The 1139571-nt window shown below is 44.1% G+C and overlaps 39 protein-coding genes, 5 long non-coding RNA genes and 10 pseudogenes across 146 annotated transcripts; 28 read left to right on the forward strand and 26 right to left on the reverse strand.

Annotated features, from left to right (window-relative positions):
- Positions 1 to 227: 227 nt before the first annotated feature.
- On the reverse strand, positions 228 to 7995 carry ZBTB39 (zinc finger and BTB domain containing 39). Its single transcript, XM_077111101.1, has 2 exons — positions 7890 to 7995; positions 228 to 6422 (listed from the first exon to the last, which is right to left on the reverse strand). Exon 2 carries the CDS (start codon positions 6376 to 6378, stop codon positions 4243 to 4245), a length of 2136 nt encoding a protein of 711 aa, XP_076967216.1. The 5' UTR covers positions 6379 to 6422; positions 7890 to 7995; the 3' UTR covers positions 228 to 4242.
- Positions 7996 to 11194: 3199 nt separating this feature from the next.
- Positions 11195 to 23458, reverse strand: TAC3 (tachykinin precursor 3). Of its 4 annotated transcripts, none has more exons than XM_077111110.1 (8): positions 23367 to 23458; positions 18077 to 18140; positions 17370 to 17488; positions 14823 to 14931; positions 14602 to 14631; positions 14059 to 14112; positions 13595 to 13669; positions 11195 to 11486 (listed from the first exon to the last, which is right to left on the reverse strand). In XM_077111110.1, exons 1-7 carry the CDS (start codon positions 23367 to 23369, stop codon positions 13596 to 13598), a joined length of 453 nt encoding a protein of 150 aa, XP_076967225.1. In that variant the 5' UTR covers positions 23370 to 23458; the 3' UTR covers positions 11195 to 11486; position 13595. The 4 variants fall into 4 exon arrangements, with proteins under 4 accessions (XP_076967225.1, XP_076967226.1, XP_076967224.1 ...); XM_077111111.1 differs by having other exon boundaries at positions 18077 to 18137; positions 23367 to 23432; XM_077111109.1 differs by lacking the exon at positions 23367 to 23458 and adding an exon at positions 19135 to 20152.
- A 10-nt stretch (positions 23459 to 23468) lies between these two features.
- Positions 23469 to 45219, reverse strand: MYO1A (myosin IA). 2 transcript variants are annotated; one of them, XM_077111102.1, is made up of 28 exons: positions 44224 to 45219; positions 42735 to 42868; positions 42485 to 42600; positions 42149 to 42243; positions 41833 to 41937; positions 41578 to 41624; positions 41381 to 41444; positions 41076 to 41174; positions 38928 to 39031; positions 38654 to 38801; positions 38066 to 38184; positions 37898 to 37984; positions 36878 to 36943; positions 36632 to 36736; positions 34566 to 34628; positions 34153 to 34353; positions 33757 to 33983; positions 33212 to 33412; positions 32849 to 32942; positions 32190 to 32339; positions 31978 to 32046; positions 31447 to 31521; positions 25572 to 25706; positions 25085 to 25191; positions 24539 to 24671; positions 24196 to 24348; positions 23877 to 24004; positions 23469 to 23596 (listed from the first exon to the last, which is right to left on the reverse strand). In XM_077111102.1, the coding sequence occupies exons 2-28, from the start codon at positions 42846 to 42848 to the stop codon at positions 23470 to 23472; spliced, it is 3132 nt and encodes a 1043-aa protein (XP_076967217.1). In that variant the 5' UTR covers positions 42849 to 42868; positions 44224 to 45219; the 3' UTR covers position 23469. The 2 variants fall into 2 exon arrangements, with proteins under 2 accessions (XP_076967217.1, XP_076967218.1); XM_077111103.1 differs by lacking the exon at positions 23469 to 23596 and having other exon boundaries at positions 23895 to 24004; positions 24493 to 24671.
- Positions 45220 to 45328: 109 nt separating this feature from the next.
- NEMP1 (nuclear envelope integral membrane protein 1) lies at positions 45329 to 76117 on the reverse strand. Of its 5 annotated transcripts, XM_077111105.1 has the most exons (10): positions 67200 to 67351; positions 59968 to 60092; positions 58660 to 58879; positions 56869 to 56941; positions 55709 to 55802; positions 55146 to 55260; positions 54220 to 54445; positions 53295 to 53468; positions 52424 to 52604; positions 45329 to 49875 (listed from the first exon to the last, which is right to left on the reverse strand). In XM_077111105.1, the coding sequence occupies exons 1-9, from the start codon at positions 67324 to 67326 to the stop codon at positions 52424 to 52426; spliced, it is 1335 nt and encodes a 444-aa protein (XP_076967220.1). In that variant the 5' UTR covers positions 67327 to 67351; the 3' UTR covers positions 45329 to 49875. The 5 variants fall into 5 exon arrangements, with proteins under 5 accessions (XP_076967220.1, XP_076967222.1, XP_076967219.1 ...); XM_077111107.1 differs by lacking the exon at positions 67200 to 67351 and adding an exon at positions 76075 to 76117 and having other exon boundaries at positions 45329 to 52604; XM_077111104.1 differs by having other exon boundaries at positions 45329 to 52604.
- A 1407-nt stretch (positions 76118 to 77524) lies between these two features.
- NAB2 (NGFI-A binding protein 2) lies at positions 77525 to 83534 on the forward strand. Of its 2 annotated transcripts, XM_077111123.1 has the most exons (7): positions 77526 to 77802; positions 79202 to 80075; positions 80529 to 80662; positions 80982 to 81033; positions 81138 to 81270; positions 81466 to 81657; positions 82656 to 83534. In XM_077111123.1, the coding sequence occupies exons 1-7, from the start codon at positions 77720 to 77722 to the stop codon at positions 82763 to 82765; spliced, it is 1578 nt and encodes a 525-aa protein (XP_076967238.1). In that variant the 5' UTR covers positions 77526 to 77719; the 3' UTR covers positions 82766 to 83534. The 2 variants fall into 2 exon arrangements, with proteins under 2 accessions (XP_076967239.1, XP_076967238.1); XM_077111124.1 differs by lacking the exon at positions 81466 to 81657 and having other exon boundaries at positions 77525 to 77802.
- On the reverse strand, positions 83474 to 96780 carry STAT6 (signal transducer and activator of transcription 6). Of its 9 annotated transcripts, none has more exons than XM_077111115.1 (24): positions 96503 to 96760; positions 94394 to 94462; positions 94218 to 94312; positions 93772 to 93908; positions 93237 to 93375; positions 92864 to 92947; positions 92285 to 92423; positions 92105 to 92157; positions 91768 to 91916; positions 91037 to 91168; positions 90722 to 90910; positions 90252 to 90339; positions 89980 to 90102; positions 89340 to 89432; positions 88656 to 88862; positions 87407 to 87501; positions 87174 to 87310; positions 86701 to 86847; positions 86420 to 86483; positions 86197 to 86307; positions 85962 to 86054; positions 85187 to 85252; positions 84968 to 85096; positions 83474 to 84876 (listed from the first exon to the last, which is right to left on the reverse strand). In XM_077111115.1, the coding sequence occupies exons 4-24, from the start codon at positions 93885 to 93887 to the stop codon at positions 84687 to 84689; spliced, it is 2544 nt and encodes an 847-aa protein (XP_076967230.1). In that variant the 5' UTR covers positions 93888 to 93908; positions 94218 to 94312; positions 94394 to 94462; positions 96503 to 96760; the 3' UTR covers positions 83474 to 84686. The 9 variants fall into 9 exon arrangements, with proteins under 9 accessions (XP_076967230.1, XP_076967231.1, XP_076967233.1 ...); XM_077111116.1 differs by having other exon boundaries at positions 94394 to 94513; XM_077111118.1 differs by lacking the exon at positions 96503 to 96760 and adding an exon at positions 95282 to 95506.
- Positions 96781 to 99945: 3165 nt separating this feature from the next.
- Positions 99946 to 100795, forward strand: LOC143690127 (MICOS complex subunit MIC26 pseudogene; annotated as a pseudogene).
- Positions 100796 to 156077: 55282 nt separating this feature from the next.
- On the forward strand, positions 156078 to 237290 carry LRP1 (LDL receptor related protein 1). Its single transcript, XM_077111125.1, has 89 exons — positions 156078 to 156639; positions 164876 to 164998; positions 167432 to 167569; positions 169593 to 169712; positions 173664 to 173792; positions 173910 to 174173; positions 183180 to 183342; positions 183453 to 183675; positions 184714 to 184903; positions 185392 to 185535; positions 186827 to 187063; positions 188297 to 188477; positions 189426 to 189648; positions 190780 to 190981; positions 191351 to 191476; positions 194114 to 194254; positions 194357 to 194482; positions 194930 to 195046; positions 195862 to 195942; positions 197526 to 197693; positions 199852 to 200034; positions 200464 to 200664; positions 201832 to 202077; positions 202257 to 202454; positions 203588 to 203792; positions 203909 to 204073; positions 204629 to 204873; positions 205139 to 205270; positions 205551 to 205778; positions 205948 to 206122; positions 206220 to 206314; positions 206560 to 206709; positions 206833 to 206973; positions 207312 to 207446; positions 208872 to 209003; positions 209279 to 209413; positions 209578 to 209707; positions 209954 to 210080; positions 210484 to 210635; positions 210725 to 210849; positions 211156 to 211533; positions 212923 to 213112; positions 216247 to 216451; positions 216591 to 216783; positions 217433 to 217558; positions 217686 to 217814; positions 218063 to 218182; positions 218485 to 218598; positions 218880 to 219029; positions 219106 to 219228; positions 219435 to 219551; positions 219712 to 219840; positions 220084 to 220206; positions 220297 to 220437; positions 220530 to 220720; positions 221584 to 221767; positions 221875 to 221960; positions 222166 to 222285; positions 222763 to 222950; positions 223087 to 223292; positions 223814 to 224002; positions 224479 to 224627; positions 225071 to 225164; positions 225317 to 225433; positions 225677 to 225796; positions 226161 to 226283; positions 226390 to 226515; positions 227002 to 227118; positions 227751 to 227857; positions 227961 to 228093; positions 228851 to 228970; positions 229243 to 229365; positions 229711 to 229851; positions 229950 to 230084; positions 230164 to 230283; positions 231079 to 231347; positions 231891 to 232069; positions 232587 to 232693; positions 232964 to 233080; positions 233525 to 233701; positions 233834 to 233974; positions 234098 to 234271; positions 234525 to 234686; positions 235131 to 235305; positions 235420 to 235521; positions 235675 to 235742; positions 235859 to 235949; positions 236050 to 236194; positions 236331 to 237290. The coding sequence occupies exons 1-89, from the start codon at positions 156504 to 156506 to the stop codon at positions 236469 to 236471; spliced, it is 13707 nt and encodes a 4568-aa protein (XP_076967240.1). The 5' UTR covers positions 156078 to 156503; the 3' UTR covers positions 236472 to 237290.
- Positions 237291 to 248379: 11089 nt separating this feature from the next.
- Positions 248380 to 249458, forward strand: NXPH4 (neurexophilin 4). Its single transcript, XM_077168274.1, has 2 exons — positions 248380 to 248408; positions 248490 to 249458. Exons 1-2 carry the CDS (start codon positions 248380 to 248382, stop codon positions 249445 to 249447), a joined length of 987 nt encoding a protein of 328 aa, XP_077024389.1. The 3' UTR covers positions 249448 to 249458.
- A 1214-nt stretch (positions 249459 to 250672) lies between these two features.
- Positions 250673 to 257569, forward strand: SHMT2 (serine hydroxymethyltransferase 2). 3 transcript variants are annotated; one of them, XM_077111160.1, is made up of 14 exons: positions 250673 to 251095; positions 252449 to 252551; positions 252646 to 252718; positions 253700 to 253897; positions 254405 to 254484; positions 254659 to 254859; positions 255124 to 255205; positions 255348 to 255470; positions 255600 to 255739; positions 256073 to 256238; positions 256379 to 256478; positions 256582 to 256737; positions 256838 to 256945; positions 257068 to 257569. In XM_077111160.1, exons 3-14 carry the CDS (start codon positions 252686 to 252688, stop codon positions 257193 to 257195), a joined length of 1515 nt encoding a protein of 504 aa, XP_076967275.1. In that variant the 5' UTR covers positions 250673 to 251095; positions 252449 to 252551; positions 252646 to 252685; the 3' UTR covers positions 257196 to 257569. The 3 variants fall into 3 exon arrangements, with proteins under 3 accessions (XP_076967275.1, XP_076967274.1, XP_076967273.1); XM_077111159.1 differs by lacking the exon at positions 252449 to 252551; XM_077111158.1 differs by lacking the exons at positions 250673 to 251095; positions 252449 to 252551 and having other exon boundaries at positions 252576 to 252718.
- Positions 257570 to 257760: 191 nt separating this feature from the next.
- Positions 257761 to 259972, reverse strand: COXFA4L2 (cytochrome c oxidase hypoxia associated subunit FA4L2). Of its 2 annotated transcripts, XM_077111162.1 has the most exons (5): positions 259877 to 259972; positions 259474 to 259562; positions 258625 to 258685; positions 258423 to 258503; positions 257761 to 258110 (listed from the first exon to the last, which is right to left on the reverse strand). In XM_077111162.1, exons 1-4 carry the CDS (start codon positions 259931 to 259933, stop codon positions 258447 to 258449), a joined length of 264 nt encoding a protein of 87 aa, XP_076967277.1. In that variant the 5' UTR covers positions 259934 to 259972; the 3' UTR covers positions 257761 to 258110; positions 258423 to 258446. The 2 variants fall into 2 exon arrangements, with proteins under 2 accessions (XP_076967277.1, XP_076967278.1); XM_077111163.1 differs by having other exon boundaries at positions 257761 to 258503.
- A 1698-nt stretch (positions 259973 to 261670) lies between these two features.
- On the forward strand, positions 261671 to 267005 carry LOC143642585 (uncharacterized). The gene is made up of 3 exons (XR_013155744.1): positions 261671 to 262072; positions 264879 to 264976; positions 266029 to 267005. It is a non-coding gene; the product is annotated as an uncharacterized LOC143642585 (long non-coding RNA).
- STAC3 (SH3 and cysteine rich domain 3) lies at positions 266173 to 274447 on the reverse strand. The gene is made up of 12 exons (XM_077111161.1): positions 272481 to 274447; positions 271678 to 271744; positions 271154 to 271418; positions 270812 to 270909; positions 270553 to 270625; positions 269579 to 269676; positions 267874 to 267940; positions 267641 to 267690; positions 267239 to 267324; positions 267008 to 267059; positions 266774 to 266911; positions 266173 to 266602 (listed from the first exon to the last, which is right to left on the reverse strand). Exons 2-12 carry the CDS (start codon positions 271741 to 271743, stop codon positions 266504 to 266506), a joined length of 1092 nt encoding a protein of 363 aa, XP_076967276.1. The 5' UTR covers position 271744; positions 272481 to 274447; the 3' UTR covers positions 266173 to 266503.
- Positions 274448 to 274553: 106 nt separating this feature from the next.
- On the reverse strand, positions 274554 to 576251 carry R3HDM2 (R3H domain containing 2). 30 transcript variants are annotated; one of them, XM_077111141.1, is made up of 30 exons: positions 548461 to 548537; positions 525532 to 525648; positions 469771 to 469833; positions 468278 to 468394; positions 328431 to 328630; positions 321781 to 321804; positions 319054 to 319095; positions 317100 to 317186; positions 316472 to 316598; positions 315475 to 315553; positions 314778 to 314837; positions 314095 to 314235; positions 313553 to 313661; positions 310937 to 311032; positions 308084 to 308115; positions 307932 to 307985; positions 303477 to 303709; positions 301474 to 301676; positions 301254 to 301334; positions 294840 to 294941; positions 292813 to 293055; positions 292365 to 292491; positions 291955 to 292115; positions 291311 to 291465; positions 283958 to 284058; positions 278603 to 278772; positions 278039 to 278186; positions 277019 to 277116; positions 276486 to 276570; positions 274554 to 275577 (listed from the first exon to the last, which is right to left on the reverse strand). In XM_077111141.1, the coding sequence occupies exons 4-30, from the start codon at positions 468291 to 468293 to the stop codon at positions 275237 to 275239; spliced, it is 3315 nt and encodes a 1104-aa protein (XP_076967256.1). In that variant the 5' UTR covers positions 468294 to 468394; positions 469771 to 469833; positions 525532 to 525648; positions 548461 to 548537; the 3' UTR covers positions 274554 to 275236. The 30 variants fall into 30 exon arrangements, with proteins under 30 accessions (XP_076967256.1, XP_076967253.1, XP_076967244.1 ...); XM_077111138.1 differs by lacking the exons at positions 525532 to 525648; positions 548461 to 548537 and adding an exon at positions 575940 to 576251; XM_077111129.1 differs by lacking the exons at positions 468278 to 468394; positions 525532 to 525648 and adding an exon at positions 575940 to 576251 and having other exon boundaries at positions 548461 to 548555.
- Positions 431483 to 433308, reverse strand: LOC143690296 (ras GTPase-activating protein-binding protein 1 pseudogene; annotated as a pseudogene).
- LOC143642576 (cyclin-G1 pseudogene) lies at positions 508720 to 510470 on the forward strand (annotated as a pseudogene).
- On the forward strand, positions 511326 to 516128 carry LOC143642577 (adenosylhomocysteinase-like; annotated as a pseudogene).
- On the forward strand, positions 543731 to 545018 carry LOC143690297 (calcium-binding protein 39-like pseudogene; annotated as a pseudogene).
- A 10964-nt stretch (positions 576252 to 587215) lies between the features above and the next one.
- INHBC (inhibin subunit beta C) lies at positions 587216 to 598732 on the forward strand. The gene is made up of 2 exons (XM_077111164.1): positions 587216 to 587766; positions 597026 to 598732. Exons 1-2 carry the CDS (start codon positions 587454 to 587456, stop codon positions 597769 to 597771), a joined length of 1059 nt encoding a protein of 352 aa, XP_076967279.1. The 5' UTR covers positions 587216 to 587453; the 3' UTR covers positions 597772 to 598732.
- A 4139-nt stretch (positions 598733 to 602871) lies between these two features.
- On the forward strand, positions 602872 to 605213 carry INHBE (inhibin subunit beta E). Its single transcript, XM_077168108.1, has 2 exons — positions 602872 to 603273; positions 603529 to 605213. Exons 1-2 carry the CDS (start codon positions 602991 to 602993, stop codon positions 604284 to 604286), a joined length of 1041 nt encoding a protein of 346 aa, XP_077024223.1. The 5' UTR covers positions 602872 to 602990; the 3' UTR covers positions 604287 to 605213.
- A 1670-nt stretch (positions 605214 to 606883) lies between these two features.
- On the forward strand, positions 606884 to 617324 carry GLI1 (GLI family zinc finger 1). 2 transcript variants are annotated; one of them, XM_077111165.1, is made up of 12 exons: positions 606884 to 606993; positions 610149 to 610275; positions 610503 to 610595; positions 610855 to 611050; positions 611301 to 611445; positions 611779 to 611868; positions 611955 to 612092; positions 612426 to 612575; positions 613229 to 613393; positions 613905 to 614135; positions 614685 to 614952; positions 615380 to 617324. In XM_077111165.1, the coding sequence occupies exons 2-12, from the start codon at positions 610176 to 610178 to the stop codon at positions 617116 to 617118; spliced, it is 3315 nt and encodes a 1104-aa protein (XP_076967280.1). In that variant the 5' UTR covers positions 606884 to 606993; positions 610149 to 610175; the 3' UTR covers positions 617119 to 617324. The 2 variants fall into 2 exon arrangements, with proteins under 2 accessions (XP_076967280.1, XP_076967281.1); XM_077111166.1 differs by lacking the exon at positions 606884 to 606993 and adding an exon at positions 609378 to 609451.
- A 149-nt stretch (positions 617325 to 617473) lies between these two features.
- ARHGAP9 (Rho GTPase activating protein 9) lies at positions 617474 to 630782 on the reverse strand. Of its 14 annotated transcripts, none has more exons than XM_077111183.1 (20): positions 629238 to 629357; positions 628176 to 628245; positions 624778 to 624872; positions 624136 to 624471; positions 623615 to 623838; positions 622440 to 622664; positions 622148 to 622261; positions 621854 to 621958; positions 621553 to 621614; positions 621329 to 621419; positions 620963 to 621058; positions 620724 to 620822; positions 620291 to 620432; positions 620088 to 620195; positions 619651 to 619749; positions 619396 to 619473; positions 619208 to 619261; positions 618801 to 618935; positions 618358 to 618463; positions 617474 to 617772 (listed from the first exon to the last, which is right to left on the reverse strand). In XM_077111183.1, exons 4-20 carry the CDS (start codon positions 624452 to 624454, stop codon positions 617601 to 617603), a joined length of 2229 nt encoding a protein of 742 aa, XP_076967298.1. In that variant the 5' UTR covers positions 624455 to 624471; positions 624778 to 624872; positions 628176 to 628245; positions 629238 to 629357; the 3' UTR covers positions 617474 to 617600. The 14 variants fall into 14 exon arrangements, 13 of the variants coding, with proteins under 13 accessions (XP_076967298.1, XP_076967303.1, XP_076967297.1 ...); XM_077111188.1 differs by having other exon boundaries at positions 623615 to 623726; positions 624136 to 624216; positions 629238 to 629351; XM_077111182.1 differs by lacking the exons at positions 628176 to 628245; positions 629238 to 629357 and adding an exon at positions 630484 to 630782.
- On the forward strand, positions 629315 to 651921 carry MARS1 (methionyl-tRNA synthetase 1). 4 transcript variants are annotated; one of them, XM_077111176.1, is made up of 22 exons: positions 629316 to 629682; positions 630496 to 630586; positions 630775 to 630853; positions 630931 to 631065; positions 631393 to 631468; positions 631723 to 631895; positions 632064 to 632170; positions 639406 to 639522; positions 639663 to 639866; positions 640602 to 640803; positions 642721 to 642795; positions 647766 to 647936; positions 648095 to 648190; positions 648338 to 648455; positions 648827 to 649040; positions 649930 to 650061; positions 650169 to 650273; positions 650357 to 650543; positions 651188 to 651259; positions 651410 to 651433; positions 651524 to 651604; positions 651699 to 651921. In XM_077111176.1, the coding sequence occupies exons 1-22, from the start codon at positions 629574 to 629576 to the stop codon at positions 651843 to 651845; spliced, it is 2715 nt and encodes a 904-aa protein (XP_076967291.1). In that variant the 5' UTR covers positions 629316 to 629573; the 3' UTR covers positions 651846 to 651921. The 4 variants fall into 4 exon arrangements, with proteins under 4 accessions (XP_076967293.1, XP_076967291.1, XP_076967294.1 ...); XM_077111178.1 differs by lacking the exon at positions 639406 to 639522 and having other exon boundaries at positions 629315 to 629682; XM_077111177.1 differs by lacking the exon at positions 651410 to 651433 and having other exon boundaries at positions 629317 to 629682.
- On the reverse strand, positions 651859 to 652669 carry DDIT3 (DNA damage inducible transcript 3). Its single transcript, XM_077111196.1, has 2 exons — positions 652532 to 652669; positions 651859 to 652443 (listed from the first exon to the last, which is right to left on the reverse strand). Exons 1-2 carry the CDS (start codon positions 652667 to 652669, stop codon positions 652075 to 652077), a joined length of 507 nt encoding a protein of 168 aa, XP_076967311.1. The 3' UTR covers positions 651859 to 652074.
- A 26-nt stretch (positions 652670 to 652695) lies between these two features.
- On the reverse strand, positions 652696 to 658033 carry LOC143642595 (DDIT3 upstream open reading frame protein). Of its 2 annotated transcripts, none has more exons than XM_077111198.1 (3): positions 655584 to 655966; positions 653174 to 653221; positions 652696 to 652933 (listed from the first exon to the last, which is right to left on the reverse strand). In XM_077111198.1, exons 1-2 carry the CDS (start codon positions 655644 to 655646, stop codon positions 653180 to 653182), a joined length of 105 nt encoding a protein of 34 aa, XP_076967313.1. In that variant the 5' UTR covers positions 655647 to 655966; the 3' UTR covers positions 652696 to 652933; positions 653174 to 653179. The 2 variants fall into 2 exon arrangements, with proteins under 2 accessions (XP_076967313.1, XP_076967312.1); XM_077111197.1 differs by lacking the exon at positions 652696 to 652933 and adding an exon at positions 657998 to 658033 and having other exon boundaries at positions 653180 to 653221; positions 655584 to 655728.
- MBD6 (methyl-CpG binding domain protein 6) lies at positions 655865 to 664971 on the forward strand. 14 transcript variants are annotated; one of them, XR_013155748.1, is made up of 15 exons: positions 657625 to 657869; positions 658890 to 658954; positions 659143 to 659279; positions 659588 to 659690; positions 659822 to 659984; positions 660218 to 661258; positions 661431 to 662092; positions 662364 to 662517; positions 662691 to 662860; positions 662990 to 663403; positions 663490 to 663557; positions 663774 to 663837; positions 664001 to 664170; positions 664433 to 664496; positions 664759 to 664971. XR_013155748.1 is itself a non-coding variant. In XM_077111169.1 (13 exons), the coding sequence occupies exons 3-13, from the start codon at positions 659167 to 659169 to the stop codon at positions 664073 to 664075; spliced, it is 3027 nt and encodes a 1008-aa protein (XP_076967284.1). In that variant the 5' UTR covers positions 655865 to 655917; positions 658890 to 658954; positions 659143 to 659166; the 3' UTR covers positions 664076 to 664971. The 14 variants fall into 14 exon arrangements, 7 of the variants coding, with proteins under 7 accessions (XP_076967284.1, XP_076967285.1, XP_076967286.1 ...); XR_013155750.1 differs by having other exon boundaries at positions 664001 to 664166; XR_013155745.1 differs by having other exon boundaries at positions 664001 to 664496.
- A 165-nt stretch (positions 664972 to 665136) lies between these two features.
- Positions 665137 to 678887, reverse strand: DCTN2 (dynactin subunit 2). Of its 2 annotated transcripts, XM_077111195.1 has the most exons (15): positions 678709 to 678887; positions 677814 to 677882; positions 676260 to 676299; positions 669589 to 669685; positions 669344 to 669405; positions 668955 to 669053; positions 668417 to 668577; positions 668089 to 668239; positions 667750 to 667815; positions 667495 to 667533; positions 667232 to 667309; positions 667066 to 667137; positions 666777 to 666879; positions 666570 to 666661; positions 665137 to 665609 (listed from the first exon to the last, which is right to left on the reverse strand). In XM_077111195.1, the coding sequence occupies exons 2-15, from the start codon at positions 677864 to 677866 to the stop codon at positions 665523 to 665525; spliced, it is 1200 nt and encodes a 399-aa protein (XP_076967310.1). In that variant the 5' UTR covers positions 677867 to 677882; positions 678709 to 678887; the 3' UTR covers positions 665137 to 665522. The 2 variants fall into 2 exon arrangements, with proteins under 2 accessions (XP_076967310.1, XP_076967309.1); XM_077111194.1 differs by lacking the exon at positions 676260 to 676299 and having other exon boundaries at positions 678709 to 678886.
- Positions 678888 to 681427: 2540 nt separating this feature from the next.
- On the forward strand, positions 681428 to 715388 carry KIF5A (kinesin family member 5A). Of its 3 annotated transcripts, none has more exons than XM_077111201.1 (29): positions 681558 to 681791; positions 694443 to 694530; positions 694627 to 694700; positions 695100 to 695204; positions 695464 to 695512; positions 695923 to 695978; positions 696228 to 696315; positions 696590 to 696714; positions 697160 to 697264; positions 697442 to 697590; positions 697716 to 697864; positions 698185 to 698360; positions 699164 to 699232; positions 699560 to 699766; positions 700038 to 700184; positions 701078 to 701266; positions 701605 to 701722; positions 702130 to 702194; positions 702292 to 702401; positions 702772 to 702873; positions 703446 to 703506; positions 703759 to 703830; positions 703987 to 704091; positions 706267 to 706483; positions 706723 to 706876; positions 707183 to 707265; positions 707663 to 707690; positions 708175 to 708289; positions 715189 to 715388. In XM_077111201.1, exons 1-28 carry the CDS (start codon positions 681663 to 681665, stop codon positions 708251 to 708253), a joined length of 3099 nt encoding a protein of 1032 aa, XP_076967316.1. In that variant the 5' UTR covers positions 681558 to 681662; the 3' UTR covers positions 708254 to 708289; positions 715189 to 715388. The 3 variants fall into 3 exon arrangements, with proteins under 3 accessions (XP_076967317.1, XP_076967316.1, XP_076967315.1); XM_077111200.1 differs by lacking the exon at positions 715189 to 715388 and adding an exon at positions 709319 to 710914; XM_077111202.1 differs by lacking the exon at positions 715189 to 715388 and having other exon boundaries at positions 681428 to 681791; positions 708175 to 709137.
- Positions 711931 to 713141, forward strand: LOC143642597 (thioredoxin domain-containing protein 9 pseudogene; annotated as a pseudogene).
- A 120-nt stretch (positions 715389 to 715508) lies between the features above and the next one.
- Positions 715509 to 728454, forward strand: PIP4K2C (phosphatidylinositol-5-phosphate 4-kinase type 2 gamma). Of its 3 annotated transcripts, none has more exons than XM_077111203.1 (10): positions 715509 to 715771; positions 718407 to 718504; positions 719344 to 719440; positions 719800 to 719943; positions 724395 to 724541; positions 724732 to 724770; positions 725314 to 725427; positions 725793 to 726060; positions 726220 to 726323; positions 726551 to 728454. In XM_077111203.1, exons 1-10 carry the CDS (start codon positions 715598 to 715600, stop codon positions 726629 to 726631), a joined length of 1266 nt encoding a protein of 421 aa, XP_076967318.1. In that variant the 5' UTR covers positions 715509 to 715597; the 3' UTR covers positions 726632 to 728454. The 3 variants fall into 3 exon arrangements, with proteins under 3 accessions (XP_076967318.1, XP_076967320.1, XP_076967319.1); XM_077111205.1 differs by lacking the exon at positions 715509 to 715771 and adding an exon at positions 716334 to 716356; XM_077111204.1 differs by lacking the exon at positions 715509 to 715771 and adding an exon at positions 718286 to 718304.
- A 1068-nt stretch (positions 728455 to 729522) lies between these two features.
- DTX3 (deltex E3 ubiquitin ligase 3) lies at positions 729523 to 734830 on the forward strand. Of its 2 annotated transcripts, XM_077111212.1 has the most exons (7): positions 729523 to 729881; positions 730789 to 730842; positions 731230 to 731297; positions 731501 to 731576; positions 731919 to 732667; positions 733508 to 733725; positions 734094 to 734830. In XM_077111212.1, coding segments are annotated over exons 4-7 (1044 nt in total). In that variant the 5' UTR covers positions 729523 to 729881; positions 730789 to 730842; positions 731230 to 731297; positions 731501 to 731575; the 3' UTR covers positions 734170 to 734830. The 2 variants fall into 2 exon arrangements, with proteins under 2 accessions (XP_076967327.1, XP_076967326.1); XM_077111211.1 differs by lacking the exon at positions 730789 to 730842.
- LOC143642601 (uncharacterized) lies at positions 732338 to 738698 on the reverse strand. 2 transcript variants are annotated; one of them, XR_013155755.1, is made up of 4 exons: positions 738538 to 738698; positions 737832 to 737934; positions 733630 to 733677; positions 732338 to 733421 (listed from the first exon to the last, which is right to left on the reverse strand). It is a non-coding gene; the product is annotated as an uncharacterized LOC143642601 (long non-coding RNA). The 2 variants fall into 2 exon arrangements; XR_013155754.1 differs by lacking the exons at positions 737832 to 737934; positions 738538 to 738698 and adding an exon at positions 734119 to 735303.
- On the forward strand, positions 735167 to 742409 carry ARHGEF25 (Rho guanine nucleotide exchange factor 25). 4 transcript variants are annotated; one of them, XM_077111206.1, is made up of 16 exons: positions 735167 to 735339; positions 735624 to 735738; positions 738046 to 738251; positions 738384 to 738479; positions 738565 to 738641; positions 738859 to 738925; positions 739115 to 739218; positions 739436 to 739505; positions 739620 to 739709; positions 739800 to 739892; positions 740091 to 740141; positions 740322 to 740399; positions 740612 to 740812; positions 740953 to 741133; positions 741446 to 741657; positions 741953 to 742409. In XM_077111206.1, exons 1-16 carry the CDS (start codon positions 735241 to 735243, stop codon positions 742061 to 742063), a joined length of 1851 nt encoding a protein of 616 aa, XP_076967321.1. In that variant the 5' UTR covers positions 735167 to 735240; the 3' UTR covers positions 742064 to 742409. The 4 variants fall into 4 exon arrangements, with proteins under 4 accessions (XP_076967321.1, XP_076967325.1, XP_076967324.1 ...); XM_077111210.1 differs by lacking the exon at positions 735624 to 735738 and having other exon boundaries at positions 735188 to 735339; XM_077111209.1 differs by lacking the exons at positions 735167 to 735339; positions 735624 to 735738 and adding an exon at positions 736908 to 737047.
- Positions 742410 to 743938: 1529 nt separating this feature from the next.
- On the forward strand, positions 743939 to 751003 carry LOC143642602 (solute carrier family 26 member 10-like). Of its 2 annotated transcripts, none has more exons than XM_077111214.1 (18): positions 743939 to 744628; positions 745108 to 745218; positions 745728 to 745885; positions 746053 to 746217; positions 746472 to 746624; positions 747357 to 747439; positions 747609 to 747756; positions 747860 to 747973; positions 748700 to 748777; positions 748867 to 748962; positions 749352 to 749458; positions 749555 to 749624; positions 749690 to 749806; positions 749961 to 749994; positions 750072 to 750154; positions 750235 to 750289; positions 750393 to 750457; positions 750792 to 751003. In XM_077111214.1, the coding sequence occupies exons 1-18, from the start codon at positions 744286 to 744288 to the stop codon at positions 750822 to 750824; spliced, it is 2013 nt and encodes a 670-aa protein (XP_076967329.1). In that variant the 5' UTR covers positions 743939 to 744285; the 3' UTR covers positions 750825 to 751003. The 2 variants fall into 2 exon arrangements, with proteins under 2 accessions (XP_076967329.1, XP_076967328.1); XM_077111213.1 differs by having other exon boundaries at positions 743942 to 744628; positions 750393 to 750560; positions 750792 to 750999.
- B4GALNT1 (beta-1,4-N-acetyl-galactosaminyltransferase 1) lies at positions 749028 to 758317 on the reverse strand. 3 transcript variants are annotated; one of them, XM_077111216.1, is made up of 12 exons: positions 758137 to 758317; positions 757606 to 757826; positions 756810 to 757028; positions 756102 to 756266; positions 755868 to 755974; positions 755410 to 755450; positions 755100 to 755280; positions 753745 to 753843; positions 753451 to 753641; positions 752833 to 752973; positions 752335 to 752575; positions 749028 to 751750 (listed from the first exon to the last, which is right to left on the reverse strand). In XM_077111216.1, the coding sequence occupies exons 3-12, from the start codon at positions 757025 to 757027 to the stop codon at positions 751533 to 751535; spliced, it is 1602 nt and encodes a 533-aa protein (XP_076967331.1). In that variant the 5' UTR covers position 757028; positions 757606 to 757826; positions 758137 to 758317; the 3' UTR covers positions 749028 to 751532. The 3 variants fall into 3 exon arrangements, with proteins under 3 accessions (XP_076967331.1, XP_076967332.1, XP_076967333.1); XM_077111217.1 differs by lacking the exons at positions 755868 to 755974; positions 756102 to 756266; positions 756810 to 757028; positions 757606 to 757826; positions 758137 to 758317 and having other exon boundaries at positions 755100 to 755213; positions 755410 to 755447; XM_077111218.1 differs by lacking the exons at positions 755868 to 755974; positions 756102 to 756266; positions 756810 to 757028; positions 757606 to 757826; positions 758137 to 758317 and having other exon boundaries at positions 755100 to 755213; positions 755419 to 755439.
- On the reverse strand, positions 757431 to 776308 carry LOC143690656 (actin, cytoplasmic 2 pseudogene; annotated as a pseudogene).
- Positions 776309 to 820283: 43975 nt separating this feature from the next.
- On the reverse strand, positions 820284 to 822341 carry LOC143690657 (mitoferrin-2 pseudogene; annotated as a pseudogene).
- Positions 822342 to 823906: 1565 nt separating this feature from the next.
- LOC143690658 (zinc finger and BTB domain-containing protein 47 pseudogene) lies at positions 823907 to 825786 on the reverse strand (annotated as a pseudogene).
- A 4482-nt stretch (positions 825787 to 830268) lies between these two features.
- Positions 830269 to 832239, reverse strand: LOC143690659 (Krueppel-like factor 4 pseudogene; annotated as a pseudogene).
- A 10326-nt stretch (positions 832240 to 842565) lies between these two features.
- Positions 842566 to 873140, forward strand: OS9 (OS9 endoplasmic reticulum lectin). Of its 4 annotated transcripts, none has more exons than XM_077111221.1 (15): positions 842566 to 842782; positions 843204 to 843380; positions 844235 to 844298; positions 844407 to 844483; positions 844718 to 844816; positions 868043 to 868253; positions 868371 to 868487; positions 868685 to 868785; positions 868979 to 869030; positions 869741 to 869829; positions 870063 to 870332; positions 870593 to 870782; positions 871653 to 871817; positions 871993 to 872105; positions 872421 to 873140. In XM_077111221.1, exons 1-15 carry the CDS (start codon positions 842621 to 842623, stop codon positions 872544 to 872546), a joined length of 2013 nt encoding a protein of 670 aa, XP_076967336.1. In that variant the 5' UTR covers positions 842566 to 842620; the 3' UTR covers positions 872547 to 873140. The 4 variants fall into 4 exon arrangements, with proteins under 4 accessions (XP_076967336.1, XP_076967337.1, XP_076967338.1 ...); XM_077111222.1 differs by having other exon boundaries at positions 868374 to 868487; XM_077111223.1 differs by lacking the exon at positions 871653 to 871817.
- A 3138-nt stretch (positions 873141 to 876278) lies between these two features.
- Positions 876279 to 892716, reverse strand: AGAP2 (ArfGAP with GTPase domain, ankyrin repeat and PH domain 2). 2 transcript variants are annotated; one of them, XM_077111220.1, is made up of 18 exons: positions 892440 to 892716; positions 885884 to 885942; positions 885194 to 885281; positions 884933 to 885018; positions 884633 to 884780; positions 883528 to 883662; positions 883082 to 883191; positions 882510 to 882668; positions 882270 to 882356; positions 882080 to 882184; positions 881498 to 881660; positions 881183 to 881302; positions 880351 to 880479; positions 878959 to 879107; positions 878776 to 878866; positions 878429 to 878651; positions 878022 to 878277; positions 876279 to 877855 (listed from the first exon to the last, which is right to left on the reverse strand). In XM_077111220.1, exons 1-18 carry the CDS (start codon positions 892597 to 892599, stop codon positions 877613 to 877615), a joined length of 2511 nt encoding a protein of 836 aa, XP_076967335.1. In that variant the 5' UTR covers positions 892600 to 892716; the 3' UTR covers positions 876279 to 877612. The 2 variants fall into 2 exon arrangements, with proteins under 2 accessions (XP_076967335.1, XP_076967334.1); XM_077111219.1 differs by lacking the exon at positions 892440 to 892716 and adding an exon at positions 887611 to 888831.
- Positions 891837 to 898419, forward strand: TSPAN31 (tetraspanin 31). 3 transcript variants are annotated; one of them, XM_077111228.1, is made up of 6 exons: positions 891837 to 891939; positions 895685 to 895852; positions 896118 to 896198; positions 896544 to 896675; positions 896926 to 897039; positions 897133 to 898419. In XM_077111228.1, exons 1-6 carry the CDS (start codon positions 891874 to 891876, stop codon positions 897205 to 897207), a joined length of 636 nt encoding a protein of 211 aa, XP_076967343.1. In that variant the 5' UTR covers positions 891837 to 891873; the 3' UTR covers positions 897208 to 898419. The 3 variants fall into 3 exon arrangements, with proteins under 3 accessions (XP_076967343.1, XP_076967344.1, XP_076967345.1); XM_077111229.1 differs by lacking the exon at positions 891837 to 891939 and adding an exon at positions 894576 to 895135; XM_077111230.1 differs by lacking the exons at positions 891837 to 891939; positions 895685 to 895852 and adding an exon at positions 894576 to 895135 and having other exon boundaries at positions 896154 to 896198.
- CDK4 (cyclin dependent kinase 4) lies at positions 897814 to 901115 on the reverse strand. The gene is made up of 8 exons (XM_077111227.1): positions 900850 to 901115; positions 900140 to 900376; positions 899798 to 899933; positions 899513 to 899680; positions 899263 to 899372; positions 898783 to 898833; positions 898505 to 898640; positions 897814 to 898271 (listed from the first exon to the last, which is right to left on the reverse strand). The coding sequence occupies exons 2-8, from the start codon at positions 900355 to 900357 to the stop codon at positions 898179 to 898181; spliced, it is 912 nt and encodes a 303-aa protein (XP_076967342.1). The 5' UTR covers positions 900358 to 900376; positions 900850 to 901115; the 3' UTR covers positions 897814 to 898178.
- Positions 901116 to 904136: 3021 nt separating this feature from the next.
- MARCHF9 (membrane associated ring-CH-type finger 9) lies at positions 904137 to 908724 on the forward strand. Its single transcript, XM_077111226.1, has 4 exons — positions 904137 to 904493; positions 905516 to 905671; positions 906382 to 906574; positions 906833 to 908724. The coding sequence occupies exons 1-4, from the start codon at positions 904137 to 904139 to the stop codon at positions 907165 to 907167; spliced, it is 1041 nt and encodes a 346-aa protein (XP_076967341.1). The 3' UTR covers positions 907168 to 908724.
- Positions 908725 to 910525: 1801 nt separating this feature from the next.
- On the reverse strand, positions 910526 to 916135 carry CYP27B1 (cytochrome P450 family 27 subfamily B member 1). Its single transcript, XM_077111236.1, has 9 exons — positions 914956 to 916135; positions 914131 to 914321; positions 913419 to 913621; positions 913132 to 913332; positions 912875 to 913047; positions 912502 to 912668; positions 912235 to 912313; positions 911759 to 911956; positions 910526 to 911420 (listed from the first exon to the last, which is right to left on the reverse strand). The coding sequence occupies exons 1-9, from the start codon at positions 915148 to 915150 to the stop codon at positions 911268 to 911270; spliced, it is 1560 nt and encodes a 519-aa protein (XP_076967351.1). The 5' UTR covers positions 915151 to 916135; the 3' UTR covers positions 910526 to 911267.
- Positions 916136 to 916301: 166 nt separating this feature from the next.
- METTL1 (methyltransferase 1, tRNA methylguanosine) lies at positions 916302 to 920595 on the reverse strand. The gene is made up of 6 exons (XM_077111233.1): positions 919448 to 920595; positions 918519 to 918682; positions 917444 to 917628; positions 917232 to 917345; positions 916983 to 917084; positions 916302 to 916823 (listed from the first exon to the last, which is right to left on the reverse strand). The coding sequence occupies exons 1-6, from the start codon at positions 919558 to 919560 to the stop codon at positions 916668 to 916670; spliced, it is 834 nt and encodes a 277-aa protein (XP_076967348.1). The 5' UTR covers positions 919561 to 920595; the 3' UTR covers positions 916302 to 916667.
- Positions 919649 to 927019, forward strand: EEF1AKMT3 (EEF1A lysine methyltransferase 3). Of its 2 annotated transcripts, none has more exons than XM_077111234.1 (3): positions 919649 to 920374; positions 920467 to 920578; positions 925055 to 927019. In XM_077111234.1, exons 1-3 carry the CDS (start codon positions 920177 to 920179, stop codon positions 925444 to 925446), a joined length of 702 nt encoding a protein of 233 aa, XP_076967349.1. In that variant the 5' UTR covers positions 919649 to 920176; the 3' UTR covers positions 925447 to 927019. The 2 variants fall into 2 exon arrangements, with proteins under 2 accessions (XP_076967349.1, XP_076967350.1); XM_077111235.1 differs by having other exon boundaries at positions 919651 to 920353.
- Positions 927020 to 927191: 172 nt separating this feature from the next.
- TSFM (Ts translation elongation factor, mitochondrial) lies at positions 927192 to 936092 on the forward strand. 2 transcript variants are annotated; one of them, XM_077111231.1, is made up of 6 exons: positions 927192 to 927321; positions 927611 to 927763; positions 928395 to 928523; positions 929135 to 929257; positions 933757 to 933844; positions 935499 to 936092. In XM_077111231.1, exons 1-6 carry the CDS (start codon positions 927268 to 927270, stop codon positions 935903 to 935905), a joined length of 954 nt encoding a protein of 317 aa, XP_076967346.1. In that variant the 5' UTR covers positions 927192 to 927267; the 3' UTR covers positions 935906 to 936092. The 2 variants fall into 2 exon arrangements, with proteins under 2 accessions (XP_076967346.1, XP_076967347.1); XM_077111232.1 differs by having other exon boundaries at positions 927299 to 927406.
- Positions 936093 to 936739: 647 nt separating this feature from the next.
- AVIL (advillin) lies at positions 936740 to 956351 on the reverse strand. The gene is made up of 20 exons (XM_077111238.1): positions 955495 to 956351; positions 953225 to 953309; positions 951835 to 951909; positions 950541 to 950737; positions 948907 to 949015; positions 948705 to 948815; positions 948292 to 948494; positions 947751 to 947829; positions 947531 to 947629; positions 946679 to 946832; positions 946476 to 946576; positions 945848 to 945985; positions 945586 to 945744; positions 944640 to 944819; positions 943038 to 943183; positions 942764 to 942908; positions 940694 to 940882; positions 939984 to 940052; positions 938882 to 939007; positions 936740 to 937333 (listed from the first exon to the last, which is right to left on the reverse strand). The coding sequence occupies exons 2-20, from the start codon at positions 953288 to 953290 to the stop codon at positions 937220 to 937222; spliced, it is 2460 nt and encodes an 819-aa protein (XP_076967353.1). The 5' UTR covers positions 953291 to 953309; positions 955495 to 956351; the 3' UTR covers positions 936740 to 937219.
- A 125-nt stretch (positions 956352 to 956476) lies between these two features.
- On the reverse strand, positions 956477 to 979879 carry CTDSP2 (CTD small phosphatase 2). Its single transcript, XM_077111239.1, has 8 exons — positions 979283 to 979879; positions 966125 to 966273; positions 964359 to 964397; positions 963687 to 963788; positions 963027 to 963083; positions 960885 to 960977; positions 960562 to 960747; positions 956477 to 960362 (listed from the first exon to the last, which is right to left on the reverse strand). The coding sequence occupies exons 1-8, from the start codon at positions 979344 to 979346 to the stop codon at positions 960237 to 960239; spliced, it is 816 nt and encodes a 271-aa protein (XP_076967354.1). The 5' UTR covers positions 979347 to 979879; the 3' UTR covers positions 956477 to 960236.
- On the forward strand, positions 978544 to 984134 carry LOC143642616 (uncharacterized). Its single transcript, XR_013155756.1, has 4 exons — positions 978544 to 979290; positions 979727 to 979880; positions 982374 to 982565; positions 983726 to 984134. It is a non-coding gene; the product is annotated as an uncharacterized LOC143642616 (long non-coding RNA).
- Positions 984135 to 998067: 13933 nt separating this feature from the next.
- On the forward strand, positions 998068 to 1005889 carry LOC143642617 (uncharacterized). The gene is made up of 3 exons (XR_013155757.1): positions 998068 to 998196; positions 1002365 to 1002661; positions 1005371 to 1005889. It is a non-coding gene; the product is annotated as an uncharacterized LOC143642617 (long non-coding RNA).
- Positions 1005890 to 1072560: 66671 nt separating this feature from the next.
- Positions 1072561 to 1080036, reverse strand: LOC143642618 (uncharacterized). The gene is made up of 3 exons (XR_013155758.1): positions 1079799 to 1080036; positions 1078852 to 1078982; positions 1072561 to 1076196 (listed from the first exon to the last, which is right to left on the reverse strand). It is a non-coding gene; the product is annotated as an uncharacterized LOC143642618 (long non-coding RNA).
- A 1481-nt stretch (positions 1080037 to 1081517) lies between these two features.
- ATP23 (ATP23 metallopeptidase and ATP synthase assembly factor homolog) lies at positions 1081518 to 1110818 on the forward strand. Of its 2 annotated transcripts, XM_077111240.1 has the most exons (6): positions 1081518 to 1081881; positions 1094260 to 1094305; positions 1095009 to 1095090; positions 1101605 to 1101742; positions 1105043 to 1105126; positions 1110391 to 1110818. In XM_077111240.1, exons 1-6 carry the CDS (start codon positions 1081695 to 1081697, stop codon positions 1110592 to 1110594), a joined length of 741 nt encoding a protein of 246 aa, XP_076967355.1. In that variant the 5' UTR covers positions 1081518 to 1081694; the 3' UTR covers positions 1110595 to 1110818. The 2 variants fall into 2 exon arrangements, with proteins under 2 accessions (XP_076967355.1, XP_076967356.1); XM_077111241.1 differs by lacking the exon at positions 1095009 to 1095090 and having other exon boundaries at positions 1081814 to 1081881.
- Positions 1110819 to 1139571: the final 28753 nt, after the last annotated feature.

A 1139571-nucleotide genomic window follows, 5' to 3' on the forward strand; every position in this document is an offset into this window, starting at 1 on the left:
ATCGCTCTCCAGGCTTACAGATGCCCTCAAGGATGTACACCTGCAGAGGTTGGATCATGGACTTAATTTCCCACTAAAAACAGATCAGTGAGTTAGTCCAGGGAAATTCCAACTACAGGGGAAGAAAATAGGCTACCTGAAAGAACTATGGCATCTGCCGCTCCGAAGTGGGGGATGAGCCCAGATATTCAGAACTCAAGGTATGAGCATGTTCACAGCCAAGAGGAAAACAACTCACATTTCAAATTTCCTTTTTTTATTCTAAATAAAAACCACAGTTTGTGCTGAACAATGGAATATAAAAGAATCAGATGTACAACGATTTTAGACATCTACTATTTGGGGAAAAAAGTTTACAAAATATACAAAACTTTACAGCAATAGATAGTAAACACTTAAATATTAGGAGGTCAGTACTTATTAATTTAATGGAAGGAGTTAGATGTCAACAACCCTTGTCTGCTTCATAAAAGAGCCTTTAGCTATTAGAGGTTGAGGGGAGGGGAGAGGAGTGGAGGGGAGGGGTTGGACAGGATAGAGGAAAACATCAAAATCAACACCTTTCATTTTCACTCTGATGCTAAGTTTACGGTGCGTAATCACACTGAAACCAATGCTGTGTGCCCTGCTCCCCGACTCATTCGGTACCAGATTTAGGGAAAAGGCCGCATGGGAACAGACTCTTCACACACCCCGTGCCAATACTAACAAACTCAGCGTGTCCATCTATAAAAAGATTTAAATTCACCTCCAAAGTTGAGTAATCTAGGAAATAGGGCACAGCAGCAGGCCAGAAGGGATGACCAGGAAGGAAATTCATCAGTAGCAAAAACCTGCCAGGAGAAGATATTGTATTTATTTAAGCCCAAAGGTCTGTCTTGGAGCCAACAGGTGCTGGCAGATGAGAATAGAAGTCAGAAAGAGTTATTACCCATCTCCTTGTTCTGCGAGGTCCACTTGGCCCAGCCCCCATCCTCACCCCCACCCCTCCTTCCCCACTAGCCATTAACTGCAGAGACTCCACAGTCTTAAAATTTAGGACCAAATATTAGGACACAGCAGAGCTTCCCAGCTGGCACTTCGGCACCAGTGAACCATGAGTGGGTCACAGGTGTGCATGATGTTGACCCCTTCCTCTGGCCACAGCAGCCTCCCCATGTGCCATACAAATACTACCATTTTCCATTAGGAAACAAGTTGGGACAGGCCTGGGCTTGGTTTAATGCTCTACTGTCACATCTGAAATTCTTAATTTTTAACAAGGGGCTTTGTAAATTATGTAACTGGTCCTGAGTAGAGAATAAGAAAAAGGGGAAAGAGAGAAGTGAGGACATCCAAGGGTCAAACAGAACCTCAGCATAATACAGCAGGAGACGGCGCTAAACTGGGCTTCAGGGGAGAAGGGGGAACAAAATCAAATGAACACTAGGTTGAAAAACAAAAAAGCAAGACTCAAAATAAAACAAACACATTCTACCAGGTATACTAGAGTGCCCTCTGTCACAACCAATATAGTGTTTCAAGTAAAACAGCTCAGAAAAGGACGAGCTGGAGGCAGAAGCAAACGACTTCAAACAGGAGGGTTCAGGTGTGAATATGGGAGACACACAGAGGAATGGGGTTTGGTCAAGGAGTCTTGTGAGCTACTGATTCTGCTACATGTCTGACTGGGACCAACCAGACCACCCTGATCAACCACTTCAGCCACAGGGGGATCAAGGGGTACAGTTTTCAGTTTAGTATTTCAAGGGCAAAATTTCAAGGATTTGCTTTTTGGTTTACTGGCAAAAGGGAAAACTTCACAGTTTCAGGTTAAGTATACAGACCACCCAGCATCTAAGATGCTTCTGTTTAAGAAAAGCATTTCTCCAGGACATTTCTCCACTCTCAGCACCCTGACTGGGTTCTAATAAATACCACCTCTCTCAAATCCACTCAAAAACCAGTCCTCACCACTAATCTGGGAGGTTTGAAAAGCTCAGCAGATACTTAATTTTAGCCTTGAATGCACGTTCCTTCGTACATTTCTAATGGTCAGTTAGAAAAAGAAAGGGAGAAGGTAGTCAGTTACTAAAAGTCCCAACACTGCTTTCCTAACAAGAATGTCCTGAGGGGACATATAACAAGTTGGGTTCAGATGACAAAAGGTTGGCCTTTAAACTGGCCACTGTGCAAGTCCCTTCATCTGATGGTCACCCCACCAGAGAGACATGTGCTCCAACTCGAAAGCTTCACCATTTCTGGGCTTAGGAGACAGGCAGTAGGTCCAACAGAGAGGGAGCTTTGGTTTGCCTGCACATCTCATTATGGACAAGGACAGGAGGATTTCCAAGTTTTGGAAGGATAAAAAAATGTGCAAGGAGGTCTTCCATGAAACTTGAGCCCCTTAACCCCATCCCCAATCTACTCCATCACTGGATGGAAGGGGGATGAAAAGCCTGGGAATTTAACTGGCCTCCATTACTTTACTACTCTTTGTCCCAAATTTCTAGACCTAAAGTGTTCCCTGGGTTTATTCTGCTAGAAACTATCTGGAGAGGAAGAAAATAATTTGCTTGTTTAAAAGGCTTGATATGTTCTCCCCTAGTGATAACCCTGTTCTCCAAATCTCTGGCCAGGACTGTTCCTTGAAATATGGCTACTTGTTGGGGAGAAACTCACTTTCCTGAAATCTCTTTATCTAAAAGAGATGCTGGGTAATGTGTATACGAAAACAAAAAAATAAATAAATATTAATGCTTAAAGAGGCTTTGTGAATTAATTTAAACCACTTGCTTGTGAAACAGCCTGGGGTGCTGCTGAGTTCCACCAGGAGCAGTATGGGGCCAAGGCCAGGGACTCCCAGAGCTTGCTGGAGCAGGGTGAGGTAGTATGAATTACTGAGGCGCCACCTTGTGAGTATGCAAGGTCCAAGAGCCCTCTCCCTCAAATCTTCTTTGGGCAAGATCCCTTCAAAAACCCACTAAGACCGGTGTCAAGCTGCCCTGTGCACTGGGTAGACACATTCCCCAGCCACCTGGGTAGGGCCTGAACCAGCCCCCATCCAACAGCACCCCCTGAAGGTGATGCAATGACAGATCAGGATAAATTCCAGCAGGTCAAAGTGGAGCTGCCAAAGCTCTGGCCCTGTTAGCACAAATTAAACAAGTGTTACCCAACTGGACAGTTGAAATGCACACCCCACTACACACCATGGGTTACTAGCCCTTTAATCCTAAAGGGCTCACAAAGTCCACCACTCCACCACCTCATAGGGTCTTCTAATGTACACTATAGGCCAAACATACTTCTGTGTGGGAGGCTGGGTGTAAATTAAGGCAAGACTGCTGCTATCACTGACATCCACACCTCTCCACAAGGAAACTCAAGGGCAAGGAGGAGGCTAGTGTGACACATGACTATATCAAAGTGACTCCCTGTCTTCTGTCCACAGGGAGAGTTGACGTCCGGGACCATCACTCCATAAAATTGTTTTTCTTTGGAAATGAGGAGAAAAGAGAAACCTCCCTTCCTGTCCATCCGTGCTGCCACTTAAGGCAGCACTGCAGGACAACCCTTCTGGCTGGCAAGGATTCATCCCAAAGCTTTCTTACCCGTCCTTCCTCCTAAATAGAAAGCTTTGTCCCCAGTTTGGATCTAGGTGTCAAAAGATTTTCACCATCCAGTCAGACGATAAGGGCCTTGGAATGAGCAGGCATCTCCATCCCTGACACTTCTGACCTCCTGAGAGCTGGGACTGGAACCTAAGTTAAGCTGCCCTGCTAACTAGTCTTTTCTGAATGACATTTCTAAAATCTTCCTCATAACTGGTTGTCCCGTTGGAGGTCTGGCAGCAATACCTGCAGTGAAACCCTCTCTCCACCTCCTCTATACACTGAGGCTGTTGGTTGGATTCTTAGCAGCATAAAACCTATCAGTAAACTAAAAGTAGAAAGGCTGGGGAAGGGAAATCTAGTTGACACCAACTGCTTGACTAGATCCCAAAGCCAGCCTCAAAAGAATTAAAAAAACCCTTCATGGGTAAAAACAGATATGGAGGTAAACACGATAGGGCCATTGCTTCTTAAAAACAGTAATTCAGCTTATGTGCCATTTCTTTGTTTTTCTTCTTTAAACACAACACAGAACAGAATTCCTAACAAGGCAAAATTGTAACTTCAGCTGCGGAGGGACCAACAGCTGTTAGAGAACCGATGTCCTGGCTGTCCCCTGGGAGCTGACCCTGGCTCTGCCGGGCCCTAGTCAGCTGTCTGAGTTCTTCTCCGCCTCTTTGGAATGGATAATGTACATAAAGGTCTGCTCGATGGTGAAGTCAGGCGGGAGGCTGCCTTTGTGCACACCGACGTGCTTGCTCATGAGGTTAAGGGTGGAGCTGTAGTGGCCGCAGACCGTGCAGCGGTACATGAGAGCCCCTGAGTGTGTTTTCAGGTGGCACTTGATGGTTGAGCGGCCTCGAAAGAACTTGTGGCACACCTTACACTGGTACGGCTTTTCGCCTGTATGGATCCGCCGGTGGTAGTTGAACTCGCTTGTGTGGGCAAACCTTTTGCCACAGACCTTACAGCTATACTTGCTATTTCCTGGTTGGCCCTGCAGCACCAGCTCCTCACTCAGGAACTCCTCTGCCGGCAGCTTCCGCTTCTGGAGAGCTGAATGCTGGAGCCCAAAACCGGGCCGTACATCAAGGCCACTGTTGCATTTGTGCTGGCTAACATGGTAGCGATAGGCAGCCTCTGATTTGTAGCTCTGGCTGCACAAGTGGCAGTGGAAGAGTGCGTCTTCCAGGCTTTGGTGCACGGCCATGTGCTTCTCTAGGAGATGCCAGTCTACAAAGCTGTTGGCACAGACAGAGCAGGAGAAGACTGAAATGCCAAGATGGGAGAGTGTGTGCCACATGAGGCTGCAGAGGTTGAGGTGGCGCTGGTCACAAATGCTGCAGGCCTGGCCCTTCAAGTTTAGATGGTCAAGGATGTGGCCCCGGACCATGTGGAAATCTTTGGCCAATGCCTTCCCACAGGCTGCACATTTCAACTCTGGGGAGGCTGCCCCTGAAAAAAGACTCAGCTTCCCAGGCAGGGGATCATTGGGGCGGACAATGATGTTGTTCTCAGATATCCCATCCCGTCGGTGGAGGGTCAGCTGCCACTGGGTAAAGAACTTGGTTTCACACATGTCACAGGAGAAGAGGAAAATACCAATATGGGACAGGACATGGGTCACCCGGGAGTTTCGGTCCTGGAAGTGGGTCTCACAGACTTTGCAGTTGCCTGTCAGCAGGTCCACGTGGTCCCGAGCATGCTGTCGGATCAGTTGAATGTTGGGCTCCAGAACTTTCTTGCACACTTGGCAGGGCATGGCCTTATTCTCCCGGTTGTCATTCTCTCCAAAAGTCAGCTCATCCTCACTGTCATCACTCAGTTCAATCACCTCCTCAGCCGTGCCTATCTCCTCGGTGGGGTCTTCAAACTGCAAGTCGTCCTCCCCCAAGTCCTCCAGCTGGAGCTCATCCATTTGCCCAAAGCCTGTATCTTTGGAGTGGTCACTATTGCTCAGACAGGAGTTGCTCCCAGTGGTAATATCTATTGCATTGTCAGGAATGAAGAAGCTGTTTTTACCAAAATCTCCATTGCTTTGAACTTTATAAGGCTGGCAGGAGCTCATGGTGGCCTGGATGCCCATGCTGACAGTGCCTAGGCCTGGCTGCGTTGCCATACTAGGAACGGATGGGAAGGGAGCAGGGGCATCATGGTCTTCCGTCTTTGGCGGCAGTGGTGGCTGTGGCAAAGGCAGGCTTTGGTTAGTGTCACTGGGAACATTTTTCTCTTCCTCTTTATAGTTTCCTCCCGCCTCGCTGGACAGCAGATAGTTTCTATCAACACCAAAGTGCTCCCCACTACTCCGGAGCTCTCCCAGGGGATGGGCAGGTTCTGCTGAGGTACCACTCGGGGTACCAGAGTGGCTCTCGCTGGTACTGGTCAGGGGCTTGGCCACAGCTGTGCTCTCCAGGTCAGGGAAAGTGGAGTGACAGGCCCGGAGAAGATCCTCCATACCCAAGCGCTCGGCTACCTCATAGATGACCCCAACATTGATCAGGTCCGTGAAAAGCTCTGATGTATAGACAAAGCTCAGGATCTTCTCAAAGTTAGCGGGAGTGATGAAGTCCACCACATAGGTTCTGGCAGCATCAAGCCCAGTATTCAGGAAGAGATTCTGGAAGTAGCCGGCTGCACAAGCCAGCACGGCCTTGTGGGCCGGGAAGGAGCGGCTGCCCACCACGATGGTAACATCGCACATGGTCTCCGAGAGCCGGCACTTGTTGAGTTCCTTCAGCAGGTTGTTGGGGTGGTTGGTGCTTTGCAGTTTGATCCTCATGCCCATTTTAGCAGCTCCTAGGAAGTTGCCTCCTTATCAGCACGGTGAATCTGTGGATGCAAAAGGAAAAGACGGATGGTCAATCAAAAACCTGCACATGAGGGGCCCTGCAGGAGAAAATACAAGCAATCTGAGTGTTTCTAAGGCCCAGGCAGGGAGCAAAAGTGAACAGACAGACAAGAGCTGCTCCATTCTGCTGGGAGCAAGGACAGCAAACATGGTGGGACAATGATCTCTCCCCCTGCACACACTGAGTCATCATGATAAAATCTAAAATATTGAGAAAAGGTCTGATAGTTTGGTCTTTAAGAGTCAGAAAAAGAGGTAATGGGCCTTCTTGGACAGAGGCTAGTCCTCTGTGCCTGAGAGACAAGCCAGAGGCACACCCAAGAACACAATCTTGCACTGCATCACCAGAGCAACTGGCTCAAATTTATCTTCTATTAATTTCCTGCTAAATAACACAATTTCCTACCTCACTGAGCATAGTTTCTTCTCTCACAATGCCATACACACTTGAACACCATTATCAAAACTCCATTAGCTACTGGGGGAAAGATAAGGATACTCCATCTTTTCGTTTTCTGCCCTTATTGTTTCCTTTCAGCCCTTCAATAAATTTCTTTCTCTTTATTGAATTCCCATCTCTCTTTAACTAAGTTGCACGCCTACTCTCTGGTCTTTCTATTACCCCTCCCAGATACCGCTCCATCACATTCTCTGTATTCTGTGAATGAAGTTAAAACATTCAGAATCCCAAAACGCAAACCAAAATAGAACACAACTGTGGCATTTTAAATTAAGTGTTTTACTCCTGTTTACTAACAAACGCATTTCTTGCCCTAATAAAGACATCTAATAACATAGATAAGACTCCTAAAGGCTTGTTCAGTACCACCTATTTCCTTTACCAGTCCCCATGGCCTAAGGATGATAGACTAGTTGCATTCCTGTTCAATCTCAGGATTCGCCCTGAGCAATACAGCTCCTTTCTCCATCTACCAGATTCTACCAACAACTTCCAACTTTTTCTGGGGCCCAGGAACCTTCTGAGCCTTGCAAGGCACCAGTCAAGCATCTCCCAGGTCCTGATGGTCACACATCCACGGATCCACAGATCAGGGTTTTAGGAAGCCTGAGGGGGGGTGGGGGGACGAAGGGCGGCGGGGAGAGTCGGAACTTCGGAGAAGGACGTCCCAACAATCCGGTGGCGCCGCAGCTCCCCTCTGAAGATTCGAATCCGTGAGGGGATAGCGTATGACCCAGCTGGGGCGCTCCATCTGGGGGGCACCTAGCACCTCGGCCCCTCCACGAATCGGCGGGGGATTCAACCGGCAAGCCCGGGGGAATGAGGGGACGACGGGCTGTGGGACCGAACAGGGAGCGGAGGTCGACGCGGGGCGGGGAGGACGGGTCCGGTCCAGGGGAGCAGGCAGAAGGGGCCCAGCGGGAGGGAAGGGACGGCCGGGACCGGGTCGGGCCTCGGCCGGGGCAGCCCTCCGCCCTGCCGCGCTTACCCGGCTCCGCGGGGCCCCGAGCACCATCGCCGCCGCCGCCTCACACAAAGGCCCCGGCCCACCGTGCCCGGCCCGACGAGGAGGCGGCGCAGCCGGCCGCGGCCAGACTCTCCATCCGCCGCGCCGCTCGCCGCGCCGGCCCGGGCCGCCCCCGCCGCCCGGGCCGCAGCGCCCCCCGCCGTCCCGGAGGAGGCAGCGCCCCCCGCCGCATGGCCGCTGCGCCTCCAGCTGCCCGGGAAGAGGCAGCGCCCCCCCACGGCGGGGCGGGGCAAGGCACGAGGCCGGCCGCCGCTCCTCCCCCGGACCCCAGCAATGGTTTCCGCGCGGCCGGGGACCCCAGCTCTGGCCCAGCGCTGCGGCACGTTTCCAAGCCCCCAGCCCCTTTCCTTCCCAGGCCCAACTTTTTTCAAAGCGCTGATGGTGTCTGGAGAATCAGTCAATCCTATCCAAACTCTAAGCCCTCATTGCGTCTTCTGTTCTTGTGCCTCTTTGTTCCAGAAGCTTCTCTGCAGATCTTCAGAACATTTGTAGTTTTTGTAAAAGTTGTACGACTATTTGTTTAATTTATGTCTCCCCCGCGGGGCTATGAGCTTCCTGAAGGTGAGATTCTGTGTGGTATTGTGTGCTAGTATATACGGCTTTTACCATACTTTCTAGTACATAGGATGAGTGTTTAATAAAGCTTGTTTGAACAAATGAACAGGGAAGGAATGGGCACTTGCACACCGGGTCCCTAGTGGTCCCCTTTGGAAACCCACTGCTGCCCCTTCTTCCAGCTAGATGGTCAGCTGAAGACATTCACGGAATTCCACTGTGCCTTGCCAGGCCAGGCGGGTTTCCTGAAGCCTCCCTTCCCCAACTCTTTCTAGAGCTCCATCACTCTGCCTCCTCCAACCTTTCTTCTGCAAGGGTTGCCCCCAGATCCTCTCCTCAAATGTGCCTGCCCAAGAATTGTCATCAAGCCAAAATCACCTCACCTGCCTACTATCCCCACCACCATCATCGAAGACATTTAGGTATTGTGATCACCCAACTCCCCCTCCTCGATGCAGACGAAACCGGCAGGCTCCAGGACCCCCTCACCCCACCCCGTTCTGTTTTGCCTCTCTTTGGTCTCATTCACAACCTGCTGGCAGAGGGCAACTCAGCACAAGCTCCAGGGCAAGCCCATGGTAGAGTTCAGTGATTCCTTAATGGACAAATGGGGAGAGGGGAGCCGGCGTCACATCCCATTGCCAACTTCCCTGAGCCAGTTCGACCATTCAGCAATTGTCAGTTCTCTTGGTACCCTTTCCCACAACCTCATAAACTAGTGATCGATTAAACTGAAGGCAAGCATCATACCAAATGGTGCCTAATATTTAACATTTACTAGCAAGGAGACACAAAAATAGCCATACAAACTTTTTTGTATTTGAGGAGTGGGGAGTCCACTTTGCCCCCACATGAATGGGTCACTCAGATGCTACTGTAGTGTGTTCCAGTGACTTGTCAAAATGACCGAGACCCCCTGACAAGGAACATCAAGCCAGGTGCCAGCCCTCCAGCTTGGCTCGTTCGACTGCTGGCCTTGCAAGGGCTTTGGACCTGTTCAATCTTTCTAACCAACTGCCTCAACCACCTCTGGGGTGTTGACCCCAGATAAGCCTACTTCAGATGCTAGCTAACCACCCCGAGGTTGTAAATTAAAGTTGACTTACCCAAACACACATTACGCTGTTCACACTGAAGTGTTTCTCTGTCTATTTAAAGTAAATCACCACACAGCCACAACACACATACAAAGCGCAGGGAGACGAAAGCACCAGGAATTCAGTTAAGGTTTTACTGACCAGGTTTCCCTAGGCCTCAGCCTGTTTACAACAGGAAGGCGAGGGCCAGGATCCCTTCGCACACATTCTCCAAGTATAGAAACAGAAATCCGAGTCAAAATTTTTCTTTACTGCTCCTGGAATCCCCAGGACTGCAATTTTTGTCAGTCCCACCAGAGAGCAACCTTTCTACATTGATGCCTCTCCTTGGCAAAGCATTTGTCTCTTCATCTTAGCACACACACCCGACTCCCACCAAGCCTGGCCAGAACCAGCTCTTGAAGTTTTTGTGACCTTAAAAAAATTCCCCCAGATGCTGCAAAAGTTACCCCATTTTTAAACCTGTAGATAGTTAATTTTGAAAAGTCAGCAAGATGACTAGCTGAGGAGAAAGGCTCAGAGATCTAGGGTGTGGGCATTCTTTAACCTCTAGCAATAAACTTTACACCAGAGATGCTGAGATGAGCCTCTCCTTCTTTCCCCCACCCCCTACTAGCTGTCGGTCCAAAGTTACCCCTGTCAGGCTCTGGGAAGAGACTTTCCCTAGGGTGAAAGAACTATAGGAAGTAGCCTCTGGCTCGGCAGCCCTGCACTTTCACTGTCTTAGGAGAGCTGTGTGGAGACTTCCTATTGGGGTGATTTAGGGTCAGGACCAAGGCCCTGTACCAGACTAAGTTAGGGAACCTGAGAATTTCCCAGTCTGCTCCACTAAGGTACAGAGCCCCTCCTTAGGATCAGTGGGCTATGATAGCTAGGACATCAGATTAATAAAAGATTCCACACACACACACACACACACACACACATTTAAGTGCCTTACACATACTGGGGACTTCTAGACTAACGCTCCAGGGGCTGGTAAGAAGTACATTACCAAGAGTCTGAGATAAGTTTTCCCTTTATAATAATTGAGGCAGCCACTTAATGCCCTGTTTTGCCCTGAAGAGCTCTTCTTCCCTCTTTCTTCGCTCCTGAAGTAACTTCCAATCCACCCCCATCCTAGCTGAAACAAGTTCTGTGTGTCTATCTGCAGCCCTGCTACACGGTAAATTCCGTGTATGGACCACCACCTCATCCTGAGGACCTTGCACAGGATTTGTGTTCAATATCTGTGGACAGACCCTCTACCTAAGTAGGGCCAAATTCCAGATTGATATCTACCAAGCCAGTCCTAAATACAGGCAAGCCATTCAGATATATATTTTTCCTCTTCATTTATTTATTAATTTTTGTCTGAAGCTGGTCTGTGAAAGTCTACATACTAGAAACCAACTATCAAATTCATTCACTCTTTTAATCATTAAAGAAACCTTCTGCTATTTATTCTGTGAAGCAATGTGTAAGGCACTGTTGGGGAGATTGATATGTGTAGAAAATAAAGGTATTTAAATATTATGTATCATATGCATATGATATGTATGTGTGTATAATACATCTAGAAGAATCAAAGAAAGAAAAACCCACCAATCAACCAAATAAATACATCACTCTAGGTCATTTGTAAAAATCCTTTATTATTAAGGAGTCGAGAGGGACATTATATTTTCCATGTAGGGTAATACAGAAATTCCAGGGGACTCTGTGGTTGATGCTCGTCGAGACTGGGAATATTCACAGTGCAGTTCTACGTGGGGACGGGGGCAGGATAGAGGGATGAGAAAGAAGTCAAAGCACGAGGATGCTACAACAACGAGGAGAAAGAGCAGTAGGCGACACTGCACCTGGGCATCGGGAGCGATTGGCAGGCTGTCGTCGTAATGCAGCCCAGGCATCCAGAAGTGGAACGCTAAAACCAAAAAAAGGAAATCACACCTTATGTCCTGTAAAACTCCCGCCCACCACCCACTGAGGGAGCAGGGGGCATCTGTAAGGGAGAAAGCCAAAGAACAGAATTCTTACCCCTCAGTTCTCCCTCCAGCCTTTGGAATAGAGGACCCAACTCTACCAACAACAGATCCATATTTATCATGCTACTTAAAAACACTTGTGTGCATTGTGTGTGATGCGGGAGTCACACAGAAAGATGTGCTGACAAAATTCATACCATATGCCCATGAGCCAGGTATACACACAGCCCCACCCAAAGGACCCAGGTACTACAGCTCTCCCTACCCTCATACTCTTCCCAGAAACCTCCTTGAAGAAAGACAGGCCCAGGGATTACTTGTTTGGGTTTTTGTTCCCCCACAGCTTTTCATGAATGAAATAAGATGACAGCCTCCCCTGGACTGCTGCATAGAACACAACAGTCTGTGCTGATCCATCTCATCAAATTTCCTTTAAATGCCATCTCCAGAGACCTATGTCCTATCCTGCCTGTTACCTAACAGGTTGAGATCCTCCATTGGTGGTGATGGTGAGATTATGAAGCCTGCAATTATTGGCCTGGTCCCTCTGAAAGAGCTTAGATTCACCAGCAAGCATTAAAAGTAGATTTCTACAATGCACTTGTTTCTGCCATTTGTATAAAATACTATGGCAAAATTGCACTGTAATTATCTTTATGGCCAGTGCATAACGCTGGAGGAGAGTATGTCATCCAGATATAGCTGCCTATATAATTATCTGGCTGTCAGCAGGACTGAAATAACTATCTAATGAGAGCAAAATGATACGGTAAGTACCATGTAATCAGCGAGTTACGGTTATTATGGCTCTTTGTGCCCTCTCACCCAGCCCTGAATGGGGGACCAGACCCAGTCTGTGGTCCCGGAGAGTCAAGCAAGGGCAGGATCACGGACAGCCAGCTCCTTGCAAGGAGCTCCTTGCACGTTGAGACCAATGAGTGTGGGAAGGAGGAATAAGAAAGTGGGGCAGGGCTCTTCCCTTGATAACTGAGGCTGGCCAATCCCTCTCCTTTCTTGCCCCCCTCCTCCCCCCAACACATTCTTTTTGTGGGAAAAAAAGAAAAAAAGGCCATCAGTTGAACTGTTATTACTGTGTGTGGGAAGATGGAATCAAGGCGGAAGGTTCTGTGTTTCGACTAGACACTTCCCGGAGGGACTGTCACATTCGCATACCAAGTGAGAGGTCTGTCGGCCCACTCGGGCCTGGGGTCCAGCCCAGACGGCTCCAGGCAGGCAGGCCCGGGAAGCGCGAGGACATCCCCCACTCCTCCCAAATCCTAACAGTGCCAGAGCCAACACTGTGTGCCAAGTGCCGGTTCGGAGCACTTTACCTAGACTCAGTCTCCAGAACCCCAGCCCTGCAAACGACTGAGAGGTCGCTTCCTCTCATTTTAACCAAGACCCAGGGGAGTTATCCAACTTGGCCGTGTTCTCTCAGCGAGGAACTGGGCAGATCCAGGATTTGGACTCAGGCCACGCTCTTATCAATTATGCCACACAGAGGGACTTAGATACGGCTTCTAGCTACTTCCATTCGATTTTAGAGCTGATTCTATTTCTTCCTAAATCACCCTTATGCAGCACTACACAGAGACACTGGGCCAGCTAACCCAAGGTTCTGAATAACCTGAAAGGCTCAGCCTGCCTTTGAAGCAAAAAATGCTTTGCCTGTGAATTGGATGTGGTACCTATAATTATCAGATGCTGTTCTCCCCGTCTTTGGCACAAATCATAAGAGAAATGAGTCCAAACAACTGAAGTTGCGTATCAGAGGAGCCTTTTTCTCCCCATCACTCACCACTCACTACTGCTCAATAGTCTGGGGTCCATGATACAGAAGAAAGAGACAAATTAAAAGGTCTGTGTGTCCCCATGCTCTAAGTATTTGTGTGTTTGACCAACAACATGCTTGGGTCTTAGCAGGGTGTTTTAGGCAACTTTATGAGTGACAACTGCCTGTAGTATCAGAGGAAATGCACAACTGGCACATCCCCATCCCAACTCCCACACCCAGTTGCCTCTCCTCTCCCCAACCAACAACCCTTACCTCATTCCTCACTGGGGGGATTCTTCATTTTGCCAAAGCTGGGGCCATTCTCTTGGTTCACGTCAATAAGAGTGTCTGGGGTAAAGCAAGTGGTGCACTTAGGAGGGATTTTTCTGAATGTGACCTTCACCCTGGCCCAACAGTGAAGAACTGTCTGAGGGGCAGCATTAGTAGTCGGGGAGAAGAGACATGTTCAGTTTGGGAGAATGGAGAGGAAGCAGCGCCTCCCTGCCCTCCATCCCAGCTGCTGCAGGGCTGTCTGTCTCCCAAGTGCATCCCTGTTCTGCTTTCAGGGAGGGCTGGTATGAGGATTCAAGTTATCTAGACAGAAGGGACCCAGGAAACCTCACTGTTGCTAAGGAAAGTCCTGTCTTTCCCTCTGGTGACAGATATGAGGCACTGGGCTTCAGCCATATCCTCACCAGCGTCCCAAACCTTTCCACCAGACCCCCAGACACTCCTACCTGGCTGGGTGTTCCTCTTGCCCATAAGTCCCACAAAGAAGTCATGCATGTCACCTGCAGAAAGAAGGCCAACATTGTCAACAGTGATAAAGGTTGGGGGGGATGCACATCCCCAGATATGTGCCAAGATTTTCCGGGACACCAAAGGTTTCTGGTCTGTTTCTTTATCTTGGACAGGCAGGTGTCCTTTGCCACAGCTTGGCTCCCCCCAATCAGCAGACATATTCCCTGAACTTATCCTTCTACCCATCTCTCCCTCCTCTCCATTTCAAGAATTCTCTCCCCAGCAGGAACCTGGCCAGCCAAGAATCTTGGTTCCCAGTGACTAGCCAGTGGAGGGAGAGTCCACGAGGCCCCTTGCACCTGTTTCCTCCTAGTTCCCAGTGGCCTTTCATTCTCAGAAAAAGCTGGCTGAGTGGGAGCAGCTGGTACGTTGTTTGTGCCAGCTGAGATGAGTCCAGCCAAAATGGCCCCTGGGCCCCGAGCCCATGGAGCTCTAAGCAAGTGGTCAGCAGAGATGGGGAGGGAGAAGAGGCTACTCACGTTTCTGGGGAAATGACAGTTCCTTAGGATCTGTGAAGCCAAGAACAAATACGTAAATTGAGAGTGGAATCTGGAAAGTGACCACCAGAGGAGCATTCCAACCACAACCCTCAACAATTCAGTAAGCCATCTCATTTCCCTCCCACCTGGAGAGGTTCCCCAGATTATTTCATCTTCAGGATCCTGCCCCTCATACTCCTCTTCCCGGGGCTGCTTCTTACCCACGCTAGCCTTGCTCAGCATTTTGAGCAATCCATCCAGAGAGACCGAGCGGCTGTCGTAGAGTCTCCGGAGCAACAACGGGGGCAGCTGGTAGAGATCAGAGTTTTTCTGGGGGAGAGAAACCAAGAGTGTTGAGGCAGGAAGCTCACACCCCAATCCACTCATTCTCATTTCCCACAAGAAACGGTCTCTTCTTGAGCCTATCACAGCTGAACCTGACATCCTGTTTCTTTTAGAATCTCCTCTGATTTAGGTCAGAGAGAAGTGAGTCTCCCAGTATGGTCTGTGGACCATCAGCAACACCGAGGCTGGTTAGAAATGCATAATCTCGGTCACACCTACTAAAAGACAATCCACATTTTAACAAGATCCATTTGCACAATAAGGTTTGAAAAGCAAAGCACTGGTGAACTGGGGACACACAGACCCCTGGAATTCTACCATCTCCTCTGCCCAGGCCAGGACGTCAGTGTCTGGGGCAGGGAGGGAAGAAGTCTGATCTGACACACAGAAAACCCACCACACAGGCAGGTGGTGACATGCTCCCCAGTCTCTGATGTATGGCAGGGCAAGGGTAGGGTCGGTGGGGTGTCTTTGGCTTTGATTAGGCTCCATCACATCTGGCAGGGGTGGGGCCCCAGGGGCTCCCACAGTACGGCTGATCAACTGTCCCAAGGTGCCAAAGACTGGGGGACTTTTTGGGATGCAGGACTTTCATCACTAAAAGTGGAACGGTACCAGGCAATCCGAGACAGCCCTTTCCTGGCTCCTTGTCTTCCTGGCACATCAGGAACCTGTTTGCCCAAGGATGTGATTGCCCCACTTGGTAAGTGTACCCTGAATTCTCTCTCCCACTCCCAAGAAAGGCCCACCAGACAGAGCAGGTGTCCTCCGGTCTGTGTTCTCTTGACTGAGTCCCAGACAAGAGATAGACTCAGTCCTTGGGTGCGGGTGGGGGTAGGCAACTGGGGCACACCTGCAACCCCAAAAGTCTCCCACTTTGCACTATGTCCACAGATGTTTCTCTCCCTGTTTTTTCCCACTGACTCTCATATTCTCTTCCTTTGGTTCTGTCTCCTTTTGCCCTGGACCTAGAATCTCAGGAAAGGGCATGCTCAGAATGGCCCCTCCTCTTCTTCCCCCACCCTGCAACTGAACCCCAGATCCTGGAGATGCTGCTAAGCAGGGACTCTTAATTGTCCTCATGACTTCTTTTAGCAACCTGGGACACAGCAGGATGGTGGGCACACATCCCCACCCAGGTAATTGCAGCTGCAGAGAGGCAATAACAATGATCATATTTGGAAATTCTCACCTTGAATCTCAACAGTGTCTCTCACTGCAGAGCCCAGGCGTCTTTGGGCTGCTGTGCACACTCAGAAGTGCATTTACCCGAGGCACACACACGTACAACCCAGTCGTATAGACACACAGAGTGAACATCCTAGCCACCTCATACTCCACTTTCCCTCATCCTCAGAGACCCACGGAGGAGGGGCGAATGCAGGACCTCCCCCTCATTGACCAAGAGGGGAAGAGAAGACATCTCAGCACCCAAGGTCTCACACCAGGTACTTTGGTGACCCCAGGCTGGATCTGTGTCCACTGGCTCTGGTATTTTGGATCTGGAGCAACAGCCCCCACCTGCAAGGCTGGCAGCCTGCTGGACCCTGGGACACCTCTGCGGCTGCATAAAATTTGCTTATTTATCTCCCTTTGCCCTGCTCAGGGCTTCCCAGACAGCCACTTTTCTCAAATTGTTCAAATACTCTGCCCATCTCTTGAAATGAGATGCTAAACAGATTCGAGCTGGGGAGACAGACTTCACACACTGAATTTGTAATAAGTCTCACCTGTAATCATCCTAAAAGCATTTGTACCAATGTAATTGCTGTCATTTCAAAAACCTTGAAAAGACTTCCTCCCTGCTCTCCCGGGTACCCCTGCCCTGACAATTCCTTCCCTTTTTCTTTGAAGAGCTTTGAAAATTAGTGCCCAACTTGCTTTTTCTCCACCCCCTCCCCCCATCCTGACTAAGCAGAGGCTGAAAGGGAACGAGAGAGAAGGGACTGAGATTTTAGGAGCACCTTAGGCGGTTTCTGGGGGCAGGCAACCAGAGAAAATAAAGGAATCTATTTGCATTTTGAAAATAAAATAATATACATAACTGGTAGGTAAAATAGCATACAAATGACCACTTAGGAGAGAGTCTGAGAGTTTCATATCATCCAAGGGACAGAATTTGAGCTGGACTGCAGAGATGCTCAGACCACCCTGGCTCACCCCTCGCAGCAAATCACCAGTCAATCCTTTAGGTACCTTTTACATACAAAGCAGCCAAGACGCACGGAGATAAAGAGACACTCACGGAGAGAAATCCCAAAGGAGGCAAAATACTCTCTGATGCATAATGCAGATAACTGCGAACCCCCCTGCGTCCCACCCAGCCTCCCTTCGCACAGCTGTCCAGCCCAGCAGAGGCCCAGGCTCCCATGATGCTGCCCAGTACTCTGCCAGGGCACGACTGGCCGGAGGAGGTGCCTTACCTTGCTCTGGCCCCTGCCGGGCACCACCTGCTCCTGTGACTCCTCACAGACAGTCCCGCAGCTCCGAGCCAGGCTGAGGGCCAAGATGGCTGCAAACAGGAGGGTCCTCTGCATGGTGCCTGGAAGGGCAAAGGGCCGGGACCAGGGGGAGAGGGCAGCGGAGGAGAAGACAGGCAGCGCCCTCAGTACAGGTGCAAACGCAGCAGACTTTCATGACCAGAAGCTTGGTTTGGCCCTGTTTCCCCAGCCCCCACCTGTCCCATCCAAGCCCCTGGTCTGCGGAGAAGGTGGAGGTTACCTCGGGCAGGCTCAGTTTCCCTGCTCCCCATCAGACATCTCCCCAGGATGTGCACTGGGGGCGAGCAACGGTACAACAGTGCTGGGGACCCTAGGCTACCGAGGAAGAGAACAGATGTATAGGACACAGATAGGTCCCTTTGTGGAGGGATCCTGGATGCTATCTGCCAGCATGAAGTAACCCCAAGACTTAGGCAAAAACTTTCGGTGTGGAAGAATCAGTCTGTCACCACAGGCTCCAAATATTAACTAGCTCTCTGTCCCCACTGGCGCTTTCTGCTCACCTTCCCAGTACTCTGCTCCACCATCAAAATCTACCATCTCCTTTATTCCTTCCTGCTTCTGGTCACTGCCCCAGGGTGCTTCCCCACCCCACCCCCTCCAACATTCTTCCACTCCCCCGTGCCTACCTGTGGGGCAGCTTTGAGCCTGGGGCTGGATGGTTTGGCAGGAGCAGGTTGCTGGCTGGTGCTGCTGTAAAGAGAGGAAAGGAGTGGAGAGGATCTGGGAATATGTGAGGAACTCAGTCCCAGCTCCCTGATAAAGGCTCTGGGAGGGTCTGGGGGAGCCAAGGGGAGGGGCTAAGAGTCGCCAATCCCAGGGTGGCTAGAGGGGAAGAGGGAGGCTGGTGGGGAAAGGAGGATGTAGACTGCAGCTGCACACCCAGACACACACCCACATACACACACGCAGGAGAAAAGCACAGACCCAGCAGACAGCTGGAGTTGTCCAGCAACTCCAGGCAGCTGCCCATTTTCCAGCATGATATGTTGTGGTGCATGGCTTGTCATGAAATTTCCATGTGGGGTCTAACTCAATAGGTATGGACCCCTGGGACTCTTTCTCCTCCTTGTTAACCCACCAGCTTCTTGTCCTTTAAACCTTCAGTCTTAATTGCCAGGCCGGAACAATTTCAGAGAAGGCTCTGCAGTGACCAGCCATCAGACAGGAGCCTCTCTGCCCCTCCTACCAGCAGGACGACCCTCAGACTGCTGAGCCTTGGGAGGTGTCTGGCATCCCCTCCAGGCCTCATTTTCCCTCTGTGCTCCTCCCAGCTGGACACTGCCCCAGTTGGAAGGCTGGAGCTGCCCCGTCACGTTGGTCCGCATGCCAGTGGAGGGTCAGTTCTACCCTGCTATTGAATCCAGAAACCTCCAGTGGCTCCCAGCACCACTCTTCAGGGCTAACGTGTCTCCCTTCCACCTCCCCACCCTACTTCCTCCTTGACCCTGAATCAGCCTGGCTTAGTTAGGATCTTCCAGGGTTCTAGCTTCTGTTCCTCCTGCTGTAATCTCAGGGGAGAGGAATAGAAGATGCTGCTGAGCTGTTCCTCTGCCCCGCCCCAGCATTGGTCTCTTCATTGCTTCCCTTCCCTCCCAACAGTTAACATTTTTCCTGCTCTAATCTGTTTCCCTGCAGCTCAGGCATCTTCTCCCCTGACCCTTCAAGCCTCTTGTTCCTGCCTCACCCTGTTGAGGGCGCTTGTTCTGCTCCTCTCACACCTGAGGTAGCTCCAGGGGAGAGCCAGAGTCAGGATCTGGCCCAGAAAGGGCCGGAGGGAGATGCTGCTGCTGCAAGATATGAGGAGAGATGCAAAGGGAAAGACTGTATCAGAGTAATTAGCCATTCCCACTGTTTACAATGGGTGCAGGGTTTGAACACTTGCAAGGTGCTTTGGCATAGAGCAATCTATTTGATTTTCATCCCTACCCATCCCTATTTTTTTGGACCCCGTGTAGGTACAAAATACTCCTATTTTTCAAATGAGCAAACTGAGGCTCAGAAGGCTAAATCACTTGCTCTGGGTCTTATAGCTACTGATCAGTAGAGAACAAATTCAGATTTTTCTCACTCCATGTCTCCTATTCTTTTTACTGCACTAGAGTGAACTTTGACCTGTGGAGGGAACAGTTAACTCTGCCCTAGGGAGACTTGGGAGATTTGGGATCTTCCACTCTTACATTTTGGAATTGGGAAGAAATTTATCTCTGTCACATATTTACTTCAAAGACTCCTGCTCACCAAGGCCTTCTCCAATCACCCTATCTAAAATTACAACCACACCAATAGTCCATATCCCCTTCTGCTTTTTGCTTCATAGCACTTATCACATCCAAAATGCTAATTGTCCTACTGATTTATTATACCTTTCCCCCCACTAAAGTGTAAGCATCATGAGGGTAAGGATTTTTGCCTGTTTTGATTGCTGTTATACCCCCAGCCCTATAATGTTTGACATGTAATAGTTGTTGATCAATATTTACTTAAAACGAGAAAAAAAGACAAAGCCAAGCTTCTTGTATCATCTCCCAAAACGTGGACATCCATGAAGCACGGCCAGAGTCCTGAAACATTTGTCTCCCCACCTCACATTCCCAAACCCTGCCACACACACACACATACACACACCAGGAATGGGACATATTGAGAGAAGCACCCTGGCTGTACCAACTCTGCCTTCAGCTCAGAGTGAGGACAGCAGCTGGGTCTCCAGGCCTCTTTATTATTCGAGAAGCTAATGGAACCTCATTAAAAGCTTCCCATTACACAGCTAATTACAGGGCTATATGGGCAAAGAACATGGGCCAGACCCAGGGTTGGGAGCACATGGTGGATAGAGGGACAGAAGTAAGGTGGCTGTTTACATGCAAATGGCATAACTGAGTGGTTCCTTTGAGAATCTCGGGTGCTATTTCTAATTGGACCTCTCCATTCCTCTCTCCCTCCCACAGGGAGAAGGAGGCCCAAGCTAGGGCTGCTGAAGGCAAGGGTGGGTGCGGGAGAAGGAACATGCTAAACCCAGGGCTGACCACCAAAGCCTTCTGGGTACCATTTGTGTGTCAATCCCCAACCCCCAACCCACCCATGCCTGCCCCCAAAGCCCTGGCACCAGGGAAGCAGGGCTTCAGCAAAGGTCCACCATGAATAATGTCCTTTGATGATGCAGTATCTCACAGAGGATGGTGGGAGCCAAGGATGGGGAGGAGGAAGGGGATGGCTGGGAGAACTGATCACCCCTTGATCTTTAGGATTAGCAAAGACTTCAAAGAGCTAATGCTGAACTAAGTTAGAGAGGTGGTGAAGTAGGAAGGTACTGGAGGTCTGGAGCAGGCCCAGCTTCATATTGCCACAAAGAATATGCAAATAGCATAGGTGTTGACAGATATGAGCAACAGCTTTTTTTGTGTGTGTGTGTGGACACCAACATTTTATTTGAATCCTATCTCAGATGCTAACTGTTACTGCCCAGAGGAGCAGGGTACTAGGATTCCAAGGTCCCCAGCAGGCCATCTCCATTGCAGCTCCCTGTTTTCTTTGCTGGGATAGGGCAAGGATAAGGCCAGGAGGAAGTTGGGTATAGTTATACTGAGATGACATGGGTTAATTAGTCATTTCCAAAGAGGCAGAGGTGGAGGCAGACACAGCTTGTGCCTGTGCACACGAGCTGACCTGCACATGTCAATCTCAGGTGCACAACATGGGTGCACACATGTGGGCCCTCTCAACATCCTGGAGGGGTGCTAAAGGGGGAGAGGTAGAGAAGAGCCAGGGCCCTCTGTGGCTTTGGGTGGAGATACTAGTGAAGAAGGATAGGATGTTGGTTTCTGCATCTGACCTGCAGAGTCCTGCATCCAGGAACAGCTAGGAGACAAGGGACTAGACGAACCCCTCAGTGACTAGAGGAGAAATGGGCTGAGCCAGGAGGAATGAGCTAGAGCTGGTGTGAGCTGTGAGATGCTGGATCAGCCAAGGAGGGAGAGGGCTGGAGGGGTGACTGGCAACAGAACCCTGGCTTTTTCCACAGGTGGTGGAGACCAGTTCAAGGCCTGTAATAGAGATGAGGTAACTAAACCCAGGAAGATAGGGGATGGAAAAATATTCTTAGACCTTGAAGAAAAGAGAGGCAGAGACAGGAAAGAGGAGGAATAAGGGAGGGTAAAGGAGAAGAAGAGGAGGCTCTATGCTTTCTTGAACTGGCATCAACCAACATAACTGATGGGGAGAGGGCATGAGGCTGACCCATGACCCTGGCACTCCCTACCCCCACCCCCGGCTTTGAGCTGACAGTGCCTTCAGCTCTGGGAAAGGAGAAGCAGGATAGGGAGCAGCCGCTGCATATGCTCCTGAAATTGCTTCTGAAAATGACCAGATACTTCACTGGGAAAGTGACGACAATTTGGGCCCTGGAAGCAGGAGATGAGGCAGAGAGCGGAGGCGGTTGGCTCGGGTCACCCACACCCTTCTCTGCCAAACAGGATCTTCTCAGCCTGATTCTGAGAAGTCAAGGATGGGGGGAGCTCTCAGGGGTGGGGAAAGGCTGGCCAGAGCCTGAGCCACCCCACTTTGGACATTGCTCCCCACCCGTTCAAGCCAGGCTGGAGCAGGGCACCTGCCTGGGAGGAGCTGACTGCCTGGACCCATACCCAGCTCAGAGCAGGGCATGGCAGAGGCTCCTGGGGCTTGTGTTCGAGAGCAAGATTAATCTGCAGGCGGGAGAAGTTAATCAGGCCTCTCCCGCCAGTGTGATTACCTGGGGCCGTGAGCTGCCTGCTGATGGAAGGGAGGTGGAGGGGGAGACCCCAGCCTCAAGACACTGGGAGCTCAGTGGAGGAGTCAGGGAAGAGGCAGAGAAGGAAGAGATCATGGAAGGCGGAAGAGACCTCCAGAGACATAATCACAGGCAGCCATTTGTAAGCGCTCAGAGAGCACAGATCTAAACACTACAAATGTATGAGCTGCTTATTCCCCCAAGGTAAAGATTGGGCAGAGTCAATGAGGAAATCGATATGAAGGGGGGTAGAGAAATATTTAAAGCATTATACAAAATATTACATATTAATATTAGTCAGAGCCCATAGAAACAGGGACAGTGAGATGGTGTGAGACAGACGTAGACAGAAAAAAAAGGTAATGATGATGACACAGAGAAAATAACAAAGGAAAGAAGGAAGAGGTTGAGTCATAGGGATGGATAAGTCCGGGTGGGGAGGCCTCCCCCATCCAAGTGTCACCAGCTGCAGGACCCAGCTGTCAGACAGTGATTAGCAAAGACAGCTGGAAGCAGCTGGCACCCTGGGTGTATGGAAGGGAAGGGGCTGCCAGGGAAGCAGTGTGAGCAGCCCAGTGCTGAGCTTGAGGGTATGGGCAGTGGAGCTCCTGGGTGCAGGGAACCCTGCCTTCCCCAGCTCATCTCAGTTTACATGAGTCCTCCAGCCTTGAGCCTCTTTTCAGACTAAATCTCCAAAGGATCCCAGTTTCCGCCAAGGCAGGGATCCTCGTTTCTTCCCTCCAGGGACACACTTAATGAATCAGACCAACAGCCACCTGCGACCTGGGCCCATCCCTGAAGCTCCCCCTTTCCTATCCCAGCCTCTCTGACAGAGCTCAGCAGGTCAAGGAGCCCACAGATAATTTCCCTTATTTTCCATTCTTATTATCTACCTTAGCTGGCTCCAAGGAGCCTGAGAGAGGAGAAAGGGAATGGGGGAGGGGGTCAAAGTGTAACTAGGGGAGAAGATGGGGGGGGGACATAGGCACCACCCAAACTGAGCAAACTGTTCAGAAGTCACAAGTTTTATTAGTGGGCAAAGAGGCTGAGGGTGGGAGGGAGCCAAATTTGGAGGAAAGAACTGGAAAGCTTTGGGAGAAGAAAACTTCTCTTGAAAGGTTCTTCAATCTCTAAGCCCCACCCCACCTCACCATCAGAGGTGTCAGACCAGAGATCCTCCCAAAAAGGTGGGTGGTGGGATGGGTGGTGCCGGTCTGGGAGGAAGAAGCAGCATTAGGCTCCCATCTCTCTGTCTCACTGTACAGTCACCTCCAGGCGACGACTCCCCTTCTTCTTGCAGCTTAGCTTGCCATCCTCACCTCCCCCAGGGCCTTGGACGACCTTGACAGCCACACTGCTCTCCTTGAACCTCACTGAGAAGCTGAAGTGGGTACAGACAAGAAAAGCAAAGGCTGGTGCCCCCATCTTCCCACACCCTACCCCCACACTTTCATAAGAGCTCGGCCTCCCCTCCCTGAGGCATGTCCCTCCCCCAGATCACTTGCGGCCCCAGAGAAGGTGGGTGAGGGCACTAAGAAACACCTATCGAGCCCTGAGATAGTATGCCCCACTCTCCGACTGTGAGAGCTCTCGGGCTCACAAGGGCCAACAGCTTGGTCACCCGTTCCTGGCCCTCCCTCAGCCCCAGATCATGACCCTACTTCTCAGTCACAGTGATTGGCAGCTGCCTCTGTGTGGCATCCAGCACAGCCTGGTACATTTTGGTCAACAGTTCAATCACGTGCCCACTGATAAGCAGAAAGTCCCCCTTGGAGCCCAACGATGATATCTTAGGAAGAGAAAGAAAATATCAGGGAAGAGACTCATTTTCCCTCCTCAGGAGCACCTTGAGGGACATCAAAGGAGGAAGGAGCAGGCCCCGATGAGGGATGTGGTCCCCGTCACCTCCAGGCGGCCCCAGCCCCACGACGCCCACCACCATCTCCTGCCGGAGACCCTGTCTCCGCGGGGCTCTGACACCTCACTCAGATGCAGGCTAAATAGCCCATCCCTGAGGCTGGTGACTGACACCCCAGCCACGCTGTCCAGCCCAACAACTGTCTTGGCCTGGGACTTCTTGGTGTCTGTGAGAATCACATGCCCCTTGGTCAGGAGGAGAATCCGAGAGGAGGTCTAGGGACAGAACGTGAAAGTGTGAGTAAAGGCTGGGAGTAATTGCCACCCTACACCCTCCACCTGGCTCCACCAGAGGCTCCACAGAGGAGAACCCAGAGCACATGCAGCCCACCCGGCCTGCTTCTCAGCTGCCGGCCTCACCACTCGGGACGGGACTGTGGGAGGAGTTCAGGAGGCTGGCCTTCACCTTGCCGTTGCCACGATTGACCTTCTTCACAGTCTCTGCCACCAGAACAGGCCCTTCTTCCCCACCCTTCAGCTTCTGCAGCTTGGGGTTCCCTTGCAGCCCAATGTAATCACCACGGAATGGTATGGGGACACTGAGGACATGGGAGGGAGAGCAGAGAGACAAGGTCTTCACCACTGACTCCAAGGCCCTCTGTCCCACCCCCAGAGACCCATCTTAGTCCTCTTATAGCCTCCCCCCATACCCTCCACCACATCTTCTCAGTGGTTCTCAAAGGGTGGTTCCAGACCAGTGATATAGCATTCTTACTGAGAACTTTTTAGAAAGCAAATTCTTGGGCAGCACTCCAGACCTGCTGAATCAAATCAGAAACTCTGAGGATGGACCCAGCAATCTGCCCCTTGATGAGCCTGCCAGGTGATTCTGATGCACGTGGGCTAAAGCTTGAGAGCCACTGCTCTATCTAGGTCACAGGAGCCAACCCCACAGGGGAAATCTCCTCTTTGCACTTAAACAAAATAGCTGCGGGGTCTAGGAGGCCCTCACCTCTGGGCGTATGATGCCTTCTTGTCCTTGAACAGTTCACTGGCACAGAGTTTCTCCTTTAGGACTTCAACCTGCTTTGGAGACAGCTGGTCCCGGAACTTCTTGCACTGGTGATAGGGGAAAGCAGGGGCTTAGATATGGGAGGGAGAAGAGCAGAGCAGGGGGAGGGAGGACATTGTTGGGAAAGGAGCAGAAGCTGAGAATGTTGGGAATGGAAGAAGAAGGACAGGGAGAGAGAAAAGGACAGGTACTAGATGCTTCAGAGAGAGGGCATGGGCTGGAGAAGCACCAAGGACAAGGGCAGGAACCAAGGGAGGCAGGGAGAGGTGAGTGAAATAAACAAACACAAGCACCAAGAGGTCTGTGTGCCTGGTACACAGTGCAATGCCCAGTCCCAGACAGGTGCTCAATCGGTATTTCCAAGGAAAAGAACAATGAGAGGGGAAGTGCCTGGGCATCAGGAAATGCTGCCCTGAGCCCCACCCACCTTCCACTGGTAGAAGAGCTGCCGCAACTCCCTATTAGCTGTGTTAAAACACTTGTAAGGGGCGGGTGGCCATGTGTTGTCCAAGACTTTGGTGGATGGCATATTCTTCTTGAGCCCCAGTAGGAATTTCTGTACCTGCATTGGGAGCAGGGAGAGAGGGAGTGCAATGATGAGAAGAGATAACTTCTGACATGCAAACTCACAGCCAGACCCTGTCACTTAGAAAGAGGAATGCCACACATAATGGGAGGCAACACGTGGAGCTGAGGAGGAGCAGTACAGACAGACTTTATTCTTATGGAGCTTATATTCTACAGATGGATGGAAAGGGAGAAAGCACAAGCAAATGTATATAAGACATGATATAATGCAGTAATAAACACATAAAATGAAATGTAATGCTATCTGCTACGATGATGGTAGCATGTTCTAGGAACAGAAATAAAGGTAGTGTGGCTGGAGTAAATTGAGGAAGAGGAGAGAAGGTCAGAGAGTTGGTCAGGGACAGACCACAAAGGGCCTTGGAGGCTACAGAAAGGACTTAGGCTTTTATGCTGAGTGACATGGGACACCATTAGAGAGTTTTGAGCAGAAGAGTAACATAATCTGATTTAAGTTGTCTTTTTAATTTAATATATTCTTTTTTATTTTGAAAGTTTTTAAACTTCAGAAAAGTTAAACCACACAATGAACATCTGTACACCGTATATAAATTCAACTTACAGCATTAAAATCTTGCCCCATCTGCTCGCTTGCTGTCAATCACACACACACATATATGCTACTTATATAAATATATACTATACACCCCCTATACCATCCTAATGTAGATTACAGATATTATGACATCTTCCCCTAAAGTTTCAGCATGCATTTCCCAAGAATCAGGACATTCTCCTACACATCAATGCTCCATTACCACACCTAAGAAAATAAACAATTAGAAACCCTCATCCAATAGCAATTCATATTCAAATTTGTCCTTTAAAAACATGTCCTTTATGCCCAGAATAAGAATGAGGACCTTTAATCCTGTATAGCTTAATGTAACATCCTGATACATCCTAGATATATTAAGTAGATAATCAAAAAGTATTGGAAATGTCCCTTGAGGGATGGGAGGAAAAAATATGGAACTATTAAAATATTGACCCCTGATACTGTGTCAAAAATTAGGGATACGCAAATCAACAGGCCAAGTCCTTGATCTTGAGGCTTGCTCTTGTGAAGCTTATGTATGTAGTGGAGAAGCTTAGCCTACCTATAGGTATGCCTAAGAGTTATTCTGAAGGATCTCTTATATTGCTCAGATATGGCCTCACTCTCTCCAAGCCCAACTCTGAAAATGAAATCATTGCCCTCCCTGCTACATAGGACATAACATCCAGGGGTGAAGTCTATCTGGTGTTATGGGAGATGACTCCCAGGGATGAGCCTGGCCTAGCAGCATGGGATCAACAATGCCATCCTGCCCAAAAGGAGGAAAAGAAGTGTAACTAATGGAGTATCAGTGGCTGAGAAAGTTCAAATAGAGTTGAGAGGCTACTCTGGAGGTCACTCTTACACAAGCTTCAGTTAGACATTGCTACCTATCATAATTTGCCAAAACCTAACCAAAGCCATTCCAGCCAATCCTAAAGAACACCTAGGGAAATATGTAAGATTCTATAAAAGTTCCATGTACTAGGGTAACTTTCCAGAAACCTACATCATCCAGTTGGGTCCCTGGACCAGATAAGTCTTGAACTCTAGGGTGGCCAGCCTCTCCAGAACATCAGATAGTTCCATCTTCCTACCCCATATTATTGACAGCCCTTTCCAACATAAAAAAGAACCGGCACGATCCCGCCCGGCCGTGAGCGCGAGCCATGCTAGTTCTAATTTTTGCTCAGGCGCCCTCTCCAGGGTCCTGTGAAGTAAAGCCTGGCAGCGTGAAGGAGAAGGGTTTCTCTCCATAGACAGCTTATAAAACAATGTTCAGAAGCCTTCGACCTCATTAATCGAAGGGTATGAGAAATTAGAGAAGAGTACTATATATGATAAGCCATCTTCCATGGAGATGTGTCTCCATTCAAGATGGGGCTGCTTACTGGAGCCCTTTAAGAGGGAACCATTTTGGAAAAACCTTTAGAGCCACAAGAGTCACGAGAGTCACCAGAACCGACGGAGCCAATAGAACAGACAGAGTCCTGGGGAAGTCACTGAAGAAAAAGCTAGCAGACATCACCATGTGCCCTCCCAGCTGAGAAAGAAATCCCAAACACCACTGGCCTTCTTAACCAAGGTATCCTTTTCTGGATGCCTTAGATTGGACGTTTTTATAGGCTCACCTTAATTTGGACATTTTCACAGCCTTAGAACTATAAACTTGTAACCTAATAAATTCTCACTCTTTAAAAGCCAAAAAAAAAAGAACGGGCATAGCACAAATACCCCTAAAGAGTGGGAGAAAAATCAAAAGTGATGGTCGAGTTATACAGAGAAGGTAGGGTTTAACAAATGAGTATGATTACTGAATCATTATATTGATATTTCTTTTAGTCTCTAGTATCTTAGAGTAGCTAGAAGTAAAACCTAAAATTGTGGAATTATAACCCATACCAAACTCTGAAATCTGTTCTACAACTACTTATTGTGCTGTACTCTGAACTTTACTGCTTTTTTGTATGTATGCTATTTTTCACAAAAAAAGAAAAAAAAGTTGATTGTGATGATAAAAAAAATATTTATTCCTTCTAGCCTCCTATATTCTGGAGCAGCCAGAAGAAAAATCTAAAATGATGGTATGGTAGCCCAAACTCTGAAATTTCTACAATTTATTGTGCTATGCTTTGAAATTTATTGCTTTTTTGTATATATATTATTTTTCATACACACAAAAAAAGTCAATTGTGATGATAAAAAAAATATTTATTCCTTTTAGCCTCCAATGTTCTGGAGCAGCTAAAAGGAAAAATCTGAGATGATTGTATCATACCCCATGACAAACTCTGGGATCTGTCCTGTAACTACTTGTTGAAAAGTGCTTTGAAAACTATTGCGTTTTTCTTTCTTTGCTTTGTACACATGTTATATAATACAATTTTAAAAAGTTAAAAAAAATGTCCTTTATAACTTTTTTATTTTTTCTATTCCTGTTTCACCTGTTGTATCTGTTTAGTCTCCCCTACCTCATCTAGAACAAGGACTCTGAAATCTTTAAACCCCAGCGAGCACCTAGCACCCTGCTTATTTATGGAATATAATTATTGATGGTATTGAAAATGACTTCATCTTGGGCACTTCCAAGTGTTTAGACTTTTAATGAATATTTTAGGTTAAAAAACATTGAAATAGAAAAAGACCACACCATCTATCACTCTCTAATTCTCCAGCTCTTTGGAGCTTCCACTCGTGGAAGGTCCACTGGGCTCAGTTCACAGGGTCTGGCCCTAGGGAGGCCTCCAATCCTCCCGAGTCCCCAGATCTTGAACTGGTTTAATCATGAGTATCTCCCACAATCTCCTTTGTTCCAATCAGTGTGAATCCTCTGAGTATTTTTTACCTTATTGAGTTTTTTTTTTTCTGAATCCAAAAAAAATCTGCCCCTTTCTGTACAGCCCTTCTGTCCTCACGTCTTTCCAGGGCCATGGATGTCTGTGTTGCTCAAGTCTCAACTGGGGGGGCAGGTGGGGGCAGCATTAAACAGTGGTTAAAAGCTTTGGAGTCAAATCTGAAAGAATACTTAGCGAGTTATAAAGGATTCTACAAAGGTTCCATGCACTAGGGTAATCTTCCAGAAACCTACAACCTCTAGATGGGTACCTGGACCAGATTAAGTCCTGAAACGCCGAGCAGCCAGCCTCTCCAGAACATTAACTAACTCCATCCCCCATCCCATATTATCAACAGCCCTTTCCAGAAACCTACACCCTACAGTTGGGTACCTAGGGCCAGATAAGTCCTGAAATGCAGAGAGGCCAGCCTCTCCAGAACATCAATTAATTCTATCCCACTATTCTATATTGTGAACACCCCTCTCCAACATGAAAAAGTTAGAATGGGCATAGCCCATATACCCTTAAAGACTGAGAGAAAGATCAAAGGAGAAGGTAGAGTTATAACAGAGAAGATAAGACGTAACAAATTGGTATGACTGCTGAATCATTATATTGATATTCTTTTAATCTCCAGTATCTTGGAGTAGCTAGAAGTAAAACCCTAAAATTGTGGAATTGTAACCCAAACCAAATTCTGAAATCTGTTCTACAATTAATTGTTGTGATATGCTTTGAACTTTACTGCTTTTTTTGTATATATGTTATTTTTCACAATTCAAAAAAATGCTCTGTATATGATGATACTGTGAGCCATTGCCTGTATATTTTGGATAGAGTGTATGGGTGTAAAGATATCTCAATAAAATCGCATTAAAAGAAACAAAAAAAAGCTTTGGCATCAGTTTGAATTCCAGCTCTAGCACTTCCCAGCTGTGGGACCCTTGGCAAGTTATTTACTTCCCAAAGCCTTACCTTTCACCTATAAAATGAAAGAAAGAGCAGTGTTTATCTCACAGGGTTGTTAAAAGCACTACATGAGCTGAAGCATGTAAAGAGACCCGCACATAGCAAGAGCTCAAAAGAGAGTAGCTGCTATCCTAGTTATGGTTAAGGCAATGGCAAAGTATGGCATAGTCAGAAACACTGGAGGATCAATGCTAAGTGACCCCCCATAGGCTCCAATGGGGGAGCAATTTATTGAAATCTTGTCTGAAACCCAGCAGTTCTGTGGTTGCCATCCAGCAGCTGCTAATATAAAGGGGAAAGATGAAAGAGGGGGCATTTAGGAGATAAGCACAAAATCAGATTAAGGTCTCAGGTATGTAGCAAGAGAGCACATACTTCATGAAGGCAGACAGGAGACCAGACAGTGTTTTTGAAAAAAGGCCTGGGAAGATGGAACTTCCCTGAGGAGGGGGAGAAGGAGGAAGGCTCAGAGAGGCAATGAAGGCACCATGGTTCAAAACTCCCATTCTTCTTCTTAGCCCAGAGATCCAGCCTCCCCAACAACAGAGGGGCTCCAAATGATTGTGTCTCGTGTCTGAACAAGCATAAATAAGCGTTCTAACAACTATTAAATCAGGGCAGGTTGGTTATCATTTATACCAGTCCTCTGTGCAAGACCAGCTCTTCCTCCTTGCTGGCCTTCTAAGGTTTCACTGGAAATGATGCTCTCGCCATCTGGTTTCCCACCAACGCTTCTCAGAAGCACTGTTGCTATCTGATGGATGTCTTTGGGAGTCACTCATTTCTTTCCCTGTTTTCTGCCCTCTGGAAACTGCAAGTAGTTTGAATGCCTGGGCCTGGCCCTGGCTTCTTCCTGCCAACGCTGACCTGAGTCCTCCGGAATTAAGATAGGTCCTTCTTGAGCTCTAACTTCAACTCTCCTGGTATAGTTCAAGAGGCAACAGAGGGATGATACGATTTCTCTACCCTTACCTCTACCCCAGATGGATCTCTTAATGTCAGGCTAGTTAATCCTACATGTGTCCTCAATCTGCTCATCCATGAGACTCAGCCTCTTCAATATTGTTAAACATACAGCCCTGTATCCTATTCACCCAGGGACCAGATGGTAGATGTGCTGGGTCCCCTTCCTGCCAGGAGGTTGCCTGGAATGTCCACTCAAGCCAAAATGCTCTCTGATTCTGCCCCTAGTCTCTGTGATGCTGGGGCCTGCATCCCCTCTTCTCCTAGGACTTAGAACATACAGATCAAGGAGGAGCTTGGAAAAAACTTTGAATCACCTCTTCTCAAACCTCACATCTTCCTCTTCCAGACCTTTCCATCCCTCTCTCCACCCCACCCCCATTCCCACCTCAACCCCCACCACTTACCATGCTCTTATAGATGAAATCTGACAACAAGAGAGCAGCTACTGACCGGAAATACTTCCGATAATCCTTGCGGATCTGCAGGGACATACAAGAAAGGAGCCAAAGTGGAGATAGACAGAGTATCAAGGAAGAGGTCCTACTATTTTTCAACCACATAAAAAGCAGAGTAAGATAGAGAGCTGAGATGTAGCTGGAGGGGAGAGCATCAAGTTGATAACTCAGAGAGGAGGAAGATCCTTAATGCAGAAGGCAGAGCTCCCCCTGCGCCCCTAGTCCAAGGCACACCCAGACCTATATATCCAGATAACCCCCCAACACATACCACACTCTCAGACACATACACACTCACACTGAGCAGACTCAGATGCACACCCAGACACAAGCATGCCATTGCACAGGGGTATGTCCTGGATGCAGGATCAGCTTGCTTTCTGCTAGTTTTCCTCCTTAGCAGCTGGCACAATCCAGAAAGATCCATGTAGGGGAGTGAACCACGCATGGGGAGGAAGTCCCTGTCCCCTTTCCCATTACCTTCCACCCTCTCACAAATGCCTGGATCAACAATACTGATGCCTTTATCCTCCCGTAGCGTTTCTTTTGCTGCAGAAAACATGGGGCCTGTTGGTAAATGCTTTGACAGACCTGTCCCACCCCCCATCAAGCTCCACCTCCTGAACCACCTCTCCCACATCCCATTCTCCCCATCAGAGTGAGGGGGATGGGACTTTGGGGATGACTGATACCATGTTGCCCCGAAACCAGGAGGAGATGAGGATCTGACTTCTACGCATCTGCTGGTAGTACATGCGGCAGCGCCAGCCTCGGTACACCTTCTGTATGAGTGTGGCCAGCTGCTGAAGTCTCAGGCGCCGCTGCTCTTCCAGGTAGAAAAGCTGGAGAGAGGGGAAGAGGGGGAACAAAGAGGCTGGCCTAGGGTAACAGTGCTCTCCCGTACCCCCTGGCACCAGAAGCTTCCCAGGTAGACTTTTATGTTATCATTGTTTGTCTTGTTAGTTCATTCATTTGTTCATTCATTCACTTAACAAGTGTCTACTGAACTCTGATTCTGTAGCCAGCCCTGTGCTAAGTTTTAGGAAATCAAACATAAGCAGAAAATCGCCCCTACTCTCAAGGAGACCGTTTCAGCAGAGGCCAACTCAGAGGGCCCCTCAAATATACATGGCTCCCAGGGATCAGGGCACAGGGTGAGCAGTGGGGGGCAGTAATGGGAGGCCTTCAGATTCAGTTCCCAGGGATAAAGCCCCTGCAGTGAGGAGACTGCCTCATTCATTGTCCATAGCAGGTTATAGACCCTCCCTTTCCCTTCAGCCTCACTCAGGTGGGCTTTCCCACTTTTCCACCTTCCCTCCCCCACCAAAGGCAAGTGCCTTCTCTAACTCACAGTCTTGGGGCTTCTAATGAAGATCTTTGTCTTCCCAAAGGCCAGCTCCTCTGAGGCCACACTCAGCTCCCCCATGACCTTCTCAACTCCCTCCCTACAGAAGTAGATGGGGGAAAGCTTCTGAGGGCTAGCCCAGGAGAGGGCCCTCCTCCACACTTCCCCTAAGCCCTTTTACCCTGGGGGAAGGGCTCTGGGCTCAAACAGATTCAGAGCCTTTGAAAAGTAATAATTCAATTCATTTCCCCAAGTATCCACTCACCGGCTTTAGCAACTGTGCACAGCATCACCCACTCCTGGTCCTTTCCCTCGAGATATTCCCTGAACTGCTCCTCCCTGCTTCTGAGTCTCCCCACAGGGTCTTACCGATCTCCTCCATTCCAGCGAGGCCAGGTGCTCCGGCTCAGCAGTCGGTACCTTTCCAGAAAGGACCTATATCCCTGGCGGTAGGCGTAGCCTGCCCGTCGTACCCGCACATTCTCCAGCAGCCCCAAGTACCGGACCTGGACTTCCACCAGGTTGGAGGAGAACTGACCTTGCTGCTGGTGCTCATTGGGCTTAATGCACCTGGGGGAGGTGAGCAAGTGTGAGCTTCAGGACCTGACACCTTTGCCAGTGTAACCCGTCTGGGTTCTGTACGCATTCCCCTTGGTTAAAATATTTCGGAGGAGGAGGTCACACTGGCCTTCTCAGTTTCATTCATTACTGAGAGGCCCCTCCCAAAGTCTGATGCTCTCTCACCTCCTGCTCAGGTGAGTTTCAGCTCCTCACCTGGCTCTGTTTTGCATGAGGAAAAGGTCTCCGATCCACTTATTCCAGGGACTGTACCCCATGAATGTGATCTACAGGGCATGGACCCTTCCCATGCCAGCATGGATGGGGCATGTTCCCCTGTGTGCCCAGCATGTCACCTGATGTAGTTGGGGTTCTTGGAATACAGGTTCTTCATGAGAACGGCCACAGAATTCTTGAACTGGGCCCCAACAGTCATAGGGCGTTTGAGAGATGTCTGCCTGGGATCGCCCTCCGGAAACAACGAATGGAGGAGAGGGTGCCGGGCCCTCCACATGGTCTGGGACAGGTCCCGGAAGAGTAGGTCATTATTCTTGTCAATGAAGCTGGTCACGATGTACGTCACCTGCAGGGGGCAGTTACTGGTTTGGAGGCCCCAAGACTCTGTCCCAGTATTTGGTCCTCCCCAGTCTCATTGTAAAGTATTCCAAACTCTTGCCTCCACCAACTGCTCCCCCACTGTCTTCATCCTGTGCCCCAGCCCTAGACTTTGCCCTTCAGCCCCGCCATTTCACCTTGCCCGCATAGTGACAGATGCGGAAGCAGCTGAGGCCCATGGTGTGGTCATACTGGCGCTGGGCATTCTGGGTGACTTTGCTCTCATAGTAGCCATGCTTGGAGAAGACCTGGTTCAGCTTTGCTAGGAAGGTGGAGTCACTGACCACCCCAGGCCGCAGGCACTCCTCATCCAGCAGGGCCAGTATGCCTCGCTGATTCTGGGTGGGGGGAACAAGGGTAGCCCAACCTAGACCTGGTTCTCCAAGATGCCATGTTCTCACCACTGCCCCCTCTGCCCCCTTTTACCCCCTGCCCTCATTATCATCCTTTCCAAGTGGGGCAGGGTGGAGGGAGGCCGGGGCAGGAACAAGGACAGATGTTCCAGCAACCTGGAAAGGGAGGTCCTGGTGCTAAGAGAAGGATAACTTACATGCTCAATGAGGTTACAGATGACGTTATTATCAAAGTAGTCCACCTTTGTCCATGGTATGCCCTGGTGAGGAAAGGATGTGACAAATTACAGGAAGCAGATCTAAGACAAGTTCCCAAAGGCCTCTCCAGGCACAGCCTCCTCTTCCCACTCCTCGAGGCACCATCAGAAAGCCCCTTAGTCTAGAGGATTCCTTGGTGTGATTCCTGTTTACATTCCCATCCCTCCAAGGTGGATGGAGAATTGGGGGGGGGGGGGGGGGGTTAGACATATGGGAGGACCCAGAGCAGCTGTGAGGGAAGGTGAGACAAGGCAGAAAGCCCTGTGGGTAGTGTAAGATGGAGAGGGAGTGTAATGTGTTGGGATAGGGGTTACTCCATTGTGGGAGTAGAGAGGGATCCATGTGCATGTGGAAGAACAAATGGCAATGCTACTCTGGCAACGAACTGTAAAACCTGAACCCAGAGGTGAGAATTTATCATCAAACAACAAAGCTAATTTGACATATCTTCAAAGACCTCCATCAGTGAGCCTCAACCTTGAATGTGCATCACATTCACCTTGGAGGACTTGTTAAAATATAGTCTGCTGGTCCCACCCCAGGGTTTCTGATTCAGCAAGCCTGGGTGGGACCAGAAAATTTGCATTTCCAACACTTTCCCAGGTGATGCTGATGCTAGTGGTCAGGACCATACTTGCATAACCCTTGATCTACATGATACTTTGGGGACTATAATTTTAAAATAAAATAAAATAGAAAAACAGGGATGGTACAGAGCAGAAGACCCAAAGCAATCATTACTTACTTAAGTAACTTCCTGGCCATTAGCCCTGCAGGTGAGATGGCTCCTGACCCCAGCCCAGTCCCAGAGACCAGACCTCCCAGGCTGAGGCCATCCCAGGTGTGGCTGGAGAGTACAAGCCTTTCTTTCCCTCCTCCCTCACAGGTCTTTAGAGAAAATGAATGGGATTGAGTAAATTTGCCCTTCCACTTCATTCCAAAAATACTTCCCCCAACTGGTTAAATGAATTATGGTATCCTTACAATCCTATGAGGCTGTAAAAAAAAAAAAGACAGAGAGGGGGTCTTTACATACTGATATGGAAAGATCTCTTGTTAGCTGATGAAAGCAAGGTGTAGGATAGAGTGTGTTTACTACCATTTGTATAAAAGTGTGTGGAAAAATATATTTCAGATTGGCTCATAAAATAGCCCTGAAAGAAGGCCCACTTCGGTTGCCTATGTTTGAGGAAAGGAACTAGAAGGCTAGGACAGGGTCAGGAGGCAGACTTTTTACTATACACACTTTGAAACCTTTTGAATTTTGAAACATAGGAACATATTATCTACTCAATAATTAAATTTTAGACATAAAAACATGCAAAAGAACTAAAAATAAGTTTTCACACATTGCAACCACATTGCCTGAAATTCTGCATAACAGATTCCTGAGAGCTTAAAAGGGAACATCCCTGGGAGGGTTTTGACGAATGAGACTCTCGGCCATTCACACATTGGGCTGGATTAGCTCAAGCAGAGAATTTTTCTAACACCTAGACATAGAAAACAGGGGTTTTTACTGAATCAGGGAAGGAGTGTGGAAATTTTGAGCCATGGGGCACTTCTGAAGAGGAGGGACAGCAACAGCAGCCAGGGCTCCAAAGGATTCTGAGATGTTAGAAAAAGGCAAAGAAAGGGATGTGGTAGGGTGCCAAGCCCAGGAGAAATGTCCCTTCTAAATTTGGCTTACAGTCTGACATAGGCCAATCACAACTGTCACTTCACTCTTAACAGTACTCTCCTCCTGCATTCCCTTCCATCAACCTAACCGCTTCCTAACCTGACCTCAAGTGGGGAATGGGGAGCTGAGGTGGGGGCAGGAGATGGAGAGCAGAGAATTGTGGCTACTTGGTAATGCTAGAATGTTCAGCTGTGCAAGAGGAATATTTTGCCCTTTGTGATCCCATCTGGGGACAACACAGGGGAAACTGTGATCAAAGAGAGGATTTGGCCTATGCCTAGAAGTCATTTAAGAAAGGGGAAGTAGGGAAAAACTTCAGCTTACCTCTCTATTATATTCTTCTTGTTCCTCTTTCAGTGTCAGCTCTATGAACACCTGCTGTAGCTTCTCATTACAGTAGTTGATCATAAATTGCTCAAAGCTATTATTCTGAGGGAGGGTACACAGGTTAATGACAGAGAGTAGCTTACTCCAAGAGCCCTCCCCTCTGTCTCGGTCCCACCTCCTCTCACAACCCCCTTTGAGCCTATATCTAACTCTAGGGAAGGACAAGTTGAGTGAAACTCTCACCTCTAATATTTCAAAGCCATAGATATCCAAGACCCCCATGACCTTCTTCTTCTCGCCAGTGCCTACCTGAAGAGGAGGGAAGGACAAATCTGAGGACAGGGGCAGATGTGGCTGTTACAGAGGGCAAACGAAACGAGGATGAGTTGAAAAGGAACCATTGTGATTTTATTCTCCTTCCTCCTCCATATGTGGGAGAATAAGCTAAGGAGGAAGGAAAGGCGATCAAGGAAGATGCACATCAAGTCCAGAATGGTGTTTCTGTGGTATGAGGTAGAAAGACATGAAACTTAATTCCAGTGCATTTTCATCATCCCAGAAAGAAATCTTGTACCCATTCACAGTTGCTCTCCAACCCTCTCTCCCCTCAGTCACTGGTAACCACTAATCTAATGTCCCTTCTCTTGGATTTGCTATTTTGGGCATTTCATATAAATGAAATCATACCATTGGTGGCCTTTGTGTTTGACTTCTTTCACTTAGCCTAATGTGTTCAAGGTTCACCCATGTTGTCGTTTGCATTTATCAGTCCGATTTACTCCTTTTTATGACTGAATAATATTCTATTATATGATATTCCACATTTTGTTTATTCATTTATCAGTTGATAGGTATTAGATTGTTTCCACTTTTGGGCTATTATAAACAATGCTGCTAGGAACATTCCTATACAAGTTTTTGTGTGTTTCTGGGTCATATGACAATCATGTACAGGGTTTCATCTCCTCCTCACTAAACCCTGTGAACAGGTGTGCATTATTGCTCCATTTTCCAAACCTGTAAACCTAGGTTCAGAATCTCTGTGAAATTGAAAAGTCAACCGCTAGTAAATAAGGGAGCCGGATTGTCTCACTCAAAAACAAATGTTTCCAGAATATGTTATTGGAAGGAACTGTTCCTCATTCCTCATCATCCTTCTCCACACTGTTCATCTCAGAATACAAAGTAAGGGTATTCTAGGTAACTAGGACACAAAAGATGAGTTAAGCAGGAGAGTTTTGAGGGAGGAGGGCTCTCTCTCACCTTGATACTCTCATTGATTCGGTTCACTATCCAGTTGAAGAGGCGACTGTAGATGTTCTTGGCCAGAGCATCCCGAGCGTACTGTGCCTACAGGGCCAAGTCAAGCTGGTCAATGTGGGAAGCCCTAGAGCAAATTCAAAACTAGCCCCTTCCCATAGGGCTCCTTACCTGGATGACATTCAATGCAGTGACCACCTTTTCTTTGTTTGTTTCCATTGTTCTTGTACACAAAGCTCTCTCTAGTTCCTCTGCATTCAAACCTGCTATCTCCCCAATCTCTCGAATACCTAGAGTGATGAGGAAATGCAACTTGGCCTAAGAGAAGACTTTCTCCCAAGGGGATGGGGTGAGACTAGTACACGAAACTGCCTGGGAGACTGGGCCTGGGGAAGTCATTCAATCTGGAACATGGTCCTGGAAGAATCTCTGTGGAAGGAGAAAAGGGAGATAGGGCTCTTTGCATGCATTAGGTACTTTGAGAATCTCCTGAAATAGTTGGGATTATCTCCACCCATTTTGCAGAAAAACCAGCTGAGACCAAAAGGGGCCCCAGAACTGAGGTCTATCAAAATTCAGAACTTTGTTCCAATATGCCTCACTGGGAGTTCTCAATGGGTTTGTGTGGAGTAGAATTCAGGAGCAGGGTGAGTGGGACCAAATCAGGGTGAAGTGGAATAGGATAGAGATGGTAGAAGAGCAAGAATTGCAATAGGAGATTCAGAGGACTGAATGGGGCTCCAGCAAGATGGTGCAAACCTTGCCCATCGTGGATGCCACTTGCTGGTGTCCCATTGGCCTGGAACTCGTCTGCCAGCTTCACGTTTCCCAACTTCAGCACAAGGGCTATCACCTCCAGCACCTGTTGAATCTCCTCTTCCGAGAACCCAATCACAATCATTGCATTCTTAGGGGAAAAGCAGAAAACAAAAGCTGGGCTGGTGGTGTCAGTCCAATGTCTCCCTTCCCAAAGCCTTGGCACGGACTCAAGGGATGGCCTAAGGGCTTAAGCCTACCTGACCCTGGCACCCACCTGTACAGCCCTGAAGTTGGAAGCATCATCCATGCCATCCACCCTGGACACTTCCTGGTTCAGATAGGCATAGCCACTTATATCCTGCTCAAGCTTCAGTGCCTCTGAGAGGGCCAGGGTGAAGGAAAAAGGGTTAGTACATGGGCTCTCTGTAGCTCTTCAGCTTTGATACCTCATAACTCTTGCCCTATGTTGGTTCATTTATATAGTCAAAAGAGCCATTTTTGTTATAGTTTCTTCCCCCACCTCCTTTGTTTTGGAACCATTAATTCCTATGACAATAGACTATATTTTTAAGTGTTACATAGGGCTTGGGTATTCATAGCTGGGTTTTTGTCCACCCTCATGAAAGAAAAGCCTCATTCTCCTCTTGTCCTCACCCTTAGGATTCTAAACAATAAAAACAAAAAAGAAAACCCTCCATCCTATTCAGGTCTCAGGTGCCTGTGGGAGGACAAAGGTGGGGGGAGAAAGGTAAATATAATTTCCCACTCACTACCAGCCACAACACCTCACCCTTGGCCTGGATTGCTTTTACTCATTAATTGTCCACTGAGCACCAACAAAGTGGCAGGTACTATGCTCCCTGGCCCTGACAACCTCTTCTGGAAGGTCTTCTCTAATGCTACAGTATTGAACCAAAGAGCTCTGTTGTGTTCCCTATGGGGAATCCCTGTCCCAACCCATATCACATGGGTTAGGTTTATGTGTCTGTCTCATCCACAGATGAGTGACTGGTGTGTTGAGATTCTCTTTCATCTCCATATGCCTGCCAGGCACCCAGGAACTCTTTTTTTTTTTTTTTTTTTTTTTTTAATAAATGGATCAAGGGAATGGTCAAGCCATTCATCTGAAATGGGAAGGATTAAGTTAATCATGGAGTTTGAATGATATCAGTAATCTATTATGTGAATGATCTGAGAATCAGGGAATGTCACTCAAACTAGACCTCAGTGGGAATTTCCCTGTGGAATACAAATTTTGAAACAGGAGCCTTCTAAGGGAGAGACATCTGGCACCAAGCCCTAGATGAGACCCAGCTTAGACCCAGCTTAAACAAACAGATGAAGAGTCCTCCTCTGGCAGAACCAGATAAAACAAGACACAAGTACCCACGATTCAGAAAATTGAACATGATCAAGACTATTAAGCCAGGTAGGAACGGGAGACCTGGAGGGAATGTTCAACCACAGAGATTTCCAGGAGGGGAAAAGGAGATAGGCACAAGTCTGGCAGAGAATAACCAGAAACACAAGGGACAGATCCCTGGGGACAGATACCCATGATGCTCACAGATAGAGAGGGGATTGGGAGGCAAATTCTGGCAGGGCCTCAAGTCCAACCAAACTCTGCAGTGATGCCTACCCAGAGCTACCTTAGGCCGGTCCAGCATCCAGGCAAGGCTGGCTGGATTGGGGACTCACCAGATTCTCCATGCCTTCTGCTCCTATATTCACCTGCATGGGTCTATTTGCTCTGATCATACTGTAGTGTATTGCATCTGTTCACACACCTGCCATCCCTAGAAGACTGTTATTTCCTCAAGGACAGGGTCAGTGTCTTACTCACCTCTATATCCTTAGAGGCTAGCGCAATGATCATAGTAGGTGTTAAAGAGATATGTGATTGTGATGGATGAATGACTGGAACTTGCAAAGAACTATATAAGAAGAGGAAATCAGGAACAGTGTCCCAGGTGAGGCAGATGTAGACCTAAGTACAACTTCAGCTAGAGCTACTGAGAGTTCTTGAACACTTTAACATGCCTATTTTCCTGCTGATTAATAAAATCCTTAGAACCTAAGGTAGGAAAGGAAAGTATATGGGAATGAGTGTTCCATTTTTGAAGCCAGTTTGGGGAAAGAGGAACTGAGGCAGGACAGAGGACCACTGAAGAATCAACCAGGTTTATCCCTTACAATAAAACCCCAGGAAAGGGAGAGAAGACAACATGGGTCAGGGGATTTATTCCCAACAATGGGTGAGTAAGGTCCTGGGTGATCAATGCAGGCAAGGAGAGGTCTTGTAGGAGGAGGAGGGGGAAGGGGGATCCAAGGGATGAGGTCTGTGGGGGCCCAAAGGGAATAGAGGTTCTCGGGAGCTAATGGAATTGGCATGCTCTGCCGTGTGCCCAGGGCAGGCACCTACTTAGCAGCTGTGCATCTGCTCCAGCCAGTAGCTGATAGAAGATGTGGAAGTTCCTTTCTCCTTTGAGCTGCTTCACCACTCGGGATTTCTCCAGCAGATCTGGCAGAGAATCAGATAATAACGTCATGAAGGCCTGGAAGATCATACAGCTTCATTCTAATTCTGCCCTCAGCCGTGGTCTTCCTAGTGGTTAGGAAGTCTCCAGGTAGTCTAATTGTTCCCTGATGTACCATAGCAGGTTAGCAGAAATGACCATGAAGCAGGTGGAATAGAGAAGTGGAGAATGAAATGGGGGAGACACATACAGTTTGTGATGACACCACCGAGAGGAGCTCCTTTGAAGTCAAACTCAATATCCATGTATTTTCCCTTCAGAGAGAAACCAAAGAGAGATTTTGCTTTCTCCTCTTCTTGCCACCCTGTCCTGGAGGGGTCTGTGCTGAATTCCTTCCTCCCAAGCCCCTACACCCTCTCTACCCAGGCCAGGGAAATATTCACTCACAAATCGAGAGGAGTTGATGTTGCGAATGGTCTTGGCATTGCCAAAAGCTGCAGGGATGAGGAGAGAGGAAGTGAGATGGAGTTGAAGGGAGAGGTGGGACTCTAGAGAGGGGAAAGGAGGAAGGTCTTCCAGTCATCACACCAATCTTAGATTTTCCAAGAGAATAGTGGTTGCTGGAATATTGGGAAAGAGGGACTATGGCTGAGGAAGTCTGGAGGTCAAGGGGACAGAGAGGGCAGAGGCAGGAATTCTCACCCTCCAGAACTGGGTTTGACTGAAGCAGTTGTTCCTTCACAGAATTCACCTGCTCTTCTTTCCCACAGACAGCAGCCACATAAGACATCACCAACTTACTAGCCTCTGTCCAAGAGAAACCCCTACATGAATTCCCACCCAGAGCTGACCATCCCCCACCACCCTCCTGAAGGCCCTCGTTCAACATCTCAAACCCCTCAAAGTCAGAAAAACTGGGAAGGAATTTCTGTGAGGAGAAGGACCAGGCATGGCTTGGAAAGAGACAAAGGGAGCAGTTCAGAGGTGACTCCATGTCATCTCCAGTTGGGTGCCTCACCAGTCTTCCCAGCTCCACTCTCTCCCGTGATAAGGATACACTGGTCTTGGTCCCGGTTCTTCAGTGACTGGTATGCCAGATTTGCCAATGCATAGCTTATGGGGAGGAGATGGACAATGACGGACATTAAGACCAGTTCAAGACACTATCTTTCACTCAATCCCCAGATCCTGGTTGGACCAGAGTGAGGCAAGAAGTGACAGGCTTAGGATGGGGTCTCCCGAGGGCCAGGGGAGGAAGGTGCACTTGGAGAACCTCCCTCAGGGCAAGGATGTTTTGATGTCTCATTGTCAGGAAGCTGGGCCCTGCCAGCCCTCTGTCAGCCCCTCTACTCACATGTGGGGCTTCAACTCATAAAAGGTATAGTCCTGGTACTTGGCAATGAACTCTGGGCCATAGATGGGCAGCTGCTGGTAGGGATTCACTGAGATCACCACGTTCCCAATGTAGGTCTGGAGCCAAGGAAGAAGGTGACAGGGATGAGCTAGAGGGGCAGGTGAAGTGGGGAGAAGGCAGAGGGGGAAGTGGGAGTGCATGAGCTATCTGGCCACATACCCACAGCCAGCAGCACCCATATTGCACTCACATAAATCTCCTTGTTTTCATAGCGAAGCTGAAGGTTCTTGAGCAGGGACTCCTCCACCAGAGGTTCCAGAAGGACAAGGTCCTCCACCCCCACGGAAACTTCTAGGAGAGCCATGTCCAGAAGGCCTACGAGTCCTGGGAGTAAGTGGTGGGGGGAATAGTTTGATGATGACTGCTCTGCATTAGGGCTTTGGGTTGGTGGGGATGGAACACGAGTGGGAAAGGACCACCTGCCTTTGACCATCAGGGTAAGAAAGGCACCCAGTAAGCCGTAAATGAGGGTGCACAGTTGTACATGAAGGAGAGTGGCCAGGGAGGAAAGGGAAAGCAAAACTTTGGGCATCAGCCAGGACAGAAAGCTCTCTCCCTTCTGCACTGAGGCCCTGGCCAGGGTTCAGACTCCCTATTTGCCCCCAATTCTCATTCTCAACCTCCTTCCTTTCATAGCCCCTATTTCAGTCACCCAACCCACACATATCCAATTTTAAAAGTTCTTCCAAAGGTCTCTCCTCCTTCCTCATTGTTAGGGTGAGCATTTTTAAAACAGGAATTACACAAGAGCACAGAGTCAGGAGTTCCTCCATAAAATATTGGAATACCCCAGAGATTAACTAGGGTTTGTTCCCTCAATAAACAAGCGGCTGTCAGTACCTCTGGATGTGCCTACAAGTCTGTCCCTATTTTTCTATCTCCAGCTTTTAAATCCATTCCTGTAACCTTCCGGCATGGGCTTTGCCTCGGAGAGACACACCTAGCTTTTTAGTAGCTGGCAAAAATGGACACAGAGGAGCTGCAGGAAGAATTATGGAGCTCAGCCCCCACTCAGTAGGTACATGGAAGGTGTTCCCTAAGGAAGAAGCCCAGCCCTCTTCAGTTCTATGTGACGTAGTAGGCGGGGCGGCTGGGTGCAGGACAGAATTACTAGTACAATGGTCAATGCCACTCCCAAACAAGAATAAAAGAACCATATCCTCCTACTCTCCTGGTATCTCTGAACTGGGGAAGAGATGAATGGGGGCAGGGAGGGAAGCAGGAATGGTATGTGGGAGAAGAGGGCACAGGCTTCTTTTTCCCTTCACTCTGCTTTTCCCAAGCTCCAGAAAAGGAGAGCACTTGTCACTCTTCTTTTGCAACTGAGGAAGAAATAATAACACCAGTAACAGCAGTCTCTAGCAATGATGTGGCACCACAACCAGGCACTATTCTAAATACTATATACACAAACTCTTTTGATGCTACATTATCACCTTTAGGTAGATGGTATTATTATTCCCGATTTTTCAGATGAAATAAATGATAATTTAAAAAAGCAATTTAACAGAGGACGAGAAGCAAAAGGGAAGTTTGGAGAAGACATTTCCTTAGAATTCAGATTTGAAGGGAGTGAGAATGTGATGGGTTGGGGATGGGAAAGGGGAAAGGGAGTATCCTCAGATTAGATACCAAAACATGTTGCAAGAGGAGCTGTGATAGGTCAAAGCAGTACTCACCCAATACGGGAACTAGGGTGTAACTTCAGTGCCCCTTCTGAGAACGGCAGATGAAATCCCAAATTGACAGGAAGAGGGCATAGGAGTCCTGGGTCCCAAGGGTGGAGAGGTACCGTCGTTAGCAGGAGCTGTCCATGGTGTTAGAGAAGCCAGGAAAGAGACTGCCCTTGTTTGCCAGTGTCCACTCTTCCGACCTTTCTTTATGCTGCCTCCTCTAGCCTAGCTCCCAGTGCCAGTAATGGCAGGAGAGGACCAGAGACGGCAGCTCAGCACAAAGTCCGAGGCTATTCCTACTAAGGGTGTGGCTCGCTTAACCCTTCCGAGGCCTGATACCCCAGGGAAGAGGCTCAGTCACTTTGAAAAGCCCATCCTAGGTAGAGAGGAGGTGTCTGGCTGGCTTTAACTGTGGGGCTCAAGTTAAGCAGGGTTCTTGCTCCTTTGTCCCCCAAATTTGGATATGAGAGCAGAAGAAATGGAATTTATAACCAAGAGAAAAACTTCTGAAGTCAGGAATTTTCTCAAGAAGAAAGGTAGGCTAGGGAATCTTCCTGGCAAAGAAATAGAACCTTCCTCAAACCTTCTTATCTTACTGGGGATCAGTGAATGTTAATGAAATTCCTTGAGAATTACATGACAAAACTTCCAAATTCCTCCCCACTTCTCTTTCCCTATGAATCAGACCCAACATAAAGACACAAGGACTCAAGTTAGTAATAACACCTGGCAGTTGTCAGGCATGCACCAGTTTCATGCCACTCCCACCTGCATTATCTCACCCTGGGAGGTAGGCAGTGCAAGTCCTCCATTAAAAAAGGCAAACACCGAGGCTCAGAGAGGTTATGCGACATGGCCACAGTTCCAAATCTAATATGGGAAAGAACCAGGAACAATTTGCAAGCCTCCCGACCCTAAGTCTAACATGGCTCACAGCCCAAGGGTAGATATGTTAACTCTTCAGCCCTAGGACAGTAAGACCCTGAGATGTCATTTCCTGGGCACTGGCTCGGCTGAAAATAACTCTCAGATAAAAAGCTTTAAATTCTACTTTTCAGGGTACACCCCACACCCCACCCTAGAAAATTCCTAAAAGGCAGGCTCCCGCTGTCCACCACCTTCTTCCCCTGGCACGCATAGAGAAAATTAGGTTAATTGCAGGAACTTAGCTGAAGAAAAAGACTTGACTCTCCAACTCTCAGCCACAGCTGCATGGTTCAAGGTCCAAACTCCATTGCTTTCACAGGAGCACTTTGCATAAGCCTGAACCATCAGCAGTTCCACTATCAACCTGCCCTAACATAATTTATTGATCTACTATATATAGTTGGGGGGGGGGGGGAAGGGAGGCAAGGAAGAGAGAAAGCTGAGTGGAAGTGACCTAAGAACATAATCTCATATATAGGTGGAAAGGTATCACAATTTCAGAGGCATAAGTGACTACAGATTCCTTGTATTAGTGGAGGAAACAGACCTAAAGTGAGAAAATCATTTTCCCGCTTTTGACCTGACAGAGCTGGGACAAGAACCCAGGTCTGTTCCCCAGACCAGGGATCTGCAGTTGTCTTCCAGTTGGGGTTTATGTGTGTCCACCCACTTACTGAGTGCCTACTTCATGCATGAGAGAAGTGAGTCTAAATGGTAACCTTGGATTTCAAAAAAGTGGCATGAACATCACTAGTATAACCAGCTGCGTGGGTTTGCCTGGGACTGAAGTAGGTTTTGTGCACATAGGACTTTGGGTGCTAAAACTAGCACAAACTGAGGTGAGTTCGCCATTCTAAATTAACAAGGTACATAATACTCATTCAAGTCATCCAGGACTTCACAATCTCAAAATGTTCCTGGGACGGGGAGGAGGAATGGGGTTGGGGGGAGGTTGAGGGGTGGTGAAAAGCGAGATTGTGAGGCCCTGACTTCCTAGGCAAAACCAAAATGACCGGTTACTGGTCTTCCTACACTCCGTCTAATTCCTGAACACCCTTCCTTCTTCCTCTCATTAAAATTCCAAGTCCATGTAAGGGATATGAGAGAACTTTGCCAAGATGTAAATGTTTTATATGATCGTGGTAGTTATACACAACTATATCCACTTGCCAAAACACATTAAAAGCACTCACTTAAATTTGATGAATTTCATTGTATACAAATTATACTTTAATAAAGCTGACAGAAAAAAAAAGATTGGTTTCTAATAGGAGCTGGGAGGGCAGCAATCTGATTAAACTAATTCATATTCATTAACCCTTTCAGAGATACTCACTTTTTAAAAAGATGTCCCATAGTAAAAACATGTACATTTCAGATACAGTGGGGCAGTATTTGTGGTAGACCTCTTCTCGGTGTTCATAAATTATGTTAATAAGTAGCATTTCTCTAAGTACTTACTAACACGCCAGGCACCAAGCCAAATGCTATTCATCCTTGCTACTCGAAGTAAGATCCACAGATCAGCAGCATCCCAATCATCTGGGGGGAACTTATTCCAAATGCAGAATCTTGGGTCCCACCCCAGACTTAGTGAATTTTAATTTGCATTTTAACAAGATCCCCAAATGATTTCTAAGCACGTTGAAGTTTGAGAAGTGCTTTGCATGCCTTATGTGATTAAGTTCATGTGTCAACTTGGCTAGGTTACGGTATCCAGCAAACACTGGCCCAAATGTTACTATGAGAGTGTATGATGGACTTAAATCATTAGTCAGTTGATTACATCTATTATTGATTACATCTATAATCAACAAAGGAGATTGCCTTCAGCAAGAAGCGAAGTCTCATCCAATCAGTTGAAGACCTTAAAGGGAAAAGTGATGATTTCAGCAGTCAGAAAGAATTTCTCTACTTTGACCAGCCAGCTCCTCCTGGGAAATTCATCGAAACCTTCTTCAGCATCCCCCACTTGCAGCCTGCCCTACAGAATTCAGATTTACCAATCCTCACAGTCATGTGAGACAATTCCTATGATAAATCTCATAATATTTGTATGTGTGTGTGTATCCTGTCAGTTCTCTTTTTCTAGAGAACCTAATACACTTTATCTGTTTAAATTCTCACTAAAATTTTATGAGGTGGCTTTAAGTTTTTATTAATTCAACCAGTAATGATCATCTCTGCCTCTCTCATTTACCTAGTGATAGGTATAGAAGGGAGAAGAGAAAAGATGTCAGAGTACATTACTCTACATACATTTACACATGATCTTCCTGCTGTTTTCCTCCTTTCCCCCCCATCTTAAAAAAGTGGACAATGGATTTCTACGTAGCCAAAATATCTGAGATGAGAGGAAACAGGTACATAATGAACGTAAATACTATAAAGGATTCCAGGGTCTAAGGAAATAGCCAATACATAACAGTGAACGGCAAGTACCAGACTCTTACTGTAGAATGGCTGGGCCTAGACACAGCTGAGATTCTTGTTCCATGGCCCTAATCCTCACCTTCAGTTGTGCTCCCCCTTCCACTCCACACAGAGCTTTTGGCAGGCATCCCAGAGCTAGAACCACAGAACTCACCTAGAATGGTTTAAAGTCTATGGAAAAACTGCAGAGATACTTTAGGCCACTTAAAAATAATAATAAAACAACCACAGCACAATCAGAGTAACAGCCTGAACCAGGAAAAATCTATACTTTGTATGTTTTTGTGAGACAGCAGGGTAATATGACCGGCTACTCCTGGAAGAATACCCATTAGAGATCTGGCATCCTGGGAAATCATCAAATCCAAGGATGGAAATAGACCAATATAGGCCCAAGCCAGGGAGATGTGGTTAAGGAAAAAAAGGGAAATGAATGGCATGTGAAACCATCTCGTTAGAAAAAAGAAACTGAAGCACTAATACTGATTACCCTGAAAACAAGATCCAAACAAAGGTATGGACATGGTCATTCAAGAGAGATCACTACAGAGTATATAAAATTTTATTAAAATTGGGATTAATTACAAACTATACAATAAAAATGAAAATATATATATATGAGGCATTGTCTTTTTATCCTACAGAAAAGAGGATGTAAATGAGACCCATGGCAAAGAGCCATCCCTGATAATTTTGTTCCTTTCAAACATCCATGGACATTTATTTTAAATATAAATGACACAAATCTTTATTTTTAAAATAACATTAAGGCATTACCCATAGGCTAAACTGTACCCAGGAATTCCTTATCACTGCTATTTCACCACAATTTCAGAAACATGGAAAATGGAGCAATCCCAGGCTCTAATAGTTCTAATATTCACATTATGGGCTATCTATCAACATTAAGATGATAAGAAGGTTGCTCATGCTATAGGAAAGTTCAGGGAAGGTAATTTCACCACTTTGGGTTATCATCAAGGAAGATGAAACACACGGTTAGGATATATGGGAGTCTACATTTTGGGAGGTTGCAAAACTATCTCCATCCCCACTAAAGCAGGCTGTCAGGGGACATAAGTGTGAGTCTATTTTGTTTATTCCCAGAAGGCTCTGGTTGCCATCACCTAAGGCACCAAACACTTCTTTGCAAGGCAGTAACCATCTTGAATTCAACTTAACGATACTCTTAAATCCATAAGCTTCATCACCAAAGACATCATTGGCTCATCACAATTATACAGGCTCCCCTTAAAAAAATCAACTTCTGCTACATTGAAAAGAAACAAAAGATTTAGTGCATTTGCCTTGTGCAACGGGCATTTTATGTGCTTACTATTTGATTTCACTGCCTATAGAAAATGTAGGTACAATAAATCTGTCAAACTCTCCTCTCCTTGGTTCAGATAAAATTCTTGGCACTTCAACATAGGTTATTACTTCATATGTCAGGCCTGAGTCCAAGGAATACTAGAAGGACATTTAATTTTCTTTCCTCCTATTTCAACCCTCACTACTCAATTCAGAGATAAGTCATGATGACAGAGCTAGGGACCATTTTACACCAGCATCCATCCATCTGAGCCCATCTTTTTTCTGTAACAACAACAAAAAGATCAAGGACAACTGCATAATCCGTATCCATTCCCAAGCCTTTCATGGATATCAAGGCTGGGGGGCGGGGGTGGAGTTCTATTTGAGTCCTTTCTTCCATCAACCTCTAAAGTATATGCCAAATGGGGACTTGGGTAAAGAGAAAACAATCAATGCAGAGGGCTGGGCTCAAGAAGAAGCTGTATTAGGACAAAATGGAACATGAGGACCCAAAGAGTGATCATAAGCAAAATCCTCTTTGTAACACACATAAAAGTCATGAGTTTGAGGGGAAAAATAAACTAGTTTGGGTGGAATGCATTGGCTGATAGGAATATCTCATTACAAAATACCGACTTGTTAAATTTTCCTTGTTTATGGTTATTGTGATCCTCTGGTCTCCTGAAAGCATCTGAGAGGGAAAGTGAAGGGGAAACATTTCAGGCCAGCTGCCTCTTATACTCCCATTAATGGGAGTCATGCTCTACACAACCTAGTCAGATCAATTAGAGGCAATAGATTTCCAATGCTGATGTGACCCTGAGCCAGGGGGCCAATTTACAGCGTCATTATTTGCCGAGCAAGATGCTGATGTAGCAGCAGACATGGCTCCAATGTCCAATTCACTCCACAGTTATCCCTTCAATCCTTTTTGATGAGATTGGTCTGGGAGATGAGACTGTGCTGAAATTGCAGGAGCTGTAACTGCCAGAGGAAATAAAATGGGGGGGGTTAAGTAGTGACTGAGCCAGTAGACTAAGTGCTAAGAGGGAGAAAAGAGTAGCTCCTAAAGGTTTACAAAGTGGAGCAGTCTTGAGCACACAGAGACTTTTCTAAAGCATCTGGGGTGGAGCCTCACAGGCAGACAAGCAGGCAGGGCAAGGACATACAGCACACCAAAGAGATAATGTCCCTCACTGACTAAGAGCAACTTTCATTCTGCAGAACTGATTGTCATCTCCACTGCATTCAGCTCAGTGGTTCAACTACCAGACAAGGAATAACAATGTATTTGACTTTACTCAGCCCAGATTTAAACAGTGAAAACAATGGTCTTGAGATAGAAACTATACTTCACAAGGTATTTAATAAATGGAAAAGGAGAACCTTTCCCTAGGCCACAATCTTTTCTCACTGAAACAGACTGGAAGCAAGCTACAACTTCCCTAAGCAGCTATTCTGAGGAAGGCACCGAAGTCCCCAGGGAATCCTGAGACCACTTCTACAACTGAATTATTTTTTTCAGAGCAACTTATGCTCAAATACGCTAGTCTCGATTTCTGTAAATAAGGAAAAATTCAGTATAAATACAATTCAGAGGTTGCCACAGTTCTTTAGAGAGAGAAAAGTTTACCACAATTCACAAAGGCATTCAAGGTTTCCCAATATAAAGTTCTTTCTATCCTAAAACTTTAAGCCCTAGCACCTGCCCAAATACTGCTCATTTTTCAGTTATTACTATATGTCTATGTGCTGTCAACTGAGGTAGTTGTCACCTTATGACAGTTTAGAGTTGGGGAAACACTGGTGGAAATAACTAACTGGCTACTTGAAGGGGAATCTCAGTGCTGACATTTTGGAAGTCGGCAAAGGAGCCCAGAACCTTTACCTACTAAATGGCTGGCCTGAAGGAGTCATTACAGCTTTTAGAAAATCATCTGCCTTGCCCATGAGCATGAAAAACCAGCAAGCATGATGCTGTGCTCATCATGAGCTTTTATCTTCTTGGCTAAATTAATTATAAGCTTTTTTCAAGGTACCAGGCTGAAGATCATGAAGACAGAACCCAGCAAATGAGAGACACTTGGGAATTTGCTCCTTCATAAATGGCAATTGCTGGTTTATCAGGATACTTTCCAATGGCCAAGGAATCTGAAACTAATACCATTGTAATGAAAGGTAGCACGAATCTCTGGTAGGAAATGAAACTGCAAATAAGTATAAGATCCTGGAAAAATGTCTAGTCCTAGTGGCTGAATGAAAAGCCAGAGCAGGAAGACTACCTGGAGGTCTATTTCCTAGCAATGCAAAATGCAGCAGCTACAGAGCTACAACTTGTGCATCAAGAAACTTTGTAGATAGTTTCAGTGCCGATAAATTAGTCAGAATTGGGGGTGGGGAGTAAAGGGGGAGGTTGCTCAAGTGGTAAGGAAGGCTGAAAGGAATGTAGAATGAGTAGATAAAGGAAGGGAAAGGAAAAGGAGATAGTTGCTTGATTCCATAGCATCTCAAAGATATGTGATCCATTGCCAGAAAAAATGGAGAACCTATCAAAGGCATATAAATCCCCCCAATACTACCACTTCTCCTAGCAGGCAGGAATAATGCTATAAACCAAGGGGAAGAAGGTATAAGAAAAGAAGCAAACACTGAATACTGCATACTACACAGGTGAGTAACAGACCCTTCCTGAAAGGGTAAAGGGGACAGGTAGGAGAGGCAGCCAAGGAGGAATGGGAAGAGAAGAGTACAAATGTACTTTTAACAAGGAAAGGAAAGTTGAATAGAATAAAAAGCCACAATGGCCTTGTCTACAGAAGAGCCTAAAGGCTGGCAAGACTCAGTATGAGAATTAATGCAAAGCTCAACCAACCACAACAGCTCTTGGAGCTTTAATGAACAATCCTATGGGGTCTTGTCACTCTGGAGCACCGGCTTGTTCTGGAACATGAATTTGTTATATTTTTACAAATACACTTAGTTAAAAAAATAAGACAGTCAAATAAAAATCCATCTTTTCAAAACAGTTAAATCAAGAATGTTTCTCAAGTCACTAAAATAAAAGCTGAAGTGAAGGAGGCTCAGATTTGTGAATTTCTTATGGAAGATGCAGCTTTTAGTCTGAAAACCTTATAGCGCTTAAAACAGTCCTCACTCCTGAATGCCGGCCACAGTGGAAAGACACCACGGTAGGCAGAAATGCCACGACTGAATAAACTTTCAAAGAGCTAGAAGGCCATATAAGCTGTGGGCACCCAGTGTCTTTGGGAACACAGAGGTGGGCTGACAGTTTAACCAGTGGGAAGCAAACTGTCCACAGCATTCATTACTTTACCACCCTCCTTCTCCAGGAATTCCATAGAGACCACCGAGACCAGATCCAGAAGGAGGTCTTACTGAGGCCTCTAATTCCAGTGGGAGAATTTCTGTACTATCTCACCCTGTTTCAAAGGGTTCAGAAGCAATTACACAACATCTGCAACATGGACCATGGAGGTACCAAGCCAGTCGCATAAAAATAATTGAACACCACCTAAGGCAGGAAGTTGTTCTGTGTGACAGTGGGGCACCAAGAATCTGAGTCCTCCTCCTCAGAGGATGTGTCCTCAAAGACTTCAGCCTGGGCAATAATGCTCCCTAATCCATACTCTTGCTCATGGACAGAAACCTCATTAGGGGTCAGGTGGCAGGAACCTTCCACAAAGTCAGCAAATCTGGAAAAGAAAAGATAATACTTTAGGAACCTGCCCTCTGTTCTTTCTGGTTTTCCTTCAAATTAAGAACAAATTGATACTGTTCATATGCTCATAGCTCAAATTATATTAAGTCTAGTCAAAATCTCTGCTAAAGTAAGAAATGAGAAAAGGAAAACTGGGATCATAAGTCAAGATCCTCTGCAACTCCATCCTGCTTAACGCATGAGCCTATCCTTTTCAGTCATAAAGTGCTAAGGTCCCATTAGTCCCATTATCAAGAATCCTGATAAAAGAAGATTAAGGGACATTATACATTTATTAGTGTTTATGGCCCTATAAACTTTATACCATCAGGATTCCAAATTGAAGCTTCACATATTCATTGGTATTGTTGCTCCCAACTAAAAAGAGGGTGGAAGTGGGGCAAAGCAACCTACTCGGAGAACAATGCCAAGGGAAAACCTCACGATACTCGAGTCTTCCTATCTCAATGGTACAATCAAATTGGGGTAGATGGTTCCTTAAGACTTGAGGAAACAGGCTACAACTAAATATATGATGATATGCTTAGCTTTTTCTTAACTACTCCTAGGTTAACAGGAAAACAGAAGCCACACATACAACACAATTATCTCTATTAGAATACTGTTAGAACTCAATATTACAATAATCCTGACAGATGCTTGGTATATCTGGCTCAGAGTTTACCTTTTTGGAGACTGGATTCGAGAAACAGTTTTCCAAGCAGAGCAGTCTGGACTGCAACAAAATTCTCGAAGTTTGTCTAAAGCCTTTTGGGTCTCCACCTCTCCTTGTATCCGATACTCTTCTTCTGTCAGGAGACGAGGGGGGACAGGCTTTTCTGTTGTTTTACACATCTTTCTGTGCTCACCAAAATAACATCACGAATCATCAATCAATAATCCATACCCATCCTTACCTCTAGCTCTCTTCAGTGAGCCAACCAGAGAATATACAGCCTGCACCTTAAGTGTCACCCCACCCCCACCCTGCCACTTTCCTCCCAAAGATATTTGTAGTTTTAATGGACTCATAACACATTGGACTATGAGTGACATATCATAGCAGCCAATATTATTCACTAATGCAAAGTTACTTATTTCCAATAAATGGAAAAATAACAAAAAAGTGATAGTATAAGATTATGGCCCAGCAACTTGGTTCCCCAAACTGAAGGAATCACTTTGTATTCAATACAACAACCACTGATAACCTCAGAACATATGACCATTGCATTTTCACCATGCCTAGATGGTAACGAGCTATGAATTATATCCTAAAATGAGAAGAGTGCTCCCAGAGCAACCTGATAGTCTGAAAGTAGGTGACCTCGGACATGTGGTAGAAGGGATATAATGTGTACCACCTAGTGGTAACAAGGACACATGGCACTTTATTGGATGCTTTTATTTTATATAAAATGACTAGAATAAAAATACAAAAAGTTCTACAGGGAGAACTAAAACACTAGACTCAGGAACAACAGCAGAAACACAATACAATAACTTTTCATTAACAAAGGGGCTTCTGGGTCAACACCTCTGTATCCTTGAGATATAACTGCATCCCACATTGTATTTGTCAAAACAACGTTACAATGCCCTTCAGTCACCTGTAGGTGATGTACAGCCAATGAATAGGGTAGTCCAGGTTCTTAGTGCACAGTGCAATGACGATAATGGCAAGGGCTATGTGCGGTATCTGGATGCCAGAATACATGAAACATAAACCCATTAGCTGCAAGGTCCAGGTCAACAGGTTGATGCTTCGTTCATTCTCCAAAGGCCCATACTTGTAACACACTGCAAAACTCATGAATCCAACTGTGAGGATGTAGCCTATGAAAAGAGTTATCAGAAGATATTCCTCTTCATCTATATCTGTAGAGAACAGTAGTAAATTCACTACACAGCACCCACTGAACCAGGAAATGGGACAGGATCTTTACTCAACCAGTCACACCTTTTCTATGATTATGATATATTTATCTCTGAAAGTTTCTATCCTTTCTTTTATCTGATGTATCTGTCCCAAAGTTATCTGGAGCATTAAAGCTACATGTTGAACAACTCTAGAAAAATCTATATATGAAGATTTAAAAAAAGATTTTAAAAAATCAATACATGAAGATCCAGATTAATCAATTCTCAAAAGTGATAATCAAGGACTACCATCTACAGACCAAACGATTCTCATTTTATAGAAAAGATTCACTGCAGAGTCCTTTACTTAAGGTTCCCAAGTATAGTTTATATATTAATAAAGTCCATTTACAACTTTAAAGAAAGATGCCTATTGTGTAAAAAGATGTACATTTATAAATACCAACAATTTAGTCTTCTCCCAAGCAGCACCATTTAATATAAGAAAGGGGACAATGTAGAAGGGTTAGAAATGTATGAAAATCCTTTATTTTTAAAAGTTAGTAAAATGACATGACTATTAATTCCTGTAAGCAGACAGCAGTCTTTTTATGATCAAATTAACTAAACATCTTATAACCATATGAAAAGGAACAGCAAAATCAACAATACTTACTTAAAAGATACTGCCAGTAATACCTCCAGATCTCTTGTAAATTTTTAAAAACTAGTTGAATGAGGTACAAAGAAAAGGACCAGCCTCCCACCAGGATGACATAAATGGGACTTTTCTAGGACAGAGGGCAGAGGTGAAAGCAAAAAGTTACAACAGGCTTTCCACATATAAGAGAAACAAAATGGAACTAAGATATTAAAAAAATTCAACCCACTCAAAATGCAGAAAAACTCATCCCTTAAAAAGATGCCCTTTATATTTAAAACGGTATAATCTTCAAGGAACACCAGGAAGATGAGATGCTAAGTAATTTAAAAACCTGGCCATGTAATGAAAAACCAGGAAAGACTTTAATTCACTCCAATGATCACAGGATTTTATACAAAAAGTAAAGTTTGTACATAATCAGACCCCAAGTTACACTGTGGAAAGTATCTTTCTGAATCAAGGAAAGAGCAGGACACTGACCTATCAGCCATTTCAATGTTCTAACACTCTCCAGGAAAACAATCCTTTGGCTGTCTAAGCTCATCCTACCTGCATATGTGGATTCTGCTACTTACCTTGGGCATAAACTTGGACAGTATGAAAATGATGATTAGTAGAGAGGCCACAATTCCCACACTCATCCCAGTGGAATAGTAGAAAATTTGACTTCTGCAGAGATAAAATTTACTTAATTATAAGTATATACTTCATATATGGCATTGTTCAAACAAGGACAACTATCCCAGACGAAAGGCAGAAAAAGGTACAATATTGAGCATATATTGGACAAAAATGAGGTCAGAGAAGTGTAGAGATTGGTACAATATAGCTGCTGCAAGATTATGAGTATCAATTCCCATAAAATTCTCTCAAATAAATATTTTCCAATAATAAACCTCTACTTAGCCTCCCACCCCAACCCCTAGCATCTCTCCCAACCCAATTTTCAGTAATAATCCTTCTTCTGAGGAACTGAACAGCTTCTTTAGGGAGAAGAAAGGGGCAAGAATACTGCCCAGGTGGAGACTGGAACTGAACTTCTTACCCAGAAAGACAAATCAAACACATGGCCTAGCACAGACAGCTCCTATTCCCATCCAGGCTTTTCTACCAGATACTCCTTTCTCACTGTGAGTTTCTCTCAGGATCCCAAAATAAAGATTGACTTCCACCAAACCCTCCAGCCAAACCTCAATTCTAACTGCTATTCTCTCATGCACTACTCCACAAATACTCTTTTCATTTGTGTACAAAGTCAATGTTGATTCTACCTTTGTTCAATGTTTGTTAATACATTTTTTCTTTATATGTGTACATGTCAATTTCACCTATCTTAGCTAGTAGAGTCCTAAAGGCAGGAAATGAGTAAGTGGATGATGTTTGTCTCTTTGCCTCTGAACAGCATGAAACTAATCAACACATGGCCTTGTGTAGATGAAAGTTTAACAGTTTATATCTAGTGATGTAAATAGTGGTGATGTTCAACTTCATAGCATGCACTAAATCCCATCACATGATGGGACAACTTAAAGGGAGAACTTCATATTGTCAATCTTATTCAATAAGAGAAAAACAAAAATCATAATATGAATTATTAAAAAAAAAAAAACTCCAATAGGCAATGGCTTAGCCATAAAGGTTCTGGAACAGAGTATGGCAGAACTTGAAGTTTCTAAGACAGAAGTCAGGCAGGGTGGGTCTGAGCCTCACCATACTGTACACGCTGAGAACCTACCTGCTCAGCAAGTCTCCACAAAAAAATAACATAATTCCAAAGAGGAAAACGAAGAAGAGTTTGGGATCAAATTCTGAAATAAATAAAGACTTACGTTTAATAGCAGAAGGAAACAGTTTAAAGTACTATATAATAAAAGACAATTTTGGTATTATTGGTCAGCTACAGTAAAAGAAATGCAAAGAGCCCACCTAAACAGATATGCAAATTCCACACACAGCATGGGCACCCTTCCAATGAGAAAACATAATTATGTCTGTGTCTTACATGTATTCTCCCAAAAATCTTATTTTTCTTTTGGCTACTTACCCTAAGGGGAAAAGAAACTAAGCTTTGCTTTGGACGGAGCAAGGCATGGTGCCTTCGGCATTCACACAACTGTCCACAAGGAGTCTCCACTACTCTTTCAAACCTTAAGTCATTCACAGGCATGGAATTCAACAACTCTGCCTAGGGCTTTGGGTCAGGGCCTTCCTTCTGTTGCTCTCTAGCTGGCTGCTTTTCTTGTCCTTCAATACCTTCTACTTTCTTTTGCTACACACACTGTGCTGGAAAAGCCTACACTCAAGTCAGCTCACCAAGGACCAGGAGGCCCAAAAGGAAGCCTGTCAGTAGCATACCAGACACACACACACAGCTTTCACATTCAAGAGCTCTGCAGTCTAGGGGAGATCTAAAACAGAACAGGAGCAAGAGAGATTGGCATAGGAAGAAGAAGCAGCAAAAACAGGCCAATCTTAACCAACTAAAGAACCATGGAACCGTAGGACAATTGGAAGGTCACAACCTATTTTGTAGCAAAACCTAGGCACATTCCTACCACTTACAACATCCCAGGATGCTAGGTGTTAATGAGGGAGAAACCAAAAGTCAGAGAGAATTCAACAGGATAATGATCTACCTCCTCTGGGAAACTTTTTTTTTTCTTTTTTTTAACTTTTTTTATTAATTAAAAAAATTAACAAACAAAACATTAAGAGATCATTCCATTCTACATATACAATCGGTAATTCTTAATATCATCACATAGTTGCATATTCATCATTTCTTAGAACATTTGCATCAATTTAGAAAAAGAAATAAAAAGACAACAGAAAAACAAATAAAACGATAACAGAGAAAAAAAAGATTATACATACCATACCTCTGGGAAACTTTTTTTTTTTATTTATTTATTTTTTTTACATGGGCAGGCACCAGGAATCGAACCCGGGTCCTCGGGCATGGCAGGCAAGCACTCTTACCTGCTGAGCCACCGTGGCCCGCCCTGGGAAACTTTTTAAGACACCTGCAAGAGAAACAAAACTTCTCCCTGTTCCACTGAATAAGCCTTAAAAAACAGTGGACTTCCTCTTTATTCATGATTCCACAATTATCCTTTTTACAGTAATATTCAATTTTATCTTTCTGTTTTTATTGTTTAACCATTCATGTCTTCAAATGTAGGCATGTACATTTCAGGACATCTACCTATGTCTGGATATGCCCAGAAAGCAGTAACCAGTCTGTCTGATTTACGCTGAATAGCAACAGGCACATCAACTCAGGAATGCAAGTCTTCATAATTCTAAGTAAGGAGGTACTCAGAATGACCTGAGGTAGTGTCTTGATTCGCTCTGAAATGTCTGAAGAAGTGGTATATTCAGGGTTATAATGAGAATGAAAACTTGGGGTGACTTTTCTTTCTCGCCAAGCATACTTATTTAAAAATAATTTATTATACAAAAATTATACTTATCTTTAGTCCCTTCTCACTATAGAACCCATCAGAAAAACAGAGGTGAGACTTACTCCGGGTCACAAAGACAGTATATTTGGTGTCATCCTCTGTAATCTCAACTTTGAGGCAGGTTTTTGTGCTGTACAGACCCACATTAACATAGGTGTCATTCAATTTCTCCTTTAAAAAGGAGGAAAAAAAGTTCCAGATACTAAACTGCTCTAACTCCTTCAGTTTCTCTTCATTGTCTACCTGGGTGACTCGTACCAGTTTGGAACTATGTATCCGGATCTGCAAGACAAGTAAGATAAGGATGAGAGAGAAGAAAGAATTTTCAATTTTCACAAATATACATTTTTTAAAACCCTTAGAATAAATAGCTAAATCCAGGAATATAACCAGTTTTCCACAAGCCTTATCAGAAACACAGAGAAACAGCAGGTAAATTGGGCAAATAATATTGCACATGGTACAGAAAGACAGGTGTTAGAATACCTCATTGTTAAAATGATCTGAATCTAACTATCAGGCCAGAGCATAGGGGGAAAAAAGACTTCCTTATCAGTACAGCTATATATGAGAGATCATACAAAGCAGAGGCCTAGAGTATTAAGAAAATTGCAGGTATAAACAGCCCCAGAAAACTGAAACTCTTTCCCATAATGACAGGCTGAGTTCAACCCATTGTCACAAATCAATGATTATGGGTAAACGGTGGTTATAATATGCCCCAGATGGAGTACGATTTTTGTATCAGACAATAAAGAAAACACCACAATTCTACCTTTGTATTTTTGATGTGAACAACAAATGCCCTTATCAGTAGCTATGCTTGTAAAAGCAGCAACATTTCCAAAAGGACTTATTTTGTTCAATCACTATTAGAGCCAGACACTCCTGTTGGCCAGATGATTTAATAGTGTTATGAAATAAATGAGACCAAAGTCATTCTATTGAGAGGTGACTTCAGCTCAGGGGGGGTTCTGAAACATCTCATGTAGAATCAAAATAGAATAGGAGCAGCAAGTCAAAGGAGCTTGCATCAAGATAGGCATGCAACAATTTCCAGCCCAAAGAAGGCATAAGGTCTTTAAAGAGAGAGAGGGATGTGTGTTGGAAAAGAAAAGGAGGAAGTGTTTCCTAAGGAATTGTTACTTGGTTTGCTTAGGAATTCAGTGTTGTAAACTACTTAAGGGAGCAGAGAGAGAGGAACACAAAGTAGGCATAAATGATTATTGATAAAAAAAAATTCAGGATAATCTCAACCCTAACAAGGTTGCTAGCAATACATTTTGTGGGGGGGGGGGGAGTATCAAACTCATTAATCACAAACAGATACTCACAGAAGTTGGCTTTGCCAGGGACCTCTAAGTTCTTACCTGTATTCGTGTCCATAAATCATGCCACTTTGGGACAAGTACATTTTTATAACAAAGCTGTTGGCTGTTGACCCCATAATAACCTTGGGATTCCTGAAGCATGACTACGTGGACGTCAACTCCAGCTTTATGCAAAAAAAAAAGAAACAAGGATTAAATGTAATATAGCAGAGCAAGCCGATAATTTGTTTCAGAAAAAGAAAAATAAAATGGCTACTTTCTTAAAAGCCGTATTTCAGTTGGGGATTAAAATGTCAGCCAGACCAATATATAAGAAAAAACGGAGATCAGAGAAAGAATAAGGCAATCTCATTTCTGTGAAATTTAATTAACAAATACTACAAATAATTATTAACCCAGAACAAGTAATAATAAAAGCTACTAGTAAGTATTTGTAATGACGGACAGTATGCTAAGTAATTTGCATACTATCTCTCATATAACTCTCCCAAGAATCCTGGGAGATAGGTACTCCATAACCCTTACTTTAAAAATGAGGAAACAAATGCTTAAGGAAGATTAAGTAATTTGCCCAAAGTCACAAAACTAATAAATAGCCAGACTGAGACTCACACCCAGGTCTGACTGTGGCCTTAACACTAGTTATCCTCTTACCATTGTAAGGCACAGCTAGGGTAAACTAAAGTTAACCCCATCTGCTGACCTTTTCAGCCCTCTTCAGAATGGGATGAACAAAGTTGGCAATGTTTTTATATACATAGTACTTTCAGGGGATACTAAAAGATTGCAAAGTGGCTTTTTCCTAACTTTTGTTTTATCTCAAGTTTTAAGAGCAATCAATGATTATATACATCTCCCTTGTTCGATATAAAACAGAAGATTCTCTCCTTATTGTACTTACCAAGTTATCAAGTGCTACTGGAATGGGAAATTTAGTTATTACTTTGATTCTAAGTATAAAGGTGGGCAGAATTTAAATAAACTAAAAACCAAAAAGAATGCAATCAAACCTTAAGAAACTAAACCAAAATTACATAAAAGGCCATGATGCCAAGCCATTCAAAATGGTTTTAGACTGAAGCTAAGACTAATTCTGAAGTCAAATTCAGTCTCGAACCTATAAAGATGAGAGGAAAAACAATAAAACGCTTAGAAGAGAAAATAGGGGTAAATTTTCATGCCCTTGGATTAGGCAGTGGCTTCTTAGATATAACACCAAAAGTACAAGCAACCAGAGGAAAAATAGTAATTTGGACATCACCAAAATTAAAAACGTCTATGTTTAAAAAAGACACTATCAAGAAAGTGAAGACAACCCACAAAATGGAAGAAACCATTTGCAAATCAATGCAAGATTCACATTTATTAATACCTTTTCTCTCCCACAGTACCATGTAGCTCTACACCTTTTTGAGTTCCTTGTTATTGTCAAGATGGTAAGAAACCAGGTGTCAACAGCACAGACCATTCCAAAAATTTTATGACAAAAGAAAGCCTCATTGTTTTTAAAGTAACTTTAAAATGCCCCAAAGTTGGGTGGGCCACGGTGGCTCAGCAGGCAGAGTTGGAGACCTGGGTTCAATTCCTGGTGCCTGCCCACGCAGAAAAAAAAAAGTTCAAAGCCACTTTCCTAAGGAATAACACTTGTTTTATAAAGCAACGACAGAATTAACATCTTTATAAAATCAAACTCTTCTCAGAGTTCCACACCATTCAAGAGAAAGAATAAAAACGGGGGGAGGGGAATGAAAGAAAAAATTTTCTTAATTGCAACCTTCCATAGGCATCAGCACCTTGGCTAACCACATCTTTGGGAATTCACTGAGTGGGGGAAATAAATCAATTCAGCCTTTGGGGATGATCTGTGAGGACTGATCACTCCTTAAGCTATAACATAAATTTTTCGAAACACAGAACTGAAGGAAATAAGCTTCAACATATACAAGTTGTCAAAATGTTCATGTTGGTTTCTTGCGCTTCCCATGGCAAAATGACACACATTACCTCTATTTCTCTCCCCAAAGTGAGTTCACCTGCATGATAAAAAGGAGAGCAAACTAAACATTGAGGAAAACCTCTACTGAACCCAAAGATCTAGCTTTTCTAGGAAAATGCTTTCTTGGAATTCAGTGACTCACAAGCTATATTTACTTATAAAGCAATTATTCAACAGGTGATAACTTCATATTTACTTGTAATCATTACAAGCTTACTTTTCACCTACTTTTCAATCAATAAACACTGATCACTTACCATATATAGGCAGATGATAACAAAAATGATTGGACTGGAAAGAGTCCTAAAAAGTCATGAAAACAACCCGTTCAAATTCTTATGAAAAAGCCTCTACTACTTTCTGTCAAGCAGTAATCCAGTTCATCCTTAAACGCTTCCTAAAAACTAACATCTTAAATCAGTGGACCTAATAAAGAATTATTCAATAGGATACTGAGACAACTAACTTGTTATTTAGAAAATAAAATGTATCCAGATCCTCATCTCATACCAAATGGCCACATGAATTATAGATTAAAAAGTAAAATAAAGAAAAATTAAATCATACCATGAGAAGCTAGAATAAAATAACATTAATGCAATTCTGGAGTACTCTAAGCATAAATACAATGGAAAAATTCTAAAGATCAAAATCAAGTGATCACATAAAATATATATTTTATCTTAAAAATGAAAGGGGCAGCGGGCCGCGGTGGCTCAGCGGGCAGGGTGCTTGCCTGCCGTGCCGGAGGACCCCGGTTCGATTCCCGGCCCCAGCCCATGTAAAAACCAAACAAACAAACAAAATATAATAAAAACAAGAAAGTGTTGGGCGGGCCGCGGTGGCTCAGCGGGCAAAGTGCTTGCCTGCTATGCCGGAGGACCTCGGTTCGAGTCCCGGCCCCAGCCCATGTAACAAAAACGGAGAAACAGAATACAATAAAACAAGAAAATGTTTAAAAATGTTTCCCTTTCTTCCTTCCTTCCTTCCTTCTATCCTTCCTTCCTTCTCTCTGTCTTTCCTTTAAAAAAAAAAAAAAAAAAAAAAAAATGAAAGGGGCAAATTAAGGAAAAGTTCAAACACATTATTTAAAAAATATATTTCAAAAAGCTCATACGAATTGATTTTAAAAGTACACAAAAGGGGCAGGCCACGGTGGATCAGCAGGCAGAGTTCTTACCTGCCATGCCGGAGACCCAGGTTCGATTCTCGGTGCCTGCCCATGCAAAAAAAAAAAAAAAAAAAAAAGTATACAAAAGGCCAACTGATTTTCAACAAAGGTGCCAAGTTTATTCATGGAGTAGAAAGAATAGTCCCTTCCACAAATGGTGTTGGGAAAACTGAATTTCCACATGGAAAAGGATGAAGTTGGACCCCTACCTCAAACCATATACAAAAACTAACTTAAAATGCATCAGTGACTTAAATATAAGAGATAAACCATAAAACTCTTAGAAGAAAACATAGGGGTAAATATTCATGACCTTTGATGCAGCGGTGATTTCTCGGATATGACATCTAAAGCATAAGCAACCAAAGAAAAAAATAAAATTAGAATTTATCAAAATGAAAAGCTTTTGTGCATCAAAGGATATTATTAGAAAGTGAAAAAACCTACAGATGGGAGAAAATATTTGGAAACCATATAGTTGATAAGGGTTTACAATCCAAAAGCTATAAAAAGCTCCTACAACTTAACGATAAAAAGACAAGCAATCCAATTTAAAAACGGGCAAAGAACTTGAATAGATATTTCTCCAAAAAAGATATATGTGGTGGTTTGAAGTTTTATGTACACCAGAAAAACATTATTAAATCTAATCCATTCTTGTGAGTGTAAATCCACAGTAAGCAGGATCTTCTGATGAGGCTACTCCAGATAAAGTGTGACCTACGTCATTCAGGATGGGACTTAACCCTATAACTGGAGTCCTTTATAAAGACAATGAATACTGAAAGAAAGGGGGCGGGGAGAGAGAGAAAGAGGGAAGAGGGGGAGAGAGTGAGAGAGAGAGAGCATGTGTATGCCATATAAGCAAAAGCTGAAACTGATGAAACCGAGAAGAGAAGGGAGAAATCAGCAGGCGCTGCCATGTGCCTTGCCATGTGGCAAAGGACCCAAGGATCTCCAGCAGCCAGTCTTTGGGAAGAAAGCATAGCCTTGATTTAGACATTTTCCAAGACTCTAATTGTAAGCAAATAAATTTCCATTGTGTAAGCCCAAGCATTTCATAGTATTGCTCTGAGCAGCCTACAAAATTAAACAATATACACATGGCTAATAAGCACATGAAATGAAAAGAGGCTCAACAACAGTATCATTAGGAAAATGCAAATCAAAACCATGACTACGACTTCACACCCACTAGGATGACTATTATTGAAAAAAAGAAAGGAAAGAAAAAAAAAAAAGTGTTGGTAAGGATGTGGAGAAATGGGAACCTGTGTGCACTGCTGAAAGGAATATAAAATGGTATAGCCACTATAGAAAACAGTTTGTTGGTGCCTCAAAAAGTTAAACATAGATAGGGAGCTAGTACTTCCTACATTTCATTATTTTCAATTTCTTAAGAGCATGTATTAATTTTAAAATTATAAGTAGAAAGTAAAATGTCACTTCAATTTAAAAGCAAAAGTTAAACGTAGTTTTACTATACAACCCAACAATTCAAGCCCTAGGTATATCCCCAAAAGAATTGAAATCAGGGACTCAGATACTTGTATACCAATGCTCATAGCAGTGTTATTCATAGTAGCAGAAACACAGAAACATCCCAAGTGGCCATCAACAGATGAATAAACAAAATGTGGTATATCCATATAACGGAATACTATTCAGCCATAAAAAGAAGTTCTGATAATTGCTACAATATGGATGAACCTTGAAAACAGGCTACGTGAAATAAGTCAAACACAAAAGGACAAATATTAAATATTGTATGGGTCTACTTACATGAAATATCTAGAATAGGCAAATTCATAAAGTAGATTAGAGGTTGCCAGGGTTTGGGGGAAGGGAGATGGGAAGTCACTGCTTAATGGGTACAGACTTTCAGTTGGGGTTGATGAAGGAGTTTGGGAAAGTGGTGATGGTTCTGAATGGAATTAATACCACTGAATTATACGTTTAAAATAGTTTCAATGGCAAATACTATGTTATATATATTTTACAATAAAATTTTTTTATAAGTACACAATATCCCAATAAATAGCAATCACAAAGAACAAAGGACATAGATACCTCCAAAATTTTATAAAAGTTCATTAATATGGCTAATAAACAGTTAAAAATGCTCATTCTCACAAATATTGCAAGAAATGCAAAGTAAAGTAAGACAGCGCTTTCTATTTATCAAGTTAACAAAAATGTTACAGCTTAGGATATCTAATGCTGCCAAAGGGGTATGGGCCACAAGCAAACACTGCTTCAAGTGGTGTAGGTGGTACACTTTACAGGAAAGCATTTTAAATACATTTTATCTTTTGATTTAATAAACTCAGTCCTGAGAATCTATCCTAGAAAAATCCAAATACAATAAAACATTATACACAAAGACATTCACAGTGTTATCAACAACAGTGAAGCATCAAAAATATGGGGGGTATACTAAATAAATAATGGTCTTTGCATACAACATATAATAAGAGTAAAAATAATATTCAGGAAGACTTTTAAATGACTTAGTGAAATACTTGTACTAGAAGATCCATGTGCAAAAGGTAACAATTAGGGGGCCTCCAGGGAAGGGAAATGGATTACTGCCAGGAATATGACTTACCGATTCAAACGCTTTTGTTAATCTAAAACATGTGGAAAGATGAAAACAAAATATGCTAAAATGGATTATCTATGAATGGAATAAACAGGGTTTCTTTTTCCTTTATACTTAACTGTACTTTCCAAATAGCCTAAAATAATACATTATTTTTGTAATTTGATTTTTTTTTAACTTTCAGCAAAAAGGAACTTTTTGAGGTACTCTTTTCATTCTTTTAGAAAGTTCTTCCCTACTACATGTTTGTCTCTTTGTAGCTGACACCCATATGATCTATCGGGCCACCCAGGACAAATACCTTCCTCGGTTTACCTTTTTCCCAAGCCAAGAAATCCCAGTTCCTCTTCCAATTAAAGAGAAAAAAAAAAAGACTACAGATTGAGCACTAAGTACGTGATGGCATTTTTCTATGCATTTTCTCAATTCAACCTGGAAACCCACAACCCAATTTTAGAAATTAACCAACTGACCCAAGTTCATCTGATAACAGTCTTTCAAGTGTTACCATGGACCCTGCCTCTAGAAAAGTACCTGTCCGGATACCCCCTCTCCGCCTCCTATATTTTTTTTCCCAGAAGTAAGCTACGCTTGGAGCTAGAACTATTAATGTTGAGACCATCTTAAAGCTAAGGATAATCACAAGTGACAGCATGAGATAGGCAGCAGCTGAAGGGTGAAGTGAGCATGTCTTTACGAGATAGGATTATTTTTATTTCCGTGAGTTTCAACTCCCTCCAGCGGAAGCTTGGAAACCACCTTTTTTCTGTTGTAAAATTAACGACAGGAGAGTAGGAGATCTTTTACAAGTACACTCTAGGTTTTCTGGATTTTAAGAGCGGAAAGAAAACTAGTTTCCGTCCCAGTCCAAAGCCAATTCTCTAGTAGCAGTTACCAAATGACTTTGCCTGGAAGGAATGAATAAACTTCTAAAAGGACCCTACCTGGTGAAGAACAGCAATTGTATCTTTTTGGGAAAGAGGGAAATTGAATGATTTCAAGATTTGTTCTATAAAGCCGTAGTGGAAGATACTACACAGAAATTATGCATTTCTGTGAACAATGATTGTCTGTTCAACCACCGTGCCCCGCGTCCTGACAGACCCATACGCTCAGGAGGTGTCTGCTAAACTGTTGCACGAACGTGATGCTTCCTTTCCGTAGCATCACAGCCTGCGCAAAACTGTCCTCGGGTCTCCCGAGTGCAACGCATCCTCCAGGACCGCTTCTCGCCCAGTCCAAGCCTCTCCTTCGGTCTCAGCCAAAAGGCTGCAGGCTCCTCCCACGCCGGGAAGCTGCCCCAGAACCCTGACCCCTCATCCGTCCCGACGCCCGTTTTCGGACAACGACACATCTCCCTCCGCCCCACGCCGACGCGGCGGGCAGAGCCGCGCCCCTGGGCAGGGTAACGGCCCGAGACTTCCGGGCGATCCCCGCACTCACTTTTCTAAAAATAACCCCACTGGCACCCGCCCCCTTGGCAGCTACGGCCCGGGCGGTACCTGCGCCGCAGAACAAGCAGCCGGAGAAGACCAGGAGCAGCCACAATGCCCCGCCATCCCCAGCCCCACAGCCCCAAAGTCGGGAACCAACTGCCGGCGAGACCGCCACTTTGATTCCTCCCGCCATGGTCGCCGCACACCACCTCCCCCTCACGTGCCTCTCGGCGGTAACTAGCCCTAGACAAGCAGGGCTAGCAGCCCATCAGCTACAAGGCCCGCCCCCTAGCACCCAATCAGATGGGCGGAGCTTTGAAAAGTCACTCCTTTGACGACCCTATGAATCCCGCGCCTTAGCAACTGATGGAAGAGGGCGGGAGAAGCCTCTTTCAGCCTATTAGGAAACGGGTTTTCACCTTAGCAATGGAGACAGGAAGATCCCACCCCTTAACAACACGCTTCCGTCCCCAGTTTATTTACAACTGGTGAGATTGATGGTAAGTTTAACCAATACAAAATCAGGATGGGCAATGCCGCCTTGACTAGACTTGCCGCTTCCATCGAAACTGTCTCAAATTCTATTTCTATCCTTTTTCCACGATCTTTTGTTATAGCTAGCTTATACTGAGATATTTATATTAACAGGGTCGTCTTGACGGGACAGTTTTTTAAATTAACGTGACTGACAAAGTGTGGTTCTCCAAAGTCCTAATTGAATTAAAACAGAAGTCACAAAAATTGTGTCAAGTTTTACAGGTAAAATTTTAAAATGTAGTCCTAGGGATTATTTTGGAAGGAAGAGGAGCAAAATAAACGTGAAGATGAAAAGAAAGTGTTTTAAATGTTATTCCTCACAACATCTTGTGAAATAAATACAATTATCTTCATTTAAAAAGTAGTCAAGTGCTCATTTTATCTACCTTGTCAACAGACGAGTAGAACATATGGAATAAAAATAAATAATAGGGGAAACAAATGTTAAAATAAATTTAGTTTGAAATGCTAATGAAAGCGAGGGGTAAGGGGTATGGTATGTATAATCTTTTTTTTCTGTTTTCATTTTATTTCTTTTTCTAAATTGATGCAAATGTTCTAAGAAATGATGAATATGCAAGTAAGTATGATATTGTGAATTACTGATTATATATGTTAATGTTTTAGTTCGTTTGTTAAATTTTTTTTTAATTAATAAATTTTTTTAAAAAGCACTCAAGGCTAAGACAAGCAATGGGACTTGCCCCAGATCGTATAGTTAGTTTGCCTAGGTTGACCCCGAAAGCCTGAGCACATAATAGGTGTTCCGGAAATGCTAATAGAAATGAAAGTCCCTCTTTCTACAGGATCTGTTAGTGGTGGGTAAGTAGACCAGAAATAATGGGCCCTCCTGAATGAGGCAGGGAGGAGGGAAGTATGGGTGGATCAGGGAAGGGGTAGCTGCTGGGGAGGGTTAAAAATAAGGGATTTGAGTCATGGGCAAGAGAATAAATTCCATCCCCAGAGAGAAAAGTCTAAACCACCCCTGCTGCACTGGTTATCTTGTCTCTCACATATACACACTGTTCTGTCAATATCAACAGTTGTAAGTCACACTGGTACTATGTATCCTTCACAGAATGTATTGAAAATGGCACTTTACCCCTGTTGTTTTCCTCCTCAAAACCCATAGCACCAGTCTAATCATGACAAAAACATTAAACAAAATCCAATTGATGGGCATCCTATAAAACACTTGACAAGTGCTCCTCAAAACTGTAAAGAGTATCATAAACAAGAGTAGTCCAAGAAACTTCACAGGCAAGATACACCTAAGGAGACATGAGAACTAAATGTAACATAGTATCATGGATGGGATCCTGGAGCAGAAAAAGACATCAGTTGAAAACTAAGGAAATCTGAATAAACTACGGACTTTGGTTAATAGCAGTATATCAGTACTGGTTCATTAATTATGGCAAATGTACCATACTAATATAAGATATTATTAATAAGGCAAAGGGAACTCTGTACTATTGTCTCAATTTTTCTGTGGATCTAAAACTGTTCTAAAAAATAATTCATTGAAAAAACTAAAAAAAAGATGAGACAAAATATAAAGTTTCAGTGGCTAGAGATTTCAAACAGAGTCAAGAGGTTATCCTGGAGGTTATTCTTATGCATTATGTAGATATCTCTCTTTAGTTTATGGTGTATTGTAGCGGCTGGAGGAAACTACCTGAAACTGTTGAGCTGTATTCCAGTAACCTTGATTCTTGAAGATGATTGTATAACGATATAACTTTTACAATGTGACTGTGTGATTGTGACAACCTTGTGTCTGATGCTTCTTTTATCCAGTGTATGGACAGATGAGTAAAAAAATATGGAAATAAATATATAGTGGGGATAAGGAGTACAATAAATCAGGTAGATCAAAATACTAGTGGTCAATGAGAGGGAGGGGTAAGGAGTATGGGAGTATGTTTTTTTCTTTTTTAAATTTCTTCTTCTGGAGTGATGCAAATGTTCTAAAAATGATCATGGTGATGAGTATACAACTATATGATACTCTGAGCCACTGATTGTACATATGTATAGACTGTATATGTGTGAAGATTTGTCAATAGAAATATATTTTTTAAAAGGCTTCTACTTTCTAGCAGGCATCAAATTGTTACTATTCAGGACTTGCTCTTTGGTTTTGACTAAAGGCCAGAGGGTGTGGATGATTTTGAAACTAATTCCAGAAAATCACTGATTATTAAAATGTACAAACAAGGTGTACAGTAATGAAATTGTCCACAAGCAGGTCACAATTTATCATCCAAATGAGTGCTGTCACTTCAAGGTCACTTTAGTCTTGTTTTACTAATGCAGGTACTGCTTAAAGTAACTTGAAAATTACCTTCAGTGAATATAGCTCACATTGCAATGAATATCCATTATCTGTTAGTGAATCTGATTTACACAAACGTAACTCAAGCTAGGTCTGATAAATGTGGTGGTTAATCTGAACAGTAAATGCGTTTCAGAATTCAGACTTTTAAAAATTTAGAAAGGTAATATGGTCATATATACCACATAAGGCAACAATCCTAATGGGGTTGGGACAGCACCTAGTAATCAATCATATTAATATTTCTGCAATGACAATTCATTCTAAGTGTGATAAATGGAAACTACAAATAATGTCATGTAAGTGTAGGTCAGGCTTTGCCATAAAATAAATTCAGATCAGATTAGATTTTGTAGCCAGATGAGTTATGAAAAAACTTTCAATTTTCATTACTCTTTGAAATTAGGAATTATGGATATAAGACTGTGGACTGTCTTGATGAAGACAATATCAAAGTTTTCAGAGGAAGCATTCCATTCTATCTTCTTAGTAACTCAATCTAGGTACCTGGGAGTCATCCTAAACCCCTCTCACCTCCCACACTCCCTCCATCTTCAACCAAACATCAAGTCCTACTGATTTAACTTCCTTTCATTTGAATCTGTCCTCTCTTCTCCATCCCCCCCTCCATCTAATGAAGTCCAGATCTGACCATGTTACTGCCTTGTTATAAAGTGTGTATGATTCTATAGTAACACCACAGGATGAGGTCCAGAGCCTTTAGTATGATCTAAAACATAAACAAATAACTTCAACAATGTTATTCAAAGTCTGTTACCAATCTGCAACAAAATAACTTCAGAAATTTATATAGTAATTTGACTAATTTTATATTTGTTGAATCTAATAAAATGGAGCTTTTTGTTTCATTTTTTTAATAATTCACCTTTAGTGTATTTTATAAAAGTAGCTGACAACAATGGATTGGAAATTAAAAAAAAAAAAAGTGTCCTCTGCCAAACTTTGAGAAGCACTGGTCTACAATATCCTTAATTAAACCACCCTGACACTTCCCTAAGCTCATTGCCAACCTTTCTCCTCTAGCAATAACGGACAATTTCTAGTTTCTCAAACATATTCTGTTCCATATGTCTGTGCATTTATTACACATTTCTAGTCTCTCTAACTCGACTGTCCCTTGCTCCTGCAAAACTCCCATTATTCATATTTGAACATCCTGAGTGGCATCATTGCCTCCTTTGCATGCCTCTCTAACCTGGGTCTCCCTCAATCCCAGGCAGAATAGATCGCTTGACCCCTACTCTGTTATTGTTTGCACTCCCATTGTTTAAGTGTCCAACTCCTGACTAATCTATGACTTCCTTAAAGGTGGATGTTATTGAAAGAGGGATAAAGGAGGTTCATTATAGTTGTACTGAGGTAGTTCTAAGAGTGATTCCAATGTTACTGCTGTATTTCCTGCCTAGAATGACTTTATAAATTTGTGTATTTTCAAGAATGTGTGAAAACATGCTTTCTGAAAGACCATGTCTGCTGTACCTGCCTAGGCATGCCCAGGCCTGCCTACTTAGCAAGATGAAATGTCTGCTTTCCAGAGAAGAAATATCAGCTAAAAACTAGAGTTTGCAACTAGCCCCTGTCCATCCCTGTCTGTTTCCATGGTAACTCCCTCCCTGCAAGCCAGAGGAAGTGTCTGCTTACAACACCGTCCGGGTCCGCTCCCATGGTAACTCCCACTCTGCAAACTAGCCTATATAAATAACCTTAAAACAAAGGATATTCGGGGCTCAGACTTTAGAGTCTGCTGAGACTTCTGGGAATAAAAAGGTTATCCACTTCTCAAAGGCTCCAGTGCTTTCTTGGGTGGCATTCAGAGTTTTTCCCTACTACATTTCTGGTACATTGGCCAGGAAGCTCTGCACCCCAAGGAAGAGATATGCTTGTGTCCCCTTCCCACCTCTGGGAGGCCTGAGCCGCGGACCAATCTCGATCATCCCCAGGGCACCCCCGGAACCCCTTCTTCTGGTTCGGGATCATCTAGTTGGAACAGGACACCGGCTTCCCTGGACTCGGGAGGGGGGACCTCAGCGGCCCAGAGAACTGGACCGGAGCCCCGCCCTTCGGAGTGGTAAGAATAGCCCTTCTACCAGGTACAAGAACTGACAGGTCCTACCTTTCAGGCAGAAGAGGCGATTGATCACCTGCTAAACTGAGCTGAGTACCCTTTGGACAGAGGAGAGGCTGAAGGAGAAACCCCCCGTAGTTGATACACTCTGGTTTTGGGAGGCAACATAATTTGTGTTGTCGAGTAAGTGTGTGGAAGTGTGTGAATGAAATGTGGCTCTGTCCTGAGGCTTTGGCGCTGTGTCATCTGCAAAGTGAAATTATGTACTGAGCTCCACCACTGGTTAAAAAAAAAAAATTCAAGGAAATATTACACAATGTGGAGAATTAACCTTAAAAAAGCAACCCCAGGGCTTGAGCTCCACTCTGTCTCAGTTGCACAGTTTGGTAAATAAAAAATTTCCACTGCAATTAACACTCCCTGTGCACTTCTTTACCCCAAGATTGTTGGTCTGGGTAAAAGACTGAAAAAAAAATCAGGCATTAACACCCACCTGGATAGGGCCCTATACAGTCCTCCTTTCTACCCCTACAGCTGTCAAGGTTGTTGAGATCTTCCCCTGAATCCACTACTCCCGGTTAAAACCTGGAAACTGCTCAACCCTGACTTGGAAGTGCCTAACTGAACCAGAAAACCTGTTGCATCTAACCCTGAAGACCACCTGCCCTCGCCCAGCCACTCCGGAGCTGACTAGTCTACCCACAGCTAAAGCTTGAGGAAACTACTCACGCACTGCCTTGCTCCAGCCACTCCTGGGCTGGCTGGTCTATACACGGCTGAAGCTTGAGGAACTGCTATAGCAGTCGTGTGCTAACCTAGTTTTTCAATTTAGTTTTTTATGAAATGAGTGATGCAGCTTGCCATGTCTGCAGTTCAGCATCTTTTATCCTTGTGTTCGCATATGTCATGTATCTAGCAATGTTAGTACTTGCAGAAGTAATCTGTCTTCATTACTTCCCCAAAACTTTTACTTTAATTTACTGGCATTATCCATGTATCCAGGTGACGCCTCCTTTCCTATATAAGTTGCAAAACATTGAAATGTTAATCTTCCTTGCCCTTTCCCTTTGTCCCTGCAGGACCACCACCCCATACTCCTGTTGCCTGCAGTTAGAAAACCTAGGAAAAGTGATAAAGGAAATCACCAATCACATGAAAACCCTAGCCCATGTCCTGGTTCAGACCTGGAACAGCTCAAACCCAAAAACCTGTTCAGAGGGTGGTTCTCAACCTTTGGAGAATTCAAAACTCTAACTGGAAGTGTTTTAGTGCTGCTTAGTATGTGTCTTATGTTCCTCTGCCTCTTCCCCTGCTTATTAAAGTATAAGTAGAACTATAGAAGCCTTAGTAGACAGAAAAACTGCCTCCCACTTATTTAATCTCAGAGGCCTGCACCCCTCGAACCATCATAAAAATAAACCAGTCCCTACAAATGAAAACGGTGCTGCATCTGTAAAATAAAATGTGATGAATAATATCCTCAAAAGGGTGGAATGAGGTTGTTCATAAGAGTGACTCCAGTTATTGTTGCATTTACTGGCTGGAATGACTTTATAAATTTGTGTATTTTCAAGAATGTGTAAAAACATGCTATCTGAAAGAAAATGTCTACTGTACCTGCCTAGGCATGCCCAGTTCTGCCCACTTAGCCAGACGAAGTGTCTGTTTTCCAGATAAGAAATATCAGCTAAAAGAGCTTGCAACTAACCCCTATCCATCCCTATCCATTCCCACGGTAACTCCCGCCCCACAAGCTAGAGGAAGTGTTTGCTTACAACACCATCACTGTCCATTCCCATGGTGACTCCCGCTCTGGAAGCTGGCCTATATAATCTTAAAACAAAAGACATTCGGGAATCAGACTTTGGACTGGCGTCACCTGAGACTACCAGCAAAAAAAAAAGCTTATCCACTTCTCAAAGGCTCCAATGCTTGGGTGAAGTTCAGAGTTTTTCCCTACTACAGTACCTTTCTATTACCAGGAAGGATTTCAGCCTCTTCCTTTAGATCTGGGTGTAAATTCAATGACCAAAAAAGTAGACATTTTAGAAGGTCAAGGAGCCAAACTTGTGAGACTCCCTGGAAGCTGATTTTCGACAGATGTGGAAAACCAACTTCTCTACTTAACTGCCTTGTCTAGGTTTAGCCCCAATTGGAGTGATATCTACAGGGCTGCCCTTTTCAAAGCTCCTCAGGCCTCAAAGCACCATCATCAATTCATTCAATTCTGAGGGCCCAGCCTAGAGAGGTCTTGGGCTGAGGGTGAAACAAACTATAATTGAAAGAGTCCAGAGGCCGTGGAGGTGGGAGGAATAATCTCTGCGTGGAGGACTGGAGAGGATCTAGGAAGCAGGATCCCGGAAGGTGACATGTGAGCCAGACTTTGCTGAGTGGGAACTGGTTTGGTGAAAACGTGAGGGGAGGAATAAACACTGAAATCTGCACGATGAAAGTCTACGCGTGGCAATGAAAATCCTTCTGGTTTTCCTCTTCCTTTACACTTCCACCCCGTTTCTTCCCTACCTCTTCCTGTCTTCTTGGAAAACTGGGACTGAAGATACTGCTTTGCTGCAGAAACGCTTCCTGAAAGAGACCCGCCTGGACCATAAAATAAAGTACTAATCCTTGATTAAATGGGACATTTACTCTACTTGCCTCAGAAAACACTGAGGGAAAAGGCGGGGGTGGGGTGGGTAGGGGAACGGGGCCGGGTAGTTGAGTCAGGTAGGAAAGTGGTCGGAAAGAGAAAAGGAGCCACTGGAGAGAATGGGATGCACGGCGAAAAGACCAGGAAGATTTTTTTGTATGGATTCCACTCCCCTCTGTCATATCCCCTCCAATCTGTCTCTTATCTTTATGCTTTTCTATAGCTTCTCATAGTCTCATTCTCTCTTTGTCTCTTTCCCTTTTCCCAAAGCTGGAAATTCCTTGTTCTCAACGGAAGGGAGTGGGAGGGAGTTGGGGGTGATAGGAGTGGGAGGGAAGCGAAGAACAAACATCTCAGCAGCTCCGGCTGCGGGGGCGCTCTGGGCCTCGACGGGGCCCGACAAGTCAATGATTTTAACATTATATATCACTTTTTAAAAATCCACGCTTTGGGACTCATACAAACCTAGAGAGAGACAGACACACATATACAAAAGTAGATGTAAAGAAACAAAAATACATAATTTCAGGGTAGAGAGGCACAAACCAGTGACAGCGTCTCAGATTTACTTAGCATTTTACAATTTACAAGCAGTTTTCACATACATTGTCTCATTTCAATCTCAGGACAACCTTGAGAAACAGTTATAAACACTCGGGAGTTTAACTCCTTCACACACATACACGTTGGCACCCGGACACCCCACCCCCACCAGCTCCCGCAGATAAGTGGGCAAGCCCAGTCCGCGGGACTTTTCTTCCCACCTTCCTCTCTAGCCGAGTACCTGCTCCAGGACCGGGGAGAGGCCCCAGGCTCCTCCCTCGTCCTCTTTCCGAAGCTGGAACCCAGGCGCGCGGGCCTAGTAGGTTCCCACCCCCGGCTCCGCCCTCCTCCCTGGGCCAGAGTCTCCCTCCGGATCCCGGGGCTCAGCACCGCCCCAAGGGGGCCCGGGTGGGAGGGAGAGGGGCGCCTCTAACAGAGGCTGCGTGGGCGGAGGATGTGCGTCACGAGGAGCGTGGGCAGGTGGAGGGAGGGGGCACATGGAAACCCGGGGCCAGCGGCTGGCAGCCCAGGATCCAAAATAACCATAGCTGGAGTGGGGGAGGGGCCGTGCCCACTGACATCAGAGGAGGGTCGGGGAGCGTGCCCGGACTGAGCCTGTCTAGGCGCGCCTCTGGTTGCGGGATGGGGAGTCGGGAGGAGAGGGGGGCAGTGCTCGTTGCTACAAGCCCCCCACTGTGTTTGGTGCTTAATGAGATGGGAAGGAAAATATTAACTACCGAAATCCATCCCCCACCCCCCACCCCCCACCCACGGCCAACAACCTCCCTACCTCATCAGAGACCTAAAGGCCCGGCCGGAATGCAGAACCGGCCCCCGCCCACGCCACCCACGCTCCGCTAAGCTCTGGACCATTCAAAAGTGTGGAACGGCGGGGTGGGGCGGAGCTGAGGTTTCAGACTAGGGGGAACCTTGTCTCTGGCCTAACCATTCTCTTCCTACCACTCCCACCCCTGCCCCGCCCCACCCCTTTTTACCCCAGGGCCTTTGGCGGCTGGGCGGGGCCCTCAGAGCCCCCGCAAGCTTACCCCTCCGCCCCGGCCCTCCCAACCGTGGGAGGGAGTGAAATGGAAACCAGATGGGGAAAAACTAAGGGGTAGGAGACGGTGGGTTGAGGAGGGAGCCTGGCTCCTTCAAGGCGCTCCTCCCTCCAGTTCTTCCGTAGGAAGCCACGTCGAACGCTCCAGCCTCAGGCGGGAATTCCACTTGACTCTTCCCGGCAAGACCATTTAATAGACGTCTCCAGACGGGTATCTTCCCTAATACAGGTTTGCCACACAGAATTGCTAAGGGGCGGGTCCCCCTCAACAAATAGGTGGCGACAGGTAGGGGAGGGCGGAGTGTCTCCGCCCCCTGCCTGACCTACGCGCTAACAACTTCCGACCCGTTTAATCTACGCACGTCTAAGTGGTGAACTCCAGCATAACCACCCCAATTCCTGTTCCCCAAACTCCTGCAGCGACGCGAGGCAGGGACGGAGCTAGCCTCGTTCTCCGAAAGTGGCCTCCCCAAATTATTCCTTTGGGGCTGAATAAGGGCGCCGGAACATCTAAGGGAGTCTCACTCAGCCTCACGCTCGGAGACTTGCCCTAAGTGCAAACCGCACGGGAGTCAGCTGCGCGCAGAAAGAGCCGCGCGCCCAGGAGCCTCCGCCAACTTTCCTAGCTCCCTCCTAACATTCACACGCACAGCACCGCGAGACCTGAGTGTGGGCAGCGAACGTTCTTGAGTTGTTTCAGCGCGTGTGCACTTCTCTGTCTTTGTGTACCTGTGCGTGGTTGTGACACTCGGCTCTCAGCTCAGAGAAGTGGGGGGGGTAATGTGGCCGGCGGGGAGCTCACGTGGGTACGTGGGCGCGGAGAGGACCGGCTGTGCATCCGGCGTGGGCGGCTCGGGGCGACCTCTCCCCGCCCGCTGGGTCCCCAAGCCCGCCCTCCACAGTCCGTTCTCGGTCACCTCGGTCCCCAAGTCGGCGCCCCGGCTCCGAGTCCCCGCCCCCGCTTACTGCTCCGCAATCCCTCCCCCCCAGTCTCCGCCTCCCTCAGCCTCTCTGCCGCGGTATCTCCGCGGCCGAGAGGCCCGGGTGCCCGCCCCTCGCCCCCGGCCTCCGCCCCCCGCCACCGGCTCTGCCCACGCCCTCCGCCCGCCAGCCCGCCAGCCAGCGCAGCGCCGGGCCTCGCTCCCCGTGCGTCCTGCGGAGGCGGAGGCACGGAGAGGCGGCAAGCGCTGCTGGGGAGGGTGGGGGGGGCGCAGAGGCACAGGCAGAGGCGCGGAGGCTCGAAGAGAGGAGACGTGGAGGGAGGGACGGAGCCTGGACAGCGGCGGACACGGCTTCGCGCGCCGGGAAGAGCGCAGCGCGCACCGGGCGCCGAGTGCCAGGCACCGAGAGGGGCAGCCCCGGTAGTCTCCGACCGTCCATGCACAGAGCACCCTCCCCCACAGCCGAGCAGCCGCCGGGCGGAGGGGACAGCGCCCGCCAGATCCCGCAGCCCAGACTCAAGTTAGTGAGCAAAGGGAAGCGGTGGGAAGTGGAGTGGGTGGAGCCGGACTCAAATGGGGTCCAAAGGGCGGAGGTCGAGGGAGGAAGAGGGAAAGCGGGACGGGGGTGGGGGGTGGAGACTGATGGAAAAGGGGGTAAGTCTTGGAATTAGGGGGCCCTGGGAGGGGGCAGGGATTTGGGATAAGAAAGAGTTGTACCTAGTTCCCCCTCGCCTTTTACTCTGTGAGCATGACCTGGCAGGGAACCGGTCAAAGAATGCGGAAGCTCCCCCCCCCCCCCCGCCCAAGTGCCAGGGAACCCCGGGAGCTCTAGGTGGCAGAAGTGTCCGAGGAGGGCCTCTTCAGCTTGTTTAGTCTGACGTTGACTCCCACCTGAGAGAACCGGCGCGTTTGAGCCAAGGAAGCATCTGCGGGACACTGGGCAAGCAGAGGATGCGTTAAGCTCTCTCTTCCCATTTCTGTGCCTTTATTCACAGCGGGGTGGAGGTGGGGGCAACTGTTGGAGTGCTGCCTCTCCCGCCTTGAGCCACTCCCCCACTCTATTTGAAGATGTGGGTGGAAAATGAGGGAGAGGAGGGTAGGCGAGAGCCCCCAGGCATTTTTTCGCCCACAGACGCTACCGCTGTGGGAGGGTGTGGGGGCGGAACGGCCCCAGAGCAGAACAATTGAGTCGCCCCTCCCTTACCACCCCCCCATGCCTGAGCTGAAGGAACAGGCCTGTTAAGCAGATGAGAAGGTCACTGCCAGGAGAGGGGCCAAGTGTGGGGCATTGGGCAACCCAGAAAGGAGGGGAAGAACTGGGGGTAGTGAGCAAGGGTGCCTTGAGAACACCTAAAGGAAGAGGAGGGAGCTAAGGAGAGAGGCTCATATGGTTCACTGAGTGAGGCAGGGAAGGGGCCACACCTCCTTGTTAGCCATCGGGGCAAAATGCAAAATGCCATCAAGGATTCAGCCATCAGTGGGCTCAGTGTCCACAGTGGGAAGAGAGGTGGTCTTACAGTCACCTGAGCATGGGATGTCGCCCAGGTGGTGTTGAGAGCTGCTGGGTGTTTAGGATGAAGGTGAAGACTGTTCTGAGGGGCACAAAGGTTCAGCAATTCCAGGGATGTGCTGGCTAGCTTGGGAGCTGAAGGGTAAAAACTGAAGATAGGGACTTAGAGTCTTTGACTTCTGTAGGGACTGAGCACTGGTTTTAGGTGCACCCAAGCAGTCTGAGATGGCACTGGATGATCTAAGGTTTTGCAGAGTGTCTGATTCTCATAGTCTGTGCTTAGGCCTGGGCAGTGGGCAGAGAGAGCATTCAAAAGAAGGGAAGACATGAAAGGACAGTTGTGGGTATGGGATGGTCCCCAGCAGAGGGACTTATACCGATTGCCTCACTCTGTGTACCTCCTCCGCAGGCCCAGTGCCCAAGCTATGGCACTGCCTCGGACACTGGGGGAGCTGCAGCTGTACCGGGTCCTGCAGCGTGCCAACCTCCTTTCCTACTATGAGACCTTCATCCAGCAGGGAGGGGACGACGTGCAGCAGCTGTGCGAGGCGGGTGAGGAGGAGTTCCTGGAGATCATGGCCCTCGTGGGCATGGCCACCAAGCCTCTCCATGTCCGTCGCCTGCAGAAGGCACTGAGAGAGTGGGCCACCAATCCAGGGCTTTTCAGCCAGCCGGTGCCTGCCGTGCCCGTCTCTAGCATCCCACTCTTCAAGATCTCTGAGACGGCGGGTACCCGGAAAGGGAGCATGAGCAACGGGCATGGCAGCCCAGGGGAAAAGGCGGGCAGTGCCCGCAGTTTTAGCCCTAAGAGCCCCCTGGAACTTGGGGAGAAGCTGTCACCGCTGCCAGGGGGCCCTGGAGCAGGGGATCCCCGGATCTGGCCAGGACGGAGCACTCCAGAGTCAGACATTGGGGCGGGAGGAGAAGAGGAGGCTGGCTCGCCACCCTTCTCCCCACCTGCAGGGGGAGGAGTTCCTGAAGGGACTGGGGCTGGGGGTCTGGCAGCAGGTGGGACTGGGGGTGGTCCAGACCGACTGGAGCCAGAGATGGTACGCATGGTGGTGGAGAGTGTGGACAGGATCTTCCGGAGCTTCCCAAGGGGGGATGCTGGGGAAGTAACATCCCTGCTGAAGCTGAATAAGAAGCTGGCTCGGAGCGTGGGGCATATCTTTGAGATGGATGATAATGATAGCCAGAAGGAAGAGGAGATCCGCAAGTACAGCATCATCTATGGCCGTTTTGACTCCAAACGGCGGGAGGGCAAGCAGCTCAGCCTGCATGAGGTGAGGGCCTTGGGCTCCCAGGTTGGTTCTTGATTCCTAAGCCTCAACCCACTCACCTCCAAGAATCTTAGTGCTCCCCAAGCTTACCCATGCCCCCCAAGCTTACCCATGCCCCCCAAGCTTACCCATGCCCCCCTCCCCGACGTATCTCAACCCCAGCAGCTACAATGTTTCCATTCTTAACTGACGGGAAAGCAGAGACATGGGGGACCCAGCTTTCCAGCTCGGTGTCACTCAGGACCCAGTAGTAGTGGAGGCGGCCCTGGAGCGTTTCTCAGAATTGTAGGTGCTGGCCTCTGTCCTCCTCCCTCAGAAAACTCCTGTATAGCGTAAAAACCAACCAGACATCCTATGGATGGGCTCCTCCTCTGATGGTGGAAAGCTGTAAGAAGGCCCAGGAAAGGCAATGGGGGGAATTAGGGTTCTGACTGCCCTGGCTGCCCATGTCCACAGCTGACCATCAATGAGGCCGCTGCCCAGTTCTGCATGAGGGACAACACACTCTTACTGCGAAGGGTGGAGCTCTTCTCCCTGTCCCGCCAAGTGGCTCGTGAGAGCACCTACCTGTCCTCCTTGAAGGGCTCCAGGTAAGATTCTTTCCCCGGGTCCTTCCTAGGTTAGAATCCTGCCAAAGAACTAGGTCATGTTCCAGCCTCCAGCTCAGGCATCTCCTGCTTCCCACCCACCCGCACATCCTGCCTTTGGCCATGTCAGCTTATGTGGCCTCTCCTTCTATCCCTCTCAGCTCTCCCTTGAGCCCCCAGAACAGCAGTAGTGCTTGATCTGCCCAACCAGCTACTTTGCAGAGTCTTTAAGTATCCCATGCTCCTGGTCCGATTTTTGTACCCTGTTGATTATATGGCCTTTCCCCAGCTTTACTCTCCATATTCCTCTTCCTCTTTGCAGGCTCCACCCTGAAGAACTGGGAGGTCCCCCACTGAAGAAGCTGAAACAGGAGGTAGGTTTTTCACTGCACGTGAAGGGGGACAGACAGCCTTCCACAACCCCCACCCCCTCCCCACCGCCACCATGTCCTCATTTCCCCTTTTGGGGCATTTACAGGTCGGAGAACAGAGTCACCCTGAAATCCAGCAGCCTTCCCCAGGTCCTGAGTCCTATGTACCCCCATACCGTCCCAGCTTGGAGGAAGACAGTGCCAGCCTGTCTGGGGAGAGTCTGGATGGCCACTTGCAGGGTGAGTGGGCATCAAAACACTTCTCTCCTTGCTGGGGTGGGGGTGGGGAGGAGGGAGCCAAGAGGCAGCTCTCTGGAACAGGAGTGGGAGGCCTGGCTGGATGGGGGTAGAAGGGCCTCCGGGTCTGGCTGTGCCACTGAGGGTGGGGGTTGAGTTGGCTGCAGCCCCTTATCTGACCCATGCCCATGCCCACAGCTGTGGGGTCGTGCCCAAGGCTGACGCCGCCCCCTGCTGACCTGCCTCTGGCATTGCCAGCCCATGGGCTGTGGAGCCGCCACATCCTGCAGCAGACACTGATGGACGAGGGGCTGCGGCTCGCCCGCCTCGTCTCCCACGACCGAGTGGGCCGCCTCAGTCCCTGTGTGCCTGCGAAACCGCCTCTCGCAGGTGAGGCAGCTAGCAGTGCTGTCCCAAGCACCTCAGCCACCCTAGCCCCAGACAGCGATCTTGGGTGTCCTGGGACTAGGCAGGAAGGTAGAGGGATGTAGTAGCCATAGGGCAGGAGGAGGGTCTAGCCCTAGCCTAAACTGGCTTGGATTAAGGAATGAGGACCCTGTGGGGCTGTTCCCACTGGAGAAGGTCTGACCCTAAGACATCTGCCAAGGGAGAGTTGGGAGGAGTAAGGAGCAAACAATGGCGAATGAAGGGGAGCAGGAAGAAGGGTCACCAGTAAGGGAAGCTTGGACAGAACTTCTACCAGTGCTTGAGGGTGGAGCAGGCTAGGAGTTGTGGGGTGGGGTTGCCCAGCTTGGATATGGAGGAGCCCAAGGGGGATGGATGCATTGTGTGTGGTTGGGGGAAGGGGCCGGCAGAGGGCTGGGCAGCGCCTGGGCCGAGAGTGACGCAGCAGACAAAGCCACCAACCCTGGCTTGGTATTTTTAACTGTGTGTGGGTGGGAAGTGGGGGCGGGACTGGAAGGGGGGGTTACTCTTCTTGGAGGAAGAATTGGGAGGCTGACTTCCTGTGTTCCCTCTGATTTGCCTTCCTAGAAATTTGGGGGGCCATGGTAGGGTGGGTGGGGCCTGGGAGGGGGCAGGGATGAGTGGGGGCAGCAGAGCCTGGAGGGGGAAGGGGGAGAGGTCAGAGCCAAGCCACCCCCGCAGCTCCCGACAGAACCAGAAATTCCAGCAGAACGGAGGCGGGAGACACAGAAGGAGAGAGACACATACAGAGACAGCTACAAACAGGCAGAAAGGGGAGGGGGCGCTGCACGTGCAAGAGTATGGAACCCTCCATCCACCATACACATGTAGTGGACAGGAGGCAGTAACTCACTAAGTTGAGCTCATCCTTTGCAGCTCTGTCTGCCCCTGCTCCTGTACCCGACCACTTCTCTCTACAGTCTCTATCCCACAACCTCCTAACCTGCTCCTTCTCCCTGCAGAATTCGAGGAAGGCCTTCTGGACCGGTGCCCCGCCCCAGGACCCCATCCTGCTCTGGTCGAGGGTCGCCGGAGCAGCGTGAAAGTGGAGGCTGAGGCCAGCCGGCAGTGAGAGATGGACTGAGTCTTCAGATCCGGGATCCCAGATTTCTGGGTCACACAGATGCCCCCTACATTCTTGATCCCCAGAATCTAGTCCCAACCCTGGATCCTTCCGCTGCCCTTCTCCTGCCTCCCCACCTGCTCCATGGGCAAAGAACTATGGGGCTTCAAGCAATAACGAGCAGGGGCCCGGCGAGAGGACACAAGGATGGTGCGTGGTGCCCTCTCACCCCTGCCCAGAGCAAGGGGGCAAGGACAGCCTCCAGGGCATTCGGGGTTCTCCCCTCACTCACACAGCACACTCCCATTCTCTCCAGGTTTGAACCAGTGGCGTGAGCAGTTGGACTGAGTTCGGACATGGGGGAAAAGGGGGACTTCCCTGGAAGGTCCAGCATATAAAAATGCAAATGTTTTCCCTAGAACTGGGGGCTTGAGAACACTGGACCTGCTCCTTCTCCCCTCCCCTTCCCCATTTTTGTGCTTCTCGTTTGTTCTGTTAATTTAACAAGTGCTGCGGTTTGCCCACCCACCCCCATCTCTTCCCCACATCCTCAGCAGTTCTTTTCTTCTGCCCTCTCTTGGAGTGGTGGGGGTGGATGTGGGATCCCCTTGAAGCTTCGGCCCCCTTGGGAGGCCTGGGTTGGTCTCAGGGTCTCCCCAGCTGGGGGCTGGACTGCAGCACCCATCTGAGCAGTTATAGAGCATCTTTCTTTTCAGATTGTGTACAGTAGATTATTTATTTTGTTATTTTGGAATAAAATTTATTTTATGGCTTAGGATCTATGACTCCCAAGAGGGAGAAAGGGTGACATGGGATGGGGGTGTGGAGGAAAGCTGATGGTAGGTGGGAAAACGGGAAGAGAAGTAATGAGTAGGGACCCTAGTCCACTGGGAGGACCACACACAAGCCCAAGTCCCAGACTCTCACCCCCTGGTCTGGGAGGTGTTGAACAGCCGAAGCCAAAGCCGTATGCAAGTATCCTGACCACAGACCCACCTGGGCAGAGACAAACTCCAAACAGAATATCTGGATTAGAATGCAACAGATAACAGCACACTTGCTGATGTCTTGTGCAGTGTCTTACACTTCCAAATTTATATTGTCACACAGGCAAAATCAGACACATATTTCCCTATGCTGTACACCTAACATGTCATAACTATACATTAACGTGTCTTGGGTACACACGGTTAGATCTGTACATGAGGAAACTTGACCTTTGTACTTGCATACAGTCTCATACACATACCAAAAGCTTCCATCTGACTGGCAGGAATTTGGGGTGGCTTGAGATGTTTTCATTTTTTAATGTGGGCAGAACCCACATCATTAACCAAATGTACAGACCCCTCCTCTTATCTCACTCAGAGTCCCAAAAACTGCCTCCCATCACCCCCCTAACCTGCCCCAGGGCTGAACCCCAGCCCTTCCATTCCATGTCCAGTCCCTGGGACAAATGTGTGTAGGTTTCTGTGTGTTTCTACATGTGTGTCCTGGGCCCTGGCTCAGAGTGGGTGGGGAAGTACTCCATGCCCGAACCTGTGCTCTTGCCCAGCTCCCATCCTGCCAGCTCCATCTTCCATAGAGAGCTGTGTGTGTGTGTGTGTGTGTGTGTGTGTGTGTGTGTGTGTGTGTGTGTGTCTGTTTTCTGCATGCGCAGGCAGGTTGGAGCGTGTCTCACACTGGAGCCTGACCTTCCCTTCCAATGCTGGAAGGAGGTGGCTGGGGGTATGTCTGTTGTGGTGGAAGGGAAGGACAGGATCTGCTCTGCCCACAGTGCATTCTGGCAAAGTCTCTTCCTCCTGGCCAGGGAGGGGAGGGTAGGAGGACACCCTCCCCATCTACTGATTGGCAGAAGCATGGGCAAGGGTCCAGAGCAGGTCCATGAGGGTAGAAGAGCTGTTTCTCTGGGCTGCTCCTCCAGCTGGGATCACCAACTGGGGTTGGCCCTTAGATCCAGATGGGACATCGAGATCCCAGACTGCCCGTAGGTGGAGGGCTGCAGAATGGGCTGGACTCCCAAGGACACTCCACTTGATTCCCTCTGCCCCTCCAGGAGAAGCTTGGTGAAGTCTTGTTCAGTAGGGGGCAGCAGGGAAGGAAACATGTCTTCACCCACCCTGCATGGAGGAAAGGGGAGAAGCAGTGGAGTAAGGATGGCGGCTGCTCCTCTAGCAACCACCCAGAACCCACCTTCATGCCAATACTCACCAGGTACCCTGAGGGAACCCCTCCACCTGCTGGCTGAGGCAGCTTTCTTCCACCATGACCACATCTGGGCACAGCAGGGGCTCAGGGGTGGACCCAGCGTGATCCTGTGGCTGGCATGGCAGCAGGCCCCTGCCCAGGACCAGAAAAGGAGATAAGGTGAGGGTGGGTTTGCTGGCAAAGAATGAGAAGGTCAAGGGTAGGGGTGGGTTTGTCACTCACTGGGGGTGAGGTTGGTCAAAGGACGGGTTTATCTGACTCAGGCGGGGGGGCATCTGCAGGTGAGGTCTGGAAGCACAAAGGTGGGAACACTCAGAGGAAAGAAGGTTGGGTGAAGGCAGGGGGTGGCAAAGTCAAAACTATTAAGGAAGCAGAAGTCCCATTTCCTAGTCCTGATTTCACCATTCAGTATCTGTATGACGCTGGGCAAGCCATTTCCACGCTCAGCTAAGCTCCCCAGTCCTCACCCTCACCTCACCTCCGGGAGAGGAGAGGTTATGCCTTGACTAAGAGGTAAAAAACCTGGGTGTTGCCAGGGAACAAAAATGTCTCTGCTATGTCAAGGCCAAACAGATGAATAAGTAAAAACCAAGGCAGCAGATAAGTGGCATCAGATTTCAGGAGCAGGAGAGAGACTAATACTTAAATAGTAGCTCTTGCTGTGAGCCAAGTACTATGATAAACTTTATACATATTATTAAGTCTTTTAATTATCATACTAGCCCTACGAGGTAGGAATCATTATTATTATCCCCATTTTACAGATGATGGCACCAGAGGTTAAGTAGCTTTCCCAAAGTCAATCAGAGGCGGAGCTGGAATTCGAACCCAGGTAGTGTGGATTACCACATCCTCCTCGTGGAGTGTGCAGAAGAGACAAGGAAAAAGTGGTAGCATCTGCTGTCCCTTTCTCACAGAAAAGCCTCTCCTAAAAATGAAAATCCCACTTGTAGGTGGTATTTCCCCCATCCCCAAGAGTCCAGGGGTTCCAACTTACTCCTGGAAGGGTGGCAACACATTGACTGGTTCTTCTGGGGAGAGGGCTTGATATGAGGAGATGGAGTGAGGGTGTGGTGGGTACACCTGTGGCCTGGGGAAAGAAAGCAGATGCCAGCCCTTCTCCAAGAAAGGAAAATTCTCAGCTTCACCCCCAAGTGCCAGTTCTCTCAGCTGCCCATGGTGAATGCCCATGTGCCCACCCCAGCCCAACTCCTATGTCTCAAGCTTCTTACACCATTTCTGGGCTGAGCTGCATATTCATGGAGGAATCAGGGGCCATTCCAAGATCATAAGTGGGCACCATAGTAGGCATCTGAGTCTCTGGGGTGGGAAGTGGCTGGTCCCTGGGATGTGGGAGGGAGACACATGTTTGACCAAGGATTGATGCCATCCTGCCTTCTGCAGCTAAATCCCAGCCCCCAGGCCCCACTCCCCATTCACAGACTATGTTCTCACCTTTCCACAGTCATCTTGATGGTAGCTGGGACATAACCCCTGCCATCCTTACCCATCTGTTCAACTGTTGTGGGGAGGAAAGAAAAGCCATGGAGTGCTCCAGAGTTACAAAGGAAGGGAGATGGAAAAGATGGGCACGGCCGATGGAGATCCAGGAGAAGTGGGCTGAGAAGATGGGGAGGGAGGTCAGGGATGACCCACAGCAGGCAGGGAGGGGGGGCAGCTGGGAGCAAGGAGAAGGTGGGAGACAGGAAGAAATCAGCACTGCTGTCCCAGCTCACGCTTGTAGTGGCTCCGGAAAGCCTCATCCTTGGGTTTCTTGGGGTAGAGGTTTTTGAGCTGAGCCAGGTCTCGGATTCGGTCCCCCAGTGAGCGAATGGACAAGTCCTTGGCAGAGAATGGTTGGATGTTCTCTATCTGTGAGGAGCCTACAACAGGAATGACATCTTGCAGGAATGACATCTTGATCCCCTCTGGTCAGACTTTCTTCCCTTTCCCCGGCACCCACTTCAGGACTCACTCTCAATCTACCAAAGCAAGGGAGAGAAGTCCGCAGGGTGGGGTCCTGCATTTGACAGAGCTCCCAGTGAAATTATGGGAGTTGAGACCACAGAAGGAAGAAAAGAAGTTGGACCTAAGGGAGAACTTCCTGAAGGTCAGGGCTGGTATTGAAGAAGCCAGGGTATTTCCTTCCCAAAAGAACCCCCCACAGGCCACGAGTATAGAGACAGAGGACTGGCTGGGGTGACCTCACCATCCTGACCCCGGATGACATGGGCAATGGTGATGCCCCCAATCTCTGAGTCGCTGAAGCGGAGGAGGAAGGTCCCATCGGGCTCATTGAGAAGAAGGCTAGTGACGTACTGTTTGCTGATGAAGCCAATGATCAGCCTGGCCAGGATGAAGGAGAGGATGGGAGTGGGAGCATTGGGTATGGAGAGGGAGCGGGAAGTACAGCTGCCCCGGCCACCTGCGGTAGGGACTCACCGGTCTGACCAGTAGCTCCGGAGACAGCGTTTAGTGAGGTCCAGGACACCATCGAACCACTGCCAGAAGGTGAAGCCCCGACCCAGCAAGATCTCCTATTGGAGAACTGGTGTGAGCAAGGGAGGGCTGCAGCTGGAGCCCGGTTGGGGCAGTCACTGCACACCCAACAGTAGCCGGGGTCAGGGGCCAAACTGGACCTCCCTCATGCTTACTGTGTATGAGGCACCATTTCAAGCCCTTTCTATATTAATTTATCTGGTCTCTACAAGCCTATGGAAGAAGATACTATAACTAGGCCAACCAAGTATGGAGGCACAGAAAGCTCAAATGCCTTGCCCAGGACCACAGAGCAGGTGAGAGGCAGAGCTGGGATAGAACCCAGGTGGCCTGGCAGTGGAGCCCCTCTACCCACTAGGCCACTCCACCTCCCTAAGGAGGCTTGGCTGCGATGGAGTCCGGAGGAAGGCAACTTGCTGTGTGAGAGTCGTGCTCCTTTTACTGACACATCCTCCAGTCATGTGGGTGTTTCTTTCTTCCTTTTTTTTCTTCTAAGAGAACAGTACATGCCTGCTGTTTACTCAGCTGATCACCAACCAAGACACCTAGATCTCCTTTTTTCCCTTTGTAACCCACCCAATTGTGGGGCACCCTATATGGGAGACAGTGTAATATACCATAGTTAAGAGCAAGAGTCAGAAAAATGGGGGTCCATCGCCATGCCACTGACATGCTGTGAGACCTGGACACACTACTTAACCCCTCTAAGCATCACGTTCCTCCCCTGCAAATGGGGATCATAACAGCACCCACCTCAAAGGATGTCAAGAGAATTAAATGAGAGAACACTCATCGAGTGCTAAGCACGGTGCCTGGCATATAGTGAACTGGGAGCTATTTTTATCACACAAGTCCCTGTGGAATTCCATTCCGGTTTTTGCAACAGGAACTATTTTCCCAATGGGCCAAAGCTCTGTTGACAATTTGGGAGGATTCTGTAAGTCACCAGTAAAGACAGAGGACAGAGGGCCTCCCAGGCCAAAACCTGACGGATGCCCGAGGCTGCATTGTCTGAGCTGACCCCTGAAGCTGGAAGCTGAGGGGTTTTCCCACCTGGGACACAGCAGAGGCCTTTGTGATGGACCTGATGGGGCACTGTGAAGATCCCAGCAGTCAGGCCCCAGGCAGAGACCCCAGGGTTCTCTGAGGATGAGAAGCTTGGAGGTGGAGACCTGAAGGGCAGGGGAATGACCTTGTTGAATTGTGACCAGGACACGGAACGGTGCTGGAAGGCCTCCATGCTGAGGCTGTTGTCGTTAAAGATTTTCTGGGCCAAGAAGAGGAAATGCTCTGGTAGCAGCCCCCGGTTGGTCCCCACATCGGCCATGAACTTGAGGTTCAGAGTTTCACACATCTTCTCCCAGGGTACCCGCTCAGCCACCACAAAGGGCACACGCTCCTGCGGTGAAGGGGAAGGAAGATGCCTTAGGCTATTAACTCTGCTCTCCCTTTGGTGGATCCTCAACCCTCCCACCTCCCCTGAGCCCTGTCCCTCTGAGCTCTGTCCCAAGCTCTGTCCCCTGAGCTCTGTCCCTCTGAGCTCTGTCCCAAGCTCTGTCCCTCTGAGCTCTGTCCCTCTGAGCTCTATCCCAAGTTCTGTCCCCTGAGCTCTGTCCCTCTGAGCTCTGTCCCTCTGAGCTCCGTCCCTCTGTGCACTTTCACGAAGCTGGTGCTTTTTCAACAGCAGTTTCGTGGTGCTACAACGTGATAGTTGTAAAGGCTGGGATGAAAAGATGACAGGAGCACAAAAGAGGTCCATGAGCAGGAGTCAAGGTCATACTTTATTACATGCCTGACACCCTACCAGCCTGCAGCACGGGTGCTCTCCCATGTTAGAACCCACAGCCCCTGCCCCACCCACTCTAGCTGTCCTCACCATCTCAGAGAAGGCATTGTCCCACAGGATGGTGGCTTTGGCATTGTTGTCTTGGTTGCCGTGGACAATGACCACCAGGGGCAGAGACAAGACCTGAAAGGGGTGTGGACAGGGGGTTCTTCTTTATGGGGCAAGGGGTTTCCCAGGGCTGGCTCTGAGACTGTAGGGAAACTACTGGGCTCCCATGACATAGTTAAAAGCACACGGTAGGTTATTAAATGCTTTCTGAGCTCGATAGGGCCTTACCTTAGAGAAGTGGTTATACGGCAATGCTGTGGAGCCAGACTTCCAGATTTCAAATACCAGCTCCAGCACTCATAGCTGTGTGAGCACGGACACATCACTCTCTCTACATCTCACTGTCCTTATGCGCAAAATGAAGCCAGTAAGAGTACCTACCTCATACTGTGAAAACCAAATGTGTATGGATATATACCTCACTTAAAACAGTGCCCCAGTCTATAAAAGTGTTTATTAAGTGTTGGTTGCTAGCATGCTGTTATTCCCGGGGATGAGCCCTAGCATTCCTGCTCCGTCTCATTCATCCAGACACGTGGGATGGGGATTCAGGGCACCAGTGCATGGCAGGGAGGGGCATCTGGGGTCCCAGATTGGGGGCAGGGCTGGAGCCTCGGGTCACCTGGAGCTGGATGGGGAGTTTGTTGGGGCTGAGTGTGAAACTGGTGGAGAAGAGCACGGCACACTTCTCCTCGGTGACGGACTCGGTTCCTTTCCGCTCACACCGCTTGATCTTCTTCAGGAGCTGCAGGGTGGGGAGGTGGGGAGAGCATGAGGAAAACAGGGGGAAGGGCAGAGACAGCATCTCCTGGGCATCCCACACCTTCAGCCCCACAGTCCAAAGCCTCCTGGCTGCCCCTCCCTCCCTGCCCACAGCACCCCGAAGCCCCTCACCAGGTTCTTGAACAGGGCAGAGCAGCAGTTCCCGGGAATGCTGTTCTCCAGTGGCACCGTGTTGTTGATGATTTCCCCAGTGCTTTCTCTGCCAGGGGAGGGCCGAGAGTGAGCGAGCTCATCCCACTTGGGCCAGGTGCACCCGTGAGCGTGAGGAGCTTGAGTGCTCGGGGGAATGGTGTGGACCCACCTTCCCCAGTCCCATTGGCCCCAAGTCTCGAGCTCCCCACTTGAGTTTTGAAGGGGCAAGTCTCCATCTTAGCCTAATCCTGATGCCCCCACCCCATTCTAGCCCCTGAATGGGTCCTTCCCCTTCCTCTGCCTTGAACACTCAGGGTCCCCAATGCTGCACATTCCTTTTCCCATCACCCTAGCCTTCATGACGCCTCCTCTGGTCTCTATCACCCTGACAGGCCTCTCTGGCCCCAGCTCCAGCCCCAGCTCCAGCCCCAGCTCCAGCCCCAGCTTACCCTCCAGCACCGGGCCCCTGGGGTATGCTCAGCTCCCTCGCTTGCTTCTCAGTCACCATGTCGGCTCTGACCAGTGGGGGCTTGGCCGGGGTCCCCAGGAACCGCAGACCCAACAGGAACCGAACTCCAGCCTGGAACTTAGTCTGAGTCTTCAGAACCTGAGGGGGCTGCTTCTCTACTAAGAAAGAGCTGGGAGGAGTGATGAGGACATAAGGGGAGTCAGGCTGGATCTCTCTTCATACCCTCCCACCACTCTAACCCCCTTTCCTTCCTTGGGGTCTTCTCTAGGTCAGGCTGGGGGTTTGAGGGGCACACCTGGTGACGAGGGTTCGCAGGACTTCATCCAGCCGGCCCATCAGCGATGCCCGGGTCTTGGGCTCAAGCTCCCCACCAGCAGCCCCCACCTCCTGCTGCAGCTGGGAGTATATGTCCACCAGGCTCTCACACCTGGGGCCGAGACAGTGGTCAGGGGGCATGGACTTTAGGCTGCCTGCTCCAACCTAGACCCCCTTCCCCTAAACCCAGGAAGAGAGCAAAATAGGGTTTGCGGAGGGGTGGGGAGGGATATTGGGTGTGACTGCAAGGAACCTGAGCTGAAGGGCTCTGGGACCAGTCTTGGCTCTAGGTGGGAGGTTCATTCTCAATGTCTGGCCCCCAGTGGAGACCCAGTGCCTCTTCGCCAGTGCCCTGGTACCTGGGATAGCTGCCAGCACACATGGTGCTTTTGTAAAAATTAAAAGGTGCCCCCTCCCAGTAGACCTAAGAGGGAAAGTCTCCTCGTACCTCTGGGGCACAGGCTTGAAGAGAAGCATGTGGGCTGGATTAGCCCCTACTATGCCCTCCTGGCTGACACTTGCACAGGACATGGCCTGAAAACAGTGTGCATAGCCCTGCTGGGTCTGGCTACCTGGTTCACCCCGAGGCCCTCCTGCCTGGACTTTTCTCTGTCACCCCTGTGGGTCCTGCCCATCCCCCACTCTAGCAGGGACAGCAGGTGCTCACCCCCGCCCCCCGCTTGTCCCCCTCCCCCATCAGCTCTGCCCTACCTTTCCTGCAGCGGGCTCAGGCTTTCCTCAAAGGGTGCACCATTCCCTGCCAGCTGCTGCTGCCGTTTCCAAATCTGGATCCTCTTCAGCACCAGGGCCTGGGCGGCCTCCAGCTCCCCCACAGCCTCCTGCAGCAGTGCTGGCAGGGCCTGCGGACAGGGAGGGGCCTGAGCCAGGGCCACGCACTGCCTCCTCACCTAGCTCTTGGGGAGAGGGCTCTTGCTCTTGCCTCTCTGACATTCCCCTACCCACCTCAGTCCGCATCCCTCTGAGGTCTAACCTCCATGCCTCCAGCTGTACTTTGAGCTCAGCCTCCACCTCTCATCTCATTACTCACCTCACTTGGCCCAGTCCCACTGGCAGGAGTTTCTATCAAGCTGTGCAAAGATACTGAGGGTGGGGTCAGAAATCAGGGGTACAGATAGAGTGGAGATTCTGTCAGGATGAGCTCCAAGAGGGGATTACTCCCCCACACACTCCCCAGAACCCTCCTGGGGCTCGAGGCCCTGGCCCTTACCTTGGCCAGCCTCAGTCCCCTGCTGTAGGGCTTCTCGAAGAAGGCGGGTCTGCCCCATTCGGTGCTGCAGCCTCCGCAGCACTGTGTTAAACTTGAGTTCTTCCTGCTTCCAATGGAAGGGCATTGGCAAGTGGTGGAACTGTGCAGGAGGTACATACATCAAGAGGTGAGACACTCTGTCCATTCTTCAATATCCAGCCTCCACTCCCTGAACAGGTACCCACTGCCACACTGTGCAGAAAAGGAGATGACCACTTCCTTATCTGGCTCCCCTTTCCCCTTAGGCAGCTCATCCTGACCTTTTGGAATCCCCTGGGGATCAGATCTCTACCCCTCTGGTGGAACCAGTTTGTTACCCCTTAGCTCTGCTCTCCCCAAGCCTCTCTACCCTCAGTTCCTCATTGGAAGCATCTCTGAGCCTGGCTTGGGGTTCACTCTGACCCTGGGACCCTCCTTTGGTCATCCTAGGCCTAGAACACTGAAACTTTCCTGATGTTCACATTATTTCTGATTTCTATTCAGGGCTCAGACTAAAGCCCAAGGGAGTTGATTGAGATGGGGAGTGGGATATCACAATACCTGTTCCATAACAGCTTTTTTCTCTCCTTGAAGTATTTGTTTGAAAGTGGTCACCAGCTTCAGGGGGTCCCTCTGGTATATGCTCTGTAGAGAGGAAGTCAACAGGCAGGTTTAGGCCAGTTCCTACCCACATCCTTTCTCCCCTTCAAACCCACCCTCCCCAAATCACACATACACTGAAAGGTGGCACAATTTTAGACTCCAGAAGTTTTCATGCATTCCCATGTTTTAAAATCTCATTTGATATTAGCTAACATCTAACCACAGGAATACCAATTTTCTTCCAGCGTCCAATACTCACCCCAGCTCCGCCCCGTCCCCACCCCAGCTCTGTCCGCCACACCCCTACTCCCCCCCTCAGCCCCATCCCCACCTCCAGGGTGCTGATGTGTTGCAAGAGGGCGCTCCCTTCTCCCTGCTCTCCCGCAGAGGCCTGAAGGCGCTGGATGGTGGCTGAGAGGAGAGCGCTGGCCATGTTGCAGCAGAAGGCATCTGAGCCGACCAGGAACTCCCTTTGAGAAGATGAGAACGAGGCTGCTGCAGGTCTGGGCTACCTCAGCTCTCCTGACCTTCCACTCCACAGCAAACATCTCAGCATCTCCTTTCCCCCTCCTTGTTCTCCATCCAGACCTTCTGCAGCCCTTATCTGTATCCCTTGTTCCCCAATTTCCCAGCTGTTATGAGACACGCCCTTGCCCCAGCCCAGACCTCCTTCCTCTTTGGCTCAGCCTCCTAAGGAGGAAGACTCCACCTGTCAACCAACATGCATGGTCTGGTTTCGTTGGGGCAGAGTGTCTTCTAAATCTAAGCCAAGGAATAACAGGTCTCAAATCCAGAATTCCATGGATGGGGAAGAGCATCCAATGGGCGGAGGTGAAGAGGAGCAGAGTGGGGCAGCAAGCACTCACCAGGGCTGGTTTTCCAGCCAATCACCCAGGAGATGCCGCAGGTGTTGGGGAAAGTCAACATAGAGCCGCTGCAGCTTTTCTGGGGGCATCTTGGAGACCAGACCCCACAGAGACATGATCTGGGGTTGGGAAGGTACCTGGAGGAGAGGTACAAGGCCACTCTAGATGTCCAAAAACCTCGGACTACCTTTCGGTGCTGTCAGGGACCTCTTGTGAATTAACTCTCCCAGAGCCCATCCCCACTGCCACTCACAGCCAGACCCCCTCAAACCAAAGACATTCTTGGTCAATGCCTGAGACAGGATTACACCTTCAATGGTGGACACAGAACGATGTGATGGGAAGAGGGGCGGTCTAGCCAGAGGTGTGGGGAGACAAGGGGAGACAGTGTAGGGGGGAAGGAACTCCCTTAGAGAAGACAGAAGACATGGGTTCCAGCTCTCAACCTGGTTTAGTTCAGTGGGCAACGGACCTCCCTTCTGTGGGTCTTGTTCTCCTCATCTATAATATGATGGTTAGATGAGTACAGAGCTTCCCATACCTTTTTGAAAGTAATAGACAATTTTAGTGTTTAATCTGTAAAACCCCAATAATACAGAAGGTAAAAAATTGGAAATCTCACCCTGTTGAAAGCAAGTGTGGAAGGCCTGGAATTCTAGTGCTTCCCCATCTCCTGATCCCAAAGGTGTCCCTGGAGAAATGCCCCAAAATTCCAGAATGCCACAGGATAATTTGAAAACCACTAGGGTAGATGATGAAGATGATAAAGTAATAATAGCTACCATTTATTAAGCACTCACTATATATGAGGCATTATGCCACGTGCATTATCTCATTAGAAACTCACAACAATTTAAAATATATATAGTTAACCCCTTTTACAGATGAAGAAACTGAGACTGAAGTTGGTTCTCTAACTTTTTCAAAGCTACTCAGCTAATAATGAAATTGGGATTTGAATCCAAATCTGTGCAATTCCTGAACTTTAATCACCACGCTGTGCTGTTGGATTCCCTTCCAATGACAAATCTCATCATTGTAGGAAAGGGGGGAGGGTGGGAAGAAAATGACGGAGGAGAGACTGAGAAAAAGGGAAAGTAGAACTGAAGAAGAGGGGGAGAGAGATTAGAGGGACAAAATGGGGTTAATGAGCTTGGAGTGAAGAGCCTAAAAGAGGGAGAGGAAGTGAGAAAGCACTAGAAGGCCATGAGAGAGAAAAAAAGAGGGAGAGACTAGAGTAAGAGGTGAGAGATGTAGGGGAGAGGGCTGTACCTCCACTTGTATGTGTGCTGCAGGGTGGGGTAGACCAGTGGTTTCCCAAGGGTCTCTCAGTTCATGTTTCTCAACTCCCAGAGGAAAGGAAGAGGATGAGAATGGAAAACCCCTGGATCTTCCCCACCTAGTAACCCCAAGTCCTTCCATTGCACTTTCAGCCTCTTCCCTCCTCCAGGGTTCCCAAAGGGATGGAGAACTGGCTCCAAGACCTTCTTGCCCCTCCCTCATTCCCTACCTCAGGGGGCTCTTTTCTCCCAAAGACAGAAGCTTCTCTGCCCCTCTCCACTTCTGCTCAGAGTCCTCCATAGGCCTTGCTTCCCCCACGGGGTGGGGTCCCTTCGGGAGCCAGTATTAGGTCTGTGTTTCAGATTCAAAGGAGGATTCCATTCCTCTATTCTCTCTTTCCCTCTAGTGACTCTCCGGGTGTTCGGATTCCAGACCTTTGGTCCCCTCCCCCTCCCCTATAGGGGTTGATAGCACAATCCTTCGTAACCCCCCCCCACCCCCACCCCCGCCCACCTCCGTTCCTCTAGATTCTCCGGAGATGGCCCAGGCTGCAAATTCCCCACCTTACTCCCACACCCCATAACAAGGTGGGGTAGAGTGCCCCGGACAGGACAAGGCAACTTTTGCCTTGAGCCCCCGCAGGGGGACAGGGAGGGAGGGGCCACGTTGGGAGGGGGCGGGGCCAGTGCTCCCTCCCAAACCGGGAAGGGAAACCCGCTGTTCAGGATCCTCGGCGGCCCTCTGCGTGGCCTAAACGCCTTCACCCCAACCCCTACATTCTCGAGTCCTCTGGCCGCGGGACCACAGGATCAAAAGTCAAGAGTTTCTGAGAGTTGCCCAATGTGTGTCGGCGGCGGTGGGGGAGGGGGCGGGGAGGCGGAGCCAGCTCAGCACGAGGAGGGTTAACTCGGCGCCACCGGGAAATCTGCGTCTACAGCAGCCAAGCGTGGAGCAGCCTTAAGGGGGAAATTCCCCCTCCTCTGGGGCACCATGAGGTCTACATCTGGGGCTCGCTCACCGCCCAAACAGGCCACACCCTTGAACAGGGACCTTTATGGGGGGACAGAATAAGGGTTTGACAGGGACCAACTGCCCTCTGCCATCAACCTTCTAGGGAGGGGCGCCACTTCCCTCCACTCAGAGGGCAGAGGGCAGCTCTTTCCCCTCCTTTCTCTGCCTTTACATCACCCAGGAGGTGAGGGGCAGAGGGTGTGGAGAAAGTGACCCATCCCTCCCGGCCAGGGTAGGGGTGTTGGGGCCTGTAGCCACCCCAGATTTCTCTGAGAGTTTGAAAACTTGCCAAAACCCAGTACCCGGTACCAATAGTTGAAACAATTTCTTGGAGGCTCTCCACCCTGCCCAGGGGAGAATCCTGAGAGGCCCCCCTCTGGCCGACCCCCCACTCTGAGACTGGAGGCTCCCCCTCCCCTCCTCAGAGGCATCCCCTCACCTTGGCAACCCCTCTGCCGTCTTCTCCCTCTCTCAGCGGGCACTGCCAGTCCCCATGGGTCTGTAGCTCTGTCCAGTGAGTTGAGGGCCGGCCCTGCTAGCACCTCCCCCACTCCACTACCACCGCCAAAAAGAAAAAAAATAACATACACACACACACACACAATCCTCTCCCGTCCTTCCTCTCCAGTGTAAGCAGTGGCTGCCCTAGTCACTGTTTCCGGCTTCTCTGTCTACCCAGGTCCCTCCCTGGAGCGCTGACGACACAGAGAAGAGAAAGTGGGCTGGAAGAGGAAGAGGAAGAAAGTGGGGTGAACGTGCTTCTCCTCGGCCGGGTGGGAGAGAGCGGGGGGAGCCAGAGCCCGGGGACGGGGCCACCAGGCTGGAGGGGATGCTGCCCCCTACGCATTCTGCCCCCCTGGGAAGTCACCAGAGGGAAGTCACCTAATATTTAGCAGAGACATCGTTCTCCAAACTGCCTGTCTCCCATAGTCAAACTTTCACAGGGGTTGGGTTTGGACCCACGAGGGACTGGGCTCTCCGGGGCCACTGGGAAAGTAAATCCCTCTGGACTGTGCGCTCCCTCCGGCGGAGGACCCTGAAAAGCGGCTGAAGGGCCCAGCGCAGTCTGGAACTCTTCGCTCCCCCTCCCTTCCTGAGGGGAAACGCCTTAGAGGTCGCGTGACTACTGATGGGAGGGAAGGGGGGAGGGGACCCCTGCGCCTCAGAATTCTGGACTGGAAACGGAACCCTGAGCACGGAAGACCGTTTTCACCCCTTCCTCGCTGGGTACCACTCCTCAGACCCAAGTGGGAACCAGCATAAGCTGGGGCTGCTGCCTGCAGATTCCCAAGGGACAGGTTTGAATAAGAATTTACTGTGCAGCTTTGGCAAAGTTCCTATCCGTTTCTGGGGATAACACTGAGACACACCCAGAAACACACATGTATAGTGTCTGCAGCCACAAGACTACACACACACACACACACACACACACACACTTATGCACACGTGTGCAGGAAGGCTCACAGACTTGTCAGCACTCAGAGCCACGTGCAATCCCAAAGCTCCCCCACTCTGTCCCCCCCACATACTTCTGCACTCAAACTCACAAAACTTGCTCAGCAAATGCTTCTGAGTCATCACCATAAAAAATAAATGGTTTCTGCAGCTTTTGTTGTGGGAGGAGCTGGGGGAGACCAAGAGACCCAGAGAGGCCCTTATGCCCCCAAAGCAGAGAAGCAGGCTATTCAGAAAGGGTGGTGTCTGGGGTGGGGGAGCTTCCACTCCCCTTTCTCTGCTTGCAGGGCTAGGCTGAGGGGTCAAAGCTTAGCCTATGCTGCCCTCTGGTGTCTGAACTGAGCCCCACGCCCCAGCTCCCTCACCTCCGTCCGAGACTAATGGGCATGTCACATGCACACATGTTTGGGCCCATCCATGCAGCAGAGCAGGAACAAGCAGTAGAGTATCGCAACTAGGAGCTGGACCCTGGAGACAGGCTTTTTGGGTTTAGATGCTGTCAGTGCTGCTAAGTGGGCAACTCTGGGCAATTTATTTAACCCCTTTGTGCTTCCATTTTTGTCATCTGTAAAATGGGGCAGTCTTTACCCAACAAGATTGTCAGAATGAAATGTGACAACACATGTGAAGGATTAGAACAGGGCCTGGCACACAGAGTAAATGTTAGGCACTATTTGTATGATCCAGGATAAATCAAGGGTGAGGAAGGCAGACTTGGGGGTAATGCCACCATCGCAAAGACTCAGCTTGTTGGTGTGCATGTGGGTATTGGGCCTGGAAAGCAGTTAGACTGAAGGGGAGGGAGAGCAGGGATGGGTATGGCAGCCAGAGAAACTGTCCATGGGTTTGTACAGCAGGCAGTGCTAGGATGGCGCTTTGTTTGCACTCCCAGGTGCCCTCTCTGCCTGAAGACATCCACAGTCAATAGCTCAATTTAAACTCCATCATCTTGGGAGTCTCAGGACGGCCAAGGACCACCCCATCTTGGGTAGGTGGAAGGGAAGGAATGAACAGTCTCCAACTCTCACTTCTTTTGGGCATGAGTAAGAGAGTGAGGAATAAGTACTGGTAGGAAATTGATATTTAAATTGTTTTCCTCTCCAACTGATTGTACCAGTGAACAAATTGTGATGTCATGGAAAGAACCCAGAATTTAGAAGCAAATTCAGCTAGGATCTGACTCCATTTAAGTGGTTTGTGACCACAAATGTCAACTCTTGAAATGGGACAATAGTTATACACAGGGCTTGGACTAGGATGAGGCAAGTGAGGTACTTAGGGTGCAGAATTTAATGAGGCATCATCAGTGGCTGAGAAGTTCAAATAGAGTCAAGAGACTACTCTGGAGGTTGTTCTTATGCAAATTTCAATTAGACATTGCTACCTATCATAACTTGCCACATCCCAACCAAAACCATTCCAGCCAATCCTAAAGAACACTTAAGGTAATATATAAGATTCTACAAAGGTTCCAAGCACCAGGCTAACTTTCCAGAAATCTTCAACCTCCAAAATGGGTCCCTGGACTGGACCAGATAAGTCCTGAAACCTAGAGAGCCCAGCCTCTCCAGAACATCAGCTAGTTCCAGCTCCCTACCCCATATTATCGACAGTCGCTTCCAACATGAAAAAATTAGAATGGGCATAGCCCAAATACCCCTAAAGAGAGGGATAGAAAGATCAAAGGTGATGGTGGAGTTACACAGAGATGGTAGGGTTTAACAAACGAGTATGGTTGCTGAATCATTATATTGATATTTGTTTTAGTCTCCACTATCTTAGAGCTGCTGGAAGTAAAAACCTAAAATTGTGGAATTGTAACCCATACCAAACTCTGAAATCTACTGTTGTGCTGTGCTCTGAAATGTATTGCTTTTCTGTATATATGTTATTTTTCACAAAAAATAAAAAAAGTCAATGGTGATGATAAAAAAAAAAAAGTATTTATTCCTTCTAGCCTCCTATATTCTGGAGCAGCAAGAAGAAAAAATCTGAGAGGATGGTATGGTAGCCCATGACAAACTCTGGGATCTGTCCTGTAACTACTTGTTGATGAGTGCTTTGAAGAGTAATGCTTTTTTCTTTCTTTGTTTTCCTCCCAACCAAAAAAAAAAAAAAAAAAAAGGAGGCATTCATTCTCAGGTCATGAAATTGCAGGATTGGCCAGAAGAACTTCAGTAATGACACCTGTACTTGCACAGCCCTGAGAGTGAGCACCTTGCTTGTGGTACTTCCTCCTGACCTTGCCATCCCACTGCATGGTTCTAAGGATTGCCTGAGGAAAAACATACGAAAAAAAATTTGTGACCTGTGAACTGCAGACTGCAACCCAATAGCAGGCCACAAAATCAATTTGGAGGGCCTTACATCTTACTTTTTTAAAAAACTGAGTAAGAATAGAGTAAAAAAAAATATCAGGGGAGTGACCCCGCCGGAACCACCGCTGCCAGCGAAATGTTCAAGGTAATTCAGAGGTTGGTGGGACCGGCCAGCCTGAGTATGCTCACCTTCAAAGTTTATGCATCACCCAAAAAAGACTCAACTCACAAAAATTCCATGAAAGTTGATGAGCTTTCACTCTACTCAGTTCCAGAGGGTCAGTCTAAATATGTGGAGGAGCCAAGGACCCAGCTTGAAGAAAGCATTTCACAGCTCCGACAGTATTGCGAGCCATATACAAATTGGTGCCAGGAAATGTACTCCCAAACTAAGCCCAGGATGCAAAGTATTGTTCAGCAGGGCGTAGACAGCTATGAATATCTCCAAAATGCACCTCCTGGATTTTTTCCAAGACTCGGTGTAATTGGTTTTGCTGGACTTGTTGGACTCCTTTTGGCTAGAGGTTCAAAAATAAAGAAGCTGATCTATCCGCCTGGTTTCATGGGATTAGCTGCCTCAATCTATTATCCACAACAAGCAATTGTATTTGCCCAGGTCAGTGGGGAGAAATTATATGACTGGAGTCTACGAGGATATATAATCATGGAAGATTTATGGAAGGAGAACTTTCAAAATTCAGGAAATGTAAAGAATTCACCTGGAAATAAGTAGGATACTTCTTACTCTGCCGGTTTTAATCAGTTATAGGTAAACATTGGAAACGCCATACAGTAAATCAGTATTTCTACAGAAAAAATGGTGGAGAAGTCAGTACTGAATGTAATAATTTCTTCACAAAAAACTATACTAGCCCTCTCTGTTATCTTGGATGATGCCATGTTACAAGTGGACTAATCAAGAATCTTTTCACCTAGAGATAATGTACAAGCCTTAGAACTCCTTGTTCTTATGTTGCTATTTATGTACATAATTAAAATCTCAAGTAAAAAAAAAATATCAGGATGCATCACACAAAAGATAGGAGGCATTGTTTCGTGAAACTTTTCTTCCAGTTTTGTAGAAACACCGAACTCCAGGTCATAATATAAAACATATTTCTTAGTGCAAGTTGTGTTTGAAAAAGTTTGAAAGCACCGTTCTGATGTTGATGACCATCTTCTAACTTTGCATTGCTTTTTAATTGTTTTATGAGTACATCCTTCTTTCCCAACAATAACATAAGCTCCCAGAGGGCAGGAACTCATATCAACTTGTACACACCACCATAAGCTAAAGAAGACAACATGCATTCTGGCTAGAAAGTATAATGGCTACCATTTACTTAGTGCTTACTATTTACCTGCACTGGGCTAGATGTTTTACATACACTGTCTTATATATGGACCAGACTTATCTATCGATGGGTTGATTACAGGAGTTCAAAGCATTTTGCAGCCAAGATGAGTGGGTGCCATGTTCAGGGGGACTGGGTAGTGACCTGGGATTTGTGAAGGGTTGGAGGATAGAAGGCCCACACATGAAGGAACTGTGGGCTGTTACTGTGGACTCCTAGCCTGGTCTGTCTCCCAGGCCTTCACCATTCTACCCCAATCTCCATTGTGCTGGTTTGAAAGGATATATGCCTCCTAAGAAAAGCCATGTTTTAATATAAATCCCATTTCTTAAAGGTAGAATAATCTCTACTCAGTACTGTATATTTGAAACTGTAATGAGATCATCTCCCTAGTTGATGTGATTTAGTTAAGAATGGCTGTTAAACTGGATTAGGTGACGACATGTCTCCACCCATTTGAGTGGGTCTTGATTAGTTTCTGAAGTCCTATAAAAGAGGAAACATTTTGGAGAATGAGAGATTCAGAGAGAGTGACACTACGAAGCAGAGAGTCCTTCAGCCAGCGATCTTTGGAGACGAAGAAGGAAGATGCCTCCCGGGGAGCTTCATGAAACAGGAAGCCAGGAGAGAAATCTAGCAGATGATGCCGTGTTCGCCATGTGCCCTTCCAGCTGAGAGAGAAGCCCTGACTGTGTTCGCCACGTGCCTTCTCACTTGAGAGAGAAACCCTGAACTTCATCGGCCTTCTTGAACCAAGGTATCTTTCCCTAGATGCCTTTGATTGGACATTTCTTTAGACTTGTTTTAATCGGGACATTTTCTAGGCCTTAGAACTGTAAACTTGCAACTTATTAAATTCCCCTTGTTAAAAGCCATTCCGTTTCTGGTATATTGCATTCCAGCAGCTAGCAAACTAGAACATCCATCCACCGTGATTGCAACTCACCACTCAGAGGAAACAGGCCATCAATTGGGAACTCCTCCAATTTCTCGCCTGCTCCCTATCCTCAGACTATTCAGTGGCACTTGCACCCTCCCTGCAGGCTCAGGGAAGGTGTCTCTGCCCCTGGCCCTGCCCAAGGTATATTGGTCCACCTGTGCTCAGACCCCTCCCTTCTGCATCCTCAGGAACTTATTCTGTTAATTATCACCTCAACCCCCCAGATCTCCAGCCCCTTACTCTCAAATTATCATAGCTCTTTACCCTCAGCATATAAACATGTTCAAATCCCTCCCACCTTTAAAAAGTAAAATCAAACTGATATAAAACCGACAAAGTCAATCCTCTCAGAACTTATGTCCAATTCATTCAACAAATATTTATGTAGCTTCTCTCCTCAGATACTTGTAGCCGAGAGGACAAGTCAGACTAGGTAACAGTCAGTGATACTACAGGACTTTGGGGCTGCAATTCCAGTGAGCACAGGGTGCCATGAGAGCTCAAAGAAGGGGTACATAAGTTAGGTAAGCGTTGGGGCGATCCTGGAGAAGGTGATGCTTGAACTGTCTTGAATAAAAAATAATTATTTAGGCAAAGAACAAGAAGAGAGTTGAAACAGAAGAGGAACTACCATATGCAAAGGCATGGATACCTATGGGAACCTGGTACATTCTGGGAATGGCGGTAATTGGCAATACAGAGCCAATTGAGGATTTAGGCATGAGGAATGGGATGAGATTTAGTAGAGAGATCACCCTGGCAGCATTGTTGGGAATGGTTTGAAAAGGACCTGTTGGAAGCTGAAAGGCCAGTTGAGAAGGTAACTAACACTAGAGGAAAATGTATGGTGAAGTGAAAATGAAGTATTGTGGTATCCATCGAAAAGGAGGTGAGAGGCTGGTGGGTAAGGAAAGAAGGGAGGCAAGGAACTGGAAGTCTCAATCAACCTAAAGACCAGCCATCTGGAGAGCCAAGGAAAGAAAGACTGGAGGGTTGGGTTGGTGGCCTGAGATGAGGGTTGGGTGAGGGTGCGATTTCAAGCCAGCTCTTTTGGGAGGGTATGGTACTGGCTGTGGCTATGGGAATGAGGCTTTGCCAACACAGAATGTCATTGGCATTGAGGAGGCCAGAGAACCAAGAGGCCAGGATGCCAGCTGGGCTCCCTGCATGAAAATTGAAGCCATTTGGGTTTGTAAAAGACCCGAAATGGACAAGAAGACAGTGAGTTAGGTGCCATTGTCTTCAAGGAGTATAGACACGTGGCCAGGACATCTTTACCATATTACTTCAATCCTACTTAAAAATCTAAGCGTTGTACATTTTATGGTAGAACTATATTATGAAATAGAACTGTGCTGCCCAGTACAGTATCCACTAGCCACATAGGGCTATTTATCCATTTAAAAATTTTTATCAAGATGACATATACACAAACACAAAATTTCCCATTTTAACCACTTTTGTGCATACAATTCAGTGATCCTAATTACATTTACACTATTGTGTTACCATCACTACTATCCAGTTCTAAAACTTTTTCATCACCCCAAAAAGAAACTCTTATTAAGCAATAACTCCTCACCAACCCCCTACCCTGGTACCCTGTCACTATGAATCTGCCATATCAGTGGTATCATATAAAGTATATCATAGAAGTGTCTGTCTGATTTCACTCAACATGATGGCCTCAAGATTCATCCATGTCATAGCATGTGAACGTGTGGCTATTTAATTTTAAATCAAAATTCGGTTCCTCAGATGTACTAGCTGCATGTCAAATATTCAAAGCCACGTGTAACTGGCAGCTACCATATAAGCACATTTAACATTTCTAACATCACAGAAAGTTCTGCTGGATGGTGCTGACACGCTGCATTTTCCAGATGAGGAAACTGACATGGAAAGGTTAGGTAACTTGCCTAAGATTGCAGAGACGGGAAGTGAGAGAGCTGATATTTGAACCCAGTTGGGCTGGCTCCAGCACCGTTGCCCTTAAGCAGTGTGCTAAACATCTTCTCAACAGAAGGTGAAATAGCCCTAAAGAAAGAGGAATTTTATATGACTACTGGGGCAAACACCAATGATGCCTACTTAGCAGCCAGTCCCTTCTTCTTTACTGGCAGAGTCTGGATTTATTCAGGTGTTCCCCTGCCATGTGTTTGGGAGATGAATTTTAATTGGCCTAGCTAACCACCTTCGTTCCATTCCTCTGGTCAACCACTCAATCCTGGCCAACAGGACCTTAAGGAGCTCCTGGGAAAGGTTATGTTCAGTGCTCTTTCCACATGTGTGATCTGAAGCATGTCACAACCAAAAGAGGAGACACTACTGACCAGGGTCGGTAGAGGATAGAATGCAATGTGAAGACTGATGAATCAGCCAGCCCTGGCTCTTCTCTAGAACTCTTCACTGTTCAACTTACTTTAACTGGGTCTTCCATTACTTGTCCTATCTGAGACTTTGGTGGAGCCATTATAGTTAGAGGAAACGGAATGCTCAGAGCAGGCTAACTGGCCTTGTGGCCCCACATCTGTCTGGTGTAATATCTCATTACAGAAAGAGTGTTCTCAGGGAGAGCCAGATTTCAGGCAAGCAGAGGGTAATTTGAGCTGAGGATGGCCAAGGCCTTCATGCAAGGAGAACGGTGGGATGCAGTGCAAGGATGATCAGGAAGAGAAAGCACTGGACTGAGTGGAGAAGGGTGGACGCCCATTGAGGCCTGCCAAGGATGACAGGATATGAGCAATGGTGGGGTCAGCTGCTCTCAAGGTTCCAAATGAAGTCCTGGGGTTGTCAGAGACTTTCCAGGGCCAGCAGACCTTCACTTTCCAGACAAGTGAAGGACAAGCAGCAGCCCTGGTGGGTAGGCGGAGTCAAGCCTCTGAATGGAGCCAGCTGTGGTCAGGATTGAGCTTTGTGAGGAAATTCCAGCCCTCCAGCTAGATGTCTAATTACTGTCTCTCTCTCCCCATTCCCCTGTGCAGCCAAGCTCCTTGGGAAACTTATTCACATTCACTGCCTTCTCTTTCTCACCTCTTTAGCACACTGCCAGTTGGTGGTTGCCCCACCAGCCCAGTGAAACTTTTCAGGCTTATGTCTCACGTACCTTCCTAGGTGCTGAGAATGACCTTGCCCTTACCTTTCCGGACCTCTCCTCAATGTTCAACACTGTTAGCCATTTTGGGGTAAGCTCTCCCCTGACTGGTTTTCATGATTTCTCTCTTTCTCCCCTGGTTCTTCTCCCACTACTCTGGGTGTTCCTTCTCAGTCCCCTGTCTACATAGATTACTTTTCCTATGTAATCTCATCTGTAACCAAGGCTGCACTGCTCCTGGGGCAAGTTGGCATAGTGTGGTGGTTAAAACCATGGCCTCTGGAGCCAAACTGCCTGTGTTCAAATCCCTGCCATATCACTTGGTTGCTGTGTGAACTTAGGTAGGTTGTTGAATCTCTCCATGCTCTAGTTCCTCAATCTATAAATGGTGAAAATAATAATAATATTATTTACCATGTAAGGTTGCTGTTGTAGGAGTTGGGTAAATTAAATTTTTTTTTGGGGGGGTGCATTATCCAGGAAACGAACCTGGGAGAGTGAATTAATTTTATTTTATTTATTTATTTATTTATTTTTAATTTTTAATTTTTTTTCATAGGCAGGCACCGGGAATTCAACCCAGGTCTCTGGCATGGCAGGCGAGAACTATCCCCGCTGAGCCACCATGGCCAGCCCACGAATTAATTTTAAATAAATTTCTGCTAATGATGCCTTGCTCACTCTAGGTATCCAGTTGCCACTTGTTCATCACCACTTGCAAGTCTCATGGAACATTCAAAATCAGATAGTCCAAAACTGAAATTATCACATCTTCTGACCAAATCAACTCCTTCTCCTCTGTTCCCTGCTTCAGTAAATGAAACCATGGATGCACCTAATTGCGCTGGATAGAAACCTGGGAGCCATCCTTGACCACTGATTGTCAACTTAGACTGCATATTAGAAGCACTGGATATTCTGATTTAATTGATCTGGAGTGTGACCTGGACATTAAAATGTATTTATAATCATTAATTTGTTTTTGTAGCAAAGATTCTGAGTTAAAATTTGCAACCCATGAAACGAATGAATCTTAAGAATACATTCACTGAATTTCGACAAATACATACACTTGTGTAACTCAATCCCCATCAAGATATAGATCATTATCTTCACTCCACACTCCCAGGGGGAACCACTGGAAATTCTAGCCAGAGAGATTAGACAAGAAAAAGAAATAAAAGGTATCCAAATTGGGAAAGAGGAAGTAAAACTAACCCTATACACTGATGGCACGATCCTACATATATAGAGAGAAAATACAGAAGAATCTGCAGGAAAGTTACTCAGCAAAGTGGTGGGATACAAGATCAATACACAAAAAACAATAGTGCTTCCATACACCAGCAACGAATAATCAAAAAAGAATTCAAGAAAACAATTCCATTTACAATAGCAACCAAAAGAATAAAATATCTAGGAATAAATTTAACCACAGATGTAAAATATTTATACACAGAAAAATTACAATGCATTACTGGAAGAAATTAAAGAAGTCCTGACTAAATGGAAAAATAGTCCATGTTCATGGATTGGAAGACTTAATAGTGTTAAGATGTCAATACTACCTAAGGAGATTTGTAGATTTAACACAATCCCAGTCAAAATTCCAACACCCTAAACCTACTTAAAATTAGGCCTAAGAGTCACCCCAGAGAACCTCTCTGTGGCCTCTCTCTCTAAGCCACCTAGGCAGGTGAACTCACTGCCCTCCCCCCACATGGATATGACTCCCATATCCATGTAAATTTCCCTGGCAATGTGGGACAGAACTGCTGGGATGAACCAGGACCCAGCATCAAGGGATTGAGAAAGCCTTGACCAAAAGAGGGAAGAGAGAAATGGGATAAAGTTTCAGTGGCTGAGAGATTTCAAACAGACTTGAGAAGTTATCCTGGAGGTTTTCTTATCATTATATAGCGATCCCTTTTTAATTTATAGTGTATTAGAGTGAGTGGAAGGAAGTACCTGAAACTGTTGAGCTGTGTTCCAGTAGCTTTGTTTCTTGAAGACGAGTGTATAGAGATATAACTTTTAAAATATGACTGTGTGATTGCGAAAACTTTGTGTCTGATGCTCCTTGTATCCAGGATATGAATCGATGAGTAAAAAAATATGGATCAAAAAATAAACAGGTAATCGGGGGGTGTGCTGGTCTGAATCTGTGGTGGACCCCAGAAAAGTCATGCCCTTTAATCCTCATTCAATATTGCTGGTTGGGATCATTTTGATTGTTTCCATGAAGATGTGACCCACCCAATTGTGGGTGGTAACTTTTGATTAGACAGTTTCCATGGAGGTGTGTCTCCACCCACTGAAGGTGGAGTTGCTTACTGGAATCCTTTAAAAGAGGAAACATGTGGGAGAGAGTCCCTTTTTAGTAGAGCCATGAGAAAGCCAGCAGACACCGCCATGTTTGCCATGTGCCCTTTCAGCTGAGAGAGAAACGTTGAACGTCATCGGCCTTCTTGAACCAAGGTATCTTTCCCCAGATGCCTTAAATTGGACATTTTTATAGATTTGGTTTAATTGGGACATTTTCTTGGCTTTAGAACTGTAAACTAGCAATTTATTAAATTCCCCTTTTTAAATGCCATTCTGTTTCTGGTATTTTGCATTCCAGCAGCTAGCAAACTAGAACAGGGGGACAAAGGGTAAAATAAATTAGGTAGATGGAAATTCTAGTTGTCAATGAGAGGGAGGGGTAAGGGGTATGGTATATATGAGCTTTTTCTTTTTATTTCTTTTTCTGGAGTGATGCAAATGTTCTAGAAAATGATCATGGTGATGAATACACAACTATGTGATGATATTGTGAGCCATTGATTATCCCCCAGGTATGTTTGTTAAGATTTGTCAATAAAATATTTTTTTTTAATTCAACTGTCTTCTTTGCAGAAATGGGAAAGCTAATTATCAAATTCATATGGCAGCTGATGAATCCCAGAGTGATTCGATCAGTGAGTGGAGAAGTATTTGCAAGGCCCCCTTCAGGGAATGGTGAGAATGGGGAGAAATTCAACTTCCTCAACTTGAATTCTCGATATTCTCACAAGCAGTGTGGACAACGAAATCTATAGGCTGAGTCCCCAGTCTTGGGGTTTGTTCATATGAAACTTAACCCCACAAAGGATAGGTCAAGTCTACTTAAAATTTAGGCCTGACAGTCACCCCCAAGAGAGCCTCTTTTGTTGCTCAGATGTGGCCTCTCTCTCCAGCCAACACAACAAGCAATCTCACCACCCTCCCCCTGTCTACGTGGAACATGACTCCCAGGGGTGTGGACCTTTCTGGCATCGTGGGACAGAAATCCTAGAATGAGCTGAGACTCAGCATCAAGGGATTGAGAAAAACTCTAGAATGAGCTGAAATTGAACATCAAGGGATTGAGAAAACTTTCTCGACCAAAAGGGGGAAGAGTGAAATGAGACAAAGTGTCATTGGCTGAGCGATTCCAAACAGAGTCGAGAGGTTATCCTGGAGGTTATTCTTATGCATTGAGTAAATATCACCTTGTTATTCAAAATGTAATGGAGAGGCTGGTGGGAACTGCCTGAAAATGTAGAGCTGTGTTCCAGTAGCCATGTTTCTTGCAGATGATTGAATAATGATATAGCTTTCACAATGTGACTGTGTGATTGTGAAAACCTTGTGTCTGATGCTCCTTTTATCTACCTTGTCAACAGACAAGTAGAATATATGGAATAAAAATAAATAAAAGGGGGAAAAATGTTAAAATAAATTTAGTTTGAAATGCTGGTGATCAGTGAAAGCGAGGGGTAACGGGTATGGTAGGTATGTTTTTCTGTTTTCATTTTATTTATTTTTCTATTGTCTTTTTATTTCTTTTTCTGAATGGATGCAAATGTTCTAAGAAATGATGAATATGTAACTAAGTGATGATATTGTGAATTACTGATTATCTATGTTAATTTTTTAAATTAATAAATAAATTTAAAAAATTCATATGGCAGGGCAAGGGACCCTAAATATCCAAAACCACTTTGAAAAAAGAACAAAGTTTTAAGACTCACTCTTCCTGATTTCAAAATTTATTACAAAGCTGCAGTAATCAAACAATGTGTCACTGGCACAAGCACACACACACATACAGCAATGGAATGGAATTGAGAGTGCAGAAATAATCTATACATTCAAGGTCACTTGATTTTTGACAAGGGAGCCAAGTCCATTCACTGGGGAAAGAATAGTCTCTTCAACAAATGGTGCTGGGAAAACTGGATACCCACACACAAAAGAATTAAAGTTGACCCATACCTCACTCCATATACAAAAATTAACCAAAAATGGATCAAAATATCCAGGAATGAAAGTTGCCCTGGCTTTGTGGGGTATGACTCCCGAGGATGAGCTTGGCCCTGGCACCATGGGATCAACAAGGCCTTCCTGACCAAAAGGGGAAAAGAATTGTAACAAAAAAGGTATCAGGGGCTGATAGAGTTCAAATAGAGTTGAGAGGCTATTCTGGAGGCTACTCTTACACAAGCTTCAAGCTAGATATTGCTGTTTATCATGGTTTGCCAGACCCAACCAAACCATTCCTGCCAACCCTAAAGAAGACCTTGGGCTTTATCTAAGATTCTAGAAAGGTTGCATGCACTAGATTAACTTTCCAGAAACCTACAACCTCTAGATGGGGTACTAGGCCAGATCAGTCCTGAAACCCAGGTGCCCCAGCATCTCCAGAACATCAACTAGCTCCAACCTCCTTTCCTGTATTATTGACAGCCTTTACAATATGAAAAAGTTAGAATAGGCATAGCCCGGACACCCCTAAAGAGTGGGAGAAAAATCAAAGGTGATGGTGGAGTTATACAGAGAGGATAAGATTTAACAAATGAGTATGGCTACTAAATTATTATATTGATATTTCTTTTAGTCTCCAGTGTCTGGGAGGAGCTAGAAGGAAAAACCTAAAATTGTGGAACTGTAACCCATACCAAGCTCTGAAATCTGTTCTATAACTAATTGTTGTAGTGTGCTTTGAAATGCATTGCTTTTTTTTGTATATATGTTATTTTTCACAATTTAAAAAATGAGGAAAAAATGGATCAAAGACCTAAATATAAGAGCTAAAACTATAAAAATTTTAAAGGAATATATAGGGAAATATCTTACAAACTTTTACTAGACAATGGATTTTTAGACTTTACACCAAAGGCACAAGCAGCAACAATAAAATAGATAAATTGGACTTTGTCAAAATTAAAAAACTTTTATGCTTCAAAGGACATTATCAAGAAAGTAAAATGACAACCTATAAAATGGGGGGAATATTTGGAAATTATGTATCTGGTAAGGATTTAGTATCAAGAATACATAAAGAGGGACTTCCGGGCCAAGATGGCAGCTTAGCAATGTGTGCGTTTTAGTTCGTCCTCCAGAAAAACTAGTGAATAACCAGAAACAGTACAGAACAGCCCTTGGGGCCACGTGAGTGACTGGACACATAGAGTACCCCAGTCTGGACCAGCTGGACTGGCTGTGAGCTTCCCCAGAACCGTGAGTTCCCCAAGCCGCAGCGGCCGGTGCCACTCCTCCATGGGTGTTTCCCAGAGGGGAAAGGAAAAAGACTTTACCAGCAGCAGAGGCTGAGCCCAACCAAATGCTAATTGAGGAATTAATTAACAAATTCTGACTACTAAAAATAGGCCCCCAGTTCAGGTGAAACTGGTCAAAGCGGAGGGCACTCATTTTTGCCCCAACACCAAGGGGGCAGGGCTGACAGAAAAAGGTAAAAAGAAAAAAAAGAAGGAAACAGAGGTTTTTGTGGCTGTGTTTCTACAAAGGCTTGACTGCCTTTGGATACAGCGGCAGGGCTCCTCAGTCTGCAACTGCCCCAGGCATAGGCAGGAACAAACTCATTTTGAGGGCTTCTCTGGAAACTGTGCCTTCCCCAGGGGAGGGGTTAAGCCCAACTCAGGTGGAATTCCTCTCTCAAGGGATTCAGACACCAGGGATTGGTAATTTGAAGTCATTAAAACCAGCCTACAACCTCTCCTCTGTCTCCACCACGCCCCCAGCCAAACTTAAAAGTTCCGCATCATCTTATGCTGGTGGGACCTGCAGGCAAACAAGCACCACATACTGGACAGAATAAGAAAAACAGAGCCCAGAGACTTCACAGGAAAGTTTGTCAACGTGCTGGGTATCACCCTCAGGGAAAACCGATGCAGGTGACTCTTTCCTCCTGATAGGAGGCCAGTTTGGTCTGGGAAAATCCAGCTGGGGTCTATAATACCTACATAGACCCTCCTCAGGGTTGGGGGGGGGGGGGGAGGCACCATACAACCAGGGCAAGAAACAAGAAAACAAGAACTGAAAAATTCTCCTCTGTTAAACAAAACCTAAGCTAGAGGTCCAGAAAAAGCTGAACTGAATGTCAAAGAACAGGGTGACAGCAAATTCATCCAGCAAGAAAACCCTAGGTAAAAGAAGTGAAAGCAATCTCCAGAATATACTAATTAAGGTAATTAAATGCCTAGACACCAGCAAAAAATGACAAATCACACTAGGAAAATTGAAGATATGACCCGGTCAAAGGAACAAACCAACAATTCAAATGAGATACAGGAGCTGAAACAATTAATTCAGAATATACTAACAGACATGGAAAACCTCATCAAAAACCAAATCAATGAATTGAGGGAGGATATAAAGAAGGCAAGGAATGAACAAAAAGAAGAAATCAAAACTCTGAAAAAACAAATCACAGAACTTATGGGAATGAAAGGCAAGGTAGAAGAGATGAAAAAAACAATGGAAACCTACAGTGGTAGATTTATAGAGGCAGAACATAGGGTTAGTGAACTGGAGGATGGAACATCTGAAATCTGTCAGGCAAAAGAAAATATAGAGGAAAAAAATAGAAAGATATGAGCAGGGACTCAGGGAATTGAAGGACAATATGAAGCGCACAAATATACGTGTTGTGGGTGTCCCAGAAGGAGACGAGAAGGGAAAAGGAGGAGAAAAACTAATGGAGGAAATTATCACTGAAAGTTTCCCAACTCTTGTGAAGGACTTAAAATTACAGATCCAAGAAGTGCAGCGTACCCCAAAGAGAATAGATCCAAATAGACGTACTCCAAGACATTTACTAATCAGAATGTCAGAGGTCAAAGAGAAAGAGAGAATCTTGAAAGCAGCAAGAGAAAAGCAACCCATAACATACAAGGGAAGCCCAATAAGACTATGCATAGATTTCTCAAGAGAAACCGTGAAGGTGAGAAGACAGTGGGATGCTATATTTAAATTATTAAAAGAGAAAAACTGCCAACCAAGAATTCTATATCCAGCAAAACTGTCCTTCAAAAAATGAGGGAGAAATTAAAACATTTTCAGACAAAAAAATCATTGAGATAATTCGTGACTAAGAGACCAGCTCTGCAAGAAATACTAAAGGGAGCACTAGAGACAGATATGAAGGCAGAAGAGAGAGGTGGGGAGAAGAGTGTAGAAAGGAAGACCATGAGTAAAGGTAAAAAGAAGGAAAATTAGAAGGACATATAAAAGCCAAAAGGCAAAATTATAGAGGGGGGTACTGTCCAGGCAGTAATAACACTGATGTTGATGGATTAAACTTCCCAATTGGGGGACATGGAATGGCAGAATGTATTAGGGAATGGGACCCATCTATATGCTGTCTCTACTCAAAGGACATGAGGGCAAGGACACAAATGGACATTTGCACACCAAAGTTTATAGCAGCATTATTTACAATTTCCAAGAGATGGAAACAGCCAAAATGTCCGTCAACAGATGGGTGGCTAAACAAACTGTGGTATATACATACTATGGAATATTATGCAGCTGTAAGACAGAATAAAGTTATGAAGTACGTAACAACATGGATGGACCTTTAGGACATTATGCTGAGTGAGATCAGCCAGAAACAAAAGGACAAATGCTGTATGGTTTCACTGATATGAACTGACATTAGTGAATAAATTTGGAGAATTTCGTTGGTAACAGAGACCATCAGGAAATAGAAATAGGGTAAGATATTGGGTAATTGGAGCTGAAGGGATACAGATTGCACAACAGGACTGAATATAAAAACTCAGAAATGGACAGCACAATATTACCTAACTGTAATACAATTATGTTAAAACACTGAATGAAGCTGAATGTGAGAATGATAGAGGGAGGAGGGCTGGGGGCACAAATGAAATCAGAAAGAAAGATAGACAATAAAGATTGAGATGGTATAATCTAGGATTGCCTAGAGTGTATAATGACAGTGACTAATGTACAAATTTAAAAAATGTTTTTGCATGAGGAAGAACAAAGGAATGTCATTACTGCAGGGTGCTGAAAATAGATGGTAATTAATATTTTTAAATTTCAACTTATGTGTGAGACTGAAGCAAAAAATGTTTATTTGGTACAAAATTTATATTATGACTAGTGCATTTCCTAATATAACTTATGTAGATAGCTTGGTTGAACAACATAAGTACATGGAACCTTGGGTAGGACATGAGATTTTGTTGGTTTGTCCAGAGTGATGCCCTGATGAATCCCAGACTGATTTGATCAGTGAGCAGAAAAATATTTGCAAAGTCCCCTTTGGGGAATAGGGAGAACAGGGAAAAATTCAACCTCCCCAAGTTGAATTCTTGATATTCTCACAAGCAGTGTGGACAACCAAAGTTATAGGCTGAGCCCCCAGTCTTGGGGTTTGTTCATATGAAAATTAACCCCACAGGGGATAGATCAAGTCTACTTAAAATTAGGCCTAAGAGTCACCCCCAAGAGAACCTCTTTTGTTGCTCAGATGTGGCCTCTCTCTCCAGCCAACACAATAAGCTAACTCACCAACCTCCCCCTTTCTTTATGGGACATGACTCGCAGGGGTGTGGACCTTCCTGGCAACGTGGGACAGAAATCCTAGAATGAGCTGAGACCCAGAATCAAGGGATTGAGAAAATCCTCTTGACCAAAAGGGGGAAGAGTGAAATGAGACAAAGTATCAATGGCTGAGAGATTCCAAATAGAGTCGAGAGGTTATCCTGGAGGTTATTCTTACGCATTAAGTAGATATCACCTTGTTATCCAAGAGGAAATGGAGAGGCTGGAGGGAACTGCCTGAAAATGTAGAGCTGTGTTCCAGTAGCCGTGTTTCTTGATGATGATTGTATAATGGTGTAGCTTTCACAGTGTGACTGTGTGATTGTGAAAACCTTGTGTCTGATGCTCCTTTTATCTACCTTGTCAACAGATGAGTACAACATATGGAATAAAAATAAATAATAGGGGGAAGAAATGTTAAAATAAATTTAGTTTGAAATGCTAGTGATCAATGAAAGGGAGGAGTAAGGGGTATGGTGTGTATGGTTTTTTTTCTGTTTTCGTTTTATTTTTCTGTTTATTTCTTTTTCTGAATTAATGCAAATGTTCTAAGAAATGATCATGATGATGAATATGCAACTATGTGATGATATTGTGAATTACTGATTATTCCACCAGCAGTGCATAAGTGTCCCATTTTCTCCACATCCTCGCTAACATTTATAGATTCCTGTTTGTTTAATAGCAGCCATTCTTATAGGTGTGAGGTGGTTATCTCAACGTGGTCTTGATCCGCATTTCCCTTATAGACAATGAAAATGAGTATCTCTTCATGTGTTTTTGAGCGATCTGTATTTGTTCTTAGGAAAATGCCTATTCAAATCTTTAGCCCATTTTATAATTGGGTTGTTTGTTCTTTTGTTGTGGAGTTGTATGATTTCTTTGTATATACAGGATATCAAACGTTTGTCCAATATGTGATTTCCAAATATTTTCTCCCATTGAGTTGGCTGCCTCTTCACCTTTTTTTAATCTAATTTTTATTGTGAAATATATCTACAAAAAAGCAATACATTTTAAAGTACATTTTAAAAAGCAGTTATAGAACAGAATTCAAAGTTTGGTACAGTTTGGTTACGGTTCCACAATTATAGGTTTTTCCTTCTAGCTGCTCTAAGACACTGGAGAAAAAAATAAATATCAATATAATGATTCAGTAATGATACTCAATTTTTTTTTTTGGTGCAACTAATTAAAAAAAATTTTTTTATTAATTTTAATTAAAAAAAAATTTAAACAATATGACAGCAAAGAAACACAAGCATTCCTTTTTTTTAAGATTGTCTTTTTAAAAAAAATTTTTATTAATTAAAAACATTACAAGAAAGAAACACAAACGTTCCCAACACATACACTCAGCAATTCACAATATCATCACATAGTTGCATATTCATCATCATGATCATTTCCCAGAACATTTGCATCAATTCAGAAAAAGAAATAAAAAGACAATAGAAAAATAAAACAAAAACAGAAAAAAAATTTTACATACCATACCCCTTACTCCTCCCTTTCATTGATCACTAGCATTTCAAACTAAATTTATTTTAACATTTGTTCCCCCTATTATTTATTTTTATTCCATATGTTCTACTCATCTGTTGACAAGGTAGATAAAAGGAGCATCAGACACAAGGTTTTCACAATCACACAGTCACATTGTGAAAGCTATATCTTTATACAATCATCATCAAGAAACACGGTTACTGGAACACAGCTCTACATTTTCAGGCAGTTCCCTCCAGCCTCTCCATTTCCTCTTGGATAACAAGGTGATATCTACTTAATGAGTAAGAATAACCTCCAGGGTAACCTCTCGACTCTGTTTGGAATCTCTCAGCCATTGACACTTAGTCTCATTTCACTCTTCCCCCTTTTGGTTGAGAAGATTTTCTCAATCCCTTGATGCTGGGTCTCCACTCATTGTAGAGTTTTTCTCAATCCCTTGAAGCTGAATCTCAGCTCATTCTGGGATTTCTTTCCCACACTGCCAGGAAAATCCACACCCCTGGGAGTCATGTCCCACGTAGACAGGGGGAGGGTGGTGAGTTTGCTTGCTGTGTTGGCTGGAGAGAGAGGCCAGATCTGAGCAACAAAAGAGGTTCTCTTGGGGATGACTCTTAGGCCTAATTTTAAGTAGGCTTGACCTATCCTTTGTGGGGTTAATTTTCATATGAACAAACCCCAAGACTGGGGGCTCAGCCTATAGCTTTGGTTGCCCACACTGCTTGTGAGAATATCAAGAATTCAACTTGGGGAAGTTGAGTTTTCCCCCGTTCTCACCATTCCCCAAAGGGGACTTTGCAAATACTTTTCCACTCACTAATCAAATCACTATGGGATTCATCAGGGCATCACCTGGACAAACCAACAAAATCTCATGTCCTATACAAAGTTCCATGTACTAAAGGTGTTCAACCCACCATCTACATAAGTTATATTAGGAGATGCACTAGTCAAAGCATAAATTTGTACCACATAAACATTTTTTGCTTTAGTCCCACACATAAGGTGATGTTTTAAAATATTAATTACCATCTATTTTCAGCACACTGCAGTATGACATTCTTTTGTTCTTCCTCATGCAAAAACATTTTTTAAATTTGTACATTTAGTCACTATCATTATACACTCTAGGCATTCCTAGATTATACCATTTCAATCTTTATCGTCTATCTTTCTTGTGATATCATTTATGCCCCAGCCCTCCTCCCTCTATCATTCTCATATGCAGCTTCATTCAGTGTTTTAACATAATTGTATTACAGTTAGGTAATATTGTGCTGTCCATTTCTGAGCTTTTATATTCAGTCCTGTTGCACAATCTGTATCTTTTCAGCTCCAATTACCCAATATCTTGCCCTATTTCTATCTCCTGATGGTCTCTGTTACCAACAAAATATTCCAAGTTTATTCACTAATGTCAGTTCATATCAGTGAGACCATACAGTATTTGTCTTTTTGTTTCTGGCTAATCACACTCAGCATAATGTCCTTAAGGTCCATCCATTTTGTTACGTACTTCATAACTTTATTCTGTCTTACAGCTGCATAATATTCCATCTTATGTAAATGTCACAGATTGTTTAGTCAACTGTCTGTTGATGGACATTTGGGCTGTTTCCATCTCTTGGTAATTGTTAATAATGCTGCTATAAACATTGGTGTGTAAATGTCCATTTGTGTCCTTGGCCTCGTGTCCTTTGAGTAGAGACAGCGTATATATGGGTCCTGTTTTTTAATCCATTCTGCCAGACTATGTCTTTTGGTTGGAGAGTTTAATCCATTAACATTCAGTGTTATTACTGCATGGGTAGTATTTTCTTCTACTATTTTGCCTTCTGAATTTTATATGTCATATCTAATTTTCCTTCTTTTCACCTTTACTCATAGTCTTCCTTTCTGCACTCTTCTCCACACCTCTCTTTTCTGTCTCCGTATCTGTCTCTAGTGCTCCCTTTAGTATTTCTTGCAGAGCTGGTCTCTTGGTCACAAATTCTCTCAGTGATTTTTTGTCTGAAAATGTTTTAATTTCTCTCTCATTTTTGAAGGACAGTTTTGCTGAGTATAGAATTCTTCGTTGGCAGTTTTTCTCTTTTAACAATTTAAATATATCATCCCACTGTCTTCTTGCCTCCATGGTTTCTGCTGAGAGATCTAGACATAGTCTTATTGGGCTTCCCTTGTATGTTATGGGTTGCTTTTCTCTTGCTGCTTTCAAGAGTTTCTCTTTCTCTTTGACCTTTGATGTTCTGATTAGTAAATGTCTTGGAGTATGTCTATTTGGATCTATTCTCTTTGGGGTATGCTGCACTTCTTGGATCTGTAATTTTAAGTCTTTCATAAGAGTTGGGAAATTTTCAGTGATAATTTCCTCCATTAGTTTTTCTCCTCCTTTTCCCTTCTCTTCTTCTTCTGGGATACCCACAACATGTATATTCATGCGCTTCATATTGTCTTTCAATTCCCTGAGTCCCTGCTCATATTTTTCCATTTTTTCCCTATAGTTTCTTTTTCTTGCTGGATTTCAGATGTTCCATCCTCCAGTTCACTAATCCTATGTTCTGTCTCTCAAAATCCACCATTGTAGGTTTCCATTGTTTTTTTCATCTCTTCTACCTTGCCTTTCATTCCCATAAGTTCTGTGATTTGTTTTTTCAGACTTTCAATTTCTTCTTTTTGTTCATTCCTTGCCTTCTTTATATCCTCCCTCAATTCATTGATTTGGGTTTTGATGAGGTTTTCCATGTCTGTTCATATATTCTGAATTAATTGTTTCAGCTCCTGTATGTCATTTGAATTGTTGGTTTGTTCCTTTGACTAGGCCATACCTTCAATTTTCCTAGTGTGATTTTTCATTTTTTGCTGTTGTCTAGGCATTTAATTACTTTAATTAGTTTATTCTGGAGATTGTTTTCACTTCTTTTACCTAGGGTTTTTTTTGCTGGATGAATTTGTTGTCTATCTGTTCTTTGACATTCAGTTCAGCTTTATCTGGACCTCTAGTTTAAGTTTTGTTTAATAAGAGGAGAATTTTTCAGTTCTTGTTTTCTTCTTTCTTGTCCTGCTTGTATGGTGACTTCCCCCCCCACACACAACTACACCCTTAGAAGGGTCTACTTAGATATTATAGACTCCAGCCAGTTTTCCCAGACCAAACTGGCCTCCTATCAGGAGGAAAGAGTCACCTGCATTGGTCTTCCCTGAGGGTGAGACCCAGCAGGTTGAAAGACTTACCTGTTAAGTCTCTGGACTCTGTTTTTCTTATCCTGCCCAGTATGTGGCACTTGTCTGCCTGCAGGTCCCACCAGTGTAAGATGATGTGGTACCTTTAACTTAGGCGGACTCTCCCTGCTGGGGACGTGGTGGAGACAGAGGAGAGGTTGTAGGGTGGTTTTAATGGCTTCAAATTACCAAGCCCTGGTGTCTGAATTCCTTGAGGGAGGGATTTCACCTGAGTTGGGCTTCACCCTTCCCCTGGGAAAGGCACAGGCTCCAGACAAACCCCCAAAAGTGCTCACTTCTGCCTATGCCTGTGGCAGTTGCAGCCTGGGAAGTCCTGCCGCTATATCCAAAGGCAGTCAAGCCTTTGTAGAAACACAGCCACAAAAACCTCTGTTTCCTCCCCTCCCCTTTTTCCATCAGCTCTGCCCCCTTGGCACCGGGGCAAAAATGAGCAACCTCAGCTTTGACCAGGTTCATCTAAGCTGGGGCTTATTTTTAGTAGTCAGAATTTGTTAATTAATTCCACAATTAGCGTTTGATTGTGCTCAGTCCCTGCTGCTGGTAAAGTTCCTTTCCTTTCCCCTCTGGGAAGCAGCCTGTGGGGGAGGGGCACCAATCACCGCAGCTTTAGGAACTCATGGTTCTATGGGGGCTCACAGCTGGTCCAGCTGGTCCAGGCTGGGGTACGCTGTGTGTCTGGTCACTGATGTGGCCCCAGGAGCTGTTTGGACTGTTTCTGGTTATTTAGTAGTTGTTCTGGAGGACGAACTAAAATGTGCACATTGTTAAGCCGCCATCTTCACACAGAACTTATCAACACAAGCATTCTTAACATGTAATCATTCCATTCTACATACATAATCAGTAATTCACAATATCATCACATAGTTGCATATTCATCATCATGATAATTTCTTAGAATATTTGCATCAATTCAGGAAAAGAAATAAAAAGACAACAGAAAAAGAAATAAACAAAAACAGAGAAAAAAATTATACATACCATACCCCTTACCCCTCCCTTTCATTGATCACTAGCATTTCAAACTAAATTTATTTTAACATTTGTTCCCCCTATTACTTATTTTTATTCCATGTGTTCTACTCATCTGTTGACAAGGGAGATAAAAAGAGCATCAGACACAAGGTTTTCACAATCACACAGTCACATTGTGAAAGCTATATCTTTATACAATCATCATCAAGAAACGTGGTTACTGGAACACAGCTCTACATTTTCAGGCAGTTCCCTCCAGCTTCTCCATTTCCTCTTGGATAACAAGGTGATATCTACTTAATGCATAAGAATAACCTCCAGGATAACCTCTCGACTCTGGAATCTCTCAGCCATTGACACTTTGTCTCATTTCACTCTTCCCCCTTTTGGTCGAGAAGGTTTTCTCAATCCCTTGATTCTGGGTCTCAGCTCATTCTAGGATTTCTGTCCCACGTTGCCAGGAAGGTCCACGCTCCTGGGAGTCATGTCCCATGTAGACAGGGAGAGGGTGGTAAGTTTTCTTGTTGTGTTGGCTGGAGAGAGAGGCCTCCTCTGAAAAACAGAAGTGACTCTTCACATTTTTTTTTTTATTAACGGAAAGAAAGAAAAACAAAAGAAAGAAATTAACACAACATTTAGAAATCATACCGTTCTACATATGCACTCAGTAATTCTTAACATCATCACATAGATGCATGATCATCTTTTCTTAGTACATTTGCATCGGTTTAGAGGAACTAGCAACACAACAGAAAAAGATATAAAGTGTTAATATAGAGAAAAGAAATAAAAGTAGTAATAATAGTAAAAAATAACCCTATAATTCAGATGCAGCTTCATTCAGTGTTTTAACATGATTACTTTACAATTAGGTATTATTGTGCTGTCCATTTTTGAGTTTTTGTATCTAGTCCTGTTGCACAGTCTGTATCCCTTCAGCTCCAATTACCCATTATCTTACCCTGTTTCTAACTCCTGCTGGACTCTGTTACCAATGACATATTTCAAGTTTATTCTCGAATGTCTGTTCACATCAGTGGGACCATACAGTATTTGTCCTTTAGTTTTTGGCTGGACTCACTCAGCATAATATTCTCTAGGTCCATCCATGTTATTACATGCTTCATAAGTTTATCTTGTCTTAAAGCTGCATAATATTCCATCGTATGTATATACCACAGTTTATTTAGCCATTCTTCTGTTGATAGACATTTTGGCTGTTTCCATCTCTTTGCAATTGTAAATAACGCTGCTATAAACATTGGTGTGCAAATGTCCGTTTGTGTCTTTGCCCTTAAGTCCTTTGAGTAGATACCTAGCAATGGTATTGCTGAGTCGTATGGCAATTCTATATTCAGCTTTTTGAGGAACCACCAAACTGCCTTCCACAGTGGTTGCACCCTTTGACATTCCCACCAACAGTGGATAAGTGTGCCTCTTTCTCCGCATCCTCTCCAGCACTTGTCATTTTCTGTTTTGTTGATAATTGCCATTCTGGTGGGTGTGAGATGATATCTCATTGTGGTTTTGATTTGCATTTCTCTAATGGCCAGGGACATTGAGCATCTCTTCATGTGCCTCTTGGCCATCCATATTTCCTCTTCTGGTAGGTGTCTGTTCAAGTCTTTTTCCCATTTTGTAATTGGGTTGGCTGTCTTTTTGTTGTTGAGTTGAACAATCTCTTTATATATTCTGGATACTAGACCTTTATCTGATATGTCATTTCCAAATATTATCTCCCATTGTGTAGGCTGTCTTTCTACTTTCTTGATGAAGTTCTTTGATGCACAAAAGTGTTTAATTTTGAGGAGTTCCCATTTATTTATTTCCTTCTTCAGTGCTCTTGCTTTAGGTTTAAGGTCCATAAAACCACCTCCAGTTGTAAGATCCATAAGATATCTCCCTACATTTTCCTCTAACTGTTTTATGGTCTTAGACCTAATGTTTAGATCTTTGATCCATTTTGAGTTAACTTTTGTATAAGGTGTGAGATGCGGGTCTTCTTTCATTCTTTTACATATGAATATCCAGTTCTCTAGGCACCATTTATTGAAGAGACTGTTCTGTCCCAGGTGAATTGGCTTGACTGCCTTATCAAAGATCAAATGTCCATAGATGAGAGGGTCTATATCTGAACACTCTATTTGATTCCATTGGTCGATATATCTATCTTTATGCCAATACCATGCTGTTTTGACCACTGTGGCTTCATAATATGCCTTAAAGTCCGGCATCGCAAGACCTCCAGCTTCGTTTTTTTTCCTCAAGATGTTTTTAGCATTCGGGGCAACCTGCCCTTCCAGATAAATTTGCTTATTGGTTTTTCTAAGTCTGAAAAATAAGTTGTTGGGATTTTGATTGGTATTGCATTGAATCTGTAGATCAGTTTAGGTAGGATTGACATCTTAATTATATTTAGTCTTCCAATCCATGAACACGGTATGACCTTCCATCTATTTAGGTCTTCTGTGATTTCTTTTAGCAGTTTTTTGTAGTTTTCTTTATATAGGTTTTTTGTCTCTTTGGTTAAATTTATTCCTAGGTATTTTATTCTTTTAGTTGCGATTGTAAATGGGATTCGTTTCTTGATTTCCCCCTCAGCTTGTTCATTACTAGTGTATAGAAAAGCTACAGATTTTTGAATGTTGATCTTGTAACCTGCTACTTTGCTGTACTCATTTATTAGCTCTAGTAGTTTTGTTGTGGATTTTTCCGGGTTTTCGAACTATAGTATCATATCGTCTGCAAAGAGTGATAGTTTTACTTCTTCCTTTCCAATTTTGATGCCTTGTATTTCTTTTTCTTGTCTAATTGCTCTGGCTAGAACCTCCAACACAATGTTGAATAATAGTGGTGATAATGGACATCCTTGTCTTGTTCCTGATCTTAGGGGGAAAGTTTTCAATTTTTCCCCATTGAGGATGATATTAGCTGTGGGTTTTTCATATATTCCCTCTATCATTTTAAGGAAGTTCCCTTGTATTCCTATCTTTTGAAGTGTTTTCAACAGGAAAGGATGTTGAATCTTGTCAAATGCCTTCTCTGCATCAATTGAGATGATCATGTGATTTTTCTGCTATGATTTGTTGATATGGTGTATTACATTAATTGATTTTCTTATGTTGAACCATCCTTGCATACCTGGGATGAATCCTACTTGGTCATGATGTATAATTCTTTTAATGTGTTGTTGGATACGATTTGCTAGAATTTTATTGAGGATTTTTGCATCTATATTCATTAGAGAGATTGGTCTGTAGTTTTCTTTTTTAGTAATATCTTTGCCTGGTTTTGGTATGAGGGTGATGTTGGCTTCATAGAATGAATTAGGTAGTTTTCCCTCCACTTCGATTATTTTGAAAAGTTTGAGGAGAGTTGGTACTAATTCTTTCTGGAATGTTTGATAGAATTCACATGTGAAGCCGTCTGGTCCTGGACTTTTCTTTTTAGGAAGCTTTTGAATGACTAATTCAATCTCTTTACTTGTGATTGGTTTGTTGAGGTCATCTATTTCTTCTTGAGTCAAAGTTGGTTGTTCATGTCTTTCCAGGAACCCGTCCATTTCATCTAAATTGTTGTATTTATTAGCGTAATTTGTTCATAGTATCTTGTTATTACCTCCTTTATTTCTGTGAGGTCAGTAGTTATGTCTCCTCTTCCATTTCTGATCTTATTTATTTGCATCCTCTCTCTTCTTCTTTTTGTCAATCTTGCTAAGGGCCCATCAATCTTATTGATTTTCTCATAGAACCAACTTCTGGTCTTATTGATTTTCTCTATTGTTTTCATGTTTTCAATTTCATTTACTTCTGCTCTAATCTTTGTTATTTCTTTCCTTTTGCTTGCTTTGGGATTAGTTTGCTGTTCTTTCTCCAGTTCTTCCAAGTGGACAATTAATTCCCGAATTTTTGCCTTTTCTTCTTTTCTGATATAGGCATTTAAGGCAATAAATTTCCCTCTTAGCACTGCCTTTGCTGTGTCCCATAAGTTTTGATATGTTGTGTTTTCATTTTCATTCGCCTCTAGATATTTACTAATTTCTCTTGCAATTTCTTCTTTGACCCACTTGTTGTTTAAGAGTGTGTTGTTGAGCCTCCATGTATTTGTGAATTTTCTGGCACTCCGCCTATTATTGATTTCCAACTTCATTCCTTTATGATCCGAGAAAGAGTTGTGTATGATTTCAATCTTTTTAAATTTGATAAGAATTGCTTTGTGACCCAGCATATGGTCTATCTTTGAGAATGATCCATGAGCACTTGAAAAAAAGGTGTATCCTGCTGTTGTGGGATGTAATGTCCTATAAATGTCTGTTAAGTCTAGTTCATTTATAGTAATATTCAGATTCTCTATTTCTTTATTGATCCTCTGTATAGATGTTCTGTCCATTGATGAGAGTGGTGAATTGAAGTCTCCAACTATTATGGTATATGTGTCTATTTCCCTTTTCAGTGTTTGCAGTGTGTTCCTCACGTATTTTGGGGACATTCTGGTTCGGTGCGTAAATATTTATGATTGTTATGTCTTCTTGTTTAATTGTTCCTTTTATTAGTATATAGTGTCCTTCTTTGTCTCTTTTAACTGTTTTACATTTGAAGTCTAATGTGTTGGATATTAGTATAGCTACTCCTGCTCTTTACTGGTTGTTATTTGCATGAAATATCTTTTCCCAACCTTTCACTTTCAACCTATATTTATCTTTGGGTCTAAGATGTGTTTCCTGTAGACAGCATATTGAAGGATCCTGTTTTTTAATCCATTCTGCCAGTCTATGTCTTTTGATTGGGGAATTCAGTCCATTAACATTTAGAGTTATTACTGTTTGGATAATATTTTCCTCTACCATTTTGCCTTTTATATTATATATATTATATCTGACTTTCCTTCTTTCTACACTCTTTTCCATGTCTCTCTCTTCTGTCTTTTTGTATCTGACTCTAGTGCTCCCTTTAGTATTTCTTGCAGAGCTGGTCTCTTGGTCACAAATTCTCTCAGTGACTTTTTGTCTGAGAATGTTTTAATTTCTCCCTCATTTTTGAAGGACAATTTTGCTGGATATAGGAGTCTTGGTTGGCAGTTTTTCTCTTTTAGTAACTTAAATATATCATCCCCTTGTCTTCTAGCTTCCATGGTTTCTGCTGAGAAATCAACACATAGTCTAATTGGATTTCCCTTGTATGTGATGGATTGTTTTTCTCTTGCTACTTTCAAGATCCTCTCTTTCTCTTTGACCTCTGACATTCTAACTAATAAGTGTCTTGGGGAACACCTATTTGGGTCTAATCTCTTTGGGGTGCGCTGCACTTCTTGGATCTGTAATTTTAGGTCTTTCATAAGAGTTGGGAAATTTTCAGTGATAATTTCTTCCATTAGTTTTTCTCCTCCTTTTCCCTTCTCTTCTCCTTCTGGGACACCCACAACACGTATATTTGTGCGGTTCATATTGTCCTTGAGTTCCCTGATACCCTGTTCGAATTTTTCCATTCTTTTCCGGATAGTTTCTGTTTGTTTTTGGAATTCAGATGTTCCATCCTCCAAATCACTAATTCTATCTTCTGTCTCTTTAAATCTATCATTGTAGGTATCCATTGTTTTTTCCATCTTTTCTACTTTATCCTTCACTTCCATGAGCTCTGTGATTTGTTTTTTCAGTTTTTCTATTTCTTCTTTATATTCAGCCCATGTCTTCTTCATGTCCTCCCTCAATTTATCGATTTTGTTTTTGAAGAAGTTTTCCATTTCTGTTCATATATTCAGCATTAGTTGTTTCAGCTTCTGTATGTCATCTGAACTATTGGTTTGTTCCTTTGACTGGGCCATATTTTCAATTTTCTGAGCATGATCTATTATCTTCTGCTGGCGTCTGGGCATTTAGTCAGATTTCCCTGGGTGTTGGACCCCATAGGTTGAAAATTTTTTCTGTGAAATCTCTGGGTTCTGTTTTTCTTATCCTGCCCAGTAAGTGGCGCTCGTGGCACACGTTTGTCTACAGGCTCCACCAGTAAAAGTTGCTGTGGGTCCTTTAACTCTGGAAAACTCTCACCATAGGGGAGGTTTGGCAGCCAAAGCGTCTTGGAAGAGTGCCAGCTGGCCCGGGGGTTCGAACACGGGGAGGGTCGCCAGCCGCCGCAGCACAGGAGAGCGCCCGACCGAATTTCCTAGTCGGCCCAGGGCACCAAGCATGGCGGAAGGGTGCCAGCTGTGCAGCCCGGGAGAGTGCACTGTTCCCAGCTGGACCGGGGAGTCACGTGTTTGGAAGGGACCCCCTGGTCACCGTTCTCCGCAGTCTGGGGATTTTCGACCCAACTCTCTTAGTTGGTGCAGGGGGCCTTGCGTGGTGGGGGCGCCAGCCACCGTGGCCCAAGGGGACCGCCTGCCCAATTCTGCCAGCCGGCCTGGGAAGGAGGAAGGGAGGGACTCCTGCCACTTGCCGTCCCACCCAGGAAAACCCGTGCCCCTCAATGATCTCACCGGAGCTGGTTCTCCCAGACAGTCAGCCATTCCAGGATGGGGTACGCCGTCCCTTTGATCTCTGTCGTGGCTCCGGGAGCTGCTCTGTATTGTCTCCACTCCCCCAGTAGCTGTTCTGGAGGAGGAAAGGTGAGGGTGGCAAGGCTGTCGAGGCTGGTGGCGAAGGAGCTGGTGAAGGCAGAAGAGGGCACCGTGGTGGTTGGAGATCCGCCGGAGCAGGAGGGGGAAGAGGGGAGGGAGGGCGGGTCGGCTGCTGCGGGGCATGGGCACCCCTCTTCACATTTTTGACAAAGTTTTTTGAGATGCAGAAGCATTTGATTTTGAGGAGTTTGCATTTATGTATTGTTCTAGTTTGCTAGCTGCCAGAATGCAATATACCAGAACTGGAATGGTATATTTATGGAATTTAATAAGTTGCTAGTTTACAGTTCTAAGGCTGAGAAAATGTCCCAATTAAAACAAGTCTAGGGACCCTCCTCACACTCCGGCGGCTCCAACTCGTGGTGCTGAGGCCCGGTCCGGTGATGGACTTTGAGAATCTGTTCTCCAAACCCCCCAACCTGGCCCTCGGCAGGAGACCGGCCCCGGACACTGATGAAAGACCCAAGTGTACAGTTCAGTTGCAGTATTCCCTGTGACACTGTTGTGCTTTCATCACCGCCATCAGCACCCCAAACAGAGATCCTGAACCCATATGCATCGTTTCCATATTCCCTGAATCGATGATGAAATAGATGATACCAAAGTTGAAGAAACACAAGAAGAGAACCAAAAATGGGAAATAAATGTGGCGTGTGAGCAAATTCCCAAAAAGAGACTTCCGGAGAAGATGGCAGCTTAGTAAGATGTGTGGGTCTTAGTTCCTCCTCCAGAACAGCTACTAGAGAAGTAGAAACAATACAGAACAGTTCCCGGAACAACGACAGAGACCAAGAAGACAGCATACCCCATTCTGGACTGGCTGACTGGCTGGGAGAACCCGCTCCGGTGAGATCCCCGAGGGGCGTGGGCTTCCCCAGGCCAGGGCGGCAGGCGGCCGGAGTCCCTCCCTTCCTCCTTCCCGGGCCGGCTGGGAGAATTGGACAGGCAGTCCCCTCAAGCCGCGGCAGCTGGCGCCCCCCCATGCGCGGTCCCCCGGACCAGCTGGGAGAATTGGATTGGAGATCCCCAGGCCGGGGAGAACGGTGACCGGGGTCCCTTCCAAACATGTGGCTTGCCGGTTCGGCTGGGAACGGTGCACTCCCCCAGGCCGTGGCGGCTGGCGCCCTCCCACCACGCTTGGCACTCCGGGCCCAGCTGGGAGATTTGGACAGGCGCTCTCCTGGGCTGTGGCGGCCGGCGACCCTCCCCGTGTTCGGATCCCCAGGCTGGCTGGGAGATTCAGATTGGCACTCCTCCAAGCCACTTAGGCTGGCGAACCTCCCCCACGGCGAGAGTTTTCCAAAGTTAAAGGACCCAAAGCACCTTTTACTGGTGGGACCCACAGACAAACGAGTGCCACGACCGTCACCTACTGGGCAGGATAAGAAAAACAGAGCCCAGAGATTTCACAGAAAAATCTTTCAACCTGTTGGGTCCAACACCCAGGGAAATCTGATTAAATGCCCAGACGCCAGCAGAAGATAATGGATCATGCACAGAAAATTGAAAATATGGCCCAGTCAAAGGAACAAACCAATAGTTCAAATGAGATACAGGAGCTGAGACAACTAATGCTGAATATACGAACAGAAATGGAAAACTTCTTCAAAAACGAAATCAATAAATTGAGGGAGGACATGAAGAAGACATGGGCTGAACAAAAAGAAGAAATAGAAAAACTGAAAAAACAAATCACAGAACTTATGGAAGTGAAGGACAAAGTAGAAAAGATGGAAAAAACAATGGATACCTACAATGATAGATTTAAAGAGACAGAAGATAGAATTAGTGATTTGGAGGATGGAACATCTGAATTCCAAAAAGAAACAGAAACTATAGGGAAAAGAATGGAAAAATTTGAACAGGGGATCAGGTAACTAAAGGACAATATGAAGCGCACAAATATACGTGTTGTGAGTGTCCCAGAAGGAGAAGAGAAGGGAAAAGGAGGAGAAAAACTAATGGAAGAAATTATCACTGAAAATTTCCCAACTCTTATGAAAGACCTAAATTTACAGATCCAAGAAGTGCAGCGCACCCCAAAGAGAATAGACCCAAATAGGCGTTCTCCAAGACACTTACTAGTTAGAATGTCAGAGGTCAAAGAGAAAGAGAGGATCTTGAAAGCAGCAAGAGAAAAACAATCCATCACATACAAGGGAAACCCAATAAGACTATGTGTTGATTTCTCAGCAGAAACCATGGAAGCTAGAAGACAAGGGGATGATATATTTAAATTACTAAAAGAGGAAAACTGCCAACCAAGACTTCTATATCCAGCAAAATTGTCCTTCAAAAATGAGGGAGAAATTAAAACATTTTCAGACAAAAAGTCACTGAGAGAATTTGTGACCAAGAGACCAGCTCTGCAAGAAATACTAAAGGGAGCACTAGAGTCAGAAACGAAAAGACAGAACAGAGAGGTATGGAGAAGAGTGTAGAAAGAAGGAAAATCAGATATGATGTACATAATACAAAAGGCAAAATGGTAGAGGAAAATATTATCCAAACAGTAATAACACTAAATGTTAATGGACTGAATTCCCCAATCAAAAGACATAGACTGGCAGAATGGATTAAAAAAACAGGATCCTTCAATATGCTGTCTACAGGAAACACATCTTAGACCCAAAGATAAATATAGGTTGAAAGTGAAAGGTTGGGAAAAGATATTTCATGCAAATAACAACCAGTAAAGAGCAGGAGTAGCTATACTAATATCCAAACAAATTAGACTTCAAATGTAAAACAGTTAAAAGAGACAAAGAAGGACACTATCTACTAATAAAAGGAACAATTAAACAAGAAGATATAACAATCATAAATATTTATGCACCGAACCGGCATGCCCCTAAATACGTGAGGAATACACTGCAAACACTGAAAAGGGAAATAGACACATATACCATAATAGCTGGAGACTTCAATTCACCACTCTCATCAATGGACAGAACATCTATACAGAGGATCAATAAAGAAATAGAGAATCTGAATATTACTATAAATGAACTAGACTTAACAGACATTTATAGGACATTACATCCCACAACAGCAGGATACACCTTTTTTTCAAGTGCTCATGGATCATTCTCAAAGATAGACCATATGATGGGTCACAAAGCAAGTCTTAACAAATTTAAAAAGTTGAAATCATACACAACACTTTCTCGGATCATAAAGGAATGAAGTTGGAAATCAATAATAGGCAGAGTGCCAGAAAATTCACAAATACGAGGAGGCTCAACAACACACTCTTAAACAATGAGTGGGTTAAAGAAAAAATCGCAAAAAAAATTAGTAAATACCTAGAGGCGAATGAAAACGAAAACACAACATATCAAAACTTATGGGACACAGCAAAGGCAGTGCTAAGAGGGAAATTTATTGCCTTAAATGCCTATATCAGAAAAGAAGAAAAGGCAAAAGTTCGGGAATTAACTGTCCACTTGGAAGAACTGGAGAAAGAACAGCAAACTAATCGCAAAGCAAGCAAAAGTAAAGAAATAACAAAGATTAGAGCAGAAATAAATGAAATTGAAAACATGAAAACAATAGAGAAAATCAATAAGACCAGAAGTTGGTTCTATGAGAAAATCAATAAGATTGATGGGCCCTTAGCAAGATTGACAAAAAGAAGAAGAGAGAGGATGCAAATAAATAAGATCAGAAATGGAAGAGGAGACATAACTACTGACCTCACAGAAATAAAGGAGGTAATAACAGGATACTATGAACAACTTTACGCTAATAAATACAACAATTTAGATGAAATGGACGGGTTCCTGGAAAGACATGAACAACCAACTTTGACTCAAGAAGAAATAGATGACCTCAACAAACCAATCACAAGTAGAGAAATTGAATCAGTCATTCAAAAGCTTCCTAAAAAGAAAAGTCCAGGACCAGACGGCTTCACATGTGAATTCTATCAAACATTCCAGAAAGAATTAGTACCAACTCTCCTCAAACTTTTCAAAATAATCGAAGTGGAGGGAAAACTACCTAATTCATTCTATGAAGCCAACATCACCCTCATACCAAAACCAGGCAAAGATATTACTAAAAAAGAAAACTACAGACCAATCTCTCTAATGAATATAGATGCAAAAATCCTCAATAAAATTCTAGCAAATCGTATCCAACAACACATTAAAAGAATTATACATCATGACCAAGTAGGATTCATCTCAGGTGTGCAAGGATGGTTCAACATAAGAAAATCAATTAATGTAATACATCATATCAACAAATCATAGCAGAAAAATCACATGATCATCTCAATTGATGCAGAGAAGGCATTTGACAAGATTCAACATCCTTTCCTGTTGAAAACACTTCAAAAGATAGGAATACAAGGGAACTTCCTTAAAATGATAGAGGGAATATATGAAAAACCCACAGCTAATATCATCCTCAATGGGGAAAAATTGAAAACTTTCCCCCTAAGATCAGGAACAAGACAAGGATGTCCATTATCACCACTATTATTCAACATTGTGTTGGAGGTTCTAGCCAGAGCAATTAGACAAGAAAAAGAAATACAAGGCATCAAAATTGGAAAGGAAGAAGTAAAACTATCACTCTTTGCAGACGATATGATACTGTACATCAAAAACCCGAAAAAATCCACAACAAAACTACTAGAGCTAATAAATGAGTACAGCAAAGTAGCAGGTTACAAGATCAACATTCAAAAATCTGTAGTGTTTCTATACACTAGTAATGAACAAGCTGAGGGGAAATCAAGAAACGAATCCCATTTACAATTGCAACTAAAAGAATAAAATACCTAGGAATAAATTTAACTAAAGAGACAAAAGACTTATACAAAGAAAACTACAAAAAACCGTTAAAAGAAATCACAGAAGACCTAAATAGATGGAAGGGCATACCGTGTTCATGGATTGGAAGACTAAATACAGTTAAGATGTCAATCCTACCTAAATTGATTTACAGATTCAATGCAATACCAATCAAAATCTCAACAACTTACTTTTCAGAAATAGAAAAACCAATAATCAAATTTATCTGGAAGGGCAGGGTGTTCCGAATTGCTAAAAACATCTTGAGGAAAAAAAACGAAGCTGGAGGTCTCGCGCTGCCAGACTTTAAGGCATATTATGAAACCACAGTGGTCAAAACAGCATGATATTGGCATAAAGATAGATATATCGACCAATGGAATCGAATAGAGTGCTCAGATATAGACCCTCTCATCTATGGACATTTGATCTTTGATAAGGCAGTCAAGTCAACTCACCTGGGACAGAACAGTCTCTTCAATAAATGGTGCCTAGAGAACTGGATATCCATATGCAAAAGAATGAAAGAAGACCCGTATCTCACACCCTATACAAAAGTTAACTCAAAATGGATCAAAGATCTAAACATTAGGTCTAAGACCATAAAACAGTTAGAGGAAAATGTAGGGAGATATCTTATGAAACTTACAGTTGGAGGTGGTTTTATGGACCTTAAACCTAAAGCAAGAGCACTGAAGAAGGAAATAAATAAATGGGAGCTCCTCAAAATTAAACACTTTTGTGCATCAAAGAACTTCATCAAGAAAGTAGAAAGACAGCCTACACAATGGGAGATAATATTTGGAAACGACATATCAGATAAAGGTCTAGTATCCAGAATTTATAAAGAGATTGTCCAACTCAACAACAAAAAGACAGCCAACCCAATTACAAAATGGGAAAAAGACTTGAACAGACATCTCTCAGAAGAGGAAATACAAATGGCCAAAAGGCACATGAAGAGATGCTCAATGTCCCTGGCCATTAGAGAAATGCAAATCAAAACCACAATGAGATATCATCTCACACCCACCAGAATGGCCATTATCAACAAAACAGAAAATGACAAGTGCTGGAGAGGATGCGGAGACACAGGCACACTTATCCACTGTTGGTGGGAATGTCAAAGGGTGCAACCACTGTGGAAGGCAGTTTGGTGGTTCCTCAAAAAGTTGAATATAGAATTGCCATATGACCCAGCAATACCATTGCTAGGTATCTACTCAAAGGACTTAAGGGCAAAGACACAAACGGACATTTGCACACCAATGTTTATAGCAGCGTTATTTACAATTGCAAAGAGATGGAAACAGCCAAAATGTCCATCAACAGACGAGTGGCTAAACAAACTGTGGTATATACATACGATGGAATATTATGCAGCTTTAAGACAGAATAAACTTATGAAGCATGTAATAACATGGATGGACCTAGAGAACATTATGCTGAGTGAGTCTAGCCAAAAACTAAAGGACAAATACTGTATGGTCCCACTGATGTGAACCGACATTTGAGAATAAACTTGGAATATGTCATTGGTAACACAGTCCAGCAGGAGTTAGAAACAGGGTAAGATAATGGGTGATTGGAGCTGAAGGGATACAGACTGTGCGACAGGACTAGATACAAAAACTCAAAAATGGACAGCACAATAACACCTAATTGTAAAGTAATCATGTTAAAACACTGAATGAAGCTGCATCTGAGCTATAAGGGTTTTTTTGTCTGTCTGTTTGTTTATCTTTTTTCTTTTTCCTTTTCTTTTTTTTTTACTGTTATTATTTTTATTTTTTTCTCTATATTAACATTCTATATCTTTTTCTGTTGTTTTGCTAGTTCCTTTCCTAAATTGATGCAAATGTACTAAGAAATGATGATCATGCATCTATGTGATGATGTTAAGAATTACTGATTGCATATGTAGAATGGAATGATTTCTAAATGTTGTGTTAATTTCTTTTTATTCTTTAATTAATAATAATAATAAAAGTCTATGGAAATGTCCAATTTAAGGCATCCAGGGAAAGATACCTTGGTTCAAGAAGGTTGATGAAGTTCAGGGTCTCTCTCTCTCTCAAGTGAAAAGGCACATGGCAAACACAGTTTCTCTCTCATCTGGAAAGGCATGTGGCAAACACAGCATCATCTGCTACCTTTCTCTCCTGGCTTCCCTTCACAAAGCTCTCCAGGAGGCATTTTCCTTCTTCATTTCCAAAGGTCGCTGTCTTATGGACTCTCTGCTTCTTGTGGCTACGTCATTCTGTTCTCTCTGAATCTCCTTTCTCTCTTGTCATTCTCTTTTATAGGATTCCAGTAAACTAATCAAGACCCATCCAAATGGGTGGAGACACTTCTAATCCATCTTAACAACCACTGTTGATTAAATCACATCTCTAGGGAGATGACCTAAATACAGTTTCTAACATACAATGCTGAATAGGGATTAGAAGAAATGGCTGCCTTTACAAAATGGGATTAGGATTAAAACATGGCTTTTCTAGGGTACGTACATCATTTCAAACAAGAACATCTATTTTTTCTTTTGTGGCTTGTGCTTTAGGTGTAAAGTTTAGGAAGCCATCTCCTATTACTAGGTCTTGAAGATCTTTCCCTACATTTTCTTCTAGAAGCTTTATGGTGCTAGTTCTTACATTTAGGTGTTTGATCCACTTTGAGTTAATTTTTGTATAGGGTGTAAGATAGGGGTCCTCTTCCATTCTTTTGATGATTGATATCCAGTTCTTCCATGCCTAATTATTGAAAAGACTATTTTGTCCCAGTTCAGAGGATTTGGGGGCCTTGTCAAAAACCAGTTGACCCACAAAACAAATTTTGTGTGTTTGTTTACTAATATGATTTTTCCTTCAAAGTACAGTACAAGCTTACTAGGGAAGCTATCTTCATTTTAGGAAAAAATACTTCAAAATAAAGGGAGACCTCTTAGTAACTGAATCTAATAGAAGAATATAGATATCTTATTTCAGTGGTAAATCTTATGAGTAGTGGGGAATATCTTTCAGGAAGTTGGAGTTTTGCTATCTTTTGCAGTTGCAATAAAGTTCTGTCTTTATTCTAAAATTAAAAATTCTAGATGTTTTATTCTAAAATTAAAAATTCTGTTACTGAACTGGTACTCAGACAATATTTAAAGATATTTCAGAGAGAAATTGCATGTTTTTATCACATACCCTGAGCTCTCCATCATGGCTTACATTCTTTTTGTTCATTTCATCATATATCCTAATATTTTTCTAGTTAATATTAACAAAAATTTGCTCGAGGCCTATTAGACCTTAAGTATTTTTTCTTCCCCCACACAGTGCTTTCTGGTGTCTGTTCTAGAAATAACATTAAGAAGCCAAATGTCTGGAGGCTGAAAGAAGGGCAAGTTTCTTAGATTTTATTAGTAATTAAAATAATTAACTATTGTTTTAGATTAGAGGATTTTGTTTTGATAATGTATCTTGTGCTCTCTTTTGAGGGGCTTTTTAGTTTTAATTTTACAAAAAGTAATTTAAATATTTTCATCATTGTTTCTAATGATATGGAGATAGGACAGGGAAAATCACTCAGCTGTTCTTATTATGCAGAAATTATTCATATAGACCAATGTGAAATATTAGGGCTATCAATTAATTTGTGGCTTAAGTTTTTTTTTTTTTTCCTCCTGAGTGTGTCCAAGTCCAAGAGTGGGCAAAAATAGTTCTCTACTTTGGACCAATCTATAAAGGTTTTTGAGAGTCTGTATTACTAACTTCTTTGAATTCATGATATCCTCCTACCTTGTGGTTCCAATTGTAAACCTTTGTTTCTCTAAAATAAATTAATTGAAAATGTGTAAAACAAAACAAAACAAAACAAAAACAACTGACCATAGATTTGCTGATCTATTTCTGCGCTCTTGATTTGATTCCATTGGTCAATGCTTCTATCTTTTTGCCAGTACCATGCTGTTTTGACCACTGTGGTTTTATAATAGGTTTTAAAGTCAGGGAATGTTAATCCTCCCACTTTGTTCTTCTTTTTTTAGAGTGATTTTAGCTATTCAGGGTCTCCTTCCCTTCCAGGTGAATTTGGTAATTAGCTTTTCCAAATCTTCAAAGTAGGTTGTTGGTATTTTGATTGGTACTCTGTTGAATCTGTAGATCAGTTTGGGGAGAATTGACATCTTAACTATATTTAGCCTTCCTATCCATGATCATGGAATGTCTTTCCACCTATTTAGATCTTCTTTAATTTCTTTTAACAGTGTTATGTAGTTTTCTGTGTACAAGTCCTTTACCTCCCTAGTTAAATTCATTCTTAAGTACTTGATACTTTTAGTTGCTATTTTTTAAATTAATTTAAAAAAATTTTTTAAATACCAAGAAATACCAAACAAACGTGAACATTCATAACTTTTGATCATTCCTTTCTACATATATAATCAGTAATTCACAATATCATCACATAGTTGCATATTCATCATCATGATCATTTTTTGGAACATTTGCATCTATTCAGAAAAAGAAAGCAGAAAAAAATTCATGCATACCATACCTCCCACCCCTCCCCCTCACCAATCATCAGCATTTCACTCTAAATCTATTTTAACATTTGTTCCCCCATTATTCATCTTTATTCCATATGTTTTACTCGTCTGTTGATAAGGTAGATAAAAGGAGCATCAGACACAAGATTTTCACAATCACACAGTCACATTGTGAAAGCTATATCACTATACAATCATCTTCAAAAAACATGGCCACTGGAACACAGCTCTATATTTTCAGGCAGTTTCCTCCAGCCTCTCCATTTCCTCTTGGATAACAAGGTGATATCTATTTAATGTGTAAGAATAACCTCCAAGATAACCTCTCGACTCCGTTTGGAATCTCTCCGTCATTGACACTTTATTTGGTCTCATTTCCCTCTTCCCTCTTTTGGTCAAGAAGGTTTTCTCAATCCCCTGATGCTGAGTCTCAGCTCAATCTAGGGGTTTTCTCAATCCCTTGATGCTGAGTCTCAGCCCATTCCAGGATTTCTGTCCCACATAGCCAGGAAGGTCCACACCCCGGGGAGTCATGTCCTACGTAGAAAGGGGGAGGTTTTAATTGCTATTTTGAATGGAATTTTTTCCTTAACTGACTCCTCAGCTAGTTCACTGCTTGTGTATAGAAATGTTACTGATCACATTAATTTTATATCCCACCACCTTGCTGAATTTGTTTATTAGCTCAAGTAACTTTGCTGTAGTTTTCTCAGGATCTTCCAAGTATAATATCATATCATCTGCAAATAATGAGAGTTTTACTTCTTCCTTTCCAGCTTGGATGCTTTTTATTTCTTTGTCCTGCCTGATTGCTCTAGCTAGAACTTCTAGCACAATGTTGAATAATAGTGGTGACAGTGGGCATCCTTGTCTTGTTCCTGATCTTAGGGGGAAAGCTTTAAGTCTCTCTCCATTGAGTATGATGCTGGCTATCAGTTTTTCATATATTCCCTTTATCATATTGAGGTAGTTACCTTTGATTCCTATCTTTTGGAGTGTTTTTATCAGAAAAGGATGCTGAATTTTTGTTGAATGCTTTTTCAGCATCAATTGAGATGATCATGTGATTTTTCCCTTTTGATTTGTTAATGTATTCTATTACATTAATTGATTTTCTTGTGTTGAACCATCCTTGCATTCTTGGTATAAACCCCACTTGGTAATGGTGTATAATTCTTTTAATGTGCTGCTGGATTAAATTTGCTAATATTTTATTGAGAATTTTTGCATCTAAGTTCATTAGGGAGATCAGACTGTAGTTTTCCTTTCTTATACCATCTTTACCTGGTTTTGGTATTAAAATGATATTAGCATCATAAAATGAGTTAGGTAGAGTTCCTTTTTCTTCAATTTTTTGGAAAAGTTCGCGCAGGATTGGTGTTAGTTCTTTATGGAATGTTTGATAAAATTCCCCTGTGAAGCCATCTGGTCTTGGGCTTTTCTTTGTAGGAAGATTTTTGATGACTGATTGAATCTCTTTACTTGTGATTGGTTTGTTGAGAGCTTCTATTTCTTCCTGATTCAGTGTTGCTTGTTTGTGTGTCTCCAGGAATTTGTACATTTCATCTAAGTTGTCTAGTTTGTTAGTTTATAATTGTTCATAGTATCCTCTTATGATTTCTTTTAATTCTTCAGGGTCTCTGGTAATGCATCCCTTCTCATTTCTGATTTTGTTTGTTTGCATCCTCTCTCTTTTCTTTGTCAGTCTTGCTAATGGCCCATCAGTTTTATTGATTTTCTCAAAGAACCAATTGTTGATTGATTCTTTCTACTGTTCTTTTGTTCACTCATTACTTGAGCTCTGCTGTAATCTTTGTTATTTCTCTTCTTCTATTTGCTTTGGGGTAAATTTGCTGTTCTTTCTCAAGTTCTTTCAGGTATGCTGTTAAGCCTCAATTTTTGCTCTTGTTTTTTAATATAGGCATTTAGGGCAATAAATTCCCCTCTCAGCACAGGCTTGCCACATCCCATAAGTTCTGATAAGTTGTATTCTCATTTTCATTCATCTCCAGATAGCTACTGATTTCTCTAGCTATTTCTTCTTTGACCCACTGGTTGTTTAAGAGTGTGTTATTTAATCTCTATATATTTGTGAATGTTCTCATTCTTTGGTGGTTATTGAGATCCACCTTCATCCCATTGTGATCAGAGAAATTGCTTTGAATAATTTCAATGTTTTTAAATTTATAAAGAACTGTTTTGTGCCCCAGCATATAATCTATCCTGGAAAATGTTCCATGAACACTAGAGAAGAATGTATATCCTTGTGCTTTGGGGTGCAATGATCTACATATGTCTGTTAGGTTTAATTGATTTATTAGGTTATTAAACTTCTCTATTTCCTTGTTGATCTTCTGTCAGGTGTTCTATCGATAGAGGAGAGTGATGTATTGAAGTTTCCTACTATTATTGTTGAAACATCTATTGCTCTCTTCAGTTTTGCCAATGTCTGTCTCATGTACTTTGGCACGCCTTGATTGGGAGCATAAACATTTATGATTGTTATATCTTCTTGGTGAATTGACCTTTTAATTAGTATATAGTGTCCTTTTTTGTCTCTTATGATGTCTTTACATTTAAAGTCTATTTTGTCTGACATTAGCATAGCCACTCCTGATTTCTTTTGGTTACAACTTGTGTAGAAAATCTTTTTTCTATCCTTTCACTTTCAATCTATTTGTATCCTTGTGTCTAAGATGAGTCTCTTGTAAGCATCATATAGCTGGATTATGTTTCTTAGTCCATTCTGCCAATCTGTATCTTTTAATTGCTAAATTTAGTCCATTAACATTCAAAGTTATTACCTGAAAAGGCATTTCTTGATTCCATCATCTGATTTTTAAAATTGTATTTGTCAGATCTATGTATCCTTTTCCTTCTTTCTCTTTGTATTCTTTAAATTACCCTTAGTGGTACTTCTCAATTCTAGGCCCTCCTGCAGACCTCCCTCTTCTGTCTTTTTTTTTTTCATTGGAGAAGACATTCCCCTTTGCTGTTTACAAATACAGTTAGCTTGGATGCAGACAACATAATCATGACTTAAGTCCATGAAATGTTCTCATAGCAACAGACAGGCCAGCACTTGCCCAACCTGACAAATGGACACCACCAATTTGTATGACACATGAACCTGACCACAACAGGTCCTCATGTGAGGATTTAACCAAACATAAAACCCGTCAGCCATTTCACAAAAAAACAGGATTGGAAATGAAGTTATCCAGACAGGATTTGTGGAAGCTCCTATTGTCTAATGGTTATTATCCCTGCATACTACATAGGAAACCAACAAGAGTGTTGTGGGATCTGTATAAAGGGAACCATTGCCAGTCTGGACTAAAAGGGAGAGAAAAGAGACTGATTGAAGGAAAAATAACTTCAGAGGCAGAACCATGGAAGCTAAGATTTGGAGCCAGAAAATCTCAAGCCAGGAGAGCAGACCCATCTGTACACATGGAGAGGGTGAGTTTGCCCTGTAGACATAGGGCAGGCTTTCTGCCTAGATGTTCTAGAAGAGTTATGGTGCCTCAGTCTTCCTAGAGGATGAAGCACATATACTGGGGATTGGAGAGAACCTGGCTGCCACCCCATTGTTCTGGAGGGGTTGAGTTTGTGCCCCAGAAATGGCACAGATCCTAGGTGCTACCTCGAAGCTTGGAGAGGGTGAAGCTGAAAGAAAAGGGTCCCACAATGAACTCCAGTGTTGCAATTCACCCCAGCATTTGGAGAGAGAGCAAGGTTGCTGTGTAGGCTCTTGGAAAAGGTGGGACTGCCGCTTTTTAAAGCTGCAAGGATAAATGACTCTCAGGCTTTGAAATCCAATGGAGTTTGCCTTGCAGATTTTTGGAACTGTTTGGGTCTGGTGACCCCTGCTTACCTTTTGATTTCTCCCTATGGCAATGAAAACATGTATCCCACACAGTCCCTCCTCTTTGTATTGACAGCAGATAACTTATACTGAGCTTTTCAGGTCTACAGCTAGAATAGAATTTTTTTGCCTTAGAAGTGACCATGTCTATAACTGACTTTGATGAGATTTTGTACTGGTTTTAGCTTTATATTTTATTTATATTGCTACTGAACTGGTTTAAGGCTTTTTTGATATTGTGATGGAGCAAATGTATTGTGTATATAAAAAAACATGTCTTTTGAAGGGTCTAGACAGTGGAATGTGCTAGTTTGAAAGTATTATATACTGCAGAAAAAGCCATGTTTTAATCTGGATTCAATCTTCTGGGGGTAGCCCCCAGTGCACTTTTAATCCTGATTCAGTATTGTAGGGTAGAACTTTTGATTAGGTTAAGAAACTTTTGATTAGGTTATCTCCACGGGGATGTGATGCTCCCAATTGTGGGTGTGATCTTTTGATTAGATGGAGATGTGTCTCCACTTACTCCAGGTGGGTCTTGATTAGTTTACCGAAGTCTTTTAAAAGAAGAAACAGACTTCTGGGAAGATGGCCAACTAGAGTAGCTTGAGATTAGCCCTGCTCCAGGGAAAAGTTAGAGAAAGGACAGGAGGGTGACTGAGGTGGCAATTCCGCAGTGTGGCTGACCTGGGAGAGCCTTCAACACCACATGGGGCAAGCTCTGGTTGCAGAGGCCGAGGAACTGAGAGGCAGAAAGCTGGAGCCTGGCACAGAGACATGGAGCTGCAGAGCTCATGGGAGTGCACAGATGGGTGCACAGGACTATTAAGTTATCCAGGCCACACTCCTTGGGTACACTATGCCCACCAGTTCAGCTCTGTTACCAGCGACTCACCCCACCCCCCATGCACCTGAACCCCATCACCCACTCCCATTCCCTGCATTCCAGGCACCCCCACCCCACCAGCCCCCAGTGCACATACCTGCCTCACCCCCACCCCAAGTGCAGCCCAACCCACCTCTCCTGCACCCCTCCTGAGCACTATCTGCCCCTCCCTGTTCCCTCCAGGCTGTTGCCAGCATGCAAAGCCTGCAGGCAATAATAACCTTCATATGAAGGGTACCCTTGCCCCCCTGCCCATAATGTGCGCAGTCTCACTCTGCCCCCTCTGAGCTCTGTGCATCCACATCTGTTTATGGCACTCCCAAGCCCACACATGCACATGAACCCCCAATCATATCATTCAACTCTGGGAACTGCATTTTACAGCAGTCCTAGAACCACGTGTGCACACAGCCCTCAGCCTCACTTCCCAGCTCTGAGAAAGTGCCGGCCTGTGCAGCTGGGTCACATCTGCCCCCAGTCCATGAAGGCATAATGCAGACCTCCTGCCACAGCTCTGTGCATGTGCAAAAATGGCCCCATGCCTTAGACCGCTGCACACCAGGGTTATGCCCCCCAGACCGGGGCACCTGCATGGCTGCATCCTCCTTGGCCACTGGGCGCCCATGTTCACAAGCATCAGCATAACATCCCTAACCTGCACCTATACCTGCCCTGAATCAAATCACCATACTGAGTGCCCACCCTGCGCCCTGCTCCCAGCTGTACAACCATCCCGCAAACACAAGGTCTTAGACTACTGAAAGAAATCAACTCCCAAAATAAATCAATCAAGAAATTACATGCCATAAGACAGTAGAAGATTACTAAGCATATCACAATGCAGACAGATATAGCCGTGCCTAATGATCAAATTAAAACACCAGAGGAGACACAGATGTTGGAACAATTAATCAAAGATGTTCATACAACTCTACTTAATGAAATAAGTGGGATAGCAAATGACTAAAGGAGATCAAAAAGACAGTAGAAGAGCATAAAGAGGAACTTGACAGAAGAAATAGAAAAATAGCAGATATCACAGAGATTAAAGATTCTGTTGACCAAATGAAAAAACATACTAGAGGTACACAATACCAGATCTGAAGAGACAGAAGAAAGATTGAGTGACATAGAGGATAGGATAATTGACTTTAAAGACTCAAACAGCAAATGGTGAAAAAGATGGAAAAATTTGAATGGGAACTCAAGGAAATGATAAACAAAAAAAAGTGCACAAATATAAGAATCATTGGTGTCTCAGACGGAGAAGGATAGTGCTAGGAAGAGTAGCTGAGATATGGTGGGGGAAAACTTCCCAACCCTCATAAATGACGTAAATATACAAGTCAAAGAAACCCAACGTTTCTTTGTTTATTCCAAACAGAATATCTAAATAGGCCTTCCCCAAGGCACATACTAATTAGTCTGTCAAATGTTGAAGAGAAGTAGAAAATCCTGAAAGTGGCAAGAGAAAAACAATCTACTACATTCAATGAAAACCAAGTAAGACTGAGTTCAGACTACTCAACTAGCACCCTGGAGGCAAGAAGGCAGTGGTATGATACATTCAAGATCCTGAAAGAGAAAGACTTCAACCAAAAATTCTGTACCCAGCCAAATTGTCCATCAAAATTGAGGGAGAGATTAAAGTTTTTCACAGGCAAGAAAGTCTTCTAAGAATTTGTCTTCATTGGACAATAGATGCTTAATCTAATCACTGGAAGTTTTTTTGTTTGTTTGTTTTTTAATTTATTTATTAATTAAAAAATAAGAAACAAAATAAAACATACATAATCAGTAATTCACAATATCATCACCTAGTTGCATATTCATCACTTCTTAGAATATTTGCATTAATTCAGAAAAAGAAACAAAAAGACAATTGAAAAAGAAATGAAACGAACACAGGAAAGAAAAAAAAAGATTATACCTATCATACCTCTTACCCCTTGCCTTCATTGATCACTAGCATTTCAAACTAAATTTATTTTAACATTTCTTCCCCCTATTATTTATTCTTATTCCATATGTTCTACTTGTCTGTTGACAAGGTAGATAAAAGGACATCAGACGCAAGGTTTTCACAATCACACAGTCACATTGTTACAGCTGTATCATTATTCAATCATCCTCAAGAAACATGGCTACTGGAACACAGCTCTACATTTTCAGGCAGTTCCTCCTAGCCTCTCCATTACATCTTGAATAACAAGATGCTATCTACTTGATGCATAAGAATAACCTCCAGGATAACCTCTCAACTCTGTTTGGAATCTCTCAGCCATTGACATTTTGTCTCATTTCCCTCTTCCCTCTTTTGGTCAAGAAGCTTTTCTCAATCCCTTGATGCTAAGTCTCAGCTCATTCTAGGGTTTTTCTCAATCCCTGGATGCTGAGTCTCTGCTCATTCCAAGATCTCTGTCCCACGTTGCCAGGAAGGTCCACACCCCTGGGAGTCATGTCCCATGTAGAGAGGGGGAGGGTGGTGAGACTGCTCCTTGTGTTGGCTGGAGAGAGGCCACATCTGAGCAACAAAAGAGGCTCTCTTGGGGGTCGCTCTTAGGCCTAATTTTAAGTAGGCTTGACCTATACTTTGTGGGGTTAAGTTTCATGTGAACAAACCCCAAGACTGGGGGGCTCTGCCTATAGCTTTGGTTGTCCACACTGTTTGTGAGAATATCAAGAATTCAACTTAGGGAAGTTGAATTTCTCCCCATTCTCACCACTCCCCAAAGGGGGCTTTGCAGATACTTTTCCACTCACTGATCGAATCACTCCGGACAAACCAACAAAATCTCATGTCCTACCTGAGATTCCAAGTACTTATGGCATGCAATCAAACTATCTACATAAGTTATATTAGGAAATGCACTAGTCAAAATATTAATTTTCTACCAAATAAACATTTTTTTGCTTTAGTCTCACACAGAAGGTGACATTTAAAAATATTAATTACCATCTATTTTCAGTACCCTGCAATAATGACATCCCTTTGTTCTCCTCATGCAAAAACATTTTTTAAATTGTACCTTGTACATTTCACTATTAGTATACACTCTAGGCATTCCTAGATTATACCATCTCAATCTTTAACATCTATCTTTCTTTCTGATTTCAATATGTCCCCAGCCCCCCTCCCTCTATCATTCTCACATGCAGCTTCATTCAGTGTTTTAACATAATTATATTACAGTTAGGTAGTATTGTGCTGTCCATTTCTGAGTTTTTGTATCCAGTCCTGTTGCACAGTCTGTATCCCTTCAGCTCCAATTACCCAGTATCTTACCCTATTTCTATCTCCTGATGGTCTCTGTTACGAACAAAATATTCCAAGTTTATTCACTAATGTCAGTTCATAACAATGAGACCATACAGTATTTGTTCTTTAGTTTTTGGCTAGTCTCACTCAGCATAATGTTCTCGAGGTCCATCCATGTTGTTATATACTTCATAAGTTTATTCTGTCTTAAAGCTGCATAATATTCCATCGTATGTATATACCATAGTTTGTTTAGCCACTTGTCAGTTGATGGACATTTTGGCTGTTTCCATCTCCTTGTAATTGTAAATAATGCTGCTATAAACATTGGTGTGCAAATGTCCGTTTTTGTCTTTGCCCTTATGTCCTCAGAGTAGATACCTAGCAATGGTATTGCTGGGTTGTATGGCAATTCTATATTCAGCTTTTTGAGGAACTGCCAAAACTTCATTCCACAGTGGTTGCACCATTTGACATTCCCACCAACAGTGAATAAGTGTGCCTCTTTCTCCACATTCTCTCCAGCACTTGTCATTTTCTGTTTTGTTGATAATGGCCATTCTGGTGAGTGTGAGATGATATCTCATTGTGGTTTTGATTTGCATTTCCCTAATGGCTAGGGACATTGAGCATCTCTTTATGTGTCTTTTGGCCATGAGTATTTCCTCTTCTGAGAAGTGTCTGTTCAAGTCCTTTTCACATTAAAATTGGATTGGCTATCTTTTTGTTGTTGAGTTGAACAATCTCTTTATAAATTCTGGATACTAGATCTTTATCTGATATTTCATTTCCAAATATTGTCTCCCATTGTGTAGGCTGTCTTTTTACTTTCTTGATGAAGTTCTTTGATGCACAAAAGTGTTTAATTTTGAGGAGTTCCTGTTTATTTCTTTCTTCAGTGCTCTTGCTTTAGGTGTAAGGTCTATAAAACTGCCTCAAATTATAAGATTTATAATATATTTCCCTACATTTTCCTCTAACTGTTTTATGGTCTTAGACCTAATGCTTAGATCTTTGATCCATTTTGAGTTAACTTTTGTATAGGGTGTGAGATACGTGTGCTCTTTCATTCTTTTGCATATGGATATCCCGTTCCCTAGCACCATTTATTGAAGAGACTGTTCTGTCCCAGGTGAGTTGGCTTGACTGCCTTATCAAAGATCAAATGTCCATAGATGAGAGGGTCTATATCTGAACACTCTATTCAATTCCATTGGTCAGTATATCTATCTTTATGTCAGTACCATGCTGTTTTGATCACTGTGGCTTCATAATATGCCTTAAAGTCAGGCAGCGTGAGACCTCCACCTTCGTTTTTTTTTTCCTCAGATACTTTTAGCAATTCGGGGCACCCTGCCCTTCCAGATAAATTTGCTTATTGGTTTTTCTATTTCTGAAAAGTAAGTTGTTGAGATTTTGATTGGTATTGCATTGAATCTGTAAATCAATTTAGGTAGGATTGACATCTTAACTGTATTTAGTCTTCCAATCCATGAACACGGTATGCCCTTCCATCTACTTAGGTCTTCTGTGATTTCTTTTAACAGTTTCTTGTAGTTTTCTTTGTATAGGTCTTTTGTCTCTTTAGTTACATTTATTCCTAAGTATTTTATTCTTTTAGTTGCAATTGTAAATGGAATTCGTTTCTTGATTTACCCCTCAGATTGTTCATTACTAGTGTATAGAAACACTACAGATTTTTGAATGTTGATCTTGTACCCTGCCACTTAGCTGTACTCGTTTATTAGCTCTAGTAGTTTTGCTGTGGATTTTTCCGGGTTTTCGACATATAGTATCATATCATCTGCAAACAGTGATAGTTTTACTTCTTCCTTCCCAATTTTGATGCCTTGTATTTCTTTTTCTTGTCTAATTGCTCTGGCTAGAACTTCCAACACAAATGTTGAATAACAGTGGTGATAGTGGACATCCTTGTCTTCTTCCTGATCTTAGGGGGAAAGTTTTCAGTTTTTCCCCATTGAGGATATTAGCTGTGTGTTCTTCATATATTCCCTTTATCATTTTAAGGAAATTCCCTTGTATTCCTATCCTTTGAAGTGTTTTCAACAGGAAAGGATGTTGAATTTTGTCAAATGCCTTCTCTGCATCAATTGAGATGATCATGTGATTTTTCTGCTTTGATTTGTTGATATGGTGTTTTACATTAATTAATTTTCTTATGTTGAACCATCCTTGCATACCTGGGATGAATCCTACTTGGTCATGATGTATAATTCTTTTAATGTGTTGCTGGATTCGATTTGCTAGAATTTTAGTGAGGATTTTTGCATCTATATTCATTAGAGAGATTGGTCTGTAGTTTTCTTTTTTAGTAATATCTTTGCCTGGTTTTGGTATGAGGGTGATATTGGCTTCATAAAATGAATTAGGTAGCTTTCCCTCCACTTCAGTTTTTTTGAAGAGTTTGAGCAGGGTTGGTACTAATTCTTTCTGGAATGTTTGATAGAATTCACATGTGAAGCCGTCTGGTGCTGGACTTTTCTTTTTGGGAAGCTTTTGAATGACTGATTCAATTTCTCTACTTGTGATTGGTTTGTTGAGGTCATCTATTTCTTCTTGAGTCAAAGTTGGTTGTTCATGCCTTTCTAGGAAGTTGTCCATTACATCTACATTGTTGTATTTATTTGCATAAAGTTGTTCATAGTATCCTGTTATTAACTCCTTTATTTCTGTAGGGTCAGTGGTTATGGTCCTCTTCCATTTCTGATCTTATTTATTTGCATCCTCTCTCTTCTTCCTTTTGTCAATCTTGCTAAGGGCCCATCAATCTTATTGATTTTCTCATAGAACCAGCTTTGGGTTTTATTGATTTTCTCAATTGTTTTCATGTTCTCAATTTCATTTATTTCTGCTCTAATCTTTGTTATTTCTTTACTTTTGCTTGCTTTGCGATTAGTTTGCTGTTCTTTCTCCAGTTCTTCCAAGTGGACAGTTAATTCCTGTATTTTTGCCCTTTCTTCTTTTCTGATATAGGCATTTAGGGCAACAAATTTCCCTCTTAGCACTGCCTTTGCTGCGTCCCATAAGTTTTGATATGTTGTGTTTTCGTTTTCATTTGCCTCGAGATATTTACTGATTTATCTTGTAATTTCTTCCTTGACCCACTGGTTGTTTAAGAGCGTGTTGTTGAGCCTCCATATATTTGTGAATTTTCTGGCACTTTGCCTATTATTGATTTCCAACTTCATTCCCTTATGATCTGAGAAAGTGTTTTGTATGATTTCAGTCTTTTTAAATTTGTTGAGACTTGCTTTGTGACCCAGCATACGGTCTATCTTTGAGAATGATCCATGAGCACTTGAGAAAAAGGTGTATCCTGCTGTTGTGGGGTGTGATGTCCTATAAATGTCTGTTAAGTCTAGCTCATTTATTGTAATATTCAAATTCTCTGTTTCTTTATTGATCCTCTTTCTAGATGTTCTGTCCATTGATAAGAGTGGGGAATTGAAGTCTCCAACTATTATGGTGGATGTGTCTATTTCCCTTTTCAGTGTTTGCAGTGTTTGCCTCATGTATTTTGGGGCATTCTGGTTCAATGCATAAATATTTATGATTGTTATGTCTTCTTGTTTAATTGTTCCTTTTATTAGTACATAGTATCCTTCTTTGTCTCTTTTAACTGTTTTACATTTGAAGTCTAATTTGTTGGATATTAGTATAGCCACTCCTGCTCTTTTCTGGTTGTTATTTGCATGAAATATCTTTTCCCAACCTTTCACTTTCAACCTATATTTATCTTTGGGTCTAAGATGTGTTTCCTGTAGACAGCATATAGAAGGATCCTGTTTTTTAATCTATTCTGCCAGTCTATGTCTTTTGATTGGGGAGTTCAATCCATTAACATTTAGTGTTATTACTGTTTGGGTAGTACTTTCCTCTACCATTTTGCCTTTTGCATTTTGTATGTCATGTCTAATTTTCCTTCTTTCTACGCTCTTCTCCACACCTCTCTCTTCTGTCTTTTCGTATCTGTCTCTAGTGCTTCCTTTAGTATTTCTTGCAGAGCTGGTCTCTTGGTCACAAATTCTCTCAGTGACTTTTTGTCTGAAAATGTTTTAATTTCTCCCTCATTTTTGAAGGACAATTTTGCTGGGTATAGAATTCTTGGTTGGCAGTTTTTCTCTTTTAGTAATTTAAATATATCATCCCACTGTCTTCTCACCTCCATGGTTTCTGCTGAGAAATCTACACATAGTCTTATTGGGTTTCCCTTGTATGTGATGAATTGCTTTTCTCTTGCTGCTTTTAAGATCCTCTATTTCTCTTTGACCTCTGATATTCTGACTAGTAAGTGTCTTGGAGAATGTCTATTTGGATCTATTCTCCTTGGGATAGCTGCACTTCTTGGATCTGTAATTTTAGGTCTTTCATAAGAGTTGGGAAATTTTCAGTGATAATATCTTCCACTAGTTTTTCTCCTCTTTTTCCCTTCTCTTCTCCTTCAGGACCCCCACAACACGTATATTTGTGCGCTTCATATTATCATTCAATTCCCTGAGTCCCTGCTCATATTTTCCCATTTTTTCCTTATAGTTTCTGTATCTTATCGGATTTCAGATGTCCCGTCCTCCAGTTCACTAATCCTAACCTCTGTCTTCTGAAATCTACCATTGTAAGTTTCTATTGTTTTTTTCATCTCTTCTACTGTACCTTTCATCCCCATAAATTCTGTGATTTGTTTTTTCAGACTTTCCATTTCTTCTTTTTGTTCATTCTTTGCCTTCTTTGTATCCTCCCTCAATTCATTGATTTGGTTTTTGATGAGGTTTTCCATGTCTGTTCGTATATTCTGAATTCATTGTTTCAGCTCTTCTATCTCATTTGAACTATTGGTTTGTTCCTTTGACTAGGCCATATCTTCAATTTTTCTGGTGTGATTTGTTATTTTTTGCTGGCATCTAGACATTTAATTACCTTAATTGGTTTATTCTGGTGATTGCTTTCACTTCTCATCTAGGGTTTTCTTGCTAGATGAATTTGTTGTCTATCTGTTCTTTGACCTTCAGTTCAGCTTTTTCTGGACCTCTAGCTTAGGTTTTGTTTAACAGGGGATAATTTTTCAGTTCTTGTTTTCTTGTTTCTTGCCCTGCTTGTATGGCGCCTTTTCCCTCCCCATCCTTAGTAGGATCTACGTAGGTATTATAGACTCCAGCCAGGTTTTCCCGGACTAAACTGGCCTCCTATCAGGGGCAAGGAGTCACCTGCTTCAGTTTTCCCTGAGGGTGAGACCCAGCAGGTTAAAAGACTTTCCTGTGAAGTCTCTGGGCTCTGTTTTTCTTATCCTGCCCAGTATGTGGCGCGTCTGCCTGCGGGTCACACCAGCAAACGATGTTGCAGCACTTTTGACTTTGTAAGACTCTCCCTGCTGGGGGCGTGGTGGAGACGGAGGAGAGGTTGTAGGCTGGTTTTAATGGCTTCAAATTGCCAAGCCCTGAGGTCTGAATTCCTTGAGGGAGGGATTCCACCTGAGTTGGGCTTCACCTCTCTCCTGGGGAAGGCACAGGTGGAAAACAGCACTGAAAGCAACCCATTTCTGCCTATACCTGGGGCAGTTGCAGCCTGAGAAGTCCCACTGCTGAATCCAGAGGCTGCCAAGTCTCCGTAGAGACACAGCCACTAAAGCCTCCATTTCCTCCCCTTTCCTCTTTTTCCGTGAGCCCAATGAGCAACCTCTGCCTTGACCAGGTTTAGAGTCTCTTTCCTTTCCCTCTGGGAAGTTGCCTGTGGGGGAGGGGCGCCGGGCGCCAGCTGCTGTGGCTTGGGGATCTCACGGTTTTGGGGGGGCTTGCAGCCGGTTCAGCTGGTCCCGACTGGGGTACGCTGTCTGTCCTGTCACTGACGTGGCCCCAGGAGCTGTTCTGTACTGTTTCTGGTTATTTAGTGGTTGTTCTGGAGGACGAACTAAAACGCGCACATTGCTAAGCCGCCATCTTGGCCCACTGGAAGGTTTTTAAGAAGGATTCAGAAGAGACAGGTTCTCTTCCTGCTTCAGCCAGTGAGCCTCTCCTGTGGAGTTTGTTGCAACCTTCATTATAGTTACCAGCTTATGGCCTGTTCCACAGACCTTGGATTTTATGCTCCCACAGTTACATGAGACACTTTTATAAATTTTATATCTATGGATATTTCCTGTGGATTCTGTTTCTATAGAGAACCCTAGCTAATACGGATCCTATTCACTGGGGTCTCACTTTCTGGAAGCCTGGAATTTTCCAGACCATCAATTTCTCTTTTCTTTGTACCCAAAAGTTCAGTTCTCAACTTATTTCTTTCCTGTCACATTTTACTATAAGCTACAAGGAACAGCCAGACTGCATTTTCCACACTTAGTTTAGAAATTTCTCCTGCTAAATATCTAAGTTCATCACTCTCAAATTCTGTCTTCCATCCACAAAGAATGCCTTCCAGTTAGCAACAACACGTTCATCATTTCTGTCTAAAGCCTTATCAGAAGTATCCTTAGAGTCTACATTTCTACCAATAGTTTCCTCAAAGCCTTCTAGGCCTTCTCTATCAAGACCCTCACAACTCTTCTGGAATCTTCCCTTTATCCATTTTTTGGGGTGGGTGCATGGTCAGGGAATCAAACCCGAGTCTCCCGAATGGAAGGTGGGCATTCTAACCCCTGAACTACCCGTGCACACTCCCTTATCCTTTTTAAAAGCTGTTTCAACATGTTTGGTATTTGCAAACTGCAGCACCACACTTCTCTAGTACCCAAATCTGTATTCATTGTTAAGCTGAAATGGAATGGCTTTTATAAAGGGAATTTATCAAGCTACAAGTTTACAGTTCTAAGCCTATGAAAATATCCAAACTAAGGCATCCAGGAAAAGATACCTTAATTCAAAAATGGCCAATGGGTCTGGAACACCTCTGTCAGCTGGGGAGGCATGTGGCTAGCATCTGTTGGTCCCTTGCTCCTGGGCTCTGTGGCTTTCAACCTCTGTTTCCTGTGGGGGTTCCTCATTTGGCGTCCGTGGGCCTTCACTTGGCTCCTCTGGGAAACAAACTCTAGGTTCTGGCCTGCTCAGCATCTCATGGGAAGATACACAGCAACATCACTGGGCCCTGCATCTCCAAACGTCCAGGTCTCGTGTCAGCTCTGTCACCTCTCAAGTGACTGCCCTCCAAACATCCACTTCTGCTCTGCTTTGAGCGCGCTCCAAATTTTTTCCTCTTTTAAAGGATTCCGGTAAACTAATCAAGACCCACCTGGAATAGGTCTAGTCACATCTTTATCTAATCAAAAGTTTCCACCCTACAATATTGAACCAGGATTAAAAGAAATGGCTGCCCCCAAAAGATTGAATCAGGATTGAAACATAGCTTTTCTGGGGTATATAATACTTTCAAATTGGTGCAACTAGCATATTCACTTATGTAACCACATTAAATACAATTATCAAGTTTAAGAAATTTAACATTGATATAAAACACACAGTCTATATTCCAATTTTTTCAATTGTACCAAATAATGTCCTTTTGGGGATTTTCTCCTCCGTTATAAGATCCAATTCAGGACCATGTATTGCATTTAATTGTCAATGTCTCATTGGTCTCTCTCTGTTTTTTAGATTGTAATTTGCATTTTCTTGATGACTAAAGATGTTGAATACTTTTCTTGTGCTTATTCACCATTCGTATATGTTCTTTTGTAATGTATGTGTTCAAATCTTTTCTCCATTTTTTTTAGAAATTGGTAATTTGTCAGATCAATGGTTTACTTATCTATTTGGCTTACTTTTCCATTTTGTTAGTGGTGTCTTTTGATGAGCAAAAGTTTTCAATTTTCATGTTTATCTTTTTTTTCTTTCAAGGTTTTTTATTTTCTATGACTTAAACTTCTGCCTACCTCCAAGTCTTGAAGATGTTCTTCTGAATTTTAATCTAAAAGCCTTAAGATTTTCACTTTTATGATTTAGGTCTATGATCCATCTTGAATGAACTTCTGTGTATGGTATAAGGTAGGGATCAAGAGTCATTTATTTTCCCATAGAGATTTTCAGTTTTTTCAACATCGTTTGTTGAAAGACATCCCTTTCTCCACTGGATTACTTTGACGCCTTTGTCAAAATCAAATGACCTTTAAGTGCAAGTCTATTTCTGGTTCTCTAGTCTGTTCCATCTGTTTGTCAATTCTTAAGCTCTTACCACACTCTTTTGATTACTGTAGCTAACAAGTCTTGAAGTAAAGTGGTATAAATCCTTCAGTATTGGGAGTTTTAAAAGCTCCCCAGGTGATACTAATGTGCAGCTAAAATTTGAGAGCTTTGAGAACATTCTAATGTGTTCTCAAAGGCCCAGCTCTCTCTGTCACCATCCTTTAGACCTACATGAAAAACCAATTATTATACTTGATCCTACCTCCTTAATGCCTCTAGAATTCTTTTCTTCCTCTCCAATTCTATCACTAGTGCATTAGTTAAAAACATCATTTCTCACCTGGCTCCCTATCCCTTCTAAGAAAGAAAAAAATGCTAAGTCTTTAGTGTGACACACAAAAGCCTTTGTGACATACCCAGTACCCTCCCAAAAAGTACCTCAAACTTCATCCATACCACATTTTTCAGTTTCCCAAATGTTTTAAACTTACTCCTTTAGCCTCTCCTCCTTCCTACCTAAAATACCCTTTCCTACTTTCCTCACTTGTCATCTCCTTCGTCTCTTTCAACATTTATCCTGTCTTCACATGTCCTGCTCTGGCCTGATCCCTTCATCTATAATAAGTGTCCCTTCGGGGTTCTCAGGGCCCTCTGTGCATGTCTTTATCATAGGTTTCAGGTCCTGTGCTGTGACTGTCAATTACCTGTTGAGCAACCCCACTCATCTGTGAGCTTCTTGAAGCCTGAGAGGGTGTGTTTCAATCTCTTGTCCCTAGTGCCTTGTAATGTGCCTGGCAGGTGACATACCCAATGAATGTTTATTAAATGAGTGAAACATGGGCACAAATCTGCACTATGATTGGGGGCCGATTCTTTCATCTCTCTGAGGGTCTATTTCCTTATCTACCAACTGGAAATAACCCCTACGTCACAAGGTGGTTAAAAGGCTTAAGGAAGTGAATCCATATAAAATTCACTGCATGTGCCTGGCACTTGTAAAGTACTCAATAATTGTTGGCGCTCTTCCCTCTTTCCAGTTTCCACCAGACCCTTCAAAGATACCCCTTCCTGTGCACACTTCTAGTACTGACCACTAGGTGGTATCAGTTTGTGGTCTGAAATTCAGTCCCAGAGCTGCCCCATTATTGCCCTATCCCAGACCCTGTTGTACCCAGGCAGAAAAGGGAGGGGGAGGGAGGGTTTTTAACAATTTGCTGATGGGGGGGGGGATTGGGGGGAGAGTGGTCCAAACTTTTTTGCCCACTCTCAGCTTTCTAGGTCTCCCAGTAATGGATTGTAGAGAATTCCTCCTTGATTTCCCATGACTTTCACCAAATTCCATCTCCCAAATTTCAGGACAGAAAAACCTTCCTAAGAACAGCAGTGGGAAGAAAGAGGAGAAACTGAGGCAGAGAGGGACTGAATGATGAATACTATAAGAGAAAAGATAGGGAAGTGAGATTGCTCACAGTCATATCCCATCTGACATCAATTATTTATGACTGTCTCTTCCTCCAGGTCAGGTACCCCTAGTCCTAACATTCCTGCCAGCCTCCCTACAAACTAATCAAGAACTGCTAAGCCCAGGTAGATACAAAGAAGTAAAAGACATGGTCCCTGCCCTCAAGGAGTTTATAGTCTGGTGGTGGACCCTGGACCCATATGATCGAGCGCTAAACTCTGGGGCCGGAGGTTACCATGAGTGCAAGTTTAGAACAGATAGATAGGCAGAGATAGAGTAATAGGAAAGTTTTTCTGAAGAGGGCAGAAAGAAGCTGGGGAACAGTTTAACAAAGGCTCAGGTAGAAAGAGCATTTTCTTCTCCTAGAGACACCCTCAGCAGTCCACATACGGGAAACTACCCAGGTGCCCAACCATCCCAACAGATTATGGAGTGTCCAAGCAAGGAGATCCCAAGTGGCCAATATAAAGAATGAGCTTGACATGTAAGTATAATACAGAAAGGAATCAAGATGAGTTCATTGAACAAAGCAAGGTATAGGACAGTATAATATTGTAGGAGCTCATTTGTGTTATTTAAAGATATTCATTAATATTTGTCTAACGTTAAAAAAAAAGAAGACCAAAGAAACTATTAGCAGCGGTTACTCTGGGGACGTGGCTGAGGAATGGGAGTGTGGAAGAGTGGCAAGTTTGCTTTTCACCTGTACCTTTCTATCCTCTTTGAGTTTTTAAAACCACTAGGCATGCACTTCTTTTTTTTTTACAATATAAAGTTCTTAAAAAATAAATACACATTCACATTTAGGAAACAGCAGGAGCGAGGAGGTAGCCAGAGGTCAGTGTTGATATGCTGGCTGAGGCCAGATTTTGAAAGGCCGTGACTGTCTGGGAGAAGCTTTCACACTTGACTCAGTTGCCTATAAATACCCAGGAGAGGGTCACCAGCAAGGGAGAGACAGGGAGAAGGCCGAGTTTTAAGACGATTCACAGGTATAAGACAGATGGAAGGGAAAGGAATGAGGCTGCCCCCTCGGGCCACACAGTCACTCAGATACCTTTTTCCTTTCAAAGCTGCAAGAAGTCCGATTCCACCTGATTTCACTTGGATTGGAATGTTCCGAGGGGGCCCTGGGAGAGGGAGGAATCTAGTAGCGTTCATTAAAAAGCATTTAGTGAGTCCCTGCCAGGAGTTAGGCCATGAGGTCCGCATACAAGGATGAATAAGACCCCAGCCCCTCTGGAGAAACTTTCTCATGCAGTGGAAATGGAGGAAATCTGAGATATATTTCCAAGGAAAAAATGACAAGCCTTGAACACAGGCTTGCAAAGCAGCAAAGAGGGCTCGAAAGAATCCCTGGTTTTGGTAAAGGTCAAGTTCTTTCTGGAGTCCTCTCGTGCTCCCACTGCCACTAACAATTTTTTCATGCTGTCCCTGTAAGGGAAAGACTGGAGTGAGGACTTGGGACCTTTTTTGACTAGATTTTTAGGAAGGGAGAAGGGTGCAGCAACTGTTACTCATCTCTAAGGTTGATTTCCTGCTGCCAGTGTCTCCAGCCCCAGGTCTCTGAACTCTTGACTTCCACACATCCAGAAAGTCAGATACCAAGGATACTGCCTGAAGACACCACCCAGAAGGGGGCAGTAGCCAGAAGCACCTTCTCGGACTCGGGGAACCCCCAGCGCCTTCAGGACTCAAAGTAGCATTCCCGTACAGGCTCCGGGCTGGGGACAAAGGTCTCTCAGCAGACACCCCCTTAGAACCCCACGCTGGAAGCAGAGAGGTGCAGAGTCTCTCCTCTGACTCCAAATCCCTGGTGCTCAGGAATCTAAAACCCTGACTTGGTGGGAAGCCAGCCAGAAGATTAGAACAAAACAAAACAAAACCAAAAAAACAAAACAAAATGAGCCTCAACCTCTTGGGGGCGAAGGGGGGTGGCCCTTCCTCAACGCCACCCGCTAGTGACTCACCTCCCTCCAAACCAGAGCCTGCCCCTCCCGCGCCCGGTGCCAGGCGAGCAGGGCGGGGCGGGTGCTAAGGTGGGCTCCATCCCCGAGCCCTCGGCAGGCGGACAAGCTCTGGCGTGTCCCCGCGGGTGTCCCTGTTTACTCCGAACCCCGGAGCGACCAGGGGGCGGGCCCTCGCGGCCCCTCCTCCACCCGCCCCCCTCCGCCGCAGGCCCCAATCCCGGTCCCGGTATTACAAAGTCTCCAAATCAAAGCCCGGCCTCTCCCCACACCTTCCCGGCGGACTGGCGGCCCCGCCCCCACCCTAGGCGGGGGAGGCCTCGTCAGCAGACCTCGGAGTCTTGGACACCCCCAGCCCTGGGAAGTTGGGGGGGGGAATGAAATCCTAGGGTACGACTCTGAGTTTCTAAGAGGAGCGGCTCTCCTCGCCCACTGCCCATCTCCCCACTTCGCCCGTTCAGCTCTCTGGAGCGCAGAGCAAGGGGCCACTCAGGGGAGAGGGCGCTGCGGGTCCCAAATGGACTGGCGGATGCCCGGGACCCCCACACTCCGACCGCTTCAGAGCTCAAGTCTCGGTGCTCCTCCGACTCCCCCTCCCCAGGGCAGCGCGCCAAACCGGCGCATGCGCACTGCCAGGACTGCCGCGTAGCTCTTTCTACAACCCCCCCCCCTACACTTTTTCTTTCCCCGCCCCTTCCCTCCCTCCTTCGCTCCTCTCCCGGTCCCCTCCCTCTCCCCCCTCGGCCCCCCCGCAGCATCTCAGTCCAAGGAACAGCGGTGTGAGCTCCGGGCCCGTGCACTGAGGAGGCGGAAACGAGGGGAGCCCCCAGAGCTCCATCAGGCCCCTTTCAAGGGCTCCCCCACCCGGTCCACGCCCCCTACCTTCCCCCCTCCCCGCCTCCTCCCAATTGTGCATTTTTGCAGCCGGAGGCGGCTCCGAGATGGGGCTGTGAGCTTCGCCCCGGGAGGGGGAGAGAAGAGCGAGGAGAACAGCAGGGGGTGAGGGGTTTGGATTTGGGGGCAGAGGGCGCACCCCCGTCAGCAGGCCCTCCGCAAGGGACTCCCAACTCTGCCTCTTCACCTACACCCCTGGTGCGCTTTGCCAAAGGAAAGGATCAGAATAGCGGAGAAGAAGAGGGGAAGGAGGAAAAGGGGGGATCCCCCCAAATGGGGGGGCGAAGACAAGAAGTAGCAGGACCCGGGGGGAGGGAGCTGCTGCTTGCATCAGCCCACATCATGCTGACCCCGGCGTTGCTGCTGCTGCTGCCCCTGCTCTCAGCTCTGGTCGCGGCGGCTATCGACGGTGAGTGAGATTCCGCGGCCCCCTTGGACCCCCGGGGACACCCCCTCCCCAGCCCCCACTCCTGCGTAGAGCCGGGGAACAGAGACGTGGGAGGGGGTGTCTTTTGTTATCCCAGTCCAGCTGACACAGCAGCGGCCCCACTGGGGGCGGGGATGGGGGTATGATTTGGGGGGATGGGGGCCTGGGCAAATGATGCTTCAGGGACCCCCCAGCCCAGACAAAGACCAGAGGCCTGGGTAGGGAGATGAGGGCTCCCCCTTTCTGATCCTGAGATCCAAAGGCCTTCTATTCCTATCTCTGTCCGGGAGGGCCTCTGCCTCCCCTTCATCCTGCATCCCCCTCCCCAATCTGAATTGTGAAGGAATCTTGGTTTGCAATGTGCGGCTGCAAAAGGGGGCGGGGGTGGGGGGGGTGGGGTTCTGCCTTGGCCTCTGAAGCTGAAGAGGGTAGCAGGGCCAGGGATGCCCTGCTGGGCGGAGGGCAGGCAGGCCCAAGAAGGCTGTGGGTGGGGAGAGGGAGGGCCATGGGGAAGGCCCCCTGCTTGGGTGTGGAATCTGGGCCCGGGAGCCCAGGCCTGGAGGCCTGGATCCAGGATCCAGCAGGGCGCCTGCCTGCGTTCTGGAGTCGGCACTTCCTGGCCTCAGGACTTCTGTCAGTAGCCTGGGAAGAGCTGTACTGGGGGGCTAAAGGGGTGCAGGGGATGCTTTGTGACTTTGAATTTTCCTTCTTAATTCCTGGGAGGTTTGAGATGAAAAAACGTCATATGTCATCATTGGGGAAGGGTACTGAAGAATGGCCTGGAATGCTGGAGTGGGGGTGGGGGGACTGCTTTCTCCCTGGCTTCTGGCTTGATCACAGTTGGGTCTAGAAGGAGAGTTGGAGGGTGGGTTAGGTTTATAGCCATACCCCCATACCCCAATTCCCTGATCCTTTGGTAAATGTGTTTATTTATCCCACCTTACCTCAACCAGATATATACATACTTTGTATACTGCAGAGTTAGGTTTCTGCTAGAACGAACAGTGTCCCTTTGGGGAAACGGGATGCACCCTCTGGCCTTTTTCTGTCAGCTGTTTTTTTTTCCCTTTTACTTGTGACTCACTTGTTCAAGTCTTGCCCAAGATTTGTGCTGGGGTTATGGGTTTGGGCCCGGGGACTGGGCCGGATACCATCATGCAACAAGCAATTGTCCTCCTTTCCCTTACCTCCCCCTCCTCCTCCATCTTCTGAATTTTGCCAGGTTGTGATTGGGAAAGTTTTTCCCTGAAACCAGATTATCTCTCCCTCTCCTGCCCTCCCTGGAGCTTGCTTCACTTGGGGGAGGGGTTTATGGGGTCAGGAAGCAACGATGCCCAGAATACTGAGGATATGTGTAGTGGCCCTCAGTTATCCCATCCAGGGCTCTGTTTCTTTGCACCCCCTCCCACTCCCTCAATTATCAGTCCAAGAGAAAGAAAGGCACTCTGCCCTGAATATCCTCTAGACCAGCCTTCACAGCCAGCCTTTGCCCATGACTCCCTCAGTCATGCAAGTTCTTGCCTCTGTTTCTCAGCTCTGTAGGTTGGGAGGGGAAACTGAGGCAGAGAGATTTTAGTGCTGCAGTTCTGGGAATGGATAGGGAAAAAATATATATATATATATATATTTTTTAGTATGGAAAGAGAAAGAGAAAGACCCATCAGGAACCCCATGAAAGAGGGTGGACAGAGTTAGGCAAAAGCAAGGGGTCTCTGTGGAAAGCAGAAAAGGCCCCCAGCCTGACCAGGAATGGGCTCCAGGTAGCTTCACTCCCAGAGTTCTAAAGGGCTGTAATCACCACCTCAAGCTGGCTCCTCCTTCAAGAAGGAGGAAGATGGGATAAGTTTTCCTTAACTATCTCCCTATCCTTCCTTAAAATCCCCTGCTGCAGCCCCAGCTCACACCTCTTCCCAAAGTCCTAGAAAGAGGACCCCTCCCCCAAAGCACACCGTGACTCTCATCCTGGGAATGGGACTGGTGCGATGAGGTCCACCCCATGGACAGGGCTGGGGAGTGGACCGGTGACTGCCCAGAACTGTGCCACCATCTGTCTTTATCCTGGGGCAACCAAAGGGTCCTCTCATCCTTACCCCACCCTCATGCTTCAGGTGCACACCCTGAGCTTTCTCCTTTGCTTCCAGAGAAGGACGCCCCCTGGCTTGGTCCTAACCTCCCTTCCTCCTGCTCTCACAGGCCCTGCTGCTTTCCCTGCACAGGGGCCTCCCCCTCTCCTCTGTGCCTAAATCCACCCTACAGTCCTCTCTGGGGAGTCGTGTTAGTTCCCACTAGTACTCAGTGCTGGTGCTGCTGGGGAGGATGGAGAGCCAGATGGGATGGCGAATGGGAAGAGGGGTTTTCGAGGGTCTGGTTGAAATCAGGGAACGCTGTGTAATGGGAAGGACAGCCCCAGGCAGACGTGGGTTGCGGGGAAATGCTGACATCTTTCCTCTCTTCCTACTCCTCTCCACCCATCTCTGAACCCGTCGGGGTATTACCAGTTAGCAGGCAAGGTGGACCGTTGAAGTGAGTTATGAGGTTGGGGTGTTACCCTTCGATTCCTTAGAAGGTTGCAAACCCTTTCTCTTCGGGTCAGACCTAAATCCTAGATCGTCCCCCCTGACCCTCACTTTTCAAAGAGGGGTTTATGTAGAACGTTCATTTTGGGGTTGGAAGAATACTTTGATGTTGGGGCTATATCACATAACTACCTTTTTTTCCAATCCTGCTCACCTTCCCTCTCCTTCCATTTTCTCCTTATTTTTGCCCTCGAAAACTCTCCCATTACTGTATCGCCCAAAGATGTCAGCCAGAGCCTTGGCTAGAGCCAAATCCTGCCTAAATCCCCCTTTCCTTCCCTTTGGGAAGTCCTTCCTTATTCCATCTAACTCTCCTCTAGCTTTGGTTTGGGGGCTCTCTGTTCTTGGGAAATCTGGGTGCAGTTGAGTGGGATGCACGAAGGTCCTTGCCTTGGCACTCTGGGTGCCGGGTGTGAGCCTTTGGGGAACCCAGTCTCCCTACACACTCACACACACAGAGCCCACTTTGTGTTCTGTCCCAGATTTCACCCGGGTTAGCAGGATCCTGCATTGTTTGGAGAAGGAAGCAGTTGGCTCTGGAGTGCTTCCGGAGCAGTGGCCCCAGGCTCCCATGTAAAACCACCCTGGGAAAGACTTGGGAAGTGAGGGGGCATTGGGGAGAGGAGTAGGAGGGGAAGCTGTTGTCCCTCTTGCTCCCCCAGGGAAGGTGAGGGTCTCCCCGGGCCCTAGCTTCCCTGCTAGAGGAGCTCCAGTCTTCGTCTCCCCCTTCCTCCTGACTCCATGGGAGGCAGTGGTCCCCATTCTGGGTCTCCCTTGGGTCAGATGCAGCTACGGCAGGGGCATTATGTCCCCAGCCCAGGGTGTATGCTGCCTTCCACCCTACTCGGAGCTTCAGGGAGGTTGTCATTCTCTGGGTTCATCCCAGGGCAACTGTGTCATTGTCTTGGCAGCCTCTGGGCTAAGATCCTTCCTGCCTTTTTTTGCCTCTGTCTGTCGTTGGTTTGAGCTGCCTTGGCCACGCAGAACCCCTCTGTTTCTTCTCCTCTCGGCTCAACTCTCTTATTGCCCATCCTCCATGGTATTCTCTGTCCTGTCTCTTGGTCTCTGTCACTTGTCTTATATGTCTCTGCCTGTTGCCATTCACTTCCATCGGGCCTCTTGGTACCCTGAGAACTACCTGGGAGCAGGAGTGTCTCCTGGGCCTTCCCACATGCTCCCCAGCTCCCATCATCATTTTGGAGTTGTTCTTTCCCTCCCTGGCCAGACCCAAGAAGGTCTGGTTCAGTGGTGAAAGCTCCCCCTCCACTTTCCTCCAAGTTCCTCTCTCTCTTTTCCCCTCCACTAATTTTTGGGAATGGATTTCGGAGAGAATGTTTCTGGAAGAAGGGAACTTGATCTCCTTTGTGGGCTGAGTAAGAGGAAAGAGGGAGGTGTCTCAGAAGGAAGGAAGGAGGTTAGACTTCTGTAGGAACTTCCTCATGCGCCGGAGCCTGAGAACAGGAGAAAGATGGGGAGAATGAGTCAGGAACTTAGAGCTTTTACTTCTAGTAAGCATAGGCCCTGTGTGTGGGAGGTGGGGGGCGGGGGGGTGGGGAAGGCGGCTAATAAAGCCTGGCGAGAGATATGGTGACCTCTGGAGGCATTTGAAGGGTCTGGATTTTATTTGTGGGGAAAGGAAAAGATGGTGGAGAAGTCACGGTCCAGGCTAATGTCCTGCTGAGTCAATATTGACTCAGGATGAAGGGGGAGACCCTTCTCCCCTCCCTGCGGTTCAAGCCACCCTGTCTGTCCTTCTGTCCAGGCCACAAAGCAGAGGCCCAGACTCAGGAATGACAAAAATGTGTCTGAGCCTCACTGAGCTGCAGGAAGGAGCCAAGGGGTAACACCCAAAATACATAAAATGAAGTGAAAAGCCCTAGGTTTGGGTCTGCAAGGCCTTCGCCGCCCCACCCCCATGTGTTTATAAGTTCAGGTTCTGGCAGGCTCTGTCCCCCACCCCCACCCCCCCCAGCGACCCCCTGGCTCCTCTGTCCCCTCAGATATATCTCATGATCCCCCTTCAACAACCTCCCCCACCCCGTGCACGCGCACGCGCGCCCACACACACACACACACACACACACACACACACACACACACACAGTTTCTCCCTCTTCCCTGTCTGCTCTTGGAAAGGGTCTCGAGGGTCTCCTGCATGCTTTCCCTGTCTCCTTGTCCTTGTCCCTTGGGAAGGACCATCTGAGCCTTCACCTCTCTTCCTCCTCCTCACTGCTCCCACAGGCTTGGGGAATGATGGGCCCATCTCCTCTGGAGAAGACTCCTTGAGGGGTCTGTGCTTTCTGTGGCCCTCTCTTCTCTGACCAGGCACTTGCCAGCCCCCCTTCCCTACTCCCCAAGGTCCCAAAACAGGACAGAGGGTGGGAGCCAAGGTCCCAGTGAGGCAGTGGGGTCCGTGTTGTGTCTGGATGCACACCCAACCCTACACCTCCTCTCCTGGCTCCAGCTTGTGGTGGCCCTGGGGGCCATGGCTGGGCTGGGCGCCTGGGTCTGGGCGGGGGGTGGGGGCGGGCAGGGGTGTTGACCAGAGTTAGCATGGCGGTCACACTCATCTCCAGGCAAAGCTGAGAACAGACGGCCCTGTGTCCTGTGTTCTGCCTCAGCCTCGCTCGCTCTCCTCCTTTCTCCTCTCCTCCTTCCTCTCCCTCCTCTCGTCCCTCCTCGTCCAAGACCCATGCTTGTCCCCTGGGTCTCCTCCACGCACAGCACTAGACCACTACCACCTCCAAGGTCCCTCTCTGCATCCCCAGTGACAAGAGAGCCAAAACCTTCTCCCTACCGTTGCCTTCTAAATCTGACCCCTTCGCCATGGCGGATGAGTGCGCTTACTAATCCCCTGGCCCCTCAGTCTCCTCATCTGTGAAATGGGAATCACCATGGTGCCCACATCACGGGGTGGAGAGGATCTAAATATCTTTGGGAAGCCCCAGTGCTGGGGGCGGGTTTGGCCACTAGCTGCTGCCCACTTTCTTTCGGGCAGGGTTGTTGCCTCGTCTAAACTGCAGGCCACAAAGGTGGCTTTTCCGGGTGCTGGGCTCAACTGCAGAGGGCTCGGCGGAAGGCTGGGGTGTTGGCTGCTGACCCCCAGCAGCTCCCGGGTCCCCACCCCCAGCACAGCTCCCTCCCAGCCCAGAGCCAGGCTTCCCTTGGCTGTGTAGACTGCCCCAAAGTAAGGTATTTGTTTTGTTCCTCCCCTCTCCCCGTGAAGGAAATCAAAGACAGGCCTCAGCCTCCTAACTTAAGATTCCCGGGGCTTTCTCCTGTTAGGGAGGAAGGAAGTCCTTTTGCCTATCTCTCCTCCATCCTTGGGTGCTTGTGCTGCCCTGGCCCTTGGGAGATGTGCCCTCACCCCACCCCTGGGCCCGAGTTGATGCTGCTGTTGGGCCAGGGGCCCTGAGCCGTCCTCTTCCTTTCGCTCCCCACTCCCCTCCGTCAGAGAGAGAGAGAGAGAGAAAGAGAGAGAGAGAGAGAGAGAGAGAGAGAGAGCACATCTGGTTTGTGAATCTCTCTCATTCCAGCTTTCGGAGTTTGCCAGCTGCTGTTTCCTCTGTCGAGTTCAGGCCAAAAATGGGGGTGGGGGACAGTCAGGAGACTAAGTGAGGGCCAGAGCGGGGGTGGGGGGACCAAGGCTGGGACGTGGAGTGGAGGGGAGGTCCGAGTGACCAACCAGTGACCTCAGACCCTGTCTGCAGAACCTGACCCCGGGACAGGCATCCCGTGGAGGACTGAAGAAATGCGGTGAAGCTTAGGGTGGCGTAGGGGTCCGTTTCTGGGCTCCAAACATCCCATCTGCCTCCGAGTCCGTTCCAGCCCCCCCAGCCGCCCAGCCGGCTTCGGCTGGCCAGGGGAAGAGGACGGTTCTCCGGCATGCTAACTAGGCTGGCAGACTGTGTTTCCCGGGAAGACCTCACAGCTGGCCCAGTGGGGCAATGAACTCAGCATTATCCACCTCCTCAAGGGGCCTTTATTCCCGGCTCGCGGTGGGGGTGGGGGGGTGTAGGAGATGGAGACTCTGGGTGGGGGGGCCTGGCGGGGCCATCCTTGATGTGTTTCCTGAACTCGGCTCTCATCTTGGCCAGGGGCCTGAGTGCCACCCACTCTGCTAGAGATGTGGATTAGGGTGGGGGGGGCAGGCATCTGCCAGACCCTAACCCTCCCTGCTCAGAGCTCCTAGGCTTTATTTACACCTCTGTCTTGCATTCGGGTTAGTGCAGAGCTGTCTTCCCAGGGGACTGGGAGCCCCTGAGAGGCAGAGGGGAGTCTCACTCCGCTTTGACACCCCCAATGCCTCGTGCAGTGTCTGCACAGAGCTGGCCTTCAGTGCATGCCAGCTGAACGGAAATGAAATTGACCCAGGCCGAGGAAAAGGCCATGAGGGGCTGGGACGCTGGGACCCCGGCGCTGGGTGCGGGTGCAGGTGGAAGGGGCACCTCTTTCCAGGCAGGAGGGACAGTTCCCGGATCTCTCTGTGGGAATGGCGAGGCTGGTGAAGGGATGCTGCACTGGTCGGTGCAGAGCTTGAAGCTCTGAACTGGACTTGAGTCTCCGTTCCATCACTTGCCAGGCAACTCACCCACCCTCTCTGCAGCTCAGTTTCCTAGTCTGTGAGATGGTGGGGTTAGTAGTACTTCCTTTGTCATTTTGTGGAGAGGATTAAATAAGATAATACATGGAAAGAACTAATTTACCACAGTGCCTGGCACATACTAAGCCCACAGTAAAAGTCAGCTGTTGCTGTTCTTAGTTTTTCCTTAGAGAATGGAGTAAGAGAGTGGGTCAAAAGCAGGGGAAGGAGGAACAGGCGATGGAGGGGAGGGGAGGGGCAGGAGACGTCCTGGAAACCAGCTCTTAGAGGCCATCCCAGTTCTGCCCCTGTCTCTGCTCCTCTCCAGCTCTCTCATCCTAAGCACTCTTTTAGGTGCCTTTTACCTATAAGGACATTTACTGAAAGTCCTAACTCGGGTCTAACCAGCAAGGGAGACTGCTGTCCCCTCTGCCCTGCTGTCCTGCCCCAGCTTTGCCCTCCTGTGCCTCTACTGTGGCGCTCCCTCTCTCTCTCTCTCTCTCTCTCTCTTTCTCTCTCTCTCTCTCTCACACACACACACACACACACACACGCACGCACGCATACACAGTTCCTGCTGGGGGCCTGGTGATTTGGAGGTGGAGATGTGCAGAATGATGGGTTCAAGGGAGCAGGAATGTCTCAGATAGGATAGAGAAGACCTGCTCTGGGCGTCTGCTGGGAGGGTGGGGGTGGGGTGGGGGAGATAAGAAGAGAACGTATCAAAAGCCTAAATGTGTCCCCATTGCTGTATGTCTGGTCAGAGCGACGGAGAACAGCCAGGGCTCTGACTTGAGGCTGAAAGAAAGGCACACTGGACAGGCAGCCTGGGGTGGGGGTGGGGGCCAGTAAAATGTGTTCCCTGGAGCCTTTCCCCCCCCACCAGTGTTGTAGGCACCCCCACCCCACCCCACCCCACCCCGGGTCACATAGATTGTCCCAGAATCTGGACCAGATTGAGACTGACATTGGGGATGGAGGGGGAGCCCTGGGGAGCTTTGGAGTCCTGGAGTTGACCTCTACCCTTCATTTTACACCTCCTTTTCTTTCTGTGCTCCAGCCCCCAAGACTTGCAGCCCCAAGCAGTTTGCCTGCAGAGACCAGATCACCTGCATATCGAAGGGCTGGCGGTGTGATGGCGAAAGGGACTGCCCGGACGGATCGGACGAGGCCCCCGAGATTTGTAAGGACCTTTCCTAGAACCCACCCCCTTCCCAATCCCTGATTTATCCCTTTTCCTTTGGCCTTGGGCACATGTTTGGAACAGGGTCGGCTGGTTTCTAGCATGGTGTGGACCTTGCTCTGCAATTGTGTTTGTCCCTGACGAGATTGAAACTGTCCTCTCTCTCTCTCTCTCTCTCTCCCTCTTCAAATTACCCGCATGGGGCCTGGAGTGCTCAGAGACAGCCTGTCAGGTTTGTCCCTTGGCCACCGCCTTCCCAAGCCCGCCTGAGACGCTAGCCTCTGGGCTGACATCTTTACTGGAAGGAGATGGCCCAGTCTCCCTTCCTTTCCAGATCTCTTCCTCCCACATCTGAGCCTCCCTGACTGTTTATGAGTGTCCCAGGTTTTGCCAGGTCCAGTTCCCGTCCTCAGGCTCCCGGGCCAAAGGCCACAGGTTCTTGCTCAGCCTCTGTACCAGAAGCTCCACCCCTGTGCTCACAGTTTCCCGCCAACCCCGCCTTCCCCTACCCCCCAGTAAGTGGCGTAATCAGAGGCAGCTGTTTAAACTGGGAGAAAGGTCCCCACCCAGTTTACCCTGCCAGTGGGGGGTGGAGGACTTGCTGGCGGGACCCCAGAGTCCTGGGCAGCTGACAGAGTCCTGGGGTCTCGGCCTCCGTCTTTCAGCCTCTCCTGGGCTTGGCTAATCTGGCCAGGGTCCAGGCACCCTCCATTCCTAGGTGTGCCTCTGTTCTCCCTCCTGGGGCTTCATCCTGCTTTGCACACCCCTTGCCCTCTCCTCATACCCCCACCCATAATTACTAAGGGTAATTTTAGGGCTGGAAAGGGAGCCACCAGTTCTCTCCCTTTCCCACCCCCACAGTCTGCCCTGGACGGGTGGGGGCCGGGGATGTTCTGTGAGTGTGAATCAGTCTGGACTCCCTTCTCGTCTGACGCCACCTCCATCCCCTACTTTTCTGATTCTGATGCTTGGGCGCCAGGGGCTGCACCTGGCTCTTTTTGTCCATTCTTCCTTTAGCTTGATGCACACCCCACTTTACACACATGCCCACACTGTTCCCATTACACACACACACTCCTGGACCCATCACACCCACTCTCAGGCCCACCCAGCCGCTGACACTCCCACGTCCACACACACAAATGCTGACACAGGCACAGATGCATCCTCAGACCCCACAGAGGCAGCGCTCTCGATGGCGACCCAGATACCGCAGCCACACACGTGGCCTTAGAAACACACGCAAGCGCGGCTCACTCCCCCAAGGAGACTTGCACACTGACCCCCAGAGCACCTGCACACTTAGAAACGAGCGCCTGTACTGGGCATGGTTTACGCGCACCCCCCACATCCCCCGCTGGGGCGTGGGACTCCCGCCTGGGCACACCTAGAGATGTCCTTGTGCACACACCCTCTCTCGTACACGCCCTTTCTCGTTCACTTGTCCTGTCCGGGCTCGGGAACTGCCAGCCTGCCTCCCAACTTACAGGCTCAGCGAACACCCTGGCCCACATGGCTTCCTTGGGATTCCCCCGTGGAATCTACCCTGCCCCACCCCATCCTGAGCCCACCCTCCTGGGCAACAGACGAAGTACCGCAGACCCCATCGGTTTACCACAATTTGACGTTTCCCACATCTTTCCATCAGGCCAACACCTTTGGGGTTGGAGGTCTAGAAGAGTGCTGCCCAATTGAAATAAAATGCCACCACATAGGTAACTTAACATTTCTTCTAGCAGTCACATTTTAAAAAGGTAAAAGGAAATAGGTGAAATTAATTTTAATAATAAATTTTATTTAACCCACCCACTGTATCCAAAATATTACCATTTTGGTATATCATCCATACAAACATGATGACTGAGATCTTTTGCATTCTTATATTGTCCTAACTCTTCAAATCCTGGTGTGTATTCTGTACTTACACTTTGAACCAGCCACGTTTCGAGTGCTCAATAGTCCCATGTGGCTGGTGGCTACATAGCAGAAAGCACAGTTCAGGCAGACAGGGCCCAGCTCTCAGCCCCAGGCCCTAGGACCCAGGGAGATATGGGAAGGAGTTGTTTTTCATCATTTGAGCTTATCTGCTTCTCTTGGCTCAAAACTTTCACCTTGGACTTCAACCTGTCTCTTGAGCATAGAATGCTGAGGCATTGGGGCCCTGGGCATGAGGCATTTGGGGTAGCAACTCTTTGTTGAAGGCCTAGGGCCCCCCCTCCACCTTGCCACTCCCAGATGTGTGTTCCTCAGTGGGAGTGATTGAGAAGAGCTCTGGGTAGAAGGGTCTAACCAGCCTCTGAGGCCTCATGAGATCTGAAAAATACCTGTGTCTAAAACCCCAGCCTCAGTCCCCCACCCCCAGCTAAGCAGGCAGCTAGCCAGATGGCCACTAATAGCCAGTGGGCTCACGATGTCCCTTCCATCTGCCCCCAGGTCCACAGAGCAAGATCCAGCGATGTCAGCCCAACGAGTACAATTGCCTGGGCACTGAGCTGTGCATCCCCATGTCCCGCCTCTGCAATGGGGTCCACGACTGCATGGATGGCTCGGATGAGGGCCCCCACTGCCGAGGTAAGGGCTCACCCCACAATCCCCTGTCCCAGCCCGTCCTCACCAATGGGGTGGCTGTAGAGAGTTCTCAGCCAGACACCCGTTGGGTGTGGAGGCCTCACATCCGAGGATTAGCCTTTCACCTTCGCTTGGGATGAGGCCTTGTCTTGCTCCCTGCATGGATTTGCTACCAACAGCAGCCAAAATCGGTGGACTCCTTGGGCTTGGAGTTTGGTGGAGTAGCCCCGTGGACCTCCCACAGGCCCCAGTCTGGACACTCCCCTAAATGCTATGTCTGCCTGGACAAGTCACTACCCTCTCTACATTTTGCATATGTAAAATGGAGAGCTTTAAACGCCGTTAGTTTTCAGACATTTTTTTTTAATAGCAGGGTCCTTTCTTCCAGTGGTTATTTTACTTGAGAGGAGAGCAGAGCTCCTGGGATTGAAGCTGGGGTTGGGGGTCTGGAGTGTGCCCCCTGAGACATGCCCCCAAAACTGCAGATCTCTAGGCACTCTACAAGCTGCTTTGGTCCCTCTGTCTCTGACAATCTGGGATTCTGGCTGTGCTTTCTGATGCCTCGGAAAACTTAGAAAGGTCAGCCAGGCCGAGGAGGGGTCCCTAGGATGTTGTCAGACTTCCTTCCCATCTGCAGCTCAGGTCACCTGAGCAATTGGGGGCAATTAGGGGGCAGTCCCCCATGGGCGGGTGGCCGAGCCTCCGGCCACGTGGCAGCGGATGGAGCAGTGGCTGCTGACTGGGGCAGGAGGGCCCCTTCGTGAGGCCCTGGGCAAGCCCCTGGGGGTGGGGCAGTCTTCCCCAGCTGTGGGGGTGGCGTCTTGCCCCCGCGCGCATGTCAGAAAACATCTGCCTGTGGCAGGAGACACATCTGGATCCTGTTCGCTCAGGACAGGGGGTGTGGAGCAAGGAAGTTTGTGGAAGATCTGTCCTTTCCCTCTGGTCTGAGGCTCTTGAGATGGGAGGCGGAGTGTCAGCCCAGGGGCAGACTTCAATTACCACGCAATCCCATCCTGTTGGATGGCAATTGTTAAAATTAGTTTCCTTTTGAATACCTTTTCGGCCTCAAAAATAACAAAGAAGCTCAAAAACTTAAGGCTTGTCCTTCCTCCTCTGATGTTACAGATCTGGGCCTCCTTACCCACCCATCCCCATCCCCAAATCCAGAGGAGAAACTGTTTTCTAGGTTTTCCAAAATAAACATACCCCCTCCCTTTGTGGAAGAAGGCTGGACAGACAGCACATTTGGGCTCTTGGAGAGAGGTGGGGAGCAGAAAGAATAACTGGGGCCAGGCCCCCCATCCCCACGCCTCCTGGCAGGCTTAGTGCCTCCAAACGTCTTAGCATCTTGGGCAACTCTCTCTCCTAGGTGGGGAGGGTGGGAGCGGGGGCGTGAGGCAACTGGACAAAGGGGTCTTTGTGGCCAGGCCGCCTGGCCCCACGCAAGGGCTATTAATTGGGTCGCTGGTCTGGGGGGGGCAGCTGTTCTCCTACCTCTTCCCCCCTCCTGCTCATTCCCTTCTGTCTCCCTTGTGGAAGTGGGTCAGTGGCAGGAGAAAGATTAGAGAAGGATCCCGAGGGAAATGGTTCCGTTCCTCCTCCTCCCATCCTCCACCTGGGCCTCTCCCTGAGGGCCCTGGGGCTCTGCGGGGGGCGGGGGGGGGCCCTTCCAAACAGGGCTGGAATCCTGCAGCCGCCGTGCTGTACCTTCTGGATAAGACGCCCTGACTCACCTCCCTCTTGGCTAGAACCCCTCCCCGTGGGGACGGAGGGAGTGCAGAGTGCCTGGAGCGGGCAAATGTGGGTTCTCACGCAGCCCAGCTCCACCGTAATTGGCTTTGTGACCTTGGGCCTGTCTTATACCCACCTTCAGCCTCAGTTTCCTCACTTCCCAGTCCCTCTCCCGGCTCTAATTTTGCAGCCCTTGGAAGTGGTTTCTAAGGGGTTGATGGGAGCCAGGGGAAGAGAGCGGGCTGGGTGTGGCTGCCAGGTCTGGAAGCCTGAGTGTGTCCCCACCCCCACACAGAGCTCCGAGGCAACTGCTCTCGGCTGGGCTGCCAGCACCACTGTGTCCCCTCCCTCAGCGGGCCCACCTGCTACTGCAACCACAGCTTTCAGCTGCAGGCCGATGGCAAGAGCTGCAAAGGTATGCCAGTGCGTGTGTGTGCGCGCGCGCAGGTGTGTGCGGGTGTGTGTGGGGTTGGGTGGGCAGGGCCGGGGGTGAGATGGGGTGGGGGCGTAAGAGATGGCAGTGGGGTGCAAGAGATGGGGATGGGAGTGCCTCTGAACCCTCAGCACGGGCTTCCACTACATTTTTAAAAATTCATCTTAAAACTAAAGGTCAGATGTGAATTTTCTTGTCATAAAAAATTAAAACATTATAGTTAAAATCAAGATCCTCTTTGACAAATCCTCTTCAATTCTTGTCCCTTTCCCATCTCTCCAGAGGTGAACTCTGCTAATGGTTTGCTTTCTCTGTTTCTAGGCCTATTTTATGCGTTGGTATACATGTAGTCGTGGGAAATCTTTGTTAACATGTGTGTGCTCTTTTTTTATACAAATGGTATCATATTCTACATAGCTTTTTTCAGTGTTTTTTTTCACTCATCAGTGTGCTCTAGAGATCTTTCTATCTTACTATGTAGAGATCTACCTCATTCTTTTAAAAACTGCTGTGACGTGTGACAATTGCCACAGTTTACTTAGTCATCCCCCTTTGGATGAGTAAGATGTTCCCAATTGTTCTCTGTTGCAAGCAATGCAAACTTTTCTGTTTTAAATTTGCCTCACTCTGGTCCTTGCGCAAATGCTACCTAGTCAGGCCATCCTACCCCCACCACCTGCATGCTCTGTCTCTTTCTTCTGCTTACTTTTTTCCTATGATGCCAGTCACTTTCCGTGCACTGCACTTCTAATTTATAATTTACCTTTTTGGTTCATTTGTTATTGTAATAAAAATATTTCATTTAGTATCAGAATATAAGTTTCATGAGGGCAAGTTTGAGGGTCTGGTTTTTTTTTTTAATTTTTATTTGTTTTGAAATACTTTCAAACCTGCAGAATAGTTACAAAAATAATACAGATCCCATACAGAGCACTCCAACATACCCCCTTCCCGTAATACCCAGATACACCAATTTTAATATTTTGCCACATTTGCTACATCATTCCAGCCCTCTGCCCATCATCTACCCATCTATCTGTGTGTTTATTTATCAGTCCATTTTCTGAACACTGAATCTAGGTTGTATCCATCATGCTCTTTGCACCTTTAATACTGCCTTGTACATATCCCAAGAACAAGGATATTCACCTATGTATCCACCTTACATGCAGTTATCAAGTTCAAGAACTTTAACGCAATTATAAAGCTTAAGTCTGTATTCTATTTTGTTTTTCATATATTCTAGTAATGCCCTATGAGCCTTCTTTCCTCCCTTGTCCAGCATCATGCATTGCCTTTAATTGTCATTAATTCTTTAGTTGCTCTTTTCCTTTTTAAATTGTGGGAACATGTATAGAACATAAACTTCCCTAATTCAGCCACTCCCAAACAGATCCTTTGGTCAGATTAGTCACATTTACAATATTGCAGTACCCTCACCACCTTCCCTTACTAAAACTTTCCCGTCTCTCCAAACAGAAACCCTGTACCCATTATGCATTAACTCTCTGTCTCCCCACCCACCCTGCCATTGGCAACCTGTACTATAATTTTCTGTCTCTATGAGCTTGTGTATTTGCTGATCTTTTCTTTGTAGTTACCAGGGAGCTTGAATGTAACATCCTCAATCTGTAACAATCTCATGTTCGGTAGTATGCACAGACTGCGTTCCTATACTCCTCTGTCCCCCACCTTCATGTGGTTCTTGTCGCTAATTACGTGTTTATCCATATGAGTCCCAAACCACTGATTCATCATTACATTTTATACATTTGCCTTTTAGATTCTGTAGGAAGTAAAAAGTGGAGTTACAAACTGAAAATACAATTGTGCTGGCATTTATATTTACCCCGGTCATTCCCCTTTCTGGAGATCTTTATTTCTTCATGTGACTTCAATGCATTGTCTATTGTCCTCTCCTTTCACTGTGCAGAACTCTCTTTAGCATCTCTTGTAGTGCGGGTCAAGTGGTGATGAACTCCCTCAGCTTTTATTTGGGAATGTCGTAATCTTTCCCTCATTTTTCGAAGATGATTTTGCCAGATATAGAATTCTTGGTTGGCAGATTTTTGCTTTCAGCACTTTAAATAGGTCATTGCACTGCCTTCTTGCCTCCCTGGTTTCTGATGAGAAATCAGCATTAATCTTACTGAGATTCTCTTGGACGTGAAATTCTTCCCCTCTCTTCTAGCTTTCAGAATTCTCTATCTTTGGAATTCAACAATTGGATTACAGCATGCTGCAACTTGGGTCTATTTGGGTTCATCCTGTTTGGAGTCTATGGTGCATCTTGGATGTGAATATTTGTGTCTTTCATTAAATTTGGGAAGTTGACAGCCATTATTTCTTCAAATATATATATTTTTTACCCTCTCTCTCTTTCCTCTCCTTCTGGGATTCCTACAATGTGTATATTGGTATACTTGAAGTTTCTCAGACTGTTCACTTTTTTGCACTCTTTCTTCCTTCTGCTCCTCAGGCTGTTTGATTTCAATTGTCTTATCTTCAAGTTCACTAATTCTTTCTACTGCTCCAATCTGCTATTGAACCGCCCTAAGGAATTTTAAATTTCTCTTACTATGGTCTTCAGCACTATTTGGTTCCTTTTCATAATTTCCATCTCTCTATTGACATTCTCTTTATGTTCATCTATTGTTTTCTTGATTTGCTTTAGTTCTTTGTACATGTTTTCCTTTGAGCAAAATTAATACCTTTTTTTTTTTTTTCAATTTTTGCCTGATGTTTCCCAGGTCTGGTCCTCCTCATCGATGATTTCTAATGCTTTAATCTTCCTCTTTGCCTAAGCCATTACTTCCTATTTTTTTTTAATGTTTGAAATCTTTTGTTAAACCTGGACATTTTGATATTTTAAATTTGTGTTACTGAAATTCAGACTCTGAGGAGTCTGTTCCTTAAGTTTGTATCCACTAGTATATTGGCAGAGCTTTCTTTGAACACCAGTAGCTAACAGCAACATCAAAGTAGAAAACACCTTTCCCAGTCTTTGCATATCTACCAGAGCAAGTGCTCTCCTTTAGGGCTTATCTATACATTGAGTTTAGAGAATAGCTCCAGACCCTGGGGCCTCCCTGCTCCTTTCTGCACATGCCTGTGTGGCCCTAGGAATTCCCCCATTTACACAGATACAAATATCACCTCTTCCATGGAAAACAGTTTCCTTGTGGTCCTAGGCACTGTGCTGTATGCCCTACAAGCCAGCAATCCCTCGTCCCAGGCAGCATGACTTGCTGTTCTCCTACAATGTTCTGTCACAGAGAGTTCTGTGAGCTGCCTTCTACTTGCAGGGCAAGTTCTGGGGTGGTGAGTCCCTCAGGCCCTTGCAGACATACATGCATCCAGTATGTGCATGAAAATTCTCTACTCCCTCCAAAACTAGGCTAGTGATCTGCACTGGGAGTGCCGCCTGGCTCCGGCAGAGCTGGGGAGGGTTGGGGAGGGGCCAGCCAGGGCTGCAGGAGATCCTACCATTTTTAAGTAGCCTTTTTTTTAGTCCAGCCCTCACCCTGTTACTGCAGTTCTTTAACTGTTTTCTGGGGCTTTGAGAAAAAGTGTTTTTGCCAATTCTTTTTGGTAACTCAAAGCTTCTGTGGTGGCACAGAACCCTGGTTCTATTTTATTAATGGATGTATTCTGAGAGCCTAGAACATTATCTAGCACATAATAGGTACTCAAGAAATTTTTACCAAATGAATGAATGGATGTACACATGTACAGATGTTTCTCCAGAGTCAAGGTACCAGGAATGAACTTGCTGGGTCATAAGGTTTGTACGTTTCAAGTTTTCATAGATTCTGCTAATTGTCCTCCAAAGTAACTATAAGGATGGACACCTCCACCAATGGTGTGTGAGAGCACTCACTTCCTTTTGCCTCTTGCTTTGGAAATAACCACGCTCTTGCCCTTTTACTGTAGACTTTGATGAGTGCTCAGTGTACGGTACTTGCAGCCAGCTCTGTACCAACACAGATGGCTCCTTCACATGTGGCTGTGTTGAAGGATATCTGCTGCAGCCAGACAACCGCTCCTGCAAGGCCAAGAACGGTAAGTGGAGTCGCCTGTGGCCATGGCCCTGGCACCCTCCGTGCCACTTACTAATGGGCAGTGACTGAGAGGTCCTGGGGCCCCTGGCTGCACTGACCCTTGTCTCCCTGTCCCCAGAGCCCGTAGACCGACCTCCTGTGCTGCTGATCGCCAACTCCCAGAATATCCTGGCTACATACCTGAATGGGGCCCAGGTGTCCACCATCACGCCCACCAGCACGCGGCAGACTACAGCCATGGACTTCAGCTACGCCAATGAGACGGTGTGCTGGGTGCACGTTGGGGATAGTGCTGCCCAGACACAGCTCAAGTGTGCCCGCATGCCTGGCCTGAAGGGCTTCATGGATGAGCACACCATCAACATCTCTCTCAGCCTGCACCGTGAGTCACCTGCTTCCAGCTAGGGTGGGGAGGGAGGGGAAGTAGACAGGATGGGCCCTGCTGGAACAGAGGCAAGGGCCTTGTAGGGTGGCCCCACCTGAGTTGGGTAAGGGCAGGAGATTAGACAGGGTGGCTTCTGTCTGGGGCAGAGGCAAGGGCTTGATGGGATAATCCCTGTCTGGGGCAAGAGCCCAAGCTGACTAAGGCTGTGGCAGGGGGCTGGACACAATGATGCCTGTTTGGGGCTCCTTTCTTGGGGCTAAGTCTCTGGATGCCTCCTGCTTTTCTGATCCTGAGGAAGGACTTGGAAGAGAAATGAGGGCTGAGGAATAACAAAGGATAAGTCTCTAGAGACCAGGGATTCTCCCATTTCTTGGAGGCAGAGAGAGGAGGGATGATTCGAGTGCATAGGGGCTTTCCCATGCACTGGGAGCCAGGGCAAGAAAAAGAAGGGGCCTGGAACCTGGCGGGAGCCCCGTTTAGCTATTACTGAGGGCAAAAGAGCCAGGGCCTGGCTTGGTCCATTTTTTCCCTCAGGGGCACCTCCTGCTACAAGGGAGAGTGTGGAGCTTCTGCTTTGTGACAGTGAATGAGACTGGGGAAGAGCAGTGAAGGCTGGAGCCACGTGAACTTTGAACTGTCCTTTGCTATCTTAGGGGTGGAAGAGGGGATATCCCAGGGGATGGGACAGGAGCATTGCCAGGCATAGATCCACTGCCTGGAGTGGCCCTGCTCATCTCAGATGTTGGGATACAAACAAACAAGAACCCAACAGCTGTAAAGTCAACATCTAGTGTCATCACAGTTCCACCGAATTTGAAATGAGGGCAAGAATCTATGACCCGTGGTTGAACTGACCCCTGGAGGAGGGTAACTTGATCTGTGACCTTGAGCCAACCAGAGTTCCCTATCTCTGCCTTAGGTTTCCTAATCTGCATAATAGGTGTGACCTTGTCTGTCCAGATCAGATAAATTACAGTGGCAGCCAATGGTAAATAAAAGAAGGCACCCACAGAAAATTTAGGATGTGGGGTGGGAGAAGACCTTGGGCCTCTCTAAAAGATCATTCAAAGACCCAGGGGATGATCCCCACCAAAGACTAAGACCCCAACAAGGGAGGGACCTCCAGGGGTGCTGGGGGTGCAGAACAGGGGTGCTCTGAGAGCCCTCACACCCTGGGGCCTGGTCATATGATCCATGCTTGGCCTCTGGGTCTTCCAGAGCAAGGCTCACCTGTGGTCAGACATGCCCTCTTTGGGTGATAGGCTGGAGGCTGTCAAGCCCGGTTGGCTGAGCTCTTGAGGGGGTGGCAGGTAGGGTGGGATAAGCTGCCACCCCCTGCTCCCCATCCACTGCTCCACCCAATAGGCCTGTCTGGGCAGACAGTTCTGGCAGCTCCCTCCCTGGCCCGGCCTCAGGACCTAGTGGTGGGCTCATGAGGAGACGGCAAGGGGATATTATCTTCTCAGCTTCTGCTCTGGCCTGGGCCCCTCTTCTGCCTTCCCTCAGAGAAGAAGCAGGAAATAACCTCAGGCAGGCACCCCTCCCTTGGCAAATAGAGCCTGCCTCCCAGTGTGCTAGATTCTTGGGCCCCTCTGGGGCAGAGTCCAGGAGGCTGGAAGAGACCGAGGTTCTGGGAGGAAATGCTAGTAAGGTGGATGAGTGGGTTCCTCTTCTCCCAGTCTCTGTCCCTTCCTCCGCTCTCTTCCCCCACCCCACACCCCATGCCGCCTGTATGTCTGGCTGTCACCCTGAGAATGGTTATTTTGCTCTCATCCCACAAACTAATTATGGGCCCTGCGCTGAGGATGTCAGAAGTGTCTCTACCCCGGCATTCCCCCCTGCGCCCCCCAGCCCCAGGTCATTTCTCTTCCTTGGAGGGGCTGAATGGCCTGCACTGGTGTGTGCACCGGCCCGCCTGAGGCCCTCACCTGTGCAGTGGACTGCTGGCCTGTAATTAGCTCCCCAGGAGGAGTGAAGAAGAAAGACTATTGCTTTCTCTCTGCCCTCTGGGGCTCCCTCCCTGCAATCATCCCATTCTTTGCTGTGACTCTGACCCCCACCGGACCTCTAGGCTGAGCCCCAGGCAGGGCCGATAGGCATGGAGGGAGGAGTCTGACAGAGAGATACTGAAGGGAGTCTGGCCCCAGAGAAAACGCTGGAAACAGAAATAGAACAGAAGGAAGGAAGGAGGCCAGGAAGTAAGCCTGTTTCACGTGGGTCGTGGGGCATGCATGAGCCAGACCAGCCCCGGGCCCTCCAAGGCTCTGAGGTGGTTGGTGCAGCTTCAGGGAAAGGCTCCTGCAAGCCTGGCTCAGGATCAAAGGTCCAGCTTTTTCCCATCTCAAGCCCCATCCTTCCCTTCTGTTTCTATTCAAGAGTGGGAGGAGACCCACAGCCAGCATCCTTCTTTCTAAAAGGTGTGTTTGTGTGCACTCTCCTCCTCAGTGGAGGCCCCGGGCTGCTGACTTTTTCCCCAGTGTTGGTGTCTTTTATTGGCCTGGATTTGGAGTGAGGCACTGGGGGACTCGGTCCCCATTTCCTCCCCATCCTCACCTCTGCTCCTGTCCTGGCAGAATGGGGACTGGAGAGCATGTCAGCCGAGGGCCTGAAGACCCTGTAGAGAGCACCGAGACCAATCCCTTGCTTTTTAATATGTGATTCCCAAAGTGGGTTCACGTTGATTTTTGGTGACACATAGATAGTCTTTCTTTTTTTCTTTTAATGGTAATAGTTATTTTCATTTAATATTCATTAGGAAACTCCTACAACTGGCATGCCAAATCTATGATTTTATAGATTGCTTATGATGCAGTAAAATAAGAAAAGTGATTTAATTTAATGAAATACTAAGTAAATAATGGTGCAAGCTCGATGTAAACATGGCAACCATTTTGGAGATTGTACATAAAAGAATGGAGTTCTGGAAACAGGCCCAGTGGGGTCAACAGGTGTGGCAGTAAAAAAGCCAGGACCTGGCCTGCCCACCCTACGCCCCACTCCACTTTTCTGATCACCTCAAGCAATCTCACGCCCCTGTTCAGCCTCCTGCAGGGCTGGGGGTTGAGTCCCTGGCCTCAGCCCTGCATTTCCTGGGCTGAGCTCCTCTACCCTGTCCTCTCTTCAGCTGCAATACTCTCCCAGGCTGGAGGGTGTTTCCATTGTAGAGGCAAAGAGTGAGAATAGACTGCAGGAGTAGGGTGCTGGGAGGGGACAGGGTGTGGTGCAGAGGAGGTTCTGGGGCTGCGCAGAGGGTTTGCTGAAGTCACTCAGCAGGTTTGGACTGTGTGGGAGGGGTCCTCTGGAGGGGTCTCCAGGTGTCCTGGGGTTTCCCTTGCTGTGCCCGTGTTGCATAGGGAAGGGATGGGGTGGTCAGGGAGGCCCAGAAAAAGCCCCCGAGCCTGCAGTCGGCGAGGTTGCGAAATGGGTCCCCAAGTCCAGCTGGCCAACTTCACTTTTCCCTCCCTCTCTCTTTGTTTTTGTGTTTTTAAAATCACAGCAGGAAATGAGGTAGCAATTCGTCTAGGGGGGAGACTGTGAGAGGGCAGAGAGCAGCCCCTCTGTTTGTGCGCCCCAGCTGGAAGGGGCGCTTTCTCCTGCTGAACTGCCCCAGGCCCTCGTGGCCTCCCAGCTCTGGCCTAAGGAACACTTCCAGACCTTACCTAGGAAGGCAAGCGCCCACCGCTTTGGCTCTTCTGACCCCCGAGTGTCAGAATGTGTGGCGGAGGGGTGTGCTCCAACCACCTTGCTCTCTGGCCTTGAGCCCGTTGCGCTCTGGCTCTCTTGCTCCCCATTCGCGTTCAGAGTTTCCTAGTCCCGTCACAGCCCTTTCTCGCTGCACTCCTCTCTCGCAGGCAGGGCCAGCCCTGTGTCTCCGGCACGGAGCCAGCCCTGTCCTCTCCTCCTGCGCCATCTCCTTGAAGTTGCCTTTCCACCCAGCCAGCTCCCAACACGCCCCCTCCCTGTTTTCAAGCCAGAGGAAGCAGCTTCAGCAGGAGAGATCTGTTTCAGAGCCCAGAAAGGATTTCTCAATAGTGGGAAGACTCAGAATCGCAGAATCCAGGCGTCTCATCCCTGGGGACCCAGGATTCGATGCCTCTTGGGGGCCTGGGGCCGGCAGGGGCTAGGGGCAGGGCACAGACCCCAGGCTGGAAGAACCACAGGGCAAGAAGGGCGCCAAGGAGAAAGTGGTGACGCAATGTGGCTGAGCCCCGGACTTGCTAGTGGAGCAAGGAGGAGCAGAAGTCAGGGCCCTTCAGGGAACAGGAGCGTGAGGACATGGCGTTCAGCAAAGCTGCGGCCAGGTTCGCCCCAGCTGTCTCCTCTCCCACCTCCCAAGTCTCCAGCCCCTCTCCCTGCCAGGAGGGCTCCAGCAGCCATATAGGTTAGCAGACAGGCCGTCCCCTCCACCGTCCTGGGGCATTGGCCAGAGAAGGAGGACCCTGGAAGTAGAAAGGAAGGGAAAAAACGATGTACCAGCTGGGGACAACAGAGTGAGGACTCAGTATTCCATAAATATTTGTTGAATGAATTGATGCATATGTGTCAGGCGCTGAGGACAGAGATGAAAGCCAGTGCCCTGTCTCACACTCCTGGGGCTCGTGGGAGGCTGGAATAGGGAAATCTTCTGGGAGCCTGAGCTGAGTCCTGGGGGATGGGGGGTGTTAGCCCCAAACTGCCCACCTGGAGGGCCCCCCTTTCATCCAGAGGCCTTAAAGTTCCAGCTGGAGACCCAGATGGCAGCCCCAGTTTGCGGAGTGTTTATTGTGTGCCGGGCCCTGTGCTGAGCTCTGCTAGTGTACCATCCTGTTTTATATGAGAAAACTGAGACTCACAGTTAAGTTAACTAGTCCCTAGTCCCATAGTTGGAAGAGGATAGAAACAGGATTCAAACACAGGTTGTCTGTGTTGAGAGCCTAGCTGGGCGCATGGCAGAGCAGAGTGATGGGAAGGGATGTGGGGAGGTTCCTGGTGCTCGAAAACAGTCCATTGCTAGGAGCCTCCAGACCCCCGCCATGCTAGAATTAAGTGTGTTGGTTAGAGATGTAGCTAAAGTGGAAATGGGATTCCCTATCCCCATCCAGGAATCTCATACCTGTCCTACAATCTTTGGCTGCGTGGATATGTTGGGGGATATTTTCTAAGGGCGTAGAGGTTCCCTTTCTTTCCTGGAGTTTCTTTATTTTGGAGGGACTGCCTGGAATCCTATAGCTGAAGCTACACTCTTCTTGGGAATGGGGGGGTGCATTTTGGGAAAAACGCAGCCACTATTTAGGGAAGTGTCTGTTGAACAATACGAACGATGGAGAAGTTGAGAAAACTGGAGCTTGCGGGGAATGCAGAGTGCTAAGCCCTGGGGAGGGGGTGTGGGGAAGGCTTGGCAGTTACAGACACACACCCCAGGTCTATTCTGGAACCTGGAACTGAAAGTCCTTTGAGTCATCACAGCGGGCTGTGGTCTCCCCTCCGTCTTCCTCAGCCCCCTCCCAGCTTCCTAACCTCCCTTCTCTGTGCCTGAATACCCAGCACCTCGGCCTTTAGACATCCCCCTGCCCCAAACTCTGCCCTCATCACACTCCTCTTTGGCTTACCTGAGATTCTTCTGTCCTCAGGCCTTGGGGCCGTTGGCTGGGCTGGACCAGCCCTGAGAAGCCTGGGCCAGAAGGGGACAGCTGCCCTCTGGGTTTGTGGAATCAGAATGCTCACATCCCCTGGGTGGGATTCCACCTGCCCAGCTGGAGGGAAGGTCCCCCTCCCAGCTGGAGCCCATCTCTCTAAGATGATCTTTGAGTGATGGCTGAGCATATGCGTGTGCATGTGAGTGTGTGTACATGTGTGTCAGTGTGTGTGTGTGGTGGGGGCAGGCAGAGGAATCTGAACTTTAGGAGAGAGGAAAGTAATGCGGTGGAGGGGGGTTGGGTAACAAAGGATTTTGCTTGCAACTAATAGTCTCCAGCTGCAAAAATACCAAAGGGGAGGCCAGGCCGAGCTGGGGACGCCGGTTCTTGCCAACCCTCACGGGCCTGCTGAGTGGGGCCCTGCCTGGCCTTTAGGGAAGTGGAAGGGGGAGATTGCTTGAGCTCTCCCACCTCCTGGCCAAGGGTAAAGTATGTGAGAGCAGGATCGCTCCCACTGCCTTCCTTCCTAGAAGTGGAAGGGGAACCAGGCCAGGAGAGAGGCTGTAAGGATGGGCACATCCTGAGGTTGGGGGGATCACTGTGGAGCTGCACTGGGACGAGGAGCATCAGATCTCTGCAGGTTTCTTCCTCCTCCCCTCCTGCCTGGGGAAGGTTGGATGGGGGGAGCAGGGACAGGGTGTGCCAGGTCTGGAGCTGGGCAGTGACTCAGGGAAGCCTCAGGAAGTTGGAGAGAAGGACATAGCTGTGCCAGCTGGTGCTGGGAAAATAGTATACATGCCAGGAACCCCCAGACCCCCACCGTGCCCACCAAGTAAAGGGCACACAACTCTGTTTGCCTTTCAACCTTCCTGCTGGCAGCCTTGGGTCTCAGGCAAGTCCCTCCTTTGGGAGTTTGGTTTCCTTTGGAGGTGGCCCAGCGGCATTCATTTTAATCTGTTTTCTCTGTGGCAACAGTGTGTGGGGGGCAGAGAGTGTAATCGCCTTTTCCCTGAACTGGGCCCTTCTCCTGCATGGCTCGGGACCTACGCTTCTCAGGCTGCTCTGTCCTCTCCCTGGGGTCTCGTCAGGCTGGGACGGCACGGGGAGCCCAGAGGAGAGAGTGCTGGGTTTGGGGATGCATCAGCACTTCCAGGAATGACCTGCTCATCGCTGCAACCTCTTTATCCAGTCATCTCTGGGTGGGAAGGGGGCGGGGGGTGCAGTGAACAGAGGCGACCTGAGGAGGAAATTAGTTTGATGAGAGCCTCAGATTGGCTCTTCCCTTCCTCACCAAGTCCTGTGACTGTGAGTCAGTGTCAGGGACCAGCCAAATTCCTTGGGAGCCATGTTCCTGTTCCCTTTGCCCCCCCCTCCACCCACTGTTAGGAAACAGACCCCAATCCCTGTGGGGGGAAGATAGCAGAAAGCCAAGTCATTATACCTGTAGCAGTGGGGGGCAGAATAATCCCTACTGGGTTGAGTTTTGGGGGATATGTTTCAGCTGAGTGCTGGTAGTCTAAAGATGTCTCTACCTGTTGGGGAAATCGGTAGCAGTGGAGTGCAAGGTTGAGAAACTTTCCAAGGCATTTGAAATTTTCCAGTTTGCAAGAGGCGTCACTTCTGGTGGTGCGAGATGAGTTGGATGGAAGCCAGTGGGTCCTGGAGAGGAGGGATCTGGAGAAGGCCAGCAGGAGGTCCCTGCTCCTAAGAATTCTTCCTCCTAGACTTCCCGCTGCTCTCCTCTCTTCAGCCCTTCTCCTTGGCCCCTTCCACCTCCTCCAGAACTGTGGCTTAGGCTGAGGGTGGTCACTTGGTCTCCAGCTTCCACCACACATCTGAAGTTTGTTTTTCTGAGCCATGCCTCCGTTTACCTTCAGGTTCTTTGATGACCCTCTTCCTATGCCCCTTCTCTTACTTCCCCTTCCTTCTGACTTTTCCTAGGAAATGAGAAATTGAGTGATGGGAACATTGAGGAAACAGGGGAATGGAGGCAAGTAGAGGAAGTTTGGCCCACATCACTGATACCCAACCTTTTGCCACCAGGGACCTTCCCTTTTCAATTTCCATGAGCCCCATACTGTGAAAAACTTTTCTCTCAAGCAGGATGTATTGATGGGTATCTTGCCTTTCTGTTTTTAAAATCCATGCAACAAAAGCCATCAGTACTGATTTGGTATTATTAATCTGGTAGTCATTGCTATACCTTTCAGTACATTTGTTATTTTCACTAAATACTTATTAGAGGATTTTTAAACTTTTTTTTTCAAAATATTATGTGACATATGAAACATTGTTATCTTTTATATTAAAGTAATTAAAGAAAATTATTATATGAATGAAATTATTTTATCCCCCCCCCACCAAAAAATCCATGCAACATGTACATTTTCTAGTTGGTCTTTTGGTCAGTATGAGATAATTACAATTACCATATAAAGTTGATAAAAGTCCACCCAAAAGCCAAGAAGTATGGTTGGTTAACCTGGCCACTTTTATCTCAAGTAAAAGCAGATTTTTAAAATATCTATTGGACTCTGGAGCAACTAGAAGGAAAAATCTGAGATGATGGTATCTTAGCCCAGAACAAACTCTGAGATCTGCCCTATAACAGTTTGTTGAAGAATGCTTTGAAAACTATTACTTTTTTCTTTCTTTGCTTTGTATGTATGTTATAGTATACAATTTTTTAAAGTTCAAAAAAAAAAAACCCAAAAACTTTGGATTATTCTTCAACGAGAAAAGGAAAAAAGAATCAGTCTTTCTCTCCCCTTCCCTCCCCTGCTACTTCCCTCTCTCTGTCCCTTTCTCTCCTTTTCTCTCATTCTTCAAAGCCTTTTCCTGCTTGGTGGCTACTAAAGTCCATTTGTTCCACAACCAACCACTATAAAACCTTATAAATGGTTCAACTTCTATTTAGGAGTGTTGAGTGAATAGTGTTTACATGTAAAGTTTATTATATATAAAGCTTATTGGCTGGAGAATAAAACTAAATTATTTGTATTACATAAATATATATGTATATTGGAATGTGCTAGTGGACCTGTCGTCACTCACTTTTATTACCCTGTTTGAGAATGGACTGTCAGTGGGGAAACCGGTCACCCAGTCAGCCAGCATTGGCCGTGTGCCTCCTGGGTACGGCGCTGACCAGCCTGGGGCTTGGGTGCATGTATTAGGATACTCAGAGAGACCAGATTTGTGGAAAGATGGCAAAGGATTCAAGACAAAATGTGAGGCTGCAGGCAACTCCCATAGGAGCTCGGGGAAGGGAGATAGCTGTAGCCCGTGGCCCAGGTGAGGGCAGCGCCCCGAAAGCAGCAGGTTCTGCGGCAGTAAAGGGGTGGGCATATCTGTGGTCCCCAATGTCTGTTTTATTCACATGCTCCAGACGTGGAACAGATGGCCATCGACTGGCTGACCGGCAACTTCTACTTTGTGGATGACATCGACGACAGGATCTTTGTCTGCAACCGTAATGGGGACACATGTGTGACCTTGTTAGACCTGGAGCTGTACAACCCCAAGGGCATCGCGCTGGACCCCGCCATGGGGTGAGCGCGGTGGGCAGGCGCTCTGGCCCCGGAAGGGGGGAGGCGGAGGCAGCCACCGAAAGGAGGGGGCCTGACGCCCAGGCCCCGTTTAACGTGCCGCCCGCCCACAGGAAGGTGTTTTTCACCGACTACGGGCAGATCCCAAAGGTGGAGCGCTGCGACATGGACGGGCAGAACCGCACCAAGCTGGTAGACAGCAAGATTGTGTTTCCGCACGGCATCACGCTGGACCTGGTCAGCCGCCTCGTCTACTGGGCCGACGCGTACCTGGACTACATCGAGGTGGTGGACTACGAAGGCAAAGGCCGTCAGACCATCATCCAGGGCATCCTGGTGAGGGGGGCCTTGTGTGGGGTGTCTGTGGGGCCAGCCGGTATCTGGGGCCTTCTGGTCAGGGGAACCGTTCTCCAGAGCACCGTGGTGAGGGGGGAAGATAATGTGGGGAGCACCGTTGCCCCGAGCTCTCTGTAGGCAGAAGTTGGACATGAGCTCTTCAGGGAAAGATGGGATGTGATGTCCGCTCTGATGGGAACAGGAATTTTAGAGGGCTCTTTTACTTCCTCTTTTCTTATTCAATCTTTACCGTGACCCCTGGGGCAAGAGCAGGCTTAGTTCCCTTTTGACAGCTAAAAAAAAGCATGCGTTCTAAGAGGCGAAGTGATTTTCTTGAGGTTCCATGACTGGGAAATAGTCCTTGTACGTAGTCTAGAAGTTCTACCAGCTCAGAGAGGCATCTCCAGTCTGGGATAATTAAGGTGATCAAGTATCCTAGTTGGATGTTAACCCAAAAAGTCCCATGAAGTGTTGCACAAACTGGGTTGGTTGGTCACCCTAGATAAGCTCTGTGTGTGTGGTAGGGAGTGAGGGGCTATTTGAAGGCTTGAGCATATCTGTCCCCTCCAACCCTCAAGGGTAGGAACTGGATTTTGGGCTAATAATGTTCTCTGTAGATAGAGTTTAGAGCCCAAATCTAATGCAGTCTGAAATTATTAAAGCATCTACTGTGTGTCTAGTTCTTTGAGGGATGTGATCTCTGGCCTTAAGGTGTTTGAGTAGAGTTGGTGGGATAAATCCACAAATCACTTCTCCATGCACTGGATGGCACCTAGAGAGACAGAATATGGAAAGAGAGACATTCTTTGATCAGAAGTTTCCAGAGGTGCTTCAAAAAGCTGCTCTGGGAAGGATGAGTGGGATGTTGATGAGCAAAGATCTCAGAAACAGCATAGTCCAGCCAGAGGACATAGGATTAAAGCATGGAGTTAAAAACTATAGCGTGGATTTGAGAATGCACGTAATGAAGTTTGGATGGGCAGGGAAGGAGGGTCTCCTTCTCAACTCATGTTCCTCGTTTCCTCCCGCCTATCTCAGATTGAACATCTGTATGGCCTGACTGTGTTTGAGAATTATCTCTATGCCACCAACTCGGACAATGCCAATGCCCAGCAGAAGACAAGCGTGATCCGTGTGAATCGTTTCAACAGCACCGAGTACCAGGTTGTCACCCGTGTGGACAAGGGTGGAGCCCTCCATATCTACCACCAGCGACGTCAGCCCCGAGGTGAGCAGGACCCACTGCCCCTCCAAAGCTTGGTCTGTCCAGGTCTTAGGGGTCACTGCCCCTCCATAGACCCTCCTGTGGCAACCCCGATTCTTTCATGTCATGACTGCTTCTCTTAGCTGTCTACCCCAGGCCCTTGGCTGTCCCTGCCAGGCTCTTCCTGTCCCTCAACTTCCAGATCCTGCCCATAGGACACCTTCTCTCTTGCTGCTTCCCAGGGGGACATGGGTTGCCCTTCCCAGGCTAGAGCAGAAGCAGGTGGCCATGGATGGGCCATAGTGTGACTCTGTTGCCTGACCACTGTAGCTCCCACCCCAGAGAGTCTGAGGCTAAATTGTGGCTGAGGACAGGAATTCCAGTCCTGTGGCTTCTAAATCCTAAAATGGACAAACAGGAACAAAGACCATAGCAGGAGGGAGTGTGATCAGGCGTAAGGCAAGCTTTCTTGAGGCCCGGGGATCCTGACCCCCTCTCCCCTCTGCCCCCAGTGAGGAGCCACGCCTGTGAGAACGACCAGTATGGGAAGCCGGGTGGCTGCTCTGACATCTGCCTGCTGGCCAACAGCCACAAGGCTCGGACCTGCCGCTGCCGCTCTGGCTTCAGCCTGGGCAGTGACGGGAAATCGTGCAAAAGTGAGTGATGGGGGGAGGGTGCATGTGCCTGCTGGGATTGGGGCGGCAGGGTCCTTACCTGTCTCCCCACCACCCAGCTGAATCTGTCTGTGATGTAGAGATATTAAGAAATTTATCAAAGTTTCACTGCTAGTGAGGGCCAGGAGTGGGAATGAACCCACGTCCAAGAGCAGGGCTTTCCCCACTACCCACCCAGACACCAGAGAAGACTGTAAACTGGTTTGTTCATTCATTCAAGTATTATACAGCACCCACACGTGTCTGGCCCTGCTCAGCAGTGAGGATTCAGCAGTGAATAAGAGAGATGTCATCCCTGCCCTCATGGAGCTTATGCTCTGGTGGAAAAGACAGACAAACAAATATAATCTCAGGTGGTGATAGGTGTTACGAAGAAAATAAAGCAAAGAATAGAGTCGGTGGTGATGGTGAGGGTTCCATTTTAGAGAGAGTGCTCAGAAAACGCCTGTCTGAGGAGATGACATTTGAGCCGAGCACACATTGAAGTGAAGAAGCAAATTATGTGACTTAGGAAAGAGCGTTTCTGACCGAAAATGCAAATGCTCTGAGACCAGCGTGAGCTTGGAGTGTTGGAGGAAATCACAGTGGGCTGGAGTGGGATGAGTGAGGAGAGGGAGGAAGAAGAGGTCGGATTGTATTTGAATTATGTTGAGAAACTCTTAGTAACTTATTTTTTAAAAATTGTAGTAGTATATATAGCAAACGTTGCCAGTTTAACCATTTCCAAAGTGCACAATTCGGTGGCGTTAATTTCATTTACAGTGTTGTGCTACCATCACCACCTTCCATTACCAACATTTTTCATCTCCTGGTGACTTTCAAGCAGGACGTGATAGGACCTGATTCAAATCTGTAAAGAGATCACACTGGCTGCTGGGTAGAGGCTAGGCCTTGGGGGAGTGGCTAGGAGGCTCCTTCAGGGGTCCAGGCAAGAAGTGACGGTGGCAGAAGAGGTGGTGAAAAGTGATCAGATGCCACTATATTTTGAGAGTGCACCTATCAGGCCACCACCATCACTGCCAAGCAGTGGGCACGCTCTTCTTCCCCCATTCCCACCCCTAGAGTGCAGAGGTAAAATCCCAGGCCATGGTGGCCAGGGACCCAGAGTCGTGCATGCCTGGGTATGGGTCTTCCCACCCCACCCAGAGCCCCTGCCTCCGCCCTGCACCACCCCAGCGCCCCGGCCATCACGGCCCCTCTGGCCATGGCCCTCCCGGTGTGCAGGTGGCCCTGTGTGCGTCTGACTCCGTGTCTCTGCCCATGCCTGCCCTAGAGCCGGAGCACGAGCTGTTCCTAGTGTACGGCAAGGGCCGGCCGGGCATCATCCGGGGCATGGACATGGGGGCCAAGGTCCCCGACGAGCACATGATCCCCATCGAGAATCTCATGAACCCCCGGGCCCTGGACTTCCACGCTGAGACCGGCTTCATCTACTTTGCCGACACCACCAGCTACCTCATAGGCCGGCAGAAGATCGATGGCACTGAGCGGGAGACCATCCTGAAGGACGGTACGGACCCCCAGTGGGCGGGGTAACCATGGGACTCCCCAAGGGCCCGGCCCAGCGCGGGCAAAAAATGATCTGGTGCCTGGGCCTCTCCCTACCAGTGCCTTCTCAGCATGGACCGTCCCCTGCAAGCTGGCTAGCCGGGCTGGTTGGCATGGAGATGAGGGGATAGACAGATTGACCCCTATATGACCCCCTTCTTGGCTGAGCTGGGAAGAGTCGAGAGGATGGATGGTTTGGGCAGCGTGGGCCGTCCCTGCCAGCCCTTGGGAAAACTCAGGGTCTTTGCCATTGGCTCTGAGCCCTGGAGCTTCACACAGCGTGCAGTCAGGGAGAGGCCGAGGCCTTGAAACCGGAGTGGGGCCTGCCAGAGCAAGGGCGCACACACATACACACACACACACATATGCACACGCAGGGTCTTTGCAGGTAGACCCCACTGGGCTGCTGAAGGCTGAATGCTTACATGAACTGAGAAAATTATGTTTTCATGAACTGAATTCAATTTTTCCTTCTAGCTGCCCTGGCAGGTCAACAGTACATTGTCTTCTCATAGCCATCTGTGTGCACGCTCCTGAGCGTATGAATTCTGCCCTTCCCCTGTGGATGGTTAGGAATTCACAACCCTGCACTGCAGCCTCCCGAGACCAGGCTCCCTGGCCGGTCAATCAGGCCAATGTCCGTGACTACCCTTTGCCTCGGTCCCCACCCCCGCTCGGCTCAGAGAACCTCCGCAGTCAGCAATCATAAGACTTGGAGGAAATCAAAAGTAGCTCCTCATCAGGAAAAGATCGGGGTTCCCTATACTGGGGGAACTGCTATTTAAAGGACACTTGAGATGAAGCCTTTGGCTAAGTGAAAAATCACTTCCTAATTTATTCAGTTTGTTAGTTCAGGATTTTCTAGCCCAGGATGTGGCGTCACACTTGTGCCCAGAGCCATGGGCTTGTTCCTCCAGCTGCTCACCCATGCACAGGCCTAGACATTCCCCTTGTAGGTTTACTGGTTGCCATGTGTCATTTGGAAGGACTCTGTGACTCAACCCAGATGTGGCAACACAAACAGTCTTCCTCATTCCTTTCTCCAGCCTTCCAGCTCCCTCGACTGCCCAGGGCACAAGAGGCTACCTGCCCTTCCTGCCTAAGTTGCTCAAAGGAGAAAGTGTCCTGGGGGGTCAGAGGAATACTCCTTTGGAATTTTTTTGAGGCTCCATCTCTTCCTCCCTCACCCCCACAGGCATCCACAATGTGGAGGGCGTGGCCGTGGACTGGATGGGGGACAATCTGTACTGGACAGATGATGGACCCAAGAAGACCATCAGCGTGGCCAGATTGGAGAAGGCTGCCCAGACCCGCAAGACTTTAATAGAGGGCAAGATGACACACCCCAGGGCCATCGTGGTGGATCCGCTCAATGGGTGAGTCCTCCCAGGGCCTTGGGCTGGGAGGAGCCGAGGACTGTGTTTCAGGGAACTGGAGGATGGATGGGGCACAGAGTGAACCAGGCCATGGGAAGGGGAGGGCAGCCGAGGCAGGGAGACGTAGGCAGGGCTCCGAAGCTGAAAGGGGAGGAGCCCCTGTCTTCAGGGGAATGGAGTGGGGCTTTAAACACACTAATAGAAACCTGATCCTGTCAGCTCCAGCTCGGAGCCCCCCACTCGCTCCCCTCGCCCTCAGAATGAGACCCACACACCTTCTCAAGCATGCACAGCCCCACGGGGTCTGCCCCTGGCAACTTCTTTGGCCTCATCTGCACCTTACTTCCTGCACTTGGAGGTTCTGACTGCAATGACCAGCTCTCTGTTTCTCAAACACACAGCTCTTCCTGCCTGCTCTTGGAGTTCCTCTGCCCTGAACCTCCATATATTTACAGATCTGGCTCCACAGCAGTCAGAGTTCAGCTCAAACGCTGCCTCCTCAGGGAGGCCCTCCATGATCACGTTTTCTAACATTCACCCCACCTGCTGCCCCACCACTCTCCATTCCATCACCCTGTTTCATTACTTTCATTGTTCATGATGTGACCTTGTTGCTTGACTTATTTCATTGTTCATGATGTGACCTTGTTGATTGACTTGTTTCTTGTCTGTTGCCCCAGCGGGATGTGGGTTCCACAAGAGCCAGAGTCTTGGCTGACTTGGGCTCTGCTGGGTCCCTGAATGCCAGAATAGAGCCCAACTTATAGTAGGCACTCAATGAATATTTGTGACTGGAGGAATAAATAATAAAATGTGTGGTCCAGGGATGAGCAGGGCAGGAAATCCCCTGGGAGGGGCCCTAGGGATAACACGGATGGTCAGGATCAGAGGGGAGGATATTGATGGCAGGAATGGCCCACATGGTGCTGACTGTCCATCTGCCCACAGGTGGATGTACTGGACGGACTGGGAGGAGGACCCCAAGGACAGCCGGCGAGGGCGGCTGGAAAGGGCCTGGATGGACGGCTCACATCGAGACATCTTTGTCACCTCTAAGACAGTGCTGTGGCCCAATGGGCTGAGCCTGGACATCCCAGCTGGGCGCCTCTACTGGGTGGACGCCTTCTATGACCGCATTGAGACCATCCTGCTCAATGGCACAGACCGGAAGGTGGGCCAGTATGTACCTGTGTGCAGTGACTTGCATGCATTGGGCGTGGATGAAGATCTGTGTGTGAACGTGCGGGTATCCGTGTGTGTGTCCTGGCCTGTGTGCTTCGTGTGTACTTACCTGTGTCTCTATGGAGGTCTGCATCAGTGCGCTTTTGTACAAACAATGTGTCATGATGTTTGTGGGTTGCCTCTGTTAGTTTGTATCTATGTCCATGCATGTTGTCTGTGGGCTTGATCACACATACACACCTGTGTCCGAAGTATGCGCAATGTGCTTGGTGTGTGTTTTTGCCATTTGCCTCTGTACGGGCATGATATGTATGCCTAGGGATGGCTTCTCTGTCTGTCTGGTGGCTCTGTGCTTCGTGAGTCGTGTACCTGCCTGGGTGTGTGGGCCAAGCTCTTCATGATGCATGAGTCCCTTCATGATGTGGCCCCCAACTCCCTCTGTAGTCTCATTTCTGCCCCTGCTCCCCGCCTCCAACGCTAGGCAGATTGTCATTTCCCAAAGCACATCATGGTGCAGCTGCTCTCTGCCACTATGCATGCAGCTTTCTGCCTGGAAAACTCACTCCAGCTCCTCGGCCCACGGTGAACTTTTGCTTAGGGGTCACCTCCTCTCAGAGTTTGTCACCAAACCTCTCTTCCATACTGAATTCTTTGTGTGTGCCTTTCATGAGACAACAAGCAGTTTGAGGGCAGAAGCTGTGTCTTTCTCATCCTTTGGATGAAGGAATGGATGGATGAATCCTAGCTATCTGGCTGTATATTCAGTACCGTGCGTGTGTGTGTGTGCGCGCGCGTGTGTGAGGGTGTCTGAGTGTATGTGTGCGTGTGTGTATTGGAGAGATAGGAATAACTGTGAATGAGCCCAAGAGCAGAGAGTGTGGACAACATCGCCATCAGCAGTCTTTCTGGCTCATCTGCTGGGTTCGGGGTCTGACATCTAGGAAGCGTTATACTGTATGCAAAGTTGTCACCCTCAGGGGCCTCCCAGGCCAAGGTGGGGAAAATGAGACTCATGACCAGGATCCAGGCCGACATATGTACCAAACAGTGATCCCCGGTCCTTCTTTCGGCTCCCCCGCTTGTCTCCCAGCTCCCTAGTAGCACCTCTCCTCCATTTTAGATTGTGTATGAGGGTCCTGAGCTGAACCATGCCTTTGGCCTGTGTCACCATGGCAACTACCTCTTCTGGACCGAGTACCGGAGTGGCAGTGTCTACCGCTTGGAACGGGGCACAGGAGGCGCCACGCCGACCGTGACCCTCCTGCGCAGCGAGCGGCCCCCCATCTTTGAGATCCGCATGTATGACGCCCAGCAGCAGCAAGGTACACCCCCAACCCCGCAACTGAGGCTGGGGACAAAGGGTGCCTGGATGGTGGGTGGGGCCTAGGCCAGGGCTTGAGGCTCCTCTGCAGGGGAGGGCACTCTCCAGGGATCCTGACTTTTGTGGGTCTTGAGAACAGAGGCCATCCAACCCACCATGGCTCTCTGTGTTCCACATCTCCCTTCCCGCCCCGCGTCCGCATCGCCTCTCTTCCTCTCTCTCTCTCTCTATCTCCTCCCCTTCTATCTCCTCATATGAATGTGTCTCTTCTCCTCTCCCCTCCCCGTCCCTCTCTGACCCCTTCCGACCTGGCCACCACCTGTTCCCCACCCTCTTCCCCTTCCCCCTGCCTGTGGCCCCTCCCCCGCAGTGGGTACCAACAAATGCCGGGTGAACAACGGCGGCTGCAGCAGCCTGTGCTTGGCCACGCCTGGGAGCCGCCAGTGCGCCTGCGCCGAGGACCAGGTGCTGGACACAGACGGCGTCACTTGCTTGGGTACGAGGGCCCGGCCGGGGTGGGAGGGATGGGAGCCAACCCCAGGGGGAGAAGGTCACAGGGAGGGCAGGGGAGGGTCCCAGAAGAATTGAGGAGGTGAAGAGGGGCTCTTTGTGGGGGCTGGGGGGTGATAGGAACCAAGGGACCAGGGGTGAGAGAAGGCGCCGGGAGGTAGGAGGGGGTTGAGGAAACCTGGGCATTGGAGAGGCTTGAGAGGGCATGAAGATGAGGAGAAACAGTGAGAAACAGAAAAAGTGTTCTTCCACTTTTTTCTCGTTCTTAAAGTAATGTAACAGTAGTTCAAAATATTAGAAATTAGGCTATTATTTTAACATGGAAAATAACAAGTATTGGAGAGGATGTGGAAAAATTGGAGCTGTAGGGCATGGTTGCTGGGATTGTAAATTGGTGCAGCCACTGTGAAGGGAATATGATGGTTCCTTAAAAGTTAAACAGAGAAGGACCATATGACCTGGCAATTCCACTTGGAGGTATCAAACCGATACTTGTCCACCAATGTTCATGGCAGCATTATTCACGATAGCCAAAAGGGGGAAGCAACCCAAGTGTCCATCCACTGATGAATGGATAAACAATAGGCGGTAGTACACAGAATGGAATACTTTTCAGCCATTAGAAAGAATGAAGTTATTATAGTCATGTGGCAACACGGAAGAACCTTGAAAACATACTCAGTGAAACATTCAAGGCACCCAAGGAGAGAGACTGGTGATGAGTGAATATGATGTCATTTATAAAAGATGTCTGGAAATAATGATTTCGCAGAGACACAAAGTAGATTAGAGGTTACGAAGGGATGGGAGCAGGGGGGAGGGTAGAGAGTATGTGTATGGTGGGTATAGAGTATTTGTAAATAAAAGTAATTTTTAAAAAATTGGAAACTAGAGAGGAGAAACTTAAGAAGTCCAAATCCCACCAACAGACACCACTAATTACTAGCATTGTGGTTATTTGAGCTCCTTTCTTCTTTAAGTGGTCATGTTACTATTTTGCATATAGCTGTGACCATACTGTATATAAAACATGTTCTACCTTTTTCAGATCATATTTTTCATAAGCATTTTGCATGTTATTATAGCATTATTTTAAATAGTCTTTTTTTTAAAATAAAAGTGGGGCATGCTCCCTGTAAAAATAAATTTAAAATATAAAGCAGAAAGTACAATTCACCCCAAATCCCACCACCCATAGATAACCACTATTAGCTTTTTGGGAAGCATCCCCCCAAACATTTTTCCATGCATTTAATTTTACATAAATGGGCTTGTGCTGCACACACCTTTCTGTTTCCTGCTTTTTTCATTTGACAATATATAAGCATCATTTAAAAAAAAACTTTATTTTAAAATAATTTCAAATTTACGGGACAGTTCAAAAATAATATAAAACCCATACAGAGAACTCCTCCAACATACCCCCCAATCCAGATGCCCAGATCCGCCAACTTTTAACATTTTGCCACCCACATTAAAGTACCATTTTAAATGGCTGCAATATGTTTCATTCAGTAAGCATTCCATAATTTACTCAACCGCTTCTCTACTGTCGCACATTTAGGTCGTTTCCAGTGTGTTGTTATAATCACAGCCAGCATCTGTTGAGTGCTATGTATTGGACACGGTTGTAAGCATTTCCTGTGCAGTGACTTATGTACTCCTGACAACAGGAATTTTTATTTCCCCCATTTTACAGATAAAGAAATTGAGGTCCAAAGTTAGAGCAGGGATTCGAATCCCAGGAAGTCAGACTTGGGGCCCATGTCTGAATCAGCCGCTCTGCTGTTTCTCACATCTTCTTCGTGCCTTCCTGTTTTCTGTATGGTTTTCTTAGGGTAGAATCTCCAAGATGAAAATGGGTCAGTGGGGCCTTAGCATATGGCTGTGGGGATGAGTGACCAAGGTCACGTGGGGAACAAGGACACATCGAGGGGGGAACGTGCTGCTCCAGGAACTGAGAAGCCAGGGTAACGGAAGGACCATCTGTGTGGACATTGAAGTCACCAAGAAATAATTTAGGAGAAAAGGACACTGACCCAGGAAATAAGAACCCAAGGAATGATGAGGAGTGATGCGGGGGACCAGGGGTGGATATAGCCTGATAACGTGAAAGTCAACGCTGGTTTTTTAGAAGGAGGGAGACAGAATAGTCAGAGAGCAGTAGCGAGGACAAGGAGAGCCCATGGGCTATGGGAGAGAACAGTCACCCCGAAAACCTACAGGAAACCTCAGGGAGTGGAGGGGGTGCAGGGCTGTAGGCTCTGGGGATAGGAGCCGACACAGTCCTGGGCGTCCTGAAGCCGCCAACGTGGACACAGACAAGGGACAAGGGACGTGGTGGTTTTACCGCTAATGGTCTAAGGCAGATAGAGGTGGTGAGGCCTGAGGGTAGGGACACAGGAAGGGTGGAGCCTGCTGAGCTGTGGGGTCTGTCTTTGCTACTGCTGGTGGAGTCAGAGCCAGGACCTGGGCAGGGCCTCGGGAGCCCCACAGCTATCCGGAGGAGATGCAGGGAGGGCGTGGGGAGAGGTCTGCTTGGTGGTGACAAAGTGTGGGGGCTCAGCACCTTCCCACGATCTGGGCCTGACTCTCCCCCTCACACCCCCCATGGTGCCCACAGCGAACCCATCCTACGTGCCCCCACCCCAGTGCCAGCCGGGCGAGTTTGCCTGTGCCAATAGCCGCTGCGTCCAGGAGCGATGGAAGTGCGACGGAGACAACGACTGCCTGGACAACAGTGACGAGGCCCCGGCCCTCTGCCGTGAGTGCCCTGCCCCTCTCCATGGGGCAGCGGGCCTGCGGGGCCTGGGTGGGGCGCTGGGGGCCCCACGCACGTGCTGACCGCTGACCTGTCCCGCCCCAGATCAGCACACCTGCCCCTCGGACCGCTTCAAGTGTGAGAACAACCGATGCATCCCCAACCGCTGGCTCTGTGACGGGGACAATGACTGTGGGAACAGTGAGGATGAGTCCAATGCCACGTGTTCAGGTGCGGGAAGGGGGGTGGATGCTGATGGGGAAAACCAGGCCTAGGAGGACAGAGACATGAGAAGAGGACGGAGGAGCTCAAGGCTAAGGGGAAGGAGCCCTGAGTAAGAGGGGACATTCTGCTGGGCCCCTGCCAAGGAGGACAGGGCAGGCTGAGGAAGAGGGGAAGCTGAGATTGCACGTGGCCACAGGGTCACAGTTCAAGACAGGAGATGAGGGGGAAGGATGGAACTTCTCCTTGGAGGCTACCAGAGACAGAGAGAGAGACAGAGAGAAACGTGGGGTAAAGTCTCTGGTGTGAGGTCACAGATGATTTTGGACTTCTCTAAGAGAAGTGGTTTTGCGATGCTTGGGGAGACCTCCTGATGGGCAGAGAATACAAGGAAGGAAAAGGGAGTGAGGAAAGGGAAATAGACCACGAGAACTTACTCCCATCCCTGCCCGCCAGCCCGCACCTGCCCACCCAACCAGTTCTCCTGTGCCAGCGGCCGCTGCATCCCCATCTCCTGGACGTGTGATCTGGATGATGACTGTGGGGACCGCTCAGATGAGTCGGCCTTGTGTGGTAAAGAGGGAACGGCAGGCCTGGATAGGTCAGGGGGAAGAGAAACTTGTGAAAACCAGCCTGGGAGGGGGGGAGAAGCTCACGAGAACTAGCCTGGGAGGGGGGGAGAAGCTCATGAGAACTAGCCTGGGATGGGGGGAGAAGTTCACGAGAACTAGCCTGGGATGGGGGGAGAAGTTCACGAGAACTAGCCTGGGAGGGGGGAGAAGCTCACGAGAACTAGCCTGGGATGGGGGGAGAAGTTCACGAGAACTAGCCTGGGAGGGGGGAGAAGCTCACGAAAACTAGCCAGGGATGGGGGAGAAGCTCACGAGAACTAGCCAGGGATGGGGGAGCTCAGGAGAACTAGTCCTGGGACGGCAGCGGGGGGCAGGGAGAGGGAGGCCTGGAGCCTTGAGCGAGTGACTCAAACTCCAAGAGCCTCTGTGAGTTCCACTGCATGGTGGGGGGCAGTGATGCACCTACATCACATTACTTGAGGGTCCAAGGCACCCATGCTTGAATAGCACGTGCACGGTTTGGGGGGCACGGGTGGTTCAGTAGTAGAATGCATGCCAACCATGCACTCCCACCCACCCTTTCCCCCGCCAAAAAAAGAAAGGCCTGTGTTTGGGACCCAGTAGCTTGAAAAAAGGATGCTAGCAGGGGCGGGTGTGAGCGAGCAGAGTTTCAGGCTGAAGCGCCACTGCTTGGCCTCCCCTTCCCTGTCTGACAGGGCAGCAGGCTGGGACAGTCTCGTGGGCCCACGCTACCCAGTGCCTGAAGCTGTGTAACCTTGAGGATGGCCCTACTCAGCTACTCTTTCTCCCTGACAGCCTATCCCACCTGCTTCCCCCTGACTCAGTTTACCTGCAACAATGGCAGATGTATCAACATCAACTGGCGATGTGACAATGGTGAGCGCTTGCCTCCCTCCTGCCCTGATCCCTAGGACAGCTGGAAGCCACAGCCAGGCCCCGGACAGGAGGACGGGTTTTGAGATTCAAATCAAGGCCTCTCTCCTGTAGAGTGAAGCCCCACTGGGTTGTCTGGGACAAAAGTGGAAGAGCCAGAAATACCGTGGGGGTGCCGAGATGGGCTTAGGGGATGCCCTGCCCATCCTCCGGCAGAGGGGAGGTTGGCGACCCAGGGGACAGATGAGCGAAAAGGGCCAGAGGGGCAGAGCCCGGAGAGCCCAGTGCCCAGCTCCCTTCCCCCTGCAACCTCCCCATCTCCTGGAGCCCTGGTGTACCCTCCCGGCTTCAAGCTCGGGAGCCCACCTGGTGATCAGCCACGGACCCGGCGATGTCAGCCCTGAGCTAAGGGGCCGGCTGTGCGTGTAACGTGTGGGCAGCAGGAGGAGGTGGGGGGAGCGGGCGTGCGCTGTCTCGGGGCTCTGGGTGTGTCTGGTGTTGTGTTGTGACGTGTTGTGCCAGGGGCTCCTGTCCTGGCTAAAGTGTGAGAGGATGTGCTGGTCGGTGCCACGTTGCCTCTCACCTTTGCCGTGTCTCGTGTGCCAATGGTTGCCCTGGCGATTTCTGTGTTTCAGAGAAGGATTGTGGGGACGGCTCTGACGAAAAGACCTGTCCTGAGCCTGCCGGTCAGTGCATAGAAGCACATGCACCATCACCCCAGAGCCCCAGCCTGGCCTCGGGCTGCCTCCAGGCCCCCCAGGCAGCTCCCCTCCCCGAGATCTCCCAGGATGGCGAGAAAAAAACAGGGAGAGAGGAGAAAGCACAGGGAGAGAGACCGTAGAAAAGAAAGGAGGAGAGAGGGCAGAGGAAAGGCGGTAACTGAGAGGTGGGCAAGAACAGCACAATAAAGAGGAGGAGGAGAGAGGGAGAAGCAAATCTTGGGAAAAAGGCAGAACACATCCCCAGGCGGGTAGCCAGGCCCCACTGTTCCCAGGTTTCCTGTAAATCTGGAGGGGATTCTGTAGCCCCAAGCCACGAGGCCTAGACCCGGATGCTCATTCAGTCAGTCTCAGACACGTTCTTGCCAGAAGTGGCCCCGACCCTTCCCTGCTGCCAGCCCCGGAGACGGCAGCCCAGCATTGCCTGAGTTCAGGGTGGGGGCTAGATTGCACCCTTCCCGTCCCAGCCGAGAGGAGTCGCCCACATTCCTCCCACTTCTCTCCCTCCACAACCAGAAATTCCTGCCTCACCCCAGAAGTGAGTGGATCCTGTTCCCACACATTGCCAAAGACAGGAAAGACCGTTTCCTGTCCCCCAGGCCCAGCCTTTGCAGAATTTGGGGAAAGGGCCCTTCTGGAGCCCCCCCCCCCCGCCACTCCCTGCCCCAGCTGCGTGGGCCATGGTGCATGCTGCAATCTATGCAGTTTCTGTGTCTTTTCTGTTTGTTATTTTCTCAGTGGGGGGTTTGGGGTGGGCAGAGGGTGGGAACGGGGAGTTGGGAGTGGGGACCCCAAGCTGGGGTCACAGAGAAGGTTGCTCTGCTGATTCTCTCCCCCCGCCTTGTCCCCCACCCCCCGCCTCCCCAGACAATGACTGTGGGGACAACAGTGATGAGGCCGGCTGCAGCCACTCCTGCTCTAGCACCCAATTCAAGTGCAACAGCGGCCGCTGCATCCCCGAGCACTGGACCTGCGATGGTGACAACGACTGCGGGGACTACAGTGACGAAACGCACGCCAACTGCACCAATCAGGGTGGGCACCTCAGGGCCAGCAGGCAGGGACAGGTGGTGCCCACTGCACCAACCCTAGGCACATCTCTCCACCCATCTGCCCCATAGGGTGCCAGCTACCTTCTGGGAACCAGAGATAGAGTAGAGACAACTCTTATCTTCTGAACCTCCTGTCCTGTGGGAGAGGGAGATTCCCGGCACGTCCTTACCGCACACTGTGAAGATCTTACTTAGTCTTTGCTGTCGGGTGGCCTTGGGTTTTAGCTCCTGCTCTGCAACTTATTATCTGGGTGGCCTTGAGCAAGTTACTTGATCTCTGGGAAGAGCGTCTGTGAGTGTCATCTGCACCATGGGGGCAATAATGATGCCTACATCTCAGCATTATGTGAGGATTCAGTGCACCCAGGCTCGAAAAGCACTGCACACGAGCCTGTGTTTGGAACCAGTACTTTGGAAAAAGGATGGTCGCAGGGGCGGGGATGAGTGAGCACAATTGGCTCTGTGAGGCTCCCCCATGCCCAGGCCTCCAGGGTGCAGCCAGAGGGCTGGTGGGCACCAAGTTTGCTGGAGGGCCTGGTTCCTGTCAAGGGGAACTGGCTCTGGCCAGCTGCTGTCATGTGGAATGCAAGCCTGACTTGCCCTGGCTTCAAGAGAAGTGAGAAATACAGAATCATTGGTGAAATCTACGGTTTTTCACACTGGCCATTGACTTAAAAAGCGATAAAAATAGAGGCCTTGTCTGGTCCCTGACCAACAGCTTCCATCCCCTGCCTCATAGAGTTCAGGTGCGGGAATAGGACTAAATGGTAGTGAGCACAGCTGTGAGCCCAGCCCAGGGCAGGGAGCACAGGGAAGGTCACAGAGGCGCGGGAGACAGGAACGAGTCCCCAGAGCCATCTCCAGGAAGGGCCTCAAGAGTGGGACAGGTAATGGTGCGCTGGGGCTCCCAGAAGGGAGGCCGTGTGATGTGGTGGGAAGAGTTCCCTGCTCTACCCTGACGAGCTGGGCAGACTTGGACAAGTCACTTCATTTTAGCCTTGGCGTCCTCCTTTCTGAAATGGGATGAGATATGCGAGGGGCCTGGCACGTGGGAGCGGGGTATTGTGGCTGGAAGCAGCTGTTAACTATGATTGTGAGCTGGGGTAGAGGTGCAACTTGAGTTGGGTTCTCATGAAGGACTGTGGATAAGTGGACAAGAGGGAGGACCTTCGGGGGCAGATGGGAGAAGCCTGGAGAACCCACCAGTGAAGAGTCAGGGGCCCCTCACCCAGCCTCCTGAGCCAGTTGTCCATGGAACTGCAACGGGGAGCCTAAGCTTGCTCAGAGAACATGAGTCAGTCCACGCCCCACCCCGGCCCACAACCCGGCAGTGGTTCCCTGCACACCTAGAATAAATGCTGACCCCTCTCTGACCTGCAGGACGCTTACCTCTCTGATCTGCGTTCCTGCCATTCATCTTGTTCATTCCACTTAGCTACCTAAGCCTCCTGGGCATGTTCTGAATATGCCCAGATTCTATCTCAGAGACTTTGTACTGGCTGTTCCCTCTGCGTGGAACGCTGTTCCAGGCACCCTCACAGCTCATTGTCTCACTTCATTCAGGTCTCTGCTTAAATGTCTCTTGCTCAACAGCCTTCCCTGACTGTCGTACCTGAAGTATCATCCCCGGCATTCTTTAGCCTTCACCTGGCTTTGTCTCCATGGCATTTATCACTGTCTGTAATTACATTTTGCATGTACTTTTGTCTTTATTTGTCTCTCTTCCCTGGTAGAACCTAAGCTTCATGAGGGTAAGGACTTTGTCTTGTTGTTTGCTGGTACCTTGAACAGTGCCTGATACACAGTAGGCGCTCAACCAATGTTTGTGGAGTGAATGAGTGAAACAGGTTAGGCTAAGGGGGTGGAAAAGTTTTTGAGTTCTGGCCTAGCAAATTACTTATCCGATCAAGATCTCATCAGTAAAACAGGGCGATAAGATGAGAGTGTGTTACACCTCCTGACTCTTATACCAGTCAGTGCTTCCAAGAAGTGTCAGCAGGGCTAAGAGAACCTTCCATCCAGGCCTCAGCTCATGGCTCTGGGCTGGGCACTGCAGGAGGGTGTTGGGGAGGCAGAGATGGGAGTGGCTGACTGGGGAGCCTCTCCCACCCTGTTGATGTCCTCCACCTGTCCCCCTGCAGCCACAAGGCCCCCTGGTGGCTGCCACAGTGATGAATTCCAGTGCCGGCTCGATGGCCTTTGCATCCCCCTGCGGTGGCGCTGTGATGGGGACACTGACTGCATGGACTCCAGTGACGAGAAGAGCTGTGAGGGGGTGACCCACGTCTGTGACCCTAATGTCAAGTTTGGCTGCAAGGACTCAGGTGAAAAAGAGAATTTGAGGGAGCTTGGGTTGGGGCAATGTGGGCAGGATGAGACCATGTTGAAAGCAGAGAACAGTGGCAAGAGGGCACTGTGTGGGGTAGGGGTGGAGATATTGTGAGGCAACAGGTGGTACAGAGATAGCATGTATCCATGATATGTGGGGGAAGCCATGAATGGGCTGGGCCCCACCCAAAAGTCCTTAGGAAACAAAACCCCACCAGAGCTGAACTCTGCACCTCCTATGAATTTCTGCCTTCTGTGTGGCCTGTGAGAATTTGACCGAAAAAGCCTCAGAGTTCCTAGTGGACCCCAAGGCATTGTAGTCATGACCCTACTAGAGGAATCCTGCTGTGTCTGGAAAGAAGGGGAAAGGGCAGGGAGAGCCCCACTATCCAGACGTGGCCCCTCATACTATACCCATCCCTCAGCTCGGTGTATCAGCAAAGCATGGGTGTGTGATGGTGACAGTGACTGTGAAGATAACTCAGATGAGGAGAACTGTGAGTCCCTGGCCTGCAGGCCACCCTCACACCCGTGCGCCAACAACACCTCAGTCTGCCTGCCCCCCGACAAGCTGTGCGATGGCAACGATGACTGTGGAGACGGCTCAGATGAGGGCGAGCTCTGTGGTGAGGCCCAAGCCTGGGCAGTGGCCCCAGGCAGAGAAGTGGGGAGGGTGACTGGGTAAAGAGCCCACCAAGGCCAGGGCAGGTGAAACAGAGCAGGCTCTGGAGGGAGAGATCTGAGACTAGGAGAGGACAGCTGGTTGCTGGGTACCCAGAGCAGTTACCAACAGCCAGCATTGATTTAGGGCCCCCTGTGCTACATGCTGCACACTGTTAGGGCATTTCATCCACTCAGCAGTCCTAGAGGATAGGTGCTATTATATCCCCATTTTACAGATGAGACAACTGAGGCCCAGGGAGGTTAAATAACTTGTCCAAGGTCACACAGCTCCTAAAGCACTGTGGAGACCAAGTGTGCAACCCATCCCTGCAGGAGCAGAACCTCCCCCACACTCACACCACGCTGCTGCAGAGCAGTGGAGAGCAGGCACCTTGGAGATGGACAGTGCCCGGGTTGAGTGTTGATGTGGTCAGGGCAGTCTTCTCAGAGGACATAGGGCTTTAACTGGGTTCCCAAGGACGGGTAGAACGTAGAGTGAGTGAAGTCAGGGGAGGAGGGTGTGCTTTCAAGATCAAAGGAAACGAGGCAGATGGGGCTGGGGGTCAGGGAGGTCCACATGCTGTGTCTCGGGGATGATGAGCAGAGCAGCCTTATCTCTTGTCACCCCTCCTCCAAGCATCGCGGAGCAGTGGGTTCCTTCAAAGGAGAGGAATGGGAGATAAGGCAGGCTGGGGCTGGCCCAGGAGAACTGCTGACAGGTCATCAGTCAGGGCAGCCAACTCCTGAGGCTTGGCAGATTCCAAGGTGTGTCAGAGGACATGGGGGCGGGATATTCCCTACCGCACCCCTACGCCAAATCACACCCAAATCAGGAAGAGATGAAGGACAGGGGACTGAACATACGCAACCTCCCAGAGAGGAGGCAAAGAATGGGGTGCTCCCTGTGGGCCCGGGAAGGGGCAGGGAGAGACCAGAGAGACGCACCTTATATGTGGGTGCTCCTTAAGGTCAGGCCGGGCGGGTGCTGGGAGCCCCACCCTCCGGAAAGTTTGGGGCAGAGACTTGGCAAGGAATGCGAAAGTGGGGCGTGGTTCTATCTCAGCTGCCCCTGCCCTGCCTCCTGCTGGGGGTCCTGACTCTGAGCCTGTGCCCCCCCTCCCGCCCCCCAGATCAGTGCTCTCTGAATAACGGCGGCTGCAGCCACAACTGCTCAGTGGCGCCCGGCGAGGGCCTTGTGTGCTCGTGCCCTCTGGGCATGGAGCTGGGGCCCGACAACCACACCTGCCGGATCCAGAGCTACTGTGCCAAGCACCTCAAGTGCAGCCAGAAGTGCGACCAGAACAAGTTCAGCGTGAAATGCTCCTGCTACGAGGGCTGGGTCTTGGAGCCTGATGGCGAGAGCTGCCGCAGCCTGGGTGAGACGGCGAGGGGCGGCCGGGCAGGCCGGGGCAGGCCCCTGGGCAGCCGTGGGCTGGGCACAGGCGGCTCGATGCCAAAGCTCCAGGGTTCCCTTCGGGCCCCGATGCCAGGACCCACCGAGGCCCTACCTGCACCAAGCCCCTCGCTGACCCCTATCTTCCGCGTCCCCACCCAGACCCCTTCAAGCCCTTCATCATCTTCTCCAACCGCCACGAGATCCGGCGCATCGACCTTCACAAAGGGGACTACAGCGTCCTGGTGCCCGGCCTGCGCAACACCATCGCCCTGGACTTCCACCTCAGCCAGAGCGCCCTCTACTGGACCGACGTGGTGGAGGACAAGATCTACCGCGGGAAGCTGCTGGACAACGGAGGTGACCGCCAGGCCTGGGCTGATGCCTGGGGGGCGGGGGAGCACATGGGCACTCAGGCCCGGATCCAGGCCCCCCCGAAGCCCTTAGCACCCCCATCCCACCCCCACCCTCCTGTTAATTGGGTTAGATTTTGCTGTGGGTCTCAGTGCCTGACGCCCCGTAATTATCATCAGCAGAGCTGCCAGCCTGATAATTAACAAAATGATCAGCCTTTCCTCAGAACGGCCTGGAGCTCGGCTCCCCAAATCCCAAAATTATAGACTCGAAAGGAAAAGAGCCATTTGGGGGATGGGCTACCTGAACCCCATCATCTGTTCCAAGGCAACCTGACCTGTCAGACTTCATTCATTCTGCCAAGGAATGAGCATCTGCTGTATACACTGGGCGCTGGGGGTCCAGCCATGGTCAAAACGGGCCAAAATATCTGCCCTGATGCAGCTTCCAATCTAGAGGGGACATCAGACAATAGAACAAATAAGTGAACTATGGAATATGGTAGATGGTAATAAGTACTCTGGATTAAAAGAAAGGAGATAAAAAAGGGTAGGGGTAATGGGAGTTGCCATTTCAAATTGAGTGGTCAAGGAAGGCCCCCTGAGAAGGTGACTTCTGATTTGAGGGAGATTTGAGGGAGGCACATTTCACCAGAGGAGTTTGTATTATTTGTAATAGAGAAAACTTGGGACCATCCCAAATGTCCATCAACAAGGGAATTGGCGAAGGCAATTGTGATAATGCTCATACTGTGTGACAGTTTTTTTAAAATAATGAGATAAATGTATATGTGTCAACATGGGAAAATGTTTGAGACATTCTGTGGAGTGACTTCTAGAAAATTCTGTCCTCCACATCGAGTTCAGATCTGCCCAAAGCCTCCACCCTCTGTGCTGACCTCCTCCCTCAGGTGAGCTGTAAGCAGAAGGTAGCTGCCCCACCCAGCCCCTTCTGCAGGCTGCTAGCCAGTTTTCTCCCCTGGTGGGGCAGGGGTCTGGTGAGGAGAGTGGGAGGTTGGGGAACCCACTTTGGAATCTGGGGGCATCAGAGGTATTGGCGGGGTGTCCAGATTGAGGGTGGGTCTTCGAGGGACCCTAGGATCCATGGGGACTCTCACCTCCCACAACCCTCTTCTCCAGCCCTGACCAGTTTCGAGGTGGTGATTCAGTACGGCCTGGCCACGCCTGAGGGTCTGGCTGTAGACTGGATCGCAGGCAACATCTACTGGGTGGAGAGTAACCTGGACCAGATCGAGGTGGCCAAGCTGGATGGGACCCTTAGGACCACCCTGCTGGCTGGCGACATTGAGCACCCGAGGGCGATCGCACTGGACCCCCGGGATGGGTGAGGACCCGCCCGGGACACGGTCGTTCCCCATCCCGCCTTCTCCTAGAACCCTGCCCCAGTCCCTCCCCAGCTCCTCGGACTTTGGCTGCCCTGACCCCTCGCACCCTCCCCAGGATCCTGTTTTGGACTGACTGGGATGCTAGCCTGCCGCGCATCGAGGCAGCCTCCATGAGTGGGGCTGGGCGCCGCACCATCCACCGCGAGACCGGCTCGGGGGGCTGGCCCAACGGGCTCACCGTAGACTACCTGGAGAAGCGCATCCTCTGGATCGACGCCAGGTCGGCACCCGCCCTGTGCCACCCCCCACCACCACCGCCAGGGACTGGGGATGGGCAGAAGGCTCAGGGGACCTAGCGCCAGAAGCGGGCACACTGGGAGGAGGACCCCTGCACCGGGGGCTGCGGGAAGAGGTGCAGGCGGAAAGCATGCACGGGTGGGGGAACCCGTGGCTGTCCAAGTTGCACCCTATACAGGAGCGCCCAGCCAAGGACTGGGCCAGGGCAGAAATCCTCTCCACTCGCAAGGATGTGCGCTCTCCTGAGGTCGTGTCTGCCCAGAGGAAGGGCTGCCTCTTTCTCCTTTCACCAGGGCCTTTTATGTGCTTGCTAACAGCGGCCCCGGGGAGAAGCGAGCCCAGAGACCCAGGGCGGGGGAATCGGGGTCCCAGAGCTGGGGCCCTAGGACCGTAGGGTTCTCGCACCGCAGCCATTCTGTCGGCCTTGTCTGACCGTCAGGTTTTGGGGGAGAGTGCTTGAGCATGCTGAGGTGCGGGGGGGGCCGGGGGCCTGAGATCCCAAATGGCGTCCTCACTCTGCCCCGGTCACTCTTCCCAGGTCAGATGCCATTTACTCAGCCCGTTACGACGGCTCCGGACACATGGAGGTCCTCCGGGGACATGAGTTCCTGTCACACCCGTTCGCCGTGACACTGTATGGGGGGGAGGTGTACTGGACGGACTGGCGGACAAACACGCTGGCCAAGGCCAACAAGTGGACCGGCCACAACGTCACTGTGGTACAGAGGACCAACACCCAGCCCTTCGACCTGCAGGTGTACCACCCCTCCCGGCAGCCCATGGGTAAGGGACCCCGCGCCGCGGGGCAGTGGGGAGGAGCCGGCAGCCTCCCAGAACCCTGCGGAGAGCAGAAGGGGCCTGTGCTGGGCGGTGGGGGGGCCGGGCCAGCCTGTTGACAGAGCAGGGTCTGGCAGCGGGAGATGCCGGGACAGGGAGTGTGAGGGAGGGTGGAAGAGTGTGGGGAGGGGAGGGGCGCGGTGGGAAAGGCCGGGGAGGGCCAAGAAGTCACAGAATGGTCTTGCTTCTCTCCCCTCCCTGCTGCCCCCAGCTCCCAATCCGTGCGAGGCCAATGGGGGCCGGGGCCCCTGCTCCCACTTGTGTCTCATCAACTACAACCGGACCGTCTCCTGCGCCTGCCCCCACCTCATGAAGCTCCACAAGGACAACACCACCTGCTATGGTAGGCCCCCCCACCCCAGGAGCCAGCGGTAAACTGAGGCTTAAGGGGAAGGTCTCAGGTGCCCAGGCTGAAGGTGCAGAGTCCCAGCTTTGGAAGCTCCTGATCAGAGAGGTTTCCAAGACAGCCACTGTAAGCCAGAAGAGGCTGGAGCCCTGGCAGGGAGGTTATGTCCAACGTCAGGGGCCAACAGCAAACAACAAACCAAAGGAACTACCTGTCTGGGTGGGTGGGAAGCACGGAGGCAGGGGGCTGCCCTGGATGACCTGCCCTTGCCCCACAGAGTTCAAGAAGTTCCTGCTGTACGCACGCCAGATGGAGATCCGGGGCGTGGACCTGGACGCCCCCTACTACAATTACATCATCTCCTTCACGGTGCCCGACATCGACAACGTCACCGTGCTGGACTACGACGCCCGTGAGCAGCGCGTCTACTGGTCCGACGTGCGGACGCAGGCCATCAAGCGGGCCTTCATCAATGGCACGGGCGTGGAGACCGTCGTCTCGGCAGGTTCTGTCCTGGCCGCGGCCCCCCTCCGTCCAGACCCTCCCGTCCCACCTCCTCTACCCTCTCGATGCTCCCACCCTGGCTTCCCCCACCCCGGCCTGACTCCTGATCCCAGAGACCTGGCTTCCCGCCTGCAAGTGCCCGACCTCCTGACGCCCTGCTTTGCCCCCAGACTTGCCAAATGCCCACGGGCTGGCCGTGGACTGGGTATCCCGAAACCTGTTCTGGACGAGCTATGACACCAACAAGAAGCAGATCAACGTGGCCCGGCTGGATGGCTCCTTCAAGAATGCTGTGGTCCAGGGCCTGGAGCAGCCCCACGGCCTGGTCGTGCATCCCTTGCGAGGGTCAGTCCTGGTCCCAGGGCTGGGAGCCTGGGGTGCGGAGCTGGGGACGAAGGGGACCCTGACTCTCCCTCTTGGCTGCCCCCCCACTGCCCTGCAGGAAGCTCTACTGGACTGACGGGGACAACATTAGCATGGCCAACATGGACGGCAGCAACCGCACCCTACTCTTCAGTGGCCAGAAGGGCCCCGTGGGTACGCTCTGGCCCTACCTGCCCCACAGCCCTTCCTTGATTCCCAGCCTCTGATATTCTCGCAGGGACCCCCTGCTGTCCCTCAGCCTCTTCAAGCTCCCAGCTCAGTGTTTGTCCTCCTCACCGCCACCACCCCAAATCTATACCCTTTCCTCTCACCCATCTGGGTCCCTATTCCCTGATCCCAGCCCTGGGGCCAGGGCACCTGGAGGTGACAACCCCAGCCCCCCACCCTCCACCTTCCAGGCCTGGCTATCGACTTTCCTGAAAGCAAACTCTACTGGATCAGCTCCGGGAATCATACCATCAACCGCTGCAACCTGGACGGGAGCGAGCTGGAGATCATCAGCGCCATGCAGAGCCAGCTGGGCAAGGCCACGGCCCTGGCCATCATGGGTGAGAGCCGCGGTGGGGCCGGGGGGGAGCTGGGATAGGGGTGGAAGGGCCCTGGGATGACTCAGCGTCTACAGAAGGGTGGAGGACCCTTCCCAAGAGCGTCACCCCCTCCTGCCGCCCCAGGGGATAAGCTGTGGTGGGCAGATCAGGTGTCGGAGAAGATGGGCACCTGCAACAAGGCCGACGGCTCGGAGTCGGTGGTCCTGCGGAACAGCACCACCCTGGTGATGCACATGAAGGTCTACGATGAGAGCGTCCAGCTGGGTGAGGCAGGGCACAGAGCCAGGGGTGGGCGAGGGCGGGGATGAGGGGTGAAGTTCAGGCGCCATGCCCCTCCTCCCAACCCATCCTTTCCCCCATTCTCACAAAGGCACTGCGTCTGCTCACTGCAGCGCTGGTCTCAAGGGGCCAGGGGACAGGAGGTCAGAAGATCTGGGAGTCGGGTTGGGTGGTGACCCCCACTAGGTCCAGGGCACATGGGTGGCATCCTCTACCCAAGCAGCGCCATGCCCAAAGCCAGCTTGCTGCTCTCAGGCTGATGCCGAGAGCCTGAAGAGGACCACCTGACTAACCCTTTCTCTTGGCTTCCCACCCACCCCCAGACCACGAGGGCACCAACCCCTGCAGCGTCAACAATGGTGACTGCTCCCAGCTCTGCCTGCCCACATCGGAGACCACCCGCTCCTGCATGTGCACAGCCGGCTACAGCCTCCGGAGTGGCCAGCAGGCCTGCGAGGGTCAGTGCCCGGCCTCTGCTCCCCGCTTTAGCCCAGGACCCCAACCCCAGCCCTTCCTAACCTCACAGCCTCACCTGGGGATAGGACCGCCTTCACCACACACAGTTTGGGTTGTAAACGCCCGCTGTGCTGGGAGCTGGGGGTGGAAGTCCCTGTCCCTGACCTCATGAGCTCTGCAGCCTAAACCAGGAGAGGAGCCCAACACATAGGGAAAGCTGGCCCGTGCAGTGGCTCAGCCCGGCCAGCTCCTGCAGTAGGGTTTTGGAGTAGACAGCAGCAAAGTCAGGGCTAGCTTTGTGGCAGAGGCGTGCTATGAGTTAGGTTTTCTGGGACAAGTGTGGTTTGGAGGAGATGGGACGATATGCAGGAGGTAGGGGATATAGCCTAAAGCCAAGGTCCAAAGGAATCAGGAAGGTGTGTGCAGGGCCCCTAGGACCCTGGCGGTGGGCAGGATAGGGGGTGGGTGGTGGGCAGTTCGGCTGTGAGGTAGGGTGGGCTCCTGTGCGTCTCAGCAAAGAATGACTGGAAAGTGAGATTTCGGGGAGATTGACCAGGCAACAGAGAGAAGGCTGAGGTGGGGAGGGACAGGTGAGACGGTGAGAACAGGTAGCAGGCTTCCAAGTAGCCCAAGTGTGAGGAGATGGGGTCTTGGCTCCAGATTAGTGGCTGAGTTGAAGAGAAGGCCTGAAACTCAGAGACGTTTCACAAGAACTTGCTGACTGATTTACAAGCTTGCCTGGGACAGCATTTCCCAAAGTGCATTCCTGGGAAGCGCCTTCCTTTGATGTGGGTAGATGTTACTGAAAGAAACACTGGGTTGAACAAGGTTTAAAAGTTTTTTTTTCACTATGGAACTGTTCATTTTTTTCTTTCATGGAGCCTGAACAGCCAGGGCGCATTTAGGGATTCATTTAGGGACACACTGTTTCAAAGGGATAAAGGCCAGGGAAGATTCTGGGATGCAAGGGAAGTGGCACCTCTAAGGAATGGAAAAGCTGGGAATGAAACTGGTTCAGAGGCGAATGTCAGGTTCCAGACAGGTGAACGTCAAAGAGGAAACTAAGGCCAGACAGGGTGCTGTGCTGGAGATCTAGATTTGGAGCCATCAGCCCTTATTGCTTTGTTTGAACCTCCCAGGACTCTCCCTAAAGGACCTTGCAGGTGTGAGGGTTGTATTGGGTCAAGTGCAACTGGAGGGCCAGGTGCGGGGAGAGAAATCCGAGTCTCTGCTGCCCTCTGGTGATAGCTAGAGGTCTTGCAGGTGGAGCTCCACCACCCCTGTTTTTCCTCTCTAAGCTACTGCAGGGGGGTGATGGCTGAAGGAAGAAATCAAAGGAAAGCAAAGAAGGGTGATTGAAAGGTGACAGAAGCTGGGCTTAAAAGAGTGCCAGCAAGGCCCGTGGCTGAAGCAATCTTGTGTTTCAGGCGTGGGTTCCTTTCTCCTGTATTCCGTGCACGAGGGAATACGAGGGATCCCCCTGGATCCCAACGACAAGTCAGATGCCCTGGTCCCAGTGTCGGGGACCTCACTGGCTGTCGGCATTGACTTCCATGCTGGTGAGCCCTTTGCCTGTGGGGGAATAGGTCATGACTTGGGAGCTTTGGTGGGCATGTGTGCCGGGGGTCCAGTGAGTGGCTGCCTGGACAGGTCCTGAGTGGGCATGTCCCCCAGCCTCCCTGCCCCACCCCCTGACTCTCTCTCCCCTTCCCAGCACTCTGGCACCCGCCCCCCAGCATTCACATCCCTCCATCCCTACCCTGGGCATGATTTTGACCCCCTGCCTTACCTCTTCCCTGACGCCTTCCCTGCATCCGCTCCCCTCCACTTCCAGAAAACGACACCATCTACTGGGTGGACATGGGCCTGAGCACCATCAGCCGGGCCAAACGGGACCAGACGTGGCGTGAGGATGTCGTGACCAATGGCATTGGCCGCGTAGAAGGCATTGCGGTGGACTGGATTGCAGGTGAGCCGGGGGGTGGGGCTGGAGGTGAGGCAGAGGGCTCTGTGGGAGCTGGGGTCTCAGAGGAGGGTCTGAGAAGGGGTGGTCAGAGCAGATGGTGGAGCAGTTTTGGGGTGTCTGGGGGCTCGGAAAGGGCCAAGCACCTACCTCCCCACCAACTTCTACAGGCAACATCTACTGGACAGACCAGGGCTTCGATGTCATTGAGGTTGCCCGGCTCAATGGCTCTTTCCGCTACGTGGTCATCTCCCAAGGCCTCGACAAGCCCCGGGCCATCACTGTCCACCCGGAGAAGGGGTAAGGAGCTGGGCAGGCCAGCCACGACCCCAGCCCTGTCTCAAGTCTGGGCCCATCACTCTGGCCACAGCCCGCCCCGGCAAGGACCCTGGCTCTTGTCTGGAAGAGGCCACTGAGAGGTGGAAAGGGCTAGCCCTGGTCCCATCCCCATCCTGGCCACTGCCCAGTGGGGATGGTAAAGGACAGGACTTCCAGAGGGCTCGCTCATGGTGTGGGTACTGACTTCCACTTCTATCCCCTCTCCAGGTACTTGTTCTGGACTGAGTGGGGTCAGTACCCGCGGATCGAGCGGTCTCGCCTGGACGGAACGGAGCGAGTGGTGCTGGTGAACGTCAGCATCAGCTGGCCCAACGGCATCTCAGTGGACTATGAGGTTTGGACGTGGACTTGACTCTGGGGCCAATGGGGTAGAGCCCAACACCCTGAGGGGAAGGCCCATCTCCCAGCCCCTGCCGACCTTGTTTTCCCATTGAAGTGTCCCTGGATGAGCCTCCGGACAGTGGAAAGACAGAGACCAGGGGCAGTCATGGGGTCTTCTGGCCCAGCCCCCAACCCTGCCGCCACTGAGTGGGGAGGGCAGGGACCCCTAGGGGTCGGTACTTCGGCAGGTCAGAGGGCAGGGAGGATGTGGAGGAAAGAGGAGGAAGCCGTGCGGGGCGGGGTGAGCAGGGGAAAGCTGAACAGAGGGCCTCCCTCACAGGCCCACACGTTGAGGGGCTCAGGGTCAGTGGGGAGAGCGTGGCCCCGGATGTGAGGTGGGTGCCTCCGGCCTGCAGGACGGAAAGCTGTACTGGTGTGACGCACGGACGGACAAGATCGAGCGGATCGACCTGGAGACGGGGGAGAACCGCGAGGTGGTTCTGTCCAGCAACAACATGGACATGTTTTCGGTGTCAGTGTTTGAGGACTTCATCTACTGGAGTGACAGGTGAGGGCTTGCGTCGGGCTGTGTCCCCGCCAGGCTCTCCCTGTCTGGCCCCAGTCGATGCCCTGCTCACGGCCCGTCCCCGCCCCCAGGACTCACGCCAACGGCTCCATCAAGCGCGGCAGCAAAGACAACGCCACCGACTCGGTGCCCCTGCGCACAGGCATCGGCGTCCAGCTCAAAGACATCAAAGTCTTCAACCGGGACCGGCAAAAAGGTGAGGCTGGGGGCTCTGGGCTGGGGGGAGGGCGGGCAGGGGCTGCTCCGGCCTGGGAGTGCTTCCTCCCCAGGGCAGCGAGGGTGCGAAGGACTGGGAGAGAAGTTAGTCCTAAAGGGGGCGATGGCCCGTTGGCTAGGGGAGACCAGGGAAGGTGAGGGGATTTTGAGGAGTCTAGGGCTGATCTGGATGTTGGGTGCAGAAGCCTTGAGGGGTGCCTGAACCGGGGAGACCGAGGCAGAGCAGGGTGCCAACTGTTTGCACCTCGGCTGTAACCTACCCCTCCCCCCGCCCCTCCCCTCCCAGGCACCAACGTGTGTGCGGTAGCCAACGGCGGGTGCCAGCAGCTGTGCCTGTACCGCGGGGGGAAGCAGCGGGCCTGCGCCTGCGCCCACGGGATGCTGGCCGAAGACGGGGCCTCGTGCCGCGAGTACGCCGGCTACCTGCTCTACTCCGAGCGCACCATCCTCAAGAGCATCCACCTCTCGGACGAGCGCAACCTCAATGCGCCCGTGCAGCCCTTCGAGGACCCCGAGCACATGAAGAATGTCATCGCACTGGCCTTTGACTACCAGGCCGGCACCTCCCCAGGCACCCCCAATCGCATCTTCTTCAGCGACATCCACTTCGGCAACATCCAGCAAATCTACGACGACGGCTCAGGGAGGTCCACCATCGTGGAGAGTGAGTCCAGACCCGGGTCTGACCAGGAAGTGGCTGCGGGTGGGGGGAAGGTGGTGCGGGGGGGTCCGCACAGAGCGGGGGTGGGAGGTGGAAGCGCCCTCGGATACCAGCTCCCCGGCCCTGGGTCTGAGTCCCTCTATCCACAGCAATCCTGACCAATAGCCGTTCACACCATTCCAGACCCATTCCAGTTATTTGCAAGTCCTCCCTTATTTAGGGTCAGAGTTGGCCTCTCTTAGTTCTCCCTGCTCTACCCCCAGCCCCCGTGATCCTAGTTCAGTCTCCGGGGCTTCACAGAGTAAGCCTAAAATCTCTTCCTTTAGTGTAGTGGTTATAAGCCCAGGTTGTGCAGACAGGCTTGGGTTCGACTCCAGACACTTAGGACTTGGGCAGCTTTGGTCCAGTTTCCTGTGCCCAGCATGGGGCAGGCAGCGCGGCTCCATGACAAGTAGTTACCGGCCTTAGGGTTACCACACGGAGGGCAGCCCTTCAGCTCTTTGAAAGCTGCTGTTTGGGTCTACTACTGTTTTCTCTTTCTCTGGTTGTGTACAGACTGTCCTTCAACTTATTCACTTGTTCTTTTATTCATTCATCCCGCCCATAAAGACCTGCCAGGCACTGAGTCAGGTGCTGGTTAAGCAGCAGTGAGAATACAGACCTGTCCTTCCAGCCTCCTCAGGGCATATCCTACTACACACAGTCTAGGCTGCTGTCTGAAAATGTGGTGATCAAAGCCGAGCCCAGTGCTCTGTAATTACAGCTTGATCGGGAGACACTGGCAGAACTGTCACCTCCCTTTTTCAGGCTACAATACTTCTATTAATGCAGGTTTTTGGCAACCACATTGTCATACAGCTTGACGCTGCGAAAACTCCTGAGTCGTTTTCTCGTGAACAACTATCTATCTGTCTCTCATTGTGCATGTAATTCTTGGACCTGAGTTGAAAATGTCTACTTTACAAAACAGTCTGGACCAGCATTTTTTAAATAAGAAACTTCCCAGTACAGTGCAAATAGGATTTGATTTACTGAAATCCAATTTACACCCAGCTTGGCAGACCTCTAGCTCCAGAAAAACGTGACCACAGTATAAAGCCAAATCTACCTGAGGGTGGGGAGATGTAGGAAGAAGGGGTAGGAAAATGAGGACAGTGAATCATTTTGGTCAGAAATAGGGTGGGACAGGAGGGGTCAGACCTCAATGCTCCCCAGGTCCTCCCTGCCTCCTCTCCACCATGCTGCCCAGCTCCCACACTTCCCCTTTCAGCCCCACACATGCCAGGGGAGGGGATGCCCCAGAGCAGGCCAAGCTGTCGCCTTAGCTCCTGCCTAGTCTGCCCCCTTCGGCTCTGCAGTCCTGCCCCCACAACCGCTCCTGTCCCCTCGCAGATGTGGGCTCCGTGGAAGGCCTGGCCTATCACCGTGGCTGGGACACTCTCTACTGGACAAGCTACACTACATCCACCATCACGCGCCACACCGTAGACCAGACCCGTCCAGGAGCCTTTGAGCGTGAGACAGTCATCACCATGTCCGGAGATGACCACCCACGGGCCTTCGTGCTGGACGAGTGCCAGAAGTGAGCTGCTGGGCCTGGGGGAGAGGGAGGTGGCCAAGGGCAGCAGAACTACCTCCGGGCAGATCGAGGCACAGGACAAAGGAGCAGGAGAGATAGGCTTTCATCTGAGTTTGGCCACTTCCTTGCTGTGTGACCTTGGACAAGCTGTATAACCTCTCTGAGCTTCAGTTTCCTCCTCTGTAATATGAGGATAATAAGAACCAAGGGGAAGATCAGTGGCAGTGGAGGGTGCTTCTGGCTTTGTCATTGACTCATTCGTTCATCAGCCAGCCATGCTCAAGGCATATAGTAGGTCTTCTGTATCTCTGAGACTCAAAACTTCAGGCAGAAAATAGTCATTGAGCACCTGCTGTGTGGAAGCCCCAGGCCAGGCCCATTCAAGCTCTCTAGGTGGGGAGATGCATCATATTCACAGAAGGCACTAATGAACAGCCCTGGGTTGTATGTGCTGATGGAGAAGTATCACGGAGGTGGCAGGTTGGCCCAGGGCCTGGAAGTAAGAAAGCCAAGAAACTGCAGTCCAGGCAGAGGAGGGGTTTTGAGCATTTTAAGCAAAAATCTGGAGGTGGAGCAAAGCTCAAGGTAGAGAAGGGCAGGCAGCAAGGGTCACCTCCAGACACCCTCCTCCAATGCAAAGTCTTCCCTTGGGGGTGCAGGCAGGTCTGAGAGGTGTGGGAGGTTGGGGTCAGTTGCAAAGGAGTCAAGACTCAAGCCAGGAAGAACTTGGAAGAAAATACCCCATTGGTGGGTGCTCCCTGCTCTCTCCCTGCAGGGGCCAGCCCTGTCTGCCTGCTCTGCTCTCCTGCACGAGCAGCCCCCGCCCCCTCCACAAACTAATTCCAAACAGCACTTGGGAGTTTTTTCAAAAAGCTTTACTAGGAAACTAAGGGACAAACAAATCCAAAAGCAACTACATAGAAATGGTGAGTGTATTGAACCTGGATTCCTTACCCTGATGTAACTCAAGTCCAGGTCCTGCCCTGCCCGCCTGGCACAGCTGACCCAGCACAAAAGCCCTCTGTTCCCTTTCCACCTCAGCCCCGTCTGCTGGGGTTTGTCTGACACGTACACAGCTGATGACAAAGATCCTGTCTTCCCTCCCGTGAGCCTTGACACCTCCACCTGTTTGGGACTGGCCCTGGGGCCTTTGCTCTCCCTCATGAGCCTGGCGCCTCCATGGAGGGGCCATCATGCTGGGCTCCCTGGAGGCCATGGGCAGCGTTGCAGCTTCAGAAGCCCCCTCCTGGCTGCCCACCTGTTTCCTTTCCTCTAAGCCTGGGGAATTCAGCCATTCATTCAGCAAATGGCTTTTGAGAACCTAAGGTGTACGAGACAGACATCAGTCCTGCCTCGTGAGGCTGAAGAGCTGGTTTGATTCAACTCACTATGAGGCTACAGGGAGCTTCGTGAGTGTGGAATGGGGACCTGTCCCAGGCTGGAAATCAAGGAATATGTCCTTGAGCAGGCAGCATGTAAGGAGAGTTAGTTGTTTCCCGAATCAGGGGTGGGAAGAAGGCCCTCCCTGGGTCCAAGGAGGAGTAAGGGGGCCGGTGTGGAACGAGACAGGGGCCCGGAGAGGGCGGAACACCAGAGGACACCCCCCCCACCAGCCTGCCCTGCGGTGGGCACCTAGGATGTGCGCTGGTGGCCACGTGGAGCCTGGAGTCAGACCGTCAGAAGGTCCCCTGCGTCCCTGGTGGCTACTCACCTGCTACTTGAGAAAGTCTCTCTTCCCTCCCTTTCCACTGCCTCTTCCCTGGGGAGTGGTTTTACCAAACTCAGAATCTACTGCCGTCCCATATATCATTCTTCATGCATAACAGTTTGTCAGTGATAAGAGGAAAGCCAGTTCTCATGAATCGTGAGCTGGACTTCACCCGAGGGTGTGGAAGGCTCAGGTGGGCGCTGACAAGCCCTGTCCTGACAAGTCCTGACGACTCAAGTGGTGGACACCATTTCCTCTTTTGGAGGCTAGAGGGAGATGTCACCTCCCTCCAAGCTCCTTCCGAACCCCCATCCTAAGTGCAGCGCCATCCGGAGCCTCTGCCCTTCCCCAGGACAAGGCCTTTAGGACCTGAGCCTCATCCTCTGGAGCAGCCAGTATCTCCCCCTGGGAGGGGAGACAGGCGTCATTCTCCCACCCAAGCATAGTGAAAGGAGGCATCAGCTCAAACGTGGTGGGGAGACAATGGGCAGGGGCTGCCGGGTGAGAGCCTCTGGGATGGACAGCCCGGGAATCGTGGTGCCAATGCGGCCCATCTGAGGACCACAACTTGTCACCCGAGGATTATTCTCAACTCCTGCATGCTTCCCCCTCCATCCGTCCAGCCTCCCCCCAGCCCATCTCCTCTAAGGAGAAGGAAGCAGAGACTCACTCAAAAGTCAGAGCTAACAAGTGCAGAGCTGGGACCCAAACCCCAAATATCAAAAGGCTGTCAATTTTGGAGAAAGTGATTGTCCCAGGACTTCTCAAGGGTAGGATCTTCTTGTCTCCGATATTTAGGACACTAGAAATTCAACAATGGTTTGCTTGTTGGTTTGGAAAGGAGCCTCTTCTCACTGCAGGGAGAAGAGGGCAGTTAAAAATAAAATAATAGAAAATACTCTCGTCAGTTCCCATCTGCCACTAGGATGGATATTAACTTATTTCATCTCATGGCCACTCTCTGCGGTAGGTAGGACCGTTCTCCCCACTTCTAGAGATGGACATGAGGCAAAGGGAGGTTAGGCGACTGCCTGCGGTTGCTCCTGCTGGGCGGTGGAGCCCAGGTTGGTCCCTGCGGGACCTGGCTCGATGTGCAATGCCGGCCCAGTAAACACAGATGACCATTTCATAGACACAGAGGTGGGCGCATGCACACATGCTCACATGTGTGTGCACATGCACAAAGCAGACTCCTGCCTCCCACAGAGCGCATGGACTGCCTGTGGCTGCCCGGTTCCTCCCGGGCGTCTGGGCCGTGCTGGGAGCGCCAGGCTTGGCACGTGCCGTGGTGCTGGGTGGCATCCAGGTCCTGGCAGCGCCCTGGCTGCCAGCTGTCTGCGCGCCCTGGCCTGTGCCCCCCAGGCCAGCTCCTGGTGCCTGGCTGGACTCTGACTTTGACTCCTGTTCCTGTGCCCCTTACTTCCCTCAGCCTGATGTTCTGGACCAACTGGAACGAGCAGCACCCCAGCATCATGCGGGCAGCCCTGTCTGGGGCCAACGTCCTGACCCTCATCGAGAAGGACATCCGCACCCCCAACGGACTGGCCATCGATCACCGAGCCGAAAAGCTCTACTTCTCTGACGCCACCCTGGACAAGATTGAGCGGTGCGAGTATGACGGCTCCCACCGCTATGTGAGTGCACAGCCAGTGGGGGGTGGGGCTGGGTCCAAGGGGAGGGGACGGACCAGGCACCCAGCGGGGCTGGGGCCCAGTGGCCAGGGGCGGGGTCAGGCCGGCTGTTCCTGTGACGGTGGTGGCGCTGTCCCCGCAGGTGATCCTCAAGTCAGAGCCCGTGCACCCCTTTGGGCTGGCCGTATACGGCGAGCACATCTTCTGGACGGACTGGGTGCGGCGGGCGGTGCAGCGGGCCAGCAAGCACGTGGGCAGCGACGTGAAGCTGCTGCGTGTGGACATCCCCCAGCAGCCCATGGGCATCATCGCCGTGGCCAACGACACCAACAGCTGTGAGTGCTGGCGCTGCCCTGCTCTCCTGCCCACACACACACACACCCTGTGTCCCCTGGAAACCCTCTAATCCAGGTCCCCAAGACATCCTGGCACACACAGGCGTGCACACGCACACACCCACCTCCACAGGGTCTCATCTATATCCCCAGACCCCCACTGGTCTGCTTGCTGCCCCCTCCTTCACTCGCACACCCACATCCACACACATGCTCACACTGGGCCTGGCTCGCTGGGCGCCTCACACCTCAGCGTTTCCAGCCTCTCCCCCGCCTCCCACACGCCCTGGGACCCCATCCCTTCACACACGCCCTCCAGGCTCCTCAGACCAGCCTCCCCGAAACATGTGTCCAAGCCCACACCACCCTGTGGAAGAACACACACGCCCTCGACCCCGGACCCACCCCAGAACACATCCCCCCGTGGCCCTCCCCCAGCAGCCTTCCCTCCCACCACTCCCCCACCCCGTTCCCCCCCTACTGCCGGCCTCCCCCCCGAGTTCCTGCCACAGCTCCCACCAGGAACGCTGTGCCATGGCCAGTGCCAGGGAACTCTGAAGCTGTGTGAGTGAGTGTGGGGCATTGTGTGTGTGCATGTGCGTGTGTGCGTGTGTGTACGTGCCCAGCAGCAAACAGTCCTCTGCCTCAGGTGAGCTCTCCCCTTGCCGCATCAACAACGGGGGCTGCCAGGACCTGTGTCTACTCACGCACCAAGGCCACGTCAACTGCTCCTGCCGAGGGGGCCGTGTCCTCCAAGAGGACCTCACCTGCCGGGGTGAGTGAGTGGGGACGAGGGGATGGGCTGGAGACCTCAGCCTTTACCAAGGAGAAACCGAGGATGACCGCAGATCCTCGGGGCCCCAGGCCCTGGCTCACGAAGCTCCCTCCGCCTCCCTCCTCAGCGGTGAATTCCTCCTGCCAAGCACAAGATGAGTTTGAGTGTGCCAACGGCGAGTGCATCAACTTCAGTCTCACGTGTGACGGCGTCTCCCACTGCAAGGACAAGTCCGACGAGAAGCCATCCTACTGCAGTGAGGAGCCTCCCCCGCCCTACCCCTTCCCAGTCCCTGCAGGGTGGAGCAGGGGAGCGAGAGGAGCAGAAAGCCCCATGACCCCATTCCACCGCCCAAGAAGTTCTGTGAGCTCCAGAAGGGCAGAACTACTGTCAGCCCTGTGCTGGGCCCAGAATGGGGGCCGAGTGCACGTTTGTTGCGTGACATCTCATCGGAGGCACTCTCATCCCACACACTGCCACTGACGCCTGCTTCCCCACCCACAGACACCCGCCGCTGCAAGAAGACTTTCCGCCAGTGCAACAATGGACGCTGCGTCTCCAACATGCTGTGGTGCAATGGGGTGGACGACTGCGGGGACGGCTCTGATGAGATTCCCTGCAACAGTGAGTGGGGACGCTCCTGGCACCCTGTCCTCTGGGCTTCAGCCACCCTCCACCTCCACTTTGAGCTTGAGCCTCTGCCACCATGTCTTGAGCCTGTCCCTCACCCCCACTCACACCGAGCTTTTGTCCCCAAGCCCCAAAGGGGCCTTGCTGACATGCCCCCGCCGGCCCCCCAACATCTAGCTGGGCACTCTTATGAAGGGACTCTGGGCAGGTGCTTTGGTCCAGGAGCTCTGTCCTGGCCCCTCCTGCCCCCAAGGGAAGGACTGTGGCCTGATGGCACTGGCTGGCCGCTGTTCTAGAGACGGCCTGCGGGGTGGGTGAATTCCGCTGCCGAGACGGGACCTGCATTGGGAACTCCAGCCGCTGCAACCAGTTTGTGGACTGTGAGGACGCCTCGGATGAGATGAACTGCAGTGAGTGAGGCCCCGGGCCGCAGCCCTCGGCTCCCACCTCTCACCCTGCCCCGCACACAGCCGCAGGCCCTTCTGCTCCCGCCCTTCCCTCCTCTGCCTTCTCTCCTGCCCATTTAGCAGCTCTGATCCTCCCACATCCCTAACCCAGTTACACTTCTCCTCCCGTCACGTCCCCCAGCCCGGGCTTCCCAGGAAGTTGGATAGGTTGGCAGTGAGTGGCAGGCGGGGCATGCTGTGCGGGACGCAGGGCAGCGCCCCTCAAGCCCCCGCACCCCCACCAGGTGCCACTGACTGCAGCAGCTACTTCCGCCTGGGGGTGAAGGGCGTGCTCTTCCAGCCCTGCGAGCGGACCTCGCTCTGCTACGCGCCCAGCTGGGTGTGCGACGGCGCCAACGACTGCGGGGACTACAGCGATGAGCGTGACTGCCCAGGTCTGGCCAGGTCAGGAGTGCGGCGGGCGGCAGGCCCCGGGGGGCAGGCGTGCCCTCACACCTTCCTCGCCCCCAGGAGTGAAGCGCCCCCGATGCCCCCTGAATTACTTCGCCTGTCCCAGCGGGCGCTGCATCCCCATGAGCTGGACATGTGACAAGGAGGACGACTGTGAACACGGCGAGGACGAGACCCACTGCAGTGAGTGGCCCAAGGGCCCGTGGTTGGGGGGGAGGTGTCACCACGACTGCTGAGACCCTGTCCAGGCCTCCGCTTCACCCCGCACAGCAAATACCAGCTTGGAGAAGGCCCTCTAGGCTTGGAAAGAGGGACCAATTCTCTTGGTCTTGCTGACATGCCCCCCGCCCGCCCTCCAACATCTAACTGTGATTTCCAACTGTCCCCAGACAAGTTCTGCTCCGAGGCCCAGTTTGAGTGCCAGAACCATCGCTGCATTTCTAAGCAGTGGCTGTGCGACGGCAGTGACGACTGCGGGGATGGTTCAGACGAAGCGGCTCACTGTGGTGAGGGGTGGCAGGGACCGGTCGGGGGAGTTGCCTTGAGGAGGGACAGTCCCCCCTGCAGAGGAGCAAAGTGCGGTGGAGGTGGGAGCCCTCACAGCCGCCTAGTCAGGTGCTCTGCCCGCTCCCGAATCTCTCTCCGTGGCTCCCTGTCCCCCTGCAGAAGGCAAGACATGTGGCCCCTCCTCCTTCTCCTGCCCCGGCACCCACGTGTGTGTCCCCGAGCGCTGGCTCTGTGATGGTGACAAAGATTGTGCAGACGGCGCCGATGAGAGCATGGCGGCCGGCTGTTGTGAGTGGTGGAGGCCGTGACGCGTGGGGGCGGGGCGGGCAGCTGAGGCCTCTCGTTGCAGAGGGAGAAACTGAGATGGAAGGTGAGGAGGTGGGCCATGCCCTGCATGTACCTGTGACCCTGGTGTCGGGGCTCCTCGTGCAATGCCCCCCCACCCACCCACCCAGGATGCAGGATACCCAGGGCAGGAGGAGGGGGTGGGGGGCCTGGCCCACTGAGGCCCACGCCCGCTTCCATGCATAGTGTACAACAGCACCTGCGACGACCGCGAGTTCATGTGCCAGAACCGTCAGTGCATCCCCAAGCACTTCGTGTGCGACCAGGACCGTGACTGCGCCGATGGCTCCGATGAGTCCCCGGAGTGTGGTGAGCCCCAGGGCTGTGGCAGGAGATGGGCCCAGGCTCTGCGCGGGTTGTGTCGGGGCCCCCAGCCTCAATGGCCCCCTCCTCCCCCAGAGTACCCGACCTGCGGCCCCAATGAATTCCGCTGCGCCAACGGGCGCTGTCTGAGCTCCCGCCAGTGGGAGTGTGACGGTGAAAACGACTGCCACGACCAGAGCGACGAGGCTCCCAAGAACCCACACTGTACCAGCCCAGGTAGGCTTCTCCCCTTCCTGGCCCCCTCCCCCCTCTCTCTCTGGTTCCTCTTTCCTGAGTCCCCGCTGACCTGCCACCTCGTCCCTCCCCAGAGCACAAGTGCAACGCCTCATCCCAGTTCCTGTGCAGCAGCGGGCGCTGTGTGGCCGAGGCACTGCTGTGCAATGGGCAGGACGACTGTGGCGATGGCTCGGACGAGCGTGGCTGCCACGTCAATGAGTGCCTGAGCCGCAAGCTCAGCGGCTGCAGCCAGAACTGCGAAGACCTCAAGATTGGCTTCAAGGTGGGCCCAGCGTCCACACCCCAGGCCTGGCAAGAACTCCTTCCTCCACTCCCACCCTCCCTCAATCATTCATTCATTCAAGTGTCAGTTCCGCACCTCCTCTGTGCCAGGCACTGTTCTAGACACTAGGGATCCAGCAGTGTACAAAACAGAAATCTGCTCCGTTGGATTCTGCATCCGTTTGGAAGGTGGAGCCAGCAGGATTTGCTGACAGATGGGATAAGGGTGGGAGAAAAAGAGGAGAGTGTACATGTCAAGGAAGCAGTAGATATATGGGTCTAGAGTTCAAGGGAGAGGTTTAGACTCAAGCTATAAAAGTGGGAGATACCACCATCAAGATGGCATTTAAATCCACCAGCCTGGATGTGATAGATGCCCAGGGGAATGAGTGCAGATAGAGAAGAGGAGATCTGAGGCCTGAGCCCTGGGGCTCCCCAGCCCCAGGGTTTAGGGTGATGCAGGGAACCGGTTGAGGAGCCCAAGAAGGGGGACAGCTGCTGCAGAAAGAGGGGAGCCAAGTGAAGGAGCATTTCAAGGAGGAGCTCAGGACCAGCTCTGCCGAATGATGCTCACAGGTCATGTGCAGTGAGGCCTGAGCATCCATCTCAGGACCAGTGACATGGAGGTCACTGTTGACCCAGGGAGAAGTGTTGGTGGAGGCAGGAGCCAGAATGCCTGAGCGGGTCGATTTTGCATTTCTTTGCTACCTGACTCCAGGCAAGGCTGGGTTTCCTGTCAGCCTGCCACCCAAGTGGGCTTCCCACCCAGGTCTCCAGAGGGAGCCCCACAGCTCCCAGGAAGCTAGGCTTCCCATGGCCCCCACCCCTGCCCAGTCCCCGGCCTGAGGCTCTCTCTGCCTGCAGTGCCGCTGCCGCCCTGGCTTCCGGCTGAAGGATGACGGCCGCACGTGTGCCGACGTGGACGAGTGCAGCACCAGCTTCCCCTGCAGCCAGCGCTGCATCAACACCCACGGGAGCTACAAGTGTCTGTGTGTGGAGGGCTATGCCCCCCGCGGCGGCGACCCCCACAGCTGCAAAGCTGTGACCGGTGAGACATCCAGGCAGTTGCAGGCTGTGGCAGGAGAGCTGGGGGCGGCGGGCTGGGAGGACTGGATGCTCCGGCCAGGAGCTGACTCCAGCATCCTCTCTCTGCAGATGAGGAGCCATTTCTGATCTTTGCCAACCGGTACTACCTGCGCAAGCTCAACCTAGATGGTTCCAACTACACTCTGCTTAAGCAGGTACCCACACCCAGGCCCTCCTCTGCCCCTCAGCTCCCAGGACCAGAGGTACTTTCCTCACCTGCCCTCTCCCCCCGAGCCCAGGTCCCTCGTCATCACCCTTATTGGGTGATCCCCAACTCCACAGTCATCCCTCTTCCCAGAAGCAGATGTGGCCCCCCTGCTGCCACAGCTCCCCTGCTCCTCTCCCCACCCCTAAATCCAGGGCCTGAACAATGCCGTGGCCCTGGACTTTGACTACCGCGAGCAGATGATTTACTGGACGGACGTGACCACCCAGGGCAGCATGATCCGAAGGATGCACCTAAACGGCAGCAGTGTGCAGGTGAGGCAGAGGGAGCACCCACTCCTCGGCCGACAACACAGGGACTCCAGAGTTCCAGTCCCCAGGCCCCCTCCCCAGATGGGGCACTCCTTATTTTAAGGTCATCTCCCCTTGTCCCCCGCAACGAGTCTCCTCTAAGCCCAGAGGCCAAGACTACAAAATTCCTCTCCTCCCCTCTCTGCTAGCCCGAGGTCTCCCTAATGAGAACATTCCCCTCTTCGCTTGAGCTCTCTTAAACCAAAGCTCCCTGGCACTGTTGGCTTGCTCCATCCTTGGGGTGCTGGCCCATGGTCTCCCTCATGTCAGGACCCCTTTCCCAGAGCCTCTGATACGTGGAGCACCTCCTGGGGGGTCAGGCACAGGCTGGGCGCTCTACCCTCATGCTCCTTCCCACCACGCTAGGAAAGGGAGTTCCCTCCCATGTGGCCCGGGAGGAAGCTGGGCCTCAGGCTCTCAGCGACCCTCCTCTGCTCCCAGGTTCTGCACCGGACAGGCCTCAGCAACCCTGACGGGCTGGCCGTGGACTGGGTGGGTGGCAACCTGTACTGGTGCGACAAAGGCCGGGACACTATCGAGGTGTCCAAGCTCAACGGGGCTTACCGGACGGTGCTCGTCAGCTCTGGCCTCCGTGAGCCCAGGGCCCTGGTGGTGGATGTGCAAAACGGGTATGTGGGTGAGGAGGACTGGTGGACCCCCGAAAACAGGCGGGACGCTCAGGCAGCCAGGCCTGGCCTCCCCCCAGACTCCGGGTGGGGCCTGTGGCTGGACCTCTCAGGGCTCACAGCCCACCCACATGCCCAGGTACCTGTACTGGACTGACTGGGGCGACCACTCACTGATTGGCCGGATCGGCATGGATGGGTCTGGCCGCAGCGTCATCGTGGACACCAAGATCACGTGGCCCAATGGCCTGACGCTGGACTACGTCACCGAGCGCATCTACTGGGCTGACGCCCGCGAGGACTACATTGAGTTTGCCAGCCTGGATGGTTCCAACCGCCATGTTGGTCAGTTTGCAGCCCACAGGCCTAGCAGCCTTGGTGGAACTGAGGCTCTGAAATAACAGGGGGGATCAGGCTTTTGGGGCAGAGCAGGACACAGCAATTCCACCTGGAACATGGGGTTCTGAGCATTCCAAGGAGCTCCCCTGCTCCGGCCCAACCACAAGGTCACCATCCAGCTCCCTGGGGAAGGAGACAAAGAGGCCGCTTCCTATGCTCCGCCTTGCATGGAGGGACCCCAGAGAACGTGGGGAGGGAAGGCCCAGGGTTGGGGAACTTCTGCATGTCCCCCCATCCTGAGAGGAAGCTGGGAAATATCCTAGAACCTGCTATCAAGTAGAACTGAATTTGCATTCTAGCTCTGCCACTTCTTTAGCTGGGTGACCTCGGGAAGCCATTTGCCCCTCTGGAACAGGGAATAACACCCCCTTTACAGGTCGCTGTGGGGATTGAGTGGGGACCAGTAGGTCAGGTGCCTGATGCTTCTGGGCACCAACCGCCACCCCACTGGCCTTCCCCCCCTGCAGTGCTGAGCCAGGACATCCCACACATCTTCGCACTGACCCTGTTTGAGGACTACGTCTACTGGACCGACTGGGAGACAAAGTCCATCAACCGAGCCCACAAGACTACGGGTGCCAACAAGACGCTCCTCATCAGCACCCTGCACCGGCCCATGGACCTGCATGTCTTCCACGCCCTGCGCCAGCCAGATGGTAGGTGGGCAAGGGACGGGGTGGTGGAAAGGGGAGCCAGGGCCCGGAGCCCCACAGTCTCAGCAGGGTTCCTGCCCTCTTCCAGCCCTGACTGGGCTCCCCTTGCCAGATGTGGGGACTCCGGGAGAGTGCAGACAGGCCTCGGTCTGGCTCAGCAATATTTAGCAGCAAAGCCGAGAGACATGTCAAGTAGGATTTCAAGAGAAGTGTGGGTCATCTGGGTGCAGACCTTGGAGGTGGGGACGAAAGAACAGACCGTGGCTGAAGGAGGGGAAGAGCCGAGACAGGGTGCTGGGCTTTTCCCAGGCCTGGCCTGACCCTGGGACCTCGAAGTGGGCCTCTCCCACCTCTGACCTTAGCACCCTTCTGAAAGACACAGGGACCAGATCTGCCCAGCTTGCCCAGGACACAGTGGCAGGCCCTGGAATTCTGTCCCTGCTCTGCTGGCCACCCTTTAACCACTGTTTCTCTGACAGTGCCCAATCACCCCTGCAAGGTCAACAGCGGTGGCTGCAGCAACCTGTGCCTGCTGTCCCCCGGGGGTGGCCACAAATGCGCCTGCCCCACCAACTTCTACCTGGGCGGCGACGGGCGCACCTGTGTGTCCAACTGCACGGCCAGCCAGGTGGGGCTCCCCTCCAGGCCCCCGTCACCCACACCTCGTCCCCCTGACCCCCCACGTCAATATCCATCCCTGCTCCTCCTGGGGCCCCAACACCCGATCTAATATCCTCACGCATCTGGTTTTCCCACACTAACACCCCCACATTTCTTGCTTACCTCTTGTCTCCCCACAGCACTACTTTCCACCCGTCACCTCACACAATCACCCCCATACCCTAACCCCGACCCCCTACCCCCCCATACCCGGACCCTTACCCCCACACGCTCTTCCCCACACAGACCTGACCTCCCTGCCCTCATCATACCCCAGCCTTCCCTCCAGCTCAACCTGCCCCCAAGATACCCCGCCCCTACCACCTCTCCAAAACATCCCAACCCCTCAAAAGAAAAGCTTCTGAGTTCCCCGGACCCCCACCAACCCCTCTTGCCCCACCTGCCCTCCAGTTTGTGTGCAAGAACGATAAGTGCATCCCCTTCTGGTGGAAGTGTGACACCGAGGACGACTGCGGGGACCACTCGGACGAGCCCCCGGATTGTCGTGAGTGCCAGGCGGGATGGCTAGAGGGTCCTCACAGCCTCTGTGTCCAGAAGCTCGGAGTTGGCCCCCCAAGAGGGGCCCCGGCCAGGGTGCTGGGGGAGGAGGGTTTGGGCCCACCCTCTTGATGCCCAGCCCCCCTCCTCACCCCACAGCTGAGTTCAAGTGCCGCCCAGGACAGTTCCAGTGCTCGACGGGCATCTGCACAAACCCTGCCTTCATCTGTGACGGGGACAATGACTGCCAGGACAACAGTGACGAGGCCAACTGCGGTAACGACTGCCCATCCATCGGCTACCCTGTCCCCGCATGCTCCCCTAGGACCTGGGGGTTTCATTCTGTGCCCCAGGGGCAAGGGGAGCTCCATCCCAGAGCAGCCTTCCCTCCAGGCTGGACCCAGGGCTGGAAGCTCTGAGCCTGCACGCTCCCCAGTGAGGGAGTGGGTCTCCCCCAACTTGTCCCTGTGTCCCCACATCCACCAGCAGTGACTGTCCCCCTCCTCCCTCCCCCCACAGACATCCACGTCTGCCTGCCCAGTCAGTTCAAATGCACCAATACCAACCGCTGTATTCCCGGCATCTTCCGCTGTAATGGGCAGGACAACTGCGGAGACGGAGAGGATGAGAGGGACTGCCGTGAGTGCCCGAGGCTGGCACACGGGGGCGGGTGGTGGGAATGGGCATGGGGACCCGATTCACAGTGAATCCAACCCACTGCTTCTTGCAGAGGCCCATGCTGTCCTGCAGTAACATTCTCAGATAGACAACATAAATTATATTGGGCTTGCTTGATTTGTTCATAAAACCACTGTGCTTGCTACGGAAATGTGCAGATCCAGAAGAAAAAAAAGCACAAAGATCAGAGGGAGGGTGGGGCAGGGGGGATAAGTGCTCCTTTCTCCCAGGAACTTGCTGGCAGTTTGGAAAAGGGAGAAGACTGTGATCCCGGGCTCGGGTGGGAGGTGTAAAGGGCGGGTCCTCATGCTTCCCCCCACCCCAGCCGAGGTGACCTGCGCCCCCAACCAGTTCCAGTGCTCCATCACCAAGCGCTGCATCCCCCGCGTCTGGGTCTGTGACCGCGACAATGACTGTGTGGACGGCAGCGATGAGCCGGCCAACTGCAGTGAGTCGCCTGGCACCCCTGGAGCCCGCAGCCCACCCTCCACTCCCATTCCCAGCACACTCCTGAATCGAGCCTCCCCCTCACCACCGTGCCCGCCCCCTTGCAGCCCAGATGACCTGTGGCGTGGACGAGTTCCGCTGCAAGGACTCGGGCCGCTGCATCCCCGCGCGCTGGAAGTGTGACGGAGAGGATGACTGTGGGGACGGCTCGGACGAGCCCAAGGAAGAGTGTGGTGAGCAGGGCCATCCCAGCGCGCACTCCCCACAGTGCGGCATTCTGCTTGGGTAGGGGTGGGATGGCGGCCCCTGGCCGAGTGACAGGGGCTGCCTGCTGGCCGTCACTCATCATGGCCCTGGGCCCTGGCCGCCACCACCTGTCACACTCCCCTGTCCCTGCCCCAACCCACACCCCATCAGTTCATGTCTGAACTGATCTAGGTAAGCCGCTCCCCAAAGCAGCTCCCTCACCCCCATTCAGCTCTCTCCTGCCCCATAATCTCCTTGTAAACCCCACTTATCAGAACACTACCCAGACTCTCAGGTCTGGCCTTTCTCAGGCGGGAAAACACACACGCACACACACACACACACACAAGCACTCACACTCCTGGCCCTGGGCACTGCCGACCATCCTCACCATGCCTGAGACCCTAACGCCTGCCACCCTACTCCCTGCCCTGACCTTCCCAACCTTTGACCCCCCGTCTTACCCTCCCTAGATGAGCGCACCTGCGAGCCGTACCAGTTCCGCTGCAAGAACAACCGCTGTGTGCCGGGCCGCTGGCAGTGCGATTACGACAACGACTGCGGGGACAACTCCGACGAGGAGAGCTGCAGTATGTCCCCCACCTGGCCCACCAGCACCCCCGCCCCAGGAGACCTCAGACACCTCCCTTCCCTGCACCCCCGCCCCTCCCCCCACCAGGCTCCGCCAGGGCAGGGGTTAGGTGCCCCCTCTCTCCTCACCCCCACCCCACTCATACTGTGTATCTGAGTTTGTGCCATTTCACCTCATCTCATGTTTCTCTCCATTTTCACACTGTCCTCTTGGGGTTGCAGAGGTAGGTGTCTCTGATGTGCCCGTGCTCCCACCACACCCCTGACTATGCCCCAGAGCCCACGCGTCCCTGTGCTGTGCCTCTGCCCATCACCCTTTGTTGGTCTCTCCCTAAACCCTGGTGCCTGTCTTAGTGGTCTTGTCCCTCCCTCCCCTCCCTCGACACAGTCTATCCTGAGGGCAGGGCCAGGGACCTGTGCCCTCTCGCGTGCATCTGTCCCAGTGGGTGGGCTGTGGGCACCCTCTGTCCCATGAGGGCAGCCAGTTGGCTCTGCCAGTGGCTGTGGCCATTGGGGACACAGGACTGGGCCTCAGGCTCCAGGGTGCCACTCTGCCAAGGGCTGAAGGTGCCTCGAGGGCTGAGTCCCTATGCCCACCCTCTTGGGGGCTCTTTCCCCTGTCCTTCCCCAGCCCCTCGGCCCTGCTCCGAGAGTGAGTTCTCCTGTGCCAACGGCCGCTGCATCGCCGGGCGCTGGAAATGCGACGGGGACCATGATTGTGCGGATGGCTCAGATGAGGTGGGCAGGGACACCAGAAGGAAGGAGCGATGGCCTTGGGACAGTTGGGGCAGGGCCCCAGGGCACTCAGCTCTGACCAGGCTGCCCACTCCCGTGCCCACAGAAAGACTGCACCCCCCGCTGCGACATGGACCAATTCCAGTGCAAAAGTGGCCACTGCATCCCCCTGCGTTGGCGCTGCGACGCGGACGCCGACTGCATGGATGGCAGTGATGAGGAGGCCTGCAGCACTGGTGGTGAGCCCCCCAGCTTGGGTCCCTGGCCTTCCCACCCCACCCCCCACCCCCTCACGTGGCCTAGTCATTCACTCATTGTCTCCTTCCTATATTCATTGTTCATTTCACAAATGTTTCTTGGGTGCCTACCACGTGCTTGGCACTGTCCTAGGCACTGGGGATAGAACAGTGAACCAGACCCAAGGCCCCTGGGTATGTTTGTGCCTTGCAAAAGGGCATTCAGTCCAGAGGGTAGCCTATGGGCAAGTCCTCAGGGCAGTCGGCTGCCCTGAGAAGCCAAGCTCCTGCTTACTTTCCTCTCCTGGGGCAACGAGGCAGCCTCTGCCCCCGTCTGACCTGCCTGGGCTGGACAGCCCAGAGTGGGCACTGTGAAGCCTGGCCTGAGAGACAGGTAGGGCTTGCAGCAGGGACCCAACAGTGAGGACAGACGTCCTGGCTCTTCCCTGGTGGCCGGCGGACAGGGCCTTGAACCTAGACAGCTGGCCCCGGTGCTCTACCACAGCCACCCTTCTGAACCCCTCTGTACTGTCCCCCCGAAAAATGCCTCTTCTCCCCTAAATATCAGAGGTAGCAGTTCCACCTTGGCGGCCTGTCTAGTAGAAAATTAGGAGACATAGGTCGAGTCCTGCAGTGCCACTGCCTGCCTGGTGACCCTGCTGGGCCTCTGGTCCCCACCTGTTGGGGGGAAGGTTCTGGACTATATCCTGCCCCCAGCGTCACAGCTCATTCTCGGCTCTTGGCTTCGGCTTGTGCCCAGTGAGGACCTGCCCCCTGGACGAGTTCCAGTGCAACAACACACTGTGCAAGCCGCTGGCCTGGAAGTGTGATGGCGAGGACGACTGCGGGGACAACTCTGATGAGAACCCTGAGGAGTGCGGTGAGGCCCCTGGCGGGCGGGGCTCCGGGGCGGGGCTCCGGGGTGGGACCGGGCTCCAGGTAGGGGCTGGGGCAGGGCGGGGCTCGGGGCGGGACCGGGCTCCTGGGTGGGACGGGGCTCGGGGCGGGATTCCGGGGTGGGACCGGGCTCGAGGGCGGGGCTCCGGAGCGGGGCGGGGCTCCGGGGCGGGGCGGGGCTCTCAGGCACCCTAGCGCACCACAGCCCTCCTCGCTGGCTGATTCCTGCTCTGCCCTTCTCGCCCGCCGCCGCAGCCCGGTTCATGTGCCCTCCCAACCGGCCTTTCCGTTGCAAGAACGACCGTGTCTGCCTGTGGATCGGGCGCCAATGTGACGGCATCGACAACTGCGGGGATGGGACTGATGAGGAGGACTGTGGTGAGCAGGGAAGTAGCGTGGGGGTTGCTGAGTAGGGAGTAGGTGTCGACCACGACCACGAGGAAACTGTTCTGGGGAAGGAAACTCACCTGGGGAGGGGAGGATCCATTGTGGAGAGCCTGGGGGAGCCTGGGAGAGTGAAGCCTCTGGGAAAGGTGCCTGAGGATTCCTGATGCCTTAGGTCTGGAGGTGGGAAGGGGACTCTGAAGATTTCACCAGCTCCCCCTGCAAGCTTGACAGCCGGGTTTGGGACCCATCAGTATCTGTAACTGACTGTTGGGGGTCCCTTGAGAGGAGGGGAAAGATGGTGAATACCCAGGGATCTGAAGTCCCCACCCTCCCCAGAGCCCCCCACGGCCCAGACCCCCCACTGTAAGGACAAGAAGGAGTTTCTGTGCCAGAACCAGCGCTGCCTCTCCTCCTCACTGCGCTGCAACATGTTTGACGACTGTGGGGACGGCTCTGACGAGGAGGGCTGCAGCATCGGTAAGGCCAGGCACGCTGGGGTGAAAGTGAGGCGGCTGGGGAGAGGTGGAGGACCAAAGGCCAGGCCTCAGGAGGCTCAAGGGGCCTTCTCCCCCCAGACCCCAAGCTGACCAGCTGTGCCACCAACGCCAGCATCTGTGGGGATGAGGCCCGCTGCGTGCGCACTGAGAAGGCTGCATACTGTGCCTGCCGCCCTGGCTTCCACACCGTGCCAGGCCAACCAGGATGCCAGGGTATGAAGGCGGGACCAAGAAGGGGTGGGCAGAAACCCTAGCTGCAAGGCTCCCCCCGACGCTCCTGTGTAACCCCCAGACATCAACGAGTGCCTGCGCTTTGGTACCTGCTCGCAGCTCTGCAACAACACCAAGGGCGGCCACCTCTGCAGCTGTGCCCGGAACTTCATGAAGACACACAATACCTGCAAGGCCGAAGGTACAGAGCCAGCCGGGGAAGGACAGAAAGGGTGGGGCCAGGCCACGCCAGGAGGTGAACTGGGGCCGGCCTGGAATGGACCTTTTTCCTCCCACACACCGCTGCTCCAGCCTGGAGCCCCAGAATCACGGGTGCAGCTTCCTACATCCCCAGCCCTGAGCACAGCTGGCTCACCTGAAGAAGCTGGGGACATGGGCAGCCCTCATCCCAGCATGCCTCTTCCCAAGGCCCGAGCACACACAAACACACAGTGACACATTTACACAGTTATATGTGCCCCTCCCCACATAGTCCCCACAGGCCTCCACACACTTACGCCTTCCATGTACCTGTGTAAACACACACCTGTGCACACCAGCCCCATGCGTGTACACCCCACATGCATATATACCACAAGCACATTCAGGCAACGTGTAGCAGAGAGTGCAATGATGCCAACTGGAAGCCATGAGAGGCAGAAGTCCCTGAGGCTGAAGGGGCAGGAATGACTTTGTGGGGGCGCAGTTTACACTAGATCAGCTCAGGGAAGACAAGGAGGGAGGAAGAACAGAAGGCAAAAACCAGAGCCCTCAGGCCCGGTGCTGAGGCGGGGTGAGCACACGCTTCTGTCTGGAGCTGACGGTTGATTAGGTGAGAAGAGGTTGTTAGTGTGAAAGGGGCTGGGCTGGGCTGGGGATCACATCTCTGATGTCCTCCCACCACCACCAGACCCAAGATCCCTCTGTCCCAGCTCCCTCCCTGGACAGCTGCCCCCGCCTGTCACCTGCACTGACCCGTGACCTCTTGTCCCTCCAGGATCCGAGTACCAGGTCTTGTACATCGCAGATGACAACGAGATCCGCAGCCTGTTCCCCGGACACCCCCACTCGGCTTACGAGCAGGCCTTCCAGGGTGACGAGAGCGTCCGCATCGATGCCATGGATGTCCACGTGAAGGCTGGCCGGGTCTACTGGACCAACTGGCACACGGGCACCATCTCCTACCGCAGCCTGCCGCCTGCCGCGCCCCCTACCACTTCCAACCGCCACCGGCGACAGATCGACCGCGGTGTCACCCACCTCAATGTGAGTACCAGGCCTGGGGCAGGATCGCCCGCAGGCCACAGATTCAGTGGGAGGGCTCCAAAGGGCAGGCGGCTTAGAAAAAGAACAAACAGCAGAAGGGGCAAAGGGTGAGACTGGGAGCCAGAGGCAGCCTGAGTGTGCAAGGGGACTGGGAGCCGGCTCTGCCACATTGCAGCCCCACTTCAGAATCTGGGGGGAAGGCCAGCCTTCTGGCATCAAGCCAGGCTCAATTCCTGATCTTCACCGCTACCCACCCTGAAAATCTTGGCACCTCATTTAACCTCCCTGGACCTCGTTTTGCTCATTAGTGAAACAGACTATCATACCTATCTTCGTGGCTTCTAGTGAGCATTGACCAGCATGACCTGCAAAAGCTCCAAATCTGGCACCTCAGAGCCAACGATCCGTGTTAGTTTAGACTTTTTAAATCCAGGGGCCTGGACTGGCCGTCAGTCTGGGAGGACTGTGCACAGGGATAGGCCAGCAGAGTGGTGATCTCGGGGGAGCACGAGGTCATGGGCCCTGAACACTTGTCCCTCTCAGATTTCAGGACTGAAGATGCCGAGGGGTATTGCTGTGGACTGGGTGGCCGGGAATGTGTACTGGACTGACTCAGGCCGAGACGTGATCGAGGTGGCACAGATGAAGGGCGAGAACCGCAAGACGCTGATCTCGGGCATGATCGACGAGCCCCACGCCATCGTGGTGGACCCGCTGAGAGGGTGGGCCAAGGCCCTGGGGGGTGGGCCTCCAGGGTGGGCTTGGAAGCCCTCGGATCGGAGCAGGGTCCAGCATCCACAAGCGCACCCTCCTGTCCAGGCTGGCCTGAGGTCACAGGCCTCCCCAGGCCCTCTAGTCCCCCAGGCTGTCCCCAGCTCAGACCATCCTCAGTGCTGCCTTTGCCCAGGCCTCCCCTGCTGTGTCTGCTTAGGGAGCAGCCTGACCTCTGCTCAACCGGCTGGCATGGGCAGTCATTCCTGGGCTTTTCCTGTTCCCAGGAGGGCAGCCCTACCCACTCAATTATCTCTGGATCCATACATTGTGGTTTTAGAGTAAAAGGTATTTAACCTGGTCAGGAAGTGGACTCCCTCTTGGTTTTCTCTATAGGAGGAGGGCAGCACATCCTCGTCCCAAAACCCAGCAGTTCCTGGGCCCAAACCAGGATCCTGATGTCTGACCTTGGTCTGCCCCTCAGGCCGACCTCACATCTTACCCACATCACCCCTTCTCCTTCCCTAGCACTATGTACTGGTCAGACTGGGGCAATCACCCCAAGATTGAGACAGCAGCGATGGACGGAACTCTACGGGAAACGCTGGTGCAGGAGAACATCCAGTGGCCCACAGGTCCGTGCTGGCAACAGGCTGGAATGATGTGGGGGTGGGGTGGGGGGGCTTATTGGGCCCACCTGCTGCTGAGGTCACACGAAAGCTGGGAAAGGGAGGGGGCATGGACGTGGAAGACACAAATGGGCTGTGAAGAGTCTTCCCAGAAGAGGTGGGAAGCAGTGTTCCTGTGACCATGGTGGATCTCCGAGTATTGAGGCAGTTCTGCCTTCCACCCCCGGCCTGGGGGCGGGAAGGGCCAGGTGCTCACTGGTGCCCTCTGCACCCCAGGCCTGGCAGTCGACTATCACAACGAGCGGCTGTACTGGGCTGATGCCAAGCTCTCGGTGATCGGCAGCATCCGGCTCAACGGCACAGACCCCGTTGTGGCCGCTGACAGCAAACGAGGTCAGCCTGGGTCCCCATCCTCCCCACTGAGCCCGAAGGCCTTACCCACTGCCTCCCCTCCCTCACCAGCCTGCCCCCGCTCTCCCCACAGTCCTGCAAGGTCTTCCAGCTAGACTCTTACCTGTGCCACTTCTGAAGGCCTGAGGCCCACCCTGACCCTCTACCCATTTGTCCTTTTGTTTGCTCTACCAGTGAGCACTGGGCTGTGTGGAGATAGTACAGGGACCAGTAGGAGCTCAGCAGGTGTGGGGAGGAGGAACAGATGTTGATCCCGACCCCAGAAGTTTGGGGCTGATGGAACCTTTTGCCAGCAGTGACCGCAGGAGGAGGAACGGGTTGGAGGGAGTTTGGTTTGGGACATATTGAGTGCTCAGGGGCCTGGGCACCCTGGGGGCCGATGTCCTGAGTGCCCCACCACACTCTTCTCTCTCCATCTCCCCCCAGGCCTAAGTCACCCCTTCAGCATTGATGTCTTTGAGGATTACATCTATGGCGTCACCTATATCAATAACCGTGTCTTCAAGATCCACAAGTTTGGACACAGCCCCTTGGTCAACCTGACCGGGGGCCTGAGCCACGCCTCTGATGTGGTCCTGTACCATCAGCACAAGCAGCCTGAAGGTGAGCGGGGTGGGGAGGCTGGGACCTGGGGAAGGAGTAGCCTTGTCCTGGTGGGCAGGGAAGGGGTCTGGGTTCACAGGGCTCAGGAAAAGGCCCTGCCCGGCATCCCCCCCTCCCTGCCTCTGCCTACAGTGACCAATCCCTGTGACCGCAAGAAGTGTGAGTGGCTCTGCCTGCTGAGCCCAAGCGGGCCTGTCTGCACCTGCCCCAACGGGAAGCGGCTAGACAATGGCACCTGTGTGGCTGTTCCCTCTCCAACGCTCCCACCAGACGGTGCGTCTGTGCCCCTCCCCACCCTATGCCTCAGAACTCTCCTCCCTGGGCCTCTGACGTACCTCCCATCCTTCCTCTGCCCTCCTCTCCTGGGCGCTGCCCTCTGACCTGTCCTTCCTGCAGCTCCCCGGCCTGGAACCTGTAACCTGCAGTGTTTCAACGGGGGCAGCTGCTTCCTCAATGCCCGGAGGCAGCCCAAGTGCCGCTGCCAGCCCCGCTACACGGGCGACAAGTGTGAGCTGGACCAGTGCTGGGAACACTGTCGCAACGGGGGCACCTGCGCCGCTTCCCCCTCTGGTACGCCCCGCACTCTCCTGCAGGACTGCCCCCCCACCCACCCACCCCGGCCGCACACCCCGCTTCGGGCAAATCTCCAGCGCCTGCCCTCTCTGGCTTCACCTCTGCCTCTCCTCTGACCCTCTCCACCCAATCCCAGCCCATGCCCCCTCAGCCTCTGCCTCCCACCCCAGTCTGTCCAGCCCTGATCCTCGGCGGTAGGGCTGGGTGGTTCAGGGGGCCGCAGTCCCGCTCACACATCCTCTCCCGCCAGGCATGCCCACGTGCCGGTGCCCCACGGGCTTCACAGGCCCCAAATGCACCCAGCAGGTGTGTGCGGGCTACTGTGCCAACAACAGCACCTGCACTGTCAACCAGGGCAACCAGCCTCAGTGCCGATGTCTACCTGGCTTCCTGGGTGACCGCTGCCAGTACCGTGAGTGAGCCATCCCCAGGCCCCAGGGACAGGAGGGCGGGGGAGGGGTGGGGGCAGCTGAGACCCCGAGGGTGGAGCTCGCCTTGGGCCACGGAACCACAGGGGCAAGTTCAGGGGAAGGAGATCACACCCAGCTCAGCCAGGCCCGAGTCCCAGGGGCTTCCGTGGAGGCATTGGCACACTTCACCCAGGGCAGTGGCCCCTCTGGCATTAGGAGTGTTCAAGCAAAAGCCGTGCCCTGTTGGGATGCTCAGGGAAGTCCTTGTGCTCTGGAACCTGCCTGAAATTTTGTGGGGGCAGCAGGGGCTCAGGAGGAGGTGGCAGTCACCCCCAGGACCTTGGGAGCCCCTCAGGGGCCCAGCTCTCCTTACCCTCACTGCCCATGGAGGACCTTCACGAGGGTGGGGCTTGAGGCACCTCCTCTCCCCCACTTCCCACCAACAGGGCAGTGCTCTGGCTACTGTGAAAACTTGGGCACGTGCCAGATGGCCGCTGATGGCTCCCGGCAGTGTCGCTGTACCGCCTACTTCGAGGGACCAAGGTGTGAGGTGAACAAGTGCAGCCGCTGTCTTGACGGCACCTGCGTGGTCAACAAGCAGAGTGGGGACGTCACCTGCAAGTGAGTGGGACACTGCCTCCCCAATTCTGTCCCACCTGGCCCCTGCCCCTGCATCCTGCTTCTCCCAGCCCTGTGCCCAGACAGCCCCACCCCAGCCTCTGACTCCTTCCTCAGCTGCTCCGACGGCCGCGTGGCCCCCAGCTGTCTGACCTGCGTTGGCCACTGCAGCAATGGTGGGTCCTGCACCATGAACAGCAAGATGATGCCCGAGTGCCAGTGAGTTGGGCCTGAGCCTCCCAGAGACTGGGTCATCCCTCCCTTCCCCGAACCTGTGCATGGGGACCGTCAGGACCCTGGGGCCACACCTGCGTTCCGGCAGCAGTGGCTATGGAGGCCGTGGCTGCTCAGCTCTGCCCCTCCTGTCTGCAGGTGCCCACCCCACATGACAGGACCCCAGTGTGAGGAGCAGGTCGCCAGTGAACAGCAGCAGTCTGGACGTAAGTGGCCAGAGGGGAGGGGACAGGCAAGGCTGCCAGGCCCCGGAGCAGGGGGGCTTGGTGCCTCCTGCTTCCTTGAGCCTTGCTGACTCAGTTTCCCACCTTTTCCCCTCCAGACATGGCCTCCATCCTAATCCCTCTGCTCTTGCTGCTGCTGCTGCTGCTGGTGGCTGGAGTGGTGTTCTGGTACAAGCGACGAGTCCGAGGGTGAGCCTTGGAGGGTCTGGAAAATTCTGACCATTATTTTACCAGCCTCCCCCTCCCCCCTCTAGACCTCCTCCCCCCCTTATCCTCCTGCCTTCCCCAGGGCTAAGGGCTTCCAGCACCAGCGGATGACCAACGGGGCCATGAACGTGGAGATTGGGAACCCCACCTACAAGATGTATGAAGGCGGGGAGCCCGACGACGTGGGGGGCCTTTTGGATGCTGACTTCGCCCTGGATCCCGACAAGGTGGGCTGGTGCGGGTGGGCAGAGGAGGCGGCTGTGGGTGGGGGTACTGAGGGTACTGGGTTGGATGATGGGGCCAAGGTGGGGGGCAGGGCACCCCAGCCCCCGAGCTCTACGTAACCCCTTTATCACCCTACAGCCCACCAACTTCACCAACCCTGTGTACGCCACGCTCTACATGGGCGGCCACGGCAGCCGCCACTCTCTGGCCAGCACGGATGAGAAGCGAGAGCTCCTGGGCCGGGGCCCTGAGGACGAGATAGGGGACCCCTTGGCCTAGGGCCTTGCCCCAGTGGACGACCCCAGACAGCCTCCGGACCCCTGCAGAGAAGTCTTTCAATGAGCCCCTCCCCAGCCCCCACCACTCTCCCCGGGGCAGCCCTTCCCCGGCCCTGCCGGCTGTATAAATGTAAAAAATGAAGGAATTACTTTTTATATGTGAGTGAGCAAGCGAGCACAGTATTATCTCTTTCCGTTCTCCTCCTTCCTGCTCCTAGGCCCTCCCCGCCCAAATGCTGCCTTCAGGGAGGGGGCAAGGAGGGCTCTGGAGGCTCCTGTGGCTGAAAAGTGGAAGGGGGCCCTCCCGCCTTCCCACCAAAACGCACCCGCACTGGGAGAGCTGGTGATGCTGCCTCCCCCTCCCTGTCCAAGACATTTTGTCAAGGCTCTCCCCTCTCGACACCCCCAGATGCCCCCTCCTCTACCCCCTCTGCCCTGGGGAGGGAGAGACCCTTGCTGGCCCTGTCTGGAAGTTTTGGCTCTGGCTGAGGTAGAAAGGAAAGGATGGAGTTTTTTAGTTCTTCTTGGGGGAGGCCACCCCAAGCCCCAGTTCCCCTACAGGGGCACCTCTGCCATGGCCATGCTTTACACCCCTCCCGGTCAGGCCCTGCCTCTCTCCCGTGCCCTCACCATGGTTCCCAGGGCTGGAGATTCTTTGGCAAACACTCCCCCGGGGACTGAAGAGGTGAGGAGGCAGGGGGGCACACCAAGGAAGGGCAAGCGGGCAGCCCCGTTTTGGGGACATGAACGTTTTAATAATTTTTGCTGAATTCCTTTACAACTGAATAACACAGATATTGTTATAAATAAAATTGTAAAAAAAAAAAAAAAAGGCTCTTGTGTCTGCCTGTGAGTGTGAGACTCTGGGAGGTGGGGCTGCGCTGGCCTGTGTCAGCCGCTAGAGGGCACCCTGCTGTGTGCTGGAGGCAGGCTTGAGAGGATGGTCCTCAGTGGCTTTTCTGGGCGCGCCCTCCCTCTTCAGCTCGCTGTGCCATGGGAAGAGGGTGGCACTGGGCTTGTCAGAGAATACCAGCTTCTCCGGGATGTATGACCTTGCGGCAGTGACTTCACCTCTGTACCTTGTGTTCTTCTCTGGCCCTGGGACACTAACTTGGAGATCTGTCTCTGCATTGTCATTGCTGTGGGACAATTCTATCCCCTTACTACCTAAATTGATCCCCCACAGTGAGAAACCCCTCCATAAAAAGAAGGAATGCAATAGGGTTGTGAAGGCTTTCTAATCCTGGGGTGGTGTTATACAGCTCTCTTCCTGAGTTTCTCCTGACGCGCTGCCATCTCACACTTCATGGAGACTGACTCAGATGCCGAGAGCAGAACCCAGGCTGCATCCCTGGGGTAAAGAAGAGCTGGGAGACCAGTTAGCCAGGCCCTACTAGCCACCAACAGACCCAGCTCACCAGTCATCTTAGACATCCCAAGGGTTGACAGTGAAGGACAACCACAATCAAAGGGGCCCCAGGTCTACTTCAACCCCTGCCCAGAGAGGAGAGACCTCTTGCAGGTCACGTAGCTTTACAGAGGCTGGAACAGGAAAGACGGCCAGAGCCCCACTTGTACTTCAACAGCAAATATGAGCTCAAGAAGGGTGGCTGCAAACACCTGAAGAACTCTCACCCAGCCCCCAAAGGGGAGGCACGGCCTTCCTCACTGGTTCAGTCCCCAAGTCTCTTCTTTGGCTTCTTCCTTCCCTGGGGAAGTTATGGGTCTAGGTACCTCCAGAAACAAGACCCCTGCTCGTCCCTCTTAGTCCTGAGATCCCATCTCCAAACTCAGCTCCCAGTCCGCTTTGAAGCCCTCCCCTACCTCCCGAGGCTCCCAAGAGCCCCACGGGCCCTGAGGCAGAGCCACCCTGCTGGGAAAGGGGGCATCTTTTAGGATCTCTGGGAGAAAAGCTCATGCCCCCTTCTGGCCACCAGGTGGCACCTGCAGTCTTGTATCACTGGTTAATGGTGAGACCCCCACAGTCCCTTTCCCCAAAACACATACTAATTATGCACCTGCAGGTGAACCCCAGCCCAGACTCTCACTTCCTCCCCCCTGGGCTATTCTGCCACACCCCCTCCACCCAGCACCATCTGGCTCCCCTTCGTCCCTCAGTGCCGGCCTGCCGCCCCACCAGCCCCACCCCTTTGCCCCCTCCCTCTGCCAGCTGTGCATCTGGCGCCCCCAGGGAGACACTGATTCTCTGCCTGTCACCTCAAGTTCCTGGGCAGATCGAGAGGGGCCCCCAGCTGTGGCTTGGAACACAGAGCATCCTCCCTTTGCCCGCCAGGACCAGCTGGGAGAGGATCTACTGGGAGGCAATCATTGAAAACTCCCCTCCTGGAAAGGAGGGAAGCGACCTGAGACAGAGATGGAGAAGAGACAGGGGAAAAGCAGCGACAGAGACTGGTACAGAGAGAAGGAAAGAGAGAAACAAGGACAGCGGCAAAGACCCAGAGGCAGAGTGGTGTGTGTGTGTGTGTGTGTGTGTGTGTGTGTGTGTGTGTGTGTGTGTGTGGTTCTGGCTGGAGAGAGAAGGAGTACCCTGTGACTGTAGCAAAAGGAGAAGGTGTATCAGGGCTCCAGAAAATCAGGACCCTGTGGAGCAGCTTCTGTTCTGGACAGCCTGAGCCTGGGTGCACCCACTGCCCCCAACCACTGCTGTAGCAAATCCTGCACTTGGGACTGGATTCAGGATTCTGGCTGGAGTCTCTGGCCTTGGACTTGGCCACTCTTGCCCCTTCCTGCCTCTCTCCTCTGTACCTTTCTTGCACCCAGATTCCTGCCTCCTGGCCCTGTCTCTCTCTCTGTCTGGGGTTTTTTTTGTGTGTCTGTCTCATCCTCTCAGCATCCCTGTCCTTTCTCTGACCCTTTTTCTGTATCTGTTACATCCCAATGTCTATCGGTTTCTTATATGTGCTTCCATGTATATGTTGCCTCAGCTTGTCTTCTGGACTGCCGGTCCCAGCATACACCTGTGTGTGTGTGTGTGGCCATCTCCAATTGTGGATGTTTGTATCTTTGTCAAGGCAAGGAGGGGACCTCTCTGAGTACCTGGTTGGTTGTGCTTGTCTCCTGGTGAAAATGGGCATTTGTCTCTCTCTCAGGGTGTGCACCTGTGTTTGGAAACAGTGTGTCCATTGGTGTGACACCGTGCCTCTGCACGTGCCCCTATCTGTGTGTGTGTGTGCTTGTCTCCGTCGGTAACTATTTCCTCCTGCTTGTGTGCTGTGTGCTCACCTCCATGGTGTGGCCTGCCCTGTGAATGCGTCTGTGTGGGTGTATATGTTTGCGCCTTCAGATATGCGTTTGTCTTTCTGTATCTTTGCTCATCCCTATCTCTCTGTCTAGGTGTTGGTCATTCCACAACCTCCGCCACAGCCTCAGTGCGTAGCAACAGCTGACAGCTGCACACTCCCAGGCAGGGAAGAGAGAGAGAGACTGAGGGGAGGAGGTTGCTGATGAAGAAACGGGAGGAGGATAGGGACAGAGATAGGGCTGGCGATGGGGACAGAGACAAGGACAGAAACAGACAGGAAAGGGGACAGGGAGCGAGAGCAGCTGATGGTGAAAGATGGGACAGTGGGAGGGAAGGAAAAGATACAGCCCCAAGGGACTGGGCAGGCAGCACGGAGAGGATTCCTGCCCAGACTCCCCCACGGGGGTACGTGGGGGTCAACGCTGGGGGGGGGGGCAAAGGTGTACGCGCCGGTCTAGCGAAAGGGTCCTGAGACCTCGAAGGTGCCGTGGAAGAGGGCGGGGGCGGCGGGCTCCGTTTGTCAGCCCTATTGACAGACGTGATGGGGTTTCCGTCCGTGATCAATGATTCTCATCTCCGGGCCCGAATGAGCCGCGGGGCGCCCATCCATCCCCGTCAGCGCCGCGCCGCTGCAGCCGCCCGAGGCCCCGCCCGCCCCGACCTCGGCCCCTGCCCTGCTCCTGCCCTGGGCCCCACCTTGGCGCGGAGCCGCGAGGGTCCCCTGTCCCACCCGGCTGCCAAGCCTCTCCCGGCCCCTGTTCCGCCGGGCCCCCGAAGGCTCCAGCCCCACGCCCTGTCCTATCCCTCACCGGCGCCCTGATCCCGGCGCTCGGGAAGCAGCGCCCCTGAGCCCCTTAACCCTTCGCGCTTCGCACCTGGGCCGGGGGCGTGTCTGGGGCGTGTCGGGGTGAAAGTCACCTTCGGTGCCCCCAGCTGGGCGGGAGGGGGCGCGCGGGGCGCGGCCGGGATTGGAGCGTCGCGGAGCCCCGCCCCCGCCCCCCCGCCCGCCGGAGTCAGACCCAACTTTCTCCCCCGCCCGCGCCCCGCCCCCAGCGCCGCGCTCCGCTCCTCGCGCGCAGTCCGCGGGCCGCGCCGCCCGCTCCCGCCGCTCCCGTCACCGCCCGCCGCCCGCCAGCCCGCCAGCCCCGCGCCCCAGCCCGGCCCCGGCCTGCCCCGGGACCCGCCCTGCCCGCCCCGCTCGGCCGCCGGGGAAGATGCGTCTGCTCCCGGAATGGCTTCTCCTGCTCTTTGGCCCATGGCTCCTGCGGCAGGTAAGGGCGGCGGGGCGGCGGCGCGGAGCGCGAGGGTCCCGGGACGCGAAGGTCCGCGAGTGCGGGGGGTCCGCGCGCCCGCTTCGCCCTCAGCGCGGCCTGTCCCAACTTTACGCGACGCGGTGGCCGTGGACAGACAGACTCCCCGATTCAGGACTGGCGCTCTTCCAGCGCAAGTTGGTTGAGGGTTGGGGGCCGGGGGTGGAGGCCCGGCCCGGATCTGGCTCCTGGCGCGGCGGCGGGGGAGGGGACGAAGCCCGGCCCGCGAGTGCGCCAGACGGAGTCGGAGTGCGAGACAGACAGACAAGCCAGCAGGGTGTCAGCCTTGCCGTCTTTCCGCGCCAACCTCGCTCGCCTTCCTCCGTATCTCTGTCCCTCCGCCCCACTCTCCGCCTTCCCAGTTCTCAATTTTGCACATGTCACAGTGCCAGGTGGGCACTGTGTTCCGAGCAGAGCACACACGGCCCGAGCACACGCGCATACACGGACTCACACAGACACGGCGGAACTTGGCTACAATCTCCCATCACATTTCCCTCGGAGATACCAGCTCCCCTGCACAACCTCACAGACACACCCCCTTTTCACACCCCGCTGATGAGGGGGGATGGTGTGCTGTCTGAAAGGGGAGTCCGTCCTCGTCCTTCCGTTCCACTTTGCCCCATCCCGGTCCCTCTCAGCTGCCTCTTTCCCTCAGGCTCCGAGGTGAGGACCCAGGGGCTAAGGGGGCCCAGACTTGTTCTGCCCCCCCTCCACTTCAGCCCATGTACACGGGTGGGATTGTAAGTGCTGGTGTGGAGTGTGGGGCAGTATACGTACCTGTGTGGCTGCGGGTGCATCTGGGGAAGACACACTGGGTGTCTGGTTCTGGGGCTCAAGGTGCCTGTGTGCACTGGTGTGGCGTGGCGTGGCGTGGTGGCGTTGTCTTTGCCTGGGTGAGGGTGAGTGACCGCTTGCTTCATGTGCCTGGCAGTGTGCCCCCCCCCCCCCCCCCGCCAATGAGGGCCTACGCCTGGCCCCTGGTCTCCATCCTTCAACCTGCTATGCTCATGGCTGCTCTGCTTCCTGCTTCCCAACAGCGACCCACCTAGTTGGGAGTACACCTTATGTACCACCATTCCCTACAGAGTCTGGAAGGGGTGAATTTCGCTCCCTAACCCTTGAACCCATAACTGCTGAAGCCAGTCGCACCCAACAGCCCCCCAGTAGGGCAGGGGCTGCCCTCATGAAACAGGTGAGAGAGCTCCGATTCTCCACCTGGTGACCTTGAAGAGCTGGAAGCTGGCCGAGGAGCCCCCTCTGCACACTGGCCTCCACTGGCAGGAGCTTCTTTTGGACTTGCTGCCCAGCTCTTTAGAGGACAGCAGCGGGGTCTGTGTCCCACAGCACAGCCATGTGTGAAGGCCTGGGTGTAAAGGAGGTAGGGGAGACGCTTCCCTACCCCTCCCTTCTACTTTCCTCCATCAAATAAACTCCCCTGTGGACAGATCTGGTTTAATTTTCTTTGCCCCCGAAGGGGAATGGAACATCTGGTGGAGATTTGAGGGAGAGTAAGCATGAGGGTGTAAGCGATGGGGCTCCATCTGAGTGTGTGGAAGAGAGCTGCAGCTGTGGGCCGTGCTGGAGTCAGTGGGGGGGAGTGTATATGCTGTGTGGTCCAGCTTGTGTGCATGTGTGAATCTGTGTTTGTGTGTGTGTACACACTATGGGTGTGTGACTGTGTATAACTGGGGGGGAGGGGCAGATAGAAAAATGTTTGTGTGACTGAGTACCTGTGTGTGTTTGTATGCACTTGTGAGTGTGGTGCGTACACATGTTTACCCCAGGGTGGGTCTCTGGTGCATCTGTGTGCTGGGGCACATGTGTCATCTGTCTATATTTGAGTGTATCTATATGCTTGTGGTTTTGAGTGCATATGAGTGAGGGTATGCAAGTGGGAGCCTCAAGATGGGTTCATGCATCTGAATGTGTGCTGTGTGTGGTTTGCACTCAGGGCTGTCTCAGTACCAGAACTGGAGTGAGAGAAAGGAGAGACAATGCTGGGTAAAAAGCTGGCAGAGCAGAGTTCACAGGGCAGTTCTTTGGGAGATGCTAATCCTCAAGTGCTAACAACCCTGCCTTCTCCCATCCTGCTCACTGCCCGCTCCTCCAGGAGCTCTTCCCTCCTTCCTCCTCCAGGCCCCCTGTCTGTCTCAGGACCAGGGACTGCCACTGCCCCTGGGACTCTGGCCTCTCTGCCCCGGCTTCCTCAGAATCTTTCTAATAAAGGATCTGACTCCTTCTCTCCCTCTCTGTCTCTGTCTCTCCCACCCCCTGCCCAAACGGCTGCCTTCTGGGAGAAGTGGCAGGTGATCAATAGTCACTAATCACTAATCACTAATTACTAATTAGCCGAGGGAGGGCAGGGGCGGGGCCCTGCGGGATCATCCAGCCCTATCCCGCCTCGGGGCAAGGATTAGGCCCGAAGCTAGTGTCTCTCAGAGCCAGCTGGCCCCAGCCCCTGGTCCAGCCACCCACCCTGCCTCCTTCCCCCTCCGTTCTCCCAACTAATCTCTGGCTGGGCCACTTAGACACGCGCCGCCTGGGCTGGGGCCCGAGAGCCGCTGGCGGGGATTTGGGGGTAATCGTGGGCTGCAGCTGGGCCTGGGGCACAGGGAAGGGGGGCTCTGTGACAGCTCCCTTGGGCCAGAGCCTGCCAGCAGAAGCCAGCCCCTGAATGGGAGGGGAACCCATTGGAAAGGAGAATTTAGAGGGTCATGCGCCTGGGGTTGGGGAGCAGCCAGAGAACCTAGACAGGGCAACTGGGGAAGAGGGGAGGTAATTAGGGAAGAGAAATAAAATAGGGGTCATTAGGGTCAGTCATTGGGTAATTGGGGAGGGGCGAAGTGACCATAGAAAGAGACCAGGTTAGTGGGGGCAGAGGGATCACAGGAGGTTAGAGATGCGGTAATTGGCAAAGAGATGGGGGAACTTTGGACAGGGCCCAAGCAACTCAGGATAGGTGGGGTCCCTGAGGGGGACAGGGTAACGGAAAGGGATCAGGGTAACAGAGGAGGGCAGGATCGTGAGGGACAGCTCCCGGGGTCAAGCTTTGCCCGGAGCAGGGGCGGGGTGCAGGGTGGGGGGCGTTGCCCGGCTTGGGTGGGAGCAAGCTGCCCGGCGGGGCGGGAAGCCGGGAGCGCTACCTTGAGCGCTGGAAATTGGCGAGTCTCCCCCTCTCCTCCGCCTGCCCCTCCTCCACCTCCCGCCCACTCCCCCTCCGGCTCCGGCTTCGGGAAATTACATCCCTGCTCCGCGGTTCCCCTCCACCCCCACCGCGCCCTGGAGCCGGCGCCTTTATAGGCACATTTATTGCAATAATAAAGTGAGGCGCGGGGCGGGGGGCGGGGGGTGGCCGTTCCCGGGGGGACAGCGCCGGCTCTTGGAAGCAGGGAAATAAAATAAAATAAAATAAAATCAAAATTCAGATAACGGTGAGCCTTGCGCTGCAGGCCTCCAGCAGGCGGGCTGGCGGAGCTGAGGGGGAGGGGGCGCCCGGCCCAAGGGCAGAGCCGGCCCCCCCAGCGGTCCCCCGCCCCCGGAGCTGTAGGAGGGTCTGGAAAGGGGGCTCCCTGTCTCCACCTGCCTTCGCCCCTCCCATAGCCTGATCCTGCCGGGTCTTCTGCCTTTTCCTCTGACTGGTCTCCCATTCCTGTCCTCAGCTCCTGTCTCCATCTGTTCTTGTCCCCCATTTCCCATTCCGGTCCCTATTCCTGTCCCCCATTCCTATCCCTCTAGTCTCTGCATCCATCAGCATCCCTGTTTCTTCCCAATAACCATTCCAGAATCCCCATTTCTGGCCCCACCTCCATCCCGTCCCCAACCCCATCTCCCAGTCTCTGCTCCATCCTCATTCCTGCCTGTTCCTAATGCCCATCTCTCACCTACTGGCCCTGCCCATCCCCATCCCCATTTTGGTTTCCATCATCATCTTCCAGGTCCCTACCCCAGTGGCATCTTTGTCTGCCCAATGTGGTCCCCATCATTGATCTCATTCCTGTCTCCATGCCTGTCCTTGCTGCACCCTATACTGTTTCTGCCTGGTCCCCAATCCCAGCCCTCTTCCATCTCTGTCCCAGTCCTCAACCCAACCTATCCTGTCCACCCACTCCTGTCCTCACCCCCATCTCTGTCCTTGGTTCCCAGCCAGACTTTGGACAGCCCTGACTGCGGTGCCCCAGCCTCTTTCTAGGCGTCTGGGCTCAGTACGCTTTTCCCTCCCCTTCTCCAACCCAGGCCGAGAACACTCCCTTCCCCAACCACAGAGTGCTGTCCCTTCCCTGGCCAGAATGCTGAGCGGCCCCGCCTGACCCACACGGCAGGAGAGAAGCAACCGACTGGTCTCGAGGCCCCGGGGAGGTGTGCCCTGCAATGCGGCTGGGGGGGCCAACAGCCTGATCCTCCCCCCCCACATTCCCAGCGATTCTATCCCAAGTGAGCCCCCCTCCCCCCGCAGAGTTTGCTTAGCAGCAAGAGGCAGCCTCGACTCCCCTCTGCTGCGTGGGCCGTCCTGCCTTGGGGGCAAAGCGCTCTGGCAGGGCTCCCCCCCCCCCCCCGAGGCGTGGCCCTGGAGGAACCTGGTGCAGCCTCCCCCCTCAATCCCCCAGCCGCCACACACCTCCGCCCCCTGCGCCGACAGCTGTGCTAGCCTCTCCCCTCCGCAAATGTCACCGCGCCCAATTAGCTTAATTAAACCAGCTCCAGAGCGAGGGGTACCCATTCTCGGACAACACCCCGCTCCTGCTTACAGCCGCAGAGGGGGAGGGACAGCTCTGTGGGTGCTGGGGCAGACAGGGGCACCCTTCCCACCCTGTTTTCCCCTCACTCCCACCCCCAACCATGGTTGGAGAAAGATAGAAAGCCTGAAGGACAGAGCGGGGGAATCACAGGTAGAGAGATAGAAACAGAAAAGCAGAATGAAAGGAAGAAATTAGAGTCAGGGACAGAGAGTGAGGAAGAGACTGAGAGACAAAAAGAGACTGAAGGAAGAGTCAGAGGGAGAGAGAGAGGGAGAAACAGTGAGAAAGCGAGAGCGAGCGAGCAGAGAGAGAGAGAGAGACCGTGTGAGCAAGGAAGCCAGAGGGAGGATTTTATTTTATTTTATTCCATGTTCCCATTTCTCGGCTCGTTTCCTCGCAGACTCTAGCCCCTCCCTGTCCAAGCTCTGCCCCCCCAAGGTCGCTTTGGCTGTCACACCCCCCCTCGCCTTTCGTTTTTATCTTGGCCGTCTCTGCAGCGGGTGGGGGATGCAGGCGCCCAAAGCCTGGGGATTTGCTGGGATCAGAGAAGCGGAGACAGCAATTTGTCTGGGATCAGAAGGGGGGGTGAGAATGCCCTGGCGCCCCTCCCCACCCTGCCAAATCTCATCCCCTCCCCTAGCCCTTTGGAGGAGTCCTTGAACTGAACGGAGGCCCACGAGATCTTGGGCTAAGTACAGCACACAGTGGAGTGGGATGGGCTGTGCTGGGAGGGTCTTCAGAGACATTTGAGGTTCCAGCAGCTAGCAGTGGGGACTGATGGCCATCCGAGCTGGCTGGGGAAAGTGAGCAGTTAGGCCTGCAGGGATGAGGCAATTAGGGGTCGGAGTTCAAATGAACCCCCACCCTTCAGCTTTTCCCAGAAACCCCACTCACTCCCTCCTCTGGTTCCCTCTCCCAGGCTCAGGCCCTGCCCTCCCCAAACCCACCTCCATGGAAGCTCAGCCCCTCCTTCTGGGAGGCCTCTTCCCCACCTCCTGTGGTCTGCAGCCCCTTCCTCCAGCCCCTCGCAGGCTGCCAGCTCAGGCCTGCCAGAGTCTGAGTCTATCACTCTTGCCGCCCCTGCCCCCCTTACCTGGGCTGGGAGGAGGGCTGGATGGGAGGAGGAATGAGGGGGGGCGATAAATATGTATGACGAGCGGGCGGCGTCGGCATTAATAACCCAGGATCGCAGTGCTGCGCTGCGGGGATGGGGACCAGGCGGTGGAGATTCTAGCCCAGCAGCTTGGCTTTACCATTCCTATCCCCCGTGGGCACATGGCGTGTGCACAGTGGTGTGTGCAAACAGAGGGTGGCACTTCTTCCTTTACCTACCCCAGGCTCAGTCTGCAGGCCAGTGTGGGACAAGCCCCCCCCCCCATTCATGTAGGACTCACGATGAGACCACACGTGTTCTATCACTGTGGATACATGGACACAAACCCTTTAGAAAGAGCTTGCTGCATGGATGCAGGATGATAGGAACTCACACAGAAAAAATGACTCCCCCAGGTAATCGCATGCAGCTACCCTCAGACCAACATACACAGACCTGCAGATGACCCAGGCACACAACAGTCTGACATACAGCACCACAAACTGACACACACTGCCTCACTCAGACCAACACTCACAGAGACATTACACCCACAGCCACCAACCTGGACACATAGATAGCCTCCAAAGACTGACATGACAGATATACGGCCACCCCCTGACACCACAAAACACCCATGACAGTTGGACACACACACAAACTACGAGGACTGCTACATGCACAGCCACCCAGGCAGATATATATATGACCATAAGTCGACAGTCACACACTTGGTCAGTCACCCAAGTCACTCCAAGCAGACGGACACACACATCCCAGGCTGACAGACACACAACCACTGCAGACTGACACATAAAGCCTACCCCCCCCCCCGCAGACCACACCAATCAGGGCCACACCAAATGCTCTGGCTAGCACGGGCTGACTGACACACTCTGACACAGGCGCCTCTTCTTCTCCCTCTTCCTCTCTGGCGCTGCATCTCCATATTTCTTCCTCTGGCGCTGTCCCCATCTCCTTCATAACTGGCCACCTCCCCGCCCGCCCCCGCCCCGCTCCCAGATAATTGATGGCCCGGGCCTGGCCCGGCCGCTCCCGCCTCTCGATCCATCTTGTACTCGCGCCCGCGCTGTCTCCCTGATCGGCCGCCACCTGAGACGCCTGGAGATGGGCGGGAGCGGGCAGGGGACAGTTTCTCCAGCCGCCTCCGAGCCCAGGGAAGGACCACCAGGCGGCGTCCACCACAACAGGAGGTGTGGAGGCGGGGGGGGGGGGGTGCTCATTTGGTCCCCAAGCCTCAACCCGAGCCTGACTCTGGACTCTTTCCCGTCGCTCAATGGGCTTCCCGCGCCACCTCGTTGCACTGGATTCGGGGCTGGGCCGGGGTGGGGCGTCCGTAGTCGCGGCAGAAGCACCGAAGGTCTTCACGCCTCTTTCTCGATGCTGGATGTTGACAGTGGCCACTGTCTCACGAAGCACTATAGCTTCTTGCTGGCACATTACCTCGAACCAACCAGGAGCCAAGCTAGGGTGTCATTTCACAGATGTGCAAGCTGAGGCCTGGGCAGAGGAAGTGACTTGGCCGAGACCACATAGTTGGAAAGGGGCAAAGTCTTTTAAGCTCTCGACTGCGCGATTCTATTTGGTCTCCTAGCGGCTGTGGAAAGGGATTGGCACGGGCAGGGCGTGGGCGGGGTGGCCAGGGACAAACCCAGCTTCCGTCTATCCTCCTCTTTCTTCGTCTACAGGGCGTCACCGCCCAGATAACGGAGTCCGGGAGGCCGCGGTACCTGGAGCTGCGCCCCGCCGCTGCCGGAGGGGGCGCCCCTGGCCAGCGGCTCCCTGCGCCCAACTCTCCCGACGGCCTGGGCTCTGCCCGCGCCTGGAGCTGGGCCTGGCTCGCTAACCACACCGGGGCGCTGGCCCGGGCGGGGGCCGCCGGGGCGCTGCCTGTGCAGCGCAGCAAGCGGAAGCCGTCCATCAAAGCGGCCCGCGCCAAGAAGATCTTCGGCTGGGGGGACTTCTACTTCCGAGTGCACACCCTCAAGTTCTCGCTGCTCGTGACCGGCAAGATCGTGGACCACGTCAACGGCACCTTCAGCGTGTACTTCCGCCACAATTCGTCCAGCCTGGGCAACCTCAGCGTCAGCATCGTGCCGCCCTCCAAGCGTGTCGAGTTTGGGGGCGTCTGGTTGCCCGGGCCGGCTCCCCACTCTCTGCAGTCCACGCTGGCTCTGGAGGGAGTGCTCCCGGGGCTGGGACCTCCGCTGGGGATGGCGGCGGCGGGACCCGGGTTAGGAGGCCCACTCGGGGGCGCGCTGACGGGTCCACTCGGGGGCACGCTGGGAGTGCCCGGGGCCAAAGAGTCACGAGCTTTCAACTGCCACGTGGAGTATGAGAAGACAAACCGCGCGCGCAAGCACCGCCCGTGCCTGTACGACCCGTCGCAGGTGTGTTTCACCGAACACACGCAGAGCCAGGCCGCCTGGCTTTGTGCCAAGCCCTTCAAAGTCATCTGTATCTTCGTCTCTTTCCTCAGCTTTGACTACAAACTTGTGCAGAAGGTGTGCCCAGACTATAACTTCCAGAGCGAGCACCCCTACTTTGGATAGGGCGCTCTGCCCCCGACCCCCCCCCCCCCCCCCCCCCCCCCCCCCCCGCCCCGAGCTTTCAGCCAAATCCCGGCCTGGCTTGGTGGGACCCCTCCCCGCGCCCCGCCCTCCTGCGCCCGCGCTCACCCCTTCTGCTCCGGGGCGGAGGGAACAGCCGTCCGGGGACCACCAGCCGGCGTGGGTGTTCTTTTCCTTATGAGGAATACCCACGAGGCTGGGGTAGCCCTCTCGACCACACCTCAGAGTGGAGGGGTAACAGCGCAGCCCAGGTTAGGCCGTTCCAGCGTCCCCTTTATCTACACGTGGTCCCCTTGCGCCCCCAGCGCTGGGCTGGGCGTTCCCTTTGCTCTCAGCTTTAATAACGCCTGGTCTGGCAGCCACATCCCACCCTGATTTACCCCCAGGCGCTTGTCCTCCCATGGCACCCTGTCCTCTGATAAAGATTGGCCGCCTATAAACTCCGGCCTATGGCCCCTCCCCTGTCTGCTATAAGCCTGTCCCCTTGTCCCCCAACCTTGACTAGGGTAGCCCAAGCAGAGCTGGCAGAGGCACTCCACCCGGGGCCTACCCTCTGCCCGTCTCCCTCCTGTCCCCGCAGTCCAGCTCCACCTGTTCCTCTCTGGCTGCTTCCTCTCGGTGATATTTTTTCTACGCCAAAATGGACGGGAAAGGGAACAAAATAAAGTGAAATCCAATAAGGTGTCTGTGTGAGACCTTTGTAGGGAAGGGAAGGGCGACGATGTGGGCTTATGTCTGGCAGAGACCTGGCTGAGGCCTCCTCCCTCGGTGGTTTGTGGGGAAACTGAGGCAAATATTGCTTTGAGTTACAGCCTTGAAGGTCATCCAAGAGCGAGATGAGGGCGACCGTATGGGTAAGGGTACAGCCTAAGCCGAGCATTTTCTTCCCTGAGGCGGGGGGAGTGAAGCTGCAGCAGACACGACGGGGGTTAGACCGAGAAGGGACGAACCAGTGGTCGATTCTGGAGAATCCAGTCCGGGAAAGGAGATACACACGGCCTTGAATCGAATAGAGATGCAGGGACAGCATAGGCAGAGCGCTGACAACCTGCTAAGCTCCGCGGGGCCGGCGGGTGGCGGCAGGTAGGGGGGAGGCGGAAGAGGGTTGCAGCATCTGGAGTAATCGATCTTCCTTTTCCTTCCTAATTTCGTGGGCGCTGAGTTTGCAGACGGATGAAGGAGGGAGGGAGGCCTGGGATGAGGAGATGGGGGAAGGGACAAGCGTGGGTTTGGAGGGCGGGGCCACGTCGCTTCCTCTGGCCTCCTGCAAACCCCGCGGACTTCAGCCAGCTGCCCACCTCGCCATCCCCGCCTCCAGCTCCCTCTGGCAGACGCGGCTGCTCATTTTATCCGCCCCCAACCCCGGCCTGGGCGTTAATTGGCTGCGGCTTCATTAGCAGTTCTTAAACTCAGCCGCCGCCCTCCCTTGGGGACTCCTGGCCTGGGTAAGGGGAGGGAGTTCGGACAAGCTGAGGCACACAGCAACTCCTCGCCTGCTTTCGCCTTGCGTCGCGGGGTCAAGGTAAACAACTCGGAGAGGGCACTGTCCTCCAGAGGATTGCACATTGGCTCCAGCGGGAAACTGAGTCAGAGGGGCCTCCGACCCAGACGTTCCAGGAAGTGAAAAATCGTAAGTGGAAAATAAATATCTGCTGGATGGATGGGTGACAGGATTAAGTGAAAGGAGGCGAGGAGTGGGAAGTGGTGCTGGATCAGAGCTTGGAGGAAGGAGAGAAACTTAGCTTTCTCCTAACACCTGACCTATTGCCAGAAAGACCTGGAAAAAATAATCTGAGGCTAGAGTGGGAAGGAAGGAGATTGGAGCTAACAGGGAACTTCTGGGGCCTACCTTGGGTTGGGAATGACTGGAATTAGCAAATTAGCCTATCTGAGCCTTAATTTTCTCACTTGTAAATTGATAATAAAATGGCATGTCTTGGGGATTAAATAAGACTGTGCATATGAAAATGTTCTACAACATGCTCCTCTTCCTCTTCTTCAGGAACCTGCCCTCTGGCCATTTCCTCCTCTTAGAATGAGCCTCTTCCTGTTTTTGTACTTTTCCCATTTGTCATCTGCTCATGTCATGATGTCCCAGCAGGCCGTGTGCTTTCTTTATATTCCCAGGGCTCTAAACTCTTGGGACTGGAATGGACATTCCTGTAAGCCAGACTTCATTTGGATAAAACTGTTGGGGGAAGGACTTACTGACCTTTCCAGGATAGGTTCCCAATCTTGGCTGGGCATCAGAATTGGCTGAGAAATATGAGTGCAGGACCTCTCCTCTGACTCAGTGGATGTGGGGTGGAGCCCAAGCATTTGCCCATCACACTGACATACACACAACCAAATCTGGTATTCCTTAGATAGCAATGTTATTCATTCTTTCATTCATTCAACAGACACACATTGAGCTCCTGTTGACTGTCAAGCCACGCTATCACCCTGGGGATATAAACAGAGCATAGTGCCTGCTGAGGCACCAAGAGGTGCATGGTAGCAAAACTGGACAAGTTTGATGACAGAAGGAGGCTCTTCAGTCTGGTCCAGGATGTCCGGGAGGAGGAGGGGATGGCCAGGAGGAGACAGGTTTGTGAGGCAGCTGAAGAGGGGAGGACAATCCATTGCAAAGCACGGCTCACATGCAAAGTCTCATTTGATCCCCAGGAAGTGCTATTTTGGTATCTATTTACAAGCAAGGAAACAGAGGCCCAGAACAGGCTAAATTACTGGTTAGTCCCAGGGCTGGAACTTGACCTCAGGTCTCTTGCCCTTTCAGACCAGGTGATTTCCAGAACACCATAGCCCTCTATCTTTTAGGAGAAATCTTTGTATCTCCAGAGCACCTAATAATGCTAAGTATTCAGTAGGCACTCAGTAAATGTTTGTTCCTGTCCAACAGAAAATAAAAAAGCAAACCCAACTCTGAAAGTCTTCAGGATAGTAAGGGGGATGGGTGTCACTGGGTTTTTTAATCTTTCAGGCGTGGGCCTCTGACCAAAAAGTTAGCGATGGGGAAGTGAAGCGGAAGAAGAGGAAAAAACTACAACTTCCAGAAGGCCCTAGAGGGGCCACTTCACGCATGCGTACGGCCCTCCCCATGGTTATGTGGCTTCTGAGGCGGCTCTTGATGCGCATGCGCTCTCTGAACGGTCTTCTTCCGACCCTCTTCTGTCTTAGGCACTAGTTGGTGGCTGGACCGCTAGGACTTCCGACTGCGATGCTGCCTTTTTCTTTGCTCCCAGTGGCCCGGGTAAGGCTGGGCTCCGAAGACTGGGAGACCAGAGGAAAGGAAGACCCCCTTTCCTCTATAGGGTTCTTATTTACAAACTTTGGCGTACTCCTCCCGTTCCATGCACGTGTTCTGGGGCCTTGGGGAGCGGAAGCGAAACTAGCTAATGCTAGTTTGAGACCCCGGGGCGCGCGCGGGGTGAACTGGGCCCCTCCTCCCCATACCCGCGGACGGATGCCCCAGAGCCTCGTGACCGCCCAGTTCACGTGGCATTAGGGAGGGGATCGCGCCGGATAGCCCACGGACCCTAGCGGGACTAACAAGAGGGGTTCCCGACTTGGACCCACGAACTGATCCTTTCCTGCTAGCTCTGAGCTGTGCAGATGATGCAACCTGGCCTCACTGCTTGCATCAGGGGGCTGCGGTGGAGGGAGAGGGACAGAGGGGTGGGGAGTGGAGGGGATAAGATATGGGTTTGGGCCTCTCTGCTGGCAGACATCCCGTTAGGCACACACACACCGCTCAGGGACTGTTAAGACTTATCCTCCCACCTTCATTCCTCTGGAGACCAGCTTGACGGCCCGTGGTCTTAACCCTGCGGATTTGGCTTTTTCCCACCCAACTGGGGTATCAGTTTATGCGGGAAGGCCCTTTAGTTCCTGTAGGTGGGGAGGTTCTGGGACCTCAGTGGGCCTTTAGTGAGTTCTGGAAACATGAACTCCTGGAAGAAGAACTTTGCACTGTGGTTTTGCAGAGCAGCTTGTGGGCAAGGATGAGCAGACGTGAGGTAGATGGACCGAATCAGAACCACCCCCTGGACATTGATCTCAATGTTGGCTTTAGAACTGGCTTTTGAAGGTGGAGGTGGGGGTGGGAGAACTGAAATTTGACAGCTGGCTGCTCTGTTTGGAGCCGGAGGGACCGATAAGTTGTTGCTGAGGGTGCCTGGGAGAAAGCTTGTCTGGACTCTTTCTTTTGACCCTGACTTTTTACTGCCCCCAGCCTCTGCAGAGATGTGGTCAGCTGGTCAGGGTGGCCGTTCGAGACCAGCACAACAAAGCAGCCCAGACCCAGACTGGGGAAGCAGCCAGGGGCTGGACAGGCCAGGAGAGTCTGTCGGACAGTGACCCTGAAATGTGGGAGCTGTTGCTGAGAGAGAAGGACAGGCAGTGTCGTGGCTTGGAGCTCATCGCCTCTGAGGTGGGATCTGGGGAGAAGGAGCAGGGATTGGGCCATTCTGTGTGCGGGAGACAACAGGTCACCTAAATGATAATGCTTCAGATCACCTTTTCAGAATCAGGCTCTTCCTTCTGGGCCTCATCTCTCTCCTTATTGTCCTCTGAAGCAAAGGCCAGACCAGTCTAGTTTATAGGGAAGAGTAGGGACATTTGGGAGCCTCCAGGATCTTCCAGGTACTGATCTAATCCCTCCCTCCCAAGAGGAAAGAGGGGCTTAGAGGCACAGGTTCCAGTGACCTGGAGCCTCGCTGGGGACACACCCATCGTGTCAGCAGGGTTTCTGAGGATGCTGTCTCTGGTGCTGCCCCAGGCCTGGCAAGAAACACTGAGTGAACAGAACATTCTGTGGAATTGGGATCCCTCCCTGCAGCCTGGGGCTCCGGCACGGTGGGGGTGTGGCAGTCCAGGGAAGGGGCTCAGTCCCTTCTGAGCAAGAACCCTGACACTGACCCCCCACCCCCCACCCCAGAACTTCTGCAGCCGAGCTGCGCTGGAGGCCCTGGGGTCCTGTCTGAACAACAAGTACTCGGAGGGTTATCCTGGCAAGAGGTGAGGGCTAGACGCCAGAGGGCTGGAGGGCAGTATCTGGGCAGGTGTTCCCAGTGGGGAAACCTACCTGTTCTCTCCCAGGGTATACAGAGGAGTGGCTTCTCAGTCCTTTGCTATTGGTCAAGTGGGTGGAGGCCTTTCTCTTTACTCTTATGAACCCCCTTCCCATGGCAGGTATTATGGAGGAGCAGAAGTAGTGGATGAAATTGAGTTGCTCTGTCAGCGCCGGGCCTTGGAGGCCTTTGACCTGGACCCTGCACAGTGGGGAGTCAACGTCCAGCCCTACTCGGGGTCCCCAGCCAATCTGGCCGCCTACTCAGCCCTTCTGCAGCCCCACGACAGAATCATGGGGCTGGACTTGCCTGATGGAGGACAGTGAGTGTATATGGGGTGGGTGATGGACTTGGTGGGCCGTGGGCAGTATGGGTGTGGGTGAAGAGTCGTTAACTGAACACCCATTCTATGCCTTGCAGACGGAACAGGCCTCTCCCTGAGCTGCAGCTTTCAGTTTCTATGAGAGTGGTGCATGCTAGGAGCAGTGGTGCAGGGATTGGAGGCCTCTGGGGCTTGGCATGAAGGGAGTGGCTAAGCCTGGGGTCATTCCAGTCTGAGACCTCTTTACTTCCTCCCCCTTCCCAGTCTTACCCATGGCTACATGTCTGATGTCAAACGGATCTCAGCCACATCCATTTTCTTTGAGTCCATGCCTTATAAGCTGAATGTGAGTGCTCTTGGGCGTGGGGAGAGGGCTGCTCCCCAGGGGAAGGTGAGGAACTGGAGCCCTGGGCAGCCCTCAGGTCAAGGGCGTGAGTGAGCTGCCTGGCTTCCTTTTCAGGGCTTTAACTGTTTATCTGTCTGTCTAGCCCCAAACTGGCCTCATCGACTATGACCAGCTGGCACTGACTGCCCGGCTTTTCCGACCACGGCTCATTATTGCTGGAACCAGTGCTTACGCACGCCTCATTGACTACGCCCGAATGAGAGAGGTTGGTGGAGGGCTGGGGTGCAGGGCACTCCCGGGGTGGGGGTGAGTGGGGGAATCTTGGAGGGGGGCATCCTTGGCCAGGCCTTTCTGGGCCCTCCCCAGCCTAAGGCTTATCTCTGCACCTGTGCAGGTGTGTGATGAAGTCAAGGCGCACCTGCTGGCTGACATGGCCCACATCAGTGGCCTGGTGGCTGCCAAGGTGATCCCCTCACCTTTCAAGCATGCGGACGTTGTCACCACCACCACTCACAAGACCCTTCGAGGGGCCAGGTCAGGCTCCCCTGAGGCCAGCCCTTGCCTCTCTCTACCCCCTGGGCCATTGCTGAGCTGCCTCTGAGAGGAATTCATTCCCACACCAGCCTCAAAAGGCTACACGCAGTCTTGTGAGGAGTCTCCCTTCTCATGGCCCATGGTAGCCATTCCCTGGCCTGGGATTTGGAGGTGGGAGTGAGGCCCTGATCCCCCTTCCCCCCTGAATCCAGTGCACCAAGCACAACTGAGGTGGACACAGAGCCCTCAGGGGGCCCAGGGCAGCCAGCTTCCTCTGCTTCCCCCACCCCTTTCCCTTTTCAGCTTCAATTCTGACCTCCCACCTCCACACAGGTCAGGACTCATCTTCTACCGGAAGGGCGTGCGGGCTGTGGACCCCAAGACTGGCCGGGATATCCCTTACACGTTTGAGGACCGAATCAACTTTGCTGTCTTCCCATCCCTGCAGGGAGGGCCCCACAACCATGCCATTGCCGCAGTAGCTGTGGCCCTGAAGCAGGTTCCGGAGCCTTGCCTGTGAAGGGCGGGTGAAAGGGAGGGGTCAGGATGGGGGAGCGGGTCAAAGCTATGCTGGGGTTGGAGGAGCAGGGTGGTTGGCGTCCAGTCCTAGGGTCACAGGTGCTCCTGTCCCATTTCCAGGCCTCTACCCCCATGTTCCGGGAGTACTCCCTGCAGATTCTGAAGAATGCTAAGGCTATGGCGGATGCCCTGCTCGAACGAGGCTACTCACTGGTGTCTGGTGAGCCAGGTGGAATGGGTGGGGGCCTCTAAAACCTCAGGCGCAGGCCCAGTTCTCACCCCTTCCTGCTTATTGCCCTTGCCCCCACCCTCTATCCCTGCAGGTGGTACTGACAACCACCTGGTACTGGTGGACCTGCGGCCCAAGGGCCTGGATGGAGCACGTGCTGAGCGGGTGCTGGAGCTTGTATCCATCACTGCCAACAAAAACACCTGTCCTGGAGACCGAAGTGCCATCACACCTGGGGGCCTGCGGCTTGGTGCGACCTGGAACCAAGGAGGGAAGGGCCCTCCTCACACTGGGTGGCTGTCAGGTGGCCTTATGCTGTGCTAATCCTCCCTCTCCCACTTCTTTCCCAGGGGCCCCAGCCTTGACCTCCAGAGGGTTCCACGAGGATGACTTCCGGAAAGTTGTGGACTTTATAGATGAAGGTGTCAGCATTGGCGTGGAGGTGAAGAGCAAGACTGGTGAGTGGGCAGAGCCCCCATGAGCCAGCCAGTTTATTTATACTCACCTATCCTCCCCTCCCCCAGCTTACCTAACTCACTTCCCTAGAGCTTTGACCACTTTTTTTCTCACCCCTGTCTAGCCAAACTCCAAGATTTCAAATCCTTCCTGCTCAACAACCCAGAAACAAGGCAGCAGCTTAAGGACCTCAGGCAACGGGTGGAACAATTTGCCAGGGCCTTCCCTATGCCTGGATTTGATAAGATCTGAAGCACCTGGAACATAGGACCCTCCAGACTGGAAGTTACTCCCTACCCCCCCACTACCTGGGCCAGTGGAGGGGAAAACCTCTCTTTCCATTTTTTGTAGGGGGCAGGGAACGCCTCCACTTGGGGGGCAGAGCCAGGTGTAATCCTCCTTCCCAGAATTCGAAGCTGAGAGGAGCTTTCTCAGTAATAAGACTTAAGAGGGGAGCCTGGGGTTTTGTGTCTTAAGTCTGCCATTATTTCAGTGTTACAGACTCCTTGCTCTTTCTTGGAGGGTGGTAGGGGCAGAGAAAGGGAGGGAGTTACTCTTCTGAGCCAGTGGAAGTGATAGGAAGGCGAGCCCTCTTCCTGTTTTTGTCTAATAAAATGCTAACCCGCCCTGTTTCTGTTACTGTGGGAGGGGTCCCCTGGGCCAGGTGGTGATTTGTCTCCGTTCATATGCTTCTCCCTTCCCTCCCATCACCACCACCACCACCACCAGGATCCCCGGGGCTGCAGCCTCCTTTCTCTGTCTCTAAGATCAGAGCCGACACCAGACGTGATTAGCAGGCGCAGCAAATTCAATTTGTTAAATGAAATTGTATTTTGCCCACGGCTGCTTCTGTTTGATCCCAGGGGACCAAGGGGAGCGAGGAGGGGCCAGGAGGCCCAGGTGCGAGGGGGGAGGGGTGCCGGTGGCCCGAAGACCACGGGCCTCGGGGAGGAGGCGCGAGCTGCCCTTCTCCAGGGGTGAGTGCCCTATCCCTGCAGGCTGGGCAGCCCAGAACAGGCTGCGGCCGAGCCCAAGCGGTGCCGCCCCTGGGCGGGCACCCAGTGCCTGAGCTAACGTGGGGCTCACCACGTCCCTTGGCACTCAAAGGTCCCTGCTCGCTCTCGCTCTCCACGTTGGTCATGCTCAACACGTAGCCAAAGCCACACCCTGAAAGGCCCGGGAGGGGAGGTAAGGGGGGCTGGCCTGTTCTTTTCGGGCCAGCCCCCCAGCTCAGGCTTCCCCCTAACACATCCACCCCCTCCCCCGCGTGGGACTCTAGCCGAGGGTCAGAGGCGCTTCCGCTGCTGGGAGCAAGGAGGAAGGGGGGTGGAGCTGCCTCCCCTCTTCGTGGGAACCGGGCCTGTGTAAGCAGGGGCTAAATGGGGTGGCCAGAGTGGTGCCCGGGGGTGGGGGTGGGGAAGGAGGGGGTTTCTGGCACTGGCGAGTGGAAGAAATTAGTGGCTGGTGGGCGGTGATTACATCCGACATGGACTCTGGCTGGTCTTAGAAGTCCGGCCGGTCTTTCTTCAGCTTCTTATAGTCAGTGGAAACTGCGAGGAACTGTGAGAAGAGGGAAAACAGGGTTGCACTGGGCACCCTAGGCATCTTTTTTCGTGGGGGAGATGCAGGAGAGATCAGTCCTGGGACCGAGATATGAGTGGATGCGGGCAACGGGATGTACCTTGTATTGGTCATTGGGGCTTAGGCGGTTCCAGGGCTCTGGATTATTCTTCCGGTCCCAGCTGTGGAGCAGGAGGGGAAGTGTTAGGGTCTCCTCTCCCGGAACCTGAGCTCTGGAGCGTAATGTGACCCCCAAGGTCCAGCCCCGGTCTCGGCCTCTCCCTCCCTGTTGTTGCCTACCCTGGGGCCCATTTACCGAAGACTGGCAAGGAATGGGCACGTTAGCGGGTGGTGACACGCGAGACAAGAAGCCTGTCACCATTGTCAGCGTGGGCCGGTGACAGACTGGGGACCCAGCCCCGGGAGAACCTCTCGTTCCCCGCCATCCTAGGTCAGCCCGGCAGAGAAGGGCAGCAGGGATCGGAGGGAGATCCGGAGAAGCTAGGCTGGCCTTTGGGTTATTTCTCCTGAATTGCGATAATGCCTTGGGATAACCGCCACTCCCGGCTCCAGCCCAGCGTGGAATCTCAGCGCCACCCCGGGTCTCGATGGCGCTCCCAGCCGCTCACTCGGCTACACCTCCAGGGCGCGGGCGCCGAGATCGCAGGACCCCAAGGCCCGCGGCGAGCAGAGTGGCGTTGCCATGGCAACTGGCTAGGAGCAGCGCGGGCTCTGCCGACCCGAACCGGCCAAGTAGAGAGCCCCGGAGCAGCGAGCCGCCGGTTGGGCCTGAGGGGAGGTTGGGGTCTCCGGGGTCAGGCGCAGGCTCCAGCCCGGAGATGGCGCTAGGTACAGTCGGAGATACGTGGCCTGGGGATCCCCACTAGGGGACCCCTGCAAGGTCCGTGCGTTCCCTCCCCATCTTGCTCCGTCGCCCGCGCCCCGCTTGAGTTCCCAGCCCGGCCTTTACCAGACGTCGGGGCTGCGCAGGGCGAGTCGCAGCAGGTAGAGCGCGGCGCTGCCCATTCCCAGGCCGATGAAACCGATCATCGGGATGAGCTGCGGGGAAGAGGGAGGGCACTTTCATGTCAGCCCCCACCTGGCAGCTCCCAACTGCCCTTTATGAGCTTTTCTGCACTCTCTTTCTTCTAGGAGAGGGGACCTGGAACCCCCTATACCACATCCCCCCTGTGGTCTCCCTCCATCCACAAAGATCCTGTTCCAGGGAGATCCGAGAGACGCAGGAGAACATTGCAGGGATGGGTTGGGGTTGCCTTTGGGGAGAAATTAGGCGCGTTGGAAGAACTGGGCAAGAGGCAGGGAACTGGAGGATTTGGGAGCCAGAGGTTCTGGAGGGGGGGAGGACAACTCACCCCCGGATTTCTTTTAATCTGCCGGTACAAGCGGGCCCCGAGACCGGTTCCCGCCATATCGCCTCTTCAGTGTCTGGTGCTCTCCAGAGGCTCTGCACCCTCCCTCCTCCTTGGGTCCCGCCCCTTGGCCGGGAGGGGTCAGCCCAGCCCTGCCTGGCTGAGCACGTCCAGCTACTTCAGACTCACCCTACCCCCCGCCCAGCTCCCCTCCTCCTGCTGTTCCAGGCCCAGAGCCACCGGGGAGTCATTGGGGCAAGGAGAGGTTCTGGCTTCTCCACTGTCCTCCAGATGCCTGCACCCTGATCTACGGGACAATGCTACACTTAGGCCTTTGGGCCATGGGAGGGAATGCCATACAGACACAGGACTGATTTAGGAAGAACCCAGAAGTGGGTAAAGGGGCCTGTCATGGGACAGGCAGGCAGACAGACTTCTAGCAAAGTGCATGTGTATGGGGTGCCCACAGGTGAGGGCATCGGTAGTGCTCCCTGACTAGTAGTGCAGGGGAAAGGGATGAGGGTGAGGTGGAGACAGACTGACAGCACTAAAGCTGCCCTAGGTCCTCTTGTCCTGGGTGGTTTTTTCCAAGCTGCGTTTGGAATAGTGGGATAGTGGTCTGTGGCGGAGGAGCCTGGGACACATCTAAAACATGGCTCAGGATAGAAAAATCATTTGACACCATTTTGGGATTTGAGAGACTTGTTTGTCAGTAAGGTTGAAGGTGGAGCCACCTAAGGAGGTTGCTGTCTGCCTCTGGCTGAAAATGGAGTGAGAAGGAAAAGTCAAGAAGAGAGAAAAAATGTTCAAGGAGGGGAAAAAATGAGAAAACTGTCGAGCAATTGCCCAGTTTCCACAGCCAACTCAGGTTTATGCCATGCTGCCAAGTTTGGAAGGCACCCCGCCCCTTTCTTTGGTCCTAGGAACGTAGGAGGGAGCCCTAATTTCCTTTCCTTACTTCCACGCTGCCCCCACAGCCCGGTCCCTGACTTCTCCATTCCAAAGATGACCGGGTGGCTGGCGCGGGCCGGGATGAGCTGTGCACTCACCACTAGACCCCTCGGGGTCGGGGAAGGGAGGAGATTCTTCGTGAGAACGACCCTCTCCTCTTCGCCGGAGCTGATACTTCCCCTGCCCACCCCCGCCCACCCCCGCCCCGAGCTGACAAGCGCGGCTGTAATTAGGCTGCGGGGTCCCGGGCTCTCCGCCTCCTTCCGGCGCATAATGAGATAAAGTGTCAGAGACACAGCGAGAACAAAGAGACAGAGACTCGCTGCGATATATGTAGGACGGGGAAGGGGGGCTGACAAGATGTCAGAGCCTCTGGCGGTGCGGAGCCTGGCCCTCCCTGAGCGCGGCACCTCCAGGGCCCAGCCATGGAGAGGAGTATCCGGAAACCTGCGCCCCCCAATCCTCCAGTCACTGGGACTAAAAAACCCAGAGCTCGAGCGCCAGCGGCCGCACATCTGGGCTGCACATCTGGTTCTTGGTGGTATAGCTGGGGCGCCAGGATGCCTTGAGGGACGGCTGGCCTGTGCTGCAGGCCCCTTTGCTCCTGGTCGTCGCCCTGCCCTCCTTGTGCCCTCTTACTTCTGCGTTCCGCCGCCCAGACCTGGCGAGTTGGGGATCCCTGTTCCTTCCTGCTTTAGGTCCTCTGCCCAGCTCTCTTGGCCCCTTATTACATTCTGGCTCCTGCTCCAGCCTCTCCACGACCACCTTGACTCTTTACCTGCTTGAGGTCTCTGTCTCTGACCCCTTGTCTGTGACCCTACTTCTAAGACCTGTCCCATCTCTGTGTCCCCTGTACATCGTGGTCTACGGGTCCAGGCTGAGAGAACTTCTTGGGTTCTAGATTCCACTTTCCTGTCTCACTTTCCCATCAGAGGGACTCAGCTCACACTGGGGCCTGAAGAGCCAGGTGAGGGACCACAGGAACCTTCGGCCACGGATTAGGCCTGGCCGAGAACAGCCAGGGCTCCCACCGGGACCTGGCGCCTAAAGAACCCTACAAGGCTCCAGGACCTGATCCGCGTGCCCGCCTTGCTAGGTGTTTAACAGTGCGGAGCACCATGGGCCACCGGGGCCACAAGGGCTGTGGGCGCGGCGCCCCCTGGAGGCCAATTGCCAAACTTTCCGGGGAGAGGCCTCAGGTGCTCCCTTCCGGGCTGCGCCCGCCCTGTGCCAACTGAATTCCGGCAGGTAAGTCCTTGTCTGGCACTTGATCTTCGCCCAGTCCACCGTCCAGGAAGTGGGTCATGCAGCCTCACCTTTTGTGGTGGTGTGTGGGGCCTGGGTGCGGAGAGGGGACGCAGAAGCTCCCTTCTTACCAACCACGGCGCTGGCACCCGGTTTTAAGTTGGTCCCTGGACGTCTAGGGCTCGGTCTCTGCTCTCGTTCGGTGCTGCCGGGTCGGAGGCTGTCCTCTGCCCCTGCCTGTCCTGGCTTCTGGCTGCTCTTCTTTCTGCCTTTCTTCTTCGGGCCCTGTCTGTCCATCCATCTGTGTATCTTTTTGTTTCCCTGAGTTTGTCTGTTTCTCTCTCCCTCCGCAGGTCTTTTCTACCTGGCTTTGTCCCTCTACATCTGTTGCTCTGTCTCTCTGGCTCTCCCTCTTTCCCATTACATTTCTCTACTTTGTTCTCAGTCAAGTCTTTCTTTATAAATGCCTGTCTCTCTGTCTCTTGTCTTTATCTCTGTCTCGCCCCCACCCCCATCCTCATCACTATTCCTGTTCTGTCTTGGGGGACCGCAGCAGTCCAACGGGACAGCCTGGGGACACCCTGGGGTATTGCCCGATGTCTCTCTGCTGGTCACCCCCATATGCCCGTCACCTCGGCGCGGCCTCAGTCTTACTGCCACAGCTGTGGATCGGGGAGGGGGCGCCTGGGAGAGAAGACACAGTGTCCAGCATCTGCTCGGGAGCCCCGAGGCTCTTGACCCTCTGCCGCTATTAAGGGCGCCGGGTCCCGAGGCTCCGAAATGATCATGATTGCATCAGCCAGACAGCAGCAGAGCCGGGAGCCGCGCGGCAGGCGAGCAAGCGAAACAAAGAAGCCCATGCCATCTGTTTATGCAAAGCGCACTCCGCCAGGGACCCCGGCGTCCCGGCTCCCGGTCCACCTCAGAGCACAGGGTCAGGAGCCGGTTCCCGCCCGGCGTCCTCGCCACGCGGCGGCTTCATCCCTCCCCAGCACCCGGAGGGGCCGCAGGGCGAACGGGGGGCGGGGGAAGCCGGGGTGTTGATGTGATTGGAGCGGACGCGGCTGTTTCTTCAATAATGGATGGAGATGATGCGGACGGCGGAGCCGAGTGGGCCGGGAGAGGAGAGAGGAATAGAAATGGGAAGAGGAGGGGCGGGGGCGGGAGACTCACCCAGACACACACACACACACACGCTCGCGCGCGGGCACGTCACACTGTCATTCGGATACACGCCGCTGCGCGGTTCACACCCAGGCACACGCCCACACACTGTCACCGAGACACACGCACCTGCAGGCGGAGACACCAGAGCAACACACGTTCACCAGCTGCACTTCCTGAATCTCACACACACACACGGAAATGCCTACATACGTGTACAACCAGGGGAGAAGCGTGCACAGACACACAGACACCTAGACACCAGGGGCATAGTCAGAAATCCTACAGATGGGGGTGGGGGGTCGGCATGGACCAGATGGACAAATTCAGACACATTCAGGCGCACAACCTCCTAGGCGCACAGACACTAATACACACATCACCTGATACACACCGCATACACCTGGGGCACACACACATACCACACATCAGGGGCATAGACTATCACAGTCCCCAGGGGTACAGACAGACCCCTGCCCACACATACTGCTGATATGCAAGAGTTGGCACCTGTGCCTGGCAGGGGTGAAAGTGGCAGCCAGGTGCTATGCTCTCCTTGCTCCCGGGGAACAGGCTTTGTTAGCCGAGCTGTATAATGAGGTAGTGGTGACAGGAAGTGCCTGGGGCTGTGGACTCAACCACACATGAGCCTGGTTTGACTAGGTTTCTGCCTGAGGTCCCCTAATCCGGGGTAGCCTGGGACTTTTTTCTAGCCTCCAAAAAGGTAGATGTGGACCTTGGACAGCCTGGTGCAGGTTAAACAGCCCAGCCTGTCCTGAGCAGTTGGTGGGGGTGGGGCATAAGGGGACATAGGCAGCTGCACTGAGAGATTCCCATGATCTTAAGCACAGGCCAGGAGGTGGAGATTGAAGAGTGGATCACTTTCTATCCCCCAGATCTCTCTACACTACCCAATTTTTCTACCTCAAGGGGGCACTGCCTTTGTTAAGAGTGGAGCAGATGGGGTGAGGTGTGGGGTGGCTGTTGCGTCTTGGATCCTGCCACTCTGGCCCCTCCTCTGGCCTCTTTTCAATTCAGTCCTCTCCTTGGCCCAGACTTATGACCTTTGTCGCGTGCGGCAGCATCATCCATCACCCAGGCGGCCGCTTGTGGGTTGTAGGGGATTTGAGGCCTCACATAGGGTCGCTGTAGCGTCAGCTGCCTTCTCCCGGGACCTGCTCTCGCGACAGCGGCCCGAACTCAACCTGCGAGCTGGTACCCGGGGGGTAGGGCGTGACCATGGGGCTTGATCGCGACGTTGGACCTTATATCCCCACCCCTGGCACCCCAGCACCACTTCTTCAAGCTCAACATAGCCCGCCTCCCGCTCCTGCTACCCCCACCCCATCTCTCGGGCCCTTTGCTTAATTTCCTATTAACTGCTGATAAATCCAATTAAACCGCCGCTCTAATTAGGGACAGCTGCCGGCTCCGCGAGGCAGGGGAGGGGGGCGCCCCTCGAGTGTACGGGGAGAACAGCCGCTCTCTCTGCTCTTTCAGCACCCCTCCACCAGCATCGCCGCCCAATGAGCCAGTAAATTGGTTTTGCTTCAGCATTGTGAGGGGGCCTGCTCCAGGATCTCGGGGGGCTCCAGTTTTGAGTCCAGCAGACCTTTTTTTTAAATTTTTTTTCTTTTTTTTCCAGCAGACCTTTTGAGGAAGAGAGACGATCCGGGCCTGGGTCGTGGTAGCCGAGTCCGAAAGTGGAGTGGGGGCAAGAGGCCTGATTTGTGTGTTGGGGGGGTGGGTGATCTGTTCTTATTCTAGCCCAAGATTGATTAAAGGGGGCGGGAAGGGGGGAGGGCTGCTAAAGTCTTTCTTTAGGACCCTAGCACCTTTCTCAGGCGTTCGGGACAGTCAAGGGCAAAGGGAAAAGGGGAGGGAACCTGTTCTGCAGCGAGTCGTCTTCTGTGCTTCCCTACCCCCCACCCCAACCTCAGCCTTCTGGAAAGAAGCGGGCGTGCCTGTCCCGGGCCCCCTTTCTCCCTAGTCCAGCTGAGCCTCTGCCCTCCCCCAGCCAGCAGCAGATGGTGCCCGGGTTCCCGCTGCCAACCTTACTAGGTGGTGCCAACCTCAGGCCTGGCAGACAACGGGCATGAGAGAGGAGGAGCTCCTGGCTGGTCAGGACCACCCTCCCCCACTCACCATCAAACCCAAGACACTCCGCCTGCCCCACTACAGCGACCACCCTACACTGCCTCTCACTGATCCACTCCCAGGTCTCCAAACTCTCTTTCAGCTCCCTTCCCTACACCTTCCCGCTCTCAGCCACCTGCCGCCCTGACCAGTGCCGGCGTATTTGCATATTTACATATGCAAATAAAACATTTGCATAAGACGAGCCGCAGGGGGTTCTCGGCTCAAGCCGGGTAGCTGTCTGCCCTGTGCCCTCTCACTCGGTACCTGTCGGAAAGGGTTAGGGCGGGGGCCGTGCGGGAGGGGTTAGGGCCCGCGGCCTCGCTCGCTCAGTTCCCCAAGGACTTGAGGAAGTGTTGCCATGGAGACGGCACGCACCCCACCCCCTCCTAGGCCTAGGGTCTCGGGCTTGGTGTCTCTGGATCTCTTTCCCCGGGTCCCTTGCTCTCCAACCAAGATGTTGCATCGCCCCCTAGCGGTCCAGTTCCGTGCTGAGCCAGGTTCCGAAATAGAAGACGCTGCCCGCCGCTGAAGAGTTACCAGCCAGGGGGACCCTACCTGTATCCAAACCTGCTTCAAGCCACGGGGGGGTGGGGGGTGGGGGGTGGAGAAAGGGGGCCAGGGGCGGTGATCCCAGTCCTGCTCCCCTTTTTTCATAGACATAAAAGCCTCGCTTGGCGGTTTCTCCATCTCCCACCAGCCTCAGCCCAGATCGGTCTTGACTTACTGGATGCAAATGATTCTCCATCCCGCAGCAGACCCTCTCCTCACCCCCACCTTCGGCCCCTCCTTAAAAAGCAAACTTTTCTAACTTTTGTCAAAACTTTAATAAATTCACAACATCGACAAACCCCACCCCCACCCCCCGTGCCTCCTAGTGGAGTCCTTTTTCCAGCTCTCACAGGCTGGGCCTGAGAGTTGCGGGTACAGGTGGAGGGTGCTGGCTGCGTTGGACACCAGGTATTTGGGACCCCAGGCCATGGGAGGGTGCTGGGAACCAGTCCCTTCCCAGAAGCCCACTCCACGCTCTGGTGAGCCTTCCCTACTCTCGCCCAGCAGTCCCTTTCCTCCCAATCTCCGCTGGGCCCGCCCAGGATGTGCAAGGGTATCTTCTGCCCTCAGGCACACACATGCCTAAATCTCTTCCAGGAAGTCGGTGGGGAACAGCCCCACCTTGCGGCCAGTGTAGACCTTGACATAGCCACCGGCTTCCTCTCCTTTCTGCACCACGATCTAGGGGATTAAGGGTAAGGGAGTAGGAGAATCAAGAGAGAGGATAGAAGAGCAGAGTACAGGAGTCCAGCAAGTTATGAAAACTCTCATCAATGGGTTAGGATGTCCAAGAAATATGGTCTGCAGAGGTGCAGTTTGGGGTCTGAGGAAGGGTTGGGTCACTAGAGTTACCTGGTCCTTCTTTAGAGTGATCTGCCCTATCTCGCGGTTCCCAACAAAGGATCTAGTTACACGGTGCACACGCTCTCCAGCCCGGACCCGAATGATGAAGTTTGGAGGGAAATATCCGACCTTCTCTCCAATTTTCCCCTAGGGGAGATGGTAGGGAGAATCAATCTCTCAAGTACCAGGTTCTAGTAGTCAATTCATTCATGTCCCACCCTAGTCCCAGTCATTTTCTCTTACCCGCCACCATTCCTCATTTGAGTCATCAATGACTGTAATCTTCTCTCCAGGCCTGGGAGAGGAAGAAGGGAGGTATCTCTGAGATTTAGGGGTCTTGCTCACTTACCTGGTCCCTGGCTGTACCTAGCATCAATAGGTTTCAAGCCCTGAGCTCTCCTTTCCCTTTTCCATAGGGAGCTAGGCTCTTCCCTGTCCTTCCACAGTAGTCCCCCTCCTCTCGAAGCTGCTCACGGGAAATCCAGATCATCCTTCTCCAGGGCTTTGAACCGATAGAGAGCGACAAAGTAGTGCGACTGCTGGAAGCCAGACTGCTTGTGCTGGGGATGAAAGGGTGTGATGAGTCTTAGGGCTCCTTTGCCCCACGGGGAAGGGTAGGAGTCCAAGGCTGAGGCATTCTCCAAAAACATTACATTTCAACACCTTTACAGGTCCCTGAACTGTATTATTTCTTGTGGGTGTGTATGTGTGTGTTTGCATTTGTGTGTGAGAGAGAGAAGGGAGGGGGGAGTGTGGAGAGGACCTGTCAAGGGTGATGGGAACCTAAGAGGTGTGAGCGTCTACTGAGGCCATGGGTAGTGTCAGACCTGAGTTGGGGAGAGGACTGGGGTCCTTGCAAGGAGAAAGGATTCTCACTTTGTCATCAGGTGTCTTCTTCTCAGCCTTCTTATCTCCTTCAGGGTTTCCTGGGATAGAAATACAACCAACAACTTGTCTCTGGCTCCTGGAGGGAAGCCCCATTTTCTTACCCTTCCATTGAAGGGCTCTTTCATCTCTAAGCTCGGCTGTTCTTTGGTCCTCCATCCTCTGTACCATAGCTGAGCTCCTGACTCTACTCCACCTTAATGGATAGAGGTGGTGACACTCACCAGCTTGGGGTTTTCCTTCCTCAGGTTTGGCAGACTCTGTCTCCTCTTCCATCATGGCTGCTAGAGGCTAGAGAGAGTATCAGAGTTAGGCAGATGGGTCTTGGGAATAAATTATATGCTTGCCCTGGCTCTCCAGTCAGGCTAGAAAACTACAGACTAGGATCTCAAGGGTTGGAAGGAGTCTTGGAGGAAACATTTAGTCCGACCTCTGCCTACTGCAGGGACTTCCTCTAAAACATTTCAGCAGGTGGGTCACTTACAGTGTGTTACAGTGTGCTTGAATGTGGCTAATGGCAGGGAGCTCACTATTTCACAAAGCAATCCCTTGTCATTTGGGGGCAATTTCCTAAATAGATTTATGCCAGCTTCTTTGTAACTTTTACTTATTGGTCCTGATTTGTCCTCTGGAGCACTATAAAACAAAAAAAACCTTTAAAAATGTGAGGACAGTTAGGTGCATGGGTGGTTCAGTGGTAGAATGCTTCCCTTTCATGTGGGAGACCTGGGTTCGATTCCCGGACCATGCACCCCCCCTCCCCCCAAAAAAAGTGAGGATAGTTGACATGTATGTACTTCCTCAGTCTTTTCTTCTCTAGATTAATCATTTTTAGTCCCTTCAAAGCATCCCTCACTGTGATTCAGTCAAGATCCTTCACTATAGTGTCTGCCCTTAAAGATACTGCATTGTGCAAGAGAAAACTGCATTGTGCAAGAGAAAAATGAGCAGCACAGTTTTTATAATCCCTTTAAGAGAATGGAACCCAGAAGTGTATTAATTTCCTGGAAGCAGCCAACTATACTGCTAGTTTTGGATCCTAGAAAAGATCTGTACATTTTTCCTTACAAAATTTCAAATGTTTAATTTTGGTTCATTCTTCTGTATGATTTTTTAATATATGACTCAGTGTATAAGTTTTCTCTCCTTGCTTTCTACTTCCCACAAACTTAATGAATGTATTATTTATGTGAGAAAATGTCCATTGGTGAGGATCAAGAACCAAACCATGATGTAAGGCATCTGAAATCTTCCTCTAGCTAGGCGCTCCCTTAGGAACCAGGACCTTCTGATTATTGTTATTCAACCAGTTTTAGGAATCCATCTAACTGAATCATCATTTACCTTAGACCATCCTGGCTGCCCAGAAAAAATTAAGGATGCTCTATCAAATTCCTTGCTGAAGGGGTACACACTAAGTCTAGGGCACAACCAATTTAGTAACTCTATTACAAAGGGAAATGAGATTGGTCTTAGTCACTAGCTCTATGCCTCACTTTCCTCTCCTATAAAATGAATAGGTCAGACCAGATGATCTTCACGGACACTTGCACAGCTCTTGAATTACTACTTAGTAGGGCAAGTTCACTTCCTAAGTCCAAAAGCACAGCTCTTGCCTGTTTTCCAGCAAAGCCAGGGGCTTGGAGTCTAGTCTTCAGGTGGTTGTAGTGGTTAACCGTATAATTTCAGAAGAGAGTTCCTGAGGAAAACATAATCTAGGGTAGGAATTCTTAACGAAGCCCACAGTGAGGTGCAGCAGATCCAAAAATACCCTCTAAAATTGCATGCAAAAATTTTGCTGGTTGGGTTATGTGCAATTTTAGAGGAAGAGGATCCACAGCGTCAGTGCTTTCCAGTGGAAGGAGACATGACCTGCTCTTTGGAGTCCGTGGGAGGAACCTCAGGGGGAGACATATGTATGGTGCTTACATTTTTCTTATCTGCCTGTCCCTTCTTTCGTTCCTTGTTTGCCATAACCACCCCAGTGCGCAGGGTTTCAAACACAGGGTCATTGCGACTGGCAGCAGCTAGTGCGAATGGGAAAAGAAAGAAGATATTACTGGGGAGGAAGATAAAGGTTTGGAGGAGAGAGAGAGTAAGGGAAGAAGAAAGACGGGAGAGCTGGGATCAAGTACATAGATATTCATTGGGAAGTGGAGGGGGATTAGGGAAGGATCAGTTGGGCAACAGCTAGGTCCCCAATGTGTAATGGGTTTTAAAAACATTACTGTAAATATAATGTACTGGAGAAAAATATTTACCATAATTCCTTCCAGGCAGATTATTATTTGAGGTTGGTAAGAAAACTTTGGTAAGTTGCTTGGGAGTTGGGGCATACTTGTATAGTAAGAGTCACTATTCTTCTAAGGAGAGTGGGTCCTTTAACTGCTGGCTTTTCTGCAGAGTGACTTGAGTAAACAGGGATGCTATGACCAGCAGGTTCTTCTTTTTCATCCATATTCCACACAGAGTTTGGCCTTTCCTCCAAATAAATATTGTGCAAAGGGTCAATATGTTTTCAAAGGTTGCCAAATTAAGAATCTGCCCAGGATACCCATAGCTCTTGGTCTGGGCCTGAATCTGGCATGACTCTGTAACAAGGATGAGAACAGTCTAGAATCCTTGTTTAGAAATGGCTTTACATATGAAGAGCATAGATTCTGAAGTCAGGAAGATGAGGCTCTGCATCTTGCTGTGTGTGGCCCTAGCTAAGTCTCATCTTCCTCAGACACAAAACAGGGGAAATAATGTAGACTCTGCATCCAAGATGTCTAAGACTATTAGGTTAAAAGAGAACCATGGGAAACAAAATTTGCTCCAGATTTTGGCTTCCAAAGCTAGAGGTGGTGCTGAAACCATTTCTAGCCTTGCCCATTTCCTCAGGTCCCATATGGAACACTTACAGAGATCTTTGACACAAGCGTACTGCTGGTTGCTGTAGAGTGGGGAGCTATAGGCCCGACGGAAACCTGGGGGCTGTAGAATGGGATGGGAGGAAGCATTAGAGATAGCAAAATAGGGCCCAAAGTCCCATCTCTCTCAAAAGTGCTCACCCTTTCTTAGAAAAGAAATGAATGGGATGACTCAAGGAAGGGCTGGTAAGGGAGTAGGTGGTAACATGTCCACACCCTTCTATCTTCTTGTTCCCCAGAGCCTACTCACTATCTTGCCGAAGCATCTCTGCATCTCCACGTAGGATTGACAATGCTCGTGGATGTTGGTTTTGCAGTTCTTACAGCGAAGCCCAAATTTGTTGTTGACTTAGGAGAAGGGAAGAAATTTGGGTAAGGCTCCTGATTTCCCTTCCCCTTTGCACCACTGCTGTTACTCTAGCTCCTAGGGTCCCTTTACTTTCTGGGACCCTATACTCTCCCGGTTTCTAATAGTATTTTCTTAAAGCCAAACCTGCCACCGTCGGTCTGCTATACAAATACTCATTTAAACTCCCTCCCCTACCCCCTTGCCTTCCACTTCACACTCTCTCCACTTCCCTTTATGACTCACGCACAATCATCCGGGCACAGACATCACAGAACTTGGGCTTCTTGAAGAAATGATCTTTGAATTTGTGGGGCTTATCATTGACAAGCTTGGGAGGTTCTGGGGGTGGTTCCTCCTCTTCTTCTTCTTCCTCTTCTTCCTCATAGATGTAGTAGATAGGCCCACCCCCAGCACCCACTGCCTCCCCATTGGCCTGGGGCTCTGGAGGAAGCTCCATGTCCTTTGTCCCTGTAGACCCCTTCCTGAACAACTGCTTCAGCCGCTGTAGCTGAGGGAGGGAAGGAGTGAAGGAAATCCAATGTTAAAGGATTGTCATCGGGCAGGCCATGGCGGCTCAGCGGCAGAGTTCTCGCCTGCCATGCTGGAGACCTGGGTTACACCCCAAGATTAAGGGATACTGGGGCTGTAGGTGCTGGCTGGCATTCTAAATGAGTCACATAAAAATAAGAACAATTCAGGCACTTTTTTTAAAGGGCTGTAATGGTTTCCCACCTTCCCACACCCAATGGTCAGATGCCCAGACTCACCCCACTTTGACGAGTCTCTGCTGGGAAGGAGGGATTAGGGGGCTCCAGCACCTCCTTTTCTGTCATCCTGCAAGAGGTTGGACCCCACTATGAACTCTAATCCCTAACTGCCATTCTTTCCTTCCTTATTCCTGTCCTTAGCAGTAGGGTTGTCCTTGAAGAAGAGGCCTCAGAAGAAATCTGCTTAGAGATTCTTTCCTAGGGCTTATGAACAGAAAGACTCCATGGAGATCCAGACAGACGAAAGAATTTTCCAACCTGTTCCTTAAACCGATATCCAACCTTCTACCCTGAGGGGCAGCCCCAGAGTTTATAGCCTCAACACAGTGCTCAAAGCTACATGGTTTGGGAATTTTCCTACAGGCACTTTCTTTTGGGAGGTTGTGGGCAAGAGAGATTTGACATGCCTTCCTGGGCCCCTTCTCTTCAAGAGGTTTCATGCCTGCATCCACATGCATGCATGGAGGAATGGGCTGGAGACATTTGTTCCCTCCTACCTCCTCCTTTAAGCCCTGGGGGCCTCTCGCCTAGTTGATCTCAGCCTGCCACAGGCCTTAGCTATTTTAAGTTTTCAAAGTAATATGAGCCTTTCCCTCCCTATTGCTCCATCCCCTTGGCCCAACCCCCACTCCCCAACCTGCCACCGCCTCCCCCAATCCTAGCTCTCTTCCTGGAGTAAGGTAATAACTTCACTCCTAAAATACTTGGAGATAAGTAGAAATGAAGAAGATGAATAGACTAAGGATTGGGACAGCTGGGGTGAGCAGTCCTAGAAATGGAAAGAGGATGAAGAGGCAACTTACGTTTGGGATTCCCTAAGTCAGCCTGAGGAGGGAAGTAGGAGCCCCTGGGGCCTTGGTGGTGGTGCTGGGGGGAGGATCGGTCCTCTTCCCTGGGGGCTGAGCCCCCCCAGTACCCTCTGTACTCACACCGGCTACCAGTTGGTATATGTAGACCTCCTAGCCTCTCCCTTTGGTGTCAGAGTTGAAATGACAGGGCTGGAGGAAAGTGGACAGCTGAGCAACACAGCTGACACAGAGAAATTGGACACGGGGAGGACTGGGGCAGGGCTGTACCCTAGCCCTCCCGTCCCCCAAAGCTCCCGTTTCCTGATTCTTCATCTATGGTGGGCAGGCCAGTAGTAAATTCAGTAAGGAATGGTTTTGGTTCAGGCTGTACACCCATTTGAATGGATTTTGGAGGACTAAAGGTGAAGTAAAGATAAATTATAAAACATTTCTCCATCCCTTACCTCCAAGGTTCAAAAACTTCCCCAATTCTGCCCTCTCTGTACCTACTTTAAGGACTACAGACTTCAGCCTCTCAGCCTTTATCTTCTTGTGACTTATGTGTTTGTATAACCTCAAGCATCAATCTAACCTTAAACTTGAGGATGGAAAGGACTGGGGACTGGTGAAGATAGGAAAGCGCTCTCCTATCAACCAGACTAGAATGTTTTATTAACTGTGGGTTTAAGAGGGGTGGCCTTGCTTCTGTCCTGTAAAGGAGTGAGGAATCTGTATTACTGCTTGTTCCCTTGATCTTTCCACACATCTCCAAATCTTGTCCTCAGGATAGTGAATTGTAAGGGCTTAAGACTTCCATCTGAGAGATTTTGCGGGAGTGAGGGCCTAATGACCAGGTAGAGATAGTTCAGTTAACACTGGCCAGAAGCTTACAGCTGCTGCATAGGGAATTTTTATCATCTGTAAATAATGTTCCTTTCCTCAGGAGAACTGCAAATTCTTGCAGGTAGGATGGTTGAACTTCACACTTCCTAAATAATTTTCATTCCTTGATGCACCTCCTTCCTGTGATGCCCAAGTATATGAACTGATGGATCAGTACGATAGCTTGCATTCTTTTCTCACAGGGATGCAGCTTTCTGCTATTCTTTGGGTTGTGACATGGCTGGAAAAAGATAACCCCCATCTCAGAGGAGAGCAATTTAGACATGGTAATGTAGTGCTGCACTATCCCTTGTGTCTGTTAAGAAATAAAGGATTAGGTTGGAGGTAGGGTCAGACAAGCTTCAGAGCTTGGCTAGAGATACAGTCACCCAGATCCAACATTTTCCAGGGCAATATGCTCTGCCGTTTCTACCCACTGCTCTTTTTCCTAAGGGGGTGGGGTGAGATTGAAAGGGGGCCACTGGATGGCAGGGTTCTATTGGTTTGACTCTACAGGCTCCTTAATGGGCCCTGTTTAACAGGCTGCAGAAAAACAGGGCTAACTTTGAGATGCCTCAGATATAGAAAACGTCCATCTTGCAGGCAGGTGACCTCTGCTTTTCTTGAACTTTCTTCATCTGCAAAGGACAGGGACAGCTGAGTATGCCTGCATAAATCTAGCATCTTGGCACAGTAAGTTCAGATAATATAGCTTTTATTGTAAAACACCCACTTCCATTCTTGCCAAGTAGAGCTCAATCCTCTAGTTTTAGGATTAAAGAAAGGCCCATCGCTTGAAGGTTTTCAGAAGACTAGATGATGGGCTTTGAGATCAGCATTTCAACCCATTTCTAGACCTTATTCCTCCCTAGCTCAGCCACAAGGGCCCTAAATGAATACCACGGAATTAACAGGCTGACAAGAACCTTGGAGGTCACCTAGTCAGTCCAAGTCTCTTATTTTATTAATAAGGACACAGAGATCCAGAGTTGAGAAGGTGATGTGCTTGATGAACCACAGTTAGTGGCAGAATTGGAAAAACCCAGAACCACCCATCAGAATTATGGGCAGGAAGGAGGATCGGAGAGAGGGAATGGTGCTAGGAAGATAAATGTGCATATGCTAGGGGAAATCCATCCCAACCCACAACAAACCCTCCCAACCCCCACCCACACCAGGGCGGCAACACAGAAACGAGGACTGATGTCCAGTGACAGAAGATTTTTTTTTATATTTAAAAACAAAATCAACCTCCCCCCAAGTAACCCCCCCACAAACAAAAAACCAGATTAAATAAAATTTACAGTGAATATACCCAGCAAACATCTGTATGTGCAATTAAATACTGTGTCTGTTACTGCGGCACAAACTTCAAACAATATACAAGTGTTCTGGGGGGTGAGGGGGGCCCAAGTTTTAACTCTGTGGGGTTTGGGAGACAAGATGAGGGAAGTGAGAGGAAGGAGAAATCAATATTGTTTTTCTTAATTCTGCCCATATAAATATATTCGTAACGACCAAAAAATAAAAGGGAGCTTAGGATAGTAAGGAAATAGAATACGGGATTGTGGACCTTCCCAATTCTACCTGGCCAAAGAATATGAAAAAAATTAATTTTGTGGTGGGAAGAGAGATAAAAAATGATAGAAGAGGATGGGAAGGAGAGGGAAGCAGAGAGGAGCCAAGTGGGACAGAAAAGGGATGACGGCAGGGGAGTGAGGAGTCCAGTGCCAGTGTGAGTGTTTGCTTCCACGTTTATTCTTACTGTCTTAGGTTCCAGTTCAGCGTCTGTCTCCCTGTTTTCTACCTGTCAGTGGTCTATCTGGATCCCTCGACCCTCTTTCACCTCGTCCCCACCCCTACTGTGCCAGTCCTTTTCCCTCCTTCACTTATTGGGAGCTGGCTCGCTCCAGGATCCTCAGGTCATAGTTCTTTTTGGCCACTCGAAGTTTGAAGCGACTCACGGAGTTGTTGAGGCGAAGGGAGGCATTCTGGGCAGCCAGGGGGCTGGGGAACACAGCCACTATGGTGTACAAGGCAGCGAGGTCCGCATGGCGGCCGTTCTCAGCAGTCCCACCGTTGTCCCCTCCGCCCCCGCCAGGCAGCCCCTGAGCATCCTTGAGCCACTGGATCTTGGCGCCAGACAGGGCGAGCTGAGTGAAGAGTTTGTCAGCCTCGGTGCGGGTGATGCCCTCAGGGAGATCTGTCACCTCCAGCACCCGCCCCAGGACTGGAAGGGGAGGAGAGAGAATATAGTGGTAAGAGCCGAAGATGGGGAGTGGCAGGGGGGTGGAGAACTGGTCAGTGGCAAGGGAGAGAAGTATCCAACTGACAAGTCTGTATACAAGGTCCTCAAAAACCTAGCCATTCCCTCTTTGCTATCTTCTCCCCTCTCCAAATCAACCCAATTCCCCACCATCCAGACTCTGATTAGGGCAACTAGGAGAAAAAGATGAACCTTTCTCTTGGCATAGCCTAGAAATGTAGGCAAAAAGGAAGGTCTGGGAATCAGAATCCCAGGTTGATGGTCTGGGGACCTATAAATCAGTTCTCTCACAGGGTACCATTGCTATAAAGGAAGGGTGGGTTTTGCTGATGTGCTTTAACAAAATCAATGAATCAATCTCAAGTATGTCCACAGTTCCCTTCCTACTCAGAGGCTGGCCCAAATAAAATCTTCTTTCTTATCATCTAGGGAAGTTAATTTCCTTTTTTCTTTCCTTGTTTATCAAACTGTTCCAACTGGGGGAAATCCTGAGAGATCTTGTATGGCTAGTGTGGAATGCCTGCAGGAGGAGGATTACTCCCCCACAATCTCTGAGACTCCTCCTAAATACTACCAAAGGTAGAGGTCTTATATTCAGGTGAGGCCTGCTCCCAGAAGACTCTCAGCTAACAGACTCAGTGACTCCATTACTGTGTTATTTCCAATTTTTACCACTATCTTCCCAAGAATCTGGGATGGTTTGGTAGGGAAGACTGAGACATTCCACTTTTCCCTCTTCTCCCTGCTCTTGAGCACAAATGGTTCCCACTTTCATTTTCCACCCTAAGCTGGCTTTTCCCTCCCATCCTTGGCTGGTAACGCAGGCTTGTGGTAGGCACCTTCTTACAGGGATTTAGGATTTTATCACTCACCAACATCTGCTGTCCCCAGGTCAGTGGAAGCAGATTTGAGTGCTTGTCTCTTGCCCCGGCTTCCATGCTTCAATCCACTCTGTCCCTTCAACAATCAAAAGACTATTCTCATTTTGGATTAACAACACTAACTGCCTTCTATTGCAACTCCTGCCTGAGAGATTGAGTAATAGCACCCAGTCCTGAGGATCACACCTTTCCAGGCAATCAGATGCCCAGGCATGGTCACTGAGAAGCAGAGAGCCCCTCCCTCTTGGCATTGGGGTGGGTGGAAGAAATGAGTACAGGAGTGGGGTAAGGCCTTCAGCCCCTCCCACTTATTCCATTTTCCCTGTGTTGTTTCCATTGTCTTCTGAACTGGAAAAGGTGGATGGCTCAGAGATAGGGGACCAGATGAGAGTAGATGAGAGTGTATGAGAGAGAGAGAGAGAGAGTGAGTGAGTGAGTGAGTGAGTGAGTGAGTGTGTGTGTGTGTGTAGGGGGTAATCTGATGGCCTGAAGGCTACGTAGGAGGGGATGGTAGACACCCTTACCTGGTGCACTGTATAAGTCGACTGGCCATGGAGCAAGGGAGGGCAGATGGACAGATTGTACTGTAATGGCTGGCCCAAGAGGGAGTACCGCCCATCACCTAGGCAGTAAGAGCAGATGGTTTTCTGGGAGCTTGAGCTTTGTGGTATGACTTTTAGGAGACTTTGGGGATGGGATGGGGTCGGCTTTGAAAATGGATAGCAACAATACATACTATTCCTATATTTTCTGTGACAGGAGTGCCCGTGAGACTGATTTTAGAGTTGTCTCTCTTCCTAATCTTCCTGGCTCTCAGCTGTATCTTGTAGACAAATGGGGCTATTACATCCCCTCACCTTTACTTGGTAGACAAAAGCCTTGATGAAATGACCAGGGAGGAAACTAAAGACCCTTACAAATGTTTTTTATCTCATACAGATTCTCCCCACCTCAAAAGCCAGGGGTCGATCTTCTGACACATGTAAGAGCCAATACAAACGAGCATTTTTAACTTTTTAAACCATAGTCTCATCTTGTTTTTATACTGCATGTGACAGCCAGGTCAGAAAGCAGTTAAGATTCCTATCTTATGTGTGATGAACCCCATCTTATAGATCAGGAAACTGAGGTTTTTTTCCAAGTTAAAGTAACACATCCAGCATCACAAAGCTAGTGAGTTAGTGGTGGAACGAATACTTGAACCCAAGTCTTTCAACCCAAATCTTGTGTTCCCTCTTCTAAAATTCTACTGTGTTTGACACAACCCCACTTTTCTAGCCTTCAGACTCAGTACTGACTGGTTAAACTCTTGGGTTCACTAGAAAGTTCAATGAATTTCTTCCCCTTAGCCCACAGTACCAGTCACCTACTTGGTGATTCCAACTAAGTACATAAAGGAATATGGGCAGCACTAGAAAGAGGTGGGTGTTCTTGACTTAAACAGGGACGTTACAGTTTTTAGAGGTTCCCTGATACAAAGGAAGAACTAGCTCCCAGAAAAGGCTGAATTTTACAGCAGTCAGCCCTGATCTCTCATCCCTTACCCTGTGCTGGACCTCCAGGCCGAGGGAACTGTGTGAGGACAGGTAGAGGACTGAGTCCTGTGCAGACACTGCTGAGGCTGGTGACAGGTGAGGGTGCTGGGGATTGGGTAGGGGACGTGACGGGGCTGCTGCTCATTTGTGTGTTGGCCTGTGGAAGAGAGTAGCACCCATCACATAAACATCAAAAACAAATACTCCTTATGCTTGGCTTAAAATTCCCCCTCTTCACGAAATAAGTCTTTATTGCTGAACTCTGACAAACCAGACTGCTACTTAAAATTGCCCCCTTATTCCCTACATAATTAATTTATATTATTTTAACGCCTACATTTGGACACACCATTTTAAGTATTCTCTGGGCATTTTCAAGTATGTATCCTATCTGCTACCTTAGATCTGAGGTTCCCTGAAAGAGGACGTATTCTTCCATTTCTTGTGTTTTCTCCCCTAAAAGTGCCCAGGGGAAGATTTGTAAAAGAGGCTGTTCAGTCAATGGTAAAGACTGTTTCTTAGGAAGAATTTAGCCACCTCCTTGCCTAAACAGGGCTGGGCTGTAGGACTCACCTGAGGGTTACTGTCAGGATTGTACAGGTCTCCAGGCTTCTGGCCCCGCTGGTCCACGCTGTAATATTTACAGTGACTCCACTGGACCATGGATGGGTTCTGGGGAGCTTGGGGTCCATTAGGGACATTTAGCTGCATGACCACCACACCTGGCCCAGAAGGTGATACTCCTGAGTAGCAGGGAGAAAGAGGTGGGTTGTAAATCCAAATTGTTTTGGCCTTCCAGCTAGCCCTGAGTGTCTGGCTTGAGAATCTGTTTTGGCCTTCCAGCTAGCCCTGAGTGTTTTGGAAAGGCAGTAAGCAAATCCACCCACTAGCCTCATGGTCATTTAAATTGTGTCCTTCCTGGACTCTGACTTCCTCTCTCTAAACTAATGGAAAATGGGATGAGGGAGATAAGTTCCAGAAGCCAATGCTCTCCTGCTTTCACCTGGTGGGGGTACTTTGGTATGCCTGGCAGAAAATGACTCCATTCTATCAAAGCTTGGTATTACGAAATGCCTAGAACAGATTGCCCAAATGTCTGGGCAAGACACAGGCCTCCGTCTGGGGCTTGGGCCATGGCTGTGGGCACATGTGGGCTTTTCTGTTAATGGTTACAAATAAGTCAGTGATCTCTGGAGGTTCTGGAGATCATGTATGTACAGATATGCACTAAGCTAGACTTAGGACATACTTCTTGGGGAAGGGTTAGGTGAGTTGGGGAATATTCCAAGCAGACAGAATGGCATGGATGTATATAATATTCAGGAAATCATAAATAATTCCAGGTGCTAACGCCTAAGGGCTAGGTAAAGGAAGTAATAGGAGATGAAATATGTGTATCCATTTATTCAACAAACATTTGTTAAACATTTACTAGATGCTAGTTACTATGCTGGTCACTGGGTACACAAAAAGCAAACCTTGTCCTTGCCTTCAGGAATCGACAGTTTAGTAGGAAGTCAGACATTAACTAAATAGTTGGTAGAGTCTGAAGCATATTCTCCTAAGGAGTTTGGACTTGATCCTCTAGGTGGTAGGAATATAACTTGTACTCTGGAAAGCTTACTTAAGTAGCTGACTTAAGGATGGTTGAAGGGAGGAAGAGACTAGTAGCAGGAAAACCGGTTAGGAAGCTACTGAAACAACGAAAATGAGGAGGTTCTGAATTAGGGTACTGATAGCTGGAATGGAGTAGAAGGGTCAGAACCTCTGAATTTACAGACACGTTCAGGTAACTGACTGGATGTGACCGTGAGGATTTTAGCATGGGCAATCGTGGATAGCCTTATCGTCTCACAGGCTGGATGAGGAAAAGGGCTCAGTGAGGAGGAAAATTAAATCCTGAATCCTCATGGTGAAAAGCAGTTTGATACAGTTCCCGCTGGGAGGAATGGGCAGGAGCTCTGCCTCTTCACAGAGGACTGTCCAGCCTGAGGTTCACTCTTGCCCTTCCAGGCTCTATCCCTATTGGGGGACAGGCTAGGTTCATGCATGTGTGAGTGGTGCAGAAATGCAGATGGGTGTTGCTGGCTTGAGAATCTGTTGTAAAGCTGCCGTTTTCATGGCTCAGTACCTCTGGGGCTGCGACTGCCATCACATTGCTGCCTGTGATGGGAAATGTTGCAGCCTCTGCTTGGGCACCAGACATCCTGGGAAGTGAACGTGATTGCTTTCCTTAGGTAGAGTTGGTCAAAGGAAAGGGAAAGAAATGGTGGGAAGCCTGGGAAAAAAGCCTCCGAGACAGCATCTGTCATCTTTTATTCCTCAGTCAATTTGTGCCCTTCACCCTTTAGGGTTCATCTAATCAGAGAACACAAATACTCAGAGCCACGGTTTGCATCTCCCCATTCTCTGCCAAGAGGGCTAGGGTATTATTCATCAGCAGTGGTTTGAAGAAGGGCCGTGGGGAAAACTGCAGGGTTGTGGTTTATCATGCTTTTAACGACTCCCTGCTTACTATAGTTGCTTTGGGCATTTGATTTCCCTATCCTAAGAGCCCCACCTGCTCCAACATCCTCTACCAACAAAACTGCAATTGCAATTGACCTTATTCAAACACCTCACTGCCACCTGAGGGGCTAACGCTATAATAATCAAATATCCAGCTTTCCTGGAAGGCAGCTCATAATCTCATCCTAATGCCCTGGGCCAGGAAAGGTGAAGGATGGGGAGTGAGGTGTATATATATATATATATATATATGTGAGTGTGTAGGGGGTGTACATAAGAAAAGCAGTGGGAGCTTTTTCTAATACCAACACAGAGCCATAAGGGGCTATTAGGAGGCTTAAGGGGAGGGGGAGAGAGAACAAAGTCTTCAAGTTATTTCCTCTGATTCCAACAAAAACAAAGCCAGGGTTCTCAATTGCAGCCTTGTCCTGAGCTCTTGCACACACAGAGTCCTCCCCCGCTGGCCTGGAGCATTGTTCCTTCACTCAGCCGAGGATACAGAGCACTACTTCGCTGATGAGCAGATTTTTATGCTTTCCTTCCTCAAGCCCAAAGCAGGTGGCATCCATTAGCAGCTGAACTGTCGCTACTTTTTTTAATGGACGTGGCAATAAAAATAAAAAAACCCTACTGCCCAGTAACAGTGCCTACATATAATCAGGTTGGAGGAAGGAACCTGTGTTGGGGGGTACGGTGGGAAAGGGGAGAATGGGTTGACTAAGGAAATCAATTTTAGCTTGAAAGCTCTGAAAGGAGAGGGGACATGTGAATGGCTTTTTAAGTGGCATCATTAAACCTAGGCAGAAAGGTCGATTGGGCAGAGCAAAAAAACATAAATACAAACAGATGACATTTATGTCTGGCAGAACTATTTTTCGTTTAGTTTTTGTTTTGTTTTCTTTTTTTTTTTTTAAATCACTGAGATAGAAGCCTGATAAGGTTTCTACCTTACTACCAGGAATCAAATCTATGGAAAGCAATATCCAGAGAAATAAAAGCCACAGGTTTCTTTCTCAAATTACAGGATGGAATCCAATAATACCTTGGTCACCCCCTGCCATTTTTTTTTTTTTTTTTTTTGGTGGGGGAGAGGGTGTCTGCAGGGAATGAGAGAGAAAAGAGTTATTCATCTTAGCTTTGGAAAACTCTCAGCTACAAAATGAGCCAGTATGTGAGAGGCTATTTCTGTATGCACCTCATTCTGTCTGTGCTACTGTGTCACTGTGAGTTGGGAGACTGTGTATAGGTATTACTGCCATTTCATGTCTGTGTGCATCTTCCCTACGCAGGCATCCCTGTATAAGCCTCAAGGGACCTGCAAGTCATCATTTTAGTGTGAAGAAAAGTGTCTCCTGGGGCTATAGTTATGTCTAATATCATAGTGGAAGAATTAAGGTCCAGACCTTGGGGGTGAACTGAGTAACTACAAAAATGTATTAATAAACCAGAACAGTTGTTCCAGGAACAGCCAATCCTAATCCCTGCCTTTATTTTTGGAAGAGTGACCATGTTGCTACATGGGAGGAGGGCGGGTGGCTGTCCTCTGAAGGTGACAGAGCAGCTCCTGTGGGATGTGCCTGCCTTCTCTCTTCCTAGTGAAGGGTAAACTGGAAAGGAAAGAAGAAGCATTTGTTTTTCTTCTTCCACTTCCTCTTAGGTTTCTGTGAATAAGGATGAAAGACTTTTAAAATCAATGGTACAGTGAATACGGTCTCTTAGACCATGTGGGTGGGACAGAGGGTCTCTCACCTCTGGGAAAGTACAAGGGGTCAGTCAGAAGCCTAGGATCAATCAGGGTAGCTAGGAAGAAAGGAGATAGAAAATTCCGAAGAAGCAAGTGAAACAAATGATGAAGAGAGTTTTACCCATTTTTGTTGATTGGGAACAGCTTAGATGGTCTCTTTCTTCTGACCCTAGCCTGTATCTCTAGAACTGCCAACTTATAGACTAACAGCTGTTTCATTTTACTTAACCCAATATTAGGTCCAGAGTAGGTAATAAAAAATTCTTCTCATTTGGCTTATTGTTGAGTCAAAGACTGTGTTTCTGAAGATGAACAGACATAACCGAAGAGGTATACTGACAGAACACTAGGGACACACGCAAAAAATGCACATTTAAGTATACCTATATGCACAAGCACACTTAACAAAGAGGAGAGAAAAAGCCTTGTGGTATCAAGCACCACCACAGGCTATAGTGGTTCTCACAGCTGTTTTCTACAATTTCCATAGCCCTCTGGGAATTTCAAGACAAATGCCTCCTAGGGGATATTAGGAGAAACAGCAAGAGAGACCAATAATTAATAAAGGGTAAGGACTGTTGAAATTAAAACATCTTAGCTTGTGAGAGAACCAAGTCTGGTCTGGATGAAGGCAGAAGTCATTACTCCTTCAAGGTAACTTTGGATTATATCTTATGAAAAAGATTAATATTGGAATCTTTTTCTTCACTGCTTCTAACATAGTAAGGGTGCAAAAATTAATCTTAAATGAAAAATACTACATTTCTAAATGGTGAAAACTGACAAAATACCTCCCTTTCAACAGAAGAGGGCACTCTGAGATCCCCAACAATGGAGTGTCACGGGGATGATTGGAGGCTAAATCGTCTTCCTCTCCTCCAGAAACCCTGAAGCTTCAACTGGTCCTGCTGTGTCAGGGCAGGGTGAATGGGAAACAAACAAGGACAATGGTACTTGATATACTGGGAAGTTCTTAGCAAAGACAGACAATGAGAGCCTGCATGGCATAAACTGCACGGCATAAGCCTATTCACATGGGATGGCTGGCCCTTCTGAAGGCCTTTAGTTGTTCAACATGAAGTCTACTTTTTCCCTCTGGAGGGAAAGGAACAGAATACAGAAACCTGGGAAAATGTGTAATCGAGGATGCAGCATGGGATATGTATGGAAAGTCAAAAGACCCAGGATTGTGACGTTAGGCAAGTCATTTAACCTCTCTGAGTCTTAAATGTTCTCTTTATGAAGCTGTGTTGAGGAATAAAACGCCACAATGTATATGAGCACACACTAAAAACTGCTAAACAAACCTAAGAGATGACATAAAAAGCATTTAATCAGCCTCCCTCACACTCCCAAGGTAAAAGAAAAGCATTTTTTAAGAAGAGTGAGTGCAGGAGACAGAGGTAAGCACTTTATTTCCCAAAGACAGGTGATTGTAATGCTGGGTTGGGAGGGGGAGGGGGAGGGGGCAACCAACCTCACCTCTCGAGAGGTCAGCTTCAGCACCCATGGAAAACACCGGCCAAGACTTTGGTCTTTCCTAGTGATGGGGTCACAGCTGGGGACAGAGCCAATCCCTGAACTCTCTCTGCCCTTCCCAGCTCTAGAGCATAAGCCTTTCAGCAACATTTTGCTCTTACCAGTGCCCAAGACCTCCCAATTCTTTATCCTCTTACCTGAGTACTGCTGTGGCATTTGTGGTGGACTGCAGGGAGAGGGAGACTGAGGCATCTGGTACTGCTCAGAGCCAGGAGGTTGCAGAAACCCCACAGAAGGGCTGGGAGATGGAAAAGAAAGGAGTGGTGAAGTGGTCGAGGGAGGAACACAGCTCTTGGCAAACAGCTGCTTCCTGGGCCTCCCCTGTGGGAAGCAGAGGCAGCTCCAAGCCATTCCCAGACCAATTTGCCATACAATTTCTAAAATCGCTCATCAGTTCAAAGTTAATTACATATTTGTACTTGATCATCTTTCAATTAGGAAGCTGCTAATCAGTGCTACAGATGGAATGTTAGAGACATATCTGTTTCCAACAGTGCAGAAACACCAGACATACATACATGCAAACATGTATATACAAACGGATTCTAAAAAACCCAACGAAAACACAAGGAGAGTGCCACAGACAGATAAACAGCACTAGAGAGATGGGTAAAAAGGAACTAAGGAGGACTTCCGGAGAAGATGGGGGCTTAGTAAGACACGTGGGTCTTGGTTCCTCCTCCAGAACAGCTACTAGGGAGGTGGAAACGATACAGGACAGCTCCCGGATCCATGACAGAGACCAAGAGGACAGCGTACCCCATTCTGGAACGGCTGACTGGCTGGGAGAACCCGCTCCGGTGAGATCGGCGAGGGGCGTGGGCTTCCCCGGGACGGGACGGCAGGCAGCCGGAGTCCCTCCCTCCCTCCTTCCCGGGCCGGCTGGGAGAATTGAACAGGCAGTCCCCTCAGGCCGCGGCGGCGGGCGCCCCCCCCCCCACACGCAGCACCCCGGACCAGCTGGGAGAATTGGATCGGAGATCCCCAAGCCGCGGAGAATGGCGACCGGGGTCCCTTCAAAACACGTGGCTTCCCAGTCCAGCTGGGAATGGTGGATAGGCACTCCCCCAAGCCGCGGCGGCTAGCGCCCCCCCGCCACGCTTGGCGCCCCGGGCCGGCTGGGAAATTTGGACGGGCGCTCCCCCAAGCCGCGGAGGACGGTGACCCTCCCCGCGTGCGGATCCCCGGGCCGGCTGGGAGATTCGGATTGGCACTTCCCAAGCCGCTTCGGCTGGCAATCCCCCCCTACAGCGAGAGTTTTCCAAAGTTAAAGGAGCCACAGCATCTTTTACTGGTGGGACCCGCAGACAGATGAGCGCCACAAGCGCCACCTACTGGGCAGGATAAGAAAAACAGAGCCCATGACACCCAGGGAAATCTGATTAATGCTCAGACACCAGCAGAAGATAACGGATCACGCTCAGAAAATTGAAGATATGGCCCAGTCAAAGGAACAAACCAATAGTTCAAATGAGATACAGGAGCTGAGACAACTAATGCTGAATATATGAACAGAAATGGAAAACCTCTTCAAAAACCAAATCGATAAATTGAGGGAGGACATGAAGAAGACATGGGCTGAACAAAAAGAAGAAATAGAAAAACTGAAAAAACAAATCACAGAACTTATGGAAGTGAAGGACAAAGTAGAAAAGATGGAAAAAACAATGGATACCTACAATGATAGATTTAAAGAGACAGAAGATAGAATTAGTGATTTGAAGGATGGAACATCTGAATTCCAAAAAGAAACAGAAACTATAGGGAAAAGAATGGAAAAATTTGAACAGGGGATCAGGTAACTAAAGGACAATATGAAGCGCACAAATATACGTGTTGTGAGTGTCCCAGAAGGAGAAGAGAAGGGAAAAGGAGGAGAAAAACTAATGGAAGAAATTATCACTGAAAATTTCCCAACTCTTATGAAAGACCTAAAATTACAGATCCAAGAAGTGCAGCGCACCCCAAAGAGAACAGACCCAAATAGGCATTCTCCAAGACACTTACTAGTTAGAATGTCAGAGATCAAAGAGAAAGAGAGGATCTTGAAAGCAGCAAGAGAAAAACAATCCATCACATACAAGGGAAACCCAATAAGACTATGTGTAGATTTCTCAGCAGAAACCATGGAAGCTAGAAGACAGTGGGATGATATATTTAAATTACTAAAAGAGAAAAACTGCCAACCAAGACTTCTATATCCAGCAAAATTGTCCTTCAAAAATGAGGGAGAAATTAAAACATTTTCAGACAAAAAGTCACTGAGAGAATTTGTGACCAAGAGACCAGCTCTGCAAGAAATACTAAAGGGAACACTAGAGTCAGATATGAAAAGACAGAAGGGAGAGGTATGGAGAAGAGTGTAGAAAGAAGGAAAATCAGATATGATATATATAACACAAAAGGCAAAATGGTAGAGGAAAATATTATTCAAACAGTAATAACACTAAATGTTAATGGACTGAATTCCCCAATCAAAAGACATAGACTGGCAGAATGGATTAAAAAACAGGATCCTTCTATATGCTGTCTACAGGAAACACATCTTAGACCCAAAGATAAACATAGGTTGAAAGTGAAAGGTTGGGAAAAGATATTTCATGCAAATAACAACCAGAAAAGAGCAGGAGTAGCTATACTAATATCCAACAAATTAGACTTCAAATGTAAAACAGTTAAAAGAGACAAAGAAGGACACTATCTACTAATAAAAGGAACAATTAAACAAGAAGACATAACAATCATAAATATTTATGCACCGAACCGGAATGCCCCAAAATACATGAGGAATACACTGCAAACACTGAAAGGGAAATAGACACATATACCATAATAGTTGGAGACTTCAATTCACCACTCTCATCAATGGACAGAACATCTAGATAGAGGATCAAAAAAGAAATAGAGAATCTGAATACTACTATAAATGAGCTAGACTTAACAGACAATTATAGGATATTACATCCCACAACAGCAGGATATACCTTTTTCTCAAGTGCTCATGGATCATTCTCAAAGATAGACCATATGCTGGGTCACAAAGCAAGTCTTAACAAATTTAAAAAGATTGAAATCATACACAACACTTTCTCGGATCATAAAGGAATGAAGTTGGAAATCAATAATAGGCAGAGTGCCAGAAAATTCACAAATACGTGGAGGCTCAACAACACACTCTTAAACAATGAGTGGGTCAAAGAAGAAATTGCAAGAGAAATAAGTAAATACCTCGAGGCAAATGAAAACGAAAACACAACATATCAAAACCTATGGGATGCAGCAAAGGCAGTGCTAAGAGGGAAATTTATTGCCCTAAATGCCTATATCAGAAAAGAAGAAAAGGCAAAAATTCGGGATTAACTGTCCACTTGGAAGAACTGGAGAAAGAACAGCAAACTAACCCCAAAGCAAGCAAAAGGAAAGAAATAACAAAGATTAGAGCAGAAATAAATGAAATTGAAAACATGAAAACAATAGAGAAAATCAATAAGACCAGAAGTTGGTTCTATGAGAAAATCAATAAGATTGATGGGCCCTTAGCAAGATTGACAAAAAGAAGAAGAGAGAGGATGCAAATAAATAAGATCAGAAATGGAAGAGGAGACATAACCACTGACCTCACAGAAATAAAGGAGGTAATAACAGGATACTGTGAACAACTTTACGCTAATAAATACAACAATTTAGATGAAATGGACGGGTTCCTGGAAAGACATGAACAACCAACTTTGACTCAAGAAGACATAGATGACCTCAACAAACCAATAACAAGTAAAGAAATTGAATCAGTCATTCAAAAGCTTCCTAAAAAGAAAAGTCCAGGACCAGACGGCTTCACATGTGAATTCTATCAAACATTCCAGAAAGAATTAGTACCAACTCTCCGCAAACTCTTCAAAAAAATCAAAGTGGAGGGAAAACTACCTAATTCATTTTAGGAAGCCAACATCACCCTCATACCAAAACCAGGCAAAGATATTACAAAAAAAGAAAACTACACGTCAATCTCTCTAATGAATATCGATGCAAAAATCCTCAACAAAATTCTAGCCAATCGAATCCAACAACACATTAAAAGAATTATACATCATGACCAAGTAGGATTCATCCCAGATATGCAAGGATGGTTCAACATAAGAAAATCAATTAATGTAATACACCATATCAACAAATCAAAGCAGAAAAATCACATGATCATCTCAATTGATGCAGAGAAGGCATTTGACAAGATTCAACATCCTTTCCTGTTGAAAACACTTCAAAAGATAGGAATACAAGGGAACTTCCTTAAAATGATCGAGGGAATATATGAAAAACCCACAGCTAATATCATCCTCAATGGGGAAAAATTGAAAACTTTCCCCCTAAGATCAGGAACAACACAAGGATGTCCATTATCACCACTATTATTCAACATCATGTTGGACGTTCTAGCCAGAGCAATTAGACAAGAAAAAGAAATACAAGGCATCAAAATTGGAAAGGAAGAAGTAAAACTATCACTGTTTGCAGACGATATGATACTATACGTCGAAAACCCGGAAAAATCCACAACAAAATTACTAGAGCTAATAAATGAGTACAGCAAAGTAGCAGGTTACAAGATCAACATTCAAAAATCTGTAGCATTTCTATACACTAGTAATGAACAAGCTGAGGGGGAAATCAAGAAACGAATCCCATTTACAATCGCATTGTAAAAGATTTTAAAAGATTTTATTCTTTTAAAAGAATAAAATACCTAGGAATAAATTAAACTAAAGAGACAAAAAACCTATAGAAAGAAAACTACAAAAAACTGTTAAAAGAAATCACGGAAGACCTAAATAGATGGAAGGGCATACCGTGCTCATGGATTGGAAGACTAAATATAGTTAAGATGTCAATCCTACCTAAATTGATTTACAGATTCAATGCAATACCAATCAAAATCCCAACAACTTATTTTTCAGAAATAGAAAAACCAATAAGCAAATTTATCTGGAAGGGCAGGGTGCCCCGAATTGCTAAAAGTATCTTGAGGAAAAATAACAAAGCTGGAGGTCTCACGCTGCCGGACTTTAAGGCATACTATGAAGCCACAGTGGTCAAAACAGCATGGTATTGGCATGAAGATAGATATATCGACCAATGGAATCAAATAGAGTGCTCAGATATAGAACCTCTCATCTATGGACATTTGATCTTTGATAAGGCAGTCAAGCCAACTCACCTGGGACAGAACAGTCTCTTCAATAAATGGTGCCTAGAGAACTGGATATCTATATGCAAAAGAATGAAAGAAGACCCGTATCTCACACCCTATACAAAAGTTAACTCAAAATGGATCAAAGATCTAAACATTAGGTCTAAGACCATAAAACAGTTAGAGGAAAATGTAGGGAGATATCTTATGAAACTTACAATTGGAGGCAGTTTTATGGACCTTAAACCTAAAGCAAGAGCACTGAAGAAATAAATAAATAAATGGGAGCTCCTCAAAATTAAACACTTTTGTGCATCAAAGAACTTCATCAAGAAAGTAGAATTACACAATGGGAGACAATATTTGGAAATGACATATCAGATAAAGGTCTAGTATCCAGAATTTATAAAGAGATTGTTCAACTCAACAACAAAAAGACAGCCAACCCAATTACAAAATGGGAAAAAGACTTGAACAGACACCTCTCAGAAGAGGAAATACAAATGGCCAAAAGGCACATGAAGAGATGCTCAACTTACCTGGCCATTAGAGAAATGCAAATCAAAACCACAATGAGATATCATCTCACACCCACCAGAATGGCCATTATCAACAAAACAGAAAATGACAAGTGCTGGAGAGGATGCGGAGAAAGAGGCACACTTATCCACTGTTGGTGGGAATGTCAAAGGGTGCAACCACTGTGGAAGGCAGTTTGGCGGTTCCTCAAAAAGCTGAATATAGAATTGCCATATGACCCAGCAATACCATTGCTAGGTATCTACTCAAAGGACTTAAGGGCAAAGACACAAACGGACATTTGCACACCAATGTTTATAGCAGCGTTATTTACAATTGCAAAAGAGATGGGAACAGCCAAAATGTCCATCAACAGACGAGTGGCTAAACAAACTGTGGTATATACATACGATGGAATGTTATGCAGCTTTAAGACAGAATAAACTTATGAAGCATGTAATAACATGGATGGACCTAGGGAACATTATGCTGAGTGAGTCTAGCCTAAAACTAAAGGACAAATACTGTATGGTCCCACTGATGTGAACAGACATTCGAGAATAAACTTGGAATATGTCATTGGTAACAGAGACCAGCAGGAGTTAGAAACAGGGTAAGATAATGGGTAATTGGAGCTGAAGGGAAACAGACTGCAACAGGACTAGATACAAAAGCTCAAAAATGGACAGCACAATAATACCTAATTGTGAAGTAATCATGTTAAAACACTGAATGAAGCTGCATCTGAGCTATAGGTGTTTTTTTTTGTCTGTTTGTTTGTGTCTTTTTTTTTTTACTATTATTATTATTTTTATTTTTTTCTCTATATTAACATTCTATATCTTTTTCTGTTTTTTGCTAGTTCTTTTCCTAAATCGATGCAAATGTACTAAGAAATGATGATCATGCATCTATGTGATGATGTTAAGAATTACTGATTGCATATGTAGAATGGAATGATTTCTAAATGTTGTGTTAATTTCTTTTTTTCTTTAATTAATAAAAAAAGGAACTAAGGAGAGGTGTGATTTTATATATATATATATATATATACACACACACATACACAACAGCAAACACAGATATCTAAAGATAAATGGGGTAAAAAACCATAAAACCCTAGACTACATGGGAAACATACATATAAAAAGACAGAGAAAAAAACATATATACAGTGTGAGACAGACATAGAAACACATACAGATAGGCCTAGTCTTTAGTCCTAGTTCCAGCTCTATTAACTAGGTGTGTGACTTTGGATAAGTTTCTTAACATTCCTGGCTGGAATTTCCCCAGCTAAAACAAGGGAGATAAATAAAACAAGGAGACTCGACTTAATTATTTCTAAGTTGCCTTTTACCTCTAAAATTCTATTAGCTATGACCTGTGGTCAGACATAAAAGATATATAAAAACAGACACACCAAGATTTGTCCATAAATACAGAGGTACACAGAAAAATATACATATATATATATATATACTCCAAAATTGTTTCATTTAATGATGAACCATCTCTACCCTATAGTTCTGAGTTCCACTGTTGAAATAAGAAAAATTGGGGCAATTATAAAGCCTGTTTCTGATGCAGAATTTTTTTCTGTTGATGAGCTCTTATTCAAATGTCAAATCACAGAGGGAAAAACAACGAACTCCCTCATATTCTGCTTTTGGGCACCACTGGGATCTTTATCCCTGCCTTTCTTAGGGCCAAAAGAAAAAAAATCATGATGCAACAGTTGCTGAAGGTCTATGGGAGATGAGCCCCACTCTTTGGGAATCCTCACCTCGTACCATTCTGCTGAGCTGGTGGGATCATGCTGTAGTACACTGGAACACCCCCTGCCGGGAGGCCCCCTTGTACAGATTGGCTTGCAGGGACCAGCAAGGGTTGCTGGAAAGGTGGCTGGACCACATTTTGAGAGTCATTACCCACTGGGACCTGGGCAGAGATGAGAAGAGAATGAATACTGAATACTTGTATAAACTCTGAGCTCATCCAAACAGCCTAGTCAGCACAAGACCAGGATAATACATTTCTTCCCTACGTTTCAGAGATTCCCCCATCTGCCTAAACGACATGCATACAGAGTTCTATCTCTATTTCCACCTTCCCCCAAAACTATTCTTGGGCATTTGACATAGAGAAAGGAGCCAGATTTCATTTTTACCCTACTTTCCTGAATATCTATTTATTTGTATGGTTTATAAAGATAAAACAATTTTATTTATTTATTTTTTAAACAATTTTAATGATGACTTTTCCTAGACTCTCTGGGCATTCTCTCAAGAGGAAAAAACTTTAAAATTCTAGGGAGAAAGTGGGTAATACTTTAGTATTGGAGTACTGAACATGGAGACCCTGGGAGACTGGCTTCCTTTTTCTCTCCCCAAGAGATGGGTGATCTTTCCTGACTCAGAAGGCACCCACTTGGTAAGAAGGCAGTGGAGTGTACTGAACCACCAGGCCTTGCATCTGGCCTCCCATGCTGCTCCTCTGGTTGCTGAGCAGGCTGTGGTTCTGTGGCTGCTGGACCCCAATCATGCCTTGGTAAGCCGCCTGCTGCTGGTTAGGCATCATGGGCTGTAAACCTAGGGGTAGGTAAGGAAGAGAAGACATTAGTATGGTCTCAAAATAGAGGTGGTCACACACTATCAGTGATTTCCCTTTTCTAGTCTTTTCTTCTTTTCTGGAGATCCTAGGTTCTTCTTTCGGAGCTAAGTATTCCTGCTCTTTTTTGGGGGAGGAGGAGAGGGGGAAGGAAGAAATTTTTCTTTTTCCTAGTTTCTATCCTTCTCTTAGATTGACTGCTTTCTTATTATATCAGAGGTTCCTCTTACCAGGCTGCTGAGATGGCTGAGGCAGCTGCTGACCACGCTGGGGGCTGTAGGCCACCGGGTGAGAGAGAGGTCGATATTGCTGGTTGGAGTTAGTATACTGTCCAGAGGGATAATAAGAAACCTGGATCTATGGGGAGAGGAAACAGAAATGTGAGAGGGTCCCTCAAATTTAGCTCCAACAGCCCTGTACTATTAAATGCATCAGGGTTGATGGCTCAAAATATGCAAATGTAGATGTTTTGAACCTGCAATTGCAGGATTAGTATATATGTTTGAACTGAATAGGAAGAACTTGTGTTATATAGAAAGAAAACCTTTTAGTTAAAATGACAACTGTCAAGTGCAAGGTGGGGATAGGTATCTCCTCTGCTGTTAAATTAGAGTAAGAAAGGATTATAATACTAGATAAACTGAATTAGTGATTAAACTGGGAATGCGAGCTGCTCACCTGTTGAGGGGGCTGCATGTAGCCCTGGGGTGGCAGGACTTGCTGAGTAGGTGGTGGATGGCTAGAGGTGGAATAGTTAGAGGCGGGGAGGGGCTGTCCTGTAGAAGCCATGATGAAGCTAGTCTGCTGAGGGTGTTGGGAGATAAGTGGGGGCTGGAACAGAGCTGAAGATGGGTCAGCTGCTTCAGCAGATCCTTGGCGGCTAAGGCTCATTTGTCCAAAGGGGTTGCTGAGGTCATCTGCCTGTTGAGAAAGTGGGGAACTCAAGGACTGAGGCCGTATCAAACCTCATCTTTTGGCTTCAATAAAGACAGACAGACAGAAAGACACACACACAGAGACAGGAACTTTCTCTATAACTTTCCTTATGCTAATTTGGGACAATCTTGCCTCTGTGCTCCTGGAGGCACATTTTAGCCCTAAGCCTATGTCATGTGGTATTTTAAATTGCTGTGAATTGAACAGCTGCTTGAAGCCTAATTCCAGAGTCAGTCTCTCTAACACACATGAGGTAACAATGACCATTCTGATCATGATCTTTATTAGGATTAATTGTGGGGTGATAGGAGCACTGACACACAAAAACAAAACAAAACAAAGCAGGACAAACTAGCGAGTTAAGAAAAAGATTGTATGAGTCTTTCCATTTCCTGTCTTCCTCATGGCCCCAATCATATAAAGAGGATCTACCTTGCCATAAATCCTGTTTTTACATAAAGGACCCAGGCAATACCTTGAGTGGATTATGAGTGAGTAGGTTCGAGTAGCTCCCCAGCGTTGTTTATGCAGTAAAAAGACTGCTGAGCTCCCGATCATGCAGCTTTTTTTCCCTTACTTCCTCTTGAGATCATTTCCACCTCTGCTCTCTGACACTAGCCTGGAGTTCTCCTGCCTTTCAAAACTACTTCCAATTCTCACCTCCCAAAGGAGGCCAGCGTGAGTGGCTGAGCTGGAGGATGAGACTGACTGTTCGGTATGCAATTACCTTCTCTCTCGGCCCTCTTCCCTAAGCAGCAAGAGTGATGGTGTTCCATCTCTCACTTGTGTGGTGATAGGTTAGGACTTGTTAGCTTCCTCTTTTCTCTGCTCCCTGGACAGTAGCTGACACACACACACACACACACACACACACACCAGAGTAGGAGCGCTTTTGCAAAACACACACACACACACACACACACCAGAGTAGAAGCAGTTTTGCAAAATAAACTAATAGAAATCCAAAGACTTTTCCTGTTGGTTCACTCAATTTTCAGGGATCTAATCTTCAAGTTAGCTGTTTTACTACCTTACTGGGTAGGAATAGATGATAAGAGGACGGAACTGAAGATTAATTTGTGGTCCATATTCTAGGACTTTCCAGAATGGGGATAATAAGTGCAGGAAAAAAGGGAGTCTAGTGTAAAAGCAGAGAGATGTAATTAAACAAAATTAAAAATCAGGCTCCTATAATCATGATGGAAGTTAACAACTGCCAGGCCAGATCTTCAAAAGATCTGTAGTCAGGAGTACAAACCAGTTTAAACAGCATGTACTATATAGTGGAATGAAGTTATTTTCATATAAAATGACATGGTAAGATAAGGAAATGTCTTAAATTTTTACTAGTAGTACCAGAGAAAGCTGCAACTGTGTTTTTATTTTTAAAGGAAAATAAAGAGGACCATTCAGTACAGAATAAACTGAATTCCTCAGACATATCCAGGGAGCAGATGACTTGAAGGATGTACATGGTAGAAAGAATAGAAGCCTAAGTTAGACCTATCATTCCCTTGTCTGAAACTCAGGGATACTCACTGTTCCTCTCTATCTTATGTACAACATTTTTAAAAGCCTAAAGCGCTGCGCTAAGGCCATTAGAATGGAGTATATCATTCAGTTCATGCTGGCACCACAAGAAGAAACACCTTTTAACATGGCCCTCTGAAAACCACATGCTTGCAAGGCTGTCACAGACCGACCCAGACATACCTGGAAATACAGGGCACACATGGACAAGGACAAAAAAAAGGGGAATGGAGTTGTACCATGTTGTACTGCTGGGGCGGAGAGACTGGAAGAAGGACTTGGGGACAGGAGCTTGGAGAGAACTGAACAGGCTGCGGAGAGGGCTGCAGAGCTGGGACTGGCTGTGGACCAGCAGAGAGGCATGTGGAAAAGGGAAGAGAAAAGGGAGGCACAGGGAAAGGCAGAAGGGCAGAGATGGGGAGGGAAAAGGAAGGAACAACAAGGTTAATCATAAAAGAAATTTCATATGAATAGCAAGGGTGATGAGCAGGCAGCCAATCAGGCTGCAGATCAAGGCTGGGACAGCTTGGGATTTTCACATCTCTTTGACAAACAGGAATCTCTCCTATCAGAAGAGACTCCCTCCATGCCCTGCCCCATTAGCCACTCAGAACTCTGCAGTTGTTAAAAGCAATCTTATGATGCTCAAAGCCTGGATTTGCTGCCTAATTCCAAATACAGCATTTTTTCTGAACATACAATTCCTGGGAAGCACTATTATAACCTTTCCTGAATACCCACTTGAGAGGGGATTCCTGTCTGCACTGCTGTACTGTTTCTGTTGGAAGGGTCATCCAAGATCTGGCTCAGCTCTCCCTGCTAAGCTCCCAATTTCTAACCACAGCTGTCTTGGAGGAAATGCTCATTCACAAGGATTCATCTCCCTCCTGAGGGCAGAGAAGGAGAAAACATCTAGCCTGGTTCTGGCTATTTGATCCTGTTCGATGATTGCTCCTGTGCCCTCCATTCTGTGAGGACAGTATGAAAAATTCCCCACCCCACCCCCACACCTTAAGCAAGCTAGGAGGGATCTAGGAATACAATATAATTAGTCTGGTTTTAGCTTTTGTTCTTTCAATCTGTTCAGTAGGCTCAAGCAGGGGGATTTGTATATTAGGAACTTGGTGTCTTCTAAACTAACCAAAAGGTAGTTTTATTTTTTCCTCTCCTTTTTTTCTTTTCAGCCATTTCAATCACCATTATCAGTTTTCCACCCATAATTCCTGGTGGTCAGAAGGATAGGAGAAGGTGAGGAAAAATAATATTTACATACATTGTCTCATTACAGCCTCACTTCACAATAATCCTATAGGGAGATATCACTCTTATTTTGCAGTTAAGAAAGCAAGGCTCACAGAAATTAAATCACTAATCTAAGATAACAAAGCTAATAAATTGCAGAGTTAGAATTGAATCCTGGTTCTGCCTGACACGTTGTTTCTACTCGACTCTTGGTGTGGGGAGAAGGTGAAGGAGAAGTCACATACAGAATTATCCAAGCATCTTCCACAGATTCCTCCTTCTCTCTGGATTGAAAGTATTAAGGGATGGTGGTTTAGGGGGCATGGTATCGATATCCTCTCCTGCTACATATCTCCGGGAGTCTCTCACAGTAGAGAACAAGTCCTGGAATTAGAAGATACCCCCCTACCTCCACCTCCCATCCCACCCCCACTGCCAAAAAGGGGAGAGTATTCCAGAAGCCTTAACAAGAGTACCTGACATCTGGAGTAAATAAAAAGCAAGTTATTTTGATTAGGGAGACGTTATTGGGAATTTACTATATGACTTGGGAGAGATGCTGCTGTGGCTTGTAACTAAACTCAGGTCTACTGGCACATCTATTTCTCCTAAGTTCATGGCATTCCAAATATAACCGCTGGCCAAGTTACTCAGCATGAGCTGCCTGTGCTGATAGCTTTTAAACATATTTTCTATGAATTTTCTTCCTTCTTCTGGGGGAAGACCTAATTTGATTCAGACCCTATGTACTCTGGGTTGAAGGGGTGGCCCCAGAGACAGTGAAATGGTAAACATTAGGAAAACAGCCTGTTTTCCACACATTTGTGAGTTTTGAGTAAAAGTGAGAAGAAATGATGCTCCTATCTTAAACGCCCATAACTGGGGAAGAACAGTGGTAAAAGTAGTGGGTCTCAGTGGTATTTTCAGTTATCTCGCCACTATCCTGAGCTACAGACTCTCCTTGGAGAGTCTCAAACTCCAAGCTAGAGAACTTTAGAGAAACCAGGGTGAAGCCAGACAGGCTATGAGGGAGGTGACTGCCATCTATTGGTGAATTCTGGACTAAGTCATTGGCTCTTAGATGCTTGACTGGACACCTGGAAAGAGGCTGGGAGGGCTCCTTTTATAGAGCTCTACTCCATTTTAAGCAAATTGGGCAAAAGGTGGCCACTGGCCCTTTAATCCTCAGTCTCACTTCTTAGTTTTACTTGTTTTACTGACATGATATGAAGGCCTGCTCTGATCAAGGAGGTCTGCCAATAATAAGTGAAAGAATACTGCTTAGCTCACACAGTCCCAGCCCTGGGGCAAATGCCTCTTGCTGCAGAGCTAAAGGTAACTACTTTCTTTTCAAAGTTTTTCTTCTAACCGAAAACTTTCTAAATAAGCACAGTGGTGTGTGTGGTCATTCCATCACTGTTATGTACCATTTGAGAAACTGCAAAATATTTATTCTGGGGCTGAGCAACTTCTTGAGTTTGTAAAGCTCTTACGCTGAGTACTAGTAAGAGAAAAAGCAAAAAAAGAGAAAAAGGCAGCTTCTCTGGTTCTGAATGAAATGCTTCTCTTAAAATAGGAACCTGAGAATTTCATTCTTTTTTCATGGAAACTAACTTGTGACATGTTCTCCTTGTTATCCTGCCTATCTGAGGTCTTATCTGGGCATTTCTGGTGGATTTCAGGTATGTGGACAAATTCTTTGGTCCTGCTGGAATCTGGGACTTACAAGTCCTTAAGTCCTTAAATTGGATCCTGGGTGAAAAAAAAAATTTCTTTATATATGGTTAGAAAAGACTTTTTACTTTTTTAAAAAAAGAACAGTGAAATGCAGAATAATTTTTAGCAACAGGCCATTCAGATCTTTACTTGCAAAGCAAATAAAACCCTCCATATTCATAACTCTTTTGTAACCAAATGAATTTTTTAAGTCAAAAACTTCCCATCCTCTTCCCCACCACTCAACCATTTCTCATGCAAAATAAACCTCAATAAACTAACAGAAAAAAACCCACAAAAAACAGCATGTTGTAAATGATGGGGTCAGAGGAGCACGTAGAATGGGAGGCTAAAAGAATGGATTTTTCCTGCAAAGGCCTATTCTGAGCCTTCAGATACATTCAGAAATGCAGAGAGAAATAGTCAGTAAAGTGGCCTGCTCATCTTAGAACATCTTCGTTGGGGAAAAGCACTCAGAGTCCATTCTTGTGGAGGAAGGTGGGCTAGGAGAAACTCAGTATGGGGAAATCAAATAGAAAGGAATAAAACAGAGGAAGGTCAGGGAAAAGCAAGGATAGGATTCCAGTGGCGTCATGGCCCAGCTAGGGAAGAAACCAGAAAGGGTCCAAATAGGACGACTTGGGTCTTTGGAAAGAGGGCACCCTCCACCAACAACAGCAACAACAAAAGGCAGCAGGAATGAGCAACAAAAGGAAAAAATAGACAAACTGGACTTCATCAAAATTAAAAACTTTTGTTTATCAAAGGACACAAAAAGTGTGAAATGACAACCCTTGGAATGAAAGAAAATATTTAGAGATCATATATCTGACAAGGGTTTACTATCCAGAATATATAAAGAACTTGTTCTACAACAAAATAACAAAAAACAAACAAACAACCCAATTTTAAAAAATGGACAAAAGATCTTAAAAGACATTTCTCCAAAGAAGATAATCAGATGGCTAATAAGCATATGAAAAGACGCATCAGCTATTAGGGAAATACAAATCAAAACTACAATGAGGGGCGGATCACCGTGGCTCAGCAGGCAGAATTCTCGCCTGCCATGTAGGAGACCTGGTTTGATTCCTGGTGCCTGCCCATAAAAAAAAGAAAAACAAAAACAAAAAAACCACAGTGAGATACCACTTCACACCCACTAGCTACTAACAAACAAACAAACAAACAAACAAAAAGCCAAAAAAAGCAAAATGTAGGAAATGGCATAGCCATTATTAAAAACAGTTTCCTAGTTTCTCAACTTTTTGGTACATACCTCAAAGAACTGAAAGCAGGGACTCAGATATTAGTACATCAGTGTTCATAGCAGCATTATTCACAGTAGCCAAAAGGTAGAAACAACCCAAAGGTACATTAACAAATGAATGGATAAACAAAATTTAGTATATGCATTAATGGAATACTATTCAGCCATAAAAAGCAATGATACATGCTATAACATGAATGAATCTTGAAAACATTATACTAAATGAAAGCCAGTCATTTCATTTAATAAGCCAGTCATTAAAGGATAAATGATTCCACTTAATATGAAATATTTAGAATAAACAAATTCACAGAGAGAAAAGATTATAGAGGTTGTCAGGGGCTGAGGGAGCATAGAGGGAATGACAAATTATTGATTAAAGGGTAAAGAATTTCTGTTGGGTGATTAAGAAGTTTCAGTAATTAAAATTTTGATGGTAGCACAACATTGCAAAAGTAATTAATGCTGCTGAAGTGTACGTTTAAAAACGGTTAAAATGGCAAATTTTATTTATCTCCCCATAGTTAAAAAAAAAGGTAAAAAGAGGAAAAAAGGGATAAAGGGAGAGGAGAAAAAGTACAGAGGAAGTGGGGGGATGGTGGTGGTGGTGGCATAATATTAGCAACTACCAAAGTGCTTCTGGGCTACCAAAGCCTACCCAGGATAAGATTTTTTGGTTTGGAATGTGAGATCATGATTAAGCTGAGGAATAAATTTCTGAAGGAGCAGAGATCTCTGCACCAAACAATGCTCCCTTGTCCTGAATCTACAGTGTCTAACCCAGCACCAAACTCTTTGCATGAGATGAATCAATACTAATATGTTAATGCATTGATTCTCAAGTTAATGATTCCAGCATCAGGGACAGAATCTGAACAGAAGTTTGGAGTTCAGAGTGGTCACCTGGACATTCTGTTTAAAACATTTCCAGCCCCAAATGGTTGTTCTCTTTAATCATCACTTTATCCCTTCCTCTCTTGCTGTCTGTTTCTAGGTATAGATGGAAGGTGGAGGCAGATGGAGGAGTAAGGGGGAGAAAAGGGGGCAAGACTGTATTAAAATACACACATTTTATAAAAGAACACTCGCAAGTATTGAGACTTTAGAAAGTGTGACATACACACACAGAAACACAATATGAGAGAGCCAAAGGGAAGAGTACAGTTTACCCTTTTTATAAATTTGAATTAAGACACAGAGAAGTCCACGTGCACACATACACACACATACACACTACTTTATTCAGCATGGAGGTAAGTTGATATGAACAAGACTTAATTGGGTAGATGGTGGTAGAACAAGAATGAGAGTCAGGGCTATAGAGACAGGACTACAGAGAGTGTGATTTAGGGAAAGATGAAGGACTAGAGGCAAAGCAGGTTTTCCTAGATTTTCATGGTTCTTTAGCTTCATTTTACTATATTTTAGAGGGGGCGATACTGGGCCGTTGTGGGCCACTTCCATTCTAGTTTCTAGTTCCTGGGGGTAGAAACAGTCTAGTGTGTGACTGGCTTACTGTACCCAGGAAAGAGATACATCTAGGGCCAAGCTGGGCTGAGCAAGGGGAAAAGGGAGCCTGGGAGGTGAAATAAGAAAAACTGCAGCAGAAAAATCAGTGTAGATATATGGGCTTCCTGACTAGCAGAGAATGCTTCAGGATAAAGCTATGAAGTTCATCATGGAAGAGCTCTCTTCATGGAACAATAGTGCAGTTCTGCTCAGAGTAGTAAGATGACTTTTAACTCCGGAACACTAAGGTTCTAGTTCAGAATAGGACCTGACTTTTATGCTGATGACTTGCATGGTCTCCACAGAAGCAAAACTTTACTCAAACCCAACTCTAGTTGGTACCAAGGTCTTCCAGTCTAGCAACAGAAGGAGAATGATATAGCTCTTGATATAGCTCTTATATGGCCTATAGGAAACAAAGACAACATTTGGGGTCTTTGTGCTTTGAGTCATACATCTATATGCCAGGGGTCCTGTTTGAGTGTTATTCCCTTTCCCTCCAAACTACAAAGCAAACACATTCACAGTCAGGTTGTGGTGGGAGCTACAATCTTTTTTTGAGCTCCATATATGGATATAGTGAGGCAAAATAACTTTGCTAATTACACAGGATTACAGGGATGTAAGGTACAGTGGAAATGTGGTATGGGATAAAATATCTCACTGAAATTTCTGAGGAGAAAGAGGGAGAAATATAAAGTGAAAAACTCACAGGCCAACCCTACTGAGAGCATTTTGGCCAAATCTTTGCCCTTATTTTTCTCTGCCCACAACTTACAAATGAGGGATGGAAGCAGGGTGGCATGTCTCAAAAAACTGATCATTCCTGCCACCCACAGCACAGGAGACATGATTGTATTTCCAAAGCCTAACTGAATCAGAGTAGAGAGGGTGTTGATACAGAGTGGTGACTCACCTGTGAGATCATGTGATTATTCAAGGATGCCTGTTGCTGAGGTGTGGGTGGAAGAGCAGGAAGCTGCTGCTGTTGCTGCTGCTGCTGGGCAGTGCAAGGGAGAAGGCCCCGGATAGACTGGGATGAGGTGACCTGGTTACACACTTCTGGGGCACCTAATGCCATACCTAAGGCAAACAGGAGACCCACCAAGAGTTGTAAGCACAAACCTTGAACATACCAGCCGTGGAGGATACAGATGAAGAGCTCTAATCTTTCCTTGTCCTTTGTCTTCACTCCTCCCCGCTGCCCATATCCCCACTGGCTTTTGAAGATACATGCATGAGAATAGATGCATTTCAGCTTCCCTGCAGATGGGAGTCCTCACTCGGCAGGTTTCTGCTCCCCAGGGACAGGGACGGCTTTGACTGTTAGTGTTTGATTCTGGAATTGAACAAAATGTGAGCCTGCTGAGGCACCTCCCTTAAAGTGCCTAGAATCTGTCCATCATGATTAGATATCTGAAAACATGAATACTTACTTCCTGGGAAGATCCAGATTCCTGGTCCCTTAAGGGACCTATCTTCTCTTTGCTTTCTTCTCAACTTGTAGTATCTCTTATAAAAGTTGCTGAGGAGGCAACCCTACCTTTTCAAGTATGTGCACGCACACATATATATACACCCCTCACCCAACTATTCTTCTATTTTCAGCCTCCTCAAGGCATACACTCATTCATTCAAACAACATTCTTTTACTTTGTGCCAGGCATCGTGTAATGAGGACACAATGATAAAGGGACATAGTCTGTATTTACTATTAAGAAGCTCAGAATATTTCAACGAGAGATGGATATCAAAACAACTACTACACTGAATTGATGCTAATGTTCTGGGATATGATCATGATGACAAATATGCAACTATGTGATGATATTGTGAATTGCTGAGTGTATGTGTTGGGAATGTTTGTGCTTCTCGTAATTTTTTTTTAATTAATAAAAAATTAAAAAAATAAATATTCAAACTTGTATCAAGTTATGAATATTTTACCTAAAAAAAAAAACTACTACAATATGATAATGATAAGGGATACATCAGTGACATGAACAAAGTTGTATGAAAGCAAAGGGTAGGAAACAACTCTTTGGAGGGTCAAGGAAGGATTTAAAGAGGAGGCGGTAGGAGAGATGGGCTTGAAAGATGAAGAGAAGTTTATCATACTGAAAAGGACAAAACTAATGTTATAGTCAAGAAATGGTTGGAGGGCCAGAGGAGGATGAAGGTTTGGAAATGAGACAAAGAGAGCAAACTGGAGCCAGGTAGTGAGGTTATGCCATATTAAGTAGTGTGCACTTTATTACAGGGGTAATGAAAGACGAATTTTTAGAGAGGGAACTGACATGATCAGATCTATATTTTAGACCGGGAAATTGGCTTTAAGAGGCTGAAAATGGAGGAGAGAAATCAGCTTAGGGGCTTGTATGTCTTAAATAAAATAAGATTAAGACCTGGACAAAGTTAGAGGCAGTGGGATTAAAAAGGAGGTTAACGGAGAAGGGCAGCAGAGACCTAACATCAGAAACAAAGTTTTTACCATGACCAACATCTTCTGAGGACAAGGTCTACAGAATTTTTGGGATGAGATTCAAGCTATTCTTCAGAGGCAGGAGGATGGTGATAAAGAGGCCCCAGTGCGTATAAAGAACTATGCTATTAGTATAGCAAGATTAGATGGAGACAAGTATGTGGCAGATCAGGATAGCTGAAAGGTGGTTATCGGGCTTATATGTAGAATATAAGAATGTTTGCTCCTTTCCAGTGACTGGGCTGCAGAGGAACAGCCATAGCAATTTCCGTCAAAGATCTAACCTACTGATTGCTACACAATTAACTACAGACAGCTAAACACTTCAAAGCCCTCCTTATAAACTCAGAGCCACAGGATGAAAGCAATTACCATTTTCATCTTGGAATATAACCTGAACCTAGGTTGACAGGGATGTCCCACATCAGTCAGAAATCAGAACAAAAAAAATTATCTAGCACCAACAGATTTTTGTGACTCAGGTCAGACGACTGAAAGAAAACCAGAGAGAAGACTCAAAAGGACAACGGATCCAAGGAATCAAACTTCCCCTCACCTGGGTATGTTAGGTTTCCAGGAAACTATATTGGTACAAGTGTTTTGTTAAAAGTAAGTATCAGTGATGGGCATGACATTGAAGGAGAAAAGTTGTAGTACCTGGCCTAGAGGTCCTTCCTGTACTACCACCTTTACTGCTTCCAATGCTGTCGCCCCGAGTTAGGATAGAAATTCCGCTGAAGCTGCTGGCTTTGGTGACAGGGGGCCGCATGCTCCTGACAGAGCCATCAGAGTCGGTGCTGCTCCAGGGCCTTGGCTCCAGAGATTTGAGTTCGCTGTCTGTGCTGCTCTGGCGGCTGCTTGAGGTACGGCTCAGCCCCTCGCGGTTCCCCCTGCAGAGACCACAGTGGTCAGAGGACCTCCCACCCACCACTTCGGCAGAAGGGCTAGGAGAGAGTTCATTTCTATTCTTTCAATAACAAAGAAGGGGTGAGGGTTGGGGTAGGATGGACACTGACTTCTTGTTAGTTGGCTGGCCAACTAAAACTTGATGGGAGCAGACAGAACAAGATCCAGTACAGCAACAAAGAGCACAGAGGCAAACCTGGAAGACAGTGCACTGGCAACTAATTCAATACATCAGACCAGAGGTGGATGGGAAACCACATACATGATGCTGAGATTGGCTGTGGTCTTTTCCCCAACTCCTGCAGGGATCCCACACATGCAGGAAATAAGTGGGTAGCAGAGGGGTATCAGCTCCTTCTGGGAGTTCATAAAAACAAAAAGACTCTTAGAGGGTACTATTGCTAGAACACAGGGGTAGCCAATCATATGGATAAATCACACAACAGGGCTTCTACATAACACATGTCTAAGCCAGCAAAGGTGCTGCTTAAGGCTACCTTTTCAGGAATGGGAAGAGGAATATAGTGACCTAAAGGGGCTTCTGGAAAACTCAGAGAGTCTGGAATTGGCCCAACTTGTTTTGTGGAAGTTCCGTGTTGGTGTCTGGGAATAACCAGTTCAAGGGCCTCTTAGGGCTGATGTCCTCAGCAAGTCAGGCAAATATGCCCTTGGGACGTAGACAGCAAGGGGTACCTAATTGCCTCCACAATCATACCTCTACTGCCATAGGCATGGGCACAAGGCTACAGAGAAAAGGGATTCTTCCTCTCTTATTCCACCATGGAAACACCAGGGTTATCCTAATGTTAAAACCATAGTTTGTGTTTATAAATAGCTGTTTTTAAATTCTTAGGCTGGTTTTAAATTCTGTTGAGCTCATACTGCTTCTCAGTCAATAAGTGACCAAGAACCAGGAATTTTCCTTTCCCATCCCCACAACTAATGACCTAAGTTAACCAAATGAGAACAAGTTCCAAGGTTTGCTATGTATAAGGGGGAGCAATTAAGTAAAAATCATAGCAGTTTGGGCTTCCTCTTTTTCACCACCATCTCAACAAAAGCAAATAGAAAACTCCACCCCAAACTGCTTAGCTCCAAAGACATAAGGCTCAGAGTTAATCTAATAAAGAAAGGTATTACCCTCATCTGCTCCAAAGATAATGTAGAGAAAATGGGCACAATATATGCAAGGGTCAACTGTTCTAGCTTTTAGCCAAGCCTACAGTGGTGGGCTAAGAACACGTTGGCATAGCTGATTAGGAAATGCTAATTCGTCTTTTTTGCCATCCCGAGTAGATTTATATATAACATTAATGCTTCTCTACATACAGAATTGAGGACTAGGTAACATTCCTGTTTCCCCCAACTTGTACCCCTTCCTCATGGGGATGTCAAAAGAAGAACGAGAAATAAGAAGGAAGTGCAGATCATGTTTCCAGGAAAAGAAATAGACCTGAAATGAGAGCCAATGGCTCTTTGTCTCAATGGACAAAGACAAATCTACTGAGACAACTAAAAAAATGTGTGTTTGTGAGAGAAGGGGATACAGTGGTGAATGGATAAGGCTGCCCTGAATATTATGACATTAGAGCTTGAGTTTTGCAAAACAAGTCCTAATAGTTTTTCCACCTAAGTTGAACATTATGCTACCTGTCAGAGTAATCTTGTCATTTACTTCCTCTTTCTAACAGAGGTAGAATATGAATAAGGTAACTTTAAACCACACACCCTGGGAAAGCTTGGGCCAAGGTGGCAGCACTTTGTACTCATCCAGCTTCCCCAAGACAGCAATGACCCAGTGCTCAACATGTGGTTTGTCTGATAATTTTCTGACGAATTTTGGTGAGTACACCATTCTTCCAAGGGTTGGGGAATCTAGGGGGAATGTGGGCCAGGAGATCAGTTTTCCCTCTCGACAACTAATTCTAATGTCTTCTCACTTCACTAAAAATAAGGCTGCTAGGAAAAGTCAGCCAGACTCAATTCTGAACTCTGTGTGTGTGTATTGGAGAGATGAAGATAAAGGACAGATAGCATTCACATTGCATACTCCCATAAAATCAGAGCTGATTTAGTTCTCACAAGCAGGTTGAGTGCTGGTGAAAAGCACATTTTGTTAGGTCTGAGGTGTAGGAAAGAGGCCTGTGGAAGTGGTGGCAATAATTATGAGTAAGCCTCACTATAGCTTATTTATCAATGGGGAAGAACCTCCCAAAGATTCTTGGAAAATTAGGAAATTTCTATAGTTACTGCCAATCCAGATGATGGAATTTGGTGATATCAGCATTTGTTTCACAGAGACTTGGGAAGAAAGATATAAAGCAGTTTGAGAAGATCAACTTATGATCATCAAAGTTCTGGATAAGGACCCAAATAGGGGAAGATATTACCCCTTTTAAGAGTCTATGAAGCTGCATTTTACATGACCTAAATCTTTAATCAAAGCTCAGGGTGAAAAATAGCATCTTAAAAAGAGGTCTGGAAAAGAGAGGGCTTTGCTTGCTCACCAGATCTTTCAAGTTATTACCTGCACAGTTTGAAGTAGTCTGATGCTCCATAGTACTAATAAAGGCATCATTTGTAGCAATGAATCTAAATTAGGGCTCTGAATAGAACACTATGCAAACAGCAAGGGGTGAGATATTTGCAGAGAGCTGGTGTGGTGTAGTGAAAAGAAAACTGGCCAAGAGACCAGTCCCAGTTTTGCCACTAATAGACATGTAAACTTGGGTTAGCCGCTTAATCTCTCTGCTATTATTTTCTTGGATGTAAACCAGCTTACCAAATCAGGATGCTGAAAGAACTGAATCAGATAAAGGATATTTTTGCAACTTTAAAGTACTGTGCATTAAGTCACAGAGTTCACAGGACTTGGCTTAAAAATCCTGTTATTCTGGAATGATCTATGACCCTGAAGTATAGAATATGGAGCAGAAATAACAAATAAAAAAGGGTGGGGAATTCTTTCCCTTACAACCACCAAAACTGTGGCGTCCCCTTTCTGCCAGGGGCTTTCATATGGACCTCAGGGAAGGACAGTCTAGGAAAGAGTTCAGAGATATGGAATGTAATGTATGGACAAAACTTCTACCCAAAGATGGAAAATCTCTCTATTTCCATTTCCACAAACTTTGACTAGCTTTATAAAGAACAAATGGGGAAGGACAAATGAGATCTCAAGTTAATCTGATTTAGTTGGACAGTCCCTTTTCAAACTCAGGATTCAAAAAGAGAAAAACCCTTCAGAAAGGGCTTGGGCTGGAATCCTAGTTAAGTTGCAGATTCTCTAAACTCTGTAGTTTTTCTGTTGGTAAGACAGGAAGGATATATTCAAGATGAGTTGGCACCAAGATAGGGTCCTAAAATAGTTCTTCTCTTACCACCATCTTGTGAAATCCTCTGGAGTGGGACTGAGAGACTGAAATGAATGGAAGAGTTTCATGACTAATTGCTTTGTGGAGAAATGGAGAACATTAGGCACTGGGGAAGTTTAATACAAAGTTTTCACCAGCAATAATAAGTAATGGACAATAACAAAGGACATACTCTATGCTAAGGGAGAGAGTCCTTTCTGAGGTAATCTATACTGTCTCAAGGAGAAAACTGTCCACAGATAGACGTATTTGTATGTGTTTTTTTTTTTTTTTGCATGGGCAGGCACCGGGAATTGAACCTGGGTATCCAGCAAGGCAGGCAAGAACTCTGCCTGCTGAGCCACCATGGCCCGCCCTGTATGTGTTTTTATATGTGTGCATATACTACTCTTTCTTAAAGATAAAAAAAATTCTCTATACTAGGTCAAGGACAAGCTCTTCAAATCTTTCCACAATTTTGGAAAAGATAGTCAAGAGATGCCCATTCCTTTACCTTACTAGAACTGTGTTTCAATCCTTCAAAAATGCTCAATACCACCAAACTTTTGGGAGGGAGCAGTACCTATCCCAAATATACCTATTTGGTCCTATTTACCGCCTATCTAGGACTCAAAATGGAATCAGCAACAATAAAAATAAAGTCACTGAGCAGGAGCCAATTTCTTTTTTTAACAGGGAAAAATATTCAATGTTGCAAAAACCACAAGTTGAATTATTTCACAAGCAGCCATGCATGGAGCAAACTTACTCCGCTAAAAAGATTACAGCAAAACAAAATTAAAAAAAAAAAAGAAAGAAAAAAAAAGGAGAGATATAGATCACACAGAGGTACCTAAAAATCTGCCTTCTCTTGTGAGAGCTAGAAGAAAAGGCTTCTTTGGAGAGTCTGTTGGTTAACATCAAAGAAAAGCATCATTACAGGATTATATTAACCTCACTGACAAAGCTCAATGAGAAGCAGGGAACATGCTAAGTGGTACTAACCTGATGTCATTTAGATATCCGTTCTGGCCAGTCTAGGTGAAGGGGAGAAAATGGAAAATAACTTATAAGAAAACAGCATGGCATAACCGAAAAGGGTGTCCATGATGCTATGAATACCCAAGGTCCTCAAACCAAAGCTCACCCCACCAACAGGGAGAGAGGGAGCAGGGATAGATGACCCATACACCCACACCCAATCTGATTTTCTCACCTTTAATGGGAAAGAGCATTAGGAGTTTTCAGCCTTCCCCCAGAGTGTTTAAAAAGAGAGGGTGGTAAAGGTAGGAGTATGGAAAAGGGAAAGAGGGAAGTATTAACCTATTATTTCCTTTTTAGCCCTAAATTTATTCTTTCTAGAGGTAAGCTGAGCCTAACAATTAGTGTGCTTGGTTCTAAAAAGTGTGTTCAAAGAAAGGGAAAAGGGACACAAGAGAAAGAAGTTTAGTTTTTGGGATATCATCATCAATGGTTATTCAATTTTTGTCTTCTACACTGGCCCAAAATAAAAGACATTCTGACCTGGGACTTGAGGAAGATAGGAAAATGGGGAAGTAGATACTTTTCATAGCCTAAAAAAATGAGAAAACTAAAAGTCTGAAACATTCCCTTTGGGGATCATTTCCTGACAAAGCCACCGAGCTGAGTGAAGTGAGCATCATGGTGGATTCCCAAGCCTTAGAAAAAAGTACCAAGAGTGTCCAGCTGCTGAGCAGAGTAGGCTCCATGTAGAGCAGAGCTTATGTTGGTTAGCTTTCCAACACAGAACTAAAGCTCCAGAGAAGGCTGCAGCAGCAGCATTTCCATCCAAACACCCTTCTTGCCACTTCCCTCTCTTTCTGGTCTGCCTCCTGCTCCCCTTTCCCCCCCAGCATCTACAACTCCACCCTTATTCAGCTCCCACTAGCTGGCTAGGCTCCCCTCCACAAGGGAATCTTTAGATATGGTGGGCTATGGCCATTTTTCCTTGTTTAGACCTTTGGAGATTTCTGTTGCCTCTACCACAGCAAGAGTTAGGAAGTACTGAAATGAAAGTGATAAATCCACAAGGATTTAACAAAGGATACATACATTAGTAGAGGCTTGATAAGACTAGAAATCTGGAGAAAAAAAGGAGAGAAGAGCTAACTTTGGCTTTGTTATGGTTGTAGATTAATATACCCCAGCGTTGTTGATAATTATCCTGAACACTCTATTAAAAGGTGCCTATGCTTTCAGAGTATTTGTGGCTTTGCTCATAGCTGCATGGTGGGGCAGTCATTTTCTATGTGTAAGTAAAGCAGAGGAGAACACATCACATAGTCAATTAGCCTATTATGTCACTAATGCTTCTTAATCTAAAGAGCCTAGAGCAGAAGAACTATCAAGAGGTGGTTTAGTTTAAGAGCATGGACTCTGGAGACAGACTGTCTAAATTCAAATACTAGCTCTTCTGCTAATTACAGTATGACCTTAGGTGGTTACTTAACCTCTCTGTGCCTCAGTTCCTCCTTTATAAAATGGGAAAAATAATGTAACCTTTCTCATAGACCTGCTGTGAGGATTTAAATTAATCTACATAAATGCTTAGAACAGTGCCTGAAATACAGTAAACACTATATAAGTGTTTGTTGGTAATATCTACTAACCGGCTCTGTCCACAATCAGTGACCACAGCTGTGTACAAATGACATTTCTCCTCTCATTCTCAACCAAATGTTTTGCAGGTAAAGATAGAGAACCCTCTTTGAACTATTGTTTGGATAATTTGGAGGGAAATTTTTTCTGACTCACACTGGAAATCTATGTAACAGAAGATAAGAAGATTCTTTACCCTTGGACTTTGGGCTAGAAGGCTTGTTGGGTATCTGTCCCCAGTGAGGATCCTTGGAAGCCCTTGGGTCTCCTGAGACAATGGAGCAAGTTCATAGGGGAGTTCAGTTTTCTTGAGATATTATTTTTCTGAGCTAAGTAATGATGAAAAGTTATATATTTTTGATCTGGTTGAGGGAGGTGAGGGTAGAGGAATGGGAGGAGAGTAATGTTTATCTAAGTATACTGATTAGACCTGGCCATCTTTTGACAACAAAGGAGGTTGGTTATTTCTTCTGTGTTGCTAATATAAATTATAAGATGGTGCTGCTATCTGGATCCTATATTCTTTCTTGCCCAACCACACCTTTTCCTGAATTTCTACTATACATTTCTCTTCATCCTGGCAACCAGGTACAGGGATATCAAATAAAGTTGCCTAAAAGGATTCAAGTTGCCTTTTGGTCCATGGAGCCAGTCTTGTTCTAAGAAATAAGGTAAGGAATATAGTAAGAAAGAGATTTCCTGTTTAAGTAGGGTCTAGAGGGAATAGTGATATCCTCTGTGCATGTGGAATGCAGAGCTCACAGAGGATAGATGCCAAATCTGTGCTCTACCAATTACCAACACATCCTAAAAATAAGGCTGGTTAGACAAGATGAATGTATAGGCTGTGTGGACACTAAGTCTTCCACTTAGAAGCAAAGATGCCTAAAATGGATAGTGGGAGTAAAAGAGGTTAAGTGGGAAGAGGGTTTGATAGACAAGATTCAGGGCCCTTTCATAAGCCCTGCCAAAACCATTTCTATTTTCAGTCTAGTTGTACCTACCAAATTCAGCCACCCCAAGTTTTAGTTCTCTTTGTATGCTGTACAGCAGAATGTATGAAGAATAATACAAAAAAATCTGCAGCTTCCCAATAAGCCACTTTTAATTTTAGAGATCAAATCTGGGGTTGGCTGATGTTGGTTTCAAAAAACATTTATAGAGGGTTCATTCCATTCACAGTTCCAAAGATTAAGAGCTAAAAGCTATGGGCTAACAACTCTCAGAAGCTACACTTACCTCTCGGGCAAATATTCTCTCTCGGACCCTTTGATATTCCTCCTCTCTCTCTTCTATTGACTTGCTCCTCCTTCCATCCTGCAATGGAACTCTGATCTAGATCGATGAGCAGAATTAAGCTAGTTAAGTTCTCCTCGTACTGCAAGCTCACTGCACACCAGCAAGGAAGAGAAACCGGGAGAGTTTATAGTTGCCATCAAAAAAATGGGGGAAAAAAATTTCCAATCATGGACAGGTTTCACTGGGTACATCTGACCATGCAGTTTGGGAGATCAGGTTTCCTGGATGGCTGGGGTTCTCCATCTTCCCCACCCCCCAGAGTATCAAGAACAAGTATTTATAAGGTTTGGGTTATTTCCCTGTAATAATCAGGCACTCTCCAAGTCAGTAAGGATACAAGAAAATAAACAACATTGCTTTGGAGGGGAAGCAAGGAATAGAAAGAAGTTAGAAAGGGAGAAGAAACAGGTGTTTAGCTAAGCTGTATACAGAGGAGGAGGTTTACAGAATTAGCATGTGACATTATCCCTTCTTTAGTCACTTATGCCAAGACCCAAATCACACACAGAATAGCAAAGGGGGCCTTGGAAATGAAATCCCAAGGGCGAAACTAAACTCAAAGTCTAAGCACTTTTTTCTTCCTCCCATCTTAACGATAGCCACTGAAGAGAGGGAAGGAGAGGAATTACAGAAATAGAGAAGAAATAAAACAGAGCAGCATAAAGAAAAGAGGACTAGAACAGAAAGAAGGATGGACAGAGAAAGGCACAGACAAATGAGGTACAGTGGAGGCAGAAGACAGAAAGACAGACAGGAAAAAGAAAGAAATGGAGACTAGATAACCTTTCATTCTCTGAAAAATACGCAAGGTGTCTAGAAAGGATGGTTGGGCAAATCACCTCTCTGCCTCAAGCAAGCATATCATCAACTCTCCATCATTAGCCCATCCTCTCTGGACGTGCAATTTGTGAACACTATCTTGGTTAAGGTGTTACAGAGTGTCCTCTTCCATACTAGTTTTGCAGGTAAAGAGTTCTGAGGGAGATGACATGTCAAATGAATGTCATCAGGTTATAAAAGATTCTGACCTTTAATCCAGAAGCTTTGAAAGCTTCAAATGAAGCATCCTGAAGGAGACTGCTGCTCTAGGCTGATCTCCACCAATCTCCAAAGGTAGCCATAACTTCAGTGATAGAGTAGAAAAAGCATAAGGGACTTTGAGGCCAGGCAGAGTCTCAGCTCTGCCACCTCTGAGTAATGTGACTTCAGGCAAGTAACTTAACATCTACTAGTCTCAGTTTTCTAGCATGTACCCATCTTATAGGGTTGTGGAGAGGATTAAGATATAACGCATGCACTGTGTTTAGGATAGAGCTTAGTTTAGGAAAGACACTCAATAACATAGCAATTACTATGCTTATTATTAAGACAGAAAAAGGAATAGAGGTTACCCTATCATGGATCAAGCCTGAAGCTGAGAGAAGAAAAATTCACAATAGGGAAAGATTCCATGCTACCCCAATGTGCCTCTGGGCCTAAATAATTCTTGATCCACAGAAAAAGGGTTTTGGGAAAATGTAGAGAAGGGCATCAGGATGGAAAGGCTCTTTCTTGTTTTTTGAATTTTATGTTTTATTTATTTGTTGTTGTATCAAACGTGACCTCAATAGATACGGCACTTTTCTCAAAAGGACTCCCTCAAATACTCAAGTAGCAAGCAGGAAAGGTCCTGGTCTCAAGTCCTTATATTATCAAAAAAATTAAATTTGACTCCAGAACTAAGATATTATAGTTATCATTAATTAGCAAGAATCAAATAGGCTCTATCCCACCAAGTTCTTCAAAACTTATTCTCTACCTAATCCCCACTGATGGCTAAATTGAAATAGGCTAGATCTAAACCCTCTACTTAGCTAGGAAAATAAACCCCTAAACAATTACTATCTAAAAGGTACGCTAGAGGTCAGGACAACAGCTGAGTCTATAAGTGAGGAATGGGGCAGATTGTTTACCTCTTATTCCCAGAGGAGTGAATCACAACGGGGTTACTGCCTGAGGTTCCCAGCTAAAAAAGTCAAATTAACTCACTCACCTTCGTAGAAGGATTTGGGAAAAGATTCAGGAGTTTGCAGAAGGGATCAGAAAAACCTTTATAAGTGGGTAAGTTAGACTGCAACTTTGCCATTTCAAGGCTAGCCCTGAGCTAGCATAAGACTGGAAGTAGGGTAAAGTAGCTTTTGGTATTCCCAAAGAAATCACTAACTACTAAAGAAAAAAAGTATGAAACCATCAACTGGATCAAGGGAGGGAGGGATCTTGCTTTGTCCCAAAATGACATGGAATCAGAAGTCAGTGGCACAACCAGGGCATCCTAGGCCAAATCAGAAAACCCAGCAAACCTCAGCACCATGTCTCTCTGGGGCTAAGAGCGTGGCATTCAACTCAACAAGTAGAGTCAGTCCTGAACATCAAGCCAAAGCCAACTCAGTATCACTCAATACATTTTTCCATACTGAGATAGTCTGAGTTTTTTTTCCATCCCACCAAAATTCTCCTCCCCTCCCAGTTTCTCTTATAACAGTCTCTCTCTTGGGCCCGTCCCTTTCTATTCTTCACCTGATTATCATCTCGGTCCATACTGGCGTCATCTCTCTTGAGAATGAATCTCTGTTGAAATTCTGCATTCTTCTCATCTTTTATGTGTTCTGAGAACCTCTGTTCAGGGCTGGGATTGGGAAAGAAATATGGAAGGAAGGGAAGAATAAGACCCTTTTGTTAGGAAACAGACCTTCTAGGTATAGCTCTCTTAAGTTCCTCAATTACCACTCAAGGAGTTTCTGGAGTCAACTATCCAAAAAGTCACACAAAAGTTATAATTAAATACTTAGGCTCAGTTCTTTTATATATTTAAAACTTGTCTTGCAAATTAAAGTCATACCTTAAGTTATACATATCAGTGAAGGTGAAGAGAGGCTAGGACCAGTCTTCACCAAGCTCCAGTGCCTCTAAAATTTGTCCTTGACACCTCAAAAGGAGTTTGATGATATAACCCTCAACATTCTCCCCTCCCCTGGAAGAGATCCTGATCCTACAACTTCCTCTTTCACCCCAGCAGGTTATCTCAGGAAAGTCTTCCCATTCATGGTTTCTTCCCTTACATTCTTGTGTTACTGGTTTTGTTGATGATGACAGCTTTCCCAGTCTGATCAACATTGTGGTCCATCCCAAAATAGGCAGCTACCCGGTGTAAAAGCATCCGGTGATATGAGGTCATTTGAGGGAATTTCTTGAACTGGTTACTAAAAGAAACCCAGGGGTAAAAAGTGAAATAAAGGCAAACAACAGTAATAAAAACTAATTGTAATTTTTCGTACAAGTGTCTAAAGTGGGAAATTTCTTAGGAGAAAGAGACATAGTACAAGGGAGATAGATATTTATTCAATGGAAAACAAAAGTTTCTCTTAGCTTCTTTACTGCAGATCACTCTGACCCACTATTCTCATTCTGAATGCTTCTTAAGACCTAGGTGTCACCTATTTGGATGACACTCTACACAAAAAAGGGAGAAATTTAAGAATACGAAAACCTGGGACAACAGCTAGTTGCTGAAAAGCAACTTAAGTCTATGCAATAGCTTTAAAACTTCACTTTGTCTTCATGCACATATTTAAAAATCCGTTTGGCTTGCTTCTCCCCAACTCCTTTTTGTTCCCAGAGAGCAATTACCTTAATAATCAGACTTAAAGTGAAAGATGACAGAGAGATGTCTTAAAATTTGCCCTAAATTTCTTTCCAGTACCCCCACCCACCTCTAAATATATATTTCAAACAAGTAACTTACTTGTTGTCATTAATAAATTCCAGAATCTCCTGTTCTAATTTTAGCAGCATCATTCTGTCCCTGTTTAAAAAAGATTAAAACAAAACAAAACAAAAACGCAGCCCAACTTGCTCACTACAAGAGCTGAGGGGAGGGATATATCTAAATCCCAACAGTGTAATGCAAAGGCTGCTCAGCATCACCCGTTGGTCCTGCGTGCATGGGTTTGTGTGTTTTTTGGGGGTGGGGTGGGGGGACATGCACTGGGAAACCCTGTGGTGTTTCTGAGAAACAATCCAAGTACACATTTTGTAGTTCCTTCCTAATCATGTATTTTGTTTTCCATATCAGAAATTTAATTCTATGAGCAGCCATATGCATATATAAACACATATATCATACTTAAAAATTTAATCATTGTTCTATAACCCATCTTGTTATTTATAGAACTTTTAAGCAATTATGATTTAGCTTATGATTTATATTGGAAAAAATCCAATTATTTTTCTTCTGTGCATGCCCAAGCCTTCAGATTTCTTTGTCCCTGCATTCTTCTTCCAGGGAATTTTCCTCAAAATATAAAACTATGCTGGAGAGAGATGATGGTGGGATAGACATCTTAGATTCTAACTGGAGAACCTCCAGGAAACTGCTCAGCCTCTTGGGTATCCTGCTGGTCCTTGGCCTCATTCCCTCTTCTACCAAATCATGTTATTACCTTGGGTTCTTTTTCAATGTATTTACAAGAAATTCATGTAGGTCTATTCCAGTGGAGTCCGTATATTCTTGGCTGGAATCTAGAACCACAACAACAAAAAAAATTAAGAATAAATGAAACTGCCTTGCGTGGGGTCTGACCCCAAGCAAAAGCCAACAACCCAATCAGAAGAGATGACAACAAGAAAGTAAAAAGAAACTGTAAGCATTTCATCATGAAAACCAGAACAACCTTGATCTGCCAGACCCCCAAAATTCCCCCTGACAAGGAGAGAATGAGGAATCTGGGTCACAATGTTGTATCAATGGTACACCAAAAAGCTGCCTTTACTGAATGTACTAATCCAAACAAAGCTGGTTTTATTCTGGTTAAGCAAAATAAATTCCAGGTAAGGACAGTCAGGGCAAAATTTTCCAGAATCTCAGCAAATATGGTTAAATGTTGATTATTTATGTGTGAATCATTCGCTTTGTGGATGTTTCATTTCAAATTTTTAACCCCAAGGTTTCCTTTCTCCTGCCAACTATCATTTTTATGGGCCATGTATATCTTTTTGCTACCAGCCCGAGTTTAAAGCCAAAGTAAGCCTAATAACTGGAGTAGCAAATCTGATGATTAAAAAAAGAAAGAAAAAATCGTTCCAGGCATTCCCAAACCAAATTATAAATGGTATTGGAGGATCTGCCACTAGTGATTATCCAAGACACTCCTTATTCTGGAAGCACAAGTAAATCAGAACTGACAAAAATTTCCTCTCCATGGGGAGCACCAATGCAGATAAAGTAGCTCCCTATGGTATGTGGGCCTCTCTGGCAGGGTTGATTAAAGAAGTAAAGAAAGCCACCTAGTTAGGCACATCCTCAAGCAACCGAGCAGTCAGCAGGACACTTTGAACTGTTGGGCTGGTAAGGCCAGCAGGTATTAGGTTTCAGGATGGAAGGAAAGGTCACCTGCAGAAACAATCATATGGCAGATGAAAGAACAGGTAAGTCCTCACCTCTGGACAGCATCTTTCTTGTAACCTTTTCTTTGTTTTTTTCCTTGTCTTCCTTTTCAGAGACATCCTTTGTGGACTTCTCCTCTTCCTTGTCAGAAGGGCAACTGATATGTAACTGAATTATATCCTTGGATAAGGGGAAAGATGAACATAATCAAAAGGGATTCTCCTGAAGTTCCCTAGGAATCTCAAAGAAGGCTAATCTTGGGAAGAGTGTATGTTGTTCATTAAATTGTTTTAGCTTTTGTTTTATCAAAAGGGTAAAGGTCAAGCCTTTTTTGCCAGCAATCACAGCCTACTATATGGAAAGGTCAAGTTACAATAGACGTTCTTGGCATAGGAATTGAATGGAAATTACTCTAAACACTGGGTGGAAAGGGTGGGAGTGTGAAAACAAGACTCAGCCCGGATCATCTTGTCTGTATCATCCTGGGTGGTCCGAGTGTGAAGAGTGTGAAGACCTATACTTTACGCTCTCATCCTTGCTCTGCTCTACTGTAATAGCTTTTGTTTCGGAGCTCCTTAACCCCGCTTTCCAAGTCTCATGTTGATGCTACTGCTTGCATACCAAACGTTAGCAAACAACTGCCTCATTCGAAAACCATACTTACTCCTGTAAAGGACCTACCTGGGTTTCTAGTGACCCATCAGCAAATGGGGTAGAGGACTCCTCACATACTGCCAGGCTGCGCACCAACTTCAGCTTGGAATTAGACTGGAAAAACCAAATACACATATATATTCCCTTGGTAGGCACTCAGAAACCTTTATGGCTAAAGGAAAGGTACTCTCTTGGCTCTATTAGTTGCCACTTTCACATTAGAAGCATTTTTTAAAATAGGTCCTACTTGCCAGTTCCTAATACACTTGAAAGATAGTTCTCCGCTTGCAACAATAGATATGTAAAAATAAAATGGCTACTCTGGACAGATGTTGGGAAAACTACCTCACACAATTCCCCTTCTCTAGACCAATGCTCAGGTTTCAGATTCAGAAGTTCACTGCCAATATACATAGCACAGCATAGTAGAGAGACTGGATTTGAGAATCACAAGTCCTGGATTTAACTCCTGGTTTTGTACTTACAAGCTACGAAACCCTGAGCAAATCACATGACCTCTCTGGAACTCTGTTCATTCCTCAATAAAAGTGGAATAAAAATACATTAAGCCAGGTTCATTTCCCTGTGCCTACCCATGGAAAAAAATACATTACGCATTAGTGAGATTTAGATGATATAAAGTAGGTAAATATACATCTAAAGATAGTGCTTAGCATACAGAAGACAATAAATTTTAAATGACTCTAAACCTGAGGTGGCAAGGGTGCCAAAAGAAGTGCTTAAGAAAAGAGTAAAGAGAAAGACTTTGAAACACTTGGGGTTTAATGCTATAAAAGGCTAATCTGCCTGGCTTTTTCTGCTGGCTAGAGAAGGCCAAGAAGATCTGAAATCCACTGGGCATATCACTGTTCTCTTAGGGAATCCATTCCCAAAGCCAATAATTGTAGAGCGACTCATTAGAAATGTATAAACATTTACTTAGAGTTCTTGCAATACATCAAAGGTTTATAGTGATTACACAAGCACAGAACATGGTATGTCTGTTCCAGGTAATGCAGCATAGTGAAAAGAACTCCCAAGTCTGAAGAACTGACTTCAAGTTCTTCAAGTTTTGCCATTTACTACTGAATGTCATTTGTCAAATCCCTTAATTTCTACAAGCCCAAGATTCCTCATCTGCAAAATGGAGATAAATTTAATTTATCTCAAAAAGTCTGCCCAGGAATCTAAGAAGCAGTGAGCACCCTCTGTGTTTTGAACTTTAACATCAGCAAGTCCATCACTGTGGATTAGGCCATGTGGAAGGCAGCACATGGTCCTAATTTATCATACTTCAAACCTAAGCCACATATTGGCTGGGCCACTCTCAGCTACTGCCGTTATTTTTCTGGGGGGAGGAGCTAAGCACCCTTCATTATTACTTCTGGTGACAATTCTTCCCACTGCAAGAGAAGTTTAACATTTTATTGTCTCCTAACTAATTAAAAAGCTATCGCACACTAACACATATAGTCCTCCCTGCTAATTTTGCTTAAAATAATCTGTGCTGTGCTAATTTTATGATATAATAATTAAAAACAAAATCCTCTTTCCTGCCCCAACCTAAAAAGTGAAACATCAAGAAATGCCTACACTTTTAGGATATCCAAAAATGCTGATTCATCTTTTCTAGTAAGACAAGATTTATCTTAATGGAAAATTCAAATGGGGGAGAAAAACGTGAGAAAAAAAAAAAGACTCATATGAGAAGCCAGGGTGAGCAGAGAAACTGGTATTTCAGGTTCTGGATGGGTATTATCTCAGACATCAGAAATAAACTGTGCCTGAGCTAGATATAATGAAGAAAAATAAAGCCAAGTCTTCCAATAGGAAATGGGCGAGTGTATGTGCTCGATGATTAGAATTCAAAGCTCAGGCAAGAAAACTTTGCCTATAACTGATCTGAATAAGCTGAATATTGATGATAAGGCCATTTCTGAAAAATATTACCAAAAATATGGTGCAGTGGAAGTGCTCTCACCTTGGCTCGTTTCCTGGCATGACCATGGTTGGATGTCCGCCTCTGTTAGAAAAGGATTAGAAAATATTAAAAATAGGAAAAAAACCAACACTTAAATTAATCACAATACATATTTACAAAGACAATCACTAACTGTAAAAAACCATTACAATAATAGCCAAACTAGGTATGAGAACCACTTGGTATGCTATTCTCCTATACTGCAACTCCAGCATTTGCAACATGGAAGGAACCACAGACCACCCAAAGGCAAATTACCACTTACCATGCAAAGAGAGAAAGGACACTGATTGGTTGGCCCATTTCACAGATTAATAAAAATTATATTTGGGCATACCATAGAATCCTCTCCCGATTAGGATGCTTTTGGAGATAGATGTCACTAACACAGCATGAAAGAATATCTAATCCCCAAGCTTGCTACATGAGGCTATTTAACCCATAAGGGATGTGAAATATGACCCCTAACCATCACTTAAAAATGCCTGTATAAGAGAACACAGAGTTCTGACTTGAGATACCTAAAACATCTGTCTCTATGGCTGCAAAAATGGGATGAAGACTTTTTTCCCCCCAATTGTTTCCCTCCCTGAGAGTTCTCTAAGTTGTAAGCTCCTGGTGGTAACTTCTTAGCTTTTCTGGGCCAAGGATGTAAGATGGGATAGGATACAAGGGAAGGAGAATGAAAGACAGAGGTAAGACTTCCAGAGCAAAGGGGAAAGAGAATGGGTAGGGAGCACCGTCGAAGCTGAGGATGATAAAAAATATGAGCTTGAGGTGGGATGGGAGAAGGAATGACTAATTAATTGATAAAGTTCATGAACAGCTGAGAATCCAAAATGGGAGCTTTTGGAAAGAGGTAATGCGTAGGGTTATATTTATGATGAGGCACTTTTAAGTGTAATGAACTGTTTAGAATGGAATTTGCTGCCACCAGCCTGTGTAGAGAACTGAGGCCACAGGGTTGGACAGCGGAAACAAGACAGACACAGAGCACCAGCATGATTCTGGGTAGGTGGGGATGTCTCTTTTCTTTGCCCTCTTCACTAGTTATCAAACAACACTGCCAGAAGGCAAAATGAAGAATTGGAAAAGTAGATGGAAAATAGAAATGATGATGGGTTTGGCCAGTAGCAAGGTTTGTTGCACCAAGAAAGAGTCATACTCCAGGAATACAAAGCAGTATTTGTCACTATTTTTTCAAATAGGTAATGTATACACATGGCACAAACATTCAAGAGGCATAATAGAGGTCTACAGAATAGTAAGTCTCCCTTTTTACACCTGTTCCTGGCTACCTGGTTACTTCCATAAGGGTCAACAACTATTAAGTTTCTTGTAGATCTTTCCAGAAATCTTTATTTTTAATGTTTTTTTATTGTAAAATATAACATATATACAAAGCAAGAAAGAATCAATAATTTTCAAAGCACACTTCAACAAATAGTTACAGGACACGTCACCAGAGTTTGTCATTGGCTATCATTCCATCATCTCAGATTTTTCCTTCTAGCTGCTCCTAAACACTGGAAACTAGAAGGAATATTTATATTGTGATTCACAGACATACTCATCTGTTAAATCCTATTTTCTCTGTTATACCTCCTCCTTCTCCTTTGATCCTTCTCCCAATCTATAAGGACAATTAGGCAATGCTTGTTCTGACTTTTTCATGTTGAGAAGGGGTGTCCACAGTAAAGGATAAGGGGATGTAATTAACTGATAATCTTGGAGTGGCTGGCCCCTATGGGTTTCAGTATTTATCTGACTTAGTAGTCCTTCGGGAATTATAAGTTCCAAGAAAGCAAACTTAGTGCATGAAACTTTTAAAGTGTTTCAGTTTGAGCCCTAATATTCTTAAGAGTTGACAGCAGTGTTGTTGGTTGGGGTTTAGCAAACCATGGCAATTAGCTCTATCTAACTGAAGTTTGCATACGAGTAGCCTCCAGAATAGCCTCTTGACTCTATCTGATCTCTCTTAGCCACTGATGTCTTATTTTATTACTCTTTTCCCCCTTTTGGTCAGGAAGGCACTGTGGATCCCACAGTACCAGTGCCAGACTCATCATCCGTGGGAGCCCCATGCTGTCACGGAGATTTTCACCCCTGAATGTCATGTCCCACATAGGAGGGAGGGTAATGATTTTCCTTGCAGAGTTGGGTTTAGAGAGAGAGAGAGAGAGAGACCACATTTGAGCAACAAAAGAGGTTTCCTGGAAGAAACTCTTAGGTTTCTCTACTACAGAAATAAATTTCATAAGGGCAAGCCTCAAAAATTAAGGGCTTGGTCTATTTTCGTGGGAGTCCCTAACCATGGAGAGGGTATCTGGGGTTTCCCAGATGGGAGAGTTAAATAGTTCCAGGGAAATACCAGTTATTACACTCCAGAGATCTTTTTTTTTTTTTGCATGGGCAGGCACCAGGAACTGAACCCAGGTCTCCCAGGTCTCTGGCATGGCAGGCGAGAACTCTGCCTGCTGAGCCACCATGGCCTGCCCTCCAGGAATCTTTTATATATATATATATATATATATATATATATGCCCATGAACAGAGGCATACACTCAATTGTGACAAAGAGGTTGTACCCATTTATACCCTTTCCAACAATGTATGAATCCACTTATCTCCCAGAATGTATATAACAGTCAAACACATTTCGAAAATCTAATATGTGCCAGGCACTATACTACCTTACTCGGGGATACAGAGATAAAAGACACAAACCTTGTCAAAAATGAACTCATAATCCTGTTGGAAAGACAGACAAATAGACAATTACAATACAGTATATTACAGGCATTACAGAGGTATTCAGGATGTACTATAGGAGCACCTAGCAAAAGCATCTAACTCAGCCTTAGTAATACATAAAGTCACAAATACTGAATTGCCTACTATGAGCAAGGCACTGTGCTAGGCCCTAGGGTACAATGGTGATCCAAACACTGACCTAATCCTGGACCTTGTGGGGAGTTTATAGTTCTGTTATGCAAAGAGCCATTAATTGAAGAATTATACAATGCATATAGACCTGAGATGAATGAGTAAGGCTGTCAAGGAAGACTTTTTGTTGGGGGGTGGGGATGGGGAAGGAGGAGGGGAAAGGGTGGGTGGGGAAGAGTTACAGGTTGGAAGAGGGCCAGAGAAAGAATACCAAGGAGAACATACTAGGCAGAGAAAGCATGTGCAAAAGTATGCTTTCCCTAAACTTTTCAGCTCCCATTTATAACCAGGGAATCAAATAAGGCAAAGCACAGGATATGAGAGGCAGATGGTTGGCAGGCAAGGGACTAAGTCATAGTATGCCATGCTGAGAAATCTGGGACTCAGGCAAGGGTAGTGAGACACAGATAAATAGTTTAAAGAAGAGAATTAACATGGTCGTGTCTCTATTTCAAAATCATTCTCTAAAGCAGTATGTAGATGAATCAGTGGGGATTACAAATTTAAAAGCAAAAAGCTCAGCTAGGAGGCCATACCCAGCTGGTTACTAAATGGACACATCTGAGTTCACTATGAATTAAGTGGGGGCTTGCCCAATTGCATCTTGGTACTTATACCTGTTATAGCACTGTTTCTATGAAAAAGATGTTCTGAATTCCAATTGCTGATCCTAAGATTATATCTTGCACAGTACAAGTAATGAAAATCCTCCTTCTCCAAACTCTTTACAGCTTTTATTTGTAATAGGGACTCCCCTGACAGCATCAGTTAGATTTTGGGAGTGAGGGTAGAACAAAGAGTAGAATTTTTAGCACATGATCCGTTAGGAAATAAATGGGGGGACAGAGTTTCCTAAGGGACTGCTCCATAGGATTGAGGATGGCTGACAAAGCTGTAGATTTTGCAGAGAGAGCAGAAGCTCCAATAGAGGGCAGCAGCAGCTCTACCTGCTCTAGCAGCATCAAAAGGAGCCCAGTCAGAGGGAGGCAGCCCCAGCCCCCCTCTCCAACCACGGCAACCTATTTGTATACGCAGGTGAAGACATTTTTAAACCAAGTGAATGCCCATAAGAAGTATTAAATCTATAGGCATCCTTTCTTTTCTACTTGTCTTTCAAGAACTACATATAATAGAGTTCAGAACACCACTTTTCATTTTATTTTATTTTATTTTTTTAAATACCAAAAAACACCAAACAAATGCAAACATTCCTATTTTGATCATTCCGTTCTACATATATAATCAGTAATTCACAATATCATCACATAGTTGCATATTCACCATCATGATAATTTCTTAGAACATTTGCATCTATTCAGAAAAAGAAATAAAACAAAAACAGAAAAAAAAAATTTATACATACCATACCCCTTACCCCTCCCTTTCATTGATCACTAGCTTTCAAACTAAATTTATTTTAATATTTGTTCCCCCTATTATTTATTTTTATTCCATATGTTCTACTCGTCTGTTGACAAGGTAGATAAAAGAAGCATCAGACACAAAGCTTTCATAATCACACAGTTACACTGTGAAAGCTATATCATTATACAATCATCTTCAAGAAACATGGCTACTGGAACACAGCTCTACATTTTCAGGCAGTTCCCTCCAGCTTCTCCATTACATCTTTTTTTTTTTTTTTTTTTTTTTTTTATAGCTCAGATGCAGCTTCATTCAGTGTTTTAACATGATTACTTTACAATTAGGTATTATTGTGCTGTCCATTTTTGAGTTTTTGTATCTAGTCCTGTTACACCATCTGTATCCCTTCAACTCCAATTGGCCGTTATCTTACCCTTTTTCTACCTCCTGCTGGACTCTGTTATCAAGGACATATTCCAAATTTATTCTCGAATGTCTGTTCACATCAGTGGGACCATACAGTATTTGTCCTTTAGTTTTTGGCTAGACTCACTCAGCATAATGTTCTCTAGGTCCATCCATGTTAATACATGCTTCATAAGTTTATCCTGTCTTAAAGCTGCATAGTATTCCATCGTATGTATATACCACAGTTTGTTTAGCCACTCTTCTGTTGATGGAGATTTCGGCTGTTTCCATCTCTTTGCAATTGTAAATAACGCTGCTATAAACATTGGTGTGCAAATGTCCGTTTGTGTCTTTGCCCTTAAGTCCTTTGAGTAGATACCTAGCAATGGTATTGCTGGGTCGTATGGCAATTCTATATTCAGCTTTTTGAGGAACCGCCAAACTGCCTTCCACAGTGGTTGCACCATTTGACATTCCCACCAACAGTGGATAAGTGTGCCTCTTTCTCCGCATCCTCTCCAGCACTTGTCATTTTCTGTTTTGTTGATAATGGCCATTCTGGTGGGTGTGAGATGATATCTCATTGTGGTTTTGATTTGCATTTCTCTAATGGCCAGGGACATTGAGCATCTCTTCATGTGCCTTTTGGCCATTTGTATTTCCTCTTCTGATAGGTGTCTGTTCAAGTCTTTTTCCCATTTTGTAATTGGGTTGGCTGTCTTTTTGTTGTTGAGATGAACAATCTCTTTATAAATTCTGGATACTAGACCTTTATCTGATATATCATTTCCAAATATTGTCTCCCATTGTGAAGGCTGTCTTTCTACTTTCTTGATGAAGTTCTTTGATGCACAAAAGTGTTTAATTTTGAGGAGTTCCCATTTATTTATTTCCTTCTTCAGTGCTCTTGCTTTAGGTTTAAGGTCCATAAAACCGCCTCCAGTTGTAAGATCCATAAGATATCTCCCAACATTTTCCTCTAACTGTTTTATGGTCTTAGACCTAATGTTTAGATTTTTGATCCATTTTGAGTTCACTTTTGTATAGGGTGTGAGAGATGGGTCTTCTTTCATTCTTTTGCATATGGATATCCAGTTCTCTAGGCACCATTTATTGAAGAGACTGCTCTGTCCCAGGTGAGTTGGCTTGACTGCCTTATCAAAGATCAAATGTCCATAGATGAGAGGGTCTATATCTGAGCACTCTATTCGATTCCATTGGTCGATATATCTATCTTTATGCCAATACCATGCTGTTTTGACCACTGTGGCTTCATAATATGCCTTAAAGTCAGGCAGCGCGAGACCTCCAGCTTCGTTTTTTTTTCCTCAAGATGTTTTTAGCAATTCGGGGCACCCTTCCCTTCCAGATAAATTTGCTTATTGGTTTTTCTATTTCTGAAAAATAAGCTGTTGGGATTTTGATTGGTATTGCATTGAATCTGTAAATCAATTTAGGTAGGATTGACATCTTAACTATATTTAGTCTTCCAATCCATGAACACGGTATGCCCTTCCATCTATTTAGGTCTTCCGTGATTTCTTTTAACAGTTTTTTGTAGTTTTCTTTGTATAGGTTTTTTGTCTCTTTAGTTAAATTTATTCCTAGGTATTTTATTCTTTTAGTTGCAATTGTAAATGGGATTCGTTTCTTGATTTCCCCCTCAGCTTGTTCATTACTAGTGTATAGAAATGCTACAGATTTTTGAATGTTGATCTTGTAACCTGCTACTTTGCTGTACTCATTTATTAGCTCTAGTAGTTTTGTTGTGGATTTTTCCGGGTTTTCGACGTATAGTATCATATCGTCTGCAAACAGTGATAGTTTTACTTCTTCCTTTCCAATTTTGATGCCTTGTATTTCTTTTTCTTGTCTAATTGCTCTGGCTAGAACCTCCAACACAATGTTGAATAATAGTGGTGATAGTGGACATCCTTGTCTTGTTCCTGATCTTAGGGGGAAAGTTTTCAATTTTTCCCCATTGAGGATGATATTAGCTGTGGGTTTTTCATATATTCCCTCTATCATTTTAAGGAAGTTCCCTTGTATTCCTATCTTTTGAAGTGTTTTCAACAGGAAAGGATGTTGAATCTTGTCGAATGCCTTCTCTGCATCAATTGAGATGATCATGTGATTTTTCTGCTTTGATTTGTTGATATGGTGTATTACATTAATTGATTTTCTTATGTTGAACCATCCTTGCATACCTGGGATGAATCCTACTTGGTCATGATGTATAATTCTTTTAATGTGTTGTTGGATACGATTTGCTAGAATTTTATTGAGGATTTTTGCATCTGTATTCATTAGAGAGATTGGTCTGTAGTTTTCTTTTTTTGTAATATCTTTGCCTGGTTTTGGTATGAGGGTGATGTTGGCTTCATAGAATGAATTAGGCAGTTTTCCCTCCACTTCGATTTTTTTTGAAGAGTTTGAGGAGAATTGGTACTAATTCTTTCTGGAACGTTTGGTAGAATTCACATGTGAAGCCATCTGGTTCTGGACTTTTCTTTTTAGGAAGCTTTTGAATGACTAATTCAATTTCTTTACTTGTGATTGGTTTGTTGAGGTCATCTATTTCTTCTTGAGTCAAAGTTGGTTGTTCATGTCTTTCCAGGAACCCGTCCATTTCATCTAAATTGTTGTATTTATTAGCGTAAAGTTGTTCATAGTATCCTGTTCTCCATTACATCTTGAATAACAAGATGATATCTACTTAATGTGTAAGAATAACCTCCAGGATAACCTCCTGGCTCTGTTTTGGAATCTCTCAGCCATTGACAATTTGTCTCATTTCACTCTTTCCTCTTTTGGTCAAGAAGGTTTTCTCAATCCCTTGATGCCAAGTCTCAGCTCATTCTAGGTTTTCTGTCCCACATTGCCAGGAAAGTCCACACCCCTGGGAGTCATGTCCCACGCAGACAGGGGGAGGGTGGTGAGTTTGCTTGTTGTGTTGACCGGAGAGAGAGGCCATATCTGAGCGACAAAAGCAGTTCTCTTGGGGGTGACTCTTAGGCCTAATTTTAATTACGCTTGACCTATCCTTTGTGGGGTTAAGTTTCGTATGAACAAACCCCAAGACTGGGGGCTCAGCCTATAGCTTTGGTTGTCCACACTGCTTGTGAGAATATCAAGAATTCAACTTGGAGAAGTTGAATTTTCCCCCGTTCTCACCATTCCCTGAAGAGGGCTTTGTAAATGCTTTTTTATTCACTGTTCAAAACACTCTGGGATTTATCGGGGCATCACTCTGGACAAACCAACAAAATCTCATGTCCTACTCAAGGTTCCATGTACTTATGGAGAAAACCACTTTTTAAATATTCTCCTGAGTTACTGATTATATATCAAGAATATAATGATCATATAGTAAGAATGTTTGTGTTTGTATAGTGTTATGTTGAATAAAAAAAATAAAAAAATAAATTCCCCCCAAAAAAAAATCTCCTGAGAAAAGAGCAATTTGGGCTCAAAAGTTGATTTAATCATTATCTTTAATGTAACATGATGGCATATAATTAAATATTCATCATGTAACTGTCTTGAGGATTTAAAATTCTTTATTGGTAGCAATGGAGGCTGCTGGAAGTACAACTGGAACAGTGGCAGATTGTCTCCACAAACTCTGTAAGGATGGGCTGGGAATGACAACACACACCCAAAAGATAATGGGGAAAAAAGCAGCCAGGACAGAGATCTGGCAAACTGTAAGAAGAAAGACAGTAGAAAAGCAGGCAGCTAGCAGACAAAATATTTCAGAGAGCTGTCTGATTTTACTTCATCCCTTTATATTTGCTGTTTGGTATTTTAATCATTAAAGAAGACAAGGCCTAGGTGAACTGAGATGTCTACTTGCTTCAAGTTTCTAGACCTTCCTAAATATTCTGCTCCTACTTTTAAAACTAATTACTCATTAGAGTTCAGTGTCTATTTTCTGAACTTATAATAAAGACCAGTCTCTCCCCTGAGCATGAAGGAAAGAATTTATTTAATTTGGGCTTGAGTAACAGAGGAAACCAGAACCAGCCATAGAAGAAGAGAAGAACTGTTGACAGGTAGTTGAGGAGGTTCTGAGACCAGACTGGCTAGGCACCATTGGGGAACCCTAGAAGAAGCTTGGCTGGCCATCTACTGCCACTGTTTCTATACTGCAGCATGAATTTGGATGGAAAACAACATTGCAACTGAAGAGTAAAATTCCTCTCATCCGCATTTAACAAGTAGCAAGTTCAGAGACTATTTCTGACCCAGAAAATGCTGACTGCTTTAACACAACCAGGATACAAACCAAACACTGTGTGTAGAGGCAGGCAGCTCTAGTTTTGAGAGTTTAGTGTATGAGCTATTTTATGACTTGTTAAATATATTTGTATACAGTTTACTTTCTGATAGTTTGAAAATACTAAAACTCAGTAAATTTGGTAAGAACCAATGAACTTAGGCCCAAATGGATTAGGAATTTCACTCTGTCCATTCTAGAATTCTTTGTGGACTCTATGACAAAAAGTGGAGATGTTTCCTGAGGGATGAAGTAGGGTTTTTAGGGAGAATCAAGATTGTTCATATAAGTGGTTGGCTTCCTATTGATTCCCAATGTCACCTATAATGATATTTCTACTAAGGTATATATAGGAAGAGTATGTACTCCTAATCCTTACCTGTGTTTCCTGACGCAAACTGGTATCTTCACCTTCTTTCTCAATTTCTTCTTTACTTGGAGTCTTAGATATATACTTGTTTTTGTTTACAGATTCTTCCACCAGTTTTTTTTCTGATTCTTTCATTATTTCCAGAGTCTCCTGAGTAGTATTACTGTTAGACATCTTCTTCAATAGAATACAATAGCCTTTATGGACTCCTAAAGAAAGATCAAACATTAAACAGATGGTACGCATCCATTCTTAAACTTTATATCTATTGACTTATATTTCACATATGTGCATTTTCCTCAGCAGCCTCCCTATGTCCCAGAAAAGCTGATAAATGTTGCCCCTGGACTCACTGCTTTTTAAAAAAACTTTACTGAGGTAAAACTGACATACAACAAGCTGTACATTTAAAAATATACAACTTAATGAGTTATGACATGCATACACCTGTGGAACCATCACCACAATCAAGATATTAAGCATATCTACCACCCTCAAAAGTTCCCTCATGCTCTCAGTAATCCCTACTTGCCCTTCCCAGCCAATCGATGACCTGATCTCTGTCACTTCAGATTATTCTGCACTTTATAGAATGTTATATAAATGGAACCATACATTGTCTGCCTTCTTTTACTCAGCATAATTATTTTGAGATTCACCAGGATCCATTTCTAAAGCAATTTAGCATGAATTCTCTAGGCATTTTGCTAACATTTTCAGCTCCATCACTCCATAGAGTTAAATCACTATACTCTCTCCAGGAAGAATAAGAAATATGTTATAAAGCTCTATTCACCACTAGAGAGGAACACCTCCCCTTCCCAAGGGAAAATTTCCTCAACCACCACAAACCATAACTTTGTTACAAACTTCAAATCATTCCTTCACCAAACAGCAGCAAAGTCAAACAATGGTTATAAAATCTTAACTCTTTCCCTTATTTTAAGCAAACTGAAAAAGCAAGGAGAGAACTTTGTAGTCATCTGTCCTTTAGAAAGACTGGGTATCTCCCTGGAGGAAGAGAGTATCTTTGCTGTGACTCATCACTTAGGTTGAATCTACCACCTCTCAATGATGTAGAGCATCTGCAATGCAGGGATGGTTGGCTCTTTATCACTTGCTATTGCTGCCTGTGATATGAAGTCAACACAGCTCTCCAAGCCAATGCTCAGAAACAAAAGTTAATGCTCTATACAGAGATTCATGTCTTCAAGCAATTGTTGACTCAAATGTGCTTAGCTCCAACAATGGTTTGTGGAGGTTTCTCTTTACATGGGCTACTGTCTGTACTTCATTCCTGTCTACTTCTCTCCTTCTTAAAAAGACTGGAAACTCTCCCAGATGTCATGTCTAGTCCCTATTAAGCGAGCAAAATAAGTGAATATGCAAATAATAAATGAATGAATGGCTAGCAATGTTTCAAGAAAATTGTCACAGCAGACATTTTTTCCTCCTTCAAATCCGTTCAAAGGGTAAGGCCCAGAAAAGTCTCAAGAAGCACAGGTAACTTTGTCCTGGCATAAGTTAGATAGTCTGTGCTTGAGCAGCTGCTCATAGACTCAGTTTGCTTAGGGCCAGATATATTCCCTTTAAAAACCCAGAAAGTCATTGTTCTAGTTTGCTACCTGCCGGAATGCAACACACCAGAGACGGATTGGCTTTTAATAAAAGGGGATTTATTTTGTTGGTTCTTCAGAGGAAAGGCAGCTAACTTTCCACTGAGGCTCTTTCTTACGTGGAAGGCACAGGATGGTCTCTGCTGGTCTTCTCTCCAGGCCCCTGGGTTCCAACAACTTTCCCTGGGGTGACTTCTTTCTGCATCTCCAAGGGCCTGGGCTGAGCTGCGAGTGCTGAGATGAGGAATGCCGAGCTGCTTAAACTGTTCTACATTGCGTTCTCTCATTTAAGCACATGCCAATTAAGTCAAATGTCACTCACTGCAGCAGACATGCCTCCTAGTCGACTGCAGATGTAATTAGCAACAGATGAGATTCACCTACCATTGGCTCATGTCCAAAGCAACAGAACTAAGTGCCTTCACCCGGCCAAGTTGACAACTGAATCTAACTACCACAGTCATGCATACAACCACAGTCATACAGCTGAATTTAAGGATGAGAAATACTGGAAGAAATGAACTAAATAAGAAAATAGTCAATATTCCATTAATTCAGTAAAGAGGGGATTCTATAAAAAGAGTTGTAACTTACAGAGCTTTAAATTACTTGAAATCAGGCCTTACTTCTTTTCAGCACATGCTTTCTTCATGCCTCTTAGCTTAGAAATATTAATAAATATAAGAACTGGAAGGGTTCTTAGATATGATCTCACATAATTCCCAACCCCCAATCCCCACCCCAACTTCCTTAAGAACAGAAGAGCTCCTTTCTCTAACCGCCTGAGAGGGGCATGCTTCACCCTTCTGGGATAGGATCATCTCACTATTTCTGAAATAGTCTTAACTGTCACGTAATTAAGATATACTGTATGTGATATATCTGTATGTGGGAAGATATACATAACTAAAAATCTACCATTGTAACCACTGTTAAGTGTACTTTTAAGTGGTATTAAGTACATTCATAATCTTGTGTAACCCTCTCCACTATTTCCGGAGCTTTTTCATCATTATTCCAAACAGAAACCCTGTACCCAGTAAGCAAAAACTTCCCATTCCTCCCTACACCAAGCCACAGGTAATCTTTATTCTACTTTTTGTCTCTATGAATTTGCCTATGGTATAAATGGAATAATACAATTATTTGTCCTCTTGTGTCTGGTTTCTTTTGCTTAGCATATGTTTTCAAGGTTTATCCATGTTGACACATGTATCAGAACTCCATTCCTTTTTAAATTTTATTTATATTTATTTATTTTAGCTTTTTTTTAATTGCGTAATACAACAAATATACAAAGCAAAGAAATAAAAAAGCAATAGTTTTCAAAGCACTCTTCAATGCAGGACAGATCCCAGAGTTTGTCACGGGCTACCATAACATCACCTCAGATTTTTCTTTCTAGCTTCTCCAGACAGTGGAGGCTAGAAGTAATAAATATTTTTTTATTATTACAATTGATTTTTTTTGTGTGAAAAATAATATATATACAAAAAAAGCATTAAATTTCAAAGCACGTTGCAACAATTAGTTGTAGAACAGATTTCAGAGTTTGGTATGGGCTACAATTACACAATTTCAGATTTTACTTCTGGCTGCTCTAAGATACTGAAGACTAATAAATATCAATATAATGATTCAGCAACCATATTCGTTTGATAAACCCTACCTTCTCTGTATAATTCCACCATCATCTTTGATCTTTCTATTCCACTCTTCAGGGGTTTTGAGGCTATGTCCATTCTAACTTTTTCACATTGGAAGGGGCTGTCGATAATAAGGGTTAGGGAGATGGAATTAGCTGATGTTTTGGAGAGGCTGGCCCCCCTAGGTTTCAGGACTTAGCTGGTCCTGGGACCTATCCGGAGGTTGCAGGTTTCTGGAAAGTTACCCTAGTGTATGGAACCTTTGCAGAATTTTATCTATAGTCCTAGGTGCTCTTTAGGATTGGCTGGAATGGTTTTGATTGGGGTTGGCAAGTTATGATAGGTAGCAATATCTAACTGAAGCCTGCGTAAGAGTGACCTCTAGAGTAGCCTCTCGACTTTATTTGAACTCTCTCAGCCACTGATACCTTATTTGTTATACTTCTTTTCCCCCTTTTGGTCAGGATGGAATTGTTGACCCCATGGTGCCAGGGCCAGACTCATCCCTGGGAGTCATCTCCCATGCTGCCAAGGAGACTTTTACCCCTGGATGTCATGCCCCATGTAGGGGGGATAGGGCCATGATTTCCCTTGCAGAGTTGGGCTTAGAGAGTGAGGTGACATCTGAGCAACAAAAGAGGTCCCCCAGAAGTAACTCTTAGGCATACCTTTGGGTAGACTAAGCTTCTCTGCTACCTACACAAGCTTCACAAGAGCAAGCCTCAAGATCAAGGGCTTGGCCTATTGATTTGGGTGTCTTTAATGTTCAACACAGTATCAGGGGATTCCCTGACAGTAAAGTTTAATAGTTCCAGATTTTTTCTCCCATCCCTCAAGGGACTTTGCCAATACTTTGTGATTATCTGCTTAATGTATTTTAGGATTTGTAGCCAGGCATTACATTAAGCTATACAGGACTAAAGGTCCTCCTTCTTATTCTGGGCTCCCTGTGTTTAAATGAGCTATCCAGACAGGTTGAGTTAGATTATGTGCTATAAAAATTTAGGTTCCGGACAAAATAAACCTTTCTTCCTTTGGTCTCAAAGAATAGTTGAGGTTATAGAATATAGATAATGCCTTCCATACCTCCATGTTATGAATGACCTTAATCCCAACCTGATCAGCTTCCTTCTTATCTCTAAGTACCAGGTCAGGTATACATACACAAACAGTCTCTCAAAATCCCGAAATAATAATTACACTCCAGATGAAATGTGACTGACAGATGAAAATATAAGAGCTCACACATGTCTCTTGAAGATGACTGTATAATGATATAGCTTTCACAATGTGACTGTGTGATTGTGAAAACCTTGTGTCTGATGCTCCTTTTACCTACCTTATCAACAGACTCAACAGACAAGTAAAACATATGGAATAAAAATAAATAATAGGGGGAACAAATGTTAAAATAAGTTTAGATTGAAATGCTAGTGATCAGTGAAAGGGCGGGGTAAGTGGTATGGTATGTATGAACTTTTTTGGTTTTTTTTAAATTTCTTTTTCTGAAGAGATGCAAATGTTCCAAGAAATGATCATGATGATGAATATGGAACTATGTGATAATATTGTGAATTACTGATTATATATGTAGAATGGAATGATCAAAAGTTAAGAATGTATGCGTTTGGTGTTTTTTCGTAAAGAAAAAGAAAAAAGAAATATAAGAGCTTACAATCTAGGCCCCTGTTTTCTTATAAGCATTTTCTAAAGGAGACCATACAATAATTCCTCTTTTGTTTCTGGCTTATTTTACCTCACCCAATGTCCCATAGGTTCATTCACAGATTCATGCCCCACAACTTTGTTCCTTTTTGGAGCAACGCAATATTTTATTATGTATACATATGTATACAGCATCATTCGGCAATCTACTTCTCAACCAGTGCATCCTTCAGGACCCTGCATTCATTAGGCATCATGTATTATGCAAAGACCACAGTCCACCAACACTCGCAATTTTAGATAATTTCAATGTTCTCAAGAGAAAGATAACCCATAAACACACCTCACCAAATAGGAAATCTAAACCTCATCTTAACTCTTGTCCCTCCCCTCATTATTTACCCTTGTTGATGTTTTCCTGTTAAATAGACCATAGCATGCAATAGCACTTCCCCCTGTTCTAGTTTGCTAGCTGCCAGAATGCAACACACCAGAGATGGACTGACTTTTAATAAAAGGGGATTTATTTTGTTAGTTGTTCAGAGGAAAGAAAGCTAACTTTCAAGTGAGGTTCTTTCTTATATGGGAAGGCACAGGGTGATCTCTACTGGCCTTCTCTCCAGGCCTCTGGGTTCCAACAAATTTCTCTGGGATGATTCCTTTCTGCATCTCCAAAGGCCTGGGCTGAGCTGCGAGTTCCGAGATGAGGTATGCTGAGCTGCTTGGGCTGTGCTATGTTGAGCTCTCTCATTTAAGCACCAGCCAATTAAATCAAACATCATTCACTGCAGCAGGCACGCCTCCTAGCCAACTGCCGATGTAATCAGCAACAGATGAGGATCACATGCCATCGGCTCATGTCCACAGCAGTATAACTAGGCACCTTCACCTGGCCAAGTTGACAACTGAATCTAACTACCACACCCCTGAACTCCATTCCTTTTTATTGCTGAATAATATTCTATTGTAAAATACACACACACAACCTCATTTTGCCTATCCATTCATCTGTTGACGGACACGGGTTGTTTCTACGTTTTGGCAATTAGGAATAATTCTCCTATGAATACAGGCCTATAATTTTGTGTTTGAGTCCAGTTTTCAATCACTTTGGGTATAAACTTTGGAGTGGAATTGCGGGATCATATGGTAACACGATGTTAACTTTTTAAGGAATAGCAGATGCACCATTTTACATTCCCAAAAGCAGTGCATGAGGATTCCAATTTGTCCATATTGTGGCAACACTTGATGTTTTCTGCTTGTTTTTTAAAAATTTAAATAACAGTCATCCTAAAGAAGTATCTTACTGTTTGTGTGTGTATTCAATTTTTATTGTGGTAACATATACACAATATAAAATGTCCCATTTTAACCATTTTCAAGCACACAATCCAGTGGTATTAATTAAATTCACAAAGCTGTGCTACCATCACCACCATCCAAAACCAAAACTTTTTTCATCACCTCAAACAGAAACTCTGTAATCTTTCCAAATAACTCCCCATTTCCCAACCCTGCCCCTGGTAACCTGTAATCTACTTTCTATCTCTATAAATTTGCCCATTCAAAGTATTTCACATAAATGAAATAAATTTTTGCCCTTTTATATTTGGCTTCTTTCAATCAACACTATGTCTTCAAGATTAATCCATGTTATTGTTATGTGTCAGAGCTTCATTCCTTTTTATGGTTGAATAATACATCCTGTGGTATGTATATACCAGATTTTATTCATCCATATGTCTGTCCATGGACACTTGAGTTTCTTACATCTTTTGGTTATTGTAAATAATACTACTGCTATATGAACATTGATGTACAAATATCTGATTGGGCCTTGTTTTCAACTCTTCTGGATATATATCTAGAAGTAGAATGACCAGATTATATAGTAATTCTATATTTAATTTTCTGAGGAACAGCGAAACTGTTTCCCACAGCAATGGCAACATTTTACATTCCCACCAACAACATATGAGGGTTTCTATAACTTCACATCCTTGCCAATGCTTATTTTCCTTTTTTGTTTTTTTTTCAGAAAAAGGCCAATAAAAGGTGTGCATGGTATCTCGAGTTTTGATTTACATTTCCCTAATAGCTAATGATGTTGAATAGCTTTTCATGTATGAACTGGCCATTTGTATATAATCTCTGGAGGAATATGTATTCAAGACTTCTGCCCATTTTGTACCTGAATTGTTTGTTTTTTTTTGGTTGAGCTGTAAGAGTTCTTTTGAGTATTGATCCATATCAGATATTTGATTTCCAATTATTTTTTCCCATTCCATGGCTTCTCTTCTCACTTTGAATGTTCTTTGATGCACAAAAGGTTTTAATTTTGATGGGCCAATTATCTATTTTTTTTCTTTTGTATCCTGTGCTTTTGATGTCATAGTTAAGAAAACACCACCAAATCCAAGGTAATGAAGGCTTTCCTGTTTTCTTCTAAGCATTTTTATAGTCTTAGCTCTTAAATTTAAGTCTTTGATCCAATTTAAGTTAATTTTTGTTTATGGTTTAAGGCGAGAGTCCAACTTCATTCTTTCGTATGTGGCTATCCAATTTTCCCAGAATCATTTATTAAATAGACTATCCTTTCCCCATTGAACTGCCTTGGCATTCTTGTGGCAGATCAATTGACAAATGTGAAGGTTTATTTCTGGGCTCTCTATTCTATTTCACTGATTTATATGTCTATTCTTATGCCAGTGTTACATTGTTTTAATTAGCATAGCTTTTTAGTAAGTTGTGAAATTGGGAAGTATGAGTCCTCTAACTTTGTTCTCTTTCAAGACTTTTTGGTTATTTCTCTTGAAATTCTATATGGATTTAGGATGGATTTTTCTATTTCTGCAAAAAATGCCACTGAAATTTTGATAGGGACTGTATTGAATCTATAGATCACTTTGGGTAATATTGTCATCTTAATATTTAAGTCTTCCAGTCCATGAACAAAGGATGTCTTTCCATTTAGGTTTACTTTCCTTTCATTCAGCAAAGTTTTATAGTTTTTAGTGTACAAAATTTTTGTCATCTTGTTTAAATTTAATCCTAAATTATAGCAGTTGTTATTGAGCCCTTATTAAATCAGCCAAACATTTTATCAAAAGCATACTTATTTGTGTCAACATGGAAAACTTAAGGAATAGTCTAACAAGCTGCTACTCAGTGAACAAAACAAAACACTGCAAACTTGATTATTCAACACACTCATTATTTGACAAAAAGCAATGTGGCCGTAGTATATTGTGCCTAATTTTTAATTTTTTAGTCTTGCATAAAATATCTTACAAAAAGTCATAGAAAGGACACTCTATGGGTCATATACTTTAAACCCCTGGATCTGTGTCATGCAGAGATTAAGGAAGGAAAATTTCTTTCTATTTTTTTAAATTCAGTGACATCAATTTTGCTTCACTGTAAATTTCCTTATGACTGTCCTGGACATAAAATCCCAAGTTTTTCAAGATTCCAATGTTTGGAAAAAAAATTTCTTCCTTTCTCGAGCTGCCATGTCATCTAAACTAGAAAAGAAATGGCTACTTAGAACCTACATTGTTCAACATCTGCCTCCCTCTAAAAATACTTAACCCAGAACGGGAAAGGAGCCATAGCCACAGATATAGAAATGATTAAAAGAATGATTAAAGATAATTCATATAACTGTAAATCCACATATTTTAAGATACAGGAAGTAGATGCCTTTCCAGCAAAATATAATTGCAGTAAGAAAACTGCATATAAGAATTAGAAAACTTGACAGAGCAATTAACCATTCATTGAAGAAGTTGAGAATGTAATTAAAGATCTACAACTGAAAAATGCTTTAGGTGCAGGTGATTTTATGACTAGTTCTATCTAACCTTTAAAGAAGGGCTAATTCCAGTGTTTATTTAAAGTATTGCACTCAGACTAAGCTCCCCAGTTTATTTTATGAAGTTAGAATAAGTTTAACATCAAAACCTAACACAGGGGTGGTGCAACAGTGGCTCAGTGGCACAATTCTCGCCTGCCATGCTGGAGACCCAGGTTCGTTTCCCAGTGCCTGCCCATGCCAAAAAAAAAAACTAACAGTCTGAAAAAAAGAAAACTCCAGATCATTCTCTCTCATGACTGCAGAAACAAAAATTACAATTAAAATAATAGCACAAAGAATTGAATAATATATCTATAGAATGATGCACCATGATGACCAAGTAGGAGTTACACCAAGACTGCCTAGTTAGGTAAGTAATAGGAAATCTATCAATAAAATATCAGCTTAAAGGAGAATAATCATATGAACTATGAATAGATGCTAAGATAATTAGTAGAATTTGCAGCAATTGCTAAAATAAACTATAAATTAAATAGTGATAGATGGTAACCACTATCTTTCTTTGGTAAAGAAATAAGAGTCTCATTACCAAAACCCCAAGAGATATGGAGAACACAGTCAGGGTTTCTCTCTCGACAGAAAGGGCACATGGCAAACATGGCATCATCTGCTAGCTTTCTCTCTTGGCTTCTTGTTTCATAAAGCTACCCAGGAGGCGTTTTCCTCCTTCATCTCCAAAGGTCGCTGGCTGGTGGACTCTCTGCTTCCCGTGACTATGTCATTCTTCTTTGCTCTCTCTGAATCTCTTCCTTTCTCCAAAATATTTCCTCTTTTATAGGATTCTAGTAAAGTAATCAAGACCCACCTGGAATGGGTGGAGACACATCTCCACCTAATTCAGCTTAACCACTTTTTTTTTCATCCCATAAATTTTGTTATGTTCATTTTCCTCAAGATATTTACTGATTTCTCCTGTAATTTCTTCCTTGACCCACTGCTTGTTTAAAAGTGTATTATTTAGCCTCCATATATCTGTGAATTTTCTGGCCCTCGGCCTGCTATTGATTTCCAACTTCATTCCATCATGAGCAGAGGAAGTGTTTTGCATGATTTCAATCTTTTCAAACTTACTGAGACTGGCTTTGGTCCATGAGCATATGAGAAAAAGCAAATGGTCTATCCTTCAGCATGATCCATGAGCATATGAGAAAAAGATGTATCCTGCTGTTGTAGGGTGTAATGTTCTGTTAATCTCTCTCAAGTATAGTCCATTTATTGTATTAATCAAATTCTCTGTTTCTTTACTGATCCTCTGTCTAGATGTTCTATTAATTGATAAGAACAGGGAATTGAAGTCACCAACTATTATGGTAGAGGTGTCTTTTTCTCCCTTCAGTTGTCAGTGTTTGCCTCATGTATTTTGGAGCATTATGGCTCGGTGCATAAATATTTACGACTATTATGTCTTCTTGTTGAATTGTTCCTTTCATTAATACATAATGTCCTTCTTTGTCTCTTTTAATAGTTCTACATTTGAAGTCCAATTTGTTGGATATTAGTATAGCTACTCCTGCTCTTTTCTGATTGTTGTTTGCATGAAGTACCTTTTCCCAATCTTTCACTTTCAACCTATTTTTGTCCTTGGGTCTAAAATGAGTCTCCTATGAACAGCATATAGATGGATCCTGTTTTTTAACCCATTCTGCCAGTCTACGTCTTTTGATTGGGGAGTTTAATCCATTAACACTTAATGTTATTACTGTAAAGGCAATACTTTCTTCTACCATTTTGCCTGTTGCATTTTATATGTAATATCTATTTTTTTGTTTTTTATCTTTTTACTGTTACTGATAATCTTCATTTCTACACTCTTCTCCAGATCTCACTCTCCTACCTTATCCTATCTGTGTGAAGTGCTCCCTTTAGTATTTCTTGCAGAGCTGGTTTCTTGGTCACAAATTCTTGCAGTGATTTTTTTTTGTCTGAAAATATTTTAATTTCCTCATTTTTTTAACTTTTTTTTATTGCATGGTATAACATATATACAAAGCAAAGAAATAAAAAAGCAATAGTTTTCAAAATACTCCTCAAACAGTGGTTACAGGACAGATCCCAGAGTTTGTTATGGGCTACCATATGATCCTCTCATATTTTTCCTTCTAGCTGTTCCAGAATATAGGTGGCTAGGGGCTTAAATACCTTTTTATCATCACAATTGACTTTTTCTCCTTCTTTTTTTGGTGAACATATATGCAAAAAATCTACAAATTCCAAAGCACAGCATCATGATTAGTTGTGAAACATATTTCAAACTTTCATATGGGTTGCAATTTCACAATTTTAGGTTTTTACTTTTAGCTGCTCTAAAATACTGGAGACTAAAAGAGATATCAATTTAATGATTCAACATTCATATTCATTTGTTAAGTCCTATCATCTATGTATAATTCCACTATCACCTTTGATCTTTCCATACCTCTCTTTGGGGTTGTTTGGGCTATAACAATTCTAAATATTTGATACTGGGAGGGCCTGTCACTAATATGGGGTAGGGAGATGGAACTATCTGATGTTCTGGAGAGGCTAGGCTAGGTTTCAGGACTCATTTGGACCAGGGATCCATCTGGAGGTTGTAGGTTTCTGGAAAGTTACTCTAGTGGAATCTGATACATTGCCCTAGGTGTTCTTTAAGATTGGCTGGAATGGTCCTGATTGGGGGTTGGCAGGTTATGACAGGTAGCAAGGTTTACCTGAAGCTTGAGTAAGAGCAACCTCCAGAGTACCCTCTTGACTCCATTTGAACTCTCTGCCACTGATACTTTATTAATTACACTTCTTTTTCCCCTACTGGTCAGGATGTAATTGTTGATCCCATAGTGCCAGGTCTGGATTCATCCCTGGGAGTCCTCTCCCACGTTGCCAGGGAGACTTTCATCTCTGAATGTCATGCCCCATGTAGGGGGGAGGGCAATGATTTCACTTGCAGAGTTGGGCTTAAAGAGACTGAGGCCACATCTGAGCAACAACAGAGGTCCTCCAGAAGTTACTCTTAGGCATGCCTATAGGTAGTCTAAGCTTCTCTGCTACCTACATAAGCTTCCTAAGAGTAAGCCTCATGATTGAGGGTATGATCTATTGATTTGGGATTACCTGATGGTAAGATTTACTAGTTCTATAGTCTTTCTCCCCTCCCTCAGGGGACTTTGCCAATACTTAATTTTCTACTTAATATACTCTAGGATGTTTCCAGGCATTATAATAGTCTACTCAGGATTAAAGGACCTCTTTCTTATTCTGTGCTCCCTGTGTTTCAGTTGTTCAAATGAGATATACAGATAGGTTGAATTAGATTATACACTACAGAAATATTCAGTTCCAGACAACATAAACGTTTCTTTCAGTGGTCTCAAAGAATACATTTGGTTCTAAAATATAGACACTGTCTTCCTTATCCCTATGCTCTGAATCAATTTAACCCCAACCTATTCAGCTTCGTTCTCATCTCTAAATATCAGGTTATATATATAAAACAGCCTCTCAAAATCCAGAAATAATAATCACCACTCAGGACTTAATGTGTCTGCTCTAAAAGCTTATACTCTAGGCCCGTGTTTTCTTATAAGCATTTTCTAAAGGTGACCATACCACGGTTGTTTTTTGCTTCTGGCTTATTTTGTCTCACCAAATGTCCCATATGCTCATTCACATTGTTGCATGCCCCATAACATTCTTCCTTTTTGTGACAGCACAACCCCCATTCATAAGCATACACCATTGTTTGCCAATCTACTTTGTCACTGCATCCTTCAGCCACCTGCATTCATCAGGCATCACATAGAGGGCCCAAAGACCACAGTCCATCAACATTTTCAATTTTAGAGAATTTCATTGTTCCCAAGAGACAGAAAGGCAATAAACACACCCTCACCAAATAGGAAATTTAAACCTCTTCTTAACTCTTGTCCCTCAACCCACTATTTACCTCTGCTGTTGCTGTGGTAGTGCTAATGGTTTCCTTTTGCACTATGACATAGGTCATAGCATGCCATAGCAGTTTTCCCCCTGTACTATGGGACTTAAACACTCTTCATACAAGAATCATGTCTTTGAATACTGGGTAATCAGAGCTGAAGGGATACAGATTGTGCAATAGGACCGAATGTAAAAACTCAGAAATGGACAGTACAATACTATCTAACTGTAATACAATTATGTTAAAACACTGAATGACGCTGAATGTGAGAATGATACAGGGAGGAGGGTTGAGGCACAAATGAAATCAGAAAGAAAGATAGATGATATAATCTAGGACTGCCTGGAGTGTATAATAATAGTAACTAAATGTACAAATTTTAAAATGTTTTTGCATGAGGAAGAACAAAGGAATGTCATTATTGCAAGGGTGCTGAAAATAGATGGTAATTCATATTTTAAAACTTTAACTTATGTGTGAGACTAAAGCAAAAAATGTTTATTTGGTACAAAATTTATATTTTGACTAGTGCATTTCCTAATATAACTTATGTGGACAGCTTAACTGAACACTGTAAGTACATGGAACCTTGAGTAGGTCATGAGATTTTGTTGGTTTGTCCAGAGTGATGCCCCGATGAATCCCAGAGTGATTTGAACAGTGAATAAAAAAGTATTTGCAAAGTCCCCTTTGGGGAACGGTGAGAAAGGGAGAAAACTCAACTTCCCCAAGTTGAATTCTTGATATTCTCACAAGCAGTGCGGACAACCAAAGCTATAGGCTGAGCCCCCAGTCTTGGGATTTGTTCATACGAAACTTAACCCCACAAAGTATAGGTCAGGTTTACTTAAAATTATGCCTAACAGTCACCTCCAAGAGAGCCTCTTTTGTTGCTCAGATGTGGCCTCTCTTTCCAGCCAACACAACAAGCAAACTCACCACCCTCCCCCTGCCTGCGTGGGACATGACTCACAGGGGTGTGGAATTTCCTGGCAACATGGGACAGAAATCCTAGAATGAGCTGAGACTCAGCATCAAGGGATTGAGAAAACCTTCTCGACCAAAAGGGGGAAGAGTGAAATGAGACAAAACAAAGTGTCAATGGCTGAGAGATTCCAAACAGAGTCGAGAGGTCATCCTGGAGGTTATTCTTACGCATTAAATAGATATCATCTTGTTATTCAAGATGTAATGGAGAGGCTGGAGGGAACTGCCTGAAAATGTAGAGCTGTGTTCCAGCAGCCATGTTTCTTGAAGATGATTGTATAATGATACAGCTTTCACAATGTGACTGTGTGATTGTGAAATGCTAGTGATCAACGAAAGGGAGGGGTAAGGGCTATGGTATGTATGAATTTTATTCTTTTTCTGAATAGATGCAAATGTTCCAAGAAATGATCATGATGATGAATATGCAACTATGTGATGATATTGTGAATTAATGATTATATATGTAGAACAGAATGATCAAAAGTTAATTTTATGTTTACGTTGTTTGTGTTTTTTGGTATTTAAAAATTGTTTTTAAATTAATTAAAAAAGAATCATATCTTTGAAGTAATTCTTATAAGAACTCATATTCCTAGCGTGAGTCAGTGGGACATGTAGGTCTATACAACCCCTTTCAATCTTGTTCATCTTCAATATGGTAATATTACTTATAGAACCACTGGCTGGAAACATGAAAAGATTCTTTTCAGAGCAGGACCCCTGCTCCTTGGATTTGTCAATCAAGAGTTTAAGATGGTATGTGGCTCTATATATCCCAAGCCTCTATGTGCCCCACCCCTTTATTTTTTTAGTGTCTAGTCCTTTTCCAGTATTTTGTGCTGTCTGACCCAAAAAGCCTCAATTTTTTTTTTTGCTTTTTGTTTTTCTGTAAACCCTGCCCACTCTCTGCCAGGGCAAAAACTCCTAGTACATTTAGCACTTATTCTAGGATTATCTTTGCTAGGGGCCTATCTTCAGTAGTCAAAATTTGTTCATTAATTCCACAAGTGGAGTTTGGTTGAGCTAAGACCCTCTTGCTAGTAAAGTCTCTCCTTTCCTCTTGGAGAACCAATGCACCATGCCCCTGGGGGGAGGGGCACTGGCCTTTGTGGTTTGGGAGACATACCGTTCTGTGTGGGATCACTTGTGCAGACTGGTGTACAATGTGTATCTGGTCACTGATGTAGCCAACGTAGTTGTTCTGTACTGTTTCTGGTTATTTACTAGCTGCTGTGCAGGATGAACTAAATTCCATACCTCACTAAGCCACCATCTTGCCCCCTCCCTTCACATTTTTTCTTTTTTAACGTATGTGTATACAGCTATAACTTTTCCTCTTAGGACTGCTTTTGCTACCTCTCTTAAGCATGTTGCAATTTCATTTTTGTCTCAAAGTATTTTCTAATTTATCTTGTGATTTCTTCTTAGTTCCAGTGGCTAAGAGTGTGCCATTCAGCTTCAACATATAAGTGTTTTCCTTCTGTTTATTAATTTCTAGATTCACTCCATTGTTATCATTAAAAATACTCTCTATGATTTCAATCTTGTTGGGTAGAATGTACTATATATATGTCTGTTAGATCTCACTGGGCAACAATGTTGTTCAAGTTCTCTATTTCCTTACTGATCTTCTGTCTGTAGTTTTATCCATTATTGAAAGTATGATATTGAAGTCTCCAACTATTATTGTAGCACTGTCTATATCTCCCTTTAATTCTGTCAATTTTTGCTTCAGATGCTTTGGGGTCTGTTGTTAAGTGCTTATATGTTCATAATTGTATCTTCTTGCTGGGTTGAAACTTTTATTAATGTACAATGTCCTCTTGTAACCTTTTTTGACTTAAAGTTTCTTCTATCTGACAATAATATAACCACCCAATTCTTTTGGTTACTATTTGCATGGAATATCTTTTCCCATCCTTTTATTTTCAACCTCTTAGTGTTTGTATCTAGGGCGAGTTTCCTATAGACACCCTGTATAGACAGATCCTATTTTTTAATCCTGTCAATCTCTGCCTTTTAATATGAGATTTAATCCATTTACATTAAAAGTAATACAGACTGAACTACCTCTGCCCTTAGCTATTTGTTTTTTGTATGTCTCATGTCTTTTGTTCCTTTAGTACTTCATTACTATTTCTTTTTTTTTATTTAGTTGATTTTTTTTTTTGTAGATTACTATTTGATTCTCTTCTTCTTTTCTTTTCTGTATCGTTTTTAGTTATTTTCTTTGTGGTTAACTTGGGGTTACAATTAACATCTCAACCTTATAATAATCTCATGTGCATAATACCAACTTCAATGGTATATATTCTGTTCCTGTACATCTCTGCCCCCCTTTATATTATTGCATTAGACTGTATCTTTATACATTATGTTTTAATTAACAAAGATGTATAATTATCATTCTGTGCATCTGCCTTTCATTTCAAAAGTGGAGTTATAAATCAAAAGTACAATAAAACTTGTTATATACATATATGGTTACCTTTACAAGGATTTTTTATTTCTCATGGCTTTGAGTTATTGTGTAGTGTTTGTTGTTCTAGTTTGCTAGCTGCTGGAATGCAGTATACCAGAAATGGAATGGCTTTTAAAAAAGGGGTGTGCTGGTCTGAAAAGATGTATGTACCCTAGAAAAGCCCTGTTTTAATCAAAATCCCATTTCGTAATGGAAGAATAATACCTATTCAATATTGTATGTTTGAATCTGTAATTAGATAATCTCTCTGGAGACGTGATTTAATCAAGAGTGGTTGTTAAACTGGATTAGGTGACAACATGTCTCCACCCATTTGGGTGGGTCTTGATAAATTTCTGGAGTCCTATAAAAGATGAAACGTTTTGGAGAATGAGAGATTCAGAGAGAGCAGAGCAGAATGACATACCCACAAGAAGCAGATTCCACCAGCCGGTGACCTTTGAGATGAAGAAGGAAAATGCCCCTAGGGGGGCTTCGTGAAACAGGAAGCCAGGAGCAGAAGCTAGCAGATGATGCTGTGTTCGCCATGTGCCCTTCCAGATGAGAGAGGAACCCTGAACGTGAGCCCATGTGCCTTTCCAGATGAGAGAGAAACTATGACTCTGTTCGCCATGTGCTCTTCCACTTGAGAGAGAAACCGTGAACTTCATCAGCCTTCTTGAACCAAGGTATCTTCCCCTGGATGGATGCCTTTGATTGGACATTTCTATAGACTTGTTTTAATTGGGACATTTTCATAGTCTTAGAACTGTAAACTAGGAACTTATTAAATTCCCTTTTTAAAAAGCCATTCTGTTTCTGGTATATTGCATTCTGGCAGCTAGCAAACTAGAACAAGGGGAATTTAATAAATTGCTAGTTTACAGTTCTAAGGCCAAGAAAATGTTCCAATTACAACAAGTCTACAGAAATGTCCAATCAGAGGCATCCAGGGAACGATACCTTGGTTCAAGAAGGCTGATGAAGTTCAGGGTTTCTCTCTGAAGTGAGAAGGCACATGGCAAACACAGTCACAGTTTCTCTCTTGGCTGGAAGGGCATATGGTGAGCAACGCATCATATGCTAGCTTTCTCTCCTGGCTTCCTGTTTCATGAAGCTCTCCAGGAGGCATTTTCCTTCTTTATCTCCAAAGGTCACTGGCTGGTGAACTCTTCTCGTGGCGGCATTGTTCTCTGCTCTTTCAGAATCTCCTTCATTCTCCAAAATGTTTCCTCTTTTATAGGACTCCAGAAACTTATCAAGACCCACCCAAATGGTGGAGACACATTTCCCCCAAACCAACTTAACAACCACTCTTGATTGGATTACATCACCAGGGAGATGATCTAATTACAGATTCAATCATACAGTGCTGAATATGGATTATTCTGCCTTTACGAAAAGGGACTTAGATTAAAATGTGGCTTTTCTAGGGGACCTACATCCTTTCAAGTCAGCACAAGTGTCATTTCATTTCAGCCTGAAGGTCTCTGGTATTATTTATAAGGCAGATCTGCTGGTAATGAGCTTCTTCAGCTTTTATTTATCTGGAGATATCTTGCTATCATTCTTTTTTTTTTTTTAATTATGGAAAGAAATTTTATTTTCCCCTAGGTAATTTGTAAAATAAAATATTTTAATGAAATTAAATCATTAAAAAATGATTTTTATTATAAACAATAGACGAACATACAAATATTCTTTTTTTGCATATTCATCATTTCTTAGAACATTTGCATTAATTCAGAAAAAGAAATAAAACGAACACAGGAAAGAAAAAAAAAGAAATTATACCTACCATACCCCTTACCCCTTGCTTTCATTGATCACTAGCATTTCAAACTAAATTTATTTTAGCATTTGTTCCCCTTATTATTTATTTTTATTCCATATGTTCTACTCGTTTGTTGACAAGGTAGATAAAAGGAGCATCAGACACAAGGTTTTCACCATCACACAGTCACATTGTGACAGCTATATCATTATTCAATCCTCCTCAAGAAATATGGCTACTGGAACCCAGCTCTACGTTTTCAGGCAGTTCCCTTCAGCCTCTCCATTACATCTTGAATAACAAGGTGATATCTACTTAATGCATAAGAATAACCTCCAGGATAACCTCTCGATTGTTTGGAATCTCTCAGCCATTGACACTTTGTCTCATTTCCCTCTTCCCCCTTTTGGTCGAGAAGGTTTTCTCAATCCCTTGATGCTAAATCTCAGCTCATTCTAGGGTTTTTCTCAATCCCTTGATGCCGAGTCTCAGCTCATTCTAGGATTTCTGTCCCACGTTGCCAGGAAGGTCCACACCCCCGGGACATAAAATATTCTTGACATGGTTACAATCAGTGGCTCACAATATCATCACATAGTTGTGGATTCATCACTATGATTTTTTTTAAAATATCTACATCTTTCCAGAAAAAGAAAGAAAAAAGGAAAAAGACGCAACTAATATATGCCATACCCCTTACTACTCCCTTCACTGACCACTAGAATTTCAATCTACTCAACTTATTTTAAACTTTGTTCACCCTATTATTTGCTTTTTCTTACCTATGTTTTTTACTCATCTGTCTATATTGTAGAAAAAAGGAGCATCAGACACAGGTTTTTACAATTACACAATCACATTGTGAAAGCTATATCATTATACAATCATCTTCAATAAACACGGCGACTAGAACACAGCTCTACAGTTTCAGGCACTCCCCTCTAGCCACTCTAATACACCATAAACTAAAAAGGGGATATCTATATAATGTGTAAGAAGAACCGCCAGGATAACCTCTCGACTCTGTATGAAATCTCTAAGCCACTGACACTTAATTTTGTCTCATTTCTCTCTTCCCCCTTTTGGTTGAGAAGGTTTTCTCAATCCCTTGATGCTGAGTCCCAGCTCACTCTAGGATTTCTGTCCCATGTTGCCAGGGAGGCTTACACCCTGGGAGTCATGTCCCACATAGACAGGGGGAGGGCAGTGAGTTTGCTTGCCATGTTGGTTGAGAGAGACAGGCCACAACTGACTGAACAAAAGAGGTTCTCTGGGGGTGACTCTTAGGCCTAATTTTAAGTAGGCTTAGCCTATCCTTTGCGGGCATAAGTTTCATAGGGGCAAACCCCATATTATTCATTCTTGAAGGAATAATTTTAACAGATATAGGATTCTTGGTTGATAGTTTTTTTCCTTTCAGGACTTTAAATATACTGTCTGGCTGCCTCCTGGCCTCCATGGTTTCTGAGAAGAAATAAGCCGTTTATCTTATTAAGGGCCCCTTGTATGTGATATATCACTTCTCTTTGGTGCTTTCAAAATTCTCTGTCTTTGGGTTTCAATATTTTGACTATAACAGTCTTGGTGTAGATCTCTGAGTTTATTCTGTGTGGAGTTTAGTGAGCTTCTTATATATGTACATTCATGTCTTTAATGAGATCTGTGAAGTTTTCAGCCACTATATCTTCAAATATTCTTTCTGCATCTTTCTCTTTAAGTCTTCTTGAGCTTGTATACTGGTATGCTTCATGGTATCACATAGGTCCTGACCTCAGGCTCTGCTCATATTCCTTTATTCTTCTTTCTTCCCTTCAGACTGGATAATTTCAATTATCTTCTCTTCAAGTTTAATGATCCTTTCTTTTTTTCCCCATTTCTTATTGTAAAATATAAAATAAATACAAAAAGCAATAAATTTCCAAGTACATTTTTTCCCCATGGGTAGGCACTGGGAATTGAACCCAGGTCTCTGGCATGGTAGGCAAGAACTTTGCCTGCTGGGCCACCATTGTCCGCCCTCCAAGTACATTTTAACTAGCAGTTATAGAACAGATTTTAAAGTTTGGTATGGGTTACTGTTTCATGATTTTTAATTTTTTCTTCTTGCTGCTCTGTTCTCATTTGCTAGCTGCTGGAATGCAATATACCAGAAACAGAATGGCTTTTATAAGGGGGAATTTATTAAGTTGCAAGTTTACAGATACTGGAGACCAACAAAAATATCAATAGAATGATTCAGCAGTCATACTCATTTGATAAATCCTATTTTCTCTGTTATATTCCTCCTTTTCTTTAAATAACATATACACATAAAAGCAATACATTTCAAAGTACACTGCAATAATTAGTTGTAGAACAGATTACAGAATTTGGTATGGGTTACAACTCCACAATTTTTTTGTTTTTATTTCTAGTTGCTGTTAGGTACTTGAGGTTACAAGAATTATCAGTATAATGATTTAGCACTCATACTCATTTGTTAAACCCAACCTTCTCCATATAACTCCATCATCACCTTTGATCTTTCTCCCACTCTTTAGGGGTATTTGGGCTATGCCCATTCTAACTTTTTCATGTTGGAAGGGGCTGTCAATAATACGGAAAGGGGGATGGAATTAGTTGATGTTCTGGAAGGGCTGGTCCCTCTGCATTTCAGGACTTATCAGGTCCAGGGAACCTGGTTGTAGGCTTTGGAATGTTACCCTAGTGCATAGAACCTTTGTAGAATCTTATATAATGCCCTAGGTATTTTTTGCGATTGGGAAGAAAGGTTTTGGTTGGGGTTTGGCAAGTTATGATAGGTAGCTATGTCTAACTGAAGCATGTGTTAAGAGTGACCTCCAGTGTAACTTCTCAACTCTCTCAGCCATTGATACCTTATTTGTTATACTTCTTCTCCCCTTTCTTGTCAGATGGCATTGTTGGTCCCACTGTACCAGGGCCAGGCTCATCCCTGGGAGTCATCTTCCATGTTGCCAGGAAGACTTTAATCCCTGGATTTAGCTTTTTTTGGGGTGGGGGTGGGGGGAAGTGCATGGTCCAGAAATTGAACCCGGGTCTCCTGCATGGAAGGTAAGCATTCTACCACTGAACCACCCATGCACCCAAGTTTACTGATCCTTTCTTCTGCCTGCTTAAATGCTGTTGGATACCTCTAATGAGTTTTTTATTTCAATTATTGTACTTTTTAGCTTCAGAATTTGTTTTGTTCCTTTTTAATAATTTCTATCTATTTTGTTTAGACAATATTTTCCTAATTTCCTTTAGTTCTCTGTCCATAGTATCCTTTATATTCACTAAATATATTTAAGAACTTGATTTAACATCTTTGAATAATAGTTCTAAAGCATGAGTTTCCTCAAGATGGTTTCTGTCAAAATCTTTCTTTTCACTGTGAATGGGCCATACTATTTTGTTTTCTGTAAATATGTTTTGTACTTTTTTTGCTGTTGAAAATTGAACATTCTGAGTATTATAATGTGGTAATTCTGAAAACCTGGTTTTCCTTCTCTGCAGGGATTGCTGATTTTTGCTTGTTAAGGGTTGGAGCCATCCATTTTTACTTATTTTGCTTTATTCATTTATTTATTTATTTTTGGCCTGGGCAGGCTCTGGAAATTGATCCCGGGTCTCTGGCATGGCAGGCAAGAATTGTGTCAATGAGCCACTGTTGCACCGCCCCCATTTTTAACTTTTCCAATCTATTTTTGCAAAGTCATATTCCTTGTTGTGTGTGGCACTGATGCTTTTGTTCTGCTGCAGTCAGCCAGTGACCTGACAAAAATTTCCTCAAATGTCTGGCTTCAAGAAAGAGCGGTGAAGGAAGGATTCTGTCTGAGTTCAGAGAGGGCTGAAACTAAGGGAAACATTTGAGCCAGTCCATCAGGGCACTCCCAGACCAACCAAAACACAATTTTTTGGAGGACAAGGTCCTAATCACCTGCCCTGGCACAAGTCAACTGCTCCAGAAATGTGGTCTGCAGTGGCAGCAATGAGGAATGCAGATGGTCACTGGTTTGTGCATACCTGCTCATTTACAAATGATCAGCAGTTTCTTTTTTTCACCAAGCACTCCTTAGGTTGTTGTAAGTGTCCAATCAGGCTCTAGAGTTGCAAAATAGTTGCCTCTGATGACTCTTTCCAGCTCAGTGGTGACTTCAGTGGAGGGACCAATGCTGAGACCTTTCTACCACACCATTCTACCTAAATTACCTTAATCTTGATCCTAAATTTACCTTAGAATCAAACAAAATTAAGTTCAATTCTTTTTCTGCATGATAGACCTTTAATGTTTTTCTCTTTTACAGGCTTAAATAGGCTCAAACAGATTTTTTTTTTGTCAGAAAGAAAATGTAACATGGAAAAATATAAAGCAGTTGGTTGTTTCTTTTTCTAGGCTGTGCCTCAATTCCCATCTATGTGTATTTCTTTATATCAGATTGACTGTTTTGCAGCTCCTCTTCAAATGTGGGTCAGAAAAGGTTCAACCACCTGGGCACCTGCACTGACTTCACAGTATCCAAACATTGTTTCTCAGCCAACACACTTAGTAAAAAAACTAATACGGTCTTTTGTAACAGCCACCTGTAAAATATGGTCACATATTCTAACCAATTTTAAGGAGTCACATGTTCTTACACTTATCTGGGCAAAAGGAAACTTGAACTATCGATCCTCCTAGATGTCATAAAACAGACAGTGGTTATTCCACCCAGCTTTAAAAATTCACACAGTCATTGCCACTGAGACTATTAGCCTATTGAAGAGCTATGTAAAACAAAGTCATTCTTACTATGAAGAAAAGTAAAGCACACAGAAAAAGGTAACATAGACCTAATACAGGTTGACTACCAAATCTCCCTTCTCTTCCCAATTATCAATCTATCCTAGATTTTCTTTTGATGTTTTCCCTCTTCTAAGGACATATGCTCAGGGAAGGTCTTCCTATCCCTGGCTCCAGGAGGTAGATCTCAATTAGTCTAAACCAATTATGGTAATTCTATTTCCTTTGTGACTGGCTTAGGAAGGGACAAGTGATCCAATAATTTCCAGTGAGATATGGAGGGACTTTGCTTGGTGGGTGGCTTCAAGGAAACTCTTTCCACTGCACTAAAAAGAAAAAAACAAAAAAGGAAAAAAAAAAAAAAGAAGCCACTAGAAGAAAAAAAATGTCTTTCTCTCCGCTGAAGGTGGTCTTGTGTATAGGTGATGTCTAGATGGTGTCGGCATCCTGCCAATTCATGGAAGGTAGAAGAACAGAAAGAATAAGCCTGAGTCCTTGATGCTGTGATGCAGATACTGAATTAGTTAACCTGGATCCTCCCTATGTCTAGATCTCTTGATAAGTGAGAGCATAAATCCTCTTATCATTTAAGCTATTTTGAATTGAGTTTTCTGAACTTTCAGGACAAATGTATCCTGAAACAGTCAGGAAAGGGTACACCTTGAGAGGGAATCTCTGGACCAGAGAAGCCCTACTCTGTAAGCAGAAATAACTAATAGGACAGAGATGATGGTAATAATCAGCTAAAACTTTGGAGTGCTTACATTGTGTCAGGCACTACTCTAAAGTGCTTTACATAGCTTATTTAATCTTGCTACAATCATATGAAGTACATATTATTATTGTCATAACAACTATTTTATAGATAAGTAAACTGAGGCACAGAAGTATTTAATAATTTGTTTGAGGTTATATAGTTGGTGAACTCAAAGCCAGAAAATTTGGTGCTTGAGCTTGCTTTGTTAACCTTTAGCAATCCTGGCTCTAGCTAAGGGATAAATGGTCAAAGACAAGGCAGGAAAATAAAAGGTCTACCAAAGATGCAAAGGAATCAGGGACTCACATAATTGGAAAGGGACTTAGAAGTTTTCTGATCCAGTGCCAACTTCTCTATCAATAGCCCCACAATCAGTTCTTGAATAACCAGTAACTCTGAAAAACGGTTGCACTGTCCCTGCTGAATACCCCAGTGAAGGGAAAATTTTCACCTCCAGATGTAGCCCATTTCTTTTGAGTACACCTTCCCTTATATAAAGAGGCAGAACTGATCTCCCTGCTACTTCCTCCCAACTGTTACAGTTGAGATCTTCAGGCAAGTCATTAATAACTAGCTGAATGTTGCTTACAAGTTGGCCCCTTATGGGAGATAATTTTATCTTATCTCTTCTCTAAACAGTCTCAGCTTTTTAAATCACCTATTCAAATCACATGGTCTTAAGTCTTATCACCATTTGGCTTCTAGGGTAAAAGAGGATGCCCTTCAATAGATAGAGACTAAGTATGAGGGGTCAGATGTTAACATTACAGAGTGAAGATTCCTCAGAAGATACACTGAGTTCAAAACCATAGTTTTGGGGCTGAGATTCTCTTTTGCTCTCCAAAACAACCTTTAACTAAAGTCAGTGGTGGTCCTTTAATCCAATGCAGAAGGCTCTCTTTACTCTTGGGGCATAAGGATATCTGGAAACAAATTTTTCTGTGCCAAAACAAAAGTGAAAGTTACAGCTGAGGGCAAGACAATTTGTTTACTAAAACAGATGTTAAAGAGTAAGAATAAAGCCAGTAGAAAAAGCCTAAAAGACAGAGAAATAATTTCCACTTTTAATGGTTTATTTGGAATAGAGAAAAAATTAAGGGCTTGGGAGGTTTTTGGTGGGGGAAGAAGAAAGGAACAATTTTGTATGTAACTGTGGCAAGAACAAAGTAAAGACGTTAAGATCTCAGGAGTCTAGATATATGCTTCTGTACAACCTATTTGTGTATATCATACATTTTATCCAGGCAAAGAGCACAATTTCTAAGGCAGGATGTCTCCTGGGGACACTTAGTGGCTCAAAGCTACACAGAGGGTACTGTCAGATGTGGAGGGGAAGAAAAAGGAGTGAAGAAATAGGATGGGAGGATGATTGGGAGCCAAGACTCAGCTTTTTTTTTTTTTTCCAGAGAGAATACTATATATTTCCCATAATTTTTTTTTCACTCTGCCACGGTAAGTATCTTTCCAGAGTACTGTGAGATTATATATCTTTCCATCAACTCTATAAGCAAGTTTCTAGGCATTGAGCCAAAAGGAATACCATTATATAGGCAACTCAGAATCTGAAGGGCAGTTTCATTTTCTGCCTTTTAATTTATGGCCACAGAGAAAATACAGGTGAGAAGACAATAGGTAGGTGCTAAAAATTCTGACTTAACTTGGGGAAATTCCCAGAAAAGTTTATAGTTCTTTACCGATTTGTATATCAGGAGAAATATTACTCCAAATTAATATTCAGATTTTACAGAATTGTTTAAAATGTGGGGCCTCAAGAGAATAAATTGTGGTATATTCCATATAATGGAATATTAACAATAAAAAAGAATGAACTGCTGTATGTATGGATATATACAACTCAGATATATCTCAAAACTATTAGGTTAAGTGAAAGAAGCCAGGCACACACATAGAAAAATACATACTGTATAAGTTGATTTCTATGAGGTTCAAGAACTGGCAAACTAACCCAGGGTAACAGAAATCAGAAAGTGGTTGCTTAGGGCCTGGGGGGTGAATGTGGATTAAAAAGAGACATAAGGTACCTCCAGGAGTGATGAAAATATTCTGTATCTTTGGGGGCAGTGGTTACAAGGGCATATAAAATTGTCAAAACTCAACTAAATGTTTACAATCTGTCCATTTTATTGTATGTTAACCACACCTCACAAAAATGTCCTTAGGAGTCAAGACAGTAAGGAAAAAACATCCATAAGGTCAAAATGGCAAGGTTAGAAACAAAACAAAACAAAAAAATCTAGGTGCTCATGGCAAGCCTATTCTTACATTCCTTGAAACTGGCAGTTAGGAGAAAAGGAAAAGAAATACTATTAAGCATGACTTATGAACCAGGTACTTTACACACTTTCACTCATATACAACAATCACTAAGCAACTTGGCCAAGGTCACACCACTAGTAAGTGGCAGAACTAGACCACAACCATGATGTTATCTGATTCCAAAGTACATTTTTTCCATGACTTTGAACTACAATTTATAGAAAACTGGTTACATACACCTTATTTGATCTTCTCAAGGTACAAAGTATTAGCTCCATTATATACAAAACAATAACAGTCAGGAATATTAAATGAATTGTTCAGGGCCACAAAGAACATGTGAGGAGCCAAGATTCAAACCCAGGAGGCCCTACTGAATTATAAATGAGGGATGGAGGTCTGACATCCCCTTCTCTTCAAGAGATAAAGCAGAACATGGGAATAGAATGTAAAGAGCCTATGGAACGTGCAAAGTATTTAACAGTCACCAAGCCCTTAAGGATTGCAGAAGTCAACCATCACAGGCTTCACTAGTACTACGCCATTAACAATGACAACAATAATAAAATAACAACAATTGTACCAATTTTCCAAGCCAGGGAAGCATAACAATCATTCTGCTTTATAACTGCAAAAGGATTCACTAGTGTATAAGGAAGCCCACAGGAGTTGGGTGATGTCCAGAGTAATTCCTCAGGCACAGTAAAGAAAGAGAAACAAGATTAAAATGTTCTGGACATGCACCCTCTTAGCTTAGTATCTGTTATGGTTGTACTTGCACAAAATGAGAACTACAGGTGCTTTGATTAATGGACTGAAGCATTAGTTAGGCTTTATTACAGTTTCTGTCTACATTCTTGGTCAAAGTTGCCCATTTTATTTCCTCGAGTGAAACAGATCAGATTTCCTCCTTTCTCAAAGAAAGAGCAACAATGGGGGCTTTTTCCTCTGCTGCCACCATTTTCTTTAGCTTTACCAAAGCAGTGCCACTAAACAGAAAATATCACAGAATCGTAGGGATGGAAAGGACCTTGAAAGCGCATACTGTGTTTTCCTGCCACCTTGTAAACTGCAAGACATCTGGGGGAAAAAAATCACATTTTACCTACCGCTCATGGCACTTTCAGAAAGCTTTCCTTCTATTACTAATTTAAATTGCCCGCAGCTAAGTCTTTCTGGCCCTACCACAATCATGTCTGGTGGATAAGATACCTTAGTCAACAATTTAGTATTAAAAGAATCTTTCACAATCTAAAATTGAACATGAGATTGGCCAATGCAATGAAATTAGATTTAATTTCATAAGAAGGAATTGGGAACCTTTAAGAATCATTAGCCCTTACACCTCTGCTAGAGAGGAGAGGCTACTATTTATCCCCCAATATCCAGTCCCTTTACTAATCACAGAACTTTAGATTTTCAATTAGGCACATGACTGCCTGGAACGAAGCTACGTATAACCCAAACTTCATTTCAGTTAAATATGAGTATGCATCTACGTACTAAGGAATGGGATATAAGCAGAAGTAGTAAATATTAACTTCCAGAAAAATGGAAATACTAACTGGTCTCCGTACTTCCACCCCTATTCCCCCCTAAGGTATTTTCTCAATATAGCAGATTGGGTAATTGTGTTAAACATTATCAGATCATGTTATATCTTCTTTATTCATTACTCCTCTCTGCTGACATTAACTTCAAGGCTGACACTTTAACAGCCATCTTTTTTGAGGGGCAGGGGGTGGAGAGCAGCATGGTCCGGGAATCAAACCTGGGTTTCCCACATGGAAGGTGAGCATTCTACAACTGAACCACCTGTGAACCCTCTAACAGCCATCTTGGACCATGAGATATTAGGACTGAAAACCATAGACAGTGATACAGACAGAAGAAACCTTGGGTCCTTGACTAGACCAGCCCTGGACTGACCACTCCTGGATTTCTTGAATTTGAGAAAAATAAACTTTTATTTTATTGGAAGTACTGCTTAGATCTTACTTTTACTTGTAGCAAAATTCAATCCTACTCCCTACTTGGTACCTCATTCATATATATACATACCCTCTAAGTAATAATGATGAAAATAATAAACAATTCTTCTATTACTATAAGCAAGAAATCCTTAGCAACACCCTGGAGCTGATATGTGTTTAGGAGGGAAGAAATAAAATAAGGGAGAATTGGCATTGTTATGGAGTATATAAGAGCATCACCCTTGGACCCTAATACCTCTGCTGCAAGGAAAAAGATGGGTATCATTGTAGAGTGAGTTAGTAGCATCATCCATAAAAATAAAGAGCATTCAATCTCCACAATGTGGGAGAGAGCAAGCATACTATAGCAAACAAGAGTATGGACTTTGTAGTTTGACTTGTATTTGGCTTTGTGACTGTCTCCACAACATACTAATTGTATAACTGAGTCTCTATCTCCTCAACTGCACTACAGACATGATATATATCTCACCGTCATTGGAATAATCACACAAGATAAAAAATGTAAGATGCTTGCATACAGTAGATGCTCAGTGAATATTAGTTTCTCCTAGTCATATTCTACAGTAGGAAGAGAGAAAACAATAACTGAGATATCCCTTTTCCTCATCTTTTACTGGTACTGTTTTATGCTTATGGAGTAACAGGTTTCCAGTCAGAATTAGCATCTTGTATGTACCTTTCCCCTATCAATACTGAACCACATTTCCTGCACAGGTAAGAATTTCACCTGTTTTAATGACAATTAGAGGGTAAAAGACTGCAAAAAAGAGAAAATATATGAATCCTATTTACTGTTCTTTATACTTGGCTTCCTACTTTTCTTGGTACTTTGGTGTTTTAAGAATGGTTTTTAAAGAAATCACTTTAGATAAATGCTACTTCCAAAACAGGGAACTCTAAGGCTTGATAAAGGTGTAAGCTTAGGTCTAAGGAAACAGATGAATCACTAAAGAGTAATTGGTTTCTTCAGATTTTCTTATCCATAATGGCTGGTTAGGTGGGCAAAGAACTCACAATGTTTGATGGCTCAGACCAAAAAGGGCCTCACTTCTATAATATTTATTATTTATCACTCCATTGTATACACAGAGCTAGAAATTTATAAGTAGGTATTACTATCCCTATTTTATAGGAGAATAAACCGAAGCTCAAAGTTACCAGGGAACAAATACTGTTGACTCTAACTTCAAAATATAACCAAAATCTGATGACTCCTACTTCCACTGCTACCAACTTGATCCAATAAGCTACAATCCTCTCTAATATTCTAACTGGTCTCCCTCCTTCCACCCTTGTTTCCCACTAAAGTATTTTCTCAATATATAGCAGAGTGAGTAATTGTGGTACGACATTATCAGATCACGTTATACCTTTGTTCAAAATTTGCCAATTTCTCATTTCACTCAGAGCAAAAGTCCTTAAAATTTCCTACAAGAATAAATTGGTTGTGAGGCATACAACTAGGTAAGTGAACCTTAAGAGCTGTGTGTTGAACAAAATGTCAGGAACAAAAAGACAAATATTATCATGCCTCAATCATACGGACTAACTATAATATAAAAATTCGGTGAACTAAAGTCAAAGCATTGGTTATCAGGTTGGGGTTTATTGTAAAGGGTCCTAAATTGTAAGTTGCCACAACAGTCACATATACTCAGGAGATATAACTGTTAATTCTAAATTCTGAGATACTGGGCTGTTGATATATAACATGGTCTTTCCCAGAAACTTCAGGTGTATATATGACACCTGAGACTTGGAGTTAGAGCTTTAAAGTTATGAAAGTCAGCAATACCCCATACAGCAAATGTTTAAAAAGTTGAAAAAGTGATCAGACATCAAGTAGAGATATGAAAGAAGTTGATCTGGATAGGACTAAGGTATATCAGAAAACTGGGTAAAGGATGATACTGTCCACATTTTAAAACTTCAACTTCTGTGTGAGACTAAAGGGACAGATGTTTATTTGGTGAAAAATTTATATTTTGGGTAGTACATTTCTTAATTTAACTTGTACAGTCAGTTTAGTTAACACCATAAGTACATGGAATCTTGAATGGGCATGAGATTTTGTTGGTTTGTCTAGGTTAGTGTGATGCCCCAATAAATTCCAGAGGGATCTGGGCAGTGAATAAAGATGTACTTGCAAAATCCACTTGGGGAATGGGGAGAAAGGAGGAAATATTCAACTTCTCTATTTGGAGAATTTCTGATATTCTAGCAAGCAGTGGGGTCACCCAACCAATACGGTGAGCCCTCGATCTTGGAGTCAATCCCTATGAAACTTATTCCTGCAAAGGACAGGCTAAGCTTACTTAAAATTAGGCTAAGAGTCACCTCCAGGGAACCTCTTTCATTGCTCAGATGTGGCCTTTCTCTCTAAAGCCAACTCAGCAGGTGAACTCACTGCCCTCCTCCTATGTGGGACATGACTCCCAGGGGTATAAATCTCCCTGGCAATGTGGGACAGAAAGCCAGGGATAAGCTAGGACCCAGAATCAAGAGATTGAGAAAGCCTTCTTGACCAAAAGGGGGAGGAAAGAAATGAGACAAAATAAACTTTCAGTGGCTAAGAGATTTCAAACAGAATCTAGAGTTTATTCTGAAGGTTATTCTTATCCATTACACAGATATCTCTTTTTAGTTTATGGTGAATTTGAGTGGCTAGTGTTCCAGTAGCACAGATTCCTGAAGACAACTGTATAAAGATATAACGTTTACAATGTGACTGTGTGATTCTTGAAAACCTTGTGTCCGATGCTCCTTATATCCAGGGTATGGACGGATGAGTAAAAAATATGGATAAAAATAAACAAACAAACAAACAAATAAATAATAATAGGGGGACAAAGGATAAAATAAATCAGGTAGATGGAAATACTAGTGATCAATGGGGGGGTAGGGTGTATGGTATGTATGAGTTATTTCTTTCTGTTTTATTTTAAATTTTATTTATGTATTTTTGAATTGACAAGCCAAAACAACATACAAACACAAACATTCTTCACATACAAACATTCCATACATGGTGTACAATCAATGCCTCACAATATCATCACATAGTAGTATATTTGTCACCATGATAATTTTTTAGAACATTTGCATCACTCCAGAAAAAGAAATAAATAGAAAAAAATCATACATGCCATATCCCTTACCCCTTCCTCATACTAACAGTATTTCCACCTATTCAATATATTTTAACCTTTGTTCCCCCTTTTTTTTTTCTATACCCCTTACCACTCCCTTTCATCGATCACTAATATTTCAATCTACTCAGTTTGTTTTAACATTTGTTCCCCCATTATTTATTTATTTTTAGTCCATATTTTTTTACTCATCTGTCCATACTGTAGATAAAAGGAGCATGAGACACAAAGTTTTCACAATCACATAGTCACACTGCGAAAGCTATATCATCATACATTCATGTTCAAGAAACACGGCTACTGGAACACAGCTCTACAGTTTTAGGCACTTCCCTCTAGCTTGTTTAATACACCTTAAACTAAAAAGGAGTTATCTATATAATGCCTAAGAATAACCTCCAGGATAATCTCTCAACTCTGTTTGAAATCTCTCAGACACAGATACTTTATTCTGTCTCATTTCTCTCTTCGCCTTTTCAGTTGAGAAGGTTTTCTCAATTCCTTGATGCTGAGTCCTACCTCATTCTAGGATTTCTGTCCCACATTGCCAAGGAGGTTTACACCCCTGGGAGTCTTGTCCCACAGACAGAGGGGGAGGGCAGTGAGTTTGCTTGCCATGTGGGTTGGGCAAGAGATAGGCCACATCTGAGCAACAAAAGAGGTTCTCTGGGGGTGACTCTTAAGCCTAATTTTAAGTGGGCTTAGCCTGTCCTTTGCAGGGATAAGCTTTATATGAACAAACTCCAAGACTGAGGGCTCGGCCTGTTGATTTGGTTGTTCCTACTGCTTGCAAGAATATCAGGAATTCTCCAAATGAGAATGTTGAATTAGAGAGGCTAGAGGGAAGTACCTGAAACTGTACAGCTATGTTCCAGTTGCCATGTTCTTTAAGATGACTGTATAACGACATAGCTTTCGCAAGGTGACTGTGTGATTTTGAAAACCTTGTGTCTCATGCTGCTTTTATCTACGGTATGGATAGATGAGTAAAACATGTGGATTAAAAATAAATAAATAATGGGGAAACAAATGTTAAAAAAAATAATAGATGGTTACATGGGGGAAAATGTGCCTATTGCAAACTATGGGCTATGGTTAACAGTGATATTTTAATATTCTTTCATTAACAGTTAACAAATGTACCACACCAATACTATCGGTCAATAGATGGTGGGGTGGATAAGGAGTATGAGAGGATTTGGGTTTTATTTTTTATTCTTATTTCCTCTCTGGAGTAATGAAAATGTTCCAAAATTGATCATGGGGATGTGTGCACAACTATGTGATGATACTGTGATCCAGTGATTGTATACTTCAGATAGTCCTTATGGTACATGAGTACATCTCAATAAAACTGTATTAAAATTTTTTTTCAATAAAACTTAAAAAAAAAAACAAAAAATAGAAGCTTTGTACCAAATAAACATTTTTTTGCTTTAGTCTTGAGTTTTTTCTTTTTTATCTTTTTTTTCCGGAGTGATGCAAATATTCTAAAAAAACGATCATGTTAATGAACACACAATTATATGATGATATTGTTAGCCACTGATTGTATAGAATATATGTGTGTGAAGATTTCCCAATTAAAAAAAAGAAGAAATTGGGTAGATGGAAATACTAGTGGTCAGTGAGAAGGAGGGGTAAGAGGTATGGTATGTATGAGTTTTTTCTTTTTTCTTCTTTTTTCTGGAGTGATGCAAATGTTCTAAAATATGATTGTGGTCTCCCTGGAGGCATGGGAGATACCTCCCTGGGATGAGCCTGGCCTGGCATCGTGAGATCAACAACGCCATCCTGACAAAAAGGGGGAAAAGAAGTATAAAAATAAAGTATCAGTGGCTGTGAGAGTTCAAATAGAGTCAAGAAGCTACTTTGGAGGTCACTCTTACACATGCTTCAGTTAGACATTGCTACCTTTCATAACTTGCCAAACCCCAACCAAAACCATTCCTGCCAATCCTAAAGAATACCTAGGGCGATATATAAGATTCTACAAAGTTTACATGCACTAGGGTAACTCTCCAAAACCTACAACCTCGAGATAGGTCCCTGGACTAGATAAGTCCTGAAATGCAGAGGAGCCAGCCCTTCCAGAACATGAACTAGCTCCATCCCCCTATTCCATATTATTGACAGCCTTTTCCAACATGAAAAAGTTAGAATGGGCATAGCTCAAATACCCCTAAAGAGTAGGAGAAAGATCAAAGGTGATGGAGTTATATAGAGAATATAGGTTTAACAAATGAGTATAAGTGAGGAATCATTATATCGATATTCCTTTTAGCCTCAAGTACCTTAGGGCAGCTAGAAATAAAACCTAAAATTGTAAAATTGTAGTGCATACCAAATTCTGAAATCTGTTCTACAAACAACTGTGATACTTTGAAATTTATTGCTTTTATGTATATATGTTATTTAAAGAGAAGAAGGAATATAACAGAAAAGATAGGACTTAACAAACAAGTATGACTGCTGAATCATTATACTGATATTTCTGTTGGTCGCCAGTGTCTTGCAGCTAGAAGAAAAAAAGGAAAATCATGGAACTGTAACCCATACCAAACTTTAAAATCTCTTCTAAAACTACATGACTCCCATGGGTGCGGATCTTCCTGGCAACGTGGGACAGAAATCTTAGAATTAACTGAAACTCATCATCAAGGGACTGAGAAAACCTTCTAGACCAAAAGGGGGAAGAGTGAAATGAGACAAAGTGTCAATGGCTGAGAAATTCCAAAACAGAGTTGAGAGGTTAACCTGGAGGTTATTCTTACGCATTAAGTAGATATCACCTTGTTATTCAAGATGTAATGGAGAGGCTGGAGGGAACTGCCTGAAAATGTAAAGCTGTGTTCTAGTAGCCATGTTTCCTGATGATGACTGAATAATGATAAAGCTTTCACAATGTGACTGTGTGATTGTGAAAACCTTGTGTCTGATGCTCCTTTTATCTACTTTGTCAACAGACGAGTAGAACATATGGAATAAAAATAAATAATAGGGGGAGCAAAGGTTAAAATAAATTTAGTTTGAAATGCTAGTGATCAACGAAAGGGAGGGGTAAGGTATGTATAAATTTTTTTTCTGTTTTCATTTTATTTCTTTTTCTGAATAGATGCAAATGTTTCAAGAAATGGTTATGATGATGAATATGCAACTATGTGATGATATTGTGAATTACTGATTATATATGTAGAATGGAATGATCAAAATAGGAATGTCTGCATCTGCTTTGTGTTTTTTTTTTTTTTTTTTTTTTTTTACATGGGCAGGCACTGGGAATCTAACCCGGGTCCTCGGGCTTGGCAGGCAAGCATTCTTAACTGCTGAGCCACCGTGGCCCGCCCTGCTTTGTGTTTTTTGGTATTTAAAAAAAATATTTTTTTAATTAAAAAAAAAAGGGGGCTAGGTGTGGTGGTTGGAAGCTGTTCTGTACCCCAGAAAAGATCATGCTCTTTTAATTCATTTCCATGGATGTAGATCTATTGTAGGTGAGGCCCTTTGATTAGGCTTTTTCAGTTGAGATGTGACCCACCTCATTCAAGGTGCATCTTAATTCTCTTACTGGAGTCCTTTTTAAGAGGATTAAGAACACTTCAGATAACAGAAGCACCCAAAGAAGTTTAGAGAAAAGCCTAAGAGAAGCTAAGAGAGGATTCACAGAATACAGAAAGGAAGCCACTGAAACCAGAAGTGGAAAGCAATGAAACCCAGGACAGAAGGACCAGCAGGCACCTTCTTATGTGACAAAGGTATTCTGGATGCCAGCAGCCTGTCTTCAGAATTCAGGTACCATCTCGTTGATGTCTCGAGTTGAACATTTTCATGGCCTAAGAACTGTAAACTGTAAGTTAATAAACTGCCATTGAAAAACTTAAAAAAAAAAGTAGTTGGAAATTTATTGTTTTTGTATATATATTTCATAATAAAAAAACATAAAAATTTGATCATGGTGATGAATATACAACTATGTGATGATATTATAAGCCACTGATTGCACACCATGTATAGAATGTTTGTATGTTAAGAATGTCTGTATGTCAAAGATTTATCAATAAAAATACACTTTTTTAAATGTCTTATAAGAAAAAAAGAGTCTTATACAACCCCAAATGACCTGATCATTAGTTTGCCCTCTGACCACATCTCTATTTCCCCCCACTTAACCAATTCCAGACACATTGGCTCCTCTAACCACTTCAGGGTAATTGCCTTTTCTGTTCCTTCCTTTTGTCTAGAATGTTTTCCCTCCAGATAACCACATGACTTGCTTCTTCAACTCCTTCAGGTCTTTACTCATATGTTGTTTTCTCAGTGAAACCTTCTCTGCCCATACTAAGTAAAATTACAACCTCTCCCCGCCCAAATACTTTCTATGTCACTTTCTTTCCTCTAATTTTCTGTTCAGCACTTAAAATTACTGTCTAACACTCTGTATAATTTTATTAATTTATCTTGTTTATTCTCCCCCTTTCCCCAGTAAAAAGTACACTTAAAGAGCATAGGAATTTTTGGTTTTGTTTTGTTCACAACTGTAAACCAGGACCTAGGACAGAATCCAGCACATAATAAATAAATTTTTAAATGAATGAAGTAAATAATATGACTAAATATTCATAGAATGTAAGTGGCAAAGTTAGAATTCAACTCAAGACTGGCTCCAAATTCTGTTTCTGTTATCAGTCTTTTCAAGATGCCTATTGCTTTCAAAATTAAGATAAGGGTGGCTTTCCTCAATTCTTATCTAAGAAATTAATGATTTCCATTCAAAATAAAGCCTAGCAACATAATGACCAGTTTCTAAAAAACTGTGCAAGCTGAGTAAGGTTCAATCTTATAATCTGACAGATTAACCTGATAATTTTTCTTCCTATTTTATGTTTATCCAGTGAACCAAATCATAGCCCTTACTCTTACCCTAAGGCCTCCCCCACAAAAATTATTTCAATCAGATCCCAAACAGACTTTTTGCTCTTTTTGGCTAAATAGATTAATGAGAAGTTGTTTTTTTCTTCTTAGACAGAAGGCAATGATATAATGAAAAGTTCACATCTCATTTATAGAGGTACTCAAATATTCAAAACAAGAAAAAGACCTTGAGGTCTCTTTCAATCCTTTAGTTCTGTAAAAAGGCAAGCATGTGAATGTTGGTGGAGAATAAGATAAGTCTTACCATAACTTCTCAAGTATTCCTGACACAAAGTATAAGACGAGAAAAACAGTAATACTCTTGACTTCTTTCACTTATAAGATCCAGACAGTGGGGTTTTCTTTGTATGAACAAATCAGTCTCTAGCGCAGTAAAGGTAAAGGGGAAGGAAGATTCATGTCATCTACTATGCCAAACCAACTTTGAGCTGAGTAAAATCTCCCAGACATAAGTCAATGAATATAAACAAGCTAGAGAAGTGAAGATGGAAAACACAGAAGCAACTCACAGCTAATCCTCTATCTCCAACAAAATACTGACAAGAACTACTTATTGTAGTGGAAGAGAAGGAAGGAAAAGCAAGTAAGCAAAAAACTGCTAATTTCTGACTCAGCTTTAAAGTTATTGAAATAAGCAAGATACTTTCAGATATAAATCTCCTCTGATCTAAAAGGCCAGAGTTTGACCTAGACTTGGCACAAGACCAACTGACTTGTGATTGAGCAGTAGCTCAATCCACAGACAGGTAGTAGGTGTCCTCTTCCAGTCAAATTATTTTAAGAAGCTTATAGAACATTACAGTGTTTATATTAAATGGCAAATTTTGAAAGAGAAGAGAAAAACACCTTACACTATTCTTGAAAGATTTTTTCACAGCTCTGTACACAGTGATGGTATTAATGTTATATATCACTGAATAAATGAATTCTGCAAGGTTAAGTGATGATGTGTTTATGTTCTAACCGCTCATTGGCCCCCAGGTCAGCCAATCTGATCCTAGACTCCATGGCAACAGGCTCTATCACCAAGAGCTATGAGATAAGATTCCTCTTGCCTCTTTTTTTTTTTTTTTAAATAAAGAATTTTCCACAGAAACTGTTGCAAATATGGGTCAGAGAATAGTCTCTACAGACAAATAAGATAAATGCTGCCCATCTGATATACTAAAAGCAAATGTGGGGTGGGAGGAGTGAATATCAATGACAATCTATGCAAACAGCAAGGAACACCCAAAAACCCTGGCGATTTTTCCCTTTCTTAATCTCACAATATTACAGCTTCCCATGCCATAAGATACAGAAAGAGCTGAAGGTTTCAGTTTAGGGCTGCTGACCTTTTAAGTCTCCCATAACTTCTTCTGAAATGTTAAAATCAACATCAAAACTCACAAATCTCAGGCCCTCTCTCTCCATATTCTCAAATCACAGCTGACACAATCCTTGGAATTCCATTGTGTCTGCCTTCTTCTCTCTCTATATATACCTTCCCTACCACCCTCTGCTATCCCTAGAGAAAAAATTAGCCATGTACAAATGAGGAAATAAGACATTTGCCTCCTCACATTCCATATGCTCCATTCCTTCTCCCTCAGTTGAAGGCCTCCTTGAAGCAAAGAGAAAACTTGAAAATTACAAACTGGGTCAGGAGACTAGACAAAAAAAGTGCCCTCCCCAATAGTGTTTGCAGATAATTTAAAATCCACCTAGTATATTACAAAGTGTTTCCCTTCTTGGCATGCTTTTCACCAATAATTGATGTAATATCTCTGGCTTCAACAAATAACTTTGGTCCCCACCTTCTTGTATATGGTAGTGAGTGAAAGCTGATAACTGAACAGAATCTGAGATGTAAGGGTCAAAATTAGCTTAGAACCTGTGCATTTTCATCTGACTCACACTTCTATTATTTTTAAATCACTGTACTATAGGACAGAAAATGATCTCAGATAAAAATGCTATGAAAGTTATAGTGTTAAGCGACTATAGTCATTCTTTCTATGAGTATTTAATGAACATGCATTTTTTGTGCAAGTGACTTAATAATAAGTAGTGGAATAGAAAAAATTGTGAATAATGAAAGTGAAGAACAGACAATCAAATGTTAAGCATCTTTGATGTTACTGCTTAGTAAAAATAGTTATTAAAATTTATTTCCAGTATGTTTTTTCACATGTTTCACAGAGCTTCTTACATGTACATCTCATTTTCCAAACAAGTCCAAAGTAGATGGATGTCTACATGGCTTGTCTTACTTTGTTCCAATGGACCCATAAGGGCAACCTAAATTGAGAAGCAACAGACAGTTCCAGAAATTCTTAGGACAGAGAAAATCTTTTGTGTAAAAGTGCTTTAAATTTACCAAGAATACTTGAGACAAAATTCCTGAGACAACCCAGAAAATGGAATAGAAGCAACTTTTAGTGGGAGTCCTTAATATTAAAACTAAAATAAAAGTCTTAAGGTTTGAAAGAAGATCAAAACCATGGGTGAAAAGTTTTAAAAAGTTAAAAAACAAACCAACAAACAACCACCTTATAGAAGTCAAAAGATCAATGATGGCAAACAAAGAGAAAAAGAACCACTAATCTCAGGGAACATGTTCTCACCTTGGTCTCTAAGCAACACATTAGAAAACATATTTTCTAAAAGAATCAACTGTGACTATTTTAAGCTTAATATTTAGATTATACTTAAATTCATTTTAAAAACTCAATATTGTTCATGGCTTGAAAATCTCTCAAAAATTACATGTGACCTGAAGACATAAATGTTATATCTTTGTTTAATTCCTAAATATTAATAATAATGACTAAGGCTAATACTTTATTATGACCAGGAACTGTCTTACAGGCTTTACAATATATTAACTCTTTTAATCCTCAAAACAACCCTATGGGATGGGTACTATTATTATCCTCATTTTATAATAAGATACAGAAGCACAGAAAGGCTAAATAATTCGCCCAAGGTCACAGAACCAGCTATTGACAAAGCTGAGATTTGAACTGAGGTAGCTGGGCCCTTATATCCAAGTATTTAACCACTGTGCTTTTTCTGAAGAAAAACTCCTAAAAGGCTATACTGGTGCGTGGTGGCAGTTAGAGAGGAGCGCATGAGAGAAAAGAATTGAGCAGGCACTTCCATACACAGAGATGGTCCCTTATCAATTTTGCTTGAAAGTCTTTCCAAGAAGTATTCCATTTTTAATTATCCCAAACAGATGATGCTAAAATCCCTTTTGCAAAAGCAGTTATTGATCTTTTCCTCCTCCTAAACTTAAAAGGAAAAAAAAAAAAAGTGAGGGGGAGGTGGGAGAAAAAGAAAGAAATTGAAATCTTCTCCAATACCTCTCAAAAGATTTCCTTTCTTTGACCTTTTCCAAAGCTTTGATGGCTAGAAAAATGAAGGTTTAAAAAGGAAGCACTTTGAATTCAAATAAAAAGATCTCTCGGCAGCTTTTACCCTGCTGATAACTGAAACATTTAAGAGTTTAGGTCTATCCCACCCACCCCCAAATGAAAGGAAAATCAATTTAACAAAACCATCATCTTTTCATTTCACAGCCATTTTCTTCCCCCTTACAGGCTATTCCTGTCCTTGTGGCAGACAGGGATATGCTCCCGTGACGTCAGAGCAGTCTCCCAGCAACTATTAATGAGGGTTGTCCACCACAGGGGTTTCCTGAAAAGCTATAAAGAAATTACTCACATATTTGCTGTAATATCAAGATAGAAGAATGCAATGGAATTTCTCTTAACCTTTTAGAGCTCCAGTTGTCAGGCAAACTTTTAAATAGGTTAATCTTCTGGAATGCTCTACTTTCACCTTTATGATTATTCTTTTTTCCTTCTCCCAACATCCCCAAATAAAGTTAGATTTTTGTTAGTTTCAAACATTTATTTAATAAATATTAAATTGACCTATCATAGAAAATAGGATTGTCTAATGTAAGCTAAAAAGCAGACGTTAATTCTTATTACTTCATGCAAATAACTTAGAATAAATGAAAGCACAGAACAGAAAAGAAAATCAGGATAGAGAAGAAAATCGGATGGAAAATAAACTGGCAGGTTCTTTTTTTTTTATTAATTAAAAAAAATTAACTAACACAACATTTAGAAATCATTCCATTCTACATATGCAATCAGTAATTCTTAATATCATCACATAGATGTATGATCACCATTTCTTAGTACATTTCTGGCAGGTTCTTAAAGACACTTCTCCATATATACTACCAGAACATACATCCAAAAGAGACAGGTAATCCTTAATTTTCCTAGGATCTAGTCTACTGAGTTTTCCACACTGACCTCTACAGGCAGGCCTCCAGAGATTGGTGATATTAAAATGGAGTTGCATAAAAAGAAATTAGAAGCCCACTCAATCTAAAATCAGATAGTTTGGCTGTAATGCTCACAACTAAAAGTTTATCTAACGAGCTCTGCCTAAAGCTCTGCTTTAGCCATAGACATTCAAAATTATAGTTTTACTCTAAACTAGGAATTTTATGTAACCACCTATTTTTGAGATCTGAGAAGCAGCAACACAAACTGCTCAGGACCTGTGCAAAACAGACAGAAAAAATTCCAAATTACAAAACCCAACCTATAATGATTAATGGATGCTAGATACCAGAAATCTGCTTATGAGCTCTTTTTCCCTCCATATTTAGAAGAAGCACTTAAGGTAATATTAATTAGCAATAGTACATATAGGGTTAATTCAGGCACCCTGCTTCAGCAGTCCTGACTGGCTCAATCCTATTTTCTAAAAGGGAACACACATAATTGCATTCCTTTCATTAAAACAACCCACTTGGCTTCAGCTCCATTTAATGGCACCCACTTATCATCATGAAGTCATATGGAAGAATGCATTGCTTCAGATGAATTTTTCTTCTTCTCTCTGTGCCCTCCCTCTCAGAAGAAAAATACTGCAAACAAAACCACTACGTCACTGGAGGTAGGGGAAATCCCATTCCTGCACTCTTTAGAAACCATGACCAACAAAGAAAAACAAGCCAATAGGAAGAAACAAACAAGTAAATAATCCAAAATAAGAAGTAGTAAACCCAGAAGAAATTCATATGACAACCTGAACATGTCAAAAGGCACGTTTCAGTAAAAAGATTGAACAAATTCCAGCTTCTATTCCGCAATTTGCCCTAGGATGCTCAGATTCAAAAAAGCCCCCCTAAACACATAGCAAAGGGAATAAATTTCTTCCTATCACATTTAAAGATTAGGGGACAGTTATATAAAGACATAGGGCAGAGAGGAATATTCACAGGCTGGGTGTGGACAGCTGTGCAATGACACCGTGAAGGATATTTATAGGGGATTCCCTGCTTCCTGCAATGTACGTCAACAGCATCACCAAAGAGAAGAGAAACCACCACTATTCTCATAAGCTAAATCTGAATGAAGCATTGCTTGAAATAGCCATGGAAGAGGTAGAATATGAATGAAAAAAGGTACCTAGCAAATCTAATTTTAAAAATATTTTAAAGAGTAAAAAACAGCAAATGAAAATGTCACAAAACATAAAACTTAACATGTTAAATTCTCTAATTTTCCTCATGTGTAATATGCAGTTAATTGGCCAAGATTTAAAAGCTATCTATCTTTCTAGTTTCTTCTTTACCCAGTCTGTAGACTTCAAGGGCTTTCATAGAAAGAAAGAAAATTATTCAAAACTCACCCCAGATGGATCTGCACTTACACCAATAGCCAGCTCACATCATTAATGGAGACCTCATTGTAAGGATCTGTTCTGCCGGAATTTTGCTGGAAGAAATTTCTTCTGGGAAACCTGTGCCTCTTCCCTCGCCCACAGTCTCCTCCCGCCCCCTTCACCCTTGAATGAAATGCTACCGATTCTTGCTACTGCATTCTTCTCCAGTAAGCTAATTGCTCTGACAAGCAGCTCTGAAGCAGACCATGGCCCAGCTGATCAGGATGTCACCCAGAGCTCTGCCAATAGCCACACCGTGCGCGCGCACACATACACACACATTCACAAACACATATGCACATGCTCACAGGCTGCAAGAGCACCCCCTCTCACCTCCTCCTCTTGCTCTCATTCAAGTACTTCAGTAGCATGCCTGCCTCCACACTGCTCTGAGGATAGCTTTTAAAGATACAGCAGCAGCACTTTTTTGCTGCATATGTCGAGATTTTAAAATAGTCCTTTTAGTGAAAAACAACAAGCTGGGGACATGTACTGAATTAAAAGTTCACTTTCGAATTTGCCTCCCCTTTTTCTCACCTGCAAAATAATTGAAAGCAGGGAAATGGTCTCTGTATAAAAGCTAAGGGGCTGAACTTTACGAAAGGAAAACTAAGATCAAGCTTAGTTACTGAAAATTTTCTTTCTAGCTAGCTATATTTAACAAAATAATTTTTAAAAAATTTTGGGAAAGAAGTCAAGCAGCATAGGAGTCTAGTAGCTATCTGTTTCATCTCCCATATTTGTCCCCAAAAGATTTTGGCTATAAAATGTGGGAATGTAGAAACTGTGAAAGAATCTTATTTATTGAACTGATGAAAAAGGAAGAGAATAGAGAATATAAGGATGAGGATAAGGATAAATAGATTAAAATAAAGGATTCAAATAAAGTGATACAAACGAGACCAGGAAAGAGGGGTAACAGTTCTAGAAAGTATTATGCATGACTCAGAGACAGCAGCCTTAGCAATGACCTTAAGGTCCTAATTTTTAAGAGTCCAAAGAAATGTTGTACTATCTACTGCTACAGGAGGTGATGGACATTACATGTTATGCAAGTTCTGTAACAGCATGAAAAATATACAAATAGGGTGCAGGTATACTGAGGTAAACAATCAAATCTATCACAAAGGCATACCTAGTCATTCATTCAACACTTATTCATTGTGTGTTTGGGTTCTTACTAGGGGCTGGGCACTACTATAAGCTCTAGAAATATGAGACACACTCATTAAGGGGAACACAGAAAAGACAGAATTTTGGCTTTTACTCTCAATGAGTTGAGAAGCCAGTAGGAAGGTGGAAGGCTGATCCTTAAGGGGCATGTAGACTACTGAAAGGAATCTGGCTTTTATGCTTACTGAAATGAGAAGCAATTGTGTTTCTTCTTCTCCCTAAGCAGACAAATGTTTTGACCTATATTTCTTTTTCAGCCCATTTTTTTTTGTTTGAGAAATTTCTAACATACAAAAAAAATTCACAAAAGTAGTACAGCAATGACATAGGTTCAAATACATATTTAATTATATATATATGCATATATACACGTGCATATGTGGGGATACATTTCTTTGTAACTATTTGAGATGTTCTTATGACCCTTCATACCTAAAGCAGTTTAGCATATATTTCTTAACAATAAGATTACTCTGAATATTGGAATAGCCACCAGCCGAATCCCAGATGGGTGACTGGGTGGTACACATGGAAGGTATATCTACACACCACTGTGAAAGCTTTGAAAACTGAAATTACTTTAGAAGGATGGCCAGAATAAAAGGATGGCCAACCAGGTTGAGACTTGCTATAACAAAAGTCAACATTCACCACAGAAGTTAAACAAGACCCAGACTCTCAAAATATAATATTCAAAATTTCCAGTATTCAACCCCCAAATTACTTGGCATATGAAGAACCAGGATAATACCAATTTTCATAGGAAAAGATAATCTATAGACATCAACATTAAGATGATGCAGATGTTGGTATTACCTGACAAAGACCTCAAAGAAGCTAACACAAAAAAAATCTCCAACAAGTAAGAACAAACATTCTTGAAACTAAAAGAAATATAGACCATCTCAGAAAAGAAATTGAGGCTATAAAGAAGAACCTACTAGAAATTTTAGCGCTGAGAAACAAAAAACTCATTTGATGGGTTCAAGAACAGAATGGAGATGACAGAAGGGTCAGTGAATTTGAAGCAGATCGACAGAAGTGGTCAAATATGAACAATAAAGGAAAAAAGATTGAAACAAAAAAGAATAGATCATTAAGGACCTGAGAGAAAATATCAAAAAGTCAAATATTCAGGTCATGAGAGTTCTAGATGGAGAGAAGGGAGGAAGGTTTTGCAGAAAAAATACATGAAGAAATAAGTTGAAAACGTTCACAAATTTGACAAAAGACATACACCTATAGATTCAAGAAGCTCACTAATCCCCAAATAGGATAAACACAAGAAAATCTAGTTCTGGATTCATCATAATCAAATGGCTAAAATCTAAAGACAAAGAAAATCTTGAAAGCAAACAGAGAAAAATGGTGCATTATTTATTAGAGAACGTTTTGAATGACTTCATATTTCTCAACAGAACTTTGGAGACTATAAGTATCATTTTTAAAGTGCTAAAAGAAAAGTATTAATAAATTCAGAATTCTCTATCCAGAGAAAATATCAGAATCTAATTGACATTTATAGAACACTCTAACTAAAAACAGAATACACACTCTTCCAAATGCCCATGGAATATTCAACAAGATAGACCATACCCAGGGTCATAAAACAATATTAACCAATTTAAGTGTATTGAAATCACACAAAGTCTGGTTCCCGACCACAATGGAATTATTCCAGAAATTAAAGACAAATATATACAGGGAAAATCTCCAAACACTCAGAAGTTAAATACCACATTTCTAAATAATCCATGGGTCAAAGGAGAAATCTCAAGAGAAATTGGAAAATATTTTTAACTGAATGAAACATAAATACAACATATCAAAATTTGTGGGATACAAACTAAAGAAATGCTTAAAGGGAAATACATACACAGCATTAAATACTTTGGTCAGAAAAAGAGAAAGTTCTGATATTAATAATCAAGGGTTCCATCTTAAGAAACTAGAAAAAAGAAGAATAAAACTCAAAGCAATCAAATAGAGGAAATAATTAAAAGCTGAAATCAAGGAAATTGAAAACAAACTATAAAAATCAATAAAAGGTTGGTTCTTTGCAAAGATCAATAAAATTGATAAATCTCTAGCAAGACTGATGAAGTAAAAAGGAGAAGATACATATTACCAATATAATAGCAATGAAAAGGAAGATATCACTACAGATCCTGCAGACAGTAAAAAGACAAGGGAATATCACAAACAATTCTATACACATAAATTCAACCACCTAGTTGAAACGTAGTAATTCCTTGAAAACCACAAACTACAAACTGTCACTCAAGATGAAATAAGTAACTTGAGTAGTCTTATAACTATTAAAGCTATCTATAGTCCCAGATATTTTCTCTGGTAAATTCTAACAAACATTTAAGAAGAAATAATACTGAATCTATATAATCTCTTCAGGAAACAGAAGAAAAGGAAGACTTCTCAACTCATTTTTTTGAGGGCAACATGACATTGATACCCAAACCAGGTAAAGACACTATAAGAAAACTACAGACCAATGAAAATAGATAAAAATACCTCAACAAAATATTAGCAAACTGAATCCAGTGATATATAAAAAGGATAACACATTTTAACCAAGTGAACTTTATCCTGAGAGGTTCAAGTTTTGAAAACTAATCAATGTAATGTACCATATTAAGTCCAAAGAAGAAAAATCACGTGATCATTTGAATTCATACAGAACAAGCATTTGGCAAAATTCAGCATCCATTAACGATAAAAACTCTTAGCCAACTAGGAATAGAAGTGAATTTCTTCATTTTGATAAAGGGCCAACTACAACAAACCTGCAGACTGAGTGTATTCCCCCTAAGATCAGAAACATGGTAAGGTTGTCCACTGTCACCACTCCTATTCAGCATTGTACTGGAAGTCCTAGTCAGTGCAACAAGGACAAGAAAAAGAAGCAAAAAGCATATGGGACTGTTTCCATTCGCAGACAATGCAATTGTGTACATAAAAAATACCAAGGGAAACCCCACCCGACCCCCAAACAAAACAAACACATCTGGAGCAAATATGTGTTTAGCATGGTCACAGGATATAATGTCAACACCCCCAAATCAATAAAATTTCCATATGTGAAAAACAAAATTAAAAACATATACATTAATAAAATATCTCTTCCCAAAATTAAATTGGGAATCTTCTTTCTTTTCAATTTTTAAATTTATTTATTAAACTTAACCACATACAAATACCAACATTCTTACCATATGATCATTCCATTTTTTATATATAATCAATAATTCCAATATCATCACGTGTTGTATATTCATCATCATGATCATTTCTTAGAACATTTGTATCAATTCAGAAAAAAGAAATAAAAAGAAAACAGAAAAAAATTCATACATACCATACCCCTTTACCCCTCCCTTTCATCAATCACTAGCATTTCAATCTACTAAATTTATTTTAACATTTGTTACCTCTATTATTTATTTTAAATACGTATGTTTTACTTGTCTGTTGATAAGGTAGATAAAAGGAGCATTAGACACAAGATTTTCACAATCACAGTCACATTGTGAAAGCTCTATCATTATACAAGCATCTTCAAGAAACAGGGCTACTGGAATACAGCTCTACATTCCCAGGCATTTCCCTCCAGCCTCTCCATTACACCTTAACTAAAAAGATGATATCTATATGATGCGTTAAGAATAACCTCCAGGATAACCTCTTGACTCTGTTTGGAATCTCTCAGCCACTGACAGTTTATTTTGTCTCGTTTCTCTCTTCCCCCTTTTGGTCAAGAAGGTTTTCTCAATCCCTTGATGCTGAGTACAGCTCAGTCTAGGATTTCTCTCCTACATTACCAGGAAGATCCACACCCCTGGGAGCTATTTTCCACGTAGAGAGGGGGAGGGCAGTGAGTTTGCTTGTGGTGTTGACTGAGAGAGAGAGGTCATATCTGAGCAACAAAAGAGGTTCTCTTGGGGGTGACCCTCAGGCCCAATTTTAAGTAAGCTTAGCCTATACTTTGTGGGGTTATGTTTCATACAAACAACCCCCAAGATTGGCTCAGCTTATTGCTTTGGTTGTCCTCACTGCCTGTGAGAATATCAAGAATTCTCCACTTGGGAAAGTTGAATTTTCCCCCTTTCTCACCATTCCCCCGAGGGGACTTGGCAAATACTTTTTTATCCATGGTTCAAATCAATCTGGGATTTACTGGGGCATCACTCTGGACAAATCTACAAAATCGCATGCCCTACTCAAGGTTCCATGTACTACGGTGTCCAATTAAACTGTCCACATAAGTTATATTAGGAAATGTACTAGTCAAAATATAAATTTTGTACCAAATAAACATTTTTTGCTTTAGTCTCACACACAAGTTAAAGTTTTAAAATATGAATTACCATCGATTTGCAATACCCTGCAGTACTGACATTCCTTTGTTCTTCCTCATGCAAAAACATTTTTTAATTTGTACATTTAGTTACTATCATTGTACACTCTAGGCATTCCTAGATTATACCATCTCAGTCTTTATCGCCTATCTTTCCTTATGATTTTATTTCAGGCCTCCTCCCTCTATCATTCTCACATTCAGCTTCATTCAATGTTCTAACATTATTGTACTATAGTTAGGTAGTATTGTGCTATTCATTTCTGAATTTTTACAATCAGTCCTGTTGCACTATCTATATCTCTTCAGCTCCAATTACCCAATACCTACCTTATTTCTATCTCCTGATTGTCTCTGTTACCAATTGAAATTCTACAAGCTCATTCACTAATGTCAGTTCATATCAGTGAGACCACAGAGCATTTGTCCTTTTCTTGCTGGCTAATCTCACTCAGCATAAAGTCCTTAAGGTCCATCTATGTTGTCACATACTTCATAAAACTTTGTTCTGTCTTAACAGCTGCATAATATTCCATCGTATGTATATACCACAGCTTGTTTAGCCACTCGTCTGTTGATGGACATTTTGGCTGCTTCCATCTCTTTGCAATTGTAAATAATGCTGCTATAAATATTGGTGTGCAAATGTTCGTTTGTGTCCTTGCCCTCATGTCCTCTGAGTAGAAATCTAGCAATGGTACTGCCGGGTCATATGGCAATTCCATACTTAGCTTCCTGAGGAATCGCCAAATTGCCTTCCACAGTGGTTGTACCATTTGACATTCTCACCAACAGTGGCTAAGTGTGCCTCTTTCTCCACATTCTCTCTAGTACTTGTCGTCTTGTTTTTTTTTTTTTTGATAATGGCCATTCTGGTGGGTGTGAGATGATATCTCATTGTGGTTTTGATTTGCATTTCTCTAATAGCCAGGGAAGTTGAGCATCTTTTCATGTGCCATTTGTATTTCCTCTTCTGAGAAGTGTCTGTTTAAGTCTTTTGTCCATCTTATAACTGGGTTGCCTGTCTTTTTGTTGTTGACTTGAACAATCTCTTTACATATTCTGGATACTAGACCTTTATCTGATAGATCATTTCCAAATATTGTCTCCCATTGTGTAGGCTGTCTTTTTACTTTCTTGATGAAGTTCTTTAATGAACAAAAGTGTTTAATTTTGAGGCGTTCTCATTTCTTTCTTTCTCTCTTCAATGCTTGTGCTTTGGGTGTAAGGTCTAGGAAACTGCCTCCTACATCAGATTTATAAGATATTTCCCTACATTTTCTCCTAAAAGTTTTATGGTCTTAGATCTATGTTTAGGTCTTTCATCCATTTTGAGTTCATTTTTGGGTAGGGTGTGAGATATGGATCCTCTTTCATTTTTTTGTATGTGGATATCCAGTTTTCTAGGCACCATTTATTGAAGAGACTGTTCTGTCCCAGGTGAGTTGGCTTGACTGCCTTATCAAAGATCAACTGTCCATGGATGAGCGGGTCTATATCTGAACACTCTATTCAATTCCACTGGTCAGTATATATATCTTTATGCTAGTACCATGCTGTTTTGACCACTGTAGCTTCATAATATGCCTTAAAGTCAGGTAGCATGAGACCTTTGACTTCATTTTTCTTTCTCAGGATATTTCTAGCTATTTGGGGCACCCTGTCTTTCCAAATAAATTTGGTTATTGCTTTTTCTATTTCTGAAAGGTATGTTTTTGGGATTTTAATTGATATTGCATTGAATATTTTAATTGGTATTGCATTGACTCTATAAATCAATTTAGGTAGAACTGACATCTTAACTATATTTAGTCTTCCAATCCATGAACATGGTATGCCCTCCCATTTATGCAGGTGTTCTGTGATTTCTTTTAACAATTTCTTGTAGTTTACTTTGTATAGGTCTTTTGCATCTTAAGTTAAATTTATTCCTAAATATTTTATTCTTTTGGTTGCAACTGTAAATGGAATTTTTTTCTTGATTTCCCCCTCAGATTGTTCATTATGGTATATAAATAACTACAGATTTTTGAGTGTTGATCTTATAACCTGACACTTTGCTGTACTCATTTATTAGCTCTAGTAGTTTTACTGCGGATTCTTCGGGGTTTTTGACATATAGTATCATATCATCTGCAAACAATGAGAGCGTTACATCTTCCTTTCCAATTTTGATGTCTTGTATTTCTTTTTCTTGTCTAATTGCTCTGGCTAGAACTTCCAACACAATGTTGAGTAACAATGGTGATAGTGGACATCCTTGTCTTGTTCCTGATCTTAGGGGGAAAGTTTTCAGCTTTCTCCATTGAGGAAGATGCTACTGTGGGTTTTTCAGATATTCCCTTCATCATTTCGAGGAAGTTCCCTTCTATTCCTATCCTTTGAAGTGTTTTCAACAGGAAAAGATGTTGAATTTTGTCAAATGCCTTTTCTGCATCAATCAAGATGATCATGTGGTTTTTCTGCTTTGGTTTGATTTGTTGATGTGGTATAATACATTAATTAATTTTCTTATGTTGAACCATCCTTGCATACCTGGGAAGAATCCTACTTGGTCATGGTGTATAATTCTTTTTTTTTTTTTTTTTTTTTGTTATAGCTCAGATGCAGCTTCATTCAGTGTTTTAACAAAATTACATTACAATTAGGTAGTATTGTGCTGTCCATTTTTGAGTTTTTGTATCTAGTCCTGTTGCACAGTCTGTATCCCTTCAGCTCCAATTACCCATTGTCTTACCCTGTTTCTAACTCCTGCTGGTCTCTGTTACCAATGACATATTCTATTCCAAGTTTATTCTCGAATGTCGGTTCACATCAGTGGGACCATACAGTATTTGTCCTTTAGTTTTTGGCTAGACTCACTCAGCATGTTCCCTAGGTCCATCCATGTTATTACATGCTTCATAAGTTTATCCTGTCTTAAAACTGCATAATATTCCATTGTATGTATATACCACAGTTTGTTTAGCCACTCGTCTGTGATGGACATTTTGGCTGTTTCCATCTCTTTGCAATTGTAAATAATGCTGCTATAAACATTGGTGTGCAAATGTCCGTCTGTGTCTTTGCCCTTAAGTCCTTTGAGTAGATACCTAGCAATGGTATTGCTGGGTCGTATGGCAATTCTATATTCAGCTTTTTGAGGAACCGCCAAACTGCCTTCCACAGTGGTTGCACCATTTGACATTCCCACCAACAGTGGATAAGTGTGCCTCTTTCTCCGCATCCTCTCCAGCACTTGTCATTTTCTGTTTTGTTGATAATGGCCATTCTGGTGGGTGTGAGATGATATCTCATTGTGGTTTTGATTTGCATTTCTCTAATGGCCAGGGACATTGAGCATCTCTTCATGTGCCTTTTGGCCATTTGTATTTCCTCTTCGGAGAGGTGTCTGTTCAAGTCTTTTTCCCATTTTGTAATTGGGTTGGCTGTCTTTTTGTTGTTGAGTTGGACAATCTCTTTATAAATTCTGGATACTAGACCTTTACCTGATATGTCGTTTCCAAATATTGTCTCCCATTGTGTAGGCTGTCTTTCTACTTTCTTGATGAAGTTCTTTGATGCACAAAGTGTTTAAGTTTGAGGAGCTCCCATTTATTTCTTTCTTTCTTCAGTGCTCTTGCTTTAGGTTTAAGGTCCATAAAACCGCCTCCAATTGTAAGTTTCATAAGATATCTCCCTACATTTTCCTCTAACTGTTATGGTCTTAGACCTAATGTTTAGATCTTTGATCCATTTTGAGTTAACTTTTGTATAGGGTGTGAGATACGTGTGCTCTTTCATTCTTTTGCATATGGATATCCTGTTCTCTAGCACCATTTATTGAAGAAACTGTTCTGTCCCAGGTGAGTTGGCTTGACTGCCTTATCAAAGATCAAATGTCCATAGATGAGAGGGTCTATATCTGAGCACTCTATTCGATGCCATTGGTCGATATATCTATCTTTATGCCAATACCATGCTGTTTTGACCACTGTGGCTTCATAATATGCCTTAAAGTCCGGCAGCATGAGACCTCCAGCTTCATTATTTTTCCTCAAGATACTTTTAGCAATTCGGGGCACCCTGCCCTTCCAGATAAATTTGCTTATTGGTTTTTCTATTTCTGAAAAATAAGTTGTTGGGATTTTGATTGGTATTGCATTGAATCTGTAAATCAATTTAGGTAGGATTGACATCTTAACTATATTTAGTCTTCCAATCCATGAACACGGTATGACCTTCCATCTATTTAGGTCTTCTGTGATTTCTTTTAACAGTTTTTTGTAGTTTTCTTTGTATAGGTTTTTTGTCTCTTTAGTTAAATTTATTCCTAGGTATTTTATTCTTTTAGTTGCAATTGTAAATGGAATTCGTTTCTTGATTTCCCCCTCAGCTTGTTCATTGCTGGTATATAGAAATGCTACAGATTTTTGAATGTTGATGTTGTAACCTGTCACTTTGCTATACTCATTTATTAGCTCTAGTAGTTTTGTTGTGGATTTTTCCGGGTTTTCGACGTATAATATCATATCATCTGCAAACAGTGATAGTTTTACTTCTTCCTTTCCAATTTTGATGCCTTGTATTTCTTTTTCTTGTCTAATTGCTCTGGCTAGAACCTCCAACACGATGTTGAATAATAGTGGTGATAATGGACATCCTTGTCTTGTTCCTGATCTTAGGGGGAAAGTTTTCAATTTTTCCCCGTTGAGGATGATATTAGCTGTGGGTTTTTCATATATTCCCTCTATCATTTTAAGGAAGTTCCCTTGTATTCCTATCCTTTGAAGTGTTTTCAACAGGAAAGGATGTTGAATCTTGTCAAATGCCTTCTCTGCATCAATTGAGATGATCATGTGATTTTTCTGCTTTGATTTGTTGATATGGTGTATTACATTAATTGATTTTCTTATGTTGAACCATCCTTGCATACCTGAGATGAATCCTACTTGGTCATGATGTATAATTCTTTTAATGTGTTGTTGGATTCGATTGCCTAGAATTTTGTTGAGGATTTTTGCATCGATATTCATTAGAGAGATTGGTCTGTAGTTTTCTTTTCTTTTTCTTTTTTAATTTTTTATTAATTAAAAAAAATTACAAGAAACACAAACATTCCCAACACATACACTCAGCAATTCACAATATCATCACATAGTTGCATATTCATCATCATGATCATTTCCCAGAATATTAGCATCAATTCAAAAAAAGAAATAAAAAGACAACAGAAAAATATAACAAACAGAAAAAAAAAATTTTACATGCCATACCCCTCACTGATGCCTTTCACTGATTACTAGCATTTCAAACTAAATCTATTTTAACATTTGTTCCCCCTATTATTTATTTTTATTCCATATGTTCCTCTCATCTGTTGACAAGGTAGATAAAAGGAGCATCAGACACAAGGTTTTCACAATCACACAGTCACATTGTGAAAGCTATATCATTATACAATCATCATCAAGAAACATGGCTACTGGAACACAGCTCTACATTTTCAGGCAGTTCCCTCCAGCCTCTCCATTACATCTTGCATAACAAGGTGATATCTACTTAATGCATAAAAATAACCTCCAGGATAACCTCTCAACTCTGTTTGGAATCTCAGCCATTGACACTTTGTCTCATATCACTCTTCCCCCTTTTGGTCGAGAAGGTTTTCTCAATTCCTTGATGCTGGGTCTCAGCTCATTCTAGAGTTTTTCTCAATCCCTTGATGCTGAATCTCAGCTCATTCTGGGATTTCTGTCCCAAGCTGCCAGGAAGATCCACACCCCTGGTAGTGTTGTCCCACGTAGACAGGGGGAGGGTGGTGAGTCTGCTTGCTGTGTTGGCTGGAGAAAGAGGCCACATCTGAGCAACAAAAGAGGTTCTCTTGGGGGTAGTTTTCTTTTCTTATAACATCTTTTTCTGGCTTGGTATGAGGGTAATGTTAGCTTCATAGAATAATTTAGGTTGTTTTTCCTTCTCTTCAATTTTTTTGAAGCGTTTGAGCAGTATTGGTACTAATTTTCTTGAATGTTTGGTAGAATTCACATGTGAAGCCATCTGGTCCTGGACTTTTTTTTGGGGGGGAGCCTCTTAATGACTGATTCAACTTCTTTACTTATGATTGGTTTGTTGAGGTCGTCTATTTCTTCTCGAGTCAATGTTGGTTGTTTATGTCTTTCTAGGAAGTTGTCCATTTCATCTACATGGTCGAGTTTATTAGCATAAAGTTGTTATCCTCTCATTACCTCCTTTATTTTGCGGGGTCAGTGGTTATGTCTCCTCTTTTATTTCTGATTTTATTTATTTGCATAAATTATACAACTCAAAAACAAAAGAACAAACAACCTAATCTTAAAATGTGCTAAAGATATGAATAGACATTTTTCTGAAGAGCAAACAAATAGCTAAAAAGCATAGGAAGAGATGCTCATTTTCATTAGCTATAAGGGAAATGCAGTTCAAGACTAAAATGAGATATCCCCTCACACCTATAAGAATGGGTGCTATTAAACAGGAAACTATAAATGTTGTAGAGGATATGCACTTATACATTTTGTTGAAAATGTATAATGGTACAGCCACTATGGAAGATGGTTTGATAGTTCCTTAGCAAATTCAATATCGAGTTGTCCTATGATCCGGCAATACCACTATTCAGTATATACCCAGACAGCTAAAAGCAGTGAGACAAACAGACATTTGCACACAGATATTCATAGCAGCATTATTCACGACTGTCAAAAGATGGAAACAATCCAAGTGCCAAGCAACAAACAAGTGGATAAACAAAATGTAGTACATACATATGATAGAATATTATGCAGCAGTAAGATGAAATGAGAACCTGAAGCATATGACAACATGGATGAACCCTGAGGACATAATGCTGAGTGAAATAAGCCAGACACAAAAGGATAGATACTGTATGATTTCGCTTTTATGACCAATGTAAAGGTAAACTCAGAGGCTTATAATACAGAATATCGGGGACCTAGAGATATATGGAAGCTAGAGATGGGTAAAGGGTTAGCTAATGAAGTTGAACTTAAATTTAAGGGAACATATAGAAATGAACGCAGATCATTAGTGGGTCTATAAGTAATACTGCTATATTGAAAGTGAACATGATTCAAAGGGGTTGTATACAGTCATTTATCCCACCAATTAACACTACAAATAAAAAGTTCTTCCATGAACTACCTCAAAGGTATAAGTCTCGTACAAAGAGTTTATAATATTGGAGTGTAGGGGGAAACCTACTATGCATGTATGGGCTATATTTAACAGGAAGACATCCGCAGTATCACAGCAATACCAGAGGTAAATAATAGGGGTGGGTGAGTTAGAGACAAGAGTTAAGAGGAGGTTTGGATTTTCTATTTGATGAGCGTGTGTTTACCAATTATTTTTCTCTTTGGAGCAATGATAATTGTCTAAAATTAAGAGTGCTGATGAACTAAGAGATTGCAAAACCCCTTTTGACCAAAGAGGAAGAGAGAAATGAGAAAAAATAAAGTTTCAGTGGCTGAGAGATTTCAACAGAGTCGAGAGGTGATCATTCAGGTTATTCTTATGCATATATAGAAATCCCTTTTTAGTTTATGGTGTATTGGAGTGGGTAGCAGGAAATAAATGAAATTGTTGAGCTGTGTTCCAGTAGGCTAAATTCTGGAAGATGAATGTATAAAGATATAACATTTATAATGTGACTGTGTGATTGTGACAACCTTGCATCTGATGCTCCTTAATCCTGGGTATGGACAGATGAGTAAAAAAATATGGATAAAAATAAATAAATAATAGGGAGGTGAAAAAGGGTAAAATAATTTGGGTAGATGGAAATACTAATGGTCAATGAGAGGGATGGGTAGGGTGTATGGTATGTATGAGTTTTTTCTTTTTTCTTTTTCTTTCTTTTTCTGGAGTGATACAAATGTTCTAAAAAAAATGATCATAGCGATGTACACAACAATGTGATGATATTGTGAGCCACTGATTGTGCACCATGTACAGAAAGTATGTGTGCAAAGATTTTTCTCAATTAAAAAATTAAAAACAAACAAAAAACCATTCCCACCTTTAAAAAAAAGTGTTAATGGACTGTTGACTTTGAACATTATAGATGATACCCAGTGGATGGAGGTGGCTGAAGGATACACTGACTGAGAAGTAGAATGGCAAACTGTGGTGTATACATGTGATCAAATATTGTGTCACTACAGAAAGGAATTAAGTCATGAGGTATGCAATGTTGCAAATGAATCAGTGGGGCATTACATGATGCAAATAAGCTAGAAACAAAAGAAGAAATATTGTATTGTCTCATTTAGAAAATACTTATAAGAAAATTGGGGCTTAGATTGTCACCTCTTGCAATCCAGAGCAGTAATTGTTGTTTCTAGATTTTGAGAGGCTGTGCTAGATATATATAAGCTGGTATTTCCGTGGAACTTTGGGTACCTATGTGACACCTAAGACTCAGAGTAGGAATTCTGCAGTTCTGAAGGTCACCATTGTTACACAGAACAACTGTTAAAGAAATTGAAAAAGAGGTCAGGATTCAATTAGAGATAAGAATGACGCCGCTAAGGTTGGACTAGGGTAAATCAGAAAACAGGGGTAAAGGAAACATTGTATTTTAGAACTTCACCTACTCTATGAGACCAAGTGAAGTAATCATAGCGCATGAAAGCTTTGTAGAATCTCAGATAAAGCCCGAGATGTTCTTTAGGGTTGGTAGGATGGTTTGGGTTGGGGTTTGGCAAACATGAGTGAGTATCAATGTCTAGCTGAAGCTTAAATGACAGTAGCCTCTTGACTCTATTTGAACTCTCTCAGTCAGTGCTACCTTATTTATTACAGTTCTTTCCCCCCTTTTGGTCAAGAAGGCATTCTTAGACCTATGGTGCCAGGGAGTTATGTCCCATGTAGCAGGGAGAGTAATGATTTCACTTGCAGAATTGGACTTAGAGAAAGAGGCCACATCCGAGCAACAAAATATGTCTCTGGAAGTAACTTTTAGGTATAACCATAGGTAGGCTAAGCTTCTCTGCTATATAAATAAGCTATACAAGAGCAAGCCTCAAAATCAAGGGCTTGGCCTATTGATTTTTGAGTCCCTAATGTTGAGACAGTATCAGGGGTTTCCCTGGTGGTAAAGTTTAATAGTTAACATATTTTTTTCCCCATCCCTCAAGGAACTCTATCAATACTTTTAAATTATCTGTTCTACATACTCTGGGATGTATCTGGGCATTACATTAAGCTATACAGAATTACAAGCCCTCATTTCCATTCTGGGCTTCGTGTATTTGAGTTGTTTAAATTCTATTTTTAGACAGATTGAGTTAGATATGTGCTACAGAAAATTTAGGTTCTGTACAAAATAACAACTCGGGCTTTATCTGAGATTCTACAAAGCTTCCATGCACTATGATTACTTTTCAGAAACCTACAACCTCCAGATGGGTTCATAGGCTAGATAAGTCCTGAAACCCAGAAGGGCCAGCCTCTCCAGAATATCAACTAATTCCATCCCTCATCCCATACTGTCAATAGCCTTTTCCAACACAAAAAAAGTTAGAATAGGCATAGCCCACACACCCCTAAAGATTGGAAGAAAGATCAAAGGAGAAAGAGTTATAACAGAGAAGATAGGATTTAGCAAATGAGTTTGATTGCTGAATCATTATACTGATATTTCTTTTTGCTCCAGTGTTGGGAGCGGCTAGAAGTAAAAACCTAAAATTGTAGAACTGCAACCCATACCAAACTCTAAAATTTGTTCCACAACTAATTACTGTGGCGTGCTTTGAAATATATTGCTTTTTTGTATATATGTTATTTTTCACACACCGTAAAAAATGTTATTTAATTTACAGAGCTACGGTGATTTGGTATGGGCCATATCAGCCAGTGCTGGCCTGCAAGAAAATATCTTCAAGTTATAGGACAGACACTGTGTAACAGCCCTCATAAACAAAATCTTGCAAGTTGATAAGAAAAAGACAGGCACCCCAACAGAGAATAAATGAGTAAAAGACATAAAAATTATTACGGCAAAAATGTGGCAAATATTAAAAGTTGGTGGATCTGGGTATGCGGGTATCTCTGTGTAGGTTTCGTATTATTTTTGCAAGTGTCCTGTAAGTTTGAAATTATTTCAGGAAAAAAAGGATGTTTTTAATAGCTCTATTCATAACTGCCAAAAAAGAAAACAACCTAAACATCCTAGAATGAATCAATGCATAAACAAATCATAGGACACTCATATAATTAAATTTTTTCTACTTAGCTATAAAAAGAAATGAATTATTGATGTATATACAACTTGGATGATTCTCAAAGGCATTTTGCTGAGTGATAGAAGCTAGTCTTAAAACATTACATACTATGTGATTCCATTTATATGACATTCTGGAATAGCCAAAATTAGGAATGGTAAACAGATTAGTGGTTGCCCATAGTCTGGGGAAAAAGGGAGAGGATGAACTCTAAAGGGCACAAAGGTGTCCCGCACCCTGCCCCTTGCCCAGCACATGCACCACTGTCCCACCCTGGCCTGCACCCCCATGCAGCACCCCATTTCACCATACCCTGCAACTTGCCCCGCAGCCCCACGTCCCTGCACCCAATGATATTGTGCCCTACCTAGCCAGCAGGCATTTCCTGGTTGGCTGTGGACAGGGTCAGCTGACACACCAGTTTCACAACCCAAGATCTTTCCAAGTGGGAGCCTGGGAACCACCTGACCCATTGGGCCCACAAGTGGAATCACTGCTAGGTGGGTACTGCCCATCCTCCAGCCCCAGGGCTGATAGCATTAGCGCACACTGGGACCAGTGAACCTGGCTGGAATTGCACTGGGCTTCTATCCAGCTCAGCTGGCTGTTACAGTTGGGGAGACTCAGGAAGAAGAGGCCCAAGAGCGACATCTGCTGGAAAGAAACAGAAAGTTCAGTCTGGCAAACTGGCTGCTATCTTTCAAAGAGATTCTCAAGAGGAGTTGTATGTCTCCCCTGCATGAAGGAATACTGATTTGGAAGGGAATTACTGATCGACCAAGTGCAAAAGGAGACTTTCAACACAAACTCAGCAAATACAAAACTTTAGATGACTAAGGTAAGTCAACTTTCAAAATAACCTTATCAAGATAATGAAATGCCTTGAAGCCAACAGAAAATCATAAAGCACATGAAGATGCCGGCAGAAGTGATCCAGCCAAACAAACAAATTAAAACACTGTAAGACACAGACTTTGGAACAACTATTCAAAGATGTTCATACAAGTCTCCTAAAAAAATTTGATGGGTTGGCTAATGACATAAAGGATATCAAGAAGACACTAAAAGAACATAAAGAAGAATTTTAAAGAAAAAGTAGAAAAATAGCAGATATCACAGAGAGGAAAGATACTGTAAACCAAATTAACAATATACTAGAGACAGACAAGAGCAGATTTGAAAAGGTAGAATAAAGAATAAGTGAACCAGAGAACAGGATAATTGAATTCTAATGCACAAAAGAACAAATAGAAAAAAAGATGACATTCTATTCCAGAATGTCATATAAATGGAATCACATAGTATGTAATGTTTTAAGACTAGCTTCTATCACTCAGCAACTGGATCTCAGGGAAATGACAGACAACATGAAGCACACAAATATAAGAATCATCGGTGTCACAGAAGAAGAGAAGAGTAAAAGGCTAGGAAAACTAGTTGAGGAGACAATGGGGGAAACCTTCCCAATCCTTATAAAAGACATAAATATGCAAATCAAAGAAGCCCAATGACCCCCAAACAGAATAAAGCCAAATAGGCCTACTTAAAGATACATAATAATCAGTCTGTCAAATGTACAAGAGAAACAGCAAGTTCTAAAAGCGACATGAGAAATGTGACTCACCACATACAAAGGGAACTATATAAGACTGAGTTTGGACAACAGGCAGCATACTATGCAGGCAAGAAGGCAGTAGTATGATATATTTAAGATTCTTAAAGAGAAAGACTTCTAGCTACGAATTCTTTATCCAGCCAAATTGTCCTTCAAAGGTGATAGAATAAAATATTCACAGACCGAAAAGGGCAAATTTGTCAAAAACAGATGGCCTCTACATTAAATATCGAAGAGAGTTCTGTTGGTTGAAAGAAAAAGGAGAGGGAGGTCTCGAAGAAGGCACAGAACTGAAGATAACCAGTAAGGGTAACAAAGAACAAAAAGAGAATATAGATAGATAGATCTGACAAATAAAATCCAAAGGATAAGATGGTAGACTCAAAACTGCCTTTATAGTAATAACTCCGAATGTTAACGGACTAAACCCACCAATCAAAAGATACAGATTGGCAGGATGGCTTTAAAAATATGATCTGGGCGGGCCATGGTGGCTCAGTGGCAGAGTTCTTGCCTGCCATGCCGGAGACCTAGGTTTGATTCCCAGTGCCTGCCCATGCAACAACAAAAAAACAAAAACAAAAATAAAAATATGATCTATCTATAGGCTACTTACAAGAGACTCACCTTAGACCCAAGGATACAAATAGATAGAAAGTGAAAGGACAGAAAAAGATGTTGCACACAAGATGTAACCAAAAGAAAGAAAACAGAAAGAGCTATACTAATATAAGACAAAATAGACTTCAAATTAAAAATGTCATAAGAAACAAGGAAGGACATTACATATTGATAAAAGGCACAATTCACCAAGAATAAATAACAACCATAAATTTTTGTGCTCCAAAGTAAACGAGGCAAACATTGGCAAAACTAAAGGGAGCAATAAATGTTTCGACAATAATAGTGGGAGACTTCAATATACCACTCTCACTTCTAAAAACAGAACAACCAGACAGAGGATAAACAAGGAAACAGAGAACTTAAACAATTTGGTAAATAAGTTAGCCCTAACAGACATATATAAATTGTTACACCCCAGAACACCAGGATATACATTCTTCTCCAGTGCTTTTGGAATGTTCTCCAGAATAGATCATATGCTGAGGCACAAAACAAGTATTAATAAATTTTAAAAAATTGAAATTATTCAAAGCACTATGTTCACAACAAAATGATGCTGGAAATCAATAACTACCAAAGAACCAGAATTTTCAAAAATATATGGATCATATGGCAATCCCACCCCTAGTCTCCTGAGGAACAACCACACTGCCCTCCAGAGGGGCTGTACCCTCAGCTTCCCTACCAACAGTGAATAGATACATCTATTTCTACATATTTTCTCTAGTACTTGTTTCTCTCTGTTAGTTTTTTTTTTTTTTTTTTTTTTATTAACGGAAAGAAAAAAAAGAAATTAACACAACATTCAGAAATCATACCATTCTACATATGCACTCAGTAATTCTTAACATCATCACATAGATGCATGATCATTGTTTCTTAGTACATTTGCATCAGTTTAGAGGAACTAGCAACACAACAGAAAAAGATATAAAATGTTAATATAAAGAAAAGAAATAAAAGTAGTAGTAATAGTAAAAAACAACAACAACAAACAAACCAACAAGCAAACAAAAACAAAAAAAAACCCTATAGCTCAGATGCAGCTTCATTCAGTATTTTAACATGATTACTTTACAATTAGGTATTATTGTGCTGTCCATTTTTGAGTTTTTGTATCTAGTCCTGTTGCACAATCTGTATCCCTTCAGCTTCAATTACCCATTGTCTTACCCTGTTTCTAACTCCTGCTGAACTCTGTTACCAATGACATATTTCAAGTTTATTCTCGAATGTCCGTTCACAACAGTGGGACCATACAGTATTTGTCCTTTAGTTTTTGGCTGGATTCACTCAGCATAATATTCTCTAGGTCCATCCATGTTATTACATGGTTCACAAGTTTATCTTGTCTTAAAGCTGCATAATATTCCATCGTATGTATATACCACAGTTTGTTTAGCCACTCTTCTGTTGATGGAGATTTTGGCTGTTTCCATCTCTTTGCAATTGTAAATAACGCTGCTATAAACATTGGTGTGCAAATGTCCGTCTGTGTCTTTGCCCTTAAGTCCTTTGAGTAGATACCTAGCAATGGTATTGCTGGGTCGTATGGCAATTCTATATTCAGCTTTTTGAGGAACCGCCAAACTGCCTTCCACAGTGGTTGCACCCTTTGACATTCCCACCAACAGTGAATAAGTGTGCCTCTTTCTCCGCATCCTCTTCAGCACTTGTCATTTTCTGTTTTGTTGATAATGGCCATTCTGGTGGGTGTGAGATGATATCTCATTGTGGTTTTGATTTGCATTTCTCTAATGGCCAGGGACATTGAGCATCTCTTCATGTGCCTCTTGGCCATCCGTATTTCTTCTTCTGGTAGGTGTCTGTTTAAGTCTTTTTCCCATTTTGTAATTGGGTTGGCTGTCTTTTTGTTGTTGAGTTGAATAATCTCTTTATAAATTCTGGATACTAGACCCTTATCTGATATGTCATTTCCAAATATTGTCTCCCATTGTGTAGGCTGTCTTTCTACTTTCTTGATGAAGTTCTCTGACGCACAAAAGTGTTTAATTTTGAGAAGCTCCCATTTATTTATTTCCTTCTTCAGTGTTCTTGCTTTAGGTTTAAGGTCCATAAAACCACCTCCAGTTGTAAGATCCATAAGATATCTCCCAACATTTTCCTCTAACTGTTTTATGGTCTTAGACCTAATGTTTAGATCTTTGATCCATTTTGAGTTAACTTTTGTATAGGGTGTGAGAGATGGGTCTTCTTTCATTCTTTTGCATATGGATATCCAGTTCTCTAGGCACCATTTATTGAAGAGACTGTTCTGTCCCAGGTGAGTTGGCTTGACTGCCTTATCAAAGATCAAATGTCCATAGATGAGAGGGTCTATATCTGAGCACTCTATTCGATTCCATTGGTCGATATATCTATCTTTATGCCAATACCATGCTGTTTTGACCACTGTGGCTTCATAATATGCCTTAAAGTCAGGCAGCGCGAGACCTCCAGCTTCGTTTTTTTTCCTCAAGATGTTTTTAGCAATTCGGGGTACCCTGCCCTTCCAGATAAATTTGCTTATTGGTTTTTCTATTTCTGAAAAATATGTTGTTGGGATTTTGATTGGTATTGCATTGAATCTGTAAATCAATTTAGGTAGGATTGACATCTTAACTATATTTAGTCTTCCAATCCATGAACACGGTACGCCCTTCCATCTATTTAGGTCTTCTGTGATTTCTTTTAACAGTTTTTTTTTTTTTTTTTTTTTTTTTATTAACGGAAAGAAAAAAAGAAATTAACACAACGTTTAGAAATCATACCATTCTACATATGCACTCAGTAATTCTTAACATCATCACATAGTTGCATGATCATTGTTTCTTAGTACATTTGCATCAGTTTAGAGGAACTAGCAACACAACAGAAAAAGATATAAAATATTAATATAAAGAAAAGAAATAAAAGTAGTAGTAATAGTAAAAAACAACAACAACAAACAAACCAACAAGCAAACAGAAACAAAAAAAAAAACCCTATAGCTCAGATGCAGCTTCATTCAGTATTTTAACATGATTACTTTACAATTAGGTATTATTGTGCTGTCCATTTTTGAGTTTTTGTATCTAGTCCTGTTGCACAATCTGTATCCCTTCAGCTTCAATTACCCATTGTCTTACCCTGTTTCTAACTCCTGCTGAACTCTATTACCAATGACATATTTCAAGTTTATTCTCGAATGTCCATTCACAACAGTGGGACCATACAGTATTTGTCCTTTAGTTTTTGGCTGGATTCACTCAGCATAATATTCTCTAGGTCCATCCATGTTATTACATGGTTCACAAGTTTATCTTGTCTTAAAGCTGCATAATATTCCATCGTATGTATATACCACAGTTTGTTTAGCCACTCTTCTGTTGATGGAGATTTTGGCTGTTTCCATCTCTTTGCAATTGTAAATAACGCTGCTATAAACATTGGTGTGCAAATGTCCGTTTGTGTCTTTGCCCTTAAGTCCTTTGAGTAGATACCTAGCAATGGTATTGCTGGGTCGTATGGCAATTCTATATTCAGCTTTTTGAGGAACCGCCAAACTGCCTTCCACAGTGGTTGCACCCTTTGACATTCCCACCAACAGTGAATAAGTGTGCCTCTTTCTCCGCATCCTCTCCAGCACTTGTCATTTTCTGTTTTGTTGATAATGGCCATTCTGGTGGGTGTGAGATGATATCTCATTGTGGTTTTGATTTGCATTTCTCTAATGGCCAGGGACATTGAGCATCTCTTCATGTGCCTCTTGGCCATCCGTATTTCTTCTTCTGGTAGGTGTCTGTTTAAGTCTTTTTCCCATTTTGTAATTGGGTTGGCTGTCTTTTTGTTGTTGAGTTGAATAATCTCTTTATAAATTCTGGATACTAGACCCTTATCTGATATGTCATTTCCAAATATTGTCTCCCATTGTGTAGGCTGTCTTTCTACTTTCTTGATGAAGTTCTCTGATGCACAAAAGTGTTTAATTTTGAGAAGCTCCCATTTATTTATTTCCTTCTTCAGTGTTCTTGCTTTAGGTTTAAGGTCCATAAAACCACCTCCAGTTGTAAGATCCATAAGATATCTCCCAACATTTTCCTCTAACTGTTTTATGGTCTTAGACCTAATGTTTAGATCTTTGATCCATTTTGAGTTAACTTTTGTATAGGGTGTGAGAGATGGGTCTTCTTTCATTCTTTTGCATATGGATATCCAGTTCTCTAGGCACCATTTATTGAAGAGACTGTTCTGTCCCAGGTGAGTTGGCTTGACTGCCTTATCAAAGATCAAATGTCCATAGATGAGAGGGTCTATATCTGAGCACTCTATTCGATTCCATTGGTCGATATATCTATCTTTATGCCAATACCATGCTGTTTTGACCACTGTGGCTTCATAATATGCCTTAAAGTCAGGCAGTGCGAGACCTCCAGCTTCGTTTTTTTTCCTCAAGATGTTTTTAGCAATTCGGGGCACCCTGCCCTTCCAGATAAATTTGCTTATTGGTTTTTCTATTTCTGAAAAATAAGTTGTTGGGATTTTGATTGGTATTGCATTGAATCTGTAAATCAATTTAGGTAGGATTGACATCTTAACTATATTTAGTCTTCCAATCCATGAACACGGTATGCCCTTCCATCTATTTAGGTCTTCTGTGATTTCTTTTAACAGTTTTTTGTAGTTTTCTTTATATAGGTTTTTTGTCTCTTTGGTTAAATTTATTCCTAGGTATTTTATTCTTTTAGTTGCGATTGTAAATGGGATTCGTTTCTTGATTTCCGCCTCAGCTTGTTCATTACTAGTGTATAGAAAAGCTACAGATTTTTGAATGTTGATCTTGTAGCCTGCTACTTTGCTGTACTCATTTATTAGCTCTATTAATTTTGTTGTGGATTTTTCTGGGTTTTCTACATATAGTATCATATCGTCTGCAAACAGTGATAGTTTTACTTCTTCCTTTCCTATTTTGATGCCTTGTATTTCTTTTTCTTGCCTAATTGCTCTGGCTAGAACTTCCAACACAATGTTGAATAATAGTGGTGATAGTGGACATCCTTGTCTTGTTCCTGATCTTAGGGGGAAAGTTTTCAATTTTTCCCCATTGAGGATGATATTAGCTGTGGGTTTTTCATATATTCCCTCTATCATTTTAAGGAAGTTCCCTTGTATTCCTATCTTTTGAAGTGTTTTCAGCAGGAAAGGATGTTGAATCTTGTCAAATGCCTTCTCTGCATCAATTGAGATGATCATGTGATTTTTCTGCTTTGATTTGTTGATATGGTGTATTACATTAATTGATTTTCTTATGTTGAACCATCCTTGCATACCTGGGATGAATCCTACTTGGTCATGATGTATAATTCTTTTAATGTGTTGTTGGATACGATTTGCTAGAATTTTATTGAGGATTTTTGCATCTGTATTCATTAGAGAGATTGGTCTGTAGTTTTCTTTTTTTGTAATATCTTTGCCTGGTTTTGGTATGAGGGTGATGTTGGCTTCATAGAATGAATTAGGTAGTTTTCCCTCCACTTCGATTATGTTGAAGAGTTTGAGGAGAGTAGGTACTAATTCTTTCTGGAATGTTTGATAGAATTCACATGTGAAGCCGTCTGGTCCTGGACTTTTCTTTTTAGGGAGGTTTTGAATAACTAATTCAATCTCTTTACTTGTGATTGGTTTGTTGAGGTCGTCTATTTCTTCTTGAGTCAAAGTTGGTTGTTCCTGTCTTTCCAGGAACCTGTCCATTTCTTCTAAATTGTTGTATTTATTAGCATAAAGTTGTTCATAGTATCCTGTTATTACCTCCTTTATTTCTGTGAGGTCAGTAGTTATGTCTCCTCTTTCATTTCTAATCTTATTTATTTGCATCCTCTCTCTTCTTCTTTTTGTCAATCTTGCTAAGGGCCCATCAATCTTGTTGATTTTCTCATAGAACCAACTTCTGGTCTTATTGATTTTCTCTATTGTTTTCATGTTTTCAATTTCATTTATTTCTGCTCTAATCTTTGTTATTTCTTTCCTTTTGCTTGCTTTGGGATTAGTTTGCTGTTCTTTCTCCAGTTCTTCCAAGTGGACAGTTAATTCCTGCATTTTTGCCTTTTCTTCTTTTCTGATAAAGGCATTTAGGGCAATAAATTTCCCTCTTAGCACTGCCTTTGCTGCGTCCCATAAGTTTTGATATGTTGTGTCTTCATTTTCATTTGCCTCTAGGTATTTACTAATTTCTCTTGCAATTTCTTCTTTGACCCACTTGTTGTTTAAGAGTGTGTTGTTGAGCCTCCATGTATTTATGAATTTTCTGGCACTCCGCCTATTATTGATTTCCAACTTCATTCCTTTATGATCCGAGAAAGTGTTGTGTATGATTTCAATCTTTTTAAATTTGTTAAGACATGCTTTGTGACCCAGCATATGGTCTATCTTTGAGAATGATCCATGAGCACTTGAAAAAAAGGTGTATCCTGCTGTTGTGGGATGTAATGTCCTATAAATGTCTGTTAAGTCAAGTTCATTTATAGTAATATTCAGGTTCTCTATTTCTTTATTGATCCTCTGTGTAGATGTTCTGTCCATTGATGAGAGTGGTGAATTGAAGTCTCCAACTATTATGGTATATGTGTCTATTTCCCTTTTCAGTGTTTGCAGTGTATTCCTCACGTATTTTGGGGCATTCTGGTTCGGTGCGTAAATATTTATGATTGTTATGTCTTCTTGTTTAATTGTTCCTTTTATTAGTATATAGTGTCCTTCTTTGTCTCTTTTAACTGTTTTACATTTGAAGTCTAATTTGTTGGATATTAGTATAGCCACTCCTGCTCTTTTCTGGTTGTTGTTTGCATGAAATATCTTTTCCCAACCTTTCACTTTCAACCTATATTTATCTTTGGGTCTAAGATGTGTTTCCTGTAGACAGCATATAGAAGGATCCTGTTTTTTAATCCATTCTGCCAGTCTATGTCTTTTAATTGGGGAATTCAGTCCATTGACATTTAGAGTTATTACTGTTTGGATAATATTTTCCTCTACCATTTTGTCTTTTGTATTATATATATCATATCTGTCTTTCCTTCTTTCTACACTTTTCTCCATGTCTCTCTCTTCTGTCTTTTTGTATCTGACTCTAGTGCTTCCTTTAGTATTTCTTGCAAAGCTGGTCTCTTGGTCACAAATTCTCTTAGTGACTTTTTGTCTGAGAATGTTTTAAATTCTCCCTCATTTTTGAAGGACAATTTTGCTGGATATAGGAGTCTTGGCTGGCAGTTTTTCTCTTTTAGTAACTTAAATATATCATCCCACTGTCTTCTAGCTTCCATGGTTTCTGCTGAGAAATCTACACATAGTCTTATTGGGTTTCCCTTGTATGTGACGGATTGTTTTTCTCTCGCTGCCTTCAAGATCCTCTCTTTCTCTTTGACCTCTGACATTCTAACTAGTAAGTGTCTTGGGGAACGCCTATTTGTGTCTAATCTCTTTGGGGTACGCTGCACTTCTTGGATCTGTAATTTTAGGTCTTTCATAAGAGTTGGGAAATTTTCAGTGATAATTTCTTCCATTAGTTTTTCTCCTCCTTTTCCCTTCTCTTCTCCTTCTGGGATACCCACTACACGTATATTTGTACGGTTCACATTGTCCTTGAGTTCCCTGATACCTTGTTCAAATTTTTCCATTCTTTTCCGGATAGTTTCTGTTTCTTTTTGGAGTTCAGATGTTTCATCCTCCAAATCACTAATTCTATCTTCTGTTTCTTTAAATCTGTCATTGTAGGTATCCATTGTTTTTTCCATCTTTTCTACTTTATCTTTCACTTCCATAAGTTCTGTGATTTGTTTTTTCAGTTTTTCTATTTCTTCTTTATGTTCAGCCCATGTCTTCTTCATGTCCTCCCTCAATTTATCGATTTCGTTTTTGAAGAGGTTTTCCATTTCTGTTCGTATATTCAGCATTAGTTGTTTCAGCTCCTGTATCTCATTTGAACTATTGGTTTCTTCGTTTGACTGGGCCATATGTTCAATTTTCTGAGCGTGATCCGTTATCTTCTGCTGGCGTCTGGGCATTTAGTCAGATTTCCCCGGGTGTTCGACCCCACAGGTTGAAAGATTTTTCTGCGCAGTCTCTGGGTTCTGTTCTTCCTATCCTGCCCAGTAGGTGGCGCACGTGGCACACGTTTGTCTATAGGATCCACCAGCGAAAGTTGCTGTGGGTCCCTCAACTCTGGAAAACTCTCGCCGTAGGGGAGGTTCGGCAACCGAAGCGTCTTGGAAGAATGCCAGCCGGCCCGGGGTTCCAAACGCGGGGAGGGTCGCCGGCTGTCGCAGCACAGGAGAGCGTCCGGCCAAATTAGCTAGTCGGCCCGGGGCACCAAGCGTGGCGGGAGGGCGCCAGCTGTCGCAGCCCGGGAGAGTGCACTGCTCCCAGCCGACGGGGGAGTCACGTGTTTGGAAGGGATCCCCCGGTCACTGTTCTCCGCAGTCTGGGGATTTCCGACCCAACTATCTCAGTTGTTCCGGGGGGCCTCGTGTGGTAGGGGCACCAGCCGCCGTGGCCTAAGGGGACCGCCTGTCCAATTCTACCAGCTGGCCTGGGAAGGTGGAAGGGAGGGACTCCGGTCGCTTGCTGTCCCACCCAGGAAAGCCCGTGCCCCTTGGTGATCTCACCGGAGCTGGTTCTCCCAGATAGTCAGCCGTTCCAGGATGGGGTACGCTGTCCCTTTGATCTCCCTCGTGGCTCCGGGAGCTGCTCTGTATTATCTCCACTCCCCCAGTAGTTGTTCTGGAGGAGGAAAGGTGAGGGCGGCAAGGCTGTCGAGGCTGGTGGCGGAGGAGCACGGTGAAGGCGGGGGAAGAGGGCACCGTGTTGGTTGGAGAGCAGCCGGAGCAGGAGGGGGAGGAGGGGGGTAGGGAGGTCGGGCGGCTCGGCTGCTGCGGGGCGCGTGCGCCGCGCGGCGGTCCGGCGGAGAAAGAGAAGGGGTAGGGAGGTCGGGCGGCTCGGCTGCTGCGGGGCGCGTGCGCCGCGCGGCGGTCCGGCGGAGAAAGAGAGGGGGTAGGGAGGTCGGTCGGCTCGGCTGCTGCGGGGCGCGTGCGCCGCGCGGCGGTCCGGCGGAGAAAGAGAGGGGGTAGGGAGGTCGGGCGGCTCGGCTGCTGCGGGGCGCGTGCGCCGCGCGGCGGTCCGGCGGAGAAAGAGAGGGGGTAGGGAGGTTGGGCGGCTCGGCTGCTCCGGGGCGCGTGCGCCGCGCGGCGGTCCGGCGGAGAAAAAAAACTCTCTGTTAGTTTTTAAACAGTTTTATTTACACATTATACAGTCCAACCTAAGTAAATAGCCATGTCTTCACCACCATAATCTATATGAAGATATTTCCTTTTCTTCTCCCCAAAATCCATACCCCTCACCCATATCCCCCACTACTTCTTGACATTTAGTTTTGGCATAATGCCTTTGCTACATTCACTGGAAGCATATTACAATGTTATTGTTGACTACAGAACCTAGCTTGCATTGATTGTATTTATAAACAGAACCACTGCCAGTCTGGACTAAAAGGGACAGAAAAGGGACAAACTAAAAGAAAAATAACTTCAAACGCAGAACCATGGAAGCTAAGGCCTGAAGTCAAGAAACCTTGGGCCAGGAGAATGGACCCATCCATACACTTGGAGGGGGTAAGTTTGCCCCAAAAGAAGAAGGCAGGAGTTTCAGTGCCCCAGGCCTCGGAAAGAGTGATCACATTCCTTGGGGACTGGGGAGAGCCTCACTGCTATCACACTGTTCTGAGGGGATTGAGTGTGTGCCCTGGAGATAGCAGTGAACCAGTGTGCTGCCCTGATGCTTGGAGAGGGTGGAGCTAAGAAAAAGGTGGTTTCCCCAAGGTCCTTCAAGGTTTCAAATCTGACTGCAGCATTGGGAAGAGAGCCAGACCACTGTCTCCAGAGGCAATACAATACCAATCAAATTTTCAACAACCTACTTTGAAGACTTGAGAAAGATAATTATCGAATTCATTTGAAAGGAAAAGAGACCTCGAATAGCTAAAAATATCCTTAAAATGAAGAATAAAGTGGGAGGACTGACACTTCCTGATTTGAAAGCTTATTACAAGCCATAGTGTTCAAAACAATATGGTACTATCACAAAGATAGAAGTATCAACCAATTGAATTGAATTGAGAGTGTAGAGATGGACCATCAAATTTATGGTCAACTGATCTTTGACAAGATCCCCAAATCCAGTGAACTGGGACAGAATAGTCTTTTCAATAAATGGGCGTGGGAGAAGTAGATGTCAATAGCCAAAAGAATGGAAGAGGACCCTTACATACATCCAATACAAAAATTAACTCAAAGTGGATCTAAGACCCAAATATAAGCACCAGTACCCTAAAACACCTAGAAGAAAATTTAGGAAAACATCTTCAAGACCTAGTAAAAGGAGGTAGCTTCCTAAACTTTACACCCAAAGCACAAGCAACAGAAGTAAAAATAGATAAATGGGAACTCTTCAAAATCACATGTTTTTTGTGCCTCAAATGACTGTCAAAAAGGTGAAAAGACAGCCAACTCAAAGGGAGAAAATATTTGGAAATCACATACTGGACAAAGGTTTGATAACATACAAACATGAAGAAATTATACAACTCAAAAACAAAAGAACAAAACCTAATCATAAAATGTGCTAAAGATATAAACAGACATTTTTCTGAAGCGCAAACAGATAACTAAAAAGCACATGAAGAGATGCTCATTTTCATTAGCTATAAGGGAAATGCAGATCAAGACTAATATTAGACATCACCTCACACCTGTAAGAATGGCTGCTATTAAACAAACAGAAAAACTATAAATGTTAGAGAGGATGTAGACAAACTGGAACACTTATGCACTGCTGGTAGGAATGTGTCATGGTACAGCTGCTATGGAAGACAGGTGACAGCTCCTTAGCAAACTAAATATCGAGTTGTCCCACAACCGGCAATACCACTACTCAGTATATACCCAAAAGAGCTGAAAGCAGTGACACAAACAGACATTTGCACCAATTTTCACAGCAGCATTATTCACAATCACCAAAAGATGGAAACAATCTAAGTGTCCGTCATCAGACAAGTGGATAAACAAAATATGGTATATACATACGGTATTACACAGCAGTAAGATGAAATGAGGTCCTGAAGCATATGACAATGTGAATGAATCTTGAGGATATAACGCTGAGTGAAATAAGCCAGACACTAGAAATATATTGTATATTTCACTATCATGACCTTGGTAGAAGTAAACTAAGAGGCTTATAAAATGGAATATAGGGGACCTAGAAATATACAGAAGCTAGAGATGAGTGAAGGGTTAGCTTATGAGATTAAACTTAAATGTAAGGGAATGGACAGAAGTGAAGGCAATTCATTATTGTGTTTGTAACTAATATTGCCACACTGAAGGTGAACAGGATTGAAAGGGGTTGTATAATGCCATGTATCCCACTGATCAACGTTACAAATATAAATAAGTTCTTGCATGAACTACTTCAAAGTTATGAAAATCATACAAAGAGTCAATACTAGAGGGGTACAGGGGGAAAACCAACTATACTTAACAGGAAGACATCAACAGTACCAAACAATATCATAGGTAAGTAATTGGGGGGAAGGGCAAGAGTTAAGGGGAGGTTTGGATTTTCTATTTGGTGAGGGTGTTTATAAGTTATTTTTCTCTTTGGAGCAATGAAAATTGTCTAAAATTGAGACTGTTGATGATTGTACAACTAAGGGAGGATAATGTGAGACATAGACTGTTGACATTATACATGATGCCCGATGGATGGAGGTGGCTGAAGTATACATTGACTGAGAAAAAGAATGGCAAACTGCAATGTATATATAGGGAATATTGTGTGGCCACAGAAAAGAACAAAGTCGTGAGGCATGCAACAAGGTAAATGAACCTTGGGGACATTATGTGGTACAAAATAAACCAGAAACAAAAGAACAAATATTGTATGGTCTCTTTTAGAAAATATTTGCAAGAAAACTGAAGTGTAAACTATGAGCTTGTATAGCAGTCACATTTAGTCTGGAGCTGTAAATGGTATTTCTAGATTTGGGGATCCTGTGATATATATGTATAAACTGATATCTCCCGGAACTTTGGCTACATGTGTAACACCTAAACTCAGAGTTGGAGTTCCGCAGTTCTGACAGTCAGCATTGTTACATCCTAGAGTATGTTGGGCAGATAATTAAAAAGTACTGACAAAGTCCCTTGAAGGAACGGAGAAAAATATGGAACTATTAAGCTTTATCACTGGGGAAACCCCTGACACTGTCTCAAATATTAGGGACTCCAAAGTCAACAGGCCAAGCCCTTGATCTTGAGGCTGCCTCTTGTGAAGATTATTTCTGCAGTGGAGAAGCTAAGTCTATCTATAGTTATGCCTCAGAGTTACTTCCAGAAAAACTCTTTTGTTGCTCAGATGTGGCCTCTCTTTCTCTAAGACAACTCTGCAAGTGAAAATCATTACCCACTGGGGCATGACATGACATTCAGTAGTGAAATTCTCCTTGGCAATGTGGGGTATGACTCCCATGGATGAGCCTGGTCATGGCCTTTCCAGAACATCAACTAGTTCCAACCCTTTTCCCATATTATCAACAGCCTTTTCCAACATGAAAAAGCTAGAACAGGCATAGCCCAAATACCCCTAAAGATTGGGAGAAATATCAAAGGAGAAGGTACAGTTATAACAGAGAAGATAGGATTTAATGAATGAGTATGAATGCTGAATCACTATATTGATATTTCTTTTACATCTCTAGTGTTTTGGAGCAGCTTGTTACAATGTACTTTGAAACTTATTGCTTTTTTGTATATATTTCACAATAAAAAATGTTTAAAAAAAAGAGGTTAGCCAAAATGAAAATTAATGTACTAAAATTTAACAGTGTCTTGATTGTCTGGCAACAAGAGAAAAAGCGAACCCATACATGATAACAACCAATAATACCTAGGGATAAACCTACCAAAAGAAAGAATACAAAACAATGTGATGATTTTGTGAACCAATGATTGTATAATATGGTTGGACTCTATTTGTGTGGAAAGTTCTCAATAAAAATATATATTTAAAGTTATATAAAACATTATTTAAGGCTACAGACAACCTGAAAGAATGGAGTTATAGACCATATTTCTAAATAGGAAGGCTCAATACTGAAAAGAAATCAGTTCTCCATATATTAATTTCTAATTTCATTACAATTGCAACAAAAAAATCAATGGAGTTTGAATAAGATGACAAGGTAAAGAGATCTGACTTATTAGATATAGGCTTCTTATATAATAATTAAGATGTGTGAAAATGATACAGTACTAGATGAATGGACCAATGAAAGGTAGAACAAGATCCTAGAACAGACCAACACATACACAGAAACTTGTTTATTAGAAGAGGCATAATCAAAATTCAATAACAAATGGTTCGAGGACAACTGGTTATCTATATAGGGAAAAGAAAAAATAAACAGAGCCCTACTCACACCACACACAAACATAAATTCCAGGTGGATTAACGACCTATTTATGAAATGCAAATCTTTAAAATTTTTGGAAGTAAATATACAAAAATCAGTATGACCTCACTTTAAGGTAGGATTTTGTGAATAAATACCTGAAAGCTTATTTCTGATATGAGTTTGAGAATGAGTTAGGAGGAACACTCCCTAACTCATTCTATGAGGCCAAAAATCACCTTAATACCAAAGTCAGATAAAGATACCATAAGAAAAGAAAACTACAGATCAATATCCCTTATGAGTACAGATGTAAAAATCATCAACAAAATACTTGCAAACCAAATCCAACAGCACATCAAAAGAATTACACATTATGAGCAACTGAGATTCATCCCAGGTATGAAGGTTAGTTCAACATAAGAGAGCCAATAAATGATATACATCACATAAACAAAATGAACAAAATAAAAATTACATGATCATCTCAAATGATACAGTAAAGAAATTTCACAAAATAAAGCACCCTTACTTAATAAAAACACTTTTAATAATAGGAATAGAAGGAAACTTCCTCAACATGATAAAGAGCATCTATGAAAAACCCACAGATAACTTCATAATTAATGGTGAAAGACTGACAGCTTTCTTCATCCTCTAAGATGAGGAAAAGACAAGCATGCTCACTGTCACTACTGTTATGTTACACTGCACTGTAAATTCTAGCTAAAGCAATCAGGAAAGAGAAAGAAATAAAAAGGCATTCAATTTGGAAAGGAAGAAGTAAAACTTTCCCTCTTTGCAGATGATATTCTAAATACAGAAAATCCTGAGAAGTCCTCAACAGAGCTATGAGAGCTAATATATGAATTCAGCAAAGTGGTAGCATACAAAATCAACACTCAAATATTAGTAGTGCTTCTTGCTTCCATATACTACTAATAAACAATCTGAAGAAGAAATCAAAGAAGAAATTCCCTTTACAACTGCAACTAAAAGAATCAAATATCTAGGAATAAACTTAACTAAGGATGTATAGGACTTGTACATGGAATACTACAAAACATTGGTAAAATTAAAATAAAAAAAAAAGTAAATAAATGGAATGAAATTCCAAGCTCAAAGACTGGAAGACTAAACAATATGTGAATTCTACCCAAGGATGTTTTCAGATTCAATGCAATCCCAATAAAAATTCCAACAGCCTTCTTTGCAGAAATGGAAAAGCCAATAATCAAATTTTATGGTAAGGGGCCCCAAATAACCAAAGCCATCCTGAAAAAAGAACAAAGTTGGAGGATTTACATATCCCAATCTTAAGTCTTAATACAAAACCATAGTAATAATAAAAAGCAAAAACAAAAAACAAAAAACATCATGGAACTGCACAAGGACAAACATACAGACCAATGGAATTGAACTGAGCATTCAGAAATCAACCCTGACATTTATGGTCAACTGATTTTTGATAAGGGTGATAAGCTCAATCAATGAGAAAGAACTGTCTCTTCAATAAATGTTGCTGGGAAAACTGGATGCCTGTTTGCAAAATAATGAAGGTGAATCCCAACCTTATATCATACACAAAAAGCAAGTCAAAATGAATCATAGCCCTAAATATAAAAACCAGAACAATTAAATTCCTAGAAGAAAACATAGGAACTCATCTTTAGGACCATGTGTTAGGCAATGATTTCTTAGACTTTATACCCAAAGCACAAGCAACAAAAGAATACAGTAGATAAATGGGAGCGCATCAACATTAAAATCTTTTGTGCGTCAAAGGACTTTCTCATGAAAACAAAAAGACAACCTTCTCAGTGGGAGAAAGTATTTGGAAACCACATATCATCAAAGGCTTAATAACCAGCATATAAACAGAAATCCTACAACACAACAATAAAAAGACAAACAACCCATTTTAAAAATGGGAAAAATACTTGAATAGACATTTTTCCAAAGAATATATATGAATGGCCATAGAGCACATGAAAAGATGCTCAATATCATTAGCCATTAGGGAAATGCAAAATATAAAAATGACAATGAGATACCATTTCACTAGAATGGCTACTGGAAAGTAAAAAATAACAAGTGTTGGAGAGGGTGTGGACAGGAAGACTTATTCTTTGATGGTGGGAATGTAAAATGGTGCAGCCGCTGTGGAAGACAGTTTGGCTATACCTTGGACAGTTAGGCACAGAATTAACCATATGACCCAGTAATCCCACTTCTAGGAATATGACCAAAAAAATTATAAGCAAGGACTCTAACAGTTATCTGTACAACAATGTTCATAGCAGCATTATTCACAATTGCCCAAAGATGGAAACAACCCAAGTGTCCATCAATGTATATATACATTGTGTGTGTGTGTGTGTGTGTGTGTGTATACACACACACACACACACACACACAATGAACTATTATTTAGCTGTAAAAAGGAATGAAGCTCTGTATGACACTGGTACAAAGAGTTAGTACATGGGGGGAAAATATCTACTGCAAACCATATAGTCAACAGTTAATAACTAAAAGTTCTTTCATCAACAGTAACTGGAGTACCACACCAATACCACAAAGGGGTTTTGGGTTTGCTTTTTTTGTATGTCTATCTGATAATTTTCTTTTGGGAGTAATGAAAATGGTCGAAAAATGAATGCAATGATGACGGCACAACTAAGTGATGATACTGTGAGATACTGATTATATAATTTGGATGGAATATATGATAAATATATCACAACAAAATATATCACAATAAAATCTATACACACACACACACACACATAAATGAATGAAGTTCTGGTATTTATAACAACATGGGTGAACTCTGAAGACATCAGGTTGAGTTGAAATAAGCCAGATACAAAAGGACAAGTATTGTACAGTCTCACTGATATGAAATAATTACAATAAGCAAACTCAGAGTCAGAATGGAGAAAACAGGTTATCGGTGGGTGGACTGGGGGCAAGGAATGAGATGATAATGCTTATATTGTACAGTTTCTGTTAGAGCTGATCATACAGTTTTGGTAATGAATGGTGGTGATGGTAGCACAGCACTGTGAACATAACAGTACTGAATTATATATGTGAATGTGGTTAAGAGGGGAAATTTTAGGTTGCATATATATTACCAGAATAAAAATATAAAAATAAAAAACAGGACTGTACAACACAGAGAATCCTATTGTAAATAATGGACGATAGTTAATAATACAATTATAAAAATGTTTTTTCAAAAATTGTAACAAATGTACCACACTAATGCAAAATAAGTGTTTATGGGAACTCTGTATTTTATGCATGCTTTCTATGTAAACTTACAACTTCTCTTAAATTAAAAAAAAACGGAAACAAAACCACCATGTACACAGTTAAAAGACTTTGGAAGGGTTTTTTTTAAAAAAAATAACAACATATATACATGAGAAATATATAAATAATTATAAACCAAAAGAAATACAAATAATCCAACAAAAAATTTGGCAGACTTTGAAAAAGTGGGAAAAGCAAACACCTAATTTAAAAAAAAGTTCATTTTTAAATAATGATTAAGAAAATGCCAATTAAACAAGGCCGTATCATGTCACTACCAAAAGACTGCCAAAATTCAACAAAAATCAACAAGTCTGTCAATAACACAGATTGTTCATATTTTTATTGCTAAGCAGTATTAAATTTGTCTATCCATTCACCTGTTGAGGAATATCTGGGTTGTATCCAATTTTTAACTGTTACAAATAAAGCTAATGGAAGCATTCAAGTACAAGTCTTGATGTGGCTTTGACATACAGTAAACTAATAAAAATAACCAAAAAACTACCAACTGTGTTATATTCTTAAAAAAACAATTAAACAATATTGCCTTTTCATTTTCTCAACAGTGTGTTGAAGATTTTTTTTCACATTATTTTTGTGAAATCAAATTTACCATTTTAAAAAATATCTGGTGCTTTCTGTGTTCTATTTATGAAATTTTGCTTTACATATGGTCACACTGATTTTCTCCTAGGTTTTATTCTAGAATTTAGTAGTTTTAGTCATACATGTAAGAATATAATATATTCTGAGTCCATTTTTTAACAGTATAAATTAAGGATGGAGCTTCATTTTTAAAAAATAAAATTATCCAATTGTTAAGGTACCATATGCTAAAAAGTTATCCTTTCCTCACCAAAATGCTTTGGCAACACTGTCAAACCACTACACACACACACCCATTAGAAGGCCTAAAATCCAAACACTGAGAATGCAAAATCTTGGCAAGCATGTAAAACAACAGAACAGGAATTTTCATTAATTGCTAGTGGGATGTAAAATGATACAGCCACTTTGGAAGACAGTCTGGTAGATTTTTATACAGGTAAACACAGTTCTACCATGTGATCCAATAACTATGCTTATTGCTATTTACTCAAACGGAAAAGTTATAGCACATAAAAACCTGTACAAAAAAGTGTGTAGCAGTTTTAGTTATAATTTCCAAAACTTAGAAGCAACCAAGATGCCCTTCAACACATGAATAGGTAAACAAATTATGCCATAGCCATACAATGGAATGTAACTTAATGATAAAAAGAAATGAGCTATCAAGCCATGAAAAGACAGAAATGGAAATGCATACCGCTAAGTGAAAGAAGCCAGTTTAAAATGGCTACATACTATGTGACATTCTGGAAAAGGCAAAACTATGGAGAGCAAAAAGATCAGTGGTTGCCAGGGGGTTGGAGGGAGGAAGGAAGGGATGAATAGGTGGAACAAGGAGATTTTAGGGTAGTGGAACTATTCTGTATGATAATGTAATGCCATACACATAATATAATATACTTGTCAAAACCCATAGAACTGCACAATACAGTGAATCCTAATGTTAACTATAGATATTAGTTAATAACGTATCAAAATTGGTTCATCAATTATAACAAATGTACTACACTAATGTAAGATGTTAATAATAGGAAATATTGTGTGCTAGATGGAAGATGGGGGGACATATGTGTGAACTTTCTGTACTTTCTGTTCAATTTTTCTGTAAAAAAGCTCTAAAATTAAGTATTTTACTTAAAAAAATAACTGACCCTAAACATTTGGGTCTATTTTGGACCCCTATTTTCTTTCAATGATCTGTATGCCTACTTTTATACTAGTAACATACTATACCATACCATAATGAAATTTTAACAATACTGACTCTTCTGATCCATAATCAAGGCTTTGTAGTTTTCAGTGTATTGCATATTTAAAAAATCAAATTTAGCCCTGGATATTTCGTATGCCTTGATTTATCTGTTCTGGCTTAAAACAGTTACATACAACAGAAAAGCCATGCTCTTTTTTTTTTTTTAATTTTGTATTATCAAACCAAAACAACATACAAACATGAACATTCTTAACATACAAATATTCCATGTATGGTATGCAATCAATGGCTCACAATATCATCACATAGTAATATATTCATCATCATGATCATTTTTTAGAACATTTGCATCACTCCAGAGAAAGAAATAAAAAGAAAAAACTCACACATACCATACCCCTTACCCCTCCCTCTCACTGACTACTAGTATGTCCATCTACTCAATAGATTTTAACCTTTGTCCCCCCATTTTTTTCTATACCTCTGAACACTCCCTTTCATTGTTTACCAGTATTTCAATCTTCTCAATTTATTTTAATATTTGTTCCCCCATTATTTATTTTTTTAATCCATATTTTTTATTCATCTGTCCATACTGTAGATAAAAGGATCATCAGACACAAGGTTTTCACAATCACATAGTTCACATTGCAAAAACTTTATCATTATACATTCATCTTCAAGAAACATGGCTACTGGAACGCAGCTTTAAAGTTTCAGGTACTTCTCTCTACCCTCTCTAATATACCTTAAACTAAAAAGGGCGTATCTATAAAATGCATAAGAATAAACTTCAGGATAACCTCTCAACTCTGTTTGAAATCTCTCAGCCACTAACAAACTATTTTGTCTCATTTCTCTCTTTTCTCTTTCGGTTGAGAAGGTTTCCCCAATCCCTAGATGTTGAATCCCAGTTCATTCTAGGATTTCTGTCCCATGTTGCCAGGGAGGTTTACACCCTGGAAGTCATGTCCCACATACAGAGGGGGAGGGCAGTGAGTCTGCTTGTCATGTTGGCTGAGAGAGAGAGAGATAGGCCACATCTGAGCAACAAAGAGGTTCTCTGGGGGTGACTCTTAGGCCTAATTTTAAGTAGGCTTAGTCTGTCCTTTGTGGGGATAAGTTTCATAGGAACAAACCCCAAGTTTGAGGGCTCAGCCTATTGAACTGGTTGTCCCCACTGCTTGTGAGAATGTATCAGGGATTCTTCAAATTGGGAAGCTGAATTTTCCCCCTTTCTCCCCATTCCCCCAAGGGAATTTTGCAAATACTTTTTATGCACTGTTCAAATCACTCTGGGATTTATCAGGGTGTCATTCTGGACAAACCTACAAAATCTCATGCTCTATTCAAGGTACCATGTACTTATGATGTTCAATTAAACTGTCCATATAAGTTATATTAGGAAATGCACTAGTCAAAATATAAATTTTGTACCAAATAAACATTCTTTGCTTTAGTCTCACACATAAGTTAAAGTTTTAAAATATGAATTACCATCTATCCTCAACACCCCGTAACACTGACATTCCTTTGTTCTTCTTCATGAAAAACGTTTTTAATTTATACATTTAGTCACTATCATTGTACACTCTAAGCATTCCTACATTATACAATCTCAGTCTTTATTGTCTATCTTTCCTTCTAGGCCATGCCCCTCTTTTTTTATTAAAAAAATTTTTTTTAATATAAAAACAAATACAAACATTCTTAACATATGATCAGTCTGTTCTATATATATAATCAGTAACTCACAATATCATCACATAGTTGTATATTCATCCTCATGATCATTTCTTGGAACATTTGTATCAATTCAGAAAAAAAAATAAAAAGAAAACAGAAAAAAAATTCATACATACCATACTCCTTACCCCTCCATTGATCACAAGCATTTCAATCTACTAAATTTAATTTATTTTAACATTTGTTCCCCCTATTATTTATTTTTATTCCATATGTTTTATCTGCCTGTTGATAAGGTAGATAAGCAGCATCAGATACAAGATTTTCACAATCACAGTCACACTGTAAAAGCTATATCATTATATAATCATCTTCAAGAATCACCTTGACTAACAAGGTGCTATCTAGTTAATGTGTAAGAATAACCTCCAGGATAACCTCTTGACTCTGTTTGGAATCTCTCAGCCATTGACACTTTATTTTGTCTCATTTCACTCCTCTCCCTTTTGGTCGAGAAGGTTTTCTCAATCCCTTGATGCTGAGTTGCAGCTCATTCTAGGATTTCTGTCCCATGTTGCCAGGAAGGTCCACACCCCTGGGAGTCATGTCCCATGTTGACAGGGGGAGGGCAGTGAGTTTTAAGCCATGCTCTTTTAATATAGTCTTATGGGCACAGACATATTATGGGTGGGATCTTTTGATCAGGTTGTTTCCATGGTGATGTGACCCACCCAACTGTGGGCAGGGTCTTTTGATTAGGTGGTTCCCATGGAGATGTGACCCAACCCATTAAAGGTGAGTCTTAATCTGGTTACTGGAGAGGGACATTTTGGAGAGACAGACATTTGGAGATGCTAAGCTAAGAGACAAAATCCAGAGTTTGTCCCGGAGAAGCTAAGTGAGGACCCACAGATGGTTAAGGAGAAAGCCACTGGAATCAGAAGCTAAAAGCAATGAACCAGGAGCAAGAACCAACAGATGCCAGTCACATACTTTTCCAGCTGACAAAGGTGTTCCAAATTCTGTCAGCCTTTCTTCAACGTCAAGGAATCTTTCTCTGGAAGTCTTAATTTGGATAATTTCATGGCATTAAAACCATACGTTTGTAAGCTAATAAATCCCCTTTGTAAAAGCCAATCCATTTCTCCTAATCACATTTCAGCAGCTTTAGCAAACTGAAACATTATTCTAAATAAAATGTTTTTTATTAATTTCTGTTTCAGATTGCTCTTGGACTGACTTTGTATACTGCAACCTTCCTAAATTCAATTATTAGTTCTAGTTTTGTAGATTCCTCAGGATTTTCTATGTACATGAAGCTTCCCTCTGCAGAAAGGAAAACAATTTTATTTTTTCTTTTCAATCGGTCTGCCTTTTATTGCTTCTCCTCACCACCCCTTTATCGCACTGGCGAGAACCTTTAGTACATGTCAAAAACAAGTCGTGAGAATAAACATCTATTCCTTGTTCCTGTTCAAAGATGCAAGAATTGAGTATTTTACCATTAAGTATCACGTTAGTTGTATATTTTTCATAGATGCACTCTATCAGACTGAGGAAGCTCTTTTTTTTTTTTTTTTTTTTTTAATTTAACATGGGCAGGCACCGGGAATCAAACCCGGGTCCTTTGGCACCGCAGGCAAGCATTCCTGCCTGCTGAGCCACCGTGGCCTGCCCAGGAAGCTCCTTTTTAAGTTGGATTTTGTGAAATGTTTTTTCTCCTTCTTTTAGTTTAATACAGTGAATTACTGATTGTTTTTAGTGTAATTTTATTACTATATTATATATTCACATGCCATATAATCATCCAAATTGTACAGTGGTTCACAGTATCATCATATAGCTGCGCATTTGTTATCACAATCAACTCTTGAACATTTTCATTACTCAAAAAAAAAGTAAAAAGGAAAACCCAAAACATCCCATACCCCACCTTCCCCCTACTATTATTTTTTGTCTTTTCTTTTCCTCACTCATCTGTACACACACTGGATAAAGGGTAAATCTCGTGTCAGTCACAAGATTTATACAATCTCACGGTCACACCCTCAAAGCTCTATAGTTATTCAATCATCTTCAAGAACTAAGGATACTGAAATACAGTTCAACAGTTTCAGGTATTTCCCTCTAGCTGCTACAATACACCAAAAAACTGAAAAGAGATATCCATATAAGTACAACCTCCAAAATGACTGTTCATCTCTATGTGAAATCTCTTAGCCAGTGAAATTTTATTTGCTTTATTTCTCCTCCCCCTTTCAGTCAAGAACTCTTTCTCAATCCCACTATGTCAAGGCCAGGCATACACCCAGGAATCCTGTTCCAAGCTGCTAGAGAGATTTAAGCCCCTGGGAGTCATGTCCCACGAAGTGGGGAGGGCAGTGAATTCACCTGAGGAGCTGGCTTAGAGACAGAGGGCACACCTGAGCAAGAAAAAGACGTTCTCTGGAACTCTATAAAAGTTTCATGCACAAAGTCTGCTTTCTTGGAACCTATAATTTCCAGAGGGCTCCTACACCAAATAAATACTGAAACGCAGTGGGGCCAGGCTCTCCAAGATTATCAACTAATTACATCCCCCTATCCTCTAGTGTTGACAAACCTTCTCAACATGAAAAAGTCAGAACAAGAATTACCTAAACATCCCTACAGACTGGGAGAAGGATCAGAGAAGAAGGAGTTATAACAAAGAAAACAGGATTTAACAAACAAGTATGACTGCTGAATCATTATACTAATATTTATTGTAGCCTCTAGTATTTTGGAGCAGCTATAAGGAAAAATCTGAAAGTGGAATAGTAACCCCTAATAAACTCTGAAATCTATTCTGTAATAACATTTTTAAAAAAATATTTTTATTGTGATATCTCCACATACATACAAAGTATACAATCAATGGCTTATAATATCATCACATAGTGGTTATATTCATCACCATGATCACTTTTTTAGAACATCTCCATCACTCCAGAAAAAGAAATAAAAAGAAAAAACCCATACATCCCATACCCCTATGTTCCAGTTTGCTAGCTGCCAGAATGCAATATACCAGAAATGGAATGGCTTTTTAAAAAGGGAATTTCATAAGTTTCTAGTTTACAGTTCTAAGACTATGAAAATGTTCAAATTAAATAAAGCAAGGCTATAGAAATGTCCAATCTAAGGCTTCCAGGGAAAGATACCTTGGTTCAAGAAGGCTGGTGAAGTTCAAGGTTTCTCTCTCAACTGGAAAGGCACATGGTGACCATGGTTGTGTTGGTTTGAAAGGAAGCATGTCCCCTAGAAAATCCATGTTTTAATCAAAATCCCATTTCATAAAGGTAGAAAAATCCCTACTTAATACTGTATGTTTGAAACTGTAATCACATCATTTCCCTGGATGATGTGATTTAGTCAAGAGTGGTTGTTAAACTGGATTAGGTGACGACATGTCTCCACCCATTTGGGTGGGTCTTGATTGGTTTACTGAAGCCCTATAAAAGAGGAAACATTTTGGAGAATGGGAGACTAAGAGAGAGCAGAGAATGCTGCACCACCACGAAACAGAGTCCACCAGCCAGCAACCTTTGGAGATGAAGAAGGAAAATGCCTCCCAGGGAGCTTCATGAAACTGGACGCCAGGAGAGAAAGCTAGCAGATGATGCTGTCTTTGCCATGTGCCCTTCCAGCCGAGAGAGAGGCCCTGACTGTGATTGCCATGTGCCTTCTCATTTGAGAGAGAAACCCTGAACTTCATCGCTTTCCCTGGATGCCTTTGATTGGACATTTCTATAGACTTGTTGTAATTGGGACATTTTCTCGGCCTTAGAACTGTAAACTAGCAACTCATTAAATTCCCCTTTTTAAAAGCCATTCTGTTTCTGGTGTATTGCACTCCGGCAGCTAGCAAACTAGAACAATGGTGATGTCTGCCAGCTTTCTCTCCAGGCTTCGCTCCAGCTGTCTCCACAAGATTGCATTATGATTAAGCATGGCCTTTCTAGGGTACACAGATCTTTTCAAATTGGCACACCCTTATTCTGTTTATTGACCACTAGTATTGCTATGCACCCAATTTTTTAACCCCTTATTAACCTCCCATTATTTATTTACTTTTTGCCCTTATTTACTCAGCTGTCCATACCTGGATAAAAGGAGCATCAGCTACAAGGTTTTCATAATCACATGGTCACACTGTAAAAGCCATATAGTTATACAATCATCTACAAGAATCAAGGCTACTGGAATACAGTTCAACAGCTTCGAGTGATTCCCTCTAGCCCCTCCAATACACCATAAACCAAAAAGGGATTTATATAATGCATAAGAATAACCTCTAGGATAACCTCTAGACTCTGTTTGAAATCTCCCAGTCACTGAAACTTTATTTTATCTCATTTCTCTCTTCCCCCTTTTGGTCAAGGCTTTCTCAATCCCATGATGCTGGGACCCAGCTCATCCCTGGGAGTCATGTCCCACATTTCCAGAGAGATTTATACCCCTAGGAGTCATGTCTTACAGAGGGGGGAGGGCACTGAGTTCACCTGTCAAGTTGGCTTAGAGAGAGAGGCCATCTATAAGTAACAAAAGAGGTTCTCCAGGGGCAGCTCTTAGGCATAATTTTAAAAGCTTAGCTTCTTTGCTGGAGTAAGTTTCACAGGGGTAAAACCCAAGATTGAGGGTTCAGACTATTGAATTGGTTGTTCCTACCGCTTGTGAGAATATCAAGAATGCCCCAGATGGGGAAGTTTACTATTTCCTCCTTTCTTTCCACTCCCTCAAAGGGACTTCACAAATACTTTTTATTCTCTTCCAAATTACTCTGGGATGTATCACACTAACGTACAAACCAACATCTCACATCTTATTCAAGAATCCACGTAATTACGGGTGTTCAAATAAAGAGACCATATCAGTTAAATTAGATAATGTGCTATCCAAAATATAAGCTTCGCATCAAAGAAACATCCCTTCCTTTGGTGTCACAGAGAAGTTGAAATTTTAAAATACAGACCATATACTTTTGGTCTGTATTCTGATTTACCTATGCAGATCAGCTTCATTCATATCTCTAGTTGAAGTCTAATCAATTTTTCAAACATTTGCTGTATGGGGTAATGATGACTTTCATAGCTTCAGAGCTCTAACTCTGAGTCTCAGGTGTCACATAAATACCTGAAGTTTCAGGGAACAACCAGGTTATACAGAAATAGCTCAGTATCTCAGAATTTAGAAATACCAGTTACAACTCTGGAATAGATGTGACTGCTGTAAGAACTTACAATCCAGGGCCTTTTACCATAGGCCCCAATCTGATAATCCATGATATTGACTTCAATTCTCCAAATTTGTATATTATAGGTACTCCATATGAGTGAGGCATGATAATATTTGTCTTTTTATTTCTGACATTTCATTCAACATACTGTCCTCAAGGTCCATTCACCTAATTGCATGCCTCACAACTTCATTCCTTCTTGCAACTGCTCAATAGTCTGTTGTATGTATACACCACAGTTCTCCCTTTCATCCTTCAGTCATTGTATCCTAAGGCCACCTCCATCCAGTGCAAATCATGAACACTGACACCAGTGTTCAAATATCCATTCATGTTCCCACTCTCAGCTCTTCCAAGTATATACCTAACTACAGGATAGCAGGATGATATGGGAATCCCATGCCTAGCTTCCTGTGTAGCCACCACACTGTTCTCCAGAGAGGCTGTATCACTCTACTTCCCTGCCAATAGTCAATAGGTACATCTCCCTCTCCACATTTTCTCCAGCATTCGTATCTCTGCTCATTTTTAAGTAGATTTATTCACACATCATACAATGCAAGCTAAGTAAAAACATTAATGATTCCTGGTATAATCACATAGCCATGCCTTTGCCACCACAATCTATATAAGGACATTTCCATTTCTTCCACAGAGAATCCCATACCTCTCCCCCATATTCTCCACTTACTGGCATTTAGGTTTGGCATATGGCTTTTGTTACATTCAGTGGAAACATATTACAATGTTACTGTTAACTACAGACTCTAGCTTGCATTGATAGCATTTTTTCTGTATACCATCCCATTTTCAACACCCACCAGTACTGACACTCATTTGTTCTTCCACATGCAAATGCATTCTTATATTTGTACATCTAATTATCATCATTGCCCACTCTAGGCATCGCTATGCTATACTATCCCAGTCCTTATTCTCTATCTTCCTTCTTGTAGTCATACATGTCCCAGCCCTCCAACCCTCAAATATATGAGGCATATGTACACTCAGGTTTGTTCATTGTACTTACAATATTGTGTTATCCACACAAAAGGGAGCTTTTTTTTTTTGCATTTATTTATTTATTAATTTAAAAAAATTTAACAAACAAACAAAAACATTCTTAACATATGATCATTCCGTTTTACATAATCAGTAATTCACAATATCATCACAGTTGCATATTCACCCTCATGATCATTTCTTAGAAATTTGCATCAATTCAGAAAAAGAAATTAAAAAACAAGAGAAAAATAAATAAAACGAAAACAGAAAAAAAAAAATTATACATACCATACCCCTTACCCCTCCCTTTCATTGATCAAAAGGGAGCTTCTTGATGATTTACTATGTCTCTTTACTTGTGATTGGTTTCTTGAAGTCATTTATTTCTTCTCAAGTCAATGTCGGTTTTTCATGCTTTACTAGGAAGTCGTCCCTTTCGTCTACATTGCCTAGTTTAGTAGTATATGGTTGTTCATAGTACTCTCTCATTATCTCCCTTATTTCTGTGGGGTCAGTAGTTATGCTCCCTCTCCCATTTCTGATTTTATTTATCTGCATCCTTTCTCTCTTTTTTCTTTGTCAGGCTAGCTAAGGGTCCATCAATTTTATTAAATATTCTTAAAGAACATTCTTCTGGTTTTGATTCTCTCTATTGTTTTTCTGTTATCAGTTTCTTTCATTTCTGCTCTAATCTTCATTATTTCCTTCCTCTGTTTGCCTTGGGGGTTAATTTGCTGTTCTTTCTCTAGTTCCTCCAGGTGAAGTTAATTCCTTGAGTTTTCTTCATTCTTCTTTTATAATACAGGCATTTAGGGCAATAAATTTTCCTAAATTTATTGTTGTCTTTTCACAACTGGTTTCTCTAATAATTTCTTCCTTGACCTACTGGTTGCTTAAGAGTGTGTTGTTTAACTATGTGGTGATATTGTGAGCCACTGATTATATACCATGTATGGAATGTATGTTTATGAAGATTTGTCAATATGAATATTAAAAAAAAAAAGGGTGTTGTTTAGCCTTTATATATTTGTAAATTTCCCGGCCTTCCTCCTGTCATTGGTTTCCAACTTTCTTCCCTTATGATCTGAGAAAATGTCTTGTATAATTTCAATTACTTTAAGTTTATTAAAACTTTCTCTGTATCCCCAACTTGTGGTCTATTCTGGAGAATGATCCATGAGTACTTAACAGAAATGTGTTTCCTGCTGTTGTGGGATGTAGTTTCTGTTAAATCTAGTTCATTTATGGTTTTACTTACCTTACTGATCCTCTGTCTAGATATTCTATCCATTGATAATGTCTAGATATTCTATCAATTGATAAGAATATTATATTGAACTCTCCAACTATTATTTTAGTAGTGTCTACTTCTCCCTTCAGTGTTATGAGTGTTTGACTCATGTATTTTGGGTCACTCTGGCTTGGTGCATAAATATTTATGATTGTTATGTCTTCTTGATGAATTGCTTCTTTTATTAACACATAATGCCTTCTTCTAATTGTTTTATACCTGAATTTTAATTTGTTGGATATTAGTATAGCTATCCCCACTCTTCTAGTTGTTGTTTGCATGAATATAGTTTGTCAACCCTTTACTTTCAATCTGTTTTTGTCCTTATGTGAGTCTCTCATAGGCAGCATTTAGATGGGTACTGTTTTTTAATCCATTCTGCCAGTCTATGTGTTTTATTTATTTATTCTTTGCATGGGCAGGCATCAGGAATTGAACCTGGGTCTCCAGCATGGCAGGTGAGAATTCTGCCACTGAACTACCATCGCACCACCCCAGCCTATGACTTTTGATTGGCAAGTTTAATCCATTAACATTTAAAGCTATTACTGAAAAGGCAGTACTTTCTTCTATCACTTTATCTTTTGGATTTTCTATGTCACATCTTTTTTTCTTTGATTTTTTTTTAACCCTTATTGATAGTCTTCATTTCTTTACTCTTCTCCAGACCTCTCTATCCTGCCTTTTCCTATCTGCCTAAATAACTCCACATCACTTTTGATCTTTCTCCCACTCTTTACGGGTATTTGGGCTATGCTCAATCTAACTTTCTCATGTTGGAAGGGGCTGTTGACAATACGGAATGTGGAATGGAGCTAGCTGATGTTTTAGGGAAACTAGCCCTTTGCATTTCAGGACTTATCTGGTCCAGGGACCCATCTGGAGGTTTTAGATTTCTGGAAAGTTACCCTAGTGCATGGAACCTTTGTAAAATATTACATAATAACCAAGGTATTCTTTAGGATCAGCAGGATTTGTTTTGGTTGGGGTTTAGGCGAGCTATGATAAGTAGCAATAATTAACTGAAGCTTGCCTAAGAGGGACCTCCAGTGTACCCTTTCAACACCATTTGAACTTGCTTAGCCACTGATGCCTTCTCCTTCATTTCTGAAGGACAGTTTTGCCAGGCATAGAATTCCTGGTTGACAGTCTTTCCCTTTCAGAATGTTAAATATATCATATCACTGCCTTCTTACCTCCATGGTTCCTGCTGAGAAATCACACATAGTCTTATCAAGCTTCCCCATGTATGTGGTGGATCACTTTTATGCTGTTGCTTTCAGAATTCTTTGTCTTTGATGATCTGATGAGTAAGGGTCATGGAGTAGTCTATGTAGATCTATTCTGTTCAGAGTATGCTTTGCTTATTGGATTTGTAATTTTACATCTTTCGTGAGATGGGAAATTCTCAGTGATTATATCCTCCATTGTTCTTTCTACCCATTTCCTTTCTCTTCTCCTTTTCAGACACCCATAACATGCATATTCATGCACTTCATGTTATCATTCAATTCCCTGAGACCCTGCTTATATTTTTCCTTCCATTTCCCTATCTGTTCTTTTGTGTCTAGGATTTTTAGATGTCCTGTCCTCCAGATCACTAATCCTTTCTTCTGCCTCTTCAAATCTGCTGTTGTAAGTCTCCATTGTGCTTTTCATCTCTTCTATTGTGTCTTTCATTCCCATAAGTTCTGCCGTTTGTTTCTTCAAGCTTTCTAGTTCTTTATGATCACCCATTGTCTTCTTTATATCCTTCACCTCTTTTGTCATATCTTCCTCATCTTACTGATTTGATTTTTGACTTGATTTGGCATGTCGACTGAACATTATTTAGTTGTTTCAACTCCTGTATCGTATATGAACTGCTGGTTTGTTCCTTTGACTGGGCCATATCTTCATTTTTTCCTATTATGTCTTATTTTTTGTTGGTGACTTGGCATCTGATTTCCTTGATTAGTTTATTCTGGAGGTCATTTTCCCTCTTTTACCTAGGGTTTTCTTGTTGGCTGGCTTTGTATTCTTTTGTGTGTGTGTGTGTGTTCAGTTCAACTTATTCTAGACCTCTAGCATGCCTTCTGCTTAACTTTTCAGAATTTTTCAGCTCTTATTTTTATGGTTCTTGCCCTGCCTAAATGGGACCTTACTTTTTTTGGGGGGGAGGGGGAAGGAGGAATGGACTCCAGATATCATCAATCCCAGTCAGATTTTCCCAGACATGGCAGGCCTAGGTCTCAGGAGGAAGGTGTAATCAGTATCAAGTTTCCCTGGGGGATAAGACCCAGAAGATTCCTATGAAAACTTTAGATTCTGTGCTTTTCCTATCCTTCCCAGCAGGTGGTGTCTGTCAGCCTACAAGTCTTCACTGGTGTAAAGAGGTATTGTGCCTTTATTCTAAGCTGACTCTGTAGCTGCCAAGGGTGTGGCTGAGACAGAGGCTGAGATATAAGGTGGGTTTAGGGCTTAGCCCCTCAGATCTGAATTCTCTGACTGAAGACCAACACTTGAGCTGTGCCCAGAGCAGGGGTGGTGGTGGTGGTGGTGGTGGATGAGGGGCTGGCTTTAACTGGGGAAGATAAGCCCTTTGCAGAATTACCTCTTTCACTTGACTTTTTAATTTGACTCTCAGCCCTTGTCTGCCCTCAGATGGATCAGGGCTGACAACCAAAAATGCCTGAGGCTTTCTGTAATAAGCTACTTAGAGGAGTTAAATGTATTAATATCAAAGTGGATTTCAGAGCAACAAGTATTATCATGGACAAAGAGGCTTTTTTCATAATGAAAAGGTCAGTTCTCTAAGAAGAACTAATGATCCTAAATGCTTATGTACTTAATAACAGAGCTTCAAAATATATGAAGCAAAAAGAGTGACAGAACTGAAAGGAGAAATAGCCCACCAATATAGTTGGAGATTTCAGCAAGAATTCAATATTGATAGACAAAAGAGAAGTAAAAAGCCCAACAGTTAACTAATTTGACCTAACTGGCATTTACAGACCACTGCACGCAACAACTGCACTTCTATACATTCCTTTCTAATGTTCACAGAATATTCACCAAGATAGACATTATTAAGGGCCAATAAATGCATTTCAATATATTTAGGATTTAAATTATACAAAGTATGCTCTTTTTTCATGAAAATATTAAATTAGAAATCAATAACAAAGCTATCTGGAAAAATTCCTAAATATTTGGAAATTAAACACTCTAAATCAGACATGGTCACAAAAAAAATCACAGGGAAAATTACAAAATGTTTTCAGCTGGACTAAACATGACACTTCGGAATTCATGGGATGCAATTAGTACGGTGTTTAAAAGGAGACTTATAGCATTACGTATTTATATTAGCAAAGTTGAAAGATCTAAATATCAACAACCTCAGCTTCAACTTGAAGAAATTAGAAGAGCAAACTAAACCCAAAGTGAGCATAGGAAAGAAAATTGCAAAGACTGGAGCAGTAATCAGTGAAACAGAAAGCAGTAAAACAATAGAGAAAACAAACAAAACCGAAAGCTGATTCTTTAAAAAGATTATAACAAAATTGTTTAGACTATTTGCATTGAAAATAATTATCGCTACAGTTGAATTTAAATCCACAATCTTGGTAATTGTTTTCTTTGCTCAAACTATCTATTTTTCCCTTTTTTTCTGATAACTTTTACATTAATTACTTTCATGACTCAATGTTACCTCTCTTCACTAGCTTATTAACTATACCTCTCTATTTTTAAATGATTTCTTTAGGGTTTACAGTATACATTTTCAATTTTTCACAGTCCATCTTCAAATAATATGCTCCCTCACATATGTTTTAAGAGCCTTACAACAGTATAGTTCTATTTCACTCTCCCAAACTTCAGGGCAATTGCTGTCATACATTTTACTTCAACATAAGTTATAAACCCCACAATACAGTTTTATTATTTTTGCTTTAAAAATGATCGTTCAGAGAATTACCTAATTTAACTTGTATGGTCAGTTTAGTTGAAAAGTATAAATACATGGAATCTTGAATAGGGTATGGGAAGTTGTGGATTTGTCCAGGTTAGTGTGTTGTCCCAATATATCCCAGAGTTATTTGGGTAGAGAATAAAGAAATATTTGCAAAGTCCCCTTGGGGGAATGGGGAGAAAGGAGGAAATATTCAACTTCCCCGTTTGGAGAATTTCTGATATTCTCACAAGCACTGCGGATAACCAAATCAACAGGCTGAGCCCCCAATCTTGGGGGACAGAACTCTTAGGATTCACTGAGACCTGGCATCATGGGATTGAGAAAGCCTTCTTGACGAAAAGGGAGAAGAGAGAAATGAGACAAAATAAAGTTTTAGTGGCTGAGAGACTTCAAACAGAGTCGAGAGGTTATCCTGGAAGTTATTCTTATGCATCATACAGATATCACTTTTTAGTTTATGGTGTATTGGAGTGGCTAGAGAGAAGTACCTGAAACTGTTGAGCTGTGTTCCAGTAGCCTTGATTCTTGAAGATGTCTGTATAACGATGTAACTTTTACAATTGTTCTAACAGAAAGTCTGCTGTCATTCTTATCTTGGAACCTCTGCGCATTTTTTTGTTGCTGTTGTTACCCCTCTGTCTGCCTCAAAGACTTTCTCTTTATTACTGATTTTAAGCAATTCGATTAAGATGTTCCTTGGTGTAGCTCTGTTCAAGATGTACAGAGCTTATATCTGGGATGATGAAAAAGTTTTGGTAATGAATGGTGGTGATGGTAGCATGACACTGTGAAAATAATTAACAGCACTGAATTATATATTTCTATGTGGTTAAAAAGGGGACATTTTAGGTTGTATATAAATGTTACCAGAATAAAACTTAAAAAAAAAAAAAATCCATGAAACTATACAACACAGTAAACCCTAAGTTAAATCACAGACTACAGTTCATAGTACAATTATATATTTTAAAATTATTTTTCTGTTTTAGTTTCCCACAGAGCCATAAAGTTCAAATGTCCAATAGAACTTTCTGTGATGATAGAATTGAGACTACTAAGCACTTAAAACTGATTAGTATAACTGTGGAACTGAAAATTTTATTTTATTTAAATATCCATATGTGGCTAACATCAACTATACTGGATGGTGTAGGTTTAGGGGAACCCTCTGCAGATATCCAGAGCTCCCTCTTTCTTGTGAAGCTCTCTCCTCTGCAATACTATACCCATGAATTCCAGCTCTCCTGGCTTCCCTTAACACCTAATTCTGTGTCCTCAATTGAGACTGGCATCTCTGTTTAGGTATCCCTTCCCATTACCTATGCTCAGCCTAAAAAACTTTCTCAGGGCTGAAAGGTGGGGTTTTATGGCTCAGTTTGTTCGTTTGCCTTCTATCAGGGATCACTATTCTGTGCTATCTCTGAAAATAATTTTTTTCATATATTTTATTCAGATTTTTATTTTTTAAGGTGAGGGTATAAATCAAATTTCTGTTACTTCTCCATGACTACAGCTGGAAGTTCCATTCCACTAAGCTTTAAATTTTCAGTTATTACACATTTTGATTCCTAAAATATCTAATTGTTTATTATTTGAAACACCCTGTCTTGCTTTGTTTCTCTTGTTTCTTATTATGTGTATTCATTCTTTTATGTTTATATCCAATGATTCCAATATCTGAAGTTTCTTAGGCCTGCATCATAGTGACCACATCTTCTGAGTCTTGTTCATAGTGACTGGTTTCTCTTGAGATTTTTTTTTTAATTATTATTATAAACTCATATTTGTTGGCAATCTATCTTCGAAGCCAGGGCTATAATATGTTCCATTAGGGATGATCTGAGTTTGTTTCTCACAGGTACCTGGCAGCTCTTATCAATATGGGTATACATTTTAAAAATAAATTTAATACATGTACATATATTGAAAAGTATATATACTAAATTCTCATGCATAGTATCATGGGGATTTAGAAAATGGGCTTAATAGCTCTGCAGATAATATAGGATTGTAGTTCAGAAAGTCATTTAAGACTTTCAGAGTAAACCGATGTGAACTCAAATATACTAACAGAAGGATGTAAAGCTACACCATCAGATCATCATGGAGAGACGTTAGCTCTGGCAAGGCATCCCTTTAGCATGCCATTAATAAATGTGCATTAACTTTATTTGAAGGCAAAACTTGAATGACTATTTTGGAAACCGAGCAGATTGCTTTTTTGTTTTTGTTTTTGTTTTTCATTTCAATCCCCGAAATATAATTTTAGGTAAGACTTTAAAGTTTTGTATTCTCACCATTCTAAAAGATGAAAAGCAGAAAATCTCCAATACCTAGGATCTCTTTTCCCCTAAACTGATCCAAAGAACTGTCCTGTGACTAGGCAGAAGGCTGCCTAACATGTGCTGAGAGCAGTAGGAACAATTCAAAGGATTCCACAGAAAACAAGATCCTTCCTGGTTCTTGTACTTACAATTGAAATATGAAATTAAAATAAACATATATGAAATTTAATAACACAAATTTGAAGTAGTATAGAAAAAAACAATCTTTTATTTGCATCCTATGATTATAACTCCTTGAGTACAGGCACTGTGTTCTAAACCATCTTTTTGTTTTCCCACAGTACCTTCAAAAGAGAAAGCTGAATGAACTAAGAGTACATACAAATTATGTACTTGAGCACATACAAACTGAGGACTTGAGGAGTTTGAGTGATGGAAAGTTTCCTGGAGAATAAAACTGGATTTTTCAAGTTGTGGAAATGTATTGGCAAAAAGATAGGGGTCAAGATAACTTGGGGGAGAGCAAAAGCACAAGGGAAAGATAGCAAATTCAGCATAGTTCAACTTGGCTGAAATAGTTTTAAAAAAGGCGGGAGGAGCGGCTGACAAAACATCAGGAGAATAGCCTGTGAACTGTCCTAAGTCCTGCTGAGAAAAATGTGGGATTTCATGCAAAAGAGAAATGAAAATAAGAAAATAATGACAATGAAAGGAATCACTGGGCAATGAGATATCAGTTTTTGGGCCAGCAGCACTGACCAAAAGCAGCAGCAAAAGACCAAAAAATTTGTTCTTTGTTCAAAATATAAAAATATCTCATCATCACTATAAGAACCAGAACTAAATCTATATCCATTACTCTTTTTAAAAAAGCATAAGCAAACTCAGAGATGGCAAAGAGGGTATGGAGGACAAACAAGATTTCTCCATCTCCAATGCCCAAATAATGGACAGCTACCCATTCTCTCTTCCTAAGTGACAGGAAAAGGAGAAAATATTTTAAAAAGTAAAGAAAACTCAAGTAGCAGTGTGCTCATACATCAAAAAGCAGAGATATCAAGGAGAGAAAAATATTTTCATGAAAGATAGGATGCAGGCAAAAAAACAGGATAAAGGAAAAGAGAAATGCATTGGAAAACAGAAAAGAGAAGAAATATCATTTAACATAATTGTTTTAGTCTTAAATTTTGCCATCCTTCCTTCAAGCCTATAGTCTATAAGAAGGTGAGAGAATAGGCAATGAGAAGAAATACATCTAAACAAAAATGAAGCAAATCCTTTAACAACCCTTACCACAAGGCCAGAGAATTTCAAAGTATCCCCAAATATCCAAGTCATATTTATAACTAAAATGAATTTTGAAGTATCTCTATGCTTTTCATAGGGATTTCTCCCCCCATTCTCCTATAGAGCAACATCAGTAGAACAATTATAAAAATAAATATCATCACAAAAATCAGTATATCACAATCTCTTATCTCTGAGCAGATTATAAAGGGAGAACATAGCATAGTTTCTCTTCCACTGCTACTGAAACAAAAGAACAATAATCTAAAAGTCTGAATGATCTCATAGCTTATCACAGATTCTGGCCTGTTCCCACATTGTCTTGCAGCCTTCCCAGAATGGGCCATTAGGATTTAACATAAAGCAATTATGTCAACCAAATTGAAGAAAGACGTGTGGGTTCTAATGAGAAGTGTGAAAAAAAACATACCACTCCATTCTGCTCCAAACAATGATAAATAATTCAGGAAAAAGAAATTCTGCAACTCAGAGCACAGCAGCAGGATTCAAAAACAAACCATAGCCTAGAGAGCCTAGGTGAGGAATCAGGAGTCATAGAGAAAAAGTATTTATGTCTCAAAGTAGCTTGAGGTTAATCAAAACAAAAACAACATGCCAAAACTTAGAATTTGTAGCAAAGGCATGGCTGAGAGGAAAATTTACAGCTCCAAATGCTTACACTAAAAAAGAAGATCCCCAATCAGAGACCTAACCTCACTAACTGGAGGATCTAAAAAAGAATGAACTAAACCTGAAGTGAGAAAGGAAAGAAATAACAAAGATTGGAGCAGAGATAAATGAAATAGAAATCTAAAAAAAACAATAGAGACTGCTGGAATTTTGATTGATATTGGATTGAATCTGTACAACAATTTGAGCAGAAATGACATCTTAATAACATTTAGCTTTCCAATCCATGAACACAGTATGTCATTCCACTTGTTAACGTCTTCTTTGATTTCTTTTAGCAATGTTTTGTAGTTTTTGTGTACAAGTCCTTTACAACCTTGGTTAAGTTTATTCCTAGGTATTTGACTCTTTTAATTGCTATTGTGAATAGAATTTTTTTCATCATTACTTCCTCTGATAGTTCATTACTAGTGTATTGAAACACTACTGATATCTGCATACCTATTTTCTATCCAGCTAATTTGCTGAAATCATATATTAGCTCCACTACCTTTGTTTGTCATAGTTTTTCCAAGGCTTTCCAAATAGAAGATCATGCTCTTTGCAAACAGTGAAAGTTTTACTTCTTCCTTTCTGATAAGGATGCCTTTAATTCATTTTCTTGTCTAAATGCTCTAGCTAGAACATTTAGCACAAAGCTGAATAACAGTGATGACAGTGGGTACCGTTGCCTTCTTCCTGACGTTAGAGGGAAAGCTTTCACAGTCTCTCACTGTTGAGTACGATGTTTGCTGTGGGTCTGTCATATATGCCATGCTCAGGAAGTTTCCTTCTATTCCTATTTTTCTAAGTTTTTTTTTATCAAGAAAGGATGCTGGATTGTGTCAAATGCCTTTTCTGCATGACCCAAGATGATCATGAGGTCCTTCCCTTCCAATTTTGTAATGTGGTATGTATTAATTGATTTTCTTGTGCTGAACTACCTTTGCACACCAGGGATAAAACCCACTTGTTCATCGTATATAATTCTTTTAGTGTGCTGTTGGATTCCATTTGCAGGTCTTTTGTTGAGTATTTCTGCATCTGTATACCTTAGAGAGGTTGGTCTGTAGTTTCATTTTTCTGTAGTGTCTTTATCAGCCTTCTGTATTATGGTGATGTTGGCTTCATATAGTAGGTTAGGTAGTGTTCCCTCTCCTTCAATTTTTTGGAAGAGTTTAAGCAGCTTCTTGAAATGACTGATAACATTTACCTGTGAAGCCATCTGGTCCTAGGCTTTTTCTTGACAGGAGTTTTGATGACTGTTTCAATCTCTTTTACTTGTGAGTGGTTTGCTGAGGTCTTCTATTTTTTCTCAAGTCAGTGTAGGTTGTTCATGCGTTTGTGGGAAATCATCCATTTCACCTAAGCTGTCTAGTTTGTGGGCATACAGTTGTTCATAGTATCCTCTCATGATCTTCTTTTAAATCTCTTCAGAGTCCTTGGTAATGATCCATCTCTCATTTCTGATTTTATTTATTTGAATCTTCTTTTTATCTTCTTTGTCTTTGTCAGTCTAGCTAAGGGTTTGTCAATTTTACTGACCTCCACAAAGAACAAACTTTAGGTCTTACTGATTCTATCTATTGCTTTTTTTTGGTTCTCTGTTTCATTTATTTCTGCTCTTATCATTCTTATTTTTTACCTTCTACTTGCTTTGGTACTAGTTTGATGCTCTTTCTCTAGTTTCTCCAGGTGTTCAGTTAGGTCTTTGATTTTAGCTCTTTCCTCCTTTTTAATGTAGGCATTTAGGGTTATGAATTTCCCTCTCAGCACCTTCACTTATTTTTTTTAACCATTTTTTATTGTGAAATAGAACACATACAAAGAAAAGAAAGAAAAAAGCAACACTTTTCAAAGTACACTGTTAAAGAACAGATTTCAGAGATTGTTATGGGTTAACATTCCACTATTTCAGATTTTTCCTACTAGCTGCTCCAAAACACTGGAGGCTAGAGGAAATATTAATATAGTGATTCAGCAGTCATATTCGTTTGTTAAATTCTATTTTCTCTATTATACCCCGTCCTCCTTTGATCCTTCTCCCTATTTATAGGGATTTTTAGGCAATTCCCATTGACTTTCTCATGTTGAGAAGGGGTTTCTATATTACAGGATGGGGAGATGCAATTAGTTGATAAACTTGGAGAGTATGGTCCCTCTGAGTTTCAGGTTTTATCTGACCTAGGAACCCACTGGAAATGATAGGTTCCAGGAAAGCAAACTTAATACATGAAACTTTTACAGAGTTTCAGTTCAAGCCTTAGGTGTTCTTAAGAGTTAACAGGATTATGTGCTAGAGAAAATTTAGGTTCTGAACAAAATAAACCTCTCTTCCTTTGGTCACACATAGCAGGTGAAGTTCAAAAATACAATGTCATCCCTACCCCGTATTCTGATTTACCTTAGTCCTAACCTGATCGGCTTTATTCTTATCTCTAGCTGAAGCTTGATCTCTTTTTCAATTTCTTTAATAGCTGTTATATGTGGCAATGCATACAAGATTCTTCAGAAATGCAGAACTCATACTCTGAGTCTTAGGTATCACGCAGATACCCAGGTTCCAGGGAAATACCAGGTTATACATATATAGCAAGCTTCTCAAAACCTAGACATAACAATTAAGCTCTGGACTAAATGTGACTGCACTATGATTACTTTCCAGGAACCAAGAGCCTCTAGATGGGTTCCTAGGCCAGATAAATCCTGAAATCCAGAGGGGCCAGCCTCTCCAGTACATCAGCTAGTACCATCCCCCTATCCCATATTATCAACAGCCCTTTCCAACATGAAAAAGTTAGAATGGGCATAGCCCAAATACCCCTAAAGTCACCTCCAGAGAACCTCTTTTGTTGTTCTCCCTCTAAGCCAATTCGAAAGGTGAACTCACTGCCCTCCCCACTATGTGTGACACGGACTCCCCAGGGGTAGAAATCTCCTTGGCAATGTGGGACAGGACTTCTGGGATGGGCAAGGACCTGACATCATGGGATTGAGATGGTCTTCTTGGCCAGGGCAGGGAAGAGAGAAATGGGACAGAGTGGGGTTTCAGTGGCTGAGAGACTTCAGTCAGAGTGTGTTTGTGTGTGAGGGGGGTTGTCCTGGGGGTTGTTCTTGTGCATTATATAGATATGCTTTGTAGTCTGTTGTATATTGGAGTAGACTGAGGTTGGGGGCAGAGGGAGTCCCTGGAACTGTTGAACTGTGTTCCAGTGGCCTGGATTCTTGAAGATTATTATGTAGGTGTGTGGCTTTTGCAGAGTGGCCATGTGACTGTGGAGGCCTTGTGTCTGATGCTCCTTTTGTCTTGGGTATGAAGAGATGGGGGAAAAATGAGGATAAAAAATAAATAAATGATGGGGGTGTGGGGACTAGGGGGAGTTAGGTGGATTGGGATGATGGTTGTTGGTGGTGGGGAAGGGTGGGGAGTATGAGATGCATGAGTTTTTTCTTTATTCTTTTAATTTCTTTTTCTGGAGTGACACAAATATTCTGGGGTGATCATGGTGCTAAGTGCACAGCTGATGTGGTGGTGTTGTAGCCCACCACATCAAAGTACAGTCAGTAGTACTTTGGATGGACTGTATGTGTGTGAAGATATCTCAATGTAAAGAATTTTTAAAAATGCTTTAAAAAAAGTATAAAGAGAATCTACAAAAGCTGATTCTTAGAAGAGATCAATAAAATGGACCAAACTTTACCGAGACTGACAAAGAAAGAAGAGGGAGGATATAAATAACTGAAATCAGAAAAGACAGAGGGGTTACTACTGACCCCACAGAAATAAAAAGGGATATAAGAGGATATTATGAGCAACTGTATGCCAACAAACTAGACAGTTTAGATAAACTGGACAAATCTCTAGAAACACAAAAATTATCTACATTGACTCAAGAAGAAAGAGAAGATCTCAACAAACCAATAACTAGTAAAGAGGCTGAATCAATAATGAAAGACCTCCCAAAAGAGAAAAGCACAGTACCAAAAGGCTTCACAGGGAAATTTTCTAAAACATTCCAAGAATTTATACCAATGCTGCTCAAACTCTTCCAAAAAACTGAAGAGAGGGAATACTCCTTAATTAATTCTATGACACCAACATCACTCTCAGATCAAAGCCAAATACAGATACCACAAGAAAACTAAAGATCAGTACCCCTTCATATACATATTCATATAAAAATCCTCAGCAAGGTATTTAGGAAACTGAATCCAACAGCATATCAATACAAGTACATATCATAATCAAATGGGATTCATCACACATATACAAAGGTGTTCAACATAAAAAAATAAATATAATACTCCACGTTAACAAAATGAAGCAGAAAAAGGGGCATAATCATCTCAACTGATGTAGAAATGGCATTTGACAAACTAAAGTATCCCTTCCTTTTTTTAAGAATAAAATAAAGTTACATTTGACAACACAGTTGCCCTTCAATTATTAATGACAGTTATCAAAGGCTTGCTTCACAAGTGTATAAACAAAGCCTTTGTCCACATCACACACAGTACTCAACAAATAACATGTAATGAAAGCAAGTATTAGTCTATATTGCCAGATTAAATTTTCTTCCAGAAATATTTTAATAAAAATTGGCCATTCCAAGAAACACCTATTGCATGCCCATCAAATAAAAGAGAAACATAACATTTGCCTAAGAGTTACTTCTGGAGAATTTTTCTTTCATTGTTCGGATTGGCCTCACTCTCTCTAAGCCCAACTCTGCAGTTGAAGTCATTGTCCTCCCCACCACCTGGGATGTGGCATCCAGGGATGGGTCCAGCCCTGGCACCGTGGGATCAGCAGTTTCATCCTGACCAAAAGGGGGAAAAGAAGTGTAACTAATAAAGTGTCGGTGGCTGGGAGAGCTCAAATAGAGTCAAGAGGCTACTCTGGAGGTCACTCTTAACGTACGCTTCAGTTGGACATTGCTACCTATCATGACTTGCCAAACCCAACCAAAATCATTCCAGCCAATCCTAAAATACACCTAGGGCAATATGTAAGATTCTACAAAGGTTTCATGCACTAGGGTAACTTTTCAGAGGCCTGCAGCCTCCAGATGGGTCCTGGGACCAGATAAGTCCTGAAACCTAGAGGGCCCAGCCTCTCCAGAACAACAGATAATTCCATCTCACTACCCCATATTATCAACAGCACCTTCCAACATGAAAAAGTTAGAATGGCCATAGCCCAAACACCCCTAAAGAGTGGGATAAAAGATCAAAGATGATGGTGGAGTTACACAGAGAAGGTAGTAGATTTAGCAAAAGAATATGATTGCGGAATCATTAAATTGATATTTCTCTTAGTCTCCAGTATCTTAGAGCAACTAGAAGTAAAAACCTAAAACTGTGGAATTGTAACGCATACCAAAGTCTGAAATCTGTTCTACAACTAATTGCTGTGCTGTGCTTTGAAATTTATTGCTTTATTTTTGTATACATGTTATTTTTCACAGAAAAGAAAAAAAAAGTTGATTATGATGATAAAAAAATATTTAAGCCTTCTAGCCTCCTATATTCTGGAGCAGCTAGAAGGAAAAATCTGAGAGGATCATATGGTAGCCCATGACAAACTCTGGAATCTATCATGTAACTAGTTGTTGAAGAGCGCTTTGAAAACTATTATTTTTTCTTTCTTTGCTTTGTATGTATATTATACAATTTAAAAAGGTAAAAAAAAAAAAGACAGTCATTTTACTAGCAAAAAAAAAAAAAGAGAGAGAGAGAACCAAAACGAAATAAAAAATTTATCGTATGGCTATGATTTAAAGGGGGAAAAAACTAGCAGACACTCGAGCACATCAACAACCAAAGTCCATTATCAAAATCACATTCCTTCTTATGGGCTATGATTAGGAATCTGAATACAGACCAAAATAAAATACATTATAAATGTTGAATTATTTAGGTCAAGGGACCTCTATAGAAGCATCTGTGCCTTCAAAGGTATTGCAGTTTGAGACTCAATTTCAAAATAAGACAAAACAAATGTTAACAGAAGACATAAAAGGCTGAAGTGTCTGGGCAGCAACTCTGTCAAAGGGAAGGCCTAGCTGCCTTCAGCTTCACTCTCTGCTCTTCTTTCTGGCTACATTCATCTTAAGGAGGGTGGAGCAGAGGAAGAATAGACTTGGCTTCTGTCTGTCTCTTTGACCTCCTTGAGTAGGCTGCTCATGAGGGAGCCAAGCTGGAAGGGAGTCCCTCCACAGAGCCTCCACTGGTCCTCATCTGGAAAGCCTGGGATGAGGGATAGGGTGCTGGAATCTGGCCTCCCAGGGAAGGCCTTCTCTCCTGTCCCCAGGGGACATACTCAGCTGACCCACAGCACATTCTAGGGAAGAAGGGGAGCAAGAAAATGTCAGCAAACTGGTTAGGGAAGGCCCCAAAGCTGACCACACCCCATATAAGACAGGTCCTTCTCTCTGCCTGTGACCCCAGGAGGGGGAGGCAGACACTACATCCAGAACTAGAAAGCACTAACTCCCAAAAAGGTAAAAAAGGATTCTAAATTCCCCATATACTCTAAACCGGATAAAACAAATCTTGATTTAAAAAAAATTTGTTTTAAACATTTGCCAAGACGGAAATCAAAGATAAACAGAAGGCACACCAGTTTTGCTCACTTTTTTTTTTCTCAGATTTTGGAGATTTTGTTTTGGTTTTATTGTTTTTTACAAATTCAAATTAAACATGAAAAAACAACTTCAAAAAAAATTTAACAGTTCAAGAAAAGCATCAGTTGTACTCTAGACATTTACAACCTATCACAATTTAAATTTCAGTGGTAAAGACAGTAAGTTTTAGGATTATTTTTGTGATCATATATCAGAAAGAAAAAACTCTTAACACCTTTTCTTCAATTTTTTTTTTTTTTTTAATTACATGGGCAGGCACCAGGAAACGAACCCGGGTCCTCTGGCATGGCAGGCAAGCATTCTTGCCTACTGAGCCACCGTGGCCCGCCCCCTTTTCTTCAATTTTAAAACCACACCAGCAACAACCAAAAGTCAATTTTTCCAAAAGGCAATGTTCTCCACACCAGAAGGTAGGCATGACTCAAAGAAGAAACAATTTGGGTTTTTCCTGCCTTCAAGATATTTATCAAATCCTGTATTTCTCACAGGCTTTTGAAACACATAGAAAATAAGAAATATTCCAATGAACGAAACATAGCAAATGTCAGAATTAAGCAAGACACATTCTTTTGGGGATATGGCTGTTTAAAAAAAATCCAATCTGGATATGCAAAATAAGCACAGAAATTCAGCCTCTTTTTTTCTTCTTAAAAAATCCGTTTTTCCAGAGTTAAGGGGTTATCCTGGAGGTTATTCTTACACATTTTATAGATAGTCCTTTTTTAGTATTAGTGAGGCTAGAGGGAAATGCCTGGAACTGTAGAGCTGTGTTCCAGTAGCCATGTTCCTTGAAGATGACTGCATAATGATATAGATTTTGCAATGTAACTGTGTGATTGTGAAAACCTTGTGTCTGATGCTTCTTTTATCTACCGTATGGACAGATGAGTAAAACATACGGATTAAAAATAAATAAATAATAGGGGGAACAAATGTTAAAATAAATTGAGTAGACTGAAATACTAGTGATCAATGAAAGGGAGTGGTAGGGGGGAATAGAAAAAAAGGGGGAACAAAAGTTAAAACACATTGGGTAGATGGAAATACTAGCATCAATGAGAGGGAGGGTAAGGGGTATGGTGTGTATGAGTTTTTCTTTTTTAGTGAAGGACTAAAAGTTCAGGAAAGTAAAGAGAGGAAAGGGAGCACATACTATTAATACAAAAAGGAGTAAAGTTGTGCAAACTCAAGCAGTTTATAACAGATTAGGGTCATACTCCAAGACACCAAAAGCTGGTTGAAGAAATTCACCATTCTGCAGGTTTGTACTGCTGCGTGAAGATCAGCAAAGAACAATTAACTGCCTTGGAGCAATCCCTCTTCCCACTTCATTCCAGAAACAGAATCCTGTTTCTGCATCATGTCTCCACAAGGAGGGCCTCTCATTCCACCACCCAGACCATCTCAAAGGCCTCTATGTCCCCTCAGGTGGTTATCTCCATAGTCCCCTTCTTGGCTGCTTGAGGCTTCTTCTCATCCACATTCAGACAAACCTCATTTTTGAACATGATGGACCTGTTGTTAAGGCCCTTCTGAACAGGTTCAGAGTCATCAAACACAACAAAACCAAAATTAGGTGATTTCCCATCACTATTAAAGCACAGCTCCACCATATTCCCATAACTTTGAAAAAAATCTTTAAGGTTCTTATCCTGGTTCTGGTTCAGGATCGGGCTGGTTCAGCAACAGTTTCTTCTAAATGTTCTTCCAAGTCATTGCTGACAGTCTGACCATAGAAAGTTCCAGGATCATCAGGTATCACCTCTGGTAACTCTTGTCTTTCTTCAGGTTTCTCCACTTCTTACTCAGACTCCTCCTGAGGCTCAGTGACAAAGTCACCAAGGACCTCATCATTATATCTGAAAACATCATTGTGAATGTAGAACTTACTTGCAACAGAGCCCTCAGGAGCAAGAGCAAAAGTCTGCATGAATCTCCTCAAAGCCTGATTCTTATAAGAGAACAAGTCCTATCACCTGTACCACTATGTCATCATTTAGAGTGGCATGAGCATCAACATGGTGTATCTTAGTGTGGCTGTTGGTCAAGTTCTGGGACATCACTTTCCTATGGATTTCTTTCTTTCCACAGACCACATCTGCTGGTTTTTCATTGGAATCCAATCCCCCATGGACATAAGAAGGATTTTTTCCATAAAATCTGTGTAGCATGTTTGGGGCCTGGTTCAGTAGTATATAATACTGTCTCACAAATTTCCGCCTGACCAGTAGACTAGGCTTCTAGGACTAGGCTTCTCCATAACCACTGCTTTGGTCAATTCAACCTGTGTGGCTGAGCGAGAGAAGAACAAGCTTTGATCCACAGCAGGGTGGATGGCAAGAAGTCCCTCATCCAACTGTGTTTGGAAGGAACCCTTTCTAATAGAAACACTTAGAATACCAGGAACAGAAGGAAACTTCCTCAATATGACAAAGGGTATTGTGTTAGTTTGAAACTGTCATATACTTTAGAAAAGCCATGTCCTTTCAACCTTGACCCAATCTTGTAGGGCCTGACATATTGTCTAGGGTGAAACTTTTGATTAGACTACTTCCATGGAGACTGACCCATTCAACTGTATGTGTGACCTTTTGATCAGGTTACTTCCATGGAGATATGGCACACCCAAATGTGGGTGTGACCTTTTGATTACATGGAGATGTGGTCCTGCCCATTTAACATGGGTTTTAACTATTTACTGGAGTCCTTAAAAGGGGAAACATTTTGGAGACACCTCAGACACAGACACAGATGAAGACACAGATGTTTGGAAATGTAGAAGCTGCAACAGACATCGGGTGCTGAGAGAGCCAACAGAAGCTAGATAAGAACCAGAAGTGACATATACGAAGACATCTGGAGATGCCTGGAGGGCTGAAAGAGAGAGCAGACACCTAGACATGGATGTTTGGTGATGCAGAACCCAGCAGACATTGCCATGTGCCTTCCCACAAGATGCTAAGCAAGCCAGAAGCCAGAAGGCAAAAAGATCCACAGGGGTTGAGAGAGCCATTTGAAAACAGAAGCCAAAGGACCAGCAGATTCCTGCCATGTGCCTTCCCAGCTGAGAGAGGTGTTCCAGACACCACAGCCCTTTTTGAGTCGAGGTATCTTTCTCTGCCTGCCTTAGTTTGGACTTATGAACCGTATGGCCTTAAGAACTGCAAACTTGGAACTAAATAAATCCCCGTTATAAAAGCTATTCCATTTCTGGTATATTGCAATCTGGCAGCATTAGCAAACTAAAACAGGTTTTGATATCAGAGAATTGGAATGCTGTGGTCTGTAAATACCACAATTTACAATACCATAATACAATTCTGGAAGAATTATAATATACTTGATAGAAAAGGCCTGAATTGCTTTAAACAGACTGCTGGTGGAAATACAGACTCTAAAGTCACCTTTAATGAGGGTTTAGACAGAAATGATGAATGTGTCATGGCAAACTGGAAGAATAGGGACCTGTGTTTTAAAGTGGCAGAGATTTTGACAAAATTAGGTACTGCTGTTGGCTGGAAGGCAGAATTTAAAAGCAATGATCTAGGATACTTAGCTGAAGAGATTTTCAAACTAAATGTTGAAAATGCAGCCTGGTTTCTTCTAGCAGCTTACAGTAAAAAGTGAGAAGAATGAGGTAAGTTGAAAACTGAACTCTTGGGTATAAAGAAACAAGAAACTGGTGGTGTGGAAAATTCTGGGCTTCCAGAAAGGGAGACCCCAGCAGTTAGTATACATGTGAGGATTTAATCAAACATGGAACCAGTCACCCATTTCAGAAGAAGTCAGGATTGGAAATGGAGTTATCCAGAAGGGATTTGCGGAAAGTCCTATTGCAAGATGGTTATGATCCCTGCATACTGCATAGAAAACCAATGAGAATGTTGCAGAATCTGTATAAACAGATTGTGCTGGTTTGAAAGCATTGGGTAACCCAGAAAAGCCATGTTTTAATAACAGATTCAATCTTGTGGAGGTAGCCATTTCTTTTAATTCTGATTCAACATTGTATGTAGAAACTTTGATTAGATTATCTCCACAGAGATGTGGCATGCTGAGTTGTGGGTGTGACCTTTTGATTAAATGGAGATGTGACTCCCCTCATTCAAGTTGGGTCTTGATTAGTTTACTGGAATCCTTTAAAAGAGGAAACATTTTGGAGAGAGTCAGAGACAACAGAAACCTCAGAGCTGACAGAGAGAGCATGTGTAGACCCTTGCAGAATAGTTGTTCAGAGAACAGAGACCCGGCTGTCTGGAGATGCTTGGAGCCCAGCAGACCATGAGATGTTAATCAAGCCAGAATCTGGAGAGAGCCAAAAGAAGCCAAGAGATGAAAGCCCCAGAGAGGCAGAGTGAAAAACCCCTACAGGAACAGAGGCCAAAAGCAAGGAAGTTCAGAAGCAAAGAGACCCAGTTGATGCAAATCATGTGACTACCCAGCTACAGGTGTTCCTGATACACTGACCTTCTTTGAATTAAGTTTCTTCCCCTGGATGCCTTAGTTTGGACAATTTTAAACTTGTAACTTATAAAATTCCCCCTTTTAAAAGCCATTCTGTTGCTGGTATATTGCATTCTGGCAGCTTACAAATCGAAAGACAGATCCACTGCCAGTCTGGACTAAAAGGGACAGAAAAGGCACAGATTAAAGGAACAAATGCTTCAGAAGCAGAACCATGGAAACTAAAGTCTAGAGCCAGGAAATCTAGAGCCAGGAGAGCAAACCCACCCATACACACAGAGAAGGTGAGTTTGCCCTGGAAGCAGAAGGCAGGTTTATCAGTTTGCTAATAATGCTACCAGAAAGCAATATTCCAGAAACAGAACTGCTTTTAAAAAGAGAATTTAATAAATCACAAGTTTATAGTTTTAAGGTCATCAATATGTCCTAACTAAGGCATCCAGAAAAAGATACTGTAGCTCAAGGAAGGCTGATCTGGGAAGGCACGTGGCTGGTGTCTGCTGGTCTTTGTTCCTGGTTCCCCTGCTTTCAGTTTCTGATGCCAGTGGTTACCCCTCTGAGTCTGTGGGTCTTCACTTAGCATCTCCGGGACACAACTCTGTGTTCTGGCTTGCTTAGTATCTCATGGAAAGGACCATGGCAACATCTGCTGGGCTATGCCTGTGTCTAGGCATCTACTCTCTGCTGACACTCCAAGCATCTCCAAACATTCGTGTTTCTGTCAGCTCTGAAAGAATTGTTCTACAAGCATCTGCAGTTTCTCCAAAATGTTTCCTCTTTCAAAGGTCTCTATTAAACTAATCAAGACCCACCTTGAATGGATGAAGTCACAACTCCCATTTAATCAAAAGACACACACAGAATTGGGCATGCCACATCTCTGTTGAAAAAATCTAATCAAAAGTTTGTGCGCTGTGATATCCTATCGGGATTAAAAGAAATGGCTGTCCCCAAAAGACTGGATCAGGATTAAAACATGGCTTTTCTGGGGTATATAATAATCTCAAAGCAGCACAGTGGCATCCTGCTTTGTTGTTTGAGAAGAGTTTTGCCACCTCAGGCCTCAGAAAGGGTGGACCACACTCCTTGGACACTAGGGAGAGCCTTACTGCTGCCCCATTGTTCGGAAGGGATTGACAGTGTGTCCTGGATTTGGCAGAGAGCCTGGATGCTGCCCATTGCTTGGAGAGGATGGAACTGAGAAGACAGTGGTCTCCCCGATGCTCCCCAACACTGCAACTCTTACCCCAGCTTGGAGAGAACCGGGCAGCTGTGTAAGCCCTTTGAGATGAGACTGCCACTCTCTCAAGCCCTAAGGATAAATGACTCTCAGAGTTTGAAATCTAATTAAGTATGCACTGCAGGTTTTCAGAACTGTTTGGATCTGTGACCCCTGTTCTCCTTTCAATTTTGCTCTATGCAAATAGGAACATTTATCCAATGACAGTCTTTCCTTTTATACTGCAGCAGACAACTTGTTCTGAGTTTCACAAGTCAACAGCCAGAGAGTTTCTGCCTTAGGGAAACGATGCCTGTAACTGACCTCAATGAGATCTGTTTTTGTTACTGAAATGGTAAGGCATTTTTGATATTGTGATGTAATGACTGCATCTTGTATATGGAAAGAACATGTCTTTTGGGGGTCCAGAGGGTGGAATGTGCTATTTGAAACTGCTATGTACCCCACAAAAACCATTTTCTTTCAATCTTGATCCAATCTGTGGGGGCAGACCTATTGTTTTGGGTGGAACCTTTGATTAGATTGTTTTCACAGAGACTGACCCACACAATTGTAGATCTGGCACACCCAACTGTGGGTGTGATCTTTTGATTAGATAGAGATGTGACTCCACAATTTAATGTGTGTCTTGATTAGTTTACTGGAGTCCTTTAAAAGGGGAAATATTTTGAGAAAATTGGGAACCAATATAGATGCAGACATCTGGAGAAGCAGAAAGAGCTGAGAAAGTCATCTGAACATAGAGCTGGGAGAGAAGAAATCTCTGGCCCCAGAAGATGCTAAGCTAAGAGATAAAACCCAGAGTGTTGCCACAGAGCAGCTAAAGTAAAGGCCCAAAGACTCCTGGAGAGGAAGCCACTGGAATCAACATAGAAACACTAAAAGTGGGAACAAGAACCAGGTGATGCCAGCCACATGCCTTCTCATATGACAGACACTGGCCTTTCTTTGGAGTTCTGATATCCTTCTGTGGATGGCTTAGTTTGGATATTTCCATGGTCTTAGAACTGTAAACTTGTAACATATTAAATTCTCTTTTTAAAAGCTGTTCCATTTCTGGTATATACATTCTGGCAACTTTAGCAAACTGAAACAGAATCTTTCTTTGGATGCCTTAGTTTGGACATATTTATGGCCTTAGAACTGCAAACCTGTAACTTAATAAATCTCCTTTGCAAAAGCCAACCCATTTCTGGTATATTACAATCTGGTAGCATTAGCAAACTAAAACAGGTATCTACAAAAAACCCAAAGCTAACATCATATGCAATGGTGAAAGAGTGGCAGCTTTCCTTCCAAGATCAGGAAAAAGACAAGTATGCTCACTGTCACCATTGTTATGTAACACTGGATTGGAAGTTTTAGCCACAGCAATCAGAAAAAGAAAGGAAATAAAAGGCATCCAATTGTAAAGGAAGAAGTTTAACCTTCCCTATTTGCAGATGACACGATTCCATATGCAGAAAATCCTGAAAAATCCATAACAAAGCTACCAGAGTTAATAAATTCAGCAAAGTAGCAAAGTACAAGATCAACACCAACAAATTGGTAGTGGTATATATACTACCAACGTATCAGTACACTAGTACTGAACAATCTGAAGAAGAAATCAAGAAAAAATATTCCTATTACAACAGTAACTAAAAGAATAAAATATCTAGGAATAAATTAAACCATGGATGTAAAGTTTTTCTATACAAAAAACTATAGGACACTGCTGAAAGAAATCAAAGAAGATCTAAATAGGGTGGTGCAATGGTGTCTCAGCAGCAGATTTCTCACTTGCTCTGCCAGATACCCAGGCTTGATTATCAGTGTCTGCCCATGCAAAAACAAAAAAATTTACAAAGAGTATCTAAATAAATGGAAGGACAGTCCACCTTCATTGATTGGAAGACTACATATTAAGACAGAATTCTACCAAAACAAATTTACAGATCCAATATAATCCCAATCAAAATTCCAATAGTCTTCTTTGTAGAAATGGAAAATCAACAGTCAAATTCTTTTAGAAGATTAAGGGACCCCAAATAGCCAAAATCATCTTGAAAAAGAAGAACAAAGTGTGAGGACTCACATTTACCAATCTTAAAATTTATTTCAAAGCTATGGTAATTAAATCAGCATGATAGTTGCACAAGTACAGCATACAAACCAATGGTATCAAACTAACAGTTCAGAAACAAACCCTCACATCTATTGCCAACAGATTTTTAAAAATATTTTTATTTTAAGCAACAAAAGTACAAACATTCCTGACATGGTTACAATCAATGGCTCACAATATCATCACATAGTTGTGGATTCATCACCATGATCATTCTTTTGAACATCTGCGTCTCTCCAGCAAAAGAAAGAAAAAAAAAAAAACTCATACATGCCACAACCCTCACCCCACCCTCATAGACTACTAGTATTTCAATCCATTCAATTTATTTTAACCTTTGTTGCCCCTATTATTTGTTTAATTCTTATCCATATTTTTTATTCATCTGTCCATATCGTAAATAAAAGGAACATCAGATACAAGGTTTTCACAATTGCAGTCACACTGCAAAAGCTGTATCATTATACAATCATCTTCAATAAACATGGCTACTGGAACACACTTCTACACTTTCAGGTAATACCCTCTAGCCACTGAAATACACCATAAACTAAAAAGGGATTATCTATATAATGTATAAGAATAACCTCCTGGATAACCTTTCAACTCTGTTTGAAATCTCAGTCACTGACACTTTATTTTGTCTCATTTCTCTCTTACCCCTTTTGGTTGAGAAGGTTTTCTCAATTTCTTGATACTGAGTCCCAGATAATCCCAGGATTTCTGGCCCACACTGCCCGGGAAGCTTACACCCCTGGGAATCATGTCCCATGTACAGAGGGGGAGGGCAGTGAATCCACCTGCCGTGTCGGCTGAGAGAGAGAGAGGTTGCCAACAGATTTTTGACAACATTGTCAAGTCCACTCAGTTGGATTAAGGACCTTAATATAAGAAGCAAAACTCTAAAACTCCTAGAAAAAAAATATAGGAAAGCATCTTGAAGATACTGTCTTCGTTAATACTTTCTTAAACTTTACATTAAAAGCATGAGCAACGAAAGAAGAAATAAGCGGGACATCATCAAAATTAAAAACGTGTCTGCATGTAAGGACTTAATCATGAGAGTAGAAAAGCAACCTACAGAATGGAAGTACTTGGAAACCGCACATCCAGTAGAGGTTTAATATTCATAATATATAAAGAACTCCTACAATTCAACAACAAGAAGGCAAACAATCCAATTTAAAAATGGGCCAAAAAGGAAGGTTCCAATTCAGCAGCTTAGTGAGGTGTGAAATTTAGTTCATACTCCGTAACAGCTAGTAAATAGCCAGGAACGTGTTTAGGCCACATCAGTGACCAGACACAGCATACACTAGTCTGGACAAGCTTGGACCAGCTGTGATCCTACACAGAACTGTAAGTTCCCCAAGCCCTGGAGGCTGGCACCCCTCCCCCCAACCCTACCAGACTTTAAGGTACATTACAAAGCAAAAGAGCTCAAAACAGCACGGTACTGGCATAAAGAGAAACATAAATGACTAACAGAATCAAATAGAGTGTTCAAATATAGACCCTCTCATCTACGGACAATAGATTTTTGATAATGCAGTCAAACCAACTCACCTGAGACAGAACAATCTCTTCAATAAATGGTGGCTAGAGAACTGGATATTCACATGCAAAAGAATGAAAGAGGCTCCATATCTCACATCCTATCCAAAAATTAACTCAAAATGGATCAAAGACTTAAACATCAGCTCTAAGACCATGAAACTTTTAGAAGAAAATGTAGGGAAATATCTTATAAATCTTATAATAGGAGGCAGTTTCCTAGCTCTTACACCCAAAACATGGGCATTGAAAAAATTAATGGAACACCTCAAAATTAAACACTTTTGTGCATCAAAGAACTTTGTCAAGAAAGTGAAAAGACAGCCTATACAATGGGAGACAATATTTGGAAACTATATATCAGATAAAGGTCTAGTATCCAGAATATATAATGAGATTGTTCAACTCAACAACAAAAAGACAAAAAACTCAATTACAAAATGGGTAAAAGACATGAACAGACACTTCTAAAGAGAGGAAATACAAATGGCCAAAAGGCACATGAAAAGAATGCTCAACCTCCCTGGCTAATAGGAAAATGCAAATCAAAACCAGAATGAGATTTATGGGATACAGCAAAGGCAGTGCTAACAGGGAAATTTATTGCCCAAAATGCCTATATCAAAAAAGAAGAAAGAGCAAAAATTCAGGAATTAACTGTCCACTTGGAAGAACTAGAGAAAGAATACCAAACTAACCCCAAGGCAAGCAAAAGTAAAGAAATAACAAAGATTAGAGCAGAAATATATGAAATTGAGAACATGAAAACATTCAAGAAAAACAACAAAACCAGAAGTTAGTTCTTTTAGAGAATCAATAAAATTGATGATCCCTTAGTAAAGCTGACAAAAAGAAGAGAGAGAATGCAAATAAAATCAGAAATGGAAGAGGAGACATAACCACTGACCCCGCAGAAATAAAGGAGGTAATGAGAGGATACTATAAACAACTATATACTAATAAACTAGACAATGTAGATGAAATGGACAAGTTCCTAGAAAGGCATGAACAACCAATATTGACTCAAAAAGAAACAGAGGACCTCAACAAACCAACCACAAGTAAATAAATTGAATCAGTCATCAAGAAGCTCCCCAAAAAGAAAAGTCTGGGACCAGATGGCTTTCAAGAAAGACTTACTACCAACCTTCTCAAACTCTTCAAAAAATTGAAGACAAGGAAAGGCTACTAACTCATTCTATGAAGCCAATACACACTCATACCAAAGCCAGAAAAAGATATTACCAAAAAAAATTACAGACCAATGTCTCTGTGAATATAGATGCAAAAATCCTCAACAAAATTCTTGCAAATCGAATCCAGCAACACATTAAAAGAATTATATACCATGACCAAGAGGGATTTATTCCAGGTATGCAAGGATGGTTTAGCATAAGAAAATCAATTAATATAATACACCATATCAACAAATCAAAGCAGAAAAACCACATGATTATCTCGATTGATGCAGAAAAGGCATTTGACAAAATTCAACATCCTTTCTTGATGAAAACACTTCAAAGGATAGGAATACAAGGGAACTTCCTCAACATGATAAAGGGAATATATGAAAAACCCACAGAAAACACCATCCTCAATGAGGAAAGACTGAAAACTTTCCCCTTATGATCAGGAACACGGTAAGGATGTCCCCTGTCACCTCTGTTATCAACATTGTGTTGGAAGTTCTAGCCAGAGCAATCAGATAAGAAAAAGAAACACAGGGCATCAAAATTGGAAAGGAAGAAGTAAAACTCACTGTTTGCAGACAATATGATACTGTATGTTGAAAACCCTGAAAAAACCACAGCAAAGCTATTAGAGCTAATAGATGAGTACAGAAAAGTGGCAGGTTACAAGATCAAGACTCAAAAAATCCATAGTGTTTCTATTCACTACTAATGAACAATCTGAGGGGGAAATCAAGGAAAAAATTCCATTTATAATCGCAACCAAAAGAATAAAATATTTAAGAATAAATTTAACTAAGGATACAAAAGACTTACACAAAGAAAACTACAAGAAATTGCTAAAAGAAATCATGGGAGACCTAAATAAATGGAAGGGCATACCATGTTTATGGACTGAAAGACTAAATAGAGTTAAAATGTCAATTCTACCTAAATTGATTTATAGATTCAATGCAATCACAATCAAAATTCCAAAAAGTTACTTATAGATTCAATGCAATCCCCATTAAAATTCCAAAAAGTTACTTTGCAGAAATAGAAAAAGTAATAACCAAATTTATTTGGAAAGGCAGGGTGCCCCGAATAGCTAAAAATATCTTGAGAAAGAAAAATAAAGTCAGAGGTCTCACACTAACTGACTTTTAGGCGTATTATGAAGCGATATAGTGTTGAAAACAGCATTGTGCTGGTATAAAGATTGATATACTGACCAATATGAATCGAATAGAGTGTTCAGATATAGATCCTCTCCTCTACGGACAATTGATCTTTGATAAGGCAGCAAGCCAACTCACCTGGGACAGAACAGTCTCTTCAATAAATGGTGGCTAGAGAACTGGATGGATATGCAAAAGCATGAAACAGGATCCATATCTCACACCTTATACAAAAATTAACTGAAAATGGATAAAAGACCTAAACATTAGACCTAAGACCCTAAAAATTTTAGAAAAAAATATAGGGAAACATCTTTTAAATCTTACAATAGGAAGTGGTTTCCTAGATCTTACACCCAAAGCTTGAGCACTGAAGGAAGAAATAGATAAATGGGAACTCCTCAAAATTAAACACTGTTTTGCATCAAAGAGCTTTGCCAAGAAAATAAAAAGGCATTCAATGCAATGGAAGACAATATTTGGAAACCACATATCCGATAAGGGTCTAGTATCCAGAATAAAGAGATTGTTCAACTCAACAACAAAAACACAACTCAGTGGGAGACAATATTTGGAAATCACATATCCGATAAGGGTCTAGGATCCAGAATAAAGAGATCATTCAACTCAACAACAAAAAGACAAACAACTCAATTTAAAAAACTGGCGAAAGACATGAACATATACATCTCAGAAGAGGAAATGCAAATAGCTAAAAAGCACATGAAAAGATGCCAATCAAAAACCATGATGAGACCTACACCTACTAGAATGGCCATTATCAATAAAACACAAAATGACAAGTGCAGGAGGGGATGTGGAGAAAGAAGCACACTTATCCATTGTTGATGGGAATGTCAAATGGTACAACCACTGTGGAAGGCAGTTTGGCGGTTCCTCAGGAAGCTAAGTATGGAATTGCCATATGATCTGGCAATACCATTGCTAGGTATCTATTCAGAGGACATGAGGGCAAGGACACAAACAGACATTTGCACATCAATGTTTACAGCAGCATTATTTACAATTGCCAAGAGATGGAAACAGCCCAAATGTACATCAACAGATGTGTGGCTGAACAAGTTGAGGTATATACATACCATGAAATATTAAACAGCTGTAACACAGAATAAAGTCATTAAGCATGTAACAATGTGGATGGGTGGATGGACCTTGAAGACATTATGCTGGAGTGAAATTAGCCAGTAACAAAAGCACAAATACTGTATGGTCTCACTGATACGAAATAACATTAATGAGTGAACTTGGAGAATTTCAGTTAAGAACACAGGTTATCAGGAGATAGAAATAGGGTAGAGACTGGGTAATTGGAGCTGAAGGGATACAGATTGTGCAACAGGACTGATAGTAAAAATTCAGAAATGGATGGCATAATACTATATGATTGTAGCACAATAATGTAAGTATATTGAATGAAGGTGAATATGAGAATGATAGAGGGAGAAGGGTTGGGGGCACATATGAAACCAGAAGGAAAGATAGATGATAAAGACTGAGATGGTATAATCTAGAAATGCCTAAAGTGTACAATGATAGTGACTAAATGTACAAATTAAAAATGTTTTTGCATGAGAGGAAGAATAAAGGAATGACAATATTGCAGGGTGTTGCAAACAGATGGTCATTCATATTTTAAAACTTCAACTTGTACATGAGACTAAAGCAAGAAATGTTTATTGGGTACAAAATTTATATTTTGACTAGTGCATTTCCTAACTTATATGAACAGTTTAACTGAACACCATAAGTACATGGAACCTTGAATAGGGCATGAGATTTTATTGGTTTGTCCAGGTTAGTGTGATAAATCCCAGAGTAATTTGACCAGTGAATAAAGAAGTATTTGCAAAGTCCCCCTGGGGGAATGGGAAGAAAGGGGGAAAGTTCAACTTCACTATCTGGAGAATTCCTGGTATTCTCACAAGCAGTGGGGACAACCACATCAGTAGATTGAGCCAACTGTGAAAACCTTGTGTCTGATGCTTTTTTTTTTAATCTACAGTATGGACAGATGAGTAAAACATATGGATTAAAAATAAATAAATACTGGGGGAACAAATGTTAAAATAAATTTAGTAGATCGAAATGCTAGTGATCAATGAAAGAGAGAGGTAAGTGGTATGTTATGTATGAATTTTTTCTGTTTTTTATTTCTTTTTCTGCACTGATGCAAATGTTCTAACAAATGATCATGATGATGAATATACAACTATGTGATGAAAACAAGAATGTTCATATTGTATGTTGATTGGTTTCATTAATAAAAATTTTTAAAAAAGAACATTAATGCCTAGCAATGCCTCAAGGTGTGTAATTTTGAAGCTAATTAGCATTATCAAACTTGAACGTTTGCCGCAGTACTCAGTGCTCAAGGAACTAGGTGCAATGGAAAGGAGGTATGGACAAATGAACCCCACCAAAAACACAAAGTTCAGATGTATCTATAACAAATAAACAAGAAAACAGGATTCTGGGAGGAGGGGCCAAGACAGCGGCTTAGCAATGTGCGCGTTTTAGTTTGTCCTCCAGAACAACTACTAAATAACCAGAAACAGTACAGAACAGATCCCGGAGCCACGTCAGTGACCGGACACACAGCATACCCCAGTCTGGACCAGCTGCGAGCCTCCCCAGAACTGTGAGTTTTCCAAGCTGCGGCGGCCGGTGGCCGGTGCCCCTCCTCCACAGGCGGCTACCCAGAGGGGAAGGGAAAGAGACTCTAAACCTGGTGAAGGTGGAGGTTGCTCATTGGGCTAATGGAAAAAGAGGAAAGGGGAGAAAAAAGAGGTTTTAGTGGCTGTGTTTCTACAGAGACTTGGCTGCCTCTGCATTCAGCTGCTGCTGCAACTGCCCCAGGTATAGGTAGAAAGAGACTGCTTTCAGGGCTGTCGCCGGCCTGTGCCTTCCCCAGCGGGGGGTGGGGGTGAAGCCCAACTCAGGTGGAATCCCTCCCTCAAGGAGTTCAGACCCCAGGGCTTGGCAATCTGAAGCCATTAAAACCAGCCTACAATCTCGCCTCTGTCACCACCACGGCCCCAGCAGGAAGAGTCTTCCAAACTTAAAGGTGCCGCAACATCTTTTGCAGGTGCGACCTGCAGGCAGACAAGCACCACATACTGGGCAGGATAAGAAAATCAGAGCCCAGAGATTTCACAGGAAAGTCTTTTAACCTGCTGGGTCTCACCCTCAGGGAAAACTGATGCGGGTGACTCCTTCCCCCTGATAGGAGGCCAGTTTAGTCCGGGAAAACCCGGCTGGAGTCGATAATACCTACGTAGACCCTCCTACGGGCGGGGAGGGAAAAGGCACCATACAAGCAGGGCAACATACAAGAAAACAAGAACTGAAAAATCATCCTGGGCAACACACAAGAAAACAAGAACTGAAAAATCATCCTCTGTTAAACAAAACCTAAGCTAAAGGTCCAGAAAAAGCTGAACTGAAGGTCAAAGAACACATAGACAACAAATTCATCTAGCACGAAAACCCTAGGTAAGAAAAGTGAAAGCAATCTCCAGAATAAAATAATTAAGGTAATTAAATGTCTAGACACCAGCAAAAAATAACAAATCATATCAGGAAAATTGAAGATATGTCCCAGTGAAAGGAAAAACCAATAGTTCAAATGAGATACAAGAACTGAAACAATTAATTCAGAATATATGAACAGACATGGAAAACCTCATCAAAAACCAAATCAGTGAATTGAGGGAGGATATGAAGAAGGCAAGGAAAGAACAAAAAGAAGAAATGGAAAGTCTGAAAAAAGAAATCACAGAACTTATAGGAATAAAAGGTACAGTAGAAGAGATGAAAAAAACAATGGAAACCTACAATGGTAGATTTCAAGAGACAGAGGTTAGAATTAGTGAACTGGAGGACGGATCATCTGAAATTTGACAAGAAACAGAACCTATAAGGAAAAAAATGGAAAAATATGAGCAGGGACTCAGGAAACTGAATGATAATATGAAGTGCACAAATATACGTGTTGTGGGTGTCCCAGAAGGAGAAGAGACGGGAAAAGGAAGAGAAAAACTAATGGAAGAAATTATCACTGAAAATTTCCCAACTCTTATGAAAGACCTAAAATTACAGATCCAAAAAGGCAGCGCACCCCAAAGAGAATAGATCCAAATAGACCTACTCCAAGACACTTACTAATCAGAATGTCAGAGGTCAAAGAGAAGAGAGGACCTTGAAAGCAGCAAGAGAAAAGCAATCCACTACATACAACGGAAACCCAATAAGACTATGTGTAGATTTCTCAGCAGAAACCATGGAGGCGAGAAGACAGTGGGATGATATATTTAAATTACTAAAAGAGAAAAACTGCCAACCAAGAATTCTATACCCAGCAAAATTGTCCTTCAAAAATGAGGGAAAAATTAAAACATTTTCAGACAAAAAATCACTGAGAGAATTTGTGACCAAGAGATCAGCTCTGCAAGAAATACTAAAGGGAGCACTAGAGACAGATACAAAAAGACAGAAGAGAGAGGTGTGGAGAAGAGTGTAGAAAGAAGGAAAATTAGATATGACATACAAAATACAAAAGGCAAAATGGTAGAGGAAAGTACTATCCAAACAGTAATAACACTAAATGTTAATGGATTGAATTCCCCAATCAAAAGACATAGACTGGCAGAATGGATTAAAAAACAGGATCCTTCTATATGCTGTCTACAGGAAACACATCTTAGACCCAAAGATAAACATAGGTTGAAAGTGAAAGGTTGGGAAAAGATATTTCATGCAAATAACAACCAGAAAAAAGCAGGAGTAGCTATACTAATATCCACCAATTAGACCTCAAATGTAAAACAGTTAAAAGAGACAAAGAAGGATACTATGTACTAATAAAAGGAACAATTAAACAAGAAGACATAACAATCATAAATATTTATGCACCGAACCAGAATGCCCCAAAATACATGAGGCAAACACTGAAAAGGGAAATAGACACATCTACCATAATAGTTGGAGACTTCAATTCCCCACTCTCATCAATGGACAGAACATCTAGAAAGAGGATCAATAAAGAAACAGAGAAGTTGAATATTACAATAAATGAGCTAGACTTAACAGACATTTATAGGACATTACACCCCACAACAGCAGGATACACCTTTTTCTCAAGTGCTCATGGATCATTCTCAAAGATAGACCGTATGCTGGGTCACAAAGCAAGTCTCAACAAATTTAAAAAGACTGAAATCATACAAAATACTTTCTCAGATCATAAGGGAATGAAGTTGGAAATCAATAATAGGCAAAGTGCCAGAAAATTCACAAATATGTGGAGGCTCAACAACACACTCTTAAACAACCAGTGGGTCAAGGAAGAAATTACAAGAGAAATCAGTAAATATCTCGAGGCAAATGAAAATGAAAACACAACATATCAAAACTTATGGGATGCAGCAAAGGCAGTGCTAAGAGGGAAATTTATTGCCCTAATTGCCTATATAAAAATGAAGAAAGGGCAAAAATTCAGGAATTTACTGTCCACTTGGAAGAACTGGAGAAAGAACAGTAAACTAACCCCAAAGCAGTAAAAGGAAAGAAATAACAAAGATTAGAGCAGAAATAAATGAAATTGAGAACATGAAAACAATTGAGGAAATTAATAAAACCAGAAGCTGGTTCTATGAGAAAATCTATAAGATTGATGGGTCCTTAGCAAGACTGACAAAAAGAAGAAGAGAGAGGATGCAAATAAATAAGATCAGAAATGGAAGAGGAGACATAACCACTGACCCCACAGAAATAAAGGAGCTAATAACAGGATACTATGAACAACTTTACGCTAACAAATACAACAATGGACAACTTCCAAGAAAGGCATGAACAACCAACTTTGACGCGAGAAGAAACAGACGACCTCAAAAAAACAATCACAAGTAAAGAAATTGAATCAGTAATTACAAAGCTTCCCAAAAAGAAAAGTCCAGGACCAGACGGCTTCACAGGTGAATTCTACCAAACATTCCAGAAAGACTTAGTACCAATCCTACCCAAACTCTTCAAAAAAATTGACGTGGAGGGAAAGCTACCTAATTCATTTTATGAAGCCAACATCTCCCTCATACCAAAACCAGGCAAAGATATTACTAAAAAGGAAAACTACAGACCAATCTCTCTAATGAATATAGATGCAAAAATCCTCAACAAAATTCTAGCAAATCAAATCGAGCAACACATTAAAAGAATTATACATCATAACCAAGTAGGATTCATCCCAGGTATGCAAGGATGGCTCAATATAAGAAAATCAATTAATGTAATACACCATATCAACAAATCAAAGCGGAAAAATCACATGATCATCTCAATTGATGCAGAGATGGCATTTGACAAAATTCAACATCCTTTCCTGTTGAAAACACTTCAAAGGATAGGAATACAAGGGAATTTCCTTATAATGATAAAGGGAATATATGAAAAACCCACAGCTAATATTGTCCTCAATGGGGAAAAACTGAAAACTTTCCCCCTAAGATAAGGAACAAGACAAGGTTGTTCACCATTGTTATTCAACATTGTGTTGGAATTTCTAGCCAGAGCAATTAGACAAGAAAAAGAAATACAAGGCATCAAAATTGGAAAGGAAGAAGTAAAACTATCACTGTTTGCAGAAGATATGATACTATACGTCAAAAACCCCGAAAAATCCACAGCAAAACTACTAAAGCTAATAAACAAGTACAGCAAAGTGGCAGATTACAAGATCAACATTCAAGAATCTGTAGTGTTTCTATACACTAGTAATGAACAAGCTGAGGGGGAAATCAAGAAATGAATTTCATTTACAATTGCAGCTAAAAGAATAAAATACTTAGGAATAAATTTAACTAAAGAGACAAAAGATTTATACAAAGAAAACTACAAGAAACTGTTAAAAGAAATCACAGCAGACCTAAATAGATGGAAGGGCATACCGTGTTCATAGATTGGAAGACTAAATAGCAGACCTAAATAGATGGAAGGGCATACCGTGTTCATAGATTGGAAGACTAAATAAAATTAAGATGTCAATTCTACCTAAATTGATTTACAGATTCAATGCAATACCAATCAAAATCCCAACAACTTACTTTTCAGAAACAGAAAAACCAATAAGCAAATTTATCTGGAAGGGCAGGGTGCCCTGAATTGCTAAAAGTATCTTGAGGATAAAAAAGAAGCTGGAGGTCTCACGCTGCCTCCTTTCAGGCATATTACGAAGCCACAGTGGTGAAAACAGTATGGTACTGGCATAAAGATAGATATATTGACCAATGGAATCAAATAGAGTGTTCAGATATAGACCCTCTCATCTATGGACATTTGATCTTTGATAAGGCAGTCAAGCCAACTCACCTGGGACAGAACAGTCTCTTCAATAAATGGTGCCTAGCGAACTGGATATCCACATGCAAAAGAATGAAAGAGGACCCGTATCTCACACCCTATACAAAAGTTAACTCTAAATGGATCAAAGATCTAAACATCAGGTCTAAGACCATAAAACAGCAAGAGGAAAATGTAGGGAAATATCTTATAAATATTATAATTGGAGGCGGTTTTACACACCTTACACCTAAAGCAAGAGCACTGAAGAAATAAATAAAGGGAACTCCTCAAAATTAAACACTTTTGTGCATTAAAGAACTTCATCAAGAAAGTAAAAAGACAGCCTACACAATGGGAGACAATATTTGGAAATGACATATTGGATAAAGGTCTAGTATCCAGAATTTATAAAGAGATTGTTCAACTCAACAATAAAGAGACAGCCAATCCAATTACAAAATGGGAAAAAGACTTGAACAGACACTTCTCAGAAGAGGAAATACAAATGGCCAAAAGGCACATGAAGAGATGCTCAACTTCCCTGGCTATTAGAGAAATGCAAATCAAAACCACAATGAGATATCATCTCACACCCACCAGAATGGCCATTATCAACAAAACAGAAAATGACAAGTGCTGGAGAGGATGTGGAGAAAAAGGCACACTTTATTCACTGTTGGTGGGAATGTCAAATGGTGCAACCACTGTGGAAGGCAGTTTGGCGGTTCCTCAAAAAGCTGAATATAGAATTGCCATATGACCCAGCAATACCATTGCTAGGTATCTACTCTAAGGACATAAGGGCAAAGACACAAACGGACATTTGCACACCAATGTTTATAGCAGCGTTACTTACAATTGCAAGGAGATGGAAACAGCCAAAATGTCCATCAACAGAAGAGTGGCTAAACAAACTGTGGTATATACATATGATGGAATATTATGCAGCTGTAAGACAGAATAAACTTATGAAGTATGTAACAATATGGATGGACCTTGAGAACATTATGCTGAGTGAGACTAGCCGAAAACTAAAGGACAAATACTGTATGGTCTCATTGATATGAACTGACATTAGTGAATAAACTTGGAATATTTCGTTGGTAACAGAGACCATCAGGAGATAGAAATAGGGTAAGATATTAGGTAATTGGAGCTGAAGGGATACAGACTGTGCAACAGGACTGGATACAAAAACTCAGAAATGGACAGCACAATACTATCTAACTGTAATACAATTATGTTAAAATACTGAATAAAGCTGCATGTGAGAATGATAGAGGGAGGAGGGCTGGGGACATATTGAAATCAGAAAGAAAGATAGATGTTAAAAACTGAGATGGTATAATCTAGGAATGCTTAGAGTGCATAATAATAGTGAAATGTACAAGGTACAATTTTTTTTTCCTGGATAGCTTCAATAATACTTTATTTTTCTTTATTAATGCAGAATTTAAAGAATGAACAGTACTTCAGTGCTGACAGAATTTCTTCTCTTGGGTTTTTTGGCCCATGGAAACTGCAGTTATTGCAAGCTTCAATTTTTATACTTATATACCTAACAGCCTTGATGGGGAATTGCCTGATCATCACTGTAACCTCCCTGGACACATGCCTCCACACACCTGTGTACTTCTTCTTAAGGAATCTGTCTTTGTCTGATCTTTGCCTCATTTCTGCAGTTGTACTAAAAACTGTTGTTAACTCATTGACTAACAACAACTCCACCTCACTATTTGAGTATTTTACTTAGGTATTTATTGTGGTTTCTTCAGCAGCTGCAGTTTTCCTCCTCACAGTAATGTCCATTGACTGTTATGCTGCAATTTGCCATCCCTTGCACTATGACATCATCATGAACAGGAGAACATGTGTAAGGATGGCAGTCATGTCTTGGTCCAGCAGTGGATTGTGTCCCTTCTACATACAGTAGGTACCTTTTCTTTATCCTTTTGTGGACTCAGTGAAATTCAACAGTTTTTCTGTGATATTCCCCAATTGCTAACTGTTTCTTGTTCAGAGCATATAACTACAGAAATTTTGCTCATTTTCATTAATGCAGTACTTGATTTATGCTGTTTTATCTTCATCCTAGTCTCATACATCTATATCTTCTCCACTATCAGAAAGATCCCCTCTGTGCAAGGAAGTCAAAAGCCTATTATTCCACTTGCCTCCCACACCTGGCAGTTCTTGCACTTTTCTTCTCTACTGCTTTCATTTCTTACCTAAAACCCATTTTGGGGTCTACATCATTCACTGATCTCATCCTATCTGCTTTCTATATTTTATTGCCTCCTTCCCTTAATCCCATCATATACAGCCTGATAAATAAGGCTATGATGACAGGTTTGGAGAAGTTGATCATTAGAAAGCTATTGAAAAAGGAGTGTATTATTGTATTTCTTCAAGAGCAGAGGCATTCAGCTCCTAATATTTGTTTAAGAGTCAATGTAAGCTGGTATCATCAACTCTGATTATCTCCAGCATTTTTTGGAAATATGGTGCTTTTCCTTGGCCAAAGTGGCAGTAGTATACTAAATAGTTATTAATGAAGTCATGTTTGGGTCTGAAATATATCAGTTTCTGAGCTGCAGTACATAATCTGGTTGTTTGAATTATGTAACTCAATGTCAGCTATTCTTAACTTTAATCTGCTCCCCTGCATTTTAATTTATTTGTATTCTATTTACAAATATTCTTTTTTTGTATTTAATTTTTTTTTATTAATTAACGGAAAAAAAGAAATTAACCCAACATTTAGAAATCATACCATTCTACATATGCAATCAATAATTCTTAACATCATCACATAGATGCATGATCATCGTTTCTTAGTACATTTGCATCGGTTTAGAAAAACTAGCAATATAACCGAAAAAGATATAGAATGTTAATATAGAGAAAAAAAATAAAAGTAATAATAATAGTAAAAAAAGAACAAAAAAAAAAAAAAAAAAAACCTATAGCTCAGATGCAGCTTCATTCAGTGTTTTAACATGATTACTTTACAATTAGGTATTATTGTGCTGTCCATTTTTGAGTTTTTGTATCTAGTCCTGTTGCACAGTCTGTATCCCTTCAGCTCCAATTACCCATTATCTTACCCTGTTTCTAACTCCTGCTGGACTCTGTTACCAATGACATATTCCAAGTTTATTCTCGAATGTCGGTTCACATCAGTAGGACCATACAGTATTTGTCTTTTAGTTTTTGGCTAGACTCACTCAGCATAATGTTCTCTAGGTCCATCCATGTTATTACATGCTTCATAAGTTTATCTTGTCTTAAAGCTGCATAATATTCCATCGTATGTATATACCACAGTTTGTTTAGCCACTCGTCTGTTGATGGACATTTTGGCTGTTTCCATCTCTTTGCAATTGTAAATAACGCTGCTATAAACATTGGTGTGCAAATGTCCGTTTGTGTCTTTGCCCTTAATTCCTTTGAGTAGATTCCCAGCAATGGTATTGCTGGGTCGTATGGCAATTCTATATTCAGCTTTTTGAGGAACCGCCAAACTGCCTTCCACAGTGGTTGCACCCTTTGACATTCCCACCAATAGTGGATAAGTGTGCCTCTTTCTCCGCATCCTCTCCAGCACTTGTCATTTTCTGTTTTGTTGATAATGGCCATTCTGGTGGGTGTGAGATGATATCTCATTGTGGTTTTGATTTGCATTTCTCTAATGGCCAGGGACATTGAGCATACAAGGTACAATTTTAAAAATGTTTTTGCATGAGGAAGAACAAACGAATGTCATTATTGCAGGGAACTGAAAATAGATGGTAATTAATATTTTAAAATGACACCTTCTGTGTGAGACTAAAGCAAAAATCTTTATTTGTTACAAAATTTATATTTTGACTACTGCATTTCCTAATATAACTTATGTAGACAGCTTAATTGAACTCTATAAGTACATGGAACCTAGGGTAGGACATGAAATTTTGGTGGTTTGTCCAGAGTGATGCCCTGATAAATCCCAAAGTGATTTGAACAGTGAATAAAAAAGTGTTTTCAAAGTCCCCTTGGGGGAATGTTGAGAAAAGGGGAAATTAACTTCCCCAAGTTGAATTCTTGATATTCTCACAAGCAGTGGGGCAACCAAAACTATAAGCTGAGCCCCCAAATCTTGGAATTTGTTCATATGAAACTTAACCCCACAAAGGATAGGTCAAGCCTACTGAAAATTAGGCCTAAGAGTCACCCCCAAGAAAACCTCTTTTTTTGCTCAGATGTGGCCTCTCTCTTCAGCCAACACAACAAGCAAATTCACCACCCTCCCTCTGTCTACGTGGGACATGACTCCCAGGGGTGTGGACCCTCCTGGCAACATGGGACAGAAATCCTAGAATGAGCTGAGACTCAGCATTAAGGGATTGAGAAAACCTTCTCTACCAAAAGGGGGAAGAACAAAATGAGACAAAGTGTCAATGGCTGAGAGATTCCAAACAGAGTCAAGAGGTTATCCTGGAGGTTATTCTTACTCATTAAATAGATATCACCTTGTTATTCAAGATGTAATGGAGAGGCTGGAGGGAACTGCCTGAAAATGTAGAGCTGTGTTCCAGTAGCCATGTTTCTTGAGGATGACTGAATAATGATACAGCTGTCACAATGTGACTGTGTGATTGTGAAAACCTTGTGTCTGATACTCCTTATCTACCTTGTCAACAAAGGAGTAGAACATATGGAATAAAAATAAATAATAGGGGGAATAAATGCTAAAATAAATTTAGTTTGAAATGCTAGTAATCAATGAAAGTGAGGGGAAAGGGCTATGGTAGGTATAATTTTTTTTCTTCTTTCCTGTGTTCATTTTATTTCTTTTTCTATTGTCTTTTTATTTCTTTTTCTGAATTAATGCAAATGTTCTAAGAAATGATGAACATGCAACTTAGTGATGATTTTGTGAATTACTGATTATGTATGTTGTTTTATTTTATTTTTTAGTAAAAAAATTAAAAAAAAAAAAGAAAACAGGATTCTGGATTTATAAAATGTAACTTGCTGAGAGAAGAAAAATGATAGCAACCTTAGGAGTCTTGACCAAAATGTAAAACTCTTTGTTGATATTATTCATGCGGAAAGTGGGATTTAATTCATTATAAAGCTCAAAACTGTTGCAATAAATTATCTTTTTTATAAGATCACTACAGTGGAGTTGCACCACATAATTTTAACTATAATCCTTACTACACGTTTATCCTAGCAGAGAATTTAAATATGAGATCTTGGGTAAAGAAAATTCAATAAAGTATTCTGTACAGTATAGTTGGAAAGAGGTTTCCTTCCCAGTTTTGCACTTAGGAGACTATGATCTTGAGCAGCTTCTTTAAACTCTTGGTGGCTTAGTTTCCATTATCTGTAAAAGGATTTAATGATAAGTACTTCATGAGGCTGTAAAGATTAAATGAGGTAATATACAGGTAAACTGTTTGGACACATGGAAAGTATTCCAATAAATGTCAACTATTATTACTGTCTTCCCTAAACTAATTCAATGAGATCAGTCAGTACTTTTTTTTTTTTTTTTTAACATGGGCAGGCACCGGGAAGTGAACCCAGCTCTCCAGCATGGCAGGCAAAAATTCTGCCAGCTGAGCCACCATGCCTGCCCCAGAGTCACTATTTTTAAAGAAAACTGAAAGAATATAGCTGTGATATGATTTGTTTCACTGCTCCTCCCAAACTGAAGATCCTGTCTGCTTAGAATGAACAGAATAGGCAGGACCAGAGTGACACTCATAGAGCTGTTTTCTCTTACAGACAAATATTCTCAGATACAATCTAATATTCCTATGTCAGAGGAGTTTCTGTCCCACAGCTACCAGGAAAATCAACTGTGCAAGGAACAAACAAGTAAATTACAATGTATTATTAAGTGCTGGCTACAGCAGCTCACACGGTTAAATGAAAATAGGGGTTGGGGGTGGGTGTTGTGCTATCTAAATCAAACTGGAGAAAAGGTTTCTTAAAGGAGGGATGTTTAAGCTTAATCCTCAAGGACAAATAGTATCTACACAGAGAAGTGGGGACACAGACCTACCGAGGTTCCATAATGACCAGATGGATAATTTTGGGGAAAATAACCTAATCTTGCTAAGCCTCAGGTTCATCATCTATAAAAATGAGAGATAGTAACAATACTCCTTTTGTAAAGCTATGTGGCGGTTAAATGAGATAATGAATGGAAAATACTTAAAACAATGCCAGGAACATAGCTCAAGCCCAACAAACAATATCACTACTACAGTATATGGGTCACCTTGATAGTTTCCCAGAATTGCAAATATTGCATAAAGAAAGCATTAGGTATTCTCAGAGAAGTAGCTTGAGAAGAGGCTAGAGAGGTTAATGGAAACAGGATAAAACATCTTGTATACTAACAGATGCAAAAAACATGTAAAGGATTTTCAGGAAAGAGTTATCAGATTTTGTATTTTAGAAAGATTAATTCTACTAAAACATGGATAGCTTAGAAAGAAGATGAACTAGAGGCAGGGACACCAAAAAGAAAAAAAAGATAAAGGTTCTAGATGTAGAATCAAAGAAAAAGAGATTCTGACCAGAGAGGCATTAAAGAGGTAGAATTTTTAAGACTTAGTAATGTATGAGATGTGATGACAAGAGAGGAGGAGTCACTAGACATCTAAGTGACTATATAGTACAGTTGCTCTCAAAGTATAGCCCAGGATCCTGGGAATATCCAAGAATTTTTCATGGGACCTGCAAGGTCAAAACTATTCTCATAATAATAATAAAACTTTGTCTCTTTCATCCCCATTCTCTCATAAGTATATAGTAGAGTGTTCCAGAAGCAACATAACTGAGTGAAAAGGCAGATATGAGACTCCAGCTGTCTTCTATTAGTCCCAATATTAAAAAGATTTGCAAAAATGAAAAAAACTATGCAACTATTCTCACTAAATTGTTTTGTTGTTGCTGTTTTTTTGGAAAAACTTATTTTTTATAAAAATATGTTATGTTAATAAGAAACGGTTTATTATTTTTATGACTATTTTTAAATTTCTCAGTTTTAATATATAACATGCTGTGCTGGCTTGAAAGGATATATGCCCCCTAAGAAAAGCCATGTTTTAATATAAATCCCATTTCTTAAAGGTAGAATAATCCCTATTCAATACTGTATATTTGAAACTGTAATGAGACCATCTCCCTGGTTGATGTGATTTAGTCAAGAATGGTTGTTAAACTGGATTAGGGGATGACATATCTCCACCCATTTAAGTGGGTCCTGATTGGTTTACTGGAGTCCTATAAAAGAGGAAACATTTTGGAGAATGAGAGATTCAGAGAGAGCAGAATGACATAGCCACGAGAAGCAGAGTCCACCAGCCAGCGACCTTTGGAGATGAAGAAGGAAAATGCCTCCCAGGGAGCTTCACGAAACAGGAAGCCAGGAGGGCAGACGCTAGCAGATGACACCACATTCGCCATGTGCCCTTCCAGCTGAGAGAGAAGCCCTGACTGTGTTCACCATGTGCCTTCTCACTTGAGAGAGAAAGACCCTGAACTTCATCAGCCTTCTTCAATCAAGGTATCTTTCCCTGAATGCCTCTGATTGGACATTTCTATAGACTTGTTGTAATTGGGACATTTTCTTGGCATTAGAACTGTAAATTAGCAACTTATTAAATCCCCCTTTTAAAAAGCCATTCCATTTCTGGTATATCACATTCCAGCAGCTAGCAAACTAGAACACATGCTAATACTGATACAGGAATAACCTACATAAACAAAAGCTCTTCTCAATAAGTTTTAAGGGTTGAAAGGAGCTCTGATACCAAAAATGGTGAGAACTACTGGTAATATTTCCATCTATTGAGATAGGAATACCGAAGAAGGAACCAGTTTTAAAGAAAGATGATAAAGTTTTGTTTTCTACATGGTAAGAATGATGTGCCATTGGGATGACAAGATCAAAATGTCTAATAAACTATTACATATGTTGGCCTGGATATCTAGATTATCAAACTGTAAGAAGTTGAAGCCTTAGATTTTGAATGGGGTCACAACAGCCAAGTACCTGGTGAGTAAAGCGGCAGAGCAACAACAACCAAAAAAAGCTGAGTAGAGGCCTTAGCATACAACAATATTTAAGAGATAAAGAAGAGGAAGAAGACTCCATATAAAGGAAAATGAAAATCATAAAAATGTGAAGTAAAAGTGAAAAATAAGAGAGAAAGCTGTAAAATGGAAGGAGAAAGCTGATTGCATCTTTAAAGAAAAGCAAAAGCCAACAACAACAAAAAAACAATCCATCACTGGTAATGGCAGGGAAAAATGAAATGCAGCATTAACCCCAAAATCTCATTTTAACTAAGCATTTCTATCTCTTCTTATATAATACTTTTTTCTTAACAGAATGGTTTTAGATTCATGTCCTTTTCCTTCTTTTCTTTGTTCACCCTCTGCAAAAAATGCAAACAAGAAAATAACCAAAAGGAAGAGATGGAAAGAAAAGAAAAGATCTTGGATAAAATATGAGATGGGAGTCTACTGAAGCAGTGACTCAAGGAGAAACATTCATTCATTCAACAAATACTTACTGAGTAACCGCATTTTACAGGGCATCATGACAGGCACTACTGAAAAACAGGTGACTAAAATACCTAGCTATGCCCTTAGTTCATCAGCAAAAGTGAAGGACTGGCAATGGAAATAAAACTTTCCTGATGAAACTGGCAAAATCAAAGGCAACTCTATTCCAAAGGTGGCTCTAGTAGATTACCAGAGCTCAAAATCACCTCATTACTAAAATATGTTTTAATTACAGAAAAAATTCCAAAAGAATTTTCTTCAAATGTTTGATAGCTATGTAGATCTGTGGCAATGCCATACTTCTCTGAATTTTTGTGAAATATAGAGCTAAAACTTCAAAAAATCCTTGTATGTATACTAAATTGTCACAAATGCTGATGTAAGCTCCAAAACTAATAGTAGAGGCTAGAAGAGAATTAGTAAATAGAGGCTCTTACACTGGTGAGGCTGCTTTAACAGGTCAACTCTATCCTTTAAGTGCAGAATCGTATGTGCTTTGAAATTTATTACTTTATTGTATATGTTATTTTTTTTTTAAAAGTTAATTGTGATGACAAATGCACAGGTATATGATGAAAAAATTAATGTAATCATGTACTGCATTAAAGAATAAAGAATTTTAAATCTTTTTTTAAAAATGCAGAACTGTGATTTTTAAAATATGGCCATTCATTTGAGAAAAGGACTAAAAGGATAATAACAGAAAAAGCTTGTTGCTTAATGAGTACAAAGTTTCTGCTTGGGATGATGAAAAATTTTGGAAATAGTGATGGTTGCACAACACTGTCAAGGTAATTACTGCTACTGAACTGTACACTTAAAACCGGCTAATTTTATGTTACATATATTTTATCAATATTTTAAAAAGAGAAGTTGATGAAAACATCCAAAATTTAGCATTACATATACAGAGAACTCTGAAAAAGAAAGAATACATTATGATGCACAAGCTGTCACTAAAATTTCTCCACCATCATCATCTCACCATGATAGCTGACCTATTTCTAGCTCTAAACCTGTTTCTGATTGATTTGTAACCTTCTGGAAATAGCTGAGCTTCAACACAAACTGAACATCAGAAATATCCTTTTTGTCTGAGCTCTATGTGGGCTACATCCCCCCCACCTTTTTTTTTTTTTTTTTTTACATGGGCAGGCACTGGGAATTGAATCTAGGTCTCCAGCATGTAGGTGACAACTCTGCCATTGAGCCACCATCCCACCGCCCCATCCCCCTTTTAAAGAGCTGGAATAAGGAAAGAATTACTTGACAATATTATATAACAATGGATATTCCTAATGCTAAAGGAAACCGTAAGTGTTGAGAAGGGAGGAATTCCACTCCAATTCTCACTAACGCGGAATAACAGGGATGAGATTTACCCTCCTGGAAGAAACAAATGAAAACCAAACAAAATGTATGAAACAATGCTTTCTGAGACATTGGATATCAGCCAATGAAGAACATTAATTCCTGAGAGAGGAATAACAAAAAAGATGGGGAATATGCCTGCCCAAAATTAATGCCTCAAGTGTTTATAAGCCATGTCACATGGAAAGGGAACCCAGGCAGAGTCCAAGAGGCTTGCTGAGGGGAGAATACAGGAGTGGGAGTCTGAGAGGGCCAAAGAGGCTATAGCTGACAGGGCAGAGTAATTTAAGTTGCAGATTGGGAGAAAATATTTGGAAACCACATATCTAATAAAATATTTGTACCTGGAATCTATACAAACTTTCATAACTCAACAGTAAAGAAACAAAAAATTTAGTTAGAAAATGGGTAAAAATATGATTGCAGCACAATGGTTCCATGCACTAGGATAACTTTCCAGACACCTACAACCTCCAGATGGGTCCCTGGACCAGATAAGTCCCAAAATGTAGAAGGGGCCAGCCTCTCCAGAACATCAATTAATTTCATCCCCATATCCCATATTATTGACAACCCCTTACAACATGAAAAAGTTAGAATAAGCATTGCCCAAATACTCCTAAAGAGTGGGAGAAAGATCAAAGATGATGGTGGAGTTATACAGAGAAGGGAGAGTTTAACAAACGAGTATGACTGCTGAACCATTATATCGATATTTCTTTAAGTCTCTAGGATCTTAGAGCAGCTAGAAGTAAAAATTTTAAATTGTGGAATTGTAACCCATACCAAACTCTGAAATCTGTTGTACAACTAATTGTTGTTTCAGAGCACCACAATTTGTTTGAAATTTACTGCTTTTGTATGTTTCATTTTTCACAAAAAAAAGTTGATTGTGATGGTAAAAAAATATTTATTTCCTCTAGCCTCCAATGTTCTGAAACAGCCAGAAGGAAAAATCTGAGATGATGGTATGGTAGCCCATGACAAGCTCTGGGATCTGTCCTATAACTACTTGTTGAAGAGTGGTTTGAAAACTACTGCTTTTTTTCTTTCTTTGCTTTGTATATATGTTATATTATATAATTAAAAAAAATTTTTAAAAAGATCAAAGGCGATGGTCAAGTTATACAGCGAAGGAGGGTTTAAACAAATGAGTGTGATTGCTGATTCATTATATTTATACTTTCATATTTATATATTTTTATTTCTTTTAGTCTCTAGTATCTTAGATCAGCTAGAAGTAAAAACCTAAAATTGTAGAACTGTAACCCATACCAAACTCTTAAATTTGTTCTACAATTAATGGTTGTGATGTGCTTTGAAATTTATTGCTTTTTTGTATATATGTTACTTTTCACAAAAAAGAAAAAAAGTCGACTGTGATGATAAATGAAGTTTTATGACGACATTGTGAACCACTGATTGCACACTTTGGATGATTACATGGTATGTGAATATATAATATATATCAATAAAAACAAAGAAGACAAAATAAAGATCTTTACAGATACAAAAGAGCTAAAATAATTTACTGTCCTAGTCCCTCACGCAGTTGGAAATCTGAACAAACACAAAGCAATAAAGATTGTCAAAAATGTCAATTATGTAGACAAATATGAAAGGGTTTTCTGCTCATTATTTAAATATCTTTAAAATATAACTGACGGAGGGCCACAGTGGTTCATCAAGTAGAGTTCTTCCCTGCCATGCCAGAGACCTGGGTTTGATTCCAGGTGCCTGCCCATGCAAAAAACAAAAACAAACAAACAAACAAAAAACATAACTGACCCATATAGAAAGGCCAAAGCCCAGATAACTTCACCCCTGAATTCTACTAAACATTTAAAAGAGAATTATACCAATTCTTCAAACTCTTCCAAAATAACTGAAGAGGAGAGAACATTTTACAATTCATTTTATGAGGCCAGTAATAATCTGATACCAAAAGCAAAGAAATCACAAGAAAACAAAACTACAGAATAGTATCTTTTTAAGAATATGGATGGAAGATCTCAACAAAAGACTAACAATCTAAATCTAGTGACATACCAAGTGGAATTTATCCCAGAGATGAAAGGTTTAGCATCTGATAATCAATGGGTATAATAAGTCATAGCAACAGAAGAATAAAAACAAAAATCAGATGATCAGCTCAATAGAAGCAGAAAGAGCATTTGACAGTATTCAACACTGAACTTTCACGATAAAAACATTCAACAAACTAGGAATAGAAAGGAATTTCCTCAATCTAATAAAGAGCATCTACAAAATGCCCACAGCTACCATCATACTTAGTGGAAGACTGGTTGTCTTCTGTCTCAGATCAAGAGCAAAACAAGGATGTTCATTCTTGTCACTTTTATTCAATATTGGACAGAGGTTCTAGGTAGGGCAATTAAGCAAGAAAAAGAAGTAAAAGGCATCCAGATTAGAAAGGTAAAAGTTAAATGGTCTCTATTTGCAGGTGAATGATCTTGTTTATAGAAAATCCTGATGAATTCACACATGCCCACACAAAACTACTAGTATTAATAAAAAAGTTAAGCAAAGTTTCATGAAACAAGACCAATATGCAAAATCAATGGCATTACTATACACTTGCAATGAACAATCCAAATGTAAATTAGTAAAAGAATTCCATTTACAATAGCATCAAAAAGAATAATTATGAATAAATTTAACAAAGAAAGTACAAAATTTATAATCTGAAAACTATAAAGCAGTGTTGAAACTAATTAAGATATAAATAAATGGAAAAACATGCCATGTTCAGGGACTGAAAAACATAATATTGTTAAGATGGCAATATTTTCGAATTGATCTACAGATTCAGCACAATTTCTATCAGAATCCCTTATGACTTCTTTGAGGAAATCAACATGTTAGCTGATTCTAAAATCCAAGTGGACTGCAAGGAGCCACAAATAGCCAAAACAATCTTGAAATAGAACAACAGGAGACTCACAATTTCCCAGTTCAAAACCTAGTACAAAGCAACAAGACAGCGTGATACTGATACAAGGACAGACATATTAATAAATGGAATAGAATTGAGAGTCTAGAAATAATCATAAATATTTACAAGCAACTGATATTCAATAAGGGTGCCAAAACTACTCAATGTGGAAAGAACAGTCTTTGAACAAACAGTGCTGATACAACTGAATAGCCATATACAAAAAATGAACCTGGACCCTCATCTCACACTACACCCCAAAAATAATTAAAAATGGCCTAAGTGGAAGAGTTTAAAAATTATGAAACTCTCAGAGGAACACATAGGGGTTAATCTTCATGATCTCAGATTTGGCAAAGGATTCTTCGATATATCTGACACTGAAAGCAAGAGCAACAAAAGAAAAAAAGAGACAAACTGGACTTCATCAGAATCAAAACTTTTGTGCTTCAGAGGACACCATTAAGAAAGTGAAAAGACAACCAACAGAATGGGAGAAAATATTTGCAAATCATTTATCTGATAAGGAACTTATATCTAGAATATATAAAGAACTCCTACAAATCAATACTAAAAAGACAAATAACCCAATTAAAAATTAGTGAATGCTCTCTAAGTCCAACTCTGCAAGGAAAATCACTACCCTCTCCCCTATGTGGGACATGACATCCAGGGGTGAAAATCCCTGGCATTGTGGGACATAACTCCCAGGGATGAGCCTGGCCCTGGTACCATGGGATGAACAATTCCTTCTTGACCAAAAAGGGGAAAAGAAATGTAACAAAACAGGGCATCAGTGGCTAAGAGATATCACATAGGATTGAGGGGCTATTCTGGAGACTACACTTATGAAAGCTTCAGTTAGATATTGTTAATTGCCATAGTTTGCCAAACCCTAACCAAAACTATTCCTCTTAGTTCTAATGAACACCTAGGGCTCTAACTGAGATTGCACAAAAGTATCACATACTAAAATTACTTTCCAGAAACCTACAACCTTCAGATGGTTCCTAGGCCAGATAAGTCCTGAAATACAAAGGGGCCAGCTCTTCCAAGAACATCAACTAGTTCTATCCCCCAACCTATACTGTCAACACCCTTTACCAACATGAAAAATTAGAATGGGCATAACCAAAAAAACCCTCAAGATTGGGGAGAAGAAAAGGAGGAGGAGTTATAATAGGGAAGACTGGATTTACCAAATGAATGTAAGTGCTGAATCATTATAATGATATTTGTTTTAGTCTCCAGTGCCCTGGAGTAGCTAGAAAGAAAAACCTGAAATTGTGGAACGGTAAGCCCATACCAAACTCTGAAATCTGCTCCATAAGTACCTGTTACAACGTACTTGGAAAATTATTGCTTTTTTGCGCACAAGACAAAAGTTTAAAGAAAAAACAGGAGTAAATGTCTTGAATGCCATTGCTTCAAAGATATACAAATGGCCAATTAGCACATGAAAAGATGTTCAAAATCAGTACTCATCAGAGAAAAACAACTCAAAATCATGAGGTACAGGAAAGCCACAGTGGCTCAGCAGGCAGAGTTCTCACCTACCATCCTGGAGACCCGGGTTCGATTCCCGGTGCCTGCCCATGTGGTGGGGACAAAAAACCACGAGGTACCATTTCACACCCACTAGGATGGCTAGAGATAAAAAAGATAACAAGTGTTTATGAGGATGCAGAAAAATCAGAACCCTCATTCACTACTGGTGAGGATGTAAAATAATACTGCTGCTACACATGGCCAACAAAGTACATGAAAAGATGCTCAGTTTCATTAGCCATCGCGGAAATATAAATCAAAAGCATAAGAGATACCATTTCACACCCACTATAAGGGCTATTAAAAAACAAACAAACAACATGAAAAATAACAATTCTTGGCCAGGATGCGGAGAAACAGGAATCCTCATACGTTGTTGGTGGGAATTTAAAATGGTGTAACCGCTGTGTCTCCTCAAACAGCTAAGTGTAGAATTATAAATGGACCCAGAAATCTTACTTGGAGGTATACAGGCCAAAGAATTGAAAGTAGAGACTCAAACAGATACCTATACACCAATGTTCATAAAAGCACTTTTCACAATAGCCAGAAGGTGGAAACAACTTCTAGTTTACAAGCTGCCAAAATGAGATATACCAGAAACAGAATGGCTTTTTAAAAGGGAAATTTATTAAGTTTCAAGTTTACAATTCTAAGGCCATGAAAATGTCCAAATTAAGGCAAGGCTATCAAAATAATCATATTAAGGCACCAACAAGAGGTTGCCTTCACTCAAGAAAGGCCGATGAAGTTCAGGGTTTCTCTCTTAGCTGGAAAGGCACATGGTGAAGTCTGCTAACTTTCTCTCCTAGCTTCTTGTTTCATGAAGTTCCCTCAGAGGCATTTTCCTTCTTCATCTCCAAAGGTCTCTGGCTGTGTGGGCTCTGTTGGTTCTGGTGGCTCCACAGCTTTTTCAAAATGGTCCCTTCTTAAAGGGCTCCAGTAAGCAACCCCACCTTGAATGGGTGGAGACGCTTTCTCCATGGAAACCATCTAATCAAAAGTTACCACCTACAACTGGATGGGTCATATCTCCAGGGAAACAATCAAAAAGGTCCCACCCAGCAATACTGAATGAGGATTAAACTACATGGTTTTTCTGGGGTACAAAACAGATTCCAACCCGCATATAACCCAATGTCCATAAATAGATGAATGGATATTATCTCCATAAAATAGAGTATTATTTAGTAATTAAAAAAATATTGATATGTGCTACCATATGAAGGATCCTTGAAAAATTATGCTAAGTGAAAGAAGTCAGATAAAATAGGCCACAGAGTATAGGATTTCATTTATATTAAATGTCCAGAATAGGCAAATCTATGGAGATGGAAAACAGATTAGAGGTTGCCAAGGTCGGGGGAAATTGGGGTGCGTGGGGAGAGTGAATGCTGATTATATAAAGTTTCTTTAGGTGGTTATAAAAATGTTCTAGAATTAGAAATAGGAGAGTGATATTTGCATAGCAATGTAAATATAAAACTACCGAATTGTATACTTTTTTCTATTAGAGAAGTTGTAAGTTTATAGAAAAATCATGCATATATTCATATATTACCCCTTTTTCAGTTTCATTGAAATATAGTCACATATCATACAATCCATCCAAAGTATACAATCAATAGTTCACAATATCATCACTTGGTTGTGTATTTATCACCACACTCAATTTTATAACATTTTCATTACTCAAAAAAAAAAAAACCTACCAACATATACCATGTCCCTTATGAACCTCCCTTTCTTGATCCTTAGCATTGGTGTTGTACATGTTACTGTTTGTGGTAGTCAGATTCAGTTGTCAACTTGGCCAGGTGAAGGTGCCTAGTTCTACTGCTGTGGACATGAGCCAATGGCATGTGAACCTCATCTGTTGCTGATTACATCTGCAGTCGGCTAGAAGGCGTGCCTGCTGCAATGAATGATGTTTGATTTAATTGACTGGTGCTTAAATGAGAGAGCTCAATGGAGCACGGCCCAAGCAGCTCAGCCCAGGCCTTTGGAGATGCAGAAAGGAATCACCCTGGGCAAAGTTGTTGGAACCCAGAGGCCTGGAGAGAAGGCCAGTAGAGATCACCCTGCGTCTTCCCACGTAAGAAAAAACCTCAGTTGAAAGTTAGCTGCCTTTCCTCTGAAGAACTAACGAAATAAATCCCCTTTTATTAAAAGCCAATCCATCTCTGGTGCATTGCATTCCGGTAGCTAGGAAACTAGAACACTGTTGATGAAAGAATATTAAAATATACTGTTAACTACAATGCACAATTTGCAGTAGGTGCATTTTTTCCCATATACCACTAGAACATTTGTTCTAGTTCATGAAAAAACATTTTTATATTTGTACTATTAATCACAGTCACCATCCATCAGAGGATTCAATGTGTTAAACAGTCATCTGTTTTATCTTCTAGCTTTCCTTCATGTGACATACTCTACTCTAAACCTCCCTTTTCAACTACAGTCACCCACACAATTCAGTACTGTTAATTATACTCACCATATTGTATACCACCCTATTAACAACTTGCATTAGTGTGGTACTTTTGTTAGAACTGAAGAAAGCAGATTCTTATAAATGTATTATTAATAATACATCCATGAATTACCTTAGGGTTCATGTTTGTGATGTATAGTTCTATGTTGTCGTTTAATTTTTAATCTAGAAATATATATACAACCTAAAATATCCTCCTTAACCACATTCAAATACATAATTCAGTATTGTTAATTACTTAACAATGTTGTACTACCATCACTACCATGAACTGTACAGTTTTTTTTTTTTTTTTGCACGGGCAGGCACTGGGAATCCAACCTGGGTCTCCAGCACAGCAGGTGAGAACTCTGCCTGCTGAGCCACGTGGCCCACCCTGAACTGTATACTTTTAAGAATGAAATTTACCAGTAGATGAATTATATTTCAATAAAAAAACTAAATTGACCACTAAAACACAAAACAAAATAAAATATTATGTTAAGTTAAAGAAGCCAGTCTTAAAAGACCTCTTGCTTCATGACTGCATTTACATAAAATACTCAGAATAGGTAAATTTACAAAAATAGAAAGTAGAGGGCAGGCCACAGTGGCTCAGCAGGCAGAATTCTCACCTGCCTGGTGCCTGCTCATGCCAAAAAAAAAAAGGAAGTAGATTAGTGGCTGCCTAGGGCTGGGGTTGGGAGGAAGGTAGGTGACTTAATTGGTAAGGGGTTTCTTTCAGGAGGGATAAAAATGTCTGAAACTTAGATTGGGATCATGATTCTACAACCCTGTGAACATATTTACAATGAATTATACACTTAATTTGTACGGTATATGAATTATATCTCAATAATGTCATTTTTAAGAAAATCTTCTAGAAGAAAATCTTTGTAACTTGGGTTAAGCAAAGATTTTTTTAGATATAACATAAAGTCACAATTCATAAAAGAAGAAAAACTGATAAACTGGTCATATTTAAAATTCAAAACTTCTGCACTGGGCGGGCCACGGTGGCTCAGCAGGTAAGAATGCTTGTCTGCCATGCCCGAGGACCCGGGTTCAATTCCCGGTGCTGGCCCACGTTAAAAAAAAAAACAAAAAAAACAAAAAAAAACTTCTGCACTGAGAACATAATAAAAGACAAACCAAACCAGGAAAAAATATTCACAAATTGCATGTCTGATAAAAGACTTGTATCCAGAAAATGTAAAGAACTCTCAAAACTCAATTAAGATAAAAAAATGGCAAAATATTTGAACTGATATTTCACCAAAGAAGATTTATAGATGGCAAATAGACACATGAAATGATACTCAATGTCATTTGTCATTAGGAAAATGCAAATTAAAACCACAATGAGATACCACTACAAATCTATTAGATTGGCTAAAATAAAAATTGACAATATCAAGTGTTGTCAAGGATGCAGAACAATTGAAACCTATACATTGTTGGGTTAGAAAGCAAAACAGTACAGGCCATTTTGTAAAACACTGTGTCAATTTCTTATAAAGTTAAAAATACACTTACCATATGATCCAGCCATTCCATTCTTAAGTACTCACTCAAGAGAAATAAAAATATTTGTCCATACAAAGACCTGCTCACAAATATTCATAGCATAGCTTTATTTGTAATTGCTGAAAACTGGAAACAACCCAAACGGCCGTAATCAGGTAAATGGATAAACAAATTGTGATACATCTATAAAAACAGACCACTATTTAGCAATAAAAAGGAAAGCACTATTGATACACTCAACAAATAGATGAATCACAAAATAATTATACTGAGTAAAAAAGTCAGAATTCCTTGCCAGAAAAAGAATACATACTTATGATTTCACGCACCTAAATTCTAGACAATATACATCATTCTTTAGTACAGAAAATAGATTAGTGGTTGTCTGGAGATCAGAGGCCAAGGAAATCATTACAAATGGGAATAAGGAAACTTGTGGGTGATGGATAGCTTCACTATTTTGACTGTGATGAGTTCGATGGGTATATACATATTTCAACACTTACCAAATTGCACACTTTCAATATGTGCAGTTTTCCATGTCAAATTTATATCAATAAAGTTATTTAAAAAATTCGGAAAGGGGAAGTCAAAAGTACTTAAGCTGATCACGGAATAACCAACAAAGCACCCACTAAAAGCATTTTTAATTTACATTGCTGAACGTACAGTCAACACTAGGAGAAACTAAACATGGAGAACTACGCAGGGTAGCATATAAATTTGAATTTTTATAAACTTAAAAATACTTCCATTTTCAAAGATGTTCAATCTTCATATGTGACTGATCTTCAGTCAGTAGTGTTAGAAACTCTTCCAGTTTCCCTATACCTCAGTCAAGTACTGTAATTAATGTGATCTGTAAACAAGCATTTAGGTTCTTATACCTATAAGAAAGTCTAATAGGGTTCCTTCAAGTTAAAATATCTGAGTGAATGGTAACTCCAGTAAAAGTAAATCAGCAAAAGAAACTATTATCTATATATTAAGAATTCCCCCATTAGATATATTTATATTACAGATATAGATATTCACCCAAATAGATTTATACTATTTCAAATTTTTATCTAAAATATTATAAAAGGAATAATATAAAAATTCTAAACTGAATTCTTCTTTATCAAAAGGTAAACTCATTGTTTTAAAGTCAAACAAAAAGTATAATATATTCATTAACAAGGAAAAATTATAGAATTTGGGGTGAAGTTTAGTCAGTCAAAACTACTTCACATTCATGATAATTATGCCACATAAGCAATGACATCATCTAACTCAAACTATCATCATTTCTCATTTTGACTATAGCAATATTCTTCTTTTTATTTTTTAATACAGCTGACCTCAATCTTTATTTACTGAGTCTCAATTTCTTCATCTATTAATAGGGACAATAATATTTCCAACCCCATGAAGCTGTGTGAAAATGGAATGAGAATTCATTATAGTACTTAATTTGTTGCTTGGCACATAGAGAATGTTCCATAAATGTTACCTATAATTACCTGAGTAAATGTTCAGCCTCCATGAGTCCAGTGCTGGAATGGCATCACATATAAGAAATAAGTCTAGGCCAAAGGAAAAAAAAAAAAAAGGTTAAAAGCAATTTAAATCTTTATATGAGACCCAAAGAAAAAATAAGAAAAGATCCAATTCAAAATCCCCACAATACTTATTAATACGTTCTTTCTTAATTCCTTTTGCTTACAATGTTTCTCATAACCCAGCACCTGCCCTGAATCCCTACATCCATTTTCACTCTGAATTAACAAAAAAATAGATAAATTTTAAAATCTGCTCATTTGGCTGTTTCCCTTCTATTGATTCATCTCATAGAAAGATCTCATTCCATTTTCTAATATAAACTAATCATAGCACCTTAGTGCTTTTTCGCCCCTTAGTTTTTTACACAAGACAAGTCTAGAAACTGAACTGGCAGATCTAGAAGCTTTTAGTAGAAGCAGAAGTTAAGAGAGGACAGAGAATGAATTTTCTTCTGTGAGGAGAAATGAATATTGCAAATATAACTTGAAATCTCCTCACCAACTCACTGCCCTCCTCCTTCCCCTAAGTGGGACATGACTCCCAGGGGTGTAAATCTACCTGGCAACATAGGACAGAAATCCTGGGATGAGCTGGAACCCAGTACCAAGGGATGGAGAAAACCTTATCTAACAAAAGGGGGAAGAAAGAAATGAGACAAAATAAAGTGTAAGTGGCTGAGAGATTTCAAACATAGCCCAGAGGTTATCCTGGAGATTATTCTTATGTATTATATAGATGGCCCCTTTTTAGCTTATGGTGTATTGGAGTGGCTAGAAGGAGTATCTGAAACTGTGGCGCTGTGTCCCAGTATCCATGCTTCTTGAAGACAACTGTATAATGATACAGCTTGTACAAAGTGACTGTGTGATTGTGAAAATCTTGTGTCTGATGCCCTTTTACGTAGGGTATGGAGAGATGAGTAAAAAAATAAGGATAAAAAATAAACAAATAATAGAGGGAACAAAGGTTAAAATAAATTGAGTATATTGAAATACTAGTGATAAATGAGAGGGAGGGTAAGGGGTATGGTATGTATGAGTTTTTCCTTTTTTCTTTATTTTGCTGGGGTGAGGTAAATGTTCAAAAAATGATCATGGTGATGAATACACAACTATATGGTGATATTGTGAGCCACTGATTGTATACTATGTATAGAATGTGTGTATGTCAAGAATGCTTGTTTGTAAAGTTTTTACAATAAACATATTAAAAAAAAAAATCTCCTCACCAAACTACAGTACTGTTGATGATGATAGTGGTGGCAGCTATTTCAGGACCCTAAGGGCTTGCTTCTGCGTAATGCACTTCAAAATACTGAATGCCAAGTGCCACTCCTGGAGTCTTTAATGTGTCTGAGCCAGTCTGTATTACTAGAAGCCCTCAGAACACCTAAGCCTTATTGTGTTCCATGCTGAAGTAAGGAGTATCACTAATGTAACCATTTTGTTTCCCAACTCTGTTCCATGAATATCCTAATGTTCAAGTTCGTCTTCCCAAAATCTTACAAGATTTCTGTGAAAAAACTCTTCTAGTTTTTTAATAGTCTCTGCACCTCAGGGCTTTGGCATTAGAGATCTGTAGAAACTTGGTTAGGGTTGGGAAGGCAAGGTCAAAGGCAAACAGGAACTGCACACCCTAGTTATTGGCCCTCAACTTTTCACCATCAACTTTTAGTCCTGAAATGTTGCCTATGTAGTAATTTCTTTCCAGAACATGCCTTGCTCCCCACCATACAAAGATATTACTTACTAGTAGTTTTTCCCCACAGGCATTCAACCCACACCCAGATTTACTTGATTTTTTAATGGGCACAATGGGTTCATGCTGAGTGCCTTACCACAATCCAATTTGTCACTCCTCTGACTAAGAGAATCAAGAGCAACATAATGCAAAGCACACACTAGTATTATGTTTTTCTTGCCCTATTTGTAATCTTAAAATTAAAGGTAGAATAATTTCTGGAAGAAGTTTAATTCCTTTCTGTCACCCATTCTCCATAATCTCCAAACCAGCTAGCAGTTTTTTGAGAAAATGCAAAAAATAGCCTCTTACCTAGTCTCTCTACTTTCACTCTTGGCACCCTGTAATTTGTCCTACCCAGAGAAGCACAAGTTTCTTAAAGCACTTATCTTCTTAAAATGCACATTAGATCACTTGGCTCTCTTACTCAACTCCCAATCCCTGGCTTCCACCAATGGCTTCCAATCATTTCAACCAAGGTCTACAGAGCCCTACGTGATCTGCCCCTGCCTACTCTTGAACATACCAAACCATACCCCCCCCATAAGGCCTTTGTTTTTATTATTCCTCCTACCTAAAATGCTTCTCTCCCAATAAAGAAATGATGGCTCTGCTCCCTTCAAGTAACAGTTTATATGATTCTTCATCAGAGGTCCTGACCATCCAATCTAAAGCAGCACTTTCCCGCCTTACTTTCTATCACATTACCACATTTTCTTCATAGCACTTATCGTAATATATAAATTATCTTGTATTTACTTGAAAACCATCTATCTCCCAGATAAGAATATATGCTCCTTTAGGACAGAAATCTTGTATAGCTTGTTCATATCTTTCTTCAATGCCAAGTAGTGGCGGACACATAATAAGCACTGAAATAGTTTTCTAATGGTCTGATTCATTTACAAAATTAAGTGCTTCCTCTGAGGCAGAGTAAACTGTTAAGGTTTTTAAAACTAAATTATTTATATTGCCAGTAAGATGGCCATGCTGTCAAAACACTCTTCTCTTTTTTGTTCTAACAATCTTCCTTGCATTCTCAAAAAGTCCCTTCCTTTCCAAATTTAACATTTGCACTCAGAAACTAAGATGGCAATTGTTATCTGGCAACACTGTTCTCTCAGTCTGTGGAGCTAAATCCTATCTTTTCAGTCAGCAACTGCCAACGATCTGACTACCATCATTGCCCTGAGTGTCTTAGCACCCCGAACAATTTGGCTAAATTGACCCAAAACTACAAACACCTATGAGAAAATCACTGCTGGTAACAGCTGTGTGAAGTACTCCAAACACCTTAAAGACAACCTCATCAGGAGTAGGAAGAATCAGTTCAGCAATCTGACTATGGAAAGCTTTAATAATGACCCTTTCAACAGGAAAACAGATACTTTGTCCTAGCCTTCTAGTCAGCTGTCTTTAGTAGCCAAATCCATCATTTGCAACAAAATGACACTTCTGAGTTCCTAGTTCCATTAAATTATCACTGGTTTAGGCCATAGATAAATCAGAAACTACCGTCAACAAATCTACTCGTCTAGGACCCAAAGCAATCAGTTAATCTTAATGGAGGAGGAGAATGGCCTCTATTCATCTGGAGACAAGTTTTAAAGATTCCAACTGCTGTAACACTGGGCACACCAACATAGAGCTGTAATCTAAAAAAAGAGACATAGCATTCCCAATGGTGCACCTATACTGAAAGCAGCCTTCCCCTTACAAAATAAATACTTCTGAAAATCAGCTAAATCCTGAAAAATGGCTCTGACTTTTCTCTACAATAAGTCATGACAGCTACCTTAATAAAAGGTCCAACTGGAAAGGGGCTCATTACGCTGACATTGTCACCTCACTAAGACTTCTGCTGATTCATTCTGATGGGCTGACAGGTCACTGCTATCTTTGCCTTGCCCAAGATTCTGTTTATTTCACATATAAAAACAGTGTCCATTCAAGACAACTGCAACCCAAGTATCTTCTCTGATATGAAGCCCTTCCCTTGGTGACTTCTCTCAGCACTTAGCAAAAAGTTATCATTTCAGCCCCATATTAGTAACTGGATGACTAACAAGCCACGGAAGGGCTGGGAATAGGCCCCATAAAAGAACTACAGTGTTAATCATCAGCAATTAGCAATTTATTATTTTTTTAATTGAAATCAGCTATGTATCTTTTTTGGCATTAAGAGATGCTTGGTATTGTTATAATAGTTTGGAAAAGAGCTGCAGTCAGCACCGTTAGCACCATGGCCACACCAAGAAATGAAAGAAGACATCCTTTCACCAAATAAACTTCAAAAAAGAAATATCAAGGCAACACACATACACACACACCCCCTCTATTTCATTTAAAAGGAATAAAAGGGAAAGGGAAAAAAGAGGAACAAGGAAGAACAGCCCACTGTTGTAGATTAAACTTGGCCATGAATTATTTGCAGCAACTCCCATTAAGAACTGCAGTCTATTTCCCCACTCCATGAATCTGAGATAGCTTTGTGACCTTCATTGACCAACAGAATGTGGCATGAGTAACACTGCGCAACTTCTAAGTAGAGGCCTCAAGAGTCCTTACAACTTTCACTCTGGCCCTTAGAACCTAGACACCGTGAGAGGAAGCCAAATCAGCATGCAAGAAAGGCCACCACATCCTGGCTGATACTCCAACCCTTGGCTATGTGAGGCCATCCAGGTCCAACCATGCCCTAGCCAGCCTGCCAGCTGACCAGAAACACATGAGTGAAGTCAGCCCATACCGTATGGAGCAGTGGCAAACCATACCAAATGAGGCTGCCCAAACTGCCAACCCACTTAAATCATAAAGAAATGTTTTAAGCCAATAAGTTTCTGGGTGGCTTGTTACACTGCAATAGATAATTGAACATCCAGAATCAACTGAGACTAATTCAAAACTTCAACAGTGACCCACTCATAATCAGCATGTGGATTCGCAACACATGGGAAGTTGGAATCTCTAAAGAATAATACAATTATACAGCATCACCCTCCACTGATGAAAGGAGCATTGAAGGAAATACCTGGAGAAGATATATAGAAATAAATGTATCCAGCAAAGGACTAATCCAAAACATATAAATTTCTAGAAAATCCATAAGAAAATAACAGCCCAATAAAAATATGGGCCACAGACTTAAACAGGCACTTCACAAGAAGATATTTACAAGACCAGTATGTATATGAAAAGATACTCAGCATGGGAGGGCCACGGTGGCTTAGCAGGCAAGATTGCTTGCCTGCCATGCCAGAGAACCTGGGTTTGATTCCTGGTGCCTGCCCATGTAAAAAAAAAAAAAAAAAAAAAAAAGATACTCAGCATTAACAGTCATCAGGGAAATGTATATTAAAACCATAAAAAGACATTACTACACCCCCAACAGACTAACTAAAATTACAAGGAATGACAATACTAAGTGTACTGAAGGATGTAGCTCAAACAGAACTCTCATACACTGCTGGTGAGAAAACAACTATGACCACTTGGAAAACTGGTAATAGTTACTAAAACTTAAAATATATACATCGTATGACCTAGCAAATTTAACAGAAATGAGTGAAATGACATGCACAAAAATGTTCACAGCAGCATTACTTGTAATAGTCCAAAATTAGAAACTGAACAGTACACAACGATAAACAAGCCACTGCTATATGCACTATATGCAACTACATTCATCAATCTCACAATGTTGATCTAAAAGACTCAAAAGAGCATATACTATATGTCATGGTTAGGGACAGGTGTCAACTTGGCCAAGTTGTGGTACCTGTTCATCTGATTGGGCAAGCGCTGGCCTATCTGTTGCAATGAGGACATTTCATAGGATTAGGTCATGATCACATCAGCTACATCCACAGCTGATTCCATCTGTAATCAGCCAAAGGGGAGTGTCTTCTGCAATTAGTTATGCTAAATGCAATCATGAGAAGCCTTTTAAAGAGGACTCAGAGGAGACAGGTTCCATTCCTGCTTTGGCTGGTGAGCCTCTCCTGTGGAGTTCATCCAGGCCATCCATCGGAGTCATCGGTTTCGCAGCCTGCCCTGTGGATTTTGGACTCTGTGTTCCTACGGTCATGTGAGACACTTTCATAAATTTTATATTTGCAAGTGTTCCCTGTTGATTCTGTTTCTCTAGAGAACCCTAACTAATATACTATATGATTTTTATAACATGGAATTCAAACAAGTAAAACTAAACCATAGTAATAGAAGCCAGAATAATTATTACATTTGGAAGCCACTTCATGCAAAAGAGATTCTAGACCATTTCTAACATTTGTTTCGGTTTCCTTCTAGAGAAAACTGCCTGCACAAGAGTATTCGAGGGGACAGCTTATAACTGATGGAAGCAGCTGGTTCTGCTCCTGCCCACTGCCCCAACCAACTGCTACTGCAGTTCTAGGCACATTCTCCAACCTCTGCACTGATCTCAACAGCCTGTCCTTTGCGGATCCATGAGGAAGACCAATATATTAGCTTAGGACCTCATCATTTTCTACAGTCTTCATTACTACTAAGCACACCGTGGTAAGGGTGATCTTTGAAAATATGATGGTATCAATCACCTACAGTCCTGCCTTACATACATACGCCTCCTTAAAATCCTTCAGTGACTTCCCACTGTGTATAGGATACATTCTGCACTCCTTAGCAGGTACTGTAGGCCCTTAATGATCTGACCCTTGATTACCTTTTTTTTCTCACCATGGAGTTCCAGCCACAATGATTTATTTGTAGTTGTCTTTAAAAAGTCTGTTCTTTTTCACCTCTGTATATCTAGATAGAAAATATATCCTCCACACAGAACAGCAATTCTCAAAGTGATCTAAAAGGATCTGCAAGATCAAGCTATTTTCATAATAATAGCGAGATGTTGTCTTTTTCACCATGCTGACAAAAGCAATGGTAGACAAAATTGCTGGTGCCTTAGCATAAATCAAGGCAGGGACATCAAACTGTACTATAATAACTTATTCTCCATAATCTCACACTTTGCAAAAAAAAAGTATATTTCACTGAAGAATGTCCTTGATAAAGCAGTAAAAATTAATAATTTTATTAAATTCCACCCCTGAGTACATTTCAAAAACATTTTAAGTGACAAAATGGGAAGTATAAAGCACTTCTGCTGCACATCAAAATATAATAAATGTCTCAAGGAAAAGAACTTGTGCAACTGAACTGCAACCTGAACTAGGAGCTTTTTTCATGGAATACTATTTATTGTGTAAACAACTAGTTATTCAGACTTGGGTGTCTGGCAATATTTTTCACAAAAATGAACAAGTGAACCTGTCACTTCAGGGAAAACAAGTGACAATATTTGTTATCAATGATAAGTTCGAACTTTCAACTGAAAATCAAAATTACTTTTTTTAAAAATTAGAGTTTCGAAAAGCTGATATCCACTATTGTTAGCCTGACAGCTACTCAACTCTTAACAGGCTTACCTGATGAAATGAATGGTGACATTAATGAGTATTTTTTAAAATGAAACTGTCAAACATTTGGAAGATCTGTAATATTTTCCAACTGACCAATTTGTCATGTTTTAAACTCATGCATGAGTAAAAGATCCATTCAAAATGCAAGATAGACCAATAGGTTTTAATGTTCCTGAGTACAAAAGTTAATATCATTTCAGATTCCACATTGTAACCAACCTGTAAGAAATTACCATTTGTTGAGTTTGGATATAGTATGAAAGAAGAAAATTGTAGTTTGCTAGCTGCTGGAATGTAACACACCAGAGACGGATTGGCTTTTAATAAAAGGGGATTTATTTCATTAGTTCTTCAGAGGAAAGGCAGCTAACATTTAACTGAGGTTCTCTCTTACGTGGGAAGGCACAGGGTGATGTCTGCTGGCCTTCTCTCCAGGCCGCTGGGTTCCAACAACTTTCCCCAGAGTGATTTTTTTCCTGAATCTCCAAAGGCCCGGACCTAGCTGCAAGTGGCGGGATGAGGTTTGCTGAGCTGTTTGGGCTGGCAATGTTGAGCTCTCTCATTTAAGGACCAGCCAATTAAATCAAACGTCATTCATTGCAGCAGGCATGCCTCCTACCTGACTGCAGATGTAATGAGCAACAGATGTTGCTCATGTACCATTGGCTCATGTCCACAGCAACAGAACTAGGCACCTTCACCTGGACAAGTTGACAACTGAATCTAACTACCACAAATATCCATAATTACCCGAAAAGAATATTAAAATACTCTCCCTTTTCCATCTACACCTCTTTGATGCTGGATTTTCTTCATATACTTCAATCAAAATGAAATACTGAAACAGACTAAATGTAGAAGCAGATATAAGAATCCAGCTGCCAGGTATGCAAGGATGGTTCAACATAAGAAAATCAATTAATGTAATACACCACATCAACAAATCAAAGAAGAAAAATCACATGATCATCTCAATTGATGCAGAGAAGGCATTTGACAAGATTCAACATCCTTTCCTGTTGAAAACACTTCAAAAGATAGGAATACAAGGGAACTTCCTTAAAATGATAGAGGAAATATATGAAAAAACCACAGCTAATATCATCCTCAATGGGGAAAAATTGAAAACATTCCCGCTAAGATCAGGAACAAGACAAGGATGTCCACTATCACCACTATTATTCAATATTGTGTTGGAAGTTCTAGCCAAAGCAATTAGACAAGAAAAAGAAATACAAGGCATCAAAATTGGAAAGGAAGAAGTAAAACTATCACTGTTTGCAGACGATATGATACTATACGTCGAAAACCTGGAAAAATCCACAACAAAACTACTACAGCTAATAAATGAGTACAGGAAAGTAGCAGGCTACAAGATCAACATTCAAAAATCTGTAGCTTTTCTATACACTAGCAATGAACAAGCTGAGGGGGAAATCAAGAAACGAATCCCATTTACAATCGCAACTAAAAGAATAAAATACCTAGGAATACATTTAACCAAAGAGACAAAAAACCTATATAAAGAAAACTACAAAAAACTGCTAAAAGAAATCACAGAAGACCTAAATAGATGGAAGGGCATACTGTGTTCATGGATTGGAAGACTAAATATAATTAAGATGTCAATCCTACCTAAACTGATCTACAGATTCAATGCAATACCAATCAAAATCCCAACAACTTATTTTTCAGAAATAGAAAAACCAATAAGCAAATTTATCTGGAAGGGCAGGGTGCCCCGAATTGCTAAAAACATCTTGAGGAAAAAAAACGAAGCTGGAGGTCTCGTGATGCCGGACTTTAAGGCATATTATGAAGCCACAGTGGTCAAAACAGCATGGTACTGGCATAAAGATAGATATATTGACCAATGGAATCGAATAGAGTGCTCAGATATAGACCCTCTTATCTATGGACATTTGATCTTTGATAAGGCAGTCAAGCCAACTCACCTGGGACAGAACAGTCTCTTCAATAAATGGTGCCTAGAGAACTGGATATCCATATGCAAAAAAATGAAAGAAGACCCGCATCTCACACCTTATACAAAAGTTAACTCAAAATGGATCAAAGATCTAAACATTAGGTCTAAGACCATAAAACAGTTAGAGGAAAATGTAGGGAGATATCGTATGAATCTTACAACTGGAGGTGGTTTTATGGACCTTAAACCTAAAGCAAGAGCACTGAAGAAAGAAATAAATAAATGGGAGCTTCTCAAAATTAAACACTTTTGTGCATCAAAGAACTTCATCAAGAAAGCAGAAAGACAGCCTACACAATGGGAGATAATATTTGGAAATGACATATCAGATAAAGGTCTAGTATCCAGAATATATAAAGAGATTGTTCAACTCAACAACAAAAAGACAGCCAATCCAATTACAAAATGGGAAAAAGACTTGAACAGACACCTACCAGAAGAGGAAATACGGATGGCCAAGAGGCACATGAAGAGATGCTCAATGTCCCTGGCCATTAGAGAAATGCAAATCAAAACCACAATGAGATATCATCTCACACCCACCTGAATGGCCATTATCAACAAAACAGAAAATGACAAGTGCTGGAGAGGATGCGGAGAAAGAGGCACACTTATCCACTGTTGGTGGGAATGTCAAAGGGTGCAACCACTGTGGAAGGCAGTTTGGCGGTTCCTCAAAAAGCTGAATATAGAATTGCCATATGACCCAGCAATACCATTGCTAGGTATCTACTCAAAGGACTTAAGGGCAAAGACACAAACGGACATTTGCACACCAATGTTTATAGCAGCGTTATTTACAATTGCAAAGAGATGGAAACAGCCAAAATGTCCATCAACAGAAGAATGGCTAAATAAACTGTGGTATATACATACGATGGAATATTATGCAGCTTTAAGACAAGATAAACTTATGAAGCATGTAATAACATGGATGGACCTAGAGAATATTATGCTGAGTGAGTCCAGCCAAAAACTAAAGGACAAATACTGTATGGTCCCACTGATGTGAACGGACATTCGAGAATAAACTTGAAATATGTCATTGGTAACAGAGTCCAGCAGGAGTTAGAAACAGGGTAAGATAATGGGTAATTGAAGTGGAAGGGATACAGACTGTGCAACAGGACTAGATACAAAAACTCAAAAATGGACAGCACAATAATACCTAATTGTAAAGTAATCATGTTAAAACACTGAATGAAGCTGCATCTGAGCTATAGGGTTTTTTTGTTTTTTGTTTTTTACTATTATTACTGCTTTTATTTCTTTTCTCTATATTAACATTTTATATCTTTTTCTGTTGTGTTGCTAGTTCCTCTAAACCGATGCAAATGTACTAAGAAACGATGATCATGCATCTATGTGATGATGTTAAGAATTACTGAGTGCATATGTAGAACGGTATGATTTCTAAATGTTGTGTTAATTTCTTTTTTTTTTCTTTCTTTCCGTTAATTAAAAAAAAAAAAAGAATCCAGCTTCCTTCTACACTTAGTGTAGATATTTGCAAAAATGTAAAACAATGCCCCTCCCTCTTCTCACTAAATCTTTGTTTTAGCAAATAGTTATTTTTCATAAAAATGTTTATGTAAGACTTCTATTTTTATTTCAATGAATAAATATTTAAATTTTTCTTATTTTTAATTTCTAATATAGTAAATATTGATAAATAAAAAACACATGAATAAAAACTCTTTGGGGACCATAATAATTTTAAGAAAGGAAGTGGTCAGAAACCAAAAAGTTTGAGAACTGTTAATATACAATTTCCCTGCCCCACTTTCAAGTCTGATTCTCCAGAAAACTTTGCCAATATCTTAGATGAAGTTAACCTGCTGTAATTATTTACTTATGGTGGAGAGCAAAGTCTATATTCTTTCAAAGAATTAATTATTTTCATAACTAATGGCTAAAATGCACCAATGTCGATGCTTCACTATAAATACACATGTATAAAGATGATACTTTAAAAACTGGTTATTTTGTGTATCTCCATCATGTCGAAACATACTCTCTCAAGACTATAATCAACTGCTGGTGGGAATAAAAATTTCATATATATATTTGCATGGCAATTCAGCAATACCTATAAAAACTACAAAAATACACAACCTTTAGAAATTTATCTTAATAGATACTATCCCAAACATGCAAATGACTTAAATACAAACTTATTCATGCAGCACTGTTTAAACTGTAAAGGACTGTGAAAAAATCAAAAGGCCCTGTAATTGGAGAATAAGATAAATGGTAGATCCCTATCTCATAATACATTGCAGTATTACAGAAATATAGAAATTTTGATGTACTTATATTGTTAAGTGAAAAGAGAAAGATACAGACTCTATAAATTTACTTATTCTAATTATTTCATATCCGTGAGATCATTAAATATTTGTTATTTGGTGCCTGGTTTATTTCATTCAACATGATATCGCCAAGTTTCATCCATGCTGTCACATGTATCAGAACTTTATTCCTTTGTATGGTGGAATAAAATTTCATTGCATGTGTATACCACATTTTGTTTATCCATTAATTGGTTGATGGACACTTGGTTGCTTCCATATTTTGACAATTATAACTAAGGCCACTGCAAAAAGCAGTATGCAAGTATCTGTTCAAGTTCCTGCTTTCAATTCTTTGAAGTACGTACCTAGAAGTGGGATCACAGGGTCATATGGTAATTCTACACTTCTTTCTGAGGAAACACCAAATTTTTTTCCACAATGGTAGCATCATTTTACATTGCCACTAACAACGAACAAGTGTTTCTATTTCTCCACATCCTCTCCAACATTTGTTATTTTCTGTGCATGTGTATGTGTGTGTATTTTAAATACGCATTCTAGTGGGTTTGAAATGGTACCTCATGGTTTTTTATTTGCATTTCCGATAGCTAATGACGTTGAGCATTTTTTCATGTGCTTTAGGCCATTTGTATACCTTCTCTCGATAAATGTCTATTCAAGTTTTTGTCCATTTTTAAATTGGGTTGTTTGTCTTTTTGTTGGTGAGTTGTAGGAATTTTTATATAGTCTAGATATTAAACCTTTATTGGATATGTGGGTTCCAAATATTTTCCCCCATCATATTGGCTGTCATTTTACTTTCATGATAAAGTCCTTCAATGCATAAAAGTTTTTAATTTTGATGAGGTCCCATTTATCTATTTTTTTTTGTTGTTGCTTGTGCTTTGAGTGTAAAGTTCAAGAAACCATTGCCCTACACAAGGTCCTGAAGATGCATCCCTACATTTTCTTCTAGGAGTTTTATAGTTGACTCTTAGGTCTTTGATCCATTTAGAGTTGATTTTTTTTACATGATGTGACGTAAGGGCCCACTTTCATTCTTTTGCAAATGGAGACCCAGTTTTCCCAGCACCATTGCTTGAAAAGACCACTCTTTCCCAATTGAGTGAACTTTGCTACCTTGTCAAAAATCAGTCAGCTAGACTTCTGGGTCAAGATGGCGGCTTAACAATGTGCGTGTTTTAGTTCGTCCTCCAGAACAACTACTAAATAACCAGAAACAGTACAGAACAGCTCCTGGGGCCACGTCAGTGACCGGACACACAGCGTACCCCAGTCTGGACCAGCTAGACTGGCTGCGAGCACCCCCCCGAACCGTGAGTTCCCAAAGCTGTGGCGGCCAGTGTCCCTCCCCCGCAGGCCGCTTCCCAGAGGGGAAAGGAAAGGACTTTACCACCAGCAGGGACTGGGCACAATCAAACGCCAATTGTGGAATTAATTAACAAATTCTGACTACTAAAAATAGGCCCCCAGCTTAGATGAACCTGATCAAAGTGGAGGTTGGTCATATTTCCCCCGGCACCAAGGGGGCAGGACTGACAGAAAAAGGGGGGAAAAAAAAGAAGGAAACAGAGGCTTTTGTGGCTGTGTATCTACAAAGGCTTGACTGTCTCTGGATACAGTGGCAGGACTTTTCAGGCTGCAAGTGCCCCAGGCATAGGCAGAAGTGAGCTCTTTTGGGGGCTTGTCTAGAGCCTGTGCCTTCCCCAGGGGAGGGGTGAAGCCCAACTCAGGTGGAATCACTCCATCAAGGAATTCAGACACCAGGGCTTGCTAATTTGAAGCCATTAAAACCAGCCTACAACCTCTCCTCTGTCTCCACTATGCGCCCAGCAGGGAGAGTCTGCCAAAGTTAAAGGTACGGCATCATCTTATGCTGGTGGGACCTGCAGTCAGACAAGCGCCACACACAGGGCAGGATAAGAAAAACAGAGTCCAGAGACTTCACAGGAAAGTCTTTCAACCTGCTGGTCTCACCCTCAGGGAAAACCAATGCAGGTGACTCTTTCCTCCTGATAGGAGGCCATTTTGGTCTGGGAAAATCTGGCTGGGGTATATAATATCTAAGTAGACCCTCCTAAGTGTGGTGGGGGGGAAGGCACCACACAAGCAGGACAAGAAACAAGAAAACAAGAACTGAAAAATTCTCCTCTGTTAAACAAAACTTAAGTTAAAGGTTCAGATAAAGTTGAACGGAATGTCAAACAACAGATAGACAACAAATTCATCCAGCAAGAAAACCCTACATAAAAGAAGTGAAAGCAATCTCCAGAATAAACTAATTAAGGTAATTAAATGCCTAGACACCAGCAAAAAATAACAAATCACATTAGGAAAACTGAAGATATGGCCCAGTCAAAGGAACAAACCAACAATTCAAATGACATACAGGAGCTGAAACAATTAATTCAGAATGTACAAACAGACATGGAAAACCTCATCAAAAACCAAATCAACGAATTGAGGGAGGATATAAAGAAGGCAAGGAAAGAACAAAAAGAAGAAACTGAAAGTCTGAAAAAACAAATCACAGAACTTATGGGAATGAAAGACACAGTAGAAGAGATGAAAAACACAATGGAAACCTACAAGGGTAGATTTCGAGAGACAGAACATAGGATTGCAAAACTGGAGGGTGGAACATCTGAAATCCGACAAGAAACGGAAACTATAGGAAAAAAAATGGAAAAATATGAGCGGGGACTCAGGGAATTGAAAGACAATATGAAGCACACGAATATACGTGTTGTGGGTGTCCCAGAAGGAGAAGAGAAGGGAAAAGGAGGAGAAAAACTAATGGAGGAAATTATCACTGAAGATTTCCCAACTCTTATGAAAGACTTAAAATTACAGATCCAAGAAGTGCAGCGTACCCCAAAGAGAATAGATCCAAATAGACATACTCCAAGACATTTAGTCATCAGAATATCAGCGGTCAAAGAGAAAGAGAGGATCTTGAAAGCAGCAAGAGAAAAGCAAGCCATCACATACAAGGGAAGCCCAATAAGATTATGCGCAGATCTCTCAGCAGAAACCATGGAGGTGAGAAGACAGTGGGATAATATATTTAAATTATTAAAAGAGAAAAACTGCCAACCAAGAATTCTATATCCAGCAAAACTGTCCTTCAAAAATGAGGGAGAAATTAAAACATTTTCAGACAAAAAATCACTGAGAGAATTTGTGACCAAGAGACCAGCTCCGCAAGAAATACCAAAGGGAACACTAGAGACAGATACAAACACAGAAGAGAGAGGTGTGGAGAAGAGTGTAGAAAGGAAGACTATGAGTAAAGGTAAAAAGAAGGAAAATTAGATAGGACATATAAAATCCAGAAGGCAAAATAGTAGAAGAAAGTACTGCCCATTCAGTAATAACACTGAATGTTAATGGATTAAACTCTCCAATCAAAAGACATAGTCTGGCAGAATGGATTAAAAAACAGGACCCATCTATATGCTGTCTCTACTCAAAGGACACGAGGCCAAGGACACAAATGGACATTTATACACCAATGTTTATAGCAGCATTATTAACAATTACCAAGAGATGGAAACAGCCAAAATGTCCATCAACAGAGAGTTGACTAAACACACTGTGCCATTTACATAAGATGGAATATTATGCAGCTGTAAGACAGAATAAAGTTATGAAGTATGTAACAACATGAATAGACCTTAAGGACATTATGCTGAGTGTGATTAGCCAGAAACAAAAGAACAAATACTGTATGGTCTCACTGATATGAACTGACATTAGTGAACAAACTTGGAATATTTCCTTGGTAACAGAGACCATCAGGAGATAGAAATAGGGTGAGTATTGGGTAATTGGAGCTGAAGGGATACAGACTGTGCAACAGGACTGAATATAAAAACTCAGAAATGGACAGCACAATATTACCTAACTGTAATGTAATTATGTTAAAACACTGAATGAAGCTGCATGTGAGAATGATAGAGGGAGGAGGGCTGGGGACATAAATGAAATCAGAAAGAAAGATAGATGGTAAAGATCAAGATGGTATGATCTAGGAATGGCTAGAGTGTATAATAATAGTGAAATGTACAATGCACAAATTTTAAAAATGTTTTTGCATGAGGAAGGACAAAGGAATGTCATTATTGTAAGGTGCTGAAAATAGATGATAATACTTTAAAATGTCACCTTATGTGTGAGACTAAAGCAAAAAATGTTTATTTGTTTAAAAATTTAGATTTTGACTAGAGCATTTCCTAATATAACTCATGTAGATAGTTTGATTGAATGTCATCAGTACTTGGAATCTCAGGTAGGACATGAGATTTTGTTGGTTTGTCCAGAGTGATGCCCTGATGAATCCCAGAGTGATTTGATCAGTGACTGGAAAAGTACTTGCAATCCCCCTTCAAGGAATGGTGAGAGTGGGGAGAAATTCAACTTCCCCAAGTTGAATTCTTGATATTCTCACAAGCAGTGGGGACAACCAAAGCTATAGGCCGAGCCCCCAGTCTTGGGGTTTGTTCATATGAAACTTAACCCCACAAAGGATAGGTCAAGTCTACTTAAAATTTAGGCGTAAGAGTCACCGCCAAGAGAGCCTCTTTTGTTGCTCAGATGTCGCCTCTCTCTCCAGCCAACATGATGAGCAGTCTCACCACCCTCCCCCTCTCTGCGTGGGACATGACTCCCAGGGGTGTGGACCTTCCTGGCAACGTGGGACAGAGATCCTGGAAGGAGCTGAGACTCAGCATCAAGGGACTGAGAAAAACCCTAGAATGAGCTGAGAATTAACATCAAGGAATTGCAAGAAGCTTCTCGACCAAAGGGGGAAGAGTGAAATGAGACTAAGTGTCAATGGCTGAGAGATTCCAAACAGAGTTGAGAGGTTATCCTGGAGGTTATTCTTATGCATTAAGCAGATATCACCTTGTTGTTCAAGATGTAGCAGAGAGGCTGGAGGGAACTGCATGAAAATGTAGAGCTGTGTTCCAGTAGCCATGTTTCTTGATGATGATTGAACAATGATATAGTTTTCACAATGAGACTCTGTGAATGAAAACCTTGTGTCTGATGCTCCTTTTAGCTACTCTATCAACAGAAGAGTAGAACATATGGAATAAAAATAAATAATAGGGGGAACAAATGTTAAAATAAATTTAGTTTGAAATGCTAGTGGTAAATGAAAGCGAGGGGTAAGGGGTATGGTATGTATAATCTTTTTTTTCTCTGTTATCATTTTATTTCTTTTTCTTTTGTCTTTTTATTTCTTTTTCTAAATCGATGCAAATGTTCTAAGAAATGATGAATATGCAACTATGGGATGATATTAAGAATTACTGATTGCATATGTAGAATGGAATGATATCTTAATGTTTTGTTTGTTAATTTTTTTTAATTAATAAAAAAAGTTAAAATAAAAAAAATCAGTCAGCCAGGGTGGGCCACAGTGGCTCAGCAGGCACAGTTCTTGTGCCTGCCATGCCGGAGACCCGGGTTTGATTCCCAGTGCCTGCCCATGCAAAAAAATAAATAAATAATAAGTGGCCGTAAATGTGAGGGTTAATTTCTGAGCTGTCAATTCTATTCCATTGACCTATGTATCTGTCCTTGTACTGGTACCATACTGTTTTGATTACTGTAGTTTGGTGACATGTTTTATGATCAGAAAATGTGATGATCAGAAAATGTGAGTCCTCCAACTTCATTCTTCTTTTTTAAAGGCCTTGTAGTGGTTTGGAGCTCTATGTATTCCCCAAAAACAAGTTATTAAACTTAATCCATTCCCCGTGGGTGTGAACCCATTGTAAGTAGGACTTTTTAATAAGGTTATCTGAGTTAAGATGAGGCCCACCTCAATCAGGATGGATCTCAATCCTATTACTGGAGTCCTTTATGAACACGAATGAAATTCAGACAGGAAAGAAAGCCAGGGGAAATCAATATCAAGGAAAGAACAAAGAAGCCAGAAGAGGCCCCCATGTGTACTGCCATGTGACAGAAGAGCCAAGGATCAAGGATCACTTGCAGCCACGCCTTGAACGCCAATCTTTGAAAAGCATCACCTTGATGATGACTTGATTTGGACTTTCTCTTAGCCTCAAAACCATGAACTAATAAATACCAATAGTTTAAATCAATCCATTGCATGGTAATTGCTAGAGCAGTCTAGGAAAACTAGAGCAGGCCTCTCACCCTACTATGTAAATCTGATGACTGGACTTTCCATTTCTGCAAAGAAGGCTGCTGGGATTTTGACTGGGATTTTGTTGAATCTGTAAATCACTTTGGGTAGACCTGACATCTTTATATTTAGTCTTCCAATCAATGAATGCAAAATGTCCTTCCATTTATTTAGGTCTTCTCTGATTTCTTTCAGCATTGTTTTATAGTTTTCTGTGTATAATTCTTTAATTCCCTGGTTAGATTTATCCATAGATATTTTATTATTCTTTTAGCTATTATTGTAATTTTTTTTTCTTAATTTCTTCTTCAGACTGTTCATTACTAGGTTACAGAAACATCACTGATTTTTGGGTGTTGATCTTGTACCCTGCAACTCTGCTGAATTCATTTATTAGCTCCAGAAGCTTTGGTGTAGATTATTTCAAGTTTTTCTGTATATAGGCTCATGTCATCTGCAAATAGGCAAAGTTTTACCTCTTCCTTTACAATCTGTATGACTTTTATTTCTCTTCCTGGCCTAATTTCACTGGCTAGATTTCAAGTATAGTGATGAATAATAGTGGTGACAGTGGGCATCCTTGCCTTGTTCTGGACCTTAGAAGTAAAGCTTTCAATCTTTCACCATTGAGCATGACGTTAGCTGTGTGTTGTTTTTTTTTTATAAATTTACGGAAAAAAAAGAAATTAACCCAACATTTAGAAATCGTACCATTCTACATATGCAATCAATAATTCTTAACATCATCACATAGATGCATGATCATCGTTTCTTAGTACATTTACATCGGTTTAGAAGAACTAGCAACACAACCGAAAAAGATATAGAATGTTAATATAGAGAAAAAAACTAAAAGTAATAACAGTAAAAACAAAACAAAACAAAACAAAAACCTATAGCTCGGATGAAGCTTCATTCAGTGTTTTAACATGATTACTTTACAATTAGGTATTATTGTGCTGTCCATTTGTGAGTTTTTGTATCTAGTCCTATTGCACAGTCTGTATCTCTTCAGCTCCAGTTACCCATTATCTTACCCTGTTTCTAACTCCTGCTGGACTCTGTTACCTATGACATTTTCCAAGTTTATTCTCGAATGTCCGTTCACATCAGTGGGACCATACAGTATTTGTCTTTTAGTTTTTGGCTAGACTCACTCAGCATAATGTTCTCTAGGTCGATCCATCTTATTACTTGCTTCATTAGTTTATCCTGTCTTAAAGCTGCATAATATTCCATCATATGTATATACCACAGTTTGTTTAGCCATTCTTCTGTTGATGGACATTTTGGCTGTTTCCATCTCTTTGCAATTGTTAATAATGCTGCTATAAACATTGGTGTACAAATGTCCGTTTGTGTCTTTGCCCTTAATTCCTTTGAGTAGATACCCAGCAATGGTATTGCTGGGTTGTATGGCAATTCTATATTCAGTTTTTGGAGGAACCGCCAAACTGCCTTCCACAGTGGTTGCACCATTTGACATTCCCACCAACAGTGGATAAGTGTGCCTCTTTCTCCGCATCCTCTCCAGCACTTGTCATTTTCTGTTTTGTTGATAATGGCCATTCAGGTGGGTGTGAGATGATATCTCATTGTGGTTTTGATTTGCATTTCTCTAATGGCCAGGGACATTGAGGATCTCTTCATGTGCTTTTTGGACATTTGTATTTCCTCTTCTGAGAGGTGTTTATTCAAGTCGTTTTCCCATTTTGTAATTGGGTTGGCTGTCTTTTTGTTGTTGAGTTGGACAATCTCTTTATAAATTCTGGATACTAGACCTTTATCTGATATGTCATTTCCAAATATTGTCTCCCATTGTGTAGGCTGTCTTTCTACTTTCTTGATGAAATTCTTTGATGCACAAAAGTGTTTAATTTTGAGGAGTTCCCATTTATTTATTTACTTCTTCAGTGCTCTTGCTTTGGGTTTAAGGTCCATAAAACCGCCTCAAATTGTAAGATTCATAAGATATCTCCCGACATTTTCCTCTAACTGTTCTATGGTCTTAGACCTAATGTTTAGATCTTTGATCCATTTTGAGTTAACTTTTGTGTAGGGTGTGAGATATTGGTCTTCTTTCATTCTTTTGCATATGGATATCCAGTTCTCTAGGCACCATTTATTGAAGAGACTGTTCTGTCCCAGGTGAGTTGGCTTGACTGCCTTATCAAAGATCAAATGTCCGTAGATGAGAGGGTCTATATCTGAGCACTCTATTCGATTCCATTGGTCGATATATCTATCTTTATGCCAATACCATGCTGTTTTGACCACTGTGGCTTCATAATATGCCTTAAAGTATGGCAGTGCAAGACCTCCAGCTTCGTTTTTTTTCCTCAAGATGTTTTAGCAATTCGGGGCACCCTGCCCTTCCAGATAAATTTGCTTATTGGTTTTTCTATTTCTGAAAAATAAGTTGTTGGGATTTTGATTGGTATTGCATTGAATCTGTAAATCAATTTAGGTAGGATTGACATCTTAACTATATTTAGTCTTCCAATCCATGAACACGGTATGCCCTTCCATCTATTTAGGTCTTCTGTGATTTCTTTTAACAGTTTTTTGTAGTTTTCTTTATATAGGTTTTTTTCTCTTTAGTTAAATTTATTCCTAGGTATTTTATTCTTTTAGTTGCAATTGTAAATGGGATTCGTTTCTTGATTTCCCCCTCAGCTTGTTCATTGCTAGTGTATAGAAAAGCTACAGATTTTTGAATGTTGATCTTGTAACCTGCTACTTTGCTGTACTCATTTATTAGCTCTAGTAGTTTTGTTGTGGATTTTTCCGGGTTTTCGACGTATAGTATCATATCGTCTGCAAACAGTGATAGTTTTACTTCTTCCTTTCCAATTTTGATGCCTTGTATTTCTTTTTCTTGTCTAATTGCTCTGGCTAGAACCTCCAACACAATGTTGAATAATAGTGGTGATAGTGGACATCCTTGTCTTGTTCCTGATCTTAGGGGGAAAGTTTTCAATTTTTCCCCATTGAGGATGATATTAGCTGTGGTTTTTTCATATATTTCCTCTATCATTTTAAGGAAGTTCCCTTGTATTCCTATGTTTTGAAGTGTTTTCAACAGGAAAGGATGTTGAATCTTGTCAAATGCCTTCTCTACATTAATTGAGATGATCATGTGATTTTTCTGCTTTGATTTGTTGATATGGTGTATTACATTAATGGATTTTCTTATGTTGAACCATCCTTGCATACCTGGGATGAATCCTACTTGGTCATGATGTATAATTCTTTTAATGTGTTGTTGGATACGATTTGCTAGAATTTTATTGAGGATTTTTGTATCTATATTCGGTAGAGAGATTGGCCTGTAGTTTTCTTTTTTTGTAATATCTTTGCCTGGTTTTGGTATGAGGGTGATGTTGGCTTCATAGAATGAATTAGGTAGTTTTCCCTCAGCTTCGATTTTTTTGAAGAGTTTGAGGAGAGTTGGTACTAATTCTTTCTGGAATGTTTGATAGAATTCACAGGTGAAGCCGTCTGGTCCTGGACTTTTCTTTTTAGGGAGCTTTTGAATGACTAATTCAAACTCTTTACTTGTGATTGGTTTGTTGAGGTCATCTATTTCTTCCTGAGTCAAAGTTGGTTGTTCATGTCTTTCCAGGAACCCGTCCATTTCATCTAAATTGTTGTATTTATTAGCGTAATTTGTTCATAGTATCTTGTTATTACCTCCTTTATTTCTGTGAGGTCAGTAGTTATGTCTCCTCTTCCATTTCTGATCTTATTTATTTGCATCCTCTCTCTTCTTCTTTTTGTCAATCTTGCTAAGGGCCCATCAATCTTATTGATTTTCTCATAGAACCAACTTCTGGCCTTATTGATTTTCTCTATTGTTTTCATGTTTTCAATTTCATTTATTTCTGCTCTAATCTTTGTTATTTCTTTCCTTTTGCTTGCTTTGGGATTAGTTTGCTGTTCTTTCTCCAGTTCTTCCAAGTGGACAGTTAATTCCTGCATTTTTGCCTTTTCTTCTTTTCTGATATAGGCATTTAGGGCAATAAATTTCCCTCTTAGCACTGCCTTTGCTGTGTCCCATAAGTTTTGATATGTTGTGTTTTCATTTTCATTAGCCTCGAGGTATTTGCTAATTTCTCTAGCAATTTCTTCTTTGACCCACTCGTTGTTCAAGAGTGTGTTGTTGAGCCTCCACGTATTTGTCAATTTTCTGGCACTCCGCCTATTATTGATTTCCAACTTCATTCCTTTATGATCCGAGAAAGTGTTGTGTATGATTTCAATCTTTTTAAATTTGTTAAGACTTGCTTTGTGACCCAGCATATGGTCTATCTTTGAGAATGATCCATGAGCACTTGAGAAAAAGGTGTATCCTGCTGTTGTGTGATGTAATGTCCTATAAATGTCTGTTAAGTCTAGCTCATTTATAGTAATATTCAGATTCTCTATTTCTTTATTGATCCTCTGTCTAGATGTTCTGTCCATTGATGAGAGTGGTGAATTGAAGTCTCCAACTATTATGGTATATGAGTCTATTTCCGTTTTCAGTGTTTGCAGTGTATTCCTCACGTATTTTGGGGCATTCTGGTTCGGTGCGTAAATATTTATGATTGTTATGTCCTCTTGTTTAATTGTTCCTTTTATTAGTATATAGTGTCCTTCTTTGTCTCTTTTAACTGTTTTACATTTGAAGTCTAATTTGTTGGATATTAGTATAGCCACTTCTGCTCTTTTCTGGTTGTTATTTGCATGAAATATCTTTTCCCAACCTTTCACTTTCAACCTATATTTATCTTTGGGTCTAAGATGTGTTTCCTGTAGACAGCATATAGAAGGATCCTGTTTTTTAATCCATTCTGCCAATCTGTGTCTTTTGATTGGCGAATTCAGTCCATTAACATTTAGTTTTATTACTGTTTGGATAATATTTTCCTCTACCATTTTGCCTTTTGTATTATATATATCATATCTGATTTTCCTTCTTCTACACTCTTCTCCATACCTCTCTCTTCTGTCTTTTCGTATCTGACTCTAGTGCTCCCTTTAGTATTTCTTGCAGAGCTGGTCTCTTGGTCACAAATTCTCTCAGTGACTTTTTGTCTGAGAATGTTTTAATTTCTCCCTCATTTTTGAAGGATAATTTTGCTGGATATAGGAGTCTTGGTTGGCAGTTTTTCTCTTTTAGTAATTTAAATATATCATCCCACTGTCTTCTAGCTTCCATGGTTTCTGCTGAGAAATCTACATATAGTCTTATTGGGTTTCCCTTGTATGTGATGGATTGTTTTTCTCTGGCTGCTTTCAGATCCTCTCTTTCTCTTTGACCTCCGACATTCTAACTAGTAAGTGTCTTGGAGAACGCCTATTTGGGTCTATTCTCTTTGGGGTGCGCTGCACTTCTTGGATCTGTAATTTTAGGTCTTTCATAAGAGTTGGGAAATTTTCAGTGATAATTTCTTCCATTAGTTTTTCTCCTCCTTTTCCCTTCTCTTCTCCTTCTGGGACACCCACAACAAGTATATTTGTGCGGTTCATATTGTGCTTGATTTCCCTGATACCCTGTTCAAATTTTTCCATTCTTCTCCCGATAGTTTCTGTTTCTTTTTGGAATTCAGATGTTCCATCCTCCAAATCACTAATTCTATCTTCTGTCTCTTTAAATCTATCATTGTAGGTATCCATTGTTTTTTCCATCTTTTCTACTTTGTCCTTCACTTCCATAAGTTCTGTGATTTGTTTTTTCAGATTTTCTATTTCTTCTTTTTGTTCAGCCCATGTCTTCTTCATGTCCTCCCTCAATTTCTCGATTTCCTTTTTGAAGAGGTTTTCCATTTCTGTTCGTATATTCAGCATTAGTTGTCTCAGCTCTTGTATCACATTTGAACTATTGGTTTATTCCTTTGACTGGCCATATTCTCAATCTTCTGAGCGTGGACCGTTATCTTCTGCTGCTGGCATCTGGGAATTTAGTCAGATTTCCCTGGGTGTCGGACCCAACAAGGTTGTAAGATTTTTCTGTGAAATCTCTGGGTTCTGTTTTTCTTATCCTGCCCAGTAGGTGGCGCTCATGGCACACGTTTGGCTCACGTGTTTGGAAGGGACCCCCCCCGGTCACCGTTCTCCACGGCCTGGGGATTTCCGATCCACTTCTCTCAGTTGGTTCGGGGGGGCCGCGCCTGGTGGGGGCATCAGCCGCCACGGCTTGAGGGGACCCTGTGGCTCCTTTATTAATTTCCCTATTGGTGTTTGGTTGGACCCAGTCCCTGCCACTGTCGGAAATTCCCTCCTCTCCCTGGAGGGGTGTCGGTCGCCAGCCACAGTGGGCCCGGGGAATTCGCTACCGGACCAGGAAGCCGCCCGTGGGGGAGGGGCGTCGGTCGCAGGCCACCGCGGCCTGGGGAATTCGCCACCGGACCAGAAAGCCGCCCGCGGGGGAGGGCCACCGCTGCTTGGGTAGCCCTCTGATCCGAGACTCGAAGCTGGACCAGGAAGCTGCCCGCAAAAGAGGGGCACCGGCCGCCGCGGCTTGGGAAACTTGCCTCTCCGAGACTCTCAGCCGGCCCGGGAAGGAGGGAGGGAGGAGCTCCAGCTGCCACAGCTGCCGCTGCTCGGGGGGTCGCGCGCCGCTCAGGGATCTCACCGCAGCCGAGTCTCGCAGTCAGACTAGCCAGTCCAGACTGGGGTACGCTGTGTGTCCATTCCCTGCCGTGGCCCCGGGAGCTGTTCTGCACTGTTCCTGTTCACCTAGTAGTTGCTCTGGAGGAGGAACTAAGATGCACGTACCTTACTAAGCCGCCGTCTTGGCCCCGCCTCCCTGCTTTACCTAGCTATGTGTTTTTATACGTCTTTTTAAGATGTTGAGAAAGTTTCTTTCTATTCTTAGTGTTCTAAGTGTTTCGTGTCTTTATCAAGAAGGGGGTGCTGGATTTTGCCTTTTTTGTGTCAACTCAGTTGATTATGTCTCTTTTTTACTTCACTTTGTTAATGTGGTGTGTAAGATTTATTGATTTTCTTATATCGAGCCACCCTTGCATACCTAGGATAAATCCTACTTGATAATAGTATATAGATCTTTTAATATGCTGTTTGATTCTGTTTGCTATTATTTTGTTGAAGACTTCTGCATCTACATTCATAAGAGATATTAGTCTGTAATTTTCTTGTGGTATCTTTTTCTGGCTTTAATCTGAGGATGAGGTTGGTCTCATACAATTAATTAAGAATTGTTCCTCTTCTTCAGTTTTTTTTAAAGAGTTTGAGCAGGATACGTGTCAATTCTTCCTGGAAAGTTTGGTAAATTCCCCTGTAAAGCCATCTGGTTTGGGCTTTTCTTCATTAGGAGATTTTTGTTTACTGATTCAATTTCTTTTCTAGTTCTTAGTTTGCTGTGATCTCCTCTTTCTTTTTGAGTCAGTACAGGTAGTTTGTGTGTTTCTAGAAATTTGTCCACCTCATCTAGGTTATCTAATTTGTTGGCCTACAGTTGCTCATAGTATCTTAATATGTGCCTTTTATTTCGTGGGGTTGGCAGTAATGTCTCCCTTCAATTACTTTTTTTTTTTTTTTTGCCATTCAGTCACCAATATTTTATTTTTTGTATACAAGAACATAAAGTAATTTTTCTATGAAAGATGTGTTTATAATAGCAAAAAAAGTATTTGTTCCAGTATGACAATGAGTAAATATTGGGTTGATGTAATTATCTACTTTAGTAAAATCTATTTATATAGTTTTTCAAAAGATTGAGAAATACAAACCCCATATTCATTAAAATCTTAACCACCAGGTAAACTGATGGGAAAAGCTATGAAAATTAAACAATACATTTTGAAGAAGAATATGGGAAAGATGTAAGCACATTTCATTATATTCCTGTATTATAGACAGTCTGATAAACTATTAAGAATATTCTGGGTTATGGAATGTCTGGCTAATACAATTCCAATAGATATATAATTACAACATATATATGCTTATTACAAAAAAACAATTTAAATTTAAAAAGGTATACTTAACACTGAAACTGCACTGAATTTTATTCATTTCTCATGATTCATGAAACTGCTCACTCTAAACATGAATTATGGGTGGGCCACGGTGGTTCAGCAGGTAAGAATGCTTGCCTGCCATGCCCGAGGACCTGGGTTCAATTCCCGGTGCCTGCCCATGTTAAAAAAAAAATTATAATTTTACATTAGAAGGGGAGAAATGCTAATTCTTTCACCATTATAGAATATCAGGCATTGAATCATCTCATATTCTACCTCTCTCTCCCTACTTCACCTTCTCCTCTCCTTATAGACCTAGATTTTTGTATTCATACAACTATTTCCATCTAATCATTGAAGACTCTATAATCTTAGGAAACATTTCCTTGGATTTATAACTAAATTTCAATCTAATTATAATTATGAATTAGTTACATTATTATATCAAATTGCCATGCCTGTTTTATTCACTGAATTCATTTTCCACACGGTATCATTTTATCCAAAACCCAAGTGCATTAGTTTTACATACACTTTCGAGAAAAGAAAATATATGGCTCTGTAAGACTGAGGAATGAACCCAAGCTTAAAATGGAAAGAACTGTCCCGCAGTACATTTTAGAAATCTTCTCCCCAGCTGCTGTTTTAAAATGATCCATCCCAAACTCTTAATTTATATTGGCACACCGTATAAACTTCTGTAATCACTACCTTGGTCTTTTCTTGATTCATCTATGTGCTGAAATTCTTTAAGGTTTGAAGTTTACAGAAGCCCTCTCTGCAATGCTGAATAACCTTCTTTGATCCATTCTTGATGAGATAATCCACCAGCATAAGGGTTTTATATACATGGCGCCAATTCTTCCCACGGTCACTCAAGTCTCTGCCATAGCATATTCATAATCTCTGATAGGGAAATTGTGTTGAAAGTAAGGTCACTGATATCTATCATCAGAGAACTTGAAGGACCCCAACTGTCATCAGAAGTAGATTCCCTGACTTTTATTTCAGCATCTGAGTAGTTTTTCATGAAGTTCTTTATTTGCCTCCCGAATGCCATCAGAAAGACAAGTTCGAAAGAGAGATGGGGGACGAGAGCAATGGAATAGGAATTTGCGGAATTGGTTTACAAAACTCTTGACAGGTAATGAGTCCCCAGATCTGCCGTTCCCAAATACAAAGGACAGCTCTCCATGTTGACAAAGAATCAACTTTCTGTGGGGAAGATCAGTTGTGCTTTTTTTCCCCGTTCATACTCACACCCTTGTGAGACATCTGGAGGGCCAGCCTCTCCTCCAACCAGAACCCACTCTCCCTTCAATTTCTGATTTTAGTTATTTGTATACTTTCTCCTTTGTTTCTTCGTTAGTCTAGCTAAAGTTTTGTCAATTTTATTTATCTTTTTAAAGAACCAACTTTTGTAGATCTTATTGTTTTTTAATTCTTTATTTATCTCTGCTCTAATCTTTGTTATTTCCTTCCTTCTGCTCATTTGATCTTTTTCTACTTATCTTATTGTATCCCTGGAATTTTGAACCATGTAATACAGCATCACTTCAAAAAAACATATCTAAAAATGAATAAGAATCCTCATTTCACGTAAGGAATAGCCTCTAATTTATCTTTTTTTCCTTTACCCTCAAAAAAAGAAAAATCAATCCTTAATTTTTCACCCTAGCTTCAATGCTGTCTAAACCAAGTTCTATATTGACATAGGATTTTAAAACACTTTTAACAAGTCTTTAAATTGTTTTCAGTGGTTAGCTAATGATTCTGGAGTAGCTCATTATATTCATCTTTTACATTACATATTTCTGAGTTATTTAAATTTCTTACAATGAGTACATATTACATTTTTTTCAAATAAATGGTCTCACATATTTATTACTGAACAAACTTATTTATACAGAAGCATAAAAACAAGGAAAACCCAGGTTTTCTGCCTATAAGTCCAACTGCTCAGAAAGGTGATTTTTTCAGCTTGAAGGTGCTAGTGAATGTAGTACAGCATTAACATGTGTGCCATCATGTATGATTCCCTAAGACCCAGCTTAGTTCTTCTCCAATGTCTCAATCTTGGAGTTGAACTTGATTTTATTGCCTGTTTTCATTCAAATCCACTGAGGAATGGGATGATTCTGTTTTTGTTTCTTAGCTAGGAAGCACTTGATTTTAAAAGTCTTATGAGGACTTCCGGAGAAGACGGCGGCTTAGTAAGATGCACGGGTCTTAGTTCCTCCTCCAGAACAGCAACTAAAGAAACAGAAACAATACGAAACAGCTCCTGAAGCCACGACAGAGACCAAAAAGACAGCGTACCCCATTCTGGAACGGCTGAACGGGCAGGGAGAATCCGCTGCGGTGAGATACCCGAGGGGCGCGTGCTTTCCCAGGCCGGGGCGGCTGGCGACCGGGGTCCCTTCCACACACGTGGCTTCCCGGTCCGACTGGGAACGTTGGATAGCGGGGCCCTCCCGCCATGCTTGGCGTCTCGGGCCAGCTGGGCAATTTGGACCGGCACTCCCCCAAGCCGTGGTGGCCGGCGACCCCCACTCCACGCGCGGTTTCCCAGGCCGACTGCGAGATTCGGATTGGCAAGTTAAAGGAGCCACAGCATCTTTTACTGGTGGGACCCGCAGACAGACGAGCGCCACGAGCGCCACCTACTGGGCAGGAAAAGAAAAACAGAGCCCAGAGATTTCACAGAAAAACCTTTCAACCAGCCGGGTCCCACACCCAGGGAAATCTGATCAAATGCCCAGACACCAGCAGAAAATAACGGATCACGCTCGGAAAATTGAAGATATGGCCCAGTCAAAGGAACAAACCAATAGTTCAAATGAGATACAGGAGCTGAGACAACTAATGCTGAATATACGAACAGAAATGGAAAACCTCTTCAAAAACCAAATCAATAAATTGAGGGAGGACATGAAGAAGACATGGGCTGAACAAAAAGAAGAAATAGAAAATCTGAAAAAACAAATCACAGAACTTATGGGAGTGAAGGACAAAGTAGAAAAGATGGAAAAAACAATGGATACCTACAATGGTAGATTTAAAGAGACAGAAGCTACAATTAGTGAACTGGAGGATGGAACATCTGAATTCCAAAAAGAAACAGAAACTATAGGGAAAAGAATGGAGAAATTTGAACAGGGTATCAGGGAACTCAAGGACAATATGAACCGCACAAATATACGTGTTGTGGGTGTCCCAGAAGGAGAAGAGAAGGGAAAAGGAGGAGAAAAACTAATGGAAGAAATTATCACTGAAAATTTCCCAACTCTTATGAAAGATCTAAATTTACAGATCCAAGAAGTGCAGCGCACCCCAAAGAGAATAGACCCAAATAGGCGTTCTCCAAGACACTTACTAGTTAGAATGTCAGAGGTCAAAGAGAAAGAGAGGATCTTGAAAGCAGCAAGAGAAAAACAATCTGTCACATACAAGGGAAACCCAATAAGACTATGTGTAGATTTCTCAGCAGAAACCATGGAAGCTAGAAGACAGTGGGATGATATATTTAAATTACTAAAAGAGAAAAACTGCCAACCAAGACTCCTATATCCAGCAAAATTGTCCTTCAAAAATGAAGGAGAAATTAAAACATTTATACACAAAAAGTCACTGAGAGAATTTGTGACCAAGAGACCAGCTCTGCAAGAAATACTAAAGGGAGCACTAGAGTCAGATACGAAAAGACAGAAGAGAGAGGTATGGAGAAGAGTGTAGAAAGAAGGAAAATCAGATATGATATATATAATACAAAAGCCAAAATGGTAGAGGAAAATATTATCCAAACAGTAATAACACTGAAAGTTAATGGACTGAATTCCCCAATCAAAAGACACAGACTGGCAGAATGGATTACGACGCAGCAATACCACTGCTAGGTATCTACTTAAAGGACTTAAGGGCAAAGACACAGACGGACATTTGCACACCAGTGTTTATAGCAGCATTATTTACAATTGCAAAGAGATGGAAACAGCCAAAATGTCCATCAACAGACGAGTGGCTAAACAAACTGTGGCGTATACCTACGATGGAATATTATGCAGCTTTAAGACAGACTAAACTTATGAAGCATGTAATAACATGGATGGACCTAGAGAACATTATGCTGAGTGAGTCTAGCCAAAAACTAAAGGACAAATACTGTATGGTCCCACTGATTGAACCGACATTCGAGAATCAACTTGGAATATATCATTGGTAACAGAGGAGTTAGAAACAGGGTAAGATATATGTGTATTTGGAGCTGAAGGGATACAGACTGTGCAACAGGACTAGATACAAAAACTCAAAAATGGACAGCACAATAATACCTAATTGTAATGTAACTATGTTAAAACACTGAATGAAGCTACACCTGAACTATAGTTTTTTGTTTGTTTGTTTGTTTGTATCTTTTGTTGTTGTTTTTTCTTTTTCCTTTTATATATATATATTATTATTATTATTATTATTTTAATTCTCTATATTAACATTCTGTATCTTTTTCTGCTGTTTTGCGAGTTCTTTTCCTAAATCGATGCAAATGTACTAAGAAATGATGATCATACATCTATGTGATGATACTAAGAATTACTGAGTGCATATGTAGAATGGAATGATTTCTAAATGTTGTGTTAATTTCTTTTCTTTTTTTTGATTAATAAAAAAAGAAAAAAATGTAAATATATGTAAGCAGAGATGAGAGTTTAAAAAAAAAAGTCTTATGAGAAGACATGTTGAAGCTAACAATCAAACGTGCACACAAGTACATATTACTTTTGTAATGTGAAAAATATTGACCTCCATAAGATTGAAGAGGTTACATAAAAAACCTATAATGCTAACTCTGAGTTGGAAATATTGAAACATACTTTGGATTTATTTTTCTAAAAAAAAAAAAAAACAAACCTTTATTTGCCAGACTTGTCCACAAAAACTGCCAAAATAATGAGTATTCCTTACACTCACAGACTGTGAACTCGAAACACCATTTCACCATAAAATGATGTAGGAATTTGGGGCAATGGCTGATACAAATTTAGGAAAAGAAAAGTAAAACATGATCTTGGAACATCATATCAAACAAGAAAGTAAGTCCTAATAAAGTAAGGAATCTAGACACTGATCATCAGTGGTCCCTAACGTGACCAGCCAATAGTGGGAAACTCTACAGTCAGATGATTCTATTTCTTCAACAAATAAATTGCAGAGAAAAAGAGAGGGAGGAGAAATCTTTCTGATTAAGTGACTTCAAAGATATAATGTCTCCAAGAACATTAACAAGTTTCATTCCTCTATCCCATAAGGTCAACACCCCTTTACAACATAAAGAAGTTGGTCATTACCCAACTTCAGGGATTTTCAATCCCTGAAGATTGAAAGAGTGATCAATCTTGAGAAGGAGGAGGTAGGATTTAACAAATGACTGTAACTACTGACTCAATTAGAATTGCCAGAAGGAAATACTTGAAATTGTTTAACTGTAATCCAGCAACCCTGATCCTTGATAATGGCTGTACAACTTCAGAGCTTTTATCGTGTGACCATATGAATGTAAAAACTTTGTGACTAACACTCCCTTTATCCAATGTATGGGTAGATAAGTAACGAAATAAAAATGAAAAATAATAATAGGTCAGAAACATGGGGAAAAAAGCTCCTAAACTACGGACAAAAGTTATATTATTACTTCATAATCTTTCATCAATTGTAATAAATGTAACTACTGTTAAAATAGTAAAATTACAAAAAAAGTGTTATCATCAATTGGGACAAATTTCCCACATTGATATAAATGTTGGCGGTAGGGTGGTGTATGGGAATGCTGTATTTTATGCATGATTATTCTGTAAACCTACAATGTCTCTAATAAAAAAATGGTTTTAATAAAACACATACTGGTCAACTACAATGTATATATCTCCTATGAATCCTGTCTCAAACATATCAGCTGTTAAAAATAAATTATGGATCATCAAACGTCTTTATCATGGAAGGCCAATATGGCGGCTTAGTAAAGTGCACATTTTAGTTCACCTCCAGAACAATTACTAAATAACCAGAAACAGTACAGAACAGCTCCAGGTGCCACGTCAATGACCAGACACACAGCGTACCCCAGTCTGGACCACCCAGATCGGCTGTGAGCGTCCCCAGACCCATGAGTTCCCCAAGCAGTGGCGGCCAGCGCCCCTCCCCAACAGCTGCTTCCCAGAGGGGAAAGGAAAGAGACTTTAACAGCAGCTCAGGGGCTGAGCTCAACCAAACACCAATTGTGGCATTAATTAACAAATTCTGGCTACTAAAAATAGGCCCCCAGCTCAGGTGAATCTAGTCACAGTGGAGGTTGCTCATTTTTGCCCCAGCACCAAGGGGGCAGGGCTGACAGAAAAAAGGAAAAAAAAAAAAAAAAGGAAACAGGTTTTTGTGGTTGTGTTTCTACAAAGGCTTGACTGCCTTTGGATTCAGCGGCAGGACTTCTCAGGCTGCAACTGCCCCAGGCATAGGCAGAAACAAGCTCGTTTGAGGGCTTGTCTGGAACCTGTGCCTTCTCCAGGGGAGGGGTGAAGCCCAACTCAGGTGGAATCCCTCCCTCAAGGAAGTCAGACACCAGGGCTTGGGAATTTGAAGCCATTAAAACCAGTCTACAACCTCTCCTGTCTCCACCACGCCCCCAGCAGGGAGAGTCTGCCAAAGTTAAAGGTACTGCATCATCTTATGCTGGTGGGACCCACAGGTAGACAGGCACCACATATTGGGGAGGATAAAAAAACAGAGTCCAGAGACTTTGCAGGAAAGTCTTTCAACTTGCTGGGTCTCACCCTTAGGGAAAAACCAATGTAGGTGACTCTTTCCTCCTGATAGGAGGCCAGTTTGACCTAGGAAAACCCGGCTGGGGTCTATAATACCTAAGTAGACCCTCCTAAGGGTGGGGGGGAAAAGGCACCATACTAGAAGGGCAAGAAACAAGAACTGAAAAATTATCCTCTGTTAAACAAAATCTAAGCTAGAGGACCAGAAAACGCTGAACTGAATGTCAAAGAACAGATAGACAACAAATTCATCCAGCAAGAAAACACTAGGTAAAAGAAGTGAAAGCAATCTCCAGAATAAATTAGTTAAGGTAATTAAATACCTAGACAACAGCAAAAAAAAAAAAAAAAAAAAAAAAAAAACAAATCATACCAGGAAAATTGAATGAATATATGCCCAATCAAAGGAACAAACCAACAATTCAAATGAGACACAGGAGTTGAAACAATTAATTCAGAATATACGAACAGACATGGAAAACCTCATCAAAAACCAAATCGATGAATTGAGGGAGGATATAAAGAAGCAGGGAATGAACAAAAAGAAGATACTGAAAGTCTGAAAAAACAAATCACAGAACTTATGGAAATGAAAGGCAACAGTAGAAGAGATGAAAAAAACAATGGAAACCTACAATGATAGATTTCGAGAGACAGAACATAGGATTTCTGAACTGCAGGACGGGAACATCTGAAATCCGACAAGAAACAGAAACTATAGGGGAAAAAATGGAAAAATATGAGCAGGGACTCAGGGAATTGAATGACAATATGAAGCACATGAATATTCGTGTTGTGAGTGTCCCAGAAGGAGAAGAGAAGGGAAAAGGAGGAGAAAAACTAATGGAAGAAATTATCACTGATAATTTCCCAACTCTTACGAAACACTTAAAATCACAGCTCCAAGAAGTGCAACGTACCCAAAGAGAATAGATCCACATAGATGTACTCCAAGACACTTACTAATCACAATGTGGTCAAGGAGAAAGAAAGAATCTTGAAAGCAGCAAGAGAAAAGCAATCTACTACATACAAGGGAAACCCAATAAGACTATGTGTAGATTTCTCAGCAGAAATCATGGAGGCGATAAGACAGTGGGATGATATATTTAAATTACTAAAAGAGAAAAACTGCCAACCAAGAATTCTATATCCAGCAAAACTGTCCTTCAAAAATGACAGAGAAATTAAAATGTTTTCAGGCAAAAAAATCACTGAGACAATTTGTGACCAAGAGATCAGCTCTGCAAGAAATACTAAAGGGAGCACTAGAGACAGATATGAAAAGAGAGAACACAGAGGTGTGGAGAAGAGTGTAGAAAGGAAGACTATGAGTAAAGGTAAAAAGAAGGAAAATTAGATATGACATATAAAATCCAAAAGGAAAATGGGAGAAGAAAGTACTACCCATACAGTAATAACACTAAATGTTAATGGATTAAACTCCCCAATCAAAAGACATAGACTGGCAGCATGGATTAAAAACAGGACCCATATATATGCTGTCTACAGGAAACACATCTTAGACCCAAAGATAAACATAGGTTGAAAGTGAAAGGTTGGGAAAAGATATTTCATGCAACTAACAACCAGAAAAGAGCAGGAGTACCTACACTAATATCCAACAAATTAGACTTCAAATGTAAAACACTTAAAAGAGACAAAGAAGGACACTATGTATTAATAAACGGAACAATTCAACAAGAAGACATAACAATCATAAATAATTATGTACAGAGCCAGAATGCTCTACAATCCCTGAGGCAAACACTGAAAAGAGAAATGGACACATCTACCATAGTAGCTGGAGTCTTCAATCCCACACTCTCATCGATGGACAGAGCATCTAGACAGAGGATCAATAAAGAAATAGAGAATTTGAATAATACAATAAATGAGCAAGATTTAACAGACACTTATAGAACATTACACCCTACAACAACAGGATACAACTTTTACTCAAGTGCTCATGGATCATCCTCAAAGATGGACCATATGCTGGGTCACAAAGCAAGTCTCTATAAATTTAAATAGAGTGAAATCATAAAAAAGACTTTCCCAGATCATCAAGGAATGAAATTGAAAATCAGTAACAGGCAGAGTGCCAGAAAATTCACAAATATGTGGAGGCTCAACAACACACTCTTAAACAACCAGTGGGTCAAGGAAGAAATTACAAGAGAAATCAGTAAATATCCCAAGGCAAATGAAAATGAAAACACAACCTATCAAAACTTATGGGATGCAGCAAAGGCAGTGCTAAGAGGGAAATTTATTGCCCTAATTGCCTATATCAGAAAAGAAGAAAGGGCAAAAATCGAGGAATTAACTGCTCACTTGGAAGAACTAGAGAAAGAACAGTAAACTAACCCCAAAGCAAGCAAAAGGAAAGAAATAACAAAGATTAGAGCAGAAATAAATGAAATTGAGAACATGAAAACAATTGAGAAAATCCACAAAACCAGAAGCTGGTTCTATGAGAAAATCAATAAGATTGATGGACCCTTAGCAAGATTGACAAAGAAGAAGAGAGAGGATGCAAATAAATAAGACCAGAAATGGAAGAGGAGACATAACCACTGACCCCACAGAAATAAAGGAAGTATTGACAGGATATTATGAACAACTTTATGCTAATAAACACAACAATGTAGATGAAATGGACAACTTCCTAGAAAGGCACAAACAAACAACTTTGACTCGAGAAGAAACAGACAACCTCAAAAAACCAATCACAAGTAAAGAAATTGAATCAGTCATTAAGAAGCTCCCCAAAATGAGCAGTCCAGAACCAAACTGCTTCACATGTGAATTCCACCAAACATTCCAGAAAGAATTACTACCAATCCTGCTCAAACACTTCAAAAAAATTGAAGAGGAGGGAAAGCTACCTAACTCATTCTATGAGGCCAACATCGCCCTCTTACCAAAGCCAGACAAAGATATTACAAAAAAAGAAAACTACAGACCAATCTCTCTAATGAATATAGATGCAAAAATCCTCAACAAAATTCTAGCAAATTGAATCCAGCAACACATTAAAAGAATTACACATCATGACCAAGTAGGATTCATCCCAGATATGCAAGGATGGTTCAACATAAGAAAATCAATTAATGTAATACACCATATCAACAAATCAAAGCAGAAAAACCGCATTTGACAAAATTCAACATCCTTTCCTGTTGAAAACAAACTTCAAAGGATAGGAATAGAAGGGAACTTCCTTAAAATGATAAAGGGTATACACAAAAACCCACAACTAATATCCTCCTCAATGGGGAAAAACTGAAAACTTTCCCCCTAAGATCAGGAACAAGACAAGGATGTCCACTATCACCACTGTTATTCAACACTGTGTTGGAAGTTCTAGCCAGAGCAATTAGACAAGAAAAAGAAACATAAGGCATCAATATTGGAAAGGAAGAAGTAAAACTATCACTGTTTGCAGATGATATAATATTATATGTCAAAAACCCCGAAAAATCCACAGCAAAACTACTTGAGCTAATAAATGAGTACAACAAAGTGGCAGTTACAAGATCAACACTCAAAAATCTGTAGTGTTTCTATATACTACTAATGAACAATCTGAGGGAGAAATCAAGAAAAGAATTCCATTTACAACTGCAACCAAAAGATATTGGTAATTGGAGCTGAAGGGATACAGATTGTGCAACAGGACTGAATGTAAAAACTCAGAAATGGACAGCACAATACTACCTAACTGTAATACAATTATGTTAAAACACTGAATGAAGCTGAACGCGAGAATGATAGAGGAAGGAGGGCTGAGGGCACAAAGGAAATCAGAACAAAAGATAGACAATAAAGACGGTGACTAAATGTGCAAATTTAAAAGATGTTTTTGCATGAGGAAGAACAAAGGAATGTCATTACTGCAGGGTGCTGAAAATAGATGGTAATTAATATTTTAAAATCTCATTTCAGTGTCAGACTAAAGCAAAAAATGTTTATTGGGTACAAAATTTATATTTTGACTAGTGCATTTCCTAATATAACTTATGTAGATAGCTTGATTGAACACCATAAGTACTTGGAATCTCAGGTAGGACATGAGATTTTATTAGTTTTTCCAGAGTGAGGCCCTGATGAATCCTAGAGTGATTCAATCAGTGAGTGGAAAAGTATTTGCAAAGTCCCCTTCAGAGAATGTTGAGAATAGGGAGAAATTCAACTTCCCCAAGTCAAATTCTTGATATTCTCACAAGCAGTGTGGACAACCAAAGCTACAGGCTGAGCCCCCAGTCTTGGGGTTTGTTCATATGAAACTTAACCCCACAAAGGATAGGTCAAGCCTACTTAAAATTTAGGCCTAAGAGTCACCCCAAAGAGAGCCTCTTTTGTTGCTCAGATGTGGCCTCTCTCTCCAGACAACACAACAAGCAAACTCACCACCCTCCACCTGTCTACATGGGACATGACTCCCAGGGGTGTGGACCTCCCTGACAACGTGGGAGAGAAATCCTAGAATGAGCTGAGACTCAGCATAAAGGGATTAAGAAAAACCCTAGAATGAGCTGAGACTCAGCATTAAGGGATTGAGAAAACCTTCTCGACCAAAAGGGGGAAGAGTGAAATGAGACAAAGTGTCAATGGCTGAGGGATTCCAGAGTTGAGAGGTTATCCTGGAGGTTATTCTTACGCATTAAGTAGATATCACCTTGTTATCCAAGATGTAATGGAGAGGCTGGAGGGAACTGCCTGAAAATGTAGAGCTGTGTTCCAGTAGCCATGCTTCTTGATGATCATTGAATAATGATATAGCTTTCACAATGTGACTGTGTGATTGCAAAAACCTTGTGTCTGATGCTCCTTTTATCTACCTTGTCAACAGATGAGTAGAACATATGAAATAAAAATAAATGGGGGGAACAAATGTTCAAATAAATTTAGTTTGAAATGCTAGTGATCAATGAAGGCGAGGGATAAGGGGTATGGTATGTATAATTTTTTTTTTCTGTTTTCGTTTTCTTTCTTTTTTGTTTGTCTTTTTATTTCTTTTTCTGAATTGATGCAAATGTTCTTAGGAATGATGAATATGCAACTAAGTGATGATATCGTGAATTACTGATTATATATGTAGAACAGAATAATCACATATTAATGTTTTAGTTCATTTGTTAAATTTTTTTTAATTAATAAATTTAAAAAAATAAAAAATAAATAAATTATGAGACCAGTGAGAAGAGACAAGAATGACCCCTGGACCAACCAAAGCCCACATTCTGCTGCACCCCTGCATCGAGCACCTATGTCCCACCACCGCTGTCACCATACCCAAGAGAAAGGCTGAAAGGGATGCTAAAGGAGATAAAGCCAAGGTAAAAGATGACAGGGAAGATCTGTAATGTTATTTGCTAAACCTCCACCTCCAAAGCCAGAACCCAAACTTTAAAAGGCCCATGCAAAGAAGGGATAAAAGGTACCCAAAGGGAAAAGGGGGAAAGCTGATACTGGCAAGGATGGGAATAACCTTGCAGAAAACGGAGATGCCAAAACAGACCAGGCACAGAAAGCCAAAGATGCTGGAGATGCCAAGTGAAGTGTGTGCATTTTTGTAACTGTGTACTTCTGGTAACTGTATAGTTTGAAATACTACCTTTCATCAAGTTTTATAAAAATGCAGAATTTTGTTTTACTTTATTTTCTTAAGCTATGTTGTCAGCACACAGAACAATTAATGTTGTTTTTGGGGGAAGGGGCAAATGTCACTAATATAATGTCTCCAAGCTGGATTAACACAGGAGAAAAACACGTTTCCCTCCAGTTTTGAAAGACTTCATCTTTACTTCCAGGATATTGGATTCCCTGATGTTGATACACATTAGCAACCTTGGCAGAAATGCCTCGTGGTATGGAAAAATTAAAATTTGTTTTCATGTCCTCATGTCCACTTCTCCTTCTCAGTTTTCAGCATAGACTTGATTCCCTGAAATCTGTTGGGAACTGACACAAAAAAATTACCAGAAAGTCAGGCAGTTTGGACTTTTCAGTGATGCCCCTGAGATGGCATATCGTGAAAGAGCAGCAAGTCCTTGTTTAGGTTGTAGATCTTCAAACAGATAATTCTGCCATTTTTATTTCATTTCTTGTAAATCAGGGTCAGCTCATAAAAAGTTGTCAAACAACATGCTAAATGCGTAATGTCAACCCTCATTCTAAACTTTCCCTGTTCAGGGCATCAAATGGAGACTTCGCTGGGTTTTACACTGGCCTTCTGATTTTGGCAGTCCAGTGAAGAAGAGAATTTGAAAATTGTTGTATATTGTTAACAACTGTCTGCCCATGTCCTGCCTGGAATACCATGATTGTTTATGAACAGTATCTTTAATAACACTGGATACAGTTTGGCTTGGGAAAATAAGCAAACAAATAAATTATGATACAATCAAGGAAATACTAACATCAGATATTTTATATTAAGATATTATTGGTTGAGCTTTTCTCCGAGCCAACCCAGGCAGCAAGTGGTTTCGTCTAGGCGGCACTGCAGGGAACTCCGCTGAGGACGGCTCCCCCTCCCCAGGCCTGTCCCCTCATGCCCTCGAGTTCCCAAGGCTCGTAGGCCTCTCGCATCTGATATTGTACAGTGAGGTGCGAGCAGGCCCGGGGAGGGTGGTTACCGCTGAGGAGCCACTATTACGATCGAGATGACAGAGGTCCTGACAACAACCGAAACTGCTACACCAGCTGAATGCCCTTTTGTAACAGGAGTCTAGATGTCAGCCAAAGGTCTGTGGCTTGAGACTAATTGAGTCTGCACATGATAATGGCCTCAGAATGACTGCAAGGCTAAGGGACTTTGAAGTAAAAGATCTTCTAAGTTTAACTCAGTTCTTTGGCTTTGATACAGGGACATTTTCTCTAGCAGTAAATCTACTGGACAAATTCCTGTCCAAAATGAAGGTTCAGCCCAAGCACCTTGTATGTGTTGGACTGAGCTGCTTTTATTTGGCCATAAAATCAACTGAAGAGGAAAGGAATGTCCCATTGGCAACTGACTTGATCCATATAAGCCAGGATAGGTTCACAGTTTCAGACTTGATGAGAATGGAAAAGATTATATTGGAAAAGTTGTGTTGGAAAGTCAAAGCTACTACTGCCTTTCAATTTCTGCAACTCTATTATTCACTCGTTCAAGAGAACATGCCATGTGGAAGGAGAAATAATCTCAATTTTGAAAGACTAGAAGCTCAACTTAGGCGTGCCACTGTAGAATTATATTTTCTAAAGCAAAGCCTTCTGTGTTAGCATTGTCTATCATTGCATTGGAGATCCAAGCACAGAAGTGTATAGAATTAACAGAAGGAGTAGAACGTCTTCAGAAACATTCCAAGATAAATGGCAGAGATTTGATCTTCTGGCAAGAGCTTGTATCCAAGTGTTTAGCTGAATATTCATCAAACAAGTGTTCTAAACCAAATGTTCAGAACTTGAAATGGATTGTTTCTGGACATACTGCACGGCAACTGAAGCATAGTTACTACAGAATCAATCACCCACCTTCCAACAATTCCTGAAACGGTTCCTTAATTGGATTATTACAGCAACAATATCTCTTCTCTGAAGCCTTTTTCCACAACGCTGAGCTATGGATTCATTAGTGCTATAAGGGATTTAAGCTGTGAAGTCTCAAAACATCACAACTAGATTAACACTGATGTTCTCAGATGTGGGAAAACTGCCTGCTTAATATTATGCTATAGTAGAATTATGTTTAGATTTGAATTCATCTGTGAAGCTTACAAATCAGCTAACAGCAAACATATGAAACTAATGACAAGGCTGGGAAGATAAACTGTGAATATTCATTTCTAACACCGATCCAGATTTCTATATTGGATCAATTTAGGAGGTATTGAAAGTGGTAACCTACTTATAGGTCGTCTTAAGTGTGCTTTTTAAATTGTGAGGCATACATCAAAACCAACTTCCATGTGCACTTTTCAGGCATAACATTACTTGAGGGAGTATTAGGTTTCTTGGTACTCATAATGCCAACTGATGGAAATTCCAGAGATGTGGATTTACTCCTACATGGCAATTACATTTAAATTTGAGGGCATTTTATATAAAGCAAAAATACAAACCTGGCAAACCTGGCATATTCATTAAATTATTGTTAACATTTTTTCTAGAACACAGGTGATGTTTATATCCATGATAAACATTTTTATATAAAAACTACTGCCTCAGTCTAGTCCCATCAACAAACTTAGTTTCTCTTGGAACAAAAGAATCACTCCAAAAACTTGCTTTACCCCACCAAAGCAAGTTCAGGCTTAAATTAACACTCTACAAAGTTTTTACTAAGGACTGTTCTCATAAAATCATCATTTTCTAATTTAGAATTTAGTTTAAAGGGAAGTGTATACTTTCAGTAATGCCCATACTATACCAAAACAAAGAAGTGAATAGGCACCCTTAAAATAGTTAATATTCAGGATTTTCCATGTAAATTAAAGGTGTATAATATTAAAATCACTGTTGTTAAAGTCACTCAGCGCACATGTATAGTCTGAGTCCATCCAGATTAGCTTTAACCAATTCATATTCACATTTGACATCATGTTGTAGATAAATAAATATACACTGAAAAATAAACCAAAGAACTACAGTAATCTTTAAAAAGTTATACCTAACTTTTGTAAACTATGTTGGTGGATAACTTCTCAGTTTTCCCAAAGAGCTGACAACATTTCAATATTGTGAATACATCAGTGTTAATTTTGAGTTGAAGTAACCTAACAAACTATTACTATGTTTGGTACTAAAGGATATACCTTTCAATAAAATTACTGAAATGCAAAAAAAAAAAAAAAAAAAGATACTATTGGTTGAGAACATTTACAGATTTGACAGCTGATCAAATGGTATCTAAATTAGTTTTTAATAGTTAGAATTTAAGAACTTTGCTATCTGAATTTGTAGAACTTTTTTCTTGTTGCCTCAATTTTAAATTGGTTTATGAAACTTACTGTGCAAACACAGGCTTTACAATGATTATATGGATACTTTATTTAAATATGCCTATGGTTAAGCTAAAAAAACAAAAAAAAGGTATTATTGGATCACTCCATGTGTAAAGCACCATCAGCATGTCAAACTACCCTACAAATTTACTGACATCAGCCTGGCCTCTTGCGGACTCAAGGCCCTGGACATTGTGGAGAACAAGATGCTGGGCCTGATGCACATGCGGGAGATACACTCGGCCCCCAAGCCACTGAAGGGTGCCCGCATCTCCAGCTGCCTGCACATGACTGTGGAGACGGCTGTGCTCATTTAGACCCTAGTCACCCTGGGTGCCGAGGTATAGTGGTCCAGATGTAACATCTTCTCTACCCAGGACCATGCAGCAGCAGCCATTGCCAAAGTCAGCATACCAGTGTATGCCTGGAAGGGTGAAACAGACAAGCAGACACTGTAGATGGGCCTCTCAACATGGTTCTGGATAATGGTAGTGACCTCACTACTCTCATCCACACCAAGTACCCACAGCTCCTGTCAGGCAACTGCATTAGTTTGGAAGCTGTCAGAATACATACACAAGAACTGGAATGGCTTTTAAAAAGGGATTTTAATAAGTTACAAGTTTACAGTTCTAAGGAAGTGAAAGTATCCAAATTAAGGTACCAACAATAGGTTATCTTCACTCAAGAAAGGCCTATGGGTAAGGAACACCTCCATCAGCGGGGTAGTCATGTGACTGGCATATGCTGATTCCGTGCACTTGGGTTCTGTTGCTTTTAGCCTCTGTTCCTGTGGGGGTACCTCACTTTGTTTCTCTGGGGCTAATTTTCATCTCCTGGCTTCCCTTGACTCTCTCCAGGTTCTGGTTTGCTTAACATCTCATGGTGATGTCTATGAGGCTCCAAGCATCTCCAAACATGTGTCTCTGTTCCCTGAAGGAACTGTTCTCCAAGCATCTATATTTACTTTCTGTCGGCTCTGAGGTTTCTGATTATCTCCAAAATGTTCCCTCTTTTAAAGGATTCCATTAAACTAATCAAGAGCATCTTGAATGGGTGAAATCACATTTCCATCTAATCAAAGGCCACACCCACAAATGGGCGTGGTGAGTTTTCGTGGAGATAATCTAATCAAAAGTTTCCAACCCACAGTATTGAATTAGGATTAAAAGAAATGGCTGCTTCCACAAGACTGAATCAGGATTAATACTTGGATTTTCTGGGATACATAATATTTTCAAACCAGTACAGCATCCGAGGCATAGCCAAGGAGACCATGAATGGGGTCCATAACCTCTACAAGATGCTGGCCAATGGGACCCTGAAGGTGCCTGCCATCAATGTCAACATCTCTGTCACAAAGAGCAAGTTTGACAACCTCTATGCTGGGAATCCCTCATAGATGACATCAAGCAGCCACAGACATGATGACTGCAGGCAAGGTCGTAGGCTATGGCGACATGGGCAAAGGCTGTGACCAGGCCCTCGGGGTTTGGGGCCCATGTCATCATCACTGAGATCAACTCCCTCAACACACTGCAAGTCACCTTGGAGGGCTATGAGGTGACCACCAAGGATGAGGCCTGTAAGATTGGCAATATCTTTGTCACCACCACAAGCTGTATCAACATCATCCTCTGCCAGCACTTTCAGCAGATGAAGGATGATGCCATCGCGTGTAACACCGGACACTTTAATGTGCAGATTGATGTCAAGTGGCTCAACGAGAACACTGTGAAGAAAGTGAATATTAAGCCCCCATTGGAATGTTACTGATTGAAGAATGGTCACCATATTATCCTGCTGGCTGAGGAGAGGCTAGTCAACCTGGGCTGTACTATGGGCCACCCTAGCTTTGCGATGAGCAACTCCTTCACCAACCACGTAACTGGCACAGATTGAGCAATGGACCCATCTGGACAAGTACCCCATTGAGGTCTACTTCCTGCCCCAGAAGCTGGATGAAGCAGTGGCTAAAGCCCATCTGCGCAAGTGGAATGTGAAGCTGACCAAGCTGACTGTGAAGCAGGCCTAGTACCTGGGCATGTCCTGTGGTGGTCCCTTCAAGCTTGATCACTACCCCTACTGAGAGCCTGGTCTTTGCCCTTTGCCTTCCAGCTGGCATCCCTGCCCAGGCCCTACCTCTCCTCCCAAGAACAAATGGCACCAACTTTAAAATTGGTTTGTCAGTGTACCTTCCCCCACAACATTGACTTCCAGGGGCTGATTACTCAGACTTTGACTTCTGCTGCATACCTCTGTTTGAAATGTGATAAGCAGCACTGAGAAACCCTCAAGCCCTGGTTACAATAGAGGTGCGAGGGAGACACCACAGGGAACCATGAGTTCATGGGTCTTGGAACTGTTCACTTAATCAGTTGTTAGGGTGGAAGTTAGCAGTAGTAGTCTAAAGCCAATGCACTATACTGTTTAGGTCTTCACCTGGCCTTAGGGACTTTATAGTCATGTTCTCAGTTTACAAGCTCAATGGTTCTTCAGCCAGTGACAGATGAAGAAAAGCAGTGTTGAAGGGGAGGAACTGTTAGCATCTGAATATTCCTAAGAACCCGATGCAATCATGACTGCACATGAGATGGGCTGCAACCTATAGGCAGGAGTGGGTGGCAAAGGAGCAGCTACACTCCTGCCTACCTCCGCAGCAACCTTGGAAAATCTTCCCTTTCCGCTCCACAGCCAGGAGATCCCATGGGGAACCTGGAAGCCAGCAGACTTGGTTTACCTTTGCACAAAGACTTTACTGTCAGTCCATAGTGTCTACACTGGGCACCTGAGGCAAGCTGATAAGAGTACCTGGTTTTGGCTGAGATTGGGGGACCCTCCCCTCAGGAAGACGGGAAACACAGATCAGAGATGATTTGACAATTGGCCAGTAAAAGAGATTCCCTGGGTCCCACAATCTCTATCCTTTCTCCACAGAGGCCCAAGAGCATTCATAGTATGCACAGGCGGAGAGGCAGAGATGAGGGAGTATGCCCCATCGCACCACCAGGTACTCCCAGGCTGGCTATGGGCAGGGGTAGTTGGAATAATCAATCCCACAGCCCAAGGTCATCCCATGCAGGTGCCTAGGGACCACCAGACCCATTGTGCCCACAAATGGATTCTCTGCTGAGGTATATACTGCCCACCCCTCAGCTTCAGAGGGTGGCAGCTTTCAATGTGCACAGAAACGTGTGACCTTGACCATATTCTCACCTGACTGGGTTCCGACCCAGCAGGCTGACTTAGTCATGGAGAGGTGGGTCTGAGGGGAAGAGGTAGACAAGAGCATCATTGCTACGAAGACGCAGAAAGGGCAATATGACAAACCAGCTTTCTCCCTAGATTTCAACGGATCTCCAATTAGAGTTGTACCTCCTGCATGAGGTTTGGCAAGGGAAAAATATAGAGATATCTGACAACTAAAACCAAGGGATAAAATGTTTTGGTAGAGAATTACTGACAAATCAAGTGCAAAACAGAAACCTTCAACGCAAACCCAAGCAGCTACAAAATCTAAGATGAATGGTGGCAATCAACTTTCCAAATAACCTAATCAAGATAATCAAATGCCTTGAAGGCAGGAGAAAAATCACAAAGCATGTGAAGATGGAAGAAATACGGTCCAGCCAAATGACCAAATTAAAACACCAGAGGAGACACAGAATTTGGAACAGCTAATCAAAGACATTCATACAAATCTCCAAAATAAGTTCAATGAGTTAGCTAATGACATAAGGGCTATCAAGAAGACACTAGAAGGGCATAAAGAAGAATTTAAAGAGTAAACAGAAAAACAGCAGATCTTATGGAAACGAAACATACTATAGATCAAATTAAAAATATACTTGAGGGCAATGGTGGCTCAGTGGCAGAGTTCTCACCTGCCATGCTGGAGACCCAGGTTTGTTTCCCGGTGCTTGCCCATGAAAAAAAAATATATATATATCCTAGAGACACACAACATCAGATTTCAAGAAGCAGAAGAAAAATAAGCAAACTAGAGGGTAGGATGACTGAATTTGAGTACACAAAAGAACAAATGGTGAAAAAGATGGAAAATTTTGAATTGAATTACAGGGAAATAATGGACAACACAAAGCACACAAATATAATAATCACTGGTGTCCCAGAACAAGAGTAAAGGGCTAGGAAGATTATTTGAAAAGGTAATTGGGGAAAACTTTCCAAATGTTATAAAAGATAAATATGCAAAATCAAAGAAGCCCAACAAACTCCAAACAGAATAAATCCAAAACAGATTCACTCCAGGACACATATCAGATTGAAAAGAAACATAAAGTCCTGAAAGCAGCAAGAGAAAAGCAATTCACCACATACAAGGGAAGCCACGTAATGCTAAGTTTAGATTCCTTAACAGGCACCATGGTGGCAAGAAGGCAGTGGTACGATATATTTAAGTTCCTGAAAGAGAAAAATTGCCAACTAAGAATTCTTTACTCAGCAAAGTTGTCCTTCAAAAGTGAGGGACAATTAAGTTCAACCTCATTAGCTAACTGTTCACCCATCTCAAGCTTCTGTGTATCTCTAGTACCCTATATTCTGTATTAAAAGCCTCTGATTTTATCTTTACCATGGTCATAAAAGTGGAATTATACAGTATCTATCCTTTTGTGTATGGCTTGATTCAATCAGCATTATGTCCTCAAGATTCATCCATCTTGTCATGTGTTTCAGGACGTCATTTCGTCTTACTGCTGCACGTTACAACATACGTATATACCACATTAACTGTAAGGAAACAGCAGTTCATTAGTGGGTCCATAAGTAATATTACCATACTAAAAGTGAACATAATTGAAAGGCTTGTATAGACTCGTGTGTCCCACTGATTAGCAGTACAAATATAAATAAGTTCTCGCATGAACTAATGCAAAGATAAAAAAAAAAGTGAGGGAAACAGATTACAATTTTCACAGACAAACAAATGCTGAGAGAATTTTTTAACAAGAGAATATTACAGGGAGTTCAGCAAAAAATACTAAAAGAAGCTCTGTTGGTTGAAAAAAAAAAACAAAAGAAAGCGGTCTGGAAGAGGGCACAGAATTCAAGAGCATTAATAAGGTACATTCAAAGGATAAAAAGAGAGGGGGAAATATAGAGATCTGACAAATAAAATCCAAAGGATAAGATGGTAGATTCAAGAAATGCTTTTACAGTAACAACTTTGAATGATAATGGACTTAACTCACAAATTAAAAAATACAGATTGACAGAATAGGCTAAAATATATGATCCATTTATATGCTGCTTATGAGAGACCCATCTTAAACCCAAGGTTATAAATAGGTTGAAAGTAAAAGACGGAAAAAGATGTTCCATGAAGCTATAACCAAAAGAAAGCAGGAGTAGCTGTACTTAATATCAGAATACACAGACTTTAAATGCAGAGATGTCATAAGAGACGAGGAAGGACACTACATATTAATAAAAGGGACAATTTGCCAAGAAAAAATATCAACCATTAATGTTGCATTATGGTGCATTAATGCACCCAATCAAGGCGCTCCAAAGTACATGAGGCAAACACTGGCAAAACTGAAGGGAGCAATAAGACAGTTCAACAATAATAGTGGGAGACTTCAATACACCATTCTCCTCTACAGATTGAACCACCAACCAGGATCAATAAGGAAACAGAGAACCTAAACAATGAGATAAATGAATTAGACCTAACAGACATATATAGAACGTTACACCCCAAAATACCAGGATATACATTCTTCTCTAGCACTCGTGGAATGTTCCCAGGATAGATCATATGCTGGGACACAAAACACATCTTAATAAATTTTAAAAGACTGAAATTATTCAAAGCATTTTCTCTGACCACAATAGAATGAAGCTGGGAATCAGTATCACTAAAGAACCAGAAATTACACATATATATGGAGATTAAATGACACACTTTTTTTTTCTATATATCTTTTTTTTTAACTTTTTTATTGTACAGTATAAATACAAAGCAAAGAAATAAAAAAGCAATAGTTTTCAAAGCACTCTTCAACAAGTAGATACAGGACAGATCCCAGAGTTTGTCATAAACTATCATACCATCTTCTCAGATTTTTCCTTCTAGCTGCTCCAAAATAAAGGAGGCTAGAAGGCTTAAATATTTTTTTATCACCACAATTGATATTTTTTTCTTCTTTTTTGTGGAAAATAACACATGTGGTGTTGGTTCGAAAGGACGTATGTCCCCTAGCAAAACTATGTTTTAATTTAAATCCCATTTTATAAAGGCAGAATAATCCCTATTCAATACTGTATGTTTGAAACTGTAATCAGATTATCTCCCTGGAGATGTGATTTAATCATGAGTGGCTGTTAAGCTGGACTAGGTGATGACATTTCTCCACCCATTTGGGTGGGTCTTGATAAATTTCTGGAGTCCTATAAAAGAGGAAACATTTTGGAGAATGAAGGAGATTCAGACAGAGCAGAGAATGCTACAGCACCATGAACCAGAGAGTCCACGAGACAGCGGCCTTTGGAGATGAAGAAGGAAAATGCCTCCCGGGAGCTTCATGAAACTGGAAGCCAGGAGAAAAAGCTAGCAGATGACGCCATGTTCGCCATGTGCCCTTCCAGCTAAGAGGCAAGTCCTGACTGTGTTCACCATGTGCCTTCTCACTTGAGAGAGAAACTCTGAACTTCATCAACATTCTTGAACCAAGGTATCTTTCCCTGGATGAATACCTTTGATTGGACATTTCTACACACTTGTTTTAATTGGGACATTTTCTTGGCCTTAGAACTGTAAATGAGCAACTTATTAAATTCCCCTTTTTAAAAGCCATTCCATTTCTGGTATATTGCATTCTGGCAGGTAGCAAACTAGAACAAACGTATATACAAAAAAAAAAACAACAATAAATTTCAAAGTATAGCACAATTAGTTATAGAACATATTTCAGAGTTTGACATGGGTTACAATTCCACAATTTTAGATTTTTACTTCTAGCTGCTCTAAAATACTGGAGACTAAATGATTTATCAATTTAATAATTCAGCATTCATATTCATTTGTTAAATTCTATCTTCACTGTATAACACCACCATCATCTTTGATCTTTCCATCTCTCTTTTTATGGGTGTCTGGGCTATGTCCATTCTAACTTTTTCATGTTGGAAGGTGTTGTCAATAATATGGGGTAGGGAGATGGAATTATATGATGTTCTGGAGATGCTAGGTTTCAGGACTTATCTGGACCATGGACCCGTCTGGAGGTTGAAGGTTTCTGGAAAGTTACCTTAGTGCATGGAACCCTTGAGGAATCTTATATATTGCCCTACGTGTTCTTAGAATTGGCTGGAAAGATCCTCTTGGGGTTTGGCAGGTTATGATACGTAACAATGTCTAACTGAAGCTTGCATAAGAACAACCTCCAGAGTAGCCTCTTGACTCAATTTGAACTCTCTCTGCCACGGATACTTTATTAGTTACACTTCTTTTCCCCTTTTTGGTCAGGATGGAATTGTTGATCCCATGGTTCCAGGGCCAGATTCATCCCTGGGAGTCATCTCCCACATTGCCATGGAGACTTTCACCCTTTGATGTAAATAACACACTCTTAAACAATCAGTGGGTCAAAGAAGGAATTGCAAGAGAAATTGGTAAATATCTGGAGACAAATGAAAATGAGAATGCAACAAAACAGAGCTTATGGGATGTGGCAAAGGTAGTGTTGAAAGGGAAACTTATTGCCCTAAATGCCTATATTAAAGAAGAAGAAGGAGCTGCTCACCTGGATGAACTACAGAAAGAACAGCAAACTAACTCCACAGCAAATAGAAAAAGAGAAATGACAAATATTAGAGCAGAAATAAATTAATTGGAGACAAAAAAAAAACTATAGAGAAAATTAACAAAACCAAAAGCTGGTTGTTTGAGACAATAAAATGCATGGACCCTTAGCCAGGCAGACAAAGAAAAAAAGAGAGAGAATGCAAATAAAATCAGAAACGAGTGGGGGTCATTACCAGGGACTATAAAGAAATAAAATAAATCATGAGGATACTATGAACAACTAAATGCCAACAAATTAAACAACTTGGATGAGATATTTTCTTAGAAACACACAAACAACCTATACTGACTTGAGAAGAAATAGAAGACCTCAACAAACCAATCACAAGTAAAGAGAATCAGTCAGTCATCAAAAACCTTTCTATAAAGAAAAGCCCAGGGCCAGATGGCTTAACCGGAATTTTACCAAACATTCCAAAATGAACTAACATTATTCCTACTCAAATTCTTCCAAAACTTTGAGGAAAAAGGAACAATACCGAACTCATTTTATGAAGCTAACTTATTCTAATGCCAAAACTGGATAAAAAGGGGAGTACCTGAAATCATTGAATTGTTTCCCAGTAGCCTTATTCTTGAAGAAGATTGTGTAACTATATACTTTTACTATGTGACCGTGTGATAGTGAAAATTTTTGGCTGACATCCTTTACCCAGGCTATAGACAGATGAATTAAAAAAAAAAAAGTACAAATAAATAATAGGAGGGGAGAAGGGGTAAAAAAAAAAAATTGGGTAGATTGCAATACTAGTGGTCAACAAGAAAGAAGGGTAAGGATATGGGATGTATGGGTTGTTTTTTACTTCTTTTTCTGGAGTGATTGCAAATGCTCTAAAAATGATCATGGAGATGAATACACAACTAAGTGATGATATTGTGACCCGCTGATCGTATAATTTGGGTGGACTGTATGGTGTGTGAAGATATCTCAATAAAAAAATAAGAAAAATAAATAGACTCAAGAGGCTATTCTGGAAGTTACTCTTTTTTTAAAAAAACATATTTTTATTGAGAAATCTTCACACACATACATTCCATACATGGTGTACAATCAATGGCTCATAATATTCTCACATAGTTGTGTATTCATCACCATGATCATTTCTTAGAACATGTGCATCACTCCAGAAAAAGAAATAAAAAGAAAAACTCACACATACCATACCCCTTACCCCTCCCTCTCACTGACCACTAGTATTTCCATCTACCCAATATGCTTTACCCTTTATCCCCACTATTATTTACTTATCTATATTTTTTTACTCATCTGTCCATACCCTGGATATAAGAAGCATCAGACACAAGATTTTCATAATAACACCATGATGCGATCATCTTCAAGAATCAAGGCTACTGGAACACAACTCAACAGTTTCAGGTACTTACCTCCAGTCACTTCAATTCACCATAAGTTGAAAAGGAATATCTATATACTGCATAAGAATAAACTCCAGGATAATCTCTCAACTCTATTTGAAATCTCTCAGCCATGAAACTTTATTTTGCCTCATTTTTCCCTTCCCCTTTTTGGTCAAGAAGACTTTCTCAATCCCTTGATGCTGGGTCCTGGCTCATCCTGGGATTTCTGTCCCACAGTGCCAGGGAGATTTACACCCCTGGGAGTCATGTCCTGTATGGAGGGGGAAAGCAGTGAGTTCACTTGCCAAGTTGGCTTAGACAGAGAGGCCACATCTGAGCAACAAAAGAGGTCTTCTGGGGGTGACTCTTAGGCATAATTTGAAGTAGGCTTAGCCTAACCTTTACATAAATAAGTTTCATAGGGGCAAACCCCAAGATTGAGGGCTTAACCTATTGATTTGGTTGTCCCCACTGCTTGAAGGAATATCAGGAACTCTCCAAATGGGAAAGTTGAGTATTTCCTCCTTTCTCCCCAGTCCTCTAAGGGGACTTTGCAAATACTTCTTTATTCACTGACCGAATTACTCTGGGATGTATCAGGGCATCACACTAACCTGGACAAACCAACAAAATCTAAAGCCCGATTCGAGATTCCATGCACTTATGGTGTTCAACTAAACTGACCACACAAGTTAAATTAGGAAATGCACTACCCAAATATAAATTTTGCACCAAATAAATATCTCTCTCTTTGGACTCACACAGAAGTTGAAATCTTAACGTATGGACAATATCATCCTTTACCTTGTATTCTGATTTACACTAGACCTACCCAGATCAGCTTCATTCATATCTCAAGCCTGATCACTTTTTCAACTTTATAAACAGCTTCTGTTTAGGGTAATTCTGACTTTCAAAGCTTCAGACCTCTAACTCTGAATCTCAGGTGTCACATAAATACCGGAAATATCTGGGAAAGACCATGTTATAAACAAACAGCTCAGTATCTCAGAATTCAGAATTAACAGTTACACCTCCTGAATATATGTGACTGCTGTAAGAGCTTCCAATCTAGGATCGTTTACAATAAGGTCTTGTTCTAGTTTGTTAGCTGCCAGAACGCAATATATCAGAAACGGAAAGGCTTTTAAAAAGGGAAATTTAATAAGTTGCTAGTTTACAGTTCTCAGGCCAAGAACATGTCCCAATTAAAACAAGTCTATAGAAATGTCCAATCTAAGGCACCCAGGGAAAGATATCTTAGTTCAAGAAGGCTGATGACGTTCACATTTCTCTCTTAGTTGGCAGGGCACATGGTGAACATGGGAGCAGCTGCTGGCTTTCTCGTGGCTCTACAAAAAGGACTCTCTCCAAAATGTTTCCACTTTTAAAGGATTAATGGGTGGAGTCACAACTCCATGGAAGCTATCTGATCAAAAGTTACCATCCACAACTGGGTGGGACCACATTTCCATTGGAAAATGCTCACAGCCAGCAATATTGAATGAGGATTCAAGGACATGGCTTTTCTGGGGTCCACCACACATTCAAACCTGATAACCTATGTTCTTGACTTCAGTTCACTGAGTTTTTATATTATAGTTAATCTACATGATTATGGCATGATAATATTTGTCTTTTTGTTCCTGACATTTCAATCAACATACAGTTCTTAAGGTTCATACACCTAGCTGCATGCCTCACAACTTCATTCCTTCTTGAGACTGCTCAGTAGTCCATTATATGTATACACTATAGTTTCCCCTTCCATTCCTTTAGGCCACATCCATCCATTGTGAATCATGAACACTGCCACCATAAACATCAGTGTGCAAATGTCCATTCACGTCCCCACACTCGGTTCCTTATTCTGGAGGTTACTCTTACACAAGCTTCAGCTAGATATTGCTAATTGCCATAGTATGCCAAGCCCCAACCAACAGTATTCCTGTAAACCTTAAAGAATACCCAGGGCTCTATCTGAGACTCTATAAGTTTCACTTCCTAAGTTTATTTTTCAGAAACCTATAACCTCTAGATGGTTTCTAGGCCAGATAAGCCCTGAAACCCAGAGCTGACAGTCTCTCCAAGAGCATAAACCAGTTGCATCCCCCAAACCTACATCGTCGACAACCCTTTTCAACATGAAGAAGTTAGGAGGGTCATTGTCCAAATATCCTAAAAACTGGGAGAAGGACCAAAGGAGAAGGAGGAGTTACTGTAGAGAAGATAAGATTTAATAAATGAGCATCTACTGAATTATTATAATGATATTTCTTTTTAGTCTCCAATGTCTAAAGCAGGTGGAAGGAAATACCTGAAATTGTGGAACTATAACCTATACTATACACTGAAATTTGTTCTATAATATTTGTTAAAATGTACTTTGAAATTTATCACAGTTTTGTAAATACATTATATGTCACAATTAAAAATGTTTAAAAAAACAGGAAATAACAAGTGCTGACAAGGATGTGGAGGAAATAGAAATCCTTGTACATTGTTGGTAGGAATGTAAAACCATGTAGTCACTATGGAAAACAGTTAAGAAGTTCCTCAGAAAGTTAAGTATATAATTACTATATGAGCTGACAATCTCACTTCTAGGTATATACCCAAAAGAATTGAAAGCAGGTGCTTGAAAGGATATTTGCACATTGATGCTCATAGCAGCATTTTTTACAGTTATCAAATGGTGGAGGCAACCCAAAAGTCCATTAACAGATAAAGAGATAAACAAAATATTATAAACAATACAATGGAATATTATTCAGCCACAAAAAGGAATAAACTTCTGTTTACATGTGACGACACGGATGAACCCTGAAGACATCCTGTTGAGTGAAATAAGCCAGATAAAAAAGGAAAAGTATTGTATTACCTCACTTATGAAATAATTAATAAATGCAAATTCATAGAGTCAGAAATCAGAATAAAAGTTACCAGAGGCAGGGGTTGGTGTGGAGAATGAGAAGGTAATATTTAATTGGTAGTTACTGTTTGGGGAGGTGGAAAAGTTTTAGTAATGGATGGTGTTGACAGTAGCACAATATTGTAATGTAACTGTATTGTAATTGTAATGTAATTAACATCACTGAACTGTATACTTGAAAGTGGTTAAAATGGGAAATTTTATGTTGTATATGTCTTACCAGAATTAAAAAAAAAAAAAAAAAGAACCATACAACACAAAGAGTGAATCTTAATACAAACTATGGACTATGATTAATAACATAACACTAGTGGTTCGTCAATTGTAACAAAGTTACTACATTAATGCAAAATGTAAATAATAGGGAAAACTAGAGGAGGAAGGGAGACAGTATATATGGGAACTCTGTATTTTCTTTTTTTTTATTGATTTCTTTTTTCACTAAAACAAATTTTATTTCCAGTGTTTAAATAGGTGTGCACACAAGCATGACACAGGTTTGGATTCATTAAGCCCTCATGCACAATTACATTTTTCTCAGTAAAGAAACCAGGGAACTCTGTATTTTCTGCATGATTCTTCTGTAAACTTAGAACTGCTCTAATAAAAAAAGGTGGTAACTTTCGTGTAGCATATGTTAACATAATAAAAATTATTTTTAAAAAACAACAAAACTTCAGCTTCATATAAAAAAAGAGTCTACCCAAATGAATAGTTATAAAGCCCCAAAAACAAAGAACCCAATAGCTAACTGGAAGATCAATCAGGAACACTGAGGAACAGGTCCATCAATGGACTTATAAGTTTAGAGTTGATTTATAAGTCCCCTTATCCTTTTAAAAAATTTTAAATCATTGTTTTATTCAAATTATAAAAGAAATACATATGCTTTATACATAGACTGTGCTGGTTTGAAAGGATGTATGTACCCTAGAAAACTCATGTTTTAATCAAAATCCCATTTCATAAAGGCAGAATAATCCCTATTCAATACTATATATTTGAAACTGTAATCAGATCATCCCCCTGGAGATGTGATTTAATCAAGAGTGTTGTTAAACTGGGTTAGGTGATGGCATGTCTCCACCCATCTGGGTGGGTCTTGATAAGTTTACTGGAGTCCTATAAAAGAGGAAACGTTTCGGAGAATGAGAAATTCGGAGAGAGCAGAGAATGCTGCAGCACCACAAAGCAAAGAGTCCACGAGCCAGCGACCTTTGGAGATGAAGAAGGAAAACACCTCCTGAGGAGCTTCATGAAACCAGAAGCCAGGAGAAAAAGCTAGCAGATGACACCATGTTCGCCATGTGCCCTTCCAGCTGAAAGAGAAGCCCTGACTGTGTTTGCCATGTGCCTTTTCATATGAGAGAGAAACAGTGAACTTCATCGGCCTTCTTGAACCACGGTATCTTCCCCTGGATGCCTTAGATTGGACATTTCTATAGACTTGTTTAATTGGGACATTTTCGCAGCCTTAGAACTGTAAACTAGAAACTTATTAAATTCCCCTTTTAAAAGCCATTCTGTTTCTGCTATATTGCATTCTGGCAGCTAGCAAACTCGAACACAGATATAAGCAAAACAAAAATTAAAACCATCCCACTACCCAAAAAACCATTTGTCTTAGCAAACAGCAAGTCCTCTGAAGGCAGCTTATTTCTCCAAGGAGCAAATCTCTCTCCTAAAACTGATCTATGCCAGATCCAACACAAAGGGGAAAAAAGTATGTAGACTTAACTTTAATGGTAGTAATATGTGGCCTTACTTTTCAATTTTTTTACATTTCACCATTTGTACCAATCCAAGGTCAGAATAACTATACATTCCATTTTTATGGATTTTTCTTGTTGGTTTATAATACATTTTTAAATGTCCCTAAATTTTCCAACTCCAGATCCTACTTTTCCAAGTACCAAATCAGGTCATAAACACAACATATGCACTCATTTTAACATATTTAACTTAAATTACTTATTCGTTTTCTTTATTTACTATTTATTGTGTTGTGGTCCTATCACAAATCCTCACATTTCATATACAGCTAAATGTACATGGAATAACTAATTTTCTTGACACATGCTAAACTGTGTCTAAATTTACACTTATACAAAACACTTCCAGTGTCTTAAAATTCACCCACAAGCATCCAAGTGTAATGCTCACCTGATCTCTAGCTCAGAGGTATAGCCTCATCCATCCAAATGAAGTGTAAACTATACTCATCAAGTATAATTTAGTGGGACACTGGAGAAAGGATCATTGATAGCCTCCAAAGATTCCCTGGGAGGGAAAAAATATTATTCCTTTCACACTCTGAGCCCACACTCTAAAAAGTTTTCAGCAATAGCCAAATAAAATTCTCAGGACAAATTCTGACTTCTCACTGGACTCTGTGTCTTAATTAAGTAATTTGGTAAGAGTGCAAAAATTAATTTGAATGTACCTTTTTTCTTCCTTTGAAAAGCAGAATGTTATCTGTCTTGACTATTAAAATCCCCAGAGATTTCAATTCTGCAGGAGTTCTACATGGTTTTAAATTTATTAAGTAATAGAAATAGTGGAAGGCAGCAATTCATGTTAATATCTGCATTTTTATGTTGCCAGACAGCTAACTTCTTAAGTAATCTTAGGGCAGTCTTCCACATAAATTAAAAAATATATATAAGGTATTCAATTGACTGATGGGTTAGTGTGCTGGTTTGAAAGGAAGTATGCCCCCTAAGAAAAGCCATGTTTTAATATAAATCCCATTTCATAAAGGTAGAATAATCCCTATTCAATACTGTATATTTGAAATTGTAATGAGATCATCTCGCTGGTTGATGTGATTTAGTCAAGAATGGTTGTTAAACTGGATTAGGGATGACATGTCTCCACCCATTTGAGTGGGTCATGATTGGTTTATTGGAGTCCTATAAAAGAGGAAATATTTTGGAGAATGAGAGATTCAGAGAGAGTGACACTACGAAGCAGAGTCCACCAGCCAGCGACCTTTGGAGATATAGAAGGAAGACGCCTCCCGGGGAGCTTCACGAAACAGGAAGCCAGGAGAAGCTAGCAGATGACGCTGTATCGGCCATGTGCCCTTCCAGCTGAGAGAGAAGCCCTGACTGTGTTCGCCATGTGCCTTCTCACTTGAGAGAGAAACCCTGAACTTCATCGGCCTTCTTGAACCAAGGTATCTTTCCCTGGATGCCTCTGATTGGACATTACTATAGACTTGTTTTAACTGGGACATTTTCTCGGCCTTAGAACAGTAAACCAGCAACTCATTAAATTCTCCCTTTTAAAAGCCATCCAGTTTCTGGTATATTGCATTCCAGCAGCTAGCAAACTAGAGCAGTTAGTAACGGTGTTAATTAAAATTTCCCTATGACTTCTGGAAATGACCAACTCCTTCCACCCTTCAAAAAATATTTTATATTTCTTTCAGGAAAATAGGCAAGATTTTAAATATTTCCACAGGAAATGTTAATAGTACATCATCACCTTCCTCACAGCTTATTTACATGTTTTCACATTAAAGGAATATACAGTTAGGTTTAATGATTTTCACCTTTAGCGCAAAGTATTTTTGTGAGAGGAACTAATATGTCTCATTTCATACACAGTCCTAGAGAATAAGTACATTCTCAAGCTGTTGGACTATAATTGATGTTGGTGTAGCAGATCCCAATTCTAAACTTGATCCTACTTTGGATTTTCTGAAATATTCAGGCCTGAAAAGAAGCCAGAAAACTATACTCCAGCAGACTTGTTCAATACAATAAACATCGTAATTTCATGTTTGTTTCCTTGACTGTATTCACAACCAATATGCAAAATATATGTGCAGATAATGCAAGATGCAGGTTCAAAGCAAAATACAAGAGACTGGGTTTAGAAGCTTCCCTATCTGCGAGAAATTTTAATTCAAACAACAAAAGATAGAAAGAAGGAAATGACTCCTGAGTTATTACACCAGAGGGAGAAAAAGCTTGGATTACATGAGAGTAAGATGGCTATAAAAACTTATTTTCATCTTCACATGTCATCAACAAGGTAGGAAAAAGAACCAAAACCAATGCCAATCTTATGTGCAATACTCTGTCTCCCACGACAAATCATCACAGCTGCCTATTTGAAAATAGGCACTTCATTTTGAAAAATAATTCAATTTAGACATTTTATTATCAAACACACCTCGGAAGATACAGAAGGCTCTTAGATCTGAATCTACTCTATTGTTCTGCTGGAAATAACTGATTTCATGAGGATAGTAAAGGATAGATAATGAAGAACGGGAAGCAATTCCTCTTTAAAGAACCATTCCCCACTAAAGGAATCACCAGGATCCCTCACAGAAATTACTGATTCCAGGTCTAGGGCAAGTCAAGTACAAGGAGAGCCAGAGTATAAGAAAATACTCAAAACTGATGACCCATCAAAAGGACCTAAAAGCCAGCTTGAAATGGCTGCAACTGACCAAATTTTGGACAATTTTAGTATTAAAAATGACAGTAATGGATTATAATATTCAAGTTTTAAAAAATACGGAACCTAAGTAATTCAACTAAAAAAGTGGGGTGGGGGGAGCAAAGGAAAGTACTCCTCTATAAAACAATGCCAACTAGTAAATGTAGAAGGAATGAGAAAATCAATATTTGCAATCACCAACGTAATAACCAACGCAGGCAAATATCACCTATGGGTACTAAAAACACTGGGTAAAAGGTTGTTGAAGAACAACAGTCCCAGGGTTGTTGAGGAATACAAGAGTCAGGTGATTTAAAAGTATCACCCTACATATTGTTTCTTAATTACAAAAGAGGAAAGGTACCTTATAATGAAAAAATCTAACAAGCAACTTAACCAAGTGATCAAATCTAACATCACCAACAATGGGACAAAGCAACATCATGTGCACTGAGAAATACACACTATTATCTATGCAGTATTCTTGCCAAAAATGTTTAACCTGGGTTTCTCAGAGCAAATCCAAATTGTAGAACAGTCCTCAAAACAACTGGACTGGACTCAAAAAAAAATTTCAGTGATGTAAAAAACAAAAAGGGGAAGATAACTGTTCTGGATTAAAAGAGACTAAAAAAAGACACAACAATTAATTGTAACACATGATCTTTGAATAAATCCAAAATTGAGGGGAAAAAGCTGTAAAACGTAAAGATAATTGAGGAAATGATAAACATATATTATTGTAAAACATTTTGACTGTAATAATGAGTTTAATAATAGTATTGTGGTGATATAGGACAACATCCTTGTTATTAGGCAATAGATACTTAAGAAATTTAAGGTGAAGCATACTGCAACATATTTTCTAATGGAGTATGTGTACGTATATGAGTATGTATAGAGATGGAAAAAGAAAGAGAAAGGGTGAGAGAGAAAGCAAATGTGGCAAAATGTTATCGACAGTTAAAAACATGTAAAAGTTATACTGGTACTCATTCTATCATTCTTTTACCTTTTCTATAGCTCTGAAATTTTTCAAAATAAAAAGCAGGAGGTGGGGGTGTGAACAAAAAGCACAGCTTACAGATGACCCTCATATGGGGTTTCTTGTCAAAACCGGCACAGACTTCCCTGGCCATTAGAGAAATGCAAATCAAAACCACAATGAGATATCATCTCACACCCACCAGAATGGCCATTATCAACAAAACAGAAAATGACAAGTGCTGGAGAGGATGCGGAGAAAGAGGCACACTTATCCACTGTTGGTGGGAATGTCAAATGGTGCAACCACTGTGGAAGGCAGTTTGGCGGTTCCTCAAAAAGCTGAATATAGAATTGCCATACGACCCAGCAATACCATTGCTGGGAATCTACTCAAAGGAATTAAGGGCAAAAACTCAAACGGACATTTGCACACCAATGTTTATAGCAGCGTTATTTACAATTGCAAAGAGATGGAAACAGCCAAAATGTCCATCAACAGACGAGTGGCTAAACAAACTGTGGTATATACATACGATGGAATATTATGCAGCTTTAAGGCAGGATAAACTTATGAAGCATGTAATAACATGGATGGACCTAGAGAACATTATGCTGAGTGAGTCTAGCCAAAAACTAAAAGACAAATACTGTATGGTCCCAATGATGTGAATCGACACTCGAGAATAAACTTGGAATATGTCATTGGTAACAGAGTTCAGCAGGAGTTAGAAACAGGGTAAGATAATGGGTAATTGGAGCTGATGGGATACAGACTGTGCAATAGGACTAGATACAAAAACTCAAAAATGGACAGCACAATAATACCTAATTATAAAGTAATCATGTTAAAACACTGAATGAAGCTGCATCCGAGCTATAGGTTTTTGTTTTGTTTTGTTTTGTTCTTACTATTATTACTTTTATTTTTTTTCTCTATATTAACATTCTATATCTTTTTCGGTTATATTGCTAGTTCCTCTAAACCGATGCAAATGTACTAAGAAACGATGATCATGCATCTATGTGATGATGTTAAGAATTACTGATTGCATATGTAGAATGGTATTTCTAAAAAAAAAAAAAAAATGGACAGCACAATACTACCTAATTGTAATGTAATTATGTTAAAACACTGAATGAAGCTGCATCTGAGCTATAGTTGTTTTTTTTCTTATATATTTTTATATTTTTTATTTTTATTTTTATTTTTTCTCTATATTATCATTTATTTCTTTTTCTGTTGTCTTGCTATTTCTTTTTCTAAATCGATGCATATGTACTAAGAAATGATGATCATACATCTATGTGATGATATTAAGAATTACTGATTGCATATGTAGAATGGAATGATTTCTAAATGTTGTGTTAGTTAATTTTTTTTAATTAATAAAAAAAAAAAAAAAAAACAGGCACAGACTGCCTTGACCCAAAAAATGTCAATCTTTACATTAAAATCCAATGTCATCAGGCCAGGAGTACCCCTTAAATTTGGTACTTTCTGATGTTTAATCCCGGTTCCCTATCACTCCACAAGTTTGCCCTGGATGATCTCATTCACTATCATAGCTTGAACCCCCTTTCTGTGCAGAGGACTTCCTTCTTATGTCTTTCAAGTTTCAGATCCATCTAGACAATTAGTGGCAACACATTTCCAAAACTGAATTCTCTACCAACTCTCCTATAACCCCAAACCTGCCCCTTTCTTATCCAGTCACCCAAGACAGGTACCAACAATCTCTTTCCTCTTCCTCCACACTTCCCCTGGATTCATCTGCTCTTCTCAGCTCCTACCCCTCTTTACTCCTATCACATTTGCGCCCCTCTGTCTCCTTTAACCCTAAAACAACTGTTATAAGAAAGTCTCTAGCCACTAAGAACTGCAGGACATACAGGAGGAGTGAGAAACTGCTGTTTCAAACTACTGAGATACGGGTTTGTTTCCTCCTCTGCATAATCTGGTCTATTATGATTTCAACATCTCTTGCATGGACTAATATAGCAGCCTCCTAACCAGTCTCTTCTCCTTAATACTAACCCTCTTCTAAGTATTTCTCTAAGTTGCCACCAATTACCTTTGCAAAACACAAAAATGATCATTTCATTTCTCTGATTAAAATCTTCAGAGGTAAAAAAAAAATCTTCAGAGACTCCCCTTTGCCTAAAAATATTTCAAATTTCTGGGCAGGCCATGGTGGCAGAGTTCTCACCTGCCATGCCAGAGACCTGGGTTCGATTCCCGGTGCCTGCCCATGCAAAAAAAAAAGTCATTTTGGGTGGGCAGTGATGGCCCAGTGGCAGAATTCCTGCTTGCCATGCCAGAGACCCGGGTTCGTTTCCTGGTGCCTGCCCATGCAAAAAAAAAAAAAAATTGTAATAATAATTCAAATTTCTTAAAATAGCTTAGAAACCCTCTATGGCCCTATATACATCCTTCTCTCCAGGCATCCAAAATACTGTTAACTCTCCACACATACCATATTCTTTAATAAAGACCCTGAGGTCTTTGCCCAAGCAGTTCTATCTGCTTGGGATGCCTTCCCACCCTTCCACAATCCACCCCCACCCATTATTTCCCAGTCCACAGAAAACTCCTATGCAGTTATCCCCTCACATTCTCTCAACAGCTATTCAAATTTGCCTCTTGTTAAGAAACAAACAAAAAATAGAAACTGTTATAACTACTGAAGGATTACTAAGGAAAAACTGTGTTATCTTTCTAACATTTCCTGTTAAGTTCCACTCCATAAACTTTATGCTCTTGTGAGGAAAAAGTAAAACATGGTTAATTTTATTTGATTTATGACATTACTTTCAACAAGCAAATGCTAAATGCGTAAGACCTGATTTGTGTATTAGTGTTATAACTTTCCAAGTAAAAGTGTCCCTAAAGGCCACTTTCTGATTTTTCCCAGTACATGTGGCAAGCACTCCTAAGAGCTTCCACAAATATTTAGCCATCTAAACTGGAAAGATGAATCTTTCTTCTTACACACACAAGCTTAGATTTTAGAGGGTGCTCAGGGTAATGCTACTCTTAGGATTTCAGGATATCTTCAAACCAAAATCTCAATGTTCTCAGTATGAAAAACCTGAGATAAGATGTTTAAGTAAGGAAAGTGCTATTTACCCAGTAAACCCAAAAAAGCAAATGGATAATGCTGGCTATATTTTGCCTTTCTGACATCTTCTTAAGAATCTGCAAGAAAAAACCTTCCCTTTTCCCTCCCCCAATAAGTGTGTTAAACAACTACAGAATACTAAATAAAAAATTTGGCCAAAACCAAAAGTACATATACATTTTTTTTCTTCTCTTCTCAAAAGCCCCTATTTTATCAGTCCTCCTAACGTTGCTACACCAGTTTTCCTGCCACAATAGGATAATTCGTCCCCTTACATCTTAAGGAATATAAAGGTCATGAAGCAGGAACTCCTTCCATGCAGCAGGGACCTCCCTCCAATTCCCTTATTCAGGAATAACACAAACAGTTGTCTCAAGTAGCTCTGTTTAGATTTCCAAGTGTAGGATCATATCATCTGCAATTAATGAAAGTTTTACTACTTCCTTTCAGATGTGGATGCCTTTAATTTTTTTTTCTTGCCTGATTGCTCTTGCAGAACTTGTAGCACAATGTTGAATAACAGTGATGACAGTAGGCATTCTTTTCTCATTCCTGATTTTAGGGGGAAGATTTCAGTCTCTTAACGGTGAATATGATGTTGGCTATGGGTTTTTCAACATATATAGCAATAAGTATATTTGTCTGATAACACAGAATATTTGTCATCTAGGCAAATTATTCAAATGGTTAAAAGCTTTTTTTTTTAATTAATTAATTTTTTTTAAATTTTTTATTAATTAAAAAAAAATTACAGAAAGAAACACAAACATTCCCAATATGTGATCATTCCATTCTACATATATAATCAGTAGTTCACGATATCATCACATAGCTGCAGATTCATAATCCTGATCATTTCTTAGGACATGTGCATCAATTCAGAAAAAGAAATAAAAAGACAACAGAAAAGTAAAACGAAAACAGAAAAAAAAACCATACACACCATACCCCTTACCCCTCCCTTTCATTGATCACTAGCATTTAATCTAAATTTAACATTTGTTCCCCCTATTATTTATTTTTATTTCATACGTTCTACTTATCTGTTGACAAGGTAGATAAAAGGAGCATAAGACACAAGGTTTTCACAATCATGCAGTCACGCTGTGAAAGCTACACCATTATACAAACATCATCAAGAAACATGGCTACTGGAACACAGAGGCAGTTTCCTCCAGCCTCTCCATTTCCTCTTAGATAACAAGGTGATATCTACTTAATGCATAAGAATAACCTCCAGGATAACCTCTCGACTCTGTTTGGAATCTCTCAGCCATTGACACTTTGTCTCATTTCATTCTTCCCCCTTTTGGTCAAGAAGGTTTTCTCAATCCCTTAATGCTGAGTCTCAGCTTGTTCTAGAGTTTTTCTCAATTCCTTGATGCAGAGTTTCAGCTCATTCTAGGATTGCTGTCCAACGTTGCCAGGAGGGTCCACACCCCTGGGAGTCATGTCCCATGTAGACAGGGGGAGGGTGTTGAATTTGCTTGTTGTGTTGCTTGGAGAGAGAGGCCACATCTGAGCAACAAAAGAGGTTCTCTTGGGGGTTTAAAAGCTTTTTATAGCTTCTCACTGAGAGCAAACAAATAATCCAAGAAAACATTATCATTTTAACGGCGTGAAAACTAAATTCTTGTTTTGCATGCAGATGCGTATAATAAGAAAACTATTTAAAATGCTATAAAACTATAAAATCTTAGCCAGCCTTACACAACCAATAATATTCACTTCCAACAAGACTTTTACAACTTACTATAAACTTCCATTTTGTCCTACAGATTCCTGTTTCTCATTCTGCAACAATCAGTTTTATACTTAAGGGGGAAAAATACTCTCTTTTTCCTTAACAAAAACACTTGCTGCATACTTTACATATTTAAATTACCAAAAAAGGTAGTGAAATCAATCTTCAAGCCAACATCCCACAGAAAACAATTCTTTTCAAAAATAAATCACCACCACGCCCCGCCAGCCAGCCAGTCCGCCCTCCTCTCCCTCTTTGTCCGCCGGCCCGGCGTGCGGCGCCCACGCCCCGCCAGCTAGCCAGCCCGCCTGCCCTCCTCTCCCTCTTTGTCTTCTGCTCCGGCGGCGCTCCATCCGCCATCTTATCCTTCCCTTTCTCCTCCTGCTCCGGCGGCTCTCCAACCACCACCGTGCCCTCTTCCGCCTTCACCGGTTCCTCCGACACCGGCCTCGACAGCCTTGCCACCCTCACTTTCCTCCTCCAGAACAGCTACTGGGGGAGTGGAGACAATACAGAGCACCTCCTGGAGCCACGATGGAGATCAAAGGGATGGTGTACCCCATCCTGGAACGGCTGACTGTCTGGGAGAACCAGCTCCGGTGAGATCGCCGAGGGGAACGGGCTTTCCCGGGTGGGACGGCAAGCGGCCGGAGTCCCTCCCTTCTTCCTTCCCAGGCCAGCTGGCAGAATTGGACAGGCGGTCCCCTTGGGCCGCGGCGGCTGGTGCCCCCACCACGCAAGGCCCCCCGGACCAACTGAGAGAGTTGGGTCGGAAATCCCCAGACTGCGGAGAACGGTGACCAGGGGGTCCCTTCCAAACACGTGACTCCCCGGTCTGGCTGGGAACAGTGCACTCTCCCGGGCTGCGGTAGCTGGCGCCCTGCCGCCATGCTTGGCGCCCCGGGCCAAGTAGGAAATTCGGTCGGGCGCTCTCCCGTGCTGCGGTGGCCGGCGACCCTCCCCGCGTTCGGACCCCCGGGCCGGCTGGCACTCTTCCAAGACGCTTCAGGTGCCGAACCTCCCCTACAGCGAGAGTTTTCCAAAGTTAAAGGACCCACAGCAACTTTCACTGGTGGAACCCGTAGACAAACATGTGCCACGAGCGCCACCTACTGGGCAGGATAAGAAAAACAGAACCCAGAGATTTCACAGAAAAATCTTTCAACCTGTGGGGTCCAACACCCAGGGAAATCTGACTAAATGCCCAGATGCCAGCAGAAGATAACGGATCACGCTCAGAAAATTGAAAATATGGCCCAGTCAAAGGAACAAACCAATAGTTCAAATGAGATACAGGAGTTGAAACAACTAATGCTGAATATACGAACAGAAATGGAAAACCTCTTCAAAAACAAAATCGATAAATTGAGGGAGGACATGAAGAAGACATGGACTGAACAAAAAGAAGAAATAGAAAAACTGAAAAAACAAATCACAGAGCTTATGGAAGTGAAGGAAAAAAGTAGAAAAGATGGAAAAAACAATGGATACCTACAATGATAGATTTAAAGAGACAGAAGATAGAATTAGTGATTTGGAGGATGGAACATCCGAATTTCAAAAAGAAACAGAAACTATCCGGAAAAGAATGGAAAAATTTGAACAGAGTATCAGGGAACTCAAGGACAATATGAACCGCACAAAGATACGTGTTGTGGGTGTCCCAGAAGGAGAAGAGAAGGGAAAAGGAGGAGAAAAACTAATGGAAGAAATTATCACTTCCCAACTAATGGAAGTTGGGAAGAAAATTTCCCAACTCTTATGAAAGACCTAAAATTACAGATCCAAGAAGTGCAGCGCACCCCAAAGAGATTAGACCCAAATAGGCGTTCCCCAAGACACTTACTAGTTAGAATGTCAGAGGTCAAAGAGAAAGAGAGGATCTTGAAAGCAGCGAGAGAGAAGCAATCCATCACATACAAGGGAAACCCAATAAGACTATGTGTAGATTTCTCAGCAGAAACCATGGAAGCTAGAAGACAGTGGGATGATATATTTAAGTTACTAAAAGAGAAAAACTGCCAATCAAGACTCCTATATCCAGCAAAATTGTCCTTCAAAAATGAGGGAGAAATTAAAACATTCTCAGACAAAAAGACACTGAGAGAATTTGTGACCAAGAGACCAGCTCTGCAAGAAATACTAAAGGGAGCACTAGAGTCAGATACAAAAAGACAGAAGAGAGAGGTATGGAGAAGAGTGTAGAAAGAAGAAAAGTCAGATATGATATATATTATACAAAAGGCAAAATGGTAGAGGAAAATATTATCCAAACAGTAATAACTCTAAATGTTAATGGACTGAATTCCCCAATCAAAAGACACAGATTGGCAGAATGGATTAAAAAACAGGATCCTTCTATATGCTGTCTACAGGAAACACATCTTAGACTCAAAGATAAATATAGGTTGAAAGTGAAAGGTTGGGAAAAGATATTTCATGCAAATAACAACCAGAAAAGAGCAGAAGTGGCTATACTAATATCCAACAAATTAGACTTCAAATGTAAAACAGTTAAAAGAGACAAAGAAGGACACTATATACTAATAAAAGGAACAATTAAACAAGAGGACATAACAATCATAAATATTTACGCACCGAACCAGAATGTCCCAAAATACGTGAGGAATACACTGCAAACACTGAAAAGGGAAATAGACACATATACCATAATAGTTGGAGACTTCAATTCACCACTCTCATCAATGGACAGAACATCTAGACAGAGGATCAATAAAGAAATAGAGAATCTGAATATTACTATAAATGAGCTAGACTTGACAGACATTTATAGGACATTACATCCCACAACAGCAGGATACACCTTTTTTTCAAGTGCTCACGGATCATTCTCAAAGACAGACCATATGCTGGGTCACAAAGCAAGTCTTAACAAATTTAAAAAGTTGAAATCATACACAACACTTTCTCGGATCATAAAGGAATGAAGTTGGAAATCAATAATAGGCGGAGTGCCAGAAAATTCACAAATACGTGGAGGCTCAACAACACACTCTTAAACAACAAGTGGGTCAAAGAAGAAATTGCAAGAGAAATTAGTAAATACCTAGAGGCAAATGAAAATGAAAACACAACATATCAAAACTTATGGGACGCAGCAAAGGTAGTGCTAAGAGGGAAATTTATTGCCCTAAATGCCTATATCAGAAAAGAAGAAAAGGCAAAAATGCAGGAATTAACTGTCCACTTGGAAGAATTGGAGAAGAACAGTAAACTAATCCCAAAGCAAGCAAAAGGAAAGAAATAACAAAGATTAGAGCAGAAATAAATGAAATTGAAAACATGAAAACAATAGAGAAAATCAATAAGACCAGAAGTTGGTTCTATGAGAAAATCAATAAGATTGATGGGCCCTTAGCAAGATTGACAAAAAGAAGAAGAGAGAGGATGCAAATAAATAAGATCAGAAATGGAAGAGGAGACATAACTACTGACCTCACAGAAATAAAGGAGGTAATAACAGGATACTATGAACAACTTTACGCTAATAAATACAACAATTTAGATGAAATGGACGGGTTCCTGGAAAGACATGAACAACCAACTTTGACTCAGGAAGAAATAGATGACCTCAACAAACCAATCACAAGTAAAGAGATTGAATTAGTCATTCAAAAGCTCCCTAAAAAGAAAAGTCCAGGACCAGACGGCTTCACCTGTGAATTCTATCAAACATTCCAGAAAGAATTAGTACCAACTCTCCTCAAACTCTTCAAAATAATCGAAGCTGAGGGAAAACTACCTAATTCATTCTATGAAGCCAACATCACCCTCATACCAAAACCAGGCAAAGATATTACAAAAAAAACAAAATAAAGACCAATCTCTCTAATGAATATAGACGCAAAAATTCTCAATAAAATTCTAGCAAATCGTATCCAACAACACATTAAAAGAATTATACATCATGACCAAGTAGAATTCATCCCAGGTATGCAAGGATGGTTCAACATAAGAAAATCAATTAATGTAATACACCATATCAACAAATCAAAGCAGAAAAATCACATGATCATCTCAATTGATGCAGAGAAGGCATTTGACAAGATTCAACATCTTTTCCTGTTGAAAACACTTCAAAAGATAGGAATACAAGGGAACTTCCTTAAAATGATAGAGGGAATATATGAAAAACCCACAGCTAATATCATCCTCAATGGGGAAAAATTGAAAACTTTCCCCCTAAGATCAGGAGCAAGACAAGGATGTCCACTATCACCACTATTATTCAACATTGTGTTGGAGGTTCTAGCCAGAGCAATTAGACAAGAAAAAGAAATACAAGGCATCAAAATTGGAAAGGAAGAAGTAAAACTATCACTATTTGCAGACGATATGATACTATACGTCGAAAACCCGGAAAAATCCACAACAAAATTACTAGAGCTAATAAATGAGTACAGCAAAGTAGCAGGTTACAAGATCAACATTCAAAAATCTGTAGCATTTCTATACACTAGTAATGAACAAGCTGAGGGGGAAATCAAGAAACGAATTCCATTTACAATTGCAACTAAAAGAATAAAATACCTAGGAATAAATTTAACTAAAGAGACAAAAAACCTATATAAAGAAAACTACAAAAAACTGCTAATAGAAATCACAGAAGACCTAAATAGATGGAAGGGCATACCGTGTTCATGGATTGGAAGACTAAATATAATTAAGATGTCAATCCTACCTAAACTGATCTACAGATTCAATGCAATACCAATCAAAATCCCAACAACTTATTTTTCAGAATTAGAAAAACCAATAAGCAAATTTATCTGGAAGGGCAGGGTGCCCCGAATTGCTAAAAACATCTTGAGGAAAAAAAACGAAGCTGGAGGTCTCGTGATGCCGGACTTTAAGGCATATTATGAAGCCACAGTGGTCAAAACAGCATGGTACTGGCATAAAGATAGATATATCGACCAATGGAATCGAATAGAGTGCTCAGATATAGACCCTCTCATCTATGGACATTTGATCTTTGATAAGGCAGTCAAGCTAACTCACCTGGGACAGAACAGTATCTTCAATAAATGGTGCCTAGAGAACTGGATATCCATATGTAAAAGAATGAAAGAAGACCCGTATCTCACACCTTATACAAAAGTTAACTCAAAATGGATCAAAGATCTAAACATTAGGTCTAAGACCATAAAACAGTTAGAGGAAAATGTAGGGAGATATCTTATGAATCTTACAACTGGAGGCGGTTTTATGGACCTTAAACCTAAAGCAAGAGCACTGAAAAAAGAAATAAATAAATGGGAGCTCCTCAAAATTAAACACTTTTGTGCATCAAAGAACTTCATCAAGAAAGTAGAAAGACAGCCTACACAATGGGAGACAATATTTGGAAATGACATATCAGATAAAGGTCTAGTATCCAGAATTTATAAAGAGATTGTTCAACTCAACAACAAAAAGACAGCCAACCCAATTACAAAATGGGAAAAAGACTTGAACAGACACCTACCAGAAGAGGAAATACGGATGGCCAAGAGGCACATGAAGAGATGCTCAATGTCCCTGGCCATTAGAGAAATGCAAATCAAAACCACAATGAGATATCATCTCACACCCACCAGAATGGCCATTATCAACAAAACAGAAAATGGCAAGTGCTGGAGAGGATGCGGTGAAAGAGGCACACTTATCCACTGTTGGTGGGAATGTCAAATGGTGCAACCACTGTGGAAGGCAGTTTGGCGGTTCCTCAAAAAGCTGAATATAGAATTGCCATACGACCCAGCAATACCATTGCTAGGTATCTACTCAAAGGACTTAAGGGCAAAGACACAAACGGACATTTGCACACCAATGTTTATAGCAGCGTTATTTACAATTGCAAAGAGATGGAAACAGCCAAAATGTCCATCAACAGAAGAATGGCTAAATAAACTGTGGTATATACATACGATGGAATATTATGCAGCTTTAAGACAAGATAAACTTATGAAGCATGTAATAACATGGATGGACCTAGAGAATATTATGCTGAGTGAGTCCAACCAAAAACTAAAGGACAAATACTGTATGGTCCCACTAATGTGAACGGACATTCGAGAATAAACTTGAAATATGTCATTGGTAACAGAGTCCAGCAGGAGTTAGAAACAGGGTAAGATAATGGGTAATTGGAGCTGAAGGGATACAGACTGTGCAACAGGACTAGATACAAAAACTCAAAAATGGACAGCACAATAATACCTAATTGTAAACTAATCATGTTAAAACACTGAATGAAGCTGCATCTGAGCTATAGGGTTTTTTTTGTTTTTTTTTTTTTACTATTATTACTACTTTTATTTCTTTTCTCTATATTAACATTCTATATCTTTTTCTGTTGTGTTGCTAGTTCCTCTAAACTGATGCAAATGTACTAAGAAACGATGATCATGCATCTATGTGATGATGTTAAGAATTACTGATGGCATATGTAGAATGGTATGATTTCTAAATTTTGTGTTAATTTCTTTTTTTTTCCGTTAATTAAAAAAAAAAAAAATAGATCACCAGATCCACAGCCAAGTGATCTTCAACAAGGCCCCTGATCCACTGAACTAGGAAAGAAAAGTCTTCTCAATAAAGGGGCCTAGGAGAACTGGATATCCATAGTCAAAGGAAGAAATGAAGAAATCAACTTTCAAAGTAACTCAGTCAAGATATTTACATGCCACAAAGACAGCAGAAGACCACTAAGCATATCACAAAATAGACAGATATAACCCTACCTAATGACCAAATTAAACACCAGAGGAGACACAGACATTGCAATAACTAATCAAAGATGTTCATAACTGTATTTAATAAAATAAGTGGGATAGCAAATGACATAAAGGAGATTAAGAAGACAGTAGAAGAGCACAAAAAGTAATTTGAAAAAATAAATAGAAAAACAGCAGAAATCACAGAGATTAAAGACTCTGTTGACCAAAAAAAAAAAAAAAAAAAAAAGTAGAGGCACACAACATCAGATTTGAAGAGACAGAAGAAAGAATAAGTGATATAGAGGACAGGATAATTGACTTCGAAGACTCAAAATAGCAAAATGGCAAAAAAAAAAAGATGGAAAAAACTGAATGGGAACTTAGGGAAATGACAGATAAAACAAAGCGTACAATTATAAGAATCACTGGTGTCCCAGAAGGAGAAGAGAAAAGGGCTAGGAAGACTACCTGAGGATATAATGGGGGAAAACTTCCCAACCCTCAAAAAAGACATAAATATACAAGTCAAAGAAGCCCAAAGAACTCCAAACAGAATAAATTTAAATAGGCCTTCCCTGAAGCACATACTAACCAGTCAGTCAAATGTTGAAGAGAACAGAAAATCCTGAAAGCAGTAAGAGAAAAACAATCTACTACATGCAAGGAAAATCAAATACGACTGAGTTCAGACTACTCAACTAGTACCCTGGAGGCAAGAAGGCAGTGGTATAGTATATTCAAGATCCTGAAAGATAAAGACTTCAGCCAAGAATTCTTTATCCAGCTAAACTATCCTTCAAAATTGAGTGAGAGATTAAAGTTTTCACAGACAAAGAAGCCCTGAAAGTATTTGTCAACAAGAGACTGGCCCTACAAGAATACTCAAAGCAGTTCTGCTGGTTAAAATAAAAAGACAAGAGAGGGGTCTGGGGGAGGTCACAGAAGTGAAGAGTACCACTAAGGTAATCTAAAGAATACAATGAGACAGAGGTAAAAGAATATACAGATCTGACAAATAAAATGTAACAGGTAAGATGGTGGATTCAAGAAACGCCTTTCAGTAATAACTCTGAATGTTAACGGACTAAATTTACCAACTAAAAGATACAGATTGGCAGAATGGATTAAGAAACTTAATTCAGCTATATGTTACCTACAAGAGACTCATCTTAGACACAAGGATACAAATAGATTGAAAGTGAAAGGATGGAAAAAGAACTTCCACGCAAGTTATAACCAAAATAAAGCAAGAGTAGCTATACTAGTATCGGACAAAATAGACTTTAAATATAAAGGCATCAAAGAGACAAAGAAGGACACTATACACGAATTAAAGGGTCAATTCACAGAGAAGATACTACAATCATAAATGTTTATGCTACCAACCAAGGAGCTCCAAAGTACATGAGACAGACACTGCCAAAACTGAAGGTAGCAATAGATGTCTCAACAATAATAGTAGGAGACTTCAATACACCACTCTCCTCTATAGATGAAACAACCAGAAAGAAGATCAACAAGGAAACAGGTAAGTTAAATAAACTGATGAATGAATTAGAATGTCTCCAGGACAGATGATATGCTGGAGCACAAAACAGGTCTTCATGAATTTAAAAATACTGAAATTATTCAAAGTACTTTCTCTGATCACGATGGGATGAGGCTGGATCTCAATAATTACAAAATAACAAGAACATTCACAAATATATGGAGATTAAATAACACACTCTTAAATAACCAGTGGGTCAAAGAAGAAACCGCAAGAGAAATCAGTAGCTATCTGGAGATGCATGAAAATGAGAACACAACTTATCAGAACTTATGGGATGTGACAAAGGCTGTGCTGAGAGGGAAATTTATTGCCCTAAAGGCCTATATTAAAAAACAAGAAATGCAAACATCAAGGACTTAACAGCAAACCTGGAGGAACTTCAGAAAGAACAGCAAACTAACCCCAAAGCAAATATAACAAGAGAAATAACAAAGATTAAAGGAGAGATAAATGAATGGGAGAATAATAGAAAGAATCAATAAAGCAAAAACTTGGTTCTTTGATGGGCCACTAGCAAGACTGACAAAGAAAAAAAGAGAGAAGGTGCAAATAAAATCAGAAAGGAGAAGGGGTGTATTACCACAGACCCTGAAGAAATAAAAAAATCATAAGAGGATACTATGAACAACTATACACCAACAAACTAGACAACTCAGATGAAATGCACAAATTCCTGGAAACACAAACAGGCTACACTGACTCAGGAAGAAACAGAAGATCTCAACAAACCAAACACAAGTAAAGAGATTCAATCACTCATCAAAAATCTTCCTACAAAGAAAAGCCCAGGGCCAGATGCCTTCACAGGGGAATTTTATCAAACATTCCAGAAAGAACTAACACTAATCCTGCTCAAACTTTTCCAAACAATTGAGGAAAAAGGAACTCTAACTCATTTTATGAAGCTACTATCATTTTAATATCAAAACCAGGTAAAGATACTAAGGGTACTGAATATACATGTAGACCAGAATTATTAAAAAAAAAAAAAAAAAAGATACTAAGGGAAAGGAAAACTACAGAACAATCTCCCTAATGAACATAGATGCAAAAATTCTCAATAAAATATTAGCAAATCGAATTCAACAGCACAATAAAAGAATTATACACTGTGACCAAGTGGGGTTTATACTAGGAATGCAAGGATAGTTCAATACACGAAAACCAATTAATGTAATACAGCACATTAACAAATGAAAAGGGAAAAATCACATGATCATTTTGATTGGTGCTGAATAGCGTTCAATAATATTCGGCAACCTTTTCTGATAAAAATACTCCAAGAGACAGGAATCAAAGGTAACTACCTCAATATGATAAAGGGAATATATGGAAAACCAATAGCCAGCATTGTACTCAACAGAAAGAGACTGAAAGTCTTCCCTCTAATATCAGGTACAAGACAAGGATGCCCACTGTCCCCACTATTATTCAACATTATGCTAGAAGTTCTAGCTAGAACAATCAGGCAGGACAAAGAAATAAAAGGCATCCAAATTGGAAAGGAAGAAGTAAAACTCTCATTATTTGCAGATGATATGATACTATACTTGGAAGATATATATTTTGTACATGTATATCTTGTACATGTATTTCACAACTTCAAAAAAAATTGTGAAATAAAAAATAATTTAACTTCTCTATGAGCAGAAATTCAGAATGCAATGAATAGAGCAAAATATAGTTAAGGGGAAGACAATGAGCAGCCTTGCTTTGTGGAAACTGGCTCAAAAAAAGGCAGACAAAATGAAAGGTTTTGGATGCCCTGAAAGGTTTTCAGAACATGAGATCTAAAAAAAGTAAGATTTTTTATTGTTCTTATTTTGGGGGGGAGGGTGTTCAGGAAGACACAATAGTATACTGGAAGGTAACAAGGTGAGAGAACAGGAATGGTGAGAAAACAAGCAATTCATTTGTAGCATAAGCCTAATCCTAGGAGCAAAGGCAAAACAGCAAAACATAAAGCAGGTGAGGTACAGGGGCAAGAGTTTAAAAAAATAAAGCCTAGCTTTTGTCCTAGGAGCAGGGAAAAGCCATTGAGAAGTTTTAAGAAAGGTGGGAAAAATAGCTGATTTCAGTTTTCTCTAGCTGAAATTGTGAGAATGCTGAAAGACAACAGGGGCATTTTGGAAAAGCAAGACAAGAAGACAGACAAGGCTTCAGAATAAGTGTGAAAATCACTGCAAGCAATGGAAGAAATTCTGCGTGGCACAAGTGAAAAGGAATCCCCAACAGAAACAGGGGCCCAGCTCACGCAAGAGATGTACAGTACTGGGCTGTTGGTGATGCTGATCACTGACCTGCAGCTAACAGATTTTGAGGGAAAAAAAAGATGTGACCCAGATACTTAACAACATCCTGAGAAGACAGATAGGTACTTGGAGTCCAGCTGTGGAGTACATAAGTGTGCATCCTCATATCCTGTTTATGCTCCTCAGAGGGTATAAAGCCCCACAGATTGCCTTAGGTTGTGGGATTATGTTGAGAGAATGTATTCGACATAAGCCACTTGCCAAAATCATCCTCTTTTCTAATCGACTCAGAGATTTCTTTAAGTATGTGGGGTTGCCTACATATGATATTGCTTCAGACATTTAAGGATTTACTAACCAGGCATAAAGTGTTGGTAGCAGACTTCTTTGAACAAAATTATGACACTATTTTTGAAGACTATCAGAAATTGATTCAGTCTGAGAATTATGTGATTAAGAGACCATCTTTAAAGCTGCTTGGTGAACTGATCCTGGACGGACATAACTTTTCCATTATGACAAAGTAAATCAGCAAGCCAGAGAACCTGAAAATGATGATGAACCTCCTTTGCGATAAGAGTCCCAACATTCAGGTTGAGGCCTTTCATGTCTTTAAGGTGCTCGTGCTCAGTCCTCACAAACCACTGGCCGCCATGGAAAGCCTGTTAAAAAATCAGCCCAATCTTTCCTGTAACTACTTGTTGAAGAGTACTTTGAAAACTATTGCTTTTTCTTTCTTTGCTTTGTATATATTTTATATTATACAATGAAAAAAAGTTTAAAAAAATTATACCAAACTCACTGAGTTTCTAAGCACCTTCCAGAAGGAAAGAACGGATGGCAAGCAGCACACTGACAATAAGAACTATTTGATTAAACAGATTCAAGACTTGAAAAAACCAGGCCCCTGATATGCTGGCCTGGTCATCCGTCTCCCTTGCTCACTTGCACATTAAGTGTCACTGCAGAAAGCAACGGGTCTTAGAAAGGTTATGCAGGTGGCTTTTTCTTTCTCTATTCAATCTTAGGGTAAATGGAATATAAATGTTCGAATGGAAACAAATTTAACCTAGAACCAGTCTTGGGGTTTGTTCATATGAAACTTAACCCCACAAAGGATAGGTCAAGTCTTCTTAAAATTAGGCCTAAGAGTCACCCCCAAGAGAACCTCTTTTGTTACTCAGATGTGGCCTTTCTCCAGCCAACACAACAAGCAAACTCACCGCCCTCCCCCTGTCTAGATGGGACATGACTCCCAGGGGTGTGGACCTTCCTGGCAACATGGGACAGAGATCCTAGAGTGAGCTGAGACTCAGCATCAAGGGATTGAGAAAAACCCTAGAATGAGCTGAATCTCAGCATCAAGGGATTGAGAAAACCTTCTTGATCAAAAGGGGGAAGAGTGAAACGAGACAAAGTGTCAATGGCTGAGAGATTCCAAACACAGTCGAGAGGTTATCATGGAGGTCATTCTTACACATTAAGTAGATATCACCTTGTTATCCAAGATGTAATGGAGAGGCTGGAGGGAACTGCCTGAAAATGTAGAGCTGTGTTCCAGTAGCCATGTTTCTTGATGATGACTGAATAATGATACAGCTTTCACAATGTGACTGTGTGATTGTGAAAACCTTGTGTCTGATGTTCCTTTTATCTACCTTGTCAACAGATGAGTAGAACATATGAAATAAAAATAAATAATAGGGGGAACAGGGCGGGCCACGGTGGCTCAGCAGGCAAGAACGCTTGCCTGCCATGCCAGAGGACCCGGGTTCGATTCCCAGTGCCTGCCCATGTTAAAAATAATAATAATAATAATAATAATAATAATAATAATAATAATAATAATAATAATAATGGGAGAACAAATGTTCAAATAAATTTAGTTTGAAATGCTAGTGATCAATGAAAGGGAGGGGTAAGAGGTATGGTATGTACAATTTTTTTTTTCTGTTTTCGTTTTATTTCTTTTTCTGTTGTCTTTTTATTTTTTTTCTGAATTGATGCAAATGTTCTAAGAAATGATTATGATGATGAATATGCAACTATGTGATGATATTGTGAGTTACTGATTATATATGTAGAACAGAATGATCACGTTGGGAATGTATGCGTTTCTTTCTTGTCATACTTTTTTTAAAAATTTAAAAATTAACTTAAAAAATTTAAAAAAAATTTAACATAGAATATATTCACTTTAATAAAAAAAGTCATCTAAGACAACTGACCAGAGATGTAAGAAACACCTGGAACGTTTCTTAGGATACAAATTCCCAGGCTCCTGTCCCTATCCCAAGTCTACTAAATAAAAATCTCTGGGGATGGAACCCAGAAAACTACATTTTGTTCATTTATTCAATAAATGCATATTGAGGGGCTATTCTAGACAATATGAAAATATCAGTTAATAAAATAAAGCCGCCATTCTCATGGAGTTTAGATTCAATATGTGAGCCAGACTATGGACAAGAAAACAAACTAGATAATTTAAGATAATGATTAAGTGGTATGAAGATACTAAAGCAAAGGAATTTGAAGAAGTGCAAAGGGGAGAGTGACTATTTTGAATAAAGTAGTCAGGGAAGGTCTATGGAGGAATCATTTGAGTTGAGACATGAATGATGAGAAGAGGTAAATCAGGTGAAGATCTGGAGGAGCAGCATTTAAGCAGAAGGAATAACTAGTGGAAAGACTCTGGGGCAGAAAAAAGCCACAGAACAGCTAGGGCACAGTAAGAACAGGATAAGGTATAAGGTAGGTCAGAGACTAGCAAGTGCCAGATCATGACATATTTTGTGATCTACATTCTTAACAAGTACCCAAGAGATGCTTGAGCTACTAAAGTTTAAGAACCACAGGTAAAGAGGGAAAATATTAACAGAAGCCTTCAGGAAAACATTTAAGGGATGGCAGCAGAAAAAGAGCTAAGAATGTGAGTGGAAAAGCAAGAAAGTACAGTATCACTGAAGCATTTCAAGAAGGAGAAGGCTCAACACTGACATACATAGAAAAATCAAATAAGGATGAAAAGAGAACCATACATAAGATTAGTAATAAGATCTCCATGTTTTTCCCATTGATTTCTTTTTTTTTTTTAAGTTAAAACATTCTGTTTGTTTCAAGAAAGAACAAGGAAAGTGGACTTGGACATAATATATTCCCATTGATTTTGATGGCTACTAGGAGCTGCCTCCATCAACAGTAACCAATTCCTGTGAGAATGTGCATTTATCAGCTACCCATACACATCATTTTGTTTTCTGAATGTTATCGGTTTGTTACTATCATAGATAGCAGTTTGTTACTTCTCCCTCTCAGAGAAGGGTAAGGACAAAAAGCAGTGTATGAGAATAGGGAAAATGTATTTCAAATGTATCCACTGTTAAGTTTAGATTGTCACTGCCTTGAAAACATTCCTTCTAACATTCTGTTATTAGGACTGTAAAACCTTTCACAAATCTAAACCACCCTTGTCCAAGACACTAAGAATTACCTGGTGCCAATATTATTATTCACATGCCAAAATAATGTAAATTTTTACACAATTGACATACACAACAAAAAAACTACCTCCACAAAAATATGAACTATAATGTTGGAAAACCTTGTTTTTTTACTATAAATGCTGCCACTACTACAAGGGCCATTGAGCTTTTAGGAAAGAAGTATGTTTTTGATCATTAATAACAATAAACACTGCAGCACAAATGATGCTGCTATCAAGACGAAACACACTAAAATCCATACAAAGAAGCTAATGAACCAAAAGTGACAGATAAAACTCGTTAATGAAGTTAATACATTCTCTCTATTCTGTACATTACACAAGAACTGTACAGAAGACTAGTAATGGGTGCAAAATTACCACCTAAAGATCAAGATGGGACCTGACTGATCTACAGATGAGGTTTGTTCTTTCTCTTCCCACCAAAGACCCACAATCAGCACTAATTTAGAAACGAACTCTATTATTTAACCTGCAGGTTACCTCACTTATCTTTACATTTCTAGCTCTGAAAGATAAGGATTTATTATGGTCTTTTGGGACCTCAAAATAATTGTAAGGGGTGCAAAACTATAGGTTTTATTTTCCTGCAAAGATTTTGAGGTCTCCAATGGGTATGGGTGAGCAGGGAGGAGGACTTTAAAACATAATGTTGACTCCTCATTCCAGGCCCAAGAGGGTTGTCTTTAAGACTCTGTTTCTACTACTTGTGGTTGCTGTCCGTTTTTTTCTGAGGGGTAGTGGGCATGAACTTGCCTTCTGGGAGTTGTATTGATCCGGCTGTTGAGCTCAAGTCAGCTGTGAAGAAAATCATGCAAATTTTAAAAATTCTTCCTAGAGACATCCATGTCCTAGTTATTGACAAAAAAAAAAAGGAAAAAAAATGTAATAATTGATATGGTTTTGTAAAAGTACTTCTCTTTAAATAATCTAACTTTTTAAGCAATATTAAAATGTATTGTTAAAATGTTATGTAAAATGTAAATGTTAAAATGTATTAAAAATTAAAGCTGCAATTCCCAGTGCCTAACCATGCGAAAAAAAAAAAACACATTAACAACATTAAAGTTGCATGGTGGGAAAGTGAAAGCAGAGAAATAACTTGTAAATGGGTAATTTTGCTCTCTGTACCACCAATGGAAGGGGAAGGGTTGACTTTCACAACGTATAGGTTAAAAAACCTGATATATGAAACAATTTGTATCTAATGTGTACAGGGTAAAACTGACTTTAAAAATACTGCACATGCCAAAAAAAAAAACAAACCTGACAAGAATTGCCTGCCCATGCCAAAAATATATATATACAGCAGTGCTATTTTTTCTTAATCAGAAAGGGAAATTCTTAAGGCCTTTTGAAGAGCATAAAAGATGATGAAGACCATAAATTTGTATAAAATTATCTTGGTGAGAAAACAAATTACAAAATAGGTATTTGTAATCTTTTACCACTTGGGGTTGCTTTTTTCCCAGAATTCATCGGAATTTCAAATTTTTTTTAAAATGGGCTGTTTATAATGCAGGGGCTTTTCTTCCCTAGAAACCCAATGCTAAGAAGCAAAAAAAGAAAAAACATTCTACAAAAATTTGTTTTAAAAAAGGCAGCAGAGAGTAATTTCCATATAGTGTCTTTTATTTAAGTTTTTTAAATTAAGAAAAGCTAGTGATACATTTATACGTTTTTGTACAAAAATAAATGAATGGCAATTGATTTTTTTAAATCTTATTATGTACTTCTGTGCAAAAAAGTCTGTATAATATTTTCCTTAAATAAGAATTATTTTAATTGTGAGTTTTTTACTGAACTAATCTGAAATGTACAAGCCATGGATTTGTTATAGAATGAGAAGTTTTTTATTTTATTTATTTATCTATTTATTTTTAATTTTGGAAATTCTGTAGAAATCAGAACTCTTACCATGGTTTGAACTAAAATGGGCCAAGGGGGAGGGGAAAGTGTTGGGATTGTCCAACATGCTTGCATGTATATTTCAGAACCTTTTTAAAATGTAAAAGCTGTACATTCTGGGAAGTTCTGAAATTCTTTTATTTCATTTTTTCCTTCAAGCATTTTTTTCTGTGAGCTTTGTTTATATATAGCAAACAACTTGAAAAAATATGTGATGTTCAATTTTTTTAAAAAGTACAGTACAGCAGTGGTACAATAACTAAAAGACTGATAAAAAGAAATAATAAAAGGCCTACATTTAAAATGACATTCATATATACTTTGTGGATGAGAGCTAGATACTTTTACACACTTTTTAGAGGAATAAATTATTGAATTACTGGAAAAAAAAATACTGTTGAAGTCCATAACGAAATAAAGAATCAGAATATGAGCCTAAGTTAGGGAAAAGACCTTAGAAAGGCATTTAACAACTAGTTTCATCCCCTGTGCACACACACACACACACACACACACAATACCCAAAAAGGTTTGAAAGCTGTTTCCCAGGAAAAATTTAAAAATTCATTGAGGACAAACATATGGAACAAAGTACTAGAACTGAGAGCTCAGAAATAAACCCACACATCTACAGCCGACTGATTTTCAATAAGGGTGCCAAGCTCATTCAATAGGGAAAAATAGACTCTTCAAAAAATGGTGCTGGAAAAACTAGATAAAGCTACAGAAAAAGAATTAAATTGAACCCCTACCTCACACCATATAGAACAATTAACTCAAAATGGATCAAAGCCCTAAATATAAGATCTAAAACCATAAAACTCTTAGAAGAAAACATGGAGGAAAATCTTCAGGACCTCATATTAGGCAAAGGACTCTCAGATATGACACCTAAAGCATGAGCAAAAAAGAAAAAATAAATTGAACTTCATGAAGATTAAAAAATTTTGTACATGAAAGGATATTATCAAGAAAATAAAAAGACAACCGACCAAAAATACCAGACAACATACAGAATGGAGGGAAATATTTGGGAATCATATTTACTGATTTAATACCTACAATATATAAAAAAGTCTTACAAGCCAACAACAAAATGACAACCCAATTAAAATGGGCAAAAAACTAGAATAGCATTTCTCCAAAGAAGATAATCAAATGGTCAATAAGCGCATGAAAAGATGTGCAACACATCAGCCATGAGGAAAATACAAATCAAAACCATGAGAAACCACTTCACACCCACTAGGATAGCTACTGAAGAAAAAAAACAACAGAAAATGGCAAGTGTTAACCAAGATGTGACAAAATAGGAACTCAACCCTCCTACATTGTTGGTAGGGATGTAAAATAGTGTAGCCACTACTGAAAACAGTTTAGTAGTTACTTAGAGTCAGAATTACGATATAACCCAGCAATTTCACTCTTAGGTATATACCCCAAAAGAACTAAAAGCAGAGACTCAAACAGATATATGCACACTAATGGTCATAGCAGAATTACTCACAATAGCCAAAAGGTAAAAATAACCCAAATGTCCATCAACAAATGAATGGATAAATAAAGTGTGTTTTGGGTGGGCAGCGCCTGTAGGAAGCCCAGAGGCTGATGACTGTCCACCACAGGGTGGGCCTCAGGGTGCGGGAAGTGATCACCCCATCAGGTGCAAGAAAAGCCGGCCCACAATCGCAGTATCTGGTAGGCCCACCAGTGCTCTGGATCAGCTGAACCCCCACATGCTGGTCGGCTCCCCAGTTCCCCCAGCAGAGACCCCCTGGCACGGCAGCCCCACTGCTGAGCATGCCAGCCTCCAGTCGCTCCAGTCTGGAGGGTTGGGGCTGAGGGAAGAGGGGACTCCAGCACCATCTGCTGGCCAAATGCGGTAAGTGCAAGTCAGCTACACCAGACAGGTAGGGGAGAGCACGAGGGAGGAGGAGCCTCATGGTCGCCACCTACTGGGGCAAAGGGGCTATGAGTTCAGGTTGGGTCTCCTGCATGGTAGTGAGCCATTCTGCCACGGGAGTACCCGTACATCCTGGCCTATCTTATAATGGACACTGAAGTTGAACTGTATTCCCTACATGAGATCCGGATGTTAATTTGGCAGAAAATAACCAGCAAAGTATGAAAGGAAACATACAGCAAAAACTAAGTAAATTCAAAACTTTAGAAGAGTGAAGGAAACCAACTTGAATAATAACCGTATCAAGAAAAACAAATGCCCAGAACACAACAGAAAATCACAAAGCACACAAAGATCCAAGCAGAAATGACACAGCCAAACAACCAAATCAAAATTCCAGACAGGACACAGAATATGGAAAAACTACTCAAGGATATTCATAAAGAAACAAAGGATATCATGAAGACACTAGAAAAGCATAAAGAGGAATTCAGGAAGTTAAATAGAAAAACAGCAGATCTCACAGAAATGAAAGCTACAGTAGACCAAACAAAAAATACACTGGAGACATACAATACCAGATTTGAAAAAGCAAAAGGAAGAATAAGTGAGCTAAAGACAGAACAATAAACTAGAGCACACAAAAGAACAAATGACAAGAAAGTTGGAAAAACTGCAACTGGATCTTAGGGAAATGATGGACAACAAGAGGCTCAAAAATATAATTACTGGTGTCCCAGAAGGAGAAGAGAAGAACAAAGGGTTGGGAAAGTTAGTTGAAGATATAATTGGAGAAAACTTCCCAACCCTTATAAAAGACATGAATATGCACAAGAAAGAGGCCCAGTGAACTCCAAATAGAATAAATATGAGCAAACCTACTCAAAGACACATGTTAATCAGGCTGTCAGGTGTTGAAGAAAAACAAAGTCGTGAAAGCAATAGGAAAAAAGCAATCTACTACATAGAAAAGAAAACACGGGAAAATACATAGTCTCAGAGGAGCCAAGATGGCGGCTTAGCAAGGTGTGGGACTTACTTCATCCTTCAGAACAGCTACTAAATAAGCAGGAACAGTACAGAACAACACCTGGGGCCACGTCAGTGACAGAACACACAGATTACCACAGTCTGGGCCAGCTAGCCCAGCTGCGAGCCCCCCTAGCACCATGACCTCCCCAAGCCAAGGTGGCCGGTGCCCCTCCTCCACAAGCTGCTTCCCAGAGGGAAAAGGAAAGAGACTTCACCAGCAGCAGGGGCTGAGGGCAACAAAGCTTCAAGTGTGGAATTCACAAATTCTGAGATCTAAAAATAGGCCCCCAGCTCAGGCAAACCTGGTAAAAGCAAAGATCGCTGACTTTTGCCACGGCACCAAGGGGGCAGGGCTTCTCAGGCTGCAACTGCCCAGGCACAGGCAGAAACAAGCTTGTTTCAGAGCTTGTGTGGATCCTGTGCCTTCCCCAGGGGAGGGGTGAGGCACAATTCAGGTGGAATCCCTCCCTCAAGGAAGTCAGACACCAGGGCTTGGGAATTTGAAGCCACTAAAATCAGCCTACAACCTCTCCTCTGCCTCCACCACGCCCCCAACAGAGAGAGTATGCCAAAGTTAAAGGTACTGCATCATCCTACGCTGGTGGGACCTGCAGGCAGACAAGCACCACATACTGGGCAGGATAAGAAAATCAGAGTCCAGAGACTTCACAGGAAAGTCTTTCAACTTGGTGGGTCTCACCCTCAGGGAAAACTGATGCAGGTGACTCTTTCCTCCTAACAGGAGGCCAGTTTGGTCTGGGAAAATCCGGCTGGGGTCCATAATACCTAAGTAGACCCTGCTAAGGGTTGGGGGGAGGGGAGACACCATATAGGCAGGGGAAGAGACAAGAATTGAAAAATTCTCCTCTGTTAAATAAAACCTAAGCTAGTGGTCCAGAAAAAGCTGAACTGAATGTCAAAGAACAAATAGACAACAAATTCATCCAGCAAGAAAACACTAGGTAAAAGAAGTGAAAGCAATCTCCAGAATAAACTAGTTAACGTAATTAAATGCCTAGACACCAGCAAAAAATAACAAATCACACTAGGAAAATTGAAGATACGGCCCAAAGGAACAAACCAAAAATTCAAATGAGATACAAGAGTTGAAACAATTAATTCAGAATATACGAACAGACAAGGAAAACCTCATCAAAAACCAAATCAATGAATAGACAGAGGATATAAAGAAGGCAAGGAATGAACAAAAAGAAGAAATCGAAAGTCTGAAAAAACAAATCACAGAACTTATGTTAATAAAAAGCACAATAGAACAGACAAAAAAAACAATGAAAACCTACAATGTTAGATTTCAAGAGGCAGAAGATAGGACTAGTGAACTGGAGGACAGAACATCTGACATCCAACAAGAAAAAGAATGTACAGGGAAAAAAATGGAAAAATATGAGCAGGGACTCAGGGAATTGAATGACAATATTAAGCGCACGAATATATGTATTGTGGGTGTCCCAGAAAGAGAAGAGAAGGGAAAAGGAGGAGAAAAACTAATGGAGGAAATTATCACTGAAAATTTCCCAACTCTTATGAAACACTTAAAATTACAGCTCCAAGAAGTGCAGCGTACCCCAAAGAGAATAGATCCAAACAGACGTACTCCAAGACACTTACTAATCACAACATAGTCAAAGAGAAAGAAAGAATCTTGAAAGCAGCAAGAGAAAAGCAATCCACCACATACAAGGGAAACCCAATAAGACTATGTGTAGATTTCTCAGCAGAAACCATGGAGGTGAGAAGACAGTGGGATGATACATTTAAATTACTAAAAGAGAAAAACTGCCAACCAAGAATTCTATATCCAGCAAAACTGTCCTTCAAAAATGACAGAGAAATTAAAATGTTTTCAGGCAAAAAAATCAATGAGAGAATTTGTGACCAAGAGACCAGCTCTGTAAGAAATACTAAAGGGAGCACTAGAGACAGACATGAAAAGACAGAACACAGAGGTGTGGAGAAGAGTGTAGAAAGGAAGACTATGAGTAAAGGTAAAAAGAAGGAAAATTAGATATGACATATAAAATCCAAAAGGAAAATGGGAGAAGAAAGTACTACCCATACAGTAATAACACTAAATGTTAATGGATTAAACTCCCCAATCAAAAGACATAGACTGGCAGCATGGATTAAAAACAGGACCCATATATATGCTGTCTACAGGAAACACATCTTAGACCCAAAGATAAACATAGGTTGAAAGTGAAAGGTTGGGAAAAGATATTTCATGCAACTAACAACCAGAAAAGAGCAGGAGTACCTACACTAATATCCAGCAAATTAGACTTCAAATGTAAAACACTTAAAAGAGACAAAGAAGGACACTATGTATTAATAAATGGAACAATTCAACAGGAAGATATAACAATCATAAATATTTATGTACAGAGCCAGAATGTTCTGCAATCCCTGAGGCAAACACTGAAAAGAGAAATGGACACATCTACCATAGTAGCTGGAGGCTTCAATCCCACACTCTCATCAATGGACAGAGCATCTAGACAGAGGATCAACAGAGAAATAGAGAATTTGAATAATACAATAAATGAGCTAGACTTAGCAGACATTTATAGAACATTACACCCTACAACAACAGACACATCTTTTTCTCAAGTGCTCATAAATCATCCTCAAGGATAGACCATATGCTGGGTCACAAAGCAAGTCTTTATAAATTTGAAAACACTGAAATCATACAAAACACTTTCTCAGATCATAAAGGAATGAAATTGGAAATCAATAATAGGCAGAGTGCCAGAAAATTCACAAATATGTGGAGGCTCAACAACATACTCTTGAACAACCAGTGGGTCAAGGAAGAAATTACAAGAAAAATCAGTAAATATCCCAAGGCAAATGAAAATGAAAACACAACCTATCAAAACTTATGGGATGCAGCAAAGGCAGTGCTAAGAGGGAAATTTATTGCCCTAATTGCCTATATCAGAAAATAAGAAAGGGCAAAAATCAAGGAATTAACTCCCCACTTCGAAGAACTAGAGAAAGAACAGCAAACTAACCCCAAAGCAAGCAAAAGGAAAGAAATAACAAAGATTAGAGCAGAAATAAATGAAATTGAGAACATGAAAACAATTGAGAAAATCCAAAAAACCAGAAGCTGGTTCTATGAGAAAATCAATAAGATTGATGGACCCTTAGCAAGATTGACAAAAAGAAAAAGAGAGAGGATGCAAATAAATAAGATCAGAAATGGAAGAGGAGACATAACCACTGACCCCATAGAAATAAAGAAAGTAATGACAGGATATTATGATCAACTTTATGCTAATAAATACAACAATGTAGATGAAATGGACAACTTTCTAGAAAGGCATGAACAACCAACTTTGACGTGAGAAGAAACAGATGACCTCAAAAAACCAACCACAAGTAAAGAAATTGAATCAGTAATTAATAAGCTCCCCAAAATGAAAAGTCCAAGACCAAATGGCTTCTACCAAACATTATGGAAAGAATTAGTACAAATCCTGCTCAAACTCTTCCAAAAAATTGAAGAGGAGGTAAAGCTACCTAACTCATTCTACGAAGCCAACATTACCCTCATACCAAAGCCAGACAAAGATATTACAAAAAAAGAAAACTACAGACAATCTAATGAATATAGATGCAAAAATCCTCAACAAAATTCTAGCAAATCGAATCCAGCATCACATTAAAAGAATTATACATCATGATCAAGTAAGATTCATCCCAGGTATGCAAGGATGGTTCAATAAAAGAAAATCAATTCATGTATTATACCATATCAACAAATCAAAGCAGAAAAACCACATGATCATCTCGATTGATGTTGAAAAGGCATTTGACAAAATTCAACATCCTTTCCTGTTGAAAACACTTCAAAGGATAGGAATAGAAGGGAACTTCCTTAAAATGATAAAGGGAATATATGAAAAACCCACATCTAACATCATCCTTAATGGGGAAAAACTGAAAACTTTTCCCCTAAGATCAGGAACAAGACAATGATGCCCACTATCACCACTGTTATTCACCAATGTGTTGGAAGTTCTAGCCAGAGCAATTAGACAAGAAAAAGAAATACAAGGCATCACAATTGGAAAGGAAGAAGTAAAACTCTCACTGTTTGCAGATGACATTATGATACTATATGTCGAAAACCCTGAAAAATCCACAGCAAAACTAGAGCTAATAAATGAGTATAGGAAAGTGGCAGATTATAAGATCAACACACAAAATCTGTAGTGTTTCTATACACTAGTAACGAACAATCTGAGGGGGAAATCAAGAAAAGAATTCCATTTACAATTGCAACCAAAAGAATAAAATACTTAGGAATAAATTCAACTAAAGAGACCAAAGACCTATAGAAAGAAAACTACAAAAAATTGTGAAAAGAAATCACAGGAGACCTAAATAGATGGAAGGGCATACCATGTTCATGGATTAGAAGACTAAATATAGTTAAGATGTCAGATTGATTTACAGATTCAATGCAATACCAATCAAAATCCCAACAACTTACTTTTCAGAAATAGAAAAACCAATAAGCAAATTTATCTGGAAGGGCACAGTGCCTCGCATAGCTAAAAGTATCCTGAGAAAAAAAAAGTGAAGTTGGAGGTCTCACACTACCTGACTTTAAGGCGTATTATGAAGCTGCAGTGGTCAAAACAGCATGGTACTGACATAAAGATAGATATACTGACCAATGGAATACAACAGAGTGTTCAGATAGAGACCCTCTCTTCTATGGGCAATTGATCTTTGATAAGGCAGTCAAGCCAACTCACCTGGGACAGAACAGTCTCTTCAATAAATGGTGCCTAGAGAACTGGAAATCCATATGCAACAGAATGAAAAAGGACCCATATCTCACACCCTATATAAAAATTAACTCAAAATGGATCAAAGGCCTAAACATTAGGTCTAAGACCATAAAAGTGTTAGAAGAAAATATAGGGGAATGTCTTATAAATCTTATACTAGGAGGAAGCGTCCTAGACCTTACACCCAAAGCATGAGCACTGAAGAAAGAAAAAAAGAAATGGGAACTCCTCAAAATTTTAAACACTTTCGCGCATCAAAGAACTTCATCAAGAAAGTAAAAAGACAGCCTAAAAAATGGAAGACAATATTTGAAAACGATATATCTGATGAAGGTCTAGTATCCAGAATATATAAATAGATTGTGCAACTCAACAACAAAAGGACAGACAACCCAATTACAAAATGGGCAAAAGACTCAAACAGACACTTCTCAGAAGAGGAAGTACAAATGGCCAAAAGGCACATGAAGAGATGCTCAACTCCCTGGCTATTAGACAAATGCAAATCAAAACCACAATGAGATATCATCTCACACCCACCAGAATGGCCATTATCAATAAAACAGCAAATGACAAGTGCTGGAGAGGACGTGGAGAAAGAGGCACACTTATCCACTGTTGGTGGGAATGTCAAATGGTACAACTCCTGTGGAAGCCAATTTGGTGGTTCCTCAAAAAGCTGAATATAGAATTGCCATATGACCTGGCAATACCATTGCTAGGTATCTTACTCAGAGGACATGAGGGCAAGGACACAAATGGACATTTACACACCAATGTTTATAGCAGCATTATTTACAACTGCAAAGAGATGGAAAGAGCCAAAATGTCCATCAACAGACAAATGGCTAAACAAACTGGTATATACATACGATGGAATATTATGCAGCTGTAAGACAGAATAAAGTTATGAAGTATGTAATAACATGGACGGACCTTAAAGACATTATGCTGAGTCACATTAGCCAGAAACAAAAGGACAAATACTGTATGGTCTCACTGATATGAACTGACATTAGTGAATAAACTTGGAATATTTCGTTGGTAACAGAGACCATCAGGAGATAGAAATAGGGTAAGATACTGGGTAATCGGAGCTGAAGAGATACAGATTGTGCAACAGGACTGAATGTAAAAACTCAGAAATGGACAGCACAATACTACCTAACTGTAATACAATTATGTTAAAACACTGAATGAAGCTGAATGTGAGAATGATAGAGGGAGGAGGGCTGGGGGCACAAATAAAATCAGAACAAAAGATAGACGATAAAGACTGAGATGGTATAATCTAGGAATGCCTAGAGTATATAATGATGGTGACTAAATGTACAAAGTTAAAAGACGTTTTTGCATGAGGAAGAACAAAGGAATGTCATTACTGCAGGGTGCTGAAAACTGATGGTAATTCACATTTTTAAATTTTACCTTATGTGTGAGACTAAAGCAAAAAAAGTTTATTTGGTACAAAATTCATATTTTGACTAGTGCACTTCCTAATATAACTTATGTAGATAGCTAGGTTGAACACATAAGTACACGGAATCTTGGGTAGGACATGAGATTTTGGTGGTTTGTCCAGAGTCCTGCCCTGATAAATCTCAGAGTGATTTGAACAGTGAATTAAAAAGTATTTGCAAAGTCCCCTTTGGGGAATGGTCAGAAAGGGGGAAAATTCAACTTCCCCAAGTTGAATTCTTGATATTCTCACAAGCAGTGTGGACAAATCAAAGCTATAGGCTGAGCCCCCAAATCTTGGGGCTTATTCATATGAAACTTAATCCCACAAAGGATAGGTCAGGCCTACTTAAAATTAGGCCTAACGGTCACCCACAAGAGAACCTCTTTTGTTGCTCAGATCTGGCCTCTCTCTCCAGCCAACACAACAAGCAAACTCACCACCCTCCCCCTGTCTACATGGGACATGACTCCCAGGAGTGTGGACCTTCCTGTCAATGTGGGACAGAAATCCTGGAATGAGCTGAGACTCAGCATGAAGGGATTGAGAAAAGCCCTAGAATGAGCTGAGACTCAGCATCAGCTGATTGAGAAAACCTTCTCAACCAAAAGGGGAAAGACTGAAATGAGACAAAATAAGTGTCAATGGCTGAGAGATTTAAAACAGAGTCAAGAGATTATCCTGGAAGTTATTCTTACGCATTAAATAGATATCACCTTGTTAGTCAAGATGTAATGGAGAAGCTGGAGGGAACTGCCTGAAAACGTGGAGCTGTGTTCCAGTAGCCATGTTTCTTGAAGATGATAGTATAATGATATAGCTTTCACAATGTGACTGTGTGATTGTGAAAACCTTGTGTCTGATGCTCCCTTTATCTACCTTATCAACAGATGAGTTAAACATATGGAATAAAGATGAATAACAGGGTGAACAAATGTTAAAATAAATTTAGATTGAAATGCTGGTGATTGGTGAGGGGGATGGGTGCGGGGTATGGTATATATGAATTTTTTTACTGTTTTCTTTTTATTTCTTTTTCTGAATAGATGCAAATGTTCTAAGAAATGATCATGATGATGAATATGCAACTATGTGATGATATTGTGAATTACTGATTATCTATGTAGAACGGAATGATCAAAAATTACGAACATCTGCGTTTGTTTGGTGTTTTTATGGTATTTAAAAAAAATTTTTAATTAATTAAAAAAAAATTGAAGAGGAATACTCCCTAACTAATTCTATGTGGCCAATATCATCCTCAGACCAAAGCCAGATAAAGAGATCACAAGAAAAGAAAATTTACAGACCAATATCCCTTATGAATACAGAAGAAAAAATCCTCAACGAGACATGAACAAACTAAATCCAACAGTACATTAAAGTAATTATATACCATTATCAAATGGAATGTATCCCAGGCATGCACAGGTGGTTCAATCTAAGAAAATCAATTAATATAATGTGCCAAATTAACAGAATGAAGGGAAAAGATGGCATGATCCTCTCAATTGATACAGGAAAAGCATCTGACAAAATCAGTACCTCTGCTTGATAAAACCACTCAGAAAACTACAAATAGATGAAAACTCTCTTAACATGACACAAGCCATATATGAAATACCCAATGCTAACATCATACTCAATAGTGAAAGACTGAAAGCTTTTCCTCCAAGATCTGGAACATGACAAGGATGCCCAGTGTCACCCACTGTTATTCAACATCATACTGGAAGTTCTAGCCAGAGCAGTTAGGCAAGAAAAACTGGAAAGGAAGACATAAAACTTCCACGGTTTGCAGATGGCATAATCCTATGTTGAAAAAGTGCCAAAAAATCTACAACAAAGCTACTAGAGCTAATAAACTAAATTAGCAAAAAAGCAAGGTACAAGATGAACATGCAAATATAAGTACTGCTTCTATACACAAGTTATGAAAAGTCTGAAGAGGAAATTGAGACAAAAGATCCACTTATGAAAACCTTATGTCTGATGCTCCTTTTATCTATCTTGTCAACAGACGAGTAGAACGTATGGAATAAAAATAAATAATAGGGGGAACAAATGTTAAAATAAATTAGTTTGAAATGCTAGTGATCAATGAAAGGGAGGGGTAAGGGGTATGGTATGTATAATTTTTTTTTGTTTTCGTTTTATTTCTTTTTCCAAATAGATGCAAATGTTCCAAGAAATTATCATGATGATGAATATGCAACAATGTGATGATATTGTGAATTACTGAATATATATGTAGAATGGAATGATCAAAATAGGAACGTTTGCGTTTATTTGGTGGGTTTTTTTTGGTATTTAAAAAAATAAAAGTAAAAAAAAAAAAAACACTGAACAAACTATGGGGTATTTGGATAAGAAAAATAATAAAGATGGTAAAAAAAAAAAAGATCCACTTACAAATGCAACTAAAAATCTAGGAATAAATCTAACCAATGACATAAAGGACTTCTACAGAGAAAACTACAAAACACTGCTAAAAGAAATCAAAGAAGAATTAAATAAATGGGAGGACATTCTTTGTTCATTAACTGGAAGACTAAATGTTGTTAAATGTCAATTCTACACAAATTGATCCACAGATTCAACACAATCCCAACCAAAATTATGAGAGCCTTCTTTGCAGAAATGGAAAAAGACAATTATCAAATTTATTTGGAAGGGTAAGAGCCCCCCCAAAGCCAAAAACACCTGTAAAAAGAAGAATGAAGTTGGAGGATTCTCACTACTTGATTTTAAAACTTATTTCGAAGCTACAGTGGTCAAAACAGCATGGTAGTGGCGAAAACCAATGGAATCAAAATGAGAATTCAGAAATAGACCCTCATATTTAAGGCCAATTGGTTTTTTCAAGAGTGCCAAGTCCACTCAATGGAGAAAAAGGCTTTTCAACAAATGGCACTGGGAGGATGGGACAGCCACATGCAAAAAAAAATGATGAGGGGCCCCTATGATACCATATTAAAAAATCAACTCAAAATGCATGAATGAACTAAATATAAGAACCAGAACTATAAAACTACGATAAGAAACCCTAGAATAAAACTTCTAGAAGAAAACAGGGAAGAATCTTCAGGACTTGGTTCTAGGCAATGGTTTCTGAGACCTGATGCCAAAAGAATGAACATCAAAAGAAAAAATAAATAAATGGGACCTCATCAAAATTAAATACCTTTTGCATATCAAAGGATTTCATTGAGATAATAAAAACACAACTTACAGAATGTGAGAAAATATTTCGTAACCACAAGTGAGAATTTAATTTTCAAAATTAATAAAGAACTCCTACAACTCAACAACATAAGCCAACCCAATCAATAAGTGGTCAAACTACTTAAACAGACATTTCTCCAAAGAAGACATACAAAAGGCCAAAAAACACATAAAACGATGTTCAACCATAGCAGCCTTCAAGGAAATGAAAATCATACCACAATGAGATACCACTTCATGCCCACTAGAATTACTATTATTAAATAAAAAATAAAAGAATTAACAACAAGCGTTGGGAAGGATGTGAAGAAAGAGGAACACTCATTTAGTGTTGACGGGAATGTAAAATGGCACAGCTATTGTGGAAGACAGTTTGCAGTTCCTCAGAAAGTTAAGTACAGTATTACCATATGACCTGGCAATCCCACTTCTAGGTATATACCCAAAAGAACTGAAAACAGAGACTCAAACAGATATATGCACACCACTGTTCATAGCAGCATTATTCACAGCAGCCAAAAGATGGAAGCAACCCAAATGTCCATTAACAATGAATGAATAAATAAAACGGGCTTTACAACATACAACTGAATATTATTCAGCCATAAAAAAGGAATGAAGTTCTCAAAAATGACACAACATAGATGAACCAGGAAGACATCATGGTGAGTGAAAAAAGCCAGGAATATAAGGATGAAAACTGTATGATCTCACTGATATGAAATAACCAGAATAAATAAATTCAGAGAGTCATAAACTTGAATATAGGTTACAAGGGCCCAGGGTGGAGGTAGGGAAAGAAGAATTAATGCTTAATTGGTTCAGAATATCTGTTTGAGATGATGGAAAAGTTTTGGTAATAGATGGTACGGACAGAAGCACAATATTGTGAATGTAATTAACACTAGCAAGTTATATATTTGGAAGTGGTTCAAAGGGAAAATGTTTTATTGTATATAAGTTACTAGAAAAAAAAAGTTTAAAAAATCTGTATAACTGTACAATGCAAAGAGTAAATCCTAGTGTAAATTATGGGCTATAGTTAATAGTACAATTATAATAACATTTTCATCAATTGTAACAAAGGTACTACATCAGTGCAAAATCATAATGGTGGCAGATATTTAGAACTCTGTATTTTCTGCATGATTTTTCTGTAAACATACAACTTCTCTTATAAAAATAAACATAAAAATGTGTATCTTATAGGAAATTATGGCCCATCCAAACGAACTAGATAAAAATACAGAAACCATCAACGAAGGAAACCAGAATCAGGACATACTAGACAAAGACTTAAAAAATTATCTCAAGCTCAAGATTAGCCCTGCTCCACAGGAAAGTTAAAGATGGGACAGGAGGGCAACTGACATGGCGATCTGGGAGTGTGGCTGACCTGGGAGAGCCCAGCCCTAGTTGCAGAGGCCAAGGAACAGAAAGGCTGAAAGCTGGAGCCTGGCGTGGAGGGGTGATGCCCATGGGAGTACACAGATGGGAGCATGGGACTAGGAAGTAAGCCAGGCCAAGTTCTTTGGATGCACTACCCTTACCAGTGCAGACCCATGACTGGCGACTCACCCCACACACCATACACCCAAACCCCATCATCTGCTCCCATTCCCTGCACTCTAGGTGCCTCCACCCAACCAGCCCCTAGTGCACATACCTGCCCCACACTCCCACCCCAAGTACAGCCCAAGTCACCTCACCTGCACCCCTTCTAGCACTACCTCCCCCTCCCTGTTTCCTGCAGGTTGTTGCCAGCGTATAAAGGCTGCAGGCACTAACCTCCATAACCAGGCTACCCCTACCGTCACCCAAAGGGTTCCACAGCCTCACACCGCCTCCCGTGAGCTCTACGCATCAGTTTATGGCACTCCCAGACCCATGCATGCACATAGGCCCCTAATCACATCATTCAACTCTGGAAACCTCAGTTTACAGCAGTCCTAGAACTGCGCATGCGCATGGCCCTTAGTCACACTTCCCAGCTCTGAGAAAGTGTTGACCTGTGCAGCTGGGTCACATCTGCGGCCATTTCACAATGGGATAACGCCGACCTGCTGCCACAGCTCTACACATGCGCACAAAGGGCAGTGTGCCTTAGGCCAGTGCACACCAGGGGTACACACCCCCCAAGACCGGTGCACCTGCACAGCTACGCCCCCCCTGGCAGCTGGGCTCCCACATTCACAAAAATCAGCGTAACATTCCCAACCTGTACCCATACCTACGCTGAAACAAATTACCATACTGAGTGCCCTACCCCGTACCCTGCTCCCTGCTGTACAACCATCCCGCAAAAGCAGACCTTAGACAACTGAAAGAAATCAACTCCCAAAGTAAACCAATCAAGATATTTACATGCCACAAGGACAGCAGAAGATCACTAAACATATCACAATGCAGACTAATATAGCCCTGCCTGATGACCAAATTAAAACACCAGAGGAGACACAGGCACTATAACACCTAATCAAAGATGCTCACACAACTCTACTTAATAAAATAAGTGGGACACCAAATGACATAAAGGAGATGAAGAAGACAGGAGAAAAGCATAAAGAGGAATTTGAAAGAATAAACAGAAATATAGTGGATATCACAGAGATTAAAGATTGTTGATCAAATAAAAAACATATTAGAGGGCGGGCCGCGGTGGCTCAGCGGGCAAAGTGCTTGCCTGCTATGCCGGAGGACCTCGGTTCGATTCCCGGCCCCAGCCCATGTAACAAAAACGGAGAAACAGAATACAATAAAACAAGAAAATGTTTAAAAATGTTTCCCTTTCTTCCTTCCTTCCTTCCTTCTATCCTTCCTTCCTTCTCTCTAAAAAAAAAAAAAAAAAAAAAAACATATTAGAGGCACAAAACACCAGACTGTGAAGAGAGAAGAAAGAATAAGTGATACAGAGGACAGGATAACTGTCTTTTGAAGACTCAAAACAACAAATGGCAAAAAAGATGGAAAAACTTGAATTGGATCTCAGGGAAATGATAGACAAAACAAAGCGCACAAATACAAGAATCATTGGTGTCCCAAAAGGAGAACAGAGGAGTAAAGGACTAGGAAGAGTAGTTGAGGATATAATGGATGAAAACTTCCCAACCCTCATAAAGGACATAAATATGCCATTCAAAGAAGGCCAACGAACACCAAACAGAATAAATTCAAACAGGCCTTCCCCAAGATACATACTAATCAGTCTGTCAAATGATGAAGAGAAGCAGAAAATTCTGAAAGCAAAAAGAGAAAAACAATCTGCTACACACAAGATACAGATTGGCAGAATGGATTAAGAAACTTAATTCAGCTATATGCTGCTTCCAAGAAATGCATCTTAGACACAAAGACACAAGTAGATTGAAAGTGAAAAGATGGAAAAAGATCTTCCATGCAAGCTGTAACCAAAAGAAAGCAGGAGTAACTATACTAATATTGGACAAAATAGACTTTAAATGTAAAGACATCATAAGAGACAAAGAAGGACACTATATACTAATTAAAAGGCCAATTCACCAAAAAGATATAACAATCATAAATGTTTATGCTCCCAATCAAGCAGCTACAAAGTACACGAGACAGACACTGACAAAACTAAAGGGAGCGACAGATGTTTCAACAATAATAGTAGCAGACTTCAATACACCACTCTCCTCCATAGATAGAACCAGACAGAAGACCAACAAGGAAAAAGAGAAGTTAAATAACTTGATAAATGTATTAGACCTAACAGATACGTATAGGTCATTGCACCCCAAAGCACAAGGATATACATTCTCCTCTAGTGTTCATGGAACATTCTCCAGGACAGATCATATGCTAGGGTACAAAACAGGTCTTTATGAATCTAAAAACACTGCAATTATTCAAAGCACTTTCTCTGATCACAATGGGATGAAGCTGGGTATCAATAACTACGAAAGAATGAGAATATTCACAAATACATGGAGATGAAATAACACTCTTAAAACAACCAGTGTGGGTCAAAGAAGAAATTGCTTTGAAAATCAGTAGCTATCTGGAGATGAATGAAAATGAGACTACAACTTATCAGAACTTATGGGATGCAACAAAGGCTGTGCTGAGAAGGAATTTAATTGCCCTAAATGCCTGTATTTAAAAACAAGAAAAAGCAAAAATCAAGGACTTAACAGCACACCTGGAGGAACTTCAGAAAGAACAGCAAACTAACACCAAAGCAAATAGAAGAAGAGAAATAACAAAGATTCTGGCAGAGATAAATGAATGGGAGAACAAAAGAACAATAGTAAGAATCAATAAAACCAAAAGTTGGTTTTGGTTCTTTGGGAAAATCAATAAAACTGATGGGCCACTAGCAAGACTGACAAAGAAAAGAAAAAAAAAAGAGAGAGGATGCAAATAAACAAAATCAGAAATCAGAAGGGTGTGTTACCACAGACCCTGAATAAAAGAAATCATAAGAGGATACTATGAACAACTATACACCAACAAACCATACAACTTAGATGAAATGGACAAACTCCTGGAAACACACAAAAAAGCTACACTGACTCAGGAAGAAACAGAAGATCTCAACAAATCAACGACAAGTAAAGATATCCAATCACTCATCAAAAATCTCCCTACAAAGAAATGCCCAGGGTCTGATGGCTTCAGAGGGAAATTTTATCAAACATTCCAAAAAGAACTAACACCAATCCTGCTCAAACTTTTCCAAAAAAATGAGGAAAAAGAAACTCTACCTAACTTATTCTATAAAGCTAATATCATTTTAATACCTGTTCTAGTGTCTTACCTGCCGGAATGCAATACACCAGAAACGGAATGGCTTTTAAAAAGGGGAATTTAATAAGTTGCTAGTTTACAGTTCTAAGGCTGAGAAAACGTCCCAGTTAAAGCAAGTCTACAGATATGTCCAATCAAAGGCATCCAGAGAAAGATACCTTGGTTCAAGAAGGCCAATGAAATTCAGGGTTTCTCTCTCAAGTGGAAAGACACATGGCAAACACAGTCAGAGTTTCTCTCTCATCTGGAAAGGTACATGGTGAACACAGTCAGGGTTCCTCTCTCATCTGGAAGGGCACAGGTACATGGCAAACATAGTGTTATCTGCTAGCTTCTCCTGGCTTCCTGCTTCATGAAGCTCCCCGGGAGACGTTTTCCTTCTTCATCTCCAAAGCACTGGCTGATGGACTCTGCTTCATGGCTATGTCGTTCTGCTCTGCTCTCTCTGAATCTCTTTCATTCTCCAAAATGTTTCCTCTTTTATAGGACTCCAGAAATTTATGAAGACCCACCCAAATGGGTGGAGACATGTTGTCACCTAATCCAGCTTAACAACCACTCTTGATTAAATCACATCTCCAGGGAGATGATCAGATTACAGTTTCAAACATACAGTATTGAACAGGGATTATTCTGCCTTTACGAAATGGAATTTTGATTAAAACATGGCTTTTCTAGGGGACATACATCCTTTCAAACCAGCACAGCAGCTAACTTTCAATTGAGGTTCTTTCTTATGTAGGACGGCACAGGGCAATCTCTGCGGGCCTTCTCTCCAGGCCTCTGGGTTCTAACAACTTTCCCCGGGGTGATTTCTTTCTGCATCTCCAAAGGCCTGGGCTGAGCTGCGAGTGCTGAGATAAGGTATGCTGAGCTGCTCGGGCTGTGTTACTTTGAGCTCTCTCATTTAAGCAACAGCCAATTAAATCAAACATCATTCATTGTAACAGGCACATCTCCTAGCCGACTGCAGATGTAATCAGCAACAGATGAGGTTCACATGCCATTGGCTCATGTCCACAGCAATAGAACTAAGCACCTTCACCTAGCCACACTGACACCTGACTCTAACTACCACACTGATCTCTTGATCTTGGCGTTCGCCCCCATGAAACTTATTCCTGCAAAGGATAGACTAAGCCTACTTAAAATTAGGCCTAAGAATCACTCCTAGAGAATCTCTCTTGTTGCTCAGATGTGGCCTCTCTCTAAGCCAGCTCAGCAGGTGAACTCACTGCCTTCCCCCCATTACGTGCGACATGACTTCCAGGGGTGTAAGTCTCTCTGGCAACATGGGACAGGACTCCCAGGATGAGCCAGGACTCAGCATTATGGGATTGAAAAAGCCTTCTTGACCAAAAGGGGGAAGAGAGAAATGAGACAAAATAAAGTTTCAGTGGCTGAGAGATTTCAGAGTCAAAGGTTACCTTCGAGATTATTCTTATGCATTATACAGATATCCCTTTTTAGCTTATGGTGTATTGGACTGGGTAGAGGGAAGTACCTGAAACTGCTGAGCTGTGTTTCAGTAGCCTTCAACCTTTTTTTTTTATCATGATCATTCCGTTCTACATATATAATCAGTAATTCATGATATCATCACATAGTTGCATATTCGTCATCATGATCATTTCTTAGAACATTTGCATCAATTCAGAAAAAGAAATAAAAAGACATCAGAAAAAATTCTCATATACCATACCCCTCACCCCTCCCTTTCATTGATCACTAGCATTTCAATCTAAATTTATTTTAACATTTGTTCCCCCTATTATTTATTTTATTCCATTGGTTTTACTCGTCTGTTGACAAGGTAGATAAAAGGAACATCAGACACAAGGTTCTCACAATCACACAGTCACACTGTGAAAACTGTATCATTATACAATCATCTTCAAGAAACATGGCTACTGGAACACAGCTCTACATTTTCAGGCAGTTCCCTCCAGCCTCTCCATTACATCTTGAATAACAAGGTGATATCTATTTAATGAGTAAGAATAACCTCCAGGATAACCTCTTGACTCTGTTTGGAATCTCTCAGCTATTGACACTTTGTCTCATTTCATTCTTCCCTCTTTTGGTCAAGAAGGTTTTCTCAATCCCTTAATGCTGAGTCTCAGCTCATTCTAGGGTTTTTCTCAATTCCTTGTTGCGGAGTCTCAGCTCATTCTAGGATTTCTGTCCCACGTTGCCAGGAGGGTCCACACCCCTGGGAGTCATGTCCCACATAGACAGGGGGAGGGTGGTGAATTTGCTTGTTGTGTTGGCTGGAGAGAGAGGCCACATCTGAGCAAAAAAAGAGGTTTTCTTGGGGGTGACTCTTAGGCCTAATTTTAAGTAGGCTTGACCTATCCTTTGTGGGGTTAAGTTTCATATGAACAAATTCCAAGATTTGGGGGCTCAGCTTATTGCTTTGGTTGTCCCCACTGCTTGTGAGAGTATCAAGAATTCAACTTGGGGGAAATGATGATCATGCATCTATGTGATGATGTTAAGAATTACTGATTGCATATGTAGAATGGAATGATTTCTAAATGTTGTGTTAATTTCTTTTTTTTCTTTAATTAATAAAAAAAAAAAAGAATTCAACTTGGGGAAGTTAATTTCCCCTTTTCTCAACATTCCCCCAAGGGGACTTTGCAAACACTTTTTTATTCACTGTTCAAATCACTTTGGGATTTATCAGGGCATCACTCTGGACAAACCACCAAAATTTCATGTCCTACCCAAGGTTCCACGTACTTATGGAGTTCAATTAAGCTGTCTACATAAGTTATATTAGGAAATGCAATGCACTAGTCAAAATATAAATTTTGAACCAAATAAACAAGTAGCCTTGAATCTTGAAGACAATTTTATAACAATACAACTTTTACAATGTGACTGTGTGATTATGTCGGAGGCTCCTTTTATCCAGGGTATGGACAAATGAGTAAAACAATAAGGATAAACAATGAATAAATAAATTTTTTTTTAAAAATGAATAAATAGTAGAGGAGATAAGGGGTAAAATAAATTGGGTAGAGTGAAACACTGATGTCAAAAGAGGGAGGAATAAGGGGTATGAGATGTATGAGTATTTTCTTTTCTATTTCTTTTTCAGGAGTGATGCAAATGTTCTAAAAATGATCATGGTGATGGATACACAACTACGTGATGAAAAAAAATCAAGGTCCTGGCCTATTCAGTTGGCCCTACTATTTGAGAGCGTGTCAGGGACTTCCCAGGTGGGAAAGTTTAATAGTTCCATATTTTCTTTTCAGGCCCTCAAGGGACTGTGCCAATACTTTTTAATTATCTGCCCAACACAGTCTGGAATGTATCCAGGTATTACATTAAGCTATACAGAATTCAGAAATAACACTTAAAGCTCAGGAATGTGACTGCTGTAAGAGCTTACAATGTACACCCCAATTTTGTACATATTTTCTAAAAGAGACAATACAGTATTTGTCCTTTTGTTTCTTGGTTATTTCTGCTCCCAATTCCAGGCTCCATGTGTTTACGCTGTTTAACCAAACTGGCCAAACAGATTAAGTTCGATTGTATGCTCCAGAAAATTTAAGTTTTGAGCAAAATACACCTATCTTCCTTTGGTCTCAAATAGTAGGTAAAATTCTAAAATATGGCCAATATCGTCCTTTACCCTGTATTCTGATTCACCTTAGTCCCAACCACATCAGCTTCATTCTTATATCTAATTGAAGCTTGATCTCTTTTTCAGCTTCTTTTAACAGTTGTTGTATATAGCAATGCTGACTGTCAGAGCTAGGAACTCCCAGTCTCATTTGTAGGTGTCACACAGGTACCCAAAGTTCCAAGAAAATACCAGGTTATACACATACAGCACAGCATCTCAGAATTTAGAAATAACACTTAAAGCTCAGGAATGTGACTGCTGTAAGAGTTTACAATGTAGGCCCCAATTTTCTAAATATTTTCTAAAAGAGACAATACAGTATTTGTCCTTTTGTTTCTTGGTTATTTTGCTCAACATACGATCCTCATGGTTGATTCATCTCTGCATGCCTCATGATTTCATTCCTTTCCTAGCTGCACAATATTCTATCATATGTGTACACCACAGCTCACCCTTCTGCTTCTCAGTCTGTGTACCCTCTGGCCACCTCCATACATTGGGTGCCAGCTGACTTTTTACAAGACAGCCTAGTCTGCTCAATCAAGAAAGAATAGTGTCTTCAACAAATGGTGCTGAGAAAACTGGATGTCCATATATAAAAGGATGAAGGTGAACTCCTACCTCACACTATATATAAAATGAACTTAAAATGCATCAAAGTCTTAGATATAAGAGCCCAAACTATAGAACTCCAAGAAGAAAATGTAAGGAAACATCTTCAGGATGCTGTGTTAACCAATGGTTTCTTAGGCACAAGCAAAAAGCAACAAAGCACAAGCAACAAAAGAAAAAACAGGTAAATGAAATCTCATCAAAATTAAAACCTTTTATGCACAGGATTTTATCTTGGAAATAAAAAGACAATCTACACAATGGAGGAAAATATTTGGAAACCACATATCCGATAAAGGTTTAATACCCAGAGTATATAAAGAACTCCTACAACTCAACAACAAAAAGACAAACAACCCAATTAAAAAATGGGCAAAAGACCTGAATAGACATCTCTCCAAAGAAGATATACAAATAGCAAAAAGCACATGAAAAAAATGATCATGACGAATATGCAACTATGTGATAATATTATGAATTACTGATTATATAGGTAGAACGGAATGATCATATGTTAGGAACGTTTATGTTTCTTTCTTGTCATTTTTAAAAAAAAATGTTTTTAAATAAAATAAAATTCCAAAAAAAAAGCACATGAAAAGATGATCAATATCACTAATCATTAGGGAACTGCAAGTCAAAACCACAATGAAATACTATTTCAAACCCACTAGGAATGGCTACTATTTTAAAAAATGGAAAAATAAGTGTTGAAGAAAATGTGGAGAAACAGGAACACTTAGCAGTGGGAAAAGAAAATGGTGCAGCCACTGTGAAGAGAGTTTGGTGGTTCTTCAGAAATAAGTATAGAATTACTATATGATCCTCTATTCCCACTTATAAGCAGACACCCAAAAGAATTAAAAGCAGGGACTCAGTTTCACACCGATGTTCATAACAGCATTAGTCACACTTGCCAAAAGATGGAAGTAACCCAAGTATCCATCAACCAATGAATGGATAAGCAAAATGTGGAATATTCAGCCATAAAAAAGAATAAAGTTCTGACACATGCAACTACATAGACAAACCTTGAACATGCCACATTGAGTGAAATAAGCCAACACAAAGGACAAATATCTTAAGATCTAACATAATTAAAACAAACAAATGTATAGAGTCAAAAACTAAAATACAGGTTACCAGGTGTGGTGTAGGGAGAGAGAGTGAGGATTTAATGCTTAATTGGTCGAGTTTCTGTTTGGGGTGATATAAAACTCTTGGTAATTGGTAACTTGGATGGTGGTGATGGGAGCACAGTACTGTGACTGTAATTAACACCACTGAATTATATATCTGAATACAGCTAACAAAGAAAAAGTTACAAGAATATAAATTTTTAACAAAACCATAGGACTATACACACAGTGAACCCTGATGTAAACTATGGATTATAGTTAATAGGATTCTTTCATCAATTGTAACAAAGGTATCACACTAGTGGAAAGCATTAATAAAAGGGAAAACTGTATGTGTGAGAGTAATATATGGGAACTGTATTTTATGCATGAATTTTCTGAGTACCTACAATTTCAGTAATAAAAATATACATATTTTAAAAGTGTAATACTCTTTATCCCTTCCTCAAACTCTAGTTTTTCCTTAAAGCTTTCTGTATGAATTCATAAAGAGATTTAGCACAGGAACAAAGACTGCCAGTCATTCAGAAACTGTAATCTACACTCAAACCGCAAGTCAGTACTCAGTATATCTATAAGAGAAGAGAAAATAGCATAGAGGTCAAATGATATTTAAGTATCTCGAGAACCTGAGACAGACTTCGTAGAAACTGTAAAAGCATAAAGGGGACAATAAAAGTTTAGTAGAAGCTTCTGCCAATCTGCTTAAATCTTATTAGAAGTTACTTGGAAAACTAAAACTATTAATATACTTCTGATGTTATTTCTTCATACAAATAATATCAAAACCACATTAAAGCCAATGAGTACTGAATCACCAATTTCTCCACCACCCACAAATCATTTTCTCAAAGATCTGGCAACTTTCAATGTCCTGGCAAAGCAAAAAGCCTTACCTTTGCCACCAACATTCCTACAAAGTGTTGAAAGGACTACCTTACCTCCTTTGCCTTCTTTAAGCTGCGTAAGAGTGACAGAGATTCCACAGAGGAATCTCACCCAGGCCACTCTAGACAGGTCAATGAAGGTAACAAATGTACCAAACAAGAAAGAAGAAAAGAAGAAATAAATAAATGATAATCCACAGAACTCAGGGTGTCTGCTCCTTTTACCCTCAGACTCAATTTAATTGCTAAAAATGCCTCCCAAAATAGATTCGTGAAAAAGGAATCAGATACTCTCCAGAACTGAACATTCCACAATTGTTAGAGAAAGCTATTCATATAGTCTTTTGAGCTCAACTGTCTCCGTATGAATTAGGGGTGGAAATCTAACTCAGAGACCCATGACTATAAACATTAATGTCTTCATCCTGATGAAAATTCGAAGTATAACTGGCCTGCTCAGCTCTCAGGGGTCAAAGAAGTAAAGACAGTGATAGCTGTCTCAACAAGGATGTGAACAGATCCCAACAGAAGAGCCTGAAGCAAGCAGTAGATACAAATTCTAGCCATAGGCAGAACTGACATAATCTTCCTCCAAGCCCACTAACCAAAGATCTACACACTCCATTCTTCTTATCGCCTTCAGAGTGCTTTCATTTAATGACCTGAAAGCAGAAGACTTTTGTCAAAAGAGATACATGGCAAGAACCGATAGGAAAAAAAACAGCTCAAGGTCTCCCACAGTACCTTACAAAATCCTACTGCAAACCCATCCCACAACTCCAATGACAACCAATACCCATTCTCTGATCAAAAAGTCTTAACATGGAGGAGGGGGTGCAAGGGTAGGTCAGTGGTAGAATTCTCACCTCCCATGCAGTAGAATCGGGTTCGATTCCTGGCCTGTGTACTCCCCAAACAAGCAAACAAACGAATGAAAAAAACAAACAAAAATTCAAAAAATGGTGCTGTAATAAGGGGATACTCACATGGAAAAAGAATGAACTGTGCCCCCCACCATATAGCATACAAAAAAAAAGCATGGCAATAAGAAGATCAAGAATACAAACTATTCTGTGCCTATTCATTCAGTTGATAAATTTGTTGAGCAACTACTTCATGTCAAGTACTGCCCTAAGCACTGAAGATACAGCAATTAACAAAACAAAAACATCTGCCCTTATAAAGCTTATTTTCTAACGGGTGAAGACAAATAAATAGTATGCTATTAGGTTGTAAGGCTAAAGGAGAAAATTCGGGTAGAGAAGTGGGAAAGGGAGTAAGTTATGCAAACATATGGGGGAAAGGGTTTGTAATCAAGATAGCCAGAGAAATGTCACTCACTGTTAAGAGTGACATTTGAATGAAGACTTCAAAGAGATGAGGAGACAAGCTAGGCAGCTTTATAAGGGCTAATTCTGGGAAAGAGAACAAGTACATAGATCCTGAAGCAGAAGTGTGCCTGGTATACTCAACAGCAAGGAGGCCAGTGTATTAGGGGAAGAAAGGGTGCTACAGGTCTAGGGCCTTAAAGGTAACTGTAAAGACTTTGGTTTTTACTCTGAAAGATAAAGGAAGTAACTTCTGACTCCTTTCCATTAAAAAATATCAAGCACATATTTCAATATAGGCATATTTTGTTTAAAAAAAACCTTTTCCAAATTTGAAGCTTCAGTATAGATCATATGGTGGACAAAGCAGCAGCTGGAACTGCAACTCAGTGATTTGACTCTGGATGACAGAATTCATCAGACCTTCCCCAAAGGTTCTTCTCTTAACCCTCTGGAGAACAGCAACAGGAGAAGAAAAATACAAAAGTGAACTGAATTAACCTAACCTACCACTTCAAATTTTTACTTGATGTCACAGGCAACCTATAGGGCTCCAAATGACGGATAAAAAGAAATATTGGAGAAAGACAATGAAAAAATGCACTGGTAAGGAAAAAGAACCACAAACAACACTTCAAGTGTCAGTCTGACTGTGAAAATACAATAAAATGCTAGGAATTTAAGACGTTCCCCACGTGGAACCTGTCACCTCCCTCTTCCCCAGTCTCCACGCTGCCCAATATCAGAATGGATTCAGGCTTTCTCAATATTTGTGAGGCTTATTAGAATAAAAAAAAATCTTTGCATGGACATTCTCCACATGGAATCCGAATTTAAATTTTCCCACTTTTATTTCTTTGCTTTTACACACCTCGGATACTGTTATTCGGTCATGTACCATCATTATCCAAGAACAATTCATTTTGAGTGATGAAGTATTCTGTGGAGTTACTAAGATAATGGTCACAAATGTGGAAAAACACTGGCTCTACTACAGGAAACCAAAATCGAGAAGTTTTCAGGGACTCAAAAATTAGTTATGAGTTTAGTGTAGGCCCAATTTACAAGTTTCAGAAAGATCTCCCGTACGTGCCAACTCAAAAACCTCTCCCTGGAATAAACACGGACATCGGCATGATTTGAAACACTCCAACACCGTTCCTTCCCATTTTTCCAATGGTTGAAGGAAAACGGAGACAAAAAAAAACACATGGTGCCAGTCACCCCCAAGCACAAGGGCACAACAGTTCTTAGGTCCTACCACACAGGCCACAGGTGGCGCCAGGCCCCCGCCCCCGCCCTCTCGCTTGCACTCCAAGCGCACAGTCGGGGCGTCTCGGGCCTCGGGTTTGTCCTTCCCGGGCGCCTCCGGCCCTGACCCACTGCCCCGACGCCCCGACAACTACCGTGCGGGAGACACAGGCCAAGAATCCTCCGCCCGCCACGCCCCCTCCCCGCGGGCCGCCGGCGCCGCCCGCCCTCTCTGCTGGGAGGTGGCCTCACCTGGCGAGGGCCGTAGCGGGGAGGGCGCCGGCGTCTCCGCCCGCCAGCTGCCCGGGCCCACTGCCTCTCCGCAGCGGCTCGGCACCGACGGCCGGCGGCGGCGCGCCTCTGGGGGCGGGGTCTTCTCGGCGGGGGTTTCCCCCGGGCCCAGGGCGGGAAGGCAGGGGGGACCGGGACGGGGAAGGGGAAAGGGACTTGGGGAGGAGGGGGAGAGGGGGGAGAGAGGGGGGAGCCAAACCCGGAGAGGGAAAAAGAAGGGGGGAGGGGAAAAATCAGAAGGGGAAGAAAGGCCCAGAGACCGCCCCCCGCTGCGGCCTGCGTACTACGTCAGCACGTCCGCCGCAGTCGTCACGCGTCCAGCGCTCCGCGTGTCCCTTCCTGTGTGCCCCCCTCCTTGCCTGCAAGTAATCCCCCCCTCCCCATCCGCGTCACATAGAAGCGCCTCCTTGCACAATCACATATACATGCATGCTTGCTTGCTCACTCTCTGTTGCTCCATCTGCGTTACCTTGGAAACTGTGTCAAGCTACCAATACAGATCCTTGGGGTCTGCCCAGTCTACCTTAAACCCATCAAAACTGTCAGTTCCACCTTAAATTTTAGCAACCCTAATAACAGTAATTTCAATTCACTGAACAGTAAAAGATCCCTTCACTTATCATAATAACTCTAGCATCCAAAACAAAGCATATACTCAATAAATATGTTGTATAAATGGATAAAATGATAATGGTAGGTTAGTGTATATTTTACAGATGAAAATCTGACCCAAAGGAACCCACATATTTACCATCACCCCCTCTCTAAAATGTAGTTCATTTTCTAATGAATCATCTTACATTTCCAACCTTCCCCATTCTGTCCATTTTAGGCAGAATAAATTTAGTTATTGATTGTGTGTGTTTGGATCACTTACTAACGAAGTCTTGCAAAGAAGCAGTGTAATCTTACATTGATAGCATTCGACCATTGAATAGTTATTATGTGACAGGAACTGCAGTAGCAAAAATAAATAGATAATTGTAGTACAATATAAACGTAATAATAGATGTTCAATGTGCAATGGAAATGCAAGAAAGAGCAATTAGTTCTCAGAGGTAAGGGAGACTGTTACAGAGAAGCTGCAGGTGAAATTTCAGCCTGGTGGACCTGAGAGAGCTGGTGGGGTCCCGTTCTGCAGCTGACCTGGGTTTGATTTTTTCAAAACAGAGAAGGAGCTGCCAGACCCATCTTTGTTCTTTTGAGTCAAAGACCCTAAAAGTGGGCCCTTGATCCCAGAGTGATTTGAACAGTGAATAAAAAAGTATTTGCAAAGTCTCCTTCAGGGAATGACGAGAACGGGGGAAAATTCAACTTCCCCAAGTTGAATTCTTGATATTCTCACAAGCAGTGGGGGCAACCAAAACTATAAGCTAAGCCCCCAATCTTGGGGTTTGTTCATATGAAAGTTAACCCCACAAAGGATAGGTCATGCCTACTTAAAATCAGGCCTAAGAGTCACCCCCAAGAACACCTCTTTTGTTGCTCAGATGTGGCCTCTCTCTTCAGCCAACACAACAAGCAAATTCACCACCCTCCCCCTGTCTACGCGGGACATGACTCCCAGGGGTGTGGACCCTCCTGGCAACATGGGACAGAAATCCTAGAATGAGCTGAGACTCAGCATTAAGGGATTGAGGAAACCTTCTCAACCAAAAGGGGGAAGAATGAAATGAGACAAAAGAAAGTGTCAATGGCTGAGAGATTCCAAACAGAGTCGAGAGGTTATCGTGGGGGTTATTCTTACTCATTAAATAGATATCACCTTGTTATTCGAGATGTAATGGAGAGGCTGGAAGGAATTGCCTGAAAATGTAGAGCTATGTTCCAGTAGCCATGTTTCTTGAAGATGATTGTATAATGATACAGTTTTCACAGTGTGACTGAGTGATTGTGAAAACCTTGTGTCTGATGCTCCTTTTATCTACCTTATCAACAGATGAGTAAAACAAATGGAATAAAAATAAATAATAGGACAGCACAATAGACGAGCAGTCTCACCACCCTCCCCCTCTCTGCATGGGACATGACTCCCAGGGGTGTAGACCTTCCTGGCGACGTGGGACAGAGATCCTGGAATGAGCTGAGACTCAGTATCAAGGGACTGAGAAAAACCCTAGAATGAGCTGAGAATTAACATCAAGGGATTGAGAGAACCTTCTCGACCAAAAGGGGGAAGAGTGAAATGAGACTAAGTGTCAATGGCTGAGAGATCCCAAACAGAGTCGAGAGGTTATCCTGGAGGTTATTCTTACGCATTAAGTAGATATTACCTTGTTGTTCAAGATGTAGTGGAGAGGCTGGAGGGAATTGCCTGAAAATGTAGTGCTGTATTCCAGTAGCCATGTTTCTTAATGATGATTGAACAGTGATATAGCTTTTACAATGAGACTCTACGAATGTGAAAACCTTATGTCTGATGCTCCTTTTAGCTACTGCATCAAACAGAAGAGTAGAACATATGGAATAAAAAATAAATAATAGGGGGAACAAATGTTAAAATAAATTCAGTTTGAAATGCTAGTGATAAATGAAAGCGAGGGGTAAAGGGTATGGTATGTATAGTCTTTTTTTTCTCTATTATCATTTTATTTCTTTTTCTGTTGTCTTTTTATTTCTTTTTCTAAATCGATGCAAATGTACTAAAAAATGATGAATATGCAACTATGTGATGATAGTAAGAATTACTGATTGTATATGTAGAATGTAATGATATCTAAATGTTTTGTTTGTTAATTTTTTTAATTAATAGAAAAAAGTTTAAAAAATAATAAATAAATAAATAATAGGGGGAACAAATGTTAAAATAAACAGGTTGAAATGCTAGTGATCAATGAAAAGGAGGGGTAAAGAGTATGGTATGTAAGAATTTTTTTCTGTTGTCTTTTTATTTCTTTTTCTGAATTGATGCAGATGTTCTAAGAAATGATCATGATGATGAATATGCAACTATGTGATGATATTGTTAATTACTGATTATATATGTAGAATGGAATGATCATATGTTGAGAATGTTTGCATTTCTTTCTTGTCATATATATATTTTTAATTAAAAACAAAAAAATGAAAATGAAAGTGGACCCTCACTTTATGTAGTCACAAGGGCTCATTTATGGAAGGCAGGTGTTGGGGAAAAGCAGTTTTTGAAGTTGCTATTCCACTTATTGGACTCGCACAATACCCAAGGTTTCTGGTCTTGGTAGGAAACTAGCTACTTGCTGAAAAATTCACAAAAATATAATACTACAGCTATTCTTGCTACAGGCCTGTGGATGAAACCAGGACTGTGAATGACAGAGCAAAGAGATGAAGCAAGCTGGGTCCTTGAGGACATTATTAAGCCATGATACCACCCACCCTGATCCTCCCTATTAGAAGAGGTCTCTGCTGTCCAGCTATAAGTCCCTATTAGGACACTGATCATCCATGGGGCTGAGACTTCTGTTCCAATTCCCTGGCTTAACCTTGAAGCCGTTTGGCCCGAGCATCACCAGGGTGGTTCTGCAGGGAATCAGGCCCCAGGCTTCTATGTTGCTCTGTCCCAGGGTAAGGCTGGGGGGATGCCACCAAAAAAACATCAGAAGCTTTAGCCCTGAAACCTGAGGAGAGCTCTGCCCTACCTCAAGAGAGAGAAGACAAAGTCTGAATCATTGCTAGATTCAGAATGCCCCCTCCCCTGCTTCTGTGTCCAGTGACAGGAGCAAAAAGGCCTCAGAATTCCTGGAAAGACCACTCCCCCCTACCCCATGACACTGACAGCCTTGAAAACATTATCTACCCTGAAACCATCAGAATTAATCCCATTATTCCTTTATCCATGTTTATATCAACACAACAAGATGCTCTGGACTCTCAGGTCACCTTCCATCTCTCCTACTCCAGTCCTCAAACACCTCTGGAATTTTTTGTTCTCTTCCCTTCTCACACCCTTCCCCCACTCTCAAAATGCTTCGACTGTGCTCTCTGGAATGCCTTGTCTGTCAGAAACAAAATCTCTACATCTTCTCAACCTCCTCAGTCCCCTTCATTATCCTGCTCGAGCTGAGACCTGAAACTCCTCTTCTCGCGGTGACTGTTACCTCTATCACACCCCATATGACTTTGGGCCTGGAAATAGAGTGAGAGTCCTCCCTGCTCCTTATTGCCAATTTCAAACCACTCCCACTCCCTAAAAAATCCCAAGCTTTGAATCTCATGTCATCAGACTATACCACCTACTATCCCTCATTGTCACTTGACCTCACTTCTCAAAGATTTTAGGAGGTGGCTCTTGTCATTCTCTCCAACAGTACTCCTATCATAATTTCTAGTAATTTCAATATTCACTTGGATCAACCTTCTAATATCCTGGCTTCAGTTCCCTGACCTCCTCACTTCTGTGATCTTGCCCTTCACCCTATAACAGTCACTCACTCTGAAATCATACCCTAGACCTTGACCAATAATAATGCTTCCATATTCTCAATGTCAGAAATCCCCCTAGTACACCCATTACTCCTGTTCTAGTTTGCAAGCTGCCAGAATGCAACATACCAGGAACAGAACGGCTTTTAAAAGGGGAATTTATTAAGTTGCAAATTTACATATTCTAAGGCTGCATAAGTGTACAAATTAAAGCAAGGCTATAGAATTGTCCAATCTAAGGGGTCCAGGGAAAGATACCTTGGTTCAAGAAGGCTGATGACAGTCAGGGTTTCTCTTTCAACTGGAAAGGCACATGGTGAACATGGCAACCTCTGCTAGCTTTCTCTCTAGGCTTCTTGTTTCATGGAGCGCCCCCAGGGGCATTTTCCTTCTTCATCTCCAAAGGTCTCTCTGGCTGTGTGGGCTCTAAAGCTTTTTCCAAAATGATTCCCTCTCAAAGGGCTCCAATAAGCAACCCCACCTTGAATGGGTGAAGACACATCTCAATGGAAACCATCTAATCAAAAGTTGTTACCTACAATTGGGTGGGTCACATCTCCATGGGAACAATTAAAAGCTCCCGCTAGCTGTTTTATATATGCATAACCTGGTATTTAGAGTTAAGAATGAAGCCAACTGGGTCGGGATTAAGGTAATTCAGAATACAGGAGGAAGGAAGACATTGCCTGTATTTTAGAACTTCACCTACTCTTTGAGACCAAAGGAAAAAAGTTTTATGTCCAGAACACTGATTTTCCATAGCACATAATCTAACTCAACCTGCCAGGATAGATCATTTAAACAATCCAAACACAAGGAGCCCAAAGTAAGAATGAGAGCCCTTAATCCTGTATAGTTTATGTAATACCTGGATATATTCCAGAGTATATTAAGCAGATAATCAAAAAGTGTTGGCCAAGTCCCTTGAAGGTTGGGAGAAAAAATATGAAGCGATTAAACTTTACCACAGGGGAAACCCTGGATACTGTGCCAAACATTAGGGACACCCATATCAATAGGCCAAGCCCTTCATCTTGAGGTTTGCTCTTGTGAAGCTTATGTATGTAGAGGAGAAGCTTAGCCTACCTATAGATATATCTAAGAGTCATCTCTGGAGGACCTCTTTTGTTGCTCAAATGTGGCCTTTCTCTCTCTAAGCCAAGCTCTACAACTAAAACCATTGCTCTTTCCCTTACAGGGGACATGAATCTAGAGATGAAAGTCTCCCTAGCAGTGTGGAGATGACCCCAGGAATGAGCCTGGCCCTGATACCATGGGATCAACAATGCCATCCTGACAAAAATGGGGAAAGGAAGTGTAACAAATAAGGTATCTGTCCCTCAATACTACCTAACTGTAATAAAATTATGTTAAAACACTGAATGAAGCTGAATGTGAAAATGATAGAGGGAGGAAGGCTGGGGGCATAAATGAAATCAGAAAGAAAAGTAGACATTAAAGATTGAGATGGTATAATCTAGGAATGCCTAGAGTGTGTAATGATAGTGACTAAATATACAAATCTTAAAAATGTTTTTGCATGAGGAAGAACAAAAGGATGTCATTACTGCAGGGTGCTGAAAATATATGGTAATTAATATTTTAAAATTTCACCTTATGTGAGACTAAAGCAAAAAAATGTTTATTTGGTACAAAATTTATTTTTTGACTAGTGCATTTCCTAATATAACTTATGTAGATAGCTTGGTTGACACCATAAGTACGCAGAACCTTGGGTAGGACATGAGATTTTGGTGGTTCATCCAGAGTGATGCCCTGATGAATCCCAGAGTGATTTGATCAATGAGTGGGAAAGTATTTGCAAAGTCTCCTTCAGGGAATGACGAGAACGGGGGGAAATTCAACCTCCCCAGGTTGAATTCTTGATATTCTCACAATCAGTGTAGACAACCAAAGCTATAGGCTGAGCCCCGAGTCTTGGGGTTTGTGCATATGACACTTAACCCCATTAAGGATAGGTCAAGCCTACTTAAAATTAGGCCTAAGAGTCACCCCCAAGAAAACCTCTTTTTTTGCTCAGATGTGGCCTCTCTCTCCAGCCAACACAACAAGCAAACTCACCACCCTCCCCCTGTCTATGTGGGACATGACTCCCAGGGGTGTGGACCTTCCTGGCAACATGGGACAGAAATCCTAGAATGAGCTGAGACTCAGCATCAAGGGATTGAGAAAAACCCTAGAATGAGCTGAGACTCAGCATCAAGGGATTAAGAAAACCTTCTCTACCAAAAGGGGAAAGAATGAAATGAAACAAAGTGTCAATGGCTGAGAGATTTCAAACAGAGTTGAGAGGTTATCCTGGAGGTTATTCTTACGCATTAAGTAGATATCACCTTGTTATTCAAGATGTAATGGAGAGGCTGGAGGGAACTGCCTGAAAACGTAGAGCTGGGTTCCAGGAGCCATGTTTCTTAATGATGATTGTATAATGATATAGCTTTCACACTGTGACTGTGTGATTGTGAAAACCTTGTGTCTGATGCTCCTTTTATCTACCTTACCAACAGATGAGTAGAACATATGGAATAAAAATAAATAATAAGGGAGACAAATGTTAAAATAAATTTAGATTGAAATGCTAGTGATCAATGAAAGGGAAGGGTAAGGGGTATGATAAGTACAATTTTTTTTCCTGCTTTTGTTTCATTTCTTTTTCTGTTGTCTTTTTATTTCTTTTTCTGAATCGATGCAAATATTCTAAGAAATGATCATGATGATGAATATGCAACTATGTGATGATATTGTGAATTACTGATTATATATGTAGAACGGAATGATCAAAATAGGAATGTTGGCGTTTATTTAGTGTTTTTTTGTATTTGAAAAATAAAATAAAATACATAAAAAAAGATATCAGTGCCTGAGAGAGTTCAAATAGAGTCAAGAGTCTACTCTGGAGGTCACTCTTAAGCAAGCTTCAGTCAGATATTGCTACTATCATAACTTACCAAACTCCAACCAAAACCATTCCTGCCAATCCTAAAGAATACCTAGGGCGATATATAAGATTCTACAAAGTTTACATGCACTAGGGTAACTCTCCAAAACCTACAACCTCGAGATAGGTCCCTGGACTAGATAAGTCCTGAAATGCAGAGGAGCCAGCCCTTCCAGAACATGAACTAGCTCCATCCCCCTATTCCATATTATCGACAGCCCTTTCCAACATGAAAACGTTAGAATGGGCATAGCCCAAATACTCCTAAAGGTAGGAGAAAATCAAAGCTGATGGTGGAGTTATATAGAGAAGATCGGGTTTAACAAACGGGTATGAGTGCTGAATCATTATACTGATATTTCTTTTAACCTCCGGTACCTTAGAGCTGCTAGAAATAAAAACCTAAAATTGTGGAAATGTAACCCATCCCAAACTCTGAAATCTGTTCTACAACTAATTGTTGTGATGTACTTTGAAATTTATTACTTTTATGTATATATGTTATTTAAAGAGAAGGAGTATAACGGAGAAGGTAGGATTTAACAAATGAGTATGACTGCTGAATCATTATATTGATATTTCTGTTAGTCTCCAGTGTCTTGGAGCAGCTAGAATTAAAAATGAAAAATCATGAACTGTAACCCCTACCACACTTTAAAATCTGTTCTATAAATACTTGTTAAAATGTACTTGGAAATTTTTTGCTTTTTTGTATATATGTTATATTTCACAATTTTTAAAAAAGTTTAAAAAAAAAAAAGCTCCCACCCAGCAATATTGAATGAGTATTAAAGGACACAGCTTTTTCTGGGGTCCACAAAAGATTCAAACCGGCACAACTCCCTTTAGTACAGTGAGTCCAACAGTCCTTGCACTGCACCGAGATCTACAGTCCCTTGACTCTTATCACCTTTTCATTATATCTCATCTCCTCAGACCCTTTTGTTCCTCCTTATCTAGCATAAGGTCCTCGATCAGTTGTTATAATCACTCCCTTGCACAGAGTTCTGATTGTCTACTAAAATCCATTTTCCCTATCTTCCAATAAAAATTGTAGCTAAGCACATAACTGATCCGATACACTACATCTCCCAGGCTTTCTTGCATTTCAGCCATAGCCATGTAACTAAAATCTTGCTAATGGATTGTGAGCAGAAGTAACGTGTGCCACCTGCTCTCATGCTTTCTTTCCCCTTCTTGGTAACTGATAAAGGACGTGCCTCCTATCCAGCCTCTACCGTTCAGGTGAGGAAAATGCTTTAGGACATGGCAAAGAAACAAAATGGAAGGACACTCAGTCCCTAAAGGGTTATTTGAAGTCAAGATCCAATGCAATGATCTGAAATCTCTTGCTTGAAATAGAAGTAAATCTCTGTCATAAGTCAAAAAGAAGGAATGTAATTAGGAGTTCACCAGAGAGGCAAGAATAGAGATTCAAGAGAAAGAGAATAACATGAGTAAAGTCATAGAGGAATGAAATTCATTCCATCAAGAAGAAGCAAGTTCCAAGCTCTCAAGTCAGGGACAGGGGTGGTGGTGGCCAGGGAGAAATAATGGCCAATAATCTTTAGTACTTACTATGCGTGTAGCATTCCACATCTATTATTTCTTTCTATTTAATTCTCAAAACAATATGGAATATTATTATTATACCCTTTGAATAGAGGAGGAAACACAAGCCATAATCATTCAACCAAGATCCAAGATGTTGAGCTGAGGGAGTTTATCTTCAAAGCCTGCACTCTCTTTTTTTTTTTTTTAACTGGAGAGGACCCATGTGCCATGATAGAGAGTGAAACACTCTGTCTTTCTCAGGCAAGTGCAGCAACCAAAGAATAGCTAAGGCCAAAACATTGGGTCTTCTGCTCCTGAAAGGAACACTCCTCTGCTTGTCCCCCTTTTTTTCACCTCTTATTCCTCCTCTGTTGGCTTCACAGGGAGAAGGGGAGCAACTGAGGTCATCCTAAGAGTTGAGGGAGTCAAAGAACTACCCACTACCCACTTGACTATCATAGTCAAGACATGAAACAAATGATAATACAACTCTCTCCCCCAAACTCAAGATAAGGTTATTATCTAGAATGAAGTTAAGAATAATGAGGTAAGATTAGTTCCTGTAGGCTTTGGTAAAGAGGGTGGGGAGTCACAGCTAACGGGTACAGGATTTCATTTGGGGCTCATGAACATGTTCTGGAATTAGGAAGTGGTGATGGTTGCACAAGTCTTTGACCATATTAAAAGGCATGAATTGTACACTTCAGAAGAGTGAGTTTTATATAATGGGAATTTATTTCAATAAAACCGTTATTTTAAAAAATAAATAAATTTAGACTAGACACTATATAATAAATTCTCCCCACTTCATAGCCCTTAAAAACAAATCAGTGACACCCCACCAAAAAAAAAAAATCAGCCCTTATAGAAGAGATATAAGAGACCATGACATGCAAAAATCCAGTCAAAGTGACTTTAGTATAACCTCCCAGAAGCAGCTTGGATTGTAATATTTATTCATTCAATAAATATATTTCAAGCATCTATTTTATATTATATATTAGGCATTGTGTGTGATGCTGGGAAAGTAATGCGGAGCAGCAGAGATGATTTGCAAATGTTTGCAGTATGGAAGCAGAAAGACTCAACTGCAGGTGGGGAGGGTGGACCTGGCATCCAGGGAAAAGGGGTCCAGAAGGGCAAATGTTGGCAGAGTTTCTACAGTACATCTAAAGAGAGGGTTCTCTGGCCCACAAATAAACCTATGCAGCAGGAATAATAATACACTTTTATTAAGCACTTATTATGTGGCAGCCACTGTTGTAAATGCCTACCTAAACTATTTAATTATCAAAGCAACTCTGTGAGATAATTATTACAGGTCTACAATCCCATATTCAAAAACCTTAGGACCAGATGTGTTTCAGAACTCGGAATTTTTCAAGTTTTAGAAAGGTAAAATGGTACACATACCCCTGGAGGAGCAGCAAATAATTAATAGTTCTGCAGTAAAAACGTTTAAATAGTCCCATTGGAAGTTTTTAAAAGATCGTAAATAGCCTCACTTCAGTTTATGTCAGTTTTTGTCACCATATGAATTACAAAAACATGTATGGGTTACAGAGCTTTTCGGATGTTGGAATTGTGAGTAATCATTATTCCCATTTCTCAGAGAAAGGAACTGAAGCCAGAGAGGTTAAGTGACTCGCTCAGAAGTACACAACTAGTAAGAGGAAGAGGCAGAATTTAAGCAAAGCCTTCCGGCTTAAAAGCCCCTGCTCCTAACTCTACCCTCCACTTCTGCCTGGTAAATTCCCTCTGTGGAAGCAAAGCCCTTTTCCTAGAGATCCCTGCTTGGGACCTTTGAGGAAGAGAACTAGGTTCTGAGAAATCTCAAAAGTTCTTTCCCTAAGCAGAACAAACCGCAAAGGATGAGCAAATCTAGCTCTCAAACCTCTTCCCCACCTTCAGACCCAGACAGCCTGGCAGGCGCTCCTTCAGACTGCTGTATCTGCAGGATCAGTTAAGCCCTGGTTCACACAGAAGGCTGGATTATGAGTCCCAGAGAGGGAGGAAGAACCAGCGAGGAAGGGGCAGGCTTTGAGAAGCAGTCTCAGGCAAAGGGGAATGTAATTCTCAATTTATGGTGACTGGAAGGGCCTGGTCAATAATCCCCTCTCATTTCGGTCACCCTTTTACACCTCTGCTCCCTCACTTTACCCTCTGGCTTCCCAGCACTGCCCACAATCTGAGGAAGAATTTCAGTCCTAACCTTTGTCCCCACGCCTGGCAGCTCACATGGGTAACAACTGTCTCCCAACATTGGCTGAGGGACATTTCTCTCCCCAAACAGACCAACCTACCCTCACATCCCCCACTCGGTATTTTTCACTGACTATGCCTTGGCAGCTCCTGCCAGGATCTACCTGGGCCTGACTTCACCTCTCAATTCAATGTCTGGTTGTTCTTTCCCCTGCAACATGGAGTCATGCCAGCTGGACACATACCCCTTCCGCAGCCCCCAGCAGCCAGGACGGGAGCCCCACAGCTGTTGAGATCCTGAGCCCTGGGTTCACAACTCTGTCTCCACTGTCGCTCAAGGAGAGCCTCTTCCAGCAATGACCTTGTCACTGTTCCTGGCCTTCCTCCTCCTGGCTGCAGCCACAGTGGCCACTCCCAGAGCTGGTGATCAGTGTCCAAGATGTGGGGTCCCCGCCTTGGACCTGGAGAGTCAGCGGGAGCTGCTTCTCAACCTGGCCAAGAGAAGCATCTTGAACAAGCTGCACCTCAGCCAGCGCCCAAGGCTGAGCCGACCTGTGTCCAGAGCTGCTCTGAGGACTGCACTGCAGCGTCTCCATGGACCCCCATGGGGGGAAACTCCAGAGGACAACAGGGCACAGGAATACGAGATCATCAGCTTTGCTGAGACAGGTACATTTCTAGTCTGTAGATCTAGATCTTCCCCCAAACCTGACCTCTCAAGGAGAGGAAAAGTTTCCTCATTAACCTAGCCCCTGACTCCCTCTCCCAAATCATCCCTACCCTTGCCTCCCACAGCCTGTAATTTCCTATGAGCAGCTGGGAAGTGGGTAAATTTTGCTTCTTCCAAGACTGCCTGTCCCCATGTCCTCCAGCTCCTCTCTCTGCAGCTTCCACAAATTTCCACAGGCTGGAGTCCGTCCACTTCCTGAGCCTTGGACACAGAGGCCAGGAAATGGAGAGTCTGTGTTTTCTGAGGCCTCTGAGCAAGCTCCCTTTTCCCTCCGCAGATGCCTCATTTGGGCAAAAGGGAGGAAAGTATAACTCTGGGACTATAATATTTCTCCACCTGACCCTGCCCTCTTGCCTTGATATCTCAGGTCCCCATATCAGAACAGAGTCAAACTAGGACTTGGAAAGGTGCATAGAGGATTCTGAAGAAGACAGAATTATTTCCATGGTATGGGGAGAGTTGGAGAACATAATGGGCAGCTGGAGAGATCAGGAATTCAGAGACAGGACCCTAGAAACCAAGGTGCACACTGACTTTTCTGACCTTTGCAAGCCCTTTTTTTTTAAAATCTATTTATTTATTATTGATATATACTATATATTCACATATTGATATATTCACCACATATTCACATATTGATATTCACAATATCATCACATAGCTGTGCATTTATCATCACAATCGACTTTTCTTTTCTGTGAAAAGTAACAAATTTACAAAAAAGCAATAAATTTCAAAGCTTATCACAACAATTAGTCGTAGAACAGATTTCAGAGTTTGGGATGGGTTACAATTTCACAAATTTAGGTTTTTGCTTCTAGCTGCTCTAAGATACTTGAGACTAAAAGGAATATCAATATAATGACTCAGCAATCATACTCATTTGTTAAACTCTGCCTTCTCTGCATAACTCCTCCATCACCTTTGATCTATCTTCCACTCTTTAGGGTATTTGGGCCATGCCCATTCTAACTTTTTCATGTTGGAAGGGGCTGTTGATAATATGGGGTAGTGGGATGGAACTAGTTGATGTTCTGGAGAGGCTGGCCCTACTGAATTTCAGGATTTATCTGACCCAGGGATACAAGCTCTTGTTTAGAAGGCCCTTCCTATTCCTGACCCGTTTTCCTTGAGCAGTGCCTTTCCTTTCCTCCTTTAGGACCTTGTACTCCCATCATGAAAAAGCCTACCCTATAGTGCATTTCCTAATTTAACTTGTATGGTGAGTTTAGTTGACAACCATAAGTACATGGTATCTTGAAAGGACATGAGATTTTGTTGGTTTGCCCAGGTTGCTGTGATGCCTTGATATATCCCAGAGTAATTTGGGCAGTATTTGCAAAGTCGCCTTGGGGGACTAGGGAGAAAGGAGAAAATATTCAACTTACCCATTTGGAGAATTTCTGATATTCTCATAATCAGTAAGGACAACCAAATCAATAGGCCAAGCCCTCAGTGTTGGGGTTTGCCCCTATGAAACTTATTCCAGCAAAGGCTAGGCTAAGCCTACGTAAAATTAGGCCTAAGAATCACCCCCCAGAGAACCTCTTTTGTTGCTCAGATGTGGCCTTTCTATCTAAGCCAACTCAGCAGGTGAACTCACTGCCCTCCCTCCTACATGGGACAAGACTCCCAGGGCATAAATTTCCCTGGCAACATGAGACGGAAATCCCAGGATGAGCCAGAACTCAGCATCAAGGGATTGAGAAAGCCTTCTAGATCAAAAGGGGAAAGAGAGAAATGAGACTTAATAAAGTTTCAGTGGCTGGAAGATTTCAAACAGAGTCAAGAGATTCTCCTTGAGATTATTCTTATGCAGCTATCCCTTTTTAGTTTATGGTATATTAGGGTGACTGGAGGAAAGTACCTGAAACTATTGAGTTGTCTTCCGGTAGCCTTGATTCTCGAAGATGATTGTATAAAGATGAACTTTTACAGTGTGACTATGTGATTGTGAAAACCTTTGTGTCTGATGCTCTTTATAACCAGGGTACGGACAGATGAGTAAAAAAATAAATAAATAATACGGGGGACAAAGGGTAAAATAAATTGGGTACATGGAAATACTAGTGGTCAGTGAGAGGGAGGGATAAGGAGTATGGTACATGTGGTATTTTCTTTTTATTTCTTTTTCTAGAATGATGCAAATATTCTTAAAAAATGATCATGGTGATGAATTCACAACTATGTGATGATATTGTGAGCCATTGATTGTACATCGTATATGGAATGTATGTGTGTGAAGATTTCTCAATACAAATATATATTTTTAAAAGTCCACCCTGACCTGATGGGGGCAGGAGACCCCCACAACCTGAACCACCCACATGTTTCTGTGAAATTTGTTTTCTCACAGAGTGTCAACACCCTGAGGTCAGGAACCATCCTTTATTCCTCATGTTTCACAGAGGCTGTTATGTGATAGAAAGAACTAACATTTACACAATGTATATTGGTTTATTGCATTCTAAGTGCTCTACTTATTAGACCTTCACAAAACCCAATGAGGCAAGTACAATGGTTATCCCCATTTTAGAAGTGATGAAACTGAGGCCTGAAGAAGTTAAGTAATTTGCCCAAGATCCAAGATTATATGTCTGGTAAGTGATGGAGTCCAACAGCCCAGCTCTGGAAGCCATGACCTTGACCACTAAACCACTCTGCCTCTCATAGGCATAGTAGTTGCTCAATAAAATTTAGTCCCATTAAATAACCAAACCACACTGTCGGTCAGCTTGACCACAGTCTAGAGTCCCCAGTATGGATGAGACCTACTCTCATTCAAAAGCAAGTTTCTGCTGATAATCAGGGGCACAAACACAAGACTCAGATTGCTTGGGCTCAAATCCTTGCTCAGCCACTTTTTTTTTTTAATGCATGGGTGTCTTTATTTTACTACTTATCCAACCTATACACTGGATAAAGGGGGTATCAGTCACAAGGTTTTACAATCACAGAGTCACAAGATGAAGGCTATATAGTTATACAGTCGTTATCAAAGATCAAGTCCACTAGATTACTGTTCTAACAATTTTGGGTATTTCCTTCTGGCTATTCTAATGCACTAGAAACTTAAAAGAAATATCTATATAATAGGTCAGTATTCATAATCATTAGCTAAATCCTAGCTTCTCAGTTACAACTCCTCACTCTCATTTGGTCATTCTCTCAATTTTCAGGGATATCTGGAGAAAGACCATTCTTCTTCATGTTGAAAAGATGTAGAGGAATAAGACGGGTTGATATTCTTGAAGAAACTGGTAACTCTTGGTTTCAGGGTTTATTTGGCATAGGAGCCATCTGGAGGCTTTAAGTTTCTAAAAACAATAAACAACAGATAAAACTTTTATGGAGTCTTAGATGGAGCCCAGGGTGTTCTTCAAAGTTTTCAGGAATACTGTTGGTTGGGGGCTTGGCATACTGTGGCAATTTGCAATATCTGGCTGAAACTTTCATAATAGTAACCTCCAGAATGACCTTTCAGCTCTATTTGAAATCTCCTAGCCACTGAAACTTTATTTTTTTTCATTCTCTTCCCCCTTTTGATCAAGAAAGATTTGTCAATCCCATGATGCCAGGGCCAGGCTCATCCCTGGGAGTCATGCCTCATGTTGTTAGGGATATTTATACCCCTGGGGGTCATGTCCCACATGGGGGAAGGGTAGTGAGTTTATTTGCAGAGTTTGGCATAGAGAGAGAGAAACCACATTTTACTCAACCACTTACTAACTGTGTGACATTGTTGTTAACAGTTTTCTCATTTATAAAATGGAAATAATGAGAAGATAGCTGAGAGGATTAAATGAGATAATACAGGTAAAGTTCTTAGAGCAACACATGAACAGAATAAGTTCTATTTAAGTGTTAGCTACTTTTTCTTAGCTTTTAATTTCTAAGATGGGAGGGAGTAAGTAATAGAGAGAAGACTCAACTCCTGCTTGAGAGGAGTTTAATTGCTGCCGCTGGGAATAAATTAATTAGAATATAAGGCAGAATGAAGTAAATGCTAGATAAAGGAGCAAGAGCATGCTGCACCAGGAATAATTTACTGGATCCTGGTAAGATGGGGAGCTCTGTTAGAAAAAGGTGAGAAATGGGCTGGTATTACAGATAAAGTTTGACTTCAATAGGTGGAAAATGGTAAATGGTATACTCAACTGAAGGGAAAACCTAATTAGAAGCCTGAAGGAGTAGACTGCTTTTTCTAAAGGAGTTGGGGTGGATGAATCTAAGGTAGACAGAAGTCCATGAAGCCTGAGTCCCTCCAACACTGCCATCCTGGGTCTTTTTCACGTCGAAATCCTTGGTGCTTAGCCCAGTTCCTGGCACACTGTGAAAACAATAATGGTTACCAAGTATTGGGTGTACCTGACTCATCTCATTTAATCCTCACAACCACCCCATCAAATGGACTTTATTATTCCCATTTCATGAATGTAGAAACTGAGACTTAAAGACAGTAATTTATATAACCCAGATCATGCAGCTTGCGAGTGTCCGGGGCAGGATTCAAACACAGTTCTACCTAACTGCAAAGTCTATATACTTTCCACATATTTGCTAATGAATGAATTAATGAATAAAACATCCAGGCCAGAACGGCCCTGATCTGAGATAAAGTTAAAAAGGAAGTTTGGAAGTGAGGGTGGCTGATGCCTGGATTTAACCCTTTATATTTAAATATTTTTGCTTTAAAGTTTTCATTCCAATTTAAGCTATCATCTATACCATAGCATGAAAGAAAGATATGAGAATTGTTCTACCTGGAGATATGAAGAGAAAGAGCCTGGGGCACGGGAAAACCAGGGTAGGAAAGGATGGAAAACAAAAGGGCAAAGGCCACTGCAGGGAGCTCTGGAAGTTCTGAACCGGGTACCCTGTGCCACTCATTCTGCCTAGTGTCAGTCTAAAATACAAGGTTTCAGAGAAGGACATCTTGAAAATGTCAATCACTGTGTCTGCCCACCACCTGAGGGGCTGCCACTGCCCACAGCTTTTGTTTTCTTTATTGCTCATAACAAACCTCCCCAAAAGGTAGTGGCATCAAACAACAATGATAAATTATTTCTCGTTATTTTGGGCTTTTACTGGGCTCATAGAACAGTTCTTCTGTGCCATATGATGTAGCTGAATTCAGCTGGGAACTCAGGTGGGGCTGGAATATATAAGATGGTCTTACATCCTCTGTGGCCTCTAAACATTCAATAGTCTAGACTAAGCTTCTTTAGAGCATGGTGGCTGAACTGTGCTTGCTAGTGACCTATTGGCCAAAGAGAGTCATATGGCCAAGTCCAGAGTCACCATGAGAGGGAAATGCACGAAGGAGTGAAAGCATGAGGAACTGTTCATTGAAGTCCACCAGCATTAACAGTCTATAGCAGACTGCCTTCTGGCCCCTAGTAATTCATGTCCCTTCCAGGTATGAAATACAATCACCCCCTCTCAAGACCCCCCACATATCATCCGTTATAGCATCAGAATCAGGCTAGAAGTCCATGATCTCATCATGTGAATCAGGTAGAGGTATAGGGGAGGCTCCTCTGGTACATTTCTTCAGCTCATGGACCTCTAGTTGGGTGCTGGAGCTGGCTCATCCCAGCTTATGAGAGCCAATTGTGCTTGTCTCTCCCCAACTCCACATTCAGTGAGGTCACATTGGTGACCTTAGCCATGGTGGACGTATTTACACCACAGAAATTAACAGACACTGCAAATCAGGGCTTTTTTTTTCCCCCCTGGGGACCAGTTGTTAAACATTTACCAGCACAGCACTACCTGTGACCTAAAAATTCAATAACTCGCCTCCTGTACTCCTAATGTACAGTGCTCAGACAGGGACAGGATAACCATAAAAGGCACCTCTCCTCAAAATGGGGGATGAGGGAGTCAGAGACACAGAGCCGTCACTGATCCGTGGGAATTTTGATATCCAGCCAGACACCTATCTCGGTCCACCCTAAATCCAGGATTCTCCTGGCTAAGGCCTGATTCTGCACCTGGGTAGGATTTTCCCACTGCTCAACACTGCTCTTCTGGGCTGCTGGCTCCATCCCCACAGACCTTGGCTCCCTAATCTGAGGTTTCTTTCTTTTTAAATAGGAGAGGACCTGTGTTTCAGGCTGAGTAGTTTTCTCAGCCTGTTTCCTGCCCAAAGAAGTTGAGGATCCAGAAACCTCATTTCATTTTAAATGATCTCTGTCCCTTTTATCTCTATCCTGCTGCTTCTGCTGTTGAAGTTCTCTTTAAAACTCTGTGGAAACGTAAAACCTCCAGATGGTTCCAACACCAGAGAAGCCCTGAAACCCAGAGTCCCCAGTCTCTCCAAGAGCATCAACAAGTTGCATCCTCCCTACCCCATAATGTCAACACCCCTTCTCAACAGGAAGAAGTTGGAATGGTCATTGCCCAAATACCCCTAAAGATTGAGAGAAGGATCAAATGAAAGGGAGGAGTTGTAACAGAGAAGGCAGGATTTAGCAAATGAGTATGATCACTGAATCATTATGTTGATACTTCTTTTTAGTCTCCAGTGTATTAGAGCAGCGAGAAGAGAATACCTGAAATTACGGAGTTATAACCCATACCATACTTTGAAGTTTGTACTGTAACTACTTGTTAAAATGTATTTTGAAGTCCATCACTTCTCTGCATATATAGTATATTTCACAATAAAAAAATTTTGTTGTTTTTTGAACTGTGGCCTTTAAGTAATGAATTGTAGTGTACTCAATTAGACAAAAGATGCCTCAGTCTGCCAAGACAGACCCTTCTCTACTTTAGGCTACAGGTCAGAGCGTTGTGGGACAGGACCCTTAAAATTCTTAGAAGCCCTTTTGTCTAGTTGAGAGGGTCTATAAAACATCATCTTAAATTTTACATCTTAACAAAGATCTTAAATGCTAACAAAGCATCTTACAACCGACCCTTTATTTGTTTTGATTTTCATTGTGAAGCCATGTTTTACAAAACCACAGTGCCTTGGATTTGATTTTTGCCCTGAGGCCATTTACTTTGGAAAATTTTTACCAGACTGAGCAGAAAGCAATGAGAATAGATTTTATTTTTCAATCCAGCAAATTCCAGGTGGAAATAATTTCCCTATATTCTGCTTAAAAATTGAACAGTTTCTCTTCTAGTTCACCTCTCTCCTGAAATACCTTAGCCACTTGGCACTTTCAGCATTCTGCTTGGATATATCTTTAGCTAAATTCACAACTTTGTTAGACAGCTTTTCTGTCTTTCAAGTTACCACAGGCAAAAGATTTCCTCTTTCTCCTGCTTCCAACAGCAATTTAAGAAAAACAGCAAATAGGAAAAATGCATGGCAAACAAATGGGCAAAGAAGCAAGATGATTATAGAGTGGCAGGTGTCTATAAAGACAGTTAAGCAGGGTGATGTATTGAAGAGATGGAGGGAGAGTTGAAGTCTACTTTCGAGTAGTCAGGGAAGCCTCTCTATTTAGGAAACATTTTAGATGAATGTCAGAAAAGGAGTCAGTTATACAAAGATCCTGGGAAAGACATTTCAGCAAGAGGAAATAGCAAGTGCAAAGACCATGAGATGGGTAGCTTTTTGGTGAATTCAAGGAAGAAAAAAAAAATTACCGTATTCTACCTATTCACTGTAGGCAGAATATGGTAATTAAATGGCAGAATGCTTAATCACACAAGTTTTAGGTATAGGTTACATTAGGACTTTAGTTTTTTTTCCAAATAGCAATGAGAAGCTTTTGGAGTGTTTTAAACCGAGGATATTAAGCTAATCAGATTGTTGCAATAAAAAGACAATTCTGGCCAATATATGAAGAATGGCTTGAAGGACAAGAGAGGATCATTTAGAAAGCTATTGCCATAGTTCAAGAAAAAGACAGCCGGACTAGTGTACAGGGAGAAGGTGCAGATGAGTGAAATTATATCATGAATTGGAAGTATAGTTGACAGGTCTTGCAGACAGTTTCAAAGTAGGGGATGAAGAAAATCAAGGTGTTGGCTTAAGCAAGCATTTTACAAGGAAGAAGAGGATTATTGAAAGACTCAGTATGGGTAGGTGGAGGGTGGTAAATCTACAGTTCTTTGAACGTGTTAAGTTATCCAAAGTGGAATGTTAAATAGGCAGCTGGATATATGAGCCTATGGCTCAGGGAGAGGTCAAAGCCAGAGATACATATTCAAGAGTCATCAGCACAGAGATAGAATTTAAAGCTACAGGAATTGCTGAGATTATTGTGGGAAAGGGGGGTGAATAGAGAAGAGAAGAGAACTCAAGACCTCCAATATTTAGAGGTCAGGCAGAGGAAGAGTTGCTGTGAGAAAAGAAGACCAAGATGGCGTGACCAGTGTCAAAAAAGTCAAGAGAAGGAAATATTTCAAGAAGGAGAAAATTGTTAATTGTGTTAAACACTGCTTATGGGATGAGATAAATATAAAGAGATGAAACCACTGGATTTGTCAATGTGAGTGGTGTTGGTGATCTTGAAAAAAGCAATTCCAGTGAAGTGGAGGGATTAGAAGCCCAATTATGTGTTTCATTGGGGCAGCATAATGAGGCAAACTGGGGTAGTAATAAGGGGGATAGAATGAAAGGCACAGATATTAGAATCACTGTGGTGCCGAATTGGAAGTGGGGAATGAGCGAAGTGGTATAAGGTTTCTGTAGGGGATAAGGAAGATAGTAGTATGACCAATTCAAACAGGAACCACAAGAGAGGTTTTTAGGAAGGAAAGTAATGATTTCAGCTTGGGACAAATTTATTTTAATGGGCCAACAGGACATTCAAATAAAATTAAGCAGTTAGAAATTTAGGCCTGAAGCTTGGTGATTCCCAAATCTATATATCCAGTTCAGATGTGAAAAATGGTCTGCACTGAATGTACAGATTTGGGTATCAGCAGCATAAAGATTGTGTTGGCTGGCCAGGAGTGTGGAAAAGAGTTCCCCTCAGTGTAGAGCAAAAAGAAAGGAAGGTTAAAGACCTTCCCTTAGAGAACTCTTACAGTATAGGGATGGTCGGAGAAGGGAAAGTCAGCAAGGACCAAAGATGAATCATGAGAGCTGTGTCACAAAAGCCAAGAGAGAAAAAGTTTTAAGAAGGAAGGGGTGGTCAGCTACAGAAATTTCAAGCATGCTGAGGACAGAGAGGTAACCAGTTGAATTGGCCCTCAGAAAACCACAATGACTAGGGCTTCTTGCATCCACAGGCCTCTCTAACATCAACCAGATTCGTCTTGATTTCCACTTCTCCTCTGAGAAAACCGCTGGTGGCATGGAGGTCCAGCAGGCCAGACTCATGTTCTTTGTAGAGCTCCCTCCTAATACCACCCGGACTTTGCAAGTGAGTGTCCTTATGCCAGGCCCACGTGACACCAACCTCACCTTGGCCACCCAGCACCTGCTGGAGGTGGATACCAGTGGCTGGCATCAAATCCTCCTGGGCCCTGAAGCTCAGGCTGCCTGCAGCCAGGGACATCTGACCCTGGAGCTGGTGCCCGAGGGCCGGGTAGCCCAGGGGTCAGTCTTCCTGGATGAGGCTGCCCATAGACCTTTCGTGACAGCCCGGGTAAGAGTTGGGGGCAAGCACCGGGTTCGCAGGCGAGGAATCAACTGTCAGAGCGGGTCCAGGACGTGCTGTCGTCAAGAATTCTTTGTGGACTTCCGTGAGATTGGCTGGCATGACTGGATCATCCAGCCTGAAGGCTACGCAATGAACTTCTGCACAGGGCAGTGCCCCCTGCATGTGGCCGGCATGCCTGGCATTGCTGCCTCCTTTCACACTGCAGTGCTCAATCTGCTCAAGGCCAACACAGCGACAGGTACCACTGGGGGAGGCTCATGCTGTGTGCCCACTGCCCAGCGCTCCCTGTCTCTGCTCTACTATGACAGGGACAGCAACATTGTCAAGACTGACATACCTGACATGGTGGTAGAGGCCTGTGGGTGCAGTTAGTCTATGTATTTGCACGCAGCCCGAGGTGGGTTGGGCAAACATACCTTCACACAGGGGCCCTTCCTGGGGAGAAAGGAGTGATGCCACTACTGCCTCTGTTCAGAAAACAGTCTCTCTTCCTGAGCAACCCATGGAAATTAGCCTACCTTTGATTTGAGCAGATCTTCATCCAAGGAGAATCTTTGTACCGTCTGCATAATCATCAGCTTCTTCAGGAAAACAGTCCAACTATCCAAGCCCTGCATGCTCAAAGCCGCACCCCAGGGACTCTGATCCACTTCCAACCATGAGCAATGTCATCAGCTTCCCTGACAAAGATACCTTTAGTGTCACCCCTTAATCTGACTCAAAACCTACTCTGTCTCCCTGCCCTTTCTACTCCATGGCCCCTACTCGAAGATGAGTTGACCCAACCCCTTTCACTGATTTTCTGGATCTCCAGAGAGCCCCTTCCTTCAATTCACCGAAGAGTATGTTTCCAAAGTGAGGCTTACCCCTTCTCCTTACTTCTGTGTCTTGAACCCCATTCCTTCTTACTTGCCCATGTGGGCTGCTAATGCTTTCTTTTGCACACTTCCATCCATTCTTTGCTCTGCTCTGCCCTATGCCCTTGGGAGCTGGCCCATCTGAGTTCCCCTGCCCTCTGGCTTCCTGCTGGGTTTGACTAACAGAAGATACGGACAAGAAATTGAAAGATAGAAGGAGACAGAGTTCTGAATATTTCTTAATCCTTTTCCCTCTTTGCCTTGGTGTTAGGGCTCTCTGTGGCTACAGCCTATAGCTCCTGTCTGGCCACCCAGCTTTGCCTAGGTTCTAATATCAGAATGAGGGACCAGAGTTGCTTTTCACTCTTGCTCATATCTGGGCACTTCGACATCCCTTGGTTCTCTTAACCCTGATCATACATCGGTAAATGATTCACTCACTAAGCCCTCTCAATAAAGAATACAGACAAGCTAAATGTGTCTGCTGTCTCCTGCCACGACCCTGACTGACAGCCCAGATGACATGGAGCCTGCCTGCCCTGCCCATTCTGCTCTCTCCTCACACAGATTCCTCAGGACTGAATGAGTGTGTCTTTGCCTTCCACACTTCATGCCTCTTCCTCCCCTAGGCTGCCTCCTCTTCCTTCTTAGGTCTCTGACACCCTCCCAGATCCATCTTTGCTGGTCTCATGGCTAATAAAAATCCTGTGTTTTATCTGCTCCTCTCCTCCCTCTTGTCCTCACTCCAAGAGATGAGACAGATTCCTGATCAATCAACAAGTAGGTCGGCAATCTGTGGGCGTGCACGTAGCAGGAGGCAGAGGTATGGCTCAACCCTGGCTGCCAGGACCTCTGACTTGCCTCCTCTTTACTGACCCCCAGCGCTCCATCCAAGAATTCTGCCCAGAATCTGGAATTGGCCAAGGGACACTTAAGTGGAACAGAGAGGAGAGGAAAGCCTGGGATGAGGACAGGGAAGCATTTGTGCTGGGACTGGGTCTCTTTAGACCTTTGCCCCTCTTCTCCCACCATCTCCGCCCTTTGGTTGAACAGCCCTGAACCACGGGGTCAATATTGTCTGCCGCCCAAGGTTGAGCTTGCGCAAAACCCATGTGCCCTTCGGGGAATGTGATGTCTGTGTTTGCTTAGCTTACCCTATCGAGGTAAGAGGTCCTGTCCGGGGATAGGAACCCCAGAGGAGAAAGTCCTCTCAAAGGGACCTCCTGGGAGCCTCCAAATCTGAGCTGTGGATTGAATACATTCTGACATTTTAAGTCTTCTGGTGGCTTTCCCTCCCTCCCCCTTGTGCAAGTGTCCCCCTCCCCTTGCCCACCTCTCCTCCAATTACAGCTTCCTCCTTCTTCCTTCCCTCTAATTACAGCTTCAGTTCTCTGGGCCATGGCAAGATTTTAAAGGGATGCCGAAAAATTCAGTAATCAAGATAACTATAATAACGCAGTATTTTTTTTCCAGTAACATTTTTTTAAATTAATTTTTTTATTTTTTAAAATACCAAAAAACACCAAACAAATACAAACATTCATAATTTTTTATCATTCCGTTCTACATATATAATCAGTAATTCACAATATCATCACATAGTTGCATATTTATCATCATGATCGTTTCTTGGAACAGTTGCATCTGTTCAGAAAAAGAAATAAAAAGAAAACAGAAAAAAATTCATACAGAACATACCCCCACCCCTCCCCCTCACCGATCACCAGCATTTCACTCTAAATTTATTTTAACATTTTTAACGCAGTATTTTTAAAAACCGGAATGAAGGGGAAAAAAAATCTATGATGAAACAGTATAGCAAATTTTTAAAATAAACCAAGAATCAATATTAGTCCCTTTCTCTTTTGGGTCTGTCTTTTCTAAAAAGGGGAAGGCGTGGGTCCGTCTTCTTCCACACCATTTCCTTCAGAGTCCCCCAGCTCCTAACCCTAGACCTTTGGGCTTTGCTCATCTGGGCAAGATAACCCCTAGGGCTTCCTTCTTCTTCTTTATCCACCCCCAAGCCTATCGCTACCCCAGCCCCCACCCAGGTTGGTGGTAGGGCGGGCTGTGAGGCAGATGGCTGGGGTATTTATAACCCCGGGAGCACTTCTTGGGAAAAGTGACTAAGATGCTAACAGCATATTTATAGCTGCGTATTGACGTAAGTGTCAGTGGGGAGGTAGGGCCAGGCCCGGCTCAGCAGGGAGGGGGTGGGAAGAGCTAGAAATTGGGGGCACCTGACAGAGTCGGGGGTAGGGGGAGGCGGGGTCAGTGACTCCCAAAGCCACTTCTTGCTGCTTCCCCAGGGTCTGTCTCCCAGCACAGGTAAGCTCCCCGAAGCAGCACCATGAGCAGATGCCTCCAGCCTGCAGTCTGATGTTCCAGGCCTCAGGGGCTGAGAGCTGTCAGTCACAGCCCAGACCAGCAGCAGCGAGACCTGGTCAGAGGGGCTAGAATGTGCTGCAGGACCTGGATAAGAGGATATAAGAGTCTCATGGTCCTTTCTCCCTACTCCGTGCCCTGAGTGCCCTGAGTTTCTAGGAAGAGCCTGGCACCCATCACCGAGCTCCATGGCCACGTGTCAGCGTGATGATATCCCAAACCAAAGGTGGCAGTGATACGGGTCTTCAGGATAGCCTCTGTTCTCTGGGGGGTGGGTGAGGAGGACAGAGCAGAGGAACCAGCTTCCGCCTATCTCCTGGTGGGGTGGCAGAGCCCCCAGAGTAAGAGGTTGAGGAGCGCTCCCCATCTCTGCCCTCTCCAGAGCAGCACCATCCCTGGGAAGCACCTGTCAGCTGCAGGCCTGCTGTTGTCCAGTGGCACGGCACTGCCACATGGTGGACACTGGCAGTACTGAAGTCCGTCCCCCAGGGCATGAGCAACCCTGCTCCCTCTGGAGACTACTAGACAATCTATAATCTCTCTTGGCAGTCCCCACTGGCTAACTAGGGGGAAGAGTCCTTCTGAAATTATCTGCAGAGCTTTAAAAAAACACCATGTCTTCTTGGGGGGGTGGGGGGGGCAGTGTGTATCAATCATGTGTATTTTTTTTAAGTTCTCTCAGGTGATTCTAAGGCTTAAGAACAGCTACCCTAAAGCCTCAAGCACCAGAATTTCCTTTTTTGTCAAGAAACAAAACTTCTTTTTAGAGCAGTTAGTTCATCTTAGGTCATGAAGCAGGAAAGGAAAGCCAAGTCAATGAATTTGCGCTAAGATGGAGATGGTTGCTAGCCCAACACTCCTGAGTTTTTGCATTTTACATAATTGGTAGACTGTTAAGCTATGTGGGTTAAGCTGTATGGTCAGGTGAAGAAGAAAATCTCATTTGGTGTGCATGGGTTTCCCTAGCCTTATAAGTTCTTTTAGATAGATAATCCATTTTACAGCTCAGTTTAGGAGGTGAGAGAAATATTTGAGTGACATTTTCTAGAATATTCGTCTCAGTATTTCAAAAATAAAAATCAGTAACTTTAAATAAATATATCAGTGGGAGATAAATAAAATGGAGTAGGGCACATTTCCAAACCATACCCATTTCACCTGCAGTTTTTCTCCCCCCAGCTTCTTGCAGAAACAAGGTCACAACGAAAAAAACTAGCATGAGAGGGTGGGGCGCCTCGGCCCTCCCATTTAAAGTCTGTAAGAAAGTGAGCTAAGGAGAGTAGATATTGGAACTAAAATTGTTGCATCTTGGCTTGGCTCTCAAAAAAGACAAAATAAACCACCTTAAGTGTCCATTTCCTACCCCATTAACAGAGAGGTCTGGCTGCGACAGTACCACTTCTAGGATGCCCCAAATTTAGGCAACTCGCACAGCCCCAGAAAGAGAAGCAGCAGCTGGGTACACTCCCTCCCAAATCCCGTGCCCTTCTGCCAGCCTTGATGGACTCTGTCCGGCTGTGAGATTGCGTCAGCCCCTCCGCCAACCTCTCTAGGTTTCCCCAGACATCCCAGTAACCACCACCACCCCCCACCCCCCCACCCTCACTCCAGGCTGCAGCCCTCCTCCACATTGTGCTCCAGTCCAACTGGACTCTGGGCAGCCAGCATAGGCAAGGTCAGGGGGTGACTGCCATGTCCCGTGGCACTGCCACCTCGACTTGGGCAAGAGGACTCCGTCCTCCCCAGATCACTCACCTCTGCCCCAGCCCTCTTGCTAGAACAGAGAGACCAGAGTTCTTAGGACCTGGAGGCCTGAGGAATAACCCCCTGGGACTCTCAGTTGCCTCATGGAAACCTGTTGTGGCTGCAGTGGCTGGACAAGTTGAAAAGCCTAGAGGCATGGGGGAAAAAGCGTTCCTTCACACCTGGCTCGTATGGAGTCCCCTCCCCCAAGTCCCGCACCTCGGAGACCGAGCATGTGAAATCGCCCTCTTTCTTGCATCATGCGTGTCCACATTGCCTCCCCCCACCCATACCCCTGCTTCAGGCCCAGTCACTATGGCCAGATGGTGAAACCCGAGCTCCGGGGGGGGGGGGGGGGGGGGACCTCCACCCCCTGCAGGGGCCTGATGGGCAGCACCGCCGGCCAATCCTGGGGCTCAGAGGGTAGCACTGCCTGCTGAACACTAGGTGGGGAAGCCTCAGGCTCTAACCTTGGCCAGGAAGGAGTAGGTGTGGCACTGGTGTCTGCTGCCCTTGCCTCCTCATTAGCTCCCATGCGATCAGACTCAAAGAAGGAGCAGCCGCCTGCCCTCTGACGCTTCCAGCCCAGGGCCATCCACAAGGAGTATGGGGCTCTGGCTGGTGCTGCTGTGGGCACTGGTGTGGACCCACAGGGCAGAGTCTGCATGTCCTTCCTGTGGGGGCCCCACGTTGACACCTCAAGCACAACGCGTTCTGGTCCTGGAGCTCGCCAAGCAGCAAATCCTGGAGGGGCTGCACATGACCAGCCGTCCCAGAATAACTCATCCTCCACCCCAGGCTGCCCTGACCAGAGCCCTCCGGAGGCTCCAGCCAGGCAGTGTGGCTCCAGCAAACGGGGAGGAGGTCATCAGCTTTGCTACCATCACAGGTGAGTGACAGAGACACAGGCAGAGAGCAGGCAGGGAAAAGGAGGCAGAAGGGGAGCCTAGCAGAAAAAGCAGAGGGAGCAGGGTGTGCTAGGAGAGAGGTGTTAGGGCAGGGACTAGTTGTGGAGGACACAGGCAGTCCCGATTTCATCTCAAGGTGGGTGCTAGGGAGAGCAGTGGGCAGGACATGGGGGAGTTCCAGAGGAGAGCTTCGTCGATGCTCACATTTCTCTTTCCCCTTTCCATCTTCTGGGCAGACTCTTCCACTTCAGCCTGCAGCCCCGTGCTCACCTTCCACCTGTCTACAACTCGGTCCCACCACCTATACCATGCCCGCCTCTGGCTGCATGTGATCCACACCCTTCCTGGCAGCCTGTACTTGAGGATCTTCCGGTGGCACCCAAGGAGGAGGCGCAGAGGGTCCCGCACACTCCTTGCTGAGCACCAGATGACTGCCCCGGGCTGGCACGCCCTGACTCTGCCCTCTAGTGGCTTGAGAGGTGGGGAGTCTGGTGTTCTGAAACTCCAGCTGGACTGCGGACCCCTAGAGGGCAATAGCACAGTTGCCCGACCAGAGCAGTGGCTTGTGGACATAGTGGGAGATCAGCGACCCTTCCTGGAGCTTAAGATCCGGGCCAATGAGCCTGGGGTAGGCCGGGTGAGGAGGAGGACCCCCACCTGTGAACCTGAGACCCCCTTATGTTGTAGGCGAGACCATTACGTAGACTTCCAGGAACTGGGATGGCGGGACTGGATCCTGCAGCCCGAGGGGTACCAGCTGAATTACTGCAGCGGGCAGTGCCCTCCCCACCTGGCCGGCAGCCCGGGCATTGCTGCCTCCTTCCATTCTGCCGTCTTTAGTCTCCTCAAGGCCAACAACCCTTGGCCCTCGGGCACCTCCTGCTGCGTCCCCACTGCCCGAAGGCCTCTCTCCCTCCTCTACCTCGACCTTAATGGCAATGTTGTCAAGACAGATGTGCCAGATATGGTGGTGGAGGCCTGTGGCTGCAGCTAGCAAGAGGACCTGGGGTGCTGGAGAGAAGACATCAGGTTGGGGTTTCCCAGACAAAAGGCATCTTGGCTGGAGGCATCAGATTCCTGATACATACCCCCATCCATAGGCTGCCTGGCAGCCCAGGCTGACCGGGCTGACCCTTATATGGCACTTACTTATCCAGACTCTGGTCTGTTCCAGGCTGGGTGATGTGTGGGGAGATGAGTAAAGTGTTCCTCTAAAGGAGTCTACCCAAAAAGGCTGGTTTCCTAGCCTAAGCCCTCTGAGATGACATGAGCTAGGGAGGGAGGGAGGGAAGGAGAAGGCAGAGAAAAATTTCTCTCCCAAGAACAGAAAGTCCTTGGGTGAAAGCAGGATGGAGCGGCAGAGGGCCCAGCAGGCCTGAGGCAGGGGAAGCAGGTTGACCAAGGGTAGGGATTGTTGAAGTGCTTTAGGGAAGGTTAAGAGGGAGAAAGACAAGGGGTTGAGGGACAGTGTTTAGGAGAGCCCAGAAATGGGAGTCAGGAGGGAGGGGTGCTGAGCCCCAGAGAAGTTCCCTGGTTTCCCCTGGGGGGCAGGGCCCACTGGGGAAACAAACATTTATACTTTCCTAATAAAAAAGAGAAAAACAAAAATGTACAAGTATGAGTCATGGAGAAGGGATAGCATGATGGGCCTGAGTTACGGCTCTCAAAGTACAATCTGGGAAACCTCGAGGTGGCTCTGAGACTTTTTCTGGGGTGTCCACAAGGTCAAAACTATCATCCTAACAATGCTAGGATGCCTTTTTCATTCTCGTGATCTCAAAAACGTACAGTGGAGTTTTCCAGAGGTTGCTTGACATGTGATTACATCATCGTTCTGATGTCGTTGTTGGTGGAATGAGTGCTTGCATATCCTTGTGTTAAAGATTTTCCAATTTTGATTCTAATTTGGTAAATTGATAGATATAAGCCACATAAACAAAATCTCAATAATTTTTAAGTGTGTGAATCCTGAGACTAAAAAGTTTGAGAACCAATGGTCTAAAGTACTGGGTGGGGAGGTGAAAGCCCTATGTGCAGAGAGAGTGCTCCCTTGGAGGAAGGGCATGGGGCTGGGGTGGGAGCACATGTAGGGATCACATCCCTTCCTTTGCGTTGACCATTTCTCTGGCCTGACTGAACTGGGTCCCTGATCCTTTCAGTATAACCAGAGCCTGGGTCAAAGTCATGTGGGGGAGGGAGGCTCAAATAGAATGCCAATCTTTCCTTCTGCCCCCATAATTACTACCTATCTTTGTAGGACCCCAACCTCTCCCTGGCTTCCTTTACCCCAGAATCCTCAGACCAAACCAGTAACCCGCTGACCCTCCAGGCCCAAGGAGGTCGTCCTTAGAAGCAGAGCTCAGGTGTGGAAGTCTGTCTGGGGGGTGACAGAAAGGAGAAGGAACTCTTTCCCCCCACCATGTTTTCTCCCCTTTCTCATAAAGGTAAGAGACTAAAATAGCTGCCCCTTCCCCTGCATCTGATCACCATGGCAACACAAATCCAAAGGGGCAGGACACTCCTGTTCAGTTCAACACTACTGCTCTGCACTAGCAGCTTCTGCCTGCCAGTGTGTCCCTCTGCTTCTTTGGGCTCGAATATCCCCCACCCTGAGCTCCTACCTGGATTTTGGGTGGGTGGTGGAGGAGAGCAAGAGAAGCCTACTACTCCTTAGGTTCCCGGAGTTTCACTGCTTCTCCAACAGACTCTGAGAAGATGTCATGTGCCAAAAAGGCCAGCAGAGGGAGCAGAAAACCCTGAAGAAAGGAAAGAGAAAGCAAGCAGTTGAGACGAGCAGAGGTGATGGTAGTCTCCAGAACTTCCAGATGAAGAAGATCAGCGGTTCTTGGGGAACAGTACCTCAGGCTCAGGTTCCCTTAGTGGCCTTGTGAACACACACTCTGCACCCAGAACCTCCCCAGTCGCTGTTTCCCTCTTTTATGCACCCCTCACCATCCATCCAGGGTTCCCAACCCCTCAACCCTTTCTCGAACCTCAACTGTCCTAACCCTTCCCAATTCCTTCCAAAGGGTGAGACGGGCATATAAACCACAGCAAGGCAGAATGCTAAGTTAGCACCTATCACAGTCGACGACCCTACTTCCAATACTGTCTTTCTCAAATAACTTTTTCTTTGCCCCCACTGCCCCCTAATAAATTTCCCAGTCTGTTTTTCTGATCCTGGTTCAGGGTCTCTCCGTGGGCAGCCGATCCAAGGATCCATACCGGGATTTACTGCCCACCGACAGAAGCGTGTTCCGCGGGGGGGGGGGGGTGAGTGCGGGGGGGAGGCAGTATAGGGTCCCTTGAGGGAGGGGGAGGATCCTGGGGGTCCTGGGGGTGCAATAAGCCCGGCACCCCCACTCTCCCTGCCAGCTACCCCGCCTCATCTTCCAGAACGGCAGGAGGGAGGGAAATAGGAGGGAGGTGAGGGGCGAGCGGGAAGAGCCGCGGCGCGCCAGAGGCTAGAGCGAGAAAAAGTTTTTGCAAAAGGAAAAAAAAGTTTGCGCTTCTCGCGGGTGGTCCCGACTCGAGGCCTGGCGGGCTGGGCCGGCGGGAGGGCTGGGGGCCAGGTTGGGGGGGTGGGGGTGGCACTGAGGCTGCGCCGCCGTGGCCCTGTCCGCCCCCCCCTCCCCACCGCACACCCCCAGCCCAGACTCCAGCCCTGGACCGCGCATCCCAAGCCCTGCGCCCAGACGGAGGTGAGAAGGGGGGCAGGCGGGGGACCACCTGGGACGGTGGGGGGAGGGGGCCTGAGGGGATGCTCTGTTTCCGAGGGATTGAGATCAGCCGAGAGGGACACCTGGGGCACAGAGGCAAAATGGGGGTGGGAGAGTCTGGGGTGAGATATTAGAAAGTTTGGAGAACTTTTTCATTTGTGGTTCCCTACACCCCCCCCCCCCCATTTCTCCCTTTTTTTTTCCGTGACTGACAGTCAATGTGTCTGTCTCAAGCAGCTGTGGGTCTCTTTGTCAGCCTGTGTCTCTCCCATGTATTAGAAACATCTCACTTTTATCACGTTGAGATGAAGGGGCTGGAGGCACGGCTAACTAGAGGTCTGCGCCCTAAAGAGAACTCCAGGTGTGTCTCTGAGCTCTGGGCAGGAAGATGTCAGTGTCTCTGAGAGGAGGGGACAGCGAAGGAGGGAGCCCTAGGTGGATGGGGATGGGGGTGCATGTGGTAAGAGGACCAAACCACTGGGGAGAGGGTTAGTTGGTTTGAACCCCTGACCTGTCTTGTGACAGATATGCCCGTAGGTGCATGTGTTTTAGGGGAAAAGTGTCTTTTGAGCTAGGAAAGGAGCTGGAGAGATTCTGCCCAGGTTGTCTTGTCTAGGCCTTAGAAAGATTGCCGAAGAAATTTGGGCTCCTGAGTCCCAAGGGCTGTGGGCAGGGCGCTAAGGAGGAGCTCAGAAGACCTTGGCTTGACCCTCTGTCCTCAGGACCACCAGGGCAGCTAGGGCCAGCCACAGGGAGACCCCTACTGAGGATGGGCGGGACCACTGGCCACTGCCAGCCTGAGCATCCCTGTTGGCTACACACACACACACACACACACACACACACACACATGCACACGCCCAAACAGGAGCTAGGAAGGGAAGCCCCTCCTCCGATTCAGACCACCCTGCCTGCCCTTGCTCCCCTCTCTGAAGTCTCTTTCAGGCCCCGTGACCCCGAAGCAATCCGCTCTGGGAGCTAGCTTCGGGGGCAGGCCTAGGGAAGGGGGACCCCATGGATTGTGGAGTGAGGGTTTTAGCGGCCTGGAGAACTGAGGTCTTCATAGGATAGGTCTTTATGCCCCAGAAGAGAGAAGGCGGGGCGATCTCACCGGGGAGGCAGAAGGGTTGGAATAAGAGTGGTTTTCCCTAGGGGGGCGGGGTCCAGAGACCCCCTCCCCATTATCTCTCTGGCATCCCCGCCTAGCGGCGCAGACCCCGCCCTTGACGTCACTAGGGGGTTCCCAGGGGTCTGGAAAGAGTTAACCCTTGGGAAGCCGGCTGGGATACCGGGAACCTAGGGGGTCTCGAACCCTCCTCCCATACACATCTTTTTTTATTTGCCCGCTCATTTTCTCTCCCAGCATTTTCTGGAATCTTTCTTCCCCTCCCTGCTAAGGGGACCCCCATTCTCCAATGGTGTCCCCCCAAGGCGCTGTGGCCTGCTTTCTGGATGCACTGAGGGGAGGAGGGAAGAATGTGTCCCGCCCCTCATCCCCACCGCCCCCTCCACTACGGTTCGCTCGACTGGGCTCCCGGGGCGGGCGGGGGAAGCTGAGCCGTCTGCAGCCAGAGCCTGCGGCGGCGACTTGGGTGGGCCGAGGAGGCACGGGGGCGGGAAAGGCGGGACCGGGAGGAGGCGGGGCGGGGCCGGCTCCTCCGAGATGGGGGAGCGGAGGTGCGAGGGGGATTCTGGAAAATAGGGAGACACAGAAGATGATTTGGGGTTCCGGCAGGGAACCTGGGGCTCCCTGTCCCATTCCGCACTTTCACCCACACCCCAGGAAAAAGCTTTGCTGAAGTTGGAAAAGTTGGCGAAATTTTCCTTCCACTAGAATGAAGGAGAGACGTGGGTGGGCTGCAGCACGGTGGGCCGGAGGGATGTCGCCCCTTTCAATAGCGGTTCCCGGGTTGCTGGGCAGAGGGGCAGGACGATGAAAGAGGACGTGTTTGGGGGAGTCTCTCAAGTGTTTGGGGGGTCATTTGCGAGCCGCCTCCTTCCCCTGGGTGAGTCATAGAGGAAGGAGGCGGGAGAAGTGCCCCCCCCCGTCCAGCTGCCAGCCAGCTGTGCCCCCCCCCCCAGAGCTGCCCTCCCCCGCCCCCAGTTCAGTGCCAAGATCGAGTTGGGAGGTCTTGGATGCGGGATCCGGATCTCGGCTGGAAAGGAGTTGGGAAGGGTATGGCCCAGGCTGCGGGGTTTGGGCTGCGTCGTGGGGTCCGGGTTCCGCTCCCCGTTTTACCCCGCCCTCACCCTAAATCCCGGCATCCTGGGATCACCCACCGCGCGGGCCGGCCCGCTCCCGGTGGTTCTCCACCCCACCCCGCCCCACCCCACCCTCAGTCTCGGGAGACCGGAAAGCCCGGGATGGACTACAAACCGGGAGTTTAAGTAGAAGAGCAGACAACAGCGCCCTCTCCTCCCTTACAACGCCTCTCTAATGGTTGGTGACTGTTTTTTCATTCTCCCAAAGGCTTCTTTCACAAGTCCCTTTTCTGTTCCCCCCAGAGACCAAAGGGGTTAAGTGGGTGCCCATATGTAAGTGGCCCCAGAATAACACCAGTTTCCATCCCATGAACCCAACAGACATGTTGGGATGCCTTTCCTACTAGTAAACACAGGTTTGCCTAAGAGGGAGAGAAGTGGCTGACTGGTGCTTCCGCCTGGCTGCCCCAGCTCCCTCGCTGGACTGTGGCTAGGGCTCCCTCTACTGGACCCTGGAGAGATTGTAGACGGCTGTCCCAGGGCAGGGACAAGAGAAGCAAAGGGGCTGAGTTTCCTCATCCCACTTCTCAAAGCAGGCCCATGGCCAGGGCAGAAAGAAGAGTCCGGTGGCATTAACATCACTTGAAGTTCTTATAGGCAAAATAACCACCACCACCCCACCGAACACCCAGACAAAGCTCACACCTCATTCCCCCAAGGATCCCCAAGACTGCCTCTGTCTCTTTGGGATGTCTCTCCTTAGCCCTTCCCTGTCTGTGATGCTCTGTTCAACTTGATTTCCCACAAGCACATGTCTTGGAGAAGGTGGGGCACAGGGGAAGGTTTGCCCAGGGTTCTGTGCTTGAGATAATTGTCTGATCTTCCCATTTCCCTCCTCTCTTTATAACTTGCAGCTCTCCCTTCTCCCTCTGCAGTGTCCCCACACCCACCTCTGAGACGCCATGTTCAACCCGATGACCCCACCCCCAGTCAGTAGCTATGGCGAGCCTTGCTGTCTCCGGTCCCTCCCCAGTCAAGGGACCTCCAATGTGGGGACAGAAGGTTAGTGCATACCAATCCCTGGACCTTGATCAAATCTCCTCACCCAGCCCCAGAGATCCCTCTCAGACTTACCCCCTGCCCCATGCCAGTTTCCCATCTACAGGAGAACTTGAGCCTCCACGTCACATGGGCTTAGAATCTGGGGTCAGGCCTTGCCTGGGGTTTCAAGGTGAGGCCTCCTGTATCCTCCATTCCCTCCCCCCATTCCAGCTGTCTCTCTTTTTTAGGACTGTCCAGTCTGCCCTTCTGCCACCAGGCCAGCCTCATGTCCGGCCCCCATGGTTACGGGCCAGCCAGAGAGACCAACAGCTACACCGAGGGTGAGGCCTCAGGCATCCCCTCCTTCCCTCTTTGGCCCTCTGGAACTTTTCCTGAGAGAGGAAGGGGGTGGGCAGGGGATCTAACTTGGAGGAGGAAATGCAGGGAGATGGGAGTGAGGGGTCTGAGCATGATCAAGATTTCACATCTGGGGCAAAACAGTCAAATACCGTTCTTTTGCTGAGAATCAGGACCCATGGGTTGGGTGCATGAAGAGACACATCCCTTTACTGTATCTGTCTCCCCTGTCCCCTGCCCCAGCCCCACTCTTTCCTCCTCCCCGGAGTGCAGTCAAGTTGACTAAGAAGCGGGCACTCTCCATCTCGCCTCTATCGGACGCCAGCCTGGATCTGCAGACAGTTATCCGCACCTCGCCCAGCTCCCTGGTGGCTTTCATCAACTCACGCTGTGCATCTCCAGGGGGCTCCTATGGCCACCTCTCCATCGGCACCATGAGGTGCAGGCAGCCCTGGGCTAGAAGGACCCTAAAGGCCCTAGCAAACCCTATTAATATGCCCTCTGAACCACCTGACCCTATTTGAATCTTTGTCCTTTCAAAGACATTGAAACCCTCATCAGTACTTCCCAGGGACTTCCTCAACCATTTCCCATACCAAATCTTCCAGAAACCCTCCAAATGGCCCAAGAACTCCCCAGACCTTCTGAAGTGATAGACTAAAGTAACTGTTTCCTCTCCACCTCCTCAGCCCATCTCTGGGATTCCAACCCCAGATGAATCACCAAAAGGGAACCTCACCTTCCTTTGGGGTCCAGCCCTGCGGTCCCCATGACCCCACACGAGGTGGGATGATGCCGCATCCTCATTCCCGGGGACCTCTCCCAACCTGCCAGGTGAGAGTCCCCATATTGCTATACAGTTTCCCCCAGCTCAGGGAGGGTGGGTGGTAGGCTTTACAGGGGAAAGATCTTCGAACCTTTACAAAATTTTCCGTACTAGAAAAATAAAAAGCAGGGTAGTGTTGGGGTGCATTCCTTGGGGTTCCAAATGAGGTCCCACCCGTTGCCCATCCGATTCACCATTGCAGTCTGAGGAGGAAGTTCCTTCCAGTTCCAGGGGTTCCAACTACTTGGGTAGAGGCATTCAGGGCAGGGAAACCTGGCTTGGTTCCCTCTTCTTTCTGCCCACTTTGACCCTCATCACCCTCACTTCTTTCCTTGGGGAAGTTGAAATCTGAACTGGACATGTTGGCTGGCAAGTGCCCAGAGGAGCCCTTGGAAGGCGATATGTCCAGCCCCAACTCCACAGGCACACAGGTACCAGGGGAGGGGACTTTACCTCTGGGATCTGAACCAAACAAAAACTGTCCTTCAAGTGACCCTAGGCTTGCCTCCTTCCTTAGGATCCCCTGCTGGGGATACTGGATGGACGGGAGGACCTGGAGAGAGAGGAGAAGCCTGAGCCTGAATCTGTGTATGAGACTGACTGCCGCTGGGACGGCTGCAGTCAAGAATTTGACTCCCAGGAGCAGCTGGTGCATGTGAGCCCCAGGGAGATAACAGGAATGGCTGGCTGGAGCCTGTAGGGGATTCTGGGTAGGACACTGAGGAACCCAGCTGAGAGCGGGAGGCCTGAGGATACTGAGCTCAGAGGTTGAATGCCCAGCTAGGTAGGCAGAAGCTCAGAAGCTGTAACTTTAGAAAGTTGGAAGAACTGAGGTGTGGGATATGATACTCTTTCTGTCCCTTCTTTCATCTTGATGTGGGGTTATGGAGTAATACGTGGGGAGGAAGAATGGGGGTTTAGGGGAGATCTGTCCTGGGTCTTAGGGGGCCGGGGGAACTTGAGAGCGCCTCTGCATCTTCTCCTTCAGCATATCAACAGCGAGCACATCCATGGGGAGCGGAAGGAGTTCGTGTGCCACTGGGGGGGCTGCTCCAGGGAACTGAGGCCCTTCAAAGCCCAGTATATGCTGGTCGTGCACATGCGCAGACACACTGGCGAGAAGCCGCACAAGTGCACGGTGAGGCTCCCCCTTCCTGAGCCTGGGACCCCTCCCAAAATCGGGGCTCCCCATCATATCAGGGCCACATTATGACTCTCATGGATCCTAGGCACTTTTGCCATTGTAGATCCCTTCCTCCACAAACAAATATTAAAAATGATATTTTATGGCTGCATTGGTATAAAGATGCATATATTAATGTAATATATTAAAACATTTTATTTGACCTAGAAGTTCATTTCCCCCCTTGATTTTAAAAGAAAGTTAAACAGTTTTATGTGCTCCTAAAAGTCTTGTGGGCCCTAGGTACCGTGCTGCTGCTCTGCCTCATGGGGAAACTCGGCATCAAGGACCTAAGACATTCCTTCTTGCCCATTCCCCAAGATGATCCCATCCTTAAACAGCCTAAGATGCCCACGCGGGGAGATCTGCTCTGGCCTGACCGGGAGATGCTCGTTGCCTCGTCTGCACATCCCTGCAGGCGGAGGGCCTCCAACAGCTGCTGCTCCTCCAGCTCTTGCCACCCTCATCCCCTAATTTGGGGGATTCTCCTGAAACCCCCAAAGCCTTCCCATCTTGAGTTATATACTCTGATGTATGCCTTTTTTGAGATTTAAGGTTCCTCTGTCCTTAGAGGTCCTCTGTCTTAGAGCTAACCTTTGTCCTCCCAGTTTGAAGGGTGTCGAAAGTCATACTCACGCCTCGAAAACCTCAAGACACACCTGCGGTCACACACAGGTGAGAAGCCATACATGTGTGAGCACGAGGGCTGCAGCAAAGCCTTCAGCAATGCCAGTGACCGAGCCAAACACCAGAATCGGACCCACTCCAATGAGGTGAGTGCCCCATCTAAGAGGCCCTCCCCTACCTAAGGAGCTTTCTGTCCCATAAGAAATCCCCTAGCTCAGCACCCACTCCACAAAGATAAGTGTCCCCCTCCCCATATAATTCATCCAGAGAAATCCTTTCTGAAACCAAGAATTCCCACTTACCATCCTTCCCCCTCCCTCCAACCTACCAAAGAGCTAACCACAAATAGACCCATCTTAATTAGAGGAGACCCCTGGCCCCTTCAACCCCTGAATTGTGAGGCCTCACGGCCCTGGGTTCACACCCTCATCTTTCACAGGCCTGACCTGTCACTTTTCCTAATCCTTCCCTAGAGCTGCTCATCTTTTACTCCTACTCCAATGCCCCCACCCTCCTCACTTACTTGGGGCCTGTGTTTTCCTCCTTTGCCCCCCCTCACGTCTCAATCAATGGCCCCATGCTCACCACTTTCTCCCACTCATTCTGTGCTTTCCCATTTTGATCCCTTGCCTTCCGTCTTCACTTTCCACTTATCAGAAGCCATATGTGTGCAAGCTCCCTGGATGCACCAAACGCTACACAGACCCCAGCTCTCTTCGAAAACATGTCAAGACAGTGCATGGTCCTGATGCCCATGTTACCAAGAGGCACCGAGGGGATGGCCCCCTGCCCCGAGCAACATCCCTTCCCACAGTGGAGCCCAAGAGGGAGCGGGATGGAGGCCCCATCCGGGAGGAGAGCAGACTGACTGTGCCTGAGGGGGCCATGGTGAGTCAGCCCAGGTAGCCCCCTGCTTCCACACCCCAGCTTGCCCTGCTGACATCATTCCAGTCTCCTCCTAACCCTGCCATCCCCTCCTGAGTAAATTACTCTTCTGTGGCCATTCTTCTAGTTTCTCGTCCCAGCATTATTCCTTGGGCTACCCAAAATCTAGGGATCTTAGCTTATTTCATTGGTTCAGCAAACTCTTCTTTATATAGCATTTGGTATATAGGGGGCATGGTTCTAAACCTTTTACGTGTATTATTTCACATACTCCTCACACAACTTCATGAGGAAGGAACTACTCTCCTCCCCACTTCCAGATGAGGAAACTCAAGCTTAGAGAAATTGCCCACAGTCCTAGAGCTCAGGGCAGGAATAAGAGGCCAGGCAGCCTGTGCTCTAGTCTACGCTCTTCTTGGGCCCCCAGTCTTCTCCCTGCTACATCTGGAAGCTGCCCCTCAGTCCCAGAAGTCACTGGGACACACTGGCCAAGTTCAGGGAGTTGTGGGGAAGGGAGAAGGGTGCCACCTTCAGTCCTTGTCTCTCCCACAGAAACCACAGCCAAGCCCTGGGGCCCAGTCATCTTGTAGCAGTGATCACTCCCCGGCAGGCAGTGCGGCCAATACAGACAGCGGCGTGGAAATGACAGGCAATGCAGGGGGCAGCACTGAGGATCTGTCCAGCTTGGATGAGGGACCTTGTATTGCTGGCACTGGTCTGTCCACCCTTCGCCGCCTAGAGAATCTCAGGCTGGACCAGCTACATCAGCTCCGGCCAATAGGGCCACGGGGCCTCAAACTGCCCAGCTTGACCCACACTGGTGAGACCTGGGTGTGCAGGGGTGGTTGATAAGCTGAGCTCTGGACCTGCCCTGAGGATGAGGGGAACAGGTCACCCTTCTGGGCTGCCATATGGCACATTCATGCAATTAAAAAATGATCCCCCTGCTGTAAAACACTTTCCTTCCATCACAAAATTGTTGTGATATATAAATATAGAAAGTCTATGATGTGAATGGTGTTCCTTAGGATTGCGCAGCATACAACCTGTACACCTCTTCCCAGCAGCCCTGAATCTGTGGTGTCTCAGAAACAAAACAGGCATGAGAGACACAGGAGGCAGAATTGAGTGGCCAGGGTTAAGGAGCCTTTCCCTTGGACTCCAGGATAAGACTGTTCCCTGGACAAGGCAAGGTGAGATTTTGGGGGGCTCCTGACCACCCTGCCTTTTCTCCCTATTCCTTGCAGGCACCCCTGTGTCCCGCCGTCTCTGCCCCCCAGTTTCTCTTGACCGTCGCAGCAGCAGCTCCAGCAGCATCAGCTCAGCTTATACTGTCAGTCGCCGCTCCTCCCTGGCTTCCCCTTTCCCCCCATGCTCCCCACCAGAGAATGGGACATCCTTGCCTGGCCTCACACCTACCCAGCACTACCTGCTCCGGGCAAGATATGCTTCGGCCAGGGGAGGCAGCACTCCTCCCACAGCACCCAGCCTGGATCAGGTGGGGGGTCTTCCTGCACCTCCTTGGAGAAGCCGAGCTGAGTATCCAGGTTACAATCCCAGTGCAGGTGTCACTCGGAGGGCTAGTGACCCAGCCCGGGCTGCTGACCGCCCTGTTCCAGTCAGAGTCCAACGGTTCAAGAGCCTGGGCTGTGTCCACAACTCCCCCACTCTGGCAGGGGGAGGACGGAACTTTGATCCCCACCTCCCAACTTCTGTCTACTCACCACAGCCCCCCAGCATCAATGAGAATGTCACCATGGATACCAGAGGGCTACAGGAAGAACCAGAGGTTGGGACCTCCATGATGGGCAGTGGTCTGAACCCTTACATGGACTTCCCACCTGCAGATACTCTGGAATATGGGGGACCTGAGGGGACAGCGGCTGAGCCTTATGGAGCGAGGGGTCCAGGCTCTCTGCCTCTTGGACCTGGTCCACCCACCAACTATGACCCCAACATGTGCCCCCAGCAGGTCTCCTATCCTGGGCTGAGGGCCCCAGAAACATGGGGTGAGTTCCCCTCCCACTCTGGGCTATACTCAGGCCCCAAGGCTCCAGGTGGGACCTATAGCCAGTGTCCTCGACTTGAACATTATGGACAAGTACAGGTCAAGCCCGAACAGGGGTGTCCAGTGGGTTCTGATGCCACAGGAATGGCACCCTGCCTCAATGTCCACCCCAATGAGGGGCCTCCACGCCCACAGCCCCTGTTCTCCCACTACCCCCAGCCCACCCCTCCCCAGTATCCCCAGTCAAGCCCTTATACCCAGGCACCTCCTGATTATCCTTTGGAACCCAGACCTGGCCTGGATTTTGATTCCCCCCCTCATCCCACAGGACAGCTCAAGGCTCAGCTTGTGTGTAATTATGTTCAGTCTCAACAGGAGCTGCTGTGGGAGGGTGAGGGCAGGGGAGATCTTCCAGTTCAGGAACCATCTTACCAGAGCCCCAAGTTTCTGGGGGGTTCCCATGCTAGCCCGAGCCCTGCCAAGGCCCCAGTGGCCACATACGGACCTGGCTTTGCACCCAACTTGTCCCATCACAAGTCAGGCTCCTACACCACGCCTTCATCAGGCCATGAAAACTTTATGGTGGGGGCAAACAGAGCTCCTCAAAGGGCAGCAGCACCACCCCGACTTCTGCCTCCATTGTCTACTTGCTATGGGCCCCTCAAGGCAGGGGGCTCCAACCCCAGCTGTGGCCATCCTGAGATGGGCAGGTTGGGAGGAGGTCCTGCCTTGTACCCACCCCCAGAAGGGCAGGTATGTAACCCTCTGGACTCTCTTGACCTTGACAACACTCAGCTGGACTTTGTGGCTATTCTGGATGAGGCCCAGGGACTGAGTTCTCCCCCTTCCCATGATCATGGGGGCAGTGCTGAACACACTCCACCTCCCTCTGGACCCCCCAACATGGCTGTGGGAAACATGAGTGTCTTGCTGGGATCCCTGCCTGGAGAGACACAATTCCTCAACTCTAGTGCCTAAATCGTGGGGGATCCATCTATCACACATCCTCATTTCCTAAAGAGTTTCTATACACCCAAGAGAGGTTGGGGAGGAGCTTGTGGCTATCTTCACAGCTCCCTACATAGAAGTCCCACGGATGCTGGGTGCTGTATATAGTCTATATGTTTTGGGAAGGAATTTGATAATGACACTGTTTCCTGATAATAAAGAAACTGCATCAGAAAGTCCTGCTTAAAGTGTTATTATCTTGGAGGAGGAGTGATGACAGAGAACAAGAAGAGAAGCAAGGGTTAATCCGTCCACTCTCCTTGACAGAAGCCTCCCCACCCCATCTCAACCTCTCGGGTCAGACTCACAGAGACTGAGACAGTCATTTCGGAAACATCGGATTTTAAAGGACATTCACAAAACAGAACAGAGCGCCCCTGCCAAATGGTACCCAACAGAGATCACTGGAAGTACATTTTCACATCTCCTCTTCCTTCTACTCCTTGTCCAAGTCAGGTGAAGAGGCTGGTGAAGTCAGTGAGCATTAGCTGAACTAGCTGGCCAGGATAGAGGGCATGGGCTGCCAGGTCAGATGTCTCCTGCTCAGGTCGAAACAGGGTGGGTCCAAACACGATTCCCAGGTTGTGGGGTGTCATGCGGTTCTTCTCTGAGTGTGCTATCACCCTGTGGGCAAAGGTCAAAGGAATGGGATATGATATGAGGTGCACCGTTGCCACTTCAAATAAATCCAACCTTGCAAAGGTTTGAGCAGGGAACCGTTCACTCTGGGATCCCTCCATGTGGTGGCTTAAGGAAACAAAGAAGAGAACCCAAAGGGAATGGAGCTAGGACAGTGGAGAAAATTCAGGGATAACTGCCTCTTCCCAGCTGCAGGGACTGCCCCTAGAGTCTTTTCTCTGTTCACAACTTGGGAGGATTTGATTCAAATGGTCATTCCCTCTCAGAAACCTCTGCTCAGCCAAACAAGCCATCACCATTGCCCCAATAGGAGACACAGAGGCAGAGGGAAGGAAGAGAAGATTTTCCTTATTACTGTCACAGCACCCCTGGGCTTACTTTGGTCCTTATTCCCCCATTTGATGCTGACCTCTCCAAAGGTTTTAATCCTGGTTATATGTTCCTATTAACTGAACCTGCCCATTAAACTTAGGCACTTCCCTAGCTTCACACCACCTGAAAAGAGAATTCCTGTTGCATGTTCCACTCCTCCCTCCCCCAGCACCAGCAAAGATGTTCAGTCTTCCTGACCTGCATAAATGTTCCAGGAGATACCGCAGGGTGTCATGGTTGGGCTTTGGCATAGAGCCTATTAATTCCTGAATTTGGGAGAGGCGCTGCTCTGATTCAGAGAGGGCTAGAGAGAGAGAATAATGGGAAGGACATGAGAATGAGGATAGGCAATGTGCTAGGTCAGGGTTCGTAAATTCCCTACTCCTTTTTTTCCAGGTGTTTGGAAGACAGCATGAATTTACCCTAGCTTTCTTTCCCACTGAGACCAACTGCATCCTCAGAATGCTGTTCAACTCAGTACTTGAAATACAAATAAAGAACTGGAGTTGGCATAAGAATTGAAGGTTAATTTCCATTTCTGTGCCCAGGATGGGACAGAACAGTGTGAAGAACTTCTAACCCCTTCTTCACCATTTTAGTCCACCCCCTATCAAGAGTATTGTCCAACCCTTCACACTTACCCAGGGCAGCACGAAAATGCGGCAGCAGCAGTGGGGGCACCAGAGGCTGGGGCAACTCCCTGAGAAAAAGCTTCAGAGCTCCTGTGACCACATGAATGTCATCCCACTCGGCACTGTCCAAGTCTAATCGGCCTTCTGGAAGGAGGAGAAGGTACAGGGCCGGAGGTACGGGGCAGGGTTCAGGGGGCTCACGTAGGACTAGAGGGACTCAAGGACTGAGAAGTCAGGAGCTAGGGAGAAGATTCAGTTAAGGGAGCCTGCAGGAATGCCTAGAGGGTCCACAGTGAGGTAGACAATAGAAGTGGGATGGGGATGACTCTCTCAGGAACAGGCAATAGGAGAATGCACAAGGAGCAGGAGGGGAGTAGGGCAGTTTCAGGCGTCTGAGAGGTCTTCCACTTAAGTACCTTGTCCCAGCTGTTCGGGGAACACATATCTCCCATCAGAGGTGACTGCCCTCTCTGCAACACAAGTAAGGAGAGAGCAGGAGCTAAGACATGCAGTTCCAGGCAGAAGATCTCCCTGTTCTGCCAGGTCCTTCACTCCAAGCCCACCTGTGGTTCTGACTGCCACCACTTGTCCGAAGCCTTCTTACCTCTGTCCACCAGGAAGCGAAGTTTCTGGACTACTGCCAAGTTCCCACTCACCCGGTAAATGCCATCCACATCTAGACCTAGGAGATAGGGTAGGGGATAGATAGGATTCCTGCTCTAAAGCATGTGTGGTAAGGGCAGATGGGGGATCTGAGCATGGAGAGAAAAAGAACAGGAGGAAGACATGGTTGGAGGAAGAGGGATTCTAGGCCTTGTCCTTTTGGAAGGGCAGATTCTAGGGTCTCTGGAGAAATTACCTCTTTTATCCACCGCAGCAATGCAGAGCCGTACAAAGCTGGGCACAGTGTCCCCATCACGCTGGCATAGGGATTCCAACTGGCAGCCGAACACCTGGTCTAGAGAGGCACAGAATGAGGTGGAAAGCCAGTGCCAGGATCACCCATGGAAGCCTTTCTTAAGCATAACCTTTTGCTTGTTAAGTGGGGCTGATCTTCCTGACTGCCTGTGTCAGGCCTGGCTGCCTGCTCCCCCAACCTCCCCCCATCCCCAACAATCTGGAATAGTGGGAAAAGCAGTGCTTTCAGAAGGCCAACATTCTAGTTCTGGAAAACCTGGCTGGAGTTTTCTCACCCATGATATGGGCTAACGAGCCTATCAGGACTGTAAAACGGCTTGCAAAAACACTAAAGCAGGCATGAAAAGCAGGCGGCCAGCGGCCCCTGCCCCATCTCACCTCGGAGCAGACCCCGCTCCTGCAGGCTTTGCAGGGACGGTCTCTTTGCGATGAGCCGCTTTAGTTTGTTCCGCACACGGTTCTGCTCTGTTCCTTCCAGACACCGACCTGTGGGTGCCGGGAAGAGCTTGAGAACAGCCTGCCTGGAAGAGGATACTGAAGAAGCTCTCCCAGGCCCCAGTCCTCCCACACCCGCCCCTCACTGGAGCTCCGGCGGCTGCTGAGCCTCAGTAGTTGCTTGGGAAGCAGCCCTGGCTCGTCGTCGTCATCCTCCCCAGCGCTTAGCTCCGCCAGTTCCGCCGGCCCCGACCCCGACAGACGCAGCTCCAGAGGGTTTTCCCGATCCTAGACCGGGCCGGGCGGGGCGGGCCGGGCCGGGCCGGGCAGGGTTGGAGGTAGGAAGAGAGAGGAGAAAAATCTGCAGCCTTCGCTCGACGCTAGGAGTCCCTAACCGGTTGCTAGAGGTCCCTAATGGGCTGCGGGAATACCACTTGAGCCCCATCTCAAAGCGCTACACCAAGACCAACCTGTCCTCCACTGCCCCCTGAATTCTATTGCTCCTATCTCACTCCCTCTGCCAAGACTCGGCACGAGCCCTTCCCGGTTGTTTATCCTGTCATCCCCCACCCATCTAACCAGCCGGTCGATAACCGCCCGCAGCGCGCGGTGCCAGGCTCGCAGCTCCCCCTCGTGATCCGACTGCAGCAGGAACTCGTGTCCAGGGACCGTGCGGATCTGAGCGGAGGGCAGGAGAAAGACTTGAGTCCGCGAGGAGGAGCATTAGAAGCAGGGAGGCCGAGAGAGACACCGCGCGGGGGCCTGGGCCCGCACCCAGGGGACGGGTGGGCTGTGGGGATGCGCGGAAGCGCACTCACATGCAGGACGTTGCGGCGGCTGGACAGGTGACGGCCATGGGCTAAGGCCGCCCCGCGCAGGTCCACACTGCTTTCCGGCCGGCTGCCAGCTGGTCCCTGGTAATTAGGGGAGAAACTGAGGCCACCGCATTGTTTTCCTCATCACCCCACTGGTGCGCTGCGAGAAACGGGAGGCTGTGCTCCTCCTTAACTCCTCTACCTTCTACATCGCCCCCCAACCCCACCTCCCGACCCCGTCCCCCTACCCCCCCCCCCAAGGTTGGCCCGAGGGGGGAAGAACGGGAAGAGGTCGTGCCCACAGCCCTCGTGGTTCCCCCGTGAGGGGATGGAGGGCACCTCACCTCCACTCCCCTCCCTCACACTCACCCAGCCAGAGGAAGGCACAGTGGCTGGTGGCTCTCGGTAAAACACTAGGCTGTTGCCGGCTAACACGACCCAAGATGGGCCCCAGTTCTTCCTGCCCGGACAGAGGGTGGGGGGCAGTGGTGGTAGAGGAAAAGTCATCCCAGAATCCTGGGGTGAGGGCACTCCCCCAACACCCTGCTCTATCCTGCACAATCCAACAGCCCCAGGCCCCAGTTTCGTCTCACCTGAGTTTGCGCCCACCCTGGGCAATCTTAGTCATATTGAGCAGGCCGGACTTTTCCACCTCCTAGGAAGCAGAGGAAGTGGGAACAAGGTGTCTCTGTGCTCCCCCCAACACCAGCCAAGCTCTTTCCCCAGGGGATCTCCCGGGTGAGGACCCTGAAAGCTGGGAAGGGGGCAGGGTAAGAAAGGATACCCCACAAACTCTCAGAAAGAGGAAGATGATTTTGGAGGGATTGGGGGTGGGGTGAGGAGGATCTTGGGGTGAGGAGGATCTTGGCGTTCACAAGGAAAGGGGAGACTCACGTGGGGGTCATCCAGGAGCTGTGGCAGAGGTCGTGGGGGCTTCAAGGCTGGAGATTGGTCCATGGGATCCAGGTGGGAGGAGCCTCGGCAGAGGCTGGGTGAGCCCTGGAGGAGGGTAGCAGGTGGAGGAACTTCAACTTTGGAGTCCCTGGCTGTAGGGGAAGGGAGGTGGTGCTAGCGAATGTGGGTGACAGGCAGGGTGTGGGGCGGGTAATGGAGAAGAATGTCTTGCACAAAAGAGAAAGTCATAAAAAGTTGGCTTTCCTGCATGTAATCACAGAGATGAGATCTCACCTGGAGGTCAAGCAGTTCTGGGGTCCCTGTGTCAGATACTGGGCCCTCCGCCTGAGGCTGCAGGATACTACTGTTCCTATTCAGGGAATGTATTCCCTCCATGGAGCCAGGGTTCTGGGGTGGGTGAAGACACATCCACATGCCACCTCAACCCTCTCTCAACACCCTGTTCACAACTTGTTGATTCTTCTGACCTTCTGGGAGTCCCAGAGAGAAAATCCTCTATCTTGAGGTTCAGCAGAGGTAAGAAGGAGGTTGAGGGGACAAGGACAAGCAAAAGGGAAGGTCTCACCGTCTCTCGGGAGCGAGTGTGGCGGGGGGGCTTCCAGGACTTGCAGCCCGTCAGCGAATTTATGTAGAAGCAGCGTCCAGAGTTGGGGTCCAGGTGCTGCTCCCAGGCGTCCAGCCTCTGCAGCAGGGGGCAGGCAGGGCCTGGGGGTGGGGACCGGGGACAGCGGCGAAGGTCCACCAGGTTACAATATACAGGGGGCTCTGACATGAGGGGCTGGGGAGATGCCTGCCAGGAAAGGGGGAAGAGAGAGGTAGTTATCCTGCCTGGGCTCCTCCCCAATCTTCTCTCTTCCTAATCATCTCCTCCTCCCACTCCCACCATTTTCTCACCACCAGCTCCTGGCTGAGGTGACCCAGGTACTGGGGGAGAGACTCCAGTCCCCAGCCGTTTTTTTAATGCCTCCCTCACAGTCTTTGCTTTTCTCCTCACTTCCTGTTGCCAACTTCCCTCCTCCCCCACCCCACCCCACCCCCGGGCCACAGGAAAGGGGAACAGGCTTTGTGTGTGTGTGTGTATGTGTGCGTGCATGTGTGTGCGTGTGTGCATGCTAGGGGGTTAAAGGGAGCACCCACCCTCACACCAGTAGCGTAAAAGAAGACTGGGTGGAGTCAGAGACCCCAGCTAGGGGAGTGTGAGGGAGGAGGGGCCATTTTTCCATTCACTAGTAAGAGAGGGGAGGGGCTGAATTCTTCTGTAGGAAGAGCTGGAAGTCTCCAGAGCTGACTTGATGGTGACTGAGCCGGGAAGACAAGACATAGGAAAAAGCCTGTCTCCAGATCAGGAAGGACAGAGAAAACATAGCTGGGTTGGCCTTTTTTTCAATCCTTCTGTAGTGCCAAGCGCCATGTCCTTTCAGGGCCTTTGTGACCTACTGTCCCGCAGCATGAAATCCAGTCTTCTTATAACCCCCTCCTCCTTATTCAGATCCAATTACATGCCCTCTCAGAGATGCCTTCCCGGACCACCTCAGTCACTCACTACCACATTTACTCTCCTCTATAGCATTTGTCAGTACCAAAGGGTATCTTACTTATTTGTTTATGTGTTTGTGGTTCCCACAGCAATCTCTTGAGGGCACAGATTCTGTCTGTCCTGTTCACCATTGTGTAAAGAATAGGGCCCAGAAGTAAATATCTTGCTGACTGACCATCCTCGGAAGAAAAGCTGTGACTCACCATGCTCACGTTGGACTCTGTCAGCAAATCTCCTTGTGAGATGGATCGTCCATTTGGTCCTTCCTGGAGGGGCTCTTGTAGACTGGGCCTCAAATCGGCAGTACTGACACTTCTAGTAATTTTGGGAGGAAGAGGAGGAGGCTGCCAGGTCCTGGCCTGGCTTCTGCCTAGGGGTGCCTGAGACAGGTGCAGCTTCTCCAGAGAGCCATGAAACAACTCTGGCCCTGGGAGCAGAGAAATTGGGGATCAGGCAGGTCAGATGATCAGAGGCCTGACCTTGACTGGGTCCTCAACCCTAGGGGCTTATTAGGAACACAAGGGCAGTGGGAAGCTAAGGGAAATGTCATGAGACATAGAAAGTTTGGAGCTAAGGAGGGGAAGCAGCACGATGGCCAGGGCAGGGATGTAGGCCAGGCCAATCAGAGAAGTAAGAGAAAGGGGTCAGCAGAAGCTTGGGAGATCTTCCCAATGATTTCCGAAAGCCAGGGAGGCAGGAAGGTGATGGGGGAGGGCCTACTCACCAGGAGTCCTGAGGGGTTGTTTGGGGATGATGGTAGTAGCCGGGCTCTGGGAAGGTGTAAATTCCTCTGTCACATAGGCAGCTGGAACGAAGATGGGTTGAGAGCTGGAGGGTGTGCCCAGGCGCCTTGCTAACCACCAGTCTGAGTTGGTCTTTCGAAGCAGGAGGAACCTGTCCCCTTCAGCCAGAGACACTTGCTGGCCATCTTCCCCAGTGTAAGTGAAGGCATAGAGTGCACAGAGCTGTGACCCCCGAGAAGGGCCTCGGGGCCCCAGCCCTAGGCTCCCCCAGGTATTTGGCCACCACCGGCCAGGCAACATTTTTTCAGCACTTTCACCTGTGGGAAAAGGGGAAGTTGGAGATCCAGAAAAGGATAGAACTGGCTACCTGAGGGCAAAGGGACATGGCTCTAAGAGGAATGTCAGGAGGGGAATGATAGGAACCCTGTGTTGAGAAGAGAGGGTGAAACAGAGGGCTTGGGTGGGGGTCAGTGAGAGGCTTTTGGGGCTGAGAACTCCTGGGTAATGTGTCTGGTGAGGAAGTATCTGAATAAGGTGAGAGAGGATGTGGTAAGCAGTGCTATGTGGCCACAGAGGCAGGAAATCATAGGAGATAGCCTTGCTTGGTGACTTTCTTCCATTACCTATTGGAAGATCCAGCGGTGGTAGGACCTGGTCCTGGGTGATGTTGGGAATCTTGAGCAGTACACAGGAAGGAGATGAGGAGAAAGAACCAGTTCTGAAACACAGGAAAAGAGACCAGAGATAATGGCAAATATAAACAGGGTTTGTGATCCTGCCTTAAATTTGCACAGGCATCAATGTTTCCGTTACCAATCACCCCAGTCCTAAAGCTGCATGCTTCCTGTGCAGACTCTGAAAGACAGAGAGACAGAGAAATAGTAAGAATGAATCATAGAGAAAGAGAAAGGGGCTGGAAGAAACACAAAGGGCTTCAGAGTTAGAGGCAGAGCTGAAAACACCACCACTCTCCCAATCCAGGATGGTTTTGTTTTGTTTTGTTTTAGCTGAGAAGCCTTGATACAATCCCCTACCCATAAGCCTCTTGGGTGGGTCTTACTTTAGAATGGGGGCTCAGTCATTCATCCATTCATTCATACTTTTAAAAACTATGCTTGAGTACCTACTGTGTGCAAGGAACAGTATTAGGCATTGGAGATAAGAGAGGGAACAAGACAGACACACGTTGCCCTCTTGGAGTTTAAGGAAAGGCAGATCTTAAACAATGACACAATGTATTTGTTTATTCCATAGTCATGGACTATGGAAGAGTTGTACAGGATGCTATGAGAGTCTATGCAAGGGGGTGGGTGGGTACTGAGGTCAGCTCCTCCCTAGTGGAAGGCAGGAACAGAAGACTGCCTCTCTAGGTCTGCATTTCGGTGGCTTCTCCTGCCAATTGCTCATGCTTTAAAATCCACATGTGCTTCCTCCTTACCTGACTAATTCCTTCGTCCCCCTACTTTCCATTTCTCTACTGCATAGTGTGAGGCTTTCTGTCTGAACTTGGAGAGGGGGAGTTGGGAGTACTCCCCACCTTGGTGACATCAGAGAAGCTGTTCTCCTCCCCTGACCTGAGGACTGGTTTGCCAGTACTGGGTTTCTGCCTCAGTGATCTTCCTTAGTTTGTTCCACTTGAACACATGGACAATACTACCCCTCAATTCATCCTCCTTACTTTTGTACTACTACAAAATAATGTCTAACTTCATTCATTCATTCATTCATTCATCTGGTGTATAACCAGACAAATCTCCTCTTCTGTCTTCTCTTAAGCTACCTCTCCTTACACTTTATCCCTTTTTTACTAACCTCTTCTGTGCTAGTTTGAAACTGTTGTATACCCCAGAAAAGCCATGTTCTTTAATCCTGATTCAATATTATATGGTAGGACCTTTTGATTAGGTTGTTTCCACGGAGATGTGATCCACTCATTCAAGGTGGGTGGTTTACTGGAATCCTTTAAGACAGAACCATTTTGGAAAAAGCTTCAGAGCTGTCACAGACAAGAGACCTTTAGAAATGTAGAAAGAAATTGCCCCTGGGAAAGCCAAGAGAGAAAGTTAGCAGGCCTCACCATGTGCCTTCCCAGCTGACAGAGAAACCCCTAGCATTATAGCCCTTTCCTGAGTCGAAGTATATTTTTCTGGATGCCTTAGTTTGGACATTTTATGGCCTTAGAACTGTAAACTTATAATACAATAAATTCCCTTTTTAAAGAACTGTTCCATTTCTGGTATGTTGCATTCTGGCAGTTGTAGCAGACCAAAACATCTTCTCAGTAGCTCTTAAACATATCCAAGACTCTCCCATGGTTAGGCCGACCTCCCCTATTGCTCTCCAGCTACCACCCCATCTCTCCCTTCCTCTTTACAAACACTTTGAAAGAGGTGTCTATATACAGTGATCTCCATTTCCTCCCTTCTCACTCCCCCTCCTTTTCAAGGTTACTGCTTACTAGGGGTGACCCTTGACTCTATTTGGACACTTTGCAGTCCCTTATGTTGCTTGACATTGCAGCAGCAGCTGTTGCAATCGACCTCCCTTTCCTTTTATGAACACTGAACACTCAGGGGGCATCTCTTATCTCTCCAGCAGCTCCTTCCCTGTTGCATAAGAAGAATCTTCCTTTTCCTGTACTTTAAATCTCAGACATCTGTCTGAGATCTTCTGCCCTTTGTAGAAAATCACTCAGAGACCTCCTGAGTGGTCTCATTCCCTCCCCAGCTCAAATGACCTCTAAATGTTGCTAAGCCCCAAATCTCCAGTCAAGATCTTTCTTGGCTGTCCCCTGAAAAACTCCACTTGGGCATCTCACAGGTACCTCAAACTCAATATGTTCTAAACCAAGCTCCTTAGCTCCCTCCACAAACCTGCTTCTCTTCCAGTATCACTATTCAGTTAAATTTAAATTCAACACATATTTATTTTATGCCTACTACCATACATGCCATGCAGGAACTGTGTGCTAGGCATTTTCAATTAGAATGCAAGTATGATCCTTACCCTAAAATTAAAATACAGGTGATAATCCCTATGAAAGGGGAAATATTATTATCTCTTGGAGCCCATATAGGGTATATCCATGCCAGAAGCCTGGTAGTCTATGTTAATTTTTCTTGCTTCCTCACTACCCCTATTAAATTGATTACTAAATCCTGCAATTTACATCTTTCTAATCTACCTACTTTTTCCCCCCCATAACTACCACTCTATTTAGCCCAGCTGATACAATTTCCTAATTATTCCATTTGCATGTAGCCCTGCTGCCCTCCAATCCATTCCTAGCATAGCAGCCAGAGTGACCTTTCTAAAATACGAATCTGTTCTTGTCATTCCTCTGAATTAAAACTGACAAAGGCTTCTCATTGTTCTCAGACTAAAGTCCAAATTTTATAATATGGCTAATAAAGACATCCTCCTCCTAGCCCAACTTTTTCACATTCCCCAAAACAAACTCCATACTCCATCTACACACTGATTCCTCACATTCCTTAAGTGCCTTGAGATCTCTGATTCTTTGCATATCAGAGGAGATATCTCCTCTGCCTGAAATACTTCAAGCCCTCTCCACTCCCACCAATGTTCACCTATCTAATTCTTTCATTTTTTTACTTTTTATTAAACATAAGAACATACAAACACAAACATTCTTACCATATGATTATCCCATTCTTGATATATAATCACAATATCATCACATAGTTGTATATCATCATCATGATCATTTCATAGAACATTTGCATCAATTCAGGAAAAGAAATAAAAAGAAAACAGAAAAAAATTCATACATACCATTCCCTTTTTAATTACTGATCACTAGCATTTCAATCTATTAAATTTATTTTAACCTTTGTCCTCCCTATTATTTATTTTTAATCCATATGTTTAACTCGTCTGTCGATAAGGTAGATAAAAGGAGCATCAGACACAAGGTTTTCACAATCACACAGTCACATTGCGAAAGTCACCTAGCTAATTCTTTGGTTTTTGTTTGTTAGTTTATTTTTCTTTTTTCAACCTTGCTAATTCTTGCTCATCATTCGGATCCCAGTTGAAACGTTACTTGCACAAGAAGTCCTCTCTTGACCCTTTAAAGAGAAATAAGGGCCCTAACTAAGAGCTCCCATTGCAAACTTTATTCTCCCATCATAACTTTCATCCCAGGAAGTCTGCAGAACAAAAGCCCATATCTGTTTTGTTATTTTTTTGTCTTCAATCCTGTGTACAGTTCCTGGCACAAAGTAACTTTTGTGTGCCTTGGTTCCCTCACCTGTAAAATGTTTTTTGTTAAACAACCATTTTATTATAGCTCACAGTTTTGGCAGAAATTTGGGTAGACCTCAGTTTCTGTTCCATGTGGCATTGACTAGGGTCACTTGGTGGTATTCAGTTGGCAGATGGGCTTCACTTATGTCTACCACCTTCATGAGCCTGGCTGGAATGCTGGGACCAGCTGGAACTGTTGCAGACTCTCCAGCATAGGAGTCTCAGAACTTCTCACGTGCAGTTCAGGCAAGAGCTCTGTGCTAGGCATAGTCAATTGAGATGCAAATATGGTCCCCTGAAACACTCCCAGAGTGTTCCAAGATGTCTGAGGGTAAGTCACAAGGCTTCCTATGACCTGACTTCAATAGGCCCAGAGCCTCCACAGGGGTTTTTGAAAATTAAATGAATTAATATCATGAAAAGTGCTTAGAAAAGTGCCTGCCACGAAATAAGTACTATTAGGTATTACCTATCCTTAAACTAGGTACTCAAAAATATTACTGATTTGGGAACCACCGAGGATACAAAGATGAATAAGAATTCCCTTTTTAATTACTGATATGCACTTCCCTGCATAATATATACTTATTGCCCAACTCTCAGCCTTTTACTTCCCCTCAGTCTGACCTTTTCCCTACACTTGTCCTGCTCCTCTCTAATGAGTTTGTACAAGCCTGGGGAAATGTCTAGCTAGCTCCACATGAGCTGCAGACTAGCGTTAAATCAATATGTTAAATCATGGAATGCTAAAATTCTGATTTCCATGAACTCGAGGAGAGACGGCCATTGCGAATGGCCACAGTGATGACATCACCATTTTGTTCACGACAACGACACCACTGGAGACCGACATCACCCTCGCGCTCCGTTAGCGCGTAAAAGCTCGCTGTGCCCAACACGTAAACGCCTCCTCCGGCCTCCCACCAAAAAATGTGCCACTCTAGCACAGCATCCACGGCCTCTTCATCTCTATGGTATTATTTTCCTGTGTCCTAATGTTGCATGATGGGAGAAATAGTCTACCTTCGGGGAGCAGTTCGCGGGGAATGGTCTCGCTCAGAACTTCGTTTCCCGGCGTGCCTCGCGGCGGTTACTCAACCCATAAGCAGGAGGCCGGTTCCGGTTGCATCAGCGTGGGGTGCGCGGCGAAATGAGGCTGTTTGTGAGCGAGGGTGCTCCAGGGAGCCTACAGGTGCTGGCCGCTGCAGTGAGGGCCCGGGGAAGAGCTGAGCTGCTCATCACCCCTGTAGGCCCCGAAGGTACTAGGGCTGGTGCTGGTGGGTGGTGGATGTGGGGCGGGGGGGTGGGGGTGGGGGGGGCGGGACGTAAATAACACCCGACACACACCCAGCTGTTGTCCCCGCCAAATCTGCCCCATCGTGCACGCCTTCTCCACCAGCCTCCTCCCCTTTTATCTTTGCCAGCCCATTGCCTCTTTTCTTCAGTCGCATCTCTCAGTATACCCATCTTTTCCTGTCTAGCCTCTATTCCTTCATCTAGATTCATTCGCCTCATCCCATTTAATTCCTCACTCCTTCACAATTTTCTCTTACACATACAAGACGCCCTCTTCCACTGTCTTGTCCCTTGTATACAACCCCTAGAGACTCCTTTGCCATTCTTAGGAAACCCCTCTCTCTCCATCTAAAACACACACAAACAGACATATATGCTGTTTGATTTACCTCTTTTCATTTCCAGCTCGGTATTTGTTGTCTCTTAAGCAGTCCCTTTGTCAGTCTTCCCAGTCCTCTAATCTGTTCCCATTGTAATCTCAGATTATTATCTAACTAATTTCAGTTATTCCAGTTCTCTGTCGCAGCACTATCCCGATATCACCACCCCCTCCGTGCAATCCCTATGTGTAGTTTCCAGCTGGCAGTCTCAGCTGAACATGTGCAGGCTTCTCTGGCTCATTCTGGACCCACCCCCTTCCAGTGTTCCTATCTTGGAACCTCTGGGTTGAGACTGCCTATCTTTTTTAACCCTTTCCCTGAACAATGTGAGGTGGCTCTTCTAAGTGGAAATAGCATTTCTTTCCCTGTTTTTCACCCCCTTACCTCCTGCATCAGAGTGTGTGGTCCCATTCTTGACCCGGCCTAAGATCCCTGTCTTGCAACTGGATAGCGGCAACTACCTCTTCTCCACTACTGCAATCTGTCGGTTAGTATTGGTCCTGGGGTGGGACTAAAGGTGTGGGGAAGTGCCTGAATAAAATCAGGGCTTATTGTCCTTGTGTGTGGCCTTATTAGCAACCGCTGTTTCACTGTGAGGTAACAAGAGATGATCCTGAAGAGGGCTAGACAGATGGGCCCCTCTAATTCCATTTTTGCTGCTCTCTTCCTGGACAGATACTTCTTTCTGTTGTCTGGCTGGGAGCAGGATGACCTCACAAACCAGTGGCTGGAATGGGAAGCAACGGAGCTGCAGGTGGGACTGAGTCATGGGGGATACAGGCAGGCCCTGGCTCTGCATGGCCATCCTGACCCGTGTCCCTCACATTTTAGCCGGCTTTGTCTGCTGCCTTATACTATTTAGTGGTTCAAGGCAAGAAGGGAGAAGATGTTCTTGGCCCAGTTTGGAGATCCCTGACTCACATTGACCACAGCTTGAGTCGTCGGAGCTGTCCTTTTCTGGCTGGGGTGAGTTGAACCTTGAGTTAGGAATTGGGGAATGCTATATAGCATAAGGATTAAGTGAGAAGACTGTATTCAGAATGTTCAAACCCCAACACTGTCATTAACTAACTTTGTAAACTTAACAAATCACTTAACCTCATTAATCCTTAATTTTTTCATCTGTGAAATGGGACCTATATCGTGGATTATTGTGAGGATCAAATGAGCTAATGTGAAATGCTTAGCACAGGGCTTGACACATAGTAAGTGCTCAGTAAACATTAGCTATTATCATTGGGAAGAAACTGAGTGTCTCACTTGTGTAATTTTTTTTTTCTTTCCTTAACTAAGGAGACAGAGTCTCTAGCAGACATTGTTTTGTGGGGCGCACTATACCCATTACTCCAAGACCCAGCCTACCTCCCTGGTGAGAACTTTGCGTATCACTTCATCCCCAACCCAATCATAGGAACTTGGTGTAGGCAGTTACAGGATGGGAAATAGAATATTGTGTACCCACTTCAGGGTGCAGCTGGGCAGGAGAGCTCTGGCAGAAAGATAGTGGGAGAACTGGGGAAGGTAACTAGAAAAAGCTCACAAAGGAAGGTAGGAGGCCCACCCCCGCCTGACCATTCCAGGTGTCCATATTTGTTGATTCCCTCTTTTCTCACATGCCAACAGAGGAGCTGGGTGCCCTGTGCAGCTGGTTTCAGACACTGAGTATCCAGGAGCCATGTCAGCAAGCAGCAGAGATTGTGCTGAAGCAACAGGGTGTTCTTGCTCTCCGACCCTACCTCCAAAAGCAGCCCCAGCCAGGCCCCTCTAAGGGGAGGGCTGTCAGCAATGAACCTGAGGTTTGAAACAGCAGAGGAATCCCCCAAATCTTGGAGCATGAGGTGGGGGTGGCTAGGAGAGGGCCTTTCAGCATGGTTACTGATGTTTTCAATTGTTGGAGAACAAGGAGGTTTCCTTATCCTGTAGGCTCCCCTCACCTGCTAAGAGATTCTTTTCATTCTTCACAGGAGGAGGAGCTGGCTACCCTTTCTGAGGAGGAGATCGCCATGGCTGTAACTGCTTGGGAGAGGGGCCCTGGAAGCTTACCCCCACTTCGTGGCCAGCAGAGTCCAGTGTGAGTAGGCACAGAGGAGTGGAGTTTGGTTTATATGAGAATTGTTGATAGAGCCACTACCTGCTTGCAAGGTCTCCTTTGCTGACCTCTCTTTAATTTTCCATCCTTTCCTTTTCTTTTTTTTAAATTTCTGTCCCTACATATAGGTATTTCTGTATCTATACATACATACACAGAGAGACTGCTATGTGATAGATATATCATAGGGAATTTTGTTCACATTTTTTTTGTTTGTTTGTTTTTGGGGTTCGTGGGCTGGGAATCAAACCTGGTCTCCCGTATGGCAGGTGAGAATTCTAGCACTGAACAACCTATGCACCATCTCCTTTTTATTCTTAAACCTCTTTTTTTCCTCTATGAGCTTGTCATCTTGGACATTCTCTCAGTCAATCTCATCTGCATCCAGGTTTTTAATTATTGTTTACACACTACTAGCACCTAATAATGTTTCTCCCGTCTGGGTCTCTATTCTGAACTCAAAGTGCTTTTGTTAGACTTATTTCCTAGATTCTTCCACCATCGTAGGCATATCAAATTCATCATGTCCAAAACCAAACCTACTATCTTTCTTGTCAGCTGTTCTTCCTACTTTATTATCTGCCTTAGTGAATGACCCCCACCTTCCATTTAGAAATCCAAGCAGAAATCTTGGTGTCATCGAGACTCTCCCCTCATCCTTCTGCATCATCTGTTCATTATCATTGATTCTGACTCCTAAAAGTCCTTGAATTCATCCTTCCTACTACCTTAGATCAGGCCTTACTGTTTCTTGTGTTCTCTTTCCTTTCTACCCCGTGATCCAAACTGCCCCCAGAGCTGCTGCTTAACATTGCACATATTACTATCTTCTCCTCCTTTTCTGAACTCTACAGAGGGTTTCTTTGTGTAATTCAAAAGGCCTTTTGTGATCTGGCCCTTGCCTGCACGCTCAGCATTTTATATATATCAATTTAAAATTTTTGTGGTGGTAACATATACAACATAAAGTTTCCCATTTTAACCACTTTCAAGTATACTGTTCCTTGGTATTAATTACATTCACAGTGTTATGCTATCATCATCACTATTTATTATCAAAACTTTTCTGTCACCCCAAACAGAAGCTCTGTACTCACTAAGCATTAACTTCCTTTTTCACCTCCCCCACCATCTTTGGTAACGTGTATTCTACTTTGTGTCTCTATGAATTTTATCATCATATTTTGTCACTCTCCTGTTACCCTAAAACAATTTATACACTTACACAGACTTTTGATCAAAATGAGTGTTTACTCCTTGCCAGGACCTATGCTAGGGGCTGGGTATACTGACAGGGAACAAAGCAGACAAGGTTTCTCTCCTGGAGCTTTGAATCTAGTAGAATAGACACGTGTGTGTGTGCATATATATATATATATATATATATTTGATATTTTTATTGATAAAACAACATATAAATACAGACATTATTAACATACAAACATTCCATACATACTGTAGTCATTGGCTCACAGTATCATCACATGGTTGTGTATTCATCACCATGATCATTTTTGAGAAAATTTGCATCACTCCAGAAAAATAAAAACCATATATACCATACCCCTTACCCCTCCCTCTCATTGACCACTAGTAATTCCATCTACCCAAATTATTTTAACCTGTTTTCCCCCTATTATTTGTTTATTTTTTTAATCCATATTTTTTACTCATCTGTCTATACCTTAGATAAAGGGAGCATAGACACAAGGTTTTTACAGTCACACTGTAAAAGCCGTATCATTATACAGTCATCTTCAAGAACAAGGCTATTGGAACACAGCTCTACAGTTTTAGCTACTTCCTTTTAGCCGCTCAAATACACCATAAACTGAAAAGGGTTATCTATATAACATGTATGAATAACCTCTAGGGCAACCTCTTGACTCAGTTTGAAATCTCCCAGCCACTGACACTTTATTTTTTTCTCATTTCTCTCTTCCCCCTTTTGGTCCAGAAGGTTTTCTCAATCCGTTGATGCCAGGTCCCAGCTCATCCCAGGATTTCTACCCCATGTTGCCAGGGAGATTCACACCCCTGGGAATCATGTCCCATGTAGTGGGTAGAGGGCAGTGGGTTCAGATGCTGTGTCAGCTTAGAGAGAGAGGCCACACCTGAGGAACAAAAGAGGTTCTGTTCTCTGAGGGTGATTCTTAGGCCTAATTTTAAGTAGGCTTAGCCTGTTCTTTGCAGGAATAAGTTTCATAGGGGCGAACCCTAAGATTGAGGGCTCAGCCTATTGATTTGGTTATCCCCACTGCTTACAAAAGTATCAGAAATTCTCCAAATGGGGAAGTTGATCTTTCCCCCTTTCTCCCCAATCCTCTAAGGGGACTTTACAAATACTTCTTTATTCACTGTTCAAATTGCTCTGGTATTTATTAGGAAATGCACTACCCAAAATATAAATTTTGCACCAAATAAACATTTTTCCCTTTAGTCTCACACAGAAATTTAAGTTTTAAGATATGGACAATATCATTATTTACCCAGTCTTCTGATATACCTTAGTCCTATCCAGATCAGCTTAATTCATATCTCTGTTAGATGTCGGATCACTTTTTCAGCGTTTTAAACAATTCCTGTTTGGGGTACTGCTGACTTTCATAACTTCACTGCTCTAACTCTTAGTCTTAGGTGTCACATAAATATCCGAAGTCTTTGGGAAAGACCCTGTTATATACAGACAGCTCAGGATCTCAGAATTTAGAATTAACAGTTACACCTGAATATATGTAACTACTGTAAAATCTTACAATCTAGGACCCTTTATAGTAAGCTCCAACCTTATAACCCATGCTGTCAACTTTAGTTCACTAATTTTAAATTATAGTTAGTCCGTATAACTGAGGCATGATAATATTTGTCTTTTTGTTCCTGACATTTCATTCAACATACAACTCTTAAGGTTCATTTATCTAGTTTCATAACTAGATATGCATGCCTCACAACTTCATCCCTTCTTGCAGTGGCTCAATAGTCCATTCATTGTATGTGAACACCATAGTTCCTCTTTCCATTCCTGTCATTGTACCCTTAGGCCACCTTCATTCATTGTGGCTCATGAACACTGCTGCCAAAAACACCAGTTTGCAAATGTCCCTTTGTCTCCCCACACTCGGTTCCTCTAGGTATGTATTGAGCAACAGGGTTTCAGGATCAAACAGCAAACCCATCCCTAGCCTCCTGTGGAACCACTACTCTGCTCTCCTAGGGGCTGCACCTCTCATTTCCCTACTGACACTGAATAGGTACATCTCTTTCTCCGCATTTTCTCTAGCACTGTCTCTCTGATCATTTTTAAATAGTTGTATTCACACATCATACAATCCAGCTCAAGGGTATAGACATGCCTTTACTACTGTACTCTATCTGAAGACATTTTCTTTTCTTCCACAAAGAATCCATATCCCTTTCCCAATCCCTCCACCTGTTGATATTTAGTTTTGCCTTAGCACTGTTACATTCAGTGGAAGCATTTACAATGTTCCTGTTGATTATAGACCCTAGCTTACATTGACTGTACTTTTTTTATGTATACAGTCTATTTTCAACACTGTGCAATACTGACATTCCTTTGTTCTTCCTCCTGCAAAAACATTTTTTAATTTGTATGTTTAATCACCATCATTTGTACACTCTAGGCATTCCTAAATTATACTGTCTCAGTCTTCATCCTCTAGCTTACCTTCTGATTTCATACTTGCCCCCAGCCCTTCTTCCTCAACCATATTCACATTCAGCTTCATTAAGTGTAGTTGCATTATTGTGCTACAATAGACAGATATTTTTAAAAGTGTTGCACAAATATATAATTACAGATTTTGATTAGCCCTGTGTTTCAGTTTGCTAAAGCTGCTGAAATGCAGTATATATAAATGGATTAGCTTTTTAAAAGGGAATTTCTTAGGTTACAATTTACAGTTCTAAGGCTATGAAAATGTCCAAATTAAGGCATCAACAAGAGGATACTTTCACTCAAGAAAGGCCTGTAGCGTCTGGAGTTTCTCTGTCACATGGGAAGGCACATGACAATGTCTGCCGACTCCTGGGTTGGTTTCCGGTATGGCTCTCTCAGCTCCTGTGGGTCTTTCTGGCCTCTCCTGGGGCTTTTTCCCTGTGTAAGCATCTGTGGATCCTCTCTTAGTTTCCCTGGAGCAAACTCTGGATTTCATCTCTTAGCTTAGCATTTCCTACTAGCATTTTCTGTCTCCAAGCCTCTGAACTCTCTGTATTAGCTCTGAGCTCTTTCTCTGTTTTCTACCTTTTACTCTGTTCATAGAGGACTCCATAAATGCGTTAAGACCCAGCTTGAATTGGGTGGGTCACATCTCCATGGAAACAATCTAATCAGAAGGTCCCACTCACAATAGGTCTGCTCCCACAAGATTGGATTAGAAGAACATGGCTCTTCTGGGGTACAATCTAGCACATTCTACAAAGGAAGAGAACAGAATGTAATGAAAGAAAATATCAGAGGAGACTGATTTAGAGGCCTCTCTAAAAAAATGACATCTGTACTATGACTTGCAAGATGAGTGGAAGTTAGTCAGGTAAAGGGTGGGGGAAAGGGTATTTCAGGAAGAGGTCTAGGTGAGTTTTGAGAGGGAGGCAGGGCTGAGATCCTACCTCTGTGTCTTTGTGCATGCTGTTCCTTCTGCCTGGAAAGCCTTTACCTGATGTGCAGCTGTTTCTCCAGAAGGCAGCCTAATTATTTCCTTCTCAGTAGAGCTTGAGACAGTGTGAAATACTTCCTCTTCTGGGAGCTCCAATTGGCATATTATGTTATAATTGTCTCTTTACATGTCGTCTCCTCACTAATCTATAAGCTTATTGAAGAAGGCAGGTCTGTCTTTTAATTTATGTGGCTGAGTTTCTAGCACAGGCCATATGTTCAGTGGATATTGATAAAATTCGAATGAATTAATTAAAATCCATCCTTTGTTCATTTCACTAGTTTGGATGTTTCTTAAGTATCAGTTGTGGGTTTGGTTTAGTACTAAGCATTTTTGGGCTAATAAAGAATAGGAGATAGAAATACTTGGGTGTTTATACAGGTTAACACATTTGAATGCATATGTGGAGGAGGAGACAATTGCCAATTAAGACCTTATAGCCAAACCATCTTCAGTGTTGTCCTCTCCAACTGAAGAGCATCCTCTATACCTTGATCAGTAAAATTTCTACCCATTCTTCAAGGTTCAATTCAAGTGGTTCTGCCTCTGAAATTTTCTCTTTAATTTTAAGCTGGAGTGCTTGCTTACCCTCTGTTCTAGTTTGCTAGCTACTAGAATGCAATATACCAGAAACAGAACAGCTTTTAGAAGGGTGAATTTATTAAGTTGCAAGTTTACAGTTTTAAGACTGTGGAAATGTCCCAATTAAAGCTAGTCTTTAAAAATATCCAAATTAAGACATCAGAGAAAGATACCTTGGTTCAAGAAGGCCGATGATGTTCAGGGTGTCTCTCTCAACTGGAAAGGCACGTAGCAAACATGGTGACATCTACTAGCTTTCTCTCCAAGCTTCTTGTTTCATGAAGCTCCCTCAGGGGTGTTTTCCTTCTTCATCTCCAAAGGTCTCTGACTGTGTGGGCTCTTGGGTTATCGTGGCTCTCCAGCTTTCTCAAAAACATTTCCTCTTTTAAAGAATTCTGGTAAGCTAATCAAGACACACCTGGAATGGGTAGTGTCACATCTCCCTGAAATCAAAGCTTAAAACCCACAATTGGGCATGCCGCATCTCTGGGAAGATAATCAAGTTTCCAACCTACAGTACTGAAGAGGAATTTAAAGAAAAGGCTGTCTCTACAAAATGGGTCAGGATTAAAACATGGCTTTGCTAGGGTACATAATCCTTTCAAACCGGCACACCCTCCTTCGAACTTCTTGGAACATCATTAGATCTTACTGCACTGATCTTGGCTGGCAGTTTTAGAACAGAATGTAACCACTAGAGAGCAGAACCATAGCATACTCACCTATATATCTGAACTAGTAATAAGCACATTCATATATATGTGGCAGGTGGGTGAATGAATGAAGATACAGGTTAATACCAAAGACTACTATGCAATATGATACAAAATGCTTACGGCATCTGGGATACAAGAATGACCATGTGGGAGACTGGTTGTCGGTGAAGGAAGGCTTTCCTGAAGAAACTGATTTCTAAGCTGGAGTTTGGAGAGAATTATGGTATTCAGTTTAGGGAGAAAAGTAATGAGTACAGGAAAAATTAGTGAGATCTGTTGTGGGAAATTAGTCAAAATTTTCCAGGAAATAGATGGGCCATCTCACTGGGATAATAGGAACTGCTGGGAAGAAGGGGTGAAGTCAGTGTGAGGGAATCATTTGAGACCTTGCTGGTAGAAATTATGGCAGTCAGTAAGCTCTTGGGATGTATGGGTTTGCAGGGTACAGTAAACGACTGGGACCAAGGATAATAGGATGACAGTGATTGGGAAGATGAAAGGAAACCTGATAAGGTGTCAGTGCTAAGGAAGTGAGGGTGATGAAGTGTGAAAAAGGAATACTGAATTCAGTGACTTTAGATAGCAGGTGGAGGGTATTTTCGGAACAGTGCAGGGGAGAGGGCTGCTAAGGAGAAAGTAGTGGGTGCTTGCTGGTTTGAGTTAGTCCGTGATGTAATGACAGATGTGGATTAGGGGGAGAAGGGTCGAGTATGAAAGGAACTGGTAAGATTTGTATTTGGGATGACAAGTCGTAAGGGTTTCAGATAGTGACTGGAGGTAATAATAACTTAACACCTGGGGAGAAGGAGAAAGGTCAGTGGTGGGAAAGTATCCTTGGGTGGTGACATTTGAGCTTAGGCAGTAGTGAGAATGATGGTGTTGGACAGAGCCAGGAGAAAGTTTTGGCAATTTCTGAGAAGTTTGAATCAGAGAATGAGCTGACAGATAGAAGCAGTCATGATCGTAAAAGGGGTTGAGGTTGGTGTTGGAATGAGACTTCTTAGTTGCAGTACATGGAAGCCACTCACTGTGGGCAGGACTCTGTACTCAGAACTGTAGTGAGATCTTATGGTCCTGTGGGAAAGACAGTTCATGTGAAGGGATACTTCAGCTGTATATGAGCCTATGACCGTACAACACAAATTGGTGTCTGGGTGTTCTGTTCAGTTTTTGTCCTTCTTAAACCTGGCTTCCTGACACCACATGTCTCCCATAGCCTGTTCTTGTCTTCCTTCGTTACCAGGTTGCCTGTGGCTGGGGAAAGAAATGTGCTCATCACCAGTGCCCTCCCTTATGTCAACAACGTCCCCCACCTTGGAAACATCATTGGTTGTGTGCTCAGTGCCGATGTCTTTGCCAGGTGTAACCAGCTGCTGGGGGGTGGGGGGCCTTGATGGTATATGATGTTTTGAGGGTGGGAACTGGAGGGATCTTGGGAACAAGGGAACATTTGAGACACCACGTCCTCCTTCACCCCAGTGATTACCAAATTCCTTCCAGGTACTCTCGCCTCCGCCAGTGGAACACCCTCTATTTGTGTGGAACAGATGAATACGGTACAGCAACAGAGACCAAGGCTATGGAAGAGGGTCTAACGCCCCAGGAGATCTGTGACAAGTACCATGCCATCCATGCTGATATCTACCGCTGGTTCAATATCTCGTTTGATATTTTTGGTCGTACCACCACTCCACAGCAGACTAAGTAGGTTTCCTCTGGTTAAAGTTAGAAATGTGGGGGTAATGGCTGGGTCAGGGGACATTGAGAATATTTTGGAGATGGAAGGAACCAGGGTGAGTGTCCAGGAACTCCCTCTAAACTTAGGATTGGAATGTTGCATTATAGACGGGATTCAGTCTGTGCAGAAGCCTGACTAGCCAGGGGAGGGAAGAGACAGGACGTAGGCTCAAGGGAAGCATCTGCCTTCCTTCTACTGCTCCCCTCTCCTCCCTGGTTGCCACAAAGTGTTAAGACATTCCCTCCCGTTCATAACAAGTATATTCATCCTTCCTCTATGTGAATTTCATCTTTATAAAAACTTTATATCATAGGCTGCTAGCTGACATTGCTGTGCCATTTAGCATTTGGTCTGATTTAATTTTAATATTTAGGACATTAAATAATGTACACAGTCCTACCTTTTTGGAGACTTTTGTTATTGAAGACTACAAAACATATCTGTATTCAACAAAAATAAAATTCTCAAATGTAAGAGGAAAGAGATTGTATGGGCAGGTGGAGAATAGGAGTGGGTGTTCTGGACTTACCCAGTAAAGTTCCCTAAAGATGAACAAGTGACCTTTGCCATGAGGGGCCCTTTGCCTGATTTCTTTGGTGCTTGGCCTAAATGAGCTTGAGGTGCTTGGTTGGAGTAACTGGAGAATGACTTCCTCTGACCTCTTCTGAACTGCCACTCAACTTCCCTATTCATGTTGCCAGAATCACCCAGGACATCTTCCAGCGGTTGCTGGCACGAGGTTTTGTGCTGCAAGACACTGTGGAGCAACTGCGGTGTGAGCGCTGTGCCCGCTTCCTAGCTGACCGCTTTGTGGAAGGAGTGTGTCCCTTCTGTGGCTTTGAGGAGGCCCGGGGTGACCAGTGTGACAAGTGTGGCAAACTCATCAATGCCACTGAGCTCAAGGTGAGGGGATGCCTCATGAAAGCCAGGGAGGAGAAAATGCCTACTCTTAAGGGACTCCTAGTCTCATCCCTAGTGTTCAAGATCTTTCATCGATGGTCCTTTCCACCCCATCTCAGCAACTCATCATTCAGTTCGTTTGGCAAATATGTATTGAACATTTACTATGTGCTCAGCACTGTTAAGAAATAGACAAGTTGAGTTTATATTTACCTTTTGCTCCTATTTCAGACTGCCTGATCTGCTCTTTTTGGGATCATTCTCTCTTTCATAAGTACCCTGTCTCTTCTTCTAGTCCACATTTACTCATTCATTAATTTGTTTAGCAGACAGTTAACAGTAGTACCCTTACAGTAGGCCAGTCACAGTTGTAGGTGCCAGGATATAAAGGTAAACAAGATAGAGTTTTATCTAGTTTAGGGAGGAGACCAACACTAAATAAGGAAATACAATTACAGAGTAAACTGACAGAGATGAGAGTGACTTCTAGGGGAAGAGTTTAAGTTAGGTGATTAGGGAAGGCCTCTCAGAGGATGTACTATTTGAACTGAGATTTTAATTGAAGAATGAGAAAGAGCAAGACAGGTAGTGAGTGGGGTTAAGAGTGTTCCAAGCAGAAAGGCCAGGGAATGCAAAGGCTCTGAAGAAGCAAAGAGCTGAAGCAGTGGAATTGAAAAGAAGGCTAATGTAACTGGAGCTTAGTGAGTGAGAAGGGTGGATTGAAATGAGGTCAGAAAGGTAGGTAGGGGCTACATCACAAGGGCATTGTAAGCCATTGTGGGAATTTAGATGTTATTCTAGTTTAATGGCAACCTACTCTGTGGAAAATGGATGGGAGGGAAGCAAGAAAGAAAGTGGGGAGACCAGTTTGGCAGCTAGAGCAGTAGTCCAGAAATGAGGATGACTTGGACTACGTTAGTAGCAATAGTAACAAAGGAAAAAAAATAGGGTTTGCGGTGTATTTTGGAGATAGACCCTATAAGACTGGATGGACTGGATGTTAGGGTTCGGGAAAAAAAGGTGACTTCTGAGTTCTTGACTTGAGCAGCTTTTAGTGGATGGTAGTACCATTAATTAACATGAGGAAGGTGGGGAGAGGACCCAGGCTCTCAGGCAGAATGCAGTGATATTGTTTGGTTTTGCTAAGCTTGAGATGCCTACTAGACATCTAAATAGGAATGTTACATAGGCAGGTAGATATGGGCCTGTGATGTTCAGGAGAGAGGTCCTGAGAGAGTTGTAATTTCTCATCTTCAAAAACCCAGATCAGGGCATTGCATTGGTGGCTCAGTGGCAGAATTCTTACCTGCCATGCCGGAGACCCGGGTTCAATTCCTGGTGCCTGCCCATGTTAAAAAAAAAGAAGTTAAAGGGAAAAAAAACCCAAATCAGAACTCACGTGGAAGCTTTCATTGATTAGCCCCACCTAACTATTTACTCCCTTAGCCATCACTCTTCAGTGTTTATATACTCAGTTTGTACCATACATTGAATTATTTTTGACATTTGAAAAGCCTGTGATTGTTTCTTATGCAAGCCATCTCTCCCTAACTGGATTGTAACTTCTTCAAGGAGAGGAACTGTGTCTTCTGTTGTAGCTTCTTCCTCTCCTCACACAGCAGTGCTCTGTACCTAACTTGTGTTTAGAGAATGCTTTTTCCTACCCTTTGGAGTAATAGCACAGAGATGTGAAACTGTGAGGAACAAACAGTTATACAGGTCAGACTAGAAACTCCCAAGTTTAGAGAAGGCCCAAGTAGTTGATGAGTTGACTGGGGATAAGCTTGAACTAAGCTGGATGGCAAACTGGAGAGTTCCTCTCTCTACCTCTCCACTGGCCTGAACAAGCCCCCTGGTCTGCAATCCTGATTCTGATTGTCCCACCCTGGGTCACCCAGTCTCTTGACTTTTCCTTCACAGAATCCTCAGTGTAAAGTCTGCCGATCATGCCCTGTGGTAAAATCCTCCCAGCACCTGTTCCTGGATTTGCCAAAGGTAAGTGGACCTTTCCCTCAGCCTACTACTGTGGGTGGCCATTTTAGCTAGCTTCCTTTGCCCCAGCCACAAATACTGAAACCTTATCACTTTCAATTTTTTTTTTCAATTTTCATTTTAAAATTATACATGCTTACTAAAAAATGTAACATTAAAATAAAAAGTACAAAGGGAAAATACTAACCTCCTGGCCCACTTGCAAGAGGTGTTTTCTGTTGCTCCTGGCCCACTTGCAAGAGGTGTTTTCTGTTGCTCATTTTCCTTTGTGTCTATTCAGAAATGTTCTATGCATATTAGAGCTTTACTGTGCTTTTTTTTCTTAATACAAATTAGATCATGGAATTTACACTGTTCTGCAATCTGCCTTCTTACGCTTTACCGATCTGGACAGTTTTCCACATTAGAGCTCTCTCCCTATTTTTTCTTTTTTAACTTTTTATTTGGAAATAATTTCAAATTGACCAAAATTTGTAAGAATAGTACAAAATACACACCTTGCCCAGACTGTCCAGTTAAGATTTTGTTCCATTTGTTTTAGCATATTCTCTCTCTCACTCTGCATACACACAACCACTTATATCCTCTTTACTTCTAAATACTTGAGTGTGTGTTTCCTAAGAAAAATGACGTTTTCTTGTATAACCTTAGTACAGTTAACAAATTCAGAAGACTTACTAATGATGCATTTGTCTTATTTACCATACGTATTCCAATTGTGTCAATTGTCTTAGTAATAGCCTTTATAGTTTTTTTTTTGTTTGTTAGTTAAGGGTGATGTATTTAGATTTTTTGGTGTTTTATGTTGCTTTTTTAACTTTTTATTTTTAGATAATTTCATACTTTTAGACAATTGCAAAAAAAAAATACAAAAACCATACAGAGAATCCTATTATACCCCCATCCAAAAATCCAGATCCACTAACTTTTAATTTTTTGCCACATTTGCTGTATCATTCTATTCACTTATCTATCCATTTTATACACATTTGAGAGTAGATTGTATACATCATACTCTTTGAACACTTGATTTCCATGTACATTTCCTAAGAACTAGGATATTCACTTAGATAACCCACTTACATATATTTATCAAACTCAAGAAATTTTTGGCATTGATATAAAGCTTATAGTCAGTATCCCAGTTTCTCACACATCCCAGTAATGTCCTTTTTTCTCAACTCCATTATTACGTCTTTCTTTCTTTTTCAACTCTATTAGATCCAGTCCAGTATCATGTATTGCATTTAAATGTCATTGTCTCTTTAGTTTCTCTCTTTTTTGAATCATGAAAACATATATACAGCATAAATTTTTCCCATCTCAGCCACTCCCAGGTATTCCATTCAGTGGGATTAATCACATCCACAATGTTGCACTGCCCTTACTACCATCTGTTACCAGAAATTTCCCATCATCTCAAATAGAAACCCCATACTCATTATGCCTTAGTTCCCAGTTCTCTGTGCCAGTGCCCCTGGTAACCTGTATTCTTTCCGTCTATGGATTTGCATATTCTAGCTATTTCATATAAGTGGAATCATGTAATATCTACCCCCTATGTCTGATTTATTTCATTCAACATATCTTCAAGGTTCAGCCATGTAATAGCATGTATCAGAACTTCATTCCTTTTTAAGACTAATATTCCATTGTATGTACATATCACACTGTGTTTATTCATCTGCTGATGGATGTTTGGGTTGCGTCCACCTTTTGACTGTTGTGAATAATGCTGCTCTGAGCAATGGCATATAAATATTTGTCCAAGTCCCTGCTTTCAATTCTTTGGGTTTGCTGGATTATATAGTACTTCTGTGCTTAACTTTTTGAAAAACTGCCAAAATCTTTTCCACGGTGGATGTGTCATTTTACATTCCTACCAACAATGTACTAAGGCACTTACTATTTTTCTTTTTTAGTAATAGCCATTCTAGTGAGTGTGAGGTAATATTTCATTGTGGTTTTTATTTGCATTTCCTTACTGGCTAATGATATTGAACGTTTTTTCATGTGCTTATTGATTATTTTTATATCTTCTTTGGGAAAGTGTCTATTCAAGTCCTTCATCCTTTTTTTTTTTAATTGGGTTGTTTGGCTTTCTGTTGTAGAATTTTAGAAAGTCTTTATATACTCTGGTTATTAAACCCTTATCAGATATATGGTTTCCAAATATTTTTTTCTATTCTGTTGGTTGTCTTCTCACTTTCTCGATAATGTCCTTTGATACAGAGCAGTTTTATATTTTCAGGAAGTTCAGTTGTTGCCTTTGTTGCTTGTATTCTTGGTGGAAAGTCTGAAGAATCCATTACTTAATACAAGGTCCTGAAGATCTTTCCTTATGTTTTCTTCTAAGAGTTTTATCGTTCTAGCTCTTGTATTTAGGTTGTTGAAACATTTTGAGTTAATTTTTATATATGGTATGAAGTCTACTTTCATTCTTTTGCATGTGAATATCCAGTTTTCCCAGCACTATTTGTTGAAGACAATTCTTTCTCCATTGAATAGACTTGGCTCCCTTGTTAAAAATCAGTTGGACACTTATGTGTATGTGTGTGGGGGGGTGTTTGGGGGGAAGGGAGTATATAGAAACTGTGTACTTTCTGTGTGATTTTCCTCTAAGTTTATAATTGCTCTAATTAAAAAAATCAATTAGCCATAGATGTGAGGGTTTTCGACAATTCCTCTGTCGAATAGTTACTGTTTTCCCTCTTGCAACTTATAAGCAGTCTGTGAGAATACACATTAAAACTATGCAAATACTTTGCTGTTCATCAAAATGTTCCCTCTATTTAGAGCATCCACTCATCATTCTTAACTGAACCAATCTTTATTATGATGTCTTTCCAACTCTACCATTCCCTCCACACTTATCATTTGGTATTCTGCCCTTCACTCTCATTCATATATTTATCTGTTTATGACTATGGAGATTCCTGTTCTTTGCCAATTGCTTGTCATTTATTCCTAACCTAAATTGTTTGCATGTTCAAATTGTCCGCTATCTGCCCAGTGGTACCTGGTTTCTCTGTGTGCTACTGAGCTCTCCCATCAACTTTTTTTGTGTGTGGGACAGAGTGGATAGGAGGGTACTTCCTTAATTTCCGGCATAACCATTTGTTCTAGGCTCACCTTATCCCAGCCTTGGAATCTGTTCAAGTGATCGATTAGTGATGAACAGTATTAGAAACCAAGTCTAAGGGCTAGGTGTGCTCGTAGCTTTTGGGGTATCTTTGCTTTTAGACCCTTTCTGCAAAGACAGGCATTTATTTTAGATTCCTACTGATACCTCCAATTCCAGTCTATGCCCACAGGATTCTTCCTTGCTTTCCCTCATTCCATATTTGTTTTTCTCTTCTACAGTAAGAACCCTGGTTCTCAAAAGTCTCAGCAGTTTTATTCATTTGCTCAATTCAATAATTGCCTCACCCATACCACTATAAAAAAATGATTTCAGAATTGCCTTACCCATACCACTATAAAAAAACAAACCTGCTAGAAAGAGCTTGGGATCAGTTGGCAGTTCTACTCTCTCTCTTCTTCCCTCCTCTAGCCTGGACTGAGGGTATATGGGCAAACATGTTCAAAGTTTCTTAGTTTTTTTTTCTCCATCGTGGCTAAATTATTAGTAAGTTTGACTCAACTGTATTTTTCCCACTTCATCCTTCTTAATTTAAATTTTAATACTTAGAATGTCAACATGCTTCCAGAAATCAAAACCATTCAAAAAGGTATAGTCAGAGAGAAGTGTTACTCTCTTTCCCCATTCTACTGTCTTTCCCACCTAGCCCCTATAGGTGACCAATTTCAGTGTTTTCTGATTTATCCTTTATGTGTTTATTTTTGTAAAAACAAGCAGGTTTTCTTACTTCCCCTTCTTTCTTAAACAGAAGGTAGCATACTGTATATACTCCTTTTCACTTAATTTGTTCTGGAAATCACTCCATTTCACTTTGGAGAGATCATCCTCATTTTTTTTTTTAAGAACTGTACAGTACTCTTCAGTGTAGATACCATATGTTACCTATTCCTATGTTAGACAGTTAGATAATTTCCAGTATATTGTAATTATAAAACATGCTTTAGTGAATAATCTTGTGTATTTGTAATTAGGGAAGTATATCTTCAGGATAAATTCCTTAAAAGTGATCTCTTGCTGGGTCGAGGGTAGATGCATTTGTAGTTTATTGCCTAATTTCCTTGAAATTGCATTCCCATCAGCAGTGTATGAGTATCCCTGATTCCCCATAGCCCCACCAACAGCATGTATTATTAACAGGCTTCAAAAGCTTGCCCCGTTCTTTATTAACAGCAGTATGATGTTGATGTGGATGTATCATGTAAACAATCACTTCAAAAAGATTTATCTTTGTGTTTCTGCTTACAGAAGTGGTATAAACTTGTTTAAAGATTTTCAGATCAACATATATATTATAAAAAATAGAAGCTCCCCATAATCTCACCTGAGAATAAGTACTGGTGTATCTGATCCTTCAAATTTCTTTTCTGTATTTATATTAATTTGTGTATTGTCATTTTTATAATAACAGGATTATATCATGTATTACTGTTTTGCAGTTTGCTCTATTTAATTAATGTGTCTTGGAGATCTCTTCATGTCAGTACACATAGGTCTACCTCATTTTTTTAATGGCCCATATAAGTATTTCCTTGTATTGATATACAATATTTCCTTAAACCCTACTGAACTATAGTTGATCTGAACTATGGGAGTTATTTTTAATTTTCTACAGTGGCAAACAGTGTAGTCTTGTAGTCTTTATATACACTTCCCTGCATTCTCCTGTGAATATTTACTTGAATAAATTCCTAGAATTGGAATTGCTGTGTCAAAGGATGAGTCTTATATTTTTTGAAGTACTAAACTGCATTTCAGAAAGTTGTACCTATTTTTGTGCAAACCATATATGGGTGTCCGAAATCAGCCCTTTGCCTTTCTCTGCCTGTCCTAGCTTGAAAAGCGACTGGAAGAGTGGTTGGAGAAGACACTTCCTGGCAGTGACTGGACACCCAATGCCCGGTTCATCATTCGCTCTTGGCTTCGGGATGGCCTCAAGCCACGCTGTATAACCCGGGACCTCAAGTGGGGAACACCTGTGCCCTTAGAAGGTTTTGAGGACAAAGTAAGAACCTTGTAATCTTTATTCATATTTCAGATTATTCAGCCTTTGGGTTGAGACCCTGGGTTAGCAGAATAGACTGTTGGTTGTGTTATTGTTTGAGTCTGAGTTTTCCCTGTGTTCCTTCATCCTACCATGCTTCCCTGCTCCTGACCTTGCAGGTATTCTATGTCTGGTTTGATGCCACTATTGGCTACCTGTCCATCACAGCCAACTACACAGACCAATGGGAGAGATGGTGGAAGAACCCAGAGCAAGTGAGCAGTTCTTTGTTAGCCTGTCTATGGGGATGTGTGTGTATATGTGTGTGTGTGGTGGGTTGGGAGTTAGAGTTGGGTATCTTGTCTTTCTTGAGCCTTTGAAGAAGGTCTCAGAAGATCTCTCTCGTGACTCTTTTTGCCTAGGTGGACCTATATCAGTTCATGGCCAAAGACAATGTTCCTTTCCACGGCTTAGTCTTTCCTTGCTCAGCCCTAGGAGCTGAGGACAACTACACCTTGGTCAGCCACCTTATTGCTACAGGTACGTTGAAAGACTGGATGTGTCTGGGAAATGAGATCTGAGGCAGTACTTGGAAGGCAGTCTTAGAGCAGTGCTGGGTCTTGAATCGGGAGTTGAGATGAAATAGGAAATAATTAGATCATGAAAACTCAGTTCAGATAAAAGGAAATAAAATCCCGAAAAGAGTAAAAGTCCAATGCTAAAATTTTGTGATGGGTACAAGAAAAGGGAATAAGGGCCTGAATGGAGAGGAAGTAACTCCAAATCCTATGTAAGCCAGCTACTCGATGAGAGATGTTGCTGGACTTAAGGGAAAAGAAAGAGGAGTGAGTTGGTCAGAGAGAGAAAGACATGATTTGAGCAGATGGCTCTTATTTTCCTTCTTTGTCTAGAGTACCTGAACTATGAGGATGGGAAATTCTCAAAGAGCCGGGGTGTGGGAGTGTTTGGAGACATGGCCCAGGACACGGGGATCCCTGCTGACATTTGGCGCTTTTATCTGCTATACATTCGGCCTGAGGGCCAGGACAGTGCCTTCTCCTGGACAGACATGCTACTCAAGAATAATTCTGAGCTGCTTAACAACCTGGGCAACTTCATCAACAGGTGGGACTTGTGAGGGATTATAGTCAGCAGATAAGCTGGCATAGGGCTTACTGTCTGCTTCATATGGGAATATGAGATCTAGTAAATGGGCAGGAGGATATGAGGAGGAGGAGGAGGATGTGGAAAGCTGATTTTTATCAATCTGGATCTGCTCTTAGCACATTGTAGTTTGTGCTTAGAGAACGGTTATCTGTAGAGATGAGATTTAGCAAAGGTGATCACAAAGTGAATTTTTGCACATTGTTTTAATAATGTTCTTCATAGAATTGGAAATGTGTCCTCCCCAGCAAAAATGTTCACTGGCACACCATTGAAAAATTTGGCCAAAGAAGGGTTAATTTGGTATAGCGGCAGGAGGTTTCTACTGTATTCTTCAGAGTTTCTACTCTAGACTTACACTCTGCTTTTGGTCCTTATCTTGGCTATTCTGTAACATACAGAAATATCCTCCATGGTTTAGGATTCTTCACACACATACTCTGAGCCCTGGAACCCACCACCATCCTTTCAGGTCCAACCTGAAAGGACAGACAGTCCTTACTCTCTGGAGTATTTCCTTGATAGCAGTTAATACATATTTTTTCAGTTTGATCATTTGGAGTTTTGACTTTTTAAAAAGTAAACTGTTGCTTAACCTAATATTAGGTTTCTTTAAATAGGGCATCTCTGTTTGGGAATTATCCATTGTGTGCAGCCATATTTCTTAGGGGAGAAACAGAATAGGAAATTTGTTAAGCTTCACCTTCCTACCTGAGGGAGCCAGATGTGGTCAGTTCTGTGCAGTAATCCTGAGAGAATGCAGAATTATGGAATTTGAGTCCAATTTCTATAAGAAGATTAGGCAATAACTCTCTTTTTTTTCCCTTTCCCTTCCCCTAACACTTTCAAGAGCTGGGATGTTTGTGTCTAAGTTTTTTGAAGGATGTGTACCTGAGATGCTGCTCATACCTGACGACCAGCGCCTGCTGGCTCATGTCACCATGGAGCTTCGGCACTATCATCAGCTGCTTGAAAAGGTTCGGTAAGTAACCTATACCCCTGCCTGATCTCAGTGACCTGCTGGAATGTTGTGAGCTCCCTACTGGTCCCTCTAGGATCTTACACTTTGGCCTTTTTCCCCCCTTCCAGTATCCGGGATGCCCTACGCAGTATCCTTACCATATCTCGCCATGGCAACCAGTATATTCAGGTGAATGAGCCCTGGAAGCGGATTAAAGGCAATGAAGCTGACAGGTAATGGGGTGAGGTTAGCTACAGGAACAAAGTAGCTGGTAGGATGGTCCTTCTGGAGGTCCTGATTAATCTCTCTTCTCCAGGCAGCGAGCAGGCACAGTGACGGGCGTGGCAGTGAATATAGCTGCCTTGCTCTCAGTCATGCTCCAGCCTTACATGCCTACAGTGAGTGCCACCATCCAGGCCCAGCTGCAGCTTCCACCTCTAGCCTGTAGTATCCTGCTTACAGACTTCCTTTGTACCTTGCCAGCAGGACACCACATTGGCACAGTAGGTCTCTGACAGTTTGAAGAGCAATCCTTTCCTAAAATTCCTACCCTTGCCTCACAGCCTCTGGGATAGGGTCAGAGATCTGATAATTCTCCAGTTTTACTATGGGTTTGGCACTCTCACCTATTCTCTGAACCCCTCCCCCACTCCTCCCAATTCTGCACTTAGGCTTTATTACTGATAGAAAGCCCTTGACATTAGTTCACAGGTACAGTATTTTTTGTAGTTTGCATATCCTCATTGTTCATCATGCCAGAACTGAGTACATGGCACATAAAACCAGGTATACAGTAGAAGTCTGAAGAAATTACATAATGCTAATAGACAGTAGGCAAGGAGAACAGAGTAAGCTCTTTCCTCTTTGACACAAGGTGATGAAAGTACACCTCTAAACTTCTGGATGGGCCTAGAATCCATTAAACAGTTTAAATATCGGACCCTATGAATAACTTGGATTTTCATATGCTAGTGCTTCTTCTAGACTCTTTACTGAAATCAGCAGATTTCTACTCAGTAGTATGCTCACTTTTCTTCTAAAGCATGTTTAGGGTTCCTAAATGCCAGAGATTGGAGATGCCCTCTGGTTAGCCTGATTAAGAGTTTATATCTAATCAGTGGATGATTCACAAATTCTTTTTTCACAGGTCAGTCCCTTGTTCCAAAAATTGGAAAATGACCAGATTGAAGGTTTGAGGCAGCGCTTTGGAGGGGGCCAGGTGAGAAAGCTAAGTACTGTGCTCTGTCTCACCCAGCAACAGCCACAGTGTCACCTCCTTCTCAGTTTCCCTAAGTAGTTATTACTCATCACTCTTTCCATCTTTTGATCCTGCTGCTTCCTCACTTCTAGTTTTTCTTTCCTGTCTTAGCTAGAAGAGTCCCTGGAGTTAAAGGTAATTACTTTCCCCCTGAGAAGTTATATAAAACTGGAGGTTGGGAGGGTATTTATGGTGGTGGGTGATAACTCCATTGTTTTTCTCCAGGCAAAACCTTCCTCCAAGGCAGCAGTTGGAGTAACTGTACCTCAGCAGATACACATGTTGATGGATGAAGTTACAAAACAGGTAGGCAGCTTAAACCCTTTGGGACACTGGGAAAGCTGAATCCTGAAGTTCTTTTCTGGTCTCACTGTTATTTTCCCCAATCCCCATCTCTTAGGGCAACATTGTCCGAGAACTGAAAGCACAAAAGGCAGACAAGAACCAGGTGGCTGCAGAAGTGGCTAAACTCTTGGAGCTAAAGAAACAGTTGGCCCTGGCTGAGGGGAAACCCCTTGAACCCTTTAAAGGCAAGAAGAAAAAGTGAAAGAGAGACTTGGTTCATAAGATAGTCACTTTAATGGATATGGGCAATAATAAATAAATGTACCATCTATATACAAGCTGAGACCATTTCCTTTTGTCTATCCCAAACCTTCCCCCTATTGAATATGTGGTGTTGAGGGCCACATCATTGGCACTGGTGAGACAGCAGTCAGTAACCACTCTAAGAAAGGTAGGTAGTGGCTCAAGAGGGAAATGATGGTCCCTACTGTTCATGATTGGTGTAGATCAACCATTCGGTCAATCAGAGCTCGGCGAGTTGCCTCCACTTCCCTGGTCAGGCGCTCAATTTCCTGCTTGAGCCGTTCGTTCTCTTCAGCTAGCTGTGCCACTTTCCTTTCATTCTCCTGTTCCTTCTCCTTCATGCGTTGCTTCCCCGCCCGGACTGGGGATTGGCCACTCTGTTTCCTTTTCCTTGGTCTTCCTTGGTCTTCCTCTTCTTCCTCCTGAGCCAGGGAGCTCTGACTGGAATCTGAAGAGTGAGGGCTCTGGGAGGTGCTTGTGACCTCTGCTGGTCCTGGCTCCTCAGTCAGCCAAGCCAGAGAGGCAGGGTCAAGAGTGGTAAAGGTTTTTGATTCTTCCTTCAAGGAAATGGAGAAAGGTAGGATAGAAGTTAGCTGAGAAGGGAAGGACAACATCCTCACCTAGCTTTAGGCCTAGCATTCTCACCTCCTCATGCCCAAGGGGTGAGACATAGGTACCCCCATTTTCATCTGAGGACAGGACCTCCTGCAGGTCCTCATACCAGGCTTCCAGCTCCCAGCTGGACAGCGTCCCAAGGGAGAAAGGCAATGACTCAGCTGCCATCTCTGTGGTTGGATGAGGCTCTAGAAAAAGTACATCATCAGGTTAGTGGGAATAGGTAGAACAATCACAAATATTCCCTCCCTCCTTGCTTCTGCCCAGCACTCAATGAAGCACAGTGCCTGGAAATACACTCTTAAGGGTTCCAGTAAAAGTCCTTAGCTCCTCTATGAAATTCTACTGGTAGCTTCCAGGGGGCATTTGTGCTCCTTTCTTTTCCTATGGGGAGTTTGGACAGCCCTCTGGGTCAGTGTAATGTTGATGGGGCTGTGGTTTGGTGAAGAAAAGAAAAATTGTCTTTATTAGTGGTGATTGTGCAATTAGAGCTGACTTTCAATTTAGGGCATGATCTAAGATTGGACATGGCTTATGGCAAAATCTTGCTCAGATTCAAACCCTTCTCCCCCACCTTCTCTAGGTCTTTTCCTAACTTCATAGGGTCCCAGCAAAGGGAACTTAAACAGCATTTCTTAGGACTTGATATAAGGAAAGGGCTGATTAATTTACCTGTTTTCAGGTATGGTGATGTATGAAGATACACTTCCTTCTGGAACACTGCGGGGTAACAAAGATAAATGTTAGTCATTTTTGGAAAAGGGAACAGCAAGCTGCTGTACTTTTATCTTCAACCTCCTACTTCTCATTCCATATATCCTGTCTTATAGTGTAAAGGAGCAGTTTGGATAATTGATGGTTCCTGTAGCCATTTCCAAGGACAAAAGAGAGCCTGACTTTTATTTTTAGTTGCTGACATTTTGTAGTCATGATTACATAATAGCAAAATCCTAGTCAACTCAGCTTTCTCTAAAATTATGGCAAGCCTCCAAGCTACCAGAGTAAGGACTGGAGCACAGGGAAGGGAACAAACTAAGGGCATTTTCCTATCTCCATTTCCATACCTATATCATTCAAATGCACATTTCCAGTCTGGACCTCTCCTGGGACCGCCAATTCAGCTATCTTAACTGCCTACTTACCATCTCTATTTGGATATCTAATTGGCATTTCATGCTTACCATGTTCCAAACTAAATTGCTGATCTTCCCCATCCAATGTCTTTCCCATCTCAGTAAATGACAACTTCAGTTGCTTAAGCCAAAAACCTTGATATGATCCTTGGTTCCTCTCTTCTCTCACAACCCACAATCCAATCCAAACCACAAGCAATACTTCTTAACTCAGTCTTCAAAATATCCAAAATCTGAACACTCACATTGTTTCCAGTTTACATCAAGTTATCATCCTCTCTCCTTTGGATTTACGGCGTCTTTCCCAGTTTCTGCTACTGCTACTACTCCCCAAGTCAATTATTCACAATACAGCTTACTGGATGAGCCTTTAAACACCCAAGTCAGATCATGTAATTTCTCTGCTTAAAACCTTCCAATGACTTCTTAATCTACTCTCACAAGGTCCTACACGGTCTGCTCCTCCCCTGCCCCCCATTTCTCACCTCACTTACTACTTGCCTATTCTAGTCCAGCCAAATGATCTGTTTCCTAAAGACTTCACACAAACACTTCACCTTAGGGTTTCTGCCTTTGCTGTTCCTTTTGGAAAGCTCTTCCAGATATTTGCATGTACCTCTTTTAGGTCTTTCAGTTAAATGGTACCTCAGTGAAGTAATCCCTGACTACTCTGTAAAAAACTAACCCCCACCACAAGCATTCTCTTTTTCTTTCTCGAACTTTAGTTTCTCCTTGACATTTGTTTACTTTTTGCTTCCTTCCATTAAAATGTAAGCTCTATGAGCATAAAGCTTTTTTTTCCCTCTTGTTCACCAGTGTATGCTGGGCCCCAAATATGCCTGACACATAGTAAGTACTGGTTAAGTACATTAAGAATGAGTGGATAGTGTGAATACTTGTAAGATTATAAAAAAAAAAAAAAAAAAAGAACGAGTGGCGACATTCCCCCCAATTTCTCTTATGGGGAAGGGAAGACTAAGCTCAGGAACAGAGCAGCAGCTGCTTATCCCTGGGGACCGCAGATGCAATATCGCCCTCAGTGTTTCTCTGCAGGGCTGTCCTCCCTGGGGAACCCTCCTTGCCTTCCAGTGCGTGGGACCAGGCTTTCATCAGCAGTGGAGCCCCAGGCCAGAGGGCTGCAGAGCCAAACAGGGGGCTGGCCTGATGCAACGGTTACGCAGAGATTGGTTGGGAGACAGGATGGGGGAAACAGGCAGGGACCAATCCCAGAGGGAAGGACAATACACTAGGGAGACTCCAAATGGCTTCCCACATTTAGGAGATTTCAGGCTGCTCTCTTAAGCAGGAGGCCGGGAGATTCTGGGAAAAGGGAAAATCCATCTCTGCTCCATGTCCATTTACATCCCTCCTCCCAGGGGTTTGAGTCAGTCTCCTTAAGGTTCTCCTGCCCTTTGCCAGGGTGTGAAGTGGTTCTCCTGTGGAGGGTCCAGGAACCACCAGCACCGATGTAGCCACGCTGGCCCCAAGAGGCTGCGACTGAGACAGGACTTCGAGTGGGACAGGGGTACGGCCGTGGGTGGCTAAGCGGCGTCGGCAGCTGCCCAAATCACGGTCACCCAGTCTTCTCGGCGCGGGTGTGTGTGCGGTTGACCCGCCTCCCACCGGAGAAGTCTAACGTGGAGGCCTAGTGTCAGCAACCGGAGAGAAATGAGTCTCCGGGGGGCAGCCGGCGACCCTTCGCCCAACAGCACAGAGCAGAGCTCGTACTCCGGGTAGGAGGGGAGTGACGCTGTCGTTCGAAGGAGGAGGGATCAATGAACACCACTCCCGAATAGCGGATTCTCCCTCTCCCTCACCCACTGAGGGTCACTAACTTCACTGTGGGGGGGGGGGGGCACATACTAAGAAGCAAAGGCCCCAACTATGAAGGGACAATCGATGTTTGCGAGGGTGGGAGGACAAACGGTAGATGGCGAGCTAGTACTCACCTCTCTCCTCACGTTCCGGTTCTGATTTTGGCTCTGTCGCTGCCACCCGCTCATCTTCAACATATTCTATTCCGTGCCTTAGACTGAAGCCGCTAACCTCGACTGAGCGCTGAGCACGGATCTTTTAACGTGGCCCTGCTCTCGTCTCAGGGGCGGGATCCAGAAACGTACCAATTAGAAAGCGGCACGCCGGCACTGACCCCGCCTTATCCCCTAAATCCACCACTCAGGAGCCCCGCGGCACCGCCCCCATTACGCCCCCCCCCGCTCGGAGGTCAACGTAGCGTTGGACCCGGAAGTGGCTTCGGGTCACGAGGCTTCGCGGAGGAGGTGGGTGAGTCATGCGCGCGCGCGGAGGGGAGTGCTGGAGGGGGGAGGGGAGGAAAGGGGGGCGGGGATGATGCAATGTTTGGCAACCTGAGTCTGCGCGCGCACGCGCAGGGGGAGAAAGAGAGTGGTGGGAGGTGCGGGGGGGAAGGGAAGGGGAGAGAGGGCGGGGCGCCAGCTCCCGGCACTCAACCGCCCCAACGGCTGTGAACCGCGGCTGCCCCTAGGCGGTCTGTATGACGCCCTGCGCGTGCGAGGCCTCAGCACCTTGTCTCTTTAGGAGCAGTTGTTCCGTCGACCTAGGATTGCCCCGTTTTACTTCCTTCAAAAGGGACTCCCATTTTCCTTGGCCCGCTCCCAGCTAAGGGCATGTACTCCTTTTGAACCTCCCTCTTTTCAAAGTCTCCTTGCGTCCACCAGAATTGTCAACACCTCGACTCTTCGTAATCTATTTTAGTCTCCTAACTCCCCGAAAAGGGGCCTAGGTACTTGAATCCCCTTGGTAGTCATTTAAGCTTCTCTCGGGAGAGCACCAGTTATCTTTGTAAAGTTCCTGATGAGCCCTCGGCACACCAGAATTCATTCTTTGCTCACTGGACTTGATTCTGTTTCCTCACTTATCTTCCCCCGCACTGCCCTCTTGTGCCCTTCACCAAAGGCCAAAACCCGCAGTTTTCACAGTCCTATGACACCGCTGATGTGAGGAGCAGGGCACAAGCTTTCTGCATCCAAGGTGTTGTGGGGAGTGACCTCCGGTAAAGCTCCGTTTCTCAGGACGTGTACACTTGAATGCTAGACTGTTCCAGACTGCGTTGTCAGTAGTCCAGAAGTCACCTAATCTTTCTGTGCCTCATTGTTCTCGTTTGTAAATTAAAGATGGGTTATGAAAGTAAACTGAGACAACTTAAGAATTTCGAAGCGGCATGAGCAAAAGTAAACACCATAGCAAAATGCAAGGTATTTTTCTTGTGCCATTAGATAGAAATACGTGATGGCCTGTTACATATCTTGTCATTCCCTCACGGGGCAGATAGAGTTTGTCTAAGAAACTGTCACAAGGCCGGTTGGGACTGGATGGCAGGCCTACGTGGTGATGTGACAGTCACAGGTCCTTGGCCGGCCTGCTCCGTTGCTCTAGACCTCCATTTCCCCGTCTGTATGTGGGGGTGGGGTGGGTTGGACCAGATGGTCTCTCCTGGCCCAAAGACAGACCAGGTTGTCAGTGACAGGCAGAGGTCATGTGACTTGACAGGCCGAGGTCATGTTGTGACATGTTGACATGGGGAGGCGGGTCAAGTCCCAGCACACTACCCGGGAAGCCTTTGGGGCGGGGCAGGGCAAGTCGCGACTTTCATCTTTTTGGGCAGGCTCCTCCCAGACCTGGCATTCCTGGTTTCCCCTGCAGATTGTGGCTTTGTAAGGGACCCTCCCCGAGGAGGGTGGGGATTGGCCACCAGTGGCCTGGGAAGAGGCACAGATCCTTCCGCGGAGGATGGGGGGGGCCGCGTGGGGTGTTTGTTCTCTTGAGGATTAATGGGGGGGTGGGGGGGAGGGGCAGGCGCGCTCCCGCATGCGCACTGCGGCCCCTCCTGTTGGCTCGTTGCTGTCCGCTGGGCGGGGGCCCGGCCCCGCCCCTCTACCGTCCGGGCGGCGGCGGCGGTGCAGCGGCGGTAGCGGCGGCGGCGGCGGCGGCGGCGGCGGCGGTCGCGGCGGCGGTAGCGGCAGCAGCAGCCTGCGCGGTGCCTTCTGGGAACGGAATCCCCAGGGCTGCCCCTGGCCCCCATGGCGCATGCGCGGGAGGCCGCTCGGTGATCCGCGGCGGCGGCGGCGGCGCTTCCTGCTAGGACTGGCCGGGGCTGTACCGGAGGCTCGGGCTCCACCGACCCTCCTCCCACCCCCTCCCACTCACCCTCTGGGCCGCGACTGCGCAGGGCGGGGCCGGCCGAACCATGGGCCGCGGTGAGTGCAGGGCCCGGCCCCCCCAACACTGCCCCTCCCCCTCCCCTCTCCTCTAGTTCCTACCCTCTGCCCCCTCCGCGTCCTCTCGATCCCTTTCCCTGGCCCCATCCCCGTTCCCCCGCCCTCACCTGCCCCCGCCGTTTCTCCTTCTCACTGCCTGACTTCTGCCATCTTCACCTCCCTCCTCAGTGCTTCGCCCACCCTCCGCCCGCCCTCTCCCCAAGTTCCTTCCTACTTCGTGCGCCTTCCCCTCCTCCTCAAGCTGAGGGAAGCAGGCCGGGGTGACAGGGCGCCTTGTTATGAGAGGGAAAGTTTGGAAGCCGCCAATGTGGTTTGGGAGCGACGGTGAGGTCGAGGGAGATTCTTGCATGTTTGAGGGGCGTCCGCATATATCAGCAGAGAATCCCTTTTGGAGCTAATTTGAAGTCAGTAGGAGAGGAGGTTCTGAATCCCTTCCCTTGAGGCTTGGGGGAAATTCAGGATCCTGGAGAAGACAGGGCTGATTCATCACTACATCTCTTAATAAGACCCAGAATGAACTAGATCAGTGATGGTCTAATGGAGCAGGTATGGGGGGAGTTCTGCTGGTACCACCCCAGGGGATAGTTGGGCAACTACCTGATGACCTGTGGGGCATCTGTAGTTTTTATATGATCTTCCCTGGGCAGGGAACAGCGGGAGCCAGACACTCTCAGGAACTGCAGAGTGGCCTGGCACTATGGGAATTTACTCTACTCCTGGGTAAGATCTCCTATCCCTAATGGGACAAAGGGCCTTGTTCTTCCTATATCTAGGGCTAAGGCTATGATTCCTTGGTTCCTGGGAGTTGGGGCTCTGATCCTGTGGTCCCTAGGGACTAGGCTTGGAAAGGATTGTTGTGGTCTCAGCCAGCAGATCCCTGAGAGCTTTCCAGGCACTCATCTCACATTATTAAGGATTTTTCCCTAACAGAGTCGCAGGCTGTGATGCTCTCCTGAATTGGGCAGATTCCTGACAGTTCCTTCTCTGCTTGCATTGCAGGTGTGGGCTAAGCCAGCGGCCCCCAGCTTTAGACTGGACCCCACAATGTTTGCAGAGATGTTCAGGTAGCCATGGTGGTATGGCAGAGGGTTCCCCTCATTCTTTCTCCCAGCTTTCTAAGGGTTTCCCTATGCCACTTGGTGGCATTCCTCAGTTCTCTTGGGTCTCCCCACCTTTGCCTTTTTGGAGTATTCCCCCAGGTACTCAGCCCAGCTCAGTCCTCTTAGTGCCCACATCATGTCTGTGTTATCAGGCACGTGGGAGCTGATTACACACAATGAATGGGGGCAATGAGAGCAGTGGAGCAGACAGAGCTGGGGGCCCTGTGGCCACATCTGTCCCCATTGGCTGGCAGCGCTGTGTTCGAGAGGGTGCTGTGCTCTATATCAGGTATGGATCTTCAAAGCGCTCTAAGTTCTTTCACCCCAGCTGCCCTTCAGTTGCCTGGTTTTTGTCTTTCCCACCCCTCCTCTTACAGCCCAGATCTGTGGTACGCTATTACTCTTCTCCTCCATTTTCCTTCTTCAGTTTTTCTGTTCTCTCTCTGACCCTTTGAATCCATTTTCCCTCTTTCTGCCTACCCCCCATCCCTTATCCTGTTTTTGCTCAGAAGGTCTTTGACTTAGGAACTGTCCCTTAGGAGTATCTCCTGATTTAGTGTCAACTAATCCATACCCTCTGACTCTGTCCTCTCCCAGCCCAAGTGGCACAGAGCTGTCTTCCTTGGAGCAAACCCGGAGCTACCTCCTCAGCGATGGGACCTGCAAGTGCGGTCTGGAGTGTCCACTCAATGTCCCTAAGGTCAGATTGGTGAGGGGTACCAGAGAGTCCAAGGATAAGCCAAGAAGCTTAATGCAAATTACTGACCAACAGTAGCCCTTCTCACAAATTCCACCCCCTCAGGGTCCCTGTCCATGCCTTCTGTCATGCAGGTTTTCAACTTTGACCCTTTGGCCCCGGTGACCCCGGGTGGGGCTGGGGTGGGGCCAGCATCAGAGGAGGACATGACCAAGCTGTGCAACCACCGACGGAAAGCCGTTGCCATGGCAACTCTGTACCGAAGCATGGAGACCACCTGCTCACACTCTTCTCCGGGTAAGTCTTCTCTAGTTTATAGGATGACTGAGGAAAACCTAAGTGCTTGGAAGAAGGATGGTGGGAGGAGCTCTGTATAGAGAGGGAAGAAGGAGAAGGGTGTAGTGGGTTGCTGTTTGGTGAGAGAAGGGGATAGGAGGTTGGGAACTTAAGGGAAGTGGGACTTGGGAAGACAAGGGAACGTTCTTGTAAGGGGGGCCTCAGGCTGACCTTTCATTTCTCATTTATTGCAGGAGAGGGAGCGAGCCCTCAAATGTTCCACACTGTGTCCCCAGGGCCCCCCTCTGCCCGCCCTCCCTGTCGAGTCCCTCCTGCCGCTCCACTTAATGGGGGCCCTGGCTCCCTTCCCCCAGAACCACCCTCAGTTCCCCAGGTCTTTCCCCCTCTAGCAGGCCCCGGGGGACTCTTTTCACCACCAAGGCTTCCTGACCCAGTTCCTTCTGCGGGTAGCAGCAGCCCTTGTTTCCTCCCGCGGGGCAATGCCCCTTCTCCAGCCCCACCTCCTCCACCTGCTATCAGCCTCAATGCCCCTTCATATAACTGGGGTGCTACCCTCCGATCCAGCCTGGTGCCCCCTAACCTGGGCTCTCCTCCTCCAGCCCCCCATGCTTCTTCCTCACCACCTTCAGATTCTCCCTTCCACTGTAGTGATGCCTTAACACCCCCTTCTCTGCCCCCAAGCAATAATCTCCCTGGTCCCCCTGGTCCTGCCACTCAGCCACCAGTGTCTTCAGCCACTATGCACCTGCCCCTGGTCCTGGGACCCCTGGGAGGGGCCCCTACAGTGGAAGGCCCAGGGGCACCCCCATTCCTTGCTAGCAGCCTGCTTTGTGCAGCGGCCAAGGCACAGCATTCCCCCTTACCCTCTCCCAGCACTTTACAGGGCCGACGGCCCCGTGCCCAGGCGCCCTCAGTTTCCCATTCATCATCCCGTCCCTCTCAGCGTCGTCCCCGCCGACCCCCAACTGTACTGCGATTATTAGAGGGGGGAGGCCCTCAAATCCCTAGACGGAACCGTCCTCGGGCCCCTGCTCCTGCCCCCCAACCTTTTCCTCTTCCTGAGCCATCTCAGCCTATTCTCCCCTCTGTGCTGTCCCTGCTGGGACTTCCCACCCCTGGCCCTTCCCACTCTGATGGAAGCTTTAACCTTTTGGGGTCAGATGCACACCTTCCTCCTCCCCCAACCCTCTCCTCAGGGAGTCCTCCCCAGCCCAGGCACCCTATCCAGCCTTCTTTGCCTGGAAACCCCAGTGGCAGCCTCAGCAGTGTGCCAGGTATGTGTCATAGAGCCCCTCTCACCCTGGGTAGAAAGAGACAGCCAAGGCATTCAGGGGAAAGTTTAGAGAGTTCTTAGGTGGTTGTTGGGGTTGGGGGCATGGAGGTTGGGTTCTTTGGATATAGGGAGAAAGGGCCTCTTTTAAGCTGAATGTCTTTCTTCCTTTGCAGGTGCCCCTGCTCCACAAGCTGCCTCCAAAGCCCCCATAGTCCCCAGCCCTGTTCTTCAAAGCCCATCTGAAGGGCTTGGGATGGGGGCGGGCCCAGCCTGCTCTCTGCCTTCCCTGGCTGGTGGGGAGGCTTTCCCTTTCCCCAGCCCTGAGCAGGGCCTGGCGCTGAGTGGAGCTGGCTTCCCTGGGATGCTGGGGGCCTTGCCTCTCCCTCTGAGTCTGGGGCAGCCCCCATCTTCTCCATTGCTCAGCCACAGTTTATTTGGTGTGTTGGCTGGGGGAGGGGGCCAACCTCCCCCTGAACCCCTGCTACCCCCACCAGGGGGACCTGGCCCTCCTGTAGCCCCAGGCGAGCCCGAAGGGCCTTCGCTTTTGGTGGCTTCCTTGCTTCCACCACCCCCCTCAGATCTTCTTCCACCCCCTTCAGCACCCCCTAGCAACCTCCTTGCCTCTTTCCTACCCCTGTTGGCCCTGGGTCCCACAGCTGGGGATGGTGAGGGATCTGCAGAAGGAGCCGGGGGCCCAAGTGGGGAGCCATTTTCAGGTTTGGGAGACCTGCCCCCTCTACTTTTCCCCCCACTTTCAGCCCCCCCTACCCTCATAGCTTTAAATTCTGCGCTGCTGGCTGCCAGCCTGGATCCCCCCTCGGGGACACCCCCCCAGGTGAGGATAGGGGATGGTTGGGTGGGACAGATCAAGAGGTGGAATCAGAGATGGGAACTGGGAATTGAAGGCCTTCAGTTTCATACCTGAGCTCTTCCTCAGGGCCTTTGGAGAAGGCTTAATTCTTGACTGGGTGTAGGATAGCTGTAAGAACCATATTTGTATTTAATAAGCTGGGCCTATCTTGTTTTCACTGAGATTGTGTATGTGAAAGTACTATAAATCTGACTGCTTTACCTAAGGAAGTATTATAACCATTCTTTCTCCTTAGCCCTGTGTCCTGAGTGCCCCCCAACCTGGACCACCTACCTCCAGTGTCACCACGGCAACTACTGACCCGGGGGCCTCCTCTCTGGGCAAGGCCCCCTCCAACTCAGGGAGACCCCCTCAACTTCTTAGCCCTCTGCTGAGTGCCAGCCTGCTGGGTGAGTCTGAGGGTTGACTCTTGGTGTGAAGAAGAAAGGATGTAAAAATTGGGAGTAGTGGCTGGGTGAATTGGGGGAAAAAGTCTGTGGCCCTTGGGTAAAGAGAATAATAGTGTCAGTTCAACCTAATTCGCTTCCCAAGGGAGAGCCCTGACCTTATAATTCCTCAACAGGTGACCTGACTTCACTGACCAGCAGCCCTGGAACCCTCCCCAGTCTGTTGCAGCCTCCTGGTCCTCTTCTCTCTGGCCAGTTAGGGCTACAGCTCCTCCCTGGGGGGGGAGCTCCTCCACCCCTCTCAGAGGCTTCCAGTCCCCTAGCCTGCCTGCTACAGAGTCTCCAGGTGAAGGGTGTATGTGTGTGTATGTTAGGGAGAGAATTTTTTTCCAAACTGGAAACTTAAGGCTTTCCAAGGTACATTGCATGTGTACGATATTTGAGACTGGGATTTTTTTTTTTTTTTTGCTTGCAGCTTCCTCCAGAGCAGCCAGAAGCCCCCTGTCTGCCCCCTGAGAGCCCCACCTCAGCTGTCGAACCGGAGCCTGTCCGGCCTCCCCTCAGTGCCTTAGCCCCACCCCATGGTTCTCCTGATCCCCCAGTCCCTGAACTGCTCACTGGGAGGGGGTCAGGGAAACGGGGCCGGCGGGGAGGAGGGGGACTTAGGGGCATTAATGGTGAGGCTAGGTCAGGCCGGGGCCGAAAGCCTGGCAGCAGGAGGGAGCCTGGCAGGCTGGCCCTCAAGTGGGGATCACGTGGTGGCTTCAATGGACAAATGGAACGGTCCCCAAGAAGGTCCCACCACTGGCAGCATAATGGGGAGCTGGCTGAAGGGGGTGTTGAGCCCAAGGATCCACCCCTTCCAGGACCCCACTCCGAGGAGCTTAAGGTGAGTGCAGTGATGGAGGTTGGGCTGAAGGGTTGAGGAAAGGCTAGGGCCGTGGTACCTTTTTCTAACTTTTCCCACACATGCAGTCTGTCTTTTCTCAGGTGCCCCCTGGGATAGTCAGAAAGTCTCGTCGTGGTCGGAGGAGAAAATACAAGTGAGTGTTGGGCCCACCACAATCTTGGCCTTTCCCTGTTTCTTGTGTTTATAGAAATGTCCAAAGAGTGACTTTTAAAAAGGGCAGATATGTACTGGAACATGAATAAGGATATTGTGCTTTTACTATCCAAATGTAGAAAGGTTGCCAAACTCTGAAATTCACCTGGTGCTTGGGAATTGAATTGGTCCTGATCATCTGTGCCCCTTATTGCAGCCCTACCAGAAACAGCAATAGCTCCCGCCAGGACATTACATTGGAACCCAGCCCCACAACCCGAGTAAGTGTATGTAAGTGTGTGTGTTTGGGGGAGCGGGTGGGAATGGTGAGTGTAAGAGATGTATAAAGGAAGAAAGAAGGGTTAGAGAGAATGGGGAGAAAAATAAAATAATTCCTGATGCCCAGTGGTTTGATCACTTTTTTCAACCTCCCATCTTGTATAGGCGGCTGTCCCTCTGCCTCCCCGGGCCCGCCCTGGCCGTCCTGCCAAAAACAAGAGGAGGAAACTGGCCCCATAACAGCCATACCTGGAGCTGGATCTGACCCTGACTGGGGAGAGCTGAGTGCTGAGCCTTGGGAGCCCCTGCTAGCCACCTGCACCTGTGGACAGTGGGTGGGGGCACTACTCCCCACTCAGAGCACAAATGCAACTCCTTCCCCTACAGTCCCATCCTGAGCCATTGCAGGGGGTAGGGAAGCTCGCCCTCTCACCCCCAAAGCCATGTCACTGAAAAGGCCTGGGGGGTGTGTGTGTGGTATATGGCCCTCTCCCCACCAGGCGCTAAGGGGAACACCCCTTTCCCCAGGTCTTTTATTTATTTTGCACAAATGAGTCTTTTATATTTAATTCGACTTCATTGCCTCCCTTCTTAAAGCCAGCAGGCTCAGTTTACAAACCTGTGAGCTACTGTTGGCTGCTGCCCTCCTTCCCAGTGAAAGGTACAAAGCAATAAGCATCATGCATCCTCCCCTCATCCTTCCAACACCCCTCTGTCTCTGGCTCAGGTTGCTCAAAGCACAGATCCCCTCATACCCTGTCCCCAGGTTTGAAACACATAGCCTCATTTCAAGGTGTAGCCAGGTTCCCTCTCATTTTCCTCTGGGATATAAAGGGGGTAAGGGGGCAAAGAGAGCCCTCTGGGCCTCTCCTCCCATACACACTACACTGCCCCTTCTCCCCCCCCCCCATCAAAACGCTCAGAGACGTTGTGATGATGCGACTGAGGATTATGCAACGTGGTCCAACCGGAGCGGCCAGCATGACCAGCTGTCCAGGGGCTGCCTCCTGCCTTTTCTTTTGTAAAGACAAGACCCTTGGGAGTTTTAATTCTGTTTTGTACTTGCCCTGTGGGGCCTCCACTGCTTTTCTATGGGAGACACTTAATTTAACAGATGAGAATATTTTGAAACTCTGGCTCTGGCTCTGTACTCATTTTTCTTCTTAGTTCTTTGATGAGAAAAGGTTACAATTTAAATCCTTCTCTTGAGGTGGAGAGTGGCTTAGATCCCCTATTTTGCTATGAATGTCTGTCTATCTTGCAGGGCTGTCTCCTCCCCAAGAAACACAGCAGAGGCCACACAGAGTACAACAGCATTTAATGGTCAGAAACAGTTGTACAATATTACAGTCAGCCATAGAAGCTGTGTCAGAGGACAGGATTCAACCCTTCCCCCACACCAGGCAAAGCAGTATTGGACATGAGCTGGCATGTCACTGGACCCATGCCCTCGTCCCTTGGGCTTGAGGGGACACCACCATCTACTATCCCCCAGCTACCATTTCTGTATTTAGCAGGGGAGGGGTATAAACCCCACATGCAAGAAGAACCCCTTGCCCCCAGTGTCAAATGGAATGGGGATACAGAGTTATAGTTAAGGGGAAACCACAGAGGGGACAGCCCTATGTAAGCTGTTAAAAGTTCAACAGAGTAGAGATTACCCCTGTTTCCCATCTCCAAACAGTGCTCACTTTCCCAGCTTCTTCATCCGCTCATCAATGCTGGCAAAGTTGCCCTCAACTGTGGCCAGGTTTTCACGCATGGTTGTCTGCACCTAGAAAGTGATGGAGAGGTTTGCCTTTTTGTTAGGTCCTGGTGATCAGGGCATCTGGATGAGGACCTGAAGAAATTCTCGTAGAAGATAAGAAAATTAAATAAATGTTAATTACAGCTATGGGTCCCAGAGGAAAATGTAATAGCAGCAGTTTTCAAACTGCCCTTTGAGTACCAAGGAACTGGCTCAGGGTCTGTTAAGCAGTCAGGACTCCAAGAATTCCCATCCTGACTTCGTCCAGAAAAGTTCTAACAGTTTTATATTAAAGAGGATCAAGTAAGATTTTGTTGAAATGCAGGTTTCACCAGTTCAAAAATTTCAGAAGACTGCTCTAAAAGGAACTATATTAAGTACTTTGCATATATTTTCATTTATTCTGATTATTCTGTGAGCTGGTCTCTTAACTAAAAGTTCCTCCAGCACTGAGAACAGTATCTCCCAACAGAAACTGAGAGCCCACTACATGCTCAGGATAGCTAAAGGAAAGAATGAGGAAAGTGAGGCTCACTGCCCAGGGTAAGAAAGGAAGTGGCAGAAAAAGGCTGAAGCCTGGCTCCTGACTTCAAAGCCCATATTCCTGCAAATGTACTGTGCACAAGAGCATGTGGATGAAGATCCCATGGAGAGTAAAGTAAAGCTGAGTCTACAGAGGGAAAGGGTAGGTTTTGTAGGACAAATTCCTGTTTATTGAACCCATAACAATTTGTCCATATTATTTCACCTAATAATCCACTATAACTCTGAGATAGGTGTATTTTACAGATAGGAAAATGGAGGTTCATAGGTTAAAAGAATTGTCAAAAAGTCCCACAGACAATGATGGGGGTATACTCAAACCAAGCTGCTTCCAAGACACCATGCTATAAACTGGACTAAGGCAGAACCCTAGAGAGGAAGCTGGAGAACCCAGTCTGAATATGCTGGAAAATGGAGGTGGTAGATCAGTAAAGGGGTACATACCTGGGTTAAGAGAGTGGTATTGTCCTTGAGGGAACTGGCAATCATCTGCTGGGTGGTATCCAAGTGTGTCAGGAGCTGACCAAACTGCATGGCTACAAAAGAGGGTAAAAAAGAAATGGTTGAGACTAAATTCCAAGAGGGATGGGAATAAAAGCTGCCCACTTTTCAATTCCTCTTACATAGCACCCCTGACTGCTGGCCTCTCACCTTGCTCATGCAGCTGCTTGATAGTGACAAGTCTTTGTACCAGCTCAGGAAGGGTGGAGGCAATGGGGCTCCAGCGTTGTATGGTTTCATACAGCTGGTGCACCTAAAGTGACATGACAGGCACAGAGGGAATGGTGGGAGAGATCAACTAGACAGAGGGAAATACTGTCCTTTCGCAACTGATAACTGCTGAAGACAGGGACCTGAGGACCTGATGTTACTACCAAAAGGATTTGGATAATATGAGGAACAGGAAGGGATGAGGATGGGCAAAAGGTGTCTTCCTGACCTTGTTTTGTGTATCTGCATCTTCTACAGAGGCTTTATGCTTGGCAATCTCATTCACCTTTCCCAGGACACTCTGAAAGCACAGATTTTAAGGTTGGTAGTGAGGGCTTCCGATGGCTTCTAAAGTCCCAAACTACCCATAATTCAGTTTGCCCTCCACTTAATACCTGTAGCCGAGCTTCCACCTGGTCCAAAATTGCAAGGTCCAAGGCGCTCACCTTTGCCTGCAACAGCTCTACAGTCTCCTGGGGGTGGGGTTGGGGTTGGGACAAGCTTCATAAAGGGAGAATGATCAGACTAGGAAGAGACTTCCCCATATCCCACTAGACTTAATTAACATAAAGCTACAGATGCCAAAACAATTCTCAAAACAAACCCAATCCCAAAATCCCCCTCCATATTCAAACACTCCAGTTCCCTCTACACTTACCATAAGACAGGCTCCCTGGAGACCTGCAGAAAGAGGATTCTGGAGGGAAAAGGAGGGAAGAAAACAGTGGTTCTTATTATCTCCATGTGATCACCACTTTCTCCTATCCTTTCTGGTTCTCAGCTGAAAACCCCTAGCTGACCCTACAACTGAAACCTTTTCTTAACTCTTTCCAGGCTTATGTGGAATGCTATGGACCTTAGGGCTTAGGATCCAGGATCTGAGGCTCAGACTAAGCATAAGAGAACACCTGACCTGGGCATCCTGATCACAGCGCACAGTCGCCTCCAGCTCTGTCAGGCGCTTCTCAAGTTCTGCAACCTAAGGGAAGGAAGGAGGTGAGATGTACCATCTGCCTCTCTGCTGCTACAATGGGAGGAACAAATCCTGCTCTTCTCTGCTTGCTGTTCTCCCCTCTCCCCTCCACCAATGTGGTTCCTTTCCTTGAAACACATCCTTAGCCACAAGGTGAAAATCTTAACTGAAAGGAGGGAAAAATGGAGAATGAGACATTGTGGAAACAGAAGCATTCCCAGCACCCTCTTCCCAGGTCTAATTCCCCTGTGCCCTGACCTACACCAGATACATGCTTACTTTGGCAGCTTGAGAGAACTTGTCCTGCTCAGGTCGTGAATGTAGTTCATAAGTGACAAGACTGCTATCTGGGGAAGCCCCGCAGGTGGTCTTTCCTCCTGAACCAGCCGCTTTGCTGTTCTTTGTTGCTTCCAGCTGCAGCAATAGGCGCCTAGGGCAGGAGGAGACAAAGTAGATGTGAGCTGGCCAAATCACTCTCTCACTTTTGCCTCATAGTCGGTATTTAGGAAGAGCTGGGAACCTCTCCCCTTAGTATCCTTGTCAGTACCTGGCTGAGTCCCTCAAGAACCCCAAAAGCAGTGATTTCCCAACAAAGTAGGGGACCCACTTAGCCAGAGCTCCATCAGGGTCAGTGAGGTTGATCGCAGCATCTGGTCCTAACAGTTTTTCCAGGTGGGAAGCAACCAGCTGCTGCTTCAGGGCTGCAAGCTGTTTAGCTAGCACCACAGGGGTCAGCTTCTCCTCAGCAGTCGACTCCTTCACTGTCATCTGGTATGAAAAGAAGTGGAGACAGTGAGAAATGGCAAGAATGAATCAATAAAAAACAAAAACTGGGCGGGCCAAGGTGGCTCAGCAGGCAGAGTTCTCGCCTGCCAAGCTGGAGACCCAGGTTCCTTTCCCGGTGCCTGCCCATGCAAAAAAAAAAAAAAAAAACTAAGGATAACTGTAGCTGAAAGTCACTGGGATGGTCCTTAGTATAGCAGATTGCCCATTAATTGTAGTTTCGTGTGTACTCCTAAACACTGATAACCTCAGCTCCTTTATCCTGAAACTTTAGGGAATCTTTTTCCTCATGGTGGGAGTGTTAGGGAGGATCGATGACTATAAGTCATAGCAGAGAATGGAAAAAAAAAGTTTGTAGTTACCTTGATTTTCTCAACTTCAGTTGTTAGCTCTTGGACCTCATGCAATAGTCGCTGGTACTTTTGCTGGGGTGTCTCCTTCACTCCAAGACCCTCTCCAAGCTAAAGAGCAAACACAGAGGGTGATGTTGCACCTCCCATTAAGGGAACCTCAAGAATTAGTCCAAACCTCGGGACTAAGACATAGGGATCATGTCCAACCAAGAATCCACAATACCCCAGGATAAAAGAATGGGAAGTAGCCAGAAGCCTAGACAATCTTCACAAGAAACAGAAGTGGGGGCAGTATCCTTAACTGCATCCTGCTGGGTTCCCCAGGACCCCTAACCAGAGAAAAACTCTGGATCCCTGCAACATCCTGTTCTCAACACACACATATACACACAACAAACCATCTCATAGTCTCCAGATTCATATCCTGTCCTCTTGGTTTTTCCAATACGATCTGAGAAATCTGCCAGAGAAAAGAAAATGGAACTGAGGGTCTGACTTTTCAGGTGACTGAGAGGGTTTCCATAAGAGATCTCCATGAGGAGCTCTTCCCCAAAACAAGAGCCACTAAGACCTGAAGACAGGAAGCCACTTCTCATGTTTGCCCTCCCGGCTTGCCCCCACCCAACTTTCAGCCCAGGCTCACCAAGTCCCTTTGTCCCCACTCTCTTGTCCTTGAACTTGTCGTAGGCAGCATTGGGATTGACGATGATGTGCTCCACACTTGTGCTTGTCAGCTCCTCCTGCAGGAATAGGTGGCTCAGATCAGTGGCAGAATCATTCCCACCCTAGAGTTTCCCCATAACCCACCAAATCCCCAAACATTAGACTAGGCCCTATTTTTCCAAAGGGAAAGAAGGGCAGCTCCATTCTAAGCCACTGACACAGGCTCAATCTAGGAAACTGAAGCTCCCTGATAACTCTAGAGTCTCAGTTCTATAAATATTACTACCCTGATTCAACCAGGAACAGAGATAGCACAAACCCTCCACCTACTCTGTACATACGTTTCTCCATCCCCCCCACCCCATCTAACTGGGCCCTCCCAAAATTATCTGGCATACATCATGCACTCCAGGCCAGAAACCAACCTGACCTCTTCTAATCTGCCCCTCCCAAAAGCAAATCTCCTTGCAACTAAATCCATTTTTAAGCTAATCTCCCATTCCTGCAGGAGGGAAAGAGGAGGGAAGGCAGACAATCAGGCCATTAACCCTGAAGGTAAATATTAGGACTTTAAACCTGATGAAGGGAAGAAAGACATCAGCTCTCAGATACAGAAGGAAGGATGGCAGAAGACCTGACCAGCAGTCTAGTTTCCAGGCTGCTGTGATGCCAGGGAATTGAGGAGGTAGGGAGAAGGGGCAGGGTTTACTGGCTTATTTTTTAAGGGACATCTTAGAAGCAATAAGCATAAGCAATATCTGCTTGCCAAAAGAACTCTGGGCATTGGCTATATGCAAGCACTGAAATGGAGCATCTTTTCAGAGAGAAGTGCAGCACCTGCTTCTTCTCTTTGACTCCTCTATTGTGCCTCAAACACTGAAGTTCCTCCCAAACAGGGGACACAGTAGAGGAAAGTGAAAAAACAGTCTGCCCTAGAAATTGAAACAGTTTCCCTTCTTACTAGATATTTACTTCCTGTCCACAGAGTCTAGTAATTACACCAAGGATCGACACTCCAGACTGCATGTCCCTCCTTCACTTGTCAGAAGCCCAAAAGCTCTCACATTAATATTAAAAGGAGGAGGAAGAAGACACAGAAGTGCTTTTATTTTGTGGGAGTTGACATCTCCTTCTACAGGAGAAGGCAAAACGGGTCTTCTGTCCTTCAACTAGGATAATGGTTCTCAAGCCTGGTAGCACACAGAATCATTTAGAAAATGTTAAAAAAAAAAAAAAAAAAAAAAAAGCCATGAAGTGGGGAGGGATGCTGGGCCTACCTCCCTAATTTATTCTGGTGTAGAGCTAGGGCATTAGGCCAGTTTAAAAGCTGCCCAGGTGAATCTGATATGTAGCCAGGACTGAGAACCTCTGAGTGAGTGAGTGAGTGAGTGAGTGTGTGTGTGTGTATGTGTGTGTGTGCACGCGCGCAGTTATGTATGGGAGGTGAGGGGGAAACAGAGGGACATGCTCTGCTATTAGCAAAGGAAGTCAGTATGAGTGACAGCTTTAAAAATAAGGGAGAAAAATAAAAATAAGGGAGGAGAGAGGGTAAGGATAAAACAGCAACTTGGATCTTCTTCTTCAGGGAAGTGCTGGGCTGACAGCAAGAGCTAAAGAACAAGGGAAAGCAAGAGGGCCCAATGTCTTGCTTGCAAGTGTGTGGGGGAAGAGGCAATTCAGTCCCAAGTCATTATTTCTTTAACCTCTGAAATGTCATGGGCAGCACAGCCACCAGCCATACAACTGTGGTCTTTAGCATGAGAAGGACTGTTACTCAGGATAGATAGCCACTTTCTTTAAGTTCACACTTAAGAATATGCTAATCCTACCTATGAGAGTTCCAATCAAGGTCAAAGATGTAGAAATCTATTAAAAAACAAAAGCCTCTTAAATAAGAGGAACAGGAGGCATAATCAACAAACCAAGGAAAGAAACTAAACGTTACTACCATTCGTTAAGCCCTTATTATAGGACAGGCACTGTGCAGATGAGAACATATTTTCTCATCTACTTTCCTAAGCAAGGTAAAACTGGGCAAACACAGAATGGCTGGACAATCACAGGGATGAGCAGCACTTTCACCCTATTCCCTGCTGCAGGAGCGCGTCCTGTGTCAGAAGGGCTGCTGTCCTCTTGGAGCCTCTCTGAGGGTGTGGCCCCAGAAGACACAGGTGGACAGCAAATGCTAGTCCTCCAGTGGCACCTATTCCATCAGTGTCTAGGAGCTCTAGGGCATGGGTTGGGGGCAGTGTCATTACAGCGATTTGTGAAATGGGAAAAGACTCTCAGCTGGGAGGGTGGGGGGTGGGATTAAATAGAAGGATAAAAGCTTTAATAGAGACAAAAGGATAGAAAAACAACTGCCCATCATAGCACACCCCATTACAAAAGCAGATGAAAGGTCAGGCTTCTTACCAGCTCCTTGCGGTTTCCCCAGAGGTGAGAAAATCAAGAGTTAAAAGGAAAGGGAGCAAGGGGGATAAGGGTGAGGGAGGGAAAAAAAAGACAAAATTGTTATTAGCAAATTTTCACATGCACTACATGGTAGTCTTCAAACACACTTGCACCACAGGGCCCCAGGGGAGCCTAGCACAATTTGGGGACCAAGAAATTTCAATGGGGTCACCACATACCCCAAGAGAAAGGACAGCATGGGACCCTTTCCTCTCTGGTGGTGAGGATGTCAGGAAGCTTTGCCATCAGTGGTAGCAACTGAGGATCATCTGAGGACTAGCAGATGTTACAAGCTAGTGCCATGTAGTAGGAAAGTGCAGGAAGAGAAGGCTGAGATGGAGAGGAAGCTGCAGAGATGGCCAAATATGAAGCAGAGACTATGGAGATTCTGAGGGCCTATAGCTGATTGAGAGTCCAAAATTCACAAGGGGGAAGCTCCCCTTACTAGTTCATGGCCCAAGTCTTCCTGTTTCCTAGTTTCTCTAGTTTTGAGAGAATTAGATATTTGGATGACATAGTCACAATGAGAGTAGACATAGTCACAATGAGAGTAGAAAGATGCACATGCTCATATGGGTAGTTTGAACTGACTTTAGGTTAAGCAGAACAAAATATGTCAGCAACAGATGGTGAGTTTAAAGAAACACAAAGTATCTAATTCCAGCCCCATTCTTATTTCCTGCTGCCAGAGGGGAGGTCTGGCAAATCCTGCTCTCTCATGCAGCCTGGGCTACTGGTATCCACCTTGACCATGGCTGGTGACTTACCCTGTGGCTCTGGGGGGTCCAAGGCAATTCTTACATGAATGTGCTAGCACAGAGTCCAGAGAACACCAAGATTCCTTGCTACCAACCCATGTGTAGAACATGTTACTTCAATCTTCCGTTCTCAAAATTCACAGGGACTGGAGGGTGGACAAGGGGGGAGCATGAGAGTATTTCAAAAAGGCCTTATTTTAGTTCAGGCCATATAGATAAGGATCCCACTTCCAGGCAACCTGCTAAAGAACTGCCAAGAAGAAAAATCCAGCTGTGTGCTCTGACTCTGCAGGACCTCTGTTGATGGGCAGGTGTAAGTTGAGGATGGCTATATGCCTAAGAAAATTCATGGTGGGATAGAGACAATGCTAATTCCTGCCACAGAGAATTCAGCCAGACACCCCCCGAACCTTAACCTCTCCAATCCCTGTCCACTGCCAGAATCCAGCCCAGCCATGACTCCTCCTTTTTAGGGTAAAGGTGGCTCCAGGTTCTGTAGTAAAGGCTACGATGTCTTGGCTCAGAGTGGGAAGTTGGATAAAAGCACTCACAGGTGCACACATATGAACACATGAGGGGAGGCACACGCTCTGTACCTTTCTCTTACTTGCCTCACCAAGCTAGAACCAGCTTGGGAGAAACTCAAGGAGAGAGAGAGGACATGGATCATGCATTCAAGTTCAAATCATGAGAAACAAGCTGAACAGGGGAGGACAGAAAATCAAAGATAAGGAAAAGTGATGTATTAGTTTGTAAATAGTATATACCAATTCCAGGTCTGTCCTTTGGGTGGGGGTGAGGGATGATGAGATTTTATTAATAATTCCCACAACAAGGAGTATAGAGTCACCATGGAAACTTAGAACGCCACAGCCAACTTGACTGGAAAATCCCAGGTGCCCTAATCATGGGTACCAGCTTACCTGGTACATAATTCCCAGTCCTTCTCATTAATGGACTCCCAGACTCCCCAGGGCTGTTTGGCTAAATGGCTGTGCCTCAGAAGACAAGAACTGAGATGCTAAATCAAACAGGAGAGGAGGCCATCACTGCTCTCTGAGCCTGTTCAAGCTCTAGGCCATAGGGGAACTTCAGAACCATGATGACAAGGAAAATGGATAGTACTGTAGAATAAAACTGTCCAGGATGGCTTCATAATACTGACCATCCATCCATTTCTCAAGGAAGGGTACAGAAGCAGAGAGACTTGTGAAGCACAAATAACCTAATTATTTTTTTCTTAAAAGTATATACAACACCCTTTCCTCCCCTTCTAATTTACCTTTCTCAAAGCATAGAGGGTACTAAAATGAGGCTTTTTTCCCAGCAATAATCCACCATAGCTAAGAAGTGATTCCCATGGCCATGCCTATTGTTCTCCACCCTTGTCTAGAATGGCTAAAAGCCATTCCTTTTCTCTTAATTCCGTTTGAGTCTGAGCAGGAGAAAGGCAATCCCCTTCTAACTACAGCTCCTAAATACCTCATGTCCAAAGCATTCATAGCCTCCATGTTTTATCCCATCCTCCAGTGGATAGTTTTATTCTGCAGACCTCACAAAAGGAAGAAACAATGATTCATGGATGAGAGTTATACTTCTATACCTTGATTAATGATCTTTAAACATAAGGCCAGCAGGCCCCACAGTGACCCAGCTAGGGACTCATTGGTATTTAAAACAATTAGCTATAGCAATAGCACAGTGGCAGAGCATTGCATGCTAGGTGGCAGATGAAAAAAAAAACATGCAGAGAAGAAGCATTGAATGGTCTTACTTGTGCAAACTAGTATCCAGGCAAGGTGGTGAGGAGGGAGGATGGGGGAAGCATTAGGAAAAACTCAGGTAAGTTCAAGTGCGCCAACAGTCAATGAACACAATCAAGCATACTCTATGACATCCCAAACTGTAAGCAAGAGAACCTACTGTTTCTCATCTCAGACTGATGAAGTGTCCAGCAGTATCTAATCTTTGGAGAGCTAAAGCCTCTGCCAGGGCCCCACCAAGCTATGGCTAGGTCATTTTTTATCCCTCTTTCAAATGGCACTGGGGGTAGTTATGCCAAAAAGGGAGAAACTAAATCCTGTTTTTAAGGAGATCTTCTTAATTTACTGTTCTTGCTCCAGTGGTTTAAAAGCCATGAGCAGAATGCCTTACAGACTAAGGCAGGCTGTTGGCCCAGAGGGGTGGGGAACCCATTTGGGAATTACCTTTCCTATCCAACCAGAAATATTAAGAAAAGTTTTTAACCAAACCCATCGTCACAGTCAAACTAGGAGTGTCTGACATGTGGAGAGGAGATACTCCCAGATTGAGAAGAAAAAAGCTATCCTGCTTAGTTTTCTGGCTCATTCCTATTTTGGAATATTCTATCTCCTGCTAAAATTGTTTTAAGTGGATAGTAGGAAAATCAGGATCATCTGCAGCAAAATTAAAATCCTCTTCCACTTTCCTCCCCCTTTCCCTCCACCCCACGTGGGAACTGCAAAACTTTTGTGTATGAGTTAAAGCAGCAAGATCTTTAAGGGACGTTATTTCCTTCAGCAGTCCAATTTCAACTGCAGTGGAGAAATCAGGAGATACCAGGACAGTGAGGGTCAATACTACTTGACTATTCCTTTAAATAAAAACCTGGAAACCCTCCAAAAGGTCCCACAAGAAGCTGGTTATACTGGTTGTCTCCAGGGAAGGGAACTGAAAGGTGGCCGGCAGGGATGAGAAACAGATTTTTCACTCTATAGTCCTGAGTCTTTTGTTCTATGTGTAGGTATTATCTGCTTTTTTAAAATTAAAGTTGAAGATAATCTGGAGACTAAGGCAGAAAAATCTGTTGCCAGGGGTTAGGAGATGACTCAAAACCTTATGGTTCAGCCACAACAGTGGTGATATGTAACTGTCACTTCTGCAAGGTTTGGGGAGTAGATGTGAGGGACAGACTGCTACTGAGAATCCAAGCCTCACAGACAGAAGATTCCTGGACTATCAAAGCACAACCCACTGCTCCTCAAGTTGCACATTTACATTAGTATTAAGAGCAGCAGAAAGGCCATTACTCAGCTGACTTCTGGAAAGCTGCCCTCCTAAGGCCCACAGGGACATGCAAGGGCCAAATATTAGCTGACATCAGGAAACATCTCAGCCACACAGGCTCCTGAGGCAGTGGAAGGTCTCCCCACCCTATTCACTCCTCCCTAGTGATGGAGAGCCACTTAACTGAGCCTTAGGTGGTGGAGGCAACTTGGCTATTCACCATTAAGCTCCTAAACGCTGTTAAATGGCATCCTGGGCAATGTGCCTCAGGAAATGAACACTCATGGTATCCTTCCCCATCAACCCCCACCCCCACCCTGCCACCCCTCCTCCAGATGCTACTAAAATGGGCTGCTCAGGCTCAGCGGGGTGAAACAGCCAATCAGAGCTGCATTTTCAGCTTCTTCCATGCCTGAAATGGATGTCCTCGTCTTCTTATTATCTCCCAGTTCCTTCAAAAGGAAAATGACAAGGTATTTTTTCTGTTTGGAAAAGGGACAGCTATGATACTACTCATTTGTATCAGTTAGTGATAAAGTTCCATTTATTATCTCACCATAAAAGCTTGATATCTTTTTGGCAGAGCTGAACAGTCTCTACACTGTGGCAGTACAGTGAAGCCCTCAGCATCCACATCCCTACTCTGTGAGGCCAGAGGCTGCTGCCTACTAAGACACCTCTTGGAGTCACAGGTGAACACTCAGGTCCTTACACAATTCTGCACTGATCTCCAGATACTCAAGCTTGGGTGACATACTAACATGACAGCAGGTACAGAAGCCACAAGGAACACACCACTGAGGGGACAGTGAAGGTGTTCCCTAAAAGGAAGGAAGGCAGAAGCTATTTCCACATGGAGGAATCAAATAAGGAATAAGTGAGTATGCCAAGCCATACGTAAGCCAGCGGTCAGCATTTCCCTAAACAAACCAGCCCCACAGACAGAGCCACAGCACTCACAGTCAGATACGATGAGCCCGATCCTGCTGACTAGTAGTCACACCTTCACTCTGATACCACCAATGCAACCCCAGCCCAGCTCGCTTTAGAAATAACAGAGCCTAAAACACATCCTATAAGATGTGCTAACCTATCTCTGCTCCCCTGGGCACTTCATACAGAACTTCTCCTATGTTGATTTTTATTCACTCAATTTTATTTTCTCACGTTTCCTGCATATATCCTAACTCCTGCGTTAGTCTGGCGCTCCCTAAGGTCAGGGACATTTCTTCCTTTCTCCGCATTGCACAAAAATCAACACAGAATGAACACATTAAATAAACAATGCTAAGTCGTTGCCCTCCTGATTAAAGTATGTCTATAGCTAATTCCTTCCTCCTCAATCTAGATTTCTTCTTAGACCTGAAAGTGATACCACGGTCTCTCCTCTGCTGATATGAAAAGTTTATATTTGCCCTCAAATTTACTTTGCTCTGACCAGGTTCCTTACCTTTTAAATTTTCCACATCTTTTTCTTCCTCCTTGTCCACTGGATAGTGTATATTCATATAAAAAAGCTTTCATTTATACTTCAAAGCCTAGCTCTCAGTATGATATTAATGAACATGTATTGAGTGAAATATTTTATGAAAGGGAAGGCCTTGTCCCTTATCAGGCAGTTTACAAGTGCTCAGGCTTCGCGATTCATTACCACGGACTAGAACCCAGGGGCCTAATTAAGTCTTTAGCCCCAAACCTAACTGATTTGAGATACTCCAATTTTATTAAAAAGGCGTAAGGATAAGGGCTTTCCCAGCAAGTCTTCCTGGTTGTAATTCCTCAGATGTAACTCTCCTTCATGGCACTGCTCTTTGTTGGCTGAGAGGCCTCTGCAAGCCCTGCAACCTACATAACAGCTAGGCTGGGGTTGGCATACCCGCTTACTGCTGGCCAGAGAAAGGAGAAAGCCTGCCTGGGGAAGATAGGTCAGAGCCCAGAGGGGTCCTGAGGCAGCACACAGTCTTACCGCATCAAACTCTGCTTGATCATCCTCAGGTAGGTCGCTGGTTTCATAAACATCTGGCTCGTTCCTGGCCTGCAGGTAGAAGCAGTGATCACCCAACCACACTACCCAGCATCCAAACTAACAAAGAAAGCATAGTGTGATGCTGAGATTCTGTCCTTTCACCTCTGCCTGCCCAGAACAAGTCAGTTCCCCATGTTTTAGAGGAGTGGGGATGACAGTAAAGATATCTGGGCCTGACAGTAAATGGTGAGCGTTAGTGATGAGAAAAATACTATCCAGAATTTGGAGGGGGGCAAATCTTTGCACTCATTATGTCAGAAGAAGGTGAGGGCTATTCTCAAATTAGGCCCTGTACACCACTACCGTAGCACAACTCCCATCCCGAGGATACAGGGAGGGCAACAACACAAGCAGAGTGGTACATGCCGGCATGTGCATCGGGGGACAAGTTCCCGTAGTGCAGAGTTCCACATCTGGCACAAGAATGGTTCTATCACCCTACCCTTTTCCTTGGTCGGGTAAGGCCATTATCAAGTGACCTGTGCGTCTGGGGTTCTGGGAGGAGAGCTTATGGAGGGATCTGGGACAGCACGGGCGGTGTTAACACGGCTGATGGAAACACTAGGTAGGGCACAAGTGGAAAACACCCGGTGCATTCCGGGGCCGGGTAACCGGCAACTGCCGGAAAGTGGGCCTGCTGCGCCGGCCGACAGCCTGGCCCAGTCGGGTCGGAGTCGTTGGGAAGGTGCTGTGGCCCGTCGGGAAGGGAGCAGCAAGCGCCCTTGGAGCGGAGGAGGGGCTGCAGGGGGGAGGGGTCGCGGGTTGGTATCTGTTGGGGATCCTTGGTAAGTCGCGGGCGCGTTGGTGGGGAGCCGGGGCCGGCCCCTGTACTCACAATGCCGGGAAGGTCGGCGTATTTAGGGTCCGCCATGGAGGCGGCGAGGCGGGGTTGGGGGACCGGGGCCTCGGAGGAGCCGGGGCTGACGTTCGGGTAGGGAAGAGGTTGAGGCCGGTCCCAGGCTAAAGCGGAAGCAAAGGGAGCGGCGGAGCAGTCGGAAGTCTCGCGACAGTAGCAACACAGGGAGAAGGGTAAAGCAACAGTCGCGAGAACAGCCCACTACCACACCCCTGACGGGGCGGTGATTGGCGAGGACAAGACCAGAGAATGAGGTAATGGCGGGGGTGGGGGTGGGGTCGCCGCCTAGGATTGTGGGTTTTGTAGTCTCGGTAGGCCGGGGCTCGGGCAGGGTACGACAGTAATGCACCTTAGGGAATTATTTCACAGAACTTATTTCCTTTCATGTTTACATCAAGTCTGTGAAAGTTATCCGTTGTATATATTGGAACTCACAGAAAATAAGTGACTAGATAAAATCACACAGCAAGTCCTGCTGCAGTACGGCCAAAGATTTCAGAAACAACAATAAAAAGTAAAATTTTGAAAACGCTTAGGGTCTATTAGGAATGGAAAAGTTACATACTCTTCTCAAGTTAGAGCTGTCGGATAAAGTACAGGGAACTTAGTTAAATGTGAATTCCATATAAACAATTTTTTTAGTGTATGTCCCATGCCATATTTGAAACATACACAATTATTCTTTATATGAAATTTAAATTTAACTGGGCGTCCTCTCTTTTTTTCTTCCTAATCTGGCAATGTGCTATCTCAAATTCACACAATAGGTAAGTGGTAGCTCAATGGTTGGCAGACCAGTCAGTCTCTGTTCTTCTAACCACTTGGCTAATAGTTCCCAGACTTTGGGATTTCATGGCTTAATGAAACTAAAACAACAACAATACCAAGATAGAAATATCTTGTGAAGATAGAAATAACATAGCTACATTTTTATTTTGCCAAGTAAGTACAACGAAAATGAAAACCTATGTATTATCACTGTCATTAATTAGTAGAAAAGTAGGAAGGACAGACTTTCAGAATAAAGGACAATCTTTTAAACTTAATAAATCCAACTTTATGAAAAATACACCCGTTGGCTTTTTTTTGGAGAGAGGGGGTATACCCAGTGGGTTTTTGTCTCTACCCAGTGACTTTCCATGTTCTGGCATTTTGCAACTACTTAACTAAGGATGCCACCCTGGAGCCCATGGGAGCCTAAGGTTAGGATGTTTCCTGAGTTTGCAGGATGCTGCAACACTTAGAAATAGTGCCAGACCAAGTGACTGGAGAGAAGTCTATTTTCCTGAGTTGGAACTCATTGTCATTCTAGCCATACTCTCCTGGCTTCTCCCCAAACTTCTGTCTCTCTTTCTCCATAGAGACTGCCTTCTCATCCAGTTCCTTATGCTGGATCCTTTTCATTCAGTTCCTTTAAGATGCACGTTGGGATCAAGGTGTAGGCCCAATGTGTAGGGCCCCTTCCCCCAGATGAGTGGTTGTGTCTTGTCTGGTCAGGCCAACAGCCACTAACCCTTGCCCCATAGTGTCTAAATGACGTCAGACATTTTCCAGACAGCTGTTGGGCAGAATTTCCATCCCTTCCTCCCTTCTCTCATCATTCTGCCCTTCCTCCCCTTGACCTAGAGCCTCAACCTGCAGTCCAACTCCCTGTTGGTCAGCAGAGGCCTATGACGGGAAGAAAATCAATTTGGCCAGCTTCTGAATGTTTCTGTCCAGGGGCTGCAGCCCCTGCATGAAGGAAGGACAAGCAATCTCTGGGTTTGGCTTTTGCTAGGGAAGGGGAAGAACCAGAGAAGAAAGACCTGAGAAGGGAACTGCTGTGTATAGATTCTGTCCAATTGTATCTGAGACAGGAAACATACTCAGGTAGGGTGCTAAACCTGCTTGAAACTGGAATGCAGAAATCCCTCCTAGAAAACCTCTTCCAAGCCCCTCTGGTCTCACCTAGCCCATCACCACTTCTCCTTCAGCACTTTCTGACTCTTAAAAAAGTTACTCCTACCCACTTCCATGCCAACCTGAACCTAGGAAGCAGAAATGAGGATTTCACTGGCTTTTAGATTCTGAAAGCCTAGAATGGGAGTTTGTTGCCCCTCAAACTGGTATATAGGTTGGGGGGAGAATAGAGTACAGCCCTTGGTGTAGAAGGGGAGAGAAGTAGCCAGACCCTTCTCTCACTCCTCTCCCCCAAGAAGGGGACCTGGAGTCCCACCCTCCCTCCCGGTAAAGCAGCTGCCCTTGGAGGTGAGTGGATAAGGAGTCCGGCGCCTGTGCTTGGTGGGGGTGATAGAGGAATAAGAAATGTGCTCCCAATTAGGACAGAAGATTGTGAAGGAGGTGGGGGATGCCCCGGGAAAAAAGGGGGACGGAAACCTTGTTGACACTATTCCCTAGAATAGGCCCACCTCCGATTTCTTATTCCCTTCCAGGGGGCGGAGTCCTACAGAGGGACAAACTGGTCGAGGGAGTGGGATGCAGGGAGTGAATTGGTTGGGGAGGGGGTGAGGGCAAGGTTCTCTCCGAGCGTCCGGCGGTGGGGGTGGCCGGGAGGAAGCGAGAAGACCGGAAGGATCACACCGCTCGGGGGTCGGCGTCCCGCGGCTCGCCCCCCCGCGGAGGAAGCCCCGCCCCCGCGCCTCCGTCGCGGCCCCGCCCAGGCCCGCAGCGAGGCGCTGCAGCGCGAGGGGCGGAGAGGCAGAGCGCCGGGAGAGGACCAGACGCGCAGATCTCCCGCATCCCAGTGCCGCAGCAGAGAGGAAGCGCGCCCCATCCTGCTCCCTAGCCTTTGCCCCTGCGACCCCACATCCTTCTCGGCCCCAGAGACCGAGCATCTGTCCTCCGCCTCGGCCTCAGCTGGGCGTCTCCCTCCTTCAGAGCACTTACCACCCCTGCAGCCCAAGAAGTGCCCCAGCCCCACGCCGGGGACCACTATGGCGGAGACAAACAACGAGTGTAGCATCAAGGTGCTCTGCCGATTTCGGCCCCTAAACCAAGCCGAGGTTCTGCGGGGGGACAAGTTCATCCCTATTTTTCAAGGGGACGACAGCGTCGTTATTGGGGTGAGTGCCGCCCCCAGAAGGGATTTCGGGGAGGGGGCGAGAAGCTGAATCTTCCCACTGCGGAGCCTTGCTCCCTACCTGTCTCTCTGCGCCCCCTCCCCACCGCTCATCTTCCACCCTCCATCCTCCTCGCCGCAGTCCCTCCTCTCCCCTGCATCTGGATGGCTGGGTGTGGCCTGCCCAGGCCGGTGGCCAAGTCTCCGCAGAGTGGGAGGGGGCTACTTCCCAGAGATCTGGGGACTCCACTCCTCTTTGCTGAGTCCGCATCCCTGAAAGGTAGTCCGGTGTTTTTCTGATGTTTTCCATTTCCCCTAGAGAAGGCCTGTCTTCCCTTTGTTATTGGTTCCGATCTCTACCCCAGCCTCCCAGGAAAGGAGGGGGAAGGCTAGTGGATGGGCTAGAAGCGAAGTGGGCAGCCCAGGGTCTGTGCAGAGGTATGAATGGGAGTGGGCTCCAGAATCAAGCCCTCCATCATCCCCCAAACTAATTAGCCTGGACTTGGGAGCGGGGGAGGGTTCAGGTCTAGTGAAGGGTTTTCTGGGAAAGGAATACTTTAATGCCACACCCGATTTGGGGGGAACCCCTGGGGTCCTAAGGAAATGTCTATCTATCCGTCCCAGGTACAGTGGTAAGTGGATTTCAAACCCCTCCTATCCTACCCCTCCAAAAAGTAAAAATGCCAGAACGCTGAAATCCTAATAAATACTTGCTTATTCACCCTTTCTGTTGATGCTCCAGTAAGAAGTAGCAAGCCATTGTTACCTCATTGTGACAGCCCCTTCCCATGCAGGAGATCTTATTAAGAGAACTAATATTTATTGTGTGTTTGTTGTTCTACATATTAAATCCTCAAAACATCGCTCTGAAGTAAGTATTGAGATTTCCATTTTATAGATGAGGAAATTGAGACCCAAAGAAGTTTAATGACTTTCTCAAGGTCACACAGTTATGGATCTGAATCCAAATCTGTAACTCAAAAACTCATGTTTTTTTTTCTCGACATCACACTGTCTCCCCAGATTTCTGTTCGGGACCTTTATCTGCTATGGCCCATAGGGAATTCCTAGGCCTCACTCATTCCACCTTTCCTAGATTAGTAGGCACCATCAGGCTGTCGGGTGAAAGGACCTGGGGGTTGAGTCCTATGGTCTTGAAGAGTGCTAGGCCAGGAAATGGTTGCCCTTTTAGTGAAGGGAGTGGCACATCTGAGGGTAGACCCCAATCTTCTCAAGGTCAGGGCTACTTATATATCTTTGATCCACAATGCTTGCCACAGGCAGCTGGCAACAGGCCTGTCAAAGGAATAAAGGGAAGGAGGGGAGGGAGCATGGGCCCCCTGAGTCAGTGAATTTGGGACTTTAAATAAACATGTCTTAGGAAGAGACCTGCTTACCTGTTCCCAAGGGCCCTAGTCTGTCACCACCCTGTGCCCTCACCCATGTTGTGAACTCAAATGGGTGCTTTTGCCTTATATGTGTGTTTGCATGTGGAGATTTGTCTCTTTTTGCCTTAGGACCCCAGGCCTTGCTCTCAGAGGGTCTTACAGTCTTGTCACTCTGTCTAGGCCAAAAAAAAAAAAAAAAAAAAAAGGGCCTCAATCATCCCCAGGGAGGGATTGGGGGTGACCCTTATCTGAGTAGCCTGGACAGTAGGCATTAGCTATAAAAGTTAGAGTTTGAGGTCCTCCTTTGAAATGAAGGCTGAAAAATTGGAAAGAGATGTTTATGGAGGAGAAAACACACAAAAAGCTTCCTCTTTTAAGCTTAGCTTCTTTGCCCCAGAAGGTTTTTCAGGTAAGTCTGAACCGACTCCTTTGGGCTCTGTGGGCCATCCTGGTGTGCTGAATGTGGAGCAGAGGGTGATGCTGGGAGAAAGGGGTATGCTGTCGATCTGTCCAAGTAGCCTAGCTAAACAGAAGAGACCAGTGGGAGGTGGGGAAGGAGGAGAGATGAAGAGAAGTCCAGGGCCCTCTGCCCATTCAGATTCTATCTCAGCTCCACAGCTAGCACTTCCTTGTCTGTTTAGCTCTATATTTGTAGGACTATACCTTTGTCTAGTTGGGAATCTTCCCATGCCCTAGCCCTCCCAGTCAATCTCTCACTCCGAGATAAATGCTTGTGAGGGGCCATTTTGTCTCAGGCAGCATCCTGGAGGTTTACCTTCCCAGCCTTATTATTCCTTCCTCATTTAGGGGAATGAGGCTATAGGAGCAGTGGTTTTGAGGGAACATGGAATAGTCATCTATCCCCATTCCTTCTTTTTTCCGCTGGTCTTCCTTTAGGACCCAGTGTGTGGGAACAGTTTGAGAAATTAATGGAAGAAGCTTCAGAAGCTTCTTTATGCTGTCTGGGAAGATGAGGGAAGAGCAAAACTGGGAAGGGCCATCTCTCCAAACCCAGCCCTGCTCCTTCCTATAACCGCTCTCCTCTGTACCTCTGCAGCATGGCCGGGCGGCTAGCTCTGGGCTTCAGAGTCCCTTATGTCAGTGGGCTTTGTTCTGCTTGGCAACGGGTGGGTGAATAAGCTGGAGAGACTGCTCTGCGAACCTTATCCCTCCCCTGCTCCCCTGACTTCCCCCAGGAATCTGGGGGATGGAGCTTAGCCAAAGTTAATGGCCTGAGTCATAGCAGAATAGTGTCTGGGTCACCGTCTCTGTGTGATGTGCATCTCATTTTGCTCTTTGTGTCACTCAGGATCCCAATGTAGTTTTGTCACTGGACCAACTTACGTGTCTCTCTGTTTATCTTTCTTGGCTATGCTGCGGGTGAGCGGCACATTCTAGTGCCTGCTGTCTGGGCTGCTGCAGCTCTACCAGGCCGCGAATGAAGCATTAGATATAAGAGGGATGACAGTGAGGAAACACACACATGTGCATGCACACACACACACACACACACACTCCTTCATTCAGGTGTCCAGTATATGCTGCCTCCCTCAGCCGTGAAGTTGGTTGGCAAAGTTATTAAAGCACAGTCAGTGTAGTTTGGGGTGGCCCAGGGTTACTTTGATATGAGAAGAGAGGAGCAGGACTCCCTTTACTTTGGGGAGTCTCATAAAGGAAAATGGAGAGGGGAGATAATGTTTGCTGTGACCAGAGCCTCTTTGGCATTACCATGGCAACAATCCCCAGGGGTGTCACCATGGAAATCGGGCCTGGTGCTCGAAGTTCAGCCTCTGCCAAGTGTTTTAGTGAGGGTTGAGCAGGTTGGTCATCTTTGGACCCTTGGTGTTAGGTTCTCCCATTAGCTTTCATCTACACACACAATGGAAAACTACAGAAAGGTGCTGGGGTACACAAATGAACAAGAAAATGACAAGGAGGCTTGGAGTGGAGTTAAAGGAAAACAAAGAACTCTGACTGTGGGACTCCAAAGAAAGGCTTTCCAGAGAAGGCTGTGAGATGCGCTTAGGACTGCTGTGGATGGGAGAGAGACTGGATTTCAGGGGGGCATTTCTGAAAGGTGGGAGGACTCGGTGAGTGTTTCTAATTTTGCTGGTCTCCTAGACCCTGATGCTGTACAAACTCAGCGGGTCTTCAATTACCTGGAGTGGGGGTGACAAAGGAGGCCCCCTGAGAAGATGGATGGAGGAATTGCATACTTCTGAAAACAGGGTTAAGGTTGGGAAAAGGGAGTGATGAGGGACTTTCCTTCTATCTGGAAACATTTGAGCGTGTGGGGGAGGGGAAGAAAAAGCCATGACAAGGGTCTGATGCAGTATTGGCATTTTAGCTCATTGATCACCTTGGCTGTGTGGGTCTGGAATCAGAGGGCTTGAGTTCGAAATTGTGCCCTGCGTTTGCTTAGCTGTGTAAGCTATTTTACCTAAGTTTCAGTTTCTTCTTCTGTAAAATGGGAATAATAAGAGTACCTACCTCATAGAATTGCTGTGACTATTAAGGGAAAAAATGCACATAATGTGCTTACTTAGCACAGGCCAGGCACATAATATACTCTCAGCGAGAGTTAGGTGTTATGGTTACTTCACGCACTGTCTCCCCACAAGCTGGCTTTTGATGAAATTGGGAGGTGGTGAACACTTTCCCCTCTCATTGGTTGCTTCATCCAAACCTCAAGGTCCCTAGTGTCTTCTTGCCCTCTTCCTCCATCAAAATCTTTATTTATTCAATGCCAGAGACCCGATTCCCAGTGCCTGCCCATGCAAAAAAAAAAAAAAAAAAAAAGAATCTTTATTTATTCAACAAATATTTGTAAAAGGCATCCTTTGATTCAGTGATCATGCTTGGTGTTGGGAAATAGGAAGGAATCCCTGCCTTCGAGAAACTCTCCATCTAGGTGGTGACCCTTCCTCCAAGGAGTGACCCTTGCTGGGGTGGGGGTGGGGATGGGCACCAGAACTGGCTTTTGCTAATACACACACACTTCCCCAGATTCTGTTAAAGGGGAACTGTGCGGAACGAGAGCTGGAAATGATGGAGATCTTTCCCATGTGCATAGTCTAAACACAGACAAAGTAGAAAATTACTGGTCTCGTCCTCAATGAAACGATCTGACAAAATGAATTCATCCTGAGTATAATCGATAGCAAATGGAAAGAAGTCTGCATTTTAACAGAAATAAATATCTTAAGACAAAGAAATAAGGACCAAGGAAATTAAGGGCTCAGCCCTGTGGGGAGGGGGGTAGTAGGTCTTCCTCTGAAATTATAGCCCATGTCATATGGCTTTCCCCACTCATAAAATTACTAAATGCAGCCGTTTCTAGAATTTTTGTATCTTTTACCCTCACAGGAGTGAGAATCCCACCCTTTCCCCCTCTCTACTCTCTTCCTTTTCTTCCTCACAGGCTGAGGAAAAGGGGTACCTCAGGCAATAATTGGCTTCAGCATTTGGAGAGCACCCACAGCTCCCTGTGAAATCCTATAACCTGGAGTGTTTAAATAAGAGTGTGTGTGTGTGTGTGTGATTGTATGTGTGGGTGCCCAGGTTCCCAGGAGAGAAGAGGGGAGGGGCAAAGCTGTCTTGAGAGTTATGCTTAATCCCCTCTGGCTGGATGCCTGGTTTCAGGAAGTGTCAATATAGATCATTGTTGAGAAGAGGTGAGAGTCATTGACCTATGAGAAATGGTTTTTGTTTCTATTTCTTGGCCCCTGAGTGGGAGAAACGTTAAGACAGGTTGAGAGATTACAATTCAACTATCAAGATAGATTTTTATTTAATAACATTAAAATAATCTGATTATAACGCTGATACATATTAATTTTTGACGAAGTTAAATACAAAGAAAAGCATAGAAAAGAAACCAGAAATCACCCAAAATCCCACCACCCAAAGAAAACCAATTAACAATTGATGTATTTGCTTCCAATCTTTTTTCTTCATATAAATACTAATTTTAATAAAACTGAATTGTATACTATATTTTGTTTTATAATCTTTTTTTCACTTAAATATCATGGCTATTTTACCATCATTACATGTTTTACATAATTTTGTTGTTTTTAAATTTTTGTTTAATTTTTAAATAGGTCTCATATGAACATATGACAAAATTCAAATGATTCAGAAGACTATATAATGAAAAATTAAGTCTCTTTCCAACTTTTCTTTCACAGTTAGCTGGTTCCCATTTCAGGAGGTAACCATTATTATCACTCCCTTATGGTTTCTTCCAAAAACATGCTATGCAGTTATAAACAAATACATATATTCATGCTTACACTTTATTTTTTAATATAAATGATAGCATGCTATACATACAGTTCTGTACTTTGCTTTTTTAATTTAACACTCTGTTTTGGAGATCCTTCTATATCAGTACATAAATGTTTATCTCATTGTTTTTAACAACTGTATGATATTCCTTTGTAGGGATATGCCATAATTTATTTGACCAGGTCCCTATTGATGGACCTTTAGGGTTGCTCTAATCTTTTATTACAAACAATTGAATGACCTTGTATATACATACTTATCATAGGTGCAGTATGTCTGTAGGAAAAGTTTTTAGAATGGAGGTCACAGGGTATGTGCATTTTAAAATTTAAGAGGTAGTCCCAAACCACCCTTTAGAGTTGGCCCCACTTTACGCCCTTTTCCAGCAGTATGTGTGAGTGTCTATTTCCTCACGTTCTCTCCAACACAGTGCATTGTCAAACTGTTTTATTTTGGCCATTTTGATAGATAAAAATGGTATTTCATAGTTTCAGTGTGCATTTCTTACTGAGTAAGGTTGAGCAGCAACTCATATGTTTAAAAGCCATTATAACATCATTATGGTGTTATATTTGATGGTAGCAATTTTTGAGACGTAATTTACTTACAGCTTGCACAAATCTTAAGCAAACAGCTCTTTTTTAAAAAATTTTTATTGATATATATTCACATACCATGTAATCACCCAAAATGTACAATCAGTGGATCCTAATATTGTTATATAGCTGTGCATTTATCACCACAATAGACTTTTTTTCTTTTTTGTGAAAAATAACATATGTACAAAAAAAAAGCAGTAAATTTCCAAGCACATTGCAACAATTAGTTGTAGAACACATTTCAGAGTTTGGTATGGGTTACAATTCCACAATTTTGGATTTTACTTCTAGCTGCTCTAAGGTATTGGTAATAAAAGAAATATCAATATAATGAAAGAAAGACTTTTCATCTCTCTCTCACTCTTTGGGGTATTTGGGCTATGGTCATTCTAACTTTTTCATGTTGGAAGGGGCTGTCGATACATGTCGGAAGGGGTTGTTGATAAGCTTTACAAGTTTTAACATACACAGATGCCCAGATAACCACTCATCAGATCAAGATCTGGAATATTCTATCACCTTTGAAAGGTCCCTCATGCCCCTTTCCAGTCAGTTAACCACTATTTGACTTCTGTCTCTACAGCTGAATTTTGCCTATTTTTAGACCTTCATACAAAGGGGATAGTACAGTGTGTGCTCTTTGTGTCTGACTTCTGCTCTATGTGTTTTTGAGCTGTATCTTGTCCTCTATGGCATCATTTTATATAGCAGCAAAGACTAAAATCTATGCATGTGCCATAGTTTAATCAATTCCTTATGTTAACCAGTGTGCCGGTATTTTTCTTTATGTTGTTTTCAATTTCAATTTCAGTTTACAATGTGATGATAAACATTTTATGGCTAAATTTTTGCCCATGCGTATGATTTCCATGGTATAAATTCTTAGGAGCAGAATTTCCAGGTCAAAAGATATATACAATTTAAGGCTTTTGATGATGTATTTTTGAATTGGCCCCCTAAAGTTTGCATAGATTTACTTGCCTTACCAGAAGTGAGTAAGGATGCTCATTCCCTTGAACAATTAAAATTTTGTTTTCCAATTTGATAGGTGAAAAATGATGATGCCATTTTAATTTCTTCTTCTTTGAAAATGTGGAACATCTCTGTTTATTTGCATATTTGCATTTCTTCTTCTGTTGTCAGTACTTAGCTCTTGTGCATTTGTTTCTGTTTAGTTTTTGTCTTCTGTTAATTGAGTTCTTGATATAGTAAGAATATTAATCTTTGTTTTAGAAACTTGAAATTTTCTTATTTTAAAAGTATGTGTTTTCATTTTAGAAAAGTTTTAAATAAAAGTTTTAAAAAATATGCTATCCAAGGATGACCACTATTAACATTTTTTTCTATGCAAGTTATATAGATATACATATACATAATTTTTTACAGAAATTAATTATCCTTTACATATATTTTTGGGGGTATCAATTTTTTTAAATGTTTTTATTGAGAAATATCCATATACATACAGTACAACCATATTATACAATCAGTGGCTCACAGTATCATCACATAGTTCCTTCTGTATTTTTCAGTATAATCATTTTTAGAATATTTGCATCACACCAGAAAAAGAAATAAAAAGGAAAAAAAAAGAATTCATACATCCCATACCCACAGTGACCCACAGTATTTCAGTCAACCCATTTTTTACCCTTTATCTCCCCTTATTATTTTTCTATATTTTTAAATTCTTGTTTATTGATTTTTTTTTTTTTTTTTACTAATCTGCCCATAGCCTGGACACAAGATTTTCACAATCACACAGTCACATTGTGAAAGCTATATAGTTATACAGTTGTCTTCAAGAATCAAAGCTACTGGAACACATTCAGCAGTGTGCTAGTCCGGGTTCTCTAGAGAAACAAAACCGACAGGAGAGATCTGTAAATATGAGTTTTATAAAGGTGTCTCACACAACCGTAGGAATAGAAGAGTCCAAAATCTGTAGGGCAGGCTGTGACGCTGGTGGCTCTGATGAAGGGTCTAGATGAACTTCACAGGAGAGGCTCGCTGGCTGAAGAAGCAGTGAGAGCCTCTCTTCCTTAAAAAGCCTTTGACTGATTAGATTATCTCATTGTGGGAGACACGCCTTAGTTGGCAGATGTAATCAGCCACAGATGCAATCAACTGACTGATGATTCAATATACCAGCCTTCGGGTTTATCAACCAGCCATGAAATATCCTTGCAGCAACCATCAGGCCAGTGCTTGCCTGACCAGACAACTGGGCATAGTCATTTGGCCAAGTTCACACCAGATCCTAACCATCACAAACAGTTTCAGGTACTTCCCTCTTATACACCATTCCCTCTAATACACCATAACTAAAAAGGGATATCTATATAATGCATAAGAATAACTTCCAGGATAACCTCTTGACTCTGAAATCTCTCAGTCATTGAGACTTTATTTTGTCTCATTTCTCTCTTCCCCCTTTTGGTCAAGAAGGCTTTCTTATTCTGATGATGCTGGGTCCTGGCTCATCCCCCCTGGAGTCAGATCCCACATTGCAGGGAGATTTACTGCCCTGGAAGTCATTTCCCATGTAGTGGGGAGAGGGCAATGAGTTCACCTGCCGAGTGGGCTTAGAGAGAGAGGCCACATCTGAGCAACAAAAGAGACTCTCTGGGGGTGCCTCTTAGGCATAATAATCAGTAGGCTTAGCCTCTCCTTTGCAGGAATGAGCTCCATAGAGGCGAGCCTCAAGATCAAGGGCCCAGTCTATTGAACTGGTTGTCCCTGTTGCTTTCGAGAAGTTATCAGAAATTCCCCAGATAGGGAGGTTGAATATTTCCTTCTTTCTCCCCAGTCCTTCAAAGGGGCTTTGCAAATACTTTTTTTGTTCTCTGCCCAGATTACTCTGGGATGTGTAGGAGCATCACACTAACCTGTGAAACCAACAAGATCTCATGCCCTGTTCAAGATTAACTGTATTTTGTGCACACCTTATCATATCATTCTATACTCTCCCATAATATCATATATTTTTTAATTTAAAAGCAATATGTTGTCATTGTAAAACATTTAAATATCACAGATAAAATGTAGAAAGTGTCACTTCCTCTCGTTCCGCTTCCCGGTGATAACCACCATTGACAATTTTATGTAAAATCTTCCATATCTTTCTTTTTAATAGACTTTATTTTTTAAGAGCAGTTTTAGGTTTACAGAGCTCAAGCAGAGAGTATGGAGAGTTCCTATATATCCTCCTTCCCCTGAGTTTCCCCTATTATTGACATTTTGGAATAGCATTAGTGTGGCACATCTGTTACAACCAATGAACCAATACTGATACATTATTATTAACCAAAGTCCTTAGTTAAAAGTAGGGTTCACTCTTTGTGTTTTACAGTTCTATGGGTTACAACAAATGCGTAATGTGTATAGCCATCATTCCAGATCTTTTTTAAAGCTCTTCTACCCATAAGCTTTTTTAAAACTGCAATCACATTCTACTTTGTTTTTATTTTTCACTTACTAATTGGTCTTATATATATATATTGTCAATATATATAAACCAACTTCAACTTATTTTAATAGTCGTACAATATGAAGGTATCATAACAAACCTCCTCTTGATGGATTTTTGAAGTGCTCCTATTTTTCTTTAATGAAAATCACTGCTGGGAACATCCTTCTACATATATCTTTAAGCACTTAAGCAAGTGCTTGGTAAGATAAATTCATAGCCTTGGAATTGCTGGTATGGGGTATGAGCACAATGGACATTTAAATATTTAATAGAATAGTCCCTCCAGAAACATTCTATCAGTTTGCAGTACTCCCTTCATCATAAAGGATGCCTTTACAACTTCTCCTTTGTGGATCCTTGCTTCAAAGGCTTTCAGCAAAGAAAATCCAGATAAAAATTTCAGGTACATTTTTTTTTCTATAAGCCAGATTTTTTTTTTCTTTTTTTTTAGGGCAAATAGGTAAGAAATATATTAGACACACATGTAAGAGGACATGCAACCACTCTCATAAGTAAAGAAATATGGAGAGCAAGAAGCAATAGGCATCATGGGGCTGTTTGCTTTTATAAATGAACTTTTCTTTTTCCCCCCACCCCCTTCCTCATTTGGCGCTCTTTCTTCTACCCTCCCCTCTCCTCAGGGCAGTGCCTGGTGGTAGACACTGCATTTGAGTGGGTCTGTTGGCTTCATCCTTCTTCGTAGATGACCCACTCAGGTGGGGGTCGTTTGCTTTAGATGGGCCAGCTGCTGCTGGGTGTTTCCCCGTAGGCGGGTAGCCCCCCCCCCCCCCCCCCCCCCCCCCCCCCCGGCAGGATGTCTGGGCTAGCACAGGGCCTGCTCACCTTAGTTAACCATTCCTTTTCAAGGGCTCCTTCACAATTTTCTTTTTTTCTCTCTTCTCCCTCTGTTCTCGCCTGCCTCAAAATCCCCTTCAGAGAATTCTCGCCCCTTAGTATAAGCCAGAGTTTAAAAAATAGTATTTGTTCGTTTTCCTTTATGCAGAGAAGAATAAAGAAGAAAACAAAATAATGCACTATTGTCTCACTTTTGACATTAAATATATACATATATACATATGCATATTAAATACTTGCACTTGGTTTAAAAAGGTAAACGATGCAGGAAACAAAATAGTGAAAGCCTCCTCTCTGTAGTTCTCTCCTGAAAATAGACACTTTCATATAATTCCTTCAACAAAAAAGTCTTCATATGTCAATGCACTATTGTAGACATACAGAGAACCACATCTCCAGCGGAAGCCATGTTTTATGACTTTCCTGAATTAGTTTAAACATATCTCCCAAACCCTGGTGTCCATAGACCTAGAAATTTACCTTTCGGGTATATAAAGATGAACTCTGTAGTAAAACAATTTGACAACAACTAAGTCATAGACTCTTTATATTGAATGGCAGGAAAACCCAACTAAGAAATTTGTAACTTAGAAAACAGAACATAGTTTCATGCACTCTTACCGAGACCTTCACTTTAAGGTGGTTAGAGAGCAAATGTATTCTTTGTCTAGCTCCCTGGGCTATAAATATTTTGTATCCTTAACATTCTCATTAGCACATAGGGTTTAGGACATATTAACTGAAATAAACACTGTATTTGTAGGTCCAAGTGGTTTGCTTCACAGTTTCCCTTTAATTAAAGCTGACTCCCTACTTAAAGGGAGATACCTATTTCTTTTGTTTTTTTTTTCTAATTGTGAAATATAACATATATACAAAAAAGCAATAAATTTCCAAGTACATTTTAACAAGTAGTTAGAGAACAGGTTTTAATGTTTGGTATGGGTTACACTTCCACAATTTTTCATTTTTTCTTCTAGCTTCTCCAAGACACTGGAGACCAAAAGAAATGTCAATATAATGATTCAGCAGTCGTATCATTTGTTAAATCCTATCTTCTCTGTTATACTCTTCTTTCTCTCTCTTTTCTTTTTTCTGAAAAATAACATATGTACAAAAATCAGTAAATTTCAAAGTATAACAATTAGTTGTAGAACAGATTTCAGAATTTGGTATGGGTTATAATTCCACAATTTTAGGTTTTTACTTCTAGCTGCTCTAAGGCACTAGAGACTAAAAGTAATATCAATATAATAATTCGGCAATCATACTCATTTGTATAACTCCACCATCATATTTAATCTTTCTCCCACTCTTTAGGGGCACTGGGGCTATGCCCATTCTACCTTTTTCATATTGGAAGGGGCTGTCGATAATATGGGATAGGGGATGACGCTAATTGAAAGGACTGGCCCCTCTGCATTTCAGGTCTTACCTGGTCCAGGGACCCGTCTGGAGGTTGTGGGCTTCTGGAAGAGAGCCCTATTTCTGATTTCATATATTTCTTTCACAGAGAGCACATGTTAATGTTTCCTCCAAACAGCTCTATATGTATATGTATTACATCTACGCAATAGGAAATGTACCCTCTATGTCCTTCACTTTGCATCTTTCATTTAATACATATTGAAGATCTTTCTATTAGATCTATGGATCTACTGAAAAAGATATATCTAAACTTTGAGGAAGATTTTCAATGTTAATCAATTGTTGTTCTCACTCTCCTCAGCATTGGCCCTGTTGTTTTTTCTCATTTGGTTTCCCAGGGAGGGGATTGGAGGTAGTGGAGTGATAAATTGTCACAGCAAGACTGAGACCCCCCTAGTTTGGTGACACTTCTCAGTGACATTCTCTACCACACAGATACAACTGCTAGTGTCAATGCTCAACTTTCCTTTTCTCTCTCTAATTTCCTTCATCCCCATAATTGTCTATACATATGGCAGGTTGAAGAACGGAGAGCCTTTCTCAGTGCTGTGGAAGGAGCTGCGAGATTTCTTCTTCCTCACACCCTGCCTCCTAATGTCTCCCATCTTTTGTGTCCACCTCAGGGGAAGCCATATGTCTTTGACCGTGTATTCCCCCCGAATACAACTCAGGAGCAAGTTTATCATGCGTGTGCCATGCAGATTGTCAAAGGTAATGGATGTATTTTTTTAATATATATTTTTTCAGGTTTCCCAGTCCCTTCCCCACTTCTCTCCACCAGTGCTCTTTCTCCCCCATCTCTTCTAGATGTCCTTGCTGGCTACAATGGCACCATTTTTGCTTATGGACAGACCTCCTCAGGGAAAACACACACCATGGAGGTGAGGACTCAGACTTCTGTGGGGAGTGAGGTGCTGGGAATCTTAATGAAAAGCCAAGGAATCTCAGTGGGGAATCAAGGGGCAGGACTCAGGTGGGCACAGAGGATGAACTGAGGGGTAACATCATAGTGGGAGTTTAATGGAATTCCTTCAGTCTGTGCAGTTTACCCTCCTTTCTACATTCTCCCATTTTCTTCTTTTGATCTGTAAAAGCAGCAACGATGAAAATCCAAATGCTACTCAGTTATCCCCTTCTTCCACTATTAGGTAGACATGATGGTAACCTCCTAACTTAGGATGGTCTACTTATCAACTCTTACCTTTGCATTCACCAGCATTCCTCAGTTGTCTCAGTCTTCCTGCACCCCAGCCTCACTTTGGAATGTCCTTATTCTTCAGGGAAAGCTCCACGATCCCCAGCTGATGGGAATCATTCCTCGAATTGCCCGAGACATCTTCAACCACATCTACTCCATGGATGAGAACCTGGAGTTCCATATCAAGGTGGTCTTGGCATGACAGCTGGGTATCCCCAGATGGGAAATGGGAGGGGAAGATCTAGAATGAGCCCATCGAAGTTCTGGAACATCCCAATCTACCCACCCACTCTGGTTACCTCAGCTCTCCTCCACCAGCACATTCTCTTCTGCTCTTTCTCTCCCACCACCAACATCATTTGAGCAGGTCACATTAGCTTGGGATGCGTATGTCAGACTTCAGCTAGGTGTTCTTCACTTCATACTTCTTATTCCTCCCTAACCAGGTTTCTTACTTTGAGATTTACCTGGACAAAATCCGTGACCTTCTAGATGGTGAGTGGTGTTTAGGTTCTAGTGGGAGGGGAGGGAGGGGGTGCATATGAGGGGGGGTGAGGAAAAGAAAGATTACATTGCTTTTGGGCAGGAGACACGAAGGGCACGCATGGATGCTCACACTCAGACCCAGGCCCTTGGCTCCACTCACCAAGAAGTTCCTAAAACTGAGAGAGTCAGCAGATGAGTTATGGGCCCAGGCCTAGTTAGAAACAGCTGGAGAGCCCTGGGGCAGGAATCCTGAAAGAGGAGGAGGAACTGAGCCTTCAGCGTGTGCAGGGAGTTCAGGCCACACAGGGGGACCTTCTTCCCATTAACATACACAAGAGACCACCATCTGAGTGGACTGCGGGGTGCAGAGGAGGTGGGGGGAGTGCTGGCCATCCTCACTCTACATTGTCTTGATTCAGTGACCAAGACAAATCTGTCTGTGCACGAGGACAAGAACCGGGTGCCATTTGTCAAGGTGAGAGTGGGGGCAAGGGGCTCCCATGTGGGGCCAGTGCATTGAGAGTGTGGGTGAGGGAGGAGGGTAGGGTCAGTGACTCAGAAGTCGGAGGGTAGAGATGTCCTGGAGGGGTAAGATTGTGCCAAGGGGCTGGGGAAAGTGAGGGTCTTGGAAAAGACACTGCCTTGAAAGGTCACTGGGTCACTGTGTAGGCAATTTCATTTGAAGATCAAAGCTTATGGGTCACTGTCCATTTGCCCCCTGCAGGGTTGTACTGAACGCTTTGTGTCCAGCCCCGAGGAGATTTTAGATGTGATTGACGAGGGGAAATCTAATCGTCATGTGGCTGTCACCAGTGAGTGGGGACATAAGGAGCTCTTGAGTTTTGGGGGTCTGCCTCCACTCTCTACCCTCTGGGGCTGAGACTTGAAAATGAGCAAGGGAAGAGTGTGTCCTCCAGAGGAGGAGTGCCCCTTATCTTATGGCCCTGCTGCCCTGTACTGGCAGGGCTAGTCTTGGTTGTCACCCTCTCTTTTATTGGGTGGGGCTGGGGTTAGTGGATGCTGGGACCCGAGGGCTTCAGCTCCCCAGGGGTTGGTAAGGGGACTGTCTCTCCCTTGCTCCTGCAGACATGAATGAACACAGCTCTAGAAGCCACAGCATCTTCCTCATCAACATCAAGCAGGAGAATATGGAAACTGAGCAGAAGCTCAGTGGAAAGCTGTATTTAGTGGACCTGGCAGGGAGCGAGAAGGTTGGAGGCCCTTTGGGGGGTGGGGGTGGGTAAAGAAGGAGTTAGTCTCCTTTTTAATTAAACACATTTAAAGTTGAGATATAATCCACATGCCATGGAGCTCACAATTTTTAAGTATAAAAACCACTTTAGTATTTAGTTACTCCCTCTTTCCTGCCCCAGCCTCTTGCCACCCCTTATCTACTTTCTGTTTCTATGGATTTGCCTATTTTGGGGATTTCATATAAATGGAATCATATAATATGTGACATGGGTTGGCGTTTTGTAAGAGAGTTGAGGGGAACATGGGAAAGGCCTTCCTGATCCTGAACAAGCCTCCCTTTAACTCTGATGCCTTCCCCCATCCCTCGTCTCTCCTTGGACTGAGTCCCCCTAAGTGGAGAAGAGGTGGTGAGAGCCCCCCTGCAGCCGCTCATGGCACACTCATCCCTTAATGCCTGGATAGGTCAGCAAGACTGGGGCAGAGGGAGCTGTGCTGGACGAGGCAAAGAACATCAACAAGTCGTTGTCAGCCTTGGGGAACGTGATCTCCGCGCTGGCTGAGGGCACCGTGAGTTCCTCAGGTCCCTCTTGCCCCTCAAACTCCCCCTTCTCCCCTCACCTTCTCCCAGTGCCCCAGATAATCAGGCCCCAGCCCATGTGCTGGTGATCCCAGTTAGCATCTCCATCCTCTCCGATGCCTCTGTCAGTTCCCTTTTTCTGACCCGTGGTCTCCCTCTTCCCTCAGAAAAGCTATGTTCCATATCGTGACAGCAAAATGACCCGGATTCTCCAGGACTCCCTGGGAGGAAACTGCCGGACGACTATGTTCATTTGCTGCTCGCCATCCAGTTACAATGATGCCGAGACCAAGTCCACGCTGATGTTTGGGCAGCGGTCAGTGGCAGGGGCCCCACAGGAACCCCGGGGCCAGCTCGCTGCCCCTGCTGTACTCTCTCCGCTCAGTGTCAGCCAGGCCTTACTGTAGGTCCTCTCTCTTTCCTCCTCTTCTCCCCACCCAGGGCAAAGACCATTAAGAACACTGCTTCAGTGAATCTGGAGCTAACTGCTGAGCAGTGGAAGAAGAAATATGAGAAGGAGAAGGAGAAGACAAAGGCTCAGAAGGAGACAATTGCAAAGCTGGAGGCTGAGCTGAGCCGATGGCGCAATGGTTAGGGAGGGGCGGGGTGGGAGCGCGAGATTGCGGGGGCGGGGGGGGGGGGGGAGGCGGGCAGAGGGGGCCCTCCCTGGAGTGATGTATAAGGTCAATCCAATCTCCGAGAAGGGGGGCTGTTTTGTGGAGGGGTGTGTTGGAGCAGTCATGAGGAGAGGGCTGGCGAGGCCCCCACCCTCTTAAAAGGCTGACAGTCCACTTGGCAGGCGATGGAGGACTGGAGATCTTGGTTTGGCCGAGGAGGGAGGGAGGGAGGGAGGGGTCGCGGGTGCAGCTCTCTCTAGTCCCATCCCTCACTTGTTCTGCCCCTTCACCAGGAGAAAATGTGCCCGAGACTGAGCGCCTGGCCGGGGAGGACGCAGCGCTGGGAGCCGAGCTCTGTGAGGAGACACCCGTGAACGATAACTCCTCCATCGTGGTGCGCATCGCCCCCGAGGAGCGGCAGAAATACGAGGAGGAGATCCGCCGCCTCTATAAGCAGCTGGACGACAAGGTGAGGGCAGCCGGGTGGGGTGTGGGGGTCAGCCCTGTGGACTGAGAGGTGAGGGATTCAAAAGTGAACTACACTGCCTTTTCTTTTTTTTTCCTGATCTTCAAAGTGATATATGCTCATTATTGAAAATGGGCAAAATAAATAAAAATATAACAGAAAATTCAACTCATTCACCATCCCTCCATTCAGAGATGGCACTGTGGACTTTTTGCTTTTCTCTGTCTGTGTGCCATGCAATTGAGATATGCTATAAAAATAATTTTGCATCCTGATTTTTTTCATTCAGCATTAATTAATGAGCAGTTTCCTACTTCATTAACAATTCTTTATAAAAGTATTTTTAACTGGCTGCCCAACAGTCCATTTATCAAAGCATATTGAACCATTCATTTATTACAGGGCTTCCAGTTTTGGGGTTTTTGTTTTTGTTTTTTTGCCATTATCAGTAACTGATATGAATACCTTTGCCTTTTATGCATAACACTTTGCTTCTTGGGTGATTTGATTAGATTAGAGGTGAGAGCTGGGTTAAAGGATATGAACATTTAAAGGTTCTTGGGGTATATCGTCAAGGTTGTTATAACCAAGATGGTGTAACTTCTAGGAAGAAAATAATTTAAAGGTGGGGGCAAGAAGTAGAGGAAAGAAGTTGAGGAAAGACCTCTTTTTAGGGGATGGGGTTCCTAAATCAAAGTCTAAACTCTCAGGATTTTTATCAGCTCCTACCTCTGTCACCCACTCATAACTCTAAATTGGCAGCAATAGCTTCCCTTCACTCTGACTTTTCCCCTTACCTCCAATAGGATGATGAGATCAACCAGCAGAGTCAACTCATAGAGAAGCTCAAGCAGCAAATGCTGGACCAAGAAGAGGTAATGGGAAGTTGTGAAAGACATGAGAGAAAAGGGGTTTGTGTTCATCCCTGAAAGGGATGGAAGAAGGGGCATTCTGCTTAAGGGTTAGTCACCCTCAAAACTTCAAGAGTCTGGGAAGCTAACTGGGTCTTTTCTTCATTCTGGTTCTAACTTATTTTAGTTTCCCTGTTTGCTTGAAGCCTAAAGCCCATTTCCTCTTGACTCTTTGGCACTTGCCTCTCTTTAGAGCTATACCTGGGTGGGGGTTTCCACCTCCGCAGAACAAGGGGTTCATGAAACTGGCCAAGAAAGCAAGCTCCCTCACCAGCCTCACTTTCCTTGAAGCTGCTGGTATCTACTCGAGGAGACAATGAGAAGGTCCAGCGGGAGCTGAACCACCTGCAATCAGAGAATGACGCTGCAAAGGATGAGGTGAAGGAAGTGCTGCAGGCGCTGGAGGAGCTGGCGGTCAACTATGACCAGAAGTCCCAGGAGGTGGAGGAGAAGAGTCAGCAGAATCAGCTGCTGGTGGATGAGCTTTCTCAGAAGGTGGTGAGTGGCCTACTAGAGGTCCAAGAGCTCCGTGCCCTCAGAACATGTTCTATGTCCAAAGGGACCACTGCGTCCTTCCAGGGCAGTTTGCACCTTTGCTCTGCTATCAGTTTGTCATGAGACACTGCCCTTTGCTCTCCAGGCCCCCTCTCACTTCCAGATACTTCTCAATAGCAGCCTGTAGGTCATGCACGGAGGAAGAAACTGCTACCTGGGCTGGGGAGGGGAGCTGGAAGATGGCAATTGAAATGATCTAAGGGGCTGTCCCCAGGCCACCATGCTGTCCCTGGAGTCTGAGTTGCAGCGGCTACAGGAGGTCAGTGGACACCAGCGAAAACGAATTGCTGAGGTACTGAACGGGCTGATGAAGGACTTGAGTGAGTTCAGTGTCATCGTGGGCAATGGAGAGATTAAGCTGGTGAGTGGGGTAGGAGGCAGTGGTCTTGTGGATGTCATTCTTGTTCTGGGCACTGGTGGGAGATGCAAGGAAACAATCCAGACCCTAAGGTATACTGAGAAAGGTGGGCCAGAGATCCAGATAATAGGCCTTCAAACTAGACTCAGGAAAAGAAGTACAGGTTTGCATAGACTCAACTGAGAATACCCAATCTAAAGGGTGCTGAATGAAGAAACAGTGGAGATGTGTTTGTAGTAGAATTTAGAGATGGGGGCACGGAGTCAGAAATGACATATGCAAATATGTGGAAGTGGGGATAACCCAGGTGGGGGATCAGGCAGATCAGTTTGGCCACAGAAGAAAATCCTACTCCTTTGTAAAACGGTTGGACTGTTGGAATTGGATCCTAAAATGCAGATAGAGGAATTTAGATTTTGTCTTAATTTGCCTCAGCTCCTATCACAAATACCACAAACTGGTTTGGGCTTAAACAACAGGAATTTATGAGTTCATGGTTTTAAGGCTAGAAGAAGTGCATTTTGGTTCTGGCTGCTGGGCATCCTTGGGGTTCCTTGGCTTTCCTGTCACATAGCAATATCCATCCCTTTCTGGCTTCTGTGACTTTTGGGTTCTCTTTATAAGGCTCAAGTAATCTGGATTAAGTGTCTCCTAGTTCAGTTTGCCATCCTTAACTAATGGATCAAACACCCACAGGGACACAGATCAAGATTAAGAACATGTGTTTGAAAAATGTGTGAAATGCCAGGTGATAGGGTTGTTCAGAAAATATCTGTCCATCTGAGTCCCTGTGTGTGTGTGTGTGTGTGTGTGTGGTTGCATAGAAAGTAAAATGGAATGGCTAAAAGACTTCCCTGCTGTAGATAACATTTCTTCCCTTCTTTGACCACCCACAGCCGGTGGAGATCAGTGGAGCCATCGAAGAGGAGTTCACTGTGGCCCGACTCTACATCAGCAAAATCAAATCTGAAGTCAAGTCTGTGGTCAAGCGGTGCCGGCAGCTGGAGAACCTCCAGGTTGAATGTCATCGCAAGATGGAAGTGACTGGGCGGGAGCTCTCATCCTGCCAACTTCTCATCTCCCAGGTGAGTGCCTAAGGTTGAGAGCCTTTGGCTGCTATGAGAGAAAGAGGGCTACTTCCAGTTATGGGATTAAAACTCCCAGCACTCATCTTTATATCAAAATTCTACAGTTAACTGAAATCAAGGACAGAAGAAGAGCTTGGGTGGTGGTGGGGAGGGTCCAGGCTGGAGAAGGAAAGGAGGATCTAAAGGAAGGGTCTCCAGAGGAATGTTCCCCTACCCTCTATCCCCAAGGAAGGCACAGTAAGGGTGGAGGGCAAGAGGGGATTTATGGAGGTCTATACAGCCAGGAATTGTCTTTTGTTTCATCCATCTTCCTCCTCTCACCTCTTCCCTACCAGCACGAGGCCAAGATCCGCTCGCTTACAGAATACATGCAGAGTGTGGAGTTAAAGAAGCGACACCTGGAAGAGTCCTATGACTCCTTGAGTGATGAGCTGGCCAAGCTCCAGGCGCAGGGTGAGGCCTTCTTAAACCTCCATCCCACCTGTCCTGGGATCTGAGCTCCCAGGAGGCACAAGAGAAAGTAACAAACATCAAAAGAAACCACCAGCTAACTTGGTCACCCAAGCATTGTCTTGAAATCATGAATGCCAACTCACATGCTATTTAGCCAAATTGCCTGTAGCTTATATTACATGAACCATGAGTTTATATTACAAAGAGCCTAGCCCCATCCCACCCACCCCCCATTGCTTTCTGCCCTTGTTATGTCCAATTGGTATATCCTAACCCAGAAAAACACCCATTCTGGGCCCATTCTGTATGGATGTCCCCTGCCCTGCCTAGAGCTTTTATGCCAATGTAGAAAGTTCTTTCTGAAGGAGGTGCATGGAACATTGTCTGTCTTCCCCTCTTTCCCTCAGAAACTGTGCATGAAGTGGCCCTGAAGGATAAGGAGCCAGACACGCAGGATGCAGATGAAGTGAAGGTGAGTGGGGAGGGTGTGAGGGATGATTGGGCCCAGGCTCTCCCACAGCTGGTTATCTGAGAGTCTGGCTTTGAGCTCAGGGTGCGGTTGTTTGCAGAAGGCTCTGGAGCTGCAGATGGAGAGTCACCGTGAGGCCCACCACCGGCAGCTGGCCCGGCTCCGGGATGAGATCAATGAGAAGCAGAAGACCATTGATGAGCTCAAAGAGTAAGGACCGCCGAGAGAAAGGGTTCCAACCCATTCTCTTGCTTTGCTGCGCACACTCAAATGCTCCTTCTTGAGCCCAGGATCCGGTTCTTGAACTTCCCTGTGTCTTTCCCTCAATGATGACATGACTTAGCTGGCCACCTTCGGAGACTATCCTTGAGGCTCTTGCATTTAGATAACCCAGGGTTCCCTACTCCATCACAGGAACTGTGACTTGAGTGTGCCTCTCATGCCAAAGGGAGATGCATCATTTCCAACTGTACTTGCTTATATGCAGAGAGGAGAGGGAGCATGTTTGAGGAGATGGTCTACCCTTTTCTCCTCATCGACATTTTCTTTTCCCTCCCTGATAACTCTTTACCCTCCGTAGCCTGAATCAGAAGCTCCAGTTGGAGCTAGAGAAGCTTCAGGCTGACTACGAGAAGCTGAAGAACGAAGCACATGAGAAGAGTACCAAACTCCAGGAGCTGACGTGAGTGACAAAGCCGCCCATCAGCCCACACCATAGAGGCTCAGGGCTGCTGCTCAGTCACACGGGTGCATGTGGATGGGAATGTGGTGACTCCCGGGAAGCAAGTGCCTTGAAAGTGATTTGGTGGAGTGGAGAAGGAAAAAAAAAAAAGACTATTAGAATTGACCACTGTTGAGTACCAGCTGACATGGAAATCTGTGATGTTCTGCTAAATATAAAGAGCAGTTTACAAAACAGTATAAAAGAGCCCATAAAAAATTTACATGTGAATATATAAGGCTTCAAGGCATATAAAAAATAGCCTTGAAGACAGGCACTGAAGCACTCATGTGGTGTCTCACCTCTAGGCAGTAGAATCATGGGCTTTAAAAAACAAAAATCCTCGTTTTACATATCTCTTTTTTTTCCTCAAATTTTTACACAGGGAACATGGGGAACTCGTTAAATAAATAAACAAACAAATAAATAGAAACAGAAGGAGTGGAGGGAGGGAGGGGGAGAGGAAGGAAGGGAAGAATCCTGAAGGATTTCTCTGCTTGTCTCTCTCTCTCTCCTTCTTTCTGTTGCTGTAGATTTCTGTACGAGCGACACGAGCAGTCCAAGCAGGACCTCAAGGGTCTGGAGGAGACCGTTGTGAGTGGTTTCCTCCTGTGCCAAGTTAATAGGGTGGGGGAGTTTCATTTCGTGCCCCCCCCCCCCAGTTCTCCTTAACCCATTCCTTCTGCACTTCCGCACACAGATTAGCCAGTCAGTCCTGTGGCATATCAAGACACATCTGTTCCTAAAGGATGGGTGACTCACCTCACGATATAGCCAGAAAGTTACATTGGTCTAGAGGGAGAATGTTGACCTTGACTGGCCCTAACTTTGCATCATTCTTTCCAGGCTCGGGAACTCCAGACCCTCCACAACCTTCGCAAGCTGTTCGTTCAAGACGTCACGACTCGAGTCAAGAAAGTGAGTGTCATCTTGGTGTCTTCCCAGTGCCCACCCTCCCCTCCCATCCCCAGTGCTTCTCTACCCCCTGCTGCCTCCAGTGAGGCTGGCTTGGCCTGCTCTGGGTGAGACCTGTGTGGGCTTGGCTTCACATCTTTTCCTCTTTCTCTACCTTAGAGTGCAGAAATGGAGCCCGAGGACAGTGGGGGGATTCACTCCCAAAAGCAGAAGATTTCCTTTCTTGAGAACAACTTGGAACAGCTTACAAAGGTTCACAAACAGGTGAGAGTCAGGGAAAGGGGTGAAGAGAATTCTTGAAGCCAGGTACTCAGTATACCCTCATCCTTAGAGGGCCCCTGGATTTAGGAAAATCTAGTTGCATGTTTTCCTTCCTTGTCCCTTCTACTTTCCCTACTAACCCCTTATTTATACCATATTTGGTTCCAATATTAACCTTGTTCTTTGTCCCATGCCTGTTTTCCCTCCTCAAAGCTCTCAACCCATGTCTGCTAGAAATAAAATTCCCTAGCCCTGCCCCGGAGGGAAGTTTAAGAGGCACGGGGCTGCGACTATATAAGAGGGATGCAGGTCAGACTTGAGGCAGAGATGGAAGGCAAGACAGACAAGAAGCAAAGGAATTGACTTTCTCTCATAGGGAGAACTCCATCTACCTGAGCCTGGGGCAGGCATGCAGGGAGATGAAATTAAGTCCTCTAGGTGGCTCTCCAGCCCCTGGTTGCGGCCAGTCAAAACTCCTGTGTATTAAGTGCTGCCTCTCTGTCCCCTCCTTGCTGCTGCGATTCCTTAGGTGGATGACTGGGTTGCAAAGGTATGGGGCAGGGAGGTAGAAGGGGCAGTCCAAAGGAGTCAGGACAGGAAATGTTTGGTGCGTGTAGAGCAGGGCATTCTCCCTAGGGCCGCGTATCTGAATCCTGAAGGCAGGCTGTTCCACAGTCTGTCAGCTGGCTCTTTAACCTAATTACAAAGTGAACCCTAACCCAAATCTCATTCCTCTCCTCAAATCTACCTTAAAATTCATTTAAACACATATTCTAGCTTTCCTACAGTTTAAACTTCTTTACCTCCCCATACGATGTGCAGCATATATAGTAAATACTCAGTGCATCACCCTCTTTTTTTTCTTAATGGAAAAAAATCCCAGACCTGTGGCTGAATTAGAATCTGCAATAAGGATTTATTTTATTTGGCCCTGCAGAGGGTGTTACATTATCTTTTCTGCTTTGCTTATTATGAAGTGTGATAGCATTACAGAAAAATTGACAGGCAGAGGGGAGACACTTGTAATCAATTCTGCCATCTATTTTAATTTCACTTTCCCTCTCTGTCCAAATGCATATTGCTTTTAATGGAACTTTTCCCTCTGGGAAACCACAGGCTGTTTTCTTTTCCTTCATCGAAGCTTATGACTCTGCTTCAAGTCCAAAAAAACCACCACTGCTCACTATAGAGTAAATAGAGGACTCACAGGTCCCTGCCTCAGTAGACACAAGACTAGAAAGGGAAAAGAGAGTGGTGTAGAAACTTCTCAGTTAACAGAAGCTCTGTAGCCAGGGCTACAGCCCTATTACAAATTAAAAGAAACTATTGTCACAGCGAAACATTGTAATACTTTATAAATTGTCCAGAATTAAAGCTGCATGGGAAATATTTCTAGCTTCTGCTCCCCGCCCCCCGCCATGTTCCTGGCTCTGCTGATTCACCTGATAGCTTCCAAGGTCCTGCGCCTTTTGCAGTCTCTCTAGTGGCACCCCGTGAAAAGATCAGGAAATCTTTTCTGGCTGCAAGGTGGTTGCTCCCACATGCTAGCTTTATTTAGACGGGGGAGGGAGAGCCCAGGAAATCCTTGAATGTGAAGGTAATGAGCCCAAGGCTGTGAGACCTCAAACATTTTCTTTCCTTCCTATGGGGGGCTGTGTGTGTGTATAGGGAGGAGCGGGGCGGGCTTCTTTATTCCTGCTTTGGCTCCTGCTCTGCACTGCACCTAACCTGTATTCGTTTCTGCAATGCCACGTCTGCCCTCAAGACTGCTCTTGTGCATTCGCTGCCCCCCACTGTGCATGCCCACAAAGCCGCCTCCGGGCGAGGGGGTTGCCCTGGGGCTGCTGGGCTGGCACAAGCTGTGAAATAAGGGCGGTGGCTCGAGGCCAAAAGGAGACTGTGGCCGGACACTGTCACAAGGGTTCTGGGCTACTGTGGCGTTGGCAGCTTTTGCTGCCCAGAAGTTGTCACTTTTGGATGCCCGGCCACCCTTCTCAGGGAAAAGGAAAGAAATGAACAAAACAGCTCACTAGGTAAAGGGAGTAAGGTCTTTTGATGAAGCATGTTTTCTGACTCTCAATTTTTCTTTATCCTCCCTCCCCACCCCACCCCCACCGTGGGGCTCTGACTGGCTTGCTGGTCTTTCTTTCTGCCCCTGCCCTGCGGCTCATGCCACAGCTGGTACGTGACAATGCAGATCTGCGTTGTGAGCTTCCTAAACTGGAAAAACGACTTAGGGCTACAGCTGAGAGAGTTAAGGCCCTGGAGGGTGCATTGAAGGAGGCCAAGGAGGGTGCGATGAAGGACAAGCGCCGGTACCAGCAAGAGGTGGACCGTATCAAGGAGGCCGTCCGCTACAAGAGTTCGGGCAAGCGAGGCCATTCTGCCCAGATCGGTGAGTGGGGGGGAGGGGGATGTCAGGAGGCAAGGTGGGGTTACCATCTGGAGCAAACTCTACAAACTGCTAAGTGCCAAGCAACTAGATTATTGCTTCTTACCCTCAGCTTCAACCCCCCCACCCCACCCCCAAGAAAAAGTCTAAACTCAGTTCAATTCTAGCTGGATGACCTCAGGAAGCAGGACAACTGTAGGGTAACAGATGGTCTCCTCATGTCATTGTCTTCTTGACCACAGCCAAACCTGTCCGACCTGGGCACTACCCAGCATCTTCACCCACCAACCCCTATGGAACCCGGAGCCCTGAGTGCATCAGCTACACCAACAGCCTGTTCCAGAACTACCAGAACTTGTACCTGCAGGCTGCACCTAGCTCCACCTCAGATATGTAGTGAGTGACCACGGGCATGGGCTGGAGTCCCAACCCAAGGCTCTCTGGACCCTATAAGGTCCTATAAGGTATAGGATTGGTCGACTATTGGGTGAGACTTAATGATTTTCCTAAGTAACTTCATTTCCAACTCTTTCTTGACTTCGTATGTATATGTCTGATGGGAAGGTGGGTGTCTGCCCTCCTGCCTGGAGCTGTCTGTCCTTAGGTCCCTGGGGGTGAGTGTGGGAGGGCTGTGGTTAGTGGTCTTAAGACTAGTGGAGGGTGGGTGTCAGAGGCTGCATCTCTCTTCTCTGCTTCATCCAGCTTTGCAAACTCCTGTACCAGCAGTGGGGCCACGTCTTCTGGTGGCCCGTTGGCTTCCTACCAGAAGGCCAACATGGACAATGGTGAGTGAAAAACATGGACAGTACAGCCATCGGGACCCCCAGGGCAAGCTGAGAGGTATAAGAAAACTAAGTGACCCCGTACCTATCTCTCCAATACCGCCCACTGCTTCAGGGTCTCAGATCCTCTCAGAAGTGGATTCCTCCAATACCTGTGTCCATCCTCACCCTCGCCTTCCTAGGCCCTTTGCCACTGCTTAGAGAGAGGTCAGGGAAGCTTTTTCTCAAACAAAATAATGATGCAGCTTTGGGTAGCAGGGGGATAGGCTGCAGCTATCCCAGATGACAGCTGTGTTCCAAAGTCTTACCTTTTTCTCTAAGGATCTAAGACAATATTTCTAATGTCCATTCTCCTTTTTTCTTTTTCTAATCCTGTGTTCTCAATGATGGATCTCTTCAGGAAATGCCACAGATATCAATGACAACAGGTACACCAGTCTCTCTGGCCTTGGGTTCACTGGGTGGGACTAGATGAAATCATCAAAATTTCCTGCATGCCCTATTTAGAGGTTCCCTGGATCCTTGGGGGGAAGGAGGAGGGAATGAGAGCCCTTATTCCCATCACTGTGTTGAGTCACTCCCTGCTCCTGGGGTAGAACCTCTCCCAACACTGTCCCCTCCTCCAATCCCATCTGTGGCTTCTCCCTATTCTGGATTATGGGTTCTGGGGGAAAATGCTTTTGACATCTCATGACCTGGGTCTCTCTTTTGGGAACTTTGCAACCTTGGGCAAGTCAGCTTTTACTTGAACTAAATTTTCCAGAATTCCTGTAAAACATCAATATTCCCTGCTGTTGGTATCTCACTGGATTGCTGTTAGGGCAAAGTGGCTGCGAGAGGAATGCTTTCATTTACATGGAGTTGACATGTTGTGATCCTCCTAACCGAGATGGGTCTCTTCTTTCCCTCCAGGAGTGACCTGCCATGTGGCTATGAAGCTGAAGACCAGGCCAAGCTTTTCCCTCTCCACCAGGAGACAGCAGCCAGCTAATCCTCCACACCGACTGCTGCATACCTGCACTTTCAGGTAGCTTCGGGCTGCTTCCTCTGACCAGCCTCAGGTCACCTCCTTTCTTGCCCTTCAGCCTCTTTGGTTCTCCTGCTTTTATTTTAACATCTCAAAACTTTTAGTATCCAGTTAGCCCTCAACTCTTGCTCTCCCCATCCTAGGGCTTACATCTGTGCTGCCCCTGGTCATCTGGACAGGGACACTCCCTACTGCCCCCATCTCCGCCCCTTATAGGCTTTTCCGTTGGCTATTGTCCAATACAGTACTACCTTTCTACCACTAGGGGTCACTGCCACATGTCAAAAGAAGTGAGCACAAGGTTGGGTGGCTATTAAGAGACCTTGGGAAATCTCAACCTCCCTCTCCTTCTGCTCTAAAATAATGTTGGAGGGATAGGTCTTTTCTGAACTAAGAATGTGCCAGTAAAGGAGATGTTTGGTTTTCTCCTGTCTTCCTCATATATGTATGTGCCACCAGTAAGCTTTAGGAAGTTCTCCCTAAAGTCTTTTTTCAGCATTCCCCTCCTGTCCTGCTCAGTGGAGCTGGAAATCAGCTGTTCCCCAGCTCCAAGCCCCCATCCTCCACCTCGGTCCCAGGTCCTCTCCCCTAGCAGCATGGGCACCCTCATGTTCATGCATCGTCACCAGGATTTTCACCAAAGTTGCTTTAGAGCTCAGAACTGGACATTGGAATCCTGTTTTATTGTCCACTTTGGGTCCTTGAACTAGAAATGAGAAAACATAGCCAGTTTCTTAGCTAGGCTGCATCCAAGCCAAGCTCTCTCCAGGGATTTCCCAGGATGTAGGCCAGTCACATGAGAAGAAAGGCTTGAAAAGCAAAGAAGCAAGATCAGGGAAAGCAGTGTCAGTGGGGGTGGAGGGGCAGGGGTGGGGAGCGGGGTGTCTTTGTGTTGGTGTTAAAGGAACAGAACTGTAAGCCCAAGTTTGTGCAACTGCCACCCTGTTCCTTTGGAACCAACAGCTCAGGCTCTTCCAGTGGCTGGGCTGCAAAGTGGGTCCTCACACTCTCTTTCTCTTTCTTTCCCAGTTTCTAAGAGGGACTGAGGCCTCTTCTCTCAGCATGCTGCAAACCTGTGGTCTCTGATACTAACTCCCTCCTCAACCCTTGTTGTTTGACTGTACTATGTTTGATGTCTTCTCTTATTCTCTTACTCTGTATATCTTTGTACTCTGTATCTATATATCAAAAAACTGCTGCTATGTCTCTCTTCTCTCTCTGTCCCACTCTCTAAGTATCCAATGATGTATTTAGCAATTTCTAAGCATAGTCTACCCTCCTGATTTGGGGTAATAGGGAGGAGAGTGAATGTTTCTTCTTTCTCTCTCATTTATTCATCTCACACTGAGTGGTGTTAGTCATGGAGATGATCAAAGAGAATATGGGAGCTAGAGGGCTGTGATCCTGCACATGCGTGAATGCGCACACGTGCACAGCACACACCACACACAGGCACACAAACACCCATGCACACAAAGCCTTAAGCAGAAGAATGTCTTAGCATCATAAGAAGACATGGAAATAGACTCTTTCTCCCTTCTTTCTCACATGCAGTCTGAGGGAGCATAAAATGGAAGAGCTGCTAAATTGTATGCATAATTTTCTTCATATACCCCTCACCCCAACAAGGGGATGTCAGGTGTTCACCTATGCCCTACCACGTCTGCCTTTTGGCTCCCCCTTCCTGTTCTTCCCTGGACTGAGAACACGGATTGCTCAAGGAACCACCTCCCTTTCTCTTCAAGTCTCCTATGGATACCCCCTACCCCATCACTCATGACCAGAACCCAGATTCGATGAAAATTACTTTGAACATTTGAGGCGACAGACCCTCCCAACAGTCTATCAAATAGCGATAGTTTAGTTAAGTGTAGTAGAAATTATTGGTTCCTTGAGTTTAGGGGATGAACAGATAGGTTTGGAAATCCCCAAGTTTTGTTTTGTTTGGTTTGCCTCAGTGCCCTCAGGTTGATGTGGTCAGCAAGACTCTTCTCGCAGTCCCATACTGGGTTTGAATGCTCCTCCCTTTGCTGTTAGGTTTGGGGGCTCCCAGTTCATTGGCAAAATATCTGTCTTGTGATGCCTTCCTTTCAAACTGGAGCCTGACTTTTCCTCATTACACATTTTAAGTTTATTTTTTTCCCCAAAAGTTGCTTCTGTGATGCCCCATCTGATATGAAGTGCACTTTAAGGAAAAGAGCAGGGCAGATTTTCCAGAGGTGGAGGAGCCCAAGGGCCTGACCCCTTAGGGCTCTTCCATGCCCCTCTCTTAGCCCATATATCCCCTGGGGAGTGGGGGGGCTGTTGCCTTGGATTCAGATGGTCCCCTCCTTCCACGTGGTGCTGAGGGGGTTTCCAGGGAACTGTGGGGATGGAGGATGGAAGTCACTAGCCGACCCATTCAAGGAAGAAAGTCTGGTGTCCGGATATCCAGGCTTATTTAGGCTAGAAGACAGGGGTCCCCCAGTATGAGGGTGCCCATACCTAGCTTCTAAGATAGGAAACAAAGGTTAGTGTGAGTACAAACTGGTAAGTACAAGCTTTAGTGGTTTGCCTCCTGCAAAGGAAAAACACTACTCCCTTTACCTGTTGGGTCCCTTTTGGCAACTAAGGAGAAACGTGGGGCAGGGGGGGAGTACCAAAGGGGTGTGGAATAAATTCCAAGGCAGTTACTTTCAAACATTTTAAAAAACAAATCTGATATAGAGCCCTGATATGAAAACGAACTATAAATGGTACAGACCTAGGCAGTCTGTAATGTCTTTGATAGAAAATGCTTCATTACTTGAAAAGCCATCGAAACAGTCTTAAGAGCCCCTGAGGGCCTGAGGGTAGGGCAGTTTGAAGACCACTGCTCTGGGGGAAGGAGTTCAGTCTGGCTCCCCTTTGCCAAACCTGCCACTCATTGCAAAGGAGGAAAGTGTGAGGGTAGACGAGCTACATTGTATCCAGACCCTTCAGGAAAGGATGGAGTATACCTGTGCACCTGTGATCTGGGAGAGAAGGGAACCAAGCTGCTACGTGATTTGAGTCCCTCACTTAGGGGAATATCGATAAAGGGGCTTATGCTAATTTTTGCCACCAGGGTACCAAAGAATCCCGTGGGTTTTATGTAATCTTGCCACCAAATGATGCTTTTGAAAAACACAAAAGGAAAACTTGAAGGTGTAAAGCAGATGATGAGAGAGGTGACACAGAGGGGGGCAGCCTTCTCTTTATCAAGATAAAAGGGAACTATAATCCACTTACATAATTAAGAAACAAGACACACAAACCCTTCACCAGAAACGTCATACTGCATCCTCTTCCTCCCCGCCCTCACTGCACCCCTTCCAGAGAGCCAGGGTCACCACGAGGGGTACCTGGTCTGCACACTCACATCTGCCAAAATGTTGCATGCCAGCGTGGAAGACAAACCAAACCGCACAAACCCCAGTGTGTATTTACTTGATGTACATAGATATGTTTAAAATAAAATAAATTCAATGATGACTCTACGGTGTTATAAATCTTCGTTATCCCTCCCCAGTCTTACTCCCTTCCTTACAGGTAATAGCATTTGACTGTGTGGCATATATCTTTCAGGATGTTTTTCTACCTATTGACACACACAAGTGTTTTGTTTTTGTTTTCCGAATGACAATATATCTTGGAGATCTTTTCTTGTCAGTATATAGACTTACCTCATTGAAAAAAAAAAAACCCTCCTCAGATATCACTGAGGAGGCTGAATTGTGCCATTTAGAAGAAGAATGGAAGGCGATGCATCTGTTGGCATGCTTTCAAAAGTCCTGGAGAATCAGTTGCTTTAGACTACCAAACTAGTGGAAGAACATCTAGATTCTGAAACTCAGAAACTGGATCAGATAAATGAAGATGAATTGGAACGCCTCAAAAAAAAAAAGAGACTTGAAGCACTAAGGAAAGCTCAACAGCAGAAACAAGAATGGCTTTCTAAAGGACATGGGGAATATAGAAAAATCCCTGGTGAGAGAGATTTTTTTCAAGAAGTCAAGGAGAGTAAAAAAGTAGTCTGCCATTTCTACAGAGACTCCACATTCAGGTGTAAAATGCTGGACAGACATTTAGCAATACTGTCTAAGAAACATACTGGGACAAAATTTTTGAAGCTGAACGTGGAAAAAGCACCTTTCCTTTGCGAGAGACTGTGTATCAAAGTCATTCCCGCACTAGCACTGGTAAAAGATGGGAAAACACAAGATTATGTTGTTGGATTTCCTGATCTAGGAAATTCGGGTGACTTTACCACAGAAACTTTAGAATGGAGGCTCGGTTGTTCTGGTATTCTTAATTGCAGTGGAAATTTAATGGAGCCACCACTTCAAAGCCAAAAGAAATTTGGAACAAGCTTCACAAAGTTGGAAAAGAAAACAATCCGAGGAAAGAAATACTCTTCAGACTCTGATGATGATTAGAGCTCAGTTAAAACTCTTTGTAAATCATCTTTTGATTTCTCCTTACTTTAGATTTAGATGTTTTTTCTAAATTCTCTTGGTTTTAATACATTTTTCATCTAATGCTCATATTCTGGAGTTTCATACAGTTGTATCACATTGAAAGGCATCCTTGATATTTTCTGTGTGGAGATCATGGTAAGTTGAGGAAAACTCTTGCATTCTTAAATTTTCTGGGAAAGGTCTAGCTTTCCCGTTTTTGAGGTTGATTTGATCACAATGTGGTTCTTTTATCTTTATACCACTCACAATTGTATTTCTAATTTACTGAGTTAGAAATTCAACAAACTAAAAAAAAATACATAATTTTCCATATATTTGACCTATAATTTATTCCTCTACTGATGGATTTCTAGGTTGTTTGCAATTTCTAACAACAACAACAAAATGGTATCCTGTTCTCTTTGGTTTTTTCACCCAGACCATCACCTCAGTCCCAGCATGAATTCCTTCCTTCTCCAGTGCACCTCTCCATCTCTCCTTTGCTAATACTCAATTCTCCTGTCCCAGGATCATTTTCAACAATCACCTTTCCAATCCCATATAGATGCTCCTACCTGTCTTCTGTTCGTATCTAAAGCTTCTGAGATGAATGGGGAAAATGGTACAACCAAAAAAACTAAAAACGAAGAGCATACAAACCTAACTGGACTTTCAGTTCTGCTCAACATTCCTTCTGTGGATCTCTGCTCAGTTTCCTCTCCTACCCTCCAGAGCAAATGGATGAAACCTTACTCCTTAAGATTCCTTCCTACCCTCCTCCGTCAGACAACAAAGGGAAAATTAAGGTGCCACCATGGTATTCTGCATCTCCCCCTCACACCTAAACATTTTCCACTATCTGCACATATACTTTCCTTTCTCTCCTGACAAGTGATAAATATCCCTTCTCTGCGCTAAAAGTAAAGCCCTTCTAGATCCTTCATTCTCAAGATACTCACATTGAGCCCCGATATATAAAATAACCCAAAATGATTCAAATTTGGGCAGTTTGCATCATCTTTGTTAACTTCTTGTTAACTTCTGTCTTAATGGTTTCTTCCCTTCTCCATGTAAGGTCTCTCTCCCATAAAAGTCCCTCCCTTCATCCTGTGTTTATCTATAAGCTACACCCTTATCTTGTTTTCTTACAAGCAAATTTCCTGAAAAAGTTCCAATTCCTTTCCCCACTCCACCTCCCATTCACTCCTCAGCCCACCTCGATCTGGCTTTTGTTCTGCTGAAACTGCTTTTCCAAAGGTCACTAGTTATTACTATAATGGGCCCTCTCCCTCCTTGTCTTGTTTCACCTCTCCATGACATTTGACACTGCTCTCTCCTCCTTCCTTCTGTAAACTCCCTTGGTTTCAGTGACCCCGCTTTCCCAGTTCTGCTTTTACCCTCTGGTCACCACATCTCAATCTTCTCCTTCTCTACCACTCCCTTAAATGCTGCTTTATCCCAGGTTCAAGCCTTGGCTCTTTCCTTCTTTTTTCTGGGAGATGCCATACACAGCCACAGATTTCACAACAATCTTTAAATCTGTATCGCCAGCCCAGATCTTTCTGCTGAGCTCTGGGTCCATATATCCAATTGCCCTTGGGTACTTAAAACATATTCCAAACTGAACTAATCTTTTCACCCAAACTGCTCATTTTCACATCGGCACTGGCCCTCCAAGGCTTAACCAGAAGCATGGGACTCATGTTCAGTGGCTCCCTTTCCCTCAAAACCCACATCCACTAAGAATTTTCCCAATTAACACCAAACTATATCCTCAGATACTTAGTCCTTTCCCCTCCTTCCCATCAGCCACTATTTTAGTTCACTTGTGCATGGACTTTTGCAATACTCCAGTCACCTTTCAGAATGATGCCTGAGTGGTTCTTCTAAAAGCACGTTTAATACCTTAAAACCACTTAGAAGGTCTCCAGTGCCTACCCTCTCCAACTTAAGTCTTGGCTCTTCCTGCCGATTTTCAAGTTCCAGCCCTTCTTTACTACGGATATCTCCCAGAAATGGACTCATTCTTTCTTGCCTCCAGGACTTTGTACACTGTTCTCTCAGAAAGGCTTTTAACCCCTCGCCCTGAACTCCACCCTGCCTTCGATATCCAGCTTAGAGTCTCCATCCTTTCTGAAGCCTTCCTTAGTCAGCCACACTTCCTTTCTTTGTGTCACTAACATTGCCTCACACCCAGCTCTAGTACAGCACGTATCTCGCATATTGCAACTTTCTCCTGTCGCCGGTCATGCCGTTAGACTGAACTCCTTGAGGGCAGGAACTGTTATCCCCTGCTGCAATCAGAGTAGAATCAGCACCGACAACCGGCACAACTTGACGCTCAAAGAATACTTGCGAAATGAATAAATGAACGAAATATTAAAAAGGCGCAAGTCTGCCCCTCCCCAACCCGGACTTTGTAAACAAATGTTTTCGGGTTAGGTTCAGGCCCAAAGTCAAAACGGGACAAAACCCGAAGGCGGCGACTTTGCAGCAAAGAAGCGCCACACCTGGGAGGGAGTCAGGCCAGCCCAGGGTACACCCCATCGCCTCGTCGACTGGTCAGGCCCTCCCGGGTGCTGGAGGACCTCCAGGAACGGGTTCCAGCGCGCCGGCCGCTGAGTCAGGTGAACCCACCACCGCTGGGGAGCCGGGGCAGGCGGGCGGGCAGCGGGGCGGGGCGGGGCGGGGCGGGGCGGGGCGGGCAGAGTTGGCTCCTCCCCGCCCGTCTGCGCGCCTGCGGACCAGCCTCCGGTCACATGACAGCGGCGCAGGTGAGCGCCGTTTCCGGGGTCGGGCGGCCGGATTGCGGCCGGCTCCGGCTTCTACTCGGGCGGGTGCGCGGGAGACTATGGCGTCCTCTTCGGTCCCGCCGGCCACCGTACCCGCCGCGACAGCCGGCCCCGGCCCAGGCTTCGGCTTCGCCTCCAAAACCAAGAAGAAGCATTTCGTGCAGCAGAAGGTGAAGGTGTTCCGGGCGGCCGACCCGCTGGTGGGCGTGTTTCTGTGGGGAGTCGCCCACTCGGTGAGATCCGGCCCCAGCCCCCCGCAGCCCTGCCCGAACCCCTCAGCTCCTGCGTCTCGTGGTGTCCCTGTTTCCAGGATCCCGCTCCCGGAGCACACGCCGCGCTGCCACGTTTCTCCCGGGCTGCTCTGGTCCCTGCCCACCAGCCTCCAGTTGTTCCTCCAGCGTATCTTCTCGCTGTTGACTTTTTAGTTCCGCTGTAGACAGACTTATTCCTTCCCCCTTTTTATTCCTCCACTCTAGTTCCACCTTCCCTACCAAAAATCCAGTTCTCTGTTTCTTGACTCCTTATATTAACTCCGGCCTCAGCCCGAGGCGAAGGAGACCGGCCAGGACCGGGCTCCGGCCAGGCCCGGAGAACTTTGGGGGAGTGGCTCTTCAGGGTTGGTGGTGGCGAGGTCTCGGGTGAGTGCGTGGGGGTGGGTGGAATGGAGGGGTAAACTGAAAGAGGGGGATCATTCACTTTTCTTTCCACTTTGCTTTCTAGCCCCGGTCCTTGACTTTGGAACCTTGGCTTTGTCTGGAGCCAGCTCCAGGCTTCCTGGACGTTATAATCCTGCTTGTCCTTTCCTTTCCCTTCCAGAGGTACAGCATTTCAGAGAGGCTCGTCCACCCCTGCCCTAAGCAGGGATGCGCTCGTTCAGGGCTTCTGTTTGTATGCCTTTGGTCTTAACCGCATCTTCACTGCTGGCTGGAGTGATGGTGTTTGGTGCAAGTGAGGGTCTTTGACCAAAGGGAAGGCTGAGGAGCTCTGACCCGGGAACAGTGTGGTAGTGAACTTTAGAAGCAGGGAAGCCTGCTGTAGAGGGTATGGCCTGGGAGTCAGGAGTAAGTAGGAGACCAAGAAGTCCAATGTATCTTTTTCTGAGGATTCCTCAAGTGAAGGAGGCACAGCTGTCCCCCACCCCTGCCGTCCTTCAGATCTGGAGTGGGAAGGATGTAGTGACCTTGAATGGGACAGGGAATATTTTAAAAATCAACTTCTTTGAATCCTTTTAGTCATGCCAGGGTTGTGGAGGTGGAGGGGGGTGAAGAAGGATACAATTTTTGTACATTCTTAATTTGTGGTTTAGAATGTTATTTAGAGTCAGTCAGGTCCCTTTTGCTTCTGTAGTTCTGTGGACTGATCCCAGCTCTCTGGTTGTTAATGCCTTAATAGTTGAGTATCTAGTTTGAGGCACTTGGTGTGGACAAGACTGATGTACATGTGAGGGCTCCCTCTTATAGTACCTTCCAGGTGATTCATCCATCCCTGTGGGAACCTCAGCAGGGAGGGTTTTCCTTTGGTAGGAATTGGGAGAATTACTCAAAAGACCTACCTCAGCTTCTCTTGGTATATATACTTTACCTCCAACACCCCATCTCTAGTCAACACACATTTACTTCAAGTGTTTGGAATGGAGAAATTCCTTGAACATATGTCTTAGTGATGATTCAGTTTGCTTAACAGCAGGTGGGGAGGAGGGGGTAGGAAGAGCTATAGCTGGATCCTAAGCTGGGAGTCTCAAGTGGCTTTTTTTTCAGAATATATTCTGTCCTCCTTTTCTACTGAGAATGGGAGGAGTTGGGTTGCCGTGCAGTGTATGGTATTTAGGTTAGACTGTACTGTTTGACATCTGTCAGATGATCAAGGAAGGATAGGCAAGGCATCCATTTATCCAGTTAAACACTTCAGGATCACAATGCGTCAAACACTGTGCTGTCTAGGCACCTGAAAGATGCAGATGACTACAATGGGCATTCCTTCTTGAAGAGCTTACAGTCAAAGTGGGGGAATTTATATAAACTAGTGATTAGAGTTGTGATAAGTACACTTTTACAGGCAGATGAAAGGTATGGCAACACCTGGGAGAAAGCACATCTCCTTGGGATTTCTTAGTGTAGGAGCTCCCTTTCTTACCTTGAATTAGCAGATTGCAGATTCTGGGGGCTGAGGAGAGCATGTGGTGCTTGCATCCTTTGGGCTATGGGTTGGCTTGACTTTAGCAAACGGGTGCCTAATGAGCTCATACCCTCTGGCTGCCTGTCTTCCCTCTGAAATCAGTTGCTCTTCCTCTTCCTTACACCTTGGTAAGTTGGGACTACTGCATAGAACTGGGTCAGAGTGGGCTGAATGGACTGGTCCTGTTTGTTAGAAGATTCCTGTTACAGGATATGAACATTTCATTCCTCTTGCTGCTGTTGACTCCTGAATGTTCCAATAACTCTCTTGTGCACTTTAAAAGTGCCTTCTTTTTTTTTTTCAGATTGAGCATGGAACTGTTTGTCTTGAGTGTCTTGAATCTGCTGAGGGATTTTTTCTTTCTTTCTTTCTTTCTAGAATTTGTCACACCTTTAAAAATAGACCTTAGTTGCTTACAGGGTTTGCCTAATATAAAATGACTGTTGTGAACATGAAGTTCCTTGAGGGGGGAGGTGTGAGGGACTGTGCGTGAGGGTTTCTTACTGCATTGCTTCTTTTGCAGCAGAAGGGGTTACACATTCTCTCACTTCTGTCAAGCATATGCATAGCCAGTGGTTTTGAAGGAATAAGGTTTGAGTTGCCCTTTCTTGACTCTTGCCCAGACAGTGTATGAATTGCTCTCCTTCCACAATCCTATTCACTGCCTCCCTATTCACATTTTTGGCTTATCAGATCAATGAGCTCAGCCAGGTGCCTCTTCCAGTGATGCTGCTGCCAGATGACTTTAAGGCCAGCTCCAAGATCAAGGTCAACAATCACCTTTTCCATAGGTCAGTGGGGATCCCTTGCCCTTTCTTTTTGTGTCAGTGTTCCTAGAAAAGAATAATAAATTTAGAAGTCAAGATTCTGTGAGTTCTCCTTTTATACAGGTTATGGACAAATGAGTAAAAAAAACATGGATAGAAAATAAATAAATAATGGGGAGATAAGAGGTAAAATAAATGGGTAATTGAAATACTAGTGGTCAGTGAGAGGAAGGGTAAGGGGGTCTGGGATATATGAGTTTTTTTCTTTTCTCTTTTTATGCCTTTTTCCGGAGTGATGCAAATGTTCTAAAAATGATCGTGGTAGTAGATACACAGCTATGTGATGATATCGTGAGTCGTTGATTGTACACGGAGTATATACTTGATCTGTGTGAATGTGTCAATAAAAATATTTTTAAAAAATAAAAGCATTCAATGAGTTGAAGATTTTAGATTGAGAAGGTAACTTGGAAGTTGTATTGTCTAACCTCTTTCCTGATACAGAAATTCAGTTTTGTGCAGAAAGCTGTTCTTTCTCAGAAGCTGTTACCATTAGCTTCTGATAGGGACTCTCTGAACAGTGGCTCCCTTTGCTGACTTTAGGATGTCTCCAGCTTGCTTGAGATTTAGGAACTGCTTCTGCCTCTACTCACTACTTACCACTTAAGCCACTCCAGCACTCTGAGCCACAGGCTCCCTGCCCTATAAAACAGGGATAATATACCTTAAAGGACCTCACAGGGTTTTATGAGAATTAAATGAAATAAATGTGTGAAAGTACTTTATAATCTGTGGAACCTTATAAAACATAAGATGATGTTATTACTTTGATTGTTTTCTCACCTTGAAAACCCCTGTTCCAGGGAAAATCTGCCCAGTCATTTCAAGTTCAAGGAGTATTGTCCCCAGGTCTTCAGGAACCTCCGTGATCGATTTGGCATTGATGATCAGGATTACTTGGTGAGGGTCCATTACCGGGTAAGGATAATCTTTTCTATTTAGCAACTGGGGAGTCTTTGGGACCAATGATGATTGGAGAATCGAGAGCCTTTGGCAAGTATGATTCGTTACGTTTTTGCAGTCACAGGCATCTTTAAAAATCTGATGAAAGCTATAAACCTTGGTATGCTTTAAGAAAAAATGTAGATACGCTCAAATTTTTGCATTCATTTCCATTCCATATGGATACCAAGTTAGGAACCTTGCTCAGCCTCCTACTCCAGGGTTTCATCCACCTTCAGATGCATTCGGTTGACCATTGTCCTTCGTATCTCTGTGTAACTGGAGAGAAGAACCTCTGACCTATTCTGTGTCCCCAGGTGTCTCTTACCCGAAGTCCCCCAAATGAAAGTGAAGGCAGTGATGGTCGCTTCCTCATCTCATATGATCGGACTCTGGTCATCAAAGAAGTGTCCAGTGAGGACATTGCTGACATGCATAGCAACCTCTCCAACTACCATCAGGTCAGGCCTCTTTCGGCCCCATTCTTTTCTTCCTCCTCCTACTCATAGCTGAGCTGCCAGAGCACATAGGAAGACTACTTCATATCCATTTTCCTCCCTTCAACACATTTTGCTCCCCAAGAAGCACTTGATATTATGTTTTTGAAAACTAGGTAATGTCCAAAAAAGACCTGTCTATACCTATTTGTGCTTCAGTAACTAAAAAATTTAGACATTTTCTTTCATATCTAGCAGTTACAGTCTAAAACCAACACTATGGATTGATACATAAAACAGCCAACTGTGAACTTTAGGCTAGGTCAAAATTAGATGAAGTGTTAACATCAAATAGACTATCAGGAATGAATGCAGTTTGGGGAGAAAAACAGGATAAAAGCACAGTTGGGATATGTTAGAAAGGACAAGCCATGATCATATCCAGCCCCATTCCCCATTAGGGAGGTCATTCAGTCTGATCAGATTAACTTGGAATGGTTGAGTTTATGGTATGCTTTGGTGTTAAAAACAGCACTCTGCCTGAATGTGTCTACTGATGAAAAATCTCACCAAAATCAATGAGCAAAAAATGCAAGGAATAAAAAGATTCCAAAGGGAATCTTTTTTTTCTTTTTTTAACATGGGCAGGCACTGGGAATCAAACCCAGGTCCTTTGGCATGGCAGGTGAGCATTCTTTTTTTTTTTTTTCTATAGATTTTTTTTTTTATTATTAATTAAAGAAAAAAAGAAATTAACACATTTAGAAATCATTCCATTCTACATATGCAATCAGTAATTCTTAACATCATCACATAGATTCATGATCATCATTTCTTAGTACATTTGCATCGATTTAGGAAAAGAACTAGTAAAACAACAGAAAAAGATATAGAATGTTAATATAGAGAAAAAAATAAAAATAATAATAATAAAAAAAGAAAAGGAAAAAGAAAGAAAAAAACAAAAGACACAAATAAACAAACAGACAAACAAAAAAAAAACTATAGCTCAGACACAGCTTCATTCAGTGTTTTAACATAATTACATTACAATTAGGTATTATTGTGCTGTCCATTTTTGAGTTTTTGTATCTAGTCCTGTTGCACAGTCTGTATCCCTTCAGCTCCAATTACCCATTATCTTACCCTGTTTCTAACTCCTGCTGGTCTCTGTTACCAATGACATATTCCAAGTTTATTCTCGAATGTTGGTTCACATCAGTGGGACCATACAGTATTTGTCCTTTAGTTTTTGGCTAGACTCACTCAGCATAATGTTCTCTAGGTCCATCCATGTTATTACATGCTTCATAAGTTTATCCTGTCTTAAAGCTGCATAATATTCCATCGTATGTATATACCACAGTTTGTTTAGCCACTCGTCTGTTGATGGACATTTTGGCTGTTTCCATCTCTTTACAATTGTAAATAACGCTGCTATAAACATTGGTGTGCAAATGTCCATTTGTGTCTTTGCCCTTAAGTCCTTTGAGTAGATACCTAGCAATGGTATTGCTGGGTCATAATGGCAATTCTATATTCAACTTTTTGAGGAACCGCCAAACTGCCTTCCACAGTGGTTGCACCATTTGACATTCCCACCAATAGTGGATAAGTGTGCCTCTTTCTCCGCATCCTCTCCAGCACTTGTCATTTTCTGTTTTGTTGATAATGGCCATTCTGGTGGGTGTGAGATGATATCTCATTGTGGTTTTGATTTGCATTTCTCTAATGGCCAGGGACATTGAGCATCTCTTCATGTGCCTTTTGGCCATTTGTATTTCCTCTTCTGAGAGGTGTCTGTTCAAGTCTTTTTCCCATTTTGTAATTGGATTGACTGTCTTTTTGTTGTTGAGTTGGACAATCTCTTTATAAATTCTGGATACTAGACCTTTATCTGTTATGTCGTTTCCAAATATTGTCTCCCATTGTGTAGGCTGTCTTTCTACTTTCTTGATGAGGTTCTTTGATACACAAAAGTGTTTAATTTTGAGGAGCTCCCATTTATTTATTTCTTTCTTCAGTGCTCTTGCTTTAGGTTTAAGGTCCATAAAACCGCCTCCAATTGTAAGTTTCATAAGCTATCTCCCTACATTTTCCTCTAACTGTTTTGTGGTCTTAGACCTAATGTTTAGATCTTTGATCCATTTTGAGTTCACTTTTGTATAGGGTGTGAGATACGGGTCCTCTTTCATTCTTTTGCATATGGATATCCAGTTCTCTAGGCACCATTTATTGAAGAGACTGTTCTGTCCCAGGTGAGTTGGCTTGACTGCCTTATCAAAGATCAAATGTCCATGGCAGGTGAGCATTCTTGCCTGCTGAGGGAATCTTTTGTTGATTCAACAAATATTGAATGCTTAGTGTAAGTAGGCTGTATGTTAGGCAGTTGAGAAAGGTGAATGAAACAGTTATGGCCCTCCAGGATCTCGTGAACTGATGACAAAGAACAGTAAACCAGCCTTATCACAGAGCATGATGTGTGCAATAGTAGAGGTAGATACAGACTTCTCTGGGGGTGCAGAGGGAGTGTATCCCAACTCACCTGGAAAAAAGTTACAATTGGGAGGTTCAAAGAGTTTTTTTTAGGCATTGATTCTTGAACTAGTAGGGGTTAACCGTTGGGCAAAATGGAAGGGAGCATTCCAGGCAAACGAAAACAGCTTTGTAAAGGAACAGGGCCATGACAGAGCTTAGTTTAGGGAGCTACAAGCAATTCATTGTGACTGGGATATGGTATAGTGAAAAAATAGGGAGAAACCAGATCAAGAAGGGGCTTCTAAGCTACACTAAAAAGTTTGGACTTTATCCTGTAGGGAACTGATTGTATATGTAATTTAGAAATACCACTGTGACAGCATTTTAGGAGGGGTAATACTGTGAGTGGCTGTACCAGGAGGTAATTATAATAATCTAGGTAAAAGATGATGAGGGTCTGAAGAAGCAGTATCTGTGGAGATGTAAAGAAAGAGCTGATAGGAGGTTTGTGGGAGTTAAGGCAGAGGGAGGAAGCAAAGGAGCCTCCACGTTCTGGGTGCCCCTCCATCATCATTTGGGGAACAGAAAGAGAAGTAGGGGTTTGGAGGAAGACAGTTCTGATTTCAGCATGTTGTTTGAGGTTCCTGTAGTTCCCAGATAGAGGTGTCCAGCAAGTGGTTGGGAGTATGGGCATAGAGTTCAGGAAAGAGGAATAGAATTGGAGTGTGGATTTGGGAGTTGTAACTGAGTTGGTGGTAAATAAAGCAATGAATATAGATAACATTATTGAAGGGAAGTGTGCAGAATGTAATGAAAAGAAGGTTGAGGACAGAAGCTTAAGGAGCAAGTGGAGAAAAGAGCCCATAAAGGAGACTAAGCGTATACAGACATTTTAAATTTATTTATGCCCTACTTTATTCCATAAAGGGTTTGAGAACAGAGAGCAGGAGAGTCAGGAGAGTGGTATAATGGGAGTTGAGGATGAAGAAAGTTTCAAGGAGAAACTGCTCAGAGTTGAAATATGACAATGACTAAAAAGTACCCAATGAATTTGGCAGCTGAGAGATTTTGGGAATGGGTGAGTAGAGCGATTTCAGAGGAGAAATGAGGGTACATATTTGATTTCAGTGGTTTGAGGTGTGATTGAGAGATATGAAGTAGAGATATTGATTGCTGACTACTTTTCTGAGAAGGTTGGCTGTGAAGAGAAGAAGCAACACTTAGAAATGGTAGCACTGAAAGAGGAATGTCTTTTTAAGAAACCACAGTATAGCCCAAGAAGTGGAAATTTTTACTACAAGAATCTAGCCCACCAAGAAACACTGGTCTAGATGAAATTAATACATTTGATAAACAGAAGTTCCAATCCTGCTTCCGTGACCTCTGGCAAATCACTTCCATATACAGAAAGACTAAAATGAAGATAATATCACTTACCTTCCCAGTCCCAAAGAATGATACAGATGAAATGAGATGTTACTTTAAAATTGAGATTTTTTTTAATTGAGGAAAGATTCTTATTTTTTTCCTTTTTTTATTAATTTTTAAATTTTTAAAAAATATATAACAACAAACACATTCTTAACTTACATTCTGTTCTACATATACAATAAATAATTCACAATATCATTACATAATTGCATATTCATCATCATGATCATTTCTTAGAACATTTGCATTAATTCAGAAAAAGAAATAAAGAGACAACAGAAAAAAATTCATACATACTATACCCCTTACCCTTCCCTTTCATTGATCACTAGCATTTCAGTCTAAAAATTAAGAGATTTTAAGAGAATAAATCTGAGACGCTGGGGACTCAGGAGTCATGGATAATCAAAAACATGTTCAGGAAGCCCCCACCACTTCTGACCTTGTAACCTCTCTACTTGAAAGTTTCTGCTCCACTCTGGTATGGTAGTGATTTAATTTTCATCCCTGGACTGTTGGTATATCTGCTTCTCAGCCTTTTCCCATTCCTTCCTGTCCTCCCGCAGTATATTGTGAAGTGCCACGGCAGCACGCTGCTGCCCCAGTTCCTCGGGATGTACCGCGTCAGTGTGGACAGTGAAGACAGCTACATGCTTGTCATGCGCAATATGTTTAGTCACCGTCTTCCTGTGCATAGGAAGTATGACCTCAAGGTAAGGAGAGCATAGTTAGGGTTTTGGGAGAGGCTCCTGATGATCTGAGAATGGGTAAGAGCCTGGGAGGACATCAGAAGATTCCTTTTGAAAGAAAGAAGGCTGTGGGTTTAAATACTCATCTTAGGAACTGGCTTGTGGCTGTTCTTTAGGCCACTTCTGCTGACTTGATGTTTGGGTCTCTTTACAGGGCTCCCTAGTGTCCCGGGAAGCCAGTGATAAAGAAAAGGTAATGCTGATTTTAGGCAATAGGGTGAGGGATATGGGAGGGTAGATGAAAGGAGTTTTCATAGGACCTAACTTCTATTGGTCCATGGATTGCTTGGAGGGAGTAGTGGGAACAGCTGCTTAGTCACCGGCATGGATGGTTCTATGTGGAGGGTTTGGAGATGAGTGACAGTGCCAGGCTTGTAAGCGTAAAATGCTTACTCTTCATCTCCCATTCTGGGCTCTCATATTCAAACAGCTAATTTTGCTTAAGAAGAAGAAAAGTCCGAAGTCAGTGTGTGGGGGGTTCTTGACTGAAAACCATAAGTAGTGGGATGTGATTCAGGGTATAGATGCAGTGACCGATGAGTTTAGTGGGATAAGAACAGACTGGGGCAGCGTCGCAGTGTGAGATCAGATATGGGAGGGGATGGGGGAGCTGTGTGGTGTCTCTTCCCTAGAGGCCCCTGAGATACAAAACAGTTCCTGGATGAAAGGCAGGGTTTTCTGAGACTCTGGGGAAAGGGAGCAATGTATTTTAAGATGTCTCTTTACCTATTCTCAGGTTAAAGAATTGCCCACCCTTAAGGATATGGACTTTCTCAACAAGAATCAGAAAGTTTATATTGGTGAAGAGGAGAAGAAAGTGTTTTTAGAGAAGCTAAAGAGAGATGTGGAGGTGATGATTGGGTGCTCTGGGAAATGGCTTTGTTTCATTTTTTGCTCCCCACAGGGCAGTTGACTCTCCCATTCACAATATAAGGGAGTTTCTCCCTTTCTCTTTATTCTTTGCATATAGGAAGTTGGGTCTGAGACATGAAAACCCCCCAAAGCTGACCCATGAGGGTAGCTGGAATGAGCTAAAAGGATGTTCTCAGATACCAGGACATCTAGACACAAAAGGGCAGTGGTATGGCCCAACCCTCACTTTTTATGCTTCTGTTCCCTAAGAAGGCCCCAGGAATTCAGCTGTGGAGGTGTTAGAGTGGTACCTGGGAGTGTGGAGCAAAATCTGGGGTGTCTGATTCATCGGTGGGGTCTCAGTTCCTAGTACAGCTGAAGATCATGGACTACAGCCTTCTGTTGGGCATCCACGACATCATTCGGGGCTCTGAGCCAGAGGAGGAAGGGCCTGTGCGGGAGGAGGAGCCAGAGGGAGACGGGGACTGTGGCCTGCCTGGGCCTCCTGCTGTGGTGGGCTCCTATGGCACCTCCCCAGAGGGCATCAGCGGCTACATCCATTCACATCGGCCTCTAGGCCCTGGGGAGTTTGAATCCTTCATTGATGTCTACGCCATCCGGAGTGCTGAGGGTGAGAGAAATCCTGGAAACTTAAGGGGAGGGAGGGAGGGAGGGTTGTTGTTGGTAGACAAAGACCTGGGTGATTTCCTTTTCAAAAAAGATTGGACTGGTTCCCTGGGAGAGGGAATCGGGACTTTACTTGCTCTTCATTGTTGGGCTTCCTCCCTAGGGGCCCCCCAGAAGGAGGTGTACTTCATGGGCCTCATTGACATCCTGACACAGTATGATGCCAAGAAGAAAGCAGCTCATGCAGCCAAAACTGTCAAGCATGGGGTGAGGGTTCCTTAAAGCCTTTCCTTTCCTGCCCCATCTTCTGTTAGGAACTACTGGATTGACTGTTCTTTGGGGAGAGGGTAACTTGTACCAGAGCAGTGGGGTGAGAAAAGGATGAATGGTTGGGGATGAAAATGGTCTGCGGTAGAATTGAGTGGGGAGAATGAGAAAGGTCAGTGGACAGGGACAGAGAGTGCTAACACCTTATTCCATACCTCCTCTCACAGGCTGGGGCAGAGATCTCCACTGTCCATCCTGAGCAGTATGCTAAGCGATTCTTGGATTTTATTACCAACATATTTGCCTAAGAGAATACCTGACTCAATGATCACTGCTGCTTTATGTTCAAGGTGGTGGGATTCTGAGACACTGGGGGAATTGTGGATATTGTGGCCACTGCTTCTTCTCTTCCTCCTTTGCTAAATTCAGGCTTTAGCCTCCTACCATTCAGATAACTCCATTTTGTTGAGTAGGCTTTTCCTCGTCCCCAGAAATACATTGTCCTTTCTCCCCTCTGTCCATTTTTCTTCCCTTGCTACCTCCCTTGCTTGCTTCATTAGAGTGTTATTGTTGACTCTCTCCCAAGTGCCTTGATCTTTGTAAAATGTCCTGTTGTTTCTATAAAATCAGAGGTCTGGAGAAAGGGGGTTGTTTGCCATCTTCAGAACCCGACTGGACAGATGGACCTGGCTCAAGCAAGTACTCTGGCTGCACTTTGCTGCATGGGATGAACTAAGAGTGTTTAAATTTTGCTGTTGACTTTGTAGAACTCACTGTGGCATGCGACAGTCCTGGTAGGCCCTGGGATGGAGGACTTCCAAGATACTACAGATGTAGGTGCAGGCATGCACACATATGATGGAATATGGCCACTCTTACACACAAAGGTGGGATGGAGAGTGGTCAGCAGGCTCGCTTTCCTCAGGGTGGGACCTAAGAGGACTCCTGCAGTTATGCATGGAATTAGGCTTGACTACTCTCCAGTGTCTTCCCTCAGCCTATTCCATCCCCACCTACCTGTACTTCTGGACCCAGGAGCCCAGAGATGGCCATGGTGTTCAGTCCTTGTAAAGGTATTTGGCTCTTTGCTGCTCTTCCTCAGAGCCTCATACCCCTCCTGGGGCTGAACTGTTTTGTGGATGTGTGGCCAGTTCTGGAGTCTGGGATGATGGGTCAGGGGTGTGAGGTTCGTTCCTCACACCCCTCTTCCTGTCTGTCCACACTTGACATTTATTCCCAGCAGAAGGGAATTTTCCCACCTGTGTCAATCCTGGTCATTTCAAGAGGATGGAGGTGTCAAGTGTGAGAACCTCCCCCACTTCCTTCTCCCACGCCTTCTCAAACCCTTTTTCCAGTTGGATTAGTCGTCATTCTGTTCTCTTCTGTCCTGTGTTATGCTGCTACTTTGTCTCCCAGGGGACAGATGGCCTCCTTTGTCATCTTCACTCTCCACCCCCAGAGAGGAGTCAGAGCCATAACACAGTCACCCGCGCGCGCACACACACACCCCTCTGCCCCTAAAGAGTTTGATGTGTGACATTCTGAGTGTAGAGGGCCTTGATGAAATGAAATACATTGCCCTTCCCTCTCCCCTCCTGTCCCCCAAGTGACTTTGGGGCTAAGGCAGCCTTTCTTGCTATCCTCCACCCTCCTTGAGGCGTCTACATTTTTTTCTAACATAAAGATTGGCACCAGGCAACTAGCTTGATCTTTATCTGGCTGGACTGATCTGTCTCACGAGAAGTCATGAAGTCATAAGGGAGAATCCTCTCCCCTCCATCTTCTCCAAAGGAGGAAAAAGAAATCCCATTAGGGGTTGAAACCCTTAAAATATAAAATACCTTCCTGAGAGAGGTGTGATGGGTCTTTTTTAATCATTCCAATCATCAGCATATCATATTGCTTTCCCTTGTTGAATGCAATAAAACTCCATGCCACCAGCAACCGTTGTTCTTTAGAAATGGGTTTTCTGACCATGTGGCTGATGTATTATGGGCAGTATGGTCTTCATTTGTTGCTTCTGTTTTTCATCTTTTTTGTTTTCTTAATTAAAAAAAAAATTTGTGTATTTGCTCCCAATGCTTTCACAATATAGAAAATAAATTATTGAATTAAAATTCCTTCACAAAAATGCCTTTTTTATTTTTCCTTTCCTTTTTCTGAGGATATATGTGCTTGGGGGTACAAAGACCAAATGAAGAGTTCTAGTCTTCAGTGTATTGAGCTTCCCAATTAAGGATGTGGGTTTCTAGACAGAAGGCTGTGAATGGCACAGTAGGGGGTGTCAATAGTATAGGTATGGACAACTTATTCTCCATCTTTGCAGGAGTTCAGCTAATGGTGGGGACCTGGGAGAACTGGGAAGATGTGACCCTCCCTCTTTCCCAGGGCTCTGGACTTGGTCACACTCTCAACTCTAAAAGGGAGTGGGCCTCACAGTCCCATCTTTTAACTAAAAGAAGCTGAATCCAGTGTTCCGTAGGCTTCCTGGGAAAGATGTCCTCTGTCTGGAGCGCAGGAGTGATACAGCAGGGTCCTGGGAAAGTGAAGGAGAAAATGCCTAGCCCTTTAGCCAGAGGGGCAGTGAAGAAAGTGGGTGGATGAATAGAGGTTGTTGCCAGTACTTCTTGGCTAAAGAGGCCTTTGGTTGGTAGAAAAACCTGGCTTGATGTGGCCCCACGAAGTGAGTTGGGCTGGAGGCGGAGACTGCTCTGATGTGGGAAGCAGAGCAGAGCTTTTTTTCCCTTTGAGAATTTTTAACTCTATTTGAACCAGAGACTTGCTTGACACACCACCCCAAGCCATTAAAAAATAATAATATATATATATTTTTTTCACTTCCCATTCTGCACCAGCCTCAGTAGCCCCATTTGTGGAAAGAGAAATAGGCATTTTTCGGTACCCAGATGGGAGCAGGTTGGGGGGGATCATAGACGGTAGCAACCTAGGAAGAGGCAAAAGATCAGGAACTTGAAAATAGTTTAGTACTGGGGTTTATTTTTTTTAGAACCAATGCTTTTCTTTTTACTATGATTCTTCTTCCCATCCCACATTGTTCCTCAAAGGCCCTTCTGGCATAAGGATTTCAGAACAATTGCCACCGCATCCCCATTCCCATATACCTGAAGTGGGACTCCCCACCCACCTACCCACTACCAGCTCCCAGAAGCTGCCACGCAGCTGGCTGAGAAAGGGAAGGGAGAGGGCTCCTCCCTGAAAGGGGAAGCGACAAGGGTGGCGGCGACGTCTCTAAGGGATTTAACCTCCTACCCTCAGTTACTCGACGCCACCCCCCTCCCTCCAAAGAAAGACTGGGACGGCGCCTCCATTTTTGTTTGGGGGAGGAGGGGCAGAGGATCGGGGGCCGAAGGGGTCAAAGGAAACGGTGATTATCACCTGTGAGGGGTAAGGGGGTGCTGTCCTCCTTCCCTTCCCCTCAGTCTGCACCCTCTGCAAGTCTCCCCCTCTCGGGGTCTCCCCCCCTTGTTGCTAAGGCCCGGACCGTCATCCCAGCAACAGCCTCAGTCATGTGACCGGCAATGGCGGCGCTGACGAGAGGTAGGTGAGCCCGGCGGCCCCCACACCCACCGCGCGACCCCCGGATCCCGCTCGCGCCCCGCGCGCGGCCCCCGCTCCCTCTGCGTCCGCTCCTCGGCCCTCTTCCCCCTTGCATGGCTCTAGGGGCCCACTCATGCCCGGCCGATCATCTTAACATCATCCTCCAGCATTGGCTTCCATTTGGGGGTTCCGGGAACCGCGATCCGCGGACATGCACCCCCAACCCAGCGGCAGGGCTCCGTAGGGTCCGGCGAAAAGGGGATGTAGGGGGTTGGTTCCGGGTCGGGTCTCGGTGAAGGCTGTGGGGGGAGGGGTGGAGCTGCCTCAGTGGCTGTCCCCAGGGGCCCTTGCCCTTCCCGGCCTCCCCTAATCCAGGCCATCATCTGGAAGGAGGGCTTAGCCGGCGTCCGGCCTGGGTTGCCCCAGAGGAATCACAGACCCAGCACAAACCGTGGCACCTCCTCCCTTTTCTATGCCAGCAGGACTTGCAGCTAGGACACCTAGGTCCTAGGTCTCCTCTGACTGGGGGTTGGGGGAGTAGGGTGAGAGGAGATTCCACCCGGGAAAGACACTGGGGGCGGAGGCCCTAGGGTTCCAGCTTCACTTGGTGAATCTTGAGGTGACTCCAGTCTTGAGAGGACTATGATGGAGACACAAACCAACAGCTGCTCCCCTTTGAATCAGTCAAGGAATTGAGGTCACACTAATGGCCCCTCTTTCCATATGAGCTGTACTTGGAGGTGTTGTGGGTATAGCTCTATACCTGAACGTGACAAGACTTGGGGGAAACATCAGGGCCCTTCAGCTGAGCACCCTGTGTGAGCCCAACCCCTCCCTGAATGCAGATGAGGGCGCTAACAGGCTGTGCTGGTTTTAAAAGGTGACAGTGAGAACTTTGTTATTGCAGGGGCCGCTGCCACTTTGTTTGCATTCCTAACAGACTGGAAGAGAAGGGACTGAGGTTAGCGCACAACGAAGGCTCCCTAGCAGTAGGGGCTGAATTATTTGGGAACGTGGAGTAGGGCATAGAGTTGGAGGAGCATAGAAAATATTCCCATCCATGTAATCTGAGGGAGGTGGCAAGAAAGACCTCCACCTATGTAGGCTTTTCCCTTCCTGACTTTTCATCTGTGCCCCAGGCTTTCTTGAGGGTCTCAGAGCTGGAGAGGTGGGGGGTGGGAAGGTTAGCATGTTGAAGTTCCTTCTTGAACAACTTGGGGAGAGCCTGGGGATGAGAGTCTACAGGAGTGAGGGAGAGGAAATGGAACAGGAGTTTTTATTTTATTTCTGGACTGGCTGGGGAAAAAAATGGTAACGATTGTCATCATAACACTTTAACTTCTCCTAGTCCTGGTCAGCTGAGTGTGGTGGAAACAGAGGGATTTCTGCTGTCATCATTGTCCATGGGCTTTCCAGGTACCTCCGCTACCCCCTACCTACCCCTACAGGAAACTTCAACTTTCACCCTTAACTCGGTTCCCTCCATTCCATGTCCAAGGTAATCCCATTGCCAGTAATCCACTCCAGGCCCCCATCTCTTTGTTACACGGCTGCCGGGTTGGGATATGTGGTGACTGGGGGTTTCCTAATTTTCCTCCTTTTTCTTTTCACCCCATTAGGTCCTACAACCCACAAGTAGGGAGAGGAAAAGCGAGAGAGAGCCTGCATGCCAATTCTAAGCTCTTCAGGATCAAAGTGAGCGAAAAGGAGGGTCAAAAAGCTTCCCTCCCCTTTAAAGAGCCCATTATTCACCCAGAGTGGGGAGGGAGCAGATTGTTTCTGTGGTCTGGGAGAAGTGTAAGGAGAACCAAGACTGATTGCTGGGCTTAGTGGATAATAAAAGTTATAGGAGCTTTTGAGCTCTTTAGGGGGTGCTGGGGTTTGGAAGCTCTGGGAGGACAGAAAATGAATTTGGGGGGAGGGGTGGATTTTTGAGAGAATAGAGGTAATACAGGGTTTGGAAGGAACCTGAAGGGAGACAGTGATATTTGTCAAAAGGGATTTCCCCGCCCTGAGTCCCCTTCACCTTTGGGGCAGTGTCGTTCGTCCTGTCCAGAATGGCAGCCTGTGGAGGCACCTGCAAAAACAAAGTGACCGTCTCCAAGCCTGTGTGGGACTTCCTGAGCAAGGAGACCCCGGCGCGGCTGGCCCGGCTTCGGGAAGAGCACCGTGTGTCCATCCTCATAGATGGCGAGACCTCTGACATATATGTTCTCCAGCTTTCCCCACAGGGCCCTCCCCCGGCCCCTCCCAATGGGCTCTACCTTGCCCGGAAGGCTCTCAAGGGGCTGCTAAAAGAGGCAGAGAAAGAGCTGAAAAAAGCTCAAAGGCAGGGGGAGCTTATGGGCTGCCTGGCTTTGGGGGGTGGGGGGGAGCACCCTGAGCTGCACCGCCCAGGCCCACCCCCTCTCCGAGCAGCCCCACTCCTGCCCCCAGGGGCACGGGGGCTTCCCCCGCCTCCCCCTCCCCTACCTCCTCCACTTCCCCCACGGCTTCGGGAGGAGGCAGAAGAGCAGGAGAGCACCTGTCCCATCTGTCTGGGGGAGATCCAGAACGCCAAGACATTGGAGAAATGCCGGCACTCGTTCTGCGAGGGCTGCATCACCCGGGCCCTGCAGGTGAAAAAGGCCTGCCCCATGTGCGGGCGTTTCTACGGGCAGCTGGTGGGCAACCAGCCCCAGAATGGGCGGATGCTGGTCTCTAAGGACGCCACCCTCCTACTGCCCAGCTATGAGAAGTACGGCACCATTGTCATCCAGTACGTCTTCCCGCCCGGTGTCCAGGGGGTAAGAAGACCACAGCCTGCTCTTAACCCTTTGATTTTCCCCAAATTCGTTCTCTGACCTAGAAAAACTGGGTGAGGATAAGTGTATTTGTTGCTGTCTCCCAATATGTGTTCCTACTTAGTGCCCTGGAGCTAGGAAGTTCCCTAGGGGCGCAGCTTTTTCATCCCTATGACCCCAAGACACACATGAAAATCGAGTTATGAGGAGAGAAAGGGACTGACTACTATTTCCTCGATGAACCTGGATATCAACAAATATTCTTGGCTGAGGTGAATTTTCTGGAGACAGTGGCTCAGCGCAGGCAGGCACAGCAGGGAGTGTTATTCTGTTCCCCGTTTGTGAGGGAGTAAAATCATGATGACAGTAGAAGGTGAAAGCAGGTCATGATCAAGGGTCTACAGGTGTCTTCCTGCTGGATAAAGAGTAATGTCCAGTTCTGGTCTTCAGAGGGATGAGGAGGCGCCAAAGAAGGGTAATAGAAAAATAGAACAGGTCAGACAGCGAAAGAAGCACTGGTGGTGTTCTCAGGTGGAGAAAGAAAGGCGACAAAGATAAATTACTCTCAGTTTTCACATTTCTGCTGAGTTTTCTGGAGAGAGAACCAGCCACCTTCCATCAGTTCTGAGAGCTGAATTAGAACTTGAGGGATTAAGGCAGCAGAAAGAACCTCTTAACAATCAGGATTGTGTCCAGAAGCAGCTCCTGCTTCCCGGGCCCCAGAGTCTCTTCTTCCCTGGAAGGCTGTCCGCATTACCTGGGGATGCACAGACAGAAGGCCGATCAGGATGACCCTAGGATGCCCAGCTGCTCACTGCCCACTCTGCTTCCCCTTCCTCCCAGGCTGAACACCCAAACCCAGGCGTCCGGTACCCTGGCACCACACGGGTGGCCTACCTCCCAGACTGCCCAGAGGGCAACAAGGTGCTGACCCTGTTCCGCAAGGCATTTGATCAGCGTCTCACCTTCACTATCGGCACGTCCATGACCACAGGGAGACCAAATGTCATCACCTGGAACGACATCCACCACAAGACCAGCTGCACAGGGGGACCCCAACTGTGCGACATCCCTTCATTTCCCTTCCTTTGGCTCCTCCCCTTCTCATGTCCACTGAGGGAGCAACATCAACCCCCTTACTCTGGGGGCCTCCTACTTGGAGAGGACCACCCCACAAACTGTTCAGCATCTCTTCCATCCCAGTTTCTTCTGCAACTCAACCTTGTCCTGATGTGCCCAGTTTAATTTATAACAATAAGCAGAATTGGGCCATGTTATCTGGGTTTGGAGGTCCCCTTTCTTAGGGGAGGTTGGGAGGGATCTGAATGGAACCTTCACGGAGTCGCCCAGAATGAGGGTGAGCATGGGGACAATATGAGCAAGCAAGCCCCAGCAGCTAACCCTGATCCTCATTTCTCTTTGCTCCCAGGTTTGGGTACCCAGACCCCACTTACCTGACCCGGGTGCAAGAGGAACTGAGAGCCAAGGGTATCACAGATGACTGAAGGACATCCCTTTGCCAAGGCCCCTGCTGTCCTCCTCGACTCAGACCCAACAGAAGCCCGTTTCTCTCTCTCCCCCGCCCCCCCAGGCCATACTAGTAGGGGACCTGTCTGTCTGGGGAGAGAATCCAAAGTGGGGGGGGAACAAACCCTTCCCCTGTCCCCCACCGGCCAAGGCCAAGTGCTTCAGTGCAGTGTGAGCCACTCCCTCCTGGCAGACACTCATCTCCAAGGTTCTGCCCAACTCCCTCTCCATGTACATACTCCCACTTTCCCTGCCCCCTCCAGTGCCCTTTTCTGGTATGTGCTGTGCTCCAGTGGCAAAGCTGAGGAAGGACCTGGTAGGAAGGAAAGGTCCCCTGACCTCCCTCTCCACACAGTGCTCTATTGCTGAACTTTGGGTGGTGGGGAGGGGAAATCTGGCTGATGTGAACCCCTGTGGAGCAGCCTGTGTGTGTGTGTGTGTGTGTGTGTGTGTGTGTGTATGTTCATCAGATACAATTCTTCTACCTAACCTTGCCTTTCTCTGAGTCTCCTGTCTCTGTCAGTCTTTTTCCCACTCTTCTCTGCCCCCTATAAGGAGCCTCCTTACCCTGTTCTGGAATCACCGCCAGATTGTAGCTTTTAATTTAATAAAAATAAAGTAAAATATGCAACTCTCTATTGCCACACCCACATTCTGTTCTGTAAACGGGATGGGGATGGGGTGGGGAACGGGGCCTCCTGAGAAGGGGAAGGGAAGGTGATAGGAAAATCCTTATGTCCCAAGCCCCTGAGGGCCTGGGGAACCTGGCTGTACCTAGTGGGCTATATAGTAGCACAGCGAAGCCCTGGGGGCCACACTTCGTCGATGGAAGCAGGATTAAGAGGGGTTTGTTTGCTGTTGGGCTATGGTTGTAGAGAAAGGAACAACCCTACCCCAGTTACGAAGTTTGGCCGGGGTGGGAGTAGGGGCGGAGCCGGGCAGGGGGAGGATTCGGCGGCAGCAACTCCCCGGACGCACGCAGTCCTCAAAGCCCCCCCAGCTTCCGTGCCCCCTCGGCCCTGGAACTGCGAGCAGGGTAGGGGTCCAGCATGAAGCCCCCGGGTCGCCCCGCCCCTGGCCGTACTGACCGGATACTGGGGGTCATGGGGGGCATGCTGCGCGCATGCGCCCTACCCGGGCAGGAGGGGGTAAGAAAAGGGGACCTTGGTGGGGTCGGGGTCTTTAGGGGCCTTCAGAAAGCCTGCACTCCACAACTCAATTTTCCGGCAAAGAGAAGTCCTGCGGGGCAGTCGCAGGAATCCAGAGTTCCATTACGAGGGTCATATCACGTCCTGGGTGACCCACCCCCTCCACCCTAGCCTTAGCGACCCTTCCCTAACGGCGTGAACTTTGACAGGAGGGAGAAAGGGAAACAGAAGGCTAAGACTGGGAGTGGGAGAACGCGTTCCTCACGGTCATTCTGTCCCTGCAGCCCCCGAAGAGAAACCCTCTAGGGCCGGGGGAAACCCAGCCAGAGTCTGACCGTACCGAGGGGGATCAGAGAGGGGTGCGCGAGCGTGAGGCCCGGGTCTGGGCTACGCAGCCGGGTAAGAAGCTTGGGGCGGGGTGGGGCACAGTTTGCCCTCCTGCGCAAAGTGGCGAACTCAAATATTCCGATCTTATTAGCACCTGATTTGCATGAGACCTTTCCGCTTCTTCTCTCCCTTTAGTCCGATGTGTCCCCCCACCCCAGCCGGTTCCGAGCCCCCGCAGGCGGAGCGTCCCCGCGCCCCACCCCTGGCCCCTCGCCAGCCCGGGCTTTAGGACTTCGCCTTAATTGGTGATCAGCCTCAGCTGGAGTACCGGGCCCCTGAGGGAAGAAGGGTCCGGCGGGAGGGCGGCAATGGGCTGTGTTCCCCACAAAGAAGTCCCCAAATATGCAACTCCTATCGGGGGGCATTGCCCGTCCCCGCGCGGCCAGGGTCGGCTCCAACCTCAGGACATCTTCGCCCAGATTAAGGCCCCATCCTGTGAGCCCTTCCTTCTCTACCGCAGAGGCCGAGAGGCAACCAGGGTAGACCCGGTCACTGGCCTTGAACCCCTCACCCCCCACCCCCCACCCCAGAGCTCAGGAGTCCGAACCCGAGATGTGGGAGGAAGGGGCAGCCCCGGGCGGGAGAGCCCAGGCTGGGGAGAAGGGGTGGAGGCGCTGGGGACGTGGAGTGGGAACGTGGTGGGGCCTGGGGGAGGGGGGTTGGGGGCGGGAACCCGGCACACGCTGGAGGGGGAGCGCAGGGTAGAGGGCGGAGCTGGGCTGCAGAGGCCCCTCCCCGCGGCGGCATCGCGGCGGGGCCTGTTATTCCGCTTGCCACTCGGCCAGGACCCGCGCAGCGCCAGTGGCTCGGGGAGTCGGTCCTCACCTCCTCCCCCACCCGGGCCTAGAGCCATCCCCAACCCGAGAGGCCGGAGACAGACCTGAAGCGGCTGCCGCATCCCGACCCAGCCTCCCCCACCATCACCCCCCCCGCCCCGGACATCTGGACCCTGGGCCCTGCACCGACAGGGTTCCGGAAACCCTCCCCACCCAGCTCGGCGGCCAGGCCCCGCGTCGCCCTCTCTCCAGAGACCCCCGCCCTCCTCCAGATCAGACTTCCTACCCCTGGACACCCCCTCCCCGTCCCCTCCCTCTCCCCCTCTCCCAGCCTGGACCCGGGTAGGAGGGTGGGGGGGTGTGCGCCCTGCGGCGTCCCCGCCCCGCCCCCCCGTGATTCCCTCTGCATGGCCGGCCCGGGTGGGGGACGCGGGGGGGCCCGGGCGCCATGCGGGGGGGCCACAAAGGGGGTCGTTGTGCTTGTCCCCATGTGATCCGAAAAGTGCTGGCAAAATGCGGCTGCTGCTTCGCCCGGGGGGGACGTGGTGAGTGCCAGGTCTAAAGGGCCCAGTGTTGAGTACAGGGTGGGCTCGGGGGTTCTGGGTATCTGTTTGCCCTGACCCTGGAGATATAGGGGTGGGAGACTGTGCCTGTATTTATCAGTAAAGTGACTTAATAGATAATCTGTACCGTATTTCTGCCATCAAATTTCTACCAGTTTAAGTTAAGGAAATTGGGGAAGGGGCAGGGGACTCATCTCTTCCCCATAGTTAAATGGGTATGAGAAAAACTCATCCACAATCCTTTTAGGCCTAGAATCGGTATCTTCCCTCAAATCCTTTTGCCCAGCATCTACTTCAGATTCAAAGAGGATCTGTGTGTGTGTGTGTGTGTGTGTGCGTGCACGTGTGTGTGTGTGTGCACGTGTGTGTGTGTGTGTGTGTAGGAATGTGGGGGTCTACATGGGGCTTTCTAGAGAATCACGTTTCATCTGTCCCATCAGTTCCTGAGCCCAACTCAGAGATGACCCTGATGAGCCCTACTCACTCTACTGAGTTTGTGCATGTGTTGGGGAGGTGGGCTGCAGAAGCCTTTTCTTTTTATAGTGATTACTGCAATAGGTGCATGTGGGGGGAGGGGGTCCTGGCAGTGGCAGATGGACTCCTCGCTCTTTCCCCCTTCTTCCCAGAGAATAGTGTGTACCCATTGGAAGGGGGGAGGGTTGTGGGAGAGCAGATGGCCACCCCCAGCTTCTAGTGTCTGCCCAGATGGCTGCCCCTACCCCCACAACTGTGCCATGCTCAGGATGTGGGGAATCTCCACATGTACCTGGGGCCTCCAGGCCTGGGGAGCCTGTGTTTACAGTCTCTCGTTCCAAGGGTGCTCCAGTGAAATTTTCTCTCCTGGCCAACTCAAACAAGGCTGGTGAGCCCTGGGGGAAAGGGAGGAGCATCGTGGAGAGGAGACCTTGGGGATTCTGAGTCTGGACTTGGAGAAATTGGTACCCATCTATCATCCCCTTCCCTTTTTCCCCTCCCACCAGAATCCTATTCCATTGCTGGCAGCGAGGGGAGTATCTCAGTTTCTGCTGCTTCAGGCTTGGCTGCTGCCCCCTCTGGTCCCAGCTCTGGCCCATGTTCCCCGGGCCCCCCAGGGCCAGTCAGTGGCCTGAGGAGATGGTTGGATCATTCCAAACACTGTCTCAGTGTGGAAAATGAGAGAGACGGTGGCCAGGCAGGACTATATGAGGTAAGTAGGGAGTGCCACAGAAGCATGTGTGATAGAGACAGACACTGGGAGAGAGGGCCGGTTGGAGCCACTGGTCAAAGGAGAGACCCAGCTACTGTCCCTAACCTCTGACTCTTGATTTCTGGCCCCCAGAACTGGATGCTAGAGCCAGCTCTAGCTACAGGAGAGGAGCTCCCAGAACTAACCCTGCTGACCACCTTGTTAGAAGGCCCTGGAGATAAGGCACAGGTATGAAGAAACAGGTCTAGGGAGGCTCCCCTCACCCAAGAGGCATCCCTTTGCTTACCTTACCCAGGATGTTCTTTCCTTCCAGGCACCTGAGGAGGAGGCTTCGTCCCAGGCCCCCGACAGCGAGGAGGAACAGAAAAAGGCTGCTCTGGAAAGGAGTATGTAAGTCCCCCCACCCCACCCCCTTACATAGTTTCTAGAAGAATCTCCCTCTTTAGATTCTGGACTGGGAATCCCACCCCCCCTCACTCCCCCCACCCCCGAGATTGGCTGTGGTGATGAAGGGAGACAGGGGCTTCTAGCACAGGAGGGAAGGAAAAGCTAAACCAAAGATATGCTCAGACTCTGAAGTGGGGGTGCCATCCTCCTCTTTTCCCAGGTATGTCCTGAGTGAACTGGTAGAGACAGAGAAAATGTACGTGGACGACTTGGGGCAGATTGTGGAGGTAGCTCCCTCTACCCCTTCCCAGTCCATCTGCCATTTCCCTCTGCCCAGGGCTATTTTCAGGAGATGCCTCGGTGCTCCTCTGTTCCACCCCCTAGTCCCTCATACATCCTGGACTTCTTGGGGGTGAGGAAGTTTTATTCCGGGTCTGGCCTCACGCTCTCATGCTCCCACCCCAACCTTCCTGCAGGGTTACATGGCCACAATGGCTGCCCAGGGAGTACCCGAGAGTCTTCGAGGCCGTGACAGAATTGTGTTTGGGAACATCCAGCAAATCTACGAGTGGCACCGAGAGTGAGTGGTGGAGCCTAGAGAGGGAGAGGCTCGAGCGGGGCTCATGTCTGGTCCTCTCTGTATCGCACCCAGTACGTGACGAGGATTCCCGAGCAGAAAACTGTTTGGATAGGCTTGGTGGGGAGCACTGATAGTACGGACAGCTTGAAATTAGTTGTGTGTGCAGGGCAGATTCTGAAATGTATCTGACCTGCCTTCTCCCTGCCAACCTCTCCAGCTACTTCCTGCGGGAGCTACAGCGGTGTTTGAAGGATCCTGATTGGCTGGCTCAGCTGTTCATCAAACACGTGAGGCTGGAGGGCCTAGGGCTTATGGGGGAAGGGCTTGGGCGTGGGTCAGAGATGTGCTCTCTCCCCTCGCCCATCCTATTCTCGTTCACACTTTACCTTTACCCTCGTTAGGAGCGCCGGCTGCATATGTACGTAGTGTACTGTCAGAATAAGCCCAAGTCAGAGCACATAGTGTCAGAGTTTGGGGACAACTACTTTGAGGTCAGTGGCTGAGGTCCATTGGGGAAAGGGGGACAGAATCGACACGAACAGGCTTTCCAGGCTGTGTTACCACAATGTCCCTGTCCCCAGGAACTCCGGCAGCAGCTGGGGCATCGCCTGCAGCTCAATGATCTTCTCATCAAACCCGTGCAGCGGATCATGAAATACCAGCTGCTGCTCAAGGTCAGGACCACCTTCTCCCTGGGTGGCACAGCTGGCTGGGACAGCCCTTTCTTCACTCATCTCTCCAGGGATCCTAAGACCCTCCAACCTCCCGGTGGGGGGAGCAGGGAGAACGGTCCTCACTTGTGTCCTCAGAGAGGGTGTGAGAACTTCTGAGATCTTCGTGGCTTCCCTGAGCATTTCTTTTCCACGTCTTAGGATTTTCTCAAGTATTATAGCAGAGCTGGGATGGATACTGAAGAGTTGGAGGTGAGGACCCCCAGATCTTCTGGGACACACAATGTATACCTTAACCCCTTAGCCTCATGGGTTCCCCCCAGCTGTGCTGATTTTAAGGGGTAGGCTAACTGGGGTTGAGACACTGTTTAAAGAGGCAGCCAGCTGAGACTCACTCAAATGATGATGCCCCTCTCTTGGCCTGCAAACCAGCGAGCTGTGGAGGTCATGTGCTTTGTGCCCAGACGCTGCAATGACATGATGACCCTGGGGAGACTGCGGGGCTTTGAGGTACAAGGATGGGGCAGGAACCTGGAAACCTGATACCCAGTCTTAATACTTGGGACACCCTTATAGGGAATTGTCATTTCCTGGGGCTGACCCTATGGTTGGGGAGGGGGGCGGCGGGGGGAATTCGGGGCGGGCGGGAGGGAGGAGCAGAGAATTTCCCTTTTTCCCTTTTTTTTTTTTTTTTCCTGAAGACCACTATCTTTTGATTCTAGGGCAAACTGACTGCTCAGGGAAAGCTGTTGGGCCAGGACACATTTTGGGTCACAGAGCCCGAGGCTGGGGGACTGCTTTCTTCTCGGGGCCGAGAGAGGCGTGTCTTCCTCTTTGAGCAACTCATCATCTTCAGCGAGGCCCTGGGAGGAGGAATGCGAGGTGGAACGCAGCCTGGATATGTGTATAAGAGCAGCATCAAGGTGGGGAGGGGTATACGAGGGAGGGTCTGACACGGACACAAGGCCTCCGAGAGGGTGTCTGGTTCTTGGATTTGTTGGAGGGAGCAGGAACCAGAGGGGACATGAAGATTCTGGGGGCTCTCTCACATTTGCCAATTCAGGTGAGCTGCCTGGGATTGGAGGGGAACCTCCAGGATGACCCTTGTCGCTTTGCCCTGACCTCCAGAGGGCCAGAGGGTGGGATCCAGCGCTATGTCCTGCAGTCCGCAGACCCTGCAGTTAGCCAGGCCTGGATCAAGCAAGTGGCCCAGATCCTGGAAAGCCAGCGGGATTTCCTCAACGGTGAGGTCTCGCCCAACCTCCTGCACACATTCTCTCAGCCCTTTGACCTCCTGAATCCCTCCCTGCCCAATCTTCAACAACTGCCCTCTGACCCTGGCTTCTCTCATGCGCCCCGCCCCCCTACATCATCCTCACTTTTTGCCTCCCAGCCCCAAATTTGGTAACTCAGAATTTTCCCTAAAGCCCTAACCAGTTTGCAGTGGCTGACAGTCCTTTGGAGGGAGGGCACAAGAGGAGGGTGGCATGAGCAGAGCCTCTAGGAAAGGAATCTGTCTCTGTTGTAACCCTCCTCCTGTTCATCTCTTTGCCCAGCATTGCAGTCACCCATTGAGTACCAGAGACGGGAGAGCCAGACCAACAGCTTGGGGCGGCCAGGAGGGCCTGGGGTTGGGAGCCCTGGGAGAACTGGGCCTGGAGACCGGGTCCAAGTCAGGACACACACCCCCATCAATGGCTCTCTCCCCTCCCTGCTGCTGTTGCCTGAAGGGGAGGTGGCCAGAGCGCCTCTGCCCCTGGACGCACAGGTATGAGGAATGGTGTTCTCTGGTTGTAAGGGCAGAATGGGGAGGGCCTCTTATTCCAGGATCCCCAACTCTCCCTTCCCTCCATTTCATTCCTTTTATTCCATCACCTTTCTCTTGCCTCATCTTCCTACTTCCCATCCCTTATCCTCCCACTCCAGCTTAACTGTGGGAGAGGTTGATAGTCTCAGATATCTGGTTAGAGGAGATGGTTCAGCTACAGGCTTACCCAGAAAAGGGGAGTGAGATTGGATACCTGACCATTTTTTGACCAACTCTGACTTGAATCTTTCTTCAGGTCCTCAGTGACATCCCCCAGACTCCTCGTGACTCCCTTCCAGTCCTTCCAACTCCATACACCCCTCCCTGCCAGGCCAGACTCGCCAAGCTCGATGAAGATGAGCTGTAGCTGGTGAAGGCCATGGGGGGTGGGGGTGCTGACTCAGCCACTTTATTCCCCAGGGAGCTTCAGGGCAATCCTTCTGGCACCAGCCTGAAATACCTCCCCTCTTGACATGTCTGGAGGGTGGTCAAGGCTGGAGTGAGGTTGACTTGGAGGAGGGTACCTAGACCCCAAAGGACTTCTTTCTCCTCAAGGAACACAAGCTCCCACCTCTATGCATGCATCACAAGTCCCCCCACACAGAGGATATGTGGGTTGGATGGTTGGCCTGGGGCAGGGCCAGGTAGAAATTATTGGTTTTGATTTTGATTTTGTTTTTTCCTGTTTTCTGAGAATAAAGATTTTGTTATATCACTGAGGCTACTGTCTTGGCACAGGGAAAGAGAGGCTATAATGGGGGGTGGGTGAGGCCTGAGAGGTCTGGAAGAGCTCAGCTGGCTCCAGTCATTTGAGGAGAAGTCTGGAGAAAGGAGAAGGGCACAGAGTATGAGACAAAAGATGTTGCTTTGTCCTTCACCTGCAGCTTCAGCATTTCTCAGTCCAAAATTGGGGCTTGGGGCCACTGGAGACCCCTAGATCTTTAACATATCCTCTCCTTTTACCCAGCCCTTCTTTTCCTCCCATCCCTCCTCTGTTCTAGACCCTACAGGAGAGCCTAGTGTGGTGTGACTTCCCACCATCGCCCAACACCCAGGTGTAGAGCACAAATGCCCAATGTACCTTTCCTTCTGAGGCCTCCATGCTCAGTTGAGAGAGAATGGGAAAATGGAGAAGATCCTGGGGGCTGCTGTCCCTTCTTAGCTCTGGAGCTCCCACCAGGGGGGCCTTCTTGTCTTTGCTTCTGGGAGGCCACAGGCTTGGCCATATTGAGCAGGAAGGAAGTCTTCAAGTCACAGAGTGGAGATCTGGAGGAGATTGTCACTCCTCCCCAACTTCTGGGGCAGGCCCTGGAAAAGAGAGAGTCAAACATGCAGAGATCCATGTTCAGATGCCCTGTCCTGGGTCCTTGTGCATCGTGTGTCCACTGTGTCTGACTGTCCCCTGGGCTTGGTCACATGCACTTGGGTTTCCTCAGCAGACAATGGACGGCTTGGGTGGGAGGTTGAGGAGGAGCTGGAGTCTCCCTGAGGATCCAAGTGCCTCTGGTCGACAATGGGGGGAGGGATCTATAGAGGTGGGGGCAGGACGTGAGGCCCCCGATAAGACTTCTGGGGAACAATAGGAGGAATTGAAGAGAGGGGAACCACCCTCACCGCACCCCACCCCCAGGGCTTTGGGGTCAGGGACTGGGGTACCAGATGATTATAGGGAGGGTTGCTGAGGAGTCTTATAAATGGAGGAGGGGATGGGAACAAATAGCAGGATTTCTGGGGCTCAGAACTTTCTATTTCTTTAGGGAACAGAGGGGTAGATGAAATGGGTGGGTGACCCTTGTGCTTAATTTAAGCGTTAATATGTTTTTAAATGCCTGCTTTGTGAATAGCCCTTGGATGTAATAAATGATACTTTGATTTTTTTTTTTTGACTTACAGGAAATACAATAAAAATTTCCTATCAGTTCAGCATTTCCCCTGAGGACCTAAGCTGGGAGCACAGACCCAGCCACTCCCAGCATAGATGTGGGGTCCCTCATTGCCCAGTTCCAATACATACCAGTTTATCACCTCAGCTTTTTGTGAAACTGCTGAGGCCACTAGATCCCCTTACACTTTCTTAGAGCCAGCGGTGCCCCATAAAGGTTTGGATCTGTGGTAGGGGTCGAACCGGGGCATGAACTGCTCTCGGGTGGCAGGAATGCAGCGACCCAGGGCAGAGCAGTGACCCCGGTGGAGCCAGTAGCTGTCTCCGCCCAAAGTGCCGAAGCGGAAAGGATCCCGGAGCAAAGAGGCTGAGGAGTCAAGGTTTTTTTTAAAGTTGCAAATAGTGGGTGTTGATTGTTAGGGGCCAAAGGGGCGTTTGTCTTTTGGCCTTTCTCTCTGATTCCTGCTCCCTTCCACCACCAAGCCCCTAGCAGTCTCAAAGCTGTGATCCGCCCAGGAAGTCCGAGGAAACGCCTAACCTAAAGAATCCCCATCTCCAAGCCTCAGTTTTCGCCCAACCAAAGAAGGTCCCCAAGGAAGGGCCCCCTCCAGGGCCGGGTTGGACCCTCCTTGGTGGAGGCGGGGTTCAGGGCAAGGGGACGGAGGGGTATTTAAGATCAGGCCGAGAAGGGGGTGGCTAAGGGCAGAATGAGTGGGTTACTGGGTGCCAGGAACCGCCCAGGCCTGGGAGAGGCCTCCGACCTTAAGTCCCCCCTGGGCATCGGGCTCAGGAAACCTCTTACCGAGGCTCGGTTCCGGCAGCTGTTCGGGGACGCAGAGGAAGAGACGGAGCTGTCGGGGGAGCCCCGCTTGGCCGGGCTGCGCAGGCTGTGGAGGCGACCCGCCGGCACCTGCTCCCGGTCGGGGGCGTGGCGCCTGCTGCTGGCGCGGCTTCCCCTGCTGCGCTGGCTGCCCCGCTACCGCTGGCGGACCTGGTTGCTCGGGGATGCAGTGGCCGGAGTGACTGTGGGCATCGTGCACGTGCCCCAGGGTGAGCAGCTCCAACGCCAGCCTGCCAGGGGCCCGAGCTCTTAGAGGACTTTGGGGAAGTAGTGAGAGGAGCTGGGGACCCGGGAGAGGATGTTGGGTAGGTGTCGCTGAGGGCTCGGGGAGAGGGACCTGAGACCAAGTTTAGAATAAGGATTACGGAGCTCACCACCTTTGCTCCACCGCTTCCCCGCCCCTACCCCCCTCCTCTGCGCAATCCTGAGATTGGACACGTTCCGGCTCAGGGAACTGGAGAGAGGAACCACGTCTGCCCCCCGCCAGGACTCCAGCCGACACGGATCTGTGACCTTGTAGGCCCCACGGCCTCCCCCCGAGGCCCGTTAACCCCTCAGTTCCCTCGTGTGACATAATTTAGTGTCCCTTGAGTCCACCTGTAGGAAGGTGGGGAGGAGGTAGGGTCGTGGATGCTGGACACCCCCCACCCCACAGACGCTTCGCAGACCTTTCCTTCCTCTCTCCCAGGCATGGCTTTTGCCCTCCTGACCTCCGTGCCCCCCGTGTTCGGACTCTACACTTCATTCTTTCCCATCCTCATCTACACCTTGCTGGGTACTGGGAGACACCTGTCCACGGGTGAGCGACCTCCAGGGACTCATCTCTCAGGGGTGAAAATGGACAAGGGTTTCAGGCTTGCTTTCTTGTAAGACCCCTACCTCTTACTCCCTTCTTCACTCTCCCACCGTCCCCACCCTGGGGTCCTCCTCTGATCCTCCGAGGCTCGCTGGGGTGCTGGGTGGGTGCAGAGAGGCGGGGGTTTTCCTCCAGATTATTTGGTTAAAAAGAAAATCTCCGGGACTTGGAAGGGGAAGAAGAGATCAGCCGCCACTCCAAGAAGCACGTCGTTCGCGCAGAGTCTGCGGGAGGGGGGTGGTGATGCGGTTTCAGGGCAGTTTTGCCGGCTGGTGTACCCTCTTCTCCTCCCTCACTACACGGCTGCTGCGCCAGCTCATGGCCCCACGTTGTCGAAACTTCTCGGCGAGTTGGGGCTGATGGCAGCACCCACGATCCTAGAGCGGGGAGCCTGGGCTGTCGCCTTGCCGCGGGACGCACAGGTGGTGACCTCTGTCTGTCCTCGGCCCTAGGAACTTTCGCCGTGCTCAGCCTCATGACAGGCTCGGCTGTTGAGCGGCTGGTGCCTGAACCCCCGGGGGGGAACCTGAGCGGAATCGAGAGGGAGCAGCTGGACGCGCAGAGGGTTGGGGCGGCAGCGGCCGTGGCCTTCGGGAGCGGGGCGCTGATGGTGAGGGAGAGTCCGGGGAGAGCCCTGGGGATCCACGCTGGGATCCGGGAGGAAACTGAGCCGGCAGAGAAGGGCACGTTTTGCGCTCCGGCCCAGTGCGGAGAAATGCGCGCAGAAGCTGGTCTGCTCTCCGCCTTTTGGTGATTGCACATCTTCTCCCCACGCAGCTGGGGATGTTTTCACTGCAGTTCGGCGTCCTGTCCACCTTCTTGTCCGAGCCTGTGGTCAAGGCGCTAACCAGCGGGGCCGCACTCCATGTGCTGGTGTCACAGCTGCCCAACCTTTTGGGGTTGCCCCTTCCGCGTCAGATCGGCTGCTTCGCTCTCTTCAAGGTGGGGGTGGGAGGACAATGGGGAGGAGGCCCCCGAACAGTCCCGGGAAGAGGGAAACCCGAATAGGGAGGAGGGAAGACGGGTGTGGGCAGTGTGTGGCGGGGACACCGAGGAAGGTTAGAACCACGTGGCCTGAATGAGGGTCCCTGAGGTGGCGGAAGTCGTGACGTGAGCCTTGACTCGGCCTGGTGGGTCTGCGCTGGGGGCCGGTGGACCCTGTCGCCGGGCCCTCTGCTCACCGGTCCTGCCCGCAGACACTGGCTGCCGTGGTGACTGCGCTGCCCGGGAGCAGCCCGGCCGAACTGACCATCTCCGCGCTCAGTCTGGCGCTCCTTGTGCCAGTCAAGGAATTGAACGTCAGATTCCGAGACAGATTGCCCACCCCGCTCCCAGGGGAAGTCGTCATGGTGAGGACAGCCTCGGAATCCCGGCCCCCTGCCTGGTGCTGACCCTGCCTACCCTTTAGGAACTGGCTCGGGACCATTCCGCGGGGTCGGTCACTGCTGCCCCCTTGTGGAACGCACAGAGACCACAGTCGACAGTCTTTTCTTCACACATACATTTCCAGTCCCCCTCCCAGGACGCAGCCACCCTTCGGGTCCTCCCAGCCATGCTTCCCCCACTTCTCTGAAACAGGCTCTTCTTAGGCCTCTTAGAATGCCTCCTTTTGCTTCTTAAAGCAATCCCTTATGGTCTCACTCACCACAGCACCTCTACTCCTTTCCACCAGGCCCTTCACTGTAATTCAGGGTTATCTCCCTTAACACCCCCCACTTACCTTTCTCTCAATTCAGTGGTTTCATGTCTTCACAGATACCCCAAAGCCCCTCATCCAGCCCAGTTTCCCTACTTAGAATGGCTATACTTAAATCCTCTTGATAGTCACTATCCCTCATGCCAGCTCCTCTCACTTCCTCCAGCCCATCTTTCCATAGCTACCCATCTTCCCTCTTTCCCACCTCCATATCCTTCCACTTTAAACCTTGTCTGGCATCCAGCCCAAATACCCCAGCTCCCCCAGTCACTGGGCTCCTGCCACCACCTAGTGGTGCACTGTGGCATTGTGGTCCTCATGCCAGCCCCTTCTGGCCTCTGCCAGGGCACCCATCTCCTACGACATAATTTGTTCTTTTTCCTAGGTGCTCCTGGCTGCAGTGCTCTGCTTCACTTCTTCCCTGGACACAAGATACAATGTCCAGATAGTGGGGCTGCTGCCCCGAGGGTAAGATGGAATGAAAAGACATAAGCTTGCTCTTCCCACATCTTCCCTGGTGTCCCAAGCCCTCTTCCACCCAACACCTCCTCTTGTCCTGCCCCACTCTACTTTCTCTGCCTTCTCTACCTCCATGCAACACCCAACGGATCCTCACCATGAATCCTTCCCTCTCCAGATTTCCCCAACCTCTCCTCCCTAACTTGGCTGAGCTTCCCAGGATCCTGGCCGACTCACTACCCATCGCATTGGTGACGTTCGCTGTGTCCGCCTCCCTGGCTTCCATCTATGCAGACAAGTATAACTACAACATTGACTCCAACCAGGTGTGACTGACTGTGAACCCCAACCTCAATCAGGAGAAAACCCCTCATCTGACCTCTCTCCATGCCTTGTCTCTCTCCCCTTCATCCCACTGCATCCCTCCAGGAGCTCTTGGCACATGGTATCTCCAACCTCATCTCCTCCCTCTTCTCTTGCTTTCCCAACTCAGCCACCTTGGCCACGACTAGCCTACTAGTGGATGCTGGTGGGAATACACAGGTAAGAGGGCGTCCTTGGGTGAGGAGATGAGGGACATCCAGGTCAGGGTGGAGAAACAGGTGGAAGGTTGATAGATACCCAGGTGCCATCTAGATAGAGAAGGATTGGAATCTGAGGCAGGTTAAGTGAGGGGATGGGATTATCTAGGTAGGGGAGATAAACGATAACAAGGCCCAACCAAGACCTTTGTAGGCATTAAGGCTTCCCCACCTCCCACCCCACTCCCATGAAAAAAAAGATTATGGTGCCCCATGTGTAGTTCCAAAAAAAAAAAAAAATACTGAACCGTAAAATAAATTTGAGACAAAATTCTGATTTTCCCCATAGGATTATTTGTATGAAGTGTTAAAAACAAATATCACATATCAAAGCCTCCCCTTAATATTTTGGGTTCCCCTTACTTTGCTGGTGCCTTAGCATGAATTTAGCCTGCCCATGGGTAACCTAATAGTGGCTTTTAAGGTGGAGGTGGGCCTCAAAAATAGGAAGGTTGAACTTCATCTGGGGAGAGCCTGGCAAAAGATAGGCATTTAGTTGGGAGAAGAGGAAAGATAGGTTTGAATAGCATAATGACTAGAAAGCGGGTGAAGAATCCGTGTGGGAGGTGATTCCGGTAGAGGGAGCATTCCCAGGGAGAGGAGGCAGAGTGGGCAGGGAGGCTGGCCCTCACACAGGTGTGCGGGCAGGTTCCCTGTCTTACTTCCTTCCATCCCTCCTCCCCTCCAGCTGGCGGGCCTCTTCTCCTGCGCAGTTGTCCTGTCAGTGCTGCTGTGGCTGGGGCCTTTCTTCTACTATCTGCCCAAGGTAAGGGGCAGAGAGGGCGTGGGGGAGGCGGAGAGGGTTGGTGTTAGCCCTGGGCTCCGGAATAGGCAGCCTCCCTCCTCTGCCCCAAGGCTGTCCTGGCCTGCATCAACATCTCCAGCATGCGCCAGATGTTCTTCCAGATGCAGGAGCTTCCACAGCTGTGGCGCATCAGCCGCGTGGACTTTGTGAGAAATGGCAGTATTGGCCCTGGATTGTGCCCCACCCCCACCCCATCTTCCCAGCAGCCCATGCCCGGATCAAGGCGAATTGCCCTGGTCTCGAGTTCTGCAAACTTTCCCCCTTCCCCAATATACACACTTCTAGTACACTTTACTCAGACAAGGTGAAAGGTGGGGTTTGAGCCCTCTCAGACCTGAATGTTTGTAACCCCCTAGTTGGTATAAGGTCTGGGGTCATTACATGTGGTCAATCTTGTCCCCTCCTTGTCATTTTTTCTGCTTCGCTTGAGCCCTCCTGAGCCCTCGCTTGCCCTGTCATGTCCCCGGACCACTTTCCCTGGCAGTGATGGCCCTGGCCTTTCTTCTGGAAAATCCACCCCCTCCATGTCCTGCAGGCTGTGTGGATGGTGACGTGGGTGGCGGTAGTGACCCTGAGTGTGGACCTGGGCCTGGCCGTGGGTGTCATCTTCTCTATGATGACTGTGGTCTGCCGGACCCAGAGGTGGGAATTGAGGGGCAGGGAAGAGAGGGAAGGTGATGCCTGGGAAGGCCCCCCAGCAGGGAAAGGCTGGGGATCTGACCCCAGCTCCCTGCCTAGGGTGCAGTGCCTGGCACTTGGACTGGCTGAGGGGACCGAGCTCTACAGGCCACTCAGAGAGAGCCCCAAGGTGAGTGTAGCAAGAAAGGAAGGAAAGGTTAAACCTAGATGTTTTTCTGACCCTCTGATCCTTAGCTCCTCCAGGTCCCGGGGCTCTGCATCCTGAGCTATCCAACACCACTGTACTTTGGGACCCGTGGGCAGTTCCGCCACATCCTAGAGTGGCACGTGGGGCTTAGAGACCGAGACAAGGTGAGGGGTTTGGTCAAGGAGGAGTGTTTCTTTTGGGAGTGGGAGGCAGGGGGTTGTTCTTAGGGGATCCTGTGCTCAAGGGGTACACATTTATGCTTGTGTCTGCCCAAGTATCAAACCCAAGGTGATGGTGACTGCTCTTCTCTACTCACAGGAAACCCCAAAGACTGATGGCCCACGTGACGCAGGTAGATGGGACGACAAGGAGGGAGATTTAGGCATGACCCATGGAGGCATCTTGATACTTCTGTCTTCTTTACCCTAGTTGCTGAGCATGTTAGAGTGGTGGTCCTGGACTGCAGTGGGATAACTTTTGTAGATGCTGCTGGAGCCAGAGAAGTGATCCAGGTGAGGGAGAGGGAAGGTTGATGTATCATCCCACTTAGACCCTCTGACTTCATACTTAACGCTCCCTCTCACCTCCATAGCTGGCCAGCCGATGCGGGGATGCTGGGATTCACCTTCTCCTTGCCCAGTGTAATGGTGAGAGGCGTGTTTGGGTGGAGGGACCTGGTGACTCTGGAATGCCTGGACACTTGGGAAAGGGTGGATTGGGAGCCGAGAGTCTAATTCTCTTCCCACACAGCCTCAGTGCTGAAGACATTGATCCGGGCAGGACTCCTGGACAGAGTGACCCCAGAACAGCTGTTTGTGAGTGTCCAGGATGCAGCTGCTCATGCCCTGGAGAGACTGTTGGGCGGGCAGTAGCAACAGGAGTGGAAGCCAGAAGGGGCCGGTATCTGGCAAGTAAGGGGTGAGTCAGTGGCTGAAGACCCAGGGAGAGGGAATCGGGAGGCGGAGCTATGAAATGATCTGGCAACTTTAAGACCAAGCCAGAGAGTCTGGGTCCGGCGGTGGGTGAAGAATGAGGAGCTTAAGTCCCAAAGGGTGGTGGCACCCTTCAGAGTGCTGCCACATCTCAGGCAGAGGAGGTGGTATCCAATATATCCTGGTCTATTCGTGACATATCCTCTCCTTTTTCCAGGTGCTCACTAGTCCAAACATTTGTACAGTGTGAGTGTGACCTGGTCACTTGGAGCGTGTAAAGCGCCAACAACTTGTGGAAGGACCACCACAGTCCCTGAGTCCTCTTTCTTAATGTAACTAATAAAATGAAGCTGGGAGCCTCTGGGGTCCATGCAGTGAGTCTGGATGTCTGCACACAAAGCCCCAATGCCGAGTCCTCCATGCCCACAGCACTGCAGAGACACAACTGAGGATGGCTTTGATGGTGTGTTTACCAGCCTCCATCCCAGCTCCACAGTCACAAGTTCTCCCCATGGGGGCGGGGCTGGAGCCATTGCACAGAGTCCTGGATCCAGAGATGGGGTGATGGGGATTACACACTGGGGGAAGTCCCCACCCATTCAGTCCCAAGGAAATTAGAGTGTTTCCATTTCAAGATGTTAGAATTCCCCTGAGCTCTTTGGCACTTGGAAAGCACCCCCCCCCCATTTCCTGCTGTGTGAGAATGGGGTGGGGGGCGGACTTGGCACTGGCTGTGGGAGAGGTTATGGCTCCATCATGCCGCTGGGCACTCACAGAAAGGAGGGATGTCACCAGGACAAGCCCCTATTTGTGATCAGGTTCTGAGGGGGAGGGGAGAGCGGCTGGGACATTAGGGATAATCAGTGAAGTGGTCACTGGGTGGTGGGGTCTGTTGGCGATTCCTGGTGGGGATAGGAAGGCGGGCCTAGCCGGAGGGTCGGAAGGTTCTGCGTGGCCATCACTCCGTGGTCATGCACTGCAGTCGGTGTTTGAAGAAGAGCAGCCGGTGTTTGGCCACCTGACTTTCGTCCAGTGATCCTGGGTAACGGTAGCGGGCATAAGTCTCTGCCCCAGCATCCCTGGACACCCAGGGCAACTTCAACTTGGAGGCGTGATCCACTACAACATCTGAGCAGGAGCCCACACGGAGAGAACCAAGCCCATCCAGGAAGAATTCTGGGGGTGGAGGGAAGACGGTACACAATGAAGGGTCCTGAGGATGCAGTTCTCCCTTAAGGGAGAACTCAGATTTCAGTTACCCAGGGTGAGTAAAAGATTCCATTTCTAAGGTCCTTGGGAATGTAAGTGAATCCCACTGCGTTTCAGTTTTAGTCTTCTATAAAATGGAGTCAATATACAAAAGAATCCTACCGCGCGCGCACACACACACACACACACACACACACACACACACACACACACACCTCTCAGAGGTTCAATACATTCTAGACAGGCTGCTCCGGGCGTGATCTGAATCAGAGTAAGCGCCTGGGAATGAGCTGGGATGGCGGTGACAGCGGCTGGGACGTTCACATACTCAGGTGGGCCTAGCGGCTGTGCTGGGAGTGAAGGTTTAGATGGTATGCCAGCCGGGAGGGAGCCGCAGCTCTTAGTCTCTAAGAATTTTCAGGAATTCTCGGAGCCGGGCGTCGGGGTGGGCCAGGAGGAGGGGCCGCTGTCCGGGTTGCCTGGCGCGTCCTGCCTGCGCCACACCCCGTGGGAGCCCCTGCCCTTTCGAGCCGGCAGGGGTCGCCACTCACCCAGATGCGCGACCCGGCTGAGCCGCGGATCGAAGCCAACCTCGCGCACCCTGTCGGTTCGCGCCAGGAAGAAGTTGACGACGCCGTCGGTGACCACGCAGCTTGGGAAGCCGACCAGCTCGTGGTGGAAGCCGCGCTTTTGCCGGAGGCAGTTCCCGCGGCCCGGCGCGCCGGGCTCCAAGCTCAGTAGCTGGCGGTAAGTAGTGGCGAAGCCGGAGATCTCACGCACCGCGCCTCCCACCTGCGGGGAGTGCAGACACGGCTCCAGGTGGGGCGGAGGCGCGCAGGGCTGGGTCTGTATCCTCTCGCCCCACCCCGGGGCCGTTCGCCTGCTCCGCCCCATCCTGCTTCACCCCTGCAGGACCCAGATAGTCACCCTCCACTTCCTCATCCTCTCTCTGTTCCAGGTCTCGCCTTCTTCACGTGGTCTCCCCCGCAACCCCTCCCCCCGAGGGCGCCCTCCCCCCTCTGCCCCCCCCCCCCCGAGCTCCCCCCCACCAGGTCCAGCGGCGTCCGCTCCAGCACTTCCACCAGCTTCTCCAGCCTCGTCCGCGCGGTGAAGACGAAGTCGTCGTCCACCCACAGCACGTACTTAGTGGTTACTTGCGAGACTGCTAGGTTCCGGCCTGCGAACCAGCCCTGGGGAAGGGGTGTGTGCGGCTGAGGGAGGCTAAAGAGGTAGCACCTGCTCCTCTGCCCCATTCCCTCCTCTCCCCCTGACCCCTGTAGACTGCCTGTGTCCCTTTCCAAACTTTCGAGTCTTACAAATCGCTAGGACTGAAAAAAAAAAAAAAAAGCAGATTCCCACCCCCGCAGGTTTTTGAGTTCCTGTTCTGGGGTGGGTTTTGAGCTGCATTGATCCATTTATTCATTAATGCATTTATTCAATCATCAGCTATTTAGTGAGGGACCACCAGGTGCTAGAAACCAGTCTAAGAATGCAGCAGTGAACTATTCCTGCTCTCACGGATCTTACACTCCAGGTGGCCGCATGCTTAACAGGAACCCCGTGGTTCTGAGGCAGGTGGCCCTCGAATCACCACCGTGGAGGCTGCGGACCGAGGGCGCGCCCCCTCCCGGAGTCCCCCGCGCCACGCAGCCTCGCTCGCTGCGCACCTTGCCGAAGGGCATGAGATAGTGCTCAACGTGCGGGCCGCTGACGTGCTCTGGCTTCTCGCTGTCGTCTGCGATGACCACCGTGACCGTCGGGTAGAAGCGGCGGATGCTGGCTATGAGCGCCCGTAACCGGTCGTAACGAAGGAAGGTCTTAGTGGCAACGGTGACCAGAGCGCTGATGTTGTACTGGGCTGGGAGCCAGGGCGCAGCGTTGGGTGCACACAGGGAGGGTCGGGAGTGAGGAGCACGGAGACATCCCCTCCCCGAGCCGCCCCCTCTTAGCTTGCTCCTCACCTCCCTGTGGGGGATCCCCAGGCGGGTACAGCCGCGGGTTAGGGGGGTGTCTGATGCGGATGGTGAAGGCAGCTTCATGGCCGTCGGTGGAGAACCGGACTGAGGAGAAAGGACACTGTATGCAGTGATGGAGCAACATTCTCTATTCAGTATTTAAGTGCCTACTCTTGTGTCCCACCTTTCTCTGTCTACCTTGATGGGCAAGAACCCAATGTCCTTACCTATATGGAGCTTCCATTCTAAGGGGGAGGGAGAAAGGCAGTAAAAAGTTGCAATTAAAAAGCTAACTTTGGGCAGGCCACCATGGCTCAGCAGGCAGAGTTTTCCCCTGCATGCCAGAGACCCAGTTCGTTTCCTGGTGCCTGCCCATGCAAAAATAAATAAGTAAGTAAGTAAATAAATAAATAAATAAAGCTAACCTTTATTGTTACTTAATAAAATATTATGTTTCTTTATGGATTTTGTGATATTCGTGACATTTATCAGCCTTTTCAAATTCGTAAATTTTCTACTTTCCTCAAGCTAAATAAATATTCACTATTGTAAAAAAAAAAAGCTAATCTTTATGGATCATTTATTATATGCCAGGCACTTTTGATTTACCTTATATCTATTAACTAATTTTACCATCATGATAGTTCTATTAGGTAGATTCTTACTACAGTAGAAGAAGCCAAGGCACAGAGAAATTAAGAAACTTGCCCATGTTTACATAACTATTAAACTTCAAAGCTAGGGTAGAAATCTAGTCAGTTTGGTTCTGGGATAAATAAATAAGAAAATTCAGATACCAGTAAAAAAATGACTAGAAGACAAGAAATGTGATAGTAATGAAGAGCAAAGATCTAAATGACAAGAAAGAGCCAGTCATGCAAAAATCTGAGGTCCCAGGAATTCAGCCAGAGGTAACAGCAGGTGCAAAGGCCCAGAGACTGGAGCAGGCTTAGTGTGACAAGCTTTGGAGAGAAGCAGAAGGAATGTTATGCCCCTTTTGCTATAGGAGAAACAAGAGCTCAGAGAGGTAAAGCCCTTTGCCCTTTAGTAAGTAGTGGGCTGGAAATAGAGCCCAAGTCCTGAGTCTTGGGTCAGGTCCTTTCCTGGGTCCCCATGGTCGGCCTGGAAGGGGGACACACCCGAGTCTCGGGTTTCTCTCTGGCCTGTTCCAGTCCCAAATGAACAAAAGGCCCCTTCTCTCCCTCCTGGCCCTGCTGGCCCAACTGAAACACCCATTGTGTGGCTGGGCAGCTCTGGCCATTGACCGAGTGCCTCCCACACCCTCTGCCTTTTGCTTGTTCCAGCCTTTCTGGGCCCTGTCTGCTCGCCAGCCTGCCCCTACCTTCACCCAGGCCTCGCACCTGTGTCAACTGTGTTTGCCTGGTAGCTTCGGCTTCTGTAAGTGACCAGCTGCAGTTGTCGGTTGAGCTGGTCCAGCCCCGGGCTGGTGAGGATGAGATCAGGCTGCCCCTCTCCTGTTAGAGTTACTCCAGTCACTTCCCCTGCCACATCCCAGGTGCCCAGGGAGGCAGTCAGGTTCACCTGGGCGAGGCCATTGGAGAGTGCAGGGTTAGGCTAAGGAACCACCCTTTGCCTCTTGGCTCTTTTGTCTCTTCCTTGACCCTGGCACCCTCCCAGCATACTCACTGCCCACATCCTCTCTCCTCTTACCTGGTATACCTCTTGACCAGCAGCTGCCTGCAGGCTCAACCCTGGGAGAAAGGATAGGGGATCAGAATCACAGATAGCCCTGAATTCTTCCTCACTTTCTCTCTCCTCTTTTGCCACACAACACATGACTTTTCACCTATTTCTCTTTTGGAGGCCTCAGCACGGCATGGTTTTTGATTCCTTCCATCAAAGCAGTTATCACTTCTATGACCTTTGGTCAGTCAGGAAGGAATAGATTCTTCCCCACAAACCTCTGCAAGGTTATAGTCTTCTGCAAGTCCCAGGACAACCCTGGAGTCCCTTCTGTCCCCACCTCCTAGCTCATGCGTTCCCTTCTGGCGTCTAAGCAAGTCTTCCTCTCATTAGGCATCTTGCATCTTCTCATTGTTCCCAGTCCAGCTTTGGGTCCTGCCACCCCCACCATGGCCTAGGTAATTCTCTGGGGCCCTCTTCCCCACCTGGCACCAAGATGCTCCTCAGTGGTTGTACCTCAACACCCTGCAGGGGATATTGTAGGGGGGAGTTGGCAGGGGCTATGAGCAGTTGGTCAGCAGGGGACTGGCTTCTAGCAGTGGAAGAGAAGAACAGAGGGGGAGTCAGGTGAGAGGGGCTCACCTTCCTGTCATACCCACCCCCCAGGACTCCTGTTGCTCTCCCCCTGAAAGAGTCACCCCCTTCCTTCTTGCTGGTACCTTGAAAGGAAGGCCTGGAATTCCTGCTCTCTTAAGGCAGAGGCAGCCTTCAGTTCTTCAGGGTCAAAGGCTTTGGTGAGGTCAATGGCTCGGACCTGCTTCTGGAGAAGGAGGGGAAGCCCTCCCCCACTGGACTCACAACTGCAGTTGTTCTGAGTCAGTAGTCTGGAGGGGGCAGGAAGGGGGCATCAGAGCCCAGCCATACAGTTCCATTCATTTCAAAAAGAAGTACATAGCATCCCACACCTTGGCGCCTCACCCTGCCCATCCAATATTTGTCTCCTTAAACACTGTCATTCAAATAGTTCCTAGGAGGGAGGACAATGGATGGGGTGCCCTGTCCCCTAAATCCGGATTTTACAGAGGCATAGAATAGGGCCAGTTTCTAGAAAGTCAGGATCTGCCTTCCCACCATTGAAGACCCCAGCTGGAATCTCCTCTCATGACTTAAACACATTAAGGAGATTTTCAGGCTCCTCCAGTCACAGCCTCCCATCCTATTATCACGACCAGGTTCAGGGAGGACAGATTTCTATCCCAGCCTGAGGCTCAGTAACCCACTCCATCTCCCACTTCACCCCCACACCACCAGTCAGGAGAATCTAAACATCAGAGCCCAGCAGTCAAGGAAACAAAACTCCCCCGCACCGCCCCCAGCGAGCACCGTGCTGCCGCTGCGGCCGCCGCCAGGTCGCACCCTTGGCTCACCTGACCACTTGCTCCTTGATCCTGACTGGGATGTGTGCGTAGCGGGGGTCAGGGGCAAGGTCTGGCAGCTCAGGCCTGGGGGGGTCCTGAGGGGACATCCACAGCGCAGGGAGAGCCCGGAGGCCCGGCGCGTCCCGGGTGCTCACATACAGGAGCCCCAGCGAGGCGCAGGCGAGCAGGAGAGCCAGCACGCAGAGGGCCCTGCGACCCAGCCGCATCCTGGAGGCGAAGGACCGGGAGGGAGGGCAGAGCTGGGACCCTTCACCCCAGCGGCTCCAGAGGCCGGGGCCGGCTCCCCAGGGCGCTCTCCACCCAGCGCGCGCCAGCATCTGCACGGCGAACGGCTCCCCCGGTACCCTCTGCCTTCACTCCCCGGGCCGCAGGATCTCCCGGCCTCCTTTCTTCTCTCCCTTTCCCGCATCTCGCTTTCCCCTCAAACCCGAGGCCCGGCATCTTGACGCAAGAGACATTTGGATGCGATTCGGTCGTACATAAATGGGAAAGCACTGCTTCATTTTAGAACCACCGACATCTCCGAGCCCGCCGCCTGCCCCGGACCGCGCGTCCCCCCTCCCATCAACCGGAGCATCACCTGGGCCGGGTGGGCTGCAGAGGGCGGCTCTACACCTTGCCTATCATGAAAAATGCAGAATCACGCCCGCGATATTGGGTGCCCCCGGGTGGGGGCGGGGACGCGGGGGGAGGTAACCCCGAAACTGTGCGGAGGCCAGGGTGGTCCCGCGAGCTCTCCTCCTCCCGCCGCCAGCTCGGCCCCTCATCCCGCCCGGGCACTGACCTGTCTAACGCTCTAAGGCCGCGCCAAGATTTCGGTCGGGGCTGCGCCGGGCTCCCAGCCACCGCCCGGGAGTTCTCATGGGGCTGGGGGTGGCCTGATGGGGGAGCCGAGCGTGAGCCTTAGAGCTGGGGTCTTCCTGCCTCCGGAGCGCTTCTGACCCCTCCCGCCTTCAGACTCTCGGGCTTTGTGGATCGCGGCGTGGTGGCAATTCTGGGCGTTGCCTGCGGGGAGAAAACCGAGCTGAGAATCCGCTGCGCCTCGCCTGCGGAACAAAGCCAGGGCTCCCAGGCGTCCCGCTCCACTGGCCGGGCCCGGAGGGCTCTGGCGGCCGCCCGGCTGGTCATGCCGCGGTGCGGCGCCGCTAGGCTTCTGGGCTGGCTGCGGCGGAGGCGCCGGCTCCGCGCCGGGAATGGCGAGTGCCGGGGCTCCTTCTGGTGGGCACCGCCGAGAATGCCGGAGCGCCGAGCTGACGCCGGGCTGAGGTCCCCCTCACACACACACACCCTTCGCCCCCACCCCCTCCTCGCCAACCTGGCGTCTCAACCGCCTTTTTCCAATCCCAGTGGTCCTATTTGTTGTGGGGTGCACCGAAAGGGAGACCACAAATTCCCAAACTGCAAGCCAATTTTGAGTCTTTATTAGCCTGTCGGCGACTGCCTCAGAAATCCCAAGGAGGATTCAGAGAGCAGCCCCGTGGGGCTTGCAGAGTGGGTGAAACCGCAAGCTTATTCACAGAAGCAAAGAAGTGGCCTTAGTTTCACAGACCCACATCCTGGTTTTGCAGCTATAAGCAAGCAAGCTTATCTACAGAAGCAAAGAGTGCTATTAGCTTTTGCAAAAAGAGGTTTGTGTGATTCCCACAACCTGGCCCCATTACCGGGTGTTCTTCATGGGCCTGGGGGGGATTTTCCACTTGGCTGGGGTTGAGCGCCTGATCCCTTACACTATTCCCCACTCGTTCACAGTCTCCCCCCCACCCCCATCGAGATTGTACTCAAGGTTGAGCTGTGGGAAGGAGTGGGGTGAAGACACCCTACTACCGAATTTCACGGTTTGGACACTTAGAGTGAGATAAAGGAAACCAGTCTAAACCCTGGAACATAAAAATTCTGCCTAGCTAATAGAGACAGATACAGAGCCTCCTTCCTTCTCCATTATCTAACACACACTGGGGACAAGTGCTCAGTAATTCAAAGGCCTACTTTCTGCTAACTGTCGCTATGGAGCAGACTTGCAGGAAAAGGGAATCTCCATACAATGGCCAGATTGGCTGGAGTTCTGCCTGCAAACCTTAGATCTATATACACCTTTCCTATAGCTGGATTCCTGACACTGCCCAGAATCAAAGTCCTGTGGTTCCATGGTTCTAATAAAAGATGTATCAAGCTATAATAAAAAAAAAGGCATCATAGAAAATGTACAACATAGTTTGTGTATGAAGGATGGATTACTGAGAGAATTATGTACAAACAAATGACTAATCAATCAGCTGGGAAAAAGTGGGGATCTTAATCTCTTTATACCAAAGTTGAGATCAACCATGTGGGCTATGAATTAATCCATTAGGTCTACAGGAGGAAGCCTCAATGAAAACTCTGGACACAGAGACCCTCTGAATGTATCTGGCATCTAGGTTTTCCTGTTCATCACAGAAGAGTTGCCTACTCTCTTTCCACACTGAAAAAAAACTGCAAGGGAAGTAACTCTCAACCCAGAGAGTTTAATATTTTTTTTTGTCAGAGTTATTTCAACTCATCAGACCATGAAGCCAAAAGAAGCTGCTGCTTTGTCCCTCCAAGTTCTCAAGGAGCCTGCCCAAAAGGGGAAGAAGGTGATCACATCTGGATCAGGAATCTAGCTTTCAAAGAAAGAAACCCCATTCCAAGGAGATCTTTAGCCAGGGTTTCAGACAGTTTTGCTACCAAGAGACACCCGGCCCCCATGAAGCTCTGAGTCGGTCCCAGGAGCTCTGTCTACAGTGGCTAAAGCCGGAAACTCATGCCGAGGAGCGGATGCAGGAACGGCTGGTGCTGAAGCACTTCATGTCCAATCTGCCCAAAGGGCTCCAGGCCGGGGCATGGGAGCCGCACCCAGAAAATGGGGAGGAGGCAATGCCTTCCCTAGAGGATTTAGAGACAGAAAGCTGGACAAGCCAAGAGAGAAGATTCTTGTATGTACACAGGAAATGCCCTGGAAGGAAACAGAACCTGTGGAAACAGCACAGGAGTCATCACATTTCAAGTTCCTGTCCTTGGTGACCCAGTCAAAGAGTCAATCTCCACAGTCCAACCACTTCTTACAAGAGAAGGCTGGTAGGCCTCGCACTGACAACAGGGAGTTGATTGTACAGCAGGAAATTTATGAAGGAATAAAATCCCAAGTGGAGATATTTGAAAGATTCAGTGGAGTCAGCGCCCAGAGACTGGATAGTAGAGAAGCCTATAAATACAAAGGAAGCTTTGAAAACCCAAGGAACAATTCTAAAAAGATAGAGAGAAAAAAAACCACAACAGTTTAAATGTAATGAATGTGAGGAAAGTTTCACGCAGAAGTCTGGCCTCATTAAGCAACAGAAGAGTCACATGTGAGAGAAACCCTACACGTGGAGTGAGTATGGAAGAGCCTTCGGTGTGAGCTCCAGCCTAATTCTGCACCTGAGAACCCACTCCGGAAACCAATCTTACAAATTCAATGACTGTTGGAAGGCGTTTAGTGCAAGCACAAGCCTTATTCAACATCAGATAATCCACACCAGAAAAAAAAATCCTACAAATGTGAAGAATGTGGTAAGGGTTTTAATGTCCGTTCCAGCCTGATTCTCCATCAGAGAATCCACTTGGGAGACAAGTCCTAGTAGTGTGATGAATGTGAGAGAGCCTTTAGTGCCAAGTCATATCTTGTTTAACATCAGAGAATATACACAGGAGAGAAACCACATAAATGTAAAGATTGTGAGAAATGCTTTAGTAAAAATTCAGGTCTTATTCAACATCTGCAAGTCCATAATAGGGAGAAACATTGCAAATGTGATACATATGGAAAAGCTTTCATTAAGCGCTCAAGTTATTATCAACGTCAGCAAGCTCATTTCAAAGAAAATTCTCCAACTCTAGCAAATAAATAAAACTTTAGTCTAGGCTAATTTAGCATAGACTTAGACTTGAGTTGACACTGGAAACAATGTGAAAGAAGGTGCACGTTATAATATGAGTTTTAGGAGTATGGGAAGCACATTTTGCCAACCTAGCCACAAGCATCTCCACCAGCAATCACCTCCCCTCATTTTAAAAAGAAAATTTTAAAAAGAAAATACAGGCAGAACTCATTTTGCCCAGTTCCAACCAACATATACAAAGATCACTTACCACAGTTCATTTAAATAACATGAGTACTCCAACACTGAAGTTCAAATTTCAGTTAGCACATCATGTTAACTGAGTAATTGCATAAAATACAACCTTAGAGGCTAATTCTTGAGGCCACATATCACTACCTCATGAGCAGTTCCCAGTCACTTGTTTCAAAGTCTGCCAGTGATTAGTGGGTGCAACTATAATTCAGTTCATGCATAACTGAATAAAAGACAACAAAGCCTATAGTTGTGTGGCCTCCTTGAGTCCCAGTGATAAACCCATGTGCCATTTTACAAAAATGCATAATTAAAAGATTACCCATTTGAAGGCCAAGTTCTTGATCTTGAGGCTTGTTCTTGTGAAGCTTATGCATGTAGGGGAGAAGCTAAGCCAGAGAACCTCTTTTGTTGCTCAGATGCAGCCTCTCTCTCTCTAAGCCCAACTCTGCAAGGCGTTGCACTTCCTCCTACGTGGGACATGACATCCAAGGGTGAAAGTCCCCCTTGGCAACGTGGGACATGAGTCCCAGGGATGAACCTGGCCCTGGCACCATGGGATCAACAGTTCCTTCCTGACCAAAAGGGGGAAAAGAATTGTAACAAAATAAGGTATCAGTGGTTGGAAGAGTTCCAGTAGAGTTGAGAGGCTATTCTGGAGGCTACTGTTGTGCAAGCTTAAGCTAGACATTGCTATTTACCATGGTTTGCCTACCTCCAACCAAAACCATTCCTGCCAACCCTTAAGAACACATAGGGCTCTATCTGAGATGCTACAAAAGTTCCATGCACTAGGATTACTTTCCAGAACCTTCAGCCTCCAGAAGGGTTCCTATGCCAGATAAGACCTGAAACCCAGAGGGGCCAGCCTCTCCAGAACATCAACTAGTTCCATTCCCCTCCCTCATGTTATTGACAGCCCTATCCAACATGAAAAAGTTAGAATGGGCATAAACCAAATACCCCTGAAGATTGAGAGAAAGATCAAAGAAGAAGGTGGAGTTATAAGAGAAGATAGGATTTAACAAATGAGTATGATTGCTGAATCGTTATATTGATACTTATTTTAATCTCCAATGTTTTGGAGAAGCTGGAAGTAAAAACTTAAAAGTGTGGAATTGTAACCCATACCAAACTCTGAAATCTGTTATAAAACTACTTATTACAATGCACTTTGAAATACACCGCTTTTTTGTAAATATGGTATATTTCACAATTGAAAAATGTTTAAAAAAAAAAAGAAAAGATTATCGATTTGGGCTACAAAAATGAAAGTGCAGAAAAGAAATGAAAAACGATAAAACTGAAAGAGGAATTCAAATGGAATTTAAGTACAGTTATAGCTGATCATGGGAATGTTGACACTACAGCTGTTTGAGAGACTCTAGATATATAGCCAGAGAAGCTTAGTGAAGGTAAACTTAATTGAGGAAAGTAGTTGTGATGAAAAGGATCAAGATGCCCGGAGGAAGTGATGCCAAGAAAAAGCTTCACATTAAAGGACCTAGCAAAAATATTTCATGACTTTGAAATCACAAAGGATAAATTATTGGAAGTTGATCCAAACTTAGAAAAGAGTAATTCGCCAAGGCATAGGAAAAGTGCTTTATACTGTAACCTATACAAATAGAAGAAGGCAAGCACTGTTTAAATTACTATTGATAAGATTTTTTCAAAGAATCTAAAGCACTTAGACTCAAAAAAATTAATTTCAGATTAATAAAATATCTAAGTATTAAAAATTAGGCCATAAAAGTGGTCTTGGAGTGGAGAAGAGATAGATCTCTAAGCAGAGAAATATTAATAAAATTTCTTATATAAAACAATTGAGTGAAAAAATACCATAAACAGATGAAAGAGAAATGAGAAACTGTGAAAAAATGTTTGCAACATTTAAGAGAGATGAAAGTTGGCTTTCCTTAAGAGCTAATAAGGAGAAAATGATCAACCCCTCCCAAATGGATAAAAATCATGATTAGGTAGTTGATAGAAAAAGGGAAAATGGCTTTTGAATAAATGAAAGTATGCTTGACTCATTCACAATAAAAGAAATGCAAATGTACTTCAACAGTGAAGTGTATCTGACTACCAGTTAGTAAGATCAGGAGTCTGCTAAAACACTGCATTGTCAAGTAACTGGGGAAACAGCTACTGCCAGCTACTGTAGTTGTGAGTGTAAATTGGTACAGTTTAGGAGTGCAATTTGGCAAATCCATAGTTGAGTGTAAACTTGTTCTAGTTTGCTAGCTGCTGGAATGCAATATACCAGAATCAGAATGGCTTTTTTTAATAAGTTGCTAGTTTACAGTTCTAAGGCTGAGAAAATGTCCAATTAAAACAAGTCTATAGAAATGTCCAATCAAAGGCATCCAGGGAAAGATACCCTGGTTCAAGAAGGCCGATGACATTCAGGGTTTCTCTCTCATCTGGAAAGGTACATGGCGAACACAGTCACAGTTTCTCTCTCGGCTGGAAGGGCACATGGTGAGCAAGGCATCATCTGCTACTTTCTCTCCTGGCTTCCTGTTTCATGAGCTCCCCAGGAGGCATTTTCCTTCTTCATCTCCAAAGGTCACTGGCTTGTGAGCTCTCTGCTCTTATGGCTATGTTGTTCTTCTCTGCTCTCTCTGAATCTCCATTCTCCAAAATGTTTCCTTTTTTATAGAACTCCAGTAAACCAATCAAGACCCACCCAAATGGGTGGAGACATGTCATCAACTAATCCAATTTAACAACCACTCTTGACAAATCGCATCATCCAGGGAGATGATCTGATTACAGTTTCAAACATACAGTATTGAATAGGGATTACTCTACCTTTATGAAATGGGATTTTGATTAAAACATGGCTTTTCTAGGGGGCATACTTCCTTTCAAACCAGCAGAAAACTGGTACAATTTAGGAGCGCAATCTGGCAAATCTATTTACATAAAAAATTGTATGTAGAATCACTTAAATTTCAAATGTTAATAATTTAGAATAAAAAAAATAAGGTTCTGTCACACAATGTGCACTGGGTTAATGTACATCTATTGATGATATTGTATGATATCCAAGAATGCTAAGCCACAGACGTAAAGTACAGAATAGCATTTATAATTTGCCTCTGTGGGTGGTTTACAGCCTCTGGGTTTGGCCAGAAATCTGGAGATGGGGTTGAAGATTTTAGGAAAACCTAGGAATGTAGGAATGGTGTTGGAACCAAGCCATGGACAGAAGCTGAAAGGCATTTGAAGAGTGTGAGTGAAAGACCAAAGAATATTGAAGTCCACTTAATGGAAGATGATCTTTAAGGATGCTGCTGTTGAGGGAAGGTGAGAAACCAGAAAAAAAGAAGTTCCTGGTTATGTAATGGCTGGAATTTAGCAAAATTGTAACTTATGGGAGTGTGAAAGGAGAAACTATGTCTAATGAATTGAGTGATCATTTCCAAGTAGAGTGTTGAAGGTGCCGCCTGGTTTCTTTTTGTTGCTTAAAGCAAAATAGGAAAGGAAAGAGAAAAGCTAAAGGATGGAATTTTAAAAAGGGGCTGGGGATTGTTGGCATTGAAATTTTGTAGCCTCTCCAAGAACTGATGATGCTAACATTAAGAAATGGCTTCTAGGCAAAGATCAAATCTAGGACACTCTAAAGAAAACATGGTATAGAGATGAGGCTAATGGTGTGAATATAAAACCCTTTGTTAGGAAAGATCCAAGACAGTGCCTCAGAGAAATGTTGAGTCTAACAGTAGGAATTCTGTCAAAGAGTGTTATCTCTCAGCAGTCTAAGCAAAAGGCCAGGATAGAGAAGGACTTATTGCAATGAATTTGTGGGTATAACTTTCATTTAATGTGGTGAGCCTCAATAAAATTCATAGAAGACCTATAAAGATTTTAAAAGAATTGAATTTGCAGAATTTTATTGACAATATCTCTTATTATTCTGAAATAATAAATGCTTGCTATTTTAAGCTCCCAAATTTGGGGTAATCTATTATTTAGAATAGATGACTAATACAGAATACGATATAGCAACGAGAATGAACAACCTACAACTATACACAATAATTCAAAATGCTGAGTGAAGAAAGCCAACACAAAGAGTACATTCTACAGGATTCTATTTATTAAAGTTTGGCAAAACTACTCTAAAATGTTAATAGTCAAGATAGAGATTATCCGTTGGGTGGTAGTAATTGGAAAGGGTCAAATGAGGGACATCTGAGGTGCTGGGAAAGTTCTGTTTCTATATCTGGGTACCAGTTTCATGAGTGTGTTTAATTTGTTAAGCTTATAACCTGTATTCTCTCTCTCTCTCTCTCTCTGTGCATGTATATATATTTAAACATACACAATTCACTCATTCTGTGGTTTTTAAGATATTCGCAGGTAGGTGCAGCCTTCACCATAGTTAATTTTAGAGCATTTTAATTGCCACAAAGAGAAAGCTGTAAAATTTAGCTGTCACCTCCTGCCCCCCATCACCTCTCCCCAGAAGCCCTAAGCAAACACTAATCTACTTTGTGTGTATAGCCTTACCTATTTTTAGCATTTCATATAAATGGAATCTTATAATATGGAATCTTTTGTGACTAGTTTCTTTCACTTTGCATAATGTTTCCAAGATTCATCTATATTGTGGTATGTATCAATATTTCACTTCTTCTAATAGCTGAATAATACTTCATTGTATGAATACACCGTATTTCATTTATCAATTCATCCATTGATAGAAATTTGAGTTATTTCCACCATTGACTATTGTGAATAGTGCTTCTGTGAACATTGATGTACAAGTTTTTGTTTGAGCACTTGATTTCAATTCTTCTGGGTGTATACTAAGAAGTGGAATTGATGGGTCATATGATAATTCTAAGTTTAACTTTTTGAGGAGCTACCAAATGTTTTCCATAGCATCTATGCTATTTTACATTCCCAACAGCAGTTTACCAGGGTCCCAATTTCTCCACATCCTCATCAACACTTGTTATTTTCCTTAAAAAAAAATATGTATAAATATATAGCCGTACTGATGGGGTTAAGTAGTATATCACTGTGTTTTTGATTTGCATTTCCCCAATGGCTAATGATGTTGACCTCTTCATGTGCTTGTTGTCCACATGTACATTTTTTTTGGAAAAATGTCTATTCAAGTCCTTCATCTATTTTTAATAGAGTTTTTGTCTTTTTGTTGTTGAGTTGTAAGAGTTATATATGAATCCTGCTTGCTAGACCCATGATTTGCAAATATTTTCTCCCATATGTAGTTTGTCTTTTCATTCTTTTTTGGGGGGTGGAGGGATGGGGTGGAAGCTAATATGTTTCTTTAGTTTTCTCTCTTTCTTTTTTCTTTAGTTTTAAATATATATAGATTAAGAGAATCTTTACCCAAGGAGCTCTACTTAAGGAACTACACTCGGGGAGCCTGATTCACACCTGGACCTCACTTAGATGGCAAGATTCTGGATTTTGAGCTGATATTGTAATGGGATGAGGCTTTTTGAGATCTTTGGGATAGAATGAGTGTGAATATAATTTGCATGTGGGAGGGACATGAATCATTGGGAGCCCAGTGGGTGCACTGTGGTCAGCAGACTTTTAAGATTATCCAAATGATTCCCATCTATTGGTATTCACAGCCTTGGTTAATCTTCTCCCCTAGAGTGTAGGCTGTACCCTAAGGACTTGTTCTAACAGAATACAGTACAGGTGATGGGATGTTACTTCCAAGACTAGATTACAAAAGACCAGGACTCCCGGTGATGATCAACGTGGCAATGTAAGATATAATTTGTCTTTTTAGTGAATAAAAAGACAAATTCCACTTGATCCCTATGCATATCCAGACATGAGAACCTAAGTCCACAGAGACCCAGGACAGAACACAGCTGCGGTGAGTGTTGCATACAAAAGCGTCCCTGGGGGGGAGGGGGGAGAGAGAGAGAAACTGCAATGGAAAGGCTGTAAAAACTTGTGCCCTCATTCAATTCAGTTGACTGGATACCAAAGGGCAAAAGGGAATTTTCTGAAAAGCCCACCTCTCTGGATCGACTCCATCTGGCAACCTGGGGTGGGATACTCTAAGGAAGAAGAAACCGGAGGCAGAAGAGCCACACAAAATAAAAACAGGATGAGGCTAAACTGAACTGCTGTCAGATAGGATGGGTTCCAGAACTGAAAAGCATAAGGAACATAGGTCAATGAGAGAGGGAGAGAATTTAAACAAATTATAGGAACTGGAGAGAAAAGTCTGTATAAACCCAAAAGGAATATATCAAGAATCCCAGAAAAAGAAGCAGAGAAAAGGAGAGCGCTTCATGGATGCGAACAATTGCACAAAAAATGCAAACTTAAAAGTTGCACTACATATTCAAGGCAAGAATCAGATGAAGAAGAGCTGAGAAAATCTAAACAGTTAAACTTGGTGTATTAGTTAGGGTTCTCTAGAGAAACAGAATCATCAGGAAATATTCCTAAATATAAAATTTATAAAAGTGTCTCACGTACCCATGAGAATGTACAGTCCAAAATATGTAGGGCAGGCTGTGAAGCAGATGATTCTGATGGAGGGTCTGTATGAACTCCACAGGAGAGGATCTCTGGTCGAAGCAGGAGGAGAGCCTGTCTCTTCTGAATCCTCCTTAAAAGGCTTCCAGTGATTACATTAAGCATCACTTATTGCAGAAGACACTCCCCTTGGCTGATTACAAATGGAATCAGCTGTGGATGCAGCCGACATGATCAGGATTCAATTTTATGAAATGTTCTTATAGCAACAGACAGGCCAGCACTTGCCCAACCAGACAAATAGGTACCACCACTTGGCCAAATTGACACATGAACCTGACCATGACACTGGTGTTTACTTTTGCAATTTGCAATGGTATGGATGGCGGTGGCCTAAGGATACATCTACTGAAGAATGGAAGAGGAACTGTGATGTATACATACAATGGACTACTGAGCAGCTGCAAGAAAGAATGAAGCTGTGGGGCATGCAACTAGGTGAATGAACTTTCAGGACAGTATGTTGAATGAAATCAGCAAGCAATGAAAAGACAAATATTATAACGTCTTAAAATTAATATGGACTAACTATAATGTGCAAACTCTGAGAACTGAAGTCAAGAGCACGGATTATCAGGCTAAAGTCTATTGTAAAGACTCCTAGATTGTAAGCTCTTACGGCAGTCATGTGCATTCTGGAGCTGTAACTGTTATTTCTAAATTCAGAGATGCTGAGCTTTTTTGTGTATAACCTGGTCATTCCCTGGAGTTTCGGGTATTTGTGTGATGCCTGAGAATCAGAGCTAGAGTTCTGCAGCTACAAAAGTCAGCATTACCCTATATAGCAACTGTTAAAAACACTGAAAAAGTGATCAGACTTCAATTAGAGATTTGAATAAAGCTGATCTAGGTAGGGCTAAGGTAAATCAGACTTAAGAGTAAAGGATGATATTGACTGTATTTTAAACTTCAACTTCTGTGTGAGACCAAAGGAAAAGATGTGCATTTGGTGCAAAATTTATATTTTTGATAGCATACTATCTAATTTAACTTGTATGGTCAGCTTATTCAAACACCATAATTATGTGGCATTTTGAATAAGGTATGAGATCTTGTTGGATTTGTACAGGTTCATGTGATGCCCCAATACATCCCAGAGGTATCTGGGCAGAAGAAAAAAAGTATTTGCAAAGTCTCCTAGAGGGACTGGGAAAAAGGTGGAAATATTAAATTTCCCTATCTGGGGAAGACCTGATATTCTCACAAGCACTAGTGACTGCCAATTTGATGGGCCAGGCCCTTGATCTTGGGGCTTACCTTATGAAACTTATTCCTGCAAAGGAGAAACCAAGACTATTCATGATTATTTCTGAGTCACCACCCAAGAACCTCATCTGTTGCTCAGATGTGGCCTCTCTTTCTAAGCCAATTCCACATATAAACTCACTGACACAGGTTGGCAGGATGGATAAAAAAAGCTAATCCAACTATATGTTGTTTACAAAGGTCTCATCTTAGATCCAAAGACACAAATAGGTTGAAAGTGAAAAGAAGGAAAAAGATACTCCACGCAAATAGTAACCAAAACACCTGGGGGTGTTTTACCTTGCTAAAGCTCCCAAAATGCAACATACCAGAAACGGGCTGGCTTTTAATAATGGGAATTTATTGATTTACAAGCTTTCAGTTCTGAGGCCATGAAAATGTCCAAATCAAGAATCATCAGGATGATACCTTCTTCCTGAAGAAAGGCTGTTGGCAATCCAGGACTCCTCTGTCACATGGCAAGGCACATATCTGGGACTTGTACATGGAGAACTATGAAATATTGCTAAAAGAAATAAAAGAAGACCTAAATAAATAGAAGGACATTCCTTGTTCATGGATTGGAGAACCAAATATCATTAAGAAGTCAATTCTACCCAAATGATTTACAGATTCAATGCAGTCTCAATCAAAATTCCAACAGCCTACTATGAAGAAATGGAAAAGCCAGTTATCCAATGTATTTGGAAGGTTAAGAGCCCTTGAACAGCCAAAAACATCTTGAAAAATAAGAGCAAAGTTGGAGGACGTACTTCTTGACTTTAAACCATATTACAAGGCTACAGTGGTCAAAACAGCATGGAACAAGGCTAGATATACAGACCAATAGAATAGAATTGAGAGATCAGAAATAGATCTTCACATCTATGGCCAATTAAGGTTTTTTTTTTTTTTGCATGGGCAAGCACCAGGGAATTGAACTGGGTCTCTGGCATGGGAGGCGAGAATTCTGCCACTGAGCCACAATCGCACTGCTTTCAATTGAGTTTTGAAAAGGCTGCCAAGTCCACTCACTTGGGAAAAAATAGTCTGTTCAACAAATGGTGCTCAGAGAACTGGATATTCATATGCAAAAAAATGAAAGAGGACCTCTATCTCACATCGTATCCAAAAATTAACTCAAAATGGATCAAAGATCTAAATATAAGAGCCAAAACTATAAGGCTCCTAGAAGAAAATGTAGGGAAGCTTCTTTAGGATCTTGTGTTAGTCAATGGTTTTTTAGGCTGCACACCTGAAGCATAAGCAGCAAAAGAAAAAAGTAGATAAATGGGACCTCTTCAAAACTAAAACCTTTGTGCATCAAAGGACTATGTCAAAAGGGCGAATATGCAGCTGACTCAATGGGAGAAAATATTTGGAACCACATATCTGATAATATCTTGATTTACAAGCTTAATATCTTGAATACATAAAGAAATCCTATAATTCAACAATAGAAAGACAAATAACCTAATGCACAAAAGACTTGAGTAGACATTTTGCCAGAGGATATATAAACGGCCAAAAAGCACATGAAAAGATGCTCAACATCACTAGCTTTGTTACAGAAATGGAAATCAAAACCACAATGAGATATAATTACATATCTACTAGAATGGTCTCTATTAAACAAATGGAAAACTATTAATGTTGGAGAGAATGTAGAGATGTAGGAACACTCATTCACTGCTGGTGGTAATGTAAAATGGTGCAGCTGCTGTAGGAGATAGCCTGGTAGTTCTTCAAGAAGGTAAATATAGAATAACCATATGACACCACAATCCTGCAACTGAGTATATGCCCAGAAAAACTGAAAACAGGACTTGACCGGATATTAACACCAAAGTTAATAGTGGCATTATTCACAATTTCCAAAGATGGAAGCAAGTCAAGCGTGTATTGATGAGTGGATAAACAAAATGTGGCAAATACATACAAGGGAATAATATTCAGCTGTAAGAAGGAATGACGTCCTGATGCATGCGACAACAGGGACGAACCTTGCAGACATTGTGCTGAGTGAAATAAGTTAGACACAAAAGAACGAATGTCATATGATCTCACTGATACAAACTAATTATAATAAGCAAACTCATAGAGTCAAACTTGTAGATTGGGGCTTTTGTAAAGAATGGGGAACTGATACTTAACTTATATAGAATTTCTATTTAGGTTGATTGTAGAGGTTTGGAAATGGGTGGTGATGATAGTGCATATTATTGTGAGTGTAATTAACAGCACTGAAATATGTATGTGAATGTGATTGGAAGGGGAAGTTTGGGGTCGTGCATGTTTTTAGAATGAAAGTTAGAAGGTAAAACATGGGACTGTGCAACAGTGAATTCTGTTGTGGATGATGGATACGGATTAATAGTACAAGTATAAGAATGTTCTTTCATGAATTATTACAAATATATGACATTAATACATGGTGTTAATAATTGGGAGGTATGTGGGAAAAATACACCTAATGTAAACTATGAAAACAATCTATTATAGTAAGTACCTTAATGTTAAGACCTTAATTTGCTTCTGGACAAAGGTTTGTAACTGGAGAGTTGGTTTGGGAGGGTGATCTATCTTCATCTGTCCACACCTTTAAAGATACCAAGCAACCAAAGGCAAATCTGTACTGTTCACCACATTTCACTGATTGCAATCCGAGTATTTAGGCCACTTTTATATTGTCCTGGACAGAATGGGGTGGGGTAGAGGAAGGGGAAGAAAGAATTAGTTGTCTATTTCAGATCACACTTTATGCAAATTAATATCACCAAAATACCATCTCTGTATATGAAGGAACCTCTAAAGAGAGTTTTAAAATTCTGGTCAATTAAAAAATTTTTTTTTATTGTAAAATATAACATGTATATAAAGGAAAGAAATAAAAAAGCAATATGTTTCAAAGCACTCTTCAACAAGTAGTTACAGAGCATATCCCAGAGTTTGTCATAGGCTACTATTTCAACATCTCAGATTTTTTCTTCTTGCTGCATGAAAACATTGGAGGCTAGAAGGAATATTAATATAGTGATTTTCGGACTTATCTGACCTAAGAACCCTCTGGGAATTATAGGTTCCAGGAAGGTAAACCTAGTTAGTGCATGAAAACTTTATACTCTCAGTTCAAGCCCTAGGTGTTTTTTTTTTTAATTTGTTTTTTTTAGCTAAACCATTTCTAGGATTTATTTGAATTGCATCACACTCATAGCAGAGAAATCAGTCTTACAGAAGTATGTGGTCAGAATTGGAAGAAGGGATTTAAAAATTATTTCAAGCAAGCCTAAGCTATTCATTTTAATTCTTACCCAAAATGAAACAAATGGTGTTAAATTTTCAAAGTCATTTTTCTGTTCTTAATTAGCCGGTCCCAATACTTGACCCTGTAAAATTATACCTTTTATATTATCTTTTAAAACTTTTTAATATTACAAGCACCTTTTTTCATGATATTATCACATAGTTTGTATTAATCACCATGATCGTTTTTAAAAATTTTTATTAATAAAACCAATCAACATACAATATGAACATTCTTTTTTCATCACATAGTTGTATATTCATCATCACGATCATTTCTTAGAACATTTGCATCAATTCAGAAAAAGAAATAAAAAGAAAACAGAAAAAAATTCATACATACCATACCCCTTACCCCTCCCTTTCATTGATCATTAGCATTTCAATCTACTAAATTTATTTTAACATTTGTTTCCCCTATTAACCATGATCAATTTTAGAATATTTGCATCACTCCAGAAAAAGAAAAAATTCATACATCCCATATATCTTATCCCTCTTCATTGATCACTAGTACTTAAATCTACCCATTTTTTGTACCCCTTTCCTCCCCATTATTTATTTATTTATTTTTCCTTATTTATTTTTTTTTTACTCACTTTTACTCAGCATCAGACACAAGGTTTTCACAATCACATAGGCACACTGCAAAAAGTATATAGTCATTCTTGAATCATCTTCAAGAATCAAGGCTACTGGAACACAGTTCAACAGCTTCAGGCATTCCCCTCTAGCCACTTCAAGGCACCATAACCTAAAAGGGGATATTTATATAATGTATGAAAATAACCTCCAGGATAACCTTTCAACTCTTTGAAATCTCTCAGCCACTGAAACTTCGTCTCATTTCTCTCTTCCTTCTTTTGGTTAAGAAAGCTTTCTCAATCGCATGATGATAGGTCCTGGTTTATCCCAGGAGTCCTGCCCCATGCTGCTAGGGAGATTAACACCCCTGGGAGTCATGTCCCGCATAATGGGGGGAGGGCAGTGAGTTCACCTGCCAAGCTAGCTTCGCAAGAGAGGCCACATCTGAGCAACAAAAGAGGTTCTTTTAGGGTGACTCGTAGGCATAGTTATAAGTAGGCTTAGCTTCTCCTTTGCAGGTTTAAGCTTCATAGGGTCAAACCCCAAGATTACAGGCTGAGCTTATCGAATTTGTTGTCCTCACTGCTTCCAAGAATAACAGGAATTTCTTAGATGGGGAAGTTGAACATTTCCTTTTTTCCCAGCCCCCCCAAGGGGACTTTGCAGATGTTTCTTTGTTCTCTGCCCAAATTACTCTGGGATATATCGGGAATGACACTAACTTGTACAAACCAACAAGATTTCATGCCCTATTCAAAATTCTGTGTAATTATGGTGTTCAAATAAACTGACCATAAATGTTAAGTTAGATAATGGGCTACCTAAAATATAAATTTTGCACCAAATAAACATCTCTCCCTTTGGTCTCACACAGAAATTGGCATTTTAAAATAGGGACATCATCCTTTACCCTGTATTCTGATTTACCTTAGTCCTCTGCACATCAGCTTCATTCATAGCTCTAGTCAAAGTCTGACCACTTTTTCAACTTTTTAAACGATTGCTGATTGCTGTATTGGGTAATGCTGGCTTTTGTAGTTTCAGTGCTCTAACTCAGAGTCTCAGGTGTCACATATATACCTGAAGTTTGAATTTTCAGGGAATGACTAGGTTATACACAAATAGCTCAGTATCTCAGAATTTAGAAATAAGTTACAACTCCTGAACATATGTGACTGCAGTAAGAGCTTATAGTCTAGGACCCTCAACATTAAGCCTGAACCTGAAAACCCATGCTCAGTAGTCCATTGTATGTATACATCACAGTTCTTCCTTCTATTCCTTAATCCTGAATACTGCCACCATAAAAGTGTGCAAATGTCCATTCGTGTCCCCAGTCTCTGTTCTTCCTAGCAACGGGATTGCAGGATCATATGGCAACCCTACCCTTCACCTCCTGTGGAACCATCCCACTGTCCTTCGGAGGGGCTGTGCCTCTCAGCTTCCCTACCAACAGTGAATAGAAACATCTCTTTCTCCACATTTTCTTTAGCACTTGTTTCTCTCTGTTCATTTTTTAAACTTTTTAAATTGTATAATATATATCAAAGCAAAGAAAGAAAAAAGCAATAGTTTTCAAAGCACTCTTCAACAAGTGGTTACTGGACAGATCCCAGAGTTTGTCATGGGCTACCATGCCATCCTCTCAGATGGTTCTTTCTAGCTACTCCAGAACATTGGAGACTAGAAGGAATAAATATGTTTTTATCATCACAATAGACTTTTTTCTTTCCTGTGTGTAAAAAATAACATATTTACAAAAAGGCAGTAAATTTCACAGTACCGCACAACAGTTAGTTGTATAACTGATTTCAAAGTTTGGTATGGGTTACAATTCCACAATTTTAAGTTTTTACTACTAGCTGCTCTAAGATACTGAACACTAAAGGAAATATCAACATAACGATTCTGCAATTATACTCATTTGTTAAACCCTACCTTCTCTGTACAACTCCACTAATACCTTTGATCTTTCTTCTACTCTTTAGGAGTATTTGGGTTATGCCCATTCTAACTCTCTGTTCATTTTTTTTTCTCTAAGGTGTGCACTTTTATTGAATTGGTCTCAAGTCAGTGTACGGGTAAGCTCTGGCTGCCTCTGCAACATGACAACTCCCAGGGAGACCAAAAGCCTTCATACATCTAAAGTTAGGGGACAAGAAGGGGGGCAGGGCACAATGACTGACCATTCAAAATAATAATAATAAAAAAAGAACTAGTATTAAGGTGGAAAATTTTTTTTAAAAAATTTGAATGACGCATTATTTACAGGAAAGCAATGCTGTCGCCCTCCCTTGTGTGAACGTGGGCAAGGACTGGGCAGTTCTCCTTAGGGAGAAGTTGAGGGCTTCTGGGAAGACAAGGAACTTCCTGAAACAATACATCTCAAGGTATTTGGAATGACTATTAAAAGAAACAAACAACATATAATCAAAGTCCTCAGCCACATCAGTAGAAATTTGGAGGTGCTTACTCCAGCGGATTGCTGTCACTTTCACGGTTCCAGTTTTTAAATCCTGAATCAAGCTCCAAAACCACGACCAACAACAAAATAACCAAAACAAACAAACAAACAAAACAAAACCCAAAACAAATAAAGTCATGCCAATCTCATCTCGTTTTCTGCACAAGTTAGATTTCATCAGGAAAGGGTGTAAGGCAACTAGAGGTGCCCTAGAAGCCCTTGCGGTGGGCGAGGCAGGGTCGGTCTCCTCCTACTCCTGCTTGCTGATCCACGTCTGCTGGAAGGTGGACAGCGAGGCCAGGATGGAGCCGCCGATCCACACCGAATATTTGCACTAGGAGCGGGGAGGGGAGGGGCTGTGATCTTGAGCTTCATCGTACTGGGCGCGGGCGCTGTGATCTCTTCTGCTTCTTGCGGGCGACACCCAGGTACGTGGTGGTCCCGCCATGCAGCACCGGGCTGGCGTAGAGTTCCTTAAGGATGTCCACATCACACTTCGTGATGGAGCTGAAGGTCGTTTCGTGGGTGCCACAGGATTCCATGCCCAGGAAGGAGGGCTGGAAGAGGGCCTCGGGACAGCGGAACTGCTTGGTGCCAATGATGATGACCTGCCCATGGGGCAGCTCGAAGCTCTTCTCCAGGGAGGAGGAGGAGGAGGCGGCGGTGGAGGCCATCTGTTGCTCGAAGTCCCGGATGATGTAGCAGAGCTTCTCCTTGGTGTCAGGCACTCTCTCCTGCTCTGCTGTGGTGGTGAAGCTGTAGCCGTGCTCGGGGAGGATCTTCATGAGGTTGTCCATCAGGTCCCGCCTGGCCAGGTGCAGGATGGCATAGGGCAGGGCGTGCCTCATCGGTGGCCACGGTGTGGGGGACCCCATTGCCGGAGTCCATGAGGATGCCTGTGGTACAGCCAGAGGCGTGCAGGGACAGCACGGCCTGGATGGCCATGTATATGGCAGATGTTGAAGGTCTCCAACATGATTTGGGTCATCTTCTCACGGTTGGCCTTTATGGAGGGAGTCCTCAGCCAGCAGCACCAGGGGCTCCGCCGGGGCCATGTACAGCTCATTGTGGAAGGTGTGGTGCCGGGTCTTCTCCATGTCCTCCCAGTTGGTGACGATGCCATGCTCCACCAGGAACTTCAGGGTCAGGATGCCTCTCTTGCTCTGGGCCTCCTGGCCTATGTAGGAGTCCTTCTGGCCCAAGAGTTTTATTCATACATCACACAATCCAACCTAAGTAAACAGCCATACTTTGCTATAATAATCTATATGAAAACATTTTGTTTTCTTTTGCAAAGAATCCATACCCGTTCCCATATCACTCCCCACTCCCACGCCCCCACTCCCACCCCCCACCCCCCCACCTGCCCTTGACATTTAGCTTTGTCATAATGCCTTTGTTACATTCAGTGGAAGCATATTACAATGTTACTGTTGACTATAGACCCTAGCCTGTGTTGATTGTATTTTTTCCTTGTCTACCACCCCATTTTCAATACCTTGTAATGTTGACATTTGTTTCTCCTCCTGCAAAAATGTTTTTATATTTGTACATTTTATCACCATCATTGTCCACTCTGAGCATTTCTAAGTTATATGTCTCAGTCTTTATCCTCTATCTTTTGTTTTGGTATCATATGTGCCCACAGCACTTCTTACTCAATCATACTCACATTCAATATACTTATATTATTATGCTACCATCAGATAATATTGTGTTATACATTTCTGAATTTTTACAATCAGGCCTATTGCACATTCTGTAATCTCTACCTTCCAAATCCTAATAACCTGTGTTCTTAACTTTAACTCTCAAAGTTCACTCATTAATGTTAATTCGTATTAGTGAGACCACACATATTTGTCCTTTTGTTTCTGGGTAATTTCACTCAGCATAATGTCCTCAAGGTTCTTCCACATTGTTACATGCTTAATGACTTTTTTCTGTTTTACAGCTGCATAATATCCCATTCTATGTATATACCACAGCTTATTTAGCCACTTGTCCATTGAAGGACATTGGGCTGTTTCCATCTCTTGGCAATCATGAATAATGCTGCTATAATCGTAGGTGTGCAAATGTCCGTTTGGGTCCTTGCCTTTAGTTCCTATGAATATTTACCTAGTAAATGGATTGCTGGATCATATGGCAATTCCATATTTAGCTTCCCAAGGAACCACCAAACTGGTTCCAGAACAGTTGCATCATTTTACATTCCCACGAACAGTGGGTAAGTGTGTCTCTTTCTCCATATCCATCCAGCACTTGTCATTTTCTGTTTTTTTTTATAATGGCCATTCTTGTGGGTGTAAAATGATATCTCATTTTGGTTTTGATTTGTATTTCCTTAATAGCCAGTGAAGTTGGACAACTTTTCATTTGCCTTTTAGCCATTTGTATTTCCTCCTTTGAAAAGTGTTTATTCATGTCTTTTGCCCATTTTTAAATTGGTTTGTTTGTCTTTTTGTTGTTGGGTTGTAGAATCTCTCTATATATTCTGGATATTAAACCCTGACCTGAAATGTGGTTTCCAAATATTGTCTCTTGTTGTAAAGACTGCCTTTTTACTTTACTGACAAAGTTCTTTGATGCACAAAAGAGTTAAATTTTGAGGAGATCCCATTTATCTATTTCTTTTATCGTTGTGCTTTGGGTGTAAGGTCTAGGAAACCATCTCCTATTACAGGATTTATAAGATGTTTCCTTACATTTTCTTCTAAAAGTTTTATGGTCTTAGCTCTAATGTTTAGGTCCTTGACCCATTTTTAGTTAATTTTTGTGTAGAATGTGAGATGTGGGTTATCTTTCATTCTTCTGAATACAGATATCCAGTTCTCTAAAAACCATTTATTGAAAAGGTTGCTCTGACACAGTTGGGTTGGCTTGACCATCTTACCAAAGATCAATTGTCCACAGATGAGAGGGTCTATTTCTGAACACTGGATTCTATCTTGTGTCAGTGTATCTATCTTTATGCCAGTACCATGCTGATTTAACCATTGTAGGTTTGTAATATGCTTTAAAGTCAGGTAGTGTGAAACCTCCAACTTCATTTTTCTTTCTCAGAATATTTTAAACTATCCGAGGCACACTGCTCTTTCAAATAAGCTTGGTTATTAGTTTTTCTATTTATGCAAAGTAAATTGTTGGAATTTTAATTGGTACTGCATTGAATCTACAAATCAATTTGGGTAGAATTGACATTTAACTATATTTAGTCTTCCAGTCCATGAAGATGGTATGTCCTTCCATTTATTTAGGTCTTCCATGATTTCTTTTAGCCATTTCTTATAGTTTTCTGTGTATAGGTCTTTTGTGACCTTGGTTAAATTTGCTCCTAAATATTTGATTTCCCGGCGGAGCCCCTGGTGCTGCTAGCTGAGGAACCCCTCAATAAGGCCAACCATGAGAAGATGACACAGGTCATGTCAGAGAGATGTCGTGGCCATCCAGGCCGTGCTGTCCCTGTACGCCTCCAGCTGCACCATATATTTTTTACTCATCTGTCCGTACCATAGATAAAAGAAGCATCAGACACAAGGTATTCACAATCATACAGTCACATTGCAAAAGCTCTATCATTATACAATCATCTTCAAGAAACATGGCTACTGGAACACAGCTCTACAGTTTAATATAGTGATATACTCTGATCACAAATGAACTGTGCAAAGTTATTGATATGGCACATGGGGGACTTGGCACTGCTTTTCTTTCTTTCTTTCTTTCTTTCTTTTTTTTTTTTTTTTTGCATGGGCAGGCACCAGGAATCAAACCTGGGTCTCCGGCATGGCAGGTGAGAATTCTGCCAGTTAGCCACCATGGCCTGCCCTCCCCCGCATTTTTGAAGGACAGTTTTATAGGACATAGAATTCTTGATTGGCAGTTCTTATTCTGAATCTTAAATATATCATTCCACGGTTTTCTTACCTCCATGTTTTCTGCTAAGAAATCTACGCATTGTCTTACTGAGCTTTCCTGATATGTGATGGGTTGCTTTTCTTTTGCTGCTTTCAAGGTTTCTCTCTTTGTCTTTGGCATTTTACAATCTGAATAGCAAATGTCTTGGAGTAGATCTATTTAGATCTATTCTGTTTGGGGTATGCTGCACTTCCTGAATCTGTAATTTTATATCTTTTATAAGAGAGGGAAATTTTCAGTGACTATTTCCTCTATTAGTCTTTCTGCTCCTTTTCCCTTCTGGGACACACATAACACATATACTTGTGTGCTTTATGTTGTCATTTAATTCCCTGAGACTCTGCTCATATTTTTCCATTCTTTATTTTGTATTTTCTTTTGTGTGTTGGATTTCAGATGCCCTGTCCTTTAGTTCTTTCTTTTGCCTCTTCAAATATATTATTATAGGGCTCTGTTGCTTTTCTATTTTTAAAAAGATATTTTTATTGATAAAACGACATATAAACATCCTTTTTTATTTTTCAAACATTCTTAACATATAAACATTGCATACATAGTGTACAATCGTCTATTTTTTCATCTCTTCTATTGTGCCTTTCATTCCCATAAGTTCTGTGATATATTTTTTCAAACTTTCAAGTTCTTCTTTATGCTCACACAGTGTCTTCTGTATATCCTTCCTCAACTCATTGATTTGATTTTTAATGAGATTTTGCATGTCTGTTAAACATCCTGAATTAGTTATTTCAACTCCTGTATCTCATTTGAACCATTGGTTGGTTCTTTGGGCGATAGCTTCGATTTTCCTAGTATGGCTCGTAATTTTTTGTCAGCGTCTAGGCATTTGATTCCCTTAATTAGTTATTCTGGAGGTTGTTTGCACCCTGTACCTAGGGTTTTCTTGCTGGATGGCTTTGTTCTCTATCTGTTCTTTGGCATTCAATTCAAGTTATTCTAGACCTCTAGCATAGGTTCTGTTTAACTGATCAGAATTTCTCAGTTATTGTTTATCTCTTTCTTGCCCTGCCTATATGGAGTCTGTTTTTGAGGAGGATCTCCTCTGATATGATCAACCCTGGTCAGATTTTCCCAGGCCAGACAAGCCCATGTCTTAGGAGGAGAGAGTAGCCAGTATCAAGTTTCCTTGTGAGTGAGACTCAGCAGGTTGTTAGATTTTCCTATGAATAGTGATGCAGTGTCTTTCATTTCAGCAGCCTCTCCCTGACAGAGGCCTGGTTGAGACTGAGGGTGAGGTACTAGGCAGGCTTTGGTTGCTTCTTTTTTCCAGCCCCTGGGGCCTGAATTTCCCAAAGGAGGGATTCCACTTAAACTGGGCCACGACCCCTTTTCTTGGGTAAGATACACCCTTTAGGGAATAGCCCACCTGACCATTTACTTGTCTCTCTGACGTGGCTTAATTAAGCCCTTGCCTGGGGGCAGTGTTGGAGCATAAGAGTGCTGGCAGTTCCATCTAATGAGCTGTTACGAAGTTAAAAAAAAAAAAAGGCAATAAATTTCAAAGCACACCAGAGCAATTAGATTTCAGAGTTTGGTATGGGTTACAATCGCACAAGTTTAAGTTTTTACTTCTAGCTGTTTCAAGACACTGGAGACTGTGAGAAATATCAATATAATGATTCAGCAATTATACTCATTGTTAAATCCTATCCTCTCTGGTATAACTCCTCCTCCTTTTATTTTTCTCCCAATCTTTAGGGGTATTTAGGCTATGCCTATTCTAACTTTTTCATGTTGCAAAGGGCTGTTGATAATACGGGATATGGGGATGGAATTAGTTGATGTTCTGGAGAGGCTGGCCCCTCTGGGCTTCAGGTCTTATCTGGCATAGGCACCCATCTGGAGGCTGTAGGTTTCTGGAAAGTAATCATAGTACATGGAACCTTTGTAGAATCTCAGACAAAGCCCTAGGTATTCCTTAGGGTTGGCAGGAATGGTTTTGGTTGGGATTTGGCAAACCATGGTAATTAGCAATGTCTAGCTGATACTTGTTTAAGAGTAGCCTCCAGAGTAGCCTCTCAACTCTATATGAAGTCTCTCAGCCACTGATACTCTATTAGTTACAACTATTTTCCTTCTTTTGATCAGGAAAGCGTCGTCAATCCCATAGAGCCAGGGCCATCTACCAATACTTTCTAATCATCAGCCAAAATAACCTGATTAATTTTTATTAGAGAATTTGAATGTTGGCAGTGAGGGAAGTTTATCAATGGAAAGTTGCATTTGGGGAGTTTTGTTTTTCCTTTTTTTTTATTATAAACAATGCACAAATATAGAAACCTTCTTGTTATGTAAGCATTCTTGACATATAAACATGTTTGACGTGGTTACAATCAGTGGCTCACAATATCGTCACATAGTTGTGTATTCATCACCATGATCATTTTTTTGAACATTTGCATCTCTCCTGCAAAAGAAAGAAAAAAGAAAAAAACCTCATACATGCCATACCTTTTATCACTCCCTTTCATTGACCACTAGTATTTTAATCTACTCAATTTATTTTAACCTTTGTCCCCACTATTATTTCTTTATTTCTTACCCATATATTTTTTACTCATCTGTCCGTACCATAGATAAAAGAAGCATCAGACACAAGGTATTCACAACCATACAGTCACATTGCAAAAGCTATATCATTATACAATCATCTTCAAGAAACATGGCTACTGGAACACAGCTCTACAGTTTAATATAGTAATATATTCTGATCACAAATGAACTGTGCAAAGTTATTGATATGGCACATGAGGGACTTGGCACTTATTTTCTTTTCTTCTTCTTCTTTTTTTACAGATCTGTTATAAAAGCGAAGTTAGTATGGCATGGGATTAAAAATTCATCCCATGAGCTGACCCCAGGGCTATCACACATACACATGGCTGATTCTCTGATGCTCTTTTTGTGTGTGTATGTGTGTCATACATTTGTTTATTTTTAACATTTATACTATTAATATATATAAAACTCAAAATGATGTAATACGGTATGTCTTGAGAAGTTTTATAACATTTACACTCCATATTATATAAATTCTTATCTGCACTGATCTTTTTCTCACCAGCACACACCCTATAGATGAACACTTATGCTTGTTTCTTTTGAATCCAACCAGTGTTCACTTAGCACAAATACAACTATATATATATATGTTTCCTCCTTTCTTACACAAAAAGGGGTAACACTATCCACATTGATTTTTCCTTGCTTTATTTTATTTGAAAAATATATCCAAAAGAGCTTTCCAGTAAATAAAGAGCTTCCTCTTTTTTTAAAGCTGCAGAGTGTTCAATGATGTCACTTGTGTTGTTTTTAATCTTTTATTATTAATAATAAGGTTACAAGAATAATGTTGAATATAACTCCTTTTTAAAATTTATTTATTAATTAAAAATTTTTTAAATACCAAAAAACACCAGATAAAATGCAAACATTCGTAACTTTTCATCATTCCATTCTACATATATAATCAGTAATTCACAATATCATCACATAGTTGCATATTCATCATCATGATAATTTCTTGGAACATTTGCATCTATTCAGAAAAACAAATAAAAAGAAAACAGAAAAAATTCATACATACCATACCCCCCACCTCTCCCCCTCACCGATCACCAGCATTTCAATCTAAATTTATTCTAACAAGCATTTCACTCTAAATTTATTTTAACATTTGTTCCCCCTATTATTCATCTTTATTCCATATGTTTTACTCATCTCTTGATGAGGTAGATAAAAGGAGCATCACACACTAGGTTTTCACAATCACACAGTCACATTGTGAAAGCTATATCTGATGTCTTTTAATACATTTCCTGGAAGTTGCGACCATTATGTCCTTCACAAGGAAAACCACTGTTGTTTAGCATGCAATGTCTGCACTAGTATTATACCATGTAAAATCGCTTTGCATTATGGTATATTGTCAGCATATTTGAAATGCATTTTTTGTGTGTGTGGGCAGGCACACAGACGTACAGGGCTCACTCATATTGATGTACAGGGCTCATCTCATATTCAGAAAGATATTATCTGATATGTGATAAAATGTTGAGTGATGCTCACATAAGTCTCATCTCTAATAATCACATATGAATTCCCGCCGAGGAAACAAGTGTTTAAATACACTAAGCTTAATAAATAACTCTAAATAACAATAATAATAATGAACCATGACTCCCATCTTGCTAGCTCTTGCTCTTTTTCAGTGCTTACTCGGATGAAATCAGACTGTGTGTTGTGAGCTGCCCTGTGGAGAGGCCAACGTGACAAGGAACTGAGGGCTGCAGCCCCAAATCCCCCAAGAACCTGAATCCCGCCAAAAAGCGCGGAGTGAGCTTGGAAGCAGTTCTTGCTCCACTTGGGTCCTGAGATGAATGCGGTCCTGAACAACACTTTGATTGCAGCCTTGTGAGACACCTGGAGCTGGAAGACCTAGTTAAGCAGTGCCTGGAGACCTGACCCAGAGAAACAGTGAGATAATAAATGCGTGGTTTTGCATTCCTTTATATTTTGAAATAACTACAGATTCATAGTTGTAGAAAAAATAATATGGGGGTTTGTGTACCTTTCACCTACTTTTTCCCGATGATAATACTATGTCAAAACCAGGGATGTGGATACCATTCACCAGCCTCATTCATATTTTATTGGCTTTCAATGCACTTGTTTGTGTGTGTGAGTGCGTGTATTTACTTCTATGCGATTTTATCACATGTGTAGCTTTGTGTGACCACCATGACTATCAGGAAACAGGACAATTCCAGCACAGGGTCCTTTGTACTACCCTTTTTTTTTTTTAGCCACTGAGTATAGAATTCTATCGTGACAGTTTTTTTTTTTTTTTTTTTTTTATCTTTTGGTACTTTAAAGATGTTACTCCGCTGTCTTCCGGTTTGCATGGTTTCTAATGAAAAAACTTGCTCCGTTCTTATCTTTATTTCTCTGTACATAGCATACCGTTTTTCTCCGGCTGCTTTTTTCTTTTTGCATTGGCTTGCCCTGGATTTGAACCCAGGTCTTCAGCATGGCAGGTGAGAATTCTACCTGATGAGCCACTGGGGCCTGCCCTTCTCTAGCTGCTTCTAATATTTTCTCTTTATTGTTGGTTTTAAGAAATTTGATTATGACATGCTGTGGTGTAGTTTTCTTCATGTTTCTTGGACTTGGAGTTTGTTGGGATTCTTAGATGTATTAGTTAGGGTTCTCTAGAGAAACAGAATCAACAAAGAACACTCACAAATATAAAATTTATAAAAGTGTCTCACGTGACCGCAGGAACGCAGAGTCCAAAATCCACAGGGCAGGCTGTGAAGCCGATGACTCTGATGGAGGGTCTGGACGAACTCCACAGGAGAGGCTTGCCAGCTGAAGCAGGAAGAGAGCCTGTCTCTTCTGAATCCGCCTTAAAAAAAGGCTTCCAGTGACTAGACTGAGCACTACTCATTGCTGATTACAATGGAATCACTCGCTGTCATGGTTAGGGACAGGTGTCAACTTGGCCAAGTTGTGGTACCTGTTCATCTGATTGGGCAAGCGCTGGCTTGTCTGTTGCAATGAGGACATTTCATAGGATTAGGTCATGATCACGTCAGCTACATCCACAGCTGATTCCATTTGTAATCAGCCAAAGGGGAGTGTCTTCTGCAATTAGTGATGCTAAATCCAATCATGGGAAGCCTTTTAAGGAGGACTCAGAGGAGACAGGTCGCATTCCTGCTTTGGCTGGTGAGCCTCTCCTGTGGAGTTCATCCAGGCCATCCATTGGAGTCATCGGCTTCGCAGCCTGCCCTGTGGATTTTGGACTCTGCATTCCTACGGTCACGTGAGACACTTTCATAAATTTTATATTTGCAAGTGTTCCCTGTTGATTCTGTTTCTCTAGAGAACCCTAGCTAATACATCTTGAAACTTCTTCATGTAACTTACTTGTGCCTTCAGGACCTGCTCTGGCTCTATCTCGTATATACCATTTCCACTTTACAATAGAGTGCTGCTGTGCACGCCCAACTTTATGGCTTGGTGGGTCAGACAACACCCAACTCATGATAGGCAACTCAGGTCTCATGGTAACTTGGTGGCCCATGGTTAAGCGTTCAGTCTCTACTAAGGCCCAGTAGCAGGCCAAAAGCTGTTTCTCAAAAGGAGAGTAGTTATCTGCAGCAGATGGTAAGGCTTTGCTCCAAAATCCTAAGGGTCTGCATTGTGATTCTCCTATAAGGGCCTGCCAAAGGCTCCAGACAGCATCTCTATTTGCCACTGACACTTCCAGCACCATTGGATCTGCTGGATCATATGGCCCAAGTGGCAGAGCAGCTTGCACAGCAGCCTGGACCTGTCGCAGAGCCTCCTCTTGTTCAGGTCCCCACTCAAAATTAGCAGCTTTTCGGGTCACTCGATAAATGGGCCGGAGTAGCACACCCAAATGAGGAATATGTTGTCACCAAAATCCAAAAAGACCAACTAGGTGTTGTGCCTCTTTTTTGGTTGTGGGAGGGGCCAGATGCAGCAATTTATCCTTCACCTTAGAAGGGATATCTCGACATGCCCCACACCACTGGACACCTAAAAATTTTATTGAGGTGGAAGGCCCCTGTATTTTTGTTGGATTTATCTCCCATCCTCTGACACGCAAATGCCTTACCAGTAAATCTAGAGTAGTTGCTACTTCTTGCTCACTAGGTCCAATCAACATGATATCATCAATATAATGGACCAGTGTGATGTCTTGTGGGAGGGAGAAACGATCAAGGTCTCTGCGAACAAGATTATGACATAGGGCTGGAGAGTTGATATACCCCTGAGGTAGGACAGTGAAAGTATATTGCTGACCTTGCCAGCTGAAAGCAAACTGTTTCTGGTGGTCCTTACTAATAGCTATTGAGAAAAAAGCATTTGCCAGATCAATAGCTGCATACCAGGTACCAGGGGATGTATTGATTTGCTCAAGCAATGATACTACATCTGGAACAGCAGCTGCAATTGGAGTTACCACCTGGTTGAGTTTACGATAATCCACTGTCATTCTCCAAGACCCATCTGTTTTCTGCACAGGCCAAATAGGAGAGTTGAACGGGGATGTGGTGGGAATCACCACCCCTGCATCTTTCAAGTCCTTAAGAGTGGCAGTAATCTCTGCAATCCCTCCAGGAATACGGTATTGCTTTTGATTTACTATTTTGCTTGGTAGGGGCAGTTCTAGTGGCTTCCACTTGGCCTTTCCCACCATAATAGCCCTCAATGCACGAGTTAGAGAACCAACGTGGTGATTCTGCCAGTTGCTCAGTATGTCTATGCCAATTATACATTCCGGAACTGGGGAAATAACTACAGGATGGGCCCGGGGGCCCACTGGACCCACTGTGAGACGGACCTGAGCTAAAACTCCATTGATCACCTGGCCTCCATAAGCCCCCACTCTGACTGGTGGATTGGAGTGATGTTTTGGGTCCCTGGAATTAATGTCACTTCTGAACCAGTGTCTAATAATCCCCGAAATATCTGATCATTTCCTTTTCCCCAATACACAGTTACCCTGGTAAAAAGCCGTCGGTCTCCTTGGGGAAGACTTAGAGGAAGGTTAACAGTATAAATTTGTGGCAGTGTAACAGGTTTCTCCCCCATAGGGACCTGACCTCCCCTTCATTCAAGGGGCTCAGGGTCTGTAAACTGTTTCAAGTCTGGAAATTGGTTAAGGGGCCGTGACTCTGTGTTTTTGTAATTCAGGTTAGACTTCTGTTCCCTTGACCTAGAACTCTTTTGCTTATACAGCTCCAACAAGAATTTAGTAGACTGCCCTTCTATTGTATTTCTAGGCACCCCATGATTTACTAGCCAATGCCACAAATCTCTGTGTGTCATATAATTTTGATGCCTCCTTTGAGTTTGTTGTCTATTAAAATACCCACGTCTACCCTGTCTTTGGTGATTAAGTGCTGCCACCTGGCTTCTGCCAACTCGGGATCCTGTCATCCCCATTGTGTTTAAGGATTCCAGCTCAGTGACAGCAGTTCCTACAGTAATATCTGACCTACAGAGAAGTGCAACCACAGAGCTCTTGAGGGATGATGGTGCTAGTCTCACAAATTTATTTCTCACTGTTCTGGTAAAAGGTGCATCCTCTGGACATTCCTGGGGTGTAAGAGCAGGCTTTGCATGATAAATCCACTCTAACATCCCAATCTCTCTAAGCCTCTGGATCCCCTCATCTACATTATACCAGGGCAGTTCTGGCATTTCAACCTCAGGTAATGTTGGCCACCTTTTGATCCATGTTTCAACCAACCACCCAAACAAGCTGTTAACACCTTTTCTAACTGCTCTAGCTATAACATTGAATGCAGAATCTCTGCTTAGTGGGCCCATATCAATAAATTCAGCCTGATCCAGCCTTATATTCCTCCCACCATTATCCCACACTCTTAAAATCCATTGCCACACATATTCCCCTGATTTCTGTCTATATAAATTGGAAAACTCAAACAGTTCTTTTGGAGTATAACATACCTCCTCATGTGTGATACTTTGTACCTCACCTTTAGGGGCCTGTTGGGACTTTAGTCTAGTTATAGGTCTAGAAGAAATAAGGGGTGTTGGGGGTGGGTCATGAAAAGAATTAGAAATATCTTCCAAGCCATTTTCTTCAGGGCTTTCATTTGCAGTTTCATCTGGTGAAACAGGATTGATAACTCTAGGGATAATCCCTTCAGGAGGAGGCTAGGTGGCCAATTCCTCAAGGCAGGCTGGAGGTGGGCGGCTATGTCCTCAGGGCAGACTATTACAGGGTTATCTAAAGAAGGCTCAGCATGGTCTAGGGTTTCAACCTCACCCCCAACATCATTATCAATCCATATGTCACCATCCCATTTTTCAGGGTCCCACTCCTTTCCAATCAATGCCCTCACTTTAACGGCAGACACCATGCAAGACTGAGATTTCAGTTTATGTTGTAAAGTTGCTACTCTAACAATAAGATTCTGAGTCTGATTTTCAGAGATCTCAAGACTACGGCTACAGGAAATAAAATTTTCCTTCAGGATACTCATAGAAACCTCTACATCTTTCAGATGGCACTTAAGCTTCTAGTTTGAAGCCTTAAGCCCATCCCTTTCACCCTTTCATGTAGACAGTGTATCTAACAACAACCAACCAACATCTCTATAACTCTTATTTCTACAAAACTCTGTAAAGGTGTCAAAAACATTATCCCCCAGAGTCTGGCTTCGTACAAGCAAAGCATTAGGAGGATCGAATGATGATATTTTGACTATCTCCTTTGCCAACTCAGTCCATGGATTGGGAGTGTCATTCTGATTATGGGAATCAGAGTCCTTAGTGTCTCTGAGCCCAGTCAGAGTAGAAAACCATTCATAAAAACCCATTTTTAAGATTCTGTTCCTTAAGAACCACTCCTGGTACCAAGATGTATTAGTTAGGGTTCTCTAGAGAAACAGAATCAACAGGGAACACTTGCAAATATAAAATTTATGAAAGTGTCTCACGTGACCGTAGGAATGCAGAGTCCAAAATCCACAGGGCAGGCTGCGAAGCCGATGACTCCAATGGATGGCCTGGATGAACTCCACAGGAGAGGCTCACCAGCCAAAGCAGGAATGCGACCTGTCTCCTCTGAGTCCTCCTTAAAAGGCTTCCCATGATTGGATTTAGCATCACTAATTGCAGAAGACACTCCCCTTTGGCTGATTACAAATGGAATCAGCTGTGGATGTAGCTGACGTGATCATGACCTAATCCTATGAAATGTCCTCATTGCAACAGACAAGCCAGCGCTTGCCCAATCAGATGAACAGGTACCACAACTTGGCCAAGTTGACACCTGTCCCTAACCATGACACTCGCTTTGGCTGATTACAAATGGAATCAGCTGTGGATGCAGCTGACATGATCATGATCTAATTCTGTGAAATGTCCTCATTGTAACAGATAGACCAGCACTTGTCCAACCAGACAAACAGGCACCACCACTTGGCCAAGGTGACACATGAACCTGACCATGACTTAGATTTATGGTTTTCATCAGATCTGGAAAAATTTTGGCCATCATTTCATCAAATTTTTTTTTCCACATTCCCTTCTCCCTCAGGGACTCCAATTATACGTCTAGTAGGCTGCTTAAAGTTGTCCCACAGCTCACTGATGCTCTGTTCTCTTTTTTCTGTCTTTTATCTCTTGTTTCATTTTTGATAGTTTCTATTATTATGTCTGCAAGTTCATTAATCATTTTTTTAATGCGTATCTAATCTCCTATAATCCCATCCAGTGTATTTTTCATCTTAGATATTGCAATTTTCATCTCTGAAAGTTCAATATTTGTGTCCTTTATACATCTTCTTTGATCTGTATAACATGCCCAAAGTTTTCCTCCAACATCTTCAACATATGGAATATATGCTATACTAACTGTTATATTGTCCCTATCTGCTAATTTTATCATCTATATCATTCTGAATCTCTTTCTATTTGTTGAGTTTTCTCATATTTTCCTGCTTCTTTCCATGCCTGATAATTTTTTTAGAAGGCAGCAAATGAATTTTATTTCGCTTTTAGTAGTGTAATGAAATGGCTTATGTAGGCTTGTTTGTTTTTAGCTGATTTTTTTTTAACTATGATACTAAATTTTTTCAAATTTTTTATTTCAATAATTTATTTTGTCTACTATTACTATAGCTGCCTATATATGTATATATATATTTTTTCTGTATGGGCAGGCACCAGGAATTGAACCTGGGTCTCTGGCATGGCAGGTGAGAATTCTGCCACTGAGCCACTGTCACACTGCCCTGCCTATAGTTTTTTTTTTTTTTACCATTTATTGCTGTTGTTGTTATTGTAAAATATAACACATATACACAAAGAAAAAGAAGAAAAAGGCAATAATTTTTTATTTAAAAATTTGTTTATTAGGCAAGTTGTGGATTTGCAGAACAGTCATCCATAAAATGCAGGACTCCCATATACCACCCTATTATTAACACCTTGCACTGGTGCGGTACATTTGTTATAAATGATGAAAGCACATTTTTATCATTGTATTAATAACTATAGTCTATGGTTCAACTTTAGTTCATTGTTTTGTTGTGCAGTTCCATGAATTAAAAAAAATTATCCAAGTATCATATATACAACCTAAAATTTTCCTCCTTTAACCACATTCAATATATACTTCAGTGCTGTTAATTACATCCATAATGTTGTGCTACCATCATCATCATTCATCCATTATCAAAACTTTTCCATCATCCCAAATAGAAACTTCTCCCTGTCTTGATAATGTTCTTTGATGCACAAGTTTTTAATTTTGATGAAGCCCAGCTTATCTTCTTTTGTTGCTTATGCTTTTGGTGTCATATCTAACAAACCATTGCCAAGTGCAAGATCATGAAGACTTGTACCAGTATTTTCTTCTAAGAGCTTTATAGTTAGGTCTTATATTTAGAGCTTTGAGCCACTTTAATTTTTGTAAATGATGTGAGGTAGGAGATCAACTTCAATCTTTTGCATGTGAATAACCAGTTGTCCCAGGATCATTTTTTGAAAAGACTATTCTTTTCCCATTGAATTGCCTCGGCACTCCTGTTGAAAATCAATTGATGATAAATGTGAGGTTTATTTCTGGTCTTAAATTCTATTCCATCAATCTATACGACCACCCTTGTGCTAGTACCACACTGTCTTGATTACCATTGCTTGGCAGTAAATTTTGAAATCAGGAAGTCTGAATCCTTCTACTTTGTCTTCTTTTTCAAGAATATTTTGGCTGTTCTGGATCCCTTGAATTCCACATGAATTTTAGAAACAATTTGTCAGTTTCTACAAAGAAGTCAGCTGTGATTTTAGTAGGGGTTGCACTGAATTTGTAGATGAATTTGAGGAGTATTGCCACCTTAATATTAAGTATTATGATCTATAATCATGCAATATTTTTTCCATTATTTAGATCTTTAATTTCTTTCAACAATGTAATTGAAATTTCAGAGTATACATTTTGCATTTCTTTCACTAAATTTATTATGTGGTGTTTTATTCTTTTTGGCGTTTTTGTAAATGGAATTGTTTGCTTAATTTCAATTTTGGTTTGTTCACTGTAAGTGTAAAGAAATATAATCGATTTTTGTATGTTGATCTTGTATCCTGAAACCTTACTAAACTTGTTCAGTAGTTCTAATATCTTTTTAGTGAATTCCTCAGGAGTTTTCATAAACAAGATTATGTCTTCTACAAATAGGGATAATTTTATATCTTCCTTTCCAATTTAGATACTTTTATTTTTTTTACTTTCTTAATTTACTGATTAGAACCTCTAGTATCATGTCGAATAGAAGTAGTAAAAGTGGGCATCTTGCCTTGTTCCTCATCTTAGGGAAAAGGCATCCAGTCTTTCACAATTAAGTATGCCTTAGCTGTGTTTTGTCTGTAGCTGTCCTTTACCAGGTTGAGGAAGTTACCTTCCGTTCCTTCTTTGTTGCTGGATTATGTAAAATGGCTTTTCCTGCATAAATTGAGCTAATCACATGGTTTTGTCCTTTATGCTGTTTGAAAAGAAAGTGTATCTCTGTACAGAGAATATAGTTGGATCTTGCTTTTATATGGCAATCTTTCTTTTGATTGGAATGTTTGTTCTATTCACACTTAATATAATTGCCAGTATAGCTGGATTATATCTGCCATTTAGCTATTTAATTTTTATAAATCTCATGTGTTTTTTTGTTCATCTGTTCCTCCTTCATTGCCATCTTATGTTTTAAATAGATGTTGTTTTGTGGGTACTGATTTAATTCTTCCAATCCTTTTTTAACTGACCTATATTTTTAGTTATTTTTCTTAGTGGTTTCTCTAGGAATTGCAGTATGTATTTCAATTTATCAGAAACTATTTCAGATTCATATTAACTTTATTATGGTAAATTCCTTTGTGGTATTATCATATTATGTTATATATGTATGTTATAAACCCAACAATAAAGTGCTATAGTTATTGTTTTTCACAATCTTATGTCTTTCAAAGAAGATAAAACATTTACCTTTTTGACCTTTTAATTTTGTGTGTGTGGATTCAAGTTGTTGTGCGGTGTCATTTTCTTTCAGCCTGAAAGAATTTAGTATGTCAGCCTTGAATATTTCTTGCAAGGCAGGTCACCAGCAATAAATTCTCTCGGTCTTTGTATGTATTGGAATGTCTTTATTCCAACTTTATTTTTTTAACTTTTTTTTTATTGTTTAACAGAACATATATACAAAGCAAAGAAAGAAAAGAGCAATAATTTTCAGAGCACTCTTCAACAAATAGTTACAGGACAGATCCCAGAGTTTGTCATGGAAATTTATTGCTTTTTTGTATATATGTAATTATCACAAAACAAGAAAAAAAATCTATTGTAATGATAAAAAATATTTATTCCTTCTAGCCTCCTATATTCTGGAGCAGCTAGAAGGAAAAATCTGAGAGGATGGTATGGAAGTTCAACTTTATTTTCATAGGATAGTTTTGCTGGATATGGACTTCTTTTTCTTGTTAGAGCAGTTGTAAAGTTTATAGAAACATCATGCAGGGAGTACAGCATTCCCATTACCCCCTCTCACACACACAGTTTTCCCTATTATTAACATTTTGCATTAATGTGGTATCTTTGTTAAAATTCCTGAAACAGTATTACTATAATTATGCTATAACTCTAGCACACTGTCTTCATTGGTCATACAGTTCTATGGATTTTTATGGATGTGTTTATGATAATTTATATACAACCTAAAGTTTCCCTTTTTTCCCCTTTTCAAATACACATTTCAGTGGTGTTAATTACATACAAACAGTTGTGCCTCCATCCTCATCACCCACTGCCAAAACTTTTCCATAACCCTAAACAGAAACTCCAAACCAATTAAACATTAGCTTCCCACTTCCCTCCAACCCTTGGCCTGGGGCAACCTGTCCTGTAGTTTCTGACTTCATGAATATGCTTATTCTGCTTATTTCATATAAGTGATCATATAATATTTGTCCTTTTGTGTCGGCTTATTTCATGCAATATGATATCTTTAGAGTTCATCCATATTGTAGCATGCATCAGGACTTCATTTCTTTTGATGACCAAGTAATATTCCAATTTATGCATATACCACATTTTATTTACCCATCCATTGATTTATGGGCCCTTGGGTTGCTTCCACCCATTGGCAATTGTGAATAGTGCTGCTATGAACATTGGTGTGCAAATGACTATTTGAGTCCCTGCTTTCCATTTTTTTGGGTAAATACCTGTATTAGTTAGGGTTCTCTAGAGAAACAGAATCAACAGGAAATATTCATAAATATAAAACTTATAAAAGTGTCTAACATAACTGTGGGAACGTAGAGTTCAAAATCTGCAGGGCAGGCTGTGAAGCTGACGATTCGGATGGAGGGTCTGGACGAACTCCACAGGAGAGGCTTGCCAGTCGAAGCAGGAAGAGAGCCTGTCTCTTCTGAATTCTCCTTAAAAGGCTTCCAGTGATTAGATTAAGCATCACTCATTGCAGAAGACACTCCCCTTGGCTGATTACAAATGGAATCAGCTATGGATATAGCCAATGTGATTATGATTTAATTCTATGAAATTTCCTCATTGCAACAGCCAGGCCAGCACTTGCCCAACTTGGCCAAGTTGACACATGAACCTGACCATGACAATACCTAAAAATGGGACTGCCAGTTCACATGGCAATTTATACTAAACTTTCTGAGGAATGGTCATACTGTTTTCCACAATGGCTGCAACATTTTATATTTCAAAAATAATGTGTGAGTATTACCATTTCTCCATATTCTGTCCAGTACTTGTTTTCTTTTACATATATATATGCTGTATGATGGGGTCACGTTTCATTCTTTCTCCATGTGAGTATCCTATTCTTGCAACACCATTTGTTGAATTTTTTGTTTGTTTTTGTTGGTCTCTTTGTTTGTTTGGGAAGTGCATGGGCCAGGCATTGAACTTCGGTCTCCCACGTGGCAGTTTGAGAATTCTACCTCTGAACTACCCCCCCCCACCCCCCGTTTCCCATTTAAAAAAAGATAGCAGCCATTCCAGTGGGTGTGAGATGGTGTTTCATCATGGTTTTGATTTGCATTTCCCCAATGGCTAATAAGTACTTCTTATTGGCCATTTGCGTGTCTTCTTTGGAGAAATGTCTATTCAAATCCTTTGCTCATCTTAAAATTGGGCTTTTTGTCTTTTTGTTGTTGAGTTGTAGGAGTTCTTATATATTCTGCACATTATGTCCTTATCAGATATATGATTTCCAAATATGTTCTCCCATTCTGTTGGTTGTCTTTTCTCTTTGTTGATAATTTCCTCTTTGAGGCTCAGAAGTTTTAAATTTTTATGAAGTCCCATTTATCTATTTTTTTTCTTTTGTTAGTCATGTTTTGGGTAAAGCATAAGAATATGTCGCCTAATTCAAGGTTCTGAAGATATTTACCTATGTTTTCTTGTAAGAGTTTTATAGTTTTAGCTCTTGTATTTAGGCCACTGTTCTAGTTTGCTAGCTGCTGGAATGCAACACACCAGAGATGGATTGGCTTTTAATAAAAGGGGATTTATTTTGTTAGTTCTTCAGAGGAAAGGCAGCTAACTTTCCACTGAGGTTCTTTCTTACGTGGAAGGCACAGGATGGTCTCTGCTGGTCTTCTCTCCAGGCCCCTGGGTTCCAACAACTTTCCCTGGGGTGACTTCCTTCTGTATCTCCAAAGGCCTGGGCTGAGCTGCAAGTGCTGAGATGAGGAATGCCGAGCTGCTTAGCAGTGCTACATTGCAATCTCTCATTTAAGCACCAGCCAATTAAGTCAAACATCACTCATTGCAGCAGACACGCCTCCTAGCTGACTGCAGATGTAATTGGCAACAGATGAGGTTCACGTACCACTGGCTTATGTCCCCAGCAACAAGACTAGGTATGCTCACCTGGCCAAGTTGACAACTGAATCTAACTATCACAGCCACTGAACCATTTTGTGTTCATTTTTGTATATGATATGAGGTAGGAGTTGATTTTCATTCTTTTGCATGAATTTCCACATTTTCCAGCACCATTAAAAGGTTACAGTTTTAATCCATTCTGTGGTCATGTCTTACTAACATGCTTTTATTTTCAGTTGGGCCTTGATTTTTCTCCTTTTTTCTTATAATAATATGTTAGCTATATCACCTAACTCCTTTTTGTTGTTGTTCATTTTTATATGCATTATTTTTCTTGATGGTTTAGAAGGAGACATGGTTTAGCTTTTCTAACTTTCCAGAGCACTTTCTTCTGTGGGCATTTAATGTTCAGAAATGCAGTGGCTTACTCCCTGGGATTTCCTGGCTCTGTTCTCCTCCCCCACTTTTATCTGGAGTGTCTCCTTCCTTTATTGTCCCTATCTTTCAGAATTCTTATTCCCTCCTAGAAATTTGTTTTTAGTATTCCATCCTGGATGGGAGCATTGGAATGTCATTTTCAAGAATTCCCAGGGGGTAATGTGTGGTTCAGTGGTAGGATGCTTGCCTTCCATGTGGAAGATCCAGGTTCGATTCCTGGACCATGTACTCCCCCCCCATAAAAAAAAAGAGTTCCCAGGGATTGGAGTGCTCCAACCCCTTCAGAACTTACTGTGGGCCCTTTTTATTAAATCACCATTGGAGCAAGTAAAACCCCACCTAATTTCAACTGATGTTTACAAATTAGTCCTCTATGCTTTCCAGAGGGTGTGTATTGGCTATTTGGGGGTTCTTCAGTTGTCATATGTTTTTGTTTGCTAATGCTGCTGGAATGCAGTATACCAGAAATGGATTGGCTTTTACAAAGGGAACTTACTAAGTTACAAGTTTCAGTTCTAAGGTCATGAAAATGTCCAAATTAAGGCATCAACAGGATGATACCTGGACTCTGAAGAAAAGCCCCTGGCATGTGGGACACATCTCTCAGCCGGGGAGGCACGTGGCTGGCATCTGTTGGTCCTTGCTCCTGGTTCACGGTTTCTAGCTTCTGAATCCAGTGTCTTTCTCTCTTCAAGCATCTGTAGTTCCTCTTTTAGCTTCTCTGGGGGAAACTCTGGATTTCATCTGTTAACTTCCCTTGGCTTCTTCCAGTTCTGGCTATTTCTATGAGTTCTTGCTTGGCATCCCCCACAGTATTTCTGTCTGCATCTCCAGATGTCTGTGTCTTGGTTTCATCTCTCTGCTTTCTGTGTTAGCTCTGAGCTCTCTCTATGTTTTCTGCTTTTTATTTTCTTTATAGAGGACTCCAGTAAAAAGATTAAGACACACCTTGAATGGGCAGGGTCATATCTCCACAAGGCAGGGTCATATCTCCATGGAAACGATCTGATCAGAAGGGCCCAACCACAATTAGATGGGTCATATCTCCATGGAAACTACCTAATCAAAGGTCCCATCCAACTATAGATCTGCAGCCACAAGATTGGATTAGAAGAACATGACTTTTTTGGGGTACATAACAGTTTCAAACCAGCAGATCATATATACATCAGATGCCCTGTGTTCTCCTGCATGTATGCTGATACCATGAAGTTCTTGTGGATGTTGATTATTTGTCACCCACTTGTACCTTGGGGTTTATGGGGAGACCTAGTTACTTAGCTTTATTGTAAATATCCTTCAAGTGTTTTTGGTGTTACTATCATTTTGTCCTGTGTTTACATGGGAATTCAAAGAGACTGAAACACTATGCTACTGTTAACATCTTAAATCCTAAACTCTCTGATTTTAATCGTATATCTATATGTGCCTTTAGATTTTATGTATTCATAAGCATAAAATATATGCATGATAGTTTTGTTTCTTGCATTCCAATCCTTGTATTGTTTAAATATTTTTCTTGACTTGTCGCTTTGGCCAGCATTTCCAGTAAAATATTGGAAAGAAATGAAACTGGGCATTCTTGTTTTATTCCCTATCTCAGAGGGAAGTTTTCAACATTTTACTACTAACTTAGATGTTTGCTGGAGATTTTATGCAGTGACCTTGATCTTGTTGAGAAAGTCTTCTATACCTCATTGAGGTGTTTTTCTTTCAATCATTAGAATGTGTATTCAATTTTACTAAATGCCTTTTCTGCATGTATTGAGATTATCATATGATTCTTCATTAATCTTTTAAAATAGTAGATTACATTACTTGACATACTTTTGTTTTTAAATTATAAACAACCTATTTCAGCATCTTAGGCAACCACTTGCTTCTAATTTAATTGGGTGTTAGTTGGGGGGAAGGAAGGCAGACATCACTACTTGTAAGTTGCTGTGTGATTTCATTACTCTGAGTTGCAATTGAGCAGGTCTTGACTGATTTTCCTTTTAGGGACAGTGGAAGTCATGTGGCATTAAACTGGACTTTGGCAAGAGGATGGTTGTTTCCAACTACTCGTTGCAGGAAAACTGGTTTTTCAACATTTGAGAATAAAAGCTCAGACTTCAAACTGCCCATCAGTTAATCTGTAAGTGTGTAAGTGTTTTTTGAGTCCCTGCTATTAAATCAGGACTGGATGTGGACCCATGTTGATAATTACTTAATATATTTACACACAAAAAAAGGGGAAGTTTGGTCTTCCTGAATTTATCTCAGGAAATTAATAGCGGGCAAAGGGACAGTAAGTAAAGAGAGATGAACCATGGGGGTGGGGAGGGGAGGTAGGGCATTGAATGAGGACACTGATCAATTCCCTTTGTCTTTCTTATGGTAGAGGCTTCTATTAACATGAATGCAAACAGTAGACTATGGCGAAATCTTTGAAGTTTAATTAATAAAAAACTTAGTGGATGGACTCAACAATAGAAGAGAGAGGAAAGAATCAGTGAACTTAAAGAATATCATAAAAGTGTTGTTGTGTTCTTTTCATTGCTTCTCATAAGGTACAACTGCATCCTATCAGATGGCTCCAAGGCCCTCTTAGTGGACAGAACTAGGAATATATGTACACACACAATTCACATATCCACCATCTTTATGTACAAATAATAATGAGTTCCCACCAATACTTCCAATTCCAATTCCATGGCATAGGGTCCTTTCTAGTTTTCACCTTTTTTATATTTGTAACTCCTTTCTTTGACAGTGAGAAACCTGCCTTCTGTTATCTTTAATATGTTATTTATTCCATCAGTTTCCATGCATATAACCAATTTTCCTTCCATGCTGCCCTGCTCCTCATGTGTTCGCAGTCCTGATTCCACTTGAGCTCTGGATTTCTGTGCTGTCCTCCCTCTTTCCTTCACTGTGGAAATCCTTCTCTCCCTTTTGGGCCCTCACCAACAGGTTCTCACTCTTTACTAGAAGCGTCTTCTCCATTTGGATGCTCTCCACACCCTGATCAAGTTCTCACACCTGGCCTCCTATATTAGTTAGGGTTCTCTAGAGAAACAGAATCAACAGGAAACACTCACAAATATAAAACTTATAAAAGTGTCTCACGTGACCACGGGAACACAGAGTCCAAAATTCGCAGGGCAGGCTGTGAAGCCGACGATTCCGATGGAGGGTCTGGACGAACTCCACAGGAGAGGCTCGCCAGCCAAAGCAGGAAGAGAGCCTGTCTCTTCTGAATCCTCCTTAAAAGGCTTCCAGTGATTAGATTAAGCATCACTCATTGCAAAAGACACTCTCCTTTGGCTGATTACAAATGGAGTCAGTGGTGGATGCAGCAGACATGATCATGATCTAATTCTATGAAATGTCCTCATCGCAACAGCCAGGCCAGCACTTGCCCAACCAGATAAATAGGTACCACCACCTGGCCAAGTTGACACATGAACCTGACCATGACAGTCCACCCCTTGTCAATTTGGCAGCTATACATGCCACCTTAAACCATACCTAATTTCTAAATTAAAAACATACATTTTTTTTCTTTCGCCTAAAAATACTCAACTGTCTTGCATATAACTGGAAACACATTACACCTCTCCAGGGTAGGGTGCAAATCCATGGGTAATATTCATTCTTAAACTTGATATCTTACAACTTAAATAGGATAACATGAACAAAACAGCATTACAGTCTTCATTTCTGTAACTGATCACATGGTCGAAGTTCATATTTATCACTGCCTTCTTTGACTACCCATTCCATGTCCCCTTTACCCTCAGCAAGCACTTCAGCTGGCCGTGGTTCTTTGCCTCGTGGGGTGACCCACCTTCATTCCTGAAGTTTCAGACCCATTGGTAGTCCTGCCTGGATTGGGCTGTTGCAGTTTTCCATTGATTTTAATCACAGGGCATGGTAGTACTAAAAGACGCCCTAGGGAATCTCCTATATTCCAAGAAAACTCTTCTTTACCTCCATTATGTAGTTGCAGTCCTACTTCCCCCTGATAGTCAGGGTCAATCACCCCAGACAATAATGTAATAAGGGGACAACAATTCCCTTCTTGGCTTGTTGATCCAGTGGCATAAGTAGCCCAAAGTGACCAGGTGGCAGTCTTGGATTCCAGTTCAATGGAATCATTGTTGTTTCTCCTGGTGGAAGCACTCCCCATTTTGGAAATAAAACCTGTAGGCCAGCAGAGCTCAGGGTCACAGGGACAGGAAGCAAAAATTTTCCTAGTGGATCACTCCCATTTCCACCCCTTGGTTCCTGGACCCATAGATCCTGGCTATGGGAGAAACAGCACCATACAGTGGATGTTGATTCACAGCATATATAGCTTCCTGGAGAACATTACCCCAGACTTTCAAGGTATTGCCACCTAGTTGGCACCATAATTGAGTTTTCAAAAGGCCATTCCACTATTCTATCAATCCAGGTGCTTCTGGATGATGGGGAACATGGTAGGACCAGAGAATTCCATGAGCATGTGCCCATTCCCACACTTCATTTGCTGTGAAGTGTGTTCCTTGATCAGAAGCAATGCTATGTGGAATACCATGACGATGGATAAGGCATTCTGTAAGCCCACGGTTGGTAGTTTTGGCAGAAGCATTGCGTGCAGGGAAAGCATATCCATATCTAGAGTATGTGTCTATTCCAGTTAGAACAAATCGCTGCCCCTTCCATGAAGGGAGTGGTCCAATGTAATCAACCTGCCACCATGTAGCTGGCTGGTCACCTTGGGGAATGGTGCCATATTGGGGATTGAGTGTGGGTCTCTGCTGCTGGAAGATTGGACACTCAGCACTGGCTGTAGCCAAGTCAGCCTTGGTGAGTGGAAGTCCATGTTGCTGAGCCCATGTATAACCTCCATCCCTACCACCATGACCACTTTGTTCATGAGCCCATTGGGCAATGACAGGAGTTGCTGGGGAAAGAGGCTGACTGGTATGCACAAAACGGGTCATCTTATCCACTTTATTAAAATCTTTCTCTGCTGAAGTTACCCTCTGGTGTGCATTCACATGGGACACAAATATGTTCATGTTTTTAGCCCACTCAGAAAGGTCTATCCTCATACTTCTTCCCCAGACCTCTTTGTCACCAGTTTTCCAATTATGGTCTTTCTAAGTCCCTGACCATCCAGCCAAACCATTAGCAACAGCCCATGAGTCAGTATACAAAAGCACCTCTGGCCAGTTTTCCTTCCAAGCAAAATGAACAACCAGGTGCACTGCACAAAGTTCTACCCACTGGGAGGATTTCCCCTCACTACTGTCCTTCAAGGACACCCCACAAAGAGGTTTTAGTGCTGCAGCTGTCCACTTCCGGGTGGTACCTGCATGTCGTGCTGAACCATCTGTAAACCAGGCCTGAGTTTTCTCTTCCTCAGTCAATTCAGGAAGGAATTCTCCAAGAGGCCATAGCTCTGGTCTGGGAAAGAGAAGGTAATATGGCAGGAGTGGAGACCATGGGCATTTGGGCCACTTCTTCATGTAACTTACTTGTGCCTTCAGGACCTGCTCTGGCCCTATCTCATATATACCATTTCCATTTTACAATATAGTGCTGCTGAGCGTGCCCAACTTTATGGCTTGGTAGGTCAGACAACACCCAGCTCATGATAGGCAACTCAGGTCTCATAGTAACTTGGTGGCCCATTGTTAAGTGTTCAGTCTCTACTCTGGCCCAGTAGCAGGCCAAAAGCTGTTTCTCAAAAGGAGAGTAGTTATCTGCAGCAGATGGTAAGTAAGGCTTTGCTCCAAAATCCTAAGGGTCTGCGTTGTGATTCTCCTATAGGGGCCTGCCAAAGGGTCCAGACAGTATCTCTATTTGCCACTGACACTTCCAGCACCACTGGATCTGCTGGATCATAAGGTCCAAGTGGCAGAGCAGCTTGTACAGCAGCCTGGACCTGTCACAGAGCCTCCTCTTGTTCAGGTCCCCACTCAAAATTAGCAGCTTTTCGGGTCACTGGATAAATGGGCCGGAGTTTCACACTCAAATGAGGAATACGTTGTCACCAAGATCCAAAAAGACCAACTAGGCATTGTGCCTCTTTTTTTGTCGTAGGAGGGCCCAGATGCAGCAACTTATCCTTCACCTTAGAAGGGATATCTCAACATGCCCCATACCACTGGACACCTAGAAATTTCACTGAGGTGGAAGGCCCCTGTATTTTTGTTGGATTTATCTCCCATCCTCTGACACGTAAATGCCCTACCAGTAAATCTACAGTAGTTGCTGCTTCTTGCTCACTAGGTCCAATCAACATGATATCATCAATATAATGGACCAGTGTGATGTCTTGTGGGAGGGAGAAATGATCAAGGTCCCTGCAGACGAGATTATGACATAGGGCTGGAGAGTTGATATACCTCTGAGGTAGGAAAGTGAAGGTATATGGCTAACCTTGCCAGCTGAAAGCAAACTGTTTCTGGTGGTCCTTACTAATAGCTATTGAGAGAAAAGCATTTGCCAGATCAATAGTTGCATACCAGGTACCAGGGGATGTATTGATTTGTTCAAGCAATAATACCACATCTGGAACAGCAGCTGCAATTGGAGTTACCACCTGGTTGAGCTTACAATAATCCACAGTCATCCTCCAAGACCCATCTGTTTTCTGCACAGGCCAAATAGGAGAGTTGAATGGGGATGTGGTGGGAATCAACACCCCTGCATCCTTCAAGTCCTTAAGAGTGGCAGTAATCTCTTCAATCCCTCCAGGAATCCAGTATTGCTTCTGATTTACTATTTTGCTTGGTAGGGGCAGTTCTAGTGGCTTCCACTTGGCCTTTCCCACCATAATAGCCCTCACTGCATGAGTTAGAGAACCAACGTGGGGATTCTGCCAGTTGCTCAGTATGTCTATACCAATTATACATTCTGGAACTGGGGAAATAACTACAGAATGGGTCTGAGGGCCCACTGGACCCACTGTGAGATGCACCTGTGCTAAAACTCCATTGATCACCTGGCCTCCATAAGCCCCCACTCTGACTGGTGGATTGGAGTGATGTTTTGGGTCCCTGGAATTAATGTCACTTCTGAACAAGTGTCTAATAATCCCTGAAATATCTGATCATTTCCTTTTCCCCAATGCACAGTTACCCTAGTAAAAGGTTGTCGGTCTCCTTGGGGAAGGCTTGGAGGAAGATTAACAGTATAAATTTGTGGCAGTGTAACAGGGTTCTCCCCCAAAGGGACCTGGCCTCCCCTTCATTCAAGGGGTTCTGGGTCTGTAAACTGTCTCAAGTCTGGAAATCGATTAAGAGGCCATGATTCTGTGTTTTTGTAATTCAGGTTAGACTTCTGTTCCCTTGACCTAGAACTCTTTTGCTTATACAGCTTGAACAAGAATTTAGTGGACTGCCCTTCTATTGTATTTCTAGGTATCCCATGATTTACTAGCCAATGTCACAAATCTCTGAGAGTCATATAATTTAGAAAAAAAAATTTTTATTAATTAAAAAAAATTACAGGAAAGAAACACAAACATTCTTAATATGTGATCATTCCATTCTACATATATAATCAGTAATTCACAATATCATCACATAGTTGCATATCATCATCATGATCATGTCTTAGAACATTTGCATCAATTCAGAAAAAGAAATAAAAAGACAACATAAAAATAAAATGAAAACAGAAAAAAATACACACCATACCCCTTACACCTTCCTTTCATTAATCACTAGCATTTCAAACTAAATCTATTTTAACATTTGTTCCCCCTATTATTCATTTTTATTCCATATGTTCTGCTCATCTGTTGACAAGGTAGCTAAAAGGAGCATAAGACACAAGGTTTTCACAATCACAAAGTCACACTGTGAAAGCTACACCATTATACAATCATCATCAAGAAACATGGCTACTGGAACACAGCTCTATATTTTCAAGCAGTTCCCTCCAGCCTCTCCATTTTCTCTTGGATAACAAGGTGATATCTACTTAATGCATAAGAATAACCTCCAGGATAACCTCTTGACTCTGTTTGGAATCTCTCAGCCATTGACACTTAGTCTCGTTTCACTCTTCCCCCTTTTGGTCGAGAGAATTTTCTCAATCCCTTGATGCTGAGTCCCAGCTCATTCTAGGATTTCTGTCCCACGTTACGAGGAAGGTCCACACCCTTGGGAGTCATGTCCCACGTAGACAGGGGGAGGGTGGTGAATTTGCTTGTTGTGTTGGCTGGAGAGAGAGGCCACATCTGAGCAACAAAAGAAGCTCTCTTGGGGGTGACTCTTAGGCCTAATTTTAAGTAGGCTTGACCTATCCCCTGTGGGGTTAAGTGTCATATGCACAAACCCCAAGACTGGGGTGGGGGCTCAGCCTATAGCTTTGGTTGTCCACACTGCTTGTGAGAATATCAAGAATTCAACTTGGGGAGGTTGAATTTTCCCCCTTCTCATCATTCCCCAAAGGGGACTTTGCAGATACTTTTCCACTAAATGATCAAATCACTCTGGGATTCATTGGGGCATCATTCTGGACAAACCAACAAAATCTCATGTCCTACCCAAGGTTCCATGTACTTATGTTGTTCAACCAAGCTATCTACATATTATATTAGGAAATGCACTAGTCAAAATATAAATTTTGTACCAAATAAACATTTTTTGCTTTAGTCTTACACATAAGTTGAAATTTTAAAATATTAATTACCATCTATTTTCAGCACCGTGCAGTAATGACATTCCTTTGTTCTTCCTCATGCAAAAACATTTTGTAAATTTGCACATTTAGTCACTGTCATTTTACACTCTAGGCAATTCTAGATTATAACATCTCAATCTTTATCGTCTATCTTTCTTTCTGATTTCATTTGTGCCCCCAGCCCTACTCCCTCTATCATTCTCACGTTCAGCTTCATTCAGTGTTTTAACATAATTGTATTACAGTTAGGTAGTATTGTGCTGTCCATTTCTGAGTTTTTACATACAGTCCTGTCTCAGAATCTGTATCCGTTCAGCTCCAATTACCCAATATCTTAACTTATTTCTATCTCCTGATGGTCTCTGTTACCAATGAAATTCTCCAAGTTTATTCACTAATGTCAGTTCATATCAGTGAGACTATACAGTATTTGTCCTTTTGGTTCTGGTTAATCTCACTCAGCATAATGTCCTTAAGGTCCATCCATGTTGTTACATACTTCATAACTTTATTCTGTCTTACAGCTGCATAATATTCCATTGTATGTATATACCACAGTTTGTTTAGCCACCCATCTGTTGATGGACATTTTGACTGTTTCCATCTCTTGGTAATTGTAAATAGTGCTGCTATAAACATTGGTATGCAAATGTCCGTTTGTGTCCTTGCCCTCATGTCCTTTGAGTAGAGACAGCATATAGATGGGTCCTGTTCCCTATGTCCCCTGATTGGGCAGCTTAATCCATCAACATCAGTGTTATTACTGCCCGGGCAGTACCCTCCTCTACCATTTTGCCTTTTGGCTTTTATATGCCTTCGAATTTTCCTTCTTTTTACCTTTACTCATAGTCTTCCTTTCTACCCTCTTCTCCACACCTCTCTCTTCTGCCTTCGCATCTGTCTCTAGTGTTCCCTTTAGTATTTCTTGCAGAGCTGGTCTCTTGGTCACAAATTCTCTCAGTGATTTTTTTGTCTGAAAATGTCTTAATTTCTCCCTCATTTTTGAAGGACAATTTTGCTGGATATAGAATTCTTGGTTGACAGTTTTTCTCTTTTAATAATTGAAATATATCATCCCACTGTCTTCTCGCCTCCATGGTTTCTGCTGAGAGATCTGCGCATAGTCTTATTGGGCTTCCCTTGTATGTGATGGATTGCTTTTCTCTTGCTGCTTTCAAGATCCTCTCTTTCTCTTTGACCTGTGACATCCTGATTAGTAAATGTCTTGGAGTATGTCTATTTGGATCTATTCTGTTTTGGGTATGCTGCACTTCTTGGATCTGTAATTTTAAGTCCTTCCTAAGAGTTGGGAAATTTTCAGTGATAATTTCCTCCATTAGTTTTTCTGCTCCTTTTCCCTTCTCCTCTCCTTCTGGGACACCCACAACACATACATTCATGCACTTCATATTGTCTTTCAATTCCCTGAGTCCCTGCTCATATTTTTCCATTTTTTCCATAGTTTCTGTTTCTTGTCGGATTTCAGATGTTCCGTCCTCCAGTTTTGAAATCCTATGTTCTGTCTCTCGAAATCTACCATTGTAGGTTTCCATTGTTTTTTCATCTCTTCTACTGTGTCTTTCATTCCCATAAGTTCTGTGATTTGTTTTTTCAGACTTTTGATTTCTTCTTTTTGTTCATTCCTTGCCTTCTTTATATCCTCCCTCAATTCATTGATTTGGTTTTTGATGAGGTTTTCCATGTCTGTTCGTACATTCTGAATTAATTGTTTCAGCTCCTGTATGTCATTTGAATTGTTGGTTTGTTCCTTTGACTAGACCATATCTTCAATCTTCCTAGTGTGATTTGTTATTTTTTGCTGGCATCTAGGCATTTAATTACCTTAATTAGTTTATTCTGGAGATTGCTTTCACTTCTTTTATCTAGGGTTTTCTTGCTGATGAATTTGTTGTCTATCTGTTCTTTGACATTCCGTTCAGCTTTATCTGGACCTTTAGCTTAAGTTTTATTTAACAGAGGAGAATTTTTCAATTCTTGTTTTCTTGTTTCTTACCCTGCTTGTGTGGTGCCTTTCCACCCCCCACCCTGAGGAGGGTCTATGTAGGTATTATAGACCCCAGCTGGGTTTTCCCAGACCAAACTGGCCTCCTATCAGGAGGGAGGAGTCACGTGCATTGGTTTTCCCTGAGGATGAGACCCAGCAGGTTGGAAGACTTTCCTGTGAAGTCTCTGGGCTCTGTGTTTCTTATCTTGCCCAGTATGTGTTGCTTGTCTGCCTGCAGGTTCCACCAGCATAAGATGATGCGGTACCTTTAACTTAGGTGGACTCTCCCTGCTGGGGACATGGTGGAGACAGAGGGGAGGTTGTAGGCTGGTTTTAATGGCTTCAAATTACCAAGCACTGGTGTCTGAATTTCTTGAGAGAGGGATTCCACCTGAGTTGCCTTCACCTCTCCCCTGGGGAAGGCACAGTTTCCAGACAAGCCCTCAAAACGAGTTTGTTTCTGCCTATGCCTGGGGCAGTTGCAGCCTGAGGAGCCCTGCTGCTGTTTCCAAAGGCAGTCAAGCTTTTGTAGAAACACAGCCACAAAAACCTCTGTTTCCTTCTCTTTGTTTCCTTTTTCTGTCAGCCCTGCCCCCTTGGCGCCGGGGCAAAAATGAGCGACCTCCACTTTGACCAGGTTCATCTGAGCTGGGGGCCTATTTTTAGTAGTCAGAATTTGTTAATTAATCACACAATTGGCATTTGGTTGGGCTCAGCCCCTGCTACTGGTAAAGTCTCTTTCCTTTCCCCTCTGTGAAACAGCCATTGGGGAGGGGTGCCAGCCGCCGTGCTTGGGGAACTCACGGTTCTGGTGGGGGCTCACAGCTGGTCCATCTGGTCCAGACTGGGGTATGCTGTGTGTCTGGTCACTGACATGGCCCCAGGAGCTGTTCTGTATTGTTTCTGGTTATTTACTAGTTGTTCTGGAGGACGAGCTAAAACGTACACATTGCTAAGCCACCATCTTGGTCTGGAACTCCAAGTCATATAATTTTGACGCCTGCTTTGAGTTTGCTGTCTATTATAATAGCCACGTCTACTCTGTCTTTGGAGATTAAGTGCTGCCACCTGACTTCTGCCAACTCAGGTTCCTGTCATCCCCATTGTGTTTAAAGATTCCGGCTCAGTGACAGCAGTTCCTACAGTAATATCTGACCAACAGAGTACTGCAAGCACAGAGTTCTTCAGAGATGATGGTACTAGTCTCACAAATTTATTTCTCACTGTTCTGGTAAACGGTCGATCCTTCAGACATTTCTGGGATGTAAGAGCAGGCTTTGCATGATAAATCCACTCTAACATTCCAATCTCTCTAAGCCTCTGGATCCCCCCATCTACATTATACCAGGGCAGTTCTGGCATTTCAACCTCAGGTAATGTTGGCCACCTTTTGAACCATGTTTCAACCATCCAAACAAACTGTTAATACTTTTTCTAACTCCTCGAGCTCATTCATTGAGCTCGAATATTCAATTCAATATTCGATATTCAATCGAATATCGATATTCAATCGATATTGAATGAAATATTCAATATTCATTGAATATTCAATTCAAATAACATTGAATGCAGACTCTCTGCTTAGTGGGCCTATATCAATAAATTCAGCCTGATCCAGCCTTATATTCCTCCCACCATTATCCTACACCCTTAAAATGCATTGCCACACATATTCCCCTGATTTCTGTCTATATAAATTGGAAAACTCACACAGTTCTTTTGTGGTATAACGTACCTCCTCATGTGTGATACTTTGTACCTCACCTTTAGGGGCCTGTTGGGATTTTAGTCTAGTTATAGGTCTGGAAGGAGTGAGGGGTGGTACATGATGAGTCATGAAAAGAGTTAGAAATATCTTCCAAGCCATTTGCCTCAGGGCCTTCATTTGTCTGTGAAACAGGATTAATCATCTAGGGCTAATCCCTTCAGGAGGAGGTTGGGTGGCCAACTCCTCAAGGCAGGCTGGAGGTGGGGTGGCTATGTCCTCAGGGTAAACTATTACAGGGTTATCTAGAGAAGACTCAGCATGACCTAGGGTTTCAACCTCACCCCCAACATCATTGTCAATCCATATGTCACCATCCCATTTTTCAGGGTCCCACTCCTTTCCAATCAATGCCCTCACTTTAATGGCAGACACCATGCAACATTGAGATTTCAGTTTATGTTGTAAAGTTGCTACTCTAACAATAAGATTCTGAATCTGAGGGGACTTCCAGGTCAAGATGGTGGCTTAACAATGTGCGCATTTTGGTTTGTCCTCCAGAACAACTACTAAATAACCAGAAACAGTACAGAACAGTTCCCAGAGCCACGATAGTGACTGGACATACAGCATACCCCAGTCTGGACCAGCTGGACCGGCTGTGAGCACCCTCCAGAACCGTGAGTTCCCAGAGCTGCAGTGGCCAGCACCCCTCCCCCACAGGCCGCTTCCCAAAGGGGAAAGGAGAGGACTTTACCAGCAGTAGGGACTGGGCACAATCAAACTCCAATTGTGGAACTAATTAACAAATTCTGACTACTAAAAATAGGCCCCCAGCTTAGGTGAACCTGATCAAAGACGAGGTTGCTCATTTTTGCCCCGGTGCCAAGGGGGCAGGACTGACAGAAAAAGGGGAAAAAAAAGAAGGAAACAGAGGTTTTTGTGGCTGTATATCTACAAAGGTTTGACTGCCTCTGGATACAGTGGCAGGACTTTTCAGGCTGCAACTGCCCCAGGCATAGGCAGAAGTGAGCTCTTTTGGGGGCTTATCTGGAGATTGTGCCTTCCCCAGGGGAGGGGTGAAGTCCCACCCAGGTGGAATCCCTCCATCAAGGAATTCAGACACCAGGGCTTGGTAATTTGAAGCCATTAAAACCAGCCTACAACCTCTCCTCTGTCTCCACCATGCCCCCAGCCAAAGTTAAAGGTACCACATCATCTTATGCTGGTGGGACCTGCAGTCAGACAAGAGCCACATACTGGGCAGGATAAGAAAAACAGAGTCCAGAGACTTCACAGGAAAGTCTTTCAGCCTGCTTGGTCTCACTCTCAGGGAAACCAATGCACATGACTCTTTCCCCCTGATAGGAGGCCAGTTTGGTCTGGGAAAATCTGGCTGGGGTATATAATATCTAAGTAGACCCTCCTAAGTGTGGGGGGAGGGGAAGGCACCACACAAGCAGGGTAAGAAACAAGAAAACAAGAACTGAAAAATTCTCCTCTGTTAAACAAAACTTAAGCTAAAGGTCCAGATAAAGCTGAACGGAATGTCAAAGAACAGATAGACAACAAATTCATCCAGCAAGAAAACCCTAGATAAAAGAAGTGAAAGCAATCTCCAGAATAAACTAACTAAGGTAATTAAATGCCTAGATGCCAGCAAAAAATAACAAATCACACTAGGAAAATTGAAGATATGGCCCAGTCAAAGGAACAAACCAACAATTCAAATGACATACAGGAGCTGAAACAATTAATTCAGAATGTACGAACAGACATGGAAAACCTCATCAAAAACCAAATCAATGAATTGAGGGAGGATATAAAGAAGGCAAGGAATGAACAAAAAGAAGAAATCAAAAGTCTGAAAAAACAAATCACAGAACTTATGGGAATGAAAGACACAGTAGAAGAGATGAAAAAACAATGGAAACTTACAATGGTAGATTTTGAGAGACAGAACATAGGATTTCAAAACTGGAGGACGGAACATCTGAAATCCAACAAGAAACAGAAACTATGGAAAAAAATGGAAAATTATGAGCAGGGACTCAGGGAATTGAAAGACAATATGAAGTGCATGAGTGTATGTGTTGTGGGTGTCCCAGAAGGAGAGGAGAAGGGAAAAGGAGCAGAAAAACTAATGGAGGAAACTATCACTGAAAATTTCCCAACTCTTAGGAAGGACTTAAAATTACAGCTCCAAGAAGTGCAGCATACCCCAAAGAGAACAGATCCAAATAGCAAGACACTTAATAATCAGAATGTCAGAGGTCAAAGAGAAAAGAGAGGATCTTGAAAGCAGCAAGAGAAAAGCAATCCATCACATACAAGGGAAGCCCAATAAGACTGCACAGATCTCTCAACAGAAACCATGGAGGCAAGAAGACAGTGGGATGATATATTTCAATTATTAAAAGAGAAAAACTGCCAACCAAGAATTCTATATCCAGCAAAACTGTCCTTCAAAAATGAGGGAGAAATTAAAACATTTTCAGACAAAAAATCACTGAGAGAATTTGTGACCAAGAGACCAGCTCTGCAAGAAATACTAAAGGGAACACTAGAGACAGATACGAAGACAGAAGAGAGAGGTGTGGAGAAGAGTGTAGAAAGGAAGACTATGAGTAAAGGTAAAAAGAAGGAAAATTAGATAGGACATATAAAATCCAGAAGGCAAAGTAGTAGAAGAGAGTACTACCCATGCAGTAGTAACACTGAATGTTAATGGATTAAACTCTCCAATCAAAAGACATAATCTGGCAGAATGGATTAAAAAACAGGACCCATCTATATGCTGTCTCTACTCAAAGGACACGAGGCCAAGGACACAAATGGACATTTACACACCAATGTTTATAGCAGCATTATTAACAATTACCAAGAGACAGAAACAGCCAAAATGTCCATCAACAGACAGTTGGCTAAACAAACTGTGACATTTACATAAGATGGAATATTATGCATCTGTAAGACAGAATAAAGTTATGAAGTATGTAACAACATGAATGGACCTTAAGGACATTATGCTGAGTGTGATTAGCCAGAAACAAAAGGACAAATACTGTATGGTCTCACTGATATGAACTGACATTAGGAATAAACTTGGAATATTTCGTTGGTAACAGAGACCATCAGGAGACAGAAATAGGGTAAGATATTGGGTAATTGGAGCTGAAGGGATACAGATTGTGCAACAGGACTGAATATAAAAACTCAGAAATGGACAGCACAATATTACCTAACTGTAATACAATTATGTTAAAACACTGAATGAAGCTGCATATGAGAATGATAGAGGGAGGAGGGCTGGGGCATAAATGAAATCACAAAGGAAACTAGACGACAAAGATTGAGATGGTGTAATCTAGGAATGCCTAGAGTGTATAATGATAGTGACTAAATGTACAAATTTAAAAATTGTTTTTGCATGAGGAAGAACAAAAGAATGTCATTACTACAGTGTGCTTAAAATAGATGGTACTCAATATTTTAAAATTTCAACTAATGTGTGAGACTAAAGCAAAAAATGTTTATTTGGTACAAATCTATACTTTGACTAGTGCATCTCCTAATATAACTTATGTAGATAGTTGATTGAACACCATCAGTACATGGAACTTTGTATAGGACATGAGATTTTGTTGGTTTGTCCAGGTGATGCCCTGATGAATCCCAGAGTGATTTGATCAGTGAGTGGAAAAGTATTTGCAAAGTCCCCTTTTGGGAATGGTGAGAACAGGGGAAAACTCAACTTCCCCAAGTTGAATTCTTGATATTCTCACAAGCAGTATGGACAACCAAAGCTATAGGCCGAGCCCCCATTCTTGGGGATTATTCATATGAAACTTAACCCCACAGGGGATAGGTCAAGTCTACTTAAAATTAAGCCTAAGAGTCACCCCCAAGAGAACCTCTTTTGTTGCTCAGATGTGGCCTCTCTCTCCAGCCAACACAGCAAGCACTCTCACCACCCTCCCCCTGTCTACGTGGGACACGACTACCAAGGGTGTGGATCTTCCTGGCAGCGTGGGACAGAAATCCCAGAATGAGCTGAGATTCAGCATCAAGGGATTGAGAAAAACTCTAGAATGAGCTGAGACCCAGCATCAAGGGATTGAGAAAACCTTCTCAACCAAAAGGGGGAAGAGTGAAATGAGACAAAGTGTCAATGGCTGAGAGATTCCAAACAGAGTCGAGAGGTTATCCTGGAGGTTATTCTTATGCATTAAGTAGATATCACCATGTTATCCAAGATGTAATAGAGAGGCTGGAGGGAACTGCCTGAAAATGTAGAGCTGTGTTCCAGTAGCCATGTTTCTTGATGATGATTGTATAATGATATAGCTTTCCCAATGTGACTGTGTGATTGTGAAAACCTTGTGTCTGATGCCCCTTTTATCTACCTTGTCAACAGATGAGAGGAACACATGGAATAAAAATAAATAATAGGGGGAACAAATGTTAAAATAGATTTAGTTTAAAATGCTAGTGATCAATGAAAGGGATCAGTAAGGGGTATGGCCTGTAAATTTTTTTTTCTGTTTGTTATATTTTTCTGTTGTCTTTTTATTTCTTTTTCTGAATTGATGCTAATATTCTGGGAAATGATCTAGATGATGAATATGCAACAATGTGATGATATTATGAATTGCTGAGTGTATGTGTTGGGAATGTTTGTTTCTTGTAATTTTTTTAAATTAATAATAAATAAATAAATAAATAATAAATTTAGGTACAATAAAAAAAAGATTCTAAATCTGATTTTCAGAGATCTCAAGTCTGTGGCTACAAGAAATAAGATTTTCCTTCAGAATACTCATAGAAACATCTACATCTGTCAGACAGCACTTAAGCTTCTCTTTTGAAGCCTTAAGCCCATCCCTTTCACCCCTTAAGGTAGCCAGTGTATTTAACAACAAGCAGCCAACATCTCTATACCTCTTACTTCCATAAAACTTTGTAAAGGTGTCAAAAACATTATCCCCCAGAGCCTGGCTTCATACAGGTGAAGCATTAGGAGAATCGAATGGTGATATTTTGACTGTCTCCTTTGCCAGCTCACTCCATGGATTGCTAGTGCCATTCTGACTATGGGAGTCGGGGTCCTTAGTGCCTTTGAGTCCAGTAAGAGTAGAAAACCATTCATAAAAACCTCTGTTTCTTAAGAACCACTCCTGGTATCAAGATGTATTAGTTAGGGTTCTCTAGAGAGACAGAATCAACAGGGAACACTCACAAATATAAAATTTTTAAAAGTGTCTCATGTGACCACGGGAATGCAGAGTCCAAAATTCGCAGGGCAGGCTGTGAAGCTGATGATTCCGATGGAAGGTCTGGATGAACTCGACAGGAGAGGCTTGCCGGCCGAAGCAGAAAGAGAGCCTGTCTCTTCTGAATCCTCCTTAAAAGGCTTCCAGTGTGAGAATGATAGAGGGAGGAGGGCTGGGGACATAAATGAAATCAGAAAGAAAGATAGATGGTAAAGATCGAGATGGTATAATCTAGGAATGCCTAGAGTGTATAATAATAGTGAAATGTACAATGTACAAATTTTAAAAACGTTTTTGCATGAGGAAGAACAAAGGAATGTCATTATTGCAGGGTGCTGAAAATAGATGATAATTAATACTTTAAAATGTCACCTTATGTGTGAGACTAAAGCAAAAAATGTTTATTTGTTACAAAATTTAGATTTTGACTAGAGCATTTCCTAATATAACTCATGTAGATAGTTTGATTGAATGTCATAAGTACTTGGAATCTCAGGTAGGACATGAGATTTTGTTGGTTTGTCCAGAGTGATGCCCCGATGAATCCCAGAGTGATTTGATCAGTGAGTGGAAAAGTATTTGCAAGCCCCCTTCGGGGAATGGTGAGAATGGAGAGAAATTCAACTTCCCCAAGTTGAATTCTTGATATTCTCATAAGCAGTGGAGACAACCAAAGCTATAGGCTGAGCCCCCAGCCTTGGGGTTTGTTCATACGAAACTTAACCCCACAAAGGATAGGTCAAGCCTACTTAAAATTTAGGCCTAAGAGTCACCCCCAAGAGAGCCTCTTTTGTTGCTCAGATGTGGCCTCTCTCTCCAACCAACATGATGAGCAGTCTCACCACCCTCCCCCATCTGTGTGGGACATGACTCCCAGGGGTGTGGACCTTCCTGGCAACGTGGGACAGAGATCCTGGAATGAGCTGAGACTCAGCATCAAGGGACTGAGAAAAACCCTAGAATGAGCTGAGAATTAACATCAAGGGATTGAGAGAACCTTCTCGACCAAAGGGGGAAGAGTGAAATGAGACAAAGTGTCAATGGCTGAGAGATTCCAAACAGAGTCGAGAGGTTATCCTGGAGGTTATTCCTATGCATTAAGTAGATATCACCTTGTTATCCAAGAGGAAATGGAGAGGCTGGAGGGAACTGCCTGAAAATGTAGAGCTGTGTTCCAGTAGCCATGTTTCTTGATGATGATTGAACAATGATATAGCTTTCACAATGAGACTCTGTGAATGTGAAAACCTTGTGTCTGATGCTCCTTTTAGCTACTATATCAACAGAAGAGTAGAACATATGGAATAAAAATAAATAATAGGGGGAACAAATGTTAAAATAAGTTTAGTTTGAAATGCTAGTGGTAAATGAAAACGAGGGGTAAGGGGTATGATATGTATAATCTTTTTTTTCTCTATTATCATTTTATTTCTTTTTCTGTTATCTTTTTATTTCTTTTGCTAAATCGATGCAAATGTTCTAAGAAATGATGAATATGCAACTATGTGATGATATTAAGAATTACTGATTGTATATGTCGAATGGAATGATATCATAATGTTTTGTATGTTAATTTTTTTAATTAATAAAAAAAGTTAAAAAAAAAAAAAAGGCCTCCAGTGACTAGATTGAGCTGATTACAATTCCCTTTGGCTGATTACAAACTGAATCAGCTGTGGATGCAGTTGATGTGATCATGATTTAATTCTATGAACATGAACCTGACCATGACACCTCCCCTCCACGTTAATGCCTTCCTCTCCCATCTGGCTTCCTAATGAAGACGCCCCTCTGCAGCCAAGCCTTCCTCATGCTACTTGGGTTTGTTTGTTTATTGTTATTTGTTCATTTCTTTGAAGAGTTACAATGTCACATTGTACAGTTTGCCAAATAATGAATGAGATATAGAAATTGTTTTTCAAAAATGCTTCTTCTTAAAATTCATAATGTCTCATATTTAAATGTAAAAACGTCTCATATTTACACAGATTCTTCCCCATGAGTTTCTGATTCAATGGGTCTGAGTTGCGACATGGGATTCTACAGGGTCACACAGTCCCCTGAACAAGGCATTCTTGGGAAACACTGGCTTAAATACTGTAGTCTAATGTACCCTCATTTACTCATTCCTTTTACTGAAGTAGTTGAAATTCTACTTATAACATGATCTGTACTGTGTAAAATAGAACTTTTAAAGAATGCTAATACAAGATCAGAGCTATCATCAAAATTTTATGTATAAAAAAACTAGAGCACTCAATTGCTGTCATTAATCATATTTTCATGTCAAATGAGAGCCTCAGTCCCAGATGTTATCTATCACAGAGATTATTGTCAAATCATTTAAAGTCCTTTTCAAAGTTACCGGTAAAGTATACGCAGACAAATACTCAACTTTGGCTGGAATATTCCTGGTTCGCATCTTTGTCTCTAGAGAATCCTCATTCCATGCTAGCCAACCAGAAAATGTAGTTTCAATCAAGTTTAACTAGAGGAAAAAGATGACATATAGTGAATATACACTAGGTATGGAGAGTTAATTGAAGATAGTACAACCGTGAGATGATGATTGATAAAGCAAGAATCTAAGAAGCTGATTTGAAAATATTTTCAGCTTGTGCTCAGCTTTAAGTTAAATTGGACTGGAATAACTCTCCTCACTAGTGGGCCATTCGTCTTTCTTCCTTCCCCCACTTCCTTCCTTTCCTTCCTGCATTGCCTTTTTCTAGAAGGATTAAAACTGAGAAATCTAATTCTATCACTAACCTCAAACTTTCTACTGCTGACACAATACAATTAAAGTTCTTACATTGTATATTCATGGCATGAGCTTTGCCTGTATATTAAAAATGCTTCTCAGCCCATTCCCACCTCGATATTCTTGTATAGCTAAACCACTTGTAGTTCTCATATGCCAGACTCCATCCTTTTGCCCACTTAAATACTGTGTGGGAAGATTTCCCTTGTCTGTCTTCAAGGCATATGTTGGGTCACCATTCAAGTTTCATCTCTATTTTAATTTTAAATTGTATTTCATGCACAATTCATATGCAAACGTTCCTAATTTTGTTAAATTTAATTTTGCACACAATATCACTGCTTTACAATAGTGCCAAAAATTGCTATAAATGCATCATGTTTCTTCAAAATAATCAATGATATGGTTTATAATGAAGATTTTGAATTCATCATAGAATGCTACAGATGGATGTGACCATAGATCATGTTTTCTCAGCTTTGTCTTTTTATATACGAGTATGAGTGCATTGCCAGGATTTTCTTTGAGAGTGACCCTCATTAGCTGAACTCTTCAAGGGACAATCTGGTAATTGTTTTCCTACAAGAGTCTTGCAGTTTCCAATATGATAGGAAAACAGAATGACTAAAGCTTAATTCCTAATCATCTGTGAGAAACCTGAATTTAACTTCTGCCCAGCAAATAAAGAGCTAAAATACTTTGGTTTTTCCCCCTCTTTCATCTGACTTTAATGAAACATTAAAATGTTTTAAAATTATAATGAAACATTTTATTAACTGTTGAAAAACATGTTCTAATGTCGTTTGCATGTAACAGTTGTTCACACCTATTCAAAAAATGCAAGACTGTATTAACTATAAAACAAAGAATCAAATTGAAATGCAGAATGTAAGTAAGAAATGTAACAAATATTACTGTCACACTCTTATGCACTGGATAATTACTGCTAGCGTAACCAATAGACTTGTTAAGAATGTACGAAAAGCGGTTTTTTAAGTCACACTGCTGTATGTCTACTGATTGTTTGATATCTTGCCAGGCATAGAAATCAAGAGTCTCCAGAATCAAAGATGGCAACCAAGAACCATTCACATCAGACTTAGATTTTCTGTGTATAATTTATTAATAAATTTACAATTTATTTTCAAATCCTTTGCTAATAAACTCTGTGATGGATCACATCTAGGCAGGAAGATATCAACTCTGATCAAAGTTCTATTGATATCTTCAGATGTTATATTTATTCTATATTACTTTTTTAAAAACATTTTTTATTATATAATATAACATATATTCAAAAAAGCAATAAATTTCAAAGTACATTTTAACAAGCAGTTATAGAACAGATTTCAGAGTTTGGTATGGACTACTTTTCCACAATTTTAGCTTTTTCCCTCTAGCTGCTCTAAGACACTGGAGATTAAAAGAAATGTCAATAAAATGATTCAGTACTCATACTCATTTGTTAAATCCTGTCTTCTTTGTTATAACTCCTCCTTCTCCTTTGATCCTTCTCCCAATCTTTAGGGATATTTGAGTTATGCCTGTTCTAACTTTTTCATCTTGGAAAGGACTGCCAATAATATGGGATAGGGGGAGAGAATTAGCTGATATTCTGGAAAAACTGGTCCCTCTAGGTTTCAGGACTTATCTGGCCTAGGAGCCTATCTGGAGGTTGTAGGTTTCTGGAAAGTAAACTTAGTATGTGAAACTTTTGTAGAATCTCAGATAGAGGCCTAGGTGTTCTTTAGGGTTAACAGGAATGGTTTTGGGTGGCGGTTGGCAAACCAAGGTAATTAGCAATATCTAGCTAAAGCTAGCTAGATATTTGAACTCTTTGCCACTGATACCTTATTTTGTTACATTTCCTTTCCCCCTTTTGGTCAGGAAGGCAATGTTGATTCCATGGTGCCAGGGCCAGGCTTGTCTTGGGAGTCATGTCCCACGTTGCCAGGGAAACTTTCACCCCTGGATGCCATGTCCCACGTAGGAGGAAGGTAGTGATTTTACTTGCAGAGGTGGGCTTATAGAGAGAGACCACAACTGAGCAACAAAAGGGGCTTTCTGAAGAAGTAATTCTTACGCATAACTACAAGTATGCTTACACTCTCTGCTATAGAAGTAAGCTTCACAAAAGCAAGCCTCAAGACTTGGGAGTCCCTAATGTTTATGACAGTATTAGGGTTTTCCCCAGTGGTAAAACTTAATAGTTCCATATTTTTTTTCTCCCATCCCTTAAGGGACTTTGTCAATATTTTAAGTTAACTGTTCAATATACTCTGGGATGTACCCAAGTATTACCTTAAACTGTACAGAATTACAAGCCTTAATTCCCATTCTGGGTTCCATGTGTTGGGGTTGTTTAAATGAGCTATCCAGACAGGTTAAGTGAGATTATGTGCTGAAGAAAATTTAGGTTTGGGTGAAATAAACCTCCCTTCCTTTGGTCTCATACAGTAGGTGAAATTCTAAAATACAATGTCCTACCTACCCCAGGATTCGGATCTACCTTAGTCCTGACACAATCAGCTTCATTCTTATCTCTAACTGAAGCCTGATCTCTTTTTATGGTTTCTTTAACAGTTGTTGTATATAGCAACAGAGAGCTGCAGAAGTCCAGCTCTAAGTCTTAGGTGTCACATGGGTAGCCAAAGTTCCACAGAGATACCAGGTTATACACATATGGCACAGCATCTCAAAAATCTAGAAGTAACATTAACAGCTCTGGACTAAATGTGACTGCTATAAGAGTTTACAATCTAGGCTCCAATTTTCTTATAGGTATTTTCTAAAATACAATTATCAACACTCTCATTTTTAGACAATTTTCATTGTTCCAAAGTGAAAAATAGTGCTACTTGGGTTTGACACCTCATGCCAGGCGGCTCCTCTACATGGATAAACACTTTTCTCTGCCTCACCTAATGTGTTTCAGATTAAATTGCTCAGGAGTTGAAATAAAAGGGAAAAGAGAGGGATGTGACATCCCTCTGATGGGATGAGAGACAAACCCTAAACTTCATCAGCCTTTCTTGAGTGAAGGTAATCTCTTGTTGGTGCCTTAATTTGGACATTTTCATAGCCTTGCTTTAATTTGGACAGTTTCACAGCCTTAGAACTGTAAACTTGCAACTTAATAAATTCCCCTTTTTAAAAGTTGTTCTGTTTCTAGTATATTGCGTTCCGGCAGCTTGCAAACTAGAACACTATGTGTATTTATTTTATGTAATGTTTGTCTTAGTTTGCAAGACGTGAATTCAAGATTTTGGCAAGGCTTCCTTTCTCCCCAAAGATTTAAGGATTCTGGTGCTGGCTATCAGCAATCTTTGGCCTTCTTTGGCTTGTATCTTTGCCTCCCTGTGGAGAGCCGCCTCCCGGGTTTGGCCTAGTGGACACGCTGCAGCCTGCTCTAGAGTTCCCCCCGCCCATCGAGTGAGCTAAGATGGCGCTCACATCCTGCTTCCGCAAATGACGCACACGCCCACCAACCCTATCTTCCAATCACCTCTGTATACGTGGCACTAACCTATTGGGTTTGGGCACAGTATATAAGAGGTTACCCGGACAGGGTGGGTGGAGACGACCCACAGGGAGCCGTACCTGACGGCCGCACAGAGGTTGTCTCCCCGCGGGGTGCTTAGGCCCGCGTGGAACCTGTAACAGAGAATGCAAGCTTAACTCCAGTAAAGGTCTGTGCTCACAACCGCTGCGTGCCTCGAACCCGTGTTTATCACTCGAGTCGGTTTGCCTGCGTCTGTCTCTTTCTCCCCTCCTGTTCCCTTCGCCGGCCGGGGATCAGAAGCCGAACGAGACGGCTGCGGACACCTCCCATCCAAACTTCTGAGATTTCCACATTCTCTTTATAAGGCCTCCAGGAATAAGGATTAAGATTCATACAGATTCTTTAACTAAATAGGTCATTTTAAAAATGCAGTTTTATTGAGTTATATTCACATATCATACAGTCCATCCAAAGTACACAATCAAGGGTTCACAATAGCATCACATAGTTGTACATTCATCACCACAATCAATTTTAGAACATTCCATTACTCCAGGAAAAAAAATAAAAATTAAAAAAAAATTTTTTTTTAAGAGAAAACCCCAAACATCCCATACTCCTTATTCCTCTTCTATTATTATTATTATTTAATTTAAACCTTTTTATTAGGAACCAGGGGACTGAGCTGCTTAACTGTCTGCAATAGTCTAGGGCAGGTCATCAGGCCAGGATGGAGAGAAGCTGTCAAATGTGCTGTGGAGTGTTTTGCTGCCCTTCCTTAGGGCCTGGAAGGAAAGGTGGTGGCGACAGAGAGTGGCAGGAACTGGTGCTGGCCAAAATGCCAAGAGCCTGGGGAGAGCCCTCTACCTTCCTTCCAACTCCACTCAAGGCTGAGTATACCAGGAGACGAGAGTGTGGCTGGAGTAGAGCAGAGCACAGCAGTTGTGGCTGAACCCCTGGCTTCATTGAGTGTTACTTCACTTGCCTGCCCCCCACTCTTCTTGCCACTTAGTGATGAGGTATTTGAAGAACTCATACACAGACCACGTGATGGCCGTGGAGGGGATCTGGTAATTAATATAGCCTACACCCCTAGGAAGTAGGCAGTCACCCCCACATACTTGATATACCATCCAGAAGGCACTAGCCATGCCTGTGATGTGTCCTGTAGTATTTGAGTTCAAAGCCAGGGATTCCTGGGTGTTGAGCTGTATTTCCCAAACCTCCAGTGGGGTTGTAGCAGCGACAACTAACAGCTCCTGCACAGGCTCCAGAGAGGACATGGAAACTTGGGCTGTACCGTCTCTGCGGGCTAAAGTGCTCCTGTAGGAATTCGTAGGCCATGAAGTGAATGGTTTGGAAGGGACTGTTCATGGTTAGCTGGGTGGTGCAGCGGCAGTAAAAGGTTCCAGCCTCTTCATTTTGCCCCACTGCCTGTACACAGTCTGTCATTCGGTGATATGGTGAGTTGTACATCTGCATCCTCTGCTTGACCACTTCCATTGGATTCATGGTTGCATCATGAAGTAATGTTGCCACATACCCGGCTGCACTATTGGCAATGTGGCTAGTGCCTCCAGGGTGGATTACATCACGCAATGTCTTTTTTCACTTTTCATAGCAGGCAAAATAGAGGGCATGGGGAGGTCCTGTGCCTGTTGCTGCGACGCTGAGTGCCCCCATGGTTCTTATAATCCTCCAGAGGGTTTCCAGTCCATAGTGATAGCAGGAGGCTGGGTAAGGCTATAGGCTCTGCATTGGGTTTTTCTTCAGAAGGATCTGACTGCTGTACCCATTAGTCATTCTGCTTGGCTCTGGATGGAAATAGTTTTACTTTCCCGTGAATCGTACCCTCACAGTGATATAATTCCACTTTCCTTAAACTCACAGCTACTTTCCAGTACACTTCCCTTCTAGGTAACTTTTCCCTTTTTTGTCAACTTCATGTGGCCAGAGAAATTGCAGTATCAGTTCCATTTCTCTTGTTTAGGAGCTGATAGACTCCCAGCACTCACAGTCCTAATCTTACCAGCTCGGTTTTCATCTTCAGGAAATAGGTGGAGCATCATGTTCTCTGCACACAGAAAACAAAACTTTTTTCTGAATCCACTATTTCCCATATTATTTCCAGTCTGGAACTCTGAATTGTGGCTGCTCAATGATTTCCACACATTCATGGGTTAAGCTGTAAAAAATGTAAATTCTTTATCAGGCTGAGAGATCCCAAATTCAGGTTCATACCTCCTTCACAAGAGAAGACACAGCAAGCAGCTTGCGAAAACACTCGCCCAGACAGCATCTGATTCACGTGCGCTGACTTCACTTTAAGCAAGTTAGTAGCACTTACTGTGCTTCGGGCTACTCCATCCCACCCTACTCCTGCTTAGTCCCAGCTGGGATCCAGGGCTGTGGATGACAGATTTTTGATCTAAGCCTGATTCAGATCTACTGCCTATTAGAAATGGGTTGTGGTTTCTGACTGGGATCAACTCCCAGCTGGGGCCTTGCTTGCAGGGAGAATCGGTCAAATTGGGTGGTGGCGGCAGGAACCAGGAAGGAACCCACGTCAGCTCCAGCTCCCAGCCTGGCTCCTGGCTTCTGGCTCTGGACAGAACCCGGGGGTCGGGTCAGCCCCAGGTCGGGTTCGGAGCCAGGTTCAGGATTCATGATGGGATGCATCACGCAGTGCTCCACGACCCCTGCCGAGGCGCCGGCCAGCACGCTCCTGGTGATAGTGGCTCCCGTAGGCAGCTCCTTGTAGTCTGAACCGACCCATACTCCCAGCCCCCTGCCCACACCCTGCCGTAGCCACCCATCCAGCAACCAGCAATGCGACTCTCCCCGGCTCCATCCCAGACCAGACGCCAGCTCTCTACCCAGCCACATCAGTGGCCCCTGCCCTTCCAACTCCATGACCCAGGCCAGTGTCGGTGCCCACCGGAGCTGCCAGTGCTGCCGCCACCGGCCCCCAGCCCAGTCACTTCTGCCTCAGGTGCAGCCCATGACTTTTTTTTAAATAGAGTAAAGTGCTTCATATATTGATGATTAAGATGTCCCCAGCTCCCTGCCCCAAAGCTGTGGGCCTCTGCCCTCAGGCTGGTGGGGTCCAGTACCCCCTCCCCCTCTCCTGCAGCCTACTTGGACTCAGGCCTCTTCCTACTCCAGCCACACCGGGAAGCTAGTGTGGGTGAGGGCTGGGGTAGGCAGTAGTGGGGGTTTAAGGTGCAAGAGTATAAAAATGAAACACAATAGGAAAGAGCTTAACTAGGAAACATGTAGCTTATGGAAACTTCCTCCCCATTTTAAAGGCAAGAATAAAAATGTTCAATGACCACAGAAAAAAAGGCTTCTTATTTTTAGTGCCCGACTTCATGGGGGTAGGCAGTGGGCATGGACTGGGGCTTCCCAGGCACTCCCACCCGGGAGCCTGAACATGCTCCTCTCACCTGCAGTGACCCAGAAGGGACAAGAACTCTGGAGACTAGCCAGGGGTGGGGGCTGAAGCCTGGTGCTGGCCTTCAGGGAGCAGAAATGAACATGGACACAAACATCTCCTTCGGGTGTGGGAAGTATGGCTGGGGCAGCTGGTGAGGGATGGGGTGCTCCCTGAACAGCAGCCCTGCCCCACAAATAGCTCCTTGAAACCCTAAAAGCTTGCTCAAGCCTGCTTCTAGGGTCTAACCCACCCTGCTCCTTGACTCAGGCCTCTTCCCAGCTGGTGCTGCGGGAGCCACAGCCTGTCTACCCAACAGGAACTGGCCCACAGCACCCCCAGAGCCCAGCAGCTTCTGGGGACATCCTCTCCAGGACTTGCGGCCCTCAGTGCAGCTTGGTACAGACTGGGGAACTCTGTGTCTGTAGGCAGGGGTGTGGGCAGAGAAAGCAAATCCCTGGGGTCCAGCCCCTGCCTGCCCCACGCCACATGGGCAGAGCCAGGTGTGCCGTGTTCGGACATCTCAGCTCCCCACCCAGCCCCGCTCATGGCTATCTAAGCCTCAAGCCCCAGCCCCAGAGTTGGCAGCTGTGGAACCAGCTCCATACCTCCTCCGAGGGGGCTGGCACCCTCAGCTTCTCCCGAAAACCCTCCTGAGTAAGGGGAGATGGAGATGAGACAGTGAAGCTGACTCAGATTAGGCCTGGCTAACTCCCCCAGCTCAGGCCTTGCAGAGTGATGGGTGAACCGGTCACACCCACTGCCCAGGTCCTTCTCAACCTCATCTCGCTCCCTGTACCTACTGCCTCCAGCAACCCCTTCTTCTGAAGGGTGGAGCTGCAAATAGTTTCATTTTTTTCTTTATCATTCAAAAAAGATAAAAGGCATCAATGAGTTGCTCAAAGATGTGTGAGGTGGGGGGCACTTGGGAGCAAGGCTTCCTCCACCAGCTCTGCCTGGCCTCCAGCCTGCACACCTCCCACGGCCAGGGGCTTTTGGCAGAGCATGTCCAACCACCTCCCGAGTGGGGGGACCAACGCACCTAGTCTCGTGCTGCTGCCTGCTGCAGGGAAGAGGGGGAGGACGGAGGGGTCCCTCCTCCCGGAGCCCACCCTGCGGGTCTTGGGCAGCGGGGCCAGTACAGGACGGGGCCTGCGCAGTTGGCAGCTAGTTGCTGGTGTTCATCCTCCTGGCTGTGCTGGCAGTGGTGGGGAAGGGTAGGGGCGCCAGGGTCTACGGGAGGCCCGGGAACAGGGGCAAGGCGTGGGGGAGAGGCTGGACCCAGGGCAGGTCTGGGGCAGAGGGTGGCCGGACGCCGGCCAGGGGTTGGCTGACACGGAAGTATTTCTCCTCGTGGGCCTTGGGTATGTTGGAGAAGCGGAAGCGCTGGCTGCCGCCGTCGCGGGGGTATGGCTTCTCACCCCTGTGCGTGAGTTGGTGCCGCTTCGTGTTGCGCGGGCTGGTGAAGCTCTTGCAGCAGTTCTCGCAGATGTTTGGCTTCTCCCCTGTGTGGGTTTTCATGTGCTCATCAAAGCACTGATTCATGTTCAAGTCCTTGCCACACCATTGGCACATGAACTGCTTGTGGCCAAGGTTGCGCATGTGTGATGGCAGCTGGTACTTGTGCGGGAAGCGCTCATTGCAGATCTCACATCTGAATTGCTTCACCCCAGAGCGCTGCAGGGAGTGCATCTTGAGAGACATGCTGCGTTTGAAGGACTTCCCGCAGGTCTCACAGGGGAAGGGTACGTCCCTGGTGTGGACTGTCATGTGCTTACGCACGTGGGCTATGGTGTAGAACTTCTTTGCATAGCCGTGCACGATCTTGTGTGCTCATGGAGGAACCAGAGCTTCTTGAAACCTTTGCCACAAGTCACACACTAGATGTTGCGCTCGCAGTCCGTGTACCGGTGCAGAGGGGCTTGCTCTCCAGCAGGAAGTGCTTGCCACACTGGTGGCTGATCTGAGTGTAGCTGTGGGTCACATTCAGGTGTTTCTCCAGGTCCCAGCGGTTGTTGAAGACACGTGGGCACTTCTGGGACAGGTGGCCCTGCTTCTCTTACAGCTTCACCTTGGCCCCCAACCTGTCGGCATCAGGCAGTCCTTTGGCCGGTGCAGAGGCCACTCACAGGGGTGGCTTTGGCCACTTCTGACCCCACCCCCACCCCCTGCTCGGCTATCTTGGGCTCAGGGTTGTCCTCACGCTGGACATTTTTACAAGGCTGTGTGGCCATGCCACCCAAGGGGAGGGGAGGTCAGCCCGACTGCCCCGGCGCCCCCAGCCCCACTCCACACCTAACTGCCCCAGCCTCTTTCTCCTCTTCGTCCTCCTTTTCTGAGCTCTCTTGATCCTGCTCGCTGTGCCCTTCCTCTTCCCTCCTTTTTCTCCTTCCCCTGCTCCAAGTCTCTAACCTGTCCTCCTGGCCCAGCACCATGGTGGCCGGGCCCTGCCAGCCTTGGGCCCAGTGGACATGTGTAGCCTGGTTGTTGAGGTTCACTGCCACAATGTCTGGGACTGCACCAGGGCATGGACCTTGAGCAGGCTGAGGGTGTCAGCCTCCTGCTTGAGGTCACAGTAGTAGCGCAGCAGCGGTGCAGCTGGTGCCTGGCTGGGCCAGGGCCACGGCTCTGGGGTCTGGCGGGCTGAGGGAGTGGGTGTCCAGCAGCTCCTGGCAGGATGTGGTGACGTAGCCATCGGCAGCAACAAGGCGGCGCTGAGCACCTCGTGGACGGTGGCTGCATTGACAAGCAGCTTGGACTTGTAGGTAAAGTTGAGGATCTTCTGTAGGCGGTCTGTTGCCAGCACATCCTGGGACAGCTCCATTTGCTGCAGCTGTTTGTTGTGGGTGAAGAGCGAGGGGAAGAACTGGCTGTAGGTAGCCCTTGTAGGCTCGGAAGAGGCTGTGCTAAGGCACCAGCACCAGGTCCACGTTGCACAGGTCGGGCTGGAAGAGGCACTGCACGTTCAGGCGGCCCATCAGGCAGGTGAAGTGCAGTGCCACGTCCTCCACCAGCGAGAACTCAGCTGCTGGTGAGTCCGTTGTCTTCTCGACCCCAGCATGGTGCCCTGGTGCTGGGGGCTCACAGGGGCCTGTGAGATCGTGCTGCCCCCAGACGCCCGGCCGGGGATGCTCCATGAAGCAGGACACCGTGACGATGATCCTGGGGGGTCCCTTCTATTATTCTTATTATTTAAAAAATATTTTTATTGATAAACCTTCACACACATACATTCCATATGTGATGCACAATCAGTGGCTCACGATACCATCATATAGTTTTGTATTTATCACCATGATCATTTTTTAGAACATTAGCATCACTCCAGAAAAAGAAATAAAAAGGAAAAAAAAACTCATACATTCCATACCCCTTACTCCACCCTCTCGTTGACCACTAGTATTTCCATCTACTCAATTTATTTTGTCCCCCCATTATTTATTTATTCTTTATCCATATCTTTTTTATTCCTCATGAAAAAACATTTTAAAGTATTTTTATTGTAAACCACAAACATACAAACATTCTTGACATATAAACATTCTTGTCATGGTTACAATCAATGACTCATAATATCATCACATAGTTGTGTATTCATCACCATGATTATTTTTTTTTTAACATTTGCATCTCTCCAGCAAAGGAAATAAAAGAGAAAAAAGAAAAAACTCATACATGCCATACCCCATGATCCTCTCTCCTATTGACCACTAGTATTTCAATATACTCAACTTATTTTAACCTTTGTTCCCCCTATTATTTGTTTATTTCCTATCCATATTTTTTATTCATCTATCCGTACCATAGATAAAAGCAGCACCAGACACAAGGTTTTCACAATCACACAGTCCTATTCAGAAGCCATATCATTATACAATCATCTTCAAGAAACATGGCTACTGGAACACAACTCTACAGTTTCAGGTACTTCCCTCTAGCCAATCTAATACACCATAAACTAAAAAGGGTGTATCTATATAATGCATAAGAATAACCTCCAGGATAACCTCTCAACTCTCTTTGAAATCTCTCAGCACTGAAACTTTATTTTGTCTCATTTCTCTCTTCCCCTTTTTGGTCAATAAGGCTCTCTCAATCCCTTGATGCTGGATCCTGGCTTATCCCAGGAGTTCTGTCTCCTGGGAGACAAGATTTATACTCCGAGGAGTCATAGCCCATATAGTGGGGTGGGCAGTGAGTTGGGCTTAGAAAGAGAGGCCGCATCTGAGCAACAAAAGAGGCTCTCGGGTTGATTCTTGTGCCTAATTTTAAGTATGCTTAGTCTGCCCTTGGTGGGAATAAGTTTCATAGTGGCAAATCCCAAGATCACAGACTCACCCTTCTATTATTGACCCCTAGTATTAGTGCGGTACATTTGTTACTGTTGAAATTAGAATATTAAGATATTACTGTTAACTATAGCTCATAACTTGTAATAGGTGTGTTTTCCCCCATATACCACTCTATTATTAACTCTTTGTAATAGTTTCATACATTTGTTATAGCTCATGGAAGAAATTTTTTATATTTGGGCTGTTAATCACAGTCATCATCTACCACATGATTTACTGAACTATACAGTCCCATTTTTTTGACCTCTAGCTTTCCTTCTTTTGACATATATGACTCTAAACTTCCCCTATCAACCACATTCACACACAATTCAGCACTGTTAATTAGACTCATAATAATGTGCTACCATCACCTCTATCCATTTCCCCTCATTTAAATTCAACCTAGTTAAACATTCTTCACCAACTGCTCCCCATTCGTTAGCCTCATTCCATCTCCCGGTAACCTATATTCTAGATTCTATAAGTGCCAGTTTGAATCTATAATGTACTCCAGAAAAGCCATGTCCTTTAATCCTCATTCTCATTATTGCTTGGTGGAAGCTTGATTAGATTATCTCCGTGGAGATGCGACTCACCCAGCTGTGGGTATTAACATTTCATTAGATGGAGTTGTGACACCACCCACTTCAGGTGGGTCTTCATTAGTTTACTGGATCTTTAAAAGAGGAAGCATTTTGGAGAAAGCTTGAGAGACACGGAAGAATGGCGAGAAAGCCACGAGAAAGACAAGAGCCCACGTAGCCAGAGACCTTTGGAGATGAAGAAGGAATGTGCCCCACGGGGAGCTTCATGAAACAGGAGAGAAACTGGAGAGAAAGCTAGTAGACTTCACCATGTTCACCATGTGCCTTGCCAGTTGAAAGAGAAACCCTTCATTGGCCTTTCTTGAGTGAAGGTAACCTCTTGCTGGTGCCTTAATTTGGACATTTTTACAGACTTTATTTGGGACATTTTAATGGGCTAAGAACTATAAACTAGCAGCTTAATAAATTCCCCCTTTTAAAAACCATTCTATTTCTGGTATATCACATTCTGGCAGCTAGCAAACTAGAACACATAGTATAATTTGTTCATATCAGTGAAATCATACAATATTTGTCCTTTTGCGTCTGACTTATTTCACTCCACATAATGTCCTGAAGGTGCATCCATATTGTTGCACGCTTCAGGACTTCATTCCTTCTTACTGCTGAATGATATTCCATTATATATATATACTGCATTTTGTTTATCAACTCATCAGTTCATGGACACTTGGATTGTTTCCAACTTTTAGCATTTGTGAATAGTTTCTCTGTGAGCATCAGTGTGCAAGTATTTGTTCACATCCCTGCTTTCGATCCTGCTGAGCATATATCCAGTAGCTGGACTACCAGATCATAGGATAGTTCCTCACTTAGCTTTCTGAGGAACCACCAAACTGTTTTCTACAGTGTCTGTACAATTCTACATTCCCTGTAGCAATGAATAAGTATTCCTGTTTCTTCACATATTCTCCAACACTTGTAGTTTCCTGTTCGTTTAATAGAGACTGTTCTTGTAGGTGTAAAATGATATCTCACTGTGATTTTAATTTTTGTTTTCCTAATAGCTAGTTATATTTAGCATCTTTTCATGTGCTTTTTAGCCATTTGAATTTACTCTTTGAGAAAATGTCTCTTCATGTCTTTTGCCCATTTTTAAATTGGGTTGTTTGTCTTTTTATTGTTGAGTTGCAGGATTTCTTTATATATTCTGAATATCAAGCCCTTATCAGATATGTGATTTCCAAATATTTTCCCCCATTAAGTCGACTGCCTTTACACCCTTTTTAAAAAGTCCTTTAAAGCACAGAAATGCTCAGTTTTGAGGAGATCCCATTTATCTTCTTTTCTTTTGCTGTTTGTGCTTTGGGCTTAAGGTCTAGAAAACTACCACTTATTACTAGATCTTGAAGATGTTTCCCTACATTTTCTTCTAGGAGTTTTATGTTACTGTCTCTTATATTTAGGTCTTTGATCCATTTTGAGTTAATTTTTGTATAGGGAATGAGATAGCAGTCCTCTTTCATTCTTGCGGATATGGATATCTAGTTCTCCCAGCACTGTTTATTGAAATAACTGCTCTGTCCCAGTTGAGTGGACTTGGAAGCCTGCTCAAAGAACTTGAGCGTCTGTTTCTGAACTGTCAACTCAATTCCACTGATCAATATGTCTACCTCTATGCAAGTAACACGTTGTTTTGACCACTGTAGCTTTATAATATGCTTTAAAGTAAGGAAGCATGAGTCCTCCCACTTCATTCTTCTTTTTCACGATGTTTTTGGCTATTCAAATCCCATTTCACTTCCAAATAAGTTTGATAACTAGCTTTTCCTTTTCATAAAAATAAGCTTTTGGAATTTTGACTGGTATTGCATTGAATCTATAGATCAACTAAACAGGTCATTTTAAAGAATGCCATGATCAATCAATCCTTCCACTGTTTTAAAAAGCATCTTATATACTTAAATATACGATAGTTTCTATTATAGAATGATCTTCAGGACATCTTGTTGAACGAAAAAGGAAAGTAGAGAAAAGTATGTGTAATATGTTCTCAATTACCTATGAAAGAGGAAGATATTAATAATAACTATTATTATTATATATGTATATATATATATAAGCATACTACATATACTTTTCTTAGTGTAGTCATCAAAGAGTGAGGTACAAAGCGTGACTCAGGAGGAAGTGTGTTACACACCAAAAGAACTGCATGAGCTTTTCCAGTTTATACAAACAGAAAAGAAGGCACAGATATGCACATAGGAGAAAATAATGAGAAGGCAGAGTCAGAAATTTGAGTGATGTGGTCACAAGTCAAGGAACACCTGTAGCCAACAGAATCTGGAAGAGGCAAGGAATAGATTCTTTCCTAGAGCTTCCAGAGGCCCTACTGTACCTTCATTCGTTTGTTTGTTTATCTGTATGCTTATATTGCATTGAAACACTAGTCAAGGGAATTGGCCTTCCTACCCCACAATGCACAGATCTAATGTATACCCTGATATCCACAGCTTCTAGTCACCTCCTTGGTGTTTCCCAAGTTCGGGAATATTCAAGTTGGATTTAGAGTTGGAATGAACAGAAGACATAGTCACAGACCCCACCTGTTCTTAGATGTGTCTTTTGGTTTCCTTATTCTTCCTGATTATCTGTTCTTAAGTTGACTCGCTGGGAACTTGTCCATGACTGTAGTGCTTTCCAGCTGGGTTCCCCCCTCATCAGGAAGATAGTGCGAAAGGTAGAAAATACTGAACTTTGTTCTGGCAGCACCGGTCATCTCCCCACTCTCTGGGATTTTAAAATGCCGCTTTATGTGTAAGGCAAGGTAGTCTGACCTGGAGAAAGCCCAGTGGCACTTCTGGCACTGGAAGGGGTGGTGGCCCGTGTGCTTCTGATAGTGTCTTGTCAGTTCCTGCAAGCAGACAAATTTCCATCCACAGCTATTCCGGTCATAATGGTAGGGCTTCTTACCCATATGGGTTCGCAGGTGTGCTTTGAGATGAGTGCTGTTTGCATACGTTTTGCTGCAGCCCACATCCTATTCAGCGGCCAGGACCTTCTCCTCCCACTTTGGGTTGACGTCCTCGGGCTTACAGGAGCCCGTGGCATGAGCTCTTGCTATTGGAGGGGCGGAACCTGCGGCTGCAACTGCTCGGGTAGGAGGGGTGGGTAGCTGGGCCAGGGGTGAAGATGGAAACCCTGGGGCAGCAGCAGGGCGGGGTGACAGTTCCTGCTACTTAGCAGTTTCTTAGCACCAGTCCTGCTCTGGAGCTACCGCCCCAAGGGGAATTTGTGCACGGCGGGGGGGGGGGGGGGGGGGGGGCGGGAGGAGGCGGCGGCGGCGGTTGCTGAGAGGGGGTCCAGTGCCCATGTGGGCCTCCAGGGGCGGACCGACGATGCACAAAGAGACCGCTTCCTGCTTGATCTTAGGCACATGCGCGGCGCCTCGGGATGCTACTGTAGGGCGCCACCACCCCCCGGTGGCTGCTGTCGGGGCTGCCTTTGCTAACACTGATGACCCGGCTGCCATACTGGCTGCCACACAGGCTGCCAGGGGCGCTCGGTGAGGACTTCAACACGAACTTGCCGAGCAGGCCGCCTCCTGCCGGCTGCTGCTGCAGCGAAATGTACAGTGGGCCCAACTGAGGCCGCAGGGGTTCGGCCTCAAAGCCACCCGAGGGGCTCGCGTCGTGGACGCCTCCAGGGTGAAGGGTGCCGTGGGAGGGGGCGCAGACTCTCGGCCATGGAGAAGGCCGCCCCCCGAGCCGCCGGAGCCACGCCAGGATCCCCACCCCCGGCTCGTGGCGGGTACTGAAGCTGCAGGTGGAAGGCGCACTGGCCCAGCCGCTGTTTGACTGGGAGGACGAGGATGAGGCGGACGCTGACGAGGACACGGTGGTGACCACCAAATCCTGATGGGACAACGAGTTGGACAGGATAAAGTCCAGGTCCAGAAGAGCATTGAACTCCGTCTCTCTCAGGGGTAGGAGCGCCGGGTTGCTGCCCCTGCGAGCCGCACGAATTCGGCCACTTTCTAGTTCGGTGGCCAGTGTCGCCGTCCCCAGGTCGTAGGGGCGGCCGGGTGGCACCGCTTCATGTGTGAGAGCTCCTCCGGCCTGCTGTACCTTGGTTTTGAACTTCTGTCCTCTAGAGCTGTGAGAGAAGAAATTTCTGCTGCTTTATACCATCAGGTTTGGGAAATTTTGTTACAATGGCCACAGGAAATGAATGTCCCAGGAAAAAGTACTCTTTTAATTAATATAATCGATTTTATCAATTATTTCTTTTTCTTTTTTTCCTGGATTTTGAATCATATGTAGGAAAATTACTCCATCCTTTTTTTGCAACATTTTTGCAAATGACTCCCTTGTTAAATTCCTTCTATTTGAAATACCTGGGGTTATTGTTTCTTTTTATTGAGCAAATGGATTGCCATCATTTGAGCCTGAAGTATCGATTTTGTCATTGCCTGTTACTTGATTGCTAAACATCAGTGCCATATATTTTGGTTTCTGTTACAGCTGCACTCAACTTCCGCTATCAGTTTCTGTATTAGCTTGAGTTAATACATAACCCCCAAATGTAGTGAATTAACAATAGTTGATTGCTTGCCCATGGTAGAGGCTGGCGTAGTTGGAAGTGGTGGTGTAGGGTGCTCTGCTCCAAGAATTCACTCAGGGAGAAAGGTCTACCATCTCTAAGCATGGCAGCCAAGCTCTCCCTAGGAATTGCTATCCAGTCTGCAGGGAGGGGATTGAAGCGAATGTGGAACAAAGCACATTTTAGGATCCAGGCATGGTGTCCATGACTTCTGCCCACATTTCAGTGGCCAAAACTCAATCACATGGGTCCACCTAACTCCACAGGATGTTGGTAAAGGTGGTTTAACCAGGAGGAAGGTAAAACTAGTTTAATGACACATTAGATTATCTCTGCCACCACAAACTTAAAATTATAATTTGCAGGGTGTATTTTTTCCACCTTTACATTGCTAAGCATTCTGTATCTTTACATTTTAGAAATTCCTTCTTACTAGAAGATTATATATTTCATGGATCTTAGGAAAGACATTGTTCATATTTTAATACCCCTGATATTGGGATGTATATTTCTATCAATAGAATGTCATGCATTAATTTGTAGTGTTTATATCCTTTTTGTAGTAGTTTCAATAATGGTGTTTCTTAAATCAGAAGTATCATAGATTGGCTCTGTTTTTCTCTTCAAAATTTTTCTCCATTCACTCATTTGAAAGTTTTATACTCTCTGCTCTTACCTACTACCTAAATACTTAGCCTATAAAAATTAAAATTTAATCAGCATTATCTGTGTCACTAAAGGTTCAGTCAGGTAAACAAAAGTCACACTAGATACTTCGACAAAGAAAATATAGAGAGTTGATTAAATAAGTGTTGGAGGAATGAAAAAGCAAAAGAGAACATTAAGGTAAGATAGAAATAAATACACAAGATGCAGCTCCCACCCCTGGATCTGAGGAACAAAATGAAGAGGATGGCTGTCAGAGTGAGAAAGACAGAGAAGGGACCTAGAATAGCTGAAGCTCATATGGAGGCCGATTCTGGGAGAGCTGAAAGAAACTTGAGGCTGGGCCATCTACTGCTCCATGTCAACATGAAAGGCATAGAAAGAAAACAAGAAGGAAATCCTTTCTTCCTCCTGCAGCTTCCCAGTCTCCTTCTAGCACTTCTATTGGTAGAAACTAAGAGGGAACCAGTTGACAAAAAAAAAAAAGAAGAAGAAGAAGAAGAAATGTGGCTTGCAGAATACCAGCCCCAGCATCGCAGTGGTGTATAGTAGGATAGATTGAAGCTGAAAGACATAGCTGATAATTGGCACACTCTCCTTTCAGACAATACGAGAAATGTGGAAGCAGTTAACTTTATTCACTTGCCTCCCAGTGTACATGTTATTATGTTGGTGTGCTTTATTTCTACCTTAATGTTTAAACTCCAAAAGACATCATTATTGTTGTTTTATATAGTCAACAGTCATACATTTTTAATGTATTCTGCACTTTTGTTATTCACCATTCATTCTTATGTCTCAGACCTACCACTTAGGGTCTCTTTTCTCTTGTCAGAAGTACATACTTTAGAATTTTCCTTAGTGAGTGACAACTGGTCACAAACTTCTCTGGTTTTTTTGTTTGTCTGAAAATATTTGTATTTCATTCTCATTATTGAAAGATATTTTCATTGGTCATAAAATCCTCACTGTGAGTTATTTCCATTCAACACATTGACGACATGATCTATTGTTTTCTGACTTCCATTGCTGCTATAGAGAAGTCAGTTGTCAGCCTGACTGCTGCTCCTTTGAAGATAATCTGTTTCTCTGGCTGCTTTTAATTTTATTTTTTATTGTGATAAAATTTCCATGCAATGGAATGCACAGAGCTTGCATGTTACGAGTCATTTAGTTTTTGCACATGCATAACCTCATGTAACTACAATCTGTCTGCTTTTTAAGATGTGCAGTTTTTCTTAGTATTATTCAGTTTCACTATGTTATGTCTATGTGTGGACTTCTTTTTATCTATTCTGCTTGAAATATATTAAGCCTCTTAAATCTGTAGATTTGTATCTTTCATCATTTCTGGGAAATTGTCAACCATTATCCTCACTCCATTCTCTCTCTCTTCTTCCAGTACTCCAGTTAAATCTGTGTTAGATTTTTCACTCTAACTTCCATGTCTTACCCTTGCTTTCATGCCCCTCTTGTGTTACTTTGTGTTTCATTTCAGTTAATTTCTTCGGACATATCTTCTAGTTCATTAATTAAACCTTCAGCTAAATCTAAACTTCTGTTAAAATCACCCATTGAGGGTTTTTTAAATGTCATTGGAAAATTTCAAATACAATCAAAAGTGGAGTCTACCCACCAGATAAGTATCCATCATCCAACTTCAACAATTATAAAAAATGGTCAATTTCATTTCATCTACAACCCCACTACTTCCCTCCAGATCTCCATAGAATTATTTTAATGCAAATCCCTATATCATACCATTTTATTGGTAAACACACAAGTCATATCTCTAATAGAGAAGGGTTATTTTTTACATAACCATAATACCATTATTTAATCCAACAAATGAACAATTTCTTAGTATCATATAATATCCAGTCAATGTCTAAATTTCCCTAACTGAATCACAAAAGTCTTTTTATATGTAGTTTGATTCAGGATCCAAACAAGATCTATATATCACATTTGGTTGATACGTCTGTTAGTTCTCTTTTAATTTATAGCAGGTTTTTTTTTCTTGCAATGTATTCATTGAAGAAACTGGGTTATTGATCCTGTTTTGTTTCTGATTACATTATTGTGGTATCACTTGACATATTCTCCTATTTCCCATATTTCTTGTAAACTGATAGTTATATTTAGAATCTTGTTGTTGTTGTTGTTTCAAGAATCCTTCTTAGTAGATGCTCTGTACTTCCTACTGTATCACATTGAGAAGCATGTAATGTCTGGGTGTTCCTCTTTTCATGATGTTAAATCTCACTAGTGGGTTCACAAGGCTTGATTCATCCACAAGCATTTTATCTAATGTTTTTAGCAGCCATTTATGATCACTGCCAAGATCAATAATTTCACTAGGGCTGTAAAATGATGACAGTGTATTATTCTTCCATACTTGTTAGGTGCAATTCTTCTATAAAGAATAGTTTTGCTTCTTAAACAATTTAGTTACTTCATTTGGTTTGTAATTTAAACCTTATATATATATATATATATATATATATATATATATATATATATATATATATATATATATATATATATATATATATATATATATATATATATATTTTGAAACCTCTATCTTAAGGGTGCATGGGTGGTTCAGTGGTAGAATGCTCACCTTCCATGCGGGAGACCTGAGTTTGACTCCCAGACCATGCACCTAAAAAAACAGATAAAGAAAGAAACTTCTATTTTAAATAGGTAGATAATTTTTCTAGTGTCATTTTCTCAAATATTTTCCATTTCCTTTCTTTAAATATAGTAAACACAGTTATTTTGTAATTTATGTCAATTAAAATATCTGAAGTTTTTTGTGTTTAGCTTCAAACACAAAAAACAAACCCAAATTGGATTGGTTCTCATTCATGATGTCTTGTCTCCTTGTGTTTAGTTATTTTTTTGGATGTGCTATTAATTATCCTTGGAAAATGATTAGTGGGAGTTCTTTGGTCATAGGATGACAGAAAAGTTTTCCTTAGTGAATTTGCATTGCTTTATCCAAGGACTGGGGGTATTACATTCCTCCTCCAGGACTACTTAAAACTAAACTTATGGCTTGAGTTATTTTTTTTTAACTACCCAAATTTTGTGAAATTGGACTGCATATTTCTTCAAGGGTCTACTTGTGGTCCAAATTCTAGGGGATATATTTTCCCTTGCTCTGTTATCACCAAGACACCCTTTATTGTATTTCCTGGGAGTTGCAAGTTGGGGGCAGATTCACTACAGGTGGATTTCCTCTCAGACTTTCCACTTCAGGTATGTCTTCACTTGCTCTCAGAAGCAAAACCAAGATTAAAACAAACAAACAAAAATTCCAGTCTGCAAGTTTGGCAAATACCCTCAAAGCAAATGTGACTGTAGTGTTTTGAATACTTCTCGAGGTTTCTGTCTTCGTTTACATTTTGGCCTGTTCATTCTTTACTATTTTGTTGGTTCTACCATGCTTTAAAAATTTTTTTTAACTTTTTCATTGTATAGTATAACATATATACAAAACAAAGAAATTAAAAAGCAATCATTTTTAAAGCACTCTTCAACAAGTGGTTTACAGGATAGAGCCCAGAGTTTGTAATGGACTGTCATACGATCCTCTCAGATTTTTTCCTTCCAGCTGCTCCAGAATATAGGAGGCTAGAAGGATTAAATATTTTTTTATCATCACAATCTACTTTTTTTTTCTTTTTTGGTGAAAAATAACATATATACAAAAGAGCAATAACTTTCAAAGCACAGCCCCACAATTAGTTGTAGAACATATTTCAGAGTTTGACATGGGTTATAATTCCACAATTTTAGCTCTGTTTTTTTTTAATGTTTATAACAGCTTTATTCATAATAGTCCCCCAAACTGGAAATATCCCAAATGTTCATCAATAGATGAATGGATAAATACATTTTGGCATTTTATATAACGGTATACTACTCAGAAATATAAAGAATAAACTGCTACCCAAAACATGGGCGTAAGGATTGACTAGAAGAGAGCACAAAGTATGTTTCTGGAGTGATGGAAATGTTTTTTATCTTTCTTAGTGTATCGGTTACATGGCTATAACACATATAATTCTTCAAACAGTATACTTATAATCTATGCATTTTACTCTAATTTTTTTAAACTTCTTTTATTGTATGGTATAACATATATACAAAGCAAAGAAATTTAAAAAACAATAGTTTTTAAAGCACTCTTCAATAAGTAGTTACAGGACAGATCCCAGATTTGTCATGGGCTACCATACGATCCTCCCATATTTTTCCTTCTAGCTGCTCCAGAATATAGGAGGCTAGAGGGCTTAAATATATTTTTATCATCACAATCAACTTTTTTTCACAATCAACTTTTTTCCTTCTTTTTTTGTGAAAAATAACATATATACAAAAAAAGCTATAAATTTCAAAGCACAGCACCACAATTAATTGTAAAATATATTTCAGAGTTTGACATGGGTTACAATTCCACAATTTTAGATTTTTACTTCTAGCTGCTCTAAAATACTGGGAACTGAAAGAGATATCAATTTAATGATTCAGCATTCATTTTCATTTCTTAAATCTTATCTTCACTGTTTAATTCCACCATCACCATTGATCTTTCTATTCCTCTCTTTAGGGGTGTTTGGGCTATGGCCATTCTAAATTTTTCATTTTGGAAGAGTCTGTCCCTAATATGGGGTAGGGAGATGGAACTATCTAATGCTCTGGAGAGGCTGGGCCCTCTAAGTTTCAGGACTTATCTAGACCAGGGACCCCATCTGGAGGTTGCAGGTTTCTGGAAACTTACTCTAGTGCATGGAACCCTTGTGGGATCTTATATATTGCCCTAGATGTTCTTTAGGATTGACTGGAATCTACCATGCTTTTCAAATGCAATTTTATTGAGATATTTTCACACATCATACAATCCATCCAAAGTATACAATTGATGGTTCGCAGTATCATCATAGTAGTGTGTTCATCACCACAGTCAAGTTTAGAACATTTTCATCACTCCAGGAAGAAAAAAAGAAAGAGCAAACCCAAAATAGCCTGTACCCTTTATTCTCCCCTCATCATTTATCCCTATTAATGGTGTGATACATTTGTTACTGTTGATAAACAAATATTAAGATATTACTGTTATAACATTGGATAATTACAGTTAAATCAATAGTATATTTGATAGATCATAGATTTCACGAGTTGCAGCCAAATATGGTAGGTGAGGTGTAAAACACCCACTAAAGAAAAGTACCTTCCTTTGAAAGGTTGACTTTGAGGTACACTAACAAAGCATTCATTACCATTTTAGCCAAAGAATTCCCTTTAATCTGTCATTGGCTCTATCTTGTGCAAACAATCCCAAAGGAAAAAAAGTTTATTGCAGTTTTAATGGTTGCTGTGGAAGTTGATAGAAGCCACGTGTCTGTTGTAGTCATCACCGTTAAAATTAGCATTGTGATCACCTTGCTAGTCAAGATGTAGTGGAGAGGCTGGAGGGAACTGCCTGAAAATGTAGCACTGTGTTCCAGTAGCCATGTTTCTTGAGGATGATTGTATAATGATATAGCTTTGACAATGTGACTGTGTGATTGTGAAAACCTTGTGTCTGATGCTCCTTTTATCTACCTTATCGACAGACGAGTAAAACATATGGAAGAAAAATAAATAATAGGGGGAACAAATGTTAAAATAAATTTAGTAGATTGAAATGTTAGTGATCAATGAAAGGTGGGGTAAGGGGTATGGTATGTATGAACTTTTTTCTGTTGTCTTTTTATTTCTTTTTCTGAACTAATGCAAATGTTCTAAGAAATGATCATGATGATGAATATGCAACTATGTGATGATGTGAATTACTGATTATTTTAGAACGGAATGATCATATGTTAAGAATGTGTTTGTTGTTATATTTTTTAAAAATTAAATTAAATTAAAATTAAATAAATAAAATTAAATTTAAAAAATTAACATTGTGTGTGAAATTCTAACCTGGTCATTGGAAATACAAGTTTCTCTCTTTGGAAAAAAAAGAAGATATTATTGTTAACCATAGTCCATAGTTTTCAGTAGATGCATTTTTCCCACATGCCACTCTATCATTAACTCCTTATAATAGTTTTGTAAATCTGTTCTAGTTCACAGAGAACATTTTTAATATTTGTTAATCACAGTCATCATCCACCACAAGGTTTACTGAATTATACATTCCCATATTTCAACCTCTGGCTTTCCTTCTGTTGACATAAATAACTCTAAACTTCCTCTACCAACCACATTCACACACAATTCATCACTGTTAATTATACGCACAATAAGGTGCTACCATCACCTCTATCCATTTCCACTCATTTAAATTCAACCTACTTAAAAAAATCTTCACATCTTAAGCAACACTTCCCATTCTCTAGCCTCATCGTATCTCGTCTACTACATTTTTAAGAAGATATTTCCATTTACCCAGCATTTTTAGGTGTTTTTAGTAAAAGAATTAATTAAATATGTAAACCAAAATATTGGAGGAAACAGAAGTATGCTTAGCTTTTGCAGGACAAGTTTTAATTTTCCTCAGAATTAGTAATTGCCATTTTTCTTTCCTTTGCTTTCTACACACTTATCCCTTATCCCAAACTCTCCTCTGGTTATGCATTTTTTTCTCAATATGCTCACATCACTAGATATTCTGTTAATTTTATTTTTTTGAAGAAATTACACCCAAACTCTTCTGACCTGCTCCAGTCTTGAAAACTGACTTCTAGTCCTGCCATACAGCTTTGGATCTCCCTTCACCATCCCCAAGAATTCTTTTTTGTCTCTCTATTGTGAATCCCATGTTTCTTGGATTCCATGCATTCCTCTTTTTTGACTTAATGATTTGTTTTGGCAGAATGCATCTTCTCCTATCTTTCTGAAAAACAATACATGGAGTGTTTATATTTTTCATATCTGAAACAGTCTTTATTCTGGATTCACAACTATATCATGATTTGGCTGAGTATAGAATTCAATGTTGAAAATAATTATCCTTGGAATTTTGAAACTCTTTCTCCATTGTCTTTTAGCTTCCAGTGGTGATGAGCTGATAAGCCTAATGCCATTCTGATTCTTGTATGAAACTTGTTCTTTCTCTCTGGAAGCTTTTAGAAATTTTTCTGTCTCCAGTGTTCTGAAATTTTACAATGATGTGTCTTGATGTGGGTCTGATTTGTTGTGCTGGATACATTTGTGTACCCTTTCAAGTTGGAAACTTAGCTCTTCAGTTCTGGGAAATACTTTTAAGTAATTTCTTTTGATTATTTCTTCCCTTCTGATTCTCTGCTCTCTTTCTAAAACTCTATTTAGATGTTCCACTTCCTGTACTGGTCTTCTAATTTTTATCAGTTTTCTACTAAAGTGCAGCAAATTTTCTTCTTCAACTTTATCTTCCAGCCTTTCTATTAAATTATTATCTCTGCTATCATGGTTTTAATTTCCAAAAGGTCTTTTTGTTTATCTGAATGGTAGTCATTTTTGTTAAGTAAAATAAAATGGCCACCTGCATTGGGGGTTTCCAGAGGGACCCCTTTCTGAGAAGGACTTTTCTAGAAGACAAAGACAATGGACTTGCAGGGGCTTTCCAGGAAGTTGGAACAATGGAATGTACCCTACAGAACTGCAGATAAGCAACAGCTTCTAATAAACCAGCTTTGGTCCAGGAGAGATAGCTTATTAGATGGGACAAGAATACCATGCTAATCAATTTATATCTGCTCCCCACTTTGTAATACCCCCCACCCCGGTAAAACTGAATCTTTACATCAGCCAATGAGAACATTTTCTCACGTGCCCCATATAAGTTCATCCTTTTCACTCTCTCAGTGGAACTCCCTTCTACTTTCTGTATGGGTTGCTGCCCAATTCATGTATTGCTCAATAAAGCTGGGAGATCCTAAATTCCATGAACAGTTTTTCTTTTAACACTTTTAAAATAACATCTTGCCTTTCTAAAGATGGCTGTACTATCTTATTACTCAGGATTTAGTGATGATTTTTAATTCATTTGCTTTGTTTTTTAGTCATCCCCCACCCACCCTCCACACCTTGCAGTCTCTCTTTCCTCTACTTTGTTTTCTTCTCTTTGATTGTTTTGGTTTCTTTCTTGCATATTAAACGTTTTTCTTAAATGCCTAATGATCCTTGGTTGTCTGCTTATGCCTAAGAATGAGTACAAAAAAAGCTGATTGTGGACAGTCCATGTGAGGGACTTGGTATATAGGCAAGTACTTAATTGAAAGTTTGGCTAATTCATTGAGAGTGCCCTGATGAGAGTATTTTTGTGCTTTTTTTCTTGGGCTAGTCAAATTCTCCACATTCCAATCTTCTGCCTAAAGGTATAATCATGCTGTTTAGGGATTAACTTTCTCAGGTAGGTGAAAAGTTACCTACCATACCTCCATTTGCTTTCCAGGTTCTAAAATGTTGCTGTCATTGCTTCTATTTCCTTTCTCTCTGTCTTTGTAGGTTCATAGATTAGGGGGATAATATGTACATTCACCCCCTTCCCTCTCCTCCTTGACTGGAAGCCCCCATCGTTTCTTTAGGATAACTTTGTTGGAGGGTATTGGCAGGGTCATGTAAAAGGCGTTTTCCAAATATATATATATATTAGAGAAGCTGCACATTTACACAAAAAGTATGTAGAAAATACAGAATTCTCATATAACCCAACACTTTGTGTTAGTATGGTACCTTTGTTACAACTGATGAAAGAATATTATTATAATTGTTCTGTTAACTATAGCCCATAGTTTACAAAAGGGTTCACTGTGTTGTACAGTCCTATGGGTTTCTTAAATTCAATTTTTATTCTAGTAATATATACAAACTAAAACTTCCCCCTTTTAACCATATTCAAGCATATAATTCAGTGCTGGTAATTACATTCACAATGTTGTGCTACCATCATCAACATCCATTACCAAGACTTTTTCATTACCCCAAATAGAAATTCTGTACCAAGTAAGCATTAACTCCCCATTCCCCACTCCCACCCCAGCCTCTTGTAACCTGTATTCTAGTTTCTCACTCTATGAGTTTGCTTATTCTAATTGTTTCATATCAGTGAGATCATACAATATCTATCCTTTTTCTGTCTGGCTTATTTCACTCCACATGAAGTCTGTAAGGGTCACGCATGTCGTTGCATGTATCAGAGCTTCAATTCTTTTTTTCGTGTGAAAAGATTATGACACATTACCAGAGCGCCCTCAAGTTGTATGTATATCTGAGGTATGTTTCAACTGTTCGTTGCCCAACAAGTATTAATTTCCAGGGAACTCGCGCTCACCCACCCTTTGGCTTCAATATTCCGCCTCTCAGGAGCCCAGTACAATGCAAGAAATGTCTAAAAATGTAATAAGAGATGTGAAAGGAAGCCGAGCTAGAACAGAGGAAAACTGCTTAAAAGGGCCCAGCCCAAGGACCCCAGTTCTTAGGAACCAGGGGCGAGTGGGAGGAGGTTCTGATATCGTTCATGATTGGTTGGTCTCCCTGGCCAATCACACACAGAGAATGGTTCGCTAATAGTGGCTAATCATCACCCCTCCCCCGTGGGACTTTGGAGTCACATTTACAAATGGGAATAAGGTACGTGAGAGGGACAGAACGTACAGCCAATGAGACCTTGCAGAGTTAATGGGCGGGGCGAGGCCTCTGCCAGGTTTAGGGCGGAAGGAGTTTCTCTGGCTGAGAAAGAGGACGGAAAAATGGCGGCGGAAGCGCTGCTGTCCAGTATGTTAGGGCTGCTGCTTCTAGGTCTCATGCTACCCGCAAGTCTGAGCGGCAGTGTTGGGAGTCTGAACCTGGAGGAGCTGAGTGAGATGCGTTATGGGATCGAGATCCTGCCATTGCCTATCATGGGAGGGCAGGTGAGGAGGCGTAGAGGTGGGGGAGATTCCGGGGCAGAAGAGGAAGAGTGGCAAGGTAGAGGAAAGGGGGCAGCTTCGGAATCTGGGGCAGGAGCCTAAGAAGAATCGGGAAGAATAGGTAGAGGGTTTATAGTGACTCTTGGGGATCGCAAACTGAGCTTTATTCCGTGGGGCCAGCGACCGGAGGGGTGGGGCTTCCCGCTGTCAGCCGCCAGGTTCCAGTTCCTGATGGAGACACTCATACTCCGCCCCCGCGTAGAAGTGGGTGTGTCCTCTCCCCTCCCCCACAGGTGGAGGACTTGTGCCTCATGCTCTCTCCGACTGGGCTTTCCCCAGGGTCTGAAGAGGGATCTCGTTGTTCTCCCTGATCCCAGCCTCTCTTCGCCTCCCTACCTCCCATCCCCCCCGCCTTCTCTCCCAGAGCCAGGCTTCGGACGTGGTGATTGTTTCCTCCAAGTACAAACAGCGCTATGAGTGTCGCCTGCCAGCTGGAGCCATTCATTTCCAGCGTGAAAGGGAAGAGGAGACACCTGCTTACCAAGGACCTGGAATCCCTGTGTTGTTGAGTCCGATGAAAGATGCTCCCTGCCTGCTGAAGGTGAAAGAACCTGGGATGCATGGAATGGGGACTTGGGAACTAGCAGCCTATCCGAGAGCTAGAGTACTGGTGAATGAAGGGTTTAGGGGAGTTCGGAAGACGGTTGGAGTAGACATGTAATACAGACAGGAAAAGAGCAAAGAATCCTGCAACCACTATGACACTCTGCCAAACGTAGAGGAGAAGTAGGATAGAAAGTCTTAGAATAAGTGTTAAGCCAAGATTAAGGAGCCAAAAGAGGGAAAGTGGTAGAGGGTCTCCTGCTTGGAGAAGTCTTCCTGCTAAACCTTAGCCAGAGACACCCCCTGCCAATTATTCTCTGCACGACTCTCCTAGTTTATTTTCATCATAGTACTTTTCATCATATTAATGGAATCATCAGTTGTTTGTTTGTTTGTTTGTTTTTCTGGTCTGATTCCCCATACTAAAGTATAAGCTCCATGAGGTCAGAGAACTATCTTGTTCACAGCTGTATCCTTTTTGTATCCTTAGAGTCTAGAAGAGTGAAAGGAACTTTATAGAACCTAAATTAGTATTTTAAGTTGGGGTGTTGTATGTTTTCTGGTCTGAGTAATAAAAGGATACCGGGATTCTTACCTCTATGAAGGGCAAAGAAGGATTTTTAAAACTCTAAAGGGGAAAGACTACAGGAAGAAAACAGACTTTAGATGCATCTTTCTGACTCACAGAAGGGAAACAGCTCTCTCTCACTGAGAGTATAGAGAGTGAGTGTGGAAGCACAGGGCAATGAGGAGTAGATGAGAGGTTGTATATCTTGGAGCTGGGAGAGACTCTAGTTCCCAGGAGGTACATCCCCACTCCATTCCCCTGACTGTTATTTTTTTAATTGTCAGACCAAGGACTGGTGGACATATGAATTCTGTTATGGACGCCACATCCAGCAGTACCACATGGAAGGTGACTACTTTCTCCCTAAGCCCTTGTCAGCATGTCATATGGAAGGTGACTTGCCTCCCCAGTCCTCTTAGAGAGAGTAACAGTACGTCATTGTGGTTTCTTTTGCAGATTCAGAGATCAAAGGTGAAGTCCTCTATCTTGGCTACTACCAATCGGCCTTTGACTGGGATGATGAAACCGCCAAGGTGTCAGGAGTATGGAATTGGGAGGGAAAGAGGTCTTAGTGTAGACTCAGAGCCCTGACAAGAAGGGGTGGGTCAGGATTTGCTGCTATGTTTCTTGGGGCTTGGTGGCAAATAGGACAAAGTTTCCTGGGTTCTGGATTCCTAAGATTTCTAAGGTTCTTATGGGGGCGCAGGATCATTCTTCCTCCTTGCTCTCTCTCACCCCTGCTCCTTCCTGCTCCCTATCCTCCCTAGGCCTCCAAGCAGCATCGCCTGAAACGCTACCACAGTCAGACCTATGGAAACGGGTCCAAGTGCGACCTCAATGGGAGGCCCCGGGAGGCCGAAGTTCGGGTAAGTCCATTCACATTCTAGGACAAGGGCAGCATTGCATCTTATAGTTGAGAGGGTTTCTCCCCGACCCTAAACCCAAAGTTTGACTCCTATTTCCAGCTGCTAGCTGAATATCACTGCCTGGTTCGTCAGAGACACTTCAGGTCAGCATTTCCCAAAACCTCGCATTCGTACCAACACCCCCTCCCCCAGCCACAATTACTCTTTTTTCTTTATCTCTACTTTCTGTCATATTAGCTAGAGACCTGAGTCTCATCCTTGACTCTTCCTTCTCCTTCACATCATCTTTCTTTTCTTCACTTCATGAGTTTTCAGTGAGTTCTTGCTGTATGTATACTGGGCTTGGCTCTGGGAGTACAGGGCTGAGCAAGCAGATGCAGCCACTGCCATCATAGGATGTACAGTCTAGAGGGAAGACAGATGTTAACAAAAGAATCAGGAATGAGTCACAAAAAGAATCAGAAGTGATATGAAGTAAATCACTCTAGTTTTCTGAGTAAAAAAACAAGTCCATTCATCCTCCTTCTAGGTGTCTGTTTTAGTTTGCTAATGCTGCCAGAATGCAATATACCAGAAATGGAATGGCTTTTAAAAAGGGAATTTCTTAAGTTACAAGTTTACAGATCTAAGGCCAAATGAAAAATGTCCAAACTAAGGCATCCGGAGAAAGATACCTTGACTTAAGAAAGATTCATGTCTGTCACATGGGATGTCATATGGCTGGCATCTGCAGGTCCTTGTTCCTGGTTCCGTTGCTTCCAGCTTCTGATGCCAGTGGTTTCCTCTCTAAGTGGGCCTTCACTTAGCTCCTCTGGGGCAAAACTCTGGGTTCTGGCTGGCTTAGCATCTCATGGGAAGGCACATGGTGACGTCTGCTGGGCTTTGCACCTCCAAACTTTCTCCAGGCATCTAGTCTCTCTGTTGGCACTTCAGGCATCTTCAAGTGTCTGTGTCTCTGTCATCTCTAAGCTTTTTCCAAAATGGTTCCCTCTTGAAGGACTCCAGTAACTAGAGTAAGACCCACCTTGAATGGGTGGAGTCACATCTCCATGGGAACTACCTAATCAAAATGTCCCACCCACAATTGGATGGGTTACATCTTCATGGAAACAACTTGATAAAAAAGATCCCACCCACAATGAGTGGGGTCATCTCTCCATGGAAGCAACCTAATCAAAAGGTCCCACCCTAAACAATAGGTTGGCTCCTGCAAGATCGGATTAGGAAAAAGAACATGGCTTTTCTGGGGCATATAACAATTTCAGACCAGCACAGTGCCTCTCTAAATTCCTCTTCATCCCCGTGATCAGTACTGTCTTCTCCCACCTGTATCACTGATCACTACCATCAGCTTCTTAATAAGTCTTCTGATCTAGTGGTCCTTGACTGAGGTGAGGCAGGCAGGCACATGTATATTAGGAAATGTTCCTCAGGTGATTCTAATGAGTATTCACACACACACTCACAAACCTGTAGAGAGACACACGACACCTACCAGAGTTATCTCTGTAATACAGACTTGTGCAGTGGTGGGCCAGTAACTATTGAACACCCAGATTGTTGTGGGGGGAAATCCCTGATTTGTAGTGTTTGCCAATACCGACAGTATAAATACTCCCACCATGACTTATTTCAAGCTATCAATGTGATGCCATTTTGCAAAATTCCTGAAAATTTCCAGCTGGGTTCTTGTAGGCTGGTTCTTGTAGCTGGCTCCAGCAAACCACCGGTAAGCATTTGTCAGTTTTTTGCCCAGTCCTGGAAAACCTTCAGTGATTCTGCCTTGCCCAAAGGATAAGGTACAAATGCCCCAACACAGACCAGGTGATCGCAGTGGAAATGGTGAGAAGTGGTCTATTCTGGATATATTTTGAGAGAAGGCAGAACCAGTTTGATTTGTTAATGGATTGGGTGTAGGGTAGAGTCAAGGATGACTCCAAGATTTTTAGCTTGAGCAACTGGAAGGATAGAATTGTCATTTCCTAAAGTGGCAAGGAGAGGGCTTGGTGGGAGAAGAAACTACAGGTTGGTTTTGGACATATGAAGTTTGAGATGCCTGTTAAACATCCAGGTGGTGATGTCCCATCGGTAGTTGGCTCTGGGAGTCTGGAGTTCAGGAGCAGGGTCTGGGCTGCAGATACAAACATTGAGTTTCTGCTACACTGGCCTCTTTCTGACCTTTGAACCACTGGTTCTCATTCTTCCCTGTCTGGAGCAGCCGACTTTCCACAGAGCTTTGAATGCTTAGATCCAAATCCTTACTCAGGTTATATTAAAAAAGAAATGATAACCTCTTCATGGACACACACAAATATACACAGACACATCCATCTCTGCTCACATCTTAATAAAGATCTACAGTGTTTTGTATTCTTCAAAACATATGTCATTACCTGAAATTACCTTATCTCAGTTTACTCTCTATCTCCCTCCACTAGAATAAGCTCCAGGAAGTCAGGGACAATGTCTGTCTTGTTTTCTGCTTTATCCTCAGTGCCTGACACCAAGTAGGTGCCCAGAAATTATTTGCTGAACAAGTGGAATGAATAAGCCAGTTCAAGTGCAGCCTTTTTTGAGATGAAGCCAGGCAGTTGTTGTGGGCAGTTGAAGGATTCTGTAGGTGCATTGAAGACTTTGGACAACCTAAGGGACAATGGGGAGCTCCTAAAGTGTTTTAAGCAGAATAGCAGCAGAAACACAATCTGTTTTGGTTTCCGAAGGCTCACTCTGGCTAGAGAAGAACAAATGCTTGGGAGACCAGTTATTAGGTAATTGAGTAATCCAAATGAGAAATAAAGGTGGCCTAGGGATGAAGAAAAGTGAATTTTTAGAGAGAACTTTAGGGGGCAAAGTAAATAGAATGAGAGAGGGGAGACCAGAATAATTCCCAGGTTTCTAGCTTGGGCAACTTGATAGGTGGTTGTTTCTGTTAACTGAGATAGATATTGTGGGAAGAGGAGTAGATCTGATGAAAGAAAATGCTGAGTTTGTTTGTTTAATGCAATTTTATTGAACTTTATTATATATTTACATACCATACAGTCATCCAAATTATACAATCAGTGGTTCACAGTATCATCATATAGTTGTGCATTTGTCATCATAATTGAATTTTGAACATTTTCATTACTCCAAAAGTGAGTTTGGTTTTAAATATTATGTTAGTGACTGTAGGGAATTTAAGAGGCTGTCATGTGTGTATGTGTGTATTTTGAGATGGGAAGAGACTGGGACATGTTTAAATGCTGTTGAGTGGACCTGGTAGACAGGAGGAGAGGTTGAGGGGCAAGAGAAAGAATGAGAAGAAAATGTGGCCGGAGCTGGGATGCAGAACGCAGGGAGAGCAATTATCCTCAGGAGGGGAGCTCCCAGGGTTATAACTAGACTGTAAGGGAGGTGTGTTTGCCGGTGAGTTTACAAGTTTTGAAGGTAGAAAGTTGAGGGCTTTTCTGTCTTTTTTTTTTTTTTTTTTCAATCTTGATTTGAGTACATGTCTTTTTTTTTAAAAAAAACGTGGGGAGGCACAGGGAATTGAACCTGGGTCTCTGGCATGGCAGGCAAGAACTCTGCCTGCTGAGCCACCGTGGCCAGCTACATGTCTTTTTAATGTTCTATTTAAACATTAATAGTCAATATTCTATGGCTACAAGGGGAACAAACATAAAGCACTTTTCTTTTTTTTACACATATAGTCCATACATGATGTACAATCAGCGGCTTACAATATTATCACATAGTTGTGTATTCATCACCATGATAATTTTTTACAACATGTGCATCACTCCAGAAAAAGAAATAAAAAGAAAAAAAGAAAAGACTCATATATACCTTACTCCTCCCTCTCATTGACCTCTAGTATTTCCATCTACCCAATTTATTTTACCGTTTGTTCCCCCTACCATTTATCTATTTTTATCCATATTTTTTACCTCATCTGTCTATACCCTGGATAAAAGGAGCATCAGACACAAGGTTTTCACAATCACACAGTCACATTGTAAAAGTTATATTTTTATACAATCATCTTCAAGAATCAAGGCTCAACAAACAGCTCAACGGTTTCAGGTACTTCCCTCCAGCAACTCCAATACACCAGAAACTAAAAAGGGATATCTATATAATGCGTAAGAATAACCAGGATAACCTCTTGATTCTGTTTGAAATCTCTCAGCCACTGAAACTTTATTTTGTCTCATTTCTCTCGTCCCCGTTTTGGTCAAGAAGGCTTTGTCAGTCCGTTCATGCTAGGTCCCGACTCATCTCCCTGAGGTATCTTGTAATGTGTTCCTCTGTCCCCCTAATGTTTTCTGTAAATTGGTAGTTTGATCAGATTCAGGTTTTCTCTTCCTTTTTTTCAGTTTTTATATGACAATATTTTCATTATTATTCAATACTAAATGTTTTCTAATTATGACATGATTTCTACTTTTTAAAGATTTATCTTATTTTCCAAGCCCTTAGATTTATTCTAGTAATCTTTTTGTTACTGATTTTTATCTAATTACATTGTAATCAGAGAAATTGTTCTGTTTTATTTGAGTCCTTTTAAATTTGTTGAGACTTATTGTATGGTCCTGTACATGTCAATTCCTGTGAATGTTGCTTTGTGCTTGAAAAGAGCATATACTCTCTTGTGGGGTGTGGTGTTTATGTACATCTTTTAGATCATGATAATTGTGCTGTTCAATTCTTTTGCATCTCACATTATAATAATGGATTTGCCTTATTATTCTGTTGCTTGTCACTTTATGTGTATTAGGGCTATTTTACTCACTTATACAACAGTTGTTTACTGAGTTTCTATATGCCAGGTACTGTTTTAGTGGCTGGGGTTACTGTAGAATAAAGACAGCAAAACTCCTGCTGAAGTTGGGAGAGACAGACAATAAGCAAGATAAGAATTGCATATGATTCTAAAATTATCTTCCTCATAAACTGAACCTTTTAACTTTATGAAGTGATCTTATTTATGTTTAGTACTGCTTTTGCTCAAAGTCCGTTTTGTGGGATATTAATAGCTATAACAACTTTAATTCAGTTACTCTTTGTTTATTGTATTTTTTCTATCCTTTTACCTTCATTTACGTTTATTCTATGTATATATATTTGGATTTTTATCTAACACTTATTTTATGCTTTCTGTTTGTCTCACTTTTTCACTTTCTCTTTTTTCTCCTTTTGCTTTTGTTTTGTTTTATTCATGCCACCTTTTTCTCACATCTAGGTTGAAAGTTATGCTCAGTGTTTCATTCTTTTATTAATTTATTTTTGGTGCATGGGCCGTGAATCAAACCTGTGTCTCCTGCGTGGCAACCAAGCATTCTACCACTGAACCATCCATGCACCCCTCATTCTTTTACTTTTTTTTTTAAAACAATTGCTTTATTAAAAGATAATTTACATACCATACCATTCACCTATTTAAAGTATGCAGTTCACAGAGTTGTGTTGCCATCACCACAGTCAACTTTTTTTTTATTTTAACATGTTTGTTGTAAAATATAACATATATACAAAGCAAAGAAAGAAGCAACCATATTTTTCAAAGCGCACTTCAACAAGTAGTTACAGAACAGATCCCAGAGTTTGTCATGTGCTACCATTCTACCATCTCAGATTTTTCCTTCTAGTTGCTCCAAAACATGGAGGATATAGGGAATATTAATAGTGACTCAGCAGCCATACTCATTGGTTAAATCCCATTTTTTCTGCTATAGTTCCCCCTCCTCTGATGCCTCTCCCAGTCTATATCACTGTCAATCTTAGAACATTTTCCTTGCCCCCCAAAGGCAACTCCATACTCATTAGCAGTCACTGTCATTACCTAACCTCAAATGTACCTTTAACCCTAGTAACCTTTGGTTTACTCTGTCTCTATAGATTTGCCTATTCTAGACATTCATATTAATGGAATTGTATAATATCTGGCGTTTTGAAAATGGCCGCTTTCACTTGGCATGTGCTCAAGGGTCAGCCATGTGTAATGTATACAGTACTTCATTGCATTTTATTGCCAAACCCACATTTTATATATTCATTCATTCATCAGAGGATGGACATTGGGTTGTTTCTACTTTTTACCTATTATACTTGTATAAAAGATTTTGTGTGGACATGTATTTTCATTTCTTTTTTTTCATTTCATTTTTTCTTATTATTGAATTTAAGATTTCTTAATGTATTCTGGATATAACTTCCTTAACAGACACATGATTTGCAAATACTTTTTCCCATTTTGTAGTTGTCTTTACACTTTTTTGATGCTGTCTTTTGTGGTACAGGAGATTTTAATTTCGATGAAGCCTAATTTCTTTTTTTATGGTTGTTATTTGTTTTGTTGTTATTGTTTTTGTTTGTTTTTTTTTTTACATATTTTTTTTTATTAATTAAAAAAAGAATTAACAAAACAATTAGAAATCATTCCAATCTACATGTACAATCAGTAATTCTTAATAACATCACATAGTTGCATATTCATCATTTCTTAGTACATTTGCATCGATTTAGAAAAAGAAATAAAAAGACAACAGAATAAGAATTAAAACAATAATAGAAAGAAAAAAAACAAAAAAAACACAAAAAACCTATACCTCACATGCAGCTTCATTCAGTGTTTTAACATAATTGCATTACAATTGGGTAGTATTGTGCTGTCCATTTCTGAGTTTTTATATCCAGTCCCGTTGTACAGTCTGTATCCCTTCATCTCCAATTATCCCTTCTCTTTTTTTTTTTTTTTTTAATTAACGGAAAAAAAGAAATTAACCCAACATTTAGAGATCATACCATTCTACACATGCAATCATTAATTCTTAACATCATCACATAGATGCATGATCATCATTTCTTAGTACATTTGCATTGGTTTAGAAGAACTAGCAACATAACCGAAAAAGATATAGAATGTTAATATAGAGAAAAAAATAAAAGTAATAATAGTAAAATCAAAACAAAACAACACAAAACAAAACAAAAACCTATAGCTCAGATGCAGCTTCATTCAGTGTTTTAACATGATTACTTTACAATTAGGTATTATTGTGCTGTCCATTTTTGAGTTTTTGTATCTAGTCCTGTTGCACAGTCTGTATCCCTTCAGCTTCAATTACCCATTGTCTTACCCTGTTTCTAACTCCTGCTGAACTCTGTTACCAATGACATATTTCAAGTTTATTCTCGAATGTCCGTTCACATCAGTGGGACCATACAGTATTTGTCCTTTAGTTTTTGGCTGGATTCACTCAGCATAATATTCTCTAGGTCCATCCATGTTATTACATGGTTCATAAGTTTATCTTGTCTTAAAGCTGCATAATATTCCATCGTATGTATATACCACAGTTTGTTTAGCCACTCTTCTGTTGATGGAGATTTTGGCTGTTTCCATCTCTTTGCAATTGTAAATAATGCTGCTATAAACATTGGTGTGCAAATGTCCGTTTGTGTCTTTGCCCTTAAGTCCTTTGAGTAGATACCTAGCAATGGTATTGCTGGGTCGTATGGCAGTTCTATATTCAGCTTTTTGAGGAACCGCCAAACTGCCTTCCACAGTGGTTGCACCCTTTGACATTCCCACCAACAGTGGATAAGTGTGCCTCTTTCTCCGCATCCTCTCCAGCACTTGTCATTTTCTGTTTTGTTGATAATGGCCATTCTGGTGGGTGTGAGATGATATCTCATTGTGGTTTTGATTTGCATTTCTCTAATGGCCAGGGACATTGAGCATCTCTTCATGTGCCTCTTGGCCATCCGTATTTCCTCTTCTGAGAGGTGTCTGTTCAAGTCTTTTTCCCATTTTGTAATTGGGTTGGCTGTCTTTTTGTTGTTGAGATGAACAATCTCTTTATAAATTCTGGATACTAGACCTTTATCTGATATATCATTTCCAAATATTGTCTCCCATTGTGAAGGCTGTCTTTCTACTTTCTTGATGAAGTTCTTTGATGCACAAAAGTGTTTAATTTTGAGGAGTTCCCATTTATTTATTTCCTTCTTCAGTGCTCTTGCTTTAGGTTTAAGGTCCATAAAACCGCCTCCAGTTGTAAGATCCATAAGATATCTCCCAACATTTTCCTCTAACTGTTTTATGGTCTTAGACCTAATGTTTAGATCTTTGATCCATTTTGAGTTAACTTTTGTATAGGGTGTGAGAGATGGGTCTTCTTTCATTCTTTTGCATATGGATATCCAGTTCTCTAGGCACCATTTATTGAAGAGACTGCTCTGTCCTAGGTGAGTTGGCTTGACTGCCTTATCAAAGATCAAATGTCCATAGATGAGAGGGTCTATATCTGAGCACTCTATTCGATTCCATTGGTCGATATATCTATCTTTATGCCAATACCATGCTGTTTTGACCACTGTGGCTTCATAATATGCCTTAAAGTCAGGCAGCGCGAGACCTCCAGCTTCGTTTTTTTTCCTCAAGATGTTTTTAGCAATTCGGGGCACCCTGCCCTTCCAGATAAATTTGCTTATTGGTTTTTCTATTTCTGAAAAATAAGTTGTTGGGATTTTGATTGGTATTGCATTGAATCTGTAAATCAATTTAGGTAGGATTGACATCTTAACTATATTTAGTCTTCCAATCCATGAACACGGTATGCCCTTCCATCTATTTAGGTCTTCTGTGATTTCTTTTAGCAGTTTTTTGTAGTTTTCTTTATATAGGTTTTTTGTCTCTTTAGTTAAATTTATTCCTAGGTATTTTATTCTTTTAGTTGCAATTGTAAATGGGATTCGTTTCTTGATTTCCCCCTCAGCTTGTTCATTACTAGTGTATAGAAATGCTACAGATTTTTGAATGTTGATCTTGTAACCTGCTACTTTGCTGTACTCATTTATTAGCTCTAGTAGTTTTGTTGTGGATTTTTCCGGGTTTTCGACGTATAGTATCATATCGTCTGCAAACAGTGATAGTTTTACTTCTTCCTTTCCAATTTTGATGCCTTGTATTTCTTTTTCTTGTCTAATTGCTCTGGCTAGAACCTCCAACACAATGTTGAATAATAGTGGTGATAGTGGACATCCTTGTCTTGTTCCTGATCTTAGGGGGAAAGTTTTCAATTTTTCCCCATTGAGGATGATATTAGCTGTGGGTTTTTCATATATTCCCTCTATCATTTTAAGGAAGTTCCCTTGTATTCCTATCTTTTGAAGTGTTTTCAACAGGAAAGGATGTTGAATCTTGTCAAATGCCTTCTCTGCATCAATTGAGATGATCATGTGATTTTTCTGCTTTGATTTGTTGATATGGTGTATTACATTAATTGATTTTCTTATGTTGAACCATCCTTGCATACCTGGGATGAATCCTACTTGGTCATGATGTATAATTCTTTTAATGTGCTGTTGGATACGATTTGCTAGAATTTTATTGAGGATTTTTGCATCTGTATTCATTAGAGAGATTGGTCTGTAGTTTTCTTTTTTTGTAATATCTTTGCCTGGTTTTGGTATGAGGGTGTTTGTTTGTTATAAGCCTAATTTATGTATTTTTTTTTTCTGTTGTTACTTGTGCTTTGGGTGTCATTTTTAAGAAACCATTGCCTCATCCAAGATCATGAAGATTTACACTTAAATCTTTTTTCTTTTTACACTTAAAGATTTTTTCCTGAGTTTTATAGTTGTGTCTCTTACGTTTAGATCTTTGATCCATTTTGAGTTAATTTTGTATGTGATGCTAGTTAGGGGTCTAACTTCATTCTTTTGTATGTGGATATCCAATTGTCCTACGACCATTTGTAGAAACAGTTATTTGTTTTCAGTTGAATTGTCTTGGCATCCTTGTTGAAAATCATCTGATGCCAAATATGAGGGCTTATTTCTGAACTCTTAATTTTATTCCATTGATCCGTATGTCCATCCTTAGGCTATTACCACACTGTCTTGATTACTGTAACTTTATAGTGGGTTTTGAAATTGGAAAATGTGAATCCTCCAATTTTGTTTTTATTTTTCAAGCTTGTTTTGGCTATTCTGCCTCTCTTGAATTTCCATATGAATTTTGGCATCAGCTTTTTAATACCTGCAAAGAAGCCAACTGGAATACTGATGGGGATTGCACTGAATCTGAAGATCAATTTAGAGAGTATGCCATCTTAACAATATTGTCTTCCAATACATGAACATGAGATGTTTTTCCATTTATTTACATCTTCTTTAATTTCTTTTAACTATGTTTTATAATTTTCAGAGTATAAGTTTTATGCTTCTTTTGTTAAATATGTTCCTAAAACTTTTTGCTGCTATTCAAAATGGAATTGTTTTCTTAATTTCATTTTTGAATTGTTCATTCCTATTGTATAGCCATACAATTGATTTTTGAATATCAATCTTCTATCTTGGAACTTTGTTGAACTCATTTATTCTAATTTCTTTAGTGGATTCATTAGGATTTTCTATATACAAGATCATGTCATCTGCAATTAGAGTTAGTTTTAAACCACCTTTGCATAATACCTGGGGTAAATTTCACCTGGTCATTGGGCTTAATTCTTTTTTTATGTTGTTGGGTTGGTATTTTGTTGCGGATTTGGGGGTTTATATTTATAAGAGATCTTGTCCTATAGTTTTATTGTGATGCCTTTGTCAGGTTTTAGTATCAGGGTAATACTGACCTCATTTAATGGGTTGGGAAGTGTTTCCCCCGCCCTCTTCTATTTTTTGGAAGAGTTTGTGGAAAATTGGAATTAATTCATTATCTTAGTTTGCCAGGGCTGCTAAAACAAGTACCACACACTGGGTGGCTTAACAACAGGAATTTATGGTCTCACAGTTTCAGAAGCTACTGTCCAAAGCCAAGATGTGGGCAAGGCCATGCCTTCTCCCTGCAGCCTGTTGTGTTCTAGTCCTGACAGTCCTTGGGGCTCCTTGGCTTACATCTCTGCAAATGTCCCTGGTTTCCTCTGTTTCTCTGAGTTCTGGCTTTTTATAAGGCCTCCAGCGATACAGATTAAGTCCTACTCTGATTCAGTTTGGACGCACTAAATAGGATCCTAGAAGATCCCATTTACAAATGAGTCCACACCTTAACTGATAGTATTTCTTCATAGGGTCCTATTTACAAATGGGTTCACACCCAGAGGAATGTGGATTAAAAGTAAGAACATGTCTTTTGAGAGGGTACATAATTTAATCTACCACATGCTCTTGTTTTCTTTTTTGTTTTTATCATGACAATCAACTTTTTTTTTCTTTTTTGTGAAAAATAGCATATATACAAAAAAGGAATATGTTTCAAAGCACATTGCAACAATTAGTTGAAGAACAGATTTCAGACTTTGGTATGAGTTACAATTTCACAGTTTTAGGTTTTTACTTCCAGCTGCTCTAAGGTACTGGAAACCAAAAGAAATATCAATATAATGATTCAGCAATCATACTCATTTGTTAAACCCGACCTTCTCTGTATAACTCCACCATCACCTTTGATCTTTCTCCCACTCCTTAGGGGTATTTGGGCTATGGCCATTCTAGCTTTTTCATGTTGGAAGGGGCTGTCAATGATATGGGGTAGGGGGATGGAGCTAGTTGCTATTCTGGAGAGGCTGGTCCCTCTGCAGAAGTCTGGTCCAGGGACCATCTGGGGTTTAGGTTTCTCAAAGTTACTCTAGTGCATGGAACCTTTACCACATGCTGTTTAAAATGTTTGGTAGAATTCTCCAGTGAAGTCTACCAGCCTGGGATTTTTTTTAAACTTTTTTATCTTTAATTTTTATTATGATAACATTTTTATATGACATAAAATTTGCCATTTTAACCATTTTTAAGTGTGCAATTCAGTGGCATTAATTACATTTACAGTGTTGTGCTACCATCAACATCATCCATTACCAAACTTTTTTATCACCTCAAAGAGAAACTCTACCCATTTACCACTAACTCTCCATTCATCCCTCCCCTCAGCCCTTGTTAACCTCTAATCTACCTTCTTTCTCTGAATTTGCTCATTCTAGATGTTTCACATAAGTGGACTCATACAATATGTGTTCTTTTGTGTTTGTGGCTTTTTGTATGTGGGTAGTTTTTTTATGACTAGTTTAATCTACTTGTTAAAGGTCTGCTCAGATTTTCTTTTCTTTTTTAGTCAGTTTGGTGGTTTGTGTCTTTCTAAGAACTTTTCCATTTCATCTAAATGATCTAATTTGTTGACATATAGTTGCTCATAGCATTCATATTTATTTCTGTAATTTCCGTCTTTCATTCCTAATTATAGTAATTTAAATCTCCTTTTTTTCTTGGTCAGTATAGCTAAAGGTTTGTCGGTTTTGTTGATCTTTTCAAAGAATCGGCTCAGAATATTTCCTAATTTTCTTCTGACACGTTGCTTATTTAGAAGTACGTTCTTTAATTTCCACGTTTGTGATTTTCCAAGATTTCTTTCAATTATTTATTCCTAGTTTTTTCCTATTGTGGTTGGAGAAAGTTCTTTGTATGCTTTAAATCCTTTTAAATTGGCTAAGGCTTGTTTTGTGGCCTAGTACATGATCTATCCTGGAGAATGTTCCATGTGCCCGTGAGAAGACTGTGCATCCTGCTATTGTTGGATATTCCACAAATGTCTATTAGGTCTAGATTTACAATGTTGTTCAAGGCTTCTGTGTCCTTGTTGATGTTATGCTTAGTTGTTCTATCAATTATTGAAAGTGAGGCACTGTAATTTCTAACTATTATTTTTGAATGTCTGTTTCCCCTTTTAATTGTGTCAGCATTTGCTTCATGTATTTTGGGGCTCTGTTGTTAGAACCATTCTTCTAGTTTGCTAGCTGCCGAAGGCAACATACCAGGAACAGAATGGCTTTTTAAAAGGGGGAATTTAATAAGTTGCTAGTTTACAGTTCTAAGGCCAAGACAATGTCCCAATTAAAGCAAGTCTATAGAAATGTCCAATCAAAGGCATCCAGAGAAAGATACCTTGGTTCAAGAAGGTCGATGAAGTTCAAGGTTTCTCTCTCAAGTGAGAAGGCATGTGGCAAACATAATCAGGGCTTCTCTCTCAGCTGAAAGGGCACATGGCGAACATGGCCTAGCTTTCTCTCCTGGCTTCTGGTTTCGTGAAGCTCCCCTAGAGGCATTTTCCTTCTTCATCCTTCAGAGGTCGCTGGCTCTTGGACTCTCTGCTTTGAGTTGCTGCAGCATTCTCTGCCCCCTCTGAATCTCCTTCATTCTCCAAAATATTTCCTCTTTTATAGGACTCCAGAGACTTCTCAAGACCCACCCAAATGGGTGGAGACATGTAGTCACCTAATCCAGTTTTACAACCACTCTTGGTTAAATCACATCTCCAGGGAGATGATCTGATTACAGTTTCAAACATACAGTATTGAATAGGGATTATTCTACCTTTATGAAATGGGATTTTGATTAAAACATGGCTTTTCTAGGTACCTACATCCTTTCAAACCATTACAAGCATTTATGTTTGTAATTGTTATATTTTCCTGATGGGTTGACCCTTTTATCATTAAACTATGTTCTTTATCTCTAGTAATATTTTTTTGTTTTTAAGTATATTTTATCTAATAAATTAATATAGCTACTCCAGCTTTTAATATTGTTGTTTGCATGATAAATCTTTTTCCAGCATTTTCTTTCAATCTATTTATACCTACGGATCTAAAGTGTATCTCCTATAGACAACATAGTTGTTTCTTGTTTTTAAAATCCAGTTTGACAATCTCTGTCTTTTGACTGGATTGTTTAAGCCATTCGCTTTTTTTTTTTTTGCATGCTGTGTAGCATGGGTCACATTTCATTCTTTTTCCATCTATTTATCCACTTATTGCAGCACCATTTATTGAATTTTTTGTTTGGTTTGGTTTGGTTTTTCGTTTGTTTGTTTGCTTGTTTGGAAAGTGCATGGGCTGGGAATTGAACCCGGGTCTCTTACTTGGCAGGTGAAAATTCTACCACAGAACTATCCTTGTGCCCCCAGCCATTCACTTTTCATGTTATTATTGGCATAGATTTATTTCTGCCATTTTACTTTTTTCTCTCTGTTTCATGTCTTTTTTGTTCTTCTCTTCTTCCTACTTTTCTTTTTTTTGAATTAAGTGAATATTTTCTAGTGTAACATTTTAATTTCTTTAATGATTTTTTCACTATTTTTTAAACTTATTGTCTTAGTGGTTGTTCTAAGATTTACCTTATGCAACTTAACTTATAACAATCTACTTCAGGTTTATAATAACTTAATTCTAATGAGATACAGAAATATTGCCCCAGTATAGCTCTGTTTCCTCTTCTTTTGTGCTATTATTGTCATACATATAATATCTATATATGTTACAAGCTCAACAATGTATTGTCATAATTATTACTTCATGTAATTTTATGATGTTTAAAAAGGTGAGAGTAGAAAAGAGCAAGTACATATTTATAGATTGTCATATTAACCTTATTTATCGTTTCTGGTTTTCCTTATTTGTCCCTATAGATTAGATGTCATTTCATGTCATTTCCTTACTCCAATACAGCTCTGCTCTCCGCCCTTACTTTGTGATGTTATTTTAAAATATATTTTATTTTATATGTTATAGGCCCAACAATATAATTATTGACATGCTGTTTTATACAGTTGATTTTAAATTGGTTATGAGAAGAATAAATATACATTTATAATTGTCTTTCATAATTACATGATCCCCTTTAAAAGCATCCTTTGTTTGTTGTTTTGTTCAAATTTTTTTAGAGTTGTGGGTTTACAGAACAATCATACATAAAATACAGATTCCCGTATACCACCCTACCACCCACACCTTGCATTGGTGTGGAACATTTGTTACAATGATAGCACTGTTTAATAATTGCACTGTTTTTTTAAACATCAGTCATCTTTGTTACAATTAATGAAAGATTATTAAAATAGTACAGTTAACTACTGTTCATAGTTTACATTGGGTGTATTTTCTCTCTTATGTACCATCCTACTATTAGCACCTTGTATTATCATCCATTTGTTATAATTCATGAAATAACATTCTTATACTTGTACTATTAATTATAGTCCATCGTCTACAATAGGGGTCACTGTGTTATACGGTCCTATGTTTTATTTTTTAATTTTTATTCTAGTAATAAATACAACCTAAGGTTTCATTTTAACTACATTTAAGAGTGCCCTTTGTTTATTGTGACAATTTGAATTATTGTTTGGGGTCGCTTGCTTTTAGCTTGAATAATTTCCTTTACTATTTCTTGTAGGGTGGGTCTGCTAGCAACAAATTCTCTGTTTTTGTTTATCTGGGAATGTCTTTATTTTGCCTTCATTTTTAAAGCTCATTTTGCTGGGTATAATATTCTTAACTGATATTTGTTTTCATGCAGTGCTTTGTGCCATCACACTACCTTCTGGCCTCCCTTGTTTCTAATAGGAAGCCAGCTTTCAATCTTATTGTGGTTCATCACAACAACTGTGGTGAACTATTTTTCTCTGCTGTTTTCAAGATTTTTCTCTTTGTAATTCAGCATTTTTACTGTGATGTATCTGGGTGTGGGTCTTTTTGCATTTATCTACTCTAGAGTTTGTTGAACTTCTGGAATGTGTATATTAATGTTTGTGATCAAATTTTGGAAATTTTCAGTTTCCAAATACAGGTCCTGCTCCTTTTCCTTGTCTCCTGGTACTCCATTACACATATGTTTGTGTACTTCATGGTGTCCCACATTTCTCTGAAGCTCTGTTCATTTTTCCTCATTATTTTTTTCTCTGCTCTTTGGATTGCATAATCTTTAACAATCCATCTTCAAGTTTGTTAATTCTTTCTTCTGTCAGTTCAGATCTACTATTGGGCCCTTTGAGTGAACCTATAATTTCAGTGTTATATTTTTTACTGAAGAATTTCCATTTAGTTCATTTATTTTTTTATTAGAACAGTTTTAGATGTACAGAAGGATCATGCAGGAAGTACAGAGTTTCCATATATTTCTCTTCCCCACACACAGTATTCCCTGTTTTGCATTAGTGTGGTACGTTTGTTAACAATTCATGTAACAATAAGTATGATATTAACTTTAGCATTACTGTTTACATTATTTTGTACAGTTCTGGGTGTGTGTATAATAACTTATATACAATCTAAAATTTCCCTTTTTGAGTATACATTTCAGTGGTGTTAATTACGTAGAAAAAGTTGTGCTTCCACCCTCATTACCCATTGCCAAAACTTTCCCATCTCCCTAAACAGAAACTGTTTATCAATTAAACTTTAACTTCCCACTCTCCTCCCACACTTGGTCCATGGTATCCTATATTCTTGTTTCTGACTTCATGAGCATGCTTATTCTGCCTATTTCATATAAGGTCATACAGTATTTCTATCTCTGTGTCTGACTTATTTCATGCCACATGATGTCTTCAAGGTTCATCCATGTTGTAGCATAGATCAAACTTCATTTCTTTTTATGCCCAAATAATATTCCATTATATGTATATACCACTTTTTTTAATCCATTCATCTGCTGATGGTCACATGGGTTCCTTCCACTTTTTGGCAATTATGAATAATGCTACTGTGAACATTGGTGTGCAAATGTCCGAGTCCCTGCTTTCATTTATTTTAGGTATATACCTAAATGTGAAATTGCCAAGTCATATGGTAATTCTATACTTAACTTTCTGAAGGGTCCCCATACTGTTTTTCACAGTGGCTGCAACATTTTATATTCTCACCAACAATGTAAGAGTGATCCTATCTCTCCACAGCCTCTCCAGCACTTGTTGTTTTCTGTTTTTTTTATTAGTAACTACTCTAGTGGGTGTGAAATAGTTTCTCAGCATAGATTTGTTTGTTTGTTTGTTTGTTTGCTTTTGTTTTTTATGATTCAACAAATTGTCTTTGTTACATTTCCTGGAAGCCTATTACAATATTACTGTTAGCTATAGACTCTAGTTTGCATTGATTGTATTTTTCCATTCACCATCCCATTTTCAACACTGTACAATGTCGACATTAGTTTGTTCTCCTTCATGTAAAAGTATTCTTATATTTTCACATGAAATCATCATCACTGACCAGTCAAGTTTTTGCTAAGCTATACAGTCTCAGTCTTTATCTTCTATCTAATTGATATTGCGTTGAATCTACAAATCAATTTTGGTAGCACTGACATCTTAACTATATTTAGTCTTTCAGTCTATTAGCATAGTATGTCCTTCAACTTATTTAGGTTTTCACAGGTTTCTTTTAGCAATTTCTTGTAGTTTTCTCTATGTGGTTTTTTTTGTTTTTTTGGCCTTGGTTAAATTTATTCCAAATATTTGATTTTTTTGGTTGTTATTGTAACAGGAATTATTCCTTGATTTCCTCCTCAGACTGCTCATTACTAGTGTATAGAAATACTACTGATTTTGTGTGATGATCTTATACCCTACCACTTTGTTGTATTCAGTTATTAGCTCTAGTAGCTTTGCTGTAGATTTTTCAGGATTTTTGGCATATCATGTCATCTGCAAATAGTGAAAGCTTTACTTCTTCATTTCCAATTTGGATGACTTTTATTTCTTTTTCTTGCCTAATTTCTCTGGATATACATTCCAGTACAATGTTGAAAACAGTGGTGACAGTGGACATCCTTGCTTTGCTCCCAGTCTTATTGGGGATGTTTTCAGTCCTCAGCCCTTACCCATTGAGTATTATGTCAGCTGTGGGTTTATCTTATATTCCCTTTATCATGTTGAGGAAGTACCATCCTATTCCTATCTCTTGAACTGTTTTCATCAAGACAGGAATTTAAATTTTCTCAAATGCCATTTCTGCATCAATCAAGATGGTCATGTGGTTTTCCACTTTGATTAATTGATGTTGTGAATTACGTTAATTGATTTTTCTTGTGTTGAACCTGCCTTGCATACCTGGAATAAACCTCACTTGTTCATGGTGTTAAATTTTTTAATGTGCTGCTGGATTCAATTTGTGAACATTTTGTGAAGATTTTTGCATCTATATTAATTATAGAGAGTGGTCTGTAATTTTCTTTTATTATCATATCTTTGGTTTTCATATTAGGGTGATGTTTTCATAGAATTAGTCATTTAGCTTTCACTCCTCTTCACTTTTTTTGAAGACTTTGAGTAGGACTGTTACTAGTTCTTTCTTTTTTAACATTTGCATCACATTTTATTGTATAGTATAACGTATATACAAAGCAAAGCAATTAAAAAGCAATAGTTTTAAGAATTACTGATTGCATATGTAGAATGGAATGATTTCTAAATGTTGTGTTAATTTCGTTTTTTTAATTAATAAAAAAATGATATGATTAAAAAAAAAAAGCAATAGTTTTCAAAGCACTCTTCAACAAGTAGTTACAGGACAGATCCCAGAGTTTGCCATGGGCTACCATACGATCCTCTCATATTTTTCCTTCTAGCTGCTCCAGAATATAGGAGACTAGAGGGCTTAAATTTTTTTTTTTGTCATCACAATCGACTTTTTTCCCCCTTTTTTGTGAAAAATAACATATATACAAAAAAGCTATAAATTTCAAAACACAGCACCACAGTTAGTTGTAGAACATATTTCAGAGTTTGAAACAGGTTACAATTTCACAATTTTAGGTTTTTACTTCTAGCTGCTCTAAAATACTGGAGACTAAAAGAGGTATCAATTTAATGATTCAGCATTCATATTCATTTATTAAATCCTATCTTCTCTGTATAACTCTACCATCACCTTCGATCTTTCCATTGCTCTCTCTAGGGGTGTTTGGGCTCTGGCAATTCTAAATTTCTCATGTTGGAAGGGTCTGTCCCTAATATAGGGTAGGAAGACGGAACTATTGATGTTCTGGAGAGGCTGGGCTAGGTGTCAGGACTTATCTGGACCAGGGACCCATCTGGAGGTTGTAGGTTTCTGGAAAGTTACTCTAGTGCATGGAACCCTTGTGGAATCTTATATATTACCCTACGTATTTCTCATCATAGTTTTAATTTGCAGTTCCCTGATGGCTAACGACTTTGAGCATCTTTTTGTCTTCTTATTGGCCATTTATGCATCTTCTTTGGATAAATGTCTATTCAAGTCTTTTGTCCTTTTTAAAATTGGATTAGGTGTCTTTTTATTGTTGGGTTGTAGAAGTTCTCTACAAATTTTGTATATTAAACCCTTTTCAGACACATGGTTTCCAAGTATTTTCTCCCATTCTACATGTTGTCTTTTTGCTTTATTGATAAAGTCCTTTGATGCACAAAAATTTTTAATTTTGATGTAGTCCCGTTTATCTGTTTCTTCTTTTGTTACTTGTGCTTTTGGTGTGTAGTCTAAGAAACCACCGCCCAACACACAGTCCTGAAGACGTTTCCCTGTGCTTTCTTATAAAAGTTTTATAGTTTTAGTTCTTATGTATAAGGCTTTAATCCATTGTGAGTTAACTTTTGTATATGGTATGCGGTAGGGGTCCACCATCAATCTTTTGCATATGGCTATGTAGTTCTCCAAGCATTATTTCTTGAAGAGACTATTCTTTCCCCACCCAGTAGATCAAAGGTGTGAGGGTTTTCTTCTAAACTCTCAGTTCTAGTCCATTGGTCTATATGTCTGTCCTTGTGCAGTCCCATGGTGTTTTCTTTTTGTTGTTGTTGTTTTGTGGCACCTGCCAGTCCACAGTTGCTGGTTTCTCTTCCTGAGTCTCCTGGGTTTGGCAGCCCCGTTGCAACACTTGAAGTCTTGTAATCTATAGTCCCATGCTGTTTTGGTTACTAGAGCTCTGTAATACGTTTTGAAATCAGACAGCATATGTCCTCCAACTTTTTCTTTTCCAAGATGATTTTTAGCTATTTGTGCCCCCTTTCCATTGCTTATGAATTTGATGATTGTCCTTTCCATTTCTGCAAAAAAGTCATTGGAATTTTTACTGGAATTGCATTGAATCTGTACATAGCTTTAGGTAGAATTGTCATCTTAACAACATTTAGTTAACAGTGCATGAACATGGAACATCCTTCCATTTATTTAGGTCTCCTTTTTTTTTTCCAGCAATGTTTTGTAGTTTTCCATGTACAAATCCTTTACATCCTAGTTTAAATTTATTCCTAAGTCTTTGATTCTTGTAGTTGCTATTGTAAATAGAATTTTTTTCTTGATTTCTTCTTCAGCTTGTTCATTAATAATGTAAAGAAATTACTGATTTTTGTGCGTTGATCCTGTGCCCCATGATTTTGCTGAATTCACTCACTAGTTTTAGTAGCTTTATTGTGGATTTTTCAGGATTATCTAATTATAGGGTCATGTTATCTGCAAACTGGGAGGGTTTTGCTTCTTTCCTTAGTTCATTTTAATAATTTAACTTTTTTCATAGTCTTTATTTGATGAGACATTGTCAGTATACCTTCCTTTATGTCATCTAGTATGATTTCCTTTAGTTCTCTGAAAATATTTATAATGACTACTTTGAAGTCTTTGTCTGTAAAATCCAACATTTGGTTTCCCCCACAGGAAGCTTCAGTTGTCTGCTTCTTTTTTCCTGTCTGGATCATACCTTGATGTTTCTTTGCATGTCTCATGTTTTTTTTTTTGTTGAAAGCTGGACATTTTAAGTGATATAATTGCAACTAGATGCTGACTCTTGCCCCCTTGCACCAAGGATTTATTTTTGTTGTTTTCTTGTTGATTTGCTTAGTGACTTGGCTGAACTATTTTATTGACGTCTATTCCCCTGCAAAATGGAGCCTCTGATAGTGTTCCTGTGCATGCACCTAGTCACCCCAGATGATGGGGATTTTAACAGGGCTGTTCTTGTTCTCTAACTTGTTAAGCTGTCTGCCTCTGCTGGTATTATGCTCAGCTGTTAGGCATCACTAATACCAGCTGATTGCTCCCTTGTTTTTGACAAGGCGCTGGACCTAAATTGTTCTGCAGTTTGATCCAATTAAATTCAAGCCCCTTTTATACACAAATATTTGAGTTTTGTTCTAACCCCAGGAGAGCCCTTAGTTGCTTCTCTTTTCCTGATTGTCTCTGGTAAACCAGCTGTCTTATGGTTTCTTGTTGCTTTAGTGGAGCTATCAGCCTCCTCTTAATTGCTTACCACCAAAATCTTCATTGTTTTCAAGAACATTCTTAAGCTGGAACTTCCCAAACTCTGCTTCAAATAAAGTCCGTTCTTTTGGGGACAGCTTCAGAGCTCTCTGTTCTTATGGACTGCCTCTCCCCCTGGCCTGTTCTCTACACTTGGGGGGGGGGGGCGGTGGGTGTGTGTGCAAGGACAGTGGCCCACTCTCTGGGAATGATGCCCCTGCTTTATGAGCAGGGCGCTGGCTGGGGGCGGTAGCCTCTGGTATTCTTGGCTTGCATCTCCTGATGTGGAACTTCCTAAAAATGGCCAGGGGCAAGGGCAGTCAGGGCCCCTGAATCTTTGGTCTGCACCACCTGCTGTTGAGCCTTTCCCTATGATACAGTCTGGGCGGAAGAAGGACCCCTTGATCAGTGGCCACATTCACCAGGAATTTAGTCTCTGCAACTCAGAGTCGGCAGAGAGAGGAGAGTTAAGAAATAATGGTGTGTTTCTTGAAGATGATTGTATAATGATAGCGCTTTCACAATGTGACTGTGTGATTGTGAAAACCTTGTATCTGATGCTCCTTTTATCAATGGTATGGACAGATGAGTAAAACAAAAGGATTAAAGATAAATAATAGGGGGAACAAATATTAAAATTAAAATATATATAGATTAGATAGATGGAAATACTAATGGTCAATGAGAGGGAGGGGTAAGGGATATGATATGTATGAGTTTTTTCTTTTTTCTTCTTATTTCTTTTTCTGGAGTATGCAAATGCTCTAAAACATGATCATAGTGATGAATATACAACTATGTGATGATATTGTGAGCCACTGATTGTATACCATGTATGGAATGTTTGTATGTTAAGAATGTATGTGCTTGCATGTTTCTTGAAGATGACTATATAATGATATAGCTTTCTCAATGTGATTGTGTGATTGTGAAAACCTTGTGTCTGATGCTTCTTTTTTCTATTATATAGACAGATGAGTAAAACATATGGATTAAAAATAAATAAATAATAGGGGGAACAAATGTTAAATTTATTAGATTGAAATGCTAGTGATCAATGAAAGGGAGTGATAAGGGGTATAGAAAAAAATAGGGGAAACAAAGGTTAAAATATTGGGTAGATGGAAATACTAGCAATCAATGAGAGGGAGGGGGAAGGGGTATGGTATGTATGAGGTTTTTTTCTTTTTATTTCTTTTTCTGAATTGATGCAAATGTTCTAAGAAATGATCATCGTGAAAAATATACAACTATGTGATGATATTGTGAGTTATTGATTATATACCAAGAATGGAATGATCATATGGTAAGAATATTCATGTTTGTATGTTGTTATGTTTAAAAAAATTAATAAAGAAAGAATGCATGTGTTTGTATGTTGTATCAATAAAAATTTAAAAAATAAAATAAAGAGAAATAATGGTGGCCCACCCCTCCAGGTGAGGGGCAGAAGGAGGGAGCAGGTCAAGGGTCAAGTGCCATACTCTGAGCCTTCAAGATTTAGAAGATTTTCTTCAATAAATGTTTCTTCATTTGCTGTACGCCCTTAGGAAGATTTCTAGGGACTTTTAAATGGTTGTTTTTAAAAATAGTTTTTACCAGTTATGGATGTTTTACTGGAGAATGGGTCCATGAAGCAAATCACACTGCATCCTGGATCTGGAACCCCTCTTTCATTTACTTCAATTGTTGCCTTAGAAACAACATTGGTACATACTTTATTTATCCAAGGCCAATGTTAATCAGTATCTTTATTCTCTTCCTGAATAACACAAGGACCTTAGAGCTGTTTGAGGTGTTTTTTTACCATATGTGTTTTTAACTATATATGCACGGAAAAAGAATATATATAACAAATGGTTATAAGTGTATAGCATATTTATATAAAGCAAGAATGTGAAATAGATGAAAATCAGCTGGTTACCTAGAGTTAAGCTGCCTGGGTTCAATTCCTTTTTTTTACCACTTAGCAACAGGTCAACCTGAACAAATCCCTTAATTACATCAACTGAAGTTTCTTAAGCCACAAAATTGAGATACTAATACCTCCCACAATGTGTTTTTGTGATAATGAAATGAGCTGATGTATGCAAAGGGCTTTGCACAGTACCTGACTTACAGTAAGCGCTTAATAAAAGGTAGTTGCTCAAAGAACTAAAGCTAACTTTTTATGGTAAATATCCTATATTCCCCCTTTCTGTCCCGGTAGTTTCTGTGTGATGAGGGCGCTGGCATTTCTGGGGACTATATTGATCGCGTGGATGAGCCGCTGTCCTGTTCCTATGTGCTGACCATCCGGACTCCTCGACTCTGCCCACACCCTCTCCTCCGGCCCCCACCCAGTGCTGCCCCCCAGGCCATTCTCTGTCACCCTACGCTGCAGCCTGAGGAGTACAGGGCCTACGTTCAGAGACAAGCTGGTGAGTATTTAGAAGAGCAGGGCAGCAAGGCGGTACATGGACAGGGGGTAGCAGAAGATACAGTATTGAGTAGCCCAGAGAAATGTGTCCCCATCCTGCCTTCATGTTGTTTCTCAGTAGACTCAAAGCAGAGTGGAGATAAAATCGTGGAGGACATACAAGACACAGATCCCCAAATATGGAGTGAGACCAAGTCTCATCCCCAAGACCAAGTGACATCCCCAAAGAAAGCAGGTAGGGCTTTGTTTCCCTTATTCCACAAAACTTGCCTCCCCAATTATTATTGTCCAGTACTGATCATTGAGGGTGGGGGTGGGAGAGTCCTATGGACCCTTACTCCTTAGTAATAGAGGAAGGGAATGTACTCCATTCTGTTTGCTCCCTCCATTTCTCCCCTCCTTTCAGATTCCTCCCTGTTCTCTGTACCCCAGGTGCAAGCCCATCCAAGGATGACAATAAGGAATCGGATTTCTGGAAGATGATTCATGAGTCAGAGGACCAGACCCCAGGAGGGGAGGAAGCACAGACTGATGTGAGCCAGCTTCTGCTTCTCTGACGAGGCTGGACTCGGGCGTTGGGATGGGGAGGGATACTTGAGCTGAGGTCACTATGAGGTGACCTACATCTCTCTGGGGATGCCAGAAGATATCCAGAACCATTGCCTTGAGAGCGGCAGGTATAAAAAAATCTTGCACACCTGACTCTGCCCTTTTCCTTCTCATCAGGAGCAAGAACCAAATCTTGAGGCAACAGATCCAGCTCCAGGGCCTCCCGATAGTGAGTGAACCTCTGCGCCTCCTTTATTGCTTGCATAGTAGGTTGCTGACACCAGGTGCCAACATTATTGTTTGTGTCGTAAAGTTGGCGAGGGTAAGGGTGGAGCTAAACATTGGGAGGGAAGTTGGGCAGCCTAATTCACATCTATAGGAATTAATACTCATTGTAAACAATAATGCTATTTTAGGGAGGTAGCAGAACACTCTGCTACTTGCTGACTTTGTAATCCTGGGTAACTTCACTTAACCTCAATTTCCTTACCAATAAAATGCAGGTAATAACCCCTGCCTTAGAGAGTTGTGGTGAGATGAAACGAGGATGAATGTGTAGTTCCTGATAGACTGTCTGGAACTGAGCAGACGCCCAATAAATAGTGAATATTTGTGGAAAGAGGAGAACAGGATCCGGGGAGAGGATCTTGGTGCCAGAACATCTTCTGTAGTCCTGAAATTCGGAATGATTGCGAGAAGGCCCTCAGAAGTGCATGAAAGAGCAGGGAACCTCGGCAGCTTATTAGCATCCCTCTCTCTCCTACCTGTGAGTCCTTAGGACAGACTCGCTGTAGGGCTGTGTTTCCCGGTCTCACTGACCAGACAGGTAGCTCCTGGGCACAGGGGCCATGTCCTTCCTTGGAGTCCTCATTGCTTCTCCTTAGGAAGTCAATATGGCATTTAGTATGCGGCAGATCCATTCCTGTTCTTTCATCTCAGATTTTCAGAACAACGTTCAGGTCAAAGTCATTCGGAGTCCTGCGGACTTGATTCGATTGATAGAGGAGCTGAAAGGTGGAGCAAAAAAGGTATGGCCCCTGCTCAAAGGAGAAATAGAGCCTGCCTCCCGACTGGGAGCATTTAAAAAGCCACACCAAACCTGAACCTGAACTAGGATCTATAGAGCCAACTCCTTTTTGTCCCCCTGAGTTTCCCACTAACATGTCCCTGACACTACTTGTATGCCCTAGACCCCATGTCTCCACTAAAACTCCCAGTGCCTACTTTTTCTTCCCAATTCCTGGTCCCTGTGGCACCCCAGGGGAAGCCTAACCCAGGCCAGGAGCAGCCTGCAGATGATGCCACAGAAGTCCCTCAAACAAAGGGAAAAGGAGAGGAGGTAGGACATCAGAGTGAGGTGGAAGAAGAGGAGGAGGACGATGAGGACGAAGATGAAGATGAGGATGAGCAGCAGTTACTGGGAGAATTTGAGAAGGAACTGGAAGGGATACTGCTCCCATCAGACCGAGACCGGCTCCGTTCAGAGGTGAAGGCTGGCATGGAGCGGGAACTGGAGAACATCATCCAGGAGGTGAGCACAGCTCTTATTCCTATTGCTTCCTGCTTCTGCAGGACAGGGCAGGCCAGGGGGCTAAAAGAAAACAAAGGGTACAGTGTAGTACAGCACCTGGCACCACATGGGACATAGGACAGAGGACTCTGAAATAACAGTTGTTTATTTAACTGAAAAGGGACCCCTGTGGAAGGGGGATCTGGGAGAGGATTAGCAGACTTTGGAGCATCAGCCACTCCCCAGACCCTTGACTCTTCACGCCTCCTTGAGCATTTCAGACAGAGAAGGAGCTGGACCCAGATGGATTGAAGAAGGAGTCGGAGCGTGACCGGGCAATGCTGACCCTGACGTCCACTCTCAACAAGCTCATCAAAAGGCTGGAGGGAAAACAGAGTCCAGAGCTGGTGAAGAAGCGCAGGAAAAGGAGGGTTGTCCCCCAGAAGCCTCCTGCCTCACCCCAGCTTACAGGTGAGAGCTATCCCACGGCAAGGAGCAGGCAAGTCCGTTTTCTTTATCCCTCTGCTCCTGGAGGGCACCACATCTTTCCTTTTGAGTCTGCTGTTCTCTTCTCTCTGTCTGAAACCCTATCCTTGCTACTGCCCTGGTCCGTTTGCATGGTCACCACCTGTTCATGCTTTGGGGAAGCAACTTTTAGAGCCCATCTTTCTTGTTTTCTGGTTTGCTCCTGTACTCTGTGCCTGGCACATAGTGGGCGATCATTAGACATTCCAGGAACCACACAGCTGTGAAGGATACAGACTACAGCCTACCAACAATTAGGACTTTACTCTGGCAGAGGCCCCAGCCTCCAGGGTATTAATAGGCCAGTCCAGCTGCAAGTGAGCCAGTTAGTTGCCTGGACAGACTTTGTTTCTTCTTCTTGCATCCCCTGTGTCCATTCCACAGGTCCCTATAGGCATGGAGATCAGACATTCCAGATGCTCTGGGACAGTTCCACTTTCAAACCTTCCATCCCACCAACTCTATAAATATAGCACTGCCTTTAATGTACCAATATATCAATGGCCAAAATAGTTTTTCCACCTGCTTCTCAAAACAAAACTCTGTCAGTCCAGGTGGCCTGGAAATTTGTTTCAGAAATATAGTTGTTTTCCTGTAGGTGATGGGCAGAATTATTGGGTAGGGAGGGAAGAAGGGAGGCTTGATAGGCTGGAATTGGGGACACAGATTTTTTTGAACTTTGGCTCATATATGTGTTTGAGATGCAACAGCTGCCAACACCAGTTGATGGCTTAAAAGGAGAGGTGACAATCACAGCTCCTAACCTAGGGAGTCACGGCTCTGCTTTGTGTCTTCCTGTGTGTCTTCCCCTCTAAGAGGAGGATCCTGAGCACAGAGTCCGGGTCCGGGTCACCAGGCTCCATCACAGAGGCCCCAATCAGGATCTGACTGTCCTCGAGATGAAACGGGAAAACCCACAGCTGAAACAAATCGAGGGGCTGGTGAAAGAGCTGCTGGAGAGGGAGGGACTCACAGCTGAAGGTGGGCCCTGAAGGGCGGGGCTGGATCCGGAGCTATTGGAAGGGCTTGTGGCCCCAAGTGGAAGGGCTGGGTCAAGGTGGACTGGAAACCTTAGGCGTAGAGTCTGGGGGGAGGGGAACATCCACCCAAACTCCCAGCCTTCTTTTTCTCTTACTGCCCTCCTGCTCCTTTCCAGGTAAAATTGAAATCAAAATCATCCGACCAGGGGGTGAAGGAGCTGAGGAAGAAACACGTTGGCTGACTGATGAGGACACAAAAAACCTCAAGGAGATTTTCTTCAATATCTTGGTGAGAGGCATTCTCCCCCAAGCCTGGTCCGTTAGCGTGCCTCTACTTTTAACATGCTGCAGTGATGAGAGCATGAATAAGAGTCACACAAGGGCATCCCAGCCTTGCCACTTCCTGAGCTGCAGTATCCTCCTCTGTAAAACTAGTGGTTCTGGAGGGCACTCAGGAAGTGTGGCCCCTTAAGAAGTGTGTGTCCTCAATGCCTGCCTTCCCCAAGGTTGCCAGGCCCTTGACCTTCCTGGATGCTTAAGCATCCAGTGCATCCCTTGGCTCACCTGTCAGCAACTCCGGCTCACCCCCCACCCTCACCACCAGGTGCAGGGAGCAGAAGAGGCTCAGAAGGAGCGGCAACGGCAGAGAGAGCTGGAGAGCAATTACCGCCGGGTGTGGAGCTCTGGAGACAGAGAGGGCACGGGGGACCCGGACGAGTTTGACTTCTGAAACCACCGCTGCAAATGGCCCTCCAAGGAATCCAGAGTCTTCCTATAGACTGGCTCTTCCTACCCCCAACTCCCAACCTGGGCCCCTGAAGGCAAAACAGCAGAGTGGAGCTGAGCTGTGGACTTCGTGAGCCCCATCTCTGGAGGCGTGAGGGGGCTGTGGAATGAGTGTTGCTGCTACTATTGAGAGCCGTCCTCGAGGCCTCATAGGCCTGTGGTTTTTGCTTTCCTAGGCTTTTCCCCACATCCCCTTCCTCTCCTCTTTGGCTTTCCCTGTTACCATTCTCGAACTTATTGTTGCTGTTTAGCAGACCCTAAAAAGGCAGACTCCCCCCATTCCCTGCCCCTATTGCTGTTTCAAGTCACTTTACCCTCTTCCCTTGAATTGCCTTGGGATTTCCTGCTCCCTTTCATTGCCGACACTGTCCCCTACAATCTGTGCTTCTGAATGGAGGGGCCTGTACCTCCGTTGCTGAGGAATTGGGAGAAAGTTGCCTACCACCTCTGACACAATCCTAGCCAAAAGGACAGGGTGAAGAACCGCCCACCTTGTTCTTGAACAATCAGGTTTCTAAATAAAGAACTGGACCATCAACTCATCAGTCTTTTGCTGTTTCTGTTTGGAAGGTGGGCTCAAGTAGGGATGAAGCTTGTCATTGCCTTCGTCGTGGAGCACAGTCTCTTGTCCTGTTCTTTGTTCCACAGCTATCACTGATGGGAGCTGGGATGTTCAGGAAAAGATCAGAATGGACAAGCAAAGCAGGCTGGCCTGGCAAGGAGCTCAACATTTGCAGAACTGTCTTCCATCCCTTTCCACCTCTCTCCAGCTCTGTTCCTTTCCTTCTTTAACACAGTTCCTTCTCTATCTTCTGCCCCTTCACACTCTGAAAGCTGGAATGGACACACTGAGTTTTCCTACCTTGGAGATCTCTCCCTGCAGCATGCTCCAGTCTCCATTTGCCATCCTTACCCACACCAGCCTGGCTATATCATATCAACATTTCCCAGAAAAAGACCTCTACCTTTGGCCATGCCCAGAGAAAGGGCTGCTGTCCACACATGCCAAAGGCAGGTGGACCAGGGAGTGGACCTTCCATCAGGTATCCCGTTTTCCCATTGCCAGGTGCAGGTATGTTGTTCCCCTCCTCCTTCCTTCCTCCTCCCAGTGCAGAGGCCCCTAAAGGCAGAGATGAGCAGAGGATCTCTTCTGGCTCCCCATCTCTGCTAAAGTCTCTCCACTGGCTTCTAAGGTAAGAAAACAGATAGAGGACAAAGAAGCCCCACGTCCCCAACAGTGACAAGTGAGGGGTTCAGCTGTTATTGAAGGAAGTTGTATGAAAGGGACCCTCTTCTTGTTGAATGGTGGGCCAAAGTTTATTGTGCAAATCATGCTTAAATTGCATTATTTTGGAATGTTAATGGGTGAGCTTATAAAAGCCTGTTTCCCCAGATCTATTTGAGTATCATTAGAGGAAGAATACTTCACCTGTGCAAGATCTCAGACACGCTCTGAGTGCAGCTCTAGTCAGAATTCTGGGTTCAGATCCTCACATTTCTATTCACTAGCAGTGGGGCCCTGAACAAGTTCTTTAACCTTTCAAGTGCTGTTTCCTGACTGGTAAAAGAAAAAAAAAATCGGGGATAATAGTATTTGTCTCATAAATAAAGTGTGTCAAGCTCTTAGACCAATATCTGGCTCACAGTAAGTGCTCAAAAACTTTTATTATTATTATAAACCAACTCCTGAGTTCCAAAGACACTGGATGGTATTTGAAAGCAAGAGTCTTAGAGCTGACCAGAAGATACAATAGAAGGTCTTAGACTGGGGGAGGAAGGGGGTGCCAGGAGTGTTATCTTTGATTTATGGGGATGGGCATCATCAGATGACTGTGTTCTAGAAGCCTCACTATAAGTAACTGGTTTATACCTTCAGTTAAAAAATTTGTTTTACTTCTTTCCGTTTTGGTAATACTTCCTTGGAGAAGGTTAAATATTCCAGCTATGTTTAGGCAAACAAAAGGAGGGAACAGGCCATGTGGCAGATGGGGAGGGGGGAGAAGGGTTGCAGAGGATGCCAACAGGAATCCAAGTGAGGAAACTCAAGGTGAGCTGGGAAGGAGGCACAGATATAAAGGGGCAGTAGCTCTTCTTCACCCACCCAGGGAGTCCTTTCTAGAATCTTATTCTGCCACAACCTGGAGGAATTGTTCTGTCTCCCCATCCACTGACAACCTTCAAATCTCTCCACAAGACCAGAGATGCCACTCATTAAAAAAAAATAATAATAATCAAGTAGTTTACTTGATATCTGGGATTTGCTGTGGGGTTTGCCATCTTATCATCTTTTGCTGGGTGGATAATAAAGCAATTTCCCACTGGCCTGTGGTTCCCTTTGCAGGTAATTCCCTTCTCTCTAGAGTCCTTATTACCTTTCATACTTTCTTACACTCCTGAGCTCACGATGAGGAAAGGGACAAACTTTTGCCACCAGGGAGAAAAATGGAGATCAAGTAAGGGAGTCCAGGGTCTTTGATTTGAAAGTAGGGATGGGATGGTCAGGTCCTTCAGTTGCATCTTCTTTTCTATTTCCCCCTCTTCCTTTCCCTTTGCCTCCCCAGACTGCACACCTGCATCTGTGCCTGTCACTACTTCTTTACCCCCATCAAAACTTTCCAAGGCCTCTGGATCCTTTCAGGGTCAGGTTGCCCTGCTGGGTGGTTGCCCAGCCTGAGACTGTGCTGAGCTGGGCCTTCCATGTGAATTGTTGCAGCAGCCGCACCTTGTTGGTAAAATGGATGCATACTTGCTGCTGAATGTCCTGGGACTCGGTGGGGGGCGGTGCGGGGAGGGCTGAGGGCCAGAACTAACCCTACTGAAGACACGTTCACCATGGACTGGTGATGACATGTGGATGGTCATACCCAACCTGTGCTGGCTGCTGGTCTACTGCAACCCTGTCTGGCCCCTTTTCAGAACAAGCACTTTTGGTCTCACTCAGTCACATGCTGAGGTGCACTGGCCCTGGGCTGCTGTGGCCTAGACAGCCCTGCAGGATGACAAGGAGGTGGGCAAATGTCTGCATCAGCTGGGTTTGGAGTTCCTGGACACTAGGGGCTTCTGCAGCAGTGAAATCTTCCACCTTTTCCCTCCCCAGCACCACCTGACCAGGGCCAGTAAAGGGATCCCTACTATCAACTCTACTCCTGATACTTGGTGCTCAAGGTGAGCAGGCCAGCCAGCAGCAGCCCTCCCCAGCCCTCAAGTGCTTACCGGGTGCCCTCTGAACAGATATTGATGCACCCCACTTTACAAATAAACAGACACTACTAAAGTAACCTACCCAAGATTACCTAGCAATGAAGTGGAAAGCCTGGTTCAGAAATCAGATCTGACTCCAAAGTCTCTGCTCTTAACCAAAGCTCTTCTTCTCACCTCTCCAAGTGCCCCCCTCTCCACAGGTCCAACCTCTTCTCTAAGCACCACATCCCGCTTCTTCCCAGAAGGCTGCCATCTTGGGCTTCAACTGACTTCTCTGTTTCCAGGGTTCCCACTGTTTCTCCAACCTGCCCATCTCCTTCCCCTACATGAACCCAGAATTGATTTATCGGCCATCTCTGTGCCCATGCAGAGGCACCTTCTGACCAACCGTCTCCCGCCGCCAGCCTCCAAGCCTTGGCCAAGGTCATTCCATGACCCCCTTCTTTAAGAACAGACCAGCAGCTCACCCCCTAGACAAAATCACTTCTTCTTTAATTGCTGTTTAAAGAAGATTCACACCACCAGCCTCTGAGGAGATGAGGGGGACACACCCCTCTGCCCCTACCCATTCCCCTCTCTAATTGCCTGCTCCTCTGCAAAATATTTTAGCAAAAAACAAAAAACAAAAAAACAAAAAAGAAGAGGAAAGAAAAGAAAAAGACCAGAAACCACTGACACAGATGGCCCAGGGGCTGGGTTGATGGAGGAAGGCAGGGCTGAGCCAGATAAGTCCACGCGGCCCCACCCATTCTGGGAATAGGGGGGGGGGGGGGGCTAGAAACCCTCCCAGCCACCTTACATCTTCTTATCCCTGGCTGGAAGGGATCATGGGGTTGAGGGAGGGTCTGGAGTTGCCCCAGTGGGAGGGAGGGGCTGGACAGGGAGAACAGTGAGGGAGGGGGTCCCATTGTCCGGGTACCCCCTACCCCAGATCACCACAGGTGCTGCACAGTCACAGGTACGCAGTCACGGTCACAGACACTCACAACCCGAGAGCACCCCCACCCCATCCCACCCCTGCCCACCCTTGGCTTCCCCTACCCCAAACACCCTCCCCACGCCCCTGCCCACCCCCACCCCCGTGTTGGGGAACAAAGCAATAAATTACAAGGCTCCTCCAGAGCCCCCTTGGCCCACTCCTGCTCCATCCCTTCTTCCTCCAAAGGCAGTAGTGAGGAGGGAACCAAGCTCTTGGCTACCCCGGCCCTTTAGCTTCCATCCATGGGTGGGTGTGGGGAGACATCCTGATTTCCACTCCTCATGGTCCCTTTCACGGAAAGGGTTGGGGAGCCCCCACCCACATGGACAGCAGGGGTCCTGCCCCTCGCTGCCCTTCTCCCCTCCACAGGGCAGTGAGATCAGCACGGAAGAGGTGGGGGTCCCCCGTATTGGCCCCCAGGTCCCAGAACTAGCCCTCTCACGTACTAACCCCTCCCTCTGGCGTGGTTTCGCCCCAGGAACCAGCCTGGGTATGGGCCCATGCCCTAGGATGGATTGTCGAGCACAGGCAAGAGTGGGTCTTTCTCCCGCCCCTAGAGGGCGCGAGCGAGGGGGGAAGACCCAGAGGAATCAGTGTGGAAACAGTGGAGAGGGGGCGTTTTGACCTGGGGTCTCCATGCCTCGTTGGGGAGAGGAGGGTGAGTCCGTGTCCTCCGGAAGGCGTGGGGGCTGTGCCTTCGTCGGGTAGGAAGTGCTCCCGTGGGGCGGGGTGCGGACTGGAGAGGTGAGTGGGCGCATCTGTCCAGCGGTCCACCCGGTGTGGACGTGCCCAGCGCGTGGGGGGGTGGGGGTGTCTCTCCCGCTGGGCAACTATACCAGCGCGACGGGGGCGTCGGCGCGGCCCATGCTGGCGGCGCTGCTCCGGCGGCGGGGGCTGGGCGTGGCGGTAATGCTGGGGGTGGTGGCCGCGCTGGGGGTGGTGGCCGTACTGCCGCCCTCACCGGGGCAGCCGTGCTGGAGAAGGATGTCTGCGCACAGCTGGCTTCCAGCCTGGCGGGCGTAGAACAGCGCCGTGCGGCCCTGCGCGTCGCGGGCGGAGACGTCCGCGCCGTACTAGAGGACGGAAAGGGCCGCGTGACCGCGGGTCTCTGACGGGCGTACACCGCGTACCAGTCTCCCCGAGTCTTCCAAGCCCATTTCCAGGGCCTTCGAGGGATAACGGGCTCCCCAGCGCCAGGCTGTTTCCGAAAGACCCCCTTTGCCTCCCCCACCCACGTACCCACAGCAGCAGTTGCGTGATGACGACGTGGGCGAGCTCCGCGGCCAGGTGAAGCGGGGAGCGGAGCTGCGAGTCCTCAACGCTGGTGTCGAGCGGCCCGTGTCGCGCATGGGCCAGAAGCAAGAGGACGGCGGCCACATCCTGGGCCTGCACCGCGGCCCACAGCTGGCGGCCCAGGGGCTCCTCGGTAGTGCCCAGCGGCGCCAGGAACAGCAGCTGCTCGTACTTGGCGCGAATCCACGACTCGCGCTCCTCCCTACAAGACCGCGGATCGAAGGGAAGGGCTCTTGGGACCCCTACCCAAGAACTCTGCTCCCTCCCCCCATCCAAGCATCCTCTCGGGAGCCGCACACAACCTCTCCCGCCCCCGCCCCCAGGATCACCCTGCCCCGTTCCCTCACACGTACCGTGAAGAGTCCCGCGTGGGCTTGGCGCGGCCTCGCGTGTCGCTCTCCCACACGCGATTGGCCATGTCGTTGCCGATGGCCGTCAGCACCAGGGTCAGCTCCCGCGGCCAGTCGTCCAAGTCGAGCGAGCGAACGCGGGACAGATGCGTGCCCAGGTTCCGGTGGATGCCCGAGCACTCGATGCAGATGAGCGCGCCCAGGTTCAAGCTGGCCCACGTGGGGTCTGGGGACAGAGTGCGGGAATCAGCTCCAGGCTGGGTGGTATGGACACTCCAGCAAACCACACTCCCTAGCCCCCGACACGGGCTCCCAGCCCCCACCCCGTCCCCGCCGCCCTCTGTGCTCACTGGGGGCCCCGCAGTCCACGCAAATAGAGTTCCCCTTGGCGTTCCGGATCGCCTGGATGGCCACCGCTTCACTCTGGCTGTCTGTGCGCAGCTGCGGAAGGGGGTGGGGTTAGCACTGACACTCCCTCTGAGCCTCTCTCCAATGACCTTAGACACTCACCTCTGCCCTCCCCGCCCCATTACCTTGACTTTGCTGCTCTCACAACATTGCAGGCTGGCTAGGATCTGACTTTCAATGGCCTGGACCCAGGCGTCCCGCTCCTCAAAACTGGCTGCCTCAAAGTGCCAGGTCTGACCAGTGCTGGACACAATCAGGAACTCGAAATTTTCCTCTGGGCAGGGGTGATGGGATGGGGTCATGAGGCACAGAGTTCAAGTAGGACATGCCCTTCCCAAACCCTTCCTCCCTGATGTCCATCCAGAGCCCCTGGGAGTGGGGCGGTGGGAGTCGGGGAAGCAGAGGGTGGGGGAGAGCGGGGAGCCCGAGCACATGCAAGGGGAGGCAGGGGCACCCCCACCCCTCTGCACCCCAGCTGAGCACCCCTCCCGGCTTCCCGCTTGTTACCTGCTTTATAAATATTTCTTAAACTACCAAAGGATTTTAGTTTCCACATTTTGCGCTTGGCTGGTTTCCCGAAGCGAAGGAGATAGGGATAGAATGGAAAGGGAAAGAGAGAGACAGATGGAGAAAGACGGAAAAAGAGGAGAGGCAGATGGAGAGATAGAGAGAGACAGTGATAGAGTGCCAGAGACAAAGCAGGACAGACAGATGGGGAGAGAAAGCAGAACTAAAGTCAGTGGCCCCAGAGCAGGGTGGAGCGGAAGCCAAGAGCCATGAGAGTAGGCAGATCTGGAGCCTGGGCCTGAGCACCCAGCAGAGAGCAGGGGCGTGGGGAGGGGTCATCGTGACCGATGAGGAGCCAGATCTCCGGGAGGGGAATGGAGGGTCAAGATCTGAGTGCACATGGGGGACAGGGACAGAAGCCGGGGCACAGGCCTGGGATGAAGTCCTGGGGTTCAGAAAGTGTCACTGGGAAAAGGGCTGAGAAGTCACTGGGACCTTGGGAAGTCATGGGGACAGGAATGGGGATAACTGTGTGAAGGGCTGTTGGGGGGCATGGCAACCACCAGGAGTTATTGGGAGCAGGGGCTGGGTAGTCACGGAATCTGGGTGCTGGGTAGTCGATGGGGGACACTGAGGTCAGGAGCTGAGTCACTGGAAGTCGTGGGACAGGAAGGTGAGGGCTGCTGGATGCAGGGCTGGGATGGTATGTGGAGGGCAGGAACACTAGAGGGATATTAGGAGAGGGAGCGGGAGCTACAGACTTATGGGGCTCATTGGGAACAGGGGTTAGGGACTACTGGGGAGAAAAGGCATTGGCTGGGAAACAGAGGAGGAAGGACAGGTGCTGAGGGATGTCCATCCATTTTTTCATTAAATTATGTGCAAAGTGGTAATGATAGTCAAACACTCAGCTCAGGCACTTTTCCTCCTCCTGCAGGAGCTAGGCCAGGGATTTGGAATTGGGGGGTGAGGATCCAGGGTGTGAGTGGAACTGCCCACTAGGGCCTCACCTTCAGCCTGCCCAGCAGAGCCTTCAGTCTTGGACGGTGTCGTCAATTTTTTCCTCCTTTGCTTCTTCACCATGGGAGAAGGAGGGGGTTCCCGACTCAGGGGGCTCAGGTCTCCAGATGGGGTACAGTCTTGGGGGGGGGACACAGCTGCCTCAGTTTTCCCCTCCACAGATTTCTTGATTTCACAATAGCCTGTCTCCTTCCCTGAACTAGCTTTGGCATTTACAGTGCCCCCTCCTCAGCAGTGCCTCTCCTGGAGGTCCCCCAAGATCATTCCTGGGGAGGAGGGCAGACGAGTGGCTTAGATTTAGACCTGCACTCAGTTCCTGGCTCTGCCATTTACTGGCCTTGAGACCTTCAGCAAGTCATTTATCTTCTGAGCTTCAGTTTCCCTATCCCTAAAATAGGGATAATAATCTTGACAAAGATGTGAGGATTACTTGTGACAATGTTACTGAATGTTTGAAAATATACATAATTCCAAGTTTCCAAACACCGATGGCTGACTATGTGCTGGATAATGATCTCAGGTTAAGCCTCAAAGCAACCCTCTGAGGTAGAGACTATCATCTCCATTTTACAGATGAGGAAACTGAGGCACAGAGGAGTCAAGTAGTTTGCCTGAGTGGCAAGCCAGTTTGGCTCTGGAGTTCACTGTGTTAACATTAGGATAAGCAGAGTCTGGCTGAGCGTGAAGTTTGGCACCCAGTCTCTGCCCACTGTGTTCACCATGCGTTCATTCCAGTCTCTAAGCTTCCACCCCTCTTCCATTTCCCACCCACATCCCGTTTGGATCTGGAAGACAATGGATGGAGGGTGGGTCCTCACTGACCCGTGCTGAGGGCTCGGGCCAAATTCCGGTCTGGTTTCAGCAGGTGCTTTGATGTCTGGTCTGGTGGTGGCTGCAGGGAACTAGGGCTGGGGCTTGGGGTTGGGGTGGGAGTGGTGGCTTCTGTCAGAAAGGCGAAAAGATAAACCTCAGTGAGCTACTCTGTTTCCTACCCCCATTTCCTCTGTGGGCCCCTGTCATTACCCGTTTCTGTTTATGTAGTTCCTCGCCCCACTTCCCCACTACCCATCCTTTCGCGCACCCAGCCTAGCCCTTCTCCTGCCCCTTGGTCGTGAACCATCCCCCCACCCTACTCACCAGGTCCTTCACCCATCTGGACTGTGCTCATGTCCTTGACCAGCCCGTTGATGCTAGCTGAGGGGCCAAAAGCGGAGATGGCCCGTGGGGGCCGCTTGCCTGGGACTTTGACTGTTGTCCGTAGCAAGTCCATCTCCTTGCCGTGGGTACTGTGGATATAATCCTGGAGAGGCACGGGAGTTCAGGGTGTAGGGAAAGCTGGGGTTCTTGCTGGTGCTGGGAAGTAGCCACTATGGGACAGAGAGGGACTAGAGAGGGGTCTCTAGTTGCTGACCGGGTTGGGATGGGCCCACCAGATCTGGTGCAGCACTGTCTTTGCCAGAAAGCACTCCCTGGATGCCAGGCCAGGTGGAGGCCCCTCCTCCATGCTCTCCCACTAGACTGTTTCTGAGGGGACACACTGAGTTTTACATCCCCAGAAAATGCACATGGTGAGTGTCTCATACATGCTTATTAAATTTAAGAGAACAGGACTAGGGCTTCTGAGAAGCGATGTCAGTGTTTGTTAGAGGCACACACTGGCAGGACTGGGGAGGGCATTCAAGGCTGGCCAGTGTGACTTGGCCAGTCTTCACCACTTACATTAATGCTGGGGTGGTAGAGGAGGAAGCCGTTACTGGACAGGGTCACATATTTCTTCTTCCACTCTTTGTTCAAGGAGTTGCCACTTCGCTTTAGTAGGAAGCTCTGGGGTATAGAAAGACACATATGGGAGGAAAGCCAGCTAAGACCAACTGTCCCCTTGCCTGCCCCCATCTCCTGGGTCACCCACCTGCTTAATGGGGATGGCTCGCCCACTCCCTGTGGTCTCTCCTCGACTGTCCAAGCTCCGCTTCTCAGAGTCACTTCCCCGACGATTCTGGAATGGTTATTGGCATCAGTTAGGGGACAGGTTGGGGGATACACTGAAGAAAGAACAGGAAAGCAGATGAAGAGCCAAAAGACGGGTCTACGGACTAAAACAGGCAGGTAATAGGGGACAGGAGGGCAGAGGGGTCAACATGTCCAATACCGCAAAGAGGCTGGTCCTGCGCTTGGCTGCCCGGTGCAGGGACCCTGGGGTGCTCAGTCCAGCCACTGCAACTGCCTCAGCTCGGAGTTCCCGATGGCCAACGTTGGGTGAGGATGGAAGGGAAGAAGAGTAGTCGCTAGTATGGCCCCCGTTACTAGCCTGGGAGTGGATGGAGGAGTCAGCACAACAGCTGAGGTGCCGTTCACCCCATCAAGCTGCAGTCACATCTGGTTATGAGGAATCTGAGACTTTCCTTGCTCTCATCACCATTTATTTGTATTATCATTAATCATCAAAACCCTCACTAGCATGGTGTAGTGTTTTAAATCTTGCAAAGGTTGATTTCACATGTACTATGCCATCAAGCTTCCTGATGACCTTAGCAGGTTGTGACTTGTCCAAGGACATTGTAAACTGCATCTCAAATCTGGTTGATTCCCAGTGCAAGGTACTTTTGACAAATAGTGTCACTGCCATGTCTATCTGTTCCCTCTCACTTCACAGGTGTCCTGTCCCTGTCCTTGGATACCCAGCCCCCTTCCTCTACATCTTTCTTCGAGACCCCAACTCACCTGCCCGGCTACAGGAGTAGAAGCAGCTGAGTGGCTCGGGGAGCTGGGCAGGGACTTGCAGGCAGCCAGAAGCTGCTGCTGTTTGCGCAAGGTCACCACCTTTTGGGCAACTGAGGGTGGAGGCAGAGGGACGAGGCATGAGGAGGGCAAACACCCCAGACCACCCTTCCATGCCCAGCTTTGAGAAACCACAGGAGATGACACAGGACTCATCTTCCTTGTCACTGTGGCTTCTGGGTCACCTGTGACCTTGCCAGCTCCCCTGGTCCAGAAAGACCTTGTGACTATTAAGTAAACCTTCTCTGGTCTCCTTGATCCCTCCTCCATCCTAGGAAGGCTAATTTCCTGTCATTCACCCAGAGAGAGGCCTGGAACCTCCACCTCTAAAAATATCCCAGGCCCCTCACACCCTGCTTCCCACGTGCACTGGGGATCACCACACTCACCCTCTTGGAAGACCCGGTCTACATTGAGCCCGTAGGTTGCACAGGTTTCATAGTAGCTGCAGCGTTTCATGTCTGCACACAGTGCCCTGGCACGAGCATCCCCCACGACCCGAGGGGAGGAAGCGCTGATCCTGTCTGAAGGCACAGGAAAGGGGCAGAATTGGATGACAAGGCTTCTCCTCACTTTCCATGCTTCCCTTTCTCTTGTGCTCATCCCAGGCAGGGCCCCCTCGGGATGGGGGTGAGAGAGGACATCCCTCCTGTGACCGAAGGGAATGGGAATGTGTAAGCCCTTCCTGGGTGCTGGCCCAGCTCACATCCCAACTGCAGGATGAGTAAGCTGGGCGAGCTCTGGAAAGACCTTTCCTTTATGTGTCTTCAAAGAATACCCGGGAGGTGAGTGGAGTTTCCTGACAGGGTCTGCAGTGGCTGGGGCTGGCCCTGCAAATCCACTGAGCCCTGAACTGAGTGGGAGGACACCAGAGTGTGAACTAAGAAAAGGTTGAATGTCCATGGGTAACAGGTGGACTGCTCACTCTGCCACAGGAAACCAGGAGGCAAGCAACAGGTGGAGGCAGGCACCTGCAGGACAGGATCCAGGCAGGAAGTCCTGCCAGCTGGACATAGGTGGGTTGGTACTGGAGAGGGTTTTTCTGGCCCAGGTGTAGAGTCTGAGAATCTCGGCATCATGACTTTGGGAACTAAAAGGTTTTATGCCTTTATAGAAACTGGGAAGGTTTTCTATGCACACCAGGACTTGAGATTTAAAGGGAGGTGGGATCTGTGTGTCCCATGGTGGTGGCACTGGGAGATGGCAGTTGACAACATAAAGTAGGTGACATCTTAGAAGAGGAATGGATACTGTTACTGAAGACATCTCTTCCTCCCTGGTTCTGTTTTCTCTGCTCAGACCTTGGTAAGTTTGCGTTTGGTTTAATGACTCCCTTATTTGGAGAACTGGCTCCCTCTAGAGGGTTGCTAGAATCCAAGTGGCCATTTCTACATCTTACCAAGCTCTTACCCGTGAAGGGTGAGAGGCTGGACAATACCCCAGTGGCCTCCTCAGAGCCTACCCTGAAAACAGTGCTTCCCCAGCCCTCCTTACCTTGTGTTCCTACCAGTGCCAGGGCCAGGCCTCCCCGTCCCTCCCCCCGAAGGGAGTTCAGCTGCCCGTGGAGGCGGCTCACAGTCTGGAAACTGTTCTCATCCTCCAGGCTGAAGACGAAGATCACAGCATCTGCCCAGCCTGAGAACTTGTGGGGGGATGAGGAAGCAAATGGAGGGTCAGACAGATCCGCTCCTCTGGCCCCTACCCAGAGGGAGACCTGGAAAACCAGAACCCCTCCCCTTTGGCCAGTGCTGACCTGCCTGCCAGCCTGCTCACCCCACCACCGCCCTGCCTCACCTTGGTATCAGGTGCCCCAGCTTCCTCTCGGATCAGCACCAGATGAGTCTGTCCATCCACCAACATCTCTTTTTTGTGCTGCTCACCTGTTGGAAGGGGCAGGAGATCAGAGGTCATAGGTTGCTGAGCCTTTCCATGTTCCTTATACCTTGGTTTCCATGGGCTCATCTTTCCCCCTGTTCTCCATTCTTACCTAGTCATCAGCTTACTCCTGGATACCTGACCCCAACCCTTAGCTTATTACAGTTTCTGAGAACTCACTCTCTGTCTTCTCCAGCACCTGGTATGAACCGGTCAGGAATCGGTGGATGAGTGATGACTTCCCGCTTCGGGTGTCACCCAGCACACCCTGAGGACAAGGTTGTGGAGCAGAGATTGTGGAAATTAAGACGAGGAATGATCCTTGGGTCTGGCTGCATTCCAGAGAACCCAAAGACGTTGGCATTGTTAACTCTTCCAAGGAGGGTCCTACAAGGCCTCGATGACAGGTCAGTCAGGAGAGAGCAGTTGGGAGGATCAGGGCAAGAAATGATCCCAAGCTTGAAGTGGACCACAAGCCAAAGAATGTCAGCAACTTAGAACCAGTTTGTTTTGTTTAGGAAACATATTAGATGGAAGGGGGTGGGGGTAGGGTGGGGAATCACAGACCTAGTCACTAGTTGGAAAGTTATACCCAGTTCTAGGCAATAGAACATGAAAGGCCAGAAATGAAGAGTCTGGAAGAGGGCCATGGACAAACGGGAAAAAGGGGACGGGAACATTAAGACAAGAGAAGAAAAGGTTGGGAGGATGTATCAAGCCCTGGGACAGTGCTATGAGGGTAGAAACTCAGAACTGGAAAACTTCCCCATTCTCACAGGGACTAGAAGGGGAGGGGTAAGGGGAGAAGGTTGAGAGTGCAGTGGGTGGGAAGTCAGCCTTCCCTGCAGGCAAGGGGACTGGGTTACCTACCAGGCGCAGTTCAGGAATGGAGCGGCTCAAAGTCCATTCCTGGCTATTGACCACAGCCTCTGTAATGGGAGAGGAGTAGTAAGAAAGGAAGACCAAGAGGACCCCAAATTCTCAATCACCCCTCCTCCCTTGACAGTTTCCCTTAAGCCCCAGACCAGGCCTGGGCTGGAGGTGCGTGGAGGGGAGAGGTTTAAGAGTGGTCCCTAGTCCTCCCAGCCCAGCCACTCTCTCTACAGCTGTTGCTGCCGCTCAGTGGTTGCTTAGCAACAGAGCCAGGGAGACAAAAATACTTCAGTTGGCATCTCCCTTAAAGCACATCCCAAATGTGGGTCCCTGCCCCAGACCACAGGATCAGGGCTCAGACAGTGGCAGGGCTTTTCCCTCTAGAAGAATGGAAAACAGGCTCTTTCCCACCCTGACTGCTTCTCAGGGCAAATCCTGGAGGAAAGCCTAGGACATAGTGGGAATGAGTCCTCCTCAACCTCCATTTCACAGGGGAGAAACTCAGGTGAGGGCTTTCCCTCCCTTTTTTCAAGGTCAACGGCACGGTAGCCCTGTCCTCCCTCGCCCCTCCCCGCCCCACCCCACACTCCAAGCGATGGAGCTTAGATTTTCTTATTCTCCCCTCTTCCACACCCTCTCCACAAGAGCCCTCCAAAGTAATTAAGGGAAGGGATTCATCCCCTGGCCAAGAGAAGCCCCTGGCTTGGGGGAAACGAAGCTCCTTCCGCCCGCCAGGTCCAGCCCCCGCGCTTGACACTGGCCGGACGTTCCCGGGGCGCCGCAGCTGCGGTGGGAACTCTGGGATCCGGAGCCATCTGCTCCCACCCGCTCTGGAGCCAAACCCCGGGGGCCGCCCCCGCTCCGGGACACGCCTCCCCTCCCGGGAGTGAGCCGAACCAACAGAATCTTTAGCCTCACTTCTCCAGACAAAAAAAATAGACACCCCTCGGAAAACACACCACTTTCCCCGTACCCCCTCTAAAGCATCCCTGGGTAAGAATTGCTTGTGCTGCAGATCCACCCCCGGACTCACTCAGGGTCAGCCCCCGGCGGGTTTCAACGTCGTTCTGGGGCGGGGGCGGGGATGAGCAGTGGGGGAAGTGAGGCTTTCTATCTGGCCCCTCTTACTTTATATTTAAATATTCAGCACGTTCCAGCCCCCACTGCACTCCCGTACCCGCCCACTCCGCCTTCACACTGCTGGAAAGAAACAGAGTTTCTCCCTGTTGCCTCACTGGCTTGCTGTCAACCCAGGAGAAGGCTAGTCCCTGGCGAGCAGCTGCCTGCAAGGTCACTGTCACACCACCGGCCTGAAGTATGTAGGGGAAACTAAGGCATCCACCTCCACAGTCCCTCTGGGCAAGGCAAAGCTCTGTTTCCATGCTCTCCGAGTTCAGCTGAAGCTGGAAGTGGGGTCTGGGGCATTTCTGGGAGCAATTAACTTCAGGTAGCTAACCAAGGGTATTATTTTCCCAGAAAGCGCTGAGGTCTCTGCGTCCCTCTGAAATCAACTCGTCTATCATGTCACAAAATTGGGGTAGCTACTCACCCCCCTTCAGTTCCTCCTATTCTTTGCCTTTGTACTTGTGAGAGGAGAAAGCCTGCTTCACCCACCCACCCAAACGAGAGGCTGCCCTAGTTCAATCCTGTACACCGCTCCCCCATACCAAGCTGAGCATTCCAGGTGCCCTCCCTTCCCTGTTCTCAGGCCCTGGCCTACTCACTAGGGGAAGCACGGAGCTCTGCGCCCAGTAGTTCCCGAGACCCGCTGCCAGAAGTCATGCCCTGGGGTCCCGGAGGTGGCCCAGAACCAGGAGGCCCCCCTGTGCTCTTGGTGAAGATGCCGCTGATAAACTTGAGCATCTTGCGGTCACGAGTGGATGCTCGGCCCCCCTCTCGGCCCCGTTTCAGCCCCGGAGCTGGAGGCTCCAGCGTGATTGGAGGTGCAGGCCCGAGGGTCTGCGCGGAGGCGGCAGTGACAGCGGCGGCTGGAACCGGAGTTGCTGGGACTGTTAGCGGGGGAGGAGAGCCGGCGGACGGTCCTGGGTGCAAGTCACTGTTGTCCAAAGTCTTACTCTTGCCTTTCCGAGGGGATAGCTTGCCTCGGGCTCCGGGCCCAGCCCCGGCCCCACCAGAGGTCGCAGCTGCGCTGCCCCCTCCCCCGGCGGCGGCGGCGGCAGAGGCTCCAGTTCCCGCGTTGCTCTTTGACCCCTTGACCCTGGGCTTGCCCTCGCTTTCGGGCCATGACAGACGGCTACCCGCGCCCTTGCCCCCTCCGGCTTTGGCGCCACTGGTGGTTACGGTCTTGCAAGGCTTAGGAGCCGGCGGAGGAGGCGCCACCTTGAGCCTCCGGCTCCCGGTTCCAGGGTGCGGGGAGGACGAACCGGGGACGCCGCCGCCCGCTCGGCCCTCGGGTTCTGGGCCCCCCCAACTCGGGCTGCTGAGTAGGGGGCGCCGGGAAGAGGTGGGAGCGGCCCCAGGCTTGGGGTCGGGACTCAGCCCCCCGGAAAGCGGGGGCCCTGGAGGGGCGGCCCAGAGGGAGAGGCGACGGCCGGGAGCCGGGGAGACCGGGCGGGCGGGACTGGCCGGAGCCGGGGACAGAGCCGGGGGCTCGGCGCCCCCAGTGCCCGCGCTGCTGGTGCTGATCCACAGCGCATCCTGCCGGTGGAAGAGACGCTCGTGCCGCTTCTTGCCGGGTTCCTCCGCGCCTCGGGGGCTGCCAGGATCCCCGGTCTCGGCGCCCCTGGCCCCCAAGGCGCCGGCCGCGGCTGCAGACGGAGACGGTGACGGCGGAGGCACCGACTCTAGCTTGACCAGGGTCAGCGAGATGAGGTAGGTCGTTGTCCGGCGCTGAAGCGCGCCCGCGCCCCGGCTCATGGGGCCCCGAGACCCCCGAGCTGGGGAGGGGAGGGGACGCCCCCGGACTGCCTCAGGGGGGCCCGGCCATGGGGCTGCCCTGCTCGCTGCCCCCAGCCCCCGGACCCCGCTGAGCCCCCAGCCCGGCTCCTCTGTCGCCGCCGCCGCCGCCGCCTCCGCTTGCGCCCCCCTCCCATCACATGGGGCGCCCCCTCCCCATGCTCCCCACCCTGCGCCCCCACCCCCTTGGAGCCCCGGGACCTTGGTGCTGCTCCAGCGAGGCGCGCCGGACCGTTCACCCCGGCCTGGGTGGGGGCACAGAAATGGGCGGGGGAGGGAGGGGAGGACAGTAGTGGGGGCAAATGTGGGAGAGGGAGGATAACGGGGCAGAAAGGGGAAGGGGAGGCCGGAGAAGAAGAGGGACCGGTGCGGGGGAGGCAGGGGCGGAGGAGAATGGGGACTCAGGGGACCGTGACCGCAAATGGGGTCCGAGAGGGGGTCGTGAGGAGGGTGGGAAGAGAGTGGGGCTGGCCGTGCAGGGGATTCGCAGGGGCGCAGGGAGGATGCTGGGGATGGAGATACAGGCGGCGGCGGCGGGGGAGGAAAGAAGGAAGCGCGAGGGAGGTGGGAATCCACGGGTCTGGGGTCTGGGAGGGGAGGGGCGTGAGATCCGGGCGAAGGGTCCGGGGGGCCCCCCGGGGCTCGCTCCGTCCGGATGCGCGCTGTGTCCGGGCGCTCCCCTCACATTGAGGAGGAGGCGGCCCCCCGCCCCCCCAACTCTATCTCCCCCCCCACCTTCTCTTCACCAGCAAGGCTGTCTGCAAGACGGTGCAAAATCCAGGACTGGATTTTCCTCCCAAATCCTGGGCCGGATTTCCTGGACTTGGACTCACCTACTCCAATAACCTAGCCCCCTTCTCTCACATACCACGGCTGGGATCGCGACGGTGGGGTGGGGCATTGTGGGACAAGGATGAAAATCAATCTATTTTTGATGGCCAGGCCGCGGCGAAAACGGAGTAAATTCAGGGTCACTGCCAATTCTGAGGAAGTTGAAGTGGGAGAGTGGGAGCCCTGAAATCCCTTTCCCAAGATCCTTCGTCTCCCCCAGGTACCTGGGCACATCCCCTCCCCTATGACCCATCTTCCTGGCTCTAACCCCGCCCGACGCGCAACATTCTTAAGGCGCCCTGACACGAGTGCGACTGTCCCAGAGTGAACTTGGAAAAGTGTTCCCCAGGGATGAAGACAAACATGGAACTTAGCAGGGTAGGAAGGAGGGGTTTGCCTCTAGAGGGAAGAGATGGGGGCTGGAGAAGCCCAGCTGGGTGAGTCAAAGGCTCCAGTTCGAGGTGGAGGGAGAAGGAATGTCTATGGATTGACACACCCCCCATGCCAAAATGCATCTGGTCTCCATAGCAACCGTAGCTCCAAGAGTGCTCGGAAGCTGCCGGGATAAGCAGAGGAGGGATTGGTGTGTGAGGTGGATGGAAGGACCCGCCAGGGGATGTTGTGTTAGTGGAAGCACCACCCTCAGACCTGGTTACCCATAGGTACAGGGTTAGCTCACTGAATGTAAGGAGCTCCCAGTTGAGGCAGAGGGAGTTGGTCTCTCCTGGGTTCCCATTCAGTCTCCTGAGGTTTGCAGGGTGGGCTCTTTCAGAAGGTTAAAGAGGAGGTAGGCAGAGTGATTCTGCTCTGTGTCCCTCACCCAAAAAGGGAGACTGAGGTCCAAGCCTCACTGTTTTCCAGCCAAGGAGGATGAAGGAGCTGGGCTAGCAAAGAAAGGAGGCCGAATGCTGGGTTGGGGTGGGGGGATGGAAGAGAGGAATGAGGTGGGAGTAGAGACGGAGGCGCTCCTAGCAGCCTAGGAGACCCCTCCCCGGGACTTGGGGAGTCTCAGCGGTCCCCTGATTTGGTGTTCCACCCTCCTGACGCAGCCAAGACTATAATAAGTGCTGCCGTGGGCGGCTCTTGGAGGCAGGAGCGGGTGGCATGCTCGGCCGGGTGGGGAGTGAGGGTGGGGGGTGGAACTGGGATGCGGGACACACTTTGTTCTCCCAAAGGCCTGTACCCAGTCCACGGCAGTCCTGTCCTAGGGTCAGCAGCTTCTCCCGACCCGCCTCTCTTACATGATGTCTGCAGAACCAAGGTGACGCCATCCCCAGGACAGAGGACCCTTCGTTAGTCTTTTTTTGAAGGAAGAGGGCAGAGAAGAATTGCTGGCTAAATGTTCCTTCCTTTGCTGGCCTCAGTTTTCCTTTATGTTCAATGAGAACAGAATCCTTAGAAAAGGAGTGGCCAAATCACTTATGAAGAGTGGAGTCTTCTTGGAGACTTCAGCCTCCACCCCTTCTCACTCCTTCCTCCTCCAGGAATAAGCAGAGCTCTTCTACCTGAGTAATGCCTAAAACTCTCTCCTCCCTTTTTTTCTAAGGGGGTGGAGCTTAGGGTTCCTCCCTAGGAAGCACAGCAGGACCACTTCCCCTAGGTCAGTCTTTCAAATTCCTTGGGCTGTCAGGGAAGGTTTCAGATGTAGTTCTTGGTAAACAAGGAATGGAGGATAAAAGGAGAGAGAGACACCAGCCTCAGAAGGGGAAAGGGAAGGAGGCATGGGAAGGGGATCAGACTGTCCCTCTAGGAACTCAAACAGTTCCTTCCCCGTTATGCTCTTGTGGCCTCCATCACCATAGAGGTCTGGCAGGTGTCCCTGATAGGTCTCCTGACTCGCAGGGTAGTAGGCTAAGAATGGAGGGACCAAAATGGTTAAAAAAGACCAGGATGTGATGGAGGATGTGCTTCTCCCAGACACCTTTATGAGCAAAATTGTCTGCTTTGGTGAGCTCTTTGCCATCTCAGAGGTGAATGAATTGAAAGCAGGCTAGAGATGACCTCCAGTTCCACCAGTTCCCTAGTGGTGGGGCCTAGTGGTAGGGATGGAGAGAAGCTGTTCCTGCCAGGGCCCGACCACAGGATTGAAGGCTGGGGTGGGTAGGAGGATGTGGCGGATGGTGTTGCTATGGCAGCACTTCCTCCCTGTGTTGTCATCAGTTGCTCTGATGGCACTAAGGAGGTAGAGCGGAAGGTGTATGAGGGGGTGGGGGCGGGGAGGGGGAGACAGGAACAGGAACATGGAGCGGGGAGAACACCGAGAGGAGTCTTGGGGACTTCTCTGCAATTCCACTGGGCAGAACATGGTGAGTGTTAGTGTGTGTCTGGGAGCCTGAGATTCTCTGCATGGTGTATTTCAATGCGTGTGTGTGTGTGTTCCTGCACGTGTGCGTATTTCTCTCTACAGCCAGAGAACAAGAGGTTACTGATCCTTAGTGGGTCCTGGGAATGAACACATTATCCAGTCCCAGAACCTCCTGCCCTAGACTGCTTCCTGCTCTGCTCTGGACTCCCCAAGCAGGGACCAAGTCTACTATGCCTCTGTTACAGCCCTTCTTCCCCATGCTCACCCACGTCTCCATTGCCAACGGGGTCAGCTCAGTGGTGACTTGTATTTTGGTCCCCTGGGAGAAGGATCAGAGTTGAGGAAAGAGAAAGAATGACATCCTTTTTTCATCCTTCCCAAATCTATTCTTCTCCAGAGTCCCAGCTCCATCTCAGGGACTAGGAAGTAGCTGAATGGGAACTGATGTGTATGACCCAGCTTATCCCTGATACATCCAAGTTGGGAACTGACCCCTCTTACCTCGTATACTGTCCAGTGAAGCTTGGATGTTGTTCCGAAGTTCGGGGTCACCCACCCTCTCTGCCAGCTTCCTGAGGCGGCTCAGAGCCTGCTTGGCCACCTCATGTCGTTTGACTTCTGCTCTCACTGAGGCTACAGCCAGCTGCCTCTGGGCATGCATATTGCCCAAATGGGTCTTGCTAGGCTAACAGCAAGCTCTGGCCCTGAGGCCCATGGCCTCGCAGCCCCCAACCTCCAAAAAGGCTCCTTCTGCTGTGCCCCAGAACTCCCCGCCCCTGCCCGCTCTTCCGTCTGTCGGCCTCACTTCCTGACTGGTGAGTTTCAAACCCACAGCCTGGGACAGCACTACCTCCTGCACCTCCCACCCCCTCTAGCGTTGGCCCATCAGCCCTGCCAGCCAGCCCCTGCTGATTCCTCAGCTAGGTGAATGGAGAGATTTTAACAAGCATCCCAGGGCCTCCTTTGAGAGATGGCTAATTAAGATGGGTGTCAATTCTGGGAGAATGTGGCAAGCCAGATCCCTGGTGCAATCCGAAACTCTTGGTGACCTGCAGATTTATGTTCAGCCTCAAACTCTCACAGGAATCCCCACACACTTAATCTGTCACCCTCACACTCCTGCATTCAAGTTTACAATTATACTTGCCATTCACTCTGCACATCCCAACTTGCCCTGCATACTTACATCTTGCAATGTAACCCTTCCTCAATTGTATAACCCAATGCAACAACCTGCTGCCTAAGGGGACAATTAGTTATGAACAGAATGTTGTAGAGAACAGTAACCTATAACCAGACAAAACCATAATGGTCAATTACATTTTTCATAATAATTAACATGTATAACAATAGTTTACAACACAGTTTCCTGTATCATCCTCATGACAAGCCCAAGGGGTAGGATTATTATCCCTTTTCTACAGAAAAGGAAATTGAGACTCAGAAAGGCCAGTGAAGGGTAAAATAAAGATTTGGATCTAGATCTTCTGATGATAATTCTGATTCTCCTCTATTCACCATACCACACAACCAAGATGTTTGCCAGTCAGTCCCCCTTGTTCTGTCCTTGATACAGGACCTGAAAGAGCAGAAGGGTTGATGAGAAATTGAAGGACAGGATGAAGATAAATGGGGGTAGTTTGACCTCATCACTTTGTTTTAAGACCTTGCCAAATTTCATTTCTCTTGCATATCTTCTTGATGTTAATCTATGAAAGATAGAGGATTATAACTATGTGAATATTTGTGTGGACGAAATAAGCAAATTGAGATAGGAATTACCCACTAGCCCATGTAAAATGGCTGGAATAAAAACAACTACTATTGTTTACTAGGTGTCAGTTAATGTTTTGAGCATTCTACATAAATTAATTCATTTAATCCTTACAACAACCCAACAGGTAGGAGTATTATTTGTTTCCTTTTTACAGATGAGGAAAAAGCTGAGAAAGCTTAAGTAACTGGCCAAAGGCTGAACAGCTAATAAATGGTGGAGCTGGAACCCATGTCTTCTGGTTCTTAACCAGTAAGACTATATTGTTCATGTGGTATACAGAAACTTGAGATCATTCTGTGGGGATGAGGAAAGTTTTTTTTATTTGTTTCTACTAAGACTTCTCTCTCCAGTGAGAAAGACCGATCATGCCTTTTCCACAACGTCATAAAAAGACTGGTTTGTGAAAGCCCTTATTCAACAGTAAACATTTATTGATCAACCACTAGGCCATCTCCGTGAGTGAAAATATAGAGACTCCTCCTCCCTCTTATATTTATTCATATCTCTGACTCCTCCCTTTCTCTCTCTCTTTTTGCAAGCCCTGGATCAGGCATGTGCTCTCAAAACGCAAAGCACACGGATGCGTGCACCTGTGGCTCTGTCACATCTAGGAATGCGCAGGCCTGAGGCTGCTGTTTTTCACGCTGAATTTCCGGGCAGTTACCCCCAGTTAGGAGGGAATACCAAAATGGGGCAAGTGTATTTAGCCGACACACTCGCAAGCGTGTGACGATTTGGTGGGTGTTGCTGTGCCCAGCTCGGGGCCGCTGTGGCCAGACTGAATGTCTCAATATCTTACTCACTTGGGTGTTTCGAGTGTGACGCAATAAGAACAAAACAATGGCGTCATCATGAGGTCACTGCAGAACAAGGGGAAAGGGGCGGGGAAGGGCCCTCCCTCCAGGGGAGGGGCCCTTTCACCCTGCTTTCCAGTTCCATTTCTCTCTCTTCTCAGCCAGCTGCTTTACAGCTTTCTCGCTCGGACATACCTCGCCGAACTCCTACTCCCGAGAGCTCCACTCTCAATCCGGGGTTTTGAAGTTTAGGCTCTGGTCCCTATGAGGATCTCTGAAAACCCTGCCCCCAGTTTTAAGTTTCATCCAATGAAAACCTAAAGGAGGGGCACGGAGGCAGGCCAGTGACGTAATTCAGATTGATTGGCATTCAGGCCATCGACTTCCTGAACTAGCCAAGAGCTTCGCCAATCCAGAGGCAGGGGTGGGACGGTGCAGGCGCATAGGATAGGGTTTGGCTGGACTTGATTTAAAGAGACAGAAGCTGTTGGGGTTCTACAAGAGGATCCCCAAGACCCTCCCCCCAGGTTTCTGGGACCGCCTGGGTCCCCAGAGCTGGGAAGATGGTTTGCGGTGGTTTTGCTTGCTCCAAGAACGCGCTGTGCGCTCTCAACGTGGTCTACATGGTGAGGTTTTGGAGGTTGGGGAAACCTTCGGGGCGAAAAGGGAGAATTTCTAGGGGATTTCCGGTGGGGAGGGGGTGTACTGGGGGTTCCAGGAAGATTCTTGGGAACTTCCGGAGAAGAGGGAATTCCTGGGGACTTCCGTGGGAAGAGGGGAGACTTCCGGTGATTTTTTTTTTTTTGGCGGGGGGTGGGTGGACGGAAGGCTGTGGGCATAAAGCCCTGTCTCTCTCTCTCCCTGATGAGCCTCATTTTTTTCCCAAAATAGAGAGAAGTGATGAGATGAAACTAAAGGGTTTCGTTTTTATATTCAGAGACTCCACCTTCCCTGTCACCCCCTACCTGCATCCTTGCCATTCTGACATCCCATAGGAGAAGCGTCCAGGGATGTTCCTGGTCCAGGAAGCCTCCCTCGTTTAACCTCCCCACATCCACCTACAACTCAATGCTCCTTCTCTGCCCAAGCCCCAGACCTTGCTTGGCCTTTTGGCTGTACTGCATGTAAGGCTTCTTCCGAGATGTATCCTACACTGATTCACTCTATTTCTGTAGTTGGTGGGCTTGTTGCTCATTGGAGTGGCTGCTTGGGGCAAGGGCCTAGGACTGGTGTCCAGCATACACATCATCGGGGGAGTCATTGCTGTGGGAGTCTTCCTTCTCCTCATCGCCGTGGCTGGACTGGTGGGTGCTGTCAACCACCACCAGGTTCTACTCTTCTTTGTATCCTGATTTGAAGTGACAGGAGGGTGGGGTGCAACTGGGACTTTCAGAAGAGCTGAGTCCTCTAGGAAGAAGTTAAAAGTATAGGGGACCTCAGGGATTTGGGGGATGAGGTCTTTGCCTTACCTTTTATAAGCACTGATGACTTCATTACTGTTTTCAGTTGACAAGGTTGGACAAATTCTATAGATTGGTGAGATCAGATAGAGTATTATAGTTGGAACATAAAAGAATCTAGGGCTATTTTTTTCCATAACTCTCACAGTACATGATCATCCTTGGTTTGGTCTTCCTCTTCCAGTTTGGAATCTCTTGCTCATGTCTGGCTATTAACAGAAGCAAACAGGTAAGGGGTGGGGTGGGGTAATGTGTGTGGGGGATGTAAAGTACTTGTTCTTAAAAAAAATTTTCAAACTTCCTCTTCTGTCTGCCCCCACCTACCCAAAGACCACTACCTAGGTCTACTACTTCCAGACTCTTGAGCCCTTTGCTTGCTCTAGGATGTCTGATTAACTTTCCATGAGAATCTGAGTTGCTTTTATCATCATGAGTGCAAACACCTTCATGCTCTTGAAGGGTGTTTACTCCCTTTGCTCAAATAGAGAAACTGAGGTGAACTGGGATCGGGACATAGGGGGATTCTTGAGGTTAGCAGGATGAAATAATTTCCTCTTCTGCCTGTATCCTCCAGACAGATGTCATCAATGCTTCTTGGTGGGTCATGAGCAACAAGACCCGGGATGAACTAGAAAGAAGTTTTGATTGTTGTGGCTTGTTCAACCTCACAACCCTGTATCAACAAGATTATGCTTTCTGCACTGCAGTGAGTCTGGGATTGGGGGTAGGAAATGGATTGAGTAGTATTCCCAAATGCCCCTCTCCCTAGCATCTCTTCTGTGTGGGAAAAATGGGATGAAAATAGACACTGGGGAATAGCCAAGTGGAATTTCAGTCTACAGGATACTGGTCAGGTACTAGAAAATATTTTCTAGGCACATTCAGCATGGGTAATACGTAGGGCAGCTTAGCAACTCTGCATTCTCTGAATGCACACATATATGTTTCATCCTCAGATCTGCAAGAGCCGAAGCCCCACATGTCAGATGTGTGGAGAAAAGTTTCTTAAGCATTCAGATGAAGCTCTGAAAATCCTGGGGGGTGTTGGACTCTTCTTCAGCTTTACAGAGGTGACACATTGTAGCTCCTATATGCATACCCTTTCCCTTATCTTAGTCCTAAATATTCAGAATTGGTTTTAATCTCTCCCTTTATTTCTACAGATTCTTGGTGTTTGGCTAGCAATGAGATTTCGGAATCAAAAGGATCCTCGAGCCAATCCCAGTGCCTTTCTATGAGACTTTGGATCCTTCTGACTTTTCTCCAGCTCTCCACTCCCCCTAAGCGTTTTCTTCCTCCCTAATGGGAAAACTTGGGGTCGAGAGCCCTTTTGCTTAAGAAAAAGGGAACGCCCTTTGCCACATCCCTTAAAGCTGGCTGAACAGCTAGCCTTTAAGCCTTGACATGTTTTAGTGGGAGTAAGATTGTAGGCAATAGAATGAAAACCTTCCCTCTCTCTCTCTAAGTAGATAAAGGGAGCTTCTAAGGGTGCATGGAGTGGGATGAGATGGGATGGGGCCTAGGGTCATTCCTGGCCTTCTTCCTCTTTCCATGTGCTAAAACACCTCATCATTTCTTGACCTGGCTCCAAGGGCAGAGCCAGAGAGAAAACCACCAAGAACCTGTTCTTGAAACAAGCAGGACTCAGTTTGGGATAGTTAAGCCATTTAACACTATATTCAAAGACGCAGTTTATGTCCCTTCTCTTTGCCAACTAAGGGGCTCCAGAGACTGCTAAGGCCCTGTGACTTAAGGAGAGTCTTTAAGGATCTACAGGTTCCTTCTTCCAAGTGGTTTTTCCAAATCCCCAATGGCAAAGCCAATCAGAGGAAGAAACATTAAAAAAAAGACCATATTTCTTTGTATTGCTTTTTTTTTTCCTGTATAAAAATGAACCCCAACATCAAGGTAGGGAAGAGAGGAGAGGAAGAGAGGATACACTCCTTGATGTAGGGAAATAGGGGGCAGGAGAAGGATATGCCTCAAAAAGAGGAGTGGGAGAGGAACATCATTAAGGCAGCAAAATATTCTCTGTAAAAAGTTGGGGGAGGGTCTCCATGGCCTCAGAGATGAAGGCAGAGGAGAAGGCAGAGTTTGCTTTCTTAGGGGGTGGGAGTGGGGTCGGGAGTGTCTCTCCACTCAAGTGTCCAAAGAAGAGAAATTACAGCTTTTCTTTCTTCTCTTGGTCCTTTTGTAGCCATTCCATTGCTCACTCTGGATTACCATCTCCCTTTTGTAGATAAGAGTGTTGCAGAGCTCTGAAGGCAGAGATTCGTTTGTGTGGGTTAAAAGTCAGCATTTCCTGAGGGGGAAAGGCAAAGGTCAAGACATCATGAAAAAAAAGACTACTGATCTTCCCAACAATACCTGGGATGGACTCTCTATTTTCTAAATTACTCTCCTGTGATTGGCCATTCAAAGCAGCAATAAAACTACAACCTATCCATCAACCAAGTCTCAGAAACTGATAGTTTGAGTCCCTTTTATACTGCTCCATTTCTCACCCCCATCTTGCCCCATGCCCATGCACAGTACCAGCAGCAGCTGTGCTCCAGACTCTTCCACCTCAGGCACCACGGACTGCACTGGGCGGGGCCCTCTAGGGGAAAAGGCTCCTCGGGGTAGAGACACATCTCGGGGCCAGTCATCCTCTGGGGGCAGCCCGATCAGACTATGGGAGACAGGAGAACTCTGGTCAGGAAGGTCATTCTCTAGCCCCCATCCCCAAGGATAGAGCCAATTGATATCCAGGACTCAATAGAAAAATAAAGATTTGGGAAGGAAATTTCTTTCCCCCCACACTGGCTACTTACTCAAAGATTTTGCCTAACTGGTCGGCTTCAGAGTTTCCACAAAAGAGAGGCCTAAGGTGAGAGGAGACAAAAGACAGCTGTCATTTTCAAAGATGATAGAGGAATGCTACTGTTTAGGGGCTCAAAATAGTGGGCATGGAAGGAATGAAGTTCTGATGCTGTAACATGGATGAACCATTGCTTAAAAACATTGTGCTAAGAGAAGATGGTGTTGATGGTAGTACAAAATAGTAATTAATGCCACTGACTATACACTGAAAATGGTTTAATTGGCAAATTTTATGTTTTATATATATTAATACACATACACAGGGAAGGGGGAATATGAAGAATAAAGGGATATGAAGTTCCTAGTTTCAGGACATTTCAGAGCTTCTGGTTAGGGGCAATTCAAGTAAAAGTAGTATATACTACTGGATGTGGTTAATGAACAAGAGATCTGAGGAATTCGAGATGGTTCTAGTTACTCAGGCTCCTTACTTCCGACGGAACATCTCAGCAAAGATACAACCAACACTCCACATGTCCACAGGTGTTGCGTATGTAGACTGCAGAAGAACTTCAGGAGCCCGGTACCAGAGTGTAACTACCTAAAGGGAACAGGTAGAGTGTATACGGGCCCTGGAAGTTACCAAGAAGCCCAATCTGACTTCCCAATTGTTATGGGCAATCGCTTCTCCCACCTGCACCCAACCAGAACCTATTTTGGAGTTACTAGCTTTTTACTGACCACAGGTGTAAGTGCCATCTGGTAGCTGTAGATTCTGGCTAGGCCAAAGTCAGCCAGCTTAACTGTCCCTCCACTTGTCACCAGAATGTTCTCTGGCTTCAGGTCTCGGTGAACAATGCAATTGGCATGAAGGAAATCTAGGCCTCTTAGAAACTGGCGCATCAGATCCTGGTTTGGAAAGGAGAGGTACAAAGACACTGAAAACTAGACATCATACATGAAACTCCCAACAGGTTCTAAACAAAGGTCTCAATCCACCTTTCAATGCTTTCACACCCCATTCACCTTGATGGTCTCCACTGGCAAACCTGGGGGAGGTGCCTTGTCCAGATAAGTCCTTAGGTCTTGGTCCACATGCTCAAACACCAAGGTCACCTTAGTCTCCCTGTCAGTTCGGGCTGTGGCACAGACATCCATCAGCCTGTCCAGAACAAATGGTCACTAGTTTGTCAATCGCCTTTGACCCAACATGGCCTCCCACATTTTCTCAGGTTCCCACTTCTCTTTTGACTACCATTCCCACCAATAGGTTGTCTTTTCCCCATTACTACCCATTCCCAACTCCACTCCCACCAATAGGTTGTCTTTTTCCCATTACTACCCATTTCCAACTCTCCATCTTCTCACCGGACAACATTGGGATGTTCAAAAGCTTCCAGCCGCCTCAGTAAGGCCACCTCACGAACTGTGCTGATGGGAAGGCCTCCCCCAGCACCTCCTCCATTGGGGACTCTCACACTCTTGAGGGCCACAAAGTGGCCACTGTGGGGATCACGGGCCTTGTACACCGTCCCATAGGCACCGACACCAATCTCTGCCACTGGCTCATATCGAGGGGTGGCCATTCTCAGATCAGGGAAGACCCTACAATTACACAGAGATTCTTCTCCAAACCCCCTTCCAGGATTAGGGTAGTATGAGCCTGCATCAACAATGCGACTCCCACAAAAGGCACAGCATCCAGCATCCAGACAACACCAGCATCCCTTCTCCTCCCCAGTCTTACAGGAAGATTCAGGTAACAGACTTGAATCTCTTCAGGTAACTGACACCATGACTCTAACACCAATTCCTCCAGCCATGTGAGACCCTAAAATTAAAAAATGCCTCTTCCTTTGGGACCATCACACCTGGCCCCAGGGAGACCCCACGACACACCCCCTGCATCAAACACCCAATACCCCAGTCTCTAAAATTACACCTCCTCACGCCCACAAAGAGACATATCACAACCCTCTGTCACACTTCCCGCCCTCGAGCGGCCCTTCCACTAGCACGCAAAACGCACTAGTGGGAAGCCGCGGGGGACCCCATTCCTGGGAAAGGGCTGCACTTACTTCACCCCAGGGCGGGAGCAGCGGGGGCAGCCCGTTATCAGGGCCCTGGAGCCGATTCCTGTGGCGCCATACACTCGAGCTCAGGCCCGGGCAGCTGGACGCAATGGGCCAGACTATAGACAGAGGCCGCAGGCTAGAGCGGCCCCCTCACCCACACCCTCACCATGTGACCAGCTGCCAAAGAGGCGCGCGGAAACTGGGGGGGCGGGGCAAACGCCGGACGTTTTGAACACGTGACCAACAACCCATGCGCAGAGGGGCGGCCGACAGCCGCTCTGACCTGGAAGGGGCCGGTGAGGGGAAGGTTGGAGAGGAGGTGGCAACCACATGATCTGTTGCTATCACACGTGACCGCTTGACATTGCTCAGAGGAGCAGAGGTGTGGTTACGCGGTGGGCCACGTGACTGGCTGCCATAGCTCCAGCTGAGGGAGGGAGGGTGGAGACCAAGGCGGTGCCATGGCAACCTGGGCCACCCAAATCCAAACTGTGGGCTGAAGGCCGAGCCGGAGATATTTTCCAGTTTTACTACCTGTCTCTTAGTCTATCCATATTGAGGGGGTCGGGGGACGAGAGGTGGCGCTGTTGCCTTTCCTCTCTATCGCCATCGGAAAAAATATTCTCATTTGTGTCTTTGTTTCATTCGTTCATTCATTCAACACATTTTTGAGTACTTGCTTCCTGTGTGTGTGTGCGCATGTTTTGGTGCCTCACTCACTAGCCCTTTAAAGTAGGGATAAGGCCATTTTTTATAAAGATATAGCCAGCAATGTGGTCGTATAAAATAGGGAATAGACAAAGCCCATCTGAGGGCAAAATTAGGATTAAAAGATGGACAGAAGGTAGAGTAACACAGTTAACAACAGTAACCCGACAGAAAGAGTGGCAAGGTAATGCTCTCCCCTTCTCCAACTTGCATCCGTACTTGGTGCTGAAAAAACAGGGACCAGATGCAGAGAAGTTACTGATAGACATAGGAATACTTGACCTTCAAGGTTCATTTAAGCACTAAGATTTTATGATATATGTGTGTTTGTGCACATATATATTATGTGTCATATAAAGACACCCCAGGTGGATATAGATAGAGCCATCGATATAGGAATGAATGGGTGCAAGAAAGTTACCACTGTGCCCACCTCAAACCAGGACATCACGTGAGAGTGGCTTGTGCTCTTCTGCAAACCTTGTGTCTTTAATTTGGGGTCATTGTGCTTCTCTCTTTTCTCCAGTGCAGCTGTTTTAGCTCTTGCCCTTGCCCAGAATACAGATTCCTTCCCAAATGGCCTCTGCTCACAGATTCTTAAATTTTTCTGGCTTCTTTATTGGCTCCAATTTCTTTATCTCCCAGCCCTTTGAGTGGGTAGGGTTAGGGGAGGAGAGGGATCAGTGTTTGAATTGTGATAAACTATCCAAATCTGAAACCTTTTTATTACCCTTCTATTTACTTACTTTTCCTTTTGACTGAGGATGTAAGAGTTCAGTCTTGAAAATGACTACAAACTATGCCTCAGGGCAAAGTAGAAGATATTTCCCTATGGATTCTACCTCTTTCTATTCTGTCACTTATAGTTCTGGGCCCTTACTGGCACACTGGTATTAAAAAACAAACAAACAAACAAACAAAACCTCAAGGCCTGAAATAGCTAAGGGACTGATGAGGTAAAAGATTTATTGTCTACCTTGCCAAGACTGGCTAGTTTGTAAACCATCTGGAAGGCTAAGATAAGTATCTGTGGGTTCGTCAAATTCCCTTCAGCCCACACTTCAGCCTCATCTTCCACTGAAACCCATCACAGCTTGCTGCCTTCAGAAAAGAAATCACCCTCTATGTCTTCTTAGCTCCGGTCCCTATTTTCTATTCATTCCTGTCTTCATCCATCTGTCCATCCAAAACAGTTGAATGCTTCTTACTGTTTAACGCTTTCTATTGGGCTCTAGTTTGGTAATCTGTTCCTGGCTCCATCCCCTTCCTTCTCTTGTTAATTACTCTTTGGCTAATTAACTTTTTCCCAGTGTTTGACCCAATGGCTACCCCCAAATCCCTTTTCCCTCAGCTTCAGAAAGGGGAGGAAATGTGATGAAGGGTTAGAACTGGTTGTCAGGGTTGAGGGTCCTATAAAGGCAAAGAGCTAAGCATGTATGTGTGCGTGTGTGTGTGTGTGCATGATTTGGCATAGCTAAACAGGAGTGTGTGTGTGCTGCTTGTGTGTGTGTGATGTGGCCTTTGCTTCAGTGTAGAGGAGATGAGGGCAGGAAAACACCAGGAAAGCATCCCATACCTTTAGCCCACCTATCTCCCTTACCTTCCTCCACATTACCATCACATGCTTCTGTTTCTCATACAATCTGATTCCATCCCTTACAGTCATCTCCTTTCTACAGTCCCACACCTTGCCATTTTTCAGTCTTTTGTGTAAAAGCGTTTATTGCTTGAGTCCATCCCTTGCTCGCTCATCACCTTCCCACATACCCTTGGTTTACACATTGACCCTTGCACAGCTCTTTGCACCCCCATTTTGCACAAGCCTCTCCTTACCGGGTGTACCCACGTCCTTCGACCACTTCACTCACCCGCTAACGCCCCCCCCCCCCACCTCCCTTTTCTCCTACCTTGCATACTCCCCTTCCTCGGCCACTCCCTCCTTTCACCCTCCTCGGGGCGGGCTCCCACACTCGCCCCCGCCCCCGGGGACACCTGCTCGTGCCGGGCAGGGCGGGGATGCGCAGCCGCGGCCCCTTCTCCTCCTCTCCCCCTCCCCGCCCCGCCCCTCCCTCCATCCCTCACCGGCTCCTAGTCTCCCGCCCCGCCTGCCCGCCGCTCCGGGGGATCACCGCCGCCGCCGCCGCCGGAAGGAGCCGCCATTTGCCACCGCCGAGCGCACGGGCCGAGCTGAGCCGGATCCCGGAGCCGGAGCGGGACCGGGGCCGGGAAGACGGCGATGGGGGGCGGCCCCGCCGCAGGAGCCGGGCGCTTAACCCCGGGGGCCCGGCCCGCTCCGGACCCGGACCCGCGGGGCGCCGCACCCTGAGTCCCCCTCCCCGCCCCCTGCCCCGGCCATGGCCGCCCGCCCCTCGGCCCCCGGGCCGACAGCCCGCTCGGCCCTGCGAGCTCCGAGGCCCCGGTGGCGGCAGCAGTGAACTGCACTCACAGGCCCCGAAGCCCCCGGCCGGGCTCAGCTCTCCAGCGCGCGCCCCCTTCCCGGCCTTGTCCTCTCCCCTCCCCCCGCCGCCCCAGAGCCTCCCTTGCACGCCGTCCCCCGCCCCCCGCCCTCCGGCGCCCGGACGATGCTCAAGTCTCGGCTCCGCATGTTCCTGAACGAGCTGAAGCTGCTGGTGCTGACGGGCGGGGGGCGGCCCGGGGCCGAGCCGCAGCCCCGGGGGGGCGGGGGAGGCGGCTGCGGCTGGGCGCCCTTCGCCGGCTGCTCGACCCGCGACGGGGACGGCGACGAGGAGGAGTACTACGGGTCCGAGCCGCGGGTGCGGGGCCTGGCCGGGGACAAGGAGCCGCGGGCGGGACCCCCGCCGCCGCCCGCGCCGCCGCCGCCGCCCCCGGGCGCGCTGGACGCCCTTTCGCTCAGCAGCAGCCTGGACAGCGGGCTCCGAACCCCTCAGTGCCGGATCTGTTTCCAGGGCCCGGAGCAGGTCAGGCCTGGGCACCCGACGGGAGGAGCGGGGTGGGGGCGCGCATCTGGGGTGCCCTGGAGACCGCGAACAGGGGGCGGGGCCTGAGGAGGCAGGGCGGGACCCAGGACACCGAGTGGGAATGGGGTGAGGTGTGGGGCTGCCTGGACCCCCGGAGTGTGTATTTGGATTGGAAGCCGGGGGTCCCCAGAAAGGGGTGGGGCTTTCTCCTGAGAGTGTGTAAAAATCCTCTCACCCTTTAGCGAGGACAGCCTTTCTTCTCCACTTCCCTCACCCCAGGGTCTCTGCGGCTGAGAGGCCTGTTCTCGCAAGGGTGGGCACAGGGGAGAGCGATTCTGTTCCCACCTTGAAGGGAGCGGCCCAGCCGGCGCCTTTGCCTCGCTCCATATTTCTCTCCTTGGGGCACTTTTCTTCAGTTCCCATTCTGCAACTTTCCATCTCCTTACAAAGAGTATTCTTTGTGCAAATACCTTAGACGAAGTTGTCCCGGGATAGTGCCGGGTATCTCTATATAGTGAGAGAGAGCATTCCGTGATTAAAGGGGGGACATTCTCTATACCTGTTCCCAGAATATTTCTCCTTTTTGATTCTTGGAAACTGAGGACAAGTAGCCCACTCCTATATGGGCCAGATCTGTGAAATACTTTATAGTGATGGAGTGAGGGATGGAAGGGAGGGCTCGAGCTCCGATCTTCCCCCTCCCTCTAGATACAAAGACTTTCCCTTTGGGAAGTCTTAAAGACCACCTCCCCAAATCATAGGAAAGAAGACCTAGGACCCAGTGCCCCATTGCCCCAACCCTTTCCATCCCCCATCTCTTTGTACTGGGGAAGTTTCCCTTGAGCTAACGTCTCTCTTTTCTGCTGCAGCCTTAGCCTCTTGCCCCGTTTTGGGTGAAAGGGCTTGCCCCATTTAGGTGAGAATGACTTACATGTAGGGGATGCTCACTCTGTTTCCGGGATCGGAGCGGAGTGGGATGGGGTGATTATGGCTGAAAGAGCTCCTTCCCACTCTTCCTCCAGGGGGAGCTCCTGAGCCCCTGCCGCTGCGACGGCTCTGTGCGCTGCACACACCAGCCCTGCCTCATCCGCTGGATTAGTGAGAGGGGCTCCTGGAGCTGTGAGCTCTGCTACTTCAAGTACCAGGTCCTGGCGATCAGCACCAAGAACCCACTGCAGGTGAGGGGCAAGAAGAGGACTTGTGAGACCAGGGCAAGGGCTCTGTGGCCGTTGGAACCAGGGGTACCCTAGGAAGCCTATTTCATCTCATTTACTCTGTTCCCAAAGCCACCCCTCCTCATCATTACCACAATCTCCTATCTACAGTCCTTCTTTCCTTCACTTATTTATTCACAAAGACATTTACTGGGTGCCACCTGTGTTCCAGTCACTGTTTTAGGCACTAGGGCAGCAAAAAAGGAAAAGATGATAATGCTGTTGACAATGATGATAGCAAACATGTAGCATTTTGTGTGTGCCAAGCTCTTGGCAAATATTAACTCTTTTAATCCCCATAACAATTCTATGAGGTAGGTACCATTATTATCCGCATTTTAAAGATGAAGATATTCATGCACAAAAAGATTTAAAAGCTTGCCCAGGGTTACTCAGCTGTTAAGTGATAAGGTTAGGATTTGGGATTCCAACCTAGATGTTCTGGTTCCAGAGCACTTGCCCGAGCCTGCCTTTCTGAAATCAGACAGACAGATGGTATCAAGCAATGTGAGAAGTGCCACATTCTAGGTTTGACCAGGACACAGAGCAGATATATATCAATCCTGCCTGAAGAGTTTGGGGAAGACTCCTGGAGCATCCTCCTCTTCAGGTTCACCTACCACCGGGCCCTTCATCTCTTTCTGTGACTTTCTGGGGCCCTTTCTCCCACACAGTGGCAGGCCATCTCCCTGACGGTCATCGAGAAGGTCCAGATTGCTGCCATAGTTCTGGGCTCTCTCTTCCTCGTTGCCAGCATCTCCTGGCTTATCTGGTCCTCGCTCAGCCCTTCAGCCAAGTGGCAACGGCAGGACCTGCTCTTTCAGATCTGCTATGGCATGTACGGCTTCATGGATGTCGTCTGCATAGGTGAGGATACCTCTTTCCTCTCTTCCCTGCTTAGCATCTTCTTTAGACTCCCACATTTAACTTTCCTGCCTATCCACTCAATTTCATAGTCATGTTTTCCACCATTGGGAGCTTTTAAGGCTATCATGTCTTCTCCCTTCCCTACTTCCCCAGGAACTTTTGTAACCCTTCTCACTTAGGAGAAATGCTTGCTTACTTAAGGACTTTTTCCCGGTCTGGGCAGCTGTTGACCCTTGATTTCTTATCTGTCTTGCTCAGGCCTCATCGTCCATGAAGGCTCCTCAGTCTACCGCATTTTCAAGCGCTGGCAGGCAGTGAACCAGCAGTGGAAGGTCCTGAATTATGACAAGACCAAGGATATAGGAGGAGATGCAGGGGGAGGGACAGCAGGGAAGCCAGGCCCCAGGACCTCACGGACAGGCCCCCACTCTGGGGCCACTAGCCGCCCCCCAGCTGCACAGCGCATGCGGACGCTCTTGCCTCAGCGCTGTGGTTACACAATCCTGCACCTCCTTGGACAGCTGCGGCCACCAGATGCCCGTTCTAGCTCCCATTCTGGCCGTGAGGTCGTCATGAGGGTCACCACAGTCTGAACTGAACTCCAGGAGCGGGGATCTTGAATCGGAACATTGGCAAGGGATGAGTTCTCATGGATTGTGGTGCAGGTACCACCTGGACCAGGTATTTGGGGCACAGTGACAGTCCCCACCATTGAGGATCTCTGCGGGCAGCCTCAAGCTGGAGATACTGGCCTCAACTGCCCTCTGGGTAGAGATACCTGGATGATGTTCCAGCCCTCATGGACAGCTCCTCATCCTGGAGCGGCCAGTGGGCAGGTGGGGAGAGCTTGTCTTCCCTGGAGAGAACCGTCCTTACCTCAGCTCCAAAGGCCTTCAGCCCCCCAGCTCTACCATGGTGACTTGGTGAAGGGGGTCCAATGCCAGAAGAAAGGGGCTGTAAACCCCCCCACTCCCCACCCTTTGGCCATAGGGCATCTGGCAATAAGACTAGTACACACTGACCTCCCGTTCCCTGCATGAGGGCTCAGCCCCCCACTGCATGGGGGGAGGGCATAAAGAATCATTTATATGCACACGGAGACTCCTTTCTCATCTGGGGCTTTTCTGGAAGGTTGAGAGGTAAGGGGAGGTTTCTCTGTACAGGTTGCAAATCCTAAATGCAGCAGTGAGTTCTGAGTTGGAGGTGTAACTCCCACTTGCTGCTGAATAATTCACTTTGGCTGCTAGATGGCAGTGCTCAGAGGTATCAGAGGGGTGGACCTGCCACCCGCAAGTGGTGTGATTTAGAAAAAATCTCTCAGCTGTGTTTTTCCTGTCTACCTCTTAGGACTGGAATGAGGATAAATGAAGGATAGGTTGAACACCATTGCAAAGAAAATTGGGAATGGTATAAAAAGGCTTCTAACCTCATTGATAGCCCATTTATTCCAACAGTAGATGGTAAAAAAAAAAAAATCCAAAATATGTTTTTCATTCACAGTTGCCCAGAGCCTTGGAATTTTGTATTGAGTGATCCAATGGAACTATGCGGGGGAATTGGACATTGGAAATGGGAAGGATAATGGTTATTTGTAAGAACAAGAGCCACTCTGCCCCATCCCAAAACATCGGTGGTTGGGGGCTGGGGGAAGGCTGGAGCCATCCTTTTTGCTCTGGGTATTGTCTGGATTCGTTGATCATTCCCAGGTACTGTGTCACCCAAAGAAGTGGTATGAAATTTAATTTAGACTCATTTGGAGTGAGACAGAAGGGAGTCTCCCAGTGTTATGAGTTTAGCCTCCAGTTTAAGCTGCTCCTGTTCAGCGTTGCACAGCTAATCCTAGTGTGACATAGCTACTGGTATTAAGTGGAAGATATTGTGCTTGGGGGCAGTAGTGTAGAAGGCTGTTGCTCACAGAGAAAGGTTTGGGAAAGACAGGTTAAAAGGTGGCTTAGCCTGAAGCCTTAGGGCTGTGTGTTATATGAATGATGGTGTCTTTTATGTGAATTATTCATCAGCAATTAAAATAATATTTCATACATTGCTAAAGTTAGATCCAGAAGCCTTTCCTATTATCAGTCCTTCTCTCAAGAAAGGTTCTGCTGTGCCTCCTCCCTGGGGATGTTTTGGAGAAAATGTTTCTCTATTAAGGACCCACATATCTTCACCCAGGAAACTGATTCTCTATTCCTCTCCAAAGGGGCGGGGGTGGGGGTGGGGGGAAGGCCTTGACTACTGTCCATGGTCCTGCCTCTTAGACTTTCCTGGAGATATAGAACCCAAAGTTGGACTGGTGTCTGAGTCCCATAGAAGAGTGGGAGAGTATCCACTTCCAGCCTCTGAAGGGTTCAGAGTGAGAGGACTGAGGCTGAGCCCTACATCTTCCCAGTGAGAAACTATTTCCCCAGAGAGTTAATCCTCCAAATTCCTCACCTGGGGAGACTGAGGGTCGGATCTTACAGCTTATAGCGCTCAGAAGAACTGGTGGGGGCCAGAAGGGACACAGCAAATCAGAGTGTCTCCTAATACCTATACTGGCAGATAGGGCCATAGGACACACGGGGATGCCTATACCAAGCCTTGGCTGTCTCCTACTGATGGTTCCACATGGAAGCTCAGACATCCCAAAACAAAGACAAACACACTGCCTTCATTTCCACTGTGGGTCCTAAAACCAGCCCAAGTGAGACAATAGTATTCCCTCCAATACCAATGGAAGTCTTGTTTGGGGGGTTGGGGCTAGCAATCAGTATGGTCCCCTCTCCTTCCCTTTTTCCAACTTAAAGAGATCCTTGTCCAGGAAAGGGGTCACGGGAACTGCCACCCTCAAATAGGCAGTCCTTGCCCAGTAGAGAATCACTGATTCCAAGGAAAGGGTCTGAGAGTGGGCTGGGCTTTAATTCTCCCTCACAGCTCAAATCTATGAAAATCAGATCACTTAGCAATATGGGAGTGGGGGTGGAAACTGAGTAGAGAAGTGGTTAAGAGGAACAGCAGTAAATGTGCACTGGCCTTGATCACTACACAAGTTTTTGGATATGCCCTGCTTCCCTGTGGATCTTACATAAATAGAGACACTCCCCTCGAAAACCTGGGTGAGTATTGGAGTTTCTATGGTTAGGGAGTCATGGCTAGGGTATGGGGACTGAAGTAATGGGGAGGAGGGGGAAGTGTGAAGTAAAAATATCCATCTATACCCAGTTAATTGGAATGGGGAGAGGACAGGAGGAAGGGAGCAAGTCCTGACATGGGGAGGTTAATCTGGGATACAGAGGGAGCTTCAGGGAGTGTGCTGAGAGATTTATTTGGATAAAAGATGAGTTAATCTGTACACATCACAAGGGTAGAACTATGCCCAGCCTCTGGGGTACCAGAGAGAGTGCTGACTGAGAGAAACACATACTCCTGCCCACAACCTCCCCGTTTCTGCCTGGGTGCTCCAGGGCTTCTGGCCACCCCCATACTCGGCTTTTATCCTGTCTGACTTCAGTTTTCTGCCTGTATTCCTATCTTTCTCTGAAGGAAAATATCTTGGAGCAACAATCCCAGAGGGGGCAGAGTGACCATTTTAGGATGTCCTTCAGTCCTGTCAGTCCAGTTTCCAAAAGCACTACTCCCAAAAAATCAGCACTGTATGTCCATCTCTCTAAATCCCCAGCTCCTTGACCCATATCTACAGTCTGGCCCTGGCAGTTACTTTTCACTACCACCCCCTTAGTCTCTTAGAGGGAGCCAGACTTGGCTGTTCCTACTACAGACAGAAACATGTCTGGGTTTGTGATGCAAAGCATTCTCCCAGGAGTCCAGACCTCTCATTTTTAAGTGTGGGAGGCGAAGGAGGGGTTCACTCCCAAGACCTAAGAATCCAAGGTGGAGGATGGCGGATCAGGGTCATGCCTCTAGGTCTTATAGGAAGTAGGAGGGGGGAGAAAAGTCAAAAGTCAAGGATGGAACACAATTTTATTACAAAACTATTGAATATTTTAAAAATCTACAAAGGAAGACACTCCTGGGAAAGGAAATGCCCAAAGATGTCTCTGCCTGGGGATTAAGTAGCAAGGCAAGCCTACCTAACAGTGACCTGAGAGCCAAGGAAAGTTTAAGAACATATCATAAACCAGGCTAGGGCAGACCCACTTTCCTAGGGTCAAGATGAGGAAGGAGCCGGGTAGACAGAGCCTGGTAAGCTGCTTATCTCTTCTGCCTCATGGTCCAGGTTCAATCTGACAATGTATATGGTGTCACCTAGTCAGGGATAAGCCCTGGTAGGCGACATACAGATTGGCTAAGGCCTCCTTCTTCTCAATGATCTCACGTGCAAGGGGGGAAGACTAACTAGTGTAGATCAGATGCACAATTACTTAGCTCATACAAGGGTAAGCGCTTAGCCGGCAGCATCAATGAATACTATGGGAGCCCTGGTGGTTGAGTTCCTCCTCAGGCTACACAGGCACTGTTTGTTAAGATCTGAGTTTGCCCTTGAAGGATGAATATGATATGACCAGGAGATTGACAAAGCTGGTAGGGGACCACCTGCTTTTCTTAGGGCCAGCTAGGTCTGGCCAAGTGCATACTTCACAGCTGGGTCAGAACTGCCTCAAACACTTTGATATGGTCATTCTATCTAATTGGGTCAGACAGGACTCAGGGGGAAGGCATATCTTTTGGTCTTATGCCTAATAAGCCCCTATGATCAGGAAAGGGGTGGTGATGATAGCCTCCTTCCACAGCTCTCTCTGTCCAGAAACTGTAAGTTGATGCTCCTCTCAGGGACCAGGACAGTCCGGGTCATAGGTCTAACTGGAGCAGCTCCTGGCTCAGGTTGTACCTCAAAGTGGGTCAAGATCTGGAAAGAGAGGCCAAAGGCTATCACTACAAGAAGGGTCTGTAATAGTGGGCTTGACTGGCAAAGGGCATTAATTAGTGTTAGGATGGTTGATGTTGAGGTGGCACCTGTGGCCACTAGGGGACTTCTTGGTTAATGAGGGTAAGGGATTACAGTGGAGAGAAAGATAGCCCAAATATCCTTGCTCACCCTCCAGGCCTATGATGAAATTGGCATTTTCTGAGGATTAGGTCTACCAGGTCTTATATGTTTTCCTAGGTTTTTCAAAGAAGAGCTCACAGCTTTAGTGGGTTAGGGCCTCTCTGGTCTGGGGAGGCAGTATGGTCTAGAATACTTACCTGGGCCAGAGCCATTTGCAGCTCAAGCTCTGCCAGCCGTCTCCCAATGCAGCTGCGCTTGCCAAACCCAAAGGGGAGAGATGCAAATGGGTGGGGGGATGGGCCCTCCCCCAGCCATCGTGCTGGATGAAAAGAATTTGGCTCTGGGAACTGGGCAGGGTCCCGCGAAGTGGCATAGTGACACAGAGTGACCAGTGTCTGGTGGGGAAAGAACACAAACTTAGTTTGGGCCCAGGAATGTGGGGAGAGACATGGAGAGAAAAGAGGATATATCAACTAGGATAAAGGTGGGCCCTGGTGATGGGGAAGTTTTCTGGGGCCACTTTTGGAATAATTTCTCCACTGCTCCATCATATCTAGAGAGAGGTATTCCAAAGGAGAGGATTTGAAGAGTTTATGAAGAGTTTGAGAACAAGGCTTGGGCCCAAGATGCTGAAGGATGGGCTCAGCAAAAGGATTCCAGAGGCTCTACTCACATTTTTTGGTATAATGTAGTCACCTACACGAATGTCTTTGTCTGGGACACGGGAATTTCCAGGTACCACAGGGTACAGCCTGAGTTGCAGAGCACAAGTGAGACAGCAAGATGAGGCTGGGGGGAGTAGCATCCCTCCCCTCTCTCCTCCCCAACATCTATACCCATTCTTGGCCTTCAGTGCATTTTTTCTCTTTTCTCTTCTGGCTACCATCGGCTAAATGCTTCCCCAGCATTTTCTCTAGCTCTTCCTCTCTTTCCCCCTCACCTCAGCACCTCCTTCACCACGGCCTTCAGCAGGGGCAACTGTGATAGAATGGTGGCTGGAGGATGGGCACAGGAGCCCAGGACAGCTGTAATCTCAGAGTGGAGTGCCTTCTGGATGTCAGGGTGCCGGGAAAGCTCATACAGAGCCCAGGAGAGTGTGTTAGACACCTGGGGGGACAGGTGAGAGGTCAGAGGTATTGGGTGTCAGGACCCAGTATAGGAAGAACAATATGGGGCCACCTGGGGCCAGGTTGGTGCTAAGCCAAGCCGGTCTAGAGGGCCACTGTGGGTCCCCTGCAGCCAGAAAGTGGCCTCTGGGGCTGGAAAAGCTAAACTCTGGAAGTCAGGCTCTCCGCCTGAAGGGAGGATCTTACTGTGTCCACTCCAGCCAGTAGCAGTTCTGTCACATTCCCCAGGATGGACGAAACAGGCAGCTCTTCCTGGAACAGGACAGAGGCCAGGTGTGGCCCAGGTCTCCTGTCCTCCTCAGGCCTTCCCTGGCTTCTCATGGCCTCCTCGGCCTCTTGCCGCTCCACCTGCTTCTGGGCTGCATAAGGAGATGGCACAAGTAATGCCTCATCACCTGTGACAGCTGGACTTCTCCCCATCCCCATCTGTTCCTGTGCCTTACCAAATGCAAACATCTGGTCCCAGTCCCGGCAGAGGCGGGCCCAGGGTCCCGGCACGAGGCGGTGCAGCCAGTTGGGCATCGCCATGGTCAGCAGCGTAGACACAAACACGGAGCCCACCGCGCGGATGAAGGCCTCTGTGTCCGGCGGCACTTCCGCCTCCAGGCAGCCCAGGCGCGAACCCAGCAGTACCGCGGCTATACCTGGTTCCGAGGGGTCCTGGTCAGGGCATCGGGAGATCCCGGTCCGGTGCCTCCTACGCTTGCTCTTACCTCCGAATCCGACTCACCTTCCAGTCCGAACTTGTAAAACTCTCCCGCCACGTCCCGAACTAAGGAGGGCGGCCCCGCTCCCCGTCCCCGCTGGCGCCTCAGTCGCCGCACAAGGTCACGGACCACGTTGTCCAGGGTACCGGCATAGCTGGCAGCCGCTTGAGGATGAAGGAGGAGTGGGGCCAGGAGGCTGCGGAGCCTCTGCCATTCTTCGCCTTCCCTGCAGGGGTGCGGAGAGAGGGCGCATCGGAGCCGGTAAGGGTGTGCGGAGGCGGCTAGACGCGGCTGGCTGTGCAGAAGGAGAGTGTGCGGCCGCGGTAGCCAGCAGAAGCAAGCGGTTGCGACTGCTCCCTCGGGTTACAGAAACCTGCCTCTGCCTGCGCCTGCCTTCCATCTCCCCATCCTCCTTATTCATTTCCTGCCCCAGAGGGGCGTGGGTTCCCTGGTAACGTGAGTCACAGAATCCTTCGTTCCTTCCAGAATTTGATACCCTAACCCCTTACGCTGGTTCCCCAGATTTCCAGCATTCTGGCCGCAAAGGGTAATAAGGTGGCCGGGGGGGCGGGGCTCCACACAAGCCTGGGTGAGAGAGACTGGGGTGGGAACACCGAGATGTCAGAAGGTTGGGAACAGCCGATTTCCTCCACATCCCCAGACGGAGTGTTTCGGGAGCCACCGCAGGAGAGGGCAGCTGTGGGGCGTCGGGACTTGGGGGCGGAAAGGACTCACGCAGTGAGCAATCCGCAAGCTCGCTGGCGGTGACGGCGGTGCTCCACCCAGGGTGAGAAGCTACAGCGCTCCGGCAGGGACCCCTCTTGTCGCAGCAGCTGCTCGAGGAGTGCTGGGGCGGCTACAAACACCGTGCGCACCGTCCCGAAGCTGGCCGACCACACTGGCCCGAAGCGCTTGGAGTTCTGCACCTAGGAAAACAGGCGTAGCAGAGCACGGAGACTCCGGCGCGGGTCTCCCAGCTTGGCCGGTGATACCAAGAAGAGGGTACGCGGCTTTGGAATCGGCAACTTCTTCGTGAACACCCAGCTAATATCCGACTCTAAAGCTGCAAACCCGTCTTTCGCCCACTTTCCATCCCTAGAAAGTCTTAGTGTGGCGAGCAGAACAGAGAAAACTGCGCAAAGCAGATGTTCAAGAACTCTCTGGTCACTTAAGCTGAGAGAGGCTGAGAAATCCCTATAAATTCCCCACCTCGACTGTCCATCCCAGTCTGAGGCCTCTCTAAAAGAATAGGGAGGAGTGTTGTTTAAGCAAATATACCTAAAGCCCGGGGAGGTGTCTGGGGCATCAGCCTCCCGTACACTTATCCTGGACGGGCAGGACCCCCAGACCACTGCAAGAAGGCGCTTCCTGAGTCTACTCTGGTAGACGTAAGAACAGACACTATGCAATTCCAGCCAAAGCCCTGAGTCCGAACTTGCCTTTTTCATAATTCACGAACATGCGTCCTTACTGGCCCTGGCTCGTACTTTTGTACCAGTCTGTCCTTTCTAAAGTTGTCAAAGCTAATTTATCCAGCTTTGTCCTGGGAAAGACCCCTACCTGCAGCTCGTGTAGCCGTGACAGCCCACCCTTGCAGAAAAGTTCGGCCAGGAAGCCCGGAGTGGAGGGACCTGGGATGTCAGCCAAGCTGTGGGGCGCTGAGTCGGTGCCTCTGGAGCCCAGTGAGTCGCCCAGCTCTGGAGCCCAGCGGCCGCGATAGAACAGCCTGGAGGCGAGCTTCAGGGTCTGGGTCATGGTTCAGTTCAGGGAACTCATGAGAGCACTTCTCCATAGCTTTTGCCTGCTTCCGGAGCCCCTATTTAACCCTTGCACAAGGCAGTGGTGACGCCCCCTTTCCAAGCTCCTTAACCAATCCCTTCACCTTAGTACTCCATACTGGGGATCTGGCCAAAGGAAGGGTAGGCGGGGCCAGGGCTGCCTTCATGGCCACCTTGGGTCTCACATTGCAGTGAGCCCACTGGAAGGCGTGGCTGCCTCAATTTCTGCACCTAGGCTGGTACCCTAAACCAGCAGCTTAAAGGTCCCTTTCTAGGAATGGCTATTTAGTGAGGCTTAGGTGACAAAACCACGCGAGTCAGCCCCTGGTATTCCCATCACTTCCCCAGGGAGCCAGGCCCTCTCAGGCCCATTGTCAGGATTCCCCATCTGCCAGCTCCTTCAGGAAGAGAAGCAGGGAAGAGTTACAGCTATAGATGTGATCCATCTATGCTGCACCTTCCTGTATATGTGCAGAATTTTCCTGCACCAACCAAACCGTATCTTCCCCTCTCCACAGGTTAGGCAGATGTTGGGGTGTTACTGGGTTAAATTGGCCCAGGCCTGCATCACTGTTCTTTGGGGAGGAGGGATCTCTTTGGTCAACATGCTCTCAGCCATGGGAATTTGGGGAGTACAAAGGGAGGAACTTTTTGCAAATTAGAAACATTCAGAGATTCTTTCTGGGCAGTCTGTGGAAGGGGCAAGGCTAAGTGAATGAAGTGAAGGCTCAGAATCCTCAGCTGACTCAGTCCCTTCTGGGGGGCTCTCTGGCCAGCAGTCTCCCTTCCACTTTTGGACTCTAAATTTCTCACAGTTTAGCTTGCTGTTCTTCACTCCCCTAGTCTCCATCCCACCTCCACTAGGCTCTGTGCCAGTGGGTCAACCCTGAAACTCTGGAATCAAAGGTCAACATGAAGGAGAGGTCTCCACTCCCACACTATCCCAGGGATTCTTCAGAGACAGCACAAGAAAAAGAGAGATCCCACAGGTCAAGTCTTGGGCAGGGAGAGGATGGGAGAGAGCATGTGATACACACTGCAGCCTTTCCTGAGAAATAACAGCAGCACGGGCACGTGCACATGCATACCTGTTATCCCCCAGACTGCAAAGTAAACACAAGTGGACAGGTAATTTGAGCTCAGCAGGTGATTTAGATGGACCATGGAGCAGTTGTTCCTAACTCCAGCAAGGAGAGATGCCAGAAAGAGAAGGGAGTGCTTAGGGAGTGTAAGACCCCACACCCTTCCAAAGATCCCCTCTGGTCCAAGGTCCTTTGACTTTCCCAGTCAGCTTCTTTTGCTTCTGCTGGCAATGGAGGGGAAAGAAGGCAAGAGGAGTCAATGGTAGTCATGAACACTAGGGTTCTGCCCTGGGCAGCCCCCCTATTTCTTTGAGAGCTCGGTCTCTTAGCTCCAGGACTCTCAGCTGAGAAATTCCAGAGGGCCTGATCTCTCCAGCCTCTGCAAGAAGGGGTCTAGCTAAAGCAGGAGCAGTCAGTGACCAAGTGGGGTGCGATCGGAGGCTACTGCCTGGAGGGTGGGATCCTGTATTCTTCGGAAGATGGCTGGGAAATTCTTTCCTCCATTGCGTAGGACTTTCTTTCCCTCCTCAGTCGAGGTGCCCAGATGTCCCACAATGGGGTCTTCACTCTGGAAGAAGGGAAAATCCAGATAATCCTTACTTACCTTGTACAATGCCCCTGGTTCATAGATACCCATCCCATCCTCCTGGCACTAAGCTGGGTTCAAGGAATACAGAACCACTCTGGAAAGAGCATCTTTACCATTTTCCTTAGGCTCCCTACTTACCAGTTCCTCCAGAGGCACACGCTCAAAGAGAGGGTGCCCTTCAAAATGGGTGCACATCCAGTTGTGTAGCTCCAACACATCAGTTATGGTATATACCAGCCCCTGCATAGGCAAAATTATTCCAGACAGGAGACTGCATGTAACCCTGCTAGGAATGACTGTGTGAACCTTCAATCCACCTCCATTAAATTCTCAGGGAGGGCTCCCAAATAGGCCATCACCCTACCCTTCCTCCCACTCCAGACTCACCCCAATTCTTAGCACGTAGGCATATTCTGCCAGCAGTGTGGGACTAATGATTCGCCACTTGTGCTTTGTCCGTTTGAAATGTGGGTCAGGGAAGAGGAAGAACATCTTTGTCAGCTGTGAGACAGACGTGCATAGGCAGGGCAGGGCCATGAGAGCCTGGCCTGCACGCCCCTGCCTGCCTACCAGCCTAACCCACCAGGACCCCTCCCCACCTGGCCCTTGTGGAAGAAGTTAGGAAGATGCTTCATGGCATTGCTACGGAGACAGGCGATGTTCTGGAAGCCACCTCCAGGAGCTGCACGTAGGGCCCGAATTCGGTCTTGTACATAGTCTGAGACCTTCACCCGGATTTCCAGACCCAGAATCAGCGTGTCTGGGAACAGCGGTGACAGTTCCACTGGACACAGAAATAGGAATGGAATCATCAATCCTGACTTGCGGGAAGTGCAAAGGGAGGTTAACACAGGAAAGGAAGCCTCAATCTGCAACTAACAAAGACAGAAATGGCAAAGACAAGGAGATGCCTATATAGATATTTTTATGCAGGAGGACAGGGCTGGAGGAGATACAGACATTGTCACCAGGACTAGAAATGTGAGGGGCTCGGGATACATGTATATTTATAAGTCCTTTAGAATTTTCAGTGTTTTCACACATTGTCTCATTTAATTCTTACAACACTGGTAAACTGTGTTGAGGAAACCTTCCTAAGAAGGAACAGATGTGGAACTCAAACCAACATTTTGACTCCAAATACCATGCCCTTCCCCTCTGTCATGCTGTTATCTGTATGGGAAAATCTAAAAATGGGGAAATGGCCTGGCATGCATGGTTAGGATAGTACAGTCAATACAAGACAATGCATGAGAGTGGAGTGGGAGGAATGAGTTCTGGTGGGGAAGGAGGCGGGGGGAGGGGAGTTGGAGGAATCCCTGAGAAAGACAGTTCAGGATCACTGGCCACAGGGGCTAATCTCTGACGCTTGTGCTGACCGGCTCACTGACCCTGCACCTGGCAGGTGATATGGCTCATGTAGGGAACAGAGCCAGGGGCGGGGCCAGACAGGACAACCCTGGTTCTAAGAGGAATTTGAGACAGCCCCCTCCCTTTTCCAAGGCAAAGGTCACAGACCCAGAGTAGAGGGAAGGCAGAGGCTCTCCCTACATGTCACAGTACCAGTGTCTGGTCCGAAGGGGAAAGGCCAATTGTGGCCCCACCAAACTTGCTGAGATGGCAGAACCTACGTCATCACCTCTCCTTACCCCAGAGAAAGGGCCACAGCGTTACCTAACAGGCCACCATAACCACAGCCTATGTCTGCAAACTCCACTTGGGCCTGAGCTCTTTTCTCTTTCTTATCCTTTGGGTCGTCGTGGCTCTGATTTTGAGTCAATGGAACGAAGAACTCTGGGTAGAGCTCAGACCAGTCCATCTCCTCTGGCTTCACAGGGCTATTGGGAGAGAAGACATGAGATATGTGAGAAGGCTGATCATACATTGCATAAGCAGTACTGTGTTGTGTGTGGTTGAGGGAGAGGTGCGAGTGGGGGTGGGTGGTAGGAGGAGGATTTCTCAAAAGTCCTGTAACTGGGCTCTGTGGCTTCTAGGGTACCCACTGGAATCATAAGATGTGTGAATCATAAGATGTTCATGAGGCCCATGATTGCTGACCTGTCCTTCTCCATTTCTAGGGACTGACGTGAGTCTGGCCGGCCAGCTCCCCTTTCCGTGGCAGAAAACTGTTTCCATTTTCCCAGAGACTGGCTGCCTAAGGCATTGGGAACCTACTTTGTTTATGTGCTCTTTGGGGATGGAGTAAAGTGAAGGCAGGATTGAATGTGTATATGATTGGGTTTTTATTAAATGCAATAAAGGAATCCAAAAGATGGAAACGACGACGTGCTCCTATCACTCAGATCTCAGTAGCAATCAATTTCTTTCTTTTCCTCGAGTTGGCACCGTTACACAGACTTTGGCCAGAACGCCACGCCTCCCTCCCAACCCGCCAACTCCGCCTTCTGTCAAATCTCCCCGACCCACTTCCAACACCGACATCAACCAGCTGGTCCTCTCAAGATTATCACAAATCCTCCCAACTGTCCAGGCACATTTGCCCTCCCGCCCCTTTACGTCGGAACCGAGTTGCTCCGGGCTGTTTTGAGAATTCCGCTCGCCTTCCCTCCCTCTACTCCCGCTCCCCTGTCTCATTTACTCACTAGCGCAGCGTGTGGTCCGCCATAGGGTTAGAGTGAGCACGCTGCCGGTAGAAACGCTTCTGAGGTTGCGGGGCCTCTGCTCCGGCCACGTTCCCAGGCTCGGCTCCCGCCATGACGCCCAGTCGGAAGTTTTCCAGCGAACCCACGTGTAAGCCCCAGGCGCACGCTAATGACGCACCAGGCGCTTCGCGAGCAAACCCGCCCCTTAAAGCCCCAAGAACGAATTCGTCTGCGCTAGGTTAGACGTTGAGGGTGGGAGGGGGCGAGAGCAAGAGCGCGCCTCCGCCCAGCTACTCTCCACGGGCAAGGCCAGACCCAGACACCCAAACACTCTTCTTCCCCTAATCTGCTTGTGTCTGGGTCTGAGTTACAGCACCTGTTTGCAGCACCTGTGCACCCCACGGATGAGAGTGGTCTACGGGTCTTTGCCTCTTATGGTAGAATTAATCCCCGCTCCTCTAACCCTATGCCCCTCCCGCCTCGGGCCAGTCTGCCTGGTTTGACCCACGTAGTCCCGGCCTGGGTCCCGTCAAATGTGCCCTGGGGACCAGGACGAGAGGGGCAGGTTCCCATGCCACCTCCAGGAAGTCAAACTGGAGGAAGGCAAACTCCAGGAGGCGGGGCTCGGTGCCGTGGGGAAGTCGAGAAGGCCTACGGTCCCCCAAGCCCCACCCCACTGCAGATCCGGGATCCAAGCGGGACGTGGCGTCCTGGCGCTCTCTCGTCCCCATGGCAGACACGGGCACAGATCCCGAATTGGAACCCGAATCGGTGTTCCCGCGGGAGGTCGGGCTCTTTGCGGACTCTTACTCGGAGAAGAGCCGCTTCTGCTTCTGTGGGCATGTGCTGAGCATCACGCAGAACTTTGGGTCCCGCCTCGGCGTGGCAGCACGCGTGTGGGACGCAGTGAGAAGTGGGCTGTTCCGGGTGAGGGTGCGCGGGAGGTCCGGACCCCGGACTCAGCTTTTCTCATTTGGGCCCATCCCAGCCGCGGTCTGTTTTTCTCTTTTCTCCTGTAGGCTCTGAGCCTGTGCAACTATTTCGAGAGTCAAAACGTGGATTTCCGAGGCAAGAAGGTGATCGAACTGGGTGCGGGGACCGGCATCGTCGGGATCCTGGCGGCGCTGCAGGGTGTGTGAGCTGGCTTTCCGGAGGGAGGGGTGGAGAAATGGTTACTTTGTGGATTCTTGGGGGGAGAGGAGTGGTTTAGCCCATCCTGGTCCCTCCCTTTTCATGAACACTGTATTTGTTCTCTTCTGTATGCCAGCGCTCGCTGATTGTGGAACACCCAAGGTTTGGGTAGGAGATAAAAATTGGCCTTAATAGAAGGAAAAGTTTCTGCCTTTTTGTTCTTTGTGAGTTCATGGAGAATGCTGTTAATTAAAATCCTCTTTGCTTTGGACATGGTCTTATGTCAAAATGCATATAGGGTGCCTCCCCCAAGGCCACAGTCAGTGCAGGGCAGGGTCCAGGCTGGGTACCACTGCTGACTTCCTGCTGCCCCTGCAACTGCCACCTCCCATCAGGCAGGTACGACCTGATCCTGCAGAGATGTATAGGAACCTCCAGAAGGTGATATGAGCAGCTCCAGATAGCTCCTCCCTCTCCCTGGGGGAGGAGAAGAACTGAGCATGGGGGAGAAGCTTTACCCGGCTTTGTATTTATTTATGTGCTGTTTATACAAAATGTACTTGTAATATTAAATAGAATAATGGAAGTCATCCACTTATGCTAATATGAAAAGAAACTAAGCATAAAAATTCCAGTATTAAATAATAAAAGACTAACTAAAATTAAGAATTTAAAAAGTACGTATGGGGGTACCTTGTAGAGGTAGCCCCTCAGGCCTGTCAAACCTTATGAGTCCTTTATAACTTCATTGTAAGTATATTTTAGATTTTGATTACTTGGGTGAAGCAAGCGTATGAGTTTCTGACGGTAAAGGATATGTTTTGGGGAAAGTAGGATTAGGAATCAGGCATCACAGAGTTAGAGAAGGAAAGGGTAAGAAAAATGTTGCTTCAGTTTCATCAAGAACCAACAACTACAAAGGAAACAGTTCCTGAACTTATAACCTTATAGGCAGGCAAAACCCCACACTAAAAACCCTCATTTAAAATACAAAGTCATCTTCCTAGGAATGCAAATTAATATATCCTTGTTCAGAGAGGACAGGACAGAACTAGCTTACATTAAGGTAAGTCTTTCCAGAGTCCGGCATTCATTCCTCTATTCATTCAACCAGTGTACATTCAACCAGTGTACATTCTGAGTCCTCTACATGCCAAGAATCATGTTAGGTATTGGGGATACAAGAGTGAGTAAGACAGATTCCTTTCCCCCACTTTGCTTACGGTCTAGTGGGAGAGACGGGGAAAGGTGTCACGGTCCAAGAACTATGGTGAGGGAGCAGTGGACATACTCTGGTTATGTGTGCCTTGACTCCCTGGGAATTCATCAAGGGTAAGCTGTCAGAAGAGACATAAAACCCCTATAAATCTTTTAATAGCTTCTCATTGCTTTCAGGATAGAACCAACACCTTTAGCATGATCTCAAAGGCCTGCCTCTGTCTCCATCCTCTCTGTGCCTCTTCACCTCCTGCTCTCCTTGTGCTCCAGCCACATTGCCCTTCTGTTAATCCCTTAAATCTATTTTGATATTCCCTTCTTTGGGAGCCTTCACAGAGAAGGCCTGTACTCTGTCTGAAACCCTCTTACCACCTATTTAATGCATATGCATCCTTCATTGCTCAGCTTAAACATCACTTTCAAGGTAAGGCCTCCTTGATGCTCCCACTCCCAGGCTGGTGTAGGACTATCTATTATATGCCCAACTGTGCTGACTGGTCTCATTTTAAATTTATCACCACTAACCTTAGTGCAGCCCAGCTAGCCTATTCCATTTCCCTTGTCCTTTTATTCTTCTGCTCATTTAAACATCTGTTCCTTACCTTCTTGCTCCTCAGACCTCTAAATGCTTCCTTATCTCACCTTCAGCTGATGACTTTATCTTTTCTGATTGTTTCTATTTTCTCAAAGAAAACATCCACATGTTTATTTTACAATATCTGCTTGCCTAATTGCACATGTATCTATATATACTGCTTTTTCTTCTGTTACCATGGATGAACGCTCTGTGCTTCCAGCTAGGGTCTAGCCCTCTTCCACTTGACACTGGACCCTTCACAAATCTTTCTACCTACTCAAAGACATTATTCCAAGCAGTTCTCCCATTTCTCCTGCATTATCAGTTTCTCCTCCACTCTGGATCATTCTGTATATATGTATGTATATATATACACACACAAAAATATACAAATAAATAGGTGTAATTTCTTCTATCTCAGAAAAAACCCTTGGTCCTATATTTCCCTCCAGTTACCACCCCATATCTCTGCTCCTCTTTGCAACAAACCTCCTCAAGAGTTAATACTCAGTCTCTGGTTACTCTCTTCCTATTTTTTCCCAGTGCATTCCAGCTGGACCTTTGCCCCACCATGCCTTCTCACTCCTGTTGCTCTTATCAAGGTTAAAAATGCCCTCCATATTGTTAAATCTGGGGGTCAGTTATCAGCCCACCTTCCTTGCCATTCCCTCCTCTTTGAGCACTTTCTCCTCCTTGAGACGCTTCTTTGGTTTCCAGGGCACCACACTTCTGCTTTCTACTTACTCGTTGACTACTCCTTTCTGTAATCCTTTGTCAATTCCTATTCATCATCATCACTGAAAACTTGAGTAATCCAGGACTCAGCAACGGTCCCTTGACCCACTTTTCCTGTCAATACTCACTCCCAAGCAGTTCCTTTTGTCTTGTGAGTCTTATGTTGATGACTCTATGACTCTCCCATTTCTATTTCCAGGCTTATTTGCATAATCTACTGCCTGCTCAATAGCTCCATTTGGTTATCTGAGGGACATTGCAAATTTAATGTATCCAGAAATCATAATTGTCCCATCCGAACCTGCTCCTCCTGCAGCTTTCCTCATCTAAATGAATGGTAATTTTGTCTTCTAGTTGGTCAGGCCAAAAATGTTGGAGTCATCCTCAACTACTCTCTGTTTCTAATACTGCATATCTATTCTGTTGGCCAATCTTGTTGCCTCTACCTTCAAAATATTAACAGGAACCCACTGCTTCTTAGCCATTGCTATTGCCTTGATTCAAACTACAGTCATCTCTCACTTGGATAATTGCAGCAGCTTCCTAACTGCTCTCTTGCATCAATCCTTGCCCCTCTGCAGTCTTTTCACATTGCAGCAGCCAGAATGATCCTCTTAAAGCATAAGTCAGTGTCTGCCAGTTTTCCCCCTAAAATTCTCCAATAGTTTCCCATTCTTACTTAGACTAAAAGCCAGAATTCTTATAGTCTCTTTACGAGGTAATGTTCTGGCACCGGCTGGTCTCTTCTTACTTACTCTGGTTCGGTCACTGGCCTTCCAGCTGTTTCTCGGACGTGCCAGGCACACTCCTGCCTCAAGGTCTGTGTACTTGCTGGTGCCTCATTTAGTATGTTTTCATCTGAAAGGACCATATATATGGGTTGCTCTAGCACTTCCTTCAGGTCTTTGCTCAAACATCATCTTCCCATGAGATTTTTCCTAAGTACTCTATTTTAAATTGCACTCCCTCCCTAATCCTTCAAACACTTCTTACATCTCTTTCCTGCTTTATGCTTCACCATAGCACTTATTACCTTTTGGTATACAATGTATTTTACTTAATTAATTTACTTGCTTGTTATTGTCCATTTCTTGTCCCTCCATGATGGGAGAGATTCTTGGTTGTTTAGTTCACTGTTTATTCTTATTACCTGGAATAACATAGGCACATAATAAATATGAATGAATAAATGAATACTTAGTACTTCCTCCCTCTCTAAAAGAGTCAACATGGTTATGATTAAATAGTTAATTTTATAGTATTAATGTGTTTCTGCTTTTAGAATGAAGCTCAAAGAAGGCTGAGCTCTTTGTCTTGCTCTCTACTGTATCTCTAACACTTAGTGTTCAATAACGTAATTATTGGATAAACGATGCTTTCTGAAATGCTACTCTGATCATCTTCACTCCGATTCTAGCTTTAAAACCTGTTGCCCTCAGGTTGACATCTGGATCTCCTTACTGTGTCATAATCACTTTCCTCTGTAGTCTCGTGTCTTGGCCCATTTCTCTTCATCTTCCACATTCTCTAAGTTCCAGCCTTCCTTGAATGCACTGTGCTCTCTCATCACCAAGACTTTGTATTTACTGTTCTCTGCTTGGAAGTCTCCACCTGACCAATTTCTATTCGTCTTCAGTGCTCAGCTTAGGCCATGTCTTCTGGGAAACTTTCCAGAACCCTGAAGGCTGAGTTTGTGTCACTGGGGGTGGGCACATAGGCCATTTCTAGCCTAGTCCTCCTCAGGCTTCTGATAACGTCTTGTTGTATGTTGGGCAGAGAGGCTGAATATTGGTGTTGTAGAATGCAGAGGAAAAAGAATGGCAGTGGATGAGATGGAGATCTGGGCAACTCAAAGCCAGATTGTGGACTGTGGGCTACCCATGAAGGAGCTGAGAGTCCTTGGTTGATCCCTCTGACTTGCATTTCTCCTCCTTCCTCTCTCTCAGGGGGGGATGTTACCATCACTGACCTGCCCCTGGCCTTAGAACAGATCCAAGGCAACGTCCAGGCCAATATGCCAGCTGGAGTTCGGGCCCAGGTCCGGGCTTTGTCCTGGGGGATTGACCAGCATGTCTTCCCTAGAGACTATGACCTGGTGCTGGGGGCTGATATCGTGTACCTGGAGCCCACCTTCCCACTGCTGCTGGGGACCCTTCAACACCTGTGCGGGCCCCGTGGCACCATTTATCTGGCCTCCAAGATGAGAGAGGAGCACGGGACAGAGAGCTTCTTTCAGCGCCTTCTTCCCCAGCACTTCCACCTGGAGTTGGCCCAGCGGGATGAGGATGAGAATGTGAACATCTATAGGGCCAGGCACAGAGGACCAAGACCTGCCTGACGTCACTCCTGCTTCTCTGAACCCCTTGTATTAATGAAGGAACTGCCGTATCTCCAAAGCCATAAATGTGAGGAACGAAAAAGGATGGATTTCTCTGCTCTTTCCTTTTTTCTTCTTTATTCCTCCACATCCTCTAGGGTAGATGCAAGAAGGTGCCTGTTGCTATGAATACTGGAACTGTAGCAGCACTAGTCTTAGAGCACAGAAGATGTTCTCAGTTCTTATTCTGAGAGAAGGAGAGTGGCTGGGTGTCCAGGATTTTTAGGGGTGGTAAAGGTAAATGGTATATAAGGGCAGTGGCTGCAGAGAAACTGTCCCTAATGACTTCTAGTCTTGCTATTGTCTATTAATACTGAATGTATTTTTTTTTTTGCCAGATCCTATGGGATTTTTCAAAGGAAAAGAAAATAGGATTAAAGATCTCTTATGCATCCAAAGAATTCAGGTTTCTGTGTGGGAGGGCTGGGAAGTATGAAGCCTTAGGCTATCCTTTTCTTGCTTCTGGTAGGAGGAGGGACCATGGATCTAACTGGGTCAATCTTCGCAAACCTAGACCTGGTGAAAGCAGCAAAACTGTCCTTGGACTATAGCTTTTTCCATCCTTTTCAGAGTTGGCACTCTAATTACAGAACATTGTGCCATGCAGAATAACATTGGATTGAGTACAGACTCTTCTAATCTTTGAATTTTCTTTAGATTTCCAAGCCCCATCATTCCATCCTTCCTAATTTTGAATTTTACTTCACCTCTTTTCTGTTCCCTCTGTGGCCCCTTGGTTGGTGCTCTCTTTACTTAGTGCTTGGGCCACATAGTCACCTCCTCTGGACTCCTACTTCTATTCTTCCCCCTTTAGGTCAGTCTACCAACTGTTGTGATCCTCCTGATTAGCTCTGCTGTCTACAGAAGCAAGAACAAGATCCTCTGCTTGGAACTCAGTTTGTCCCCATGTGATCCCCAGGTGCCCTTTTACTTCATTTCCTGATCCTCTCCTGCATGTACTGGAGCCTGGGACCACATTGAAAAAGGCCCACACTTTGTTCCCTAAATCCATACATAGATTTTGCTAGCTTCTTCCTTCACTCTTTATGATGATCCCCTGTCTGGAAGGGCTACCTATTTCTGTCAAAATCTTCATTACTCTTGAAAGGTCATTTCTTTCCTGGGGGGAGGGGAGAAGCTTTTCCTGAGGCTCCTGTTTGGATGTGATTTCTTTCTCCCTTGAAACTCAACTGTGTATTTATCTTACTGGATTTACATGGTCTTGTATGGTTATTTGTCTGCTCCTTATTTTCTCACCACTAGGTTACCTTTGAGGGTAGGGCTGTGATTTCTCATTTCTAACACTCAGAAGGGTAGCAGGGTTGCTGGAATGCAATAGTTGTTCAACAAATATTTTAGTTATTCAACAATTATTTACTTGGTATTTGTTGAAGGACTTCCATCTTGCCTCCTTAGGTGACCTTGGGCAAATTTCCAAACCTGCCTTCTGAAGTCTACCTGATGTTGGTCATAATTCATAAAATCGATAGTGAATAATGAAATAGCAGTGGAAATAAAGAAACGTAAAGCGTTATCCAGACTGTCTTGTTACTTTGTGACAACTTTATTTCATATCTTCCACTATTTTACCTGTGGAGGGGTAATTCCTGTGTGAAACATTTCAGTAGACCAGGTAGAGAAGGCGACTGTGGCCTCCGACCACCAGGTGGCGTCATCTTGGTTTGGCGCGTTTGGGTTGGAAAGGTTTGGCCCTGTCGTCACACCGTAGGCCTGGCGTCTCACCAGTGCGCCGACTTTTGGGAGTGCGCGGTGGCCGCGGATATGTTGCTGCGGCCGCTGTTCCTCTTCTTTGTTGCACGGTCTGGTAGCCGCCCGGTGAGCCGCCCGAATCTCGAATCTGACCTACCTTACCTGCGGCTCTCACGAGCGCCTGCAGCGCACCCCTCTTCTCCTTCGACAGGTTCAACCCCATCCCTTTCTTCCCGGGTCCGCTTTGCCTCTTAGCGGTCCCACCCCAGTGCGCTACCGGTTTTCCACCTCCCGAGACCAGCCCTCTCCTAAGGTCACCTTCCTGCCGATGTGTGTTCAGCTCCCTCCTTCCTCCCACCCCCTGAACTCTTCCCTGGTTCCTGATTTCTTATCCCTCTCTTTTTATCTCCTTCAGGCGTCCCAGCCATGGCGCACTTTTCACGCAGGGACCTGGCTGTTTGCCTCGGCTTCCAAGAAGGAGCTTCTTATGAAACTGCGGCGGAAGACGGGCTACTCCTTTGTGAACTGCAAGAAAGCTCTGGAAACTTGTGGCGATGATCTCAAACAGGTGTGTGTGCGGCGGGGAGGAGGGTTGGGTTGGTGTGAGGAGAAGGGGTGGGAAGCGGATAGGGCAGTGTGTGAGGGCCCGACCCTAGACTCTAGAGGAAGTCGTGGTAGGAAGTGCAGAAGTCAAGCCTGCTGCAGAACCCTGGATGGGATTCTCTCCTAGCTGTCTAAACCTCAGCCTTTGACTTTCTGATTTGGAAGCAGTTAACTCGGGATCCCAGGGATAACAAACCCTGTTCCATGCAACACTGCCACACTGTCTTCTGCTTGGAGTGGAAAGGGCTTGTGTGAGCTTTGGAGTTACACCGACCAGGACTCCAACAGTGGTACCCTCAAACTAACCCCTACCTAGTCTTTCACAGTTACAATGTTTTTGTTTGTATGATGAAGATACTACTCTCTGTTTCCCTAGGGTGTTGTGAAAATTAAGCTTGCCTAAAGCACCAGGTGCAATGTCTGGCATTTGGCATTTAGTGGTAGAATGCCAATAAATGATAGTTTGTTTTAGTTTCTTCTGTAGCGTGTTGGGGAAGCAGAAAGAATCAGGGAAGAAAACTGAATATATTTTAAAGCTGCATACAATTTTAAATTCTGTGATTTTGTCAAATGTCCTTTTTCTTTACTATTTGTAGGCAGAGAGCTGGCTCCACAAGCAAGCCCAGAAGGAGGGCTGGAGCAAAGCTGCCAAACTTCATGGGAGGAAGACTAAAGAAGGCCTGATTGGTCTGCTGCAGGGAGGGAATACGACTGTGTTAGTAGAGGTGCGTTGTCAGAATTCTAGGTACTAGAAACAGTTGTTTCTTGGGTGTAAAGCTTTGGGGTAGACCCTTTGAATTCTAAAAAAAAAAGTTCTGTTTTAGAACCGTAGAGAGTATTTGGAGTTAAACCCAAGAGACTTCAGTTATTAGTTATGTATTCATTTAAGTATAGAAATGCACCGGTCTGTTGATGAGAAAAGGCCTAGCAGTTTAAATATTACTCCTTAATGTGATATGTAATAGTGCAGCCTTCATCTGGCTACTGATTATTGTTTGAAATGATGGGGCTTTAAAGGTAGGACTTACATTAACTTGTTGATGGGTACAGCATACCATAATTGGTAAACAATCAGAAGTGTATTAGGTTAGAGTGAGACAAAGGGGTAAACAAGCTAACAGTAAAAGTGGTTTGGAGTTGAACTAGGCTAGAGAATGAGGTGATTATAGCAAGCAGCCTCAGGCAAGTGGTGAACTACAGGGAGCCCTTTGTGGTTATTATGGTTCTGTCTTTTGAATGGCTTAGCAGGAATCTCTTCATTCAGTGTCATTTATTTCTGTTCTTTTGGAAACTATCAGTAAACTGCTTATACAACCACACCAATTTTTTCCCACAGGTAAACTGTGAAACAGATTTTGTTTCTAGAAACTTAAAATTTCAGCAGTTGATCCAGCAAGTAGCTGTTGGAACCATGTTACATTGTCAGAGCCTAAAGAATGAAGTCTCCACTTACAGTAAAGTGAGTTTGGGGATTGTCTCCAACAAGTCAATTTGTTACCCCCTTCGAATCTTTGCACTTGCTCCTCCTAATTTTTTTCAGATATTGTCATATCTCACTCACTTTCTTCATGCCTCTGTTTTAATGTTACCTCTTCAGCAAGGAGTATTCTCTCTTGTCACTCTATATCATTATTCTGTTTCATTTAAAATTTTTATCATAGGTTACATATTTATTTATTTGTATATTGTCTGTTTCACCACTGAAATGTAATTTTCATGAGGGCAGGGAATTAATTTTTCACCAGTCTAATTCCAGTGAAAGAGAACTGGGTCCAGTACTCAATAGATCTTTGTTAAATGAATGAGTGACTGCCAGTGGGTTGGAGTCAGCAAAATGAGGTTAACTGTCTGAGGATTTGGTTCAGAAATCTGTAGCGTCCTGAGGAAAGGAATTCTAAATAGAGTAGCAAAGGCACAATTTAGGAGAATAAGCATATATTACTTGTCCACAGAAGATTCAAGGAAGGAATTATATCATTCTGCCTTTGATTTAGCCTTATCATCGAGGCAAAATGAACCAGTGATTGAAAACAATTTTTTTGTGTTTTTTACCACCTGTTTTTCTGCTCTTATTTGTCCTTCTCTTGACATCTCTTAGTAAATATTAATTGTTACTGGCATTTAGAGTCATGTTATATGGAAAAGTATTGAGACTATTTTTTAGTGTTATATTGAGTGGATAAGTCACTTGGATCAGAAATTTTAATTTTGACATAGCCAGTAGCTCTGTGGCCCTGAATACCATTTACTTCCTTTCTGGAGCCTCTGTTTCATTAGCTGTGATAAGAATTTTGGTCTAGGTCTAGGTCTGGATAGTCAAGTTCCTTTCAGCTTTTTTATTTTTTTAATTTTTTTTAACTCTTTTGATCTTAAGCTTGAATTTTTTTAACTTTTATTTTGAAGAAATTGCAAACTTACAGAAAAGTTGCCAGAATTTTGCCAGGAGCACCACTGTACTCTTTTATCCATGTTCACCGCTGTTAAAATTTTGCTACTTTTGCTTTATCACTTTATACCCTGCAGAATATATTGCAGAGTTCATGACCCTTTATCCCTTTTGACATGTATCTCCTGAAACAATACAATGATCACATTCAGGAACTTTAACATTGATATATCATTTAATATATGTTCATATTTTGCCAGTTAGCAATTTTTTTCCCAATCTAGGATCCAATCCAGTAAAATGTGTTGCATTTCGTTGTTCTATCTGTGTAGTCTGTTCTTTGTTCTTGGACTTTCTTTGTCACTTTTTTCTTTGTCACTTTTGAAGAGGACAATCTTACAGAAAGTCCTCCAGTTTGAGTGTTTGTTTCTTCATAATTAGATTCAGAATATACATTTTTGTAAGAATATTAAATAAATTATGCTATGCATGTATGTTTTTTCCAGAACATCACATCAGAAGGCGCATGGTGACTCTTGGTACTGCTAATAAGGATGTTAACTTTTATCTCTTTGTTAAAGTGCTGTCTGCCAGGTTTCTGTGTTGTAAATTTGCCATGTTCCCTTTTGTAGTTAACAAGTAATCTATTATGGGAGATACTTTGAGACTGTGTAAACATAGAGTTCCCCCAAACTTACCTAATAGTTGTGATATTCACTGAGGATTCTTACTGGGATGTTATTACTATGACAGTTATGAAATGGTGACTTTCTACCTCTTAGAATTTCTTTTATATGTATTGGTTTTATTAGTTGGCATTTTATTGTGAGATAGAGATTTCTTTCCCCTTTATTTTTTTATTTAGTACTAGCATTGACTCATGGATTATTTTATACAGTGGTTTATGTAATTCTTTATTTAATCTATTATTCATTTTGATGTGCAAATTATCCCCAGATTCGAGCAGTGGGAGCCTGTTGAAGCTGATTCTGATGTCCTTTTTTTTGAGGGGGGTACATGGGCTGGGAATTGATCTGATGTCCTTTTGATATGTTCTCATTTTTTGAACATTTTCGTACTTTCTGACATAGCAAGATATATGGGTTTATATCATACTTTCCTTGCCAAAGACATGGAATTGTTCTCTTTGCCAAGGAATCTTCATTATTTTTAGTGGGAAAATAGTATTTAGAAACCAAAATCCAGGTGTTAGATATGATTACTGCTTCCTGCTCTTTCAGCATCCAAAGCTAGAAAGCGTTTGTGTGTGTTTCAGTTCTAATCCAGCACTACAGGGTTCTTCCTGTCCTTCCCCTGTTCAAAAAATATTTGTATTTTCCTTTTCCCTTGGTGAAAATTCAGTGTTACAGTACATACAGAGTTGTTTCAGAGTTGCTGTTACCTGACTACTGAAAATTATAAACCTCCTAGAGTAGTTCTTTTTGTCTTTGTATTGGAGGTATGTGGTCAAAGGACTGTGTTGAAAGTCATTTGGATTAGTTTTCTTTTTCTTCTGTGAGGCTGTATTCTTCATTCAAAGTACAGCTAGAATCGTGTTTCTATTTAGTCAGTTTTTCCTCCAAATCCTTGTTGATTTAATTTTAAATTTTGAATATTTTTTGAATATGTTCTACATTAACAAAGTTCTGAAAATTAAAATTATTAAAAAGATATACTCAGAGAAGTTTTAGTCCTTCTTCTTTTCCTTCTGTGTGATTCCCATGCACTCCTGTAGATAACCAACTTCATTGGTTTTTGGTTATCCTTTTAGCACTTCCTTTTTTTTTAACATGAGTATGCACTGGGAATCGAACCCAGGTCTCCGGCATGGCAGGCGCGAGAACTCTGCCATGGAGCCACCGTGGCCTGCCCTAGCATTTGTATTTTTTTTTTTTTTTTAGAAACATATCCACATACAAACACAGCATTCTTAGCATATGATCCTTCCATTCTTGTTGTTATATAATCAATAACTCAAAATATTATCACATAATTATCTAGTCATCATCATGATAATTTCTTAGAACATTTGCATCAATTCAGAAAAAGAAATAAAAAGAAAACAAAAAAAATTCATACATACCATACTCCTTACCCCTCCCTTTCATTGATCACTAACATTTGAATCTACTAAATTTATTTTAACATTTGTTCCCCCTATTATTTATTTATTTTTAATCCATATGTTTTGCTCATCTGAAAATAAGGTAGATAAAAGGAGCATCAGATACAAGGTTCTCACAGTCACACAGTCACATTGTGAAAGTGGCTACTGGAACACAGCTCTACATTTTCAGGCAGTTCCCTGCAGCCTCTCCATTACACCTTAACTAAAAAGGTGATACCTGTTTAATGCGTAAGAATAACCTCCAGGATAACCTCTCGACGCTGTTTGGAATCTCTCAGCCATTGACACTTTATTTTGTCTCATTTTGCTCTTCCCCCTTCTGGTTGAGAAGGTTTTCTGAAACCCTTGATGCTGAGTCCCACCTCATTCAAGGATTTCTGTCCCACGTTGCCAGGAAGGTTTACACCCCTGGGAGTCATGTCCCGTCCCACCTAGCGGGGGGCGGTGGGGGAGGGCAGTGAGTTTGCTTGTTGTGTTGACTGAGAGAGAGAGGCCACATCTGAACAACAGAAGAGGTTCTCTTGGGGGTGACTCTTAGGCCTAATTTTAAGTAGGCTTAGTCTATCTTTTGTGGGGTTAAGTTTCATATGAACAAATCCCAACATTGGAGGCTCAGCCTATTGCTTTGGTTGTCCCCACTGCTTCTGGGAATATCAGGAATTCTCCACTTAGGGAGGTTGAATTTCCCCCCTTTCTCACCAATCCCCCAAGGGGACTTTCTAGCATTTCTTTTTGCATAAACACACACACACGTGTACTCTCTTACAGAGACGTATGTGCTCTTTTTTAATTTGCTTTTTTCCAGTTAATAATATATACTGGAAATACTCCATGTCAGTTCATGGAGATCATTCTCATTCTTTTTCCATCTGCATAGTACTATATTGGATATGCCATGGTTTATTCAGCCAGTTTCCTCCTATGTTGGACATTTAGGTGGTTTCCAGTATTTTATAATTAGAAATAATGCCTCAATGAAAAACCTGGTGCATATGTACTTCCTGTTGTTAGAAGTATATCTTCAGAGTAAATTATTAGAAATGGAATGGCAGGGTCAGAAGATACATGTAGTTTTGTTACATATTGTCCAATTCTCCTACATTGGACTTGCACTATTTTGCATTCCTCCTAATAATGTACAGAACTTCTAACTTAAATATGTTTGATAATTTAAATTATTGTTCTTGATATCTAGAAAATTGCATTCTAAGAAGTTAGAAGGATAGAAGTGGGGTAGAACTGACAAAATATTTATAAAAATGGGCCTATTATCAACCTTTAACATTTTTCTTTAACAAAGATTAACATCTTTGGTTTAATGAAAGTATCTATTTATATGTAGTTTCTTAAATTGTTTTCTGAGAAATGGTGGCTGTTTTTCCTATTATCTTGATAATTTAAGTAGTGCAGAATTGGTTCATTTTTGTTTTCGTTGTGCTCTCAGGGATTCTTGAATTCATCTGAACTCTCTGAACTTCGAGCGGGGCCTGACAGAGAAGGCTGTCTCAAGGACCAGTTGGCCCTGGCAATTGGTAAGTATTTGTAAAGATTTTGGAGGCTGGAAATTAATAACTGCATCCTTTGGTAACTTTGGTGTTCCTCCAGCTATAGATCAAAAGTTGTAAGCTCATCTGTTTATAAGGTCAAATAACATAAAAGTGAGAAGTGAGCTGTATATAGATGATTGGGAACAGTAGGCACCTAAAGACGTTACGCTCTGCTTAAAGAGGCAGCCATTACCAAGCTGTAGCTGGTTATTATCTTGAGGAAAATGAGGTCCCAGTTTCTTCAGAATATCTAGAAGAATTTAGATTTTTATGCAGAAATCTCTTCGTCCTTAGCTATTTGCAACTAATTAAGATTATTTTTAACACTGTGCAGGCCATCACTGTGCTGGCCAAAGAAAGTGAGTCTTTAAACAGGGATGGCTTTTTTCTTCCACTTTGCTACCTCTCTATACACTGTAGAGGAAATTATGCATTATAGGTCATTTGCTTTCTTCATAAAGAGATCTAAAAAATTTGGGGGCATCTTTTTTGGGGGGAATTTGATTTTATCTCTTAAAAAATCTGATCTTAAATTTGTGAAAGTCCCTTTTAGAGCCCACTGGCTGTAGGATCTGAATCTGGACCTTTGTGGTGGGACTAGTGGGGATTTTGTTCTCTTCCTACGTGTCCTTGATGAGGAAGGGAAGAAGGGCTGGGGTTAGAGCTTCCTGGGAATTTACAGCTCAACTGAAGTTTCCATTCAAGGCATCTGTTCTGTTTCTGTTGGGTTATCTTGCAATATCTATGATGATTCAGTGAGTCATGGGTGAGAAACCATGCAGACAGCAGTGTATGGAGGCTTATTAAGAAATTCTGGAAGGACAGGGTATTTCAGCTCTGTCAGTTTCTGGGAATTAACTATTGGGTAGATGATTTGAGCTGTTTTAAAATTCGTTTTGGTTTCTGGATACTCTCTTTTCAAGACTTTTAGATATTATGAAAAATCCAGGAACATTTATCTAGGCCTCTATTTACTCTGTTACCCTTTCCTACCTTTTGGTTTATTAGGACTTCTGTTCGAGGGAAATAGAATCCTGGGAGAAAAGGGAAACTGGAATCATGTCTGTTTTTGATTCCTCTAAATAATTCTGAAAATATTATCTTTTTAGTTTTGAGAGAGGAAGTTGAAGCTGTCAGAGAACTGGGAATTTTTGTTGTGGACTTTTTCCTACTACAGTGTAGGGCAGGTGTTGTGTGTGGATCAGTTATGGTGGTATTGGGGAAGGATGTTAAGTTGGTGGGTAAACGCACTTACTTGCTTTGGAGTCAGATCTGAGTTTTTTATTCCATCTCTATCATGTATTAGCTTTATAACTTTGGGCAGGTTACTTAAGCTCTCTGAGCCTAAGTTTAATGTAATAATGATAGCCAGCATTTGAGTGTCCAGTAGTGCCAGACAGTGTAACAAATGCTTTAGTACATATCTTATTATTTCTTCCAATAATCCTGAAATGTAGTTGTATCATCTTCATTTTACAGATGAGCAAACTAAGGCTTGATAAATTAGTAAATGAGATTATACATTTACTATATATAATGTAATATATATAGTAGATTTTATATTGTGCAATATATAATATACAACTTTGGATATGTGTATATATTCTGGTGTTGATTTTGTTTTTGTTTTTTTAAATAGGAAAACTGGGAGAAAATATGACTCTTAAACGAGCTGCGTGGGTGAAGGTACCATCTGGGTTCTATGTTGGCTCTTATGTCCATGGAGCAATGCACAGTCCCTCGCTCCACAACCTCGTGCTGGGGAAGTATGGGGCAATGGTGATCTGTGAGACGTCTGAGCAGAAAGCAAACCTTGAAGACCTTGGCCGCCGCCTTGGGCAACATGTCGTAGGCATGGCTCCTCTCTCTGTTGGCTCTCTGGATGATGAGCCTGGGGGAGAGGCAGAAACCAAGATGCTGTCCCAGCCGTATTTGCTGGACCCCTCCATCACATTGGGACAGTATTTGCAGCCTCAGGGGGTATCTGTAGTAGACTTTGTGCGGTTTGAATGCGGAGAAGGTGAAGAGGCAGCAGAGGCAGAATAGGTTCCCAAGACTTTTGGCCCAGGAGTAAATGTCTTCTCTTAGTTCTGCACATCATTGCAAAAGTTATTTTCTAAGCCTCTTCAAACCCAGAATTTGTTTTTCAGTTGAAGTTGTAATGAAATTATATATCTCATGGGTAGAGTTATTAAATAAAATTGTTATATGCTAAAGAGGGTGGAATCATCTTTTCTTCCTTGTGTGGGTAGTACTGGGTTTACCTTTTGTGTGCATTAACTATGGCTGGTTTTAGAAAACAGCAGATCGGTCTTATTGAGATGACTGACAGTGTCTGGGAGAACAGACATCAACAGTTGTGCTGCTGCTCCCTTCAGCATAGATTTTTTATGGTGTCCCTAAAATTTATAATTCACTCATTCTATCTTACTTCTTCTGTGCCATAGAGCTAGCTTGATCTGAAATGTTTGGGTATGCTTCTACCCTGGAACTTCCCCACATTACTTCTGTTACATGGATTCCTTTGGAATTGGTGGTTCAAACTTGAGAGTTGCCTGGAAAATGTGGTTCATTTGTTGATGTTTGTACCATGCTTTGAAGACATTCTACAGTGGTCCTGGCCTCACTGAAATTAATAGCACGTGGCCCTATTCCAGTTTTGGATAATAGGGTGTGGGTGGGTAGGCACTGAGGTTTCCTGGACAGCTATAAGGCAGATTTTGACATTCTTATGCCAGAAAGAGGATTTGCAATTGCCTATTTATCCAGAGAGCTCACTCAGTATTACCTTTTTACTTTCCCAGTACTGAAACATTTCTCCCAAGGTAGAATAGTTACTATAACAGACAAACCCCACATACTGAAAAGAACTCCATTTGCTCATACAGATTCTTTATTTGAAAAGTTAGATGTGTTCTGGCACATACAGTCTAGGCTTTTGAATTTTGACCTGGGGTATATGTGAATAACTTCAATGACTTGTGGGTTAAATAGGTTTTGGAAATATTGATCTTAAAACTTAAGACAACCTTAGGCCCTGGCACCAAAATTAGACATTTTAAGCTTAATTGTTTTGTTCTCTCTTAACTTCTCCAGATGCATGCAGTTTTAGTACTTCTTGCTGAGGTTTTTCCCCAGAAGGCCACACACACGCAGAAGTGGGTGGTTAACATTTTAAGTCCTTAACAACTAAGGAATGCAAGGATGACAAAAGCGAAGAACATCCTGTGATTTGCAGACCCTATTGTATCTAAATTAAGTGGCTGAATACTCTGCAGAAATTTGTAGAAAAATTATCTTTCTGATATTGGCACATCTGCTCCCTTCTGTGGTCTTGCAGTAGGCATATCCCTTCATGCCTTAGAAAAGCCCCTTTTCTTTCTTCAGTTGGAGCTGTTTCCAGCCAGGCAGAGCAGCAAATTGCCCTCTTGTGATGCCAAACACAGAAACAAAGTCCTGTTCAGAGAGGTAATTCTAAGAGAGAAAACAGTTTCTGGTTAGACGGAAGACATGGCACCTATTAATGCCAACAGAGGTGGGGAGAGTGGAGGGGACAGGGAATCATAGGTAGATCCTTGAAGGGGGAAGCAGAATGAATTTTTTAGAAAGTCTGTAATTGACTTAAATTATTCTTCAGAAAGGTCTTCAGGTTGTGGAATCCTATCTTGGCCTGTGGAATAAGCTGACTGGATTCACTGTTTTCGTGGTCCCAGTTGGCATCAGTTTCTTGCCGTAAGGACAATAAATGGGTTATGTATTATGTGTCAATTATAGATACTAGATTTGATGGAATGGAGAACTAAACTGAATGATCGTTTTCCTTGTTTTATGCCCTTAGTACCATTTTATCCAGAACTGTTCAAATGAAAGATCAGATGGATCTTTTGGGGAGTTCTCCTAGTATCTATTTTTTTTTTTTTTTTTTAACATGGGCAGGCACCGGGAATCGAACCCAGGTCCTCTGGCATCGCAGGCAAGCATTCCTGCCTGCTGAGCCACCGTGGCCCGCCCATAGTATCTATTTTTGATGTTTAATGAAGGCTTAAGATATGGCCTCTGCTTTCAAGAAGGTTGTGGTCCAGATACTTAAGAATTGGTTAGATAAGGCTGTGGGAAAGTTAGACTCCCTCCCTAAATCAAGTCATTCAAGGAAAAAATAACTGCTGTGAATACATTAATTCATTCAACGAAAATGTAAGGAGGACCTACTATCCTGCCAGGCACTGTTTTAGGTGCTGAGAAGTTGGGAATATGATGCTGTACAGGACAGAGAAGGCCCTTAGTCTTAGGGCTATTACTAGAGGGGGAAATAAGAAAACGAGCAAGTATAAACGAACTGAAGGGATGAAGGAGGCAGTGTTAGATAGGGTCATCAGTGGTCTCCCTGGTGGCGGCAGTGATGCTGAGCCCTAAATGATAGAAAGGTGCTAGTTCTGTGACCATCTGGGAGAAGAGTGTTTTTCACGCAGCCACAGTAATGGGTGTGAAGGCCCAGAGGGTGCAGCGAACATGTTCAAGGGACAGAAAAACAGCTGCTAGCTGAAAGGTAGTAAGTAGAAAGGTATGTGAGACGAAATCAGAAGAGGTGGGCCAAGGCCAGATTGTGTAGGACCCTGGAGGCCATAGAAAAAGATTGTGTTTAATTCTAAGTGCAAAGGGAGTCAGAAGGGTTTTAAACAGGACAGCATGATCTGTTTTAAAAGATCCTTTTTGCTGCTTTGTGGGAAATGGATTGCAGGGACAGGGGTAGGAAGGCTGTCACACTTGTCCATGGTGGCCTGGAGTAGGCTGGCAGCAGAGAAATGGGAGAGGAGGGCCCAGAGGCTACCTGGTGGATTGATATGGGAGGTTAGAAAAAAGGGCCAAGAATGAGCCTGGAATTTTTGGCTTGAGCTACCAGATAGCTCGAATGTTTGTCGAGTGCCTGCAGTGTGGCAGAACTGTCCTAGATCATACCTGAAATGGGTACTTTACTCCTGAAGAGTTCCACTTACATCAGACACAGTTCCTTCAAACACTTACCTCCTTCTTGGCAGGGTTTACATCCTCAGGCAGCTCCTGACTCTGATTTTTCAAAAGCACTTCTATAGGGTAATATTTTGGTTCACTGTCATCAGAATTCAGGGAGAGGGTTGCATTCCTCTTGCCCTAAGCAAGATGAGATAAGAATGTAGACACGGGGCAAAAAAAAACACCAACAACTAGTATTTGTGCAGTTGCAGTTCTGCATGTATATTTCACATTTTGGTTTAAACCACTTCACTAGTAATCATCTTTCATAACAGTAGTCACCAGACCTGATAGCTGTCAGAATCATCTGGGAGTCTAAAAAATTCAGATGTTGGGGCCCTCGGTAGAGCTAACTCAGTAAATCTAAGGTAGGTCCTTAGATTTTTTTTTTTTAAACAGCTCTTTGGGCAGTATAGATGTATAGCCAGTTTGGCATAAATGTTATGCTTAACTCTCAAATATTAGGATTACATGCCTTCTCTAGGCCCTACATTTTCAGACTTTAAATAATTTCAGATTAAAATCATACGTTTCTTAAATTCATTTTAAAGAAACTCCATCAACTGTAGCTTTGGAATTTGAGTTTGCAGAGCATAAAGGACAAAACTGCCAGATGGTTTGAACACCTGGTGCCATGCACACAACCTGATGTTAAAGCTGTTGGATTCCTGGCAAAAGGTTCCACTTCTTTTAGCCTTTAAAATCGGCATAAATGAGCTAAGCTTCTGGGCATCACTGTCAGAAGCTGATAAAAATGTAAATTGGGTCAGAAGCTTATTATTTCTGAAAAATACTGCCAGTAAATTTAATATCTCCTGAAAGCAGAGAGAGTTTAATAATAAAATTAGTTTTCATTTGTACTACCATTTTGTGGGTGGGTGTTTTGAAACCCACAAAACTTTCTAAATTCTGGGAGGTAGTAAAATAAGGAACTTGACTTTGAAACCTGTTTTTCTATTGACTTAAAAATATATATATATAAAGACAACTAGAGTAATACTAAGAAGAACATGATAGGGTTTCATCCATGTGGTATCTGAACTTTTGGTGTTTCTCTTCAGCTCTGGTTGTCTGTGTAACTGTGTAACTTGCTTCTCTGAGCAAACACACTCACAGTAGTGATTCTCATAAGAGTAGCGGCATCTCCCAGCTCTTCTTTTAACTGTTCGTAGGATTTTCCTGCCTGAGAAGAAGAGAGAGAAAACACAAGATGAGGTGCTGCTTTATAGAGGAGGGACATTTCAGGCCTGGTCTGTACCCTCAGGAATAGCAAAAAAGTCAGGGAATCAGAAGGCTTGTAAAGGAAAAGCAAAGATGAAATTTATCCATTTCTCAGCCCATGCAGGGTTGGGAGGTGCTTAAATATAATCTGCATTCTTTATGGGGTCCCTGACCTCCATACAAGAAAAAGAGCCGACTAGGAGTCAGAAAACCTAGTTTCTTCCTATTGACTAAATATGATTTTAGGCAGATAAGTCATTCTCTTAGCTTCCTTGCGTATGAAATGGGAGACACAGTACTTTCCCTGGCTTATGTTACAGGGTGTTTGTGGAGATCGAGAGATTATGTGTTTGGATATACTTTATAGATTATTGTTACTATACACACTGCTTATTCCTGAGACGAGCTATAGATTCAACTGGATTTACTGCTATAATGAATGGGAAAGAGAAAAAAGGTAAAATGGAGAGGGCTGAGTAGGAGTGGAGTAAACGAGGTCCTGGTGTCACTCAACCCTTGAATCAGTACCCCATCTTCCCAGTGAGCTATTAGTTCTGAACTCCCTAGCAGTCAGAGTGTCTTCTCCATTCTCTTTGTTCTTACACTCCACATGTCAAGGTCCCAGGCTAAGAACCAGCCTGTGAATGTGGGAGGCTCAAACCCCTGTTTAACAATCAGGATTGGTGTGTCAGCATCCCGGCCGCTGGGGTGAGTGTGTAGGTACTCCTGAGCTGTAGCAAGGGCTTTCTCTTTCTCTGTGGCATTAGCCTCAGCTCCAATCCACAAGAACACCTGTTGTGGTAGAGATTTAATATTTGTTAATAATGTTTATACCAAGGATTTAAATACTTCACATGCAGACTATCCGATCTTTTCCCTTCAGCAATTCACAGGCCTAATTTGTTCATCAGAGAGAAAGCTTGTCCCAGAATTAGCTTGATATTGGTGAGTTTAATTGCCAGCCATGTGGACCTCCCAAATCTATATCTTCAGTTCTTCATTATTCATTGAAGCTTTTCTAAACTTCAGCTTCTTAACTGCATCTACTTGCAAAGCATCTCCTCTTGGCTGTCTCCAAGCACCTCAATATAGTGTCCCCAAAATGTAATTCTTCCTTTCTAAACTCATTTCTAAGTCTCTGCTCTTGTTGAGTGGCATTCAATCAGTTGCCTAAGACAGAAACCTGGCAGTCATCCTAGATGCCTCCCACTTCCAGTCAGTGACTGGGCCAGCCCACTTGACTTTTTGTGTGTTTGCCAAATCTGTCACTATCCCTGCATCTCTGCATCCCTGCTACACTGTCCTAATGCAGTCCCACAGCAGCTCTTGCTTAACTGGTACAGTAGTCTACTGGCTAGTCTCCAAGGGTACACTGTTCTTTTTTCTCACCTCCATCCCTCCCTCTTAGGACCTTGTCACTCCCCGGCTTAAATTTTAGTGGTTTTCCAGGATAAATTTCAAGCTTCTTGACATAGTTAAGCCCATACTTCTTCAGCTTCATCTCTAGGATACCTTTTAATTCTATGTTCTATGATCATTTGTATAGTTCCCTATTTAATACTTTTTAAATATAATCTTTAACTTCTTAGAGCATTTTTAGGTTTATAGAAAAATTATACAGAAAGTACAGAGCTTTCTCATATATTCCTCCCCACATATAGTTTCCCTATTATTAACATCTTACATTGCATTAGTGTGGTATATTTGGTAAAATCAATAAACCAATATTGGTACATTATTAGTAACCAAAGTCCATAGTTTACTTTAGCATTCACTCTTTGTGTATACAGTTCTGTGGGTTTTGACAAATGTATAATATCATGTATCCATGATTACAGTACCATACAGAATAGTTTCACTGCCCCCAGAATACCTGTGCTGTATCCATTTTTTCCCTTCTATTCAATCCCCCAAATCGTTGGCTCCACTATTCCTTTTACTGTTCCTATGATTTTGCCTGTTTCATAGTGTCACATAGTTGTATATAATGATATTTTATGCCTTGTGCTGTTTCCTATGCCTGGAATACCTTCTCCACCTTTTTTACCTGACTAATGCCTACTCATTCTTTGAGATTCAACTGAGGAGCTGTCTCCTCCAGGAAGTCTTCTATGAGCCTGTAAGATGAATTCCATGCCCTCATTCATGTTCCCATGGCACCTTTGTTCACTTCCATCATACTAAAATGATGTGCTAATGGCCAACTCCCCCATTAGCCTGTGACCTGAAGGCCAGAGCCCTTTACCTCAGTGATACCACACGTAGCACAGTACCTGGCACAAAGGTGGTGCTCAGGGTTTACTGAGACAAATTGAAGAAAATGGGATGTGGAGGAGAAGTTGCCTTGAAGATATCTTTTTCATACCTTCTGTTCCCTAAAAGGCCCAGGTCTTTACTGCCATTGATCCTAAGTGAAAGAAGTGCATAATAGGATGGCATGCTCTTCCCAAAGCAAGGTGGGAAAATTCACAGGATTCTGAATTTAAACAACACTCTATTCTCTCCAATCCTGTAAGAAAAACAACCTCTTCCTTTGGTCACCCTGACAAATGGTTTAACTGATTTGGTGTTGGTTCAGTGCTCCCTGGGATTTATTCTGGGGTGGGGAAACTACACAGAAATAAGCAATATGTATCTTTATCATTTGTTCCAAGTCCTCTGGATATGTGTTACCTGGTCCCAGGTATCCAGCAGCATCACATCACCTGGGTTCAGGTCATCTTGGGTGAAGTCTGTGATCTCAGTGACAATGAACCGACCAGTCTTATTGGAACATTCGAAGAGACGGGGCTGGACATCTAGGATTTCCTGCTGAAGTCTGCAATACAATCAGTTTAGAAGACTGAGCTTCTTAGAAATCATGCTTTTAAAACTGAAACCAAGGACCCAACTTATGCAGTTTACAAGCCTGGGAAGCAGGGGGAGATGAAAAGAAGTGTTCCCATACCTTTTGTCATTGGCATAGGGAGTTTTCCCTCCAAGTAAGTCCCAGAACTCCACTGGCTCCTGACCTTCAGCCACAGTGTCCTCAGTGCCATCACAGAGAAGCCCAGCTAGCTCCTTAGCCATTGCCCGCTCATCCCCGCTAGACCCCTGAGAGTAATGTAAGAAGAATACAGATGCTTAGTTTTACATGGGCAGGTTAATGTACAAAAAGAAGCTTCTGAGACTATTAATAGCTCAGTGTAGCTGGAGATCATCTACCAGGCCACAGTACCTGAGAATGGGGAGAGAGATAGGTTTGTTCTAGTGCTGGGAAAAGAAGAAAGGAAAACAGTGTGATGGCAAGGAACTGAGCTAGATTCTAAAACCCAGAGTGGATGTGCACAAAGTCACCTTTGTTTTGTTTCAGCTTCAATAGGAAACTTAGCACCTATCTTTGATCCTCATTTTTACTTTATTTTTTAAAGAAGAAAGTTTACATTTATTTTTTTAATTGCATACAGTAAAATTCACTCTTCTTGATGTACAGTTCTATGAGTTTTGACAAATGCATAGAATCAAGTTACCATTCTAAGCAGTATAAGAACAATTTCTTCCCCACCCAAAGAATTCCTTCAGCCCTTAGTCTCTAGCAATTGCTGATCTATTCTCCATTATAGTCCTGCCTTTTTCAGAATGTCATGTAAACAGAATCATGCCATCTGTAGCCTTTGAGTCTGGCTTACTTTACTTAGCCTGACGCATTTGTGATTGACCCATATTGTTTGTGTATCAATGATTCTTTCCTTTTTATTGCTAAGTAGGATTCCATTGTATGGATTTTACTACTGTTTATCCATTTGTTTATCCATTCTTCAGTTGGCTCATTTCCAGTTTGTGGTGATTACATATAAGCTGCTATGAACATTTGTGCATGGGTTTTTGTGGGAAGATAGGTTTTTATTTCACTTGTGTAAATACCCAGGAGTGGGATTGCTGGAATGGTAAGTCTGTGTTTAACTTGCTAGGAAACTGCCCAGCCTATTTTCCAAAGGCTATACCATTTTGTATTCTCAGCAGCAATTTGTGAGAGCCCCTGCTGCTCTGTATTCTCATCAGCACCTGATCTTGTGAGTTTTTAAATCCATTCTAATAGATGTATAGTGATAAGCTCACTGTGGTTTTAGTTTGCATTTCCCTAGTGACTAATGATGTTGAATATCTTTTCACATTTAATTCTCTTTTGTAAAACAATCTTAGTACTTTTTAACGCAATTGCAAATTTGAATGGACACAACTATGTTTTTAGTGTTATTGTTTTGTTTTAGTGTCTGTCCTGTTATAGTCCACCAAACTGGTATGGAAAGATTCACTTATCCAGCCTCCAGCTGCTTAGAAGTTGGTGAGGTGTCCCTTGGGTATTGTTAGCAGTGCTATCAGTGAGTTCTAATTGGAAGTGTAAATGTGGAGAATGTTGGTGCTCCCTTTGAAGATCCTTTAGGAAAAAGCCTCCTCTTTTTGAGGACTGGTCTTGCCTACTCTTTAATTCCTTTGGCCTTATTGATAGGAGGGTGGGTGCTGGGCCTGGCTTGGAAGGGCTGTCTGACCACTGGGCCATGCCTCTTACCTTTCCATACCATAGGTAGTGCTCTGTCTGGGTCCGCAGCAGAAAGACATCATTGGAGTTTAGGGAGGAGGTGAAGGCTGGAACCTCCACTGCTTTGGTGTTGTATTTGTCATTTCCTTGAATCTGGAAGAGCCTTACTGGAGGTTTGGGCTCAGCATTTCCCTTCCTGGAAGTCCCGCCCTAGAGAGAAGAAGAAAAGTAGAGTCTGGCTTTAAGGAGCAGCAGATGAGCAGAGCACTCAGCCAGCACTGTAGGGAAGTTGGTTGTGTTTGTCTTTGAGGAGATTCTAAGCTAACTGGGAGAGGTCAAGGTGAGGTGGAGTTATGGTACTAATACGAGCTTTCCCTCTGAGAACTTCATTAGATGCCAGATTCTGACTGGTGATTTACCTACATCAATTCACTGATCCTTGTGATACCTCTAAGAAGTGGGTATTATTAGCCCATAGTACAGATGAGGAAACCAAGGCTTAGAAGAAATCTGGCCTGTAAATTCCAGGATGAGGACTTGACCCCAGAGTTGCAATGTTAAGCACGTGACACTATGTGCTGTCTAGTCCTCCAGCCAAGGCTTCATGGAAGAAATGAGACTTGAGTTTGGTATAATTTGAAAGGGGAGCAGAGAGCCCATTCCTGGATGGGGGCAGCACATGGGAGGCTAATGAAGAGAGCCACCTGACTAGAATGGAAGGTGCAGGTTAGGGAACTGAGGAAAATAATATAACAGAAAAATATGAGTCTGACTTTGAACATTAGGCATTGGTTTGGACTTGAAGTCCTAGGCAGTCAGGATTCACTTGAGTATCTTAAAGAGATTAACTCCCTTTTCTCTCTCTGTCAACCCCAATCCCCGCTCCCCACCCCTCCTCTTCTCTACTGCAGCCCCTCCTAGTCCATTAGCTCTGAGCATTCCCGCTCAGGATATAACGTTATCTGGGGTTCCTTACCTCAAAGACAACCAGCTTCCCTTTGAAGATAGCCATGAAGTGGCGTGGCTCCTTCCCCATGGTGACCCGAACCTCCACAGGGGCACCATCAAACTGCCGGTCCACCTCCACTGCCAGGTATGCTGAGGCTGCCAGCTCATCCTGTGAGGCATGCCGGCCCTGCAGAGGAGAGGGGAATGAGAGGCCCTTTCTACCCCTCACCCCAGCTCAGTGGCCAGTGGAAGAGTAACGATCCAAAGCTGAAAGCCAGCTGCAGGCCTACCTGCCAAATGTACAAGATGTAATGGGGCTTCCCGTTCACCTCATATGTGTAGAGGACCAAATAACAGTCTCCCCCGTAAAAGAAACCATACCACTGATGCTCCACCGGAACCAGCTCCAGGTTTTCAATTCTCCAGACCTGGGCATAGAAGGAAACACAACACTTCAGGGGTGGGCTCTCCTTAGAAGAGGCAGCTACCTAGAGAGAACCAGTTCCTGTTAACAGAGAATCGTAATGAGCTAACATCCACTTGAAGTGACCCTTCCCTCTCTGTCTACCAGTGGTGATGTATCACATTTGCATGTTCTGAATCCTGAGAAGAACTGGATCATCCTGAAGCCCGGTCAGGGGCGTCCCCATCCCAGCTCAGTCTCTGCAGACTGGGAGGTGATTTGAATATGTCCGCCAGGTGAGTTATTGACAGCACGTTTGGAAATCTGCCTTTCAGCTCCCTGAAGAACTGTGGGAAAACACTGCAGACTCAGAATCCTCTCAGAGAATATTTCTGAGGCACCACAGGTGCAAAGGAAAGCCAAGCAAACACAGAGTCACTTGCCCTCTCCTTCATAGCAGGAACAGTCGAGAGAGCCTGTGCTGCCTGCCCTGAGATTTGAATTCCTGGGCTTACCTCAACTTTTCCATTGCCATCATCGACCATTCTTTCCTGGGCAGCTACCTCTGGCTTGGTGTGCAGCAGAGTCACATCAAACTTATCCTGGAAAACCTTAGCTGCCGAAAAAGGTTTGAGAAAAGCCAATTGAGTGAGAATCGTCCATGCCTGCCTTTCTAAAGATTCCCAGCAGTGAGAGGATGATTTGGGGGCAATCTCACCGATTTTGCCAATGCTGAATGTTTTCCCAAGGCCCGTGGTCTGGTCCTTCACTGACCACTTCTGGAACAGCTGCTTGAACATGGCCGACTCGGCACCATCGTTGACGGTCTCCACGTTGGTGCTGCTGGGGTAGTCCTTCATCTTGATGAAGCTCTGCAGAGGGGTGTGTCAGCCAGGGAATGCTCTGAGCCCTTTGCTTGACTGGTGACTGACCCCTCTGAAGCCAGTTGGTAGGCTAACCCCACTGTAAGCGACCCAAACTCTGACACTGGGAACCAAGTTACCTGCCTCGAGGACAGGACTGAGTGCAGCACTTTGGCTGCTCTTCATCAGCATGTAGTGATTATGATTATTATCAATTTTTTTTGCAAGGGCCTCTATGCTGTGTTATTTCAGCATTTATCTACTGTACCGCCTCTGTATCACATTAATTTGCTTATCTATTGCCTTATAAATGTGTCTTGCTTTGTTCACCTGCATGGGCCCATGCTATACCCTAAGCTCCTTGAGCACAGGGCCATTCACCTTGATATGTGCTACCCCCTTCAATAATAACAGCTGCCTTTTATTGAGCAGGTACTGTGTACCAGGTACTGATCTGAGTGCTTTACAAGTGTAAGTGTTATTTAATCCTTATAACATCCTCAGGACATGGGTATTATCACCCCCATTTTAGAGATGAGGAAACATCACTCAGCTGGAAAAGGCAATCTCAGCTTGTCTGTTTGGCTTTGAAGTCCATGTATGTCCCAGCACTGCTATATGCTCCAGCATCTAGTATCATTCTCTGCTTATGTCTGAAGTGTTATTGATAGAATCCTCTGCATATACTGCACATCTGTAGCTCTTACCAGAGCTTTAGACATGGCTGTCTGTTTCTCAACCTTTGTGGCTCCTTTTCCTTTCCACACGTAGATCTTGGCTCCACTTTGGTCCAGGATATAGCAGTCCTGAAGCAGCCAAGGGAAGATGTGGTTACTGCTCAAGACCGTAGAGAAGGCCTGTCCCCAGGGTCTGCCTCTGAAGGCAGGCCTGACTGCCCCGAGCTAAACCCACCCAGGCTCTACTTACACCGTGGTTCAGTAGGTCCTGGACCAGGGGCCTTGTTGCTACTTCTGTGACCACCAGCTGCCCAGCTGAGTCCGAGACACTGGGGAAGGGGAGTAGTTAGCTTGTGCCTTCGCTTTTACAAAGCATCTTGTGGTCGATTTGATTGTTTTCTGGCTTTGTTTTAGTGTGGAGTTTCTGTGTAGAGTTTGACTTCTTATGACAGGCTCAGCTTGAATGCAGGTGGGAATGGGATGGACTCTATTCTCTGGAGGAGACTTTTGTGACTATTTCTCCCAAGCATTATCCTTTTCACAACCCAGGGCATGTGCAGACCAGAGTAAAGAAAGGATCTCTTTAAGAGGCCAGGAAGAGCTGCTGACAAGAATAGAAAGTAGCTTCCTCCTGGATTGGAGGAACCCCAAGGCCCTCCTAGAGCTGCATTTGAAAAGGACTAAGAGGGAAATCAGATGCCTGCACCCAAAATGAGGTGCCAAGCTGAGGTGCCTGGTTTTCTAGGGAACACCTTCCCCTCACCCCAGCAGCAGCCAGAATTAGTACTCACTGATACAACATGATGTTTGATTTCTGTTGCTGATCTATGGCCTCATCAGGGACCGCAGGCTTAATAATGGGGCGTCGGCCAAGGGTATCCTGAAGGACTGTCATCAGCTCTGGGCTGGCCGCCTCTTTGTCTCCCTCGATCACTCCTATTTCAGCCCGGCCCCCTCGCTCCCTGTCCCGAATATCCTTTGCCAGAAGCATAGCCTGCCAAAGGAGCCCAGGGAAGCACCGAGTCACAGACTTGTGGACTTGGCCTGTCTTCAAGACAGATTTTACTCAGAATCTTCAGATTCCAGCTTGAATCTTGGGGAAGGACCAGCATGGAAGGATGAAGGAAAAGGCACCTGAGAGAGTGCAAGCCCCACAGCCAGGCCTGAGGGAGAGGAGAGAGTGTGACAGCGGACATAGCTATACCTTCAGGCGCTCCCCTCTGTTGCTCTCTGGGCCATTCCACTGAATGATGACCTTTCCAAGGTCCAGCAAGAAGACATCGCCACAGTTAAAACTGTCCCAGCTCATTTCCACCTGCAAAGGAGAGGCAGACCTTGTTCAGGAGGATTCCTAGGAGTCGGGTCGGGAGGCCTTGAGCCCGGCATAGACAGTAGGCGGGACTTACCTCAGTGGCCCTGATGTTCCTCTTCCCTTCCACATGCAGCAGCCGCCTCACGTGGTAGGTGTTCGTCTCCACATGCTTCATCCCAGAGGCTGTGCCGCCCTTTCTGTAGCTGAGGAACATCACTCAGTTATTTATTGAGCACCTGCTATGTGGTAGGTTCTGTGAATTGCGCAGACGTGGCCTTTGCCCGTGTAGGAGACAGACGATAAATAGCCAGGTCAGTATAGACCGGTAATTCCTGCTGCAGAACAGTCTTGGTGACTGCCTTTTTTTCAATTATGATAACATACACACAAAATACATTTTCCCCACTTTCAGTGATGTTAATTACATTCATGGTGTGTGCTCCCATTAGCAGCATCCAGGAATTGGTCTTTTGATAAGAGATCGGGGCAGTCGTCTCTGAGGAAATGACATTGGAGCTCAGATCTTAAGATGAGAAGGAACCAACCAGAGGAAGAAGGATCCAGGAAGAAGGAACTTCAGTTGCAAAGACTCTACCATGACAGTGCTTTCCTGTTCTAGAAACTGTCTGAACATCAGTGTGCGGGGGGTGGAGAGGGGCATGAGTGCGGCAGCATCAGAGGCGCAGTGACGCTGTGGCACTAAAGTCAGCCCACGCCAGGAACCAGGGCTCGATGCACCAGCACCTGCTCCCCTCTCCTGGCTCTCACTCAACTGGCCTCCTCACCAGCCGCCCTGCACTCTAAGGGAACGCGGGAAGCAACCCTGGAGAGAGGGGCTTTGTCTTTGGATCCCCTCATGACTCGCTGCAGTGCCCTGTGCCCGGCAGGTCCTTAGTCAGTGCTGTCTGCTGACCTGTGAGGCGCGGGCCTCGGGCCAGCCTCAGAATTCTCACACTCATTGAAATTCCTCTTTTTGTTTTGAATCTCAAGTGCAAAAATTTGAGTTAATGAAGCTCCTCAGTCCATGGAACATTATCATCAATGGTCTTTACAAGCCCTCTCACTTGTTTTAAGTATGTCTGTATTCCTTTTCATCTGCATAACCCACTCCCATTCCTCCCCCCACCAGAGGCAACCATTTCAACACACTAAATGCCTATCTTTTTATTTTCATTCTGGTAATACGTGTCTTGTGGTTTGTGTGCTTACATATATAGATATTTAAACAAATCGGTATTCTGTTATAGATCTCAGCCTGTTTCTTACTTTGTTTACTAAGCACCACGTTTTTAAGATCTGTCCATGTGTTGTGTGTTTATCTAAACCGTTCCTTCTAGCTGCTGCCTGCATAGTACTCCATGGTGTGCGTGGAGTATTTTTCCTATCCAGTCGTCCAGTGGTGGACGCCTGCATTGCATGCAGCTTCCCCCCACTAATGATACTGCTGTGAACATTCTGGCTCATGTGACCTTGTGGACCTGCATGAGGATTTCTTTGTGATATTCCCGCAGAAGTGGGATCTGTCTCTCCCGCAATTGCTGCACAGTCCACATTCCCACCACCTTCCCTTCCACCTGGCCAACAGCTCTCTAAGTGGTGCTAGTCTAACAGGTGGAAGTGATGGCTTCGTTTGGATCTGCATTTCCCTGATTGCTCACTTCACGTGCTTCCTGGCCCTATCGGGTGCCCTCTTCTATATATGTCCTTGCTCTGCGCGTCCCTACTCACATGATGCCCTGCTTGAAGTAGCCACAGAAGGTGTCGGACTCATGGTGCTGGACCTCTCGGTGCTGCACAGGGCTGCCTCCCAGGTAGTCATCCAGCTGGGTGGTGTAGATGGCTGCACAGCTCTGCTCATCCTGGGAGGAGTCCTTCCCGATCCAGTAGTGGATGTCCTGGGAGAAGAGGCTTCCCACTCTCCGGGTCTGGATGTAGCCAAAAAGATTGGGTCAGGGGCTGGCTGGCCTCCCCTTGGCTGCCGGCCCCTTTGGCTGGGGGAGAACAGCAGACAGTGGCCTGGCCAGGCTCGGGGCCTCTCTCCCTCTCTGCAGTGGGTACTAGAACTTCCCTGGCTCCCGTGCAGACTTGCTATGTGGCTCAAGCTCTTGCAGCTCAAATTCTTCCCCACGCTTGGGGAAAGTGGACAGCTTATTGTTTTCAAAATAAGTGGGAACCAATGAGGATCTTTTCAAGACAGGGTTGTGGATTTAACTTATTGCCCCTGAGCTGTGGACCCTTGTGCTTACATAGCCAGCACAGAGCTGACCTATACATCTACGTGACTCTGTCGGCACCGCTCATATTGGGATGTGGTTTCCTCAACTAGAACGAGCAATTTGAAGCCAAGACGGGCCTTGGTTTATCTGGCCTTCCTCCACACCACTTTATTCTGGGCTTGCGCCAGGAGGGAGAAGTGCTGCTCGTGGACTCTCACTGTGATGCAGACTGAGGACCCGGGCCTCCGCCTTCTGACACAAAATGAAAAGCCCTGCCTGTAATGGACAGTGGGAATGGCAGCTCAGCATTGCAACTGTAATTAACGCCACTGAATTGCATATTTGAAAGTCGTTAAAATGGGAAATTTTATGATGCATATATGTTACCACAGTAAAAATTTAAACAAACAAAAACTCCATAGAATCATACAACGCAAAGGGTGAACCCTAATGTATACTATGAACTTTAATTAATAATATAATTATAACACGGTTGGTTCATCTGTTTTAACAAAGTTACCACACTAATGCAAAATGTTAATAAAAGGAAAAACTGTGCCTGGGGACCAGGGGGGTGTATGGGAACTGCTCTTAAAAAAAGAGTCTTAAAAAAAAAGAATTAAGATTCAGACTCACATACATACACCAAGCCCTGCCCTAAGGATGGCCTTTGATAGCCAAGCTGGACCCTGCTCTGCACAGCCAGAGGAAGAATTGGGTGGATACCTTCCTCACTAGCAGGTATCTCAATGGAGCCCAGAAGAGGCGCTCGGGGAGAGGCCCCAGGAGTGGGGGGATGAGCTCACCGACAGGACGACATAGCAGTCCCCTTCATAGAAGTTGCCATGGGCGTTCAGGGGCACCAGGACCAGCTCCATCTTCTGGAAGGACAAGGAGTGTGTATAGGGCTGCATCCCTTCCCTTCCCCCTCCCACGAACCCCTTCTCCTCCCCCTCATTTGGCACAGGTGATGGGGAGAGGTAGAGGATGTCCCACTGGCTCAAAGGGCATGGCAGTCGGGCAGAGGACCAGTGTGGCCGCCCCTCTGGCTTCTGCTGAGCTCCGCCTGCATGGCTGCAGGTCCCAATCCTGGCTCCTGGCCTGATTTCCCCTCTCCCCACCCTCCTCCCTGCTTCTTGCTCTGACTCATCCCACTGTCTTGTGGGTGGCTCTCTGAGATACCGCCTGTGCATCTTCAGCACGCTGTCCCTCCACTCTGAACCCCCCAGTGCTGGCCAAGGCGCATGTAGGAGAGAAAGCCAGGCTTCTGTGGGGCAGTGGGAGGTGAGGAGGGTGGTCGCGTTTGGTGAGTGCCAGCAATGTGCCGAACGTCCCTGATTTGGGGTCTGGGTCGGGGCCCTGATTTGTAACCTGCCTGTACGACTTGTCCATGCAGGGTCATTCACATGGCCTCAGATTTAGATTTTCATCACTATCTCCAAGAGGGGTAAACCTTCAGCTGTATTGTTTGTGGGTTATATGTAAAATGTGCATGTTAAAGATAAAAATGTTCAATACATCACAATTTTTTAAAGTCTGTTTTAGTACCGGTTTGTTTGTAATAAACTAGGAGCTTTAAAGGAATGGAAGTGACACGGGCCCCTTGCAAGCCCTGGGCGACTTGCTGGAGAGCTGTATCTCCTCCTTTCCAATTGAAGATAGTGAAGTGAGGGATCACCTCTGGGTTTTATGCAGTAGCTGCCCAGGTCCAGGCTGTTTCTGGCGAGAGACTACTCAGCTCAGAGACATCCAGAGGGGCTCAGGTCCAGGAGGGAGAAGGGGCAAGCACTGCCCAATCTGTACACTCCCACACACTTTGCAGGGGCCAGTAGAGGAGAGCTTTGTGTCTCTGATGGCAGGAACCAGGAGCTTCCTGAGTGGACCCCACCCACCCCTCCAGAGCATTTACTGGAAGTGCACTCACTGAGAAGATGGCTGGATAAAAGGCAAGCTTATTTTTGCTTTGGAGCATTGATCTCCAGAGCTAAGAGCAATTCCTCTACCTGCCACCCAACTGCTCAGAGCAGCCAGGAGGGGTTAAGGATGGGAAAACTTTGATGCTGCCTCTCACTGTTCCCAAACCACAGGTAGGAGACTGAGGAGGGTAAGAGGGCCCTGATCTAGTGGAGCTGGGCCGCTGGACTCCATCCCCAGAGCCCAGTGATGAGAAATGTGCGCACTTCCAACCCAGCTCACCTCTATTCTCCAGGTGATGAGCCCGGGTTCGTTCCCCACAGCCCCGAAGGCCCCGCTCAGAGACATGGTGCTTGTCTTCCCAGGACTGAAAGAACAAGAGGTGAGATGATGCCTCTCACGGTGAGCACTGATCCAGTTTTTCCCAAGTCATTTCCCAGTCTCCTGTCAGGCATCTGGCCACGTACTCGTGGGGCATCCCCTGCACCATTTCACAAACGTATAGGGGGTAACGCCTTGTTTGCGTTCATATGCCGGGCCTGGCTGGCGCCGGGATCCCAACCCTGAATTGCCTCCCACCAGCCACTTTCCTCATTAAGAGCTCTGGGAATAACCACGATCATTTATTTCATTCACTAAATGAAGCCCTTTGTTGATTCATTTTGCACATAATTATCTCATTTATTTTTCATAAGGTGAGTGTATTTTCTTCATTATACATTGTGGGAAAGTAGAGACCTAGAGATGTTAACTAACTTGTTCCCTAGAATGCAATTCCTATGATTCTAAAACCTGTGCATTTAGCCACTTCTGAGTATTGCAGCTCTTCCTAAATTACTGATTTAAATTCAGTGGTGCACAGTGGGGAAAAGTTTACATCAGAAAAAAATATTCTCAAGCTGTGTTGCCTTCTCTCGTTCTCTCATTTCCTCTACTCCTTTCCACATTCCCTTCTTGCCAAACCTATTCACAATCAAGCTTTTGGTCAGCTCTTCAGGCTTTTACTTTCTGGCCCTGTTTTTTTTTTTTTTTTTAAAGCAAACTATCCTAAGTCTCAAACAGCTCTCTCTGCTTTTTCCATATGACTAATATATCCCTTGTACCTTGCAGAAGAAAAGGGAAAAGAAAATGGCAGGGCTAGATGTGGAACACAGGGTTCAGGGGGGCAGGGGGCACACTCAGCCCCAAGCTGTGGGCACTCTGCGTTCCGCCCCCAGAATCAGCTTCTCTAAGGAAGGGTGGACCTCTGAGAACTCAGGAGATCTCCTGTTCCTTCTAAGTAAGGCAGGGTGGGGAGAGAGGAAGCGGTGAAGGAGCACCACCAGTATTAAACATTTGTGTTTAGGCTGGTAGCACCTACACAGTCATAGTCAGGTAGAGGTTTTATATGATTGAGATGTCTGGTTCCTGCTCTTAAAGAGCTTGCAATCTGATGATAATACGCATTAACAGGTGAATGTTCAATTAGTTTTCCCACGAGACAAAGGAGATAGAGTGGGGTTGATGAACTGTGGCTCAACATAGGGTTAAAATCCATTCAGAAAGGATTTGGTTTGTTTTGCATTTTGGAGCCATCTTTGTGTCTGTTAGGAGGGGCATGTCTGGTCATTCTTTTCTTGAGCCTCAGTAGATGAAGCCGGCTTTGGAGAATGTGCACCATTATCTAATATGGACTCTGGCAAGAAATTAAAAAGCTAAAAACAAATTCCCTCTGTCTACTGCTATAACAGGGCTAAAGCAGAGCGATGATGTGGATCAGCCAGTGTTTTGAGGATTTAATTTGGTAACTCATGCCGCCCCACCCTGTGCCGCTCAGAATTGCCAGGAAATATTTGTTCGGATTTTCTTCAGAATATTTCCCAGATATTCTGGTCATTAAAGACAAATGGCATGACCCAACTAGGGGAAGGATGCAAGGACCTCTGAGAAGGGGAAGCGTTAACCTGGTAAAAGTCAGAACGAATAGTGTTAATTATGAACGTGGATCTCAGAGACCAAAAGCAGGGACGTTTCCCAGCAAGGGAGTGAGGAATCGGGAAGGAGCTCACGGGGCCAGTGAGGATATTCGCCACTCTGCAACACCCAGAAAAGGCCAGTTCCACCTGAGACATCAAAGTCTCCGAAGCTGGGTCTCTTCCTCCCTTCTCCCCAGCTCCTAATTTATTAATTCAATATCCTTCAAGAGGACTGCAGAAACTCCTGGGTGGGGGTGCTGTTTTGAAATCCCAGGTTAAAAGCCAGTGGTCCTTAATTCTCCTATATGTACTCTATAGACAGACCTCAAGGCAGAGGAAGTCCTCTACCATCTTTCTCCAAGGAGTGATAGGGGATAGGGGTCTTCTCCATCTTATCCAGCTTTTGAAAATGTGCCCTATCTACCCAGTGGTCTTTCTAAAAGGCGTTAAAAAGTTGGGAGTTTGCAAAACTGGTCACTAACTCCTGGTTCAACCCTTTAAAAGCCTCACTTCAGAAGGCAAAACCAAGGAACTTTCAATTTTTCTTTTCCTTTCTTTGTTCTACTGACATGCATCCGCAAGCCAAATAAATCTTACCTTTTCTCTCACCCAGTCTTCTCAGTTTTCTGGTGAGTAAGCAGCAGCAGAACTGAAGCACCACCACCCCAAAACTGGAGGTTCCAGGTCCTGCTGCCTCAGCTTAGTAATGGCTGCAGACACTGGGTTATATTTGCTTGTGTTTGCATCTTAACCACATTTTCCTAGCCCTGGCCAATCACGGCCAATCTAGCCCCAGGCTTGACTTATTCAAACCAGAGGGAAAGCTTTATTTGTTCCTATTCAAAACAGCAAAAACAAGAAGAGCAGACTTTTAAAGGCTTCTTTTCACTTCTAACTCCAGCTCCCCGTCCTGATCTAATTGATTTTTTAAAAGTGCATAGCCCATCAATAATGCAGAAAGGAGGGTGGGAGGATATGAAATTTGCCATATTGTAGATATGGATGCATTATGCTGATGACAGGAGAGGCGGGGACTGGAGTTGCCCGCACTGAAGGCCTGGGATGTTCAGGCTGGCAAGAGCCTCCCTGAGAAGCTTCTGGACACTTCTCAGAGGGAGGGAGGGGAAGATGCCTTGTAGAGGGACAAGGAGAGTGTTACTAGGTTATCCTGTTTTGCTCCTTGGGGTCTCCATTAGTTAGACATCAGTTCAATCAGTATGTGAGTGCCTATTTTGTGCCAGAAACCATGCTGGACTCCAGGTTTCTGGACCCCTGATTTGGGGGCATCAGTGAGGGGCACAGAAGAATGAAGACTCAAAGCCCCTTGGGACTTCTGGTTCATCCCCATTTATGTTTGTTAAGCACCTGGATGGTGATGGAGTTGGTCCAAATGGGGCCAAGGAAAGAACTAATGTAGCCCAACTTCTGTAAGCTTGAGCAGAAGCCCAGTGCTGAGTCTGCATCCGGTCTCCCAGCCAGATGCAACAGCATGCCCGCCTGGATGCTCCTGTGTCCCACGGCTGAAAGGATTTTCAGAGAAAGAGTAGTGCCCAGTTAAGTGTCCAAACAAAGAGCAGGGTCAGGAGGCAGCCCCCATTGCTGGATGGGGTTTTTAAACCCGCTTTTATTAATTGCAAGTAATACAAATATTTCAAAAATATAAACAGACACTTAATGGCGTCCTACATTTCAAGTTTTTGAATACAACAGGTTTATCAAACCATGAATCTGTAACCAAAGTAATCACAATCCCATAGCCCAATCACAGTGGGTAGCAGATCCCCTACCCTCCAAATGGCAACTTGAAGGGGGAAAGCAGCACGAGATAAAATGTGTCACACTTGGGGTAATTACAAGCGAAGAAGCTCTCAGGGCTCAAAGAGAAGGGTCTGCTCTAGGGACAGGCCCTACAGCATTAATGGAATGGGGCAGCAGGCCAGCACCTCTGACCTCCCCTCCTCTGGTTGAATGCAGATATTTACTGGCTTAAAAACAAAGCTAAACTAAACTAAAACTCCATTTTACAAAAAAGGTAACTGAGGGACAATGGTGCCAAGTAATTATGTTTTCTTCCCCGGAAACTTGGTCTGGCCTGGACACAGGCACAGGACAGTTTAGGAAGCGGCTGCCCTATTGAGGACCGAGGAACAGGGTAGGGGCAGCAGAGCAGAATGGGATCCATTTCCCAGGAAATGACTGCCTTCAGACTTCCCATGCTTAGCACAAAGAAGCTTCTAGACCATTGTTTAACTGAGGTGAATTTATACATTTACAAAATGGTCAAAATCTTTGGGAGACAGGAGAGAGCTAAACAAAGTCCCAGGTAAATCGAACTCAAATAAACTCAAGGTTATCTATTCAGCAATTAAACATGTATTTAGAGTCAAATTCCTTAAGTCACTTAGGGTCCAGGACACATCTGTATTCCTCTAGTAAGGGACCCATGGGTCTAGAGTGTCCTCTCTACAATGTGCAGAGTGGAAACCCTTACCTGAACCCTTTTCTATACTGGTCCTGTGTCCAAAGCTCCCCCTATGAGAGGGACACGAACATCAGGCTTTTGATTTAGAAGCCCAATCAGAGAGACACACTGTGTCCCTGAAGAGGCACCTTAAAAACTGAACGTGGCAGGTGGGCAGTCCCTGGCATGGCTTGCATTGGCGCTGACCTGGCACAGCGGCCTATTGCCTCCCAGAGAGACCAGTCTCAAATGGGAAAGGCTTGTGGGAAGTCCTAGAACAGATCCTGGGATGATATGGCTCCCTCCCAATCTTGCCCTCCTCCAAAATTGAGTCTGGCCTGATTCCTCTGAAGGTTTTACAACCATCATTTGCCCCCAACACACCATGCAACTGGAAACTGGACAGCAAATGACTTTGGGCTGGCTCTGGTCCACATGCATGGACACTGTTCAGGCTTATTTGGCTGAGTGTCTTCTCCAGGGAAAGGAGAAGGGGAAGTGCGGATGGCATTTCTGTTGAGTAAACTGTAGGCAGGCGGGGCAGGGTTCTGATAGGAGCGAGAACGGTTTTGATAGGGACACTCCCATCAAGTTATCCTGGGCTCTGGTCATGGGTCACACTCTGGACATTTGGACAAGCCTGATAGGGAAGGGGGTAGTACTTGTTCTATCTACCTCTACCTAGAAAAATGTGGAAATACAATTGGGGGAAAAAAGGGTCCTTAGGAACTGGATTAGCTTAGGGCCTCTCTTATTGCTTATATTGTCAGAAAAGCTTGACTGGGCCTAAATGGCAGAAGTGTAGCCCAAGGTCTAACACTTAGGGTAGCTTTGGGAGAGCCCCCTCCCAAACTATTAGGATAGAGACTTAGATGGAAGCTATAGCTGGCCTTATGTGTCAGAAACTCCCATTTCCCTTCAGATGTCATGCCTGGGCACTAGAGCTCTCTTCCCTTTATCTAAAGCAGGACCCCACAGGTTATCAATGAATGATGCTGGGGAAATGATGATATAGGCTTTAGGAACTCTGTTTCACTGCTGTGACAACAAAAGGGAAGACGAGGACTTAGAACCTTGGGGCAAGGAGGGAAGATGGCACTACTTTCCGAGAGAAAGATGCCAGCCAGCCAGCTACCACTTAGAACACCAAGCTGCTGCCCTGTCCCACCTGGCTGGTTCTGGGGGCTGGGCCTACTGTGGAAACTGAAGATAATGGAATTGAGCCCTGAGTGGAGGTGTCCCACACCTGAAGCATTTATAAAGGCTCTGTGACACCTGCCTACAGGGAAATCAGAGTTGGGGACAGGAACTCCCTCCTACCCCAGAAGAAAGGAGGGAAGACATAAAGAGAACCCCACCCAGCCCTGGGGGAGGCCATGATTAAGGCAGTGAAGCTGAGGTGGGGCTCCCTTTAGGAGGGCCCCCTTGTGCTCCCAATTACAGCAGCACTTCCCCTTTCGTTTACTACCCTGGAGAAGATTCCGTTTTGTGACAGTTTTTTAAAGCATTCACTATTAAGAACCTTTGAAAGCAAGACACCCAAAGCACAGGTGCCTGAGGGGCTCACTCACACCTGAGCTCTTTTGGGCACCTGTTACCAGAGGCATGTGTGTTGGCTGGCAAACCAAGTAGAAAGAACATGAATTCTCTCAACCCAGGAAAATCCGGAGTGCTTCTGAGGCCCTGGAGAGAAAAAGTGACAGCCAGAAGGGATGAAGGCCGGAGCAGACAGAGCTCAGCACGGGATAAGTCCTGGGAAGACACAACAGGAGGGGGTCCTGCCAAAGAAACAGGAGGGGCTGGGGCAGCCTAGGGCTGCCCTTCTCAGCCTTTAGAACAGAAGTCCTTTCACCAGCACCAGCAGAGAATCCCTGAAGAGTAGACTTACGGAACCAGTCCCAAGCTTGGCAGATTTACAAGCTGAAAGGACACACACATTCATGCTTTGGGATTTTCCTCTTCCTTGCAGCCCCAGCTCCCAATCCCCACATTCACTTCAGGGCTGGGACTGCAGCTTTGTCAGAAACAAACCAAGCCTGACACGCCATATTTAGAAAGAGAATTTTAAAACAGGTCAAAAGAACGGAAATCAGTTATCTGTCCTCTTCCAGGGCAGGGAGAAGACCTCCTTCCTCATAGGTTCGACTATGGCTAGATGCTGAGGAAGGCAGGTCCAGTGCCCAAGCCACTGGGGAGACACAGAAAGGGCCCATGCCAGGCACTCGGAGGCAAGTGCAGCCCTTGGGCCATAGGACCCGATGGCCACTGGGGCACCAGTTCTGGAAACAAGTTCTCATCTTCCCAGAAGTGTCGTCTTTTTGTCTGCAGCAGCTGGCTGGAGAAAGGTTTCACAAAGGTGTGTGCTGGAGGCACCCGAGGGCAGCCTCTGACCCTTCCTTTCTTCTTGGCATAAGCCTTACAACACTGAGGAAAGGCCCTGGGTTTGGCAATGGAGCCTTCAATAGTCTTCAACCCTATAAAGCTTTGTGACTCTTAGGGTGACTGGAGAGGAGATGAACTTGGGGAGAGTTGATCTTTCAGTTTCTCCCCAACCAGACACACCATATATCCCATGGCCACAGTTCAAGGCAAGACATACATACACACACACACACACTCTCTCTCTCTCTCTCACACACACACTCACATACACATCTTGGAAACCCAATTCAGGAAGCAGGTAGCTCTGGGTATCGTTGGTCGGTTATCTGCCCACTTGGCATCTAAGCTGTCCTAAAGCTCTTTCCAATCATTTCTCACTATTTCTAGGCCCCGTTTGGTGAGGAGCTCCAACTTCTGCTGTCTGTATGTCTGATCATAAAGGCACAATGTAGAAAAGTCCCCTGCTGGGATGGCCATTGCTTGGAAGCAGGGAAGGCTAAGGGGCCCGAAGCTGCCCAAGGCTGGTGTAGACATCCTCTGCTCCACTCAACTCCTCAAAGATGGGGATCAGGTTCAGTAACTCAGTATCTGCCATATCATCAAACCAAGACTGCACAGGTACCTGCAGCAGGGAAAAAGGTGGAGTTAATTTCCCAACTGCCAATTCTTCCCTTCCCTTGCCCTGGGGCCCCTGGAGGCTGTAGACCTACTAAGGGTGGGGCACCTCTCTGCTTTAACCCATAGTTCCACAGCACAATCCCTTTCCCACCCAAAGCAGGTACTTCGAGTCCCTGCAGAGGGAGCAGGTCTGGACCACTCACTGCGTTCTCTGGGTGGAAGATGTAAGAGGCAGGCGAGTTGTCCAGGATAAGCGTTTTCCTCAGGTCCCTCCCCAGGCGGCTAAGGTCCTTGACGTAGCAGCCCTGGTGGAACACACAGGACTCACGGAATAGGCGGGCCCGGAACACCCCACACCGGTCCAGCAGGTCCGTCACAGGGTCAGCATACTGGGAAGAGAGAAGATGTTTGGGTGCAGTCCTGGTTCCACTGCGGTATCCTGTGGACCAACAAAGATGGTCCACCATCCTATCCCTGGCGGCCATATCTGTTCCTGATTCTCTTTCTCCCCCCTGCCCCCAGGTACCTTGGCCAGGCTGGCAGTGAAGAGAACACATTCAAAGAGTTCCCCCATTCGTCTCAGGAACTCATCCACATAAGGCCTCTTGAGCACATACACCTGAGGAAAAGCAGAGAGGCTGGTTGGAGGCACCCCTGTGAGGTGGGAGCACTGATGTACTGGTCTCCTTCACCACCTTCATAATCAGCAGCAAGTACGTTCAGACTTTACCCTAGCTGGACTCCCAACCCCAGCTATTCGGACCACCTGGCTGGTAGCCTTCACCCCCACAGACCTGTACACAAGTGTAAACTCCATTACCAGGCTTTTGCTGGCTTGGTGACTCCAGCTTTTTGACCCAGTAGCCATCTCGGTTTCCTGTGGTGGACCATCAGCTGCCTCCAGAAACAAGTAATCAAGAATAGGCCTCTCAGATGGAAACAGCCTATCCTGGATTACTTGAATCCAGCCACAGCCTCTGTGGGAGCTTCATGTTCTCAGTTCCAGCACGACAGTCTATGCAGGCCACCATCAGGCACAATGCAGACACTCCCTGAAACTTCATGTCTTCACATGGCTTCTCTGAACTGTGCCAGGGAGAGGTGACATTTTCCCCTTCAATGGTCTCAGATAAGATATCCCTGCAGCTTCTCACTCTAGTGCCCCCAATTTGTGTTCACACCTGTATCCATCTCTAACACTCCATGCTGTCCACCTCTTATGATCTTGCGCATTTTGGCCTAAAAATTTCTTTGGTTATATGTCCTCTATCTTCTGCATTCTACTGCTTCTCTGCCTCTAGTCTCTTTCCCGCCCATCCAATCTACACAACTGCTACTAGAACCATTTTCCTCAAAGTCCCTCTAGCTACATCACTCCCTGGCTCAAAAAGCCTGTGCCTACCCTGACTTTCCCCTGTCTGGGATTTGATTCTCTCTCTTGGAGCTGGCCTGAATTGGCCACCAACTTACCAGATACCTCTTAGCTCCACTGCCGGAACCCTTTATTTACCCCAGATAGCCCATTTTTGGTCTCTTTAGCCTGCAATTTCTTCAACCTTCAACACATCTCTCCCTCTTTCCTAGCTATTTATCAAGGTTGGCATCCCTCATCACCCCTCTTTGCTTAAAACCTGCTTTCTGCAGGTAGCCATCCCTTCTTTCTATCTTGCCCCCTTTACATTATTCACTCCCCTCCTTGTTAACCAGGAGGTCACAGTATCTATTTGTCATAGGTTCTGCATATCTATCCTCAACTATGAAGGGCTGATGGGCAGGGTCTGGGCAGTCTAAGGGCCAAGCCTGGTTTTGACAGAGGCTGTGCGCTGTGAGTGGCAGAGTGCTCAGGTTAGGGAGTAAAGAAAGCCCCTAATGGATACAGAAAGTGGTAACTACCCACCAAAGCCTCAAATCGCATTTCCCTGAAAGTAACACTATTATTTGAACAGGTCATGTGAACAAGCATCAGGGCTACCAGGGCATCTGTTCCTGACTGGGATATTCCTGGGTCAGGCCAGCTGGCAGCTCCTGGGAAAGTGAATGACCTTTCACTACCAATTCTGCATGATCCTTAAGCCCAGACTGAGCTGGCTAAGCAGGGCTGGAGCCTGACCTTGTTTAGATGTGAGTGCTCTTTGACAGATATGTTTTGAGCACTTAGGCAGAATCCAGTGCTAAAAACTTGAAAGAAGGGGATCTCACAGAGGAGATGCCTGGGTAGGGGAGGAAAGCATTCACTAGTTAGACAGGGCTGAGTGGGCATGGGAAGGCAGACATTCCAGGTAGAGAAAACAGCTTCTAGTGGTTTTCTTGCCTGTATCAGGCAGAGACACCAACTATTCAGGATTAGAGAGAATGAACTAAATCATATAACAGTGCTGGCCACATGGGGGTGATCACTAAGTGATAGCTATTATTATTATCAGATAATGTAAAGTGGTCTTTCAAAGAGCCTGACTGCAAAGAGAAGAGAAGGCTGACATCCAGAGGGGAATGAGGGGCTGAAAAGTTTTGAAGATAAGAAAGCCTTGGGTGTGAAAGACACCAATAAGATGGGAGAGGCTGAAGCTAAAGGAAAGGGATCACGAGAGGGAACAGAGCCCTGAGAGTGGCAGAGGTTCCTGTGCACAGGTGGGAGGCTGGGCAGGGTGTACCGTGGTAGGCAGCTCACCTGGTGAGTGGTCCCCTCAATCTCTACAGGCACTATGAAATCAGCATTGTTGATTGGCTGGAAGGCAGAAAAGTGACTGAGGTCAGCATGGTGGGTAGGAGAAAAGAACCCCACCACACCCTACACCCCTGCCACAGACACTGACCGTCCTGTCCCACGGGAGGAGCGAGAAGAAACAGATCTTAGAAATTCTACAAAGTTCCTCCTGCCACCCCACTAGAGGGTTTTCACCCCAGTACAGGGTACACTATGCCCTTCTCGTTTTCCCTGCTCACCTCGTCACCCTCCAAATTCTACCTGAGCTCAGAGAGCTTCAGGCCTTCTTGCATTAATAGATGTCCTGCTAAAACTAAGAGAGGGGCAAGGTCCAAGGCTTATTCAGCCACTCTCTCTGGCCTGCTCTGTTCCGAGCCCTCATGGTTCTTTGTGCTGTGGGGCCACTGGGCAGAGGCTGCCTGCTGACAGAGACTGGGGGTAGGAGGTTCCTACTCAACATTATTTGGCATAGCCTCCAGATGCCTGTGATGCCTAGCTGGCCAAAACACCAATGGCCAGGGCTTCCCCTTCTGGCTGCTCTTATATCCTCAACTTTAGGCCGCCTCACAGCACCTATCATCAGACACATGAGAATGCCCAAGTTGGACCCAGGCTTTGAATTACCTTAAAGGAGCTATGCACAAGGGTTTCGTCCAGGTCAATGACCACGCAGATCCTTCCTTGATCTTCCTCTGTCACCTCTGGGAGCAGGCAGGTCCCTGGGATCTAAAACCAGAGTCAGGCTGCTGAGATCCGCCCACCGAGAAAGCCTGGTCATTCCCTTTGGCAGAACTCTGGGAATAGGTGAGCTAACTGATCACAGATATGGAGCCACCCCCGCTAATTTTACCAACCAAGGCTAAGCAGCACTTGAAGGTCAGGAGGTAGAGAAAGAGACACAAGAGTTGGCTTATATCTTGGTTTCCAGCCTCCCATTAGGACTATTACAGTGATCTGGAGACTAGAGATGGGGGCCAGAGCTGGTGTGGAATGGGTATCAGCTGCGGGAAGAGGGCATGTAGCACTAGCTGTTCCCTCAAACCTAATGCCCTACACATACTGGGCCCTCAGAAAATATCTAGAAAAAAACAGCTTCCCAGGGAAGGGAGTGGCTGGCCAACCACTGAGGAGTGAAGGCATCACTCTACAGGGTTAGCCACGGTCACAGAGTCCTGGGCATTTAAGAGACCCAGGCCTTGATGATACGCCTGAGTATTTTGCTGACCTGGTGACACATTTAAGTCACCCTGTTGCCCATGCAGTGGAAGAAAAACTTACCCTGCCAAATTCACATACCTGATAAAACTGGTACTGGAGACACTGGAGCAGATCCGACTGAGGGAGAGAAGGATGTTGTCAGCACCAACCCACCGATGCCTCCTGCCCTGCCCAAGTCACTGCTTCTGCCTCAGGCTTGGAGGGTGACTTTCTCCCCCAAGACCCCAACCACTTGGAAGCTCCTAACATGATAGAAGGGAACTGGGCAGGAAAGAGGAAAAGGCCAGAGCTTCCTTTCCAAACCAGGCTTGATGAGGGATGGAGAAGTCTTCTAAGATGCCACGACCTCTCAGGAAGACAAACTGAGGAACAGGGAACTCAAGAACCTGATTCAGGGGCACAGAGTCAAAGAACCAAAATCTGAACTCTTCACTATGATGGTATAACCTCCTGCTTAGTCTGTGAACCAAAGGCTTCTCTTTGAGCACCCTTGTTTTCCCTCCTTGGGGAGAGATAGAGCACTGAGCCCCTATAAAGCAGCAAATAGGCCAACGTGAACACACACATGGGTACCTGTGGAGCATAGAGGGATCAAAAGACTTCTACCTTTTGCTAATAATAAAAATGCTGTTAGGGACTTGTAAAAAGTAATGTGTGTTTGTAATGCAAAACCTTAAGGAAAAAAGTTCTAGCCCTTTAAAAAATCTTAATGTTGGTATTTTACTGTATTTCCTTTCAAGTTTGTTTTAGCACTCTTTTTTTTTAACCTAATATAATACTATGTAATTTTACATTTTGCTTTTTGACTTAATGTTACAAGTCAATAATTTTCCATGTATTACAAATTCTTAAAAATCAATCGTTTAATATTTCTTTCATGTTGTACTTTATTTGATCTCTTCCTCCTTATTGGAGAGTGAAGTGACTTTTCACTAATGTATATGTCCTTAGGCCAGTTTTGAGAGAAGAGAAGGATGGACTAGGCCTTGAAATGCCAGAAATACCATCTAGTCATCGTGATCATTCAAAATGCCCACAGGTACAGTGAGTACTGCTGAAAGGGCTTATCAAGACTGAGGTAGAAAAATCTTATGACTGACAATCCCTTTATTCAGCATATGGACAGAAGAGTAAGAAAATAAATAAATAAATAAATAAATAATGGAGAGGAGGGATGGGATATTTTGGGTGTTCTTTTCCACTTTTCTTCTTGTTTTTATTAGTTGGAGTAATGAAAATGTTCAAAAGTTGATTATGATGACAAATGTGCCACTATATGATGATACCGTGAACCACTGACTGTACAATTTGGATGACTATATGGTATGTGAATTTGTATCTCAACAAAGCTGCATTAAAAAAAAAAAGACTGCAGTAGAGTTTTAGTACCCTGCTCCTTACAAGTTGGGAACTTGGAAGGTAGCTTGCATAGTAGAAAATAACAACCACAAATAAGGCTTCAGAGCCAGAGAGATCTGAGTTTGAATCCTAACACTGTCATTTATTAACCAGGAGCTCTTCAGGAAGTTACTTAACCCCTCTGGGTTTCAGTCTCCACATGTGTAAAGTGGAAATCCTATCCCACCTCCTTGCAGGGCTGCTGCATGGATCACACAAGACAACATATGCACTCTGTAGAGTTCCTAGAATCTGGAAGGATTCTGGACTACAGATGCATCTTGGTGTGGAGGCCCATGCCCCAAAAGGGAAGGAGCAGAAAGGAGGCAGACCACTAAGAAAAGGACACAGAGGCTGGACCTCCCTGTCCACATGTGGTATCCTGCAGGGATCTCCTACTAGCAGCCTCTTCCTTGCCAGCATCCTGGCAACCCTGATCCAGCTACCTTAGCAATGGTGTTGGCTTCCTCCTTGTATGCGGCGAGCTCAGTGGAAGAGCTTGACTGACCAACATGCTGGGCACGAAAACAGCAGAAAAGAGCCTTGAAGATGTTACGCCCACGAGGCTTCTTAGGAGAGGATTTGGAGACCAGGCCTAGAGCAGAGGGAATGACAGAGGAATTAGCTACAGGGTGTTTACAGGTATCCCCATGCCCACATCCCCTCCAATCTCTCTGTAAGCTCCACAGAAGTGCACAGGATGTGCTTGGCAAATAACCAAAAACAGCTATGGAACATACATGTTCTTTATTCCAACATATTCCCTTCAAAGCAGAAACAGAAGGAATTACCCACTCTCTAGTTTTAGGTAAAAGGGATCTGAGCTGCAGAGGATTTGCTCTTCATTCTATTGGGGGGTGCTCAAGATGGGGCCAAGTACAGAATCCAGGTTCTGCTGCTCTAGTAGCAGCACTCTGAAGGTGCCCTCAAAATTAATGCACATAGACAGAAATCGCCCCAACACCAGTTCCAAGGAGATTACCTGCTCCAGACAAGGGAATAACCCAGTCCCCTTAAAGATGGTTAGAGGCACAATTCTACTCAGTGACAGCTTCCCTAAATGCTGGCTCAATGGCAGCAGAATTGAGCCCAACCTGCCTAAAAACTCCAGAAAATTCTAAATTTGATTGTGGAGATGTATGTACAATTATGTGATGATACTGTGAGCCAGGATTGTATACTTCAGATGGTTTGTAAATACATCTCAATAAAACTGCATCAAAAACAAAACATCCTCCAGAAGAGCAAAAGACCCAAGGACAAAGCTGTCCTCTTCCTTCATGCCCTGTCTCCCCGCCACACTCCAAGCCATTTTCTTTAATACTTCCACCCTTCAAAGACACACGGCCTGGGTGGGCCACGGTGGCTCAGCTGGCAGAGTTCTTGCCTGCCATGCCAGAGACCCGGGTTTGATTCCTGTGCCTGCCCATGCAAAAAGACATGGTCTGACTGGTAAAGCACAGGTAGATTGTCCCTTTGGGACACATTCATCCAGCCTTGGGTTCTAGGCTAACATCCCTGCTTCTAGACTGCAGCTACTTAGTCTTACCTTGACAATCTGGGTTTGGAAATACAAAGCCATTTTAACAGGAGGTTTGGCAAGGTAGCCCCAGAAAGGCAAAACTGATATAAAAACTATGGGCATTTTACAGGAGCAATAGAAATAAATTTCAGAATACCCTCTGCAAGTTTCTCTTGCTTTAGATAAACTGTTCTGACAACTGTTGAGCACAAGTAGGAAGATGCAATGGGTATTACGGCCAGGAGGTGGCACTGCACAACCGCTGGCAGAACAGTCCTCAGCCACAGGACTCCTCTCCCCTGGGCCTAAGTGTCTGAGGGCCTGGGCTGTAGATGGAGCTAAGGATGAGTCTGAACTATTCCAGTTTAAGCACAGGAAAATTACTCTGCAGGAAAATAAATACCCCCAAATGTTCTTGCGGGGAAAGAAAAGCAAACAGACTGTGTCATGTAGGACAACCACCCTTGTGTTGTTTTAGGGGGAGGCAATCTGGTAGGGGGCACCCAGGAGCAACAGGGAGATCCTGGTTCTGCACCAAGGTGGCTCTTACAGAATTAGATTATAGAGAAAGCCATTTAACACCTAGTTATCAGGTTGTCTGGGCAACTCGAGAAGAGAAAGAAGAGGAGAGAAAACCAAACTCTACTCACTAGAACCATGGTCCCTAAACGGCAGTCAGTCGAGAGTGGCAGCCAGCACTGCTCTGACTCAACAGAAAGACCGGGACTTCCTGCAGGTGCAGATGGAGGGTCTGCCCTGGAGGTCACAGCTGCTCTTCTAATTGGCTGGTCCCCAGCTCTCTCTCCCTCCCCTCTGTGGGTTAGGGCCAGATCCCTCAACATTGTGATGACCATCAGAAACCTTCTGGAAAATGATCAGGTCTCCCCAACAATTAACCTGAAAACCTGGATGTCCACTTTTGAGCTTTTTTTGGTCTGAGGAAGGACCTAGATTTCCAGGGCCTGTTTATTTGTCAAGAAGGAAGAAGTTGCACGGGGCACACTCCCAAGATCCTTGTGGCAAGGAGACAAAATTCAGACAAGAGCTCAGTACCCAGAGCAGGACTAGAGGCTTCTAGGAATTCTTCCTTGTTCCTAATCTATGCAGAAAATGGAGGAAAAGGACAACCTGCACAGCCCACGTTAAAAAGACCAGGGACTCAGGGGAGCTGCTAACACAAAGCTACAAGACCAAAGGTGAACCATTGTTTTTCCTTTGGTTTATGGTTTCTTCACACAGAACCACAATCAAAGGCTTAACCGGGGCATGGAGCCTTTCTTAAAAGGCCACACAGCCTGGGTCTTTCCTGAAGAGAGGCCTTCAATAACGCACTTGGCATCTGTGAGATGCCGTGAAGGCTGAGTAATCAATCTGAGGCAGAGGTGTGAAAGGGGCAGCTTGCTGGGGCCATGGAAAGACAGGACAGGCAGAAGTGTAGGGGATGAGTGTCTGCTTGAAAACACAATGTGAGCAGGCAGCCCTAGGGCTTCAGAGATCACAAATGCCTTGAACTCATGGGCATGAAGAGGGCTGGTGCTTGGGGAGAATGTGGAGCTGTGGGGCCTGTGAGGGGCACCCCAGACTCACAACAGCCAGGAGTCCCTCAGTCCTTCCCCAGGTTTACACTCTACAAACACTGCTTCTGAGCATCCATCAGGGCCTGCCTCAGCCTCCCCACAACATGGCTGCCTCCTGGCAAGGCCTGCAGAGGCCTCAGCGGGTACATTCATCAGACTATGGCTCTCTGTGTGGCAGATGTTCAATAACTTTGACTGGTTGAGTGAATGATTCTGGGGCCTCCAGGGCCTCTGTCAGTTTTACAATCAAGCCTCCATTGGTTTGCAACAGCTCATAGAGCAGGAAACAGAAAAGCTTCCTTTATGTTCCTTTATGAGAGACAAGCTTGGTTCTGAATGAGAGGAGTGCCTGAGGCAAGATACTAAATCTTTTTGAGACTCATTTGACATGCCATGCCCGAGTTAGATATTTCGCATCATAATCTCATTTAATCCTCAGTATAAACCCATTTGTAGGCACTAATACCTCATTTTACAGAAGAGAAACTGAAGCACAGAGAAGTTAAGTGACTTGCTCAGGGTCACACAGCTAATATAACAGAACCAGGATTTGAACCCAGAGCTAAGGTTCTTAATTCCTTAGGGCCTCTGAAAGCTCAGAAGTACCATGGGTATCTACTCATGCAACAACTGGGAGGTTGCCTAGCACTCCAAGGTCTTTTATTGGGAACTTTTGCTCTACTTCTCCTCTAGGACAGGCTGGTAAAGACCAATTTGGGGTCCAGTTCCCATTCTTTGCTGTCTCTTGGGCAGGCCACCAAATGTAATGTGGAAATAAGGTTCTGGGATTCTGCTCTGGGCCTGGCTTCACCCCAGTCCTAGCCCTACACCTGCTCTAAGCAGCACTTACCTCTGGGAGCATGAGAAGACAGTGAAGGAGATAGGCAGGACAGGGGCCAGGAACTTTGTTCCAACACCTGCTTTGATCAGTGGTTTAAGGGTGAGGGAGAACCACATACCAGAGTGGGATGTAAAACTCATGTCAAAGAGCCTTTAAAACAACTCCTTTCAGCCAGTACTCAGCATTGTGTCCCTGACAACCAGGTACAGGGCACCTCTGTCCTTCCATGTATGATGAGGAAAGGAACTGGCCACCCACCCCAGGAGAGAAACACTGGGTATACAAGAGAACTCACAGGCTCGTGCGGATTTCACTGTACACAAATTTTCCAACAAGGGTGGGAAGGATTCCAGTGGGTGCCACGTAGCCCCAACCAGCTGCTCTTCATTCCCCTGTTACCCCCTTTGTGGACATCCAGCCCTTCTCTCCTGCCCAGCTGCTGATATGCATCTGTTTTCTTTGCTCCAAATATCTGGTTTGTTGGAGAAAAACAGCCTAGACTAATGGGGAAACCAGCTCTGGCTTAAGAAGAAAATGCACAGGAGGCAAAGGACAAGGAAGCTGGCCCACCCCTCCAGCTCAATGCTGCAGGGTGTAGAGAGAAGGGGTCCTTGGAAGGTTCCCCTCCACCTTGATGATCACCTGGGCTTAGTAACTTTGACTGGTTATTGAGGGGGCTGGGGCCCAGGCTGTGCATTATAATTACTGGCTGAACAATAGGGAAGAGCCATACAGCCTCTCTGCGCCTCAGTTTCCTCATCATAAATTGGGATTATAATAAGACCTCACTCATGACCAAGCAGATAAACAAAACATACAGTGATGCACAGTGCAAACTCTAAAGCTGAATGCTGTGCTTGTTTTAAATGTTTAGGGAGAGGTGACTGGTAATTGGCTCTCCTGCTCCCATCATGTGGTTGAAACTCATGAGAAGATAAGGGAAATGTGCTGTGCCCCAAGAACTCTGATCATGAGCAGGATTTCAAATTCTTATGCCTTCTCAAATCCACTACAAACATCGTTTTCTAGTGTGCAAACTCCCCAAATGTTGGAAAGCAAGGCTAGACCGAAGCCCTCTAAGGTGAGACAATCCACTTGAGGCAAATCTGCAAGTGTGGCCCCCTCCCCTCTCCATCATTCCCAGGAAGCAGCAGATGAGGACACTATTTACCCCTACCTCTTAGAAGTGTGCGTGCGCGTGCGCACACACACACAAAGTCAGGCTTTGCCAGGACAACACTATTTTTATCCTTCTGAAGGTCAGGTCCAGGTATCACTCCTGCCAACCACACAGCTTTGTGTCCCAGCAAAGGAACTCCTCACATATCCGCTTGGGATTCGGCAGAAGGCAAGCTCTCAGGCTGTTGGATTTTAACAAGCCCATTCATGTAGAAGGATGCTTTCTTGGTTCATCCCTCAGAAGTACTTCCTTCCTCCCATAGCAAAGGATTATGTTCAGATTGCTATAAAATGGCCTCTCTGAGGGGCCTCCCTTCCCTTAGCTATTGGAGGTAGGAGAGTATTTGGAGCATTTCCGGCCATTCTTGGCTGGCTGCCTGGGCCCTGTGGCCAAGATACATCTGATTGGGGCTTCCCATGGAGAGGAGTCCTCCCAGGTCCCCAGCAAGGGGCATCTGTGCCTTGGCTAAGGAAAGGCCTTAACGTGCCAGGTGGACGGAAGGGCTCCTTGGACCAGCAGGTGAGTCAGCAGGGGAACAAAAGGGAGAGAGATGCCTAGAGGTCCCCCACACAGAAATGACTAGGCAACAACAAGACCGTGTACCAGTTTTCACAATGCCCAACTGTTGCTGCTCTCTCCGGTGACAAGGAAGACAGGGCCTCCTCACCCAGCTCAGCACCGACTTCGAAACTTCCAAAGAGCAGTTGTGAATTTGACTGCATGGATTTTTAGCCAGGCTGTTTGGCTGACAGTGCCTACTGGGCACTGAGGCTCTCCCTGTAGCCAGCAGCTAGGGGCAGTTGTTTCCATTACTGCTTCTTCCCAGGTAGGAGGGCTCCCTGAGTTTCCCTCTTCTTTCTATAGCTTCCTTTGCAGGGTCTTATATCAGCTCTGGTTTTTAATGCGACCTGTGGGGTGGGGGTGGGGGAGGTTGCATGTTACATTGCCTCTTGACTTTTCCCTGCCCCTTTAGCATCTGGTCTCACTGATCTAAAACACAGGGTCTAAACTTTAAGATCTTCCCCTAAGAAGGGCTCAGCTCTGGGAGCAGAGGATTTCTGGCAACTTCTCAAAGGTGATCCAAATACTCTGTTGATTTCATAATCAGCCTCTAAAGTTGTTGCCAAAACCTCCTGGGAAGCTCTAAGGTTCTTAAAACATGGTGGGGTGGGTAGGAGGGAGCAGAGCCTCAGGACAGAGGCAGCAGACAGGATGATTACAGACCGAAAGAAAACGTCCAAAACTTGGTAGGGTCTGAAGACCCAAAGACCATCCATCCAAAAAACCCAAAGGGCCCATTAAGAGGCCCACCCCATGCTGCATCACGGCTGGAGCAGAGTTGCCATCATGGGAGACTGGTCACCACACATGCCGACCTTGAGCCCCACCTCTCCCTTCCTGTGGGAGCCTGTGAAGCTACAAGAAACCTGGCAAGCAGGACACAAATACCCCCTTGGTGACTGTTTCAGTCCCTGCCTTGACCCTCTGCCCCTCACTCCCAGAATGCTTGGATTTGGTTACAGAGTAAGGAGAATCCAGTGCCTCTTTACCCACCCACCCCCCCCCCCCCAGCAATGAAAGCTAGGTAAAACTGTTTTAGGTGACACATGCATGAAGTGAGATGAAGAAAGAGAAGCAGAGGCACAGGACAAAACCCGGGAAATACCAACTGTCTCTCCTCTGACCAGTGTGCAATATAATAGTTTCAAAAGGTGCCACAGACTTGGGTTTAAATCCTGTCTCGACCATATAAAAGGTGTGTGACCTTGGGCCTCAGTTTCTTAATCTGTAAAATGGGAAGACTAACACTGCTCTCATCATGCTGTGAGAATTACAAGGCAGTTAGTGTGTGGCTTAGCCCTGGGGAAAGCCTGTGTCAGCTGCTAGTCATTAAGCGCAAAACACTTTCATACCCTTATCTCAGTCTCAATTTCAAAATGTTCACACTAAAAGGGATCATGGAGATATCTTCCAACTAATTTCAGAGGTCACACAACAGTAGTGATAGGACAAACCTGGGAAACAGCCTTTTCTGGGACTCCACAAAAAACAATTACAACCACACACAAAAAAACAACTGTTAGGTTGGCCAACCAGGTCCTTCTTTGCCTGATTGGCCTCTGGCAGAAGAGCTGAAAAAGAGCCTGCCAAGGGTAGCATCAACTGCCAGGGACATTTACCTAGGCCCAGCCAGCCAGGACAGGTGGGCCATCTGAGAGAGCCTAGTGGGAAGCTAGGGAGCCTGGGTCTTAACCCAGTTCAGTCTCTCAACAGCTTTGTGGTCTTGACTAAGGCACAATCTTTTTGGGGTTCAGATTCCTCACTGGTTGTCAGAAATGAAAAGGTCTCCCTTGCATGGTCCCCTACAAAGTGGCTTTTGACCACCTGAAGTTCAGCTTCAAAGGAACTCTAAAAAGTGGAATGCATGATGCAAATAAGGCAGTGTGGGTTATGGCTAACACTAGACAGTATGGTTCTCAGTCTTGGATGACACTTAACTAGCCCTATACCCTGGAGCAGAGTGCTTCAGTTCTCTGAGTTGAGGTTTCCTTACCATCAAGTGGGGATAATTCTTATGTCTTGAGGTTATGACAATTAACTGAGATATAAGATATAAAATGCTAGGAACAATGCCTGATTTCATGGCAAATGCTCTTTGGGGAAGCAACTACTACTTCATCCACTAACTTCAGGAAATTTTAGGACTCCCTTTGAGGAGCTACAGGATCTTTAACAAACAGTAAAGCTGGACTCCTCGAAGGGCATCTTCCTGCTTAGAAATAAATGGGCAACTGGGGCCACTGCTGTGCTTACTTGGTTCTTCCCCAGGGACCTGTGAGAATCACAAGGGAGTTTGGAACACCTGCATGCCTGGTCTACCTGCCCAGCTCTGATTTAGCAGGTCCAGGGCAGGATCTGTATCTCCAGCAAGCATCACAGGAGATTCTGATTTGTGTCCTGGTTAAGAGCCACCATCTAGAGGTTGCCATGGGTCTGTGACTAGGAAAAGTCCCCCAGGTGCCACACCCACTGTTTGAACTAGTCCCCCAGGGTCTGGTTTTCCTTTCTAGCGGTACTTGCTCTATTCCACCCATGGATCAAAAGAATTGGGCCTCGTGTCTCTTACTAGGGGCCCCTGTTTCTGTGAAGGAGATCCCCTCTCTGCTATGGGAACTGAAGAGCTGCAGTCCCTGTTCAGGGAGGGTTGTTTCACAAGACTGTGTTATGGGATTTGAGCCTTCCCAGGAATTCTGCACGGCTCTCACTAAGGTGGGGCCACACTTGTCCCCTGGGAACAGTGTGGATGGGAAAGGGCAAATTCAACAAGATAAAAAAGTTGTTCATATGTCAAGAGATAAAAGGCATAGGCAATAAAGACTAAGAGCAAAGCCTGATGGGGGCAGGGAACCAAGCATCCTAAAAAGTGGAATGCATGATGCAAAGGAGAGGCAATGGGGGTCATGGCTAAAGCAGGCAGGTCCACACAAAGATCGGATTCAAGTCAAACCCTAGAAAAACTGAAGAATAAAACTGGGCACACTCATTCCTCCTGCCCAGAGGGAGGCTGGAGTGCTTGCTGTAGTACCCATCCTGCAGTCCCACATCCTGGTGCCCGCACAGCCAGACCTGTGGAAGGCCTGGGCGCTTTGCCAGGCAAAGAAACTCTGTTCCACTTGGTCTCTGGTCCAGAGAGCCTTCCAATTCCAAGCAGTCAACTTCTCCACTTCGATTTCTAATAGTTCCTTCACAAGACATACATGTTAATACACTCATCTGCATCCCAGCTGGGAACTATCCCTCCATTTCAGAACAGGGACGGAATTATGTCAGGGACACACCCAATTCCGTGTCCCCAAGATAAATGAGTTCATTCCAGGCTTCCCAGAGCTGGCCAGCCTGAGACAGGATAAAAAGCAGTCTGATGCTACTTCTGTGCTTTTACAATACCGTTTTGAGTACTGATTCTGTCCACTTCGGAGAGGTCCAGCAACTGCTAGGAAGGTTTAGATTTTTGAGGCTCTTTAGAGAAAGGGCATGGCTCTCCGGCTTCCTCCTGCGCCCCCACTCCCCACACCCCATACCCAGAACAGTAAAAGCACCAAGGCACAAGCTACTCATATTAGTGTAGATTAAATCCCATCCCAAACCGCACTGCACAAAGAAGGCGTCTGTGCAACCAGGCTCTTAGCAAGCCTCAGAGGCTGAGCTTTTCATAAGGCCCAAGCCCTCACGTCAGTGTCCCCTTTGACCCCCACCACCTGTCTTTAACAATAAAACCCCCATGACTATGTACTATTTGCACTTTGTGTCCTTGGGGGAAGGGAAGAGGGAGTTGAGCAGTGGTCCAGCGTATAAAAAAGGACACAACGTTTATCAATCATCTACTAAAGTGCCAGACATTACAGAAGGGTAGAAATCGTTATTCCTATCTCACAAATAAGATGCCTGGAACATTTATGTGAGTTGTTGAAAGTCTCATTGTGAATAGGAAAAGCAAGGATGTGAACCTTCTCCCGCTTGTTCCGTCCCACTTCACCCACTCCAAAAAAAGGCCTCCCAAGTTGGGAATAAAAGATAATACACAAAATTACTCAAAAGCTAGCAAGAAGAAAGCTGAGGAGGAGGAAGACAAGGAAGAGAAGCAGAGAGTGTGTGTACATGAGTGTGTGTGTGTACACACACATATATTTACATATTGCTTTTGTCTTTCCATACTGAGTTATGAACACGTCTATCAATTCTCCCCAGAAAGATGAGGAGCATCAATTCAACTTGGCTGGAGATATGACTTCTACAGTGTTCACCATTTTAACAAAATCTGTGATTATAAGGAATTTGGAAGGTCTCACAGAGAGGATGAAATGGGCACCTCTCTGCCACCCAGTTTCCTTAAGACCCCTGTAGCTAAGAAGGGAGGGGGAGGAGAACACCACTTCTTCTGCTTAGGGGTTTTTCACAGCAATTTGAAAGTACTGCTCAGCTGAAAACTCTGAAAGTCAACCCCCCAGCCCTGTGATGTTAGGTGTTTCTTGCCTTGGGGTTCTTTAAGAGTGAGGAAACTCAAGCAAGTGCCTCTAAGAAGGCACAAGAGAGCCTTGGCCTGCGAGGTCCAGGATAAGGAGAGCAAGAGGAACTAGCCGGTGGGAGAAGCCAGTTATAAATATGCCCCCAGGACCCTGCAGGCAGTGTCAAGTAACACCCCACCCACCCACACACACACACAATGCAAGCCAAGGAGGAAAGCCTGGACAATACTCATTTCTAAGTTTTGTAAGTTAAGGGCTTAGCTGCATCTACAGGGAAAGGAGTTTGAGCTACTTCTTGAGGGAATAAGGCAGACCTTCTTTCCTATGAGGAGAAAGCAGGGCTAGAAAAACTTGCCACCATTCTCATTCTGAGTGATGGTCAGAGTCCCTCAGGAGAATTTTTGCTTCTATCTAACAGAATGAGTCCAGTTTCACATGTGAGAAGAGGATACCGAGGTATCATCACCTACTCCCTGAAAAGAAGGGACATTAGGCCTCCTGACAAACAAAAAATGTCTCCACTCCCTCAAAGGGCCACTGAGAGCTCTGAAAGAGGCAGCCTCCATCCTCTTATTTCATAAGGGGAGTTTAGGGGGTGGGGCCTGTTTCCCCATCTAATCCCAAGGCCCTTGGCCCAACATCCCAGTAATGGGGCAACACCTTCCAATGGGACTGCAACAAATGGCCCTTCTCTTTGCCAAACTGATGTTAACTTTTTAAAAAAATTTTGATGTTATACACAACTGTGTCCCTGTTCTACCAGGAAGCCATTTCATCCATCTGTCTCGGAAGATGATCCAATTTTGGTCCTTTTATCATCAGTGCTTTCAGCAACTTTGTTCTACTTCCCCTACTGTAATTACTTTTGAATCATCAACACACCCAGACAGCCTTAAAGCTCAGCAAGCAGAATGCTAAAAAAGAAAAGCATATCCACAATGGCAACCAAGTTCTCTAAAAAGCCACTTAAGCCAGGAGCAATTTTTTTCCCCAGAAATTTACTAACACACTGCCTTATACTCCTTTTTCATGGGAGTTAGGATGAGGGGCAGGGATAGGGAGGAGGGAGGACAAGGAACTCCTAAAAGAGCAAATTAAAACATCTGCTAAAAAAAAAAAAAAAAAGATGTGAGATTTGCTTGTAAACGACAAGGGACTCTGAAAGTTGGGTTGGTAGCTGCTGGGTGCCTAGGCAGTACAGGAAGTATACCCTCTCTGGAATCCAATCAGACTATATGGGTGTGAGAGACCTGGATGGCTGCTGGCTTGAGAATGTAGATTCCTCCAAGGATAAGTTTGAAGAGCGAACCCCAAAAAAGAAAATGAAAAACGTAATTTTCATTTTCTTGGAGTGAAAAACACTCCAAGAAAATCCAACCAACAGCACCAACTCGGCCCTATCAAAAAGTCATTTGCTTTGTTTTCTATAGTTATCTATTCAGTTCCCACTCCCATTCGCCTTGGTGCATGATACTTCCAGCTCCTGAGTTGTAAGGTGCCCCTTCAGCAGCTCGTGGCTCCCTCACTCCTTGTGTGGCCCCACAACGTGGCATGCACTCTCGTGAGATAAGACGACCTGCTAGGGAAGCACTAGGTAGTTCCCTCATTCTCACCACCATCTGCCTCTCTCAAACTCTTCTCCATCCAAGTTTCTCCACCTCTTGATGGCTCTTGGGGTGAGAGGTTGGGAAGGGAGTGGGAAGAGTCAGGACTGAAGTTATAAACACAGGGAGCCTCACTTTTCCAGCCCTCAGCAGAGTGGGGCAGCCAGAGGAAGCAGTAAAGTTGCTCCCTGGGTAACACAGCCTAACGGGTGAGGCCGCCAGGAAAGCAAGGACCCTGCCAACATCAAGGTCAGGGAGGCAGGGGCTTTGAGGGACCAGGTTCTGAGCAGGCAGGGCTCCATTCCCTCTTTAGGGCCCACTTATTTAAAGAAGGGTTAGTGATGCATTGAAGCACACACTGTGACACCTCACCTCCTCAACTCCCCAGACTCCCCTAAGGGAATTCGGGAAAGGCTGATATCACCAATCCAGCTTCTGTGACTCTAAGCAAAATGAGGCAGCTCCTTGGGACTGTGAGCCCCAGAAATGCCTTGCTGACCACTGAAATGCTGCCAAACAGGAGAATGTGGGGCGACAAAGAGGCGCTGCCTCCCCACCAGGCCTCTGTATACTCAGTGGCAGCACTGGGCCTTCATGCCCCGTTCTCGGGTGTGCTTTGTAGAGGGGGGCCGCCTGGGACTTGGTACCAAGAACGTGCTCTCTCCTCAGCCTCAGGGCCAGGGGGTCCCGGTTCGGGGAGTTCTCCCTTAGAAAACCCGACGCTAACCCCCACCACACGCAGAAATCCTGTCCGCTATTTTGGACACATTCCTCAAGGCCAAAAGAAGAACGTGGGGGAGGGGAGGAAGAGTTTCAGGGCCTCTCCTGTGTCCAAACTGAGATTCCATCCTCGGATTCAACCTTTCCCCGGCCGCCGGGGACAGGCCTCGGCCTCATCCTGCTCGCGTCCCCAAAATCACCTCAAAGAGGGCCGTGACACCCCTCGTGCCTCCACCTGACCCTCAAGAGAGCAGGCGGCCGCGAGCCGCTGCTCACAGTGAACTCGCATCTCCTCGCTGCGCGATTCAGAAACACGCCGGGTCTGATGCCTTTGACGAGTTATGTAACCAGGGACACCGCTCTCGGGCTAAACAAACGCGGCTCTGTGTGTGCAGCGGCGGCCCCGCGGGAGCGCACCCGGGCGGGGAGGGGCTCCGGCCGGGGCTCGGGGTCGGGCTTGTTTGCTCAGCGAAAGCGGCGGAGGCAGCCAGGCGAATGGCCCGCGTGCCTGTGATCCCGGGGCCCAGCGCAGAGTCTGGGCCGACCGAGTCCGGCCGGTCCAGCGCCCAGGCCCCTCCCCCACCCCGGCCGCCCCCGCCTCCAGGAGGTGAACTTGGTCCCAAGTCCCGCCGGACGCCGTCACCGCCCGCTGCAGGAGAGACCTCGCTTGTGGGCCTGAGAAGCACTGGACTCCAGTCCCGGCTCCGTTCCAGCTCCGGACGCCCCCTACGGGCCCCCCCCCTCCCCATCCTCTCCCGGTGGTCCTGGGGCTGCCGCGCGCTGCGGTACAGGAAAGTGATGGCCTCCCTCCCCAACTCAGGAGGAGGCAGACGTGGGTGGGCTCGCGCTTTGAAGCGACCCCTCCGTCTCTCGGCTTCGGGGGGAGGGGGTGCACGGGACCCGGTGACAGCTGGGTGGATACCGCCCCCCCTCTTCGAGCGCGTCTGAGTGCCCACGGGGGTCTGAGTGCTGACCCGGACACGGGGGCGGACGGACTAAGAGATCCGATGAGCGTCGTCGGGACTCCTAGCTCCGAGCCACCGGAGGCCAGGGGCCGGGACCCGGGTTCGAGGCTGTGCTAACCCCCTCCGCGCCCGGGGGCGACGCAAAGTTTTGGAAGTTGCTACCCCTACCTTGCTTGGTGAGCACCAGGGCGTCTTCCCTCCGCGCCTGGGTGATGATAGAGCCGTGTTCCATCTAACAATCCCGCGGGCCCGGGAAGGCTGGGCGGGAGGACGGGCGGGCGCGCAGGCTGGGCAGGGATGGGCTGGGCCGGGCTGGGCTGGGGGCCTGGGCGGGGGCCGGCTCCGGCTCCGGCTCCGGCTCCCGAGACTCCGACTCCCGCGGCTGTTCACATCCCCCCTCTCGTTCCCTTCCCGTGCTGGGAAGGGGGGCGGCCTGTACGGAGGGCGGGCGGCCCGGGCAGCGGCTCCCCCGGGTGCCCCCAGCCCCGATCCCCCGGCGGCAGCTCCGGGCTCCTCAGTTTGGGTCCAACATGGAGAATCCGGGGCGAAAACAAGAGGAGGAAATGGGACACGGGGCGGTTTCCAGGCTCCCCCCTCCCCTCCGTACTCCAGATAAACAACCCGCGGCTGCGGCGCCCACCCCCGCGCGCTTCCCGGCTCTCGACCCGGCCTCTCCAAGGTCCGCCGGTGCTTCCCACTCCGGGGCAGCGTCCTAGGCCCCCGGGCCCTCCACCTGTGAGCAGCCGGGCCTGCGGACCGTTCCAAGGTTTGCTATTTTGTTACGGAAAAAGCGAATCTGCGAGGGGGGTGGGGTGGCGGGCGGGCAGGCTGGCAGGGGAGACTTGAAACCGCTCCGGCGCTCCGATTGGCCCGCTCTTAGAAAAGGGGCGTGGTCTCTCCTTACTATGCGGTGCGAGGACCCAACTACATTCCAGTCGCTACGGCCACGCCTTCGGGCCACTCCCCCCTCGCGGGGCTGCGGCCTCCCAGTCTCTTCGGCCACACCCCCTTCCCAACTACTTAAAAGGCCACGCCAAAGCTCACGTTTTTCTTCTCGGTGCTAGGATGAATGTGCTCAGTGTGTTCATTTTGGGGAAGGCGGAATGGTTCCGCCTTTCGGGTAACCAGGTTGAGCCAGGCTGGGAGGATTCTGAGAAGTTTCTTTACTTTTTCCTTGGCCCTCGAATCGTGGACATAGTGTTTCACATAAAGGGTGTTACCGTCGAATCCTAAAAGGGGTATATGTGTGGGCAGACCTAGGACTCCAGAACGTCAGAGCTTGGAACAGAACTCGGAATGGTCTGACCCCACACACTTCGCAGATGGAGACCCGAGGTGCAGTGCTTTACTCAAAGCCAGTCACTTACTCCCACTCAGGACTCCACCCCTACCCCATACTTATACACAGATAGAAGTCTCAAGGGAAGAGCTTCAGCTCTATGGACTTTTATGCTGCCCTCCCAACTTGATCTTTAGGCCCCAGAGCACCCTCCGCTGGCTGTGATTCCTGGTCTCTAAGCCATCTTGGGTCTCCTGCTTAATGTTATGGGTGAGGGGTTTACATTTGTTCCCAAGAGGTGGGAGGTCCAAGAAGGCAGGTTTCAGCTCAATGACCGCTTTTCCTGTGGTCTATGTCTATTAACTGGTGCCATGATGCTTTTTGAACTACCAGGGAAGGGAGGGAGGAGGTGAGCTGTTCAGGTCAAGGCTGGCAAGAGTAATGTAGGATGAGTTTGCACTGGGTGACTTCTGAGCCACTTCCAATGATGATAATTATGATTCAATGGAACTCACCTCATGGCCAAAGAAGGGACTTCCAGAAAGGTCAGGACTTATTTCTACCTGAGGAATGAGTCTTCCTGATGCAGTACCCATTGCCCAACATGCACCAGGTCTCATTGGTGGTTGGAGGACAAATAGGTCATAATTTGCCAGGTACTATCAAAGACCTGCCCCCAAGGTCCCGCCTTCCTGAGGACAGGTGAGGTAGTGCTATGTAGGTGCCTGTGTACCTTAACAGCTCATGTGCACTTGTTCCTACTGCTCCTACTCACACATCCACACAGCCTTTTTATATAACACCATTTTAATGGAAATGCTGTTTTTCCAAAATGAAAGTGGCTGTTAGCAGAAGATTTGAATGATGCTTATGTAACTTTAAAAACTGAGTTTGGGTAGATTTTAATTCATTAATAGAAGGGGAATTGGAGGAGTTCTGACATATTTACCTCCCATCATTATCAAAAGATCATTAAAACAATAGGATCCGTACATCTTCAATATTCACCTTGTTAGGGGGACTTTTGGGGCCCTGCCCCCACCCTCTTGCAAGGTTACAAGATAGTTCAGTTGTGGTGGGAGGAGTGGGAGCAGGAGGGGAGGAGGGAAGGGGGAGATGGGGTGTGGGTAGGGCAGAGAACTTGAGGCCTGGTCAGGGACCGAGTACCCCCAGCTCTGTAGCGTTGGGCAGAACATTTCACCTCCCTAAACTCAGTTTCCTCACCATTAGAGACAACCCCCCAACCTCTTTTATAACGTTTTATAATTTGCAAAGTACTTTCACATACATTATCTCCGTCACCTGATCTCTCACTTCCTTGAGGTTGACAGAGCAAATAGTATGCCCATTTTGTAGATGAGGAAACAGGGTCTAGAGTCTCTCAGCTTTTTACCAAGAAAAGGAGACAGGATTAAAAGTTGGGTCTTTAGACTTTTAAGACCAGAACTCTTGACACTTTGCTATCGTTCCCTTCCTATCTATAGGATGGAGGAGATACTACAACCTAGACACTGGCTGATCTTGCTAAGAGCTCTGAGTGCATCACCTTCTTTGGAAAGCCCTCCCAGATGCCCACTCTCATGTCCCAACTTTATAGCCTCTTGCATACTCTCCTATATACTCTTTATAGCATCCTACTACATACTACATACATTGTACCCTGTGTTGCATCTGTTAGTTTGCCTACTGGCTTTCTAACCAGACAGTGGATTGACACAAGGGGCTATCTTATGTGTCATTGGGTGTCTTGTGCCTCACTTAATGCCAGACAGTGCAGGTGCCGTTTATGTGTTTGCTGCATGCATCTTGACTCTGATTTATCAGTGTTTTTTTGTTCGGGGATTCTTTAAACATTTTTGACAGTGACCCTCTAACAAGAAGCATATTTCAGAAAATTTCACAGGAGTATACTTATCCTTGCTATATATAGCACACTGATGTTTTCTATTGCATTCATTGCATCCTATTTCATATTTTAAGGTGCTGGCCATGACTTTTGATTTCACGACCCACCACACCTGTGTGCTGTGGACACCTACTGAATACAGGACTCTGGATGTCCCAGAGGGATACAGTGGAGATGGCCCTCAAGAACCTCTTGCTTTGAAGTGAAAGAAAGGTTTTAAGCATAAGAAAATAGACAGAAACCTTTCAGAGGCCAGAGGCAGAAAGGTGGGAATAGAATCCAGCAAGGAAGGGTGGATGAAAGAGGAGTGGGTGGATGAGGGAGGAGGCAGGAAGGAGGGAGGGAGGAGGGGCAGAGAAGGGGCGGGATGAGGTAAAGGTCCCAGAGAGGTCTGGTGAGGACCCTTGTGCCTCCAGAGATCACAGAGGCAGTGGCAGCCTTTACAGCTTACTGCAGTCTTGGAACCCAAAACACAGACAGACAGACAGGCAGGGCTCAGACTCTTTTTTTTTTTTTTTTTTTAATATTTTTATTGAGAGATATCCACACATGTGAAATCCAACCATATTATACAATCAGTGCCTCACAATATCATCACATAGTTATGTATTCTTCACAATGAACATTTTTTTAAGAACATTTACATCACCCCAAGAAAAGAAATAAAAAGAGAACTCTTATATCCCAAACCCTTCTTACTCCTCCCTCTCATTCACTATTTCAATCTGCCCAAATTTTATCCTTGATCTGCCCCTATTATTTATTTATTTATTTATTTTTACTCATCTGTCCATACCCTGGATAAAAGGAGCATCAGACACAAGGTTTTCACAACCACACAGTCACACTGCAAAAGCTATATCATACAGTCTTATTCAAGAATCAAGGTTACTGGAACACAACTCCTTTCAGGTACTTCCTCTAGCCACTCCAATACATCAATAACTGAAAAGGGGTATCTATGTAATGCATAAGAATAATCTCCAGGATAACGTCTCAACTCTGAAATCAGGGCCCAGGCTCTTGATGGCACGTGCTTTGCACTGCCCTGCCTCCAGTTTACTGGGAACAGGGCTCCACTCCAGAAAGCAATTTGGGGTCATGATAGGCCTCTTTCCTATGGTTTAGGGGGTGGAAGGGGAGGGAGGTAAGTGCACATTCTAACCTCTGCCTAAATCAGCTTGAAATAACCTGTCTACAGGCCCTGGGCCGGTTGCTGTTTGTGTGACTTTAGATAGTCCATTTATTTTAGGTTTAGGTTTAGGTTTCTAAGCCTAATAACTGTCCCAAGAGAGAAAGCTCACTGGCTCCACTTACTCCTCTCATCCCTTTCTCTCTGACAAAAAGGTTTAGAAACAGCAGTGAAAACAGTGGGGTGATTGGGGGTGGGGTTCGCAGGGAGTAACTGTTCCTGTTTATCTCCCAGGCTCCTGGAGTCCGACAGAGTGTTCAGAGCCAAGGATTCAGAAAGGGAAACAGAGTTAGAGTATCTTCCTCTATGGGAGATGCTGGCTTGCTCCAATACCCTACCCTTTTCGCGACAGAAAATAAGCACAGGCTTGGGCCAACGAAGATCTTTCATGACCCTTTCCGATGTCACTGATATGTGACTTTTTTGGGTTTGGTTTTTGCTTACCAATGGAACACATCCATTTTCTTGGTTTCTCTGATTGTCTCTGCAGAGTCTCAGTTCTGTTTTGAATTGTAACTGGGAAGGTGGGGTCTCAGCACCGGGTTCCAGAGCCATGTACCCTCCTGCCACAAAGCTTGTGCTGTTCTGTCCTGGCTGCTCAGGGCAAGGTCCTGGGGTGGGGTGAGGGAGGGAGCTCCAGTGACTATGACTAAACCGCTGTGGAAGTGCCAGATGCTGGAGGCTGGAGAGGGAGGAGCTGATGGTAGCTGGGATAACTTCTCTGTAGCTCTGTAGAGCAGTCTGGGAAACTTTTCTAGGGCTTCAGATTTTGGATGATGTATTCTTCAAAGTACAGGCTTCATCCCAACCCTACCACTTAGTTGTTCAATCTCTTGACTGAATTTTTTCATATTAACACCTACTTCATGAGGAGTAAATGAGATAATATATAAAGTTTAGTGCCTGAAACACTGTAAGTGGTTAATGAAGTGTCTCATCGTCATTATCAACTCTTCCTCTAAACCTGCTCCATCCTGAAGACTGGTGGCTCTTCTCCTCGCAAGTATTTGGTCTTTTCCCTCTCTTCATTCCCACTGATGCTATCTCAGGTCAAGGCCTCAGTTCTCACAGAGGCTGGCATTTCCTTGGTCCCAGACCCATCTAACCCAGGCTTTAGCTCTCCTAGGAAATGCAGATCTGTTCTCCTGTACTATCCTGAGCCTGTCTATATGAAATGATTCAGCAGCTCCCCAAGACTTGCAGGTCAAAGCTCAGATGCCCAGCTGGGCACCTTCCCCGCACTCACTCCCCTGCCTGGAGGGACTACCTGCTTGTGATTCTCTGACATCTTGTGCCTCCATGCCTTTGCACAGGTGGTTCTTTTTGCCCGGATGCCCTTTGCCCCTCCGCTGTGGGGAAATTCCTCATCCTTTATGATACAATTCAATTCCTGGAATCCTCCCAGATCCCCCTGTCTGACTTGGACATGAATTACAATTCTGGTTAACTTGGTTGTTCCCTGAACTCAGTGCAAGCTCCTTGGGGGCAAGAATTGTCTTTTCTTCCTTCACACCCCTAAAGCCACTCACAGAGCCTGGCACAGGATGCCCTCCTCTCTGGGCACTGCTAATTTCCCTCCGGCACTGAGCCAATGAGGCTGAGAGGCAGAATGCCACCCTCCTAGGCATTTTCTCCCACGACCTAGGACCCGGGAGTCCCGGACCCGAGCGGAGCCAGCCCTGACTGGCTCTAGTACAGAAGTCCAGGACCCAAGAGTCAGGTGTGTTCCAAATTTTTAACCCAAAACGGGACCGAAGCCCATTTAGACTTGGTGAAACCAACAGCTAGACTTTGTCCAAGCATTCAGAAAGGGCCTGAGGGTGGATGAACCTGGAGCAGAGAAGACCCCTGACTTTCGCCACCCTTCAGTCCAATGTAGGAGAGTGTACAGTAAGGACGAATACAAGAATTGGGGGCGGGAGCCCGCGATTACGTCCCCAGGATCCGGCTCGTTTGGGGCACCCGGGCCTCTGAGTCCTGGGCAGCCACGTGACCTGCGCCCCCGGCAGCTGCTAATCTCCCAGCTCCGGCCCTTCTCCTAAATAGGGAAGCGACAGAAGCAGATCGAGTTTCCCTGTCGTATTTACAGGTTCCCTGGATGAAGCCAAACCTCCCTCCCCGCTCGCTTGGTGGGGAAAGGAAAGAAGGGGCCCTTCCTGCGCCCCGCCCCCACCCCTCCAGTCTGCCCGGCCGGGGCGCGACTCCCCTCCTTCCCGGCCTCCCTCCCCTCCCTCCTGGCCTCCCTCCCCTCCCTCAGCGCTCCGCGGGCCCCTCGGGGGCACTGCTTAGGCCGCTGCATTCCAGACCCGGCGGCCCTTTGAGCTCACGCGGCGCGGTGGGGGTGGGGTGGCAGGACGCCCCTGACCCGGGCCCGCAACCTTGAGGCCTTCCCGTGTTGTCGTTTCTGGTCACCTCCCTCTCCACAGGGAGAAATGGTGGCCTCAAGAGGGGTTCCTGTGCCTTTCTCATTGAGGGCCCTGGTGGGGGAGTCATTAGGGCGTGCCGGCTCAGAGGGCTAGAATCTCTGAAAGGGAGGTGGGAAGACTGGGTGGGCCCAGCCGCTTAGTTTAGGCCAAATTCTAGCCTTGTCAGGCAGCCCAAAGTCGAGAGCTGACTGGGTCTTCTCTGTTCAGCTGCCACAGCCTGCGTCCCTGACTTAGTGAGGTCTGCTCTGTGGGCTGCTGTTTGGGTGTAAGGACCAGGACGCTAAGGTTTTAGGGCAGGGCAGACAGGTATAACCCCTAAGCTGCCCATTCCATTCTGTTTGGAACTCAGGTGGTTAGAAAGCCCTGTGGTGAAATTGACCCCTGGCACACAAAGGAGCTCCAGCTTCTTTATGGGGTTTGAGGCAGGAGTGAGTGGTTTGGAACTTGAGGCACTGGCTACAGCCAAGTTGCCTAAGAATGATCTTGTAGGAAGAAGGGAGAGTAGACCAAAGACATGGTAGAATGGAGGAAGAGACTTTGAAAAACTTGGAGGGAAGGGCATTAAAAAATATGAGTACTTCACCCATCATTTGCGTAATTATTGATCCCTTATCATGCACCTGGTCCTGCCCTGGGACCACAAGGAACAAGAAGGGTTTCTGTCTTCATGGAGTTTACAATCTAGTGGGAGGAGCAGTTATAGAATAGTATTCTCAGGGCTGCAGTTGGAAAGCACAGAAGAGAGGCATTTAACCCAGACTGAGTTTTGGAGGGAGGTGAGGGAGGAAATGTTATCTAAGCCCAGGCCTGGAATATAAAGAGTTAATCAGGTTGGGGGGAGCATGGAGTAGGGAAGAATAGCTTTCCAGGTACAGAGCACAGTTTGTGCAAAGGCCCATAGGCACCTGCTGGAAACTGACAGTTGAGTAGGGCTGGAGCACTGCCACCAGGCTGAAGCAGGAGCGGAAGGAGGAGCGAGTGCATTCAGGAGAGGAAGAGACGTTGAGCTGATGAGTAATGTCTATGAGGGAAGGAATGAGGGTGAGGGAACTCCTGCTCCTTCGAGTCTACAGAATCCTGCAGGCATGCTATAGCGGAGGATGTGGCACCACGGATATAGTTTCTTTATAAAAATATTTATTTTTGTCAAGATAAAACATGCACACAGTTTAAAAATCAAATAGTGCTAAAAGGCTTGTAACAAAAACGGAAGTCCCCCTGGCCTTTCTCCCAACCGTTATCCTACTTTCCAAGGGCAACCACTTTCAACTCTTAGCTGTTCCTTCTGGGATTTCCTTCCTTATTTCTTAACAATATATCTACTCCATCTGGATTTAACTAAGAAATAATTTGTTGGCTTCTTGTTTTGGTAGACAAGTATTTTGATTCTCTTATTCAATTCTTCTCTTCCCCCATACCCTATAATGTTTATAACATAATTTATGGTTAATCCATGTTAGGTGATTTTATTATTGGCGTTATAAATATTGTTTATTCTTGAGGCAAGGATTCTGTTTACATTTCCTTCCCTAATATAACTATTTGTTGTGTAGTCTGCTAACATTTCCTCTCTTGTACAACTTTTTTGTTTTTCCTGGAGTTAATTGCCTCTTTTTATTTGCTTGGTCTTCTTTGATTCTCTGGCTCCATCTTCCCACTTCCTTCAACAATTCTGTAGTACATCCTCTCAGTACAATTTTGCATATGACCAAACCTGTCATATAATCTTATCAGTTCTATTTTTCTCCTGGGAACATCATTCCTGGGGCATTCCAATCCTTCTGCTTCTCACTCGATGGGTTTCTTTTTAGGCCTGTGGCACACCTGGCAACCTGGGACGTCCCCTAGCCAGTAGTCAAGAACTCTTTTTACCCCTTACCTCTTTCCCAACCCAGTTCCTTCCTCTTTTTTGTTTTACTCCCTCCTTTTGATCAAGTACTTCCTCTAGTAGCTTCTTGAGAAAGAGTGCCTGGGAGGGAACATTTCAGAGATTTTCGCATACCTAAAACAGATTTATTACCCTCACATTTGATTAATAGTTTGGCTGGGTATAGAATATTAGGTTGAAAATAGTTTTCCTTCAGATTTTTGAAGATGTTGTTCCTTTGTCTTCCAGTTTCTCATTTTGCAGTTGAGAAGCCTCATGCCATTTTGATTTGAGCCTTTAAATTCACCGCTCTCTCCCTTCCCACAGCCCTGACTTTTTCAGATTTCCTATTTTATCCATGATGTATTGAAATGTCACAGTATATTGGCATGGGTCATTTTTCATTAATTTTGCTGGACACTCAATGGGTCCTTTTAATCTAACAAAGTGGTTCTCAAAGTGTGGATCCTGGACCACCAGCATCAGCACTACCTGTGGGGATATGTTAGAAGTGCAAATTCTCTGGCCATGCCCAGACTTCCTGAATCAGTAACTCTGGTGACAGGGGCCAGCAGTTTGTGCATTAACAAGCCCTCTGGGTGATTCTTGTACACTCCAAAGTTTAAGAACTTCTGCTCTAACAATTCATGTCCTTTAGTTCTAGGGTTTCTTTTCTTTTCTTTTTTTTTTTTTTTTACGTGGGCAGGCACGGGGAATCAAACCCAGGTCCTCTGGCATGGCAGGCGAGCATTCTTGCCTGCTGAACCACCGTGGCCTGCCCTCTTTTCTTTTTTTTTAAAGAAATTTCTTCTCCACCATTTTCTCTGTGCTTTTTTTTTTTTTTGGCAACTCTCATAATTTGGATACTCAACAACTTGGATTGATCCCCTAATTTTCTTATTATCGACCATCTCTTTGTTCTATTTCTTGGGAAATTTCCTTTATGTTATCTTCCAAGCCATTTATGAAGTATTTTCGTTACAGGTATCTCTCTGTTTAATTTTCAAGAGTGCTTTCATGTTCCCTGACCATTTTTCTTTTCTTTCATAGATTCATGTTCTTGTTCTTTGGATGCAGTATCTTATCTCTCTGAGGATATTAATTCGAAATTTTCTTCTCTCTGCATTGTCTGTTTCCTCTGATTTCATGTTTTCTGTTGTTTTGGTGCCCATCCAGGTGGAGACTTTCCTCAGGTGTCTGGTGCTGTTGGCTGCCCGTTCCTACGTGAGGGGGATTTGGAAGCCGTCAGTGTGGGCCCCTAGTGGGGCAATCAGGTGGCTGGCTGAACATTTTTATGGGGCGCTTCAATTGTCAGTATCAGTAGTTGTCCCCACCCTCCACCTCTGGCACAGTTTGGCTTTTCCAGAAAAGGATCCTCTTGTTTAGTCCCCTTCTTGAAGGGGATAAGTCCACCTGTCCGTGGTCCTGGAGCGAGGTGTGGTGTCGGAGGTAGGGAGAGACGTGTTTGGGGGAGACTGAGTAACACAATTCAGAATGCTGACTTACGCTGAGTTTTTGTTCCCACTCCTTTTCCAGCTTTCCCATCCCCTAAGTCCATAGTCTTCATTTCTCCAACTCAAGAATCTATTTTGTCTTCTGCATGAGTGGGAAAGGGACAGTTACCTGATTGTGTTGGATATGGCTGGTTTCCAGGGTGGGGAGGGAGGGGGTCTTACCTGCTCTTTAAACAGATCTTCAAACAATCTCCCAATTTTTAGACCCCCCCCACCTCACCTCTGCTTTCTGATTTACTTTATGCTTCCAGTTTCTGAGTTTTCCTGGTGTTCTGAGGGAAGATTCAGCTTTCTTCTTGTTATGCTTTTGGAATGCTTTTTCTCTGGGCTCTACAGGGTCATTTACCACTCCTTCATCTGCCTTCTGTTTTCACTTGTTGCCCCCAGGATTCCAAATGTCTCTTAGTTTAATTGGACAGCAGAGAAGAGGGATGATGGCAGTGAGCAGCGGGGAGGAACCCCCAGCTCAGAGGGAGAGAATGAGGGGTGGAGGGCATTCTAGAGCCAGAGGGAGGGGCAGGAGAGTGGCTGACTTTGGTATAGGCCATTCACCATTAGGCAGAAGAGAATAAGACAACACTGACAACCATAGATGAGATCTTGATTATATGCCAGAGATCAGATCATCTTCCTCAAAGTAGGTCCAGGAGCCAAGAGAAGGAAAGAAGGGATTGAGATCACAGAAGGAAAGTCACAGTCTCAGATTTGGGAATGGAGCATGCCTATGTGATGGAAAATCTTGGATCGAGAGGTGGGGGAGCTGCTCAAGTGCAGAAATAGTATGCAGTGTGTGCTGTGCCTGAGGAGCGTGAGAGAGGAGGTGGAGGCCAATGGCAGTGTAATTGCTCAAGTCTTCTGGAGGAAAGACAATGGTAGAAGAGACAAATTATCTAGTGTTCTAGTTTGCTAGCTGCCGGAATGCAACACACCAGAGACGGATTGGCTTTTAATAAAACGGTATTTATTTTGTTAGTTCTTCAGAGGAAAGGCAGCTAACTTTCATCTGAGGTTCTTTCTTATATGGGAAAGCACAGGGTGATCTCTATTGGCCTTCTCTCCAGGCCTCTGGGTTCCAACAGATTTCCCTGGGATGATTCCTTTCTGCATCTCCAAAGGCCTGGGCTGAGCTGCGAGTTCTGAGATGAGGTATGCTGAGCTGCTTGGGCTGTGCTACGTTGAGCTCTCTCATTTAAGCACCAGCCAATTGAGTCAAATGTCATTCATTGCAGCAGGCACACCTCCTAGCTGACTGCAGATGTAATTAGCAACAGATGAGGTTCACGTACCATTGGCTTATATCCATCTCAAAAGAACTAGGTGCCTTCACCTGGCCAAATTGACAACTGAATCTAACCACATGTCCACCCCTTGTCAACTTGGCAACTACTCACATCACCTTAAACAATATTAAGGTGCAAAAAAAATTCTCTTCTGGCTGTGGACCTGTGAATCTCAAAACAAGTTGTGTGGTGCCAATATGCAAAGGAGGGACAGTCACAGGATCCATAGGGAGAAATTGGAAAGAAAACCTACAGGGCAAACACCATTGAATTTCAAAGTCTGAAAGTCATTTATCCTTCAGTTCTAGAAAGTGGCAGTCCCACCCTTTCCGAGGGCCTATGCAGTGGCCTGCCTCTTTCCAAATCAACCTCGGGGAACATTGAGGAGACCACCTTTTTTTTGGCTCCACTCTCTCCAGGCATCAGGGCCACCCCTGGGTTCTCTGCCATTTCCGGGGCACACGCTCAACCCCTCCATGTGGTGGCAGCCAGGCTCTCCCCAGTCCCTCAAGGAGCGTGCTCTACCTTCTCCAAGGCCTGAGGCTGCAGGACTCTTCCACTGCAATGAGGTGGGAAACGCATCCTCGCCCTTCAGGGTAAACTCACCGTCTCCATGTATATGGGTGGGTCCACTCTCCTGGCCGAGGTTTCTTGGCTTCAGACCTGAGCTTCCATGGTTCTCACTCTGCAAACTCCAATTTGTCCCTTTGTGTCCCCCTTGTCCAGATTGGTAGTAGTTCCGTTTACACCAACAGTCTCTTCAAGCACTCCAGGACTTCTCCATCTTTCTCTTCACATTTCCTGCAAAATCTTCCCCTTAGTCATCCAAAAAAAAAACATTCCAACATATCGGGTATTTGCAAACTGCAGCAGCACCCCACTCTCTGGTACCAAATCTGTTCTAGTTTGCTAGCTGCCGGAATGCAACACACCAGAGACAGATTGGCTTTTAATAAAAAGAGGCCACCTAGCCACATCTAGCTAGGTGGCCTCTTGGACTCCAAAGAAAGACAGACTTTTTATAAGGGCAGATGTGGTCCATTCAGTCCACTTCAACATTTGCTGAACATCCATGGGACCCACCTTCCCCAGGTATAATCATAGTAGACTCACATGAACTATACAGCTTCCGTCTCTAAGCCCTCACAACTCAGCCCTCAAACCCCACAGATTTTTTCCCCCGGGGTCCTAGGCCTATTTTCACTTCTCTCTCTCTCTCTCTCTCTCTCTCTGAGGCCATCCTATTCTATCTCATTTCTATTCTATTCTATCCATGTACTGACAGCCTATGTCCGTGTGCTGATGGCACTCCTCTTGCTTGTGAATTCTGCCTGCCCTAGTGCATGAGTGAGCCAGGGTTCTGTGGTTGCAGGCCACACAAACCAACTCTGGCTCACCTGAGCAGAAAAACAGTTTGTTGTAAGGTTATTGGGTAGCTCGTTCAACAGACACTCTCTACCCTGTTTTTGTATCCGTACAGTTCTGATTTTGTCCCAGGGTTCACCAGCTCTCCTCAGCCGCAAAGGATGACTGTTGATGAGTCTAAGCCAATCAGGGTGCTTCTTTTCTCCTTGCCAGTGATTGGTTTGGGGGTAGCCATGTGATACAAACCTGGCCAATGAACGTAAGGGAAGGGGTTTCCAGAGAATTCCCGACGAGCTGATTTAAAGCTTTGAGGTTGTGGAAGGTGGTGCTGTTTCTCCCTGCTGCTGAAGGGTGGTAAATTTGCTCATTGTTTAAGCCATTTTTAGGTGGCCTTCTGTTGCTTTCAACGGAAAGATCCTAACTGATAGACAAATGCCAACTACTTTTTCCAGGTAGCTAGGTGGTGGATTGAAGGTTGGGAAAATAAACTGATGGCTAAAGGATAGGATCAAAAAAGGAGTTTTCAAAATAAAGAAGGCTGATGGTTGGTTATTTCGTTTTGTTTATTTGGGACAAGGGAATTATCTAATAGAAAGGAACTGACTGAAAATTCTAGTAAGAAGAGAAATAACTAAGTGAGAAGGAGGCCGCCACTCATTAAGAAGATCCTCTTTACCAGGTACCTTCAAAGGGGCTAGGGTACAGCAAAGAACAGAGAGACAGGGTTCCTGTTCTTACCAGGCTTTCAGTCTGGGCGGCGTGGAGAGTCAGTAAACATGTAAATAACAAATAAGATAATGGAGGGTAATTTTGGGGGTGTTAATTTTGATAGAGGGTGGTTGTGCTGGTTTGAAGCTGTTACATACCCCAGAAAAGGCCATGTTCTTTTAATCCATTCCTGAGTTCAGACCTGTTCTGGGTAGGACCTTCTGGTTAGGGTATTTCAATTGAGATGTGACCCAGCCCGTTGGACATGGGTCTTAATCCTTTTACTGGAGTCCTTTATGAGAGGATAAAGGACAGAAAAAGCTGAGAGAGAAAAACACCCAGAGAAGTTTGGAGAGAGCTCACAGAGAAAGGCCCAGAGGAGCTAAGGACAGAGGAAGTCACTGGAAGCAGAGCTGAAGACACCACAACCTGGGAGTGGAGGACTAGCAGACGCTAGCCATGTCCCCTCCCACATAACAGAGGTGTCCTAGATGCCAGCAGCCTCTTTTCGGAGTCCAGGTATCATCCTGCTGATGTCTTAATTTGGACATTTTCAAGGCCTAAGAACTATAAATTGTAAGTTAATAAATCCCTATTATATAAGCCAGCCCATTTCTGGCATTTTGCATTCTGACGGCTTTCACAAACTGAAACAACAGTCAAGAACGTGCTTTCTGAAGAGGAAACCCAAAGGGTAGGAATGAGCCAGTCACACAAAGAACCATGTAAAGTTCCAGAAGACATCTCGGCAGCGGTTTACTCTCTTGCCCAGAGCAGTGGGAGTCCATCAGCCCTTCCAGAAGAATAAAAGATTGCAGCAAACTTTGCCTTGCAGGCTCCAGGAGTGACAAAGCAGCTGAAACATGTATTTTCCCAACCTAGGCATGGAAATTAATCCTCCTGTGGCAGGACAGGCTGGAAACTGAGGTACCATTGCCTTTCTAGAGGCTCGGAAAGTTGTGATGGAGTATTTGGAGGGGGAGCCTGTGGGTTGAAGAGAAGATACTTTGGGTTGAGAGAAGATACTTTGGGCCAGCAGACAACTCAGATCCCTTGTCTCTGAGAGCCCAGCTGCTTCCTGTCTCCCTCTGCCAATCCCATATGAAATTCCAGGTCTGTACCTCTAATTTAACAGTTTGACCAGTTAAGAGGCACTTTTGGAAGTCTTTACTCTGTGCATACTTCCGCTTGTGTTTGTGTGGTGTGGCTATGCTCTAACAGTAAGACAACATCTGACCTCAAGGAGTTTGCTGGTCAAGAAATCAAGACCTCTACACCAGAAACTACACAAAAAGAATTTGTTAGCAGAGATGAAAGGGCACCAAACAGGGTTGTATACCATGGGTGACCATTGCAAGCCCCTCACTGTCTACTGCATCAGTCCCAACTTCTCAGCTTGCCACAAACAGTCCACCTCTCCTCACTCACTACTCCTGGCTTTCCTTGGGGTCACTGGTGGTCTGCCTCTGACAAGTCCCTCAGATAACCTATGGGAGTGATTCATCAATCTGGAACCTCACACATGATTTCTGTTCATCCTGTGTCACCATCCTATAGGCTCTTGAGGATGAGAAGGAGGAGGAGGGAAGAACCAGTCAGCCGGGCTGACTCCTTTGCCCAGAGGTGACAGTGTCACAGGGAGCTCTTCAAAAGCAACCACTTTGAGGACCTGCCCAGCATAAGGTCCTAGTTTTGGAGGTGCTGTAGCTGAACAAATGAGGAAATATTCAGTGCTTACCTTTTGCCAGATTCCATTGAAGAGGCAGACTACCAGCTTTTTTTGTATTAACTCGTTAAATCCTATAAGGTAGGAACTTTTATTATGATTATGATTATTATTCTTTTTTATAGTTGAAGGAAGCAAGAGGTTAAGTGACTTGTCCTCATCAAACAAGTGGTAAGTGCTGAAGCCAAGATTTGAACCCAGGCAGTCTGACGACAGCATCCTCTGTCGAAACCACTGCGCACACTGCCAAACTGGCTCATTCTAGGAATTTCCCTTTGCTGTGCCACAGCATATTAAGAACTGAGATGGAGGCCATTTTGAGCAAGGGCCGGTTCCCCTTCTTCTCCTTGTGTGAGGAGTGGAGATATACGAGAAAAAGAGGAATTCAGAAGAGGCATTGCCACTTCAGCTGTTTTTCCTTAAGGTTTCCCAGGCAGGGAGTGCTAGCTTTTCACTTGCCAGGTGTCTCTCTGTTCTTCTAATTAACACCAGAGTCAGCCTTTAGCCAGAGCCCTGCCTATAGCTGGAATCAGTAACTCTGTGGCTCGGGGGGCCAGGCCTCTGGGAGAGCCAGAGAGGACAAAGCTAGTACAGACTCGGGGTGGAGTTTCCTGTGATGATGCTCCATTCGCCTCATCTATAAAAAGCTCCAGTTTGATCTACCCCATTTATGGTGGAGGGCAGGGTGGCAGAGTGCGGGAGGAGGAAGGCTCAGGCTGAAACAGCTCCTCTTTGCCTCCCTGGATTCTCTTCCAAAATGCTGTCAGCCCTGCCAGTTGGAAAATATTTTTCTCCCTCCCTTTGTCTTCTTTCTTATTAAAAAAAAAAGCCATCTGGTGTCAAATTCACTCCTGGCACATCATAAAGGGTAGCACTAAAAATGTCCCTGAAAAACTAAAAGCAAAACCACAGCAGCAGTACATATGGGATTTAATCTCGGAATCCTAGAATTTTCCAGTTTATAGGGGCCGCAGAGATCAAGCCCTTCATAGAGAAGGAAACTGAGGCCTAGAGGAATTAGGTCATTCTTTCAAAAATGTTTACTGAGCATCTACTACGTAAAAGGCCCCGTTCAGGCGTAGGGATTGATCATGAACAAAACACACCAAGATCTCTGTCCTCTGGAAGTTTTCAGCGGAGGTTCGTACCCCCCGAGGGGCCTGCCTCTGCTGGCGCTCCCAAACCTTGGCCTTCGTCGCCCGCGCTGCACAGTCTGTCTTCGTGCTGTCGCTCCCAGGCTGCGGGCGGGGCTGGGGCCTCCGGTCACCGGCTCCTCGGGCCTGAGCTGCTGTTTACAGTAGGGCGAAGCCTGCAGCGCGCAGCCCCAGCGCGGTCCTGACCGGCCGCTGTCATCTCCCGCCGCTTCCTCCCGCCGCCGCCGTGGCTCCGCATTCCTTAGCGTTGAGCAATAACTTTCCCTTCGAAGGCTGCTGGGCCGAAGCCAGGCGGGGCCGCTTTCGCTGGGCCCCTCGCGGGGTGCGGTCCCAGTCGCCGGCGCTGGGCCCCTCGGCGGCGCGATTCGGGTCTCCTGCCGCAGCCCCAGCCCGGTCCGGGTCCAGAGCGAGCGCAGCCGGCGGCCCCTGGGAGCCAAGGCTGGAGCTATGGGGAGCGGGGCCGGGGCTGCGGCAGGGTTGCGTAAGGGCGAAGGGGGCACGTACCCCAACCCTGGCCTTGATCATCAAGCTGGTCCAGGCTGACCGCCCCGTCCGGCGACCTGCACAGTGACCGTGCAATATTTGCTTCGATTTTTTACTCCAATCCCGGGAGTTCTCAGAGAGCGAAAACAGGAGGGTTTGTAATAATTCCAGACAAGGGACCCTAAACCAGTTTTTGTTCTGAATCTGAATACTTACAACAATCATATTAATGCAAATACTTTTTTCCTTAAACACTCCCGTGCCTACAGAGCTTCAGCGTATCTCAGAAAGAAAGTTGGTTTCTTAATGCTGTGCTCATTTTACAAAGGAGAAAGCGCAGGCACAGGGTTCCATTACTAGTCGGAAGCCAAGAAGGATTTATAGCCCAGTGGTAGCACCCAAGCCCTCTGACTCCCTACAGTCAAAGTCCTTCCTTGACTCGGAAGTCACTGGGAGAGGAACTGGCCCGTTTTCAGTCCAAGGAGCCAGGGGTAGAAAACTAGGGTGGACTGGGTTTAGTTAGGTAGGTTAAGCAAGGGGCTACACAACAAAATGCTAACTCTGTGAGAGGAGGGATTTGGGTTTGTTTTGTTCATTGCTGTATCCCTGGTTCTTCAGACAATGCTTGGCACATAGTAGGTACTTAATAAATATTTGTTGAGTGAAAACAGCTAAGATCTTAGAGTTCACATTCTAAAAATTAGACGCATAGCTTCTCTTTTTGCTCCTTTACCTCCAGTTTAAATTTATGCTTTTTCTTTCTTCCTTCCTCAGATCTTGAGCTGATGATTTGAAGTCTTTCTTTCTTTTGCTTTTTTTTTTTTTAACAAACTTCTTATTTTGGAGTAATTTTAGATTTATAGAAAAGTTGCAAAGATAGTGTGGAGTTCCCATTTGTCCTTCACCCTGCTTGCGCTAATGTTAACATCTTCCCTGACCACTTTGGTACATTTGTCAAAACTAAGAAATCAACGCTGGTACGCTACTAGTAACAGAACTAGAGATTTTATTTGAATTTCACCAGATTTTCCTCTAATATTCTTTTTCTGTTCTAGGACCCAATCCAGGATACCACATTGCATTTAGGGCTTGAAGCCTTTTAGTATATAATCCAGATCTCATTATGTTAGGGTCTGTCTCCTTGACAATGAGGCACTGAACTGGGCTCCCTGTCCTGGGGGCTTGGAAAACACCTTGTGCCCTGGACTTCCCAAGATTGCTATTAAGAGATTCCTACTGGGTTTGCTGCTGGCTCTGGTGGCACTTGGTACAAACTAGATGTGAAGGTGTTGACTACATCCACCTGCCCCATCTTGCATGCACCAGAAAGGGCATAGAGATGCTGCTCCAGGTAATCTGACCCAAGTCTGCATTTCCTTTGGGACCTTACTCTTCTCTGTGCCCTTAACACTGAGTTTCCATTCTTTGACTTTATGAGTGGTAACCCCCCATCCATCTTTTCCCAGCCTTATAATAAAGGAACAACTTTTATTTGGATTGTTACTTGGTCATAGCTCATCACATCAGGGCTCACATCCGGTTAGACTTGGAACTGGAGATAAGCGAATGAAGGGTTTATTGAGCATGACTGGATCATAAAGATGGAACATTATGGTCCCTACTCTCCAGGAACTTATGGTCTGGAGGGAGGGAGAAGTAATATGTGCAAACAATTGCAAACATTGTGGGAAGTTCCTTAATGGAGGTGAAGTGTGTATACACAGAGGGGCAGACCTGGTTGCTGGGACTGTGGAGGGGCATAGGGACACTTCTTAGAGGAGGTGATACTTGAGTTGGGTATTAAAAGGTAGATAGGAGGAGACAGACAGACAGAAAGGGGTGTAGGAAGAAGAGAGAAGGGCATCCAGGCTTAGAAGTAATAGGTGCAATAGTGCAGAGGTGTTTGAGAGCATGGCCTGGGGGCAGGGGGGAATGGACTGTACAGTAACCCTGTGTAGTTCAAGCACAGGGGATGTTTAGGAGAGTGTGGGAGAGAGAGGAGCTGGAAATGCAGAACAATCAGGTCTCAGCTGCCATAGTAAGGACTTTGAACTTTGCTCAGTGCTGTTGAGAAGCCACTGAAGGCTATAACCACTTTGCTTCTTAGAAAAGTCACTCAGGCAGGACTGTGGAAGGTGGACAGGAGGAGGGATACCTGGTGGACAGTTGCCTGAGAATCCAGGTGAGAAGTGATGGAAGGTGAACCGGGACAATGGGGTTGGGGCAGAGGGGACAGATCCAGAGGAATGCAGGAGATGGGGTTTAGTGGTTGGATTGTGGGATGGGAGGAGTGGGAGAGTTAAGGGTGACATCAGAGCTCTGGTTTGCCAGATGAAGAGAGACTAAGGGGAAGCGTCTGAGCTGGAGGCTTTTCCTCCTCCACACATCTGAGCATCTTGAGTAGGGGGTGGGGATGGGAGTGTTGCATAAATGGCTGGCTGGCCCCAGCGTCACTGCCCAGAGGCGGGCTCTCCTAGGGCAGGGATGCAGTGCAGAAAGGGCCAACTGAGGGTTGAGCTTCAGGGGGATCTGATCTGGGCGAGACTGGGGATTGTGAGAAAAGGGATAGGGAGAAGTGGGAGGTGGGAAAGTGGAGAGAGAGGAGCAGTTTGGTCCTAGGGAGAAGGGTCACCAAATTCAGATGCAGAAGCCAGAACAGAATCCAGCCCCCTTCTACAATCTGAGAACTGGCTGGCTGGGGACAAGGATGTCCATGGAAGCTCTGAGAGAACACTCAGAACTGCGGAGGTGATCAAGTGTGTTAGCACCCTCGTCTTTAGGCTCTTCAAGATCTGATGGAATTCTGGAAGTGGCTCGAGTTTCACCTAAAAGCTGCTCCCCTCTGCTCGGTTCTGGGATGGGTAGAGGTACCTGAAAACACCCGTGTGGACAGCTAGAATAGCTCTGAAGAGGCCTCTGGCAGATTTCTAGTAAATACCCCAACAGAAATCCTGATTCTTAGCTGAACATTGTCAAGAGCTGCAGAGTAACGAATTAGCCTGCCAGAGTTGTGTTTTTTAAAAAAATATATATTTTTTGACACACATGCATTCCATACATGGTGTAAAATCAATGATTCACAATGGTTGATTATTAATCACCATGATCATTTTTTTAGAACATTTACATCACTCCAGAAAAAGAAATAAAAAGAAAAAACTCATACATACCATACCCCTTACCCCTCCCTTTCATTGACTGCTAATATTTCCATCTACCCAATTTATTGTACCCCTTATCCCCACTATTAGCCTGCCAGAGTTTAATGGATGCTGGTAGAAGCCAAGACTCCTGTGTCAGGGACGAAGGGCAGTTTATTACTTATAGCAATAGCAATGGCTGGAGAATCAGCATTTTTGCTCGAGGTCTCTGAACTCCAGTTCCCACAGAATTCACAAAGAAAGCCAGGTTATGCCTGAATACATAGTGGGTTGCATTTCAGGAAAGGAATCCTGCATTTAGAGAACGTGACTCTTTCATAATGGGCAGTAAGCAAGCCTGCCCTTTGCTCTGGAGGGAGACATTCTCTACCTTCCGAGTCTGTTCACTATATTCTTGAAATGATAGTCTGAGACAAAGGCTGTCAGTGCCACATGTGAAATGTGCAAAAATGGGGTAGACCCATGGAGAACTGTCTCCCAACAAATAAAATAACGAGTACGTCTAAAAAAAAGACTATATTTCCCAACATCTCTGACATTTGGTTATAGCCCTGTAACTAGGTTCTGATCTGTGAAGTGTAAGCTTTTGTGCAGCAGCTTCTGGGAAATTAAAAAAAAAAAAATAGCTGGAATGCATCCTGGGCTCCTCCTTCCTGACTTCTTTCCTGATGGCTGGAATGTGGATATTATGCTGGAGCTCGAGCAGCTACCTTGGACCATGAATAATAGTATGATAAGGACAGCAGAGCAGCCAGATGCCAGGAGCCTAGATCCCTCGTGGTGGTGGAACTGACAAACCAGGTCTGACAAACTAGGTCTGGTTGTCTTTGAACTTCTTCACATGAGAGAAAAATAAACTTCCATATTGTTATAACCTTTTTTGGGAGGGTGGGGGCTTATATGCATCTGAATTGAATTCTCACTGATCCAGGGCTACAGCAGAAAAGGACTATTGGAGGGTTAAAAACATTAGCAGAGAGAAGGGTCAGGGGCCTCTCTTCCCCTCTGCCCCCACTCCCCACTTTGCCCTCAGCGGTGATGGGGGGGAGGGCTGAAGGAGTCACCTCTGGCTTGTTCACCACCCTCTGGTGATGCTCCATTCACAAGGGGGCCCTGACTGGCCACGCGACCCAGCAGCATCCATTTGAAAGCAACGAGCAACAAGCTGGCTCCATTCACAAACCCTGTCCTCCTTTGAAAACCAATCACCATGTGAAGCGTGACTGGGTGGTGGGCCAGCGTCGGCCCATCTGTCACGCCCTTTCAGAGAACCAGGCTACGGCAGCCGGCTGGGGCCTAGCCGGGCCCTCTGCCTTTGTACCCCAGGGACATGCAGTGTAAGGAGATCACAGCACCTGCTGAATTATTCAGAGCTGCCCTGAGTGTCAGTTTAATTATGAAAATGTAGATTGCTCCGGGCTCCAAACTTCCAGACCTCCAGCAGCCAGCCCCCTCCAGGATTTTTTCACTGGCTTTTTTTATGCCTGTGATTTGACTCCCCAGGCCTTGACAGCCTTATTTTGCCTTTGACTGGTTCCTAACAACCTCACATTCCCTCTCCCACATCTCTCCCAGGCACGAAGACCTCAGCATCCTTTGCCCACTGCTTCTTCAGGCTCCATTCTCTATTCAACAACTCTTCTCACTGCCCACTCCAAGCTGTCCTGCCTCTTTCTCTTCCCTGTGTTAGTAACAGGATCCCCCATCTCTGTGTACCTCAGGCTGGTCTGTGTCCTTGTGATGCTTTAAGTCCACTAGGTCTCCTCTCTCACCCGTGATTTCCAGTCCCAACCCAGTCCTCTCTTCTTGCCCCCCAGTCTCAGATTCCCAGTTCTCTCTGGACTTGATCTGGAGAATACCCACCAGCTGGTAATGAAGCAGAGATGGTAATGCACATTTAAGAGTAATGAAATGCAGTGATATTTCAGGCCTGACAGACCTATTTCTGGCAGCCTAAGAATTAAAGTGTGAGGTTTTATACTGCAGCTGCTACTAGGAGACTTCAGAGTTTTTCTAAAGATGTGAATAAAGCTTCCAGGGTTTCAGCTCAGATCACTGTGGCTATTTATCCTGCTGCTGCTTTCATTGTACCTTTTTATTTGAAATTTTTGAGCCTTTAGATGAAGGAAATACAGCAGCAAGTGCAAAGCATACAAAATATCCTGGTGGGGGAGAATGTCCCGATTTTTCCTTGATTGTCCATGACACCTCTGGGGAGGAAGAGGTGCTCACAGGGCTTCCTAGTACAGGGAGCATTGCCCTCATTTCCCTTTTGAGGGGGCTCCCCCTGAATCCTTGCCCTGATGTAGCAGCAGGAAGTGGGACCTTCTGAGAAAGCTCTTGGCGGGAGTCCATGCCACCAAGTTTACTGGGGATGGCCAGGAGCTGGCCCTCCCTCATCGTTTCACTGCTGGGAGCTGGGTATATGTCCTTGGTTGGTGAAGGTGGCAGAAAGGAGTAGATCCAGTTTGGGCTAAAAATGAGACCTCACTCTCCAGTACTCTGGTCAGGAAAGCCTGGCTGCTGACTCTTACCTCTGCTCCCACCTCCATCCCACCATAGTGACCTGGAAGGCTGGCACCATCCACCAAGGAGAGACTATGTAAGTTAGAGGTGGAAAGCATGGACTTTGCAGCCAGACAAACCTGGGTGCGATCCTGGCTCAACTGTTGTGTCTAGGGTTCAGCCACGTACCCTTTCTGAATTTCAGCTTCCTCACCCATAAAGCGGGCATAATAATGATCTGTTGTTTAGGTCCTTCAGATACATGAAAGATACCTAATGCCTATTACGTCTCAATATCTATTAATACCGAAGTTGCCCCTGGAGTCTGGAGAGCTAGGCTTTCTTCTGGGCACCACTTTTCCTGTGCCAAATCCCTTACCTTGCAGTACAGTGCAGTGGAAAGAAAAGGAGCTTCAGATTCAGACAGAACTGACTCCTTTAGAGTCAGAGAGACCTGGTTCCCACCCTGGCCCCTTCATTTTCTGTTTTTCTGAGCCGTACAGGTTACTTAACTTCCCCAAACTCCAATTTCCCATCTGTAGAAACAATGATAAATACTCACCTTAAAGGATGTGGTGAGCGTTAAAAGAGATAGTGTTTGTAAAAGAGCCCATACAGAGTCTGTCACGTAGTAGGTGTTGAGTAAATAATGGTACCCTTTCCCCTTCCCTTCTTTTCTTTCAGCCTCTGTTAAAAGGAGAGAAGTTTTAGATCCAACCACCAGTTGGTTGGATGGAGGTAGAGGAACATGCTAAATGACACCACAGGGATTCCATCAGCAAAAGCCAGAATTTTGGAAATTCTGTGAGACAAATGACCTCAAGTAATACATGACAAGAGAGAGAAAGAGGGAGAAAGAGAGAGATTATCAAACGAAATGTGTGGACCTTGTTTGGATCCTGATTCAAATGAACTAACCTGGAAAAGATGATGAGGGAAATTTTGAGATTGATTGGTAATTAGGTAATTGTATAACATCAGGTAATTGTTATTTTTTAAAGTGTGGTAATGGTATTGTAATTATGTCAAAAAAAAAAAAAGAGCCTTTGATCTGAAAGTCAGCATTATTCCATAAAGCAACTGTTAAAGAAGCTGAAAAAGAGATCTGACTTCAATTAGAGATATGAACGAAGCTGATCTGATTGAGACTAAGTTAAATCAGAATACAAGGTAAAGGATGATAGTGTTTGTATTCTAAAATGTCATCTTCTGTGTGAGAACAAAGGAAGAGATGTTTATTTTGCCCAAAATTTAAATTTACTGTAGCACATAATCTAACTTAACCTATATGGCTAGTTCATTTAAACAGCCTAAACATATGGAGCCTAGAATAGGGAATGATATCTTGTAATTCTGTATAGCTTAATGTAAGACTGTGATACATTCCAGAGTATGCTGGGCAGATAATAAAAAAGTATTTGCAAAGTCCCTTGAGGTCTGGTGAAAAAAAATATGAAACTATTAAACTTCCCCACCTGTGAAATTCCTGATACTCTCTCAAGCATTAGAGACTCCCAAATTATTAGGCCAAGTCCTCGGTCTTGAGGTTGGCACCTATGAAATTCATTTCTGTAACAGGGAAGCTAAGCCTACCTATAATTATGCCCAAGAGTCACTTCTAGGGAACCTCTTTTATTGCTCAGGTGTGACCCCTCTCTCTCAGCCCAGTTCTGCAAATAAGCTCATTACTCTCCCTCCTACATGGAACATGACTTCCAGGGGTGTAAGTCTCCCTGGCAATGTGTGACATGATTCTCAGGGATGAGCCTGACCCTGGCATCATGGGATTGACAACACCTTCTTCACCAAAAGGAGGAAAAGAAATATAATAAGTTTGCAGTGGCTAAGAGATTTCAAAAAGAGTCAAGTGGCTATACAAGCTTCAGCTAGATATTGCAAATTGCCGTGGTATAACAACCCCCAACCAACAGTATTCCTGAAAACCCTAAAGAAAACCCAAAGTTCTATCTGAGACTCTATAATAGTTTCACTCAGTTTATTTTTCAGAAACCTAAAACTTCCAGATTCTTCCTATGTCAGAGGAGCCCTGAAACCAAGAGGTTGCAGTCTCTCTAAGAACATCAAGCAGTTGCATACCCCATAATGTCAGTACCCCTCCTCAACATGAAGAACTTAGAATGGTCACTGCTTGAATATCCCTAAAGACTGAGAGAAGGATCAAATGAGAGGGAGGAGTTATAAACAGAGAAGATAGGATTTAACAAATGAGTATGACTACTGAATCATATATTAATATTTCTTTTTAGTTTCCAGTGTATTAGAGCAGCTAGAAGGGTCTGATCAATGATTGCTGCTTTTAATCAGCTACTTCAGATTCTTGGGGACTGGCTCTGAGAGTAGCCATTGTTCTAATTCCCCTCAGGCAAAAAGCAGCAGAGGTATAGTAAAGAGGCAGAACCTATTTTTTTTTTTCTTTTTTCACTTTCCATTCCCTATTTTGGAGCAAAAACAGTTTGTTTTTAAGGGGGAGGGCAGTAGAGAGTTTGTATACTACAGAAACTAGGTTGGTAATAGTAGAACTAGGTTGTCATTAGCTTAAGCCCATGTATCTGATAAAGGCTTAATATACAGAATATATAAAGAACTCCTACAATTCAACAACAAAAGGAAAGACAACCCAATTAAAAAATGAGCCAAGGATTTGAATATACATTTCTCCAAATAAGGTCTTCATATGGCCAATAAATGCATGAAAACATGCTCAACATCACTGCCATTAGAAAGATGCAAATTAAAACTACAGCGAACTATTTCATACCAACTAGGATGGCTAGTATTAAAAACCTGAAAATAGCAAGTGTTAACAAGGATGTAGAGAAATAGGAGCCCTAGTACATCGTTGGTGTGAATGTAAAATGGTGCAAACAATGTGGAAAACAGTTTGGTGATTCCTCAGAAAGTTAAACAGAATTGTCATATGATCTGGCAATTCCACTTCTAGGTATATATCCCAAAGAATTGAAAGCAGGGGCTCAGGCAGAGATTTGGTATATCTGTACAATGTAATATTACTCAGCCATAAAAAGAAGTGAAGTGCTGGTACATGCTAAACCATGGATGGTCCTTGAAGGCATCATGTTGTATGAAATAAGCCAGCCTCAAAGAGAACTTACTGTACGATATTCTAAGATACTTAGAATAAGCAAAGTCATACAGACAGAAAGCAGAATAGTGGTTACTAGGGGTGGGAGAAAGGGAAAATAGGAAATTATTGCTAAATGAGTATGAGTTTTGGTTTAGGGTGATGAAAATAGTCTGGAAGTAGATAGTGGTAGAAGTTATATAATATTGTCAGTGTACTTAATGCCAAAGAATTGTCCTCTTAAAATGGTTAAAATGATCTTTATATTATCACGTAAATTAAAAATGAATAAGTATAACTCAATTAAAAAGAATTACATTAAATATTACAATTAAAAATAAACTATATAAAGTTTAGGACATATTTTAGGACAGATACTATAGAAATTACTGTTTCAATGATATGGTATCTGGGATTTGCTTTAAAATAATTTATGAGGCATATAGGTAAAGCAAAATTGGCTATGTGTGGATAATAATTTAAGCTAGGTGATGGTATATGAGAGTTTGTTAAGCTCTTCTCTCTACTCTTGTATGTATTTGAATATTTCCAGATCTGAAGTGTCTCGTCTGTCTCCTCATTGGCAGGGGTAAGACATGCCATCGCACATGACCAGTCAAGGTGATTGCAATGGACTGGAGGAAGTTCTCAGTGGATGTCATGCTCAGCTTCAGGGAATCAACTATGACCGGCCGAAGCCCTAAGCTAATCATAATACTCTCCTTCCGTTTCGGTCGTGATTAGTTTAGATGTGGGCACATGAGCAATGAGATATAAGGGAAAGTTTTGTTCGCACCCTCAAAAACAGAAAGAGTAAAGTGTATATAGTATGCCCCGGTCTGAATTTCCCGAGAAGCAGAACTTGAGGCAAGGATCTGAATACTAATGGTTTATATGGGAGGGGATTCCAGAAACAGGAAAGAGGGAATAGGGAGGATGGATTGGGAGAACGAACAGGAAAGGAAGAAAAGCGAATAAAGGGTGTCCTTTTAAGCTTGTTATATTGGGACCTGATTCTGTGTAGATCCCCTGAGAGATAGCAGAGTTTTCTCTCCAAATGGCTGAAGGTCAGGGTATTCCAACAACTTCATCCTCCATTGGTTGCTCGTGGCTTCTCATTTTACTAGAACTGGAGCATCATTGGCGACTTACTAGTGGCAGGAATCCAGTGGGCACGGTCTGTGCAATTCCTGCTTTGCTGTGTCAGCCCCCCCCCACCCCCACAGTTCCTTCTCTATGAACTCTCTTCTGTTCTGCTTTCTAGGACTGTTCTCCCATAAAGCCTCTCCTTTTAAGCTTGTTATATTGGGACCTGATTCTGCACAGATCCCCTGAGAGAGCAGAATTTTCTCTCCAAATGGCTGAAGGTCAGCCATTTGGTCTCTCTGGCCACCCTCAGTTTCCTTCCCAAGTCTATTTCCTTTTTCCACTCTGTAGATGATCTCCGGGATTCTACTCTGATCTTCCTCACTTCTACCCACTCTTGCTGGGCAATTCAATTCACAGCATGGTTTTGGCTATTATAATCGTGATACCAGTTCCCAAAGCTGTGTCCCCAGTTCTCTCTCCTGAGCTTTGGAGGTATAGATTTATCCATCTATCCAACAAATATGTACTGAGCAGTTTGAATATGCCAGGAGTTGGGAGACAGCAATAAGCAGAAGCTCACCTTCTAGGAGTGCTAAACGATATGGAGCTAGTGGACAAAATCCAGGTAAACAAGAAAACCAGATCATTTTACTAACAATAAATGTTCTGAAGATGATAAAACAGGTCAGGTGATAGAGCTTTTAACTGTGTGTGTGCATTCTTTTAGAGTGACTGCTTGAGGAGGTGACATTTGAGCAGAGATCATGTAGTTGCATCTGTCATTTGTGGCTGTGCAAGTGCAAAAAATCCGGAGACAGGGAGAATTTTTTAGTGCTTGAGGAAGAGAAGGAAGGCCAGTGTGGCTGGAGCTGAGTTAGCACAGAAAGGGCAGTGCCAGATAAGGTCAGGAAAGTAGCAGGGGCCAAGGCAAGTAGGGTGAGGTGGGCATACTTTTCTTCTTCTTCTTTTTTTTTTGGCATGGGCAGGCACCGGGAATCGAACCCGGGTCTCTGGCATGGCAGGTGAGAATTCTGCCACTGAGCCACCATCGCACTGCCCTAAAGTGGACACACTTTTAACAGGATCTCCAGATGATGCTTATGTAAGCCTTGTGCACACTTTGAGAATCACTGGGTTAGGTGGAGATGACAAAAGAAGAGATGAGAAGAGAAACCCCATTTAAAATTTATGCTTAAAGAGTACTTCCGGGGCCACGATGGCTCAGCAGGCAGAGTTCTCGCCTGCCATGCCAGAGACCCGGGTTCAATACCCGGTGCCTGCCCATGCCAAAAAAAAAAAAAAAGATGTACTTTGGAAAGTGTGAAATGCACAAAAGTATAGAAGACTACCACCATTGCCTTCCCCCATCTACTCATCAAGCAGCTTTAGCACCATGAATTTTCTTCCACAAAAGAAACTGAAAGTGGTAGTCAGAACTGTAAAGGGGAAATTCAGGGAAGTATTGTGTCAATGAAACATGTCAAGGAGGGAGAGGTCAGCAGTGACAAAGAAAGGCAAAAAAGATTCTTTAGGTTAGCAGAGGCCATATCCCTGCTGACATCATATCCCTTTGGCGTCCCACAGGCGCCTCACAGCAAATGTGGCAGTTAGGTGCTGGCATTACTCAATAGCTTCCCCTCCACTTGCAACTCATCTTGTTCTCTCTGCCAAAATGTCTTCAGTGGCTCTGTATGGGATGAAAGCAGAGATTGAGACTTGGACCTGAGTTCAAGGAGATGATCCCTGAAAGATGATCCCAGAAAGCAGGAATGAGGAAGCAACGAGAGGAAGACAGGAAAGGAGGAAAAATGTACTGAGCTAGTTACCACTGTGGGCCTCTGAGGCTCAATCCAGCCAGGGCCCACGAGGAACTGGGCAGAATATACTCAAGCTGGCCCTCAGAACAGGAGGCCAGGGCATGTATTCAATGTCTCTCACCCCCCATTTCTTGAGGGTAATGCCAGGAACGTCAACTTCCCTGCACTCCTGGGTTGTTCTGCATCCTGGTGGGGTGAGCTCCCCAGGCTTCAGAGAAAGCCTAAGGCAGAAAAGCCAGAAATGCAGTGACCATTATGGAGAGATGTGTGGAAACTGTCTGCTGCCGGGCAGCTGAATCCAAGGTAGACTGAGGGCACGTAGGGCAGTGCCACTAAAGTTGTTTGCTACAGCTCCTATCACCTCCATGATAAAATCTAAGCTCCTTATAATGACGCTGCTATCCCTTTATTACCCAGGCCAGAAACATGGGAGTCATTTGAAAGGTTTCTCTTACCTTCTGTATCTAACCACCCTCTCCCCCTTATTCATCTCTGCAGCTACTCCCTTAGCTCAGATGGTCATTTCTTGAGGACCATGATGATAAACTTATCTATTATTAAGCACCTAACAAATGATATGATATGCAAAGTTCAAGGTGCTGGAGCGTACACAAAGGGGTATTTAACTCAGCCCTGAGGGCTCAGGGAAGTCTTCCAGGAAGAAATGACATCTAAACTGAAATCTGAGAAGTGAGTAGGATTTAGTTAGGCAAAGAGGTGAGATGAAAGCATTTCAAACAAGGAGAAAAGCAGGTGTGAAAGACCAGGAAGGGCCTGGCAAATTTAAGACCCTGGAAAAAATGTGAGTTTGTCTGAAGTGTGAGGGAAGAAGACAAGATAAACAGGGGCAAGATCATACAGGATCCTGCAAGCTTTATTAACAACTATTGACTTTATTCTAAAGGTAATGGGAAGGCTGGAGGATTTAAAACAGGAGGGTGTTGAAATTGAATCTGAGGTTTAGTGAGTCCATTCTGGGTAATGTATGGGAAAAAATTATTGAGTCACACAAGGTTAGAGGAAGGAATGGTTGGGGAAAGACAGTTGACTAGGTGAGAGATGATGGTGTACTGGACAAGGGCAGTGGTGGTTGGAATGGAGAGATATTTAGAGGTGATTCAGAAGTGGATGGTGGACAGGGGAGTGAAGGTATGGGAGGAATCTGTAATGATGTCCAGGTTTCTGCGTTCGCTATTAAGTGGTGTATCACTTAGGATGAGATATATTATACTGCAGTAACAAGTCCCAAATTTCAGTAGCTAAATACAACAAAGGTTTATTTCTTATTCTTATGATATGGCTATCATGTATTGTTGAGTATTGTTAAGAGTCTCTGTTCTTCGGGAATCAGAGAGACACAGGTTGCATCTTTTTTTTTTTTTTTTTTTTTTTTTTTTTGACAGAGAGAAGGAAGGAAGGAAGGAAGAAAGGGAAACATCTTTAAACATTTTCTTGTTTTTATTGTATTCTGTTTCTCCGTTTTTGTTACATGGGCTGGGGCCGGGAATCGAACCGAGGTCCTCCGGCATAGCAGGCAAGCACTTTGCCCGCTGAGCCACCGCGGCCCGCCCCACAGGTTGCATCTTGATACTTGCTTCCGTGATCACTTGAGGCTGGGAAAGACAGATAAAGCAAATTCCTTAAAATTAGTGCTCAAAGCTCTTTAGCCAAAGCAAGTCTCATAGCTGCACCTAACTTCAAGGGGCAAGGAAGTGCAGCCCTACCATGTGACTGGCAGGGGCAGGTTTGAACATGTTAGGTGAATAGCATTCATGACGACTACCATGGGGAATGAAAATGCCATTCACTGAGATGGGAACGTGGGTAGGCTGGGATCTTGCACTCCTCCAACACTGTTGCCAGAATTCCTTGTTCAAATTCTCTTCAGAGGGCGGGCCACGGTGGTCATGCCAGAGACCCAGGTTCAATTCCCAGTGCCTGCCCATGCAAAAAAAAATAAAATAAAATAATTCTCTTCAAAAGTTCTCTGTCACCTGTGTGATGACTTCTTAAATCAATAGTGCAGCTGGGAGACCTTTCAGGGCTTAGCACTTTCCTACCTGTTCAGCTCCATCTACTGGCATTTTTCTTTGTCCCAGTTATTCCTTTGCACTTTATTTTCCAGCAGGATCTGGAATACCCTGAAAACACCAGATTTTCTCAACCCTCATATGCATGTTTTTTCCTCTGCCTAGAATACCCGCCTTGTCGTTTGTCTCCTTATCACTAGAGAAGCTCTCCTTTGAGAAGCCCTTCTAAATTTATCCAGGCAGACTTAGGTTTACCTTCTTTATTATTATTTTTTTGAAACTTTTTTTTATTGTGAAATATACCATATATACAAGAAAGCAATATACTTCAAAGTACATTGTAACAGGTAGTTATAGAACACATTTCAGAGTTTCGCATGGGTTACAGTTCCACAATTTTAGGTTTCTCCTTCTAGGTGCTCCAAGACACTGGAGACTAGAAGAAATCTCAATATAATGACTCAGCAGTCATGCTCAAGTGCTAAATCCTATCTTTTCTGTTATAACCCCTTCTTCTCCTTTTATCCTTCACCCAATGTTTAGGGGTATATGGGCTATGCCTTTTCTAACTCTTTCATGTTTGAAAGGGCTATCGATAATATGGGATGAAACTAGGTGATATTCTTAGTGAGACTGGCCCCTCTGGGTTTCAGGACTTACCTGGCCTAAGATCCTATCTGAAGGTCATAGGTTTCTGGAAAGTAATCATAGCGCATGAAACTTTTGTAAAAATCTCAGATAGAGCCTGGGGTATTCTTTAGGATTGACAGGAATGGTTTTGGTTGGGGGTTGGCAAACCATGGTAAATAGCAATATCTAGCTGAAGTTTGCATAAGGGTAGACTTCAGAATAGCCTCTCAACTTTATTTGGACTCTCTTAGCACTGTTACCTTATTTTGTTACATTTCTTTCCCTCTTTTGGTCAGGAAGGCATTGCTGATCCCACAGTGCCAGGGCCAGGCTCATCCCTAGGACTCATATTCCATGTTGCCAGGGAGACTTTCTCCCCTGGATGTCATGTCCTACTTAGCGGAAGGGTAATGATTTTAGTTGTAGAGTTGGGCTTAGAGAGAGAGATGCCACATCTGAGCAACAAAAGAGGTCCTCTGAAAGTAACTTAACTCTTAGGCATAATTATAGGTAAGCTTAGCTTCTCTGCTACATAGATAAGCTTCACAAGAGCAAGTTTCAAGATCAAGGACTTGGCCTATTGACTTGGGAGTCCCTAATGTTTGAGACAGTATCAGGGGTTTTCCTGGTGTTAAAGCATAATAGTTCCATATTTTTCCTCTAGTCCCTTAAAGGACAGGTGCACCTTCTTTTATTTCCCTGTTTTCTATTGCCCTAATTTCTGTAATATTTCTAACCTCATTTTAGTAACATTGTTTAGGTGTCTGCTTGCCTCTACATTTGGCCATCAACTCCTTTTTGGCTTGCCTACCTGGTACCTATTCCTCTCTCATGCCATAGTACATGATTTTCCTTTGGAGAATTTGACCTGTTCTCAGCCACGTGATTTGGGTGGGATGGACTTCAATCCTTAACTCCTATTCCTTAGCCAATAAGCACAATGGCCACAGTGGCTGATTCATGGATGGGCACTTGACCCATTTCAAGTCAATGAGAGAATATGACCATCAGGACTTGGATAGAACCTAGCTATATGCGTATATGAGGTCTGGGTTTGTTATAGTCATTTTCTGACTATAAGAGGGGACCCTGGAGCTGCTGGAAGGCCGACGTATGTAATATGATGATGAATATAATATGAAAACTAGATTGGGGAGGGGGAAACAGTCCTTAGTGACATTGTAGGAGCTCTTCGGTCAAGGCTTGCTCAAAGCTGGCTCTTTCTCTGGACTTTATAGTAATATGAGCCAATAAATTCTCTTTATTGTTTAAGCAGTTGAGTTGGATTTTTGTTTATTACAGCCTAAAGAGTCCTAATTGATATAGAAGTTGGTACCATGAGTGGGGTGTTCAAGACGCAGGCCCTAAAGAATGGAATTGGTTTAACCAAGGAGTTAAGATGGAAGGCAGTTAGGACCATCTACATATTGAGTTAAGAGATTGGCAGTTTAATTATAACTCTTGTGACACAGATAATGTGTTCACTGTGGCTGTAGCAGTATAGCATATAGATGTTAGATTAAGTCATCTCCCTTTTGTTAAACAATGTAAATTTAAAATGTAATTTTATTTTCAAAATTAGCCTACCTGAAAACAGAGAAGGAAGGAAATAGAGCTTTGTTAAGAGGAGCCCTTTTTGCCTATGGTCAAAAATAGGTGAGGTTCTGGAACCTGGCCAAACTGAAAACCCCAAAACCTTTGTCCCAAGGTACGTTGGTATAAGCAGAAGCAGGAATGAGGGCATGCATTGTATGAGATAAAACTGGGGCATGGATGAAGACTGCTTCCTAGCCCCTTCCCAAGTACCTCCTGGCTGCTACTCTCTCCGAGACAAGGGGAACCATCACTCCCATTACAGAGGTAAATGGATACAGCCTATGGTCAAGGACCAGATTTGGGGTGCCTCCCAGCCTGTTATTTCAAGTTATTTCAGGGTATAGTTCAACTGACCAGGGCATGGAATAGAAGCTTAGCAATGCCTTGTCTATCAGATCTGAAAATTATGGGTTTCTGGAGCTAGGGTAGGTCTGGGAAGTGTTCAGATTATAATTCCAGTGCTCTGAATTTGTGCTTTCCTGATCCCTGATTATACCCTGATTTTGCTTTGCACCTGTTGGGGTGGCTTTGTTCAGACTCTGTGAGCTGACAATGAACATGCCTAGGATCCTCTGTCAGTGTCCTTTATCCAGGCAGAGACACATCTGTGAGAAGTGCGGAATGTGCCAAACGTCTGGGAGAAGGTTTACTAAGATGCTTCATATTTATTTTCTGCCCCACACCACACCTCAGGACAGGGAGTATTCCTAAAACCTTGGTGAAGCAGTTACATTTTTCTGGTAGTTTGGGTGACTCATGTATCTCAGCTCTACACATCCTCCATCCAGGGCCTTGGGCTTGTCAAGGTCAGGATATTTAAGTCACGTTCTTGGGAGTGCTCTGGGCACTGTCAGCTTAGCTCAGGGAAAGGGAAGTGCCCAGTGGACAGCTGTTAGTATCAGTGCCCACTATTTATGGCATGTCCAGTAGCACAAGCCAATTATGGTTATGGTCATATCATTGTTTAGTTCTAATTGGTGACGGCCAAGTGACTACTGTTTTCTCTTCATTTATTCTCCTAAATATTAATTTGACACCTACTGTATGCCAAACAAGAAGAAGAAAAAGATGTGTAGACAACACCCTAACCTAATGAGCTCACACATTAAGTAGCAACAACGTGACCTGAGAGAGACCCATGAACAATAACCACATTCATAGAGTAGGGTAAGCTCACTAAGGAAGAGCATCCAACCTGGGGAAGTGTAGGAAAATCATCTGGGAGCAATGACCTGGGTTGAATATATATATTTAAGTAGAAGTTACCCAGGCCAACTTCTGTTTTCAGACAGGATGGAATAACATAGGTGGGATTTACCCTTCCACCTGAAACACTTAAAAAGTTGTGCAAAACAAAAGTCCCCTTCGGGGAATGGTGAGAACAGGGAGAAATTCAACTTCCCCAAGAATTCTTGATATTCTCACAAGCAGTGGGGACAACCAAAGCTATAGGCTGAGCCCCCAGTCTTGGGATTTGTTCATATGAAAGTTAACCCCACAAAGGATAGGCCAAGTCTACTTAAAATTTAGGCCTAAGAGTCACCCCCAAGAGAGCCTCTTTTGTTGCTCAGATGTAGCCTCTCTCTCCAGCCAACACAACAAGCAAACTCACCACCCTCCCCCTATCTACGTGGGACATGACTCCCAAGGGTGTGGACATTCTGGGCAATGTGGGACAGAAATCCTGGAATGAGCTGAGACTCAGCATCAAGGGTTTGAGAAAACCTTCTTGACCAAAAGGGGGAAGAGTGAAATGAGACAAAGTGTCAATGGCTGAGAGATTCCAAACAGAGCCGAGAGGTTATCCTGGAGGTTATTCTTACGCATTAAGTAAATATCACCATGTTATTCAAGATGTAGTGGAGAGGCTGGAGGGAACTGCCTGAAAATGTAGAGCTGTGTTCCAGTAACCATGTTTCTTGAAGATGATTGTATAATGATATAGCTTTCACAGTGTGACTGTGTGATTGTGAAAACCTTGTGTCTGATGCTCCTTTTATCTACTATGTCAACAGATGAGTAGAACATGTGGAATAAAAATAAATAATAGGGGGAACAAATGTTAAAATAAATTTAGTTTGAAATGCTAGTGATAAATGAAAGTGAGGGGTAAGAGGTATGGTATGTATAATCTTTTTTTCCCTCTGTTATCATTTTATTTCTTTTTCTGTTGTCTTTTTATTCCTTTTTCTGAATTGATGCAAATGTTCTAAGAAATGATGAATATGCAACTATGTGATGATATTGAGAATTACTGATTATATATGTAGAGCAGAATGATATGTTAATGTTTTTGTTTATTTGTTCTTAATTTTTTTAAATTAACAAATAAATAAATTTTAAAAAAAGTTGTGCAAAACATACAAAATAATGGTTTGGACATCAGATTCACAGGACAGTGATCCCTGAGAGAAAGAAACAAAACAAGGTAAGCTCCAGTCTGCTGCCTTGATAGAATTTCTATGCTGCGGCACAAAGAGGAGGGACCCCTGCAGAATCCAGTTCCCCAAAATGAGGGAAATCAATCAATGGATGCACACCAAGAAATGACATAAATGTTAGAATAAGACATTAGAAGACAATGACATTAAAATAGTTATAATATGTTTCAGAAGAAACATTAAGCATGTTAAGTAAAGGTATGGAAAATATAAAAAAAGATCTAAATTAAACTTGTAGAGATACAAATATAATGTCTGGAGTAAAAACTGCACCAAATGAAATTAATAGCACATTAGACTGAAAAAAAAAGTAGTGAACTTGAATATATAGCTATAGGGACTATCCAAAATGAAACAAAGAAAAGAAAGACTGTAAAATAGAAAGGTGAGCTATAAAACAACTTCAAGTGGTCTAAGATATGTGGAATTGGAGTTCCAGTAGGAATTAGCAGGTAGAGGGAGAACATTTGAAGAAATAATGGACAAATATATTCCAAATTTGATGAAAACCATAAACCCACAGGTCTAAAAGGCTCAATAAAGCCCAAGCACAAGAAACTGAAGAACTACAGTAAGACATATAATAATCACATTGCTTGAAACCAGCTATAAACAGAATATCTTAAAAGCAGTAAAAGCAGGGTTGGGAGAAGACGTTCTGTACAACAGAACAAAGATAAGAATTACAATAGATTTCTTGTTGGGAATAATGAAAGCCAGAAGACAATGGAGCAACATCTTTAAGATGACTAAAAGAAAAAGAAAAAAATTATCTTTGAATTCCTTACCCAACAAAAACATCTTTAAAAAATGAAGGAAAAATAAAAATGTTTCAGTCCTACAAATGTGAAAGAAGTCATCACATCCTTCTGTGCACCAGCAGAGCAGACCTGTACTTGAAGAAATGTTGACAGAAGTCCTGGAGGTAGAAGGAAAATGATACCAGTTGGAAATCCGAATGTCTACAAACCAATAAAGAGCACTGGAAATGCATGTTCCAGCTAATAAATTGAGAAGGAATGATAGAATTAGAATGTTACAATTTGTGTAAAACCTGATAAATTAATGGATGTAAGCAATGATCAGCAATGGCTGACATTATGACCAAAAGAGAGACAACCAGATATTATATACGCTCTGATGGATATGTACTTTGTTACCTAAGAGGTAATCTTGTCCAAAAAACATGAAGAAGAGAGATAATAAGGATTGAAACAGAATCTGGACAAGCCTCAAGCTCTAATTACCAATTTATAGGATAGGATATACAAGGGTCAGAGAAACATGTTAAATGACACTACTGTGTTCTAATCAGAAACATCCAGACAAGAGAAATTCTGTAAGATAAAACAACAACAACAAAAAACCACCCAGATTGAAAAATGGCAAGGAAAAGAGAGAGACTAAGAATAAAATATTGAAATTGACATGGAGGGAGAACTACAAACTGTAAGAGACTTGAGATATATCAACAAGTCACAATGTATGCATCTTATTTTGATTTCTGATTCAGACAAAAAAGGAGAAACAAAACATTTATTAGTCATTTAGGGAAATGTAAACATTGATGGGTATTTTATAATACTAAAGAATCACTGGAGGAATAAAAAAGAAGTTATCCAAGACAAGGGAAGAGGATGGTCATGCCAGTGGTGGGGACAGGACTGGGCAAAGGCATTCCTTCCTGGAGAGAGGGGTGACAGTTTGGCAGTTACAGGAGAAAGGGTTTCTGCTGCATTAATGTCTTCTTACTTTTCTCTCGGAGCTAGAGCTGGCCATGATGCTCTGCTTTTTTTTTTTTTTTTCATGGGCAGGCACCAGGAATCGAACCCAGGTCTCCGGCATGACAGGTGAGAGAACTCTGCCTGCTAAGCAACCACGGCCCACCCTATGCTCTGTTTCTGTTTGTTTTTTTTTTATTAATTAAAAAAAAATAACTAACAAAACATTTAGAAATCATTCCATTCTACATATACAATCAGTAATTCTTAATATCATCACATAGTTGCATATTCATCATTTCTTAGTACATTTGCATCAATTTAGAAAAATGAAAGACAACAGAAAAAGAAATAAAATGATAATAGAGAGAAAAATAAAAATAAAAAAACTATACCTCACATGCAGCTTCATTCAATGTTTTAACATAATTACATTACAATTAAGTAGTATTGTGCTCTCCATTTCTGAGTTTTTGTATCCAGTCCTCTTGCACAGTCTGTATCCCTTCAGCTCCAATTACCCATTATCTTACCCTATTTCTATCTCCTGATGGTCTCTGTTACCAATGACATATTCCAAGTTTATTCACTAATGTCAGTTCATATCAGTGAGACCATACAGTATTTGTCCTTTAGTTTTTGGCTAGTCTCACTCAGCATAATGTTCTCTAGGTCCATCCATGTTATTACATGCTTCATAAGTTTATTCTGTCTTAGAGCTGCATAATATTCCATCATATGTATATACCACAGTTTGTTTAGCTACTCGCTGTTGATGAACATTTTGGCTGTTTCCATCTCTTTGCAATTGTAAATAATGCTGCTATAAACATTGGTGTGCAAATGTCCATTTGTGTCTTTGCCCTTAATTCCTCTGAGTAGATACCTAGCAATGGTATTGTTGGGTCATATGGCAATTCTATATTCAGCTTTTTGAGGAACCGCCAAACTGCCTTCCACAGTGGTTGCACCATTTGACATTCCCACCAACAGTGGATAAGTGTGCCTCTTTCTCTGCATCCTCTCCAGCACTTGTCATTTTATGTTTTGTTGATAATGGCCATTCTGGTGGGTGTGAGATGATATCTCATTGTGGTTTTGATTTGCATTTCTCTAATGGCCAGGGACATTGAGCATCTCTTCATGTGCCTTTTGGCCATTTGTATTTCCTCTTCTGAGAAGTGTCTGTTCAAGTCTTTTTCCCATTTTATAATTGGATTGGCTGTCTTTTTGTTGTTGAGTTGAACAATCTCTTTATAAATTCTGGATACTAGACCTTTATCTGATATGTCGTTTCCAAATATTGTCTCCCATTGTGTAGGCTGTCTTTTTACTTTCTTGATGAAGTTCTTTGATGCACAAAAGTGTTTAATTTTGAGGAGCTCCCATTTATTTCTTTCTTTCTTCAGTGCTCTTGCTTTAGGTGTAAGGTCCATAAAACCGCCTCCAGTTATAAGATTCATAAGATATCTCCCTACATTTTCCTCTAACTGTTTTATGGCCTTAAACCTAATGTTTAGATCTTTGATCCATTTTGAGTTAATTTTTGTATAGGGTGTGAGATACGGGTCTTCTTTCATTCTTTTGCATATAGATATCCAGTTCTCTAGGCACCATTTATTGAAGAGACTGTTCTGTGCCAGGTGAGTTGGCTTGACTGCCTTATCAAAGATCAAATGTCCATAGATGAGAGGGTCTATATCTGAGCACTCTATTCGATTCCATTGGTCGATATATCTATCTTTATGCCAATACCATGCTGTTTTGACCACTGTGGCTTCATAATATGCCTTAAAGTCAGGCAGTGTGAGACCTCCAGCTTCGTTTTTTTTCCTCAAGATACTTTTAGCAATTCGGGGCGCCCTGCCCTTCCAGATAAATTTGCTTATTGGTTTTTCTATTTCTGAAAAATAAGTTGTTGGGATTTTGATTGGTATTGCATTGAATCTGTAAATCAATTTAGGTAGCATTGACATCTTAACTATATTTAGTCTTCCAATCTATGAACATGGTATGCCCTTCCATCTATTTAGGTCTTCTGTGATTTCTTTTAACAGTTTCTTGTAGTTTTCTTTGTATAGGTCTTTTGTCTCTTTAGTTAAATTTATTCCTAAGTATTTTATTCTTTTAGTTGCAATTGTAAATGGAATTCGTTTCTTGATTTCCCCCTCAGCTTGTTCATTGCTTGTGTATAAAAACACTACAGATTTTTGAATGTTGATCTTGTAACCTGCTACTTTGCTGTACTCGTTTATTAGCTCTAGTAGTTTTGCTGTGGATTTTTCAGGGTTTTCGACGTATAGTATCATATCATCTGCAAACAGTGAGAGTTTTACTTCTTCCTTTCCAATTTTGATGCCTTGTATTTCTTTTCCTTGTCTAATTGCTCTGGCTAGAATTTCCAACACGATGTTGAATAACAGTGGTGATAGTGGACATCCTTGTCTTGTTCCTGATCTTAGGGGGATATGCTCTGGTTTTTGAGAAAAGAAATGTTGAATACTGATATTGGGACTATTTTTGTCCACCTCTTATGGCCTCCCAGGGGAACAAGTCTTGTTGAGGGCTTTCAAGGTTGCACTTAGCAACAGGAAAAAAGGACCTGGTGGTTTGGGAAAGATGGCAGCTTAGAGTACTTTACCCTCATCCCTTCCTCCCAGCTCTGCCCTGGGAGTAGAAAACTAGAAAAGAGGAGAGGCCCTGCACGAAAGAGAGAAAAGAAAAGTGGGAAGGAGAGACAGAAGACAAAAGAGGAGGAGAAGTGGGAAAGAGGAGAGGAGAGGCTGAAGTTAGATTTCAGAATGTGTTCAGTTGCTTTCAAGTACTGACTTAGGTCCCAAAATATTAGGTAGCATGCTGCCCTCCTCCCCTCACTCCATCTGCAGTTCCGAGGCAAAGCCAGGGTGTAAGGAGCTGGAGAAACCCCAGCAACAGAGATTAAGGAGTCTCAGGGTGAACAGACAAGTTGAGATGATGAAATGGTTGGAAAGACAATCCAGGAGACCCGACCCCTGGCTTCTGCATGATCACCCACGCATACCATGGTATCTGAGTCCTGTGCTTTCTGGCTGTACCAAGATGCCCAGTGAGAAATAGTAACAATAACCTTATAGTGAGCAATATTGAGTACTTGCTACCCAAGCCCTCTTCTAAATGCTTTAAGCATTAACTCATTTAATCTTCTCAACAACCCTTTGAGGATGGTCCTGTTATTAAATCTGTTTAACAGATGAGGAAACTGAGCCAGGAGATGTTAAGTAACTTGCTGAAGGTCATGCAGATATTATGTGGCTTAGCTATAACTGACCTGGGACAAGTGGCATTCCAGAGGTTATGCTCTTCCCAACTACCTAGAGCTGCAGGGGACACCTGCAGGTGAATGCCCTCAGCCTCCCTGTCCCAGAGAGAGCTTTGTAAAGGTTCCTCCTTTCTTCCCAGAGCAGCTGGGGCCCAGGGCTGGAATTGAGGCCTAGCCGTGCTCTGAGACAGACCCTGGAGCTCCGCTGGAAAGCCACCTTCTGCATCAAAGGCTGTGAGGGCCCCAGGGCTGGGGAAGAGTTTGCCAAGAACAACAGTGTCCCATTCTAAACTATTCTCAGGCTGCACAGTCTGGACGAGGCTGGCTGGTCCAAGATTCTTAGCTTTCCAAGGACCGAGCTCTGAAGCGTGCGCATTCCAGCCTCAGGATATTATGAGGGAACTGGAGAACGTGATGTCCAAGGCAGCACTCAGCTGGAGGAGTGCTGTTTGGGGGCTGGTGAGGGAGGAGAGCTCTGGAAGGCCTGCCTGTGAATCCCAGCCTGGCTTTCAGTGAGTAGAGGGGACGTCCCCAACACCGGGAGCACCGGGCCCCCTCTTCTCACCAGGTTCTGGCAGAACACCCTTGAACAATTTACCCTGAAATAGCATAAGAACTTCTTTCCTATTTTTTCCAGGCTTTTGGATGAAATTATATTTTACAAATGACTCATTATTATATTTATAGCTTCTCCCCAAATGATTCAAATTGTGGTTTGTCGCCTCCCTGTCTCTCAGCTCCCCCCAGCTCGACAGGAAAAAGTGCTGTTTACTGTACAGCCAGGTGTGGCTGCTGAGAGTGGTTTTGCCTCTCCCTATAATTACGTTTTGCCTAGGCCCTGACAAGCTCCTCAGCACATTTAGTCATGTGCAGCCTTTGTTCCAGCATGTTGTTGGGAGACAGTATCCGACATTAGCTCGGCTTGGAATCTGCTCCTGTAGGAAGGGGGAGGGGGTGAAGGAGAGTGAGCATGAGGGTGAGGCCTGTTCTCTGGGAGGCTCTGACAGAGGACGCCTTTGTGAGGCCAAAGGCTGGCGAGGCCGTAGCCGCCGTCCCTCAAAGCACACTGAGAAAGGCTGGGGGCAGCCCAAGGCTGGTGGGGGCTGCGTAGGGGGCCCACTGCTCCCCATCACAGCCTCCCTGAGGAGTTGAGGAGAAGCAGTTTATGAAGAGGGCGGTGGCGCATATATCTTAGCCTGTGCTAGTGTCTTCTTGTTTCTTGCGAGCGGTCACTCCGGCTCCTTCAGGAAGGGGAGTTCTTGAATTCCCTCCCCCTTCCAGCAGCCCCTGCCAGAGTGACTGCTCCCCTCTCCTCCCACCTTAGCTCCTCAGAGTTAATCTCCCAGGAAGGTGTGGCAAGGTTAACACGAGAGCAGTAGCTCTTAAACAAGCCGCCTTTGAGAGGAAAGGTGGAGAGGAGGCTGGGGTGAGACCTCATTGGAGTAATGAGGTCTCATTACTCCAGGGTTCACTTGGGATCAAAGTCCCCTTGGTCTGCCCTGACAGAGTATGGAAAAAGGTTCAAACCCCACAAAATGGGAAAGATGGACATTTTGAGGTTCATGGTGACATTCTCAGGCCCCTCTGCCCGTGCGGGTCTTTCCACACCCCGGCTGGCTGGGGCTATGAGGCTGCAGCAAGTAGAGGGCACCTGGAGCTCCTGAGGCCCAGCCCCGAGGGAGAAGAACTAATCAGGAAATCTCTCCATACCCCTCCATACCCCTCCCTTTAAATGAAAAACTGGCTCCCTTATGCTAGAGATTCTGTAGCTGAGGTGCGGCAGCTGCTTGGGAACCGGAAGTTGTCTGTGGTCCAAGCCTTGGGTTCTAGTTGTGTCCCGGATTGCTTGGGTTCCTTCGGGCTCGTTCCATTTTCACTTCTTGGCACCGCCTACATGAGTGGAAAGGGGACTCGGGAGGTGGTGATGTGGGAATGGGTGTGGACAAGCATAACGTAATTATTGGTGAAATCAGTATGAAGCCTTGACCAGATGACTTCCATCTGGGCTGTGGCTGGGGCTGGAGCCTTAGAATCCTGGGACCTCTCTCTTTGGGATGCTCTATGGAGATGGGAAGAGGCTGTTGACAAGCCTCTCTTCAGAGCGGAGAGGTAGGCTGAGAGAAGGACCAGACAGGGTCGTGGTGAGGCAGGGGTGCCAAAAGGAAAAAGCAAGGTAAAGCACCAGGTGTGGACCTACCTACCTGGGCTGTGGTGATCTGAACTGCCTTCTTAAGCCCGAGGAAAGGAAAGAGAGACTCTTCTTGAACAGAAGTGCTCCTTCCTTCTGCACCCTGTGGAGCCAAAGCCAGAGCTGGCCAGGGTCTGACAGCAGTGATAGCATTTGACCACTTTCTTTATGAGATGTGATGTGGCAGTCACCCTACTTGCATTGGCGTCCTTTTATCAGTCTTCTGACAGTCAAGTCAACATATCAGTCTGCTTAACGTTATTAGAAGATGCCAGTTTTGGACATGTGCTCATGGGATGCAACTTCTTCCTCTGCCCCTGCTACCTTCTCTTCCCCATCTCTGTTCCTGCCTGGAACCCCATTCCCATGGCTCATCAAGGAAACGCAATGGGAAGCCTGTGGGCAAATCAGAGCTGGATATCAGCTTTGAATAAAAGGTAATCATGGAAAAAATAAGTGTCTCGGTGAATTTTTTTTTTCAGCAGAGGCCAGTCCCACTACCTTTGATGAGGATGATGGTTTAGAGATGTTGACTAAAGATCAAAGTATTGTTCTTAGGTTGTACTTACTGTGCTCTTTGCTTTCTACCTCCTTATTTCTAGGTAGCAACCTCCTTCTTATGTTTGAGATGTTTTCGGTTTGACAGAGTGAAATGAGGATGATGAAAACAGCTTACACAAACTTCTCAAAGTGTCTTCATATCCATTATCTCACTGGGGGATGGCTATTATCATCTCCATTTTCTTTATAAGGATATTGAGATAGAGAGATTGCATAACTCTCCTAAGGTCGCATGGCTAGCTAATGACAGAACTAGGTTTACAACCAAAATCTGAAGGATTTGACTCCAATGGCAGTTCCTCCACAGTTTTTCTGTTTTCTACCAACTTGAAAAGAGACCGCATGCCTAAAGTAATATGGGCAGGGCATCTGTCAAGTGACTGACAGTCAAGTCTGAGAGCAGGTGAGGTCCTCTCCTTAGCACAGGAACTCCACGCACAGATGTTCATAGATGAGCTGTGATTGTGAGTAGAGCCCCCATTTGTTGAGTTAACTGCAAGTGTCTCTTGGAGTCACAGTGAATGTTGCTGACTTATTTTGAATTGAATCACTATTTTCAAGCACAACAGAAATGCTGCTGAGCAGAGCTCCATGCCCATAGAGGAGTAAAAATAAAACTAAAACAGCACAATTTGGGGTGACTGGAAAGGATTTCTTGACTGTCAGGGGTACCAGATGTAAGGGGGAGGTGGTGGTGGGGTAGATAGGAAGACAGTGTTGCATAGAAAACAAAATGCTGTGCCCCAGCATTGCAGGGGAGGGGCAGCCTCCATCCTGGCAGTAGATGCTTCTTTTGTTGAGGCTTATGCCATGGTGAACCTTGATGGGGAAACTGGACTAGTTAAGAAAAAACATAAGGCCTCTGAGAATACTGAGGGCAAGACAGAGAAAGCAGTAGGAATTTGATGTTTGGGTAGAAAAAGGGTCTGAAGAAGCCTAGTATAAGTCGGGACCTAGGGAACAGTAAAAAATTCTCTGAGGTGGGGAATGGTTGATGAATTTTCAGGAGAGAATTGTAGTAGATTCTAAGTTGCTTCCTGTGATTCCCCTCTATTACCCCACACCTTGAATAAAAGTCTGCTGCTGTGCCTGTTAGTGAAGAAATGGAGCATTGCTGAGAGTGACAAACAGGTGCTGGGAAAGGACACAGCCACAGGAGGTGACACGTGGGTGGCGACTGAGAAGCAGGAAAGCAGGAAACCAGAGCAAGAGGTCACCAGAGGAAGCAATCACTCCCTGAGAATCCTGCCCATAGGGGCAGTGGTGGGGACAAGGGGTGTGGGAGACTGTGGGGATGGGGGGGCATAATGGGGAGGTGCCCATAATTGATAGGATGGGGCTCAATTACTATTAGGTGGCAGGCACTCTCGTTAGACAGCTTGAAGGAAAGAGTGGATGGATCTTCTCTTCTTGGAGAACTCCCAACAAAATCTAGACAAGGTAGAGCCTGGGTAATTTAGGAAGCACAGGCTCTCTGAGGTCCCCGCAGTTCAGCTTAGCTCACTGCCTCCAGGATTTTCATATTCACGGGAGGACATGTGCTGTTTTTTTGGGAGGTGGAGATGGAGCTAGAACCAAAGCCAAGCCCAGAACATGTCTCGAGCTTTCAAATCATTCTCTTTGAAATTGTCTGAAAGCAGAAATATGGGACTCTGTCTCTGATGGAACGTATTTTTTTGGACGTCTAGATGTAGCCCAATGAGAGGGCTCCACCCAGAGACCCCAGAGGAGCATGGAATGGAAAGTGAGGTGTGCTCCGTGTTGCTGGGAACACTTGGTGATTCTCTTACCAAGTCCTGGACTGAGTGTGGGCTGGGGATGGAGCCCTGCCTGGAATTACTGATGCATCCTGAGAATTGGTGGTGGAGACTGCGGTGAGGCCAGCCGAGGACATTTTCCTCTGGTCCTCTCCAGCCTTGGCCCAGAGAACTGAGGCCCTGGGCTTGTCTGGACCCCATTTTTGTCCCAGCCCAGTATCCCTTCATCATTCAGGTCCTGGGGAAAGGGCCTGGCTTGGCTCACACGCGAGGAGGGTTGCCAAATGTGCCAGTGGTCACTATATCTTATAAACCGGGGTGCAGGATACCGTGGGGCCTGGGCTGGCCTGAGGATGTACTGTTTAGAAGTTTTAGAAGTTCCCTGGTGGTTAGGAGGGAGGAATGTCCCTGCAGAGTCCGAGGCGAGCCTGTACTGGGGCCAGGGCCAGTTTTCCCTCTCGTGGGCCCCTCTGCTCCGGGGAGCTGCATGTTCCCTTCTATTCGGACAGCTTGGGAAAGACCAGGGGCCCTTTTCAGGGAATGATTAAGAGGGAAACAGCCTGAAAACACTGGCATGAAAACTGATTCTGCTCCTCTGCGGCGGACCCAGGCCCAGAGCATACATGCCTTTTCTACTCAGTCATAAGAATGTGGAGTGTTGTCAAAGGTTGGGGGACTACAGAGCCTCAGAGTTTTGGGCGCTAGGAAGACCTGAAAGACAAGCTAGTACAGTCCCCTTGTCTGACTGCAAGGCTAATTTTGAAACAGTGGAATCTGGTAGGGGCTGTGAGACCCTTTTACTTCTGAGGCCTCGTTATTGAAGGAAATCGTGTCCGAGATGAGCTCACTTCATTCATTCACTCCTTGGTGCACATCTGGCTTCTTTGATGGCAACAGGGTTTGTGGCTTCCAGAGCGTTTCCAGTTTGGAGCCATAATCTCTGTTTGTTCATTTAAAATGGTGTTCACTGCAGGCTCACTGCCAGGCTTCCCTTTGTGCTCTCTGGGGCTGGGCTGTGAGGGTTGAGGGAAGCCAGCGGGGAAAACTCGGGAAGAGACTGGGACCAAGGGAGGGCTGGTATGGTCTAGGGGGGTTGGAGAGGGGGTGCTGACACGGCTGTGGTTATTAAGGCCTCAATTTAAGGCCTATCAGCAAAGGAAGAGACTGTTGGGCAGACGTCTGTGTGGGGCCAGGTGGCTCAGGACCTCTGCGGAAGCGGACGAGCTGCTTGAGGAAGATGGCACCTGGAGTCACGCTGAGATGGGCAGGACCGTGGAGCAGGAAGCTTAGGAAAGAGGAGACCTGAATGGGGGCAGCCGGGCAGCCAGGCAGAAAGAGCAAAGAAGGAGATAAAGCAGGTGGCACCGAGTGAAGTTGGGCCTGAATTAAATGATAAATTTTGGAGGCTCTTAGGGCGGGGACCAGGATGCTGCCAACTTTGATCTCATTTTCTGGACAGTAGTTCAGGAAACTAGCACTCTCTGATAGAAGAAGCTCTTTGCAGAATGTATGAGGTGTATGCAGCTGGGGTCGGGGGCAATCCATGCTGGGGGCAGGCTGGGAGGAGACAGACATATGGCGGTGGAGGAGAGGCAGCTCTCCATGGCCTTTGGTCCCGGCAGGCCGAGTCGGAGAGCAGCTTGTCAGTACTCAGGACAGGGGCCATATCTGTCTTGTTCCCATGTACCCCAGAGCCTGGTTTAGTGCACACAGAAGGCATTCACTAAATAACCGCATGAATGAAGGTGCTGTCTGCCTGAACCTATGGTACTGCTGTCTTGAATCCCTATGTAAGTTATATTTTCCTTCTTCAGGGTTTAAAGAACACTCGAGAATATTTGCCTAACTTGAGCTTTCCCCAGCAGAAGACTCTTCTGACTGCTGATGTGACAGAGGACATTGGAGGAACTGTTCCTGAAATAATCCCAGCAAAGAGACCCTCCATTTGATGGGGCAGAGGGGAAGTGAGGAGGGACGGGAGGACAGACAGGATGACCTCCCCAGGCCCAGGGGGCTGTGTGGTGTGCAGAGGGTGGGTTGAAATCCACCAAGCTTGGGTGCTATGCAGGCCCAGGGCAGCAGTCAGGGTGGGATGATGGGGTAGCAGCTTGATTAATTGCATCGCTTTTCCTCCATGTTACAACACTGGGCTTATGCCCCATCCCCAGCAGATGACCAATGGAGGAAAAACTAAAGGGGAATTTAGGTTTAACTCCTGGGATTGGTTACTCTGAGAAACGGCAGGGTTCCTTCCTTGGACTCATTCAGAGCCCACCATTGCGGTTTGTGGAAAGGACATGGAATAGGAGGTGACTCCTGCCTCTCCTAGCTCTTCTCCCTTGAAAAAGCCTCTCACCTCCTCCTGGTTTTGGAAGTGAGGGTTGTGCCTCTACCACTGTAAATACTTCCTAAATGGCCTAGGTGTAGTGTTCCAGAGAGAAGGGATGGCGTGATGACCCCTTCAGGTCTTGCCACTGGACACTTTCTTTTCATGTCAGGCAGATTTAAGCCCTTTTCTTTCCTTCAGAAACTGTCAGAGTTAACACGGCATAGGCGTGGGCTACATGCAGCGACACCACCCTCCCTCTCATATTTAAAAGATATCTGTGCTGGTTCTTAGGCCTCCAAATCATTATTTATTTTCCTTGGCTCTGTCTGAAAAGGCCACATCAGTGTTTTTGTTTCTCTTTTCTGAAAGCTAGGTCCTCTAGGCTAAACATGAACGCCTCAGTTCTAGAAAGGGCTGATTTTCACCACACCCTTTCCCCAACCAAATTATTTCCCAAATTGCGCTCGCTCCTGCTGGGTGTTCCAGGACACAGAAGCCGGTCTGTGAAGGCCTCTGGCTTTCCTTCTGCCCCGAGGAGTTGAAGGAAAGACTCGGTTTCTCCTTCGCACACTTTCACGTGCGAGGGTGCAGGCAGCGCCCGCCGGGACCGGGCTGCGCGGACAGCGCCCCCGCTGGCGGCCGCGACCCCCGGCTTTGTGCGGCCCGCGGGGCTGGCAGAGGACGGGGGAGCCCCCCGCCCTCCTAAGCAAAGGCACCGCGGACTGTCTGGGGACCAAACTCGGCCGCGCCCCAGAGGCCGAGCGGGGTGTTCCTGGCGTCTGAGGGAGGGCGGCAGGGCTTGAAGAGGTGCCGAAACGAACAAACGCGGCCCGGGGCCCCTCTCGCCCGCGGCCGCCCCGCCGGCCTCCCCGCCGGCCTTCCGCTCGCACCGCTCCCGGGCTTTGTGAATGGAGGCCCCGGGCCGCCCCGCCCCCGCCCCCGCGCCCAGCCCAGCCGGCGGCCAGGCTCCGCTCGGAAGGGCTCGGGAGGCGACGCGGGGAGGGGGCCGGAGGAGGAGGGGACGTTCCTGCAAATCACATGATTTTCCCGCTTATATAAATCACAGCTTGTTTTTCTCAACCGGCTGCAGACTTAAAGGTGCAGTGTCTGCTTTCTCTCCCAAGGGCAGGGCCGGTGGCCCCCGGGGGCTTCTGACAGGCTCCTGAGCAGGGCAGGAGGTGGTTTCCCAGTGGAAAGGGTCAGAATTTAAGGAGTTTAAAAATGATTATTTCGCAATGGGGATGTTTCAAGACACATCTGGACCAGGGAAGGGTATGGAAAATCTACCACCAGCTAAACAAGCGGACCCGCGTCGGGGCGGCCTCACAGGGGCTTAGGTCAGAAATCCTCTCTGGAGACCAGTGGCCGGTGAGAGCCGCTGTCGCGCCGATGCCTGTGGAGGACCCAGGGCTGAGGGGCTGGGATGAAATGGCCTGTGGGAGATTTGTGGCTGCCAATATTAGGCTTTTAAGGCTGATGCTTCCTATTCTGACCAGCCCTGGCTCTTTGTTATGTGGGAAGAAAAAGGAAATCAACACATATACCACATATTTCAAGCACCTGCTTTTACACAGAAAGCATTATAGGGAGAAGCAGCCTTTGCCTTTAAGTGGTTTAGACCGTTGGGAGAGATGAGCTATAGACATGGGAGAGATTAAATAGCTAGTGGGTCTCTATGCCTGTTCCAGGCTAAATAGGAGAGAGTTACAAGGCAGAGCATAATTACTTGCCTGATGAAGAGTACAGATAATGAGAGCTGCAGGCTTAGGGAGGAGGACTCCTGAGGCCTTGACTGAGGAGGTGGAGCAGGAGGAAGGAGGGTGACAACCTGCCGGAGGAACAGGGGTGCCATTAGTGGGGAGGGGAGGAAAGGAACATGACATTGGGATGTGTGGTGTAGTGAGGAATCAGGCAGTGGGATGAGGCTGGACAGGGGGCCCCCGATGCAAGCAGCCTTGACTGCAGGGCTGAGTGTGGACTTGATCCCATGAAGGCAGTGGGCAATCCATCAGAGGTGGGAGAGCAGGTAAGTGTGTGATGAAGGTGGCATTTTTAAGGATGATATAGCTGGCAGCAGAGTACAGGATACAGGAAGCACTGAGGGGGATCAGTTGGAGAGTTCTGTAAAGAATCAGGCAGGCACAAGCTTCACAGTGTAACAGGAAAAGTAGAAATGGAAGGGAGAAAAGCAAGGGGTATTTTGAGGAAGGAATCCAGATAATTGACAATTGATGAGTATGTAAATAGGGCAGGGGAGAAATTGCCAAAAGTAATGGTGATTTTTGAGCTTCAGAGAGGAGGGGAACCCCCCAGGTGGAGGTGGGGTACATGGAGCTCCTTTTAGAGATGTATTTGCAAGGACGGTGGGATCTTAACTGGGAAATGCATAGAGGGCTGGAAGTGCAGGAAAGAATATCTGTACAGAGAACGTAACCTAAGGGATGAAACAGACTGTAGATCTTAAAGATGATAATGTATAGAAAGATACAAAGGGCCCGGGAACTCCCACGATTAGGAAGAGTCAGTTATGCACCTGGAGGTGGGCCAGCCTGGCTGATAATATCTCCACTTGACCTCGCTGTTATTTATTCTCTCTTTAGCCTTAGTTTTCTTATCTGTAAAATGGAGATAACAACACCTGCATCATGTTCTGTGAGGATTAAATGAAATACATAAAGCATCTTAGAGATGGCACTTAGCATATAGGGAGGGTATAGGCCACATCCATCCCCTCCTCCGCCACTCCGCTTTCCACCTCACCCTTATTTTCTTTAGGGGGCAGGCACCCAACCCAGTCTCTCTCTCTTTTAAAATTGTAACTGAGATGTTGTTGTCCCTCTTCTTCTCTTCCTCCTCCTACTTCTCCCTTCTAGAAACATGTGGTCTTGTTTGCATGACTAATTATTTGAACTGGAAATACCCTCCATTATGAAGGAAGGAAATAATTTGTTTCCTAAGGGCCTCTTAGCTGAAAGATGGTTATTACCTCATTTGATCCTTCCAGCAGCCCTGCAAGGATTGGGAGGGCAGGTATTATCAGTCCTATTGTTTTATAAACAGCTGAAGAAATGGAGGAATGGTTGTAAAGAGTTTTCTTATGATGTTTTAGAGCTGCACATCTACGAGTACCCTCTAGTTCAAAGATTTTCAAATTTTTGCTTTTAGCCCTGTCTTTGTAAGTAAATTTTACCTGGTAGCCAAATAAAATGGATACAAGCAATGCAGTTCTGGTTCCATGGGGTTGGGCGGTCCTGCATCCCAATTGCTTGGCATGGCCCACACCCCTGCCCCAGGCCAGGCTGGGAATTGGGGCTTCGCTTCTGGGGTTTCTGCACTCAGAACCTCTGTCTCCATACTCAGCTTCTTTCTCTTCCTTTTCAGTCAGGCCTGAGCCCCAGAAGGCTTTGCAGACCCTTGGGTGTGCCCACTGTTTGAGCCAAGTGCTGACTTTGGCCATGATGCCAACAGCTCTGCCCAGCTATCAGTCATGGAGTGAGGACCAGCTGAGCAGGACCAGTGCGGTTCCCAGGCGGGAGCTTGGGGCGCTGTCTCTGGTCTGGCAGGCTGAGCAGCAATGCCTGATGTCACTGGGGCCCGCTCCGCCCACGTGCTCCTGCTAACGTCCATATTTCCTCTGTGAATGTGTTTCTTAAAAACAAACTCCTTGAGATGCAAAAACAGGTTATGATTTCAAAAATGGAGATCTGAAGGAAAGCAAATATTGTTAAAATGCTCTGCATATAGTTATATAAAACTGTGAAAGAGCCACAAATAATTTATTCCAACTGTAGTAATATTTATCATCCTATACAAAGCAGCCTCCTTTAGGATTTATTTCTTTGAGTGTAGATATCCCCCAAAGAGGTAAGTAGAAATGAAAAGAATTTCATGTGATTTTTTTGCTTTTAAAATAAAATCTTGGCAAACCAGCCTCCTAATCCTATGTGGTTATTTATTTTTTTCATTAATTTATCTATTTATTTGCATTATAAAGGTAATACACATTAATGGCAAAAAAGAAACTCAAAGCATTCTGAAGGGTGTAAAATGAAACATAAAAGTCCCCCCTTACTATTCTCACTCTATTGAGAAGACTGAACTTAATGGTTTCTTGTGACTCTTACGGAATTTTTTGTTTTACACACACACATACATAATATGTATATATTATATATATTCATATTTCATCTACTTTTTTTACACAAATGGTTTAGTCCTGTGATTTTTTTCACTTAGATATCTATCTTTATATACAGGTCTATCATTCGTTCTAATTACTGTCCAATTCATTGAATATTTTATATAATATTCCCATGTTTAGCTTGTTTCCAGGTTCTTTTTTTTTTGAGGGCCATGTGAAGATTTTTCTTTTTTTGAGTCAACTTTTTCCCATTGAAGCACAGTTCATAGGTGTGACCAGGGCACAGATGATAAGCAAACAGAAGTGTAAGCTGGATGGGCTTTCACAAAGTAAGTACACCTGTGTAGCTAACAGCCAGCCCGGGAAGCTGAGCGCTCCAGCACCCAGACCCCCGCCCCCATTTGCTGCCCCTCCCTTACCATCCTTTTTTTTCTTTTTAAAGATTATTTCATTTTTAATTTTTTTTAAATTGACAAACCAAAAAAACATATAAACACGAACATTCTTAACATGCAAACATTCCATACATGGTGAACAAGCAGTGGCTCACAATGTCATCACATAGTTGTGTATTCATCACCATGATCATTTTTTAGAACATCTGCATCACTCCAGAAAAAGATAAAAAGAAAAAACACACATACCATGCCCCTCACCCCTCCCTCTCATTGACCCCTAGTATTTCCATCCACTCAATTTGTTTTAACATTTGTTCCCCCTATTTTTAATCCATATATATATTTTTTAATTAATTAACAGAAAAAAAGAAATTAACCCAACATTTAGAAATCATACCATTCTACATATGCAATCAGTAATTCTTAACATCATCACATAGATGCATGATCATTGTTTCTTAGTACATTTGCATCAGTTTAGAAGAACTAGCAACACAACAGAAAAAGATATAGAATGTTAATATAGAGAAAAAAATAAAAGTAATAATAATAGTTAAAAACAAACAAACAAACAAACAAACAAAAAACCTATAGCTCAGATGCAGCTTCATTCAGTGTTTTAACATGATTACTTTACAATTAGGTATTATTGTGCTGTCCATTTTTGAGTTTTTGTATCTAGTCCCATTGCACAGTCTGTATCCCTTCAGCTCCAATTACCCATTATGTTACCCTGTTTCTAACTCCTGCTGGACTCTGTTACCAATGACATATTCCAAGTTTATTCTCGAATGTCGGTTCACATCAGTGGGACCATACAGTATTTGTCCTTTAGTTTTTGGCTAGACTCACTCAGCATAATGTTCTCTAGGTCCATCCATGTTATTACATGCTTCATAAGTTTATTCTGTCTTAAAGCTGCATAATATTCCATCGTATGTATATACCACAGTTTGTTTAGCCACTCGTCTGTTGATGGACATTTTGGCTGTTTCCATCTCTTTGCAATTGTAAATAACGCTGCTATAAACATTGGTGTACAAATGTCCGTTTGTGTCTTTGCCCTTAAGTCCTTTGAGTAGATACCTAGCAATGGTATTGCTGGGTCGTATGGCAATTCTATATTCAGCTTTTTGAGGAACCGCCGAACTGCCTTCCACAGTGGTTGCACCATTTGACATTCCCACCAACAGTGGATAAGTGTGCCTCTTTCTCCGCATCCTCTCCAGCACTTGTCATTTTCTGTTTTGTTGATAATGGCCATTCTGGTGGGTGTGAGATGATATCTCATTGTGGTTTTGATTTGCATTTCTCTAATGGCCAGGGACATTGAGCATCTCTTCATGTGCCTTTTGGCCATTTGTATTTCCTCTTCTGATAGGTGTCTGTTCAAGTCTTTTTCCCATTTTGTAATTGGGTTGGTTGCCTTTTTGTTGTTGTTGAGTTGAACAATCTCTTTATAAATTCTGGATACTAGACCTTTATCTGATATGTCATTTCCAAATATTGTCTCCCATTGTGTAGGCTGTCTTTCTACTTTCTTGATGAAGTTCTTTGATGCACAAAAGTGTTTAATTTTGAGGAGCTCCCATTTATTTATTTCCTTCTTCAGTGCTCTTGCTTTAGGTTTAAGGTCCATAAAACCGCCTCCAATTGTAAGTTTCATAAGATATCTCCCTATATTTTCCTCTAACTGTTTTATGGTCTTAGACCTAATGTTTAGATCTTTGATCCATTTTGAGTTAACTTTTGTATAAGGTGTGAGATACGGGTCCTCTTTCATTCTTTTACTTATGGATATCCAGTTCTCTAGGCACCATTTATTGAAGAGACTGTTCTGTCCCAGGTGAGTTGGCTTGACTGCCTTATCAAAGATCTCCAGGTTCTTTTTATCTTTTAGAAACCACTGCAAATAAATATCTTTGTATAATTGTTGCATACTTATGCATATGTAAGATAAATTCCTAGCAGTGGAATTAGGTGAAAATATATGTACCTTAAATTTTTAAAAATTTCATTCTGCCCTATTTAAGACACACAGAAAGACATAAAGAATTATAGAATAAATACCTGTGTGTCCACTGCCTAACTTAAAAAAACAGACCACTGCCACACGAGTAAATCCTCCTTTGTGAGACCCTGATATTATAAGAGCCCTTTATTTCCACAGAGGACACCACAGTCTAGAATTTGGTGTTTATCATTCCCCTTCAATGATTTGCATGCTGCATATGATCTTATATTTTATACAAATGGTATTTTGTTGTATGTATTCTTCTTGCATCTTTTGCTTAATATTATATCTCTAAGATTCTTCCATGCTGATACCATATTTTTATGATGATATTTGATCGACTTTATTTTCACTACTAATAACTTCAAATTATATGAATATTCCACAACTTTTGTATCCATTTTCTTGTTAATGGGCATTAAAGTTGTACAAGTTTGCTTTTTTTTTTTCTGTTACAAACAGTGCTGCTATGAACTTTCTTTTCTGTCTCCTTGTTGTACATGTGCAGGAATTTCTCTAGGGCATATGCCTAGCAGTGGAATTGCCAGCTCATAGAATATGGGACTCTTCAACAATATTAGAAATTATTCTCCAAAGCAGTTGTGCTAACTTATACTCTTACAAGCAACCAGAGTTACAACACCAACACTTGATATTGTTAAACCCTTGATTTGTAAGAATTTGGTTGGTGTGCAATGCTTTCTTGTTGTGGTTTACATTTACGTTTCTCTAGCTCCTCTGAGGTTGGGCATCTTTTCATGTATTTTTTTAGCCATGCAAGTTTCCTCTCATGTGAGTTGCCTTTGCCCATTTTTTAAAATGTTGGCTTGTTTGTTCTTTTTTTATTGATTTTATATATCTTCTTTATATATTGTGCTTACTACTTTGTTGTCAGTTAAATGTTTTGCAGATATCTTTTCCCAATCTATTGTCTTTTCATTTTTTAAACTTTTTTTATTAATTAAAAAAAACAAACAAAACATTAAGATATCATTCCATTCTACATATACAATCAGAAATTCTTAATATCATCACATAGTTGCATATCATCATTTCTTAGAACATTTGCATTGATTTAGAAAAAAGAAATAAAAAGACAACAGAAAAAGAAATAAAACGATAACAGAGAAAAAAATAGATTATACATACCATACCCCTTACCCCTCGCTTTCATTTACCACTAGCATTTCAAACTAAATTTATTTTAACATTTGTTCCCCCTATCATTTATTTTTATTCCATATATTCTACTCTTCTGTTGATATAGTAGCTAAAAGGAGCATCAGACATAAGGTTTTCACATTCACAGAGTCTCATTGTAAAAGCTATATCATTGTTCAATCATCATCAGGAAACATGGCTACTGGAACACAGCTCCACATTTTCAGGCAGTTCCCTCCAGCCTCTCCACTACATCTTGAACAACAAGGTGATATCTACTTAATGCATAAGAATAACCTCCAGGATAACCTCTGTTTGGAATCTCTCAGCCATTGACACTTAGTCTCATTTCACTCTTCCCCCTTTGGTCGAGAAGGTTCTCTCAATCCCTTGATGTTAATTCCCAGCTCATTCTAGGGTTTTTCTCAGTCCCTTGATGCTGAGTCTCAGCTCATTCCAGGATCTCTGTCCCACGTTGCCAGGAAGGTCCACACCCCTGGGAGTCATGTCCCACACAGAGAGGGGGAGGGTGGTGAGACTGCTCGTCCTGTTGGCTGGAGAGAGAGGCCAGATCTGAGCAACAAAAGAGGTTCTCTTGGGGATGACTCTTAGGCCTAATTTTAAGTAGGCTTGACCTATCCTTTGTGGGGTTAATTTTCATATGAACAAACCCCAAGACTGGGGGCTCAGCCTATAGCTTTGGTTGCCCACACTGCTTGTGAGAATATCAAGAATTCAACTTGGGGAAGTTGAGTTTTCCCCCGTTCTCACCATTCCCCAAAGGGGACTTTGCAAATACTTTTCCACTCACTGATCAAATCACTCTGGGATTCATTGGGGCATCACTCTGGACTAACCAACAAAATCTCATGTCCTACCTGAGATTCCAAGTACTTATGACATTCAATCAAACTATCTACATGAGTTATATTAGGAAATGCTCTAGTCAAAATCTAAATTTTGTAACAAATAAACATTTTTTGCTTTAGTCTCACACATAAGGTGACATTTTAAAGTATTAATTATCATCTATTTTCAGCACCCTGCAATAATGACATTCCTTTGTTTTTCCTCATGCAAAAACATTTTTAAAATTTGTACATTGTACATTTCACTATTATTATACACTCTAGGCATTCCTAGATCATACCATCTTGATCTTTACCATCTATCTTTCTTTCTGATTTCATTTTTGTCCCCAGCCCTCCTCCCTCTATCATTCTCACATGCAGCTTCATTCAGTGTTTTAACATAATTACATTACAGTTAGGTAGTATTGTGCTGTCCATTTCTGAGTTTTTATATTCAGTCCTGTTGCACAATCTGTATCCCTTCAGCTCCAATTACCCAATATCTCACCCTATTTCTATCTCCTGATGGTCTCTGTTACCAAGGAAATATTCCAAGTTTATTCACTAATGTCAGTTCATATCAGTGAGACCATACAGTATTTTTCCTTTTGTTTCTGGCTAATCACACTCAGCATAATGTCCTTAAGGTCCATTCATGTTGTTACATACTTCATAACTTTATTCTGTCTTACAGCTGCATAATATTCCATCTTATGTAAATGTCACAGATTGTTTAGTCAACTGTCTGTTGATGGACATTTTGGCTGTTTCCATCTCTTGGTAATTGTTAATAATGCTGCTATAAACATTGGTGTGTAAATGTCCATTTGTGTCCTTGGCCTCGTGTCCTTTGAGTAGAGACAGCATATAGATGGGTCCTGTTTTTTAATCCATTCTGCCAGACTATGGAGAGTTTAATCCATTAACATTCAGTGTTATTACTGCATGGGTAGTACTTTCTTCTACTATTTTGCCTTCTGGATTTTATATGTCCTATCTAATTTTCCTTCTTTTTACCTTTACTCATAGTCTTCCTTTCTACACTCTTCTCCACACCTCTCTCTTCTGTCTTCATATCTGTCTCTAGTGTTCCCTTTAGTATTTCTTGCAGAGCTGGTCTCTTGGTCACAAATTCTCTCAGTGATTTTTTTGTCTGAAAATGTTTTAATTTCTCCCTCATTTTTGAAGGACAGTTTTGCTGGATATAGAATTCTTGGTTGACAGTTTTTCTCTTTTAATAATTTAAATATATTATCCCACTGTCTCCTCGCTTCCATGGTTTCTGCTGAGAGATCTGCACATAGTCTTATTGGGCTTCCCTTGTGTGTGATGGATTGCTTTTCTCTTGCTGCTTTCAAGATCCTCTCTTTCTCTCTGACCTCTGACATTCTGATTATTAAATGTCTTGGAGTATGTCTATTTGGATCTATTCTCTTTGGGGTATGCTGCTCTTCTTGGATCTGTAATTTTAAGTCTTTCATAAGAGTTGGGAAATTTTCAGTGATAATTTCCTCCATTAGTTTTTCTGCTCCTTTTCCCTTCTCCTCTCCTTCTGGGATACCCACAACACATACATTCATGCACTTCATATTGTCTTTCAATTCCCTGAGTCCCTGCTCATATTTTTCCATTTTTTTCCCTATAGTTTCTGTTTCTTGTCGGATTTCAGATGTTCCGTCCTCCAGTTTTGAAATCCTATGTTCTGTCTCTCGAAATCTACCATTGTAGGTTTCCATTGTTTTTTTTTTCATCTCTTCTACTGTGTCTTTCATTCCCATAAGTTCTGTGATTTGTTTTTTCAGACTTTCAGTTTCTTCTTTTTGTTCTTTCCTTGCCTTCTTTATATCCTCCCTCAATTCATTGATTTGGTTTTTGATGAGGTTTTCCATGTCTGTTCGTACATTCTGAATTAATTGTTTCAGCTCCTGTATGTCATTTGAATTGTTGGTTTGTTCCTTTGACTAGACCATATCTTCAATCTTCCTAGTGTGATTTGTTATTTTTTGCTTGCGTCTAGGCATTTAATTACCTTAATTAGTTTATTCTGGAGGTTGCTTTCACTTCTTTTATCTAGGGTTTTCTTGCTGGATGAATTTGTTGTCTATCTGTTCTTTGACATTCTGTTCAGCTTTATCTGGACCTTTAGCTTAAGTTTTGTTTAACAGAGGAGAATTTTTCTTGTTTCTTGCCCTGCTTGTGTGGAGCCTTCCCCCTCCCCCCACACTTAGGAGGGTCTACTTAGATATTATAGACCCTAGCCAGATTTTCCCAGACCAAACTGGCCTCCTATCAGGAGGAAAGAGTCACCTGCGTCGGTTTTCCCTGAGAGTGAGACCCAGCAGGTTGAAAGACTTTCCTGTGAAGTCTCTGGACTCTGTTTTTCTTATCCTGCCCAGTATGTGACACTTGTCTGACTGCAGGTCCCACCAGCATAAGATGATGTGGTACCTTTAACTTTGGCTGGGGGCGTGGTGGAGACAGAGGAGAGGTTGTAGGCTGGTTTTAAAGGCTTCAAATTACCAAGCCCTGGTGTCTGAATTCCTTGATGGAGGGATTCCACCTGAGTTGGGTTCCACCCCTCCCCTGGGGAAGGCACAGGCTCCAGAGAAGCCTCCAAAAGAGCTCACTTCTGCCTATGCCTGGGGCAGTTGCAGCCCAAAAAGTCCTGCTGCTGTATCCAGAGGCAGTCAAGCCTTTGTAGATACACAGCCACAAAAACCTCTGTTTCCTTCTTTTTTTCCCCCCTTTTTCTGTCAGTCCTGCCCCCTTGGTGCCGGGGCAAAAATGAGCAACCTCCACTTTGATCAGGTTCACCTAAGCTGGGGACCTATTTTTAGTAGTCAGAATTTGTTAATTAGTTCCACAATTGGCATTTGATTGTGCCCAGTCCCTGCTGCTGGTAAAGTCCTTTCCTTTCCCCACTGGGAAGCAGCTTGTGGGGGAGGGGTGCTGGCTGCTGTGGCTTGGGGATCTCATGGTTCTGGGGGGAGCTCGCAGCTGGTCCAGCTGGTCCAGACTGGGGTACGCTGTGTGTCTGGTCACTATTGTGGCTCCGGGAGCTGTTCTGTACTGTTTCTGGTTATTTAGTAGTTGTTCTGGAGGACGAACTAAAACGCGCACGTTGTTAAACCGCCATCTTGACCCGGAAGTCCTGTCTTTTCATTTTTGAAATGGGTGACTATTTTTAAATTAGAGAATTGTAGGTTTACAGAAAAATCATGCAGAAAGTATAGAGTTCCCATAAACCCCCTCCTCCCTACAGTTTTCCCTATTGTTAATACTTCGCATTAGTGTGGAATTTTTATTGATAAAAGATATCACTATACTTATAATATTACCTGCAGTCCATAGTTTACATCAGGGCTCTGTTTGTGTTGTACAGTTCTATGGCTTTAAAACATTTTATTCTAGTAATATACGTAACCTAAATTTTTCCACTTTAATCAGTTTGAGAGATACAGTTTAGCACTTTTAATTACATTCACATATTATGCTACCATCACCATCATCCATTACCAAAACTTTTCCATCACCCAAACTAGTGACTTTTGATGAGCAGAGTTGATTTAACGCAGTTGAGATGTGTATTTAAATTTTTGATATTGTTAATTGCCCAGTTTATAAGCCTGTCAGTATTGTATAAGAATGCTTGTTTTCCACACTCCTGCCAGCACTGCATCTTATCAGTTTTAACTTTTGTCAGTCTGACAGGTGAAAAGTGGTGTCTCATTGTTTTGACTTGTCTTAATTACAAGTAGGCCTGACATAGTTTCACAGAGTTATTGACCTTCTGCTTTTTTGTTTCTTTATATTCTTCATTTTTTGTATTGGATAGTTTGCTTTTTCCTAATTGATTTTCCCAGTTGATTTGTACGAAAATTTTGAATATTAAAGAAATTTGCCCCTTTGCTGCCATATATGGCTGCATGCTGTATATACCACTCACCTGCTGCCCGTTGAGGATGCGATCGCTTGTATAAGGCCTTTTCTCTCTTTGGCCCTTGAGCACTTAGTTATACTGAAAAATAAGTAAGAAGCTGTAACTGGAGACTGAGATTTTGGGAGAATGGCAGAGGAGTAGTGAGGTCTGTGTGTGTAGGAGCCGCTGAGGTAGGGAGTGTATATGTGAGCTGTGGATGTCCTTTTTGTACTGAAGAGTATGTAAAAGTGGGGGCTGGAGAGAAGGTTTGGGTTGGATCAATGGGGTCATAGCCTGCATTCTCATTTCTCAAGTAGACTTTTACTAAGGCCTGGGTGAGTAAGTCTGAGGTGTCTTAGGTGGCTTGGCTACTCTTGGCTGGTGGTGAGAGGAGGGGAATTTAATAGTTCTGAGGGCCCAGCACGTGCCTGGCACACAGCCTTGAGAGGAGGCGTTATTCACTGGGGAAATGGAGGCTCCAAGAAAGCTGACTTGCTCCAGGTCACGTAGCTATCAGTGGCCAAGCTGGGACTCAATTCCAGGACTAGTTCACTCCCCAGCCCAGCTCTTTGCAGTGTACTAATGGTTTCAGGGTTATTAGGGCTTGGCTTTTATAAAGAGATTTGTCAGGAGAACCTTCTAACAAGAGAGTAAAATTAGGGCATATTAAAATTGATTGCCATCTCAACAGTGAAATTTCACATTTCTGTGTTTTAGTATCAGTAATTGGCTTAAGTAGTCCTTCTTGGTGAACACAGGTAAATGAACAGTGATTATAATTGGGCTCTATAGAAAAAAGAGTAATAGTCTTAATAGTCCTGTTCATAGTGGAAGGAACATTCAGTGTAGAAATCAGCTAGGATTCCATTTTTTCTCCACTTGCATTTGGTAGAATTTGGATGACACTTAACTTTCTCTCCACTCATTTATTCATTCAATAACTGTTCATTGGATGCCCATTTTGCTAAAAGCTGGGGATAAAGTGGTGAGCAGAGCAGACCCAGGCCCTGCCTTCGTGGAGCCTGCAGTCTAGTGGAGGAAATAATAAACAGGAAGTGGGAGTCAGTGAAGGCACACATATTTTGTAGGTGGTTGGATAATACTTTTTTTTTTGGTTAAAAATACCTCTTATAATCAGCTTTCCTGTAACCAGTTCTGTTTTAGCTGAGGAGAAACAACAGCTCCAGTCTATGAAGAAGAAAAGCAAAAATGGAATTATTTCTTCTAGGGCCTACAAAATTTAAACAAAGATGAGGCTTCCTGAACAGCCTCTTGGTTTAGTTCTCCTGAACGGCGGCACCACGTCACCCCATGTGTGGTCTTTTCTCACTATCTGGGGATGAATCTTTGTTTTTAACAGAAATTTCTTACTTGAGGTAAATGGTTACCACTCATTTCTTTCATGGGAGAACCTGAAAGCATTGGAGGAGAATATAAATTCCAGAGGTTCCAGAACCAATAGGAAAATCCCTCTCCTGAGTTTGCTGCTTTTCAAGGCAAAGCAAGTTGGAACAACTTCCTTCCAGCAGGTTTGGAGGATCTGCTTTCGGCACTGCTCCCTGTCCCTCTCAGGACTCAGGTACTGGGCAGGAAGGGTTGTTAATTACCCCCTAACAATTCCTAGCAGTATGTGGCCTGAACTTTTTTTTCTGGGCTTAGCAAAACTGTCTCCTACGAGGGGTTTCTTCAATTCAAACACGTCTCATTTTGGTTGTTGGCGCCATGGCGAGAACACCAGAATCTCAGGAATATAATTTGATGCTTATTGTTGGAATTTTTCTTCCCGAAGGACTTTTTATGGAATTTTTGTTTTGTTTCAAATTATATATGTTCATTACTTTCTTAACCAAAACACCATTAATACACTAAATAATTTTCTGAACAATAACAATAACAATAATTAAAAAGAATAACAATAATTCTCTGAACTCACCTAAATACTCACTCTGCATTCAACTTTATGGTTCTTCTATTTGGGCTTGAACAGCGTCTCTCTTTCTAACCAATTTTTAAAAAGTTCTTGGGGTTGTTTCTTTTCCTAAGCAAGGTGACATATAGCTCTAGACTACTACCAGTTATTTGGTTACGTGTGGGTGAGATTTCACTTTCCCGGGGTGGGAATAAAAACTAGTTCTGAAGTGCGCCTGAGCTGAACTGCCTCCATTAAGGTGGTGTTTGGGGTCCATCTGGTGGCCAAAAGGTTTTAACACAAACTGGTCTTCCTGGTCTCTATGTTGCCCTCTTGTGGCAAGAATTGATATGACTACTTGACCTGCCTTGTTTAGTATTACAGAAATAAAGATACAGATCAGGAAGAGTTAACAGTCAACGCTTACTTAACACCCATTAAGGAGATGGGACTCAAGGATGAGCCAGGAGAGAACCAACACTGGCATGGCATGAAGTTGCTCCTTGCTCCCTACAGGATATTTAAGAAAACTCTAAATATGAAAATCCAAATTTACAATTTTGGGTGGAGTGCGGTGAGAATTCATGACACGTTTTTAATTTTCAGTTTTAAATTTGTATTCTTTCTCTGAACCACAGAATTTTAGAGTTGGAAAAGATCTTAGAAATTAGTCAACAAGATTGGTTTTATTAATAAAAATTAAAAAAAAAGAAATTAGTCAACAAAAGTTTATTGAGCTTTTACTGCTTAACCCTGTACCATGCACTGAATTACATATATACGAGCCCTGTTCTCTCAAAGAGCTAAAAGGGTAGCGAGAAAGACAGACAACTAAATACATAAGTGCCATGTAGTGTGATAGGAGCAATAACAGTAGAAAAGCATGCATGCTGTGAGGACAGAGATGCAGAATTGCCACCTCTACCTAGAGGTCAGTGAAGACTTGCAAGAGAGGAGGTGAAGAGGAAATACAAATGGCCAAAAGGCACATGAAAAGATGCCCAACCTCCCTGGCTATTAGGGAAATGCAAATCAAAACCAGAATGAGATATCATCTCATACCCACCAGAATGGCCATTTTCAATAAAACAGAAAATGACAAGTGCTGGAGAGGATGTGGAGAAAGAGGCACACTTATCCACTGTTGGTGGAAATGTCAAATGGTACAACCGCTGTGGAAGGCAGTTTGGTGGTTCCTCAGGAAGCTAAGTACAGAATTGCCATATGACCTGGCAATACCATTGCTAGGTATCTACTCAGAGGACACGAGGGCAAGGACACAAATGGACATTGGCACACCAATGTTTATAGCAGCATTACTTACAATTGCCAAGAGATGGAAACAGCCCAAACATCCATCAACAGATGAGTGGCTAAACAAGCTGTGGTATATACATATGATGGAATATTATGCAGCTGTAAGACAGAATGAAGTTATGAAGTATGTAGTAACATGGATGGACTTTGAGGACATTATACTGAGTGAGATTAGCCAGAAACAAAAGGACAAATACTGTATGGTCTCACTGATATGAACTAGCATTAGTGAATGAACTTGGAGAATTTCAGCTAAGAAAAGAGACCATCAGGAGATAGAAATAAGGTTGATATTGGGTAATTGGAGCTGAAGGGATACAGATTGTGCAACAGGACTGATTGTAAAAGTCAGAAATGGATAGCACAATACTACCCAACTGTAATGCAATAATGTTAGTACACTGAATGAAGCTGAATGTGAGAATGATAGAAGGAAGAGGGCTGGGGGCACAAATGAAATCAGAAGGAAAGATAGATGATAAAGACTGAGATGGTATAATCTAGGAATGCCTAGAGTGTACAATGATAGTGACTAAACGTACAAATTTAAAAATGTTTTTGCATGAGAAAGAACAGAGAAATGTCAATATTGCAGGGTATTGAAAATAGAAGGTAATTCATATTTTAAAACTTTAACTTATGTGTAAGACTAAAGCAAAAAAATGTTCATTTGGTACAAAATTTGTAATTTGACTAGTGCATTTCCTAATATAACTTATGTGGACAGTTTAATTGAACACCATAAGTACATGGAACCTTGAGTAGGGCATGAGAGTTTGTAGGTTTGCCCAGAGTGATGCCCTGATAAATCCCAGAGTGATTTGAACAGGGAATAAAAAAGTATTTGCAAAGTCCCCTTGGGGGAATGGTGAGAAAGGGGGAAAATTCAGCTTCCCCATGTGGAGAATTCCTGATATTCTCAGAAGCAGTAGGGACAACCAAAGCAATAGGCCGAGCCCTCAATCTTGGATTTAGTTCATATGAAACTTATCCCCACAAAGGATAGGCTTAGCCTACTTAAAATCAGGCCTAAGAGTCATCCCCAAGAGAACCTCTTTTGCTGCTCAGATGTGGCCTCTCTCTCCAGCCAACAAAACAAGCCAACTCACTGCCCTCCCCCTGTCTACGTGGGACATAACTCCCAGGAGTGTGGACCTTCCTGGCAACATGGGACAGAAATCCTAGAATGAGCTGAGACTCAGCATCAAGGGATTGAGAAAACCTTCTCGACCTAAAGGGGGAAGAGTGAAATGAGACAAAATAAAGTGTCGATGGCTGAGAGATTCCAAACAGAGTCGAGAGGTTATCCTGGAGGTTATTCTTATGCATTTTATAGATATCCCCTTTTTAGTTTCTAAAATGCGGCCTTTCTCTCTCACCAACACAACAAGCAAACTCACTGCCCTCCCCCTCTCTACGTGGGACGTGACTCCCAGGGGTGTAAACCTTCCTGGCAACGTGGGACATAAATCCTAGAATGAGCTGGGACTCAGCACCAAGGGATTGAGAAAACCTTCTTGACCAAAAGGGGGAAGAGAGAAATGAGACAAAATAAAGTGTCAATGGCTGAGAGATTTAAAATAGAATTCAGAAGTTACCTTTGAGGTTATTCTTACGCATTATATAGATATCACTCTTTTAGTTAAGGTGTATTGGAGAGGCTGGAGGAAAGTGCCTGAAATTGTAGAGCTGTGTTTCAGTAGCCATGTTTAGCTTTTGCAATGTGACTGTGTGATTGTGAAAACCTCGTGTCTGATGCTCCTTTTATGTATGGTATAGATAGATGAGTAAAATATAGGGATTAAAAATAAATAAATAATAGGGAGAACAAATGTTAAAATAAATTTAGTAGATTGAAATGCTAGTGATCAATGAAAGGGAGTGATAAGGGGTATAGAAAAAAATAGGGGAAACAGGCTAAAATATATTGGGTAGATGGAAATACTAGTAATCAAAGAGAGGGAGGGGTAAAGGGGATGGTATGTATAAGTTTTTTTTCTTTTTATTTCTGAATTTTTATTTTCTGAATTGATGCAAATGTTCTAAGAAATGATCATGGTGATGAATATATAATTATGTGATGCTATTGTGAGTTATTGATTATATACCAAGAATGGAATGATCATATGAAAAGAATGTTCATTTTTGTATGTTGTTATGTTTTAAAAAAATAAAAAAATAGATTCAAATTGGGAAAAAAAAGAGAGGAGGTGATCTGTACATTGCAAAATCAGAGGTTCCAGGCAGGCAGGGTGAGGGTGGGGCTAGGAGAGAATGGTCTAGCTCGTTGGAATGCATATGCAGAGAGTTAGGGTATTGCATTGGGTGTCCAGGTACTGTAAATGTGGCTGCAGCATATGGTGTGTGGTACACAGAAGATGCTCTGTAAACCCTGGCTGAATGAATGAACGGATGAATTGTGGCAGGTCTCATGAGAGAGGAGGTAGAAGAGGTCACTTGGGGGTTAGACCATAAACACAAAGAAATTTGAGTGTTATGTTGGAAGAAGTGAGAGAAAGTAGAGGTGGAGGGCCACTGAAGGTTTTAAGTGGCAGAGTTATAGGATCAGATTTATGTTTTAAAAAATGATTACTTTGGTAGCAGTGAAAGGGAGGCAGAAAAGTAATTAGGAGACTACTATAATAATTTAGCGAGCGATGGTGAGCAGCTAAAGCAGTGGAAATCTGAGAACGTTGTGGCAAGAATGGATCTGAGAACTATTTAGAGTATAGAATGAGTAGAGAAAATGAGAGGAAAGAGTCTTGGATGATTGTTACCCAGGGTTTTGACTGGGGTTGAGCGGAGCAGGTTTTGAGAGGAAGTTGAATATAGTGGTGTTTGTGGGACTTCCAGGCAGATGGCAAACAGGCATCTGGATAGGTGGGTCTGGGTTGAGGACCACGAGATTCAATGAAAAACACCCAGAGAGACTGTGGAGGAGTGTGCGGCAGGAGGAAAGAACTGAGGACAAACTCTGGTGAACAGAGGATTAGTGCGGAGGAGGTAGGAAGGAAGCTAGTAAAGGAGGAGAAGCAGAGGGAGGACAAGGGAAAGAGGCCTGCAAATTGAGGCTAGTGTCAGCTGTGGTAGAAGCCTGGGTGGATGAACAAGTGTTTTTGTTCATGATTCTTGTGCACCTGTGTTTGTTTATTCCGTGCTTGTTTTAGTATTTAGTAAAAGATTTTCCTTCCACGAGCTAGCCCCTCGGAGTTCCTGTTCCATAAGCTGGGCTGGCTGCAGGGCTCCCACCTTCAGGCTCCCCCTTCCAATCCACCTTCCCACGGAGGTCTCTCAGGGGCTTGGCTAATGCGCAGGTCTGATCACGTTTTCCCTCTTTCTACCACAACTGTCCCTTCTCCCTTTCCTCAACTATCCCCCGCCCCCATTGCCTACACAATAAATTCTCTAGACAAGCATTTAAGGTTCCTAAAATCTGATCCCAACTGTTCTTTCCAGCTTTATCTCACAACTCCTCTGCTCACTTACTCTAAGCCAGGCCCTTAGACACATTGGAGCATATGTCCCCCCTTCTGGAATGTCCTCCTTCCTCATTCATAAAAATTCTTTTCATCCTTTAAGGTCAAGTTCAAACAGTCCTTCCTTCATTCAACTTTCCCCCCCAAAGTTTTTTTTTTCTTTTCTTTTCTAAACTTCTATGGCCTACCACAGTCTCTTACCTTTTGTAGAATTTTGAATTAATTTGTTTTCTTTAAACTTGTTAAAGTGGAGGGGTCTTGTCTTGTTTCCTCCCAAGAGCCCAACAAAATGTTCTGCATCTTTACAGGGGCTTGATGAATAACACTGATTACAGAGTAACCCTTGGGAAATAGCTTAAATGGGGAAAGCAGCAGCTCATATGCTTCCCTTGCCTTCCTTCCCCTGCCCTCCCACCCCTCTGCCTAAGCTAGAAATAAAGGGCCAGAACAGAAGTGCTACAGAGGCACTGGGAGGACGTCTGGGAGGAAAAGCAGTCCTTTGAGCTAGAGTTCGGGATGATCCCACAGAGAAAAATACAGAGGCAGATCTGGGGACTACTAATGACGGAGACACCTAGGATTGGGCCTGAAGATGGTTAACTGAGGGTCAAACCTAAAGCAACAGTTTAAGAGCTTATTAATGTATAAATCGTGATAAGCAGGTTTGAGGACTCTATTAGTCAGGGTTCTATCAGGGAAACAGAACCAGTAGGAGTTATTTCAGGGACTTGGCTCATATGATCCTGGGGGTTGGCAAGTCTAAAATCGGTAGGGCAGGCTGGCTGGCAGGAAACTCTTGGATAGGACCTGATGCTACAGTCCAGAGATGGAATTTATTTTGGGGAACGACAGTTTTGTTCTGGCCTTTCACCTGACGGATAAGACCCACCAACGTTTTCAAGGACAGTCTCATTTACTTAAGTCAACTGATTGTAGATGTTAGCCACATCTACAAAATACCTTTACAGCAGCACCTAAATTAGTGTTGATGAAATAATTAGATATTATGGCCTAGTCAGTCAAGTTCTCATCATCACAAGGACTAAATCCATTTATGGAATTTACCTGGTTTCAGTGTAATTTGTCTTTCTTCAAACACCACAGTAGTTGAAAGTCCTAGGTAATCTAAATTCATCGCCTATATGCCGGGCTAGGTGGTAGGTACTTTATACCCATTATTTCTGATCCTCAAAAACAACCTTTCAAGATGTATTATTATCACCCACCTTTCACAGGTAAGACATCTGAAACTCAATGAGCTTAGATGTCTCACCCAGGACCATAAAGCTACTAAGTGATGGTATTTAAATTGACTCCTCACCTTTGCAGCTTCCGCAGGCGAGGGAGGTCAGAGTGGAATGGGGGTTAGAAATGAAGGAGGACTAGTGTGCTGGTTTGAAGGGAAGTATGCCCCCTAAGAAAAGCCATGTTTTAATATGGATCCCATTTCTTAAAGGTAGAATAGTCTCTATTCAATGCTGTGTATTTGGGACTGTGATGGGATCATCTCCCTGGTTGATGAGATTTGGTTAAGAACGGTTGTTAAACTGGATTAGGGGATGACATGTCTCCACCCATCTGAGTGGGTCTTGATTAGTTTCTGAAGTCCTATAAAAGAGGAAACATTTTGGAGAATGAGAGACTCAGAGAGGGCAGAGAATGCTGCAACACTACAAAGCAGAGAGTCCACCAGCCAGCGACCTTTGGAGATGAAGAAGGGAAATGCCTCCCGGGGAGCTTCATGAAACCAGAAGCCAGGAGAGTAAGCTAGCAGATGACGCCGTGTCTGCCATGTGCCCTTCCAGCTGAGAGAAGCCCTGACTGTGTCTGCCATGTGCCATCTCACTTGAGAGAGAAACCCTGAACTTCATCGGCCTTCTTGAACCAAGGTATCTTTCCCCAGATGCCTTTGATTGGACATTTCTATAGACTTGTTTTAATTGGGACATTTTCTCGGCCTTAGATCTGTAAACTAGCAACTCATTAAATTTCCCCTTTTAAAAGCCATTCCGTTTCTGGTATATTGCATTCCGGCAGCTAGCAAACTAGAACAACTAGGGTGAGAGCTGGGAATGGGATGGACAATAAGCAGGGACAGATCCAGGGATAATGGGACTGATGTTTTTACAGTGGGAGTGGGTCCTCCTTTATAGGAACATGTAAAATAAGGTACAAAAGTGGACATTTGGAGTACACAGGTGGTTCAATGGTAGAATGCTTGCCTTCCATGTGGGAGACTTGGGTTTGATTTCTGGACCATGTACCCCCCCCCCCAAAAAAAAAACAGTGGATATTTGGGATGAGAAAATAAAGTATTGAAATTTTGTAAATTCATGCTCCTTTTTTTCTGACAATTCTTTAATTTACAGAATTGCTTATATAGCTACTTTCTGATTTCAACTTGGCTTCCCCTCTGCCTCCACAACTCCCAGCAACTCCCAGCACTACTGGGGGTCTTGCTAGTGAGCGGCCCCAAAGCTGAAGCTTCCTTAGCTTCACTGTGAATCTACCTTTGGGTATGTTCTAGTTTGCTAGCTGCCGGAATGCAATATACCAGAAACGGAATGGCTTTTAAAAAGGGAAATTTAGTAAGTTGCTAGTTTACAGTTCTAAGGCCAAGAAAATGCCTCAATTAAAACAAGTCTATAGAAATGTCCAATGAAAGGTATCCATCCAGGGAAAGATACCTTGGTTCAAGAAGGCCGATGAAGTTCAGGGTTTCTCTCTCAAGTGAGAAGGCACGTGGTGAACACAGTCAGAGTTTCTCCCTCAGCTGGAAGGGCACATGGCGAATACGGCATCACCTGCTAACTTTCTCTCCTGGCTTCCAGTTTCATGAAGCTCCCCGGGAGGTGTTTTCCTACTTCCTCTCTAAAGGTCGCTGGCTCGTGGATTCTCTGCTTTGTGGCGCTGCAGCATTCTCTGCTGTCTCCGAATCTCCCATTCTCCAAAGTGTTTCCTCTTTTATAGGACTCCAGAAACTTCTCAAGACCCACCCAAATGGGTGGAGACATGTCATCACCTAATCCAGTTTAACAACCACTCCTGACTAAATCACATCATCCAGGGAGATGATCTGATTACAGTTTCAAACATACAGTATTGAATAGGGATTATTCTACCTTTATGAAATGGGATTTTGATTAAAACATGGCTTTTCTAGGGGACATACATCCTTTCAAACCGGCACAGGGTGTAAGGAGTGCGCGATGGGTGGGGGTTGAGGGAGGGAGTAGAGTGAGAGATGGGCTATACAGATTGGGAGAAGGATGTGTTGAAAACATGATTTGATAATAAAAGAAAGATGAGGTCAGGAGAGAGAGAAGGGGAGTAAGAGAGGGGAGAGAGGGAGGGAGAGAGGAGAACGTGTCATAAAATGTCCCCACATCTAAAGAGGCGTTTGAAAATGTCATACCTGCCTTTTTACCATGGTGAGCTTCAGGAGATGACTAGGTGTTTACTTAGAGACCCGCCATTTGTCTATGGTGTCAAGGAGACAGTTTGATGAAGGGGACACTTGGAACCTTTGAATTTTGAAAATGAAACACTCTGTCAGCAACAAAACAAATTTTTATTTTTAATCTTCTTTATTGCAACCATGCACAGGAGAATTAGGGATGTGTGTGTGTCTGTGTCTGTGTGTAATAGAAAGGGGGAGACGGAGAGAGGGAAAGAGAGCAAGAGAGAGTGAGCAAGAGGGCAAGAGTGGAAAAGAACATTTGTAAGCAAGCCTTAAGAACTTTTAGATGAGCTGCTAAATCTTGTTTTAAACTTAAAATAAAAGTTATCTATACTGATGAAGAACAATAATTTCCAAAACCTTTTTTATGTTTGGTTATTTGTCTAAAATACAAGGATGCTATGAGAAACTAGCCAGGGTATAGTTCCTCTATAAATGAGAAAGTTAAAAGAAAGTCTAGGCCAAGAAACCAGGGTTTTCCCTTTTTTAACACAACCTCCTTCCTTGGCCATCTGTAAATTTAACCGACAGAGAGACCCATGACGTTGTCTTGGAGACCAGTGCACTGAGCTGGGGAACTAAAGGTCTGGCACAAAGAATGAGTCTCCTAGAAGAGAGAGGGATGAATTTTAGTCCTCAAGATAAAACCAAGTAAATGGGGTTGATTGCTGCTGATAAGAAGGGGGAAAAAAAGACATAGGTGGATAGAAGTATTTAATAAACACGTGTGCCAGGTTGAATCTGTTGTGCCCCCAGAAAAGCCATGTCCTTTTATCCTCATTCAAAATTGCTGGGTGAGAACTTTTTGATTGTTCCCATGGAGATGTGACTCACCCAATTGTGGGTGGTAACTTTTGATTAGATGGTTTCCATGGAGATGTGTCTCCACCCATTCAAGTTGGGGTTGCTTCCCGGAGCCCTTTAAATGGGAACCATTTTGGAAAAAGCTACAGAGCCCATGCAGCCATAGACCTTTGGAGATGAAGGAAAATGCCCCTGGGGTAGCTTCATGAAACTAGAAGCCAGGAGAGAAAGCTAGCAGAGTTCACCATGTGCCCTTCCAGCTGAGAGAGAAGCCCTGAACTTCATTGGCCTTTCTTGAGTGAAACTAACCTCTTGTTAGTGCCTTAATTCAGACATTTTCATAGTCTCACCTTAATTTGGATGTTTTCATGGCCTTAGAACTGTAAACTTGCAACTTAATAAATTCCCCTTTTTAAAGCCGTTGTTTCTGGTATATCGCATTCTGGCAGCTTGCAAACTAGAAAAGCATGGGTCATAACTAAATTGCAATCTGAGAAAATCAGTGACACATTTTCTATATTTTATAAACTTTGTAAACCTTTTTTGCTCTAAAATTGTTGAGAGGTTGCTGCTTACCAGTCTTTAACAACTTAGAGCAAATTATTTTATTAGATCCTTCCCAGACAGTAATTGAGAAATTAATTAATTTTTTTAAGAGGGGGGAAGGTAGAGAGATTTGATGTTCACAACCTGACTCAAGCAGTGGGAGAATGGGGTGCTACTGGGGCCTGAGTGTATTGAGTCTTGAGGCAGAGGCCTTGGGTGGTACCGCAGTGATTGAGCAGTAACTAAAAGAAAACCAAGGAAGCTGTTAAGGATGAACTTTGAGGGATGCTCTGCACAGGGGCGAGCCACCAGCCTCACATTCTTTCTGCTTGGAATGGAGCAAGCAGCATGAGTGTGGGTGGGAAAATGTAATAATCCACCCCCCCACCACAAAGATGTCCACCCCTAATCCTTAGAATCTATGAATATGCTAAATTACATGGCAAAAGAGGCTTTGCAGATGGAATTAAAGTTGGAACCTTGAAATAGGGAGATTATCCTGGATTATCTGGATTGGCATAATATAATCATATGGATCTTTAAAAGAGGAAGAGAAAGGCAGAAGAGAGTCAGAGAGCTGAGACTGAAGGACAGGCAGGAGAGATTCGAAGTATGAGAGGAACTGTACCCAAGCTTGCTGGTTTTGAAGACTGAGGTGGGGGCTACAAGCTAAACTTTGAGGGCAGCCTCAAGAGCAAAGAATGCTCTCAGCAATGAAATGGAAACCTCAGTCCTACAACTCTCCAAAGAACTGAATTCTGACAACAACCTGAATGAGTTAGGAAACTGGCGCGCCCCTAGAGTCTCCAGAATGAATGCTTGTACCTTGATTTTGGTCTGGTAAGACCCACATTGAACTTCTGACCTATAGAACAAACATATTGTTTTAAGCCACTAAACTTGTGGCATTTTCTTACTGCAACAATAAAAAACCAATAAAAAAGGTGGTGTGGTACTTAATTCTTTAGGTCAGCGGTCCTACTTCTTGAGGGTCATAGAAACCTTTGAGAATCTGGTGAAAGCTATGGTGTTTTTTTACCTAGAATGATTCATATTCACATAAAACTTTGAATACAATTTAAAGACGTGTATCTCATGCACCCAGGTTAAAAACCTTTGTGGATGATAAAAAAGGCAAAAAAATGTTCAGAAGAGACAAGCAAGCTGTTATCTCCCACCAAGGGTTGTCCAGTACCTGGGGGAGAGCTCAGCTGGACTGCTTTTAGTTTATTCAATATTAATGAAATGAATTTCCTGGACACTGAAGCTGAAAGGACACCATCCCATTCTGATCTTTTACTGACAGGCTTCTTGGAATGAAGTTGAGTATGGCAGTCAGTCTCTTCATCAGATAGCACTGATATCTAGTGATTTGAGGATCACTCTGAAAATTTAAAATGTAAAAATTATTAACAGTGGGAGTTGATTTTATTCCCCAGAGAGTGTGTGTAAGAAAAGAATCGCATAGATATTATTCCTTACTGAATTTATAAAATGATAGTAACAAAAACATTTTGGAGATTACTAATGTTATATGAACCTCCTATTTGTTTAGAGCAGTACTGTACAGTAGAAATATAGTAGTAGCCACATGAAAAAAAAGTTAAAAATAGATGATTCAATCTAATATATCCAAAATATTACCATTTCAACATTTAATCAATATAAATTACTAACAAGATGTATTCCATTCTTTTTTTTCAAATTAAATCTTCAAAATCCAGTGTGTCGTTTACACTTAGAGTGAACCTCAATTCACACTAGCTATATATCAAGTGCTTAGTAGACACACGTGGCCAGTGGTGACTGTATTAGTGTAAGTTTAGTGAACAAAGCATTGAAGTGAAAAATTTTGATCCACAAACATTATTAAAAACCGTAACTATAAAACTATAACTATATGTATTTATATATGCGTGTGTATGCATGAATGTATGTTTGTGTATGTACAAAAATAGCTTCAGAGGTCAGAGTGCATACCATGTAGAAAAATAATTGCAACTTACTGCTCTCTTTGGCCAAATACACAGTGACACCATGGGCAGAAATATGAGAAAAAAGAAAAAAATGAAAATCTAAAGATTATTTCCAGCAGATTTTAACTAATTAGATTGAAGTAAAGAGATCTTATATACTTCTGTCTACACAATAGGCCTTGAAAATATATCTGTTGTTTTTAAAAAACTTTTTATTGTATAGTATAACATATATACAAAGCAAAGAAATAAAAAAATCAATAGTTTTCAAAGCATTCTTCAACAAGTAGTTACAGGATAGATCCCAGAGTTTGTCATGGGCTACCATACGATCCTCTCAGATTTTTCCTTCTAGTTGCTCCAGAATATAGGAGGCTGGAAGGCTTAAATACTTTTTTATCACCACAATCGACATTTTTTCTTTATTTTTTGTGAAAAATAACATATATACAAAAAAGCAATGAATTTCAAAGCACAGTAGCACAATTAGTGTAGAACATATTTCAGATTTTGACATGGGTTACAATTTCACAATTTTAGGTTTTTATTTCTACCTGCTTTCAAATACTGGAGACTAAAAGAGGTATAATTTAATGATTCAGCATTCATATTCATTTGTTAAAACCTATCTTCCTATCTTCTCTGTATAACCACCATCACCTTTGATCTTTCCATCCCTCTCTTTAGGGGTGTTTGGGCCACATCTGAGCAACAAAAGAGGTCCTCCAGAAGTACCTCTTAGGCACGCCCATAGGTAGTTTAAGCTTTTCCGCTACCTACATAAGCTTCACAAGAGTAAACCTCAGGATCGAGGGTATGGCCTATTGATTTGAGTGTCCCTAAATTTTGACACAGTATCAGGGGATTCCCTGATGGTAAAGTTTGACAGTTTCATATTCTTTCTCCCATCCCAAAAGGGACTTTGCCAATACTTTTTGATTATCTGCTATTACGCATATTCTAGGATGTATCCAGGCATTACAATTAATCTATACAGGATTAAAGGACCTCTTACTCATTCTGGACTTCCTATGTTTCAGTTGTTCAAATGAGCTATACAGTTAGGTTGAGTTAGATTATGAGCTACAGAAAATTTCAGTTCCAGACCAAATAAACCCTTCTTCCTTTGGTCTCAAAGAGCAGATGAGGTTCTAAAATATAGACACTGTCTTCCTTACCCTTGTGTTCTGAATTACTTTAACCCCAAAGAATGAAATATATAATAATGAAATATATATTCATGAAATATAAATAAGAATGAAAGAATGGCTTCATTTTTATATATATATATGACAGCCTCTCAAAATCCATAAATAATAATCACCACTCTGGACTTAATGTGTTCTAAAGCTTACAATCTAGGACCCTGTTTTTTTATAAGCATTTTCTAAAGGTGACCATACCATTGTTGTTCTTTTGTTCATGACTTATTTTGCCTCACCATATGTCCCACATACTCATTCACATTGTTGCATGCCTCACTACTGTTTCTTTTTGTAGCAGCACAACCATCCTTCATAAATATACACCATTGTTCACCAGTCTGCTTCTCAGTCAGTGTCTTTCAGCCACCTGCTTTCATCAGGTATCATGTATAGTGCCCAAAGTCAACAGTCCATTAACATTCAACATTTTCAGTTTTAGAAATTTCATTGTTCCCAAGAGATAGAAAACCAATAGACATACCCTCGCTAAACAGGAAATCTAAACCTTAACTCTTGTCCCTTCCCCCATTATTTACCTCTGCTGTTGCTGTGGTAGTGCTGATGGTTTCCTTTTAAACATAGCCCATAGCATGCAATAGCAGTTTCCCCCCTGTACCCTGGACTTAAACACTCTGTACACGAATCATATCTTTGAAGTAATTCTTGCAAGAACTAATTCATATTTCTAATGTTAATCAGTGGGACATATAGGTCTATACAACCCCTTTCAACCTTGTTCATCTTCAGTATGGTAATATTACTTATAGACCCAGTAGAGAACTGCCTTCAGTTCTATCTATTCCCTTACATTGGAATTCAACCTCATGAGCCAACAGTTCACCCATTTCTAGCTTCTATGTATCTCTAAGTCCCCTATATTCTGTATTAAAAGCCTCTGATTATACCTCTATGCTGGTAATAAAAGTGGAATCATACAGTATCTATCCTTTTGTGTCTAGCTTATTTCACTCAGCATTATGTCCTCAAAGCTCATTCATCTTGTCATGTGCTTCAGGATGTCATTTTGTCTTACTGCTGCATAATATTCCATCGTATGTATATACCACACTTTGTTGATCCACTCGTCTGTTGATGGGCATTTGGTTTGTTTCCATCATTTGACGATTGTAAATAATGCTGCTATGAACATCGGTGTGCAAATGTCTGTTTGTGTTATTGCTTTCAGCTCTTCTGTAGTAGTATTGTTGGATCATAGGGCAACTTGAGATTTAGTTTCCTAAGGAACCACCAAACAGTCTTCCATAGTGGCTGCACCATTATACATTCCCACCAGCAGTGCATAAGTGTCCACATCTGTTGATTTTACTTTTGACATTAAAATAGAAGAATTTTAGTATTGGAAAAGATCTTACAAATTATTTATTTTTTCAAGTGAGGAGGCACAGATTAAAAGATGGAAAGAAAAGAAAGTCGAAAGTTCCTTTTTTGGCCTTTCTTCCTGGGTGTTTTATACAGGAGGTGAATTTCTTTCTCTCTTAACTTTCGTTGCCACAACCATGACCACTTACTATTTTTAATTTTTTTTTATTTTTTAAAAAGATATAACAAACAAACGCAAACATTCTTAACTTATGATCATTCCATTCTACATATATAATCAGTAATTCACAATATCATCACATAGTTGCATATTCATCATCATGATCATTTCTTAGAACATTTGCATCAATTCAGAAAAAGAAATAAAAAGACAGTAGAAAAAAAATCATACATACCATACCCTTACTCTTCCCTTTCATTGATCACTAGCATTTCAATTTAAGTTATTTTAACATTTGCTCCCCTTATTACTTATTTTCAGTCCATATGTTCTAATTATCTGTTGACAAGGTAGAGCATCAGACACAAGGTTTTCACAGTCACACAGTCACATTGTGAAAGCTATATCATTATACAATCATCTTCAAGAAACATGGCTACTGGAACACAGTTCTACATTTTCAGGTAGTTCCCTCCAGCCTCTCCATTACATCTTGTTTATTTTTATTTTAATTAATTAAATTTTTTAAATACCAAAAAACACCAAACAAATACAAACATTCACAATTTTTGATCATTCTGTTCTACATATATAATCAGTAATTCACAATATCATCTCATAGTTGCATATTCATCATCATGATCATTTCTTGGAACATTTGCATCTATTCAGAAAAAGAAATAAAAAGAAAACAGAAAAAAATTCATACATACCATACCCCACACCCCTCCCCCTCACCGATCACCAGCATTTTACTCTAAATTTATTTTAACATTTGTTCCCCCCATTATTCATCTTTATTCCATATGTTCTACTCGTCTCTTGACAGGGTAGATAAAAGGAGCGTCAGACACAAGGTTTTCACAATCACATAGTCACATTGTGAAAGCTGTATCATTATACCATCTTCAAGAAACATGGCTACTGGAACACAGCTCTACATTTTCAGGAAGTTCCCTCCAGCCTCTCCATTACATCCTGGATAACAAGGTGATATCTACTTAATGCGTAAAAATAACCTCCAGGATAACCTCTCGACTCTGTTTGGAATCTCTCAGCCATTGACACCTAGTCTCATTTCACTCTTCCCCCTTTTGGTCGAGAAGGTTTTCTCAATCCCTTGATGCTAAGTCTCAGCTCATTCTAGGGTTTTTCTCAATCCCTTGATGCTTATTCTAGGATTTCTGTCCCATGTTGCCAGGAATGTCCACACCGCTGGGAATCATGTCCCACGTAGACAGGGGGAGGGTGGTGAGTTTGCTTGTTGTGTTGGCTGGAGAGAGGCCACATTGGAGCAACAGAAGAGGTTCTCTTGGGGGTGACTCTTAGGCCTCATTTTAAGTAGGCTTGACCTATACTTTGTGGGGTTAAGTTTCATATGAACAAGCCCCAAGACTGGGGGCTCAGCCTATAGCTTTGGTTGTCCACACTGCTTGTGAGAATATCAAGAATTCAACTTGGGGAAGTTGAATTTTCCCCCTTTCTCACCATTCCCGAAGGGGGCTTTGCAAATACTTTTATATTCACTGTTCAAAACACTCTGGGATTTATCAGGGCATCACTCTGAACAAACCAACAAAACCTCATGTCCTACTCAAGGTTCCATGTACTTATGGTATTCAGTTAAGTTGTCTACATAAATTATATTAGGAAAGGCACTAGTCAAAATATGAATTTTGTACCAAATAAACATTTTTTGCTCTAGTCTCACACATAAGTTTAAAATTTTAAAATATTAATTACTATCTATTTTTAACACCCGGCAGTAATGACATTCCTTTGTTCTTCCTCATGCAAAAACATTTTTAAAATTTGTACATTTAGTCACTATCATTATACACTCTAGGCATTCCTAGATTATACCATCTCAGTCTTTATCATCTATCCTTCTTTCTGATTTCATTTGTGGCCCCATCCCCCTTCCCTCTATCATTCTCACACTCAGCTTCATTCAGTGTTTTAACATAATTGTATTACTGCTAGGTAGTATTGTGCTATCCCTTTCTGACTTTTTACAATCAGTCCTGTTGCACAATCTGTATCCCTTCAGCTCCAATTACCCAGTATCTTCCTCTATTTCTATCTCCTGATGGTCTCTGTTACCAATGAAATTCTCCAAGTTCATTCACTAATGTGAGTTCATATCAGTGAGACCATACTGTATTTGTCCTTTTGTTTTTGGCTAATCTCACTCAGCATAATGTCTTCAAGGTCCATCCATGTTATTACATACTTCATAACTTTATTCTGTCTTACAGCTGCATAATATTCCATCGTATGTATATACCACAGCTTGTTTAGCCACTTGTCTGTTGGTGGACATTTGGGCTGTTTCCATATCTTGCCAATTGTAAATAATGTTGCTATAATATTGGTGTGCAAATGTCCATTTGTTCCTTGCCCTCATGTCCTCTGAGCAGATACCCAACAATGGTATTGCTGGGTCATATGGCAATTTTATATTTAGCTTCCCGAGGAACTGCCGAACTGCCTTCCACAGCAGTTGTACCATTTGACATTCCCACCAACAGTGTATAAGTGTGTCTCTTTCTCCACATCCTCTCCAGCACTTGTCATTTTCTGATTTATTGATAATGGCCATTCTGGTGGGTGTGAGATGATATTTCATTGTGGTTTTGATTTGCATTTCTCTAATAGCCAGGGAAGCTGAGCATCTTTTCATGTGCCTTTTGGCCATTTGTATTTCCTCTTCTGAGAAATGTCTGTTCAAGTCTTTTGCCCATTTTTTAATTGGGTTGTCTGTCTTTTTGTTGTTGAGTTGAACAATCTCTTTATATATCTGGATTCTAGACCTTTATCTGATATATCGTTTCCAAATATTGTCTCCCATTGTGTAGGTTGTCTTTTTGCTTTCTTGACAAAGTTCTTTGATGTGCAAAAGTGTTTTAGAGTTCCCATTTTTTATTTCTTTGACCATTTAGTATTTATTGAGCTACTAATGTGTCAGATACTGAAATAGTCATCTTTGATCCTACACAACTCTACAAGATAAGTCTTTTTATCTTCAGTTAACAGAGGAGGAAACAGACTTCTGTGATGTGCCCAAGGTCATACAGCTCATTAATACAGAACTAAGAGTTCAACCTGCCCTTCTTAATCCAGTGCTGTTTTCACTGTGATATGTGGCTTCCATCAGGGTCAGGGAAGGAGAGGACTGAGATGGGCGTGTTGAAGTGGACAACTGGAAAAGTGGCCAAAGAGAGTAGGAATGAAGAGTAAGAGAGTTTTCTTGCTCAGATGTGACCTCTCTCTCTAACCCAAGCTCTGCAAATAAGCTCATTACCCTCTCTGCTATGTGAGACATGACTCCCGGGGTGTAAGTCTCTCTGGCAATATGGGAAATGACTTCTAGGGAGGGGCCTGGTTCTTGCATCATGGAATCGACAATGACTTCTTGACTAAACAAGGGAAGAGAAATGAAACAAAATCAAGTTTCAGTGGCTAAGAGATTTCAAATAGAGTCAATAGGTCATTCTGAAGGTTACTCTTGTGCAAGCTTCAGCCAGATATTGCAAATTGCTACAGTATGCCAAGCCCCAATCAATAGTATTCTTGAAAATCTTAAAGAATACCCTGGGCTCCATCTAAGACTCTATAAAAGTTTTACCTATTCATTTTTTTAGAAATATAAAACCTTTAGAGAGTTCCTATGCCAAAGAAGCCCTGAAACCCAGAGGTACAAGTCTCTCCTAGAACATCAACCAGTTTCATTCCTCCACCCATAATGTCAACACCCCTTTTCAGCATGAAGAAGTTAGAATGGTCACTGCTCAGATATTCCTGAAGAATAAAAGAATGATTAAATAAGAGGGAGGAGTTGTAACTGAGAAGTTAGGATTTAAAAAATAGTTATGAATACGGACTTATTATATAGGTATTTTTTTTTGTTTGTTTCTAGTGTATTGGAATAGCCCGAAGGAAATACATGAAATTGTTGAACTGTAACACAGTAGTCTTGATCTTTGGTATTGATTGTATAACTATATAGCCTTCATATTGTGATGGTGATTGTAAAAACCTTGTGACTGACATCCCCTTTATCCAGTGTTCAGGTAGGCAAGTAATAAAGACATGCATGAAAAAAAAAGAGAGCAAGTAAAAGAAAGTAGAGGCGGGGCATAAGCAGGGGAAGGTGGTCAGATGAGATGTTGTACATGTGACTTTACCCTTTGGCCCAGCAATCTCACTTGTTGGAATTTATCCTGAAGAAAAACCTCCAAAAATACAACACTGTATATGTACAAGATGATATGTGGAAGACCTGGGTTTGATTTCCAGCCCATGCGCACACACACAAAAAAGAGGAATTTCTTTATTTACTACTATGGAGGGATCTTCAAGTCTACTGTTACATTAAAAAAGCTAAGAGAAGTCTGAAAGAAATTCAGAAAATAATTCCATTTACAGTAGCATTACAAATAATAAAATACTTAGGAATAAATTTAACAAAAGATGCACATAATTTGTATCCTAGAGAGTACAAACATTGCTGAAAAGAACTAAAGAAGACCTAAATAACTGGAAAGACATTCAAATAGGGACTGGAAGGCCTATTGCTAAAATAGCAATACTTCCTTAATTGATCTACAAATTAATGAAATCTCTAACAAAATCCCGGCTGGTTTTTTGCAGAAATTGCCAAGCTAATCCTAAAATCTACTCGAGAATAGTCTTGTCAACAAATGGTGCTAGGATAATTGAATATCCACAGGCAGAAAAATAAAGTAGGATCCCTGTCTTACACCAGGCAAAAGTTATCTTATAATGGATCATAGGCCTAAATGCAACAGCTAAAACTATAAAACTCTTGGGAGAAAACATTGGAGTAAATCTTTGAGACCTCAGGTTAGGCAAAGCCTTCTTATATACAATGGCAAAAGCATAAATAACAAAAGAAAAAGTAGATAAATTGGACTTAATCAAAATAAATAAAATAAAATAAACCCAAAACTTTTGTGCTTCAAAGGACATCATTAAGAAAATGAAAAGACAGCAATGGAGAAAATATTGGTTAATATATATTGAAAAGGGATTTGTGTCCAGAATATGTAAAGAACTCTTATAACTCAAAATCATGGTATCTGCTTGAGAAGCCTAGGGAATTAAAAGAACCACACACAAGGAACAGTAAGTGGCTATATATCCCTATTCGGAAATAGCCTAAGAGTAAGTGTTGCAAAAATTTCCCCCATGGACTATCTAATTTCAATGGAAAACTACAGCACACTCCTATGGGTTAGCAAATTTTGCTACTGTCCATTGTGAATTACAGTTAACTATATGGTTTTGTTACCTACCTGTACACTGGTCTGGATCCTATGATCTTACATATATTGTCCACCCAAATGCCAGTCAAGCGCTAACTTTGGATCTTTTATATATCGGGCCTCAACTGACAAAAAATCCCCACTACCTCCAATCCCTTGACCTCCCATAATACAGGGTTTACTCTGACATGCATATGATTATACTTTCCCTAGAAACACATGAGCTAGAGCAAACAATTATAAATATATCTAAGTCTATAAAACAGAGTTTTTATACCATCTTCATTTTCAAGATTTAAACCGTCAACTCCAGGCTAAAGTTGACAGTTTGGTTATCAGTGGTCTTGCAAAACAGACAAGTTCCAAATACTCTTACTGCCTATAAACAATGTTACTTTTATTTTAATAAGGCTAACACAATATTAGATAACAAATATTTTAAAGGACCTAGTTAAGATGCTTCATGATATCAGTCAGGCTCAAATATTTCAATGGAGAACTATTGGTTTAACAGAATATGAAGACAAACTCATGAACTTTAAATTTATGCTTTTAATTGTGATGATCAGCTAAATGTTATTTCTTGTTGTAATGATTTCATGATTATAAAATTGTTTCATAATTCTGTTAAAATTTCTTGTTACCATAAAGACAGATGGTAGCTTTTGAAATAGCTAAAAAAAGAGAGAGAGAGAACAAGAGAGAGGGAGAAAGACATGGATTTTCTTTAGTGGACCCAGACTAAAAATGAAAAAATAAACACTCTGACTTGGAAAAAGGGCCATGTCTGTGATCTACTTAACTGAGTAAGTAACCCAACTCCAAGGGTCTTAAATGTAGTTAAACAGCCACCCAATATGCCTCACTACAATAAAAAAAGGAAACAAACATGAAAAACAGTAAAAAAAAGTAAACTTCTGACTGAGCCCACTGTGACTGCCCCACAAGAAAGGAAGTCAGTGGCGGTGATGAATGTTTTTTTGTTTTGTTTTTTGTATGCTGTATGGTGGGGGTCACATTTCATTCTTTTTCCAGTCTTATTCTGTTATTGCAACACGATTTGTTGAAAAAAAATCTTTTTTTTTGAGAAGTGCATGGGTGGGTTATCGAACCCCAGATTCCTGCCTGGCAGGTGAGAATTCTACCACTGAACTACCCTTGTACTTTTTTTTTTTGATCAAAGAGTTTTGGTCAAATTCCCAATGAAATCATTGAAAAAATGACTGAAAGCGGGGGGGACTGTTATTAAAATAAAATAGCCACCTGCATTGGAAGTTGCCAGAAGCATTCCCTTTGAGTCATGGTTGGGACTTTTTTAAAGACGAGGTTGACCAAAGATGGGACTTTCTCAGATAGTGGAACAGTCCCAAGAAAGTTGCAATTTTTGCAATATTTAGTAATTAGCTGGTTTCAGTCCAATAGAGATAGCCTATTAAAAATGGACAAGTATGTTATAGTAGCCGATGTATATCTGCTCCCCACCCTGTAAGACACCCCCCATCTAATTAAAACTTAATGTCAGCCAATTAAAACATTTCCTCTATTTGATTCTCCATTTTCCCTTTGTAAGTACCTCCATTTTATCCTCTCAGTGAAGTGCCCTTCTACTTTTAGGATGGGATGCTGCCTGATTCATAATATGCTCAATAAAGCTGTGACATCCTAAAAACAAAACGAAACAAAAACCAAAAACTCAGGAACTAATCTAAAGAAACTCCTATTGGCTAATGATGGGACAATTTGAGCATCAATAGGATGAGATTGAAATGGATTAAACACAAATTCATGAGTTTATAATGATACTCAAAGCAAAAATCTCACTGGTCACATTCTTTTTTGTTTGTTTGTTTCATTTTCTTTTAGCATTCCCCGCATTTTTTTTTGAAATTGTGAAATGTAACATATGCAAGACAGCAATAAATTATCATTGAAACAATACTATCATCTAACCTAGAGATCACATTTATATTTTTCAATTGTCCTACACCATGTCCTTTTACTGAGTCACAGTTACATTTATTATTTTTTAATTTTTTGTTATTTATGATAGTAGTTGCAGGTTTACAGACAATCACTGTATTCACCTTTGATGGATATGAGGGAGTCAATTTATTATTTTGAAAACTGGTAAAGAATTAAGCATTTATCCTGCCTTTCCTATATGAACGATACTTCAGGGAAACCAAATAGTTGATAGAGAGGAGTTTCCCTTATAGACGTTGTCTTAGTTTCCCAGGACTGCTATGACAAATACCACACACTAGTTGGTTTAGCAACAGGAATTTATCTCATGGTTTTGAAGGCTAGAAGTCCAACATCAAGGTAATAGGAAGGCCAAGCTTTCTCCCAGAATTGGTAGCATTTTGGTATCAGCAGCCTTTTACTATATGGGCAATTTCTCTTCTCTCTGGCTTCTTCTGACTTCTTCTGACTTCTTCCTACATATTTCTCTGACTGGGTCCAAATTTCCTCTCTTTATGAAGATTTCAGTCGTATGGATTAAGACTCACCCTGATTTAATTTGGCCACACCTAACTAACAATAACATCTTCAAAAGGTCCTATTTACAAATAGGTTTATGTTCACAGGAATATAGATTAAGATTTGAACATTTCTTTTGTGGGGGTCATGATTCAATCCCCAACTGAGCATTTCAGAAAATAAATTACTGATAGAATTAAATATCACCATTTAAGCCCATTACCAATGACCACTAACTGCAAAACAAGAGACAACAGAACTCAAATAACTGTCAACGCTAACTGTTGGTGAGGCTATGGAGCAACTCTTATCCATTGCTATTGGGAATGTAAAATAGTACAACCACTTTGAAGAGATGTTTGACAGCTCTTCATTTTCACTACTAAACATTCATTTTCCCTCCTAGGTATTTACCCAAAAGAAATGAAGACATATGCCCACAAAAAGATGTGTAAGAATGTTGATAGTGGTCTTACTCATAATAGCAAAAAGAATTGGGACCTAAATGTCTACAAACAGGAAAATGGATAAACAGGTTATGGTATATTTATATAATGGAATATTATTCAGCAATAAAAAGAACAAATTAGTGTATTGATAGATGAAACAACATGGATAAATTAAAAAAAAAAGTACGCAATGTGAAAGAAACAGTGTGGATAAATTAAAAAAAAAAGTACACAATATGAAAGAAACCAGACTTAAAAGAGTAAATAATGTATGATTCATTTATATGAATCCAAGAACAAGCAAAACTAATCTATAGTGATGGAAATGAGATAGTAGTTGACTCTAGAGTGGAGAGGAACTGACTGTAAGAGGCATGAGGGAAATTTCTGGGGTGACGGAAATATTTTATATCTTGTTTTGGGAGGAAGCCAAATGGGTATACACAATTGTTAAAACTAATTGAACCACTCTTAACTGAGTTTAATTTCTATTTAAATTATACCTCACATTTAAAAAAATGGCAACTAGATATTATGTGTCTCCTGACGGGTGGAACACACTCACCTATAAATTACTCTTGCAAAAAAATTTAACCTGAACCTAGTAGAGTCCCTAGATCTAAGTATCAATTTGCAGGAAATAGAGGGAACTAAGAGATTCATTTACTGACACTGTGATTTTTTTTTAACTTTTTTTATTGTATTATATAAATTATATACAAAGTAAAGAAAGAAAACAGCAATAGCTTTCAAAGCACTCCTCAACAAATAGCTACAGGACAGATCCCAGAGTTTGTCATGGGCTACCATACCATCTTGTCAGATTTTTCCTTCTAGCTGCTCCAGAATACAGGAGGCTAGAAGGAATAAATATTTTTTTATCATCAAATCAACTTCTTTTTATTTTTTTGTGAAAAATACTAAATATACAAAAAAGCAATAAATTTCAAAGCACAGCACAACAATTAGTTGTAGAACAGATTTCAGAGTCTGGTATCAGTTACAATTCCACAATTTTAGGTTTTTACTTCTAGCTGCTATAAGATACTGGAGACTAAAACAAATATCAATTTAATTATTCAGCAATCATACTCGTTTGTTAAACCCTACCTTCTCTAACTTCACCATCACCTTTGATCTTTCTATCCCACTCTTTAGGGGTATTTGGGCTAGAGCCATTCTAGCTTTTTCATAGAAGGGGCTATCAATAATATGGGGTAGGGAGATGGAACTAGCTGATGTTCTGGAGAGGCTGGGCCCTCTAGGTTTCAGGACTTATCTGGTCCAGGGACCCATCTGGAGGTTGTTGTTTTCTGAAAGTTACCTAGAACATGAAACCTTTGTAGAATCTTATATATTGCTCTAGGTTGAAACTGTAATTTTATCAGCAAAATCTAGATAGTGGGAAACTTTTTTGCAGTACTACACTTACACCCAGTGGGGGCCCCTGCTCTGGTACTCCTCTGGCTGTGCCCCTCCATCTGGGGTGAGGAGTCTATGGGATCAAGGGGATATGCCCATCTAAAATGCATGCCTCCCCTATTAGACCATGTTTTGGGTACTTAGTACCTGAGTTTCCTGGCCTACAGAACTGATGCTTGCTTTCAGGAGTTCATCCTCCCAAAGCTGGAGTGTGTTACCAGGGATGGCTATCTGCCAAGGGTGTAGATTCAGCTGGGACACGTGTGCTGGGGGTCCTTGAGAAGGGGATGGAAAGAGAATGGAGACGGCCTGTGGGGACAGTTGGCTCTTTTGTTCAACTACAATCCAGTGAGGAATTCTAAGTAGTCTGAGAATTTTTAATTCAAACCTGAGTCTTTAAGAGGATATATCTGCCAAGATAGGAAAATAGGACATATTTGTTATCTTGAATTACTTTAAAATATTTAGAAAAATAATATTTGGGTCTCCATTTGTACCATCATCCCAGGCCTGTAAATGTTAGGGTCAGGTCTATTCTTTTTGTTTTGTTTTGTTTTAAAGTTACAATAATTTTATCAAAATCAGCACATTTCTTTCACTATATTCATAAAAATCAATTCCTACGTGAATAGTTTTGAAAATCAACTAACATGAGTTAAAGTTTGCAAAGAGTTGTTAAAGGGTTTCAATCAAAATTACTGAAATTACACAGTACAACAAGAAATTGATAACACAGTATAAGACATAACAGTATAAGAAATGGAATATTTCAGTTCACATATTTTAAAAAGTACTGCCTATAAGCCTATTTAAAATTAGGCCTAAGAGCCAGCCCCAAGAGAACCTCTTTTGTTGCTCAGATGTGGCCTCTCTCTCTCAGCCAACAGCACAAGCAAATTCACTGCCCTCCCCCTCTCTACGTGGGACATGACTCCCAGGGTGTGCACCTTCCTGACAATGTGGGACAGAAATCCTAGAATGAGCTGGGACTCAGCACCAAGGGATTGAGAAAACCTTCTCGACCAAAAGGGGGAAGAGAGAAGTGAGACAAAATAAAGTGTTAATGGCTGAGAGATTTCGAACAGAGTCGAGAGGTTATCCTGGAGGTTATTCTTATGCATTAAATAGATATCACCTTGTTAGTCAAGATGTAATGGAGAGGCTGGAGGGAACTGCCTGAAAATGTAGAGCTGTGTTCCAGTAGCCATGTTTCTTGAAGATGATTGTATAATGATAGAGCTTTCACAATGTGACTATGTGATTGTGAAAACCTTGTGTCTGGTTCTCCTTTTATCTACAGTATGGACAAATGAGTAAAAAATATGAATAAAAAAATAATAGGCGGAACAAATGTTAAAATAAATTTAGTAGATTGAAATGCTAGTGATCAATGACAGGGAGGGGTAAGGAGTATGGTATGTATGAATTCTTTTTTGTTTTCTTTTTATTTCTTTTTCTGAATTGATGCAAATGTTCTAAGAAATGATCAATATGATGTATATGATGAATATATAACTGTGATAAAAAAGTTCACATTGTATGTTGACTGGTTTTATTAATAAAAATAAAAAAACCACTGCCTATTTACTCTGATCAGCAAGAAAGGAATAGTCCAATTCATTTTTTCTTTATTAATTAAAAAAATTAACAACAAACTAACAAAAATATTAACATATCATTCCATTCTACATATACAATCAGCAATTCTCAATATCATCATATAGTTGAATATTCATCATTTCTTAGAACATTTGCATCGATTTAGAAAAAGAAACAAAAAGACAACAGAAAAAGAAATAAAACGATAACAGAAAAAAAAAGATTATACACACCATACCCCTTACCCCTCACTTTCATTTATCACTAGCATTTCAAACTAAATTTATTTTAACATTTGTTCCCCCTATTATTTATTTTTATTCCATATGTTCTACTCGTCTGTTGATATGGTAGATAAAAGGAGCATTCTAGGGTTTTTCTCAATCTCCAATTCATTTTTGCAAAAATAATGTAGGACTTGAATCCTATAAAAGTCTTAATTAAATCCAAATTGAAGAATTAAGCATAACAGTTTAAAAATTCCCGAAGTATATTTCTAGTAACTGAAAATGAACTGTAGGGTTCACGGGTAGTTCAGTGGTTAGAATGCCTGCCTTCCATGCGGGAGACCTGGGTTCGATTCCCAGAACAGGTACCCTGCCCCCCCCCCCCCAAAAAAAAAAAAACAGAATTGCAGGGGTCAAGGGTAGTTCAGTGGTAGAATTCACACGTGCCATGTTGGAGACCCAGGTTCAATTCCTGGTCCATGCACTTCCCCCAAAACAAACAAACAAGCAAAACAATCAAAAAACAAGCAAACAAAAATTCAACAAATGGTGATGCAATAAGAGGATACTCACATGGAAAATAATGAAATCATTTTTTTTGTATTATTTTGTATGCCACCATACAGCATACAAAAAAAAATGAATTGCAAAAGAATAAAACAAAAAAAATGAATTGCAATAGCTGAATATTGCTCTAATGAAAAGTTCCAGACTTGCTGATCTTAAAAGAGCTATTGGGTTTCTAGGGCGCTTTTTTTTGGCCCAAATAACCATGCATTAATTCTTACCATTGCTCATTATTCAAATTTTATTTGATTACATAGACAGAACAAAAGCAAATAAAATTAATGGTTTGGATAAATCATTACCAATTACTTTTACGGTAAGTAGGAACAAAGGCCAGTTGGTGGTAAAACGATATTGTACTGATACTTTAGAAATCCTTTAATGACTCTGAAGTATCGAGTTCACATTTAATGTTACCTGGAGGAACAGCCCTTTATTTGAGCACCTTTTTGGTAGTTAGGTTCAGGTGTCAACTTGGCCAGGTGGAGGTGTCTAGTTATATTGCTGTGGACATGAGCCAATGGCATGTGAACCTCATCTGTTGCTGTTTATACCTGCAGTCGGCTAGGAGGCGTGCCTGCTGCAATGAATGATGTTTGATTTAATTGGCTGGAAGCTTAAACGAGAGAGCTCAACATAGCACAGCCAAGCAGCTCAGCCCAGGCCTTTGGAGATGCAGAAAGGAATCATCCCGGGGAAAGTTGATGGAACCCAGAGGCCTGGAGAGAAGGCTAGCAGAGATTGCCCTGTGCCTTCCCTCGTAAGAAAGAACCTCAACTGAAAGTTAGCTGCCTTTCCTCTGAAGAACTATACATTTTTAACTAAATAAGTCCCCTTTTATTAAAAGCCAATCCATCTCTGGTGTGTTGCATTCCAGCAGCTAGCAAACTAGAACATCTTTACACACTGGTAAGCCTCAAGGACTAATACATTTGCTCTACAATTCTCCACAGCAATTCTTTTTTTTTTTTTTAAAGTTTAACGTTTTAATAATTTTTAAGTGTAGAATTCAGCAGCATTAAGTACATTCACGATGTTATGTAGTCATCATCACTATGTGTAGAGCTTTTTCATCACCCCAAACAGAAACTCTGTACCCACGAGGCAGTAACTCCCGTTCCTTCCTGGGAACCTCGAAGCTTTCTGCCTCTGTGAGTTTCCGTGTTCTGCAGACCTCACAGAAGTGGAGTCGTACGATATCTGTCCCTCCGTGCCTGGCCTGTTTTGCTCAGTGCGGTGCTTTCAAGGTTCAGCCTTGTAGTGTGGATCTGCCCTTGGCTCCTGCTCACGTGTGGTAACGTCCGGTCGTGTGGTGGACCACATTACATTCCTCTTCCACTTGTGGATGGGTGGTCGGGGGCGTCCGCCTTTCCGCTGTTGTGAATAATGCCGCTATGGACGTCCGTGTGCACTATTGTTCAAGTCCCTGCATTTAGTTCTTTGCAGCATATGCCTAGTAGTGGAATTGTGGGTCGAATGGTGATTCTGGGTTTAGAATTTTCTGAGGAACTGCCCAACTGTTTTCCAGAGGCTGCACCCATTGTCAATTCCCACTAGCATTGCACGAGTGTTCCGGTTTCTCCACGTCCTCACTGTAGCTTGTTTTGTTTGCTTGTTGTAGCCTTCTAGTGTATGCGAAGTAATGGCTCACTGTGGTTTTGGCTTGCATTTCCCTGATGAGGAATGAAGTTGAGCATCTTTTCATGTGTGTTTGCATATCTCCTTTGGAGAAATGTCTATTCACGTCCTTGGCCCATTTTAAAAATTGAATTCTTTATATATTCTGGATACCCTTCCCTTATTAGGTATATAATTTGCACTTATTTTCTCCCATTCACTGTCTTGATAATGTCCTTTGATATACAAAAGTTTTAAATTTTGGTTTTAAATTTTGATAAAGTACAGTTTATCTGTTTTTCTCTTTTGGTGCCATACTTAAGAAACCATTGCCAAATTTAAGGTCCTGAAGATTTCCCCCTATGTTTTCTTCTAAGAATTTTATGGTTTTAGCACTTAAATTTAGGTCTTTGATCTATTTTGAATTAAGTTTTTCTAAATGGTGTGAGGTAGAGGTCCTTCTTCATTCTTTTGCATGGGAATATCCAGTTTTCCTAGCACTATCTATTGAGAAGATGCTCTGTCCCCATTGAATGGTGTTATGGAATCCACAGCAATTCTTTATTACTGTGCCAGTTTCACAAACTTTTAGTTTTCTAGTTCCACTTACTGTTTCCTTTTACTTTACCAAGGCAATGCAAGGCCAAATTAAATCAAGAGGCTTACCTAACCCTTCTTACAATGTTTTTTTTTTTTTTTAAATTTGTATCGATAAATCTCCACATACATTCCATACATGGTGTACAATCAGTGGCTCACAGTATCATCACATACTTGTGTGTTCATCACCATGGTCATTTTTTTCGAACATTTGTATCACTCCAGACAAAGAAATAAAAAAAAAGAAAAAAACTCATATACCATACCCCTTAGCCTCCCCCCTCATTGACCACTGGTATTTCCATCTATCCAATTTATTTTACCCCTTATCCCCCCTATTATTTATTTATTTTTATCCTTAATTTTTTACTCATCTGTGCATACCCTGGATAAAAGAAGCACCAGACACAAGGTTTTCACAATCACACAGTCACATTGTAAAATTTATATAATTGTATAACTGTCTTAAAAAATCAAGGCTACTGGAACACAGCTTAACAGTTCCATGTACTTTCCTCTAGCCACTCCAGTATACCATAAACTAAAAAGGGATATCCATATAATGTATAAGAATAACCTCCAGGATAATCTCTCTACTGTTTGATAGCTCTCAGTCACTGAAACTTTATCTCATTTCTTTCTTTCCCCTTTTGGTCAAAAAGGGTTTCTCAATCCCTTGGTGCTGAGTTCCAGCTCATTCTAGGAATTCTGTGCCACATTGCCAGGGAGATTTACACCCCTGGGTGTCATGTTCCACGTAGAGGGATGGCAGTGAGTTCACTTGCCAAGTTTGCTTAGAGAGTCCACATCTGAGCAACAAAAGTTCTCTGGGGGTGACTCTGAGGCCTAATTTTAAGAGGCTTAGCTTATTGCAGGAATAAGTTTCATAGGGGTGAACTCCAAGATTGAGGGCTAAGCATATTGATTTGGTTGTCCTCACTGCTTGCAAAAATATCAGGAATTCTCCAAATGGGGAGGTTGAATATTTCCTCCTTTCCCCAGTCCCCCAAGGGGACTTTGCAAATACTTCTTTATTCATTGCCCAAATTACTCTGGGATATATCAGGGCATCACTCTAACCTACACAAACCAACAAATCCCATGCCCTACTCAAAATTCCATGTAATTATGGTGTTCGAGTTAACTGACCATACAAGTTAAATTAGATAATGTGCTACCCAAAATATAAATTTTGCACCAAGTAAACACTCTTCCTTTGGTCTCACACAAAAAGTTGAAATTTTAAAATAAGGATGATATCACCCTTTACCCTATATTTTGATATACCTTAGTCCTACCCAGATCAGCTTCTTTCATATCTCTAGTCGAACTCTGATCACTTTTTCAACTTTTTAAGCAGTTTCTGTATGGGGTACTGCTGACTTTCATAGCTTCAGAGCTCTAATTCTGAGTCTTACATTTCACATAAATACCCGAAGTTTCTGGGAAAGACCAAGTTATATACAAAACAACTTAGTATTTCAGAATTTAGAAATAACAGTCACAACTCCTGAATATATGTGAGTGCTGTAAGAGCTTACAATCTAGTACTCTTTACAATAGGTCCCAACCTGATAACCCATGTTCTTGACTTCAGCTCCCTAAGTCTTTATATTACAATTAGCCCATATGATCAAGGCATGATAATGTCTTCTTGTTCCTGACATTTCATTCAACTTATAGTTCTTAAGTTTCATTCATCTAGTTGCATGCCTCACAACTTAATTCCTTCTTGCTGTGGCTCAGCAGTCCATTGTATGTATACACCATAGCTCCCCTTTTCATTCCTCAGTCACTGGATCCTTAAGCCACCTCCATCCATTGTGAGACCCAAACACTGCCACCATAAACACCAGTGTGCAAATGTCTATTCCTATCCCCACACTCTGTTCCTCCAAGTATATACTGAACAATGGGGTTTCAGGATCATATGGCCACCCCACCTCTAGCCTTCTGTGGAACCAACCACCACACTGCCCTCCAAGGGGCTGCACCTCTCAGTGTCACTACCAACAGTGAATAGGTACATCTCTTTCTCTGCATTTTCTCTAGCACTTGTTTTTCTCTGTTCATTTTTTTTAAACTTTTTAAATTGTATAATATAATATACATACAAAGCAAAGAAAGAAAAAAGCAATAGCTTTCAAAGCACTCTGCAACAAGTAGCTACAAGGACGGATCCCAGAATTTGTCATGGGCTACCATACCATCATCTTAGATTTTTCCTTCAAGCTGCTTCAGAACATTGGAGGCTAGAAGGATCACTTTTTCTTTTGTGAAAAATAGCATTTCTATGAAAAAGCAAAATATTTCAAAGCACAGCACAACAATTAGTTGTAGAGCAGATTACAGAGTTTGCTATGGGTTCATAATTTAAGGTTTTTTACTTCTAGCTGCTCTAAGAGTCCCCGTTCATTTAAAAAAATTTTTAAATTTATGATACATAACCATATACAACACAAACATTCTTATCATGTGATCATTCCATTCTTGTTATATAATCAATAACTCACACTATCATCACATAGTTGTATATTCATCATCGTGATCATTTCTTAGAACATCTGCACCAATTCAGAAAAAGCAATAAAGAGAAAACAGAAAAAAATGCACACATACCATACCCTTTACCCCTCCCCTTCACGGACCACCAGCATTTCAATCTACTAAATTTATTTTAACATTTGTTCCCCCTATTATTTATTTGTTTTTAATCCACGTTTTACTCATCCATTGATAAAAAAAAGGTAGACAAAAGGAGCATCAGACAAAAGGATCATCAGACACATGGCTCTCACCACCACACAGTCACACTGCGACAGCCACATCATTGTACAATTATCTTCAAGAAACATGGCCACTGGAGCACAGCTCCACATTTTCAGGCAGTTCCCTCCACCTTCTCCATCATACCTTAACTAAACAGGTGATATCTATTTAATGTGTAAGCATAACCTCTGGGATAACATCTCAACTCTGTTTGGAATCTCTCAGCCACTGACACTTTATTTTGTCTCATTTCGCTCTTCCCCCTTTTGGTCAAGAAGATTGTCTCAAACCCTTGATGCTGAGTTCTGGCTCAGTCTAGGATTTCTGTCCCGTGTTGCCAGAAAGGTCCACACCCCTGGGAGTCATGTCCCACGTAGAGAGGGGGAGGGCAGTGAGTTTGCTTGCTGTGTCGGCCGAGAGAGAGAGAGGCCACATCTGAGCAACAGAAGAGGTTCTCTTGGAACCCCAATTCTTTTTAAATGACATTTACTACTTTTAAACTTGTACTAGTTATTTACATTTATTTACAAGTCTTACCTTACTTTCTGGACTATTAGCTTTTTAATTAATTAATTAATATATAAAACCAATCAACATACACTATGAACATTCTTTTTGTTTCATCACATAGTTGTATATTCATCATCATGATCATTTATCATCATAGATAAAAGAAGCATCAGACACAAGGTTTTCACAATCACACATGGACTTTCAGCTTTTTGAGGACAGATGTTCTAATTCAACCCTGCATGTGTCAATATTGTGAGGTACAGTATCTTTATTCAATATACATTAAATATTATATATTGTTCTAGGCACCAGGTAAATGGTTAAAAAAATATGGTCTCTGCTTTCATAGGGTTTAGAATCTTGTGAAGTAACAAATATATGTTTAATAAAACTTTATTGAATGGATGAATCCCACATTTTTAACTCCTTTTTCATCGTCTCTTCTCAAACTCTGGTCCTACATTTCCTGTGTCCTTTTCTCTGATAATTCCACTGATTTCTCAAACTCAGTAGTTCAATTTGATTCATGTACTGTGGACATTTATGAATGAGAAGTTTGTTCCTGTGTTCAAAAAAAAACTCACAGTAAAGCACATTCTCTCCCCAAAATTTCCATTGATTTTAGCATTTCTATTATTGTTACTACTTATTTTCCTCTTACCAGGGGAAATCTTGGTATTCTCTTTTGTTTTCTTCCTTCATATCTCTTCATTCTTACACTTACCACTTTTGTTTAGATCTTTTCACCTGTTCCAGAGGCTGCAAATTAGTGGCCAGTGGACTGTATTTGGCTAGTAGAGATGTTTTGTTTGTATGTATAATATTTCTAAAAATCTGTTTTTCCATTTTCTCCTTAAAAATCAGAAAATCTAGCGAGCCTGAGTTCTCATTCCTGAAAGAATCGGCTGAAAGTTTACATGGGATATCTAGACTCTAAATCTATCACTCTTTTTTTCAGAGATAGCAAATAGAAAATTTATTGAATACACATGTGAGAAGACATGTGGGCACTTTTCACAAGAAGGGAAAGATGAAAAGAAAAGCAAATGGCAATGTGGGGCCACTAGCTTTTATAGATTAGCTTTACTCATTCCTTTTCCCCTTTCTTGTTCCAGGCTTTCTCTTTTATTCCCTTCTCTCCAGGGTGGTGCCCTGTGGTAGATAGTGCATTTGGGTGGGTAGGTAGGACCCATTCTTCACTGTAGATGACTCACTAGGTCAGGTCCTTTGGCTTCAGGTGGGTCAGCTGCTTCTGGGTGTTTCCCATAAGTCTACTACTCATTTTAATTAATGAATATTACAGTATAACCTTTCTGAGGTGTTCCTAAATTCTATAACAATAGAATAAGCACAATGGTAATCGCAGAATCTCATTATTACTCTCTTGGGAGAAATTTCTCTCAGGCCTCTATACCAAAACTGTGCTTCTCTTAAGCGACTTAAAAACAAATGTTATAGACCATGTTTTTCCCCTTTGCTTTAGTTACTAGGAACCACACAGCCCAATTTGTGGCACCCCTCTGGGCATGTATTCTTTCGGATAGTAACATATTCCTGGCTTTATTTTGTTTTCTAATTAATCTTTGTCTCGGTTTTCTCACCTAATCATTTTCTCCTAGAATATACGTTTTTCTAAGCACCCTCAATCTTTGGTGAAAAGGTGGGTTATTGATAAATAATAGATACCTATAAACTGCATTTCAAAAAATAGTCCTTAAAGCTGCTAACCCTTATTATTATCTTTGGTCTACCACCTCACAGAGAAACTCATGTACTTCAAGTCCATCAGAACAAATTCTCCAGTTTTCTACCCCACTTAGAAGCTTAAATGCTTCTTTAAAAGAACATATTATTTGTCTTTACAAAATATATTTTATTTTGTGGAATACAGATAAGCAAAAACAGAAAAGCTAAAAAAAAAACAAACAAAAAACTCCCACGTCTACACAGTGCACACTGCTTCTGTAACTCCCATTGTTCTCTTAACGTATTTTACATATCTTTTATTGGGCAGGCCCACACTGCTAATGGGACCAGGATAGAGAACTGAATGAAGCTGAGTAAATCAGATTCTGTCCCCTGGACTTTTGGAATAGGACTCAGTAACACTAGTCTCTCTTGAGGGCATGGTTTGGGAGGCCATGAGGAATTGATGATAACCTCCGAGGGCAGAGTATCAGAGAAAGTCAGTTTGTTGAGAGAAATAGGTAAGAAAACCAGCAAAGAAGCAGAGATAGAGACTACGCGGCTCTAGGGAGCGGGAAGAGTAGCTGCCCTTTTTTTTTTCTTTCTGTTTTTAAATATTTTAATTATAAACAATGAACAGACATACAAACATTCTTGATACACAAGCATTCTTCACATGGTTACAATCAATGGCTCACAATATCATCACATAGTTGTGTATTAATCACCATGATCATTTTTTGAACATATGCATCTCTCCAGCAAAAGAAAAAATAAAAAACTCATAAATTCCATACCCCTTACCACTTCCTTTCATTGACCACTAGTATTTCAATCTACTCAATTTATTTTAACATTTGTTGTACCTATTATTTTTTTATTCATATTTTTTACTCATTGTCCATACCATAGATAAAAGGAGTACCAAACACAAGGTTTTCACAATCACACAGTCACACGTGGAAGCTATATCATTATACAATCATCTTCAAGAAACATGGCTAGTGGAACACAGCTCTACAGTTTCAGGCATTTCCTTCCAGCCATTCTAATACACCATAAACTAACAAGGTGATATCTATTTAATGCATAAGAATAACCTCCAGGATAACCTCTCAACTCTCTTTGAACTCTCTAAGCCACTGACACTTTATTTTATCTCATTTCTCTCTTCCCCCTTTTGGTCAAGAAGGCTTTCTCAATCCCTTGACGCTGAGTCCCAGCTCATTCTAGGATTTCTGTTCCATGTTGCCCAGGGAGGTTTACACTCCTGGAAATCATAGGGAGGGGGAGGGCAGTGAGTTCGCTTGCTGTGTTGGCTGACAGAGAGAGAGAGGCCACATCTGAGCAACAAAAGGGGTTCTCTGGGGGTGACTCTTAGGCCTAATTTTAAGTAGGCTTAGCCTATTCTTTTCAGGGATAAGTTTCATGGGAACAAACCCCAAGACTGAGGGCTTAGCCTATTGATTTGGTTGTCCCCACTGCTTGCAAGAATATCAGGAATTCTCCAAATGGGGACGTTGAATTTTCCCCCTTGCTCCCCATTCCACCCAGGGGACTTTGCAAATACTTCTTAATTTACTGTTCAAATCACTGTTATCGGAGCTGCCCTGTTTTTTGTTGCTTTGATTCCCTTTTCCAGACCCTTAATGAGCTAGGCCTTGCTTCCTGCTCCTGATTCTGAGACAACCCTGTGCTGCTCCAACTAAAATTTACTTAAGTATGAGTGAATTTCCCTTATTTACAAACATGTTGTCCATGTCTAAGAAGCATGATTGGAATATATTTTAAACTATCCTTTGCTAGTTGATAATGCTGAAACGAATTCCACCCAGTTCAAATATATGGGCAGTTTTCATCATTTCTTTATTTTTTTTACAAGTTTTTTTTTAATTGTATAATATAACATATATACAAAACAAAGAAAGAAAAGAATTTTTCTTCTAAAATAATTTTCAAAGCACTCTTCAACAAGTGATTACAGAACAGATCCCAAAGTCTATCATGGGCTACCTTTCCATCATCTCAGATTTCTCCTTCTAGTTGCTCCAGAACACTGGCTAGAAGGAATAAATACATATTTTTAATCATCACAATCGTTTTCTTTTTTGTGAAAAATAACATATATACAAAAAAAGCAATAAATTTCAAAGCAGATTGCAACAATTAGTTGTAGAACAGATTTCAGAGTATGATATGGGTTACAATTCCACAATTTTAGGTTTTTACTTCTCAGCTATTCTAAGATACTGGGAACAAAAGGAAATATCAATATAATGATTCAGCAATCGTAACTCATTTGTTAAACCTATAACTCTACCAACACTTTTGATCTTTTTCTCATTCTTTAGGGGTATTTGGGCTATGGCCATTCTAGTTTTACATGTTGGAAGGGGCTGTCACTAATATGGGGTAGGGAGATGGAACTAGTTGTTGTTCTGGAAGGCTGGGGCCTCTGCATTTCAGAACTTATCTAGTCCAGAGACCCATCTGGAGGTTGTAGGTTTCTGGAAAGTTACCCTAATGCATGGAACTTTTGTAGAATCTTATATATTACCCTATGTGTTCTTTAGGATTGGCTGGAATGTTTTGCTTGGGGTTTGGCAAGTTATGATAGGTAGCAATGTCTAACTGAAGCTTGCATAACAGTGAATTCCAGAGTAGCCTCTTGACTCTATTTGAACTCTCTCAGCCACGGACACCTTATTTGTTATACTTCTTTTCCCCCTTTTGGTCAGGATGGCATTGCTGATCCCAAGGTGCCAGGGCCAGACTCATCCCTGGCAGTTTTTTCCCACACTGCCAGGGAGACTTTTACCCCTGGATGTCATGTCCCACGTAGGGGGGAGGGCAATATTTTCACTTGCAGAGCTGCGCTTAGAGTGAGACCACATCTGTATAACAAAAGAGGTCCTCGGTAGTAGCTCTTAGGCATACCTTTATAGGTAGGCTAAACTTCTCTGCTATATACATGAACTTCACAGGAGCAGCCCTCAAGATCAAGGTCTTGGCCTACTGATTTGGGTGTCTCTAATGTTTGACACAGTATCAGTGGTTTCCTTGGTGGTAAAGCTTAATAGTTACATATTTTTTCTCCCATTCCTCAAGGGATTTTGCCAATACTTTCTGATTATCTGCTTAATATACTCTGGGATGTATCCAGGCATTACATTAAGCTATACAGGATTAAAGGCCTCTTTCTTATTCTGGGCTCCCTGTGTATGAATTGTTTAAATGATCTATCCAGACAGTTTGAGTTAGATTATGTGCTACAGAAAATTTAGGTTCTGGACAAAATAGACCTTTCTTCCTTTGGTCTCAAAGAGTAGATGAGGTTCTAAAATATAGACAATGTGTTCCTTAAGCCTGTATTCTGAACATTTCTTTTTGAGAACATCCTGTAACCGATAAATCAGGATTTAAGGGATGATTTTGATTACTGAATCATTATATATTCTTTTTTGTTTTCTGGTATATTGGAGTAGAAGAAGGAAATTCTGGAAGTCTCTAAATCATAATCCAGCTGCCTTGATCTCTGATAATGACTGTATAGCTCTTATCTTCTGCCTCTAAAAACCTTGTGACTAACCTTCATTTATACCCAGTTATCCAGTTTTTCAACATTAGAGTCTTGTAATCACTAAAAATACTCCCTAATGTTGACTAATGAAGGGCCTTGGGTCCACCCAGCACTAACACACCCCAAGCCCAAGTTATCTTGATGACTGAGGATGCTTCAAATCAAAGTGGGGCCATCAGAGCTGTGCAGTAGCTTAGACTTTAACGAGTCACTTGTACCTCATTTCACCATTTTCTTTCATACATTCTGTGACTAAGCATATAATCAATCTGTGCATGCTCAATAATTAGATCACCTGTAATTACATCATTTGGGGCCACTGTGCTCATTATCCTAAACTCTGCCCATCTTTTTTCTAATAAAACTATCCGAATTACTGTAGGTCGGGGAAACAGATTTTGGGCTGCTAGGCCATCTGGTCTTCTACTATGTGTCTAGTAATAAAATCTTTCTTTGAAACCAGGGTGTCTCAGGAATTGGTTATTGAGTTCTTTGGGCAAAAGAATCCACAGCCTTTGTCTGATAACAATCCTTAACACCTACTTTCTGAGTCAGGTATACATTGTATGTATACATTGTAAGGATTTTGATACATAGGTCTAGAATCTATGCCAATCTAATAGGTATTTAATATGCTATTTTAATTCATTACTAATAAGGCTGAAGATTATCAATTTATTGACCATTTATAAATAGATATTTTGTTACACTTTTGTCAGTTTGTATACAGATATTTTGTTACACTTTTGTCCATTTGTAAGAGTTCTTTGAATAATCATCTTGACATCCTCCAATCTAAGCTAATTTATGTACTTAATCTACAGTTCCCATCTCTTCCTATTTGTTTAGGGACATTACACAATCAGTTACACTCTTTCTCTGTTGTCTTAGTATTATTTTTTTTGCACAGGCAGGCACCAGGAATCAAAGGTGGGTCTCCGGCTTGGCAGGTGAGAACTGTCTTGCTGAGCCACCGTGGCCTGCCCTCTCGGTTGTATTTTAACCTCCTCCTGACTACTGTTTTTTTCTCTTGTACATTAGGAATTCACTGCTTAAAAAAAACCACAAAAAAACCCCACAATTTTTTCTTTGACTTTCTTTTCATTTTTCATTCACTTTCATTCTGGCTACTGACCTTTCTGAATCTCTTTTCTTTTACAGCCAAATTTCTTGAAAGAATTGTCTTCACATGCTGTGTTCATTTCCCTCACTCTTCAACTCACTGCAAAGAGGTTTTCATTAAGGTCTCCAATGCCTTCTTGGTTGCTAAAGATTTTAACAACAGAATTATATATATATATAGTTTTATTATTATATGCAATTATATGTATATTATATGTAAAATATACAATATATATATATTTAAATGAAAAAGCAAAACAGTTTGCCTTAAATCAACTCAACATAGCAAGAAGATTTAAGCAGAGAAAAAAGTGATAAGAAATGCATGAAAATTTTAAATTGCTTCTGGGTAGCTGGATGACTGGTTTTATTTTCTTTTTAAAATTGTTTTAGTTTCTTTGGTTGCTTAAGCAAATACTATGAAATGGGTGGTGTTAGACAACATGAATTTATTCGCTCATGGTTTTAGGGCTGAGAAAATGTCCAAATCAAGGCATCAACAAGGTAATGCTTTCTCCCCAATACGGTGGCATTCTGGAACTGGCTGCTGGCTGTCCCTTGGTCTTAGCTTGTCACATGACAAAGCACATGGCCTCTCTCCCCAGTTTCCTTGATTTCAGCTTCTCTCTGTCTCTCTCTCGTCTGAATTCATTCTGCTTTTAAAGGACTCCAGTAATAGGATTAAAAACCCATCCTGATTTGTCTGGGTCACACAATCCTTAATCGAAATAACCTCATCAAAACTTCCTACCTACTGTGGTACACACAGATACAGATTTAATTTTAGAACATGTTTTTCTGGAGGTATATTCAACTACAAACCACTACAAAATTTTTTCCACTATTTCAAAAACAAAAAATTTTTTCCACTATTTCAAAAACAAAATTTTTTCCACTATTTCAAAAACAAAAATATGCTCCTCAGAACATATTAGTGTAAATTAGAAATTCTCAACTCACATTTTCTAAAAGGAAGCAGGACACTGGAAAAGGACACGGAGAAGTTAACAATGAGGAGCCCCTGGGCCACTCTTCATTTTACCGCAAGGTTCAAGGCACAGCAAGGGGCGCGATAGGACAATCTCCTCGCAGGAGGGCTCTGACGCCCCTATTTCTCTCACTCAAACGACCGCTGAGTTTCTCGATCTCTGCGGCTAACGGCTCCAGTTGCCCTGGTAACAGCCAGCTACTACCCCCCGCCTCCGTAACTCTTCCCAGAATGCCGCGCGCCTTTCCCCGTTCGCTTCCGGGAAGGAGGGCGTGGCAGTGGGTTCTCCCACCTGTGATATTGAGCAGACTGTGGCTTCTTCCTAGGGAGACTGTTTTATTCCTTTCCAACGTTCATTTTAGCTGGAAAGTAAAGAAAAGACTAACTTCACTTCAGTTTTATTGGCCCTCAATAAATTTATTAAAAAGCTGAAAGCTGATAAACACTTTAAAATTATATACCACTTTTCTGAGATATATTTAATTAAAAATAGCTTTTCTATACATTTTAAAATAGAAAGTGAAGGCAAACAAAAAATAAAAACCCCAAGCCCCATTTCCCCAGAGTGAACAACACTGCACAATCTTACAGATGCTTTACTATAAATAGTTTCAAAATGGAATCACACTGTACCTGTTTTTTTTTGTAATTTAGAAACTGTTTGAATGACCAACAAGAAGTACAATGAGATGCCATGCAGCTAGGATGAAGTCTTTTTAAAGATGAAATGTTCATAAAAATTTTAAGTTACAAAGCAGCAGAACGATGTGATAACACTTCGTATTTCGAAAATATTTCAAAAAATCCTAGCATCTCACCGACCTATTGGGTACCTTTGAATCATACGCACTGTTCACAATCCTCAAGGCCTCGCGAGCCTATATTTAGATGTTTTGTACACTAAACTATATGCTCTTCAACCTCAGCATCTGTTTCCCCTACCACCATACCTGGTTTATCATGTCTTGTCTATCATAGTAGGTGCTGAATAAATGTGTGAACTGAGTAACTTAGTGGTTAAAAAGAGAAAAGCAAGTTAGTTAAAACTTGGCAGGTTATGTTTCAAAACTTTCTGAAAAACACTGCTTTCAAATGAACTGGGGCGTCCTCTACTAGTGAATCAAAGGGATGGCAGGGATCAAAGACTGGCCAGTGGGGAAAGCAGGGAGGGGAGATGCTAGGATTTTTTGAAATATTTTCGAAATACGAAGTGTTATCACACTTCGTTGGCGGAGACCTTCAACGCGAAAGGGAGACTTAGTAGCTAGTGCTGGTCAGGAGATGAGGAAGAAGTAAGGTCCAAGGAAGCAGGACACCCTTAGCTGTTCAGCAGGCAGTATGAGTCTGCGGACAGAGGTTTGTGGGGACCCGCCACGGCGCGAAGAGGCTGAAGAGAAGTTCACAATAGCTAAAGCTCCGCAGAAGAGGGCAGCCACTCACTCCAGCTACTTCTGCTCGCCCCGGGCCCAGCGCCCCGGCCCAGCCTAGCGTCGTTTTTCACAGGAGAGTTACCCACGGCGTCCGGCCCTCGCCCACTGCGGGACTCAGCATCTCTCGCCCCGCCCAGCACATCGTGTCCGGTTCAACGGCTGGTCCCGCCCGCCTCCCTCGCCCCGCCCACTGCCCCGCCCAACACCAAATGCCCCGCCCCCGCCCTGGAGCCACTCGAAGCCCCTTGCCCCGCCCACCGTCCCGGGTCTTTCTCAGACTGCGGTTCCGTTCTGCGCGCGGGTGTTAGATCCTGTGGGCTGCGGAAGCTTCGCGGCCGGGCCCCGGGCGGTCGAGTTGGCGGGAGAGAGGTAACCTTCCCCGGTGTCGCCCGGGGCCGTCCCTGACGAGAAGACTTAGTGGAGTGGTCAGCGGGCGGCATGGCGGGAGCACCGGAGCAGGGCGGACCGGGCCCGGCGGCGGGGGAGCAGCTGCAGCAACAACACGGCGTGTGCCAGGTCTTCTCCGAGCTGGTGGCCCAGGGGAAGTCCCAGCAACGGTTCTTCTCCAGCTTTTTCACCAACCACCAGAAGTGCCAGATCATGCTTCTGAAGACGCTGGAGACAAGTAGGAGCCACGATCTAGATGGAGGCTGGGGGTCAGCGGGGCGGTGTCGGGGACCCGGAAGGCGAGGATTGGGGCTGGGCCCCACCCGGCCAAGAGGCTCGGGATTCTGCCCCGGATGCGGCATTGGACCGGCTCCAGCACCTCAGCGCTGAGTTTAGGCAGGTTCGTCCTCACGGACGCGATGGTGGGGCCTTGGACCTTGTTGTGTCCGTTCGAGATGGCTCTGAGGGGAGGAATTGGTGCCAGGATCTTGTGTGCCCTTTTCGGTTACACTCACTGGTCTGACAGATCCTCTAATGTCTCATGTAAGTTATTGAGCAACTCGGGGACCTTAGGGTCAGAGTGAGGCAGAATTTTAGGAAGGCACGTTGATTAAGGCGTACCATCTGCAGGCAATGCAAAAACAACAGTTTTGCAAATATACGTTTCATTGGGAAAAGACCACACATGCATGGATGTGCTTCAGAATGTTCATATCCCTGAAACAGACTGCGAAATCATGTTTAGGTGCCTAAGGACATTTTTCTGGTGATAGAGTTCATAGCTTCATCATATTCTCAAAAGGGCCATGACCCACGAAGGGTTAAGAACCAGTGTTGTGGGTTATACAGGGAAACAGCTACCCCTTGACCAATTTCTTCCAAATCCCAGGCCATTGTGCTAAAGATTTCTTAACTCCTTTACACTGACACAGACTTCCTTAAGCAAGGTTACCATTTAATAGATGACCAGTTACACAGTTCGAATAGCAACCACTCAAAGATTTTCCAACCCTTTTGCAATTACCTACCAATAGTGTATAAAGAATCAAGAGAGGTGGGAGGAGGAAGGAGAGCCTGGGGTGAAAGGAGTGGGAATGAGGACATTGAATTTACTTAACAAATATGGATAGATCTCCTGGGTTCCATTGGGGATTGGGGGTGGGAGAATACAAACATGAGTAAGGACCCTGCCTTCAAAGTGTTTCAGAGTGGAATACAGAGGGAAGAATATGGGCTGTCAAGTTAGATATGGATTCAAATTCTGCTCCCACTTCTTATGAGGTGTGGAAGACCTCTCGAATCCTTTCTCTCCTTATCTGCAAAATGAAGGGGATGGGAGGATAAAATGCCTGCTTTTTAGGGTTGTTGTGAGAAATAGATTTTATGGATGTCAAGTGCCAGCATGGCAGGAGGTGAATAAAGGGTATCTGTTTTTACAGTGGTAGAGCCACAGAGTGGGGAAAGGGTTAAGACATTGGGAGGGTGGGGTGCTGCACATGAACCCCAGTAGGAGTCAGTTGGCCTCAACCTTTCAAGGGATGGCTGCTGGGAGGACCTGGTGGTGGTATTACAGGGTCAACCTGGAGCTTTAAAATCTTATCCCTCAGGCAGGGAATGGTGGAAGAAACTAGATCTCAGGGGGGCCTTTATCTTCAAAGCAAATCCATTTAAAACGCTGCAGGTCCTTTTTGAAGTACCAAACCACTGTGCCCCCTGCCTTTTTTTTTAGTAAGGGGACACCAGACTTTTTTTTTGTATGCTGTATGGCAGGGTCACATTTCATTATTTTTCCATGTGAGTTTCTGTTATTGCAGCACCATTTGTTGAATTTTTATTTGTTTTTTTTTGGGGGGAAGTGCATGGACCAGGAATTGAACCCAGATCTCCGGCATGACAGGCGAGAATTCTACCACTGAATTACCCTTGCACCCCTGACAACAGACTTTTGAACCCACTTCAACTTTGTAAAATTCTTAGTTACTTGAATAATAATGCACTTAATATGATGCCCCACACCTGATATGACTTCAGTTAATACTACTTATTATTAAAAATAATTATTCTATTGTTAACACTTTAAGAGAAGGCAGGTTAGTAAAACAATATTCTAAATAGCCTATGCCTAACCTTTTCATCTAGCATTAGTTTTCTTTTGCTCACCTGCTTTTGTTTTCAACATTTTAAACCTTGGTTTCTTTTCTTTTTCTATTTTTTTTTTTTTTTGGTTATGCCATGTATTTTGCTATGATTTATACTCTCAGACAAAATGTCCACATTGAAAAGTTGATATTAGAAGCATTTGGGTTCATTATACTTTACTGTAACATCACAGATGCATAAACTCCCAGAAGTGGGGGCCCTTAGGAGTCATCTAAGTCTCTCCACCCCCACACAGGGAAACTTGTACCATCGCTGACCAGGTTGAATAGAGAACTCCGCTGGAACAGGTTGCCTGCTCTTTGAGGCTTTTTTTTTTTTTAAACTTTTTTCATTGTATAATAAAACGTATATACAAAGCAAAGAAAGAAAAAAGCAATATTTTCAAAGCATTCTTCAACAAATAGTTATAGGACAGATCCTAGAGTTTATCGTGGGCTACCATACCATCATCTCAGATTTTTCCTTCTAAGTGCTGTAGAACACAGGCTAGAAGGAATAAATATTTCTTTTTTGTCATCACAATGGACTTTTTTCTTTTTTTTTTTGTGAAAAATAACATATATACAAAAAAAAACAGTAAATTTCAAAGCACAGCACAACAATTAGTCATAGAACAGATTTCAGAGTTTGGATAGGGTTACAGTTCCACAATTGTAGGTTTTTACTTCTAGCTGCTCTAAGATACTGGAGATTGAAAGAAATATCAATTTAATGATTCAGCAACTAATCATTTGTATAACTCTACCATCACCTTTGATCTTTTTCTCATTCTTGAGGGGTATTAGGGGTATGGCCATTCTAGCTTTTTTATGTTGGAAGGGGTTGTCACTAATTTGGGGTAGGGAGTTGACACTAGCTGATGTTCTGGAGAGGCTGAGCCCTCTGCATTTCAGGACTTATCTGGTCTAGGGACCTGCTCTAGTTTGCAAGCTGCTGGAAAGCAATATACCAGAAACAGAATGGCTTTTAAAAAGGGGAATTTAATAAGTTGCTAGTTTATAGTTCTAGGCTGAGAAAATGCTCCGATTAAAACATGTTTATAGAAATATCCAATCTAAGGCATCAAGGTAAAGATACCTTGGTTCAAGAAGGCGATGAAGTTCAGGGTTTCTCTCTCAAGTGAGAAGGTGCATGGTGAACATGGTCAGGGTTTCTCATCTGGAAAGGCATGTGGTGAACATGGTGTCATCTGCTAGCTTTCTCTCCTGGCTTTCTGTTTCATGAAATCCCTGGGAAACGTTTTCCTTCTTCATCTCCAAAGGCCACTGGCTGGTAGATTCTCTGCTTCTCGTGGCTATGTCATTCTGTGGCGCTCTCTGTTGTGGCTTTCTCGTGGCTCTGTCATTCTTCTCTGCTCTCTCCTAATCTCTTGCTTTCTCCAAAATGTTTCCTCTTTTATAGGTTTCCAGTAAAGTAATCAAGACCCACCTGGAATGGATGGAGACATGTCTCCACCTAATCAGGTTTAATAGCTACGCTGATTGAGTCACATCTCCGTGGAGATAAGCTAATTAAAGTTTCCAACATGCAGTATTGAATAGGGATTAGAAGAAACAGCTGTCTTTATAAAATGGGATTACAATGGGATTAAAACATGACTTTTCTAGGGTGCACAAATCTTTTCAAACCAGCACAGGACCCATCTGGAGATTATAGGTTTCTGGAAAGTTACCCTAGTGCATCGAGCTTTTGTCGAATCTTCTGTATTGCCCTAGGTGTTCTTTAAGATTGGCTGGAATGGTTTTGGTTGGGGTTTGGCAAGTTGTGATAGGTAGCAATGTCTAACTGAAGCTTGCAATAAGAGAGACCTCCAGAGTAGCCTCTCGGCTCTATTTGAGTGGCCTTTCTCAGCCACTGATACCTTATTAGTTTCACTTCTTTTCCCCCTTTTGGTCAGGATGGAATTGTTGATCTCATGATACGAGGGCTGGACTCATCCCTGGGAGTCATCTCCCATGCTGCCAGGGAGACTTTCACCCCTGGATGTCATGTCCCACATAGGGGGGAGGGCAATGATTTCACTTGCAGAGTTGGGATTAGAGAGAGTGAGGCCACATCTGAGCAACAGAAGAGGTCCTCCGGAAGTTAACTCTTAGGCATCCCTATAGATAGGCTAAGCTTCTCTGCTACCTACGTAAACTTCACAAGAGTAAGCCTCGAAATCAAGGGCTTGGCCTATTGATTTGGGTGTCTCTAATCTTCGACACAGTATCAGGGGATTCCCTGATGGTAAAGTTTAATAGTTCCATAATTTTTTCTCCCATCTCTCAGGGGACTTTGCCAATACTTTTTTTTTTTTTTTATTAATTAAAAAAAGAATTAACAAAACAATTAGAAATCATTCCAATCTACATGTACAATCAGTAATTCTTTTTTTTTTTTTTTTTTCTTGTTATTTTTTTTTTTTATTAATTAAAAAAAGAATTAACAAAACAATTAGAAATCATTTCAATGTACATGTACAATCAGTAATTCTTAATAACATCACATAGTTGCATATTCATCATTTCTTAGTACATTTGCATCGATTTAGAAAAAGAAATAAAAAGACAACAGAATAAGAATTAAAACAATAATAGAAAGAAAAAAAAACAAAAACAAAAAACCTATACCTCACATGCAGCTTCATTCAGTGTTTTAACATAATTGCATTACAATTGGGTAGTATTGTGCTGTCCATTTCTGAGTTTTTATATCCAGTCCCGTTGTACAGTCTGTATCCCTTCATCTCCAATTATCCCTTCTCTTTTTTCTTTTTTTTTTTAATTAACGGAAAAAAAGAAATTAACCCAACATTTAGAGATCATACCATTCTACACATGCAATCATTAATTCTTAATATCATCACATAGATGCATGATCATCATTTCTTAGTACATTTGCATTGGTTTAGAAGAACTAGCAACATAACCAAAAAAGATATAGAATGTTAATATAGAGAAAAAAATAAAAGTAATAATAGTAAAATCAAAACAAAACAAAACAAAACAAAACAAAAACCTATAGCTCAGATGCAGCTTCATTCAGTGTTTTAACATGATTACTTTACAATTAGGTATTATTGTGCTGTCCATTTTTGAGTTTTTGTATCTAGTCCTGTTGCACAGTCTGTATCCCTTCAGCTTCAATTACCCATTGTCTTACCCTGTTTCTAACTCCTGCTGAACTCTGTTACCAATGACATATTTCAAGTTTATTCTCGAATGACCGTTCACATCAGTGGGACCATACAGTATTTGTCCTTTAGTTTTTGGCTGGATTCACTCAGCATAATATTCTCTAGGTCCATCCATGTTATTACATGGTTCATAAGTTTATCTTGTCTTAAAGCTGCATAATATTCCATCGTATGTATATACCACAGTTTGTTTAGCCACTCTTCTGTTGATGGAGATTTTGGCTGTTTCCATCTCTTTGCAATTGTAAATAATGCTGCTATAAACATTGGTGTGCAAATGTCCGTTTGTGTCTTTGCCCTTAAGTCCTTTGAGTAGATACCTAGCAATGGTATTGCTGGGTCGTATGGCAATTCTATATTCAGCTTTTTGAGGAACCGCCAAACTGCCTTCCACAGTGGCTGCACCCTTTGACATTCCCACCAACAGTGGATAAGTGTGCCTCTTTCTCCGCATCCTCTCCAGCACTTGTCATTTTCTGTTTTGTTGATAATGGCCATTCTGGTGGGTGTGAGATGATATCTCATTGTGGTTTTGATTTGCATTTCTCTAATGGCCAGGGACATTGAGCATCTCTTCATGTGCCTCTTGGCCATCCGTATTTCCTCTTCTGAGAGGTGTCTGTTCAAGTCTTTTTCCCATTTTGTAACTGGGTTGGCTGTCTTTTTATTGTTGAGATGAACAATCTCTTTATAAATTCTGGATACTAGACCTTTATCTGATATATCATTTCCAAATATTGTCTCCCATTGTGAAGGCTGTCTTTCTACTTTCTTGATGAAGTTCTTTGATGCACAAAAGTGTTTAATTTTGAGGAGTTCCCATTTATTTATTTCCTTCTTCAGTGCTCTTGCTTTAGGTTTAAGGTCCATAAAACCGCCTCCAGTTGTAAGATCCATATAATATCTCCCAACATTTTCCTCTAACTGTTTTATGGTCTTAGACCTAATGTTTAGATCTTTGATCCATTTTGAGTTAACTTTTGTATAGGGTGTGAGAGATGGGTCTTCTTTCATTCTTTTGCATATGGATATCCAGTTCTCTAGGCACCATTTATTGAAGAGACTGCTCTGTCCCAGGTGAGTTGGCTTGACTGCCTTATCAAAGATCAAATGTCCATAGATGAGAGGGTCTATATCTGAGCACTCTATTCGATTCCATTGGTCGATATATCTATCTTTATGCCAATACCATGCTGTTTTGACCACTGTGGCTTCATAATATGCCTTAAAGTCAGGCAGCGCGAGACCTCCAGCTTCGTTTTTTTTCCTCAAGATGTTTTTAGCAATTCGGGGCACCCTGCCCTTCCAGATAAATTTGCTTATTGGTTTTTCTATTTCTGAAAAATAAGTTGTTGGGATTTTGATTGGTATTGCATTGAATCTGTAAATCAATTTAGGTAGGATTGACATCTTAACTATATTTAGTCTTCCAATCCATGAACACGGTATGCCCTTCCATCTATTTAGGTCTTCTGTGATTTCTTTTAGCAGTTTTTTGTAGTTTTCTTTATATAGGTTTTTTGTCTCTTTAGTTAAATTTATTCCTAGGTATTTTATTCTTTTAGTTGCAATTGTAAATGGGATTCGTTTCTTGATTTCCCCCTCAGCTTGTTCATTACTAGTGTATAGAAATGCTACAGATTTTTGAATGTTGATCTTGTAACCTGCTACTTTGCTGTACTCATTTATTAGCTCTAGTAGTTTTGTTGTGGATTTTTCCGGGTTTTCGACGTATAGTATCATATCGTCTGCAAACAGTGATAGTTTTACTTCTTCCTTTCCAATTTTGATGCCTTGTATTTCTTTTTCTTGTCTAATTGCTCTGGCTAGAACCTCCAACACAATGTTGAATAATAGTGGTGATAGTGGACATCCTTGTCTTGTTCCTGATCTTAGGGGGAAAGTTTTCAATTTTTCCCCATTGAGGATGATATTAGCTGTGGGTTTTTCATATATTCCCTCTATCATTTTAAGGAAGTTCCCTTGTATTCCTATCTTTTGAAGTGTTTTCAACAGGAAAGGATGTTGAATCTTGTCAAATGCCTTCTCTGCATCAATTGAGATGATCATGTGATTTTTCTGCTTTGATTTGTTGATATGGTGTATTACATTAATTGATTTTCTTATGTTGAACCATCCTTGCATACCTGGGATGAATCCTACTTGGTCATGATGTATAATTCTTTTAATGTGTTGTTGGATACGATTTGCTAGAATTTTATTGAGGATTTTTGCATCTGTATTCATTAGAGAGATTGGTCTGTAGTTTTCTTTTTTTGTAATATCTTTGCCTGGTTTTGGTATGAGGGTGATGTTGGCTTCATAGAATGAATTAGGTAGTTTTCCCTCCACTTCGATTTTTTTGAAGAGTTTGAAGAGAATTGGTACTAATTCTTTCTGGAACGTTTGGTAGAATTCACATGTGAAGCCATCTGGTCCTGGACTTTTCTTTTTAGGAAGCTTTTGAATGACTAATTCAATTTCTTTACTTGTGATTGGTTTGTTGAGGTCATCTATGTCTTCTTGAGTCAAAGTTGGTTGTTCATGTCTTTCCAGGAACCCGTCCATTTCCTCTAAATTGTTGTATTTATTAGCGTAAAGTTGTTCATAGTATCCTGTTATTACCTCCTTTATTTCTGTGAGGTCAGTAGTTATGTCTCCTCTTCCATTTCTGATCTTATTTATTTGCATCCTCTCTCTTCTTCTTTTTGTCAATCTTGCTAAGGGCCCATCAATCTTATTGATTTTCTCATAGAACCAACTTCTGGCCTTATTGATTTTCTCTATTGTTTTCATGTTTTCAATTTCATTTATTTGTGCTCTAATCTTTGTTATTTCTTTCCTTTTGCTTGCTTTGGGGTCAGCTTGCTGTTCTTTCTCCAGTTCTTCCAAATGGATAGTTAATTCCTGAATTTTTGCCTTTTCTTCTTTTCTGATATAGGCATTTAGAGCAATAAATTTCCCTCTTAGCACTGCCTTTGCTGCGTCCCATAAGTTTTGATATGTTGTGTTTTCATTTTCATTCACCTCGAGGTATTTGCTAATTTCTCTTCCAATTTCTTCTTTGACCCAGTCGTTGTTTAGGAGTGTGTTGTTGAGCCTCCACGTATTTGTGAATTTTCTGGCACTCTGCCTATTATTGATTTCCAACATCATTCCTTTATGGTCCGAGAAAGTGTTGTGTAAGATTTCAATCTTTTTAAATTTGTTAAGACTTGCTTTGTGACCCAGCATATGGTCTATCTTTGAGAATGATCCATGAGCACTTGAGAAAAAGGTGTATCCTGCTGTTGTGGGATGTAATGTCCTATAAATGTCTATTAAGTCTAGTTCATTTATAGTAATATTCAGATTCTCTATTTCTTTGTTGATCCTCTGTCTAGATGTTCTGTCCCTTGATGAGAGTGGTGAGTTGAAGTCTCCAACTATTATGGTATATGAGTCTATTTCCCTTTTCAGTGTTTGCAGTATATTCCTCACGTATTTTGGGGCATTCTGATTCGGTGCGTAAATATTTATGATTGTTATGTCTTCCTGTTTAATTGTTCCTTTTATTAGTATATAGTGTCCTTCTTTGTCTCTTTTAACTGTTTTACATTTGAAGTCTAATTTGTTGGATATTAGTATAGCCACTCCTGCTCTTTTCTGGTTGTTATTTGCATGAAATATCTTTTCCCAACCTTTCACTTTCAACCTATGTTTATCTTTGGGTCTAAGATGTGTTTCCTGTAGACAGCATATAGAAGGATCCTGTTTTTTAATCCATTCTGCCAATCTATGTCTTTTGATTGGGGAATTCAGTCCATTGACATTTAGTGTTATTACTGTTTGGATAATATTTTCCTCTAACATTTTGCCTTTTGTATTATATGTATCATATCTGATTTTCCTTCTTTCTACACTCTTTTCCGTATCTCTCTCTTCTGTCTTTTTGTATCTGACTCTAGTGCTCCCTTTAGTATTTCTTGCAGAGCTGGTCTCTTGGTCACAAATTCTCTCAGTGACTTTTTGTCTGAGAATGTTTTAATTTCTCCCTCATTTTTGAAGGATAATTTTGCTGGATATAGGAGTCTTGGTTGGCAGTTTTTCTCTTTTAGTATTTTAAATATATCATCCCACTGTCTTCTAGCTTCCATGGTTTCTGCTGAGAAATCTACACAAAGTCTTATTGGGTTTCCCTTGTATGTAATGGATTGTTTTTCTCTTGCTGCTTTCAAGATCTTCTCTTTCTCTTTGACCTCTGACATTCTAACTAGTAAGTGTCTTGGAGAACGCCTATTTGGGTCTAATCTCTTTGGGGTGCGCTGCACTTCTTGGATCTGTAATTTTAGGTCTTTAATAAGAGTTGGGAAATTTTCAGTGATAATTTCTTCCATTAGTTTTTCTCCTCCTTTTCCCTTCTCTTCTCCTTCTGGGACACCCACAACACGTATATTTGTGCGGTTCATATTGTCCTTGAGTTCCCTGATACCCTGTTCAAATTTTTCCATTCTTTTCCCTATAGTTTCTGTTTCTTTTTGGAATTCAGATGTTCCATCCTCCAAATCACTAATTCTATCTTCTGTCTCTTTAAATCTATCATTGTAGCTATCCATTATTTTTTCTATGTTTGCTACTTTATCCTTCACTTCCATAAGTTCTGCGATTTGTTTTTTCAGTTTTTCTATTTCTTCTTTATGTTCAGCCCATGTCCTCTTCATGTCCTCCCTCAATTTATCGATTTCATTTTTGAAGAGGTTTTCCATTTCTGTTCGTATATTCAGCATTAGTTGTCTCAGCTCTTGTGTCTCATTTGAGCTATTGGTTTGTTCCTTTGACTGAGCCATATTCTCAATCTTTTGAGCGTGGACAGTTATCTTCTGCTGCTGGCGTCTGGGCATTTATTCAGATTTCTCTTGGTGTTGGACCCAGCAAGGTTGTAATATTTTTCTGTGAAATCTCTGGGTTCTGTTTTTCTTATCCTGCCCAGTAGGTGGCGCTCGTGGCACACGTTTGTCTGCGGGTCCCACCAGTAAAAGGTGCTGTGGGACCTTAAACTTTGGAAAACTCTCGCCGTCCTGGGGGTTCGCTAGCCGAAGCGGCTTGAGCCGGCCGGGGTCCGAACGCAGGGAGGGTTGCTGGTCGCCGCAGCCAGGGAAAGAGCCCGTCCGAATTTCCTAGTCGGCCCTGGGCAACAAGCGTGGCGGGAGGGCGCCAGCGGCAGCAGCCCGCCCGGGATAGTGCACGTTCCCCGGGAGTCACGGGTTTGGAAGGGGCCTCCCCAACCCGTCACCGTTCTCCGCGGCCTGGGGGTTTCCGATCCAATTCTCTCAGTTGGTCCGGGGGCTGCGCGTGGTGTGGGCGTCAGCCGCGGCGGTTTCAGGGGACCGCCTCTCCAATTCTCCCAGCCGGCCCGGGAAGGGGGAAGGGAGTAACTCCGGCCGCTTGCCACCCCGCCCGGTAAGGCCCGCGCGCCTCGGCGATCTCACCCGAGCTGCTTCTCTCAGCCAGCCAGCCGTTCCAGGATGGGGTACGCTGTCTTTTTTATCTCTGTTGTGGCTTTGGGCGCTTTCTGTATCGTTTCTACTCCCCTAGTAGGTGTCCTGGAGAAGAAACTAAGATCCGCGCGTCTTACTAAGCCGCCATCTTCCAGGAAGTCCCTTTGCCAATACTTTTTGATCATCTACTTAAAAAACTGAGGATGTATTGAGGCATTATATTAAGCTATACAGGATTAAAGGCCCTCATTCTTATTCTGGGCTTCCTGTGTATGGATTGTTTAAATGATTTATCCGGACAGTTTGAGTTAGATTATGTGCTACAGAAGATTTAGGTTCCGGACAAAATAAACCTTTCTTCCTTTGGTCTCAAAGAGTAGGTGCGGTTCTGAAATATAGACAATATCTTTCTTACCCCTGTGTTCTGAATTACCTTAATCCCGACCTGATCAACTTTGTTCCTATCTCTAAATTCTTTGAGGCTGTTTGATGTTACCTATCTATTGCTTCCACATCTCTGTTGGAAAATCCTTCTTTACACTGAGTTGAAATCTGCCACATCTAACCTCCACTCTTTGGTCCTTGTTTTGCCCTCCGTAGAAAGCTGTTTTCACATCGCACCCCTGTGAATACCCGACGCTACTGTTGTTCAAGTTGTCTGTCTTCTCCTTTCCAAATCCCCAAATCCTTTCTTGTTTCTTACTGAGCATAGTCCCTGTGGTAGAGCTTCGGTTGGCAGATCTCATTTGGAATGTGGTACTCAGTGTGTCTGACCAGGGCAGAGAACAGTGGGGTGACCCCCTTCCTCAAATCTGGATGCTTTGCTGTTCATTTCTGTGGGCATGGCCCCCAAATTATCTTAGTCTCTTTGGTATATACGTTAATGTAACATGTTTGATCATTTAACTACACATGACTTTTTTTTTGGGTTCATAGTCCTGGAATTGCCCACTGAACCACATGTACACCCTACTACAAGTGACTCTTAAAAGCATATTTGGTATTATCTAAGATGCTTTTGATACCACAAGCATGGCTTTTTCCAATAGAAGGGCCTGCCCGAGCCGCCACTGTAAAGAAGAAACACATTTCTTAGTGTGAAGGTGATTTATTGCAAGCATACTTGCAAGGAACTGGAGGATATCTTCCCAAACCAGTTCGAGGTGGGGATGTGAGTTAGGGTTTTTTAGGTAAAGTGATGGGGGTAGGGATTAAAACGAAGTATAATGTCCACATGATTCATTCTTGTCTGGTCAGCAGTGATTTTGGATCTTTGTAAGGAGGGCACAAGCAGTTTTTCTTAATCCTGTGTTGTCTCAAACACTTCTTGTTGTTCCATCTTCACTTTAGATATCCACGTGCAAGCTCTTATGTGCAGGGTATTCAGGACTCTTTTCAGAGTTTTGTCTTTTGAGGAGGGGGTCACTGATTCACCGGGCTGCAGGGTGTTCTTGATGCTATTCTGTTATCTTATTCCTGTAAGCAGAAATGAAAAAGTCTGGTTAATGTCCTTCTGGGAACTAAGTACAAAGAGTAGACTGCTAAGCTCAGCTGGGGTAAGCATATTTTTCATCTGTCATTTGTAGTATCTATCTTGATATTTGTATTAGTGTTTTTACCTACTTGATTTTATGTTAATTTTAAGCTTATCTTTTTGTATCCACTTATATCAATTCTAAGATAGTATTTTTTAATTAGAGATTTGTGAGATACTATTTGATAACATATTGCTATTTGGATAATTTAATTGGTGCTTTTTTCCAATTGGCATACTTAACTGAATCAATCAATGTCTTTTTAGATCCATATGTCAAGCTTCTACTTGATGCTATGAAGCACTCTGGTTGGTAAGTAAATCTTTTTGGAGTACTGCTCTACATTCTGGCTGCTAAAAAACAAAAACCAAAAAATGGGAACTATTTAAGATTTCTCACTTCAGGTCAAGAAACGATTTCCACGAGGTAGGTGGTGGTGATTGGCTGCATTCTCTCCAGGCAGGCCTTCTCTTTGGACATCTGCCCTAACTCTAAATCTCTTGCTCTACCCTTTACTTTGGGTATTTAATAAAAAAGATACTGAAAATCTTTCTTTTTAAGAAAGATTACCAAACCTGGCCTTTCCACTATGCCATCCTAGGCATCGTCCTTATTGGAGAAGAAATCTTAGCATGTTACATAAGTGATTTCCAGATGTTGTTTCACTTGGAAGGGTTTGAAGGAAGTGACTTTTGAGGTCTACTTCTTAACATTCTTGCCCAAGGGCAGGAACATCAGCATTTCTCCAATATGGGTTTATCATTCGACCAAAGACCTTATGAATCATGTCATAGAACTTGAATTAGGATAGATCTTGCAGAGACAATCCCCTTATTTTACAGATGAGAAAACTGGGTCCTAAAGGTGTTATGTTGCTTTCCCAAGGTTTCATATTTTTTAGTGGCAGAAGGTATTTACAATATGAGTCTCTTGACTCCTGCCCAGGGCTGGTTCCTCTATGGCACATGCATGCGGCTTCTGGACATTATCTCTTTAATTCATTCTTGCCTTTTAGTGCTGTTAACAGAGAAAGACATTTTTCTTGTGAAGATTGTAATGGAAATGTCAGTGGAGGTTTTGATGCTTCAACATGTCAGGTAGGCATTTTGCTAAGTTGTTTTCTTCCCTCCAATCTTCTTTCCTGATATTTTCTGAACACCTTTCATGTGCTGAGCATTTCATTTGGTAAAATTGAAATGAATCCTACTTTGTGTAGGATTCAAAAAATGAACTAGTCATCATACTTTTTTGTAGCTTACACTCATAGGGGAGATAAAACATGGACACAGACAATTATAAAATTTGAGGCTTAAACTATTTTAGGTGGATATAGTTGCCACAGTGGGACTGTTACGGTATTGACCAAAAGATGCCAATAGATACATCTAGAGGATATACACCCTCTTTGGGCAGAGAAGACAAAGACTGTTGCTGAGAGCGTGGGTAGTATGAATGAAGATGGGGTGCTGGGAAAGCCCAAGGCATGTTTGGGGAATGACATTTTATCTAAGTTAGCTGGAGGGGAGAAGCACATGGGGAATAAGAGGAAATAGGATTGGAAGGAAAGTTAAGCCATGTGATAGAAGGCTTTCAATGCCTTTCTAAAGGGTTTCACCTTTACATGATGAGAACTGATGCACCTTTGAACATTTTTGATAGGGGAGTGAGTTTTCTCATCTGTATAATATGGGTAATGATTATTTCTATCTTATAAAATGGTTATGAACATTAAATTTTATATCTTTTGTAAAGAACTTATCATAGTGCCTGGCTTATAATATGCATATAGTACATGTTGTTAGTCTTAAGTCACTGGAGGTTTATGATGGAGTCTCAGATGTGATAAATGGATGATATCATGTAATAAAGGTAGTTGAAGATGTTATAAGTAGTTATTTCCATCTTGAATGTACAACCTACATTTAATTACCTTAAATATTTCCTGCTAGAGAATTTTATATATATATTTTAACGGCTGATTCACAGCAATCATTGGAAAGCAATATGGTACAGAGATTAGTGGTCTGGATTTTGGAGTCTAATGGACTTAGGTTCAAGTCTCAGTTTCCTCACTTTTTACCTATAGGCCTTGGTCAGGTTATTTGTCTTATTCTCAGTTTCCTATTTGTAAATTGGAAATCACAATACTTATAGCTCTCACCAAAATGGCTCTTGATAAGTTCTTAGTTAAATACAGTGGATATTTTCAACCTTCATCTTCTCAGCAGTATTGGATACAGTTGAGCACTCTCTCCTTTTATTTATTTATTAACTTTTTTTAGTTGTATAATATAACATATATACAAAGCAAAGAAAGATGAAAGCAATATTTTCAAAGTACTCTGCAACAGGTAGTTACAGGACAGATCCCAGAGTTTGTCATGGGCTACCATACTGTCATCTCAAATTTTTCCTTGTAGCTACTTCAGAATATAGAAGGCTAGAGGAGATTTTTTTTTACTCATCACAATAGACTTTTTTTTTCCTTTTTTGTGAAAAAATAACATATATACAAAAAAGCAATAAATTTCAAAGGACAGCACAATAATTGATTGTAGAACAGATTTCATAGTTTAGTATGGGTTACAGTTCCACAATTTTAGGTTTTTACTTCTAGCTGCGCTAAGATACTGGAGACTAAAAGAAATATCAATTTAATGATTCAGCAGTCATAATTGTTTGTTAAACCCTGCCTTTTCTGTTATACCTCCACCATCACCTTTGATCTTTCTATCCTAGGGAGCTGGAACTAGCTGATGTTCTGGAGAGGCTGGGCCCTTTAGGTTTCAGGACTTATCTGGTCTAGGGCCCCATTGGGAGGTTGTGGGTTTGTGGAAAGTTACCTTAGTGCATGGAACCTTTGTAGAATCTTATATACTGCCCTAAGTGTTCTTTAGGATTAGCTGGAATGGCTTTGGTTGGGGTTTGGCAAGTTATGATAGATAACAATGTCTAACTGAAACTTGTGTAAGAATGACCTCCAGAGTAACCTCTTCACTCTATTTGAACTCTCTCAGCCACTGATACTTTATTAGTTACACTTCTTTTCCCCCTTTTGGTCAGGATGGAATTGTCAATCCCATGGTGCCAGGGGTAGACTCATCCCTGGGAGTCATCTCCCACGCTGCCAGGGAGACTTTCACATCCTGGAGGTCATGTCCCACGTAGGGGGGAGGGCAATGATTTCATTTGCAGAGTTGGAATTAGAGAGAGTGAGGCCACATCTGAGCAACAAAAAAGGTCCTCCAGAAATAACTCTTAGGCATACCTACAGGTAGACTAAGCTAGATTTAGATTAGCTTCACAAGAGTAAGCCACAAGACCAAGGGCTTGGCCTCTTGATTTGGTGTCCCTAATGTTTGACACATTATCAGGGAATTCCCTGATGGTAAAGTTTAATAGTTCCATGATTTTTCTCCCATCTCTCAAGGAACTTTGCCAATAGTTTTTGATCATCTGCTTAATAAACTGAGGATGTATTGCAGCATTACATTAAGCTGTACAGGGTTGAAGGCCTCATTTTTATTCTGGGCTTCCTGCGCATGGGTTGTTTAAATGATTTATCCAGACAGGTTGAGTTAGATTTTGTGCTGGAGAAAATTTAGGTTCCAGACAAAATAAACCTTTCTTCCTTTGGTCTCAAAGAGTAAGTGAGATTGTAAAATATAAACAATGTCTTCCGTACCCCTGTGTTCTGAATTAATGTAATCCTGACCTAATTGGCTTCATTCTTATCTCTAAATTCCAGGTTGTAGACATATGAAACGTCCTCTCAAAATTCAGAAATAATAATTACCACTCCAGACTAAATGTGTCTGCTATAAGAGCTTACAATCTAGGCCCTGTTTTCTTACAAGCATTTTCTAAAGGAGACCATATCTCTCCTTTTATTTTTTTAATTAAATTTTTATTGTGAAGTGTTTCAGTCATACAGAAGAGTGTAAAAAACCTATATGTACACTTTGTAAAATGATAATATTAAAGTGAACCCCTGTGTAACTGCCACCTGGGTTTGAGAAATGGAACATTGCTAGGATTTCAGAAGCCTATGTCCCCTCTTAAGTCGTATCTGTTTGCCTTCATTACCTTGACTTTTGTGATAATCACTCCCTGCTTTTCTGAATGGTTTTACTATATATGCTTAAAATCTCTAACAGCATTTTACTTAGTTTTATCTGTCTTTGAGCTATATAAATGGAATACTTTGAGTGTTATAAAATGAAATCATAGTGTATATAGTCTTCTGTAGCTGAATTTTTTTGTTCAGCATTGTTTGTGAGATTCTTCCATGTTGTTGGATGTAGTTCTCATTTACTTATTTTCATTGTTGTATAGTATTCCATTATATATCTATAATACAGTTTGTTTCCAGTTTTGCTTTTATGAACATTGTTTCTATGAAAATTCTGGTCCTTTTATCCTAGTGCATGCGTGAAGTTTCTCCAAGTTCTATCTATACCTCCGAGAATTTCTGCATGATAAAGTGTTCTAGTTTACTAGCTGCCAGAATGCGACACACAAGAGATGGATTGGCTTTTAATAAATGGGGATTTATTTCATTAGTTCTTCAGAGGAAAGGTAGCTAACTTTCAACTGAGGTTCTTTCTTATGTGGGAAGGCACAGGATGATCTCTGCTGGCCTTCTCTCCAGGCCTCTGGGTTCCAACAACTTTCCCCAGGGTGATTTCTTTCTGCATCTCCAAAGGGCTGAGTTGGAAAAGCTGAGATGAGGTATGCTGAGCTGCTTGGGCTGTGCTACGTTGAGCTCTCTCATATAAGCACCAGCCTATTAAATCAAACATCATTCATTATAGCAGGCACGCCTCCTAGCAACTGCAGATGTAATGAGCAACAGATGAGGTTCAGGTACCATTGACTGATGTCCACAGCAACATAACTAGGTACCTTCACCTGGCCAAGCTGACAACTGAATCTAACTACCACATATAGTTTGCATATGCATGACTTTAGAAAATAGTGCAAAACACTTATTTTCCTTGGTTTTTAGTGTACAACCTTCTTCTGGTGCGCCTTTGCTAGTTTACCTTCCTCTGCAGCATCTAAATGTTGAACCTCCCTAATGCTTGGGGTTAAATCCCCTCCTCTTCTTACTCTATTCTCTGCCAAGGGTATCTCATTTATTTTCCTAGGTCAGAGCTCTCCTTTGAACTCCACATCCATATATCCAGTTGCCCACTTGTATATATCCATTTATGCTTGGATATCTCAAAGGTTTCTCAGACCTAACATGTCTGAGACAAAGCATGTGATTTTTGTCCCCATCCAACCTGGTCTTCTTTTAGTTTTGCATATCTCAGTGAATGGTACCACCATCTGTGCCATTACTCAAGTCAGAAATTTAAGAATCATTCTTAATGCCTCTGATCTTCTCCCATATTCTCTCCATTACCAAATTTTGTCCAGTTTACCTCCTAAATATCCTTTTCTGCTCCCACCATCCTAGCTCAAGTACCCTTGTCTCTTGCCTAGAATTCTTCAGTAGCCTTCAACTAGTCTTTCTTTACCCAGTCTTGGTCATCTCCTGCTTATTCTTCCTACTACAGTCAAAAGGATAAAAACAAAATAAAACAAAAACGCTTTCCTGTTTTAGTACTCCTCTTCAGTGGCTTCCTATTGTTGCTAGGGTAAAGACAAGGGATTTATTCCCTGCCTGCTGTATCCATCCTATCTCCAACTCTCTGTGCTTTAGTTCTATGGGCCTGCTTGCAGGCATTCTTATTAAATGTGCTCATGACAACTTGGTTTTTTTTCTTCATGAAAGCTGTCATTACATATATTTAAACATTTTGGTAAATAAATATATATTTTTTTAATTTATTTTTTATTTTTAAAAAGATTTAAAAAAAATTTTTTTTCATTAATTAACAGAAAAAAAGAAATTAACCCAACATTTAGAAATCATACCATTCTACATATGCAATCAGTAATTCTTAACATCATCACATAGATGCATGATCATCGTTTCTTAGTACATTTGCATCGGTTTAGAAGAACTAGCAACACAACCGAAAAAGATATAGAATGTTAATATAGAGAAAAAAATAAAAGTAATAATAGTAAAAACAAAACAAAACAAAACAAAACAAAACAAAACAAAAACCTATAGCTTGGATGCAGCTTCATTCAGTGTTTTAACATGATTACTTTACAATTAGGTATTATTGTGCTGTCCATTTTTGAGTTTTTGTATTTAGTCCGGTTGCACAGTCTGTATCCCTTCAGCTCCAATTACCCATTATCTTACCCTGTTTCTAACTCCTGCTGGACTCTGCTACCAATGACATATTCCAAGTTTATTCTCGAATGTCGATTCACATCATTGGGACCATGCAGTATTTGTCTTTTAGTTTTTGGCTAGACTCACTCAGCATAATGTTCTCTAGGTCCATCCATGTTATTACATGCTTCATAAGTTTATCCTGTCTTAAAGCTGCATAATATTCCATCGTATGTATATACCACAGTTTGTTTAGCCACTCGTCTGTTGATGGACATTTTGGCTGTTTCCATCTCTTTGCAATTGTAAATAACGCTGCTATAAACATTGGTGTGCAAATGTCCGTTTGAGTTTTTGCCCTTAATTCCTTTGAGTAGATTCCCAGCAATGGTATTGCTGGGTCGTATGGCAATTCTATATTCAGCTTTTTGAGGAACCGCCAAACTGCCTTCCACAGTGGTTGCACCATTTGAGATTCCCACCAACAGTGGATAAGTGTGCCTCTTTCACCGCATCCTCTCCAGCACTTGTCATTTTCTGTTTTGTTGATAATGGCCATTCTGGTGGGTGTGAGATGATATCTCATTGTGGTTTTGATTTGCATTTCTCTAAACATTTTGGTAAATATTTGATGAATTTCTTTCTCCACCAGTAGATTATAAATCACTCAAGGGCTGAACAAGTTGAAGGAATGTATATAAAACATCTGGCACTTATCCCAGTGTCTGGCATATACTAAGACATAATGACTGGTAGCCATTATTATTAGGAAACATCATGTCTTTATTCTTTAATGGTCCTGTCCAGTGTACCCTTGGCATTTTGCACTTCTTTCTGAAGATCTTTTTGAAAAATTTTCCTGGCAGTTCTAGTAGAATGAGGACCCTGGTGCGTATTTATTGCTCACTGTTTGTTCATTGCTCATTCAAGAACTAGATAAGGAACATTTTACATATAGTCTCATTTAATTCTCACAATTCTATGAAGTAGGTACACATTATCTCCTATTAATTTGAAGAAACTTGAGGTATAAAGATATTAAGAACTTGTCCAAGGTCACTGAATTAGTAGGGGGTAGATTGGAATTTGAACCTGTCTGTTTCATTCTTTAATCTGAGAGCTATTGGGGGCCAGAGAGAGGAGAAGGGAGAGGTTAGTGGCAAGGGAAGACTTAAAGGAGCATGTGTAGGGAGGACTGTGGGGTGGCCTGGGTAGATGGGGAAGAGTGGGTGGAGGCGTTCCAATCCGGGGAGCCCCCTAGTGTGCGAGAGGAGATAGAATCTAGGAAATGAAAGTAGAGAGGAGATAGAATCTAGAAAATGAAAGTAGATTTTTAGAAATAACCTAAGGTCTCTTATTTTGGTGCCTTCTAGATTGTTTTGTGCCAGAATAATATCTCTAATCAAGGCCATATGAACAGAGTGGTCACCCACGAGCTCATTCATGCATTTGATCATTGTCGTGCCCATGTTGACTGGTTCACCAATGTCAGACATTTGGCCTGCTCAGAGGTGAGTTTTACTGTAGAAGACAATTTTTTTTTTTCAAATTTCATCAAGTAGCCTTTTGTTCAAACATTTTTTCAAGTATAATTTATTCTTTTTCTTATTTTCATAGTTTTACCTTACTCTTGAATTTCTGTTTTTGACTATCATCAAATATGATTTTTGTGATACAACTAGAAGACTTTTAAGTATCTTTTTAAATTTGCTTAAATCTAACCTTTGGTCCTAAGAGTTGTGATGAGTGACTTAATTATAAAAATAAGCTACTAATTTGTCTTATAGAAGTAACTAGTTAATATAAAAAATAATAGTCATATTTATTAAGAGCTATTTGCCAAACTGTTCTAACTTTGGATTCTTATATAACATTCACAACAAGCCATTGAGGTTGATATTATTGTTATCCCCATTTAAATTTGTGCTAAGTGAGTTAGTTGTTGGGTATCTTGACTGAGATCCTATAGTTATTAAGTGGAAGAGGCAGGATTTGAACTCAAGCCAGGCAGGATTAAAACCAGGATGTATAATTGGTTGGTTGTCCATAGGAAAGGCACCTTGCTTGCCCTAAAATAAAACATTAGTGCAATCATCTTAAGTGGGTCTTATTAAACACTTTGAATTGCTGTCAGAAGAACACATGTTTCTAGAGAGACATATTATTTCATACTTGCATTTCATTAATTGAAGAGTACAGTGTGATGAGAAGTTATAAAACCAATATAAATCTGAAGTTTATACTGTATAACCTAGATTATTTTCTCTTTCCCTTGAAATTAATAAGCAGCCTCACTGCAATCTAACTATAATTCATGTTATTGGGAGAGAAGACTGAAACCAGAGTTTTTAAATAGGTTTCCCTCTTGGGTGTTATGAGAATTAAGGCCTGTTAGCTAGTAAAGTGTTAAGTGCCTTGAGCTACTCAGAGGAATGAGGCCAAGTTAATGTTGAAGTAATAAGAAGTGGACCATTTTGTTTGCAATGAGCTGCAAAAAATGTGGCTCGGTTGGCTGTAAAATCTATATCTATAGGTGCAAGACTTTCATATATTACAGTCACTTTTTACCTTAAAAATACAACAAATTAGAAAATATATCTGAACTTCAGTCTGTCATGCATGTAGTATAACAGTTTGGAATATACTCCATTCTTTGTGTTGAATGGAAAACTACTTTGTACTGCTTACTTTTTCATAGGACAGTGAAGGCCCTGGAAGGAAGTCATAAATTTGTAAGAGTTTTGAGGGAAGGTCCAAGAGAGTTTCAAAGATTTGAGTTTGGACTGGGAAGTTCATATGCTCAAAGTGTCTTAGACTCAGGTATATTGAAACAGTTTTTAAGATGATATTGAAGCTCAGCTTTTAGGTTTTTAGAAGAATGTTTCTTGAATCTTTTGGTTATTTTTACAAGTGTTTTTTTGATCTTATAGAGAGAGTGGGCTTTAACTCTAAAGTCCCATACTTTGGCTTTGGTTTTTTTTTTTTTTTTTAACACGGGCAGGCACCGGGAATCAAACCCAGGTCCTCTGGCATGGCAGGTGAGCATTCTTGCCTGCTGAGCCACCGTGACCTGCCCTGGCTTTGGTTTTAAAAGAAATTAGTTCTATAAGGCTATCATGTAAAGTTTAGAAGATCAATCCTCTTTGGTAGGTAATTGAACTTTTTCTTGCCAACATAGTATGTTTGGCATTGTCTGACATAGCTCATGAATATCTGCTCTTTTTCTTAATTTAAAGACTTCCTGAGTCAATTGACTTTTTAAATTTAAATTTTAATTTGTATTGATAAATTTTAACACACATTCCATACATGGTGTAAAATTAGTGGTTCACAATATCATCACATAGTTGTGTATTCATCACTGTGATCATTTTTCAGAACATTTATATCACTCCAGGAAAAAAAAAAAGAAAAAAGAAAAAGCTCATATATACTATACCCCTTACAGCTTCCCTCTCACTGACCACTAGTATTTCCATCTACCTAATTTATTTTACCCATTTTTTCTCCTATTATTTATTTGTTTTTATCCATACTTTTTTTTTGCTCATCTGTCCATCCCTGAATAAAAGGAGCATTAGACACAAAGTTTTCACAATCACACAGTTACATTATGAAAACTATATCATTATACAATTGTCTTAAGGAATCAAGGCTACTGGAACACAGCTCAACAGTTTCAGGTACTTCCCTCTAGCCACTCCGCAAACTAAAAAGGGATATCTATATAATGCATAAGAATAACCTCCAGAATAACCTCTAAACTCTGTTTGAAATTTCTCAGCTACTGAAACTTTATTTTGTCTCATTTCTCTCTTCCCCCTTTTAGTCAAGAAGGTTTTCTCAATCCCATGATGCTGGGTCCTAGCTCATCTTGGAATTTATGTCCCACATTGCCAGGGAGATTTATACCCCTGGAGTCATGTCCCAAGTAGTGGGGAGGGCAGTGAATTCACCTGCCGAGAAAAGAGGTTCTCTGGGGGTGACTCTTAGACCTAATTTTAAGTAAGCTTAGTCTATCCTTTGCAGGAGTAAGTGTTATGGGGTGAACCCCAAGATCGAGGGCTCGGTGTATTGAGTTGGTTCTTCCCACTGCTTGCAAGAATATCAGGAATTCTCCAAATGGGAAAGTTGAATAATATTTTCTCCTTTCTCCCCAGTCTCCCAAGGGGACTTTGCAAATACTTCTTTATTCACTGCCCAAATTACTCTGGGATATATCGGGGCATCATACTTCCCTGGACAAACCAACAAGATCTCACACACTATTCAAGATTCCATATACTTATGGTGTTCAACTAAACTGACCATACAAGTTAAATTAGATAATGTGCTATGCAAAATATAAATTTTGCACCAACTAAACCTCTCTCCCTTTGGTCTCACACAGAAGTTGAAGTTTTAAAATGTGTATGATATCATCCTTTACCCTGTAGATTACTATATACCCCAATCCTATCAAGATTAACTTCATTCATCTCTCTAGTCAAAGTCTGATCTCTTTTTCAACTTTTTAAACAGTTCCTGTATGGGATACCCCTGATTTTCATAACTTCTGAGTCTCAGGTGTCGCATAAATACCCGAAGTTTCTGGGAATGACCGGGTTTATATACAAGCAGTTCAGTACCTCAGAATTTAGAAATAACACAACTCCTAACAGTTCTTTTAAAAAATCGTACATATACTCTGTTCTCAGAAAAAAACACATAAAAAATAGTTTTATGTTCTTATCCAAACTTTACTTTGGTTGATGTCATAAAGATAAAGAGCCTACGTATATATTTTCATTTGCCTTATGTTTATTTGATAGATTCGAGCTGCAAACCTCAGTGGAGACTGCTCACTTGTAAATGAAATCTTCAGGTTACATTTTGGATTAATGCGACACCATCAGGTAAAAATTAACCTTTGAAACCACCTAACCTGAAGAGTGTTATGAGAGCTACATTTAGTATTTGAAGTCTGAAAGAACTACCTATATGAAAGTATTAAAAAATGTATACCAATTAAGCCAAACAGATAGAATTTACTTTTATTTTATAATTTTGGGACAAGCTATGAGACTGCCTGAGAGAACATAATTGTGAAAAGAGCTACGATCTTATTCCTGGGAGAATTTTGGATGGGGTAGACAAGGAATGGAAATAAGATCACAGTCTGTTTTGCATCTATCTGAACGGTCCTGGACCTATTATTCTAAACTATCATAGTAGTCTAGAGAGATAAAAATAGTAATCCTTTTCAAAACAGATTGATACTGCATTGTTGTTTGTCAAAACAACTTTAAAGGCTATATGACGTGCTAGAAAAAGCTTTGGATTGGCACAGCCTTGATTACCTTGGCAGACATCTTTAAGATCCATGATGGTTGGACATGGGGAAAGGAAGTGTCGAACTGATGGGGCTCTGTGTCCACACTTCAGGAGAAAGTCTGCCAGAGATTTCCCATGGGTAGAGTTTGTTGGGCAAATTTGTGAGGTACATGGGCATCAGGATAGTATGTTCAACCAGATGCAAAAAGGATAGGCATGAAACAATGCAAAGGCCAGTCATTCTCCAGAGAAGGGAATAACCCATCTCAGGTAGAGAGTAGAAAGTCACAGTGAACTAGTAAGAGAAATTGTGAACTTAGTGACTATAAGTTAGAATACAAGCCTGTTGCTTAGAAGGGGTGATTCTGCCAATGAGACTGTTAGTGCTTTTGGCTATGTGTGTGTGCCAAGTCAACTTAGTGATGTGCCACCCAACTTGTCTTGTGATGCATGTGTCTTCTGTGTCCTTGAATCTCTGCTTCTCTGGTAAGTTCACCTCAGGCTGGAATCCAGTGGGCTGAGTCTTCTGAGAAGGTAGGAGGAGGTTATACACCAGCACACTCCTGGAGAAGAGTGGTTAAAGTATGTGATCCAGGGCCCACAGTCTTTGAAAGAGAAGTCTCTTCTTTTCATTTTTTTTTTTTTAATTTTTTTTATTAATCAAAAAAAAAGAAAAGAAATTAACACAACATTTAGAAATCATTCCATTCTACACATGCACTCAGTAATTCTTAGTATCATCACATAGATGTATGATCATCATTTCTTAGTACATTTGCATTGATTTAGGAAAAGAACTAGCAAAACAGCAGAAAAAGATATAGAATGTTAATATAGAGAAGAGAATTAAAATAATAATACTACTAAAAAATATATATATATAAAGGAAAAAGAAAAAAACAAAAACAAAAGATACAAACAAACAAACAAACAAAAAAACTATATTTCAGGTGCAGCTTCATTCAGTGTTCCAACATAGTTACATTACACTTAGGTATTATTGTGCTGTCCATTTTTGAGTTTTTGTATCTAGTCCTGTTGCACAGTCTGTATCCCTTCAGCTCCAATTACCCATTATCTTACCCTGTTTCTAACTCCTGCTGGTCTCTGTTACCAATGATATATTCCAAGCTGATTCTCGAATGTCGGTTCACATCAGTGGGACCATACAGTATTTGTCCTTTAGTTTTTGGCTAGACTCACTCAGCATAATGTTCTCTAGGTCCATCCATGTTATTACATGCTTCATAAGTTTAGTCTGTCTTAAAGCTGCATAATATTCCATCGTAGGTATACGCCACAGTTTGTTTAGCCACTCGTCTGTTGATGGACATTTTGGCTGTTTCCATCTCTTTGCAATTGTAGATAATGCTGCTATAAACACTGGTGTGCAAATGTCCGTCTGTGTCTTTGCCCTTAAGTCCTTTGAGTAGATACCTAGCAGTGGTATTGCTGGGTCGTAATCCATTCTGCCATTCTATGTCTTTTGATTGGGAAATTCAGTCCATTAACTTTTAGTGTTATTACTGTTTGGATAATATTTTCCTCTACCATTTTGCCTTTTGTATTATATATATCATATCTGACTTTCCTTCTTTCTCTTCTGTCTTTTCGTATCTGACTGTAGTGCTCCCTTTAGTATTTCTTGCAGAGCTGGTCTCTTGGTCACAAATTCTCTCAGTGACTTTTTGTCTATAAATGTTTTAATTTCTCCTTCATTTTTGAAGGACAATTTTGCTGGATATAGAAGTCTTGGTTGGCAGTTTTTCTCTTTTAGTAATTTAAATATATCATCCCACTGTCTTCTAGCTTCCATGGTTTCTGCTGAGAAATCTACACATAGTCTTATTGGGTTTCCCTTGTATGTGACAGATTGTTTTTCTCTTGCTGCTTTCAAGATCCTCTCTTTCTCTTTGACCTCTGACATTCTAACTAGTAAGTGTCTTGGAAAACGCCTATTTGGGTCTATTCTCTTTGGGGTGCGCTGCACTTCTTGGATCTGTAAATTTAGGTCTTTCATAAGAGTTGGGAAATTTTCAGTGATAATTTCTTCCATTAGTTTTTCTCCTCCTTTTCCCTTCTCTTCTTCTGGGACACCCACAACCTGTATATTTGTGCGCTTCATATTGTCATTCAGTTCCCTGATCCCCTGCTCAAGTTTTTCCATTCTTTTCCCTATATTTTCTGTTTCTTTTTGGAATTCAGATGTTCCATCCTCCAGTTCACTAATTGTAGCTTCTGTCTCTTTAGATCTACCATTGTAGGTATCCATTGTTTTTTCCATTTTTTCTTCTTTGTCCTTCACTCCCATAAGTTCTGTGATTTTTTTTTTCAGATTTTCTATTTCTTCTTTTTGTTCAGCCCATGTCTTCTTCATGTCCTCCCTCAATTTATTGATTTGGTTTTTGAAGAGTTTTTCCATTTCTGTTTGTATATTCAGCATTAGTTGTCTCAGCTCCTGTATCTCATTTGAACTATTGGTTTGTTCCTTTGACTGGGCCATATCTTCAATTTTCCGAGCGTCATCCATTATTTTCTGCTGGTGTCTGGGCATTTGATCAGATTTCCCTGGGTGTGAGACCCGGCTGGTTGAAAGGTTTTTCTGTGAAATCTCTGGGCTCTGTTTTTCTTTTCCTGCCCAGTAGGTGGCGCTCGTGGCGCTTGTCTGTCTGCGGGTCCCACCAGTAAAAGATGCTGTGGCTCCTTTAACTTGCCAATCCGAATCTCGCAGTCGGCCCGGGAAACCGCGCGTGGGGGGGGGTCGCCGGCCTCTGCGGCTTGGGGGAGTGCCGGTCCAAATTGCCCAGCTGGCCCGAAACGCCAAGCATGGCGGGAGGGCCCCACTATCCAATGTTCCCAGTCAGACCGGGGAGCCACGTGCGTGGAGGGGAGCCCAGTCGCGCGCTCCTCGGGTATCTCACTGCAGCGGATTCTCCCTGCCCGTTCAGCCGTTCCAGAATGGGGTACGCTGTCTTTCTGGTCTCTGTCGTGGCTCTGGGAGCTGTTTCGTATTGTTTCTGTTTCTTTAGTTGCTGTTCTGGAGGAGGAACTAAGACCCGCGCGTCTTACTAAGCCGCCATCTTCTCCGGAACTCTCAGGCAGAGATTTTTTATACACTTAAGCACTCTTCCTGAAAGACCAATAATTTCACCATCTTTTGGCTCTACCACTGTAGCAGTATTCACATCGCCACTTCCCGTTGTATCAATGATATCAATGATTTTCGGTTTTCCATCAGTTGTAACCTGCATGCCCGGAGCTCCGGAATCGACCCCCGTGTCCAAAACGATGATAAGCACTCCCCGCCCATCATATTCCGGGTAGCGACAGAGAAAGGAGGAGGCCCTGGTCTCTTTTTTCGGCAGAAGACTGTGGAAAGGGAAGGGCTCCTCGGTCGCAGCGGTGGCCGTGGAAGCAAGCTGGAGGATGAGGAAGAGGCAAACTCTCTTCTTTTCATTTTTGAGTAGCTGCAGGAGTCCAGTAGCAGCCACAGGAGTTGCAACAGCAACAAATGAAAAGAAATAGCAACAGGTTGGAAAATTTATTTAGGTGATGGGAATCTGGTTGAAGAAGTTTTAGAAAATGGGGTCCCTGGTTTTTTATGGCATGTACCCAAGAAACAAACAGCAAGTACAGTACCCAGTTGTAAATTTGCAGTTACATTTCTATTTTAATAGAAATTTATTACATCTAGAGAAAAGTCAATCTGAATTATGGTTTATGCCTGTGTCTCCTAATCTTGTGGCTCCAGGAGACAAATTTTTGCCATGTTTTTTTCCCTGGAGGGAAGGCATTCCATATCGTGGCTCTGTACTATTTTTCCTTTCCTTCCTACTCCTTTATGCCAGGGATTAATTTTTTAAATCAATGTTTGGTGTAAATCAGTTGAGAAGCATTGGTTTGTATTGTAGATCTGTGTAAATTCCAGTATCAGTGAGCATCTCCTGGATGGATATGCTGAAGAGACTGAAGTAAAACTGGGAACACACAGAAGAAGAATAGGGAGTCTAATATATTGATGCTTGTCTGGATACACAGTCATCCAAATCAGTTTGTGGGTTATTATTATTTTATTTTGTAGGAATAGGTCAAATAACATTCTTTTGAGGTTTAGTTTGGGTCTGCAGAGAAATGAATGTATTAAAAGCTCTGCTCTCTAGGCATTGGAAGGGGGCGGGGCCTTATGCTTCTTAAAAAGATTTAAATTAGAATATTGAGAGATTCTAGTCTATTACTTTATAACATTAGGCAAATTATTTTCTTAGGAATAGAATTTAATATCTATGCAAAACACTCGTGAAAAGAATTGGAACACTCAGGGAAAAAAATTGCTTGATTCCCCCCCACCCAAGAAATAAAGACTTTCCAAGTTTGGGTGTGTATGTGTGTGGTTTTCTGTTGCCTCCAGGAAACAGAGAGCGTTTCTTACAGGAAAAGTTATCTAGCATTGGTCAACTGAAAATTAAGGAAGATGGATGGAGAAGTAAGGTATATTTAAATTTAATTAAATTTTATGAAAAATTCCATCAGGAGCTTACTTAGATTTTTTGTGATTCTGCAAATTGGAAGTGATTGTTTGCTAGACACTGACTAGAATTTCAGAGAATGTCATTTGCTTACATTGTTAGAAAAGATGAGCGTGAAAGAGGTCTACATGTTCCATGACATAAGAGTTAAGTTTCTTTATTCATTTTATTTTTCTCATTTGGAATGACAAAAATTAATAAATAAGATGGGAAGAAATTATTTTTAATTTTATCATGTTTAAGACATTAAATAAAATGCTAATATTTCATAATTAAACTTTCATATAAAATTAAAGCCACATTCTTTTCCTTCTCTTTAGACTTGTGTGCGAGACAGAGCCATGCTTTCTATCCTTGCTGTGAGGAATATCAGCAAAGAAGTAGCTGAAAAGGCTGTTGATGAAGTTTTTGAATCTTGTTTCAATGACTATGAACCTTTTGGAAGGATTCCACATGGCAAAACTGATGCAAAATATGCTCATAGAGACTTTCAAAACCGTGATCGGTATTATTCAAATATATGAAGTCAATCCCATTTTGTATTTCATGAAGAAATTATGTTTCTCACATGGCAGACTTATAAAATATGAGTGATCGGTTAAATACAGATAATACAAATAAGATGCTGATATGATCAGAAAAAGTAACTGTGGCAAAATGAAACTGCCTTAAATTCCAAGGCAAAAATTGTATCTTTATCGTTAACTATTTGGTAAATAAGGTAAATAAATTACATTTTTGTATTTTCTACAGTGTACTTATGCTTTTTAATTTGCATTTTATTTGTTTTTATTACATGTGATTATTTTAAAATTTAGTTATAAAACCTGTGAAGTGTGCCCTTGTCTAATGTTTATAGGTGACCAGTATTTGTATTCTAGAGCTTAAATATAGAGAGAATGTACTGTTTCATTGTAGGACATTCATTGAGATGTTGTCATGATCAAAACATTCAAAGAATGAAAGTTGGGAACAATTTGTCCAATGAGCAATGCTTCTGCATCTCTTTCTGCTTCTCTCAACATACATTTGGGGATTGTATGGCCTAATTTTCCGGGGACAGTCCTGATTAGATTTTTTTGTTTATAGAGGCAGTACATTACATTTATAATGCAATTTGATTTAATTTTTATGTGTTTATAAGATTTTTTGAATTTTGTTTCTGAATTTTGGTCATCTTCTCTAACCCCCTTCTCTAAACCCTGCTGAAATGAAGCTACCCCTCAACCAGTAGCTGCATCTTCCACTTGTACCTGCACCTTCTATCTCTGCCTAAGTACAGACTGAAAGATGGTGATGCCTATTTGTAGATGTGGCTGATGAGAGGTTTAAAGACAATGCAGCTAATAGGATTCTTTCTTTTGAGTTGAAATTTGATTTAATATGTTATAAAGTGATACATCAAGTCTAATAACTTACTAAACATTAAAAATAGGTTTGGAAGACGGCTGATAGGGAGAGGCTGGGCTCATTTTCTCCTAGAAAAATAACTACGGGCCAGGCAGAAACTGTCTGCAACAATGGATCTGGGGCTCTGGACGTCAGGGGAGTGCCCTACAATACCAGGAAAGTGCAGAATGAAGAGATGGAGGAGCTGCAGCAGAAGATTGTGAGTAAAGCCCCCTGCAGCCCCAGCTCCTGACACCCATCCCCACCTTGGGGCAGAAAGCATCCAGTTCTCCAGTCCCCGGCGGGTCTCCCGTTTCTGGCAGGTCAGTTCTTAAGTCTCCAGTCTCTGGTAGGTCGGCTCCAGACTGAAAGGACAGCAGAGGTCCTCTCAAGAACAGGGCAGGACATGGTTTGGCACTGTGCCATCTTTGGGCCAGCAAATTTGGACTGCTGGCACCATCGGTGGTTTCAGCCTACTCTGCCCTGTATGGCTGTGTCATTGTCTGGAGTCAGCAGGAAGATAAGAACCTGCCTTGGGAGGTCTGAGGGGAATAGGTTGTCAAACAGCACCATCTGCTGGCAGGCAAGAAGAGTGCACCTCCAGGAAGACATCTAAAAGGCGTTTGGGCAGAGGGACATAGGCTGTGGAGGCCTGTAAAGTGCACCCTTGGGGAGCAGAATTGAAGGATTTTAGGCATCTGTTTTGGTTTGCTGAAGTTGCCAGAATGCAACACGTAAGAGATGGATTGGCTATTTTTTAAAAATAAATTAAAAAAATTTTTAAAATACCAATAAACACCAAACAAACACAAACAATTTTAACTTCTGATCATTCCATTCTACATATATAATCAGTAATTCACAATATCATCACATAGCTGTATATTCATCATCATGATCATTTCTTGGAACATTTGTGAGATGGATTGGCTTTTAATAAGGGGATTTATTTAGTTACAAATTTACAGTTCTTCAGAGGAAAGGCAGCTGGTTTTCCTCTGGCTTTCTCTGTCAGATGGAAAGACACATGGTGAATATCTGCTGGGCCTCCCTCCTGGCTTATGGGTTCAAACGCCTTTCCTCAGGGTGATTCCTTTCTGCAGCTCCAAATGTCTGGTTCTGAGCTCTGAGGGCTGAAATGAGGTATGCTGAGCTGCTGAGCTCTCTTATGACCTCTGTCTTTTAAGCCTCCAGCTAATTAAATTAAATGTCACTCATTGTGGAAGGCTCTCCCCTTAGCCAACTGCAGATGAAGTCAGCCATAGGTGAATTTCACATGCTAATGATTTAAGCCCACAGCAACAGAACAAGGGGGCATCATCACCTGGCCAAGCTGATGCCTGAACCCAACTACCACAGCATCTTTACCAGAGCTCTTTGAGGACCTGTGGAGCTGGGGTGTGCCCCTTTGTGGGTTCCTGGCCCAGACCTGATTAAGTAATACTGATGAACCAAGTGTCAGAGAAGTACATTAACGCAAATCTAATCAACAGTAAAAGCTTTGACAAAAGAAAGAACCCAAGCCTCAGAATAAACTCACCAAGTTAATCTGATGCCTGACATCAGCAAAAAATAAGTCATATTAAGAAACAGGAAGACATGGTCTAGTAAAAGTAGCAAATAAAAAAGTCAGAGAAGATGCAGAATCTGGAACAACTAATCAAAGATATTCAAACAACTCTCCTAAACAAACTCGATGAGATGGCTAGAGAGATAAAGGATATTAAGAACAAGGGATATTAAGAAGACTTTGTGTGAGCATGAAGTAGAATGTGAAAACATGCAAAGAAAACATGGGAATGAAAGACGCAATAGATGAAATGAAAAATACAGTAGAAGCACACAACAGCAGATGTAAAGAGGCAGAAGAAAGGATTAGCAAGCTAGAAGATAAAGCATTTGAATTCAAACTGATAAAAGAACAAATAGAGAAAAGACTGGATGAAAATGGAGCAAAGTACTGATTGACAACACGAAGTGCACAAACATTTACATCATGGGTATCCCAGAAGAGAAGGGATGAAAAGAGAAGGGAAAAAAGGGGCAGAAGGAATATTTGAGTATATAATGGCTAAGAACTTCCCAACTCTTGTGAAATACATTGCTATCCAGAAACAGCATACTCCAAACCAAAAAATCTGAATAGATCTATTCCAAGACATACACTAATCAGAATGTCAAACGCCAAAGATAAAGAGAATTCTGAAAGCAGCAAGAGAAAAGCAATTCATTGCATACAAGTGATGCCCAATAAGGTTATCCACTGATTTCTCATCAGAAACCACGGAGCCAAGAAGGCAGTGGTATGATTTATTCAGGATATTGAAAGAGAAAAACTGCCAGCCAAGAATTCTCTATCTGGCAAAACTGTCCTTCAAAAATGAGGGAGTGTTTAAGATAGTCACAGATAAGCAGAAGCTGAGAGAGTGTTTAAAAGGATCTGCCCTACAAGAAATACCAAAAGGAGTTTTGCAGGCTGAAAGGAAAGGACAGGAGAGAGGGAGGCTTGGAGGAAAGTGCAGAAATGAAGATTTACAGTAGGGTTAAGTAAAAGGGTAAAAAGAAATAAAAATAAGATAGAACAAATGTGATGGTTAGGTTCTGGTGTCAACTGGGCCCAGTGATTATGCTCAATTGTCTGGTCAGGCAGACACTGGCTGGACCATTGCTGCAAGGATATTTTGTGACTGATTGGTAAACTGGAAGGCTGCTGTATTAAATCATCAGTCAGTTGATTGCATCTATGGCTGATTGCAATTGTTATCAACTAAGGCGTGTCTACCCCAACAAGATAATCCAGTCAGTTGAAGACTTTTAAGGGAGGAGACACTCACTGCTTCTTTAGCCAGCAAGCCTCTCCTGTAGAGTTCATCCAGACCCTTTGTCAGAGCCACCAGCTTCACAACCTGCCTTAAGGATTTTGGACTCTTCCATTCTCACAGTTGCATGAGACACCTTTATAAATCTCGTATTTACAGGTATCTTCTGTTGGTTCTGTTTCTCTAGAGAACCCTAACACAGCTTGGTACCAGGAGTGGGGTGTTTTTTTTTTTTTATACATGGGCAGGCACCGGGAACCGAACCCGGGTCCTCTGGCATTCCAGGCAAGCGTTCTTGCCTGCTGAGCCACCGTGGCCGGTGGGGTGGTTTTTGAGAAACAGAATCTTAAAAATGGGTGTTACAATTGGTTTTCTACTCTACCTAGACTCAGAGGCACTAATGACTCTGTTTCCAATAATTAAGATGGCATTGACAGTTCATGGGGTGAGTTGGAAAAACAGATACTCAAAATATCACCATTAGATTCTGCTAATTGTATGCTGATATGAGGCAAGGCTCTGGATGAGAATATTTTTGACACCTTTATGGAGTTTTGTGGAATTAAGAGGTATAATGATGTTGGCTGGTTGTTATTATCTACAGTGATGAGGGAAAGGGATAAGTTGAAGGCTTCAAATTTGCACCTTAAGTGCTGTATGAATGATGTAAAAGTTTCCATGTGTGCCCTGAAAGAAAATCTTATTTCCTATGTTTGCAGACTTGAGATCTCTGAAAACCATACACAGAGCTTCATGTGCGAGTAGCAGATTTTCAGCAAAACTAAAATTTCAACCTTGCAGGGTGTTTGCTGTTAAAGTGAGGACTTTTATTGGAAAAGAATGGGATTCTGAAACGTGGGATGGTGATATATAGCTTGATAATGATGGTGATGGGGAGACTGGATTCCTGGAATCTACTGAGTCTTTGCTAGATAGACCTGTAATGGGCTGCCCTCAGGAAAGAGCTTCCTGGCTTCCAGCCTGCCTTGAGGAACCAGCGTCCCGTCCTCCAGTTTCCCAAGAGGAGTCTGCCATCCAACCTGCACCTGACGAGATTAACCCCTCATTACCTGCTAATGCTGTAACCAGCTCCCCTGGGGAAATAGCCCTCACTCCTCTGTCTGGAGTGACTAATCCTGTTCACCAGATGAAACTGTAATGGAATGCCCCGAGGTAATTGGCTTGAAAGACACTTCTATTTCTTTTCATGACCCATCCCTACCACCCCTCTTTTCTTCAAGACCTATAGCTAGACTAAAGTTCCAACAAGTCCCAAAAGGTGAGGTACAAAGTGTGACCCATGAGGAGGTACACTATACTCCAAAAGAACTGCATGAGCTTTCCAATCTATATAGACGCAAATCAGGAAATATATGTGGGAATAGATAGTAAGGGTCTGGGATAATGGTGGGAGGAATATAAAATTGGATCAAACTGAATTTATTGATATGGGCCCACAAAGCAGAGATTCTGAATTCACTGTTGTAGCTTGAGGGGTTAGAAAGGGCATTAACAGTTTGTTTGGATGGTTGGCTGAAAGATGGATCAAAAGATGGCCAACGTTACCTCAGGTTGAAATGCCAGAACTGCCCTGCATAATGTAGTTGAGGGGATCCAAAGGCTTAGAGAGATTGGAATGTTAGAGCGGATTTATCATGGAAGACCTGCTTACACACCCAAGGAATGTCCAGAGGACACATCTTTCACCAGAATCTTGAGGAATAAATTTGTGAGACTAGTTCCATCATCCCTGATAAGCTCTGTAGTCACCCTTCTCTGTAGGTCAGAAATTACTGTGGGAACTGCTGTCACTGAGCTGGAATCCTTAAACAGAATGGGGATGATCAGATCCTGAGTTGGCAGTAGCCATGTGGCATCAGTTAATCACCATAGACAAGGTGGGCATGGCCACCATAATGGGCAGCAGTAAAAATAATCTGACTTGCAGAGATCATGGGGTACCTGGAAGTAAAATAGATGGGCTGTCTACTAAATTCTTGTTTGAGCTGTATAAGGAGAAGAATTCTAGGTTAAGTCAACAGAAGTCTAACTTGAATCACAAAGACAGAGTCATGGCTCCTTAATCAATTCCCAGACTTAAGACAGTTCACAGACCCAGAGCCCCTTGGACGAGGGGAGGGCAGGTACCCTTAGGGAAGGACCCTTTTACACTGCCCCAAATGTACACTGTTCACCTTCCTCCCAGCTTTCCCCAAGGAGAATTATGGCCTTTTACCAGGGTGACTGTGCACTGGGGAAAAGGAAATGATTAGATATTTTAGGGATTATTGGACACTGGCTCAGAAGTGACACTAATTCCAGGAGACCCAAAACATCACTCTATTCTACCAGTCACAGTAGGGGCTTATGGAAGCCAGGTGATCGATGGAGCTTTAGGTCAGGTCCATCTCATAATGGGTTCAGTGGGTCCTCAGACCCATTCTGTGGTAATTTCCCCAGTTCCAGAATGCATAATTGGAATTGTCACACTCAGCAACTGGCAGAATCCCCACATTGGTTCTCTGATTTGTGGAGTGAGGTTTATTATGGTAGGAAGCCACTTGTGGTAGTTAGCTTCAGGTGTCAACTTGGCCAGGTGATGACGCCCAGGTGGTTCTGTTTCTGTTGCCTTAAATTATCAGTATATGAAATTAATTTATGGCTGATTACATTTGTGGTTGGCTAAGGGAAGTGCCTTCCACAATGAGTGAGGTTTAACTTAATTAGCTGGCGGCTTAAAAGAGAGAAGTCAGAAGAGAGCTCAGCAGCTAAGCATAGCTCATCTCAGCACTCGCAGCTCAGCCCAGATGTTGGGAGATGCAGAAGGGAATCACCCTGGGGAAAGCCATTGGAACCCAGAAACCAGGAGAAGGCCAGCAGACATTGCAGTGTGCCTTCCCATGTAACAGAAAACCTCAGATGAAAGTCAGCTGCCTTTCCTCTATAGAAGTTTAACTTTTAAACTAAATAAATCCCCTTATTAAAAGCCAATCCATCTCTGGTGTGTTGCATTCTGGCAGCTTTGGCAGACTAAAACATCACTAGAACTGCCCATACCTAGCAGAATAGTGAATCAGAAGAAAAACGATATTCCTGGAGGAATTGAAGAGATTAGTGCCACTCTTAAGGACTTGAAGGATGCAAGGGTGATGATTCCCACCACATCCCATTCAACTCTTCTATTTAGCCTGTGCAGAAAACAGATGGGTCTTGGAGGATGACAGTGGATTAGTGTAAACTTAACCAGGAGGTGACTCCAATTGCAGCTGTTGTTCCAGATGTGGCATCATTGCTTGAGCAAATAAACACATCGCCTGGTACCTGGTATACAGCTATTGATCTGACAAATGCCTTTTTCCTCAATAGCTGTCAGTAAGGACCACCAGAAACAGTTTGAATTCAGCTGACAAGGCCAGCAGTATACCTTCATTGTCCTTCCTCAGGAGTATATTAACTGTCCAGCTCTATGTCACAGTCTTGTCTACTGGGGCCTTGATTGTTTCTCCCTCCTACAAGACATCACACTGGTCCATTATACTGATGGTATCATGCTGATTGGACCTGGTGAGCAAGAAGTAGCACTACTCTGGACTTATTGGTAATGCATTTGCTTGTCAGGGGATGGGAGATAAAGCCAACAACATTACAGGGGCCTTCCATCTAAATATTTCACGGACACCTGAAATATTTAGGTGTCCGTGGTGTGGGGCATGTCGAGATATCCCTTCTTAAGTGAAGAATAAGCTGTTGCATTTGGCCCCTCCTACAACCAAAACAAGAGGCATAACACTTAATTGGCTTCTTTGGATTTTGAAGACAACATATTCCTTGTTTGGGTGTGCTACTCTGGCCCATTTACCGAGTGACCAGATAAACTGCTAGTTTTGAGTGGGGACCAGAAGAAGAGGAGGTTCTGTGACACGCCCAGGTTGCTGTGCAAGCTGTTCTGTCACTTGGGCCGTATGATCCAGCAGATGCAATAGTGCTTGAAGTGTCAGTGGAAAATAGGGATGTTGTCTGGAGCCTTTGGCAGGCTCCTATAGGAGAATCACAACTCAGATACGTGGGATTTTGGAGAAAAGCCTTACCATCCACTGCAGATAACTGCTCTCCTTTTGAGAAATAACTTTTAGCCTACTACTGGGCCTTAGTAGAGACTGAATGCATAACCATGAGCCAACAAGTTACTATGAGACCTGAGTTACCTATCATGAGCTGGGCTTGACCCACCAAGCCATAAAGTTGGGCATGAACAGCAGCACTCATCATAAAATGGAAATGGTGTATTAGAGATAGGGCTTGAGCAGGTCCTGAAGGCACAAGTAAGTTACATGAGGAAGTGGCCTAAATGTCCATGGCCCCCACTCCTGCCACATTACTTCCTCTTTCCCAGACCTGAGCTATTTCATCTTGGGGAGTTCCTACAGTCAGTTGACTGAGGAAGGGAAAACTTGGGCCTGGTTTACAGGTGGCTCTGCATGATATGCAGGGATCACCCAGAAGTGGACAGCTATAGCACCACAGCCCCTTTCTGGATGTCCTTAAAGGGCAGTGATGAGGGGAAGTCCCCCCAGTGGGTGGAACTTTGAGCAGTGCACCTGATTTTTTGTTTTGCTTGGAAGCGGAACTAACCAGAAGTGTGTTTATATACTGACTCATGGGCTGTTGCTGATGGTTTGACTGGATGGTCAGGGACATGGAAGGAGCATGATTGGAAAACTGGTGACAAAGAGGTTTGGGGAAAAGGTATGTGGATAGACCTTTCTGAATGGGCAAAGAACATGAAGATATTTGTGTCCTATGTGAATGCGCACCCGGGATGACTTCAGCAGAGGAAGGTTTTAATAATCAAGTGGATACGATGACCTTTCCTGTTGATACAAGTTATCCTCTCTCCTCAGCCACTCCTGCCATTGCCCAATGGGCTTGTGAAAAAAGTGGTCATGGTGGTAGGGATGGAGGTTATGCATGGGCTCAGCAACATGGACTTGCACTCACCAAGGCTGACCTGGCTGTGGCCATTGCTGAGTGCCCAATCTGCCAGCAGCAGAGACCCACACTCAGTCCCCAATATGGCACCATTCCTCAAGGTGATTAACTTGCTATCTGGTGACAGGTTGATTACAATGGACCACTTCCATCATGGAAGGGGCAGTGATTTGTTCTAACTGGAATAGACACATACTCCAGATATGGGTTTACATTTCTTGCATGCAATGCTTCTGCAAAAACTACCATCTGTGGATTTATGGAATTCCTTACCCACCATTGTTCTAGTTGCAAGCTTCCAGAAGGTGTTATACCAGAAACAGAATGGCTTTTAAGAAGGGGAATTAAAAAAATTTTTTTTATTAATTAAAAAAAATTACAAGAAACACAAACATTCCCAACAATACACTCAGCAATTTAGAATATCATCACATAGTTGCATATTCATCATCATGATCCTTTCCCAGAACATTAGCAACAATTCAGAGAAAGAAATAAGAAGACAACAGAAAAATAAAACAAACAGAAAAATTTTTTTACATACCATACCATACCCCTTACCCCTCCCTTTCATTGATCACTAGCATTTCAAACTAAATTTATTTTAACATTTGTTCCCCCTATTATTTATTTTTATTCCATATATTCTACTCATCTGTTGACAAAGTAGATAAAAGGAGCATCAGACACAAGGTTTTCACAATCACGCAGTCACATTGTGAAAGGTATATCATTATACAATCATCATCAAGAAACATGGCTACTGGAACACAGCTCTACATTTTCAGGCAGTTCCCTCCAGCCTCTCCATTACATCTTGAATAACAAGATGATATCTACTTAATGCATAAGAATAACCTCCAGGATAATCTCTCGACTCTGTTTGGAATCTCTCAGCCATTGACACTTTGTCTCATTTCACTCTTCCCCCTTTTGGTGGAGAAGGTTTTCTCAATCCCTTGATGCTGGGTCTAAGCTGATTCTAGGGTTTTTCTCAATTCCTTGATGTTGAATCTCAGCTCATTCTGGGATTTCTGTCCCACGTTGCCAGGAAGGTCCATACCCCTGGGAGTCATGTCCTACATAGACAGGGGGAAAGTGGTGAGTTTGCTTGCTGTGTTGGCTGGAGAGAGAGGCCACATCTGAGCAACAAAAGGGGTTCTCCCGGGGGTGACTCTTAGGCCTAATTTTAAGTAGGCCTGACCTTTCCCCTGTGGGATTGTTTCATATGAATAAACCCCAATACTGGGGGCTCAGCCTTTAGCTTTGGTTGTCCACACTGCTTGTGAGAATATCAAGAATTCAACTTGGGGCAGTTGAGTTTTCCCCTGTTTCCCCATTCCCCGAAGGAGACTTTGCAAATACTTTTCCACTTACTGATCAAATCACTCTGGGATTCATCAGGGCATCACCTAGACAAACCTACAAAATCTCATGTCCTATACAAAGTTCCATGTACTTAAGGTGTTTAATCAACTATCTACATAAGTTATATTAGGAGATGCACTAGTCAAAGTATAAATTTGTGCCAAATAAGCATTTTTTTAAGAAGGGGGAATTTATTAAATTGCAAGTTTACAGTTCTAAAACTGCAAAAATGTCCAAATTAAAGCAAGGCTATAGAAATGCCCAATCTAAGACATCCAGGGAAAGATACTTTGGTTCAAGAGGGCTGATGATGTTCAGGGTTTCTCTCTCAACTGAGAAGGCACATGGTGAACATGGCGGTGTCTGCTTTCTCTCCAGGTTTCTTTATTCATGAAGTTCCCCCGGGACTTTTTCCTTCTTCATCTCCAAGGGTCTCTGGCTGTGTGGGCTCTGCGATTCTTGTGGCTCTGTCCCTTGCTCCAAAATGTAGTCAGAATTTGTGAATTAATTCCACAATTGGAGTTTGGTTGAGCTCAGCCCCTGCTGCTAGTAGTCCCTTTCCTTTCCCCTCTGGGAAGCAGCCTGTGGGGGAGGAGCAGCAGCCGCCACAGCTTGGGGTACTCATGGTTCTGGGGGGGCTAGTAGCCGGTCCAGCTGATCCAGACTTGGGGACACTGTGTGTCCGCTCACTGACATGGCCCCAGCAATTGTTCTGTACTGTTCTGGCTATTTAGTAGCTGCTCTGGAGGACGAACTAAATCCCACACCTTGCTAAGCTGCCATCTTGGCACTCCTAATTAACTTTTCAACCTACAGTACTGAATAGGGATTGAAAGAAATGGCTGCCTCCATGAGATGGAATCAGGATTAAAACATGGCTTTTCTAGGGAACATAATCCTTTCAAACTGGCACAGCATATATGAAAAACCCACAATGGTAAAACACTGAAAGTTTTCCCATTGAAATTAGGATAAAGATAAGGATTTCCACTGTCACCACTGTTATTCAACATTAGACTAGAAGTTCTAGGTAGAGCAATTAAGCACAAGAAAAAGCAATAAAAGGGATCCAAATTGGAAAGGAAGAAGTAAAATTTTCACTATTTGCAGATAACATGATTCTGTAGACAGAAAATCTTGAAAAATCCACTATAAAACTAGAGCTAACAAATGAATTCGGTAAAGTGGCAGAATACAAGATTAACATGCAAAACTCAGTAGTGTTATTATACACTAGTAATGAGCAATCTGAGGAGGAAATCAGGAAAAATATTCCATTTACAATGGCAATGAAAAGAATAAAATACCTAGTAATAAACTTAAACAAGGATATCGAGGACCTGAATTCAGAAAACTGCAAAGCATTGCTAAAATTAAAGAAGACCCAATAAATGGAAGGGCAGTCTGTGTTCATGGATTGGAAGACTAAACAGTATTGGATGTCAATTCTACACAAATTGATTTACAAATTCAGTCAAAATTCCAAAAGCTTACTTTGCAGAACTGATAAAGACAATTAATAAATTTATTTGGAAGATAAAGTGCCCCGAATAGCCAAAAACATATTGAAAAAGAAAAATGAAGTTGGAACACTCTTACTTTCTGATTTTAATGCATATTACAAAGGTACAGTGATTAAAACAGCATGGTATTGGTATAAAGATAGATATATTAACCAATGGAATTGAATTGAGAGTTCAGAAACAGACCCTAAGGTCTATGGTCAGTTGATCTTTGACAAAGCTGCCAAGTCCATACAACTGGGATAGAATAGTCTCTTCAACAAATGGTGCTGGGAGAACTGGATATCCACATCCAAAAGAATGAAGAAGAACCCTTATTTAACACCTTAAAATGGATCAAAGACCTAAATATAAAAGCCAGAATCATAAAACTTCTAGAAGAAAATGAAGGGAAATATCTTTAAGATCTTGTGGTAAGAGATGGTTTCTGAGACCTTACACCCAAAGCATAAGCGATGAAATAAAAAAATATATAAATGGGACCTCCTCAAAATTGAATACTTCTGTGCTTCCAAGGACTTTGTCAAGAGGTTGAAAAGGCAGCCTACTCTATGGGAGAAAATATTTGGAAACCAAATATCCAATAAGAGTTTAATATCTAGGATACATAAAGAGATTCTACAATGCAATTATAAAAAGACAAATAACCCAATTAAAAATGGGCAAAAGCATGAGTAGCCATTTTTCCAAAGAGGATATACAAATGGCTAAAAAGCCCTGAAAAGATGTTCAATACCACTAGTGATTTGGGAAATGCAAATTAAAACTACAATGGAATATCATTTCACATTTACTAGAATGGCCACTATTAAAAAAACAGAAAATTGCAAGTGCTAGAGAGGATGTGGAGAAATAGGAACACTTATTCACTGTTGATGGGAATGTAGCATGCTGCAGCCACTATGAAAGACAGTTTGATGGTTCTTCAGTAAACTAAGTATAGAACTGCCATAAGATCCAGCAATTCCACTACTAAAATATACTTAAAAGAACTGAAAGCAGGAATGTGAACAGAGATTTGTACGCAGATGTTTCATAGTGGCATTATTTACAATTGCCAAAAGATGGAAGCAATCCAGGTGTCCGTCAACCAATGAATGGATAAACAAAGTGCAGTATATAGATATACATGGAATATTATGCAGCTGCAAGAGAAAATGAAGTCATGACACATGCAACTACATGGATGAACCTTGAGGACATTATGTTGAGTGAAATAAGTCAGACACAAGAGGACAAATATTGTATGACCTCACAAATATGAACTATATATAACTAGAAAACTCACGGTGCTAATATCTAGAACATAGGTCATCAGAACATAGAGTGAGGGTAGAAAATGGGAAACAAATGTTTAATTTGTGCAGAATATGCAATAAGGTTGATTGTAAATGTTTGGAAATGGATGGACGTGATGGGAGCACATTATAGTGAGTATAATGAAAGCGATATGTGAGTGTGACTGTGGTTGAAAGGGAAGGTTTAGGGTTGTGTATGCCACTAGAAAGAAATCCAGAGGATGAAACACGGGATTGTATAACATAGTGAATGCTCTTCAGGGTGAAAATGTTCTAGAATTGATTGTGGTGATGAATGTATAACTCAGTGAATATACTAGGGGGCATTGATTGCACACTTTAGATGGATTGCGTGGTATGTGAATTTACCTCAATAAAACTGCTTTAAAAAAAAAGCTAAAAAAATAACAACCAGGTTTGCACTTCTAAGACTGAGAAAACCAGTATGCACTGTACCTTTGAAAATGGGTATAAGGGAGCTCCTCGTTATCATAGTTAACTGATATACAAAAAAGTCACTGAAAGAATTCAATAAAAATGGGAACCAAAATTTTATAGTAGTTAAAAAAATTTGTTTGGGGATTATAGCTTGAAAAATGAAGCTAAAATGAAAATAAAATTATTTATTTTTAATAAATAAAATTATTAAGTTAACATTGCAACTCTGGGCTAATACAAGTCTACATTGACTGTCCTGGCATAACAGATTTGAAAAATGTTTGTTTATAGCAGCGTTATCTTCAGGAGGGTAATTTTTACAAAAATATTTGAGGAGTTGGACTTTCTTAGGATCCTTCCTCTTTTTCTTTTTTTCAATACTTTTAATTTTAAATTAGAGATGTTGCAAGTTTACAGGAAAATCATGCAAAAATAGAGCATTTGAGATTCTCTTCTAATCCTTTGTTAGTCAAATTATCAGATTTGAAAAACCTTTTGTGGCATTAATCTTGTCAAATTTCCCTTCAGTTGTTGAGCAACTTATATTATTTCAATGGAATATTATTTGACTAATAAAATTACTGAGGTTCCAAAATGAGAGGCTGATATAAATAAAATGAATAGGAAATAAGTTATATGCAAACTATATTGCAAAAATGTTTGTGTATATGTATAGAAGCTAGAAGAGAATGTATCAAAATTAAAATAATATACAGGTGAGGGCTAGTGATTTTTTTTTTCCAAAAATGCCTTTTTAACATGCAGTTATACTGTTTAAATAGAAAATTAGTGAATTTCAAAACAAGTCAATTGTAAGAAAATAACAGGAAAATGTATTGTTATCATATTATATGGTAGCTTAAAAAAACTAAAAATTCTTCAGTTTTACTTTGCTGGAAAACATTTGGTGGTCTTAACATAATTCTTTTGGAAATCATGTTTTAAACTTATTATTTTTTTTTAATTTAAGAAATATTTTTCCATTACCCTTAGTTCTTTTCTGTGCTTTGACAGGTCTTTGCTCACTCACAAATACGCAGTTTTTGACATATTGGTCCAAATAACCTTGCCATCATTTTTTAAGTGGCATTTATATATGGTGTTGTACAATTCACTTTTGATTATTTGCTAATAAAATACAGTTAGTCACTGCATATAATGTCCCTTCCAATACATATAAACTACAAGTCTTGTTTTAGTACACATATTGATATTTGGAAAGAATGTTTGGAAAATATCCTGATATCAAGTTTGGTAATGAAGGAAAAACACTTGTCTCTGCTGTTTTATACACTGGATATGGTACTTAACCTCTCTAGGTCTTGGTTTTCTTATTTGTTAAAAGAGGTTGGGCAGATAATCTCAAAAGATCTTTTAAATTTCTGATTTCTGTTTAAGAACTCAAAAGGCTTATCCATCTCGATGGGATTATTGAATGTTTTGGAAGCACTAAATAGAATTTAAACAATTGATTAACCTCATTTTATTGATTAACTTGTCCTCATGTTGGATGTGTTCATCATTCTAAATGTTAACCAGTGAGTAATTCTATTTTTTTTGTATGCTGTATGGTGGGGTCCCATTTCATTATTTTTCCATGTGAGCATCTCATTATTGCAGCACCATTTGTTGAATTTTTGTTTGCTTGCTTTTTGCTTGTTTGTTTTTTGGGCAAGTGCAGGGACCAGGAATTGAACCTGGGTTTCCCGCATGGCAGGTGAGAATCTACCACTGGACTACCCTTGTACCCTTGAGTAATTCTATTTTAAACCTAATTTTACCAACTCAAGCATTTAATCCAGGATTCTAGCATAGATGTCTATATTTGCTTCCTAAGGCTGCTGTGACAAATTTCCACAAACTGGGTGGTTTAAAACAACAGAAATGTATTCTCTCACGGTTCTGGAAGCTAGAAGTCCGCTATCAGGGTGTTGGCAGGATTATGCCCCTTCTGTCGCCTCTGCAGGAGAATTCTTCGCCTCTTACAGCTTCTGGTGGCTCCTGGCACTCCTGGGTTTGTGGCAGCATAAGTGCAGTCAGTGCTTCCTTCTTCACATGACCTTCTTTTCTGTCTGTGTGTCCTCTCTTTTTATAATCACAACAGTTATTGGATTTCCGACCCACCCTAATCCAGTATGAACTCATTTTAACAAGTTACATCTCCAAATATCCTATTACAAATAAGGTCATTGTCTGAGGTTCACAGTGGACTGATTTTTGGGAAACACTACTCAACTCACTACAATGTTTCTCCAGTATGTAGCATATTGCACTGTATTTACTGCTAGCATAGCCTTTATTACACAGTGGTTGCTTGTTGATTTCTTTGTCTTCCTAATTAGACAATACATTCCATGGTGGCAGAGACCATGTCTTTGTTTTGTATACGTAGCACTGTAGCACTTACAGAGCCTGGGTGATAGTAAGTGTTGAGCAAGTTGCTAAATGGTGCATTGTGGGAACATAGGCACAACAGAGACTTTCATCAAGTGACCACCTTATTACTTATATAGCACAAAGGCTCCAAAACAGCAGGGAAGAGATCTCATCATGGCAGGTCCCCTGGGAAGCCCAACTGCTTAGGTCAGGTTTGGTGGATGGCAGCTCCACACACCGGGCTTCGCATTGGGGAATGAGGGAGGTCTGTGCTACTCGAGAAATGGGCATTTATACACCTCAGAGGGAGGGGCCCTGCCACTGAGAGTTATCATTCTGATGAACAGCTGGAACTGCTGCTCCTAGTTTGGGCTTCAAGGTATAGTCAGGCTGTTCCATTAGACCTAATGTCCCCTGGGCTGTGGAGTGGAAACATATGGAAACATCTGCACAGAATCAAGCAAGATGGAAATAGGAGGAGGGTAGGCTGAGGCCTGGGAGATGGCTGCTAGGCATGTAGGGGGCTTCTCTAGCAGCGCTTGATTTAGCTGTTAAATAAACAAAACACCCCAGAAAACAGTATTAAAAATGTTTCTTCCCTTCATCAGACCATGCATAATTGACACTCAACACATGGTGATAAATATTTAAGGTATAAAGATCAGTGTGTTGATAGTTTAGTTGATAATTGATAATTTAGTGTGAGTACATTATGAATTGGGGCAATTTCCAGGTGGGGCTGTTTGAAAATCTAGCTAAAATGTTACTGAAAGAACACGAGGGATATAATTTGCCCTGTGGAATAACAGCATTTAAGTTTTAGAATTTTAAAGTAAATTGTTATTTATTCCTTAAGTGAAAATTAGAAAATTTCCAGAAACACAGAGGCCATGGGTTCTGGTCAAAGTCCATGAAATGCCTTTTTGATTAGCTTCTGTCCTATCTTTGTATGAGAACATACTGTTTACACTCTTCCTCTGCAGTGCTCTAACAAATAAGGACCTCGTACCATGCTTACACCAAATAGGTCCTCGATGAATGCTTGCTGATTTTTAAAGATGATACAAGTATTTGGGGAGACATGTGGGCAATGCAGACTTCTGTGAATTCGAGGGAGTCTGGCCAATGATTCTTGCCTTTATAGGTGGCTGGAGGTGGTGGTTTGCAAAGAGGTGTGATAGAATTGAAGGGGAGCTTTGGGAGAAAATAAGGTCTACTTAGGAAGGCACAAGTTAACTCTCTGGTGGTTCTTTTCTGATTCCTCCCCAATTTGTTAGCATGGAGAACTGGAGTTGGGTTTCCCAGAGAACAGGCCTGAGAGTCAGAGGAGAAAGCTAAATCCATATCCTTCAGGGAAAGCCCACATTCAAGAACCACACACATCCAAAAGTCAGAAGAAGATTAAGTTAGGACTTTGGATCTAAGAATTCAGAGTTGGATGGACAGACGGTTGGAGCCAGAGTTGGTCAGGAAACAAATGAAGCAAGTACAGAAAGTCCAAATTGGTCTTGGGGTTAGAGGCTCTTTACATAGTTGTTTTGGGTCGACTTAAAGGGTCAAAGGTGGATCATTTTGGGGAAGCTGAGGTGTCTGAACTGTACCTGAGTGGTCATGATATGCCACGTGCTTTCTGTGCATTATTTTATATAATCCTCACTATAGGCTTATGACAAAAGACCTATTATTATTATTCCTGCTTTATAAATGAAGAAACCGAGGCTTATTGAAGCTCAATAACTTAGCCATCTTGGAGAAGTTTCTCTTTCTGGACATAAATCTCATAAATCTTAGGCTTGTATTGTCCAGTTGAATCTTCTTTTATATTCATGTCGTTTGATCATTTCTCTGTTGACTTGTTTTTTTAATATAGATTAAAAATTAATTTGAAGTCAGTATTTTATTAATAAAATCATGTTCATGATATATTGTTGAAAACATTTTTTTTTTTAGCTGTTTTAAAAAAGATCTTTAAAAATTTAGTGAAGCATTTCAAGGTTTTCTTTTGTGGTTTCTTGATTTTGAGATACTGTAGGCTTTCCTCACTCTAAGATTATTAAAAATAAAATTCCCGTGTTTTGTTATGGTATTTTTATGGCTTTCCCCTCCCTCATTAACATCTTTGCTACCTCTGGAATTTTTTCTGGTGTTGGAATGGGTTAGGGATTTAACTTGATTTTAAAGATGTCTACCAGTTTTCTCCAAACCATTTACATGCCATTTCATCCTTTCCCCACTGGCATGCTTACCTTTTGGATTTGATGCTCAGATGACATAGCTTCTCCTCTCCCTAGGGAGTGAGTTCCTTTGGGATCTAGGTTCTTTGTTTAGAACTTCCCTTTTCATAGCCTTTCTCCCACCACGCCGTCCCATTCAAAGTCCTTTACGTAAATGGGCTCCTCTTATTTGGAAGTGTCCTTCCAACATCCCCTTGACTTGCTACCCCCTACTCATATTTCAGGTCTCATTTAAATGTCACTTCCTCTGTGCCTCCAGCCCAGTGCCCATTTCCTGCACTTCTTCCTTTGTGCAGTTGTGCCCATCATGACAAGGAACCAGTCCATGTTGGTCACTTCTATATGGCCTGTGACTACATCAGTACTTTATGTAGTGAGTGTTAATATATATATATATATACACTTTATGTTTTGTTTTTTTTACTTTTTAAATTGTATAATATAACATATATACAAAGCAAAGAAAGAAAAAAGCAATAGTTTTCAAAGTACTCTTCAACAAGTACAGCTCCCAGAGTTTGTCATGGGCTGCCATATCATTATCTCACATTTTTCCTTCTAGCTGCTCTAGAACCTTGGAAGTTAGAAGGAAAAAATAATTTTTTTATCATCATAATTGACTTCTTTGTGAAAAAAAAAGTAATGTATATACAAAAAAACCCAAAAAATTTCAAAGCACAGTGTAAAAATTAGTTGTAGGACAGATTTCAGAGTTTAACATGGGTTACCATTCTACAATTTTAGGCTTTTATTTCTAGCTGTTCTAAGATATGGAGACTAAAAGAAATCAATATAATGATTCAGCAATCATATTCATTTGTTAAACCCGACCTCCTCTGAATAACTCCACCATCAACTTTGGTCTTTCTCCCACTCATTAGGGTATTTGGGCTTTGCCCGTTCTAACCACTAGTATGGGTAGGGAGATGGAACTAGCTGATGTTCTGGTGAGGCTGGGCCCACTAGGTTTCAGAACTTATCTGGTTCAGAGACCCATCTGCAGGTTGTAGGTTTCTGGAATGTTACCCTAGCGCACAGAACGTTTATAGAATCTTATATATTGCTCTAGGTGTTCTTTCAGATTAGCTGGAATGATTTTGGTTGGGGTTTGGCAAGTTATGATAGGTAGCAATGTCTAACTGAAGCTTGCATAAGAGTGACCTCCAGAGTAGCCTCTTGACTCTATTTGAACTTTCTCAGCCACTGATACCTTATTAGTTACATTTCTTTTCCCCATTTTGGTCAGGATGGCATTGTTGATCCCACATGCCAGGGCCGGATTCATCCCTGCGAATCATCTCCTATAATGCCAGGGAGATTTTCACCCCTGAATGTTGTGTCCCACCTAAATGGGAGGGCAATGATTTCACTTACAGTGTTGGGCTTAGAGAGAGTGAGGCCACATCTGAGCAAGGCCACATCTGAGCAATAAAAGAAGTCCTCCAAAAGTAACTCTTAGGCTTACCTATAGGTAGGCTAAACTTCTCCACTACATACCTAAGCTTCACAAAAGCAAGCCTCACAATCAAGGGCTTGGCCTACTGATTTGGGTTTCCCTTATATTTGACACAGTATCAGGGGATTCCGTGGTCGTAAAGTTTAATAGTTCCATATTTTTACTCCTATCTCTCAAGGGACTTTGCCAATACTATATATTTTTTGTATGCTATATGGCAGGGTCACATTTCATTCTTTTTCCATGTGACTATCCCATTATTGCAGCACCATTTGTTGAATTTTTCATTTGTTTGTTTGTATTTGTTTGTTGGGGAAGTGTGTGAGCTGGAAATCGAACCTGGGTCTCCTGCATGGCAGGCAAGAATTCTGCTGCTGAACTACCACTTCAACCCTGCCAATACTTTTTGATTATCTGCTTAATATACTCTAGGATGTATTTAGGTATTACATTAAGCTATACAGGATTAAAAGGCCTCTTTCTTATTCTGGGCTCCCTGTGTTTCGATTGTTAAAATGAGCTATACAGATAGGTTGAGTTAGATTCTGAGCTACAGAAAATTTTGGTTCTAGACCAAATAAATCTTTCTTCCTTTGGTCTCAAAGAGCATGTATGGTTCTAAAATATAGACAACGTCTTCCTTACCCCTGTGTTCTGAATTAGCTTAACCCCAACCTGATCAGCTTCATTCTTTATTTCTAAATATCATGTTATATATGTGTGTGTGTGTGTGTGTGTGTGTGTGTGTGTGTGTGTGTGTGTGTATATATAACAGCATCTCAAAATCCAGAAATAAAAATTACCACTCCAGACTAAATGTGTCTGCTGTAAAAGCTTACAATCTAGGCCCCTGCTTTCTTTTAAGCATTTTCTAAAGGAGACCATACCATTCTTGTTCTTTTGTTTCTGGCTTACTTTGCCTCACCAAATGTCCCACATGTTCATTCACATCGTTGCTTGCCTCATGACTCCATTCCTTTTTTGTGGCAGAACGACATTCATTCATAAGTATAATCATTCACCAATCCACTTCTCAGTCAGTGCATCCTTCAGCCTTCTGCCTTTATCAGGGATCATGTGTAGTGCCCAAAGTCCACAGTCCATCAACATTCTCAATTTTAGATAATTTCATTGTTCCCAAGAGAAAGAAAACCAATAACACCGTCACCAAATAGGAAATCTAAACCTCCTCTTAAGTCTTATCCTTCCCCCCATTATTTACTTCTGCTATTGCTGTGGTACTGCTGATGTTTTTCTGTTAAACATTGCATGCAATAGCAGTTTTCCCCCTGTACCATGGACTTAAACACTCTTTGTACACGAATCATACCTTTGAAGTAGTTCTTGCAAGAGCTAATATTTCTAGTGTTAATCAGTGGGACATAGGTTAACATATGTTAATCATAGGTCTATACAATCCCTTTCAATCTTGTTCATCTTCAATATGGTAATATTACTTATAGATCCACTAGAGAACTGCCTTCACTTCTATTTCCTTACATTTGAGTTCAACCTCATTAGCTAATTGTTCACTCATCTCTAGCTTCTATGTATCTCTAAGTTCCCTATATTCTGTATTATGAGCCTCTGATTTTACCTTTACCGTGGTCATAAAAGTGGAGTCAAACAGTGTCTATCCTTTTGTGCCTGTCTTATTTCACTCAGCATTATGTCCCCAAGGCTTATCCATCTTGTCACGTGCTTCAGGATATCATTTCATCTTACTGCTGCATAATATTCCATCGTATGTATATACCACATTTTGTTAATCCACTTCTCTGTTGATGGGCATTTGGATTTTTTCCATCTTTTGGTGGCTGTGAATAATGCTGCTATGAACATCAGTGTACAAATGTTTGTGTCACCACTTTCAGCTCTTCTCGGTATATACCAAGTAGTGCTATTGGTGGGTCATAGGGAAACTTGATATTTAGTTTCCTAAGAAACTGCCGAACTGTCTTCCATAGTAGCTGTACCATTATATATTCCCACCAGCAGTGCATAAGTGCCCCAATTTCTCCACATCCTCTCCAATATTTATAATTTCCTGTTTGTTTAATAGCAGCCATTCTTATAGGTGTGAAGTGGTATCTCATTGTAGTCTTTTTTTTTTTTTTTTTTAAAGGAAAGACAGAGAGAAGGAAGGAAGGATAGAAGGAAGGAAGGAAGGAAGAAAGGGAAACATCTTTAAACATTTTCTTGTTTTATTGTATTTTGTTTTTCCGTTTTTTGTTACATGGGCTGGGGCCGGGAATCGAACCGAGGTCCTCCGGCATAGCAGGCAAGCACTTTGCCCGCTGAGCCACCGCGGCCCACCCCTCATTGTAGTCTTGATCTACATTTCCCTTAAGGCTAATGAAAATGAGCATCTCCTTATGTGCTTTTTTTTTTTTTTTTTTTTTTTTTTACATGCTTCATAACTTTATTCTGTCTTACAGCTGCATAATGTTCCATCGTATGTATATACCCCAGCTTGTTTAGCCTCTCGTCTGTTGATGAACATTTTGGCTGTTTCCATTTCTTGGCAACTGTAAATAATGCTGCTATTAACATTGGTGTGCAAATGTCTGTTTGTGTCCTTGCCCTCATGTCCTCTGAGTAGATACCTAACAATGGTATTGCTGGGTCATATGGCAATTCTATACTTAGCTTCCTGAGGACCTGACAAGCTGCCTTCCACAGCGGTTGTACCATTTGACATTCCCACCGACAGTGGATAAGTGTGCCTCTTTCTCCACATCTTCTCCAGCACTTGTTGTTTTCTGCTTTATTGATAATGGTCATTCTGGTGGGTGTGAGATGATATCTCATTGTGGTTTTGATTTGCATTTCCCTAATAGCCAGGGAAGTTGAGCATCTTTTCATGTGCCTTTTGGCCATTTGTATTTCCTCTTCTGAGAAGTGTCTGTTCAAGTCTTTTGCCCATTTTGTAATTGGGTTGTCTGTCTTCTTGTTGTAGAGTTGAATGATCTCTTTATATATTCTGGATACTAGACCTTTATCTGATATGTTGTTTCCAAATATTGTCTCCCATTGTGTAGGCTGTCTTTTCACTTTCTTGATGAAGTTCTAAGATGCACAAAAGTGTTTAATTTTGAGGAGTTCCCATTTATTTATTTATTTATTTATTTATTCAATGCTCATGCTTTGGGTGTAAGGTCTAGGAAACTGCCTCCTATTAGAAGATTTATAAGATATCTCCCTACATTTTCTTCTAACTGTTTTATGGTCTTAGACCAAATGTTTAGATCTTTGATCCATTTTGAGTTAACTTTTGTATAAGGTGTGAGATATGGGTGCTCTTTCATTCTTTTGCATATGGATATCCAGTTCTCTAGGCACCATTTATTGAAGAGACTGTTCTGTCCCAGGTGAGTTGGCTTGACTGCCTTATCAAAGATCAAATATCCATAGATGAGAGGGTCTATATCTGAACACTATCTTCGATTCCATTGGTCAGTATATCTATCTTTATGCCAGTACCATGCTGTTTTGACCACTGTAGCTTCATAATATGCCTTAAAGTCAGGTAGCGTGAGACCTCCGACTTCATTTTTCTTTCTCAGGATACTTTTAGCTATTCGGGGCACCCTGCCCTTCCAGATAAATTTGCTTATTGGTTTTTTTTTTTTCTGTCATAGATTTTTTTTATTATTAATTAAAAAAAATTAACAAAACATTTAGAAATCATTCCATTCTACATGTACAATCAGTAATTCTTCATATCATCACATAGTTGCATATTCATCATTTCTTAGTACATTTGCATCGATTTAGAAAAAGAAATAAAAAGACAACAGAATAAGAATTAAAACGATAATAGAGAGAAAAAAACCTATACCTCACATGCAGCTTCATTCAATGTTTTAACATAATTGCATTACAATTAGGTAGTATTGTGCTGTCCATTTCTGAGTTTTTATATCCAGTCCTGTTGCACAGTCTGTATCCCTTCAGCTCCAATTACCCCTTCTCTTTTTTTTTAATTAACGGAAAAAAAGAAATTAAACCAACATTTAGAAATCATACCATTCTACATATGCAATCAGTAATTCTTAACATCATCACATAGATGCATGATCATCATTTCTTAATACATTTGCATCGGTTTAGAAGAACTAGCAACACAACCGAAAAAGATATAGAATGTTAATATAGAGAAAAAAATAAAAGTAATAATAGTAAAAACAAAACAAAACAGAACAAAACAAAAAAACCTATAGCTCAGATGCAGCTTCATTCAGTGTTTTAACATGATTACTTTACAATTAGGTATTATTGTGCTATCCATTTTTGAGTTTTTGCATCTAGTCCTGTCTGTCATAGATTTTTATCCACTTGTCTATCTTTACATCTATTCTATCCTGTCTTTTTTTTTTTTGCAGTTTTTTTTAAAAATTTTTTTATTAATCAAAAAAAAGAAAAGAAATTAACACAACATTTAGAAATCATTCCATTCTACAAATGCACTCAGTAATTCTTAGTATCATCACATAGATGTATGATCATCATTTCTTAGTACATTTGCATCGATTTAGGAAAAGAACTAGCAAAACAGCAGAAAAAAATATAGAATGTTAATATAGAGAAGAGAATTAAAATAATAATACTAATAATATATATATATATATATATATATATCTAAAGGAAAAAGAAAAAAACAAAAACAAAAGATACAAACACACAAACAAACAAACAAAAAACCATATTTCAGGTGCAGCTTCATTCAGTGTTCCAACATAATTACATTACACTTAGGTATTATTGTGCTGTCCATTTTTGAGTTTTTGTATCTAGTCCTGTTGCACAGTCTGTATCCCTTCAGCTCCAATTACCCATTATCTTACCCTGTTTCTAACTCCTGCTGGTCTCTGTTACCAATGATATATTCCAAGCTGATTCTCAAATGTCGGTTCACATCAGTGGGACCTTACAGTATTTGTCCTTTAGTTTTTGGCTAGACTCACTCAGCATAATGTTCTCTAGGTCCATCCATGTTATTACATGCTTCATAAGTTTATTCTGTCTTAAAGCTGCATAATATTCCATCGTATGTATATACCACAGTTTGTTTAGCCACTCGTCTGTTGATGAACATTTTGGCTGTTTCCATCTCTTTGCAATTGTAGATAATGCTGCTATAAACACTGGTGTGCAAATGTCCGTCTGTGTCTTTGCCCTTAAGTCCCTTGAGTAGATACTTAGCAGTGGTATTGCTGGGTCGTAATCCATTCTGCCATTCTATGTCTTTTGATTGGGAAATTCAGTCCATTAACTTTTAGTATTATTACTGTTTGGATAATATTTTCCTCTACCATTTTGGCTTTTGTATTATATATATCATATCTGATTTTCCTTCTTTCTACACTTTACTCCATACCTCTCTCTTCTGTCTTTTCGTATCTGACTCTAGTGCTCCCTTTAGTATTTCTTGCAGAGCTGGTCTCTTGGTCACAAATTCTCTCAGTGACTTTTTGTCTATAAATGTTTTAATTTCTCCTTCATTTTTGAAGGACAATTTTGCTGGATATAGGAGTCTTGGTTGGCAGTTTTTCTCTTTTAGTAATTTAAATATATCATCCCACTGTCTTCTAGCTTCCATGGTTTCTGCTGAGAAATCTACACATAGTCTTATTGGGTTTCCCTTGTATGTGACAGATTGTTTTTCTCTTGCTGCTTTCAAGATCCTCTCTTTCTCTTTGACCTCTGACATTCTAACTAGTAAGTGTCTTGGAGAACGCCTATTTGGGTCTATTCTCTTTGGGGTGCGCTGCACTTCTTGGATCTGTAAATTTAGGTCTTTCATAAGAGTTGGGAAATTTTCAGTGATAATTTCTTCCATTAGTTTTTCTCCTCCTTTTCCCTTCTCTTCTCCTTCTGGGACACCCACAACACGTATATTTGTGCGCTTCATATTGTCATTCAGTTCCCTGATCCCCTGCTCAAGTTTTTCCATTCTTTTCCCTATAGTTTCTGTTTCTTTTTGGAATTCAGATGTTCCATCCTCCAAATCACTAATTCTATCTTCTGTCTCTTTAGATCTACCATTGTAGGTATCCATTGTTTTTTCCATTTTTTCTTCTTTGTCCTTCACTCCCATAAGTTCTGTGATTTGTTTTTTCAGATTTTCTATTTCTTCTTTTTGTTCAGCCCATGTCTTCTTCATGTCCTCCCTCAATTTATTGATTTGGTTTTTGAAGAACTTTTCCATTTCTGTTCGTATATTCAGCATTAGTTGTTTCAGCTCCTGTATCTCATTTGAACTATTGGTTTGTTCCTTTGACTGGGCCATATCTTCAGTTTTCCGAGCGTCATCCATTATTTTCTGCTGGTGTCTGGGCATTTGATCAGATTTCCCTGGGTGTGTTACGCAGCTGGTTGAAAGCTTTTTCTGTGAAATCTCTGGGCTCTGTTTTTCTTTTCCTGCCCAGTAGGTGGCGCTCGTGGCGCTCGTCTGTCTGCACCGCAGTTGGCCCGGGAAACCGCGCGTGGAGGTGGGGGTCGCTGGCCGCTGCGGCTTGGGAGAGTGCCGGTCCTAATTGCCCAGCTGGCCCGAGACGCCAAGCGTGACGGGAGGGCCCCGCTATCCAACGTTCCCAGTCAGGCCGGTGAGCCACGTGCGTGGAGGGGACCCCAGTCGCCAGCCGCCCCGGCCGGGAAAACGTGCGCCCCTCGGGTAGCTCACCGCAGCAGATTCTCCCTGCCCGTTCAGCTGTTCCAGAATGGGGTACGCTGTCTTTTTGGTCTCTGTCGTGACTCCGGGAGCTGTTTCGTATTGTTTCTGTTTCTTTAGTTGCTTTTCTGGAGGAGGAACTAAGACCCGCGCGTCTTACTAAGCCGCCATCTTCTCCGGAAGTCTCCTTATGTGCTTTTGAGCCATCTGTTTTTGTTCAGAAAAATGCCTATTTATATCTTTAGTCCATTTTATAGTTGGATTGTTTGTTATTTTGCAGTTGAGTTGTATGATTTCTTTATGTATACAGGATATCAAACCTTTGTATGATGTGTGGTTTCCGAATATCTTCTCCCATTGAGATGGCTCCCTCTTCACCTTTTGGACAAAGAGGTGCAGCAGCATTTGATTTTGAAGAGTTCTCATTTATCTATTTTTTCTTTTGTTGCTTGTACTTTTGGTGTAAAGTTTAGAAAACTACTTTCTATTACTATACTTGAAGATGTTTCCCTACATCTTCTTCTAGGAGTTTTATAGTATTATTTCTTATATTTAGGTGTTTGATCCACTTTGAGTTAATTTTTCTATGGGGTTTAAGATAAGAGTCCTTTTTGGCTATTAATATCCAATTCTCCCATGCCCATTTATTGAAAATACTATTTTGTCTCAGTTCAGCAGATTTGGCGGTTTTGTCAAAAATCAGTTGACTATAGAATTGGTGGTCTTTTTCTGCACTCTCGATTTGATTCCATTGGTCAATATATCTGCCTTTGTGGCAGTACCATGCTATTTTGACCATTGTGAATTTATAATAAGTTTTAAAGTCAGGAAGTGTTAATCATGAGTGTTAATAAGTATTTATTGACTGAATGCAATGTCTATTTTTCCTCTCATATCAATTCTCATCCAGTGGTTGGGAGAATGAGGGGGAGCCATGGTTGTCTTAGGAGTGAGCTCTGGACTCTGATAAGGCTCAGCAGGGCCTCCTAGTAATAGGTGATCACTTACCTGGCCACTGTGATATGTCTGACTCCAGATTAGGAGTGTGCATTTAGCTCTGCCCTTTGCTCTGTGAATCTTGTGACTTACGTGTTTTCAGAAAAAGAAACATTGTGTTAGGAGAGTTTTGGCCAGTTTGATTTTTTCTCTTTTTATTTTACTGTCTTGATGTGAGGCAATACAAAAGCAATTAGCATTCAGAGAAGCTGCCACTTTCCGTTTATGGTGTCACATGATTTTTATTTTTTTTAACTTAGTGCTGGAACCCTCCAAACTGTTGAATGAATCTGATTGTCTTTATAGAAGCCCAGATATTTTACTATGTATTTTCTATAGAGCCAAAATCCACTCCTGGGGACTTTAATCCTTGCATTGCTAAAGTTAGACATAGAAATCAGTAGGGAGGAGAAAGAAGAAAGAAAATAAAGAAATTAAAATTTATGTTAATAGCATAATGCTTGGCACTTGATTCTCAAATATAAAATTAGAAAAGAGTTAAATTCAAGTTCAACATTATTGTCAGCATAGATTAACAACTTGGGATATTGCTCAGAGGCGAGTTAATTAAGAAATAACTAGGTTTGGTAATGTTGTGGCTGGATACCTCAATCCCCTTGAAAAAGGGAGGTTGGATAGCTGAAATAGTACAGACTGATTGCTGTAGAATAAGATTATCCTGCTTCATTCTTCAGTCTGTCCTTTCTTTTCTCTCCCAAGGACAGAAATGAATGATACAATGCTTGTCCAGTTATTTGACACCTAATTTTCTGCCTAGAAAAGAATGCCTCATTATACTAGTTATATAATGTCATAAAAAAGGTGATTATTGAGTTTAGAATTGAGTGAATATAAATCTTTAACTCCTCTCCTTCCCCCAGTTAAAAAAAAAGCTTTTATTCTGGAAAATTTCAAAAATTTACAAAGCAAACAGAATAGTATAATGAATATCCTTGTTCCTGTCACTCAGGCTTGACATTTACCAACGTTTACCATTTTGTTTAGTCTCTATCTCCACCCACTCTCCACTCCCCCCAAACTATTATTGCTAATTTATAAATGCAGTTTAATTGTGATGTACTATATGTTCACATACCATATAATTATCCAAAGTGTACAAATCAGTGGTTCACAGTATCATCATATTGTTGTGCATTCATCATCATAATAGATTAAAAATTGTTTTTTTGTTTTTTCAACTTTTATTTTTTTAGTATTTTATTTATGACACATAGCCACATACAAACACAAACATTCTTATCATCTGATCATTCCATTCTTGTTATATAATCAATAATTTGCACTATCATCATATAGTTGTATATTCATCATAATGATCATTTCTTAGAATGTCTGCATCAATTCAGAAAAAGCAATAAAAAGAAAACAGAAAAAATTCATACATACCATACCCCTTACCCCTCCCCTTCACCAATCACCAGGATTTCAATCTATTAAATTTATTTTAACATTTGTTCCCCTGATTATTTATTTATTTTTAATCCATATGTTTTATTTGTCTGTCAATAAGGTAGACAAAAGGAACATCAGACACAAGGCTCTTACAACCACACAGTCACACTGTGACAACCATATCATCATACAATTACCTTCAAGAAACATGGCCACTGGAGCACAGCTCCACATTTTTAGGCAGTTCCCTCCAGCCTCTCCAGTACACCTTAACTAAACAGGTGATATCTATTTAATGTGTAAGAATAACCTCCAGGATATCCTCTCGACTCTGTTTGGAATCTCTCAGCCATTGACACTTTATTTTGTCTCATTTAGCTCTTCTCCCTTTTGGCCGAGAAGATTTTCTCAATCCCTTGATGCTGAGTCCCAGCTCACTGTAGGATTTGTGTCCCACATTGCCAGGAAGGTCCACACCCCTGGGAGTCATGTCCCGTAGAAATGGGGGAGGGCAGTGAGTTTGCTTGCT

This window comes from Tamandua tetradactyla, chromosome 7, assembly GCF_023851605.1.
Source record: "Tamandua tetradactyla isolate mTamTet1 chromosome 7, mTamTet1.pri, whole genome shotgun sequence".
Lineage (NCBI taxonomy): Eukaryota > Metazoa > Chordata > Mammalia > Pilosa > Myrmecophagidae > Tamandua > Tamandua tetradactyla.

What these genes read in the sequence shown, in the direction of transcription:
- ZBTB39 (XM_077111101.1), bottom strand. Translation starts at nt 6,378, where the DNA reads ATGGGCATGAGGATCAAACTGCAAAGCACCAACCACCCCAACAACCTG.
- TAC3 (XM_077111109.1), bottom strand. Translation starts at nt 19,293, where the DNA reads ATGGCTAATTACTCTGATACAGTCTTTCCCTTTGCATCTCTCCTCATA. An exon ending in GCTGAGCAAGGCTAGCGTGG is followed by an intron (nt 14,632 to 14,822) that starts GTAAGAAGCAGC and finishes TTGGCTTCACAG; the next exon opens with ATCCTAAGGAACTGTCATTT. An exon ending in CAAGAGGAACACCCAGCCAG is followed by an intron (nt 13,670 to 14,058) that starts GTAGGAGTGTCT and finishes GCTTTACCCCAG; the next exon opens with ACACTCTTATTGACGTGAAC.
- MYO1A (XM_077111102.1), bottom strand. Translation starts at nt 42,848, where the DNA reads ATGGCTCTCCTAGAAGTTTCCGTGGGGGTGGAGGACCTTGTCCTTCTG. An exon ending in ATGAAAACAAGGAGATTTAT is followed by an intron (nt 42,601 to 42,734) that starts GTGAGTGCAATA and finishes CCTTGGCTCCAG; the next exon opens with ACCTACATTGGGAACGTGGT. An exon ending in TTAGCCTGCATCTGAGTGAG is followed by an intron (nt 24,005 to 24,195) that starts GTGTCAGAGCCC and finishes TCTCTTCCTAAG; the next exon opens with ATATCATCGTTGGGCTCCAA.
- NEMP1 (XM_077111105.1), bottom strand. Translation starts at nt 67,326, where the DNA reads ATGGCGGGAGGAATCAAAGTGGCGGTCTCGCCGGCAGTTGGTTCCCGA. An exon ending in CTGCTTGTTCTGCGGCGCAG is followed by an intron (nt 60,093 to 67,199) that starts GTACCGCCCGGG and finishes TTTTGCATAAAG; the next exon opens with CTGGAGTTGACGTCCACGTA. An exon ending in CGAATCCAGTCTCCAAAAAG is followed by an intron (nt 52,605 to 53,294) that starts GTAAACTCTGAG and finishes TTTCTTTTCCAG; the next exon opens with ATTTGCTGACTTTGTGGAAG.
- NAB2 (XM_077111123.1), top strand. Translation starts at nt 77,720, where the DNA reads ATGCACAGAGCACCCTCCCCCACAGCCGAGCAGCCGCCGGGCGGAGGG. An exon ending in TCCTCCTTGAAGGGCTCCAG is followed by an intron (nt 80,663 to 80,981) that starts GTAAGATTCTTT and finishes TCCTCTTTGCAG; the next exon opens with GCTCCACCCTGAAGAACTGG. An exon ending in TGAAGAAGCTGAAACAGGAG is followed by an intron (nt 81,034 to 81,137) that starts GTAGGTTTTTCA and finishes GGGCATTTACAG; the next exon opens with GTCGGAGAACAGAGTCACCC.
- STAT6 (XM_077111119.1), bottom strand. Translation starts at nt 93,887, where the DNA reads ATGTCTCTGTGGGGTCTGGTCTCCAAGATGCCCCCAGAAAAGCTGCAG. An exon ending in AACTCCCCATCCAGCTCCAG is followed by an intron (nt 89,433 to 89,979) that starts GTGACCCGAGGC and finishes CACCCCTTTCAG; the next exon opens with GTCTTGTCTCTGCCCCTGGT. An exon ending in CAGCTCAGCCCAGAAATGGT is followed by an intron (nt 86,055 to 86,196) that starts GTAAGAAGCTTG and finishes TTCTTTCCCCAG; the next exon opens with GCCACAGGTGTACCCACCAC.
- LRP1 (XM_077111125.1), top strand. Translation starts at nt 156,504, where the DNA reads ATGGGGGGGCGAAGACAAGAAGTAGCAGGACCCGGGGGGAGGGAGCTG. An exon ending in ACTGTCCACCCGGAGAAGGG is followed by an intron (nt 209,708 to 209,953) that starts GTAAGGAGCTGG and finishes TCCCCTCTCCAG; the next exon opens with GTACTTGTTCTGGACTGAGT. An exon ending in CGAGGAGGGCTGCAGCATCG is followed by an intron (nt 229,852 to 229,949) that starts GTAAGGCCAGGC and finishes TTCTCCCCCCAG; the next exon opens with ACCCCAAGCTGACCAGCTGT.
- NXPH4 (XM_077168274.1), top strand. Translation starts at nt 248,380, where the DNA reads ATGTGCAAGCTGAGGCCTGGGCAGAGGAA. An exon ending in CTGAGGCCTGGGCAGAGGAA is followed by an intron (nt 248,409 to 248,489) that starts GTGACTTGGCCG and finishes TTGGTCTCCTAG; the next exon opens with CGGCTGTGGAAAGGGATTGG.
- SHMT2 (XM_077111160.1), top strand. Translation starts at nt 252,686, where the DNA reads ATGCTGCCTTTTTCTTTGCTCCCAGTGGCCCGG. An exon ending in CTTTGCTCCCAGTGGCCCGG is followed by an intron (nt 252,719 to 253,699) that starts GTAAGGCTGGGC and finishes TACTGCCCCCAG; the next exon opens with CCTCTGCAGAGATGTGGTCA. An exon ending in GAGGGTTATCCTGGCAAGAG is followed by an intron (nt 254,485 to 254,658) that starts GTGAGGGCTAGA and finishes TTCCCATGGCAG; the next exon opens with GTATTATGGAGGAGCAGAAG.
- COXFA4L2 (XM_077111162.1), bottom strand. Translation starts at nt 259,933, where the DNA reads ATGGCGGGAACCGGTCTCGGGGCCCGCTTGTACCGGCAGATTAAAAGA. An exon ending in AGATTAAAAGAAATCCGGGG is followed by an intron (nt 259,563 to 259,876) that starts GTGAGTTGTCCT and finishes TCTTCCCCGCAG; the next exon opens with CTCATCCCGATGATCGGTTT. An exon ending in CTGCGCAGCCCCGACGTCTG is followed by an intron (nt 258,686 to 259,473) that starts GTAAAGGCCGGG and finishes CCTGCTCCACAG; the next exon opens with CTGGGACCGGAAGAATAATC.
- STAC3 (XM_077111161.1), bottom strand. Translation starts at nt 271,743, where the DNA reads ATGACAGAAAAGGAGGTGCTGGAGCCCCCTAATCCCTCCTTCCCAGCA. An exon ending in AGAGATGCTTCGGCAAGATA is followed by an intron (nt 270,626 to 270,811) that starts GTGAGTAGGCTC and finishes CCCATTCTACAG; the next exon opens with CCCCCAGGTTTCCGTCGGGC. An exon ending in TCACTCTAAAGAAGGACCAG is followed by an intron (nt 266,603 to 266,773) that starts GTAACTCTAGTG and finishes TTAATCCCCTAG; the next exon opens with ATCGTGGTGCAGAAAGGAGA.
- R3HDM2 (XM_077111129.1), bottom strand. Translation starts at nt 548,548, where the DNA reads ATGTCTCTAGGAAGAATTTTTAAAATTTGCATGATTTTCTTCACAGCT. An exon ending in ATCAATACAACTCCCAGAAG is followed by an intron (nt 469,834 to 548,460) that starts GCAAGTTCATGC and finishes CCTTTGGCCTAG; the next exon opens with ACTTATTTCTTATATGTGAT. An exon ending in CTCCACTGCCTTCTTACCAA is followed by an intron (nt 291,466 to 291,954) that starts GTGGGTGCCTTC and finishes ATCTCTGCCCAG; the next exon opens with GTCCCAGTGGGTAATGACTC.
- INHBC (XM_077111164.1), top strand. Translation starts at nt 587,454, where the DNA reads ATGACCTTGTCACTGTTCCTGGCCTTCCTCCTCCTGGCTGCAGCCACA. An exon ending in CATCAGCTTTGCTGAGACAG is followed by an intron (nt 587,767 to 597,025) that starts GTACATTTCTAG and finishes TTGCATCCACAG; the next exon opens with GCCTCTCTAACATCAACCAG.
- INHBE (XM_077168108.1), top strand. Translation starts at nt 602,991, where the DNA reads ATGGGGCTCTGGCTGGTGCTGCTGTGGGCACTGGTGTGGACCCACAGG. An exon ending in CAGCTTTGCTACCATCACAG is followed by an intron (nt 603,274 to 603,528) that starts GTGAGTGACAGA and finishes TCTTCTGGGCAG; the next exon opens with ACTCTTCCACTTCAGCCTGC.
- GLI1 (XM_077111165.1), top strand. Translation starts at nt 610,176, where the DNA reads ATGTTCAACCCGATGACCCCACCCCCAGTCAGTAGCTATGGCGAGCCT. An exon ending in GACCAACAGCTACACCGAGG is followed by an intron (nt 610,596 to 610,854) that starts GTGAGGCCTCAG and finishes CCCCTGCCCCAG; the next exon opens with CCCCACTCTTTCCTCCTCCC. An exon ending in CTCTCCATCGGCACCATGAG is followed by an intron (nt 611,051 to 611,300) that starts GTGCAGGCAGCC and finishes CCACCTCCTCAG; the next exon opens with CCCATCTCTGGGATTCCAAC.
- ARHGAP9 (XM_077111182.1), bottom strand. Translation starts at nt 624,454, where the DNA reads ATGTTGCCTGGCCGGTGGTGGCCAAATACCTGGGGGAGCCTAGGGCTG. An exon ending in ACAACCCCTCAGGACTCCTG is followed by an intron (nt 623,839 to 624,135) that starts GTGAGTAGGCCC and finishes CTCTGCTCCCAG; the next exon opens with GGCCAGAGTTGTTTCATGGC. An exon ending in CAGAACTGCTTGACCTCCAG is followed by an intron (nt 621,959 to 622,147) that starts GTGAGATCTCAT and finishes ACCCTCCTCCAG; the next exon opens with GGCTCACCCAGCCTCTGCCG.
- MARS1 (XM_077111176.1), top strand. Translation starts at nt 629,574, where the DNA reads ATGAGGCTGTTTGTGAGCGAGGGTGCTCCAGGGAGCCTACAGGTGCTG. An exon ending in TAGAAGGTTTTGAGGACAAA is followed by an intron (nt 647,937 to 648,094) that starts GTAAGAACCTTG and finishes CTGACCTTGCAG; the next exon opens with GTATTCTATGTCTGGTTTGA. An exon ending in TGGATGAAGTTACAAAACAG is followed by an intron (nt 651,605 to 651,698) that starts GTAGGCAGCTTA and finishes CCCATCTCTTAG; the next exon opens with GGCAACATTGTCCGAGAACT.
- DDIT3 (XM_077111196.1), bottom strand. Translation starts at nt 652,669, where the DNA reads ATGGCAGCTGAGTCATTGCCTTTCTCCCTTGGGACGCTGTCCAGCTGG. An exon ending in CACCCCTTGGGCATGAGGAG is followed by an intron (nt 652,444 to 652,531) that starts GTGAGAATGCTA and finishes ATTTCCTTGAAG; the next exon opens with GAAGAATCAAAAACCTTTAC.
- LOC143642595 (XM_077111198.1), bottom strand. Translation starts at nt 655,646, where the DNA reads ATGTTGAAGATGAGCGGGTGGCAGCGACAGAGCCAAAATCAGAACCGG. An exon ending in ACCGGAACGTGAGGAGAGAG is followed by an intron (nt 653,222 to 655,583) that starts GTGAGTACTAGC and finishes GTTACCCCGCAG; the next exon opens with TGTTCCAGAAGGAAGTGTAT.
- MBD6 (XM_077111169.1), top strand. Translation starts at nt 659,167, where the DNA reads ATGAATGGGGGCAATGAGAGCAGTGGAGCAGACAGAGCTGGGGGCCCT. An exon ending in CTGCTCACACTCTTCTCCGG is followed by an intron (nt 659,985 to 660,217) that starts GTAAGTCTTCTC and finishes CATTTATTGCAG; the next exon opens with GAGAGGGAGCGAGCCCTCAA. An exon ending in CCTCGGGGACACCCCCCCAG is followed by an intron (nt 662,093 to 662,363) that starts GTGAGGATAGGG and finishes CTTTCTCCTTAG; the next exon opens with CCCTGTGTCCTGAGTGCCCC.
- DCTN2 (XM_077111194.1), bottom strand. Translation starts at nt 678,744, where the DNA reads ATGGCGGACCCTAAATACGCCGACCTTCCCGGCATT. An exon ending in AATCTGGAGACTATGAGATG is followed by an intron (nt 669,054 to 669,343) that starts GTTTGTTGTGTG and finishes TTTGCTCTTTAG; the next exon opens with CTTGGAGAGGGTCTTGGAGT. An exon ending in TCCAGGGAGCCTGTCTTATG is followed by an intron (nt 667,310 to 667,494) that starts GTAAGTGTAGAG and finishes CCCCACCCCCAG; the next exon opens with GAGACTGTAGAGCTGTTGCA.
- KIF5A (XM_077111202.1), top strand. Translation starts at nt 681,663, where the DNA reads ATGGCGGAGACAAACAACGAGTGTAGCATCAAGGTGCTCTGCCGATTT. An exon ending in ACCTGGAGTTCCATATCAAG is followed by an intron (nt 695,205 to 695,463) that starts GTGGTCTTGGCA and finishes CTCCCTAACCAG; the next exon opens with GTTTCTTACTTTGAGATTTA. An exon ending in AGGGTCTGGAGGAGACCGTT is followed by an intron (nt 703,507 to 703,758) that starts GTGAGTGGTTTC and finishes CATTCTTTCCAG; the next exon opens with GCTCGGGAACTCCAGACCCT.
- PIP4K2C (XM_077111203.1), top strand. Translation starts at nt 715,598, where the DNA reads ATGGCGTCCTCTTCGGTCCCGCCGGCCACCGTACCCGCCGCGACAGCC. An exon ending in TGTGGGGAGTCGCCCACTCG is followed by an intron (nt 715,772 to 718,406) that starts GTGAGATCCGGC and finishes TTGGCTTATCAG; the next exon opens with ATCAATGAGCTCAGCCAGGT. An exon ending in CGCCATCCGGAGTGCTGAGG is followed by an intron (nt 726,061 to 726,219) that starts GTGAGAGAAATC and finishes CTTCCTCCCTAG; the next exon opens with GGGCCCCCCAGAAGGAGGTG.
- DTX3 (XM_077111212.1), top strand. An exon ending in TCCCGCCCGGTGTCCAGGGG is followed by an intron (nt 732,668 to 733,507) that starts GTAAGAAGACCA and finishes CCTTCCTCCCAG; the next exon opens with GCTGAACACCCAAACCCAGG. An exon ending in TGCACAGGGGGACCCCAACT is followed by an intron (nt 733,726 to 734,093) that starts GTGCGACATCCC and finishes CTTTGCTCCCAG; the next exon opens with GTTTGGGTACCCAGACCCCA.
- ARHGEF25 (XM_077111206.1), top strand. Translation starts at nt 735,241, where the DNA reads ATGAAGCCCCCGGGTCGCCCCGCCCCTGGCCGTACTGACCGGATACTG. An exon ending in GGTCTGGGCTACGCAGCCGG is followed by an intron (nt 735,739 to 738,045) that starts GTAAGAAGCTTG and finishes CCCTCCCACCAG; the next exon opens with AATCCTATTCCATTGCTGGC. An exon ending in ATCTACGAGTGGCACCGAGA is followed by an intron (nt 739,219 to 739,435) that starts GTGAGTGGTGGA and finishes CAACCTCTCCAG; the next exon opens with CTACTTCCTGCGGGAGCTAC.
- LOC143642602 (XM_077111213.1), top strand. Translation starts at nt 744,286, where the DNA reads ATGAGTGGGTTACTGGGTGCCAGGAACCGCCCAGGCCTGGGAGAGGCC. An exon ending in TCTTCTACTATCTGCCCAAG is followed by an intron (nt 748,778 to 748,866) that starts GTAAGGGGCAGA and finishes CTCTGCCCCAAG; the next exon opens with GCTGTCCTGGCCTGCATCAA. An exon ending in GTGGTCTGCCGGACCCAGAG is followed by an intron (nt 749,459 to 749,554) that starts GTGGGAATTGAG and finishes CTCCCTGCCTAG; the next exon opens with GGTGCAGTGCCTGGCACTTG.
- B4GALNT1 (XM_077111216.1), bottom strand. Translation starts at nt 757,027, where the DNA reads ATGCGGCTGGGTCGCAGGGCCCTCTGCGTGCTGGCTCTCCTGCTCGCC. An exon ending in ATCAAGGAGCAAGTGGTCAG is followed by an intron (nt 756,267 to 756,809) that starts GTGAGCCAAGGG and finishes TGCCCCCTCCAG; the next exon opens with ACTACTGACTCAGAACAACT. An exon ending in TTCCAGGCCTTCCTTTCAAG is followed by an intron (nt 755,975 to 756,101) that starts GTACCAGCAAGA and finishes TTCCACTGCTAG; the next exon opens with AAGCCAGTCCCCTGCTGACC.
- OS9 (XM_077111221.1), top strand. Translation starts at nt 842,621, where the DNA reads ATGGCGGCGGAAGCGCTGCTGTCCAGTATGTTAGGGCTGCTGCTTCTA. An exon ending in CTACGTTCAGAGACAAGCTG is followed by an intron (nt 868,254 to 868,370) that starts GTGAGTATTTAG and finishes GTTGTTTCTCAG; the next exon opens with TAGACTCAAAGCAGAGTGGA. An exon ending in AGCTCCAGGGCCTCCCGATA is followed by an intron (nt 869,031 to 869,740) that starts GTGAGTGAACCT and finishes CTTTCATCTCAG; the next exon opens with ATTTTCAGAACAACGTTCAG.
- AGAP2 (XM_077111219.1), bottom strand. Translation starts at nt 888,763, where the DNA reads ATGAGCCGGGGCGCGGGCGCGCTTCAGCGCCGGACAACGACCTACCTC. An exon ending in CCAGATGGGTGAAGGACCTG is followed by an intron (nt 881,303 to 881,497) that starts GTGAGTAGGGTG and finishes CCTTTCTGACAG; the next exon opens with AAGCCACCACTCCCACCCCA. An exon ending in TCACGCAACTGCTGCTGTGG is followed by an intron (nt 877,856 to 878,021) that starts GTACGTGGGTGG and finishes TCCGTCCTCTAG; the next exon opens with TACGGCGCGGACGTCTCCGC.
- TSPAN31 (XM_077111228.1), top strand. Translation starts at nt 891,874, where the DNA reads ATGGAGCGGGGAGAACACCGAGAGGAGTCTTGGGGACTTCTCTGCAAT. An exon ending in ATTCCACTGGGCAGAACATG is followed by an intron (nt 891,940 to 895,684) that starts GTGAGTGTTAGT and finishes CTATTTCTGTAG; the next exon opens with TTGGTGGGCTTGTTGCTCAT. An exon ending in ATTATGCTTTCTGCACTGCA is followed by an intron (nt 896,676 to 896,925) that starts GTGAGTCTGGGA and finishes TTTCATCCTCAG; the next exon opens with ATCTGCAAGAGCCGAAGCCC.
- CDK4 (XM_077111227.1), bottom strand. Translation starts at nt 900,357, where the DNA reads ATGGCCACCCCTCGATATGAGCCAGTGGCAGAGATTGGTGTCGGTGCC. An exon ending in AGATGGCACTTACACCTGTG is followed by an intron (nt 899,373 to 899,512) that starts GTCAGTAAAAAG and finishes TGTTCCCTTTAG; the next exon opens with GTAGTTACACTCTGGTACCG. An exon ending in CAGTTAGGCAAAATCTTTGA is followed by an intron (nt 898,641 to 898,782) that starts GTAAGTAGCCAG and finishes TGTCTCCCATAG; the next exon opens with TCTGATCGGGCTGCCCCCAG.
- MARCHF9 (XM_077111226.1), top strand. Translation starts at nt 904,137, where the DNA reads ATGCTCAAGTCTCGGCTCCGCATGTTCCTGAACGAGCTGAAGCTGCTG. An exon ending in GCACCAAGAACCCACTGCAG is followed by an intron (nt 905,672 to 906,381) that starts GTGAGGGGCAAG and finishes TCTCCCACACAG; the next exon opens with TGGCAGGCCATCTCCCTGAC. An exon ending in CATGGATGTCGTCTGCATAG is followed by an intron (nt 906,575 to 906,832) that starts GTGAGGATACCT and finishes TGTCTTGCTCAG; the next exon opens with GCCTCATCGTCCATGAAGGC.
- CYP27B1 (XM_077111236.1), bottom strand. Translation starts at nt 915,150, where the DNA reads ATGACCCAGACCCTGAAGCTCGCCTCCAGGCTGTTCTATCGCGGCCGC. An exon ending in GGACCAGATGTTTGCATTTG is followed by an intron (nt 913,048 to 913,131) that starts GTAAGGCACAGG and finishes CTCCTTATGCAG; the next exon opens with CCCAGAAGCAGGTGGAGCGG. An exon ending in ACTACATTATACCAAAAAAT is followed by an intron (nt 911,957 to 912,234) that starts GTGAGTAGAGCC and finishes TTTCCCCACCAG; the next exon opens with ACACTGGTCACTCTGTGTCA.
- METTL1 (XM_077111233.1), bottom strand. Translation starts at nt 919,560, where the DNA reads ATGGCGGGAGCCGAGCCTGGGAACGTGGCCGGAGCAGAGGCCCCGCAA. An exon ending in ACTTCTTCCACAAGGGCCAG is followed by an intron (nt 917,346 to 917,443) that starts GTGGGGAGGGGT and finishes TCTGTCTCACAG; the next exon opens with CTGACAAAGATGTTCTTCCT. An exon ending in CCTACGTGCTAAGAATTGGG is followed by an intron (nt 917,085 to 917,231) that starts GTGAGTCTGGAG and finishes TTGCCTATGCAG; the next exon opens with GGGCTGGTATATACCATAAC.
- EEF1AKMT3 (XM_077111234.1), top strand. Translation starts at nt 920,177, where the DNA reads ATGGCAGACACGGGCACAGATCCCGAATTGGAACCCGAATCGGTGTTC. An exon ending in TGAGAAGTGGGCTGTTCCGG is followed by an intron (nt 920,375 to 920,466) that starts GTGAGGGTGCGC and finishes TTTCTCCTGTAG; the next exon opens with GCTCTGAGCCTGTGCAACTA. An exon ending in GATCCTGGCGGCGCTGCAGG is followed by an intron (nt 920,579 to 925,054) that starts GTGTGTGAGCTG and finishes CCTCTCTCTCAG; the next exon opens with GGGGGGATGTTACCATCACT.
- TSFM (XM_077111231.1), top strand. Translation starts at nt 927,268, where the DNA reads ATGTTGCTGCGGCCGCTGTTCCTCTTCTTTGTTGCACGGTCTGGTAGC. An exon ending in AAGTCTCCACTTACAGTAAA is followed by an intron (nt 929,258 to 933,756) that starts GTGAGTTTGGGG and finishes TTGTGCTCTCAG; the next exon opens with GGATTCTTGAATTCATCTGA. An exon ending in CCAGTTGGCCCTGGCAATTG is followed by an intron (nt 933,845 to 935,498) that starts GTAAGTATTTGT and finishes TTTTTTAAATAG; the next exon opens with GAAAACTGGGAGAAAATATG.
- AVIL (XM_077111238.1), bottom strand. Translation starts at nt 953,290, where the DNA reads ATGTCTCTGAGCGGGGCCTTCGGGGCTGTGGGGAACGAACCCGGGCTC. An exon ending in ACAGAGGGGAGCGCCTGAAG is followed by an intron (nt 948,495 to 948,704) that starts GTATAGCTATGT and finishes CTCCTTTGGCAG; the next exon opens with GCTATGCTTCTGGCAAAGGA. An exon ending in GGAAGCTGGTTGTCTTTGAG is followed by an intron (nt 944,820 to 945,585) that starts GTAAGGAACCCC and finishes TCTTCTCTCTAG; the next exon opens with GGCGGGACTTCCAGGAAGGG.
- CTDSP2 (XM_077111239.1), bottom strand. Translation starts at nt 979,346, where the DNA reads ATGGAACACGGCTCTATCATCACCCAGGCGCGGAGGGAAGACGCCCTG. An exon ending in AAGCCAACACCATTGCTAAG is followed by an intron (nt 964,398 to 966,124) that starts GTAGCTGGATCA and finishes TCTCTCCCTCAG; the next exon opens with TCGGATCTGCTCCAGTGTCT. An exon ending in TCTTCCACCCAGAGAACGCA is followed by an intron (nt 960,363 to 960,561) that starts GTGAGTGGTCCA and finishes TCCCTGCTGCAG; the next exon opens with GTACCTGTGCAGTCTTGGTT.
- ATP23 (XM_077111240.1), top strand. Translation starts at nt 1,081,695, where the DNA reads ATGGCGGGAGCACCGGAGCAGGGCGGACCGGGCCCGGCGGCGGGGGAG. An exon ending in TCTGAAGACGCTGGAGACAA is followed by an intron (nt 1,081,882 to 1,094,259) that starts GTAGGAGCCACG and finishes ATGTCTTTTTAG; the next exon opens with ATCCATATGTCAAGCTTCTA. An exon ending in GATTAATGCGACACCATCAG is followed by an intron (nt 1,105,127 to 1,110,390) that starts GTAAAAATTAAC and finishes CCTTCTCTTTAG; the next exon opens with ACTTGTGTGCGAGACAGAGC.